The 1,153,433-nt window shown below is 39.6% G+C and overlaps 5 protein-coding genes, 3 long non-coding RNA genes and 1 pseudogene across 66 annotated transcripts; 4 read left to right on the forward strand and 5 right to left on the reverse strand.

The window, feature by feature from the left end:
• Nucleotides 1–21,227: 21,227 nt before the first annotated feature.
• Nucleotides 21,228–51,093, reverse strand: LOC309611194 (uncharacterized protein C18orf63). The gene is given in 15 exon segments (XM_082355324.1): nt 21,228–21,496; nt 21,687–22,682; nt 30,385–30,568; nt 31,768–31,853; nt 31,965–32,061; nt 34,999–35,108; nt 40,279–40,311; nt 40,313–40,348; nt 40,352–40,378; nt 42,367–42,443; nt 43,903–43,944; nt 44,909–45,020; nt 46,809–46,865; nt 48,809–48,887; nt 50,912–51,093. Coding segments are annotated over 15 exon segments (2,127 nt in total). The 5' UTR covers nt 51,046–51,093; the 3' UTR covers nt 21,228–21,439.
• A 5,678-nt stretch (nt 51,094–56,771) lies between these two features.
• LOC309611195 lies at nt 56,772–66,528 on the reverse strand. Of its 2 annotated transcripts, none has more exons than XR_014234379.1 (2): nt 66,289–66,528; nt 56,772–60,091 (listed from the first exon to the last, which is right to left on the reverse strand). It is a non-coding gene; the product is annotated as an uncharacterized lncRNA (long non-coding RNA). The 2 variants fall into 2 exon arrangements; XR_014234380.1 differs by having other exon boundaries at nt 65,982–66,528.
• A 132-nt stretch (nt 66,529–66,660) lies between these two features.
• Nucleotides 66,661–146,491, forward strand: CYB5A (cytochrome b5 type A). Of its 5 annotated transcripts, XM_082355319.1 has the most exons (7): nt 66,661–66,927; nt 86,904–87,032; nt 88,798–88,827; nt 92,307–92,341; nt 111,498–111,627; nt 112,528–112,678; nt 113,222–125,320. In XM_082355319.1, the coding sequence occupies exons 1-7, from the start codon at nt 66,799–66,801 to the stop codon at nt 113,284–113,286; spliced, it is 669 nt and encodes a 222-aa protein (XP_082211445.1). In that variant the 5' UTR covers nt 66,661–66,798; the 3' UTR covers nt 113,287–125,320. The 5 variants fall into 5 exon arrangements, with proteins under 5 accessions (XP_082211445.1, XP_082211446.1, XP_082211447.1 ...); XM_082355320.1 differs by lacking the exons at nt 112,528–112,678; nt 113,222–125,320 and adding an exon at nt 146,360–146,491; XM_082355321.1 differs by lacking the exon at nt 112,528–112,678.
• LOC309611205 lies at nt 94,583–104,129 on the reverse strand. Its single transcript, XR_014234392.1, has 2 exons — nt 98,791–104,129; nt 94,583–98,753 (listed from the first exon to the last, which is right to left on the reverse strand). It is a non-coding gene; the product is annotated as an uncharacterized lncRNA (long non-coding RNA).
• Nucleotides 146,492–159,853: 13,362 nt separating the features above from the next.
• On the reverse strand, nt 159,854–167,365 carry TIMM21 (translocase of inner mitochondrial membrane 21). Of its 2 annotated transcripts, XM_082355314.1 has the most exons (6): nt 166,744–167,365; nt 163,185–163,247; nt 162,991–163,088; nt 160,670–160,743; nt 160,478–160,583; nt 159,854–160,382 (listed from the first exon to the last, which is right to left on the reverse strand). In XM_082355314.1, exons 1-6 carry the CDS (start codon nt 167,042–167,044, stop codon nt 160,287–160,289), a joined length of 738 nt encoding a protein of 245 aa, XP_082211440.1. In that variant the 5' UTR covers nt 167,045–167,365; the 3' UTR covers nt 159,854–160,286. The 2 variants fall into 2 exon arrangements, with proteins under 2 accessions (XP_082211440.1, XP_082211441.1); XM_082355315.1 differs by lacking the exon at nt 163,185–163,247 and having other exon boundaries at nt 166,744–167,338.
• Nucleotides 167,366–167,491: 126 nt separating this feature from the next.
• FBXO15 (F-box protein 15) lies at nt 167,492–752,889 on the forward strand. 47 transcript variants are annotated; one of them, XR_014234372.1, is made up of 13 exons: nt 167,492–168,203; nt 175,299–175,409; nt 180,438–180,542; nt 184,021–184,263; nt 184,828–185,037; nt 188,453–188,579; nt 189,730–189,812; nt 190,768–190,910; nt 372,861–372,923; nt 523,157–523,199; nt 701,956–702,159; nt 704,821–704,889; nt 707,831–707,907. XR_014234372.1 is itself a non-coding variant. In XM_082355200.1 (12 exons), exons 1-12 carry the CDS (start codon nt 168,061–168,063, stop codon nt 747,662–747,664), a joined length of 1,452 nt encoding a protein of 483 aa, XP_082211326.1. In that variant the 5' UTR covers nt 167,492–168,060; the 3' UTR covers nt 747,665–752,889. The 47 variants fall into 47 exon arrangements, 41 of the variants coding, with proteins under 41 accessions (XP_082211326.1, XP_082211340.1, XP_082211336.1 ...); XR_014234373.1 differs by lacking the exons at nt 701,956–702,159; nt 704,821–704,889; nt 707,831–707,907 and adding exons at nt 209,774–209,898; nt 594,172–594,303; nt 606,391–610,514; XR_014234374.1 differs by lacking the exons at nt 701,956–702,159; nt 704,821–704,889; nt 707,831–707,907 and adding exons at nt 209,774–209,898; nt 594,172–594,303; nt 601,229–601,336.
• On the reverse strand, nt 264,667–269,086 carry LOC309611203. The gene is made up of 2 exons (XR_014234390.1): nt 267,900–269,086; nt 264,667–267,548 (listed from the first exon to the last, which is right to left on the reverse strand). It is a non-coding gene; the product is annotated as an uncharacterized lncRNA (long non-coding RNA).
• LOC309611191 (ubiquitin-conjugating enzyme E2 D3 pseudogene) lies at nt 502,673–506,782 on the forward strand (annotated as a pseudogene). Its single transcript has one exon. The product of its transcript is annotated as a ubiquitin-conjugating enzyme E2 D3 pseudogene (transcript).
• Nucleotides 752,890–999,218: 246,329 nt separating the features above from the next.
• Nucleotides 999,219–1,100,358, forward strand: NETO1 (neuropilin and tolloid like 1). 6 transcript variants are annotated; one of them, XM_082355253.1, is made up of 11 exons: nt 999,219–999,497; nt 1,001,534–1,001,587; nt 1,001,825–1,001,962; nt 1,006,419–1,006,667; nt 1,053,563–1,053,604; nt 1,053,723–1,053,850; nt 1,061,767–1,061,995; nt 1,084,780–1,084,893; nt 1,087,017–1,087,575; nt 1,088,544–1,088,618; nt 1,098,743–1,100,358. In XM_082355253.1, the coding sequence occupies exons 1-10, from the start codon at nt 999,470–999,472 to the stop codon at nt 1,088,602–1,088,604; spliced, it is 1,602 nt and encodes a 533-aa protein (XP_082211379.1). In that variant the 5' UTR covers nt 999,219–999,469; the 3' UTR covers nt 1,088,605–1,088,618; nt 1,098,743–1,100,358. The 6 variants fall into 6 exon arrangements, with proteins under 6 accessions (XP_082211379.1, XP_082211377.1, XP_082211378.1 ...); XM_082355251.1 differs by lacking the exon at nt 1,098,743–1,100,358 and adding an exon at nt 1,089,488–1,090,120; XM_082355252.1 differs by lacking the exon at nt 1,098,743–1,100,358 and adding an exon at nt 1,089,903–1,090,120.
• Nucleotides 1,100,359–1,153,433: the final 53,075 nt, after the last annotated feature.

Consider the following 1,153,433-nt stretch of genomic DNA (forward strand, 5'->3'; position numbering starts at 1 on the left):
GGTCTTTTACATCTGGTATCATATATCTTGCCCATAGCACAGTTCCTGACACATAGTAGGTGCTATCTAAATATTTGACAAATGAATGAAATCCTATTTTAGTGGAAATATGACCTCTAAGTTTTTGGTTAGAGGTCGATGAGGTCAGGGTTTTGGGATTACAGCTTGTGGTCAACATTGGTTGTTTCCCAGCATCCACTTGCTGTTCCAGCTTAACAATGGCGCTGAATTCTATCTGGGGATCCATGTGGTTCCTGGGAAGCATATACTTACCGTGGCTCCAGTAGTTACTTAAACACTCACCATTGAGGAAGCTGATCTGCTCTTGTGGCTTCAACTACTTGAAACTGCAATTTCTCAATTAAATGAATTATTGGGATTCCCTATAAGGCTCCAGGGCCCTCCTATTTCATCATCTTCCTGTCATGAAAGGTACTGTGTAAAGTTCTCTGGCGGTGTTCCTGTCATGCCTCTCTGGTAAGACTATTTGAAAGGATCTGGGTGATTGCCCAGTGCCCTAGAAAAAGCAGAAGCAATAACCTGGCACATGTTTGAGTGAAACATGCCTAATGTCATGAAGAAGATGAAACAGATGAGATAAGAATAAAAAAGGAAAACCAAGTGGGATTACCCTAAATTTTAACAGCATCACTCCTGTGAAATATTTGTATATATAAAGCAAAAGGAAATGGCTGTCTAGTCAAAAGAAAAAATTCTGTCTTGCTCCATCTATTTTTAAAAAAATTTTTATTGGAGTATAGTTGATTTACAATGTTCTGTTAGTTTCAGGTGTACAGCAAAGTGAATCAGCTATACACACACACAAATATCCACTCCTTTTCAGATTCCCCTCCCACATAGGCCATTACAGAGTACTCAGTAGATTTCCCTGTGCTATACAGTAGGTCCTCATTAGTTGTCTATTTTATATATAGTAATGTGTATATGTCAATCCCAATCTTCCAATTTATCCTCCTCCCCTTCCCCCCAGTAACCATGTTTGTTTTCTACACCTGTAACTCTATTTCTGTTTTGTAGCTACGTTCATTTGTACCCTTTTTTTAGATTCCACATATAAGCGATATCATATATTTGCCTTTCTCTGACTTACTTCACTCAGTATGACAGTCTATAGGTCCATCAGTATTGCTGCAAATGGCATTATTTAGTTCTTTTTATGGTTGAGAAAGCTCCATCTATTTTTTAAAATAACAAGAATTGTCTTTTCCCTAACAATTCATGTTTATTATGGACAATTTGGACATTTAAAAATGTATGTAAATAAAGGGATCACCCCCAAACAATACACAAAGTAACCACTGGTAATGTTCTAATGCATTACCTTTCAGAAGTTTTTGTACATGTAACACAGATGTGTATTTTCCTTTTTAAAATTCGAGTGTATGTTTTTGTATATTATGTTTGTCTATATAAAATAGGACCCCCCAAAGTGATTTTTACAACCTTGCATTTGGTGGATATGCTGTAATTTTTAAAAAATAGATCTTTATTGGAGTATAATTGCTTCACAATACCTTGTTAGTTTCTGTTGCACAACAAAGCGAATCAGCCATATGCATACACATGTCCCCATATCCCCTCCCTCTTGAGCCTCCCTCCCATCCTCCATATCCCACCCCTCTAGGTCATCACAAAGCACCGAGCTGATCTCCCTGTGCTATGCTGCTGCTTCCCACTAGCTAACGATTTTCCATTTGGTAGTGTATATATGTTGATGCTACTCTCACTTTGCCCCAGCTTTGCCCTTCCACCCCATGTCATCAAGTCCATTCTTTATATCTACCTCTTTATTCCTGCCCTGCAACTAGGTTCATCAGTACCATTTTTTTTTTTAGATTCCATATATATGCGTTAGCATATGGTATTTGTTTTTCTCTTTCTGACTTACTTCATTCTGTATGACAGACTCTAGATCCATCCACCTCACTACAAATAATTCAATTTTGTTTCTTTTTATGGCTGAGTAATATTCCATTGTATATATGTGCCACATCTTCTTCATCCATTCATCTGTTGATGGACATCTAGGTTGGTTCTATGTCCTGGCTATTGTAAATAGTGCTTCAGTGAACATTGTGGTGCATGTTTCTTTTTGAATTATGGTTTTCTCAGGGTATATACCCAGCGGTGGGATTGCTGGGTCATACGGTAGTTCTATTTTTAGTTTTATAAGGAACCTCCATACTGTTTTCCATAGTGGTTGTATCAATTTACATTCCCACCAACAGTGTAGGAGGGTTCCCTTTTCACCACACCCTTTCCAGCATTTATTGTTTCTAGCTTTTTTTAAAATGGCCATTCTGACCAGCGTGAGGTGACACCTCATTGTAGTTTTGATTTGCATTTCTCTAATAATTAGTGATGTTGAGCATCTTTTCATGTGCCTCTTGGCCATCTGTATGTCTTCCTTGGTGAAATGTCTATTTAGGTCTTCTGCCCATTTTTAAACTGGATTGTTTGTTTTTTTGATATTGAGCTCTATGAACTGTTTGTATATTTTGGAGATTAATCCTTGGTCTGTTGTTTCATTTGCAAATATTTTCTCCCATTCTGAGGGTTGTCTTTTCGTCTTGTTTATGGTTTCCTTTGCTGTGCAAAAGCTTTGAAGTTTAATTTAGTCCCATTTGTTTATTTTTGTTATTATTTCTGTTACTCTAGGAGGTGGGTCAAAAAAGGTCTTGCTGTGATTTATGTCATAGAGTGTTCTGCCTATGTTTTCCTCTAAGAGTTTTGTAGTGTCTGGCCTTACATTTAAGTCTGTAATCCATTTGGAGTTTATTTTTGTGTATGGTGTTAGGGAGTGTTCTAATTTCATTCTTTTACATGTAGCTGTCCAGTTTTCCCAGCACCACTTATTGAAGAGGCTGTCTTTTCTCCATTGTATGTTCTTGCCTCCTTTGTCATTAATTAGGTGCCCATATGTGTGTGTGTTTTATCTCTGGGCATTCTATCCTGTACCATTGATCTATATTTCTGTTTTTGTGCCAGTACCATACTGTCTTGATTACTGTAGCTGTGTGGTACAGTCTGAAGTTGGGGAGCCTGATTCCTCCAACTCCGTTTTTCTTTCTCAAGATTGCTTTGGCTATTCAGTCTTTTGTGTTTCCATACAGATTGTAAGATTTTTTGTTCTAATTCTGTGAAGAATGCCATTGGTAGTTTGATAGGGATTGCATTGAATCTGTAGGTTGCTTTGGGTAGTATAGTCATTTTCACAATATTGATTCTTCCAATCCAAGAACATGATATATTTCTCCATCTGTTTATGTCATCTTTGATTTCTTTCATCAGTGTTTTATAGTTTTCTGAGTACAAGTCTTAAGCCCTCCTTAGGCAGGTTTATTCCTAGGTATTTTATTCTGTTTGCTGCAGTGGTAAATGGGAGTGTTTCCTTAATATCTCTTTCTGATTTTTCGTTGTTGGTGTATAGGAATGCCAGAGATTTCTGTGCATTAATTTTGTATCCTGCAACCTTACCGAATTCATTGATTAGTTCTAGTAGTTTTCTGGTGGTGTCTTTAGGATTTTCTATATATAGTATCATGTCATCAGCAAATAGTGACAGTTTTACTTCTTTTCCAATTTGTATTCCTTTTATTTCTTTTTCTTCTCTGACTGCTGTGGCTAGGACTTCCAAAACTATGTTGAATAAGAGTGGCAAGAGTGGACATCCTTGTCTTGTTCCTGACCCTAGTGGAAATGCTTTCAGTTTTTCACCATTGAGTATGATGCTTGCTGTGGGTTTGTCATATATGGCCTTTATTATGTTGAGGTAGGTTCCCTCTATGCCCATTTTCTGGAGAGTTTTTATCATAAATGGGTGTTGAATTTTGTCAAAAGCTTTTTCTGCATCTATTGAGATGATCATATCGTTTTTATTCCTTAATTTGTTAATGTGGTGTATCACATTGACTGATTTGTGCATATTGAAGAATCCTTGCATCCCTGGTATAAATCCCACTTGATCATGGTGTATGATCCTTTTAATGTGCTGTTGGATTCTATTTGCTAGTATTTTGTTCAGGATTTTTGCATCTATGTTCATCAGTGATATTGGTGTATAATTTTCTTTTTTTTGTGATATCTTTTTCTGGTTTTGGTATCAGGGTGATGGTGGCTTTGTAGAATGAATTTGGGAGTGTTTCTCTCTCTGCAATTTTTTGGAAGAGTTTGAGAAGGATCAGTGTTAGCTCTTTTCTAAATGTTTGGTAGAATTCGCCTATGAAGCCATCTGGTCCTGGACTTTTGTTTGTTGGAAGATTTTTAATTACAGTTTCAATTTCATTACTTGTGATAGGTCTGTTTATATTTTCTAATTCTTCCTGGTTCAGTCTTGGAAAATTGTACCCTTCCAAGAATTTGTCCATTTCTTCATGGTTGTCCATTTTATTGGCATATAGTTGTTTGTAGTAGTCTCTTATAATCCTTTGTATTTCTGCAGTGTCAGTTGTGATTTCTCCTTTTTCATTTCTAAGTTTATTGATTTGCATCCTCTCCCTTTTTTTCTTGATGAGTCTGGTTAAGGGTTTGTCAATTTTGTTTATCTTCTCAAAGAACTAGCTTTTAGTTTTATTGATCTTTGCTATTGTTTTCTTCATTTCTATTTCATTTATTTCTGCTCTGATCTTTATGATTTCTTTCCTTCCACTGACTTTGGGTTTTCTTTGTTCTTCGTTCTCTAGTTGTTTTAAGTGTGGGGTTAGATTATTTATTTGAGATTTTTCTTGTTTCTTGAGGTGAGATTGAATTGCTATAAACTTCCCTCTTAGAACTGCTTTTGCTGTGTCCCATAGGTTTTGGGTCATCGTGTTTTTGTTGTCATTTGTTTCTATATTTTTAAATTTCTTTTTTGATTTCTTCAGTGATTTCTTGGTTATTTAGTAGCACACTGTTTAGCCTCCATGTATTTGTGTTTTTTACAGTTTTCTTCCTGTAATTGATTTCCAATCTCATAGCATTGTGGTCATAAAAGATGCTTGTTATGATTTCAATTTTCTTAAATTTTCCAAGGCTTGATTTGTGACCCAAGATGTGATCTATCCTGGAGAATGTTCCATGTGCACTTGAGAAGAAAGTGTATTCTGCCACTTTTGGATGGAATGTTCCATAAATATCTATTAGAGCTATCTGGTCTATTGTGTCATTTAAAGCATGTGTTTCCTTATAAGTCCCCTACTATTACTCTGTTACTGTGGATTTCTCCTTTCATGGTTGTTAGTATTTGCCTTATGTATTGAGGTGCTCCTATGTTGGGTGCATAAACATTCATAATTGTTTTATCTTCTTCTTGGATTGATCCTTTGATCATTACGTAGTGTCCCTCCTTATCGCTTGTAACAGTCTTTATTTTAAAGTCTATTTTATCTGGTATGAGTATTGCTACTCCAGCTTTCTTTTGATTTCCATTTGCATGGAATATCTTTTTCCATCCCTCCACTTTCAGTCTGTATGTGTCCCTAGGTCTGAAATGGGTCTCTTGTAGACAGCATATATATGGATGGGTCTTGTTTTTGTATCCATTCAGCCAGTCTGTGTCTTTTGGTTGGGGCATTTAATCCATTTACATTCAAGGTTATTATCGATATGTATGTCCCTATTACCATTTTCTTACCTGTTTTGGGTTTGTTTTTGTGGGTCTTTTTCTTCTTTTGTGTTTACGCTTAGATAAGTTTCTTTAGCGTTTGTTGTAAAGCTTGTTTGGTGGTGCTGAATTCTCTTAGCTTTTGTCTGAAAAGCTTTGACTTCTCCATCGAATCTGAATGAGATCCTTGCTGGATAGAGTAATCTTGGTTGTAGATTTTTCTCTTTCATCACTTTAAGTATATCCTGCCACTCTCTTCTGGCCTGCAGAGTTTCCACTGAAAAATCAGCTGATAACCTTATGGAGATTCCTTTGTATGTTATTTTTTGTTTTTCCCTTGCTGCTTTTAATATTTTTTCTTTGAATTTAATTTTTGTTAGTTTGATTAATATATGTCTTGGTGTGTTTTTCCTAGGGTTTATCCTGTATGGGACTCTCTGTGCTTCCTGGACTTGGGTGACTATTTCCTTTCCCATGTTAAGGAAGTTCTCCACTATAATCTCTTCAGATATTTTCTCAGACCCTTTCTTTTTCTCTTCTTCTTCTGGTACCCCTGTAATTTGAATGTTGAAGCATTTAGTGTGGTCCCAGAGGTCTCTGAGATTGTTTTCAATTCTTTTCATTCTTTTTTCTTTATTCTGTTCCTCAGCAGTTATTTCCACCATTTTGTCTTCCAGCTCACTTATTCGTTCTTCTGCCTCCACTATTCTGTTATTGATTCCTTCTAGTGTATTTTTCATTTCAGTTATTGTGTTGTTTATCTCTGTTTGTTTGTTCTTTGGTTCTTCTAGATCTTTGTTAAACTTTTCTTGTATTTCCTCAATCTGTGCTTCCATTCTATTTCTGAGATTCTGGATCATGTTTACTATGATTACTCTGAATTCTTTTGCAGGTAGATTGCCTACTTCCTCTTCATTTATTTGGTCTTGTAGGTTTTTACCTTGCTCCTTCATCTGTGACATATATTTTTGTTTTTGTTTTTGTTTTGTTTTTTAATGAGTGGGATTGTGTTCTTGTTTTACTGGTTGTTTGGCCTGAGGCTTCCAACAGTGAAGTTTGTAGGCTATTGTGTAGAGCTGGGTCTTGGCACTGAGATGAGGAACTCTACGAGACCTCACTCTGAGGAATATTCCCTGGGGTCTGAGGTTCTCTGTTAGTCCAGTGGTTCAGACTTGGAGCTCCCACTGCAGAAGCTTCCCCCCAACCCTGGGCTTGCAAATCAACATCCCACAAGCTACGTGGGGTGGCAAAAAAACCCCCAAAATAACAACGTAAAAAATAAAATTAGACCAGGAAACTAACAGATATGTTAGAAAGAATGTAAAAATAAAAATAGAGATGAATCAACAACTGGAAGGTACCTTAGTACCACAATAGTAAAAAAGAGGAGGGAAAGGAAAAAGAAAAGGGGGGTGGGAAGGCCTTGGCTGTGCAGTGTGGGACCTAAGCAAGGGTGGGGTTTGGATGGTGGGCGGGGCCAATGCTCAGGACCCACAGGGCTGGAAAAGGTCCTGGGGACCGTGGGGGGTGGGGCTTAGGCTCAAGGAACAGAAGGGGCCCAGGCGTGCCCCCCACCCCTGGTCTCAAAGGGCAGGAGACCTCACCTGGGAGCCTAGCAGGCTTCCTGGGCTCCAGTGGGCAGGGCAAATGCCCTCCTCTCCTCTCCTGCTCCTCTGGTCTGGGAGGGCCCCTCCCGCCTGCCTCTCCTGATCTCCCCAGCCTCCCTCCTATGCCCACAGGACACAGACGGCCTGGAGGGGGCTTTGGATTGCAGGGGTCCGGCCTGGGAGGTCAGCATGTTCCCTGGGCCCCAGTTGGCAGGGCAATCGCCCTCTGCTCCTCTCCTGCTCTTCCCAGAGAGTCCCTCCCACCTGCCTCTCCTGATCTCCCTGGCCTCAGGGGCGCTGATCTTGTCTGGCCTCCACTTCTCCTCCCCCCTCGGTCCCCCTACATCCTACCGGTTCACTTTGGGGTTCCTCCCGTCTCCTTGGGGGTCAGAGTCCCCTACCAGTGGCCGGCAGGTGCTCAAGTTGTGGGGAGACGCTAACTCCATCTCTTCCCACACAGTCATTTGACTCCTCCCCTCTATGCTGTAACTTTTAAGAAAGGAGTCTCCTATTGTTGAGCATGTAGGTTGTTTCCCAGTTTTTTCTGTTAAAAATTACTCCATAAAGAGCATACTCAATACAAATCTTCGTGAGCACCTCTGCTCGAATCACAGGTCTGCTCCTCCTCTTGTGTTTGGGTCCTCTGTGACTTTCTTAAGGGCTCCCTCCTGCTATAGCCACCCTGCCATCAGCATCTCTCTCTCTCTAGAGAATTCTTACCATTAGCATGCAAACGTTCTCTAACATCTTCCATCTTCAACAAACAAAAGACCCCCTCCCACCTGATACTACTCTCCAGCTCCCACCTCTTTTTTCCTTCCCTTCATTGATCTAGTCCCCATATTCGATCTTGGTCACACTCTCCACTTCCTTACCTCATGTTCACTTACACCCACTCTGGTCAGGTATCATCCCTCCACTCAGGTAAAAAAGCTTTTTCCAAGGACACCGTCTGTCTTTGTCTGTCTGTCCATTTCTCTGTCCTCATCTTATCTGACCTTTGGCAACATTCCTTCCAGAAACAGTCTCATCTCTTGGCTTCCATAATACCTTTATGGCTTTCTTCCTGCTTCCCCATCCTTTGCTGGCTCTCCTCCCTCAGCTTGTCCAAAAACTGTTGGGGGTACCTCAGGGCTATAGCTTGGCCCTCTTCCCTTCTTCCCCTCATCTGGGCAATCCTACTCTATCCCAGGGATATGCTGATGACTCCAAACTTACCTTTCCAGGCCAGACCTTTCTACAGATTCATAGATCTAACTGCCTACCGGCTACTCCCCCTGGATGTCTATTTGGTATCTCAAACCTAACATTGCCAAAACAAAAACATTTATTTTCTCCATCTCTCCAAAATACCTCTGTCCTTCCCCTAGCCCTCTGTGTCTCAGTAACTCCTATGACTAGTCACCTTGTTTTTCAAGGTAAAAATGTTGGATTCCAGCTACATTGCTCTCTTTTTCTCACCCTTCATATCCAACCCACCTATCTCCAAAATATTTCTGAGTTCAGTCAAGTCTCTCCATCTCCAATACCTCTTTTCTTATCTAAGCCTTCACCATGCCTTGCCAGGATGACCTCAGCAGCCTCTTCATTGCTCTCCAGGCCTTATGTCTTGTCCCTATTATAACCTGTTCTCCACACATCACCCAAAGAGGTCTCATTACCAGCTTCCCATTGCATCTTCCTTGACACGATATCTAAATTATCTGGCTTCTGCTACCTTTTAGATGTCACCTCTTACCACTCTCCCACGGGTTCCTAATGCTCTAGTCACTTGGCCTTCTTGCTCTCCCTCTAGCATTCCAAGACTTCTCACCCTAGAACCTTTGCATGTTGTTCCTTCTCCTTGGAACATTCTTCTGCTCATCTTCACATGACTGCCTCCTTCTAGGACTCAGCTCAAACGTCACTTTTCCAATGATTGGCTCTCCCTTCATATATCAACTCCAGAGTTGAGAAACTTGTACATATGCAAATCACACACAAAACAAAACAAACAAAAATGCCAACTGGAAACAATCCAAAGTTCATCAACAGTAGAATGGATAAATGATGGTACGTTCAAACAGTGAGATAGTATATAGAAAAAAAAAAAATGAATAAGCAAACACTAGAGCATTGACGTGGTTGAACCTCAAAACAATGTTGAATGAAAGAAAAGCATGAGAATGATTAACAAACCATTCAAGAGCATAGTTACTTCTCCGAGAGCAGGAAGTGAATGAAATCGGGAAGAGGCACTTAGGAAGCTTCTGAGGTACTGAATTGCACATATATACTTTATAAGCTCTTTCGAATCTATGGTATTTTTCACAATGAGAAGTTCTGTTTTGGTTTTTTTTTTAAGAGCAAGATGGGACTAGAAAGCAACATAATTATTTTTTCCTCATAATTATAATAATAATGTGAACTACATTTACACCTTATATCTCGGTTCCCCCACTGTCACGTGAAGGAACTGGACCAAGATCTCTTTCTGATCTTATGTTCTGTCATTCAGCAAAGAGCAGGCAGATTTGAAGGAACCTTGAGAGGACCTCTGGTCTATCTCCATATTCTCCAGAAGAATTACCAGTTAATTAAAGCCAGTCCAGGCAAAAGTGACCCAATTTGATTTAGAAATCCTACTCTCCTCTTCCCAGGAAGAAATTACACAGCCTTGTTATATAATCAACTTTGAATGTCTGAAAATTCTTCCTTCTGAGTTACGCAGATGCTCTATGCTTTGGGGCCTCTTTTCAAACGAGATAATACATCCAAAGTTGAAAAGTCTTGGGAGACTAAGTCTAAATAGAGCTGCCTGTTAGAAACGTCATGGTCCCCAACATCCAGATGGATCTCCATACCCCTTCCTAGAGCACAGAGCAGGGCGGAGATGCCACAGGTCGTATGCATGTGTAGAGAGGGGAGCAGCTAGAAATGTTGGGCTAATGCTCTCCTTGGCCAAATAAAATCTTCATCACATTGACAGTGCAAATACAATACTCAGTGATCTCTCAAAGAATAACCAGCTGTTGTGTGTTAATGTTCCTATATGGAAGGGAAACTCAACACCGTATGTTTCAATATAAGTATTCTGTGATAATGTAGAGCAAGCATTCTGTTTCTTATAGCCCCCAGAATTGAACTGCATTTGAAATCAGGTTAACTAAAGCTGAATTTAATCACTGTGCAACCCGATTGGGTATATGCAACCTGGGGTATTGAATATGCTACTTTATGTTGTTTTTATTCTCAATTTCATCTAGTTATTTCCTTAGGAACCGCAGAGCAATAGTAGGCAGCAAGGTAATGAAATGTGGTAAATCTGGTTAAAGAAAAATATGACTAAAAATACTTTGTTTCATCTCAGCAGCCCCACATATATCATGCGTTTCTTTAGTTTACAAAGTACTAAAACTAGTTCTTAGAAGAGAAAAGGCAGGCTGTATTTATTGCTCTAGGAAACAGAGCTTGCTCAATTTTATAACATATAAAAGTTCTTTGTTTTATAGATATGCCATAAAAGCCTAGGTGATAATCATTAACTACCTTTTATAGGGGTACCAAAGCAGGCTCTATGAACGTGGGGATCTTCTGAGGTGGTAGAGCGCATGGGCTCGGGTGGGCATCGATGGCTCTGCAGTCCTATGGCTTCAGCATCTACAAAGCAATTGCATGGGCTGGGTAAGGTCAGCAGGGAAATCTCTTAACACCAGCTGGACTCTGGAAGCCTTGATCGTGACCTCTGAGGAGACTAGCCTTTCTGCTGATAACTATTTACACTGGTTTCTCAAATAGTTCTCAGAGCAGTAAACTGGGAAGACTTCTGGGTGCTGGCCCAAACCAATTAAGAGTGATTTTCAAGGGAAACAGAGGAGAAGGGGGAAGGAGCTCCCCTCCTACACACCTTGGACCTTGAAGGGCTTTTTCAAACTTATAAGCTCCATGCATCACCTCTAAACCCTCACCCTCCACCTTGATATGCACTGAGTGAAATGAGAAATGTTCCTAAAGGGGGTGAGTTTACATGGGAGCAGTGAAGGAGAGAAAAGACTGAGAATGACTAGTTGAAGAAAGGTTTGTACCTCGGGCAAATGAGCGTGCAAGTGCTTGTAAGACTCAAGAGCAGTATGTACCTTAAAGGACTATTGTGAAGGAAAATGAATTATTACTGTGAAGCATTTAGACTGTTGCCTGATACACAAAGAGTGTTCAGTGTATGTTACAAGTCTTTTAACTGCAGTCTGTTACCATCCAAAAACAAACTCATCAAGCACCTCCAAGGAAGAAAATGCTAAGTGAACTGCTGCATCCTAGCAGGTCTAACGAAAACTAGTTCCATGAAATCCTTTTTACAGGTGGCAGCATCACTTATACTGCATTCAATGACAATAAAACATTTTTTATTCCAAAATAAAAATCTTTTCATTATAAAACACCTATTTAAAAATGCAAACAATTCAGACATGTATAAAATAGAAAGCAAAAATCACCTGTATTTCACCCTTTCTCCAAAGAAAACTATTTTTAATAGTTAAGCATGTATTTCTCCATTTTCTATGACTATACACACTTAACAAAGTAAAAATCAGTTCATATCACATACAGTTTTGCAACTTGCATTTCCACTTATCATGGGCATAGTTTTTAATAGTGTGTAGGGATCCATTATAAGGACACAATACTGTTTTGATGGGTATCTGTAGTGTTTCCAATTTTTTTACCATCTAAAACAATGTTAGCAACCATGTATATACATAGTTGATTTCTTATCCAGTGATTCTGTCAGCATAAGCCTCTAGAAATTGAATTGTTGGATGGAAAAGCATGAAGAAATATCCTAACCCCACATCGTTCTAGGCAGGAAAAGGTGAGCCTCATAGGACTAAACAACCTTGTGACCCCACAATTCATGCTGCATTCTGTTGCCCTTTGCCCTCACTGCACATCCCCACAACCCCCCATAAAGCCCCTCATTCTGCTTTCAACCCATTGTTACATTCTGAGAGCCCTGGGCATCCACCATCCTTCAGAGAACTGTCAGAATGCAATTGTTATGAACTACAGCCCCATTTTACTACCTTACAGCCCCAAAGGTAAGACCCTTCAGGCTTCTACACTGTGTGAGGGTTTTTTTTTTTTTTTTTGGTATTATTTTTCTCAAAATATAACCCACACATTGAAAAGTGCATAAACATACAGGTACAGTTTAATGAATAATTATAAAGTCAATGCTTATATAACTAGCACCCAGGACAAGAAGTAAAATGAATACTACCACTGTTCCAGAAGAACCTCCCTCCCATCCCTATCATCTACCTGCCCCAGTCATAATTCCTTCCCTCCCTCATGAGGCACTACTATACTGGATTTTTAAACAATGTCTTGCCTTTGTTTATAATTTTAACACTTACATATGCATCCTTAAACAGGATGGTTGAATCTATCCTGTTTTTGGACTACGCATGAATGGAAGCTCATTCACGTCTTGCTTCTTTATGTTTTTAAGATTCATAATGGCCACTTAGATTGTGTTCAAGCTATTATAAACAGTGACAGTATGAAATCGTATATGTATCGGCCCATTTCTGGACTCTGTTCCAGTGGTTTGTTACTCTGCATACCAATACCATATTGGTTATTTTTTCAAAAATTAATTAATTTATGTTTTGCTGTGTTGGATCTTCATTGCTGCGCACGGGCTTTCTCTAGTTGCAGTGAGCGGGGGCTGCTTTCGTTGCGGTGTGCGAGCTACTCATTGCGGTGGCTTCTCTTGTTGTGGAGCACGGGCTCTAGGGGTGCAGGGCTCAGTAGTTGTGGCTTGCGCGCTCTAGAGTGTGGGCTCTAGAGCACAGGCTCAGTAGTTGTGGCGCACGGGCTTAGTTGCTCCGCGGCATGCGGGATCTTCCCGGACCAGGGCTCGAACCCGTGACCCCTGCATTCGCAGGCGGATTCTTAACCACTGCGCCACCAGGGAGGGCCCCCATTTTGTTTTAATTATTACAGCTCTGTATAAATCTTGCTATCTGGAGAGCAAGTTCTCCCTTCTTGTTTTTCTCTAAGAGCCTTTGTTTATTCTTGCCTTTGCATTCCCGTATCAATTTTACAATAAGCTTATCAAGTTTTAAAACAAACATGTTAAAATTTGGAACAAAATCGCATTCAATCTTTCCATTATTGAGTTCCAATCTATGAACATGACAGTTCTCCATTTACTTGGATATTCTTTAATATAATTCAATAAAGTTTAGTTTTCTCCCTAAAGGTGTTGGTATTTCTGATAATTTTATATTTCTGGTATTATTTTAAACTAAATTCTTGGTTCGAGGTTTCCTGGATCACCTGGGTGATATAAATTCGGGCAGAAGTCCACTGGGGGCCCCTTTACAGGGATGTTTTTCTGCCTACCCCTCTCCCGCTAAGGCGGAGCACCCGGGGGCCTGCCAGCGGTGAAGAGAACGGAGCTGGTTACTGGCGGCTTACCTTTGCCACGGGCGCGGGCTTCGGGACCCCGGCAAAGCGTGTGTGCTGCAGGGTGTGGCGGACACCTCCAGTTAGGCTCTGCGTCTTTGCAGGCTCTGGACTTGTACATTTCTGTTCCCCTCACTCCTCAGCGGCATCAAAACAGCGTAGTTTCAGCTCTGGATTATCGTATATCTTATAAGCAAAAGTGCTTTTGAATACTCTGTTTACCTTTCTGGTTTTTTCTTAGTGTTTAGACTGTAATTCCTTATGTCATTTTGGTTCTTGGATGTTTTCATGAACTCTAAAAAATTCATCCAGCATTATTAGTTGCTTTCCATGACAGGGTTAGTTTGAATAACCTAGCTTGCCATTATCAAAAACAGGAACTCCAGAAAGGAAGCTAGTTTTCAAATTCTGATTCAGACTAAAACAAGCATTTACCAAGTTGAGAACCAAAGGGAAATGAGGGTAGTGAGGCTGTCTTTGCTTCATAAAAGTCCCATATTTATTTCCTTTTTTCAGTATGGCAGTATTGGTAAGGAGCAGGGCTAGAAATGAATTTGAAAAAGACAATTTATATAAAATCTTTACTCTTAGCAATAAAACCTTATAATGGTTGAAACAGCATGTTTATAAAATTCCATTATGTCATACATCTTAGCTAAATGATTATACTCACATATGTTCCCTCTACATGCAGACCCAGGATTTTATTTTAAAGCAGCTTAACTCATGTTCTTCAGAGATTTAAATATTTTATTCCAAAACTATTTTAATGATCAGATAAGTACATATATAATAAACCACAGAGCCCATTATGTTTTGCCAGATTTCTCCTTGAATATGACTGCAGATTTCTGCTTTTTATACAGGAATGTAGGCTACCAAATGTAAATAATTCCTATTGATCCTCTGGAAAAAAGCTAGTGGAACAAAATATTAAAACATTACTTGCATACTATACATAATTTCTTTCATCTTTGAATGTTAACGGTAAAGCATTCCTTGAATATTTAAATTCAGAAATTTAATAAATATAAAGTAGCAAGGATGATCTCTGTGGAATACAATAAAACATTAATGCATTTTATTTTTTATAGAAACTAGGAAAAGTTTCACTGGCAGAAAACATATGAAAGATACATGTAATATTAAAAAAAATCAATCATGAGCATTCTTAAAAACACAAGCTCATAAACTAAGATGATCAACTGTTTATGAGTTTTCTGTTAATATTTAGTGGTAGCAGTTTTCAGAAATTTTACAAATCATAGATGAAAAGCTTAAAAGTGAAAAATCCTATTCATTTGTTATATTCTCAGCGTTTCTTTTTTTTTTCTGGTTATTTTGAAGTGTTTGTACTTTTGTTTCAGATCACAAATGTTCCTTTGATCTTGCCATCTCTTCCAATGACCGTCCTCCCTTCACAGCCGAACTTCTCACAGAACACTCCAGCACTTGCTTCCTGCACACCTGACCATGCTCTGTGCTTCACCTTTGAACCGCAGCAGCCACTAGGGACCTCTGAGACCGAAGCCTTCTGCCTCTCAGGCCTCCTTCTCCTGGGCTTTTACTGACACCAATGTTGCCACCACACACCCTCCTTTTCCTTGGCTCTGGGACTCCACACCTCTGCTTTCTGACCTTATCCCGACTGCTTTTCTCTGCACCTTCTCCCACTCCCCCATTCCTTATGCGTCGATATCCTGTCCTCAAAATTGTCATTTGTGTTCTTCTCTTAGCTGCTTACACGCTCACACATGCCTTCAACTAACATTTCTATGTGGACTCCCCAGACGATACCATGTTCTGAATTTTAATCTAGTTGTCTACTGATTCAGTCCAACCCAGTTTATGATGGACGGAATCAGTCATCTTCATGTTACGTATTCCCTACCACTCCTTCATTTCTGTATTTTTAAAGGGGAATGATCTTCTTGCATTAGTCAAGTTTGAAAATGCAGCTTCATCTCTGAGCCTACCTCGCCAGCATGTGCCATCCACAGCCAGTTTCCCTGACCAGCCATTTCTAGGTCTGTTAGTACTGTCTTATTCTCCATTCTCCGCTCCTTGGATTAGGTTTCTGGAATAGTCTCCAGATGATTTCTACATGCCTAAAACTCTCCTTGACCACCGTGGCCCAGTCTACACTCATTCTGGTCCCTGTATGAAGCATATGCTGACCACACCAGAATCAGTATTCACTGTTCCTTAAACACATGTAACCTCATCGGGCCTTTGTTTGTTTTAGTTCTTCTCTTTGGAATGTCCTTCTTACTGTTCCTCCCGTGTCCCAAATGTGTCAGGCATAACCACTGTTTATCCTTCAAGGCCTCTGGGGTATTCAATGCCAGTGAGTAAAGGAAACAGAAAAATTGTGTCCAGAGATGTAAGATTACAGAGGCCATGGGAGAACAGTGTTTCAAGAAAGGGGTAACCACAGGATAATATTGTTAAGGAGTAAATGAAAATGAGTTAGAAAAGTCCACCGGTGACTGTTCTCAAGTGAGCAGTCTACACTCATGATTTCCAATCCCCCCCTGTGCCGCCCTTCTCTCTTACACTCACCCAGTCAGGCTTTCACCTCCATCATGACACAGAAATTGTTTGTCAGAGTCATCAATGACCTCCATACTGTGAAATGGTCAATCCCCAGTCCTCCTCTTACTCCAAAGCCTGCTCCTTTTCATCTCAGTTGATAACAGTTCCATCCTCCCAAGTGATCAAGCCAAAAGCCCTGGAGCCCTTCTCAGCACCTCTTTCCCTCACATTCCTAATCCTGTGGACCTCAGCCTTCACAACATAACCAGAGTCAGCCACTTCTCATCTCCTCCTCTGCTACCAGCCACTTTCATCTTTGCCTGGATTCCTGAAACAGCCTCTCAGCAGGTCTCCCTGTTTCTTCTCCTGAACTCTCCTCTACCCCAGTCTAGTCTAAACACAGCAGTCAGAATGATGCTGCTGAAATCTAAGTCAGATGTGTCACCCTCTGGTCCCAACTCCATTTCACTTAGGGTAAAAGTATGTGTTCTTGATCAGGTCATATCTCCTGGCTTCTTCTCTCCAGCCCATTTAACTCTAGCCACTCTGGGCTCCCTGATGTCTCCCTGAACATATAGGCTGTTCCTTACACCTGGAGAGCTCATCCTTCAGATATCTATGTGGCTAACTCCCTCTCCTCCTGCATGTCTTTGCTCAAGGAAGCCTACCTAAACCATGTCTCTTACTTTGCTCTATTTTTCTTTTTTCCTACACTTGTCACTTTCTAATACATTATATAATTTATTTGTTATGTTTATTGTCTGTCTCTCCCTGCCAGTGTTCGCTGATATATCCCAAGCATCTACAATAGCTCTTGGCACATGCCAAATACTAAATAAATGTCTGTTGTATGAAAGAACGAAAGACTTTGAGAATAAAGGTTCTGTAAAGTGGTGAGAACCTAAAATAGTTTATGTGGGTCCAGCAGCAAATGCATGTGAAGAAATGGAACCACAGAGGTAAAAGAATTTGTAATTTATCTAAGCCTTTTCATTCCTATATAGTCACTCTGACATAGAAGAATACATCTATTTGAAATAGATTTTTAATTAAAAATAAGATACTATGACACTATGTAGGATACAGCATAAATATTTTAAGCATCAATAGATAATGACCATGACATCTTTAAGCATTTATCAATACTGACCATTCTTAAGTATCAATAAATACCCAATACATTGTCAGTTCCAGCATAACAGCAGATGATGAGCAATTTGAAAAAGAGAGCAAGAACTGGTTAGTGAACTGGTTAGTCAGATAAAAGCTAATCATTGACTAACCCGTATTTTTTACTTATTTGCTATGTAAGCAACAAATAAAATATAAATAATATATAATAATGTATAGTAATTATAGTAATATCTAATAAAATATAAATAAAAATAAATAGTAACATAGTAAGCAACAAATACTGTGAAATTTAAAATATGAAAGGTAGAAAAAAAGCTTTTTTACATTTCTATGAAGGTGATTTTTAGCATTAATTTCAGCATACTCGGTTTTTAAATGCAATGGCTGATCTATACATAGGCAAAGAAAATCATTTGTTTATGGTTTTAAAATTGTAATGGTTCTAAAACTGACATACAATTGGAATGTGAAGAATGATTTGGGGGCAGGGTAAGGGGTATTCCACAATGCATATAAATTAAAACAAGGAACCAAAATCTTCTTTAAAATAAACCAAAATCTTCCAGTGAATTTGAGCACAACAGTTTGGTCTGGACTCTCGTCTCTGAACATGGAGTAGTAAATAATCAATCAATTAATTTATCTTTGCAGTAAATTATATATATATATACACACACACACACACACACACATATATGTATATGTCTTTGTATGTTATATGTGTATACATATTTTTTGGTAAATTTTCATTAGGATAAATATTGTAAGATGAAAAATAAACCTACTTTATATCAGAAAATAGACTGATTCTAACATAAGCAGACTTTGCCATATAAGTTAATATTTATCTAAAGAAGTGCTTTCCTAAAAATTCTAAGTTTTAGACACTAATGGAGTGGAGGAGGGGCTATCAAGATTATTTATATAAAGAATTGGAAGATACTACACTCTACTTAAGCATTGGATTTATCTTTTTAAATTATTTTGCTAAGTCTAACAGTAAAATAAGTTTTTATTACCTGAGACATGATAACTGGACAGTAGCAGGAAGGCAGCCTAAAGCTACACAGAGCAGGAGGAAGACTGGTTTCAAGAATGAGTGCAGGCTATGGTCGACTGACCAAGTGACCAAATATATATCCTTATTAACAGCACCTTCATAAACAAATATTTTCACCACGCCCTCACAAACAAAGTGACATACTGTTTTTTACTGCAGTCTACTAGTTATCTATCATACTAGTTTCAGAATGACAAAGGCACACTCAAAATAGGCTTTAAACCAGATGTAGTTCCTTATGCAAATGGTAAAATAATTATAAAACAGAGATAATTCTGGAAAATAGAAACTTTTTCAGTAAAGGTATACAGTAAATTAATAGGGCACAATTTCAAGAACAAGAATTATATTTACAATTTTGAAGTAACGTTTGTATTCATTTTTGCCTTTAATTGCAGTCGTTTAGTGAAGTAGCAAAAGCAGTAAGTCACACTAAAAAAACCTAAGTTCAACTTATACTTGACTCTCTGCTGGCTCTTTTTTAATGAAGGATTATTTCAGTGGAATATTTATGAGGATTTTGGTTTCTTTAAATATCTTACCACAACAATTATATCACATTTTGCAAATCAAATATCTAAAATGTTTGAAAGCCAGAATAATACTAGTTAGGAGAGAAGCTCCATTTCTGTTTCCCTCTTTTTATATATTTGATAATTTATTTGTAATATGGACCAAATATCATTGTTGACATTTGTTTCAATACACTTATACTCCTATGTCTTTGCCAGGCACCCAGAATGGGTTTGCTGGAGAATAGACCACATGGCTGATTGCAGTCTTATTTCAGTAACCCAGTGTATAACCTATTACCTGGCACATAGCATTGGCTTAATAAATAAGGCTGAACAAATAAATCTCCCTCCAATATTTTGATTATATGATTGAAGGCTCTAGTTCTTCTGTGAAATAGATTTTATTTTTATTGAGGGCTTCCTGTTAGTTTGCATATTTACACTAAAATGAAAGTTAGTGAATCAATGAAGATATGGTAGACCCCCAAAATTTAATGCATATATACACATTCTTTTTTTTCTTTAAAAATATGCTATACCTTATCTGTAAGAGATACACACTAAAGTATTTATGGATAAAACTATACGACATATTGAATTTGCTTTAAAATAGTATAGGAAAAAAAGTGTATCTGTGAGAAATAGATGAAACAGAGTGGTAAAATATTAATAATTGTTGAAGCAGGGTGATAGGTACTGAGAGGTTTTTTATACTATGCATGTTGTGTGGTTTGAAAATTTCAACAGTAAAAATAATTAATTCAAATACATTTCAATAATAAAAAGGCAAAATAAAGATATTGCCAACTAACACAACTACTATATAACTGGCATTTTGCAAAGATCTGTACTAGACTAATTATATGACGTTGTTATAGTGAAAGGCTGTGAACAACTTAAATGTCAATCAGTAGGGACAGTTAAATGTAGGATGTCCACATCGCAATGGAACACTATCCAACCACGAAAAAACCTGTTGAGTGATAAGAGTTTCCACGGCAGCGTATGGAGCCCGATTCCATGTTCACAGGAGTGTGTGTGTGTCCGTCCACTGTTCAGAGTGGTTATCTCTGCAAAGAGGAATTGCACGTGGTTTTTTGTTTTTGTTTTTTTACTTTTTTCTTGAAACTGTTTTGTATTATTTAACAATTTTAGAGGGGTATATATTAATTTATATTTGGGGGAAATTCTTTTCTATTATGATATCCTATGATTTTTCTCATTATGTTATTCTTTCTAGCTGATGGACAGATGTTTTAATTGTGTTAAAAACTGTGTTAGGTCTTAAGTAATTCAAAGTGGGAAAGTGCTATACTTCTAAAACAATATGAAATCTAGAGTAGATTTCATTTATTTTTAAAAATGAAAATAAAAATTTTAAGGCATTCTAGCACATACATTTTTTTCCTCAACCACCTACTGACTGCATATAGTAAGCCATCAAAAACTACATGAAACTTAACATTATAAAATATATGAAAATAGATTTAAGTATCTTTTGGTAATTCAAATCAGGCTGAAAACTCTATTAATTATAGAAATAAATAGCATTTGGAAAATAAAATAAGAAAATGCTTTGTAGTTTGTTCATAATAAATTCGAATTGAAAATATTCCAACAGTTCTATGCAAAAAAGTATTTGTGGGTATTTCAGTAATACGTTTGTTAGATTAAACAGATGGCAGAACGGAATAAAATGCAATTTCCAGATGCGTGGTTTTGTGATTTCAGTGCTGTGGACTCAGTCTTATCAGCTAAATCTCAAGTTTAACTTTAGTGAGCACTGCAAAATTTTTTGGAGTAAACTTGAACTTAATGATTAACTTCTGAAACATTATTTAAGGTTAATTATCTTGGGTAAGAGTCCAAAAGGTAGGTGTTCTAATGGCTATGAAATCTTGTATCTTTAGGCAGTCTGCGCCGTGCCTTGTTCTTAGTCTGCAAAGACCCCAGAACAGAGTGGGTGGGAGCCAGTGATGGGACCTCTCTCTACCTCATCCTTCTTTAGGGGCCTTTACAACACGTTACAGTTGCTGTGTACAGTCCTTAGTCAAGGATTGTACTGTCCCCACCATTTACTATTTCCTTGTTGATTTTAAGGCTTCAAGGAATTAAAAGTAGCTCCTCTGGTACATGAGACAGGGGATCCCTAAACTTGGTAATTCCTATTTTGTTAATGTAATAAAAAATAAATCAGGGACATCCTTGGTGGCACAGTGTTTAAGAATACACCTGCCAATGCAGGGGACAAGGGTTTGATCCCTTGTCTGGGAAGATCCCACATGTGGTGGAGCAACTAAGCCCGCAAGCCACAACTATTGAGCCTGCTCGCCTAGAGCCCGTGCTCCGCAATAAGAGAAGCCACCGCAATGAGAAGCCCGCACACCGCAACGAAGAGTAGCCCCCGCTCACCGCAAGTAGAGAAAGCTTGCACGCAGCAACAAAGACCCAACACAGCCAAATAATAATCAATCAATCAATCAGAAGATATCACCTAAGTTACCTGGTGGATATTTCCTTCTTTCACATCCATGTCCTAAGCTTTAGGAATGATGAGAGATTTCTTAGGTGTTGATTTGTCCAAGTTATGTATCTGTAACCAGATTAAAGAATCACATTTTGTTATAAATTAACTGTATATACTTGCAGTTGTGTTAGATATTCTGTTTCTTAATGTGTTTCTAGATGATCTTGGGCAAATCATTTAAATCTTTATTGAGGGGTTTTAAAGGTCTATCACATGGTCAATATCCCCAGATTAAAATTGTTTTTAGGTTTTTTACCTGGTTCTTAGAAGAACTGGATTGTCCATAATGGATAGTACTGGAGTGAGGCTTCTTTGAAGTTTCTGAAGAGTCCTGACATAATTTCCTTTTAGACTTGTGGGCTGTTCTGCTTACTATTAATCGGTGGTCACTTACATCAGTTTCTTTAGTTTGATCAACTGATTGTTGCTGCAGCAGTTGGGAATCTTCCGTTTCTGTGTCTGATTCAAAAATGTGTGGTGGTCTTTTCACTTTTAGTGACTCGTGGCCTTTCCCTAAAATTTGTGTTATGTATTTGCTTGTCAAATTTTCTTTTTCATTCACTTGGAAGTCAACAGCACTTTTTATTACCCCTAACTTGTTATTTGACATCCGAAATACTGAACTATTAGATAGCTGTTTACTTTTACTTAAACTCATGACTGATAATTTTCCACTAGAAGGGGGATTTTCTGTCATATTTTCAAAGGACTCAGTGTTTTTTTCTTGCAGAGATCTAGAAGTCTTCATTTGAATGCTGCGATTAAATCTTTTTTTAATAGCTGGATCTAAATTCAGTTTATCATCCTGGATCACACTAGTTTTAAGTGAAAGCAACTTAGATTCTGTAACATGTTTTCTTTTCAGGTTGTCAGGTTCAAAGATATTTTTGTTCATCTGTAATTGTCGATTTTTGAAAACTGGTATGAATTTAGGGGCAATATTATGTTGGGAGCTAAAATCTGTGTCTTGAACTTGCTTATTTCCTCTGTTGAGCTTTGGTACTTTCAGATGTACTTGTGCTGCCTCGTCAGGAAGGGATTTCTTTCTGCTCTGAACAGATTCTGGCTGGAGGTGCAGAGTTGAGGACACACAGGGCTTCGGCTGGCTGACCGAAAGCTCCACCTTGTGGTCCGTGGCTACTGAATGAAGTGGAATACTTTGAGCCTGGGCAGGTCTTGTGGAAGGGGCCCTAGCCAGAGAGGACCTGAATTTTTGTTTAGTGGTTAGATTAGGCGGCTTGACTTTCTTTTCCTGAAAGGATAAAGATTAGGAAATTTAGAAAATGTAATAATGTCCTTAATGGAAAAGAAATAAGATATAAGATATCATCAAAATATGGATAAAAAGTAACACTACAATACATAGAACAGGTAAAGAAAAACAAAAAACAAATGAGCCTTAGTGAGGACATGTGTATATTATGATTTGTATCCTTCTTTAGATACCATCCTTTCAAGATAATATTTTAAGATGAAGTTATATTCTAAATTGTATATAAATCAACTATAAAAACTATACCCTTAGCTGCTACCATCGTCCTCCAAACGTGCTCGTTCTGCTGTCTCTCTCAGAATGTCTTTCCCTCTTCTCTCCATTTTTTCCCTCTCAACTTCCCAAGGATCTTCTATCAGTTACTATTTATTTGTCACCAAAAAAATAGGACAAGGTAATGCTCTTATCTTTTAGTGTGCATGTTCAGTCTCCCTAAGTAGATACTAGATTCTTTGAGGGTAGGAACTATGAGTTACTTATTCTTACATCCTTCACATTCTTAAATCTTTCACACAGTTACTAACAAAACACTTACTCAAGAAATTAAATTAATGGAGGAGGTGGTTGCATCTACACTACGCCTTTCAGAACAAGTAGGATTTTGAGTTTAGGGCAGTGACTGTGTCTTAATCATTTTGCAGTCTCATTGCCTACTAGAGTGCCTGGTACCTGGAAGCAATTCAGCAAGTACTCGTCAAACTGACTTGTCAGATACATCAAAGAGAAACAAGTGTTCAGAGTCTTCTTAAAAAATTGTAAAAAAATATAAAGCATGAAATATACCATTTTATCCATTTTTAAGCATACAATTCAGTGGCATTAAGTACATTCCCCACTGTACTTCTGTTCTGTAATCATCACCACTATTTCCAAAACTTTATCTTTATCCCAAACAGGAACTTCATAGTCTTTAAGCAATAACTCGTTTCCTTCTCCTCACAGCTCTGGTCACCACCATTCTCCTTTCTGTCTCTATGAATTTGCCCACTCTATGTAGTCCATGTAAGTGGAATCACAATATTTGTCTTTTTGTGTCTGGCTTATTTCATTTAGCTTTTCAAGGTTCATCCATGTTGTAGCACGTGTCAGAATTTCATTCATTTTTATGGCTGAATAATATTCCATGTATGTATATACCACATTTTGTTTATCTATTCATCTGTTGCTGGGAAGTGCTTATAGTCTTTTAAAATACATACCTATTAAGTCTTAGTGTCTGTAAAAGAGAGACATGTGACAATAATCTGAAACACTCAACACAGAGTTCTTTTCTCACCCTCTGACATAAAAAACACATAGATTCACAACGTGAAATAAAATTTAAAAAAACAATCTGGAACAATATTCAAACCAGAACAATTGGTTTTTCTCTCCCTTACTGGAGATTCAGTTGTTGAATATAGTTGGGAGGACAGTAGGACAGAATTTTAGGAGATAAGAGTTGTGAACAGGCAGAGGAAAAGTGAGTGATCCAGTTACTTATTAGGCAAATCACACCAAAACTTAGTGGCTTTAAATAAAAATAATTATGTTTTATCTTTAATGATTCTGGGATTTAAAAAAAAATTTTATTTATTTTTTGATTCTGGGATTTGACATGGTTTAGCTAAGAGTCTCTCAGGCAGTTGTGGTTAGATGACTCTGGGGCTGGAATCACTTCCTCACTCACATTTATGATGATCGACACTGGCTGTCAGCTGGAGTACCTACAGGTAGCCTCTTCATGTAGACTGGGATCCCTCACACGTGGCAAAGCAACTGTCCCAAGAGACAGGTAGAAACTGTTTTTCTTTTAATGACCTAGTCTTGGAAGTCATGTAGCATCACTTCTATCACAGGCCTGCCCAGACCCAAAGGGAGGGAACATAGACCCCATACTGCAATAGAAGAGTTGTCACTGGTCAGAAGGGCATGTGGCTGGGTGACCTTGTGGCCACCTTGAAAAATGGAGTAGATGTCAGAGAGCAGTTGGTCTCTTACCAACTTCAAGCCTCGGACATCATAGTACAGGTGACCTACAAAAGGGCTGGTGCACTTGGCAATGGAGATGCATACAAACCCGACACAGGATTTAGAGAGCTGAAGGAGGAGATGTGGTCAGGGCAGATGGAGCTATGGCCCAACTTCTGCTCCATATCAACAAGCTGCCATGGCTTATCCCAATGAGGCTGAGCTGCAATACTGGCCTCACACAGACTTTCTCTGTGTGAACGTAGCTCTCGCTTCGCCTCCACCTTCCCAATCACGTGCCACCCTAAGCCAGAACGATGTAGGAAGGAATTCAAGGACACATACCTACAGCGTACTCAAGTTGACATAATACAAAGTCACCACAGAGAACAATGCTCCTTCTCCCACCATGGCTATTCGTGGGAGAAGTGGGAAGTCCCCAATAAAGTCCTGGGTAAGGTTTGGGTGATGCTCAAAGTAGGTGACTGGGTTCACTTTTGTCTGCAGATTTCTCAAGCCTGAGTCTTATCCATGTCAGTAAGGCAAGAGGACACCTCTCTTTACTTCCTCATAATTTGCAGAGGGCACAGAAGAGGACCCAGCCTGCTTTCATGACCCTGAGTGAAGTGATGCAGAAGCTAACTGAGGAATGGTTTATAATGCCAGTAGATTGCTAGGCTGAGTGAAAAAGCACGCATCAAGAAGGGGTTTGTATTGTTTGATAGGGCTGCTATAACAAAGCCACCACAAACTGGGTGGCTTAAACAACAGAAATGTATTGCCTCAAAGTTCTGGAGGTGAGAAGTCCAAAATAAAAAAGGTGCTGGCAGAATTGGGGCCATGAGAAAAGGATATGCTCTAGGCCTCTTCCCTTGACTTGGAGATGGCCATTTCATATTCACATGGCATTCTCCCTGCAAATGAGTCTGTGTCCAAATTTCCCCTTTATATAAGAACACCAGTCACATTGGATTAGGGGCCCACATATGCCAGTATCTAATCATTTCTGTAACAGCCCTATTTCAAACAAGGCCACATCCTGAGGTACTGCTGGTTAGGACTTCAACATGTCAATTTTTTTGGGGGGGGAGGGGTGCACAATTCTACCCATAACAGGGTTTGACATGTAGCTCTAGAGAAATTCAAGAGGGGGTACAGCTGTTCTTCTGAAGACCATCTGTACAAAGGAGCTAGAAGAACACCTTGTATACCATCTTCGTCAAGATACCATATGAGACCAGCAACATCAGACTAATGCAAGTCAAGAAGTTAATGCCTGCCCTCTCCCCTCCACTACTCAGCTGTGACTGTGTGATGGATGTGACGGATACAGTGGACTGGTGTTCAATACCCATTCCACCCTCCTTCTAGCAATCCTTCTGGAGCCTGGAAATCTAAAATGAACATTTTCTCCTTTGCAGCTAGGGTTCAGGATGTGATTTAGGATCAACCAGTCAGATGCACTCATACAATACTTGGAAGAAAGAAGTGAGGTAAAGCCATACTTCTGTAGTTTCTGCTGAAAAGTTTACTTATGAATGCCTTTGGTTTTTCAGTTGCAGTGTTAGCAGAAGCCCCAGTGTCCACTCACCAGCTTTGCAGGTGTCTGGAAACAGAGCTTAGGGCATTCATTCTCCTGATGTGGACCATTTGAGGCAAACACACCAAATGCCCTCACCCTATGTAGGCTTTCCCCCGTACGTAGATGCTATCACGGGGAGAATGATTCTTAAATTTGAATGAAATTCTACCTCAAAAAGATGTTTTGTCAGAAGCGGCTGAATCATCTTAAAATGTCTAGATTGAATTTTTTCCATTTGATGAAAAAACAGGTCAAGAACTAAGTTGAAATCAATTATAGAAAATCAAAGAACATTTTTAGACCCTTGGTTTTCATAAACCATAATAACTGTTAAACAATATACCTACTACTTGAGATAGCAAAAGAAAAACTCATTCTAGGCAGATTCATATAAGAATAGATTACCTGTATTTTGATATAAAACTTATCTAGAATATGTATCTGAAACGCTTATATTCACACCCAGTTTCATCTTCATCTGTCTCTCAGGAATATATATCTGGTGGAAATAATTTCCAGGAGCTTGTTTTGCTCCCTAGCTTGTCAATGTATTATTTACTCATTCTTTCAATTTCTAAAATATAGTAAACAGCCCAAAGGGGGAAACCTCTTCTAGGTTTACATTCAAAAATTTTAAAAAGACTACAAAAAGGGCCAGTGTAAACAGCAGATGAGCTCATAAGTAATTCACAGAACTTAAAATACTTAAATTGTCAACAAACCAAAGCTTTGTGAAGTCATAACCTAACAAAAAAACATACACTCTACCACATTATTACCATTATTCTGCTAGGTGTCAGTGTGGCTTAGTTGACTTTTAATTTCTAGAACTTTACATACAATTTATATAACTGTACATTAACATAAAATTATAGGGAAACCAAAAGCTTTAATTTATATTTAGATATGAATGGATATCTAATGGAGGCCTAGAATTAAGGAAATTATTAAATGAAGCTTGAGGACTGATCAAAATGATGGATCAAATGTGTTTTTTTCTATTAAAATTTGGTTCTGTGTCTTGCACCACCTGAGTGTTTCTTGATTAAAGTCCAACCACGATTCAGTTAAGCTTAGGATTTAAGTACAGGTTTGTAGGAAATATAGGGCTTGGAAGAATGTGTTAAGTTTAAAAGACATGACACGATAAGGAAGCCATCATTCAAATGCAAAATATGGCACATTTTCCAGGTATATGATCCAGTTTTCCCAGCAAATAACTGGCATAAAAAAAAGGGAGGGGAATTTGGAATGTTATTCAATAAAAGAGATCTAAGAGATAGAACAACCAAATTATGTGGACCTTGCTTGGATTCTGACTTAAACGAAACCTCTAAAATAAATCTTTGAGATAAACAGGGAATTGTAGTATGAACTGGTATTAGGTGATATTAATGAATTATTGTTACATAATATTTTTAAAAAGCTCTTATCAGAAAAAGATACATACTAAAGTCTTTACAGATTAAAATAACAGCATATCTTGGATTTGTTTTAAAAGACTACAGTTTACCCCCACCCCAAAAATCCGTCAAGGAGGAGCTAGATGATAGGCATACAGGAGTTCGTTACACTATAGTAATTTCTTTTATGTATCTTGGAGAATTCCTGTAAGTTAAAAAAAAAAGCTAGTTTGGCTAAGCACTCCTGCTAATTTACTTTTTTAAGTCAGTTGAGCTTTATCAAGTAGTTTGATCAATTTATTTTTCATTTTTAAAATTTATTTTTTTTAGTACTTCATGAATCTTAGAGCTAACAAGGTTGTAGCAATAATAGGAACTAACATTTACTGAGAGCTCAAGTACAAGGAACTGTTCCAAATAGGATTACCTAATCCAAAAACAAAACACAAAAAACCCTATGAAGTACTGGGAAGGAAATGGTGATGTGCTGCCCAGATCCCCTTCAAGAAAGGGCTGCTCCCCCGCTGCCGGGGTACTGTCAGCAAACCACCTTTGGCAGTCAGCCCCTGCAGAGACTGCCTCAGTTATGGAGACCCATCTCACCCTAGAACCTGCCTGTCTCCAGGTGGCCCAAATCCAACGACAGATGGAAGAGGTATAAAGGCCTGGCTATTTTGGCCAATGCAGAACCACTGTGATGGGCCGTTTTAGCCACTGTGCTCCTCAGAAGGTTGGCCATGGCTATATGGCACCTGCTTTGCTTTTAACTTCTCCCTTTACCCATTCTTCTTCCTTCCCTGCTGTCTGTAGGTGTTGATTCCAAGGGCACTTCTCAATAAGCATCACACACACTGGACTCCATTTCAGAGTAGGCCTCCTAGAGAGCCCAATTTGTGACAAGTGCTATTACTACCACTACTACTATGCCCCATTTTACAACTGGAGAAACTGAGGCACACGGAGATCAAATAACTTGCCCAAGATTATACAAGTAGTAAGGAGTTCAAACCTAGGCAGCCTGTCTCTAGAGCCTGGCTCTTAACCACAAATCTAAACTTTTTCCAATTTTAGAACTAAGAATCCATTCTTTGGGTTTCAGTTTTAATTCTGCAATGTATTTAACTGTGTGGTTTTGGTTAAATTACTTGAATGCTGTGAGCTTCAAGTTTCTTCTTCTGCAAAACTGAGAAAACAATTTTTTACCCCAAGAGTCTATTTTGATGATTAAGTGAGAAGGCACAGAGAAGGCACTCAATAAAACTGAGGAGAAATTCTTATTGTCAATGTACCAATTGTCAGCAGCACTATAAAGACCAGAATTTCCAAATAAGTGTTATTTTACATTTAAGAAGCAAATTTTCACAAATATATTGTCTGGACTCACCACTTTCAAAACAGATGTAGGCTGGAAATATAAGGTATTCAATAAATATATTCAATAAAAATGCATGATGTAATGACATATCTTCTAAATTCCTCAGATTTGGACTTGGCCAACAACTAAACCTTTTAAAATGTTATGTCAGGGAAAAATTTTAAGATTCATAAAGATCATAAAGATGTCAATTGGTATCTGTCCACCCACACTCCCTTCTAAGGAAATGGCCTTGCCTATAGCACCTGATATTTTGGCTGTTATGTTTTTATAGCATTTATATGAGGTGTTAGCCCCTAACCCAAGGATACCAGATCCACAGGCTAGTGGCTAGTGAGAGATGTGTGACCCGGCTAGAAAAGATAAAAGGGGTCTATCAAATACTGGCTCTGGTGAATTTTACTTGAGGATTATAAAGAGAATGAAGCAAGTAGTACGGCAGCAAAAGCTGCAAAAATGCCATGAGGCATAGTGTTTGAGCCATAGCAAGTCAACACCACATGAAAGCCTAAATCACTGGAGCAGTGGAAGCTATGACAAAACAAGATGCTAGCATTATAAGTCAAGAAAGGAGACTCAGAAGACACAGAAATATTGAAATAATTCATATTACATTTCGAACTGTTCAAATTATTCAAACCTCCATCTTTCCTTTTGATGAAAACACACATATTTGTCATTTAAAAGAAAGATCATTGTTGAAAAATTTAAATTGAATTTCCACTTGTTCTTCAAAAACTTCCCTTTTAATTTTGTTTCCTTTTGACAAAGAAATCTTCTTTTATTGAGTGTGAAGATAGGCCATCATATTTTCTTCATCAATATTGCTTAATTCCTACTTATTCCTTTTTTTCATAAATAAGATTTCACTTAGCATATCATCTTACAATGAAAATGCTACCAAGTTAATTCAATTTCTATAAATGGAATTATTCAAAGGCTTTTTCAATCAATCAGACGCAAATGAAGTGGCAGAATTTCAAAGAAAACTTGGATTTGTATGAGGCAAATGTTTCCAAACTATCCTATATGATCATTTATTCATTTATTCTTTGAAAAAACATTTAATGAACACCTATTAAGTTAACAGGAACTTGGAATAAGAAGATGAATATGCTCTTTGCCCTCTAGGAAGTCATGTTAAATTAGAAGAAATAGAACAGTAAACAACTACTACCATAATACCAAGTTAAATACAATAATAATAAGAATGACAATAACAAATGGTTAAGTACAACAATGACAAATAGTATTAGGGAAACATTGAACTGAAAGAAAAGACTTATAGCACAGTGGGTAGGTAGTCCATCACTGAAGGCAAAAGGTGCATAGCATGTCTTAGAGAACTTGGTAGGATATGAAATCTCTTACCTGCAGATACAGTTTAGTTAGTTCTTGTGTGTAGTAGCACGGTTTAGTTGTCATCTTTATGGGAAATCCACATATATGGGGCAGTTTAGATTTTAAATCTGAAACAAAACTTTTCAACACACTTTCCATATCCACCCTTGGAAAGAACTGTATGGGCTGACTTCTGATGCAACTGAGAGGGTATCTGAACATTGTTAAAGAACAGTGGGACATTTTTTGTAGATAGAAGACAGCATTTTGTAATGGAAATAAAAAGGTCTTAAAATAGTAACTGCTAAAAAGGCACACAACTAAATCCTAACTATTTTATATATTGCTTATTCCTTATTATCCAAAGCTATAGAGAACGTTTTCTCACAGGAATCTTAATTGCTTAAATTTTAACACTCACAATAAAGACAACTCACAGTACCCTTAATATATGGCTTTCTACACAGACTGGCAAACTAAGATTTATAAAAAAATGATTTATAAAAAAGATACTATGACCTTTATGGATTATAAAAATAAGTGTTTACAGTAAACAATAAACAGGTTGCATCTCTAAGAGCAGTAAAAATTCAGTACAGAGAAACAACATGTCTAGATTGTATTCAAGCTCTGAAAGCAGTTCTCTGAGAAAAGCAGCTACTTTTTCAGATGAAAAATATTCTGAAGACTTGGAATAATGTCTTAGCATCTAATGAAGGGGAAAAATTGATAGCTGTCAACCTCAACTTTATATTAAGATTTGGGTTAGGAAATGTAGAATACAGAAAGAGAACACTAGGCTCCTCCCTCTTCCATTTGGAAACTCCAGCTGGTCAGAATACAAAGAGACAGAGATGGTGAAATAAGTACGAATTAAGATGGAAGAGTTTCACCTGAGCGCTTGCGCTCTTTTTGTACGTAGATTTTTAAAAATAACATTAAGAAAAATATTTTCTTGTATCAATGGGGTGCATTAAGTGCAACTCAAATCCTCTAAACTTTGACCGTAAAATTACTCTGAAAAGAAAATTTCATTAAATGACTAGTTCTTTTAATTCTACCCTTTCAGTAATATCCAGCATGCCACAGGAGGGAGCCCTTGGCTAAGGAGAAGCCTGCAATTATTTTCTTACTTTCTACAAGGAATCATGTAAACATTTTTCCTATCTACTCTAAAGTTTCTTCTGCCGTCTAAATTGTTGCAGTAGTGTTTAAGGGGAAAAAATATTTTTATTAAGCTCATCCTCAAATAAAAATAGCAAAATTCTAAGGAAAACAAAAAACACTTATTCAGATAAAAAGAAGTAGAGGGAAAGTAGCTTCATTTGAACTCAGAGAAGGTTGAAAATGATGACAGCAGGGCAGGAGTAAGCCTGGATCATAAGGTGGGCAGAGAGCATCTGTAAAGGATATGTGAAGATCCTTCTTCCTATCATTTTGAAGTAGATGTTGCAGTATATTTTAGTAGTTCCACAATTTTCTGGAAGCTTATAGCTATACTAAAAATTAAGAACAAAGTTGAAATTCTCTTGAGAAAGCTAAACTTAAGGTTAAATTACAAGAAGTAAAGTCAAGTAGCTACTAATGTAATATATGTTTCTATTCCTTACCAGGTCATCCCAGTGCATCTGGAAATCTTCATATGAGTGAAAAGGACAGTCAGGGGGTATGGTGTGAAGAATACTTACTATTTGTCCCATTTTCATACTATAAAAGATAGAGGTGGTGAAGTATTATCAGCCAATGCTTAGATACAGTTTAACTATGCAATTTGGAAAGCATTCAAAAATTTTAGCAACTATCAACACATAAGTAATAAGCTACTCATTTGCTCCCAGTTCTAAATTAACATTGTACTAAATTCTTAACAACTAGAATTGTTAGAAAAAACTAAGTTGAACTGATGCAAACAATAAGCCAGTTATAAGCACAAACTAATGACTAATACAGTGTTGCCACACAGAGGTATGCCTGGTAATTGTTAGACTTTAGGGAAAAGTCTGTTAAGAGCTGAATCAATCAGTCAAATCTGTGTTCCCTACCTACCTCTCCTTGGCTTCAATGATCAAGGCATTGTGCATATGCTGGTTGAAAGTTCTTTTGCCTAATCAGGTTAAAATTTCATGCCAATAGTCATATTTATGTTAATAACAAGTCATTTTTTCCCCTGAAGACAGTATAAACTTAAAACGGCTCATATCAAATGATAATGAATCATTAATTATATGTACAAGTTTATAAGATTCTATTGATATTATTATAATAGTTGTAATTTCGTAATGAGATACCTAGAAATTTTACTCTTTTAAAACTAGGTCTAACAAAAATGTAAATGTATATCAGAGGCCTTTAGAGTCGTGCACTTTAAGATTCTCTCTCTAAAGTGTACTGTGTTTACGTGGTCTGTTTAGCAGAGTTTACCAAATAGAGTAGCATTTTTGGCTTATCAGCATAGTCCCAGGTACTACGTGTACACAGTAAAATGATGCTCTCCCTTCATGGCAGTTTGAGGTTTTTCAAGCTGTTTGCTGAACCAGAGTGGGGAGCTATTTGAGTTCTTGTTTCTACTTGTTATTGTCATTTTCTAGGCTATATGTACATTCCCACTTTTAATCATGTACTTGCCTATAGTATCTCCTCCAGGTAAAAATAAGTTTGTTAAACTCTTATGTAAATTAAAAAAAAAAGGGCTTCCCTGGTGGCGCAGTGGTTGAGAATCTGCCTGCCAATGCAGGGGACACGGGTTCGAGCCCTGGTCTGGGAAGATCCCACATGCCGCGGAGCAACTAGGCCCGTGAGCCACAACTACTGAGCTTGCGCATCTGGAGCCTGTGCTCCGCAACAAGAGAGGCCGTGATAGTGAGAGGTCCGCGCACCGCGATGAAGAGTGGCCCCCGCTTGCCACAACTAGAGGAAGCCCTCGCACAGAAACGAAGACCCAACACAGCCATAAATAAATAAATAAATAAATAAAAATTAAAAAAAAAAAAAAAAAAGGAGATAGATATTTTATTTTTTTGGCCACACCCAGTGGCATGTGGCATCTTAGTTCCCTGACCAGGGATCAAACCCGTGCCCCCTGCAGTGGAAGAGCAGAGTCCTCACCACTGGACCACCAAGGAATTCCCAATAGATAGATATTTTTAAGCAGTTTAATTGAGATGTTAACTCACATACCATACAATTAATTCACCCATTTAAAGTATAAAATTCAGTGGTTTTTAGTATATTCCCAGATATGTGCAACCATCACCACAGTCAACTTTATTTTTGTTTATTTTAAAATTTTTTGGCCGTGCCATGTGGCTTGCAGAATCTCAGTTCCCTGAACACGGATTGAATCTGGGCCGAAGCAGTGAAAGCCTGGATTCCTAACCACTAGGCCACAAGGGAACTCCCTCCCACCACAGTCAATTTTAGAACATTTCATAATCTCAAAAAAACGAGTTGAAATAAGGTAGTTTTTTGGTTACGGTTTTATTGAGGTATGACTGACTCTCAATAAACTATGTATATTTAAACTGTACGACTTGGTACATTTCGACCTATGTGTGCACCATGAAACCATCACCACAATCAAAATCGCAGGCATACTCATCGCCCTCCAAACTGTCCTTGTAATCCCTCCAATTCTTCCTTAGTTTGCATTTTCTAGAGTTTTATATAAATGGAATAATACGTACTATTTTTTGGTCTGGATTCTTCAGTCATGTTGTTGTGGTATCAATATTTCATTCCTTTTTATTGCCAAATAATATTCCATTGTGTGGATATACCACAGTTTGTTTACCTATTCACTTCTTAATGGGCATTTGGTTGTTTCCAGTTTTTGGCTATTACAAATAAAGCTGCTGTGAACATTTGTGTCTTTTTTTTTTTTTAGATAAATTTTAATTTAATTTTTATTTATTTTTTTATACAGCAGGTTCTTATTAGTCATCAATTTTATACACATCAGTGTATACATGTCAATCTGTGTATGGACATATGCTTTCCTTTCTCTTGGGTAAACCCCTAGGAGTAGAATGGCTGAACTGCAATGGTAGGTATATGTTTAACTTTTTAAAGACACTGCCAAACTGTTTTCCAAAGTGGCTGTACCATTTTACATTCCTCCCAATCATGTTTAAGTTCTCCAGTTCCTCCACATTCTCATCAATATTATATCAGGCTTTTTAGTTTTGGCTATACTAGTAGGTGTGTAGCAGTATCTTATTGTGGTTTTGATTTGCATTTTCCTAATGACTGCTAATGATGTTGAGCATCTTTTAATGTGCTTACTTGCCACCCATATATCTTTTTGGTGAATTACTTGTTTAAATCTTTAATTATTTTTTAAATGAATTATATATTGTTGAATTATAAGAGTACTTTATATATTCAATATATTATGTATTCTCAGTAAAGGTGCTTTGTTGGATATATGTTCAGCAAAAAAATAAAAATGTAGATGTATAACAAAATTATTTTAGTAATTTGATGGCTTCTGTATGACAATATTGTTTCAATACCTTTTTAAAGTGATAATTCAGTTTCAAAAATTCACAAAAATGGTTTATACTTTTGCACATATCAATGTTGAAGCAAAATAAGAGACAACTACTATCTTGAACCCACCCTAGATATTACAAATTGAAATCTCACCTTGGCAAAACATAGCACCAGTTGCTCAAAATCGAATGTCCCGCAATAACAGCATTCTTGTTAGTTTCAAAATCCTTTATAATACTTTGAGAAATATCAAATTCTCTTAGCTTTTAATAGAAATAAGATTTTAATGCATAAGTCCTCAAAAGAATTTGGCAAACAAAAAGAAACATTAAACAACACAGATTTATTACAGAGTCAGTTATGCATTATATAGTTTCAAAGGCTATTACACTGAATCATACATAACCACTTTACATAATGTACTCAGTGTTTCAGCTCACCCTGTTTCTCCTCTATACCGTATATCAAATATTTCATGCTTTCCCTCTTATCTTCCAAACCCAAACTCCTATTTTGTACTTATTTGAACTGGTTTTCAGTTTCTTTAATTATGTTAATTTATAAGAAGTTGAATCTCTGTCCAGAGGAAGGTATTTACATTTTGTCAGAATAGCATCTTAACTAACTTAAAAAACTTTTTTTAACTGGAGGATTTGTTAGGGAGTTATACCTCTATCTGGTCTTTTGGAGGGGAGAGGACAGAGCCAGTACTCCCACTCTCCTTTTGTATCCCTTTTCCATGTCTTGGAATGCTTTTTTCTCTGGTCCTCAGGTGCCCTGTCTGTAGGGTATTTAAGCCTGTAGACAGCCAACAACTTGCCACTTACAGTTTTCTCACCGTGGGAAGTGTGGGGCATTTTCTTACAGTGAGCCAGAGATTAGAGAGACCTCAAGTGAGGTGGAAAATAAGTATTAATGGGTGAGAGGACACTGTATTAAGATTAGAGAGAACGGTTCACAATCGTTTGCCCTTATCATCCATCTTTTGGGAAACAACATTCTAACTTTATTGCCTACTGCTTTTCAATGAACTCCAGCTAACCTGGCCAACTTTTTATTGCCTGGACAAGTCATAAGCATTTTAACAATGCACTGGCTTAAAGCATTGCCCCCGCTCTGATTTACCTGAGTTCTACCAATAAAAACCTTACAGGCCTAAATCTAGACCCTTCTCCTCCACATTCAGTGACTTACCCTTCTCTAAATTTCCATTGCATTTATTAGATTAATGGAAATGAGGAGCAGGACAGAGCAAAAAACCATGGATGTAGGAAGAGGAAGATGATAAGCGCTGGTCATGTTGAAAGGACACCAAGAATGAAAAGATACCTATTGTGCTGTACACTGGAAATAAATCTTGTGCTGTGATATTCTGTGCTTAAGAGATTAGTTGCCTAAGCTGTGTGTTAAGAAAAAGATGGTCAGTGCAGGAATGGCTATTACTGTTAGAAAAGACTGGCTGCAGGTGGATCAATAAATTATTTAAGGAAAAACAGAACCTGAAATCGAATTCAGAGAAGGTGGGTATCAGTTCCTAATGTTTGCAGTTTATGAGTTCTCACATACATCTATTTACACAGCTTGAGTTTATATCCTTCTGAGTATTTTCTAAACTATTCAGGGACTCAAGGCAATTGCTGCAGGATCTCCATGATACGAGCACTATGTTTATATTGGTCTTTCTCAACTTAGAGTTTTCTGAAGACCAGCAAACCACTCACCTCTTCACTATACACCCCAACAGACTCTGATTTACCTATCATTTATTAACTCTTTGCATTTATTTACTTAACAAATATTAGTGTCCTTATGTGAGCAAACCCACATAAGAAGGTACTCAATAAATATCACTTCCTCCTTATAATGCCAACTTAAAGAATTTGGACTTTATCTTCCCTAGGCAACATTGAGATACTAGAGATATTTACGTTGGGGACCTCTGTTTTAGAAAGAGAACTCTGTTGACACTGTGAGGAAAATTTAGAGAACAAGAAGGAAAAATGCTGGAAACAGGAAGGCCAAAATGGAGACCATTTTAATAGTTCAAGCAAAGGAAAGGAAGTCTAAATTAGAGCACTGGAAATGAAGACAGAGAGGAAGAGATTTCAGAGACAAAGGTAGACTATTAAAGAGCGATTGGATAGAGCAAGCAAGAACCAAAGATGACCCTGAAGCCTCTGGCTGGGTAACTTACTGGCTGTTGATGCCAGTGACCAAAAGAGTAAATTCAAAGGAGGAGCAGAGTTGGGGCTGGGGAGGGTGACAAGTAAATAATTCAGTTTCAGACACAACTGGGTCTGAGTACCATTAGTATATTCATGTGAAAGTATCAGAGAAAGGACAGACAAGCTGAAATTATACAAGGATGTCTGGGAGGTATCATTGTATAGGTTCACCACTGGAATGGGTGAGCCTGTGAAGGAGAAGAAAAGAGGGCTGAAAATGGAACCCAAGGGTTCCATTTACAGTGTGATAAGCAACATTTACACTGTGATAAGAGAAAGATGAGCCATGAATGAATGGAGGAGATTCTGGGGGAAAAAAAACCAAAACAGTTTCAGAGAAATCAAAAAAGGAGCTGATTCAAGAAGAGAGGAAAACTTTGTCGAAGTTCCAAAGGTTTCAAACATGAATTCCCTCAGACATCTCCTTTTTCTCTGAACTCCTAAAGAAACATAGTTCCTATAACAATTATTTTGATACTCTATTGCCAAAAAACTGCTATTCAATTGTTGTGTTTTCTACTCAATACTTATTAGGTATGTACTTCTGTAAGGCTCTTTGGGATATAAAAATTTGAGCCAAGGAACCCAAGGCTAGGTAAAGGAAGTATGATGTAGTGTAGTAGAAAGAAGAGAGTGGAAGGACAAAATCTAAATCCTGAATCTATTTACCTTTATGACCTACAGCAAGTTACTTAAACTCTGTGTCTCAATTTACTTATAAAGTAATAACAATAGCCATCCTTTTTGAACCTCTACTATGTACACTTAATGTACTTTATCCCATTAACCTCCTAACATTGTATGAGGTAAATATCATTACCTTCAATTTATAAGAGATCCAGGGCAATTTAGTAACATGCCCAAAGAGGCACTGCTAATAAGTGCAGAACTGGGGACTTTAATGTAGTTCTAAGCCTACAATGAATTTTTTCGGTGTGTGAATTTAACCGGTGCTGAGGAAATGTTTCTTTCTCCTGGTAAGTTGTGTGTGCATGCATGCCTTTTCTTCTGACCAAGATAAAAACTTCTGGAAGGAAAAGATGTCTTCCATCAGCACCGTGCACGTATACATAATGACAACCAATAAATAGTTGTCTATGGAATAAATACAAATTTGTTTCCAGGTGCCCATTTCCCAAATTTTCCATATAATTAAATGATCAAGGCAAATAGCTTAAGATTACATAATGCTATTCTGGAATATATTCCTCATGTAACTGTGGATTCAATTATAATCTCAAAGCATCAACCAGTAAAACGGCAGTTTACGCATATACATTTCTTTTTAAACACTTAACTGTCAGGAATGCATTATTTTAAAGTTTAAAATAGTCTAAAATTCGATAAATGAGTAAATTATTGTTTCAAATACTTCTTGAATCCATTTAAACCCTAAAGATAAAGGCTAAAATCCCATTTCTCATAATGAATTATGATAAACTGTCTTAAAATTTGCCTAGATAGGATCAAAGATCAGAATTTAGAAAACTACTACAATTTGTAGCCCACAGGAGTTAAATAGGATATAGAAACAAATGTCACTTAGTTCAACATATAAATTAGTCTTCCACTCCACTCAACCTTCCACTCATTCCACAAATATTTACTGGAGTGACAGGTACTATGGTAGGCTCTGATGATAGAAAAATCAATTAAGACACAGGCCCTTCCTTCTAAGACTTCTAAGTTTAATGAGATAGTTACGTGGACAAGAATATGTGATACACACGGCCAGGGGAGCACAGAGAGAGATGAGTCTTGGGAGTTGTGTAAGTCTTCACAGAGGGGTTATATCTGAAATAAGCCTTGAAAGACGAGTGGGAAGATGAGCCAGAGAATGGACACGACAAGCTTGGAGAACAGTATGAACAAACACGTGTAAGTATGAAAGACCATGTTATCTTTGAGAAACAATTAGTAGTTTGGCTACTTGGAGAGCAATGATGGGGGAGATGAGGTTATGCATAAGGTAAATTTGGGTCAACTGGTATATTATACTAAAGAGTTGAGATTTCATCTTATTGATAATAGAAGCCATGGTAGATTTTTAATAAGGAGAATGAAAGTGTAGAAGATGAACTGGAAAGGAGAGAGATGGTAAATATCCTCCTCCTCACCTTTATTCCCCGCTCCGGACCTATAACCAATACTAGATTTTGATAAAATGAAAATTCAATCCAATTATCTTTTAGTATATTGGGAACAATGGTAAATAAGGCAGGACCCAGACTCTCAGAGAAATTACAACTTAGTAGGAACACAGACATGTATGAAACTAATTTTTATAGCAGTCTGGAGGTGAAAAATGACATATCAAAAGTATAAGTAAAGTGAGATTTAGAGGAACTGATGAGCAATTATAATTTAGGGAATCAATTTAAATAAACTGAACAAGCATCTGTTGAGTGTAAATGTTGAACAGAAGAGAGGAGCGTATCGCCCCCATTTCTGGTGTTTGCTTCCATGTCGAGAACGGTCTACTAACACATATTCATGATGTCACTCTCCTCCTTCATTCACTCCTCCCAGGGCAGATGGGATGGCTTATCTGGTTGGTAAAACTGGGACAACTCCTACCTCGTCCTCTTGGGAGCTGGCCTGCTGGCAAAGAGTGGTGTTCTGTATTCTCTCAGTCATACTGGGAATGGTGCCTGATCTCCCAAGTGAATCTGTGGGTTTCTGTTACTGCCATAAGTTGGTGGGTCAATCTACCTAATTCTAGGGTTCAGACAGGTCACATTCTCCAGTAGCTGTTTTTCTTTTTCAGTAATAAACAGTGTGACCATATATCTGTTAAAATAATTAAAATGGAGACCAAACTTGAAAATTCATTAGGCAGACAATACCAGTCAAGCTACAAAGGCAAAGCCTAATTTAGCTTATTCTGCAACACAAGCAAAATTTAACTTAGATTATTTCTTGTAAATGTCTCCAAAAATCATAAATGAACCACACTGTTTTCCAAAGTGGTATGCTACAATAACTTTTAACCAATCCCCTGTCATTTGGAAACCCCACTGCTATAACCAGTCATTATAAAGATTAAACAGCTTCCACATTTTTGCTATATAAGCTGTCCTATAACAACACACCTCTGAGCTTCATTCCACTACTGGTTTGAAGACTCTCAGTTCACAAACTATAGTTTTATGCACAATAAACTCTTAATAAATACAATTTTGATTGATCTGATTTTAATTTTTAACATATCCCAGTTCATACACATTGGGCCAGTATCCCATTAGGTTAGCTAGTGTCCCTTTCACTCTCAAAAGTGTTCATTTTGGATGATAAATTATATTCTCATCCTAGTAATAAAGGTGGTGTTCTGATCTCTATATGTCATACTCTTCTTTGTCATTCTCTAATTGGTTCAAATCTCAGATATATAAAACAGAAGTATCATCTGTAGAAAATTCAAAGGGCAGTAAGACACAATATTGGTCCCTAAGAAGCTTATTATAAGGCAAGTTGGAGATACAGAAATGAGTATAACTCTAAAAATACAAAGAGGGGGACCTCCCTGGTGGTCCAGTGGCTAAGACTCCGTGCTCCCAATGCAGGGGGCCCGGGTTCGATCCCTGGTCAGGGAACAAGATCCTACATGCCGCAACTAAGAGTTTGCATGCCGCAACTAAACATTCCGCATGCCCCAACAAAGATCCCCCGTGCCGCAACTAAGACTTGGCACAGCCAAATAAATAAATAAATATTAAAGTAAATAGATAAATAAAAATACAAATAAGTATGTGAGCATGGTGAAGAGTAGTGTGAAGGTTTAAAAGAGGGTGAGAGATCACAGTGGGTTTGGAGCCTTGGGAACGTTCCTCATCAGTACCAGATATTCACGTTATGCCGCCCATTCTGTAACAGAGAACAAACCTGAAATATACACGATGGCCCACTCTCAAGGCTCTGCCTCCCAGGTTTGACCTTTAAAGGTATAACACTTTTCGTTCATATAGAGATAAAAAGTTGTGGAACAGAGAATAACATTTGTCCTGTTGGAGGTTTACAGGAACATCGTGACCTGACCTACATGGACAGCTGCAAGAACAAAGGATTCGGGCACCGAGAAGTTTGCAACAACTAGCCACAGCCCTCCCTTTTTAGTATAAAAGAAGCCTGAACTCTAACTCGGGTAAGATGGGTCTCTGGGACACTAGCCCACCACAGCCTCGGTCTGCTGGCAAGTGACTACTCCTTGCCCCAACGCCTCATCTTTCAATTTACTGGACTGTCGTGCAGCGGGCAGTATGAGCTTTGACTCAGTAACAATTCCAATTATTTATATTCAGGTCAGCTTTCCTACTGGCTTACATAACTCTTGAGGGCCAGAAAGTAGATCCTATTCATTTTTGACTTGTCTATTGCCTCAACATAACAGGTAATCAAAAAATTATAGAGAAATGAATAAAGTAGCATTTGAGCTGGCCCTTAAAGAATAAGCATACTGTATAGCCAATCAGAGGGGCACTCTAAGCAAAGGAAGAGTCATCTGTGCTCTGAGTGGGGTTTCTCAATCTGGACACTACTGACAGCTTGGGCTGGAAAACTCTTTGTGGGGATGGGAGTGGGGTTGCTGTCCTGTGTACTGTAGAATGTTTAGCAGCATCCTGGCCTCTATCCACTAAATGCCAGTAGCAACACACCCCTCCCACTTTGTGATAACCAAATTTTCTCCAGACATTACAAATGTCTCACGGGGAACAAAATCACTAATTTTGCCCTCCACCCTTCTCTGTTGAGAACCACTGTCATAGAAGAAGGAAAATACCATTTACTGAGTTACCATTAATGTGGAAGATTCTATGCTGGGTGCTACGAGAATTAGCAAAATAAAAGACATATCCTTCCACTAAGAAGGAAAAAACTGTTATGTGTAAAAAATAGATGGAAAAAAAAAAGCTATAAAAAGCCAGTGGGGGGTTATTACATTTAGTATGAGCTGAAATAGCATTTTTAATATTTGGAGATGAAAGAAGAGGCACGAAGTGGGTGCCGAGGCAGGGCAGGGTTGTGGAGTCTTGAATGCCACCTAAAAAGATTTTTGAGCAAGGGAGTAATATAATTCGATCTGTGTTAAACTGACAGAGTCGTGTTTTCTTTGGTAAACAGATTTAGGACAATATCAATATAGCAAGCATTTAATAATATGGATTTTGATAATAAAAACTTTCTTATCACTCTTCTTGTTAAAAATCAAAACCTCCTAGCATATCAGTAATAATAATGAATATATTAATTATATAGTAAGTATAGTAAGGTTAATTATAGAAATCAAAATATGTGGTACCTGAGGTGGTGGCAGTCTGATTGTGTAAGCTTCTATGCTTAGACAAACTTGAGTTTCTGTTACATTGATGTCTAATACTGAAAATAAAATTATTAACTGTGAACTTTCTGGAATTATTACTCCAGCTTATCAAATTAAGTATTTTAGTAACAAAAGAAATTAATTTAACTCAATTTATTCAAGTTGGAAACTCAGTTAAGAACGGATTTTTTTCACACATGGTAAAATTCATATAATCACCATATAATATTTGATGGTCTATAGATGAGACATCTAAAAGAAGACAAAAGCATATGTGGGTATGTATGTGTAAGGTAGGGTTACAAAAAGAAAAATGAGACATCGCATAATTGAGAGGAAAACTCAACAAATACTTTTTAGAAGTCTGACATATATTATATGTGAAAGATGAAGGCTCTTCTTAAATTAGAAGAGGTACCAGGCCATGATTTTGACTTCACTAGTCTTACTAACAAATGTCCTCAAATATACTGGCAGATATATTCCAGATCTTTCAGAGCCCCAAGGCTTCTATCTTGCTTTCTTGTGATTAAAATTACTTATACAAGTCAGATCGTGGTACCTGGAATAAAGCATGAGGGGGCTTCTGGTGTACTGGTAGTGTTATACATCTACAATTTGTCAGTTTTGCCATAGAATATTACATTCAGTAAAACTAGAAGAAAAAATTCTAACACGAGTGAGGAATTTTGCTCTCCTAAGCTGTTATCTTTAACCTCCGACAGCTGTAGTCTCCTGACAGTGTTTGGGGATGGAATTAAATTTAGGTAATGAACCCGTTCATCCAGAGCTAAAGCACAGTGACTGCCACTGTCCAACGTAAACATAAAACCAGAGCAAGGAGGGCAAATAGGCTTCAGCTTGAAAGTCAACTCAGAGCAAATACTCTGTGGATTGTAGGTGCTAGTCTGAGATTTAAGGCTATGGCCAAATGGTGGTAAAAGCTACCATGATTGACAATAATGTCTACTTGGCTCAGGATTTCCCCCTATCTGCTATCTCTGGACTACTATTTAGGAACATGTCTACCTGCAGTACAACCATGCACATCAATGAAAGAATTAGATTAAACCATATTGTGAACTGTGTATTTTAGATCATCTGTGTCTCTTTAGACAATATTTTTTTTTTAAGAAGAAGAAGAATCATGTACTCAAAAGAAATAAAGTTCTTACTTACAACAGTACTAAAGAATTCTTATGATATAGCTCTGGAAACTATACTTTATAAATGCCTGCAGAATTAAACCCCTTTTGGGTCACAGTTTTCTTTAAGTAGAGAAATTAAAAATATAGCTTTTATTCCAATTAAGAGAATTTTTTTTCTTATGTAAGTAGAATGTATATTTTGAACCAGAGGTGATTTCCTGAGTAAAACTGTGATTATAACAATATATGATTAAATTCTGATATAACCTAATCATCAAGATTTTAACAACCTAACCATCTGTACCATTCTTTAAACAACTGTTATTATATTAATGTTTTAACTATTAACTTATGTATTTTTACTTACCAACAGCACTTTGCTTTCCCATCTGAGAAAGAAATTCTCTTCCTTAAAAAATTCATAGGATATGCCATATTATTAAAACTTATAAATCATGCTTAATATAACCTTTTTATGTAAAATTATCAAAGCTATGGAAAATGCTTTAAAATACAGTTTTAGGGACTTCCCTGGTGGTGCAGTGGTTAAGAATCAGCCTGCCAATGCAGGGGACACGGGTTCGAGCCCTGGTCTGGGAAGATCCCACATGCCGTGGAGCAACTAAGTCCATGTGCCACAACTGCTGAGCCTGCGCTCTAGAGCCCGTGAGCCACAACTACTGAGCCTGCGTGCCACAACTACTGAAACCCGTGTGCCTAGAGCCCGTGCTCCACAACAAGAGAAGCCACCTCAGTGAGAAGCCAGCGCACTGCAACGAAGAGTAGCCCCCGCTCACCGCAACTAGAGAAAGCCCGTGGAGCAATGAAGACCCAACACAGCCAAAATAAATAAATGAATAAATAAATAAAATTTTAAAAATAAATAAAATGAGGTTTTATATGAATATCTAATGACAATTCAGAGAAAAAATATAATCACTCAAAAAGTATCTCTTCAATTAAAAGGACAGAAATACCCAGTTCTTCCCTCAAATATTTATTCCTGGTATAAAATATTTAGAAAACAGTTAGATCTCAACACAAAATTCGAACAGACTTTTGGGTCCAACAATACTGGTAATTTGTGTTCATTTTATTATAATGCTCCATAACTTATATTTATTCTTCTTTAAATGTCAAGTATTCTATAATAAAAACATTTTTTTCAAAGAAACACTAGGAGCCCTCTGGATATAATCCCAAAGTAAGGACATGACACTTATGTTGATGTGGGCTTGCTTGAGAATGCTTGGTTGGGGCTATGCTTTAAGAACCATTCCCTAAAAATAACATACCTTAAAATTAAAAACACATGTACATAATAGCAGTAAGCTAGTTCAGAAAGCCCCAATGACTGAAAGAGATAAAGTCACCTTGCACCAAGAGATGGCCAGTTTTATTCCAGGCTGGAGCAAGTCTAGCTGTGAGTGAATATGAAAGGCAGTTTTGAAGAATTACAGGAATTACTCGTTGTGGAGCCTCCACCTAAAATATTAAAGCACAAAATATGGGCAAGTTCACAGCAATTGTTATGTCCCTATAAACTCAGAGAAAAATGTCTGTGTGTTTAGATCACCACCTAACAAACTGGGCTATCTTGGATATAAGTTATAGTCATCACTACAGCTAATCCTACCTGGTTCTAAAGTTAAAGAAGTGTTAAAATATATTCACTTTGAAACTATGACTATAATGGGCAAATTCTACCTGCTTATCCTGGCTCAATAAGCCTAAATTTTTGGAGCTCCGGTGCTAGGACCTTAAACTTTACTTTGTATTTTGCTGTACACAAAGGAAACAAGTCCAGAACTATATTGTAATATTTCTCATTATGTTTCACTCTAGTTCAATATCAGAAAACAATTAAATATTTACATGGGCACACATGCAACCAGCAGAGTATCTCTACTTGTACAGAATTTTTAATGATCAGATGGGAAACCCATGAGTACCCCCAGCATATTGATTAAAGAGGGTTTCCAGGCTGCAGTGCAGGGAGGAGGAATCCTGGAAGAGGCAGTGGGCTCTGTGGGTTGAGCAGACAGAACTGAGAGTCCAGGGAGGCCAAAGGAGCTAGAGTTTGGGGGTTAAGTATTGAGAGAAAAGAGCTGCATAGAGAGAAAACTCTGAGATCAGCGGAGTCCCTCCTTGAGTATTCAGTTGCATATGGAATAGCACACGCATATGAGGTAACTTCTCAGGGCTGTTTGCTATACAAACGTCCTTACAAATGTAGCCCAGAAGAAAACACTGCCATTGCCTTTGCTAGCATGTAGAAAAGTGAGCGAGCCAAAGATAACTGTCACCCAATAAGTAAAAAGGAGGGAATTATTTCCTACTTTAAGATTCCTGAAGGCAGGAAGTTTATCTGGTTCACAGCTTTATCTCCAGAAACAAGTAAAGTGCTCAGTATATTATAGATGTGCAATAAATATATGCTGTGATTATTATCATGTAGAAAATATCTATATAAAGAAAAATTGAGCATAATCACGAAGGCTCCACAAGGGTGGGAAAGAATACTGCCTTCCCACAGATTGTAAATGATGGCTAAAACCAGCTTTCAGGTTATTCAAACATTTCGCAGGGAACTGCAAAGAATCTCCGGGTATTATTGAGATCTTATCATCCTCCTAGAACTTAAAGAAAGCATCTCATCTTGGAGATGACTAAAAACCTCATTAACCCGAACCTCACTAGGTTTAGGAACAGAGGCCAGCAGTGATGCCTGGATGGACTGCTAGAATAACCAAGGATACAGTGCCTCAGAGATCAATGCAGAGACATGAAGGGAGCTCCAGCAAAGTCTCCACAGCCTGAGTAACTGAGACATGACAGGTGCTCAACTCCACGTATTCATTTTTTTTCTTGCTAAGATCCAGATACTCACCACCACGGAAAATACAATCTATACTGTTTTGTTCCCCTACTTATTAGCTATATGATTGTGGACAATATTTTCACCTCTCTGGGTTTCATTTTCTTCATCTGTAAAAATGGGGGTATTCACTTCTTGGAAGATACAGATGATAAGTGAAATTATGCCACATAAAATGCCTGCAAGAAAGTACCCAACAAAATTAAGACTCTTCCCCTCTTTCTCTACTAAATGGGCATAAAATAATTGTTCTGGGAAAAAAAATGTTGGGTTGTTTCACATGCATAGCAATAACTTATGAGAAAGATACTCTAATTTTTGTTTACTGACAAAAGAAGTTGAATACAAAATCAATATAAACAACATCTGGAATTATTATCCTTTTAAAAACTTACCTTAGCTCCATATTTTTCAATATAGGCATTAAGTTTTCCAGCTTTATAAAATGGTATCTATTAAAAAAATTCACATTGATAAGAAGGACTTAACATAAATATATTATTAAATAATGCACTACATAAAGAATTTAAACATTATAGAGCAGAGCAAAGCAGAGGGCCATCATCCTAACAGTTTCTATGCCCAGGAGAAAGAAGTAGGTAATAATCATTCTCTTCCTGAAATAGAATCTGTGGGTACATTCCAAAGTGAGGAAAGCCTTTCTGGGAGTGACCTGAATCCAGAAACCATATAAATGAAAAGGCCAATAAATTTCGTTAATAAATATTTAATACCTTTCTTAATAAACAATAATTTCTTAGACATGAATAAGGAAAATGGACACAAGTAGAAGATCAAGAGAAAGTTCAAAAGGCCAAGGTGTTCCAACTAACCAATGAAACAGAAATTAAAAGAAGATATTATTGATATTTTTAACCTAACAAATTGGCAGATATGCAAAGACTGCTAATATTCAGTGTTTGTGAGGATGTGGAAATATAGGTTCCCTCATACACTATTTATTAAATGTAATCTAGTACAAGCTTTTCAGAGCACAATTTAGCAGCATGTAGATTATAGTTTAAAATGTACTGCAATCCAACATCTAAGACTTTAACCCACAGAAACTACCAGATAAATAAAAATGATATAATTTCCACTTTCTGAAGCATTGTTTATAATAGCACAAGACTAGAAACTCAGATGAGCATTAGAAGGTAATAATTAAATTATTATATACCCATACAATGAAATATTTCACATCCTTAAAAATGAGTAAAATATATGTACTGACACAGAACAATACCCAGGCTGTTAAAGGGGAAATAAAAGGTAAGTTTCAAAATAGTATGTATAATAATCCCATTTTCTATTTTAAATATTTTTGTAAAAATTTTTACAGCATCTAATATCTTTGTAAGAAAGTAAAACATATTTTTAGATGGCAATTTTCCTCTTACTATTCTTGCTAAGATTAGGATACTAGAATTTACTAAAACAATGTCCTCGTTTCATAAATTTTTCAGGTAGAAAAGAACACAAATAAGAGACTTTACTGTCTACTTGTTCACCAACAGCTTGTCTTTCTTAAAAGCTATATTAAAGATGAAAAGATAAAAGATGGACATACAACCATAAAACCTAGAAGAGAAATAAAAGACCTGAAGAAGATTTTGAATGGTCTATCAGCACTGTTATTAAATATTGATTTCACTGGATTCTGGGGAATTAAAATCTCAGAAAAAGAGGATTTTTCAGAAAGATTTTTGACAAAAATCTCAGGATAATATAATTTTTATAAAGATTCTTGGTACTTCATTTATCATTCCCAGTTATATACAGCACTGGAAAATATATTTCTTGTTCTAATTTTACTAAGAAAAAATTTTAATGAAATTTCCAAATTAAAAAAAACTATTGAGCAGGTGGTGGTATGATGAATTGGGAGATTGGGATTGACATATATACACTAATATGTATAAAATGGATAACTAATAAGAACCTGCTGTATAAAAAAATAAATAAAATAAAATACAAATATTCAAAAGAAAAAAAAAACCTATTGACCTAAGTTCTTTAAAAACAATTGGAGATTTGCTGGAACAAGAAACTTCTTTTATATTAAATGTAATTCTAAAGAATAAAATATAAGAAAAGGATTAAGTCTGTGCTATCTTAAAAATTATGCTGTAACGTATTTTATTCATTGATAATCTTTATCTTAACATTAATGACAGGGAAAACTAAATATTAATTTAGAGCCACAAAAATGGATCTTAAACATCAGGTATATCAAAGTTAAAGTCTGTTAATGGTTTGATCAACCTACAACACAACGTAATTTGTCTTCATAAACCATGTTCAATTTGAGCTATAATTAATACCTGAATTAATGTTTATCAACATTGCTCCCAATAATTAGTAATAATACATTATAAAATGTTAAAATACTAACCGCCATCACCACCCAAATTTGGGTAAATATTTCAGGTACAGGTGATGTCAGGATATCTTGGTGCAAAAACAGCAATTGCCTGTGGAGATGAAATGTATTAATTTTAAAGTGGACTGCCCACTCTCTGTTTTTACTTTACCAGAACATTTAAAAATTGCTTAGTTCCAATCAAAAGCTTAAGTTTCTTCTAGCCAAGGACTGTATTATAGATTTCTGTATCTCTCCCCACGCTTAGCATGTTACCTTGAACATTGTAAGCAATCAGGCAAGATTTGAATTAAGAGAATTATAAAGTTTTAGGTATATTAATATGAAAACTTGTCCATGCATCTGTTTCCTAACTCCTTTCATCTGTGAACCAAAATTTCTCTTTAATTTTATTTATTTATTTTGGCTGCGCCAGGTCTTAGTTGCAGCACGTGGGACCTTCATTGCGGCACGTGGGACCTTCGTTGCGGCATGCGGACTCTTAGTTGCAGCATGCAAACTCTTAGTTGTGGCATGCATGCAGGATCTAGTTCCCCCACCCGGGATCAAACCCAGGCCCCCTGCATTGGGAGCGCAGAGTCTTACCCACTGGACCACCAGGGAAGTCCCCAAAATTTCTCTTTTAAAACTTCAATTCTATCTTGAGTATAGACTTGAAAAAGTCTAACCACTGTGAAGAATCCAGCTCTTTTAATTCCTGTTTCTCCCATTTTCCTTTTTTTTAATTTTTAAAGTAGTGGTCAGAAGCACTGGAGGAAAGAGTCTAAGGATTCACCCACCAGCGAAGTTATCAACTACTTTAGTGTGAGAACTATTGACTAGATTCTTTTTCTTCAAAAAGGAATTTTTTTCCAAGCCAGAATGAAGTGGGTAGCGGTTTTATTTCAGTATTCAAAAGCCAAATGAACTTACAACAACAATCATTACAATTCAAGTTACCATCAATAATTTTGTTGGAAAAAAATGGGAAAAACATAAAAGGGAATAGAGGTGGAAATGTAAAAATTCTCAAAATTATTAATCATCAAGGAAACAAATTTTAAAAACCAGGAGTGTGTGTGTGTGGGATTACATCAAAAAGTGAGATGGGTCAATCTGTTTCTGGTGGCCTCGTCTTTGTTGGAACTGTGGTGCAGCAGGTACGTGCTTTTGCAAGGCCTGCCTTTGTCTGACACAACCACGGCTCTGCTCTCTCGGTTCCAGCCTCTTTGTCAGTGATTGGAATGATGAGTCAAAACACCCCTCTCTATGGGCATGACCCATATGAGGGTGAACAGCAAAAAATCTCTCGTAAGGTTTTCTACTTATTTGTTTCCCAAAGGGGTCACAAGTGAATGCTCAATGGGTATCAAATTGTACCTTAGCAGGAAGGGTACAGACTCCTGGCTGCACTTGAGTGGGAAAATATACAGTGGGCAGAAGAAAAGTGTTATAAATAAGAGCAAAATGGAGGACACCCCAAGAGTGTCTTATTTCCGGCCCCTAGCAATCTTATACGTGTTTGTTCCTCTCCAAGAAATTCAGTTACGGATATAATATTGTTACGTATTCTAAGAGTTCTTTTTTGAATGTCTCAAACAATTTAAGGGACTAATACATGGTGGGTCCTCAGTAATCACAGTGTTATACTTTAGGCTTCAATTAAGCTGTTTTTCAAAGACTATCTTGGGTCAGATATTTCAAGATAGTTCTTGGAGAAATACTCTTATATCAACCTGAAAATTTAAAAATTATATTATTCTAAAATGTTTACAGTATCTCCTAAAGTGCTTCATAAACAGCAGGTACTTCATATATATTTATTAATTACTATCTCTATGTTTTGGGAGCCTGATTTAATTCATCAATGTCTATAAAATATTTAAATTAAAATATCACACAAGAAGCCGCAAATATAAAAACTCAACAGGGAGATAGTCTATCTCAAGTATTTCAAGTCCTCCCCTAAATGTAACTCAATACACCTGATTAGAACAAAACTGAATTCCTTTATTTCAAAATTATATAAACAGATTAAGTAAATGAGTATTTTGCTTTAAAGGAGATACTACTAAAACAGCTCTTAAAGGTCTCAAAAAGTTTATGAAGTCTTAGTTATACGATGTGTTTTTCTAGCTGCATGTCTTCACCTGGGTGCTCCTCACCTCAGTATCCGCCACTCCATTACTCAATGTTACCCGGACAGCACAGAGTCTGTGTAAATCTGGAAGTGTGATGAAGAACAGTGACTGCTGCCTAGAGCCATTCATACTTTCTTGCTGACTGAACGTCTCAGTAAGCAGGCCTTTAAAAATAAACAACAATAAAAGGGTAGCAAACTATTTTACCAATAGGGTTTCAATACCAATCCATTACAGAACATTTGATACTGTGTTAGTATAAGATGATAAAAACAAGTTAGCAAACATCAGCAGTTAAATATCATTCACATTTTACTTTTGAGGTTTTCTAATGATAATCTAGAATTTGGGGGTAGGTACAAGTTTTATAAGGATGTAATTCATATAACAGACAACTCACCTATTTAAAGTGTACAATTAAATGGTTTTTATTATATGCACAGGGTTGCAACCATCACGATACATTTTAGAACACTTTTGTCACCCCAAAAATATAAGCTAGAATTTTAAACCTGCAGTTCTATACAACAAATAGAATAATTTGAGTACAAATAATACAAAAAACTCCCAGCAATGTGTATTAAATGCCTACTCTGTTCTGGGTACTAGATGCTTTTCTACTATATTGTTTTTATTTAACAAATTCCTTCTAAAGTTTCTGGCTATTCTTAAGTTTCATTTTGTTTTCAGGAAAATGAAATCTTTCCTATGACAAGAATAATTTTTAAAAAATCAAAATGTATAGCAAAGTCTTCTGCTGTTTCAGGTTATCTCTATAAAGCACTTCAAAGTTCAAGAATATATTTTCATTATTTTACACGAAAGAAAATGTTTACTGAGATCTTTAAATTTTTATCTAGTTTCCTTTTCCACTAATTATCTGGCTTTCAAACTTCTACGTGGGACACATTTTAGAGTTGATAATTCACAGGGCACACCTTTGGAGTCTATCTTATGTACGACAGAAAGGAAAACTGCAATGTAAAAGTAAAGCATATAATTTAAGCTCAATTTCTCTAGGGCACACAAATACATCCAGGGAAGGTAACTGGTATTCTAGTACTTCAAACCTTTAAACACCTACATTATTTTCTCTCTTTAAGAAGAAAAGTAGTAACATATCAGTCCTGGAACCTGGAGTGTGACCAGCCTTAGGTCTGATCTCAGTAACCAAATGCCTCTGTGGTGCCACTGGAGGAATACTGGCAATGCCCTTCTGCTCCCCACACATCTTTCTCTCTCAAGCACCACAGCGCTTGAAATTTTCATCATTAAAGATCACTTAGGTTCTTTTAAAAGTGGAAGTACTCTTGGAAATGATTAACACAAACAAAGTCACACAAGGTGTTAAATACCTAATCAAGATGATTTCTGATATTAAAAATAGAAACAGTCCTTCCTTCTCTCTGCTTTTCTACTCTCTCTCCTATGTAAATGCTTACTGTTGTGAAATTTTTTTAAAAAAATGAAGTACAGGGCTTCCCTGGTGGCGCAGTGGTTAAGAATCCGCCTGCCAATGCAGGGGACACGGGTTCGAGCCCTGGTCCCGGAAGATCCCACATGCCGCAGAGCAACTAAGCCCGTGCGCCACAACTACTGAGCCTGCGCTCTAGAGCCCACGAACCACAACTACTGAGCCCGCGTGCCACAGCTACTGAAGCCCTCACGCCTAGAGCTCGTGCTCCGCAACAAGAGAAGCCACCGCAGTGAGAAGCCCGCGCACCGCAACAAAGAGGAGCCCCTGCTCGCCGCAAATAGAGAAAGCCCGCGCGCAGCAACGCAGACCCAACGCAGCCAAAAATATAAATAAATAAAATAAAATAAAAATGAAGTACAAAGTTCCAAGACCAACACAATCTACTTCACAGTTCTGCTAAAATTCACTTCCTCTGAAGCGTTTTAGTAAAGGGCATCAATAATAAATAAAGTAAAATATAAAACAAAGAACTGATTATGGCTTGGGCCCAGAGGTACAACCGTGCATATTTTAATGGAAATAGGTCAAAGACATGGGCGAAAGTTAGGGATTTGTTACTTCCATTTCTAAAACACATTTCCCACTAAAATTACTTTCTGCCTCGCTTTTCCTTGAAATATCTTCCAGCAAAGTCACCAAGAAATTCCTGTGAGTGGCCCTGCCCATCTCTTGTCAATCTTCCAAGAGTGCTCGGAAAATTGTATGTAAACAACACTGCCCTGTTCAGGAATAGGTGAGAATTTATTTAATTTTACTATTTAGAACTACATTAAAACAATTTTTTTTTTCAGTTCATAATTGGCAAAACTTACAAATTAAAAGTTTGTTTTCTTTCCCTAGATTGTATACGAACTGTAACGTTAAGGCCTGGAACTCGGATATACTACGTATAACGTATACGGATGAACTGTTAATTAACATACTGATCAGAGACTAGCATCTTTCACGTCCAAGCTGACAAATGGAAAACTTGCTGACTCCAAAATAAAATTCTGACCCCATTTCTGCCTTGGTGAAGTGTTACCAGTAAGGAACAGGTACCTAGAAGATTCTCCATGTGATGACTCAAAAACCCCAGGAGACCCAAACTTGCTGTGAACGCCCAGGCTGTGCGGTCTAAGCAACTTTCAGCCCCTCTGGAGCTGCAGTTTCTCCCTCTGTTGGGGCCCTCGGTGGGAAACAGCCTGCCTGCAGGTCGGATTCCTGCTGCCCCACCGATGGCTTCCAAGGTCAACAGGCCAGTCTCCCCCCCGCACCGCCGGGCCCCGTCTTCTTAACGCACAGCATGGCGGTTCTATAAGTTACCGATTAAATAAGGTGCCCTACTATTGGAACCTGTGGGCCTTCGTGAAAGAATGACTCTTTGTTCCTTTCCTTTTTCCTTTTCACAAGCTAGAACTAGCTCTTCAGCACGCGCGTCCTGTCAAAGCCACGCCCTCAGAGCCGTCGCCCCCTGACGCGAACGCACGAGCCTCGCGGTGAGGCGACCCGGCCTGCAGCGACCTCCCCCGCTCGCCCTCTCAGTCTCTGGCTCAGACAAGAAGCTGGTCTCCCGGGTCATAGCCTCCTCACCTCAGTCTCCCGCGCCGCGGGCCCGCGCTCCTCAGCGTCTTACCGGCGGCTCTGAGGTACCGCTCCCAGCATGCCCCGCGCTCTCAGCGGTTTCCTCACCATCCCCCAGCCAGCGCTCCCAGCCTACCCCGAGAACCCCCAGAATGCCCCGCGCGCCCCGTGACCCCAAGCGTACCCCCGAGCGCTCCCAGAATGCCCCGCGCGCCCCAGTTTTTCCCGCCAAAGCTTTTGGCGGCCTGCGCTGTTCTGCCGGAGCCCGTGGTTCCCCAAGAGAAGAGCCGGCGTTGGCCCCGGTGTGGCCCGTCTCGAGGCCCTTGCTGTCTTCCAGAGAGAGGTAGGATGCATCCGCGCGGTATGGCCGGTGGGGAGCCACAGGTGCCGAGCCCCGCGCTCGCTGCACTGACGGGCTGTCCGGCCTCATGCGCAGGGCGGCCCTTGGATCCGCTGAATGTCTGGCGGTGGAACTTCCTGAGTGGGGCGCCCTGCAGCGTGGCGTGGAGCGGAAGCCCGGCGCAAGGGCTAGTTCCTAGGTATTTATTAAGCGCCTGCTGTGTGCCCGGAGCTTTTCTAGGAGTCACTGATGGAGCATTGAACTAAGAGCATTCCCTGTCCTCCTAGACCTTACATTTTTCTTGAGGGTTGGGGGATAGATTAATACGATAAGTGTGCAAAATGTCGGTCTGGAAGATGGTGATAGGTGCGCTGGGACAGGGAGATGGAGTGCCGGGAGAGGCCCTTTCGGAGGTCGCGAGGCCTCATGGAGAAGGTGACATGTAGGACAGAAAGGAGATGGGAGTGGGCGGCCACACGGAGGTCGGGGGAGGACGTTGTAAGGGAGGGAATCGCGAGTACAAGCAGAACGCCTGAGGCAGGCGGGAGGGTGACCAGCTGGCTGCAGTGGAGCTGGAAGGAGAGGTAGGGACACGAGGCCAGGAGGTTAAAGCGGGTCAGACAGTGTTAGGCTTGATAAGCCGTGTGTTTTGTAACGGGCGCACCCAGGCGCTGTGCTGAGAATGGCCTGAAGGGAACAGAGGGACAGAAAGGAGAGCAGCTAGGAGGCAATGGCAGAGGTCCAGGAGAGGGAAGATGCGGCTGGGATCAGGGCAGAGGCAGTGGAGGTGATGAGATGGGATTGCACTGTGAAGATCCTTTGAAGTTAGATCTAATAGGCTGTGGATATGGATTGATGTGGAGTCTGAGAGTTAAGCATAGCTGCAGGGTCTTTGTACTGACTTGGGAGGATGGGGTTGCCATTAACCTAAGGGGAAGACTGGGAGGAGAAAGTTTGTGGATGAAAATAAGAGGAGGTCAGTTTGGGGACACGTTAACTTTGAGAAGTGAAGAGGAGGAGTTCTGGGGAGAGATCTGTATGTAATAGATGGTATTTAAAATCATGAGACCAGAACAGATCTGGAAGAGAGTGAAAGGGTAGAAAGAAAGAAGTCCTCACACTGAATCCTGGGAGACTCCTGTATAAGTTCAGGGAGATGAGGAGGAGGAAGCTCATGGGTGGAATGTCAGGAGATTTTTATCAAGTAAGAGAAGATTTGCCACTTTTCAACCTCACATCTTACCAGGTTCGAGAAGTTATACTATGAAAGAATGAGGTTTTGTATTGTGTTTAATGTTTGATCTATTAGAGTAATTTACTTATTTTATTTGAAAAATGAGTTTTGGCAAAGAGGAATGCTTTTAGATATCCTAACTTGGTAACGAAGTGCTCAATACTTACATATTGTTTGGTTACTTATAACCCCAACTGGGAGATTGTAGTAAAGATTGGTGAGTAAAATCAGCCTCCTATGACAAACAGTTTACATCAAACATCCAAGTACTAAATAGTCCAGTTCTCTTCACACAAAAGGTGAAATGTATGGCTTTTATTTGGATCTTGATTTAAATAAACTATAAAAACTATTTATGAAACAGTTAGAAATTTGCATACTCTATATTTAATTGTACTAAGGAATTATTTTCTAGATGGCAAAATAACATCTAAAGATAATACTTATAAGATCCTTATTTCACAGATGTATAGAAGTATTTATGGATGAAATGACATATCTGGGATTTGCTTTAGAATGATCCCATGGGAGATGAGGGTGGTGACAAAGAGGTAACAGAATTGGCCATGTTTTGATAATTGTTGAAAATGAGTGAAGGTTCCTATTATTATCTGTGCTTCTATGTATCTTACTATCTTCTCCACTTTTGTGGTGTGTTTGAACTTTTCTATAATAAAAAGCTTTTAAAAAACTTCTGTTTTTCAAAAGTAAAATAAAGTGAAGAGACAGGCCACAAGTTGGGAGAAGATATTTTCATAAAAGTAACCCACAAGTGATTAGTTTCCAGATTATATAAAGAACTCTCACAAATCAATTAGAGTAAGACAGTCAGTCATAGAAAAAAGCACTAAGGTCATGAACAGTTATTTTGCAGAAGGAAGAAAAAGGATGGCTTATAAGCCTATGAAAAGATACTCAACCTCATTAATTATTAAATCTAAATAAGACCACAATGAAATACCATAGTATTGGCAAAATTCTAAGGGTTAGTAAGGATGCAGAATAAGATCTCCATACACTGTTGGAATGTAGGAATGTAAATTTGAAAATAATGTGATGTAATCTTCTGAAGTTGAATATTAACATACCCTTAGACTTAGAAATTCCTTATATACACTTCCCCTAAAGAGACTCTTACATATGTGCACCAAGAAATATGTTTCTAGCAGCATTGTTTGTTGAATAAAATAAGTAAATGCAAAAAACAAACAAAATCCCAAATGTTCAGGGACAAGGGAACAGATAGATAAATTGAATTATATTTACAAAATTGGATATTATACAGCAAAGAAAAAAAATAATGAACTACTTTTATATGCAACAATATGGATAAAACTTTCAAAATTAAAACGTGAACATATCATAAGTACAGCAGGTCCTCTACATACGAACAAGTTCTGTTCCAAGAGCACGTTTGTAAGTCCAATTTGTTTGTAAGTCCAACAAAGTTAGCCTAGGTACCCGACTAACACAATCGGCTATATAGTACTGTACTGTAACAGGTTTATAATACTTTTCACACAAATAATACATAAAAAACAAACACAAAAAATAAAGAAAACATTTAAAATCTTACAGTACAGTACCTTAAAAAGTACAGTAGTATAGTACAACAGCTGGCATACAGGGGCTGGCATCGAGTGAACAGGCAAGAAGAGTTACTGACTGGAGGAGGGAGAGGAGGTGGGAGATGGTAGAGCTGAAGGATCGTCAGCAATAGGAGACGGAGGGCAAGCTGCAGTTTCACTCAGGCCTGACATTAATGGCATAGGTTCTGGTTCCTTGCTGGATTTAATTCTGTCTACCCTCTTGGAAAATGATCCAGTGATGTCTGGGTAGTAGCTCTTTTTTTTCTCGTCATAGATGACAGTAATACTGGATTGCATTCTGAATGGCTGTTGCAACCTTCGTGTACCATTCTACGTTTGGGTCCTGTGCCTCAAAAACTAACATTGCCTCCTCAAATAAAGAAAATCCCCTTGCCATTTCCTGTGTCGTGAATCTCTTCGGTTCTTCAGTTACTTCTTCTTCCTCTTGTCTCTCTTCGTCCTTTCTCTGAGCCTCCAATTCCATCGGGTCTTCATTAGTAAGCTCCTCGTGTTGCACAGCAGCAGTACCGTACAGTAAAGTACACAAAAGCACCGCCACTTGTAGAGGATGCACACACGTGACAATGTACGCCAGACACGTGAACTAACTTACGTGACTGGACACGTGAATGCACGTTCGCATCTTTGAAAGTTCGCAACTTGAAGGTTTGTATGTAGGGGACTTACTGTAGACACTTAGACGGTTTTTCGAATTTTTTTCGAAAATGACCACCCTTATATACCTACCACCCAGATCTAAAGATAGAACATTACCTGTATCCAGGAAGTACTCCTCATGCCCTCTCCCAGCCACTTACCCACTTCCTCTAAGGTAACTACTGTCCCAGCTGCTAACACCATACATGCTTGCTTTGAAAACTTAATGGAATCATACAACACAAACTCTCTTGTGTATAGCTTCTTTTGTAAATATTATATTCATGAGATTCATCCATATTGTTGAGGGCAGCAGTATTTTATTCATGTTCATTGCTGGATAGGATTCCATTGTGTGTATATACTTATCCTTCCTGAGGTTGAAGGACAATTTGAGTGCTTCCAGTTTAGAATTATTATGAAGAATGCTGCTAAGACCATTCTTGTTCTTTTGTTTTGTATTTCCTTCTATTCAATATGGATGAATTTTTAAAACATAATTTTGAATGGAGAAGAAAGTTCCAGAAGACTACATACAGTATAATCCTATTTTTATAAAACTCAATAGTTCTCCAGGAAAGCTGAGTAAATTGTTTGTTGATATATCTATATGTGCAAAACTAATTTTTTTAATAGGCAAGGACATCATGAACACAATTCAGGATAATAATGATTTTGGGGAGGCAGAAGAATGGGATATGGGAGGAGCCCACTGTCCCCAAGTCAAGTGAAGGGTTCATTGGTGTTCATTTATAGTACTATGCTTCAAAATATATATGCACGTCCATTTATATGTATAAAACATTACATCATAATTTTTAATTAACAAAAAACCACAGAATGTTATAGGGCCAGCAAGAATTTTCATCCAGGGAAAAACTTTCCTCACAGGATACATTTTGATGACAAGCTTGTGGGCAAGATTATTCAATTTTCCAAGTATATGAGTTACTTAAGTTTCCCTTTATCTCACTCACAGGCATTCAAGATGGGAAAGAATGCTCTTAAGGATTCCACCCACTAGTTACCTGTATGTATCTTTTATAAAGATTAAGATTCTTGCGTTGTGTTAAATCATGTTTAAACTGTTAGGACATGCAAAGATTAGCCCATACTTTGTGGGTAGCCAAGTACCACATGAAAATGAAGGTCATTTCTCAGAAGAACTACCTGGGGAAGAGTCACATCTTTAGACGGGAAACTGGAACTAAGATGACAAGACCTAGATGGGCGTTACAGCTGGGTTCAGCACGCACCTTGGCCTGGAATTCGAAGAACTGGGATGTCTAAGATTGTACTTATGGGTAGAGTATAATCATCTGCCCTCAAACATACAGAGGGAGACTGGGACTTGGAAGGGTCCCTAAAAAGGGTCCTCACTGGGTGTGCACCTCACAGTCATTTGAGATTTGACAATCAGACAGACTTTTTGAATTGGCATCACTGCTTCATTTATTTTTTATTTTTTTAATAAATTTATTTATGTATTATATTTATTTATTTATGGCTGCATTGGGTCTTCGTTGTTGCGTGCAGGCTTTCTTTAGTTGCGTCGAGCAGGGGTTACTCTTCGTTGTGGTGTGCGGGCTTCTCATTGCGGCGCTTCTCTTGTTGCGGAGCATGGGCTCTAGGCGTGCGGGCTTCAGTAGTTGTGGCTCGCAGGCTCTAGAGCGCAGGCTCAGTAGTTGTGGTGCACGGGCTTAGTTGCTCCCCGGCATGTGGGATCTTCGCGGACCAGGGCTCGAACCTGTGTCCCCTGCATTGGCAGGCGGATTCTTAACCACTGTGCCACCAGGGAAGCCCTGCTTCATTTATTAAAGGTGAATGAACTATGTCAGGCTCTCATAGTGGAAAATTCTTTTAGGTTATCCTTTAGCAAAGTTCATTTGAATATTCTGGCTCTGCTGTAAGAAAGCAAAGAAAGGGCTCTTTATCCACACTTATGCCAGAGTGTCAAAGAGAGTAGCGTAGTGGTAGGCAGTGGGGAGTGGTGTCAGTAATCAGTGAGAGAATCAGGGAAAGAAGGATATGGAGGGATGCAGTTGCATACCTAGAAAGAAGAAACTTTTACTTCCTTCTAGCGTCAGCCTTAGAGGTCCTAGATGGTATTTTTATTTGGGTAGGTAGCTGTGTTTCTGATATGGGGCTCCCAGCTTTCGAGAACTCCACTGCCCTCTCCATCATTCATGTTACTTGTACACTTATGTGGCTGCGTTGAACACCTTGGACTGGCGTTAGGTCCACACACTCATCCATTTTAAACTATTTTCATGCTGCTGCTGCTGCATTTAGCTTCTTTTCCCCAGTTTCCTAGACTGAGAAAGAAATAAAACAGTTTTACTTTTTGTAGTGTTACCGAGCCAGGTTTGTTTGTCTGACATGCAAGCCAAACGCTGAGACCCTGAGGTTTGCAGCAGAGAAAGGGTTTATTCTTGAGGCCACCAAGTGAGGAGACGGGAGAACAAATCTCAAATCCACTTCCCCAAAGGCAAGGAACTTGGGATATTTATGGAATAAAGCTGGGGTGTCAGGAGCACGGGGAGTGTGAGGAAAAGTAATTAGAGACAAGAAAAAGGTGAGATAATCATCGTTGTGCAACTAAGCTACAGGCGTCTTCTTCGGACACGTGCTCAGAAAATGGTGGCATTAGCATGTTCTGAGGGAGGAGTTTTTGGCCTTCTGACATGAGACATTTTCGCCATCTTAAGCAGTCTTAACTGTCTGGAGCTTGAACTGGACATAGCTGACTCCAAGTTCCTAATAAACAACTTGGGCAAACATCTCTTATTATTTGGGCTGACACTTGGAGTACATGCAAGTTTTTGTAAAAACAATTAAAGCAAGCTTGATCAGTGACGGCAAGTTACAGGTGTAACGGATCTAACTGATGATTACCAGCACCCCCCCCCACCCCGTTTCAGTAGGTGTCCTGGGAAAAGTTAAAAACCTGGCTAATACTCTTGCTAGTGTCAGATAAATGAATCCACATTTCTCAGTATGATTATAGTGTAATTATGATTTTTCCAAGTACTCACATGCCATCTCCTATATCACATTTATACTATTATTCATTCAAAGACATTTATGGAGCACGTGCTGAGTGCCAGGCACTGTGCTAGGCTCTGAAGATACAGATGTGACTAACCATTCCTGTCCTTTAGGGACTCTTGGTCCAGTGAGAAAGACAGACATGTTGACCGATGATGTAGTGAGTGCATGATAGCCACGATGGGGGAATAAAGGAGCAGAGAGGGCGCTGCTTGGAGGGGAAGGGTGTGGTCAGCACATGCTTCCTCCACAGTTGACTCCTAAGCTGAGTCAAAAAGGATCCTGAGTCCTTGGCCAGGATAAAGGAAGTAGGAGAAAGGAGGTAAGGAGAGTAAGAGGTAAGAGGTAAACTTAAGGTAAGAGGCAAAGGACAGGGCTTGAGCAAGGGTATGGAAATGAGGAAAGAATGCAGTGTGTTGGAGATCTAAAAATAGCTCACTGTTGCTAGGCTATAAGGCTTGAGGGGGAAATGACAAAGGATGAAGCTAGAGAGAGAGACAGATTTTGAATGATCTTGGATGTTCTGGTAAGGAATTTGAACTTTAGTTATTGGGAAACACTGGAATGTCTTAGGCAAATAGTGATATTATCAGATTTTAATTTTGGATCCATTACTCATGGAAGATGGGTCTGAGGAATTCAAGACTAGAGGCAAAAGAGCCTGTTAGGAAGTTATTGTAAGCAGATAGGCAGGTAATCATGAAAGGCAAATCTGGGGCAGTGGTAGTAGGGATAAAGAGGAGAGACTGACCTGACTGATTCCCAAGCTTCTGACTTGGGTGACCTGATGATGATAACACTATCAGCTGTATTTCATAGAACTGTCTAGAACCCTGAAGCCTTTACAGAGTTAAATAGGATATCTGGAACTTTCCTTATCTATACCATTTTACTCTTGTTCTGTTTACTTGTGCTGGAGACAAAAAGATTTTTAAAAAGAAGTTTAATATTGCAACCATGTACAATCAAACATCTAATCTTTTTATTTACCTGCTCCTACTTAAAGATGGACATACAAGGAAAATGTGCCTAAGACGTATTTACAATAAAATGTCCTACATATAATTAACTTTTGTCTGAAGTTACTGAGGAAAGTTGCCCTACCTCAGCAATGAACTTAAGACCTTTGTATTGCCTTTGTGATCAGATATCTATTGTTTTCTGCTCATTTCTGCCTTTGCTATTCAATTGATTAGAGATTATCAACTGACATTCTGGTGTGTTATAAATATGCATGGATTAAGAAAAATTCAAGACATAAATGCTTTATTTAAAATGAATGAAAATTTTAAAAATTTAGAAAATTTTGGATATTATTGCTAATAGATGGGGAATTGTTTGGAAATCAACTAAATAGGGTACACATACTAGAGATACAGATACTTTTAGAAGGGAAAAGTTAACCTATGCTAACATATTTAAAAGACATGGATTTGATACCAATTGTCCATGTAGATAATTTGATTTGGAGTCCATCTTTTTAGAGTGCCCATTTGTTAAGGGGGAACCTGCTCTCTATGGTTATGGCAAATATAATGATTTGTCAATGGGAAGGAAAGAGCTGATGAAGTGTTTCTTGTGCATTAGTGGCAGAAAGAATTAGAAAAGGAATAAAAAGTGTAATAATGTTTGCTTATTTGTGCTTTATGTTAGAAGACTGAGTGCTTTCTACAGTATATTTTACCTGAGGAACTTTAGGAGTAGAGTTGGTTTTCTAAATGTTTATTAAAATTTCTTTGCTGGAGGGGAGGTCAGGAAGAGTTTATAAATTCTTATGTTCCTTAGATTTCTCAGGTTTGTTTGTTTCTAAATTTGACTAAATTTACTTCACCTTGGAGCACCTTCCACGTAGGATGTTTCCTTATACCTGTGTTTTAGAATAAGGAAGTCTTGATTGATAATAGCACTTGCAAAAATCTATTGATTGCTTTCTATGTGCCAGACCCTGTGCTAAGCATTTTATAAGCAGTGGCTTAGATGAGTTAACTGATTAAGTCATAGTCATGCATTTGATAAGTTACTAATCCAGGGATAGGACCAGGTCACTGGCACCAAAGTTTTGTTTTAACCACTTATGGAGTTATTTGGAACTGGGACTGAAATCTGAAACAGTCTTGACGTTGGATTATAGAGGTAGCCATGCACTCAAGAGACTCATTGCTCTGCCAGAGTCACGGGGAGGTTCAGCAGACCAGGGAACTGTTAGGAAAATAGTATACATAATCTGGTTTACTATTTTTTTAAAAATATTTATTTATTTGGCTGCGTTGGCCCTTAGTTGCGGCACGCGGGATCTTCATTGAGGCATGCAGGATCTTTTGTTGTGGCACTAGGGCTTCTCTCTAGTTGTGGCATGTGGGTTTTTCTCTCCCTAGTTGTGGCGCAAGGGCTTAGTTGCCCTGTGGCATGTGGGATCTTAGTTCCCTGACCAGGCATTGAACCTGCATCCCCTGCATTGGAAGGCAGATTCTTTACCACTGGACCACCAGGGAAGTCCCTGGTTTACTATTTTTAAAGCGTTTAAGAAAGTTATAACACTAAATGCATGCATTTGGAAAGAGGAAAAGTCTCAATTCAATAATCTAAACTCTTACCCCAAGAGACTAGGGAAAAAAAAAAAAGAAACCCAAAGCAAGCAGAAAGAAGGACTCAATAAAGAGCAGAAATCAGTGACATTTAAAAAAAAAAAAAAGGAACAACAATAGAGAAAATCAGAGACAGAAAGCTAGCTCTTTGAAAAAATCAATAAAACTGACAAACCTCTGGCAAGGCTGACAACGATAACAACAAGAAGAGTGGTCAAATTACTACTACCAGGAATTAAACAGAGGATATCACTGCAGACGTTGCAGACATCAAAAGATAATAAGGGACAACTATGAACAACACTATACACAGATTTGACAATTCAGATGAAGTGGACCAATTCCTCGAAAAGTACAGACTACCACAACTCAGCCAGTATGAAACAGATCTGAATAGTCTTATAACTGTTATGGAAATTAAACTCATAGTTTAAAACTTCCTGAAAAATACATCTGCCAGCCCATATGATTTCACTGGAGAATTCTACCAAGCTTTTAAAGAAGAGTAACACCAATTCTACACATACTTTTCCAGAAAAACAGAGGAAAAGGGAATTCTTCACAACTCATTCTATGAAGCCAGTATTACTCTGATAGCCAAGCCAGACAAATACAATGCATAAAATGAAAACTACACACCAATATCTCTCATAAATATAGACAGAAAATCTCTTAACAAAATATAATTCAGCAATACATAAAAAGAATTACGTATCTTTTCATTAGGTGGTGTTGGGAAAGCTGGACAGCCGCATGTAAAGCAATGCAGTTAGAATACTCCCTCACACCATACACAAAAATGAACTCAAAATGGCTTAAAGACTTGAATATAAACCATGACATCATAAAACTCCTAGAAGGGAACATAGGCAAAACATTCTTGACATAAATCGTAGCAATGTTTTCTTAGGTTAGTCTCCCAAGGCAACAGAAATAAAAGCAAAAATAAACAAATGGGACCTAATCAAACTTATAAACTTTTGCATAGCAAAGGAAACCATAAACAAAATGAAAAGACAACCCACAGGATGGGAGAAAATATTCGCAAACAATGTGACCAGCAAGGGATTAATTTCCAAAGTATACAAACAGCTCATACAACTCAATAACAAAAAAGCAAACAACCCAATCAAAAAATGGGCAGAAGACCTAAATAGATATTTCTTCAACATAGAGATGGATAATAAGCACATGAAAAGATGCTTAACATTTCTAATTATTAGAGAAATGCAAATCAAAACTACAATGAGCTATCACCTCACACAGGTCAGAAACAATACAAATAAGTCTACAAATAATAAATGCTGGAGAGGGTGTGGAGAAAATGGAACCCTCCTACACCATGGGAATGTAAATTGATGCAGCCACTATGGAGAACAGTATGGAGGTTCCTTAAAAAAACTAGAGTTACCATATGATCTTGCAGTCCTGCTGGGCATATATCCAGAGAAAACTCTAATTCAAAAAGAGACATACACCCCAATCAATATTCATAGCAGCACTATTTACAATAGCCAAGACATGGAAGCAACCTAAATGTCCATTGACAGATGAATGAATAAAGAAGTCGTATATGTGTGTGTGTGTATATATATATATGCACACACATATATGTACAATGGAATACTACTCAACTGTAAAATAGAATGAAATTATGACACAGCAATATGGATGGACCTAGAGATTAACAACTAAATGAAGTCAGAGAAAAATAAATATCATATGATATCTATACATGGACTCTAAAATATGATACAAATGAACATATTTACAAAACAGAAGCAGACTCACAGACATAGAAAACAAATTTATGGTTACCAAAGGGGAAAGGGGGTGGGATAAATTAGGAGTTTGGGATTAGCAGATACAAACTATTATATATAAAATAGATAAACAACAAGATCCTACTGTATAACACAGGGAACTATATTCAATATCTTGTAATACACTATAACGGAAAAGAATATGAAAAAACATATATGTATGTATAACTGAATCACTTTGCTGTACATCAGAAACTAACACAACATTGTATATTAACTATACTTCAATTTTTTTTAAAAGCAAATAAAAAAAAGAATTATACATCGTAAGCAAGTGGGGTTTATTTCAGAGATGCAAAGCTAGTGCAGTATTTGAAAATCAGTGTATTCCATCATATGAAAAGGCTAAAGACTATTTGGAATGTTTGGGAAAATGTCTTTTCCATGGCCTTGCATTCCTATGGAAGAGGTAAGCAGGGGTACAGGAAGCTAACATTCATCAGCAGCTAGTGTGGAAGAACTGTGCTTAGTTTCTGGGAGGATGACCTACATGTGTAACCTGTTGTGTAGTTCTTTTTGGAATTAAATACCGTTGCCGAAAAAGACCTTAATAAATATCAGACGACTTTTTAATATGCTGGAATTCTCTCCCCCGCCTTTTTAAAATAGAACATTTGTAAATCTTCCTATGGGTGCCCAGCTGGGGAGGTAACTTCCAGACTCTATTCCAAGAGCAATCAGTTATTTAGGATTTACCTTAAACAATATACTGTTGAGAATAGACAGGAGGCACTAATACAAGTACTCGCCTAGTCAGGGTCAATAGCAAATAACTTCAGAGCGACATACGTCCTACGCACATTAGGACGTTTTTGCTTTTATAGAACAATTTCCCTGTGTTTGTTTATCCTGTGAGAATGGGGCAGTTCTGGGGATGGGTCGGGCAATTACAGAGCACTGTTCTGGGCAGCACACTTGTCGAGGCTAAATGAGGTAACTGCGTCTTTTAACGTCCACGAGGCTCGTTTACATCTCCTCTCACACTAACAGTCCACCCCGACACTCGCAGCGGAACGACTTTGTTACAAATTAACGCCCAGCTCTGCGTGATCTGACCTGATTGGGAAATCGCGGCGATTTTGATGTGGGGTCGCTGCCCTGCACAAGATGGACTCTGCGCCCGCCCCGTCGGACCCTCCCTCTCCGGCCACCTCGCCAAGTCCGCCAGGAACACCCACACCCGAGGGCGCAGGTCCTGGCGCTGGATCTCCGCGGCACCACCTTCTGCGCAGACGCAAAAGGAGCCCCGTCCTCCGCGTGGTCCTACAGCTGTGATTGTGAAGGGCACCTTCTGCAGCCAATCAACACTCGCGCACTGGGCGCGGCCCGTTGGAGTTGGTGGAGTGTCGGTCGAGGGCGGGACCCTTGAGTGACACGAATTTTGGCCAATCATCGGAGGCCTTGCTTCGGCCTCCCCCCGCCCCGCCCCACCCCAGTGCCTGCCTCCGTGCCCAGGCGCTGAGCAGGGCCCTGGGGAATGTCCCGGGGCGAGTTCGCGGAGACGCCCGCTGAACTCCGCCCGGCTCCGCTGCTCCTTTTAGGGCCTGAGGCTCGACGCGTTCCGAAATGGCAGAGGAGTCCGACAAAGCCGTTAAGTACTATACCCTGGAAGAGATCCAGAAGCACAATGACAGCAAGAGCACCTGGCTGATCCTGCATTACAAGGTGTACGATTTGACCAAATTTTTGGAGGAGGTGAGTTGGTGGAGGCAGGATGCCGACCGGAGTTTGGGGGTTCCCTGTCGAGACCTGTCGTTCGCAGCGTGGTGGGATTGACCTGCCCGGCTCTATGTGCGCACCTGAGTGCGTTCACCAGTGCGTGCGCACCCGGCTTTGCACACCTGGGAGCGGCTCCCCGCGTCTGCATACTTGTGTGTGCACCCCCTGAGTCTGTACACCTGGGAGCGGACCCCAAGTTTGTACACCTGAGGCTTCGTGCCCGCGTGTTCACACCTGGAGGTGCATAAGTCAGTGCCGCGTCGAGGTGAACCAGTTTAGCAGCCCTTGAAGGGCAGAAACTGTCTCCCGAGACCCTGCGCGGGCATGTGGGAGAGCACCACTTCGCACTTCGTGGGAAACAAAATCTCATCTGGAGCTGTCTTCCTACGAGAGAGCGCAACTACGGAAGGATTTTTGAAGATCCTTTTTATCCTTGAGTGTGCATAGACCGGGTCTTCATCTAGGACAGGGGTCGTCCCACTTATTATTCCTGGAGTGGATTCCTAATTGGAGCCGGTTGGAGACCACCCACCTTGAGAGCTGTGGGACCCCACAAGAGGGGACCTTGAGTTCGGAGGTCCAGGTGTGGTCTGCGCCGGCTCTCCCCCTGGCATTCACAAGCCCACCCCACCATCCACGCCCACCCACCCGCTGTTCACCTAGAAGGCGCCCAGTGATATTTAAGGTATCCAGTGACGACTTCGGTGAGGTACAGTACTGGACTCCTGCGAGTGAGCATGGGGGTATGTGTGTGGCTTTGATGAGAAGCAAGGGAGAGGGACAGGGAAGTGAAAAATGCCAGTGCGACTTCATCCTTAAGCAGCTTTGGGAATTGTAAAGTAACTTTGCTTAACTTTGAGGAAAACATTCTTTTGATAAGATTCTTTGCGTTGATTATAATTTTTGCAATAAATTCTAAGGAGTTTTTCTTTGCTGCCTCTGGCTGTGTTTTATCACTGTGGGGGAGTTTCAGTCATAAATCTTACACTTACTCTCCTTCATTTCCCCAGACAATAGACAGGAATGCTTAGTAATGGGAATTTTCTACATAGTTTGTGAGGAAAATGAAGATAGAGGCCTGGTCTGAGCTGGATCACAATTTATATCAAAGGACATTGGTTTTGTAGAGAATGTTTTAAAAAAAATTTTTTTAAAGGTTGAAGTTGATGGTTATTAGTAAGATATATTACTGTTAAATTGTCCTCAGGTGATGTGCCAGAAGATAAAATAGTGTCCTGATCTGGTTAAGAGTGGTTTATAGTAGGGAGTCAGATCTGATCTGTCCTGTTCCTTCTGCTGAGCTACAGAGCTTATTTGCTGTTAGAGATTCTTGAACTAATAATCCTGCATCATAACATCAGGTCTAATTGATACCAGATGTCTGCTTAAAACTGTTCCTTCCCCCTTCCCATGGTATATGTAATTGTAGATTTTAAGATCCATTGTGTGCTTTCTTTATTTGTGTCTATAAAAAAGAATAGCATTTATAAAGTAATAGGATATTTTATGTTATGAAGCTTTGCCACTTTTTTCTTTCTTTTCTGTGGGGTTCTATTCATTGTGTTGTACAGGGGGCCTCCATGGTCTCCCCCCATCCAGATGCCAGTATCACCCCCTCCCCTCGTTGTGACAACCAAAAATGTCTCCAACTATTGCCAAATGTCCCCTTGGGGACAACAAAGTCACTGCTAGTCAAGAATCACTGCCCTAAGATATATTTTGCATAACTTTTATGGGTACATTTGTCAGGAAATAAGGAAGAGAAGATTATTAAGCTTTACTATAAACCATTTACATTTCATTCTTATGAGGCAGAAAAGGAATTGCACAAGGTTTTCTAAGCGAAACGGGAAGAGATGCAAACCAGCTGCTCAGTGGGTGAATTAGCTGACAGCAAATTCCTTTATTTTTCACTCAGTTTTCAATACTCTTTCTTTAAAAGTAGCTTGGGGAGAACATCTCTCCAGAAAAATGCGATGAGTCGAGTTTATCACTAATATTTGATAACTAATACTTATAGCAAGATAACTCAAAACTACTGTTTATAGTGAGATACATAAAAACAAGTTTACAGCAGTTCCTATAAACTAAACTTTTCTTAATTGCTTCTTGGTAGAAACTCCGCAGAATAGCCTATCTGGACTTGAGTTTGGGACACCACTGCTCTCTGGTACTCACTCACGCCCTTCCTTTTGATCAGTGATCCTGTATCTGCTGAGTTCTTATAGTGGAGACTGTGGAACTGGAGAGGAAGAGATATCAGTTCTATTCTCAGAAGTTTCCGTTTGAGGAAGCCGGAATAACACAGAAAACAATGCAATGGGCAGGGATTATTATACACAAAGCTGTGCTGTATCAGCCAGAGTCTAGTTCAGCGGTGGGGAGTGGACCCGGAGTGGCCGTGTGAGGCGTCAGGCATCGACTCTGGTGAGTAGGGCCTAACATCAGCGGTGACAGACCGGCTCCCAGAGCTGGTCTGGATTAAGGTAGAACAGGACAGTGGCTGACATTGTGAAATGGGACCGATCAGAAGGATGAAGGTGTGCAGCGAGGAGGAGGCTCACGCAACCTGTTCTAGCTGGTCATCGGCGGTGCCAGCCTCCCCAGAACATCTGATTCTACTTTTAGGGGACATATGTTCTGTTTACTGTTTTCACTATCTGTTTTCACTTTTTGTGACCATCTCTGATTAATGCAGTGTCCTAGGCTTTGGCTTCCTGCCCCAGCTTAGCCATCCTAGGATTCCCTGCCAGTGGCTTCCTGCATCTTCAACACACATCTCCTTCAGAGACCTGCAGGGCGCTCTGCCAGAATTTTCACTTCTTCCTAGATTCCTCCTGTTCCATTACTTTATTAGGGCAGTGCTATTTATCTCATCCCTTCTTTTGAAACAGAGAAAGGAGCCCAGAAGATCTGTTTCTCCTCCCTTGCCCTGCCCCCTTTCTTCCATCATTTAAAAGCTCCAGAAATTCATGAAGCTTTTGCGTGGTAACTAAAGAATATTCTACTTTCCCTAACTTACCCAAATATGAAAGAAGTTTTTTGTTTGTTTTTTGTTTTTTGCCTTCCTACCTCTAAATAGTGAAATTTCATTATAGGCTACATCTCCATATATATCATAGATGTATATGCATGTGTGTATTCATGTTGAGACAGTATATACTGTGATGGGTGGAAGGGGGTCCTAGTCTGTGCCTACGCTCTCTATGCCTCATATGCCTTATTTAACGTAAAATGGGAGGATGACAATAGTGCCAACTTGGAGGGGTTACGATAAGAAACAAAATAATGCTGGTTAAACATATAACACAATGGCAGGTGTATGGTCTTCACAGTAAATGCAGACTCCCATACCTGTACAGGTCAGCGTGTGGTGTGCCTTTCTTTCTGTAGCATCATGTGCAGCTGAGTGCTAACATGAGATTTTAGGTGAAGGTGTGAAACAGGAGAGCATTATAAAAATTGTACCCTCTGCTCAAGAACACAAGTGAAGTTTCTAAGTTGTTCAGTGAGCTCCACCTCCTGAAATAATAGCCTTATAAAGCTGTTTTGTTTTCCAGAGAAGGGTAGATACCTGAGCGGGAAGATTGGCTCCTTATTGCTGGCAATCTCAATAGCAGCAGGTGTTCAGTTACTATCTGATACTGATCTATGAGATTATGAGCCTTGTTGCCTACGTATTTTTTGAAAATTTATTTATTTATTTATTTTTGGCTGCGTTGGGTCTTTGTTGCTGTGCGCGTGCTTTCTCTAGTTGCGGTGAGCGGGGGCTACTCTTTGTTGCGGTGCGCGGGCTTCTCATTGCAGTGGCTTCTCTTGTTGCGAAGCACGGGCTCTAGGCGCGCGGGCTTCAGTAGTTGTGGCATGTGGGCTCAGTAGTTGTGGCTCATGGGCTCTAGAGTGCAGACTCACTAATTGTGGTGCATGGGCTTAGTTGCCCTGCGGCATGTGGGATCTTCCCGGACCAGGGATCGAACCTGTTTCCCCTGCATTGGTAGGCAGATTCTTAACCACTGTGCCACCAGGGAAGTCCCTGCCTACGTATTTTGAAGTAGGTGGGTTTTGTTTTTCAATTCTGAGTTATAGTTTTTGAACTTATGTTTGTGAATTTGAGTCTTGTCATTTCTGATTATATTATTAGCAAGGTTAATGATTGTAGAACTTTGAATGAAAATGCAGCCATTTGGGGCCAGGGAGAAAAATGGTTTGCTTTTCCCTTTCTGTGATTTGGGCAGTAGCATTTATTCAGGTTTTATGAGTGCTGTGGAATATGAGAAGAAAATATCACATAATTGATGGCAGTAATATTAACTTGCTTTCAGTTCAAGTCTTTACATGTTTAATTTGTGAAATAGACACCTTCCTGAAAAATATTATAAAGAATAATATTTTGTGTCAAGTTGTCCTCCTCCTTTACATGATCAAAATGGAAACTTGTTTCTGTAGAACTTTTTCTGGTGATCTTGGGATTCTGATGCTCTGTATCTGCATCTTAGATGTTCTTTAACAGCATTCTGCCTTACAAAGCTGTTGGCTTCTGACTCACTTTTGCCTTCGGAGTCTTAGGCAGTATTCTCTATAGCAGGTTTTGTTTTAGGGACTTACTTTTTGTTGTTTTCCTTGAACATGGCTGCCTGCTTTGCAGAGACGACTGGTTCCAAGCCTGGGGGACCTCAGTACCCTGGGGGGCCAGGAAGAGAGTGTGGGTGCTTGAAACTCAGTGTCCTTAATTTTGAAAAACACAGAGGACCCTACATCTTTACTGTTGGTAGGACTGTCATATTTAGTGCTAAAATCCCAAATGCCTTTGCTTTTTTCAAGGAAGTTTGATAATATCCTGAATCTTATACTACTAAAAAACTGCAGTTACAAGTATGTCTTTGATGAGTGTGAAATGGAAAAGTTATTATTATTTAACATACATAGTTTGGTAAATAAAACTCAGCAAATATGAAATCCATAGGAGGAAAATATAAAGGGATCCTTGGTGGTAAAGGTGGTTCAGGCATCTTGCGTAAATAGGCATCAGAGCCTCATCTCACAATGGTGAATGTGAGAATTTATATGTTGAAGAAATCCAGGAGCTGTGAGCACATTTAAAGCCGTGACACTGGATGAGATGGCCTAGGGAAAGTGGAAAACACTAACTCTGTGACTAGGGCAGGGGACCTAAGATAACTAGTACAGCTTTAAAAGAAAACAGACATCCAGTTGGTACACAGCTGCTGTTATTTGCTTTGAGATTCCCCCCCACCCCCATATCCAGGGTTCTCCATAGGAACCAGGGAGAAAGCAGAGGGGAGTTGTGAAAGAATAAAAAGAAAACCTTTGGAAGGTCTCAAAGGGCTAAAATGTGCTTTTCTTTCCGTCTGCTGTCGTTTTACTGTGTTCCCTTCTAGAAGGTGGAGAAAACAGCTATTCCAGTTGCCCATGGGGAGTTTTTAAGTAGAGAAAGTTCTGGAGGAGTCTTCAAGGATGCCATTTGTTCCTAACACAGATGACATCTGGATGATTTTAAGAATCTGTATTATTTCATTCAAGAAAGAGATTGTTGGGCATGCGTGCAGAGGTTAAATGTTGTTTTCTAAAGGCCTCTTAAATAACTGGCCTGGAAGGGCTTGTTCTGAGTGGAAATCTGATGAGGTTACTGCTCTGAGAAAATCCTTCTGTGGATTTAGCTAATCCCCTGCCCTCCCCTTCCCACCCCCTCGCTGATTTCCGTCCTGCCCTCTGAGCTGTGGGTGGTACCGTGTTTCCTTGTCCGCCAACTTCCCCATCTCACTTACACGTGGTTCCTGGGGGCCTCGGGAAGGGTCTCTCCCTCCTTCCTTCACACTGTCATCCGTCTGCACCTTCCTTTCTTGTGGCTCTAGTTGTTAGACTATCTTCCTCTTCAGAGCTCGTGTCCTGACATAGTCTTCAGGATTTCAGTGGTTCCATCACATTGGTTGTTGATTTATGAGTTTTCAGTTCAGGTAATGTATGTTGTTATTATGTTAAAGAATGTAATTTCTAGAAGAACATAAAAAACTTCATTTTGTAGAAACAGACTGTCATTTCTCTGCTTAGTCCCTTTCCATGGCTTCCCAATGCATTTAGAATAAAATGCCATCTCTCTCCTGGTGTAATAAACTCTGCGTGATCTGGCCCCTTCCTTCCTCTCCCACCTCAGCTGGTAACACTGTCGCCTTGCCCTCCACGCCTTTCTGTGTCCCTAACAAGTCGGGCTCGTTTCTGACTTAAGACCTTTGTGCAGTTTCCCTTCTGCCTGGTGTGCCCTCCTTTCACCACCCTCTTCAGGTCACCCCCCCAATGTCTTTTACCAGAAAGGGGGATGTTCTGTCTCATCCTGCAGTGTCGGAGGCCCCGGGGCCCAGTGTTTTCCACTTTCCCTCAGCCGTCTCATCCAGTGTCACGACTTTAAATGTGCTGACAGCTCCTGGATTTCTATCTCCAGGTCACAAAGATGTCTCTCCTACACTCAGGATTCTTGTATCCGCAACTCACTTTGCATCTCCACTCAGATCTCTAACATGCCTCTCAGACCCAACGTGTTAAAGACTGAACTGACCTTCCCTCACACATCTTGCTGTCACCTTCCCTATCTCAGTGATGACACTTCCACCCATTTGCTCAGGTCGAAAACCCTGGGGTCATGTCTGATCCTTCTCTCTCTCTCACTCCCACACTGAATCCCCCAGAACATTCTGTGGGCTCAACTTTTATAAAGGAGTCAGAATCCGACTAATCTTTCCCCCTCTGCGCCGTCTCCCTGCTCTGAGCACCATCACCTCCAGCCTGGTGGCCCTCACCCCTGACTGTGTACTTTTGGTAGTAGAGTGCTATTTTAAGATGTCAGATTCTATCACTTTCCTATTTAAACCCTTCAGTGGCTAATGACACCACCCAATTTAAGACTTCGGATATAGCTGCAGTAATCAAGAAAGCGTGGTCCTGGCAAAGAGACATATACGTAGATCAATGGAACAGAGTAGAGAAACCAGAAATAGACCCATGCAAATACTTCTGACTTTTGACAGAGATGCAAAAGCAATTTGATGGAGGAAGGACAGCCTTTTCAACAAATGGTTCTGGAACAATTGGACAACAGTAGTCAAAAATATAAATCTTGACCCAAACCTCACACTTTATATAAAAATTAACCCCAAGTAGACCATAGATCTAAATATAAAATTTTAAAATTTTGAAGAGACTTAGGATTAGGCAAAGTTCTTAGACACAACAGCAAGAGCATGATCCATGTAAGAAAAAGTGGATAAATTGGACTTCATAAAAATTAAAAACGCTGTTCTTTAAAAGATCCTGTTAATAGAATGAAATGACAGGGCCATTGACTAGGAGAAAACTTTTTCTCATATCTGACAAGGGACTTATATCCAGAATATATAAAGAATTTTCTAATCTCAACAATAAGGAAACAAATAATCCAAATAGAAAATGGGAAAAAGACTTGAATAGACATTTCCTCCAAGAAGATATATGAATGGCAAATGAATACATGAAAAGATGTCCAACATCATTAGCTGCTAAGGAAATGCAAATTAAAACCACAGTGAGATACTATAACATACTTGTTAGAATAAAAAATACTGGTAACCCAAATTCTAGTGAGGATGTAGAAATGCTGAATTGGTCATGCGTTGCTGGTGAGAATGCAGAATGGTACAGACACTCTGGAAATCAATCTACCTGTTGATTGATTGATTGAAAAAGCTAAACATAGACTTACTATATGACCCAGCAGTAGCACTCCTTGACATTTGTCCTAGAGAAATGAAAATTTATGTCCACACAAAAGCCTGTATGCAAATCCCAGCAACTAGAACAATGCTGGCACAGAGAGAGGACTCAATATTGGTTGATTGAATGAATAAAAGTTTATAAGTGTAAACAATATCAGACAATTGATACAGAGTGGCTGTTGGGCTGGCAGCTTTATTTGTAAAGCCCCGAACTGGAAACAACTCACATGTTCCTCAGTGGGTCCCTGGTTAGACTGGTACATGCGTAGAGGGAAGACAACTCAGCAGTAAAAAGGGAATAAAGCAACCTGACTGGGTGTCAAGGGTATTACGCTAAGTGAAAAAAGACAGTCTCAAAAGATTGCACACAGTGTGCTTCCATTTCTGTGACATTCTTAGAATGACAAGGTCACAGAAGTGAAGAACAGATGATAGGTGGCGGGGGAGGGGGACTGCAAAGGGGCAGGAGGGGGAGCCTCCGCCTTTGTGGTGACAGAATGGTCCTGTGTTCTGTGAATCTGCATGTGGGAAAGTGCCACAGACCAGGACCCAAAGATACACCAGACAGACACACAAGTGCACACAACAACTCTAAGTCAGTCTAGGGGCTCCTATTTAAGATATTTGCTGGTTCTGACGATGCATTACAGTTATGGAAAATGTTGCCCATTGAAGGAATCTGAGTGATGGGCGCATGGCACCTCTCTGCAGCTATTTTCAATATAAAGAGTTAAAACAAAAAACACGTTCATCAGCTCCCTCTCTTTCGTGGTTAAAGCCAAGCCTGTAAGGCAGCTACAAGGTCCCACCGCCTTCTGGCACATCCTGCGTCATGCGTGCTGATGCCCTTGCTCTTCTAAGAACGTGCCAGGAACCCTTCCACCATAACCCTTTGCGCTGGAAGGTTATCCCCCAGATAGCAGCATGCTCACTCCTTCACTTTCTCAACGAGGCCTCTCCTGACCCCCCATTTACAGCTGGACATCTGCATTCAGCCCCCTGCATTCTGGACCCCACCACCCTGCTCTGGTTTTTCTTTTTCCTATAGCACATGTCACCTTCTAACATACCGTGTAACCTATTTCTCATGCTTACTGCTTATCTGTCTCCCTCCACTGGAATGTAGACTCTGTGAATGCAGGAATTTTTTTCTGCTTTATTCCCCGGTATATCCCAGCAACTGGAACAATGCTGGCACATAGAAAAGACTCAATAAATAGTTATTTATTGAATGAATAAGCGAAAGTTTACAAGTGTAAAATATTAGAAAATCGATGCAGAATGGCTGTTGGGCCAGCGTGGATAATTTCCTGACAGCTTGTTTTATTTCTCCCTTGCCTCCAGTTGCCTGTTTTAGCCAAATTTTTTTATTCTTAACACTAGATATAAAAGGAAAAATAGGCCTAATGATTTGGTATTGAGGAGGACTGGTTCCACCCTCAATCCTCCTTTTCAGTCTCAATTGTAGCCTGTCCTGTCCTCTCATCTTTTGGCCATTCCAACTCAAGATGGATCCTAGCGTAGATAGAGGAATAGCCCCTCTTAGATCATAACCCATCTTCCACTGGGCCCTCAATTTTGGTGGCTTTGCTTGTTCTTATGAGGAGCGTTGGGTTGAGCTGGGTCACAAGGCAAGCGGTGTGTGTTCTAACTCTCCTGGCCTCGCTGTCCCCTGCTCTTGTCCCTCGGAGGCAGACCTGTCCCTGCCCCTTCCTCTACCCCAGGGTCCTTACTTCTCAGTCTGGGACTTACTCTTCCCTTCAGAGATCCCAGGAGTTGTTACGTCTCCAATGAACTCACTTATTTTACCTAATGAGATAAGTTTAGTGATGGTAGAATTAAAAATATTGGTCAGGGCACACTGACTAAATGCAAAATTATCTTTGTTTCATGGTAAATTTTGGACCAAACATTTACTGTCTCAACTCTAAAAGTAACCATGAATGATTTTGCTTCTCTTTCTTTTCAAGGAGAGAACACTATAACAGCACTCTGCAGGATAGTTACCAGCTCACAGCTGCATTGCTTATCTGTTCATATCCTAATGACCTTTAAGAATTATTTCATGTAGCGAATGTTCTTTGTCCTTATGGTATGTTGTTTCTATTAACTCTTGTCATTGGGTCTGTGGCTTAGTAGGATCAAGCCAGTTGATTTAATCCACAGAAATCTCTTGAAGATGAAGGGCAGGGTGGAAAGAAGGGGTCCCTTGGGGTTTGGGGTTTGGTGCTGGACTTGGCCTCAGCAGTTTACAGGGACCAGGCACTGTGCGAGGTTCTGTTCAAGGTTCTTTCTGGCAGTATTGAATGGGCAGTATTGGATAAGAAAGGGAACGAAATTGATATTGATGGAACACCTATTACATGCCAGGTATTGTACTAGTTATATCACTTAATCTCTGTAGTGTAAGTGGGAGAGGTATCTAATGATGGAGAAATGGAAGCTCAGGAAGAGCTGCTACCTTCCTGGGTCGCTCTGCTAAGACGTGGCAGAGCCGGATCTTGAATTCAGCTTCCTCTGCTTCCAAACCTGGGCTTCTTCCGTAACACAGTACTGCCTGGACGTGGAGGCCAAGACAGCTGGAGACCAAACCGCAACAAAGGTGCAGGGGCTTATGGCCAAATACGTGACTACTGAGGGGTCTGCTTTAACATTTTGTCGAGTGATATGGGGAAGGGTTATCGATAGTAATTGGGAGGTGACATGTGCTTGATTCTCTTTTCTCATTGCCTCCCCCAAACAAAAACAAATGAAAAAATGATCAAGCGGTGCCTTTTTATCCATGTGAAACCGGGTATTTACAGTGCCTGAGTTAAGATCTCCAGTTGAGTTTTATGCTTTTGATGCTGTGCTCACAGGTGAGGTGGAGGACAGCCGACTTTCAGGAAGCCGAGAGTGGCTTATTATTAAGACTGGTGCCTGTGGGCTGGTAGAGGGAGAGTGAGGGGTTTGTGCTGTTCATGCTGGCCAGATTGCTGCATGTCTGCAGTGGTGCTCTCCCTGTCTCGGTTTTGAGCCTCTCTGTTCTAACCATGACAGGTCCATCCGGCATTTTGTCATGGTCGCTCTGCTCTTCAGGAGCCCACAGTGGCCCTCATTGTCTTCCACTTCACACTGGCTCTCAAGGCCCTAATGGTTTGGTCCTTCTAACCATCCAGCCTGTGTTAGGGTTCTCCAGAGAAATAGAACCAATAGGAGATACTCATACATACTTCATATATATATTTATGTATGAAGAGATTTATTGTAAGGAATTGGCTCCCATGATTATGGAGGGTGAGAAGTCCCCCAATCTGCCATCTGCAAGCTGGTGACCCAGGAGAGCTGGTGGAGTGATTGTCTGAGTCTGAAGGCCTGAGAACCAGAGGAGTCAATGGGAGGCTGAGGGCAGGGGAAGGAGAGATGAGAGAGCCCAACTCAAATAATGATACAGGAAAACAGGTGAATTCTTCCTTGCTCCACCTTTTGTTCTATTCAAGCTCTGAATGGATTGGATAGTGCCCGCCCACATTGGGCGGGGCCATCTCCTCCGCTGAGCCCACTGATCCAAATGCTAATCTCATCTAGAAACACCTCCCAGAAATCAAGTGTCACCTCAAGTTGACATGTAAAGTAAGCCATCACACAGCCTCACATATTTTACTTTATTCACACTTATCTCTTCATTTGCCCCAAGTATGCCATGCATATTTCAGCCAGTAAGCCTTCATTCGTGTTCGTATTCCTCTTGAGCTTATTCATCTTTATCTACTCTATTTATCCAAATACTAACTCTCCTAAAGCAGCCTAGATTATTTTTTAAAAGCATCTACCTTTCTAGACTTCTACTCTGTTCAGTCAGCCATTAAGATGATCCCTTAATATTTCTCTAATTTTTTAATGTACATAAAGATCATTGTCCTAATTTGGTTTTAAGTTTCTTGACACAGAGTATGTTTATCTATGTCTTTTATATGTTCAGGACTTAGTACAGTGCCTGCCACATGGTATTTTTTTGACAAAGTGATTGATGTAGTAATTAGAATTAAGCTCAGAAGAACCCCCTTGTGCTTGAACAAGGTAGATGTTTATTCATCTGTCATAAAGAAATGAGCTTTGCAGTCCAGGTCTGGTGTGCTAGCTGTGTTCCATCAAGTCCCCTGGGGCTCTCCTTCTGGCTCACTTCTCACCTATCCCCAGAGTCAGGCCCTCATCGTTATTCTCAAAGGCTGCGTTCCCCTTCCAGACAGCAAGATGAAGGAAGGGATGAAGAGAAAGGGCAAAGGGTGCACATCACTCTGAAGGTTCTCCTGACACTTCTGCTCACATTAGGCAGAATTTAATCACATGGCATACCCAGCTGCAAGGGAGGCTGGGAAAATCTTCTATTCTAAGTAGCCATTTCCCAGCTAAAAGTTTAAGTGGGTGGGGGGAGGGTCAAAACAATATTTGGGGATGAATATTCTAGCAGCAATATATAAGGTGGTTAAGAATGTGCTGAGGGATTGGAGAGGGGAAGACTAGTTTGGCGGCTGGAGCCATGAATTTGATGAGAAGCACTTCCCTGGTTTATTTACAAGAATGTAGGGCTTTGCTGTCTTACTAACAAGACCTTCTTCTAACCTTTGACTTCGAAATTTTATAACTTGTTTTTCCAAAGCCACTAAAATGTAGGAATTCTAGGAGTTAAGTTCAAAGAATAAGTAAAACATATTTTTCTGTATCAAGCCTAAAAGTATCTCATTTATGAAATTATTTGTATTAAAGAGGAATATAACTAGCAAAGACAATTTCGAAGAGATAATATAGACCCCTTTTTATTTTCTGGGTAGAGAATCTAAGGAACTGTAAATGGCCATAGAAGCAAACAGTAGGAATGCAGAATGGACCTGGAAGGTATTTTCACTCGATAATCAGTTTCCCAATTAATAGTAGTTACAGACTGCATGTTCGAATCTAGAGTGATTCAACATTTTGATTTTACCCACAACATTTTCTTTCTGATTAAGATTACTGCCTTCATATTAAGTATTTATTGAAAGCATCTGTATCAGGAGTGGCATGTAAGTTTATCTTTTTTATCTTCCCAGCTTTTCTAGATCCATTTTTAATGTATTATTGCTATTTACTGTACTATTAAATATGAAGTAGAATTTACCTATAATATAAAATAATCCTTGATCTTGTGGAATCTCTAATAATGCATTTATTGCTTTATTTAGCATTTCTCTTTGGCTTCATTCTAAAAAGGACGTGAGGCATAACTCTCATTACGTTGACTTTAGAATTCTTGGCCTCGTAACATACAAAAGTTATCCAAGACCTTGCCTTCATTGATTGTAACACTTATTCTGTACCTGACCCCTTATATATTTGTACTTTTGTGGTCTGGTAAAGCACCTTCTGCTCTTTTACTCTTGATATTCTCTTTTTTTTTCTTTCTCCCCTGTATGTGGGAAACTGGACTCTTACTTTTATTTGAAAAAAAGTTACATGTTGTATGTGGTCTCTCTCTCAGTGCTAGTTATCCCTGAAGTGGAGAATGTCCAGGGGTTAGAGGACGAGGTGCAATCCTCCTAGGGACTGGCCTTCGCCTCTTGAACAGTGCGGTGTAGCATTGCTGGGCCATGAGGGCATTGCATATCAGGTTTGGGTCACGTACTGTTTTGTTATGTCCTAGGGGATACACCATGGAGCTGCGCAGTTTTCAGTGGGCCGCGTGAGATTCTTGGAACTTTGGTTATGAATGAAGCTTCTCATGTGGTCCCTGATGGGAGGTGCTGCAAATGTGGGGTTAACCCTGATAACCTTGGTATCTCTCCTGAAGGAAGCAATCCCAGGAACACTTGAACTCCACCTGCACTGAGTGTTTTTTCAGATTAAAGCTGATGCCACCACTTCTTTAATCATCATCACATTATGCAAAGGAGCGCCCTTCTCAATGTACTGAGCTCACCTTTATTCACACACACACAATAAATAAATGTTCATGTCTTTCACTGCAAATGAAATGCCTTTTCAGTTTTCACCTAGGTTGTCTCTATCTCTTGATAAATGTTTGCATTGTCTATAGCTACACTTTCCAATATGGTAGCTAATAGACAAAAATCGCTAGTTAAATTTAAATAAATTAAATAAAATTTACATTATTTTTCAGCTCCATTTCAAATGTTCAGTAGCCACTTGTGGCCACCATATTGGACAGTTTAGATATAGAGCATTTCTATCACTGCAAAACATTCTAAGCACAAATCTGGAGCTCTCACTAAAGCAGCTTTTGTGAAGGAACCACGTTTTTGTTTGTTTGTTTCCATACAGATAGGGTATTTGGTGCAATCATTTACATCACTATTCCAAGCCATTTCTGAATTCACATCTTATTGGAAACCAAATTTCTAATGTCTGGCACTCCTTCTTGCGAGAGCACCGGAATCACAACTAACTGCTGAACAGTCATTGACAGGAAAACACTGGAACTCACCAAAAATGATACCCCACATCTAAAGACAAAGGAGAAGCCACAATGAAACGGTACAAGGGGCACGATCACGATAAAATCAAATCCCATAACCGCTGGGTGGGCAGTTCACAAACTGGAGAACAGTACTACAGAAGTCCACCCACTGGAGTGAAGGTTCTGAGCCCCACGTCAGGCTTCCCAACCTGGGGGTCTGGCAATGGGAGGAGGAATCCCCAGAGAATCGGAGTTTGAAGGCTGGTGGGATTTGATTGCAGGACTTCGACAGGACTGGGGGAAACAGAGACTGCACTCTTGGAGGGCACACACGAAGTCTTGTGTGTACCAGGACCCAGGGGGAAGGAGCAGTGAGCCCACAGGAGACTGAACCAGACCTACCTGCTGGTGTTGGAGGGTCTCCTGCAGAGGCGGGGGGTGGCTGTGGCTCACCGCGGGGACAAGGACACTGGCAGCAGAAGTTCTGGGAAGTACTCATTGGCATGAGCCCTCCAGGAGTCAACCATTAGTCCCACCAAAGAGCCTGTAGCCTCCAGTGCTGGGGTGCCTCTGGCCAAACAACCACCAGGGAGGGAACCCAGCCCCACCCATCAGCAGACAAGTGGATTAAAGTTTTACTGAGCTCTGCCCACCAGAGCAACAGCCAGCTCTACCCACCACCAGGCCCTCCCTGCAGGAAGCTTGCACAAGCCTCTTAGATAGCCTCATCCACCAGAGGGCAGACACAATCACAGAGAGATAGACAAAATGAAAAGGCAGAGGATTATGTCCCAGATGAAGGAACAAGGTAAAACCCCAGAAAAACAACTAAATGAAGTGGAGATAGGCAACCTTCCAGAAAAAGAATGCAGAATAATGATAGTGAAGATGATCCAGGACCTTGGAAAAAGAATGGAGGCAAAAATCGAGAAGATGCAAGAAATGTTTAACAAAGACCTAGAAGAATTAACAAACAAACAGAGATGAACAATACAATAAGTGAAATGAAAAATACACTAGAAGGAATCAGTAGCAGAATAACTGAGGCAGAAAAACGGGTAAGTGACCTGGAAGACAGAATGGTAGCAATCACTGCTGTGGGTCACACATGAATAGTCAAAACTATGATATCTGTGTTTTTCTTCTTTTTTAAAAAAAAAATTATTTATTTATTTATTTATTTATGGCTGTGTTGGGTCTTCGTTTCTGTGCGAGGGCTTTCTCTAGTTGCGGCAAGTGGGGCCACTCTTCATCGCGGTGCGCGGGCCTCTCACTACCGTGGCCTCTCTTGTTGCGGAGCACAGGCTCCAGAGGTGCAGGCTCAGTAGTTGTGGCTCACGGGCCCAGTTGCTCCGCGGCATGTGGGATCTTCCCAGACCAGGGCTCGCACCCGTGTCCCCTGCATTGGCAGGCAGATTCTCAACCACTGCGCCACCAGGGAAGCCCTGTGTTTTTCTTCTTTGACCTCAAATTAATTGTATGCTTTTTCAGGATCAAATCATGTCTATTTTTCATGTACTTTTGTGTGTCCCATGCAATGCTTTGCACATAGTATTCATAAATATTTTGATTAAATGAATTAAACAACAATTGAATATGAAATTATATGGTTTCTGAATGGTAAGAACTATTATAGTTCAGGAGAAGGAAAGGGGTGTGAACTAGAATAGTTGGAATGGGAAAGTTGTTGTCAGTCACTTAACCAGTTGTATATACTAGTTCTAAGACCAATGTGTAATCAGCCGTGCACATCTCATTTATTTGTCCAAACTTGCTTACAAATATTTCTTTGTATCTGCCATGTGCCAGGCATTGAACTAGGTATTGGGCAGCAGGGATGAGTAAGACAGACAAAGGCCTCTGTCCTCATGAATCTTACAAACGATTGACAAAATAGAGCTTCAGGAGTACTAGGTGCTGTGAAGGAAAGAGCAGGGAGGGGATAGAGACCGTGGTGTGAGGACGGGGCAGGCCCTTCTGGACGGGCAACTCAGCTAAGGGCTCGAAAAGCTGACATGTGAGCAGGGATAAACGAGGGGACAGATGAAATCTCATCAAGGTTTGGGAGAAGAGCATTCCACACAGAGGCAAACGTAGGGGTTCTGAGATGGGGAACTAGTTTGGCAAGTCTGAGGGCCTGTCAGAAGACCTGTCACTGAAGTGTGTCTGTTTTGCTTTTCGATTTTACCTGTTACCTCTCTCGCTTCCACTATGACCAGCTACCCTGGGCTAAGCTGACATCTGAAAATCCTTACGGCATGATGGAGAAAGCACAGTCGATCGTGGGAAGGATCGAGAAGAAGCAGGAGACCCGTTAGGGGTCAGTTGTGGTTGTCCATTCAGGAGATGCTGGTTTGGTCTAAGGTGGTAGCATTGGAAGTGGGAAGAGGTGGTTGGGTTCTGAATATGTTTTGAAGATAGCCAGCTGGATTTGCTGATGGATGGGAGTGAGAAGGAAAGAGGAATGAAGTTTGATTTCTGATGTTTGACTGCAGCAACTGTATGCATGGTGGCAACATTCACTGAGAATAGAAAGACTGGGAAGAAGTGTATCTGGGGGCAAAGTAAAACGTTCGGTTTTGGTTATGTTATGTTCAGGATGCTCATTAGACATTGAGTGAACAGGTAAGTAGGCTGTTGCATGTGGGAGAAGTCTGGAGCTCAAAGGAAGCCTAATGAACTGCACTCACTAGAGAACAGGTCATATTCTGGGTCGGAGACCTGGTAAGATCACCAGGAGAGCTAGTACAGGTGGAATGGGAGAGCGCCAAGGACTGAGCACTGGGGTTGAGACTCGGAGAAGATCAGGAGAGGAAATAAAGTTGAAGGGAAACTAGGAGAGCCTGTTGTACTGGAAGCCACTTGAAGAAAGCATTTCAAGGAGAACAGATCCACTGTGCCAGCATCGCTGAAAGCATTTATGCCGTGAGCAGTAGAAAAGACAGTTGTAATTTCAGGACCTGGTAGCCACCATTCTCTTTATACCACAAGAATTTACCGTGTCTTTCTGAAAGTGTTCTTAGGAATGGGTAGAGGTTGTGACAGTTGATGTCTTCTGAATTATGGACTATGCCAGTGTTTCATCTTTTAAAATCTATTTCCTGTTTATTTGCTTGCAAATAACCCATATATACAAAAAGATGTAAAAAATGAAAGCTATTTCCAGTTATTTTACTGGTATTCCCTAGTTTGTATCTGGAGATTCTCATATGTTATCAGCGCAAGGTGGTACTTGGAGACCTTATAATAAGTAGAGATTTCACAGAAGCAGACAGGGAATTATGCACATGGAAAATGGAATCTTCCTCTGGAAAAATGGGATATTTTTTGTTAGAAGGACAATTCCAGTGGGAATGGCTTGTTTTGCCATGGCTGCCGCCGGTTCTGTCCTTCCTGGGTCCTCCTACCATCACCCCTGACGTTCCCTCCCGTCTTTCTCTCTCACTGGGCTCTACAGCGGCTGACTGCCTGCACACGGTGGGATGAATGGAGGTCCTAGCGAGCGACTCTTTACCAGGACAGATTTCTGATACAGACTTCACCAAAGTTTGTCTCAGACTCTTTTTTGTTACCTCTAATCTTGCCTGCCTGTAACTAGGCATTTTGGTCTTTTCCTTAACCTTTTAGAAAATCCTCAGATAATTTTGCTTTGCATGCCTGTTCTTCTGTCACTTTCCTTTTTCAAAGCCTTGCCTTTTCTTTGGGCTACCCCAAATTCTATAACCTGCCCCAAAGATAGTAGTATTTTCTCTGAGAGTTTCTGGAAAGAAATGGGAGACATAGACCGTCTCTGGGAATAACCAAGATGGCGCCAACACCAGCATTCCCAGTTTTCTTTGTGACTTTCGGGCGCCAGCAGGTAAGGAAGAGCGTTTCTTTTAGTCTTCAAATTTGATGGGTGCTTATTAAAACGGCAGCATGAACTTAGTCACAAGAGTGAGGACAGTGACAAGATGAATTGTGGAGTTCCACACCATCATGATTTAGACTTGATTTCCTTGGCAATGTGTCTCTCTCTGTTTGTCTCTCCCTGCACATAACAAGCCAGTCCCGTATTTATTGTCTTATCAAGACTTGAATTATTTTTTTCCAAAAATCAATTTTTAGGCTTTGTTTCCTTACTAATTGTTTAAAAAAATCCAAAAAAATCTAAAAAAGTAGAACAAATGTATTTTAGCATCAATTCATTTATTCTATATTTTTTCCTAAACAGTGGTCATTCAAACCAATATAACCCAAGATGTTTCTCTCATTCTCTTTTTTTTCCTTAGAAAACTGCCTTATAAATGGTTTAGGCAGCGTCTAAATCATAAATGGTTACATGTGTACATGCATACACATATGCAAATGCATGCACACTTGCACATGCAATGCATGTGTGCATACATACATGTAGACACGTACTTTTTTGTTTCCTGTGCTTGACGAGAAATTAAGTTGAGAAGTCCTTTTGTTTTAGGTGAAGACTATTGTGTTACTGTCTATGAAGTAGAATGTTTACTTCATTTTAGCACTTTAAAGATAAAATTCTATATATATATATTTTTTAATAAATTTATTTTATTTACTTACTTTTGGCTGTGTTGGATCTTCGTTGCTGCACGTGGGCTTTCTCTAGTAGCGGCGAGCGGGGGCTACTCTTCGTTGCGGTGTGCAGGGCTTCTCATTGCGGTGGCTTCTCTTGTTGCAGAGCACGGGCTCTAGGCGCACAGGCTTCAGTAGTTGTGGCGCGTGGGCTCAGTAGTTGTGGCTCGTGGGCTCTAGAGTGCAGGCTCAGTAATTGTGGCGCGCGGGCTTAGATACTCCGCGGCATGTGGGATCTTCCTGGAAAAGGGCTCAAACCCATGTCCCCTGCACTGGCAGGCGGATTCTTAACCACTGCGCCACCAGGGAAGTCCCAAAATTCTGTATTTTTAAAACTTGTATGATTTTATGATTGTTTACAAAAGGCCAATCTATGTTTTTAACCTCATTTGAAATTTTCCTTTGAAGATAGGCTGTAATTGGAAAATAATGATTTCATTTGGGAGACTTGTCTATGGTCACATATCTTTAACAGGACCCAAAAGTTAAGGAACTCATGAATGAAGCCACCCACACAGAAGAAACAACAATCTGTGAATTTGCATAATTTGTGGGTGCTGCGTAAGTTAGTCATTTTGTGTCTCCCACGTTGTTGCTTCTGTGCCTGTCAGGCTGTGCCTAAGAATAAACAGACTGTTCGAGAATTAACAAACCACATTTGTCATTGCCACGGCCTTGGGGATGCATCAGGAAGCTTCAAGCTGGCTTTCAGAGTGACCCAGTCAACAGCCTGTACCTCCAGGGCGGCTTCCCATGTTTAAGTGGACTCTAATATTCTGTGGCCCAGTGGAAGGCTTTTAAATAAGTGTGGAAATGCATACAAGATGTAGATTGGATAAAGACTGAGAAAAGCTTTTTGAGATTTTGAGAGCTTTATGGAAAAGCAAAGAGGACATTCCCAAAGGATGAAAAATGTGTGCCTAATGGTTTTATTGCCATGTGAATAACCGGGAAATAAATATCTTACTATTGGAGAAAGTTTGTCTGCACTTTCAAGTAGGAAACTGAATACAAAGGAATTGTTTTCACCCAGGTTATGAATGATTTATTTTGCTACATTGTCATCTGTGACTTCTGGAGCAGCCTATTTGGTTAAGTAAACTGGCCACTTCCTTTTAATTCATTTGCCTGGAAAACATACTCATTTTTCTGTCTGTCTGTCCTTCAAACAGCACCCCGGTGGGGAAGAAGTCTTGAGGGAACAAGCTGGAGGTGATGCTACTGAAAACTTTGAGGATGTCGGACACTCTACGGATGCTCGAGAATTGTCCAAAACGTTTATCATTGGGGAGCTGCATCCAGTAAGCACCTTTTGGGGGCCTTGTTTCTCTTTAAGGCTGTGGGCTGACCTTACTCAAATCTGTAGACTTGCATATTACAAAATTTAAAAAGGAAAAAAGCAAAGAACAATTGCTCCTGACTTTAGAAATAAATTGACCAGAAATTTCTTTGTATTTCCTTGGTTGCACTTTTCACCAGCACTTAGAATCCTCTCACTCCAGGGTCATGTCCTGGGGGCAGTGCATCTCAGACTCTGAAGTTTCCCTGAGCAGCAGATTTTAGAAGGTGGGGGTATTGACCCAGAGTAGTGTTATTTTGTCTTTTTTTCTTTTTTGACCAAAATATTTTTCTTAAGAAGCTCCTTTCTACTTTCATTAGTTTGAGGATATTTAAATTCTAAAAAATGATTTAGAAATTTAAAAAAAAATCAACTATGTTAAATGAATAAACTCTGCCTTCTGTAAAACCCACACGTGGTCCTCATCCTTCTCACTCTACCTGAGACCTTTGAGAACATCACCTTTGGTGGCAAGCCATGGACTGATTTTGCAAAAACGTAGGCTTGTTTTGGCTTTTATGTAAACCCAGGGCTGTAATAGGAATTTAGGCCCTTCTGCAGCATTTCAAAATGTACATTTATAACTCCACTCGTCTGTCAACCAAAGTTATCCGGAATATAGCTGCAAACTTGGAGATGTGCAAACTTGGAATCTGGAGCAGACAGGTAGATCCCTCTCACCTCTAGAGAGAGCCTGGACCTCTCCTCCGAGCCAGTGCCTTCCTTTCTCCTCCCCCAGCTCTGGGCACGTTACCAGTGGCCAACCTGAAGGGGTGAAGGTGCTCCTAGAAGCGGGCTCCAACAAGAAAAAAACATAGCAAATAGCCTCAACCCCAGTGAGCACACCTAGAAACCATATGAAAAACAGCCATGCAAAAAGTTTTGTTGCGTCTGATTGATGCTTCTTGTAGTGACTGTGAATAAAGGAAGGGTTGAAGTAGGCTCTTTGGGGAATGTCTGAAGGTAGGAAATCTGTTTTAGAGCAGTTTCCATTGAGTGGGACGTGGGTTTTTTGGTGGTGGGAGATGGTACTTTGAGAAAGGAAGCTTCATGTGTCAGGAAGGTTTATTCATCCACATATTTTCATCTTTATCTTCTGTGTCACCAAAGCGAAATAGTTGTATGGTAATTGGAAAGGCCTGCCCTTAAAATGTTGCATCCTGTCCTTATTCTTTCCATTCCAAAGCTTGTGAGGGTAGAGCAGGTGGGATTTCAGGCTGTGACTGCAGCATTTCTGCCTCACCTGTGATCACCCTTTAGAGAGTAGATGATAACCCTATAATTGGGAGACTGCAGGAATTCACTGAGGATACCACACAAATTACACACACAGAAATTACACACACAGAAATTACACACACACGCACACCCCCCACCCCACCCCCCCCCACCTCAAAGTGAATTTCAGAGGATAGAAGGGAAGAATCTAATTAGGTCTCAGCTGCTCCCTGAATTACAGATCAGAATCCAGGTCTCATAAATATATATACAGATCAGCATATAAATATGACTATCATGGATGCTATTTTAAACTTTGGAATGCCAGATTGAAATAAAGCTAGGCACTTAACCTGCTATTAATTTTTGCAGTCAGATGGATCAAACTGTGTATTTGATAACCTAGATGGAACCTAAAATGCTAATTACTGAATAATAATTTTTTTTTACTTTGGAAATGGTAGTTTTTCCTTTCATAATGGAGCTTACTTTTTTTTTTTTAATTGCAGGATGACAGGTCAAAGATAACCAAGCCTTCGGTAAGTGTGACCATCTCCAGTATCTCGATGGCTTTAGTTATCTGCACTGTATTTCATACCTGTCAAACTGGAAGGCATTTATTTACCTGAGGCCAGCATAGGTCTTTCTAGGTTAGATGAATATGTACCCTGTTGTCTCAGCAAAATTTTTTGTTTGTTTAGGCCGGTCAGTATATTTCATTAGGATAGCTTGTGTATTCTCTTCACAAGACTCTCAATACTTAAAATAACTTTTTCACCATAATTATCAACAGATACCTTTTGAAGAGCTACTTTTTATAAGTAGCATTGTGCTTCTGATCTGAAAGATTTGACATAAGCCTTCTTTTCAGAGAACTTAAAATCTGAGCAGAGGTCTTAATACTTAAACCTTTAAGGACACTACCTATGTCTTCTTCATCTCCACGTCTCTGGGACATAGTAGGTGTTCGGTAAATATTTGTTGGTTGAATTTAATGCTAATTAAAGAACTTTTTGATGTATTTTTCCTTAAGAAAGGAAAATAATTCTAGTAGTGCTACTTTTATGCCCTGGTTCACTAGCCCTTCTCTCTGAACTGATCACCTCACTTAGATGACTTAGTACCTTTTTTGAGGCTCCTTTTTGGACGGTTGAAATTCTGTGATACATGAAGTTTTTTGCTTTTTCTCCAAAGTCTGTCAGGGAAAAAGTGTAATTTTTCCCATTAGGTGTTCAGTATGTTAGTAAGCTTGGTGCATATCATTCAGCTGTAGTAAAACAAGGATTTGCTAAGGCCTGTTACCTGAACTTGGAACTAATGTAGGTCCAACCATGTCCTGAACCACGATTCCTACCAGCAGAAAGCACCAGTTAGAGCTAAGATCTCCTGCATAACTGTTTTACTTCTGAGAGTCAGACTCTTCCTTTAGAACATACGTGACTTTGCTGACTTTAGAGCAGAACTGGAGGAATATGGGACAGGAACTTGCTATTTTTCTTAGAGGCCAGAAGCAAACACAGTGAAAGAAAATACATGACCACTTTCCTAGATTTATCTTTTCTGTGCTTCTCGTTTATCAGAAGAGAGTGTTCCTTTTTGGGTGTGTCTTATAACCATTCCATCTATCTCCAGTCTGATAAATGTACACCGTGGTCTGAATTTTTGAAATTTTGCCTGCTGAAAATATTCGAATTGTGCAATAAGCTGCACCAAAGATTATTAGCTTGAACCTGCCCAAAGGGAAACAGGTGAAGTTGCCAAGTTAAGATATCTGTAGACACAGAGACGCATTTTTAAGTAAGGAAATCCATATCTATCAATTTGACATGGATGATATCATTAGTGGCAATACCTACTGATAGATTTTTGTGGTTGCAGTTTTCAGAACATTGCTCTGTTAGTGAATTGATTTGGTTCTCATGATATCATGGGGGAATCCCTGGACCTTCTAAGGAAGGTGAAAGCAATGAAACTCAACCTTGTTCCAAGCTTTGACCTTGTTCAAGGTCACACACTGCAGAACCACTGCTAGCACCCACTTAAGGCTTGGCAGTTGCAAGTCTCTCATGCCTCTGTAGGCTCTAGCCTTTGCATAAAAGGCATCACTCCATCAGCAGTATTTTTAGGAAAGCCTTCCAGTGAAGAAATAGGCTAAGTGAGATGAAGTTATAAATGAGGTGTCTTTGATTTGCAAAAGCTCGATGGGCTTTGCATGCTTTTATTGAGAGCTTATCATGTACTGATTTCATTATTAACCTTTTCCTACTTGAAATTGAACCCCTCAAGGTCACGGAGTGAACAGAAGGCACAGCCTGTAATAAAGACCAGAATCTTTTTCCCCTGTTCTGACAAATTTGTTAGTTACATACCAAAACCCAACTGTGGCCCAAGTGCTAAGTGGTAATTCAAACTTGCCTTAACTCTTAAGCATCCCTGGGTTAAGAGCCTAACAGATCATAAGCAATCAAACATGCATATTATCTTTTACAGTTCAGCTCTTTAGAGGATCATTGTTGTTGCTGGTGGTGACGATGCACTAGTAGTGGAAGGCAAGCCAGCCAAGTTTCCATGCAGAGTTGTCAGCATGTTTGGTGAAATGCATGTGCTCAGTATAACAAAATAACAGATCCGTGTTTGCCTTCTGTTTACTATTTCAGGCTTAGCTTTCTAGTGTGACAATAACATTTTACCTTAAATGAACTGTTGCATTTGTTTCAGAACTGATTATGTCTTTCTTTATATGTCTCTAATAGCTAAATAATATTTTCTCATTGTCCAGTTACTTCTAGTAATCCTTATTAATTTTATTCATCTATACGAAATTTGAAACCTAATCTTGCAGTAGTTACGAATACTTTTTGTAGTCTCTAAGATTTAATATTGCTTAAAAAGATAATAACTGAAGTTTTCTTTTAAATGACTATTTTTTTCCCTCCTCCTGTGTCAGGAATCTTAAAGGCCATGTTACCAGGTTGGTGGGTCTCATAACTGCTTTGCTTGCTCTTCCTGGAAGGTTTCTGCCTTTTCACGGGAATGTCTTTAACTCGCCTTGCTGTGTGTAGCTCTGCCTCACTGCAAATCGCTGATTGTTTTGCTAACGGTTTTTTATCTTGTGTTTTGGGAAACTACAGAGATAGAACTCTCTGTGAAGCTGCCTTATTTCTGGCTACCTTTCTTTGAGGCACTAATACTTCTGCTGGTGTGGCGCTTCAAAAGAATGCTTCTTAACAAGTTTTTAAGCCCGAAAAAGCTTACATTTCACTAGGCCTTAGTTACCCCACTGTTTGGGGAAGTATGCATCTTCCTAGAGCCATCCATAGTTCATTTTCATGGTACTGACAGGAAGGACCCCTCTCAGAAAGTGCTGGAAAGTAATACAGGCTGTAGCTGTGAAAGACCGTGGCATTTGAAGGTTTCTTGGTGGGTGACAGTGTGAAGTCAGCCTGTGAGGCCTCCAGTGTCTTTTTAGAGCCTTCTTGACAGACTTAAAGAAGGCCAGGAAAGGTGGTCCAGACTGTTATAATTTAAATGATACTTCTTATTTTTTCTTTTTGGTTGGCATGTCTTTTTATATAATCTGGGTACACTTTTACTTCATATGAGATTTGATGAAGTAACTGATGTTTTTATCGAACATTTCATTCATGCTTTTGAAGAATGAAACTTAAAGATAATGAAACCTTAAAGACAGTGATAGGTTCTGTGTATGTATAAATGATACCTGTGTTCGGTTTCTATGTTAAAGTATTTAGATGTGCAGAATATTTTAGGTAACCTATTTTTAACATTTTCTTTCAAATTATCTAATTTTTTTCTTCTGAAAAAATGGTGAAATTAGGTATTCAGGTGAGAAGTTTATGATATAATTTTCCCTTTCAACTTTTTTTGAAGAATGCACTGAATAAGAAGAATGAATTGAATAAACTATTGTGATCTTGTTTTAAAACAGGTTTTAGTCAATTGAATAAATGTTTAGATGTTCCCTTTAACTTACTTTACTTTTTCTCTTGTGTTTCAGGAAACTCTTATTACTACTATTGATTCTAATTCCAGGTATGTGGTAGTTTTCTTTAAGAGCATTACTGTGGTCAGAAGGCTCCTAGAATCAGAGTTGGACTGGGGGCCTGTCCCCTCATCCGAGGCGCCGCTGTTGCTCTAGCTCCCACCGTGTGCCTCTCAGTGGACAGGCCAGGGGTCATCTCCACTTAGCACCCAGACCACCCAGGGCCTTCCCTCCGCAACTGTCTGACAGCTCCGACCGTGGGCACTTCAGAGCGACCCAGGAGCTCACCCTCCAGCTGCATCCACCTTAAGGAACAGAACGAATGTAGTCTCCTGTTCCCCCGTGGCAGTCCCGTGGCCCGGGCAATCTTTTAATCTCCAGGCAGACATTCCTCATTTCCTTCCTCATTTGATATGTGGTCAGTTTCTTAAATTGTCATGATTACATCTCCCTAAGCATGGCTCAGTTTTCCCTTGTCCCTTTTCTAGGTTGGTCTTAAAATAGAAACCAATAATCCAAGTGTAGCATGAATCACTTGTTCTAGGGACTAGATTGCTTTATTATACTTTAAGATCATAATGACATTTTTGGCAGCTCTACCATCCTGACTTGTTTAATTGCCATTATATACATCTTTTGTGGACCCAAGCTCAAAGCTACACAGTCCTGCTTATTAATTTCGCCCTGTCAAATTTTGCTGCCCCCAGGCTGTCGGTGTTCTGGTACATTCCCTGCAGTATTTCCTTATTTCTTCTTGCTTTCCCCTGAAATGTCAGTCTCCTTCTAAATGGAAACTGAAAACCTACCAAATTACACTTGTAATCCTTTTGCAGTTTAAATCTTTATTTTGAACTTGATCTTTGAATGGGTTGATATGTGAAGAATATTAAAGGGTAGAAACTTTGACAGAAAATATATACGTAGCTGTTACCAGCTCTTTATTCAGGTTCTAAAACCTATACATTAATTTCTGTTTTGTAAGAAATTATAGGTTCAAATCTGTATTGAAGATCATCCTAACCCTGCCCCTGATATCATCTGTCATTTATAGTAGATCAAAAATTCTATGCATCAGGACTGAACAGTGTGTAAATTAGGGATTTTTGTGAATTTACATCTGTGGACCACAGATTAAATAATTTGGGCATGTTGTTTATTAACACGTTAAACCTACTACACACATGTAAAGAGTAGATTTTCAAAACAAAATCACAGAATGTTGAGCTGTGGTGCTAGTAGCAACCGTAGTAATCCCATGCTTCAAACTCCTTAACTTTATGCTCAGGAGACGTGATTTGCCCTTGGCTATAGAGCTTGCTGATGGCCCTCTTGAAATGAGAACCTTGGTCTTCTGGTTCTCAGTTCAGTGCCATTTTCAATTCTTCACTTATGGGTGTAACTAGAATAAAACCTGCTAGGAATATTCACTTTCGTGAACTTGTGATGTATAACCCAGGGTTGATGTCTTTTCGATAAGTCACTAGTTCTAGGTGGCATCTGTTGGGGGAGTGATACATAGCTCTTTGTATAAGTACATAGAAACAGATCTAAATGGAACTGGGAGGACATTAGTTTTCTTATAAGGCTGGAAGGACAGACCAGTTGCCAGTACACCAGGACATGTGTTGCACTCACTGCACTTTCAGCAATTCAGAGTTACCTTTTCATCCAAAAAGGTTAGAGAGGTAATAAAAACATGCCATGGTGACTTCCATGGTAAAGAGAAGGAGCACAGTCTCGAGTCCCCTCCTTCGAACACCATGCAAGCGTCACTGCTGTTTCTTTCCAGCTGGTGGACCAATTGGGTGATCCCAGCCATCTCAGCACTGGTTGTAGCCCTGATGTATCACTTCTACACATCGGAACACTAAACACGTTCTCAGAAGCCAATGGAAGAAAAGACTGCTTTGGTCTGGGGAGAAAGAAGCCACCGTTAACTGCTTCAACTGACAGAACCCTTCACCTGAAAATGATTTGAATACACCTGTTTTCCTTTCCTCCTACATTAGACACAAAACAAACCGAAAAGAACTGTTCTTTCTAGTCCTGAACTTTTAGAGTATGCCTTTTTATTCATCAGCTTTGTTCTGATGTTCCATCACTATGTCATTTGCTTATTGTGGGCACAATCTTTTAAAACATACCACTGTGTTTGGCTGTCTGTTTGATATGTAATTGTCTTTAATGTTTGGAATCTGATTATTTGGCAGTCATTTAATGTGCTAATCTTTCACATCCAAGTTGTCTGTCTGATGTGAGTAGGGGTGTCCTTGGATCTCTTCTTGTGCTGCTTCATCTAATTGAATAATCAGGTATTGCATGTTTCCAATGTAGTTTTTTTTTTAACAAGGAAATTAAGGAAGGCCCAGAAATAATAGCTTAAAGATTTCTAATAATTGTTCTACTTGAACAATCATATAGATGATAAAAAGAGAAAGTGGCCTGCAAGACCTAGAAAAGATACTCCATCTTTTCTTTGATTGAAAACACCAGCAACATCAACAAAAGCCTGTGAACCATGAGAGAACATTACCACTGTCCCTTCTCTCAGCGTAAACATGTCATTCCGAAGAGATTCTCAGTTATACGGGTTCTCAGGTTTTACAGACCCCTCCTTCAGAGGTGAAAACTGTTTACGTGCTCCTGTAAAGAAATGGTGATTCCCTAATTTGTAAAAACACACATTTGAAAGAGATTGTGGGACATTTGGAATCTGATTTTTGAAGAAATTTAGCTCTGGTGATGGGCCATGAAGAACTCTGGTATGGACTGATTCAGTGGATTGATTCAGTTATCCCGTCTTTGTTTATTATTCTCTGCCCAGTGCTTTTTTCTTTAAATGTCGAAACTTGAGAGATGAATTTATAGACTCGAAGTACTTTGTAGTTAGCGATGATTGTCCATTGGCCTGCTAGCCGACTGACGAGCCATGGAGTTCTTCAGAAATAACTAAACACATTGGAAAGGAATTTGTTTAAATTACAGAGCATAGATTTTTATAATCAATGACATGTATCACCCTCTGCCTTTTTTGTCACTGGAAGTTAGAGCGAATGTAGGAGGGCAGTGGGGCAGCTGTCTCTATCACATGGGAAAATACCTTGCAGAGGAATCCTTTGTTTAGATTTTAATAAACATAAGCCTGGAACAAAATCATGCCTCTTGTAATGGACTTGAAGTGCCCAACACATCCCTCTGCGTTTTGATACATCGACAGATGAGTCAGCAGGCTCTGCTGTAACGTGCTGTCATGACTGTGTAATCATGGATAGGTCAGTAGCTAAATAAAAATGACTGTGGGACCTTCACTCTGCTTTTTGATGCTACCGTATCAAGGATATCCATGTCGAGTTCCACAGTTCTTCCTCTAAGATAGGAGAGCAGTCGGTTCACTGCTCCGGGCGTGGTTTTCAGCATCATTATGAAGGGTGTGTCTGGAAATAAACAGTATAACCAAAGGGATTAAGGCAAGAAATTAGTGCCCTGGTGAGCGTTTCTGCATCTGCCCTCTCCCACTCCCCCACCCCACCGCGCCATAGACAGGGGCTCTGCAGGTTCCTCTGAAGCTTGGAATGAAATGACCACCAAGCTTGCACTCCTCTCCCTGGCCCACACGTGCAGTGAATGTTTGCATGCCCCCCATCTGGATCTCTTAGAGAAGAGCTTGCTTTAAATTTGGATGAGATACTTGGTGTGTGAAATTTGAACAAAGCAAATCGTACAATAATTGCGAATTTACAGTTAAAAGCCATGTCCTGTCCGTGTGCAGAAATCTCTGTGAGGCTGGGTCGACCCAGCCTCCAGGCTCCTTTCTGCTTTTCTCTGACTGCGTGTGTGTTCACTGTCACCTTATCTGGAGGCCCAGTTTGGTTTGGCTCCATATCAGGGTGGGGAGCTCTGGTACTTGAGATAGTCCAGCATTGCTCTCAGGGATCAGGGTCCACTCCTGTGCCGTCGGCCTTAGCAAGGACAAGCTTTCATATTGTCCCTGCTCTCAGCGAGCCTTACCAAGTTCCTGGGAGGAGCAGGCATGGAAGAGAAGACATCGTGGTGGGGATCGGGCTGGACTTCTATGTCTGCTGCGTCCAGCTGCACAAAGGCTGGGCAGGCTGGGGGAGGGGCCACAGGCGAGGAAGATGTTTATGCAGGAAGCTTGGCGTCAGTCTCGGAAACAGTAGAAAAAGATAAGGGATTCCCGTAGTGAGTGGGGGAGGGGCAGAGGGTTCATCTGGAGGCACATTTTGTAAAAGATCAACAGATGTTTGAGAAGTTCATCGATCACGAAATCATTATGTAAGTTGTAAAACTAAATCACAGTCTTATATGTTTTTTGAATGTCAAATGTGAACATTTCCATCAAGATAGAAAATGAAGCCCCAGTTGTAGGTGGGAATGATGCACCTGTCAGGAAAAGTCCTAAAAAATGGAGAAATAGGTAACCCTTGTATTCCTGCTTCTCTCTACTGTTGCCTCATGCCCAGGTATCTCTACCTAGTCACTCCTTTTTCCTACTAAGGCAGGTGACGCAAAGAATCCCATAAGTCATGAAATTCACTATGAACCAAACAAAGCCCATGTGAAGTTTGGAAGTAGAATTTCTTAAATAAAGGCTAGTTGTTTTAAGGAGGGTGGGTGGGCAGCAGGTCTTTCTGATCCCACGGGTGGTCTCTCCACATCTGGTGGTATTTGGCATCTCAAGGACCAAGCTGAAGTTGACTCAAGGTTTCAGGTTGGCCTTGAAACAGTTATACTTCCAGGGGTGGGGCTGTGGGTTGACTCCACCTTCATCATTCCCTTTAAAGAAGAAAGAAGCAAGTGAAACGAATTTGCTTGTGTCTGCAGCGTAGGTCCTCCAGAAAAACGATGCAAAAGGTGCAATTGCAAAAAATTCACCTTCAATCCAAATTAATTTAAGAAACCATTAAAATGACATATTGTCATTTTTAGATAAGAAAATTCTGTTTGTTTTAATATTCTTGGAGCCATGGGGGAATTCTAGAAATAACTGAACAATTAGAAGTTCTGGTAGAAAGAATTTACCTGATACTTTTAAGTAACATTTATCCTGTGGTGAACATTCAACAACTTTGAAAACTCTTGTTTCATTGTCCTAATATTTTATTGGTAAACTGAATATATTTCACCTTTATGATTATGCTTGTCACGTCAATAGCTCTTCAGGAAGAAGTCATTGAGTATTGTCAGATGGAAATATTTAATATATAAGTAATTGCATTACTTTCACATTCGTTTTCTCAGTTAACCAGTTCAAGAACAATAAAAGATTCATAATTATCTTGGAAGAAAACATAGGCATAGTTCTTTACGATTTTGGAGTAGGCAATGGTTTCTTAGATAATGATACCAAAAGCACGAACTACAAAAGAAGAAATAGATAAACTGAACTTCTTCAGAATTAACAACTTCTGTGTTTTAAAGGACCCCATCAAGCAAGTGAAAAGACAACACACAGAGTGGGAGAAAATATTTGCATATCATATTTAATGAGGAAATTTTGAAGAACTCTTACAACTCTATAAAAAATAATAACCCATTTGAAAAATTGGCAAAAGATCTGATTATACACTTCTCCAAAGAAGATGTTCAAAGCCAATGAGCACGTAAATGAATTGATGTTCAACAGCATTAGTCATTAGGAAATGAAAGTCAAAACCACAATGACATAGCACTTCACACCCACTGAGAAGGCCATAATACAAAAATCTGATGATAGCAAGGGTTGACAAAGATGTGGAGAGATTGGAACCCTTGTGCATTGCTGGTGGGAATGTAAAATGGTACAGCCACTGTGGAAAACATGGCAGTTCCTTAAAAAAACATTCCTATGATAAACCATAATGGAAAAAAGTATTTTTAAAATGTATATATATGTATAAATGAATCACTTTGCTGTACAGCAGAAATTAACACACCATTGTTAATCAACTATACTTCAATTAAAAAAAAGTTAAACATAGAGTTACCTATGACCCCAAAATTCGATATGCTCAAGAAAATTGAAAACAGGTACTGATACAAAAACCTGTGCATGAATGTTCACAGCAGCATTATTCATAGTAGCCAAAAAGTGGAAACAACCCAAGTATTTGTTCATCAACAGATGAATGGATAAAAGATGTGTTATATTCATGCAATGTTGAATTATTTGAGAACAAAAAGTACCGTGCGTGTTACAACATGGATGAATCTTGGAAACGTATGCAAAGTGAAAGTGTTACCGAACCCAGGTCCGGTTGCTCAAGGCTCGAAAGCCAATTCTTGAGAGACAAGTGTTGATAGGAAAGGAAAGGTTGCTTTATTTCGGAGGCCGGCAGCCCAGGGAGAGGGTGGACCACTGTCGGAGAACCAACTCCTGATGGCTGCTCAGGAGACAGGGGCTTTTAAAGGGGAGTTTCAGGGGGAGGGAGGGAGCAGAACAGCACAGTCTGTTCTGACAGTCATCTTGAAACCAGTAATGTGGTGGTCTGATCAGCGTCACCTTGGTTGTTTTAAGTACGGTTAATCTTTAGTTCCAGGGTTTGTCCCCATTTCTTTGAGGCCAGTTCTCGGAATTGTGGCAGCTTCTGTCATGGCTTCAGTTTGGTCATCATGTGGTCATCCTCCTCGCCCTGGTGGGGGCTTCGGTATCTGCAAAACAGCTCACAGGATATGGCTCAGAATATTATCTATAGCCCTTAAGGAGGAGCTAAAGGTTCTTGACTATGCTTAATGACTAAACTATTATCATTTGGTCTCCTTTGACTGTTTTCCTTTGTTTCTGCACTTTCTCACTTCTCTGATTAAACTTATTCTTTGGCTAAAGTTTTTCCACAGACAAAAGGCAGGCTGAGGACATGGTGGGGGGGACAAGGACCATAGGGTCCCGCTCTGTTTCGAAAGTAGTCCCAAAAGGCCACATACCGTATGATTCCATTTATATAAAATGCTCAGAATAGGCCGTGGTTGCCTAGGGTTGGGGAGAAATGGGGAGTGACTGCTAATGTGTACGGGGTTTCTTTTGGTGGTGATGAAAATGTTCTAAAATTGATTATGGTGATGGTTGCCCATATCCGTGAATGTACTAAAAAACATTGAGCTGTATAATTTAAAATGGGCGACCTGTATGGTGTGGGATTATACTATAGTTCAATAAAGCAGTTATTTTAAAAATTCAGCACAAAGTAAACATCCCCTCCCCCCAAGAAATCGGTCTTCTCCCGTGTTCATTGTCTTAGAAGCGTCCGCCCAGTTCATGCCAGCAGCGGGAGTTCCTCACATCCCACCCACCCACAACATCACTTCCTGAAATCAGCACTCTGTTACAAGTGGCCTCCTGTAAGATGTGGGATGTGGAGCTAGAGAAGGGACTCTTGCTTTTTTACTTTATATTTTGTCCTCATATATTATTTGAATGAAAGTGTATGACTTTTGCAATTAAAAATAAGAAATAGCTCTAATGGTCTGTCTACTCTCTACCCAAATCCATCTCCCTTCTGCACCTCCAGTGTCACTGCCTTAGTTCAGGCCTTCAGCTCTTCTAAATTTTTGCTGCAAATCCTCCCTGGCTTTTCCCATCTGGATCTGTCCATGCTGTTATTTCTGTTCCATGGTGTATCTTTTAAGGCTTGTCCAGTTCCTGGGACATAGGAGGTGTCTATTTGTTAACCGAATAACTAAACTAATAACTAACTAAACTGAAGTCCCTTAGCTGGTCTCCCATCTCACATCTCTATTTCTAATATCTTATTCCCATTATCGGATTATTTTTACTAAGACACCACTTTGATATCACTCTTGGCCAAAAGCCTTGGCGATAACACCAAGTCCAAGGTGGTGCTGAAGGCACTTGGCAGACTGTTCCTCAGCCTGTAAGGATATTGAGCTTTAAGAACTGCGGCCAGAAGGCTGGCTCCCAGTTTCGTATATTGGATGGAGTACAGGTGCATTTAGACTCTAGTAGTTTCTCAGCAGTGGCAAGAGGCGGAGAAAGACGTTATCTGACAAGCCCCTGATATTCTTAGCATGTCGGATCCTGTTAGCTGGTGAGGCTAGGTTAGTACCTGACCTTGGAGCCTGTCCAAAAATGGAGGGCGAGGGAGGGTGGAAGGTTATCAGTTGCAAACAGGAAGGAGGGCAAGGCTGGTTACACACCCAGAGGTCAGGAAAGTTCTATGCTCTTGGAGCTGAGTCTGATTAACTTCTGCTAGTTACTCTTTATCTCTGCTGAGCTGCAGTATCTCATGACTTCAGCAAACCTGCCCCAGACCTGAGCCTGTAGACTCTTCCAAGCTGGTAAAGTTTACTTGGCAGTAAGCCCAGTCCCTAAAAGCCTTCCTTTTAACTAAAACCTGTAGGCTTTAGGGGCCCCAAGTGACACTCTCCTCCTGGGAACACAGTGATTATTTCAGCATTCAAGACTTACCACTGAGGCCAACAATAACTAGAGAAAGCATATTTCTCTTTCCTCTTGGTGTGAACTTGGTCACTGATTTACCCCTAGACACTGAAACACTGACTAACTCGTAGGAGAATTCCCAGCAGATACAACTAGGAGCATCTCTCAATGTTTTTGGCTAAAGTTTTCATATATTAGAACAAGATCCTTTTAGGGAAATCATGGGGTTGACCATTGCCTTTATCTCCAGTGCTCTTCATTGCTTGTTATTTTTCAGAATCATCTCTCCTGGGCATTATGCCCCTTCTTGGTTGGTTCTCTATTTTTCAAGTTCAAACTGGATTCCATAACCCTTTCATTTCTCTTCTCATCAACCTGTTCCCTCCAGAGCCAATGTGTGGCCCTTTTCACCTGTGCCCCTCTTCTGTTTAAAGCTCTCCCCCGCTGAGGGATTACAGAAGACCTATTCTTCCTCAGTTTGCTGAGTCATGCCAGGGGAAAACCAAAACAGCTCTGATGCATTACATCTTTATAAAAATTAATTCCATAATGCTCATAGGATTTCCTTTCTTTCCTTTTTGATTTTGGGTCGCCTGTCTCCTCTTCCTATTTTTAGAATGTAGTCGAAGCCCCTTTAACTGTATGGTTAGATGGTTGATTACTCCAAGTCGGGTAAAGTGGAACGTCATCATCATGTTTTTTTTAAGTTCATTCAAATGTTCATTCTTTTGTCCAGTGTTTTTTTTGAGAACAGGTCCCTTACATTCAATTAAATATTGTAATTGCAATTATAGATACAGCTACGATAAGCAGACTGGGAACTAACGCAACTGATAAACCTACATTTAACTAGTTAGAATTGGGATGTGCAGGCACTCAGGAAGGCAGACTCAGTTGAGCGTATCAGTGTGTCATGGGCGTTGGTTAAGTATTTCAAAGGATGAGGAAAGAGACAATCTGGTGACTAGATTCAGTGGAGATAGGTTGATAGAGCTCCTACTATAATTTATACTGCTGAATCTAGCCTATTCTCACCCATCTCAAGCTCAAATTGTAAATTTTCATTTATAATGTGTGTTGGTGTTATGTGCATTCTCATAATCAACTGCCATCCTGTGACAGCAGTAGTTATCTGTTAGTGGGAGAAACCCAAAGGAAAGAGCTTTCTAGTAACTTCTGGCCCAGCTGAATAGCAATTAGGCTTAAATGAGTGGCACTTGAAGTTTGGAGCAGCTGATTTCAACTTTAAAAAGCAGCTCCAGTGGTTGTTAAACTCCCAGAAATTACATGAAATGTCCTGTTCATGTGCATGTTTTTCTGAGAAGGGTACTAGTAAGTTTTCTTAAATTCTTAAGGGGTCTGTTATTCCCCAAAGATCAAGAGCCACTCGTTACATAAGTGTAAGAATGAAGGAAAAAGTGTTCCTCTTCACTTCACAACTGTTGCCTAAAATCCATCCCCCAACTATGCATTGGGCTCTTGCTATGAGCCAGAACCATCTGGGCCTGGGGACCCAGCCCTGACCAGGATGCCGCAGTCCCCGCCCTCGGGAAGCTGCATTCTGGTGGGAGGTGTGCAAATAACGGGTAAATAAAGAGACATGCGTGGAACATCAGTCAGTGAAAAGTATTATGAAAAGAGTAAAGCAGGCCCTCTAAAGGGAAGAGGAGTGTGATTTTAATTAGGTGATTAGGAAATCCTCTGTGAATCGGAGACATCTGGGTGGAGACCTGAAAGAAGTGAGGGAATGAGCCATGCAAATTTCTCACGAAAAGCATCCCCAAGATCAGGGATAGCAAGTGCAAAGGCCCTGAGGCAGCAGGGTGCCTGACATTTGAATAAGAACGAGGAGGCCAGCCTGGCTTCAACACACATGATCTGATTTACGTTTAGAGGGATCCATCTGGAGATTATATGGGTGGCCAAGAGCAGGTGCCTAAGCCTAGGAATAAATACATGTATTTATGAATACATTTCTATGTATTTAAATTTTTCAAAATGGGAATTTTAAAATTATAGTATTACTTTTATATATATTAATAGAAAAATGAAATGACATATAAATCAGAAATCTATAAAAAGAAAATTTTAATTGATGGCCAGCTAAACATACCTGTGATTACCATTTCAATATATATATTCTTCCAGAATTATTTCTCACATTCCTATAGATAAGTGGAATCACAGTGGAAAGATATTTTTCACTCAACAGTAAATTGCAGAACTCGGTCCGTATCAAAAAGCAAAAGGCTTCCTCATTATTATTATTATTTTTTCTTTTGTCTTCTGTTTTTCTTCTAGTCACTTTTTTGGCTTCCTCGTTATTGAATGTGATCCATTATGTACTATTATTGTTTTCATTGTGGTAAAATATACATGTATTAATTTTTAAGGGAAATTAGCAAGGCCTGCACCCTGGCTCCTGAACGTGTGTTCTGTAGACCAGCAGCAGCAGCAGCAGCAGTCTGTTAAATGCAGACTCTCGAGCCCCACCTGAGAGATGGAGACGCACTGGCCTCAGTGGGGTTGACCAGGAGGCCTGCAGAGGAATAGCCCTCCCCCACCACCCGAATGGGGTCCTCCCGAAGGCCCTGTCTTGTGCCGTCTTCTCTTCTCTATTCATGCTGCTCAGAGGAAGTCAACTGTTGTTATGACTTAAGAATAATCTTATGACGCTCTACTTTCATTCTGAATCTCTTAACCAGAGACCATCCATCCATCTCCAGCATATTGAGAAGTTTCCATATGTCAGTTTTTGTAGGAAGCCCCAAGGGTACACTTGAACAAGTGGGAAGAGTTCCAAGGGGCTGGCTTGGGCATCTGGGTGGTGGCCATGCTCTCCAGTCAGGTTGGAGACACAGGCTGAGCCATCGCTACAGATGGTCACTGAAGCCACTGATTGGTTGGGATCATCTGGGAAGAACGTGTGGAGCGAGAAGGTGGGACCCGTGTGAGGACAGGGGAGGCCTGGGAGGAGGCTGAGCAGGAGGGGGGCCAGGAGAGGGCAGGTCACAGGCGTGCAGAGCGCTCAGCATCACCAGTGTCCCCCGGGGGTCACGGATAGTAGCAGGTGCTGCCCTACTAACACCTGTGTAGGGTTTGCCACAGGCCAGGCACCCTCTGAAGGGTGCTACATTTATGACCTCACCTAATCCTGTAACACACACAGGAGGTAGAAACCTGCTATATCTCTGGGTTAAAGATGAAGCAACAGAGGCGGAGAGAGAACTCTCCCAAGGTCACCAACATGTGACAAAGCCGGGACCCAACTCCTGCAAGCCTGGCCCTGAGGTCCGTGCTCTGAACCAGTGTGCCAAGACTGAGACTGAAGACTTCCCCTAGAACAGCAACAGAACAGTCGTGGCAGGCCTTGTGGAGAGCAGCTCCCTGGAGAAGAAGGGGTGGGAGCGGGTCACAGATGGAAGGGAGAGACTGCTTGTCCAGAAACTTGGCTGTGAGAGGAGGGCAGGGAGGGGTATTAGCTGGAGGGGCTGGGCAGGGGGTGGGGGGATTTTTGCTTTGTTTTAACTTAGAAGTGGGAGATATGAACACATGTTTAAATGCTGGGAGCTGCGTATAGGCAGAGGTTGAGAAAAGGGCTGACTGGTGGCCACAGGTCCCTGGGCGAGCTCAGCCCTGGAGGAGGGTTTTCCACTGTGAAAGGGCCAAGGAGGCCAGGATGGGAGATAGGGAAATTGGAATTTCATGCCTCTTGTCTTCTGTTTTCCTGAAGTCATGTGAGAGACAGAGGGAGGTGGTGGAGGAGAAAAAGGAATAATAATAATGAGGAATAGAAGAAACATTTATTTGAGCCAAGCTGAGGACTGTAGCCCTGGGGAACACAGTTCAAGTGCTTCTGGTAACACGACCCAGATCTGACTCTTAGGAGACCAGCCTTGTCATTCTCAGCGATGTGATATGGGTAGGATTGACCCCACTCCTAAATCTAGTATGAACCCAGATTTGCTTGAGCTAAAAAATTCCATCTCTTGGCCATAGTGGGATGATATTTTGCTCTGTCAGAACCAAGGAGGCAGAAGAGCTGTTTGCCAGTGTTCACGGGAAAGTGAAACACCTTCCCTCCTCTGTGTGTGCTGTCTCCTGGATGATAGGGTGTAAAGATGTATGTCATGGACTGCTGCAGCCATTTTGGCACCATGAGGTATTTTGGGTCCTACTGGGGTGGGGACTCATGAGGTCTGGGGATGAGCCTGTCGTCACGAAAGGCAGATTGGAAGGACTGGGAAAATCTGAGTTCTTGGAGACACTGACTAAGCTGCTGCATCATGCCTCTCTTCCAGATCATGGGGCATTTTTTCAGGTCGGAAGCTTATAATACTGCTGATAAATTTACAAATGTTGACTTGTAAGAATGGCAGTTTCTTTTATTTATTTATTTATTTATTTATTTATTTATTTATTTATTTATTTATTTATTTATTATTGGCTGTGTTGGGTCTTTGTTTCTGTGCGAGAGCTTTCTCTAGTTGCGGCGAGTGGGGACCACTCTTCATCGCGGTGCACGGGCCTCTCACTGTCGCGGCCTCTCTTGTTGTGGAGCACAGGCTCCAGACGCGCAGGCTCAGTAGTCGTGGCTCACGGGCCTAGTCGCTCCGCGGCATGTGGGATCTTCCCAGACCAGGGCTCGAACCGGTGTCCCCTGCATTGGCAGGCAGATTCATAACCACTGCGAAGAATGGCAGTTTCTTTTGGTTCAACCTGCGAGTCAACATTCATAACCCCCTTGACTGTCTAAGTCAGTTTGAGGTGAGTTGTAGCTAAGACAAGTTGGAACTCAGAACCATGCCCAGAGAAGGAGAAGCTCACCCCTAAACCCCGGGTGCTGACTGCTCCAAGATGTCTCTGTGGTGCCATTGCTGCCACCGGTTCCTCTTGCTGCTGACACCTGGCCAGTACAAGAGATGCATCAGTTTGCTGCTGTAGCAGCGATGGCCACGGCTGCTCTGTGCTCTGATGATGCCCAAGGGACAAAGATGGGGGTGGGCTTGGCTTAACCGACCCCAGGTTTCCATGAGCCCCAGCCCGGGAGGATTATGATTTGGAGCAAATCCCAGCTCAGCGCAGCCAGTCAGAGTGAGTTCACGCACAGGAGTCCCCCTGCGTTTGGGGAATATCCACAGGCTCAGAGGCTGAGGAAGACAGACACCTCTCTTTGAGAGTCACAGGCTCTGCTGTGAATGTTCCCTCCTCTTAAACACCAGTGTGGCTGAAAACAAGTTCCTTCTGTAAATGTGGATGGATGGTGGGACCTCCAGGTGCCCGCAGGATGGATGGTGGGACCTCCAGGTGCCCGCAGGATGGATGGTGGGACCTCCAGGTGCCCACAGATGTCTGAATTTTTAACTCAAAGTGAATATTTGGGAATAGCCAGAAGGGATTTTGGTGTGGCGAGGTAAGTCGGACCGATGCCAGTTTTGCGGGCTGAAGGAAGTTCTTCCAGGTTAGAATATGCGCGCTTTAGGCAGTGGATTTTTCCTGCTCGTGGTGCTCAGTAAGCTGCTGGCTTCTCTTGAAACCATAGTTCATTAGTATCAACCCAACATGTTTCATCAGGTAGCAGTCATTTGCTTATGTGAGGGAGGAGGAATCCTAAGTCAGTGTTTGCATACATGCTCTTCCTCCATAAAGTGTCTGTTTGACTCATTTCTCCTGACGGAGCCAGCAGGAGCCTGGGCAGGTAGGGCCACCCTGCTGGGACCTGTGCCCTGGGCCTCTTCACCTCCTGCCCCCCTGCCCCTTGCTGGGGTAGGAGCTGGTCTCCAGGAGGGACAACGCTTGCTTCATAAGCCAAAGAAGGCAAATCATTGGCTTTTCTCAGTCCAGCAAAGGTTAGTGAAGGCCTCTAGCACTTCTTGCTTTCCCACTCATCAAAGAGTAACTTGAACACAACGATGTGATGAAACACATTGCTGACAAAGCCTCAGAGCCCAAAACTTTCAAATAAAAGGTTCTTTGATTTTGTGGTTTCATGGGTCTTTTCTCAAGTCAGGGAGGTTTAATTAGCTCTGTTTATTAGTCGAAGATGGTTGCCTTGCTGTCGATGACATCAGTTAGTCTGTTTCCAAACTCTGTCTCAAAAAAAAAAGTGCACATGCCCCTTACTGAGCCAAAACCCACAGGGGACAACTTAACTTGTTGGTACACATACTGTTAGGCAATCTCTTGCATTGCCAAGGCTGATGATCGGGGGACTATTAAAACCCATCCACCTTGGGACTTCCCTGGTGGTCCAGTGATAAAGAATCCGCCCTCCAATGCAGGGGATGCGGGTTCAATCCCTTGTCAGGGAACTACAATCCCATGTGCCGCAGAGCAACTAAGCCCACACGCCACAACTACTGAGTCCGCACGCCTCAGCCGGAGAGAGAAAACCTATACGCCACAACTAGAGAGAAGCCCACGTGCCACAACAAAAACATCCTGCATGCCACAACGAAGACCGGATGCAGCCAAAAATTAAAAAAAAAATAAAAAATAGATAAAATAAATATTTTTTAAAATCCATCCACCTTATGCCTAAGGAGTGGAAACAAAGAATTACACTATTAAAGTGAGAGTCAGATTCTGAGCATCTCTTAGCATTCACCTTCCCGATGTGGAGACTGATTCCCCAGAATTGCAGCACTGTTTGATATTCAGATGAGATGAGTATTCTCAATTTAATCTCTTCCCCTTAGAGGCTAAAGGCAGAACCAACTCCTTCCTTTGCACTGCTTTAAGCTGCCTTTGATTCTCCTGTGGGCAGGAGAGAAGAAAAATGATGTATCTAATGCCCAGTGTGCCTGACTTTAAGGGTTGGTCTTAAGTATAGCCAAAGGAGAAAATAGTAAACAAGATTTATGTTATATATGTAAATGTTACATGTGTATGTCTTTCTCCCAGCTTCCAGTGGCTTGCTGGCACTCTAGTGTTCTTGGTTTGTGGAATCATTACCCTGATCTCTGCCTTCATCTTCACATGGTGTTTTCCTTCTGTGTGTCTGTGTCTTCACAGGCCATCTGATGAGGACACCAGTCATGTTGGATTAGGGCCCACCCTATTCCAGTATGACCTCATCTTGACTAATCCCATCTGCAATCACCCTATTTCCAGATAAGTTCACATTGGGAGTTAGGACTTCAGCATATGAATTTGGGGAGAAACAATTCAACCCCTAACCATGAGTAAACCTAATATTGGGCCAGATTTTCGGGGAAAATGTGACCCGGGACCCATTTTTTTAAAATTAATTTTTAAAGCAGAAAAGTACTGTGCCAGAAATTGGTTAGACCTCTCATAAGGGGAAAGAAAAGCAATGAAAATGAAATATCTACTAGAGCCAGGCTGGCACGCCTGTCCTGGGAAAGTGGTATTGTGACAGCACTCTAGTGCCTACTTGTGCAGGGGCTGCTGCCCAAAGCCGTCTGGGTGGGACGTCTTCTGTGGAGGAGCATGTGTAGCGCTGTTTAAGGGCAGGTGGTTCTGCAGGTCACCCAGCTCTTTGGACTCCGTCTGGTCCTAGGAGACCTCACAAAACCCAGGTGAGCCGAGAGCAAGGCAGGTAGAAGGTGTAGCACGTGAAACAGACCTCAGCTGCGACGGCGAACACGGCTCCAAAGCGAGCAGGTGTGCCGCCGTGTGTTTTGCAAATTGCGAAGCACCAGGACTTGGCAGTGACGACAAAGGGAGATTATAATAAAGTCATCACAGTTCAGGGTTGCAAAAATGGAGTCAGATGGCCGCTGAGGATCTGGTCTCAGACACATCTGTGCACCACTGAGAATCTGAACTGCCTGTGAACTGTACCAAGGACACCACCAGCAACACCTGCCAGCTGTCACCTTATGGTCTCAAGGCCTCCCCTTATAACTATACAACCATTTCAGTCCCCAGCCAACCCTGACTTAACAAGCGCCCCCATTTCTTGCCAGCTCCAATGATAATTCTTGATAAACAACTCATGTAACCAACTGTAATCTTGTGGTTTTTACCTTTATAAACGCCCCCATTTTTTAGTCCGGCAGAACACAATTCAAGTGCTTCTTGAATCTGTGTATCCAGGGCTGCAGTCCTAGCAAACTCCAAATAAACACCTTTTAATTTCACCCCATATTCACCCTTTAAAAACTAAGATTTTGTAATGCCACCTTAATCTGAAATAAGATCCCTAGATGATATCACTTATACATACTTTTTTGAAAAGAGTCATCATAACAACCTAATCAGGCCTCTGTTTCTAAAATTTTGGTTAACAGAATGGAGCTCAGAATAAAATCCCACACGTCTACACTGTTGCATCTTTTCATCATGGATGGTTTGGGCCACAGGTGGTCTCCCCAGGCTCTTCTGTCCCTTCTCAGCTGGCAACCTCTTCCCTGCTTGGTAGTTCCCTGCAGATGACTCAGCACCCACTGGGAGAAGAGCTTGGCTGAAAGGTGCTGCAAGGCTCATGGGCAGACCCAGGCAGGCCTGTGGGCACACCTGCTCTGAGCAGGTGTAGTACAGGTGCGTGTCAAGCAACTCCAATCTCAAGGTCACTAGTAGTCAAATGAATCCGATTTTCAGTCTTTACCTGGGAGGAAGGGGTGTTTGCAATGGACACGATGTTATGTATTTTTGCCTCCAGCTCTGTATTGAGTTTGTGACTGACAAAGTATTAGAAATTACAACTCCTCACCGCTGGTGCTCACCTCGCCATTAAATCACTTCTCAAGCCAGCACAGGAGTAGATTAAAACAAACAAACAAACAAACAAACCTTGTCAAAACTTCCTTTTCACTCCAAAATTTTGACCATGTTGATTTTAGGGCACAGAAGTTGAGTCAAGCCATCTTAAAGAGAAGGTAGGAGAGTGAGTAGTATGGGATGGAGCCCCAGCTGGGAGCCAGCAGGGTCAGAACCGTCTCCAGGGTCAAGTGGCTTCCTGCTTATTTCTGTCGCGTTCTCTCTTTTTGTACCATTATTTGCCCACTGAATTTGTCCCCAGCCCTTCTCTTTACTTCTGGTGGCCGATATGCTTTGCATTCTCTAGTACAGATGCTGGGAGGACATTTTTGGCTCTGCTAACTATTGGCTAGAGTCTTCTGCACCCCATGGATGAGCCCTCCTGGGTCGGGGGATCTCCATGGTCCAATGGGTGGCCCTGGTCACAGCGTGCAGCCCTAGTGCTTCCCGGTGACAGTGGTACTTCCTCCTGGGGATTGTTTTAGAAACGTGTGGGGCCCTTTTTGTCTTCTGGCAAAACTGCCCTCGAGCGTTTATGTATTAAAGTATATATTATTCAGTTACGAACTGCTTTCATGGTATTTTCCCTTTATATTAGATTTAGGTTGTTATGATGATTCTTTTCAAAAGTGTGTACAAGCGATATCATCTAGGGATCTTATTTCAGATTAAGATGGCATTAGAAAATCTTAGTTTTAAAAGGGTGAATACGGGGTCTGATAGCATTGAGAACCTATAACTCACATGCCTCCTACATATGAATATAAATTATTTGATTCCAAAGAACGATATATCTTTTCTCATGTTTCACATGTTGACCCGTAACTTGGAACAACCTATAGCGTTTTGGGGAGACACTTCCCCCAGAGTGTACACTGAAGTAATGAATCTGTTGATACATGCACCACAGTGAATGCAGGATGGAAGTCACAGGTGTGGAGTGGGGGGGGGGAGTGAGCCCCCTTAAGCTGCTCAGCAGGGTTCAGCTGAGGAAGAGTCAGCGTGCGCCGAGTGCGTTCAAGTTAAGCAGGGTGGTCGAAAGCCTTTGGTAGGCACTGCACGCTTGTTTGATTTTTGCTCTGTCTTATCAGTATGGTGTTTATTTGCTCTTGGTTCCTGCTGCGTCATCTAGACCTTTGATACAATCCTTGGTCACGCATGATCATTACCTCCGGTTCGGAGTGGGTGCAATTTGTTGGACTGGGGAATAGCCCGGGAAGCATCTGGTGCAGAACTCAGTCACTTTACTACACGGCGTTCTCACACTTGCAGTCCCCAGAGCCTTCTTGCTCATTTCTGCCTGTGTCTGGGGCAATGGTTCTATGGAACAATGTACGTCAGTCCCCGAATTGAGAACCGTTTCCCTTTATAGCGACCGCCGTCCATGTGCGCCAGTGGACAGCCACACGCCTAGTTCTCATCCACACGAGGAGTGTTGTTACGCTCCTCCACCTCTTTACCCCAGCTGACGAGGCACTTCGCCTGCAGGAGTATCTCTGGCCGGTCATCTCACCTTCTCACGAATGCCCCAGACATACCCTTTGGTCATCTTTGTTTTTTCCACGTCTCTCCACAGAGCAGAGTTTAAATGTCAGTGTTTAGTCCATGAACACCTGGTCGAGGTGCTGCTTGGGTGAACCGCAAGCTTCCTTTCTGTTGGTCTGAGGTTCAAACCACCCACGATGGCTCTCTAAGCCCCAGGCTACCGTGACAGGGCTGCCTGCCATGTGTCCCCTCGGCCCCCTGCAGGGATGACGTCCCCACTGAGCCTGCCTCTGAAGTGGGAGGAGGTGGGAGCACAGACATTCCCCCAGGGAATGCAGGTCCTTGGATCGGGTTCCAGCGTTTCTTCTATGCTGTCTGTGCCTGACGGAAGCAGGTGGCCGTACCTACCGTTTCCCGACCACTGCGTGCTAAGCATTGGGCATCCATCATTTCACTCCACCCTCACAACAACCGTGCAAGCGCAGTTAGTTTACAGAGAAGGAAACTGAAATTCAGCAAAGCTCGGTGACTTGCAGAAGGTGGCTCGGCTCGGAGGGCCCACGCGTCTCTGAGTCTTACCTCTTCGTTCTGGCTTCACACAGGTGCAGGCTTCTGGTCCCGGCCCTGCTTTCTGCATCCTTTTCGCCTCTGGTGCCCAGCATCTCTGTGCTCATCCCTGGCAAGCTTTCCTCCAGCCTGGCTTGTAGGAGCTCCTACATTTATTCTTTACAGGTAAAGGAATGTTGATGCCCTGGGTTTTAGGATAGCAGCATTGTATAAGACCTCCAGGTATTGGTGGCCTCTAGAATTTCACATGTCGGTCTGGATAAGGCAGACATATGATTTTAAGTTGTGGGGAGGTTGATAATCTGTACTTTATTTGGAGCTACACCTGTGTGCTTATTTATAGTGAAATCATATGTGAGAGAGGAACGTTATAGGTTGAATTACGTCTCCCGAAAAAAGACATGTTGAAGTCCAAAGCCCTAGTACCCGAGGATGTGACTTCATTCAGAAATAGGATGGTTGCAGGTGTGATAAGGTGAGGTCTACTGGAGCTGGGTGGACCCTCATCGAATGACTGGTGTCCTTATAAGAAGATGGCCACATGGAGACAGGTGCAGCGGGAGAACGCCTTGTGCTGATGAAGGGAGAGAAAACGAGGGATGCAGCCAAAGCTCAGGGATGACAAAGGCTGCCAGCAGCCACCAGAAGCTGGGAGAGGCGGGAAGGCTCCTCCCCTCCCTGCCAGCACCTTGGTTTTGGACTTCTGGCCTCCAGAGCTGCTGCGGGAGAATCAATTTCTGTTGTTTTAAGCCACCTGGTTTGTGGCCTCTTGTTATGACAGCCCCAGGAGACTAAATCAGGGGAGAAACCGGGATGTGCCCTATTTGAGACGGCTGGTTAGGAGGATCTGAACAGCCGTCATTTACCCGCATGATAACCGGTCATGCGTCTCTCTGTACCTGTGGATCTTGGCCTCATAACAAATCCAGATATTTAAACAAACAAAAAAGTTTAAAGAAAAGGTGTCAATTAGATAAGAATGAACATTAAAAGGCAATTTTAAGGAGTGTTTCGTTTTGTTTGAAAGGCTGTAAAATTAGTATGTTTTTGTTTGTTCGTGCTAAGGATGATGGTAATGCGACGCTGTCTGTAATACGAGCCATCACGGAGAGAGCAGTTTACCAGAAATGCACTCTGGCAGCCACACGGTGGAAGCCTGTGAAAGACTCTCCTTCCACAGCTTTGGAAAAGAGGACTTGGGTTTCCTGCGATCAATGTACACCAGTTCGTTGGTGCCCAGCTGTCAACTAGCTGTGGGGGCCGCCTTTCAGCTGAACCCGTGTCAAAGTCCTAGAGGCGTTTTCCTTAGTTAGAAATGCCTCTTTCTTTCTGTCCCTTCCTTTGGACTTTTGTCACCTGCTTAATGGCCCCCAGAAACATACCCTTTCTCTCATACTTCTTATCACCACATCACCCACTGGGTTTACCACTCACTGGGTCACTGGATAATTTCTCCTGAGCTAAACATTCCTCGTATATTAAGAGCTAATTTGACAATCAGCCACGTCCAGGATGTGGGAAATTGTGTAAGAACCCTGTTTCTTCAACAAGTAAATGGGATTAAAAAAGAGGGAGCACTGTTAAGGGTTAAAATACTCTTACGAGATGGATCCATCACGTTGAATGTATGGGCCTTGTTTATATCTTCATTTAAACCAAGTATAAAAAGACATTTTTGAGATAATTGGAGAAAATTAAGCATGGACTGGGTACTATTAGATATTAGATAATGAGATTACTGCTTTTCATTTTGTTGCAGATGATAATGGTGTTGTCCTTAACTGTTGGAGATGCATATTGAAGTATGTTTACAATTTGCTTTAAAATTTTTTTGCCAAAATGTATGGGGGAGGAAGGGGCGTGGATGAACTAAGAATGGTGGGTGAGGCCATACAGGTTCTTTCATGATTGCGTGTGTTTGAAATTGTTTATAATACAATGGTTTAAAAAGAGGACACGGGCCACGTGCTCTTTGGTGCTGGTGCTGCCCCAGAGTCGTGCATGGGCATCCTGGAATTCATTTCATCGACATGATGGCAGGTGAGGGGTTCAAGGAACTCCCTGTGATTTCCACGAGTATCCCAGAAAGTTCACTGCTCCGTTTTCTGGTTAAAATAACCTGGTGTCTTGCTGTCCAAAGTCACGGGAAAGATTCAAATCCAGCGACCAGTGCCGGGGATCAGATTTTGAAAGCCCCGTCCCGAGTGGGGCTCTCGGTCCCAGTAGCTCCTGCTCAGAGTGGTGCCCTTTTGCACTGGGAGCCCAGTCCTTTATCACAGTGTCCTTATTGATTTTTTCCTCTTAGCCTGAACTCTAGGCCTCTTTGTTCCTGGGAGAGAACATAGAAAGAACCCTGTTATATAATGCTGGTTCCAATAAAAGCTGACCTTGGAAAGGACACCCCGTGATAGAAATGCACTCATTTGTTCAGTCACTCAAGGCATTGTTGAGTGCCGTGTCCACTGAAAGGCCTAGAAGCAAGTACACCTCGGCGGCAATGAACACCTTGTACCCAGACCTTGGTGTCAAATACTATTTCCCACCCAAAGGAGCCAGAACTCCTCCAAGAAATGGCTGATTTCAGGGCTAAGACAGTGTAGGTCCATGAGCGTGGGGTACCTTATGCCACAAAATAAGGAGTGAGTAAAAAAGAAAAAAAGATGGGGCATGTCGGAAGGACACAGGAGCCAACTTGATGGGACTCTCATTGGCTAAATCTGGCCCAATTTCAGCAGGCAAACAAGTACAGTAGTGACTTATTAACTATTCAAAAAAAATAGGAATCCTCAAGTTCATAATGATAATTAAAGGATAAATAAATGGGGGGTGCTTCCCTGGTGGTGCAGTGGTTAAGAACCCGCCTGCCAGTGCAGGAGACACGGGTTTGATCCCTGGTCTGGGAAGATCCCACATGCCGCGGAGCAACTAAGCCCGTGCGCCACAACTACTGAGCCTGCACTCTAGAGCCCGCGAGCCACAACTACTGAAGCCTGTGCGCCTAGAGCCTGTGCTCCTCAACAAGAGAAGCCACCACAATGAGAAACCCACACAACGCAACGAAGAGTAGCCCCCGCTCGCCGCAACTAGAGGTAGCCTGTGCGCAGCAACGAAGGCACAATGCAGCCAAAAATAAGATAAAAATACAATAAATTTTACAAAATAAATAAATAAATGGGAGAGAAAGGAGGGTTACAGGAATGCCGAGTGTTGGCTGGTGATGCGTGAGGAGTGCCAGTGATGGGAAATCGTGTGCAGCCGTCTCAGTAAAGATGGATTCAGGCAAGAATTACTGATGGATGCTGAGTCTAAGGGGATTATTTTATGAGGACCGGCCTCCGTGTGTCTCCCCACAGTCTGCTTACTCACTGCAGGGGAAGCAGTAGAACCACGCAGTCGGGAAACTGGGTGATGCCTGTGATGGGTACTGCTAGAGAGGGGTCGGTGGGCCCCGCACGTCTGCAGTGGACGCGGCATCGCTTATGTGGTTTACTGGCCAGGAATGCATCAAACCCTAAATGAGGGCAATTCCATTAAAAAGGGGGGAGGAAATTGTTCTTCAGAAATGCAGTGTCATAAAAGATTTTTTAAAAAGCTGTTGGAATGTTCCAGAGAGTAAAGGTGACTAAGGAGACGTGGCGAATGGATGCAGTACCAGATCCTGGGTGCTGTGCTGTGCTGAAGGAAAAAAATGGTAAAAGGCTATGGGGGTCCACTGGCAAAATCAAAATACAGATGGTGCCCTGGTGGTAGGAAGGGATTGGAGTGTTTCTCACAGTGGCTGCAGGGTGTCCTGTGAGCCCTGGCAGGGCCCTGGGGCGGGACTGGGTTCTCCGTGTCCGCTGCACACGTGTTTCCAGGAGCTGCCCGTCAGGAGCCGGGACACACCTGCCCTGCTTGGTCCGCCCTCCACGCTGCTCGCCCTTGACCCCTCCTTGCACCTCTGTCCTTTCCAGTCGAGCCCAGGCCAGGCCTTCTCTTCTCCTCTAGTTTTCCCTGAAAAGTGCCGAAAGGTACAAACTGTTCATTCTTACTTAGTAGATGGGCTGCCAGTTGGTGAGCTAAAAGACATATTGTTTCTAGCACATTTGACATTGGAGAGTAGTTAATGACTAGCTTCCCTGGTTTTGTTTTTTACGAGTGAATCTCTTCCTTTGGTGTCCTGGGTTCTCAAATATTTGCTTCTGAAACGGCATTTCTGATACAGAAGTGTATATGATCGGCGTGCGTGGGTCTCATTAATAAAAGTGTAGTATTTCAGCGGCACTGCCATCACTGGACCGCGCTGTAGCGCCCCTCACTTGGGGCGGTCAGAACCGTCCCGGAAGCTCGGGCGGGCCCTGTGCGTTCTAGAGGATGATTGGGCACTGCAGTGGATATTCACCTGTGAAGAGACCTCGATGATGCCTAAGTCTGTGTAGATGCCCCGGGGTTCGCAAGCCTAGTGAGGGCAGAGGGCAGGGCATCTGACCTGCGTATTTTCAGCCTACCTGAGGAGTCCTCTAAGGCCTGCTCTCCTTGGGGCTGTCGGCTTCCCGCATCTCTCTGCCTGAGGGTGTTCTCTGGCTCTTCCTGGGACCATGGCTGGCCGGCCGGTGGGCAGGCTCAAAGTGCCAGGGAGCCTCTGGGCGGGATGGTGCTGAGGCAAGCTCGACGCCCCCGCCGAGTCCCTGTTACCTGTGCCTGTGTCCCTGCCTCACTGTCACAACCTTCGCTGCTTGTCCTCCCTTCCCTGGCTCACCTCCCACGTTCACTCCTTGCGCTTGTGGGCTTGTCCCAGGGTCGACCTCCGGGTGTGCCCAGGTTGAGACCACGGGCTCCTCCAGCAACAGCCCAAGCTCACGAACTCAGGTTGCATCCAGTCTGTGTCTGTGCTAATGTTCACTGGGTTTATCTTTTCATTTTCCTTTTTAGAAATAATTTTCTAAATAAATCACTCAATGAAATCTTAATTTAAAAAAACCAAGATATCAAAGGGCATATTAACATACTTAAGAAAAATTTCTGAAGTAAAAGCAAGAATGTTCACATTAGCCCTTTATATAGTGCTAAGGTATAATGCTATATAATATTATTATATGACAAGAACAAACTACCTGTAAATATTCTTCCAACAAATATTTTAGGAATTATACTTGTCAGCTCTAGGTTTATTAGAAATCAATATCAAGGACTGTTAACTTGTCACTACTTCACATATATTGCCTGGTTGATTGAGGATACCAGCGAAATAGGTACAGGTGACACATCATCTTTAGAGCTATAGGAATTGTCAGTCTCCAGAAAGTGTAATGACTGGCCATCGCCTTCTACTCATTTGTGCATTCATTTATTGAGCAAGTATTTCTCAAGTGCTACTATGTGTTGGAACCACTTGTTTCTAGAGACACAGAACTGTGAGCACCTAGTGCAGGTGGAGGGCAGGTGCAGGAAGGAAGGGCAGTGGTCTGCTGTCACAGACGTTTTGCCCCATATTCCATGAGAGCCCAGAATGAGAAGCAGACAAGATAACTAAATGTTCGTGACACGTAGAATTCGAAATACTGTACCCTGCACTTTCTTCCCAAATGAGAGCCAGGGTTGTCCCAAGTCTGGCCTTCTCTCAAATTTTTCATTTGAAGTACTGTCTGTTACAATCGTGATTGATATTTCAAGCCCTCTTGCGACACAGATTGGACTGGTGCAATTGTTTGCAGGGCCGACTGGCCTCAGGGGCCACTGGGGCAGGCAAGATGGCTGTTGCCTCATTTTAATCTCCCGGGCTATAAGTGAGAGCACTTCTCTTGTTCTTGGCAACCACCACTGGTTGAAACAGAAAGCAGTACTGGATTAGGAGTTGCGAGAGGTGGGTTTTAAATTTGGGCTTTGCCTTTGACTCTGTGACCTTGGGCAGTAAGCCACGCTCCTCTTTGGGCACAGATGTCTTCACTTGTAGAGCAGTGGATGGTGATGAGCACATCTTGTTGCACAAGAGCCAGTTTAAGGAAAACAGGGTTGACAGGTCTCCTTTGAAAAAGGAAAGAAATGGTAACTTTTAAAATCAGACATCACAACACTGTATCTGCCTTTGAATGTAACTTCTGAGATTTCTTTCTCCTGAAAATAGTGTGTTGCTTGCAGGTGACTCCTCATTAGATGAGGTCATCCTAAGACCTCTTGCAGCTTTATAAGTTTGACCCCCACTATTCTAGCCTCCGGTAGCATTGACGGTCTGACATGTTTTGAGATACTTGATATGTCTTGAAGTTATATGTACAGGGTTGCAAAAGAGGTGTTTGAAATCTGTGGCCTGTGTTTGCCTGTGCATAGTTCCGAATATACCATGAACTTGATGAGTGGGCTAAGCGGCCAGCCCCATTCCAGCTCTACCCAGAGCAAGTCCATGCGCACCTCCGTTGTGTATTGAAGGGATCTGCTGGGCCCAGAACATCACAGTGGGAATGATGAACTCCTTATCTGACATATATGTTTGCTTGTTCGATTTTTTTCTACATCATGTTTTCTTTCCTCTTGACATTTATTCACATTCAGTAGTTCTATTTACAAGTCACAAGAGTTCATTCAGAAGCATCGCTCCAAGTCTTTGGGGTCATTGCACACCAGAGCGCTTCTTTTGGGCACAACCTGCTTTACGTACTTGGGTTCTACTCATCCCAAGCCTGCCTTGCAGGGCGCTGGTTCTTGGCAGTTTTTGCTATCAGATCTATTCCTCACCTGTCCCCTGTTTGGCTCTGTGTCACTTGGGGGTGACCCCAGCAGGCTTCATTTCCTAGACTCTCAGAAGAGCTGATTCAGCCAGTGGGGACCAAGGTTGGAGATTGGCCAAGCAGGGGGAAGGGACAAGCCGCAGGGGTTTCCCTCCCTGTGTTTCCTGGGGTGTCTCAGGCAGTGGCTGCACTTTCTCTTTGGTACTAACTTCTGTCGGATGGGCCTGCCATGATTCCCACCTCCCTGGTCTCTAGGAGTCCCACCTCTTCCCTTTGTCCCTCCAGCCCATCATGGGGTGTCTTCTTTTGTGACTGATCTCTTTGGGTCCTTGATTTGGCTTCTCTGCCTTTCCATCACCTGTATAACCAATTCCTTTCATGAAATTCCCTCTGTTTTTAATCTTTAAATGATCTTTGTTTTTCAAGTTGGCCCCTGGCTGATCGAGTTCTTGTTACAAGAATTAGTGCCAGAATCAGATCTTCGGGGTGGGATTGGGGGACTTGGCTGCTTCCCTGCTTGAGCACACGGTGGTGCCCTTCGTGCAGATGGAGGAGGGGGATCCTCACTGAGGACATGGATTTGTGTCATGACTGCCTAAACCATCACCTGTTGTTTGAGTCGGAATGCTGGTTGGGTTCAGGGCGTTGGGATACTAACTAGAGGCTGCATTCCACTGATGTGCAGTAATAATGATCACGAGGGTGGTGCTGGAGAGTTTCCAAACGACAATCCTGAATTGCAAGAGCTGGAAGTCTTGGGTTAGGCACAAATGCATCCAGAGGTCAGCCTTGAAACAGTCATTCATTTCTTGTAGTCACAAGGCAGGCACGGCTGGGAATCAGGCCCAATAACTAATTGTGTGGGCAGCAGAGATGACAACCATACTAAATCCCTTATGTTAACTTGGTGGCATTCGTTGGGGAGAGGTGGGACCCAGGGATTTGGGAAGGAGACATTTGAGTGGCCTCAACTAAGAACCTTGACAGCCGCTACCCCCAGTTCCTCCAGCCTGTCTTGCTAGATTCCTCCCTGTCTGAGGAAAGGCTTTCTTGCATAAGGACTGTGTGTTGAGGTCTGTTCTCACCAGCTGTCTTGGCCTCCAGACCTATAACTACGGTGGGTCCCAGCATCTTTGTTCCCTGTAAGTGCTGCAGAGAAGGATCTCTGCTGCAGAGAAGACTCAATAATCAGTGGGCAAGATGGTCCATTCCGTGGAGAACAGCATCTTCCTCCAGCTACCTGGAGGCTCAGTGGGCCATGGCAGCAGGGACGGAGATTTTCTACAGCTCAGCACGGACATCCTCTTTCTCAAGTCAGCCTGGGTACCAGCACCGCTGAGGGCCCAATCTGCCAACAGCAAGGCCAGTACTGAGTCCCTGAAAGGATGCTGTGGCCTGGTGGTCGTGGCGGGCAGGGGTGGGAGGGGCTGCTGGAAACCTAGCGGTCAGTTGATGATGTTATGCTCATCTTATCGTGATGGATCCGTCCTGAAGGGAAAGGCATCCTTTCTGGGTATGGATTTGCCCTCCCCGCCTGAAATGCTTTTGTGGACTTCAGACACCCCTTGCCCGTGGTCACGGAACCCTGCATGGGGGAGCATTGTCCATTCAGGTGAAGAAGTGCAGCTTTGGGCCTCTCGCTTCTCACCATGTACGCCACCATCACGTACCCCTTCAGTGGCCTGAAAGAACAGAGGAGCAGCCGGTGTTGGCTGGGAGGCAGCCCCTTGGGAAGCTGGGTACCATCCTACGGGACGTGGTGTATGTCTTAAGCCAGTGATGGGTTGATGATGCTCTTTGTCCCACAGTCTGGGAACAACAGGGTGGGACCTAATAACCCATTGAAGAGTTTTTGCCTTCTGTTCCCACAGCCTTGAGGTCTGCTGGTTTAGATGCCTTAGTTCTCATTGCAAGAGAGGAAAGCTTCAAACAACAAGGTCCTACTGTGTAGCACAGGGAACTATAATCAATATCCTGTGATAAACCATAATGGAAAAGAATATGAAAAAGAATATATATATTATTTTTCATATATATACATATATATAGATATAACTGAGTCACTTTGCTGCACAGCAGAAATTAACACAACATTGTAAATCAATTAAACGTCAGTAAAATAAAATTTAAAAAAGAGGAAAGCTTCCATTAAGGGACATACCACCATGGTTCCATGAATTTGGAAGTTACCTCGATCGCCACCTGACTGTCTTGAATTCCTTGTGCCACACACAGCCACGGGCTGCTTCTCCCCTGCATCTTGCCTTACAGGAGAGATTCTAGATAAACTTTGTTTAGCTACCTTTTTATCAACTGGGAAGGTTTGAAGGTGGAGTAATACCATGTTTTGATCACCTGGAGGGAAGGGTTGACATTAGATAAACTCTTAATAAATCTTAGCATGAAAATATTTGAATGCAGAAGAGAAAGCAGTAATTAGATTAATTCGTAATTAGCAACAGGAGTTTAGAGCAGAATTGGGGAGAAGGTGGGCACCTTTACTGATTCATGTTTTCACATTATGATTTGGAGGGAGGCTTAGGGCTAGTTAGGGATGTCTCTACCTGCTAAACATTGGTGTATCTTTCCGGAACAGCCGAGTAACCTCTCTAGAAAGTTTTCAGCCCATCAGAGACATGCAGCAGGACCGTGTGGGTCCCTCCATTCTTCAGGGTGGAATAGCGATGGGATGGAGAAGAATGCACAGAGCAACTTCCAGAATTCCCTCTTTAGGGTCCAGGAAAGGGAGGGAGCAGGCCCTGCTTCCTTCCTCCAGGCTCGTGGTCCCGGGGGAGCATCTGACGTGGACAGTGCAGCTGGCAGCCCTCGGATTCAGCCAGCCCGTGGTGAAGCCAACCTAGCACCTGGTCACTGGACAGTCATGCAGCCCTGCCTTGCTCCATGTTGCCTTGGGAGTCCCTGGTCCAAATTCATTCCTAGAGGGCACTCTGACCCAGATCAACTCTGGAAGGAAGTCCATGGGGTTCCTAGGGCTGTAGGATGCCAGTGATGGTAGTGCCGAGGGGTGTCCTAGCTGTCCTCTGGGCCAACCCCGGTGTTTTACAGCTACTTGATTCCAGAGGCCCTTACTCTGACTTCCAGTTCAATGCCTTTCCACGGCATCTTGTGTGGAGCTTTGAAAGGGCACACAGTGGTGTGGGGGTATGGCCAGAGGGCCACCGGGAGGCCTCGACTCCAGGTGGGCTCTGACTGGATGACAGAGCAGGCACTTGACCTCGGTTCTCCGGGCTCTACTAGCCTAGACCCGATTTAAGTGTCTGCACTTGGAGCCACGCTGCCTGAGCTCGGAGGCTGGCTCTGTCCCTCGCCAGCGGGGTGACCGTAGGCAATCTGTACAAACTCTGTGTCTGAGTTTCCTCTTTCATAGGACAGAGACAGTAATGGCACCTACTTCTTGAAGTAATTGTGAGAATCCAGTGAGCTAGTTCATGTAAAGGGTTTGGAGCATCTCGTGGTATTTAGTAGGCGTTCAATAAATGGGTTTACCTGGGTTTTGGTAGTAAGGTGATGTCTATCTAGGCACAAGTTCTGTGCCAGAGTTTTAATATGTTTAGATTGATGAAATCTAAATAATGAACCATAGTTTAGAAAATACTCCTTGAAGGTATACATGCTTTATCTGCGATTTTTGTTGGTATGTTTGTGTTTTAAATACAGTACATGCCCTGTTTTGTTTTTTGACAGCTTTATTGAGATATAGTTCACATGCCAATACATGCTTTATTTTGAGAGTGGAAAATATTCTAAATCTGGAATACTGGCCAAGATTGCAATAATAAGACCATTATTGGACATGCACAGCTAAAAACAAGATTTCTTTTATACATCATGTCCCACAGTTAGAACTATGTCTGGTTATTTTAACATATAATTGCATTTTCAAAGGTAACATGAATTACACAGCAGGCACTAGTTCAAATTAAACATTCTGTAATAATTCTATTATTTTACTTTATTTCTCTCCTATGAAGATCTTTAATTCTGAGTGCTTACAGCATAATGCAAGTATATCACCTTACTGATGAATGTTTACAAGAAACTAAATAAAATTATTGTTAAACACTCAGCATTTTTGTTATCAAACGTGGGTATTCATTTTCTTAAGCTGCTTTTGCTTCTAGCACTGAGTGGAATTGAGCAGACGCGAATAGGAGCAATTTCACTGTTTACTGTTTACTGAACCAAAGTGTTGGACCTTGTCTTCTCCGGGCTTTTTTTTTTTTTTTTTTTTTTTTTATTTGACTGCGTTGGGTCTTAGCTGCGGCATCTGGGATCTTTTGTTGTGGTGTGCGGACTCTAGGACGCGCGTGGGCTTAGTTGCTCTGCGGCATGTGGGATCTTAGTTCACCCACCAGGGACTGAATCTGAGTCCCCTGCATTGGAAGGCAGATTCTTAACCACCGGACCACCAGGGAAGTCCCTGGGCTTTTTAATTTCTACCATTTGAATGACATGCTGCTCTCTTTTGATTATATGTCATGGGCTTAGAAATAATATTCCCATATCACACACATGGTATAGTTTTTCTGATAGATGCCATTTCTCATTCTTCCACACTGATTTATTTTTGGTTGACAAAACTCAAGATCTTAAGGCATTTGCTCTTTGGAAAAGAAAAACTAAATGTCTCACAATCTGACTCATGCTGATAATACCCTGGTGTCAATGTCTGCATGAACCTGCTACTGTCCTCTGCCACCTCCTCCCATCCCCTGTCCCTGCTGCCCTTTATGTGGCAGAATTTTCTAGAAGGGACTCCTGGGTGCTCAGTCATAGTCAGTGAAAGACAAAATTTTTACTAATCTCATGGCTCTGAGAAAAAGAGCTCACTCCCAGACCACTTAAGCATAGCAGCTTTTAATCTCCAGGAAGTTCAAAAGTGCTCTTAAAACCTAAAGACCATGACCAAAACTTCTCATTAAGTTTTGTCTAAAAAATATATCAGTAAGGTCAAAGCCACCTCATTGTACCGCATATAGTGTTTCTTACACTTGAGTGACATTATTCACATTAAAAAACTTGACGATATTTTAAATATTATTTTAAACTCTCCTTTCTTTAACTTCACTTACAAAGACTTAATTTTTCTTGTCCGGCTATTATGACTGTCAGCCTCTAATTATTCAGAATAATTGAGACATGATATCTTTGATGAACTCTTAACAACTTTAATTAGATAACTGGAACTGTCCCAAACTGTCAATTACGTTTCAAATGTAATTTGAATTTATTACAATTATCATCATTATAAATTTAATATTGTGGGAAATGGAAGGTAAACAATATTTACCATGATTGGATTTCCAAAATGAAAATAAATTAGAGTAATACATATTTAACATCACCAGTTAATAGAACATAACTGATCGCGGATGTTTTAGAGTGGGGGGCACTACGCCGTATGTCTCCTTGTTGCAACAGGGAAGGTGGTGTTAATGGTCTCAATTATTCTGATGAAGAAACTGAGGTTCTGCGAGGCGAAGTCACCCAACGACCATGTAAGAGGCTCCCACTTAGCCTGATCAATGTACTCTCGGCACTGGTCATAAGCCCTGAAGTACGCTAGGCATACCCTGAATGGCTGTTGAAGGAAAGATGGTTTTGAATAGCTGGTCTCTACATACAGCGCTCTTGATTGAAAAAGGGATAAAAAACTGAGTTATGTATGATCTGACCCCAGGAAGTTGTCTTAAAAAAATAAACACCCCAAATCAGCTTACATACGTGTCATTTGGTTACACCCGTCTGTGCATTGCCAGGTGAGAACCATCCTCCCTCCTCCGCACCCCCACCCAACAGCTTGCCACTTATTTGGAGAATGGCTCCCCCTTCCCCTGCCATTCCAATTCTAACCACGTGGCTCTGGCGCAATTGCTGGGCTCCCGCTAAGACCACACGTGGTGGTCGGGGGTGGCTGTCGCCTAGGACTTTCTGCTGAGAAGGAGCCGGTCCCCTGAGCTCAGAGGCGGTGGGCAGGGAGGTGACCTCCCTAACATTTGGCTATTCAAGCCCAGATTCCAGGGGCTGTTCAATTTCTTTCATGCCCAAACTTGCTGATCTGGTTTCGGACATTTGAAGCTAAAAGCCTGACTTGCAGGAGATTAATTTGTTACGCATGGTGTCAGTTTACTCATGAACAGCACCCATGCTTGCATCCAGATATGTATGGGTGTTGCGTCTGACCCGAGAAGCTGAGTTAGCACTTGGAAGGTGAGCAGATTTCTGAGAAGGGGGATCTGGGCTGTGCTTGCCCCATGGCGGCAGGTCTTCCAATAACCCTGGTTCTCAGGTCTGCAACACGCGAGCTGACGGCTTCTCACCTTCCAGTGTTCTTTTCTCTAGAATCTGTGCAGCTCACCAGCCTCCTAAACACATTTCTTAGTGTAACATCATCCTTCTTAATTTAGACATATTTTTAAAGCATATGTTTTTTTATTTAAATTTCAGCTTTATAGTGGTCTAGTCGACATATAAAATTGTAAGATATTTGAAGTGTACATAGTGGTGATTTGATATACATATACGCTGGGGAAGGAGTGTATATGTATCTAGTTAATTAACCACCTCACATATTTATCTTTTGTGTGTGTGTGTGAGATCATTTAAGTCCTACTCTTTTGGCAAATTTCAGTTATACAACAGTGTTGTCTACTTTAGTCAGCGTGTTGTACGTTCGCTCCTCAGACCTTATTCATCTTATAGCTGACAATCTGTCCCCTTTTACCAACCTCTCTCTATTTCCCCCAACCCCCAGCCCCTGGCAACTACTTTTCTGCTCTCTGTTTCTATGAGTTTGACTTTTTTTTTTTTTAATTTTATTTATTTATTTATTCATTTATTTTTGGCTGTGTTGGGTCTTCGTTTCTGTGCGAGGGCTTTCTCTAGTTGCGGCAAGTGGGGGCCACTCTTCATCGCGGTGCGCGGACCTCTCACTATAGCGGCCTCTCTTGTTGCGGAGCACAGGCTCCAGACGCGCAGGCTCAGTAGTTGTGGTTCACGGGCCTAGTTGCTCCGCGGCATGTGGGATCTTCTCAGACCAGGGCTCGAACCCGTGTCCCCTGCGTTGGCAGGCAGATTCTCAACCACTGCGCCACCAGGGAAGCCCTTTTTTTTTTTTTTTTTTTTTTTTTTTTTTGATTCCACATATACGTGATACCATGCAGTATTAGTCTTTCTCTGACTTACTTCACTCAAAATCCATCCATGTTGTCACCAACAGGTACGTGAAAAGGTGCTCAGCGTCACTAACCATCAGGGAAATGCAAACCAAACCACAATGAGCTATCACCTCACACCTGTACGGATGGCTACCATCAAAGAGAAAAGAGATAAGTGACAGTGAGGGTGTAGGGAAAAGGGAATCCTGGTGCACCACTAATGGGAATGTAAATTGGTGCAGCCACTATGGATGGGGGTTCCTCAAAAACTTAAAAATAGAACTACCATATCATCCTGCCATTCCAATTCTGGGTATATATCCAAAGGAAATGAAAACAGGATATGGAAGAGTTATCCGCACCCCCATGTTCATTACTGTTTGATTCACAATAGCCAAGATATGGAAACAACCTAAGTGTTTTTCAGTGGATGAGTGGCCAAAGAAAATATGGCAAATATATACATATAATATTCCATTATTATATTATATATGTATATATAATGGAATATTATTCAGGCATGAGAAAGAAGGAAATCCTACCATTTGTGAAAACATATTTTTATATTCAACTATCAAATTACATTTTAAGTGAGATGATTGCTTTCTAAAGATGTATAAGGAGATGTTAAACTTATCTTTCTTGGATAGTTTCCTTTTAGAAATATTCTCAGAAGGTACTTGATCTTTTTCCTGGTATGTAGCTACATGCTAACTTTCTTCTCAGACTGATATTTGGTTAAACCATTTCCAAGCTTAAAGGAATCTAAAACTCCAACTTATTTGGATGTATTCTTTATTTCTTAATAAAAACTCGATATAAGGACTCTTTCCCCTCCTCAGTGCATGAGATCTACAAAGCTAAGTTGCCACATTTAGAGATTTGCCTGTTGCTGAATTTCAGTAACTTCACAGTCATGACTTTTGTCTCATGACTTTTGTTCATTAGAGAACTTTTCTTTTGGGGAGACTTTCATGATTATAAGTTACTTAACTGCTCAATTATAGCAAACTACCATTATTCCCTGATGCATTAATGTGCTTTCGCTAGTACTTTTTATATTTGGATATGCTTGCATTTTAAGATAAGTTGGATACTTTTGTCTCAGAACCTGGGAAACAAAGCAGACAACTCTTGAACATTTTTGAAATGTTCTTGTTGGAAGAGCACAACTTGTAAGGTACCACCAGCCTGGAGGCCAGTCTTTTGGAGTTCCTGGACCCCCAAATCTTGGACTCCTGATGCCATGGAAGTCAGAGCTAGAGGAGGGCTTGGAGATCATCTGGCTGACGTCCCTCACCTTACAGACCTGTCAGTGGAGGCTGGGAGGGACTGACCCCAGGTCCCTCTGCCATCACAGAGGAGGACTGTCAGCTCAATACCTTCTTTCTGCTCACCTCCAGACTTCCCGGGCCAAGCTAGGCAGGACTTGGGCCCGTGGAAGCATCCAGTCACCAGCTCGGACCTCGAATCTCTCCTGTGAGGCAAGATGCAGGGGAGAAGCTGCCCGCAGCTGTGTGTAATTTGTGCATTCGAAAGAGGATTAATCAAAGCCCAGGGGCTTTCACTTTTGAGTTCTCAGGTGACAGCAAGGTTATCAAAGCCCTTCCTGAAAGTATTTATATTCCCAGTCCGTGGGGAAGAGGAAAGAAAAGGGACGATATCTAACACTCAGTAAGCATTTACTTACGTAATCGCATTTAATCCTCACAACCTGCCTGTGAACTAGGTTACTGTATGAGTTTCTCAGGGCTGCCATAACAAAGTATCCCAGGAAGACTTATTCTTTCACAGTTCTGGAGGCCAAAAGCCCCACATCAGGGTGTCGGCGGGGCCAGGCTCCCTCTGAAGGCTCTAGGGGAGGACGCTTCCTGCCTCTTCCACCTTCTGGTGGCAAATCCTTGGTGACCCTTGGCTTGTGGACACATCACTCCAGTCTACCTCCTCTTCCCTGTGTCTCTCTGTCCTCTCCTCTTGTCAGGACACCAGTCATTGGATTTATTAGGGCCCTCCCTAATCCAGTCTGACCTATCTTAATTTACATATTAATTACATCTGCGAAGAAGACTCTATTTCCATATAAGGCCACATTCACATATCCTTTTGGGGGACACAACTAACCCCAAGAGTTACCATCATTTTACAGATGAGTGAGCCAACGTGTAGCGCGGTTAAGCCATTTCTCAGGTTTTCGTCTGTAGGAGGCGGGATTCAAAGCCAACTCTGTGCAAGTAGAATCAGTGCCCCTCCTGCTGGGTGGGGCAGCCCTCCCAGCGGCTTGCATCAGCCCTCCCTCACCCACAGCGCAGTCTGCTCCCAGGCCTGTAGCACCTGCACAAAAGCTTCTCCACAACAAACTCAGCTACGATTCCGCAGCATTTGGTTATAAGGGAAGGTGCCAACACAGCCTGCGTGCGGGAGCGACACCCAAGCACGAGGACAGCTGGGCGGTGAGATCAGCCTTGCCGGTGACGCCCGGGCCGCACGCAGCAGGCCAGGGCACGGACCCTCGCAGAGCCGGCTCTGCTTTCGGGGAGAGGCCCTTCCAGAGGCAGGGAACCCACAGGACCGTGTCGCCTAGGCCTTCCCGTCAACACTCAGGCGACTGGAAGGTCTTGGAGCAGCAAGAGAAACTGTGCACGGCCTAAGAGAAGACAAGGAGAATGTTAAGTCCAAGAGCCTTTTGTTCTGTCATTGTGATGTTTAGCAAATCGGGAGGAACGTGAAGAAGGGCAAGCCACTTTACTTATTTAACAAATATCTTAGTGAAGATACACAGATGCTCTGACCTCACGCCTCTCCCAGGAAAGGAGGCCTGCGGAAGAGCTTTTGTGCCAAACAACAGGAAGGGAGATTTTTGGGTCATCTTCCCTTCCCTTTTCTGTTCCGCCTGGCAGGAATCTGAGTAATTTACATCGTTTTCTTTTTTTTTGTTGTTTGTTTTTTTGTGTGTTTTTTTTTTTTAATTAATTAATTAATTTATTTTTATTTTTGGCTGTATTGGGTCTTCGTTTCTGTGCGAGGGCTTTCTCTAGTTGTGGCAAGCGGGGGCCACTCTTCCTCGCGGTGCGCGGGCCTCTCACTATCATGGCCTCTCTTGTTGCGGAGCACAGGCTCCAGACGCGCAGGCTCAGTAGTTGTGGCTCACGGGCCCAGTTGCTCCGTGGCATGTAGGATCTTCCCAGACCAGGGCTCGAACCTGTGTGCCCTGCATTGGCAGGCAGATTCTCAACCACTGCGCCACCAGGGAAGCCCCTCTTTTTTTTTTTTAACTGAAGTATAGTTAATTTAGAATGTTATGTTTCAACTGTACAGCAAAGTGATTAGTTATACATGTATATATATCTATTCTTTTTCAGATTCTTTTCCATTATAGGTTATTATAAGATATTGAGTATAGTTCCCTGTGCTATATAGTAGGTCCTTGTTGTTTATCTATTTTATGTATAGTAGTGTGTATATATAAATCCCAAACTCCTAATTTATATCTCCCCTCCCCTCCCCAACACCTTTGGTAACTGTAAGTTTGTTTTCTATGTCTATGAGTCTATTTCTGTTTTGTAAATAAGTTCATTTGTATCATTTTTAAAGATTCCACATATAAGTGATATCATATGATATTTGTCTTTCTAATTTACTTCACTTAGTATGATAATCTCTAGGTCCATCCATATTGCTGCAAATGGCATCATTTCATTCTTTTTTATGGCTGAGTAATATTCCATTGTATATATGTGCCACATCTCCTTTATCCATTCATCTGTCGATGGACATTTAGGTTGCTTCCATGTCTTGTCTATTGTGAATAGTGCTGCTGTGAACATTGGGGTAGTAATCTGAGTAATTTACAGACACCGTATTTCAACTTTTCCTTCCCCACAGATTTTAAAAAACTGTTTTTATTTTTTCTCATGGATTTTGGCTAAATTGAGCACTCCTTACATTAGACATTTGAGAAAATCAGGAGACCTATGCATTTGAGTTTTGTGACCAAAGATAGAAGTGGCACCTTCTGCCCCCCACCCAGAGCCCAGAGCCCAGGGAAGACCTGCCAGCATCGTGCTTCCTGCTGGACCGAGAGCAGAGGGTGGTGGCTGGCAGAGCTCCGCCCCACTAGCCCAACCTCAACCGTTTTTATGGAGCGCCCCCTGCTCCTGGCCTGCAGGGTAGGATCTGCTTCTCTCCCATCTCTTCTTCCCAATAACGGGCTTATCTCCTTCACGACCGGCCTTAAGAGCCTGAGCCTCATTGGCACAGAACGTGACTGTTGTGAAATAAGATTATTATACCAAGACACATTTTTCTTGTCTCGTTATGCTGATTGTCACACAGTGCACGTGACTGGTATGACTTCTACTTCTCTTTCCAGGGAGAAGGTAATTATAACAATGACTGTTAGCACTCGCTGAGCCAGGCGCTGTCTGAGTGCTCGATGTCTGCTCCCTCATTGCCCTCCTCCCAGTAAGATTTGAAGGGACTGCAAATATCCTGGTTTGCAAATGAGGAAACAGAGCTACCAAGAGACTGAGGAGCTTATTCCAAGTCTCTCAGTTAACAAGACCTCCAGGCTCCATGCTTTTAACCACCATGAGTCTCCTTGTGCAGGAAGCTTCCCAGTGTCCAAGGTGACATCTGCTTTCTTCTCCTCATCATCCAAGGTAAAATAATTACAAGGGAATGTTTAGAGTTTCTATGTGTTGTCCGATGGTTTCCAGAATGGCATGCCAGTCTAGCCTGCCATCATCCTGCACTCTTTCCTGCCTTCCCATCCTCTCCCCAGACAATAAAAACCTTCACTCAGGCAGCTGGGGGGAGCAACCTAGAGAAAGAGGCCACACCAGCACAGTGATGACACTTCCCGCGTCCCTAGGGCATTCCAATTTGAGAGAGGACAGTCATCATTGGATCCACAGTTCTCCAGTCAGTGGTGTGTGTGTCAGCTTTGTGTCTGGTGTGGGGAGGGGGCAAGATAGACACTTAAAAGTGAGAGCTCTGGTCCTCTTACCAGTTCTGTAACCTCTTCACCTCAGTGACAGGCTGGAAATGCTTCTGAAGGGTGCCCCATGTTGGCATAAGGCTTTTCCAGTTCTACTCTGTACTTCCTAATTGAAATATTTGGAGGTTACGAGCCTCTTCTTGGAACTTGATTGCACCAAAGTGGAGTAGAAATAGATGAAATCCAAAATTAAAAATAATCCCAGGAACAAAGAGCCCATCTTTAGAGGAATAAGAGGCTATTCTGGAATGCAGCATCTAAAAAACCTCCATTTTATCTCTTGGCCCTCTAGCTCCATCACCAAAGTTTCATCCTCCAGTAGCCCTGGGCATTTCCTTTATTAAGATACCTGTCAAATATTAGACAGTCACCCTCAGCCTTCATGAACTTGTTCATGGGGCGAGCTAAGTTGAGCTTTTCAGGATGGTGTCTCTGCATCGGCAGAACAGGCTAGTGGTGTAAATACAATTTCAAAGGTGTTTCTAAACACTGAAATGATGGATGGAATGTTTGTAAGTGCCCTCAAGTGTGTCAGAAGCATAATTTATAATCAGGGTGCCACTTGCCAGTCGTTCTTGTGTATTCATCAGCTCGAGTCCCCTAAGACTCGACTCGACTCTAAAATCAACTAACCCTGATTTTAGTTATTATATATAAATGATAGTAATCACCCTGATGTGTACCTGACATATATTATCCTCCAGCTTTTTACTACTTCACACTGCCTTTTCCCCAGCCCCTTGCCTTCAGTGTTTCCCAAACCAAACTCCTCTTTGACAACCTGTCCTTGGTGTCCAAGTTCAAAAACTTGCTGACATCTTCGAATCAACCCTCAACCCTCCCAGTCATTCAGAAACCAAATCCTGTTCATTTTACTGGCCGAACTCCTCCTCTCTTGGTGGCACACCAGCGCTGTGGCCCCAGCCCAGCCCCTGCCAGCTCCCTGGACCTTTGCTGCCGCGCCCACCGTCTCCTTCCGACCCCGCCTGCCCGGGAGCAGCCTTGCTTACCCCCTTTGCACAACAGCGTGAAGTGTCAAAGCGACACAAAAAGGAGAACACGTGGATCCCGCTTTAAGGAGCTTACGGTTTCAGCTCATCCTCTGCGTTGTGTGCAGAGAGACCGCTGCAACACATGTCACCTGGGCCTCCCTGGCCCCCCGCCGTCCCCCACCCCCACTAGTGTAGGACCTCCAGCCCCCATCAGAGCACCTATAATTATGTCTGCGGGTCCCAGAGGGCGTGTCTGGCCTCCCGGACAGCCTGGGTACTTCATGGGGGCCCGCCGCTGACTTCCTTCCCAGGCCCCCTGCTGCGGGGTCTGCTGGCCTCCAGCATCTGCCCAGGAGCCACTTGCTGCCAGATTGGGTCGCTCCTCCGCGCCGGGTCGGCTCTCCCACCTTGGGCATCGTGCCCTGCAGCTGCGCTGGGTTCAGAGTGGGGGGCGGAGGCGGGCGGCTCTTTGAGTCTGCGTCACCGCTGTTACCTGAGCACTGAAGCTGCGTGCTTATCTAAGTGACCGTCCCCGGGCCCTGCTCGCCGGGACCCTGGGGTTTAGGCCTAAATACAAGTGCGTAGGGCCCAGAGGTCACTCACGGAGCTGGACTGTGTCCTCCCAGCCGGCCTTCCTGGGGGGTGCCCTGAGGCACAGCGTCCTCTCTCACCCCATCATCCTCTTCTGCTTCATGCCCACAGATACCTTCCATTCTGATCACACACCTTCCTGCCTGGAAGCTTAGCGTTTGCTGCCCCGGTGAAGTCCGTTCAGGAGCCTGAACTGCAGGGCCCTGGAGGCACCTGTTCCCCTACACCCCCGACTTGAGCTGTGTCCCCCGCGCGGGGCTTCGCCAGCTCTTCTGATGCCCTTCTCTCCCTCTGCCTGCGAATCCCCCCGCTGGCCCAGGGTCCAGAGTTGGGGGGCCCATTGGGTGCTGCTGTAGCTTGTGGCTGGATGGTTGAGGGCCAGAACCCGGTATCAGACATGGTTTTCCAGGTGGGTCTCTATACCCAGGTACCTCTGCCCCTGGTTTCCAGTCCTGGGAGCTCCTGGGGACAAAGGACTGAACCAAGGCCTTTCAGGGCTTAGAACTCCCTTGACTGTTCTCTGATCTGAGCTGGCTCGGAGCCTGGGGCAGAGGTAAGTGGGACAAACAGCAAGAGTCCTTACCTTTGGACTGGCAGGCATTTCATTTCTTCAGGTTCTCCGTCACCTCATCCTTATGCCAAAGAGAAGGCACGTTCCCTTTCACCAAGCAGGACACAGAGTGACACCCACCGGATTCGGATTTCTCTGGCTTCTCAAAGCAGGAGGGGAGGGAGTTTCCCTGTCAGGCTACATGGCATGGCTTTTGGAGAAAATACATTTTGCTTTTACCCTTTCTAAAATTAAAAATGTCTTTTAAAGGGTTTCAGAAACTTCCATTTCTTATGGTGCCGAGCAGGCCTCTTTAGATTTCTAATGCAGTCGGGTGTTGGGGATGACCCTGGTTTTTTGTTTGTATGTTTGTTTTCTCTGATCAATCCAATGGTGAACAAATCTCTTTGGGACAGTGTGGGGTGATAACAGACTCCCTAACTCTCAAGTAATAAACACTTGAGGAATATATAGATTGCCCCACTTTGCACAGGAAACGCATGTTGCTTTACATCAGTGTCAGAGGTCATATTCCCTCTGTGCTCCTGGTCTTTAGCTGACACACACACACACACACACACACACACACACACACACACACACACTGCTGAGCCCACTCTCACCAGCACTGCCTTCTCCTGTGTCTACGCTGACGCTTGCCATCCAATGCTGTAATGAATTCTTTACGCTTCTGATCCGTCCGTTCTTGAAGACAAGGATTGAGTCTTTCTCCATTTTGTGGCCTCACTCTTACAGAATGCATGACGCAGCATTTAAATGTTTGTTGAATACTCGGAGGCTATGTGAATAGCTTTTTATTTTAAATTGGACTTCTTAGGCGATCTTGAGATTGAAATGAATACTATATATAAAATGAATACTGAAGAAACAAATTCTTTAACAGACCATCTAAAAGAAACGATTGTCTTAAAAGAATGCCTTTGTAGAGTTAAGTAATTGCCAATTTATTGAATTTCATGCATCTGAAATTCATTTTGGTGGGTGTCTGTGGCCCTCTAGTGGGCGCAGAGGGTTAAAGTCTCGGGAAACTTCCCTCAAGATGGCAGCTCACAGGGGAAGCGAGACAGAAGAGAAGGATCCGAAGGTCGGAGGAAGACGGATGTTCCCAGCAGGAAGGGTGTGATCAACTCGAACGGTGACTTGGCCTTTTATACAGACTCCTTAATACTCTTCCTCTGGTTACAAAACAAGGAAACAAAGACCCCAAAGCCTTAGGTGCTGGGGAAACAAAAAGCAAGATCTCCCTCTTTTGAGGAAATGAAATTCTGAACACGTTTGGGGCCCTTGCAGAAAAGTGAAACACACCCCAGTAAAGAGGAGAATGAGTCCTGTCTTCTTTACCTGCATTGCTCATCTCTCCTCTGGATCAACGGGTAAGATAAAGATAAGATTTATTACTCTGTATGTTTCAGAATATTATGAACTATTTTGGTTCCACTTCCCATTTTCCATCATGTGGAATCATTATTTTTAAGCAGCTGATAATTCTGGGTCTGGGAAAGTTGCTTGCGTACCTAGATTCACACACGGGGCAGTCAGCAGTGTGTTCTTTTCCCTCAGGGCCCAGGGAGGCGGGTGAGGAGAGGGAGACCCTCACCTCAGGCACATGCTTTGGGTTGGGGGTGGGAGGTGCCAAATACAGAGTAATCAAGATAAATAACATTTTCATGAAATATTTAAAATATCAAAACGAATGCAAAATATCCATGATAAAATATCAACGTTTTAGGTAAAGACAGGATCCGTAGAGCTGGTTTTTCTTTCCACCTCAGTCTCCAGTGTGGCTCAGCCTGGCACCGCTTTCCCTTTGCTGTTTTTTTGTTAGGAAATCAGCGTCTTCGACTGGTTAAGATACCTGGGTTTCAAACCAGGTGCTGCTACTTACTAGGTGCCTGACATAGGTCGACGTTCATCACGTGGGTCCTTAAAAGTGAAGCATCATTGCTGTCTGGGTTGGAGAGAGGAGAGGGAGGAAGGAGGAGAGATTCATTTGGGGCGCCAGAGGGATGCCGCCCATCTTGCTGGCTTTGAAGATGGAGGATGGGGACCAGGAGTTGCAGGATGGGAGTGGCCCCTAGAAGCTTGGAATGGCCCCCAAATGACAACCAGCCAGAAAACAGTGACTTTTGTCCTACAACCTCAAGGAATTGAGTTTGCCTACAAGTACATGAGCAAGGGAACAGACCCACCCTGTCAACTACCAACTGGCACTTGACACTGGCACTTGCCATCTACCTCTACAAGGATTAAATCATGTGCTGCTGCAGCTGTTGACTTTCAACACCCCCTGAAAGTGGTTCAGGGTGCAGAGCAGAAATGAGGCACTCTGTGCTCTGGCAGAAACTGGAAAAACAGGTCTTCAGACAGTTACTTTAATGAGCTGATTTTATGAGCCCAATTCTTGTATCTGCTCCTATCTAGAAAAGCACTAAGCTCCTTCATGGTGACATCTGCTCCACGTGACTAGCAGTTACCTTCACGAGACTAGCAGAAACCTCTGGAAAATATATGTGCTTGATTGCATGTACTCCCCCTTCACCAAAGTCACATATACACTGACCTTCCCCCCTACCTCTTTGGAGCAGTTTCTCAGAGATATCTGAAATGCTGTCTCCCGGGCTATAGTCCTCATTTTGCCCCCAATAAAACTTAACTCACAACTCTCATGTTGTGCATTTCTTTTAAGTCAGCATCCCCTAGAGCCTACAGAAAGGACTGTGGCCCTGCTGGCACCTTGATTTTAACCTGGTGAGAACCAAGTTGGACTAATGACCTACAAAACTGTAAGATGACAGACTTGTATTGTTTTAAGTCATTAGATTTGTGGAAATTTGTTATGGCAACCATTAAAAATGAATATTTTCCAAATGGCGGAAGCTGGGGTGGTGCTGAGAGCCTTGCCAACATCTACAGGTGCTGGCAGTTAATACTGGGAAACAACACTAAACTGGTGAGAGTGGGGATACAGGTGGGCATCAGTGGTGTTGGCCAGAGTTCTCAATGAACAAGATGGAAACACAAACACACACGCACATGCACACACGCGTGTGCACACACGCAGTGGGGAGGAACAGCAGTCAGACATACACTTCATTTTGTAAACCACCTATGTATAATTTCAAAATGTACCAAGAGGTCACAATAAATGGATTTATTGTCCAAGCCCCAGGGTGTGTGATGAGGGCTGTTTCAGATGCAGATGGAACATGGGTTGTCTTATGGACACAGTCTTACATTTTTGCTTGATTGGACCATATTTCAATTAGTCATTCTTTAAGGACATGTAGTGATGCTAAATAATTTCATATTGATTTCCTCCTTTCTGTTTTGAGGTGGAGAGTTAGAACTACTATAAGAATTAAATGAAACTGATGAAATAAGAGCAAGAAGTTATTACAACTGTGAGACAAGTGGTATCAGGCTATCTACTTGGAAAGAAACCTTCTACTTACCCTCAGGCAGCTCAAGCAGGTATTTCCTGAATCCAGAAAGAAGTTCCTGCTAATTATTTATAGCACCTCATCCTCCTTTTCTTTTTGATCTTTTTTCTCTTTTCATTCTACCATTTCCCTTAGTAATCTCAGCTGCCTCCATATTTATATGCATTTCCAAATCTTTTTGGAAGAAAGGATTTTCCAAATCTTCATCCAATCTATATATTCTGTATTGAGTATTGCCACCTAGATATCCCATGGTTATTTCATAAGTTAATACACCCAAAATAGAACTCATTATCCGCCAGAAAATCCTGTTAGACTTAGCTCTCTGTCTGTCTGCCTGTCTTCCTCTATTTCTGTTTCTCTCCTTTCTATCATTTGAATCAGTTTATAAAAATGCATACACTGCCAAAGGTCAGAAGGTCCCTTCTAGATCCTTCCTCACTGAATTTCTCACTGTTCTCAGAGCCTCTGGGGACTGACAGTCTACGTAGGACGGGTGTGTCCTTGGAAGAGAGCTTTCATTCTAGTCACCCAGGACTTTGACTCTCCCTGTTCTGTCCCCAAACTGCTCCTGTGCGGATCCCTGCCCTATTGGACTGTGAAGTGTTGCTCTGAAAAGCGATCTTCTTGAGAATAGTCTCCCTCTTTTTCTCTCCATCCTTGTGTGTGTCTCTGTGTCTGGTTTGTGGCCCCCTTTTGTCTGAGCTGTGGGAGGATGTCATGGGCTGTGTCCCATCTTGTACCCAGGGAATAGCATCCAGGTCACACAGCACCTGACAGTCTCCTGCCACCGGGCAGGTGCTGCACACTGTCTGCTGCCCCTTCAGATGCAGGAGATGGAAGAACCACAGGAAGATGGCCTAAGGACTTGTTCCTTTATATTAATTTTTGGAAGGACATTATTATTTCCTCTTACCGTTTGTTTTTTTGTTATCCTCTAAAGCTAATTCTGATTGTAGATTGGCAGTTTTCAACAGTGGGAGGAGACAGGGAGTGAGGATGGTCTAAAAAGCTCCTCAGGGAGTCTCAGTTCTAAGATGGCAGGAGAGAGGGTGGCTGTGCCCCCTTCTCTCTTGAGAATTCATCGTGTGGCACCAAGGGCTGGGCTGGGGTGCTCGGCAGAGCTGGAGGACCAGGACTTGGAGGAAGTGTCTGTTGGTGGGTGATGTCGAGAGGAGAGGGTCGGAATCCTGAGCAGTCTCATTCTATGTAAATTATATAAATCAAATTGTTGAGCCCAATTGGAGGTTTAAAAATTAATCAAAATAACTAGGAACTCAGAGTCCCCAGGATATAATAATCAGCTTAATGTAGTTTTGTCTGTTTTCCCTTTTCCATATTTGGTGAAATTTGTCAATTATAGTGGACAAGGAAGCAGATGATGGTAGTTAATTCAACCTCATCCTTTGTTGTGTTAACGATGTGACATATGCTTTCCCTGCCATTTCATTTATTATCTCCAAATATTTATTCAATAACGTTTTTCATTTTCTTCTCTAGTAGCTTTCAGTTTTCTATTTTCTGATCCAAAGTTTACTTTCTGACACCGGGAAAAAGTATTTTATCTTAGAAATGGAGACATTATAACAATATGCAACATGCTTCTAAATTTTAATAGCATTAAATTATCATCTTGATGAAAACTCTGTAACAACAAATAAACAATTGCTACATTTAGTGTGTTATTATAATATACCTAACTTACTTATGTGTAATCCTTGCCTTGTGGGTTATCATGGCAAATGGATATTATTGCATAGAAACGTGTCACAGTGAAAGTGACGAAAGACTTAAGGTGGCTTCTCAGCAACACCATCCAGGTAAAGACTCTGAGAAGTGCTGTGTGAGGCAGTATACCTCCTCATCCATCTCACGCCAGTGGGGGTTCTTCTCGAGTTTTAAGATGCCTACTGGGGCTCTCCTGGTGGCTCGGTGGTTAGGAATCCGCCTGCCAATGCAGGGGACACAGGTTTGAGCCCTGGCCCGGGAAGATCCCACATGCGGCAGAGCAACTAAGCCCTTGCACCACAACTACCGAGCCTGCGCTCTAGAGCTCGCGAGCCACAGCTACTGAGCCCGTGTTCCGCAACTACTGAAGCCCACACGCCTAGAGCCCGTGCTCCACAACAAAAGAAGCCACCGCAATGAGAAGCCCACGCACCGAAACGAAGAGTAGCCCCTGCTCGCCACAACTAGAGAAAGCCTGCGCCCAGCAACGAAGACCCAATGCAGCCATAAATAAATAAATAAATTTATTTTTAAAAAATGCTTACTAATCAGGGTATTAGCTAGAGTTGCAGCTCTTGTTTATTGATGATCACATGTAGTCCTCTTTAGTAAATTGGAGCAGAATTTATATTATATATATCATGTCCTGTTACATATATAATATATATAATATAATATTATCTATTACATATAATTTATAATAATATATGCTTTTATAATTTAGAATAATAGTTAATTTTCATCATCAGAATGTTGTCATAATGCACTAGTTTTTGTTAGAAGGAGAGATTTTACTACCATCTGTCAGAAAATGGTTATAAACATTAAAAAATGTCCATTTTGGGGGTTAGCAAAATTATTTTAAGAATAGAAAACATTTCAGCATAGTGGAGATGTCTGCGACGGGAATGGTGGCCCCTGGGTGTGGCGTGCCTGTAGCGCTCACAGCGGGACGGGCCCCTGAGCCCTGCACCCGGCTGCTTGCACCAAGCTCCCCTCCCCTGGGGCCTTTGCACAGCCTGCCCCTGCGTCTAAAATGCCCTCTCCTCCCTGCCCCACACTTCCCCTACTCATTCCTTTGTCCTCCGCTTAGATATCGCACCCTTAGCTGATATCTCCCTGCCCCTCTGGGGGCATTTTTCACACTCTGATGATGGCTGTTTTCTCAACTTCTCCACTTGAACGTGTGGTTTCCTCCAGGACAGAAGTGTATTCCTTCTCACCTTTCTGTTCCCGGGACTTAGCCCAAAACCTGGTGCAAAGTAGGGACTCAAAGTTTGTGGAATGAAGGAAGAGGACTTTGGTCTACATCTTCACTAGAAACATCTTCATTTCCTTATTGATAATGGCTCTTATTATGAGTTATTTCCAACATTTCTTTTGGATATTGGTGTTTAGCCTCTTCTCTGATTTTGAGGTGTTTTCCATAGCCTTGATTGTTAGAATAGAAGCCATCACTTTTTAAAAGCCACTTGAGCAAGATAAATCTAACAATGAAATATTTTTGATATATTCTCTGTGGATGTATTGATACTTCTTTTTTTTTTTAACTTAAAGTCCTATATAGTGTATGAAGATGAGCATGGAGTTGGGGGAAATCAGCAAAGTTACTATGTTACTATGAGTTACTATGAAAATGCTCCTTGTTAGTATTTTTGTTGCTCCTCTTCCTATCCTGATGGTGAGTTAAATAACATTGAATGATTACTTAGTAATTATTGCCATGTCGGGAGTTCTATGATCTTGGGAGTAGAAGCATTATGTTCCCCTCAGTTTTGGATGATTTATAATTTACTCTTTGTGGTAATGTGTGTGTTTCTTTCAGATATTTGAGATTTTCATATGTATGTGTGGGGCGGGAAAGAGAGAATGTTTGCAAGTATGCGGGCTGAAACTGTTGCTGGAGTGATTAGAACATTTTTAACGGGAGGATCACCAGAGAAGGCACTTTTTTTTCTCTTGAAATATGTGAAAAGCACTTTTTCATTCCACAATAAGAGCATAAGAGAAGGCACTTTTAAAATAGAGATTTGAAAGTCAGAATGATTTTATTTTTAAAGCAAAGAAGGGGGTTGAAGTTATGGTATGTGGGGTGGGAAAGATAGCATTCTATGGAAAGTGAAAGATGGTGAGTGAATAGAGTGGCTTCATCGTAGCTGGCTCTGGAGACAGGATATCGTGGGAAATAGAGAATTCTCGAAGTATGAGGTGGAGGGTGGAGGTTGGTCTTTGAGAGGCAGTTTGGAAACACAGCATATTACTGAGCAGAGTAATGACATTCTCAGAAGGGCAATTGGGAACACCTGGAAAATGCTTGAATAATGTTATAGATTGAATTACAACCGTATTGAAAATGTTCAACTCCTTAGGCTCAATGAATAACAACTATTTGAATCCAAGAGTATCCCTTTAGGGTAAATCCCTATTTACAGGGAAGAGTTTGTTTGATACAGGCCCAAACTCAGGAGTGGGTCTAACAGTGGAAAATAAGACAATGGGGAGAATTAATGGAGCCCAGCACTAAGTGTCTGACTTGCCAGCGGCCACATTGTGAATCAGGGCTGCCACAACTTAATCTTTACCCAATGCAAACCTCTGAGGGACCCCTAAAGGATGAGGAGACAAACTGTAAATGTGCAAGGAGGCTCTCAAACAAGTAGCTGGACTGACAGGACGCTTGGGCTGTTACTCTGAGTTGTTACCCAAGGGATCTATCCAAGGATTTAAAATTTTCTTCTGCGGCTCCACAGAGAGACAGATATCGTGATTGCTTTAGTTAATTCTGTCTTCGGGGTTTTAAGGGGGACCAATGGGCTGATTTGCACGTTTAAAAGTACCCCTTCCAATGTCGTGCGGAGAACAGATGGGAGAGGAGAGAGGGGCTGGGACCAGCAGGCAGAGAGATCGGAGAGGGTGTGGTGGAGATGGAGAGAAGGAAAGATACTTGGGCTGTTTGGAAGGGACAGCTGGTAAAACTTGTTGAAAAGTTAGATCGAGGTACGAACGGTGAGGGTGTTGATGCTACTTACCAAGGTGGGAAGTCTGGAGGAGGGAATTTTTTGAGTGGTAGCAATTCAGTGCTTTGCTTTGAACATGTTAGGTTTAAGATGCCTATTAGAGACCCCAGAGGAGACGTCCCAGAATCTGCTGCTGAAGACACCTCCTCAATGCTGAGGGTAAACAGGATTCATAGATCAACACTATTAAAGGCCATGGGACCAGGGTGATCGACTAAGGAGAGGGTGCAGACCAAGAAGAGAGGAGGGCTGTGAACCAAGGTGTGAGATTTTCCAACCTTTAAAGGTCAAAGAGAATAGAATAAACCAGCTGAAGCAATGAAGAAGGATAGCGGAGAGGATGAGGGAAGCCCGTGAGAATAGCACGTGGAGGACAGGAGAGTTGTCACTGGCTACTGTCACTGCTGGCAGATCAGGTGTAACGGAGGCTGATGGGATGACTGGATTAGCCACGGGGACAGTGTCGGTGACCTTAACAGGAGCAGTTTTGGGAATGACGAGGAGAGAAAAGTCAGTGGAGGAGGTCAAGAGAGAAGGGGCTCACAAACAGTTTTATTTCCTAACCTAGATGATGGGCACATGGTGTTTATTAGGATATTTTTTCTTTGCCTGAAGAATTTCATAATTAAATAACTCAAAGAAAGTACCGCTTATTCTAAAACTTTTTTCTTAATTTGTGACATTCTAAGGGTTAAAATTAATTTAAAAGGTATACTGTCAATTTTATGCCGGTGAGATGTTAAGATGAGCAGCAGAGGGAAAGCGGTGGAAGGTCAGGGTTGGGGGGAGCAGGTGAGGACTGTCAACAGTTATTATGACATGTTACATGGTGATAGTACATCCACAGTATTACTATCATATCAGCAATTATTGTCAACTCTGGGAGCAGAAGAATAAGTCTGGGGTCTAGACTGGATCTATGATTTATTATTTTTTTTAAAACATAAGTGTGCAGAAGTAGACTAGCTAGACTAAAGGACAGTACATTATGAAGGATTTTGATACATGCGACCAGATTTCCCTTCTGGCCGGTTGTGTCCATTGAGATTCTCACCTGCAGAGGATCAGCTTATCCGATTTATCACACCTTTAACCAGCTTGAGTGAATTCTTTAAAAAAAAACCAAAATAATTCAATAGAGGCAGAAAAGGAGAAATGTAGGAATGAAAAACAGAGGAGGCAAAGAAGAAGGTTGGAGTGGAGGTACTCATACGAGATAAAGGGAATTTCAAAGCAAAATGCATTACTAGAGATAAATAAGGGCACTTCATAATAATAAAAGGGTCAATTGAACAGGAACACATGCCAGTCATTCACCTGTGTGTGATCAATAATGGAGCTTCAAAATTTGAGAGGTGAAAATTGACAGAATTAAAGGAAGAAGGAGACAATTCCATAATATAACTTGAGATTTTAACACTTCTCTCTCAAGAAATTGGTGGAGCAACTAGACCAAAATTCAGCAAAGATGTACATTATCTGAACAACGCTATCAGCATCTCGGCTTATTTGTTATTTATATCAATTGTTAGAGCCACAAGGATGGGTCCTAGCCCTCCATGCTTTAGGCTTTTTTTTTTTTAATTATTAGCACCTTTATTTATTTATTTATTTATTTATTTGGCTGCGTTGGGTCTTCGTTTCTGTGCGAGGGCTTCCCCTAGTTGCGGGAAGCGGGGGCCACTCTTCATCGCGGTGCGTGGGCCCCTCACTATCGTGGTCCCTCTTGTTGTGGAGCACAGGCTCCAGACGCGCAGGCTCAGTAGTTGTGGCTCACGGGCCCAGCAGCTCTGCGGCATGTGGGATCCTCCCAGACCAGGGCTCGAACCCGTGTCCCCTGCATTAGCAGGCAGATTCTCAACCACTGCGCCACCAGGGAAGCCCCCCACTATAGGCTTTTTAACATTCTGGGTGATAATCTAAAATTACTGTCCCTGTGGCTTTCTACAGGAACTTCATCACTGTGCATTGACTTTCTCATTTGTAAAATGAGAATGATCATGGCACCTACATAACTTAATATTATAGGAGATAATGAATAAAAAGTAAGTTAGCATAATGCCTGACACATAGTAAGTGTTCAGTACATGCCAGTTATTATTGTAAAATCAAATAGAAACCATTTGGCTGCCTGGCAGAATTTTAGGGGATTTTAAAAATGATCATTATTTTTATCTTTACTGGAAATCAACCTGCCGTGGAAACATCATCCTGGACCAAGCCTCACTCAGAGTCATTTCCAAACTTTTCCTGTATCCTCTCATTTCAAGTCTCCTCCCCAAACCATGAAGAGCTCACAATCTTTTTAATATTTCAAAGAGGCCTTAGGTGCCCATGCCAAACCTCAAAAGTACCAAATTACCTACATTTAATATTCCACCAAGAAAGGCACACATTTTTCACCTTTCCCATATTGCCCAGTTCTCACAGGCCTGAACCTATCCTAAGTGACAATCATCCAGACCTTCTAGGGTGTTCTGCCGCTCTTGGTAGAAGGAGAAGCACCAGCTCCACCGGGGGTGGCATTGCTGGTGGAAAAGGTCAGACCTGCACTCTCCACCCTTTTGTGCTATTAGGTCTTTCAAAATTAATGTCACACCTCTGCATGATTATTAGTAATATTCCATGGTATATAAATCATCACTGAATTGAGCCAAGGGTCTTGCTTTTACAAAGAAACTAGGTTGAAATGTTTGGTGAAGAGAAGAATCCTTCCTTGGTGCACGTCATTGCTCCATAATTTGTGCATTCAGATTTTTTCAGAGAAGAACAGTCAATAAAAGAAGTATAATAAATAAAATCAAGCAAATTGCCCCTTTCAAGTCTGTCAGTTGTCACACGTCCAGAAGAGTGTTTTCCTCTTGTTCTTCTAAGGAGCAAGGCTCATTTACTTATAGGTATGTGTTCAAGAGTAATGAGGCAAGTTGGAAAAGATCTTCCAAAATACTCCTAGTGAAATCTTATCGTTACTAAGAACTTATGAAAATTTAAAGCCATTTCCCTTTATTAAAACACATGAGCAGTGAAGCTTGCTACATTGGCTTTCTGGAAACCAAAGGAAAGAACCTTGCTTTGCTAAATTTCTCTAAGACAGAAAATACCTTGTGCGTTGGCCTCATTGAGCCAGGATGGTCCAAGAGGTTCTCAAAATGGCAGCTTTAGAGGGACAGTCCTTGAGCCCTGTTCTGTGGTGGTGGCCAGAGTGACCAGACCCATGGTGGAGGGACTGAGAGAAATTGGGAAGGGTCAGTTCTCCTAAAAATCCCCCCTCCTCCCTGGTTTGTGCCTTGCACCCTACAGTCTATGCTCCTGTACTTGGGTGTAAGATTTCAATTCCGCAAATACAGGTACGATGGGCTTCGTGAATGGAGCTGTCAATGGCCTGACTACGGAATGGTGGTTAATGAGTAGTGTGGAGCTTATTCGGGAGAAGGAGGCATGATTATGGTTTTGAAGAGAGGTTTAAAAATTAAAAGAGATAGGTTTTAGAAGAACTAAAACAGAAACACAATTAACAATTTAAAAATATTTGTTCAATATTTAAACTAATTTCAATTGTAATTGATTAAGTTAAAATTAATTTAATTTAAAAGTATGACCTTGAAAAGAAATATTTTCTCCAGCTTCATCATGAAAAGTGGCCCAGTAAGGGCAGCAGGAGCATCACGTCTGTCCTCCCCCACCTGCACACTCCCATGTGTACACTAGGTGTCCAGACGATAGGCTCTAATGTTATACCCGCCCCACCAGCGCTCCTAGAGAGGTAATCTTCTCCATAGACGGGGTCTCAATGATATCAGGACAAAGGAACTAGCACAAAGGGCTTTCTGCTGATCTAATTGCAACAATTTGAGCATCACAAAGAAAATGGCACCCTTAATTCAAGTAAGATAAATTTTTGAAAGTCTGTGAATTTGTAATGACACTCAGGAAGGAAAAGTTAATATCAAATGTACCAAAAAGTACTGTGAATGCAATAGGGCATGTTTTGATTTTCGTTGGTCTTTAAAAGTAGGGGACTGTTAGTGTATGAGTGCATGAGTGGTTATTCTTTTGGGTCCACGTCTATTTATGAAGTACGGGTGTGTTCTTGTTTGGTGGCATTGCCTAGATGAACGAGCCTAAACAAAGCTGGTTATGTGACGGTGGAATCTCTTGACAGCGTATCTCAGTGAAGATGCAATATCGTGATTAGGTCAGACGGACCTGAAGAAAGTAAGAAGCAGGCGTTCGTGTGGGGACTGCCGGCGGTTCCTAGTAGAGCAAAGGGGAGTGAAGAAGGTGATGGTATGGCAGAGGTTCTACTCATGACAGGGAAAGCACGTGTGGTCTCTTCGTGAAGGTCACCTGTCCTGCAGAGGGGAGGAAATGAATGACAGTATGCAGAATAACACATCCTTAGGGGACAGAGGGGAGATGTATGTAAAATTAGGAGGAGTAACGGCCAGAACCTGAGGGACTAAAGCTGCGCTCTCAGTTCAGGTTCTTCATCTCAAGACCATAGAGGCACTTGCTCCCCACAGAGCATGGCTTCCCTCTGCTGGGTTCTGTGCTCCACTCCTGCTGCTAATTTTTCAGTCTTTTTATTACTCTCCACCATCTGTTCCCAAAAACTGAAGAACGTTTGTGTACAGATGAGAATTTTCCTCAAGTGAGGCAGAACAGACAGCAGACCGTAAATATTTTATACTTTCCAGGATCATTTTCTTTCAGAGTATTAAGAATTCATGCCGACAGCTGGTAATGGGTTATCTGAAGAATACTTTGCTTGGTAAAGCATTTATCTTGGTAAAGGATAGGAAGAAAGAACTTGAATAAATTCAGAGCTGAGGTTTCAAAGTGCTACGCCATCATTTCATTCATCGTGGTAGACTTACCTACCTATTAACAACATTTTGTTGTTGTTGTTGTTGTTAATCAGTAATTGGGTTTTTTTAATTTTTTTTACTTTTTGGCTGTGTTGGGTCTTCGTTTCTGTGCGAGGGCTTTCTCTAGTTGCGGCGAGCGGGGGCCACTCTTCATCGCGGTGCGCGGGCCTCTCACTGTCGCGGCCTCTCTTGTTTCGGAGCACAGGCTCCAGTCGCGCAGTCTCAGTAGTTGTGGCTCACGGGCCTAGTTGCTCCGCGGCATGTGGGATCTTCCCAGACCAGGGCTCGAACCCGTGTCCCCTGCACTGGCAGGCAGACTCTCAACCACTTCGCCACCAGGGAAGCCCCTTAACAACATTTTAAATTCTCCTCTCTGAGTATTCTTCTTCAACAATTTTTTTGGAAACAGTCTCCAACTTACAGAAAAGTCGCAAATAAGTGCAGTACAAAGAACTCTTTTTTCTTACACCATCTGAGAATAAGCTGCTGACATGATGTCACATTACTTCCAAATCCTTTACTGAATATTTCCTACAAATAAGGATATTCTCCTACTTTAATGTGCTGAATTGTGTCTCCCCAAAATTCATATGTTGAAATCCTAACCCCCAGGACCTCAGAACGTGACTGTGTTTGGAGATGGGATCTTTTTTTTTTTTTTTTAATAGATCTTTATTGGAGTATAATTGCTTCACAATACTGTGCTAGTTTCTGTTGCACATATGGAGATGATGGGATCTTGAAAGAGGTAGTTAAGTTAAAATGAGGTCATACAGGTGAGCCCTAATCCAGTATGGTGTCCTTATATGTAGAGGAGATCAGGATGCAGACACACACAGAGGGAAGACCATGAAAGGATCGGGGAGAAGACAGCCGTCTACAAGCCAAGGAGAGAGGCCGCAGAAGGACCAACTCTGCTGATACCTTGATCTCCGACTTCTAGATTCCAGGACTGTGAGAAAGTAAGTTTCTGTTGTTTAGCTTCTCAGTCTGTGGTACTTTGCTGTGACAACCCTTGCAAACGAATACACCTACACAACCACAGTACACAACAAGCACAGTACACAGTTACAATACACAACCACAGTACACAGTAGTCATACGTGTTAAATCTATATTTACTTCTACCTCCATCCACGTGAATGAACAGCCACGGGTTCTCCCTGTGCCTCCATCTCTGATTCAACAACACAAGGCTTATTCTTGGTTTTTCCCTTTTCGTATTTGCGGCTCTCTTCTCTGACAGTGTTCCTTGGCTTGTAGCTGCATCCCTGCAATCTCTGTGTCCACCTTCACGTGGCCTTCCTTTCTCTGGATGCCTCTTTCTGTCTCTTAGAAGGATGCTGTCATTGGGTGCAGGGCCCACCCTAACCTAGTATGATCTCACCTCAATCCTTACCTTAATTGCGTCTTCAAAGAACCAATTTCCAGTTAAGGTCACGTTCTGAGGTTCCAGGCGAACAGGAGTTTTGGGGACACTCTTTAATGCAATGCAGGATCAGTGTGGGGCTTGTCTTTGGTTCCCTACGTCCACTGGCGGCTCTGACCACAATGTCCATCAGGCTGTTGCTCTTCGTCCAGTCTCGCCCTGAGTAAGATGGTGGTGTTCACTCTCATTCTTGTGGCTCATCGGACACTGGGAGGATGCATAAGCACGGCATGCAGTTCTGGTCTCCAGTCCTGAGCTGTGCAAAAGTCTAATAGGTTCAGCTCCCTGTCCTTTATCCCAGCATAAAGGGATACCGGGATACTGACACTGAAGTCTAGCGTATCCGGTATGAACTCATTTTTGCTCTGTCCCCAGCCAGGGCCACCTCCGAGCTCCTTTACTGTGTCAGAGCCATCTTTATTCTTAGGCTAAAATTCTTAGGGTCATCTGTGATGTAGCAATTTGAGAATTTATGGCAATGAAAGAGAAGCAACATGTCCTATAATATGCTGATTGGGGAAGGAAATTATGGGGGCTACTTTCCTTTAAAGGTATATTCCCTTTGGGTAGATTATGAGTTAGCTCAGAGTTGCTAAATGTATTATTGTAAATCATTATATTGTTCACAGCTTCAGTTAAAATAATCAAAATTTTTGCTACTTTCCAAGTATTTAAAAACCAGGACCAGTAGCTATCACTAACTAGAGGGAAGGTCATTTATAGGGGGGGAAATAATAAGAAAAAAAGATAGTTTTTTTAAAAATGACATTTGATAAAGTAGAAGGGGGATAAAGGGCACGTTTTTCTTTAAAAATATACTGTTGTGGTGGCAGTGTGATTTTTCCCAATTTCTCATTTCTACATCGTCCTTTTGCATTTTGACACTGCATACTTGGTTTACATATGTTAGACTGTCCCTGGAAAATAAAATTGAATTCTTGTGGTCACACATTTCCACTGTACAGAAAAATGTGGCATTAATTTCAAAACTTCTAGTCTTAGTCAATGTGGATAGTTATTTTTGAACAAGGCAAGTAGATGAAGTGGTAATTGCAGATCCTGTTTACAAGCATACTGTATTCCAAGCCTCATACTCAGCTGAATATGTATATTCACCTCTGACCCTCACACTCCTTGGTCTCTGTGTCACCTGCAGATAAATTGACACTCAGCGAGGTTAAGTAAATTTACCCACATCACTCAGTCATGTCAGTGGCAGAACAAGGATTCCATTTCTGGGTCTATGTTGCTGTGCCCCTAGCTACTTGACCATAAAACATTTACTGATTTTCAAAATAGAGACACAGATGTAGAGAACAAAGGTATGGACACCAAGGGGGGAAAGTGGCGGGGGGGCGGGTGGTGGTGGAATGAATTGGGAGATTGGGATTGACATGTGTACACTAATATGTATAAAATGGATAACTAATAAGAACCTGCTGTATAAAAATATAAATTAAATAAAATTCAAAAAGTCAAAAACAAAGTGAGATCATATATATAATGGAATATATATAATGGACTATTACTCAGCCATAAAAAAGAATGAAATATTGCCATTTGCAGCAACATGGATGGACCCAGAGAATATCATACTAAGTGAAGTAAGTTAGGCAGAGAAAGACAAATATCATATGATATCACTTATATGTGGAATCTAAAAATTAATACAAATGAATCTATATACAGAAACAGACTCACAGACATGGAAAACAAACTTATAGTTACTGAAGGAGAAAGGAGGGGGCTAAATTAGGAGTATGGGATTAACAGATACAAACTACTGTACATAAAATAGATAAGCAACAAGGATTTACTCTACAGCACAGGGAACTATATTCAATATCTTATAACCTATAATGGAAAATAATCTGAAAAAAATATATAACTGTATCACTTTGTTGTACACCTAAAACTAACACAATATTGTAAATCAACTATATGTCAAAAAAAAAAAATTAAAAGATTAAAAAAAAAACATTTACTGATTTTCAAATCATAGTTTAACACTATCTTGCAGCCAAAAGCAACAAGGAGGAGCATCTTTCTTTCTCCTGCCAGCCAGTGGCTCAGCGCTCCTGGTCCAGCACGCTGAGTGGGAGTGTGAGATCGGGGACCCGTCTCCCCAACTCCTCGTGCTTCTGGGACCGTATAGCTGATGCCCCCTCACATGTGAAAACAGTCCCAGGGCAGGACAAAACCAGACTCCCACAAGTAAAGTCGTACTAACAAACAAGGGCAGTGGGAGGAGATAGTCATAATGATAAAAGAAAATGTTCTATGCAATATGCAGAGGAAGGACTTCATAGCACAAAGAAGCCGCCTTTTCAGGGATAAATTCAGACCCTAAGTTTAAAATATAGTTGAACTCAATGACAAGGTTTTAAAACAGACACACAAAACAGCTTTAATTCTTCTCCGAATAGTTCTGCTCAATGTAATTTTGACCAAGGTATTTGAATGGCATATTAAAAATGCTTCAGAGCTAAGGATTTATTTCTTTTTTGATATGTAAGTTATTTTGACCAAGAGACAGAATCTAATTCAGCTAAACCCTTTAAGCACATTAAACAGTTCTATCTTCCTTCTCATTCTGCAAATATGCTCAAATCTGAAGGCTGGTCTCCTACAGAGTGTAATGTACTGTTGGTTTCTTTGAATACTACTTCATAATGTCACAATTTCCATAAAGAGCCAAAGGATATTTCTGAAGTCCATTGCAGGTAAGCAGAAAAATCACATGTGGGATTTCCCTCTGGCAATCCTGTTAGGGGACTTCATGGTAACATCTGTAAAAGGCATTAAGGTGGACAAAGACGTGAATTATTTTTTTGAACTCAAGAAATTCACTGCAGTTTTAACCTTGAGCAGATGAGTGGCTGTGTCCATAATCTACCGTTAAATCCCTTCAGTTATTTCTAACCAGGGCTCCTAACGTCCGATCAGCTGAATTATAGGGCAGCAGAATTGTGGAATAACATCATCTGTGGTTTTAGGGTTTTCAGGGGAAGAAAGAGACAGCTCTACTAGAGTCAGGATTGTGGTGGCACTTTGTCAGTTACAGTCTGCTCTCTGTTCCTTTTCGACACTTGGCTCTAAATGGCTCTTCCACTGCTTGGAGCACAGGGAAATCTCGGCTGGAGGAAAAGGCTTTGTTTGCTGCTTCCCTTCGGGCACACGGGGAGCCGGACAGAAGCTGCATTCAAGGCAACCTTTGCTCTCACCAGGAATAGTCAAATAATTTACTTCTGTGGCAGGTTAATTGCCTTTCCCAAACTGAGCTACCGTCTGTGTGCCAGTGTCTATTAAATGACCGCAGATGTCCTGTTAGCAGATGGGAGCGGAGCCCTGGGAAGCATGGCTGTGGAGGGACAAGGACGTGACATTTGAGTTCAGGAGAAATAGCTGTGCGAGTACAACCCAGGGATGTCCAGGACTGTGTGTTTACCGAACCCCTGCTAAGGCTCTCGTCCACAGTAAGAAGATGGCCTCCTTAGAGAGACACCAGCGTGAACAGGAAAGTCAGAGAGTGACAGCTTGCTACAGCAGGTAGAGCCGACGGTGGGCGTTCCCTTGGCCGGCTGTTCCCAACTGGTCCATGTTACTTGGATATGAATCCATTAAAAATGACAGATTCTTGGACCCTGTCATGGATTAAATGGTGCCTCTCCCAGAAAAAGATATGTCCCTGTTGGAATATCTGGACCCTGTGATTGTGACCTTATTGGAAAGAGTCTCTCTTTTTTTAAAACTTTTTCTTTTATATTGGAGTATAGTTGATTTGCAATGCTGTGTTAGTTGCAGGTGTACAGCAAAGTGATTCAGTTATACATATACATGTATCCACTCTTTTTCAGATTCTTTTCCCACGTAGGTCATTACAGAATATTGAGCAGAGTTCCTTGTGCTGTACAGTAGGTCCTTGTGGATAATCTAGAGTCTCTTGCAGACGTAATCAAGGATCTTGAGATGAGACCATCCCATACGGGTGGGCTCTACACCCAATGACAAGTGTCTTTTTTTTTTTTTTTTAATTTTTCAATTACATGTCTAGCTGGTATTATATTTCTTTCTTTCTTTCTTTTCTTTCTTTCTTTCTTTTCTTTCTTTCTTTCTTTCCTTTCTTTCTATGGCTGTGTTGGGTCTTCGTTTCTGTGCGAGGGCTTTCTCCAGTTGCGGCGAGCGGGGGCCACTCTTCATCGTGGTGCGTGGGCCTCTCACTATCGCGGCCTCTCTTGTTGCGGAGCACAGGCTCCAGACGCGCAGGCTCAGTAGTTGTGGCTCACGGGCCCAGTTGCTCCACGGCACGTGGGATCCTCCCAGACCAGGGCTCGAACCCGTGTTCCCTGCATTGACAGGCAGACCCTCAACCACTGCGCCACCAGGGAAGCCCACAAGTGTCTTTTTGAGGGAAGTGGCGGGGCAGAGACACGCAGAGAGAAGGAGGCCATGCGATGAGGGAGGCGGCCATGGGAGTGACGCAGCACAAGCCAAGGAACAGCCAGAGCACCGGAGGTGCACAGAGGCGAGCAAGATGCTGTTTTCCCTCTGGAGCCCCCGAGGGGCGTGGCCCTGCCCACAGCTGGTCCTCGGGTTTCTGGTCTCCGTCTCTCCTGTGTACATTTCCATTCCTCATCAGTCCTCCTTCCTAACATCTCCCTGGTCTCCTTCTGCCTCAGTCCATCGCCCTTCCGTTAGGCCTCCGTCACCTCCTGCGACCTCTGCACAGACTCTGAGCGAGCCTCCCTCTTTTTAATGTCTCGTCTCGTTAATTCAGTCTTCACTCTGCTGCCAGAGTATCTTCAACACAAGTCACCTTCTTTCTTAAGACCTCTCAATGGTACCCTTCCCTTGGAGGAGGAGGTGAAATCTCCTCAGCAAAGGAGCGAACATTTTCCTGACCAGCCCTTTCTCCTCTTAGCCAGGCTCCCTCCCAGCGTTGCTGTGAGGCCCCGGGAGGCTTCCGGGAGGCAAAAGAAACAGGACAGCAGGCTTGGCGGTGGGGCAGGGCTCGGGCAGGGCGACAGGGGGCACGGTGGTACCTGGGAGACCAACCTTGGGACCACAGCGCTGGGCTGTGAGGAGAAGGCAGAGCGTGGCCGAGCTGAGAGCCAAAGAGAGGTTCCGGGGCAGAGGGGGTGCAGCGGAGGGAAGAAAAGGGGACCTGGGGGGGGCGTGGCAGGGCCGAGAGGAGGCGGCAGGGAGGATGAGAGCTTCGCCGCTGCGCATCCTTCATGCAGACCCGACCCTCAGCTAAGGGGGGGGGGGGTGCCACGCGGACATTCCTACCCCACCTTCAGCGGCTTCCCTCCAGGGACCTTACGCTTCAGCCCTCCGATGGCCGAGAGCCCCTGGTCACTTCCTGCCCCGCTGGGCCTGGCTCATGGAAAAGGTGTGGATTGCAATGCCACCGCCTAATAGATGCTCCTCCTTCTTTAGTTCCTCAGAATTTGACTTCTCTATTTTTGACATTTTTCTGCTTTATTTTAAAAATCAACGCTTTACTTTTTTAGAGCAGTTTTAAGTTCACAGTAAAGTAGAGGGGAAGGTACAGAGATATTCCACAAACCCCTGTCCCCACGCAGGGTACAGCCTCTCCCGTTATCGACACCCCCAGCAGATGGTACACTTGTCACAACTGATGGACCCACAGTGACATCCTTATCTCCCAAAGACTGTAGTTCTCATTAGTGTTTATTTGGAGTAGATTCTGTAGGTTTGGAGAAATGTATGATGACGTGTATTCATCACAGTACCCTATGGGATATTTTCACTGCCCTAAAAATCCCCTGTGCTGCACCTATTCATCCCCCATGCCTGCCCGCAAACCGCCCCCCCAACTCTCCCCCTCAACCCCTGGCAACCACTCTTTTTATTGTCTCTATAGTTTTGCCTTTTCCAGAATATTATACAGTTGAGATCATAAAGTATGGAGTCTTTTCAGGTTGTCTTCTTTCACTTTGTAAGACACATTTAAGGTTCCTCCATATCTTTTCATGGCTGGATAGCTCATTTCGTTTTAATGCTGACTGATAATCCATTGTCTGGATGTACCGCAGTTTACTTATCCATTCACCTACTAAAGGACATCTTGGTTGCTTCCAAAAAATTGCAGAGGAAAGAACACTTCTGAACTCATTCTATGAGGCCACCATTACCCTGATACCAAAACCAGACAAAGATACCACACAGAAAGGAAAATTACAGGCCAGTATCACTGATGAACATGGATGCAAAAATCCTCAACAAAATACTAGCAAACAGAATCCAACAATACATTAAAGGATCATACACCATGATCAAGTGGGATTTACCCTAGGGATGCAAGGATTTTTCAGTAAACGCAAATCATTGTGATACACCATGTTAACAGATTGAAGAATAAAAACCATATGATCATCTCAATAGATGCAGAAAAAGCTTTTGATAAAATTCAACACCCATTTATGATAAAAACTCTCCAGAAAGTGGGCATAGAGGGAACCTACCTCAACATAATAAAGGCCATATTTGACAAACCCATAGCTAACATCATACTCAATGGTGAAAAGCTTAAAGCATTTCTTCTAAGATCAGGAACAAGACAAGTATGCCCACGTTTTGGCAATTATGAATAAAGCTGCTGTAAACATCTGTGGGCAAGTTTTTGTGTGGACGTAAATTTTCAACTCCTTTGGGTAAATGCCAAACGTGATGGCTGGATTGTGTGGTAAGAATATGTTTTGTAAGAGGTTAGTTTTGTAAGAAACTGCCAAACTGTCTTCTAAAGTGGCTGCACCCTTGTGCGTTCCCACCAGCCATGAATGAGCGTTCCTGTTGCTCCACATCCTCGCCAGCATTTGGTGTTGTCAGTGTTCTGGATTTTGGCCATTCTGTTAGGTGTGAAGTGGTGTCTCATTGTTTTAATTTGAATTTCTCTGATGACATATGATGTGGAGCATCTTTTCATATGCTTATTTGCCATCTGTCTGCTTTATTTTTCAGTACTTTGTTTATATTTTTGTTTCTACATGCTGGAGCTTGCTGCAGGGCTAGTTGGGACTGTGGGGATTTGTCACTCTTGATCTCAATGTTTCTTTCACTTACTGAGTGTTTAGTATGTGCAGGCACAGTGAGATGATCTACACTAATGAATTCATATGTTGTCCTCAAAATAGAGGATGCCTTTTCCCTTTATTCAAGTCTTTTTTTTTTTAATCTCCCTCAGTAGAATGTTAAATTATTCTTTATGAAGTTCTTGTGTGCTTCTTGATATGTTTCTTCCTAGGTGTTTTCTAAGCACTTTACACATAATTATCAAAAGAAATTGTGAGATAGGCACTATTATTATTCCATTTTACAGAGAAGTAAATTACCTATCACACAATGGTGGGCAAAATTGGGACTTTAACTCAGTTAAGATTTTCTGAGTCCTGAGCCCAAATGCTTGATCATAAAACTGAATAGGTTTTTAAGAAAAGTAGATTGAGTCCTTGGACCTATTCACTGCAAATAAGAAAACAAAATTTTGAGCAGCTGCTTTGAGAATAAAATGGGATCCTGGTGCAAGATCGTTAGCAAGATCGGTGGGATTCTCGGTGTCACTTAACTGACTTAATGAAATGACACGTTTCTAATTCTACGCTTCTTCCAATTGGTGAGACTCATCTTCACCTCTCCCGATCCAGTGACAGCCACAAGATCTATCTTGCCCAATTTAAATCAGGAAGAAGGAACGTGGATGTTTGTAAGTCTTTATTACAGTCTGTTAAGGAGCAAATAGGGAGAAGATGGAGAAATGGAGGAGGGAGGAGGGAGGCTGGAGAGAACAGAGACAGAGAGTCGGAGAGTGATAGAAAGAAGGGGACACACTGAGGAAGAATGTGGGGGAAACTGAGGCTTGATGGGTTTTAGACGAGAGTTAGAGACTGCATCCTGCCATTTCCCCGGGGCATGAGCTTCTGTGCGAAGTCGCCTGGGTATTGGAGTGTGTGGCCTCTGTGTGCTTCCCTCCCTGGAATCCCGAATCTCTAGTCCAGCCTCTAGAAGTCTGCAGGTGCCCTTTGTATAGAAGGAGTGTCAGCAGCCCACTTAAAACATGTCCTCGGGGCTGCAACCACAGGAACCAAATCAAGAACGCTTCAAAGACCGGAAGCAATCAAGCCACGGGCTGCACTCCTGTCCCCCACTGTTAGAGCGTAAGGCGAGCCCTGCAAGAGTGGTAGCTGCCAGGTGGCATCACTAATGAGAAGCTGGGCACACGCATTGGCACGCCCCGGTTACATAAATTAGAAATAAAATACATCAGTATTAATAATAACACAAACGATGCCGTCATGCTCGATAAAGACAAAAATTAACATTTTTATAACTCTGATATGAAAAACAATAAACCTATTACAATCCGATTATTTGAAACTACTTGAAATGACATATTATTTTTATGTATTATGTCCATTTTGTATAAGTGTAGGTTAAATACAATTGATACCAATGACTGTGACATTTAGCTTAATAGGTTTATGGTTTTTATCTGAATTGTTCCTAAACAAAATTGGCAGCATTTACTGGCAGCCCATCACACACGGTGGCTTCCTGGGAAAACATAATAGCTGGTTTTCATCGTCTGTGCCTGTTTGGGTCCTTGTGAAGTCAGTACATAGTCCTTTAGTGTCTCCTCTGTAGGCAGAAAGCCATGTGCCTTGCTCAGCACGCATTTGTTTTATACTGTTTACTTCTCTCTGAAACAGTGCTGACAGTTTTGCTTAAATAAATGAACATTCCCATTGCCACGTTCTCACGTGGCAGGAACAGTACGTGAATGTGAACAGTGGGTTCTCATAAACGAGGCTCCCCTGGACTGAAGCATCATTACTGACAAGTCATTTGATTCTTCTCTTCATTGTTGTGCTGCTTCCTTCCCGTAATTCGATGCTACAACACCTATCAAATACAACGTGAGCAATACATGTCCCGATTGATACCGATTGCCTGCAGTAAAGTCAGGATTCTCCAGCTGATGAATTTGACCTTTTCAACTAACTTTTCGTTTCGGCATGCTTCCTTTTATTATTATTTTTTAAATGGCTCAGATCTTAATCAATGGAACTGACACGTTAAACATCTCATGAGGTCTTTGCATTGCTGTTAACTGTTTTTTTTAAAAAATAAATTAATTAACTTAATTAATTTATTTTAGCTGCGTTGGGTCTTCATCTCCACGCGCGGGCTTTCTCCAGTTATGGAGAGCGGGGGCTACTCTTCGTTGCAGTGCGCGGGCTTCTCATTGCGGTGGCTTCTCTTGTTGCGGAGCACGGGCTCTAGGCGCGCGGGCTTCAGTAGTTGTGGCTCGCGGGCTCTAGCGCACAGACTCAGTAGTTGTGGCTCACGGGCCCAGTTGCTCCGCAGCATGTGGGATCTTCCCAGACCAGGGCTCGAACTCGTGTCCCCTGCATTGGCAGGATTCTTAACCCCTGCGCCACCAGGGAAGTCCCCTGTTAACTGTTTTTAACAAAAGTTTGCCATTAATTCCATGAAGAAGGGGAGAGGACAGAAAGAGGAGAAGGAGAGGCATTTTATAATTTACCAGAGATCTTAGTATGATGGTTGTAAACCAGAAGCACTGACTAATTTTTTCTAGGTTGGGTGGGGGATTTGGAAATGGGATGTTGGTGGAAGAGGGACAGAGTACCTCCGCAAGTCGTCTGGGTGTCAGGGGAGATGGGGGGCACCTTCCTTACAAGCTCTGTGTAAATCACTGACTGCTGGCAGCATCACATGCCTCGTGGTGAGAAGAGGGGTGGCGCCGGGATGCCACCTTGCACAGTCCGTGGATAATTGCAGAATATCCAACGAGTCTGGTTAATGCCAATGGTTATTCTGAGCTGCTTATGTTGGAGTTTTTGAGTAAATAGTTACACAATTTTCACTGCAAAGAAATGTTTTACCACAAAAACATTTTCTAAAAGTGCACAAAACACTTTAGAGTCAAATCAATAGACATCAATCAAAGCATTTACCGTGGTTCTACTAACTATTTGATCAAAATATTACTTTCTTTTCTTTGCATTTTTGTTTTATCATATTATGAAGTGGTTTTACAAGTTGGTTGTTCCATGAACCATCTTTTGCTGGTGTGTGTGTGTGTGTGTGTTCTGAAGAGGAATGTATGTTTTCCTTTTTCCAACCCTGCTCCTAGTGGAATTTCAACCTTTTAAAGGCATTAGATTTCTGTTATTTTGGTTGTTATTTTGTTTCACTGGTGCAGGAATGCTTTTGACTGTGACAAGGCTGCAGCCATAATTTTTGCAGTCTTCTGTTTCTTAGAGCTGGCATACTAGGACTTCAGCAGCTTTTAAAGTCACCTTCTGAGAATTGTGCTGCCTATGTTTTAGAAGTATCTATAGATGCTTCTAAGGCTTAGGTTTAACAGAACTTTTGAAAACGTACTATCGTCCAAATACGCTAAGAACTGATGGTACAAAAATGAAAATGGTACCTCCTCTGTCTACCATCTAAACCTAAAGGGAAGACGAGATCCTCCAATAGCTGCAATCTAACCAGCTGCCAGCTGTTGAGGAAATGCCTCTGCACCAGCACATGGAATCCTTATAAAAACCTTACAAGGTGGTATTACTGTCCTCATTTGAGAGACGAGGAAACTGAATTGCAAAGAGGTAAAGAAATGGGAAGGCAACATCAGGTTAAACACTTAGGACGTGAGTCAGACCAACCCGTTCATATCCCAGGTTCCGAGGTCACACAGAGTGGATGAGTTTGAGCCCCTTGCTGCTGTAGCAGATGCTCTTGGTTGCTCCTGAATGCTGGGCCCCAAAAGGTAAGTCCACGTTGTGAATATTACCTTATAAGGCCAAAGATGTGAATAAGCTGGGGATCTTGAGGGGATGAGTTCATCCCGGATTATGCTGTTCAGTGGGTGGAGCGTGATTTGGCCCCAGGCTTCCTGTTCCTGGAGGTTTCGTCCTGACTTTTCTCGTGTGATGGGGCCAGTGTCCACCAGCCCCATGACCTTCGCCTGGACCATTTCCCTAGCGGTGCTCCCTCTGTTGTCACCGTCTCCTGCTTTGGTTGGCATATAGTGTATATGTCCTTTCTGAGATACTATGAGCGTCTGGGAGGTGCAAAGGAAGGTGAAACAAAATGGGAATCAGAAGAGGTTGGTCCCAATCCCCTAGCGGGTAGCGACCCCTCACTCTTGTTCCACATCAGGTAGACCCAGCAGGTGTTAAAAGACGCTAAAAGGTTGAATGGATGAGTGAGAAATCCTGTTTCTGGTTCCCAACAAATAATAAAGCCCCATGTTCCCCATCAGTAAAACTAGAGCCCCTAGTCAGCCCCCTATAGCTGTGAGGACCTAAAGAGAGAATGTTTGGCAAGAGGTGCTTCTGGCTACGCAAACATACGGCCGGGACTGTGGGAGATTTGGCAGTCTACTTCTTTGTGTGCTGTAAATGCACTGTCAATAATTATGGGGCAGAAACAATGCCTTGTGACCCCAAGGAGTTTTATGGAATGCAGTAGAAGGCTTTTGAAAATGCCACTGAGGGGAGGAGAAATCCTACCCCGCCAAAGGTTGGCCTGATTAAGCATTAAGAAAATTCCAAGTGCCTGAGAATGTTTAGTAGCAAAACACACATAACCTTCTTAAAACAGCCTACCAGCAGAACTTTGGAACTTAAGGGTCTGAAGGAGTGGCCCCGTGGAGTCTGAGCTGGTGCAGGGTGGCTGGACTAGGCCTGGGGGAGGGTGGGTCAGGGGGAGGAGACTGAGGCAGAGTACTGGGACCTGACAGGATTTACCGTTTTCAGGGCATCTGGGAATCACTGAAGGATGTGAGTGGGGACAGGGCGCAACCAGACCAGAGTTTAGAAAGCGGCTCTTGTGCCATGAGGAGGGAGATTAGTTGGGGAGAGACAAGGGGCAGAGACTGGTGTGGAAGCCGATTCTAACTTCCTGGCCGAAGGCCTCTGGGAGCACCCAGCACACAGGGGCGGTGGGAACAGGGAGCAGGGGGTGGATTAAAACTAATGAATGCAGGAAGGAAGGAGAAAAAAGGCGTAGCCGAAATGGTAAAATTAGATACAAGTTAGGCTACTGAAAGAACAACACAATGTTATTATAGTGGAGAAGACCAGAAAACAGGGTTTTGACATATCTGTATACTAATGCATAAAGTCTGGGGAGACTTGAGGATTTAGGGTAATAAGGTAGATAAAATCTAAGGCTGAGACTAGGCTAAGGACACACTCAGGCCCTCTTCCAGGCTGCAGACATCCTGCTGTGTCCTCACTTGGGGGAGGGGTGAAGGAGCTCTGTGGGGTCCCTTTTTGTCATAACAAAAAAAGTTTTATTAGAAGATGTGGGGTCCCTTTTATAGGACACCAATCCCATTCACAAGGGCTCCACCCTCATGACCTAATCACCTCCCAAACCCCCTCCGCCCCCCCCAACACCATCACCTTGGGGCTTAGAATTTCAACATATGAATTTTGCAGGGACACAACCATTAAGACCGTAACTGAGATTGCATACCACAGTATCTTAAAAATCATCCTTCCACCCAAACTTGCCAGGTTTCTGCTCTTACGTATCCTGTACTTGGCTCCGGGTACATGGGACAGAGCGAGGTCTGATAACGCTAAGGTACCTGCAGAGGCCCACACACCTGGTGAGAGCCCAGGTCCACCCAACTTTAGAGCGTGCACGTGTCCTACCGTGCACGAGGCCCCCAACTCACAGAGGGGGAAACATGAGACAAACTAGATTACTAAAAACCACGCAACGCATACACCTATCTATGATAATTTTGAAGAGTGTATCACTTGGTTCCCTATAGTTCTCAAATATTTTCAAATGTTTCTCAAGTCATATTCCAAAATACGTGGAAGGAAGCTGCTTCTGACATCTTCCTGTTAGTTTCAATTTTATTTCACAGACTTTTTACAGTTATACAACATGAAAAAGCATTAAATACCTCTATTTTCTTATTTACATGGTGTAAAATTTTTAATAACAAAAGTTTCTTATCATAAAAGATGATGTTAAGTACAGCAGAAACACTGCTCATGATCAGCAATTCAATGATTTAACATAAGGTGTGCTCTATTTCATGATTTTTCACCGTACAAGAAAATCTCTAATTCAGTTTGTCTAAATGCAACAACTACCCAGTTGCCTTCACTTTTATGAGCTACACTCCTTCCTATTTTATTCGAAATAGACTCTGGAAGAGGGCTGTGAAGATCAGAGCCTTCATGTGCATTTTCCCATGTCCGCCAGGAAACACGTGGTTGCTTGTTCTTTTAATTGTCTTAAGATCGATTATCTTCAATGACAATAGTTCTTCTAGAATACGGTTCAAGTTCTACAAATATATATTGAAATTCATATTCGCCACTTTCCGGGTTCTGGAAAAAAAAAATGAGTGTCAAGGTGTTGCCCTGCTCTTTGGCGCTTTACGTTGAGTCTGCGTTCAAGAAACCCCATCCCCACACGATCTCACCTCTTTAACTTCAAGATGCACGGTTCCTTGCTTCCCGGGCTCGGAGCCCTGGATGTAGAATTTCACACGCATGTGTTTCAGCCCATCTTTTACGTATTCAATAAAACTGTCAAGACAATGAAAACGCACAAGCCTGAATTCCTCCCACTTAAACATCACCCCAAGCTCTCGAATCCAAGCCGCCTGCAGTACCTGACATGCTGCCTTCTGCCACGTCTCGTCATCTCCCCGTAGCCTTTAACGGGCTCGCCGAAGACACTTAGGACCTGCAGAGTAAGGTGATGCTTCCTCAGTCAGGGCTATTTTTTTTAAGCTTCCTAGGGAACTATTTTCTGACAAACTGAGTGATTTATTTTAGAAAAAAAAATAAGCCTGGGACTCTTTCAAAATGATATCTCCAATGATAAGAAAAGTGGGAAAAGAGTTATTATGCAAAAATCATCCCATAATTAACACTCAAACTTTTCATGCACAGAGAGTGAAATAGGTAACTTTATGGTGTTACTTGTAGTTTCAGAACAGTTAGGCTGAAGTGGAGCTGTTTCCACTCCCCTTTTACAAAAAGAAACACGATGTAACAAAGTGTTCAAATATTTAAATGTCTGAATAGTTTTAGTGAAATTTACCCAATGGGGTCTAATACTAAAAGCTATGAGATCAAAATAATTTTTTGGTCATTAATACACAGATAAAAACAAGTAATGATTTATTTAAAACAAACCGGATCTAGAGGTAGGAATCCATTATTCCTAATGGGAAAACTCACAATGAAGTGGAAATGTAATTTTTACTGAATTTAAAATGCAAATACTTTGGAACCTTTTCAAAAAAATAGAAATTTGATATCAAACTAAAAAAATATTGCTTCAACTCTGAAAATTTTTCTTATTTGATCTGTTGGGCATCTTCAGTATCAAAATTTTCAGGCACATATACAGACTAATTTGTAAGATGAGACATATTTAAGAACTGTGTAGCTGAATGATTGTTCAAACAACTTAATAGATTAAACATGTCTGTATCAAAACATAAGTATTTTCTATTTTTCAACCAAGCAAAGTGCCCGGCAAACAACAGGCCCCTAATAAATGCTGACAAAATCGAATTGTTGAAGTTTAATCATTCTTCGTAGAGCTCTTTTAGGCGGCAAATTAAGTTATGACCTTAATAATATCTCGCTCTTTGTGTTTATTCTGTGAAGTTCTGTTTTGTTCAAAAGGCTGAAGATCTATGAAAGGCCGAGTTTGGGAATAACACAGCAACTCTTCATCTCTTCTTAGAGATGCGCCCTAACATTTAATTATGCAAATGCTCATGTTTAGTTTTGTACCCTGTAAAGGGTTTCTTGTTAGGTATAATTAGGACTCCCAGTAACTCTAATGGGAACCTCCTTTACTCCCTGCTGAGTTTCAACTCAGAGGGACACCTCCCCCTCTGCCTTCTCCTCCGCAGTTCTCAGACTGCCCCGAGTCCAGTAAAAAGATGCCAGAGGCCGTTAGCTCCTGCCGTTTCCGCCCTGACATGATTAGAGACACCCATGGAGCATTTGGAGGTGGTGCCCCAGGGAAACCCAGGGCAGGGCATGGACGCTGAGAGGATCTGCGGGTTCGAAAGCTTCCCCTCCCCAGGGACCTCACGTTCTGTTTCTCTGACATTCCTCCTGGGTCTGTGTGAGAAACAGCCCTGATATTTATGATGCTACCTGCCATTTTCTTTCAAAGTACAAGAATTAAGATGTCAATGAGTAAGATGTTTCAGTGCCAAAGTTTTCCACCCAGGAGTAAAATCTGGCACCGCATGGGCTACACTGGCTTTCTGTCTGTGACTGGAAAGCCTTATGAAAAGCTTCCTCTGGACGGGATCCTTAAAAGAATCCAGGCGGCTTTTCCACATCTGCATCTTCCAGGGCGTGGCTCAGGCAGGCTGTGCTTAAGAGCCTAAGATGTGGAATCACCCAAACTGGGATTGAGGTTCTGGCTCTCCCTCTCACCGGTTCAGTCATCTTAGTTGAGTTACTTAATCTCTTTAAATGTCAGTTTCCTTCTGCAAACAGGATAATAGTAGCACCCAACACAAGTGGTTCTTGTGAGACTGAATAAAGACGATGTGCTCAAACACTGAGCAGCTCAGAGTGCTTGGTGCATAATATGCTCTCAATAAGCATCAACAGTTACTATTATGATCACAAGATTATGAATCAGGGTTTTAAAAAGACTAGTGAGTTTAATACTCTGGTATATTCTAAGCATTTATTATTGATGACAACTAGTAAAACGACTCTCTTGTACCGTTAGGATGGAAACACCCCCGCATGGACCTTTGGGTGCTACTCGTAATGAAAGCATTTCAAGTACAAAGAGCTAATAACATAATCACAATCCAACCATTATGATTTTATTATTATATGAATTCATTAGTCTCAGAACTAGCACATGACTTCTGCCTGCCCCTCCCCACCACAACATTCTTCTCCCTGTTATCAGAGTCTGTGTAACTCAATCTTGAGGACTAACCTCGGGATGTAATCTGCATTTTTCTAGGGCTTTCCCATATATCTTATTAGGACTGGATGAAGAAAAAAGTTCTCTGAAGATCGTGTAAAACAAGCCACCTGAAAATCAAAGAAAAAGCTCAAGCAGAGCAAGAGCGAGACAAACGGAAAGTGAAAAAGATATTCAGGGGTTTTATACTTGCTGTGTTTTTCAACCTGTAATGGTGATTCCAATAAGCACCACTATTAAATAGGTAAAATCTCTTCCAGCTTCTTTCACTGTAAAGAGAAAACACCACTGGTTACACGTGTGCTGGACGTGAGCCGGGATGCTTCTGGCTTCAGGATCTCTAGCAGGTGAGACGCGGGCTCAGGACCTAATGGGGTCGGTACATGTTCTGGAGCAGCTGTTGTCAAATCTCTCTGTGAATCAGGACCACCTGAAGAAACTTTCTGAAAGAACCGCAGCAGGATTCTGGGAGCAGGGCTTAGGAATCGATTCTTTACTTTAGGTAGCATTATGATTTTAATGCCTCCTTATTGTCTAAGATGAGGAAACCCTTTGAACAAGTGATCCAGTCCCTCTAAGTGGAAACAACAGTCCTTGATTAGGCACCACTGGATACGGTCTGCTGTTCACACATTAAGAGACGTGTTGGCTTTGTCAGCTGCAGTCAAAGGGATCAAAACGGGCCTCGGCCCTCAACAGTCAGTGACCTTCCCAGCCTGCCACCCTGCTGCCTGTGAAACAACAAAACAGGACTTTGCTTGGCCAGGCAGATTTGTGAATCGAAATGCTTTAGAAAATGAAGAACCTGCACAGAACCTGCACAGATACTGCACTTTTTTTTTTTAAAAAAAACCCATCTCATTCTAGTCTCTACCAAGGTCACAAAACACACTTAATAAGCATTACCTGCCAGCTGTGAGCCCGGCGGCACGCTGAGAACACGACACTGAATGCGGTGGTCAGGAGCCGCGATGTTCCCCGTGACCCAAATCAGGCCTTTGCCCCAACACCTTTGCTCCCGATTCCCGCCCGGCACACTCACCGCTGCTTCGCTTAGGCTCTCGGGAAGGCTCTTCCCCATTTATTCAACCACAAACACCGACTGTATGTGCTGCGTGCAAAGCCCGCGCCGAGTATCACTCATAGCCCACGCATTCTCGAAGTTTGTTTAAGCGTCATGTTATAGCTGTCTTCAGTAGAAGCTGCTCATCGTCTACCTTCCTCTTCTTGACCCTTTCAGACCGTATACTTTCACACAAAACCCCTCCTGCCATCTGTCTCTGCAGTGAGGGGTGCTGTGGTGACCACCCACGTGCTCCCCGCAGGACCAGGGCTCCCGTTCCCCGGGTTGGGGGAGCCGACGTGGCTGCTGGCTGGCGGAATCCCTGCATCCAAGGCCCTGGCCCTCCCCACACCCAGTGCCTGCATGGTGCCCAAGCCCCACATCTTGAGATAAGAGGACTGCAAGGGCCAGCCCAGCCCCCGCGCTCCTGCAGGACCGGCGGAGGCCCTATCGCAAACGCCCCGTGCTTCAGCTTCTCCCTCTGCCCAGCCCAGCCTCCCCCCTCCCCACGGGAGGCCCCCAAACCTCCTGCCCGCAGACCCCACTGAGTCTGCTTCCCTGGAACTCGCCCTACGACGGGGCTACAGGAGTGGTCCCAGGAAGCAGCTCCAAACTGGGATTTTGGAGCTGGATCACTGGCCACCGGCTGGCCTCGAGGACTCGTCCCTGGTGGCGGGAGGAGCTGAGAGGCCTGGCAGGGAGTGGTCGCACGACTGTCGCGGCTCTCACCGATGGTGGCCTGGAGCACTGGTGGGACGGAATGCACTGATGGGTGTCGTGTTTTGGGAATTTAGGGGGAATAAGCAATTATAAGGAGTTGGACTGATGGCTGTGGTAGCGGGCTGCCAATGCACTGGAGAAAGGCAGTGAGAGGACGAGGTGACTGATCACCAATGAAGGTCAAGTGTGAAAGTCAGGCGCCTCCTAGACAGCAAAACAGGAGACTCCTTTGTTGCACCCAGAGGGCAGAAAAAGCTGAGGGCCAGGCCCAGGGCAAAAGAGTAGCAGGGAGGCTGGACTTTCACCCCACCAGGTCTCTTGTGCCAAGGCCAAGGTCGTGACTTGGGAGGAGAGGGAGCCTGCAGCTTGGCAGGGGGGTATCAAGGCTGACGCACTCCAGAATCTTGAGTCCGCAGGTTCTCCTGAACCCTAACGCGTGAAGCAGCAGCTCATGCCTTCCAGTTCAAGGCTAGCTCTTCTTCCTCCTTGAAGACCTGGCGGGGGCTTCCATCTAGCGAGACATGTGCTCTGGCCAGGTTACGACATAACTGGGAGGAAAGAGGAAACGGGCCATCCCCAAAGGGGCTGGAAGCCCCACCAGCAGAGCCGGCTGTATCCTAAGGGCAGCATGAAGGGTCACAGAATACAGAACCGGACAAGTGAGAGCTGATCGACAGGGCAGTACTCTCCTCTGATCAAAAACTCAAGTTCGACAAGCAGCCTGGGAGCTGGTGCATGGCTAGGTTCGCTCTTGGAAAGACGGAGAGAGCGTGGTCCACCTTAAGTGAAGTAAAAACGAAAGAACTGCCATGGAAAACTGTGGGCATGCTAGAGTGGCAAAATCCACCAGCCGGCTGTCCTGTAGGAGGGCCTGGAAAACACTTCACATCGTTACAGAACAAGGCGCCCTGACAGCCATGGGGACGGCAGTGGCACTGAAGCCAGGTGGGAGCAACCATGATAATCAATGGCTCAATTTCTGGACATGAATCAGCCTTCAGACCTGGAATCCATTTACTGAAGGAAGGCCGGCCTCTATACTGAGCAAGTATATGTGATTCCCCTGGTCCTTCACCAGAGCCCTACGGCCATTCACTTGGTGACTGTATGCTGGAAAAGGAGGACACCCAAACACGTCAAGGTCTGCTGGACAGAGTCTGAGCTGACATCAATACCACAAAGAATCATTATGGTCCCTCTGTTATGTACATACGGTGGCTCTGTAATAAAAAGCCTGGCTTGTAAGAGGGTCACAGCTGGGTCCATGGACTTACCTGGCAGTCATTTCCCTGATTCCCAACATATAACTGGAATGGACATATTCAGTAATTCCCAACAACAGTCCCTACTTTAGTTCCCTTGAGGCAGGTTAAAAGCTACCATAATGGGTAAAGTCCAATGGAAGCCTGTGAAACTGCCTCCTACTGACCAAAATAGTAAATGAAAAGCAGTATCACATCTAAGGGGGAATGCCAGAGACAGTGCTATTCTGAAAGACTAAAGATACAGGAGTGGTGTCCTGGATATCAGAAAACTGAGACTGGGAAAATCTGCATTCAATTTTTAGTTGTGTGAAGTTGGGGAAATATGCCTTACACATACTAATGAGTACTAATGTCTGTCTCACACAGTAAATTTGAGGCTCAAATGAGATGAACGAACATCTGGGAAATCTACTTGTTTATTATAAAGTACTAAACAATGGTTAAGTTTTATATAGCTGTCACCAAACTAAGAAAAGTTGAGAAAAATTTTATAGACATAATTCAGCAAAGTTATATCAAAACCAACTTTCAAATCTGAGTTCAGATTTGTGAAGAAAATTGTGGGCCTGTATTCTCTGGTTCTAAACTGTGTTTAACGGTTCTACCTTTTAGTTTGTGTCAACTGTTTATTCTTAGCACTGAACTTGTGTAAAAGGGCCCTGGCAGCTCTGGTCACGTTTGCTGAAAGACTGATCGTTACAGGGACTTCCCTTTTACCTTTCTGTGACGTTGAGATGGCGGTTTCCCCGCTCTGACTTCTGTGCGCAGACACTTGTTTGCTGCCGTCCTCCTTCGCTCTCTGCGGGCTCTGTCCTTGCGTCCAGATGGTTTTCTGGGTGACTCCCAAAATACACCTAGGTCGCACCGTTCTCTTCTGCTCTTGCGGCCCCCATCTCCAATTGGGCTCAGTCTTCAAGCAAGCTTTGTTAAGTACAAAGTGTGCCAGAAACAACCGCTTCCCCGAGGACCTGTGCAGCTTCTCCGTACACCGTACAGCTCGTAGGAAAGTACAAATCATGTTCCCGGAAAGCCGCTCCGCTTAGGGAAGATGCCAGCTGTGACGAGCAAACCTTCACTACCCACCACACACCCAGCCGAACACGGACTCCAGTCCTCGCGTTCACACCGGTAATTCTGCAGGGCGTGTTCGGAAAAAACGCTGGCTCCAGCAGCGTAAATCAAGACAGAAAGTCTCCCGAAAAGAGTTGATGTCCTCCTTCCCTTCTCTTCGGCCCTCTTTTTACTGGAATTAAAGTCGTTTGATTACTTTCTACGCAGACATTCACCCCGTCCCCGCCAGGCCTTTGCAAAGCAACCGGGGAAACCCCTAGGAGTCCTGGGAATAGTAGTTTGAGGGCGTCACTTCTCCCAGAGTTGCCGCAGCGGGGAAGGCATAAGGACTACATCTCCCACAGTGCAAGGCGGCCAGAGCGCGCGCTGACCTCTCGCCGCCTCCCAGACTCCCTTGCGCGGGCCCCTGCGCACGCGCCGCAGTACCTGGCGCGACAAGAAGGCGGGGCCGTGTTGGTGGTGGGCGGGGTTTGTGGCCCTGGCGCTGTGTAATTCAAAAAGAACTTGCAGAAGTCAAGTTAGCAATTATAAACTGCTTGTTCCTGCGACCCCTAGAAAGCCCCCTATAAACAGAAATTCTCGGTTTGATTGTCGCTATCATGTTCCTTATGGGCAGATGATGTAGCCTTTGCGTTTGTTCTTCCTAAGGAAACCAGACAGGAAACCGCGCAAACTACCCCAGAGCCAGCAGGTGGGAAGGGACAAAGCCACTACAAAGCCCACGCGGTGCCATAAAGTCGGCTTGGCCTCTGGCCGCCAGGCGTCCTCGGCGTCAGCACGTCGGGCGTGCGTAGAAGCCGGGCCCTGGAAGTTTCTAGAACCGCCCCTGGAGCCCGTGAAAAAGCGGTTGTGTCCTCGGCCCCGCCCCGCTTCTGCGCACGCGCATGGGGGCGCGCGCTGGCGTCGGGTGGGCGTGGCCCGGGGCGGTGCTACGACAGGAAGGAGGAGCGCGCCGAGCAGCGTATGCGCTGGGTCTCCATGGCGACCGGACGCGGCCGGCTACTGCAGCCGCCCTGGCGCGGCCTCATGGCGCGGTTCCCGCCGCCCGGCGGCGACGGCTCGGCCCGCGGGAGAGCGGGGAAGGCAGCCGGGGGCGCGGGGTTCAGGTGACTCTCGGGGGGCGCGCGCCCGGGGAGCCCCTGCGAGGAAAGCCCTTCACTTCCCCGCCTCCCTTTCCCTTTATTTTCGTTGGTTCCGCCGTGGCGGGTCGCTCGCCGCTCCTTTAGCGCGGGAAAGGTCTGGAAGGACGGCGGGAGGAAGTCTCTAAAACTTGGAAGCGTGGGGTTACCCCAAGTCATGATACAAGTAGAGGAGCTTCCCGGGAATATTCTTTCCTCAGTTCGTTCAGTTAGTGGGCCCTGCGGGGAACGGCGGCGTGCGAGGCCCGCGACCCTGAGCAGCCCTCGCGGAGAACCGCCGCGTTGACGCGCTCACCTGCGGGGGCAGTTGCGCAGCTCCGCGCTCCGCCCGCGGCTCGCTGGCAGGGTCCCCTCCAGAACGCGTTCCCCAAGTTGCTTCCTAATTCGGGGACCGGGAGTCACCTTTTGTCTTTTTTATGACTTTATAACTTAGAGAAGTAGATTCTGCTTATCAAACATTATCGGTTTTCTCTCCCGCTACCAGTTCATGAACGGAGGCCTCAACCCCTAACCAGGTAACTCTGTTAGGCAGGTTGGTCGGGGAGCTGCAACTCCGACGTCAAGGCCAGGTCTGAGTTTCTAAGCAAACCGTGGAGGGATGCCTTCTAGACAGTCACCCCTTGGTGCTCAGCCTCTAATCCTCTTCTGCCGTCTTCATGTCCAAGCGCGGGGGCGTGTGGTGGTCTTTCTTCTGGTGTCTGGAGGCTCGTGTCTCCGTTCCATTTCTCTTGGGGTACCGTGGGCCTGAAGGCTGGTCCTCTTCCACAGTGAGAGAAGGCAACTTCGAGGAGTGAGCTGGGGAAGGAGCGGGTAGTGGGAGCCGGCAGCTGCTTTCCAAAAGGAACTTCAGCTTAACTCCAAGGATAATGGCTCACTTCACAAAGCGAGTGATCCAGTTTGTCAGAAATATCCACGTGCTGTCGTGATGCTTTGTTAAATCCCTCTTTCTTTTATCATGAGCTGGTCCCAGCTTTGCACCCATCGTCCCAGTTAGATTACCAGGTGGAGGGATAATGCTAAGGACCGTTTGCATTCTTGAGGACTGTCTTTTTCCTTGTAGGTATTCTCCATTTATAGATATAAAAAGTCAGGCATAATATGCCTTCTAGCAAACCAGATGTCTGTGTTTAAGCATAGAAAAGGATTCTGTTACTTACCAGCTCAACTAATTAAGGTATATTTTTTCCCCTGAATCTCCAGGACTATGTCCTCTGTCCATCCTGGGGTCCGCTAACCCTACTTACCCTGGTTTCAGAAGCAGGGCCCCCTCCCTTGGTATTATGGCAATAGTTGGTTCTTGAAAATAGCTGTAATGCTAGACATATCACAAGCCTCGTGACAAAATGGTGACAATGCCTGCAAAATTTCTATTATGTAGGAGAGAAAGACAGGAATTTAAAATAGGAAGCTTGAACTTTACATTAATTTGCCACTAAAAGTAGTGAAAAGTACTAAAAGTAGTCTTTATATATAATGCTCTTTTAGTGGAAGCGGAATGATTGTTATATGATGAATCTTTTATTACTTTGAAAGTTGAGTGAACTTTTTGTTGAAATGATGTAATTAGAATGCCTGTAATTATGTCTGGCATAGGAGTCTGCACCTCATCCTGTGATTTGGTGAGATGTAAGTTCTTTTTGGTAAAGAAAAGTCAGCTCCTAAGAATGATTATGGTCTACATAGGTGGTTATTTTTAATGTCTCAGTGCAGAAGAATTAGTTTTTAACAAGGAATCACACAAAATGTGTGATATGTGTAAACCTTTTTCACACAAAATGTGAATTTGTATAAATAAATACCTTAAACTGTAAGAAATATAGCAGAAAGCGTATCAAGTTGGCTTAATTTCTACTTGGTCTAATTTCTTTGATTTATCAGATATTAAAAATCAGGCCCAGAAAGTAGGTTTTTAAAATACCAAACTTAATTCAAAGCAATCAGATGAAGTTTGTCACTTGAAAAAAGGCGGTTTTAAGCTAAATGTCATCTTACTAATTGTATCAGCTAAATGTGTACTTAACTTTGTAGACGTACAGAGCTTGTTGCCGAAATCTTGGCTTCTATACACCGGTGCCGAATAGAAATACAGAGACAGAAAGGAAAGAAATACAGAGAGGAAAGAAAAAAAGTGGCTTTATTTCTCTGCCAGGCAAAGAGGGAACACGGGGGGCTAGTGCCTCCGAAACCTGTGACCCCCTTCCAGAGGGTAGTGAGAAGTTTTATAGTAATGGTTTAAAGAGGGCGTGATCAGCTCGTGGACATTGTTCTGATTGGTTGGTGGTGAGGTAAGTGGGAGTCGGCATCATCAACCTGGTTCCAACTGGTCTGGGGTCTCGGTGGGTGCTTGTGGGCAGCATGCCTTCGTTAATGGTTAACTTCTCCCACCTGGAGGACGTTTTAGCATCTGCAGAACGGCTCAAAGATGTGTGTATCCATTGATGGGGCACCAGGACCTTGCCCCAAGGCTGAACTATTGTTTTTCTTGACTTTTTCTCCCTTGTCTTGTATCCCCTCCCTTCCCTAATTAACAACGGTTTGAATATGCCCGTTGGAACTCAGGGAAGGTCATGGAGGCTGGATGAAGGCTATTTCCTATAATCAAAGAAATGGGGGGCACAGAAAGGCTTTGTGTCCAGGAGCCCCACAGGGCCCTGCTTGGGATCAAGCTCCATGAGCACACGCATGGAACTTACTGATTGTTAATTGTGTGGCCCTTAAAATGTGCAGTTAGTTTATTTTATGGAGAAATGGAGATGTGCTTTCAATGGTACCAAAATCCAAACTGATAAGATGTAGAGTAACTATAGTAACACGGTGGAAGGAGCTCTGGAGGACAGTCAGGAGGGGAGGGTCCTGGGGCTCTTGACCTCTAGCTTGGGACCTTGAAGAAGTCACTGTTGGCTGCCTCGTTAGAGACTTAGTCTCCTGCTCTGGAAATGAGGGACTCAGGAGATCTATTTTAATTATGGAAAAGCAAAACAGCAACAAGTAGGCTGTACTTTTCAAACAGATAGGAGCCAGTGGGCAGGGGGCACCTTCCTGACGTGGAAAATTAATGTAACAGCTTTGGGGGAAAATGTTAAATAACTGGTGAGTCATATAATACATTTTTATGATAAGACAAACACTGATGTTATCCAGTAGAATGCAATATTTGCATTAATTTTTAGTATTAAATAAGAGACTTCAAAGAAGTTTTATGCTTTCTGCAGGCTGTGCTCCAAGATTTCGGGGGGCCTGGTACCCAGAATGCTGTGGAGGCCTTTGAAAACCACGGCTCCAGCCTAAAGGATGGTGCTGTGAACCTGTGCTCCCACGCCTTCTTGTGTGTGGGCTCTCAGTTTTAAAGCAACAAAAACCCCACAATTCATTACATTTTCAGTATATTAAGAAACATTAGAAAGTACATGGTGTTCTGTCCCTTCAGTCTTCCAGCCCCCATTTAAAAACTACCACCTGTAATTCCATAATCTTGTGAATCAGATGTATTACCGGTTAATACCTTGTTATCTTTCCTCGAAGATCGCTTTTCTTTGTATGTATGTGTTTACATTTTCCCTTAAGAGAGAAATACAAAAATAAGATTATGTAGTATATACTGATATAACCTTTTTCAGTTGATATTATTAATTTAGCAGATATTTATTGAATGCCTTCTGCATGCTGGGCATGTTGTGGGTGCCGAGGAATCAGCAGGGAACAAAACTGGTGCAAAAGACCTGCCAGCATGGTGCTTACACCCCAATGACAGCAAACAAGGTAGACAAGCAAAATGTGTGGTGTCGGATGGCGGTAGGTGCTGGGGGGCATCGTGTGTGTGTGTGTGTGTGTGTGTGTGTGCGCGTGCGTGTGTGTGCACGCGTGCGCGATATGGATTGGAGTTTTTAGAGAGCGTGGCTAGAAGATCTCAGGGAGACGGTGACATTTGAATGGCGGCCTGTATCCAGGAGGTGAGGGAACTGGCTGTGCAGACATCTGGGAGATGCCACGAACTTGTTTTTGTGCAAACACTTCCACCTGTATTGAAACTGTCCCTTTTTATTGGCTGAACGTGGCTCACTTTACGGAGGTCGTGGGGTTTAACCGATGTCTATACGGTATCTAGTACTTTTCCCAGTGCAGACAGCTTTGAGATGGACATTCCTGAGTGAAGTCTTTGGGCTCATTTTTTTGCCTTGGGTTATATTTCTAGAGATCCTTGGCTTAAAAAAACATGTGCCTTTTAAGGACTTGGCTCTCCATAGTGTCTCCACCAATTTGTGGTCCCATCAGTGAAGGAGAATGCCTGTTTGTCTGCAGCAGAGCTGCCCTTGTCCTTATCATTTATTTGGTCTTTGCCAACTTGCTAGATTGAAACTGATCGATATTGATTTGCTTTTCTTCAGTTCCCTTGGAAAGGTTTAGGGTAATAGTTTTGATTTTTTTTTTTGCATCTTTTGATTGAGGAAATACATAATGGCAAAAAGCTGTTATCAATTTACTAATGCTTCTAGACAAATTTATATTTGATCAACCACGGCAGTGTTCATTTAAGTTAAAAAATAGTGTATCAGGGAGAGTCGTTCCTCAGTCTTCATCAGTGTGTGTCCAGACTCTTAGACTTCTCGGCACGACCCTTCACACTTGAAGGGGTCTAAGGGTCACCACCTGGGAACTCTGGGTAGATATTGTTATTATTTGATGGAGGGGTAAAAGAAATTCCTTTTATTTAAAGCTTAAGTGTCAGAAACCTTTGTCTCCTGCAGATATTTTCGTTGAATCTGTAACACAGGTCATACGGAGTTTGCAGGATTAGTTAACCACTTAAAATAAGGAATGCTTTTAACTCATTTTAAAATACTTAAAAAAACTGTGTATCATGTTGGATAGTGCCCCCATCTCCCCCCGCAAAGTCATGTCCACCCAGAACCTCAGGATGTGACTTTATTTGGAAATAAGGTCTCTGCAGATGTAATTAGTTAAGATGAGGTCCTGCTGGATTAGGGTGGGTCCTAAATTGAATGTGACTGCTGTTCTATAGGAAGACACCCAGACACACACGCACAGAGGGAAGACGGCCTTGTAAGGAGGGAGCACAGATTGGAGTTAAGTTAGCTTAGCTGCCACGAGCTAAGAAACACCGAGGATTGTCAGCAGCCGTCGGAAGCTGGAAGAGGCAAGGAAGGATTCTGTCCTATAGTCTTGGGAGGGAGCATGGCCCTCCCAGCACCTTGATTTTGGGCATTTGGCCCCTAGGTCTGTGAGACAATAAGCCACCTAGTTTAAGGTACTTTGTTAAGACAGCCCTAGGAAATTAATACAATTAGGAAATTGTATTTTACCTCTGATTACTGTTAGAGCCAGGTCAATGGACTTAAAGCTTTTCTACTGTGGAAATCTTTGCTGAAACAACAGAAGTATAAAATTACAGCACAGGTGGAATTCTCTGGTCAAAGGGGGAGAGGGCATTGCAAAGCTCTCCCAATTAGCATTTCTCCTTGCCCTTTCCCTGCTGCTCTGCATTTGGCTAGGAAGTCAGATAAGATGAAGAGCACCTTGAGTGCCTTTTGCTGAAGCTGGGATGGAGAGGCGTGGGTAGCAGCAGGATCTGGAATGGTTTACTGTATTCAGCCTCTCCTGGGTTGAGGTGCCAGCGTGCAGAGGATATCTCATGTTTATTGAGGGCTTACTGTGTGCCAGCCATTATGCTTGTTTCTGAAGAGAAAAATCTGTTAAGGGAAGAGAAGCTCATTTTCTGGCTGCTCAGAGTCACCTGGGGAATCGTCAGGCGACTTGAGCGCTTGCTGACGCGTACGTCTTGGCGTGTCCACCCCCGTGGCAGGCACCGGGCTACTCCGAATCCATGGGTGATGCACTCCCCGTGCCGTCTAAGAGCAGGTTATGCTTGGGGTCGAAGGCCACCCTCTGTTCAGATCTGCCCGTGTGGATTTCGTTCTTCCACTTCCAGAGAGACTGTTGCCCTTACTTCCAAGTTCTTAGGCCCCCCTCCATTTGCCCCCAATCATTGCCCATATCCTTTTTGAGTGATAGTCTAAATATATCCAGGAAGTCATCTTGGTGGGAAAAATGGGGCGGGGGAGTGGTTAAACCCTTGGTGAACAAAGGACATCCTCAGAGCCGTAGCGCTGGTGAACTAAGCATACAGAATTCGCGCACTCTAGATTTTAGTCATTTCTGAAATAGCATGCTGACCGGGAGGTGGATTCAGTTACTGGTGTGTGTATTGGGGAGGGGGTAAAGAGGCAGCTTCCAGATCTTCCCAAGAGAAGTCGTGTGTCCACCAGGAGCGCTCTCTGTGGACTGCTGCCTAGAAGTGGGAAACTGAGCTTGGTGACTCTCTGGGCATTTCAGCTCCCTGCCCAGCTGCTGTTGAGTACTGCTGGTCTTGAGGACTGATTTTAATAAAAATTTGTTTTAGGAGCTTCTGAAAAGGACTAACTGCATAAAATGTTAGATCTCATTAAGTCTTAAAAGCCATTGACTGTAAGATTCACTATTATTTTACGTTTATTATTTACCACTAAAATAAAAAGAATGCCAATTAAAACGTGTTCCTTTGAATGTGAGATGCAAAGGGTAAGCGAGTTTGAGGATGAGCGTTTGGTCCTCCTGTGGCTGTGACTGCCAGAGCTGGAACCAGCCGTTATTCCTCAAAGATCGGCAAACTCGGAGACTGTGGTGGCAGCTCTGGTTCACAAATTTACATTTTTTTACTCTATGGATGTTATCTTTATTAGGCTTCTGTTGTGTTATTGGCACTGGACAGCGGATGCATTTTATCTTTTCCCTTTTTATTTCCACTCAGTACACTTTATAGCAGCTCTTTGATATGCTGACAGCCTGTAATAAAAACACGTCAGTCAGAGTAAGTCCAGTTTTCAGGCTTGCTCAGGACACTGAATGTCTCACCATCCTCCCTCCTCCCCTCCCTCCCTCCCTCCCTCCCTTGCTGTAGATGAAGTTTCATAGTGAGTGGTCTTTGGAGTTTATGAATCCTTTATGTTTTGTAGAGGGGAATGGACATGCGCCTTTGTAATTTGTATTTGCCATGTTTGTTTTCAGATCCGGGCGAGGTGTCGGGCTGGCCGCGGGCTGTGCTGCTCTGAGTCACTGTGGCCGCCTGGATGAGCTCTGCGGGAAATCCTGCACCGGCTGCTCTGTGTCTCTGGACGGGTAAGGAGCAGAGGTGCTCTGCCGCTCCGCGGGGCTGGATATACCGGGTTGCTCTTTTGAGCTCTCTAAGAATAGAACTGTGTCGGAAGAATGCACAACACGGAGAGTATGATTATGAGTCATCAGGCTCTCATTATTAGACTAGTTTCATGAAGCTGAACTTCTAAAAGTGACAAGTAAATTTAATTGTCCTTTTTAAAAAAGGTTCTTCAGAATTATTCACTTCCCATTTGATAAAGACCCTTGAAAAAGGAGAAAGAAGATGAAAGTGTGTTCTTCTGAAAGCTTACGAGATCTCTGACTTTTTTAGCTTTCAGGATTTGGGGAGCCCCTTTTGCTACAGCAGGTTCTGTACTGTGACCCTCAGCAGAAAGATCTGTAGAAACTTTTTAAAAAAATTTATTATTTGAGATTGATGCTGAAATGCTTGTGGATTCGCACTGTACTAATGTTTCTGGAGCACCAGCTGTATGCTCAGTGTCGTGAGGAGTCCTGGAAGCTTGGCGCTGCTGTAGCGTCTTACAGTGGAGGGCGGGGGGTGCACCTGGTCTGCACATTTCCAATGTAAATTGCCCGACTTCAAGTTTTGGGCTTTTAACACCATGTCATAACTAGCTCAGGTAACAGTGTACATACTTTCCCTATGATTTTGAAAAGAAAGAAAAAGACAAAAAAGAAAGATGTACTTAAGGACACTGATTGAAACGTTGTGTACTCTGGGAATAGACTCCGTCGTAGGATAACCTGAGAGGAGAAGCAGGGCAAATACGCATCCAGCTTTCAGGAGAATACAGGTGGCGCGCCGCTCACACGTGTCCTCACAAGGCTTACGGTCTTGTGGGGGGGACACAGGTTAAAACAAGGAATGGATTATACATTGGGGTACGTGCCATCAAGAAAACAAATGGACTCCACAGTCCAGATTAGTGGGCTAGGATGGTCAGGAAAGACTTTGCTGAGGAGCTGACATTGAAGCTGAGAACTGAAAACAGGTGAAAGGGCTTGGAGAAGAGCATCCAGAGGGGAAGCCAGGTGGGCAGAGAGGGGCCTGGACCTGCTGCAGGAGCAGGGGCGGTGGGCAAGGGGGAGGGGCCCGGGGGCCGTGGGGAGGAGTCTGGACCTTATTCACAGTGTGGGATTTTTTTTTTTAATAAATTTATTCTTTTTTTTTTTTACTTATTTATTTATGGCTGTGTTGGGTCTTCGTTTCTGTGCGAGGGCTTTCTCTAGTTGCGGCAAGCGGGGGCCACTCTTCATCGTGGTGCACGGGCCTCTCACTATCACGGCTTCTCTTGTTGCGGAGCACAAGCTCCAGACGCGCAGGCTCAGTAATTGTGGCTCACGGGCCCAGTCCCTCCGCGGCATGTGGGATCTTCCCAGACCAGGGCTCGAACCCGTGTGCCCTGCATTGGCAGGCGGACTCTCAACCACTGCGCCACCAGGGAAGCCCTATTCTTTTATTCATTTTATTTTTGGCTGCATTGGGTATTCGTTGCTGTGCGTGGGCTTTCTCTAGTTGCGGCGAGCAGGGGCTACTCTTTGTTGAGGTGCACGGGCTTCTCATTGTGGTGGCTTCTCTTGTTGCAGAGCACGGGCTCTAGGCACGCGGGCTCAGTAGTTGTGGCTCGCAGGCTCAGCAGTTGTGGCTCACGGGCTCTAGAGCGCAGGCTCAGTAGTTGTGGCTTGCGGGCTCAGTAGTTGTGGCTTGCAGGCTCTAGAGCGCAGGCTCAATAGTTGTGGCTTGCGGGCTCAGTAGTTCTGGCTCACGGGCTCAGTAGTTGTGGCTCGCGGCGTCTAGAGCGCAGGCTCAGTAGTCATGGCTCATGGGCTTAGTTGCTCCACGGCATGTGGCATCTTCCTAGACCAGGGCTCGATCCTGTGTCCCCTGCACTGGAAGGTGGATTCTTAACCACTGCGCCACCAGGGAAGTCCACGATGTGGGATTTTAAGCACGGAGGTGTGATGCCATTTGATTTCTCACGTTACCTTGTTTACTTGTTTACCTGTCTCCCTTGTCTAGGAGGAGGGGAGATGGAGAGACACTGGCCAAGTTGAGGTACATCTGGGGCATAAGTGACATGACTCGTTTATGAACCAGACGTGAGGCGGGAATCCTAGACTGTTGGCTTGAGCGGTGTGTCCGTGTGTCCGTGGAGGTGCTGCCTGTGGGGTTGGAAAGTGCTGGGGGTGGGAGGCAGAGTGACAGCCGGGCGCTGGACGCAGGCAGGGAGGATGCTGGTGGCGCCGGGGAGAGTGTGGAGGCGGCAGTGGAGGGGCCTCAGGACTGAGCTCAGAGGGCCCAGGAAGTTTCGAACCACCGGGGAGCAGGAAAGACCAGCGAGGTCCCAGAAAGGGAGGGGGGTGGCGTGTGACCCGGGAGAGGAGCTGGCTGCGAGAACAGGGGTGGCTGGTTCAGCGCGGCTGGGCGCGGGGCCGCGGCGGGAGGCCGCCTGGCAGGGCAGCGTCTGCAGCTGCTCCAGGCCAGTGGCGGGCCATGGGCTGGACTTCATTTCGCGTGTAGTGTTTGCATATTTCACACCAAATGTAGAAAGCCAAAAGGAAGTGGGAGGCAAGGTAGTGGAGGCTGCAGGTGTGTCCAGAAGCTTGGCAGTGAGAGGAGATGGGGGACGAGGAGAGCACTGTCTCAGGGTGCTGGGTCTTCGGAGGCTGATGTGGCTGATGGAGAAGAGCAGCGGCCAGAGGGGAGGCAGGGCTGGAAGGGCTGGGTCCCTGGACACACACGGGCCTGGGCACCTGAGCGTGGGGCCGCATGCGGCTCTGCAGGGCTTGGGCTTTCTCTGTGGGAACAGAGAGCAAGAACAGCGTGAGTGGGGATTGCAGAGGCTCCTCGCTGTGGACCGTGAATTCCCACACACTGCGAACGAGCGCGCACAGGTTAAATTTTCTCGGGGAGGTTTTCCTGGACTGTCCTGCCCCTCACCTTCCTCTGTCCCTTTCTCTCCCCCGTCCCCTGCCCTAGCCGGTGTGATGTGAAGTAACTAGAATCCAACAGAAGGTAACGCAGGATGGGTGTGAACTTGGATTGCACCAGCTTTGAGGAAACCTTATGAACAATGGTTGAGAACATCTTTGATCTCGACTGTTTTAACATGAAATGGAAGTTTTCTTCGTTTGCCGGAAGTACCTAGACAGGACCCTCCCATCCCTTATTATGTTAGTCTGGTGGACAGGAGAGTAAAGGCTGTCTAATGCCCATCTTGAATGGGATTTTAGTCCAATTAAATAATTCTTACAGTTGCTGGATACCTTTCTGAGATGTTTTCTTGAAGCCCAATTCTGTGTTTTAGAAAAAACTTAAACTGATTTTAAAAATAATAACTGAATTTTTGTGAAATCAAAATATAAAAACTATATGCACTGGATAATTTAAATGGTCACGAAATGTGTTTTCTTGCACCTTTGCTATCTCTAGCATTAGAGACCTTTTCTCACGAAAAGCATCTAATTTACTGACTCTGAATATACAGAATTTCATTGGAGGGTAGGGATTTAACTAATATCTAAGCATGGCTACATGATTAATCTTTCAGAAAGCCTCTGCTTAAATATCTCAGAAAGTTTCGAGCAGGGGTGGCACTTGCACAGTAACACGTTGTATCAAGTATGTCTTGTTTTAATCGTCTTTTCTTCCAGGATCCACTTCATTCTGTCTCAGTATTATCAGAATTTTAGGATTGACTGTTTCCCTATGAAACGTTTGTTAACCTGGTTTTCATCATAATTAAAAAATTTAAAACAGTTAAAATCACAGGTGGAGAGAATGGGCAAACTGTTTTAAATCGGTCGATGGAAAAAAATAAATAAATAAACTGGTCGAAGGGTTTTACACTCCCTATCCTGTATCCCTAGACACGCCCTCCCCCCACCACCCGCCACCAAGTACAATCTCCTGTAGCTGCTTTTTCATTTTTCCTTTCGCCTGAGGTTCAAAAGTGCCCATTCCTGACTTCCTAACACCAGTCATGCTTTCTAGGCATTTCAGATTCTTACAGTGTTTTGTAAAATTCTAAGATCATAGAAATAGATGGGAGATTAAGGATGCATCTCAACATCGTATTTATTTAGGCAGATGAATGAAATGAAAAGGACACTTCAGAGAACTTTCTGGGGCCTGGCGTCTCCTTGAAGCCCCAGACGAAGCATCACAGGCGTGAAGTCTTGCGCGAGGAGGGTGCAGGGGCCTCGCCTGGGCTGGGGGAGAACAAGTTGACATATCCTATTCTGCTCGTATGTCTTGGAAGCGGGGGTGGTTGTGTTTTTCTCATTAATCCGGCAGACCTCGTTTCACTGCGCTTCACTTGATCGTGCTCTGCAGATACTGCGTTTTTTACCAGCTGGTTTGTGGCCTCCCTGTGTCAGCACGTCTGTCAGCGCCAGTTCCTGACAGCATGTGCTCACCTCTTGTCTCTGTGTCACATTTTGGTAATTCTCACAATATTTCCAACTTTTTTTATTATCACTATATTATGGCAATCTGTGATCAGTGATGTTTGATGTTACTGCTATGATTCACTGAAAGCTCAGATGATGGTTAGCATTTTTTAGCAATAAAGTATTTTTCTAATTAAAGTATGTACATTGTTTTCTTAGGCATAATGCTGTGCACACTTAATAGACTACAGTGTGGTGTAAGCATAGCTTTTATATGCACCAGGAAATCAAAAAATTCCTGTGACTTGCTCTATTGTGGTGGGTCTAGAACCAAACCCACCTGCAGTAATATCTGAGGTCTGCCTATAGCCAAGAATGCATCCTCTGTCTTTCATTTCCATTTTCAGTGTGAAAACCTGATTAAAAATACCAAGGAAATTAGCTATTTGTACCTTTGGGTCTCTGCATTGGTTTAAGTCATGAGAATTGTAATAAGCAGAGCGTATCAATCGAGAAATGATTGAAAATGAGGGTGCAGTGTGCCTCTTGTACAGGAAGCGTGTGTTTGTTGCCTTCCATTTGGAGATGCATGGCCAGTTGTTTTCTGGATGTTTCTCTGATTCCTCCCTCTCTCAGTTTGCCTTCAGAAATCCTGCTGAAGATCTTGTCCTACTTGGATGCGGTGGCCCTGCTGTGCGCCGGATGTGTGAACAGGCGCTTTTATCACCTGGCCAATGACAAGTAAGGAGAAAACCAAACCTCTCTGTCGTGTTTGATGGTGTTTTGATGGAAGTCGTGAAAACTAGTAGGAGCTTTTTAACCATTTTTTAGAATTTAAAAGAATTTCAAGAGTAGTTTTATACATGAGTAGGAATATGTCTAATGTGTGATATTCTCAAAGGTCTGCATTTCTCTGCATCTCTTTGCGTGAACTGAAGAAGATGAAGCTTGTTGCTGGTGTAACTGTTGGAGAAAGTGGCTTTTGGTCTGCTGTCCCCGAGGCAGGCAGACGTACCCACAGTCTGCGGCGGCACTGCGGAGCCTGCCCCTGGCTAACCCCAGCCCGGGCCTTGCAGAGCAGATCCTAAGGAAGACAAGGCAGGGGCTCCCTTAGGTGTGTGTGGGGAGAACCGAAACTTGCCAGCCGTGGAACTTGCTTGGTGGGGAAGCGTAAAGCGGGCGGGATAGGAGAGAACATGCGCTCAGGGAGCCTTTGCCCTGGAAGCAGGAGGCCAGTGGGGCGCCCCTGGGCTAGCGGAGATCTGTGAAAAGAGGGATGAAACCCCTTCTTTTGTTTTGTCGCTTTGATCTTTGTCTGCAGCTCAGAAGTTTATCTTGGGGGCGAGACAGTGGAATCCTGCAAACTTCTGGTGAGGTTTGTGGTGTCTTGGCTTTGAGGTCCCTCTGTCCTTGAACATCGAAAGATCAGACAGATACTGATCCCACACGGAACCCCCGTATCAACCAGGGAAAAGAGCAAGATAAGGGGGAATGCGGATTTCACTGGTGGTTTCATAGGGTGAGGAAACGGAGAGTAACAGATGGAGGGCTGTGATATTGTTGAATCTTGGAACGCAGTGAGCAGGAAACGTCTGTACAGTGGTTCTCAGATGCCGGTCCATGGAATGGCTGCATTAGAAAACCTGGGAGAGTTCAAATAAATATTTGGATCCCTGATGTGTAGATTTCTGCAGATTTTAACTCTATGTTCAAGAATCTGTGTTAAAAATTTCTCCAGGTCGTATAATGAGCACCAAGTTCTCATAATGAGAAGGGGACGTGTATTATTCTCTGGTTGGGCAGGGCGGTTTTCTTATCTCTTAATTTAAAAAGATATTTCCTGTATTAGAGAATACACGTCTGTGTCAGTATACGTGCATAGTGTCAATTCCTGAAATAGTTCTAGAATGAATGTAGGGCAAGTTTTGTGTGTCTCTTCCTTAAAGACCCTTAGTAAGAGATGAAGACATTCACTAAAGCAAAGTTCAGTGAGGCATTTTTCAAGGAAGGGGTCAACTAAATGTTGAAAACTGTAGCTTTTTTGCAGGTTCTTACCTTACTCAAGGATAGAACTCAGACTATTTAGATAAACTAATAAATTATAAGTTTCTTAGTCTCTATATCGCCTCTATCCAAGACCCACACGGGGCAGGCACCAGGCCTCTCAGCGCATTTGTGGGCTCAGCTCTAGTGAGAGTCTTTGCATACTTGCCCATCCCACTTTCTTGGAAGTAGCTGTCCTCTAAAAAGCTGAGCTTCTTAGGAAGTTACCCTTAATAAAGTTTGTTTCCTTTTTTGGAGGAGAATCTTAATTGTGTCAGTTGAATTGTATTTTTTTTAAAATTTATTTATTTTATTTATTTTTGGCTGCATTCAGTCTTCATTGCTGCACGTGGGCTTTCTCTAGTTGCGGAGAGCCGGGGCTACTCTTCGTTGCTGTGCGTGGGCTTCTCATTGCTGTGGCTTCTCCTGTTGCAGAGCCCGTGCTCTATAGCACGTGGGCTTCAGTAGTGTGGCACACGGGTTTATTTGCTCTGCGGCATGTGGGATCTTCCCAGACCAGGGCTCAAACCCGTGTCCCCTGCACTGGCAAGCAGATTCTTAACCACTGCGCTACCAGGGAAGTCCCTGAATTGTATTTTTAAGAGTGTGCTTTCATAGCCAGACTTCATAAAAGGTTGTATTAACAACTGGATAGGTAAACGATGAATGTTTCTAAAAAGTTAACGGTACTTTCTAAGCATTGTCTGAGGAGAGGGCAGGAGCCCTGCTGTAGCCAATTACACTGCTGACTTTTGGGAGACACGCTGCAAGGGTGGGGTCTCCCTGGCGCCCTGCTGTTCCGGTGGCGCTGCCTCCCTGCCCTGCGTAGGGCAGCCCTTGGCCTGAGCATCAGTCTCTGCGTGGGGTAACAGGGAGGCCTACATCGGGCTGGAGCTGGATCCTCACATGGGGGGTTATTTTCCAGCCCTCTGGGAAACACTTTATCAAAACATTAAATTGGCCCTATGTCCTGAACAACCTGACTGAAGTTTTTCTGTGCTTGACTGATAGTCAGATTAGACAAATATGCTCTTGTCCTTAAATCTGCTTTAGCTTTTTAACAAGGTGGAGCATTTTGTGATCAAGAAATGAATGTATTTGGGTTTGGCGACTGTCAAAAGCATCCTAAACTTGAACTTTGTGTTTTATAAATAATCAAGGGGAACAATATATGTAATATTTTAATTCCGTAAGATGTTTTCGTTCTCCTGAGGCTCCACTGACCTTGAATTAAGTGAGATAACGTGTGTGAAAATGGTTCATCACAGGAGTGTTAGGATGGTTGCTGTAACAACCGAGGGTATGGAGTCGAATTCCAGCGTTGTGGCTGATTGGCTCTCTGAATGTGGATACAGTTGTCTGGACCCATTTCTTTGTGCTGTTGAAGCGGCAGTGACATGCAGGGGTTGAGGCTGCGTGGATTCAGTGGCAGTTCTGTCACTTATGTACAGATCTGGGCCAGGGCACTTTGCATCTGGGCCTCAGTCACATCATTGGTTCAGCGGGGACAGTAGTAGCTGCTGCCTCATGGGTTTGCTGGGGGGATGAAGTGAGTTAATGCATACAAAGTGCTGAAGCAGCGCTCAACACCTGGTGCTCAAAAATGTTAACTGTCACTGTTAGTTGTCATTAATCATCTTTATTTTTTTCCTCTTTGAGCAAGCAGTCCATGTTCATTGTTGAAAAATTAAAATACAGAAAGGAAAAAGAACATACAATTCCATACATGTCAGTTACTGTTGGCATTTCTCTGTGTGTGTATATATCTGTATCTATCTATCTATCTATATAAAACTCCTTTCTGCTCTTTTCAGAAACATGTATGCATTAAAGATAGGGAATCATATTGTATACACTTCCTGCTTTTTTCTATAGTAGATCTTCTATTCAATTATTGGTGTAAGACGGCAGTTCTTATTAGGGATGGTACCAAATAATATGAGATCACTCACTTTAACTCAGCCCCGGGAAGCAAGCTTTTCCTGTGGGTTGGTGAATCTAAAACGCTTACCTCACACTACAGTTTAACATATGAACAACTGTAAGTGTTCAGCTTGACTTGTTCATGGAAATAGACTATTTAAAAATGATTGCATATCTCTAATTTAATATATTCCTATTACAGGTGCATTACAGTGTCTCTTAGACAGTTAACATATTTCCTCTCTTCCCCCAGTTTTATTTGGATCAGAATCTACTCAACTGCCTTTTCACCTAAAAGATTTAATTGGAAAGTTAATTCAGTAGAGAAGACAGCCGTGTCTATGAACTCACTGTCAGTTGGGGATAAAGAAGCTGGATATTGGAAGAAAGAATATATTACAAAACAAATAGCATCTGTAAAAGCAGGTCTAGCTCGGGTTCTCAAACGTCTCCACCCTTACACAGGCCTCCCAGTTAAGACCAAAGAGGCCCTCAGGTAGGCAGGCGTGGCTTCTTGAGGTGGGCGTGGTGGTCATGAGAGGGCCGTTAAACACTGAGATACACCATCACCTTAAAGAAGAAGGGTGGTGTAAGTTCCGAGTATTGTGTGTATGGAACGGATGTGTGGTTTGTATTGTGAGGGACTGCTGGATATTTTGTGCTTTTGTGTATCTATAAGATATATAGTATTTTCCTATTGCATATATTTGGTTCAAAGGATTTATGAAAAGCAGAAGCAGCCTGGTCGTCAGCTGTAGTAAAGCAGGAGATTCATTCAAGGCATCCCTCCATGGGCAGAGCCCTTTGGGTTCTTTATCTGTGTATTGCCAGTTCCTGGAACAAAGCAGCTGTTCTGTGAGTGTTTGTTAGGTGAGGAGACAAGTCCTAAGAGAGAACTGTTGTGACTTGAAAATTTACGTCGGGCGTGTTCTAGGAACTTTGGCTTTGGCTTTTAGGGTACCAGGTGCTTTAGAGATGACATGTGATAGACTGCAGTTTTTTTGTTTTTTGGTTTTTTTTTCCACTAGGCAAACATTTTTGCTTGCTTTTCTTTCTTCAGAATATCTGGTTTAGGTTGGGTAATAATACTGAAAGAAAATAGTGGAAAAGAACACATCCTGGAACACGTTGATCTTTCCATCAACGATTCATCAGTCACGGCTGTGTGGTACGGCAAAGACTGGCCACGTCTTGTCACACTGTCAACCTTAGATTTGTGTGGGGTGACGCCAGTGTTTATGAACCGGTCTCAAACCCCCATCAAAAACGGGTAAGTACTAATCAGCAGAACTTCTGGGTGAGGACATCTTATATGTAAGTGCCAGTTGGCCTTCCTTTTGTCATTAAAAAATACCAGTGGTGTATTTTAATTTGATTGCATCTTAAAGCCTTCTCTTTCATTCTGGATCACTATCATATAGGAAAAGCAGGGGCTTATCACATTGATGACTAAGCCTGAGCTTAGGCTCTTCATACCTTGGTTATCTATAACTTAGGGAATGATATTCTCATAATAATTTCCTGGATGATAGATGGCCGGCCTTTTGAAGTTTTTAGTTTTAACCATTTTAACACAAAGATATATAAAACTATTATATTTTCCTTCTTTAGTAAGGGATACAGTAATCATAGTTTAGACAGTAGATCATAAAGTCATTTATTTTTTTTTATGTGCTTCTGTGTTGAACTTGGCTAGATATGCAGTCTTGTGCAGGTGACTTTTCTGTGCCTTTGTTTTCTCATCTGTAAAATGGGGTGATGACAGTCGTGATGTAGGCTGCTGTGAAGAAGAGCGAAACATTTCATCATCAAATGCATAAATCAGATGCGTGTGTGTCGTATTCTTATGCTTACTGAGTACTTATTATTATTCTGTCACGAGGTGGCTTTGCCCTGGATTCATACTCATTATCAGGCTTTTGCTTTTCCCAAGAACTCTCTCATGCTCACTTTTCTCACCACTAGTCATTTTCTTCCAAAGCTGGACTGTGGCACACATAGCACCCTGACTTCCTGACATAAAATGTATGGAAACGCGAAGGTAGCCGCCTTCTCCTTCTCCAGTGTTGGTTTCCTGTCCCCGGCCTCCTCCTTCCCGCTTTCAGGCCCCTGTGACCTTGCAGGGCATCTGCGGATGTTGTTCTTAGGCCTTGTGAGCTGCAACCCCACTGCGGGCTTCTCTCCCAGCCCTTGCCATGGAAGGTGTTGAGATCTCACTTTAGGGTCTGCATCTCCACAGAAGAACCACCTCCTTTGCTGGTTCCCCTGCGTACAGACACATTTCTGCGACTTGTCCCTGAGGACTTTGTTTGTGGTCCCTCCCTCTGGTGCTGGCTCTTTGAGGACTGTTTCCGTGATCGCTGGTCTGGTTGTCGTGCCGTGAACGTGGAGGCATTGTATTCCTAGTGCTAGTAAATCCAGGTCTTGCTGCATTCCGAAAATATCCTTACTGCCGTGAAGAAAAACGCGGGGATTATTTTCCCTGATTATGTTAACTGAAGATATTTTGGAACCAGTAATTTTTTTGAATGGTACGTTTATTTGCATAAATCTCTGCAATTCTATATGGTATCATGACGGACCCCAGATTTTTCTAATGCGGTCTTTAGGTTTTATGCACCATGAAATTATATTTGGAGAATGAGTCTGCAACCTCGGTACTAGTTTGAACACTATGTTACTTGATATCATGAGATATTGTTTACAGGGATTAGGACAGAATTGTTAACATCAATTAAATGATCATGAAAGTTCATAAATGAATAGTGTTGAATTGTAAAGCTCAGTTAAAGATACTATGTTCCTGAAATTGTCATCCAGGTCAGGAATACTAGATACTGCACAGTGACAGAAATGCCAAAATTCATTGGGAAAATTCATTTAATATAATTTATTTACATTAAAACTCAATGGACTTCAGACAGCACTTGATAAACAGTGGTGAACAAACACTGAAAGTGTTTTTCAGGAATCTCTTTTGATCGGCACTTTTATCGCAAGTTTGTGAGCAGATGCTTTCATCGTGCGGAAACAAATCCTTGTGTGCGTCTGTGTGACAGCAGAGGAGAAACTCGGTGATTCTGACTTGGGTCTTTCTTGTTTCCTCCGTGAGACTTTTTTTTTAAAACAGTGAAAGCCTTATCTATGTAATTTGCAGTTTGCATGTCCCTGTCATATGTGCCTTCCTGGTCGGACACTTTGCGCTGTCACTGTGGCCAGCATTTTCCATTTTGCAGGTGACGCCCTGCGTCCCGAACTTCTGAGAAACGGGGGGGTAGATGTCAACCTTAGTTTCTGCGCCCCGTGCAGACGAACGGGGACGAACCCGTGAGGCCGAGGCAAAGGGGGACCAGCCTGTTCTCTGTGGAGTCCGTGCAGCTGGTCTGGAGCCTTGCGTCTGAGGGTGCGGGCTTCGGGCACATTGAGGGGTGTTCTCCCAGCCCCGCCGCCTCGTGGCCACACTGATGATGTCACAGCAGTGGCTGCTGCGAGCGCTCTGGGGAGGTTCTCTCATTTCATTTCCCTCCCTCGAAGGTGGGGCCGTCTCCCCGGACACAGATGAAGGTCACGCTGAGACAGTCTGTAGGGCTGGAGCTAAGGTTTCAGCTCCGGTTCCCAGCCTGGCGTTCAGCTTCCCCGCAGTCTGCTCTCCCGCGCTGAGCGTATTTTTAGGTTCTCGCTCACGTGCACGCTCACCGACCGCCTCTCCCTGACCGGTGTAGCTCTCAGCACAGGAAGCTCCCTGAGTGAGGGGCCAGGGTCCTCTGGCAGCCAGGCATCTGGTTTCCACGCTTACGGCCCCCTCTGCTTGGAAACAGCGCACGGCTGAATGCCTTGGCTTTTAACTTCTGCTTAATGAACAGTTGAATACCTGTCACCTGCTGGCGTGTGTCTTAGGTGCTGGAGGCGCACCCTTGGCCCCAGCTCCTTGGAGACTTTCCTCTGGTGCTGAGCTGTGTTAACTGACCACTGAGATCGCCTCTCCCTCAGGGTGTCCTGAATTGCCTCTGGGAATGACAGACATCTCCGCCTACCATGATAGAGCGAACAGAATGTTTCATTCTGTTTATGTGTCATGATGAACAGTAGAGTTGGGTTGTGTTTTCTTACACATTTGAGTTACTTACTCTTAGACACTAATTCTAATGTCGAGTTCATGCTGTATCTCCTTCATGAAAACACTCATGATTTTGGTTTAAATTTATTTTCTGACGTTACAGTTTTCACCATCTCTGAGCTATTCTTGATAATAAGTTTAAAAGGTAACCCTGCTTTCAGGCCGCCTACTAGACCCCCAGCTTTTTTGTCATTTAAGGGATTTCATCTTAGCTTATGCATCCCGTACGTTGAGAATCTACTGCTGATCGTAGCGTTGTGCTGGGTTTTGAGGGGAAGAGGATAGAAGACGGTTCTTCCTCTCCCTCACCTGTGTGATTGTTCAGCTCACTGCTGGCGAGGCCGTAGAGTTGACAGTAAGAGCGGGGGTGGGGAGAATAAGATAGATGGTGAGAAATTTGGACTTGCCATTTTGCCTTTTATTTATACAAGTTGTTTCTCCTTATTAGCAATGTGTACATGATTAGCATGTTCTTAATAGTCTTTTTAGATGTGCCAAAGAGAATCAACAACACGGGGGAAGCCAGAGCTCATTTTTCTCTCTCCTTTCTTTGGCATGATGTTCAAAGACCCCGATGGCATTCTTTAATTGGGAAGTACAACCTGAGTCGCTTAACCGAGTCCACCATGCTTGGCTGTGACGGGCTGATCCGGATCTTCTGCCTGCACCCGGGCCTCGTGGTGGGGCTCTGGAAGGTAAGCCCGGACCGTACCTGCCACGTTTGCTCCCGTCGTGCATGGGGTCAAGGGTTAAGTCCTTTAGACGTTCAGCGACCTCCTACGGACCTCACGTTCCCCGCTGCCTGGCCCTCGCGCCTTCGCGGCAGGTCTGCCGTTCTACCCTCGCCTGTGACGAACCAGCCCTTCCCGCCGGGCGCTTTGGTTCACGTTACCCCGCTAGCATCCTGGGACTTTCCCCTTCCTCCTCCAGCCGGTCCACATTCCATCCTTCTCCTTTCACGCCCTTCCTCTGCCGGAGCATCTCCTGTGCGTTTAACCTGGGGCCCTCAGACGCGTCTCGCCTGGAGCCATGTAAGGATGGCAGCTCCCAAGTTGACTGTGGGAATAGCACTCACGTCTGTACACGGCGGCCAGGCAGAACCCAGGTCCCCACGCCAGCCTCCGGACCTTTTCTTCCCTCGTCCTGCTCTGGCCGTCGGGTCGTCTTTCTCCCTCACTCCCTCTGTACAAGGTGACTGGGGGCCAGGCAGCACTTGGCTCGCTCTGGGCTCTTGAGTTGGTCCATCTGGGTTGGCCGAGCGGATGCCAGGACTCTGGTTGACCCTGGAGAAGGGCAGCTTCAGGCTGCCGTCTGGGTCACCTTCCCCCGGCAGGGCAGCTGTGCCCGGGGAGAAACGGGTGTCGGCTCCTGTGCCGTCCCGTCCTGTCTGCTGCTGCCCGACCTGCTGATGAGTGGACTTGGAGTCTAATCCCTCCCACCGGGTTTGCCAAGTCAAACAGGTCCTGCCGCGGCTGCTGAGTGTGTGTGGGATTAACCTTGTGAAGTTCGTACCAGCCTTCTCTTTATCTTTGAAAAGACTTTGAAACAACCTGGAGCTAACAAAATATATTTCCACAGTCATCATGTGTCAGACAGCACTTTGATGTTTCATAAATACTAGGGTGTTAATCCTTTTGGTACCACGTGCTCTGCGTATTTGGATGCATTGTGGTCCTGCTATGAATGTGACAGATAAGTCATATTAGACAGTGATAATGCTTTGGCACTGCAGGAATCTTAGGTTGTAAGAAACCACATCTATCTGTAAGATGAATGTGCTGCGATCTTCACAATGACCTTATGAAAAATTAAAATATTTCAGTTGAAAAATGTATTCTTTTTCAGAGGGAGGAAGAACTGGCTTTTGTTATGGCAAATCTTCATTTCCATCACCTTGTGGAGCGGAGCACGTTAGGCTCGGCTGCTATGTATGTATCTGTATGTGGTGTATTAAATTTTGTGCAGTCAGCATAAAGGATTCGGAGTTGATACCATCTTAGTATCCTGAGAATAGCTACAAAGACATTCTGTCTTTAATCAATAGACAGAAGCCAACAGACAAAATTACGTAGCTGTTGCTAAAAACATTGGATTATCCGTCAGTAGCTGTTTGCTTTACTTGTTCGGGTTCAGGGTGATGCACCTTGTGGAGTGTGATTTAAAGGGCAGGGAAGCTTCATTACTACAAGATGCTAGTGCACTGAGGTGCTGCAAGTTCTCTGCAGTAGTTTGCATTTTCCTGTCTTGAAAGGCAGGCAGACCTGTGGCCCACTTGGCCTGACCTGCAGATGTGTTTTTGCTTGGTTGGGACAGTGTGTCTGTTAATGAACTTCGGGTCATCAGGTGGGGGACATGCTTTCCGGCTCCCTGCTCCTCTCACCCTTCCCCTGGGGCTGAGACTCCCATAGGCCTTTTTTTTTTTTTTTTTTTTAACGTGAATTGCTCCCCAGTGCTTCTGAGTTTGTTACCTTATATAGTAACGCGTTCCTTACTGAATGAAAACGCGTTCATTGTGGCTTTTGGTCTTCTTCCGGGGGAGTCCCTGAGCTGTAGGTCTGTTGTTGGGTGCATTTTCCTGCTGCGCGTTCAGCCCTCTGGATGCCGAGACCACTGCGGAGCGGAGCTGCTGCCCCGGGCGGATGTCAGAACCATGTTCTGTCATGGTGGTCCGGGGATGCGCAGGGAACACGCGCTTCTGCCCGTTTGTATGGAAGTTGGTAGAAGGAACGTGGGGCCGTTCTTCTGCGTCTGTGGTACTGAACGTGATTGGCAATGGTTTGATGGGAGCTGGTGCTTTGAAGGGGTGTTAATTTTTTAAAGAGTATTTCCAGTTCAAGCATTTTAGCTCTGGTGTTGACAGATACGTTTTGTTTTGCTTTTTAGCCCCTACGAGCTGCCTCCTCATACCCCCCTTTTGGATGACAGCCCAGAGCGTGGACTGAGTGACTACCAACTCCATGTTGATATGCACAGCGGGGGAGTTTTCTGCCTGTGTGGCACGTTTCGCAACCTCTCCACCAGCAAAGGTGAAACTCACTGAGTCTTTTGTTTCAGAGTGGAATTCCAAGGCTGGAGAGGCGAGGGGAGCACGTTGTATATCTGAGTTAAGAATGCCCCCTGGCTGGCCCCTTAACTGTGTCCTGGCCCTCCGTCCTCCCAGACCCTGATCACTAGGACTTGTGCAGTTCCTCAGATGCTGGCTCTGTCTCCGTCATCACCGTCACCCCTGCTCTGCCTTCTGGAATATTCTCTGCTCAGCCTTTCTACTGGCACTTATTGCTTTGCCCTACCATATCCCCCCTCTCCCACCCCAGCTTCTTCTCTTCTTTCTCAGAGGAATTTGGTAGATTTGCCAGCAGGGCCAGTGTAGAGCCCGTCCAGGATGAGAATAAAGGCAGCGAGCCCTCTGTACTGCACCAGCGTTTATCACGCTCACGGAAGCCGAGACACGGACTGGGGTGGACAGAGGAGGGAAGGGACACCAGTCAAGAGGAGGAAAAGAGGGAATGCAGTGCGCCCTGCTCTGGTTTCTCTGACTGGTTCCTCTTGCTCTCTTTGCTCTGTGTCCCAAGACCTTGAAGTTTGGTATAGAGACTTGCCTAGACTGAAGTTTAACATTTATCGTAAGAATATTTTATAGGGGAAACTATGCACTTCGTTTCTGAATATCCTGTTCCCCAAAATTCTTTTAGTTAATGGATTTGGCATCCATTAATACTCCTTGCCTAAATCAGTTTTTTTGAGTTTAGAAAATGGTGGTTTTAAAATTATGTCATTGTGTCCACATTTATTAGCTGAGCTTTTGTAAAGAGCTTTCCTTCATCAACTGGGTAGATTCCTGTAATGGTAGGGTAAATGCTTGCATCCTTTCTCTTTTAACCACCAATTTTCAGATTAGGAAATTGATGTAATTGTCGCCTCCTGTGGTGGGGAACGGTTTTGAGTGCACTCTCTCCTCTCTGTCTTTCTTGTTTAGTGTCACTTTGGACTCTTCGGTTTTTATTTACTCAGTAATTTATAATCAATTACAGATATTATTCTTTGGGAAGCTAAGTTTGTTCTTTGTGAAGTCCCCAGTTTGGTCAGTGGGATCCACTTCAGGCTGGCTTCTGTGCCCTTTTCATAACCTCCTTTCTTCTCTGAGCCGTCTTTGCATTTGTCTCGGGAAGATTTCTAGATTTTTCTGTGCTTGATGGCGCTTCTGATAGAATTACGACAAATGTGTATATTAACCTAGGGTGGATTGACATCTTCGTCGTTGATTTACCCTACCCATAAATGTGGAGTGTCTTTCAGTTTGTTCAGAAATACTTTTATGTCTTGTAGGAGTGTACCAGAATTTTCTTCATACTAATTTTGCACATTTCTTAAGATTTTTAGTAAGTATTTCATCTTTGTTATTTCTGATATTATATCTCCTACTTGTTTTGTAATGTCTTTGTGTGGTTTTGGTCTCAGGCCACTGCTGATCTGATAGAATGAGTTGGGAAGTATTCCTAACTCTTGAATTTTTCAGAGGATTTTGGATACAATTGGCAGTATTTCTTAAGTGGTTGGTGGAATTCACCTGTGAAGCCATCGAGGCCTGGAGCTTGCTTCGTGGGAAGGTTTTTAACTACAGTTTCAATTTCTTTTACAGATGTATGGCTATTTAGGTTATCTATTTCTTCTTGTGTGAGCTTTGGTATGTTGCGTCTTTCAAGCAATTTGCCTAAATATTAAATAGGTTAAGATTGATCAGTGGATTCAGGGATTTTTCAGCCTGCGTCTTCTGTAAATTTCTCCATGAATGTTTACCAGATGGTGGGTACTTATAGCCATCATTTTATTAGCGATTGTAAAATGATGATCCCCTAATTCTGTCATTCCTTCTACATCTATTATTAGCATTCTTTTATAAAGAAGGGTTTTCTATTATCAACTGTTTAATTACCATGAAATATAATTAATATAGGAAAGGCATGGTACATGCTTAATTCTTCATTAATTTACAACATAGTGATTAATGCTCTAATAGTCTTCGAAGATGACTTGTAAGTTTTTTGGGGGGGAGGTATTATTATGAATTCATGGATTAAAAAAATAGAGGTTATGTATTTTAGTCCACTTGAAGTCATTATTCTTTTTATTGTTACTGTGATGTTCAAATTGTGCTGTCATCTCATCTGCTTCTGTTCTTTTGATATGAGTGTGGTCATCTTTGGTAACTTGCTTGTGTTCTAACAGGACAAGGTACCTCAAGCTCATTTTGTCTGTTTCCTACCCAGACCTGGAGTTGGCCATTTCTCTAGGAGCTCTGGTTCCTTTTCGTTCCCACTACACTGTGGTATTTAGAGACCGTAATCTGGATCCTAGGGATGCACATTGCTCTTGGATTTTCATTTCTTTTAGGGTTTTCAGTGGGCAGAGCTATGAGGTTTGTAGATTTTATAATATGTAGAAATAAATCATGCATTCATTTAAATTAAAGATCTTGGGGTTTTTAATTAACCTTTTTTATTATATACTTATATTTCTTTTCTTTTGCTGAAAGTCTTTGTTCTGAACAACATCAAAATATATAATAATTTCAAAAACAGTACTGAAATTATTAGTAATAACCTATTGAATGTTATTTTAATTAAGATTTTCCTTGTGGTTCTTTATGTGTTTAAGATATGTCATGTTAGAAAAAGTTAAGTCACCTAAAATAATTCTGCTGTGTGTGGTTATGCTACCTCTTTGATATACAATTAGAGTGATTTGTTTCAGTTGATTTTTTATTTTTTCAGGATTGCTTTGCTTCTATTTTTACATTTAAAAATTACATACAACATTTATATGGTCCAAAGTTGAAGTTACAAAACAATGTAGTTCAGAGACATTTACTTCTACCCTTGTCCCTTCACTTCTCTTCTTTTCCTCCCTTCAAAGTTAACCCTTTATATTAGCCTAAGGTTTGTTCTTTAAATGTTTCTTTTTGACTACATAATGCTATATATCAATATATTTATATTTCTCCCATTTTTTTTTAAATGAGGCATACTGTACTCCCTTTTAAGTTCCTTCATTTTTCCCAATTAATAATTTATGCTGGAGATTAGTCTTTATTTATTTATTTTTTTAATGGGCATGTTGGTTTGTTTGTTTGTTTATTTATTTATTTATTTTTGGCTGTGTTGGGTCTTCGTTGCTGTGTGTGGGCTTTCTCTAGTTGCGGTGAGCAGGGGTTACTCTTCGTTGTGGTGCACAGGCTTCTCATTGCAGTGGCTTCTCTTGTTGCAGAGCACGGGCTCTAGGCACGTGGGCACGTGGGTTTCAGTAGTTGTGGCATGCAGGCTTCAGTAGTTGTGGCTCACGGGCTCTAGAGCACAGGCTCAGTAGTTGTGGCGCACGAGCTTAGCTGCTCCGCGGCACGTGGGATCTTCCCGGACCAGGGCTCGAACCCGTGTCCCCTGCATTGGCAGACGGATTCTTAACCACTGTGCCACCAGGGAAGCCCTGGAGATTAGTCTTTAGAATGAGATACAGATCTTTTTCATTCTCTTTAAAACATCCACAGGTAGGTAGTTTGTTAATGTCTTTTTCCGTGGTTTCCAGTCTTTGCTGTTACAGACAGTGGAATAGCGAATATAAAAGGAATAGCCTTGTTCACACATTGCTTCATGTTTTGGCAGCTTGTCTTTGGGAGACTTGCTTAGAAATAGGGTTGCTAGCTCAGAGGGTAAATGCAAATGTAATTTTGAAGATCACTGGCAAATTCCCCTCTTATGAGGGTATTAACAACTTAATGGGGAATTAAGTTAATAAAATACGTTATCACTAAGTATGTTTGTTCTAGGTTTTTGTTATGTGTTCTTACAAGTTAAGGAAGTTTCTATTCCTGGATTTGTTGGGTTTTTTGAAAAAAATCAGGAATAATTGTTAAATGTTATCAAATACATTTGGGCAACTATTGATGATACGATTTTTTTTCTCCTTTACACTATTATAGTGAATTTCATTAATATATCTTCTATTGGTTAACATCCTAGAATCCCTAAGTTAAGCTTCTCTTGTCATATGTATGCTTATTTTTAAGGTACTGGTTTCAGTTATTTGGTTTTCAGTGTTTTCCATTTAAACTCAGGGTACAGTTTTCCTTTATTTTTTATGTTTTAAATCTATTTCTGATTCCGTTATAATCAGGTTTTCTACTTTTAATTGAATCAGTTTTAGCATTTATATGATTTTCTAGAAATCATCTGTTTTCTTTAGGTTTATTTTGATCTTTTTCTAGCTTTTTTGAGTTGACTGCTTAGATTGTTTAATTTTCAGGTTTTCTTGTTTTTCTTCAGTGGTCTTTATGCCCGGAATCTTGGACTCTCAGAGTTAGGAAGGACTGGTGAGGTGATCTAGAGAATGACCCCTCCTGGGCTTGAATTTGCTCTGTCCGGAAACAGCCCACCCGCTTTTGTGAAGGTGTGAAAATTCGGCCTTTCACTGAGCCCAAATTATCTTCTTTGTACTTTAACCCATTTACCTTTATTATGTTATTTAAAATAGAGAATGAAATCTGTCCCTTTTCCCGGTATACACTGTCGAGGGGACTGCTGACATGCCCCCTGTCTATACCCAGGGCACAGACTCGTGTGCTTGGGGCTGGTGTTGGCAGAGAACTTGTTCTCTTGCTCTCTGGGGCTCCAGCCCTGCGTCCTCAGGGGCCCTTCACTTCCAGCATTTCCTACCTGACAGGATCTCTGTTCTCCAGGGGTTGGGTCGAGGTCTGTCTTAGGCGGGTGCTAGGACTTCAGAGGACAGGATTCCCCCTCCCCTCGTTCTCAGCAAATACAGCATCATGTTGATGAAGCTTCGTGTGTGTCCCTAACGCCTAAGCTGTGCCCGTGATGATGATGAGGACGGGACGATGGTGACAGAGAACACGGATGGGCACTCATCAGAGGCGCTTGCTGAACGTTTCATATTTATATTAACCTCCACGGCAGGCCTGTGGGCTGGGCACTGTGATCTCTCCCGTGTTGTTAACAGGGCAGCCGAAGTGGACCGTAGGCCAGTTCTTGAATCACGAGCAGCTGGTGCGCGGCGGAGCTCCGTCTGCCCCCGAGCCTCGCCGCTGCCTCCTCTCCACTGTACTTTGCAGTGATGTGCTTCTAGAGCGGATCTTCTTGTGTGTGCGGCTCTGTCTTTTCAAGGTGTTGCCATCGTACGTGTGTCAGGCGGGGCCCGTCTCTGCTGGAGTGCTGACACACCCCTGAGAAGCTGAGATGGTTGTTAGGACACACAGGAGGCCAGGTAAAGTGAAGGAGGACAGGAAACTTCTATGGGAATAATTCACCGTCATCTGTTGTTTTCACAGTGAGGAACACTTTCACCCTAAGACTTCGCACAAGACTCAGGTGCTTCCTCTGCGTGTAGTTCTGCGACGAGGGTCAGCAGGGGGCGCCGTTGCCATCAGAGTTGTCACATTTCACCGGAGTACAGACTCAAACGCCTGCTACGGTTTTTGAGAAACTCTCTTGTGGTACCAGGGGGTATGTTTAGTAAATTCCAGCGATGCCATTGCAGGAGGGGGTGACAGCACTGTGCCCTGTCAAGGATAAGTGTTCTGTCGTCACGTCCCTGGAGCTGGGAGCGTCCTCGCCTGGCTCTGAGGGGCAGCCTACGGGGAGTGGCAGGAAGGGGAGGGGACCAGGCCCGTCCGTGTGTCTGGCGCGTGCACTGACAGGTGCTGGCGGCGGATGCGCCCGTCCCACGCGCGTCGCCTGCCCTCCGTGACGGTGCAGAGAAGCCTGCTGGGCCAGGTCGCAGGCCCCGGGGAGGGTGGCTCCAGGGGCTCGCGGAGGGCTCTGAGGAGGGGCAGGCGGAGGGGGGCCGGGGCCGGCGTAAAGCGACTAGTGGTGGCGCTCAGACGGGTTAACGGGGAGTGGGCCGGACCCAGTCAGGAGGGGTCTCGAAGGAGCGGAAAGGTACAACTTTAAATATGACGTAATTGATGAACAGAGCCTGAGTTTGGTCATTTCGTAGGACCGCTTCCAGCATTCCATCTTTAAATAAAACATTTGAGGCTGTACCAATTCAGTCCACAAATTCATTACAGTTCTATTAAAAAATCCCAAAGGGAATTTATTATGAAACTTGCCAAATTGACTCTAAAATCCATTTAGAAATACACATGAATATGGAATGGCTGATAAAAGTTTTGTTTTAAATGTTTAAGTGTGAGGTAGTGTCATCTTTTCTCTGTACGATGTGTTTAGACTACAGAAAAACAATTAAACAGTTAAAAAAACCATGTACCTGCCACACAGTGTAAGAAGTAGACCATTACCCGTAACTCTGAAGCCACCTGTGTGGTTAAACTTGTTTTGTATTGTGAAACGACACAAGGAGAAATGCGTAAAACAAATTATCATAAAGCAAACAACTGTGTGACCACCATCCAGGTCTTGATTAAATTTTGAAAATAGTAAGAGGGCTACTGGTCTTACCAAATGTTAGACACACAGTAAAACTACAGTGACTGAGAAAGCATGGGATCATTGAAGCAGCAGCTGCCCAAGATACCGTGCACATCTTTTGCAGTTCCAGATTCGCTTGTCAGGTATTCTGATAAATATTGGACTTATAGCAATTAGTAGCTATTTTAATTAGTTGTACCATGATATGTCTATAAATCTGAGCATGTCTTCATCCTTTAGAGGAAATGTATATATTTCTTTAGAGTTTTAGTATAGAATGCATTGTGTAGAATAATTTGCCTACGACAGGCTAAAAAGATCTCTAGAAATGACTGTGCAGTCAGTTCATATGCAGGGAATACAGATAATCAAAGGATTCACGCCATGTTTATATGCATACAGAGCAACCTCAGTGAAGCATTCAGAGTGAGTACTGGCCATTTGATGCTCTCTCCCTCTTGGTCACAGTATTTTCTCTGAATAAAATATCCCTCTGTTCTATTTTCTTAACTCTGTCTCATGTACTGTGCTACAAGGTTCTTTGGATTTTTATTGTTGTAGTTGCAATGCATGTTACTAAAATCAAACCAGAAGACCCTAGTTAGTTCTTGGAGCTGGAGTGAGATCCCTGAGACACAGAGCTCACCCTTGGGGGATGAGCACCCTGGGACCCTGACTTGGCCAGCGCTGTGAGGCCACAGCCAACGCCTCTGGGCTGTGAATTCCCACACTTCTCTGGTGGGCTCAGCTCCCACGTGGTGACACCACACCCTGCTGTACTGTTCACCTTGTCTGCCTTTCGGGTCAGAGCAGGCTCTGTGCTGGCGGCTCTGCCTGGTCCTCCAGTTTGCTAATGCAGAGCTCGAGCTCTAGACATTATTCTCCTCAGTCAGACGCTGTCCAGGGAGACGGTGTCCTACCTCTCAGCGCTGCTGATGGCGAATGCAGAGAATCCAGGTCCTTCCTTCTTTCCCGAAAGGTTTATTTGACGGCTTCTCCTTGGGACTTTGTCATATTCCTCCCCCAAGGACCTGGGATGTTTTCTCTTTGTATTTTCATGTGTTCTGTCACTTTGACGAGTCATGGCTGCATTAAGAATTTTCTTAAAAGGAACAGTGTTACCTTTTTTTTCAAAGGAAGATTCATGATTCCTGAGCCTGTCCATGTTTGCTACCTGCTTCTTTGGGTATTGCCACTAAAATTAAGCTAAAAGGAAGTTTAAGTGAAGACATATTTTGTTACCTGAATTGGATTTATAAGCGAAATAATTTGTAAATGGAAACTTGAAGTAAGCTTCTTCAAGTGCATTGTGGGTTTTCCTGTGCACATCATGATTTCTGTTCTTTTGCAAATGTGGGTAAACTGTTGGCATTGGGTCCCCAAGACCCAGTGGATCTGCTGGGAGGACTCACAGGTCTCAAGGTATAGTTTTATTAATGGCTAAGATTTATTACAGCCAGAGGGTACAGAGCAAAGTCAGTGGAGGGGAAAAGCCTTAAGGGGTGAAGTCTAGGGGAAGGAGGTGCAGGCATCCAAGGGTCCCCTCCCAGGATGTGCAGTCACACAGGAGTCGTGAGGACACCTGCGAAATGCTGCCTACCTGAGAAGTGTGTTGGAGACTCAGCACCCAGGGTTCTTTTTGGGGCTGGTTACGTGGGCACCTGCTGCCTGGCTCGCCCAAATTCCAGACTCCCAGGTGGAAAGATGTTCAGCAGGAACCACATTGTTGGTACAAACTGTTCAGGCAGGTGACCCACTCTTGTCAGTGAGGGATGGTGAGGTGGGAACACTCCTGAAATCCATCCCCAGGCACCAGCCAAGGGCCAGCCTGGCAGGCAGGCCTTTCTAAGAATAGACGGTCTCAGGATGAGAATGGGTACAGTCCAGTGGAAGAGCAGACAGGAAGCAGTCCAGTTGTGTCTTTGAAGTGTGAATAGAGCTTGAAAAAGAGCATGATCGGCAGTGCAAAGTATGAAAGAATGCATATTTTTTGATCTTTGTATCAGGCTAATTATTACCAATTTTCAGAAGCTGAAGGAAAAAGGTTTTACATAGTACAGCAGATTGTAGTCTTTTTATCAGTATTGAGAGGGAGAGTGATGGTAAAGAAGCAAAGGGAAAGAATTTTTAAATAACAAAGTATGCTGCTTCTGTCATTTATTTGAGTTGTTATAAAAATGCATTTAAAAACTAATGTCTTTTTCTTATTATGGGATTTGAAAATTCTGAATATATGGACACTTCTAAAGAAGCAAATAAAAGTCACCCAAGGACAACTCTTGTTTATATTTTGGTCCATTTTCAAATCTGTAGCTATATTTATATTTGTGGACCACATTGTGTGAACAGTGCTTGCTTTTCCCCCATGTCACTAAGTAGTAGTCTTAGGAAAAATTAGATTTTGAAAAGTTGTGTGACAACCCATTGTTTGGTTTTATCAGGATTTATTGACCCATTCTCCTTCTTTTGGGCATTTAGGTCTCCATTTTCATGATTATAGTACTATTATCATGAGCATTAATTTGAAAAATATTTGATGACTTGAGAGGTGCAAATGACATCTGATTGTTTTAAATTTGCAAATGTTGAATGTTAGGTTGACTATTTAAAAAAGCCTGTTGACTGTAGCAGAGGTTTATGGCTACTGTAGCAGCTATCCGGTAGGCTATTTCAGGGGCGTCTTCGTAGGATCCAGATTCCGGAGTACCTGTCACAAGTGTGTGATGGTGCAGTAGCATGAGAACCTTCCACGTAAGGTTCCCCGAGGACTAAAGTGAGGAAATAAGAGGAAGTAAGGAGTGCTTCCAGGAGGTGGGCATGTGCTAGTGTTGTCTTGTTTTTACATTTCTCTCCTGATTGAATGTCCATCTGTTTGTGTTTGGTTGGTTCCATTGTTTTAAATGTTTACAAGATTTATATGAGTTATATTTGCTGCAGGTGTTTTCTCCATTTTGTCTTTTGCCTTTTAATTTGGTATATGTTGCTTTGGATCCTTCCAAAGTTTTTAATGGTATGTAATCAGTCCTTTCTTTCTTGTTGTTTCTTCCAAAAATTTTTTTCACGTAGAAAGTACTCACTTGCCAAGATCAGGCGAATATTCACCTTTGTTTCCTTTACATTATTTCTCTTCATTTTTTAAACCCACACTTCCTTTTGATTAACATAAAGATTACACGCAGCCTGCACGTTCCTGTGCCCTTCCCGCTTCGGGCTCATTGTCTCTGCTGAGGATTGGCACCCCTTCTCCCTGTATCTCCACCAGGCAGGAAGGCAGTTCAAGCTTTACTTGTGAACTGTGTTATGAAAATGTGTCCGTCCCCCGATGTAACATTTCTTACTAGTGAACTTTCATCCAGCATTTCTCAGTTATTTTCATCCATTTATTCTTTTAGATATAATTAATAATCACCTGGCCAGATGTTAAATGTCTTATTTGGATGTTGATCAGATTTGTATTGAATGTGGACATTAATTTGGAAGGAATTGATGTGTTTTTATTTAGGGTTTTGGACTATCTCTCCATTTCTTTAAGTTTTCTTCTCTGCCCTTAGGAGAAATGTTTTCTTATGTAGGTCCTTCACCTTTCTCAACTCATTTTTGTGCTGCCATTGTGAAGGAATATGTTTAGATTATGTTTCCATTATCTGTTGTTAGATTTGTTCTATCTCCTATAGAGATTCTGCAATATGCTTTTCATTAAAGTACTGATTAAATGATAAATATTCAGTGCCTTACTCTGTAAGACACAATAGAAAATATTGAGGGGTTTGAAAGAAGTTATGCACCTGAGAAACTTATTTTTATTCTATGAAAAAAGTAGGGTTGTTCAACTTTTGAGCAGCAGACACTGGTTAGCCCAAATAACCTCTCTTTAAGAAATTATACTTTTAAAGTTTTTAGTGTTTGTTTAAGATACTTTTCATATATAGCATGTTATCCCATTTTTATTTTTGTGATTCCAAAAATAGATACTTTTTTGTTCCCTCTCTTCCTTGATACTAATTACTTTCTATGTTTCTAGGTCAGATTATCCTCTCTAAGCATTTATGATAACAGGAAGGCATTAGAAATAGTACAGTACTTTCTAGGTGGTGATTATCTAGAAAAATTAGAACAGATAATTCTTTAGAGCATCTTCATCAGCAGTTGTTAGTACATTTTTTCCCGTTTTGTACTTTTGGTGACTCATTATGAAAAATCAGCATTACAGATTCTGTTCACAGAGCAGGAGAACGCTGATCTCCATACGTTTTATGTCAGTGCTCACAGGTAGTCAGTGATCCTTGCCCTGAAGCAGAAGAGGCCATGTGATTTGTGGGACCCAGTGCAAAATGAAACCGCGGGGCTCCTCGTTAGAAAATTATTAAGTTCAAAATGCTGACAGCAGCACATTAAACCAGGAGGGGTCCCTTGTATCCACACAGGTTGTGGCCCCTGAAGCCAGCCCCGCCGGTAACACAGGACCTGTGAGGAGGAGCCTTTATGTGAGCCCTTTTCCTCTTCTTTTGCATTTCCGGACTCTTGACCGTTTGAGAGTCTAACTTCATGATTGCCCGGGAGTTCCTTGCAGGAAATCACAAATGCGTGTCCGCTGGGGCTGTCAGATTTCAACTCATCCCTTGTTGCTCCTCAGAAGTCTTTTAATCAACTCTTGTTAGTCCCGCCTTGTATTTCACAGAAAGGCTGTTTAAATGCAGTCGCGCTCATCTTCCTGTTCTCAAGGCTCGCTACCCGCCGTGCTAAGAAAAATGACTGTGCTTCCTGCTCTTCCTCCCTCATCCGCCAGCACATCTTCATGGTATCACAGTCTGTTTGTAGGCTTGTTTTTTTCCTATTTCAGAGAAAAAGATGTCTCACTCTCTTTCCAAAAGATTTCCTTTCCAAAGGATTTCCATTCCTAAATATATCTGCTCCTGCCTGTTCTGGGACCTTTATTTAGCCCTTGGTCTCTTATCTCTTCATTATTTCAAACCAGTTTTCCATCAACTCCTCTTCCACTTATAAATGTATTCATGTTTTCTGATTCGAAAATTATTTTAAAAGAAAAAACCACTTCTGTATAGATGGGAAAATTATTTTTTGTTTGAAAGCTACCTAGAACCTAATTTTCTACCTAGAAAACCTAACCTAAAGCTGGCTTAGCAAGAAGGATTCATGTTGAAAAACCCAGGGGTAGGTCTCCTTCCCAGTGCCGTTTGCCGGGTGGGCTTGTTGCGTGTCAGTGGGACTGGACGTGTCCAGCAGTCTTCTGTCCCTCCTTCTCGCTCCCATTCCCACGACTCTTGCTTTGCTGGGTTCTGAGTTGGGCTTCCTCCTCCCAGGGCAGCTCTAACACCCTCTAGATCCCACATCCAAGGCCGAGGTCTTGCTGCCGAGCTCCACCCACAGCCTGCCCAAGAGTCTCAGAGCATCTCCCTGGCTCTGGTCGGGTCATGAACCACCCCTGACTCAGTTAGTGGCCAGATGGATGGGGCTCCATGACCGAGCCTGGTTCCTCGCATCTGAAGCATGGGCACCGACCTGGCTGTGTTCCTCAGAGGATACCGGACTGTTCTTAGCGAGAGAAGCAGAGCAGGCGTCGGAGGGCCCAAAACAAACATCCGCATACTTTCCCCTTAAACGTCTTTGGAAGGACTAGTCTAGGAAAAAATAATTATACTCAGATGGACTGGACTGATAGAAAATAGAGCCAAAGGCAGGAAAATTGAACCAAGTCTTGTGAAAATACCAGTCTGAACCTTCGAATACAGCAATAGAAAAAACTATTTTCAAACACCATTGGATTAATGAACAGTGAAGTTTTAAAGAGTCTAAATATACAATTTATTCTCTTTAAAATCAAGTTAATTGTCACCAATATCAGGAACGACACCACCAGAAAATGTAGCCTGTGGGAGTCCTACTTAACATGAGTCCTACTTACTCCCACTGCCCCCGCTTCTCAGAAGATTATTGGAGATTTTATTGATGTCGTCACATCCTCCAAGACAGACATTGTTTGGGTCCAAGCCGGAACCGAGGACGGAAATTGTCCTAAAGATTTGGAAGTTCTGTTTTTCCAGTCTCTCACCAGTACAGCTCCAGTTCATTTCCCTTTTGCGACCTACATACGAAATGGAAGCGGAAGAGGGAGCTCTCATCCTCCTCGTGCTCAGGGACCTGATCTATGATTGTATTTAACTATTTACATTTTACGTATATGAGGGGTTTGGAAAATAACAGAGGTATCTGAAAATAATTAGCTGAGAGAAATAGAAAAGCCATGTATATGCCAGGGCAGATTTACATTAGACAACCAACAGGGAATGGCGGGATACTAAAGATTTTCTCTCCCTAAGAATTAGTGCCAGTTCTATTTGATCATTAGAGTCTAATGATTATACCATCTTGTTACTGATTATTACTTTGTAGCATCAGATCTCTGCTGTAAATTGTTAATGCTCTGTGGCAACTATTTTTAGGTTTATAGGGTCTTCCTACCTCTCTATCCAAGACTTAGAGACACCTGAGAGTTGCCTCCTGATGGCCGTTCCATTTATTTGTGTCCCTGAGTTGGTCTCCAGATGGTGATCGAGGGTTCTGTCTTGTTCAGCTTATCTGTTTAGTTAACCTGTGCTCTGTTGTCCTTGCCTCAGGCAGTTCTAATCTAACTGAACCCCCTTCCCTCTTCTTTCTCTTTGCTTCAGGAAAATTCAGTCACCAATCTCTCCTCCCCACTTTCTTTACTTCCCACTTTATCTGTGTTCTATTTATGATGCAAAAAATGAACTCTAATCAAAGCTGAGAAATGAGAAATGTTATTAGTAGTGCCATTAATATGCCACAGAAGACATGACCTTTATTCCCAAAGATGGTAGATTATTTCAGGAAACAGATCTAGCAGTCCAATGTATTTAAATGTTAAAGTGTACAGGGGTTTAGGAAAGGAAGAGATTAATGTAGGTAGAAAGGTGCTGTCATGGCTGAGTCATATTCCATTGTATATATGTATCACATATTCTTTACCTATATTCATATGTTGATGGACATTTTGGTTGCTTCCATGTCTTCGCTATTGTAAAGAGTGTTGCAGTGAACATTGGGGAAGATGTGTCTTTTCGATTTATGCTTTCCTCCAGATATGCGCACAGGAGTGAACTTGCTGGATCATCTGGTAGCTCTATTTTATTTTATTTTATTTCATTTCATTTCAATTTCAATTTTTTTGGAGAAGAGTTGATTTACAATGTTGTGTTACTTTCTGCTGCACAGCACAGTGAAGCAGTTATACATATATCCAATCCTTTTTGGATTCCTTTCCCATACAGGTCATTACAGAGTACTGAGTAGAGTTCCCTGTGCTATACAGTAAGCCCTTATTTGTTTTCTCTTTTATATATAGTGGTGTGTATATGTCAATCCCAATTTCCAATTTATCCCTGCCGCCTCCCCTTACTCTGGTAACCTCCATTCTGTGCTCCATAGTGGCTATTACCAATTTGGCATTGCCACCGATAGCATAGTATTGGTGGCGCAGTGGTTAAGAATCTGCCTGCCATTTCAGGGGTCACAGGTTCGTGCCCTGGCCCGGGAAGACCTCACATGCCACAGAACAAGTAAGCCCGTGCACCACAGCTACTGAGTCTGCACTCTAGAGCCCACGAGCCACAACTACTGAAGCCTGTGTGCCTAGAGCCTGTGCTCCACAACAAGAGAAGCCACCGCAAAGAGAAGGCTTTGTACCACAACGATGAGTAGCCCCCGCTTGCTGCAGCTAGAGAAAAGCTGCATGCAGCAATGAAGACCCAACGCAGATTAAAAAAAATAATAATAAGTAGTAGGTTTCTCTTTTTCCCACACCATCTGAAGCATTTCGTGTTTGTAGACATTGTGATGATGGCTATTCTGAGTGGTTCCAGGTGATACTTCTTTGTACATCTGATTTGCATTTGTCTAACATAAAGCAATGGTGAGCATCTTCATATGTGCTTTTTTTTTTGAACAGTGTGAGTAAAATTTACCCCTTGAAAAAGGGTTATTGAAAGGTTAAAAAAAAAAAAAAAAAGAAAGGTGCTGTCAGCCACAGGGGTGACTGATGAACTCCCTAAAGCAATGGGGGATGAGGAAGATCTGAGGATGCAGGTGGGCCATGCCCAGAGTTATAGGTTGGATAGGAAAAGAGGGGCCAGTGCAAAAAAAGCAGAGGGGCCTTCGGAGGAAGGTTGATACAGCTAACAACTAACCTTTATTGAGCGCTGCTTTTTCTGTAACTTTCTGATATACTTTCCAACTTAGAAAAAATTACAAGAATAGTCCAAAAACTCCCATACACATTTTTCTTAATTTTTCCACATTAGATTAGTTTTGCTAGTTCTAGGACTTCATATAAACGGGATCATACCGTATGTACTCTTTTGTGTCCAGATTCTTTCATTCAGCATAATGTCCTTGGGATGCATCTATACTGATGCAAGGTTGATAGTCATTCCTGCTATTGATGAGCAGTATTCCATTGAATGAGTATACCAGAATTTGCTCACCAGTTTTCCTGTTGATAGAGAGGGAATTTGGGTTGTTTTTTGTTTTGGGCTGTTATGAATAAAGCTGCTATAGATTTCTTGTACAAGTCTTTTTTGTGAGCATATGTTTTCATTTCTCTTGGCTAAATACCTAGGACTGGGAAGTCGAATTAGGACAGGTTTAATTATGGATTAAAAGTTGCCAGTCTTTTTTTTTTTTTAATGTATAAGACATTTTTATGTATTAGAAATTGCCAAACTTTCTTTAGAGTTGTTGTACCATTTTACACTCTATCATTTGTGTATGAGTGTTCTGGTTGCTCCGTATCCTGGGCAACCATTGATGTTATTAGTCTTTTAAATTTTAGCTCATCTGGTGTATGGTAGTAGTAGTTTCTCCCTAGTGGCCAATAGTGCTGAGCACTTTTTCACGTACTTATTATTCATTTGCATATCTTTTTTTGAAGTGTCTTTAATCCTTTTGTGGTGTTTTTTTTTTTTTTTTTTAATCAGTATTTGTTTCTTTATTTCTCAATCGTAGAAGCTCTTTATATATTCTGGATAACAGTCTTTTGTCAGATACATGTTTTGAAAATATTTTTTCCCAGTCTATGGCTTGCTTATTCATTTTCTTAGTGGTATCTTTTAGTGATCAGAAGTTTCTCACTTTGATGATATCTGATTTATTATTTTCTTGTTTTATGGTATTATTTTCTTTTTTCTGTCTTAAAAACTTTTCCTACCCCAGGTTATGGAGATATTCTTTCTTCCAGCTGGATTATGGTTTTAGCTTTTACATTTAGGTCTGTGATCCATCCCTAATTAATTTTTGTGTGAAGTATGAGGTAAGGGTTGAGGTTCATTTTATTTTCCCATATGAATAGCAAGTTGTTATTGCACCATTTGTGAAAAGGCTTTCTTTTCTCATTGAATTATTTTGATGTCTTCATCGAAAATCAGTTGCTTGTAAAAGTGTTGGTCTGTTTCTGGACCTATCTGTTCTATATTGTTGATCTATTATTTGTGTATCTTTATAGTAATACCACACTGTCTTGATTGCTTTAGCTCTATAGTAAGTCTTGAAGTCAATTGTTTTTCGTTTTTTCAAGATTGTGTGGCTATTTTAGGTCTTTAGCATTTCCATGTGAATCAGCTTGTCACATCTTATGATTTATTTGTAAATTATTTATTAAATGCCTGCTGGGATTATGATTGGGATTGTATTAAGTCTGTATATCAATTTGGGTAAACAGATGTCTTAACGGTATTGAGTCTTGCATCCCATGAACATGGTACATCTTTCTGCTTGGTAGTGGGCTTGGCTCTTTAAATGGAGTATTATGGTTGAGATAATACGTTAAAGTGCTTAGCAACCTTAGTCTGGCATTTATAACAATTCACCCTGTAATGTTAATGTTTACTACTTGTTCCATTAATCACAAAGCTTTATAAAGTACTCTCTATTTGTGTCTCATTTTGCTTGGCTTGGACCTTGACCATGGTCATACCTCTAGCAAATGCCTGGGCAGGTTTGGAACGAGTTCCTTACGACTCTGAAATCCGTGCTTGTGCGTGCATATCACGGGAAGCCAATAGTGGTGAGCCTTGCATTGTATTTCTCTGCGTTTTGGGGATGGCCTTACGTATTGGTAGGTTAAAGTTAGAGTCTCCAACAACAGAATTTATTCTGAATGGTTTAAGCAGCACAGGAACGTATAAGGATATGGTAGTTCATAGTCTCTCTGGAAGAGCTAGACTCTGCGTTTGTATACGTGTGACACACTGTGGCTTCTCTTGTGAAAACATCGCCCTGTCACACCTAATAGTCGACACCAGAGTGCTGCCCGTGCCCGCTCCGTGAGGACTTGGGCCTCTGCCCCTGCGTCTGTCGGAGGCGTTTTCCCTTCTCTACCCGCTCCCATGGCTCACTCTGACCCAGGCGAGCAGGGGCGCGTCTCAGAGAAGGAGCCAGACCACTCACGACCTGGTTACAGGAGGGCTGGGAACGGGAGGTAGTGAGCATGGACAAATCAGCAACAGTTTTGGGAGCCATAAACGGTTCCCCAGCGCATCTGTCTGTGCATTTATAGATTTTTCTCTATTGGCAGTAAAATGAAAACAAAACTCCATGAGAATCTAGATCTACGTTATACATTCTCAGCTAGTATTGAAACCAATAGGTGATCGTGTGTCCCCACGTTCATATCTGTTTTAATCTGTTGTAACATGGACTCCAGATGCAGAACAGGTCTGGGTCACGTTTCTGCTGCTGACCACCGCGTGGCCTCGGGCAAGGCACTGCTCACCTCTCGGCGCGTAGCTTTCTCACCTGTGAGCTCAGAGAATTGCAGTGTCTAATTAATAGTACTATTCTAAGGTATTCTTTTAAGCTGCTGTACACAAAGTATGTAACATATGCTTGGTGTACAGTAAATACTCAAAAAACATGACCTATTTTATTTGCATTCACCTTCACATATGCATTCTGTGTGCAGATTGCTTACATGTACAGAGAGCTTCACCTTGTTCTGTCTTAGAAAGCAAGCAGTTACACAGGGTCAGTGGGAAGAGCTCTGACCTTTTAAGATACCACAGTGTTCTAGCTTTCCTACAGGGAGGTTGTCTGGTGATAACAGAGTAGCAAGAGTCCTCGCTTCCTACAGAGATTTCATGTTTATCAACTCAGACAATTGCTGTTGAGCTGTTATTGGCTGTTGTACCTTGGGCTCCACTTTCTGCCATGTCTTGAGGACAAGCCAGCAGTCCTGCACGTGGCTGTGTGGTGACAAAGGGCAGAGCAGAGCCACATCTGCTGTTCAGGATGTCATTGCTTCGCCTCCTCCGAGGCCTCGCTTGACAAGCTGCACGGTTCTTGCTGAGCACTCAGCAGCAGGGGAAGGAACCTGGGCAGCCTCTGTCCTTGGACCAGACGGGCTAACAGGCCCTCCAGGGCTGGAGCTGCGGCGCTGCCTAATGGGACTCCCGCTCAGAGCTAATGTCCTGGTCCTGATCTTTTGGCTGCACTTCCGTGAGGACACTGTCTAGAGTTTCTAGAATGGGGCTCTGACTCCCAGGGCAGCTTGGTTTTGGTTTTATTTTGTCCCGTGAGATAAGCAGCCATGGGGTCAGAGAGCATGTGCCTTTCTCTGCTCTCCTTTCTCTGCTCTGCCCGTGACTCACATCTCACCCTTGATCAGGTGTCGCCTCTGAGGAAAGCTTGCGTGCGAGTGAAGGCCTGTGACATCGTCACGGGTGATGCTCCCCTTTGCAGGATGCGTTAAAGTGGGCGCACGAGGCTCAGCCGTCCTGCAGGCCCCCGGGCATGCGTGCACCTGGGCCGTGACAGCGCTGGGTGGCGAGGCTGCTCCCGGGCAGCTCTGCGTTGGTCCAGGGAGGGCAGGGCTCTGGTCTCAGCTCCTGGTCAGCACGTGGTGGGATTTCGCTTGTTCATACGCTCCTGCGAAGACGTGCGCTGGGCTCCTTCCCTGACCGCTTTCCACCTTCACTGGCTCTCACCCCTCCTTCCTCTGGACGTCTCTCCCCTCCCTCACATCTAATGCCCTTTTTCTGTGCAGTTTCTGGCCTCTGTTTTCTTAAGTTTCACAGCTCTGGTTTCGCATTTTCCTAGCGGTTTGTTTAATCAAATCAGTGGAACCCTTGCCTCGCAGCAGTCTCCCCATCGGTGACAGGGTGCTGTCCTGTGCACCCCAGGCCTCTCCCCGTCTCGCCATTGAGACAAGCTCATTTCTCTGTCTCAGGAATGCAGGTGGATATAGTAGTGCCCTCGCCTCAGCCAGACGCCTGCGTCAGCTGTGTCAGGGTCTCCTTCTACCCCTGAACCCAGTACTTAGCTCCATGAGGCTTCCTTTATAGAGCAGCAGATCTGAGGGGTCTGGACTTGTTGTCCTGCATTGGTTGGCATATAGTAATTTTAAAAATCTTTGATCTTTTCAGGATACATTGAAAATGAATATATGAAGCTCAGTGTGATAAGTTTTAAAAATAGCACAGAACACCTACCTCTTATTGGAAAAGTTGGCCTTTCTTGGAAAACTAATATTTTTGATGGCTGTATAAAGGTAATTTGTTTTTTTTTTTCTTAAAGTACCTGGTTTCTGTATTGATGTATATGTTTGCTGCTGCTTTGAAAGTCCTAGATTTATTGTTCTGGTGTCTGAAGATTTGTGCACGTCCTCTTAGCCAGTGGCAATCAGTCGATTGATTTATGCAACGCGTATTGAGTGCCTGTCGTTCTCCACCGAGCGTGGTGGAGTTGCCGGGTAGGTGGCACGCAGCACGTTGCTGAGCAGTGTTGATTGCACCCCTCTGTTCCCTCGAAGTCCTTCTGGCTGTTTGTTTTGTGGAGAAAGAGTGGAGCCGTAGGTTGGACCAGGCAAGTAGCATTTACTCAAAAACATCTTAATTACTTCTTAATTACATCTTAGGACACCAATTTAAAGTTTATTGCAGTTATAAGTTCCAGCATACAGATTTTTCCTTGAACAGTTAAATCAATTTTTACCTCTATCACAAACCAGCCACACGGAGGGGAGGGAGGATTGGCGGGGGGGAGGAGGGGGGTTCTCACCCAGTCTCGCTTCTCCTGTGATCCCTGTGCCCGTGGGTGCCCTGGTTCTCACTCCTCTCCATCTGTATGTTGTGGGATGAACAGGATTTCCACAGGATGGATCTGCTGTGGACGCAGAGGGCCCCAGTTAAGCTGGCTGAATTCTGCCTACGAGCATGGATGCCTTGTGACAATGACTAGGGGTGATGACTGAGGCCAAGAGCAGCGTTGTTGTTGAGCGTGAAAAGCAGCACTTCAGTATCATTAAGGATTCTCTCTTGATCCACTTGCTATTTGTTACAATGAGATGTTTTATTCTACTTATTTGTGAGCAGATGTTTAAACCTTGGTAAAGATTTATCACATACAAAGGAATATTATTTCATGTCTTCAAGAGCACAGACCTGACTTTTTAAAATGGATTTAGATGAGTCTTACAAAAACACGTGCTAAAATGTTGAAGTCACAATGGCCTTGAGGACCAAGAAAGGCAAAATATCAACATGGCAGACTTAAAGGGTCAGCATAATATAAAAATAATATAATTTGTTTTGTGTTCCTTGGTAATCGAGAAGCAGATATTCAGTTCCCACTGGGGAGCGGGAAGGGAAGCGTTGTAATTGTACAGGAAACAAAGCTTTATCCCAGCTCTGACCATTAGAAAGGCAGTCTCTGCGTTTGCTGGTACCGGTTGCTGCACGCGGGCGCAGCAGTTCAGTGATGGCTGGAGCTGACCTGGCCGCCCTCCCCACCTCCCCGCATCCCCCCGCCTCCCCCCCACGCCCTGCCCCGTGCCGAGGACTGTCACATGCTCGTCACAAGCTGTTCCCTCTTCCTGTAATTTTGTTCTCTTTCCTCTTCTCCCTCCTCTTTCACTTAATCCTTCATGACGAGGCTCCATCTACATTTACTAAGTCAGGTCTGATTGGCCGTTTTATGCTTACACTTATGAACATCTGTGTTTATTTTGTAGAGTTGCTCTATAATGGACTTAACTCTTTTGGAAGAATATGGGAAACCCTTCTGGTGTTTCAGTTCCCCGGTGTGCATGAGACCCTCTCCCGGGCCCTCTGACGGCCCTAATTTCTTGGGGGAGACGTACCGTGTGGACTACGCAGACGCAGAGGGAAGGGTGCACTTGGAACTGGTGTGGATCGAGGAGACGGGAGAGTACTTTATCGTCAGCCTGGCGCTCTACCTGCGGGTGGCAAAGATAAACCACTGGTTTGGGACCAAATACTGAGCATTAGCAGTAGGTGGCAAATTATTGTTGCTGTTTGTTTATTTTGGACTAACTGGGTTTGTTCTTGGTGTTTGTTGGAAGTTAAAATAAAGCAGTAGTCTGTTCGATGTCCTCTTATTTCACACTAGAAATCATGATCTCTGAGTCATTTTAAAGTTAAGGTTAGAAGATTAAGTTAAATTTTAAAAACGTGAAAATAGCACATCACAGTGGAAATTCGTGTAAAATAAAAAGAAAAAAGGTATTTGCTTCTCTTCTGCACTTAACACTTAAAAAAAACAAGAAAACGGATCAGACTGAAAACAGATCAGTTTTCTCTTGAGGGTGTGTGTGTTGTATACGTAGGATTTTTTCTTTATTGGTTAGAACCCCAAATAAAGAAATATATTTAAATATGAACTTCATGGAATTAATTAAAATTAGAAAGTGCCACATTCATGGCACTTAGCAGCCACGTTAGTGTTCAATAAAGCAAAGTAAAATAGACAGATGACCTGCTTCACCAGGAAAGATGCATCTGTAGTCATCAGAGGAAGTTGTTATCCCTTAGAAGAGCGAAGCGTGATGCACATGCAGTTCAGACACCCAGCTCTGCACCAGGGGGACAGGGAGGGAAGGACACGCCCTCTGCAGAAATGCTTTAGGAGGATCCGCAGACGCCTGGGGTTCAAATGGAGGTAACGTTCATCTAATTACGTTTTTCAGGGATTTGGTTCTAAATTTTTTTTTAATTAATTAATTAATTTATTTATTTTTGGCTGTGTTGGGTCTTCGTTTCTGTGCGAGGGCTTTCTCCAGTTGCGGCCATCGGGGGCCACTCTTCATCGCGCTGCGCGGGCCTCTCACTGTCACGGCCTCTCTTGTTGCGGAGCACAGGCTCCAGGCGCGCAGGCTCAGTAGTTGTGGCTCACGAGCCTAGTTGCTCTGCAGCATGTGGGATCCTCCCAGACCAGGGCTCAAACCCGTGTCCCCTGCATTGGCAGGCAGACTCTCAACCACTGCGCCACCAGGGAAGCCCCTGGTTCTAAATTTGTTGGAGATTGTATTGATTATCTTTTTCTATCATATTTTTATCTCCCACTTAAAGTTGTTCTCAGAAGTGATGGTTGAAATGCCGTGTTGCTCCCACAGGGACATACACGATTAAACTCCTCCCCCCTCTATCTCTCTTCTTCTCTTATTGAATTATCTGATCAGTTTTCTCTTGAGAGGTGTTTGTGTGTAGAATAAAGAACTTGAAGACAGCAATAAAAGTAAAGGTTCTCGACCAAAGAAACGTGAGAGTAAAAAGGATCCCTGCTCTGAAGCCATCCTCACCCTCCCGCCCTCCTAGGTCTTGGGCTGCAGATGTTGGGGAGGGAGAAATTTGAGATCCGTGTCAGACACTGAGAGCACGGGGTGATCCTACTTCGTGGTCTCGCCAAGGAGGGGATGTGGAGCACCTGCCCCACCTGAGCGGCATTTGGGGGGTGGAGAGGCAGTGGTTTGAGCCGTGAGCTCAAGATGAAGGTAGAAGAGGACAAGATGCCCTGAGAGGCAGGTGGCCGAAGCCATGCGTCACCAGCAGGACTGAACTGGAAACAACCACAGAATAGTGTGGGGTGACTCCTTGGACTCACTGGATTAGATGGTGGAGGGACTAGATGTCCTAGAAAATAGTGGTAGAAGTGAGGCGGCCCCGGAGAAAGAGTGCTGCTCTCTTTATCCCTGGTTGAATGGTATTTGGATGGAATGGGAGCCGGGTAATTCATATTGGCAATACCGTGGGGAAACTCGTAGGCGGGGGCTCACAGTTACAACACTTGTCTGCATCCCAGTCGGCTGGTCCAGGTCATGCGATGCCAGGCTCGTAATCCATCCTCAGTAGCTGTTTGTTACATCCATGGAAACTACTGTAAGGGATATACCAGCAGCTGTGGGAGCGTGCAGGAGGCAGGGATTGATGGGGGTGGGAGTCCTTCCCATCTGAGCTAACTTCTGAAGGAAAGTTTATTGGGCGGTGTTGGGGGAGGGGTGAACGAGGTAGTCACCGTCATGGCACCTCCCCAAAGCCGTGCGTGCACACCACATGTCACCAAGTGATGCTGAAGACTCAGCCTCGCCCCCACTTGCCCTTTTCACGGGTCTGGGATAATGTTCAGCTTTGTAAAGCTGTTATTTGTCTTCATATTTCTAAATGATAATCTGTGGCTGTTTCTGGATTTGTCAATTTTGGCATATATTGATTTACAGTACATAAAATATATCTCTTTTACACCAGCTGCTTCCCCTCTTGCATCATACCAGATAATTCCTGCAGCTGAAAATACGTTGTTGTGGTTTGTTACTATGACTGTAATATTGTTCCCAGTGACGCTTCTCTCTTTTACAGCTTTTTATTTTTCTTGGATTAGTAATTGCCTTCTTTTTTTACTTACATGGTTTTCAGTGTACCTAAAATTTTCCTTAAAGATCTGTCTCGTCTTTCATATGTTGGTCAGTGTTTCAGTGTTCCCCCCCAAATGCTTATTAAACGTATCAAATAATCTCTAAATTCTACTACTCCTTCCCCCCCAGGCTCATCCCCTGAGATCTGCCTCTGTTTGCTTTCATCTAAACTTCTCTCTAGCCCTACTGGACAGCCCACATCCTGGGAAGTTTCCTGTGTGAATCCTGCCTTATGGAATCTTGTCTTCACTCTTGATTTAAAGTTGACCCTTGAACAATGCCTGTGTGGACCCTCTACATAGTTGAAAATCTGAGTATAACATAAAGTCAGCCCTCCATATCCGAGCTTCCTCAATATGTGCTGGTTCAACCAACCTCAGATTGTGTAGTGCAGTCGTATTTCCTGTTGAAAAAAATCCAAGTATAAGTGGATGCGCACAGTTCAAAACAGTGTTGTTCAGGGGTCAGCTGTATATCCTTTCTTCAGTGGCACGCGTTCTCCTATAAGTCTCTAAGAAAGTGACACAAGAGATGCATTTGGGATCCATGAATTTCTGAGAACGTCTGTTAGATAGTTTCATTGGGTACAAATTGTAGCAGGAAGAATATTTTCTCTTAGAACCTGGAAGGCATTTTGTCGTGAGCATTTATCCTGTGGTTGTCCTTGACATATATAACGCCATTTTGGTTGGTCTTCCTTTGCATGTGCTCTGTTCTTTTTCTCTTCTCTCTGGAAGCTTTTGGAATTTATGCTCGGTACCTTGGAGTGGGTCTTTATCCTTCATTATGGGTCATTTTAATCTAAGAATTTGTGTACTTCAGCTATGGGTTAAAAAAATCTGTCAGTATTTTCTCTGTTGTATTTTTCTGTAACTTTTATTAATCAATGTAATCCCAGTCAGCTGGGATTTTCTGGGTTGATCCTATGAAGTCTCTTATTTTTTCCATCTTCTGTCTCTTAGTCCTTTGTTGTGCTTTCTGTAATAGTGTCTCAGTTTTGTTTTTCAACCCTTTTAGCTAATTTTCTTTTTTATTTTGATGACCAGGTTTTTACTTTATACGAATTTTTTTCTAGCTCCATATAAAACATTCTGTACCTGCTTCATACATGCAGTCTTTTCTCTAAGGCAGGGGTTGGCAGACTTTTTCTGTAAAGGGACCAGTGGTCGTTTCGGCTTTTGTGGAACGTACGGTGTCTGTTGCACCTACCCCGCTGTGCCGTTGAGCATGAAATCAGTTGCGGACAGTACACAAGTGAAGGGCCCGCGTTCCACAAAACCTTGATTTACCAGAACAGGTGCAGGCTGAATTTGGCCTTCAGGCGGCAGTTTGCAACCCCGCACACCAGTCTCTGGGGTTATCAATTTTAGTTTTCAAAAAAGTTTTCATCTTCACCATTTGGCAAAACTACAGCAAGAATCATCAGTGCTAAGTCAGTGGGTGAAAGTGTGATGGGAAACAGGATACTGACGTAGTCTCAGAGTATCTTGCCACAAGATACATACTGTTAACAAAGGAGAGGACAGTGAGTCCACAGTGGAGGGGCCCGGAAAGGCTACATCCCAACCCAGTTTCCTGTCGGCCCCCGCGTCCTCCTCTCCGCTTCCCGTTTGCTGTGGTGGGGTGCTGTGCCCTGAGGAAACCCTCTTCGTTCTGCCAGGGCCCCAGCGCCTCGTGCCTCGGGGGGCCCCCGCTCCTGCGTGTGCAGCCTCTGCACCCCGCCTGGGCCATGCGGGTCCCGCACACCGCCTGCTGCAGGAACGGACGAGGGGGAAGGTGGGATTTCTCAAGGATTAACATACTGACACCGTGTTAGTTCTGCACGTTGTGAATGTCCACAGATTCTGCTCAGTATAAATAAGTTAGCCCTGTTGGGGGCTGGCCATCTTAGTGTTACATGTATTGAAATTACGGTTTCAGGCATGAAATAAAAGCGTTTGCTAATCATAGTCCTTAGTCAGGAAGCCTTTTTGTCTGCAAAGCGAGAGGACTTACGCTGGGAGATCTTAAATACAAGGGATCGAGGGGCAGGGCTCGTTGAGTTGAGTCAATTCAAGAAGAGTAATGGGTGCAAACCCTTCCTTACGCAGTTGGCAAAGGAAACAAGTGTGAGTTACGCACAGAGAAACGTAGCTACCACTAGTGTGCAGTCAGAGAGACATACTTTTATTTGAAGTATACGCCACACGTAAAATCTTGTCTGATTTAAAATCACACCAAAGATCTGACTGGCCTTTGCAAAGATGATTTTTATATGTGACTTGATAGTTGTCTATTATTTTTATTAACATCTCCTTATAAGTCTAATGGTTATAACTGCTGCAGAAAGAAAATGTTCACACAGGAAGGTCTCTCTGTGCAAAATGTCTTTCCAGTGTTTGTAGGGTAAAGAAATGTGCCTTTAAAAAACCGCATGCAGAAGTGTTGGTCTCACACACCGGGTGTATTTTGTACGTGGAATAATACGGCATCCAGCTTCAGCACAGGGCGTCTTTTGTGGTCTCCCGCGGTTTCAAGGAGTAACACCTGGATTCTCTATGAGCTCCCGCTAGGCAAGCCCTGGGCTGCAGACGCCGCTGGGGCGGAAAGCCGTGCTCACTGAGCACAGCACGGCGGGACTCAGCACGAGGTGGGTGGGGCGGGTGGGCGGTGGGATGCCCAGAGGACCGAGGGGCTGCTGTGGAGCGACGTAGCGAGGCCTGACCAGCAGCGGCTGCGCGCCGCGTCTCCCACTGCTGGGAGGCGGGGAAAAGGCAGGGCTGCTCTGGGGCCGCGGTGGGCTGAGAGGCCAGCTGTAGACAGTGGTGGGCCCCTCGGCAGAGCAAGAAGCCGGCTACTCAGGCGGGGACTCGGGCTCGCACACGTATCATTTCAGGTGCGCGGCAAATGCCGCTTTGTCCCTGAAAATGACACACAGGATGAGTGCATCCTCGGAGAAATGTGTAGAAATTGGGATTTGCTTTTCGAAGGTGGGATTTTAGAGTCTTCCTCAACTGGCTCAGCCTCAGCCGGGACTGCTGACCTTAGTTAACCCCTTCACTTCACTTTCCAGCCTCTCAGGGGATACAGTGAACTCCAGGAACTGCACCAAAGGCAAATGTGTGTTTGCTGGTTGACATACAGTCATGTGACTGAGTCACAGTGAAATGGGTGTAAGACATACATTCATTTTTATGTGTCTGCTTCAGAAAAGTGTCCGCGGACTTGAGATGAAACGCCTGTGATCTCTCACCGACTTAATGCTGCCTGTGGAGAAAGCGAGCAATTCACCATGATTAATAATAACAACTTGCGTTTACGAAAACTGGGAGCTTATCGTGTGCCAGGCACTGTGCAGCAAGCTTTACCGGTACCTTCTGAAGAGAGCCCTGTGGGGTAGATGGTACGATAGTGACATCATCCAGGGAGGAGCCGGGGCTCAGAGGTTAAGCACCCAGACGTGCACGACGCCAGGACCTGCCTGTGTCCGAAGCCGGTGCCCTCACTAGTGCCGCGTCCGCGGACTGTGTTCTGCCGTGTGCCCCGCTGCTCCGGGAGGTATAAGCACCATCGGGGACATTTAACACTCGAAAAAATGCCGTCAAGTGGACAGCATCACGTAAATAAATACGTACAGTGAAGCCAGTCCTGCCTAACAGGGATACAGCTGTTTAAAGGGGTTACGCCTTCAACCAGTGAAACTGGCATATACCCATGTAAAGACTAAGAGTAACCCAGTCTCTCTGAAGAAGCCAAGGAGCAGGGCCTGCTCTACCACGAGGAAGGCTCGGCATAAAGCCGGGAAGTGTGAGGGTGCCCCTTGTGCAAGGAAAGAAGGGACAAACGGAGTAGAAGACAGAGCCTTCCCAGACTCTGTCAGAAACAGACACACACAGACATGTGTTTGACCGTAAAGGTGGCATCAGGGCAGAGGAGGAGAGGGGACTTTAATGGCTGACGCTGGGACAACTAGGTGGCGGTCTGGAGGAAAGAAAAGGAACCCACCCACACCGTGCTCAGAAACACATTCCCGCTAGACTGTAGACCTAAGTGTGAAGAGCAAAATAAGAAAGCCTCTGGGAGACAGTATGGGCATCCTACAACTCAAGAGCAAAAAGCAGACAAACAACCCCAGATTACTTGCTTTAAAAAACGGGTGGAAGCCTTGATAGACATTTCTCCAAAGAAGAGATACAGATGGCCATCAGGTATGTGAAAAGGTGCTCAACCCGACTCATCAGGGAAATGCAAATCAGAACAACAATGAGATGTCATCTCACACCTGTTAGGATGGCTACCATCGAAAAAAACCCAAAAGACAACTAGTGTTGGTGGGGATGTGGAGAAACTGGAACCCTTGTGCACTGTTGGTGGGAATGTAATATGGTGCAGCCGCTATGGAAAACAGTATGGCAGTTCCTCAAAAAATTAAAAATAGAACTACCATGTGATCCAGCAATCCCTCTTCCGGGTATATAGCCTCAGGAATTGAAATCAGGCTCTCGAAGAGGTTTCTGCATCCCCACGTTCACTGCAGCTCTATTCACAGTAGCCAAGATACGGAAACAATGTAAATATCCACCAACAGATGAATGGTGAAGAATACGTGGTGTATACATACAATGAAATGCTATTCGGTCTAAAAAAGGAAGGAAGTCCTGCCGTATAGGGGTGAACCTTGAGGACATTATGCTAAGTGAAATAAGCCAGTCACAGAAGGACAAATACTGGATGATTCCACTTACATGAGGCACCTAAGATAGTGAAGCTCACAGAAGCAGAGAGTAGATTGGGGGCTGCCAGGGGCTGCGGGAGGGGGGATGGGGAGTTGCTGTCCAGTGGGTGTAAAGTTCCAGGTATCAATACACCAGATGAATAAGTTCCAGAGCTCGGCTGTACAGCATGGTGCCCGTAGCTAACAAACAATACTGTATTACATACTTAAGAATTTATTAAGAAGGTAGATCTTAGGTTAAGCGTTCTTACCACTATTAAAAAAAGACAGCCTGGGCAGTATTTCCACGTGCCGGCATCCCTGGTGGGCACTCAACTGGGGCACCATTTTTAACTCTTTTAGAAACATGACCCTCATTGTCTCAGAAACATACTCCCTCTTTTTTTGTTTTGTTTTTTTAACAATCCTTACTCGTGTTTGTGTTCTTTGTTTTTAATTAATTAATTTTTTGGTCACTGCATGGCATGCGGGATCCTAGTTCCCCGACCAGGGATGGAACCCGCACCCTCTGCAGTGGAAGCGCGGAGTCTTAACCACTGGACCGCCAGGGAGGTCTCAGCATACTCCCTCTTCTGATAACTCGTGCTGAGTATTCTTCCCTGTGCTGTGCCAACACCGGCCTCTAAGTGCCCCACAGAGATGCACAGAGTAAGTCAGATCCCACCTGGTCCTACCTCTGTTGTTTTGACCGGGAAGCTGAGGCAGGTCTCAAAGCATCAGCTGAGGAAGCCTAAGGAGTAATCTGAGTTACTGAGGGGACTTCAGTCAGTCATGGGTGATTACCCCTGCGAGAAAAAAGAGAAGGCTATTTACATAATGTATGCATAAATAAAGCAGAGTGTCTGGACTCGACCATTTTAGCTGCAGTGATGTTTTGATTACATACATTATTAGGGCAATTTAGACTTGGTGGAAATAGTAAACCCAAAATAAGACTGATAGTAGCTAAATCGTCACCTGAGAACATTAGACTTGGAAGAAATGATGAGCGTGTAAGAAAATGCTTAGTGGCGAAAAACTGTTAATTTGTTAAATTTGATAGGCACCCAAAAAAATTAGTGCATTAAATCTGTGCTGTGAAATATACACAGGAAAGGATTGGTCCTGATGAAAATGAAAATATGCACACAGTTTACTTGTGTGCTCTAGAAAGCTGATCAAAGGATTATGTTGATTTAATGGCATTTAATCTTGCTAAATTCTAAGGAAAATGTTTTTATTGATAAACAGAGTCTAAACATTCGCAGGGTCAAAATGATGGGGTTAAAACATTCTGCATTGATTTAAAATGTCGAGTACTTCTTCACTGAAGTGCGCTTTAAGCTATGCAAAAGTTATATATTTTTATTTAGCAGGGACCAGAAGGAAAAATGGACAAATAAATGCAGTTTGATTTGTTGAAGTCATGGGATTCTGAGTATATTTTGTTTGTAATTCTATTCATGTTGCTATAATGTAATAAAATACTTAAAAATCTGAAATTTAGATCATGGTAATATGAACGCTACTGTTAAATTCCGATGTAACTAGACTATGGGGTCTGCAATAAAAATTATTTGATCTTTTATTTACATACAACCTACACCCCAGTGGTCCTCTGTTGCCCCTGGTTCTTGTGCTTTTCCAATGCGTATTGATTTCTTGCCTTCGATTAGGGCACAAGAAATCGCAGTTGTCATGGAATAAGATACTAAGTGGTATTTCATACAGGTTTATAAACCCCATCCGCCCATTTTTCCAGAACAAGATATGTTCTTTCTGTAATAAGATTCTGTCGGCCGCTGTTCCACAACTGAATTGCTAATTTGCCCCGGTTTTCCATGCTGCGTGTGTGGAGTGAATGGTCACGCGGGAGGGGTTTGTTTCTGTGCAGCTCTCTGAAGGGGCCAAGCTGACGCTCCCCTTCACGACGTGCTCTCCGCGCCCCTGAAACAGGCCAGCGTGAGCTGGAGGCTCTTCTCTTCTCTCTTGCACGAGGGGATAATTATGGGACATTTATAACTATCTTTTAAAGAGATTCTCAAAGCTTTCTGTAGGAGAAAGTCCCCAGGTGGCAAAACTTTGTTGCATGGTGGGGGGGGGGGGAGCAAAAATGGAACTCCTTCCACACTGGAATTAGGGAAAGGTTAAAAGTTTCATTCTGGAGGCAGAGAGCAGGTGATGTAATCGCATGGATTTATGTCACCATTGCATTTATTCCGCGAGGGTGTTGTTACGTTAGGAATTATAACCATGCGTCTTAATCACTGTGATTTATGTTAAAAACCTAATCGCAGCGGGGAGCATCACGCCATGTGTGTGGCGTGTCCCCCCACCAATCCGTGGGTGCCTGGGCTGCGGAGGGAACTGTCCCCCTTGATGTTCTGTGTGGGCTTGAAACCTGGTCCCGTGTCAGGAGTTGGCATATGACTCCTTGGACAGAATACTGAGGGTTGCCTTCAAGTCTATGAAATTTGAGAAAGGGCAGATGAACGTGAGTGTTTTGACTCCCCGCGTGCTCTGGGCTTCAGCCGCGTGGGTTCTCCTTGAGCCGCAGCGAATACTCACGTTTCTGTTGCAAGGTCCTGCTCATACCTCACGGGCACTCATCCTAAACCACACAGGGGAAAGCTTTTTCCCCTTCGGCAACGGCCAGTGACCCTAAGGAGGAAACCCAGCAAACATTTATGGTGCACCTACTCAGCGCGAGGCGCTGCCCTGGGGGCTGAGGCACTGCCTGGGGGCTGCAGAAGCAAAGCTGAAGAGGTACCGCGCTGACTGGCAAAGCCGGTCGTAGAGCCGCCCGGCCTAGGGTCGTCGGGCTCGGTGGGCGGGAGCTGGGAAGACGCCACGGACCTTGAAATACGGGTTGATTTTTGTTTTGTAAGATTGAGGTTGTCGGGTTGGGAGAAGAGCATAAAAAAGGGCCTGAGGGGAGGAAAGAAAATGGAAAAAAAAATGTATGAAAAAGATGTGAAAGAAATCCCCAGTGGTTTCCTATTCAATATTCAGTAGACCTGATTTTCACATTGAGGAGGGAGCTCGTTTATCCAGATGCTCAGCCTCAATGAAAGGTTCTGAACAAGAGCGTGGAATGGGAAAGTGGAGGCCAGGGAGAGGGTGGGGCAGAGGGAGTCAGAGGCGGGAAACAGAGAAAGGGGGGGCGAGGCGGTGGGATGGGGGCTCAGCAGGGAGGGCGGGGGGAAGTGGTATGAGGGGCAGGCTGCACCCCTAAGTCCAGGGGTGCCTCTCCTTTCCCCCAGTGGAGTCAATATACTATCCTTGTTACAGTGTCTCTCACAGGCCTTTTGGGGTGTAATCTTACCACGTTGATGTTTGTCAGTGATCTCGGCGGTTCCCGTTTTCAGTCTGTGCCGGTGCCTGGGTAGCATATGCGTCGCCAGCTGGTACCCGCTAGGCAGGAGGGGTTCCCAGGTGCTGTCAGTACTGCTGTGTGTTGTTAGGGGCGATGCGTGTGGATGAGTCCTGGACAACAGGCTGTGATGGTGTCGCCTGGCAGCTCAGGTGGGCACAGTTTATCGAAATAACATCGGAAGAGTTTGTACGTTATACAGTTCGTTGTCATTAATTTTTCTAAATTAATATGTTACAGGACCCAGTTTAGTTGATTTCACACATGACAACCCATAATGTTTTCCCTTTGTAAATGACCCTAGGTGTGTACACTTCCTGCCGTCCTGTATAAATAGAGTGAAACATGTTTTTGTGCAAAAGTCTAACAACAAGCACTTGTCTTCTCAGTGGGGCTGGAAGGGATATTTATGGGTCATGGTTTAGGAGGCCTCGTGCGTCACGGCCTGGCCTGGAGGGTACCGGCCCACGCAGGACGGTCTGAGCTCACACCTGGCTCTGACACGCGTTGGCTCTGTGACCTTGGGCAGGTTTCTTTACCTCCCTTAGTTGTCAAAGTCTGTCCCTACCCCTGAAAGGAGCAGTGGATTCCAGAGGTGATCACTGTGGGCCACGGGACCTCTCGGTGCAGTGCGAGGGCTGGCGTGAGCCGGGAGGTTAATTCTTACCCTGTCTGTCTAGGAGGGGGCGAAAGCAGACCAGCGCCCCTCTCCGTGGAAGCGGCTGTTGCCTTAGATTTAACTTAATAACTGCCATGCTTTGATCCAAGTCAGGGAAGACTGGAGGCAGTGGCTGAACTGAGCCCGGGAAGGTGATGAAGGGCAACAGGAAACGTGCGTGCGTTGTGGTCATGGATGGGGTGTGTAGGGAATGGGGGGGTTGGGGAGATGGGCTGGGGGGCAAGGTGTCTGAGTTCTCCAGGAGCTGAGGTTCTCCTCTGAGTAGCACAGCCCCTACTCTAGGTTAGTTTTGTTAGGCTTACAGGCTTAAATCTCTAAATATGTTTTAAAAGGAGGGGTGTCTGGAAGGAGAAGATCTGCCCCTCACCCTTCCAGCTCTCCCCTTGCTCACCTCCTCGCATCTGCCCACTGGCAGCTCTTAGGTGTGTCCTGATATGCTGATGCTTCACCTGCAGATATTGATAAAGTGCATTTTGGGATCCAGTAGGTCCGGGTGGGCCCGGAGCTAACACATCTCTCACCAGCTCCCAGGGGATCACACTTGGAGTAGTGAGGCCCTAATTAGAGGGAGTGGCTCTGTTTACAGAAGGGTAGCTTACTGTGCCCTGAACTTAGGATCCTGGGTCTTGTCCCCTCTGTGCTTCTGGCCTCAGGCACAGACTGGTCGTGGCCTTGGGGCCAGACTCCACCTCCCGTGCTCCCCCTTTTCACTGTTTCTGCAAGACGTGGAGCTGCTAGGTGGGCACAGGGGACGTTTCGGAACAGTTTGTGCCCCTGAACTTGGCGATGGGGACTTTGGGGATGGAGGAGGCAGATCGCTCACCCACTGCCTTGTGTCTAAGCCACACCCTCCAAGTTGGCACGAATGCTTCTTTTTTACCCTGTGCGTTGTGTAGTACTTTCTGACAGTTTAGCTTCCTAATGAAATTTGGGAGTGGAAGTGCTTGTCCTGTTTTCCAGATTTCTCCAGGAATGTTGGGGAAGGAGATTATGCCCCCTTGCATAATTCTTCAACTATTTTTCTTAATGGGGGGGGAAATTAATGTAATTAAATGATTAAAGCAGTAGACAGGCTAATGAAGAACACAATGTCTTAATAAATATTCATCAAACTCAGATTCCTTAATAATTATGCTAATGATTTTCAATAACCTTCAGGTTAGGGATTCTGTCTTACATACTGAATATCCCCAGTGCCTGATTTTGTGTCTTTAGTCGCTGTTCAATAACTATTTTTTGACTTCAGTTACTCGTGTCGGCAGCAAAATTGATCTGATGTTACCCTCGGGCCATGTGATCCTTGGGCTGAGACGTAATGCTGAAACCTCAGGTTTTCTGCCTTTGCTGGGACTGGGGTCCCCGGGGAACTGCAGTCTTCGATGGGACCGTCTGCTCTGATGCTGGTCCTCAGAAAATCTCCACCCTGGAGTCTGTGGTGGGTGGTCTGATGTGTCATGGTGGCCGGGCCAGGGTGCTTGTGGTTTCATCCGACACTAACCCGGCTGCTGCTGGGAAGGTATTTTGTAGATGGTGGTTAACACCTGTGGTCCGTTGACGCTAAGTGAAGCAGGTGACCCTCTGTTATCTTACTGTCGCTTCAGAGTCACCTGAGGTTTCCTGCAGAGAAGGTGGCTTTCAGCCCCGAGACTGCAGTACAGCTGCTGCCCGAGGGTCCAGTCTGCAGGTCTGCCCGATGGATTTTGGACTTATTAGTCCCCACAGACAACCGAGCAGTTCCTTCAGATCATTTGTACACGTGCCGTCTCCCGTTGGTGCTGATCCTCTGGGGACCCTGGTGGCACAGTGTCCCCACTTCCCGTCCCTGACTCTTGTCGCCCCCATCGCAGCCTCGACTCAGACGCGTCCCTCCTGAGGGCTCGTCCGAGCCCCAGAACTGCCCTTCTCGGCCAGAGTCACCCAGGAGGGTCTCAGGGGGTTGTTAGGTTAGGTTCGAGCAGGGGCTCGCACGGTCTAGCTCACGGCTGAGTCAGGGGAGACTTGTTAAAATGCCCTCGCTGGGCTCCACCGCAGAATTTCTGATGCAGGACACCTGGAGCGGGGCCCCGGAGCCTGCCCTGCCAGCGGGTTCTTGGATGCAGCCGAGCCTGCTCCTGGGACCCCACTTCGAGAACCCGTCTCCAGGCAGCCCCTCACGGCCGACTTCGTCACCAGAGCGTCAGGACCCAAAGGAGAGTAGAGGTTACGTGGAGCTCCTGACTCCAGGAGAGAGCTCTTTCCTAATTCAGGTGTGGAGTGAGCCAGGTCGGGGGTCATGGTCAAGAAGATTGGGGGGGGTGAGGGAGCAGTGGGGAGTCCCAGTGAGAAACGGTCCTAAGAAGGGCTCAGAAAGAGAAGCAGAGGCTGGGTAAGATGACTTGCACCCTGGCTGGTTTTCTGGGACAGTGTCCCAGAAGCTTCACGCTGGTCTAGCTCATAAAAGACTCACTCGGTAGGTGCTCGTTGAATAAACATAACGTCCCTCTTGAAAGCCACGAATGGATATCCGATCCTGTGTAATGATGCTTGGTCAGGCCAGGAAGACTCTTCCTTCTCTATCTGCCCTGAGTCCGCCAGGGCACAACTGACATTTGTAGGTTTCCACCTGAGGAACTGCCACTAGCAGAAGGAATCTAAGAGGAATGCATGTGTGCATTCATTCATTAATTCATTAATCCATTCACGAAACCCTCACTAAGCTCCTAGCACATGCGGGTGTTAGTCTATGTACCTGGGGATACCGCAGACCCTCCCTGCCTTCAAGATGCACACAGCCTAGCCAGGGCCTCTCTTGGGAAGTGTGACCTCCAAGGAGGGAGTGTCCACGCTGTGGCCGAGCCAAGGCGTCTCCTGCCGCCAGGAGGGCCTGCCCTGACTAGGGAAGATGCGGCCGGTCGGGTAGAGGAGGCCAGAAGGGAACGTTCCGGGAGCTCGATACCAGGAGGTCAGTGCTGTTCCCTCGGTGGTCCCATGATGGGCAGAGTACGCCGTTCTCTGAGCAGGCAATCGTGCATTTTCTACACGGCGAGGCTCCGCGTGTCCTGTGTCCCGCGGAGTGGAGTTCTCCAAAGAAATCAACGAGCGATGAAAGGAAAAACGTCCGGTGTGGCCCAAGCACAGTGCACAGGACAGAGGTCCTCCCTGTATAAAATTCGCCGGGGGGAGGGGCGGGTAGAGGCAGGTGTGGATTTAGTCGCCGGCAGTGACAAACACCGGATGCAGCTCTCAATGTGCCAACATATCTTGTGCCTGCAAACTCCCTCTCCCCCTCCTTCCCCTAGAAACATTAACAAAGATAATTTTCTGGGAAAGTATTTCCTGAGAGTTCTGAGTTGTAAATCAAGGCCACCAGGTAGATAATTGTGTTCTTCCTGTCCCACTGGTGCAGGGTGCAGCCTGACACATCACGCAGTGATGAGAGGAGAAACCCCAGTGGAGCTAATAACGTGCCCCCTTAGAAAGTCCGGTGGAGGGCAGGGTCCAGTGCCGAGAAATACAGAGGACACCACAGCTGTGGTAGAGTGAGGAGAGCTGCTTCTATTCAGGCTCCTTCCCAAGTCGTTGAATCCAACACAACCGATGTTTACTGAGTACGGAGTGGGTACAAATTATTACCTGTGTCTTTACAGCATTTACTCTGCCGCAGCCTGTAATAAAACTGGTCTACGGTCCAACAGTAATTTCCCTGTTTTCACCCTTCAACATCTATTTAACTTGAAGATAGGCCGAAATCATCAGAGCTCAAATGAAAGTTCCCGGACAGCTTTCAGGGAGGAAATCGCAACTCCCCATGAATTAAAAACGGGCTCGTAACTCTGTTCTCCACCTGCTGAACTGGAATCTCAGAGACGTTGTTGCGTGTGAAAGGAAGCCAGCGATGGGATCCTGGGATCGGAAAGCTGATATATATAGAACACCCAGCTGCAGATGGCGTGGGTGCTGCCGCGTCATCCACCCCCTCCTCCGCAGCACCCGAGCTCGGGGACTCGAAAGGGAGACGTGAGCCATGGGGATGAGGGAGCCGGGATGCAGCTGAGAACGTTCCGTTTTAGGAGGCTGAGAGCATCGCGGCTGCCCTGCGGCTGCAGTGTTCCCAGCCACCAGCTGCGCACCGACGCGGGAGTGAAGGGTGTTGTGCCCTGGCTCTGGCTCTGCGGTCCGCCTTCAGAGTGACCTCGAGGATGGCATTTAGGGGCGGACGCTGAGCAGGAGAGCGTGCTCACGAAGCCCGCAGACGGGGCGCGTTGAGTTGGTGAGGCCTCACGCTTCCTTCAAGTGTGCCAAAGGAGAGGAACTAGTGGGATGCACTGATGTCGTCTGTCACCTGGTAGGGAGTCACCAAATGTCCCATCCAAGTGAGTCTGTAGAAGCGAATGCAACTCCGCGTCTTTCCTTGACTTGACTCAAACCATTAAATCTCTGGTATATCCGTTGGAAAAGCGGTGCTTTGTTTATGGGATGAGGCAAGTTATTTTTAGAGGCAAATGAACACTGGAAATTGTGTCCAAATCTCTGCTCCCAGCACATCTTATGGTCGTGTGTGTCCAGAGAAGCTAATAGCTTTGTTTTGGGGGAACGTAGCTCTTGTGAAATTCCTCAGCCGGAGCCAGTCTCTGGAAGAGGTACATGATTGGGATGCAATTCACCTAAGAAACATTGGGATGACTCCTCATGGTAATCTGGGAACCTTACAGGTCATAAATCACCACTCCAGACACCACGGCCGATGGTCATGGAGACAGTGAAGCGGTGTCCTCAGGACCGAGAGTGAGGACACGGGGTCAATGGGCTTCCCTTTCCGCACAGGAGCCAACGCAGCCCTGGGACAATGCAGACACACGGGTGAATCTGTTTCCTTCGATAGTCATCCCTGTACCCGCATCGTTATTTTAAAAGGTGTCACGTGACATCCATTTTCACGCACGGAAGTACATTTTAAACAAATCTGATCTGTGAAATGTTAGATTGTGAACTAGACACATTAGTGTGAGATTTTTTGACTGGTGAGGTGCCTTTTCACATATGAAAGAATTCCCAGAGGCCTGAATTTTTTCCTCCCAAATTTGAAATAGACTTTTTAGATTGTTATCGATTATAAAGGTAATACATGCTTTTTGTAAGAAATTTTTTTTCTATTACTTTTTTTTTAAGTTTTTTGTTTTTGTTACAGAGTGTTTTTTTTTTAAATTTATTTTATTATTGGCTGCATTGGGTCTTCATTGCTGCCTGCAGGCTTTGTCTCTAGTTGTGGTGAGCGGGCGCTACTCTTCGTTGCAGTGTGCAAGCTTCTCTTGTTCCGGAGCACAGGTTCTAGGCACATGGGCTTCAGTAGCCATGGCTCGCGGGCCCTAGAGCACAGGCTCAGTAGTTGTGGCGCACGGGCTTAGTTGCTCCGCGGCATGTGGGATCTTTCCGGACCAGGGCTCGAACCCACGTCCCCTGCATTGGCAGGCAGATTCTTAACCACTGCGCCACCAGGGAAGCCCTGTAAGAAATTTTAAAAGTACAAAGCAAAGTACATACAGGAAAATAAAAATCACCCTCAAAGGGGTAGATATAAAAAATAATAGCGATGAAAAGAGGACAAAAGTACCAATATGACAGAAACTTAAAAATATGAGAACATTACAAACTAGTTTATTTCAGTGGAAAACAGAGAAAATAATTTTTTGGAAAGATACAGCAAAAATTGATTCCATAAGAAATGGAACATGTGAGTCGAATATAATCATTAAAAAATTCAATTAATAACCAAACCCACATATTTAAAAAAAACCCACCAAGTTCAAAGTATCTAAAGTTGAGTTTTCACTTTATATTCAAGGACCAGATAATACCAATATTGGTCAACTGTTCTGGAGCGTGTGAAAACAGAGACTGCTGTCCAGTTCATCTTTAAACAATTAAAAATTGTAAATTGTAGCACATATATAGAAATTGCATGCGGGAAAAATACCCGGATTGATGAATCACTATAATTCAAAACCATGACTGACCCTCACCCAGTATTACCACAACTCTCCTCAGGTGCCTTTCCCATCAAAACCCCTTTTCTTTTCCCTAAGGTAACCGCTTTCCTGACTTCTAGGTTGTCACATCCTTAGTTTTCCTCATATTTTATTAATCGAAGTATGCATTCCTAAATGCTTTAGTTTTGTCCATTGGTGAACTTTGTGTAAATGTTTTGGATGGAGGTCCAAGGTAGTGCAGTAGGACTGGAAAAAGAGGGGAAAAAAATGAATAAGGATTAGAAAGAAGTAATCAAACTGTTATTTACAAGTGACATGATTTTCTACATCAAAACCGCAAACTAGCCCACTGGGAAATTATTAAATTTAGAGACTTCTGGATAAAATATCTACCTGTAAAAATCAATTTAATTCCTTTTAAAAACCAACAATCAGAAAGTTTAATTATATAATATATTATTGTAATTGCCAAGAAATTCACTCAAAACAAAAACTCTCTGGTACTTGGGATAAAACCCAACAAAGGATATGCAAGACCTTTATGGAAAAACTTACAACTCTCTCAAAAGACATCAACAGAAACGTTAAGTATATATAGAGTTACCATTTTTATAGATGGAAAAACAGACTCTTAACAGTGTCAGTTCCCAATAAATTAATCTATAAATTCAATACCGTTGCAATCTAAGTGCAAAAAATGTTTTACACTTAATAAGCTAATTATTATAAAAAGCCATATGAAAAACTACAAGACTAAGAATGGAGAAGACAGTTCTCAAGAAGAAGGTAGCTGGAGATGCTTTCAAGACTTATTTTGTAGTGACAGTGATCAAATCAGTGTGGAAATTAGCTCAAGGGTAAAACATTGATTTATAAACACACAAAACTGAGAACGCAGAAGCAAAATAATGTACAATGGAAACAACTTATGGCAAGGTAGCATTATAAATCAGAAGGGAGATGATGGTGGACTATTCAATAAATGGTGCCTGGATAGTTGGAAACCCATATGCAAAGAATTAAAATTAAAATTAGACACTCTGCACAAAAATACATCCTAGGTAGACCAAAGACATAAGCAGCATTTCAAATTTGAAATGAAAACATCAGAGAATATCTAACCTCAGTGTAGGGATGGTTTTTAAATAAAAAAGGCATTAAAAAATACAAGCCATAGAAGAAAATGAGGATTAAATCGACTATGTAAACAAACCTTCCATTCATAAACAAATGAAAGGACAAACCACAGACTGAGAGAGATTTGTAAAACACGTAACTGATAAATATATTAAAGTATTTATTGAGTATAAATATATTTAAGTATATTTTAGTATATATACTTAAATATATTTAATTATGATATATTAAAACTCCTTCAAAGCAGTAAGCTGAAGACCAGAAACTCGATAGGAGATTGACAAAAGCTATAGACAGACAAGTCACAGGGGAGGAACTGTGGATCCACCCTGAACGCACGAACAATGATCCACAGCATCAGAGAAGTGCAGATTAAACTCGAGCGAGAGCTGGTTCTCACTCTTCAGTTGGCAGAAATGAAAAGATCTGACAATTCCAAGTATTGGTGAGAATGCGGAGACTAGAAACTCATATGCTCTGCTGGTGGGCTTGATGCTACCACTTTGGAAAATAATTTTGCGTCTCTAATAAGTTTAAATTTTGCATACTCTACAATCTAGCAATTCCGTTTCTCAGTATATATCGGTGGGAGATTCGTGCACATGTGCACAAGGAGAGATGTTTAATATTTATGACGCTGTTGTTTGTGATGGCAAGAAACTGGAGAAATCCTGTATGTTCATCAACTGGAAAATGAACAAAATATTGTGGTATATTCATAAAATTTAACACAAGACAGCAGTTAAAATGAATGAACCGGAGCTACATGCATGAACATGAACAAATCTCAAAGACATAGCATGACAGTGTGATACAATTTATATAAAATTTTAAAATCTTCAAAACCAGCTTGCATATACTTTATGGAAACATGCATTCATAGAAAATTCATTTAAGGCATTAAAAACATGCATGAGAATGATAAACTTCAAATAAGTGCTTAAATTTGGGTAGAGAGAGATGAAAGAGAGTTGAGGGACTGAGAATACTTAACAAAATAAAGTGATATTTATCACGGCAAAATATTAAGAAGTGACCAAGTGACTATGCTTGAAATATTTCATATGGCAGTTAAAACTGTCATCAATATGTATCATATCTCCATCCATATCTATCTATCTATCGTCCATCATCTATCTATATTAGATTTTAAGATCTCTAGTGTTTCTTAGTAAGGACATACTATATTTCACAGACTTACATTAAATAGTGATTTCCTGATTGTAGTTTAATGTATATAAAGTTTGGGTTTATTTAAATTTTAGAAAGCTTTGCAGTATATAAATATACATACACCTATAATCTCGTTTACTGCATCAGTGGGCAGTTCTCAAGAACACTGTGAAAGAACAAAAGTGCATGGAAGTCTCTTCCTCTGACCTTCATACAATCCCCTCCTCCCCCAGCCGGTCCATGCCAATCCCTCACCTGAAGGTCTGAACAGAGGATATTGTGAACATAAATGAAACCTCAAATAGAACAACTGGATTGAGGAAGTGTCTGTGGTCTGAGTTTCAAGATATAAATTTTTCAGGCCAACAAGACAACAATGAGATTGCTTTGATGTCTTTTCCTTTGAACATGAGATTACCACCCCTTAGACTACGCTAGGTCCCTTATTCTTTGATTTGAAGAAACAACTCTATGTAGCTTTAGAATGGATGCAAAACAGGCATAATCTCTGCTGTGAGAAAGTGACCAGTGGTGCACGGCTGGGTCCTTAGATCTCCTACTCGGAGCTCTGCTGTCACTTCCAGATGTAACTGGGAAGAACTACAAAATCTCATAAGGCAAGAATTGCCCTGAGTCACCCTGGGGCCCATCATTACTATGTACCAATTTGCAGTGTCGTTTCAGGTGGTGAACAAATCAGTGGGCTTGCTGTGAGTGCCACCCCGGGGCACACTTACCGCTGCTCTCTTGTTAGAGATGCACTTCAAGGGCAGTCACATCAACTTTGGGATCTCGAAACGAGGTCTGCAAATAGGACTATGCTACCTTGCAGTAGAAAGATGGAACTTTGGTTAAAAATATTGGAAAACATCTGACCTAATATCTGCTCCTAGCTTTCTAAAGCTCCCAAGGTTCCCTCTCTCATTCACCAGCAGTTCCTCCTGCAAGTGCAGCATAAGCTGATACTAGAAGTGGGGTGTTGCCCCCAACCCCGCAGGTAGAGTCGTTCACCACGTCTGTTTCTGGATGCAGCTGGGAGGCTTTCTCCAGCTGTTGGATGAAGGAGGGTGCTGAAGGGGAAGGCAGATGAGATACTGAGCAGCTTATTTCCCCTGGAGCACGGGTAAAGCACAGTGCCTGGCACACAGTAAATGCCCGATAAAATGTAATTTACTTAATGAACAAAGGAATGGAAATCCATTATTAGTTTGCGGCCGTAGCCGGACTCGGTTTACTGGCTAGCACGTGCGCGGTGTTACGTCTGAACATACAGCGGCCTGTTTGACCAGCTTGGCAAATTTCTTTAACACTCTTGTACTTAAGGTAGGTCAAGGAGATGATTGCTCTTTAACATTTGAAAAGCAAAGAGATGTCTTGGATAGTGAAGGACAGTCCCGAGGCTTTGTATTCGTAGCTTTATTATCCTATGTCTCCATTTCATTCTTTGGCTTGGCCTATTGGTTCTGACCCTAGTTTGCTCAGTGTGAATCAGAAGGCCCTAAAGCCCCTGGAAAGAATAAATGCAAGGATGCCTCCAGTGGGCAGGTGCTTTGGAGAAGATAAAAGCATTTTATAAATGAAAGGTGGTGGCCTTATAATTTTGCTCGCATGTTTTATCAGGAGAGATAGGAAATGGAGAAGCTCCATCATTTGCTTTTTGTTGCCAAGGCCCGCAAGGTAGTCAGTGTGACGAAGAGAAGGGCAGTAGGGGCTTCTGCTGGGCCGGGTGCAGAGAGTGGTCAGCTGAGCTGGGCCTAAGGAGGGCCCGAGAGGGGAAGATTCCCACCAAAGCTACAAATCGAGGCGCTTTAGACCCTGAAGGAAAGCGTTGTTACCCCCGCCTTTGCGCTTTGGCTGTGGGTATATTAAAATAAAGTCCCTTTAACAATCTGCGTTTCTTAGAGAAACTGTACTTTATAAACTGTGAAGTTTGGAGAATGAAGCGGAAGGCATGGCCCTTGGGAGCCTCAGCAAATCAGATTCAAATCATAACCTTGTCAATTACCAGGATGGGCTCCGGGTGCCATCATGCTTCTCCCATGTACCTAGTGAATGGAGACTCACCATCACAGTGATCTCCTAGGTACCGACCTGGCCCCGCCTGCATGCTTTCCTCTTGCAGAGGGAACTTAGAAAATCTGAATGGATGTGGGGCTGCAAAGGATGTTCAGGGGGAACTAAGACTTTCCGTGACCTGCCACCTCGCCACTGTTGCACCAAGGGCTTCACACACTCAGATAAGCGTGTGTCTACGTTTCTGTGAAGGAGGAGGGGATGAGTGTACTTTTGAGCTTTTACTTTGGCTTTTTCACTTGCGTTAGAATGGCAGCTAATGGCACTGTGTTTTTATTGTACGTAATAGTAACGACACAAGCTGCTATGTCCAGTGCCGGAAGCTCTGGATGTCCCGGTGTTGTCTGTACTGTGTGATTGGATGTGACAGCTAGTCTGCTTGTGCCTGTAGGGTACAGAAGGAAAGTGCTACTCCTCCAGCCCCCCGGTTGCAAGGGACCATGAAGGACACTGCACTGATGTGACTAAATCACGCAATTGCCCAGTTTAGCTGTGCTCTGTAATCAGCACCCTGAGAATTTTAGGAGGCATATTTTCATGAGACTGCGTTTCTTAAAATATGTTTTATGACTGCTGTTTATATGGGGTGTTTAGAGTGGTCTGCCTGTCATGTTTGGTACAATACTTCTTGTTTCTTCTTAGGAGACAAGATAAGAAAGTGAAAGTATGGAGACCTCTATGTGCTAATGAAGGAAAAGAGAAAAAATTATGACCAGTGGTCAGGAGAACTGTGTGTGTGTGTTTAATAGAAAAATGCATTGTCACCTTTAGGGAAGAGAAGGGAATGTATAAACGTTTTGAGAAACAAAGAGAGTACGATACAATTGAAAAGGTTGCCTAGTCTCCTCACCAAATATTTTCTCCTTAAGTTTATAGAAAAGTTTTTTAAATTAATTTTTTTACATGACTTTATTTTGATGTAGTGATCTGAATAGAAGAGAATGAAGAAAAAATTATGTTAGAGATCAGATAATTTTTAAAACGGAGGAGTGTCTGTCACTTTCGGGAGAAATCACCAGTTGTCTTTCAAGTTTGGCTTTCATTTGTTTGTCAGTGACCTTCGGCGTGGAGGCAGCTAGTACAATGGCTAAGAGCATTGATTTTGGCATCTGATCGCCTCAGCTTCCATTCTGCGCTCTGCCACCCATTAATTGAGTAACCTTGTGTATGTGATTTAATTCTCTGAGTCTCACTTTTGTCCTTTGTAAAGTGTCATCTGGATAATACAGGATTGCGGTATTAAATGAGATGGGGCACCTGGCCCATAGTAAATGTTCAACTAACACAGTTATCATTTCTCCGTGTTTGTACTGAGAAGTGCATTATAAAGCACCCACTTTCTTCGGGGCATAGACTCTCTCACCACACAGGCAAGACACAATCCAACACCGCCTCAAAGTCTGTGCTGTACAATATCCAATGCAGAAGAAACCCACAATCGACAATAATCCAATATTTGGGTAGTTAATTGAAAAAAAAATCAGTTAATCGGGGGAATCTTAAGGAAATGATGCCTGATACTCTAAATACTTTATTTTGATTTAGAGCCTAAGTGCGGACTTTCATTTGTGGTCCTGAGGCAGCACCGGTATATTCTCTGAGTACAGGTTCCAATTCTGTGTCCTCTTTCTTGCATAAACCACAGCATAGTTCATCAACTATGCTTTTTTAGTTTTAATCTCTTTAAAGTGGATTGAGATCTTAAAGACACTTGCAAAGGAATCTAAGTTCTGTGCCTCAACTATTTTACTTGCTCGTAATTCTGTGGGACAGCAGGAGAGTTGAGCGGTCCTCCTGGTCTTGCCTAAGGTTCCCTGTGGGGCTGTGGTCACCTGGTCGCCTCCCTGGGGCCCAGTGACCTAAGGCAGCCTCCCTGCCATGCTGGCTATCTCCTGGGCTACATGTCCCAGCACCTGGCAGGACGTGCAAACCCTGATGCTACTTTTAGAGTCTTGGGTGTGTTATTGCCAGGAAGTATTAGCATGATAATTGTGTAGTGGAATCACCAGAGTCAAAAACTTAGAATTTTCTGTAAAAGAGAACTTCAAAATTACATTTTTTTTTGTATTGGAAATGGCTCATAATTATACCCAGCGTGTAATTTTCTGAATTGTCACCAAAATGATCACTCTTGGTAAAAAGAAATTATTCTTACTTTCAGAGCTTCTGTGATGACTGTTTATTACCAGACTCCATAAGGGGTGATGAATGTATCTATATAAGACTTATTATAAATATAACATCAGCAGTTGAAATAGAAAGGTACGAAAAAGTTGGGGCTGGCTTCATCTTTACTTGCTGGGCCATTTGTTTATTCGCCAAACTCATCCACTCAGCAGACATTTACTGAATACTCTTTTGTACTGGACTATAGGAAAAACATAGTTGAATAAAACAATTTGTTCTCCCAAGGAAATAATAATCCAGCTGGAAGATGTGAGCTGTCCCTAAAAAATGATAATATCAGGCAAAGCCAGAAGAATGCCACGAGGGATTTTCGGACCACGTGCTGCACGACTTGGAGGGGCAAATGTTTTCTTCTGGCAATGAAGGAAGGGGCTGACATTTATGAAGAAGATAATGTTAAACAAAGACCAGTCGTCTGGATCTTAAAAGACGGACTCTGGGTAAAGATGGAGGTCAGAGGAAAGTAAGAAGGGACTTCTGGGCGGGGGTGGAGTGACAAAGGCTTGGAGCTGAGGTGGCGGATGCTCCCGAAGCCGAATGTGGGCGGCATCTCCAAAGATGAACAAAGTGGCAAAGGGTAGATGGGTTTAGACCAGGCTGCAGAGGGATGCCAGTAAGCCATCTGGACTTTCCTTTGTAGGAAAAGGGAAACCAACACAGCTTTTTAAGCAAGAGAATGATGTGATCAAACTTCTGTTTTGGAAAAATTAATTTGAATGAATTCAGAGTTTGCTTAAAGCTCCTTTCTGAGGTGGGAGAAACTGAAACTGAGCTAAGAAGATACTGGAAAAACACAAAAGAGGGTTCTCCTAGTGGGGAAGGTGGTCTAACTGAACGTAGCCCCTGCACCCAGGATGACCGCACTGCTTCCTTCCTGGTGCTAATCATTAGTGGTGGCCTTCTTGTTTGTTGACATGTTTATTTGTTTAAAGTTCGCTCCCCTCTTCCTCCCCTCCCCTGACTAGAATAGAAGCCCAGGGACCTTGTCTACATAGTTTGTCCTCGGTGCCTAGAACAATGCCACACACACAAAAGGCAATCATGAATTATATTTTGAAAGGGTCAAGATTAATGGAATACAGAGAAAGGTTAGAAATGAGTGACTCTCAGTTTGATTTGATTTTCTCCAGGAAGAATGGGTTTTGGGACTGATATGGAGAAAGATCTAATTCTTGTGTAGAGTTGTACCATTTTCAAAGTACTTACACGTATTTTATTTATACATACCTCCCAGTGGCCGAAAAGCCAATCTGAAAGGTAGTCATTTATTCATTCGACGTTTATTAAGCACTTGCTCTGTGCCAGTGTTGTGCTGTGTGCTTACAATTGTGAGACAGTTCCTGCCCTTGAAGGTCTCACAGTCTGATGGAGAAAACCAAAATGCACAGAGAATTGTTACCTGTCACATCCATTAGTCGGGGTTCTCCAGAGAAACAGAACCAATACGGTGTGCACGTGTATAAAAAGAGATTTATTATAGGGAATTAACTCACATGATTATGGAGGTTGAGATGTCCTAAGACCTGCCGTCTGCAAGCTCGGTACCCAGGAAGAGCTGATGTTTCAGGTGGATTCCAAAGGCAGGGGAAAAACCAAGGTTCCAGTTCGAAGGCAGTCTGTGGAGGGTCGGCCTTTTGTTCTGTACAGGCCTCCCTTAATTGGGTGAGGCCCACCCACAAGGGGAGCACCATCCACTCTACTCAGTGTACTGTTTCCAGTGTTTGTCGTACCCAGAAACATCCTCACGACACACCCAGAATCATGTTTCACCAAATGTCTCTGCACCTGTGTCCCAGTCCAATTAACACATAAAATTAGCCGTCACAGCGTCCACTGCTATTATAGAGAAATAAACCAAGTTCCACTCAAAGTAATTCCATCGCGGGCAGTTAGAGAGGGTTTCGAAGGGAGGTAAGAAGAGGAACAATTGATCATCCCTATTTTTAAAGGAGGAAGTAGAAATTCAGGGAGATTAAGTAATTTCCCATCACACGCAGACAGGAAGTGATAAAGCTAGGAGTTGATAAAGCCAAATCTTATACTTTTGCATTATCCGGAATAAGCAACTCAGAGAAAGAATTTTATTTTAAGATAGTGAAAGAACGTCCAATTAAAAACCTGATTTGTGATTCAGGCCATAGTTCAGTTATACCCGAAGCTGCCAAAGGGTCTTGGGAGGGTCATTGTAGAGCCACGGTGGGAGAGGCTTTCCCTTAGCCACCTGCTGCCCATCAGCACCATCCTGAGCTGGCGGTGAGACGGGCAGAAGTGGCCCGAGGCTTTGGTACTTGGGGTTTCACAGTCATCCTGGGTTTGAATGAGGTGGTGATGCAGCAGAGTCTTGTAGCCCCCAGTTGTAGGAAGTGGGCCGTGGAGATGTGGGAAAGTGTCCCGAGCACTTGTGCCCCAAAGAAGCTTGTGTCTCTGGTGCTTCTTCTCGATGTTATATCTCTAGTCTGGTTCCCCTCGGGCTTTTTAGCTCTTGTCCCCTCGTGACATTGGCAAGCCAGTGGCTTCTGGGTGTGAGACGTGTTCCCCCCTCTATACGAGCTCACGTAGTCGGTTCCCAGCACCATCGTGCCCAGGTGGGATTTTTAAAAAAATTTTAATTCAAACTCTTAAGGTAAAAAAATAATGCTGTGAGTCCAGTTGGGTCAGTGTCCGCTCTGGCACAATGCTGGGTGTCTCTGAGAGCCTCCCCCTAACGCAGGACGCGGGTGGGATTCTAAAGAAGGGGTGGGCTCAGCAGGAACCTCAGATGTGTTTCTGCGAAAGTCCTACTTCCAACGTCCCTCCGTCTGGGACTCCAGTTTGCTTATCTCGTCAGTGACTGACTGTGTCCAGGCCTTTATCACGTGCTCCCCCCTGGGAACACAGCAACTATGACTCTCTTCCCCGGCTACTCCCAGGGTCCTCGAGAAAGCACAATGACCTAAGGATGCTAAGTGCATCCTGCTTCAATACTGCTGAGTTACAGAAGGAAAGATTACATAACCTCCACTCCCCCTATATCTGCAGTCAGATCACTTTCAAGGCTGCTCTTGCCGTGGGTTTTCAACTGCCATCTGAAAGGAGCATTAGTCATCTTAATAATGTGAATTAATCATAAGCCCAGCCTGGTGGACAATATTGCAATCAAAACAACGGAGTCTGAAATGTTCCAGCCAAAATGAGAACATATGAACATAGCTTAACTCAGAAATATTGCAGCTGCAGTCAACAAACTTCCAATCAAAAGAGACTTACAAGCCATATCGAAGATTTTTTTGTCTGTTGGAAGTGCTTTTGTCACTAAAGGGATATCAGCAGTGTAATTTCAGATTCAAACAAGGAAGAGAATTACAGTAATTAAGGGCATTCTGTGACCAGAACACTTCCAAGCAAATGATACAGTCGAAGTTGTATCTTTCTGAACCAATTGAATTCTGTCTTATCTATCAATTTTTGAAGAATGTAATTGTTATTAATAAGACATTAACAGGATATCATTTCCTTTGAGGATAACTTGGTCTCTCCATAAAAGTGAGTTATTAGAAAAGTTACAAACTGCATTAGAACCCACAATCTAGAGATGATACAGTGTTTTCTCCCATTTCTGACATATTTGATGCTTTTGAAAATGTGCCTCCTACTTTTTTTTCCAACTTGTTTTAAATTATATGGGAGTCAAAAACTGCCCCTTTGTTCTTTTTGAAGATTTTACAACAACTTGCTTTTTTTGGAATGTCTGTGCAACTTTAGAATTCTGTGTTCTCTTTACCCAATCATAGAGTTTAATAGAAAAAGAACAGAAACCAACACTGATCGTGTGCTAGGCACTGTGGAGATGCTTTCAAATCATGCAAGTATCTCAGGTATTTTTGAGAATTAGTTCCTATTACTAAAACTTCATAGCATAAAATAATGGTTTTAGAAGTTTAATCTGGTTGAAATGTATTTTCCCAATTAATGGTTTGTCAAGAAGTGGTTTGCAGTTTCCTATAAACATAGGTAGCAAATATAAGTGGCAGGTACAAATGCTGTAGAAACTTCGCCGTCCATCCACGTGATTTTAAATCAATGGATTGTGAAAGTCTTCTGTCAGAAAAATTGATTATGACTCTTTCGGCCCTACTATAAAATTATCCCTGTCATCCGTGTATTAAACGATTCTTTGCATCATGCGGTTCTCCTCGTGGAGTCGTCTATTTGCCCATGGCTGTCAGATGACCTTGTGTACGACATTGTCGCATGGTCGGGGCAGCAGAGTGCGGTGACCCTCACGAAGAAAGTTCTAACCCTCTACTAATGAAGGGCAAGCTAAAACATCAACCAGAAACCATTTCTCATCCACCAAATCAAAAGAGGCTAATTTAAAAAGCACGTGGCATCATTAGCTCACAGATGTGGAGACCAGCAACTTCGTCCACAGCTGGAGGGAGAGGAATTGGGGCAATTTTTGTTCAAGGTAATTTGACCAGAGCCATCAAAAATGTTTAACCCTTGGAGGCTCTAATTACATGTCCAGAATTCATCCAAAGGATGTGGTGGAATATTTGTGCACAGATTTGTGTATAGGAACGCTCACTAGATGGCAGGTGTAGTGGTGACAATGTGGAACCACCCACTTGCCCAGAATCATCCCGTGAAGTAGGATGTGGCCACACGAGGAGACCTTGTGGAGCCACTGAAAATGTCACAGCAGAGAAGAATATGGATAATTAGTGAAAATGAAAAGTGCTTCTGAGGGACATGAGCAGACTACAGCATAGCTCCTGCATGTGCACAAAGGCACACATTCGTGGGTACGGGGGACGCGTGTGAGGGTGACGTCTTCGCCGTCCGTTGCTGTGTGACAATCCACAAAAATGCGGCAGCTTTGAACAACCACGACTTGTTATTTCTCATGGTTCTGCAGCTTGGGCGGACTTAGCTGTGTCTGAGGTGGGGTCCCTCACTTGACTGTGTCCAGCTGGACGTTGGGTCCCAGAAGCCTCCACCCTCCTCCGCGTGGCCTCTCCATGTGGCTGGCTGAGGCTCCTCAACATGTAGCAGATCCAGGGCGGTTGGGGGTTTTTACATGGTGGACCCTCGTCTCCAGGGAAAAAGGCAGAAACTGCCAGATCTCTTAAAGGCTAGACCCAAAGCTGGTGCGGCATTGCCTCTGCCCATTTCATTGGTCAGCATGGGTCACGAGGCCAGATTCAAGGGGTCGGGGTCGGGGAATGCACCTCAGGATGAAAAGGAATTGATAGCAGCTACCTTGGGAGATTATCAACTGCAATGTACACCTGAATTTTAAAAGCCATTTTCTCTAGTGGTGTGATTATAGGTTTATATGTATATTTTCTGTATGCTCTCTGTCTCTTTCAAATTATTTATGCTGAAGTTTTACTTTATCATCATCAAAAATTAAAAACAAAAAAACCCCAAACCCTTACTATACCAAGTTATAAAATAACCAAAAATTATAGCCGTAAATGTGAATTGACACTCACTACATCAGCATAGCACTTGTTTTCCACAAACTCTCCAGCTCAGGCCTGCATCTTATACGTGTGATGATCACCCTGAACGTATAATTTTGCTTGGAGATGAACATCCTGGGGAGTCAGTGAGCGTGGTCAGTGTTGGGAAGGCTGCTAACGAGTTGCCTTGTTTGGAACTATGCTCACCTCATAAACTGACAGCTTTTGAGACAGAAGATATTAACATCAAATCATACTACATGATTTTTTTATGAGTTGAAAAATCAATATATAAAAGTCATAAATAACGATGAAGATAATATTAAATGTAAGTCAGTTAATGAAGCTGTCTCTCTGTCCATCTAATGAGATACAATTTGACACCAGGCAGATTGGTAAGAGTGAAAAACTGTGATGATATTAAGTTTTGGCAAGTTTGAGGAGCACAGGGAACCCTTTATACACTAGTGGTGGGTATAAAAATTGGTCCATCCACTTTCCAAACAATCTGCAGAAAAGAAACATACACCTTTTGATCCAGCAGTTCCAGTCCTGGGCATTTTCTTGTACTTCCCCACCGGGAAGCATGCATTACTATGTTCATAGCAGCATCATTCAACACTGCAAAACTCTGGAAATAATCCGCCAACCACAGAATGGAGAAATAAATTCTGGTATGTTCAGACAGCAGGGGAAACGAATTATAGGTATGCATATTAACATGAAAGAATTTCACAAGATTGTTGTATCAGTTTGCTAAGGCTGTCCTAACAAAGTACCACAGACTGGGCAGCTTCAACGACAGAGATTTATTGTCTCACAGTTCTGGGGGCCAGGAGTCCAAAATCAAGGTCCTGGCAGGGTTGGTTCCTTCTGAGAGCTGTGAGGGAAACATCCGTTCCAGGCCTTTCTCCTTGGCTTGTGGATGACCGTCTTCTCCCTGTGCATCTGTAATCGGTCTTCCCTCTGTGTCTGTGTCCAAATTTCCCTTTTTTTATAAGGACACCAGTCATGTTGGATTAGGGCCCATACTCTAGACCTCACTTTAACTTGATCACCTCTTTAAAGACCCTCTCTCCACACAAGGTCACATTCTGAGGGACTGGGTAATTAGACTTCAACATATGAATTTTGAGTGGACACAATACAACCCATAACAATCATTCTTTATATTTTATAATCAGGCTATGAATATTTATTTGTATTTATTTAATCAAAATACATATGTACATCAGTCCACCACCCTGAGGAGGATGTCTGTGACTTTCAGAAGATTCTCAGCAAGGCCTATGACCTTCACAAAAGTTTAGAAACACTTGGAGATTAGAAGTAGAACTTCTACTACTAGTAAATATTACCACTTCTATTACTTCTCTTACTAGTAACATCAGAACTTATAAGCTTTCCTGCAGAAGCTGATAAGGAAAGCACATAGATTGTTTTGTTTTGTTTTGTTTTAATTTAATTTATTTATTTTATTTATTTATGGCTGTGTTGGGTCTTCGTTTCTATGCGAGGGCTTTCTCCAGTTGCGGCGAGCGGGGGCTACTCTTCATCGCGGTGTGTGGGCCTCTCACTATCGCGGCCTCTCTTGTTGCGGAGCACAGGCTCCAGACGCGCAGGCTCAGTAGTTGTGGCTCACGGGCCCAGTCGCTCCGCGGCATGTGGGATCCTCCCAGACCGGGGCAAACCCGTGTCCCCTGCATTGGCAGGCAGATTCTCAACCACTGCGCCACCAGGGAAGCCCAGCACATAGATTCTTATTTGTAGGGCATTTAAAAAAACAGGATGCTTTTGTTGGAAATGGTTTATATGTATTATTGTGGGAAGTTATTTTAATAAATCATCTAGTCAACTTCCTGTCTTTAAGAAGGATTGTATTTCAGCCATTTCAGAGGTATAGTTATCCAACTTTCTGTGAGAAATCTCTTCTAGTATATTATGTATCACCTCAGATGCTTTCCTTAGTATGTGCTTTTGGACACAGGAAATGTTTAAGACAATTTGAGGGAAATCGCGTGGTCCGTACGCTTCCTGTCACATCCTCCCACCGGGGGGTCTGCCTCAGGGCCCCCCTTTGCCGCTGTAATGAGTAGCAAACCCAGGACAATGACCTTGTTAAGTACCTGCTGCTCTTCCTTTGGGGCCGAGTCTCTACTCTCACTGGCAGGTGGGGACCGGCTGGGTCCAGGCATCTACCTGTGAGCGATACCGAGAGGAGGGGTCTTTACTTTGGGACTTTATAGAAAAGGAGGCAAAGATTTGTCGGGAATGACTAATCTCATATTCTAAAATAAGAACTATATAATTTTACTATATATTAACTTAAATGTATAAAAAACATTGTAGAGATTTCCCGAGGGTTCTGCTATAAATAGAATGTTATCGCCCTAATTGCCATAAATTAGGGCTGAAGTAAGTGGTGTGGAGTAGGGGTGGGTCACTGAACGTGCCGCTTTGGAGGGTGGGGTCTGGGGGCCCCTGTGCCCTGGGAAAGGAAGAAGGCAGTGGAGCATCCAAGGCCCGTGTGTCAGAGCTCAGTGTTCCAAAATGCACGCACATGGCCTCACGTGCAAGGGCCTGTCTCACGCCTCACGTGGACGGGCCAACATGAGCTTCACTCAGCTTTTATACGTTGTTTTCATGTACAGCACAAAGACCTTTGGAGAATTCTCAGCTCTTCATTTTTAGTGGAGTACAGTTGCTTTACAATGTTGTGTTAGTCTCTGCTGTACAGCAAAGTGAATCAGCTATACGTACACATAGGTCCCCTCTTTTTTGGATTTCCTTCCCGTTTAGGTCACCGCAGAGCACTTGAGTAGAGTTCCCTGAGCTATACAGCAGGTTCTCATTAGTTATCTGTTTTATATATAGTATCAATAGTGTATATATGTCAATCCCAGTCTCCCAGTTCATCCCACCCCCCCTTTCCCCACTTGGTATCCATACATTTGTTCTCTCCGTCTGTGTCTCTATTTCTGCTTTGCAAATAAGATCATCGGTATCATTTTTCTAGATTCCACATATATGCGTTAATATACGATATTTGTTTATCTCTTTCTGACTTACTTCACTCTGTATGACAGTCTCTAGGTCCCTCCACGTCTCTGCAAATGACCCAATTTTGTTCCTTTTTATAGCTGAGTATATTCCATTGTATATATGTACCACATCTTCTTTATCTATTCCTCTGTTGATGGACATTTAGGTTGCTTCCATGTCCTGGCTATTGTAAATAGTGCTACCTCTTCACTGTATATTTATCAAATGGAAATGCATTCAATTCCATTAATACTTACTGGGAACCTGCATTTGCAACTGTGCTGGATGCAGAAGGCTCTCCACTTCACTAGCGTCCTGAAAAGACTAAATCCTTGGGAAGGGCTTGGGGAGGGGGGAGCCACAGGGGCAGGACCAGTGCTGTCTGCTCGCCTGCCTCGCCCCTTGGTCTCAGAGCCCGTTCCAGTCCTGCTCCGTCCCGGACTGACCGTCAGGACCCAAGGCTCCCTGCTTTCCTCCTCTTAGGCCTTTCCTGGAGGATGGTATCAGCCCACAGAGACGTTGGGGGTGAAGGGGAAACCCGGGAGGTGGGTGTACCCCACTTCTCTAGTTTGCTCTACATTCAATAATTAATCTCTCGGCTTTGTCTATGCAGATGGCTCTTTAAGTTCTCACTAAACTCATGGAAAGTTCCAATGCCCTTGTAAAATTCACGGAAAGTTCCTAGCTTGCAAAATCATGTTCATTCTCATGCGTTATAGTTATATGTAATAGAGAACAAATTTACTTGCTTTATGGATGCAGAAGTTGTATTTCAGCCGAGAAAGCTCTTTCTCAGCTGTGACGGCGAAGAAACATCTAAGAACTATTGTCGAAAAAAATGAAGGGATTGTGTCCTTTGTTTTAAGCTGAAGAAGAAAACTGAACGTTTGCAACGCATGCAGTACTGAAAATCATTGCATTTTAAAATAATTCACGGTGTGATTTAATCGTTGCTAATCTAGAATAGAATAAATTTTGAGTGGCTCCCTGCCGCTGACTCTGTTTAGTTTAGGATTTACTGCCTTTTATTATCCTTAGAGAGTATGAAGTCTGAATAAAATTACCTCCAGACCCAAGCCCTCTGCCTTCTAACTTGTTTTGCTCCCTTAGAATTGCTCTTAGAAGAAAGATAAATAAATTAGTCAGGTGTTTTACACTGTGTGGAACACATGTTTCATTCCAGAACACAGGCGCGGCGTGGACGCTCAGTGTGCTTTTTGACCGTGAATTTGGGTGGGTTCCATGTTAGCGCCACTTGTCAGCACCCTTGCTGGTGACGTTCGCGTCCCAGTGGGTGGTTGGTAGACATCGCTGACCTGCTGACTAGCTGACTCACACACACACACACACACACACACACACAGGTTCAACCTGCTGGTGGCTTTGGTTAAATTCCCTTTGAAAGGACTGTAACGGGGCCTCTGTGTCAGCAGGGATGACGGTTTCTTGAGTGGGTCTCTGTGCTGGGGACATCCTTCTGCAGGCAGAAGGGGAGTGTTGTCACGGGGTGTTTCAAGGAGTGCCAGGAAGCTGCACCCCCTGCCTGAAGCCCTATCTTAGTGTTAATACAAATGCATCTAAGTGGTAAACCGCTTTGCCATTACCAGTACTGACGCTTCTGTGTGAATTAGTTGTCAAGTCCTTTCTTTTTTATTTTTAAATTTTATTTTATTGTGGTAAGAACACAACGTGTGATCTGCCCTCTTTAACAGATTTGAAGTGCGCCAGGCATTGTTGTAGACGGAGTGCGTTGGGCTTACTGCAGACGGACGGAGCCACGGTGTGGTTTCCCCGGTCCCTAGAACTTACTCATCTTGCTTCACTGACACTTTAATGCCCTTGATTAGCAGCTCCGCTTGCCCCTCCCCCAGCCCCTGGCAACCACTGCTCTACTCTTTGGTTCTAGGAACTTGACTATTTTAAACCTCATATAAGTGGAACCATACTTCCTCTCAAAGTTGTACCTACAACTATCATATGATCCCGCCATCCCACTTCTGGGTATTGATCCAAAAGAACTGAAACCAGGACCTTGAAGAGATACTAGATCTCCAGTCTTCACGGCAGCACTGCTCACAATAGCCAAGAGGTGGAATCAGATCCTCTCCGAGGTCCCATCTGGAGGGCAGGTGTCAATGAGGGCAGAGACAGGCCCAGGCGAGGCGCACCATATTTAGGAGGAACTGACAGTTTACAATCGAAATTGGTCCATTTGGGGGGCTGTGTGCGGCTCGGGGGGAGGTATTAACATTACCTGCGACCACAGGCATTAACGAGGACCGCCTACTCCATCACTTTGACAAGGTGCGGGCAGCGTTGTTGAGTCTCACTTTCTGAACCTCATGGTTTTGCCCGGTTGCATTTTGCGGGTGGAGGCGAGAGATGGACCAACACCCGCGTAGGGCTCCAGTCCAGAGCTCCGCACGCGGTCTTCTCTGGGGGCCGCGCAGCTTCTGGCACAAAGAGCACGTCCACGGAGAGGGGCCCTGGACACCCAGTCTGCAGGCGACCACCTCCACCCCTCCACCTCAGAGACGCTCTGAGGCCCCCTGGATCCACTGAACTGTCCTTCGCTGATGCGATCTCGTTCTTCATTTGCTTACGTCTTCATTGTCCGTCTCTTTCCACCGGACGCAGCAGGAACTGTCTGTCTAGAGTGTTTGTAGGTCTCCGGTGCCCAGCACGATGCTGACCCACCAGCGCCAAATCGATGTTGTCCAAAGAATTCATCACTCCGTTAGCAGAGTCGCACGGCCTCAGAGTGAGGGAGGGACCTGGCCAGGCTGGAGGGGGAGGGGGCGGTTCAGCTTGATTTGCACTGACGAGGCGGGCCCAAGGTGCAGGGCATCCCAGGCCAGCACGCCCTGACCTTGCAGGCAGCCGGGAGGACGGACGCGCCTCCCCCTGCCCACCGGCTCCGCCATGGCTGCCGCTCATGACAATTTCTCTTGTCACCCTAGAAAAATGATGCCTGCCTTGGTCCATTTCTTTTAATGGAAACCCCTTAATAGCCCTGAAACAAATGATTGTTTTTTGAGCAACCAGCTCCATGGGACTCTCTCTAGGAAATAAAACCGAGTGATGGGAAGAGGGATCTGTGCTACTTACCAGCCCTGAAGTGAGATGAGATCTGGGTAAGGGAGGTGCCACGAACTTAGAATTGCAAGCCCCTGGAAGAGGAGATCATTAGACCCTTGGTCTGATGCTAACACCCGCCAGTAAAGAAGAAAAATAGGACATAAGGAAATTTTGCAGTGAGTTTTCTTCTACTCTTATGACAATGGATTTCGGCTTTTCTTTTCCTCAAACGTGCCAAATGAAAAGAGAGATTCTCGAAAAGCATTTTCACACTTAGCTTGTATGAACTGCCCGGCTGCCTAAAACATCAGTGCAGACTTTCCCAGGGATGAGAAAATCTCTGCCATGTTAGCCCCCAGGAAAAGTAACTTTCGGGGCACCCTTCCCTCGGGGCAAGGAGACATTCTACAGACCGCAGTTAATGCCGGCGGCGTCTGCATAGAGGTTCTCAGCCCTGGTCACCATGTGTGGCTGGAACCACCTTTCAGAGGTGCCGCATGAGCTGGGGAGCTTCGTGTTTCAACTTAAATGAAGTTTTTAAGGCAAGTTGGAATTCAGGCCAACTTCTTGTTGAAGCTGCCAACACCGCTTAATTCCAAGTGGCACAATCGGTGGTCCTGCAGTGATCTCCCCCGTGGAAGGGGACAGACCCGCTGGCGCTCACTGTTGTAATGAGCGCTTTGCAGAGCTCTACGGAGGTGGTAGGAGCTGGAGCTGGGAATATTTATGAAGCTTCTTGATTGACTCTTTCACATTTATTCTCAAGTGACAACTCCCAGCTACCTACTGAGACAGGCAGATCTCTATTTAAGGGAACACCTTATTTTTGGAATATTTTTTTTCCTAAAAGAGTAGGAGGCTGTAGCGATTTTTCTTTTCTTTTTTTGTTCCTGGAGAACTTTGTCAACGTGATGATGGCTTGACAGAGAGGAAAGTTTCAGCCAGGAGTGTAACGTGTTGTAGGATGTGGGAGCTGGAAGGGATCTTGGAATCAGCCATCCCAACTGCCGTCATTTTACAGATGAAAAAGGCAAAATGCAGAAAAGTGAGGTGGTCCCTCCAGGGCCCCACCGCACGTGTTGGGCAGATTGAGGATGGGAGATGACGTTTCCTGACCCCCGAGCTGCTCTGATTCTTGCGCCTTCATTTCCCAAATCTTAGACTGATCCTTCCCTACCACCTTCCTCCCCTACCCCCTCCTTCAGACTCTTTCAATGTTGGTGAAACCTGGGCTCAGCTTCTTAAACTGGGTCTGAGGGACCCCAGAAATCTACTTCAGATGCACCATGAAGGCACTTACATTGTGTGAAGTATCCATCAGGGTTGTTCCATCGGTGCACTTTTCAGGAATAAGGGTCTAGAGCATCCATTATATTCCCTTGAGGGAATTCGTGACATAAACAACTTAACCACTTCTATTAGGAAGTGCCCCAAAGTAGGGAGAACTGCCTAAGCTCTGGTCCTTTCATTCATGTTCTCAATAGCTTTTTACTGACACTGACCATGGCTTTGTGCTGCGTTAATTGGTTCTCTGTGGTTCTGGTAAGAGAGCTGAGTATTGTCCCAAGTCATGCAGCCTTGAGTTTAATTGATCTCCGTCACTCTTATTTCCAATTCGTCTCCTGCAGGCAACGTACTTCACCTGATTGAAGCATCCTTAGGAAAGGGGGTGCTTCCAAACCTGCTGGTCTGGGTAAGCACCAATATGGAAAGTCCTGGAAAAGCCTGAAGGAGGGGGCTCACAGGACCAGTGTGCCTGGTACATTCAATCATTGGATGCATAGGAGGCTCACTGTCAACCCGGTCCTGATCTTCCCCAGATGCCACTCAGTGCGTGACGGCGACTGGGAGCATTACCACGTGGGCAAATTGCTGAATGGCTCGCACTTGTAAGATGTGAGATCATTTCCCGGCTCCCAGATGTATAGTTCATTTTAGATGCTTCTGGCCTGGATTCAAATGGATGAATCAGAAATATGTAGCTTTTGGTCTTGGCATTAGTTTCTCTACCATCTCAAAATCATTTCCAAACTTTTAAAAAATCTTACTTTCTCCAGAATTTAAATATAAATTGTGTCTTTCTTTTTAAAATCTACACAAGCATCTTAGGGGCTACAAGGAGAGCGGATGAAGCGACAAATATTTCTGTCCATAAGTGCCAACCAACCAGTTGACAAGGATTTGAGACCCTATCGTGTATCAGGATCACACTGGTGAAGACAAGCTGACCTTTCAGACGGTGAGAGGGATAGTAAAAAAGTAAAAAATACAGAAATAAGATAATCCTGGGTCATGGTGGGTACGAACCAGTCCTTGGTAGCAAACAACACAGATCCACCAACTGCAACGGAAAAGGAGCTTTGCAGGCGCGTCAGGCCGCTCACAGAATCCGCTGCGGGGAGGTCAGGAGCGAGGGGCAGACGCAGCCAAGAGCCCAGCGTAGAAGCGACTGTGTGCCTCCTCTCCCAGCCTCTCCCCGTCCTTGACATTCAACTTCACGCAGCCCCCGCCAACCTCTGACCCCTCAGCGTGGGCCCCTCCAGCTCCTGGGGGACAGGAGAGAGAGCAGCTCGGTCCCCTGCCCTCAGCCTCAAAGCAGACGTCTTGAGACTCCCCCAAAGTAGGAAGGGTGTTCGGAGAGGTCGAGCAATGCCTTAGACAGTAATTTGGGGAGGTTTAGGGACCGTCCGAGTGGGTAACATTTGAGCTGAGATCCGAGTGGTGAGAGGATGCAGCCAGGTGAGCCCAGAAGAGACCCTTGTAGCCAGAAAGTCCAGACACAGAAAGGAGCCGGCAGGGAGAGAGGGGGAGGGGAGAGCTGGGGGTAGGGTGGGGAGGTGTCCAAATAAGGACGAGGAGGGTATAAGGGCTGAAGTTAGAGGCTTGCCGTGTCTCATCAGGGAGGACCTCGCAGGTTCCTGCAGGAGGCTTAGTGTTTCCTGTGTTCGTGGTGGAGACCATGAGAGGTTTGGATGTTACTCGCTTTGCGAGGGGAGCACCAGCCAGAGGTGCCGTGAGCCTGTTACATTTTAACCAGGCTTCCTGGCTGCGCATGGAGACAGGCTGTTGCAACCATCCAGTCGAACGATGGTGGCAGCTCGGAGGAGGCCGAGAGAGATCAGATGAGAAGGCAGGGTCAGCTTGTGGGAGGAGCTAATCCAGTGGGAGCTGGGGTGGTGATAAGGTGGGAATCAGTGGCTGGGCTTTAGCTGTGCTGAGGTTAAAATGATGATTAGCGCCTCAGGTGGAAATGCTAAGGATGCGGATGGATGTGTGAACCTGGAGCGCCGGGAGGAAGCTTGGTGATTCAGATTTGAGAATCCTCCTTGTGAAAATGGTACTTCAGGCCACAAAATGGGACATCACCACGGAGAGAGTGCAGACAGAGCAGAGGCGGGAGGGAACAGGCCAGGAGAGGAGGGTCTCATGGGGCAAGAAGGACGGGGCAGGTCGGAGGGTTTACAGGTGAGCGTGGTGTCGCGTATTGTACTGGGCAGCTAGAGCACCACTTTTTTTTTTTTTTTTTTTAGTAGATCTTTATTGGAGTATAATTACTTCACAATACTGTGTTAGTTTCTGTTGTACACCAAAGTGAATCAGCCATATACATACATATATCCCCATATCCCCTCCCTCTTGCGTCTCCCTCCCACCCTCCCTATCCCACCCCTCTAGGTGGTCACAAAGCACCGAGCTGATCTCCCTGTGCTATGCGGCTTCTTCCCACTAGCTATCTATTTTGCATTCGGTAGTGTATACATGTCCGTGCTACTCTCACTTAGCCCCAGCTTCCCCCTCCCACCCCGTGTCAAGTCCATTCTCTATGTCTACATCTTAATTGCTGCCCGGCAACTAGGTTCATCAGTACCATTTTTTTTTTTTTTAGATTCCATATATATGCGTTAACAAACGGTATTTGTTTTTCTCTTTCTGACTTACTTCACTCTGTATGACACACTCTAGGTCCATCCACCTCACTACAAATAACTCAATTTCGTTTCTTTTTATGGCGGAGTAATATTCCATCGTATATATGTGCCACAGAATTTGCATTATTTCAAATAGGCATTGCAGAGCATTTTGAATTTTTTATATCACAAAGTTATTTTCCCTCCATGAATTTTATGTATTTATATTACATTTGCTTCCCAAAAAGGGCTTGAAGCAATTTGATATAAAGTGATATTTGAGGAAAACCATTCAACTAGAAAATCAAAGTGATAAGGAAAGCAGAGGAAGCTAAATACTGTCTGTGCTAATGTACTGTACCTGGTTTCCATGGCTGAATATTACATTTAACTCGGTCTCCCAGAAGCCAACATCAGAAGGAACTGATGAGGTTATATAACTATCTTTAGCTGATATGAAGAATGCCCCAATGTAAGGGAGACAAATTATTTTTTCTTACCAAATGCTAAGGAGTAAGTTTCTCTTGAGTCATCCCATACATAATGATAAACAACATGCCTCCAGAATAACAGTGCCATCATATTTTATTCTCCCAGAAGCTCTTTGAGGGAGATCCTACCGTCATCCCCATTTTACAGATGAGGAAACTGAGGCTGGGAGTGGATAAGTGTATTGCTCAAGGTCACACAGCTGAGAGGAGGTGGAGCTTGGATTTGAACTCAGTTCAGTTTGGTGCCAGTCTGTGGGTGCTTAAGGCCTGTGCCATGCTATCACCAGGCTATACTGCCACCGGACTGTACCACCACTAGGCTGTACTGCCATCTTCAGCCCGGACTGCTTTCTGGACCCCTTATTTTCAAGTGGGACATCTCCAGTTAAATGATTACAGGTATCTCAAATTCAGCTTCTCCGAAACATGTACTCTTTGTCCTCTCAGACCCGCTCTTTTTAAACTCTTGGGTTATGGCCCCGCATACCAGACAGACATCTTTGCATCCTCCCACTCAGTAAATGTTTACAGTGAAGACGAATTATTGGGTGAAGTGACCTCACGTTCTCACTAGGTGGTGACCTCTCTGAGGGTAGTGACCGTATCTGTCAGTGTAATCCCAGGCCCTTGATGCTTAGTCAGTCCTTGCTTGTTGAACAAATACTGTGATTACACACCTAGTTGTGTGTACAGCCTAGTACAAGCCCTGGAGAGAATAAGGAGAAAATGAGGCTGGAGAAGGAGGTTTGATTGTGAAGGTTCCTGGATGTATACTCCCCCCGCCCCACCCCGTCTCCACTCCTTACCTTTCAGGTCTCAGCTTAGGGATTCGTTTCCCTGGAGTGAAACAGTTTTCACTGGGGGATTTCTCTCACTTCCCCTTGGGAGCTTCTCCTCCTCCCCTCCGTTCTGCCCCTCCCTCCCAGGCTGAGCTAGGACTCTCCGGTTTGTTCACTTAGCCCTCACCATGGTGTTCATCACTCAGTCTTACCATGACATTTCTCTTTCTTGTCTTCCCACATAAGGGTGGACACTCCTTAAGGGAAGATGTCTGGTGGTTAGTGCCAGCTGTCTACTGGGATGTCATCTGGGGCTGTCTTATCACGGCCTCCTCCTGTGGCCTGGACTTCCTCATGGCAAGTGCACTGGGGGAAGGAGGGAGGAAAAGGGGGAGAGAGAGAGAGAGAGAGAGAGAGAGCGCGAGCGAGCAAGCGCTGTACTGCCCTCTGTAACCCTGCCCCAGAAGTCACATAGTGGCACTTTGTTGCACTATTAGTCCAGATGGTGAACAAAGTCTTCCCAGTTCAAGGGGAGGGGACATAGACCCCACCTCTTGATGTGGCCATGACAAGGTCATAAGGTCCTATTGTAAGGAGAGAACATGAAATGGGAGATCTTTTCGTGGCTCTCATTTATTTATTTATTTTTGGCTGCTTTGGGTCTTCGTTGCTGCACGTGGGCTTTCTCTAGTTGCGGTGAGCGGGGTCTACTTTTCCATGCAATGCGCGGGCTTCTTACTGTGGTGGCTTCTCTTGTTGCAGAGCACGGGCTCTAGGCGCACGGGCTTCAGTAGTTATGGCACGCAGGCTCAGTAGTTGTGGCTTGCAGGCTCTAGAGCGCAGGCTCAGTAGTTGTGGCACATGGGCTTAGTTGCTCTGCGGCATGTGGGATCTTCCTGGACCAGGGCTCGAACCCGTGTCCCCTGCATTGACAGGCGGAATTTTTAACTACTGCGTGCCACCAGGGAAGCCCCTCGTAGCTCTCCTTTGAAAATACAGGCTGCCACTCTAGCATAGAGGTTAGACGGGATGAGAATCCAGTGGGAGCTGACAGGTGAGCTTGGAGCAGCTTCAGAACAGTGGGAGCTGATCTGAGGACCAAGTGTCAGGAAGGGAACCAGGACCACACACAGGACTGTCCTTGGAGAAGCTTGGCAGGGACGAGGAAGGAGATGGGGCCATGTGCCAGTTTCAAAATGTCTTTATGTAGGCGTCGTCATGACTTCTCAGTGTATCCACTGCCTTGCTCTTTACTAGGCTGGCTTATGTACCTGAGGACATTAATAAATAAAAATTCAGGGCTCTTAAGAATTCATATTACAGTTGACCCTTGAACAGCACGAGTCCACTTATACCCTGATTTTTTTCAATAAATACTATTACAGCGTGACTTGATCCACAGCTGGTTGAGTCAGTGGATGGGGAACCAGGGATACGGAGGGTCGACTGTAAAGTTATACGTCGATTTTTGACTGTGACCCCTGTGTTGTTCAACTGTATTAAATGCTTCACCCAGATTCACTAGATGAGTGAAATTTTGTGATGTCAACATTCTGTTTAGGCTCTCTGCTGGCTGGCTGACAGCAGGAACCAAAAAGAATGAAATCTTTTCAGTCCAATTGCTGATTAGCCTTTGATGTTACACCAAGCCAGTCAGTTCCTTACAGAATAACAATAAACCAGTTTGGAGCAAAGCAGATCAGACCGTTGTCGCATGGATAACATATCTTTGGTGACAAGTTACGGGATTCATATAGACCCTTGCTGGCTGATTTAAGGCAGTGGGCTGAGGTTTGTACCCACTTGGGAGACTCTTTATAGTTTTAGATCTTAAAAACGACCATATTTCCTACTGAAGTCAATGTTCTTTAAACATGGCAAGTGAAGGGTTGGAAGATGTGGCTTTTTCCCTCTCACAGTCTCATGTCCCAGCACTTGCCCTGTACTCAGCCGTCAGCCACTCTGAACTGTACGCTTCTCCCAAAGGCACCAGCAGTTGGGCCTCCCAGGGCCTGTAATGCTCTTCCGTTCTCTGTCCTTCCCAGTTTGCCTCTTGAACTCCTATAGGATGTGGTCCCAGCAGTACTTCTCATTCCAAGGGCTAATTTTCCTTCCTCCGCATGCCCACTGGACCTATCAGAGTTCTTAGCATGTCTGCCCTGACCTCTGGGCTCCTTTGCTGTTAGGCTGTGAAGTCATTAGGACAGAATTCTCCTTTATCTGTCTTCTTTCTCCCACTCCCTAGCGTGGTTCCTGGCATAGAGAAGTAGGTATTCAGTACACCTTGTACACATAAAGACAACATCGGTTATGTTCAAAACATTTAGTGCATTAAATTATAACGTTAGATCATTCGTCATCTGAGGATGGTAGCCACTTTCCAGCATTCGGAGTATCTTCCCTTACAACGTGCATAATGTGAAATGGAGTAAGTCGATTTTTCTTCAGAAGTTGGCAACGTATGTTCAATTCCAAAACCTTAATATTCAGAAGGACACTACTTACCTTTTGGTTTGTTTTTTGTGTTCAATACTGAGAAAACATTTTAATTCCTTTTCTTGCAAATATATATCTTAGGCCTGTGCAGGAAAAAACATTGACTTCTGTGGCCATGAAAAAGTTTGTCCCTGACCATGTCAGGGGTCAGGTAACAAAGAGAGAGGAAAGGATTGAAACAAGAGGGGAGTATTTAGCAGTTGTTACCTCATTAGCCCCAATCCTGCCACATGAGGGATGCACTAATTAAGAATGCTTTTCTGGAACTTCCCTGATGGTCCAGTGGTTAAGACTCTGGGCTCCCAATGCAGGGGACCCGGATTCCCATCCCTGGTCAGGGAACTAGATCTCACGTGCTGCAACTACGAGCCCGCATGCTGCAACTAAAGATCCTGCATGCCGCGATGAAGATCCTGTGAGCCACAACTAAGACCCGGCGTAGCCAAGGAAATAAATAAATAAATAAATGTTTTTTTAAAAAAAAGAATGCTTTTCTAATAGCCTCATTTTTATATGACCGTGAACTGTGTATGAATGATCTACCCAGGTAGAATATTGAAAGCATGAAATGTATTTCATGTGAACATCACCCCTGAATACTTTGGAGTGTGTTTCTTGTATAATGCAATCCTCAAAACGAGGAAATTAATGTCTACATGTTATTACTGCTCCATTGTCCCAACAATGCCCTTTATGGGAAAACAATCCAGTCCAGAATCACATGTTGCAGGTGTTGTCATGTGTCTTTAGTCTCCTTCAAACGGGGCTAATATTTCAGTCTTTCTTTGCTTTTAGTGACCTTAACACTTTGGAAGATCACAGGCCAGTTATTTTGCAGAATAGTCCTCAATGTGGGGTTGACTGATGTTCATCCCGATTAGACTCCGATGCCCGGTTTTGGCAGGAACCCGTGGGGTGGTGTTGTGTTCTCTCTGCACCTGATCGGGTGGCCTTCGATTTCAGCCCGCCCCGTTGCTGCTGGCGTTCCCTTGCGTTGCTTGACGATGGAGGTCGTGTCTGCCAGTCTTCTCCTGGGAAAGCTGCTCTTTTCTTTTGATGTGTTAGATTAATCAAATAACCCCTTCCTCACCAAACTTCAATTTATTCACATATTTTACTAGGTGAGTCTGACGTAAGGATTTCCCATTTTATTCAAGGAGCTACAATTCATTCTTACCATTTATCCTGATGCCCGTGTTGTCCTGTATCTGGCCGGGGGGCCCTTCTGTCTCCCTCCGTGTCCTCCTGATAATCTCCCATCATCCTTCTTTGAGCACCTGCTTTCTAACATGGCAAGATGTTCCAGGCGTACCCTGTGCTCTTCCTGCTCCAGCCGTAGGGTTAACCGTTTCCCGCCTTCAGTGCCCGCTCCTTTTCGTGGGGAACGGTGCCTTTAGAAACCAAGTGCTGGGCACGAGGTGTGTTCATTGCTGTTGGGGAAGCACTGCTCCGAGGCTCTCTCGGAGGGCAGAGCACAGGATCCGTGCATGGAAACACACGCACGTTTATACCTGTATTTAGTTGTGTGTTTGCCTGTCTTTCTATCTACAGTTTGCACTGGCACATCCAATTCTACTCCAACACCACAGGGTTTATTCTAGTTTTCTTCCTTTCCACATCTGTAACTCTCTTCTCTGACGATGAGAAATCCGTCCTTCCTTATCCTGAACATCTTTACCTATTTGGGCGTTCTCCGTGTGCGTAACCACTCTTCCATCACCACCCCACACCCCCCAGCATGGAAGCCTTCTCCCTGCTCAGGCTCCAACCCTCTGAGCCACAAGCCACCTCTGCAGACACCCCCCAGCCCTGGGGCCCTGACACCCTGTGCCCTCCACCCACCTCGGTCTCCGTCTGTCTGAGCTCCAGCACACACTCTGAGCCTCTGGGGTTCCCCTCCTCCCCGTCCCCTCCCCCCGGGAAGCTGTGTGCTTCCCTCGGCCTCACCTAATGCTTTTTTGGCTGCATTGTCTAGGAAGGGAAGGGAAGAGGGAAAGCAAGGGTGGGATGCAGCAAGGAGTGTAGCAACTATTGTAGCTGCTAAGGGCAAGCTCCAGGGTGGGAAACTCAGTGGTTGGCTTTGCAGCGCTGCCCTGAATGTGATACACTTGAGGAGCTCATGCCAACTGTCCCTTGGGAAAGAAATACTAACTTATTGAGAAGAAACACTAACCGCAAATGTGTACAGGCGATGCTATTGAAAGTAGGCGTGGTGCTCTACATCCCAGAGAGACTCTGAAGATGCCACAGGAGGTGAAGGGCGGACATGATGTTCAGAGAAAGGGGTGGGTGGGCAACGTGGAAGTCACCTGGCAAGTAAACCACAGATGGTGGTGATGCAGCAGAAGAGGAACAGACCGGCCAAGAAAAGCCAGCGAAGGGGTTTGGCCGAAGGACAGATTCCAGAGGAGACTCAGACCAGCTGTGCAAGCCTTTCCTTCATTCAGACCTTTTCTCAAAGGCCCTCCTGTCCCAGAGCTCTCCTGATGTCCCTGTAACGGGTAAACCCCCCACGCTAGTTTGTTCTTCCTTGAGCACTTTACACTTGTGGACATGCTGGGTGGTCCAGCTGCCCCTCTGAAATGTCAGCTCTGTGATGGAAGGGAGTTTGCCTTGTTTACTGCTTTATCTCCAGTGCCTAGAACAGCACCTGGCATGTGATAGTTGTTAAATAAACATGTAATGAGAGGAGGAATGAAACATACCTAGGAGAATAACAATGGACATTGGGTTAAAAACGACCTGAAAACAGGGGCGTTTCAAAGAGGTTCATTACTGAGTGGACCCCAGTGAGCTCCAAGGACACAATCATCAAGTAAAGTAAAACAAAAAGGGTGAAGACATGAAGGTCTAAGAACAAGAAGAAGGTAGAAAAAACTGAAGTAGTCAAATGACAGTAACTTTTGATATTGTTTCTAAGACAGAGTTGAGGAGTGCAGTGCCTGACCAAATGGACTCTTCCCTCTGCCTGTTGAGAGAATATTTCTAACGTGCTCGAACATTTGCCAAGCAATCTCTGCAGCCAAGATTCCGCAGACACTTGAACAGATTAAACATCTGAGAAGGAGGGTGGATTAAAACATTAACAAAAGGCAAAGTTCATTATGTGAAGAAGGATTAGGAATGCATAATGATGAAATTTAAGGGTACTCCATTCTATGGAACAACAGCAACAAAAATTCAAACAATATCATGTAAGAGATCAAAAATACAATAATAGAGTATTTAATATCATAAAAATATAAATATCACATGTCAACATTAAAGGAATGCCACCAAAATAGTACTTAGAAAAATATGTTATCTCAAATACTTGCATTTGTTAAAAAGTAAAAACAAAGAAAATTAAATCAGGTTAAGAAATAAGAGCAGAAGTGAACAGCAAGAAATAAACAGAACTGATGAACGAAATCCACTTATTTTAGAAAAAAATTAATGAAATTGATATGGTTTTATGAAACTAAATAATAAAAGAGCAAATGAATAAAATTATGAATAAGGAAGGAGCCTAATAGTTAATACAAAAAAGGAAGAGTGTTGTTCTCATCAGTGGGCTAATTAATATGATAAGTAGGTGGCATCATAAGAAATAAAATCTTTTAAAATTGATGTGATAGGAAATGCAGATATTCATGAATTAGCAACACAAGCAAAATAAGAAAAGTTACAAGAATAACAAATAAGAATACAGATCTGACAAATTCACTGGAAAGCTTTTCTAGGTCAAATATTTAATTATCATCAAAACAATCGCTTAAAATATTTCAGAAGAGCTGGTAATTACACACGTCATTTTTTACCTCACCACAAAGGAGTGGGGGAAGGTGTAACCAGGAAACCACTTCGAGAAATGCATTTTCCAACCGAGATACCATCTCAAGTATTTACATCGCAGGGGACGTAGTGGGATGAGTTCGTTACCTAGGGAACGAGGATGCCGTGAAGGCTCCCCAGAGATTAGTGGCGGCTGGAAGCTACTGCCACCCAAGGCGGGGCCGGAAGCTACTGCCACCCAAGGCGGGGCCGGAAGCTACTGCCACCCAAGGCGGGGCCGGAAGCTACTGCCACCCAAGGCGGGGCCAGAAGCTACTACCACCCAAGGCGGGAGGACACAGGAGGCCGTGGAGCTACAGGACCCGTGGCTGAACTCGGCAGGCCCGGGAGCCGGGAAGAGCAGCACCCAGGGCCCCACTTCCACCGTGCCTGCCCAGTGGGGCCAGGGCAGGAAGGCGTTGACGGACCCAGGTCCAGGCCTGGCACTTCTGGAGAGCTTAGCCCACAGAGCTTCTTTCTGTGTACACGTGGCCCACCGTGGCCGGGTCCCCTCTTCAAGGGCGTGTTAACGTTCGCATGAGTTGATGACGCCTGGACATTTGGCCACAGACAGGCTCTTCCTGGAAGCCAGCAGGTCACGAGCTGGTATGACACCCATGGTGCCAGGTTCCTGTTCTACTTTATCTTCCACAGGAAGGACATCGGCCGTCAGGCCAAGGAGCATGAGAGGTCTCACCTGCCCAGCTGACTCCCGGCTGTGCCTCGGGATGAGGGCGTGAGGAGGAGGGTGAACTAACTGCCCTGGCCAAGGGGGATGTGCGCTGGGCCTCGCAGCTGAGGTTCGATTCCTACCTAAAGGGACATTTGACTGTCTCCCTTCTTGGTCAAAAGAAAGATCACAGTGACCAAAAGTCCATGATCTCACCTTACACAGAATTCCGTGGACCAGGGAGTTTGGTGGAACTCCCAGCTGAGAACTCCTACTCCTGCTGTCTCATGTGCTGGAGCCTCTGTAAAGACTAAGCGTCTCTCTTCTTTAGTAGATACAGGCCACCGTGTGGGGGTCAGGTCCAGAAACCGGCTCACTTTGTCTTATGGAGCCCTTGTGGAAGGAGGGGCTGCCCCCTGAAGCTGAGGGGCTGCCATCATAGGGGGCTCTGCGAGGTGAGTAGTTTGGCCCCGGGTGAGGAAGGACACCAGCTCAGTGGGGAAAGGACATTCTCCCCAGTTCTGTGAGGAGCACCTGGATGAATGTGCAGTGTGGGAGGTGCTGGGGGAAGGTCTGCAGAATTCTCGTGGAAGAGGCTGGAAGCCGTGTTCCTAGTGGGGGGGGTCATCCTCCGGTGGCTCTTCTCTAAGCAGATGTGAGTGAGGCACTCAGAGACTTGCTCCTTAGAATGCACGGTTACTCCCTGAAGACTCCCAGAAATAACTGAAAGACTTTGATGGAGGAAGTTATATTGGTAGGGGCCATGGGTTTGATAATTCTGGATATTAATGATAATGTCACCTTATTACATCTGTAGCCTGAGAAGATTTGGTGAAATTCATTTTTCTTTTACTTCAGACCCTGAAACATGATCAGGAAAAATACTAACTTCTACCAGAGGAAAATCCCAGGCCCACTATGCATGCAAAGACATAAAAATTCTCAGTAAAATTTTAGCATATGTAATCCACACTGAAAGAATAATATACTCTCCCGAGTACATAGAGCTCATGATTCACATTAATACTAGTACTTGCAAAAATAATGCAGTTTAACACCTCCTCACATTTAACACGTCACAGTAGTACTGCCCATGTGTGAGGGCGGGATTCGAGGTCGTCCAATGTGTGTGAGAGGCAAGTTTCTCTCTGCCTTTTAGGCAGTGATTGAAGGTATGGTTTGTCAGGGAAAGTTGATGATGTTGTAGACTCTGCATTCTGAGAAACTGAAAGTGTAAGAGAAAAATTTAAGTAAACACTAGAGTGAATTTTCACTTGTGCCTAATTACCGCAAGGCAGAAGGACTAGTCTATATATATTATCACCTTTCTTGCACACTTGGTTGGTTACACGCTTACTTGCTATGCATGCAGCATGGTTGTCTACTCACAGCTTTATATAAATTAAAGGAAATCATGTGCACTATTATAGAAATGACATGTCCGACTGACATCATTTCATAAGGAGAAATTATACGTAGCCACATTGTATATAATATGTGATCTATGAATAATTGATGCATCATATTAATATAGACTTGGCCTCCCCATAAACTTGACATTAATAAATTTTTCTACTTCTATGACTAGCAGCCAGAACAAAAGAATGCATTTAGGAGGACAGGAAAGCAATCTATAAATACCAATAAAGTAACTTATTTGGGGCTTGTAAATGTATTTTCTGTGTGATTTTTTAATTTTAAGTTAAGTTGTGGGCAAGTTAAAGATCATTAACCAAACCTTCAAAATACCAAAATGCTACAGCAATTTTTATTTTATTAAAAGTATAATGTGTACATAATAAAATACACAGATTTTTAAGTGTAAGTTTGAGAGATTTTGACACCACCCTATCAACATCTAAAATGTTTCTATTACTCCAGAAAGTTTCCTCATGTTTCTTTTCAGCCCACCCATAAGCAACTGTTGAGACTTTTATCACAGTAGCTTAGTTTGTCCAATTCTAAAGCTTCATATAAATCGAATCACATAGTATGTACTCTCTTGTGTATGACTTTCCTTCACGAGGCCTGCAAGACTCATCTCTGTTGCATGTATCAGAAATATATTCTTTTGTTTCTGATCACTGAGTGGTATGCCATTGTATGAAAATACAATTTGTTTATCCATTCACATGTTAGTGGACATTTGGGTTATCAGTTTGGGGCTATGATGAATAAAACTACTATGAACATTCATATACAAGTCTTTTTTTAAAATTATTTTTAAAAATTAATTTATTTTATTTATTTATTTTTGGCTGCATTCGGTCTTTGTTGCTGCACGTGGGCTTTCTCTATTGTGGCGAATGGGGGCTACTCTTTGTTGTGGCGCGTGGGCTTCTCATTGCGGTGGCTTCTCTTGTTGCGGAGCACGGGCTCTAGGTGCGCAGGCTTCAGTAGTTGTGGCACCTGGGCTCAGTAGTTGTGGCTCGTGGGCTTTAGAGCACAGGCTCAGTAGTTGTGGCACGCGGGCTTAGTTGCTCTGTGGCATGCGGGCTTAGTTGCTCTGTGGCATGCGGGATCTTCCCGGACCAGGGCTCGAACCTGTGTCCCCTGCGCTGGCAGGCAGATTCTTAACCACTGTGCCACCAGGGAAGCCCTGCAAGTCTTTTTCTGGACATGTTTTCCTTTCTTTTGAGTCATTACCAAGAAATAGAATTGTTGGGACTATACGGTAAATGTATGTTTAACTTTATAAGAAACTGCCAAATAGTTTTCCAAAGTGGTTGTACCACTGTCTACTCCCACCAGCAGTGCATGCAGGTAGGGTTGCTCCACATCCTCACCAGCACTAGATTTTTAAAAATTTTAGTCATTGTAGTGCACGGCAGTGGTATCTCACTGTGGCTTTAATTGCATATTCTTGATGATGAGTGAGCTATTCTTATATTAGCCGTCTTGTATCTTTAGTTTTGGTAAGATGTCTGTTTAAGTCTTTACCATTTTGAAAAATTGGGTTGCTTCTCTTTTTATTATTGAGCTGTTGGAGTTTTCTGTATATTCTGGATACAAGTCCTTTACCAGAATATTTCCTCCATTCTGAATCTTGTCTTTTTATTTCCTTAAGAAGGAATAGTATCTTTTATTTGTTTATTTATTTAATTTTTTTTTTTTTTGGCCACTCTGTGCGGCATGTGGGATCTTAGTTCCCTGACCAGGGATCCAACTGCATTGGAAGCATGGAGTCTCAACCACTGCACCACCAGGGAAGTCCCAGAATGGTGTCTTTTAAAAAGCAGAAGTTTAAGATTGAATTACATCACTTAATTTTTTTTTTTTTTTCTTTCATGGTTAGTACTTTTTGTATCCTAAGAAATTTTGGCCTATCCCAAGGTTGTAAAGATTTTCTCCTCTGTTTTAAAGGCTTTCTGTTTTGGGCTTTTACACTGGGTACAATGTTTAAAAAATAAATCTAAGTGTTATTAGCTGAGAAATATTAGAAAGGTACTTACATAAATACTAAAACATAAGTGCTGCCCGTATTTTGGATGGAATAGTCAATAGTATGACATTTTTTTATCACTAAAGGTCTTGTTATCCTTGTAAAGTTTCCATGAAAAAAGTATTTCCGTAGTACATTAAGAAGAAATTCTGGAACCGAAAAGACCCAATCGACATTACGATTAATACTTCAGTAACTAGTGACTAGGCCAATTACACAGCCCTGACATCTTTCCATCCTTCCTCTTTTTAAACATTTTTTTCCTCCTCATTTAACTGTTTCATTTGTATATTTGTCCTATTAAGTTCCTTGAGGCCATAGATTATGTCCTATAGTTCTCTATAGAACATTCAACTTTTATATCTGTGCCGAGTTTGCTTCTCTGCTGTTATCTGTTATATTTGAAGCAATTTGTATGTTGAAACTATCAGACAGCTCCTGTATAAATATGTTGTGTTTTGTTAAAAGCAGCTTGTGAAATCCTAAAGTTTTCAGTTAGTGATTTCATTCTATTTTATTTTTAAATGATTATGATTTAATTTCATACATTTAACAAATTTTAATGTAAAAAGTACAAAAATACAAATTGTCGTCCAACTGTGAACATAGATTTTTGTTCAGAGAACAGGGTCACCATTAATACGTGGCATAACTTTTAAATTTTACATTGAGAATCATTCTTTCCAAAAGTAGCAAAGGAAGCAGTGGATACAAATATCCCATTCTGGTAAGTTGCTTGCTCAGGCAAACATATCCTGATTTTAGGGTGAATCTTAGAAGAACTCCCAATTTGCCAGGAATGTTCCGTTCGGGCCCTATAAGTGAAAGGCTGCAAGAGCTGAATTTCTCTTTGGAGGTAGGGGATGAATTAGGGATGCAACTCTCAGCAAAAACTAAATGGAGAGAACTTTATTCAGCGGATCAGGTACCGGATGGATCGCAGAACACGGGTATAATGTGAGTGTCAGGGAAATGTATCTGGAAGGCTTTCTTGTCAAGGTTTAAGCATCTGTACGAAGTGCTCTAGGCATGCTAATTCTTGGAGGTCAAAGAGTTATCTCGGATGATGGAGGAAAACCTAGTTAGAAGTTAAGGGAGATACTTTTTCAGAAACACAGGCAGATGTGCCCAGGAGCGCACACACATGATATTAATGATGCTTTGGGGCCCTTCCTGTGTTACCATACACTGAGCTGAGGACTTTCATAAAATAGCTCTAATCCTCACAGACAACCCAGAAAGACTTATGTCATCTCAACAGCTTAGGGACAAAGGGACTGAACCCAAGTACCTCCCAAATTCACAGGTGTAGTGCAGAGCTGGGATTTGAGCCTGTGTCTTCCACGCTGGGACGAGGGTGTGATGTGTCAGCGTGGCTGGGCTGAGCGACACCTTCAGGTGCTCCGGTGTATTTTCAGTGAGTGTGGGCTACACGGGAGGTGGCAGCTGCTTGTAGAAGTCTCATACCTTCTTCCAGTTATTCATTCGGTGCTGCTGTGAAGGGCCCTTGCACATGTGTTACAGTCTTCGACTAGTTAGCCCTGAGTTAATCAAAGGGGAGACGAAGCTCGGTGGGCAACCTAGTCAGACGGAAGCCCTTTGGAAGAGGAGCGAGGCTCTCCCTGAAGGTGGAGAGTCCCAGCGCAGCTTGCGGTGGTGGGGCTCCCGCTGCTCCGATGTTTCCTCCCCAGCTACCTGCCTGCAGACTGAAAGCCTCAGCTCCTGCCTCTGGGGGCCATCTCCCCCACTGCCTGTCCTGTGGCCTCCGGCTTCCTAGCCAGCGCCCGTTCCTTTGTTGTGTGTTCTACTCACCCACTACTTTACTTCCGTGATAGTATTTCTTTAAATCTTGCTCCAAATGCTTTTGAAAAAATTTTGTATGTCGCCATACACTTTTTACATATTTATATGGGCCGATTATTCATAAGATAATTTATTTTTCATGTACAAAGTATGTCCAAGAATGGAAGACAATGCTTTATCCCAGCTCATTTATCCCCGCTTCTGGGAACCATTCAGCCTTTTCCATAGGGCTTAGGAAATATTTCTTGAAAATACTGTATGTTTTAATGGGGCCAAATATTAGAAAAATATCACAGGATTTATCTTATGATTCAGCACTGTGAACTCTTTTGGGCTTGGCTCTAGGTTTGAAGGCTGACAGTGTGTTTTATTTCTGAGCCTCACTGATGTTTTTATACTGGCTGTGAAAGCCTTTGGCACCACGTCCTTTTCTCAGAAATCTTAATAAACAACTGGGAGCAAGTTGCACCTCATGAGCGGTTAGTATGTCCTGAATCAGCAAAAGCGCCTCTGTCTTTTCTGAAAGGCAAGCATTTGGCCACCATACAAGTTAGCGACGGTGCAGATAATTCACAGTCAGGAGTGGGGCTGGGTCCTCGGCGTCAGTGAGCGGGAAGGTGATCGGTGATGACTCTGACAGCGCCTTGAAGACGTGTAAATCTTTTGCCAATATCTTAACATTTCCAAGCTTAGTTCCATAAACAAATCCCATAATTGCGGTTTGGCTGGATATGGCTCGGTATCTAGCGGTTTCTAGAATATCTAATGTGATAATATTAACGTAATTTACATTTGAGAGAGTGCCAGGGGAGGTGGTTGGCCCAGAGTCCCTGCACAGTCCTGCCGAGTGTGTGGGGCTGCAAGGCTTGTCTGGTTCCATTTCTGGAGGTGCCACCGTGTGCTCCCCAGGGGTGGGAACTGGCTTGTTTGCTGCTTGTTGAGGTGTTTACTCCTTTTCAAAAAGCGCTGGGCCCTGGGTTTCTTTCCTGTAACGCAACCACGCTACACGCAGGCATTTATCTTAGGCCTGCCGCGTCGCCTGCGAGAGGCGTGGGGTTCTGGGGAACTGAGGAGAACACGAAGCGCTGGCTGTTGCCGTGAGCAGTGAAGCCCTTTGTCTCTGACCCGGGAGCCTTGTGTCTTCTGCCAGCTTCCAGGAGAGAGTGACAGGTTAGCTTACTGCTTCCAAGAAGGGCAAAATCTCAGACCCCTCACATTTTTACGAAGTGATTTTCCTTTGCTGAACCACAGTGCTGCTTTTCTGGAACAGCAGTGTTGACGATATTAAAGACCACCACAACCAGACATTTATTAAGCACCTGCTTTCCAGGTGTGGCACCTGCAGGCACTGTGCTGAAAACCTTCATGGTGGTCCAAGGTAGGTGTTTCCTTGGGCTCCGTGCAATGGAAAGGCGCACAGATTAACCAAGTAAGAGTTTGCTCCTGGAGGTCCCCCCTCATCACGCTGCTGATGGTTGATACCTCCCCCCACCCCACGTCCAAGCTTTGTCCCCTGCTCTCTCCCCCACGGCATTTATCTGGATCTGGCATACTTTCTGACTCATGAATTACGTTTGTTTATTGCTTCCTCTCACCTCCAGAACCTCAGCCCCATGTTTGTCTCCTGGGCTCCCCGAGGCCCCAAGAACCATGCCCTGTGCCCACCAGGCTCTCAGCAACACTCGCTCAATTAATGATAACTTTCCTCTGTTGGTGAGAAAAAAAATTTTCTCTACCCTCCTAAATTCTTCTTAAGAATTCAATGGACGTGAGACAGATGCACAGGAGAAAAACCCATTTAATTTGGTACTCGTGGGCGGTCATGAGCATGATGCCTGGAGACAAACCAACAACAGGCAGCTTTTATGTCTTTTTACATAAAGAGACAGTACATCGGTGCGGCGTTGATGGGCCAAAGCAGCTTAGGTTTGGGTGCTTAATTAGTAAGGATTTGAAGCAATGTTTGGGCTTGGGTGGTGATTAGTAAAGAGTAACAAGGTTTGTTTATACAGGCCTCTCGGCCCTGAAGTCCCTGTCTCTGGTGACAGGGATGGCTCTTAGCCTCCTGGTACAGGGAGACACCTTCACAGGCAGATTTATTTCCTGGTCTCAGGGGGGACAAAGGCAGGTCAAACTGCCTCTCTTGTACTGGCTGCTTTTCAAGTAACTTCAATTTGAAATAATCAACATGCCGTGGAGGCAGATTTTGCGGCAGCCTGCCCTGGGCCCCCATAGCTCTCATGGTTATGAAGTAGCTGCACTTTCTCCGATCTCACACCTATATCCGAGGCAGGAAGAGAAGACGACAAGACAAAGAGAAGGAGGAAGAGGCAAGGAGAAAGGAAAGACAGAGGAAGAAGAAATGAGAAGTGTCTATTTCAGGAAAAAAAAAAAATCAGAAACACCCAGCAAACCTCTGCCCGTGTCTTGTTGGCTAGAGCTGAGTCTATGAAGTATTCCAACCGAGTGTCTAGTTATATTGAGCAAAAGTGGGGTTTTGCCAGTAGGAAAGGAGAGGATAAATATTGAGTAGGTAGCTGTTAGCATCTTCAAAAATGCTAGTATCTTTGTAACCTTCCAAAGTACCCTTTAAATAGACATAATCATTTCCTTTCTATAGATACAGAATAAAGGAGCTAAGCTGCCCAAGGTCACACAGCTGGTAAATTGGGAGCTAAGACTGAACTACAGTCTTTCTAGCTCCATGCTGTCATTGCTAATAATATTATACAATTGCAAATGGCCCTAGAGTCCTCTGAATGAATCTAACAGTGAACTACTTTTTGAGCACTACTGCCCTAGTCTGCTCGGGCTGCTGTAACAAAATACCATAGACTGTGGTTAAGCAACAGGAGTTTATTTCTCACTGTTTGAGAGGCTGGAAGTTGATCAGGTGCCAGCATGGCTGGGTTCTGGTGAGGACCCTCTTCCTGGCCTGCAGGCGGCTGCCTTCTTGCTGAGTGCTCACATGGCTCTGGGGTGAGGTTGTCGGGGGTGGGTGGGTAGAGGGAGTTGTGGAACAGAAGCTTTTGCTCCCTTCTTATAAGGGCACTAATCCCATCATGGGGATGCCACCCTCATGACCTCACCTAAACCTAATTATCTCTCCTAATACTATCACATTAGGGGTTAGGGCTTTGACATACGGATTCGGAGGGGGGTGGGGACACTAATATTCAGCCTATAACAACCACTCTTGATAAGATATTAAGCTAGGTACTATGGATGGATATATCTGATGCCTTTTTTTTTTTTTTTTTTTTAAAGCAGGAGCCCTTTTTTTTTTTTATCTCCTTTTTAAATTTTTATTTATTTATTTATGGCTGAGTTGGGTCTTCATTTCTGTGCGAGGGCTTTCTCTAGTTGCGGCAAGTGGGGGCCACTCTTCATCGCGGTGCATGGGCCTCTCACTATCGCGGGCTCTCTTGTTGCGGAGCACAGGCTCCAGACGCGCAGGCTCAGTAGTTGTGGCTCACGGGCCTAATTGCTCCACGGCATGTGGGATCTTCCCAGACCAGGGCTCGAACCCGTGTCCCCCGCATCGGCAGGCGGACTCTCAACCACTGTGCCACCAGGGAAGCCCTATCTGATGCCTTTTGACATGAAGAATTTTATACTCCCATAGACGTGGTAAGATATAATCACAGGAAAAGAGGACTAGTAAATTACCCAAGATGTCATGTTATCAGAGTTCAGAGAGAAGACCACCTGGGCTGGTCTGAGAAGGCTTCAGAGAAGAGATGGGATTTGATCTGGGCCTTGGAGAATGAATCCACATAGAAGAATAGGGAGGGGCATTTAGGGAGCAAGAAATTGTGTCTTGGTAGAAATGATATGTCCTTTCTTAGGACAAATTCTGAGAAATAATACTGGGGAGATTAATTATACTTTTAATGCATCCCGACACAGATAGAGACAGATTATTTTAATAAGCAAGCTGTTGGTACATTTACCAGTTAGGAATGTGGATGAATGTGAATTGATAGCCATCTCATCTCATTAATACATAGAGAATTATTCGCTTGGTGAAATCAGAGGTGCAGAACCCCCTGAGGGCAGGGACCGCGCTCTCTGTGTGGCAGTTAATCTCCTTGCAGGCTGCCTGGCACATTACAGTCTGGAGCCTCACTTTGCTGGGGCGCCAAGGTTGAGAGCGTCCAGCTTCAGAACCCACCACACACATAGCCGCCTTCTTAGTAGCAGCTGAGTTCTTAATATTTTTTTGGCTATTTTTGTAATTATTGCTTTGTTATATGGGCAAATCCACTGCTCCAGTGGCCGTAGTTGATTGACTCGGGGTGGCCGCACGGGCCAGAAGGAGTGGTCCATGGGCTGGTCTAAGGGCACCCTGCGGTTCCTGACACCCTCCCTAGAGGTGTTCCATCTAGTGCAGCCGTCTCAGTTCTCAGGGCTCCTGCCAAGAGGCACGAGTCCTTCAGGCTGACGGGGAAATTCCTACCTTTACTGCACATGCACGGGCAGGTGGGAGGGCGTCTAGGTTTTGACACACTTAGTGGTGTTGACGTGTCGGAAGGAGGACCACATGGTGACGTATTCACTGGGCCGTCCTCCCCCCTGCCTCGTCCTATTCCCTGGCGACCGGGACGCTGTCCTAAGAACCTCCTGGTTATCCTTCGACGCCTGCAGAGAACAGAGGTGTGCTCTGCGCAGGGGCACAGTGAGCTGGGTGGTCAGATCCCCAGAGACCGCAAGGGGGACTCCCCCCGCCCCTGCGAGCGCTGGGAAGTGCGGCCCCCGGCCCCCTGTAATCCTCAGCTGAGTCCTCCGTCTGGGACCCCCTACCTGCTCCCCGAGGAATGGCTCTGTGTCAAAGGTCTAGAGAAGAGCAGACTCTCATTTCTGAAAATATCATCTGTGTGGCCCTTGCCCTTCCAGCATCCCAGGGAATACAGGGCGGTGCCTGCACGGCTGGAAACCACAGGACAGGGCGGGTAAAAGTTAAATTAACCAGAGTCAATGAGTGTTAAGTCAGTAGATGGTATTCGGAGGCTGAACACTCCCAGCCTCTAACACCCGAACTTGAATGTCTTTATGTTAAGGTCCTGCTCTCCTGGCCCTTCACTCTCCTCCGACTCTGCCCTTTGACCCCGCCTGGCCCTGGGGCTCACGTCTCACTTCCCGCTCCGCTCACAGCCCTTCTGCCGCCCGAGCGCTCCCTGTCTCTCCACGTCCTCCACTGTGTGCTGGCTTCTTGGCTGCTCAGATGGCCACACTCATACACAGAAGCACCTTGAGGTCACGCATGGGGGGACGTCAGGGCTCCCTCCTGTCGGGGCCACCACCCCGCTTCCTTTTCACTAGAAGGCTGCGGATGGCCAGTGCTCACCAAGGCCTTGCTTTCTCTTCTTACTGGGCACAAGAGAAGACTCCCAGCCTGTGACTGGTTCTGGCCGACGAAACACAGGAGATGGGACCCTCGGGTCTTCCAGTTTGAGGCACTTCAGAGCTTGTCTGAGTTTTCTAGGTCCTTTTTTTCCTAGTTGGAGCAACACAGGCGTCTGCATGTTGAGAGAAATGCGTAGCCACGTGGAGAGGTGTCCTGAGTTCCTCAGTGTTGTGTGGGTGAGAAGTGACTTCTGCTGAATCACTGAGATTTGGGGTTTGTTACCAGTGCAGAGTCTAGCCTATTCTAGCTAATTTCTGGAAGCCATTCACAAATATTTTCCCAAGTGATATCTCAGTGAATGCTGTTATGCTTCTTTGGGGGTACAGCCAGCAAGGTTGATGTGAAATCTACTTGGTAACGTATTATTAGAAGATGCTGGAAAGTTATCCCAGGAAAAGGAGATAGTCCAGAAATAGGTGTTTTTAAGTGAAAGAATAGACTTGGAGAAACAGGAAAGGATTAACCATAAGTTATGCCTGGAGAGCTTTCCATATGGGAAAGGAAAAGAATTCGAATTTACAGATTCAGAGACCAGTCACTTAGTCGGGAAGAGAGGGATGAATGAGATCCACCCAGATTCAAGGGAGCAGGGAGGCCCAGACACTAAAGGGAGGGAGGGGGAAGAGAGCCAGAGGCAGAACACACAGCAAGTCCGTGGAGACCCAAACGGCTCCGTGTATCAGGGGACGCGATGGTGCCTGGGTCCTTCTTAGACCCTCGTTAGACGCTCACTAGACCCCTTGAGTTTTAGCCTCCAGGATGTGCGCCCACTTTGTAAAGATCAAGCCTAGAAGTGCGTCCTCTCACTGACCTGTTAGGATAATAGGGTCCAGAGTGAGCTCTGGAAAGACCTTCTCCCGTCACTTGCCTACCCTTTCATTCTGCCGATGGAGGGACTTGAGCCGGCTTCTTCGTCACTCTTAGGAGGTGACAAACATGGGGATGGCCTGGGGCCCCATGGGTGGGGCAGCTTTCCAATCTAGACCCTCCTGATTTCCGAGCGTGGCTTCCACACCCTTGCAAACCGGCTCTTTGTGGGGTGGAAGCTGTGGCTGGTGCAGCGTGGCTTTCATGTGATGAGGAGGCACCTAGGCTTCTGGTCAGTGGAGCCCTTTGCCTTAGCTGAGATCTTCATTCCCCCTACCCCGATTTCAGCGTTTCATTCAAAACGTAGACTGTTTATGCGTTGTTAGTCCTACACATGGACTTATGGAGCCAAATAATGATTTTTGCATTCTGGGAAAACTTCACTTGCTGACTGTGAAATATAAGACAGCAGGTGCTGACATGATTGTAAAAGTTAAATGTTGTTACACACCAACTGCTCTAGTGCTTAACTTCAGGGCCATGAAGTAGGTTGACGGTAATCACCTTGGCTCAGCCCCTTAGACCATGAACGATTTACTAAGAAATCCGCAACAACGTAATTTACACATGATGACAATGAGAGTAACAGGAGAACCTCAAGGAGTAAATATTTTATGTGACGAATTATCCATGCGAGGTTCATTCACAAACGTTAATTAGAATCCTGAGGTTAAATTCCTGTGTGTTGTGTATGCTGAGTAATGGAGTTGATACAGAGTAATGATGCAGGGTTTGGGCTTTAACTTGCTGCGGCCTCTGCCCACCTAAAGCGGGAGATGCTCGTAACAGGGAGACCAGCAGCCCTACCCTCCCTTCAGCCCCTAGGAGGAAGCACATTGCCCGCCTTCCCCTGGTACAAGCCTCCTCTGGGGCCGTCAGGTTAGAGGAACGTGGGCTGGGCCGCGTCGGCCTGGAGATGCTGGGCGGCAGGCTCCCCGTGGACATGAAGTTGCAGGAGGTCCGGTGCGGTAGGGGGATAAGGTCCCTTCAAAATGCCCCTGTCCTGGAACTCTGCTCAATGTTATGTAACAACCTAAATGGGAAAAGAATTTGGAAAAGAATAGATACACATATATGTGTAACTGCCTCACTGTGCTGTACACCTGAAACTAATACAACATTGTTAATCAACTATCCTCCAGTATAAAATAAAAAGTTAAAGAAAGAAATAAGTGGGAAATTTAAAAAAAAATGCCCTTGTCCTAATCCCTGGAACCTGTTGTTGGTACTTTACGTGGCAAAAGGGATTTTGCTGATGTGATTAGGTTAAGGATTTGGAGCTGAGAAGATTATGCTGGGTTATCTGGGGGGAACCGGTGTAATTACTGGGGTTCTGAAAAGTGGGAAAGGGGGCATAAGAGGCGGTCAGAGTGATACCTGGTGAGAAGCACTCAGTCTGCAGACGCTGGCTGTGAAGGTCGAGGTTGAGGAGGATGAGGAGGAGTGTCTTCATATTCTCCTTAACTACGTACAGTTCCTCGGAGGATTTCAAGCCCTTTATAGCTCTTGTTACAGTCAGAGCCCCCAAATTCCAGGGAAGGAGGTAGGCAGGGCGATGACTGTGGTAGAAAGGGGCCAGGGAAGCAAAGTGCCACCTTCCCTCAGCATTTTGAGGACTAAAAGCCGGGGCTAAGCATCACTCCTGGTTTGTTGGCTGAGCACATTTTATTTTCTCGTTTCCCTGGGGTATTTGCATTTGCACCATAAACCCAACCGTAGAGGATGCTTTGGAGAACACTCCTGGGTCTGCGATCAATGGGAACACTGGGCCCTGAGGAATTTTAGTAACTTAGAGGAATTACCGATTCAGCTGAGATGGTAGCAGGAGGGTTTTTAAAAACACTGTACTGCGTGCATCCTGTCACCTGTGCCAACACCCGTCACACCTTGTCCACAGCGGACCCTCAGCACGTCCTCGAGACCAAAGTTCGTGGGTTGTTCATCTGAAAATTTAAGATGCTTTAAGACACTGGTTCTTGGCACGCCGTGTAATTCTTTAGGAATCGCTGGTCTCTTCATATTGCGACCTGGCGAGGGGAGCTTTGGTGCCCCTCTCCCAGCCCTGAGTGCAGACGCCCCGCTGCACTTCGCTTGTTCAGAGCTCTCGTCCCAGCTCCTTTCTTGTTCTCACCATGAATTTAACGCTCTCAATAAACTTTATCTCGCCTTTTATGTGGTTGGTACTAAATCTCTTCTGCTGTCATAAGAGACACCTTTTCAGTCGCTTTTGCACCTTTTCTAATTACTCCCAGCTCTGTGGTGTGGGGACCTGGCGTCTGGATCTTTCCTGAAAGTGGGTGATTCTCCTCTGCACCACGTCCTGTGATGTCATGCTGGGAGGTCGCCTTAGAGAGAGGCTCAGGGCTAAACACACGTCCTTCCTGCCCCATCTCTCGGGCTCCCGTTCTCCACACACTTGGGGGCACAAAGCTACTTTAGAAACAGGTTCCAGCTCGTGATGACATCTGTCTCCTTGAACCTGAACTGACGTCACGGGGCTCTTTGCACTGCTTCCTGTCCATGTATTTTGACAACTCACTCACGTGGAAAGCTTTGTATCCCCACGAGGACTTCACATTCTTTGATAAGAGGGCCTGCAACTTACCCTTAAGACACTTCCAGCTCCTGGCGCAGTAACAAGTGCTGGGGACTCAGTCCACAGACACTGGATGGGGCGCCAGCGCTCCTGCTGCCGGCTGTGTCCCCTCTTAGGGCTTCTCTGTGTGACTGAAGGAGACGGCTCGTCCCCCATCGACTCTGCATTCTGCAAAGGGGCAGCTGGCCTGGTTGATCCAATCCGATTACCAATCGTGCTGCCCGTGACTCTACTCTAGAACTGGTTGGGTCGACTCCCGAATCTGAGGCGTTCTTTGATTCAGGACTTCATACCAGCCACTCAAGTATTTTGAGCAAGCATGAATCCATACTTTGTGATTAACTATTTCTTTCACGGTGCTTTCCAGAATGGAGCCGATTAGAGTAATAGACAAGGACAGTTAATTTTAATGTGGTCCTGGTGGTAAAAACTATCCTTTCAAATTAAATTACTTATAAACTACAGAGCCAGTGATGTTTTAGGCAGCTTCGATTTTCTGACGTGTATCTTTGTTCGTTGCTCCCAGTATCTCTGTGTGGCCTGTGCTGGTCTGCAGCAAGTTATGTGGCATTTTCTTTTCTCAGAGTTTATATTGAAATTCTATACTTCACAAAGAGTATTATTGGTAAACGTCATATAACAGAAGTGCTCCATGATCAAAGAGGTTTGTAATATATTTCTTGGGGCCTTTCATGTTCTAATATGCATTGTTGGGTTCAGCTGAGCCGGGGGGAGCTGAGCTGCCGGGTGTTGGAGCAGTGGATTAAGACCAGGAGCCAAAATGAAAGTTAACAGCCGAGACTTTAATCTCTCACTGCCATGATGCAAGCAAGAGGCTAAGCCAGAGAAAGCACGACCCCCATCCCATTTTCCTTCATGAAACACCGCACCGGTCGAGGTCCAGGTGGAGCACCACAGACATGGGCGTCCTCCCGTTGCAGAGGGAGCCCCTCCCGTTGCAGAGGGAGCCCTCCCGTTGCAGAGGGAGCCCCTCCCGTTGCAGAGGGAGCCCCTCCCGTTGCAGAGGGAGCCCTCCCGTTGCAGAGGGAGCCCCTCCCGTTGCAGAGGGAGCCCTCCCGTTGCAGAGGGAGCCCCTCCCGTTGCAGAGGGAGCCCCTCCCGTTGCAGAAGGAGCCCCTCCCGTTGCAGAGGGAGCCCTCCCGTTGCAGAGGGAGCCCCTCCCGTTGCAGAAGGAGCCCCTCCCGTTGCAGAAGGAGCCCCAGCAAGAGGCTCCGGCAGTTTTATGGACCTAGGGCTGCTGGGGAGGGCAGGGGCTGGGAGGGGAAGGTCCTGATGTGGGAGTCATTGTGGAGAAAGCATCTTCACGGCTCCCTCTCCCCTCCCGCTAGAAGGAGGTCTCCCAGAGGTGCCTGAGGAGGGTCCCTGTTGAAGGCCCCAGTGAAGGGGCTCGGAACGGAGGTGCCTGGGCTAGGAGCGCAGACGCTCCTGAGGGCTGGACTCAGTGCGCGTAATCGCCTTCCAAGAGGATGAAATACAAGGGGCGCTTCTCAAACATGTTTAACTGTGGGGTTCCTTTTTACACGTCCCTTGTGACTGGCATTCTGATTTCAGAATTACCAGACTTTCAACCTGCAACTGTTCAAAGTTTAGTCTTTAAATCAGGGAACTTTTTTTTGGTTCCTCTAAATACGTAGACTTCATCAGTAACATTTCTTTTGATCTAGCTAAAAATTCGTACAGCTGTGCCTTTCCTTCAGTGCTCGTGTGCTTGTCTAATGACACCCGCAAAATGCAGGCAGACCATGCCAAGGGCTTCGAGATCGCTTCCCAGGAGCGGAAGGCAAAGGCCAGAATTAATTGCTGCAGCAATTATTTTCCACTTTACAGATGAGGAAACTAAAACTTAAAGCAGTTAAGTAACACTTTGTCATTGATGAAGTTGGGTCTAAAAGCCACAGAATCTGCTTCCAGAGGCTGAATCTTAACTGTGATTTCTGATGAAGGTATTAACTGAAAAGAATCATCTGTACTTGAGCAAATGATTAATTTAGACACAACCCTACATGATATCAAATAAATCATAGTCAGATAAGCCTACAGTGCAGTTCTGATATTAACATGCTGTCCTTTCATCTCTGGAGGAGCTAGGGAAATGCCCGCTCTTATTCTTGTCCTTTGGCCAAGGTCACTCCTGGCCATTGGCCTAAGTCGTCAGAATTGCCAGCCTGTGACTTCATGCTGCCCGTGACTGCAATTGCTCAGTGTTCAGCCTTGAAGTTCTTCCTTAACTTCGTTTCTAATTCTCTGGCTACTTCTGTGCTTTAACGGCTAATTCAACAATGCCAAGGCGAGACTTCCCTCCAATGCAAATGTATTTGGAGATGCTTGTTACAAAACATTTTTCTGCAGAATGCCTATGGCGGCTTCTAGTTGTTTCTTCTCTGCGCTGCTGTAGTTGAAAAGTTTAAAAAAATATATACTGTTGTCTCTTCCATGTCATGTGATAATTACAAGAGACTCTATACTTCCACCCCAGAGTCGCGTGGGTCCAGGGCCTCCCTAGCTACACACACCACTCCTTACACTGCTTGGGGTTTGCAGTAATAGAAGCTATGGGGGCCATATTTTCTCAGCCAAAAATTGGAATACATGCCTCAGCCAGGATGACTGTACTTATCGGTACACAGGACATAATATTTCTTTCCCAGAAAACCTGAGGCATATGGTCTCCATATGTACAGATCTATGGCCTCTCACGCGTCTGTTTGCTGATGAATTTCTAGTCACATGAATATGTAACAATAGTAATGTGATTTTTATAGCGTCGCTGTCTGGGCCTTTCCATTTGGAAAAGATATTCATCATTTCTGTTGATGGCCAAATTACTTCTCAATTTTGTGACCAGCCTTACATTATAAGTTATGTATCTTGGTTTTGATGTTCTTCAGTGAGTATATTTTCTTACTTCTATTTAGGGATCTGTGCTCTGTCTACGCAAAAAAAAAAAGAAAAAAAGGCTGTGTGTGTTCATTTGTCCTGAAAATGTCTGTGGAGGAGGTTGCTTGATGGGGAATCAGTGTGGGGAGAGATTTCAGGGGAGGTATGTGAGGAGGAAGCTTTAGAAAATACGATTAAAGGTTATGAAGTTAGTTGTCTGCTGGGGTCAACGAACACGGGTGTTTTGAAAGGCATAATAAGTGATGAATGAAGGGAGGACGAGAAAATGGCAGAAAAATGGAAACCATAACGGTGTCGAAGGTCTTTTTTTCATCCAGGCAGCCACCCTTCAGCCTGCTCCCAGGTGGCGAATGGAGAGAACAAATAAATAGATGACTTTCACCCACAGTAGAGCAAACAGCGGTGCTAGCAAGTGGAGCACAGGCTGATGATACCTGGGAGGTTAATTAAATGGGTCTGAGCAAAGAAATAATAAGCACAGCGAGCATTTATTAATAAAAATCCTGAGAGCAGTAGCCAGTGGCATTCTGGCAGACGAGATCACCTCCAAAGTAAGCAAGAGATGATACATTTGATTGGAATAACGGAAACAAGAAGCTCCTAAAAGAAAAATGATGCCTTCATAGCGGTTAAACTAAATTGGACACGATGCAGGTCATTAAGGTGGTAAGTGTAGGTGTTGTGATGGGCAGGCCTTATACATTATGTTGACCTTCAGACAGACATGAAAGCCAAGCTTGAAGCACCAAAGAGTGATGGATGGCACAGGGAACCCCTTCGTATTTTTCTCTTCGTTAGGTGGTTTTAAACGAAATATAAGCTCCATTCAAAATCCTTTGGTTTTTGGCGGCAATTCTCTAGCATCTCTCTCCAAATGAGTCTCATTTTCCCACTGGGCCACATAGGTCATTTTTTCTCCATCTCTTCCATTGTGTGCAGAGAAACAGTCACACCTTGCTTAAAACTGTTGAGGTGTTTCTCGTTATTCATTTACGGGAAAGAAGATCCTCAACACGGCCTGCCTGCCCTTTGCCTGCTTCGCCCAGGGTTGTGGTGGTTACCGTAGGGTCCCGAAGTGCCATCCTTCTGGTGTCATCCTGTGCTAGCTCTGACCCCGCAGGGAAAGCTTTCTCCCTTCTCACCCTGGTGATCGCCTTCTCAGCTGTCAAGCCTCTGCGCGTTTGTCACCTCCTCAGGGAGACCTTCTCTGACCCTCAGCCTAGGGTGGGTCACCCGCTGGGGACTCTTGTGGTGTTCTGAGTCTATCTTTATGGTACTCGATACAATTGTGTACTTATGTCATCTTGTTTCTTCCTCACCAGACCAAGCTCTGCAAGGTCAGGGGACCATCTTCTTTGCATCTCCAAATTTTTAGTCATGGTGTTAAATGGTATCACCTGGTATGGAATCTGCTGTAGAGTAGGTGTCGTCACCTAGTGTGGAGCGTGGTGCAGAGCTCACTGCCTGGTGTGCATTAGCTCATTTAATCCCTAGGAGGGAGGTGCTATTATAACCCACGTGGTTCAGGCGAGGAAACTGAAGCATGGAGGAGATAAGCAACTAGTAAACGTGGAGAAATAGTTAAGCCCAGTCAGTCTGTCTCCACAACCTGACTCTACTGAATTTTTAATCATGGTGCTAAACTGCAATTCAAGACAAGAAACTCCCTCCCAGACTTTCTCCCTTGATTTTATGCCCTCTTTTCACAGGAGTGCAGCTGTAACCTGAACCCCATCTATCCATCCATCCATTCATCTATCCATCGACCCTCCCTCCCTCCCTTCTTTCCATCTATCCTCCCATCCATCCATTCTGTCACTGAACATTTTCAAACACCTAATATATACTACATACCACAGTTAGCACTGCAGATACAGAGTGGAGAAATATTAGTTCCTGTCTAGATGCATTTATACATACATATATACATTTATATAGAAATATTTTAATCTCTATATTAATCTCTATATATTCATCAATGTATACCAGTCAATATCTATCTACCTACCTATCTCTCTACCTATCTATCTAATCATCTATTTATGTAGCATCTGAATATACGCATGCATTCAGACCAGTAGTAGGAAGTATAATGGAAGTTTTAACAAATTATTATGGTCATCCAGCAGACAGAGGTTATTAAATGATTACCGGAAAAGTGTGGGAGAGCAAAGCTTATGGAGGAGCTGACGTCTGGATCTGGAAGGATAATAGAATAATAATGCATTTGGCAGGCAAATAAGTAGAGAAGAACATTGAAGTGGGACTCATATGGGTAAACGGGGTTGTGGGGAGCGAGGCCTGTGGAAAGGGGTTCAGTGGAGGGGCTTTGGGGTGTGGGATAGAGTGGCAGGAGATGAGGTAGGGGGTAGACTGGAGGCCAGACGGTGAAGGTTTGTAAATAGGATTTTCATCACAATGAGGGGTCCACAAAGGCCGCCCTGTGGCTGCTGGTCTGGAGTGGGGCTCACTGGGGGAGGGAGGTCCATTAGCCAGTAGCACCAGCTGGTCTCCAGGTCACAGAGGTGACAGAAGCGCTTCTAATCCTTCAGTTCTGCATCACAATGGTTCCATTGCTCTTCCTGGGCTGCACAGCCTGGAATGGATGACCTGTCTGTGGATGGACTCTCTTCAAGGCTTGAAAGGTTTGCTTGGCAATTCCTTTATTGATTTAAAGATGGGTTTAATATCTAACACCTGTTAGCTACTTTGTTGGGGATCAAAGGTGAATATTAATCATCCAGGCCTTCTAGGTCCCAGTTATTAGTAGAAAAGGGCACAGTCTCCTAGTTCTACCTTTCTTCCTTCCTGGGGCAGTGAGCAGAGGAAAGGCTTTCACCATCAGAAGACTGCTCTCTACCACGTGCACCTGTCCTATCCCCTATGCTCTTTGTTTTATACCCAAAGCTTCTGAGCCTAACGTGTGCATTCTCTACATAGATGCAACCTGGAATCCCCTGGGCCCCTCCTTCTCCTCCAGTTCCAGGTAACACTGGCTTTAATGCTCATGAATTCCATGGCATGTGAGGGCCCCAGTCTCCCCCCAGGACATGTGGTCAACGAGCTGTGTCCTCCTCAGCCTCCCGACACTCCTCATAGGCTGTTTCTGACCCACACTACTCCAAAGTAGACCCCAGAGCCTTCCATAGCTCCCCATCCCCAAAGTAGCCCCCATGGAGCATCTAAGCATGAAGTGGGGTTGACTAAGAATTTGGGAGGTCACATTGCACACTCCTCGGCCCTCCATCTCCTTGACCCTTCTCTCTTCTTTCATCTTATCAAGAATTCCAACCTTTATCCTTCTCTTATGCAGAAAAAAAAAATCAGCCTTCTCCAGTTCCTGTTCCCAGATCCAAATGACCAACTCATCATGGTGTTCCGCCAAAGAAAAGGGATTTCTTTTGAGTGGTACCCGCCCTCCGTAGCAGGCAGCCATGATTCGAAAGACCAATTCTCACTTTCTGTTCTTATGAAAGCTAAGTGAAGTTTCTAAAGTGGGCCAATGATTAGACTGTGTGCCCTGTGTATGTACATGCATTTGTGTGTGTGCATCCTGGTGTGTGTCTGTGTGTATGCATGTATAACATGTGTACCCACATGTGTGCATCTACACCTGATGTCCCAGGGAATGTGTAAATGGGCCGAGCTTTGAAGTAGACGTGGAATTTTAGATTTCTGAGGAAGTTGCAGCGTGGCAGGAACTTGTACTGGGGGACGACTGGCAAGTCAAGGATTGAGGGCGCCCCAAACAATTCACGTGTTGGAGCGGCGGCCACCTTGGCTGCACACACTGAGGTGTGTGAACGCCTTTGAAGCTCTTTTACAACCGGAGGTTCGCCTCGGTGCCTCCCATCCACACACGGGGCTAAATGCCCTGGCGTTGCACTCAGGATTACCCTCACCCCATTGACCCTCATTTTCCTCATCTGTAAATTAGGGTTGATAAGTGTCCACCTTTGAAGTGTGTATTGAAATGTCTAGTATAGTTTCTGGCTCAGGAGGCTCTAAAACATGTCCCCATAGCGTGGCAGCTAAGTGCGTGGTCTCTGGCCCTGGGCTGCCTGGCTTTCTAGCTGTGTGATCCTGACTGAAGTAAGTAACCTCTCTGTGCCTCGACCACTGCCCACCAAGTGCAGCAAAGAAGAGTCCCTGCCCCTTGGTGGCGCTGTGAGGCGTCAAGGAGCTGCCCGCGCCTGGCACTTGGACCGCTGTCTGCTCTCCAGCAAGCATGGGGATTGTCACTGCCAGGGTGTTGACCCTGGGAGCAAAGTTCCGCCTCATAGAAAATTGACTTGTAGACTAGGGGCCAGACCTAGAAACACTTACCCTGTGATTTTCTTTCAGTATGATGATTTTTGAGTCTTTTTTTCTGGTCACAAATAACCTCTGTGTAGTTTATTTACATAGCACCTGTCAGTTGATTCCGGGGGTGCTGAGACAAGTGAGCTATTTTAGTTGTAAAACAATATTTTTGTTCTAAGCAGTCGAGGAGGGGAGGGGAGATTGACTCTGACAGTGAGACCAGTCCGATTCCACCGGCTCACGCTGGCCGCTGCCCTTCGGGACCCCTCACTGGTCCAGCCCTGGGTGCATTTCAAGTTCAAACCCACCTGCTTTCCTGTTATCTTAGGAAAGGCTCTCGACTGTCTCCCAGCGAAGGGGGCTGATCCGAGTCACTGTGTCCCCTGTGTTTGTGCCATTTGCAAACAAGGCGGAAGTGGACGGGGTCGTGCTTCAGCCAGAGGTGTGCATCCCAGGCACAAGCACCCGGGCTTCTTCCTGCAGGGATGAACACAGGGTCTCACTACCCATAGCCAATTTTACGGAAGGCCACTTGTTATTTTTTTTTAATATAAATTTTATTTATTTATTTATTTTTGGCGCATTGGGTCTCTGTTGCTGTGCGCGGGCTTTCTCTAGTTGCGGCGAGCGGGGGCTACTCTTCGTTGCGGTGTGCGGGCTTCTCATTGTGGTGGCTTCTCTTGTTGCAGAGCACGGGCTCTAGGTGCGTGGGCTTCAGTAGTTGTGGCATGTGTGCTCAGTAGTTGTGGCTCGCGGGCTCTAGAGCGCAGGCTCAGTATTTGTGGCGCGTGGGCTTAGTTGCTCCGCGGCACGTGGGATCTTCCTGGACCAGGGCTCGAACCCGTGTCCCCTGCATTGGCAGGCGGATTCTTAACCACTACGCCACCAGGGAAGCCCCCTATTTTTTTAAAAAATTAATTAATTAATTTATTTTTGCTGTGTTGGGTCTTCATTTCTGTTCGAGGGCTTTCCCTAGTTGCGGTGAGCGGGGGCCACTCTTCATCGCGGTGCGCGGGCCTCTCACCGTCGCGGCCTCTCTTGTTGCGGAGCACAGGCTCCAGACGCGCAGGCTCAGTAGTTGTGGCTTACGGGCCCAGTTGCTCCGTGGCATGTGGGATCTTCCCAGACCAGGGCTCGAACCCGTGTCCCCTGCATTGGCAGGCAGATTCCCAACCACTGCACCACCAGGGAAGCCCGAAGCCCCCTATTTTTGCTTTTGATAAAAGAATATGTCTTTCAGAATCTGACCTCAGATGCAGCATTATTTTAGGACTTAAGAAAAAACTGGGTGCAGACCACACAACTTGGAGCTAGTTAAAATGGAATCTGACATACAGAGTGGAATGAAATGGCTTTTGTAAGGCTTTAAAGGAAAGAGATCTTTTCCTTTGATTATATAATTGTTTATCTGCTGCGTATGGCATAAATAGGAGTTGCGGCTCTATGACTTGGGGACAGAAATCCAATTTGATCTCCTTTTGTGCAGCATGTTCATTTTCACAGGAAGATTCAATTATTCCCTCACTTATGAGGCTATAAATGAGTTTGCTGGGCTAGCTCCTGACACTGGAACTCTCATCATTATTCAGATTAGTTTTCACTTTTCTAAACTGGTCTTCTGCCTACTGCTCTTGGAGCCCAGCCAGCATTTTGGAAGAGGATTAAATAATCCTTCTCTCACAACTTCCTACATGTTTTGCTATTTTGTTCTCTCCCAAATGTCATCCTCTCCTCACACACACGTTTTCCATGGCTGAGGATTTCAGATGTCTCCGTGGCTGGTTTCTCTGTGGACGGCGGGGCCGTGGAAGGGCAGCCCCTGCTGAGCGATGGTCCTCTGTGTGCTGGGGCCCAGAGTGTTCCCATCACTGGAGAGCAGAAATCGCTGTTTACGTGCACGCGGATCCATTTGCTTTGTCGGAAGCAGAGACAGAGAGAATCGGTGGGAATAAATCCCAAGGACAGGAAGACAAAGTGAGGGCCCCTGGCACAGGGAGCGGGACACTCAGCCAGCTGAAGGGGGCCTCGTACGTGAGTGGCTCTGAGGGCTGGCGCCTCCTTCACTCTGTTGGTGACGCACTTGCCCTCAAGCACCCGAGACTCCTTCAGAGCACCTTGCAGACCCGGGGTGGGGCAGGGGGAACGTTTCCTCTTGGGTTTTAGGTGTGGGACCTGCTTAATACAAACTATACCTTCCTGCGTGTGGATCCTGGGAGAAGGGTTCAGTGTAAGGAGAATGAAGGTGGCCTTTCACACGCCTCTCCTTCCCCACGACATAGAATCTTCTCACCTACAGTTTCTCCGTCTGGTTGGAGCACATCCAGGTGGATTCCAGCCCCTCAGACACCTAACGGGATCTCCGGCTAGCTTGCCTCCAGCTCCCTGCCAAGTCACGTGGGCCGTGAACCAGCCTCTGTGCAGCCCCTGAGGGCGGGTGTCCTCCTGCCGCTCCCCGTCACTCGCATTTTCCGCGTCTCCAGCGGGAAGAGCTCTGCCGAGAGTGCGTCTTCGTTGCTGCGCACCTGGTCCTCGGCTCGAGCTGCGCGGCCTCCCCGGGGCAGCTCCAGGGACCTCGCGTAGCCGGGCCCTGTCCCACCAGCTGAACCGGGGTCCCTGCGGGGGATGCCCAGGCAGGCGTGTGTTCAAGACAGGTCCCAGGTGCTGCATCGTGCGGCCAGGATTCAGAACTGCCTCCCCACAGGAGGCTCACCCCTTGGCCTCGCTCATCCTAAGGGTTCAAAGAGGGTGTCGGGGACTTTTGCAGATACAGACAACCCCACGCAGAAGTTGCAAAACACCGTGTAAACGTGACGACAAATTTGTGAGCGTTGCCCGAGGGAGACTGCAAGAAGGGACGCACAGCTCCCCCTGGAGCTGGCGGGGGGAGCCCCAGGAAACGGGCATTTGGGGAGATCAGGGCTTTCTTGGAGAGAGGCGGCCAGGCAGGGGGAGCAGGTGCGCGGGCAGGGAGTTAGGGGTTGGCAGGTGTGGGGAGACCCGCGAGGGCGGCGGGAGACGGGACGCAGCCTCGGCGGAGGAAAGTCATCGGGAGCAGGGCGGCCATCAGGCTGTGCCCGGCTCAGGGCCAGGTTCAGGCCCGTGTCCTCAGACCCGGGGCCAGCAGATGCTTCACAGCTGCTGCCAGCGGTCAGTTCCTTGTGCTAAACTCATAGCCCTTGTACGATGCGGATGGAGGTGCTGCCGGACTTGGGAAGATTGGGGGTGTCAGCCTGCAGGTGAGGGTCTGGACTGAGTTGGGGAGGAGAGAGCCTGGGCCGGCTTGTATCTGAAATGCGGTCGACACTTCTTCGTGAATGACCGGGTTTCAGGAGCGAAGGAGGACGGATCGCCCGTTTGGGTTCCGAGTAGAGAATAATGCCATCCGCAGAGGTCGGGGGACAGGGAGGGCCCGTTTCTTATGTTTTCCTTTCATTTTTCTTTGAGGAAAGAAAATAAGGTCAGATTTGGGTTTGTTAAGCTTAAGTTGCCAGCAAGACACTGAGGAGGAGGAGGTGAGGCCAGGGGTCGGGGGATAGTTGCATTGTGGGTCTGGATGGTGGTTTTGGGACGTTCAAGTAGCTAAAAAGACTAGATAAATCAAGTAGGGTAATGGTTGAAAAATCAGCAACTGGGTTGGCCAATTACGAGGTCATATGTCTTCTGTCATCAGAGTAGTTTCAATAAAGTGGAAATGGATGGGAGCAGCACCAGGTTTCATAGGGTGGAGGAATGATGGAAAGTTCAAAAAATGGGAAACAGCATCCTTTGTCCGCCCTCCTCTGCCCCCCAAAGAACTTGTCACAACCCTTCATCCCTCTCCTGTTCCCTTTTCCACTTTTGGTGACCTCTCATTTCTTAATTATAACACAAGCCCAACTACTGTTTATTCTCCTCTCAGACTCAAAATCTCACCCTAATCAAGGCCCTTTTCATTACTCCTAAAGTATTGTGGTATCTCCTCACCATCCTCCTGATCTCCAGTCTCACTTCATCCAAACGAAAATACTTTCATTTTATAAGTATGTTGCCCAAACTACTTCTGTAGTAGCCTAAGCCTGGTATTCATGGCACGTTGTAATCTGGTTGCCAACTCACTTTCCAAATTTAGGTCCCGGTGCTCACAGTATGAATCTGCACCTCACTGTTTTCTTGATCCAGGCTCTGAGTTAAGTTTGCTTAGCAAAGCCTCTGTGCCCTGCATTGTTCACCGTTGTTCCCCCCTTGCCTTCCCAGCCCTGACATTTCCTTGAAGGTCCAGGTCAAGTCGTACCACCTCTGAGAAGCCTCACTTTACCCCGTGTTGATTGCCGTGTGCCAGTAGCTCTGTCTGCCCCAGGTGAATGCAGAAGTTCTCACTTTGTGTTATTTTCCACGGGCAGATCTAGTTCCACACTCCTAGCGGTAGGGAACTAGGTTCTCTTTGGGGGAGAAAAGGTATATTCTGTCTATCACGTGCCCCTCTGGGAATGAACTAGCACACATACAGTAAATAGATTCCTAGTTCAAATGAGGAAGGCAATACTTAAAAACCCTGATGTAAATTAAAAACATGCCTGACAAATACAGGCTCAACATCTTTAAATATATTGGAGATTATATCTGTGCTGATAAACAGATTGGTTTGAAGGTAGAAGTAAAAATGTTCAACTTGTAATTTGTACTAAGGCTTGAATGTTTGTGTCCCCCCCAGAACTCGTAGGCTGAAATCCTACCCCCCACAAGGTGATGGTATTTGGAGCTGGGGCCTTTGGGAGGTGATTAAGTCATGAGGGTGGAGCCCTCATGAATGGGATTAGTGCCCTTATGAAAGAAGCACCAGAGAGCTCCTTTCTCCTTTCTGCTACCTGAGGACACAGCAAGAAGACGGTGTCTGTGAACCAAGAAGCAGGCTCTCCCCCGACATGAATCTGCTGGCACCTTGATCTAGGACTCCAGCCTGTAGAAGTGTGAGAAATACATTTTTGTTATTTACAAGCCACCCAGTCTTTCATATTTTGTTATAGCAGCCCCAAACATGGAGTAAACTGTCATTATTTTAACCCTTTAAAAGTCTTTAGAACAATAAGTTTGGGGTAGGAATTCCCTCGTGCGGGGTTTCTCAACCGTGGCCCTGTTGGCACTTGGCCGGATGCTTCATTGTGTGGGCGGCCCTGGGCACGGCAGGATGGTGAGCAGCACCCCAGGCCTCACTTAACCTGATGCCAGCAGCAACCCCATGCATTTATGACATCCCCGGACGTCTCCAGTCATTGGCAAATGTCCCCTGGGTGTGGGCAAAGTGTCCCCCAGTTAGGACAGGATTCTGGTCCAAAGTTTTAGACTGTGAGTGAAATTTATACCCTTGGAAGAGGTGGATTGATATCCTACCGTAGTTCCCTGGGGAGAGTGGGAAATCTGTCACTATGTGGGGATAGAAACTGGACGTGCTTTCAAGCTGCTGCCGTCAAGAGCTCTGTGTCCCCTTGGGGGACACACAGGGCACGACGTAGAGCCTTGCTCGAGGGCCTCGCAGTTTAAACAGCAACTTTGTTCTCAGGAGACCTTGGGACTGGGGTGAACGCACTCGGTAGTCTCACCACAGTGAGAACCTTCACGTGTCGTGCGCCCGTCCGTCTCGGTGAGTCGGAGGTGAGGCGCTTCCCAGCTGCTGTGGTCCCGGCGTTGAAGGCACGTTACAGGAATGTGTCTGACTGACAGTGAACTTCTAAAGTTGGAGGGACCCACTGGAGTTTAGCCACTTTCACTGCCCGTGATTCCAGGGCCCTGTGACCGCCCTGACATTTGCCCGATTTATTATTCAGGGACAAATGTGTGAGCACAGGGTGGGGACGCTTGGGTTTCATTAAGCGCACAGCTGTCTTGGACATGTGCCCAGATGCTCTGTGATGGGTGAGTGTGAAAATCAGTAACAACAGTGAAAGACAGATAGGATAACACTAATGAGCTCCATCATCATAGTTTGTAAAACATGTCCCAACTTCCCAGGCTTCCCGGGGGCTTGTGTGTATTCGGAACGCCAAGGAGCCTGAGCCTGGAAATTCGGGGAAGAGTGAGCCGGAGCGGCCGTGTGGGCCCCTCGCTCGGTCGCCGGGAGCACTGCTGAGCCCCGTGCCCCGGAGAAACGAGGGGATGCCCCAGGGGAGGGGAGGCAGGCCCAGCCTCCCCGCCACCACTTGGTGATTCTCTTCCCGTGGAGGCCGCCTGACCTCTTTGAGCCTCTGTTTCCTCCTATCAGATTAATCATACACCCGTCAGTGGTGGAGATGAGACGCACACGGAAAGTTCTTTCTCAGCCGTGCTGTGCTCCCCAGTGGTTGAAATGACCCCATCCGCAGCTCCCTGGTCAGAGAGGAAGAAGCGGGCTGCTCTTCATGAAGGGAAGCCCTCAGTGGGACCAGGAGTGGGGTCCTTCTACCAGCCAGGAGCCCCTCAAGTGTTCTGGGAATAAGGGATGAAGTGTGGGTGCAGGAGCCTCCCCAGCTGCAGAGGGGCTGGGAGGGGGAGGTCTGGAAGGGGTGGAGAAACAGTCCCCCGCCCATGGTTGCGCTGCTGCATGCGGACCAGCCAGAGCTGGTGGGAAAGTGCGGGAGGCCATGCGGGGCTGGCTGCCAGTGTGGAGCCCAAACGGGGGCTCTGCAGAAGCTTCTGCAGCTCCGTGAGAGCCTTGGCCCCTGGGGGTCTCCGCTTAGTGACTGCCCAGAGCTCTGCTGTCAGCAGGGCCCTCAGGCAGGAAGATGGGCTGGACGGGGAGAGCGAGGGCCATCTGGGGACCCCTGGGGACCACCGGGCGTCTCTGCGAACGTCTGTGTCTGCACGTGATGCGGCGACATCCCAGCAGTGATGGCTGCTGGCCCTCCGTTTCCCCACCCCTGCAGGTCCCCCCCCTCCCCATTGTACTGTGATACAATAATAAAATGTAAGTTTCACCACTGTAACCATTTAAAATGTACAACGCAGTGGCATTAGTTACGTTGACACATTACCTCTAGCTGTTTCACAAAAATGTTTTTCACACTGCAAACAGAACCTCTAATCATGAGGCAGTGACTCCCACCCCCTCCCCCAGCCCCTGGTAACCTGAGACCACGTCTGTCTCCGCGAATTTGCCAATTCTAGTTTTTCCTACAAGTGGAATCCTGTAATAGGACCCTCCTGCCTCGTTTCTGTCACTTAGCATATTGTTTCAAGGGTCATCCATCTTGTAGCATTTTTCAGTCCTTCGTTCCTTTTTGTGACTGAAGAACATTCCATTGTATGGATAGAGCACGTTTTGTTTACCCATTCGTGTGCGATGGACACTTGGGTTGTTTCCACCCTTTGGCTGTTGTGAATAATTCTGCAACAATCAGTGGCACGCGGGGCTCTGTTTGAGTCCCTGTTGGCAGTCCTCTGCGGTCCGTGCCTAGGGGGGAAGATGCTGGGTCGTTTGCTAATCACGTGGTTCGTGTTTAGAGGGCTGCTCTCACCGTGGCTCCTCCAGCCTGGAGCCTACAGAAGAGAGGCGTCCGGGGCAGGTGGTCCCAGCCGCGCGGGGCGGGGCAGGGCCTGGCTGATGACGCAGTCCCCCGCGTTCCTGATCCAGTTGTCACCTGGCAGTTCCTGGAGTGGCCTGGTGGGTGGAGCTCGGCCCGATAAGCCAACCAGACTGACTCCTCTGGACTTCAGGCCAGAGATGACAGAGACCTTTAACCAGGAGACCACAGAGGTGCCATTACAGCTCCAAGAGAGAGGCTTGCCTTGATCCTTAGTGGCTCTCAAATGTGGTCCCAGTGTCCTAAGAACAAACCCCTGCATCTCAGGAGAGCCTGGTGGGGACCCCTGGGGGACGGTTCTTCATTCCAGGATCATCACCGTTTAAATGGTGACCTCCCTCTCCTGGACCCAGCAGGACACAGGTCAGCCTGGCTGGAGAGCCCCCGAACTGGGGGTGATTGATCCGGTCAAGGGGAGGGGGGACGGGACCGTGGAGGAGCCTGGAAGTGGAGACACCACAGACACAGTAACCTGGGAGCGAACAGTGTGGGTGACAAACGCCGTGTCCTGAATGGGATTTTGTCTCTCCAGGGGCCTCCTTGTCCGCCTGTGGAGGGGTTGCCTGTGCGTCCTTATTTCTTCACATATTTGTCCAGTAAATCCCATCACCCAGTGCAAACTCGTGTCTCTGTCCCTGCAGACTGAAGGAGCCTAATTAAAGCGTGCACGTGCCCAGGCACACGCTCACACACGTGTGTGCACACGCCCTCCCACGTCTGAACGTACCCGCTTGCCAGGCTGTGATGATCAGTTCTTGCCCTTCAACTCCTCAGCCCTAATGCGTACAACCTCTTGGCACCTTGCACCTGTAAATTACTTACGTACCCGTTTCATTGTCAGGTGGCAGGTTTGCACAATACAAACCGCAGGAGCAAGCATAAAAATCATGCTGTAAATGTAGGCCGCAGAGAGTGCCAAACTGGTGAATAAAAACAAAACTAACAAAAATCTTTCCGGGGTTGAATTAGAAAATCTGGACAGTTGCCTTTAGTTATCTCTGGACTGTGACAGGGGATGTGTAAATAAAATGTGAATAATGGATTTGGTTATTTGTTCCAAATAACTGATAATGGAGTATTTCTTGGTCCCAAAATGCTCATGAAAACTGCATCTTTCTTCCCACTCCCTTTTAAATTTATGGCCCAGAGATTGAGGGCAGGTATTAAAATGATGCCGTAAAAGGTTTCACTGGGGATTAGGTGTGACGCCCGGCATTGCGTTCCCGTTGGCCGTGCAGGGTCCTGGCATCCCGAGACCCCGGCTGGAGACGCGGACGGTCTCAGCCTCCGTGGGCTCGGAGGTCTAAGGCTCCCGGGTGCTCTGGTCCATTATTTTGTTAGCTGGATTTGTAACCGAACCCAGGTTTGGCTGCTCACTGCTCATACGCCAATAATTCTAGAGGCAAGTGTCAGTAGAAAAGAAGGTGCTTTAATCAGAAAAGCCAGCAATCTGGGGAGATGGTGGACTCGTGTCCAGAGACCAACTCCAAAGATCCTGCTCAGCCAGGACAGTTTTTAAAGAAAAATGAGGGGGAAGCATCTCAGCGAATCCTCGAGGCGGGAGGTTGGGTTCTGCATCTCCAGTGCGTGCAGGCTGGCTGGCTCTCTTCAGATGTTCTCCTGCCCAAGGGATCTGCCTGCAGGATTGCTTAGGGGGGCTGTTGCGGGTAGAGAGCTAGTCTTCCTTCTTTTTATCTAGGAAAAGAATCAACAGGTTAGACAAGGCGTGGCGTGCATTCAGGAGAGCATAAGTCACGAGTTAGTTTCAATTGCTTAGAGATCACATTCCTAAAATTAGGTTCTTTTAAGGTTAGAGGGAGATAGAAATGGGCAAACAGGAAAGGGGCAAAAAGAGCTGCTTTCACATTCATTGAAGTCATGTTCCTTCACCCACTGTGGGCGCCACAGTGAGGAGGGTGACGCCTGATCCCAGGTTCTGGGGTCGAGGCTGTTTTCTGCCATTTACTAGCTGTGTGTCCTGGGCAAATACAGATCCACTCTCCCTCAGCCTCAGTTTCCACGATTTTGAACTGGGGTTAATAACACCCATTGCATGGTTATTGTGAAGATTATTCAGAAGATACAAAGATATGCATTTCGGGGCCATCAGCACTATTTTTAATGAGTTTCTCCACTGTGCACGCTCTGAATGAGGGCAGAGGGAATTCTCGGACCCTCAGAAGGGACTGTCTACTTTTCATGCCGGAGCTTAACTTGGGTCGTGGCCTCCTTCAGGACGCCCTTGAACCGCTAGAGAGACAACCGCTAGCTCTCAGCACATTCTTAAAATAATCTCCAAAAGTGTAAGGAGTGTTTTCAGGAAATGCTGCTCTGATCCCTTTTAGACATTTTCCAATATTCTTTCTATTATTGGAGCCAAACTCAGATTTCCATTCGGCCATTAGATTTAGGGCTGGTGATGTTGGCCAGCCCCCCACTACCAGCCCTGCCCCTTCACAGCGGTTTCCTGGGTAATATGGGAAATTCAGAGGCTTTCAGCTGTTCTGCATTGGGGAATTGGTCCTGCTTGATTAAGGAATGGCTCCATTTCAGCCCACCTTTTAGCTCATTATTTGGATTGAACTAATTTTACAATAACTAGATACAGATGACATGCCTCTTTCACACAGGCTGATTCATGGCCATTTTATTCCATTTCCAACCAGGGTGGGCAGCTCATGAAACTCAGTCCCCAGGTGTGCAATAAACAGCACAATAAACTATCCAGTGTGAAGTTTGTATCTTTTCCTATAAAAATGCGTTTGAATTTACAACAGCTGTTTTACTCTCTCCAGCTGGCCCGCTAACTCAAATTCCACAGCTAACTAGGCAGTGAAAGAATTTGAATCAGGTGGTTAGTTTATTATGTTATGTGAGTATGAAGGCACTTTGGAAGAATATAAAGAGGCCATTAAAGTGTATTAAAATTCAAAAGGTTTAGATGGCTTTTCTGTTTATTCAAACGCAATAAATGATAGATTGAAGTCATAGTTGTTTTGAACTAAACATTTCCTCTGCTATGAGCACCTTCCTTTCATATATTTGCATTTAACAAGTCACAGGGCATTAATAAAACAGCTGAGAAAACAAAGAAAACATACATTAAACCCAGATAGCTTATTTCCCTTTTGGCTTTTTGTGTAGTGCCTACAGAATGTATGTTTGTGTGTGTGTGTGTGTGTGTGTGTGTGTGTGTGTGTGTGCATTTCAAATCCACTTACTATCCTGCCTGGGTGGGCAGAGTACATTACCAGAAAGTTGTTCCTTGCAGGAAAAGGTAAAATATATAGGAAGGCAGCTCTTCAGTTTAGGGGGTTAGAACTTTTTATCTTGCTTTTTTTTTTTTTTCTGGTAGACCTGGAGAACTGGAGAGATAATGGGGGTACAGATATCTGGTACAGATATTAGATTTCTCTCTCTCTCTCTCTCCATCTCTTTCTCTCTGTTGAAACTACATAAGTTTGACAAAACCGCAAGCTCCTTGAAGACAGGAACTATGGCCTAAACTAGTGCTGGCAGGGGCTTAATAGATATTTTTCATTTCACGTTGCAGGAAGTTAGCTTTTTTTTTTTTAACATTCATATTCCTTAGTTCCTCTTAGTTTGGCCCATCATCGTAATGTTTGCTGGTTTTAAGTGGTGTTGGCATCTCTGGTACCCATAAGGTCACAGGTAAATGGTATTTAAAAAATAAAACATGGCCTATTATTAGGCATGGCTGTGAGTTAAAACATCTCCTTTGGGACGGCACCTGGCTTTATTTTTCCAATCCACTCGAGGGGTAGGGACTGCAGAGGGGCCTTCTCCCACTGACCTGCCCTGGCGTCACCCCAGGGGCTTGAGCCTTCTCTAAACGTGAAATTACACTTTTAGTTCAATTTGTTCATTTAATAGGAAAGTGGATTCTACAGAGCTCAGTATTCTCAATTCCTGCTGTTGACCGATTATCCGGTTAATCCTTATGAGGCGGGAAAGAGAGGGAAATTGTTTTTCCCCATTTTTCTAACTGAACAGACATAAAACAGGAGAAGGGGTAAGGATTTCGGGGCAGGGGGGGCACTTGGATCCCTTGTGGGAGCTTTGCTGTTTCCCAGCCTCCCAATCTAGCCCCCTATCAGGTAGCACCGTCTTCAAAGGGGAGGGGAGAATTATACAAAACAACACTCATTTTCATTATTTAATGGAGATTTTAAGTTTTTTGAGGCAGTGGATAAATGACTTCTCAAATATTGGGTCTATTTAGAAATAAAGGCCAAAAAATACCCAAAAGGATTATTTGCAGACTTAGAAAGACTGTCATTTTCTAATGCTAAGACATTACTGCTATTAAAATGTGAATTTTATCTAGTTTTTATTAAGCTCTTTGCAAAGGAAAAGAGGTCAGCATGATCCCTGTTGAATTTTCAAGATGACACCAAAAGTGATGACAAATAAATTGGAGCAGAACTTTTCAAATTAAAAAAATCAATGAAGTACACTCTAAAGACAAAATATAAAACTTGGTAATGCTTTACCTTCTTTTTAAAATGACTGACAACTTCTCTGTGCATATAATAACACTGTGCATATAAAAATTAAGATAGGCTAATGCCTTAGATTTTCAAAAAACAAATGTTTGTCTTGAATTAACATGGTTTTAGCTCAGTTAATATTGAAAGTTGTAAATGTCAGTGCTCATCTATAATAAAGTCTTTCTGTGGTTGGGAACCCGACTGGATGTGGATATCTTACAATGAGCCTTAATCTTGGCTTATTAAAGGACTAATAGCTGTAGGAGACCAGAATACACCACCCCAAATATGCCTCGTTGGTTTAAGGATTATTTTGAACTGACGTTTAAAGAAACAGCAGACAGGAGAAGCTCTGATAACAGAGTGTAAGTTACCCTTTTATAAGGGAAATTTATATTTATAAAGGACATCTCCACTTGTAAGGGTGTTTCCCATTCTGTACCAGAAAGAGAAGGATGTGTCTAAACCCTAAGAGACCCTGGTCCAGGCAGAAGACACTGGCTTAAATGTGCATAACAAACCTTACCTCATTTACCGTAGTTTCCTGGCCACCTTCCCAGAACTCACCTCCCCACATCCTTCTTTTGATTTAGCTGAGGAGGTCCTGAAGCCCAAGTTGTAGCCACATCTTTGAGTTACTCTTCCCAGAGTTTCTCCCACCTGTACATGAGATATGCATGTCGATAAACATCAGTTTGTTTTCTCTTGTTAATCTGTCTATGTAACAGGATCCCAGTGGAGAACCTAGGAAGAGAGAAAAGGGTTTTTCCTCCCCTACACAGGAAACCCCAGTCATAGATAGTCACGTTTTAATCTGCCGTCTGCTTTGCACCTGTGCTTAGAGTCTTAAAATACACCTGCTGGACTCTTACACTAAAATCAAGATATTTTTTTTTTCTTGTAAGCACTTGAATTACACAAATCATGTTCATTGGAGAAAATTCAGATAAATCAACAAAATTCACTCATAATCTCACCCACCAATCAGAGAAAACCACTAAGTTTCTGGACATTTCAGGGCTTTATAGTTCTCTTTCCAACCATCAATTCAGAAACAAAACTGGATCATATTACAAATACTTTTCTGTACTCTGCTCTTCTCAATTAATAGGTCATAAACATCTCTCCCTATCAGTGCATGGACATTTATGTGATCATTATAAAGAAAAATATTATTATCAATACACGACTTATGTTGTTTATAATTTACTCAACTAATTGCTAATTGTTGGACGTTTAGGTTGCTTATAAATTTTTCTCTCTATAAACAGCATGATAAATATCCCCTCTCCATGCTCATTGTTTTTTTATATTTTATTTATTTATTTATGGCTGTGTTGTGTCTTCGCTTCTGTGCAAGGGCTTTTTCTAGTTGTGGCAAGCGGGGGCCACTCTTCATCGCGGTGTGCGGGCCTCTCACTATCGCGGCCTCTCTTGTTGCGGAGCACAGGCTCCAGACGCGCAAGCTCAGTAATTGTGGCTCACGGGCCCAGTTGCTCCGCGGCATGTGGGATCCTTCCAGACCAGGGCTCGAACCCGTGTCCCCTGCATTGGCAGGCGGATTCTTAACCACTGCGCCACCAGGGAAGCCCCCATGCTCATTGTTTATTAAGCAATAATCTGCTTAGGACAGATTTCTAGAAGTGGAATTTTGGGGCCAAAGGGTTGTATATTAATAATGCCTTTGCTAAATTGCTCTCAGAAAAATCTAACAATTTGTATTCTGTATTTTCTTCTTACATTTTTGCCAATTTGATGGATAATTATAACATTTTATTGGTTTTGGTTTGTACTTTTTATTAGTGAAGAACATTTTTTCATAAATTCATTGGAGATTCTTTTATAGTCTATTCTTTACATATGTTTTTATCAGGATGGTCCTCTATATTATTTATTTCTAAGAATTTTAAAAAATATTATTAAGCATATTGATCATTTGCATAGTATATCTTCAGTAGATTTTTTTCCAGTTTGCATTTTGATTTTTAACTATATGGAATTTATGCACAGGGGTTATGCTTTTACTTTTGAATATGTTTTAGGTATTTAAGCTTTCAGTCTTTTTCTTTATAGGTTCTGCCTTTTGTGTCAGAATTAAAAAACACTTTTCCACAGAGTTATGGAAATATTTACCTATATTTTCTTCTAGGAATTGTATGGTTTTACTTTTTATGATGAAAATTTTAAACAACCTAACATAAGAAAGAATCAGAGTTTCCCCACACTGGTTCCTGATTTATTGAAAAATCAGTCCTTCCCTATTTATTGAAAGATCTGTCCCCACTTCCTGCGTTGAGTCAGCCATCTGACCAGCAAGAGGCACACGGCCTCTGCTCCAACGTAGAGGAAAGATGCTGGCCCTTCCTCAAGAGCAAATGGCTCAAACTGGGCTTTTTCGCCCCCTTGTTCGAGGCCTCAGCATCTCAGCCTCCCATCTGATTTGAGGCTGCTTCCCATCCAATTTGGGAGCCCCAGTTTGGATGTTCTCCTGGATTCCTGTCCTCTCTTTTCTTCCCCTCTGCTTCATCATTTGGTTTCTCAGGAGGAGATTTTATCATATCCTCCCTTGCTTGCTGCCCTTTTTTGAGAGTTAAACTGCTTGCCACTGTGGAGAAATAACCAAGTAATCTCACAAATGACAGACAAAGGAAAGCCAGGAAACCTCACAGCAGGGATCCCCAACCTTTGTTCCCAGCTTCCCACTGAGAACCCTAGCTCTTGTTTGTACCTCTTTTATCCACCAGGCCCTAAAACATTTTGATTCTGCCTTTAGGCGACACCAAGATAGAAAGGTCATGTGGCACCCTGGAGACCCTCCTGGATAGGGTGACACTCCGTGCCCTTGGCCTTTCCAACAAGGAGCCCCTCTGGGCATTTTCTCAAATTCTGTTCCTTACATAGGAGCTCAGTTCCATTTATTCACTCAACAAGTGTTGACTGATCCACTGTAAAGTGTCTGGAACTGATCTAGGTGTTAGGTGTTGGAAATAGAGTAGAAAATAAGCCAAAGTTCCTGAATTCATGGAACTTACCTTTTATCGGGGATTACTTTCATCTCCTTTGTATCGCAGATAATGATTTACGCACCTGTCATGCTGCTCTTCTCGCCTCTTCACCACCGGATTATGCGTTTCCTGAGGTCAGGCACCAGGTCTTATCAACCTCTGGTTTACCCATTGCATGCAGCACACACCAGAAATTCAGTGTTTCTGTTGAATTAAAATTGAATAATGCTGTCTTTGTTATGGATTCTATCTTTGTTCTGAAACCCAGCCTGTAGCTCCAAGGGGAGAGAGTGAAATAACTCCTCGCTTCTAGTGCGGGGGGGGGGGGGGGGGGGGGGGGGGGGGGGGGGGGAAGAAAACCTTAAAGTGATGCCTGTCAACCTTGGCGCCGCTGCCATTCGGGGCCGGATGGTTCTTAGTTGTTGGGGGACCATCCTTGTGAGTTTCAGGGTGTTTAGTAACCTTCTTGGCCTCTGTCCACTAGATTCCATTAGCGCCCGCCTCCCCCCCTTGTGATAACCAAAAATGTCTCCTGACATCACTAAATTTCCCCTAGGGGACAAATTGGCTTTGGTTGAGAACCACTCCCTTAAAGATTTGTGGTGGATTAAATACGGCCCCAAGTGCTTTGACTCGTGAGACGGTCTACGTCCCCTGAAATCTGGGTGGGCTCTGTGATCACTTTAACCGAAAGTATATGGCAGAGGATGCCAGGCCAGCTTCTGAGCCCAGGCCTAGAGGAGCATGGACCCTGGAGCTCTTGGAGCTCTCGGCCAACATGTAAGAAATCTGATTGCCCTGAGGCTGCCACGCTGTGAGGATCCAAGGGGGTGTGGCAAGATTCTGGAAGATGTGTGTTTATGAGAGAGTCAGAGAGGGAGGGAGGGCGGGAGGGAGAGGGAGAGAGAGGAGGGACCACACACTGAGGAACACTAGGGCACCATCTTGGACAGGGACCCTCCACCCCCAGTTGGCCCAGATCCTGTGGGTCAGAGAGGCACTGCCTAGACTTGGGATAGTTTGTATGCAGCAATAGATAACTTGAGCAAAATTCTCTCTGAAGGTAAAGCAATTCAGTCATTGACTATTTGCCACATAAGCACCGCTGATTTAGTCATCAGCATAATTTCTATAAGCAATGAGCGTACAAACATTAGGAACCTTTTGTGACACTACTGTTACTCCTGTTTCTAACACACAGTCTTCATATTCTTCTTTTTTTTTTTTTAATCAGTCATCAGTTTTATACACATCAGTGTATACATGTCAATCCCAATCGCCCAATTCAGCACACCACCATCCCCACCCCACCGTGGTTTTCCCCCCTTGGTGTCCATACGTTTGTTCTCTACATCTGTGTCTCAACTTCTGCCCTGCAAACCGGTTCATCTGTACCATTTTTCTAGGTTCCATATACATGAGTTAATATACGATATTTGTTTTTTTCTTTCTGACTTACTTCACTCTGTATGACAGTCTCTAGGTCCATCCACGTCTCAACAAATGACTCAATTTTGTTCCTTTTTATGGCTGAGTAATATTCCATTGTATATATGTACCACATCTTCTTTATCCATTCGTCTGTCGATGGGCATTTAGGTTGCTTCCATGACCTGGCTATTGTAAATAGTGCTGCAATGAACATTGGGGTGCATGTGTCTTTTTGAATTACGGTTTTCTCTGGGTATATGCCCAGGAGTGGGATTGCTGGGTCATATGGTAATTCTATTTTTAGTTTTTTAAGGAACCTCCATACTGTTCTCCATAGTGGCTGTATCAATTTACATTCCCACCAACAGTGCAAGAGGGTTCCCTTTTCTCCACACCCTCTCTAGCATTTGTTGTCTGTAGATTTTCTGATGATGCCCATTCTAACTGGTGTGAGGTTATTATTCTTTACTGTCCTCCTCTTTGGTTGATGGTCTGAAATGGAGAACGGTTGAAGTGCTTTCTCCTTCCTATTAATATTATTTAGTTTTTAAATTCAAAAGTACTTACTCATCAGCTAATTCATTTAACAGCCTTCTAAAATATGCAAATTATATCCTTCTCAATTAGCACTTGATAAAAATAGAGTAAATTGGAAGAGAACTTTTATTTTTATTCTATTCTCATTACACACAGATATAGTTAGAGAAAAAGGTCTATTTGTTAAGGGAATTATTTTGCTCTAAGTCACTAAGTGCATATAATTAGGGAAAAATGAAATATACCAAATGACAAGGAGTATGAAACTGTGGTTTTTCAAGTGCTGCTTTCGTTTTTATTTTTCCTCCTAACTTGAGTAATTGTGTTGTGAAACCATGTCCTATTATACTTGAGATCTCTGTGATGACCTAGCAAAATAAATGATAAATAAATCAAGATCAAAGTCCATTTAGGACTGTTGCTTGAGTGCTGCTGAGTAAAGGCACATTACCCGGCTGTGGGACCTCAGACACCATCTGTGGATCTCAGTTTCTTTTCCTGGGGAACAGTGGAGTGGGTCCCTGTTGTGTATAACTTTAAAATTTTAGGTTGAGATATTTTCAATTTTCAGCAACTACGAACTACATTGAAACTGGCTTCAATTATAATGAAAATAAATAGGGGAGAGAGAGAGCTTCTTACTAGGGAAAAAACTCTCCCAATTTACTTATTTACTATATGCCAGTAAGTTATTCACATTCTCCCATTTAATCTGCGAAATCCAGTATTGAAGTTTTCATCATCCCTATTTCATAAATAAAGAAATCAGCTCTGAGAAGTTAAGTAATTGGTTCAAAGGTACACAGTTAAATGGAAATCCATACTTTGGATCCTGTTTCTCTGGACTCTGAAGCTCACCCTCTTTTCAACCTTCCCCTCCCCCAGGTTTCTCAGAGGAGGTTTTTTTTTTTCAATCAGCAAGCGTCAGGCAGAGTGGAAACGTTGCTAATGTGACAGACAGGCTAGGGTTCAGTATGGGGTGCAGTATTGCAGCTCTGGGAAGCACGTGTGTACAGGTCAGTTAATGTGGGAGAAGTGAGTTTGCATGCTGGTACTAGTAAAGGCACCATAGCTGCTAACGCACTGCTGGGTTCAGCGCTAGCACCGAAACTGATGGGCTGGTTAGCTTGTTTGGCGTCCTGGCCCTCTTGGGGCCTCTGAACTGAGAACCTCTCAGGCAGCTGGCGGGTTGAGCTAACAGCGAGTCTAAGGTGTGATGCCCTGGAGGCACTTTAACATCTCCTGGGAACTTCGAGAAACATGCGAGTCCTGACTGCAGTCTAATTCAGCTTTTCTGTGCTGGCGGACCAGACATTGGTGATTTTAAAATATCCATTTTCAAAAGGAAAACCATTACTTTGGGGTGAGGCGTGCTCTTCCCTTCTTTCGGTGCATGTAATCAATGCAATGACTGTATTTATTGCCAGGCTTGTCTTCTCTACCTTAAGCAAGATTTGCGTAACAATTACTTCTCAACAAATATTTATTCTACCATTATTTGTCGTGTGGTAAAATGGCATTTTGGTGACCTTCATCCTGTTTTTCAATCACATTCATGACCATTTCATCTTCAGTAACAAAGTCACAATGTGATTTAACCCTTCCAGGGCTGTAGGAGAACTTGCAACGAATTCCACTGGTGCCGGAAATTTGCATTTGCCCTGCAAGCCGCAGGAGGGGCCCTCATGCCAGCCAGAGGCTCGGCTGTCTCCCATATTCCCTGGTGTCAGTGAAGTGATCATGTCTTTCCAACATTTGCTCTCAGATGAGCCTTGGCGGTTTCCTTGTCCTTTTAAATTTAGAATTAGTCATAGAAAAAAATGCAATCTAAGAAGGGCTCCTGTCCTTTCTACGTTTTGCACATTTTCTTTTCTCTGCAGGAGGTTGTAGCCTACGGAGGTCCAGCTCTGGACCTTGAGACCTCCTGGGCGCTCTTGGCAGTGAGGGCGGAGGAGTGGGGTGGCCCCTTAGCCGGTCCTGACGCCATGCCCTGCCCCTCGCTCACCTCCTCGCAGGGTCCTCCTGGCTCTTTACAGACGTCAGTGTCCCTGTTTACTGGCCTCGTGCTGGTCTTGTGTTTGCATGGGTGGTTCTGACGTAGCCTTAGACTTTTAAGAAAATAGTACATCATGACCTACCTGCCTCGCCATCTCGTTCAAAGACCCGTGAAACAGGGTTCTTCACCTTTTCTGTGCCCTGGATCTCTTTGGCTTCCTGGTGAAGTGCATGGACCCCTCCTTAGAATAATGTTTTTAAATGTACAAAACACTAAATTTACAAAGGAAACGGATTATATTAGCATGCAGTATCTATTAGAAAATAAATTTATGATATACTAACATATGTGCTTTATTGATGAATTAATTGACACCTGGTCATGCATTGGTGACTAAGGTGATTTAGAAGTAGTGATGAACGTGAATGGTATTTGCAACAATTGTACGTAAAATGAAAGTGTGATTTTTTTTCTCTTGGTGGTAAAGGCAGTGGTACCCCTCACTTCAGTAGGTTACCTGCGTTCATGATTGAAGGAAACGCTAAATTTTAATTAGTGGTGAGTGAATATAAAGATGTAATTTATTTCCCATCAAAGGGCCCATTGTGTTCATTCCACAGCCTCCTGAGATATTTCTGAAAGGGAGATGGGCTGCTGATGGCTGTTAGGATTTGAAAGACACTTGGAACATGCTCTGTTGAACAAAGGAAAACAAATGCCTTTATTGCTGAGCTTTTAAGGTCCTTCACATATATTCTAGAGCTCCAAGGGGGCTGTTTTCAAATAATGGGACCAAGTGACTCTTTTTAGAGGAGCACATCATGAAGTCAGAATGCACTTTGGGAAACGCGACTCTTACAGGTGATCCCTTGTGGGGGACAGCTCGGGGTGAAAGTCCTAGTGTAGAGCAGCAGAACCCCATTGAGGGATATGGCATGAGTGTCACCCGCCCATCAGGGGCCAAGGTTCTGCCCCTGCGAAGCTTCTCTGCAGCAGTGGACTCACTGTCACCTTCTTAGGGTGGCCGTGCTCTCATTTGGTCACCCAGGTCCCTGCAGCTGTCAAGTCTGCCCTCCAGAAATGACTTAGGATTCTTGAGGAGGGAGGAGCAAAGCTGGCCATGACCCTTCCCCCAGGGCAGATGTCACTCTGGCTGTGGCCAGTCAGCGTTTCAGGCCCTGCCCCCCACTTCATCATAACGCTCCTCTCAAAGACTCCAGTGAAATGAAGGGCACGTCCTTCTCCTAAGGTGTGTGGACGCTTTATAATCTTTCTTCTTTCTCAAACGCAAATACGATATTGTTTCACTTCCATAAGGGACACGAGGTTAACAAATAAATGCCATTTTTTGAGCATGTGTTTCAGGCCAGGTGCTGTGCTAGGAGGTCATGCCTGCCCAGTGTCAGTGATCTTATGCTACAGGCTCTGAATAGCATTCTCTGCAGAGGATGGTAGGTGCCCGACTAACTTTTGTGGGGCTAGGCCTGGTTGGTTGGTGTGGTGTGTGGTCTGAGGTTGACGGCTGCCCTCGGGATCTGGGAGTTATTTGACAGCATCCACTATTCCTTGTCTTTTCTACTTGGGGAGGGCTGGGATGGAGCTAGGAGACCAGACTGGACATTTTAAGGCATTGGGACATCCCTGTTTAGACCCTCAGCCTGTCTCCTTGAGAGGACCAGCTGCCGTCCCCTAGAGCACATCATCTTTTACTTGGATGACCAAGAAATCATTTAAGTGTGAAATGAAAGATTCCTCATCTCCTTACAGGACCCGAGCTCAGCAATGTGAAATGGCAGGACAATAATTGACCCAATCTCACATTTAAATGAATAAATTAGACCTTCAGTGATCGTGAGCAATTTCATGCCATAATTGACAATAAATAGCTACTTTTGAAGATACTCCTGCAGTGCTCGCTCAGTCATGGCAAGCTAACACTGAGCAGGGCCACACCACTGTGTGTGTGTGCTGTGGCCTCTGGGTGGAATGCTTATTCCAGGAACATCAGAATAAGATGTCCGGTGTGAAGCCAGTGTTCCCCGAAGTTCCACTGGTGGAACAAACCACTGTGCACACCAGGTTGTGTGTGCATAGACCTTATCTTGGATGAACATTAAAACACGAAAGCCATGAAGAATAGGAGTGTTCTTTTTTTTTTAATTTTTTTTTTTAGTTTTGAATTTATTTTATTTATTTTTATTGCGATATAATCAACATACAGCATTTTGTAACTTTAAGATGTACAGTGTTTTGATTTGGGAAATTTATATACTGTAATATGATTACCAGTATAGCATTAGCCATTGCCTCCATGACATTAAAATTATCATTTCCTTTTTTTTCTCATACACACACACACACTGTATTTTATTTTTACAAGAGATAAATCAACTGACACCAAGCATTGTAGATGGATGACCACAACAAAAGCAACAATGATTGCAATTACCAAACACGAACCACACTCATACTATGTCATAATATTGACATTCAGTCCAGTAATCCTCCACTGTAACAGCTCCTTTATTTGCAGTGAAAATTGATTTGTATATTTTTTGCCTCTGAGTCCTTGTGGGATTTTTTTTTTTTTAATTCAAAAACAGAAAGTCACAAAAATTATAATCATCCTCATCAGTTCACTCAGTCCCATGTAAAGAGTGTTCTTAAGGCGTGTATTCTCTGTGCATGTGACCAGGGCCAGTGTCACAGGCGACATCAACGCTGTGTTCCTTACTCAGAAAAATTAGTAGTAAGGGGTTAAGCCGAGCCATCCCCCAGCCACAGAGTTATTCTAATTATCATTGGCATCCATCTGTAAGGCTGATGGCCAGGGTTAATGTTTAGGGTTAGCGTTATTTTATAGCTGGCGGTAGCTTTTTATGTCTGAGAAAAGAATTGGCTGTTTGAAGTCAGGTTTGGCTTTGACCTTACTGGTACTACATTCATACTCACAACCAGCCCAGATAATTGTTTAATGGTGCTTCCTTTACACTTTGCAGTTGACTTCCATGCCATCACAAAGGAAATTTGAATTAACTTTTGTGTAGTCTATAATAAGTATATATAATTTCTGTTTTATAGCTTATATAACACTTAAGGGTGGATATGTCTCAGCTAACACTCTAAAACTAATTAGTCCTTGCTTAGGTAAGAAGCTAGGTATGAAAGTGTGGCATGTGCTTAACACTTTGTTCTATGTAAATAATTAATTTCTTCAGGCTTTCAAAAACTAGGTCTTTTTTTTTCCCCCAAATTGGGTTAATGTGCTTTTGGCCCCAACCCTTGGGGTTTGAGTGAGCTGGAAATCTGTGGAGGTAAATCTGCCAGTGTCGCCAGGTGGTAGTGACGGAGGGAAAAACTGGGCCCACAGGTTCCCTCTGGTGGAGCGGACATTTCTTCTGTTCCCCACGCCTTCCCAGCCCAGAGCACAGCATCTCTGTGACTTGGTGGCTCCTGTCAGCCACGGCTGCTCTGTTCCCAGGGCCAGGACGTTCCTCGGTGGCAGGACCTCGCAGTTCTTGCAGGGGCAAGAGCTGGGTTGCAGTCATTCCCTTCTGGCCAGCTGGGCAAGAGGTATTTCTAATTAAAAAGGGGGAACCCAGGTTTGGTGTTTTTTCCTAAGTGCCTAAATAAGTAAGCCAGGCTGTTTATACAGAAACATTTTCATAAGAAAATGGTTTTACCCAGACTGTCTTATTCAGAGGTATCTAGCTCAGCAGGCCAAGATAAACCTGAATTTGAAGTTTAGGATCTGAGTTTGTGTCTGCATCATATCACGTATTGTTGATTAGGAAACATTTGCCATTAAGGAATTGGGAGCAGGCAAGGAGATAGTGTTAAAATGTGTCTGATGAGATTACTTAATGGTTTCTCCAAAGTGGAAAAAGGTATTAAAAAGAATGACAGTAAAAAAAAATGGTAAGGAAGCTAGAAAGTAGCTGGATTTATTGCACGACATGCAATAGGCAATATTACTTGGAACTAAATTCCGTGTGATACCTAATGTATACAGGTCTATGAAGATACTGTGGAATAAGCCCAGGAAGGATGGATAGTGTTCCAGCAGGTCCTTCTGTAAGTAAGAACAATCAGAGCACAGGCTTTAAATTGTCAAAGTGTGATGGGGAGCCTTTATTGAGTAAGAGTCAATAGACAGTTCAGAATCAGTCTTAGTGATTTATTCAATGCCACTTCTTGCCATCATTTTGAACTTGTTAAACTGGGCGTAGTTCAGAAAGCAAACCTGATGCCTTTATGGGGGATGGAGCCACATCCGTGCTCTGGGTGGGATCACCTCTGCAGGAGAACATTACATTTTCTCTCAAAGGCAAAATGCTTGTAGGTTTTGCCTCTTTCCTTTGTATTTACTTTTAAAGCTGCACTTGTTCACCTACCAGTGTTTATGAAATCCTATATTTGGGATGCTTTTTCTATAATAAAATGTTATCATTTGTGAAAAAAAAAAAACCACAAAAGCCAGATTGTGTAAAGACAAACTTCACTTTCAAAAATTAACATTGCTATTTTCTGGGGATTATATTTTCATTTTGGAAAATGCAGTCTCCTTTTCAGCCATCTCAAATCCACACTACAAACTCAATGCTTTCGTATGCTCCCAGATTTTCAGTCTCCACTTACTTGTTTTGGCTTGAAGTTTTGAAAACGTTGAAGCTTGAGACAAAATATCCAATACGCAAAAAAAAAAAAAAAAATTAGATATATACCAAATATGCAAGCTAGGTAAGTTGGCATGTGTTTCATATCTAAATGTTTTCTACTGAAGATGTAGTTTCTCACATATGCATCAGAAAAATGATTTGAAGCTCTTCTATTATACAGTTTTTGTTGAATGAGCTTCTTATTTCCTTCCCCCAAAGACCAGTCCTTTAGAATTGTTATTCATTTTACAAACATTTATTTATTGAACACCAGCTGTAAGCCAAGCACTGTTTTAGGCATTTGAATACAGAGAGACACTTAATGCAGTCCTGCCTTTGAGAAGAGAACAATGGAATAATTTCTGTGTTATCAAAGAAATAGTTTAGTCCAGATGCCTAGGAATAAAAGGAGATTAAAATACAAGATTAAATAATCTAATTATACCAAAGAGATTATCTGAGGAAAGAAACATTAAATTCTGAGAAATTATTTCATAATCTTATTTTGAGCAAGATGATTGAAACTAAAGTTAAAGCAATATTTATTGCTCATCCTTGAATGTGTGCCCAGTTATAGAATACATTTAAAAACATTAAAAGTGAATACAAATATAGTAGAATCAAGGCCAAAACTTTTCATTAAAACCATGAGCTAAGACTTTGAACACGATTATGGGCTTCTCTGTATGTTTGTGTTTGTATATTTGCTGGAGATGTGTACAAGCTTCAATAAATCTGAATTTAAGATTTAGGCTTTTATCCAGGAAATGTATTACAAAGACTCTGGAGGAAAAGCAAATTGATAATTTAATGAAAAACTTGGAAGATCCAGTGACGGCTAAGCCTAAGCTATGTGCTGCCAGAGTTTTTCTAAATTCTTCAGAGCTTACTTTAGCTTCAGGTGTTTAAAAGTCAACACTGTTTTGATTTAAAGGTTTAAACAGCTTAGAGTTTTCTAACAGAGATTTAAAGAATTTGAGGAAGGCAAGGTGAATTAATCCTAGATGTGAATTCAGTTGAAGCACCTGATTCATTTTTTTTTTAAAAAATCATAAAAGTTGGCAGAAGTTGGAAGGCATTCTATTCATGTGATCTACCTTTGATGTTTAAATTAATCTTCAAATGCTTTTTGGAGACCAAAGACAAAGGTTGATGGCCGATTTACCTCGGCACCTCTGCTGAGTAAAATCGGAACGTGCACACGGCCATTGTGGTCCCGTACCAGCTCCCTCACTCATTGTGCAAATCCACCGGGTTGTTTCTTCCTAAGTGTCAGTGCCGGGCAGTGACACCCAACACTGACCCTGGTTCCACGTGTTAGTGGAGGGGAGATGCAGAGCTCTGATGAATGAGATGGCACACAGCGAGACTGCAGATCTCAACAGCGAAGAGGAAACACTCAAAACCAGCCCTGATAAATTTCAGTTTCTCGGGGCATTTGGGATGGAGTCTGAAATACCCATTCTTGACATTTAGAGTTTAAACTCCAGCTGAGAAGGGGGCGGGGGGTGCATCCTGGAGGCTCCGGTAGTGCGACGAATGGACAGAACTCTGGACAGAGAGGTTTGGAAAGCTGAGTCCGTCCCAGTGAAGACCCTTACAGGACAACTGTAGAGGTGACAGTAGGAGGGAAGGGAGGGCGGCTCTTAGAGATCATGGATCCCCTCCCTGTTCCCTCCCAGCAGCCCCCGTGGGGAGTACCACTGGTCCCTGCCCCACCACTGCTGGTCGCAGGTTCTTGAGCAACTCACTGCCCTTTCCAGCCTCAGAATCCTCTGCTCTACAAGGAAAACAGTCCCATATGCCTGTCCAATGCATGGTGTTGCCATAGAGCAGAGTCATATTAAACCATTTCCAGTAAGTAGCATATTTTAATGACTATGATATATTTTTTGGCATATGTGTGTGTGTGTGTGTGTGTGTGTGTGTGTGTGTGTGTGAACGATCTTCCAGTCTCTTATATTTGCTTATTTTCAACCTTAATTCTCTGTTATATTTACTGTACATCTTCCCTTTTATTTCATTTTATTTTAAAAATAAGGATTGTGTATATTTCAGGTGTATAACATGCTGATTTGATATACATATACATAGTGAAGTGATTACTACAGCCAAGCAATTGGCATATCTCCTCATATTACCTTTTGAGTGTGTGGTGAGAGCACCTGCCATCTATTCTGTTAGCAAATTTCCAGTATTCAATCCGTATTATTAACTGTAACTATAGTCACCGTGCTGTACATTAGATCTCTAGACTTACCCTACATACCTGCAACTTCGTACCCTTTGACCAACGCCTCCCCATTTCCCCCACCTCCCACCCCTGGTAATCACCTTTCTACTCTCTGCTTCTAAGTATTTGGCTAAGATGATGCAGTTTTTCCCTTTACGTATCTGACTTATTTCAATTAACGTGATTCCTCCAAGTTTATACGTGTTGTGACGTAGGGGAGAATCTCCTTTTTAAAGTGGAATACTACTCCACTCTACGTATACACGCCACAATTTCTTTATCCATTCATTTGTCAGTGGACTCTTAGATCATTTCCATGTCTTGGCAATTGTGAACAATGCTGCAATGGACATGGGAGTGCAGATATTTCTTTGAGGTGCTAATTTCATTTCATTTGGGTGTATCCCCCAAAGAGGGATTGATATTTCTGTTTTTAGTTGTTTTTTTTTTTTAATTTATTTATTTATTTATGGCTGTGTTGGGTCCTCGTTTCTGTGCGAGGGCTTTCTCTAGTTGCGGCAAGTGGGGGCCACTCTTCATCACGGTGCGCGGGCCTCTCATTATCGCGGCCTCTCTTGTTCCGGAGCACAGACTCCAGACGCGCAGGCTCAGTAATTGTGGCTCATGGGCCTAGTTGCTCCGCGGCCTGTGGGATCTTCCTAGACCAGGGCTCGAACCCGTGTCCCCTGCATTGGCAGGCGGATTCTCAACCACTGCACCACCTGTTTTTAGTTTTTTGAGGAACTTCCACACTGTCTTCCATAATGGTTGTACAATTTACAGATAAAATTTATACAGATCTTTCACCTCCTTGGTTAAATTTATTCCTAAGTATTTTATTCTTTTTCATACTCTTGTAAATAGTATTGTTTTCTTGATTTCCTTTACAGATAGATCACTGATGGTGTAAATAAATGCAACTGGTTATTGTATGTTGATTTCGTATCCTGAAACTTCACTGAATTTGTTTATTAGTTCTAACAGATTTTTTATGTGCATCCTCTTTCTTCTGACACTCATGTATTCACTAGAGGGAAAGTGAGTAGATAATAGAATAATTATAGCTGAATTAACCAAAGAAAATTCCTCTTTTTTTCCTCTGTTGCTTACTTCAAGCAAAACATTTCCTGAACTGAAATATTTAAGGCAACTATGACTTCACTTTCCTCTTGCAGTTCAAATCAGAAAGGCGGCACGGGGACTTCCCTGGTGGCACAGTGGTTGGGAATCCGCCTGCCAAAGCAGGGGACACGGGTTCGATCCCTGGTCCGGGAAGATCCCACATGCCGTGGAGCAACTAAGCCCGTACGCCACAACTACTGAGCCTGCGCCCTAGAGCCCGCGAGCCACAACTACTGAGCCCATGTGCCACAACTACTAAAGCCTGTGTGCCTAGAGCCCGTACTCTGCAACAAGAGAAGCCACCGCAATGAGAAGCCTGTGCACTGCAATGAAGAGTAGCCCCTGCTCGCCACAACTAGAGAAAGCCCACGTGCAGCAACGAAGACCCAAGGCAGCCATAAATGAGTGAGTGAATGAATGAATGAATGAATGAAAGGCAGCACGATTCGTTTCTCACAGTTTGCCAGACTTGGGAATGCTGCTCACCCTCACAGTATTCGGCCTTTCACCTTTCCAAGAGGGCAAAGTTAACTTATTTTACATGATTTTTGTAAGATGATAAGTAAGGTCTCCATTGCTTAGTTGAAAGTGACGAGCTTTCTGAGAGCCTGGTGATATGGCAATGTTGAGAACAACTGTATAGGAGACCCCTTAGTGGGGAGTGGTTTTTCTGATGCTTTTGTTCTGATTTCCTCTCCTAACTTGGCTGGGCTCGTGCAGGTCTAAATGCTGCGGAAGGGAAGGGTGCTCCCGCGCTAAAGGGCTCACTGGGTTTGTGTTGGGCAGGGATGAGAGCTGGGGTCCTGCTCCAATGGCGATGAGCGTCACTGACCTGTGAGGAAGACCACATGCAGAGGAAACAGACTTGGACTGAAGTCAGTTTTGGCTCAGTCATCAGCTGTGTTCTCCCAGGATCTCTGGAGAAAGTGTATACAGGTACCCGGACTTTGGAGGCTGACAGGCAGGGGTCGTATTAAAATATTTAGCAACTAGTAAGGCAGGGGCATGGGCACAACCCGTCAGAAGGTAGAGATGGAGGCGGGGCCAAGTCATTCGTTCTCGGTTGTGGGAAGTTGGCAGGGCCCTGGAAACGTGCCAGGCTGGGTGGGACAATGGGAACAGGGGCCGGAAGCACAGGATAAGAGAGGGCTTGGGAAGTGGCCACTTACCAAACAGTACAAAACTATTCCAGCATTTCCATACCTGGTACAGCTGTACAAAGATGGGCTCCCTGCCCTGCGGAAAGACGGGCTTTTGATCTCGGTCAAAGTAGTGGCCTTGAGCACACTGGCTTACCTCTGACTTTCAGTTCCTTCATCTGGGAAATAAGGGTGTTAGTAATACATACTTTGTGAAGTTGCCCTGAGGGTTAAATGAGATAATGCATGAAAAAGTGCTGAGCCTAGTGCCTGGCCGGCAGAAAGTGTTCAGTAAACGGCGGCTGTGATATGCTTCTACGCTTTCTGCCTGTTGTGACTGATCTTTTAAAAGATTTTAAATGGAAACAGCTTGGTATAAAACAGCTTCCAGCCCTTCTCTGGAAGAGATTAGATGTTGCTGTTGAGATTTTATTTGTGCATAGATTTCTGCTTAAATTTTATGATTACCTTAAAAACATTGATAGGAGAAAAAGGAAGAATGATGCTTTAATTTGCTGTGTCATTACCACCATAACTAAATAGAAACGGGCTTAATCTGCGATTAAGTTTCTCAGATGTAGAGGAAGTCTTGACTATGCAACTTCAGAATAATTTCTTCATTCTTTTCAAGGTACTGGGGCCCTCTGAATTGCAGATGTTTCTAGAGGCTTTTTTGTTATCCTGCTATGGGAAAAGGTCATTGAAATGTATAAATGAAATGAACTTGGATGAGAACAAGTCTCATGTAAGGTTTATTTAATCTGAACAAAAAGCCTTGGAACATATTCAGGACACGTGCATGGGTCAGAGAAATGTTATGAAATATTATGTGAATAGAATTATTTTGAATGCACAAAGGAGCTTACTAACTAAAAGAATATTTTCAAGCAAATAATTTTTTCCAGTTTTTTATTTCATAAGATTTCCCTTTCACATATTTATTTAAATTGCTGTAGGCACTGGGTGTGTTTGTGTGTACTGAAGCATATGTTCTTTTTTTATAAGCAGGTTTTTTGAAGTCTAATTCGCATACTGTATAATTTATCCACCTAAAATATACAATTCAATGGTTTCCACTATATTCACAGAGTTGTACAGTCACCACAATCAATTTTTGAACATTTTCATCAGCCCAAAGAGTGTCTTAATTGTCACGTGTTTGTGAATTTCTGAAATTTCTCTTATTCATTTCTAATTTCATTCCAGTGTGGTCAGAGAACATAGTTTGCATGATTTCAGCCCTTTGAGTTTGGGGGAGATTGTTTTGTGGCCTAGGATTGGGTTCATCCTAGATAAAGTTCCATGTGCTCTGGAGACAGGAGTGTGTTGGGGAATTGTTGGGTGCCGTGTTTTATAGACGTGTTGTGTCTACTTGGTTTACAGTGCTTCAGTCTTCAATTTCCTTGTTGAGCTTCTACCTAGCTATTCTATCCACTGTTCCCTCTAATACTGGGGTGGTGAAGTCTCCAGTGACTATGGTTGGATTGTCTATTTCTCCCTTCGGTTCTGTCAGTCTTTGCTCCATGTATTTCGGGGGTCTCTGCCGGATTTCATAGCCCTGCACTAGGAGCTGTGGCGGGGGAGCCCTGTGGTGCTGGCAGCGCTGGCCAGCAGTTGTTTCCATCGTGCTGAGTTGGGTTGTAGCTCAAATGCAGACTCTGGCTGTTTTACTGAGATTTAGTAGATTTTCTTGAATAAATGTCTTCTCTATTTTCTGTATGCCCTGAGGAAAATTTGCAGAGATTTTAAATGGTTGTTTTTTTTAAAAATAAATTTCACCAGTTATAATTGTTCTGTTGGGGAAAGGTATGTGGTCCTTCTTATGCAGCTATTCCAGAAATTTCCTCCCTGTGTGTTCTTTTAGAGTATTAAAAAACAAAACAACCCACAACATGTCTATGATACATGGGGAATTGGAGCACTAAACGAAGTGTTACTCCTAGACCCAGGATTTACCATTCTTATACAGCAGTCATTGTTAAGCCACTTATATTTACTTTCCTCATTACATGGTACCATGTGTACAAAGAAACTATAGCAAATAGTCTTGGGCCTCTGCAGCTTATATAATAACACAGCTCTTTAGTAAGCATTAAATTAAATTATTTAGAGGTTTTTACTGATTGTTTACCTGAATAACCAGATATGTAAATAGGAGTTTGTCTCTCTTGTTCTCACAGACTATATTTTAGTTACACGTCTATTTATACCTCAGAAAGGAACTTAGTGAACTAAATCTTGCCTCCCAGGAATTCTGAGAACTTAATGGACTATTTTATTGGCCAAGGTGTATCTGATGTCATCTGAAACAATCTGAAAAGCTAGGGAGAAAAATGAATGACACAAATGTGACTTCAGGTAACTGCCAAGGATTATGATTATATTTTAGACCAGTAATTTCTCTTTAGTTGAAAGTTTCTAAACACTAGAAAAATGTGTTAGGTAAATTATTTAAATTTACTTATTTGTCCATTGTGATGATTGACTTATCAACTTGGTTAACATTAAATAAACAAATAAATAAACATGGAATTGCTCACAGATTTCCTCATGATAGAGAACATCTGATGATTGATTATGTAGATACAGTGAACTCTTGAACAATGTGGGGGTCAGGGGCACCAACCATCCACACAGTCAAAAATATATAAAGTCACATATAAATTTATAGTCAGCCCTGCTGCAGGATATAAAATTGATATACAGAAATCTGTGGTGCTTCTATATACTAATAACAAGCTATCAAAATGAGAAATTAAGAAAACAATCCCATTTACAACTGCATCAAAAAGAATAAACTACCTAGGTATAGATTTAACCAAGGAGGTAAAAGACCTGTACTAGGAAAACTCTAAGACATTGGTGACCAAAATTGAAGACAACACAAACAAATAGATATGCCATTGTCATGGATCAGAAGAATTAATAGTGTTAAAATGTCCATACTACCCAAAGCAACATCCAGATTTAATGCAATCTTTATCAAAATACCAATGGCATTTTTCACAGAACAGGTATAAATAATTCTAAACTTTGTATGGAACCACAAAAGACCCTGAATAGCCAAAGCAATTTTAAGGAAGAAGAACAAAGTCGGAGGTGTCATGCTCCCTGATTTCAAACTATACTACAAAGCTGCAGTAATGAAAACTCTATGGTACAGGAACAAAAATAGATCAGTGGAACACCCAGAAATAAACCCATGCTCAGAAATAAACCATGTCAATTAATTTATGACAAAGGAGCCAAGAATATACAGTGGGGAAAAGATAGTCTCTTCAACAAATGGTGTTGGGAAAACAGAACAGCTACATGTAAAAGAATGAAACTGGACCACTTTCTTATACCATACACAAAAATAATTTCAAAATGGATTAAAGACTTAAGTGTAAGGCCTGAAACCATAAAAATCCTAGAAGAAAACATAAGCAGTATGCTCTTTGACATCAGTCTTAGCAATGTTTTTCTGGATCTGTCTCCTCAGGCTAGGCCAACAGAAGCCAAAATAAACAAATGGGACTATATCAGTCTAAAAAGCTTTAGCAAAGTGAAGGAAACCATCAACAAAATGAAAAGGCAACCTACTGATAGAAGAAGACATTTGTAAATGATATATTCCATAAGGGGTTAGTAGCCAAAATATATAAAGAACTCAACACAACTCAATAAAAGCAAATAATTGCATTAAAAAATGGGCAGAAAACCTGAATAGTCATTTATCCAAAGAAGACATGCAGATGGCCAAAAGACACATAAAAAGATGCTCAACACCATTAATCATCAGGGAAATGCAAATCAAAACCACAATGAGATATCACCTCATACCTGTCAGAATGTCTGTCACCAAAAAGACAACAAATAACAGGTGTAGTGAGGATGTGGGGAAAAGGAAACCCTCTTGCACTGTTGGTAGGAATGTAAATTGGTGCAGCCACTGTGGAAAACGTATGGATGTTCCTCAAAAAGTTAAAAATAGAACTACTGTATGATCCAGTAATTCCACTTTATGGTATTTATCTGAAGAAAATTAAAACACTAATTTGTTAAAACATGTGCACCCCTATGTTCATTGCAGCATTATTTACAATTGCCAAGATATGGAAGCAACCTGAGTGCCCATCAACAGATGAATGGATAATGAAAAAGTGGTATACATATAATGGAATATTACTCAGCCATAAAATAGAATAAAGTCTTGCCATTTGTGATGCCATGGATGGACCTAGGGGCTATTATGCTGAGTGAAATAAATCAGAGAACAACAAATATTGTATGATCTCACTTATACGTGGAATCTAAAAAACAAAGCGAACAAACAAAACAAAGCAGATACAGACCATAGATACAGAGAACAAAGTGGTGGTTGCCAGAGGGGAGGGGGATGGGGGAACTGGGAAAAATAGGCGAAGGGGATTAAGAAGTACAAATTTCCAGTTATAAAATAAGTAAATTATGCAGATGTAATGTACAGTATAGGTAATATAGTTAATAATATTGCAATAACTTTCTATGGTGACATGATTACTAGATTTTATGGGATGATATCTAATAATGTATATAAATGTCAAATCACTGTGTTGTACACCTGAAGCTAATATAATATTGTATTTCAACTATACTTCAATAAAAAATTACACGTGTAAGAATAAATGGCTCTGAAAAACATTTTTAATAAAAAGATTGGTTTTACCATCCTGCTCTGACTTTTAAAGTTTTGGGCATGCAACTTTATTTCCACAGGGCACCCACCCCCCATTCATTGCCTAGGTTTTCTGTTACCTGTGATGCTACTGATGCATTTCTTTTGTCTCATTTTTTGGGCTACTGTTCACTGTTATAAGACTGCTTCCCCAGTAAATCTCATATGCTCCCCCATTTGTGTGTGTGTATGTGTGTGCATGTGTGTGTGTGTATGTAAAATATTTTGTGGATATAAAAGAGTGACCCATCATAGTGACCTATCACTAATTAGCTATAGAATGTTCTCTATAAAGTATGGTTCCTATCAATATAAGTAGCTACCTTGATTTACACTCTGACTATAATTAGTCTTTGGCTTTACACAGTGCAAATAATTATGAGTATCTTTTCACTGGCCTTTGCTCTGTGTTTTCTTTTTTCCTGAACAGTTTGTACTGTCTTTAAAATGTAAGTTGTTTCAGATCCTTGTGAAATAGGATGAATCTTATGTAGATAAATATATATTTTCTGATGTAAAGTACACACACATTTTTAAGGAACATTTCTCCCTTTTAATAATAGTTTCTATTTTACACAAAATGAATGTATGCAAGCTGTAATACTTGAACATCATGCAATACTTGGTTCTTCATTTTATTTATTTATTCACATAGTATTTTCCAAGCGCCAGTTAATACTGAGCGTTTGCTGAGTATTTACTCCAAGCACCATATATTCAGCTTATATATATATTACCTCATTTATATTGGTGGTGGAATATTATTTAGGAATAAAGTAGCCCCTTCATTGACTTGCCTGAACCTATTTAAATCCATAATTTAAATATGGTGATTATGGAGACTTGGTAATGAGGATGGCAGAGCTATTTTGAATGTATCTTTTTTAAAAAAATATTTATTTTATTTATTTTTTGTTTTTTATTTTTATTTTTTATTGACGTATAGCTGATTTACAATATTGTGTTAGTTTCAGGTGTACAACATAGTGATTCAGTTATATATATATTCTTCAGATTCTCTTCCCTTATAGGTTATTACAAAATATTGAGTATGGTTCTTTGTGCTATACAGTAGGTCCTTGTTAATTATCTATTTTATATATAGTAGTGTGTATATGTTAATCCTAACCTCCTAATTTATCCTTCCCCTCACCCCCCTTTTCCATTTGGTAACCATAAGTTTGTTTTCTGTCTGTGAGCCTCTTTCTGTTTTGGAAATAAGTTCATTTGTTTTGTTTGTTTGTTTGTTTGTTTTAGATTCCACATATAAGCGACGTCATATGATATTTCTCTTTCTCTGTCTGGCTTACTTCACTTAGTATGATCATCTCTAGGTCCATCCACGTTGCTGCAAATGGCATTATTTTCTTCTTTTATGGCTGAGTAATATTCCATTGTGTGTGTGTGTGTGTGTATATATATGTATATATACACACATACACACCACATCTTCTTTATCCATTCATCTGTCAATGGACATTTAGATTGTTTCCATGTCTTGGCTATCGTAAATAGTGCTGCAGTGAACATTGGTGTGCATGTATCTTTTTGAATTATGGTTTTCTCCAGATATATGCCCAGGAGTGGGATTGCAGGATCATATGGTAGCTCTATTTTTAGTTTTTTAAGGAACCTCCATACTGTTCTCCATAGTGGCTGTACCAATTTACATTCCCACCAATAGTGTAGGAGGGTTCCTTTTTCTCCACACCCTCTCCAGCATTTATTGTTTGTGGACTTTTTGATGATGGCCCTTCTGACCAGTGTAAGGTGATACCTCGTTGTAGGTTTCATTTACATTTCTCTAATAGTTAACAATGTTGAGCATCTTTTCATGTGCCTTTTGGCCATTGAATGTATCTTAAAAGTCTAGTTTATACATTTTAAAATTCTGGATTAGACATTTCTTTTTAGTTACTTAAGGATGAAAATCCTTTGGTTTCTTTTTCTCTTTCCTTTTCTTTTCTTCTCTTCCTTTCCCTTCCCTTCTTGGATGTTCCTTTGAGATATCTCCAAAAGTATATGTCAAGTAGGGGTGCATTTGGGTTTAAATTCTCTCATTATTAATGCATTGTCTTTGTCTGCAAAGTACCAAAATATAGGGAGGTCAGACAAGACTAGCTATTATTACTTAATGAGTTTCTAAGGATTACAGAATCCTCACAAAGGCCAGTTATTGTTTTTACAAGTAAAAGAGTTTATGCTCAGCCAGCAAATATATTTTAATACTGAGGCTCTTTTTCTCAGAGAATTTGAGGAAAAAAAAGGTCCTTTGATTTACACTTGTATAAACTTCAGTATCAAGGTTTTATGAGTATAATTTTAAGCTTATTATTCATGCCATTCTACCTCATTTTGGACTTGTGTTTATGGTAAGGATAATTCTAAATTAAGCCTATAATGACTGCAACTATCTACCCTTAGGGCGTTTAATAAAAATAAAATCACTTGCTGTGTATCCTCTTCTTTCTCATCTCAGCTGTTGGCTTTCCTAGGTGTCCCCACTTGTAATGCAAAGAAGCGCCCCAGCAGAATTCATCACCTACAGCATGTCATTTGGTTTTCTCTGTTTAATACCTGTGTGTCGACAAATCCCAGACAGTCTATTAGGCTCTGAGGATGGTATTGAGGCTGAAGAGGCAAATAACAGATGATCCAGGCATTTGTGATGTGTGTGTCATAGAGTTTCTCAGAAATGCTACCTACCCCTAGAAGTGGGTTAAAGATTGAAATAAATCCTGGCATGCGTGAGGTAATGCGGTACATCGTGGAAGGTCTTGCCGAACCATTTAATCTAATAGTGTGCTTCAGCTACCAAATACCCTGCAATTGAGCACAATAATTTGTGTTATAATAAATCTGAAATGAAAGAAGTTTTTTTTTTTTTATTAAAAAAACTTAGGTACACAAAACATCACCTTTCCAAACTCAATGCTTCTTGAAAGATCCATTATATTTAAAGATTTTTCAGAGCTTTCTTGGCTTTGCTTAAGGCACATGATATTTCCAAAGACCATGTGAGAACACTTAAAAGATGCAATGTGGTAGGAAGAAATGGATTTGGGATAGGGATTTTTACAGCAATAGAATGTGCTATAGTTGGAGAAATCCGCCTTATGATGGCATCCAAATATCATAGCAATGAATATGTTTTTACTGCAGTCACACCCCAAATTCCTACTTTAACTTTAAGCCAGATTCATTGGAGTTTTCTGCCTGTAGACCACTGACAGAGTCTGAAAAGCAATGAAATTATGATTATCTTAGAAAGGAAACCTATACTTGGTGGACAGAAAGGTCCATTCTTTCAATAAGTATAAATACCTAGTGGCCAGGTACAATGGAAGGGGCTGTGAAGACAGCAGTGAACAAGGTATAATTTTTACTTTCAAGGAGTTTGACAGTCTAGTGGGGGAGATTGACCATTAAAGGAGCAATTACACCCTGTGTATAATAAATGCTACCCTATGTTTAAGCACGGAACATATAAGAGGGACAGACTTCCTGGGGGAAGTGACTTCTGAGCTGATAAGTCAGCCAAGAACATGTGGCAAGGAGCTGGAGAAAGGGTTATTCAAACAGAGGCAATCCCGTACACAGACACCTATAGTATGGTTCTATCCGGGAAGTGATGTACGCTTACCACGGCACACAGAATAAGGGGCTTAGGACGAGACCGCCAGTGGCACAAGCTCCTGCATGCTGGCTATTGTGCTACATGATTGTGCCTTGGGATTGCAGCAGATTAGGGTGGGGGTGGGCGTGTTAACAGGGTCTGGCACCCCCCAGAGCAGCCACCTGGGTTTCCTAATGCTCTTGTCTCTCCTAGAGATTGCAGTCTGTTGCTTCTTTTTTTTTTTTTTTAATTTATTTATATATTCTTGGCTGCGTTGGGTCTTCGTTGCTGTGTGCGGGCTTTCTCTAGTTGCGGTGAGTGGGGGCTGCTCTTCGTTGTGGTGCGCGGGCTTCTCATTGCAGTGGCTTCTCTTGTTGTGGAGCACGGGCTCTAGGTGCGCGGGCTTCAGTAGTTGTGGCACACGGGCTCAGTAGTTGTGGCACACGGGCTTAGTTGCTCCGTGGCATGTGGGATCTTCCCGGACCAGGGCTCGAACCAGTGTCCCCTGCCTTGGCAGGAGGATTCTTAACCACTGCACCACCAGGGAAGCCCCAGTCTATTGCTTCTTTATACAAACATCTAACATTAAGAAGGCCCTGTATCCTGATGAATAAGAAGAGAGCACCCCTTTGCCTTAAAGACCTTATTTTGACGGAGGAAACGGGCTTTCATTTTTTTTTTTCTTCCTGGCTTTCTTTCATCTGTTGTTCACAATTGTGATTCCTGTACTTTCCTATACTTACCGTAATTTATCAGAATTTTCTGTGCATTCCTTATTTGGATAATCACCTTTGTTGTTTAAATAAAGGGCAGGAGCCTCCCACAAAGACCCACGACCTGGCTCTAAACGTGGACAGAGACCTGAGAAAGCTGGGCACTGACCAAGGGAACAAGGAAGAATTTCTGGCAGCGACTCCTGGGCTTGAAAATTAGCCCCCCAACTTGTCAACTGAGAACTCCTTGTGGACCAGGAGTAGGTCCTTTATTGTGGACCAACACTTACTCGTTCCTGAGAGGCCTCAGAAAGAATTCTCCGTGGCTTTGCTGGTGAAGATGTGGGCTGGCCAAGACAGTAGGCTTGAAGGGAAGGCTGGGTGGAGCTGTCCATTGTGCTCACCCCGTTGACTGCCTGGTCAGCTCTTTCTTCTTGGGCTTTGGTTCTCAACCAGCTGCCAGCTCGCCTTCACTGTTGATCAGGACCCCCATCACACTGGTCAAGCCACTGATGTTTCTCGTTAAATTATAATCTTGACCTCCTCAGCTCCTTACTTGGCTGACCGCATTTTCTCCTACTTGGACTCTCTTGCTGCATTATAAGTTCAGGAAGGCACAGTGTTCTGCTGGAGCTTCCACTGAATGCCCTTGGATTGCTTTTCTAGTCAAAAGAGAACCCTGTTCAGTTGAGAACAATGAACATGTTCTCAGTTTTTTTTCACATTTAAGTGAACATATGAGAAAAGCTTTCTGGCCATTTGATTGCTTGGGGCTGAAAGGCAGCTGTCCTCATCATCATAATAATGGAAGCTGAGACAGGTCACTTTTGCAAACTGTTGTCTTCTGGACCTGAATGTTTGATTCAAAGTCATAAAATATAATTTTCAGCCAGTATGTCTAGCATTTTATTCCATAGATGTGCAGGAAAGGTGTCAGCTCAAACCTTAAAAAAATGTGAGGAATCTCAAATTGATTAAATTTTCACTTATTCTTCATGACAAATGCCTTCTCTTTCAATTTCACACGAAATTCAAAGGATGTTAGCCAGTTCCAGGTAAATGTTGTCTCTTCTATCTCATAAAAAACACGTGGATGGAATTAAAGGGTGAAATGAGGTCTTTTAGCAAAAACAAGCACTTTGACAATATTCCTGATTTTTCTGCCTTCTTACACATAGATAACTTAGAAGTGTTGTGCTAGCAATTATTAGCCAAGTTTTAACCTTTCAGGAAATTAAGTGACTTTGTAGGTCTAAATTAGAAACCACCTGCAGTATAAAAATTACTGAATAAAATATGCTACCAAATTGAGGCATGACAGAAAATAGCTCTGCCATATTCAGAGATTTAAAATGTTTTGAAAAAAATGTTTTCTTGGAACCTAAACAAATGTGAAATAATGCAAAGTCTACAGAATTTTGGTTTTGTTTTTCAAACATTTCCTCCTGATTGCTCTGGGCAAATCATAAAGTGTTCGTCTTTACCTTTACCCTCTCTTTTTAAATATTCTCCTTTTAGTTCAACATTTACATACTACATTTCTGGGACTTCTTGTGTTTTTGCTCTAAGTTCCCTATCTGTCTCTGACTGTGGAGTACACAGTATTTGTAGAAGCATGTGCTTTGTGGATTCTGGGAAGATAGAAGTTTGAATATATCTCTAATGCCCTTCTTTCTCAACTACTCACTACTGATGACCTTTTCCAAGTCAAATAGGAGCTGGAGCTATCAGAAGTGGTGGCCCACCAGATGTGAGGGAGGCTCAGGCTCTGCCAGGGACCAGGCATCCCCATTTTGGCATTACCAAACCAAACTTGGGTCCTCTCGCTTGCCTCACAGAAAAGCCAATCTACTGACACCAGGGTAGTGATGAAGGAAAGTACAGTGTTTATTGCACAATACCAAGCAGGAAGAATGGGCAGCTTGCACTCAAAAGACCCAAACTCCCAGATAGCTTTCAGGGAATGGTTTTTAAAGGCAACGTTTGGGGTAAGGGTTGCAGCTCATGAACTTTCTTCTGATTGGTTGGTGGTGAGGTAACAGTGTGATGTTTCGAGAATCTTATGCATCAACCTTCTGGTCCCAGCCAGTCTGTGTGCTTGTGTTCAGCATATAGTCACCATTGCCCACCAGGGTGGGGGCCTTAGTTTCCACAGAACAACTCAAAGATCTGTGTCAGATGGTTATGTGTATTTCCTGAAGAGGAACTAGGACTCTGTTTTATTGCTGAACTATTGTCTAAGGTATCATTACTTTTACTGCTTGGCTGCTTTCCCTTTGTTCCTGAATTCCCTCACTTCACTTCCCTAATTAGCTTGAGTCTCCTCCTGAGAACTCAGGGAAGGCCTAGGAGAATAAAGCCTTTTTTTTTTTTTTTTTACAAAAAGGAAATGGGGGGCACAGAGGGACTTTTCTACCCAGAAGGTTCCATGGGGTCCTGTTAGGTTTCTATTGCCCTTTTCTTTGATACTCCTCAATATTAAGGGTAACAGGGGTGGGACAAGAAAGGAAATTAAAGTTTTAGACAGAGAGATTAATCATAAGCTCAGCAGGGAAACTTGGTTTTAGTGGGACTCAGTTTTACTGGGTCTGGAGATTTAAAAAAAAGGAGATCACTGGAATGGGGATTTGATGGATCACGGAAAACTTTGGCTTTTGAAGCCCTGTGAATTTCCCAGAAGATGGCTAGAGCTTTCCCATGCGCTAGAATCTCTAGAGAGATTGCTGAGTGTGTGGACTAAATCTCTTTATTGATCCTTCTCTAGGATGGCGCCTGCTAAGGATGCCAGAGAGGAGAGAGTCTTCCTCTTGGCACCTCAGACAAGGACTACAGCTTACCTGCTGGAACACTTCCAGCTGACAGGAGAAGACAGGGACTTCTGCGCACATGCACATGGGCACACACACACACACACACACACACACACACACACACACAATTACAGGAGAGATTGCTCTGGTCTGAAGCTTCTCAACACTGCTATCTGAACCCGAGCAAGTGGGTAAAAACAAACAATGACAAACAGGGAAAAAAGGGATAGATGACAAATGAAATTACAAAAATAATTAGAACATATAAGGAGATTTATGATAGCACAAAGACTTTCAGAGCTAAAACACGATTATTAAAGAAAAACTGTTGAGAATGGAATTAGTGCGGGAAGATTAAGAGAAAGAGATATCTCAAAACTCAGAACAAAAATTACAGAGAGAGATGAAAAGGACAGATCTTGGAAATGTAACACGCAAGTAACATCAGTTGTGAAAGGACCTTCTGAAGGAAATGCAATAATTAAGCAAATAAAGCAGAATATTTCCCAGAGCTGAAGTAGGACTTTAGTCTACAGAGTGAAATGTGTTACTGAGGTTCAGCCAAGACTGATAAAAAGGACACGCCTGGACATATTCTGGTTAAATTTTTGATTCCCAAGGATAAAGACAAAATATTCATATTTTAAGACAGAATGAAGGGGTTACTTACAAGGGAAAAAAGAAAGTTGAGAAACTGCTCATCTGCAGCTCTAGAAGCCTATCAGATAAAATGTAAAAATTTCCAAGAAAAAGCTCCTGTTCCAAGAAGCCTATATGCAACAAAGATATCACCTGCCAGGGTGAAAAAAATTTACAAATATTCAGGATTCAGAGATTGTATCATCCACAAACCCCATCTGTAGACAATACTCAAAAATAGACTCTAACTGTACAATAAATGAATCACTACAGAGACTTGCATGTGGGAGAGGATTAAAAGGAGAAGGAATAGCAGAAGTGAGCAAAAAATCCTGCAGTGGTCATATCCAGTTAGTTAAACTAAACGGATTACAGAGGGTGACTGGGTCCTGATGTGTTAAATAAGGATTCTGAAATAGAAGAAACAATCTGATTTTTAAAATCTAATGACAGTTGAGAAAGAAAAGCATCAAAAGTATTAAATTGTATCATTAAAGTCTAGGCGTTATTGTTGGGAGTGATGGGGTAGGAATGAGAAAGAGTATTTGCAAGTTCTCATTTAGGAAAAGACGAAGTAAAAGCATTCCAAAGATTTTACCCAATACAACAGTAGGGGAAAGAACAGAAGAAGATGGGAGAGTAGAATGTTAGGTGCAGAGAAATGTTTGATGGCTGTTTTTTGTCTAATACTAAACAAGTGTGTGTTTGATAATGAGTTGTCTGAGAGGTTACTAGTAGGAAAGTGGCAAAAGACAGGAAAACTTTTAAAATTAATGATAGGTAATTAGGACATGAGTATTTGCATGATCAAACCAGTGACAGAAGAAAAAGAAAAAGAGAAAACCAGAAAGTAAAAGAAATGTAAGATGGAAGGAATAAAGCCAAAATTAGAAGTAAAAGAATGGGAAAATAATTCTAGGAAAAAATTGGAAACAGAAAGAAAGCAAGAGTGACAATATTAATATGAGACAAGGTGCAATTTAAAGATAAAAGGACTAAACATAGCAAAGAGGGACATTTTACAATGATAAAATACTCATTAATTAAAAAGAAATTCCTGAACTTATACACACTCATCAGTATAATAATTAAATAATAAACAAAACCTTTTTGAAATGCAACAAAAACTTGATTAAATAGTGGAAGATTTTAATGTGCTTCTTTCAGAATCAGGTTTACTAAGTAAAAAATAAATAAGGACAGAGGAACTGAATAAAATAAGAAACAAATTTGAATGTGTAATTTAAATCTTTGGATTAAGAATACACATTTTTTTTCTTCCTTATATCTGGGGAAGCATTAAAAAATTGGTCATGCACTGACCATAAGGAAAACCTTACAAAGCAACCAAGATACTTTACAGGACATGATCCCTGATAATAATCAAATAAAAGTATAAATTAATAATAAAACTGTAAAATACACTCAAATAACATGAGATCAATGGGGAAATCTAGAAAAAAATGGAAAGAACATGTCACACAAAAATATATGAGATACAGTGAAAGTATTAACCCACATATCTTGATTAATAAAGAGTATAGGCTAAGAACATAGGAATTTATGCTCATTTGAGAAATTATAATAGAACAAAGTTAACAAAAGAAAGTAGAAAGCAGAATGAGCAAAAAACAAAAGGTGAAATATATGAGAAAAATTGTACTAAAGATAAATGAAAAATATCTTATTTTTTGAAAAGCCAAATAAAATACATAAGCCCTCTAAGGAAAAAGATAAAAATTATACAAGATTAAGAAAGAAGGAGAGAGAAGACAAAAAAAAAAAAAAAAAAAAAAGGAGAAACAGAAGAAATAAAAATAATTATAGGAGAAAACTATGTGCATTCCTTGGCAACAATTTGGAAACCTAGAGGAAATTGATGATTTTATAGTAAACAATTGATGATTTTATAGCAAACAATAAATATCAACTTGAAGAGATAAGAAATTCAAATATATTTTAGAAGATATTAGAAATGGAATTAAAATCTACTATTAAAAAAGTCCCAAGAATTGACAGTTTCATATCCAAGTTCTATATGACACTTGAAGAAAAGATAATTCCAAAGTCCCTGACACTAACCCAGATTAATATAAAGATGGAAAGATTTCAGATTTGTTTCTGAAGGCTGTAAAAATTAAATACCAAAACATGTAGAGATAGTACAAAGAAAATAATCTAGATCAATTTTATTTATGAAAAAAGATATGAAAATTTTAAGTAAAATATGAATACATAGAATACAAAGAATAATATACTGACCAAGTTGGGCTTATTCAAGGAACGCAAGGAAAGTTCAATATCAAGAAATATATCAACATAGTACATCTGGTGGTGCAGTGATTAAGACTCCGCACTCCCAGTGCAGGGAGCCTAGGTTCGATCCTTGGTCAGGGAAGTAGATCCCACACGCACGCCGCAACTAAGAGTTCATATGCCGCAACTAAGAGTTCATATGCCACAACTAAGGAGCCGGTGAGCCACAACTAAGGAACCCGCCTGCCACATCTAAGACCCGGTGCAACCAAATAAATAATAAATAAATTAAAAAAAATTTTTTTAAAGTCCATCAAAAACTGGAGGAGAAAAACCAATATGTCATATCAGGAGGCATCAAAAGTATTTGATATAATGCAATAAAGAAAATCTTTAATTTTATTGTATTGATACAATAAAAATACTGAGTAAGATACAAATAAATAGAAACTACTTACATATATTGAGATCTCTTTCCAATCAATAATAATTGTCAATAACTAAAATGTAAAATCACAGGGTGATTTCTAATCAGAGACAAAATTATTTATTTCTCAATGAATAATTGAAAATGAGTAAATAAATGCAAACATAATTGTTTGAAAGATTCTACTGAATTTCACAGGAGAACAACAATGAAACAATGCTATACAGGTTGGAAAATAAAACATCCTCACAGTAGGACCCCTCTGGACTGCCTGCTGTCCTGGAGGAGGTGAAGATCAATTCCACAGGTCTCATGGCGTTAGTTAAGGAATAGGTTTTACTGATAAAAGGGAAAATTCAAGGTCCAGAGTTTGTAAGAGAGAGATGCATGCAGTCCCCCAGTTTCTCATCATGGAGAGCTGTGATGGGCTGAGGCATCTCCTGGACATGGCACGAGTTCCATTCCAGTAGAGGGAATCTCCTCCTCTGTGGATCTCTTTTCCCAGAGGGTGAACCTGAGAAAGTAGCTTTGTTAGTGGAAGAATACAAAGGCCATTTGAAACCAAGCAGTCTGGGTGGGAACTGATAAGTATTCCCAGCAGTTTCTGAGAAATCCAGTTGGCTTGCCCCTGAGGATTCTGGTGAAGGTGTGGACCTTGGTACCCATGGGCCTTACAGTGATCTCAGCCCCAGAGAGAACATTTCCAAACTGAGTTCTAGTGAAGCCACTCTTGCTGAGAGAAGGGAGAGACCCCAGAATGAGGAGCAGGGTCCATTTCGGACACTCCTGCTTCTTGAATACTGGAAAGAAAAAGCAAAATATTTCATTTGGCCAGAGATTTAATTTTATAAAAGGAAAATCCAGAAAGCTTGAGTTAAAAAAACAAATGTAAGATTTAACACAAAAATCAATAGTTTCTTAACTATTAGCGATTACCAGCTAAACATGGTAACGTGAAAATTTTAATTCACGATAATAACGAAAGCTATGAAATATCTAAGAATTGAAGGAATCAACATGAAAAATAATTATAAAAATTTTTTTGAGGGGTGAACAAAACATTTTGAACAAGCACAAATGTATACCTTGACCATGGATGGAAATTTTTAATTACTGAACATTATTAATCAATTCCTCTAAAACTAATATATACAGGTAATTAAACCCTAACGAGAGCCACATTTTTAATTAGATAAAAGCTCCCTATGGAAGATAAATATCCGAAAATAAACAAGAAAATAATGCCAGATATTAAAATATACTACACAGATCCAAATATAATATAAGTTACAGAGAACCATAAATAGATGGCAGATATATGGGAATTTAATATGTGAGAAAGTTAGCATTTCAAAACAATTGTTATATATTTCCTTAATAAATGTTGCTAGCACCAATGGAAATAAAATTAAACTCTTACCTCATATACAAACCCAAAATTTCAGATGATTTCAAAACTTAAAAATAAAAACACTTAAATCTTAAGAGATAATTTAGATGACTAGGAATTGAGGACACATTTCTAAGAAAGACAGAAATCCGGAAGCTATAAAAGAAAGATACCACATATAAAATGAAAATAGGCAAATGATGACAGAAAAAATTTGCAAAGCATATTTTATCTTTTTTTGAAAATACAAACAACTGAGTTATGGGGGGAAGCCATACAAATAAAATCATCATATATGATATAATTCTGTTTGTGCATGTGTGTATGTGTGCAGATGTGAGTTTATAGGGAGATGTTGAAATATGTTCACCATATGTGAACAGTGGTCCTTTTAGAATGGTGGTCTTTTAGGTGACTTGTACTTATTTCAACTTTTATGTATCGCTTGAAAATTTTCTCATGATTATGTTCAATTTATATATACAGCAAGAAAGTTTTTTCATTTTGAAAAATAAAAAAAAGAGTATTCAAGTCTTTCTGGGAAGATAATTGTGGGCATTAGACCACTGAGACCTCTGGTATTCTATTTGCATGAACCTGGCTGTGGTTAAAAAAATAACCTGTCACTTCTGAAAATGCTTTCCTGTTTGAACCCTGTTATCAATATCAAATTAATTTTCAGACAGAAGCCCTTGGTCAGGCAGCATAATGAATCTGGTAAAGCCCTATTTCTTAGGGTTTTGACATTCCTATTTGTATCTTTTATTCTCTCCTTGCTGATGGCAGCAACATCTACTCCCCAGTCAGTGCTTGTGAATTTCCTGGGGCTTCTGTCTTGCGAATCCATGTATCACAGGACAAAGGGACAGATCTCAGGAAGGGCATCAAAGATACTTTATCATTCATTTTTTTGGTGTTGAAAAGCATCAGCTGCCCTCCAGAAAATTAATAACCCTTAAGAAAATAGTATTTGTGTGCTTTCCCTACTTCAGTTAGGCATACGACAGCAATTCCATCATATTCTATAATTTTAGATTATTAAGATGTGGGATGACTTTTGATCAGATATTTCCTATCCTGGATAGAAGTGGATTTCAGTATTGTTAAGTCTTTATTGATTTTTGATCATCAGGTTTTGAAGGGAAGCTTACTGAGCGCTCAGAGGTCACATAGAAACTTGGTGAAGGATCTGGACAAAACACCTTCAACTGTTACAGGACTAATGGAGCCTGAAGGGAACTTATTCTACTTCCTGACTTTATATGTCCACAAATTGGGTTTTGCAAATAAAATATTTGTACCCTTATACTAATTTAGATTTTTCTCTCTTCCTGCATGTACTGTGGGACCCTCAGAAAATGAAATGTCCTTAAATTCAAATTTGGTAAGAGGGTGCTGTTTACCAGAATCTTCATTGCTAATGTTAATCTGTGCTGTGTTCACAAAAATGGTTAAAGCAGAGACTGAAGGAGATTCTTTAACTTGGGATATTGTAAAGATGACCAAAATATTATTGAGATTGACTGAAACCCTACTATAGAATCAGACACACAGATATTTACTTGTTTAACCTAGGCACAATTGTAGCTGTGTGCGTGTGTATGAGTGTGTGTGTGTGTGTGTGTGTGTACGTATTTAAGATGGATGGCCTCATTTCTTAGAAAACCACTGGTGTGCAGCAAGTGTTCTAAAGAGGCTTGCACTGTTGTGGGACTCTGCTGCTAATTTCCAATTCTTCCCAACTACAAAACTAGAGGAAATCATCCGTCTTAGTCCAAGACCAGTTGATTTTTCTTCATCATCTTGGCTCCATGTTGTCTATTAATCTTTCCTTTGTCCAGAGCAATCATATTCCTGAATAATTACTTGCTGGTATTGCATTGAATACCAGTTGGCCTATAATTGCTTATTCCAAGAGACTGAGTCTCCATCTGTGCAGGGTGGTATCGCTCTCTGACCGGGGGCCCTTTCCTCAGCCCCGGGGCTGGCGGGGAGCTCACGTGTCTATTCTGGCTTTTGTCAGGAGGATGGCACGGCACGCGAAAAGGTTTCCTTTTATGTGGAAGTTACTGAGGCCCTTGATTCTCTCTGGGAACCAGGGTCAAACACCCCTTTCCACTGGCATTTGGAATTTGTGCCTAAGTATTTTAAGTCAGTTAGGTTAGAAATTCATATAGTGTTAAAAAATGCATTTCCATTACATAAAGTCATCATATTTCATTGTATTTCGTTACACCTGAGTTTATGTCTTTTTCTTTTCTCTGCTTGACTGTAAAATCCATTGTTGTCTTGTTCTATCTCAGTCCAGTGCTTGGTCCATGTTGGGATGCAGGACGTTTTAGTTTCTGGATGTCATCTGCTGGTGGATTTTGCCATCATTTACTTGAATGAGGGAAATCGCATTAATGAACTTATTTATATTCTCTATTCATTAATTAAAACAGTAGCTTCTGAGCGTTGCAATCAAAGACTGTCATTTAGAAAATTATGATTCCTGTATTGGTGATCAGGTCCTGGATTAAAGATAGTTTTGAAAAATATATTTGGTTTTAGGAAAAACAAGGTTAGTAGATGGAAAACACACTTTAAAAACTGAAAAGTACTACTGTATAAATTAATAATATAACCATCATTTTGGGAAGAACTTAGAAGGTTGTGTATACATTTTCTTTATCATCATCAAACCATTCTTGAATAGTAAAAACGTCAGTGGTGTGAAATATAAAGGCATAAGAATGTTTTCTTGTTTTCTGATCCCCAACTCGGTTATCAAAATCGGTGACAAATAGAAATATTACCACTTATTCTTCTGAATTCTCTATAGCTCAGTGCCATTTATGGAGTTTGGGGTCCAGAAAGGAAAGAAAATGGATGGTTACATGGAGGCAGCTGTGTCTCATCTTACGAAGTAGTTCTGTTTTCCTTAGATTTGTGGGGAAACAAGTGGATTATGGACACTTTTAAGTCCAAAGAGCGTGCTTCTGTTTAGTCTTATAACGTCCAGGCTAACTTTTTTTTTTTAATTAATTAATTTATTTATTTATTTATTTATTTATGGCCGTGTTGGGTCTTCGTTTCTGTGCGAGGGCTTTCTCTAGTTGTGGCAAGCGGGGGCCACTCTTCATCGCGGTGCGCGGGCCTCTCACTATGGCGGCCTCTCTTGTTGCGGAGCACAGGCTCCAGACGCGCAGGCTCAGTAGTTGTGGCTCACGGGCCTAGTTGCTCCGCGGCATGTGGGATCTTCCCAGACCAGGGCTCGAACCCGTGTTCCCTGCATTGGCAGGCAGACTCTCAACCACTGCGCCACCAGGGAAGCCCCGGATGTGGACCATTTTTAAAGTCTTTACTGAATTTGTTACCATATTGCTTCTGTTTTATGTTTTGGTTTTTTGGCCGTGAGGCATGTGGGATCTTAGCTCCCTGACCAGGGATCAGAGGGGTCCTCAGAAGGTTAAGTGCCAACCACTGGACCTCCAGGGAAGTCCCTCAACTCTCTCTTTACCATCTGCTTTGGTTTCTTCTCCCTGGCAAGACATGGTTTTGGAGGCACCAAGCAACGTCAGTGTTTTTATTAGGAAATGCATTGTGTGATATTTATTAACACGTGTAGGTCATCTTAACTAAGAAGAAATAATTTACGCAAGCTAAGGGCTTTTTGCAAGCCCCTCTCCAGCACACAAGACCATAGAGCATTCATTCCATGCTGAGCCTTGAGGAATATCTCTACCGCCTCCCTCTCTACTTCCTACCCTTCCCCTAATAGACAGGAATCAAACAATAGGGTAATTGAAAGGCCTGTGGGTTTTGTTTTTTAAATTCTCAACTTCCTTTATTTTTCCAAGACTGAAGTGCAAGATCTGCTGCTCTATCCTCTACTAAACATACTTTCTCTCTTCCCAACCCTCAACTTTCTTACTTAATAATAGCAGTGTATTTTTTTCCCTTTGTCATAAATAATTTACATTGGGACTTCTGGTACATGAGGAAACATAGGGAAAAAAAGGCTTGAGAAATTACCTGAAGGACACGTATAATGGGGTTTTCTTTTGAAAACATACTTTGAAATTGTTGAAGAAAAAGCAGGGGCTTCCTTGGTGGTGCAGTGGTTGAGAATCTGCCTGCCAATGCAGGGGACACGGGTTCGAGCCCTGGTCTGGGAAGATCCCACATGCCGCGGAGCAACTGGGCCCGTGAGCCACAACTACTGAGCCTGAGCGTCTGGAGCCTCTGCTCCGCCACAAGAGAGGCCGCGATAGTGAGAGGCCCGCGCACCGCGATGAAGAGTGGCCCCCACTCGCCGCAACTGCAGAAAGCCCTCGCACAGAAACGAAGACCCAACACAGCCAAAAATAAACATAATAAATAAATAATAAAATTAAAAAATTGTTTAAAAAAAAGAAAAAGAAAAAGAAAAAGCAGGCACTGACCGTGAGACCGCTGGTGAGGTTCAGCTCACTACTTGCTGGATGTCTTGGCCTGCCCTTCTCCATGGGAAGCAGAGATGAGACCTGTGATGGAAAGTGGTTCCTGAGAACAGCAGGGCCTGGGAAGTAGAATCGGGAAGGGGGGAAGGCCAACCCAAGTGTGTTTCACCAAGCTGATCACTGCTGTGGACACTTAGGGTTAGATTCATCTGAGGCGCCCTGTATCAATAGAAGGTGCCTCAGAATGAATCTGTCTGAGCTCCGTAGGAGGCGGTCATGTATCTGCTGCCTTGTATTTGCCTCTGATCAAGTGACACATCCCTCTTTAGGGGTTGCCGTGTGCAACAGCAGGTTCTCAGCGAACCGTACACTTTCAGAAAGCAAGACGTGAGCAGGGCAGCCGGGGCCAGGCAGGGCCACTGTCCTCAGCCTGCACCTGCTAGGAGCCAGTTACTGAAGCTGTAGTTGCAGAGAAGGGCGGGCTGTAGGCCCGGGGAGGTAGACCACAGAGATGTACGATACAGTGAACTGGAGGTGATTCTCAGAAGATGACACACAGCAGCCAAGCGAATCAGCAAACGGTTAAGAAAGGCAAGCGTGTTGGGAAAAAGGAAAGGTTGCAGTTATTCACTTTACATTAAAAAAAAAAACTTTAGAGGATAAATTACTGAAGAGTAATCTTAATTATTATTTAATTATTAATTAATTATTATTAATCTTATAACCAATTTTTGGAAATCACTTATTTAAATGATTTCATAGAATACAATTTTAAAGAGTAAATGTTTAAAATGACCCTATAATAAGTTAAAATGGGAAGCCTGGAGAGGGTGGATACAAGAACTCGAGCTGGAAGTGTTCACGCGGTCAGACACTCTCGTATTCTAGGAGGGAATGAGGACCTATTATGTGATGAGCTTTGTATTGGGCACTTAGCCAAGCAAGATTCATTTTACATTTTCCTCCCCATGGAGAACTCACAATGTATACAGTGACTTAAGGACACAAGGACATATTAAAATAATGACAGTAAGATGTGATAAGTGCTTTGTCAGAGACAAAGTACCGTGAGTGCTCTGGAACTGGATGGGAAAGGCGTGAGTGTGGTAGTGGCCCCAGGGTTGGGGTGACATCAAGAAAGATTTCAGGGTGCGAGAAGGAAGTGATTTCTGATACCATCCCATTGTTGATTTCCGAGTTTTGGAAGCTCTGACAGCATTGAAGTATCTTTCTTGAAGCAATAATGGCTGTTTTGGTTTATCCTGGCTCTCCCGGAATTATCTGTGGAGGGAAGGAGTGAATGGATGAACCAGCCATCCCCTGAACCCGTCACATTTCTGCTGGGGCATTCCGAGCCTGCTGGCCCCCTGCTGGGCAAGGCAAGCTCAGGCAGGACTCTTGAGTTGGGTCTGGTTCCCCTTCCCCCCGGAGAGGCTGTGGTTGGTGTGAAATTTACAAAGGACCAAAGTAAGAAAATAAGATGAACTTCTCTAAACTCACTGCTCACATTCACCCTAATCAAACTCCACCTTCGCTCCAGTAGTGACGCTATTTGGAGGATTTCCAGCCTTACAGGGGTACTGTTTAGAGTACTGTTACTTAGGGTGCTGTTTTCCAGTTCAGAAACAAAACAGTAAAGTGCGCTACGGGGAGCCAAGGAGACTCTGTCCTGTTAGGGAACCGTCCTCTCCCCTGTGGTTTGAGAAGGGGGTGGGTCCCAAGGTTTGGGGTGGAAATCTCCTCTTACTCATGGGGATCCCTGGTGTGTGGGCAACCGGTGATCATCCAAGCAACACATCATGGAAAATAGAGGGTTGCTTTTCCCCCTCCCCACTCACCAAGGAACTCACATCCTCACATCCTCGTCGGGGGGTGAAAATAGCACAGGTGGCTTCAGCTGCAGAGTGCAGAAGCCAAGTGTTGGGAGTGTTACCTGCAAATAGCGGTAATTTTTAACAGGCCCCAGGAATAGGGGGCCCCTGTGCTCAGGCTCTAGAGTTTATTGTGGGGCAATGAGAAGCCAATGCTTGTTTAGGAAACAGGGGCTGGTTTTAGTTAAAACCGTGAGGAGATAAATTTGTTGCTGTTCTGGACTCACTCTCTTCCCTTGTCAAAACCAACTCTCAAGAAGCTTCTAGAATATTCTTTCATGTTAAAACGGTGAATGACTGCTAACAGTGACAATAATGAAAATACCAAAACAGCTACTAATTAAAGAGTGCCTACTGTGTTCTAAGCATTGCACTAGGAGTCTTTTTTATTTCGTTTTATTTTTTAAGGTCTACTGGAGTAAGTAGAGCTTGCTATGTCCATTTTAGAGATACACAGCTGAGGCTCTGAGAGGTTGAGTAACTTGTCCAAGGTCACACAGCTCTGCTCGCTGGCATGTCTAGTTGGAATTCAATCCCAGTCTCCTTGGCTCATTTTTTTTTTGCTCATGCTATTTGAATTTTTATGGCAAACTGCATGAAACCATTTTGGAAAGGGAGGAGGGGCTGGCTGGCTGAGGTAGGACCAGGACCTCGGGGTCAGGGGGATAGAGAGACAGGAGGGCATGTGATCCCCTCAGAAAACAGGCCATTAAGAGTCACAGTCTGTCTCTGCAGATCAAATTTGAAATCCCACTTTTTCCAGCCAAATCATTTGGGATAGAAATTAATTTTCTTAACCCTGCAACTTAGTGGGCTGGCCAAGCATGCCCTTTGAAGAGCCATGAGTAGGAGGGTCTTGGGTTCCACTTCCGGGCGATTTTGGAGCCTTCTTACTGCATTTATTCCTATACCTCAAGGCAGAGACTGCCCTGACCTACTCATATTTTCATCTCATGGACCCCGTCATGAACGTGTGAGAAATCTGAGGACTCACCATCAGAAAGATTATTATCTAGAAAATGTTTGCAGGTTTGAAACAAAGATCAAAGATTTCTCTCACAGGAGCACTGCTTCCCCGTGAAGAGGAAAAGTGAGAAATTACCAAGTAGATTCTCAACCAAGGGTCTGGTAGCTTTGGGCAGGTCCCATCATGCGCCTTGAAGAAAAGGGATTGGCTTAGAACGGGAACAGCAGGAGCAGGAACTGTTTTCCTTCTGTGGGTGGTGCCTACCAGGACTAAATCCTCCCTGACTTCTGATGGAGCCAGCTTTAAAGAGGGTCCCTTTATCTGTGAGAGAGGCAAAAGTACATAAAGATGGTTTATTGCCGAAAGCGTGGGTAGGGCTGCATAGCCAAATGGCTGCAGCAAAGCTCAGGGGTCTGAGGCTGCAGGAACCCCACCTAACAATCATGGGGCAAATAACTTGCCCCAGAATTCTATCCATTCGTTCACTAATATGATAACACCTTACACTTTCAATTCAATTCAATTCCATTACATTTTACCAGGATAAGAACAATTAACATGAGATTTGCTCTCTGAGCGAATGTTGACGTGCACGATACAGTATTGTTAACTGCAGGCGGAGCTGTGGAACTTACTTACCCATCTTCATCTTGCAAAATTGAGACTTTCTGCCCATTGATTAGGAACCTCCCGTTTCTCCCTGTCCCCAGCCCCTGCCAACCACCATTGTACTCTCTGAGTCTGCGTGTCCAACTACGTTAGAGCCTGTGTTGTCCTTCTGTGACTGGCTTATTTCACTTAGTGTGATATCCTCCAAGTTCACGCATGTTGTTGCATGTGGCAGAATTTCCTTCTTTAAGGCTGAAGAATATTTCCTTTTATGTCTCTACCTTAAAAAGTTAAACAGCATTTCAAAATTAGATATGTAAGTTAGCAAAGTTTACAAAATAACGACGTTATTGCCTGGGAGGCCTGGGTTCAAACCCCACTTCGCTCTCCAGCCCCCAGGCTGTGACATTATGGGTTCTCTGTGTGTCCCCTAAGGTGGTTGCCGTGAAGCCACCTCTCTTGGGGGAGTGAGGACAAACTGGGCTCCTGTTCTGGAATGTTCCACTGGTGGCAGATGGCAGCTAGCCCTTTCGTTATAATTACACTCATCTTCCACCACCAAAGAACAAGATCAAAGTATGATACTCTCAGCGAATCTGCTCTGTAAACTCAAAATGTGGAAGGAAGATCATGCCTACGGTGTGTCGTCTGGCAGGGCTGGGAAACCCCCTCTGTGGAGTCAGTCTTGTGTCACGACTCTCTGTTCTCCCATCAGCACTGTTCTATGGGTCTGAACTGCAGCACGTTGGTCTCTTGGATTAACTTTAAATAAATTAGTAATCAGAATCGACTCCCTTCCCCTGGCATGCAGTTGTAGACACAGCCTACTCCACCTTTGATCTAACTTAATGTACATCTGTTTGTTGTTGATTAATTCCTGAGTTTCCATCTCATCTGTCTTCCTTTCGGTTTTCCCTCCTGTGTATTTGCAAAGCTGAAGATAAATGTAGTAATTGGCCTTCTGTCTCCTGCCTCACAGTTTATATGTTGTTGTAGACCCACAAAGGTTTAAAGATGCATTTTTCCTTGAAATATGAAACATTAAATGAATCTGTTAGACGGTTTTATTAGGAAGGCTATCCCAACTCAGGTGTCATTGGCCATGGAATAAATAGCATCTACGTATCAAGAAACAGAAAAGTCGGAAAGCTTCCTTTTGACTTTGTCCACTGGAGTATAAACGTGGTGGGTGTGGGCAGCCTTGTCTGAAAACTCTACCTGCCATGGAGCTGGTTTCATGTTGGTGTTAAATCCGGGTTCATGGAGCTTGAGGTGTGTTATTCTTAGAAAGTTGTGGAGGGAAGTTCTGGAATTCAAATGTAGACTGTTCTACCCAATGGTTTTGAATAAAACAATTACCATAAATTCTGACCCACGGCTCCTAAATACAGTGGTATCTTGTAATGCCTGAAAATAAACATTTGGTTTTTCTTCTTGTATCCTGGTTGAAAATGATAAGATTCTTTCCAATTGTTTCTTTGTTCTAACAGTGCCTAAAATATGTTCTAGCTACCCCCCCCCCCCCCATTACTAAACATCTGTCTTTAGGTGAAAAAGAAATGCATGTGCGGGGGTGAGGGGAGACGGTCCCTCGGGCCTTTCCTCTCTCATCACCTGGCTGCCACGGGCGGTTTTCTGCTCTTTCTCAGGAACGTGAGCCGTTCATCACAGAGGCCAAGTGAGTGTGCGTGGCTTAGTGCAAATCCACCGCCCCGTAATAAAAATAACCCAGCGCGTCTTCCTGAAGCGTCACCGGGAGTGTGAGGGATGGCAGCGAGCAAGATGTAGGTCTCAGAAGGCATCGTTTCAAGAGCCCTGATTAAGGTTTAAACCTTGTCGACCGGTCAGTGCTCAGAACCGGGACTGACCACAGCAAGACCCGAGACAAAGGGCTGTTCAGAACAGAACTGAAGGGCAGGAAGCACTGTGTTTTGGAAAAGATGGACGTGCAAAGGCAGGCATTCAAACCTTCCGCCTAGAAAACACTGGAAGGACTAAAGAAACAGCAACATAGGGTGAGGCTGCATTGACGCGGAACATAGAGAAGGTTCCAGCCGCAGGCTCAAAACCCAGCATCCTTGTCACCTCGGGCAGACAGGCCAGCCGGGGAGAGGACGCCAGGCCTGGTGCACAGGTGCCTCCCGGGAAGGCAAGTCTGGCGGGGGACGCCTGTGACAATGCTCCTGGCACGTCACGGCCAGGGAAGCCCCTGGAGGGGCCGGCTGGGCGCCCTGCCCCAGCGCTACTGGGTGCATTAGCTTAGTCTTTGCTGCTGTGCGGGGCTGGGAAAGCAAAGTCAGACCCAGTCAAACGTCATGCAGGCAGGGTTTTGTCAGGTGCCATTCCTTACTGATCTGGGTTCTCCCCAACATGGAGGAACTCTTTCCCGGAGCTACTCTAATTCAGAGCGGGGAAAGCAGGTGCCTTTTTGCTCTGTGGGCCCAGGGTGACTGGTGCAGGCAGGTGGCCCAGGTGGGCCCCGGTAAGTGGGTATTCCTTAAATATTTGCTCAGTAGTGGACAGCTGTCTCCTTTCTTATGCAAAAAATTTGTATGTTCCTCTTTTCATAGTCAAAAGAAGAGATTCACTATATCGGCCTGAACATAGAGCTTTAACCTAATTAAAATTGCCCTTGATTTCATATTTTTCCTTTCACTTATAGCTGCCTTATGCTGGTTTTTCACACTTATGAAGACTAGAAGCATCTTAAGTAGATGCAGTGACCTAGCAGTTCAGGTGGTCTAGAGAAGAGCTGACCGATGCAACTGGCTTGGGTTTTGTTTTACTTTTTCGAAATTTTATTGGGATATAATTGATATTAAAAACCTCATATATTTAACACATACAATTTGATGAGTTTGGACAGATGCATAAGTCGTGAAACCATCACCACAGTCAAGGTGATAGACATTCCCATCACCTCTAGGTTTCCTTATGTCTGGTTCTTCGGGGCCCAAGTCAGGGCTGAAGCTGGGGTGTTTTCAGGGCTCCAGGCCCCGTATCTCTTGCCATTAGTACAGCAGCCTGAGCTTCTAAAGACTTACAGACTCTAGAGCTTCTGCTTTATGGGTTCTCTTAAGCCTCGTCAGTGCTCACGGGGGACGCCTGCCCAGGGGACAAATGTCCAAGTGGAGACTCAGGTGCTGTGGCACATGGATTCCTAAATGGCCATAGTTCCAGCTCTTTCATGTAACTAATCACAGTTTCTCTTTCTATAATGCTCAGTAAATGGGTTCCTCACCTTCTCTAACAGTGACAATGAGCCACAGTAAGTGTGCACAGACAATTTCGGGACTTGTACACGCCCTTTGAGTGGCGGTAGTCAGGAAACAGTGGAATCTCAGAGGCCCTCCTCCCAAGCTGAAAAGCAGTGTTTCCTGATGCAGAGTGAACTGTCCCCTCTTACTCGGCCAGGACAGGCTGCAGGCAAGGGCAGAGCTCCTGATGGCTGAATTCTTTCCGGTCCTGCTATGGTCTGCCATCCCCAGCCTGGCGGATCCCGGGCGCTCGGCAGAGTTTCTGCTGAGAAGACGGCTCCTGGCGGGTGCTGTCCCGTGCCTGGTGCTTGGGCGTCCTGCAGTGTGACTTGGGCGGGAACAAATCCATCATCCAAGCCGAACTTGCTAGAGGGCTGTCTGCAAGGGCCTTGAGCGACCTCAGAGCTACCCCAGTTTCCCAACTTGCACATGACATTCACTGCCCTCCATACCCGGCCGTGTGCGAGGATGAAGAGAAGCACAGCTCTCTGAGTAACGAGAGAAAAGACCACGTTTTCCAGTTCTTTTGAGTCCCTTAGATTAAAGCGCTATTATCAGGCTTGTTTAAGGATCCAAGGAAAAAACAATTTAAATTCGTGCAGCGTTTTCACGTAGCCACTTTGGTCTTTGCAGTCAGTTTGCGTATCGCTGTCCCCACTCTGCAGATGACAGTTAAAGCCGGGAGAGATTATGCCTTGACAAAAGCAAGTGACATCACGAGGCTGGTGGGTACTAGGGGAATTACAATAGAAAACAGATCTTCTCTGACCTCCAAGGATGGATTGTGGCCGGCCTGGCTGGGGCCTGGGGGAGCAGTGGGGTCCAGCTAGGGTAGAGGGTTGATGTCTTGGACAGAATGGGATACAGATATGGGATACCAAGGTCAGAGTCAAGCACTTACAGTCAGAACCAAAGGAAGTGAGGGGTGGGCAAGGTGAGTCAGGGTGGTGCGTGTGGAGCACGGTAGATGGAGCCCTGGATAATTCCTGCCACTGGCCTGCCAATGCTGGGTGGGTGCCCCCTCCACTCCGAAGTTTGATGCTGGGTACCCTGTCTCCCAGCTCAGACTGGTGCACGACCCATGCTGCTTCTTTTGATATGGTAATAAATCCATGAAATGATTATGTTTTATTGTCATTAAGGCTCTAAGTATGGATCATGAGTTTTCTTCCTCCTGGAGTTTACTTATTTATTTTTTAAAATATGAACTGCGCAGGTCCATGAGTTTGAATTAGCTGAAGATAGTTCTGTATTTTTAATAAGTGGCTTTTCATAAGTAAAAAAAATGAATTTCATAACTCAGCTGGTAATCTTTTCACTCTCTTCAAAATGGCATTTGAATTTGGCAGGAAAGGAATACTGCTATTGCCGAGGTTTCAAAAGAAGATCCTCTTGAGATATAGGCTGACTTTAAAAAAAAGTTCTCCATCGAAGAAATACTTCTCTTTTTATTTCAGATAGATAATTTTGAAGGAAGCTAAGCAATCATTTGAAAATGACAAAACTTTTTTTCCCAGGTCCTGCCCTACTCTGTTAAAAAAAAATCATTCTGTGTCAGATTCTGATCACAGACGTGGCTATTCCACTAGGGAGTGGAAATCAGAACCGCAGAGGAGTGGAGGTCAGATGGACCACCTGCTTAATTGCATGGATGGGAAAGTGAAATTCTGCAAGACTCTCCTCAGGCCACACAGCTGGCTCACACAGAACTGGGTTGGAATCCAGTTTCTTCCAGCCCAGCGCTTTTCTCAGTATGACCCAATGCCTCCACACATCCTGCCCTTTGGTCAGTACCTTGAAAGAAAACATTTCTAAAGCTCTGGTCACTACTCATCAGTAGATACCATTTATTTTTGTTGATGACTCATTAAGGACAATGGAGTGAAACAGAGCTATCAAAATGTCATTTTATATACTTACATGTAGTCAAGACTTTGGTGCTATATTTTTAAATAGATGAAACTCTATTTCGTTTTAATGCAAACATTTCTTTTAACTGCTAAAGGCATCAGTCTACCCATTTATTCAGTAAGCCCTTATTGGACACCTGCTATGTGACCCTGTGTACCCGGGGACACTAGGGTGACATGGACGGAGTTCTTGCCTCGAGGACCTCATGTCTCGTAGCTGTAGTCATCATCATTGTGGCCCCAAGACCCTCTCAGAGTCTATGAGGTCAAAACTAATTTCATCATGATAGTAAGATGATATTTGCCCTTTTCACTCTTATTTTCTCACGAGGATATGCTGGAGTTTTCCAGAGGTTATGTGACATGTGATTTGCATCAGACTGAATGTAAGCAGATCTGAGAATATAGCTCCCTTCTGTCAGGCCAGGCATTAAAGAGTTTTGCGAAATGTAAAAGCAATGCTGCCTTTCTCACTATATTTTTTGAAAATAGTTATTTTTCATAAAAGCACGTTCATCTTGTGTTTTAGTCTGTTTGGGCTGCCATAGCAAAACACCACAGACTGGGTGCCTTATAAACAACAGACATTTGTTTCTCACTGTTCTGGAGGCTGGACATCCAAGGTAAAGGCAGCACCCTGGTCGAGTTCCGGTGGAGCTGTCTTCCTGCTTCACAGCCGGTGCTCTTCCTGTGTCCTCACACGGTGGGAGAGGTGATGGGCCTCTCTGGGGTCCCTTTGTAAAGGCACCGATCCCACTGATGAGGGCTCCACCCTCACAACCTAATCACATCCCAAATCCTCACCTCCTAACACCAGGGCTGCCTTCTCGGGACGCCTCCTCTGTCCTGCGGTCCTGATGTTTCTAAGTCCCTTATTCCCTCTCCGCCCCTTCAGGCCAGGAGTGGAAAGAGCTCTGCAGTTACCTGCCCCAGGTACTTCGATGCTTTTCATAAAGACTGAGGACTCTCACCCACCGTGGGCTGCCAGCTGACATCACCGTTTTACTTTTTCCCTGTTGACCACGTTCTTGAAGGCTCCCGAGCCCTGGTGGTGACCTGCTGTTGAACAGCCAGCGTGAGACCTTCCTTGTGTTTTGGTGGCAGGTCTGATGTTCTTAGTTGTGCACCGCCCACAATCCAACATCCTCCAAACTGTTGCCAGGAAACAAAATAATTGCCAGAATGAGAGACCCCAGGAGAGGAAGTATTGCATATGATGCACACATACACACATACACACACAGACACACACACCACACACCACACACACAGGCACACACATAGACACACACCCAGGCATGGGATGTACACAGACACACACTCACACACACACACACACACACAGACACGCACATGGCCCTTCGTAGCTCTTTCTTTCTATTGATAGATCGATATAGTACTGGAATGGTCTGCACATCTCAAGGTACTATTAAACATGGTGTGTGTATTTTGCCTAGAGAAGAACGGCCCTCAGAGTTTCAATACTATGAATTTGGTGTGCTCTGTTTAATACTAGTCTCATCAGGCAATCAGAAATAAAATGTTTCTGTGGTACATTATATTTGGGAAACATGCCAACTTGATGACTTCTTAAAGATTTACTGTGTATCCTAGTAATTAATAGGCTCTGAGGAAACTTCTAGTAAAGAAACCTGTTTAACGTTATGTAATTATATTCTGATTCTAATCAGACCTCAAATGCTGAGTTTTGATCATTGGTATGTTTAGTTATTAACACAACAGATATTTAGTTGAGGGCTTGTCACGTCTTCCCGACCCAGGGATACAGCTGTGACCAAGACAGATAAGCAGTCTATGCTCGCATAAGTTTATATCATCCAACCTTTATTTTTTTATTTTTTCCCCAAGTAACAGCAGTTAATATCCCATAGGACATGTGCTGCGTGCCACACACTCTGGGAAACACAGCTTTAAGTGGATGAGCTCCCAAGCAAAGTGTGCGCTTTCATGAGATTGGTTCCAGCCGTGGTTTGAGATGCACAAAATTAGAATTAGGATCTTCTGGATAGTGAATGACGTGAGAATTCCTGGATAAAGCAGAGGGCAAACGTCTCTCCTTGTCTGACTTTATCGGCACATTCTCAGTGCCCCTGGGATGTAGGCGTGGGAGGGCCGTGCATGTGGCCCGGGGACCTGAGGTCACGCTTGCTGTCCATCTTGTGTGATCCAGATTCTCTCAGTGCCCCTCGTGCCCTGAGACCCCACAGCAGTCCTGTGGCGAGTGGACCTCAGGGTTAGGGAAAGATCCCTTGTGCCTCATTGGTTCTGTGGGGCTGGTTTCCCTTCACTGACCTTCACTGTCCACTGAGCTGCCTGCTAATGAGCAATGGCTTACTCTCCTTTTGGTTCCTCTGTTGCCATCTCTGTATTTATTTCCTGTTCCCACTTCACTGGATACAAATCCACACCTTCATCTGAGCACGGTGACCACATCCAAATCAGGCTCTAGAAATAAGTTTACTATGACCATTCGTTAGAATGTCCCAGTTTAATTTTTTTTTCAAACAAGTTTCCCTTCTGTCTCTCTCCGCTGTCCCGATCTTGTTGGTTTGCCCAGAAAGCCGTATTATGCCCCAGAGCTGTTGAGGCCGGCTACGGACTGTCCCAGTAGCACTCTGTGTAGCTGCCTCCTGTTTCAGAAAGTCCTCCTCTGGGTGCTCATTGCTGCAGGCAAACTTCAAATGTCCTCTGCCCTACAAATCCCTCACGTTAACTAAATACAAATGTCACTTCTACAGTTTCAATCAGACCTCAAATGCTGTGCCAGAAATTAATATGCTGGCGCTCCAGATGACCAGCATTTTGAAAAGTGTTTATGCGTTCTCTGGACGGTGACTACATGTCTAATATCCAATTAAATAATAGGGACTTTTGCTGGTAATGATAAGAGACAAACATGGCCGTAATTACCCAGAGAGGAATGGGTGAGGCGTGACTCCAAAGTACGAAATCCAACACCGAGTGAAATTTTATACCTCTACTAAATTACTCCCGGAACCAGAGTTTGGTTTTGGGATTCTATAATTATATATTCACAATGTACACTTGTCCCTAAACAATTGTACCTTTAATACATGCAATATTTCCAAGACATGTATTTTTTTCAGGAACCATTTGGACAGTCTAGTGGAAGAGTTGATTTAGTATGTAATTAGGAATGAAGTTTCCAAATTAGATTGAGACCAGGTTCTGCATCTGGGAAATAGGAATTAGGGATGGTGCCAGATCTTCCCCTAGTGTCTTTGATTGCCCTTCAAAATCCTGAAAGTTTCAGAATTAGCATCAGCGTACCTGTGAACGGTGTCTGTTAAAGTGATGGAGTGTTGAAGACTTGGCTGTCTTTCCCTCTTAGGACACACAGGTTGTTGACCCACCAGTGATCAATTTCCATGCTTCCCCACCCCCAGCATCCTTCAGAGCCACAACTACCCTACATTGTGGTGTAACGTGGGGTAGATGAGGATCAGGTTGGGTTTCAGAGTCTTCGGGACCATTTCTGACCTTGGGACGCATCAAAGCATCAGAGGAAGAGCTACCATGTTGTCCATTCTGTTCAGCTGGTCAATGTTCTTGGCATTTATATCGATGGTGTGTTTTTCCATATCACAGTATCTTTTAAGAACCCCTTTTAATTAATCCCCCCACCCTTCACCATGCCAATACTTATTCCATCCAGGGGGGCCTTTTGATGGTTTCCTTCAAGAATCCCACTCTGGGCTATTATTTTCCTCTTCTTTGCTCTTGGCTTTTTTGTAACACACATTCAGTGAACTCCGAAGTTCTCAGATTGTCACAGGCTTTCCTGATATCTTAGCACCAAGCATACCACTTAAACCCACATGTGTACTATCAGAATCCCATATTCACGGGGCAGGATAGGGCAAGTAAGAAAGTTCCATCTGTATGGCAAACAGGGGAAAGATAACGGCTTCTAGTTCCCATGTTGTGAAGATGCCCAAACACCGATTGGAGGCAGAATACAGATGTTCCTGTCTTTTAATTTAAAAATAGCCAAAGTCAGAGAACAGGATATCCATCGTGATGAGTCTGCCCTCTAGCTGTAAGGGTGGGGCCCCCAAGACAGCAAGTTAGGGGTCTGCTGACTTTGATGTCTTCTACATGTTTCCAGGTAGTGAGCAGTTAGATCCCTTAACACTGAACCGAAAGTGCTTTGTGTTTATTTTGGAGATGTCAAGGAGGACAGGATGCTGAAATAAAACTAGTCCCCATTCTACGTCTGGAAAGCTAAATGTTGACAATCAGAAGGTCAGTGAGCAAAACCCACTGGGGCCTATAAGGGAAAAGAAAAAGTATAATAGAGAATCCGTTTTGTGCCAGGCTTTATGCTAGATGCTTTGGAAACATTTTGGTATCTAACCCTTGTAACTGCATTGTCAGCCCAATCTTACATATCAGGACTTGGAAGATCTGTGAGGTGAGGCATCTCTGCCCCGTGCCACGTGGTTCAGCAGAGAAGAGCTGGGAGTGGGGTCTGGGTCCACCAGGCTAATTTTCTGTACAACAGTGACTACACCTCACACTTGGGAGTGTTTGGCAGTTTACAAGATTCTTTTACATGGTTTTCTACACAGTCTGAGATGGGAGGGAGGGTTCCAGACCCAGGGCTCGGCTCAGGGCATGGAGCTCTGTGGGCATGTAAAGGGCGACCTAATCAGATTTTATATTTTTCTTTCCTTCAGTAATCACCCCTCCCTCCAGAAATTAGAACTGAGGGAAGAGGATGGAGGCTGTGCTTACAATTGGGACCCTATTGGGGAGGTATCTAATTGAGCCGAAGTAGCTATTACCAGTATTAGAATAAAAGAAACTAACACCCGATGCCTACCTATGTGGAGGGCCTGCCCCGTACATAGCTGCACGCGAGGAGCTCCGTCTGTTGCTTATGCCTCCACCGCCATCCCTCAGAGCTGACAAAACCGCGGCTGGGAATCGTGCAGTGCACGCGGATTCAAAAGAGCAGAGGCATTCGCTTTGCAACGTGACCTCAGCTTTTCTCATCCTGCTTTATTCCTCTTTGAACCTTGTATTGTATCTTGAGCTTCTGTCACCTAAATGCTTCTCGTTAACACATGTAAGAGGTTCTCTTCACTGAGGTATCACTGACGTGGAATGTTATGTCAGTTTCAGGGGTGCAACATGATGATTCGATATTTGTGTATATTGTGAAGGGATCACCCACTAAATCCAGTGTAGCATCCATCACACACAGAGTTACACATCTTCTTCTTGTGATGAAAACTTTTAAGAGCCACTCTTTTAGCAGCTTTCAAATACACAACAGCATACGGGTGACTGTAGTCTCCATGCTGTCCAGAACACTCCCAGGACCTGTTTTATGACTGGATGTTTGTACCTTTTGACCCTTTTCATGCATTTCACCCCCCCTTCCGCCTCCCACCCCCTGCCTCTGTCCTCTGCTCGTGATTTTTTGAGGATAGAGATGAAATCTTTCGCTTCTTTGTATCACCTACAGTGCGTAGCATAGTACTTTGCACATAGAAAGGACACAATAAATAGTTCTTGATTCTATTTGTAAAGGACACTTTTAAGTCCAAAGAGCGTGCTTCTGTTTAGTCTTATAATGTCCAGGCTAACTTTTTTTTTTTAATTAATTAATTAATTAATTAATTTATTTATTTTTGGCCGTGTTGGGTCTTCGTTCCTGTGCGAGGGCTTTCTCTAGTTGCAGCAAGCGGGGGCCACTCTTCATCGCGGTGCGCGGGCCTCTCACTATCGTGGCCTCTCTTGTTGCGGAGCACAGGCTCCAGACGCGCAGGCTCAGTAGTTGTGGCTCACGGGCCTAGTTGCTCCGTGGCATGTGGGATCTTCCCAGACCAGGGCTCGAACCCGTGTCCCCTGCATTAGCAGGCAGATTCTCAACCACTGCGCCACCAGGGAGGCCCCAGGCTAACTTTTTTATTTAAGAATACTTTTTTGATTACAGCCCTAAGCACATAGAGGTTAATTCACTGAGCCTTGTTTCCAGGAATGAAATACGAGACTTAAGACATGCCGATTGAGTTTCGAGTACCCGTGGTTCTCATCAAAAAATTCTTGAAGAGTTTTGAGATCAGACACGTAAGCAAAACCACAACGCACACTTTGGACGATTGATTTTCTTTTATTGTAAAGAGTTTTGGACCCGTGAAGCTACGCAGAATTGCTTGCCACTTTTTTGAGGCAGACTGTCTCTGACCTTGTCCCATACGGAAACACCATGACGCTGGTTTAAAATCAAAGAGGGGCCGGTGGTGGGTATATTTCAGGAACCCTGAAAAGTGCAAAATATTTTCCTCCTCATCTTCAGTCAAGGAGTCCTTACCATCGACGTGTTGCAAGTTTATTTATGGAGAACAGATTATGAGAGTCGGTACTGTTTCGTCAAAGCCTTGTGTGATACCCCTCTGACTGTGCCTGCGCGTGGTGATTTATTTCAGCCACGGTGCGTGGTATGTGGCCTGATGTGCAGTCACCACCCAGCGACTCATCTGAGCCCTGGCAGAGCACTTGGAGCTACTGCGCACAGCCAGTACTCAGCACATTTAATGTGCTTTACCAACAGTGGGTATTCTTCCCCACTACAAAATAAACTTAACTGCTCCAAGATTTCAACACAAACATATTTCTAACAACTTTTTCCCTTTTCCTTCAATATTTACTTTATCTCCTGGCATCAATTTTATTCAGTTCCAGAATATATATATTTCTTTTTTTTAGTTGTTAGAAGTTTAAGTGTGTTTTAAAAAAGGGAGAAGATAAAGGCAGGCATTTTATCTCTCTGGTGCTGTTTTCCTTCTGTGTCCAGCGGTTTTCCACACGCCGTTGGCAGGCAGCGAGATGTGGCCTGAACTCCAAGGAACGCTGGGCTCACGTTGTAATTCTGCCATGTACTAGACATATGACCTTGAGCCTGGCATTCAGCCTCTGTGGGTTTCCAATTTTGTAAAATCAGGACAGTGACATAATAATATTTACTCTAATATTATCTAAAAGATGAGTATACTATTACCCGATAGATGATTATATATCCTTTTGAAGTCTATAAGGAGCAATGCAAATACAAGGGTATTTGTTTCAATTTGCTTTCCTTTCCATGTTCTGTGCCTTTTGAATATTTTTGAGATTGATTTTGTGTTTACTTCTTTCAATCTTTCTCCGGGAAAGCCCTTTGCTCGCCTCTTGACGCATCTCCTTGCGTTTGTGGTTTGGATCTACTACCAATTTCCGTCTGAACATTTGGGGGACCTTTTCATTCCCATTCTCCCCTCCTCTTCCTTCTCCAACCTCTCCTCCTCCTCATTCCCACCCTGTTGCTTTCTCCCCACTCCAGACTATTGTCTGCCTCTTTCCCATCACACTGTTTTCTTCTGGCATCCTCTTGTTTCTTCCTTCTCTCAGCCTCTGTTTTGCAAGTACCAGAAATATCTAAAATTCTAAGGTCAATTCATTCTCCCCCATGGAGGCACTCATCTGCGCGTTCCTGAAGCTTCGGTCCCTGTGCATTTGTCCTGTGCCAGCTCATCTGCCCACAGGGCTTGACTGGTCCCTCCGTGCCAGTGGTGTCCAGACATGTCCAAGCCCAGGGTCACCTCCACAGCTGCAGACCTGGCCACTCCCCTGCCTCCACACGCCTCTCCGGGAATGGCTTGCTGGCACTTCCAGCTCCACGCACCCTAGCTGACCTCTGCTTCTTCTTTTCCAAAGCCTCCTCCCAAAGACCAACACCTAAGGGTACCTCTCGCCTCCCCCCTCCCGGGACGCAATTCCTCTGCCTCTCCCCAGGGTCTGCTCGCTGCCCCTCAGGCTCCCTGCCACTGCTTCTGCCCAGACCCTCACCATCTCTTGACTCAATAATAGCCCTGGGCTCTCTGGTCCCCGGAGCCGCTTCAGTATCAGACGTTCTCCTCGGCTCCTGCCAGAGCCGACATCGCAAAACCCAGCTCTGCTTCTCCCCATCCCCTACTGGGGAGCCTACAAGAGCTTCCTGTTTCCTGGAGCAGAGCTCCGTGGCCAGGGCCCTCCAGCTCCCCAGGCCCTAGAGGAGAAAGCGAGTGTGCATGTGTGTCTGACCGTTTTTTCTAGGCGCAGGGACCAGAGCTTCTTGTGAGGTCATCAGAGCACTCTGACCTCCCCGGAAGATTGACGATCTCCAGTGCCTTCCCATCGACCGGAGGGGCTTCCTCCACACGCCTCCTATTACGTCCCAGTCTCATCTCTGCCATCCCCACCTCATACTCAGTGTTTCCAGCACATTCTTTCTCATTTTGCCTTGTACATGCTGTTCTGTCTGTTTAGAGAAATCCTCGTCCTTGAATAACTTTCTTTTGTCCTATGAGGCTTAACTCTAATCGTTCCTCCGGGAAGACCTCACCCGCGCCTCCAGCTTTGGTCGCCGTATCCCTTGCCGCTCCCCGGGTTCACTCGCCCCGCCCCGCTGCGCACCTGTTCACACCTCCGGCCGGCGCTCACCTGCGTGCCCGCGCACGCGCTCGGCGGGGGGACCTTGGCACGGGGGCGCGCTCTGTGGCTTGGTTCTCAGTGCGCAGCACGGGGTAGTAGCTCGTAACTGTTCTCAGAGCGAGAAGCTTCATATCCCGGGACCTGCCCTCCTCGTAAGGAAATGTACTTTGGGGAAAGCGGCTAGAAAGGTCTGCCCCGTGGGGTTCGCCTCAGAAGAGCTGGTCAGGGCGTGGGCTCCCGGGTCACGCGAGGTGCTGTTTGCTTAGGGAGCCCTTGACTGACGTTGTCTCTGGTGAGGTTTGGTTTGAGGGCTCTTTTCGAGGAAACTAGCTAGTTGTTACCTCGCTGGGGGCGCACCTTACGTCTTAAGGACTGTCGCATGTCCCTTAATTCACGTAATTAGCTAACCATGACACCACACACACACACACACACACGCACGCACACACACACGCATTGGAGAAGGGCTCTGGGGTAGGTGCAGTGGCTGTCATCCCAGCATTAACTTGCTGCTTCTTACACTTCTCCCGGGCTTAGTAGAGTGAAAGCACTCAGCCCAAGGGTTCAGTCCGTCCTGGATGTGGCGACACTGGGGCGACAGAGAAGCCCTCTGGCGGAAGGGACAGGCGGCTGCATCTCTGCCCCGCCCCCCCCCCCCGACTGTGGATGCGCGCCCCCTTCCCTGGAGGGGACACCTGTGGACTTGATCACATCAACATGCAGGATAAGTGTGCCTCTGTGTGTGCGTATGTGCGTGTGCACACCCGCATATAGCAGGCTTCACGTTATGCCTCCACGTTGTAAGTGGCCTTTGTGGCCTGCAGAGCACCCGTATTACAATGTTACTCAGTGATCCTCCCAACAGCCTTTGCTATGAGCTGGAATAATTACCATCACTTTATACAAGAATAGAATAGAGGCTGAGGAAGATTATGACTTGCCCAAGGTCGTATAGCTTCTGAGTGGGCAAGTGGGATTTGAATTCCTGTCTTCTGCCTCTAAACCTGTCACGAAGGACTTGTCCGTTGCACCCTATGAATTTTTCAAGAATGACCCTCTGCTCCAGGTCACACAGTCGGTGTCTGCAGAGATGAAAGCAGGCTTCAGATGCTTTACTCTGGTAGGCAAAAGGCTGCCTTCCAGACTGGGCACTGAAACGTTTAGCTCTCAAGTAATACCCCAATGTGCTTCAGTGTTGAACCAGAGGGACTCAATTAGAATAGAGTTAGAAAAATTAGCAGATCAGGTGAAGTCTGAGACAGTTCATTCTGTAAGTCCTCACGGTGCTATGACATTTGCAGGTGCCATTTACAGTGAGTTGGGGGGGTGTCTTCTGATACCTCATCCCTCCACCCGCCACCCACTGCATTCTCCTGTTCCACCACTAACTATTGTCATCAGCCAGCCAAGGAAGGAGTTGGGGACATTAATCAAGTGGCCCTGCAAATGGAGGGCTGCCCTTTATCCAGTGGAGAGTGAACAAGGTGGTAGAAGACATGGTTACCGGGGTGAAGAATATTTATGGCCCATCCTTTCCTCATGCGAAGTGAAACTTTTACTCTCAGGAGTGGATTTTAACATCAAATAGCATCAAGACTGAATTTTTTCCTGTGATGGTGTGCTTAGCTTCTGTCAGTAAATAACATGAACATGCAGTGATTGCGCCAGCATGGAAAATAATTTACTGAGAACTGCTGAGCATGACTATTGAATACAGTGAATCAAGTAAACAGCAGTCACCAATGAAAGCCACATTATGTGATGGTATTGGTGGGTCTGATTTGGATGTACTCTCAACCCTATTTCAAACAAGATTCTAGTGCCGTTATGACATGACTTTCTGTATCTTTTTCTAGGCAATTAATGGCTCTCTGAGAATTCCCCTCAAATGGATGATTGCCATCTGTCTGCTTGTAGTAGAACCACTTTCATGAATTCTGATTTATTTTCAGGGTTATTAGTAGTTCTGTGTGTCCTCTGACTAGGGTTGCATTGGTCTAATGGGTAGCCTTTCTGCACTGCTCTCTTTGACAGGAAACCAGAGAAAGTTTCATTTATTTCTGTGCATTCGCAGAGCTGATGCTAAGACAGGCTGCAGTGAAAGAAGACCCAGTCTCATGGAGGTAGCAATTCTAAGAGAACATAAGAGGAGCATTCTTTCAAGGCTATCTGTAATCACCACTACGCCTGAAAAAATAGACTGCATTTTCTGAACAGCATTAAATTCTGACAGCTGCAGAAGTCACACACATTTATTCTTGCCTCACATCAAGATTTAGTGGACAGGTTTACTGCAACCATCATGTTGAGTTGATAAAGTAAGAGAGGGGAAAAAAAGGAAAACATGTTCCCTACTTTTATAGCTTGAAAGGTAGTGGCTTAAAAGATGCGTGCACCCCCTTATGTTTTACACGGTTCATGGAAAAAGCAGTGCCTCAAGTTATACTCATGTTGTCAGGGTGATTCCATGAGAGGTTTTTCTTCATCCCATGGCTGTAGGTCTATCCACATGTACAGGAACCGTTGAGGCCTCCTGGGACCATTGCTCCAGAAGCTACAGGTCTCAAGGGATGTGTACTCGAGGTATTTCCCCATTGGCAATATTGTCCGTCATTGTTTAGTGGGCTTTGACACCAGAGACTTTAACTCCAGAGTGGATGCACTCATGGTTTTAGCAAAAGGGTGTGGGCATGGAGCAGAACACATCAAGTAGGCAGATGTGGATTGAGAAGAAGGAGAAAAGAGTCGAATACAAACAGAAATGCTGAAGAAGAAGCCTGAAGTGGGACCTAAAAAGTCTTCTAAAACTTTTTGGTTTTGTCTAGTTAGTTTGTTGTCCCACTTGGCAATCAGTGACTTTGAGTGAAGGACATGTGACACATTTTATCTGTCAGAGCGTTGGTTCTTAGTGACTTTGTGGCCTCGTTTGGCATCATCGTCTCTTAGAAAAGCCCCGTGGCTACTGTGTGCCTGGGGAAGCCCAGAGCAGCGTCTCCTTTTGCTGGGACACCAGAAGGTTTAAGTGGCTCCCTGCCTGTGGCATGTAAAGTGTCCTGTGGGGCTTTGGAGTCTTCTAGTTTGGGGCTGTGTGAGGAGCTAAGAATGGTTACTTGCTCTCAAAAATGTTCTTTTGGAAAACTCTTCTGCCATTGCTATTCTCATGAGAAGTCCCGGAGGTTTGATTTTTTTCTTCCAGTAACTGTGACTTTTCCCTTAATATTGAATTGGAGCTGGCATTATTAATGTTTTGGAATTATAAGAAATTTTAATGGTTATAAGTGTTAATTCCAAAAGAAAAATGATGAGCTAGCTGCTTATTGTAAAAAGAAAAATAAAGTGAGAATAATATTTATTTTCTACAAGCACAACCAAAAGGAATGAAGGAATGTTAAACCCATGTGATGTTATGACACACCTCATTCCTCACACCCCACGTAACCGTTCACTGTAGAATTCACAGCTGCTGTTCACATTGACAAGAGCTAGTGAAATTAGAATTATTCCTGAATCTCACTGTCTTTCAACCTGCATCAAAATAGTTAACTATAAATCACCCTTGGCCACATCACCGAAGCAGGGGGGAAGCCTTTTATTTCATAGATTTCTGTAAATAAGTTACTTATAAAAATGCAAAAAAAAGAGATGTGCTCCTGTCAAGGCTTTCGGCAAAAACCTGTGGCAGTTGGGAGAACCAAGTGAAGCCGGATTTAATGTCCCCATTAAAGTGTTTGAAATTTTTATTCATGTAAGAAAAATGCCTCTGCTTAAAGATAGTTTGAGGCAATAAACAGCAATATGGACAAAACTCTGAATTTAAAGTAGGTTTTGAAGAGACTATTTTCCACAGGCAACTTTGGCAGCATCTTGGAAGAACCCCCAAGAGTTCATTTTAAAATTTATAAAAGCATACTGGGTTTCAAGTTCCTGAATTCAGCCAGGAGGGACAGTTGATCTTCAGGAGGAGATGTAAGTATGGAACAACAGCCATCCTGTGGTGAGACTGGAACCTCTCAGTGGGGCGTGAGGCAGTCAGTCTTGTCCACAGACCCGAGAAGTGACGTGGAAAGCCTGGGAAAGCATGAGGGACAGCCTGTCACATGGGGCGGGGGTGGTGCGTGGGAGAAGGGGCAATGAAGAGCCAAGGGAAAAGCAGAGACCAGGGAAAAGCAATATCAGCAAGACTTGGGACTCTAAAACACGGGCACCTGCAGTGTGGACTTCTGTAACTATGAGGAAAGCCAAAGAGTAGAACTAGAATGATGGAATCAAGGCATGAGAAAAGAAGGAAGGCTTTCAACTAAAGTACCATTTCCAATTTCAAAGCATGTGGGAGAAGCTGTCCAACTGCATCCAGCTCAGAGCATGCCTGAGGCGCTGTCCAGCAAGACCCTGTGTGCTAGGATATTCAGCAAATCAACGGTATAAATCCAAGACACACATTTTTTGGCACCTCAAATTTATAAACGTAAGACACTGGTGCTTTACTTTAGCTTACTCCTTGCAGAACTAGCTGGAGAAGAGCCAGCCCTGCCAGAGGGACCTGATGGTGAGTCTACCTGGTTGGAAAAAAAAACAAAACAAGACGTATTTGAGTAAATTATCCCAAACCATGACTTACAGAGTCCACGTTGACAGTTTGCCTCTAACTCTGATGAGTTTACAGGAAATTGTATGGGTGTTTGGGAATTTCTTAGGTAGTAGGTTTCAATAGCATGTGGGAAGTAATGTAAACGAACAGCTCAGAGACACAAGACAAGAGTAGTAAATATTTAAAACAACCACCTCTAATACTGTTGAAATTTCTGAGAGGCTACTCACAAATTCTTTTTTTTTTTTTTTTAATTATTTATTTATTTATTTATTTATTTATTTTTGGCTGTGTTGGGTCTTCGTTTCTGTGCGAGGGCTTTCTCTAGTTGCGGCAAGTGGGGGCCACTCTTCATCGCAGTGCGCGGGCCTCTCATTATCGCGGCTTCTCTTGTTGCGGAGCACAGGTTCCAGACGCGCAGGCTCAGTAGTTGTGGCTCACGGGCCTAGTTGCTCCGTGGCATGTGGGATCTTCCCCGACCGGGACCCGAACCCGTGTCCCCTGCATTGGCAGGCAGATTCTCAACCACTGCGCCACCAGGGAAGCCCCTCACAAATTCTTAATTGCTGAATTCAAAAGTCCCTTATTGGCCCGTATTCTACCCAGCTTCTGAGATGCATTCAATATTGTTGCATATTAAATACAGACATCCTCCAGTGTTTTGCCTGTGACTCTCTTCTGCCTCTCCCTCGGTGATTCCCTTTGAAGACATCATTTTTTTCAGCTTTCTGTCTCTACACCTCCCCAGATATCTACGCTTCTCGTTCTGCTCTCCATGCTAAGCTTTGACCAAGTCTTCAATCACTCGTTATCATGTACTTGTTGAGAACCTAAACATCTAGAGAAAGTGCTCAGCAGAGAGACGCTATATTTGGAATGTAAGAAGGAATTGGTTAAGCGAAGAGGCGTGGGGATGGCATAGCTGGTAGAAGGACACACACCTGAAAACTTGGAGGCCTGGGCTGGTACACTGCCTGTGAAGTGTGCCTGGAGCATGTGTACTGGGGGAGGTTCTGCAGGTAGGAAGGGGGTGCAATCTAGAGGTAGGTGGGATTTACTCAGACATGACCCTGCATGCCCTTGTAAGGGACTGGGGTTTTATCATGAGGTTATAGGGAATTGTTGAGGGATTTTAATGAGAGTTATGATATGTTTAGGTTTGCCTTTTAGAAGAATTACTTTGGTGGCAGAGAGAATGGACTGAAAGGGGTTCACACTGGAACCAGTTAGAAGGTACCACAGGATCCAGGTGAGAGGTGTTGAAAAGCCCAAGCTGAGATGCTGGCAGAATAGGTTAAAGGTAGCAATTTAGAGTGGTATTTAGGAGAGTGAATTGGAAGGGATTTATCATCAAATGCACTTAGGCGTGGCAAGGGAGATGGAGGGGGCTAGAGTGACCATCAGAATTCTGACAGGAAATTGATAAGATGGTTACACTTCTCATCAAGAAAAGGAAAATACAATGGAAGTGGATACTGAGGAAGAGAGGATAAGTACAGATCATCCTCAATGGCTCTCTCTCTCTCTCTCTCTCTCTCCCGATGTCTCGAAAGGAATCTCATAAGAAATAGTATAAGTTTAGTGTAAGGAAGATCACTGATGGAACATAATTCTTGTCTCTGAACCAAAAAAGGATTCTACAAGCATAATCTGTCTCTATTTCCATCTCTCTTTCTGTCTCTCAACACACACACACACAAACACACACACACACTCGCACACACACACACACTCACACACACAGACACTCACACACACAGACACACTCACACACACGCTTGCGCACACACACAGAGACAGTCACACACAGACACGCACTCACACACTCGTGCACACACACACGCTCACACCCACAGACACACACACACTGTCACACAGACACACACACACTTGCTTGAGAAGAAACAATCAGATTCAGTTATAGTTTCAATGACAGGTACTTGAGACAAGTCGAAGTGGAGCTGTGTGTGTGTTTTTAATGGATCTTCCAGAGACTATCTGGGATGCCCGCATTCTTCCTTGCGTGTGGAGATGCTCTCTGTGGCATTGGCAGTTTTGGGCGGGTGAGTAATTTTGTAGGTCTGCTGTTTACATCAGTGATTTTGCTGTCCCAGGCTCCAAGAACTTTGGGTACAGAACGTCTTATGAAGTTATTGTTTTTAAAAGGTCTGACATCAGATCAGTCCTTTCTGGAAGGAGAGCCTTCAAAATAGGGAGTTCAGTTGAAATTATTTTCAGCTGGCTAAATCCTTGATATTTTGGTGAATTTCCATTAACACATTTTTTGTTTCCCACAAGTCTATACATATGACGCCCTCACAATTCTATATTTTAACAAGGTCTCCATCGACTTATTGACATAGAATTATTGTCAGTAATTTCTTAGCAAGCGGTTTCCAGACACATCACACTCCTGATGGCTGGGACTGGATGTGCCCCACTTTGTGGGTGCCCCTTGCCCCCCTCAGGTGCCATGGCTTCCAGAGCCAGGTGATGCCCAGGGTGGGGCTGGCCAACTCAGACCAGGCTGGACACCATTCTTGCTTCGTGAATATTACTTTCCTGCTATTGAACTTTGATGTACGTTAGTTTGCCCATCTCATCATTGCCCTGTTGACTCACCTTGAGCATGAAGACGACTAGAACCCCAGAGCATTGCCATATATGTTGCTTTTGACTCACATTTCTCTCCATCCAATGAATTTTAATTCCAGCAGCTGGACTTGACACTGAACTATGACTTGGGGCATGGTTCCAGCTTGTGGTTTATAAAAATAGCATGACATAAAATATAAGACATAATAATAAATATAAATATATAATTTATTACATTAAATTATATCCAACATTTAGCATACTATATATTTAACACATGCATTCTGTTAAATATAAATAATAAAAATAATAAATATAAAATAAGCAGAAATAAAGTAACACACTCCAGCACACACGTGCATGTGTGTGTGTGTTTGGCAGAGAGCAGGTTTTGATGAGAAGGGTGCCGGCACATTTTTCTCTGGGTGAGTCAAGGCAGGAAGGCTTATCTGAGATGCCGATCTGAGGCAGGAGCTTTGCTGGGAAAGGCGGTGCTGCTTAGAGCCCAGCCCTGGGCTCCTGGGTCAGCCACACGCACTGTGTGAGCACAGGTTGCCCAGAGCGGGAGCTGGAGCGTGGAGGGGGGCAGGAAGGAAGGGGCACTTGCGAAGAGCGAGTGTAGGAGTGGGGAGCCCAGCGCTAAGGCAGAGGCTTGGCAGGAGAAAGCCCAGGGTCAGGTTCAGACTCAGCTACCCTCTAGTCCTGGGACATCCCACAGCTATCGAAGCCCTGACTCTCAGTCCCCTCACTGGTAAAATGGGAACAGTTGTCCACTGCGAAGCATGGCTACAGGGGTGAGAGACCCCCCGTGCACACTGCCCCACCCACGGCGGGGTTCACTGTCACGTGGTGGCTGAGAGTTGGCTCTCGGGAGATGCATGTCCTGGTGTGAGACCCCCTTACCAGCTACCCGCCTCGGGAAGCCCCCTCCCTGCACTGCATTTCCCCATCTGTAGACCGGGGGTGATCACGTGCTTCCACTGCAAGGGAACAGTGCCTGCGGCATGCCCTGCAAAACGCCGTGTGCAAAGTAAGCACTGGGAAAATGCCGATCATTGTTAAGACGTGGTACTGATTGGTACTATTTTCCTGTTTCCAGTATTGCTTCTGACCTGTCTCAGGGCTAAAGGATGTTTTTAATAAGTAAAAAGTTCTAGAGATGTTTGTTTCAGTTTTTTAAGTTATGCCAACACTTTAGGGGACTTCCCTGGCGGTCCAGCGGTTAAGACTCCGCGCTTCCACTGCGGGGGACGTGGGTTCAATCCCTGGTCAGGGAGCTAAGTAAGACCCCACATGCCGTGCAGCGCGGCCAAAAGAAAAAAACCAGTTACGCTAATACTTTAACCTAAAAAAGGCAACTTATAGAGCAAAGAGTCAATCACATCCTACAGTCATTTTAGTAGAAGATCCTGCAAACAAATCCAGGTGTATTGTGAGCCTGAAAAGTGAGTTACGTGGAAAGTACTATATACTGCTGTCAATTGTATTCCAAAGAGGACAGGCTTTGTTGGGCCCCGGGGCTCCCATGAGACACAGCTTCTTTCAGACCCAGCACTGACCCACCCCCACTGGATGGAGTAGAGGCTCCCTTTGTCTCGAGGGGGTAAGCTGCTGTCGGGAGCCGTCACACACGTCGGCCAGCACCCGCTGTAAACCAGAAAGACCTTACACTCTCTCTAACTTTGTGGTTCTATCCCAGTGCCATATTGGGGAGGTACTGCACATTGCGTGTGATCTTGCTGCTGTGGTTTCAGAGACTGCTGACAGCTGTGGCTTCAGTGTTTTTAATTTCCTCTTGTCTCAGTAGTGTTGCTCTGAAGCTCAGCCAGGGAACAGGCCTCACATTCGTGCATCTGTATCTTTCCCAGGCCACCAAAGGCTCTCAAGTAACCCAATGTCAGAAACCTGCTTGCATCCGGGATGGCGATCCGGGAGATTAAGATCAGTTGTTGAATAAAGTAGGAATGGAGTCTGGCTCAGGACCTGAGACTTTATCTTTCACTCATTGTCATATTCTTAGGTTGTGTCTGTTGTACGTCGGGTGCTGAACTATGTGAGGGAGACGATAATAAATCAGACCTTCTTCCTTCCCTCAAGGCGCTTACATCCTGGTTGGACAGAGAGACAGATAGTAAAAGGCAGCGATGGAGCAAAATCAGGTGCTGTGGAAACCTGTATGAGGGCCCTTAGTCCAGACTATATGGGGAATGGGTACCCAGAGAGGGTTTGGGGCTGAGATGAGTTCCAGATGTGAACAGCGGGGGGAGGAATTCTTGCCGCGGGAAGAGTATATTCGAAGGCCTGGAGAAATTGGTGTGTTTGGAGAAATTGTAGAGTTCAGTGTGTCTGGAGCGTGGATCTCAAGCAGTGGGAGGTGGTGAAATACAGCCTCCTGGAAGAGGAGGGAGGGTTTCCTCATGATGGCTTTAAAAGTTAGCTGAGAGGGTTTGGTCCTGTAGGCTGGTGGGGACACATTGGAGAGTTTTTAATCAGGGATAAAACGAGCAGACATTTGCAAGGCCCTCTTCCAGAATTCACTCAAGAGACCAAATTACAGATCTGAAGATTGCTTGATGAGCAGAAAATTGGAGCAGAGGAGCCGAATGATCTGAAGAAACGTTCTCAACCAAGTAGGTTAACTGGAGGGTTGGCACCTCCACCGTCTGGGGATCGTCTGTTTTAAAGAACTGATCCAGTCGTGCAAAATCCTTCCCAGTGATCAAGAGCAGCCTCCTTTTGGATAATCCCAACCTCCCAGGCCTGTGCATCACCACGTTCCTGCTCCCAAGCTTAATGCTTATTTCACATCCCTTGCTTGTTAGATTGACTTTTTCCCAATGCGCCCTTAGGCTCCGATCATTAGCAAGACACTCAGATTTTGTTTCTTTGGGCAGGTTGCCAAGGGAACGGCAGCCACAGAGAATGAGACCCTGTCCTCTCCCTTGGGGATGGACCCTGTTTGTGACCAGCAGCTCCCAGTGCACTGGTGACCACCCGTGGATTAGCAATAAGAACAACCGAAAAAAAAAAAAAAAATACTGGTCGAGAACCAGCCTGGGGATTGAGAGACTTAAAACGAGACGTAGGAGCACGTAGATGTTATTTCTTATCTCCCACTTACTGGTTGACTTGGGTGAACGATGACATTTATCTGAGCTTTACTCCTCTCGTATAAAATGTAATTAATGGGGCTTTCCTCACATGGTTGCTGAGAAGACTAGATGAGCTAACGATTTGGAAAATGCTTTGTAAACTTGCTTTAGGAAAAGAGTAAAATCAAAGCATGTATTAGAGTGCTTATATTTTTACAAAACACATTCACCTGCACTTTTTAAATGTAATCCTCAAAATGATCTTTTTTTTTTTTTTTTTTTTTTAATACATAAGAAAACGGAGACTCCAGAAATGAATTGCCTTGGTCATGACCCAGGAGCTGTGAAGGTGGAAGCAGAATTGTCTGTTCTCCCAGTTTTCTAGACCAGCACTCTCACTAACACACCATTCAGGTTCTTCTTACCACAAACCAAAGACTCATTTCACTGGCTTCCACCTCTCAATCAGAACCCTATGTACTTTTCTCCCTTGGAATTGGAAATGCAGACACTTAATTATCACTTTGGATTGCTTGAAATTATAGGACTATAGATTTACTGGCACGTGTTTCTGAGGAAAATCATATTCTAAACCCTGAAATAATCATCTCCATTTTTTTCATATTCAAGATGAACATAGGGACTCTGGCACCACTTGTTATAAACTCACAGTATTTCCTAGGATGACTTGCAAGTTTTGAAAGCAACTCTTATGGACGTAGGGGGTGGATTGTTAGAGCGTACTTCTCCATGCAACCAGTTAGGTTTTAACTGCTGCCTCCCCAAGTCATTAGGAAGAATTTGGGGGGCCTTGCCTACGGCCACTTGGTAATAGTGGGATGTGACCTCCTGCGGATGACCACATTTGGGGGAGGTATTGGGTATAGGGCCCATAATGGAATGACAGATGGTGATTTCAGAAATTCTTTAGGAAACGCTAATTTTCTTTAAAAGCAACATAATCTATTCTCCCACAGTTCTGGAGGCCAGAAGTTTGATATCCAGGTGTTGAAAGGACTGTGCTCCCTCTGAAGGCTTTAGGGAAGAACCCTTCCTTCCCTCGTACTAGCTTCTGCTGGTTACCAGCCATCCTAGGTACCTCTGGGCTGCATCCTTCCCACCTCTGCCTCTGTCTTCATATGGTGTCCTGCCCTGTGTGTCCGCTTGCACTCTCCCTTTCCTTCCTCTTACGTGGCACCAGTCATCAGATTTAGGGCCCACCCTAGTCTGGTATAACTTCGTCTTAACTAATTACATTTACAAAGACCCTACCTCCAAATAAGGTCACATTCTGAGGTCCCAGGTGGACACGAATTTGGGGGGACGCTGTTACCCACTGTAATCTCCATTTATAACGCAGAAGAAAATATAAGGAACATTTCAAGCAAGAATCTTGTAGATAAATAATTTCGAAGGTTAATATGATTTTCATTAATTCCTAGTAAGACCTCCACGTTTGTACCTGCCAAATGTACTGCCACAGCCTAACCCAGTGCATAAGGGAGATTCCAGATCCCCTGGTGTTAGCACAGCCAACCTAATCACTGCAAACTGGCCACTTCCAGGACCAGTCTGGGATGGAAGCTGGAATTAGAGCGGATTACTGGCTCATGCCTGAGAGCCCATTGGCAATAATTCCATCTGGCCTGGAACCGTTAATTTTCAAATGAACTTCCATTTCAGGACACTTGAAATTCTGTTTCCCCTATAGATACTGGCCAAGTCAAGATCGAATCATTTGTGTTGGACCTCAGGAGATGATTAGGATTGCAGTAGACAGAGAATGGCATCTTAGATGGAGGAAACAATGGCGCAGACAACACAAGTACAGACCCACATGTGTGAGCGTTTACGCTGACTGTGCTGGCCTGGCTGGAGCAGGTGATGTTGGGACAGAAGCCATGAGAGATGGGGCCTCTCTTCCTGACACCGTGCTCTCTACCTGTCCTCCTGATCTTGGTGTAGGCAGAACTTCCTGGGTGGACCTGGTACAGGCGGACGATCCTTCATTACATCCCCCATCGCAGCGCATACAAATGCTCATTGCATTGTCCACCCGCCTGTGAGTTTTCTGAGGGAAGGTACTGTGTCGTTCTTCTTTATGTCTCTATTGCCAAGCACCTGCCTGGCTTAGAACTCACCGAATGTTGGAATAAACAGATGTAAGATCAGGTCAAGATTCAGAAACCCCCTGGGGATTGTTCCGAGATTGTTCAGACAACTTTGATGCTTAAATAGAAGATACCATTTGTCTTTCTCTTCCCTTTTCTGGTTCCCCCTGGGGTCATGCAGGAATTGAGGTGAAGCATATGCATATTCTGCTTGTTTTTTTTCTTTTTTTTTTTTTGCCGTGCCGTGTGGCTTGTGGGATCCTAGTTCCCTGACCAAGGATTGAACCCAGGCCCTTGGCAGTGAAAGCATGGAGTCCCAGCCACCGGACCACCAGGGAATTCCCCTTTTTTCTTTTTTTTAATCTGGAAAATCAGAGAGGCCCGTGAAAGAGATTGGTAAGGACCAAGGAGTGAAACTCTGCTGAGCCGTTGAATGTTCTGAACTCAGAATAGTCTAACGGACCAGGATTTGGTGGTGATGGAGGTGGGAAGAGCGGGTACTGGTGGGCAAGGCCAGGGAAGTTGAGTATTGACAAAGCCAGAAAGGACCACTGAGGGCAGCATTTCAGCCATAGACTATGTTATGGCCTCCAACTCTTCACGTCCCTCCCTGCAGGAGGGTTACATTTCCCACCTGTAGCCATGTGACTGTCACTACCGTCCTGTAGGTAGACTAGACTTCCAGTCTCTTTGTCAGGTTTGGCCACGTGACTTCTTTGGCCAATGGCCTATGAGTGGATTAACATATGCTGGGTCAGGGCAGAACCTTTAAATGCAATAGCTCGTCACCTCTGCCAGAGGACAGGCATGGCCAACGTGCCGGCTGCTCCCTGGCCTGAGGGGACACACGCGACAGAGCCGCACCTTGGAGCAGAGCTGTGGTGGACCCGCGGCCTGCGTGCAGCACCTCGTGCATTAACCTCTGAGCAAGAAATAAACTGTTACGTCGTAAGCATCTAAGATTTGGGGATTCTTATCACGGCAAAGCTAGTACAATTTCAGATTTAAGTAATTTCAAAAGACCCACTTAAAAAACGAGCTGCAATCAAATTAAAACACAAACATCCATCATCTTAACAGAATGTTTTGTATTTTTCAATTAAAAAAAAATACTTTCCTGTTGCTGTTTCACTGAATCCTGGTTGTTACTTCGTTAGGATAGGCAGTGTGCTCTCCGCTTTGTGGATCTGGGAGCAGGTGTGACTCACCAAGGTCTCTCAGACAGCAGATGGCATGGCTTCCACTCCACCTGGGGGGGATGGTAAACTGTGCCCCGGTGATGCCTAGGATTCCACTGGTTTGGAGGTTCTATTCTGGTCAAGGCTACGGTCGGCTTCACTTGTAAATTCTTGAGTTGCAAGAAGGGAAACGTAGTGCATACAGCAGTGACCACTAAGAATGAGTCTCCATCTTGTTTACAAAAGGAGGAAAAGGACATTCTTTTCCACATGCTGCATGGGGGAGACAGTTCTGGAGTGCTCAAACATGAGTTCAGGAATTGTATGAATCAGTGTTGGTGATTGTAAGTGGGGATGGTATTAGAAATATTTACCAACTGGAAGTATACAGATGCCAACCAAGAAGAAGGGATTCCATGACCTGGTGCATCTCTGGAGGGGGGTCTGTCTGTGTCAGACTTTCTGAACCATAGTGAGGACTTCATCAGTGGGGATGGTGCTGGAGGGAGTGGATGTGTATTATGGCGATTCAGGGTATTTAATTAACCTACGTAGAACTAGATGAATGTTTTAACCATTGGTAAAACTGAACCAGTGTATAATAATTAAGTACCAACCATTATTGCAAGAATAAAAGTGAGTTATTGGAAGGCCGTCTGACAGCTCCCATAATTAAAGAAAAACCTGGAGAGTCAGCCCTGGAAAGGACTAGATGCGGTGACGTACAGACAAGCTCCTGCCACAGGCTGATCGGGGTCCCTCTGGTGTGGCCCCACTGGGCTCAGCTGCCTCACCAGTGGCCCTCTGTCTCAGTGCAGCTGGAGCCCATCACCTCCAGTTACCCTGGGACCAGAGTCTGAGCGGAGCCGTCTGGCCACCTGCCCACTTTTAAACCACGAGGTGGCAGGGAGAGGAAACGTCTTTCCCTCTTCACTCCCCACCAGTCTTGGCGTTACCGCCAGCGAGGGGAGGTGTGTGGGTGCCTGGCGGCCGGCACAACAAAGGTTTTCTTCAGAAACTGGACTTCATGGTGCACCAAGCGCATCACAGCGGTTGGCTGTCTTGTCTGTGTCCTCTACTAGACAGTGCATTTTGAGGACAGGTTGTACTCTTCACCTTGACGTACACAAACCCTGTTGTGTATTTCCATCATGCCCTGTATTTTTCCTTCACAAATTGTACCTTCATATTCCATATTCATCTTCCATGACAGATATATTCTTGATGAATGAATGAATAGGATACATTGCCCTTTGCTATATCCCCTCCTTTGAGAATGTGCTTTCCTAGGGCTGCAGTAACAAAGTACCACAAACTGGGTGGCTTAAGCAACAGAAATTTATTATCTCACACTTGTGGAAGTGAGAAGTCCAAGATCAAGGTGTCTGCAGGGCTGGTTCCTTCTGAAAGATGTGAAGAAAATGTGTTCCATGACTGTCTCGCAGTTTCTGGTGGTTGCTGGCAATCTTGGCATTCCTTGGCTGTTAGAAGCATCACCCCGAACTCTGCCTTCATCATCACATGACGTTCTCTGTGTGTGTGTCTGTGTCCAAATGTCCCCCTTTTATAAGGACATCAGTCATATTGGAATAGGGCCCCCCCATGGCCTCATTTTAACTTGATTCCCTCTGCAAAGACCCCATCTCTAAACAAGGTCAGCCTCCGATATGTGTTGGGTTAAAATCCAACATGTCTATTTATTGGGGGTCACAATTCAACCTATCACAGGCATCATGTTTTCTTATTTTCATTTTGTTTTCTACAATTTTGTGAGTTTTGGCGATTGATACTAGATACGGACATTGGTAGTCCAACAAAATTGATATGACAGGGAAAGAGAAGAAGATTGATAAAAGGATCGGTAACACTACCTTCACCACCACTCACAGGATAAGCAAAGCGAACCCCAGCTTGGAATACAGGGTGAGGTCTTACCACGGTGCATGGCCGCTCCCTGCTGACATGGATGCTTCTTTGGCCTTGGGCTTTAGGCAGTTCAAGTCAGCCTGTGATATTGATCCCCTTCCAAATGACCTCCTGGGCTGTACCCCCCTCAGGTCCCCATAGGCACATCTACAAGATCCATCCCTTCTTTTTCTTGTTAGAAATGGTTCTGAAAGGAATGCAGATCTCTGTACTATTTTCATTTAGAAAGTAGAAAATAAAATCTTTTGCTGCACCTGCTAAGTTTTGCTCTCTCATTAGAGTGGAACAGATCGCTGTTCATGCATCAAGTGTTCTTCCCTCGTAAATGGCAGATGTAAGTTCAACGGTATCAGATCAATGCCAATTTCATATTTAGACCTGGGGATTATTCACTGGCAAGGCAGGACCAGGCAAGCCATTCTGTCTGTTGCTAGAATTGCTAGTGAACGTCCCCCGTGGGAGGCCAGAGGGCCAAATGTTTCCCTAGACAGCATCTTTAGGAACTGGACCGATGTCTCTGTCAACAGGAGAAAATACTAAGGTTGCACCTATGGAGAGGAATTCTTTCTCCATAGATTTCTACTAGCCATAGATCATAGATTTTTGTCTGATATCATGACACAGGAAGAGAAGGAAGTCAAAATAACTGAGGCAGCAAACCACCTAGGGATAGTGAGTCATGTGTGTCCCACCCAATGCGCGGGTTGGTGGGACCGTCTGTGAGCGTGCTCTGAGGCAGAGGCTCTGGGTGCAGCACAAAATGAACTTGGGGTTGAAGGAAGAGGAATATGCAATTGTTATGAGACACACTTTTACCAACTCACATTTCCACCTGACGTTTCTGCAAAGCTCTGCTGTATAAATGACTTTGGATTTTCTGACAGAGCTTGGAGATAACAGGCAACTATACCCCAAATGAAATGAATTGACTTTTTTTTAGGCATGTGGATAGAAAATTGCTTTTTCTCTAAAACTGGCATCGGCAAGCTCTGCTCCTGGTCATGGATTAGTTCCCAGGCAGCAGCGGGAGTTTAGAGGGAGGCCGGATGGCAGGGTCCTGTGAGGACCTGGGGTGTGTCGGGAAAGGGCAGACACCTGGGTGATTCTTGGGTGATGGATGGGGGCCTGGAGCATGGAATCTGGCTCCGCTCCACTGGGCAAAGGTCAATTCAAAAAGAGCCTCAATCAAGTTGAACTTTATGAAAATGCCTTTTTATGTGTCAGAACAATTGATTATCAGCAATTTTACATGCTTTATCGGCACTGCCCCCAACACCCCATTTAGGACTTGTAGTCAATATACGTGTTCTAAAGTCCTTTTGTAAATGGGCAAGGAAAGAGAACAGATGGAGCCTGTACTCCGGGGACAGCCCTGGTTCCATGGTTGGGGGCAATCCTTCCGTCTTTCTGAGCCTCAGTTTCCTCAGACGGGTTAGACAGTCTACAACTTTCCTGCCAAACTACACGTTCTAAGAAAGCAGTGCTGGTGGGACTTTTGTAATACAGTGCGTACCAGTGACTCACCATTATCAGCACAGGGGAGATTGTTATGGAGATTCACTCGTGAGCCTCCTGCAGACGTTTTGCTCTCCTGCATCATTTGGCATCTTCCCTGCTCCCAGCATGCGCTGACGCTGTGGTGAGCGACATTTGGAATGAGGCCTTTGTGTGTGAAATTAAATGTCAACCTGCTTGCATCGTTCCGCATGTCCCTGGGGCAACCTATGCTGCCATTTAATTTCTCATTAATATTATACTCTTCGGGAACTTCTGGAGCCCAATATGCTTTTTTCAAAAGTTGTACTTTTTTTCACATTTAAAGAAATCTGGGACGTTCACACTGGAGAACTTATCACACCGCCTCAGTTCTGTCCGCTCTGGAAGCGCGTGAGAGATGCTGGGTGAACCGTGACATGTTTCCATGTCTGACCTTGGTCTAGTCCACTGACCTGAGACAGCTGAGTTCGTGATAGTGCTCAAGACCCACTGTTAAAGTCGGTGTCATTTGCGAGAAGCTTTTCCAAGAGCTGGGGTGCCTGTCTTCTAATCAGGATGCAGGGGGGAATGTCCATCTTCTAGAACTTTTGGTCTCTGGCTGACAGTCTATTCAGCATGGTGGATGCCTGTGATCTGGGAGAGTTAACGGTCTTCCAAAACCTAAATTCAGGGGGAAGATCTAAGGAGAATTAATGGTGAGAAAAATGTGGAAGGGGTCATATTAATCAGTTTGCAGTCACTCAAACTTCAAAAAGATTTTCCTTTGAAAACAACTGATTTGCACAGCCTCTCAGCCCATAATGAATCTCCATTAGTTACCAGCAGAAATTTCACGTCAGAAATCCTGTGCTTTAAAGACAAGCTTTGAATTTTCACCGCCATTTAGTTGGCTTTAGTTTATGGAGACAGACTCATTTTCTCTTTCTGTCACCCCGCCTCTTTGAAGAAATAGTTGCCAAGAGGCGTTTCCTGCGTGACCCGCTTCAGGGTGACTTTATTAAGACCACTTTCCCCGAGGTTCCTCCCTAACTGTATGTCAAGAACACTTCTTTGCCAACCAAAGGGCCATCAAGGTCACGTGCCTGTAGCTGGTGCACCCGTAGCCAGTTACCCCGGATTAACCTGAGCTGGGAGCAGGCCTCTTGCAGGAGCCGGGGAGTGGGGGGGGCAGCTAAGGACCACCTGACCTTGAGCCAGTGGAAGGGCGGGGGGATCATGAAGTGAAACAGACCCCAAGACATGGTAGCTAGCATTCAGGGTTATGCCTGTGGGTCCAGTCTCAGAACTGGGTCTGGGGAAGGGGTTTTAGCTACACAGACCTTTTGTTATCATTTAATCCCTATTTGTAAAATTAAATTTACACAAAGGGCCCCTTAAAAGTCTATTTAGTGAAATTTGGCTTTTCCCTGAATGATAGAAGAAGCTTAGCAAGATTATGACTCTACGGCCCACAGAGATGGCCCAGTTAAATTTTGACTAGATTGAAAAATAACAACAACAAAAAACCAAACAGGACTGAGCCTTTTGTGCCATATTTATTCTTTGCAAAGAAGGAAAAATGCCTCCAAATCAAAGGCATGTTCAAAGTCCTGACCTGGTTAACACAGTTAAATCTATCAGTTTGGAGCACGTGTGAAAAATGTAGATTGTATGCGGCTGGGATGGATTGTGGTGAAGGCCTTTCCAAGCAGAGCTCCATAAACTCCAAGGGGTCTGCAGGGGCCTGTGGATGCTGGTGCTGGGCTCTGGGAATGAAGAACAGACTCTGATTTCACAACTGGATCTTTGCTTCCCTCCTCGCTTTGTATTATACATTGTGAATATGTTAACAAAATCCTTTATATCAGAGCAATTCAAATATGTAGGGCATCTCAAATGGCTGTCAAGTTGGATCTGGTTATCAGAGGAAAAATGCATACAGATGTTTACTCACTTGACTTGCTCTGTTTAATTCTTTGTTGCATTTACCTATTTGATCTTAAGTGAACTGCAACACCGTTCATGTCAGCTAGTTGGAGATTTGGGGACAGATCCTAAAGATATTGAAAACTATTTACTACTGAGGATAAACTCTGCAGCATGTTATAGATCTTTACATTGTCTTCTTGATAGTCGAGAAGAGTGAGGCCCAGAATCGCTGAGTGTTTTTCCTGAGGTTACTCAGTAGCTAGTAGCAAAACCAGGGCAAGAACCTTCTAACCCTCCACTGACCACCTTTTAATTCCTGTACTGACTTCCTTCTGAAGCTAGAATTGCTGATGCTGTCTATCCAAAGTAGAGAGCCCTGCAGAACTATCTCTTTATTGTGTTTCCTCGTTGCTCAAATTGTTAGATTCAAGATGTTCTTTGAAAAGAGAACTTTCCTGAAGTAAGCAAGAATTCCAGTAATGCCCCAGGCAGACTTTTTTTTTTTTGGCTTCAGCTTACTACTGACTCATGTCCCTTGATAACTGAGTTCTTGTTTACCAAGAACTTTAATTATTTTCATCATTGGTTCTTCAACTGTTCTTTGGCCCGATTTGTCCTGTTTTCTTAGGTGCTTGGCCGCAAAACAGGCATCCTGAGAGCCAGGAGGCCAGCTCCATTATTCACTCTCTTCTAAGCCAGAGCTGAGGGTGGCCCAAAGATGTTGTATCTTAGGACAATTTTCTTGGATCTTTCCTTATGTAGAATTTGTAGCAATGAACCATTCAAAATAGTTTCCTTCCTTTGTGACTTTCTAAGAGCTGGTCTTAGCAACAAGGAGAGCGACTCAGTAGCGTTTGGAAAGGAATGGCTCTGGAAGATGGTGGCAGTTGCTCATCAGGGGTCTTCTGCATCTCATGTTAAAGGGAACAGAGGAGGGTGAGCAGAGAGGAAACTGCTGGGTGATGGAAACATACAATGTTTTTATACAGACAGGTGGTTCTCTGGGTTTCTCTCACCAGCAACAGAGAGCCTCTCCATAGATGCCTATGTAGGTGATATTCAAAATAGGTAATAATTAGTGACAGGGGCACTGGGCATTCAGAGTGGACCCTTCCAGAACATAGCGCTATTGGAGAGGGTTCCTGAAGGTTGTTTGCACCCTCCCTCCCACAGGAATTACCTCTTTAATTTTTGAATCATGGGAAGGTCCAGGAGGTTCTAGAAGAGGGACTGGAGTAGCTTGTGGCAGTGGCCATTTAACAACCAGAAAAGGAAAAATTAATATTTAACAATCTGATTGGTCATGCTCAGTTGGGTGCACTGGCTTTTGAGAACCGATTGTTAAATTTTCAGGAATTTTGTGAACTGGTTTTTAAACAGCAATTTTTACGCATTAAATAATGTAAGCTTACAGTTTAAAACTGTATTAAAGGGTTTCCCTGGTGGCGCAGTGGTTGAGAATCTGCCTGCTAATGCAGGGGACACGGGTTCGAGCCCTGGTCTGGGAAGATCCCACATGCCGCGGAGCAGCTGGGCCCGTGAGCCACAACTACTGAGCCTGCGCGTCTGGAGCCTGTGCCCCGCAACGGGAGGGTCCGCGATAGTGAAAGGCCCGCGCACCGCGATGAGGAGCGGTCCCCGCACCGCGATGAAGAGTGGCCCCCACTTGCCGTAACTAGAGAAAGCCCTCGCACGAACCGAAGACCCAACACAGCGAAAAATAAATAAATAAATAAATAAAGTAGCTATAAAACTGTATTAAAAATAAACAAAAGTAGTAAATACCCCAAACTCTTCACTTCCTAATTATTTTACTACATTTTTCTATTACCTGTGCTCGCGAGGTCATTCACGCCTGTTGCACGAGGATGGTGGAAACTGCACAGGGTATTACAATTTCACATGTCTTGCAGACTCCTTTAGCGCATGCTTACACCCCAAAATTGACATGAAATTGGCAAGGTTCTCCCCTGCTCTGTTAATGGTCCAGCTGGTCGATGCTGGCTGGAGGTCTGCCCTGCTCCTTCTCTGGATTTCTTTTTGCGCTGGGCCTTCTCTGCTCGGCAGGATTTATCAGGTAACCTGGCTGCCAGTGTTACTAAGATAGAGGCCATGAATTGGGATCTTGTGTGGACCATGGGTCACCTAATCAGTAAATATACTAGAACATCTTTTTCTCCGTTCTCACCCCTCTTGATACAATTGGTCAGTCTGTCTCTCTAAAGCTCTCTCCTTCCTCAACTCCTTGGCTATCAGATTTTACTGATTCTTCTGACTCTCTGACAACTCTTTCACTAACCATAATTTCTGTTCTCAAAACTAGGTGTTAGTCAAGTTTCTTCTGCTCTGCTCCCTTTTGCTCTGTCTGGACAATTCTCCTCCAGACTCACGCAAAAGTCCGTGGTGTACCAAACAGCGCAGCGTCACCAGTATTGAATCTATTATATCTCTCCTGTCCAAAAATAGAGACTTTGATTTCTCTACATTTATTAATGGAAGCCTACATTTCCCTAGTCACTCAGTTTTAGAAGCCTTGCATCCTCTTTAACTCCTTGTGACATAGTTTCTGTGCTTCTGTCTGATTTCCCCTCCAGATTATAAGCTTTCAGGTAAGGTCTTTATTAATTGTACCCATTACGCCTTCTAAACAACACCTGGCTTAAAAAATACTGAAAGTGTTTTGTTAAATTTAAGGGGTAAGATTCATTTTGAAAGTGACCATATTGTACTGATGTGTCTTATAATGCGGGGGGGGGGGGCAAACTCACATTTCCCCCTTATTTCCAGTGGACAAGGTTTTATTAGAAGAGGGGCTTTTCAACTGGAGCCTAAGCTGAGATTCAGATGAGAACAGAAGTCACTTGGTGGTGATGTGAAAGGAGACATTTCATTTATTTTGCTTTTGGAGACGGGAAAGGGATTTGCCTGGGTGCCTGTGAGTGGGCAAGATGGAGAAATGGCTTCTCTGGCCGTTCGTTGTGAAGTCTGGTTCCCCACAAACAGAGAGCCTGTCAGCGGAAGGTGAGGGGAGATTCCCTGCCTTCTGAGTGCATCAGCCTGGCAGGGCTTCAGCCGGTTCCCATGATCCCTGCTTACATCAAAGTCTGTGGGAGGGCAGGGATGAGGCGTGAGTCACCGCTGCACATTTCTTGGAATTCTCCACGGCCCAGCTCTGTCCCCAGGGCTCAGCACTTCCGTTGAGGCGCAGAGAATCCACGTTACGGATTTAGAATAAATGGAATTTTCCTTTTATCCTACCCCTTTTTCTTTCTAACCTATATTTTAGGTGTCCATGTTTATCTGAATTCAATTTTAACATGAAATCCTTTGAAGATGAGGTTATTTTGATATTGACGAACTTGTGGGATTTTTCAAAGAAAGAAGCGTACATATGGTGGCTGTTTGAACGAGTGAACACGGAGACACAGTGAAGGTCAGAGGGAGAGCAGAAGGAAACTGTGAATCTCCATCAACAAATGCAGGAAAAAACGTGCTTTCTGAAAAGATGAAAGCAACCCCATCGTCAAGGTGTTTCAGTTAGCATTGTGACAGAAAGGAAGCTCAGCATCTGTGCAGAATGCCACGTGGTAGGACTGGGGTAAATAAACACATCTTCAGAAACCTTTCGTGTATGTGTTTAATGTGAGCATGCTAGACATCTTATCACATGGTGGAAAATTTACAATTTCAATAATACCCACCATTTACCAATTAGGCATTTACTTCTGGCCAAGCACTCTTCTATTACATTATCTATAATTCATAGAATAGGTAATATTTCACGTGCTTTTACTCAGTCCTTCCAAGAACCTCATGATTTGTGTTGTCATCCTGATTCACAGGTTCACGGAGAACCTTGGCTCTGAGGTCTTTCCGTGGAGAGCTGGGGTCTGAGCCCCTGTTCCGCTGATGAGGTCGCCCATCAGCTGACTGCCAGCTGGAGTGGTGGGGGGTCTTCTGCAAATGCTTGCCTTGACACGCTAAGTAGCTCCTAAAACAAGTATGTGGAAGCTTTGCTGGGGAAGCCCAAGCACATATCATGTTCCATCGGTGTTCTTAGAAACTTACAATCCGACCTTTTTCAAACATTTTTCATGCATTTCACCAGATAAATTGGAAGTTGTGATTCCTATTCAAAACATCCTTGAGAAGTGGCATTAACCATTTTAAAAGAGGTATTTGGGGTCTGGGCTTTTGTTTGGAGAATAAGACATGCATTAAGCACCAATGTATATATTCAACAGGCTTATGTTGAAAGCTGGGTTTATGAAGCTTCCTCTTGGATCTTAAAACAATACGTAATTCTCACCTCTTGACTTTTAAAACAATATGTAATTCTCACCCGCTATCTTTGATGTAGCACAGCGCATTTGTCAGTCTCTGATGTGCTCGAGGAGACTGTCTGACTTCCCTTTTTGTCCCTTCTCTTCCCTCTGGCTCTGCCCTGGAGAGGAAAGAGCTGTACAGGCGCGTAATGGTGAAGGCCCCCCTGCAGACCCTGAGGGGAGCCCTGAACAGACTGGATGGAGGCCCACCTCCACCCTGTGACTGGTTAATGCTGGGATTCACAAAACCCAGACCACTGCCCTCGGCTTCACTTTATCCAGCGTCCCTAGATGCACCGTCGCCCTCAGTTTCGCGTTATCCAGCGTCCCGAGATGCACCGTCGCCCTCAGTTTCGCGTTATCCAGCGTCCCGAGATGCACCGTCGCCCTCAGTTTCGCGTTATCCAGCGTCCCGAGATGCACCGTCGCCCTCAGTTTCGCGTTATCCAGCGTCCCGAGATGCACCGTCGCCCTCAGTTTCGCGTTATCCAGCGTCCCGAGATGCACCGTCGCCCTCAGTTTCGCGTTATCCAGCGTCCCTAGGCGGATCAGTGTAAGGCTTGGGTCTTTAACCACTCCAGCCATTTCTCAGAACAGCAGAATAACCACTGACCAGTTCACGTCTCCCATTCCCATCCCAGCTTCTGAGGCAGTGAGGTGGTGCCATCTCGCCCACTAAGGGCTTTGCGGGGGGCTGCAGCTGACCCCCATTGGGGCACCGCTGACCTCGCCTCTTCCCCCATCTCCTCCATCCCTGGGGCCCAGCATCCCTGGCCACGACTGAACCCTGAAGGCTCCGTCAACACTCTGTCGTGGAGGGACGTGGCAGAGCCTTGTTTAAGGGCATAAGGACAAATACAAATTAGAGATAAGAGGCTTAATTCTCTCTGTTGAAAATAAGGGAAGAGACTTCTCTGTCTCCTTTTCTTTTTAGATCAGTCACGTTAGAAAACGTGCAACTGTAAGTACTTTCTCCTCTCTCTGTAACGTGTGTAAATCCTTTCGCGGATGAGATAGGTCTCAGCCAGCTTTAGGCTGCAGGACTGTCTTCCTCCAGGACTGGGAGCCGCCTCTTGGAAATGCGGTTGTCTTCACAGCACCTCTGTCTCCCAACCTCTGCGCCAGGATGGGGCCAACTTCAGCGGGGCCTTTGCCCCAAGTTGCAAAACCGCTTCCTGTCCTAAGGATATAAGTGGCTTGTTTCTCCCCTGAATAAAGCCGCTTAGCTAACACAGATGGTCACCCCAATTACCAGGCAAACCTAGGATGACCTGTATGTGACCATGGTGCTGTCTAGTCTTCTCTTTGAGGACTAGTTATCGGTCACCTTGAGAGCATGTTCGTAATGGCTTGTAGCTGCTTGGCTACGTGAGAGGTGAGGTTTCTTTCTGTCTTTGCAGCCTCTTAGCCAATCGCCTGTGATGCGTGTCACATTCTGGCTTAAGGCTTCTTCAATAATAAGAGCGTCTCCTTTGTTTTCTACCTTTGTGGAGTGGGTTTCTGGGTTGGGAGGACATTTTGTTCTTACTCATATCTTCCCAGCAAGAGATGGGGTGTAGCTGGAGGAGTCCAGTCCTGTTGGCAGAGAGGAACTGCACTCCCACAGAGCCTTAGAAGGTCCTCGGCTCTTTCTCTGGACCCCTCCCTTCCCAGTTGGCACTGAGCGCCGGGTCACCACACCGTGCTCTGATTCTCCTTGTCCCATCACCCCGAGACCGCCACCCTCCAACCAGACTCCTGAGCCTTCTTTCTTGGACACTCTTTGAGAAAGGTGGTCTGTGCCTACTTCCCTCATTTACTGGGGAGGAATCCTCTCCCCGCCGTTTCTTCAATCAGCTTCCCCCATCTCCCAGGCTCCCAGGGCACATAAGTAAATGACTGATGGGTGGAATGTGCCCATCCCAAATCTGTATGTTCAAGTCCTAACCCCCAGGCCCTCAGAATGCACCTGTATTTGGAGAGAGGGTCTTTTAAACAGGTAATTAAGGTAAAATGAGGTCATTAGGGTGGGCCCTGTAGAGGAGGGAAAAGTCTTCCTTCTACCCTTCTAGGTTCTGTGCCTGGTCTGCAAATTAAATTGGCATAAGATTGATAAACAGGAAAAAAAAGTCAATTTAATTATATATTTATGAACGCACAGTCTCCCCAAAATATGAGACTCAAGGGGGCGGGTGCCCAGATGATTAAGACATATGCCACCTGACCTATGGAAAGGAAGAGGGGCTTGGAGCTTCTGGGGGGTGGGAGAGGCAAATTATGGGATGGGGAGGAAATGAAAAGATTTGCCTTGTTATGGAGATAAAAGTCTCTCCAGTGAAGAACTGGGCTCTGGGAGTAGCTCTCACCCTGGTACAGATACCTTAACTAATGGAAATTTCCTTTACAAAAGGAGAAATTTGTACTTTATTTTAGGCAGGTAAGGGGGAGTTAAAGAGCTTTCTCTGTGTCTGCTGGTTCTCCATTGCCTTGAGTTCAAAATAATCTATACACCAAAGTGACATACTTTGGGCTGGCGTGTTCTGAGCCCCTTCAGCCCTAATCCATTATGACTGGTGTCCTTATAAGAGGAGATTGGGACACAGACAGACACAAAGGGACGACCATGTGAAGACACAGGGAGAAGACGGCCGTGTGCAAGCCAAGGAGAGAAGCCTCAGGAAAAACCAACCCTACTGACACCTTGATCTCGGATCTGTTCTCCAGATTTGTGATAAAATAAATGTCTGTTGTTTAAGCCACCCAGACTGTGGTGCTTTGTTAGGACAGCCCCAGCAAACTCATACTATGACCCAGGAGCATTTCTGGGTAATGTTCTCTTGCAGCTTATTATCTTACTTATGGACAGGTATACTTAGTCATATGAAGCCTCAGACCCTCCAGTTTTCATAACACAAAAAATATCAGTGTGGTCATTTCCTACATGTGTTTGTCTAAACTAGCTTCTGATGCCTTCTCTCTCTCTCTTTTTTTTTTTTTTCTGTTTCCTACAGGCACGTCCAGAAACTCCTCCTCCATCCTGTCCTATAAGTGGCCCCAAGATGCATCTCAGAATGGTGAGCATTAACGACTAAGGAAATCGGTGGGATTCTTAGAACCCTTTTGCTTGCGGTCTGTATCTTTTTGAAACGGGGAATAGTTTCTGTTGGAACTGATCGTGAGTTTGGCTGTGTTATGGGCGTCGCGATTCCTCTGTGTCAGAAACTAAGCTGTGGAAGGTATTTTCCATTTGGTTGTTACCTGGAATTACTTTGTTGTGTTGATTTGGGGTTGACTCCAGCCACCTGTTTAGAATAGCTCCTTGGGGGGCCCGCCCATGTCGATGGGGACCTTACCTTGAGTGGGCAGGAGAGTGAGGGTCTTGCTGCACCAGGTAGAAAATACTACTGGCTGACGTGTGGTTTGTGAGTCACGATGAGCTCACTCCAGGCAGGAATAAAGCATTTGATTAAACTGCCATTTATGGGAATCATTAGACTCCTGCTGTACAGGCTTGATTGCTTGGTGCTTAAAGCTTGCATCTCATTCGTGATCCCCGGTGTCAGGAGTTTTGAGTGGAATGTAGCCTGTTGCTTCTAACACGTAGCCTGAGTTTATCAAACTCCCCCCATTTTCTTATGCTCCGAGACGGTGGCGAACACAATTGATCATGGAATCGCAGAGATGATAATAACATCATGAGATTAGAAACCAGGGCAATTATCCAGTCACATTGCTTTGCAGAGCTAGCACGAACCATGGTGGTTATGGAGTACATAGTACTCAGATGGCACCTTATTAATTAGCGATTTCCCCTGCTTGCTTGGGATGATGATTCGTGAGTTCTAAACGCACGTGAACACAGATAATAAAGAACTGCCTCAGTATTCCGGTTACCATGCCAACTATCTTATAATCATTTTCTGATGACACTCTTGATTGATCCTTTAGGGAGCTGTGGCTACCACACAAGCTGAACAGTCTTTTTTTCCTTTTGCTATCTTGACAACAACATTTCTCTTCTCTCCAAGGGAAATAGAAATGCGTCTTCATGGTGGCTATTGTTTCAACCTGAGCTTGTAACTTTTATTATTAAATATTTGTCAGAGTTAAACAAATTAATTATTACACTGATAAAGATTTTTCACTGGTATTGGGGCTCTGCCTCAAGGGAACAATCCGAGCCGCGATTGCTCACATGATCCGCTAGATGGAGCAAGTGAGAAAGCATTTGCATTCAGCTTCCAAAATGATTGAAGAAATAAATAATGGGGCTCTTGATGGGTCTGTGAATAAAGTAATGACTGTTTGCCTTTTCTGACAACTTTGGTAGAGATCTTGGGAATGAAAGATCGGCTTGACAGCTTCCTATCTGTCCAGCACAAAATCAATTACGTTTCTAGTTAAGCACATCAGGAGGAGACAGACTTTTGATTCAAATTTAGGCATGAGTTTTTTATTTTATTTTATTTTTTTATTTAGAGTAGTTCCAACTTTTCTGAAGGCAAAAAAAAAGTTAAGAAAGAAAAGTTTTTTAAAAATCCTTATTGTCTTCATTTATATGTATGAATGCAACCTTCCCCATGAGGTCTCTATCCTGTTTGGTTTTAAACTTAAGGTTGTAAAAACTTTTCATGCACGATATTATCTCGCTGGTAGTGGAAGCGATGAGCAGCTGGGTATATTTGTGATGCTCAGTACATATTCCAGGTATCGCCGTGTTCTCCCATTAAGCAGGCATCTTGATTGGTGTGGAATGACTGGGTCACCCAGCCAGTGGCACGAAACTACTGAGGGACAAAGGGTGAAATCTCCGCAGGAGCCAGTGGGACAAACTCGCTCTGAAATTGAACCACAGGATCACTCCCCACACACCCTGCTCTCATTCCCCACTCCTACCTACGGAAGGTTACATTTTGTTTGCGATTACTTCTGTTAACAGCCTGTCTGATCTAAGCTCCCGTTCAGGAATTTAGCCAAGTGCTATTGGCTAGCATTTTGACTGTGAACTTTCTCAGTGCTTTTATTTTACATTTTACTGATACAGACTCTTTGCATTGGCTGCAGAAGAGGTGTCGCTTATATGGTGAGCTCAGCTGTTATTATCGGTAGTCATGAATAGTCATGATCTCTTTGGAGAGCAATGTGGCCAATACAGCAGCATTTAAAATACACGTATCCTTTGATCCAGTCATTCCAGGGCTAGGAATGTAACTTGCATGCGTGCTTGCACACAGAGTCAAAGGTATATGTGTGAAGATTTTTTTTTTACTGCAGCATTGTTTGTAGGAACAAAAGCCTCAACCTAAATGTTCACCACTAAGGAACTGATTAAATGAATGAGGGTGTATCCATACCAGGGAATACAGGGGGATTCATTACATTGACTCATATTTACTGGTGTATCATCCTTCTATTGATAATTCTCAAATAATGTTCAAGAACTATTCAGTGAAAAACGATGCGGAATGGTGTTTATGATATGGTACCATTTGTATGAAAAGTAAGGATCCATTCATTATATAGATATATGGATGTGTGTATGCTTGGAGACCATAGAAACATCTGGAAAAACACACAAGAAAATGGTAACAGTTATCTTCAGAAAATGGAGCCAAGGGGAAGGGGGAAATATACATTTCCTCTTCATTTTTATTACTCTTTCCATTTGTCTTCTTTTTTATCCTATAAATACATTATTTTTAAAACACAGTGGGTTTCCTTGGCTGGGTTACTCTCTGAAATTCAGCGCCTACGTCCGGGTATCCCTGAATGGTTTAGGAGCATTTGTGTCTATCTCCCGGGACTTGACATTGATGCCTTAGAGCTGAGTGTGAACCGTCTACTGTGGAAGAGCCAAGAAGTCTCGTGTCCTCCCTGTGCTCTGAGGCCGCGGCCCTGCTTCTCCTCCAGATACGTGCTGTGCACCTGTTGCTCTCTCGGCCCCCACTTGGCCAGAGCTCAGCCGAGATGCAGGCAGAGCCACCCCAGCGCGGTGACAGCTGCTGCCTCGCCCTGGGCCGGGAGCCCATGGGCCTGGGCAGTGGTTTCCAGCTCTCGGAGGTGCTCTCCTTGGAACTGCCTGGAAGAGCGACACGACGGATGCTTCAGCCACCGCCTCTCCGGGAGAACGCGTCGCTGACGCCACTGCTTGTGGACTCCAGGCCCGGCTGCAGTATGGTGCGAGGGACACGGGGACTTGCTGACTCTTCCAACGTGACAAGGATTGTCACCGGGACGCACGTGATGCTCGCAGCTAACTTTCCAGCTTCCCCCAAGTTTCTGCTCCTCCTTCTCTACCTTTAAGGCTGAGTTAGACTCTGGGAAGTTGTGGCTTTGCAAACCCAGAGTTCTCGAAGCCAGGAGCGCACAGGGCTGGGCGACACGACTGCCTGACTTAGACTGTTGGCTCCGTAATGACCTCACTAAGGAAACAGGGAGGGGCCGAGACACCAGGCCTTCTCGCTCTGCAGAGGCTGCTGCCATCGTTTTTTAGAATTACTTCTGCCCTATTGTTCCCCAAATCGGCAGCACAGAGGCGGTGCCACGTGAGCAGTTTGCGCCTAACAGGTTGGAGACGTGCCCGCTGACCGGCTGAGCGACCACACGGCTTGTCGAGGGCTTGCTTCTGGTTGCTGGGGCACAAGCAGCCTGTCCTGCACCCACGTGGAGCTTCCCCAGCCCTGCGGAGGAATGGAGACCGCGTCTCAGTTAGTAGCAGCCCGGGCTGGGGGGCTGCCTTTTTATGCAGTGGACAGGGCCACAGAGTCCGTGCCTTGTCAAGGATGGCCCATTTGATGAATTCCAAGTCAAGGATAATAAGTCAGCTGCAACCTTGACTGTGTTTTTCTATGTAAGATCCGTGCAATCAGCCATTTGGTACACTTTCTGTTATTTACGCATCTCTGTTTTTTCTCCGTTAGATAAATAAAGCCGAGCTATCTGTCTTTAGTTTATTTTCACTCCCTCCCATCTCCCCACCCGCCCAGCTCTAGGAAGACTAGTTGTTTTAGCCAAACTACACTGCCTGGCGCCTGGCTCTCCCAGAGGTGAGGAGGGGGTAGAGGACTGCAGTGGGGCTGGACCAGGCCAGCGTCCACGTGTCCCGGACGTTTGACAATGTTTGCATTAAATGAGCTGCAGAGAATATGCCAGAGGGAGACTTGCTTGTGTAGTGTCAGGACGGGGCTGGTTTCATTCGGTGGCTGCAGGACTCCTTCAAAGACGCTGGGATTTTATGGTGAGGAGCCTATTTCAAACGTTGGTTCAGCAACTTCCTGAACAGAAGTCAGTTAAATAAAACAAACGTAACCATCGGCCACCATTTCACTGTGGGTTCTGGCAGCCTAGCTCCAGATAACCCCATCGCATTCCCTGTGGTTGGGGGTAGGGGGGTGGCTTTCCCTCGCTTTACTTCTCCCAGACATGGCACTGGTTTAATCACCACTGTCACCACTCGCTGACCGTGATTCTCAGATGGAGATGCCTGGGGTCTCCCTGCAAAACTCTGAGGGAATCAAGAGACCAGTCGTAATCCTCAAGCTTTCTGTTTCCCAGAGAGATGGAGGAATCGACGTCCTCTGCACATTCTTCCACAGCAAGCTCGTCCTCTGCCCCAACGGACAGCGTGGTCCGCCACCCTCTCTGCAGGCCGTCTCCTGCTTTTGAAATGTCACCGGGCGGTGGGGGCGGGGGTGGGGGGTCGGTCCACTTCTCCTGTCGCACCAGTTTCCTTTCTGCGTCTCAGCTCATGAGCTGCCCCTGGGGGCTCAGGGTCTCTTTTGCTCTTTCCTTACTTGTCTCCTGTACGGCCTGTGGTCAGATTGTCTAATGTTTTGCATTTGGGTTGTGTTTTACGGAGCTTAGAGGATGAGGTCCAGGAACAAGAAGAAAACCCTCCCCTGCTCCCTCCAAAGGGAGGAGCCCACCTCCCCCCCTGCCCATCGGTGCCCCCCCCTCCAGGGGGGACACGAGGGGTCGGGAGGCCCCAGCAGGGCCTCTGTGCTCACTTCTCCACAAGACACTGACTCCACCCCAGACAAATGATATTTCTCTTCTTCTTCTTCTTCTCAGTAGGTATTATTTTTGGAACTGGCCGAAATACTTAAGCATCGTACCGACTCTTTCAGTAAACGTGATCCTTTGTTGGTAGCGTCATTCGGTGAGATCAGTGACTCTAAATTGGGTTGCCAGGTATACAGTCAAAAAATACAGAACACCTAGTTAAATTTGAATTTCAAATAAACAACAAATAACCTTTTCGTCCCCCTGAAATTCAAGTTTATCTGGCAATCGTACCTCTAAGACCAAGACTCAAACGGGTTCTTTTTTTTTTTTTTTTTTAATTAATTAATTTATTTATTTTTGTCTGCTTTGGGTCTTCGCTTCTGCGCGAGGGCTTTCTCTAGTTGAGGCATTTGGGGGCCACTCTTCATCGCGGTGCGCGGGCCTCTCACTATCGCGGCCTCCCTTGTTGCGGAGCACAGGCTCCAGACGCGCAGGCTCAGCAGTTGTGGCTCACGGACCTAGTTGTTCCGCGGCATGTGGGATCTTCCCAGACCAGGGCTCGAACCCGTGTCCCCTGCATTGGCAGGTAGATTCTCAATCACTGTGCCACCAGGGAAGCCCAAACTGGTTCTTTTTATGAGACACTTTCTCTAAAAAATACCTTGACAGTGAGAGTTCCTTTTCTCTCTCCCTCATCCTCTATTGGTTTAAAAAGCCATCATAATTTTTCTCAAGATCTTTTCTACGAAGGCTCATCTCTCCTGAATTATGGAGTAAGAAAACCTCTACTCTGTTGAAAATTCTTATGATTTGCACTCTTTCTTACCCAGTTAACGTTGTGACTGCATTAAATATATCCCTGAAATATGTACAGTAAATTACCAGAGCAAATGAGAAGGGCTGATGTATCTGTATTTTCAAACCACTCCCAAGGAAGTTAAGAACGATATTCTCTGGTTTCCCCTATTTTGTGCAATCACAACCATCGCTTTACCTCTGCAGCTTACTTGCAGTAAATTTCTTTTGTGATTAATTAAACTGATTCAGTTCTACTTCAGCATTTAAGTAATCACAGCTGTTGTTTATTGCTTCACATCCTAAAAGCAAGAGAAGCGTTTGTTTAAATAGCCCTTTATGCCAAAACATCCCAAAGAGTAAGGTGCTTGGAGATAGCAAAGGGGTGTGGTTATTTTCCTGGCAAATGGAACTTTCTCTGTAATAGTGACAGAGCATCTATATTTACCAAAGAACCTCAATCCACTTATCAGGGAAATCAGATCTTTTTTTTTCACCCCCAAGGTGGCTACTCTTTTGTAGTGGAAATAGGAGGAAATGTGAAAGCAAAGGGAGATAGGATCTACAGCTCCATGGCTACTATGTGAATTGCAGTTGTACTCTGAAGGCAGATACACTGTTACCCCAGAACTTTGAAGATAAAGACAGAATATCTGACAGCCCAGATACTATGCTGCTTATGGTCACTTCTTCATCTAATTGGGTGGTTTTGTCCTTCAGCCTTTTGCCTTAAGTTTCTCTATTTTCTTTTATGAGCAGTATTTTGCGTGTAGTAAATCCTGACTACTTCCTGGTTTTATTTTTGTATATTCTCAGATTGTAAAAATACTGATTAAAAGACTTATGTGAAGGCCAGGAGAGGCCAGCTTACTAGCCTCCAAGAATTCTCGTCAGTCGTCAACAAACAGTGTTGGGAGAACTGGATGTCCACAGGCAAAAAAAATAAAATTGGATCCTCATCTTATTTCATATGCAAAAATCAACACAAAATGGATTAAAGATTTAAATGTAAGACATGAATCTATACAACTCCTAATGAAAACACAGGGAAAAAGCTTCATGGCACTGGTCTAGATCATGATTTCTTGGATCTATCACCAAAAACACAGGCAACAGGAGCAAAAATAGACAAGTGGGAATATGTGAAACTAAAAAGTTTCTGCACAGCAAAAGAAGAAGTCAGTAGAGTGAAGAAGCAACCTATGGAATAGGAGATATTTTTGCAAATCATATGTATCTGATAACATGTTAATATTCAATAATTCAATAGCAAAAAAATCAAATAACTGATTTAAAAATGGGCAAAAGAGTTGAATAAACATTTCTCCAAAAAGACATACAAATGATCAACACATATATGAAAAGATGGTTACTATCACTAATCATCAGGAAAATGCCAATCAAAACCACAGTGAGATATCACCTCACACCAGTTAGAATGGCTATTATTGAAAAGACAAGAAGATAACAAGTGTTGGTGAGATGTGATGAAGTTAGAACCCTTGTGCACTGTGGGTGGGAATGTAATTTGGTGCAGCAGCTACGGAAAACAGTGTGGAGGGTCCTCAAAAAAATAAAAATAGAACTACCATGTGATCCAGCAATCCCACGTCTGGATATTTATCCAAAAGAATTGAAATCAGGATCTTGAAGAGAGATTAGCACTCCGTATTCATTGCAACATTATTCACTATAGCTAAGATATTGAACAACCTAAATGTCCATCGACAGATGAGTGGGTAAAGAAATGTGAAACATTATTCAGCATTAAAAAAGAAGGAAATCCTGCCATTTGTGACAACATGGGTGACCCTTGAGGACATTATGCTCAGTGAAATAAGCCAGACACAGAAACACAAATGCTGCATGATTCCACTTATATGTGGTATCTAAAGTAGTCAAACTTCTAGAAACAGAGAGTAGATTGGTGGTTGCCAAGGGCTGGGGGCAGGGAGAACTGGGAGTTGCGGTTCACTGTGTATAAAGTTCCGGTTATGCAAGATGAATACATTCCGGAGCTCTGCTGTAGATAACACTGCACTGTGCCTACAGATAACAACACTGTATGTGCACTTCAAACCTTGTCAAGAGGGTGGGTCTCATGTTCATAAGCATTCTAGCCACACAAGCGCACACACACACACGTGCACACACTTAGTAAGACTCCTCACGTGGAGCATTTACACTGCAAATTATGTCCTAGGACCGCGCCTCCAGAATTCAAAGGAGGCTTTAGCTAGTGAAACCGAGTCACTACATACGGATGCTGTAATCTGAGGTTTTCCAGGACTTAACAGTCCATTGGCACAAATAAAGTCAAATAGTGCAGTTTTAGCGGCCTGTCTCCCCCAGGTTCATTAGAACCTTAGTGACTTGGACCTTTGGGCAGTCTACTCTTCCGGCTTCTCTTCCTCTCAGCACAGACATACTCTCGTCTCAGCTCTCCGTCCTGCTCGCCTTTGCCGGCCCTGGGGCTGCTGACTCCGTCTCCCAGTTCCTGAGAGCCTGTGCATCCCGTCTTAGTGCTCTAATTAATTTATAATGGAGACTGGACAAGAAAATCCATTCTCTCTAGTGCGTTCTCCTCCTGAAGCTGAGTCACGTGGAAGCCGGGTTATAGCAGATGGTAACCTGGCGAGCGTGGGGTTGAGAACAAGGGAGTGAGTCACGTGACGCACACGTCCATGCTCACGGCGGCGGGCTCTTTCATCCGGCTCACATCCAGGCTCTTTTTGCTGTGAGCCTGGACAGCACCGAAAGCTGCTGCCCACATTTGCTCCTTCAGCATCCTTTCCCTAAGCTGCCCTGCCTGTGGATCGGACATGCTGGCGCCTCACACCCTCTCTGCCCGTCTTCCACTCCATTCATATCTCCGGAAACCACTTCGCGTGGGTGTAACTGACTAAGCTTCATGTGGTTTCAGGAAGTCTCTCTCTTTGTCTGCTCCAGGGCTTCTCTGAGACTGAGATGTGGGGCTCGGGTGCAAACCCGGCAGCGTGAGGGGTTCACAATCTGGACTCGGGTGCAAACCTGGCAGGGTGAGGGGTTCACACCCGGACTCCCGGTGCAAACCTGGCAGGGTGAGGGGTTCACACCCGGACTCCCGGTGCAAACCTGGCAGCGTGAGGGGTTCACACCTCTTGGATCACAATTGACAAACGAAGTGTGAGCTGGTGCAGAAACTTTCTCCTGTTCTGACCGATTCTGAGACACATTAGACATCATTCCTCAGGATGTCCCAGCAGGATTGAGCTCGTGTACACAATGACGAACAGCCCAACACATACCTGCGTGTTAGTTTTCCCTCCTTCCCAGCCCCCCACTTCTGTTCTTGAGATCACGTGTCTCCAAACAGTTCCTGCACTGGGGTTGATCTCCGGCTCTGCTTTCTGGAAAATGACAAGGGGAACGTGGTCTTTAGGATGGTGTTCTAGAGCCGGATCGTGTACCGGGAGGACTGTGTAAATGGGGTGTAGGAGCCCTGGTGTGCAGGGGTGGCCCAGTGACTCAAAGTGCAGCTGGGCTAAGCTACCAGTGGGATGCAAGCGTTGGTTACGTGAGTGCGTGGGGCAGTGGTAACTCAAGGATGGTGGAGCTGCCTTGCTTAGGTCAGCGGCTCTTGAGAAGCCTGGGCGACAGTGATGGGCTCAGGCGAGGTAACTGCCAACTGAAGGCTTGCTGGGAACCGTGGAGGCTTCCCAGGAAGCCTTTTTTTTTTTTTTTTTTTTAAACACATTTGTTCTCAGCTTTGGTTTCACACCAGACTCACATAATCTGTGGTCCAGGCACTGTCCGAGACCGATTCATTCACAGTTTCTAGAAGGGGGACCCAAGCAGCAGCTTTTTTTTTTTTTTTAAATGAATAGCCCAGTTTGCTCTTTTTTTTTTTTTTTTTAAAGAAATTCACGTTCTTTTATTTATTTATTTATTTATGACTGTGTTGAGTCTTCGTTTCTGTGCGAGGGCTTTCTCTAGTTGCGGCAAGTGGGGGCCACTCTTCATCGCGGGGCGCGGGCCTCTCACTGTCGCGGCCTCTCTTGTTGCGGAGCACAGGCTCCAGACGCGCAGGCTCAGTAGTTGTGGCTCACGGGCCCAGCTGCTCCGCGGCATGTGGGATCTTCCCAGACCAGGGCTCGAACCCGTGTCCCCTGCATTGGCAGGCAGATTCTCAACCACTGCGCCACCAGGGAAGCCCCCAAGCAGCACCTTTTGAAAGCTCCCCATGTTCAGCCAAAATTAAGAACCGCCAGGGATCTTTGTCACCTGGGCTGCAGAGCAAACTGTGCTGAGAACCAGACCCAGAACTTGACGAGAAACATGGCAGAGCTACAGAGGAGGCTGACTTCATCCCCAGGCCAAAGTTAGGGTCCTGATGGAGAAAAATGGTGCTCTGAGACCTGGGATGGAGATCCGTGAGTAGGTGACAGTCCTAAAGCCCTGCAGTCTCCGGAAGCCTCTGTCCCGCCGGGAACAGCTGCGTTCCCTCGTAGGCAAGGGCGTCCTCCAGTCACTTGGAGACTCTGTGCGTGGCACTTGGCTTCCTCCACATTGGCCCCACCTCCCCACCTTGCCAACAGTCCAGTATCCAGGGCACAGCGGCGGGGACCTAAGTCCCCGTACCAGGAGGACAAAGCATGGAAAGGCCACGCGTACTGGCAAGGACCCAGGGGACCGGGGAGGGGAGGTCGAAAGTGCCGTGCCACTGAGGGCAGAAAATCAGGCAGAGTGGGAGAGAATTGTGGTCATGAAAGCCTCCTCCCTTGACTGGTGATTCAGCATCCTTGCAGGGACACCAGGGCAGGGCCCTTGGCGACTGACACACGTGATGCACTACAGGTGTGACCTGGGGATCCCTGAGTCCCTTGGTATCATACTGAGATGGGATCAGAAGGAAGGCTCCGGGCGGAAGAGGTGTGGGATGTGTTTGCTGTGTGAGAGCAGGAGATCTGTCACCACAGTCGTGTTCCTTGGGGAGCCCAGAGGACACACCCTTTAATGAAGCAGTAAGGGAAGCCTGGTGGAGGGTCAAACACTGGCGCTTTGAAGAATCTTGGAAAAGTGCAAGAAGACACAAAGGCCGGAAGGTGGGAGGTGCGCCCCTTGGCGAGGCAGTGGCTGAAGCTGTGAAGGTTCAGGTGCCAGTGCCTGAGGCGTGTTGTCTTAACCTCTTTGGGATCAATGGCCAGTGATCGTATTCACCTTCCAGATGACTAAGAAAGAGGCATGTGGCTTGGGAAGACTCTCTGGCATTTGGAAGCAGAGTGTCGCTTCAACCCATTTATCTGGTGACTCAAATGCTCCCAGTTCTGAGGGTTTCTCGGAACAAAATTGAGCTTTGCTGCAGGTCCAGCCGCATCGCGAACTGCTCTGTTGATCAAAGAGTGTGAGCCAGCAAGTCTGATGGCTCTGGAGGCATCCGTGGTGGACAGAGGTGCTGGGGAGAGGTCTGGAGAGCCCCCAAGAGGAGAGGCAGTGCAGACCCCGGAGATCTGGAGCAAGGCCTTCTGCAGCAGAGAGCGGCTCCCGGCTGGGAAAGCACGTGCCGCCGGCTGAGGGCGTGGCTGCATCTGCCCATCAGGGCCTGGGCGGTATCAGGTCCCTCGGGCCGTGGGGCCGGGCAGGGAGCATCAGATCCTGCACTGACGACAGTTCATTGGAGATCGCTCGCTCTCGGACGGTCTAGAGTATTGTCATTTACATTGTCATTTACAGCGCAGACTCTGTAACACCAGCATCTCAGCCTACAGCTGTGGCCTCAGGGCCTCCCATGACCCACTGACGGAGGCAGAGAGACCGGGGCCTGGTTCCCAGACAGTGGGCTCTGTACTCGGTCCTGGAAGAGAGTGGAGCAGGCCCGCTGCAGCCTCACTCAGGGGAGCTCGGAGGAGAGTGAGGAAGGGGATCCTCCTGGCCGGCAGGAAGGGGAGCCCCGTGGCTCACTGGGAAGGGAGAGACATGCTCGTGGGACGGTTGTGTGTGCGGGTTTTTGACCTGTGTCGATGGCTTGTCTGCAGGAGAGGGGCCTGGACGAGGAAGACGGGACACACGTAAGTGGGGGAAGAGACGCGTGAACGGTCTTCTGGCAGTGGGAACACACCAGAGCATCTCAGGAGATGCCGATGCCACCAGAGATCACAACGTTGGAGGCATTGTGGCACCTGTCAGAGACGGGGACTGTCCTTTGGGTGTCCCTCTGTCCACAGCTCCAGTGCTTGGGAGCAGGCCCATGAGTGGCGATGGGCACAAAGGCCGGGCACAAGCTGCCACCACGGCTGATTTAGACGCTGCCACTGCTGCCAGCCTGACCCGCCACCAGCAGAGTGACATGGCACTCTCTCAAGGGCCTGGCACGGGGGCAGCTTGTGCACAGTGGCCCCTTTGCCGCAGTTGGGGTAACCCCTGGGTGAGCCTGGACCAGGGGAAAGTCCAGTTCTGTGGCAGAGGCTTTAGGATTGCACTTGGGTTGGGGGGGGCGGTGCGTGGACGATAGGTCGGCGGGGATGTCCTTGTCCAGCCTCGGCTACAGAGGCCTCGTGGAGGCCGTGGTGACGGTAGCAGGTGTGGGGCGGAAGGGCCGGCCTCACTCCACACTCCCTGCGCGCCTCACGGCAGTCCCACGGGACGGGGCGCTACCATTTTGCCATCTGACTGAGGAGGAGACAGAGGCAAAGAGCAGTTGAATGACTTGCCCCAGTTTATCTGCAGCTGCTGAGAAGCAAAGTGGGATTGGCGCCCAGGGCAACCGGCCTCCCCGCCTGCACTCAGGGCGCTTGTGGGCTGCTGAGCCTCACGCAGTCTCGGGGCCCTGGCTGTCCGGGCCCTGCTGCGGGCTCCCCCGGTGCCAGCGCTGGGCTCCGGGCGCTTCCTCCTTCTCGCAGAGATACGGCCACACTCTCCATGCGCTGCTTCTCCGTCTGAGAAGTCCAGAGTCAGGCAGACTCCCCCAGATCCTCCCAAGTCTCTCGGTGCATTGCTCACCATCCCTGTAGGCTATTGGCAGCTGCAGGTCAGTGCGTGCTTCCCAGGGAACGTTAATGAAAGTATTCTCAGGTCGGTTCTCCGTTTCAGCCCTTCACTAATTAACACCAGCTTTTCAGTTAACCCAAGTCAGTGAACTTCCTACGAACTAGGTTGTACTTGTTTTTGGTTTTCTCCAGTGAATGTTCTCATGTGTTTTCTTTCTCATTTGTTTATTGTGTCTCCAAGGACATTTCGAGTTCAGAAAAGCATAATTTGATGGAATTCTTCCTTCTGTATAAGCAGTGGCTTTCTCGTAAACTATTTCCTGGTCTGTCTCGTAAACTATTTCCTGGATGTAAACTATTTCCTGGTCTGTTTCGAATCTCCTGTGGCCGGTACCCCGCTCCAGGTAAAGCGAGCGTTTGAGGTTCTGGCGACTTGAAGCAGCCACGCCCACCGCCGCCATGGAGAGCTTGTTTACTGATCCACGCTACTCCGTTGCTATCGATCTGAATATTTCTTCACCTGCCTTCTTTTAAAAAGAAGCTGCCTTAAGAAAAAGATATCAACTGACAGCTATTTTCTATTGGCAGAAGGACTATGGTGTAGGTGCTTTCTCTTCTGTTTTGGAAATAAAGACAAAATGACTTTCTCTGGGGCTCCAGGCCCAGCCTAACAGACTAAGACACTGCTTAGAAGATCTCCCAAGGGTAAGCTGCTTGAGGGTAGGATGAGCCCATTGCGTTCATCACCCCACACTTAGCATCTAGCATCGTACCAGGCCCCTGGTCAGGGGTTGAGGAGTATTTGTTGAAGAAGGAGTGAAAGAGAGGAAGGAAGGAAGGAAGGAAGGAGGGAGGGAGGGAGGGAAGGGGGAAGTAGGGAAGGAATGGAAAGAAAGAAAGAAGAAAGAGAGAGAAAAGAAGAGACGACGAAAAGGCCATCATTGTTTGGAGCCAGCATTTAGAGGCATCTGAACTGACCCCGTTTGTCCTTCTACCCCATCATCCTTGCTGCTCTGTGTCACAGCCACTGCTGTCAGGGAAGTGGCATGTCCAGGGTCATAGAGACAGCTGGGTCAGAGATGGGAATTATGAAGGATACAGGTAAAACAATGGACAAAAACAGTTGGTGACAGTTATGCGCACTCAGTTCACCTAAGTGATGATTGAATTAACCACTGCTTCCCAGACCCTATAATTTATGAATTTGGGGAAAAACTTAAATGATGTTGTATTTGTTTACTGGCGCTGCCATGACAAATTATCACACACCAGGTGGCTTAAGATGACAGAAATTTATTCTCTCGCAGTCTGGAGGCTGAAGTCTGAAATCATGGTGTCAGCAGGGTTGGTTCCTTCTTGGGAATCTGTTCTTTGACCCTCTTGGCTTCTGGCGGTTGCTGGCAGTCCTTGGCTCTGTCTTGTAGCTGCATCAGCCCGCCCTCCGCTGCTCCCTGGAAGGAGCTGGGCTACCTGTCCGGGGACCTGACTTTTCCAGCTGCTGCCTGAGGGTCTGGCTTCCAACTCGCCCGTCTCTGGGAACTCCCAGGCTGGCATTTGCTGGTTGGTACTCCGGGATCTATTGAGGACAAAGTGGCAGATTTGAATGGCCCAGGGGGTCTTTCTGCAACTCCTTCCCCGGCTCCCCCTTCTCCCTGATGTTGATTTTCATGTTCTTGCAAAGGAGCCTGAGCCTGCATTTCCAATTGTACTGCCCTTCCCAATCGAGAGCTCGGGGCAGGTTCCCCAGGTGTGTGAGGACAGGTGTGTGAGGGCAGGTGTGTGAGGGGAAGGTGTGTGAGGGCAGGTGTGTGAGGGGCAGGTGTGTGAGGGGCAGGTGTGTGAGGGCAGGTGTGTGAGGGGCAGGTGCATGAGGACAGGTGTGTGAGGACAGGTGAGTGAGGGGCAGGTATGTGAGGGGCCACACTCAGTGACCAGCCCAGGCCCGTGCCTTCCTAACAAGCACTTGCTGTCCCCAAGTGTCCTGTGTCTCCCCCCTCACTGCTGTCTTTGCCAGGCTACCCTCCTTCTTTGCTCCAGAGGTTCAGTTCTGATGTTTCAGAACCCTAAGTTTGAATCCAAAGCCCCCTCTACTGTTTCTTGCAGCTTTCTCCTGAGAGTAACACTCGTGGAAATCTTTCTTGTAATCCAAAGGGTCATTGCAACCAGACCCCGCCATGACTTGACCATTCTTCTAGTGAAATAGGATGTGTCACCTTGGACACAGAATATACCGAGCAGCCCCACTGGAACAGGACCTGCCCAAGTTGGAACAGGAGTGCGAATCTGTTGCAGACACATTTCCAGTGTCTTCTTTGCCATATTTTACCTTTGCCAAGTTTTATTTTTACATAAGTTAGTCAGGAAACGACGATTTTCAAGGAACTCTGACAACATCCTGGGAAAGAACGGACTGAATCAGCGTTCTGCAGAATCAGAAATTCTGAGGCATGTGGAAGTCCACAGACAGTATGCAACAAAAGCACGATTTGCTGGGCAGCTGTGCTGGGTTCAAGGAAAGTACGTATTTTAAAATGCACATTGTGACTTGACAATAGGATGGGAAAGATTTCCTCTTGATTCTTGGCTACAAACAGCATCACCTTGGCTCGTGGTCTCAGGGGACTCTTCCCTCTGTTGGGTGTTGATCACAACCTCACACCGTGGTCACATTTCACCACTCGTGTCCCACGAACAGCAGGCAAAGGCTGCCCTGGATTCATTTTTGATGCATCTGCCCAAAGCACGTAGTTAACCTGGGGCTGCTTCCCAGGGTTGCTAAATTTGCTGGTTTTAAGAGATTTGAAATAGCGGCTCCAGCCAGGAGGGATCCTGAGAAGTGCTTTGACTTTTAAACAGCAACACTCAGAGTCTTTAATGCCAACCTCCAGAAACGTCTGAGGACCAAGGCGAGGGCAGACGTGGCTTGCGCTGAGATTTCAAACTCTTCCCCAGCCGTGGGGCTGGCCATCTGGAGCAGGTGTGGGAGCCGAGAAGAAATCCAAGCTCTGTAGAGCCCATTCCTGGCGATTCTGCTCCAACTTACTTCCCTTCCCACGTGGAGGTAATTTTATTAGAGCAAAACTCCAGAATAGGAACAGCCTTTTTCTTTCCTGCTTTTCTGTGATGTGCTGAGAGCTTTAGGCACAGGATCCTGACAGCAGCCCTGTGAGCAGGTCCTGTTCCCTAGAGGAGAAGACAGTGCACAGAGATGATGTATCTGGTCCAAAGATGCTGAACCGGAAACCGGGGCATGTACGACACGTGAGACATTGTGCTGGTTACGCAGCCCTCTTCTCCGTGATGTGAAAGTAAAACAAAGGTGCTTTTACAGATGGGCTTTGCGTGCTTCCATCAGGGGTCTACAGGGGTCATGAGCATGGGCCGGAGGGTGTGATTTCTGCTGGTGGGGGGAGAGGAGGCTCGGTAGTGAAGCTTCGCTCGTTAGCTCTGGAGACCACACCGTGTAGAAGCTCTGCCCGTCAGCGTAGTGCACTTTCCACGCGGCTCCCAACTGCTGATGCCAGGACACCAGATGGAACAGCCGCCCTCGGCCGTGGTTCCCTCCCCCGAGCTCCTATACAACAGAGATCATTGCATACTTATGGGCTGTCGTCTGTCTCGCTCACATCCCCTGCCCCAGACTGTAAACTTCGTGAATTTGCCTTGTTCACACAGCATCCCTCACACCTGTGTCTCTGGCACATAGTGAGTCCTTCATACACAGTTGTCGATGGGCAACCAGATTGCTGCATTAGATGGCTTTCCTTCAAGAGCACCTACTATTTTTAAGTTCATTTGTGTCAAGCCTACTTCGAACTTGCTAAATTTATCACGTATTTATGTGCCCACATACATTTCATGTAAACTTGTGTGTTTGAATTTTCATGTAAATGGCGCCCTGTTGTACATAACCTTCTGCAACTTGCATTTTCTTTTCTGATCCCAAAGTGTCTTTAAGATGAATCCATGTCGATACGTGTAGGTACAGTACATTGATTTAACCACTGTGCAGTGTTTCATTGAATGGATAAACTGTGGTTCACTTATTCATTCCCCTACTGAGCTGTAGTTGTTTTTACTTTTTGGAGGGAGGGGTCTCTCTATGCACACGTGTGAGAATTCCTCCCGTTTGGACCCTTAGACATGGAATTGCTGGGCCAGAAGTTACGTGCAACTTGAACTTTGCCAGATATATCAAGTTGCCCCAAACTGTTGGTATTATTTTTTCAAAGAATAAGGATTACATTTCCTACGTCCTAATCAACATTTGTACTTATATTTAAAATGTTTACCTATCTGACAAGTGTCTTATGTGTCTCATTTTTGTTTTAGCTTGCATATCCTGAGTTATTTCCACCCTTATCTTTTTTCTCCTTATGTTTATTGGTCATTCAAGTTTCTTTCCTTCTGAATTGCTTGCTCGTATTTTTGCATGTTTTTCTCTTGGGTTATTGGTTTATGTCTTATTGGTTTAACGGAGCTTTTTATGGATTCTCTATAAAAACACTTTGTGGTTTATGGTATTCACATGGCAAATATCATCTCGCAGCAGTCTGTGGTTTTCTTTTCAATTTATTTATGTTGTCTTTTTTCTATATATGTTTTAAATTTAATGCAGTATTTTCCTTCATGTTTGATTTGTTTCTATATGTTTTAAAGAAATCCTTCCTTGCTCTGATGTTATAAAAATGTTCTGTATTTCCTATCAATGTTTAAAGTTTGCTTTCTACAAGTTTGATTTTGGGGGGTATGGTATGAGAGAGGGCACTATCTGAGCCAGCACCATTTAGAAATGTCACATAGTTATTTGAATAGGTAACACAGTCACGTGGTTTGAAGATCAGGATAATGTTATAAAACGCATACTGAGTGGTCTTGTTCTCACCTCTGCCCCCTTTACCCTCCTCTCTCCATGCAGGCAATCAGTTCTTACATGTGATTCTATGTTTCTCTCTGCAAATAAAACAATGGGAAATATATATTCTTATTTTCTCTTTCTTAGATATAAATAACATGTTCATATATTCTGCTTGGAGCCTTGCTTTTCTCACTCGACTATTTCTCCTGCAGGGAATACACAGGGAGCTTTTCACCCTCTTTTTCAGTTGAATAGTATTCCATTCTGTTGAGCTATCAGGGTGTGTTTAACTATTTTCCTCTTAGATGGGCATTTGGGGCGTCCCCAGTCTTTTTCTAGTTATTACTAACAATGTGGCAATAAATGACCTTATCCACACATCATTTCATGTGTGATAAATTCCCAGAAGTGGGGTGCCTGGGTGAAAGGGAAAGGCACATGCATTTGTAATTATGATGGACATTGCCAGTTCACCTTCACGGCTGTTGACTCATTCTGCGCTTCTTTCGGGATGTATGGGAACATCTCTTTCCTCATAGGTTTGTCAGTAGGAGGTGGTCAAATTCGTAAACTTTGGACAGGTGAGAAAGGGTATCAAGGGTATGATTTGTGTTTCCATTCCTTTATTTTCCATTTTAGATTTTTTAAAAAATTGAGTTATGACTACAATTAAGCACATGTATTAAGCTCAATGGTTACATGACATTTTACATATGTCTGCATGCATGCAGCCCCCACTCAGGTAAAGCACAGAGCGTTTCCCGTCGTCCGGACGGCTCTAATGCTGTCCCAGTAGGTACCCACCACCAACACCAAACACTATCCTCACGTATTAGTTTTACATTATTTAAAATTTTATGTAATTGGAATCATAGATTATTTTCTCTTTTGTTTCTTTTACTCATATTCTGTCTGTGAAATACATCTGTATTCTTATACATATCAGCAGTTTATTTCTTTTCCTTGCTGTGTGGTATTTTATTGTATGAATATGCCACAACATATTTATTCTATGTTGGTAGACATTTTGACTGCTTATGGTTTGGAATATTTTGAGTGATGTCACCACGAGCATTTTTGTGTACATCCTTTGGTGGACAGAAGGGTTCGTTTTAGTTGACTACATCCCCCCGAGTAGAATTGGCGGGTTATATTTAGCTTTAGAGATACTGCAAAAATTTTTTCAAAGTAGCTGTTGTCAAGAACTGTGCAGGGTCTGAAGCTTTACCCTTGCTGCAAGCCAACACACTAAGCTGCCAAAGTTTCATCCATAAGGCCACCGGGTCAGCAATGAAAGCAATTTATTGGAGCAATAGCATATCTGATAAAGGACTGTCATCCAAAATATACAAGGAACTCTTAAAACGCAACCATGAGAAAACAAACAACCTGATTAAAAAAATGGGCCAGAGATCTTAGCAGACCACCTCACCAGAGAAGATATACAGATGGCAAATAAGCATATGAAAAGATGCTCCGCATCATATGTCATTAGGGAAATTCAAATAAAAACAACAATGAGATATCACAACACACCTATTAGAACGTCGCCAGTCCAGAGCACTAAATGCTAGTAAGGATATGGAGCAGGAGAAGCTCTCATTTATTGTTGGCGGGCACGCAAGATCTTGCAGCTACTTTGGAAGATACCTTGATGGTTTCCTACAAAACTAAACACACTCTTACCGTAGGATCCAGCAATCATGCTCCTTGGTATTTACGCAAAGGAGCTGAAAACTTATGTCGCATAAAAGCCTGCACATGGATGTTTATAGCAGCTGTATTCAAAATTGCCAAAACTTGGAAGCAACCAAAATGTCCTTCAGTAGGTGGATAGATACATAAACTGTGGTACATCCAGGCAATGGAATATTATTCATCACTGAAAAGAAATGAGCTATCCAGCCATGAAAAGACATGGAGGAACATTAAATGCAAATTACTAAGTGAAAGAAGCCAATCCGGGAAGGCTACATACCGTACGATTCCAAATATATGACATTCTGGAAAAGGCAAAACTCTGGAGACAGTAAAAAGATCAGAGGATGCCAGGGGTTGCTAGGATGAATGGGTAGAGCACAGAGACTTTTTAAGGCAATAAAACTACTCTGTATGATACTATAATGGTGAATACATGCCATTATATTTTGTCCAAACCTATAGAATGTCCAACACCAAGTGTGAACTGTAATGTAAACAATGGACTTTGGGCAAATGATGTGTCGATGTAGGTTCATCAGTTGCAAGTAATGCCCACTCTGGTGGGGGCTGTGGTCGATGGGCGAGGCTGTGTCCGTGTTGGGGCAGGAAGGCACGGGAAATATCTGTACCTTTCACCGGTCTTAGTATTTTCTGTTACGTGCACCTCAGCTCTGGGTTAGAGGTGAGGGTTGTACTTAATATCCTTCACACTGCATTGCTCTCCAGAGGTAACGGTGGTATAATTTGAACACGTTTCTGATGAAACATCAGCCTACCTAAATATAGCTTTAAAAATAAGAAAAGTAATTTAGTTGTCTATAAATTTGTAAAATGTAAAATCTAAAAAAGTTCTATTAAATATCATGTTCTATTAAAAAAAAAAGATGTTTAAAAAAATGGATGGTTAAAATTCCCTCATGTTTGAAATCAAATGTTCCATGAAAGTTCTACTAAGATGATCTGAGAAAGAGCTAGAATGATTGGTGCCCTGGTAAAGGAATTTGGATTTATTCATTTTGAGAAGTTCCTCTGTTCTTGGCCCAGAGCCATTTCTTCTAAGTAAGCCCAGCGCTAGGAACCCACTCTACCACACTCAGACGATACATGGAGAAATAGCGTCTATAAAATAGATTGGAAGGGGATCAAGAGGGAGTGTTTTTTTTTATTTAAATGGCTTGACCTTAGGCATCATGAAAAAAAGCTATAGGGTTTTAACTCCTTTTACTTTTATACTTCTACGCTTTTGATCTTTTGCTTTCTGTGTATTAGGAGTGGAAATAATCTGTACTTCTTTATCCCTTGTTAATGAAACCATAACACTTCCCTAACATTTCAAGCTGTCTGAGGTCCAAGGTGAGGTCAGCTGCCTCTCCATCCACTGCTTACTGTGAATAAATAATGAACAATAAAAACCATCTAGTGTTCCAATAGGAAGTGCTGGCCTGTATTTGTCTTGTTTGTACTTGTAATGAGAATTGCATCCTCATTTTCTGAAGACATGCCAGTTTGTCATAGACCAAGTTTAATGGCATTTTTGTGGCCCACGTTTAACGAAATTGTTTAAATGTGTTTAAATCTTTAGCTTATATCTTTTGAAGAAGGCTCATCTTTGTTTTGCACTGTCTTTACTCTGCACAACCTTTCTCACAGGTTTTATTACAAATTAGATCCTTCCAATTAGGAGATAGTTTTGATTATTACTTGGGGTGTTTACTGGCATGGGAGGAGTGAAAAGAATAGCAAGAGGAAACTTCATTTTATTTAAAATTCAAATAGGCATCAAAAATCTTTGCTGAAGGGGCTTCCCTGGTGGCGCAGTGGTTGGGAATCTGCCTGCCAATGCAGGGGACACGGGTTCGAGCCCTGGTCTGGGAAGATCCCACATGCCGCGGAGCAGCTGGGCCCGTGAGCCACAACTACTGAGCCTGCGCGTCTGGAGCCTGTGCCCCGCAACAAGAGAGGCCTCGATGGTGAGGGGCCCGCGCACCGCGATGAAGAGTGGCACCCACTGGCCGCAACTGGAGAAAGCCCTCGCACAGAAACGAAGACCCAACACAGCCAATAATAAATATAAAAAAAATAAATAAAATAAAATAAATTAAGAATCTTTGCTGAAGAAAGTCAGTTCAGATGGCATAGGGATCAAAAATAGGAACAGAAAACACCTTTTCCCGTATACTTTTTACGCCTGCAGTAACTTGCAATCTGCTAGGCAAGTTCTTTTCTACGCCCTTTCTATGTCTAAACTGCTTTCTTTGCAAAAAGTTAAAACAGATGCTAAAAAAGTAAATGATGTGTTTTTTTCTGGAGAAATTTATATTTCTAATAGAAAACTTCCCACCTCTTTTTAGCTAATATTCTGCTCTTCATAATGCAATTAAGGAATAACAAGAAATGTGAACCTTTAATATTAACATACACACATTATAGTATTTATAAAAATTTTTTATAGAGTGTATCTTCTTTTTACTATCTGCCATTTCAAAGCTATATTAATTAACCAAATTAAGAATGTATATAATATTCTGAGAATGATCTGTGTTCCATATATCCCAAAACCAAAATCTGATTATTATTTAGTTTTTATATAATTTGGAATTAAAAAAAACTTACCTCCATCTTAAAGTTTATAAAATATAGAACTGATGAATGAATGACAAAATCTTATTCTCTCAAGGTCACTTAGATAGAATTAGGAAAACCAGCTAAATTGGTTTTTAAATGTTATATATTTTTAAAAAATAAAAAGCTGGGTGCTACCATCCTCGTCTTCCTTCTCAAACTACTAAGCACCTGCTGCGGGGTCTGTCTTAGATGCTGGGATACCATGAGGTGCGAGAGAAACTTCATCATCATTATCGCCATCATAATAATGACAACTAACACCAGGGCTGGCACTAGGATGAAGATAGCGAGGCAACTGCCTCAGGCACAGAGTTTGAGAGGAGGCCAAAAAATTCAGCAATCAGATAAAGAATGGTCACTCGCCTCACCCTACGCCCCACCCTGCCGAGAACTCACTATCTGTGGTGTCCTGCTCTAAGAACTTTATTTGTATTTCTCCTGTAATGATTTTAATAACCTTCTTAGCTGACCCCATTCCAATGGGGGAGTCACTTATGGCCAAGTCCACGCAGTTAGTAATTGGTAGAAGTAGAATTGGGACCCAGACTTTATGTTGTAAATAGAGTTTCTTTCCCTTTACTGCTGCATAGCACAGGGAGATCAGCTTGATGCTTTGTGATGACCTAGAGGGGTGGGGTAGGGAGGGTGGGAGGGAGGCGCAAGAGGGAAGGGATATGGGGATATGTGTGTGCATATGGCTGATTCACTTTGTTATGCAGGAGAAACTAACACAACATTGTAAAGCAATTATACTCCAATAAAGATATTAAAAAAACAAGTTTAGTCTCTCTAGCATGGGCAGGCATGGAGTCACAGCTGCGCAGAGGTCAATAAAAGTAGTGCTGCTTCAGTGGATGAATGCATAGAGAAAATGTGATATATATATATATATATATATGTGTGTGTGTGTGTGTGTGTGTGTGTGTGTATGTGTGTGTGTGTGTGTGTATGTATATTTCAGCCTTAAAAAAGAAAGCAACCTGCCATTTGCAACAATGTGGATGGACCTGAAGGACATTATTCTAAGTGGGATAAGTCAGACACAGAAGGACAAATATTGCATGATCTCAGTTATATGTGGAATCTAAAAAAACCGAACTCATAGAAGCAGGGAGTAAAGTGGTGGTTGCCAGAGGCTGGGGTGCGGAATGGGGAGATGCTGGTCAAAGGGCACAAAGATTCAATTACCAGGATGAATAAGTTCTGGTGATGGTGACTGTAGTTAACAATACTGTATTATAGTCTTGAAATTTGTTAAGAGAGTAGATCTTAAGTGTTCTCACCATAAAAAAGAACGAAAGAAAGAAAGAGAGAGAGAGAAAGGAAAAGGAAGGAAGGAAGGGAGGGAGGGAGGAAATGGTAACTGTGTGTGGCAATGGATATGTTATAATTTACTTGATTGTGGTGATCATTTCACAATGTATATGTATATGAAAACATCGCGTTGTACACCTTAAATATATACAGTTCCTGTTTGTCACATATACCTCAATAAAGGTGAGAAAAGTAATGCTTCTTCTCCTCTCAAAGAGGACATAGCACCCACCTTTAAGGATGGATTTTCATGCACTTTCACGTTAACAGTGTATATCTGACCACTCTGAGAACTGACCTGGACCTTCTGTCAAATGTTCTCTTTTTCTCTGTTCTGTTAAAAATCACACCCCTCTCTTTCCCATGGGTCTCTAAATAAAATATCTGCCTTCGTAAACCTTTGCACGAATGTAAACTTTATGTCTTCCAGTTCCCTGTCTGTTTAAAATAAAGGCACAAAGAGATTGAAAACAGGGTCTTGTGTGATTACTGCTTCCGTCCATCTTGAGGAAGCTTGTCAAAGTAGAAGTTGGAAAAGAAAGGTCGTTTTTCAGGAACTGAACGCTCTACTTAAATGAACAAAAAGCAAAGGGACTCATATTTTACTTCTGTGCAATTGCTGCATTTGAACATTATTAACTGACTTTTTTTTCTTTGAGGGAACATTGTGATGCATTGAATGATTAAAGAAAACCTTTTCCGTTTGTGCTGTTTTGCTCCAGATAAAGCGAATCAAAATTGCATTCTGCATAACAAGACTTAAAGGAATGGATTCCGTTCTGGCAATTTTTAGACTTCATTCTCTTTTTATTCTAAGGAAAAACTCACCTAACAACTCTGAGATAATGAGACAAAAGACCGAGGAGAACAATGGTGCTAATGTGCGTCTAATCCTTTGCACTCCCTGTTCAAAGCCTCCTCCATCAAGTGCTATTATCCCTACTTTGCTGATGAAAAAATTAGTCTCAAAGGCACAAATGAGCCTCATACATCAGTTTTCCTGTAAATGATTTCTCTTTCTTCTCAAGTATAACAAAATCGTAGATAAAAATGTTTGCAATTACCCATACCCTCAAAATGCCAGATTTAGTCAATAAACATTTATTGAATATCCACGAAGTTCTGAGTGGAGATAATTCATGCCTGAACTCAGAAGGAACAAGGTCCAAGAGGGTGAAGCGATGCACGGAGGGGTCTCGGGAAGTTCTAGCTGCACCAGGCAAGCCTTCCCCAATCCCTTTCATGGCTGAGACTCACAAACCGTCAGGATGGTGTGTTCAGACTCTTCCAAATATTGTTGAGAAAGGGTTTCTTTCCTCCCAACTGAACCAATGACATGTAATTAAAAATGATCACGGCAGATTTGGGCTGTGTGGGGCAGATGAAAGACAGGGAGATTTGGTTCCAGTTCTTACTGAGCCTTCTTAAGCAATTTCTAGAAACGGATTGAATGTCAGTGCTCTCGACTGTACAATGCTGATAGAGGTAACACCGGACTTCTCCGTGAGTTGTGGGTTACTGTGGTATAAAATAAATCAATGTGTGTGAAAGGACTTGTAAACGCTACATCATTAATATTTTTAATACTGTTGCTGTTACTATTTTAAACTTATTCTTTAATCTTAATTTTTATTTATTTTTGGCTGAGTTGGGTCTTTGTCATTGCGCGCGGGCTTTCTCTAGTTGCGGCCAGCGGGGGCTACTCTTCATTGCGGTGCGAGGGCTTCTCATTCGGTGGCTTCTCTTGTTGCGGAGCACGGGCTGTAGGCGCACAGGCTTCGGTAGTTGTGGCTCGCGGGCTCTAGAGCGCAGGCTCAGTAGTTGCGGCACACGGGCTTAGTTGCTCCGCGGCATGTGGGATCTTCCCGGACCAGGGCTCGAACCCGTGTCCCCTGCATTGGCAGGCAGATTCTTAACCACTGCACCACCAGGGAAGTCCTGTTGCTGTTATTTTATTATTGAATTCTGGTCTAAAATCAACGTCATCAAAAACACTCACTAAAGGGGTGGGAAGATTAAAGAAGTTGAGAGTTTTGTTGTTTTTTTTCCCAGTTGGTTTGAATCTAATAGAAATAGTTAGCATTTGGAATTTTATAATGTAAAGACCACTTTATCTATATTATCCTACTTCAGTCTCACCAAAACCCTGAAGCAGATAAGAAAAGCACTATATTTTTAGCCCTATTTTGTGTGATTGATAAATTAGGCTCCCAAAGTGCTTGTCTATGGGAGATCAATTTATAAATAACTGGTGAGTACACCCTACCCAGGTTGGTTTCATGCATGAAAATGCCAAGGGTTTCTTTAGGGCATTTGGTACCCTGCGGCTGACCTCTGGCTGCCATCTTGGATTCAGGAGGTTCTGATGGAGTAGTCTTATTGGTTCTATTCTGCTCCCCACCTGGTCCAAACCTCTTTGAGGGTGAACTGCATCTGGTTTTCAGCTAATATTAGTGGAGGTTGAGTATATTTACAGGAGTTATTCCTAAGGAATTTGTGTGTCTACTAAAATGGGGAAGAATATTGACTCTTATTTGCTAATAAAATTAAAATGTTCATACTTTTGATGTACAGAAAATGCCATCATTAGTCCTTTAAAAAGACACATCTATCTGTTGAGTAAATTAAATCACTAAGACTTACGATATAGATTTTTTTTTTTCTTTTTAAACAACAGAAATTTATTGTCTCAGAGTGAGTTCTGGAGGCTAGAAGTCCAGAATCAAGATGTCAGCAGAACCATGCTGTCTCCAGGGAAGGATCCTTCCTTGCCTCTATCTATAGCCTCTGGTGGTTCCGGAAATCCTTGGTGTTCCTTGGCTTGCTGCATTATGCTTCCTACTTATGCCTCAATCTCCACGTAATCATCTTCTCTCTGTGTGTCTGTGTCCAAATTTCTTTTTTCTTATAAGGACACATCACTGAAGCAGGGCCCACCCGGATCCATTATGACCTCCACTTGATTACATCTGCAAAGGCCCTGTTTTCAAATAAGGTCACATTCATAGGTTCTGGGGCTTAGGACTTCAGTATGTCTGTTTGGGGAACACAATTCAATCCATAGCAATTACAGTGTTATAATTATCATTCTTTTTGTGGATTTTCAATATAGCTTCGATATTGCAACCTTAACATCATTATTGTGATACTATATATATACATTGATTTTTGTAGTACCAGGAATGTGAATTTAGGCATTAATAAATTTGCCATTTCTAAGCAGCTATTTTCAAGTCACTGCTGTTATATAACACATCAGCCATCACGATGAAAGTAAGGAATTAGTCACTCTGAAAGTGCATTTCCAGCCCTGATAATTTTCAGTTGTTTCCTGTGGAGCTTTATATTTCATTGTCAGAGTGAAAAAGGCATCTTCATCTCAATCAGAGAATGAATCTGTGTTGTGTATACCAATGTGTTTTATTGGAGTCTCGAGGTGCTACTAAGCAGTGGTGAAAGGAAGGGAAGATGACAGCTGTTCTTACAGGACGGCAAAGGGGTAAAGTGAGACTCTTCCCATCAAGCCAACCACGCACTCATATACGTGTACATTTCTACAGACACAGAGCTCTCCGCTTGAGAAAAGCCTCAAATACTACTTGTACTTATAAGTATATACTTATACTAAATACTTATGCTTATATATATACTTATACATTTATATAAGTATATATAAGTATCGTTTAGTATAAGTATATAAGTATAGTGTAGTTATACTATACATATGTATAGATCATATACATATGTATATATATACACATATATAATACATAATATAACATAATATAGATATATACGTATGTGTATGTATAGTGTAGTTATACATATGCATATGTAGTATAATGCTATAACATAATATTAAGCCATATATAATATATACTTATACTATATATTATACTACCTATGCTATAATTAGATAGATGGATTTTGAAATTAATAAATTTTTAGGACTTTATAAAGCAAGGTCAGCTATCAGCAATTTCATTTAAACCATTTTTACCCCATAGATCTTGAAGACCTAACCCAAAGCACTCCCAGAATTTGATGTATCCAGTAATATCCTTTCTCCTCTCCCTTTATAATATTTGCTCTTCAGAGTCCTTTGGAAAATGTCATAAGAGGATTTTACCTACTCTGTTTCCTGTCTTTCATTTCATTGATTCTCCCTGTAAAGTCAGATAAGTACATAATAATATCAGAAGGATGTGATTTTTTAAGCTTTTACAGCTAATATGATGCTATTTTCTAGATGCCTTGGTGCACATTTTAGAGCATTCACACTCTTCCCAAAAGCAACTTTCCACATATCGCTCGTATGTTATTTGTGCATTTTGGAGACACACAGTTTAGAGCTAAAAGAAAGGGACCCCCCCCCCATGATGAGCACGGATGAGGGGTTAGGTGGCCCCCTGGGCAGTTCCAGCCTGCAGTCCTGCACGTCATCTGCCAGGGACAATGGCATAATTAAGGCACTCATCTTCATTGCTCATTGTTGTTGTCATTTTCAATGTTATTTTGTAAAATAAAAGTAAACTTGGGGAGGGAGACCAGGGTAAAGTAAGCAAGGGATTAAAGCCGGGAGGTTGACACGCACTTTGGAGCCCGGGCTTGTCCCAGTTCCGCCAGCTGTTCGCCGTGTGTCAGGTCGCATGACGTCTCTGAGCTTCTGCCCTTGTGTCTGCAGATTGATGATGATTATTGTACCCACTGCCCAGGGTTCTAGGGAGTATGAATGTTAGTATTTTTGTAGTACTTAGAGCAGTTCCTGGCACATAGTAAACATTATATAAATGTTAGTCATTGCTATTACTATTGTGTTATTACTATATCTAAGAGGGGTGACGATGAATAACTTAAAAAATTAAACACATAAGAAATAAAAGTGATGTTGTCATTATAATCATTTCCAGTAGTGAAAGTAATGAGTGTATAATATATAGGGAGGGAGTTTCCTTCTTTCTGACCATTTCTTACAGACAGAGAATCTCATTGAAACAGTTGTACCACAGCTAACTGGCAAAATCCACATCCTCCGAGGACGAACAGGACGCCAGCTGGAAGTTGTCTTGGCCTTCTGGTTTTAACCTGATCTTTCATTGGCTGATTAAACATCTAGATCTGTTTTAATTCTTTGGCTGTTGACTCTAACCACCGGTTTGGAAAACAAACCCCACCTTATTGGAACTGAGTATGTGTAATATTTATTCACGGGAGAAGCGACGATGGGCCACAGACTCACATCTACAAACTACAAATACACACAGGTTACATAAACCAGAGAGGCGTCCTAACACAGAGGTGGTCCATGGGGATAGTAGGGAATGTGACCTTTCAAGAAAGGCAGTTAAAATGAAACGTTCTGTTGGATCAAGGGAAATATGTACTTGTCACATTATCAGAGGATTAAAATCTTTTCCAGCCCTAAAAGAAAACCCCATCACAGAGGTTCAAGGCTTTGAAGTCTATGAGGGAGGGGAATTCCCTGTCAGGGACTGGGGAGACTTGCTTAGTGTTGGGATAAAATGTGCTCCAGCTGGGTGAGCACGAATGAACCCCACACGAGGAGCATGGCCATGTAGTTTATTACCCACTCAGGGTCGTTTCTGTAGCATAAAGGGCTCTAATAAGAATTATCCTGGGACAAGTGCTATAACCTGGGATGGTGCAGGTGAACTGAGGGTCTCTCTATGTTTGAAAAAAATCTAGAGAGGCTAACGCTTGGCAAAACGCCACTTCACACTGTTCAATATCCGGACTGAGTCCAGATGAGTCCCAGGTGACAGAACCTTCCAGAACCATGGATGGGCATAGGGATACTCTGATCTAATGGGTACCTAACTGAGGGAGAAGCAGTTACATAAACAGGATGAGATATTTCTAGTTCCCTCCCTGGGGATTTCTTTTTCTTTAGATGACTCACTTGAGTTTGGGCGTCTCTGAAAATGTGTTGGGCAGTCACAGAAGGTATATAAAGTTTATATGCTTCCTGGATTGTTATAAAAGATGCAATACACTTACAAAGACCATATAAAGCCAGTTTTTAACCCCCATAGTTCACTTCATTCACTGAATGACCTTGGACATCGATCAAGTAGCCCCCCTAAGTTCGTCAGAATTGTCCCTGGGTTCTTCCTCCTCAGAAGTGTGGGAAGTAGCAGTAAAAGTGTTTTGCACTTTGAAGGGAAAGCCAAACATATACAACTCACAGGAGATTTTTAGCCAGATCTTCACATAGGGATGGAAGAGAATTGAGGTGGGCAGAGTGTTAAAAATCCTCTTGCAGTGAAATTTTCATTTAATGCATCATTCTGGCCTCCGACCCAGAATGGGACAGTTACGAATACATTCTGCTAATGTCCATTTTTGCTGCTCCCAAAGGCAGACTCAGCCCCATTATTATATTTATTTTGACATTAAAAGTTACAGTTCCTTCTATACTCTCAAGGAGTCAAAGCTTTCATTTCCTTTAGGGTGAAGCTAATTATTTTGGAAGTTTTCCATTCAAATTATTTTTAAAAGGATGATCCCTTATGACTTGCAAGGTGTGACTTAAGGAATAAAAAGCAAAATGAGAAGCGATTCCATACAAGCCAAGGGAAAAGAATTGCCTTTGTAGCTGAGCATCTGAGGTGTCTCAAGCACCAGATAAATAATGACATTATTGTTATTAGTACCTGAATTTTCTTTCAATTGTTTCAGCTATCTCACCATGTCCCATGGCTATATGTATGTGAATAATTCCAGAATTGAGATTTCTCTGGTCCTGATTTCTCTGAGCTCCATACTTGTATGACAAACTGTTTACTTGACATCTCCGTGTACGTGTTTGAGAAAATATCTCATGCTCTGCATAACCAAAACAGACACTGGATTTTCATTTCCTAAATTGTTCCTTCTCAGGTCTTTATCATTCATCCCTTTATTCAATTTTTTTTCCTGAAATATGTACTGAGTACCGACTATGTGCCAAGCAGTGATACAGACACTGCTACTACAGCAGTGATCTAGACACTGCTCATACAGGTGATCTGGACACTGCTAATACAGGTGATCTGGATACTGCTAATACAGCAGTGATCTAGACAGACACAAACCTGTGTCTTCATGGAGCTTGTTCACTGATGCAGGAAACAAAAGAGTAAACAAATAAATATATCCCGTAATGCCAAAGAGTGATAATTACTCTGAAGAAAAATAAAACCATGTTAAAGTTCTTAGAACAGCATCTCTATAAGCTTTGATATTATAAAATGGAAATCTCTTTTTCTTAAATTCTCCAGTGGCTTCTTATAACCCAGAGCAAAAATAATCCAAAACCTTCATGGTTTTACAACATTTGGTATCTAGCTTCATCTCATTGTATAATTCCCAGTACTCAGTGGGTTCAAGCCACACTTTCTTCCTCCTATTCCTTGACTTTTCCACACGTTTTCCCTCCTCACCACCTCTCCTCCTGATTCCTGTGTCTGTGATACTGTTCTGCGTAGTTTCATGTGGTTGTTTCCTTCTAGCATTCAGGTCTCAGCTCCAATGCTGCCTCCAAAGAGAAGCATTCTTGACATGCTTGCTAGATTTACCCATCCCATCACTCTTACCTTTTTCTGTTTGATGTGATGCTCCGTAGCACCTATCTTCTTGGCTTACTTCTTTACACTATATTTCCTCTTGGCAGGATCTAGACACCGTGATCAACAGATCTCACCTGTGTTTGTTCGCTGCTGTATCATTACTGCTTAGAAGAGTGCTTGACACACAGTAGGCAATCAGCAGATGTTTGTTAAATAAATGAATATACTGTTCCTTTTAAAAATTTGGGTAAAATTTAAGAAGGTAAGATCAAGTCCCTTCTGAGTCCTCTTCCAACCAAGAGGAATTTTGTTGTTCATCTGTTGGAAAATATTTAGTTTACACAGCATGGCAGTAGCATATCATCAAAGACGTATAAAGTTGTTAAAATCAGGGAAAGTGTCGTGGGCATTCTTCAGGTAATGATTTAGGAGATGAAGGCACAGTTACCCTCTCATGTGCCACCTTAAATGCTTTGCACCTGAAGACTGGAAGAGTGAAACGATTAGCTGGAGGAAGTCTAATTTGCTAGTTGTGCTGCGTTGTCAAAACCAAAGACAGTGTGCAAACACATCTTCAATACGTTCCAGTATTTGCTTTTCAAATGAAAACATGAGAGGACAGGTTGGAGACCAAATCTTATTATGAGAAAAGGAAAGGGGAAAAAAGTTTCTCAGAGTTTTTTTTTAACATCTTTTTTTTTTTTTAATATTTATTTATTTTTATTTATTTTATTTATGGCTGTGCTGGGTCTTCGTTTCTGTGCGAGGGCTTTCTCTAGTTGTGGCAAGTGGGGGCCACTCTTCATCGCGGTGCACGGGCCTCTCACTATCACGGCCTCTCTTGTTGCGGAGCACAGGCTCCAGACGCGCAGGCTCAGTAATTGTGGCTCAAGGGTCTAGTTACTCCGTGGCACGTGGGATCTTCCCAGACCAGGGCTCGAACCCGTGTCCCCTGCATTGGCAGGCAGACTCTCAACCACTGTGCCACCAGGGAAGCCCTAACATCTTTATTGGAGTTTAATTGCTTTACATTATTGTGTTAGTTCCTGCTTTATAACAAAGTGAATCAGCTATACGTATACATATATCGCCATATCCCCGCCTCTTGCCTCTCCCTCCCACCCTCCCTATCCCACCCCGCTAGGTGGTCACAAAGCACTGAGCTGATCTCCCTGTACTATGCAGCTGCTTCCCACTAGCTATCTGTTTTACATTTGGTAGTGTATATATGTCCATGCCACTCTCTCACTTCGTCCCAGCTTACCCTTCCCCCTCCCCGTGTCCTCAAGTCCATTCTCTGTCTGTGTCTTTATTCCTGTCCTGCCTCTAGGTTCTTCAGAACCATTTTTTTTTGATTCCATATATATGTGTTAGTATACAGTATTTTTCTCTTTCTGACTTACTTCACTCTGTATGACAGACTCTATGTCCATCCACCTCACTACAAATAACTCAATTTTGTTTATTTTTATGGCTGAGTAATATTCCATTGTATATATGTGCCACATCTTCTTTATCCATTCATCTGTAGATGGACACTTAGGTTGCTTCCATGTCCTAGCTGTTGTAAATAGAGCTGCAATGAACATTGTGGTACATGACTCTTTTTGAATTATGGTTTTCTCAGGGTATATGCCCAGTACTGGAATTGCTGGGTTGTATGGTAGTTCTATTTTTAGTTTTTTGAGGAACCTCCATACTGTTCTCCATGGTGGCTGTATCAACATACATTCCCACCAACAGTGCAAGAGGGTTCCCTTTTCTCCACACCCTCTCCAGCATTTATTGTTTGTAGATTTTTTGATGATGGCCATTCTGACCAGTGTGAGGTGATACCTCATTGTAGTTTTGATTTGCATTTCTCTAATGATTAGTGATGTTAAGCATCCTTTCATGCGTTTGTTGGCAATCTGTATATCTTCTCTGGAGAAATGTCCATTTAGGTCTTCTGCCCATTTCTGGATGGGATTGTTTGTTTTTGTGCTATTGAGCTGCATGAACCACTCGTATATTTTGGAGATTAATCCTTTGTCAGTTGCTTCATTTGCAAATATTTTCTCCCATTCTGAGGGTTGTCTTTTCCTCTTGTTTATGGTTTCCTTTGCTGTGCAAAAGCTTTGAAGTTTCATTAGGTCCCATTTGTTTATTTTTGTTTTTATTTCCATTTCTCTAGGACATGGGTCAAAAAGGATTTTGCTGTGATTTATGTCATGGAGTGTTCTGCCTATGTTTTCCTCTAAGAGTTTTATAGTGTCTGGCCTTACATTTAGGTCTTTAATCCATTTTGAGTTTATTTTTGTGTATGGTGTTAGGTAGTGTTCTAATTTCATTCTTTTACATGTAGCTGTCCAGTTTTCCCAGCACCACTTAATGAAGAGGCTGTCTTTTCTCCATTGTATACTCTTGCCTCCTTTGTCAAAGATAAGCTGACCATATGTGCATGGGTTTATCTCTGGGCCTTCTATCCTGTTCCATTGATCTATATTTCTGTTTTTGTGCCAGTACCATACTGTCTTGATTACTGTAGCTTTGTAGTATAGTCTGAAGTCTGGGAACCTGATTCCTCCAGATCCTTTTTTTTCCTCAGGATTGTTCTGGCTATTTGGGGTCTTTTGTATTTCCATACAAATTGTGAAACTTTTTGTTCTAGTTCTGTGAAAAATGCTATTAGTAGTTTGATAGGGATTGCATTGAATCTGTAGATTGCTTTGGGTAGTATAGTCATTTTCACAATGTTGATTCTTCCAATCCAAGAACATGGTATATCTCTCCATCTGTTTGTATCATCTTTAATTTCTTTCATCAGTGTCTTATAGTTTTCTGAATACAGGTCTTTTGTCTCCTTAGGTAGGTTTATTCCTAGGTATTTTATTCTTTTTGTTGCAGTGGTAAATGGGAGTGTTTCCTTAATTTCTCTTTCAGATTTTTCATCGTTAGTATATAGGAATGCAAGAGATTTCTGTGCATTAATTTTGTATCCTGCTATTTTACCAAATTCATTGATTAGCTCTAGTAGTTTTCTGGTAGCATCTTTAGGATTTTCTATGTATAGTATCATGTCATCTGCAAACAGTGACAGTTTTACTTCTTCAGAAATTTTTTTTGATCAAGGTCTTCATGTAGAAAACATCGTGCCATCATCATATAAGTGTCATTGGTTGTTACCACAAATGTGTTTTCTGTTAATTTGGGTTTTAGGAGATACTAGAAATATCTGTGCTCAAATTTTTATTTTATCAACAATTCAGACAAAATAGAGGAGGACTGTGACATCTAAGTCCCACAAGCACAGTGATTCTTTGTAATCTTAACTTTTAAAAAATATGGAAACATCCCTAAGGTCTTTGTGAGAAAATTCAGTGAATGTGTGCATTTACCAGATCTGCTCTAAGTTTGGCCCTCAAAGCCGTATTTCCTTCCATGGCTGTATGTAGATCTTGGTATTGTTTTGGCAGGCTAAGCATGGTGGTTTATATGACAACCTGAAGCATGTCACGAGGTCCACAGTGCTTTGGACGCCTGCCATGTGTGTACAGACGTGTTGTGTGGCCTCATTGCAAGGAAGCATCTCAGGGGAACATTCTATACCTAAGAATCAAAGAGGGAGGAATAGCCAGAGTGAGGATTAATATCTTCTGAGGAAGGTGAGGACTCATTTGTTCTAAATCCTGTTTGAAAGATTGGTTTTCCATGAGGCTCCTTTGAAGCCTTGATTGCAGGATAAATGAAAACTCATCTTTAGAAACCACAGCACCTCATTCAGTCACAGTTCGGGCTCGGTGGTTTGGTGTCCTTCCAAGACAGCCGTCCTTAGAGGAAAGCTTTGGCACTCTGGATCATGTGCATCAATAAGTCTTGAACTTTCGGGCAAATAAGAACACCTTCCTCTCCCCCCTGGCAGTTTTCCTGTCCCTACAGTTTGGATGTCTTACCCCTGCATCGTGAGAGCTGCTGTCCAGACCTTCTTGCCTATACAGTCGAGCCTGGTCTGAGGTCAGCTAGAGCCCTGGGTGGAGATGCATCCCTGGCCCACAGTACTGTGACCCTGTGAAACCCCTGGACCCCAGGCAGACTCTTCTAACCCTCAACACCTCTCTTCATTATGACAGGTGATCCCGATTTCATAGGGCCTGTGTTCCTATTAAACCGGGTCTCATTGGCTCTTGCTTAAAACCTGTGTTTTGTCTGTTGGATGGGAGTTTGGACGCTTGGGTGCTTTTCTCTTAGCTCCTGTGATCCCCATCTCCCATCTCCCATGGCCCTATCCCTTGTTCAGATGTTCCTCTTTTGTATACGACCTGCTGGGCTCCAACTGAGGAGAGGTTGTAGCCACTGCTGAACCCCTGGCACCTACAAGTCATGTGGTGTTATTCAAGAAACATCTGTTGTCTGATTTTTATCTTTCTCACTTCTGCTTCACATGGCTCAGCTGGTTCCATGCTCCAGGCTCTGTGTTTGTACCCACCTCTGGCCAGGGTTCCCCTGCTGGGATTTCTCCTCTCCTCAACCCCTGTCCTGTCTTACTTCTTCAGTTTTGGCTTCTTCAGCCACAGCCTGCTTCCACCTTGTCCCTGGTGCTCGCAATGAAGCAGGCGCATTGAATCCAGAATGTGGGTCCAGGTTCCAGTAGGAAATTCAGTCTTACTGATGAGAATCCAATATTTTCTTTTGAGATTAAAATATAGATGGTAGCCAGGCATTTTTCACTATCAGGTGAAAATGAAAAAGAAGTCTGCCTACTTGAAATAATTAGAATATAAAACGATATAATTTCAGAAGCATTAAGATCCTCTTAATAAATGTTTAATAGTCTTTTGTAATTCACACATTCTCTATAGATGAACATTGGTTGAGTTGATGACTTTAAATATAGACAAAGAAGATACAAGGCTATAAATCTAAAAATCTAAAATGAGCAAAACAATGAAGCAAATTAGAAATTAGTTAATGTATTTTTATTATACTTCCTAAAAGAAAGTACCTAATACCTAATGCCTAATTTCTATTAAAGAAGATTTCAATGGAGACATTAAGCTTCATTATATATGTTTCTAAGTAATAATCCACTTCTACCAATTTTTCAATCTAATTTCTGGAATTGAACTATAATTTTTGCTAATTAAGATGTATGTGCTTGGAAATTACATTAGAATCTTAAATGTGTGAATGGTTCAAAAATGGCTTAAAATGCTGTCAACTGAAACATTCCTCAGAGTCTCTGACTTATCAAAAAGATGCTCTTGTAACTAGAAAGGGGCCACAGCTTCATGTGGTTCTAGGGGCTTGGCAAGAACATAAATTGGGACCTGAATACTTGGCCATAGTGACCCAGTATTGGGCCATAGGGAGTGGTAAGGACCGTGACAAACTAGAGCATGAATAATTTGCCTAAGAACATTCAAATTAAATAAATTTAAAAACCCACCTGTTTGTCCTGGTTGAACAAGTATGTATGAAAGATGCCGAAGACTAGTGAGTCACCTGTTTGCAAAAACTTTGAGTGTATTTTTAAATCCACACATGGTATAAGTTTAGAGTGTATCAGATATGTCTTAATATTCTAAAATGTCTTAAATATTTTAAAGACAAATTGTATCTAAAGCGATATTTTAAATAAGCTGAAGTTGAGAATGTAGCCAAATGATCACTGGATATTGTTCCCTTGATAAATACTGAGAGCAGAGACTGATCCTGCCCACGACTGCGGGTCTCTGTTTAAGTCTGCAGACTGGGCTAGGGGCCCTGTGCCTGGGAACCAGGCTCTGGGCTGGCATCTTAGTGGGTGCACAGGTCCTGACCCACCAGCCTGGTGAGGGCCAGTCCTCACTCCATATGCCTTGGGCTTGATCAAGGGGGTATGTACGTTTCTCAGGGAGAGAGACGCTCTCATCTCCCCTACACCCCTTTGCTCTTGCCCTCCTCTAAGGAATGGGATTCTGGGGAAAGGGCTTAACTTCCACCTCTGATACTATTAGCATATTGCCAGTATTTGTAGGAGAAGTGAGGGTGTTTTTACCTTTATTTGTACAACAAACAATTAGAATTGTGTTAGTTCTGCAGAGCTGATGAGTAAGTTGAAAGTGTGTGTGTGTGTCCGTGTGTGTGTCTGTGTGTGTGTCTGTGTGTGTGTGTGAGTGTGTGTGTCTGTATGTGAGTGTGTGTGTGTGTGAGTGTGTGTGTCTGTGTGTGCGTCTTTGTGTCTCTGTGTGTGAGTGTGTATGTGTCTTTGTGTGTGTCTGTGTGTGTCCGTGTGTGTGTGTGTCTGTATGTGTCTGTGTGTGTGTCTGTGTGTGTGAGTGTGTGTCTCTGTGTGTGTGAGTGTGTGTGTGTCTGTGTGTGTGTGTCTGTGTGTGAGTGTGTGTCTTTGTGTGTGTGTGTCTGTGTGTGTGTGTGTGTCTGTGTGTGTGAGTGTGTGTGTCTCTGTGTGTGTGAGTGTGTCTCTGTGTGTGTGTGTGGAGAGAGAGAGGTTGATTTGAATGTATTGTTAATGTTTGCCCATGGTACAAGTGTTAAATTTCAGAGAAAATTTGGTGGGAAGCAATAATGGTCTAAAAAAGTCTCATAAAATACCTAGTGTGTAAATAAATAATTTACTGGTAACACCAGGTTTTAAGTGATCAGAATTTTCTCCAGTCTCTCTCAAAGCATAATGGCTCTCTAGGTATTGGGTAAACAATTCAGTATAAATACACCTTGGAATGTTAAAAAATAAACAAGGATGTATTTATCGCCTCCATTTTTCAGTTAGGAAAATTGGCTGAATAGCAGAGTCAAGTTCAGATGGTTAAAAGGTAACGTTGAACAATTATGTGAATTTCACTACTGTTATATATATGCAAATGAGAGAGAGAGAGATTAGAAATGTGTTGGTGCTAACAGTTTCAGAATAAAAGTTATCCCTCTAATAAATCTCTTAGTGTGGCAGAGTTTGTGCCGCTTTGTGGAGAGAGGAAATGGAAGAGGAGGTGTCTCACTATCGCTTTAGGGGGGGTAGGGAACCCGCCCTTCCTACAGGTCCCATAGCCGGGAGAAGTCATCTGGAAGGCTGGGTACCTCCCCCTTAGTGGCTGCAGCTCCGCCCCTTTGCACTGTCCAGATCCGCTTCCAAGCCACAGCTCTTCCGCTGGTTTCAGACTTCCTGACCATGACTGGGTCCCAGGTGAAGACTGAGAACACCAGTAACTCAGTTCATACGTATCTACAGTCCGGAGCCAGGCTGCTTGGGTTCAAATCCCGGCCTAAGCGGGTGCTTTCGAGAGCGTGCTGACCCCTCCGTGTCTGCAGTCCCTAGTCTGTAAAATGGGAATGATAATAACTTGGTTGTTGTCAGGATTAAACGTGTTCACTGAAGGGAGTGTGCAGAGTAATCCCTCCTTAAATATTAGCCTTGTTACTATACTTTTCACATGTACACTTGCTTATCTTTATCCACTGCAAGTATTCATTATCGGTGACCACGAGCGCTAGAAAGGGGTCACAGCAGCTATACGGTTAAGAAACAAGCAAGGCATAATCATATACGTTCCAATTCTTTGGTCACTTCAAGAACTGAGGTACTTTCTTTTTACAACTCTAGTAATGTGGGGTTTTTTAGCTTAGAATCCACAAATCCTGCTGGTTTTGGGTAGCGTGGGGCTGGCTTGATAGAAGTCTATGAACAGCCCTCACCTTTCCTCTTGTGAGTTTCTTTCACTCTTTACTATGGCCGTTGAATTTTTCCCGCACATCTAATTTCTTCTTGGAATGGAAGGCAATGCCCGGGGACACGGTTCTGAGCCATTTTGCTCTGTCGATGGAAATGACGAGGTCACTTTTGACAGGTTGCGAAGGTCACCTGAGCGGGAGGATTGTGCTGGGCTTGCTTAATAGTTCTCAGGAGAACAGGCTGTCATGTGAGTAGGCTGGCTCCACTCCAGGAAGATAAGATTGGCCTCAGAATGTCGTCTCTTTGGTGGCCTGAAGCTTCACTAAAATGACAAAGAGTAGCTTTAAGGATCTTAGGTGGGATGCACTTGGTTTAGTTGTGATGGTTGGGGGACGGTGTTGAAACCTGAGGTTGTGACCATTAGATGCTCCTGTAGTAGTGGGTAGGCTGAGGTAAGAAGTTCCTGGATTCTGTAGCATTTCCTGGAGGAAAAAGGAAGTCTTCTTTTTACCTAGTGCCTGTCCTGAATAGTGTGTTTGGGAAGGAGAAACGCTTGGCAAGGTTTAAGACTGAGTCTCATGTTATGAACACGGCATAATAATGGTGCTCACGGTAGGTACATTTTCCTGGTTTAATTAGATGATTACTATATCGTTTCAGTTTCAGCTCGTGTCATCAGCATTTCAGGTGGAGATATAGAAGCGGTAATTGGCAAAGTGGTCATTTTCTTTTTTTCTACATTGTCTAGGAGCCAAGACCTTGAGGCAATTTCTTTTAAGTGACGTCCCAGATTCTCAGGGCTGCCTTTGTAGCTGGCAAGTCCCCACCACGGTCAGTGAGGTGAAGATACTGCCTTGCTCCTTTGTCATCACTATTCTTCCATTTAAATAATTAGGGAGTATAGAACGTGGTCTAAGCATGTAATGAGTTGAACTTTATTGGATGTGGGAAGCATATGTGTAATTTTGGAACATAATATTTTAAATGATGCACAGGTCATCTTTGAGTCCAGGAAGGAATTGAAAAGAATTGGCAGCTAAGGCTGTTGATTGAAAAATGGACAAATTTCAATGTATAGGACAAATATAGGTGAAATTAGCTTATTGCTAATACAGGAGACTCAGTAACTGAGTTGAGAAGGTGGGTCCAAGTGAGGTGTAAGAAAGTCCACCAATATCATAGCAGCTGGAAAACTGGGAAACTTAGTCCTGTTGATCAAGCCTGTGGATATGCGAGAACTCTGTTTATTTGCCTGAATGAGATAAGTTTTTGTGACTATGGCTGTGTTATAGAATGTATAATTTAGATATTTGTCAATACTGTAGACTATACTGTACTTGGCAAAAGTATTTAACCAAAAAGATCTGGTTATATAATAGTCCTAGTAAATCATGCTGCAGAAACTGATAAACTAGTGAAAAAGTAAGGGAAAAAGGAACATTTAAGGTAATATTGACCTTAAGATAATAGAGTTTCCAGAATGTTCTATCAGAGCTGGGCTGCATCTGAGTTCAGGCTGCTGAGCCCTGTGTGCTCACTCTCCTCCTTCTGCTTTCACCCTAAGCTATCTTATGAGCAGTCCTGACATTCACCGTTTATGCCAGGTGGCTTTCTGTATCAGCTGGGGCTCCTGGAGCTGACCTTTTGGTTTCTTCCTCGTCAGTGAAGACTAGAGCTCCTAACAGCTGTCCTAAAAGCAGTCGGAAGCTGGTCCCTGATCAGCAGAAGGGCTTAAGAATCCATCAGCCTGGAATAAGTGTCCATACACGGAGCTCAGGAGGGACAGTTCATCAATGTCTTGAGGTAACCCTGGTATTTGGCCCGGTATTGAGTGTGCCGTGGAAAGTTAAGGTGCTTAAAAAATTATTCTCATTTTTTGTAAGAAGCACATCGTGCCAATCATATTTCCATAAGATCATTTTTTCACCCCTTGCAAGGCCAGGAACGTGAGAGGGAGTGGAACTTGAAGGTGTACAACTTGTGAAAAAGATCGGCAAATGTCATGATTTCTATAACCGCCCGCAGTCTTCACCTCCTACCGTCCCAATCGTTCCATCTTCACACTTCTCACCCTGACTTTTGTCAGATGTTTTCTTCCATTTTCCAGGCCGCCGCCTTAGAGATATAAGCAGATTTGTGTATCGAAATTTTGGTTTTTAAAACATTCTAGACCTTTACCTAATTCCAGGAGAGTATTTACAAAAGCTCCCGAGTTCCCCTTAAATGAAAGAATTGGATCTAAACAAAGGGAAAGGTGCTGATTTTGCACTATTCATAGGCTCTACCTGATTTGGCTCTGGGCCATACAAAGTCAGTTGCTGCTGGAACCAAGTGTGCAGTGTATTTAAAGAAACTCACCCCTGTGGAGCTGCAGTGTCCTTACGGCGGCCACTAGCCCCATGTGGCTATGGAGCTCTTGCAATATAGCTAGCCCGAATTGAGATGTGCTTTAGGCATAAAATATACATTGAATTTCCAGGATTTACTGTGGAAAAAGAATGTAAAATATCTTACTGATAATTTTTATATTGGTTGCATGTTGGATGGTAATACTTTGGCTATATTAGGTAAAATGCATTATTGAAATTAATTTTACCCCTTTTTTACTTTTATGATGTAGCTGCTAGAGAAGTTAATATTACATATACGGCTTGAATTACATGTGTATTGGGCAGTAATGCTATAGACTATATAGTAAATGTCTTCAGGGAAGTCACAAGATGTTTCTAAATGATAACCTTATAGTGGCAAGAATTTTTAAAAAACAAAATCCACCCTGAAAAGAATGGCTTTTAAAGAGAGCCAGTGTTCATTATCTGTTTTTAATTAGGTAACAGTGAGTTCACATGACAAGGAGAAAATTTCCTGGGAGTTAATAGGGGCTGAGACAGCAGAAAAAGCAGGAGGTTCTCTGCTACATTCTAGGTAATACATATGGCTGGATTTGCATGATAACTTAACTTGGATGGTAAAGAAATAGTCATAAAAATTTGGATTCTTCTAAATATCTAGAGTTATAAAACCCAGTAAAGGAGGATTATGTAGTTGACAAAACATGCAGGTTTTTAGGGAGTTATTTTCGGTTTTTATTGCTTAGCTAGTCAAATGGAGCTAATACTGGGAGAATCATTGCCATGACCAATATAAGAGGAATCGTAAGAATTCTACAGGTGGGAAGTTTTGTAGTCAGAAAAGAAAAGAAGTATAAATTGCTTCAAAGAAGTGATACCTAAAGGATCTTCCTAGTACCAATCAGGATTAAATTGTGAAAAGGTGAATGAGGGTTATCTGTCTGGCCTATTGGGATTTTTAGTTAAGATGGACATTTTTCATATATTTTTCAGTATTCCAAGGACATGTGGGTTGATATCATATCACCCAAGACAAATGGCCAGAAAATGGTCACGCTGACAACCAAAACAAAGGTTTTCAGAGTATTGGGAGAGAATCGAAAATGAGAATTACATGATTCTTCATTCACATGTAGCCGTTACTTGTTATGGAATTTTCAACTTTACTGAAGCATAACTTACCTAAAATAAAATGTTTTCGTTTTAAGTGTACAGTTGGATGGATTTTGAAAAAATGTGTTCAGTCATGTAACTCCGACCCCAACCAAGATACAGAACAATGCTATCACTCCAAAAAACTGCCTGGGATCCTTTGTGACAATCCCCTAACCCCCTCTGCAGGCCATCAGTGATATGATTTATAACACTTTTGATTAGTTTTGCTTCTTCTAGAACTTCATATCAAGGGAATCATGCACTTTTTTAGTATCTATCTTCTTTTTTTTTTAATTAATTAATTTATTTATTTTTGGCTGTGTTGGGTCTTCGTTTCTGTGCGAGGGCTTTCTCTAGTTGCAGCGAGTGGGGGCCACTCTTCATCGCGGTGCGCGGGCCTCTCACCATCGCGGCCTCTCTTGTTGCGGAGCACAGGCTCCAGACGTGCAGGCTCAGTAGTTGTGGCTCACGGGCCTAGTTGCTCCGCGGCATGTGGGATCTTCCCAGACCAGGGCTCGAACCCGTGTCCCCTGCATTGGCAGGCAGATTCTCAACCACTGCGCCACCAGGGAAGCCTCATAGTATCTATCTTCTTTAGCTCAAGATAAATGCTGTTATATATATCAATACTTAATGCCTTTTTGTTGCTGAGTAGTATTCCATTATATGTATAAACGCATTCTGTTTATCCCTTAACCTATTGCTGGCCATTTGGATTGTTTCCAGTTTCGGGCTATCATAAATACATCTGCTATATAAACATTCACAGGCAGGTTTTGTGTGGACATACATTTTCAAATCAGTTGGTAAAAACCCAGGAGCAAGACTGATGATTATATGGTAAGATTATGTTTAGGTTTGTAAGAAACTACCAAACTATCTTCCAAAGTGGCTGCACCATTTTGAATTTCCACCAACAATGCGTGAGTGTCCCTGTTGCTCTGTATCCTTGCCAGTATGAGGTGTCTGTTCAGATCTTTTGCCTACTTTTTAATTGGGTTGGTTTTTTTTTATTGTTCAATGTTAAGAGTTTTTGCATATTTGGGTCCAAGCCTCTAAGCATGCCTTGAGCTGCATCCTCTAGGTTTTAGTATGTTGTGTCTTAATTTTCACTCATGTTAAAGTATTTTAATTTCCCTTGTGACTTCTTCTTGACCCATTGGTTACTTAGTAGCATGTTATTTAATTTCCACATATTTGTAAATTTCCAAGATTTCTTTCTGTTATTATTTTCCAATTTCACTCTATTGTGATTAGAGAATGTACTTTGTATAATTTCAATTCTTTTAAATTTATTGAGGTTTATTTTATGAACTAGATTATGGTCTATCCTGGAGGTTATTCTGTGTGCTCTTCAGAAGAATGTGTATGCTTCTCTTGTTGGGTGGAATGTTTATAGATGTCTGTTATTCTAGTTTGTGTGTAACATTGTTCGAGTCTTTTGTGTCCTTGTTGATTATCTGCCTGGTCATTCTATCTATTATTGTAAGTAGGGTATTGAAGTCTCCAACTATTAATGTTGAATTGTCTATTGCTACCCTCAATTTTATTAGCTTTTGCTTCATGTATTTTGGGGCACTGTTATTAGGTGAATATATGTTTATAATTCTTACTGATGGATTGACCCCCTTTATCATTATAAAATCTCTCTCTTATATGCATATAAAGAAGTGTATGTTATTATGTCAGGTAAATCAAGTGCATTAGAACAAATGTAAAGGCAATCAAGGATGGATGTCTGAGGTGGACCCCACAGTGAGAAACAGGACCATTTAGGGAAAGATGGGTCATGGATGCAGAACAAAAAGTAGAAGAAGAGAATTTACTGATAGATATTTGATTTTACAAATTGTTGAAAGTGAATTATTATGCGTAGAATGTTATGCATGGGTGCCTGTGCCGTTTGCTCAGAGGGGGCCTTGGAATGACCTTTATTAGTGAATGGCCTTTATCCAATATAAACATGAGGTTTATCCTTATTTTTAAGACACTGAGATTCTTCTTTATTGAGTTGAAAGGAAAGGGGGATAGCATATGAACAGAGATATGCCTTTTCTCATCCAATCCTGAATAGTTTAATAATTCAAACAGATAATATCAATACAAATAATTTAATGGGTTGAGTTAAACATTCTCTAGTAGTAAGGGCAATTTTTACATCTGTTGGTTCTTGTCATTCTAGGATGGGAATAGAGTCTGGGAAACCTGGTGTCTCAAAGAATCTGAAGTGGATTGAATTTTAAATCCTTCTCATCTTCCTATTCCATTGCCTTAGAGTTGTTTGGGTCGGGGTGAGGTTTTATAGCAACAGCTTATCAAAATTATTGCATTAAACCTCAATGATCTTTTCCTTTCTAGTGACTTATTCCATAAACTCTTAAATCATCTGAAAATGTGAAACTTGATGTCCTTCTGATACAATTCTCCCAAATAGTAAAAAAGGTGGTGTTGGGAGAGTATGAGAACTGCCATTATAAATCCAGCCAAGTGGGATAGGATGCTGTGATTAACTGAATGGTACCCAGGTAGATCTCCTGGGATTGCCACTGGGTGCAAGGTGAAGCGATTTCTCACGACTTCCTAACATTTATCCCCATAGATCATCGTGTTGAGCCATCAATCCTGTGAAGGTTAAAAGCGACATTACTCAAAACCTGGAGAGGCAGAATTTCAAGAGGCTGCTATGTCATTGGGTTTAAGGCTTTGAAGGGGAGAGGAGATAGTTATTTTAAGGTTGATACCAAATGCCTCCTCTACCTCTCCCCCAAAGATTTTATAATTATGGAACCTAACTCCTCTGCTGGATCCTCTTTTTCATTTCCCAATTTTTACAAATGAGTCTATAATGGATCCACATAAATACAACTCTTTGTTGTTTTTGTTGTTGTTTAGTGGTTCTTTTAGAATTAAATACCCATTTGAAATGGAAATAACATGTCTTCATCTGCTTATATGCGTTTTGGTTATTTCTGACCACATTAACATCACAAAAATGTCTGCACATAATCTATAGCAGATGTTCTTCTCATGCCAGGAATAAATTACAGAGGCTACTAGGAGAAAAGTTGTTTTGCTGTGCTTTTTCCCCAAGAAGGGTTCTGATGGGGAATATGGATCCAGAGTTATTTTTTGACCTTTAGCCTTTGATTAGAGAAACTCACATCATGCCCTACAGTTAGACAATGGCTTCATTAATAAATATTCTCTATATATCAAGATCGAGTACATGTCTATAAACTGTTTTCAGGTTCCAAGAGTCCCTCTCTTGAAAAATCTTAGCCGTTCTACGTGCTTCTCGAAATGCCACCATTAGCACTTTCCTTTGCTTGAGGCTTTTCCCCTGTTTAGAATGCAAATACCCTGATGATATACCCTACAATACCTTGTAGTAAAGCTACAAGTAGCTTTACTCCTTACCTAGTCTTAATAGGCATGACATTAAGGTGAATGAATTCATCAGATCATCTAAAGCACGTTTTAATAAAGGAGAGGTGGAAAGCACAGGGCAGTGGCCAGTGGGGCAAGAAGGGGCAACTCGATCTTGAAGGACCAAGCAGGGGAGGCAGGGCCGAAGACCCTTGGGATTAGCCCTGCTTTGAAAATAAATGTTTTGCTTTCCTCTGTAGTTTATCCTTTCTTTGTAGACTTAGTTTACAAGATGTTATGAATGAATGAATGAATGAAATTGTCTTCACAGGCACCAGTTAAGAAGTTAAGGATTACCCTGATCACATTTTGATTTTTTTTTCTTGGAAGGAAAGAAGGCTTCTCTTACATTGAGGCCCTCTATGATATAGCGAGTCTAGACAGACAGGAACTGGTTCCTATGGGAAACATTTCCGAAGATTAAGTCAGGCTGGACCTTCTGTCGCTCTCTTTTTTACCATTGTTTTTTATTTCCACCCGTTGCAGTAAGTGCGTTGTAGAATAGCAGGCTCGTCTCTTTAACGTAAGCTCTCTTTTTGGCTTCTCTCGCTTATTCCGGTCTTTACGGGCATCTGGATGTCCTCTCCTACAGCCCTGTGTCTGTGAACAACAACACACAGCATTGAGCTTTATTTCCAGACGAAAATTTGTACCTTAAGCTAAATAGATGCTCAATTTCCGCAAGTGGAATACAAAGGTGAGACTTTTGACTTCTATTATCTGAACTGGAAAGAACCAGAAGCACACCTGATTAGGATTTTTCAGCTTTTTTTAAAAATAAATTTTTTAATTTATTTATTTTTGGCTGTGTTGGGTCTTCGTTTCTGTGCGAGGGCTTTCTCCAGTTGCAGCGAGCGGGGGCCACTCTTCATCGTGGTGCGCGGGCCTCTCACTGTCGTGGCCTCTCTTGTTGCGGAGCACAGGCTCCAGACACGCAGGCTCAGTAGTTGTGGCTCACGGGCCCAGTTGCTCCGCGGCATGTGGGATCTTCCCAGACCAGGGCTCGAACCAGGGTTCGAACCCATTGGCAGGCGGATTCTCAACCACTGTGCCACCAGGGAAGCCCTCAGCTAACTTTTTATTTTCAAAGTGAGGAATCTACCCCAGACTTAAGTTTTATCCAGAGGATTGCCGATTTGGGGTAAAGACTTAGAACTTACAGAACTTATGAAGATTTAGATAAACATTTAGAACTATAAATTTCTAAAAACTGTAAAAGCTACAAAAATGAACTACTGAACTTAGATATTGCTACGGATGATCAGGAGGCCTTTCAGAGACATCGCAGTTCTAAGTTATCTTCTGAATCATTCAAGAAAAAATAACCCACTAATACAAAAATAATATTGTGTACTTTCTTTGGAAATAGGTGTATATGGGAAATTTGCTAGACTGATAATGATCATGTACTGGGTACAGTTTTTCCCCCCTCTCTCTCCACTATTCTGCCTTGGACCGTGAAGAGGAATCTTGTGCTTCTTTGGGAAGCTCTGGGGTGGAATCTTCAATGCTTGTCTCCATCCCTTCCCTGCCTTTTCCCCCTGGGACAAGGGCTGATTTAATTGCCTGGCTTGGTTCCCTGTTATTCTCTCCAGGCAGCCCACCTGCACGTTGTAGGTCTTGCTCTCTCCAACCTGTACCTATCAGCAGGGCTGCCCTCTTCCCACTGACCCTGTCCCCCTGAGCTGGCGGGTGCACCTCCAGGACAGCAGCCCACACCTGGGAGCTGAGCATCATTCTCCAATCCAGCCACAGATAAGGCTGACATTTTGTTCCCCAACTCCTGTATTGATTTCTTAATTGTGCCTGAACTTCAGAAAAGGTTATCACAATTCAAGCTCCAACAAGAACATTTGGCATGATCTGATTAGTCTCCGTAGAAAAAGAGTTCTCTGAACTGCCCTTGATGGTGGGGGTCACATTGCCGTTGTAGCTTAAAGGAAACTTGGGTGTTGGGTTGAGTGTCACTCAGCGTAGGTGACGGCCCATTTTTCAGGGGCCGACGAACCACACTTGCGTAGAGTAATGGCTATGATGAGAATGCCCATTTACTTATTTTTGGTGAAAAATATTCTTGTAAAGACAACTTCAAGTGTGTTTGGGTGGATTGACACATTCTCTCGCTTTGCGCAGATTTCCTCAAGGCCGTGTTAGAATTCAGAGGCTGCTTGGGGAGAATAGGTGAGAGTCAGCAGATTTGACTGGCTTGTTCCAAAGGCAAGAGTCATCAGGAAGATGGTTCCACATTCACATCAGGATCCCGGCCATGAACTTGTCAGTGAGTCAGTGGTTCAGGGCCAGCCTGGAAGAGCCCTGACAGTCTTGACCTTCTGACTCTCCTTCCATCACTCTGCAGTGATCATTCTCTCTGATGGGCACATCTTCTTGGTGTATGTGTCAGTACCTCCAATTAGGTGAGTCAGGGCTCGGTCAGGGGACTTTGTCCTTTTCCAGACACTGTATGAGCTCTGATCCAGTTATCAGAGGGTGCAGCCAACCCTGCAAGGCTCCCTTCGGACACCCTCACACCAGGATGCCTTTCCCACTTTTGTGAACGTCAGCTTCTGCTGTACTTGAACTCCCAGCAGCCATCACCTGTGTTTCTTTGAAGGACGACTGCCATGCATATAAAGTTCCAGGAGACTCTGAGATTTTAATTACCCCCTTTTTAACCAATGCGTGATGGGTGTGGAGGTGTCTTCTGATGGGGACAAGCCTCGGCTGTGATACACACTAACTGCAGGGTCTCTCTGGGCCGGAGCCAGCGTTGGCCTCTGAGGGACTCTGCCTGGTGTCTCACCATCGCTCCGCCTGCCCCTCTTCCTTCCTGAGCTGGTTCCTCCTTCCCCACTCCCAACTGACACTTTCTGGGGACACGGTCTCATAAATCGCTTTTATGTAAATCAAAACCTCAGGTTCTGATTTTGGGAAAACCAACCTAATTCAGACAGTATCCGTACTTCAGTATAACCAAATTTGTCATGTCTGCAGTGGAGAGATTACCTAATTTTTCCCCCATGTCCCTAAATGTTATCTATAAGCATTAGGAGTAGTAAATAAATAGCTAAAACATCCGCGTAATTCACCTGACGCCTTTGCGTAGTTAACCAGAGCTCGGAAGTGCATTAAAGCTCCCTGTGACATGACAGAGCAAGGTCGATGTGGGGCAGGAGGGACGGGTACCACGAGGCAGTCGGACGAGGCCAGGGCTGGGGGACGGGAGAGCCGGGTCTCATTTCTGCTTTGTCGGGTCCTACTAGTCTGGCCCTGGGTGAGCAGATTCAGGTCTCTGGGTGGTAGTTCATTCAGATAAAAATGGCAGGATTGGATTAGAAAATTTCTAAGCTCTCCTCGGTTTTAGAGAAAATAAAGGGTCTGGAACCAATGTTGAGTGTTGAGAACGAGTTTTATGGCCAATTAGGGAACCCAACACTGTACAGATAGTAGGCTCTGATGGACACAGCTCAGACAAGGGCACAGACGGTCTTTAAGAGCTGAAAACCATCGTCTCTGTATTAGTCAAGGATCTCCAGAAACACAGACCCTCACCCGCTCTATATACATATACAGAGAGAGAGAGATTCATTTTAAGGAATTGGCTCCCATGCTTGGGGGGCTGCAAGTCCAAAATCTGCGGGACAGGCAGGCAGGCTGGGGACCCAGGGAAGACCTGATGTGGCAGCTTGAGTCCAAAGGCCACCTGCTGACAGAAATTCCCTCTTCCGTGGGGGAGATCCGTCTTTTCTCTTAAGGCCTCAACTCATTGGATGACGCCCACCCACAGGATGGAGGGCCATCTGCTTTACTCAAAGTCAGCTGAGTTAAATGCTCAACTCATCTGAGAACACCTTCCCAGCAGCATCTGAACAGACGTTTGACCAAATACCTGGTGCTGGGGCCTCTCCAAGTTGACACATAGCGTTAGCCATCACACCGTTCCTTACTGGGAAGTCACAATTGCTGTGTGATGGGCAGGCGGTATCTGGGCTGGTCAGTTAGGCCTGGGGCGAGTGCTGAGAGGGTCAGGGAGGCATCCAGGACGTGTGGCCCCAGCTGTCCTTTCAGCACCGCTGTGGGCCAGCTGGACAGCCAGGCCGGGATTCTGCACCTTCACCACCAACATTCTGAGAGCCAAGGAGTAATTAGAGATCTATGTATTAACACTGAATACAAAAAGAGCAACTATTAAGATCAAGTTCAAGTTCTCTTTTACTACTGTACATTGCAGGACGTCAGAAGTTTTTGTAATTTGATGTTCATTTCATTCATTTACCATTAATTCCACGAGATAAAAAGAAAGTTTATACTTCAGGAGAGAAGATTATTACACAAGGGGAAATTGGTTCAGGAACTGATTGTGAGTCAAGCACTTGTGTTATTAGTTAGTAGATACAGTTTAATATCTTTGAGGTCAGTGATGTAATTCTCAGGTCAAAATATTGCATAATAAATGAACAGCTGCAGATAGGCTGGGCCAGAAATCCTCATGGATTATTTAATTTTTGCTTATTTTTATTACGACATCTCCATTTCCAGTGATTGTCTTTCACTTTTGCGTCAAATGCTCATCCTTTCCCTGCTTCTCCTTCTTACCCATGTGTCTGTCCGTCTCACTCCATCTGTTGTGTCTTCAAACCCCTTGTTCTCACCCCACATTTCTTTCATCCCACGTTTCCATGCTCTGACCAGTGTTCCTCAAAAAATGGTCCTGGGCTGTGTGCACGAAAGTCTCTTCCAGAGCTTGTTAAAGATGTAGATTTTTGTATCCGAAGTCCCCACTGTCACAAACCCACATTTACCTGTGTGCATCGCATTTGCTCATGGAAATATTTTGTTTGAAGGTGGCAACAGTCCACTGTATCCTTTTTGCAGGTTTTTAACCCAGAAGGGTGACTAATGCATTGAGTTCTCGGGGGTGGCAGAGGGAGGGTAGTATTAGGGCCGCTTACTCTGCCTAGGGGAAAGCTGACCCAGCCTATGTGTGCGATCAACACGTCTCTGTCTAGAGGAGAATTACAGTTTTCCTGACTCCTTGTTCAAGTTCTCTGGTAGTAGTTAAAAGTAGAAGGGGGAAGACGATGAAACCTATATCTGTAATTGGTGGAAAATTTTAAGGTATAGATCAAAGCACACATTTGAACTTCTCATTTTGAAATACATTTGACTATTTTATTCCTCCTTGACATACATTCCTGTATCTCAACACATATCTTTTTCACATTGTAATAAATTGATAGACACGTTGATAAGGTAACAATAATACTAATGAAATTGCACATGCAATGTACTGTTTATTATCTTTACATCATTTCAGTTAAAGCCTATTTTTCCCAACAACAAAGGAGAAGCCCAAGAATAATTGCATCGCTATCACAGTATTTTAATTTCTAGTAAAGCAAGAAAAAAGTGGCAAATAATTCTCAATTCAAACCTTCCCTGTGTTTGGAGTTGCATAGATTTCTGGCTGAAAGGAGAGAAGTGAGAAAACTTTATGTTTTCTATGAAATGCTGAAATATGAATTATTATGGCAAGATTCCTGCAGCAAAGGTCAAAAATCTCCCTTTAATTTGCTGCAGTGAATCTTCTTCTCCCTTTCCTTTTGTCTCTCCCTCTCAACACCAACTATGTTTGATTTTTTTTTTTCTGACCAATGATAGCACAGCATTGTTGTTACATGAATGAAAGGTACATGGGAGGTTTAAGATTTAAAAAATATATCCCCTCTGAGAAATGTGGATTGTAATCTGAAGTATAATCTCTGATTATATCTCAGACTTTCAAATCAAACACATGATTAAAAACTACTTGTTATTCTAAAAATCCGAACAGAAAGAACACAAATCTGTCAAGTTTAGATATTGTCAATCATTTGGTTACAATGTAATTCCATGCCATATTACGGGAGCTCTTGCCTGCATTCACCAGAAGTCACGCTTTTCAGACAACATAAGATTTAAAGATCAGTGGATCTGACATGATGGAAGTGGAAAGTAAAATGATTGTTTCAGAAATGGGTTATTTTAAGTAGACATTCCAGTAACTTCAGATCCCAAATTATTCACACAGCTTTAGTGGTTAGATGGAAATGATCTTTCCTGATCGTTACGTAAAACTCCACCAGAAAAATATTATATTCTCCTTTTCTATTCTGATGGTAACAAGCCTGCCTAAGAGACCCGGTGTCAAAGAATTTTTCCTGTCACTTCAATTAGCAAAATGATTCATAGCCCAAAACTGCACCCGCTTAGATGTAAGCCATATTTACACCAAGAATGCCATGTTATTTGCTGCTTTAGAAGAAGAAAAAAATACTAGGGTATGATTAATAACAAGTTTTATACTGACTTAAAAAGACAAAACTAAATAAAAATTCCATTGCCTCAAGGTTTTGATATGGCATGGTAAAGCTATTTCTCTCCTCTGCTTTTCTCAAAAATCACCCCAAGATACAAGAGGAAAAGGAAACAGAGAACACAAAGTCCACCATCAGAGAAACTAGAAAGGAACTGAACAATTCTGATGGTAGTGTGGAGTGGGGAGCAGTGATGAAAGAGCTGGTTCGCCATGCACAGCCTTGGGAAGACTTGAGAGTGGGATGTACCAGCCATTATGGCCTGTAGGTTCATAGGGACAGAGTGTTCCAGACGTGGGTCTCAGACACGGAGGAGGGTGGACGAGAGTAGCTGAAGGACACACAGTTGTTAAGTACAGTCTGCATTTTGGATGGTGAATCTCTCCTTCCCCCTCCACCCAGTGACAGATTATAGTCAGGATGATGCTTCTCCAGATAAGAGATAGAGGATCTTCCTCTGGAGAAACTGAAATACCCCAAAGAAAAGATCTACAGATATTGGCAATTAGGGATCCCCAACAAAAATAAATCCAGCTTTTTTTTTCCCATTTGGTGGGTTGTCTTTTCGTTTTGTTCGTGGTTTTCTTTGCTGTGCAGAAACTTTTAAGTTTAATTAGGTCCCACTTGTTTATTTTTGCTTTGGTTTCTTTTGCCTTAGGGCACAAATCCAAAAAAATTTTACTACAATTTATGTCCAAGTGTGTTCGGTCTATGATCTCTTCTGACAGTTTTATGGTTTCAGGTCTTACATTCAGGTCTTTAATCCATTTTGAGTCTATTTTTGTATATGGTGTGAGGAAATGTTCTAATTTCATTCTTTTACACATAGCTGCCCAGTTTTCCCAGCACCACTTATTGAAAAGACCGTCTTTTCTCCATTGTATAGTCTTGTCTCCTTTGTCATAGATTAATTGACCATAAGTGTGTAGGTTTATTTCTGGGCTCTCTATTCTGTTCTGTTGATCTGTGTGTCTGTTTATGTGCCAGTACCAAGCCATTTTGATTACTGTAGTTTTGTAATATAGTCTGAAGTTGTACAAAATAAATAAACAATGAGGATATATTGTACATCACAGGAAAATATAAATAAATCCAGTTCATTCCCCATTTGTTCACCAGTCTACAACTCTGCCTGCCCTAGGAACTTCCAATCAATGTTTTGGACATACGAGGATCATCAGATATGCAAGGAGGGCTGGGAAAAAAAAGGCTAAATTAAAAGCAAATAAACAGAAAAAGGCATGCAGAGAAAATAGGGGGCTGAAAAATATTAACATAAAAATATTTAACATATTTAATATCCTTGGAAGATGAAAATGATCCACTCATGAACCAAGAGGACGATGTTCCTTAAATATTTGACTGACAAAGAAGAGCTCTTCTAAATATAAATATAAAGATATGGATATAGATATAGATATAAAAGCCTAAATATAATGTTTAAGAAAGTCTTGAGGCTTTAGAATAAAAAGATAGAAATAGACATTGGAGAGAAAGAAAGAAAATTAGAGGATCAATCCAGCTGGTCCAATATCTGATAGTAAGAGTTCCAGAAAGAGTAAACAGAAAATTGTACAGAAAAATTATCAGAAGAATAATGTAATAAATATTCCCAGAACCAAAGATTAGTCTCTAGAATGAAATAACCCAATGAATGCCCAGCACAGTGAATAATATAAAAAACCTATCCCAGGTTATATCACCATAAATTTCAGAACAATAAGGAAAAGTTCTGAAAAAAACTTGATGGGTCAAAGAATCTAAAAAAGGGAGACATGAGACTTATCAATAGCAACCCTGGAATCTAGAAGAGGAAGAAAAATCACCTGCAAAATTCTTATTTTCAACCTAAACTTTAATGTTTAGATAGATTGCTATTCAAGATTGAGGGTAGAATAAAGAAATCTTGAGATGTATAGAGTGTCAAGAATTTTCTTCTTTGGCAACTTTTATCAGGAAACCACAAGAAGGCATATTTCAACAAAAGGAGGGCAGGGGGAACTAAGAAAGAGAAAAGACTTGGGCTTTAGGGAACAGAAAATGTTAACAGAGGAGAGAGGGAGATGGGCTTGCCAATGATAGCAAAGCAAATCTCAGGTCAACAGCCACGCGTCATGGTGAGAGAGTGACTGAGGAGAGAGAGAGACATGGGGAGAAAAGTAAAGGGAACTGATGGGTTTTCTGATGCATTTGATCATATGGAAAAATGATGTTGAGAGTTCTGCACAACTGCCAGAGGGTGTAAAAATACATAGTAACTATGCAAAGAAAATGAAAAAAAAAAATGACAAAAGGATACACATATCAACTGCAGGTAAAGCAAAAGGTGGCATAAAAATGAAAATATAATTACAATACGTATTGATTAGAAATAAAGAATTACATGTATACAACTGTATAAATACTAATTTGGGGTTAATTCAAAATGAAATTAAATTATATTGAAAGGTTAAAGAGAGAAAAAGAGCATGCAAGTGTGCTAAAATTCTCAATTCTGAAATTTTGGATTAATGTTGCATAACCTTACTGAATCATAAGAAAAACATATGTGTGTGTGTGTATGTATATATATATATATAAAATCAGGGAGAGTCTAGTTTCCTCTGAGGAAAAGAAAGAAGTGGAAGATCAGGAGACAAGGAATATTATTTTTCTTTTTTGCGGGGGGGATGTGGGGGGTGAAGTAGAAAAGAATAGCTTTATTTCTTTGCCAGGCAAAGGGGACCACAGCAGGCTAATGCCCTCAAAACTGTGTGTCCCGACCTGGAGGGGGTAGTGAAGAGGTTTTGTTTTGTTTTGTTTTTTTCATTGGTGTACAGTTGCTTTACAATGTGGTGTTAGTTTTTGTTATAAGCTTCTTAGAACTATCGACTGTTTAAAACTATTTGCGAACAATACTTTAAGTAAAATAAATATTAATGAAAAGGTAAAGCTAAAAGATCAACCCAGCATTTCTAAAACCTCAAGATACCCAAACAGAACTGGCCTCATGAACAGTGGTCAATACATTGAAGCTACATCCACTGTGGCATCTGAAATCAGTATGGGTGACTTTTTGGCAATGGACCACATCGACCATTGACCAGTGATGATCAATAAAAATGCAAACAAATAAGTCCTTAAAGATGACCTCAGATCACCATCACACAGCAGGAGTACTTTACTGTGAATTGTTTTTCAGTTTACTTTTAGCCACCAGGAGGGTCTGAAGGGGAGATAAATTTTGTTGTGAGGGAAAAGGGAGGAATGCAGCTGGAGGAGAGGGTCACAAGCCCCTCCTCTGTCAGCCAGGCACCCACGTGAGCACGGACACCTCAGGGGCATCAATAAAATGCAGAAATGAGGGCCAAAAGGGATGTGAGAATAAGGAAAATCTCCTGGATTCCTATCTCAAATGATTACTGAAATGTACGAAAGAGAACATAGTTTAAAGCAAATTCTACTTCTTAATTAAAGAATAATCTTAATAGAATCTTGATATATATTCTGTGACACAGCTATATTTATTTTTCTATTTTGTTTTTGGCTGCATTGGGTCTTCGTTGCTGCACATGGGCTTTCTCTAGTTGCCGCGAGCGGGGCTACTCTTCGTTGCGGTGCGTGGGCTTCTCATTGCGGTGGCTTCTCTTGTTGCGGAGCACGGGCTCTAGGTGCGCAGGCTTCAGTAGTTGTGGCTCATGGGCTCTAGAGCGCAGGCGCTGTAGTTGTGGTGCACGGGCTCAGTTGCTCCGCGGCACGTGGGATCTTCCCAGACCAGGGATCGAACCTGTGTCCTCTGCATTGTCAGACGGATTCTTAACCACTGCGCCACCAGGGAAGTCTCTGTGACACAGCTTTAACTGCTTGTTAAATTGATTTTTTTTTTTCTCAGCAAGAATATACTTCTCTTTTCTCCCTTGCTGAATTTAGACCTTTCAAAGAGGGTTGGTTTTTTACTACTTCAAATTAGAGTCTTTAATTTCCCCTAAAAAACATGTGCAGAATATATACCGGCAACTGTCTTTCACCTTTGCCATCAAGTGTTCTGCATTTCTGGAAGGCAAAGGCTCTAAACACGAGGGGATCTATAGACAGCCTATATTTATGCCCTCTACCTGGAGCACCGATGGCTCTTGTGATGTGAGTAACTACTGCATACCAGACACAAGAACAATCCTACCATCTGTTTATGTGCAGGTCACCAGCCAACAGATGGTAAACTTGGGTAAGTTTGCTTTTCTATTTTGAGATTTACTGAGGATGGGGGAGTTTGTTCTCTCTCTCTCTCTTTCTCTCTAATACTGGGGAAGCACTTTCATTTTTAGATAGTGTCGAAGTTCTAGAAAACGCTTGTTTTGTAATCGAAATCAAGAGTTTTCTGTTTGTACAGAGTGCTGCTGTGGAGGGCTGTGAGAGTTCGTCTCGGTGTTTAGGTCCGGTGGGAGAGAAAGTGGTATATGCGGATGTCTGCAGATGTCTTTGGAAGGTCGGGACAGAGAGCCTGGTGGTCAGGTCAGCATCTGGGACACACACACACTGGTGGTGGTTTCTGTGCTAGGAATGGTGGGAGGGTGCCCTGCTATCTCTGTTCTGCTCTGGGAGCGGGTTGGCATTCCTGACAAAGGAGAATCTACTCACTAAATTTAAACGGTACCCTTTCCACAATCTGTTTAACCTGAAGTCCTCAGTATCACCAGCTAGGAACACAAGTAGTGAAAATTTGTTGTCCTGAGACCCATCCTCCCCTAAGCCTGACAGTGAAAAGTTCTGTTGTGTACACAGCTCTGGGCATCCCCTGAGGTGTTTACCTGTGTCCACGAGAAACCTGTCGTCAGCTTCAGGCTCATTTCCACAGAGGAGTCACCCCCTTGTCACGTGCAGGTTCATTGCTCTTGCGAAGTGAACAATTCTGTCTTGTCTTACGATCGTTTATGGGTAGAGGAGGGTCTGGCTGGAGCCCCACAGTATTGAGCACTTTATGTTGTAGCTCCTTCACGTACCACGATCGAGGCTAGCTAAGTCCAAGTTCCTAATGACCCACAAAGCCACGTTACAGTCGAGCTGTAATGACTGGTCTTCATGGTTTGGATTGCTGCAGGTACTTCTGCCGTCAGGGATGCTGTGGGAACCATAGCTTCGCAGGAACCCAGGGTGAGTGACATTTCCTAGCCCCGCAAGTCACCTCACTCCTTCAAACCTAGACATACTCTGCTAGAATGAACAGGTTGGGGTGAATTTGGTGTCATGGTACCCAGAATGAATGTTTGCCCTTTATAGTCAAGTCTTTCTGACTCACAGTAAATCTGTGTTGAGGGACCCCATTGTATCTCTGCCATCTGGCTTTCGTTGTTCCCAGCTTCTCACACCTGACAGTCACGCCTCTGTTGGTCTAAGCTCCAAACCCCAGTGATAGACAAGATTCCACAACCTGGGTGTCTAGCTTCAAATCAGAAAGATATAGATTCTGAGGGTATATATATTCCCCTCTGCCGCTGGAAACATCCAGACCCCCCAGCAAATAGATTGCAGAGGGAGGCATGATATCTAACTTCTTGCACGGAAAAGGGAGGAGAGTAATTCTGGTCCCAACTTGTCAAGAAACAGGAGTTCCAAAACTAATTCTGGTGCCAACTGTGAACGTAATAAAATTATCACCTTGAGACATCAACATTTGCATAACAGTTTATAGTTTACAAAGCTGTAGAGAAAACATAACCATTTATTCCTAAATTCAGTCTTTTTTAAAATTTCCTCCCAAAGTCTAACGGCATCATTTCTTTTGCTTAAAAAAAATCCTTTCACTTAACTCCTTCTCAGTTCCTCAACATGAATTCCATCTTATTCTGGTATTGTTGTTGTGTTAAATCTGATCTGGAGTATTCCCAGGGTAGGCATGCATAGGTTAATAATCAAGATATTCGTTCCTTGCATATACACAAAAAATCTTGCAACATTTTTACTAAATTCAGGTAGTCAGGCCTAGGGGTTGGAGGTTGATACCCAAGGCACTCTCAGACTGGCTCCTCTAAATATATTGTCACTGATTCATGGGTTATCTCTGCGAATAAAACTGATGATCTCAGTTTAACAGGTTTGGTATTTTTATATGATTTTTAAATGTGCCCAAAGAATGAAATCCTTGTTCTGTTAAAAAGCTAACTCAAAACTTCTTTTTCTTCCACTCTCCCATTTAAATATGGATGTAGAATTACTGACTTTTAAAGATCAACCTCAGCATGTAAATGCATTTGTAATGACTATAATTTCTTGCTCTGGACTTTGACTTCCTCAGGATCTGAAAGTAGCATTTGCTGAAGGTTAATGCAGGAAATAGGGTTCCATATTTTGAATGCTGTAAGATACAGTCTAGGGTGATAAAAATTGGTCTGCTTTACGGAATTTAAATGAATTTCAATCTTAGTGCTTCTTGACTGAAAATGAAGAAAATTACTTCCATGAGGGTTTAGAAACATGTTATGTTTGTCATCGTGAACCAGTGGCTCAATCCTATTCTAGGATTTTTATGGGAATTGTATTGGGCCAATTCCTGGGGAATTAGGGAAACAGCTGTCTGAACATGATGCATAGTTTAATAGGAGGTCATTTCTTGGGCCCTTAGCACTCAATGGATGCTAAAGAAACGCAGTAAAATACAATAAACCCAGTGTTACAACCTGGCTCTTCCAAAGGGAACTCCATCACAGTTCAGACGCTTGGGAAACAGCCTGAATGTCCAAGGGCCTGCTTTGTCTCTCGATATTTGTACAAACTTGGGCAACTTATGTAACTTACTGGAACCCAATTTTTATGGAGTAAAGCACATCATGTTTTTTCTTTATATTAATGTTTGTTTTGCGTCTTATTTAAGAACTCTTTCCCTGGGTAGAGGTCATGATGAGGAGATCCTCATATATTATCGTCTAGAAGATTTAATGTTTCATTTTTCATGTAAGATCTGCACTCAATCCACAGTTCATTTCTGTGTAAGTTGTGAAACAATCCAATTTAATTTTTACGTATGCACCTGCATCTATTCCAGCACCATTTATTGATCTGATGACAGGTTTAGTCTGGGTCTGTCTTTTAACCCTCTCTTCTGAAGTAAAACCTCAAACATCTATCAAAAATCACCAGATGTAACCACCTAGAGGGGTGGGATAGGGAGGGTGGGAGGGAGGGAGACACAAGAGGGAAGAAATATGGTGAAATATGTATATGTATAGCTGATTCACTTTGTTATAAAGCAGAAACTAACACACCATTGTAAAGCACTTATACTCCAATAAAGATGTTTAAAAAAAAAAAAAATCACCAGATGTGGTTAGGACTGATTCTGAGCTCTGAATTCCCTTCCAAGGCTACTTTCCACCACATATCAAAATCACGCTCTGTTAATAAATCTTGATATCCCGTATAGCGAGGCTACCCTTCTTGTTCTCTTGTTTTTCCAAAACAGTCTTGAGTATTTGTTTCCTTTTTTTCAATGAAAAAAAATTATGTCATAAAACCATAAACAGGCACACACATACACACACACACACACACACACACACACACGTCCCACAATGGTTTGGGATATTGACTGAAGTTGTACTAAATGTACAGATCATTTTGGAGTGATCTGATATCTTTAGAATATTGAGTAATCCAAGTCAAGAACATGGTATAATTGTGTTTATATAGGTCTTTTTGAATGTTTTACAACGAAACACTGTAGTTTTCTCTTTGGAGAGAGTTCATATATCTTGTTATTGTTAAATATTTGATAATTTTGTTACCATAAATACTTTTTAGGAGAAATAGACTCTACATACAAAAAAGGGCACAAGTCAGTTATAAAGTGGGCACTTGTAAAGTGTTGTGTAAAGCTTGATGAATTATCACCAGGTGGACATACTTGTACAATCACCATCAGTACCCAGAGGACCCTGTGCTTTCCTCCTGAACACTACCTAGCCTTCCTCCCAAAGGCAGCCTTTACCCTAACACCGTATAGTAGCTTCTCCTGTTGATTTTTTAAAACTCTGTTATATCCATTGGTCTTTAGCCTCCTCTTGCATTAATACTACACTCCCTTAATTACTATATCATTCTAATAATTGGATAACCCGTAAAGTAACCTTTCTAACCATATACTTCTTTTTTTACAGATTTTCATTTTTAAAGCATAGCAAAATTGAGTAGAAGGTACAGAGATTTTCCACATACTTCCTGCTCCCACGCATGCATAACCTCCCCCCTATCAGCATCTCTCGTTAGTGATACATTTGTTACAGTTGATGAACCTACATTGACACATCATAGTTACTCAAAGTCCACAGCTTACATTAGGCTTCACTCTTGGTGCTATACATTTTATAGGTTTGGACAATGTGTAATGACATATACCCTTTCTATGGTATCGTACAGAATATTTCCACTACCCTAAAAATCCTTTGTTCCCCCCAATTCATCCCACTCCATCCCAAACCCCAGGCAACCACTGATCTTTTTACTGTCTCCATACTTGTCATTTCTAGCCAGAATCAGAGAGTATTGTAACCTTTTCAGATTGGCTTATTTCACTTAGAAATATGCATTTAAATGTTGTACTTCTTTTTAAATATTGTTTTGGCTATTATGCCACTTTGTATTTCCAGATAAATTTCAAAACTAGTTTGTCAGTTTACACACACACACACACACATACTCGTGCACAATACCTGGTTGGAATTTTTATTGGGATAGTATTAAATATATAGAACAACTTGGGGAAAGTTGCTATATTTAGAATATTGAGTCTTTTAGTTTTGTCCTTTTATTCATTTACATGTTCTTTAATTTTTTCCATAATGTGTATACTTTTCTTTGTGGAGATGTTGCACATTTTAGAACTATTTTGGCTTTCCAATTCTTCTTGAATTAGCTTTGGTAAATTGCATTTTACTAGAAATTGGCCAATTTCATCTAAATTTGAATATTCATTGGCACACATTTATTCAAACATCCTTTTAAAATCTTTTCAGTGTGTTTAGTTTTCATTAACATTCCTCTTTTCATTTACAATATTATTTGAAACTTTTTTTTCTTGATCATTACCATTAAAAGTTTATCAGTTTAACTGGAGTTTTCAAAGAGGCCAAGTTTGATTTTGTTGTTCATCTCTCTTGCATATTTGTTTATAGTTTATATTTTTATCTTTATTATATTCCTTCTTCCACTTTCTTTGAACGTACTTTGCTGTCCTTTATGAAAGAATTCTCCTTAGCCCATTGATTTTCAGCTTGTCTGTGATGTCTGCTGGGATGAAATTTCCCAGTTTTTATTTGCTTGAATATATGTTTATTTCTCCTTTATTCTTCCTTCACATTTTCAATAGTTATAGAATGGTAGGGTGATATATTTCCTAATATCTCTTACATCTCTCTCACACACACGACACACAGGCACACACAAAGACATACGTATGTATGTAGTAGTAGTAACTTACTGGAATGTGATCTCAGGTTTTTAGGACAGCATTTGGTCAAGAAAAGTGACTTCCTTAATTGAAACTTGGACTGTGACCTTGACCTCAGCACCAAGGGCAGATGATGTGTTCATACCCAGCACCATCACACAGCAGATAAGACTGTTCGGAACTGTAGAAAATAATCACATTTGCTTTATTCCTCCTTCACTGACGTTTCCTCCTCTTCCTCCTTCTCTTCCTCCTGTACTTCCTCTTCTTCTTGTTGCCACTCTTACCCCATTTTTCTCCAGATTATCAGAAGGTTAATTTTGTGCCTAGAAAGTTCTGTGGCTCCAGACCAAATACCTATTGTGTTAGTTTCCTGGATTTTTAGTACCCCAAGGGCCCCCTAGCCAAGTTCCCACGTATATTTGTATGATTTATCGGCCACATCAAACTTCAGCACTAGGTATGCACTTTTCCCAAGAGCAAATTCACGAGGAACGGCATGGCATGTAAAAATAGTTTTGGGATGTGACTGCCAAGGCTAGTGATAGGAGCCAGTGTAGCAGCAGCTGGGAAGGAAAGCAGAGTGAATTGCTGCGTAGGAGCATTTCCTGACTTAGAGAGGACTGCAGGGTTGGCTTGGTTTTCAGGGGCAAGCACAGAAACCTGCAGGCTCTGCATCAAAAGGCACGGGATGCGGAGCCAGACATCCAGGGACTGAGAGGTGAGATGTGGGTTATCACACTTATGGCCCACAGACCCCTCAGTCATGTCAATTACAGCAGTTGCTCCTTTCCTCTCTCCAACACGGGCAAAATGATGTTTCTCTCTACTTGCATCTTCCAACATCTTTTCTGAAACCTAATTTCTCCTTCACTTCCAATCTAACTTTTTATCACTTCAGATGAGGGAAAAAAAAAGATATTAATAATTTAAGGGCAGAGAATAATTTTCTAGATAAGGTGACTTGAAAAAGTGAAAGAAGAATTTCACAGCTCTGCATATCTGATTAATCCATGAAAAAAGAAAGCTTTGATGGGGTTCTATCTAATCTTTGTGGATTTGCTTTACTCACCACTCTTGTTTGAAGTGAAACAATGGAATATTGTATCAGAGAAAATTCCTGAACTGTAATACCCTGCTTAGTACTGTATAATATCTTAGATATTGGTGTCCAAAATAATTAAGCACTACCATGTGGTTGGAATCTACTCTCCATACTATTGTGAGACAAACGCCTTAAGCGATATGGTATAAGTTATGTTGAGTAGCAAAAATAATTCCAGAAGTTCTGTCTAATCTCACTCAATATTACAACTTATTTACCTTTATATATTTGGGCAAATGATTTCCTTAATTATCTCCTATAATTGCACATCAAATTAAGCAATGCTCTTTCAAAAGTGATCACCTTAGGAGCCTATATCTTCCTCTGGAGGTGTTTCAGTTCAGAACATGACACGTAGGTGACCTTCTGGGATGACCCTGAGAACATCAGCACATTCTTTCCAATATTCATAAAGACAGTAAATTTTCATCATCAGAGAGTGAATTTTAAGTCTGGAAAGACTCAAGAGAAATAACAATAAAACGAACTCTACTGAATAATAAGAACAATCAAGACAAACTTTATAGTTTCTGATTAGTAAAGCTGAGCAAGTAAAAGTAATGAAATTGATATTTTTATTATGTGATTTGTATCCTGTTCCATAAAGAAATTCTTCTAAATGAATTTTTACATTGTAAATGAATTTTTATATTTGAATAACTATAGCATCCACAATGAGCATTCTCAAGAAGAAAAAATGTTTCACATGGTCTTATACTGTGCGTTCTACTCTGCACTGGGAGACTGAAGCAAGATCTGCAGTGTTAAGAAGGGCCTTGTGTGTGAGTCATTTGAAATGCGCTTTTGCAGGTGTGGTCCTGTGCGTGGTTATTTCATGATGGTCACAATTTCAGCTGAACCCTATACAGCCCCTTTGTCAGTACCTAGGACAGCAATAAGATCTCACCCTTTTAGCAGAGAATTTCTTCTCTAACCTTCTGAGCGTCTTTTGAGAGTACGAGAAATAAATTCTCTCACGTTGAGAAAAGACATTAAAAATTACTTCTAAAATTCCTTTAGATATGTGGTTGTTTTTAATAAAACCAACAGGAGCCCTTCAGGGACGCCCACACAGTTTGAATTCAAATCAAAGGCAGATCATTATCAAGTGACCTTTGGTTCTAAGGACATTACAGTTAATATAGGGATACCACAAGGGTCTCCAGAATTAACAGGTGAAGACTCTCAGAAAATAAATGTCCTAATTTTGAAGACTAAACATAGCACAGAAATTTATTAACAGAATTTGTTTAGAAAATGCTCTTTTCAGAAAAAAAATAAGTTGTGCACTTTCAGGAGAATTGAAAAGTTTATATTGTGTAGTGATTAGATGCAGATAAAGCAATTCACTTTCCCTGTGTTGTTTGGAATACAGTTTGCTACAAAAGATAATCCCACATTTATAATCTGGACATCTTATTATTAGACTTCACTAGGTTTTTATAAAATGCACTGGATATTTGGTAATTATCTTCTCCTCCTCTTAAGCCCTTTAATGCTTCTTAATCCCTGCCCCAGAGTGACCTTTGTAGGGAGGTTGGCTGGCTGCCATTGAGTGGGCATTAAGGTCAGAGCACAAAAATTACAGCACCAAGAGACGTGTGTGTCCTACAGACTTACCCAAAATGGAATCTCTTAGATCTGTTTTCCCCAGTTGCCTTTGGGATCCGATTCGAAATCAATATTTTGTGCTTCAAGCAGATAGAAAGACAAAAGACAAAATTAATTCTACCAACTTTTTTTTAATGAAATGGGAATTTTTAATTGATGTTACTATAAGCAAACTATACACATACATGCATACACATCTCTTTACAAGTTAATTTTGGAAGAGAACACCCACACAGGGGAATTTGTCATGTTCTACCTCGCATACCTTGGGGAGCATAAAGTATAAATAAAATGCATGATCGTTATTATGTTAATGCATGGTATGTTATTATTATGTTATATAGACTAAGAGATTACCAACAAACTATTGATTCATGTAAATAATTTCTGTTGGTTTCTTACTTCACAGGGTAAAAATAAAGGTCTGAATAAAAGATTCTCATACCCACACACTTAATTAGTATACTTTGTTACTCCTCAAGGTTCTTACAAAGTGGAAGTGTATATTTTTGAAGAAACATTTAGTTCTTAACAAATAAAATTCTTTTATTTTTGCTATGCTAAATATAGCATATTGCAAATGGGTTTACTAATCCTTTTAAACTTCATTACCTGGAGAAGCATTTAGATTCAGAATGTGAAGTGCCAATCATTCAGAAAGAACACATATTTCTCTATGGAATTGCCTCAAGAATAAAAGAAAAATTCTTTTATTATTTCATAAATTATTTGCAGTGCAGAAAGCAACAGGAGAGCAGAAGTCTGTCTGGGGCTGGGTCCAGGGTGTCAAACACGTTTTCCTTGCTAATGTGGGCTGGTGCGAGGCCCTGAGAGAGCCGAGTCCCAAAGGTGCAGGTGTCTCAATCCAGGAGGTCAAAGCAGAGAACAGAGGAAGTGCTTTCTGAATTTGAGCAAAAAATTTTTTGTGCCACTTTCCCACGTTGTTCTTAAATTTTCCCTCTCTTGAAAAATAGATTATCTATTATTTAATTCTCTCACCGCACAGGTACTGGGGCTAGAATGATGGAAGACAGAGCCTTGGACCTCTGCTTTTATGGAGCTTATGGGTGTGTGTGAGGGGTGTTCAGACAATTGGGAATCAGTATAAAAAGCTCTATCCTGGGTGAAGGGCCTCATGTTCTGAGAACACAGGGGAGAGGCCCCCAGCCTAGCCTGGTCTTTGCGTAGGAGGACTTGGGGCCAAGTTCACCTTCTTAGAGGAAGTTATCAAGCAGGTACCTACTTTAGCCCAGTAAAAAACAAAAGTGAGGAAGAGTGTCCCAAGCAGAGGGAAGAGCAAGCCCAGAAGCCTGGAAACAAGAGAATGGTTTTTTGAGAAACAGAATGAGCTTCAGTATGGCTGGAGCCTAGAATAGATTGGGTTTGGCGGCTGAGCAGTCCGGGGACAGGGGCCGGGCAATGGAGGAAATGGTAAGACAACAGAACGCAGAGGCCGGTGAGGCTACATCTGAAGGGCTTTTGCAAGATGAGGAAAGAAATGTACAGTTACTCTAAGAGAGGTGGGTAGCTTGAAGGATTTTAAGCAGCAGAGTGACACAATTAGAACTGAATTTTAAAAGCTTCCTTTCATCCTCTCTATGCAGTCCTTCTAATGTCTGAAGACAGCTAACGTGCTCTATTCCCATTTCCTTCATTCTTCAAGTGGGGAGGTTTCCAGAACTTTCAACGAGATAACCTTCTTCTGAGCAAATCTATTTTTTTAATGTTCCTCTTAAAATAAGGAATCTGAAGCAGAATAGAATGGTTCAGATGAGATATATAAACAGCATATAGCATAGTACGATTCTGCTACCCTTGTTTTCTTGGATATTACTCTCTTATTAGAGCAGATTTAAATTGCTGTGGCACATTGTTTATTCATTTTGAGCTTATAGTAAACTAAAGCAACATAGACATTTTTTTTCCCCTAACTAAAATTGATGTTTAGTCAAGTCTCACCCATCTTGTGTAAGTAAGAGTTTACATATCCCTGTCAAATGTCACGTTAATGGTTTCCGTCCATCATTCATGTCTATCGAGATTGTTTTGGATCTTGCTTATGTCATTTGAGGCACTGGCCATCTATCTTAGCCTGTGTCAGCTGCAAATTTAATAAGGATGATTCCTGTATCTTCATCCAACTAGCAACTTCTCTCTGGAGTTTCCTCTCCTGGTTGATAAGAATGATATTTTTTACCTTTATTTATTCAGACAGAGAGAAATCCACTGAAGTACTTTCCAAACCACATCTTATAAGTTTCAAAATAATATCACAAAGAACGTGGCGAAAATGTCTTGATGAAATCAATTCATATGATTTCTTTGATATTTTCCCTATCTTCTAGTGTAGTGAGCCATTTAAAAGTGGTTAGTAAGCATCTTTTTACCTTTATAACAATCAATTAAAAAGAACTTGTAAAACTTGGCCAGGTGTCAGCATCCATCTTCCTCACCTGTAGTTTCTGGGTTGCATGATTTCTCCCCAACCGGAATGATCCATCTGCTATCTCCATGGTCTGTCAGCTCTTCTGTCCTCTGCGATTTTCTGAGAATTACCAAAGGGTTGAGGTCCCTTGATGGCACTTTTCACACTGGATTTTAATGGACAGGTAACTTCTCTCTACCCCGACCCTCCCCTGTCTTCCAGCAGTGATTCCCCCATTGGTAAAATGAAGACTGCAGTACCTAACCTTGGGGCGGTTGTGAGGATTGCATGAGTTCACACATGCATGTTCTGATTTCTTATTAGCACAGTGTCTGGCTCACAGCAAGTGCTCAGTGATGGTAAGCGTTAGCTATGAATGAATTTGCAGATAGTCGCTCTCTGTTTATTAACATTTGGCTAAATTCTTTGAGACCTCAGGCTAGTCTTATTACCTCTTTGAAAATAAAATTCTAGTCTGTGATATGAGGATGACAATCACCTCTACTGTTTATCTCACAGAGGATCAAATACAGCACTATGACAGGTTTGGTGCCCACAGATATGGTTTAGGTACATATCGATGGTGGAATGACTGAGCCCGAACTTAGCCATGTTTAAGCACAGCATAGCTTCAAGAGACAAATGCGGATAAACAGTAGACACAGTTTGGTTTAACTTATTTTTTTTCATAAAATCATTTCTGGTCATTCACCAACCAAGTCAGACATCTTGATGGTGTGTCAGTTTTGAGATAGTTATGAAATGGAACACATACGGATTTTGCTTGCAATGACTATAGTCATAAGTGGTTTTCCATTGTCATTCATGTAGTACAATTGAATGAGCCAGTTATTAAATTCTCAAAAATACATCCACTTGATAGTGAGAAGCTGTATTTTAAAACATGTATAAAATAAATAATAGGTGTGCTTTATCAAAATAAATTTTATTAAACTAAAAATATATTGTGCCATTTTCCCTTGTGTAGTTCTGCCAGAGTTGGTCCATGTAATAATTCTTTGTACTCTGTTCCGGTAGACAGGATACTCCCATACAAAGGAGATGATGAGAATGCAAAAGAGGGTCAGTGTGAAGTTTAGTTCAAAAATAAGTCTGTGTTTAATCAGAAGGGAACTCTTCCCATTCACGTTGTAAATAAACACAGGTGCATGACGGGGTGGTGGGACAGGAGCCTAAATATTTCTGAAAAACACTCCTTCTGTTCCATCTCTAACACCACTGACCTGGTTTTGGCTTAACTTAATTTGAGGGATTATTGGGAGAATTAAATGTATTGCCTATAAAAGGCAGGCACACAGTTGTGGCTCCACATCTGGTAGGTTTTAGCGCTTATTGCTTCTAAGACCTCTCTCTGGCTAGTACAGCCAGAAAGGGAGAGATAAACAGACGAGCCAAGATGCACAAAAGAGGGAAAACAGACACCCTAATAGGTCAGTTCCTAGGTTATTATAATAGGAGATTTGAAATTGAAAAGAGCCCTCGTTGACTCCTGCCTCTTCAGTCCAGGAATGAAGTCTAGGAGTTGGAACAGAGAAATCAGAGAGGGTCTTTGTACAGAAGTTTGAGAAAATTGAAGCTAGCGTTGCCATCAGAAGTTTCTGCCTGGGCAGCCTGACCCTGTGCAGGGCATGGCACTGCCAGATGTTAATTAGTCTTGGGTAAGCGTTATTGACTTCTCACGTGGCTCCATAAACCATGCCCGTAGCTGGCATTTGGGGCAAATGCCGTTCCATTTTTGGCTCGCTCGTCGGTCCTATCTTAGCCGGGGCTGGGAGGAGTGGAAGTTCTGTCGCGGCCCTGATGCTGTCTGTGCAGATGTTTAGACGCATCAGTTAGTAGCAATCGAGCAGCCTTCTTAGTTAACCTCTAGTTTCCTGGCTGCGTTCCAGCTCCAAACTGTCGCCAGTTGTGTAAAACACTGGAGGGGTGCAGAATTCTTTCTGCCAGACATTTCATTTATTCGTTTTTGTTTGTTTGCTTGTTTAGAAATAAATGTCTGAAGTTGAAGCCACTTCAGAAAGAGGAAGTTGGTTGGGGGGGGGTAGGGTGTGTGTGGTGTCCTGTTAAAAAAAAAAAGCTACTGATAACCAGAAGGGAGTATTCTAAACAGATTTTTTAAGGAGGGCATGTAGCTGACATTTGTTTGCTTACCCCAAATTCATTCCCCTTTCTTCCTTGCAAACAGATTGCTGCCTTTATCTGGTAATTCACGTTCCTCTATAATGCAGGACATGTATAATAATGTTTAAAAAGAAAAAGGGAGAGAAAACAAGATAACACCTCAACCCTCTGGGTGAAGAAGAGGAAAAAAGGATACCAAATCCCTCTCAAATTGATATAATGACATTTAGGGCTGTAGTTGGCAAAATAATGGCCCCAAAGATGATCACACCCTGTTCCCTGGAACCTGTGAATGTGTTACTTTACATGACAAAGGGGAATTAAAGTTGCAGATGGAATTAAAATTGCTTATCAGTTAACCCTAAACTAGGGAGATTATCCTGCACTCTCCGGGTGGCCCCAATATAATCAAGGCAATCCTTCAAAGTGGAAGAGGGGCAAAGAGTCAGAGGGATGAGATGCTAGACTCACCCCTCCATTGCTGGTTCTGAATGTGGAGGAGACCCACAAGCCAAGAAATGCCGGGGGCCTCTGACACTGGAAACGTTCAGGAAAAGGGAACCAACGCTTCCCCCTTCCCTCCAGGAGGGAATGCCGCCCGCCAACACCTCAGTGTAGCCCAGTGAGACCTGATTTAGACTCTTAACAGAACTGCGAGATCAATGTGTGCTGTCTTAAGCCACTGCGTCTGTGGTGACTGCCACAGTCCCTCCTCCTGACACACTCACTCAGCGTGTCCTCAAGGAGGGGCTTTCTCTCCCTCCCCAAATGTACCTGGAGGTTCCCACCGGAAAGCCTGTGCTAGCTGCTTCTTGCACACATCAGCTCCTTTCTCCACTTTGAGTCTCTGCTTCACCACGTCACCTGGAGCATGCTCTTTCTCCAGCCCTTTACTTGGGCTTTCTCTGTCCTCTTTTCTTCACGGCATGCACTGAAAATTTTATATCAGATATTATTATTTTCTTGTTTTCCATCTGTTTTCACCGCTAGAGTGAGAGATTTGTGAGGCCAGGAACTGTATCTCCTTAGTTTTCTGATGCACCCCCAGGGCCAGCACAGCACTGGGTCCATAGCTATGCACAGTGTCTACGTTAATTTTTAAAAACCAATGTATTTATATTAATTTTCTTTCTGAGCTACTGATTTTATGATGTTTATCTATCTGCAATTTTGTGCTTAATTATTGTAACGTTAAAAATAACATTATTTAACACTTAACATATATAACATTTAGAACACCCCTCAATTCTAATTTTTAAAATTTTCTTTGCTATTCTTAACAGGTGTGCTTTTTTCATATCAGCTTGATAATCATTCTGTTATATTCTCCAAAGTGCATATTGAGACTTTGATTGGTATTAAAGTTAATGTATAAATTAATTTTTGGAAGAATCTTTATCCTTCCAGTATGCTGCCTTCTCATTAAGTGTCACAGTATGGTTCTCCTTCTATTTAAATATTCTTTTAACCTCTCAGAAAAGTTTTATATTTTTAAGTAAAGCTTCCTAGTTCCTAATTTATTTTTTGTTAGCTTGTTCGGAGGTATTTTATTTTATAGGTTGCTATTATAAATTGATTCTTTTACTGTTATATTTTTTTTCATATTTATAATTTATTTTATTTTATTTATTTTTGGCTGCATTGGGTCTTTGTTGCTGCACGCGGGCTTTCTCTAGTTGCAGCGAGCGGGGGCTACTCTTCGTTGCGGTGCGTGGGCTTCTCATTGCGGTGGCTTCTCTTGTTGCAGAGCACGGGCTCTAGGCACGCGAGCTTCAGTAGTTGTGGCACATGGGCTCAGTAGTTGTGGCGCATGGACTTAGTTGCTCCGCGGCATGTGGGATCTTCCCAGACCAGGGCTCGAACCCGTGTCCCCTGCATTGGCAGGCAGATTCTTAACCACTGAGCCACCAGGGAAGCCCCTACTGTTATATTTGCTAATTGTTGACTGCTGATATATTAAAAAGGATTTTGGTCTATTTTGTTTCAGCTGCATAAGTGAACTTTCAAAAAATATATTCTAAGGGTTTATTTTTTTAATAGATTCTATAGCATTGTTGGGAGGATTAAATGACATGCACAGTATATTTTACAGAGTGTAAGCTCTCAGTAAATACTTATTTTTCTTCCTCCCTTTGTCCCCTTTCTCTTCATGCTTGCTATGGCGCATAATCAATTTCCATATGTATAAAGGCCATTTTGTTCTCTGCTTTCCAATAGTTATAGTTCTTATTTTGTTTCATGGGTTGTTATATTAGTTAGAACTTCAAAAATGAGTATTAATTAATTAATTAACCAACTATCTATTTATTACCAGCTAATTAATTAACTATTAAAGCTAATAATTAATTGATTATTAATTAACTATTAATAGCTGTTAATAATAGTTTAAGAAAACATCTTATAATTCCTGGTTTCCCAAGAGATTTTTAACTTTCTCATATTTTTAACTTTCTCATATTTTTCTAAGTCTCTTATTGAATCTTTTCATATGATTCATTACATTTATGTATTTCCTAATATTCTATTGTCCTTCAATTTCTACTTGGTCACAGGGTAAATTTTTAATATGTTATATTGATTTAGGTTGGAAGTATTTTATTTTGAATTTTTTGCTTCTATTATATAAGTAAAAGGGAACTACAGTCAACTTCTCTTATCAATTGTAGGTTTTCATGTTAGAGTAATGTGGGCTTTATAAGATGAATGGAGAGGCTTTTTATCTCTTTCAGTGCTCTGAAACCAATCTCTCTCTCTTTCTCTTACACTTCAGTAAACGACAGTCTTTTATCCAGTTATTCAAGCAACTTAAGAGTTACCTAGTTCATTGAATCGAAGATAGCATTACTCTTAAACTATACCATTAGTTTATGTACCAGTAAGAAAGAAGAAAATGCTGCTTGTGACCAAAAGAAGTTTTGCCACTTGTAATTTTTCGTTTATAACTTATTAAAATCTATTTAGAGTCCCTTAAGATACAGCTTTTAACATCGTATATTAGCTTTGTATAGATAAAAATAAAAGCATAAGTAAAATACACGTAGGGTGTTCCTGAATTTTTTTCACTTTTGGAATTCTGCTCCTCTGGGTCATCCAGACACCTCATCATCTGTGCCCACGACACCATCATCAGCTGGGCAGACCAGTGATGCCCCTCTGTGATCTCAGAATGTCTCCTCCCAGCTGCTGAAATCATTCCGCGAGCGGTCCTTCTCACTCACGGGCAATGGCAACTGCTTAACGACGGCCTCTGTGACGTAAGCTGTGATTTCAGGTGCATCCCAACTTCAGGTGTCTTAGTATGAATGAAATACGGTACCTGATTTCTCTCTCTTCCTCACCCTCCACATCCAAACTATTAGCAAGTGGTTATAGTTCTATCTCAAATGATTTATATCTTGTACTTATTAAATCTACTCATTTCTGTCGATTCCCACTGTCACACCCTTGGTCTAGGTGACCATAAACTTTCATCTGGATGAGGACAACCCTCTAAGTGGTCTCACTAAGCGGTCTCCCCCCTTGGCCCCCTAAAATTTCATTTCCACACGGTAGCAAGTTTTCTTCAACTCCTTATGGTGGTCCTCAAGTCACTGCATCATCTCTGGCTGTCCCCTAAGTGCCGTATTTTGGTTCCTTAGACATGCCAAGCTTTTCCCGACGCTTGTATATGCTTTTCCAAGCTCATGCATGTCCTCATCCTCTGTGTGTCAGCATAAATAGCATTCCTCAGCCACATCTTCCTGATGTCTAACTTTCATGCCCCTGCTCTTGTTATGGTCTGTTTCCAAGAGTCTCAAGAATCGTTGGAGGGAAGTATTTTCTCAGCCTGTGTGTCCGAGGGTCTCTTTCTATTGTCTTATCTGGTGAATGTCGTCTAGGCTGTGGGAAGTTCTCTCCAAACTCATCCTCTAGACGCCGTGTCTCTGCCTGATGAGGGAAGGCTCATCCCAGCCCTGTCGCCTGGTCCCTGACTGTCAGTATTGTGGAATACAGAAATAATTTCAGTCCCCAACACACCTTTGCCGGGATGTCCTTGACCAGTTTAATTACCTCCCTCTTCCCCGGCCTTTGTAGAGAAACTCGTTGTCCCCAGCTTCTGGACGGCATTTCTGTTTATGACGTAACCTGAGTCCCAGCCAGGCCACAGCTTATTTGACCAGGCTGCTCAGTGACTAAGCAAATGATCTTCTTGAAAAAGTTCAAATAAGAGAGAGAGAGAAGAGAGTTTTCCCGTAGTAGGAATTTGAACTGAAAAGTTACCGGGAGATAGGACCAGCCGAGGAAGCACCGACGGGTAGTGGACACCAGGGCAGCGGGGGAGAGAGGAGAGGTCTGCAGGGGAGGCATACTGAGAATACGTATCACTGAAGAGGAGGCTGGAGAGACAGGCAGGCAGACAGACAGACAGACTAAGAAACTGGGAGGCGCTGCCCTGGTCAGGACATTAATCCTCTTTTTCATTAGGAACATCAGCAACTCCTTTCAGTTCTGTTCTGAGTCACACACATGGCACGTGCGTGTCCATGTGTGCGGGCGTGTGTCTGCACACATGACCTCCTCTGTCCTAACCAGCACATGCTGCCCGTGCGTGTACACATGTGTGCAGGCATGTGTCTGCACGCGTGACCTCCTCTGTCCTAACCAGCACATGCTGCCCGTGCGTGTACACATGTGTGCGGGCATGTGTCTGCACGCGTGACCTCCTCTGTCCTAACCAGCACATGCTGCACGTGCGTGTACACGTGTGTGGGCATGTGTCTGCACGCGTGACCTCCTCTGTCCTAAACAGCACATGCTGCCTGTGCGTGTACACATGTGTGCAGGCATGTGTCTGCATGCATAAGCTCCCCTTTGCTAGCTCCTGAGATCCAAGCCTCCTTTAATACTCTCCTTCTTCGAGCTGAGCTGGGGCTTCTCGGGGTCAGTGAGGGAAGAGTGCGCCCCCTCCGGCCTGTTTAGCAGGGTCCTCAGCCAGGGGCCTGCAAGGCCCTGTGAGAACGAGCTCAGGGGGTGAAAGCTCCTTGCCCTTCACGACGCAAGAGCCTCTGTTGATGTCCCAGAGCCCCCTGGTTCCTGCCCCTTGCCCACCCGCTTCACGTGGAGAGACCACAGCTCGGAATCCAGTGCCTCATGGCCTGGCCCTGGCCCAGGGTGTCCTGGTGACATGAGCGGCCTGTGACTCCGAGTTGACTAGACAGGCAGGGGTGGGAGTGGGGGGCAAAGCCTTATGTGCCTAAGAAGCAGGACCCCCAGGACGGGCTGCCTGACCGCGGGCTGCTCTGGACCCTGAGCTGGGGCGGGCGTCCAGGCGGGGCGTGAGGGGTGGACCTGAGGGTGGACACCATCCCCTTCTGTCCTCCCAGCAGGCAGGGCTCGTCTCACTGGTGGGAAGGAGTAGTTTGTCACTGATTTTATTCTTTCCTTCATCCATTTTGATTCTTTTTGGATTTAGTCCAAATTCCTCTGATTCTGAAAACAGACTAAGTCAGTTTTACTGCTGGTTTTGTTTTTGTTTATTCATTTCGTGAATGGGCTTTCATTTTCATCTTTAAATGTGTCTTCCTTGGTACATCAGTGACCTGTTGGAGGAGCTGCACCAGGGCTGCCAAAGTGCTATCGGGGTGGACCCAGACCTTAAGTTATCCAGAACGTACCCCATTCCTTATACAATCTGGTGAATCTGTATTCTCCAGAATCCACGTGAAACCAAGGAAGCAGCTCACAATTCCGTGTCTATTCGTTTCACAAATCTGGAGCCATTCTGAAAGTATGTACACGTCTTAAAATAGGTTTCATTTACTTAGGAAAAAAATCAAATGCTATTTTAATGTAAAGAGTTTCCTTTTTCTTCTTGTTTCATAAAAACCCAACACAATTCATTTGGTAATGTAAATTCTCCTTTTTGTTTTAAGAAATTATGGAGGATATCTCAAGTTCCAAAACCTTTTATAGTGTCAAAGCAAACATTGCACCAGACATAGTGAGACACATAAGGAAGCCTTTACTCATGGCTATTGCAACAGAGAGGAGGGGCCAGAACTCAGCCTGAGCTCCAGGGACACATGGGCTGGGCAGTTTTTAAGAGCTGGGGTGAGGGAGTCCTGGGCCACTGTGTTTGCTAGTTTGCCTTCCGCAAAAAAAAAAGTGAACTTTCTCATATCTTCAGGCAGAAGGTGGTTTTACACGTTAGAGGAAGGCCCCTCTGAGAGGTGGGGAACCTCTTCCTCAAAGATCCCATTTAAAGGGGGTGGCTCCCAGGTCCTAGAGAAAGGTAGTCTTCGGTTGTAAAACCGACAAGAGGCTTTTAAAAATATATAAAAGAGGCATTTACAATTACAAGGTTTTCTACAGTAAAGGCTGTAAGGGAAGAGAGGGCAGGGCCAAGCATCAGGAAGAAGCCTGTCTAAAGTCTAGTCAAGGCGAGGCGATATCAAGGCCTCTTGGTCACTAGAAGTCATCGAGTAAAAGGGCAGACAGAGGACAACGAATTTCCCTATTCAGGGTTGTGTGTGTGTGTGCGTGCATGCGTGCGTGTTTTCCATTTGCACCAGGAAAGCTAAAATGATTTTTAGACTCGTAAGCCTGTGAGGAGGAGAATCGTGGCTCCAGGTAGAGCTCAACACCCCCTGGATGCTCTAGAATTCTCCCTGGGCCACTGTCCTGGGGCGGATTTTGTTCGGAGCATCAGGTACCTATGCTTCCAGCATCCTTTCGGGCTGAAGACACGAGCGCTGGGACATGGCAGAGGTGCTTTGGAGCAGGCATCCTTGTCTGGATCAGCGGTGGCCCTGGGCTCTGGCACAGGCCGTGGAGAGGATGCTGGCCTCGGGAGGAGAGCGGCAGGCTGTCACCTGGCCCTGCTGCTCTGTGATTCACCAGGTCACAGCTCGGAGCTCCTCCCACTGGGAGTGGAGAAATTTCCCTGTGTAACCTCTGGAGGTGGAAGGGAGACCTTTGTGGCGGTGACTCTTAGGAAAAAGGCCACCTGGAAATGACTTGACGGGAAATCCATGGGGCTTAGTGGGTCAGTCATAATCAAGAAGGAGTTTTACCCCCTTTCTCTGTTTTCCCACACTATCTTGAGTGTCCTTCTGAGAATAAATAGACCTTCACTGTAATAAAATCTGGCGGAGGGTGTGACAGCCATCGGGAAGGGAGGCTGGCAGTGACGAGGGTCTCTTCATCCTAAAGCCGCTTTCTGTGGGCGCCCTCCGTCACACGAAGGCAGCTGCTTCCTAGCGGTATTTGGAGGACACCTGTGCTGGGAAGGTGACCTGCCTGAGTCCACAGGGACAACCCTGGATTGCATGGTGCCTGTCGCCTGGTTCCCAGGAGCCTGTGAGGCCGGTGGCGGCCGCGGGCCTGGTCAGCTTGCACGCTGCCCTCTGCTGCCGGGACCAGGCCGGCCCGTCCCCCTCACTGGCCTGTCTCAGAGCCGAGCGGTGGGGCAGCTCCGTGTGGCCGGGAAGCTCGGGAAGGGCCTTCCTTGCAGCGGGAGCAAGTCGGCGTTTCCCTGGGGCTGCTCCGCGCACCTCTGCTCTCTCCTGGGGGTTAGGAGCCGGTTTTCTGGTCCACGCTTTTCTCGCGGCAGTGAGAACGCCAAGTGCCCCAGCATCACTCTCTGAAGCCCAGGAAGAGGCCCCTTGGCTGGCATTTCAGGAAAAACATCTAGTTTTCTGCTATCTTGTTGCAAGACCATGATTTCTGTCTATTCCTCCCTTTTAGCTCTCATCTGACCTCTTGCTTGACGCGTTACCCCCATGGCCTCACCCTATCGGAATTAAGTCCCCCATGAAGCTTTCGTGTATATTTTGACACTGATCACAGCACATCTTCTGTTATGGGTGTGTGTGCGTGAGACCTTGCCCCACTCTGACCCTGTCCCACGCCACTCTCTCCCTGGCCGACCACTCACTTGTACTCTGGCCTTTCTGGTCAGCAACAGCCGTTGCACTTACTGCTTCCTCTCCTTGGAAAGCGGCCCCCAGACCCACTCACTCTGGTCTACACTTGTCGGGACTACATTTCTTTTTCATTTCTTATTCGTGGTGTATAACTCATTCATGGATTCACTGAATAATGATAATAAAAAGAAGAACATGACTAAGTCCCCACATTTGCCAAGTGTGAATCGAGACCAGGCAGTGCAGCGGTGAAGTCAGCATGGCCCTTGTTCTCCAGAAGTTTACAGTACCAGTGGGGCAGCCACTAAACACAGAATCAGAGTCTGAGAAGCTACACGAGAAAAGCAAAAGATGCAGCAGAGAACGAAAGAGGTCCTGGTTTAGGCTGGTGGTGGGCGGCGGCTCTGAAGATGCGCCACCTCTGTTGGGGGCTGAAGGTGAGCGGGATGCGGCCAAGGAAGAGGGAGGGAGCGAATACCGTGTGAAGCTGCTCAGATGGTCAGGGCTTAGCGCATCTGGGAACAGGTGGCCGGAGTGGCTGGGGCTTAGCGATCAGGGAGGAGGGGAGGGCAGATGAGGCTGGGGAGGCAGCCAGGGACTGGGAATTGCACTCAGACTGAGGTCTGACCTCAGGGGAAATTAACAGGCGCTGACTGAGGGCTTAAGGCGGGGCGTGGCATGACATCAAGCGCCGCAGTGTGAAAGCGGAGAGGTTGTGTCCGTTATCCCCTCCCCTGCAGCCCCCAGATTAAGTCGTACATCAGAGGAGATTAACTTTAGGTTTTCCTGGAAGGCCCAGTTCTTTGCTCGGCCCCGTACCTGCTGGGTCAGCGCCTGTTACTGCACTGGTCGCCTTCGGGGCGGTTCCCAGTGACGCAGGAGCATCTCAGTGACCCTGGCCGAACTTCCGGCCGAATCCCTATTCGCATTTCACATTTACTTGTCCTGGGAGGTCAGATATTAGCACTTCTGTCATTCTTAGATGTGATAAATGTTGTGGGGGAGCCCATCATCTGCAGAGTTGGATTCTACACACTCTGGAGGAAAGTGTCTTTATTTGGAAACTTAAAACATGGTTTTAATGAGATGAATTAATTAATCAGATTGTATTAGATACAATGATCTTCTCCCTAGAGAAGATAACGTTCCAACATTTGCATCAGGATCGAATTGCTAACCCTAGAACCCTCAGACGTTGTTTATGTCAGTGACAAAATTTATGGTGCTAAAAGCAATCTAGAAGTTTCCAGAATGTTCTTCTTCAGCTCATTCATTCACAGCACAAGGGTCCACGCCTAGCATGAATAGGCTCTTTCCATGCTTCTCTCCGTAATCTGGCAGGTCTGCTGCCAGAATCTTCTTGACCGGTCGCTGCCACCTCAGGAGTGGGTGTGCTGTTTGTGGAGATGTTTCCTGGAGAAAGTGCATTTGGCTCCACGAATCCTGCTTTACGTGAATCCTTTACTAGGAAATGGAAATAGCTGCTCGGCCCTCATGCTCCTCTCTGTTTTCCTGCTGCTGCTTCGCACAGTCTGTTGATTAAAGGGAGCTTGTCAGGAAAACCAGACTCTAAACCCTTTAATGGCAAAGGAACCCATCACAGAGAAGTAGCTGTAAATCCTGCAAGTTATGCAAATGCCTGCTCTGTTTTTACGTGGAGACAGACAGAAGGACAAACCCAATGCTGACTAGACGAGACATAATCTCAACGCCAGATGCTCCAAGTGCCGAAGACATTTTCCTAGTGTTTTTGCAGTTCTTAACATAGGGGGAAGACTCTATTCATTTTTAACAAAGAATTAAAGGGCAACAGGGTACTGATCAGTCTTTCCTTGGTGGAAAAATGGGGTTACATGCTGTTTCCCAGTAATGAGTTGAAGGAGACATGGGGCAGCTCAAAATTTAAGACACATTTCAGCGTATTTGCTTGCTTTTAGGAAACATTCAATTCAAAGCAATTTGATAAAATTTAGCCTGCTTTATGCTACACGCTATGTGAATTGTTGAGAAATGTTGCTGAGAGGACTGTCCTTACCCTGAAGAAACAGGAAGTTCAATGGTGGAAATAAACAAGATAACGGCCTATCTCGAAGGGTCCTAAACTTGATGAATACAAGCAAATATGAAGGATTATTTTCTTTCTCTGAGGTCACAACCTTTGACCTGAGCTTCCAAGGTTGTATAGAGGTTTCGAGCCACTGCAGGCAAAGGGGATGACCTGAGTATGTACGTGGAGTGGCCTGGCGTGGCAGCTGGTAGCCCACTGGGGGAATGAGGTGCAGTCACTGTGACTTTTGCCATCAAATCGAAGTGCCCGTTCAGAGGTGCCCTTCTTCTTATCTAGGTCACTGGTTTCAAACTCTGCCAAGAGAGGCAGGGCATCTACAGAGAAAGCATCAGGTGGGCCGGGGGATGACAGTCAGGGGGCACCGGGCCCCCGGTCCTTTCTCCATCAGAGTGACACCCATCAAAATAAAGAGTTTTCTGGTCCCCAGAAAAAAAAGATTCTGAAAAAGGCTCATATTATAAACTATCGTTTGAACAAAATGTTCCACTGCTAATAAAACAACTGACTTAGGGAAACTCAGTACTTTCTAGACTTGGACGAAAATGAGTAAAAAGGACTTTCTCTGGGATCTGGTTAGCACGTCTTCTGGTACAGAAGAGGAGAGAGGGAATGGTTAAATCGGCCTCTTTTCTGACACATGGAGTAAGATTCTATAGCCAAGGGTTTAGAACAGCAGTTTCAGTTCTCTACGCCTGTCACAATCTCAGAAAGTGCAGTCAAGCTAACCTTGGTCTTGAGACTCTTTGCTAGTCATATATTTCAGGCAGAAAAGTTGGGGCATAGATAAAGACAGAGGTAGCAAATATGTACTGTGGACTTTCCCTGGAGGCAGACTTAGCTTTCTGGCATCCAGCTTTGGTTTGACTGCTCTGTTTATCACTGAATGTTTAAATCAGTGCTGTACGTCTCTGAGCAGATGTGGCAAATCTGTGGTGAGGACACGGGAAGGTCTGTTGTAACAAATACAAGCGGTGAGGGTCCAGGTGCATTGGCTCGGTCTTGGGGCAAAGGTCAAAGATGGCGTGATGGAGCGAGAGGTGGCGGAGTGGAGAGGTGGACAGCACAGGTGCTGGAGCCAGGAAGACCTGGCTGTGGATTCAGCGTGGTCAAGACTGAGGGACTAATAAGGAATCTAGAAACTAGTACGACTTGGGGGCATTTTGGAAACTCTTGTAAAAACAACTGATTAGGGGAATAAAGTCAAATATCCTGTCATCCAAGGATATCAATACTATGGCCCTATGATATTGCAATTCACTTTGATTGCCTTGAATAGCTAGCATAGCTTAATATATTGACATTAATTTAAAAAAAAAAACAAGAACAAAACAAAGACTGAGGACGTAGCCAAACATGTCCAAGAGTTACAATTCAAAGCCTAAAAACTTTTATTAGAAATACCCATGGAAGATTCTAATTTCTGCTACTTACGTAGTATGTTACTAAATCATTCAGAGGTGGGCAAAACTGTGTTTTGGCCAGGAGCAGGAAAATGAACTGAGCTCAATCTCCAGGCAGAGTGGCTTTTTGTCGTGCTTTGCCTTTCTCCTTTTTTTGAGGCATCAGATTTGATAAAGGACAAAATCAATAAATCTCTGAAAATACAAAAATCTTGGTTGATTCTCTACCCTCTGGCAGATTTTCGAGGCTTGATCCAACCTCAGTCTTTTGTCCTACCCATTACTGTGTCTACACCCGGGTTTAAAGCAACTGAGGCAACTTGGCCAAGCGGTTCTGCAGCACATAGATGATGGTCATTGTTCGGTTGTGATGTCATTTCACTTAGACTCTGCAAGAGGCGGTGACTGCGTCCATCTCGCTCACCCCGAATCAGCAGTACGGAGTCCGGTGCCAGCGCAGGAAGTGAGTTCTGACTGTTCCTGGACACTGTCCTGAGGCACTTCCTGCACCGTGTTTATTCAAAACAATGTTCACGCTCCCGAATTCTCCTTCTCTCAGTTCCCTGCAGATACTCTTACGGCGTATTATATCATTGATATTTCAGGCCATGATATTGGTGACATATCAACACACTTCCTGTTACCTCAGCGTTTCTCTTTCTCTCCTTTCCTCTTAGAAGTCTTTACTTTTCTTTCTAGCTAACCTATTGTAATGACAAATACCAAATTTACAAATAAGAGGCTTAATTCTCACCGTTGAAAATAAGGGAAGAGATTTACTCTTTTCCTTTTCTTACAGCACTTCCTGTAGAAAACATGTAACTAAGTTCCTTCCCTCTCTCTTTGAAATCTATGTAGATCTTTTTAAAAGCTAGTTAAGACTCTGCCCATCTTTGGGACCCAGGACTGTCTTTCTCAGGGACCTCAGGGCCACCCCTTTAAAATGTCATCATTAAGGAAGAAAGCACCCCTATTTCTCAGTCTCTTCAGCAGGCTCCTTTCTCCAAGTTGCCAGACTACCTCCTGTTATGAAGATATGAGAAGTTTAGTTTTCCTTTGTACAGAGCCAGGTAGGCAACACAGGTGGTCACCCCAATTACCCGGGGACTCTACAATGAGCTGCTTGTGACAGAGGTGCTGTCAAGTCTCCTCACTAAGAACTAGTTCTTGTTTATTTTGAGAATGTGTGTGTGATGGATGGAATCTGCTGCACTATATAAAAGGTGAGATGCCTTTCTGTCCTTACATCTCCTAGCAGATTGTCTGTGATGCACGTCGCATTCTTGTTTAATGCTTATCCAATAATATGATTGTTTTTTTCTCTTCTGGCTTTGTGGAGAGGTTTTCTGGGTTGAGAAGAGATTTTGTCTTTAATTATATTTCTCCAACACTATCCACATATGTCACCGAGCCCATCAGCAACACCCTAGCTGCCATGTACTTAAGACTTAATAAATGCTATACGTAAATACCTGATTTAATCCTTACAACTTATTAAAGCAAACTTTTATAAACCACCACTTTGCAGTTGAGGAGACTGGGACATACAAACATTAAGTAGTTTGTCTAAAGCTAATTAGCTGAAACTGGCAAAACCAGAGTTTGAAATACCTTCTGTTGACCACAGTCTCTGTGCTTGTCACCGTTGTAGTCTATTGCCTCTTAGCGGTTCTCTTTCTTGACTCTTTAGTGTCTGCTTCTCAAAGGCCAAAGTGTAGACTTGCTCGTAGAAAACAGAAAGAGATCTGAGGTCTTGAGAGTCAAGAAGACCACAGAACATGAGGCCAGGATGTGGGAGGTCATCGCTGTGGTTCGTTCTTGATGTCTTTGTTGGAACTTCCTGAGTGGGTGGTCATAACTGATAAGCAGTTATGATATGATAGATGTGATAAGCAGTTTTTTAAATTGCTCTTTATTGGAGTATAATTGCTTCCCGATACTGTGTTAGTTTCTGTTGTACAACAAAGCGAATCAGCCATATGCTTACACGTGTCCCCATATCCCCTCCCTCTTGAGCCTCCCTCCCATCCTCCCAATCCCACCCCTCTAGGTCATCGCAAAGCACCGAGCCGATCTCCCTGTGCTATGCTGCTGCTTCCCACCAGCCAACTATTTTACATTCGGTAGTGTATACATGTCGATGCTACTCTCACTTCACCCCAGCTTCGCCCTCCCACCCCATGTCATCAAGTCCATTCTCTATGTCTACCTCTTTATTCCTGCCCTGCAACTAGGTTCATCAGTACCATTTAAAAAAATTTTTTTTATTTTTTAGATTCCATATATATGCGTTAGCATACAGTATTTGTTTTTCTCTTTCTGACTGACTTCACTCTGTATGACAGACTCTAAGTCCATCCACCTGATTACAAATAACTCAATTTCATTTCTTTTTATGGCTGAGTAATACTCCATTGTATATATGTGCCACATCTTCTTTATCCATTCATCTGTCAATGGACATTTAGGTTGGTTGCATGTCCTGGCTATTGTAAATAGTGCTGCAATGAACATTGTGGTGCATGTCTCTTTTTGAATTATGGTTATCTCAGGGTATATGCCCAGGAGTGGGATTGCTGGGTCATATGGTAGTTCTATTTTTAGTTTTTTAAGGAACCTCCATACTCTTTTCCATAGTGGTTGTGTGATAAGCAATTTTTATGCTTAATTTTCACATCGGAGTGATGAGGAAGAGACTGATATTATCCCCATTTTAAATATTAAAAGCTTTAGAGCCTTATTATGGAACTTTCTCTAGGTTGACTAATATGGAGCAACTGAACTGTATGTTCTTAAGACTGTTAAGAAAGACAGTAACAGTATTACTTGCCTGGTCATAAGAATCGTATCAGCACTGGCTAAAAAGACTGTTGACCAGGCCCTTTTGTTGAGAATCTTGTTTAGTACTTTCACCAAAGGTGCCATGAGCATCTCACGGGAAGTTAAGTAGGGACCTCTGCACAGAGGATTCTGAACGATGAGGGGCTGGGAGCAGCAGGGAGACACGCTGGTTCTCGAACTTTCAGTAGAATGGTTTCTAGAGTGATGGCGGTGGAACCACAACTGGGAAATCGCCGAGAAGAGTGAGGAGTGCTTTGGGTCCTTTGTTAAGGTGAAGAGTTTGGGAAGTTGGAGAGGAGCTTGTATTGTAAAGGGGGGTGGGGAAAGGCTGTGCCCTTTCAGGTTAGAAGGTGGTGGAGGGGAGATTAGCACAGATGTGAAAAGGTAAGATTTGTATTTTGGTTTTTATGTTTATGTTGACAGTGGAATAAGGGTGGGCAGATGGAGGGACCGGTGCTCAGGGCTGAGCCTGGATGAGCATGAGTGGGAGGCTGGGGCCGGATGCGGGAAGGAGGAGAGTTTGGAACCCAGGGTGGGAATCCTTCACGGCAGGGGTGCAGGGCACAGCAGAGAGGAAACCGTGATGGCATGTGAGGGATCCGAGTGGAGGTGGGGCAGGGACCCTGCAGATCTAAGTAGACCCCCAATTTCAAGGGTTAAACAAAAGCAGTTTTCTCATTTATAATTAATTGGAAGCTGAATTGATTAGTAAGCAAGACAATTTTAGATCCTAGGAAAAAAGGATCGTGCTAATAAAACAAGGTAAAGAAAAAGTTTAGAATAGGCATTGAAGGTGTGTTCCAGAAAATCCATCAGAGGTAAATAAAATATATAATTCCTGAGCTTCAGCAAGAGTCTTACTGAATCTGGAAAAAAAGAATTGGTAGTGAGTCATGAGATGTTAGAACTGAAATGAAGCCTGACCACAAACATCAGTTCTAGGTCTCCAGGGTTGTAAAGAAGAAGCTGAGACCCAGGGTAGACTCAGGCTGAGCTCCCAGGGTGGTGGATTTGCCCCTATAGCACATCAGCCTGGTAAGTCCTGCAGGCTTTGGACCCTGTTCAGCCACTTTCTGTGGCTCGAGTGCAGAAGAGGATGAAACAGGCTGTGGGTTGGTCTTGTCCTGAGTTATTTATAATAATAACTTTTCGAGTTAACCAAAGGAACTAACAATTCTATATATTTCTCTGTGCATTTACACCCTACAAATTCAAATAGCCATGCCTAACGTGGCTAAAGATCATAGCAACCTCTCTGCCTTCGTTCCATATTTTCTTCCCAGTGTAAAATAATTCTTTGTTTTTTGTTTGTTTATTTGTTTTGTACAACAAACTAAAGCATTTCATCATCAAGTGAAAAACCTACGTGTAAACAACTTCCCTCCAATCCCTGCTTAGCTTCCTCCCACTTTGCATTTGACTATTCATTTTCCTTTCTGCAAGAGGACGATATTATTCCTACATTGCCTCTGGCTTCAAAAGTTTCGCTAAGTCGTTTGTGCTCATGGATTATTGCTGCCACGCCAAACATTTCTTTGCTCTTTGAAGATCCTGGGAAGAGGATTTGAAAATCATGGAATGAAACCTATCATGGACTACAAAATGGACCGGGAGGTTCAGATGGGTAGCGAGCTCGAGTTCAGTATTTGCGATCAGGGATGGAAAAGCTTTTGGTTTGAAAAACATGTAGCCTCAAGCAACATAACATAAGATTCTTTCTTTATTCTAGTAAGAGGCACAGCAATAAAAAGTTGGGCTCTTCTAAATGCAGAAGGGGAAGTGGCCCCATACTTTCCTTAAGGAAGAGTGACAAATAACAATAGGTTTCTTTGATGATCATTGCTGAGGATGGTCTGGAAATTGCTAATAGTTCCATGAGCACAGAAAGATATCACAGCCTCCTTAGAGTGGGAATGCAGACTTTGGAATTAGCTTGGACTTCAGTCTCTGTCATTTTTCTGCTGATCTAGTCATTTAACGCCTTTGTAGCATCCTTAAAATTCTATCCAGTTCTGGAGTTGTGTAATCACATAAGTATGTAATTTAATAATGTCCTGGGAAGTGGTGGCTGGATGAGAAATCAGAGCCTTTTATTGAACTGAGGATTTTCTTCTGTAGACGGTCCCTCTCTTCCTCCTGGTTTGTTGTTTGGCCTTTTCTTTTGTGCACTTGCAGGATGGTGTTGAGAGGATGGGAAAGGGTTTGAAATTTAAGTGAGTTTAGTTTGCAACCTGCTCATATTTTTGGAAAGCAATTTGCTTATCCTTTTATCCTCGTCTGTCATATGAAAGGGATTTTGGAAACAAAAATACCTGGATAATAAATCCACTTCTATAAGTGGATGTAAGATGGCTTTTACTAGATTATCAGCACTTGGAGGACAGAGACCATCTCTTGCTCCTGTATTTTGTGACTATCAGAAAACTTCTCTTACAGAATGGGTGTTTAGTCAACTTTTCACAAATTATGGTCCTTTAGAAAAGTTTTATTAGATAGGGTAGTTTTACTATTAAAATAAACTATCCCCAGATCTCAGTGGATTAACACAGTAGAAGTTTATTTCTCCCTCATGTAACAGGACAATATGGACATTCAGCAAGCAGCCTTCCAGGTGGTGATTCAGGGACCCAGGCACCTTCCATCTTGTGGCTCCTGGAGCTCTGGTACCTCCTGCTGAATCAGCGGTGCCAGCCGGCCGATGAGAAAAGGAGAGAGAGTGGAGGATCATTGTGGGATCAATCCTGGAAGAAGGAACCATCACTTCTGCCCATCTTGTCTGACCACAACTGTGACATGGGTACACTTGTCTGCAAGACAGTGGGACATAAAGACCAGTTGTGCACTTAGCAGGAAAAGGAAAGTGGTTGTGTGAACACCTAAAAGCATCAGCCATGTTCTACTTTCTCGGTCACTAAAGGTATGCTTCAGTCTTCTGACTACCTTCCCAGTGTAGTCAGGATGAATCCCAACAGTCAGGGCATCCGGGGCCAAGCCCAGCCTCTTCAGAGGATGTGCGGGCCTCTCTCCTCACCCCACGTACGGTGGTAAACAAGGGATGGTGTAATCTTGATAAAACTCAAATTTAGGAAAGGAAAAATGGGATACATAGGGCAGCCCCTAGTCCATACTCATCCTGAAATCCTCCAAGCTGGCATTCCTGTCCTGGGCATGCGTTCGTTGTTTCATGCCCTTTCTCCTTTACCCCTGGTGGCCACACCTGAAGTACGGATGGTGAGTAAGTTCTCCCTGACTGTGCACAGGTTTTACTGTCTGCTTCCTGCTCAGGTGAGTTTTGGGGCCCAAAGCTTATTTTAAGCATCGAAACATAAAAAGTGTGAAAACTGTGCTTACAGTTTCTTTGTCAATAACATTTCCTCAAAATTCAGTAAGTTTCTCATGTATTTGCTTCTTGTTAGTTCCACGTGCCTTAACAACCATACCCAGAGTTTGTTCCAAGGCATAACCATCAAGCTTGATTTGTTTCATTGCTCCCTGGACCCTATGACTCGCAGTGTCCTCACAGCTTGGGTTGATTTGAAATAAGAGACTTTGGTGACACCCTTGATCTGACCTTCGCTACAAAGCTGAGCTTCTTTGTTCTACTGACAAGTTTTATCGGGCCTTTGTGACTGAGACCAGTGCACACCTTAGCACTTTCTCTTAGCAGGTGGCTTTTTCAACCATGTATGGCTCTGAATCTGTGGCTCTTTTTCCTTTGATCTCTGCTGGAAAGCCAGCCAACTCTTTCGAAGCTCGCTTCTTTTTGGATTCCTACTAATGTCGGCCAACAGTTGTCAACACACCAGCACTCTTTTATCCACTTCCTCTGTAGTAGAGACTCAGGATAATTGTGAATTTTCCTCCTAATTATTGCAGGGCTAGATTCACAGAGCTGTTCAGTGGCCATTCCTGCGGTGTTTCAGAAAACGAGGCCCCTTTATCTTGTGGCTCAGCCATCCCCAAGGGCAGCAGGGTCCCTTGCTGGGACCTCTGATCTTGGAAGGATGGAGGTGGAAAGATGCTGTGGGGAAGGTTGATGGGAGCCAGGTATGGAGGTGGCTGGTGCTAGATTGGCAAAGACCACTGGCCACATCTAACTCTGAGGAAGTTTGAGAAGTGTTATCTAGCGATCTGCTCCGGTGAACTGGAAACAGGTTTTGTTGAATGCATAGCAATTTCGGCCACAGGTAGCAAAGAAGTGGATGAATGGTAATATATGCTCACATTAGCAATTCAGAAGAGTGTTTGTAGACTAAGAGCTAAGAATAAAAAGCAGATATACTAAGATACAGGCTATAGAAACAGGAAGGGTAAATAGTCACTAGAGAAATCACTCAAGGATTTTCTTAAAACCAAAGTGAAATAGAGAGAAAGTTTGGTGTGTCCCCCTCATCTTGACTCTCTCCCTGTTGATGGTCGGACAGGACTGAGTCCTTCACTAGACTTGAGGGTGGAGGAAGAAGGAAAGTCTTTTAAGGGAGCAGAGAATCAGGGTGGGTTGATTCCTCTCAAAAGTTGACTCTGCAAACCATACATTAATGCCACTTAGGTTTGTTCCTTTCCTGCAGGGCTGTGGCTGAGTCACCTTGGTTCATTCCTCTTCAAAATTAACCCAGAAGAAGTGGAACAATTGAAGGAAGCCCACCTCTAGCGTTTAAGAAATCCATTGGCCTCCAGCTCCTGCAGGGCAAGGAGGGGCCCTCAGTGGTCCCAGGAGCGGATGTGCCATCTCCAAATAGAGATCTGCTTGCCTGTGGGGAAAGCGTCTGCCCCAAATGACCGAAAGCCTTTGGAAGATTTTCACAGTGCAGCTCTACAATGCACTTTACTGAATCCTTTCATGAAAGGAGTCATTTCTTAATTTTCCTGGAGGTACAATGCAAAAGTATCAGCATCTTTCTGCTCAACTTCCTGAATAAATCAACTACTTGCCAGTTGAGGTGTGGCAGAAAGGCAAAGGGAAGGGAAGAATCCTTTATGCTGCACTTGGCAACTTAAATTTTATATGTGTAAAATCATTCCTAAACTCATTTCCCTCCCTCCCTCCCTCATTTTCTCCCTCCCTCCATCCCTCCCTTCCTTCCTTCCTTCTTCCATATCTGCTAAATATTCAGGAACTGTTCTAGGTACAGGACATAAACTGGTGAAAAAATAATATATATATTTCTAAAGAGGTAATAATCTAGGGTGGTGTGTGCAATAGAAATATATTTTGAGCCACATATGTACATTTACTTTTTATAGTAACCACATTAAAAAAACCTAAGGGGAAACAGGTAAAATTAACTTGAATCATATATTTTATTGAACCCTATACATCCAAAAAGAGTATCACTGAAATGCTTTCCTTTTTTTGGTTCTAAATCTTCAAAATTTGGTGTATATGTTTTTTCCCAAATTCTACTAATTTAAATCCATCTTTTGTTTTTCTTCTAATCTTTGTTTCTATTGCAGACAACTTTGAATTCTGAATTCTGACTTCCCCCAGCTTTATTGAGATATGCTTGACATACAACCTTGTGTAAGCTTAAGGCATACAACATAATGATTTGATTCACTTACATACTGTGAATTGATTGCCACTATAGGGGTACTTAACACCTCCACCACCTCACATAATTATCTTTTAATTTATTTTTTGGTGTGCTGAGAACATTCAAGATCTACTGTCCTAGCAAATTTCAAGTATATAATACAGTCTTATTAACTCTAGACACCATACTGTAAGTTAGAAGTTATTCATCTTATAACTGGAAGTTTGCATACTTTGACAAAGATCTCTACATTTCTCCCACCCCCGACTGTTGCAACTACCATCCTCCTCTATTTCTATGATTCAGCCTTTTCAGATTCCACATGTAAGTGAAGTCATCCAGTATTTGTCCTCCTCTGTCTGACTTCTTTCACTTAGCAAAATGCCCTCAAGGTCCATCCATGTCACATGCGACATGATTTCTTTCCTCTCACAACTGAGTATTTCATCGTATATGTGATGCAGTAAGTAGGAGAAGAAGAATGTTCCAGGAAGAAGGAGTACTACACAATAGCGAAGTGGTGAGAGAAAACATTCCCTGTTAGACATTTAAAAGAAGCTCTGAGTGATCCAATTCAGAGTGTAGGGGTTTGGGGTGGAATGGTGAGATTGAGGTTGGTGATGAGCATTGCGGCTCTTAAAGCCACGTTAGGGACTGACAGCTTCCTATCACTCCTTTCCCTTGAAATCTGTTTCCAGATCATCGCTTCAAACTATTGGAATCAGGAAAGACCGGAGGTAGGGAGAGCATTAGCAGGCTCTTGGAACAGTTAAGGCAGAAGTGAGGAAGGGTAATTTATTTAGGATTGTGGATGTTGGAAAGAAATATTTAGGAGGCAGAAAAAAGAAAATGGAAGCACTGCAGAATCAGCGTCTGTCTCTTGAGATGATATTAAAAATGGTTTCTGCATCAGCAGCTCCTTTCAAAATGAATAATTGAGTTAGCATATGACCTACCAATGGCACCTTGGGACATTTATCACAGGAAAATGAAGACTCATTTTCATGCAGGAAACTGCACACAGATGTTTGTCCCTACTGCATGACTTCGTTGATGTAACACTCACAGAATAACATAATTTTAGAGACAGAGAATCAATTATTCGTTGCCAGGAGTTGGGGTGGTGGAGGAAGGGGATGGGTGTGGCTATAAAGGGGCAACGAGAGGGTGTCTTGTGTGGACGAGGGGAAGTATCTTGATTGTGGTAATGGTTACACAAGGTTATACATGTGATGAAATTCCATGCACACACACACACATATACATATACATAAGTACAGGTACAAATAAGAAAATCTGAGTAAGCTCTATGGATTGTACCAGTGCCAGTTTCTTGAGTTTGGAATCCTACTACAGTTAATCAAGATGTTCACGTTGGGGGTGGCTGGGGGAAGGGTGCAGAGGATCTCCCTGTGCACTTCTTTGCAGTCTCCTATGAGTCTATAAAAAACAAGTCTAAACAAAATTTAAAAATGGCTTCCGCTGTTGCCACTGTTTGCTTTAAGGAGGATCTAGGAGTATGCCGCAGTACTTTTTACACGAGTACAATAAAAAATGCATTTCCCTACTTTAACTGCTTAATTGTCGGGTTTTGGTCACCAAAGTTATTTATTAATTCATGTACGGTAGGTGCTATAGACAGACATAAAATATAGGGGCCAGCTTGCACCTTCAGGTTCACGACTGTCCAGTGATCTAGCTTGGCTCTAATCCCCTTCCGTCTGAATCTGAGAAATGTGCAAGTAGACAACAGCTTTCCTTTCTTCTTTCATCCCCCTCCCTTTTAAGAGCACCAGCCTCCTCTAGGAGCTCCTGGGGGTTTCCTGCAGGATTCAGCTGACTCTTATTTATACAGAGACATCTGCACACAGTGAGCCTTTCCTCTACTTGAACCGTCCATGGACATTCTCTCTGAACCCCCTGTTCATGGTTGATGTAAGACATGCCACAATAGATATGTATCCAAGGTCCTGTGGCCCTGAAAGTTTTTAAATGCACGCGACGTGTAAAAGTACTTAGATGGCATCACAACACAGGTGTTCCTTCCCACCCCCACTAAAACCACCAGTGTCCACACTGACAGGTCACGTGTCTTTCGCTCAGTCTCGAGGAAGCCATCTCCTTCATTCTTGGGGCTTTTCCTTTCTTAGCTTCCAGGATGCACAACTCCCTTGATCTTTCTTCTCCTGTGCTGGCTGTTTCTCACCTCTTGATCTTTGATGGTCCTGCCTCTGCTTCCTCGTCTCCAAATACCTGAGTCTTCAAAGGCAGCAGTGCTGAGCCTTCTCTTCTGGAGACGTTGACGACTTGAGCGACCTCGTGTGAACCTATGGCTTGAGATGCAATAGATTAACCCGTGAATCACAAATTTATATCTCTGGCCCCATCCACGCTCCCAACCATCCCCCAAACTTTAGCTGCTGCCTTAGCCTCTCAAAGTCAGCAAGTCCAGACCAGATTTATTCTCCACCACATCCCTTGTCAGAGCCTCTGCCCTGCTGCTCCTGTGCTTCCTGCAGATCCTTGCCAGACTCCCTCCCTCCCCCATTCAGATGTGGGCACAAAGGTTGACCTTCTACGAAAGGCTCTCTCTAAGCACCAGCCTGCCTCCCAATCTGTCTCAGATTCTTGGCCCAATTTTTGTTGTTTTCATCAGCGTTATCGCTGTCTGTCACTCCATTGCATGATTATTTGATATCCTTTCTGTTGTCTATCTCTCTTCCAGCCACTAATGTTTGAACTTATGATCGATGAAGGATCTTGTCTGTCTTGTTCACTGCAGGGTCTCATGTGTTTAAAAAAAGGTGAATGCATGAATTCAAATCTATATGGCTGGATTTCCAACCCAAGTTTTGACTTTTGAAGTAGGTGTTAAATTTTTTAGCCGTTCTGGCAGGAAAGTAGCTTTATCTTTTTTTTTTTTTTAATTAATTTTTTATTGGAGTACAGTTGATTTACAATGTTGTGTTAGTTTCAGCTGTACAGCAGAGTGAATCAGCCATGCTTATACATACATCCACTCTCTTCTAGACTCCATTCCCATATAGGTCATTACAGAGCACTGAATAGAGTTCCCTGTGCCATACAGTAGGTTCTTATTAGTTATCTTTTGAAAGCAGCTTTATCTTACATAATTTTATCTCATATAAATTTGATTACCTGGTTGGCGTCAATATCTTCATCAACGTCGTGAAATTTTTGTAAACAAATCGGTTGTTTTTTACTCTTTCTGTTTCACCATTAGTTCACAGCAGCATTTGTTCACCATTGTAATCTAGTACATTAAATACTCCAAGTGGATACAGAGGGATTCAAGATATAGTCCCTCCTGCAAGGAGCTTGGGGTCAAATATACAGAGTTTAAGGTAGTTAGAGATTCCAACAATCTGCCCTGGGTGTTTGGAAGGGTAAGTATGTTCTTCAGCGACTCAGGGCAGTTACGTATGGCATCAGGTACGGGGCAGAGGACAGAGCTTGGGGGCTGGCGAACCAGCACAGAAAATGCAGGCCACAATCTACGTGATACTGACGTCATCTAATGACCTGATGGCAGTTTCAGTATGAAGTTTCTTCAATTATAGGTGTAACTTTGGAGAAAGCAAACGTGGAAAAGTAGATGAAAGACTTTTTTTTCCTTAAAAGAAATCTTATCACCTCATTGTTTAGGACCACTTTAGTGCTTTCTCACGGCTGACTGTGGGAATGATTCTCTAGGATGGTGGTAGAAGCTTCAGGAGTTACAGCTTCTACACAGTTAACGTTACGTAATTCTCCACGGCCTCCCTCAGCCTCTGAGCTCTGAAATAGCAGCGCACAGAAGTGGGTGGGAAAAACTGTCTAATAGCTGCGAGGAGAGACTGATTTGCATTCAGTTCTGTTTTGCCAAATTATTTTGGGAGAGGAGTTTTAATTGACAGCATCTGCACAACAGGCCTAACTTTTAGCTGAGTTTAACAGCCACTCCTGTGCCAGCCAAACCTTTGGCTTTACAGCCCAGGCTGGATCCCCTGGGGTGGAGACGCACATGCCCCCCAGGACCTGTCGCCTGCAGACCTCCGGCTGCCCGCCTGAACCCTACTCGCCAGGACACCTCCCTCCTATGTGGCTTTATCCTGTTAATCATTGTGTGCCTCAAATGTCCCCAGTAAACATGCGGAGTCAGATTAAATAGCTAAGTGTGTCTCACTGCCGACCTGTTCATTATCGCCAACTACTTACAACCTAGAGAGGCAACTGGCTGCTTGTGAGTCAGGAGAAAATACCCAGAAAAGATGAGCTCACCTTGGAATAGGTAAGGAGAGCGTCTGTGTGTAAGTGTTGAAACACACACGCACACACCCACACACACACGTGCACACACACACCAACCACACACATGCACACAGCCACCCACACTCACACACACCTCCTTAGGCACAGGCTGGTGACTCTCCATCTTACCCGGGATGTCTATCTGTTGTAGTTTGAAGGATAGAACCTCCTTAATGAGGGTTTCCCTTAATAGTAAAAGAAGTGATCAATTTCAAACAAACTAAAGGAATTCCTACTTTATATAGTGCAATAATTAACAATAACAAAAAGCTTTAATTGAAGAAAGTGACAAAAATAAAATTTTGTAGACATCAAAGCACACAATTTATTGATGTTGTTACCTGTGAAAATAAAGTGACATTTAGAATAAGCTTTGGAGAAATAAAATTACACAAATAAAATTAGACATGGTAGGAACCTATCTTGATGTGTTATTCCTAAACTGAAGCTTGTTTTTTTACACAGGATTAGAAAGGATTTAACTCTAAGGTTTTCTCGGCTTATGTCTCTATTCCTTTTTTACAATGTTAGAAATCTGGCCATCGAAATATTTTTTTCCCATAAAATTGTTTTCTGCTACTTTTCATATAAGCCTTAGACCAAATTTGCTGTACAACAGCTTGGGTCCACTATGAATTTTGCCTCCTGCAGAAATAAGAGGTAAAGGACATGACTGGCTCTTAAAATCTTTATTTCTCAGAGTTTTTCCTATGGAAATTATGTCATCTGTGTTGGTTTTCCCTTGTCTTGAAGCTGGAGTCTGTAAGTTTCTAACAGATGCTTAAATGTATTCCTTAAGCCCATTCTTAATTTTCTAGGGGTTGATTCTTGAAACTGCATTCATAAAGTGTTCCTTGGGTCCATAATATAACACTTAATGCCCATTTAAGCAGAACTTATAAAGGTTTGGAAAATGGTTTTCAAAAGTGAATTCATTCAACTAACATTTATGAGTGTATAATCCTTACAATTTCTTTAATTTCCAGAAGAGTATTTTTAGATTCTGAGCAACTTTGCCATCTAAACTGCATCGGCTTTCATGTTACCGCTTCAGACGATAGCACTAGCTTTACTTTTATTCTAAACTAATTTGCCCACTTTGTCATCACTCGTAATCTCTAGAGTGTATCCGGTCATTATATGAAGGGTGACAGAGGAATTATAAAGGAGACTCGAAAGGCAATGAAAAGTTATTTGCTCATGTCCTGCTTTATATTCTAATACCTGAATGGAAAGATGGAAGAAATGGAAGGACTGCGTTTATTCTGGAAAAACTTAGAAGAACAATTGTCCTTTACATGAGACCTTCTTTATTTTTATCCTTCTCTTATGACTAGAAGGTATTTTTATGTGTGATTATCAAAAGTTCTGGGGAGCTAATGTATTGCATGGTGATTCTAGTTAGTAATACTGTATTATATACTTGAAATTTGCTAAAACAGTATATTTTAAGTGTTCTCACCACACAAAAAAGGTAATTACGTGAGGTGATGGATGTGTTAATTAGCTTGATCGTGGTCGTTGCACAATGTCTATGTATGTACCTTACAAACAAAACAAAGCACAAACATCATGTGTGTAACCTAAATACACACAACTTCTATTTGTCAATCATACCTCAATGAAGCTAGAGAAAAATCCATTAAAAAAGAAAGAAAACATACAGTTTGCATGATCTGACACATTGAGAACATTTCTCTAAGGGTACAAGAGAGAATTTCTGTGTTTAGTTTAAAAATATGGCTTTAATTTTCATTTATTAAACAGATTTTAAAAATTCAGTACCTTGTTGCGGGCGTGCTTCTACGTGCCGGTGACACAACAGTAAGGACAGGAAGCCCTTGTGTCCCTCTAGTGTTACTTCAGATGTGGGAACAGAGCAGTGACACAGGCAGAGGGCAGGCAGGGCACCGGTGCATCCAGATGGAAGGACAGCAGAGAAACCGATGGTCGCCTCACGAGGCTGAGAGGTAGGCGGGGCTTATGGGAGCACACAGGTGAGCCCTGCGCCCACTGGGGGAGAGCCAGGGGCGACGGCAGAAGATTTCTTGCGGGATGGAAAGCAGTTGATGAGCTAGAGGACAAGAAGGGAGGAGAGAAGCAGAATGGGCCAGGGCTAGGACCTTCCTGCCTCTGGTGGACCACGCATCTGCTCTGGGATGGACACGGTTAGGTAGTGGTGGGTGAGGCTAGAGGCAGCCGGCTTAGACGTGTGGGTTGGACACCGTGCGGAGGGAGCCATGGGTGTGTTTTCCACAGGGGATATTGTTCCCACTGGAGGCTGTTGAGAGGGGAAAACGGTAAGGGGATGAGGAGTTGCTGGGAGGAGAAATGCTGAGGGCCTGAGTGAAGACAGTGGGGATGGGAATGAGAGGAAGAGAGAGAGTCTGAAATCCCTACATGGGTAAACTGGCACGAACTATGACTGCGGGAGAGAGCAGGAGGGTGCAGAGTGGCTCACAGTTCCCTGCTTGGGTTTGATTACAAGGCCACCGATGGAGCTACAGAAGACAGGAGGGGGAGGGGGGGCAGACGAGGAGCATGGTCTGGGCACACTGAATTTGATCTGCCTCTGGGGAATGTAGGTATCAGATAGCTGCATCAGCCTGACGCCCAAGGAGGAGATTTGGGCTAGAAATAAAAATCCGGAAATCATCAGCTCTTGGGTAGATGAGCCCACCAAGGACGGTTGTGTGGAGTGAAAAAAGGCAGTGGTCCTCTCACGGAACCTTGAGACATACCAATATTTAAAGGAACGAAAAAATAAACCCCCTGAAGTTTTCTATCATAGTACAACAATTTTACCACAAAATCAGTGGCTTGAAGCAAAACACTGTGGGTCAGGAGTCCAGGCATGGCTTAGCTGAGTCTTCTGCTTTGGGGGTCTCACAAGACTGCAGTCAAGGCATGGACTGGAGCTGCACTCTCATCTGAGGCTCAGCTGGGGAAAATTTTCTTAGCAGGTCATGTGGTTAATGCTGTATCTCTAGTGGATTGTTGGCACATTCCGTTTCTTGCAGGCTAATGACAGAGCATCCCAGTTTCTTGATCGGTGTTGGCTGGAACCACCTTCAGACCCTGGAAGCGGCCCTCAGTTTCTTGTCATGTAGGGCCCCCAAGATGTCCAGCAAGAGAGAGAGAATCTCCTGGCAGGATGTAATGTAATCACATACACATAAGTCACACATACCCTGTCACACTTGTGTTTTTTGTTGGTTAGAAGCAAGTCACCAGTCTCAAGCGGAGGGTATTACGCAAGAGTGGAGATCATGGGGCCACCTTAGTGTCTGTCACCAGGAGATAGGTAAGGGATGACTACAGAGGGTCAAAAAATACCCAGAAGAGTGTGATGGCCATCACGAGGATAGGGAGTTTCAAGTAAGGAAATATCCATTAAATCGGGCAATTAGAGGGTCCCTGATGAGCTTAGCTAGAACAATTTCAACGGAGCTGTGGAGGTTGAATCCCCATTGCAGTTTTATAAAACCTACTGGCCTTTTGGGTCTCCATCCTTTTTTTTTTTTTTTCCACAAAATAAAGGTATATGATCAAAGAGGTAGAATTTTGAGAGTCCCTGTCAGTTTTAATATTTTCTGGCTTTGTGATTATTTTTTCACCAGGCATGTTTTTATTCACAGCGTTAAGAGGCAAATGTACTATTTGCTAAGAAAATTTAATTCCAGAGAGGTATGTCTCATGAATGAATAAAATGCAAAGCACCGCTATAAAACAGCAGTATCTGCAGTCATCGTCAGCCTTCGCAAGGCGGAGGGATGGGTTTGTCCATCCATCCACCTGTCTATGCAGAGCACCGATGACGTGAGGTGCTGCAGTTGTTCAGACCAGCTCCTGTGACACGTGTCTGGTCAAATCACACTTTTAATATCATGATGCTTTTCCCCATCTGACAGTAAACGGAAGAGATTCTTTCCAGTCTAAACAGTATTACAGAAAACGAACATAAAATGAAATAGTTGGAATAATAAATGCAAACCCCCCCAACCCCTCCCCTCCCTCCTTTCCTGAGCCTTCTCCTGACTCGCTGGTAACAAACACAGTGCAATGTCAAAATGAAGGACCCCATTTGCTCGTCCTTGCTGAGCTGAGCCTGCTAAGATGCTCTAGCTTGTCTTCACGACCCCTCCCCACCACCTGGAAATTCTACTTGGCCTGAGAGTCCCAGTTTCCTCCTCAGGATAGCTATTCAGTACATCTGCCACTGCCCGACTTTCCTGGTGGGCGGTAGTTATGAAGGGTATAGCTGCAGACCAACAATTTTGACCCTTTTCGATATGGTGATAAACCTGAATTCTTTCCCTCAAGAATGACTCTGGATGACAGTTGCCCCGGACTGATGGTTAATTATGGCTGCAGGTTTGGCCCCTGGGACTATGCCTGAGATATTCCACTTTGAACAGCAACGCCGTCTCTTGGAGAACAGCTCACTCCACATTACTCTTCCGAACCAAATGAAAAAGGCAGCTGAAATCCTGGCTCGGTGCTCCACCCCGTCAAAGCTGGCTCGTGCGGACGTCTTTTCAAACTGAGTTGCCTTTGGTAACACGCACCGACCCTCACAGTTGGAGCAGCCCCCAGGCATCCTTCCTGCTGAAGTTCAGCCCAGCCTCTTCCCTCGGTCATACTGTGTCCACATGCTAAGAGGTCCATTTACAAGTTTTCCCACCCATCCCTGCAGACTCCTCCCAAAGTGTTACATGGAAAAGGCTCATTCCCTCTGGATAATCCCTGTTATGGACTGAACGTGTGTTTCCTCCTAAGATCCATACATTAAAGTCTTAACCCTCAAAATGATGGTATTAGGAGATGGTATTTGGGAGACGACTAGGTAGATGAAGTCATGCAGATGGAGCCCCCATGATGGGATTAATGGTCTTACAGGAAGAGGAAGAGAGACCAGAGCTTCCTCTCCCTGCAGAAAGTCAGCCGTCTGCAAGCCAGGAAGGCTTTCACCAGAACCCAACCACGCTGGTACCTGGTCTCAGACTTCCAGCATCCAGAACTGTGTCTACTGTTTAAGCACCCAGTGGATGGTATTTTGTTATATCAGTCCTAACTAAGACGACATCTTTACTTAGGCATCTAAGCAGCTTTACAACAGACCTAAATTCCAGTTCCAAGGCCCTTTAAAGGAGTATATATCAAACACCAAAGAGAGCCTTAGGTACTCAGCGTTTCTTCTTTCAGGGAAGTGTGCATTCTAAATTCCCATACTGTCCTTATCAACGCCACAGCTTCCCATAACAATCTACTCTTTAGCCAATGGCTGCAGCTGTACATTTTGCAAGCAGGCTCTTTACAAAAGAACCACATGACAGGAGGCTCTCTCAATTCTTAGTCATATTTTTCTCCATGATAAAAACCCTCACAGCCAAAGAAATCCCCGACTACAAAGAGGAACGATATCTGTCTGTGCCCTGTCACGCTGTAATGAGACTGAGTTTTCCTCCGTGGCATATAAAAAGGCTCTCATTACTCATAGGTCTAATTTATCTATAGCGTGGACACGTCCCACTTAATTCTTCCTTTATTCAGAAGGCATATTAATGTAAGCCAGGTCGAAGTGGTTTAGGGCAGAAATAATAATGATTTGAATATTGATGTTCATAAATATTCTAGGTCAGCCTTTGGGCTATGGATTTCCAAATATGAGAGGATTATAGTAACTGATCTTATTAATACCCATCATACTTGGATTAAGAAGGCATCATTTTCTGTGTTTTCAGTTGGGGGGGACAATGTGCAGAGGCTAAGGGGCTTCCCCAAGGCTACACAGAAAATCAGTGGCAGAGGCAACTCAATGTCATAAGAGAGCCTGAGTCCTGTGCAGATACATGGCGTCCTCCTGTGCCAAGAAGGGCCCCAGGCTTGGTATAATGCTCTGCTGCCCCACCCCCCTTGAAATTTTAATAACTTTTGAATAAGGGACCACACATGTTCATTCTGCAAGAGGCCACACAGATTGTTACCTGCTCCTGATTGTAAACTTTGAGTATTTTACACACGTTATTTGGACCTCATACCCCCAAATTATAAATTACACCTTACAGCTAAATGTTATTAAGAACCTGGTACAATGGGGCGGTGGATGGAGAATGAGGAAAGATTTTCCAATTGGCAAGGCCAGCTCCCTAAGCAGGGGCTCCAGAGACTTATAAGAAGGTGGGGGAATTTGTTCCTCAGCTCCAGTAGTTCCGAAAAGAAAGTGAGACAATAGGTACTATAAAAAGTTGCCTATAGAGTATACCAAGGCATTCTAAACCCTGGCAGTGGTAGCCCGAGATTTTTGCCCAAAGTTTGAACATTTGGAATTGATTTAAAATCATGAACTAGAAACAGAATCTGCAATGTTTTTGTTTCTGTTCTATAAATAAAGTACTATAAATAAATTGGCTGTGCTTTTAAGTCTTTGAAACTTTAAGTGTATTTAAATCACAAAGCATGGGCAGGCTGTATGAACTGTTTTACTCCAATTTTATGATGACTCCAAAGTGCATGAGTGTTAGCTCTTTTCTTCCTGAAGCACATGGATGGTTGTTGAGGCCAAATGAGCCAGCAAGTTCTGGGACGTTTAACGTCACTCCTTACTTCGCTGCAGCGTGGGTCAAAGTCACCAGTTGCTTCACTGATCCACCCATCGATGTCATTATTTTTTCCAATCTTGTATTTTGCTTTGATAGAGTTATTTTACAAAGCAGAATATCTATATGATAACGTCCCTGCTTAGTGACCCTCTAACTTATTTAGAGGGTTTCCTAAATAACCTTCCTCTAACTTATTTCATGTCATTTTTTTCTGATCGGGCTACAAGGAAATACCTTCCTTTTATACCTTACCTGCCTCTATTGCAGCGGTTCTCAGCTAGGGGGCAATTTCATTACCCAGGGGATATTTGGCAATGTCTGGAGGTATTTTTGATTGTCAAAATTTGGGGTGCTACTGGTATTTAGTGGATAGAGGTCAGGGATGTTGTTCAACACCTTTCAATGCACCGGAAAGCTTCCCCAATCAAGAATTATCTGATTTTCCTTTCCAGCTTCATTTTCTTGTTCACATTCAAGAAACCTTCATTCTTCCATAAGCATCTCCATTCTTCTCCCTTCCTGACAATTCTCATCACCATCAACCGGAACCTGAAACCCAATTTTCAAGATCAGCACTATCCAAATGAATTAAAAAGAAACAAGTGAAATAAAGTTTAGTAATATATCTTATTTAAGGCAATATCTACAAAATAATACCGTTTCAACAACTGTTTGTTGGGGTTTATATTTTCTTTGAGGCATTGTTGTAAATTTTAAATATTTACTATCAAGCGCATGTATTAAGTGCCTTTTATTGCCTGTAGCATGATGATGACTGCTGTTCTTATGTCCTCTGTGCTGCGACATTCCAGGGCCAGCCCTGATCCTTGTATATTTTATCCCCGGGCTGGGCAAGGCTGTGTTAGAATTTTGACATTATGGAGTAGGTTTTGGACAGCAGAGAGAATCTGGGAGTATATGTGTGTAGAGAAAGATGTATATGTAAAGCACTCATGCCTTGCTGAGGTTCTGGCATTTGTAGAAATTTTAAAATGAGTCATGCTATAAATATTCTGGCTCACAGCTGATACTGCACATAATGCCAATTTATACACATAACTTTATAATAAAATCTAAAGATCATGCTAGCGTTAAAAATATTAAATAAGTTAACCATAGAAAGAGATTAAATTATGTGTACACATTCCACCCTGCTGATTCAAGTAACACTCTTACCATGACCAGTTGCCATTCTGAGTACCAGGAGTGTAAAGGAAGCATTGAACCTTGAGTTTTATTAATCTCTGAACTGATTGAACTTCTGTCAAATTTGGTGTATTATTTAGCTAGTGCTGCAATAACAAATACCACAGACTGGGGTGGGGGACTGCTCAAACAACAGAAATGTATTTTCTCCCAGTTCTGGGGGCTGGGTGTCCAGAATCCAGGTGTTGACGGGGCTGGTGTCTGCCGAGGCCTCTCCCCTTGGACTGCGGATTTCTGACTTCTTGTCACGTCCTCACGCGGTCTTGCTTCTATGTGCAAGCACGTCTGTGTCTTCAAAGCCTCTTTTTTAAAAGGACACCAGGGGACTTACCTGGTGGTGCAGTGGTTAAGAATCTGCCTGCCAATGCAGGCGACACGGGTTTGAGCCCTGGTCCGGGAAGATCCCACATGCCGCGGAGCTGCTAAGCCCGTGCGTCACAACTACTGAGCCTCTGCTCTAGAGCGCGCAAGCCACAGCTACTGAGCCCATGAGCCACAACTACTGAAGCCCACGTGCCACAACTACTGAAGCCCGCGCACCTAGAGCCCGGGCTCTGCAACAGGAGAAGCCACCGCAATGAGAAGCCTGCGCACAGCAACGAAGACCCAACGCAGCCAAAAATAAATAAATTTATTAAAAAAAAAAAAAAAGGGACACCAGTCATGTTGCCTTATGAGGTCATGTTGACCTCATTTTATCTTAATTACCTCTTTAAAGGCCCTGTCTCCAAATACAGTCATATTCTGAGGTCTGGCGGGTTAGAACTTCAACATATGAATTTGGAGGGGGATAAAGTTTGGCCCATAATGCTAGGTAACCGAAAAGAGAATATCCAACTGTTTTTACCCATCTTTCCTTAGCTCCCTGGCTCTGATACCACTGAAGCACGTAGCTTATCATAGTCTATTGATCCCTGTGAGAATTCTGATGGGTTTTTCTGGCTCTTTCCCTATTTTTTTCCCTCTCTCTTTTTGGTTAATGTCTACCTTGGAAACACATTATCCACGTCAATCTGACTATGGTTCAGTAGAAAAATTCCCTAAAAAAAAATCATAGTTCTTCCTTATTTGGAATGTTTTAAAATATATAATGACAGTATTCCTACATTTAATTTCAAAAGACTGAAAAAATAATTTAGTTTTGTTTGAATTTTTTTTTTTTTTGCACTGATTCTAAGACTATTTCAGAAACTCTTTGGACCGCTTAATTTTAATTCTCAAACTTGCTTCAAATTAGAATGTTTCTTTTCTATGACCATATATTTGAATTAATTTTAGGCCAAATGACTCTTTACTTCTTTAAATAACATTCCTAGGTGTTTATTATGTTCCCAAACCAGTATAGCTGATTAAAAGGGTAAAAAGTTAGTACTATTTGTCCTTTCATCCTCATCTTCTTTGTGCCCTGGGTCAAATCTCTTGTCCTCTCTTTCACACCTGTGTTTTATAGGAAATTAAGGTCAATATTTATTCAATACTAATTCAGTCTTACACCAAAAGTAGTGATTTCTCTGGCTACATGTGTATTTGTACCATGTGAAAGGAAGTTCGATGCATGATGCCTCATGCATACTAGTCTCAGGATTGACTAGCAGTTATTACGTGTAGTTCCTGTTCTCTAGACTAGGTCTAAATAATGCCAAAATAAAATGCTAAGTTGAAAGGAGAAATTTTGCCTGTTGGTGGTATGGCCTGACCTGTGTGATACTCAATATAACACTCAATTAGATTTTCTCATTATGAAGCTAATATTATTCATCCACTATTGGAAAAAAAAAATCTATTCTTAGGTGTTTTCCTCGTAGTGGCAACCTTCTATTTTTTTCTTATCAATACTCACATTTATACACGGCTTCTTTGAGTCAAGGGTTGATTTTTTGTTTGTTTATGGATGAGCTCGTAGGTAATTGACCGTATTAAAGTTAAATTTTGGCTTTTTAAGGATGATTCTCTAAACACGTTAAATTACACCCATCTGGCAACAAGGTTTACAGGTTTTTATTAATTGTTTGAACTGATGAGCGTTGAGTATCGTGTGTGCAGTTATTGACTACCATTTTGCACAAAGCCTTGTATGGGAGAGCAAGAGAGAGAGAGAGAGAGAGCGCTCACTCCTTATCCTGTGCGCGGGGTGGCCACTTACACAGCTTGTATTTGGGTACATTGCTCTCAGCTGTACTGCCCCTCACTTTCAGCATCTTTCTTCTGTCTCTTCCTTGGCCCTTTCATTGACTGTTTTGCACACAGCAGTTTGGAGCCAGGATGACGCATATCTTAAGTAGAACAGTCTTCCAGATGCCGTGAGAGGCTCACCTCAGTGCCAATACAGCCCATGCATTTCACAAACCCGGCTTGAGTGAGTTTGTCTTGACACTTAATGTCAAGTATGGCTTAGACAATGGTGACGGGATGGTTTGCAAACATAAATGTTTTACCTCAGTGGGTTCTGGCGGCAGAATACATGGAAAGTTGAAGTGAGGGTCCCTGCATGTGTCTTCCGCGTGCTCTGAATCTGCACCATGTTGATGCCGTCTTCTTTCCGCCATGCTCCTGGAGGAACGTAGCTGGGTCTTGTGGGTTTTGTCAGTTGGACCATTACTAAGGAGATGGCTGCGTCCATTCTGCTATCACATGAGAGACTCTTCATTGTTATTATGTTTCCTTAATAGCAGCTCACATTTCTTCACTTATTTACTCCTTCATCCGTGTGCACATCCATGCATACATCCAGCACACGGACCACCTGCCACCCGTGAGTCACTCCATGAGCACCAGTGATCCCAGGCTGAATAGCGCACAGAGACACCGCTCTCGACAGGCTCACAGTAAACTGGGGAGAGAAGCACAGACAACCTGGTACATCTGATGATGCAGTCATCCCATCATGCACTGGTGCCCTAATGGGATCACGTCTCAAGGGTGGAGTGGAAGGTAGCCCAGTAAAGTAATGGAGAAAAGGTCTTGTGGGCAGCAGAAGCATAAGAGAAGGCACGTGGTGAGAGATAATATTGTGTACTGGAGAATTATTAGCAGTCGGTATTACCGGACTTAATCGTGAAACGAGGAAGATGGGCTGGTGTTGGTAGGAGATGACTCTGGAGAAGGAGGTAGCTGGCTGGTCGTTGGGGGCCTGTGTGCCCTCACGAGTGAGACAGAGCTTCTCATCCCTACCAGACACCTTGCCGGCTATTTACAACAGGTGTTTAATAATGCTCCTTTTACTGTCCTGAAATCTGCAGATCCTATAACCTACCTATAATCTTAATTTTAAAACTTGATATAATATGAAGAAAATGTAAAAGAAAATTAATTTGTAATAAAATAATATATAAGTATATAAACGTTTGAATATATCCTTGTTAAGAAACATGATGACACTGTGAGATGCTTAAATTAAACAGAATAATGGTACACATGACAGCTCCAAATGCAGACTGGAACACGTGTATCATATTGATGACTCAAATGCGGGGAGAACATTGCAGTGATGTGATTTTCTAAAATGTTAAGTAACATTTGCTATGTTTCAGAATAAAGCAAAGTGCAAGGTAGATAGATGCATTCCTGGAAAAATCAGCATATATTAAAACCTTGCAAGTACTTTGTGTTTATGGGCAAAACAGCTCACATGGAGCAAAACATCTGGAACGCCTGGCTTCATTACTAAATGCCATGGCCATCTGGCCCCATCGTTGTGACAGCCAACGATTCACACGCACATTTCCAAACAAGCAGGTACACCTCTACCGAGAAATATCGCTTTGGACAATGAGAAGTAGAGTGTTAATCAGGAGAATCTCGTAATTAGATTTGGGTGTAGACAAATCATTCTAGAGTCTTTTTTTTTTCTGGCTGCACCACACGGCATGTGGAACTTCCTTGGCCAGGGATTGAATCCGTGCCCCCGGTAGTGGAAACTCAGAGTCTTAACCACTGAACCACCAGGGAAGTCCCCTAGAGTCTTTTTGACTTGAGTTTGAGGAGCATGAGGTGGGAGGTGAGAAGACCGTTCGTTATTGGACGACAGCAATAATCCAGGTGAGATATTATGTAAATGTGGAATGAGGGCAGTGACAGAGGAAGGGAGAGGAGAGAAAGGACCTGGAGATATTTGATCTCGAGGCCGGAAAGTTGTAAGACGCGGTGATTGACTAGGCAGAGGGGAAGGGGAAAAAGTTCTCCAGCGGGAGTTCCGAAGTCGTCCTGGGGCTGATTTTGGAAACCGAGGAACAAAACACTAGAAGAACAAATACAGAGGAAAGAATGAAAATAGTTTTGGTTGACTTTGAGTGCCCATAGATAGATAACCAGGAGGGGACGTTCTACAGACCTCTCTCTCTCTCTATCTCTGTGTGTGGGGGTGTGTGTGTGTGTACATTGAAAATTCAGTGGATGGGTCAGGGCTCGAGATAAACATTTAAGAGTCACCAGCATACGGTTGATAGCTGAAACTACGAGACTACTTCCGAGAAACAGTGTGTGACATTAGATGAGCAGAAAATCAAGGGTGAAATGTGTTTTCGTCTTTATGAGATTAAAAATTCATTTAAACTCTTGATCTCTCCAGAAATAAAATCTTATTGTACTACATGCAAGTCATCTGAATTGTTTGGGTAACCAAAGGAGTGAAGAATCCTGTTTCTTTCACACTTGCCTGAGAAACTGTTTTTCTTAAGCTGTGCACTTTGAGACTTATGCAAACATGAGTCTAGTTTTAAGAGTCAAAAATCATTTTAGAGAAATATGTTTACAAACTCTTACTGCAGTTGTAAGCATGGCAATGACAAATACCACTATCCCCATTTTATGGACGGAGATCTGGATACTTGGGAAATTAAGCAGTTTGCACGTTGCCTAGAAAGTTCAATGCATCTCCAGTCACCTTTATTGAGCTCCCATGGTGCTTAACTGAGCCCAGCAGGTGCTGGATTCTGAGAGTGTTTTAGGCAGAAGATAAGAGACAAGATACCCACTGCCCTCATCACACACATGGCCTCGTTGCCAAGAGGGCTTCGTGCTTTGGAGACACATCATGTTTGCAGAAATCAGTCTGGAAATGTAGTGTCAAATTTCATTAGCACCAAGACTCCCCATACCTTTAGGTTAATTCATCACGATCAGTATTAGCTACAACGGAGCCTAAGGTTTTCCTTGCAGTGAAAGAAATTCACCTTGTCAAACTCAATAATTTGAAAAACATTGAAGACAATGGCATCCCTAGTGCATTTGACACCCTGAGCAGATCACTTTCCAACAGGTGTTTCTCTATACAACAGTTTGCACAGCCGCTAAATCATACCACTGATGAAACATTTCATTTTCTTGGTTCATACATTTTTTTAAAACAAAGATGAACAGTTATAAAGGAAGACTCACTTTTGGTTATAAAGGCAATATTTAAATCCAGTGACATGTTTTCTGAATGTTTTATGCTTATACTAAAATTTGCACTTAGGAAACAAAAATATTACACCTCACACTGAAGGCTCTATTACACAGTGTTAAAAATTTAAACACAAATAAAGATCTCTTAGTGGTCACAGAGAATGAGAAAGCAGAAGTAATTCGATTCAGTGTCTCAGTTTACCATCACTGCATTATAGTGGGTTTTTTTTTTTCCTGTATACTGTTTTTGCAGCATTACTCTGTACCCCCAGTGTCACAGAATGACTGTATAATGGGGAATCCCTAAATTTAACTTTCATGGAGACCATGATGTTTATTAAAGAAGAGGAATAAAAATGTGTAAATTTGTACCTTGCATATGTTATTAAAATTCACTGGTAACCACAGAAACTCTTTAGAACTTACATCAACAAAATATCTCTCGCTTTTCTCCAGGGATGTATATTTTACCACTGACCTTGTTTATTTTTTATTTCTTTAAAAATAAATTTATTTATTTTATTTATTTATTTTTGGCTGTGTTGGGTCCTCGTTGGTGTGCACAGGCTTTCTCTAGTTGTGGCGAGCGGGGACTACTCTTCTTGGGGTGCGTGGGCTTCTCACTGCAGTGGCTTCTCTTGTTGCGGAGCACGGGCTCTAGGTGCGTGGGCTCAGTAGTTGTGGCTCGTGGGCTCTAGAGCACAGGCTCAGTAGTTGTGGTGCACGGGCTTAGTTGCTCCGCGGCATGTGGGATCTTCCCAGACCAGGGCTCGAACCCCTGTCCCCTGCATTGGCAGGCGGGTTCTTAACCACTGTGCCACCCAGGAAGTCCACTGACCTTGTTTAGAATTGCCAGTTCATGGTGATAATATAAAGCAGACAGATTTAAGTCAGCTCAGTTACTCATTTCAAATTGTCCGCATCAGTGCACTTCCTCCCTGTACCCACTGCACTGCCTGCACCCTCAGTCAGATTATGTCCACCTGCCCTGCGCATCCTGTAAAATGAATAATGAAATAGCTCTACAAAGTATCTTAATGTCTACTGTAACTATACCCAGTAATCCCAGATTTAAAGTATTTATGTATATATGAATCAATTTATAGTTGAATATTATCGTGTATGATTATTATGGACTTGTATGATAGTTATGGACCTGTATGAGCACTACCTTGTATGAGTGTAATGGACTAGATGTTTATGTCCCCCTCAAATTCATAAGTTGAGACCTTATCCTCAAATGGGATGGTGTTAGGAGGTGAGACATTTTAGAGGGGATTAGGGTTAGATGTGGTCATGAGGGTGGAGCCCTCGTGAATGGGATTAGTGTCTTTACAGCAGTCACTAGAGAGCTTACTTCCTCTCTCTGCCCTCTGGCAGGTGAAGGCACAAGGAGGAGATGGCAGTCTGCAACCTGGAAAGGGTTCTCACCAGAACTTGACCTTGCTGGCACCTGGATCCTGCACTTCCAGGCTCCAGAACTGTAGGAAAGAACTCTCTGTTGTTTATAAGCCACCCACTCAATGCTATTTTGTTATGGAAGCCCAGACAAACTAAGACAGCAGTGTTGTTGTTTATTTTTATTTTTATTTTTAATTTTATTTATTTTTTTAAAATAGAAGCTGCAGCTCAACCTTAACTATAGTGGGTGAATGTTCCCGTGTAATAGTGATGCATGCCTTCTAACAAGAGGATGTTTAAAATAAGACTCGATGGGGCCCGGAAAACTGGATTTAGCCTTGTATTCCAGGCAACAGTAAAGGGACTAAAGTAATGAAGCTTATAAAGGCTTATGGAGAAAAATAGACACAATCAGGCGTTTGAAACTACGACCAGCTATGAGGAAATCATGTAATTCCATCTTCCTCATCAGTGCTCTGTGTGTTAATGTCCAGCATTTTGCCAAAGGCCTTAATCATGGCTCAGTGAAATCAAGACTACTCCCTTACTACCTCATCAAAAAGACATTTGGGCGTTTGAATAAGCAAGGTTAAAAGCTCAGGCATTCGTAGACTCTGCAGTCATAAATGTCAGCCCTCGCTGGGTTCGCCGTGTCCTCGTTGGAGCCGCTGACCGGATAAGAGCCCTATGGTGCGCTGCTGGGTGTGTCATAACCCTCTCCTTGGGGTCCCAGTGTTTTCCTCACAGATGACCCTCAGCCGTTCTGCAAACACCACCGGGCATCTGGATGTGGCTGCAATGTACCGAAGCTGACCTGTCCCCCCTGGCAGGTAAGAAAGACAAGTGGAGAGCTCCAGAGTGACTGCAGCACCTCCTCAGCCATCGCCCGGCCATTAAACACGTGGCCCGGTAGAGACACGACGGCTTTGACCTTGCTCGGATGTGTGTCTAGTTTCAAACTAGTTCTTTCCCTAAATGTTTGCTTTTCCTTAATTCTCCAAATGTTTACGGGTAAGGAGAGCATTCTAAATCTGCAGATATTTATCTGCTATGTGAGCAAACATGTTATTTGCCTCTCTCGGAGTATTAGGTTAACTCTTCTGCTTTGAAAGGAAAAAACTGGGGGGCGGAGGGTCTTTATGAGGAATGTCCCCTTCTGAGGACAGAGTGATTTCCCGAAATGCCACAGACCTTGACAGTCAGGTGAGCTAGGACACCACGTTACCTTTCCCCCAACGAAGTCAAACTGTTGCAGATTGAATTGTTGCAATTAGAGGCCTTCTCTGACTCTGAAGGCTACACTTGACCTTAAGGATCTCTGAGAATTTGTGTGTCCTGCACGGTGGGGAATTTCCTCCTGCCGTCCTGGCTGATTCCTCTTTGCTTCAGGTGTTTCTCCTGCTCTAATTCAATTGAATTTAACAAGTTTGAGACCATGATGTCCAGCAGCTGTTCAGGCAGAAACACACAGAGAGATAAAGGGCACTGAGAATGGCTACATTAAATGAATCTCTGCGTTAGAAGAAAAGGTATTGATTATGTTTCTGTTTTTCCAGAAGTAGAACTAATCAGCTGCTGTGGGAATCGAGTTAGACAATTCTGCCTCTTAGGAAATCGTGGAAGAATAAAGAAGCTGGATTTGCTGCAGACGTGGTCCTTGGCTCATTGGACATGGACCTGGGCATGTGGGGTGTCAATACGATGCTGACATAAAGCCATGTCACCAAGGCTGGCAGGTCCTTACTATTTCTGGTACTATCTGTCATTATTACTAGTCTCTGCATTTATAGCATCCTGAAAGCATTTATAAAAATGATGTCCTGTGCGGGCAAAATAAGCCTTGTTTTATTAGTGGAAGATGGGTCTCAGATATGTGGAATGATTCACTCAAGTCTTTCACGGGGCACAGGTAGAAAATATTATCTCTGCGTGGTGAAGGGCGTGAGCTCTGCACTCAGCCTGTTTGGTTCAGTCTTAACGACATTTGCTGCGTACAAGACCTCAGCCAAATTACACAGCCCTCTGCTTCAGTCCTCATTTGTAAAATAAAGTCCGTGAGAAGATTAAATGAGATAATACAGGCACAGAGCTAACCAGATGCCTGACACGTGGTAGGTTTTCAATTTTAACTGCCGTCTTGATCATCCCCAGGACAAAACAGGAGATGGAAGAACAGGGTAACTGGCATTCTGAAGCCACTGCTTTGAGACAGTGAATTTGATGCAAGTGATTCTTGCATCAAATTCGAAATGCAAAATGATTTCAGCTGTTTACGTTTTATGTTATTTTATTGCAGCGAGAACTTACCATAAGATCTGCCTTCTTCACAAGATGTTAATTGCACAGCCCAGCACTGTTAGCTGGGCTAAAGGTGAATGGGCTAACTTGAAATAAATTTTCAAGTCATTCTAAAGCTAAAATCCCATATTTACTTGAATTATCTCAAAGCTTGTAGTTGAACTACGGATGAAGAACTGCCTCAAAGGAGCAGATGCACACAGTTCAGTTTGGAAGAATTGGCCCAGATCCTTATTTTCCTCCAAAATCCTGTTCCAATTTTCTGTGATCAAAAAAAAAAAATCTGAAATCTACAGTCTAAAAATTAGGCACAAAAGCATTGAATACCCTTGCTGACAATTAGCACATCCTTCAAACAGGCATACTTCTCCAGGTCTAAGTCCTTACTTTATCTCTATAATGCTCCCTTCTCTGAATTTTTCTGTTGAAATCCTTCTCTTTCTTTCTTCTTGACCCATCTCAAATTCTGGTCACATATGCCTCAAGAGAAATTTTTTAAATTAAGGAACTTAGAGTAAATCTTGTAAACCAACATATCCCAACTCTATTCCTCTAAATACTAGTAAGTCTACTAAAAAAAAAAAAAAAAAAAAAAAAAAAAAAGAAAGGATTTGGTGGTCAAATAAAGTTTAGGAAACATTGAGCCTTATTTTTTCCTGCTAGGAGACTGCCAGCGCTCATTCTCACATTACACTCTCAAAGTCTGTAACGAAGCGACGATTTATGTTTGTCATGACGGCCTCCTGAAATACATGCCCACAGAACCCACCCCTCCTTTACTTTCCACGAAATATCTCTAGGCTTGGTTTTCCACACAGCACAGTGCTTGAAAGCACTTCTTCAGGGCCCAGGGGAGAATCCACAGTATCGAGGGAGGAACCTCACTGACTGTGTTTACGCTGAGATCGCAGGAGGGTGGGGTGGGGTGTCGTCCACTGGTGGGGAGCCATTGCCAGTCCAGGGGTTGGTGAGAAGGACATGGAACAAGGCAGTGTCAGTGGACGTGGACAGAGGAGAACAAAGCAGTGAAATATCGCCAGGTCGGCCACCGAGTGGAAGGATTACAGCTGAGTTTAAAGTCTCAAGGGCAGCTGTGTGGGAAGAAGGTTGTGCCATTTCTTTTTCTTGTTTTGTTTTTTTTGATTTAAATAATTTTTCATGTTTATTTTTTCGTGAGTCCCATAACAGAAAAATATACATTACCCATTACCCAAATATAAATTTGCATTGACGATACTAACTTTTAAAAAAAAATTTTATTGGAGTGTAGTTGATTTACAATGTTGTGTTAGTTTCTGCTGTACAGCAAAGTGAATCAGTTATACACATACATAGATCCACTCTTTTTTGGATTCTTTTCCATTACAGGCCATTACAGAGTATTGAGTAGAGTTCCCTGTGCTATGCAGTAGGTTCTTATTAGTTATCTATTTTATATATAATAGTGTGTATATGTCAATCCCAATCTCCCAATTTATCCTTCCCCCCCATCCCCTGGTAACCATAAGTTTGTTCTCTAAGTCTGTAACTCTACTTCTGTTTTGTAAATAACAAAACATTTGTACCCTTTTTTTACATTCCACATATAAGTGATATCATATGATATTTGTCTTTCTCTGTCTGCCTTACTTCACTCAGTATGACAATCTCTAGTTCCATCCATGTTGCTGCAAATGGCATTATTTTGTTCCTTTTTACAGCTGAGTAATATTCCATTGTATATATGGACCCCATCTTCCTTATCCATTCTTCTGTTGATGGGCATTTAGGCTGCTTCCGTGTCCTGGCTCTTGTAAATAGAGGGCAGGATGACTTCAGTGGTGCAGGGCAAAGTTTAGAAGAGAGGACGAGTCTGGGAAAACAAAGGTTGGGCCATTATTTCATAAAATAGTAATTAAAACAGATTGCTGGCTATGACCACTGTGTTTGGGTTAAGGGATGTACAAATTTCCCTTTTCAAAAAATTCTAATTGTTTATGGTTAACCATATACGTTTGTCTTTTGAAATTTATCTAATTTTTTTAGAACTTTTTGTTTTAATTGCACTCCTACCACAGTTCTTTTCTTAAAAAAAATAGTCATTTTTTTCCGTGTTATTTTTTCCATCTGGCTTTTTTTTTAGGCTGTCAGAAGCACAAGCTGCAGTGGAAATGATAGGAGAATGATGGGTGAAATGCCAGTCCTAATTAGAGACTTGATTGCTCTGTAATAAAAAAGCTGCTATTCGATTTGGATGGGGCTGGGTTGTCAGGTAGAATGAATCAAATATGTCTGTACTTTCATTTCAAAATGTGAAAAATATGAATGTGCATTATTTATATTGTATTTCGTGGCTATAATTAATTATGTGTCTTTGGAAATGATGTCCCCAGAGACAGTTGATTTTATGTTCAATCTGTATGTGCATTTGTAAAACTAATTTGTTCTCATTAAAATTTTTAAGGTTTTATTTGAGCTAAACTCAAGAGGTTTTTCTGGATATCAAACTCACAAAATACAAAGCAAAGTCTAATTTCAGTTTTTACTAGGGAGTGAGAGATTCAATGCCTGAAGCATTGTACTAGATATTATTGTAGTGAATATGGTTGGGCTATAAAAAGAAAGAGAAGACATACTTCCTTCCCAGAAAGTGCTTTTAAGCTTGTTTGAAAGACTAGGGTATAAAACAAATGAAAATAATACAATTTGAACTTCTGTTGCTTAAGAAAAGAACATGATGTTCAGTCAATGAAATATTAAGCCTGTCATGATGAACTGACCAATTTTTCTTGTTACCCTATAGAGATTTGCTTTTTTGGGGGGTTGGGGAGTGGAAATTACCTGTCATTTCTTCCAGTTTTTACTTGCACTATTTGCTAAGTATGTTAAGTGCTGATGTTAAAGTTTCAAAGGTACTATCTCAAGTGGTATAAAGCATTTTTTCTTTGTCAGTGTCGACAGTAAATTGATTTGCTTTCAAGCAGACCCACAATTGAAATGTAATATTTCAAATAATTTATCCCACATTCACTATAATGAAATCTATTCATTGCTGTGGATATAACTGCAGTTATTAAGGCAACATTTACCAAAATTTTTTTCTCATTTTTATGTGCTCATATGATTGTAAATCCGTACATTCTCCTAGTCATGCTGTAATTAATTGTTCAATGTTATGTTAGGTAGTTCACAGATATGTTAGAATTAGTTTAATTTTTTTAAATATTATTATTATTATTCAGTGAAAGTACAAAGAATATTTATGTCTGAAATGAATAGGCTGACTTTCATGGGTTACGATAGCTCCATTCCTTTGTTAGTATTCTTTTGCTAATTTTCAGCATGACGATGACGGTAAAACAAGCTGATTCCTCTGTTTTATTTTATCCAATTTCAGAGCTCACTACCCTCAACAAGATGAAGCAATTATTTCCCTCTTTATTTGGTGTTTTCAGAGACCATTAAGCTTATTTTGTCCACATTGGGAAACAAAGTAATTTTCTCTTCAAGGTATTTCTGCTTCTCAACAATGCATTTTTCATTAGTGTCAATCCTGTTCTCCTGGAAGTCAGACTTCTCAGCAGGTCCAGCTGTGGCTAGAACATGGGCCAGAACTTGGACGTAGGAAAAATAAGGAAAAATAAATGGTTGTCGTAAAGCCTCTACGATTAATCCTGAGGGTGATATTCAGTTGCTTTCAGGTTTCAGCTTAGAAGAGGGTACATGATTAGACGCAGGGAGGGGATTGCATTTTGAACCAATGGTAGTCGGAGGAGACAGAACTTGATCACATCACAGGCAACACCAGCAAACAGGATGAAACTGTGAGACTAACATGGGATCGCCCAGGACTCTGGAATATAGAGAGAGGCAGTGGAACAAGAGCAGGGCACTTAAGAACACCACCAGCAAAGGAGCGAGAACCTTCAAAGTACCTGCACAGGAGACCAAGGTGTAGACGCCAGCTAGGAGGAGACCAGGGACCAAGGACGTGAGAACATTTCAGAAAGACATCAATGGCAAATGCAGCAGAGGGGCTCCGCAGGAGAAAAATGGGTCTTGAATTTTATAACACGGACGTCAGTGCTAACTGCTACCGGAGTTATCACAATGGTGTGACAAGGGTGAAAGGTAGATCCCAATAAGGAGAAAAGTGAGGATTAGAAAAGTAAGGATTGATAAACAACAAGGACTTACTGTATAACATGGGGAACTAGATTCAACATCTTGTGATAACCTATGATGGAAAAGAATCTGAAAAGGAATATATACATCACTTTGCTGTACGCCTGAAACTAACACAATATTGTAAATCAACTATACTTCAATTAAAAAAAGGAAAAAAATAAGGATTAGAGACAGCGAGTATGATCTGATCTTTAATGAAAATTGGTTACGTTGTGCTATGTGCTCTTGGCATATACTAGATGCTCAATAATTGGAAATAATTAAAAGTTATTATCATCAGTAGCGTATGGCTCTATGTACAGCAAGAATTAGACCCTAGGTTTTTTCCTACGTCACTTAGAGATACTTTGTGATATTAAAAGTCATAAAATTTCTCCTCTCGTGAATTTTAGGCATATAAAAATTCTAGAATTTCACAGAATAGCTATTCTTGAGAACTGTTGATTTTTTCTTATTCTGTCATCTCATCAGGCTTTACCCAATATAAAAGTTTTCCACTTTTTCTTATTCCATCTTCTTTCACATAACCCATTACTTGAAAGAGACAAATCTCTATTTACATAGGACATGATTGTCTATGTAGACAATTCCAAGAACTCTACAAAAAATGAAACCCTAGAACTAATAAGGGAGTTCATCAAAGTTTTAGGATATAAGATCAGGAGACAAAAATCAATCACATTTCTATATATTAGCAATGAACATGTGAAAATCAGAATTAAAAACAATACCCCAAGGAAATCATCAGCAAAATGAAAGGCAACCTATCAAGTGGGAGAAAATATTTGCAAATCATTTATCTGTTAAGAGGTTAATAGCCAAAACATATAAGGAACTCATAAAACTCAATAGCAAAAAGACAAACAATCCAATTAAAAAATGGGCAGAGGATCTGAATAGACATTTCCCCAAAGAAGACATACAGATGGCCAACGGTATGTGAAAAGGTGCTCAACATCACTAATAATCAGGGAAATGCAAATCAAAATCACAAGATATCACCTCACACCCTTAAAATGGCTATTACCAAAAAAAAACAAAAAACAAAAAACCCATCTTGGATGAATCTCCAAGTAGTCATGCTGTGTGAAAAAAATTCAGTCCCGAAAGTTGCACACTGTAATTCCATTTAAATAACATTTTTGAAATGACAAAATTTGAGACTTGGTGATAAAATTAATGGTTGCCAGGGATTAGACTGAGGGTGGGCGTTAGGTGTGGTTATAAAAAAAAAGTAACAGGAGAGATCCTTGGAGTGATGGAATATTTTGTATCTTGATTGTGATAGTGGATACAGGAATCTACACAGATGCTGAAATTGAATAGAACTAAACACACACACAGTACAAGTAAAACTGGGGAAATCTGAATAGGAGTGTAAATTTTGTCAATGTAAATTTCTTGGTTATGACAGTATTCTAGTTTGTTTTTTTTTTTTTTTTTACAAAATGTTAATATTGGGGGAAATGGATAAAATGTACACAGAATCTCTTTCGTATAAACACACAATGATGGCAGTAAAATTTTCAATTAAGTTTATTTCCTTCTCATCACTTGAACAAATAGAGAGGTTGTCATTTTGTTTCCCATCAAAATCTAAGCACTGTCGTGCACATACATTAGTGATCACAATGACGGCTGTCTGCCTTGTTTTGCTCCCTCCGAATACAGAAAAGGGGCCTTGCCACTTATATTGTAAATAGCTATTGCACTGGGCCAGTTCTCTCTGCTGTTGTGAAATCCAGAGATTTTAAATTATTTATAATTTTTAAAAATGTACATTTTATGTGGACCCAAATCAGCAGTATCATTATTCTCTCTGGAGATTGTCTTTGAAATAATCTCCAACCTAAATCACTACTCAGCTGCTGTACAAAACAACTGAATTTGGCTTGGCAAACTGGAGTTTCCACTTTGTTATTTTTCTCAGGATAACTCTGAGTCGGCCTGCTCTCTCTCTTGTGTGGAGTTGGCAGTTGGCACCTGGATTTTCTTACCCACTGTAACGCCCTTGCAAATCCTACACATCTGTAATTGAGCATGGCTACAATTTCTTGATGTGCCCATGTTTGAAACTTCAGCTTTTGTTTTCATTGTTTTAACAGTTTCTTGACCACTGTATAGGTCAAAGGTAATACCTTTCCATTTTTCCCTTCCACTTATCCAGGCTACCACCTTGCCCTGCTAATGCCTCATATTTCCTGTATAGCTTTTCAATTTCAGCGGGCACTCTGGTAAAATGTGTCACTTAAGTCTTAGGAAGCCTTGTCAGGTAGATATTTTTATCCCCGACTTACAAGTATGAAACGGAAATTCTGGGTAATTTTCTAAGCTGGTAAGCAAGAGAGCATGCCTTGAATTCCAGGTATTCTAATTCTAAATTGAGTGCTCTTCCCCTGACAATCACAACTGCTGGGGTGAAACAAAGCCTGGCTAGCTGTCTGTCTGTCTGGCTGGCTGACCTTAGTGAATAGGTTGGGGACAAGCTCTTAGAGGCCCACTGGGGGCCTCTGGTCCCAGTCAAGCCTTTCAATATAAACAGCATAATCCAGGATGGTTAAAATACTGCCTTGTAAAGCACAGACTTTCCTTAAGCTTTTCCTAAGACTTTCTTTATTGGCTTATGGATTTTCAAAAACAGTTACTGACAGTATTAGTTTAAGATCATACTTCCTGAGTTATTGACAACTAGGTTAACTAGTTCTGAAAAAGTGCCCTACTCAGTGGTGAGACAAGACTGTCCTCCGAAGGGAAGGAACAATGACCTGATGCATATTGAATGGATGAGCAAATGAATGAGGACATGAGGACCGTGCTGTTGTGATGGAGGCTAGGGCATTAAGTCGTTTTAAAGGGAATTTGCTTAAAGGTATGATTGAGAAAAGCAAATTATGCAAACTACTTTGAATAGTGTGTATTCAAAGATGATTTTCTTCGTTTGTTGCATCTTTGAACAGTTTATCTTTGTTGCAGGTACATGTATTTTCCTTCCTGAGCACTTGACACGTCTCTGCTGATAATGTCCTTCTAGAGGAGGAAGAAGGAGGGGAGGAAGGGAGGAAGGGAGGAAGGGAGGAAGGGAGGAAAGCCAATTGCATTCCCTTTTGTGGATGAACTAAATCAGCCATCCAGGTTTGTTTTAAAAAATCAGGCTGCTGGAAGTTTGTCTCTGCTTCCCCCCCAGTTACCACTGTCTTAGATAGAACAAGTTAAATGAAAAGATCATGAAAAGTCTGAAGAAGCGTAGCACTAGTTTGCTTTCACTGTTGTGTTTAAATATAAGGTGAGGGACTTCCCTGGCAGTCCAGTGGTTAGGACTCCGCGCTTTCACTGCCGATGATGCAGGTTTGATCCCTGGTCAGGGAACTAATATCCCACATGCCTCGCTGCGACGCCAAAAAGTTTTAAAAAATAAAGATAAAAATAAATAAACATCAGGTGAACTGTGTACTTTGTCCATTCACGTTGACGGGCCTCAGGCTGGGCTGCGCATCAGCAGGAGCCTTGAAACTGTAGTATCTGAGCGAAGCTCCTCTTCCAGCCCTGATCACCCGGGACACAAGAGCTGCAGAATCTGTAAAAACTGGGAACAGTAATAGTGAGTCACAGGGCTTTTGTTACCTGAATTAAACAAAATAGGAGCTATGAATACTTGTAGTCCAGAATTTGATTTATAGTAACCGTTTAAGTTATTGCCTATTTACAATTCAAAAATTAGATTATGCATAAAGAATAAATAATGATTATATAGCTAGGACCCAATATCTACCCCATAATTAAGAAAAATAATTGCTTTTGCCCTTATTCTTACACTACAGAGACCATCCCCTTCCCTCCTATTCAGAGGTAACTATGTCCCTGCACGTGGTATTTATCAAGACCTTGCTTTGTGGATATGTCACTATTTACATAGGTAGTGAGACAATATGTTTTTAGTTTTATTTGCATTGAATTTTACATACATGGAATTATATTTCATGTGGTATACGACTTGATTTTTTTGCTCACAATTATATGTTAGACGATAATAATTGTAATGGAAGAAAATAGAAAGACCACAGTGAGGTTATGGGTAGTGGACATACCAGCCTTGAGGGGGTGAGGAGTACGCTGGTGGTCCGAGTGTCTCCCACGGAGAATCGTCATAAAGCCTTTATGGTTAAGACCACGGGCCAGTATGGCACTGGCGCCGGGATACAAGAGCTTGTCAAGTTTCACCCCAAATTCTGTTTGGGATTTCCAGAAAATTGCTTTGAATCTCTATAAAAAGTTGACAAGTTTTGATAAATATTTATAACGTTGACAGCCTCATGATTTTGAGTCTTGAAATCCATTAGTTGGATATAACCCTCTTTTTAATTTATTCTTTGAGTTCATCAAAGTTTTACAATTTTCTCCATAAAATTCTTGTACCTTTTTTAAGATCTATTTTTATGTAAGTAATAATTTTGATATTTATTGCAATTGATCTCTTTTATATTACGTTTTCTTAACTTTTACTTATGTACAGATTTTACATAGTGATTTTGATTCCAACTTATAGCTTCATTCATTAATTCTAATAATCTCTCTATATGTAAATAGTGATACTTTTTATTTTTCTTTCAAATATTTATGTTTTTATCTTTATTTCTTACCTCACTGCACTGGCAATATCCTTCAGGACAAGGCTGAATAGAACTGCTATTAGGAGGGAATTCTTGACTTGTTCCTCATCATAATCATTTAAACATTAAGCATGAAAACTGCTATATATTTTTGTTGGAGGATTATTACCTTGAGAGTCACGTGTTCTTTTCCAGTTTCATTATGAATGGCTGTTAAATTTTCTCAAATAATTTTTCTGCATCTAATAAGATGATCATGGAATTTAACTCCTTTTATATATTCATGTGATAGAATTCAATTGATTTTGACTATTAATTTTTCTATTAAGACTCCTGCTGTTTTATCCTTTTCATACATTGTTGGACTTGGTTTGTAATATCACTTCGGATTTTGTATCAATGTTCACAAGCGAGGCTGGCTTGCCATTTTCTTTCTTGCGTTGAGCCTGTCAGGGTCAGTATTATAAGCTCACGCTGACCACATCTGTGGAGTCTTTTTCTATGATTGAAATGGTCTATGCAAGAGGCATTTGATCCTTGAATATTTGATAGAACTTTTGGTGATCTCTCTGGACTGGTGTTTTTTTTGGAGGAAAATCTTTGATAAAGATCTGACGGTGATTATGGGACCGTCTGGGTCTTCTAATTCTTTTTGAGTCTTTGTTTTTCAGCTCTCCACTCTGTGCCAAGGTTCAAGAGGGACTATTGTTCTTAGTCTCCTCACAGTCAAGACTTCATACCTTGGGTTTACTTGCAGAGACGTCTTCTGTCATAGCCCCACCCTGAGCAAACCTTGGCTTGTCCCCTGACTCCACAACCCACAGGCTGCCGGACCTAACGTGTAAATGTATCCAGTTCTGTGAAGTGTCCTCAAGGGAAAGCTTGGTTTCCATACTGTGTCTCCCTCTGTGGAGTTGTGCTCTCACTTTGTTTAGGGGTCCTGACTATTCCTTAAATTCTTGACAGAAAGTGAAGGGTATTTAAATAAATGTTTCTATTTTATTCCACAGTTTTGGTGGTTTTTAGCCAAAGGACGGTCAAGGTATATCTGGATATCCATACCGCTGGAAATAAAGGCTTCTTTCTTTCTTAATCATAAGAGTCATTAAATTCTTAAAAATCTTAATTCTTAAGAGTTATGATAGTCTTCTCTAATTTTTATTTCCGCATTTGTTTCTTTTTTTCTGGGCAATACTCTAGCAATTTCTACCTCTGTCTCACTAGGTTAACTGCTTATATTCTTGTGTTTTTGATGCATGTAGAGTAATGACATTAATTATAAAAATGTTTACTGCAATTTTTCTTTGTGGTAGGGACCATGGTAGGTGCTGGATATAATATGAAGAGTAGGAGAGGATGAAACGTGGAGTGACTGTTGCAGTGGGGGTGGCCAACCTTGAGCAGAAGTGGGCCCAGGAAGGAGGCTGCAGGCTGTGGTAGAGGGAGCTCCAGACAGATTATTTCATACCTGCGAAAAGAAATGGAAAGCAACGAGTTAAAGTAGAATGTTGAAATATAGCCTTGTTAGCCTGGCCACAGGCAATTTATTTCAGTCAATTTGATTAAATCTTTTTATTTCAAACCATGTCATTATTCTTACTGTAGAGTACTTTAAGCGCATTTTTGGCCATGCTTTCATTTCTCATCAGCTCAACCTAATACCACAAATATAAGCTGAAATAATTTTAGGTATGCGGACATTTAAAGAAAATGTTCCTATTTGACGTTTGATTTTGTTGCACGTAACTGGGTTATAGGCAGACATGAAGGAGGCAACCGGGGTGGAGAGAAAGTAGCAAGAAACCCAGGATGAGAAGGTACTCAGACTCAGTACCGTCTCCTTCTCTGACTCTTTGAATTTCATGGACAAGACACAACCCTCTCTGAGCCTCAGTTTCCTGGTGTTTCAAATAGGGGCAGCAATGAATTTCCTCCTGCAGTTACGATTAGAATAAAAATTATGAAAATGCGATGCTAAAATGATGCTTTCAATTTTGAATCAGTTCATTTCACTCTCCTGCTTAAGACCCTTTAATGTCTTGTGATTTTAACTTGGAATAAAATCTGATGCCCTCACTAGCAGCCTATGTAATCTGGTTCCTTTCCAGCCCCTTCAATGTAATTTCTGCCCCCGCACCCCGGTGCCCCCATTCCTCATCCTGGCTGCAGCCGGCACCTTCCCCAGCTGCCCTTCTCAGACCCGTTGCTGTGACCAGGCTTTACACTTGCTCTTCCTCCTGCCTGACATTCTTCTCCATCCTCCACGTCTCAACTCAGGTACTGCCTTCAACAGTCCCTGATTGTAGGGACTGAAGGAGTCTCTTCCCCCGCCCCATGCAAGGCACTAACTCGTAGCCTTTCAGGCCCGGATCCCAGCTGGATTGCATTGTCCACAGTTCGTCAGCTGGCTCTCTGCTGGCTGACTCCTGCTAGAATGTAAGCCCCTTGAGGGTGAGGATTTTGTCTGTCTTGGCCACTGCTGTTGAGTTTCAGATAGTCCATAGCAGCGGCAAGGCATTCAGTCAAGTGCGTCTCCAATAAACGAATAAGCAATGGCTGTGAATGCATATTTAAAAGACTAAAGCATTATTCAAATTCATGGCAGTTTGACTGCATTTTTAGAGTTTACTCTTTACATAGCCTAAGATTGTAAAAAAAAAAAAAAAGTGGGATTATATCATCATTCAGATTCAGGGTTTGAGGCTCAAGTGGCAGAGACCCCACACTAGCAAGTCACTGGGTCAAGGGCAAGTCCGGTCACAGCCTGGGCTGCTCCTCATGGTACTGCGGGAAAACCAGCCCTGGGCTTTGACAGGTGAGCGTTTTCAGCCATTTTCAACATATTTTCTAAATAAGGATAGTTTACCCATCAGTGACTTCAATGTTCTTTCGGAATCCTAAGTCCTAAACTCAAAAGTGCATTTTCAGAAATCAATACTGAGACAACGTTGGCATGACAGCAAACATGGCAAGTTCCAACTCTGTCAGGCACAGAGCTGGGCACCTGCTCAGGTATGTTTTATCAGAGGCAGTTCTCCTCTCTGTGTAATCATGTCAGTAGGAGATGCTTTACTAACACACTGAAGTTACAAAGCCCCTTTCATGAACATAAGGAGTTTCCTTTGGTACTGTCCATTGCATTTCTCATCGTAATTATACTCAGGCACAGTTGTGACTTATACAATCAGCATCAGATAACCAAACAACCATATGGCACTTGACCATTTACAGATGCCCAGAAATGGAGCCTTTTTGACACTCGTTTTTCTAGAATATTCCTTAGGCTGTTCAATCATATGCTGTTTTTGTATTGTTCGGATTTTTGAGGAGAAATGGCAGAACAGTCTATATATGCTCTAGATCCAGATGATCTGGATTTGAACCATCACTTGGCCTATTACTAGCTGTGTGACCTTGCTCAAGTTACTTAACCTCTCTGTAACTCAGTTTCCACGTCTATAAACGAGAAGAAAAATCACAATAATAATATATACTCAGAGACATAAATAAATGTGATGGGCTTAGAATATTGCCTACATATAGATTTAGGTGTTGCCTGTTATTATTTTTCATCATGAGTATCTTTTATAGCCCCATAGGATTTAGTGTATTAACATCAAACTCCCAACACTATAATATCAATTTATATAACTTACACTTGAGATGTTAGAAGCAAAGCCATGGTATAAACATTAAATGATAAATATTCTGAGTTTCATGTATTCAACTTTGCCTCAGGCCACACTCTCACCCCAGCTCGATGACGGGCTGCCTCATTCTGGGTGCAGTAAATCATTGGGGTTCACTAGGATTCAACAAAGTGTGGGTGCTTGACAAGCGCCTGCGGCTTCAGGAGCAGTTCTGATGGAGGCTTGCATGGTGGATGGATTTTTATACCCTGGCCAAGTCAGGGCGTGTTGTCCTCAGCCCATTAGCTTGGGCCTGTGTGTCTGGCGCTCTGTCCTCCCAGGCCGAGGATGGCGCTGAGCTGGGCTCTGGGTCCTGTGATCAGCCCTGAAGGCTGCCGGCCTGGATCTGTTAGGGGCTTAATCAATACTGAAGTTATTATCTCACGTTTTCCATGGTTCTGAAACAGGGTGGTATCAGAGTCAGGACAGCAGTTGAGCAATCTTGTTAGGGACTCAGGGGTTTTCGTTTTTTGTTTTTGTTTGTCTTTGTGTCTCTGCTACATTAAGCCCATCAGTCTCTGGTCTGGCTGCAAGAGGGATGCAGCCGTCCGGGGCAGACAGGCTGACACCCCATAAAGAAGAGAGGGGTGTTTTCTTCCTTTTGATACTTCTGATGAATAAGGAAACATTTCCCCTAAGGCCGCTTTAGAGCCCTTCATATAGGACCGAGTCACAGACTCCACACCCTTGCTGGATGATGGGCTGGAAGGGAGAGTGTCTGCCTTCCTTGGTCTCTGAAGTGGGAGACAGGCACTGCCGCAGGGGGAGAGGGGCATCAGCCTTGAAGAGGGTCAATCCCCTGGTGTCGGGCACTGCATTTCATTCTAGAAATATACTTCAGCACAAAATATAATATGCAATCAAAGAGCTCACAGGCTATGGGGAAAGATAAAGTCATAAACAGCAAATTGCATTCAGTATGATAAATGAGACCAACAGTGTAGGCACAGAAAACTGCAGAAACATTTCAGAAGGGAACCTGGCCCAGGTGAATGGCATGCAGATGTGGCTTCCCAGAGAAGGTTGATATCCAAGGAGCATATAGTTCTCAGCCACAGGGGGGAAAAGAGCGTGACAGCGTTAACTGGGAAAACATATTCACCTGTAAAGAGGCCACAAGAGCCCAGGCAATGACAGACTATAATCCAGTTTGACTAGAGGTCGGTAGTCTGTGTATGGGGTCAGAGGAGGCCACGTGAGGAGTCGGAGGGCAAGGTCTGGCAGGCAGGATCTCCCTCCCCAAACTCTTTTCTGTTTATCGCATCACACTTTCCGTTAACAGGCTACTGCTCCCAAAAGCAGGATCTACCGCATGGCGCACAGTCAAAAATACACATGTGCGGAATCTATAGCTATCAATGTTCATGGATTTGTAGAAGTATTTTTTCCGTCTTTTATCTATGAAACATTCACTCACACCTACCGTGTGTTAACAAAAGAAAGGGCTGGAGGTAACAGAGCAACACGTGTGGGCTCTCACTTTGAGAAGAGCGGTTCACTAGAGAGAGCAGACACAAAACACAGGGAACACAGTGCAAATGACATAAAAATAAAGGGAGTACATGGGGCTTTGCTGGTGGTGCGGTGGTTAAGAATCTGCCTGCCAATGCAGGGGACACGGGTTCGAGCCCTGGCCCGGGAAGATCCCACATGCCGCGGAGCAACTAAGCCCGTGCGCCACAACTACTGAGCCTGCGCTCTAGAGCCCGTGAGCCACAACTACTGAGCCCATCAGCCACAACTACTGAAGCCCGCGTGCCTAGAGCCCGTGCTCCGCAACAAGAGAAGCCACCGCAATGAGAAGCTCACACACCGCAACTAAGAGTAGCTCCCGCTCACCACAACTAGAGAAAGCCCAGGCGGCAATGAAGAACCAACACAGCCAAAAAATAAAATAAATTAAATAAGTAAAATAAATAAATAAATACAGGGAGTACAGAGTATCACTGTATCAGTATGAAACCTATAACTCACATTGTCTCCATATTTGGTTCAATAGTAGTAAATAGGCATTTGCTCAATTAAAATGCAAACACTCAACTTTAGAAAATTTCATACTCCATATATTATAGGTAGAAGACTTCCATATCCTTGCAAACTCTATGAAAGAGGATTTTCAACAATTTTAAACTGCTCAGCAGCCTTATAATAAAGTTATTCTCTGAATCAGTTGACAAATGTATCAACCTTGACTTGTGTTACTCCAAATATTTCAGAATCCTTTTTGATAATGCTTTCCCTTTGAGTCTCTAAGTGTAAAAATTTCCAGCATCTGCACACATTTTATCACCTTTATTCAACTCTCAAACTTTACTTCATTAATGTACATGGATAATGTTCCATTCTGTCACATCTTATTAAGAACTAATGAAGCTCTTCTAGACTTAACTTTTGGACTCAGTGGCTGTCTAGATTTCCTTGTATCAGCATTCACTTTTGTCATCACAAGCCTTGGTAATTTCTCCTTCCCACCACAGCCAATTTTGTGAGTCACGATTGCCTGAAGGCTTCCTCCCTCTGTGGAATTCTGTTCCTTTCAGGCACAGTTTCCCCATCCAAGGGACCTGAAGTTCAGTAAACACAACTGCAGATTTTATCTTGCACTCATCAGGAGTATAAACAAGGCTGTGAATGCACCCCGTTACCAAACACATTTTCTCTCATTCTTTATTTTTTGTTGTTTACCATTGCTGTTTTAAGGACATGCTATATCTCCTTTGAGGAATGAATTCAACAGGATGAACAATTAAGTACATTTTTAGAGTTTGAGGGTTTAAAATTCTATGTCATAACATTGATTTGCTGTCTAATAAAAGGAAGTAATGATGATAATAATAATAGTAGTGCCACTAACAACAATAGTATTCACAGCACTACTGATTGCAAAGTGCCTGGGGAAAGATTACAAGCCCTGTAATACAGAATTAGTGGATTTCAGGTACTAACCAACTTTTAATCTTCCTTTTCTTTTCATATAGACACTAACTGTTAAGGACCATGTAACTTATCTATTTGCAAAAATGATGCCTTTCTCTTAGGGAAAAGGAGATATGACATTTTGGTAAAATATCCTAATTCCAATGAATCCTTCTCTAACCTTCCTTTTCCTCCTAACCTCTCAATATCAAGTTGCAGTAGAAGCTTGCAGTTAATTGGCCTGTATTTCAAAATTGTACTTGAAAGGAGTATACAATTCAGAAGTTTTTACATGCTTTCTGAAAATGAACTGCAAGTCAGCTAAGATATTTAAAACAAAGGAAAATGAAGTCTCTTTTTACCAGGTTTCCAGGGTGGTTCATAGACTTATTTACCTGCCATATTTACCTTGTGAAAAAATCAACACCATGTCTGCATGTTCTTTTATGTTAAAGTGTTCATAAGCCAGGAGCTAAAAATCAATCCTCCAATATATGCATCAAAAAATTCCTGTGGAAGACATAGGGAACACACTTGTGCTTGCCAAGGGGGAGGAATGGGGGGGAGAGGGATGGAGTGGGAATTTCTGGTTAACAGATGCAAACTAGTATATATAGAAAGGATAAACAATAGGGTCCTACTATATAGCACAGGGAACTATATTCAATATCCTGGGATAAACCATAATGGAAAAGAATATTAAAAAATTATATATATATATATATATATATATATATATACACACACATCAATATGTATAACTGAATCACTTTGCTGTACAGCAGAAATTAACACAACATTGTAAATCAACTATTTCAATAAAAAATTCCGGTGGAATAATAAATCCCATTAATTCCTCCATGACATTGATTTCATAAATTTACTTGCAACCTCATTCTTTCCTACATGCATTTGTTAAAAGAATACCTGTAAGAAACTTCATATTACTCAAATAGGCGGAGAGATTTTTTTTAAGGTATTCTGAAGTCAAAGCTCAAAGGGCTCAATACAAGCAATTAGCGTGAATCCTAATTAAATACTGCAAAGCTGATCCTCTTCTTCTGCAACATCTATTAGAGCTACAAGAAGGGAAGGAAAGTTAGCCTTAATTTTTCTGGCCTGTGTACTATCACTCTTGAACCTATACAAGTAGGCTTGATATTAAATCTTGCAGAAAGCACTGGCAAACCATTAAGATGTAGAGGGAAGCATTCCATTTTCCAGACATTCCTGCACATTCATGATAGATTTAGTGAAATCTGTTTTGAGTTCCCTTCACAGATACGAGTGTCCTTCTTGTCCCCTGGACTTGATCGGGGGACGGAAAGATTCCTGCTTGGTTGACAAAAGTCAAGTCAACTTGTGACGTGTCTTCAGAAGGTGGCGACTGCCTCTAGAAAAAGGGGTGCATTTGGGGCGCAATGGAGCCAAGAGGAGTCTGAGAAGCATGTATGAGAACATCTTAGCTGCTGGTACCTAAAAATGAATAAAGTGACGCTCCTGGCATATATTATATAAAAATGATTTATATCCTGTATATGCATATAACATTAAAAAATATGTAATAGTCAAATGTGCTTGAACATATTCAACTTTTAAACATTCGTTTAAAAGTGATCATTTTTATTCATTGAATTGTACTGCCAATTAGTAATTTATGATAAATGAATTAAAGCTGTGCTTTTTTCTGTATTACCATGAGATGATTTATTTTCTTAAGTGCTTTAGTCTCCAAAGCAAGTGTCATACTATTAATTTATCAGGTTCAAGTAGACCTTCTGAGGTTCATTTGCACCAACTAAATCCCTGCAAGTAGAGCCATTGAATGCTCACAGCCTCTCTGCAGGCATGTCCTTTCATGTGTACAATGAGCTTGAAGGGAGCAAAGAAAAACTCCATCAAACACAAATCGGGAAAGGAAATCTGACTCATCTGAGGGAGCAGCGTCTTGACAACTGGCCCACGGAGGAAAGAGACAGGAAAATAAACCACAAGAAAAATGAACTGGGCTATTACAAATGGTGGATAATTATCTAATGGAAATATGAAGTTGTAGTTGTATTTTTTCCTTTTTGAATTCGATGAATGGTGCAAGACCAGCAAATATGTATATAATTTTATTAAATGTTTTCCCTAGTAAATGCCTCATTGAGACCAGTCATAGAATTACTCAAGAGTTAGTCAGCAGTGACCCTAAAAGGCATGAATGATCAAGTGTTGCTGCAAAGAGATGAGATATGAGCTCTTTGTAGAAGCGCCTGGTGATGAGTAAAATATTCATGTTTCTTTATCCATTTTACAAGATGCCGCTGGGTGAAGAAGAGACATCTTATCCCTTATGGTTTTGTGGTTGCTTTCGAGCCAGTATCATTGCTCATGTCAAGAAGAACTGACAGGGCTTCCCTGGTGGTGCAGTGGTTGAGAATCCGCCTGCCAATGCAGGGGACACGGGTTCGAGCCCTGGTCTGGGAAGATCCCACATGCCACGGAGCAACTGGGTCCGTGAGCCACAATTACTGAGCCTGCGCGTCTGGAGCCTGTGTTCCGCAACAAGAGAGGCCGCGACAGTGAGAGGCCCGCGCACCGCGATGAAGAGTGGTCCCCGCTTGCCGCAACTAGAGAAAGCCCTCGCACAGAAACGAAGACCCAACACAGCCATAAATAAATAAATTTTAAAAATAAATAAAATAAAATAAAATAAAATTGTTCACAGCTTTAAAAAAAAAAAAAGAAGAAGAACTGACATAGCTGATACTTCCCTAAGTTTCACCTTAGATCAGACAGGTAGAATTGACGATATTCACAAAGACACAAGCCAATTGTTTAAAAATGGTGAATTATAGCGAGAGGAGTGTATCAGAATGTACTGATGTGTGTACATCAAACATTGCTGAGCTGGAAGAGGGGCTTGTCGCAGACACCAAGTCAAAACCCTTGTGTAGATTGTTAACAACACTGTTTCCTAATATTTAAATGTTCAGGAAAATACCGTTCTTTGCACTGCGGCATCGCTGCAGATTAACAAGATGAGGGAGAGACTCTCTTCCTTTTTGTAAATTGTCCTGTTTTCTTTCTTAACAACAATAATGAAAATAGTGATGCTTATCACTGTGACATTATGACTTTATACCTGCACACACATCTTTTCCATTTATTTATACCAAACCCTGTGGGTCGAATAAGGCAATCCTAAATCAGCCCGCAGAATATCAGAAGGAGATTGAAGGCCTCTGTTAACTGTTCACAGAGAAAAGTTATGTGGGCATATAAATTGGTTACAAGGAGATTTGAGTCCTATTGCTAACGTCATTTCATAATGACCTTAGTAAAGTCATACAGTTGTGTTTGTGTCTTTGTTTCCTTATGCATAGAAATTGAATCATAAATCATTATTGGTCTTGTGTGACACTATTTAATAAAGGACTAGCACATAGATAAACATAATACCACTTATACATTTAAAAATGCAAGTGTAACTATAAAATAATTTGAACAAATATCTGTGACATACAACTGGCTTAACAGTATATTTTCTTAAATCGGTAGATTTTTTTGCTGATACATAGAGGGGATGAATAGTATAAAGATTAGAGACCCAGATTCTGGACCCACACTTACTGGATTCATAACCCAGCTCAGCTGTGAATCTCTACAAAAGTTACTACATTTTTGGACCTGATTCCTCTTCTCTGTAAAATGGGATAATAATGGTACATAAGTGAAAGGATTAGCATGAGGATGATATAAATTGATGTAAGCAAAGTAATTAGAAGAGGGCTAACACATGGTGATCACTATGTAAAAGTTAGTTATTAAATTCTGGCACGTATTTTAGTAGCAATTGACCTATCTTGAATTAGCATGAATAATTTATTCACTTATGCCAAACTCTGAGCCTTCATTTTACTTAGCCTTTTCACACTTTTCTTTCACATAATAAATTTACTTGAGTTATATTTATACTCCTAGTCACTTCTTTGGGCAATTTTGAGAGTAATATGGCTTGTTGGCAATAATGAGGTGTCAATCTTCCTGGGATATACTACTATTTTCATTTGTAATTCTGATGATGTATATGAAAGCATTATTATTCTGATTTGTGGGATTTTAGTTTTGTGCCGTATCATTTGATAGGTGAACCTCTCTTATATTATCTTAAAACATTTTTAAAGCCAGACGAGAATGAATGCCTGGATGTCTGAGAAAGTACCTGGCTTGCAGCAAGCTCAAAATGCTTTACCGTAAGACCTAATTCATTGATTAGTCAACTCCTTAATATTTGTTTGATAATTTCTGAGTGCTAGAAAATGTGTGCAAATTTTGCATTCTATTCCATGATAACTTTGTATTAATATAAATAGTGCATTAATTTATATAACATGGAATGATACAGCACCATATATCCAAGGTGATAGGAAGCCCAGTTTGAGAAGCATACACAAATATATTTTGATGTTCCTAATATCTTAAACATTAATTAGAATGTGTATGTGTGTGTGTGTGTATTTACTGTGTCTATGTGTCTGTGTGTACATTTGACTGAAAGCAAATTGATTGTAGATTTTGGTGACCATACATAGAACCAAACATTTTAACAGATTCTTTTCTTTTGTTTAATTTTCCTTTATTTAATTTTAAAAAAGGAAAATGTACTGGGCTTATATTCTGTAATATCTTTTTTATTTTAATAAAAATATAAAGACCCTATTTTGGAACCAAGTCGATCGTAGCCATATGGTCTGTGAAGTTTTTTCTGAGTTCATTATTTGCTAACACAGCTTGCCGAACTTAAATGGAACGAAGTAGAGAGGTTTGGATAAAGGCCAAATAGGGATACATTTGTCATATTCTCGTTGACTCGCCTAGTTTAGGGATTTCAGAACATTGCGAAAGTTGCCGAGGAAATAGGATTTGTTCCAAATAATGGACAAATGACAGAAAGTAAATAAGAGTTAAGTCATTTGAAACTAATATAGAAAAATAAGAAAAGCTGAGACCGTACATATACTGTAGACCAGTTTCAATAACTTAAAGAGTCCATCACAAGCTGCCGCGCGGGGAGGAGGCCGAGGCCGCAGCTTGAGGGAGGCCCGGCCCCTCTGCGCCTGCGTCTGGCGGAGCCTGTGTGAGGCCAAGAGACAATCCTTCCCAGCCGCCGGGATAATCAAGAGTTTTGGCCGGAACTTTGAACACACACCGAGACAATGAGGAGCCAGACGAAAAGCACAGACTATGGCGCTGAAACGGATGAATAAGGAACTTAGTGATTTGGCCCGTGACCCTCCAGCACAATGTTCTGCAGGTCCAGTTGGGGATGATATGTTTCATTGGCAAGCCACGATTATGGGACCTAATGACAACCCATATCAAGGCGGTGTATTCTTTTTGCCAATTCATTTTCCTACAGATTACCCCTTCAAACCACCTAAGGTTGCATTTACAACAAGAATTTATCATCCAAATATTAACAGGAATGGCTGCATTTGTCTCGATATTGCTAAGATCACAGTGGTCTCCTGCTTTAACTATTTCTAAAGTTCTTTTATCCATTTGTTCACTGCTATGTGATCCAAACCCAGATGACCCCCTAGTGCCAGAGATTACACGGATCTATAAAACAGACAGAGATAAGTACAACAGAATATCTCGGGAACGGACTCAGAAGTATGCCATGTGATGCTACCTTAAAGTCAGAATAACCTGCATTATAGCTGGAATAAACTTTAAATTACGGTTCCTTTTTTGATTTTCTTATCTGGCTGCTCCCCTATCAGACCTCATCTTTTTTAATTTTATTTTTTGTTTACCTCCCTCCATTCATTCACATGCTCATCTGAGAAGACTTCGGTTCTTCCAGCTTTGGAAATAACTGCTTTTAGAAACTGTAAAGTAGTTACAAGAGAACAGTTGCCCAAGATTCAGAATTTTTTTAAAAAATGGAGCATGTGTATTATGTGGCCAGTGTCTTCACTCTAACTTGGTTATGGGACTAAACCCACTCCTCACTGCTCTAACATGCTGAAGAATCAGCAGAGGGGGAGGGAGATGGATGCTGAGTTGCCACGTCCGAGGAAGCTGCATTATTCTAGCAGCATCCATTCATGTGTAAGCCTTCCACTGTTAGGGGTTTGAGGTTACATGATATACTTTATGCTCGTAACTGACGTGGCTGGAGAACTGGTATTGAATTTATAGCATCAGCAGAACAGCAAATGTGATGTATTTTATGCATGTCAATAAAGGAATGACCTGTTCTTGTTCCACAGAGAATGGAAATCGGAAGTCAAACACCCTTTGTATTCCAAAATAGGGTCTCAAACATTTTGTAATTTTCATTTAAATTGTTAGGAGGCTTGGAGCTATTAGTTACTCTATCTTCCAATACACTGTTTAATGTAGCGCTGAATAAATGATGCAAGTTGTCAATGGATGAGTGATCAGGTAATAGCTCTGCTAGTAATTGATTTATTTTTCTTCCATAAAGTTGCATAAACAACAAAAAAAAGAGTCTATCACATTCCACTAACCATTTGAACTTGTCATATGAGCCCTCGTTGACAGCTTCTGTTTTTGCTCGTGGTTAATGAATAACATGCAATATGGTATGTAATATAATGATTTGCTTAGTCTATTAAATGGAAGAACATTTATTTTTAGATTATTTTCAATTAATTACATAAGAATTTGAAGTTTCTAAGTTCCACAGCAAAAATGGAGCTTTGAATGTCTCCAACAAGTAGCTCCGACATTCAAACAATATATTCAGTTTTACATTGCCGGTGGTGGCCAGTGACGCTTTTCCATTTCAAGCATATGCTTTCAACTGTTTTATGAGAATTACTACTTAGAGCCACGGTATGAGACCTTTGATCCATAATCTACTATCGTATTTTCATCCCCTGAAAACTTTTCAATTGATGACACTATATGTATGTTCTTCAAATTATTCTAGGAGCAGGCATTGTACAATTCCGGCTGCTTCATGATCTTCACTGCACTATTACAATATCTATACTATTATAGTTCTCTCTAGGGACACATAACAAAAGAGGAATCTTATGGTGAAAACTATCCAATTTAATGAAATGGATAATGTAGTTGGCACTTTTTCCAGCATAGTGATTCTACAATATTTAACAAAGGTGCATTTTACTTTGACTTTGTTATTATACGACTTCTCTTTTAACTTTTTCCAAATGTTCCTTATATCTTTTAAATACTTAAAAATGATTTTAATTCCAAAAACAGAGATTTTAAGATATTTGAATCATGTTAGGAGAGGACATTTTTAAGAATATTTTTGGTTTATGATTAAAGAACTCAAGAAGCTAATCGAGGGACTCCCCTGGTGGTGCAGTGGTTAAGAATCCACCTGCCAATGCAGGGGACATGGGTTCGAGCCCTGGTCTGGGAAGATCCCGTATGCCACGGAGCAACTAAGCCCGTGTGCCACAACTACTGAGCCTGTGCTCTAGAGCCCGCGAGCCGCAACTACTGAGCCCATGTGCCACAACTACTGAAGCCCATGTGCCACAACTACTGAAGACTGCATGCCACAACTACTGAAGCCCATGTGCCTAGAGCCCGTGCACCGCAACGAAGAGTACCCCCCGCTCACTGCAACTAGAGAAAGCCCACGCACAGCAATGAAGACCCAATGCAGCCATAAATAAATAAATAAATAAATAAATAAATAAATAAATAAATAAATAAATAGAAGTCCATAAAAAAAGAAAATCATTTACATATATAAAAAAAGAAACTAATTGATACCTGTGTTCACTTAACATTTATCCAACAAATATTTATTGAGGACTTGCTACATTTTTGGCTAGGTGCAGGATAAAATTTTGAGCAAAAGAAAGAGACTCTGCTCCTCTGAAGATAATAGTCAATTGGATGACCATGCCCCCTAAAATCTGTTCTTTCATAGAATGAAAGCAAAGAAATCTCTACCTGGTAAACTTATACTTTGTGTAACCTAATGGTCTATTTATGACGGTACTGCCAAATATGTTATGTCAAAAAATGTGTCAGTTGATTTACATGTTATTGATTCTCTAGGATCAGAGTCAAAATTACTTACTCAGTCAACAAACACTTACTGAACACCTAGAGTATACCTACATTTAAAAAGTTTTAAATTGTTCAATACTTAGTGTTGTACAGTCCCTAGCAACGCTCAGTAAATATTTGTGGAATTAATACATGGATAATTAAATGCACATATCACTATCTTGAGATACAGACTTAATTCCTGTCCTCAGGGTTACATCCTTGTGGAAGAAATAGACAAGCACATGATTAGTGCTCTTTATAATCAAGAGAAGCCCAGAATGTCACGAATGCTCAGAGATGGAGCACCTCGTATACCCTTGGAGGGTTAGAGAAAGCTTCCTGGAGACTGAGATTGCTTTGAGGTGTTAGCTAATGAGGGGAAAGATTTAGTTTAGTGATCCATGGAGCATACATTGGGTGGATAATTGAAACAGCACCGTCTAACAGAAAGTTTTGTGATGATGGAAATGTCTTAAATAAGTGCTGTCTAATGCAGTAGCCACTTGTCACGTGTGGCCAGGGCAACCGAGGAGCTGAATTTTTAATTTTATTTAATTAGAATTTAAAGAGCCACACATGACTCATTGTTAGTGTATGGGGCAGCGTTGGATTGGAGGCTGGCAGGCCAAGAGGCTGAGAAACTAAGAAGGAAGCTGATGAAGCAAGCCAGCCACAGGTGATGAAGGCATGGTTTTAGTCAATGGCCATGGGAATCAATATGAGAAGATGTGTTAAAGAGATTTTTAGGGAGAGGAAGAGATCCAGGTGACCATCACTTTCTGCGTGAACAGCCTGGTACTTTTGGTGTCATTCAGTGATACAGGGAATAAGGAAGAAGAGCAGGTGTGGGTCAAAAACGATTCATTATCTTTAAGATAAAGAAAAAGAGAGACCAAGATGGAGACCTAAGTGAACAGTGACACTTGAGGGGCAGACATGGGGAACATACTCAACGAAGGAGATTATTATGTAGATGATAGACAAGGAAACTCAGAAAACTGTGGTGTTACTAATTGTAAAGGCGTTTCAGGAAGGGTGAAAGTTTAAAAGTGTCAAAGTAACAGAGAAGATGAGTAAAGACCAAGCAGCGATTCCCAGTGGACTGGGAATTTATATGTCATAAGTGACCAGAAAAAGTTGCATTAGAGACATAAAATCTAGGTGGGCTTTAATGGTTGAGAAATAAGTTCTTGGTCAGGGCCGACAATGTAGGCTGTCTTCTAATTTCAACTTTTAACTTTATATTAAAATAATTAAACAGCTTTCGACTCAATCACACTTTTATCTCTCAAACGAACTTCTGTACTAACCCATTGTCAGAAAACATACCAAATATTCATCAGAAGCATGAGAGAACCTCCAGGAAATAACTCAGATAAGGAAGCCTTGTTTTTATTTGTCCAAAAAGGGTATATCGTCATTGTTGCTCCGTTAAAAAATGCTTTTTATTACTTTATTTTTTTAATTTTTATTTTTTTAACATCTTTATTGGAGTATAGTTGCTTTACAATGTTGTCTTAGTTTCTGCTGTATAACAAAATGAATCAGCTATACATATACATATATCCCCATATCCCCTCCCTCTTGCGTCTCCCTCCCACCCTCCCTAACCCACCCCTCTAGGTGGTCACAAAGCACCGAGCTGATCTCCCTGTGCTATGCGGCTGCCTCCCACTAGCTATCTATTTTACATTTGGTAGTGTATATATGTCCATGCCACTCTCTCACTTCGTCCCAGCTTACCCTTCCCCCTCCCCATGTCCTCAAGTCCATTCTCTACGTCTGCGTCTTTCTTCCTGTCCTGCCCCTAGGTTCTTCAGAACCTTTTTATTTTTTTTTAGATTCCATATATATGTGTTAGCATACAGTATTTGTTTTTCTCTTTCTGACTTACTTCACTCTGTATGACAGACCCTAGGTCCATCCACCTCACGACAAATAACTCAATTTCGTTTCTTTTTATGGCTGAGTAATATTCCATTGTATATATGTGCTACATCTTCTATATCCATTCCTCTGTTGATGGACACTTAGGTTGCTTCCATGTCCTGACTACTGTAAATAGTGCTGGCATGAATATTGTGGTACATGACTCTTTTTGAATTATGGTTTTCTCAGGCTATATGTACAGTAGTGGGATTGCTGGGTCGTATGGTAGTTCTATTTTTAGTTTTTTAAGGAACCTCCATACTGTTCTCCATAGTGGCTGTATCAATTTACATCCCCACCAGCACTGCAGGAGGGTTCCCTTTTCTCCACACCTTCTCCAGGAAAAAAATGCTTATTATTACTTTAAACCTACACATCGTCTTCTGTATATGTGCGAACCTTTAGAGAGAGCAAGCATTTCTCATCTTCAGGATCATAAAAGACTAATTTTCCTGGCAGGGCCAGAGTCTCACTCAAGTCAGAATGGGTTAAATGCTATAGACCAATGTAGCCTAAGGCACAGTACGTCAAACGCTTTTAAGTCGTTTTACAATTCTTGATCCAGCTGACTCTATCATTTCATTAAGTGACTGGGCTCAAGGCTCCTGCGGGTTTGTAGAGGACACAACAGTTTCATAAAGAGGTGGAGGAGAGGCATGAGTCAAAGAACAGTAACTAGACACCGTGGTGTAACTCTTAAACTTCACCCCCAAAGCAGAGGATGACTGAAAAGGACAACCTACTTCAGAGCACAGCTGGAGAAGTTTATCCTAAGAAGCTATGTCACTGCTCTGTGCCACGAATATTTTCCCCGAACCTTCTCAGTGGGGTCGGTCTGTCTGCATCACTAGTTCTCCATGGGAAGAAAATGTCTGTGTACTTTGGGAAGAGCTATCGTACTGTCACCATCGAGGGCAAAACGAAGGAAAAACATCAAATGTGGTTAAAATGTTTAGAAAAGAATCAGTTAAGCTGAAACAGTGCTCAAAGGTTTAGTAACTCCTAACACCCAGATTGTAGCCTCTGTCCTTTCCCATTTAAAGGGAGAAGTTCTGAGAGAAACAGCTAATTCTAGGTCCAATGTACAAATGAGGCTGGACAGCTTATTGTATCAGAAAGCGAGGTAGTTATGAAAGGCTACCAGTCTTGTGTCAATTGGACTTGACCATCAATAAAGATGGTTATTGCAGTGGATCGAAGGACATTAAATGTGTTTTTTTCTATATGAAGTGTACCTCAAGGCAAGCAGACAGTTGGTTGCTGAGCAAGGCTTTCTCTTCATGGAATTATTCCACATAATAAAGGAAGAAGAAATGACAGATGTAGAACATGGCTTTTTTTGCAACACTTAATGAAGTAATGAATCTATGTAATTTGTAGCCATCATCAATGGCTAAAAATCTCATGAAAAGAAAAACAACCACACATTTTGTGACCCAGATGAGTGTACACTACGCTGTCTATGGAGTATTATTGCCAAAAAAGTCAAACCAGTCTGACCAATTGTCTATCCTAATCTACCAATTAACCGGAAATACAAAGAAGAATATGTTAAATAAAACCACAGTGATAAGCATTCTAGAGAATTTGGCTGGAGGAAATTCTATGGAGCAAACAGTCTGGATTCTTCAACAAATAATTTGTGAACAAAAGCAAAACCAAACAGACTAAACCAGCACAAATGAGAAGGGAGATACTATGGATTGAATGTAGGCATATCAAACAATGAAGGTTATTTGGATCTTAAACTGTATAAATTTTTTTTTTTTTGCAGTGGGGAAAATTTGAATACTGCATGGATATTTTAAGGATAGTATGGAGTTAGTTAATATTAATTTTAAGAAGATAATAATATTTAAGTTATTTTTGAGTCCTTGTCTTTTGGAGATGCAAATGTAAAATTTAAGGATAAAATGATATGACGTCTGAAATTATGTTCTGGGGGAGAGGCAGAGTAGGTGGAGAGTGTATTTTGTTCGACAGGAGAATTGTGCAGATAGCCACCCACCCCTGCCCAGCCAGAGCTCTTAAAGGTCACAACTTGGCGAAATCAGGTGGTGGAGAAGGAATCCAGGTTAATATGAAGTGAAGGAAAACTGTGTGGCCTCACTTTCATTTGGATAGAGGAATCTTCCCTCTATTCCTATCTGTCTATATTTTTTTTCAAATCTTTATTGGAGTATAAATGCTTTGCAATGTTGTGTTAGTTTCTGCTGTACAGCAAAGTGAATCAGCTATACGTATACATATATCCCCATATCCCCTCCCTCTTGTGTCTCCCTCCCACCCTCCCTATCCCACCCCTCTAGGTGGTCACAAAGCACCGAGCTGATCTCCCTGTGCTATGCAGCTGCTTCCCACTAGCCATCTATTTTACATTTTGTAGTGTATATATGTCCATGCCACTCTCTCACTTCATCCCAGCTTCCCCTTCCCTGCCCCCATGCCCTCGAGTCTGTTCTCTATGTCTGTGTTTTAATTCCTGCCATGCCACTAGGTTCATCAGTACCACTTTTTAAAATTCCATATGGCTGCATTAGCATACGGTATTTGTTTTTCTCTTTCTGACTTACTTCACTCTGTATGACAGACTCTAGGTCCATCCACCTCACTACAAATAACTCAATTTCGTTCCTTTTTATGGCTGAGTAATATTCCATTGTATATATGTGCCACACCTTCTTTATCCATTCATCTGTTGATGGACACTTAGGTTGCTTCCATGTCCTGGCTATTGTAAATAGAACTGCAGTGAACATTGTGGTACATGACTCTTTTTGAATTATGGTTTCCTTAGGGTATATGCCCAGTAGTGGGATTGCTGGGTCATATGGTAGTTCTATTTTTAGTTTTATAAGGAACCTCCATACTGTTCTCCATAGTGGCTGTATCAATTTACATCCCCACCAGCACTGCAGGAGGGTTCCCTTTTCTCCACACCTTCTCCAGCATTTATTGTTTGTAGATTTTTTGATGATAGCCATTCTGACTGGTGTGAGGTGATACCTCATTGTGGTTTTGATTTGCATTTCTCTAATGATTAGTGATGTTGAGCATCTTTTCATGCACTTGTTGGCCGTCTGTAGGTCTTCTTTGGAGAAATGTCTATTTAGGTCTTCTGCCCATTTTTGGATTGGGTTGTTTGTTTTTTGTGATATTGATCTGCATGTGTTGCTTGTATATTTGGAGATTAATCCCTTGTCAGTTGCTTCGTTTGCAAATATTTTCTCCCATTCTGAGGGTTGTCTTTTCATCTTGTTTATGGGTTTCCTTTGCTGTGCAAAAGCTTTGAAGTTTCATTAGGTCCCATTTGTTTATTTTTATTTCCCTTACTCTAGGAGGTGGGTCACAAAGGATCTTGCTGTTATTTATGTCATAGACTGTTCTGCCTATGTTTTCCTCTAAAGAGTTTTATAGTGTCTGGCCTTCCATTTAGGTCTTTAATCTATTTTGAGTTTATTTTTGTGTATGGTGTTAGGGAGTGTTCTAATTTCATTCTTTTACATGTAGCTGTGCAGTTTTCTCAGCACCACTTATTGAAGAGGCTGTCTTTTCTCCATTGCATATTCTCGCCTCTTTTATCAAAGATAAGCTGACCATATGTTCATGGGTTTATCTCTGGGCTTTCTATCCTGTTCCATTGATCTATATTTCTGTTTTTGTGCCAGAACCATACTGTCTTGATTACTGTAGCTTTGTAGTATAGTCTGAAGTCAGGAGCCTGATTCCTCCAGATCCGTTTTTCTTTCTCAAGATTGCTTTGGCTATTCGGGGTCTTTTGTGTTTCCATACAAATTGTGAAATTTTTTGTTCTAGTTCTGTGAAAAATGCCATTGGTAGTTTGGTAGGGATTGCACTGAACCTGTAGATTGCTTTGGGTAGTACAGTCATTTTCACAATATTGATTCTTCCAATCCAGGAGCATGGTATATCTCTCCATCTGTTTATGTTATTTTTGATTTCTTTCATCAGAGTTTTATAGTTTTCTGAGTACAGGTCTTTTGCCTCCTTAGTTTGGTTTATTCCTAGGTATTTTATTCTTTTTGTCGTGATGGTAAATGGGATTGTTTCCTTAATTTCTCTGTCTGATCTTTTGTTGTTAGTGTATAGGAATTCAAGAGATTTCTGTGCATTAATTTTGTATGCTGCAACCTTACCAAATTCATTGATTAGTTCTAGTAGTTTTCTAGTGGTATCTTTAGGATTTTCTATGTATAGTATCATGTTATCAGCAAATAGTGACAGTTTTACTTCTTCTTTTCCAATTTGTATTCCTTTTATTTCCTTTTCTCTCTGATTGCTGTGGCTACGACTTCCAATACTATGTTGAATAATAGTGGTGAGAGTGGACATCTTTGTCTTATTCCTCATCTTAGAGGAAATGCTTTCAATTTTTCACCATTGAGAATGATGTTTGCTGTGGGTTTGTTGTACATGGCTTTTATTATGTTGAGGTAGGTTCCCTCTATGCCCACTTTCTGGAGAGGTTTTATCATAAATTGATGTTGAATTTTGTCAAAAGCTTTTTCTGCATCTATTGAGATGATCATATGGTTTTTATCCTTCAGTTTGTTAATATGGTGTATCACATTGATTGATTTGCATATATTGAAGAATCCTTGCATCCCTGGGATAAATCCCACTTGATCATGGTGTATGATCCTTTTAATGTGTTGTTGGATTCTGTTTGCTAGTATTGTGTTGAGGATTTTTGTGTCTATGTTCATCAGTGATACCGGTCTATAATTTTCTTTTTTTGTGACATCTGTGTCTGCTTTTGGTATCAGGGTGATGGTGGCCTCATAGAACGAGTTTGGGAGTGTTCCTCCCTCTGCCATTTTTTGGAAGAATTTGAGAAGGATGGGTGTTAACTCTTCTCTAAATGTTTGATAGAATTTGCCTGTGAAGCCATCTGGTTCCAGACTTTTGTTTGTTGGAAGATTTTAAATTACAGTTTCAATTTCATTACCTGTGATTGGTCTGTTTATATTTCCTAACTCTTCCTGGTTCAATCTTGGAAGGTTGTACTTTTCCAAGAATTTGTCCATTTCTTTCAGGTTGTCCATTTTATTGGCATATAGTTGCTTGTAGTAGTCTCTTATGATCTTTTGTATTTCTGCAGTGTCAGTTGTAATCTCTCCGTTTTCATTTCTAATTTTATTGATTTGCGTCCTCTCCCTTTTTCTCTTGATGAGTCTGGATAAAGGTTTATCAATTTTGCTTATATTCTCAAAGAACCAGCTTTTAGTTTTATTGATCTTTGCTATTGTTTTCTTTGTTTCTATTTCATTTATGTCTGCTCTGATCTTTATGATTTCTTTCCTTCCACTAATTTTGGGTTTTCTTTGTTCCTCTTTTTCTAGTTGCTTTAGTTGTAAGGTTAGGTTGTTTATTTGAGATTTTTCTTGCTTCTTGAGGTGAGCCTGAATTTCTATGAACTTCCCTCTTAGAACTGCTTTTGCTACGTCCCATAGGTTTTGGATCATCGTGTTTTCATTGTCATTTGTTTCTAGGTATTTTTTGATTTCCTCTTTGACTTCTTCAGTGATCTCTTGGTTATTTAGCAGTGCACTGTTTAGCCTCCATGTGTTTGTGTTTTTTACTGTTTTTTTCCTGTAATTGATTTCTAATCTCATAGCATTGTGGTCAGAAAAAATGCTTGATATGATTTCAATTTTCTTAAATTTTCCAAGGTTAGATTTGTGACCCAAAATGTGATCTATTCTGGAGAACGTTCCATGTGCACTTGAGAAGAAAGTGTATTCTTCTGCTTGCGGGTGGAATGTCCTAAAAATATCAATTAAGTCTATCTGGTCTATTGTGTCATTTAAAGCTTGTGTTTCCTTATTTATTTTCTGTCTGGATGATCTGTCTATTGGTGTAAGTGGGGTGCTAAAGTCCCCGACTATTATTCTGTTACTGTTGATTTCTCCTTTTATGGCTGTTAGCCTTAGGTATTTGCCTTATGTATTGAGGTGTTCTTATGGAGGGTGCATAAATATTTATAATTGTTATGTTTTCTTCTTGGATCAATCCCTTGATCATTATGTAGTGTCTTTCCCTATCTCTTGTAACAGTCTTTATTTTAAAGTCTATTTTATCTGATATGAGTATTGCTACACCACCTTTCTTGTGATTTCCATTTGCATGGAATATCTTTTTCCATCCCCTCACTTTCAGTCTGTAAGTGTCCCTAGGTCTGAAGTGGGTCTCTTGTAGACAGCATATATAAGGGTCTTGTTTTTGTATCTATTCAGCCAGTCTGTGTCTTTTGGTTGGAGCATTTAATCCATTCACATTCAAGGTGATTATCGATATGTATGTTCCTATTGCCATTTTCTTAATTGATTTGGGTTTGTTTTTGTGGGTCTTTTTCTTCTCTTTTGTTTCCCACTTAGAGAAGTTCCTTTAGCATTTGTTGTAGAGCTGGTTTGGTGGTGCTGAATTCTCGTACCTTTTGCTTGTCTGTAAATCTTTTGATTTCTCCATTGAATCTGAATGAGATCCTTGCTGGGTAGAGTAATCTTTGTTGTAGGTTTTTCCCTTTTATCACTTTAAATATGTCCTGCCACTCCCTTCTGGCTTGCAGAGTTTCTGCTGAAAGATCAGCTGTTAACCTTATGGGGATTTCCTTGCATGTTATTTGTTGCTTTTCCCTTGCTGCTTTTAATATTTTTTCTTTGTATTTAATTTTTGATAGTTTGATTAATATGTGTCTTGGCGTGTTTCTCTTTGAGTTTATCCTGTATGGGACTCTCTGTGCTTCTTGGACTTGATTGACTACTTTCTTTCCCATGTTTGGGAAGTTTTCGACTATAATCTCTTCAAATATTTTCTCAGACCCTTTCTTTTTATCTTCTTCTTCTGGGACCCCTATAATTAGAATGTTGGTGCATTTAATATTGTTCCAGAGGTCTCTGAGACTGTCCTCAATTCTTTTCATTCTTTTTTCTTTATTCTGCTCCCTGGCAGTTATTTCCACCATTTTATCTTCCAGCTCACCTAAACGTTCTTCTGTCTCAGTTATTCTGCTATTGCTTCCTTCTAGAGTATTTTCAATTTCAGCTATTGTGTTGTTCATCACTGTTTGTTTGCTCTTTAGTTCTTCTAGATCTTTGTTGAATGTTTTTGTATTTTCTCCATTCTGTTTCCAAGATTTTTGATCATGTTTACTATCATTACTCTGAATTCTTTTTCAGGTAGTTTGCCTATTTCATCTTCATGTATTTGGTCTTGTGGGTTTTTACCTTGCTCCTTCGTCTGTAACATATTTTTTTGTCATTTCCTTTTTTTTTTTGATGGCTGGGGCTGTATTCCTGTCTAACTGGTTGTTTGGTCTGAGGCGTCCAGCGCTGGAGTTTGCAGGCAGTTGGATAGAGCCAGGTGTCTGTGCTGAGATGAGGAACTCCAGGAGGCCTCACTCTGATTAATATTCTCTGAGGTCTGAGGTACTCTGTTAGTCCAGTGGTTTGGACTTGGAGCTCCCACCATAGGAGCTCGGGCCCGACCTCTGGCCTGGGAACCAAGATCCCACAAGCTGTGTGGTGTGGCCAAAAAAAAAAAAAAAGAAGGAGCAGTACAATAACAAAGACTGAAAAACAAAATAAAATTAGAAAGATAAAAAATATATTAGGAAAAATAAAAATATAATTGAAACAACTGCAACAAGGTAAAATAAAATCACAACAGAAAAAAGAAAAGAAAAAAAGGGGAACAAGCCAAAAGGAGCCAAACAATAACAAAGTACACAGAATAAAATAAAATTAGAGGGGCTTCCCTGGTGGCGCAGTGGTTGAGAGTCTGCCTGCTAACGCAGGGGACACGGGTTCGAGCCCTGGTCTGGGAAGATCCCACATGCCACGGAGCAACTAGGCCCGTGAGCCACAATTACTGAGCCTGCGTGTCTGGAGCTTTTGCTCCACAACAAGAGAGGCCGCAATAGTGAGAGGTCGGCGCACCGCGATGAAGAGTGGCCCCCACTTGCCATAACTAGAGAAAGCCCTCGCACAGAAACGAAGACCCAACACAGCCATAAATAAATAAATAAATAAATAAATAAATAAATAAATAAATAAATAAATACAGACAGACAGACAGACAGTTCTGGGTGTACTCTGATGCTTTTGCAAATATGTTCCTATAAAAGGGTTTCATCTTCAAGAAATTCATGGAAAAGACTCTGACAAGTACAGGTTTCTGGTAACTGACTGTACTGCTGAACTGAATGAATAAGCATTTTCAGAACTCTAATGAAAAACTGAGGAACTCAAAAAAGTGCTAACAAAAGATCAAGATGAAAAAAAAAATTTAATTACATGGGACTGAGTGAACTGATGAGGATGAGTATAATTTTTGTGACTTTCTGTCTGAATTAAAAAAAAAAATCCCACAAGGACTCAGAGGCAAAGAATATACAAATCAATTTTCACTGCAAAGTAAAGGAGCTGTTACAGTAGAGGATTACTGGACTGAATGTCAATATTATAACATAGTATGAGTGTGTTTCAGGTCTGGTAATTGCAATCATTGTTGCTTTTGTTGTGGTCATCCATGTACAATGCTTGGTGTCAGTCTATTTATCTCTTGTAAAAATAAAATACAGTGTGTGTGTGTGAAAAAAACAACAACAACAACAACAAAAAAGCTATACAATGACAAGTACAAAATTAGGCATGATAGAGAATATTTACTGAGAATGAAAAAATAAATCACAACAAATTACTAGAAACTTGGAGGCTTCGGTCCTTTCTCTTGAAGACCTCTTTAGGCAGTGTACCAAAGATGCTTAATTAGAAATGCTTTCTGATTGCAACCTGGCTTCCTCTGCTGCCCTGGAGTCCTCAGTGACTCCTAGAACTCACAGTGGCCTGAGCTAAAGAAGGCAGGAGGGTTCAGCTTCATTCACTTCTTCAAATTTCACATCTAGTCTCAGGAGCCATCACTCAGAGTGGTCAGCAGCTGAAAGCAGCCTGTGGCCATGCAGGAAGGTCCTGAACAGCATCAGAGGGTGCGTCCCGGAAACATGCTGAGAGGCAGTGTAGTTCATGGTCAAGAATATCGGTCTGGGTGTGCTCGGCAAGATGGGTTCCAAGTCCTGTTTGTGCACTTCACTCCTTGGAACCTCTTTTTTCGTGTCTATAAAACAAGGGTGATTAAAAGAGATGAAGTATATAAAGCACACAACCAAGTGCCTGGCATGGAGCAAACAGCCTTTGCCTGATGGAGGGATTTATTTGAAAGTTTGATATGGAAAGTTATTTGTGTGTCTCTTTGCATTTGTCTCACCCCCCTCTTTGCATTTGTCTCCCTTCCCTGTTGAAAAAAAAAAAAAAAAAGGATCATCACATTAAAAAAAATAATAAATAAATAAAATAAAATTAGAAAAATAAAAGATTTATTAGAAAAAATAAAAATATAAATGCATCAAAAAGGTGAAACAGAGCCCCAAACTAAAAGAGGAAAAAAGGAGAGAAAAAAAAAAGCCTTGGCTATGGGGGCGGAGTTTAGGCGGGGGTGGAACTTAAGCAGGGGCAGGGTTTAGGGTGGGGGGTGACGTTTGAGTGTGGGGCGGGGCCTAGGCTCAGGACCCATGCAGCTGCAGCTGGAAAAGGCCCTGGGGGCGGGGCCCAGGCGGGCCACGTTCAAGCGTGGGGCGGGGCCTCTGCTTAGGACCTGCGTGGAAGGGAAGAGGCAGCACGTGGAAAGGAGGGCCTCTGGAGTGTGGAGTTCCGGAGTTTGGAGGTAGGGACCTGAGTGAGGGTGTGTGGGTGGGGTTTAGCCCCAGCACATTGGAGGGGGTCTCGGAGGGGGTCTCCGAGTGCAGAGGTGGGGCCCTGGTGGGGGGGTAGGGGCGGGGCTTGGGCTCTGCCCGGCAGGAGGGAGGCTCCGAGGGCAGGGGATTAGGCCGGGAGCCCAACAAGCGTCCCCGGTGCCTGAGTGGGCAGGGAAAGCACTGGCCCTGTTCCCTTCCGTTCCTCCACGCCCCCCCCCACGTCTCTCCCAGGGTCTCCCCCATCCCCGCTGAACCCCTAACCGTGGGTGGGTCCCACTGGGTGTAGGAACTCCTTCCCTCCCCCAGCCGCCCTGGTTGTTTGGAGACGCGAATTCCGTGTCCTCCTAGTCCGCCGTCTTGACCCCGCCCCCTCCTATCTGTCTATTTAATGAGAGTTCTTCTTTCATGCTATCATTTGAAATGGGTCCCCTGTGGTGTTAGGAACTACTGTTTTCTTTTGTTCCTGAGTTTTCTTGCAACTTGAGCACTGACGTTTATTTATATAAACATTGGGTTTAGATTTACACTGCCTGGCAAATTGACAGTGCTGTGATTCCCAGTCACTAAACTCAACGGATTCTCTCAAAATTGCTTGGCTTTTCTTGGATCTTCCCCTGGTTGGCCTGCTCTCTCCCTCTCTCTGAAACAGTCATTTCAACTTTTATAAACTCTATTCCAGTTATTCCAACATGCAAGCCTCCCTACTTTACCTTGACTCTCAGCTGATGACCCTTCTTGTTAGTTAACCCTGAAAACAGAAGTTATCAGATAGGAACTGCATTAACTTTCCTGTATCTATAAACAAAAATATTTCACACCTGTCTTTTTCCCTCTTCTACTGGTAGATGGTGGAGGGAACGACTTCCTTTATGCTTTTTAAATAAACTTACCTTGTTGATTATCTTCCTTCCCTGTTCTCAGTTTCTCTCTCTTCTTGATCCTCCCATCAGTATTGAAATGCTGCTTAGTCTCTATTTTAAAAACAAAATGAAACAAAAATAATTCTTCCTGGATGTCATTCGACCATGTCATCTCTGGCTAATCATAGCTAAACTTTTTGAAAGAAACAGCTGTATACACCAGCTAATTTTCTTTGTCACTCACTCTTCAATGTCACTCATTCTTCAATGTCACTCATCTCTTCTGCTTCTGCCCCACTGCTCAGCTGATCCTGACGTTTTTAGGGGACCCAATAATGCCAACTTCCATGAAGCCAGCGGGCGACGCACACTCATTGCAGACTCGGCTTTTCCATCATCTTCAACACAGGTGAACACTCCTTTCTCTCTTGGCTTTTGTGACTCTCTTCCTACCACGCTCTCCCTCCCTCTCCCCCATAACCAGGTGGTTTGTCTCCGTCCATTCTTTAAACATTGGTGTTTTTCCAGATTCGGTTTTAGGCTACCTTTTCTTTTTATTTCACCCTCTTCTTAGGCAATCTCATATACACCTACAGCCTCGATTACTGAAATACAGAGTATTTCCTACTTTATTCTCCTGCTGAGATTTTTATTCTGAATGCTGGGTCAGTATTTTTGATACATATATAGTATTTCCCACGAATGTCTTAGAAGCATCTCCATCCAAGTATCCTAAAATTGAACTCATAATATTACCCAACATGCTTAAGACCCTCCCAAAATTTCCCCTTATGCATCATCCATCAAATTGCCTTAATTAGTTAAAAATAGTTTGCCTCAGATTCATTCATAGTAACTATTACATTCTTATGAAAGTCCCAGGAGATGTCTATAAAAGTGGAAATTGAATTCTTTTTCTATTAAAACAGAAACAAAATCTCTCCTTCAAATCTGGCTGTCCTTATGTTTTAGTGGAATGCTAGATGATATGGATTTCATCTTCAGTCCAATCAAGTGCAATTTATATTATTTATAAAATGACACATTGCACCCAGCAAATATTAATCATAAAAGACTATGCTCTTATCTTTGGAATTCATCAATAAGGTAAATCTTACTTTGAAATTGATTTCTTCCATTAGCCACTTGATATAGCCAGCAGTCACATTAATTTCACCTCTATCCCTCTACCTCTGAGAAGGATGCCAAAAAAAAAAAAAAAAAGAATAAAAAGGAAAAAGGGTAGCAGTTTGGAGCTTTTATGCTTGTCATCTTAGAAAACTTCTGAAGGTCAAATTTCATTTCTTTGCCTCCAAATAATCAGGGTTAGATAAAAGCAAACTCTTGCCTTTTAAGCAGTCAGAAAATTGGGGTGTTCAACAAACACCCTGATTGATAGACTTTGTAAATGGTTGGTTGAGGGTAGAAGGAAAGGGTAAGGAAAAAAGTTGAAATTTATTACACAATTTATTTCAACTTGAATGTGAATTGGCTAAGATGTAATGAAAATAAAATTGGATTGAGGGAATCAAAATGTGTGAATCTGAATCCTAACTCTGTCATAAAACCATGGCTCTGCTGAATCACATAGCAACACAGTGACTCAGTTTCTCCAGCTCAGAAGTGATGATCCAATGCCCCCTGACAATTCATGCCTGTGAAAGTATTTTTTAATTACAGCGTTATAAAATTGAAAGCTACCATCCATTCTTTTAAAAAGTCCATAGATTTCCAGGCCATCAAATAATCAATTTAGCTCCACTCAAGCTTAACATTTTTAAAGCTTCTTGATATGAGAAACCTTCCTTCTGTGTATCCTGGGGGAACCCAGGGAGTGATCAAAAGCCCTCCTGGATTCCTGTGCTGCTGACATCAACCAAGGCAAGCAGACCCGCAAAGGCAACCTGGGCCTTTGTGATCGTCCTGTGGGACTGTTCACCAGAAGTTCATTCCAAGACACGTGTTTATTTTCATTTGTCATCTTACTTTCACTTTCTGGTTCTTATACTTTCACTTAATGCAAGCATGTCAAACATTTGCTAGGAGGTGCTTAAGAAAGAATGTTTATTTTCCCCCAGTCGAATATTTTCTAGATGTATAAAAATTCTATAGAACAAAGTTGTTACTAATTAAACAAACTTTAAAGGAGCAATTGTGGCTCCTTTTTTATTTTTGAGACAATTTATTTAGTCTGTTTTATTTTTTTCTAGTCATCTGATTTCATAGCAACTGGGTAGAGCCCCTGCCCTTGCCTTACCTTGAGGGGCTGGGCTGCCCTTGACGCTCTTTACTGAGGAGCTGATGGTGTGAGCCCTTCCTCAGCTGGTCTCCTGCTCCCCGGTTTACTCCCTTGTGGCCTGGCCATGTCAAGTATTGAGTCCTGCAAGCTGCACCCTTATCCCACTTTCCATAGCACAGCAGATGTGATATTTTTTGCTCTTAATCTGCTAGTCTTCCTTACTTGGTTAAGAATTGGTTAAGAATCCTGAAAAAATGTGCCGAGAGAATCGTGAACCTTCTCCAAACGTCCAGCAGGTGCACCTGGAAGTATGACGAGGCTGGAATGACCCAATCTTTCAGCTGCTCTCCTAGATGGGTTTCCATTCATTGATCAATATTTCACTGGCTTTCAGTTTATAAATCCGTTTGATAGGGAGAATAATTGTATTTTGTTCATCTGCTCATCTGTTCTTTAAACTGCTAAACACATGTGGGGGGTGTCTATGTTTTTGTTGCCAAAATGAAATATATTTTAACATCATTTTGTCACCTAATAAAATTGTAGGCTCTGTATTCTCTTATTCTTTGGTGGGAAATAGACCCTCAGTATGCTCACCTACAATTAGGGGACAGTCACCCACATATATGCTACCAGATTCTTTTAAACTCAGAGGCTAATAAATACATGCAGTTGTTCCAGCTTACCTTTAGGAAGTGGAAATGAAATGTAAGAGATACATTTTACCTACAAAATGGGGAAGATTAATAAGAGTACTAACTATGTCGATAAGGATATGGGGATGTAGGGCTCTCTTATGCTCCTGGTAGGCATATAAATTTGCATAAACTTTCTGCAAAAAGCCATTTGTCCGTATTTATTAAGAGACTCTACCCCTTGACTCAGCAATTCTACTTTTAGGAAACTATCCCAAGGAAATAATTGGAGATGTTCATACAATAAAGCAGCTACGAAGAAAGCATCACCGTCTTTTTGTGATAGCCTGCAAATGGGAATGCTCTAAGGGTTTAACAATAGATGGATAGTTGAAGAAATCCCTGCCAAGTTGTACAATGTGCTCATTAAAATGCAGGGATAGAAATAAATTTTCTGACTTGGCAAGATATTCACAATATACTGTTAAATAGAAATATAGAAATTAAAAAGAATGGGCAGTATTTTTATTTTCATGTATAGAAATGGTTTTCTCTGGGTGGGTGGATGCTGGGTGACTTCCTCTTTCTTCCCTGCTATTACTCTCTTTGTCTATCTATATTTTATTTTTTAAACAATAAACACATGATGTTTTAAAAAACTAAGATGTTAGTTGGAAAAATCTTTTAAAATAACCTCTTTATATGACGCCCAAAGGAAAACCTCATCATGCATCTCTTTCTTCTCCCCAGTTCCCTCCAGGGACAGCCAAGGTGCTCAGTGAAGGAAATTCTTGTTGTTGTGGCTTGTCTGTTACTATTATTATTTTAAAAGAATACAGTTCATTGATTCCCTCACTCTCTTCACAGAGGCAGACTTTGAGAAAGGGAAAAGGAGCGATGAGAGTAGACTACAATATTCAGATTGGGGAGAATCAGTCATTTGACTAATATATAAGCTTTTTCTTTACTTTGTAAAGAAAACATGAAGATGCCAACACCTTTTCTAGAGTTGGATTTGTATTATAAATGCAAATAAATAACAGTCACCCATTAATTTAATAGGAAACTCAAGATTAACACCTAAGCAATGTCATTGTGGACTTTTTTGTTCCCTCACTCAATAGCTCAAATTGTTGAAATAGATATTTGAGTAAAAATACTTTACCATTTCACTGTATTTGAAGTTCATTAAATTATGTAAAGTCACCTACAGCCTTGGCGTCAAACTTGCTGAATCATTTTTTGGCTTATTTTGGGTGGTATGAGAGATTTTTCTTTAACCAGCCTGTCTTAGTAACATTGTTTAAAGATTCCCTTCAAATAGTTTACTTTGTTTATATTTTATCTAGATTCCCTCCTCCCAAATAAATAACTTAAATACAAATAACATTTATTTTGACCCATTTTTACTCCTGAGGCGGGACAAAGCCTATGGTCTTCCTTGGATCCATGGGGCATTTCTGGAATGTTGAGAGAAAGATATTCTTAATTATTCATTATGTTCTTTGAATTAATTTCCAACGATGGTTGTACAATTTTTATTAGCGCTTTCCAGAATATTTCAACAAAGTTAAATTTTCTAAATTTAGGAAACCTTTATTTGTATAAAGTAAATTGCAAATAGAAAGGATGGCTATTGTAGCTGGGAAAAAATAGACTCAGCATGACTTCTTAGTGCGTGCATTTAAAAATGTCAGAGTACTGCGAAGTGAGAGAGTGGCATGGACATATATACTCTACCAAATGTAAAATGGATTGCTAGTGGGAAGCAGCCGCATAGCACAGGGAGATCAGCTTAGTGCTTTGTGATGACCTAGAGAGGTGGGTTAGGGAGGGTGGGAGGGAGGCTCAAGAGGGAGGGGATATGGGGATATATGTATACGTATAGCTGATTCACTTTGTTGTACAGCAAAAACTAACACAACATTGTAAAGCAATTATACTCCAATAAAGATGTAATAAAAAATGTCAGAGTATGGATGCAGAGATAACTTTGAATTAAATGTCTTTGTTCTTCATCACAGCTACATCAGAGGCAGCTTCGAGTCCAAGGAAAACCAGCCAACGGTAAGTCCTGGAGGAAACTAGCTCATGGTCCTTCCCCAAATCAAGCTCTCCCTTTTCCCAACAGTGTGGTTTTAACTCTGTAGATTCAGTTCTCTAGCTGGGCATGAATTCCTATGGACATTAACTAGAAAAACTTACCCTCTTCTAAATCCCTTCAGAAACGTGGCCGCCTGGGCCTTAAAAGTGTCGTTTGAGATTTTCAGCATCTTTCAGCTGAGAGACCTACACACGAACTCTGTGACTAAAGGGCAGTGGATGGATTTGTCAACATCTCTGGAGAATTCGGTCATGAATGATTTTTTGTTTGTTTTTACTGAGTACATATTTCCTTTTGTTTTAATGGTTTAAATTACTGTAAATTGAAAACGATTTTTTTTTACTAATTAATCTAGTTATGTCTTAATGAAAATGACAGTTAACTCCTCATTAGCCTGAACTGAATTATCTACCTTTTTGATATGGTTTTAGCAAAAGATTTCTGTGTCCAGAAAGAACAATAAGCAGATATATGATCCAGGATTCTGCTGACGGTTCTGTTGTGAAGCCCAAGCATTTGCAAGCTTCTGTAACATACTGCACTGTAATTATGATGCCAGTTTAATCAGTTCTACTCATAATTTATTGATTTGTTCAATCCATTTTCTTGACAGGATATGGCTAATCAATTTGAATTTGCAGCACACCAATACAGGCAAAACATCACTTTCTTTATAGTTGTGGTTTATCTGTTCATATGGCCTAACTTCTTTTTCTGCTGCCCATTTAGGTGGGGTTTTATATATTTTAATGAGCCAGGTTTACCGTTCCATTTGCTTCCTTCAGGCACCAGTTTCACTCTAACTTTCTATTCGTGAAAATGGTCTGGCCTTTTTAGAAAGAAGACTCAGAATATCTCCTAATGTCTACAAAAATGTGACGTTGCAAAGGGCCTGAGAGTCTTCTTTAAGGGGAGGAAAGTGAGGGAAGCCAGAGAAAAAGGGAGTTATTCTTTCAAATAAGATCAAAAACATAAGATTTGACACCTTGTGTTTGTGGTTTAAACTCTTTTTTTTTTTTTTTACACTAAGATCTAGAATCCCATTAGTGACAAGGTTCTGAAACTCACCCAGTACGTGTAGGAAAGAATGGTTCAGCTCACAGGGGACCAGCAGAATCCGAGAAAAGAGAACTTCCTTCATTTAGTTGAAACCATAATATGAAACGATAACCCACTTGACAACGTCATAATTTTACAAGCAGCTGAAAAGCATCTCATTCTATAGTGTGTGACAAAGTCAAATCCCTTTGCATTCGCCATAATTTCCTGACTTAAATCACCCTTAGATTAATTCCTTGTTGCATTTGCTGCATCCTGTCTCCCCGGAGAATCAATCAGGATTGGCTGGTGGTACAGTGGATTGTTAAATGATGCCTTGAATAATGTCTAGGGCTTCCTACTTACCCTTATAGGCTGCAGGACATCGTTGTATGGCAGGGTGGACCATTCTGAGCTCCAGTGACTGAAGTCTGATCCTCACATGAGCTCTAACAGGCACTGGTATCCATACAGCCTCATACACTAAAGGTGCATGTTTCTTTGGCCAAAAATGTCCCCTGGGGCTGTCCAGATCTGGCATTCATATTCTCCCTGGGATTGGATTTCACATCTCTTTTATGGACATAGTTTTTACTTCTTAGGTCTAGTAATACCCAGTTTCTTGATGGGAATTCCCTGCAAGGCATAGCTCTTCAAACACAACATTCTCAGCTGGATTTCTACTGGGCGTACAGTAGAAAATTATAAGAATCAATTAGATGTAATAGGTAATAATTATAGAGTTGGAACTTGGCCTCAAAGTTCTTACCTTTCCGTGGAAAGGACCAAATACAAGAACAGGCAATTTACAAAGAAGGAAATATAAATGGCCCATAACCATGTGAAAAGATGTTCACCTTCTGTGAATCAAATAAATTCACATAAAATCATGAGCCAATGCCTATTAACAGATTGGCCAGATTTAAAAGATTGATAAATCCTAGGATTTAGTGAGGTTGTAGGGAAACGGAAATCTGAAGCACATTAGTGGTTATATAAGTTGGTGCAAACATCCTGGAGGGTGGGTTTTGAAATATACAGTAGGATTTTAATTATAGGTCTGGAAATAGATGGAGACCAACCAAATGAGAAAAGACAAAAGCTATTTATCCAAGTTCACTATGGCAGGGGAGTCAGCTACCCATCCCTTGTGTTTTAGCAGACTCAGAAGAGAGGAAAAGCTGTCTAATAAAGGGAAGGCTTCAGGTGTGCCCTGCGTAGAGGCTGTTGGCTGTGGGGCTGGGGGGTGAGAACCAGTGGTGTGCTAGCTTCAAGGGGGGCATCCTTTGTGATTGGTTAGGGATGCATATTTGGCTTTCTCTCATTGGTCCAAAGTTGGGAGCTGGGACAAAAATTAGGGAAGCTGGCAGTTATTAATCAGTTCCTGGCCATCTTAGGTTGACTGTTACAGGGATTATTATTTGGCTTCCTGGACCGTATTGCTAAAATGGTCTGATTCCTACAAGTCTTACTTCTGGATTAGAGACTGGCTTCCTGGGATGGTTACCATAGACAATGGGTTGATTTCCTGCAATAATTGCTGCAGATTGTGGGTCAGATTCTATTTTTATATACGGCCTGGATATTGTTTGTTTGTATATTCATTCTCTCAAAAGAATACATTGAAGGAGGTAATTGAACAACCCTTTTATTAAAGAAAGTATTTGTTAGTTCACAAAATGGAAAGAGGTGAGAATCCAATCTACTGTTGCAAAGGACTGAAGCAATGGTTCTTTTTTTTTCGGCTTCGTTGCTGCGCACAGGCTTTCTCTAGTTGTGGTGAGCGGGGGCTACTCTTCGTTGCGGTGCACGGGCTTCTCATTGCGGTGGCTTCTCTTGTTGCGGAGCATGGGCTCTTGGCACGTGGGCTCAGTAGTTGTGGCATGTGGAGTCAGTAGTTGTGGCTCGCGGGCTCTAGAGCGCAGGCTCAGTACTTGTGGCACCCGGGCTTAGTTGCTCCGCAGCATGTGTCATCTTCCCGGACCAGGGCTCAAACCTGTGTCCCCTGCATTGGCAGGCGGATTCTTAACCACTAGCGCCACCAGGGAAGTCCCAAAGCAATGGTTCTTGACTCACACAGAGACCCATGTATCCCTCTACAAGTGAAGTTACAAAGGGGGACATCATTCCTTTATTAAACCACAAGGCTGCTTCTCATATAAACTGTCATGTGACAGGAAATTTTAGAATCTATCTGATAAACCCCAGTGTCCAGAGACCACCAGAAACACACTTGCAGTCCAAAGCTAAGTCTGTTAACGTGCTCCTACACTGTGGGCAACCATAGGGTGTCTCAGGAAGCGTGTGGTGGTGGGTTTGTCATTTAGTTTGAAATTTGGATTTTGGGGGAGAACGTCAGGAAATTAATTTTGGATTGGATGGTGCCAGGAAGCAGTGGTGATTTGATGATCGAGCATCTTAAGCTTGTTTATGAGGGAGGGAGGGCAATGAAGCGGGGCTTAAGGTGTCACGGGCAGGAGGACTCGTACCGGTCAGGAAGGAGAGATGTTTGGTCGCTACTGTGGGGGCAGGGTGTCCTGGGTTTAGTTTTGTCCCAACGTGGTCCCGGAGTGACTGTGTCTGATGTTCATATGCTGCGAAGTTGTTCCCATTCAGTAGGGGATCCCATGGCCTGGCTTCCTGGGTCTCTCCAGGCTGCACAATACACTCTCAGGGGAACCGCAGCATAGTTTAAACGTTTGGGGGAAGCACAGGGACATGTGTTGAGCATCCTGTGAAAATGACTGTATTGTTTGGACCTAACTATGTAGCTCATGGGATGGTTAGGTACTTCTCTTGGCTTAGGGCCACGGTGAAAAAAAAAATAAACCGAGACACCAAGGACACTATAACTGAGCAAGTTTGAGAAGGTCCAGCCTTGCTATTACTTCACCTCCAGATGCTGGGTTCCAACTCCTGGGCCTGGAGTGTCCTTCCTCCGTCCCTTTCTCTTCACTTCTCTCCCAGCACAGAAAAGTCTGAAGCTTGAGAACCTGTGCTCTAGACCTGCGCTGTATAGTACAGTAGCCACTTGACACACGTGTCTATTTAAATTTAAATTAATAAACAGATAATATTTAAGTCATCAGTTCTCTGATCCCACTGGCCACATTTCAGGTGCTCAATGGCCACCTCTGATGAGTGGTTACACATTAAACAGCACAGCTGGAGAACATTTCCAGACCTGGAGCAAGTCCACTGGGCAGGGCTCCTCTAGGGACAGGTAAGAGGGCTCTCTCCTCAGTTCCTTTCATCTGTGCACACAAACCGGTCTCAGTTCCATGGGCCCAGTCATTCTACCATAAAAGGATGCCCATGTACAAGCTCTTATTCATACCATTGAAGTTTTAGCCAAAAGCGTTCCTAAGCATGGAAGTTGCCAAGCCTTCTCTCCCCACTCACAATTCAGAGACTGGCAGTGATAGCCCCTATCTATCTGTATGGTCCAAACAACACCTCTGCTGATATATTTGCCTTTGTATTATTTCAACTTCATCTTGAGCGTCACTCCCAGAATGAAAAGATGTCTACAATGTAAACAGATTCTTATTTCCACAGTAAGAGCCACCAGGGCAACAAACAAACAAACACATATTAAAACAGAGAAACTCATAAACTTATGGTCTTGGCCTCCAGTAATTAAGGGATCAAAAACCTAAAGCTCAATAAGAGTATCTTTTAAAGACAGGCAACTAAATTAGTGTACTGCTTCCTACTAGACAGCTGGGGACCCCTTGAGGACCCATGCTGACCTTGATCATCACTGAGTTTCTCCAACTCCTTAGGTAAATTTGGGTTGGGGAAAGCAGTTAGCTTCCCCTAGAATTAAAGTTCTTCTGGTGATAGAAAGCAGAGTTGTGAGCTTGGATTAGGAGTCAGACTGCCTACCTTTGATTCCCAGGTCCTTCACTTTCTGTATCTGAGAACTTAGACAAACCCCTGAACTCTCTGTGTCTCAGTTTACCCATTATAAATTTATAGATTTATAGAGAGGACAAAGGACAGTATCTAACCCAAACACTGGTTTTAAAGTTGAATAATACATTTAAAAGAAAAAATAAACAGGTAGCTTTTAACAGTGATAAAAAAAAAACCATGAGAGCCAGTGCTAGTTTTGTAGTACAGAAGGTTCTAAAGTAATCCAGGATGAAGATGACTAAAGCCTGGATCAGGGATTTGCCTGCAGGGATAAAGAATAAATGAAGATCTTCGACCTTTAATAGAAAAAAATACTTGTGTATAAAAAAAGCCAATCACCTTGAGAATGACTCTTTCTGTATAATACTAAGTTCCATTTTAACTCTGAAATCTCAAATTCCATGTAAAGTGAGTTGTTGGTAGGTTATTTAATCTGCAATTAACTGGCCTTTACCTTCTTTTATTAGAAATTACAGATTCTTGCTTAACAGCTAATATGCCAACCTACTAAACCCATTACTTATACAAATAAGTGCAGTTTAAGCATTTAAGGGGAACAGTATCCACCAAGTGCTGATAATAGATTAAAGCATTTACCTGTAAGTAACGTCAGCAGAAAGGAAGTGTCTTTTTTTTTTTTAACATCTTTATTGGAGTATAATTGCTTTACAATGGTGTTAGTTTCTGCTTTATAACAAAGTGAATCAGCTATATGTATACATAATATCCCCATACCTCCTCCCTCTTGCGTCTCCCTCCCACCCTCCCTATCCCACCCCTCTAGGTGGTCACAAAGCACCAAGCTGATCTCCCTGTGCTATGCAGCTGCTTCCCACTAGCTATCTATTTTACGTTTGGTAGTGTATATATGTCCATGCCACTCTCTCTCTTTGTCACATCTTACCCTTCCCCCTCCCCATATCCTCAAGTCGTCTTGACTGAGGGGACAAAAGCCTGCAGCGAAGCACGAATTACCTACAACAACCTTAAACAACCTGGCAAACTCCAAAGCAAACGCGTTGCAGTTGTCAAGGTGGCGGGAAGCGTTTACTTCCCCTGTTTATCTACACATCCTTGTCTCTGTCATTGTGGGGAAATACAAAGCATAATTTTATCACGGTCTAAAGTTGTAAAGTTCTTAATGTTGAACCATCCTGAGATAAACCCTACCAGCAATAATCTTTTATTGTAATACTGGAGTTACTGTGCTATATATTTAATTGGATGATTTGTGCATCTGAATTTCTAAGCTAGATACCTTCTGAATTAGTTGGGAAAAATTGCTTTCCCTTTCATTGTGTTGTGCATTGAATGTTTGTGTCTCCTCAAAATACATAGGTTGAAGCCTTAATACCCAGTGTAGCTGTATTTGGAGAAGGGGCCTCTGAGGAAGTCACTGAGATTAAAGGATGTAAAAGGGTGGTGCCCGGGACATAGGACACAGGACACATAGGATTAGTGTCCTTATAAGAAGAGACACCAGAGAGCTTGTGTGCTCTCTCCCTGTGTCTACCCACCCCCGGCCACCACCCCATCCTTCCGCAGGCCCCCAGGAAAGGGCATGTGATGACACAGAAGCCTGAATCCTTTTCTCGGTGCCCAAGGTGGAAGGGGGCGGTGGTGGGCACTGTACCCCCATCTCAGTCTCTTGTGTAAATTCCACCTGGGCTGCACGTGCTCTGTAGCTCCAGCTCCTCCTGGGGAGGCCCATTTTGGTTCCCACTTCTGCCGGGGGTGCAGCAACACCTGGCCCTCCCTTCTCTCTGGCCAGGGTGCTCTTAAACTCCTCTCCACGTGCTCTCATCATCTATGTGTGTCTAATTCCCTTTTTTTCCTATTAAATTCTCGTTCTCGAAACATGAAGAACGAGTTCCATTTCCTGTTTAGACCCTGACGAATACGAGTCCCTTAACCAAATAAGTGCTGATTTATCAGACACAATAAGAAGTCTAGTAGTAATCTTGCCTTTTGGGTGAGCACATTCTCACTCCAAACAGAATCACATTGCTAAGGACGAAGGGAGATGAAAATTAGCAGTGTCTGCCACAATTTTGTTTTTGTCTGTGGTTGTATTTGTCAATTTGATAGTTTTCATCTTTTAAGAGAAGTCTTTAATATCGTTCATTAATTATTGTAAGTAAAATAGGAGTTTGTTTTTACCCTTTCCTATATTTTCTATTGTGACACATTTCCTTCTCCTTTCTTCCCAACCCGTTCCCGTCTCTAATTTTATGAAACCTTCCCTCATGCTGGGTTTTTTCTTTTATTTCCCAGTTCCCAACCAGCAGCTTCTCTTCCTTTCTGCTTTAAGCAAAAAGTTTAATTAGATTCCTACATACTTAACTGATAGTTTGGCAGACAGCTAAAACTGTGTGCATGAAATTTGTGTTTCATGGTGATTGTAATTAGTTCATTATGGAAATGCTCTTTAGTTAATTTATGAGATTACATTTCTCATGTTTTCCGAGTATTCACACTGTTCCCATTCACTGTCTATATCAGTTAGGGTTGCTTTTGCCTTTGAGTAAGAGAAAATCCAACTTCGAGGGTTTCAATCAAATATGGGTTTATTTTTCTCAAAGGTTAGTGTCTTCTGGCAGTGGTTGATAATAGCCTAATGATGCTAGATTGAGCATCTCTATGATTGTATAGGCCCTTCCTTATGGTCACAAGATGGCTGCTGATGCATTCACCATCATATCCACATTCCAGATGAGAAGAAAGCACCAACCACATGGGTGTTTCTTTTATCAGAAGGACAACAATGTTCCCAGAGCCCTTGCAAGATATATTTGCTTACATCTCCATGGCCACCCTCATCTACAAGAGAGTGAGAAAGCAAGTATCCTGCCTGGGGATAGTCATATAGCTTCACAAACACAACAGGGATATATCATCAGAGGAGAAGGAGGACATGAATCTTAGGTAGGTATTTAACCGTATACGTCACACTGCATATCTTCAGAAATTAAAAACTATGCTGATATTCTGATTAGAATCACTGCAAGATTCCCAGTGCTACTATATATTAATTTGAGTTTTTATCTTTTTGCCACTTTGTCAGGCTCGGGGAGAATGGAGTCGTTGCATATTGAATCAGAAGTCTGTGTCTTTTTCTAATTTCTCACCTTCAGTCTTTTTCCCACTCCAGTTTCATTTTTAATTGCTCTTGAAGTTATTTCCTTGATAAGAAATTGGATCGAGCCATCCCCAGTCTCACAGGGCTCTTTAGCATGGGATAAAGGTCCTTCAAGCTCTTTGTCTGCCGTGTTCCTCGTTGCTTCCTGGGGCGGATCCCAGCGTCTCGGAGAGCGCCATGCTTTGCTCCGCTCGGGGCCTTTCCACATGTTGGGTCTTCTGAGTTGAGCACGTTCCTCTTCTTGCCTCCCTGAAAAACTCTTATCCATTTTTCATGGACCAGCTCAAGGTGCCTTTTCCATGAATCCTTCTTCAGCTCCCAGATGTCATGGGAGCTGCTTCTGCAGCAGTCGCATCCCCCCCCGGCTGTCCTCACTGAAACTCGGCTCTCTGTCCCCCAGTTGGCACCGAGGGATCAGAATGGCTTATTCCTCTTTTTACCCCTAGAAAAGTGTCTGTAAGCATGGTAAGAACCTAAATACTGGACTAGATGAATACATAATAAAGGAGCAAATAAAAACACTTTAATGAGAAAAGTACTTTTTCTGGATTACTGAAGAATAATTTTTTAGAAAATACCAAATAATTTCTTTAAAATAAGAAAATAGTATTCTGGGAGATCTTATTCTGTGCCAGTGCTACCTACTCAAGACCTAATCTCTGAGCACGGTTTTGGGATCAATTGTGAAAGTCCATCTAATCTCTGTCTCTATTTCTCTTTCATACACACAGGCACACAGACATACATAAACACACAGACACACACACACACAGACAAACTCAGGCAAAACCATGCCCAAACTATCTCATACCTATACATGTTAATTCTCAGTTTCTATTTTTACAATAGTTTATTTTAAATTATTTATTGGTCTTAAAAGTAAAATTGTTTTTTTAATAAGTGGCACGGAATTTAAAAAATAATAAACCCTTTAGTTGTTACTTTTGTAAGATGTGGCTTCTTAAATATGCTCTTAAAGATAAAAATGCAGAGAAATGTGGGCAGTGACATGTCAGTGGGTGTAAACTGTGGTGTGCCAGAGAGTTTAAAAGCTTATTTAAAATGTGAAGATAAGCTTGATTCCAAAATTATTCCATCTTTATTTTTCTCTGCTTTTTTTTTTTTTGACTTGAAGATATTTTCTATCTAAAATGACAGGAGCACCCTACTCCCAAAATTACAAGTGTGAGAAGAAATTGCATGAAACGTTGCCAAATCCCCCCTTATTCTCTCCCTCATTCATGGTAACAGAAAGGTCCTAATGAACCAGATCTCATAATTTGACTCTCAGAGAATCGGATTTTATTTTGGGCAACACATCTGCCTGAAATGTCAGCCTTTACCTGATTCTCAGACTTCCTTTAAGTGGGAGGGAGAAAATAGATGTGATTGGATTAATAATAGCTAAATGTTAATATGACATTAGAATTGGAATGGAACAGCATATGCTTTTTAGCTGTCACTCTGAATGACAGCTTTCCCATAGGTGAGTCAATAAGGAAAAAAATCATGTCAGAGGATACAGTCCATGATAGAAAGAAGATAAGGATCAAATGAGAAATCACATATTTTACTTACAGAAATATCAAAAACTTTAGGCTAAGTACTACCCACTGTCTGTATTCACAGTGTGTCAAACCTTGCTTTTCAATCGTTTTCATGGCGAAACAGAAATCAGATATAGTTAAAGCCTTGAACTGGCCCTACTCACTCTCACTTGGTTTTTTTCTTCCTTCCTCTTGTCTTCAGACCTGTTGAAGTCTCTGGAATTCCATCTTTAATGAACTGTCAGATCAGAAGAGAGATAAGCTTAGACAATTATTCCAAGAGGTGATACTGTCTGTGTTTGGATTGCAGGGTGTAACTATCAACCTGGCCCAGACAGCTTACAAAATCTGCAAGAGTCCTAATCAAATAAACTGTGATACTCTTTTCTGGGCCACACACTTCACCATCATGTACAAATATGCTCTGTCTCTACAATCCCGTCATGTCGACAGGATGGTGACTTAGTGAAATCCCCCCAGTGAAACATAAAAAAAAATTATCTAGCTCCCCATAAATAAGGATAAATAAAATATGCACATCATTTAATTTTAGTCCCATACTCTTATTTGAGTTCAATTCTTTACCAGGTTCTCCAGGTGTTCTGGAAGATCCTGGAATAATCAGGTCTAATGAATAATGAAGAACCTCTAATCCATGAGGGAAATTAGCTCTTGCTCCAGTAAATCCCCTCATCTTTCCTTTTACTTACTTTAATCTCCTTCCAGCTTTGACTCCTTAGGGCTACCTAGTCCCTTATCTTGTTTGATCGGAGCAGAACTTATTATCTGACCTAAAATATTTGTCTGATTCTTCCTTCTCATCTCTTCTTTTCCCTTCTCTCTTCCTCTCCCTTACTTTTTCTTCTTTTCCTGCTCCTTTAAAATATTCCTGGGCACCCACTCTATGCCAGGAATTGTGTGCTGGGACTGGAGCTTCAGTGGTGAGCAAAACACATGCATTTCTGACTGTCTGGTGGGAGAGAGAATCATGTAATCACACAAATAAGAGATAATAATACGAAGAATAAAGGAAGGATTTAATTTATATAGTTTATATTAGAGAAGATGACTGTCAAGAGGAAAACGTGAGCTGAGAGCTAAAGCACACATAGAAGTGAGCCAGGCAAGTAGAGAGAAGAGAGTCCTAGGCAGAAAGCTCAGGTGTGAGAAGGCTCTCAGGTGGCAAGTAAGGTGGTACCCTGGAGGAACTTAAAGACCCACGTGTTCAAAGGATAGTGGGGGTGGGTGGGTGGGTATTTTTGTGAGATGAGCCTGAGAAGGTGGTGTTGGGAGAGACGCAGGATGTTGGAAGCCAAGTAAAAGATTCGGGATTTTATACGTATTGGGAAGCCATGGATGTTCGTTTTCCTATCTAGCAGAGGAGCGACATAATTTGGTTAGACTGAGGCAAGTCAGGAAGGCCATTCAGGAAGCTCTTGCCTGAAACTATAGCTTTCAGAGAATTGCACGTGGAGTAGGGTGATAGCTGTGGAAATGGGCAAAACGGATGGGTGATGATATATTCTGGAATTCAAATTGATACCTGAATTGGATGGAAAGGAAGGGAGATAAACAATTGAAGGGTAGCTATAAGATTTTTGGTATTACCAACAAGGTTGATGGAATTACATTTTACAGAGATGCAGAAGATGGGAAGAGAATCAGATTTTGAGAAAAAATATTAAGGGCACATATTTTATTTGAGACCCCTGTAAGACCTTCACAAAAGGTGATGTCAGCGCGGTCATTGGGCAAATGGGTCTGGGCAAAAGGAGATACAAGTTGGGGAGTCATCAGCGTTTGGATGGGATATGAAGCTATTGGAGTGGTTGGAATCATACAGGACAAAAGTGGATTTAAAAAGCTTCTAGTACCAAACTCGAAGGAACGTTAATATTTCAGAGATTGTGCAGTGGAGTAACAGATTGAGAAGGAGTGAGCCATAAGGTAAGAGAGTATGATTTCATGGAAAAAACAAGCATTTCAAGAAAGGAGGAGAAGTCAAAATGTTGAATGCTACTGATACTTCGGAAAAGAATTGAAACACGTCCATTGAACAGAACAAAACAGGCATCACTGATGATCTTCCTCTAAGCAGTCTGATTTCATACATTTTCTCCATATGAGGTGACCTTTCAGGGCTTCTCAGCTACCTTGTATCACATGGAGCTGCCTTTCTCACCCACTCCCCAGACTCACTTTTCTGTACGTTTATCCTTCTACCAGTCTCCTGCTCTCAACTGTTTTCCCTCCCCCATGACGGTGGTCCCAGCTGCCTTCTTTCAGAAGCAATAGACACATGGGCATAAACTCCCCCAGCCACGCTCCTGCCCATCCCCGTTCTTCTGTGTATCTGCATGAGCCTCTCTACGTTTACGCCTTCATCCCTTTCCTCTCTGGGATGTTCCTGCAGCAATGACTGCCCTTCCTACAGGCTTGCTCTTCTCGTCTTTTATTTACTTCTCTGCTTACAATGACGCTGAAGCTACTCCACCCTCAAATACCTGTGCTTGATTTTCAGGATGCCACCGTAGCTTTCCTTCCCCTGACCGATAACATTCCAAGGGATGTTATATACAATATACATACGTATATTCCCTAATGCTCCCATATAAACAGCTCTCTTCTCTGTGTTCTGTGACACTTGGACTCCACCGCAGCAGTGGCATTATTCACTCAGTGTCTGTTTTTGCCACTAAATTCTGAGTTCCTTGAGGGCAAGCGGCCGTGTCTTACCCATCTCTGCATGCCACTCACCAGACAGCGTGCGACATAGGGAAGTTGCTCCATCATTACCTGAGGAATAAATAAATGATGCCTTAGAACATTATTATAACTTGGAAAGTATTTCTTAATATAAAATATTGACTTTAATAATGTACTGAAGATTACACTTCTCCACTATAACCCCATTTCCATTGCTGGACAAAATCAAGTTAGGTTACCCAAGTTAAGCCAACAAAACCCCTTAGAGAAAATGCATACAAAACCTTTCTTCCAAATTAAGCCAATATATTCAAAATACCAGAAGTCCTTTGCTCACCCCACAGTGATAGCTGACCTACCAATTATAGACTTTTAAAATTCTAGCCTTTTTCCTTAAAGAAGAATTGTTGCAAACACAGCTCTTGCCGAGTAGAGAGGATTCAGCATTTTCTCATCCACTGAGATGTTTTAAAAAACAGCTGTTACAATGACTATTTAAACTAAACCGAGGATATGTGAAGTTCTTATATTTACATAATTCTTCATGCATGAGTACTTGCCGGGTGTTTATTTTTCAAAACTCATGTCACATCTGTCTTGCACACCATATTCCTGATGACATTCTTTTCATCTTAAATCTAAAGATTTAGGCATATTCAGTGTTGTCACCTGCTTGGTAATGCCTGGGAGATCAACAGCATTCTGTAGACAGACCATCTGGATCCAACGGTTACATCCCGTGGGTTGTTTGAAAGGAAGATTTTAATGGAGAGGAGGCGGCCTGGCCGAGACATTTTCTCTCTCCTGGTGCTTCTGCTTTGAAGGCTAAGTATCAGATTTAGCAGAGTGTGATAGAAATAAACGTAATCAATCTGGCTTCTGAATTTCTACCTGAAAAGAAGTGATAGCATTAGCAAACATGTTTGCTAATATAGTCAGCTGTTTTGCAATAACTTGTGGTGAAAACACTGACATATTTGTAACTTATGCAGAAAAAGAGAACATTTTTGTTGCGGTTTAAAGTGAGATTTTTAAAAAAATAGCGATTAACTCTCAAAATGGAAATTATATAAGGCTAAATGAAGAAAAAAGCCACCCCCTCAGATTTCATGTTACTTGATTACCAGAAGTTATTACACTGATTTTTTTATGAATATACCTAAAGAAAATACCAAATACACATTTGAACATATACATATATTGTATGCATATATGTAGAAAATGAGAAATTTTGTTTCTTCTATTTCCTATGTCAAAACAGACAGATAGGACTTCCCTGGTGGCACAGTGGTTAAGAATCCACCTGTCAATGCAGGAGACACGGGTTCGAGCCCTGGTCTGGGAAGATCCCACGTGTTGTGGAGCAACTAAGCCCATGTGCCACAACTACTGAGCCTGCGTGCCACAACTACTGAGCCCACGTGCCGCAACTACTGAGTCCGCGAGCCTAGAGCCCGTGCTTGGCAAGAAGAGAAACCACCACAATGAGAAGCCTGCGCACCACAACAAAGAGTAGCCCCCGCTCACCACAACTAGAGAGAGTCCGCGCACAGCAACAAAGACCCAACGCAGCGAAAAATAAATAAATAAATTTATTAATAAAAAAAACCAGACAGATATTTTAAAAAGTACCCTATGAGTTCTGATGGGCTTGTTAGTAGCATTAAAACACCATGCCTTTTTTTTCCCTAAATAAGAGGTAACAATTTTCTAAGAGAGCTTGGAAGGCACACCCAGCAGAGCTTAATAAATTATTTGGAATCTAATAGAATGTCATTTCCCCCTACTTACAAGAAAGTGCTCCTCGTATATGTGGGCCAGGACCATCTTATTCTGGGTATTGGAGAAAGCCCTGAACTGGGAGTTGGAAATTCATATTTGTGTATTAGTCCCATTTCTGCCACTAAACTGATTGGCAAATTACTTCTCCGTTTGGAGTCTCATTTTCTTCAGCTCTAAAATAAGGACGTGGGCTAAAAAATATCACCCAAATCCATTAGTAAAGAGTTACTAATCAAAAGGCATAAAGTTTCAGCCAAGCAAGATGAATAAGCTCTAGAGATCCCGTCCACCACAGACTGGAGTCAACAAAGATCCACTGTGCATTTTAACATTTATTAAGAGGGTAGAGCTTGGGGGTTGGGGGGAGTAGAAGGATGGAGTGGGAGCTTGGGGTTAGCAGATGTAAACTATTATATATAGAATGCATAAACAACAAGGTTCTCCTGTGTAGCACAGGGAACTATACTCAATATCCTGTGATAAACCATAATGGAGAAGAATATAAAAAGAATGTGTATATATATGTATAACTGAATCACTTTCCTGTACAGCAGAAACTGTATGTTACTACAATGTTACAATATTGTAAATCAACCATACTTCAATTAAAAAAAGAGGGTAGAGCTCATGTTAAGTGTTCTTTCCCCAATAAGAGAACATTTCAAAAAAGAGAAGTTGAGGGCTGTGTAGTAAGAATGGACTTAATGAATTTCACTTTGACGTTTCCAAGTGCTGCTTTCTGTGCTCACTCTGAGTCCCCACAGCCGGAGTTTCTCTGCCCAGGAACCCGTGGGTTTCACCCCAATCCTCAGGCATCTGTGACTTGTATAACCCCTGCCATCTGCACCACAGGGGCTCTGATCTGCCCCGAGCTGTTGGTTACTGATGTGAAAACCATCTCTACGCTGACAGGTTGCCTGCAGAAAGGATGAGTGAGACAATCCTGGTTGCCTTTTGTACGGGAGAGGCTGCTAAGGCCTGAAATGACTTGAATAATTGACCAGGTAGTTCTAGGGGAAGAACCACAACTTTTTATCTACTATTTTTTTTTTAAGATTGATTGATTGATTGATTGATTGATTGCTATGTTGAGTCTTCATTTCTGTGCGAGGGCTTTCTCTAGTTGCGGCGAGCGGGCGCCACTCTTCATCGCGGTGCGCGGGCCTCTCACTATCGCGGCCTCTCTTGCTGCGGAGCACAGGCTCCAGACGCGCAGGCTCAGTAGTTGTGGCTCATGGGCCCAGCTGCTCCGCGGCATGTGGGATCCTCCCAGACCAGGGCTCGAACCCGTGTCCCCTGCATTAGCAGGCAGACTCCCAACCGCTGTGCCACCAGGGAAGCCCTCTACTATTTTTGAAGTAAGTGTGTGCCTTTTGGGGACACTGAGCTCATCCTTCGAGTGTGTTGGGGGATTGGGAGTGGGGAAGCTTGGAGTCCTGTCTTTTCCTTGCACTGTTTCTGGGACCCTGGATAAATGCATGCCTGGCTCCTTCAATAAAAAAGCCCCATGATACCATCTGAACACCGTACTTAGTACGTACTTATCCCATGTGGTTAAGCACCTGAACGTAAGACAGCACCACCAAAGACAACTCCCTGGATGGAGTCATTCAGGAAGAGAGTTGGAGGGATTTCCCTCCACTCTGAAAATGTCTGAAGGAGAAACAGACAAAGACTTTAAAGGCACTGTTTTGGTGGCATCAGTAAGTTACTGGCGTGATATCTGGGGACTTTTCGCCACGATTCACGTCCTGGGCAGAAGAAGGTGATGAAAGTTGTAGGTGTGTCATCCAAGTGCCTGATTGATGTGATAATAAATAGAGAAGAAACAAGTTGGTGCTGGAGAGGAAAGCACAGGGAAACTATTAAGGACACAGAGGATAAAACTGTGAATTCGTTTTACCTTTAAAATATGTTGTGGTTGGAATAGCGCCGCTAGTTTGGGGATCTGGGGGTGAGCAAAGGCAGAGCGTGATAGCGTGTGGAGGTGAGGTCTGGGTACTGCACCAAACAGAGATTTTTCACATTAGACACGGAGAGAGGTTAATGTCGCACACCTGCTACAAATGCAACAAGAGAGAGGCCTTCGGGGTGGTTTCCATTTGCCTGCCGTGTCTAGGCGTGGATGCTGGGACCCGCAGAAGTGCAGGGAGGGGGGACATGATCCAGGAGACTTGGGGGGAAAGCGCCCCAGACCTCAGCTTCCCGAAGCCACATGTGGCCTCGCGCAGCAGGGACGCAGTGAGAGCCACCGACGTGCGTCATGGCTCAGTTTTCGCGACAGAGGAAGAGCTGGGCCACTGATTTAGCAAAAATCTACAACAAATACGCAGAGCAGCAATGTTCCCAGTTTGGAAAAAAAAAACAAACGCTGGGTAATTTGAGGGAATAAGAGAAATTTTATCTCAACTCTCAGACCCAGAAGAATGGTTTAGTTAATGTAGCAATTTGACCTTATTTGGGGTTTTCCATTTATTTTCCATTAACTAATGGAAGTAATTGCTAATCATAGGACAATAAATGCACTTCAGTCTTGCAATGTGAGCAACATCTGGCCGCGGATGCTCGTTAGAGATGAAGAGAGGAGACGATTCTCTGTTTGAAGGGCACTACAGCTGCTTCCTGGATGGCCCATTAGGTCCGACGCAAATTTTTTGTGATTTTCTTCATTCTCTAATTATTGGTCCACAGAGAAGTTATTAAACTTAATGCTACTTTAATTGAAGATTTCTTTTCTCCTAACTCCTGCAGGGCTCCTTTTGGCACCAAAATCCTGACTCTTATCTCCACTGGCTTGTGTGTAGTGAGCTGGTTGTAATATGCATTGTTTATGATAGAAGGATGTTACACAATATATTTTTCTTACCTCAAACGATACCGACTAATTTGAGCGTCATGGAATATGGGCCTTTGAAATAGCAACTCTCTTTTCGAACCAATGCTAATGCAATTTATGCATTGGCTGCTGCTACAATTCATCAAAAGGTTTTTTGGTCCATAAATAAAATACACTAAGCAAGAGACAACTGTTTTGCCAGACAAATACTATTACAAAAAACAAGACACAAAACTCTGATACATATGCATCTAACTATACACTAAATAAACCGAATTGTCTAAAAATGCACAGATCAAAACAAAAGGGCGATGGTCCTCACATAACATGGTTTAAAAGAGAAAAACTGAAGAGAAAGCAGTGTGACAAGCAGGAATTTAAGTTCTAACACTCTTTGGTAGTGGCCTCCTTTTCAGACTCAAGATAAACAGCTTGATATCAGAGGCTCTCTCTCTTTTAGTGAATAGTGACTAAGCACTTGGGCAATGGAGTAAGGACTATATGGTCATCCTCCTCGTATGACTGTGCTGGGCACGTGTTGTGTGTCACTGTTACTGCAGAAAGATATGTGCTCACCTTTACATTGCATACGTCATGGTAACCCTGGTAGCAAGATGTGCGTAAGTCACGATGCAGAACAGGTGAACTCAGAAGCAGGCACTCATGAAATATGATGATTTAGACGTAGATTTGATTTAGATATAAAATTTATGCGAGAATATCGACAAATGCAAAATTTTCTCAGTCAAAAAAATTTGCCATTTTTGCCATGGCACAATATCCTTAAAACTTCATCCTTATAATTGGGCACTGATAGATTTAAGAATCTTTTCTTCTAAGCAAATACTTGTCATCCTTTGAAATAATATTCTTCAGCACATAAGTTTTTATTATCCATTAAGCTTTGCAAGTTCTCAGGGTAAAGCTTCTTAATGCAATAATGAAAGCAACACGGTAATATATAAAAAATATTTTAAATTTAAAAAAGAGTAAAGTATTGGAGAATTTCAAGAAATTTGTAGAATTTATAATGTATATACTACCCATCATACTTACAAATGAAAACTGCAAGAATGTTAGCTATGTAGTATTCCACAGTTAGCAAAAGGCAAGTTGTGTAATAATATTCAGGTCTTCTCTTGACTTCAAGTCAAATGAGTTCAAAATAGATCTATAGTGTCCAAAATTATTTCAAAAATATTACAAATAACTTATCCCAATCTTTTCATTTTGTCTACATAAAATTTTATGTGTCTGTAATATTTCCGTAGAGCTTTATATATATGTGCATATTTCAGAATATCTTTATAAGCAGTACCTCATTTTATCTTCACACCAATTTTGTGGGTTGGGTGTCATTATTATTCTCAATATAAAAATAAGCAAACTAAGACACTGTGACTTGCCAACCTCATGTAACTTTTTAGGGGAAATCAGATTCAGAAAGATAATTATACCATAAAGCTGAGAAGTACAAACATTATGCTTTTTGTATCATAATAGCTTATTTTTTGTAATTCTGTATTTTTTTCATAGCTGTGCAATTGACCCTAAATTTAGTTTTCCTAATTAGACTGATGGCCATAAATATATATATGTTTCAGATCTGTAAGTTATTTTCTAACTTCAACTTGAATTCCTATGATTTCACATAACTGCCCAAAGATATTTCCATTTTGTCAGAGGTAGGGGGCATAAAATGGATCAGACTCAGATATCACAGTAAGGGTTCTCAGCGGAATTTTAAAATATCTTTAAAAACCATACCTGGCATTTAAGTACTTTCTAATACACATGGAAAGGAAGCAATCATTTTCAAAGCCTCTTCCAATGGAAAGCAGCCAATTGGGTTATTGTATATGCTCATGTGTGTGATGGCTTTCTACCATTTGAAAATGGTCTGTTATCTCTGCCTGGGGTATCCTTAACCAGTATTTGTAAAGAGTCTACAGAATAGTTGGAGTCTTGGAAGAGATTCCTTTTGGAACCTTGTGTGTGTTGTTTCTCCCACTTCAGTCACTCCGGTTAGATCTCTGCCAGAACGTCCTTCTTCATCTTACTTTAAATATACTCTGTCCTTACTTTTATGACTTTTCAATAGACAAAGAGCAACAGAAACACCTCTACTGTCTCCAAAAACAAACATGCTACAAAGGGACCAATCAGGAGTTTTTTCAAGGAAAAAAAATTTTGGTGTGGGATCTTCCAATGATTTGCCCTGGAATTCTCTAAGAGTAGGTCAGGAATCTTTATTTTTAGCAAGGTTTACACCAAAATTCGATAGTCAATGGTATAGAACAGCGTCCTGAAACATTACTTATCCTATATTCTTTTTGGTTACCTGTGATAGTATCCTTTTGTTACTTACAAATGATATGCATGTAGGACCATAATAATATGTTTTTTTAAAAAATCATAACAGGCACTTGCAAATATGTAACATTAAGAGTCACAAAATTTTGTTAACATTGCTGAAAAAATCGTAGAGGTTTGTCTTCATTCTGTGCTCTAATTGTGATGGCTTGTACATCAAAAGGTAATGATATCTCACAACATAACATACACTTAGGGCCTTATCATTGCTAATAATCTTGGATGTAAACCCACGTTTCTATTAGTGATGATAATTTTTTTCAGGATCCTGTATCAGATCTGTTAAAGACTAGGTTGTCACTTGGTTTAAACTCACCGTGGAGCTGATGAAGATTCCCTTTAATGTAGTGGGTCAAGCTTTGCCTTTTTCATGCTGTAACATCTCTAGTGATCAATCAAAATGATGCCCGACTTTGCAGAATAGATGTCACTCTAGTGGGAAGACTCTGTACTTTCCTGTGGAGCACCAGCCTTGCCTAGGTTTCCACTTTTAGTCTTTTCTCACATGGTTTCTTTTCAAGAATCTTCTCAAACTAAAAATTATTTTGTAGAGATCATTTTAGTTAAAATTAGGTCATACAAACTCTTAAATCCTCTTAAGTGGTTGCATCTAAACTATAAACTTTAAGGTAACAGACATATTTGGCAGCTGAGCCAATAGGCAGACCCTTGCCCTGGGTGCTCACATTCTTCTATTGGGAAGGATCTTGCATCCGAACGGTATGAGCTTATCTGATACTTAAACCAAGTGGACGTGCCAGTGTCAACCTATACTTCATGTAGTTGGGAAGCCCAATGTGTGTCTCATATTTCCGATGAAATAATATAAGCAGAGGTTTAACATTTCCTTCCTGTATCTCAGTGGGTCGCTTTGGGCTCTCCCTGAACTGTACAAATACCCTTCACACTTTGGAGACCACTATGCCTTGAAGATAAAGAAACTGGATCAGTCAAATCAATCTCACTGTTTTGAAACTAGGAAGAGAGGGCTGTCAAAGGCATAGAAAAAGGAAATGTTTCACGGGAATATCTGAGAGAGCTAGAGAGATAATAATTGAAACCATATCCAAGGAGGGCAGAGAAAAGTCGGAAGTTTTCTTTCTTCCATATTTCTGCCATAAGGAATTCAACATCATTTCTTTAGATAGCCTGGAGCAATGAAATGACATGCATTTAAATTAAAAATCTGCAACATACTTACCAAACATTCTAAATGAAGATGATGCTGCATCTTTTCTTTAACTTAAGTGTGTCTCAAATGTTATAAGTACTTTACATTAAGTAGGGAACTACTATTTTAAAAAGAACTAGACAGATGTTTTATTAGAGCTACAAAAACCAAAACATAAACATTACAAATAAACTTCGATTGCTGCTTCAAATGCTATTATCCAGTTTTCTACAGTGAGAAGACCCTAAAATATAATATTCCCATAAGAATAATGCAATAAGTTCTATTAAATTTTCTTTCAGATGTCAAAGACAACAAAATGTAGTAAAAAGGAGTATTTTAATGGTTAAGATGAAATAAATGACTATTTGACTGTTAATAACGTATTTACTGTGCATATGGTGATAACTCAGTAAGGAAAAATATTTACTTCCTTTATAAGTGATAATTTATAAAGTACAAACCAATATTTTGGATAAACTGTTTTAATGATGTAAATTGTGCAATACATATGCATGCCTTTCTGCTCTCAAATGGGATGTTTAAATAGGTAACACATTTATCAACTTGTGATACATCTAAATTCCTTTTATAAAATATACTTCCCATCTCCATTCATGGCAATTTTCATGCTAATTATTATGTTTGCATTTCCACAATATGAATAAATTAGCATAAATATCTGGCTGTATGTCTAGACTATATTTGAAAATGCTTTAAAAGCTGCAGATAAGTTGCAGAGTTTAGTGTGAGGTGAAAAGCACTGTTTAACATTTGTAAATATATCACTTCTGCAATAAGATTTTATTATATAAATAACATCTGTTTAATAAACTGTTTGCTACTGTTATTTGCAGATTATTAATGACGTTTATGAATAATCTAAAGAAACTGATCAAAAAGTAAAACTGAAAAATCTCTGCAGTTTTGATTCTTCTGTAAACTAACATGCTGTGCATTTCTCTGTAATTCTGGTCCCTTATGTGGATGTAAAACAATATAAAAAAATCTAGACCTTCACATTTGCTTAAGTCTGTGAAGAAGAGATGTGTCTAGATTTTTAAATGAGTGAAAGATGTTCAAGAAAAATTGGTTGACACAACTGCTTAAGAGTACAGAATGTGCTGTCCAAGAGCCATCTGTACGTTATTCACACAGGATTTGTACATGCTTCCTGGGTGTTTGGTGTTTAAAGCAGGTCATTACTCTGAAGAGCTCAGCTTTACCACAGTGGGTACAGTTTTTTTCTTGGAGAGATTTAGCAAGAGATAACAGTAAGAACACAGATTAGAAGCACGGGTAGATCTATCAGCTGGTCTAGAATTTTCACTTGTATGGCGGGGCTTTCATATTCTCCTAGCCTCTTTCTGGCTTGGAAGGTCTGAGGCTACCATCCAAATTTTAGCCATCCCACCTGCTGCTCCTGAGCTGTTGGTAATCTTAACAACTTTTATTATTGTAACATATTTATTATTTATAGGGCATTGCTAAAAACAGGCAATCTATCATATAATCAATTTTTATTACATATTTTATATATTTTTTCATTTACTTATATTTTATATATTTTTGCTATGTTATGCATTTATTTTACATGTTTCTTATGTATTTTCACTTTCTTTCCTTAGATCTTTAAAGGGTATATTTATAACGGATTATGTAAAGAGAGCTTCCAATATTTCTCAGCACTGCAGATAAATAGCAGGACCAGGAAAGGAAACTAATATTTGTTTTGTGTGTGGGGCAATGTTAGGCAAACTCTATATATTGTATCTTTAAATGTTACACTAATTCTCTAAAGTAGGCACTGTAATCTTATTTTTACAAATGGTGGGACAGAGATACTAAGTAACAAACCTAGTAGAAGCAGGCTCTCAAAGCTAGAGAAAGGCAATGCTGGCATTTGAGCGGGGTTTGTTTTATTCCAAAGTCTGAAACTTTTCACTATATGAAGTCATCCCCTTTCACTATATAAAGTCATCCCCTTTCACACATCTGCTTAGGAAGCAAAGGATTCATTTTCAAGATAATTTTACTGCATCCTGGTCATTTTTATAAGCTTGCTCTTCATAGCTATAAGTTTCTGACACTTGAATTCCTAAGTTTAGCATCTAAACTAAGGAATGCTGACTACACATTAAAAGCACGAATCACTGTTAAATTCCAAGTTTTGTTGTTGTTGGTGGTGGTGGTGATGGTGTGTGTGTGTGTGTGTGTGTGTCTGTTTATGGTTGAGCTTCATTTAAGATCACAGATATTTATCTGGATGTTTGAAGCATTTTACAAGTGTGTTCTTGTTGACCTTGTGAAACATATTCTGTGAGTTATCTCTAACCATGGGGCAAACCACTCCAAAACCTGACTTAAAGCCACCACCATTTGGTTGTCCAGGATTCTGACCTGACAGTCTGGTCTGGATTCAAGTGGGTATATTTACTGCTCCAGGTGGCATCGGCCAGGCTCACTCATGCACTTGCAGTCGGAGTGTAGACGAGGGATGGCTGGTCCCTCTTGGAGGGTCTGGGACCTTCTTTCTGTGTGTAGAGTGCTGGGACTGCTGGACCTCTCCCCCAAGAGACCTTTTTCTCCACTTGGTGTCTCATCCTCGTTGACACTAGCATTCACTTGTTCACAAAGTGACAGGCAGCATTCCAAGAGGGTGGGAAGGTGAGACCAACGCACGAAAGTCACACAGCATCACTTCTGCCACATCCTCTTTGTCAAAGCAGGTCACAGGGTCAGCCCACATACAAGGGAGAGGGATAGACCTCACTTCCTCACAGAAGGAGGTGGAAAGAATTTGTTATTTTTAATCCACCATGAATATAGAAATTTAGAATGCAATTATCATAATGAAGATTTCAATCTCAAACAACTGCAAAGAATCAAAATATCCTCTGTTTGAAATAAAAATGAGTCTTGTATTTTCCCTTTCCAGATACAATACGTGCATCTTTACTAGTTCTAGCATTTATATATTTGTTCAGATAACCTCTTCTAATACAAACATTCAGTGATATGACTTATCTGATATTGACTCAAGCTGAAGGCAGAACAGATCAAATTTTGACATTGACTGTTGAACGCAGTACACCTTATTTCCTCTCCATGTATAAATAAAGTGATTGATGTGTCAGCTGGAGACGTGACACCTTTCCTGTTGACCTTGCTACCTGATAAACAAGAAGGATTCATTCAGAAGGAGTGAATCCTAGTAAGGTTTATTTTTGCTTAAATCAGATAAAGGAACGATGTCTGATTCTAGATACAGTTCTAGTGTGAACCTCAGATGCTTTCAAGCAGAGAGATTATTACTCTATAGCCAGTACCTAATACAATACTTGAAGCCTGCAGATGAGGAGCTAGAAAAAAATGACATTGAGAAATCGATATTCTTTTAGCAACACAACCAATCAAAAAAAAATATTGAATTAGGTGATAAAATGCTTCATGGGCTTTTCCTCTGCATTTATTTTAAAGAAAAAATCAACCTTATTATTTGATAAGCATCTCCAAATTTTAGTATTTTTCTAGATTGGAAATTTGCTATAATTAAGCTGCTAAATAGTTTACCATTAAGTAAATGAGAGAACTACTAGAAAGTCTGTGATCATGTGATGCTGGCAGTTATGTTGAAAAAATTCATTAATCAAATATCCTATTCTTTAGCTCTGCTAGCCAAGATATTACTAAACTGAGTTTTATAAATACATATATTGAATAAAGATGACTTTCAATATTGTTTAGATGGGTTCAGATGTGTACATAGAGAAAAAACGCCAGATTGAAAAAAAAGTAAACTTGAAAATATTATTATAACTGATGCTAACTTTATTTAATAATCACAGCACTGTCCATTAAATAATGAAGTAATAGCTCCTACAAGCAGAGGAGGTCTTTTATTGAAGTCATTCTATTAGTAACAATGCTTCTATCAGCAACTTAACAAAGATCTCCACAGCCCCACGTCTTTCCGTGTGGTTTTTCATTTTCTAGAGTATTGACCCTGGAGTTTACATTTTAACCTTTATTTGCTTTTGCCACACTTTTTGATCACTTACTTTATTACATTTGATGTATTAGTTTTAGAGTTTCAATCAGGGTCATAAAATTTTAAACACGGAGATGGACTCTTAGATCTTTCCTTTAATATTTTTCTATTTTAATTATTTTAAGCTGTAAGAGTGGAGTAGGGCAATTTTAGGAGTTGGTCTAAAATGTATGGGGCACCAATGGTGTTCAGTTCAAGAAGTCACTTAACATAATACACAGAAAATTATTTGCTTTGTTACTCTTTTTCAGTGCTACAAAAGGTGTGTTAGTACCATCATTTATAAAAATATTTTCATATATATAGTCCCAGGCATAATTTTATTATAACCTTTTCCCTTTATTGGACTGCTGAGTTAATTTCAATTAGAATCCCGAGATAACCAGTTCTTCAGATTGAAAATGTTATCACTTATCTGCTAATCCCATAAAGCTCTTATGTTTGGTTTAACACGTACGTAAAGGACCCTATATTCAGTATCAGAAATATTGCCCTTTAGGGGACTTCCCTGGTGGTCCAGTGGTTGAGACTCCACACTTCCAATGCAGGGGCCGCCGGGTGGATCTCTGGTCGGGGAATTAAGATCCCATATGCTGAGGGGCATGGCCAAAAAATAAAAATTATATTGCCCTTTGTACCTCTGATATGTGGTTATTGTCTTCACCAACGTATATAATTCATACATTGCATTTGACTGAAGGGCATAGAATAAAGAGAAACAGTACTTGATAAAGAAGTTAAAAGTCAAATTTTACCCAAAGTATGGAATTTTTTTGTTTGTTTACTTTTCGTTTGTTCGCCAACTATAACTATAAAAGAGAAGTTAAGTAGATGTGATTCTCTTTAGAAACAACACACACATTCACGTACAACATGTATAAAAAGTCTAAAAACAAATGCATCAATCATTATATTTTTATAAGGATACTTAGTATAGAGATTATTAATTTCTGTATCCTTGCTCCATTATTTAACTTTTCATATTTTGGTTGTGTAATATACATTTTACATACATAAAATAGATTTTGCAATTCACTAAAAAATGTACAGCTCATTCAAAGTGGCTGAAGAAAATGCTTCCAAATCATTTGCACCTAGTTATTTATAGTAGTCTTTCTGTGTCCTAAAAGAATATTAATTGTTAATTGTTTAATTAGTATGCCCAATATGAGATAAGAATAATTGAATTACAATTAGAAAAGTATCAAGCTAAAAAAAAGAACATTTTCCAGAAAAAAAAAAGAACACTTTCTCTTCTCAAGGAAACTGATGATTATACCTCATCACATTTAGTCAGCTGACAAACATTTATCAAGTAACTAGTGAATGCTGACATGCTGCAGTCCTAAACCCCGGTACTTAAAATGTGACCTTATTTAGAAATAGTTATTGTAGATGTAATTAGTTAAGATGAGCTCATATTGGATTAGGGTGGGCCCCTAATCCATTATGACCAGATGTCCTTGTAAGTAGACAGGACTATGAAAGCAGGAACACACAGAGAAAAGGCCACGTGATAACAGGGGCAGAGATTGAAGTGATGTGTCTATAAGTTGAAGAAGACCAAGGATTGCTGGGAACCACCAGAAAGTGGAAGAGGTGAGGAAGGTTCTACCCTAGAGCCTTCTGAGGCAGCATGGCCCTGTGGCACTTTGGTCTGGACTTCTAGCCTTGAAAACTGTGAGACAATAGATTTCTGTTGTTTTGAGCCACCTAGTTTTGGCACTTGGTACAGCAGCCCAAGGAAGCCAATTTAATGAGTAACAGAAAAAAGGGAGTGCATCTGAGATGTGACCCAAGGTCACCAGTTGGCCTCAGCTGCCTTAAATACCCCCATTGCAACTCTTTATAATAAAATTGTCACTGTTGTCCTTACCTGATCTTTAATTCCTATCATCAAAGTCACTTTTATGGGCTAGACAAAACTGGCAAGTCCTGTCTTCAGGGAGCCAGTGTCTAAATGTGCATTAGAAAGAAGAGGAGATACAGGCAACAAACGAATATAATTTTGTACAAGTTAGTATAACGTCTTAGTGCTTTCTTCATCTTGGTCTCACTTTTGTGTTTCATACCTAGCAGAGGGCTTGAAATGTATTATGAGCTCAACGATATCGAATATCTTCCTTTGAATGAGAACCCGGGGAGGATCCTAAAGGGATGGTTTAAGGATGGCCAAGGAAACGTACCTTCCCCATCTCCACTCTTGACGAGATGACACTTCCCGGGACTAATGGTTCTAAAATCCAATTTAGACTCTACTGAAAATTCAGTAGAGCTCTGATTCCAGGTTTATTTATCTTTATTCATAATTAAGTCCTAGGTCTAGGGAGCATACAAAGTTCCTTTCACACCACATTACTATCACACCCCCTTTTGTTTGTTTCTTTAAGACACATTCTTCCATTAGCCTAGCCCTTCAACTTTAACTTGTAGTTTTATGACTTTGAGCAGAGAGCTTAATGAATTCTTTGTACCTCCATTTCCTCATCTGTAAAGTAAATATATAAATATCTACCACATAGGGTTGCTGTGAAGAACAAATGATCATGTATACTAAATAAAGTCAGTAGTATCTTGTCACTCCAAAAAATGGTGGAGCTATGGCTATTATTTAGTTTTCAAGACCATATTCATGCATCACTTATTTTGTAAGTGTTTTCTGTTTTCTCCTCTTCTGTATGTTTATAATGCTCTCGGTACATAGCTTTCACTTTTCTTATCACCTTGCATTTTTATTGATTCTTGTCCGCATTTCCTGCTATGTCATCCTTTAAATTAGGGGCTGCAGCAATCACAACACCCAATATGAATTAGTTGCTCATCAATTCTGAATGACTTTAAGGTTAGGAATACTGTAAAGATCTAAGGCAACAGATCTGGATATCTGTATAAGTGAAGAAGTTAGGAACTTCTGGAGGGTCAATGCTGAAAAAGATGGGATTTTGAAAACAGTAAAGCAATCAAAACCAAAATTTGCCATCTTTATTTTGCCTGGGCCCAGCCCTCCTATTAAACACTTATGTTGTCAGCCAAAAGTTATGTGACTGTGCCTTGGTTATCTGTAGTTCTTAGGTATTCTGAACACTTCAGCTTGCCATCTGGTTTTAGCACAGTGAAAGAAGAAACTGCAACAGAACATTCCTTTAACTAGAATATGAGCATTCTGCTTAGTCTTTGCTTTCCTTTCCTTCCTTCAGGCAATTAAACATGTAATGTGTTGCGCTACAAAAGTATTCGCTAGATCAAAAGAGGTTTTGATGTTTCAGTCTTATTTCTCTCTTGGGATGATTTCATAATGGTTTATGGATGGGGAAGGGCTTGGGGGAGGATGGAAGAGGGGGTGAGAAGAGGCTCCCATGTCCAGGACACACGTGCTCCTGGTTCTGGAGAAGACATAATTTAGAAACTTCCTAGTCCTTTACAGGGGATGCAAATTTTTAATACTAAAGAAGAGGACACACATACTTTATGAGAAATGCATTTTAATTCTCCCAGGTCCCACGCAAGTTGAGAAGTGACCAATTTCAAGTGTTTTAACCTTGTATACCTTGATGGCTTAGGGACTGCCCATAACTGTTATGAAGAATTCATAAATAATAATACCATTCTGAGGGATACTTTTGCCCAGGTACTAATTTTCTTGTGTTTATTGTAAACTTCCTATTTGTCCTCTGGACTGAGTGGGAAATGAGGAGCTCAAATTGAACAACAGTCCAAACCCCTCCTTCCTGTTATCCGTTTGCCCCATCTGAAATTCAGAGCTATAGTTACCATCTGAAAAGCTCTATGATGGAGGACAAATGGCTTATTTGTTCTCAGTTTATTGTCATCATTGAGGAATGAGAATATTGAGTGACTTACCTCAAATAAGGAAACAGCATTCTCTGCTATAGCATCGTTTATAAGCAATCACTGACTACAGAGGTTTGGTGAGTAGCTTAAATCATGTGCTTGTTATCTTACATTTGTTCCCTCTTCTCACCTGCTTTGTGGTCTGAGATGATGTCCTCTATTGTTTACATCATGCAGACCCGCCACCTTCTGGCTTCTAGTTGAGTTGGTCAGTGGGAGATAGCAGAGGAATTTGAGAAGGAGGAAAGAGAATGAGGTCAGAGAATTCATCCTTCTCACTTCTTCCCTCCCTGTGGCCGCAGCTCTCTTTGGATCATGGCTGTCATTCTCTCTGGGTTCTGCAGAAATAATGGCTTACTACTGTTGCTAGCCCCTGAATGCTTCATTATTCCTTCTTGGTTCCATTAAATCTTTTATAACTCTGTAAATAATCTCTTACTTAATTAATTGTCCCTCTGAGTTAGCCATTTTTTCTTTTGGGCCCATGAATGATGCAGCATTTGTTACCAAGGGTGGACCTAGGAAATGGATTTCCAAAATGGTAGCTGACATGTGAGATGAGACCCTCTGGAGAGAAAGAGAAACTCCCCAGTCCTCAAACCTTTCTTGGTTCCACCCAAGAAAGCACCCTTCTCTTGCATGATATACATGGAGACATAAACTTAATAGTTGTTGGCATCTGGATGATTAAGGGTTGGATTGGCCGGGAGTATATGTAGTGAGAGAAGCTGTGGGTTGAAGACAGAATCCACCTGATGAAGAATCCATGAAGAAAAATGATCAGGAAGGTGGGAGAGAACCATTAAAGTAGGACAACCTCGAAGAACAAGAGGAAGATATTAAGAAGGAAGAGGAGATTAATCCTGGAGCAATGTTAATGATTCAGGGAAGCCCATTGTTTTGGCAACAAACTATTAATTCTACCTTCTAATTCTCTCAAATCCAGGACATGTCTCTCCAGTCTCCCTGACACCACATCCACACCATCATCATCTTTCCTGGGTCAGGCCTCATGACTGGGTTTCCCATCTCCACTCATGTTCTTCTCTAATTTGTTCTCTGCAAACAACCCAGTTACACTTATGTGTACTCTAAAATCAGCTGTGGCGATGGTTGCACAGCTCTGTGAATATATTAAAAACCATTGACTTGTACACCGTATAATTGGGTGAAGTTGTAGTATGTGAATTATATTTCAGTAATGCTGTTAAGGTGGCTGGTTTTCAGTAACTAGTTCCTGGATGAAATAGTTATTGAGAAGGTGTTCAATAACTATTTCCTGGGTGAATAAATGAAAGAATAAGAGATAAAGGAGGACTTTTAAATTTTAGGATAAGTGAGATGAATATGTTTACATTCTGAGGAGAAGTGACAGTTGGGAAGAGACAACTGAAAAGAAAGGAGAGAAAAGAGATCATTTTTTAATCTAACTTCCTAGTAGAAACTGAAATTGATTCACCTTTGTATTTGTACCTGCATATTCAGAAGTGGATATGGGGACATTTTTTTCAATGAGGCTTTGTTAAAAGTAAGCACCAGTAATTTATCTGTGGTTATTTTCAGCACCTCTCTACTAAGAAAGTTTATACACTCATCTGATTGTCTTTCATCCCAAAGACTATTCACTATTGAATAAAATGCTTTCTTATTTATTCTAGCTTTGTAATTAAGGTATCATTCTCTATTCTGTTTATTTCTTCTGACAGCAGGTAAAATAGTGGACAAGAGGTTTTATGCAGAGCTTTTAGAGTTACATCCTAAATGCCATAGGTTAAGGACTGCTGCTTCTAATACAAATAGCTTATTTACCCCAGGATTTTAATCATTCTCTAAGAATGGGTATGTCACAGCAACTTCTAAACCATTAACCTTGATTTTTCATTAGTGTTTATTCTCTTGTTAAGTGTCTCATATGAGATTATATTTTCATGAAATGTTACTTCTAATAGAGATCTGGCATTTGGCAATTACTCATGAGTGTTGCATCTCCAAGGTTACCAAAGATGCTTCTAGGAAATGAGAAAGGAAGATAGAAAATCCTCCAGGGAATATTAGACACATCCCATTGTTCCCTAGACAACTGAAAAAAAGCCATGGTTGATACTGTTATCACATAAGGATCAAAAATATATTGTTCCACAGGCTTGTTTTATGGGTTTTCGTATAGGAACTAAACATAAAAATAGTCCAGCACCAAAGGAGGGGAATTAGGAGAAATGGGAGAGGTTGAAGAAAATCAACTGAAAGATTAGAACATCTTTAAAATCATAAGACTCTTTGTGCACTCTCTCAAATGTGTATTTTCTCAACTAATTTTGCATACCTGAATAACTTAGACACCTTTAGACTTTCTGAATTAGACAATTTTTGAAGCAGAAAAGAATATGTTTCAGGAGTTCTTTTAAAGCAAAAATATAGACAGTAAAGAGAAACCAAAAAAAAGTGAAGCTGGAGAAAGTGGAAAAAAAATAAATAAGAGAAGAAAAGGAAAAGGAAACAATGTTATGGGAAAATAAAGATGAGTGAAGTCTTGGGAGTCCAGTGTTAATAAAAGTTTAAGACAAAATTAAAGGAAAACAGTGACCATCATTATTTATTTCCATTGTATATGATTAGATAATAGTATTTATGCATGTTCAGCTCTTTTCCACAAAAATGTTTTAACCTTCTTTAGCAGGTGTCCTGTTAGGCTATGAAGGTGAAGAGCTGAATGAAGTAGTTTGACTTTGAAGGACTGGTAGTAGAAGATGTACCCAAGAGCCTAGATGCTCCCATTACTTCATGTTTCCATGCAATAACAGAGGACTTTTCTAGAAAAATTCCCCTCTTTGCTCGAGGTTGTTTGAGCTCACAGTTTATTTCAATTTAAATGCTTGGACACATATGTTTACACACATACGCATATGAAGGTACAATACTACAGGTACGCCATGCTCCTTCCTCTCGTCCAGTTCCAAGCTGTCGCACATGAGGAGTGAGACAGGAGGGGAGGCGTGACGGGGAGAAGGATCAGCCTGAGGATGAGAAGGTAAGACAGCAAGAGTGGGAGTGAGAAGAGAGGAGAGAAAGCGATCAGCAGCCTCGAGATATAGAATTTAGGAAAGAGGAACACAAATCAAATTTTTAGGAAGCTGCCTTACTCCGTTCAGGCTGCTATAACAAAATGCCATAGCCTGGGTGGCTTAAATAACAGACATTTATTTTCTCACAGTTCTGGAGGCTGGAAAGTCAGAGATCAGGGTGCCAACTTGGTTGGGTTCTGGTGAGAGCTCTCTTCCTGGTTGTAGAAGGCTGTCTTCTTTCTGTGTGCTCACATTGCAGAAAGAAAAAGAGAGAGAGCAGGGGGAGAGAGAGAGAGAGGAGAGAAAATGAGAACTAGCTCTCTGGAGGCACTTATAAGGGCACTAACCCTATTCATGAAGGCTCCACCCTGGTGACCTCATCTAATCCTAATGACCTCCCAAAGACCCCACCTCCTAATACCATCACATTGGGGGTTAGGGTTTCAAGATATGAATTTGGGGGGATGCAAACATTCAGTCCATACCAGAAGCCTTTTTCTGAGTTGTGTGAGGAGGATGATGATGATGATGTAGTAATTTGAATATAGTTATTACCTGTGTCAGGAGCAGTTTATTTTTATTGAAGTATAGTTGATTTACAATATTGTGTTAATTTCAAGTATACAGAAAAGTGATTGATATAGATATTTCAGATTATCTTCCATTATAGGTTATTATATGATATTGCTAATATGTGGAATCTAAAAAATAATGCAAATGAATCTGTATACAAAACAAAAACAGACTCACAGACATAGAAAACAAACTTTTGGTTACCAAAGGGGAAAGGGAGGGGGAAGGGATAAATAAGGAGTATAGGATGAAGAGATACAAACTCCTACATATAAAACAGGAACAGTTCTTAATGTCAGGATTACTGGGTATGATTTATATGTGGGGATAGCCATGATTTTAAGTGGGCAGTTCTATGTATTTTGACCAAAGTGCATCACGTTACCAATACCGCAGTCAACCCGCCAGGAGCAGTTTTAAATGAACTCACTTAACACTCCCACTGATGAGGCAGGACCTGTTACTATCCTCATTTTACAGATGAGGAAACTAAAGCACCGAGAGGTCAAGTGCTCAAGTGACAGAGAAGGTGTAAGAACCTGGGAAGTTTGATTTCAGAGCCTGTTTTTTTTTTTTTTTTTTTTAAAAAAATTGTTTTTGGCTGCGTTGGGTCTTTGTTGCTGCACGTGGGCTTTCTCTAGTTGCGGCGAGTGGGGGTTACTCTTCGTTGCAGTGCGCGGGCTTCTCACTGCAGTGGCTTCTCTTGTTATGGAGCAGGGGCTCTAGGTGCACGGGCTTCAGTAGTTGCAACACGCAGGTTCAGTAGTTGCAGTGTGCGTGGGTTCAGTAGTTGTGGCTCATGGGCTCTAAAGCGCACAGAGCCTGTGTTTTCGATGAAAGCAGGTGCCTTGCTTATCATTCTGTTTGGTAACTTTTAGTAACAAGCTAAATTAATTTTCTAGGCTTTTTTGGACTTGGTTTTGTGTTTTTATTGGATAAAACAATATGCTGAGAATAACTCGAGAAGCAGGTTTATTGTAAAGGCAAATAGATAGAAAATAGAAATAGATGTTAATGAAGATATATAGATATTTACACTAATATTCTGCTCATCAGTTATTCTGTCTACAATATACACTTATTTGGAAAAAGCAACCCTTCCTTACGTACATTTTTCAATCCGAACTTTGGAAGGAAATAAAGACAGTATTCTGAGCATCTATTTCTATAATTAAATTTACCAAATTTTAATGTGAGCTTCTTACATGTAAATGCATACCAACAGCCACGTGATATTACCACTGTCCAATTCCACCAGAAATTCTGGCAATCATATGATAGAAACTGAGGGAGGCATGTCCTTTCCTCTAATGCTCTGTTGTCTTCCAAAAACGCTGGTTAAATCAGATCCAGAGTTGAAGGTTCCAAGGGGTTAGACACAGGGTGTGTCGGTAGCAAGGACACTGGCTTAGAATCCAGGAAAGGGAATAGCGACAATTCCAGTGATGCTTCTTCCAGCTCTGGCCGTCTCTGAGGGGGGGCCAGGACTAGGTTCTTCCTGCAGACTCACACCAGAATCTTATGGAGGATATAATCATATCATATATATGATACGGTGCACGGCCGCTAGGAAACGTGTCTTAGCCGGCTAACTGAAGTCCTGTGGAGTCCTGACTAACCTGCAAGGGCACTCCTGTATCCCAGGCCAGACCTGCTTCTCCGTGAAATAAGGGAGAGGATGAGCTTTCCAAACATTGTTAAGTGTAGTGGGTGTTCACACGTGTTCTTGTGCGTCACAGTGTACATCACAGAGAGAAAACTACTCCTTAAGTGTTACACACTGTTAGGTGTGTTTCTGCAATTTAGAGGGTTGTAGATTGGCGGCATTATCTGTAATCCCGAGGATATTTCCGTCGTTTGTCAGTGAGGTCAAGCATTAAACAATTAAAGCCACTGCAGAAACAATTATGTCATTTCAATACAGTGCCATTAAAAAAATGCCCAATGGACACAGTGAACATATATGAGGGGTCCAGCCCTCTCAGGGGTGTTGGAAGTCTTTCTGAAGAACTCTGTCTTCTTCCTTCCTCATTAGACCAGGAGATTGAGCAGGAGTTAGTCTGGCGGAGGGGCAGGTTTAGGGAGCAAAAGGGAGAGGGCCTTAGGGTGCCCAGATTACGAAGTCAGGAAGGACATTTATGTAAAGACCTGAGAAGCAGTGTAGCTAGAGCTGGGGGCTGCCCAGCCATGGCGGGGATGGGGCTGGCGGAGCAGCTGCAGTCAGCAGGTCCTGCAGTGTCCTGGTGGCCATGGAGACGATTATGTAGAGTGTGTCATCATTAACCCAGTAACAGATTATTAAAATCTTTTTAGGTTCATTATCTGACCTTTCATTTTTTTGAAAAATATTATTTTGATGTTTACCTAAAAGCATGGGCTAATTTCCACTGCTGTCCTTAGGGATACCCATGCCTGGGAAATACTTAATGATGAAATAGCAAAAGTTGTGGTAAGCCCACAATTTATACTGGCTTCCTTCATTGTGTAGTAATTTATACTCTTTTCTCCCCAGAGAGAAAAAATGGACCGCATTGATATTTTTAAGGGAAAAAGTATATTATGAAAAACATTCCACAACAATAATTTTAAAATGATTTTAATTATACTCTTTCTAGCTTGTTGATTAAACTCTTCTCTATCTTGGAAGACGTTTAGTGGACCAAGGAACAGGGGAATGTAGTTCTGTGTTCTCATTATTTTGTGACTTTTTTCTCTTTCCTACTATATCTGACCCTGTGGAGGGCACATGCCTTACACATCTTTGAACTTGCATGGAGTCTAGTATCGAATAAAAGGAGTTAACAACTTAATGCAGGTCTAGATAGAAACTCTTTTGAGATAAAAAATGTTCCTCCTATTTGAAACTAATCATATATTGTTTTTTATGAATTAACTAAGATTAAAATAAAGGGTTACCATTTCCCCTAATAAGGCAAATTTAAAAATCATGAGCATTCTAATCTGAAGCTTTTGTTAGTTTCTGCAGTCAAGTGGATTGAAACTGGTTGAATTGAAAATTATTTTTTATGTTAGGTTAACTTGATCCTGGAGTTTTAAAGGAACTTACTTTTATTTTTGATGTTTTTCTGATTACAGTGTTTGATCATTTTTTATAATGCTATGCCACATGAAAAGGAAAAAGGAAAATCTACTTGATAGCTGTTCATTGGAAACCAACTCATTTTTATTTTGAAAAACAATGTGTTTTTCAAGTCTTAAGTTTCCACTTTTCATCATTTTTGTGTGAATCCCCTTTAATTCATAGTGTAATATATATACATATAATACATAAATCATAATTTGTATATAATTATATATAAAATATATAACTATAAAAGTTTTCTTTAGTATATATTTACATTTTATATATGCATATATGCATTACATAGGTATTCTGTATATGTGTATATATATATAAATATATGTGTATGTATATGTATATAATCACATTTATCTTGTGCTATTTATTCTCTTTTCCTGGTATTTTTTTCTTGAGTTGAACATTTATGACACAAGAATTAATGAGTTAAATGTGTGTCTTTATTAAACAGGTATACGTACAAATAATAATAAAACAGTTATGGACTGCTTAATATATGGTAGATGTATAAAATTTCTATAGGTGGGCATTATTGCTATATCAATTTTATATAAAAGTAAACTGAGCTCAAAGGGGTCAATTTCCTTAAGGCTTCACAGCTAGTAAATTATGGAGTTCGAATCCAAACAATCTGACACTCAGTATTGTGCCCTTGAGGTCACAGTCACACACGTACAAACTCACACTCACTCACTCTCACACAACACACAAGCACAGAAGGGAGGAACCATCCTTGGTTATAAGGATGACATCTTAAAAAGAAAAATTCATTCTCATGACTATTTCTAATCTTTTGTTGAATGTACTGAATTAGGCTGAGGAAAGAATACAGAAACCCTTTTCATAGTTAGCTTTGATTTGTGTCCTCTGACAACCATTAGATTTTTGTGTGTGTGTATATGTGTAGTCTTTTTCTCCTAGTTTTATTTACTTTTGCCTCAGATATTTTGGAGTTTTTTTTTTACTAAGTTATACTTGACATACAATATTATATTTGTTTCAGAGGGATGTAATGTATACATAGGAAATAGAGTCAATAATATTGTAACAACTTTGTATGATGCTTGATGGTAACTGGGTTGATTGTGGTGACTATTTCATAATGTATAAAAATATTGAATCTGTATACTTTGTTGTACATCTGAAACCGTTAGCTTTTTTAAGCGAAAACGTTTTCGCTTACTGTACATTCTTAGTTTCCAGTTGTGGGTGCTCAAGAGGCATAACAGTTAATCGGAAGGTGTGAAAATGTCACCTCATGTTCCTTCTGTCATCAGAGGGCTTTCCTCAGGCTGTGGCTCTTTTTAAGACACAAAAGTCACACGTATATTATGCATTCCTTTTCCAGCCATGGATGTTCATAACGAGTACCCACGGCTTAGCTTTATAAAGAGTCTGAAATAATAACTCATATATATTTTATCTTCTGATTCCAAAGATTAACTGATTATTCCCAGGAAAGTTTCAGTTCATAAAGTACTTTTTCTTTTCCTTGACAAACCACAATTTTCGTTAATATTCATGTTAGTATTTTTCCTTCACTTACAAACTTGGTTATTTCCACTTCACCCTGAGTTCCAAATTCATGGCTCTAGGTAACAGCTAGGTAGCTAGATAATCTAGGGATAGGTAACATATGCCTCCTCCCCTCCCCCTCTTCTTCCCCTCCCCTCCCCCCTCCTATGCCCTCCCTCCTCCTCCTTCTCCTGCTTCATTCCCTTCTTTATTGCCGTGGGTGCCACCATCTGGTTCAAAGGCCCCCAGCTCCACTTCACCATCATCACAACTACAGTTCACCGAAGAAGTTTTACTATTTCAGACCAGTGGTGAGAACTTGGCCCACGCTAGATTGTTTAGTTTTCAAAATAATTCTGAAAAGTAGCTATTTGTATCTCAGTTCCACAGAGCAGCAATCCATGTTTCAGGACCCACAATATACTAAACTTGCAATTTCTAAGGTTTTGCAGCCAATGTGAAAATTAGGAAAAAAATACACGTAAGAGGTAAGCAAAGGGGAAGTGGTCTTGATGAAGCCAAACAAGAGATGTAATGGGAGAGATTTTGGGGATTAATTGTTTATGCAAGAGGTGGCTTAATGGAGCTAAAGATTCCAGAAGTGGGACTCTGGAGAGGTGACCAAGGAGCAGCTGTGGCCGTGGAGGGGGTCCCCGGGTGCAGACGAGGCCCGAGAACATGACAGTTCTCAGTATACATGCTTTTGAGGGAGTTTACTTAGAAATCAGTTTAATAAAATATCCTGATAGAAAACTACCAATTGACAAAGAACTTTAAATGAAGCCAGACTCTATTACTTACTTAGTAGTAAGTATAAAGATATATGATATATGGATAAGTATAAGGATATAAGGATATATGATAAATATGAGGATATATGGATGGTTCAATTTTATTACTTAAAAAGATAAAAAAGGAAATTCAAATGAAGACACACATTAAAGCAGTTGTAATATCAAAAGTGAATATGCAGAAACATTTCCAAAGAGTGTGGAGAATAAGTCAATTCATTTAAATGTGTTTTATGCAGCAAAGAAATAATTTTTCATCTTTAGAAATAACATTGAGTACTTCAAAAACAATATCTAGATTTAGAAGAGAGATAGATTTTTATCATCCTGTATCATATTTTTCCAGTTACTAATGGGGAGAGATTTGAGAACTAATTCAACCCTTCCTTTATGATATTTTGATTAAGTGCTATACTTCTAGACTCATATTTCTCCAAATGTGGTACATTGGAATCACTTGTTAATATAATTGTTGAATACGTGGACACCTGAGCCCCTGTCTGGAGGTGGGGTATAATTTGAAAAAGGACTTCTGGCAATTCTTATGCACATTCAATTTTGAGAAACAGTATCCTACCCAAGACTATTAAATAGAAATCAGCCAGACAGCAATAAAACAGCTAGAAGATTTAAGATCATCCTGGACAAGTTCATCAGCGGTTCTTGTTCTCAGCTTCCTCATATGCAAGTGAGCAGTGAAGGACCAAGGAGAGCCTTACAGAGTCTCTAGGATTCTAGATGCTCAGGGTGCAAATGAAGAACCTCACATTTACAGAGACTGTAAAGTGTTAGTTGCCATCAGTTACAGTTGTGCAGAGAAAGCTACGCTGAGTTGTTAAAAGTTATCATTGCTCTATGTCTTAGTACAGTTTCCATAGAGCTTAAAATTTTAATGATAGTAAATCACTCTCATGACGGCTCTAGTGTTTTTATTTTATGTTCCACTAATTTATCAGTTTGTTTCCTTAAAGAAAAAGTGGTTTAATTACCCATAACAATGCTACATCATTTCAGAAACTTTAGGATACATTTCTTTTTATTTTTCTATGGGCTTACAAAACTTTGAGTTTTTTCCCCTATATTACGAAAACAAATGGGCAAAGAGAGGGAAGATGGATTGCAAATTGTAACTTAATCTCGAGGTACTGATAATATCATAAACATCATCACGATCTACAGGTTAAATTACAACTTTGTAATCAATCTCTCTCCCTTTCTATTACCCAGCACAGAACAAATGAAGGCAGGGGATCTAAATCAGAGAATGTGCCCAGCACAAGACTGACAAATGAATGTAAACTACGTCTGAAACTTCCCTAAATGAAACTACCATTTACTGGTAAAAATAAATGAATTTAGGACTTTTCATATTCCAACTGGGGCTAAACCCATCAGTTTTCTTTATGAAGACAAAGTAAGAACTTCAGAACTGGCACCCCTAGAACTTCTGCTTTAGTGAAATAACGTCTAAACTTGAAATTCTGTGAAGTTTTAAAACTAACATTCAGTGCTTTGCTTAAAGATGGCTTTGCAATCTGGGATTTTCCGTTGTCACGTAAGCCTAAACCACATCGGAAATAAATGCTTCTTTGTTTTATAGAGTGATTCAAAATAAGATATTGTCTTTGAATCGTGGTTTATAAGTTATAAAATGCCCTTAAGGGCTCTGGCTCTTCACAGTACTGGAAAGAAGTTTACAAAAGTTAGCAAACTCTTTTTACATGTTAGAGTGTGGGACTAAACAATGACTCATAGAAGGACAAGTAGCTTGATACGTGAGATCTAAGTGCAGACATCAGGAGGTGGTCTCATGTTTTATCTAAGGCATCATTCCATACCTCATAGTCACTGCAGAATTATTCTCTGAAGGTTTGCCTTGCATTGTATATTTATAATTGTAAACGTGCACCCTTTTAAAGAACACGGTAATTTCCGAAGATGAAGTGCATTTCTCAGCGCTCTGTAAAGCACTGTAAAATTGGAATTGTACACAATTTAGTGTACACAATGATCCTGAAACTTTTTAGTGAGATAGAATCAAATCAGAGTAATTTTTGAAAGTAATTACTTCTGAAGTTAAAAAGCAAAACAAAACTCAAAGTTGGAAGAGAGTGTAAGAGTCACCTTTATTACTTTATGCTCAAATTACATTATGGGTTAGTAAAATATCTGCAGGAAGATATAAATACTCTTAGAGGGGGTTTATTTTCTAGTTGTATATTTTTTCCCTGATACTAGAAGCTGCTACAAACTGGAACATCACTCTTCTTAAAGGCACTGGACAGTATTGATCAAATATTAGATAATAATCCCCTGAAATATGCTATGTAAGGTAAATGTATTTAAATAAAGGAAAAGGAAACTCAATGGTCTCTGCTAAACAAATATCACAGTATGTGATAATATCTAGTTGACAATTTTTAGTATTTTCTATGTGCCAGGCACTATTTGAAGGACTTTATATTTTAAGTCATTCAATATAACAACCATATGAGATGAATTCTCCTATTATCCCATTTCACAGAAGAAAATGAGGTACAGAAAAATCATATAACTTGCTCGTGAACACATAACTGGACACTTTGGAGCTGTGATTTAAATGTAGTAAATCTGTCTTTAGAGCCAGTGTATCTGTCCACCATGATATTCTGCATCTCACAAACTGAGACTAATGCCACTTCTTATATACTAATTCAAAAATCAAATGCCTAAATACCCAGAGCATTGGATATTTGTTATTTTCTAATCATTCCAAAAAATATTCTTTGAGACTTGAATTGTTTCTAATTTAAGTGTTGTGTTATCAGGGTTCTCCAGAGAAACAGAACCAAAAGATTTTTTTCTTTATCATTTTTTATCTTTGGTTCTTAGTTTTTATTTATCTGTTTGTGTGCTATTTACCCTGCTTGAGCCGGGCTCTGAGCTACTTTTGATTTGTGCTTGACATTTTTCATTATATTTGAAGTTTCTCTGCCATTATCTTTTCAATATAAATATTTTTTCTGCCCATTCTCTCTCTCTTTTCATTCTGGAACCTAAATTTATATACATATTAGACCTTCTGATAACATCCCACCACCGTGGCTTCTCTGTTCTTCATTGTGCTTTTTTTTTTTTTTCCTCTTTGGGTCTTAGTTTGGGTATTTTTCCTGATTTAGTTGCAAGTTCACCGACTCTTGCCTCAGCTGGGTCAAGTCTGCTGACGGAGCTGTCAAAGGCGTGCTTCATCCCTCGCATTTGCCTTCCACTTTTCTTCTGCCTACTCCTCCGCTGAAATCCAGCGTCTGTTCCTGAGTGAAGTCCATCTATTCCACTAGATTTCAACCTCTGGACCATTTCTACATCTGGGTCTGTTCACTGTTTTGTTTTGTTTTGACAGTGAGTTGTTTTTTCTGCTTTTTGTTATGTCTCATCATTTTTGGTTGAATATTGAATATCATATGAAGCACCTCAGAGACTGAGACAAATGGTATTTACGCCTAGAAATGAGCGTGCGTCCTATTAGAATTGAAGTGGTCAGGATCTGGGCTGGATTTGGGGTTCACAGTTATGCTCGGTTATGTTCAGTGCATCAGAATCTTCAAAGCCCTCTCCCAGGTCATGGCTTTTGTGCTGTGTTTAAGGAGGCGGCTGTGGCACCTGAGGGTTTGTGTAAGTGTTTCTCTTCTACCCGCAGCCTTTAGCATTTTCTCAGTGTCTGCACTAAGGAGGGGTTTCTTTTCTCCATGTTCTTATCCATCTCCCATCCGTAGCCTTCTAGGCTGGTGGTGGGGTGTCAGGGAGTTTGCTGTTGTCCTGACGGCGCTGCAGCTCAGGGGAATAGCCAGGCTCTGTGCGTGTGTGTGTGTGTGTGTGAGTGTGTGTGTGTGTGTGTGTGTGAGTGTGTGTGAGTGTGTGTGTGTGTGTGTGTGTGTGTGTGTCCGCGCCTTTCTCCCCCTTCCTGCCTCTCCTTGCTGCGGTGGCCACACAGTAATGCCTCTGCTGGGTCTCCCTCAGGGGCAGAGTTTCCTCCCCCTGCCCCGTGGCCGCTGGCCTCCTCCTGCACTAAAGTAGAACCCCAGGCACCAGGATGTTTCTGGCCCTCCCGCAGGGTAGCGGGTTTGTTTTCCCCTTATCCCGACCACAGGATAGTTGCCTGCTGCCCCCCCAGGTGGAGAGCAGCCCGTTCTTCCTCCAGCCAGACCCTGTGATGTCTGGGAAAGAGGCTTTGCTCCCCCTCGCACCCCCGGTTAAGGCTTCTTGAAAGAAGAGGAGGTCAGGACATTGTCAGGCCTCTGTGCCCTCCACCTCTCCCCTCCTCAGCTGCGGCCGGTCTCCTCTGGGAGCTGGGACTGGAGCATCTGTTGGGCCTCCATCAGCACCTCCAGGCCTCTGCTCTGGAGGAGGAAAGGGGTCCGCAGGGAAGAGCAACCTTGTGCCTTTCCCGGGTGGCGCCATCCCCTCCTCTGCTCCTACACAGATATAGGAGGCCCTGTCCAGTGGCCACTCTGTCCACAATGACCCCCTTGTGCATCCCCGTGGTCCAAGGGTAAGCGGGAGTTCCCCCTCATGTCTGGGGTTTCCGTGGTTTCTCTGCTGTGACTTCATCCTTCACTCAGCCTGTACCAATTCATTCAAATTTAGGAGCATCCTTGCATACGTGTGTGGTTCCCTCCTCTTCCTCGCAAGCACAGATGCATACATGATCCAGTTCACGGGTCCTCTCTCTCTTCACTGGGGTCCATCTTCTCTTGAATTTCAGATGACTTGGTCGCCTTCCCTCAGCTTTCTGATAGGATCAGGAAAAATGATGATTTCTTACTGTTAGGGTAAGAAGGGCGCTCTCTCTGTCTTTGTACATCCTCGGCAGAAACAGAATCTCAAGGCTATGTATTTTTAAGAGCCAACCATCAGATGAATAATGTTGAATGCTGTCATTTTCCGAGCTTTTCCAAGTCCATGAATCATAGGAATTGAGTTGACATACTGTAGGATGCGAATTTTGTGTTCTATATAGATTAGAATAAATGAAAAAATTAAGGTAAATGTAAGAGTGACACAGACAAAATCCATCTTCTTGAAACTTAAGTGTACTTTTACTTTTTTAAAAAAATTAGATTTATCCAGATGACCCAAGCTTTTAACTGGATTTATTGGTTATCTAGTGGCTCTCCATTGCATTTTTCTTTCATAGACTCACCTGAGCTATAACTGAACCATGTAGCAATAAGTAACCCAAGGCAGAGCTTAAAATATTTACTCATAAAAATTGTGTTTCACAGTGGAAATAAATTTAGATCTATTTAGCTGAGGATGTTAGATCATTTATTATATTAAAATTTGTGTCTTGTGATTTTTGACCTTTTAAATAACTTTGTCTGTTTCATATGTCCATTTCTTCTGTTCTATAACCATCTAAAACATAAAACATGCATTTTGCACTTCATTAAACTATACTTTAGGATTAGTGAGGTTCAGAATTAAGGTGACATTATTATGAATAAAATGACTGAAGCATAATTATGGCATAATTGCCAACTATTAAACATAAACATAACCATTATTTCTAATTTTTATTGGAGTCATTATTAATATAGTTTACATTTTAAGTGACTGTTCTCTCCAGATTACAATGCAATTTTATTGGAAAAATAATGATGACAATTTTAATCTTGTGGTAAATACACATTCTAAGTATAATCTGGGGGATAAGAGAAAGTTTACATGAACTATGGTGTTTTCTGGCATTAATGAGGGCTTGTGGAGAGAGTACAAAACACACATATAATGTCTCCGCCTGATGACTAGTTCCTTATTCCCTCTGCTTCCTTATAAAATTAGCTAGTGGGCCCATTAGAGGGAAAAGTGGCTGTTCCCACCTAAAACTTCTAATTTAATTCTAATCAAGTCAAAGCCATTCTCTGAACTTGACATTAGTAATGCCCGATTAGTAAGGTCTAGAGTGGAAAACAGAAAGAAAAAAAGTCGGCAATTGCAAGTCACTCAAAGTAAAATCATTTATCAAGTTTTGCTAATTTACACTAAAACTCTTAAATTGAAAAAAAAGTGAGTCAGTGGGTCACAGTTCCCAGATGTCACACAGTTTCTGAAGTAATGTATTTTACTTAATAGAATATAAATGTTTTGCTGCCAAGGACAATGATTTGTACAAAGTTGGAAGTCAACGCAAGTTCATTTAATGAATGCATTAATAAAATGATACCCTGGATTTTCCATGCAAAACATACAAGCATTAATATTTTGTCATATTTTTTAAGTTATTCATTCATCATTCATAGATACTAACTCTCTATTGTGTGACAGACATTGTGCTGGTGCTGAAAAACCCTAATTAAATCTATGTGTTTAATGCATATTTGGATAAAACTGTGTTTCTGAATTACAGCCTCAGCCCAAGCATCTGAGCCAACATCACCATCATGAGTAAAATTTTAGTCTCTTATCTCCTAGTTTCGGTTGCTGTCTGATGAGGAGTGATATTGGACAATGTGAAATCCTGGCTAAATAGCACACTAATGGTTGATTTCCCTGAAATGTTGCACATAATGTTTCAGGGATCTCAGAGAATAGAAGGTGTAATGCAGGATTACAAATGTAATAATAAATATACAATGGAATATTACTCAGCTGTAAAAAAGAATGAAATAATGCCATTTGCAGCAACATGGATGGACCTAGAGATCATCATACTAAGTGAAGTAAGTCAGACAGAGATGACAAATATCATATGATATCACTCATATGTGGAATCTAAAAAAAAAAAAGATACAAATGAACTTATTTACAAAACAGAAACAGACTCACAGACTTTGAAAACAAACTTATGGTTACCAAAGGGGAAATGTAGGGGGAAGGGATAAATTAGGAGTTTGGGATTAAATATACACACTACTATGTATAAAATAGATAATCAACAAGGACCTACTGTATAGCACAGGAAACTCTACTCAATATTCTGTAATAACCTATATGGGTAAGAATCTGGAAAAGAATGGATGGATATATGTATAACTGAATCACTTTGCTGTGCACCAGAAACTAACACAACATTGTAAACCCACTATTCTCCAATATAAAATTAAAAATTTAAATTAAAAAAATAAAATTGCTATACATTCATTAAAAATAAAGAAATGTAATAACCCTCAATTTTCAATTTGGGATGTTAGCTGTCAGCAAATAATCTAAAAAATTACTTAAACTGTGACAAACTGCTATTAAATATTTTCTACTAGACACAAAGTATATTTAGGATTTTTTGATAAGTTTTTCAAAATCTTATCTAGCTTTGGATGATTTCTTTTCAAATTGTATAGTCATATATAACTTGAATTAAAAACAAAAAAATTGAAATAAAGTAAAAATTAAAGCAGTCTAGGGGTTAGAGTACTATACTTGGAAATGCATTTTTTGCTGTAAAATTTATTGCAAAATACTGCTATGGTATAGTGAAATCCTTCCCAATGACATGAGTTGTCAGTTGCCATATAATCTACTAAAGTAGAGCCTTTTGCTGGGGGAATAGGGGGAAAAAAAGAAGCAGTTTTTATTTCATCCTACTAACCAAGGCTGTGATAAGCTGATAAAAAAAAAAGGGAAATTAAATTTCTCAGAAATAATTCTAGTAATAGATGGGTCAGAATGGGATGGAAATGGGGAAAAAAGACAATACTACTCTACTTTAAAAATAGGAAGCAGACAGAAATCCAGCATGAACTACTGTCAATCAAAAGGTACTCACTTCCCAGCCTTGCTGTACATTTCTATTTGCAGAAAGCTCAAATATCTCTGAACTGGATGCTCTAAATAAAAGGTGTGATTTCTAAAGGAAATGTCCTAGCTGTCCTATTTCTTATGGAAAGGGACAAAATTCTGCAACTTCCATGTTGACTTTCCCACTAGGTAGGAAATAAATCCCCTATTTTTATAATATTTTAAAAATTACATTTCTTTGTAAAGAAATATTCATCTCTCATTAGCTAGTTTTTTTAAAGCCAAAAGAGCATTTTTGATAAAAGAATAACTGTGAGTGTATCCACCTGTGGATGTGTCCCAGTTGTTTTCCCTTAAATACCCTGCCAAAGATTTTCTACCTCATACAACGTGCATTCAAGTTATCTCGTAGACACAACTTATTTTAAAAGGGGGTTCCCACTTGGAATCCATAATTGTTTGCCTGTAAAATGAAAAGTGTACTTTACTAAAAATTTACCTAATTAGTTATTTCAAAAGTCAAAGGATTAATTATACGAAGATTAAATGAGTCCTACAAATATCCCACTGTGAACACAGGAGTGTGCTAAGTGTCCTGTTCTGTGTGGTTCTTCAGTCTAATTAGAATAGACAAGATGACAACAGATTACATATATTTTATATAAAAAATTAACAAAATATAGTTTCATACCTAGTAATACTTTTCTGACAAACTGCTGTCCTGCCAACGTTTAGTGTTGTTGAATTTATTTAAATTCAAATTGCTCCTCAAAACTCAGCACATTTATCTTTTTTTCCAGCATTATTGAGATATAATTGACAAATAAAAATTGTATATATTTAAGGTGTACAACATGATGACTTGAAGTATGTATGCAAAGTGAGATCATTACCACAGTAAAGTTAATTAAGATACCCATCACTGAACAGAATTACCTTTTCCCTTCCTTCCTTCCTTCCTTCCTCCCTTCCTTCCTTCCTTCCTCCCTTCCTTCCCTCCCTCCCTCCTTCCATCCATCCCTTTTTTCTTTCTTTCTTTTCATGGTGAGAACACTTAAGATCTATCCTTTTAAGCAAATTTCAAGTATATAATCCAGTTTTGTTAACTATGGTCACCATGCTCTATATAAGATCTCAGGAATTAATTTATCTTGCATAAATACAGCTTTGTACCCTTTGAGCAACATATCCCCATTTTCCCCAACATCCCCACCCCTGGCAAACCACCTTCAACTCTCTGCTTCTATGAATTTGACAATTTTAGATCCATATGTAAGTGAGATCGTGCATCATTTGTCTTTCTGTGTCTGGCTTATTTCACTAGGCATCTTGCCCTCCAGGTCCATCCCTGTGGTTACAAATGGCAGGATTTTCTCCTTTTTTTTTAAGGCTGAGTAATATTCCATTATTCACTCCAGTATATATATATATATATTGTGTGTCACATTTTCTTTATGCAGTCACCTATCGATGAACATTTAGGTTGCTTCCATATCTTGGCTATTGTGACTGATGCTCCAATGAACATGAATGTGCAGATATCTCTTCAAGACCTTGATTGCATTTCCTTCGGATTTATATCCAAAAGTGGGACTGCTGGATTGTATGGTAGTCCTATTTTTAATTATTTGAGGGACCTCCATCCTGTTCTCAACAGTGGCTGCACCAATTTACATTCCTACCAACAGTGCACAAGGGTTCCCTTTTCTCCACATCCTCACTTGTTTTCTTTTGTCTTTTTGATGATATCCATTCTAACAGGTGTGAGATGATATCTCATTACGGTTTTGATTTGTGTTTTCCAGATGATTTGTGATGTTGAGCATGTCTTCACATACTTGTTGGCCATTTGTACGTCTTCTTTGGTGAAACGTCTATTCATTTTTCTTTAATCAAAGTCCTAGAATATTTGTTTACACTTCAGAAATGGCTCCAATAATTTAAGCATGGTACCTCTCAGAGGATGTTAACACTGGCAATCAATTGTGAGAAACCCAGAAATATCTTTATGACTAAATAACTCTTTGTTTAAGCTTTTGTCTATCCACAATTAGATTTATAGCAATTAATTTCCACATTCTCTAATCATAAGGATGTCCTTATTCAAACATTAAAACCAATACAACTTATATGTAGAAAATACATATTTCAGTACCTTTCCTCCAAAGTTATATATAGACATTGGTTAGAAAACACATTTTAAAAACTCATACATCTTAAACACTAACAAGTGAAAATTATACTCTTTATATCTTACCTATAGAACATAACATTTTAGGATCTTATGTTAGATTCTTCAGGCCTTAGGAAAACAAAATTAAAATGCTCTAGCTTTTATTTTCTTTCCTAGTTCTGGCTACTTTTACTGTCTGAACAAAATCCCTTGATGTTTCAGGAACGTCACTTTCGGATGTAACTCTAATATATACTTGGGACCATTGCCCCCATATCTTCAAGAATTCCATTAACGCACACACACACACACACGCACACACACACACACACACACACTCCAGAAACCAAAAGTATTAACCAGAGTCACAATATTTTATTTACATATTGGAAAGAAAATTACAGGTGATCCATTTTGTAACCCATACCTTTATTTCTTAGAAATCTTTTCTTTTTCTCAATCCTCTTCTTCACAGAGCAGTCTCATACATAACAAATCCTGAAAGCTTTGCTAGACACCCAGCCAAGATCATGTAAAGTTCTGATAAAATGGAATGAAATCTTAGGCTGCCCTAGAATTGTTGTAATGGCTCAGGGTCACCACACAACATGGTTTTAAAACTCAGGACCCTCACCTGGGCTGGACAGAAATGAGTCTCTGGATACATCTCTTGCTTCAAATAGGTTAGAGCTTTCACAGAATAAAATTGTGCCAAGAAGTCACTTTGCTGTCTAGACACACACCTCAATAGTCACAGATAGAGTGGATCAGGTAGGAATCGAAAGATAACCCAAGCTTGTTTTTTTTCCTATCTCGCCTCTCCATCTGGGCTCCTCTTTTTGCCTAAGGATTCTGTAAAATGGTGACTTCTCCCAGTGCAGACTGAAACATCTTCCAGGCTTCTCTCCACTAAGATGTAGACAACTCCAAGGGTTATCAGGTTGCGATGACTACTTCCATTTTCAAAGGGACTAAAGCTTCTATAGCCAGTAAAGTTTCTAGTGATGTATATTTAAATAAAATGTAGTAATAGAGATATATTTTGGAATCACCAGAGCCTTCCTGTCCTCACCAAAATAAAAATAAAAGAAATGGAACAATAATTTATATCACACCTATTTTCTTTGGACAATTTTATGGTAATAACAAAGACAAAATATTACCATTATTGTTATTTTTCCTACATTAATGATGCTATAACAGGCTAAGAAAGATGATATAATTGGCCTGTATTATCCACCTAGTGAGTGGTGGAGCACAGAATATAAACCTTAAATGTTTGACTGCAATATGCTCTCCTAAAACTAGATTATGTTGTGTGCTCATCCATGTGAGTGGATAGTGAATTTTATATGAGGTTTTGCTTCAGTTGTCTTGTGATCATTTGATCAAATGTTCCAAACTTTCCTCATTCAGTGGACCATATGTTTCTTCTCAAAGCTAACCTAATACTTGGAGTTCACTGGGTTTAGCGTTGTCAGATCAAATAGAGGAGACCCAGTTAAATCTGAATTTCGGATACACATATGAATAAGTTTTTAGTAGAGCTTTGACCCCAACATTGCATGGGCTATATCTGCAATATTTAGACATAGTCCTAAAAATTTTTATCTGAAATTTGAACTCAGTAAGTATCACATGGTTGACTAAATTCGGCCACCCTAACTGGGGCACACCTAATTATGGAACCATCAGTCCTAAATCCACCATTTCTTATCCTCGCATTTATCCTTGTGTTGGGTATGTGACATTGGTTGCAAAATGTTATAATGCAATAGGGCAACTCTTATGGGTACATCGGGAAATGATATCTTTCTATCATTGTGTTTCCTAAATTGAAGTACGGATTCTATCTTTCGCTTTTTCAATCTGAAGAAAAAAACAAGTGACTGGTGAACAGTATAGCAAAATATCAGTTTCTATATAAACATTATGAACAGTCATGCACATGTTTTCTTTCATTTCAAATTGTTCCCTTGCTATGGAGCTAAATTCAGTGACTTTTTCTATATAGCCTGTGGTGAATTGGTATGTTTGCCATCCATTACTTTTGACAATTTTAACACACTTGATTGACTGTTTAATGAAAAGGACATTTGATTATATATATTTTTCATAAAGCTTGTAATGTTTTTCTCCTTACTGAAGTTGAGGGCAAATGGACATGTGAGGGGTGATTTTCAACAGCAAGCTAACATCCCCAGGGGTCTCATGCATGTAGAAAATCTGTAGAGATCAAAACTCAAGAATATGTCCTTAACCTTTCTTTTGGTAAGAATAGTTTTACTTACCTACCCAGAAATAATAGATATAGCCAAGAAATTGACACCTTGCTATACGTTTGTCACCCTGTAGCTTACAATGCATTTTTACCTGTGTTTCATTTAATTCATATTAGCCTAGTGAATTAGATAATGATCACTCCATATACAACTGAATTAATTTTACTCGTTAAACAAGAAGAAACCCTCCTGGGTTTGCTCAAATTCTGTGGTGGTATTCATCTGGAAAAGGCAACCATTGCTGAGCAAATAAGACGTCTTTTATGAAAAAAAGCATCCTGTAGTTTAAACCTGTCAGCATGAGAACTTTCTGACATGCAAAGCACATATTTGGTTTGACCCCCTGCTGGTACATTAGAATGAACATGAATGACACACTGTTTCTTATTCTTACATATACCCTTGTGTTGGATTTTATGAGACTGGTTGCAAACTGTTAGAGAGAAATAGGGCAACATTATGTAAAAATTGCATTTTTTTCAAGACTTCCTTTTCTTAGAGCAGTTTTGGGTTCCCAACAAAATTGAGAGGAAGGTGCAGGGATTTCCCATATATCACCTACCACAACACGTGCAAAGCCTCTACCATTATTAACATCGCTCACCGGTGTGGTACATTTGTTATAATTGATTTATTACAATTGAACCTAATCAACCAAAGTCCATAGTTCACTGTAGGGTTCACTCTTGGTGTTGTGACTTCTCTGGGTTTGGACAAAAGTGTGATGACATGTAAATATCCTTACAGTATCATACAGAGCATTTTTGCCACCCTAAAAATCTTCTGTCCTTTGTTGATTCACCCCTCCCTGACACCCCAGTCCCTTGCAACCACTGATCTTTTTACTGTCTCCATAGTTTTGCCTTTTCAAGAATGTCATGGAGTTGGAATGGTACACTGTGTATCAATTTCAAAGATACGTAGCCATTTCAAATTGCCTTTTTCACTTAGGAATATACATTTAGAGATTTCTCCATGTCTTTTCACGGCTTAATAGCTCATCTCTTTTTAGTGCTGAATAATATTCCATTGGCTGGATGTCCTACAGTTTACTTATCCATTCACCTTCTGGAGGACATCTTGGTTGCTTCCACATTTTAGCAATTATGCATAAAGCTGCTGTAAACATCTATGTACCAGTATTTTATGTGAACACAAGCCTTCAAATACTTTATGCAAACATAAAGGAGCATGGTTGCTGGATCATATGGCAAGATTATGGTTAATTTTGTAAGAAACCATCAAACTGTCTTCCAAAGTGGCTGCACCATTTTGTCTTCCAACCAGCAAAAAATGAGAGTTCCTGTTGTTCAACATCCTTACCAGCATTTAGTGTGCTCAATTTCGGACATTCTAATAGGTATGTAGTGGTATCTCACTATTGATTTAATTTGCATTTTCCTGATTGCATATGATGTGGAGCATCTTTTCATGTGCTATTTACCATCTGTATATCTTCCTTGGTAAGGTGTCTGTTAAGGTCTTTGGCTCATTTTTAATCAGGTTGTTTGTTTTGTTTTGGTTTTGTTTTTTGATGAGTTTTAAGAATTCTTTTTATATTTTGAATAACAGTCCTTTATCAGATGTGTCTGTTGCAGATATTTTCTTCCAGTCAGTTTCTTGTCTTCTCATTTTCTTGACATAGTCTTTCCTGGCTCGTAGATGGCCAGCTGTCTTCCCTGTGTAACCTCATGTGGCAGAAAGGACAAGGGAGCTCTCTGGCGTTGCTTCTATAAGAACACTAATCCCATTCATGAAGGCTATGTCCTCTTGACCTAATCACTTCCCAAAGGCCCCACCTCCTAAGGTCCCATCACATTGGCTGTTAGGATTTATTTTTTTAAATTTTTATTGGAGTACAGTTGATTGACAATGTTGTGTTAGTTTCAGATATACAACAAAGTGAATCAGCTATACATATACATATATCCACCCTTTTTTTAGATTCTTTTCCCATATAGGCCATTACAGAGTATTGAGAAGAGTTCTCTGTGCTGTACAGTAGGTCCTTGTTAGTTATCTGGTTTATATATAGTAGTGTGTATATGCAAATCCCAATCTCCCAATTTGTCCCTCTCCCCCCGCTTATCCCCTGGTATCCTAAATTTGTTTTCTACATCTGTGGCTCTACTTCTGTTTTGTAAATAAGTTCATCTGTACATTTTTTTAAGATGTTAGGGTTTGACATAAACTGTAAAATCCATAGGTGTGGCCATTCTTCTTTAAGAGGTTTATGCAACCCAACCTGTCATCCTCCAATCAAACCATCAAAGTTCTAACCGTTCACCTAGTGTCTGCCCATGGCAGTCATGAATTCCTCTCATTTTATCATGCACAGTGCAATTGTGTATCTCTATAACAGCAGCCTGAGAGGAGTTAGAATATCCTGCCCACTCAGGAAAACATTCAGTACTAGTCATTACTGTGGGGTGAACCTGAGACTTATGGCCAGATTAACCAGGAAGTCCTCCCACCCAGAGGAAGGACAGCAACAGCCAGAGCATCATGTGGGCAGCAGTCTTTAAATTTCCTTTGTGGTTTCAAACTGTAACTATCTCCCCAGTTTCTCCTGACTAATAGTCAATATACTGAAGGACCATTTGTTGCCGGGTCAGCCATCCACTCTGGTCAACATGTTTCCTACTGATTCCCTTGGATATCCCACAAATTCCATTAATCAGTTTACAATGCCTTCATCCTTTCTCTTCCAGAAAGCCATGTCTTTTTCACCATCCTAGCCAGTGTTAATTATACTAAGAGAACTTGCTATTTGAATGAATTCTATAGTGATATTTTGGTAAAGCTGTCTTTCCTGCTACATTACTTTGAGGACACCTGATTTTGTTTTTTTGTATCAGGGCTGCATGAACTTGAGATATATCTGCAAATGTTCTTAGAGATCATCTCGCTGAGTCAAAAGAGTACATTTCAAATCTTTAAGAATCACATCACGTTAAGTACATCATATCACATGTACTTCTTTTTAAAAAGGAAATGGTATAAAATTCTTGGTCTTGCTGCAAGTCTAAAAAGTAAAGAACATTTGCAACCATTATCAACATTATCATAAATAATATATTGTCCTTAACAAAATGGGTGAAATGATGACTGTTGAGGTGTCATCCTGTAGCCAAATCAACGTCCCATTTTGTATGTGCTGACTCCTGAAAGGAACATTTGTGAGTCCTTCCCTCAGAGCGGGGACTCTTTGTCAAAGATGATACAGCACAATATGAAGTGCTGAGAGTGTTAGAAGAGGATAAAAATGTAATTTTCAACCCATCATTTGTCCAGTGCTTCTCTGGGATGTAATTTGTGTTTCTCCCTCTTCTGCTTGAATAGTTACTCATGCTTGCTTGCCCAAAGGAGAGTTGGAGTGAACTTTGGGGTCTTTCAGGGTGTGGCCCACCCAATCTGAGTTAGCCTTCTCTTGAAATTACTGTGTGAGTGAGGAAAAAGTGCCTGAAAATGAGGTGTCATAAAGATCGTTTTCTTTCATTGTCTTGCCTCTGTTCTCTGTCATTTTCTGCTATTGACAGATGGTAGTAGATCTGTTATAAACACTGTGCTTTAGTTAAATGTGATCTAGGGTATTCAGTGACTCTTGTGTGAAATCATTGTTTGATATGTGTGCCCTCTGCCCCTCCACCCCTCCCAAGCTCATAAAAGCCAAGAGGAGAAAATAATAGAAACTACCTACTTTCCCCCTTTATTTTGTGAAGTTGTTTTCAAGTGGGACATCAGATAGGTTTTGGGAAAACAAGGAACTCTAAAGATCTCTTTTCTGTTATCTGCATGCCCATATCACCATTTGAAATGAACAGGAACAGAATGATAAATATGATACTCAAAGAATACATGAAGGGGGAAGGCAGCCAGTTATCTTTATGGACAGAAAATAGCATTATTATTTGTTTTCTTGGTTTCTAAAAGTATAGTCTAGCTACAAAAAGCAGTCTGCTACATAGAAAGGTGTGGATGATACTTACATGCAATGCAAATCAGGTGGGGAGCACATTGTAATCTCCCCTGGGTTTTTCCAAACTAAGAATCCACCTACCCCCAAGATTCTATTATCTGTGAGAAAAACCCTTGTATCCTTGTAGCCGTGAGCCACTGCTCTAGACGATTAAGGGTTAATGCCTCAAGGATGTTTATTTGAAAACATTGAAGTCCTCTGTGAAGAACATATGATTTGTATTAGGGGTTCCAAGTTGTGATGTTGCTGGTGGGGACGGGAGTCAGGGAGCTCGTGTCGGCATCCCCTGGGAATCAGCGTCCGACCTTGACTACAGACTTTTTGAATCAGAATACCTAGAGGTCAGCCTGGGCATGTTTATCTTCAGAAAAATCCAAAGAGCATACTTCTCTTCAAAATAATCTGTTAAAGTTGAGAAAAACCATGAAATGTAGCTGGAAGTTCATGTGTTAGAAATATGGTGAACATCTACTTCAACTCATGGTGAGCTAGGAAAACTAAGAAAAATGTTTTGCTAAGGGCAACTATATATCTAGATGAAATATATTTACCTCCCCAAAGTTTCTAGAAACTAATAAGATAGGGAGGAACTGCAGGGTAAGAAATGCTGAGAAGATGAGCGCCCAAAGAGGTCAAATGAGACTTCAAAGCCATTTTGCTTGAGGCCATTTGCCTGTGAGTAGAGGTTTGGGACCGCTCAGCTGGCGGAAGGTGGGGAGTGAAAGCCCAGGGCCCACCCAAGAGGGAAAACTGATAAATACCCCTCCCACTCTCACCTGACATCCCTAAACTAGACATTTCAGGGCAAACTGGAGTTAAACTACCCCGCCCTACAGGTGTTTTTGTTTGTTTGTTTGCATTATTTTGTGTGCCTTGAAAAGTGTTGGAAAACCTCAAATCTTTTAAAAAAATGTTTATTGAAGTATAGTTGATTTACAATGTTGTGTTTAATTTCTGCTGTACAGCAAAGTGACTCAGTTATACATATATATATTCTTTTTCATATTCTTTCCATTATGGTTTATCACAAGATATTGAATACAGTTCCCTGTGTTATAAGAAAACCTCAAATCTTGAACATGGCTTAGAACTGTCCTGAAATAATATCCCTAGGTAACCAATAACAGCAAACTCGAATCCTGTCTGTAGCAAAATACTTTTTGCTGTGAGCCTCACGTTACTTCTACAAATATTTCTTCATGATTTGGTCTGACAGAGTCAAAAATAACTGGGCACATAAGCAATCTGGAATCACTGAATAAAACACAGCAACAAATAAAGAAAACAGACTCACAAGGAGAGTGTTAAAAGAAATCAAAAGCAAGCTTGAATATATATAAAGTGAAAATTACAAAAAGAGTCAATACAGATTCAAGAAATTTCAAATAAACCTTTAAGAAATAATGCAAGACTCTAACTGAAAACTCGCTATAAGAGTTTAAAAACTGATTAGACATGTCTGAAAAGAGAAATAGTGAAACATAAGCTAAGTCAAAAGAAATTTCCCAGAGAGAAAACAATAATGAAAAATCATAGAAGATAGAGTGAGGGTCATAGAGATGAAAGGAGATTTAATATTACTTTCATGAAAGTCTGAGGATGAATAAAAAGAGAGGATGGGGAAAACTTACTCTGAAGCCAATACAGAAGGACCTACTTCAGCTTGATTTGATAGTAGCTCTGGGTTGAAAAATAAAAATAAAAAAAGGAAGTGGCAAATGGGCAGGTAACTCTAAATTAATTTAACTGTATAAAATAATACTCTATGGTATTTAACAAATATTGAATTAAAATATACTTCACCAGTTGGGGGCTTCTGGTGGCGCAGCGGTTATGAATCCGCCTGCCAATGCAGGGGACACAGGTTTGAGCCCTGGCCAGGGAAGATCCCACATGCCGCGGAGCAACTAAGCCTGTGCACCACAACTACTGAGCCTGCGCTCTAGAGCCCGCGAGCCACAACTACTGAAGCCCGTGCTCCTAGAGCCCGTGCTCTGCAACAGGAGAAGCCACCACAATGAGAAGCCCGCTCGCTGCAACGAAGTGTAGCCCCCGCTCGCTGCAACTAGAGGAAGCCCGCGCGAAGCAATGAAGACCCAACGCAGCAAAAAAAAAAAAAAAAATTAAAAAAAAAATATACATCACCAGTTGTGTATAAGTCAGGAAGAAGTAAATGGGATTAGTGTTCTCAATTTCTTATGTTGTCCTGGGTGAATGGACAGGTATTGATTAATATTAAATTTTGATATATTAGTAAGCTGGCTAGGGACTTCCCTGGTGGTGCAGTGGTTAAGAATCCGCCTGCCAATGCAGGGGACACGGGTTCGAGCCCTGGTCTGGGAAGATCCCACATGACACAGAGCAACTAAGCCCTTGTGCCACAACTACTGAGCCTGCGCTCTAGAACCCGCGAGCCACAACTACTGAGCCCATGCACCCCGAGCCCGTGCTCTGCAACAAGAGAAGCCACTGCAATGAGAAGCCCGTGCATCACAACAAAGAGTAGCCCCTGCTCGCCGCAACTAGAGAAAGCCCACGTGCAGCAACAAAGACCCAAGGCAGCCAAAAATAAATTAATTAATTAATTTAAAAATACTTTAAAAAAATTCTGGCTGTAATTTATGTAACAGAAACAAGAATGTTTAACTTCTGAATAAGAGAGAGGATAAGTATAATAATTTTTTGATATCTAAACGAAGGCAAGGGAAGACAGAGAAAAGGTATACAGAACAAGTAGTATAGTCAGACTTAAAAAATATAACTATGAATTATTTATAAGAGATCTATCTAAAACATAAGACTACAAAAAGGCTAAAAGTCAAACAACAAAACAAGATATTACCAACAAAATACTAAGCAAGAAAGTTAGTGTAGATATATTACTATCTGATAAAATAGGCTTTGAGGCAAAAAGAATAACTGGACACCAAATCTTGTCACTACATAAGATAAAAGATCCAACTTCACCAGGAATATAAAACAATTTGAATATTGTATTCTTCTAATCATACAGTCTCAAAATATATAAAGCAAAAATTGATAAAACTACAAGGAAAAACAAACCACTTCAAAATCAAAGTTGGAGATATTAACACACCTTCTTCAGACTGAGAAAACCAGTGGAGAAACACATTCAAAGAGAATACAGATGTTTTAAACAATAAAATTAGCAAATTTGGGCAACTGAACATAAGTAGAAAACTATCACAAATGCAGAATGTGCATATTTTTCTAATACACATGGAATACTTATGAGTACCGATTCTGTATGAAGTCCTGAATGGCAGCTTGTCATTGGCTGTGCTTTGTAATAAGCCTGCATCCGAGGTGACAGAGAAAGAACAAGTCTTTGGCTTTTAAAGGTTTTGTAGTGGTGATATCAGAAATGAATAGTTTAATATCAAAACATTTGTTGGGGAAGTTGGATGTGATTATAACCTCATTCCACTTAATAGATCAAGTATATTCTTCAGCAGGTGTGAACTGTACGTCAGACACACTTAGTTACAGTATTGCTAGGGATCTTCTGATTGCTCTGCCAATATGACGGAATACACACACATATACATGTGCATATGCATATACACATATACGTATATGTGTACATATATGTACACATATAGGCACACACATATACTTCCGTATAAATATCATATATTATGTTACCATACTGTATCAGATAACTGCTAAGAACAGAATTTTTCACTATTGTTTTAAACAAAGTTTTAATAATCATAACATTTTATCAGTTGCTCTCTCTGGTTCCTAAACATCTCTTACTTCTCTGTCTGCCACCCCAGTTCAGAATCCACTCTAAGGAATGATTTTGCCTGATGAAACAACTCTTTGCGAACATACTCTCAACACTTTTTATATTTAAATAGTGGCTACTGATGATGATCCCCTTTGACACTTCTGATGGCGGTTCTCGTCTGAAACTTTGATAGTGTCTGGCCCCTGCACAAATCCCGTGGAGAACTTGGTCACAGCCTGCCAAAGAGGTTAGGGTGTGAATCACGTTGACAGATGGTTGGAAGAGCATTTCCAATTACAGACAGCCAGGGGCTAATGAACAGAGAAGGCCCAAAGGGAAGGCTACTGGAGCACCGCATCTTATCTGGAAATTGCTGCTTCTACTAACGGTGTGAACGCACCTAGGAATATGAACAACACAGAAAGACAATGATGCAAACGAGAGCCTTTTTTTCTCTTGGAGCATACTTTTTTAGTCACCGTTGGAATTTGAAAGTGACATTTCCTCTAGGAAATTTCTAAAGGGTTTGAAGTATTTTCCTCCTGCTAGTTTTTCCCTTTGTAAGAAATGCTGGTAGTAGTTCGTTTTGAGTTCAGTCAGTCTAGGCCAGTACTCTTCCTTCGTTCTTTTGTTCCTTCATTCTTTCCTTCCTTCATTTCTTCCTTCCTTCTTTCCTCCCTCCTTCCCCCCTCCCTCTCTCCCTTCCTTCCTTCTTTCCTTCCTTCCTTCCTTCCCTCCCTTCCTTCCTTCCTCCCTCCCTCCCTAACTCCCTCTCCCCCTCCCTCACTCTCTCTTTCTTTTTCATCTTATTTTATTGTGTCAAGCCTAACCATTATAAACTTTATAGCTGGTTGATTTATTGTTACAATTTCATCCAAATGTTCTTATATTCAAGGGTAACCCTTTCAGTCTATTCCTGGAAACTCCATAGGTAGAGAAGAAGAAAGACTAGGAATGACTAATCTTTGAGGTTACTGTTTGAAACATCCAGGGGATTTTCAAAGATAAAGGCACGGAAATGTCATTCTGTTGCCTCCAAGGCAATATTCTTAGTAAGCTCTGACCAAACAAGCAGATTTTCTCTGAGTCAGTAATACTGTCATTTTGCAAAACTAAACCTTTTAAGAAACTTACAGATTGAGGATTTACAATGAGGTGGCTCAGGAGAGGACACAAAGTAAGGAAAGAGTGGAGGACTCTGCCTCAGAACATCAGAATTTGAAATCTAGCGCTTAGACTTTATGTGTTTGGGACAATCACTAACCTCCATGCACCTCAGTTCTTAAATCTGTAAAATGGGAGCAATAACCTCCATGAGAATAAATCTAAGATAATATGTGTAGAGACCCTGTAGAAATGATCAGTGGAAATTTTTACAAGCATGTACTGGGTGATAAATCCCTCTTTCCTGTTAGTCAATCTTTCTTCCATGCTCACCGTTCTCACTGTTCTTTGTACAGACATCTATTATTGCTTTTGTTCTTAGACAAAAACAGGGACAATGATATCTATCTCAAGGGGTCACCATGATGATTAAATAGAAAAAGGAAAACTCTCTCCCCGGTTCCGCCTGGCACAAAGCAAATGCTTAGCAAGTTCTAGTAACTGGTAGTGCTGTTGTTTTCCTGTGATTACTATTTTTATCACAATATTTACACTTTTATTATTTCCTTATCTATTTCCCATTTGTGTATCTTGACCTTTGAGGATTGGCACGACGTGTCCTTCAAAAGTGTTTGTGAACCTTATCTCGAGTGATTGAGAAAATCTCAGTTCTTATAGTTTATGGATGATTGTGTCCTAAGCAAGCATCACCTTCCCTAGGAGGAATCAGAATTCCTGGGACAGAATGTGGAGGACGGAGTAATTGGCAAGTCCCAGATTTGCTGAATGATTCCAAGCCGCATGGCCCATCTCCAGGTACCACGCAGTTCAAGATGTTCAATTTTTAGCTGAGCAGGAGAAGCTGGTGAAGAATGATAGAGCCTGGTGCTTAATTGTTTTTACGTCCTCATTTAAATGCAAGCTGAGTTTCAAAGATACCCATCCTTTCATATCAACAGAGGACAGATTTCACTGACAAAAATGGATGCTAAAACCACCACCTCAGAGAATCATTACACCACAAATGTTTCATTGATGTTTGATTCTGTTTTCCATCAGCTGTGGAGGCATTTACAAAAGCATGGGGGCTATAATATAATATTCTGGGAGAATATTATCTGTCGTCTCCGCGAGGGACGAGATGCCTGTGGACACAATAGATTTTATTTTAAGCTATACACAGAGGGCAAGTTAGTCAGAATGCATTTTCAGGCAAGTTTTAGTGAGAATATTCTTATTAAATGCTGATTTACAGAAAGAATGTAATCACAAAGAGATATCTTAGTTTGACTAAAAATCACTTGTTGTACGAAACCAACCTGACCTATGATTTTTAAGCTTTTCACATTGGCCCTGTCAAGTGAAAAATTAATAAAGCGTTTTAAGGGCGACTTTAACCAGCCTATCAATGCTATAGTACAACCTGAAGTTAGAATTTTAAGGTAGTATTATACATGTGCTTGTGTTTTGACCAGAAGCACATGTGTGTGCTTTGTGTGTTTGCATGCACACACACCTACAAACACATTTTAATCTTTTATAGTATGCCAGACAGATTTATTTTGTTTCACAGGAATTTATTTAACAAATAGAAAAAGAAATGAAGGAAGAAATGAAAGAAAGGGGAAAAAAAGAAAAGAAAAACAGTTGTTTAAGAAGTAAAATGAGAAAATAATTCAAGAATAGGAGATGTTATTCAGGGTCTAACATGATAGAGTTTTAGATAAAGCATAATTTTCTCCAAGCCAACAGATGTATATGCCACAGAGAGAGAGAGATTCTGAAATTTGTAAATATCCAATGTTGCATAAATTGATCAAATGGAAGTTCAAAATTCTGTCTCAAGAAACAGCACTCTGTTTTTGCTCTGTGTGTTAAAAATGTTTTGCTTCTTGTTAAAGATGAATGTCTTCCTTTAGGATTCTTTCAACTTTAAATAATAATGTGAAACAATGTAACCTGGGTCATCAGGTCCTACTGAAATGAAATCTGTTATTAAGTGTCAAACAATTAAGTCAATGCTCTGGAATAAAAATGACCAAGGGGACATTTTTTGGCATACTTAATTATAACTGATGTACTTATTAAAGACCACAACGTTTTATGAGATATTGAGAAACTTTTGTAATTATTGACCCCCTCCGCAAATCCTCTAATCTGCCTGTGTTTTAAAAAATAAAATGTCTATTTTCCCGCTGTCCTTAAAGATATACTTCAGAATACTTCAGCAGAATGGGAGTGAGACTTGTAACATATATATTTTTAAAGGTAACCAGATGATTATGGCCATCAACCCCAGTTTAAGGAATCGTAGCCCATATGTGGTTATAACTAGTTTTTTTATGTACACACTGGTTTTCTGTTGGCAGTGCAGTTTTATATGGTCCCTCTGGGAACAGAATCCTCTAGCCACTTAGTGTAACTCAGTGTTATCCAAACTCTAAATTCCTCCAAGTTTCACTTAGAGAAAACAATGACAAGAGCAAAGTACAGTAGACCCTCATTTCACAGATTCTGTATTTGTGAAATTGCCTCCTTGAGAAAATTTATTTGTAGCCCCCAAATCAGTACTTGTGGTGGTCATTCCTGGGCATGTGCAGTGGTAAAAAAGTTTGAATCACCTGACATGCACATCCACAGCTGCCGAGGTACAAGGTCACACTCTGCCTTCTTGTTTCAGCTCTTATTCTGTAAACACGTGTCCTTTCCTTGGTCCATTTTGAGTCATGTTTTTCTCATTTTTGTGCTTTTGGTTGGTGATTCTGCATTTAAAACTGCCCCCAGATATGCTGCCGAAGTGCTGCCCAGCGTTCCGAAGTTCAAGAAGGCTGGGATGTCACTGGCAGGGAAAATGCGTGTGTTGGATAAGCTTGGTTCAGGCATGAATCATAGTTCTGCTGGTCCAGAGTTCAAGGTTGATGAATCAACAGTAGCTATTCAATAAGGTTTCTTCAGACACAAACACATGCAAAACAAGTTTATGTATTGATCTGTGGAGGGAAATGGGACCAGAATCTTGCAGGAACCTAACGCTGTATTTCCTTTAGGAGCAATGGTTCAGTGTTCTGCTAATTCTGTGTTCGTGATGACTTTATTGAGAATCGACTTTATATATGAAATATATTTACCTAGCATATTTTTTTTTAAAGATTTTTTTTTGATGTGGACCACTTTTCTAAAGTCTTTATTGAATTTGTTACAGTATTGCTTCTGCTTTATGTTTTGGTTTTTTGGCCTCGAGGCATGTGGGATCCTAGCTCCCCAACCAGAGATGGAACCCACACCCCCTGCATTGGTAGGCAAAATCTTAATCACTGGACTGCCAGGGACGTCCCTTACCTCGCAACTTAAATTGATCTAAATATAATGTAATGGCTTGTTGGTGATTCTTAAAGCCCCTTCACGATGTAAAAAACATGGTTCACTGAGAAATTTATGTAAAACTATAATCTTCCCTTGAATAAGTGTGTATATTCATCTATAACAATTGTATAGATATTACTTTAAATCCATCTCATCTATGTAAGAACAGTACTTTTAAGTAGAGTAGTGATCATAGTTATTATTATTGAGTGGTAACAATATTTGCTGAAAACTTGCTGGGTGTCCAGGGTAGTGTATAACACCACAACACACATTTTTCTTTTTTTTTTCATTTAATCGTGGACACTGTTATCTGGGCTTCCCTGGTGGCACAGTGGTTAAGAATCCACCTGCCAATGCAGGGGACACGGGTTCGAGCCCTGGTCCAGGAAGATCCCACATGCCGCGGAGCAACTAAGCCCGCGAGCCACAACTACTGAGCCTGCGTGCTGCAACTACTGAATCCCACGCACCTAGAGCCCGAGCTCCACAACAAGAGAAGCCACCACAATGAGAAGCTCGCGCACCGCAACGAAGAGTAGCCCCCGCTCGTCGCAACTAGAGAAAGCCCGCGCGCAGCAACAAAGAATCTGTGCAGCCAAAAATAAATAAATGAAATAAATAAATTTATAAAAAAAGAAAGAAAGAAATCGTGGACACTGTTATTAACCTCATTGTGCAGGTGAGCTACATTAAGGCACAGAGAGGTTTTGAGACGTGGCCCAGGTACACGGCTGGTGAAAGATAGATCTAGAATTACACCTGAATTATTTGTAAATATGCACAAATGCTAAGTAGATTAAACACATCTTGGAATGATTACTTGTTTGATGCCCGTCACCTTAGTAGAATGAAATTCCAGTGAAAGAGGATTTCTTATTTTCCTCGTTATCTTGGCTTCCTCAAGATCTTGTGCGAAGTTTGGCAGGTGAGCACACAGTATAGAATTAAACACATAGTTGGTCGTGTGGTGCATGGAAAGCAGAGCCTGAGCCCATGATAAGTGCTAAATGTTACATCATTATCACAGAGAGAAAAACGTCCTAGGGGTATTGTATCATGAGAAGAATATTAGTCCTCTCTCCGGCAATAAGTAGCATTGTCAACACTGGAAAGTCACTGAATTAATCACTGTCACATATTTTGATCTATAAAATGGGAAACTGTTATCTGTCCCACACCTTATCTGTCCCTTACCTCTACTCCAGGATACTCATGAATATCTAATGACATACTAGTTGCAAAAGCAATTTCAGACACTTAGGAGCATGGAGTCCCTGCCCGCCATCACCATCCAGTAGTTTTTGTCATTTTGTCAGTGCTTCGTTCAACATTTAGAGTTTGATGATTTCTTTTTTAAACTAAGTTCAAATATATCTCTTTATATTTCAGGTTTTTCTGCTGGTCTTGCCTGAATTTATATGAGTTGGACCATTTCTAAGACATATCATTAAAATTAAAGAGAGGACTTTCAGTAATTTGTATTTTACATGTTTTCTCTGAGTTAACTTTAGCCTAATTTCTCATGTCATTTTTGATTACTTATCACTCAAAGCACATCTGAATTTCAGCACTAATTACATCTTTGATCAACCATCTCAAGAAGAGATTGAGATTTTCCTAATAGAGGACCTCTCCGCATCAGAATGAAATACAGAAACAAAGAAAAACAGTGGTATTTCACTGTTCTGAAGTAGCAATCAATGGAATAAATTTGTTTAAAAAGATTTAAAACATTTCTTTAAAAAGTCAACTTGAGTTCATTGGATGATACTTAAAATTCTGGCTTTATCTTCTCCCAAAGCAGATAGTTTAGCTTTTCAAATGGCTGGTAGGAAAATTTAAGAGCTACATTTTAGATTAGAGCAATTTGTTTCATTTTTATGTTGTGATACATTTCAATGTTTGCTAAGCTCAATGAGAAAAGTCTTGTGTGAAGCATTTACTCAATAAATATTGATGTGGCTTGATTTACAACACTGTGTGCCCTGGCAGCGCCTTATGTTTCAGGGAAACAAATTTAAAATGGTAACTGCTGAAGAATTTTATTTCTAAGACCATGCTTCTTTTAGTCCACTGACTGCATGGCTTATAAACAACAAAAATTTATTTCTCACAGTTCTGGAGGCTGTAAGTACAAGATCAAGGAGCCAGCAGATCTGGTGTCTGGTGAGAACTCAGTTTCTGGTTCATAGACACCGTCTTCTTTTTTTTTGTTAATTAATTAATTTTTGGCTGCATTGGGTCTTCGTTGCTGCTCGCGGGCTTTCTCTAGTTGTGGCGAGCGGGGGCTACTCTTCGTTGTGGTGCACGGGCTTCTCATTGCGGTGGCTTCTCTTGTTGCAGAGCACGGGCTCTAGGCTCATGGGCTTCAGTAGTTGTGGCACTCAGGCTCAGTAGTTGTGGCTCGCGGGCTCTAGAGCGTAGGCTCAGTAATTGTGGAGCATGGGCTTAGTTGCTCCACGGCATGTGGGATCTTCTCGGACCAGGGCTTGAACCCGTGTCCCCTGCATCGGCAGGTGGATTCTTAACTACTGCGCCGCAAGAGAAGTCCGACACTGTCTTCTTGATGTAACCTCACAGGGCAGAAGGGGCAAGAGAAGAAGGGATCTCTTTTTTAAGGGCACTAATCCCATTTGTGAAGGCTCTGCCTTCTTGAACTAATCACCTCCCGAAGGCCCCACCTCCTAATACCATCACATTCGGATTTGACACGTGCATTTGGCCTTGGGTTGGGGCAGGGGGTGGTGTACAAACATTCAGTCTCTAGCAATGCTGGATACTTAATTGTCTTCTTTTCCTTTTACTTCATGTGTTGTTTGGTAAATAACATCCATCTCATTTATTATCGTTATGCTGGTCCTTACACTGCTTTTATCCTGTTTGACTACAGAGAAACTTACTAGGTTTAAAAGGATATCCTGTCTCAGCCCCAAAGCCCTTATCTTTCATTATGTCACTGATCAGACACAAATTCTAAAAGGAGAACTTTTGAGGGTGATGCAAATATTCTAGCACTGAAGGTGTTGTTGGTGGTGGCATTTGTCAAAACTGAACTGTACTCTTAAATTGTGCTCATTTTATTTTTTCTAAATGATGTCCCGTTAAAGTTGCTTTTAAAAGTCTTGGTCAATAATGCACTGTTGTTCCAACCATATTGTGTCTCAATGTACGTCAGTGGCATTTCATAAATTAAAATCTCATGTAAAGGTCGGAAGGGGTCATCAGAAGCAGGGCCACCTAGGGTCCACTTAGCTTCATTTTGGGAGGTTAGGTGAGAAGTTAAGAGGGGCTTAGAGTCAAGAATAGTGTCATGAGTGGGAGGCTATGAATTAATTTTTTAAGGAGTTGGTTTAAGCGTGTACTTCTAGAAAGATTCTGGGTGAATTTTGTTTCTCCTGTTCATTCTGCCTGTTTGACTTCAAAAAGTATCAATCAGCGCTTTGCTCTGGTTAAGGTAGAGGTCGCCTTGCTAGTGCCCTGGGTTAGGATTTGGACTTCAAGGAAGAGCGTGTTTCTGGAATTGCTTTCTCTGCTCTCAGCATCACTTACGTGTGTTCAGCCTGCCCAGAGTTCCATCACAGGTTGGTTGGTAGATTTAATGCCAGAAAAACAAGATAATCTTCTTATATCATTGCTGCTCTCAGTGAAACGGTAAGTGAGGACACCAGCTGAGGGGAGGAGAGAAGGACAGGCTGGGAAATTTTCATCTCAGTGAGCAGAAATATAGTTGACTATGGAATTGTCCTAGGGCTACCGGGAAGTGCAGAGGAATCACTGGAACTGTGTGTCCATAATTTAAAAAGGGACACATCAGCGTGGTTCTGTGTTTTTACTCAACTACACTCAGTCTTATGAGGATAGGCTTGGAGTAGGCAAAGGAATGGAGAAGCCAGGCTTTTGGATGATTGCATCCTGTGTAATTGGAACTGGGAATGATTCCCACCTACAATAAAACTATAATTTATTCAAGGGGCACACCCACACACATATATTTTTGTTGTTCTATTGTGATGAGTGATTTCTAATTTCCCTCTGGGTCAGCAATGATTATTTTGTGCTTTCATGTATTTTCAAGTACTGTTCCCTCCAACATGCATAATCGTATTTCTTTCTCCACCTATGAAATCCCTACCCATTTTTAGAGATCTCCCTCAAGTGTTTGCACCGCTTTGAAATATTCCCCAATTCAGTGGGTGTCACACTGATGGCTCCCTCTCATAACACTCTGTTCATACGGCTAGTGTGAGCCTTTACAGTGTCCTTATTGATTTAATTGTACATTTCCTCTCTTAGGCAATGGCTCATCTAGTCTTCCAATTCACTGATCTGACCATCTGGGGGCACTTCCATTTAGCGTTCCTTCTGGGGCTATTCGTAACACACCTGGTCACGTCTCTTCATGTGGCAGTGACGCTGTACCTAGCTCACTATAGTGTTCTCAGTCAGCACACAGGTGTTCCTCCACCTAACCTTCTAGAATTCAATGTTTGTCAATTTCAATCAACTTTGGTTGCCTGAATTCATTCATTCTATAAATTAATGCTGTTTATAGTGATGGCTTAAGAAAATATAGCCCATTCCTGCCTGGAATTCCTGCTCTGCCCATTCCCTGAGTCTTGTCATCACCAAAAACTCTGCCAGTTATATAATTTTGGACTAGAATACATAGGTTTCTAACTATAACCTCTCGTTCTTTTCATCCTCCTATTTTACTTTTAGTACATTTTAAAATTTATTGAAATATTAGAAACTCAAATTCTCCCTGTTCTTCTAGTCTATAACGCTTCTTATGGATGGTTAAGGGAGAATATGAAGCCATAGTGTGGCAAGTGAGAGGAAATTTCTATTATTGTAGAAAATACCAGTGCCTGACAAAACCATCAGCTCAGAGAAAAGGTCTGCAGAAGAGAGATCCCACTTTTTTCTGTAGTATTAGGATAAAGGATGCGTGCTATTTCTCCCCATGCTGCTGCTTCTACTTTGACTACTTTTATTAGCTAGGTAGGATTTATTGAGGGCTTACTCGGAGCCTTATATTTATCTTAGAACTAATAGACGTTATCACATTTAATTCTCTAGAATGATAGTTCTCAAAGTGTGCTCCCTGGATGGACCTGAAGCATCGGCCTCACCTGGGAACTTGCTAGAAATGCAAATCTTGGGTCCTACCTAAGCCCTACCAATGAAGAAACCCTAGGAATGAGACCCAACAATATATGTTTTCTGCTCACCCAAGGTGATTCGGATGCACACCATGAACCTTGAGAACCACTGGATTAAAAGATAATTAAGTTCCTTTCTAATTCTGAGCTCCTTTGGTTTATTGCAGATGTAAATGCTAAAGAGCTAATTTTTTACTGGCGTTTTTAAATGTTATATCTATCATTTTCTTCAGTATCTCTGGACTAGCTCTTAATTACATCATGGTATGTGCAATCCCAGTAAACTCCAGGAAGACACGGCTTCATTTTGCTTTTAGAGCTTTTGAAACCACTTAGCCTGATTGTATTTTTACTTTCCTGCAGCTGAGATAAAAATGCTCACAATGCTGACCTTTAGCTGTATAGCAAGGACAGTATACATTTTATTTTAAACTCTGATATAATCTCTTGGATGTCAATTAAGGTCATACTTTTGGGCTGGCAGTTTTAAGTAACTGAAAGAGTGACTTAGATGTTTAATTAGGTTTTTAAACATGGCATCAAGTTAAGATTATCCAAAAGAAAAATGGACTCTAGTTAAATTTTAGAATGCCTGGTTAAAATAAATTTTGGGGAAGTAACTTACTTAAAGTAGGGAAATTCAATCTTGACTAATCTCATTAGAGTAATAAAAATAAAATCTGTTTTCCTAATTTAAGAAAAAAGTACCCCAAAATGTTTTAATGAACAGATTTTCCAAGTGGATTTTTACATAGGGAAATTAGTTGATAAAAAAATAATAAAACTTTTTATTGTTGGACACATTAGAATTCAGGTTAACTTTTTCTAGACTCATATTTCTGACTTTGATCATGCCTTAAAGCAAGTGAGGTGCAATGAAAACAAAAGACTGTTTTTTCCCCAAATCCTTGTTTTAGTTAGGACTAAGAAGTGCTAAAAATAGAAAAGAGTCTTTTCTGAATAAAATGCCAGAACAGATAGAAATCAGTAGAAAATGGACTGTTTCTATAGTCACTGCTATCCCTCATCATAACTGGAATAATTTCACCTTTAATAATTAGGAAGCTGGAAAAGAAAACAATTCCAGGATTTTAGAAAAATAATTAAAAATTAAATGCCTTAATTAATTACAATTAATGACAGTAAATAATTTAATCATACCTCATAGTTATGTTGGTAGAACACTAAAAAATATATTTACATATTTTATGACATATAAAGACTTGACAATATAGAGACGAAGAGTTGAAATATCCTCTTAGTAACACGTTAGTGTAAGTGTAATGTGTTCCCACTTGTATTTTAAAAGAGGATTTAAAGAATTAGAAAAAATATGTCACAAAGCTTAGACATCCAAATGAAGCCACATGCAACTTCACAACAAACTCTATCTTCTTAAACTTTCATGCGGAGCTGTAAGTGACTGGTATCAACCTGAAATCTGATTAGAGCCTTTGGTGATGACACTTATCTGGCATTTTACTGGCCCTTAGACATTTGGATTTCAGGACTTCTCCCCACTCCTAAAGGCTTTTTCCCTTCTGAGTGCAATTTTTGTGTGTACTCAGCCTGAGTGCAAACACTTTGTCTCACCTAGGGGTAAATTGAGACCCTCAGACCTGACATGCTCATCTTGCAATGGGTCATCACGTGAGAAAAGTCCAAGAAATTTCCATCGTGGAAAGGAAACAAGAAAGAACTTGAGGTCAAGCCTTTTCTCCCCGAGGCCTCGGCCACGTTCATGAGTAGGTCTCTGTCCCCACAACAAGGTCTGAAAATTCCCCACCTCTTACCTGGAAACAGAGGGTGGCTTACAGCACCTGCCACCTGGCAAGAAAGCCTCACTCCCTGATGAGACACCTGCCCGAGAGGCTGACCTAACCGTGTAGCCACGTGTCACACGTGACACGTTTCTGAATGTCTGTGGCCTTGGCCTCTGTCTCAGAGCTCTCACTCTGAGATTGACAAGAAGACCCCTTTGCACACAGACACTAATAGGTCATATCTTTGGGCCTTTCTTGTAACTTTAGTTTCGTTGTGGAGACATTCTACTTCTTCATTTGTTTCAAGAGAACTGAGAATTGTTGAAGCATCTCACTGATTTTACTGATTTAAAATCCTTGTCCGACAACTCCAACATGGGATTCATTTTGATGTTGGCATCAGTTGTCTTTTATCATTCATGGTGTGCGTTATCCTGGGTCTGAGTATGATGTTCGCTTTTCGATTGTATTCTGGATAGGATGTTAGGAGACTCTTGATCTATTTCAATCTATTTTAGCAGACCATCAGTCTGTTCATGTTTAGCTTGTAGGTCTTGGCATATTTTAACGGGCTTCATACCTGGCTTCATATCCAGCATCAATTTAGTTTTCAGAGCCCTTGGAATACTAGTCTGTTATACTTCTTTCTTCTGGCGTCCCTGAGTCTCCCATTTGAATCTCTGCAGGCACATTTGCGAGGGAGGTTCAAGAACTCTCACCCAGGTCGCTTTTCAGACGCTACATGCAGGCCAAAGAGATGCTGGCCCTAAACAATTTCCTCTGTTGAGTGAAGGGCCTTGGGACATCAGGCCAGCTGGTGTTTCAGGTGCTAGTAGATGGGGCACCCACACCACTGAGGGTGGGCCTGCTGCTGACGTGTCCCAGGCTCTGCTGCTGGCAGATCCCGCCACCACTACCCCAGGTGGGATGGGTACCTACTCACTGCTGCTGTGGCTGGTGGGGCCTACCTGTGTCCATCTGCGGGTCAGAAGTGGATGTCCCTCCTAGGTCTCTGCGGATCTGTTCCTATCCTGACACTTTGTCAGAGAAGAAAGGTAGACACGTACACACAAAGTTCTAGAAATAATAAATCTAATCTCCAGTAATAGAAATCAGAACAATAGTTGCCCTGGAGAGGAGGGACGATGAGGAGGGGATGAGAGGAGGGATGATAAAACGCTGGCTGGTGAGATAAGAATTGATTGGAATGAGACATAAGGGAAATTTCTGGAATGATGGGAAGGTTCTATCTCTTCACTGGGATGGTGGTATATGTGTGTATCATTTGTCAAGGTTCATAGAAATGCATCTAAAAAGTATGCATTTTATTATATGCCAATTATATAATAATTAAAAATGATAAAATTTCCATAAATATAGTCAGAAAAATTGGCAACGGTACGACCCTGAATGCCTTAATAGATGGATTAATAAACCAGGTCATTTAGATTTTATCCTTGTGGTGCTGGAGGTACACGGGAGTATTTGAAGCTGAGTTGTACTCCAGTAAATTACACATTTCAGGGAGGGAACTCCAGTGGAAACTTGGAGAACAATTATCGAGCTCTAAGCAAAGCCCACAGGAGAAATGGTGAGAACCTCAGGGGAGAAGTGGCCGTGTGGATTGCAAGAGGCAGAATGTTTGGACGACACTTAACGGGCTTGACAATTGATTGGACGTTTAAGTGGAGGAAAGGGAGGCGTTTGGGCGGCTCCCACGTTGGTAAAATGCTGCCCGGTGCTTGAGCGATGAAATGTAGGAAGCAGGGCGAGAACTAGGGAGAGACAGGCGTAAGATTTCAAGGGGCATCAGGAACTCAGGAAACAATATAAAGGCAGGATCAAGGGAGGGCATGCTTGAGTGTGAAGATCGTGGATTTAGGTTGGACCTTGTGCTTTCTAAGTGTGAAGGATTAGGACTAAAGACACAGAGAGGTTGGCTTTAAAATTCTGAGCAGCGCTTAATTCTTTCAGATGACACAGAAGGAGGGCAGGGTGAAGGGGACCCTAGAGCAGCTGGCTTAACATGATGGGTTGACATTATACACAAAATTTTTTCTGGAAAGCTTTTTATTAGAGTCTCAGTGTGGTCCATGATTCAATAGTTTAAGAATTACTAAATCATGTTATTTGAAGTAGACAGAAGGTGAAAGAAATTGTATGTAAAGAGAGCTCTTTTTTTTAGTAAAATAGGAAGCAATGTCATTTGAAAGTGAACCAAATGAGTGCATTACGGAGGCAGAAAAAAGTGGAAAGAGATTAGAACAGCTGCTGTGGAGAATTGGAGAAAGTCAACTCAAGATGATTGAAGAGATCGGTGAGTGTCATTGAGGGCTCAGTTGAGTCATTCCAAAAGCAAAAGGTTTTCAAAAAACGTTTTGTGTAGTGGGATCATGATGGGTTAAGTATGTACCTTCTCTATGTGACCTCTTTGAGGTAAGTAAGACTCATTGTACACAAAAGTTGCTTTGTTTCTTAAAATTGGATTCATATAATTTTATAACCCTGATTTGCATTAGAACGATAAACCCAAATAATGACTTTCTATTAGGGTATGTATTAGTATCCCCCAAAATGTTGACACTAAAAGTGCTTCAACACTTGATAAAGCAAACAATTTCTTTTAACTAAGCACTTCACCAATCCTACAGATGTCACTGATCAAAGCCAGCAGTGTTAGGGATTTAAGCTGAAAGTAAACAGCTCACTGAAGCAAGGAAGATTCTGGAGCCATGAAACTATAATCCTTTCTTAAAATATGGGATTCCATTGCGTCGTCAGAGTTGAGAGGTATAGTTTTGCTAGGAAGTGGATAAAGACATCAGAAGAAAGGTGACAAAGGATAATGTAGAAATAAGGAATGCTTAGCCTGGTACCAGGCGCTCCATTTATCTTAGGAGGTTTGTAAAATAACAATAAAATAACTACATTCCACTTTTATCAAATGCAAGTGATCTTACTATCTTTTTAAGTGTCAAACGCCCTCCCTATGAATGAACTAGATACGTTGCTAATATTTTGCAACTATTTATTGAGCACCTGATATTTTCCGGGTTAGAATTGGTAACAAAATGCATTTATGTGGTGAGTAAAGTATGATGCTATAGTTAGGCAGAAGCATTACTTGAGTAATAAGAAATAAATATAGAGAAGATAATAACAAAATAGCTATGCACAGAGTCAAAAGTGAGATTAAAATGCTGGAAAGGTTGTATACTTTCGAATTTTAAATATGAGCTATCATTTAAAATACCTCCCCATTTCCCCCACTCCCTAATTCCTGGCTACCACCATCCTTGAAAACAATCTCGATCACAATTCATTGCAAAAAGCTTTCCCTAATTCTCTCAGTAGGTCTTGATTCTTTCCTATCCACAATTCTATAATTCGTGACTTCCTCTTCAATTGTTGCATTTTGCGTTGGATTACTAGTAATTGTGGAATTCTTCCCCACAACATCAAAAGCAAAAGAAGCAGGCTCTCTCTTTTTCATGTCTCTCTATATTGTTTCCAGTCCCATTGTCAGTATCAAGAAGAAGAGGCTTGGTAGTAGTGAGGACAGATTCTACACACTTCTTTCTTCCCCAGGCTCCTTTAACCAACCCAAGCACCACCTACTGCCACCACCATCAACCACACTCTCTTCTCTTCCCCCTCCTCTCTTTCCTCCTCCTATATGTTCAGGAGAACTGACGTTTTCCATCTTTGAGAGACATGCATAAAAATATATTAGAAAACTCCTATTTTTATCATTTAGATTATATACTATATTAACGGTAGTAAACTTTGGGAGCAAACAATTCCACCTCCTAAATCTCACACAAGCATGTTTTTGGCCATTTCAAACCCAGCTTAACCAAGTTGACAATAGGACTATCTGACACAACCGATTTAAGATTCAGCTCTCCCACTGGAATGGGGTGAAGTTTAAGTGAGATAATTAAGCACTTAATTCAGTGGCTGTCTTTGAGTTAAATTTGAATAAATTTAGTTTTTCTTAGTAGTATTATTATAAAATAATCTATGTACCTGTTTTAAGGGAAATGGCCTCATCGACACCCAGTGTAGGATTTTTTTTATAATCTTAGTTAAATATGTTAATATAAAAGGAGAAATAAACTTCTTAAATTTATGTAATTATGAAAACACAGTAAATATTTTAAAAACCCAAAATTAAATTAACAAATGTATTTAGTGTGAGAGATGCTGAAATAAATTTTCTCTTCAAAAAATGCATCTGGGCATAGTGCCATGTTCTCTGTGTGATGACTGAATTCTGCCACTTATTTCTCCATGAACTTCAGAGAAATAGGATCAGCACAGCATGCCATGACATTATTTGACTTTCAGTTGGCTTAAATCAATCGTATTATGGTTCTCTTCTCTTTACAAGAGGATCCAAAGAATTCATAAACACAAATGGAATCAAGAACAACAAAAATATCTGATAGAATTTTGATAGAGAATAGTCATTCAGATGATCTAAAATGGTATCATCCTCTATTCGTTGTTCTTATCTGATAATTTGCTTTTTCACTAATCAATATATTTTTGAGATATACTACATTGTTATAGCTCAATTCATTTTTTACAAAGTTTTTAGATAATTGTTCCCTATTAATAAAAATTTAAGTGGTTCACAGAAGTTTACCTATTTTAAAAATGGTGCCATGCATGAAAAGATGCTCGACATTGCTAATTATTAGAGAAATGCAAATCAAAACTACAATGAGGTGCCACCTCACATGGGTCAGAGGGGCCATCACTAAAAAGTCTACAAATAACGAATGCTGGAGAGAGTGTGGAGAAAAGGGAACCCTCCCACACTGTTGGTGGGAATGTAAATTGGCACAGCCACTGTGGAAAACAGTATGGCAGTTCCTCAAAAAACTAAAAATAGAATTGCCGTGTGACCCAGCAATCCTACTGCTGGGCATATACCCAGACAAAAGTATAATTTGAAAAGATACATGCACCCCTATGTTCATTGCAGCACTGTTTACAATAAACAAGACATGGAAACCATCTAAATGTCCATTGACAGAAGAATGGATAAAGAAGAAATGGTATATATATACAATGGAATACTACTCAGCCATAAAAAAAATGAAATAATGCCAGTTGCAGCAACACAGATGGACCTAGGGATTATCATACGCAGTGAAGTAAGTCAGACAGAGAAAGACAAATACCATATGATATCACTTATATGTGGACTCTGAAATATGACACAAATGAACTTATCTATGAAACAGAAACAGACTCAGAGACATAGAGAACAGACTGTGGTTACCTAGGGGGAGAGGGGGTGGGAGAGGGGTAGATTGGGAGTTTAGGATTAGCAAATGCAAGCTATTATATGTATAACTGAATCACTTTGCTGTACACCAGAAACTAACACAACATTGTAAATCAACTATACTTCAATACAATAAATTAAAAAAATGGTGCTGCGAGTACCCTTGTACGTGTTTCCTCGTCTTAATCACCAGGCGTACAGCAAGCCACACTTACCTCCAGGATCATACCTCACATTCTCTCTTTTATCAGTATTTATCTCTCTGTTCTATCTCTTATCACTTCCAATTCACCCCACATGTAGTTCACATATATGCATTCACACACCAAATGTTAGGTCACTGTTTTATCAAATAAAAATCATACTATATGTAAGTTTTTGCACTTTATTTTTGTTGTTTGTTTTGTTATTATTTCTAATTGTGGCAAAAACACATCACAAAATTTACCATCTTAATCATATTTAAGTGTAGAGTTCAGTAGCGTTAAGTATCTTCACAATGTTATGTAACACAGTGACAGGACTTTTCCACCTTGCAAAACTAAAACTCTATACAACTCCGCATTTCCTCCTTCTCCCCACCCTGGCAATGACTAGTACACTTTCCGATTCTATGAATTCAACTACTTTGGATACCTCATGTAATGAAATCATACAGAAAGCTCAGAAATAAATTCTTACATATATGGACAAATGATCTTTAATAAAGGTGCCAAGGCCATTCAGTGGGGAAAAAAACAGTCTCTCCAACAAATGGTACTGGGAAAACTGGATATCCACATGCAAAACAAAGTTGTACCCTGCCTGACACCATATAAAAATTAACCAAATGGATCAAAGACCTAAACATAAAACCTAAGTCTATAAAGCTCCTAGAAGAAAACAGGAAAAGTTTCATGACATTGGCTTTAACAATGATTTCTTAGATATGATATCAAAAGCACAGGTAACAAAAGCAAAAGTAGATAAATGAGACATCATTTAAAAACTTCTGTTTATAAAAGGACACAATCAAGAAAATGAAAAGGCAAGCTATGGAATGGGAGAAAATATTTGAAAGTCATATATCTGATTAGAGCTAATATCTCAAATATATAAAGAATTTCTACAACTCAACAACAAAAAGATGAAGTAACACAATTCAAAAATGGACAAAGGACTTGAATAGACATTTCTCCAAAAAAGATATAAAAATGGCCAACAATCATATGAAAAGATGTCCATCATCACTAATCATTAGGGAAGTGCAAATCGAAGCCACCAATGAGATATCACCTCGTATCCATTAGAATGGCTACTATCAAAAACCAAAAACAAACAAACAAAAAAACAAGCAGTTTTTCATTGTAGAGATTTAATATTCTCTGAACCAGTTCTGGTGAACGTGTTATGAACGGTAGCTTGACCATGCAATAATAAGATATTCTGGTTTCCTTGGTAAACTTACGTCAGAGACCTGTCTTTGCTGTGAATAATCACTTGGATGGAAAGCAAGTCACTTGATGAAAATGCCCTTTAATGAACTGTGTTTGCAGTTTCCTAAACGACAGCCATGAGGCTGGAACGTAATTACAACTCCTCCCTAAATGATGGGAAGATTTTTGCTAATCGGATCTAAATGCTTTTATGTATTAATGTCATTACTAGGAAAAAAAATTTAAAATACCTTAATTAAAAGTTAAGTGTATGTGAGGATAGAAAGACCATCGCTGATTCCAGCTGTTTGCCATTCTTTGTAATCGGATGTCTACATTAAATGGCAAGAGTAACATGCTCAGATCAGGGAATTGCATTAACGTTACACAGCCGCAGACGGGAGCAGCTGCTTCCTGTTCTACACGCTACAAATACATTCTTGCAAAATTGCTGAAAGATGTAGTACTTCTCGTCCATTTGATTGCAGGCTGTATACTCTAAATCAGTTATGTAGGCAGAGCGTCCCAAGCCAAGTTGAATGCATAGCGTTAGTGGCAATATCACTAAAGGTCATCTCCACATGGCCTTTTAAGTTATTTACTGTTTCATTTATTAAATGTGTAAAGTGGCAAAATCATTTAACCTCATACATATGTATATAATCTGCCACTTATAAATGGGATATAGTAGGCAGCAGGTAGCAGCAAGCCATCACTGCTACCTCATCAACAAAATAAAGAAAATTATAAAAGTTACAGCTTTTAAAGATACCAGAGAGCCTTGAGCAAAGATGATTAGATGAATTAAAATTCCAAAGTGTGAGCAGTCACTCCTAGGTGAGCTGACACCACTGACCATTTTCTCACCTGAGGAGATTTTCTGGGTCAGGGCATGAGCAGAATACCCTACTTGCCACCTGCAGAGGGAACCCATCAGAAGGAAAACAGCAACAGCCAAGCCGCAGAAACCTTAATGGCCGCATGGGTTGCCATGACAGTTCAGAATTGAGAGGAACAGGATAAAAATTACATTAGACTTCTTGTAAGCCAAAGAGGGTGGAGAGAATTGTTAAAGGGTTAAAATCGATGGTGGGTGAACAATTAAAGTGTGTTGAAAGAACTGAATAGTCCTGTACCTTCACCTAGAGGAAGTGGGTGTGAAAGTAAGGGTATGAACGTGTCTGCTTTTTCACACATCATTAACCTGTGGGTGTGAAGGAGCCTCACGGGGTTAGATTTGTTGAACCTCATCCAGATGCTTTATTTTGAGTGAAGTTATTATATGTTTGCTCTTTTCTCACATTTTTTAAAAATTTTGTTGAAGTATAGCTGATTTACGATGTTGTGTTTAGTTTCTTCTGTACAGCAAAGTGACTCAGTTATTCATATATATATTCTTTTTCATATTCTTTTCCATTCTGGCTTATCACAGGATATTGAATATGGTTCCCTGTGCTCTACAGTAGGACCTTGTTGCTTATCCATCCTATATATAATAGTCTGCATCTGCTAATCCCACACTCCCAATCCAGCCCTCCCCCACCTCCTTTCCCCCTTGGAAACCACAAGGCTGTTCTCTAGGTCTCTCACATTACTTTTTGAAATGAAGGGATAGTTTTGTTGTATGGCAGAAGCAGGAAGGGAGAAACCGGCAGGATAATGAAACAGCCCATGACTAGTTCATGGTCAAGTCTTCCTTCCCCTATCTGCCTTGGTCCTCAGACCAAGGACAGTTAGTAGCCTAACTCTAATTATGGTAGAATTGAGTGATACAGCATCCTAAGCTAAGACATACAAAGATCTTCCGCTTCTCACTCGAATTCTTTTATCCTGATTCCTCAGTGTTTGCAAAATGAGCTATTCCAGAACTGACACAGTAAAAATGGAGGGATTTTGAACCTACTTAAGCAAAGCATCTAAAAATGTCACCTTTTTACTGATTAGAGACACAGGCAAACATGATGAAGTAATGTTTTTAATTTTGATCAACTTAAAAACTACAGAAAAATTCAAATAAGGAACTATAGCCATATTCAGAATTAGTGATATACTTGTTTCCATCTTTTGTATATGTACCTACCCATCTATCTGATACCTATCTTTCTTTCTTTATTTCTTTTCTTTCTTTCCCTCTTTCTTTCTTTCCATCTATCATCTATATACATATGCATGTATGTGTGTATGTGTATATGTATGTATGTATCTAAAGTTTCCTTCAGATTTTCTCTATTCTTCGAATAGTCTGTCATAACAGCTGTTTTGTGTATATTTCATGTATCAATTCAGATTTTTTTCCCAATGTTTTGGTATTATTGTTTTTTGGTCACTGGGTGATAGCATATAAATTTTGTTTCTCTTGTTGATACTGTAGTTGCTTTTATCTAACTGATTAATTACTGTCTTTATTAGGGTGGTTTACCATTTTTACTTATTTTTATTACAAATGTATTTGAATTTATTTCTGTCATCCTATATATTTATCTTTTCTATTTACCGTGTCCTATTTCTGCTTTTTCTCTTTTTTTCAGCTTCAGATGGATTGATGGTGTGCTTCTATGTTTTATTTTATTTAAAAAAATGTTTTGTTGTTAATTTTTTTCTTTAGTGATTTGGAAATTATACATTCTACCATTATTTTTTGTGGTTTCTCTTAAATATTTAATACACATTTTAATTTTGAATTTTTATTACCAGAGTTAAAGCAAATTATTATCTCTAACCGCTTTCCAAATAAGACAAAGATCTTATTTTTTAATATCCCTGAATATCTCCACTTCCATCTCCCAAGGTATTTTTGTCTAGAAATTTAATTCAGCTTGTTTCTAACTATATATTGATACATAAAGGTATAGATGGGCAGATAAATTATCGATAGATAGAAGCGGAGAGATAATCATAGATGTCGTCAAGATTCTGATGTTGTTGATGAGAATTCTGACATCCACCTCACTCTCATTTATTGGTGGTCAACTTGCTTTTTCTCTCTAGTTGATGTAAATTTTTCTCTCTCTCCTTCTTTAGATTATTTCATTCTGTCTGCTGTAATTTTTACATTAATTTGGCATGCATCCTCACTGATTTTTCCAAAAGGAGGACTTGTAACTTTCTGTTCTGAGAAGTTCTGAGCCATTAGCTCTTCAGAATTCCCTCCCCAACCTTCTCTCTATTAGGTATATGTTAGAGCTAAAGGATCGAGCCTTCATAGCTTAAATTTGTTTTCAAAAATTTTTCATCTCTTTTCTGTGTTCAGCTGCATTCTCAATTAAATCTACCAGCTTAGTAGTTCATGCTTCAGTGGTGACTAGTTTTGTATTCAATATATCTACTATGGATTCTTTATCTTAAAAAATTATAAAAAATTAATAATTTTCTTTTCTCAGTTCTTTTATAATTCTTAACCTCCCTTTCTTGTGTTCCTGTTTTGTAACCCAGTGTCTGTTTTATGGGTGCTATTCCTTCGGTTTCTCCTGGAAGGTGTTGAGTACACTTACTGTAAAACCTATCAAATAGCTCAATTTCCTCTTTGCCTCACTTGAGTGTCTTTCGTTTGTGGAATATGCTGCTCTGCCTTTCACTGATTTACTAAGAGTAAAGGGTTTGGATGTTATTGTTTTATAATGGAAAACTACAGTGTCCCCCATGGTCGCTCCGTGGCTTACCTAGCAGAGTGGCTGAACCATCCTACAGGGTGGTTCATGGCTCCCAAAACACCAATGTTCCAAAAGGGACAGAACATAAGGTGTCAGTCCACTTAAAGGATAGCTTGGAACTGGTCCACTTCTTCCACATTTGATTCACTGACCTGAGTAACAGACAAATTCAGCTCCCACGTGGGAGGGACCACTCCAGCATGTGAACAGTGGGATCTCCGGTTCGTTGGAGGGAATCTTTGGAGTCCAGCTACTGAACAGGAGTGAATTAACTTGTTTCAGCTTGTTTGAATGCAGTTGACCATCCTGCACACTTTATTACAAATTTGTCTTTTGTCTCTACAATAAGGTCTGATGATTAGTTAAATATGTTAATACACAAGAGTCTGGGACTTTGAACTTCCAAAGTAGAATTAGTTAATATCTGGTAACTCTCATCAAGGAGAAGAAATTTTTACTGTATATCTTTGAGATGAACAATCATGTTATTTTGCTTCACTTTTTTATCTTTACTCAAACAAAGAAAAACTCAAAACATGTATTTGTATCTGTGGGTAAAGAAGTCAAAAGAGAGAGGAAAGAATACCATTCTTGAAGTGAAAAGAAGTGTGGGTTCTCAACCCAGATGTCCCAGATGTGACATTTAACAGCTAATCTTTTGGTTCCTTGCTTTTTTCCCACCATAAAATGAAGATATCAGACTTAGTTAACTGTGAACATTTCCTTCATTGCTAAAACTCCATGCTTAATTTTACATAATCTTAGACTTGTAGAGGGAAGACAGAACTCCAGAGGATGACTTATCTAACTCATAAATACACACATTTAATTAAAATATTACACAGATTCTAGTGATCCTAATGCTCAAGATACTAGTATGCTTAGGAAGAAAAAAGCACTTATTTTTCTTTCCTCATTTTATTTTTAATAATTTCTTTAGGCCTCAATCTTTCTTCAGCCTCCTGGCACTAAGCCAATTACACAGATGTGTACACACACACACACCCCCCCAGATGTTGTCAAAAGAGGTCACCCTCAGCTTGTTCTTCCTTTTAATTTTCTAATCCAATATTATTTAGAATAAGTTTGTACATCACTCCAGACTTTGGCTTTGTGGTGAACATAAATTCGAGCATGGACACTGTTTTTTCAATAGAGCCTTTTGAAGCAGAAAAAGTATTTTTGTCAGTCGGGAGCGTAACATGGTAAAATGACAAAACTGTAAGCTGCTGTATTGAGGAAGTATGAATGATAATTTTTGACTCAAGAGGTATTCCAAATTCCTTATTCCTGCACGACGGGAGACCTTTGTCTGAATCACACTCAACCTACTCGTTGTTCCTTCCCACCCATGTCCGGGTGCTCCACGGCCGCTTCTGTTGTGATTGTGCACCTCGAGGAGACAGGACAAATCAGAGCTGCTGCACACAGAGTTGGAATGACTGAGTTACAAGCATGGGCATGTCGCCGGTGCTCAAGATACTAGTATGCCAAGGAGTATCTTAAAGGAGACCAAGAAGACCTTAAAGGAGAAAATTGACCATATCTGTGCAAATGGGAAAGAAGATGACTGTAAACACAGGTCAGGGAGACTGTGAACTTAAAAGTATGACCTTTCAATAATAATGGAGAAAGTGAGAATTTTGCGCAAAGCAAACCGATAGTTCTGGTCTGTGAAAAAGATCAATTCAATACAGATGGTGCATGACACAAATAGCACGGTCACTGGAGACGGACCAGGTTAGAAAAAGGAGGATGTTACAAAGCAGCTCAGTCTAGACACTTCTCTTTTGGTTTTGTCTGGCAAGTGGCCTCACCAATTTCTTAGTTAAGAGAGGCTGAGTGTTAAAGTGAGAATGACACGAAGTCATCTTTTTAGATTATTCCAGGTATAATTTTGAGTCAATCTCTAAAAAAGCTGCATATGATTTTTGCTCTGTGGTGGTGACTTTCTATTAGTAGGTTTATTTTTATAAAAAGGGTCATTAAAGGGTAGGAACTTGTCATGATGGGTCACCAATCTACAACTAATGTCAGTATTTGTCCCAGAATCAATAAACCAGGATCTTGATAAGATGCAATCCAGTCTTACTGTGTCACATGATAGATTTGGCCCTTATTGCTAGATTACTAAATGATCTTAAATGATCAGCAGTTTATAACTATGTACAGGCATACCTCATTTTATTGAGATTTGCTTTCTTGTGCTTCCCAGATACTTTTTTTGTTTGTTTTTTTTTTAAAACAAGTTGAAGTTTTCTGGCAACTCTGCAGTGAGCAAGTTTATCAGTGCCATTTTCCCAACAGCATTTGTTCACTTCATTTCTCTGTGTCACATTTTGGGAATTGTCACAATATTTCATACTTTTTCATGATTACTGTATTTGTTATGGTGATCTGTGATCAGTAGTCTTTGATGTTACTATTGCAAAAAGATTACAGCTCACTGAAGGCTCAGACGATGGTCAGCATTTTTTAGCAATAACATACTTTTAAATTAAGGTACGTACATCGGTTGTTTTAGACATGAGGCTATCACACATTTAATAGAGCACACTTTTTATATGCCCTGTGAAACCAAACAACTTTTATATTTACCGGGAAGCCAAAAAACTCATGTGGCTTGCCTTATGCGATATTCACTTTATTAAAATGGTCTGGAACCCAAGCTGCAGTATGTCCTAGGTCTGCCTTTAACTTTGTTTATAGGTCAACATTTCTCAAAGTGCACCTCCTGAAGTTTTTGTTAAAAATACAGCTTATTTGAAGGGAGGGCTGAAGACCCTCATTTAACATGAGAAGTCAGTCGATATTGTGACAGGTTGATGAATGGAGAGAGAGGAAAATAAGCACAGTATTTAGAAATAGGGAAGAAATGGATGAAAGAGTCGAAAGCAGTTGCCTTGGGATCTGGATGGGGAGGGGCCGTGGAGTAAAAGGATGAGAGCAAGGGACCACTGCCTGTTAGCATGAGTCTTTAGCATCATTTAGTTTTTAAAAATTATGTTCATGAATAAAAATTTAAATCAATAAAATAAAATGCCAGAACAAACTAAGAAAAAAATACAGCTCATTTGGCCTCACTTTAGAATTTCTGAGGTGCAAACTGAATATTGAGAATGAAGATTCTAAGAACTCTGAAAAAACTGCTTGAACCCAATTTATTGATGTTTTTGACAATGTTAAAATAGTCTTCCTTTTCTTTTTATTCCCAGCTAATTGTTTAGAAGAGCCAGGTTTCATTTTTTTTTTATTAGTGCCAGATTGCAGAACCCCTGTCAACAAGATTACAACAAGATTATAGATGTGAAAAAGGAAGAGTATGTATTTTCCTCAAAATGGTACATATCTATATATCAGGTAGAATTAGGTAGTATTTCAGGGGCTTGCCGTCAGTAGCCAATGAGTTAGGTAATGGCTAAGCTGGGGTATAAAAAGAAGAGAAGGTGGTCATCAGAGAGGTAAGAATGGAATTAACCTCGGTGAAAGTTGCAGAAAAAAGCAGTTTTGTTTGTTTTTCTCATTAACTGCCCCTCCTCCACCCACATACTTAGAGGTTCACATTTAAGGAGAGATAATTAAGGAAGATTGATAAGTTATAAGAGTTGTAGATTTTATTACTTTTTTGTGACAGTTTGTATCTCTGAGAGAGATTTAATCCAGTTTTTAAGTGACTCCAAAGCTGCAGGGAATGTCTTAAGGCCAATAATTCTGTGACTAAGTTATCTCTATTTTTATCTGTGTTTCCCTGAAGTCCTGGGGCCATTGTTACAGAAGAGGTGGAGGTCCGCCCTGAGAGCCTTAAGGGTGTATGCTGCCTTTGGCTGGAAGTATTTGAAGAAACACAAGCTGGGCTAAGAGAAGCCCTACTGAATGGGTTGTATTATTTCCTCAAATGCAGTCTTAATCCTCCTATAGTTCTCTATTTTCTTACAAAATCCCTCATCCAAGCTTGGTCCATGTTATACTTGTTCATTCACTATTTCTTTCATCCATCCATCTGTTCATTTCATAAATGACCATTTTATTCTCACCATCAGGTACCATCCTCAGAGGAGAGAGAGAGAGTTCAAAGTGAGACGTATCTCTCCTCCAACACATCACCTTCAAGCAGAAAGGACATATCACTAGATAACCATATGACAGTGTGTGCCGTGCTCAAATAAAAGAACTGTCATGTATCACTTTTAAATAGATACATGTTTTTATTACTGCCTCCAAACTCACCTCCCATCTTTTCTGGGGACGGAGCCCCAAATTTCCTTTGGTAACCAACCCTCCCCACATCTATTCATGTCATTTTGGATTTTTCTGATTTAAAACCATCATAGTATCTCATTTTCGTTGCATCACAAATAGGTCTAGAAAGGTCTTGGTCAGTAAGGACACAGTGGGGCTTCTAAGAGCACGCACCCTATGGGGAGAGCCTGGGGCCATTTAAATCTCCAGGATGAACCTACAGGAGGGAACCAGTCATGACATGGATTTTTGAGGGCCCGAGTCCTGGATCAAGCTGTGCTTGAGAACGTTGCCACCTTTCCAGTTCTGGGAACCAATAAATGTCCTTTAGGTTTTAAATAAATTTTATTTGGCATCTCTGCTGCAGGCAAATGAATGATTTCCAAAATGCATTTGTAGATCACTTGTCGTTTTACTATAAACCAGCATGCTCCAAGGTGTGTTTCTGTGCAAGTAATAAGTACCGTTCTGATCAAAAGGCGTGAAACAAAAAGTTACTGATTTGTATACCCAAATTGTTTTTGCCAGCTCACCTGGGAACATATTTTCTGAATGTCATTCGAAATCTTAAAAGGTCCAAGAACAATTTGTATAGGCAATGCCCAGTTGCTGTGTATATATTGATAACTTCAATAGGTGCTTAAAGAGACTACAGGATTGATTCAGAGGGCTTGATTTGATTTGAATAAAGTAAGTCTGGACCTCAGAAAACTTTGTTTCCTCAGTCTATTCAATGCATTTCTCAATGGCAGGGATTGATGAATGATTATGAAATGATTAAATGAAAGTACAAAGGGTTCCAGAGTAAGTGCTAGAGAATCAGAGAAAAGCAAATGCAGAAGGAACATTTGATGTTTTGTTTTTTTTTTCTTCTCTCTGTAGATTAAGTAACCCCTGCCATACAGTTAGTTAATGTGGCCTGAGGCAGAGAGAGTTAACAAATAAACTGGATGGAAAATGGAACATTCTTTTTTTTTTTTTTTTGAGGGAAGAGATTATTTATCTGACTACTTTTCTATGTGGTCGATTTACTGGTCTGTAGATAAATAACATATTTTCCTATTTTTAATATATTAGTGACTTCCAGCAAGACCTGATTTGGATATTTAATGAAATTTGAACAGGAACAAAATTATTTTTGTAGCTTCCCAAGTATATTCGGTAACTTAACCTTGGCACATGGCATATGTTGAAAGGCGACATGCTCATATCATGAGTGTATTTGCCAGATGTCCTGCTTAGAGTAACAGTAACAGAGTAGGTCCTGGTGTCCATTTTCTCCTGCGGTAAGTTCCACTTTTGTGTAGGAAAGGAATGTAAAGATCATATGGGACTCGTGATCTCCCCACATGCCAAGTAAATGTTTTTCAACTTATGGAATCTTTGCTTTCAACACTATGGAATAATGTAAAATAGGAAAAACAGCATTAAATTATTCTTCTAAATAGATTGACATTCTAATTGTTTCCTATTATCATGAATTTGATTAATTATGCAGGAAGGCCAAAGTAAATAAGCCATAAGAAGCTCATTTGAAGCTGAAATACCACTTAGGACTGATTTGCTAATTAGTTAAGAAACAGGCTGTGTTGACAATGCTCTTATTTCATGGGTGAATCCTCTTCAATTTCATTATTCTCAAGATCATAAAATTGACTAATACGTATCTTATCAGACTACTTCTTTAAGTACAGTATAAAAGCATTGTATAACTTTTATTAAATTTCTGCCAAACTCCATTTAAGAAAAGTAGGAAGTTTATTTTTGCATCAACAAATCCCACTTTTATTATTATCTCCATTGTAATATTACCCTGAGACAAAGAAAAAGCTATGTCTAGTTATATGTTCACCGATTTTTTTCTTTTTAACTTTGGCTAAGCATTCATTGTTCTTTCTAATTTATGGATTTGTGTTTATTATATTTGTCATATTATTAAAAAATCATAATGATAAACATACTAGCTTGTATAAACTATTTAAGCCATTAACTTTTTTTAGGATGCATTTTTGTTCAAACAGTTTGAAATGAGCCATGCAAGGAAAGTACTGAAGATGATCAATATCATATGCATTGATAGTGATGACCACCAAACTTCAGGAGCTCCATTGGGAATGACATATGAGCATGAGACCACAAACAGGAAGGAGGGAAGGAAGGAAGGAAGGAAGGGAGGGAGGAGGGAAGTTTTATTCTCCAGCAAGCATAGACCTCATAGTTCATTATTCCAAAAGTATGTCTGTCTTTTTCCCAGCATACTCCTATTACCTTAACCTTGGAAGTTAAGAAATTCTAGAAGAGACAGTGAAGGAAAAACAAAATCACTATGAACCTAGTATGAATAAATGTTGAGATGGGAGGATTGCCTTCTAATCTACCAGTAGGAGAAAGTATGGTGTCAAATGCCGTTGCAGGAGATGATATGAATGCTGAAGTTGGAAATAGATCCCCATTACACTGTGTACGTGGTCCATAATACCAACTCCTGCATCAGAGAGCAAACATTTGGCTCTATGGAAAATGTTTGAGTCACACTTGAGGCTATATCATGGGCATGATGCCTGATGATTCTTTGAGCATCTATAAGTGATTAATCTGCACACATTTAAAAATTCCAAGAGGTGCAAACTTCCAGTTATGAAATAAATAACCCATGGGGATGGCTTATACAGCATAAGGAATAGGGTCAATAATATTGTAAAAACTTCACGGGGACAGAAGGTCAATAGACTTACTGTGGTGATCATTTCATAATGTATATATGTGTGGAATCACTATGCAGGACACCTGAAACTAACATAATATTGTACGTCAATGATATTTCAATGAAACAAATAAAAATCCCAAGAAGTAAATAATTACCTTACGTGAAATCACTACGACACAGACATAATGTCTGGTCACATTTGCAAGGCATCCTGAGTCTCCCCTGTCTATTCCTTAGAGCATTTTGGAATTCTCCGGCAATCTCAACATGTCTGAACCAATATATTGGAAAAGCAACATTCTCTACAGAATGGTAGAGCAGAATAGATAGAATGCCTCAGCCGGAGGCAGATGGAAAAGGCAAGAGAAGGGGAAGTTATCTTTTGAGGATGACTGCTCTAGCGGAAGCAGTGGTTGCTCTTACGTAGCTGGGCATCACTGTGAAACCCCAGTCCGCCTCCACTACGGAACCGCAAGAGCTACTGGGAAATTCCTGTGCAGCAATACTGTGATGCGTCTCCTCCTATGTTACAACTTTTGTGGGGTTTCTTTTCTCCAAATAATAATTTATTTGGGTTGATTACAGCTAACAAGTGGGAGAAATAAAGCCAACCTTCAGACTCTGGTCAGTCAATCAGCAAAATGCTATCAAATGCCGAAGGAGAGCTAAGTGATGTGACCTCAGCAGAGACGATACCTCTAACAGGGCTTTGAGGACTGGTCCAACCTCAGCCTGAGGCACACGCCTTTTAAACATTAGTTGACAGCACTTCTCTTTGAATTTTCCGTAATTTTATGACCTGTTCTGAAGCTCCAAGAAGTTTTAATTACTTGAATACATGCTCAAGTTTAGCCTGTGTCGTGGAGAAGTTTGAAAAATTAACCTTTGTGTCATCAACTTAGAGTAATTAAGGAAAATTCTGCCTAGTTAACATGTACGCTAACAACATTTACATTTTATTCAGTGCTGGCAGTTATGCATTTGCCTGGTTACTCCAGTGTTCACAATGTCAAATGGGGTTGAACAGTATCATTTTCACCCTTTTAGTGATTCTAGGAAAGCTTAGCACATGGATTTCCTTCCTTGTTTCTTATTTGCCTAGATGCATCAGGGTACGTCAGCTGAGGCTGCCCTTGGTTGAAGCTGGGGTTTCAGTGCGTCCATACTGGTTCAGTAAAACATACGTTACGACAGATTTGTACGGTGACCTCATTTCTGGAACAGCCTCGATTCCGTAGGTCAGTGATCTAAGTTGTTTGCCTTTGATTTTGTCTGATTCTCATGACAAATGAACATTTATAATGTGAGAGGGAAAAGTTCTTGTTTTTTTGTTAAATGAGTAGAAATATTCTTGCCATTCTGGTATTTGATGTCACCTGATTTTAAGAACAAAGTCCTTGTTTAATGTCCACAGTATGTTTGCCTTTCTGCTCATGTCTCTGGACTTTAATTTCATAGCTCTGCGGTAGTGACGGTCTTAAATGTGGGAATGTAAATTGTAAATTGTTATTCACCTTTCGTTCTATCATTATGACAGTGCCAGAGAAAATGGTGTCTTGAAAATTATTTTGTGTTCGTGCCAGCTTCTCTTACATTTTTTTCTAACCTTGCTCCTTTATGCAAGTAGATGCATTTTCATTGAAAAAAGATTCAGTGATCTTTTTTCAATGATTGAGAATGACGCTCAGTCATCTACTCTAATCTCAGCCTTCTTCCTGGAAAGAGCCACTATTGCCATGGTGAATTATAATCCTCTCTCTCTCTCTCTCTATATATATATATACACACACACTATATATATACATATATAGTGTGTGTATATATATGAATAATATAAATATATACATAACAACAGATATTTCTGTATCTATCAATCATCTAAGTACCTGTCTGTATAATCTGTCATTTTACTTTTTAAATATAAATGATACTGTAAAATATTCTTGCTTATTTTCACTTAACAAATAACATGTTGTAGAGGGCTTTTCTATTTCTATGTATAGAATCTCATATATTTTCGATATGTGTACCCCGCTCTTGGTAGAAATTCAGGTAATTTGCAACTTTTCTGCTTCAAACAATCATGCAACATACATCATTATAAATATCTTTTGTATCTGTGCAAGTATTTTTTCCCAAATAGGTAAAAAATTTCGCAGTTTTTGAATCTTCATGGGATATGTGAATACTATGTTGTTTCGGGAAACTTTTACTAGGCTAGGAAAAATTTCCCACTAAAAGATATGTAGCATTTAAAAAATTTATCACATTGTCACAACAAATTTTTATCTTCAAACGTCCTAATTTTTCTACTCTGGCAGTTAAGAAAAATTATATCCCATTATTTACTTTTCATTTTATTATTAGTAAGATTGAGCATCTTTTTCTAGGGTTCTCAGCGATGTGTTAATGAATCAATTATTCAGTTCCTTTGCCTATTCCTTTTACTGGGTTGGTTTTGCATAAAGATATACAGGGTTTTGAAAATATTCTGCATATGAATTCTTTGATATTTATTTTAAAATAATTTCCCTAATCTGTCATTTTACTTTTAAATTTATTTATAATATATTTTGTTGTCAAGCAATTTTAAAATTTGAAGCAATAAATTGCATTAATCTTTGTCTTTGTGGATTTTTAGATTTGTGTTTTGCTTTAGAAGATCTGTTTAGTCTAAGCACCTAAACAAGCATGCCAGTATTTTCTCCCTGTACCTTTTCTTTTAAATTTTTATTGGGGTATAGTTGCTTTGCAATGTTGTGTTAGCTTCTGCTGTACAGCAGAGTGAATCAGTTATACATATACATATATCCACTCTTTTTTAGATTCTTTTCCCATATAGGTCATTACAGAATAATGAATAGAGTTCCCTGTGCTATACAGCAGGTCCTTATTAGTTATCTATTTTATGTATAGTAGTGTGTATATGTCAGTCTCAATCTCCCAATTTATCCCTCCCCCCTTTTTCCCCCCTGGTAACCATAAGTTTGTTTTCTACATCTGTGAATCTATTTCTGTTTTGTAGGTAAGTTCATATGTAGATTCCACATATAAGCGATAGCATATGATATTTGTCTTTCTGTGTCTGGCTTACTTCACCCAGTATGACTCTCTATATCTTCATATTTTCGTTTTGTGATCCTTTAAATTGATCTGGAATGTTTTTTTAATGGTGTGATGAGTGACTTTAATCTTATATTTTACATATGAATAGACAATTGTATAAATACCATCATTTAAAGTATTCCCCCATTGATTAGAATGCCTCACTTAGCTAAGTTTGTCAAAGGGTTGTCCACGCAGAAGCCAGCTAAGACCTCCTTCTCACTTTGCTTCACTTTATGATAGATGTTGGAAGGCTTATACATGCACTAAGCTGGATTCCCTTGCCGGTAGAAGTAGTCATGTGATTTAGTTCTTGCCAAGGTGATGTTTGCAGAAGTTAGTGAATGGGTGTTTCTACAAAAGGTATATCTACCAGTCAAACTAACATGCCCCTTTTGGCCTTTGCTCTGCCGGGCTCTTCGAGCTTAAAATATGAAAGTGAGTTTGAAGGTGCAAACATCTTGAAGCCACATGTGGCAAAGATGTATAAAGAACCGTGTAATGGAAGGAAGAAAAGAGCCAAGTCTCTGACGGCAGCACTAAACCACTGTTTTCAGGGCTGAAATATTAACTATAATTTATTTACTCTTGTGTTAGTTAGGATTTCTGTTAAATGCAACCAAATGCAATTTTAACTATTAGAAATATAAATCAAATTCGAATGTATTTGCCTGTTTTTAGCCTCTCTCTCTGTTTCCATTCTATTGTTTATTCCTACACCAACACCATAATTAATTAATAGGTAATTCATACAGATTTAAGTATATGTATTTTTTAGTATCTGGAAAGACATAACCTCATCCTTTGTTCTTTATTCGAATTGTCATAAACTTTCATACTTTCATTCAATTATTAAGTTTATTATTTTGTCATGTTTCCTAAATAATCCTTCTTACATGTGATATATATTGAACATTATTGAATGTTTTGTTTTCTTTTTGTACCTAAAATGATCATGGATGTTCCTCAGTTTAATGTAGAAAATTACAATATCATATGATCTACTTTGAACAGTCTTGGATTACAGAGCTAAATCCTAGTTGATCATGGAGTGTTTTTTAATTTTAATGCATTTTGATAAAATACATAGTGTTGTACATCCCTGTTTATTACTAACACTGAATTATAATTTTCTTTCTTTTTCTATATTTTCTGGCACAATACCATGGTTAGTTAGGTCTCAGGAAATAATTTGGGTATTTTTCCATTGTTTTCTCTGGAATGCTTTGTATAAGTTGGGAATTATCTGTTCTTTGAACATTTGGCAGAACTTGCTCATAAACTATTTAGGTGTTGTGTGTAGGCTTAGCTCTTCAACTTCAAGGGTAGAATTTTTATTTAGAATGCATCCTTCAAGCATCTTATATAATAATAATTTCAATGTTGCTAAATTACTGATTTTGCCATTTATACTTCATAATTCCCAGATTAAAAAAAGAAAATAAAATGATAAAATAGATATAAATTTTATGGATTAATATTTGTAAAAACAAAAAATAACACTGAGTTTTTTGAGTTTAAGTAACAAAGGGAGCCCTTATCACAAAGTAGAATTTCTTTTAAGAAAGTATTCTTAGATTTTATGATTTTAATTAGGAACTTATAATTAAAAGTACAGATTCTAAAGTTTATTTATGACTGTCACAATATGTGTTAAAAATAATACCGATTTAATGGTGATATTATTGAGAACATCAAACAAGTACCCTGACAAAGAAAGAAAAATGTATAATTCTAGTGAGTGTTATATAGTATCTTACAATATTGTTTATTATGATTATAGACATTTTCTGTGGATGCATTTTTGAATCAATAACAAATGACTTATTGCCTCAAAAAAGTAGGCACCTATTTCTCTTCTAAAAAATACTGAGTACAAAGACATATTTTATATTCAAGTAACAGACACATTCATAGTTCAAATATTCAGCCTGTTATTAACATTATTAATTTCACTGTTAAGAGCTTTTAAGTTAAAAATTCTCATTTTGAATACATTTCATGGTAATATTTCATATAGCATTATCTTTATCTAGAATTGTAAAGCCATACATTTAGACAATCAGAATCAATGATACATTCACTTATCTAGATAGGGGAGTTTTTCAAAAAATAAATAAATATATTGCTATGGACTGAATTGTGTTCCCCCAGATTTATATACTGAAGCCTTAACTCCCAATGCGATGGTATTTGAAGATGGAGCCTTTGGGGAGAAAATTAGGTCATGGAGCCCTTGTAATGGGTTTAGTGCTCTTATAAGAAGAGACTTGAAAGAGACCATCTCTGCCCTGTGAGGACAGAGCAAGAAGGTGGTCACCTCCAAACCAGGAAGAGGGCCCTCACCAGACAGTGAATCTGGTCTGCTAGCACCTTGGTCTTGGATTTCCCAGCCTTCAGAACTGTGAGAAATAAATGTCTGTTGTTTAAGCCACACAGACCATCAGCCTGAGCTGATGAAGAAAAATGGATTCTCAAAAAACACTTTTCCCACATCCGCCAACACATACACACACACGCACCCCATGATGTGTGAGTGGAAAGCACCTCAAACTTGATATAACTTTAAATCAGTTAAATTTTACTCTGTCAAGGCTAATATCCCATTTTCCGTGTCTGAAAAACGATTGATCTAAATTAAATTATAATTGTGATCAACAGTATTTCATAAAAGCAACTTTAAAATTTAAATGATTACTTAAATAATAGATCTGAGATTTCTAAATTAAAGCCTTCTTATTTTAAAATCAGATTTTCTTACCACTAAATCTACCAAGATGCTCAGAAGGAGTCTTCTGGTCACTGAAGTTGGTGAAAATGAGGTAGCTGTTCCTCGCAGTGGGGAAGATCTTTGGGCATGTTTTCTACGTGGAAAATTGAGCTACATAAGACTCCTGAGAACTTTAAAGTTAGGGATGTTGTTTAAGTGAATTTCAAGGGTTAGTCTTAAACATTGAATGAAATGTAAAGTTTTTTTTTCTTTTCAGTCCATCATCAAAGTTTTTGTTTCTTTATTTTGTTTTTAAACTGCAAGACTAAATGCAAAGTGTCTGAAAAAAATTGAAAAAGACACCCCACACACACAGAGACAGAGACACAGAAAGAGACAGAGGGAGAGGAAACTGAAACCTCTCCATCATTTTTTGTGAGATTCTCACGGACCCCACATCCGAGCCTGTGATTACTGTGTCCCGAGGATGAAATGCAGTGTGACAAGAACAATTTATTTGTGAATAACAGCGAAATGTACGAACTTAGCTTCCTCATCCACAACAGGAAAACAACAGTGGAATCTCTTTGCGATTTTGCTAATTTGGTTATTTCAAAGTTATGCTACTTTGATTCCTAGTTAGGCTGTACATGTTTCTTCGTCTGTGAATTTTCTTTTCATTCTTTGCATTTTTTTTTTTAACTGTGGTTTTAATGGTTTTTGATTTCTTCAGGCCACAAACACCATTAAATTCTTATTATTTGCCTGATGCTGCACTAGGTTTTGCCTGCTCTGTTCTCCAGGGAGCAGATGCTGAGAAGGGTGAGGAGAGCCAGCAGTTCTGTGGGTTTGCTGGGGATCAGGGAGCAAGCCTGTGAGAAATACAAATGGGAATTGGCTGTAGTCGTCAGAGAAGCCTGCAGACCGTGATGCTGATCTGACATCCCCATAAAAGGAAGGGGCGGGGCAGGGCAGGAGCTGGATTGGGCAGGGAAGGCTCCGACCACGATTCCAGAGGTGACAGTCTTGGCCAAGCCAACACGGAGCTCCAGGACACAGACTGCTTGTTGGAAGTGTCACAGGCTGGGCAGAAATGAACGGGTCCTGCCATCAGCCACATGCTGTCACTGGTTGGGAGCTTCCGTAGAAGAGCCCGGCTCTGTTCTGAAGCTAAGGCAGACCCTGGGGACCATCCCTGGAGGGTGTCACCTCTCTGCCCTCATCACAGGGAAATGGGAAGTCTTTTCTTGAAGGGACATCCAAGCATCACTTCCACGTTGCCACAGAGGGGCTGCGGAGAGTATAGGAAAAGGGCAATTCAACCCCTGCGTAAGGGAGATTATAGTCTAGGGGAAGAAGACGGCCAGTAGTGAACACGAACCTGAACAGGATGCTTTCGGAAGGGTCATGTCCACAAAGGACACTGTACGTGTTGCTTTTGATAGAGTGACATGATTGCTTTCACAGGGAAGTGAAAATCCTCCAGAGTGTGTGAGACCTCCCTGAGTAGGCGATGAGTCCAGGGCACTATCCGAAGAGAGTGTCACACTCTGCACTGCGGAATTCAGAGCTGCTGGGTCTTGTATCTGAAAGAGGGAAAGAAGTTCACCAGGAAGGGCAAGGTGCCTGACCCAGGGGGAGAGAGCAAATGGGTGAGGAAGTTCCCTTTAGCTGATTCTCAGAGATGGATTCCACAGTGATGTCAAAATGATGTTAAAGCTCCTGGGAGCCTCGAGATGTGTGCCTGGGTCCTGAAAGAGGGAATCTTCACAGCACCTACTCCATCGGACCCAGAATGATGGAGTCAGAAGGGGCCTGCTTATAAGCATAGGCTGTGGCAGGCTAAACCAGAGGACGATTAAGTATGACTTCTGGATTTTACTCTGGAGAAACTAATGAGTAGATGCTGGATTTCTTTTATCGATTTTATGACCTCTATTTGTGAGAATTTGTCAATTATACTTGAATAAATTATATTTCTCCAGTTTTTGTTTCCTTTTACAATTTTATGATTATCTTCAATGTTAAAAATTTTTTAAATTGTCAACTTTTCTAAGATTTCTTGTATCGACATGCTTAGAGAGTCATTCCCCATCCACAGAAAATGTCTGCTTCAATTTTGTCTTTTAAAAACTATGGGTTAATATGAAGTCCTTTAATTTTGCAGAAATGTACTCTGTGGTATGACGTAATCCTTAGAATCAAGTTCATTCCATGATGTGCCGTCACTGCACTGCAAGGTACTCGAAAATAAGATGTTAAAGTCAGAATTCTCAGGCTCTCTGCATCTGCAACTCGTGTTATCCCGAGCAAAGTAAGGAAGGAGAAACTAAAAGAAGAGAGGAATTTCTTCCATGTTTTTACTGCTCTTTGGGCAGGAGGCAGTATTCCTTCTCTGATCTTTTATTCCCTTTTATAGTCATTCTTCAATCAGCCAATCTCATTACCACTTTCTCACCCTCAGACCTCAGTTCTCCCAATACCCACCGTTCACTTTCTCATGCTCAGGCAATGCTGTAGTTGTATTCCCAGCACCCATGTCTTCCTAATCAATCATCAAAATTTAATTGATTATGGCCTGAGAAGTCCTGACAATTGCTCGCTTTGATGGGGTGATGGAGACCAGCTGGAGGAACACAAATAATTTCTAATGGAGTAATATAGATTTCCTAAAAGGAAAGTTGAAAACATAAATGCATGTAAATTTCTAAACTGTCTCTGACAGAAGGATCTAAAACTCTTGGTAGAAGAGAGATTATAAAATATTTTGGTTTCCAATTTTTCCACATAAAGCTGAAGTTACATTAGTCTTTATGCCAATCAAATTTATATTTATTCATGCATTCATTCTTTCACCTGCCTATTGTTTTTCTGAGTGAAATTTAATTAAGCAGTTACTAAGTGTCAAATTAGTTTTTTAGGTATCGGGGATTAGAAGATAAGTAACGTTCAGTCTCTGTCGTTAAAAATCTCCAAGTTTGGTGAGAGACGCAGATACATAAAAAGACTATTATTATTATTATTATATGGAAAAGGCAGTGACAGACATAGAGCTAGTTGGTCATAAGGGCATATGGAGGGTCAGATTCCCCAAATTGGTGGACATAGTTAAAAAGCCTTTCTGAAAGAAGATGTTATGTGTTACTTTTGGTGTGCTTACTTTAAGCAAAGGGAAATATAAAAGTAACAACATTTGTGAAGGTAGAGGCATTAGAATGATCTAATTCTGGGTGTCTTTCAAATTCTTAACATGACGTAGTAATAGCACATCCTCTGAGTTTTATTAGCTGTGATCCCAAATAATGAACTCTGTTCATTGAGTCAGAACACCTGGATTCTGGAAACTTCTTTGTGCCTTGATTCTTTCTGCCACTGGATCACAGGATTCCGTTCAGCCTGTGAAGGGATGCCAACTAGCTTTTGCCGTTTATAAAATAGAGCCACACCTCGTTCAAAGGTAATAAAGATTACTGCTCATTTTGGCTAATGTATTTGTGAAAATGTAAATTATGACATGATATTTTAAAACTGTATAGGCACTATAAACAAGTTTGTAAATTTGTATAAAAAACAGAAAATTCTTATATTTCTGCAGTGGCAAGGCATGCTTTCCTCTCCAGAATATGAATATTTTCTCTCTTTCTGAAGATCTATGTCTAGGCAGAGTTATCAAATTTCTACCTTGAGGTTTATGAAAGTAACAACTGAATATTTTTAAGTTCAATTCTAATTAAGAGGTTGGGTGAAATTTGAAAAAATATTAAAATAAATTAATAGTTTGCCAGAAAAGAAATCCAGTATTTTCCTGTTGATAAATCCAGCCAATTAAATTGCTTCTTTGTGTATTTCAGATGGCTATGGTACCCCGTCAAGTCACTTGTAAAATGTCTCATTAGTTTTATTACATTTAACCTCTTAAATGTAGTGCTCTCGTATTAGAATAAGAGGAGGCATAAGCTTTTAGAAGAAAATTCTCTTCTCTGAAGTTTTGGAGATTAAATATATTCTTGTCATACTGGCTGAGAAAAGACCTTTTTCATGTTCTTTCTAATAGCTTCAAGAGATATTCGATTCTCTGGAACTGAACAAAAGGAAGCATAAACATTGTTTCTCTCTCTCCTGTCTCACTTTGAGTTTCTCTGACTTCTTTTCAAACGTGCTTTTCAAGCTCTTCAAATTAAAGTCAAATTAATGTCTGACATCCTGTACAGTCAGAGAGGTAGGAGTCTTCCATGGTCCCATGGAATAACACTCCAACCCACAGCTGGACAATCTAAAGACTGATTTCTAGTCTAATTCCCTTAAAGTTGGTATTGAAAAGTCCCATTTTATTATTATTTTAAAAATGTGTGTGTGTGATTGTGTGCATCACAAGAGGTTCGGAGAGAGAGAGTGTTTTACCCTCTATAAACTCAGAATTTATTTTACCAGCACTTTGCCTAACAAACTTGGATCATTTTTTAAAACATCTTGTTTTCACATCCACCCCATTTCCTCAGTAAGGTTTGTCTGGATCTGTAGTTTCTTGGTGGAGGTTTTTGGTTGTTGTTGCATTTTTGCTTATACAGCAGGCATCCATTCTACAGTGTAGCAGTGTGGAAATCAGAATGAGCAGGAAATCTGAGAGCGCTCTAGCCCTGGCTTTGTCAGAAATAGCCACGCCCTTAGGCAAATCATTTAACTCAGGTTCATATGCCAAGATCATGGCATTATGAAGGTTATTTTGTCTCACTTCTCATTCAAACATGAATCAGCTTGTTCTTGTTCTTCTTGTCTGCAACATAACTGGAACAATTGTATTTATGGCACAAGGATGCTGGAGGGCTGGAATGAGATGCTGTATGCAGAGCTCTTAGGGTAACACCTGGCACCTAAGAAGTGTCTCATGCATGTTAGATACTATGCTTTGGTGAGACGGAGATTGGGGATTCCGGGATACAGGTGGTCATGCAGGCTGCGGATGTAGGTAAGATCATGCAGGTAGAGCGTGTAAAATGAGTGAAGACTCCAGAACTGCAAGGGTTGATACAGCAGCCAGTAGCCGCATGCGGCTATCTCTACTTAAATTAATAAAATAAAAACTTCCGTTTATCAGTCACACTAGCTGCATTTCAAGTGTTCAATATTCACGTGGGTTCAGTGACTACTGTTCTGGACAATGTAGATATGGAACATTTTCATCATCACAGAAAGTTCTATGGGAAGCAGTTATCTAGGAGGTGTTCATTCTTTATGTGTAAGTTCGTGCTCCATTGTTGAAATTTCTGTATCTTATGTGGTGACAAATGATGGTGATAATAATGAAATAAATATTTTAAAAAATATTTCTGACTTTTCTAATCTTCTAAGCCAAGAGGTATAGAAGAGTTAAATAATTTACCCTATTATGCATTTCTCTAGTTTTACTGAGATACAATTGACAAATAAAAATTGTATTTATTTAAGGTATACAACATGATGGTTGGATAAATGTATACATTGTAAAATGATTATCACAATCGAGCTATGAACACATCTATCACCTCACATAGTTACCTTCTTTTTATTCTTTTTTGGTGGTAAGAACACGAAATCTACTCTCTTAGCAAATTTCAAGTATACAATGTATATTATTAACTGTACTCACCATGCTGTACATTAGATCCTTAGAACTTTTATAACTGGAAGTTTGAACATTTTAATCATATCTCCCCAATTCCCCCGCCCCTCAGTCCCTAGTCACTTTTATTATACTCTGCTTCTTGAAGTTCTGTTGTTTTAGATTCCACATATATATGAGATCATACAGTATTGTCTTTCTGTGTCTGGCTTATTTCACTGAGCATAATGTCCTCCAGGTTCATCCAAGTTGTTGCAAATGACAGGATTTCCTTCTTCCATGTGGCTGAATAATAGCCCAATTTACATATACAGATACAGATATCACATTTTCTTTATCCATTCATCCATGGATGGACTTTCAGGTTGTTTCCGTATCTTGGCTATTGTGACTAATCCAATGGTTCGTGATGTTAATGTCTGGCTTGGTAGTCAAACCAACACTTGAGGTGACAGCATAAAAACTAGAAGAGTTCTCTGATCTTAAGTTTGATGCTTTCCCCACCTGTTGCCTCCCACTGGTGTCTCCCTGTTACAGTTAGATGCACACTTAGTGTCCTCCTGATGCAGCTACTTTATGTTATGAAGCCTGTTGTCAAACATTTCCTGAGTGCAATTAAAGTGGGGTAAAAAATCACTGCCTTTCCTTTTTCTACCTGAAAAAAAGCCTCGAGGCAGTGACCTGATGGTCCTGGCCTCTTGGTATTTGCCTCCTTCTATTTTGCATTATGTCAATAGTAAAAACTGAAATGCTTTTACTTGCTGATGTTTTGACTGCAGCTGTAGACTTACCATCCATCATGCTAGAGGGTAAAATTAACACAATCAAACCCTACTGTAGTCACTCTGAAGTACAAAATTCCTTTTCAGGGACAATAATAGTTTCTTTCCAAGCCTCTGCTTCCTCCCTCTTCTTCTGCATCTGGCTGTTGATGATCAGTGTGTGCCAATCTCTTCCACGTGACAGACCTTTGCATTTTTTTTTTCCTTAAGTGACATTTTGATGATATGTGTGACTCATGTGATGCTAATAATACTCTTCATATTCAACTCATTTTTGCCGCTTTATACTTACATAAGCAGAAAATTACTGTATTTGTATAAAAACAGTTCTACAGAATTATCTGTGAACTTAGAGAATTACGATTTCAATTTGACACTAAAAATGTCACCGGTTGATTATTCCTGCCGTCCCATCAGTCATGCTCTGAGATGTCATTTCATTTCACGGTAAGAGAGAAAAATGATGTTCTCAGAAACAAAACAAAACGAAAAACCAACCAACATTTATACCTCAATAAAACCGTGACACCAGTCACGTGTATCAGGGTTAGCTAATTACGGAAGAGGCATGCCATTTATTCTCATAGGAAAACGTATCATGTCAAGAAAACTGCGTTTGAAAATACTAAAATGATTTATAACATCCTTGCCTCTACTGTATATGTTCGATAAATGCTTCTTGATGGACTAACAGATGCCAGTTTTTATGCAAAAGTACTTTTTAAGAAATGTAAATATATGACAATTGTAGAAAAACATCTCTGTAATCTTGATGCTAGGATACAATATTCTATGTTCATAAAGTATTCTGATACTCTGCAGCTGAATATGAAATTTGAAATGGAACTTTAACTTTCCTGTGGGATTTTATATTTTTAGAAATGAAACTTTTATAAAACAGTTCCATTTTGTGAAGTATCACTTTTAAAAAATATATATATACATATATATATATACATATATATATGATTGATATGGTAAGCTAATTAGAAAATGTATACTTACGTTCCAACATGTGCCTTTCCCCTATTCAAGGCATTATCAAAAAGAAAATAGAAGTGCTGATCTCTATAGCCAATGATCTTGCACTCAAACGATAAAAAATATTTCAAAAGAAAAAGGCTGAACATAAAATGTGTGAGGAAATAATCTATAAACTACTTAAGGATACACATTACAGTTTTTAATATTCATTAAAATTGTTTGAGAACTATGTATGGAGGATTTGGTGCTTAATAGAGACCTCGAGGAAGTGCTAAGATTTGGATGAAAGTCTACAAAACTCGTGAAAAAATTCAGCCACACATGCTGACTAGAGACAAAGCATTAGTTATTTAGAGCATCTAAGAACTAAAAAAAAAAAAAAATCATAATAATCATAAAATATCATAACACTCGTTATAAACAAAATTATGGTTATAAGAGTTGGCGCTCTAATGCATACAAGCAAAAGAAAATTGATTTGATTTTGACTGTTTAGTTCCAACTAAAGGGAATTTATGTAATTCACAATGATATAATGGTTACCACTAAAATACACTGGGAAGGATTATTTAGATCCTTCTGCCTATTTCACCTGGCCATAAACATTTTCATACATAAAATAATGTGGACACAAATTATTTTTATGTCATCCAGTTTGTCTGTGTGAAAAGTATCCTTTGCCACACTTGAATCCTTTTGGTTTCTTGTTATGAGGTTTTTTTTTAAATTTAATTAATTATTAAAAAAAATTTTTTAACATCTTTATTGGAGTATAATTGCTTTACAATGGTGTGTTAGTTTCTGCTTTATAACAGAGTGAATCAGCTATACATATTCATATATCCCCATATCTCCTCCCTCTTGAGTCTCCCTCCCACCCTCCCATCCCACCCCTCTAGGTGGTCGCAAAGAACCGAGCTGATCTCCCTGTGCTATGCGGCTGCTTCCCACTAGCTATCTATTTTACATTTGGTAGTGTATATATGTCCATGCCACTCTCTCACTTTGTCCCAGCTTACCCTTCCCCCTCCCCGTGTGCTCAAGTCCATTCTCTACGTCTGCGTCTTTATTCCTGTCCTGCCCCTAGGTTCTTCAGAACAATTTTTTTTTTTTTTGGTTCCATTATGAGTTTTTGCCAGTTACCTTTTTAAGACTAGAAATGTCTGGGGAGGAAAGATTTCCTTTGTTTTGATGCTCTTATACAATCACATATGCCAAGGGACATGGGAAAATAGGAACTGATGTAACTGTCATGAACTCACTTTGACACGAGACAGGATTAGCTGACTTTACAGTTATTAATAAAACTACAAACTAAAGGCGAATGGGTCAGAGAGGATACAACCATTTCTAATACTGGGATAAATTATTAAGAACAACAAAAGAGTATAAGAGGAAAACTTCATTGATAATAAATGAGATCAGTCCTTAAAAGAGCTATGTGTTCAACGCTGAGAACTAGTACGTGAATGCGTGTTTACTCGCTGAAAAGCTGTACATGCTGAAAATCCAAATAGGCAGTTTCTGCAGAAACGAGAAGAACATGCAGTGCGAGGGTGACTCCCCATTAACACAGCCCTGGGGAGGCTGTGAAAGGACACAGAGTTTAATGGATTCTGATGGCTAACCTAAGAAGTATGAGAATCCACTGGGGAGCAAGAAGGCTGAGTCCTGGGTCAGGAGGGTGCACTGATGTACGAGGGCTTCCACAACACAGCAACGCAAACTAGGTGGCTTAGACAACACATGCTTATTGTCTTACGCTTCTGGAGGCCAGAAGTCCAAGACTAAGGTGTTAACAGAGTTGGTTCCTTCTGCGGTTTGTAAGGGAGAATCCGTGCTTCTTCCGGGGCTTCCGGTGGCTTCCTGGCAGCCTTTGGCTTTCCTTGGCTGGTAGATACATCACCCTTTGTGTCTGTGTCCAAATGACCTCTTTTTATAAGGACACCAGTCATATTGGAATAGGGGCCCACCCTACTCCAGGATGACCTCATCTTAATAAATTACGCTTGTAATCACCCTATTTTCAAACAAGTCACATTTTGAGGCACTGGAGTTTAGGACTTCAATATATGAATTTTGGGGGACACACTTCAACCCATAACATAGGGAAAGGGGAGATTTTAGATCCAAAGGAGACCAGCACCATGAATGGGAGAACAGACTCAGGGAGAGATCCCTCCTTTTCCCTCTACCCTGTCACCCCAAGCAGATCACAGCCTGTCCCACAGACACCCTGGTAAAGAGAATCCAGAATCAATAGAGGTGGCAGCGTGTATTGGTTTATTATTGCTGCTATAACAAACTACCACAGATTTGTGGCTTAAAACAAAACAAATTTATTATTTTATACTTCTGGGAGCCTTACCATTTTAAATGAACGATGTTTTTTCTTTCTATCAGACAGTAAGCTTTTGAGAGAAAGAACAGTAGTTCTTTTCATTATATTCTTAGTGATAAAAGAATATTTGGCTCACTTGTGGTATTTGAAAGAGTAAAAGAATGAACAAAACAGCATCTTTTTGCTGACGTAGTGCCCTCAGTTGTTCTGTTCATCAAGTACCTCTGTTCTCTTCCAAAAGGAAGGTTGAGCATATTTTGCAAAATGTGATGTTTGAAATATTTCTATACATTTTTTACAATCAAATTTTATCAGTGCATGCTAACTCTAAAATATTATTATTCCATCCAATAACTTTTAACAAAAACAAGAGTTAAATTGCTACCTTCCTCAGAAATGTTCAAACTGCAAACCCTCTGATAAGAAAAAGAAGAGGTCTTGAAAGCTAATTTTCATGTCACAAGGTTTGTATGAGTACTTAACGTAGGAACGGGTGGTAGAGGGAGAAGCAAACCCAAGGCAAGATGAGGGAGAAAGAATGTGAACATATAGGTGTGAGCGCTTTTGTCCTCTCAGCAAGAGAGGTTGTGTTTCCAGTCTCTGGGTGTCGCTGCGAGGAGAATACGATACTCAATTCAGGGTCTAACTCTGGAGAAGATCCCATAATCTTTCAGCAGAAAAGTCTAGTGAAACCCACTCTTTCTAGGGTGAATGTCTCATGTACGGAGATTCTGGAATTTAAATTAAGTAGATATGGAACAAAACAAGCATAAATCTCAAGACATAACTTTACAGAAAGCGTATGATGTTTATGGACTGAAAGAAGCAATGAAACGTTCAGAATGTTGCTGTCCTTGCTCATTTCATTTCAGGCTCAAAGTTCTTTTAAGACAAATGGATTTTTCTATGAATATCCTGAAGCATTAATAATAGCTTAAGTTTATTCTGCATGCCCCCTCCTGGCCACAGTGATAGGATAAAATTTGAGGAACTGTTCTGTTCCCTCAGTCACTAGTATAGTGTCTCTTAAAGTATAATATAGGCTTGAGTTCTGGATATAGATTAGTAATTTACACCTCACTCACATCTGTTTTTACCAGCTTTGATTTCACTGATGTATGAGAACCCAACATTATTAAAATAAAAGATGTAAAGATTACCATGGCAATGTAATTTACTACTTGCTCAAGAGGGATTACCAATATTTTGGATGTATTTTAATCAAAATTTAAATTATTCTGTACTTTCATATTTTTCCAAAGGAATATCAGCATATATTTCTCAAATTAATTATATCTAAGATTATAGAAAACATAATATTAGGATAAGGGTTTTCTAAAGCCATCATTGTATTGGAACCAGAGCTGAAAAGAGAAGGGGTGATTTTTTTTTTTTCTTGGTAATTCTGAATTATTTCGGACCTTGACTCCTATTAGTTTAATTAACATCAGTATACCCTGTATCATTGGGTTGGTTCATAAATGAATTTGTTGTTCTTAGTATTTTGTCTTAGGCAAGAACATCCAATGTTGTTAAGATAGGGCAAGGGTGTACTTTAAAGTTTGCCTCTTCCTGGGGAAGAGAAGCAGTGTCAGAGCCAGAATATGCTGTTGGTGATAACTAGGAAATTAGATTTTCTGTAAGGCTCTGATGAGCTCATCAAATATTTAGAAGGTCCTGCGTGAATGGTCAGATCAAGGATATGCTGCGTTCAGTGTTATGGGTTCCGGTAATCAAGTAGATGAAACCAAAGAAGAGCTCTTCAATCTACTTCTAGTATTTTTTGTCCTTTTATTGTGAAAATGTTACTTATCAAATAACTATTTCATCTTTATCATCACAGCCAGTAAAAATCAAGTGCTGGCAGTTTCCTATGTCTTGGACTTAGACGTCTCCGAGAATAGTAATGCTGATTCTTCTGGCCACTACAATGCCATGGAACTCAGGGGGACTCTTAGGTCTATTGGTGAACAGAATGACATTTCCCTGTCCTGAGGAAAGTGTTGTCACTGCAACAAGTAAGCTCCTCATTTTTTTTTTCCATAACAAAATCCCCTCTTCTCACCTTCACACCAGGCAAGAAATGAAAGTGGTTCCGAATAGGCTACCCCCAACTATGTCACTCTGGCATAACGATTATTCTGAGCTGGAGACAACAGAGAAAAAGTAGAGAAAGGATGAACTCTCTTCCCTCCCCTGTCTGCCTGGAAACGGACCATAAATTCCCCTTGTGGAGGCCCCCCACCCCGCCCTCCCTGTACCGGAAAGGAGATAACGACCCTACACTGGGACAATAGTGCATGGAGAAGCGTCTGCACACACAAACCTTACTCATCTTCTGTTAGTCTCCTCCATATATTTACCTTCCCATAGTCTTGCACCCCTAAAAGCCTAAACCCCTTTTCTTACGTCTTCTACCAATATATTGTTCTTTGTTAAGGTGCTATACAGTCCCAAGTTCTAATCACCCCTTTGAGTTACTCATCACTGGGTTTCTTCCTCATGTATACCTGGCGCACATGCTAATAAACTCTGTTTTTCTCTTGTTCATCTGCCTTTTGTCTGTCTAATTTGCAGTACCCCGTCGCAGAGCTTGCGACGGAGGAGAGGAGAAAGGTTTTTTCTTCCGTTTCCTATAAAAGTAACGGGGAAACTATGGACTATCACTAAAAGATTTTCTTGCATCTATGAGTAGGAGACCATATAAATAAGACGAATTTTGAAGGGAGATGGTGTTTCATCAGCTCTATAAATAAGGCTTGGGAAACTAGCAACATGTTGAGCTATAAAGCAGAAGAGCATCCTGCACTAAAGGTACAAAGTTTATAGGCCCACCAGGAATGCTTAAGAACTCTCTGTGATGGGAATTTGAAACTATAAGAATCCAGGGCTCTTTCATTCCCTAGAGAGGGATTGTCTAAAGAGAAGTAAATGTACTGACTCATCATCCTATCAACTTCCTCTCAGGGCTGGGGATGTAGCTCAGTGGTAGAGCATATATGCTTTGCATGCGTGAGGCCCTGGGTTCAATCCCTGGCATCTCCACATCCTTCAACCAACAGCTTTGATTTGTTCTTTAGTTTCATTTATTAAATATCGTGACTTCACAATAGGGCATGTCAGTTACACATTAATATAAATTACAGGTAACATCTTACTATTTTAAATGAACTATGTGAAAAGCTAATGATGTGGTAATATTTTCTTTCAGTATTAATAACATTTTTTATTAATCCAAAATAGAAACCTAGCCTTTCTAACAAATCTTTACTACTCTATTTGATTCATATATGTCTCTGCTAACATCCAAGTTCTTCTAATAAAACCATATGAATGGTCAGACTGAAATTACCTGCTCTGCTATGAGCATGGCCCACTTAAAGAGTAAAAATACAACAAATATATAGCAGTCATTCCTAAAGTATCAGCACCTGTAATGTCGTTTTAGTATTCACAGCAAAGTTACATATGCTAACGGTGCCAGGACTGCCTCTTATGATTCACACATTTTAACGCTATGCTTTATTATCCTAGACAATTACATGATTTAGCTACAGTATAATTCATGGAATTAAAGTAGATTCCTTGAGATCAAGCATTTTGCAGCTATCTCAGTTTCGATCTCCATGTATAAAGGCGTATAGAATAAAAGCTTTTTAAAAAGCTCCTGTATATCTTTGGGGGAGAGGAGGTTGACTCAAACCTCAGGCTAAGTTTTGGATTTTCCCCACCTACACAAGCGAAACCTATTGACCCCGGACACGGCTAACACGAGCAACTGGAGGTGGTCGATTTTCTGCATGTCACGGAGGACATCGTTGATGGTCATACGGACGCGTGCATTTATTGTTTACTTTCTACTCTGAAGTATTACTCTATTTTGAAGAGTGTTCCGTCTTTTTCTGGGGAAACATTAGTGACATGAATTCGGGTTTGCATGGGGTAATGACAAAATCAAGCGATGTGTCTGGTGAGTCCTCCCTCATTATGGGTCTATTTGAGTCTTTGGTTGTGTACTTTCACCCCCAACATCAGTTGAGTTATATTTACAGTTCTGGTATGAATAAAATTAAGATAACCCTCGTGATGCCAATCAGCCTTTCTTCTTGGTTGACGTGGGATGATATTTGAGATGAACGAAACTTCAGTTTCTCCTCTGTGGGGCGGGGGAGGGAACATCACCCGAAAGTTGGCATTGATTGCTTTGCTTGTTTGCCTTATGAATAAAACCTACTAGAGATGAGCTACTCATCACTTAATTCGCTAGGATAAATCTAAGCCCTTCAGACCAAAGACATTTTTAATTATGTAATGCAAGGTAGTACATGGGTTCATACTTCAGAGGAATATTAAAAACTCCCTTAACTTATTCACAATCTTTGAGAAGCTAGTAAACGTGAGACAAGAACTAAGCAGTTTCTCTAATTACTAACATCTATCACACATTTTATTGTTTCATTTGAAATAGTATCTCTTCTCGGCATGCTCTCTATGTCAAAGTTCCCTTTCTTAGTACACTGAGATGTTTGGAAAGGGGGAGAAACGTTACATGCACCAGCTTTGCCCCTGTCACTACCTGCCCAAAGCTGTGTGACAATCCCCGTATTTTCTTGACAGCCTTAACTACATCCTTCTTTTTCTTTCGGCACTTACGTGTGACTAAACTGTCAAGCTCTTGAACTGAAGTCAAATACTGTTTCAGTTTTTGTATTCTGGAAAATGAGAGGACTGTGGTAGAAGTAAAAGCAGAAACCATAAAACAAATAAACAACTACTGAATGTTTTCTATGCCACAGAGCACTGAAGGGAAAAAAGGAAATAGCATGACATCTAGGTATAGTGATAGTAACAATGATGGCACCAGAGTTTGCTAGGTGTCTGCCGACTCAGCACTTCACTTACATCATCTCATTCATTCTGTAGAGCATCCTTAGGAGGTAGGTGCTATTTTAAGCCTCATTTTAAAATTGAGGAAACTGGTGAACCAGGGTGCTGAAAAACTGCCTCAGGTCATATGTCTAGCAAGGAATGCAGCCGCTACACAGAAGTGAGAAGCAGTCTGGCTCTGACACTAAACAGCTTTACACTGTTGAGAAATACGTTTGCTTATATGGGTCTCAATTCCTGAGCTTGCACAGAGGAGGTAGTAAATGCTAGAGCAGAGACAGCCTGGGCTTTGTTACTGGTTGGAGTCTGCACTCAGGATTCTGGCTACATGTCTGGGTAGGTTTTACAGTTACAGTATCCCTCAATAGCTTTATTGCACAGAAAATGGAGGTAACAACACTTACAGGCATTTTGGGGGATTTGAAAAGTTAACATATTTTACAAGCCTTACAGGGTTCCTGATACATTGGCTATCAATAAGTATGAGTTCCTATTCTTTCCTTCTGTCAAATAATAGAAAAATGATATCCAAGGAGTCTTATAATTCTAAAACAATGATTCCAAGAAAAGTCAAGGATTTGGAGAATTCAGGAATATAACTGATGATAAAATATATAAGTACATGGAAATGCAAATGATTCCAAAATGCAATATTTTAAGAAAAATAATAGAATTATTCAAATTGGATTCAGAGTATGGTAAGAATGCTTTGCGTTTGAAAAAGTTTGGAACTTATGAACTGAAGAGTTCTGGGAATTTTCCAGGAGTAGGGAGACAGGTCAGATACTGAAGGCTGCATAGCCTTTTTAAAGAGGCAAAAATGTGTTCACCATCTCCAAAGTGAGAACACGTACAGAAGACGCCAGACAGCACAAGACTTGTTTAAGAGATCGATGTACCCACATTTAATAGGAGCAGAGAGTTAATAATGATGCAGAGTCAGAATGCAGTAAAGGAAACTTTCAATCAAAGTTGGGATGACTGTAAAAGCCGAGGGAATTTGCTCTTGATTCTGGTGATAAAGGAAGTTAAGCATTCAAGGTTAGACTTCATTGCTTCTTGCATTTTTTTCATTTCCTCCTAACTCCTTGATTCTTGTAATATTCAGTTCAGAATCATTCTCTCCTCCAAGATTCCATAGGTCTGCAGCCCATTGTTCTGTGCACCTCCACTGAACTCTCATAAGCCCCATGCTTCCTTTTATCACAAAACTTACCAAACTCGACTATAATTTCTCGGGTATGTCTCCTCTTTCAACTGTGAGCTCCTAGAGAACAGAGATCCTCTCTTCCTCATCTATGTGTTTTTTATAAACCATTTTAGATTTACAGAAAAATTGAGAAGATGATAGTCCCCACGTACCCCTACACAGAGTTTCCCTTATTGACATCGTACATTATTATGATACATTTATTAAAATTAACAAACCAGTATCAATACATAATTAACAAAAGTCCATAGTTTATTTGGATTTTCTTAGTTTTTATCTAATGTCCTGTTTCTGTTCCAGGACCCCATCAAGGACCCAACATTACATTTTGTTGTCCTGTCTCCTTAATTTCTCCTTCAGTGTGACTGTTTCTCAGACTTTCCTTGTTTTTGCTGACCTTGACAGTTTTGAGGTCGGGTATATACCAGGAACTGGTCAGGTATATTGTAGGATGTTCCTCTATTGGAATTAGTCTCATGAATAGACTGCTCTTATGGGTTTGGGGAATGAAAAGCACAGAGGTAAAATGCTATTTTCATCACATCATATCAAGGCTATCGACTGTCAAAATACCTTATCGTTGTTAATATTGACTTGGTCACCTGGCTGAGTTTCTCAGGTTTCTCTACTGCATAGTCCCCCACTCCCAGCCTCACCCCTACTATACTGTGCTGTATTCTTTGGAAGGAAATCACTATGCACAACCTGCACATAAAGAGTAGAAAGTCGGGCTACCCTTCCTGTTGGGTGGAAAACGTACGTATATTATTTTGAATTCTTTGGCACGGGAATTCTCCACCAGTTGTTAATTTATTCAGTCATTTGTTTATCAATAGGTGCTTGTGGTTATTTATTTATATTTTGGGTGGGTCATAATCCAATGCAATTTTATTTATTTTGTTGCTTAAATTGTTCTTGTTTTGGCTACTGGGAGCTCTTTCAGTTGACTCCTGTGTCCTTTGACATACTCCCATCCCCCATGGATGTGTGTTTGTGTGCATGTTTGGCCCTTTCTTACTTTCTGACTCTACAAGATGTTGCAAGTTCATCTTGTATCTTTCCCGTCTCAATCCTGGAATCGGCCATTTCTCCAAGGAGCTCTGGTTCCCGTTTTTGGAGAACAGTATTATTAATCAAGATCTGGGAGCTGAATGTGCTTATTGGTACTGATGCATAATTTCTTTGCGATCATCTCACCTGACTGAGCAAGGATATATTTGTGTGTGTACTAACCCGTGAGTATCCATACATATTTGTATCTGTAACCATCGGTACCTATATTGAGTGAAACATGAGTTCACACTGAGGTCTCCAACTCTGATGCATTACCACGTGGATCGTTCTAGCCTCCTCTCCTTGTTTGTCTGTGAAGTCCTGCTCCGACAGCGAAAAATCTCTGTCCTTACGTGTTTAATGCCAGTATGCATGCACCAGAATTGTCATAGCAGCATCAGAATTGTGAACCTGTGTATCCCCTTGGAAATCACTTTATCAACTAGAAGACAGTGCTTGTACACAGTACATTTTGCCTTTAGTCTTACAGACTCCACCTATTTCCAACGTTTCTAGGATGAGCACCTCACCCCCATCCCTTGGCGTGAGGATGTTTCATGCATTTGTAATACAGTTAGATTCTCTTGTTACAGCCCTTCCCAGGATGCCCTAACTGTCCAGTGATTTTCTAACCTGCATGCTTTTGGTTAAGTTCAATAGATTTTGGCAAATGTATAATGTCATGTATCTACCATCACAGTGTCGTACAGAATAGTATAAATTCCCTAAAAATCCCCTGTGCTTTACTTATTCATCCTCCCTATCTCCCCACAGACCCCTAGCAACCACTCATCTTCTTACTGTCTCTATGATTTTGCCTTTTCTGGGATGTCATATAATTGAAATCATGCAGTATATATCCTTTCAAACTGTCCTATTTTATCTATCTATATCTATCTATCTATCATCATCATATTTCTTCATGTTTTCCGTGGCTTCATAGCATATGAAAAATTGAAATGAACTATTTCAATTATGGTTTATTTATATAATAGAGTATGTTTTCATCTACAGTGGTTATCATGAGAATGTGAGGCGTTAGGAGGCGCTTGGGTTTTTATTACTTTTAGTTATTTGTTTGTTTTGTTTCTGTTTTTGTTACTGAAGATGTGCAGTGCTAGAGTCATGGGCACCTGTAATTCAAGGGTATGAATCAGGGACTCTGCACATCACTCAGAAGAACGTGCAGAACATATATGTACATATACAGACATGTATGCATGGGGTCTGTGTCTTTATTTAATTCAAAGTTACCTTCTAATATCTTATTTATGCTGAAATCACAGTCAAGCTATATTTGACAGTTGTGATAACAAATTAAATGTCTTATACTCTCAAAAATCTATTATTGAATTAATAATTTCTGGTCTTGATCACTAGAAGAAAGAGCAGCTGCTTATGGTGATTTTGATCTCTGTTTGTTTCAACTTTAATGGTAAAAACCTTGAATGTGCCCCATCATTGCTGAAATACACTTATAGAAAGTCTGTCTTGAATAACGACTTGAAAAAGTCACGCATAAACACCCTTTAGTAAACTGCAAATTATTGTCTATTACAATGTCCAGAAATGTAAGCTTCAGGGAAAGTGACAATTCTCCCGGAAATTGCATCCCTGGAAGGGTGATTCAGCTGAGCCCAAGCTTTGATCTGAGCACTCCTGTGAATGAAGTGCAAGACGGCAATTACGAGTGAGGAAGTAGGTCAGATTGCTACTCTGAGAATAGGATTTTTCCACTAACTTCAAATACCTGGTGGATGAAACAACTATTCTGGGCCCAACCTGCTTATCTTTACGTTAATTTCATTCCTTTTCTTTTACAGAAGCACTGACATCTGGGCTCTAGTTAATGATATATCTTTTTATCAGTAAGTTAAACAGAAAGCTTCTTGATACTAAGATTCGGAGATGTTTACACAGGAGGTTGTTTCTACTAGTACCGGGGTTGCAACAGGCCCGATGCTGCGCACATGTCCCCAGGGGCTACCAGGCCACTGTCAAAGCGATCTGCGGGCGTCTCCACAAGCTTTCACTTTGCAGCCCTCCTGGGGCATGGTGCCGCTTATATTTTCCTTCATTCTCTGGTCCTTGTATATAAGCTTTCTTACTTCTGCAACTTGTAGTGGCTTTTTCTTCCTGATTTGCTCAGAGTGATGTCCTAAGATTAAAATTCTTTTTTTTCAAAATAGTTGAGGATTTATTTGCACATTTGTAGACTGTTATATTTGTATATGTACTTACTTTACCTAAGAGCAGAAAAAAAAGTAACACTCAAATTACACGTGGAGTACTTATTTCTTTTCTTGAATTTGCACTCAGGTGAAAAAACTTAAAAATGCCATAGATTTTATGTTGTTTTATATGTAAGGTAAACACTTCCCATGTAAATCAAAATTATAGAAGAGCAATCAAATATTCTTACCTGATACAGAGTAAATACCCCCTGGTGCATTTACGGTCATTACAAAGTGCATAAACCAAGTAGGATATAGAAATAAATATCACTAATAGTTCACAATTTGTAGCCATCTGAATGCAACTATTGCAAACTGTTTGCAAGGCAGAAAGTTTAAACAATCTTATTTTTCGCTCTTATTCAGACATGGGTCTGGAAGAAAATCTTACCATGATTAATACTGATTTTGTCTTGAAATTTCTTTCATCTGCACAAACAACACTCCAATTCAAGATTTAAACATACATGGCTCTACTGTTCAATTTGCATATTTAAGAAACAGTTAATTGAGGTTGCTACTTGGGTTTTACTTAGCAGCTCTTGTGACCCAACCTGTCAAAGGAGAGTATGAGTCCCATCAACATGTTGAGAAAGATTTAATTTCCAGCTATCAAAGCTGCAGTAGAATCTGTCCTTCAGCGTCCGTACTGAGCACGCCCTGCACGTGTTCTTTTGCTATTCGACAGTATTTGTCACTTTCGAGGCTGCCATCTCTGATGATGTCAACTAGACTTGCTCTTATCACTCAGAACTCATTTTACAAACAGGATAGGATGGAAGGTGAAAAAAAGTTTTTTTCCAGAATTAACCAGAAGATTGTGCACTATTATCTATTTCTTTTGACCGTAGATGGGTACTTTTCCTTCACGTGTATGTAAAGCTGGGGAAGAGTTACCACATCTTGATGGTCCTATGGGTGGGGAGGTCGTCACGACTTCACCTTCACCTCTCTAAGGGTTACTCTCAATACCTTTGGAGTAAAATACATTAAACTTCGTGATGTTCGTGTATTTAAAGATCAATTAATGCCTCATTCAGGGATAACATTCTGGACTTTGCAACTCTGAGGTTGGTGAATGTGGAAATGTCCAATTACAAGGCATTATTAAGCTATAGATTATTAAGTCTCTACTTCTCTATAATGCAAGAGTAACTGTAAAAAAGCATTTGAGAAGTGGAGCTTCTCTATTAATAATACATTTTTAAAGCCACTTCTGTATGCTATTAATTTCAAATTTCTTGACACAACAATTCTATTATCATGGTGTTTCTGATAGTTCTATGTCGTCTCTAGGAATATCCAGTTAGTATTCCAAAAATTAAAGATGCTTGACATTCTGCAGAAAATACTATTTACTAGAATTGAGACTGACATCTGACATTTTTAGCACGATATCTGCATTTCTGAGCAGTTATAGCTTTTACGATTTACGTTAGAAATAAACTGATCCATCGGAAGTGGTGACACATCTGTAAGTAATCTGTCATGTCGAAAATTATATATAAATGCGTGCTTTCTCAATATAATGTTACTCAATTACCAGAGTAAGTAAGAAGACTGAGGCAACTTTATATTTCTCACTTAAATAAATAGATTTACATGATTGATATAATCAATCATTGTTTCTCCTCTCTTGAAATAAAAATGTTAGGTAGCAAACTACTTAAAACACAAAAGCAGTAGAATATTTCCCTTTTTTTATGTTATGAAATGGAGAGAAAAGTAATTTGTCCAGCACAGTATGAATAACAAACACAGAGAATATTAAAACTCTTAGTTTCATGTATGTTGTTAAGAAGCAAGTGTTGATGATTACCATGTCTCTAAGAGAAAACTCAACTCATATATGGGTTCGCCCTTTGAAATCTGTCAATCGTGACTCTGCAATTAATTTTGTACTCTTGCAATGTTTCAACAAAATATCACTTCATTGAGAATAACAACTGCTAAAATTTAAGCTTCACGAATAGTTATCTTTGATTGGAAAGCTCCCGTACACCTATTCACTCAAACTGGAGTAGCAAAACAATTAAATTCTTACAGACTTTGTAATGGATTACCAACCTGGTTGATTTCTTTGTGGTTGCATAAATTGTGATGGGTATCATCTGTATCCTATTCTCAGAAATATCATTTATGTGGGCAGAAATCTGTAAGAAAAATGACTAACCTTTGGAAAAAAATGTTTTAAGGTATGGTTATAATTTTATGCACACATCAGATCTCATAGACCTAATATGTGGATATATATGTTAAAGCATTACCAAGGGCATGAGATCTGGAATCAGAATCCCAGCTCCTCCATTAATAGATGTGACCTTAAACTAGTTATTTATACTTTCTGTATCTCTGTTTTCTATTTTATAAAAGGGGGCAAATGATAGTATCTATCTCACAGGGTTGTTGGGAAGATTCAATGACTTAATAAATGTACAATATTTTGAAGAATGATGGGCACATAGTGTTTTGTAATTGCTAATTACCATTATCTCATTTAACTTTATCAAAACCCTATGAGTTAGTAATTACACTTTTCCATTTTTTGAGATGAAGATCTCCTGAGATTTAGCAATTTTAATTAAGTTGCTCAAGGTCACACATCTTGTAAGTATTTTAGCCTGAGTTATACCCCAGACTTTATGGTCAAAGTCCATGGATTTTATTTCTATGCTATAACTTCTCAATCTATATGCATTTCTCATCTCCCTTTTCATTATCCTCATGTTTCTCTAAAATTTCCACCACTGATAACATTATGGCACAGATCAGAACTTACCTATATACTGCTTTATAAGCACTAATTCCCATGTATTTTAATTTTATTTGTCTGATCGGTTAGAATCTCATCAAAGAAATGGACTATGCCTTAAATAAGAAGATTCCTCCAGAGTCTGTACTATTGTTCTGCGGGAGTATTATTTGCTTAATAAATATGATTTGATTGGAGCAATTCTGGAAAGACATGCTAAAAAATGTGCACAAATTCAATTACAAATTTCTGTAGAAATTTTCTGGAATGTTGGCAATATATTCAGCAAAATATTTTCCCTCAATCAGCAGTCATACCGTTCCTGAAATTTCTTGATGCATAGGTTAAAGGTTGAATAGAGGATTCCTGCATAGTGCTAACAAGAGGAAAATGTCCACGGGGCCAAAAGAAAAAGCATGTGGATAATTCCATCTGACCAAAAGGCATGTGTAAAAATTTAACTGCACAGTACAAATGGCATTCAAAATCTGCGTTCTCTTTAGTTGCCAAGTCTAAGCTGGCTTCACAAAATTAGAGTTACTTGTAGTGATTCTGAATTATAAAATGTTAGTCTGCAAAGAACATCTGTGGTCTAACCTCTAGTATAATAAATGTGGAATATGTTTATTTAGGGTAATCTAGAATAAAATGTAATTGTTTGAGTTAGTGAGCTGTGACCTTGCATATAAAGCGGATAGACATTTACCTGGTCTCAGACAGCTGAATTAAATCATATTTTGCATTATAGTGGCAATAAATCAAAGACTGGTGGGACTCAAGTGTCACGTGTAAACGGCTTAGTAGCAGTAACCTATAACTTGATCCCTTTCTTAAACTTTGGGTAGGTGTCTATATTCAACAACACTTGTAATGAATGTGATGAATGCCAGGGTAAGAGAAAATGGAAATGTAACGTGAACACAGATGTTTCTAATAGCACATGCTACATCTTCTTTAAAAGAAATATTTTAATAAGGCGATGCACAAATATAATTGTGATAAAATATGATTACTAATGTATGTAGTTCTGCTGCATTAATTTATATACATATATTAAACATGGTCTATCTCCCAAAGCTCCCTTTTGCAGATAGATAAGATATTGAAGTTTATGTAAACAATGTCATTTATGTTTCAGCTTGAAAATAAAAGAAATTTTAAAAAGCTATGATCTGAATTATAGTGTGTGTTCACTCACTACAATGTGTAAAGCTCTTAACTGATAAAGTACTTTTTCTCCACCAACAAGGTTTAACGTTATAAAATACTTCCAATACTGAACTACCTCTTACAAAAGAGACAGTAAATCTCACTAACCAGAATTTTACAACACTAAATTCAGCCATTAGCAGTGTTTTATGGGCTAGTAAAATGTTTAAAATGGACTCCAATAGCCAAACGTGGTCCATAGGGAGAAACATTCTTTTCTTACCTAAATTTTAGCACTTCTCCCTTGAAACAAAAATCATATATTGCATAATCATTTTTTAATAATACACTATTCTGGACACAGCCTCTTCAGATATGTTGTAATATATACTTTTCTTCTCACAGTTTTGAGGGTATTATATTTATTTAAAATAATTTAGTGACTAGATTTTTTTTTGAAATTTATTTTACTGATTTATTTTTGCCTGAATTGGGTCTTCGCTGCTGCACACGAGCTTTCTCCAGTTGCGGCGAGGGGGGGCCACTCCTCGTTGCAGTGAGCGGGCCTCTCATTGCGGTGGCTTCTCTTGTTGCGGAGCATGGGCTCTAGGCACGTGGGCTCAGTCAGTAGTTGTGGTGTGCAGGCTCAGTAGTTGTGGCTCGTGGGCTCTAGAGCACAGGCTCAGTAGTTGTGGCACACAGGCTTAGTTGCTCTGCGGCATGTGGGATCTTCTCGGACCAGGGCTTGAACCCGTGTCTCTTGCATTGGCAGACGGACTCTCAACCACTGCGCCACCAGGGAAGCCCTAGTGACTAGATTTGACAGTACAAATTTGCTTGACTAGAGATCAATGTTTAATTTAACTTGCTATGTAAATATGAATTGCAATTTCATTGAAAATACTTATGCATTGGTGCCTTGACTATCAAAAAGGGAAGTTATGGTGGCAAAGGAGAATGACAAATTATTAAAATAGAAATTTTAAAAAGAGCAACAATAAATACGAGAGAAGCTTCGCAAACATTCTGACTTTTGAAAAAGGTCAAAGGTCAAAGTTGAAAAGGGTAAGATTAAGATGGTATCTGGACAGGGGATACAGAAATATCTAAGTCCATTTTTTCTGTAGCTCAATGTTGGGTCGTTGTTGTTTTTTTAATGAGTTTTTTTACATCAAATTTACATCACATGTGAACTCTCCCACTCTCACCTAGCATGGAACCACTGGCTTTTATGTTCTTCACGAATAGGTGGTAAAATCTTCCCACGAAAGATGTATGCTGCTCACCGTTGCTCTTCCCAAGCCACATGAAGAAAATGACTTTCCATCATAGCACGGAAACTCTATATCACTCCTAGCTCAGCCTCTGAACCTACCCACCTGGCAGACTTCTCATCATCTCCTGTATCCTGAATCTTTTCTAAGAAGGTCTCTCTCTATTCCACCTTAACGGAATCCTCTCCCTGCGGATGTCAAATTTCCTCTACCTCTTTAAAATCTCACTGTTGTATGTCCCATGTTCCTGAGGGTCACTGTCCTTTCTAGTTCATATTTTTTAAAATTAAGTTTTATTGGAGTATAGCTGTGGTTCACGCTTTTGATTCCATATTATTGTCACTTTACCACCTTATAAAAAGGCATAATGATCCTACAACGGGGCAGAAATTACTTTTCTATTGCTACCGTAACCAGGTGCCACAAATTTAGCAGTGTAAAACAATACCCATTTATTATCTCATAATTCTGGAGATGAGGAGTATCAGAAGTCTGGTGAGCTCAGCTGAGTACTCTGCTTAGTGTATCAGAGGCCAAAATCAGGGGTCCATCGGCCTGGGCTCTTATTTGCAGGTCTGGGGAGAATCTGTTTCCAGCATCATTCAGCTAATGGAATCTAGTTCCTTGGATATGAGGTCCCCATTTATATGCTGGCTGTCAGCATAGTGTCACCCTCAGATCCTGAAGACTGCCCACACTCCTTGACACGTAGCCTCCTCCGTCTTCAAAGTTGATGATGGTGTATGGAATCCCCCTTGAGCTTTGAATTTCTCAGAGCCTTCCATTTTTAAGGGCTCATGTGATTACTGGCACCCACCTGGAAAATCCTTAAAGTCCACTGATGAGTAACTTTAACCACCTACACAAAGTCTCTTTTGCCATATAAGGTAAAATATTCATAATTTCGTGGATTGGATAAGGGGTGGATTTGCCATATGCCTGTGACCATTCTCATTCACTGACTTTTTCATTGTTTTCACTCATTAATTCAAGGCTTTGGCACCCATGTCACACTCTGCTTTGCCAAGTCTGGGTGATTTCAAGGTCCAGGAGGATGCTATCTCTATACCTTGGGAAATCTATGCACCTGCCTCTTAATTTTGCTGTGAACCTAAATCTTCTCAAAAAATTAAAGTTTTTATTAAAAATATGATTAAGGGAGTACATTGTCTAATCCCATCTGTATAGACAGGACTCTAATTACAAGTGATACCTAAAGTTTTGCTTTGTTTGTTTGGTTTACTAACATTCATTTAAAAATATAAAAAAGGGACTTCCCTGGTGGTGCAGTGGTTAAGAATCTGCCCGCCAATGCAGGGGACATGGGTTCGATCCCTGGTCTGGGAAGATCCCACATGCCATGGAGCAACTAAGCCCGTGTGCCACAACTACTGAGCCTGTGCTCTAGAGACCACGAGCCACAACTACTGAGCCCACGTACCACAACTAATGAAGCCTGTGTTCCTAGAGCCCATGCTCTGCAACAAGAGAAGCCACCGCAACAAAGAGTAGCCCTTGCTAGCCGCAACTAGAGAAAGCTCGCACACAGCAACGAAGACCCAATGCAGCCAAAATAAGGGATAAATAAATAAATACAGATATTTATTAAAAAAAATTTTTTTAAAGTCTACAAGAATTTACAATTAAAACATAAATATAAATTGAAGACTTTCATTTAGAATATTGTGGTGTAAAACCCAAATGGAATATGAGGGGAAAAGTCTTGACCGAGGTATCAGAATATATTAAAAACAAACCAAAAAACATAAACTTGCTCTTGAGAGGTAAGCACTTTAGCTCAGGAATATCCAGCAAATCTCTTGCTCATTTATTTTCAAGGTCCTGGGCTGATGGGATAAGTAATTTTCATATCTGGGTAACAGTAGCTGGAGACAACAGCATGTCAGGGGATTTAGAAATGCCTGCCTATTGTACATAAATCTCCCTCCTCAAGTTGCCTCTGTTTTCCTTAAAAGAAAGGAATAAAAATCTGAGTATCTTTCACCAAACTAAAATAAGAGAATAGTGACTCATATGTGAAACTTTTCATTCACTTCCATCGCATCCCTCCTTTTGTAAAACGTTTGAGGAATGAGCCTGTGTTTCAGAATTCTCACTTTAGGACTGTTCACTCACAGGGTTTTACTTAAAATTAGATTTGGACCCATCTGGTATTGCAGAAGTAAAAGATCTTCTCCTCAGTTGCAAGGGAAAACACATTGATCATATGCTTCTACCCTGCTGGAAAGCTGAATGTTTTTCCCTTTTATTAAGTAGGAACGCAATGTACAGGACCATCAGGGCACAACTTATGGTCGTGAACCACAGGACTTGGCAACTGTAGCCCCTCGTGGATTTTGGAGCACTTATGCTCCCTGGATAAATGAAAATGGAAAACTATCTAACTTGCCAATTGGTACACCAAATACCCATAAAACGCTACCCCAAGGGTGGTCATGCCTTAAGGCGCATATGCTCCAGCATCTGTTGTAACTTATCTTCCAACCTCCAGGGTAAACATAGCAACTTGTTACTTGGGTCACATGAGCGAGTTGTCAAACTTTTCCTCTGCCTTAGTATTTCACAAAACTAAAGAGACAAAACAGATGAAAGAGAAAATGGAAAGGCCTAAAGAGAACATTATCTTCCTTACCCTGGTATCACTAAATGGGAGGAGGGCATTACTCAGCTTGAGAAAGAATGGTCTACTTTGCAAGTGGAATTTTTGCATCAGCTGATGGTCAAGTAGGAAACAGTGTGGCTTTAATATAATTTTTCTAATTAACAATTGGGAAGATATTTTATTTGATTAATAAATTAGAAGAATGGTGGAGGGAAAATGTCTGAGGGAGGAATTAAGAAGATACACATTGTTGTGTTTTGCCCTTTCTTCTAAGTGTTTTCCTTATGGGGTAGATCATAAAAATTTTAATCCCTAGTTTTCCCAGAGTAAAGTTTCTCTCTCCTCTTAACCTTATGATAGCACTAATATCAGATTTAATTGACAACTTTCCAGGAAGAGACTTTTGGTGACAGGGTTTTGTTTCTTCTCATTGATATAAAGCATGGAAAATTTCGAATACAGTCCATAGACTTATGGCACATAGCATTCTGGTAGCACACATCTTAGAATATAAAGGGGAATACGAGTTAATGAACTCTCAAAACACTGGTCTGGACAAAGAAGACAGGATAGCAATTGGAGGTGTATCTATAGCAGTTGTGAAAATGTGTCTACAGGATGCTACAGGTCTGGTGACCAGATGCTTCCGGTTCTCAGTATCCATTTGCCAGGCGTCCCGCAACTATTTTTATTGCTGCATCTGGCAATTTCCTCCCATCTTCTGCAGCTCTTTCCTCCCTGATTTCCGTGACACTGGGCTCCCCTAGCCCTTTCTGACCCTTTCAGACGCTCCCTCTGTCCTTTTTGCCTTATCCTGGTCTTCCTTCCACCCTGTAGACGTTGGTGTTCTCTGTAGGTGACTCATTTTGGTCCTTTAGATTCTTTCATTCATTCACGAGTCGACTTTAGGGTGCCTTAAGCACCCCACGTCTGACTGGTGTAAAATGGAACTCATTCTGCTCTGTCCTTTCTCACTCAGTCTTACTCCTTCTGGCGGAAGAGATTAATAGTGGCCCCTTCATCAAGCCGATCATTGAAATTGAAAACACTGGCATCAACCTAGACGCTTCCTCCTCACTTGTCTCCCCTGAATTAATGATGACAAAGTTGTGCTACATCTACATCCTGCATATTTCTGAGCACCATGCCCTCCTCTTCAACTTCATTGCTCTTGCCTAAGACCAGTTCTTCTCTTTTTAGGCTCTTCCATCTGACACCCCTGCCGCTAATATATATTCATAATCTTTGACATTTAAGTAATGTTTGTTAAATACAAATTGACTCATCCAGCCACTCTTTCTGAAATTTTTGTTATATCCTATTGTTTTTGAGTTAGATTCCAATGTTCTCAGTGTGAGCTCTATGGGGTCTTTATCATCTGTCCCTATCCAATAGTAATAGTTATCTACTACTGTATAAAATGTAATACCAAAGATCAGCAGATTAAAGCAACAGACCTGCTCCCAGTTTCTGTGGCAAGAATCTAGTCACAGCTCAGCTGGTGCCTCTGGCACCACAAAGTTGCAGTCAAGTTTCTACCAGCATGGAGTCGTCTTAAAGAGCTCAGATCCTCACTAGCAACTGAGCAGATACCAACAGTTTCTGCCACTTTGGTCTCGTTAAGACTACTCACAAAATGACAGATTTTTCCCTGAAAATTAAGGCTCTAAGAAAGAATGAGAAAGGACAAGCAAGATGGAAGTCAGGGTATGTTTGGATCCCAATCTCAGGAACGACACACTGTCACTTTTGCCATATTCTACCTGTTAGAAAAGAGTCACTAGGTCTAACCACAATAAGGAGGAGGGGGTCAAAAAGGCATTCGCACCAGCAGGGTTATCTTAGAGGCTACCCACCACATTCACAGCCTGGCATAATCTCTTTTCGCTCCCTCTATTCCCTGGCTTTTGTACATAGATATTTAAACATACTCCATCGTTTTTCTTGAATCTGCTTTTGTACATACTGTTTCTTTTTTCTGAAACATGTTTCTTTCCCTAGACAGATTGAGCAACATACATTTACACTTCAAATTCAGTGCAAGATCCTCCATAAGATCTTCCCTGAACTCTCATTGTATGTCTACTGCTCCTTTGTGGTCCTCTATTACTGTATGTGTTATACTATACTGAATTTTTTAGTTTATAAATTTTCCATTAGACTGTGAGGTCCTCGAAAATATGGGCTCTGTTACATTCAGTGCTCCTTGAATAAATATCAATAAATTATAAAATAAACTGAATAGTTTAATGGACTACCCTAGCTACACTATCATTTTCATGATTTTTTGTATCCAGTTTATGTTGTATCATTGTAATATAGTCAATTCTATGAAAATAAGACATACACAAGTAAAAAGATAAATTCAGTAAATTATTACTACCTTTTATGTCTTGTGTTGATTATTGGGCAAAAAATACAGTGTAAATTATGGTCTCTTCAAGGAGCTCAGCTTTATCATCTTTAGTTATGCCTGTTGGATGAGTCTCCGAATTTTTCAGCCTTATAACAACAATATTGATATCTACTTCAGAGAGCTGCTGTAAGCATTAATTTTAGTCCTCTTCTTAATATAATATTCTTCAGTGTTATCTTAGATAATCAATCATTGTACTGTGAAGTATCCTATATATCTTCTTCAACTCATTTTATTATCTTCGGTTGAATGCAAAATTAAATGTGGTATGATTTTCAGCAATTAAAGGAGTGTAAAAATATTATTTTCCCTGACACAATAAACAGATTTATTTGTGTGGCATAGTAGTGGTAAAAAAATGTGATTAAAGATAACATGATTTAATATAATAAAATACTTAAAAATGTAATAAAATGTAATTTAACTTACCGCTTGGCTCAAAAATGACAAATATTTTCTTAGTAATTTCTATTTAAAATAATGATTTAAAAATTTTTAGACATTTCAGAGACAAATAATTGAGTATACAATCATTTATTTAGTGGTTTATTTATAGAACAGAATGTAAGTGATATCAGTGATCTTGACATTGAAAAAGTAAAGTTATAAAGAGGAAAATCTTGGGGTGGGCAGTGTTAGAAAGATGTAGTAAGTCATAGTATCTTTATTTGACACAGTGGGGAGACAAGAAATAACGAAAACTGAAAGTGACATGGAAGATTGTGCATCTAATTTAAAAACAAACGTAGATCAGTGTAAAATAATAATAGTATCCACTGGGGGAAAAGAGTGAGGGAAGGTAGAAATCATTTGGATGAGCCAAATGCTCATCTTTCAATGACAGCCATCAGTAGATATTGTATAAAGCTGAAAAGCAAGTGACGTTGTAAAGAATATGTAAAGTCATGGCAGTTACTACCCAGAACCACCAAACATCAAAAACATTATACTTGGTAGCTCCTGCAGACAGAACTGAGGGTGCTCAAGAATAGAGCAGGGCTTCCCTGGTGGCGCAGTGGTTGAGAGTCTGCCTGCCAATGCAGGGGACACGGGTTCGAGCCCTGGTCTGGGAGGATCCCACATGCCACGGAGCAGCTGGGCCCGTGAGCCACAACTACTGAGCCTGCGCGTCTGGAGCCTGTGCTCCGCAACAAGAGAGGCCGCGATAGTGAGAGGCCCGCGCACCGCGATGAAGAGTGGCCCCCGCTCGCCGCAACTAGAGAAAGCCCTCGCGCAGAAACGAAGACCCAACACAGCCAAAAATAAAAATAATAAATAATAAATTAAAAAAAAAAAAGAATAGAGCAAATGGCCGTGTAGTCCATTCTCGATCTTTTAATTGTTTATAGTGTGCTCTGATGAAATGAGTAAAAGATAGCACCCCTCACTATCCAAAATTGACTGTCTTCATTATAATATTTCTTTCTACTCACCTGGAGTATAAAAAAGTCAGCCCTTTTTCTTGGAAGACACAAAAACAGCGATTCTTCAAGATAAGCATTTGTATATTATGACATCAGTTAAGAAAAAAAATCTGAGTGGATTGAAATCGATAAGTTACTTAACCTTTTTGAGCTTGTTTGCATATGTAAATTGCAGTTAATATCGATTGCACAGGGTACTGTAAAGATTAATTGCGATAATTTAAATAAACTACCCTTACATAATAACCATTCACAAAACATTAGTTTTCTGATATTCTTGCTTCACTGATTGATTTTCAGAAGGTAAATTAGATCAGCTATGATGTGAGTGTGGTAAGGTTAGAAGATGTTAAGTCCATTGATAGCTGATAGTCATCAGCTATTTTATGATTAGGATGAGGCACACTGCTAATCCTTATTTAATATAAAATTCCCTCAAAATTTAATAATAATTTTAACTAGGTCACCCTCACAGATATAATGTTCCTCTTTTTATTGTGTGTATATATATATATATATATACATATATATATATATTTTTATGGTTTTTTTTTCCATTGACTAGCTTGAATTTTTTAGAGTAGCTGATGTAGATCAGAGTTTGGTGAATTCCCCTTACCCCAAATCAAACTGCATCTTTATCACTTTCACTGATGTGACACTCTTTAAGGGTGTTCGCACCTCTGTTAGGTGAATGAACAAAATGTTTTTCTGAATTTAGTAAAAATTAACTCCTTTGAGGCTATGAACCTCTTTTTAGCGTATTTGCCAGAAAGCATTTAATTTGGCTAATACATACTATATATTATTATATGGTACTCAACAAAATATACTTCTTTTGTGACTCTGTACATTTTTAACTACACAGCTTCATTCAGCCTTATCCCCACATTAAATTTCAGTTAGGATTTTATGTACTAATAAACAGGATCATTAGTATCTATTTTATCAGAGCATTGCCCAGAATACTTCCATGTAATGTAAGGAATCCAAATATATTCTTTATGTTAAAATGCATAATAAATATTCAATCCTTATTACTCAGTGTTAATTGTAGGGGTGAAAAGTAGTGTATGCCGTGGTTAGAGTTATTCAAATGAAGATATTACAGCACCTGTTAAATTTTATTATTTGTATTTCACACATACAAATGTTTCAGTGCTGAAGCAAGTAAGTGGTAGAGCTGGGCTATCATGTCTTTGTAGAAAGTTTTAGACATCCTAGTTGATCAAAACTGTATGAAAATAAAAACATACACATAATCACTAACAACAATGCAAAACTTAATTTGACTGAATTTTATGGACTCATTATTATACACCTATGTCATGTAATAAATGGTGCAAATACAAATGTTTTCACCCCATTTGTGACTATCTTTTCCTTCTTTTAACAGTGTATTTAAAAGAGTAAAAGACTTTAAATTAAGTCAATGTAGTTGTATTTATCTCCAAATATATTCAGCTTTTCAAGTGTAGGCATGGATGATGCAAATTTGGTTTTTACCAGATATGTGGTTTTGCCCCAGAGTAAGATGAGGGTAGGATAAGGCAGCAGAGTTGGTGGCATATACACTGTAATGATTACAGTGCTTGACCTTGAAATTGAAGGAGGCTAAAGAGGAGCAAAAGCATATAGATGGGGGTGAGGGATGATCCAGAGGTGGTAGGATAAGTGATTGTGGATTCTGGTTGGGATGCAGGGTTTTGGGAATCAAGAGTATTAGAAGGCATGAGCTGGAAAAATAGGAGGTTGTGGTTGGAAGGAGGGTATTTGAAATGATCGTTTTGATAGTGTGCTCAGTTTTTTTTTTTAATGTTTTATTTATTTTTATTTTATTTATTTATTTTTGGCTGCGTTGGGTCTTTGTTGCTTCGCGCGGGCTTTCTCTGGTTGCGGCGAGCGGGGGCTACTCTTTGTTGCAGTGCGTGGGCTTCTCATTGCAGTGGCTTCTCTTGTTGTGGAGCACGGGCTCTAGGCGTGCGGGCTTCAGTAGTTGTGGCATGTGGGCTCTAGAGTGCAGGCTCAGTAGTTGTGGCGCACGGGCTTAGTTGCTCCGTGGCATGTGGGATCTTCCCAGATCAGGGCTCGAACCAGTGTCCCCTGCACTGGCAGGCGGATTCTTAACCACTGCGCCACCAGGGAAGCCCGGGCGTTTAGTGTTTAATGATGACAAATTCCAGGGAATGACCCTGGAATCAGCGACTGAAGAAGAGAAGGTCAAATAAGTGAGGTGTCAGGACATGGGAGGCACCATGTATGCAGAAATTAAGTGACTTACTAACTTTGGGTTTATGGTCTCTTTTCCTGTTTTCCAGGAATTTTGGTGAGACTCAAGATTACTTTTTCCACTCTTGAGCTGGGTTGAAACATGCATAGATTGGTTAGAATTCACATTTCCCTGTATAACAATGTAAACTGGATTTGGTCCCATTGTCTGTTTACTAGGAAAACAACATAAAATCTTATTTTTACAGGAGTGAGGGCAAGCTAACTTCACATTGTTCCAGGCGTTCATTAGGTGCAGTGAAGTCCTGTAGAGCTGGATTCTTCTCCTGATCTGCTCTGAGAAAGTGGAATCCAACATACTCAACGTGACCATGATTCCTTACACCGTTTTACTTACGAGGATTCCACCTCCAGAATGTTCCTTTTTTGAAGTTTCTGGGTTTTAATGATTTTAGAAATATGGGGGATGAGGAACATTTACATGGAAATTAGGATTTACTGTTATCTGGAGTACTTTTCCTTAATTGTGAAAGTGATCCTGAGTGAAACATGTTAACATTTTAGGAGAAATGGGGACTGTTTAAGTGAAGAAGACGGAAAGATGCTGGTGATGTCTAAGCGTATGAAAGATTCAATTGCAGGGGTGCCATGTTTTTGCTGCAGATTTGTTGTTAAGTCCTGGAAAAGAAATGTCCCCAAACTGAAACCTTCCAGGAAGCTTTCTTTCCATGACAATTAGGATGGAGTTTGCAATGCCTAATGCCCAAAATTTAGCAGAGTTGCTGATGTTAGGAAATAGACATCTTAAGTCTTCATTTTTGGTTGAATACATTGAATGGTGCTGCCTGTATATGGGCCAAACAATTAATTATATGAAAACAACTTTAAGAAAGCACTTGGAAATTCTATTTCTTAGTACTTTAGTCATATCAAAAATCCATCCCATATCATAGATTTATAATTTTCTAAAAAGATACTTTTTTACATCTTTCAGTGGGGTATTATGAGATACCTTAAATGTAAGATTTATTATTTTCCTAGAACTTGGAAGAAATTCCAAGGTATTATTGCTAGTCTAAAAAATAACTTTTACTAAATTTGTTTTTGCTACGTTCATAACCTGTAGTAATAATTTATCAGGTTTGCTTGTGCTTTGTCAATTTTAATTAATGCAATTGTTTAATTTTCTGCTCTGTTGAAGTGGCAAAGTCTCAATATTATATATTCAGTTTGGGAAAATATATCTAGTTTTCAGCATATTTTCTCCTGTTTGTTTTGTGAAAATTGAACCAAGAGCCTCTGAAATGCAAAACTTCTTGGCCCTATCCTTTTAATAGTCCTGGAGAGGTCCTCATATACTACATCTATGTATTTCCCTTGTCAAATATTATCTTTAAATGTGGTTATCATAAGAAAACAAGAGGAAATATCAACTGCTTTATGTTTTTATTATAACCTGACTATAAGTGAGGTTGTTTGTAATACAGACTCTCTATAATACGGGTCAAAAATCAGACTTTATCACTTAAAATAACCGATTTCATTAAAACAACGGAAAGAAACAAACTGAAAAGTTCACTGTACATATTTTCTTTTCAAGATTTTATTAATGAGGTGTAATTAAACTTAGGAACATCAGAAAATGTTCTCTAAATGTTACATGTTAGTTTTCGAAAGGATTTTTGGAATTTGCTCTATCATTTACACCTTGCCAAACTTGTTTTATTTTATAAACGCTTCATTTAAAGGTCAATTATAAATTTTAGTTGTCTGCCTCCTGTCTTAAATAAAATGAAGTAACAAATATCTAAACATGTTGCCAGTTTTTCTAAGAAATTAATGTTCAAATTTAATACCAGTAATTCTTTATTTTCTAAAGTTAAATATACGTCCTTTTTTCATTTTTGTACATAAATCTGAAACTATCCGTCTTCCTTTTAAAAGGAAATTGTGTTTGTTCTAGATATTTTCATCAAGTCCTAAGGAATTCTACTTTGTGTTTATTAGAGTATAGATATATTTGGAAAAAATCAAGAAATAATTTTTAACGAGGCCAAAATTTTATCTCTAAAAGACAACAGCTCGTATGTGGTATATGTCACAGGTATGTCCCAAGTATTAATCACACAGGACCTAAAATGGAAGCTAAAGTACATCAATATCCATCACTAACATACCAATTCTTGATAATGAATTTATCCAAATTGTATCTGAAGCTAAAAGTATTTAAATAATACCATTCAACAGAGTAATATTTGTGAAAGTTAATACATGATACATAAAGATGAGTTTTTAATTTTAATTTTTCTAAACTGTTAATCTCACATTTCAAAATTAACTTCCTGGGATTTATTAAAGAAAACAACATTAATTATGCCCTTTGTGGTTTTAAATACTGATTATCATCCCCTAAAGGGGTCTGAAAAAATTTTTCATTTACTTAGTCTTTTTTGTATTAGCAATCTCATATCATGTTTGGATCAGTTTGGTATTTATTCACTTTATAAAACTTGCCATGTCATTTTCTGATGTTACTTATATACAGCATTTCAAATTCATTTATATCATAACTTTGTACATACCTTCCTAAAATATTTTCTATTTTACCTATAGCCTCCTCCCTTACAATGTCCAAAACATTATCCTCAGTTTCATTCTTAGTTGCTTTTAAGAAAACATTATACAATGACATTCTTTTACTGAGTAACTGGTGGCATGAAATTCTTATTTCAAATTACATGGGTTTTTTATAGTATGTGTGGCTAAACTGTTAATTTTATGCATTTTAATGAAATTTTACCACATTTTTAAGTTAACTTGGCATTATAGAGAAAAGCTTTATTTCCTCCGTCAAATTAAGAGTTTCCACTATCAGTCCCCTCTTATGAAATACTTACATACACACACACATGTTTCATGTTTAAGCATTTATAAATGTTTAACTGTACAGTATGACACTGGTTCTGGGCGGACTCATATCCATCTTGAGAACAGTCCCTTTTTTCATTTTTCCCCCAAAAGAATATGCATTAAACCCACACCATGCAAAGAAATTCATTCTCCACAGATGACATATGTTTGTAGATATATGTAAAGTTTCTGGGCTCTCTGTTATGTTCCATAGGTCCACTTGTCTCTTTCTGCAGTGACCAAGTGTCAGCTACTGTGGCAAAGCCTCTGCACCTTGTTCTTCTTCAAGGACATTTAAATTATCCTTGATTGCTCGCAATTCCATAAAATAATTTGCTAATATCTTGACAAGTATCTATTTTGGGATTTTGATTCACATTGCTGAACTTATAGAAACAATTTGGAAGAGAACTCATATCTGAACTTTATATCAGTCAAGGTTCAATCAAAGTGGCAGACATGCTATGAGGGATACAAAATTAGGGATTTATTATAAGGATTAATGCCATGAGGGATACGAAATAAGGGATTTATTATAGGCATTAAACATGATGCAGTGGTGGGAGCCGGAGGAGGGGTCTATGTGGGGAGTTGCTTCTGTATCTAATATTGAGCCTTAATTTGCATGGGTTCAGCCAGACTGACAACAGAGGAGGAAACCTAAGGTGGAGGCCAAACTGGATCCCATAAGGACAAGTGGAACCTGTTGATAAAACCTGGAACCTGTGTTGGTCTCTTGCTGTCTCCAACTCCAGGGTTATAAGGTAACCTGTGGGGAAAGCTGGCTTGCATTGCTATAGAGCTGCACACACCCTTGACCCCAAACTAGGAAATCCAAGGAGCTGAAGGGGCTGTGAGTCTGAGTAATGCTTCATGGCACAAATAAGCCACAGCAAGCAGGAACTACTACAATGCCTGGAGTCTTGCACGGATCTTTAGTAGATGGATAGATAGATAGGTAGGTAGATAGATAGATAGTTGACAGGCAGATAGATACATAGAGATGTACAATGACATCTTTAATTCTACCCCCTGTGTCTCATGCAGCATATTTCCTGTTACCAATACTAACTGGAAACCATACACGGAAAGGAATTCTGAGGAGCAATGTGTCACCCAATACAACTTGATACATTACAATGCCACCACAATCATACATATTTCACCATCTATGAGCTTATATTTTCCTCTACTTATTTACTGAAACTTTAATTGTTCTTAGTAATGTGTTGTAATTTTCTGTGTAGAGATCTTGGGCATCATTTGTTAGATTTATTTCTGGCCACATGGTAATTGTAATGTTCTTGTACATGGTATCTTTTTATTTCACGTTCTAAATTTTGTTGCTGATATATGGAAATACAACTGGTATTTGCATATGGATCTTGTACCTAATAATTTTGTAAGCTTGTTTATTCTTATAATTTGCTATACATTTTTTAGATGTTCTAGGTATTAGATGTTATAATTTCAAAACAGTGAATAATCTTTATTCCCTTCCAATTCTCATAATGTTTACTTCTAAACATTTGTAAAGAATACAAATTTCTTTAGAAGTTTGTAGAAAAATAATTATTTGCCAAAAGATTTCTTCCTTTTTTGTTTGAAACAGTACTTCAAATTAATCTTAAAAAACAAGTCTTAAATAATTTAAATGTTATACCAGACCCAATGTACTACTTTCTTATATAGTCTATATGCCACTAAAATATGTGAAAATGAGAGAAAAGCTTATTTTAAAATATTCATTTAATATATTTGTAATGTACAAAAATTAACACTAAAGAAAGAAAAGTAGTCTAAATAATTTATTTTTCTTCCACACTAATTATTTCTCAATCCTAGCTTCTGAGACCTATCTGCAAGGATTCTGGTTTTTAACATTAGAAAATACACTTTTAAAAGATACATTAAGAAAAGTAAAAAAGGTAATAATAGAAAAAAGTTTCTTTCATTTAGCAGTTTCCTAAACACAAAATGAGCAAGAGCTACCATAATTTGCTGAGATATGCAGATAATGTGTTTTGATCTAAAATGGCATAAACTGAGTGGAATACTGAAATGCTAAAGAAGAATAAAGAGCTTGAAAATGATGGTGGTGATAAGTAAACTGATTAAGCAAGAAAGGACCACTGTAAGTATTTAATTGGACAGTTTTATCTGTAATCTACAGTTAGGATGGATTTGGAGATGGAGGAGAAGATTGAAGTTGGTTATCAATCTGTTTTTAAAGATTGAAATCTATTAGGTAATACACATCCCTTTGCCAGGGAAATGAGATGTTTCTAATATAAGGCAGGACAATCTCAGAAGTGATAGAAAACAGTGCTGTCAGACACATCAATGTAATGACTCATTTATATCTGTCATTAGATGGTTAAAATAGTTGACGCTCAGAGCATTAATTGTTGTTAAATATAACTCTGTACATTTGTTTGATTGTATTTCTTTAAATAAATGAAGGATAAAAGAAAATGTTATAATGCCTGGGAGTGAAAAAAGAAAACTGCAAATATCTTACTGACAATATGACTGAAAGAGATGAAACATAAGTGAAACTTGTTTAAGGTAACATTGTGTATTATAAACAATTCTGCTAAGAATATTGTTACTCACAATCCTTACTATAAACTACTATATTCAAACTATTTTGCTAAGGTATATTGTAAGGTTTCTTTAACCTTATTCTTTATTTCCCACTTCAAAATAGTAAAGGAAAAAAAATATGTTGCCGATGTTAAGTTTTCATGAATGGGATTTATTATTTAAAGTTTCATATATTCTTGATGTGTTTCTAATCATTCTTCCAAATAAACTGTAAATCAGAGAGGGAGAGTTTTCTTCTCAAAGTTGTCTTATCTGTGAATGACATTAATCTATGGTAGAACATATAAGGCATGTGAATTGCAGTATTTCTGAATAAAATCACAAGTTAATCAAATAGCAAATATTTATGCTCCTACAAATCCGTGAAGGAGCTTAGTATCCATAGCAACTATCATAGCATAACAGTCTGTTTTTCCCATACCACTTTTTTTTTTGTTTGCTTGTTTTGTTTTAGATTAAGAATACCCTAGGCTTTTTGTTAATATTTTGTGCTAGCAAATTACTGAACCAAATAAAGAATCTTGCTAGCAACTGTGTTTGAGATAAGCTTCTGAAAAATTAATTTGCTGAAGACAGAGTGAAAGGAAAATGATTACAATAAATACAAGACAATCAAATATATGAAATTTATAGAGTCATTAAAAAGGTCAAATTTAGAATCACCCGCTGTGAATTTAATTGAAAAAAAGTATTGATCTCTTTATAGTTTTCTGAGCAATTGGATATGTAAAAACATACATTAGACAAGAAACCAATTGATGCTAATCCATTACAGCTACTCAATATATTTACAAAAATAATAGACGTGTATAGGAATCTTTGAACCCAAATTAATGTTAATACTTAATTATTTATTTTTTGAAGTTTAAATTTCCCCAAAGGGGGAAATACTATGATTAAAAAGTAAACATTTTGAGCCCATACAGAGTAAATGTATATCTTAGGCCTTTATATTTCTGCGAAGTTGGAGTTGAGATAAAATTAATGATTTAAATGTGACAGTAATGATAATATTGGTCCCCCTCTTTATCTTGAAAAACACATTAGGACCAGTTGACCAATGAAGTTGCAAGAACATCATATAATTTATCAGAGAGGAGAAATAAATGTCATTTATCTCCTTTTATCAGTATATATCACACAAACACCTTAGACCCGTTGCTGTCAAACTAGCCGTTGTCAGATTCACAGAAGGGATTATTAATTCCAGATGTCAGTCTCTTCTCTCATTCTCAGAAATTCTGCTTTAGTGGGTCTGAGGTAAGGACTGAGAACTTGCATCTCCAACAGGTTCTCAGGAATGCAGAGGCTGCTGGTTGGGGATTACTTTTTGACAACCACTGCCTTAGAATATAAAATACCTCCTGCCTTCTACAACTATTAAAATTGAATGCACGTCTACTTTTCTAATCATTTGTCTCTATATTTACCCCTGGCTTCTTTCCTTAGGTAGCTTAATCTCTAATTATTGATTCTTCACATTAACCTAAAATATCTCTCTGAAATTTATTTTATTTTAGTCTTCTACTTTTGAAGTTTAAATTATTACTTTTTTGTGGATTACTCTCAACTATCTCTAGATGTTACTTTTTGAGGCTCTCATCACACATTTCAAATTTATTTGCTTGTTCATATATTGACACTTTGTTATGATGACCCAATCTTTTTTCGGCCATTTCCTACAAATCTAAATGATATAAACCACTTAATATAGCAGCTGCTACACCAACACTCCTACCTTCTGTGGTTCCCATTAAGAAAAGCTGACATTTCTGATTTTAAGATACATGTTTTGTAAGTACATCTTGCCTTTGCTTTTTAAGATTTTCTTGTATATTCCAGATGTACTTGAAGTAAACTGAATTGAACATAGAGTAGAAAAAAAGTCCAGTGGTTCTTTGGTTAATGTTTAAGGAATCCAAATCTCTACCACAATATGTTAGTTTAAACTGCCTAGTACATATTATTTAAAAATAGATATTTTTCTTCCAATATAACTGATGGATATTATACCCTGAATAAGGATTATGCTTGTATTAGGTAGGCTTGAGGCCAAGCTGCTGAAGCACACAGACCACAGAATAGACAAGCTTGTTTTTCTCCCTCATAAGGGTCTAGGGGGCACCCTTATGAGGTGTCCAGTCAGACAGGCAGCTTCTCTGCAGGGAAGCTCTGGCAAGTGTCCCTCTCTGCATCTAAAGCAACTGCCCCAGGTGTCCTCAAAGGTCTCTCATCAATGTCTACATTCCAGCCAGAGAGAGGTTAAAAGGACCATGGAAGGCGAGAACATGCAGATTCTTATGGACTTAAAGTGAGGTTCACACACATCTTTACAGCCTACTGGTCAACCTTTATTCACTTGTTAATACCTGGCAACAAAGAAAGTGTTGGGCGGTAGTGCTCGTGGATCCTTACAACATTTGTGCACGTCTTGTGGGTGAGGTGCTGTGTTCTCTTTGCCCCGGACTCTTCTTTCAAAGATTTTTGAATGTTGACCAGCCTTGGGAGGTAAAGAGAATGTCTCCCTCCAAAGCAGAAGTCAAGCATATACCTCCTGCTCATTAGCTCTTGGCTTCCTGAGCTCAGGGTTCCTCTTCTGTGGGTGATAGTGTCATTGGTGTTCTTCATGAAACCCTGTGGGGACTGAGGCAGAGGGAACTGTCACAAGGAAATGCTTGTACTCTGGACACTGTTACTGCAGAGAAAGTCCTTTCTCTCTTACCCAGCAAATCTCATGTCTCCTGCCAGCATCTGCGAAGCTGTGGCAGGCTCACTTGTTAGCCTGAAAGTAGAGTAGAACCCCAGTCCCTTCAGAGTTCTTGACAGTTTTGCAGATGATGACAGGATGGTGACAAAGACGTGGCTTTCTGGAAAAGAAAGAATGGGGGCATTGTAGGCTGATTAATGATGGCAGAGATCTCGCCAAAATGAGGCCACCCTTAGATGCTCCGGGAATATCCCAGAGAGATAACTGGCTCCTCCTTCCTGTATCCAGTTTTACCTACAATGGCTGTCATCCAATTGGAATAGATGATGTGGAATTTGTACCTAATGTACCTAACTTTAGCTGAAGTGACACCACCTCAATCTTGAAGAAGTTTGAGTCAGCCACAACTCACTGGCCAGCATGGTTCTGAGGATGGAATTGTGCTAGATTTGCGCCTTGCAGCCCAAGGACAGGTTTGTGCAATCTCTAATATTCCTGACTGATTAATAATATTATCTAATAATCTAACATTATCTGATTGATGTCTCAGGCCAAGTGCAATCCTCAACACAGAAATTTAAGGAGAAAGTTGCCTGGCTTTCTAAGGTAGAATTAGATTATGGGATTTTTCCAGTGGGTTAGGTCTGGGACCCTAGGGACAAGGTTGAGGTCAACACTGCAAGGTGGCCTCATTGGGCTGCTTGGAGTGCTATTGATAGTTTAAAAATTTCAAAATGAGAGAAATTTAGGGGATGTGGTATCTGCTTCTGTTGGGTCAATGGAATTCACCCAGAGTTGAATATTGTTGTGGGATAATTCTCCTGGGCTCTCTCGTTTCTCAGCATCTTGCACGTAGCAAATGTCACCAACTGCCTCTTTTCAGGACTATCTCTTAAGGATGCTTGTTTAATAAACAGCTTCAGAAAATAGAGGAAGAGTCTCCCTCTAGAATACAAGTCAAGCATGCTTCCTGCCTTTTATACAAGGTCTGCGCTCCCTAAGTTCAGGGCTCCTTCTCTGTAACACAGTCCTTGTTGTGGACAGATGTCCTTTGACCCTCCTTATGGCTTCTTGTAGGAACTGGAGCAAGAAAATTCTTGTACTTTGGTGGTACAGGCTGAATTGTGCCCCTCCCAATTTCATATATTGAAGTATTAACCAGTGCCTCTACTGTATTTGGAGATAGAGCCTTTATAGAGGTTAAGGAAGTTAAAATGGGATCATATGGGTGGGCCTAATCCAATATGACTGGTGTCCTTATAAAAATAGGAGATTAGAACACAGACATACACAGAGAGACCATGTGAAGACAGAGAGAATGAGGCCATCCACAAGCTAAGGAGAGATGCTTTAGAAGAAACCAGTCTTACTGACAAATTGATCTTGAATTCCTAGCCACCTTAACTATAAGAAAATAAATTTCTGTTGTTTAAGCTACCTAGTCTGTGGCCCTTTGTTATGGCAGCCCTAAAAAAAAAAAAAAAATTGGATCCACTATTGGTGTGAGTAATAATGGCCTTTGACCCAGGAGACCCAGAACCTGTGATTTTGTTATTTAACATAGCAAAAGAGAATTAAGGTTGCAGATGGAATTAAGGTTGCTCCTCAGCTGGCCTTAAGGAGGTTATCCTGGTTTATCCAAGTGCGGCTAATAAATCACAAGAGTTTTAAATTGGGGGGCAGGAAGGCCTAAGACCCCCCCGCCCCCTTAGAGTGTTGTAATGTGACAAAGACTCATGGTCACGGCCATGAGACAAGGCAGCCAGCCTCTAAAGAAAACCCTTCCCTGGAAACCCTAAAAGGGAATGCTGCCCCACCAACAGCTTGATTTTAGCCCCCAAGACCCATTTCAGAATTCTGACCTCCGGAACTGTAAGTTAATCAATTTGTGTGGTTTTAAGCCAGTAAGTTTGTGGTGATTTGTTATAGCGGCACTCAGAAAAATACAGCAGCAATACAGTATGTATATAAACAAAACAACATGACCTTCTCCACCTCCTGCTTTCCGTGTTTTTGTGTGAGTAGGGTTTTTTTTTATAAAAGCATCAAGAATTACAGGTGTACATTAGATAGACGTGGATAAATGTAATGATAAAATAAGTGGTCTTGAAGACCAAGCAATTCTATTGCTCAGAAAAGTAGTCTCCCTGTCCTCATCCATCTCTGCCTATTTCTTCCTTTTCCCTTGTGATAATCCCGTCTTGATCTTCCCTCTACTACTTATTCAATTTGGAAAAACAGTCATGGCCCGTGCTCAACTCTCATATAAAAGTAGGTGGTTTGATTGGAGAAGCTTGGTCTTAAGTCACATCTTAATCATGATTAGCCAGTGGCTGGGAAACTTGAGCAGGTGTTTCATTGTATAGTGATCACACCTCTTTACAGTGAAAAGTCTGTTTTTCAAAATAACTAAGCTAGAGTCAATGATTGCTGGGTATTTTTTTCCCAACATTTTCTATAGCAACAGCAGCTATATTATGGGGTTTTTTTTTCTTTTTCTTTCTTTCTTTCTTTTTTTTCTGTCTTTTTTTTTTAAAGAGACTCTAAATGCAGTAACATTTAAAAGCCAATAGCACAGGATTCATCAAAGAAAAGTTGATAAGGGGTTTTAGCCTAATCTGCAATTTACAACTCCTTTCAAATGTCTTCCTTGACCTTTGGCTTCACAGCAAGAAGAGAATGTAATTCTTTCTTCAGCTCTTGCAACTGTCTCATTAAGGTGCCCCACTGTGATAATCTTACTGTAGTGAGAACTTTTTGCAGATATCTTTCTGTTCATTGGAGGTTTCTTAAACCAGACAAAGGACCTGGACTACTTAAATGACAATTTTGTCAAGCTCTCATTTTAACATCAATAATTCAGCTTTTTTCATGTTTCTGGGTTTTGCCCTTTTTTCAACTTCAGATGTGAAGACATGAATTGTTTCATTTATTGCCTGGTAAGTCTCTTCTGAAATTGACCACTGTTTTCTATGCTTCAGGTGTTAGGTAACTGAATGGAATCAAAATAACCAAGAAACAGCTTGCAGATTCAGCTTCTGATACATTAAAAAAAAAATTTGTTTATTTTAAAACAACATATGTTTAGAAGATTATCTGTACAATTTATTTCTTGCTTAATACCTATTGAACACGGACTCTGTTAAGCACTGTTCTAAGTTCTTTAAATACCTCTTTTTAATCAAAATACATCTGTGAAAGTTCTATTGTAAACATAGAATGTTAAATACTATACTCTATACTGAATACAAAGTACATATATGATTTCATTGCTCATCTGCTACAGAGTGCTTCAATTAAGACTTTGCTCATTTTATATAATATAAAAAGTTGAGTAAATGCGTTTTAAAGTAAGGTAGAGAGGATTGTGTACATCCACACTTTAAAATATTTCTCTAATTTATTTTTTCAAGCAGGCATCAGTATACTCTCCTTTGATGAATCTTAATGCCTTAATTGTAGTACACCTCCCCAAGCCATTATAGGTGTTTATTTATCTAAGAGTCAGTGCAATTGGGAAGTATTACTGTCTAAGAGCTAGAACTATCAGATCCTTCAGATCAGAAATACTTAGAATAAATGTACAACCAGCATGTATTAGGCTAGTTAAGAAGTTTCTAGCATAACAACCAGGAAGACACAGGAATAGCAGCCAGGGACACACACACACACACCAGTCACATTTTCTTATGTGAGATAATGTAACCTAAACTCAAAGTGCATGGTTAGGTGGTGTCCCCAACCTTTGTATTTGGTATCATTCTGCATACACAAATCAGTGTTATAGGATTTATTCCACAAACATTTATTAAAAGTCTATAATGTGCCAACACTATGCTAATGGTTTAAAAACGTTTTAAACATTTAGACACTTTTGCTTGTCAGGACACATTCCTCTGGTGAATTCCTACATGATTTTTGCCATAATTTTTTATTTCAGTATCTACATAGCTCGTCTCTCTAATCATCTGGCCTTCCAGGTGGCAACCTGCTCTCCCCCAAGGACTGTTTCTTTTCTCTCCATCACTCAGCTCCACAGTCACACCTTGAGTCTTGTCAGTACCAATGCCCTTAATCCCTCCTTAATCTCAGCTCTGAGCATCTCACCGCCTCGTATCTTTCCTGCTCTTTCCCCATGACTCCAATCCCAATAATCTTTGACCCCCTCGTTTTACCGTTTCTCAAGCCCAGTGAATGGGATATACCCAGGTTCTATTTGGAAGGTGGAAGAGGCACAAATGCCATACCATTCTCCCTCACAAGAGAGAGAAGCAAACTTCTCACCACCTCATTCAAGGCTTTGACATCAGTGTGGTTTCCTGCAGGTCCTGACAGAAGGCATTAATTAGCAACTTCCTGATTCTCAGAACACAAACTTCACTGGTAGCGACAGTGTCCTCCCGACTTTCAGTCTTCCATGTTCTCAGATGGCTTCGTCAAGTACATAATTGCCTGCAGTATATCTTTTTCTCTCTGAAATTCCTGACTAAGCACTGACTGATACGGTCAGAAAATCACTGTTGAGTCGACTTCCAATTACATTCATATTCCGATCACTTTTTGCCATCTTCACTGCTGGTCTTTTTTTGCATCTCCTGCTCCAAGTTGGTGACAGATTTCCTCTGGGTTACAGCAGTGGTATCTGCACTGTTTTCCTGCTCCCATGATGGTACTGTTGAGTCTCTTGTCAACAGAACAGAGCATCTTTTGAAAATGTAAGTCAGATCATGAGGTTTCTCTGCTCAGTGCCTTTTAATGGCTTCCAATCTGCCTCCAAGGACAAGTCCATTTTCCTGACTTACAAGGTCCTGTGACCTTGTAGCATGCAATATCCTCCTCAGAGACTCTGTCCCAGCTACACGAATCCTCCTGCAATTTCTCCTACGTCCTAAACCTGTTTCCACCTCAAGGCCCTAGGACTTGCCATTTAGTCTGCCTGGAATTCTCATCGAGATATCCTATTGCTGGCTTCCTCACCACTCTCTGGTCTTGATTCAAATGTCACATTATCAGTGAGGCATTTTCTCATCTTTTTATCTAAAATTATAACTATCTCCTCCCCACCCCGACTCCAACACAATCTCTTCCAGGATACGTCCAAGATCTTACCTATTTATTTTGCTTATTATCAGTCTCCTCCACTGTTCAGGCAGGGATTTTTCTCGGGTTTGTTCACCACTCTAACACCCAGAACAGTGCTTACGATACCCTAGACTCAAGTAGTTTTGGAAAAAATGAATGGAAAATAGGACCAACTCATTCAACTTATTTCAATCAACATTTACTCAGCACCACACTCCATTTCTGTACATGAAAGGACTCAGTGCATCCTGACTTAGGACCAATCGGATGTGTGTAAAGGTCTGCAAAGAAAGATGAAGCAAGAAGGAAGGGCATGTTGAATCTGATTTGGACAAAAGATGTTGCTTCTAGCGTCAATACACAGAGTAGAAAAGAGAATGCAGCCTTTTCAGGGGAAGAATATGGGTGAAGGGTATGATGTTGGTTCCCCCCTTTTGTGCTTTCTCTGACAGCTGGTGTCCAAGGTAACTGTCCTTTTTAATTCAGGCTTTTTTGGATACATTTTCAAGCTATATAAAAATAACTGGATATTCCATGCATTCTATTTCCATTTTTAGCTGACAGACTCTTCATCCATCCATTACAAAAATATTAAGGAACATCTACCTTGAACCCAGGCATTATGCCAGAGTAGAATATAATTATAGAAAATTAAAGTGAAAAAATACACTGAATTTTAGGGTATATTGTGCATCCCCAAAGAAAGCTTACTACTTAATAGTACAGTTTTACAGCCTAAATAAGGTCTTTCCCCTCATTCTATAATCTTAGTAAAGCATAGAGTCACACATTCCGCTATTGACACGGCGCCAGAATGGAACCTAATTCCTATTTTGAATAAAAAGAGCCTCGAGAAGATTTAGAATCCATTAACATATTGCCTGAGTGAGGTGATGTATTTAGCCAGCTTACTGCGCCCTGTTTTGTATAGCCTCACTTGTCATGAGTGGTGTGCCGCTGATTTGGAGAATATGGATGGCTTTCAGCTCTGAATAGGGCAGCTATTCTATTTTTATTCTGGAACCAACCTAAACAACACATATTTCATACTTAGAGTTAATACCGAGCTGAGCTGAATCAAACTACTGACCTGGAAGTGAATAATCTCATTTTTCTTTATAGCAGATTCTGAAGTCATCAATTCCTTGATCCATTTAGAAAAAAGAGTTTAGCAAAATCTGTGCCTTCTTCACTGCCTCTGTCTCTGTCCCTCTCACACACACACATCACTCTTTCTCTTTCTCTCCCCTTCTCTCATATGCATATATCACACCGGAGTTACGTTTCTAAATGTAAGGAAAATTAAATGGGGAATATTAAAGGATGAGGTCTTTAAGAAACATTTTTTTAGAATGCTGGACTGCTAACCTCCAGGAAATTCCCAGTGACCCCACGTCTATCCTGGATTAACCGGCCAAGTGCAATGCTGTTGATGAGTTTCATCAACCAGGGAAGATTTTATCGCTGAGAAGAGATTAGAAGTGGACACCACACCCAAACAAATTCACAAATTATCATACTTCCATCTGTTCTAATAGATGGAGGTATGATAGGCCCATTCATCTTTCCTAAAAATCATTTACCCTCCCCTAAGAGTCCTACATCCTTATTAAGATGGTATTTAATCCTGAATGCTAAGCCACCTGGGGGAATTACTCATTCTGCCCTGGGTATCTCCCATGTATACACGAGGCAGACAGGTTAATAAACTTGTTTGTTTTTCTCTTGTTAACCTGGCTTTTATTACAGGGGTCTCAGCTAAGAATTCAGAAGGGTAGCAGAAAATTTTCCTCCACTACAATAAAATAATTGAGAAATTGTGGAATGTGAAAACACTTTAATTGTTTCAATGGAATCCTGTATTTGTGTATACTTTCATATAGTGTATGCAGGAATAAGTTTTAACCACTTAGACATGTTAAATATATATACATATATATTTATAGATATAAAGGAAATGAATTTAAGCATTTAAATTACTCACCAAGTTGGGGGCTGAATTTTTATTTTAGTCCTGGTTTCTTAGCTGCAACAATCCAGTTAATCATGCTGAAAGTTGAAAAGTGTGGAAATCCAACAGTAAAAAACAATAATAATCAAAGTTTATATTTTGGGCAGGTAAAAAAATCTTAATATATGTAAAACCTGGAAAAAAAGAATTCATTTATTAATTGCACTCTATTAAGTTACAACATTAGAAAACAAGAATTTGCACTAATCCATAAAATTCCAATTCAAACCACCAGGTTTATTCTAGTCTTCCTTTCCATATTTGTAACTTATTTCTAAAAGAGTAAAAAATTCCGATCTCCAAATATCCTCCACACGTACTCATTCATTTAATCCTAAAATGCACAGAAAGTAGTTTTTGAATTCTGACCTCATACTACTGTGGAAAAATAATGTACTAAGCTTCAATATTTTGATAACTAAGGTTATTTTTGTATTTACCTTGAGGGCACAGAGTTAAAATACTACATTCAAATGTTATTTGAGTTAGTTTCTTTTCTTTTTCATTTTTGTGTTTTTGTTAGTGCTTTGCTTTCCCCCTTAGGTTTAGTTTTGTTATTTATTAGAAAATCAGCTAGGCTTATTTGTTTCTGCTTGAATGCTATTTTAGATTTTATCCCCATCCTCCTTGATTTTATTATCTTATTATTTTTGTGTATGTACAATATTAGCAATGTTCCAAATGTCAAAACTTTAGAAAAACGTGTGTTCAGGAAAATATCGCCCACCTGCTCCCTCCCTTCCACAGTCATCAACCATTGCAGCCACCCCTGATGGTGAGCTGGTGAGCCCTGAGGGAACTCAGGAGGGAAACAAAGAATACCTGCCATCTAGCAGCCATCAGACTGCAGCCACTCCCCAAGGTGAGCTCTGAAGAAACTCAGGATGAGAAAACACAGGATACTGGCCCCAGATAGCAGAGGTGCACATCAAAGGAATGATTTCAGTGAGCCCAGACTCTTGCATCTTCCCGTACATAGAAAAGCACTCAATTCCTTAACTTGAGATATCTTGTTTCCCTTAATTAACAATAATTCTTTGACATTCAGACTACCAGCCCTTTGTTGCAAAACTCCTGTATATCCTGGCTCCCTCCTCTCGCCTCCTTGGAGCAGTTCTCTCAGCGTTACTTGAGATGCTGCCTCCTGGGTTTGAAGTCCTCAGTATGTCCGCCGAATAAAAGATAACTCTCGGGGCTTCCCTGGTGGCGCAGTGGTTGAGAATCTGCCTGCCAATGCAGGGGACACGGGTTCGAGCCCTGGTCTGGGAAGATCCCACATGCCGCGGAGCAACTGGGCCCGTGAGCCACAACTACTGAGCCTGCGCGTCTGGAGCCTGTGCTCCGCAACAAGAGAGGCCGCGATAGTGAGAGGCCCGCGCACCGCGATGAAGAGTGGCCCCCGCTTGCCACAACTGGAGAAAGCCCTCGCACAGAAACGAAGACCCAACACAGCCATAAATAAATAAATTAATTAATTTAAAAAAAAAAAGATAACTCTCAACTTTTAGGCTGTGAATACATTTTTTTAGTCGACATCATGAATAAAATTCAACTTATTTCTATATGTTTAAGGGCCATTTTTATTAATCGCACATTTTTCTATTGGATTTTTGTTTGTTCTTTCAGTTTTTAAGAGTTCTTTGGATACTAGGGATAAGCATGTCATCTGTAATATATGGTGAAAAAATTTCTCCCAATTTGTCTTTTGACTTTGTTTATGATGTAATTTACCATGCCTTTAAAAATAATTACGTAGTCAAATTTATCAATTATTTATTTTATCGCACCTAGATTTTCAGTCTTAGTTACTGTCGATTGAAAAAAAATGCACAACCTGAGACTTGTGAGGTAAGTTTTATTTGGGGCAAAATTAGGACTATAGCCTGGGAGACAGCATTTCAGATAGCTGAGAAACTGCTCCGAAGAGGTAGGGGGAAATGTCATCATATATGTGACTTTGGTGAAGGGGGAGTACATGCAATCAAGCACATATTTTTTGCAAAGGTTTCTGCTAGTCTCGTGAAGGTTACTGCTAGTCACGTGGAGCAGATGTCACCATGAAGGATATTAGTGCTTTTCTATATACGCGGAGATGCAAGAATCGGGCTCATAAAATCTTCTCCTGAAAGTATGTATCTGAAGACCTGTTCTGCCAGTTTTTCCCAGAGCACTGAGTGCCTCATTCCTGATCTCCACACTGAATTCCTTTCAGGGGATGTTGAAGGTCAGCAGCTGCAGTGACTCATAATTTGATCCTTGTAGAGGTGGATGGCAAGTGCCAATTTGTAGGTGACAGTAGAAAGAGATTTTCTCAACAGGTTATTGGCGAAATCATCTGTATTTTATCCTAGTAATTGTGTGACTTCAGGTTTTTTTTTGTTTCTACATTTCAGTATCTGATACATTTGCAGATTATTATTGTTATTTTTTTTTTTAGATAGTAGTCATCTTTTCTTTTGTTTTTAATTAATTAATTTATTTATTTTTGGCTGTGTTGGGTCTTCGTTTCTGTGTGAGGGCTTTCTCTAGTTGCGGCAAGCGGGGGCCACTCTTCATCGCGGTGAGCAGGTCTCTCACTATCGCGGCCTCTCTTGTTGCGGAGCACAGGCTCCAGACGCGCAGGCTCAGTAGTTGTGGCTCACGGGTCCAGTTGCTCCGTGGCATGTGGGATCTTCCCAGACCAGGGCGCGAACCCGTGTCCCCTGCATTAGCAGGCAGACTCCCAACCGCTGCGCCACCAGGGAAGCCCCATTATATGACTTTTAAGAGTTTGTAGTCCAATTGAGGAGACCAAAAAGTAGCCTGTCACAGAATTAAAGCGTACTCTGAAGAAAGTGTAATTCAGTGTCAACATCAATAATGAAGCCAGTAATTCCTCTGATGTGCAGAGGAAGAAGATATTAACGAGAACCTAATACTGGGGAAAGCATCGTAAAGGAAACGGGGTCAGAAAACTAATGGAGGATACTGAGAGTTTTAATTTCTGGAGGAAATGAGAGTGGGCATTACTGCCATGAATTAATTAGGAGTCTTTTATTGAAAATAAATGTGTGTAAAATAAACTAATAAATTTCAGTTAAATGAATAAGAAAATAAATTACTTATTTTTATTATGCTTATGGAAAGTAGCGATGTCTCACCAAATCCAAACACCCTAGGGATTTTCTGAATCGGGGAACTAGAGAGCATCCCAGGACCCAGGTTGTATCTTGCACCACCCGTTGCATTTCCCCTTCAGTCTCTGCACATAAGCCTCATTTTCTTTCTCTGCAGACTTGCGTTCTCTGTTTCTTGGTCACATAGTACCCGTGCTACAGGTTATAGTTGTATAAACATCCTCAGATTCATACCGATCAGGTCATCATACAAATATTCGTTGACCTAAGATTAGGTCTTGGGCATTTGGGGAAATCTTATCACACTACGGTGAAGATTTCAGCATTTAGTTATAGAGTAAACGCAATCATAGTATCATAACCTCATGTGGGATGTTATAATCTATTAAATGCGGTTTTGCCCTTGGTAAAATAACCTCAAAGCTAATTCTCCAAGAAGAGCCATCTTTCTCTCCATCTCTCTTTCCTTCTTTTTTTAATTTATTTTTTAATTAATTTTTATTGGAGTATAGTTGCTTTACAATGTTGTGTTAGTCCCTTTCCTTCTTCTAAAGTGCTTTCTGAATTAATTGTCTCGTATATGAAACATCAGAATTTCAAAGTTTTGTGAAAGAAATAAGAGTGAGTGATATCTAAGTAGCATTAAGTTACATTGTTAAAAACTCATAGATACAAAGATCAAATTAGTGGTTACCAGAGGGAAAGGGTGTTGGGAGGTGGGCAAAACGGGTGAAGGGGATCAACTCTATGGGGATGGGTGGTAACTAGACTTGTGGTCGTGGTCACTTTGTAGTGTAGACAGGTACTAAATTACAATGCTGTACTCTTGCTATATCTAGAACTGTTTGACATGCTTGTTTGTTCTTGCTTAGTACCTGTGTTTAGGATTTGAAAATTGCTGCCATATAAGCATTTGAGATGGATCAATAATTACAATCAGACATCCACTTCAGGCCAAGTTGGATTAAGAGAGGACTGGATTTACTCTCCTGCCTAAAATAAGTAGAAACTGGGACAAGATATAAGAAACAATGGTTTTCAAGCCATTTTGACATCAGGCAACTGGGGGTGACAGTACATGAGAAAAGGAAAACCAAAAACGAAGGGAACCCTATAATTAATTGCCCTAACTTACTGACCTAGAATTTCAATGTCATGGTGTCAAACTCACCAAGTTGTATACTCTAAACCTGTGCAGTTAATTTTATGCCAATTATTTCTCAACAAAGCTCTTGAAAGCAGCTATCAAATGTTTATCAAACAACTACCATGTGTCCAGAGTACTGCACTGAGCACATTCACTACGGATTCTCATTTAATTTCTCCGTGATTTCTATGAGCTGACTTAGTTTTGCCATGTCATTTGTATTCATTTCACAGCGGGGTAAACAGAGGTTTGGTGAGTCTAATTCCACAGCTTGCTCCAGCTGAGACAGCAACTTAAGGCAAGAATCAAACTCAGTCAATATGGAGCCTGGGCTATAATCCCCGAGCTGAATTTTTAAAGTAGGACACCTCTAGCTGAGTTACCTGTGAAACTGTTGAAATGTTAATTCTTAGTTTTCTACCATGGTCTACTGAATGTTGAGCTGAAGTTAGGAGGTCTCCTCTCAACCAGCGTCTGCAGTTTTTAATAGTTATCTGTGTGAATCTTACATGCACCGAGTACAGCCTGTCATTCAGTAGAGACTTTGCCATTGCTTCTGCTGTTGGGTCAGTATATTGCACAGGATTAAATATTTCTTGTAAAGCTGCAATAAAGAAGAGCCTTTTAATGGTATAGATTCCTATTCACCTCAGTAATGAGCTTATGAGGCCAAGCCCAATGCTGATACAGAGACATCAGTTGAATCTCTTTGACTTTCATTTGGTACCCTCTCTTCAAGGTATCCTGATAACATGGTGCCATTAAAAAATATATACATGAAAAACAGACTCAACTTATTTTTTTTCAGCTTTATTTTTTTCCTCCTATTTTTTCCAGCTTTTTTGGAGATATAATTGACATAACGTTGTGTAAGTTTAAGGAGTACAATAAGTTGATTTGACGCATATATATATATATCAAAATGATTACCACCATAGCATGAGCTAACACACCCATCCTTGAGTCAGTGGGTCATTTTTTAATACATTTTGTAGAGTTTATTAACCTGCAACATACTCTTATCTTTACAGAGAGCTCTAGTAAGCAATTCTGTTTTTAAAGGAAGAAAGGACATCAAGCTCATAATAAGATGGGGGTGACTGCTGTTGTTTCTGCTAAGTTTGCTGTATTTGTGAGCAAGTTATCCCTGTATTTCAACTTCTTTGTATCTAAAATGCAAGTGCTACACTTCAACTGTGCTCTTCAATAAGGCAGCCATTAGCCATATATAGCAATTTCAATTAAAACTAAATTAAAAATTCAGCTTTTCACTTGCACCAGCCACTTTTCTGATGCTCAGTAGCCAAATGTGTATAACTTTTGTATTGGATAGTGTGAAGATTTTAGAATATTTGCACTATCATGAAATTTCTGAAACTGCTATGGATTTATTGTCCTCCTCTCTATGTTGTACAATAATTCATGTCTGCCTTATCATTATGACCTATATAATGTTACATAAAGTTTTACATACAAAATGGAAGAAATCTTTTTTTCAACTCACTACAAATCTAAGCAAAACTCAATGATATCAGCTTAGGATTACATTGCCGTCTTCGGAATTAAATGGCCTAAAGGATGACAGTATACCAGAAAGATATTTAGCTATCAACCATTTTCTCACTTTATGCTGTTTAACACTCCTAAGGGAATAAAGAACATATATTTCTTATTTTCAACTAAAAGTCTTATTTGGAGAAAATTTTTTCTATTCCTTCCATTTCCTTGTTCTTCCTTTCCTGATAATAAATATGATATTTTCAAAGACTGAAGTGACCTTAGACAGTTTTTACAGTGAAATATATAAATGAGTATATAATAAAAACTCAGCAGTGATAGATGTAGACATTTTGGAATCTTAACACGGTTCTCAAAATTATAGACAGTTTTATATCCCTTTGCCCTCAAATTGCATTTAATGTCAAAATGATGTTTTTATAATAGTCTTAACATGTTCTCTTGTAGAAAATGTACTTAGATGTATTAGCAATTTATGGAAGATTTCTGAATTCTCCTTTCTTTCTCCACTACTGTTATGTACTCTGGAATCTTATATAATATTGTGATTCAACATGTAATCATTATGGAAAAAACCAGAAATCTATTTTCAGATTTTGATAACCTTTCTTTTGATGAGAACAGTTGAATTTAAATATTTAAATTATATAAGAGCACAGATTCAGAGACAGAACTAATTATCATTTTTATCAGAACACATAAAGAAGTATATCATTACTTATTGGTAAATTAAATATTTCACCCTGGACTTTGATTACAAATTTTATAAAGCCAATTTTAATTTGGCTTAAGATGGTTGAGTTTTCCAGCAAGGCATACTGAGATGCTATGGAAAAGGGGCATGGCTAATCAAGATCAAGTGAAGTCAACTTCATCCCAGCTAGCCTTCTTGGTTGGCCACTGACAAGGAATGTGTCACGTAGAACATCACAAAAATTGTTATGTCCAAGGAGACAATGGCTAGCTTAGGTCTAACCTGGGTTGGCAACAAATTTAAGGGGTTTATTTAATGATGGAGACTGAAATACAGGAACTCAGGCAACGGCAGTGGCTATAAAAATGCTGAACTGGGGAAAATAATGGTAACTACCTCATAGAAGGGCTCTGAGGATGAAATATTTTATATATATATATATATATATATATATATATAAAACTATGTGTATATATAGCTATATACACATACATATATACACACATATACATGTACATATATACACCTATGTGTATATATAAATAAATACAGTTATATATAGTTAAAGAAGTAAAGCCAATATTATAAGAATTAGGGTTTAGCTAAGTTTACAGAGTAAATTTTATGGACTATAATAGAGAAAGAATGTAACTGTAGAAATAAACTATAAAGACATTTCTTTAGAAAAATGTGCTCAAGTTCTAAAGGGCCTTGGGAATATGTGTAATTATTCTGTGCAGTTAATACAGGGGAAGGGAGTAGTTTGTCGACCCCGTTTGCACATTTCTGTGACGTCTTGAATACCTTTCCACAGGCTCATTATTTTCACATGTGCTATTCCATAATCTCTTGTCAGATAAGTAGGTGCAGTTTAGAGAGTTTCTGATAGTCACCATGCCTTTTTTAAATTATGGGCAGCAATTAATCTCATGTACTGGCAAACAAACTCTTCTTTGTTCTTGTTGTTATTTCTAGGAAATTTCTGTAAAAACCATTTAAAAATGTGTTACAATAAATTAATTTAATTAAATGACTTGTAATGAACAAATAAAATGCCTCCTAAATAGTTCCTTCGATAAGCAATATAATATTAAAGAACTAAAGAGACTAAAACATACTGGATATCACTCGATGAACTTTTCAAAATTACAGTAAGTTTGTCCGGCTTGGTGAAAAAGGCAATGGAATCAAACACATATAGGATCAAATTTTACTTCCACTGTTGACAAACCCCGTATCCTAGGGCTAGTCATTTAGACTTATGTCTTCAGCTTCTTTATCTGAATATAAGGATATTATGGACAGTATTCCTTACTCAGATGAACTATTTTGAAAACAGCAGGTTCTCAAAAGTGGTGGCTATTATTATTAGCATTTAAATTACAAATCAAAAGAAGAATACATATTAGTTTATATAAAATAATACTTTTCCAAGAAATGATTTTATTCCATAAGCAATTATTCCTGGAGCAAATTTTGATTCTCATCACTTATTTGCATTATGTTTTCCTTACATTTGTTACTCTTTAAGGGTAGGACTTTGGCTTTGCAAAGATTCATCATTAATCTATCCAAAAGTAATATACTATAATTAGGCTTTTAATTCTCAAGTTGATTCCAAGTGATTTGAATCTAATTTGTAAATAATTTTTCAAGAGGTATTTTAGAATATTCTCAACTAAAACATACATTAGTAACATGATTTTCAATGAAAGTTAATATAAAATTTATTTATACTATGATGTCTTCCACTGAATTGGAGAGAGAATGGGGTATAATGTTGCTTTTGCTTCACATTAGAGAGATGTTCCACACAGGCAGTAACATATATGAAATGTTACCTACAACTGTAATGAAATAAATATACAGGATTTAAAAAAATAAGTCTTTAGAAAGCTGAACATATCCAAGGGAATATATGCACTTTTGATCTTTGGGAAACATAACAAATTATTAAGTCAAAGAAAACCTCTCAAATTTGGGCCCCCAAACCCCACAATAGGATAATTTTTTATTATAATTGGGAAAAGGTTGATGGAAAGTAGGGCATAAGGAGATTCCAATGTAGGACTGTCACTTGTAAAAATGACTGAGGTTTGATATTATCCTCTCCAATGTGCTTCCTCAATGATACATGTGCTTCTACAGAAATAATTCATCCACTCATATTTTAAAGACCATCTATTTGCTTTTTACTCTTTGGGTTTTGAAACTATATGCTTTCCTTTTGAGTAGCAAATTTGCTTCTTTGAATTTTTTGTTACTCAACTGCAGCATTTCTTTTTGTTGGTAGGAAAAATGCCAGGCTCTCTCTAAGCCATTTCATGTTCACATTGCCAGTAGTTATTTATTTCTAATATGAGAATGCTATCGTGTAAAAGTGAGAATGTAATTCATCTGAAAATATACCCTTAAGTTTTTCCTGTATATTTTGAAATCAACATTTTTACCATATTATTTATGTTCAAGAAAATATACCCATTTTAAAGGTATAAGTTCATAAGCACACAGAACCATGTAACTTCCCAGTCACCATATCAACTCATAAAACCTTCTCTCAGACCCTTTGCATCCAGTCTTCCATCTCCACCCTACATCCTGGACATCCTGCTCTACTTTCTCTCACTATACCTCAGTATGGCCTGTTCTGGACCTTCATATACACGGAATCATAGATTGTGTTCTCTTTGGTGTTTGACTTCTTTTGCTCATCACGTTTCTGAGGTTAATTCATTTTAAAACATGTGTAAATTTTATTTGTGTAGTTTTCCAATGTAGAGACATGCCACAGTTGGTTTATCCACTCACTTGTGGATGGCCATTTACATTGTTTCAAGATTTTTTTTTAAACTATCGTGATCACAGCTGCTATAAAACACACATCTATATGTCTTTTTGTGGACTGTTTTCATTTCTTTGGCTAAATGCCAAGGAGTAGAATTTCTAGTTCATATATTATAAAACTGCCCAAGAGTTCTCCAAAGTATATAGACTATTTTACACTCCCTGATGAACTTCAGTTACCCGACTCCCCTGACAAAACCTTTTGCCATACTATTGTATGTGTTTGTAAATCATTACAGATTTAATTTGCATTTCCCTCATGAATTATGACCTTTTCATGTGCTAACAGCCATTCATATCTTTTGTGAAGTTTCTGGTGAAATATTTTGCCAATTTTTTATTGGGTGATTTGTCCTATTTTAAAATTTTAGTACATATATACTTAAATTTTAGTATACAATTTTAGTCTTTTATAGCGATGGAAACAACACACACACTCTGTTTCTGAGATTCCTGAATTCTAAATAAACACAAAGTGTCTAACAGAAGTTCATTGGTTTATCCTAGTAAAATGTAGCTAAAAACCCTATTGGCTTAGTCAACCTCAACTTGGGCCTTTATAAGACTTGAAGGGAAGTGAGGAGACTTACACTCTAAGAATCCTCTTATGTGAGAAGATATAGTCAGTATTTCTATCAGAGCACATCAGTAGTAGTTAATCAAATGTCTACTCATGAAATTGGATTTTAAAGTCTCAATTAAAATTGCTAAGGAATCCCCCCCCCAACTTGTTCTCATTCTCACCCTCACTCTGTCACTCTCTCTCCAAAGGGGTGATACAATTTAATGCTATTTTAAGAAAGTTCAAAAATGATATGTTGAAGGTCATTTCTGAGTTCTCAACTCCTCTGACTTTATGCTAATTTATTAACAATATCTACTGACTACTGATTACATATGATAAAGAAATGAATTTAGATCATGTCACTAGTTCATTATGAAAAGATCGAATATAGTATTACATGAGTAAGGAGAACTATTCAAATTGTTCAAGTGGTAAGTTATTTCAGAATATCATCATGTAATTCAAATATGCATGTCATACAAAGCTTGATGTATAATAGACACTTAATAAAATTTGAATGAATAGTATAAAAATATGAATATTGAAAGTTCTTGATCTGTACTTCTATCTTTCTTTTGTATTTAGTTATTTAAATTATTAAAGTCATCCAAAAGTTTCTGAAACATTTCTGTGAGTTCACTTCTTACTAATCCCAACAATGAAATTTAACTGAAAAATGATACCATTTCTAGAATTCAGAAGAATATGATCTTCATGAATCATTGGAAATTTTCAGTGGCAATAGAAATTCTGAACTGAAGACACAGGACTTAGAACATGTGTCAGTGAGTGAGGACTGCTCGAGCACCTATGCAGCACCATCCATGATCAATTGTGCATGAGCTGAGTCAAGGTCAAACTCTGCCAGGACCTTCACCCCACAAGAGCAGCGAGGGTGGGACTGATTGCTGCTACTGCGCTGAGACACAGCCAAAGTGTGTGAATCACAGTGAGACTGCAGTCACCATAGTCACCATTAGTCAGCAGTGCAGTGGTGCAGCCTCCTAGAAGGATGCAGTAGCTTGAAAGCACCTAGTGCAAGAAGATTCTTAAACTCTTCATCCATTTTGTTTCTTAAGAAAGAAGGTACATTTATAAAATATAAAGGGCCATCAAAATGTAATAGAAATTGACTTTAGAGTCATCTGACCTGGGATTACATGAAAGGTCTGCATCTTACTGAGGAGTTACCTAAACTCTTTGAACCTCAGTTTACTCTGTTGCCACCTAGTTTAGTTGCTGTGAAGAATAGATATTATGGTTTACTTATGTAAAAGCCATCAATAACTGTGTGTATTGAGGAAAAGCAAAGTAGAGATGGAATAATATTCGATTCTTTTTTCATCAATCTCATTGTTCATCTGACAATATTTTCTTGATAATTGCTCTGTTGGAACTCTCCTGGTCTTTGCATGCCTTGAACACAGCTTTTTAGTTATTAGAATAAATTCACTAATTCTTAGGTTTCCATGCTCCATTAGTGACTATGTATGACACCTTCTCTGTAGGATGCATGCTGTGTCTTCACAAAGGCTCTGTAAGGAATATTTCTCTATTTAGTCATTTAAATCTTGCATACAGTATAATCAACCAATTTGGCAAAAGGTCTTCGAAATAATGTGACATCTACTTTGTTGAGCTATCAGAACAGAACTGATGTCCACTGAGTAATTTTGTTTATCTTTCAAATAATGCAGGGCACTGGGTCATCTTGCTATATGGAGAGTGCTGACTCAGCATCTTGACTCTAGACTTAAAAGTCCTATAAGCCAGTTATATCAAGTGAAAATAGCAGAGTAAACTTCCCAGGGTCCACCTTGGCACAGAGCACCGAAATACTGGGGAAAAAGTTGTGAGAATCAATGTTTTCAGAACTCTGGAAAATAATCAAAGGTTTATAGGAACAAAGCAAACACTGAATAATAAAAAAAAGTAACTTACAAATGGTAGAAAAGCTCATGGAAGTTTTGTTGGCTCTTGACTCAACCCCTCCCTGGTGTGGTGTCAGTCTTGAAGATGGCAGCCCTCATTCCCAGTGTGGGACCCTGATTCTGGGTTCAGAGGGAACAGAACAGACCTCACTCTCAAAGAGTTGTGTTTGTCTGTTCTAATCTGCCCAGGGCTACCTGAAGAAAGGATGCAAGGTACTTGGCTTTGTTTCATCTAACTAGGAAATTACTTAGGACGCAAAAGTAGTAGGCATTCTTTGAGAACATTATAGAATGAATGAAAAACACACAGATTCCTGGAGCAAAAGATTACAGTTGAGACAAACAATAGATTAACTGAAACTTGTGAGGAAAATCTGGGGAAAGCATTCTTTGGTGAAATTAAGGCACTGAAAAGTGTACATGTACACCGAGGAATCTGGAGAGTATGCTCATGCCTGTGCAGAGGACGCATGCTCAGATAAGACCTTAAATGACTCTGAGCTTCCACCTGCAGTTTATCACTAGGCATGATGCAAGCAGAAAGTAAAGACAGAAGTAGAATTATAAAAAACCTGACCACGTGCTGATGGAGTGCCCAAAACTAAGTCACAAAGTCACAAAGACTGGGAGATTTTTTCTTTTCCTTTTTTACTCTTTCTTTATTTTTTCCTTTCTTTCCTTCCTTTCTTTTCTTTTTCCCTCCTCTCTTCCTTCTTCCTTCCTTCCTTCCTTCCTTCCTTCCTTCCTTCCTTTCTTCTCCTGGCATTCAATGAAATCTCTGTCAAAACATTAGCTAAACATACATACAGGAACAGAGACTTCAGAGATCTCACATGACAAAGAATACAGACTTTACAAAAATAGTTTAGAAAATTCAGTAAACAAATATACAGCCCACAGAAACCAAAACAAAGCAAAACAAAACAAAACAACAACAACAAAACAACCCCAAACCCTTAGGAAGGGGAAGAATGTGATTTTCATAGTTACCATATTATGGTATTCAAAATGTCCAGTTTTCCACCAAAATCAGGTAGCAGGCAAAAGAACAATAAGATATGACCCAAGGACGGAGGGAGATGCAAGAGGGAGGGGATATGGGGATATATGTATGCATATAGCTGATTCACTTTGTTATACAGCAGAAACTAACACAACATTGTAAAGCAATTATACTCCAATAAAGATGTTAAAAAAAAAAAAGAAGATGTGACCCAATTACAAAAAAATAATAGAAACTGTTCCTGAGGAAGCAGAGACATTGGACTTAGTAGGCAAAAACTTTAAATCAACTTCTTAAATATCCTCAGAGAGAAAGGAAGTTATGCACAAAGAGCTAAAGAAAACAAAGAGAATAATAAATGATCAGATAGAGAATATCAGTAGAGATAGACATTACAAAAAAAGAAGCAAATAGAAATTCTGGAGCTGAAAATTACAATAACTGAAATGGAAAATTCACTAGAGATTTTTGACAGAATATTTGAGCAGGCAGAAGAAAGAATCAGTGAACTTGAGATAGATCAATTGAAATGATCCAGTCTGAGGAACTGAAAGAAAAAGAATGAGGAAAATTTAACAGAGCCTATGAGATCTATGGGACACCAACAAGAATATCAACATATTCATAATTGGAGTCCCAGAAGGAGAGGAAAGAGAGAATGGGGCAGGAAGAATATCTGAAGAAATAAAGGCTGAAACCTCCCAAATTTTATAAATACATGAATCTACATGTCAAAAAATCTCAGTGAATTCCAAGAAGGATAAACACAAAGAGACACATACTGAGAGATATGATCAACTTGTCAAAAGACAAAGAGAGACTTTTGAAACCAGCAAGAGAGCAGTGACTCATCATATACAAAGGATCCCCAATAGGATCAACAGGAAATTTCTCATCAGAAAGTACTGAGGCTTGAAGGAAGTGGCATGACATTTTTGCAGTGCTGAAATGAAAAAGCCTGTCAACCAAAGATTTTGTATCCATCAAAATTCTTCAAAAGTGAAGAAAAAAATGGAGATGTTCTCCGATAAATAAAAGCTGAGGGAGTTCATCATTAGTAGACTTACCCCATGAGTAATGCTAAAAGGAGTCAGTCCATCAGCCTGAAATGAAATATGACACTAGACAGTAACTCAAAGCTATATGAAGAAATAAAGAACTCTGGTACAGATAACTATAAAGTTAAATATAAAACCAGCATTATTGAATTTTTTGGTTTCTAACCCCTTGTTCTGTTACCTATATGATTTAAAAGACAAATGCATAAAACAATAATTGTGTATTTATGTTAATGGCTATGTAATGTATTAAGATATAATTTGTGTTGATAACAACATAATGGGGAACCATATCTGTATAGGAGCAGATTTTTATATGCCATTGAATCTAAGTTGGTATCAATTCAAACTAACTTCTTATAAATTTAGGATATTAATAGTAAACCCCATGGGACACTCTAGGAAAATATCTGAAAAATATTCAGAAAAGGATATGAAAAGGGAATCAAAATGGTGCACTACAAAAAAATCAAACACAAAAGAAGGAAGTACTGGAGGAAATGAAAAACATGAGAGATAAAATATATATAGAAAACAAACAGCAAAATGGCAGAAGTAAGTTCTTCCTTATCAGTAATTCATTTACATGTAAGTGGAATAGGCAGCTCTCCAAAAAAATATACAGTCATTCAATGCATGAAAAGATGCTCGTCTTCATTAATTATTAGAAAAATGAAAATCAAAACCACAATGTGATATCACTTTGTTACCAAAAGTGGGGGTCTGGCTGCTCACCACTCAGAAACCAATAAAGAGGCAAGTTGGTGGAAAGGAAAGTTTGCTTTATTTTGGAGGCTGGCAACCGGGGTGGGCGGGGCACACTGACTCCTGTCCAAAGACGGATTCCCCTCACTCCGACACTGACAATCAGGGGGCAAGAGCTTTTATAGATGGAGGAGGGGGGCTACGTGCAGAGACAGCACAGTCAGCTCTGACAGTCGTCTTGAAATCGGTCATGCAGTGGTCTGATCAGTGTCATCTTGATTGTTTTAAGTACAGTTAATCTTCAGTTCCAGAGTCGGGTTGTTCCTTTTTCCCTGAGGCCGGTTCTCGGAATTGTGGCAGCTTATGTCATGGCTACAGTCTGGACATCAGGTAGTTCACTTCTTCCACCTGGTGGGGTTTTCAGTATCTACAAGACAGCTCACAGGATACGGCTCAGAATATTATCTATAGCCCTAAAAAAGGAACTAAATGTCCTTGACTGTGCTTAATGACTAAACTATTATTATTTAGTCTTGTTAGACTGTTTTCTTTTGTTTATGCATTTTTACACTTCTCTGATTAAACTTATTTTTTGGCTAAAGTTTCTCCACAGACAAAAGTCAGGCTGAGGACATGAGGGGCAAGGACCATAGGGTCCTGCTCTGTTTCAACTTCACACCCACTTGGATGGCTATTATTTTAAAAAAAACAAATAAAATAACAAATTTTGTGAGGATATGGACAAAATGAAACCCTCATAAATTCTTGGATTGTAAAATGATATAGCTATTATGGAAAACACTTTGATGGTTCCTCAAAAAGTTAAACAGGGAATTAGCACATGACCCAGCAACACTACTTTTAGGTGTAAACCCCGAAGAATTGGAAACAGGTTCTCAAACAAATATTTATGCACATTTGTTCATAGCAGCACTATTTCCAGTAGCCAAAAATGTGGAAATATTCCAATATTCATCAATGGATTAATGGCTAAACAAAATGTACATGCAATAGAATACTAGTCAGCCATAAAGGTGTTGGGAGGACCGATAACATTCTACAATGTGGATGAACCTTTAAAATATTATGCTAAATGATGGAGATCTGATACAAAAGGTCAGGTGTTATATGATCCCATTTTTATGAAGTTATCTCAAACAGGTAAATTAAGAGGAGAAAGATTGGTGGCCTCCAGGGGCTGAAAGAGGGGGAATGGAATGTTTGCTTAGCTGGTCTGCGGTTTTCTTTGGGGGTGATAAAAACATTTTGAAACTAAATAGAGTAGTGTTTACACAACATTGTGAATGTAATAAATGTCACCAAACTGTTTTATCAAAAGTTATATGAGTAATAAGTATTGTACTTGTCGTCTGGTCCATGGAAATTTTGTAAGGCTGAATATTCATTCTAATTTGAGTTAGCCTTTTCTAATGCAGGATCCTTTTCCCTTTGTGAAATCTTTGAGCTGTGTTCCAGCAAACCTTGAGCTGCCTGAGTGGAAACTGGTTAATCTTGCCTGATCCAAGGATACTGTTGATCATGAGATTTCTGATTTTGTTGACCTTCTGAGCACAAAGTTTCTGTTTACTATTTAAAGAGAAGATTTATATTACATATTGCTCCTACAGTTTTCTATGATGTGTCATGGGCCTCTTTTGGGGCGGTTAAACTTGTCAAAAATTGGTTGTCAAAAAACACCACCACAGAGGACTTTATTGTTAATGATGGCATTTTATTTTTTCATTCTAAACAGACTGGAAGTGACGTTCAATACAAATATAAATCAGTCATGGTTGTTGAAATTAATTAAACAAAATGACTATTCTGTTTTTCTCTAGAGAAGCTAGTCTATCATATACTTTACATGGGTTTGGTCCATTTGCCCATACTTCTCCCTTTCTTCCATTCCCCATATACCAGTTTTGTTTTTGTCGTTAACTTATATTTGCTTCGACATTGTATTTAATTCTTCCTTTCATCCTGTTTTCATGTATCTATATGTGATTTGTTTTGGAACTGCCCATGTAATCTCATGGTTACCCTGCATCCCTTAGGGCAAGCCTTGATTCTCTGCTCCCTGTCAGCCTGACAGCAGGAAAAGTGCTGGGTATAAATGTGACTCCATTTCTTCATTTCTGGTCGAGGGCTGTCACTCAGATTACAAACCAGGTCTCAGATTGGTTATCTGCCAGATTTTGGGTAACTTTTGGTTTTGCCTAATGAAAAAGACACATCTATGCAGTCAGGAAGAATATATAAACTGACATTGTGCCACCTACCACACCCCTTGGTTCATAAATAGAGGATTTGGTGGATGGCACATGCCCTGATCTTACCTCTCCAGTGATTGTCTGTTCATGCTGACCAAGGGGAAGGCAGCAGAGGGAGTTGTAGCTGGTTTTAGAGGCTTGTGGTTCCTGGCAATGCCATTTGCAAAACTATATGAAAGTCACCAAGAGATAAAGTTTAGAAGGAAGAGTTTAAAATTTATTTAATTATATGATGTGTCATATGAAAACAATGGAAAAATCCAAAATAATTTACTGACTAACTCTTAGAACAGTAAGAGAGTTTAATAAATTTGGTGAGTAGAAAATAAAGCAAATAACTAGTATTTCCAACCACAGCAATGGCCAAATAGGAAATGCAAGATGAATAATGTTTATATCCATAGGAGAAACCAAAACTGTAAGGTTCCTATGTATGAATAAGTCAATAAAAATATGTGCAAGTTATTTATGGCTGAAAAATAGAAAATAAAATCTGAATGAAAGGAGAGATATAAGTGATCGTGATGGTAGAAGTAGATATTGTAAATATGGGACTTCTCCACAAATTAATATCTGAATTAAGTGCTGGTCTAATAAGTTTACAACAGGACTTTTCAAAAAACTTTAAAAAAGGAATCTGGAATTCATAGGAGAGCAGAGGTTGAAGAATATCCAAGAAAACACAGGTAAATGGCAACACGGAAGATAATATTCTCTGGAAGAGAGCAAGGAGTATTATAAAAAATGCAGTAATTAATTCTCCAAGAGGAACTTTCCTGGGATCTTCCAAAGCTTCAAGCTTCTACTTACTTGCCTTCTCACTGAAATCGTCATCTCCCTTTCACCACCATCCAAATATGATTTCTAACAATGGCACTAACCTGCATCTACCTGGTCTAGCCTGAAATGTGAGACTTATCTTTGTCTTATTTCTTCCTCCCTACCTAAATTTCATCTGTGAGCAAATAATAGAATTTATTCCTCGAAATTTTTAAGCTCCTTCTACCTTTTCACTTCTACCACTCTAAATAGAAATGTCACCAGCTCTCTGCTATTCAACTATAAAGAACCACATTGCAAAGAACCTCATTAGTGGTTTCAAAGTTTCACATGTGTTCTGTTCTAATCTATTCTTCATGCAGCAGCCAGAAAAATTACCCTAAGCTTTAATGAATCATGTTAAATCCTTACTTAGAAACCTTCCCAGGCAGATTAAAATGGTCTTTATCATTGTCTACAAATCATTACATAACCAGGACCATGCAACTTCCCCAGGCTTACCCAATGACGTTAAAATTTTATCTGCTTTATTTTTTGCTTTTATATATGTGGATAGTGTTAGTTCAGATGAAAAATCCACTTGAAAGCAAGGTTTGGGGCCATGCAAGATTCCCTCCACCCATACACACTTAGATGCAATTTTGAGATAGTAGTTTTCATGCTGTCTGTCTTTGAGGTGTTTTGGGTTTGTTTGCTTGTTTGTTGTTTTTACAGTTTTTTACAGTCTTCACAACTTCACGCAGATGTTTCTGTTGGAAACTCCAACCAGACTTTGCTCCTATCTCCATTAAAATGAAAGCTTTAAGCCACAGAGGATGAGCAGAGGCATTTAGAACTGACATAAGCTTCCTCACTTCGTGTATATGGCTCTGGAGTCATGCTTCAGAATCTTTTTCAGGCAAATGGATTCTTAGGACTTCCTTACTTTTCTCCCAGACAGACAGATACCTTTGCATGTGCACACACACACACACACACACACACTTCAGGATTTTAGTTGTTTGTTACCGGAAAGTTTTTCAGGTAATCTTGTCTGCCATAATGATGGACATAAAACTCCTCACAAATAATAATTTTATCTATAGATTAAAAAATAGTTTAAAGAATGCCAGTTAACTTTAAACAATTTTATGTAGATAATTTCATCTGTAAATAAAAATGTAACATTACATACATTTAGACACTACACACACATACTAATAATAACAACAGATATGTGTTTGCACACCATATCAGTGAAAATATTTCTTGCATTTTTGGCTGAAATTGTGGAAAAATTTAAGAAGGCTTGCTTCACTACCTCCGGTCTCTATGAGAGAAAAAAATGAAAATAGCAATGTGAAAAATGGAACTTCAAGTTACTTAAGCAAGTTCAGCGTTGCTGGCATTTTTACCACTTAAGATAAAGTATGGTGATCACCTAATATATGTTCAACAAAAATAGAAATAAAATCTGTTGCTCTTTAAAATGTTTGGTATATAAGATTTCTTCAAAGATATGTCCGAATAATGGAACAAGGTCTTCAAAGGTAGTGTCCTTCAAAGAAACAACAGTAAAATCTGGAAAGGAAAGCCTCATTGGGAAGTTAGAATAGGTTGAAAGAAGGCTTTTCTGCTAAGGAAGGAATTTCATAAGGCTCTGAAACAAAGCTGAGTGACTAAAGAAAATTGTAGTGAAAGAGAAAATGATTGCAGGACTAAAATTAGAAAAGACAGATCAATAAAATCTACCCTGGACGCTAAAATCTTAAGGTGATAGAAGCATGGCCGGTAAGTGCAAGAGGCAGTGTGGTGTGAAGCTAATCAAGGAAACGTCATTTACAAGATTTGTGTCCTAATCCTCCTGCGACACCTGGTCTCTGAAAATGCATTCCCTTTCCTTTAGTTTGATAGTATGCAAAACGAGGTTAGTGGGGCTTGTGGTATCCTATGCACAAAACTGTTTCAAAGGTTAAGAAAATATTTTACAGGTTATTGAAGGCTAGTAAATTAGTTTTAATGATTTAAAAAATATTGTTTGAAATAAATTTGCCTTCACAAATTGATTTAATAGGATACTCAAGTCATAGATTTGAAACCAATCTAGGGGGTGATTGTGAGGCTGGATTAAGCCATGTGTTCATCAGTGATGACTTCAAAGAAAGTAGGAACATTTATTTATTTGGGTATCACAGTAATGAAGGATATGGGTGATAGAGCCCAGTGGCCTGGGTTCAAATCCCAACTCAGTACTTGTTACCTATGTGGACAATTTGAATTTGGTAATTCATTTTCCTTATCCATAAAATGAAGTTAATATTAAAACTTTCTGCATATAGTTATTATAAGCACTAAATCACATGAAGTACTTAGAACTATGATAGATGCATAGTAAATATTGTTATTATCAATACCTTATAAATAACATTATTAAATACAGGATTAGAGTTGGATTGGGAAACACAAATGTTAAAGAAATGCTCCTGTGATGGTTATAAAAGGGAAGATAGAAATGACGGCATAGTAAGTTAAGATGTAGGATAAAACCTTTAAATCGTACTTGTACTTGAAGACTCTGCGTGACAAAGGTGGACTTAGACTGCATGCCTTCCTCGCTGAAAGTTTTTAAAGCAACTTTGATGCCCTAGCTTCCCCCCCCCCGCCCGCCATCAAAATTCAACTCATGTTTTCATTCCACTTTGAGGTTCTCTGTAGCTGTACAGAGAACCTTCCCCTCTGTACCTACAGCCCTCTTCCCGCAGCACTTAGGAATTTCTCTCTGGAACGTTTTAATAGTTTGTTTCTTCCTTATTTCACATGATAGACTAGAGGTTCACAATTGTAGGCTGTAATGCCTCCCCAGGGAACGTTGGCAAGGTCTGGAGATATTTTTGCTTATCACAGCTGGAGATATTTTTGCTTATCACAGCTGGAGATGAGGAATTCTGCTGGCATCTGGTGGGTACAGGCCATAGATGCTTCTAAACATCCTACAGCAGTTAGGATAGACCTCTATGGTGAAGAATGTCAGTAGTGCTGCTTTGAGAAAACCTGTACTAGATTATAAAGTCCTTGTTGACAGCAGAGAAAATGTCTCACATGCCTTGTATTATCTGCGTCTGGCACACAGATTTTTCAATAAAGAGTTATTGATTTTTGAACATATAGTCAATTGTGTAAATAAAGTCTTGGGGGGAAAATGTTTTCACGTGAGTCATTTCATGCTACCAAAATGTCTTATGGAAGATAATTATCTCAAAATGCTAATACACAAGGGTAATAATCAAAATGTTTCACAGTATGAGCAGCCAAACCAGAGCAGATAGGCGGCCTGGACAACCATTATTGTATACTGGTATCTGCAGGCTGAGTGCTACTTGTGTGTCTACATGGAACACAGCCACTTAACTTTTTTCACAGAAGCACTCTAGAAAGCATTAGGTCTTTTAATAAGACTCTATTAGAAAAGGGGTATTTTATGATACAGATACGCTAATGTAAATGAACTAGATCCTCTCTTTAAAAATACAGTAAGTCCCCTACATACGAACGAGTTCCGTTCTGAGAGCGCGTTCGTAAGTCCAATTAGTTTGTAAGTCCGACAAAGTTAGCCTAGGTACCCAACTGACACAATCGGCTATATAGTACTGTACTGTAATAGGTTTATAATACTTTTCACACAAATAATACATAAAAAACAAACACAAAAAATAAAGAAAACATTTTTAAACTTACAGTACAGTACCTTGAAAAGTGCAGTTGTCCAACAGCTGGCATACAGGGGCTGGCATGGAACCAGTGGACACACGTTCACATCTCTGAAAGTTCGCAGCTTCAAGGTTCGTATGTAGGGGACTTGCTGTAAGGGCAAAAATCATTAGAAACGTGAGTTCTGAATTAGCTTCTATCATCCTCTTACCAGAAGTTTTTTTTTTTTTTTTTTTTTTTTGGTTACAGGCTTTAATTACACCAGTCCAAAAGGGAATAGCAATTTCAAGGTTTAAGGCATATTTGTACTCTTTATATTTAATTTTTCCATTTATCACACCTCCACACAAGATAACTATTTAATCATTTGATAAAGTGACTTAATAATGTTTACACAGCTAGAGGTTAAATGAATGGGTAATTTTATTCCATCTGAAAGATAAAACACTTCTCTAAATTATCTCAGAATGTATCATAATTGTGTACTTTATGATAAAATAATTAAGTATTCAACATGGCTCATTGAGCCTTTTTTGAATAACACATTTAGGGAATTAAAAATTGGTTTTGAATGATTTCTTCTCCTTAGAGAATTATTATATTTTCTGTTAATCGCAAATTTAGGAACCATTGCCTAGTTCTTAGGTCTATGAATGTCGTGCTCCACTTCTTAATTCAGGCTGACTCAGATGCCTCTCCAAAGAACTAGGCATTTAAACGTAAAGTTTTCAGTAGGAATTTCTTAATTTGCTTTTAATAAAAGAAAAAAGTATCAGCATCTGCACGTCATTCTTTTTATTCAGAGAAAGAAGTTCCAATATTAAACAACACCATTGTTCTATATACTTTTGGAGTCCTCAAGAATATTCCATTGAATTGATAATGCAGGACATAGGAATTTGTAAATAATGAGATTACTACCCCAAATTCATGCATGCTTTGAAATGACAGTTCATGGGAAATTTATGAAACCTAATCAATATAAGCATTCTTTCTTGTACAGTGAAAAAGAAAATATTAACAGACAGTAACGACAGAATATATGTTTTAATATTACTGGAAGTGGATGGTCCTAGCTAAATGTAGCTGTAATACAAAGGAATGTGCTAATGTTTCCTTCAGTTATTTAACCAGTCATTGAACTCATAAGGTGAATTAAACTGTGTGGAATAGAGAAGGAACAATGAAGTGTGAGCTATGTAACCTTCCCAAAGTAGTTTATCTACTTAATGTATTATTCAAATTTCCATATATTCATGCTTTATAGATTTGCTACTTCCAGCAATGTAGTTCAAAGTATTCTTTCCTATCATCTTTCAAAGCTCCATCTCTCTCCCACCCTAAAGATCATGATAAGTTTTGCATTATATTTGGAATGTTGCACATCTAAACCCACTTCTCTTCTCATTCCTTGATGTCTCCTGACTCCAAGTCTCACGTTCTTTGAAATAAACAAGTTATAGCACACTTAAAATACAGAGGCGATAGGACAGTTAGCATTAAAATCAGAAAGTGAATGCAGAGTTCCTTAGAGGTAAGGAAAAATAGAGAATTGACATGGATTATTTTACAAGAAAGTATACTGAAAATGTCTCATCTATTGGGTGACGTCATTTATTCCTACTTTTCGATAGCTCTGACAAATGCAGAAATGTAACTTCGTCATGGATCACACTGCCTGTTAGATAAAATTTATCACTTCTTTTATGGAAGAAAGTAACTTTTCCCTTTGTTACTGAATTCTAAGAGTCCTTATTAGAATACAAAGGATAACCCAAACTTAAGTTATATATGTATTTTTTTTAAAGTTAGTTTTTATTTTATTTTTATTTTTATTTATTTTCTTATCTTTTTGGCTGTGCTGCATGGCTTGTGGAATCTTAGGTCTCTGACCAGGAATCAAACCTGGGCCCTGGAAGTGAAAGCGCTGAGTCCTAACCACTGGACCGCCAGGGAATTCCCCAAAACATAAGTTATATTTTGATGGAAAAAATTTTAAAAAGTTTATGTAGCTATTTCTTTTAGCAACCCTTGATAAAATTTGAGGACATATCTTTAAATTCTACTTCAAAGACAACAGTATCAACGGCACAATGAATAACTTAAATGAAGATCTAATAGCATTCTCTTAGAATTCTCTGAGGATTAATTATTTAGTCTTTTTGTAAAACTTGTTGGTATGAACTACCTTTCTTTTGCATTTCACGATGAGTGTAATAAATAAAAATTGTAACAAAGGTGATGTCCCATTAAGAGTAGTTAATTTTTTGATAGAAATAAGCCAGTACATGAGAAAATAAGCAGGACATTCATTTGTTTGAATGTATTTATTATTTCTTTATAGGAGAAGAAATATAACTTTCAGAAACATTAAAAAATCAAACATGGGATCAGACTTCCCATGGTTTGCTCCCTAAGTTTCTATCAATAAGATTAACTCAAAGAGAAATTTACCATTAATTAAGTTTTCTCAATCTTGTTCTCTTATCCTTACCATAAAAAAAATTCCCAAGAACTGGTTTACACAAGTTGTGCAGTTCATAATTATTTTTTTCTTGATATTGGAACATTCTTAAATATGACTGCACTTCTGTAATAATTTCCTAGCCAATCCCTTTTATCATTTTTTTCTTCTTTATTCTATGACCAAACCAGACTAAACTCCTCAAAGCATAACTCTAATCATATTATTTTCCCAAGAAAAAACCTTCATTGATGCCTTAGCATGAAGTTAAGTCTTCTCTACCTTGGAATTGATCTAGAAATCAAGACCTTTCAGAGTTTAGAACCAAACTTGATAGATGGAAAGTTTACTTCCTCAGCAAACTGTAATGCAATTATGGCTCCCCTTCCAGCTTTGCTGGTCCCCAGCGTTGGTCACTACAGATTTCTACCTGTTGAGACACTACTCATACATACACAATGTTAGATTTCAATTGCACATTTCCTTGTTGGAGATGCTATTGGAGTTAACAGATCACTCAATCCCTTTTAAGCAAATAAGGGGCCCAGGTCACTGATCTGACAAAAATGAATAACCTCATTAATTATGTAACCAGACATTTGAAGTTGAACTGTATGAAAGCTTGTGTTCATTGAGAAGGCCATTAAAAGCATATGGTAAACATTAATGTAGTCTAATTACTTGCGATAATTGGCTACTCCTAACAGTTACTGAGTGGGGGAAATGTATTGGTTAGTGAAGATTTTCTTAACTTCCCCATACATGATAGGTCACATATCTTTGTTGTTAATTATTCTATGTGCATCTTCTGTTTGCTGTTATTAAGGATCATGGCAAATCCAGACAGCAGGATGTGATCTTTGCATCAGGAAGCAGGCAAAACAAGCGGCCATACGGATCCAATTCTCCTTGTACCATAAAGTGATCCTCTTGGAGTGAATTAGGCGCTCCTAACAGTGGAAATTACAGAATGACTAGACAATTTACTACCTTGGTGCTCTCTGACAACAGCGACCCTAGATCCCCAGACACTTTTTCTTACTTTTCTGAATATTTCTCTGATACCAATTATAGTTTACTAATGGGTCCTGGATTTTTAAATAAAATATTATATAAACAAAAATGAGTCATTACATAAAAAGTAAAAATGTGAAGGAAATGAAAAGTTCCCATAATTGCATCATCTGGAGAAAAACCACATTACCATTATGATGTATTTTCCAAGACTTTTTCATTTGTTATGCATATATACAAATAAGGCTATTTTTCTTTCTTTCTTTGTTTCAGAATGGGCCCCTACCATGCATACTGTTCCCTAGCATTTTGTTTTTTGCATAGCATGTTATATTGTAGATAATTTTTTAAAATTAATTAATTTATTTATTTATTTTTGGCTGTGTTGGATCTTTGTTGCTGCGCGCGGGCTTTCTCTAGTTGCGGCGAGTGGGACCTTCTCTTGTTGCAGAGCATGGGCTCTAGGTGTGCGGGCTTCAGTAGTTGTGGCATGCGGGCTCAGTAGCTGCAGCTCGTGGGCTCAGTAGTTGCGGCACACGGGCTTAGTTGCTCCACGGCATATGGAATCTTCCCGGACCAGGACTCGAACCCGTGTCCTCTGCATTGGCAGGCGGATTCTTAACCACTGTGCCACCAGGGAAGCCTTGTAGATAACTTTTACATCAGTACATTTGAATCACCTTTGTCGTATAATGACCACGTCATATTTGGTTGTATGGCTGAACCACATGGGCGTAATGAATCCCCTTTACATTGAGGTAATTTCCATGTTTTCCCCTATTTCAAACCACATTGTGATAAGTAGATTTGGTTGCTTTTTAAATTATATTGCCTCAGTTTTCCATTAGATATTAGATAGTATTGTATTTAACATATGATTTCTCTAGTTAGTATGTCAAATGGTTGCCTCAAAGCCTAGTTTCAAGTGTTGTGTCAAACGTAGTTAGGCATTTTTCCTTAAACAGATTGCCCATCCCCACTCCTGGGGAATCAGAGCCAGCAGTTCTGGGGTGAGGCTCAGTCACGTATTTGTTAAAATCTCTCAAGAGGATTGTAACGTGCAATCAAAGAAAGGGTATCAAAACTGAGAAAGTTGGCCTCTTTCTGGCTTGCAGAAATATTTCAGTAAATTGGGGCAATTGTATATCCTCCAGGTCACAACTCATAGTTAGCTGCCTTCTTTTGAGCAGCTCTTTTTCCATTCACTCCTTCTGGGGTCTTTGGACTGGGTCATTAGACCCCTTCTGGAGGTGGGTGTGAATGGAAGCAGAGAAGCCCTAATACACACAGAGAATGGCCAGTGGGGATTTTGAAGTATCTGAAGCTGATGTCTGGAAGCATTTGTATTGACAAGCTCTAGTGTCACCCTATTTTTTCACTCCCTATCAGGGCCCTTTCACTTTTCAATTTCCATAGTCCTTCTTCTTGGTGACTTTTCTGACATTTTGTTAATTTGAATTCATTGCCTGTGATCTCTCCAGTGTAATTGCAGTTTTGCTCACTCTGGGGCGTATGCCCTTGACTGACGTCTATCCCCCCACCGAGTGAGATAGGCAGACATCCTCAGCTGCCTCACAAATGATCCCCAACTGGGTTTGGATTTTCCTGGTAAATATATCTCAGACAGGCCTGGCACAGAGAACAATCTCAATTAATATTTTTAAAATCAATGTTAAGGAAGTAAATTGTTTAAAAAAAAAACCACAAAAACTAAAGGAGAAAAATGTTTCCCCCCATATTTTTAGACAACAAAAGAAAATCCAAAACTATGGAGAACATGAAAAAAGAGGAGTAAAAGTTGGTTCAAACAGCTTAAAAATCGTATCCTACCTTCCTTTATCATTCTCTTGAGAATCTGAATTATTCTGGATAGTGATAGTGCCCTGGAGTCAGGAGACTTTTTTTGGTGAAGCTGCCTCCTTTCATTATTAATCTAATCAACAAGCTTGAAAATCTTTGGATAAGGAATGTAATCACAGACGTATTGATGTTTCGCTTGACAATCCCTTCAATAAATGGACATGCACACTGTTTGCAGATGACATGATACTATACATAGAGAATCCTAAAGATGCTACCAGAAAGCTACTAGAGCTAATCAATGAACTTGGTAAAGTAGCAGGATACAAAATTAATGCACAGAAATCTCTTGCATTCCTATACACTAACGATGAAAAATCTGAAAGAGAAATTAAGGAAACACTCCCATTTACCATTGCAACAAAAAGAATAAAATACCTAGGAATAAACCTACCTAAGGAGACAAAAGACCTGTATGCAGAAAACGATAAGAAGCTGATGAAAGAAATTAAAGATGATACAAACAGATGGAGAGATATACCATGTTCTTGGATTGGAAGAATCAACATTGTGAAAATGACTCTACTACCCAAAGCAATCTACAGATTCAATGCAATCCCTATCAAACTACCGATGGCATTTTTCACAGGACTAGAACAAAGTATTCCACAATTTGTATGGAAACACAAAAGACCCCTAATAGCCAAAACAATCTTGAGAAAGAAAAACAGAGCTGGAGGAATCAGGCTCCCAGACTTCAGACTATACTACAAAGCTACAATAATCAAGACATTATGATACTGGCACAAAAACAGAAATATAGATCAATGGACCAGGATAGAAAGCCCAGAGATAAACCCATGCACATACCATCACCTTATTTTTGATAAAGGAGGCAAGAATATACCATGGAGAAAAGACAGCCTCTTCAATAAGTTGTGCTGGGAAAACTGGACAGCTACAAGAAAAAGAATGAAATTAGGATACTCCCTAACACCATACACAAAAATAAACTCAAAATGGATTAAAGACCTAAATGTAAGACCAGACACTATAAAACTCTTAGAGGAAAACATAAGCAGAACACTCTATGGCATAAATCACAGCAAGATCCTTTTTGACCCACCTCCTAGAGAAATGAAAATAAAAACAAAAATAAACAAATGGGACCTAGTGAAACTTCAAAGCTTTTGCACAGCAAAGGAAACCTTAAACAAGACGAAAAGACAACCCTCAGAATGGGAGAAAATATTTGCAAATGAAGCAACTGACAAAGGATTAATCTCCAAACTTTACAAGCAGCTCATGCAACTCAATACCAAAAAAGCAAGTAATGCAATCCAAAAATGGGCAGAAGACCTAAATAGACATTTCTCCAAAGAAGATATACAGATTGCCAACAAACATTTGAAAGGATGCTCAACATCATTAATCATTAGAGAAATGCAAATCAAAACTACAGTGAGGTATCATCTCATACCAGTCAGAATGGCCATCATCAAAAAATCTACAAACAATAAATGGTGGAGAGGGTGTGGAGAAAAGGGAAACCTCTTGCCCTGTTGGTGAGAATGTAAATTGATACCGCCACTATGGAGAACAGTATGGAAGTTCCTTAAAAAACTAAATATAGAACTACCATATGACCCAGCAATCCCACTACTGGGCATATACCCTGAGAAAACCATAATTCAAAAAGAGTAAGGTACTAGAATGTTCATTGCAGCTCTATTTATAGTAGCCAGGACATGGAAGCAACCTAAGTGTCCATTGACAGATGAATGGATAAAGAAGATGTGGCATATATATATAATGGAATATTGCTCAGCCATAAAAAGAAGTGAAATTGAGTTATTTGTAGTGAGGTGGATGGACATAGAGTCTGTCATACAGAGTGAAGTTAAGTCAGAAAGAGAAAAACAAATACCGTATGCTAACATATATATGGAATCTAAAAAAAAAAAAAAAATGTTCTGAAAAACCTAGGGGCAGGACAGGAATAAAGATGCAGACGTAGAGAATGGATTTGAGGACACGGTGAGGGGGAAGGGTAAGCTGGGACGAAGTGAGAGAGTAGCATTGACATATATACACTACCAAATGTAAAATAGATAACTAGTGGGAAGCAGGCACATAGCACAGGGAGATCAGCTCGGTGCTTTGTGACCACCTAGCAGGTTGGGATAGGGAGGGTGGGAGGGAGATGCAAGAGCACGAAGATATGGGGACATATGCATATGTATAGCTAATTCACTTTGTTATAAAGCAGAAGCTAACACACCATTGTAAAGCAATTATACTCCAATAAAGATGTTAAAAAAAATAAAAAATTAAAAAATAAATGGACATGCAGTGTAATTACTCTTGTCATTGAGGCCTACCTGGGCATCAATAAAGTTACAATAAAGCATATGCATTCAAAGTTGGTAAACCATCAAGGGCAATTTCGAAAGGAACACTAGCTCCAAGGCATTGGGAACAGTTCGTAAAAATTCTTATCTGTATGCTTTGAAATACTATTTCCCCATAATTTATTATCAGTTAGATATATATTTTTTCTGTCAATGGGATGTAGAAAATTGTTGTTGTCATCATTGGTTTCCTTCCCTTTTTCCAGCTGTAGGTACTGGATACCTTGATTAAACATTCAGCTTCTCCCAGTTCCCAAGCTTTTGCAACTAGAGATTATCATACTGAGTGAAGTAAGTCAGAGAAAGACAAATACTCTATGATATCACTTATGTGTGGAATCTAAAATATGACACAAATGAACCTATCTATGAAACAGAAACAGAATCAGGGACATAGAGAACAGACTGGTGGTTGCCAAGGGAGAGGGGGCTGGGGGAAGGATGGAGTGAGAGGTTAGGGTTAGCAAATGCACGTTTTTATATAGAGCATGGATAAACAACAAGGTCCTACTGCATAGCACAGAAAACTATATTCAATATCCTATGATAAACCTTAATGGAAAAGAATATTTTAAAAAATGTACATATGTATAACTGAATCACTTTGCTATACAGCAGAAATTAACACAACATTGTAAATCAACTATACTTCAATTAAAAAAAAATAATAACCAAGCTTTGTTACACTCAAGGATTCTCCTCCCCTGGAATTAATTGTATTGTTCTGAGAGCACCACTTAATGTGGCCTCCAGTATCTACACAGCAACTTCACTGTGAGCATCGTGTGTCCTCACCTCTTTGATGTCAGTCTCATTGCTAATTGACAGCTGTGTTCTCATGTCCCCTACTAGCTGAAATCTCCTGGATTCCATAGCTATTTGAATTAGGCCAGAGTTTCCTAGGTCCCTTGAACTGTTCTAATGTACACTGTTAATCAAGCAATGGCTATGTCAACTCCCATATCTCTGATTCTACACTGTCCTCAGGTTTCACTTTACCATTGATATGCCATTGATGTTCCAATATATCATGTAAGTTTACCCAAGAGATATTTTATTTTTGGAGATTCCATTGGACAGTCTGGGGTTTATTTAACCAGCATCTAAGAACTATCGTCTCCCACCCATGCCCACCCCACCTCACTGATGCCCCACCAATCTGGGATCTATCCAAAGTTGTGATGTTTTCAAGTGTTCACCGCCCCCCACCCCCGATGCCTGGGAATCACAATTCATGGTTCAGGGGACAGCCATGCAAACCACATCTACTGATAAGGCCCTGCCCCTCTGGACATAGGTCTGGAGCTCAGTATCTAAGTCAACTGAGACAGGAGGGAGGAAAAGAGAAAGGGAGAGGAGAGGTGAGGAGGGAGGTAGAGAAAAAGTGAAAATAGAGAGATGTGAGAGAGAGGGAACGAATGACAAAGAGAGGAGATAAAGAGAAAATATGGAGTAGAATGTTGGAAAGAGCTTAGAGGAGGGATGATAGAGAAAAATAAGAAACAGATAAGGGGAGAGGGAAAAATGAGAAAGAAATGGAGAGATATACATATATATAATATATTATGTGTGTATATAGACACATATAATAGTTATATTTAAATGTCATGGATGAGAACGAGTTTTGAGAAATATGTATGAGAAAGAGATGAGCTAAGGAAGAGAGAAAAAGATCAAATATATAAGAAGGATGGTAGAGAGGGATGATATGATATATATAGAGATAACAGAATTGATAGAAAGATAATTAAAATGAAGGTGATAGATTGTCAAGTAACATAAGAGAGAGCAAACAAAAACAAAATCTGGTAATATTTGATCCCCTGATTCCAACTGCAGTCCTACTGCCTTGATAGTTTAAACCTATCTTTAATTATATTCTTCTAATAATTTCTCCTTTTGGCCAAAATGTGTTGGATACCGGTCATTTGCAACAAAAACTTCCTGATAATACAAGATGGGACTTTCCCCCTTTACTTTATCTTGAAAAGATTAATTGTTCACAACAGATGAATGGATATAAAAACACCTCTATTGTCTCTGTGTTTCACTTATTATACATCATAGTGGATCATGCTTCAAAAATGACTATTTTTTAATTTTTTAAATTTTTATTTACTTATTTTTAGTTCAAAAGAAAAAATTTAATGGTGTCGGAAGGATTCTATTGAAATCTCTAAAAATGTGGTGTGTTCCATTTCATCCTCTTCCTTTCATGTCTCTGACTAGTACCCAGATCTCTATCCCCAAAGCCCTGGGAATCTGACAGGTGAATGTGGACCAGACGTTGGCAGGCTGCGAGAGAGGGCAGGAGGGACAATTTGCTCCCATTTGTGTCACCACGATGCAACAGGACAAGTGTGGTGATGGCGGTCTCCTCTCTTACTACTCTTTCCTCTGTCCATTCCAGGCATTATTGCTCCCCCCGGGTTTGTACCAGGTCTTCTCACTTTGACTCAACTTACAGCTCTTCCTGGACAACCTCAAATGCTCCCCTGGGGCCCCCCACTCTTCACGGGGACACACTGATGACTCCCAGATCCCTGTTTCCCCAGGAACTCAGCCTCCTAAATGCCCAGGTTCTTCCAATATGTAAACTACTCCTTAGGGGAACCAAGAGCTTGAGATGTACCTGTAATCGCCTACAAAGCTCTCTTTGAGGCAGCAAAACCATGACTTTTACAAGTCGGTTATTGATGATATAACTTGGAAATTATCCTGTGTCTTATTTGTTCGTTTTTGGCCTTTCCTCCCTCCCCAGAAAGTTCTGGCCTGGGATGGAGGTGGGGTGGAGAGTGAATAGCCTTTATGTGTTTCAGCCCAGATTGGGCATCTCTAAAGCATTTCTTTGTGAGGTTTCCAGGCCCATCAAAGGATTGGTTGGATTCCCTAAGAGACAGCTCCTTGGATTAACTGAACCATGCTCCGACCCCCGCCCCTGTGGCTAGGGAGTGACATATCCTAATTGGTCTAGACCTAGGATTATTGCCCATCCCTGAATCAATCATTGTGACAACTGACTGGAATTATGGTAAAAAATTACTCTTTTCTAATTAAAATTTTAAATAAAATTTAAAAGTTTGATATACTTGCTAAATACGATATTTAGAATTTTAAGTTTAGTCATCTGAGGAACTGTAAAGTCAAATTCTTACAGGTATTTAATATATTCTGGAGGCAAAATGTTATTTCAGGAGGTACTTTCTTGGCACTAATTTGCAACTTTTTGTGGCTCTGCTTAAGAATGAATTAATTAGGAAAAAAGATCAGATGCTCAATGTGTTATCTACATATATTTTGCGGTTCCAGAAATGGCAAGGCCGTAACCATCATGAATATAGAATCTCGAAAGATGATGTAATTTACTGGGTTTTAAAATTCTAAACTGAGGCTCTTCCACGCAAAATTCAGTGTGTAATTCAATTGATAAGCTCACGTCTTTCAACCAAACATAGTTTTTTAACTCCTACATAAATAGCCATGAAAATGCCCACATTATCTGAGCAACATTTATAACTCATCCTTCAGGTGTATAAAATGATTCAGACATTTTACATATTAATTATCCATTAATACTTTTCCATCACCCCTCTCATATTTCTAGGTACCGTTTTCTTCATATTGAATCCTACTTTTGGTTATTTTAACAGGATTATTGATGTATAATTTATATAATACAAATTTTACTGATGTTAAGAGTACGATTCAATGATATTTTGTAAACTTATAGAGTTGTGCAACCATTACCACATCTCAGTTTTAGACCATTGCCATCACCTCAAAGAAATCCCTCATTTGCAGTCAATCCTCATTCTTGGCCCCAATCCCAGGCAACCACCAACCTTTTCATTCCTATAGATTTGCTGGCCCTGCTTTAAGTTTGTGGTACTTGTTGAATCGGAAGTGTGACGTTGTTCATCAATTTTAGAAAATTATCAATCATGATCCCTTCAGAGAGTGTTTCTGTTCCATTTGCCTTTCCTGGACTCCAAATTTACACTCTGTTCCATGTACCTCTCTGTCTTTTTAAATATTTTCTTTCTTCTCTACTCTTCATAATTTACTCCTTTTCAGGTATGTTGAACATTCTTTTTTTTCTTTCCATGCATCATGAGCCTACTGAAAACACTGAATAGCTTTTCAAACTCATAGCTGTTGCTTTTTGCCAGACTTCTCAGACGCTAGGCCCTAGGGATATATACCTACATTGAGGGAAAAGTGGAACCAAAGTACTTACTGACTTTGGCACTTTTGCATTTGACCTCTGTACCCCAACACTGAATTAAATCTTGGAGACAGAGTTTTGGGTGAAGTAGAAAAGAATAACTTTATTGCTTTGCCAGGCAAAGGGGGCCACAGTGGCTAATGCTCTCAAAACTCTATGTCCTAATATGGAGGGGATAGTGAGAAGCTCTATAGTCATGGTTCAAAGAGGGCGTGATCAGCTAGAGGACATGCTTCTGATTGGTCGGTGGTGAGGTAATGGGGAATCAGCATCATCAACCTTGTGGTTCCAACCTGTCTGGGGTCTACGTGCTTGTGGGCAGCATACGGTTAACTTCTCCCACCTGGCGGGGGTTTCACTATCTGCAGAACAGCTCAAAGATATTGTTCTGTGTATCGCTTGAGGGGGAACCCGGACCCTGCCCCAAGGCTGCACTTTTGTTTCTCTTGACTGCTCCGCCCTTGTCTCCACATCTCCTCCCTTCCCTAATTAGCATCTGTTTGAATTACCAGTTGGAGCTCAGGGAAGGTCATTGAGGCTGCATGAAGCCTATTTCTTATAATCAAGAAATGGGGGACACGGAAAGGCTTTTGTGCCCAGGAGTCCCACAGGGTCCTGCTTGGTATCACTTTGATTCTCAATGCTAACTTCCTGAGGAGTCATGAATTCTAATTGTTGTCTTTCTAACACTATGTCACTGCCTAAATCTCTAACCAGCTTTTCTCCTTTTAGCTGCTATTTGTAAAAATGTATTTCTCAGTTTCATAAAGAAAATTAACATGAGTATTTTGAATTAGAGCTCCTTGTATCAAACAATATTTGAAATTTTCAGTTCATAAAGAGAATTACCATAATTTCTCCCCTAAAAATAATTCTTTATTTACATATATTCCTCAGGACACATACAGGAGACATGTATATGTCTAGAAGTTTGCTAATTTCTCCACTTTATAGAAAACAATCTGTCAACTTGAAAAATATTGGTTCCTGGAAAGTCTTCAAAATTTGTCAAGTTCATTGATTTTTTGGAGTGTTCCATTTATCTTGGAATCTTATGTTATTTTAGGTACAATAGATTATATTCTATGGTTGAAAAATATTTATTACTCTATATAGTATTCTGCCTGCCATAGAAGATTTATTCCTTTATAATTAGTTTCTTTAGATCCCTCACCATATTCTTACAGTAAATATCTAGTGGAGGAAATCTTTCCACTTGTCAGAAAGGTTTTAATCAGTTGTTATTTTCAATAGAAAAAACCATCCCTTTTACTAAGATTAATTGATAGAAACAGCACAGATCACTGACATAGACATTTTTACATAACAATGAATAATTAAAATCTGCCATATATTGGACCTTATATTTGTTAGGTCTAGTTCTCAGTAACACTATCCCCTTGAGAACAGGGATCTAGCACTTTCTGGAGTAGTGCTTCTCAGTATGTGGCTCAAAGATTCACCTGCGTGAAAATTCTTGCTAATTTTTCCACAGCAGATTTTTCATAATTAACAATTTGAATGAAAACTAACAGCATGCATCACTTCATTTTAAAAATCTTGCCTTTACAGAAAGGTTTTGGTCCAGTTACCTGTTACCACTTATCAGACTATCCTGAGTTTAGAGGTTAAAAATAGTGACCAACGTATTAAATGTCATGATAGTGCGGGTCTGAAATTCAGGCAGGTCTTGGCAATTCCCTTGTTCATCTGCTGTTAAGTGGTATTCAGCTGACAGCTGTGGGGCTGGGCCAGGTTGTCTAAGATGACTGGTACCTTGGGGGGGATGTGGAAGGCAGGGTTCAGATGGGAACCGTGTTCCTTCCATGTGGTCTCTGGACTACTTCATGAGGGTTTCCTAATAGAGCAGCCATACTTCTTACACGGGACCTCTGGCTCAAGAGGCCAAGGTGGGAGCTGGCACTCCTCTTAAAGGCTGTTTCCAGAAATGCTGTAGCACCCCTTCCACTGTACTTTTATGTCAAAGAAGTCACAGGCTAGCCCAGATTAAAGGAGAGTGGAAACAGATTCCACTTTTCAATAAGAGGAGTGTCAAATAAATTGTAACCGTCTTTACCAGCCACAAGTCTGAACTGTCTTCATATATTATCCTCTCTTCATCTATACTTATGATTTAAGAAATTAAAGCTTTGAGTTAAAATTTAAAGTTTGAGTGGTTGTACGTCCCAAAAAATTAACATTATTTCTAAAACTACTAATGAAAACAAATGTACACTTTTGCATTTTCTCATGATTTGAAAACACTTTCTCTAAATGCATACCAACAGGAGGAGTACCATTGAGTTATTACTATAATCAGTTCAAAGCCATTATTTTAGAAAGTATAATAATTCCTTCCTGATTGTTTTGAACAGTAATTTAAATGTGATCTACTTATTTTCTGAGTGATCTATGAGTGGTCTCTGTGTTTTGATTCTTTGAAATATAGTTTATTTCCTGGGTTTATTTGTCATGTTTTATACAAAAATAGATGTTTCAAAAAAATACCATTTCTTGCATCATTCTCATTGAGATCTTGTTTTGTTTCTATAGACTTATATAGAAACTGATAATACAGGATTATGTGAAATGTGAATAATAATATTAATTCAAAGAACATGGTAAGTGACCAGAATGAGTTAGAGAGTTGCCCAGTGAACTTAAATACTAGAGGGTAATTAATAGAATATAATAATTCAGAATGCCTATAAAATTAATGGGGAGAATTAAATACGTACGTAGAATGGATTAAGGCTGAATTTATAATCAATGTTCCATAGTAAAACCAGATGCACATTGAAGTTAGATATATCTTTAAAAGGGAAAATATTTCATGGTAGTTTTATGTGAAAAAAAATCAGAACTTTAATTTGAATCCTTTCATTTGATAATGATCTGTAAGACTAAAGAAAATCACTATAAGGACTGAAAATATATTATCTTAGAGGAATATCTTTCCATTGATGTTTTCAAAGATCCATTGTGTGTAATTTATAAAGAAACTTTAGGCCCTATAAACTTTATAAGTTGGAGGTAAAAATGATTTCTATTTTTTTTTCATTTAAGAAGATATTTCAAAGCTGCATTACTGTAATACTAATGCGGAACAGAATTTTAAAAGAAAAGAACACTTCAGATATTTGTGTCCTCATTACATCATCACTTTGATCATTGAGTCATTGTCAACTAATATGTCTAGTTAATGCTAGAACTTCTATGGAGTGACTCCAATTTAGAAATTTTCTGAGAAAGGAGAAAGGAGATTCTAAATCCTTAATAAGATTAATCCAATTATTAACTAAAAAAAGAACACGTTCATTCAGCCTACTTAGGAAGTATATTCTAGCAACATAAAAGTTGCATATATATGTATATACATATATATGAACTACAGACACATCTATATATATTCCCATTAATAATGAACTTTTAATAAAAGAGGGAAATAACCATCATGCTAATTTAATGGGAAAAACCAAATGAAGGATGTAACGTTGTGAACCCTTAACAGATGTTCTAATTAGATATCATTAAGGAAACTATGAGGTGAATTAAAATTGAGGCTTTCATTTGCTACCAAAAATGTATCCTTTAATTTATAATGAAGCAGTTATAGGCTGAAATACGCACCTGTGCAATGGATAGAAGGTAGGTCAGAGTTGTCTGGGTCCTTGCTATCCTTCTAACTCCCTGAGATGAGATTGGATGCCTAATACTGTTTGCGGAAAACTGTCAAATGGAAAATAAGACAAACTAATTTTCTTAAGCTAAGCTTCATGGAATTTATAAATGGTTCATGAAGTCTTTGAGAATGTTTTAAAAGTTGGTTTCAATAAAAGATAAGCTATTTTATGTTTTAAAGTTATTTTTAATGATAATTTCCTGTAGAAAGATATATTTTTAAAAATTTATTCTTTATTTATTTTTAAAAATTTATTTATTTATTTATTTATTTTTGGCTGTGTTGGGTCTTCGTTTCTGTGCAAGGGCTTTCTCTAGTTGTGGCAAGTGGGGGCCGCTCTTCATCGCGGTGCGCGGGCCTCTCACTATCGTGGCCTCTCTTGTTGCGGAGCACAGGCTCCAGACGCGCAGGCTCAGTAATTGTGGCTCACGGGCCTAGTTGCTCCGCGGCATGTGGGATCTTCCCAAACCAGGGCTCGAACCTGTGTCCCCTGCATTGGCAGGCAGATTCTCAACCACTGCGCCACCAGGGAAGCCCTAGAAAGATATTTTTAAAAATAATAATTTAGTTTTTTAGGTCAGCATTTCTCAAACTAGGGAATGAAGCATGAACCCGATGAGCCCCCTAGGATATTTGAGATACATATTTTCTTCTTTAACAGAGATCTGTATGATATTGAAGTGTGAAATGCCAGGCAATGTTTAATGCCTTTTTTCCTGGTCTTCTGGTATATAAAACAGACTCACTGAAATCTAAGTGTTAGTGCTAGTAAAGAGAAATACGTGACAAACACCTGAGCAATATGAGTGTTCCTAGTAACAGTAGCTTATATTTACCAGTTAATTCCTTATAATTAAATATGCAGAACAACAAAGTTTGCACCCCTGTAAATGTGTTTACAGAATTCTCTTTTGTATTTAATCCACCTGCACTTGTTCTTTTGGCCAATGCTCGGTTGACGTTTGCTAAATTCTCTGAAGGAACATTCCCCCTCAACAAACCGGAAATCAGGTGACGTCTAAGCCTGCTTCCGTCGCATATCTCGGCTCTACGATCTGGTGTCTAACCCCGGACCTGGTGATGCTTCTGGAGGGTCACGCCAGAGGAATTAAATTGTTGAGTTAGTCAGGTGTTAGGTTATGGTTCCAGTGCCATAAACCAGCAACGAACTCAGCAATAATAAAAACATAAAAAACAGATAGATGTTTGAAAGAACGAATCCCCATAGGCCAGTATTTATGTTTTAATTTTATACGTCTTAAATCTCAACCTCGGTATGTGCTTTTAGAAGAAAAGATTTTTGTGCTGATTAATTAATGTATCTGTGGTTGACTTACGGACCATTGAGCATAGGAACCTGTTTTACTTCATTTGGGATTATAGCGCCCCCTCTCCTTACTCACAGGAACTTCTGTCTCTGGAAATGAATTTGCCAATATATGTAACTAATTATTTGATGGGGCGGAGTACCAAGGACCAGCAGGGCACGTCTCTTCATTTTTCTATAATCGCTTCCTTAAATTTGCTCTTTCTGAGTGTCCTTTATATCCACTTCGCTGTAGTTTGGGCAGAACCAAAGCTTTCTTTTCAATGTCAAGATCTAGAAAATCCAGTTCAGTGCATTTCAGAACTTCTCTCTTCCATCTACTCCAAAAGATGTCTCTCCACCCAACTCAGGTCTGTGAGGCACCTAGAAGCCCTGAAGTGGTCGGGAGGGCTTCACTGTCCTGCTGGCACTATCGTCTCGTCCTCACCACCGGCTCTTCCCAGTCTCCTTCCTGAACAACTTGTCTTCACGGACTGAGCAAGGAGAAGGAATGGACTTCAAAATAAAAAGACAAAACATTGCTTATTTGTCAGGTACAGTATATATTTTCTTGGTTAACAGTGACAACGGCTCTATCAAAAGATGTTATTTCTGGGTTCTTCAGAAGCCAAAGCTCTTAATTTTAATATAGTTGAATTTATGTCAACGTCTTTTCATATGGATCACATTTATTGTCTTTTAATTAAGAAGTCCTTTCCTATCATAAGTCATAAAGATCTGGCTCTGTATTGCCTTTGAAAATGTTCTTTTTATAATGGAATTTTCATATACCAGGCAATAATTTTGGCATAGGTTTACGTTCAATTTTAGTTTGTCCATGTGGATCCTGAATTGACCCGGTATCATTCATTTACAGACTACATATCCCTACTCACTTGCTACCCCAGCTTTGCCATTAGTCAAATTTCTATTTGGGGTTTGTCTCTTTGGGGGTTCTTTATTTTTTCATCAGTTTGCCTATCCCTGTTCTAATATCACATTATCCTAATTCATAAAAAATGACACAGTAATTCTTTTTTTTAAAATAGATCTTTATTGGAGTATAATTGCTTTACAATGGTGTGTTAGTTTCTGTTGTACAACAAAGTGAATCAGCTATATGTGTACATATATCCCCATATCCCCTCCCTCTTGCGTCTCCCTCCCACCCTCCCTATCCCATCCCTCTAGGTCGTCGCAAAGCACCGAGCTGATCTCCCTGTGCTATGCGGCTGCTTCCCACTAGCTATTTTATATTTGGTAGTGTATATGTTGCTGCCACTCTCACTTCACCCCAGCTTCCCCCTCTCCCTCCCCCCCATCCTCAAGTCCATTCTCTATGTCTACGTCTTTATTCCAGCCCTGCTACCAGGTTCATCAGTACCATTTTTTTTTTTTTTTTAGATTCCATATATATGCGTTAGCATACGGTATTTGTTTTTCTTTTTCTGACTTACTTCACTCTGTATGATAGACTCTAGGTCCATCCACCTCACTACAAATAACTCAATTTCATTTCTTTTTATGGATGAGTAATATTCCATTGTATATATGTGCCACATCTTCTTTATCCATTCATCTGTCGATAGGCATTTTGGTTGCTTCCATGTCCTGGCTATTGTAAATAGCGCTGCAGTGAACATTGTGGTACATGTCTCTTTTTGAATTATGGTTTTCTCAGGGTATATGCCAGTAGTGGGATTGCTGGGTCATATGGTGGTTCTATTTTTATTTTTTTAAGGAACCTCCATACTGTTCTCCATAGCGGTTGTATCAATTTACATTCCCACCAACAGTACAGGAGGATTCCACACACTAATTCTTGATATAGATTAAGAGAAATCCCTTAACCTTGTCCTCTTTTCCCAAGTCCTTTGAACTTCCCCATAAATTTTAAAATAGGCTTATTACTTTACATAAAATTATGCACACACAAACATATACACACACATACATCTTAAGAATTTTATTGGAATCACATTGAATCTATAAATTGACTGGGTTAGAAGTCATGTATTAGAGAGAGAGAGATTTATACTATAGTATAATGTATATGTATATATTAATAGTAGTTAGGGTTCTCCAGAGAAATAAAACCAGTGAGATGTATGTGTGGAGAAAGAGAGAGAGAGAGAGAGATTTAAGTAATTGGTCATGCAATTGTGGTGGCTGGCAGAGAAACCCAGGGAAGAGTTGATTCTGCAGCTGGAGTCTGAAGGTGATCTGCTGGCAGAGTCCCATCTTCCTCAGGGGCCTCTCTTTTCCTTAAGGCCTTCAACTGATTAGGTGAGGACCACACACATTATGGAGGGTAATCTGCCTTACTGATTTAAATCATAATCTCATCTAAAAAAAATCTTCACAGCAACATCCAGACATGTTCGACCAAATAGCATATATTACATATTACTCCAAGAAGGAGTGTTTTGTTTTTTAATTTTTTTTTGAGCTTTCTGTGCACCAAAGCAGAATTTTTAAAACAAGTTTAAGTGTTCCTTTTCATATTGATTTCACTGATTGTTTTACTGCATCAGTTTCTCTGTTTGGCAATTCAAACTGCCTCAGAAAGACAGATCTAACAGAGAAGGAGAGAACCTGTTTTTATTTCAGAGTATCATCCATAGACTGCCCATTTATCCATCTATCCCAAACTTTACTTCAAAGTCTTCGTGACGTAGTTAGAGTGGGCTGTTATACTCTTTTCCCAGAATCTACAGTTTAAAAGTGTGACACTATGTTAGATAAAATGCAGTTACTATAAAACTGGCGTTTAGATATCTACCAGGTTGTACCCTAATTCCATTCCATTTAGGATTCCCGACCTCTGTGTGTCCCAAAATGTCCTTCTGGCTCCAACAAAAGAGGTTTTCTTTTTCCTGAGGGGACATGTGCAATAATTAAGTGACATTTTCTTTCACCATTCATGCAGCTTCTGATAGAGGTCTCTGCCTTAATTTTGTCCTGTTGAAGTGCTGGACTTGCGAGATGTTGCCATCTTTTCCTCCTTTCTCCTCTGCCCCCACCTGCCAAGGCCAACTCATTGCAGATGTTGAGAATTCTCCTTTGCTCTCTTACAGTTATTTCAGCGGCAATGTATGTGTCCAGGCATACGTCAACCATAACGCTCTTTCAGCTAGGATTAACTAAGTATCCTCTTGTTGATTCCATATCTGGATGGGCTTGACCTGACAGATGACGTCATTCTTATTTCGTAGGACGTTGATTCTGTTATGGGTGTCAAGCCAGCCAGGCAGTAAGAACAAAAGAGACAGTTTGATGAACAGGTAGGCAACCTGGCGTGTCGTGCCCATGGCAAATATTCCTTTCATGGAAGCTGGCCAGTTGGTTTTTCCTCTTATTTCTCTCAGGGTGTTTTGTTTTATTTATCAGGTGTTTTAATTTCACTGGGCATGCAAGAGACGTTGGAATATTTATCTCTTTTTCCTGATTTTATGCCATTTACCTATTGACCGCCAGAGAATCAATCAACAAATAAATAAACATTGGCAGAGATGAACCCGGATTGGCCACATTTACCTCCTTCAATCTAGAGGGGATGGCTACGATGTTATCTAACTTACAAATATGTAATTATATTCATACTATTTTGATCTATTTGCTTGGCAAACTGGATGTGATGATTAACATTTATGTGTTCCTTGCCAAAAAGTACAATGGCATGTTTGGATACATGATCTCAACTGCAGAGTCGTTTACAGTTTATTTCTGTATGCCATATCATAGAGCTAATCACTTCTAGGAACTTAATGCCAGGAATGAAAAAGACGTAATGGAGCTTTACCCACAGCCATTTAGGAATAAAGGATAATGTCTCCGCAAGGGATGCTTTTAGAAAGGGAAATACGGTTCCTTTTTCACGACTCTTTCCTTATTTCGAATTTAATGCATGTTTATTTTAAAATCATAACTTTAAAAAAAAGAAAATTAAATAAATAAAATTAAAATATTATCTATTTTAACATTCTGCCAGAAATTTTGACCTCTTAACCCATTACCTTTCTTCCCATCCCAACTATGTTGCCTCAAACAGATTCGTATGCATGTGGGAATTCATATGCATGGGATTTATGAAAAATGATCTTCTCCAATTTAGTAATTTAATGGGCCAGAAATAACAAAACCATCTTGAAGAATAAAGATGGAAGATTTACTCTACTAGTTATTAAGAAATACTATAGAGTGAAATAAGTATGACCATGAAGTATTGGCATTTGAAAAGACAAATGGACCAATTGAGAATCCAGAGATCAACCCACGCATACATACATGGTTACCTGATTTACAAAAACTGGTGCTGTGTAATTCAGGGGGGAGAAATATATCCTGTTCAGTAAATGATGCTGAAACTATTGTATATCCACATTAGATATCTCAAAGCCCACACAAAGTAATGTGAGGTAGATCATAATCATAAATGTGAAAACTCAAATTATAATCTCCAATAAGAAGACATGAATTAGTATCTCCATGAATTTGAGTAGACAATAGACCCTTAAACAGAACACAAAAATAACTAAGAGAAAAAAGTATACATTTAACTTCCTTAAAATTTAAAATTAAAAAATTTAAATAAAAAAAACCTTATCAAGCAAAAGATACTTCCAGGTAACTGAGAAGGAAATTTGTGTGCTAAGACATCATTTTTCATACTAGGTGTCCCCAAGGTGTGGTCTCTTGATCCCTTGGGGTTCTTGAGACACTTTCAGGATGTCTTCATGGTCCAAACTATTTTCAGAATAATTGTAAGATAATATTTGCCTTTTTAACTGTGTTGACACTTACACTGATATTGCAAAAGCAATGATCAATGAATTACTAGAGCGCTAGTACAAACAGGAGAGTGATAGCAGACCGTACTTCTGTCATTTTATTCGTCCATAGGACACACTCATGGGGGGGCGGGGGAAAGGCCAATTTTTACATAAGAACACACTTGGTGAGGCAGTGTGTGCCCTATGTGTGTGTGTGTGTGTGAATAAATCTTGACCCTGTTTACGTGTCTTCATAACACATGAAATGGGAAGCACCCAAAAGCACTTCTTTCCTTTTCTTAAGGAAAGACGACAATTGCCTTTGGGAAGAGCATCTGTGTTTTTCTTCGAGTTTTGAGCAGCCGCTTGTCTCCTGGACACTATTTTTATCTGAGGGAATGACTGGCAGACAAACTGTGTTTTTTCAGACTCGGGTGGTCTGCAAACATTTTCTCAAAAATGATCCAAGTGAACCTGCTACTTCAAGGAGTATTTGTTACAAATGATAAAATTCCAGCTTTCACAAGAAAATTAAAATTATAGAAAACTTATATTTGCCACGGTGTGCTGGGCAGTTCTAGAACGTAAAGTTTTTTCCATCATACAATGCAAATTTTACCTATCACAACTGCTTCGTGCAATGGTATTGCCAATTATCTCAGACAATGTTGAACACGTTGTACATACACACCGATTAGTGACACGTGAACTACAAGATGTGGGGACCATCCTTTCCCCTTATTCCTCTATTCAGTGACTAAAGTATGGTCTTAATAATTATTCCTTCATGCTAATCATTATCTTCTCTTTATAATTGGCCTTTAAAAATAGCCCTGCTTCAAAGGGTGTCTATGGAAAGGTATATCCTCTATATAACAGAACAGGTTAAAATAAGCAGATGAGCAAACTTAGGAAAGATAATATTAAGGGTTGAGAAAATAGGATGAAATCGTTTGTAAGTTTAGCATTCAAATGGCTTGTAGAAATTTACATTTAGCTTCTTAGAAGTCAGTGAAGGCAAGGCGTTAAACAATCCAGTTACCTAATTCACCGCAAGTTCATGAGCAACCTTAAGAGAAGGTTTGGTCGGGAGAAGCACGGCTATTTCTGTCACTGAAATCCGAAAGAAAATGCTCCACGAGTTCACATCAAGAATAATCTTAGTGACCTGTAAATAACATTATCAATAATAAGTTTTATCCTTACTTGAAGAAAAGTAATGAATGTTCTAGAAGTTTTTCTTAGAATTTTCCTCCTTGTAGACTGATGGAAAAACACCAAAGCATAGCTTGGTAAGTGTCAAAATAATATGATCCTGGTGCAAAATTCTCAGGGTAAAATGTCTTGATAGAATGTATACTGTTGTTTGTATGTATCCTATTGTTTCTGTTTTTCTGGAGAACTTTTTTTTTTTAGATATTTATTTATTTATTTTGCCTGTGCCGGGTCTCAGCTGCGACGCACGGGATCTTCGTTGCGGCATGCGGACTCAGTTGCGGCATGCATATGGGATCTATTTCCCCTGCCAAGGATCGAACCCAGGCCCCCTGCATTGGGAGCGCGGAGTCTTACCCACTGGAACCACCAGGGAAGTTCCTTTCTGGAGAACTTTGATTAATATACCTTACCATTGGCATCCTTAATTCCTGATATATCTGTATCTATATCTATATATCTAACATATAGAATAGATATGTAGATATAGATATTATATATAGATATATGAAGAGATTTATTATAAGAAGTTGGTTCACATGATTATGGAGACTGGCAAGTCTGAAACTGCAGAGTGGGCCAGCAGACTGGAGACCCAGGAAAACTGACGGTGCACAGGAAGTCTGAAGGCAGTTCTCTGACTTGGAGGAGGGTGCATCGTTTTGTTCTTTTCATGTCTTCAAGTGATTGGATGAGGCCTACCTTCATTGAAGACAATCTGCTGTACATTACTGATTAAAATGCTAATCTCCTCCCCAAAACACCTTCACAGAAACATCCAGAATAAAGTAATATAATATCTGGGCACCTTATGGCCTAGATAAGTTGATGCATAAAATTAACCAACATAGAAAGGAGGAAGGCAAAGTTGCCTGCCGGTTCTTGAACATTCCTAGCGGCCCTGTGAGGAAGGAGCCTGCACTTTAATCTCATTGGCCAGAACTCTGTCACAAGGCTCCACTAGCTGTGTTGGTGCCTAGGAAACTGAGTATTTTAGCTGGACTTATTGCAATGTCAAATACAGCCAGGTATCTTTTAACAAGGAAAAAAAGAGAGATTAGGTAGTGGGTGGGCAATTAGCAGGATCTGACCCTCAAAGGGTCACAATTTAAGGGGATTTGATTAAAATTTCAACATTAGGAAAAGGTCAGGTAGGATGAAAATGTAATGAGGTAGGCGGACTTTTGTTTCCATATAAATCAGCTTCATTCTGCGATGACCAGCAGCAAGTATTCAGGACAGAGGGGACTTGAAAGGGTAATTGCAATGTTGTAATTATCATGTCTGACAAATATATGACTTGTGCAATTAATTAAATTTTTACTTGCTATCCTTCATACAATTCAGAATGGCTTATACAATTAATTCCCTTTCCTATATACATACACACTGATAATTTTCAAAAATTATGTATCATATAAATTTAGAAATGTATCTTTCCATATTAATTAAAGGTTGGCTATTAAGAATGACTTTCCAGTAATTGTATGATATTTTCCATTGTTCATTTAAAATATTCTGAAATATCTAATACAGAATAATTATTTTCCAATTTCATCAATTCAACCCTAGCTGTTAAAATGTATTTTTCTTTTACGCTAATAGAGGAATTCAAAGTTTTGAGCCCTTTACTGAAATGTCACTGAATAGTAAGCAACATTTATTTTACGGACTATGACAAATGGGGCAAAGAATTTGGGGAGTGAGGTTTAAAGTAGGCATGTGTTTACTGAAATTTACTGAAATACTCACGTGCTCTCATATCAGAGGCAAATAGTACAGATTGTGTTTCAAAGTTAGATTATTCATTGATATCAACTATACAAATATTTAAATTAATGATATATTTTGAAAAACATTGACACTTTTAAATCTTCGCTATGCAACAAAACATTCATAGTGCCAAGTACACTACTGTTTTTCTTTTGGTTTGTTTGTTTGTTTAGCCTCTACATGTTATCCTAAATATCAATATTCACAAATTTTTCTTCTTTTTTAAATTTCAGGTGCATAATTGAGGCACATCATGGTATGCCTGACAAGAAGTGTAAAAGTGACACTTAGCCAGTGAGCTACAGAATATTAAATACATGATTTGGATACATTGGGTTTTCATCTAAATCTAAATGTTCCATTTAAATGTTTATCAATATCTGTGTATTTCAGAGTTGAAGATTTATATTAATTACATATCTAAATATTTTAATAGTAATGATTTATGCCATATATTATTTTTTTAAAAAATTTATTTATTTGGCTGCACCGGGTCTTAGTTGTGGCATGCAGGATCTCATTGCGGCATGCGGGGTCTTTAGTTGCGGCATGTGGACTCTTAGTTGCCGCATGCAAGATCTAGTTCCCTGACCAGGGATTGAACCCAGGTCCCCTGCATTGGGAATGCAGCGCCTTAACCACTGCACCACCAGGGAAGTCCCTATGCCATATATTATTCAAATAATTAAATATTTTAATGAAATTTCAGAGAAAAATAAGCCTTGTAGTGTGAGATAATGTAGACCAGTAATTTTCCTCTAATGAGGCTTTCCTTAAAATGCTATAAAGAAGGAGGTGGTATATTTTGGTTTTCATTTTATTTGACAGGAACCTAATCATAATACCATTTTTAGAATTGTACATTTAGAGCTTAAATCAAGTATTTCATGAACTTTTGTTAATCGAGTGATTAAATAAAGTCATGTTGATTAGAATAATTATTAAAACCATAATAATATGAGTGAATGCTACTTACTTCCTCTCTGTTGTTTTAAAATGGAGCTATTGTAGAATTTTCTAATTCAGTGATCAGAGGGAAGCCAGATATAAAGTGATTTTGAAAGTAAGGTGTCAGCTGCAGAATTCTCTTTCTTCTCTGGTGTGTCTGGTCTTTGCTCTCGAAGTTAATCTCTACCACTCTCTTCCTTAGTCTTGACCCTCCAGGTACTTTGGACTACCTTTCCTTCTCCAAGTGTACCAAGCTTTTCCCATCCTCAGAGCCTCTTGATTGCTGTTCCTTCTCATGAGAATTACCTTCCCTGTTCTTGGCAGAACTGGCTCCTACTCGGTTTTCAGATTGGCTTATATGTCCTGCCCCTAATCAGGGCCTCCTATGAATTTATCTAGAATTGTACATTCCCACTCAATTATTCTCTTTAGCATCACGTATCATAGAATGTATCAAAATTATAATTTTCCAGTGTTATCATTTTCATTCTCTTTCCCATACCTACAGACTATAGACACTGTGCCCAGAATCGTATTTACCTCTAAGAGCTGTGTTCTCGGAGCTGTGTTCTCGGGGTGCTTTGCATAGTAGGTACTCAGAGGTCTACAGACTAACTGAATAAAATCTAAATGCAAAAAGATCTATGAGAGATAAGATACATTTGCAGTTAACCACAAATATTATCTCATAAAAACGGAGCCTTTAAGATGTAGCTATCCCAGTGGTAAGGGCGTTATTTTGTAATTTGGTAGAGAAATGTAGTTTATACTTTAAGCCATTCCTTCAGCTGTGATACTAAAATTCATTCAGTGTAGATGAAACAATCATGAAGTCTGAGATAGAAGTCTGAATGATTAATACTCAGTTTTTCTGAATTTTGAATAAATATGAATATGGAGATTATCTAGACATAAGTAAGATGCATAATTCAGAAATGAGTACCTAGTTTTTTCACCTCCTCATTTACAAAGAGCATATGAATATAAAACATTCTGCAGAGCAATGCCTTCCACTGATTAATTTTCTAACAGATGGAAGAAAAGAACAGTGCTTCTGTTAACATTTTGAAATACCATGAACATATATACTCAAGTAAAATTTTATTCAGATAATAGTAGGAAAGGGTTTTATTGTATTTTATTAAACAAATTTCAGTTTAATGAATTCCAACTGTAAAAGAAGACAATACAATGAGTAGAAATCACTCTTACCTACTCTTCACACGCTCAGGCCCTTGGTCCTCCCTTCTGGCTCACCACTGTCAAGAGTAAAGTGACCCAGTTTCAAAATCCTTTAGTGCTTTTACATCCATATATGCATATATACACATATCATTTTTATCTTGTCTTTTATGAATGGGATTAAATATATTGTGTTCTTTTTTAGCAATGAGACAGATATTTTTTCATATATGTATCTATATATCCATTAATGTATTTTAACTTATTCATTTTATAGCCACTTTGTATTTATAACATGATATATTACAATATATGTAGCCTTTGCTCAGTGACAAATATTCAGTTTTTAAATTATTAGCTAACATAATGCTTTTCAAAAAATTTTTATTGGAGTATAGTTGATTTACAATGTTGTATTAGTTTCAGGTGTACAGCAAAGTGATTCAGTTATACATATACATATATTCACTCTTTTTTTTAGATTCTTTTCCCATATAGGTCATTACAGAGTATTGAGTAAGGTTCCCTGTGCTATACAGCAGGTTCTTATTAGTTATCTATTTTATATATAGTAGTGTGTATATGTCAATCCCAATCTCCCAATTTATCCCTCCCCTCCATAATGCTTTAAAGAACCATCTTAAACAAATATGTAGAGTGCCCCTTTTTCCACATTTTTTCATAATTTGATATTATTAATCTTACACATTTTGAATTTTTTTTCATTGTACAGTTTAGTATTGAGGATGAACCTATTTTAATATTTTTACTAGCCATTTATATTTCTTCTGAGATAGCCTATGCATATACTTTACCTATTTGTACTTTTTCTTATGCATTATAAATATATAATGAATATATATGCATATATATACACTGACAACGTTGCTGAGAGCATTTAATGGGTAAAAGATAGTCACTAATCATTGGGAAATGCAAATCAAAACCACAATGAGATGCCACCTCATACCTATTAGGATAACTACTATTTAAAAAAAAATGAAAGTCACAAGTGTTGGTGGGCAGGTGGAGAAATTGGAACACTTGTGCACTGTTGGTGGCAATGTAAAATGGTGCAGCTGATATGGAAAATAGTACGACGGTTCCTAAAAAAACCAGAATTACTATATGATCCAGCAATTCAGTTTCTTAGTGTATACCCAAAAGAATCAATGCCAACCAATCTGAGAACTGTGCATGTGTTGATCATGCACCTGGCAGTCCCCTTCTTCACACTGGCTTTTTAAAACCCCTTCCCTGAAAGCCATTGGGGAGTTTGGGTCTTTTGAGCATGAGCTGCCCATTCTCCTTGCTTGGTGCCCTGCAGTAAGTGCTGTACTTTCCTTCAACATAACCTGGTGTCAGTAGATTGGCTTTACTGCATACAGGCGAGTGGACCCAAATTTGGTTCTGTAACAAATAAAGTGGTTCATTGGTGGTTCTGCTGAGACAGATGTAGCTTTCACTACTCAAAAAATTCAACTGGCTAAAAGTGACTAATGCGCTTTGAGAGATTTGGCTAATTCCTTCTTTGCTATTGTAAATATGGAAGGAAGATAGGCACAATTTGTTTTTCATGGGCAAGACTACAGAAAAGACTCATTATCTTTCTTGAGAATATTTAAATTCTCCAGTGTACTGCAATCAACCGGTGAGATAAGATTTAGTTATGACTCATCATCAAAACAATTTAATTTATTACATTGGTAATATCATGGCAAAAGCCAAAGGGTTTGTGAGAACTGCTACAGCACATATTACTAGGTGAGGTTGGTTTATTTGGTCAGATAATATATAGGGCCAGCCTAATCTGTTAAATTCTTAGATACAACTTGAGTTAAAGAGCCAAGAGGCATTCCACAGACAGTACAGGACAAATGACTGTCTTTGCTAAACCCTACCAATAAGAAAGATGTGCGATGCCTTATGAGGTTATCTGGGTTTTGAAGGACATATATGCCTCACCTGGGTTTTTTGTTAGCTATTATAGATCAAGTGACCAGAAATAAATATGAATTTAAATGAGAGCCAGGATAAAAATTCTTGCTGAAGGCTGTAGCTCAAGTGGTACTATTAAGAATATATAGTTTCCATGATAACAAATAATGTGAAGCATCTTTTCCTATGCTCATTTGCCATTCACATATCTTCTTTGATGAAAGATTTGTTCATATCTTTGGCTCATTTATTAATTTGGCTTTTTCTTTCATATTATTGAGTTTTGAGATTTCTTTATGCACTCTGGATTCAAGTCTTTTATCAGATATGAGGTTTTCAAAGATTTTTCTCCCAGTAGAAAGCTTTTATTTCTAAACTCTTACCAGTGTTTTTGTTTGTTTGTTTGTTTTTTAAGAGCAAAGTTTTGCATTTTGGGGCAGCCCAATTTATCAATTTGCTTTTTTATGGTTCTTGATTTTGGCCTTATATTGCATATAAAAATTTATCACCAAACCCAAGGTCACACAGATTTTCTTCTATATTACCAGAAGTTTTCTGTTTTACATTCAAGTTTATAATCCATTTAAATTTAGATTTTGTAGCAGCAGGTCTGAGGTATGTATCTATGTTATTTTTGTTTTTGCAAATGGATGTCCAATTTTTCCAGTATCATTTGTTGAAGAGACTGTCCTTTTTGTAATAAATTTCCTTTGCACATTTGTCGATCTTAGTTGAAAATGCTTTAGTAGGTCTATTTCTGGGATTTACATTCTTTTCCATTTATCTACACATTCCATTGTCTACATATTTCCTATTCTCAGTACCATTCTGTCTTTTTCAGAACAAGTCTTAAAACCGTGCACTGTGGACCTGCCAAATTTGCTCTTTTTCAGAATTATTTTGGTTATTCTTGTTCATTTGCCTTCTGAATATATTTTAAAAGCAGCTCACTAATGTCTGCCAAAAAAAAACTTTTTGAGATTTTTACTGGGATAGTGATAAGTCAATAGATTAAGTTGGGTAGGGCAAATCTCCTCACAAATATTGAGTCTTCCTTTCCATGGACATGGCCTAGCTCTCCAGTTATTTAGGGATTTGTTTATTTTTTCCATCACTAGAAGAAAAGCAGTTTGTTAACAATATGATCCACTCACCTGAGTCCAGGTGATATGCTTTGCCTTTCCTATCTGAATTTTAGGAAGGGCGGGTTAAGAGTTTTTATTTATTTGGGCTGGTGAGTGAGATAGTGGTGATGATAGTTATTTTATTCCCTCTGTTAGTCATAAAAAACCTTTTACTGAGAATTCAGCAGGTCTCCTGAGGGCAGAGCTTCTTACTAAATTATACTTGCAATATTTTTCTCATCTGTCGATGCCTCCTCTTTTCCCGCTTTCTCCATCCCATTCTTGTTTTCTTAGCTATATAACATCCTGCCCAAAATGACTTAAAAATGGAGCATCTGAAAGTTTATGGGGGAAAAATTCTCAAATGTATTGGAGAAGCAGCAGAAGGGTCCATATGACTTCTCAGAATGACTAATGATTCTTACAGCATAAATATACTCTATTCCTTCCTATTTTCACAAGCATACAACCAGATTCTGATAACAAATCCTTCCACGCTTGCCTGCAAGCTACCTATTGTAATTTAAACTTGGAAAAGTCCACTTCCTTTCTAACCCCGACTAAGTCTTCTTAGGTAGTGCAATCAAGGAGAGTGGACAATGCATATTTCAGCACTGATCATCCTAGGGTATTTCCAGTGATAGGATGGAATTAGTTGTTCTCAAAAGGGCTTCTGCATGCCACAAGCATAGTATAAAGTTAATATAGCTGATAAAGTGCTGCAGGGCTTTCAGTGATTGGTGGAACAATTATCTGCTCATTTCAATCACTTATGATTACCCAGCAAATCTAAGGCAATTAGATTGATTTTGTTTACTCTCTAAAAATATAGGTATAGATATGTACATACATATACACACATACATACATACATATGTAACATCATTTACAAATTGTACTGTGTGCATGCATGTGTACTGTTAAAACTGTTACATAATAAATCTGTTTAAAATCATATGCTGGTATTATCTTTTTCTCCTGTTTTCTTTGAGGTCCCCTGATCCAAATCCTAGAGAAATCCCAAACACAGTACCAAAAATCTAGAAAACAGTTCTCCCAGAAAGCACACATTCTTCAGGGCTTCGCATGGACTATTGATTGGGTTCAGTTGAGTATCAATTCAAATGCATTCAATAAATATACAGTGAACATGTTATATAAGGTGACCTACATTGGATGCATTAAGGCATCTTTTAAAATGTGTAAGCCAAAGTCTCAGATTTTAGAGTTCAAAGTATAACATAAATGAGTAAAAATGAAGTAAGGTATGACAGAGTCCTAAAATGTTTAGTCAGTTTATTCATGTGAGCTCAGACAAGAACATTGTGACACCTTTTGGGGGGAGCTAGTTAAGAAAGGGGTCATGAAGGAAGGGTTTCACAGATGAATTTTAGGTATGATTTAACGTTAGTTCTTATTATTAAGTTATTACTATGATGATGGTGAATGAGGCCAACAAAGGTACAGAATTTGTCGTGAGAGGGGAGAACAGCCTTAGCAGGACTGTCTTAGGAAGTGGAAGGAAGGAGAGCATCTCTGGCCATTTGGACTGTAGGTAACACATGCATAAATCACGTAGGGGGAAGTGAAAGAAAAAGCTAGGACCTAGAAAACACAATATTTTATGGTTTTAATTAAGCATTATGGGCTCTTAAAGATTTACAAATGGAGGAGCTGAGTTATCAAAGCTGTGCATCGGGAAGTTTATATTAGCAGGTGTGCGTATAAGTGGATTGAAGAGGGAACCCTGAAAATGGAGGGACCCATGAAGAAGTCACTCTGATTTTCTGGGATGATGATCTCCACACTGAGATGACACAAGACCCTTTACAAACTGGCTCCAGGGGACCTCTCCAGCCTCATCCCTTTCTCCTCGCCCTCCCTTCCCGATAATGAATGCAGACAAACTTACAGTCACCAGGTTGTATGTGCTCGCTCAGGTATCTATGCCTTCGCATGAATCCGCACACTGGCACCTAGCACACCTGTACTTACCTATCCAATCTCTAGGTCTCCTCGAAGGCTTTGCTAACTCCTGCAAGCAAAGAGCTCCTTCTACTAGCCTAGACACATCTGCATGTAGTCATGAAGGGAGAAAGTAGTATTTTAATCTCAATAGTTTGGGCACTCAGCAGAGAGCCTACCTATTACCACTGATTACAAATTCAGTATTTTAATTTCAATGAATAAAGGGCCCTAAATGAATGTAGTCAATATTTCGTGTTTTTTGAGATGAGAGATGAGGGACATGCTGACCGTGGGATTTCAGTGGAACATGAGATACATCCACTAAGCACGTAGAAATGCAACACTAGATTTCCAAAGTAAGCTTGTGTTTGTAGATAAAAATTAGGGCAATGTTCTCATAGAGAAGAGATTTAAAGCTGTGGGAGGGTATGGGATATCCAAGAGAAAGAATGTAAAGTTTGAAGACATGAACTATGCATTAATGATTTACTATCCTAGATTTTCAATAATCAAGTTCATATCTATAATTGATTCAACATTTGTAGTTAAGCTTCTTTTAATACTAAATTATACATTCCTCAAGATTTTGTGTTTAAGCGGATAATATGGAACTAAAACATAAGAGCTCTTGTCCTGAGGAGAATCTTGTTCTGCTATCACAGAAAGGCTGTTTAATCAGCCCCAAAATGCTCACATTTGTGGTCAGTTATGAGATAGAAATCAGAGAATTTGCCAGTTAATCCATCTTTTACTTTCTTTTTCATTCGTCAGCATTAGAAAAATTACTTCTGGTTGTTACAACCTTCAGAATTGGTATCTTGATCCAATTTATCCTAGCAACATAATCCTCAGAGTTATTAGTCGTTGGTATTTCTGCAACAATGTGTCTATTGGGAAATGTTATAAACAGGATTTAAAAGATTATGCTCAAAAGTATTATCCCTATGCTCTAGAGAAACAGAATCACTGCCAGTTTAAATTAGGAAAGATTATGAGAAATAAAAAATGAAAATAAAGACAGTATAAAAGGTTTGTTGCAGGCATCTTGATTATTTAATTATAATTTTGTATGAAACATAAGTGCCATTTTGTAAGACATTTAAAGACAACCTTCGGGATTAACTTGAGTTTTCACAAAGAAGTGAATAAAGGTTTGCAGTAGCCTCCGCAATATTAGAATCACATGTACATTTTCTGAAAAGTTTCAGAAGTCATATTTGAAGGCTGGAAGCAATTAAGTACAAAATGCCTAAGAATTATTAAATCTTGAATACCTCCATTAAAGAGATATCAATGTAATTACAAAATCTTGACTAAAGTGCTTTCATTGTGTGGGCATATTTTTTGAAGCTATATGTTAAACCGACTTTATTGTACTAAAATCTGTTAGTCTCATGGGTGTAGCAAATTAAGATAACTTTCCTGGGCTTCACACTGTAACAGATTTGACCCCTGCAGAGCCTGTTATCAGGGCAATGAGTTCAGGAGGCAGCTGGTCGGAGGAAAGAAGTAGCTTTACCATTTGGTGCTAAACAAAGCCATGTGGTTTATAAATTCATCACAATCAGTTTAGAAAGTAATGATGTAAGATAATTACCCTCTTGATTGAAAAATAAGGTAGAATATAGTTACACACGCACAAAAATCCTATATTCTTTCATTCATTCTTTCAACAAATATTTCTTGAATGCTAGAGTTCCAAGCTAGTACTAATGTCAACAGCCAAAAAGGGACATAAATAACATTGAGAGGAAGGTGGGCAGAAGAGTAGTAAAATTCAGTGTAAAAGATGGAAAGCTTTTTTTCTTTTTTAATGGGGTGTTTGAGGGAGGTTATGAACAAAGAAAACATAAATTGGCTGAAAAGAAAAGGCATTCCTTTGGGAATAATTGTATATGCAAAATCTTGAAGGAAGAAATCACCCAGTTTTTTATAAAATCAGTGCTTGTTTTGAGTGGAGATTTTGTATTTAGAAAAACACTTTTTATTTTATTCAAAAGGGGTATACTCTAAGATACATCAGTGATTATTCACATTGGAATTTCTCTTCTTGGCAAAGAAAGGAAAAACTTACTTAAGGGTATATAACTTTACACTTTTTCTCATAAGTTTTCTATTTAAAAAATGCTCATGTTAACATTGTGACTGTTTTAGGAAAACCTAAATTAGATGCTAATGATCCTCCATAAATATTCTGTGAGAGCCTACAATATAGATCATCACTTAGGGGCTTTCCTAATAGAAATGAAAAGTGAGAGTATTGTGAGAAGAAGAAATTGAGGATGAAGAAAAATTACTAGTCAAAAGAAAGCAGATGATTATTTTGTATTTCTGCATCAGAGCTGATTAATTCTTGATTTCTCATTAATTAAAAGTCGATGTCCCAACCTACTCAATTCCTATGCCATAAATGTGGACAAATGACTTCCTACATAATATTGGTATACCTATTATTAGCATTTATTTTAAACAGTTTAGTCATTTGCAATATGATTTATTATGTAAGTGAAATAATTAAATATAAAATCAAATTAATCTTGGATTAGTATCTTACCTAAAAATACGAAATGCTGTAAGATTAATGATATTCAACTATAATGAAAATTTCAAAGAAAGAAAAATTATTTAACCTGCTTCAAAATCTCGGTAGAGTCCACTATGGTAAAACAAGATCTATTTTAATGATAGGTACATACACAAACATATACACATATGACATAAAGATGTCAAGGTAGAATATGGATGTATTGATATATATCCTATTTAATAGATGCTTAGTCTGAAAAACGTTTCTATAACAGAAGTATACAGACTTTGGTGCTAACCTAGCGAAGCTAGAATTTTAAAAAAATAAATTTATATTTATATTTATAAAACTTGTCATTGCACAGGATCTCGCTTTATGATTTTGTAAAGAAGGTCACATTTTTCTATTTGCTTTCCTAGGCTATCTTTTGTCTTGTTACTACAGTTCTATTTAAGCATGAGGCTTCTTCGTTTAAGGTATGACCACTTTAGAAATAAAAATACCCTTCAGCGGACCTGCCCAAGCCCTCTGTCATTTTTCTCTTTTCTCTCCTTAGTAGGGAGAACTGTCTTCTGTTTCTCAAAATTCAAACAAAAACAGAACTTTTCCCATAAGAAATGTCCTAGACGGTCCTGTTCTCCAAATGAAAAACAAACAAACAAACAAACAAATCTGGGCCATTATTTCTTGCATTCTAAAACTGTGAGAAAGGTAGTGTGAGTTTAAGGTTTACAGTTTGGAAAATTGAAGCATTAGAAAGAAATGATAGACTGCTTCCACTGCTTGACTAATCAGAGCCACTCAATCGGAGCCCAGCTTACACAGGCCATTTGTTACCAATTTTCGATGTCTATTTCTGAATCTTCTATGTTTTGTATTATCTTGGGAACAAACTAGAAGAGATGACAGCTACCAAGTCACTTGCAGGGAGGTGGGGGACTCCCAAAGAAGGACTTCCTCCTCTGTGAGTGGGTCTTCAAAACGATTGTGATGGTGAAGGTGATGGACTGAGGGGGAAGGAGGGGGAGGGGAGGGGGAGGAGGGGGAGGAGGAGGAAGGGGAGGAAGAGGAGGTGAATTCATTTAGTTTACTCTATGCCGGGCTTTGCCTGCATTCACTTCATTAGTCCTCACTACAGTCTCACGTAGTAGTAACTCATTTTATAGATGACAATAAAAATTTTTAAATGATGTGACCCATGTTGTATTACTAAGTGGTGAAGCCAGGGTTCACCAGAGCTCATGCCGATACCAAATTCATACTCCCAAACACAGCCTTCCCCAGTCTCTCAGTAGACCTCCCAGAAGACCAAGTAGCCTCAGGTAGCCACTGAGACAGAGAACAATTCCAATTTCTTTTCCACTATTTGGTGAAATGGTCCTGTCTAATAGCATAACGGTTCAACTGCTACCCTCTGACCTAACTGTGCATTAACGTAGGGTCAATAGGAAGTATTTTACTCAACTTGGTTTAATACATAGCAAGCTGTATTTGAAATGGGAAGTGGTTATTGTAAAAATCTCAGATAAACTAGGTATATTCTGGGATTTCAAAATCATTATGATGAGACAGAAAACCAGACTAAAAATTCTGAAAAATTCCCTCTGCCTGTTTATTACATAATACTCAAATCTACTAAGTGTAAAGAATTCAAAATAGATTGCTGGTAGCCTTGTGTCTTCTCCCTGCCTCTAGATAATTTATCTAATAGTTTAAGAAACATCCTGGTTGATATTCATGTTTTCAAATATAGTGAGCCAGGCATCATTGGCAGCCCTTGGTGGTTTTCATATAGGTTATATTATATGAGCTTTTTAAAATGTCTGTAAGTGTATCTTTGGTTTTATTGCCCCATCTGATTTAGACATTAAGTTTATACTGTCTTCCTAAAATTAATTGGACAACTTTCTCTGATTTTACATCAAATTATGAAAAAAATAGATATTACCTGTTTCTTGAAAGTTTGATAAGACAACTTGTAAAACAATCTGGACTTGGATTATTTTGAGGAGAGATCTCTTATTACCACTTTTTTATTGTTAGTCTCCTCAAATTTTTATTTATAAAAATCATATTTTATTATGTAAACTAGAATTTGTTAGTATTTATCGGTGCCCAAATTATTTTACAGTAAATTGCCATTATGTTTGGATTCACTTCCCCTAATCCATTGTGTGTTTTGCTTGTTTGTTTTTTGTCTTTTACAAATCAAGTCTTGGCATAGGGTATTCTGTATTGTTACCTATTTCACAAAAACCACTTTTATTTTTGTCAATTGTCTCTATTGTACCAATATTTGTTGTTTTTTTCCCTAAATAATCAGTTATTGCCCTTATATTTATTATTTAACCTGGACTCTTGGAACAGTGTCTGGCCCATGGTAAGCACTTAATGCCCGTTAGTTGCTGTTGTTATTGGCTAATCTCCTTTCCTCCAACCTGACTTTCAAAGTAATCAGTGTTAACAGACTGGTGTACATTGACACACACACACACACAGTCATGTGCAGCACAAGCACAAGTGTACATGCGCACACGAATTGTATTTTATTTTCTATAAAAAATCTGGGATTAAATTGATACTTTGCAGCATCTTGTTTACTTTTATGTTTGCTGAAACGTATTATTAATAATCTCTTGGAAACACATTTCCGTCAAACTGGTTTATTTTAATATCTATTAGTTGTCTGAAATGAATATTCTATCATATTAGTTGTCTGAAATGAACATGTTATCATTCATCCAAACTTTACCTGCTCTTAATCATTCTGTTTATTTTTTTATTTTATTTTATTTTTTAAAATTATTTATTTATTTATTTATTTTTGGCTGTGTTGGGTCTTCGTTTCTCTGCGAGGGCTTTCTCTAGTTGGGGCGAGCGGGGTTCTAGTTCTCTTCATCACGGTGCGCGGGCCTCTCACTATCGCGGCCTCTCTTGTTGCGGAGCACAGGCTCCAGACGCGCAGGCTCAGTAGTTGTGGCACATGGGCTTAGTTGCTCCGCGGCATGTGGGATCTTCCCAGACCACGGCTCGAACCTGTGTCCCCTGCATTGGCAGGCAGATTCTCAACCACTGCGCCACGAGGGAAGCCCTGTTTATTTTTGAGATGGGATGTGTGTGTTTTTGTTTAGTTTGTTTTATTTTTATTTTTTATTTTTTGCCACTACACTCAATGTTGCATGAATATCCTTGTATATGGTCTATAATTTCTGTCGAAATAAACTCCTGTATATAATAATATTTTTGGACCAAAAGATGTGTGCATTTTGAATGTTAGTATACATGGTGAGATTCCGTTATAAAGTGTGGCATTTTATTCTCCTAACAGCAAGTATCAGTCTAGTTTTCCTCCTAGCACAGGGCGGAGCCTAAAACATGCTGGAATTAAACTATCCGGGTCAAATCTCAGCTCCACCATTTACTAGATGGGTGCTTTGGTTAAGTTTTCTAAGCCCTGTGTCTAAATTACTTCATCTGTAATGTGGGGATGATAATAGTACCCCATCCTCAGAATGTTACGAGGATTAATGTCATAGTAATATTGGTAAAGTGTTTAAGTTGTGCCTGGCATCATATGAGAGACCTGTGTTTGTTAAAGAAATTTTAAAACTATAAATGTATAAATTTTGCCATCTAATTGCTTTTTTTTGACATTAATAATTCTCACGTTATTAATGAACTTAACTGCCAATATAAGTAGTCTTCTCTATACCAGAACCATTTAGTTGAGAGAACTGAGAAGCAGAAAGGTCATTAAACATAAAGGATTTGTATTCTGGTTTATGCTCTTAACTGCTGTATTACATTATGTCTCATCTGGACTGAGGGAGTAAGTTTTGTTTTAATATCTTTATTGGAGTATAATTGCTTTACAATGTTGTGTTAGTTTCTGTTGTACAATGAAGTGAATCAGCTATATGTATACATATATCCCCATATCTCCTCCCTCTTGCATCTCCCTCCCACCCTCCCTATCCCACCCCACTAGGTGGTCACAAAGCACCGAGTTGATCTCCCCGTGCTATGCGGCTGCTTCCCACTAGCTATCTATTTTACAGTTGGTAGTGTATATATGTCCATGCCACTCTCTCACTTCATCCAGCTTACCCTTCCCCCTCCCCAGGTCCTGAAGTCCATTCTCTACGTCTGCATCTCTATTCCTGCCCTACCACTAGGTTCATCAGTACCGTTTTTTTAGATTCCATATATATGCGTTAGCATACGGTATTTGTTTTTCTCTTTCTGACTTACTTCACTCTGTGTGACAGACTCTAGGTCCATTCAACTCATTACAAATAACTCAATTTCGTTCCTTTTTATGGCTGAGTAATATTCCATTGTATATGTGTGCCACATCTTCTTTATCCATTCATCTGTCAATGGACACTTAGGATGCTTCCATGTCCTGGCTATTGTAAATAGTGCTGCAATGAACATTGTGGTACATGACTCTTTTTGAATTATGGTTTTCTCAGGGTATATCCCCAGTAGTGGGATTGCTGGGTCATATGGTAGTTCTTAACTGCTTTTTAAATATATATTTCCTTAATACTTAGGATATTGAGCCATTTCCTATATTGATAGAACATCTGTATTTTCTCTTCCTATTCTATTCTTATCTTAGTTCACAGTAAGTGGCTGTTCTGACTCACATTAACATCAGGTCATGGTTCCATTCCTAATCTTTTGAGAATTTTATGCTACCTTTACACTCTGGTTTTATCAATTGTGGTTTATGCTTTTTAAGCATTGTTAATTCTTTGTTCCATATTATGTTTGCATAGTTCAGTATCATGAATGTCTATCTGTGATAATCCAATAAAGACACAACAATTTGACTGTGACAATTTGACTCTGTATTCAAGTAATCTAAGAACGGACTTCATTCTTTCTGATTCATTACAAAGGCAGGATCTTTATCTGCTGTGCTCACTGAGGTTTTCCCAGGTCATAAAAGAACACCTGGCACGTAGTCATCTTAAATGAATGTTTGCTGAATGCATCTTTGGATCGTTCCCTTTTTCCAAAGTAACTTTCAATGTAATATAAAAAAAAAAATTGACAAAGCAAAACAAGTTCTAAACCAAAGCATGCTTCTAGGCTGATTGGCTCAGACTATTTTTTCTGATTATTCATATCATGTGTGCAAACCTACCAGTCTTTGAGGTCTGAGTGCTGGCACTAGACCCAGTCTAGCCTTGGCATAAAAATCCTTCCAACCCCTGTGGGCACCGTAGCCTCAGCTGCTGCTTTTGTTTGTTTCTCCATTTCTGTTTATTTTAATTACCTTGGCTTCTTCTGTATTTTGTTAGTAGAAGAATATAAAAAAGACAATGCAAAGGACATTATGCAATGCAGTGAGGTCCAAGATTACTTGGATTCATGAAGATCATTGAACAAAGAACATCAGTCTAAAAAGCTGGACTTGTGTTCTGACTCAAATAGTTTAAAATTCTTTAAAAATTTTGAACTGCTTATTCTCTTTGTGAAATGTTTATCTTTCAAAGTTGGAAAGCAATAGATATTGCCAGATCAAAGAAATGGAGAAAAATGTGTAGGGAACAATAGGCTTTGCTTTTTTTAGGAAGCCAATGTCTTTAATTTTATCAAAGTAATATATGCATTGGAAAAAAGTATAGAATTTATTATCAAAATACCCAAATGAAATACTGGCCTAGCCCTCTGCTTATTAGCTGGTTAACTTTGGAAAAAAATTATATAATATAAAATCTTAGAAAGTCAGTTTTATCACTTATAAAGTGGTGGTAACAATATTTTCTTCAAAAGATCATTGTATGGATTAAATAAGAAAATGTGAACTTGCTTTTTAAAAACTCACACTCTATATAATGTTAAGTATTGTAGCTTATAAAAAACACATTTGTTTTAATAAAAAATCTTCAATAAAAGATATGTCTTGAGCTAATTATTCCCCTTATTCCAATATAGAAATGGAACTTAATAATGTTTTAATCTTGGTCCAAAATTATTTTGTATAGATATAGAGAATTCTAAGAACTGGGCTATAAAGCACAAAGGGTCAAACGCTCAAAAGTTAATCACACAGTGAAATCCATGACAAAAAGCTGGTGGCAACTATCTAACATATATATATATATATATATATATATATATATATATATATATATATATATACACACACACATATATATACCTCAGTTTTATAATCTGTAAAATAGGAATAATGATAATATCTACTTCATATGGTTATTGAGGGGATTAAAAAATAATACATGTAAAGTACCTAAATTAAGACCAGGTATACAGTAAATACTAAAGACTTGTCGGCTGTTTTTCTCTTAGTTTTTATTTGTTTGTGCAGAGCAGTGGTTAGTTAGCACAAAGTAAATATTCAGTGGTGGTGAATCATGAGTGATGGAGTGTATGAATATGAGCATTAGGGTTTTTTTCCAAAGGGTCTCCGAATTACCTTCATGTATATTTTATTATCGTATGCATTTCTCCGCTAAGCTGCTTGTTGGAAACTAACTGGATTTACAGCGAGGCATTTTACTTTAAATAAACTGTGAAATTATTCAGTTATCACTAATATAGGCATATTCAAATACTCTAAAGTTAATTTTTTGGAATGATAGACTATTTTTGTCTAACAGAGTTCAGTTACTTAAGATGCCTTAGGAAGTCAAAGTACTTGTATTATGATGATAAACAATTTTCTACTTTATATCATTAAGCATTCATTAATAAACTACATGTCTGGCCTGAAGGTTTCCTCTCTGGGGAATCATTTATTTATGGCTTCAATTGACAATAGTGTCTGTAGACCATTGAGTGCTTTAGCATTTGTGTCTCCGCTGGCTGGTTCCAGATTGGGTTTCTTCCTTCAGAACAACTCTAGGGGAATAAATAGAGCCATTCTCCTGATCATGGACGGCTTCACGGGAGGTAGAAAATAAGGTTTTGTTTATCTGGCTTTTGAAACTTCTGTCCCTAAAAATGTAAATAATTGAAAATTCTTGCATTATCTTTTGGGCAGTCTCTGAGTTGTGACCATATATGTGTTTAAATACTTGGCCAGCCTTGTCAATTTCATGCATGATTCTACTATGGCTAGTTCTTATACTGGGTGAATGACACGTGTCTTATTAGGAGGACTTTGTGTTAAAATTGAAAGGTGAGGATGGAAACCATTCTGTAACCAATCATTACATATTCCCTATTGAAATGATTTCCAATGTTCATAACACACTCAATAATCAAACTTAAACACATATAGCCTTATGGACCTCTATCATGATTACTACTCAGATTAATTAAAAATCATCATCCATTCACTTATTTAATAACTAAAGTATGTAATAAGTGCCTCCACATAGTCTCTGGAAATTTAAAGATAATTAGCAATACCACCAATCTTAAGGAAGTCGTGAAAGAGAGAAATAGAATTTAACATTTTATAATGCAAAGTGGTTTAGAGAAGGTTGTTATTAGAGAAAAAGATAATAAACATTCTATTTTTCCATCAATTCAGTATTGCTACATTATTTTATCAGAATCATAGTGATATGCTGGACCTCTTTTTAAGCAGGAATGCTCTTTATTTTTGTTATTATAATTTTAAGTTTTCCTTTCTTGATCTCCGTACTACACTGGCTCTATTCACTACAGTAGAGGTGGAATAGTATAATTTAGCATTAAGACATGACCAATACCATTCCCCTAACCATACGTATGCCCCTGTTTTTCTCAACTTTTAAAATTCTTTGAATAAGACTTGGCCTCTCATGATTTTAAACATGTGGCTCTCTTCTCCAGGAGCACACATTCTTTTCACATTCAGGAAATTTTTACTTCTCCTCTGGTCCTTCAGATACCCTTGTTAACTTCACCTGATACTTTTTTGACACATTTAGGTTAAGTTTGATGTCCCTGCTGTAAAATTTCATATCACCATATACTACTGGGTTATGGTACTTATCACTCTGAATTATAACTTCTGCTTGGCTGTCTGTCTTCCCAACCCCACTGTAAACACCCTGATGAAAAGGGTTTGCAATCTGGCCCACCACTGTGGTCCTCATGCTTACACGGTGCTGGGAATATAGCAGGCCTTATATCAGTAATGAAATCAGATGTTCTGTTAAGCATGTAAATAACACTATAATATTAAGTGTGTACTTACTATGTGCAGCTTAGTGCTGAGTAATGTATATGCCTCGGTCTTATTTAATCTTCTGAAAGTGCCATTATTGCTCCCAGTATGGGGATTATACTACAATCCTTTTACAGGTTTGGCAACTTGTTCAAGGTCACAAAACTCTAAGTGGCACAGCCAGATCCGAAACCCTGCAGTCTGTCTGACAACTAAATCAACACACTTGTATGCAATGGATATGTTAATCTCTGATATTTAGCAGAATCATTAGTACTAGGTTCACATTTGCATATGACCCTTGTGGTTACCTATTGTCAACAATTAATCATGCCTCTTTACCAGTTTCCATAATGTTTTTGGGCTACAGATTTTCTATGTGAATAAATATATGTGGCAATTTCCAAAGTATAGGAAGCTTTAAGAGAATGACACAAGTACAACTACAAATAGACATCGAGGAAAATATTTCTATGTGATTATCACTTTATAGTTATGAAGATAGATATATGACCATCAGCTATGCAGTTTTTTTCTAATAAAGGATGAAACAGCATTGTCTTTTGAACTATTCCATTTTAAGTATATCGCCCACATAACAGTGAAGTGTAAGATTGATAGATACAGAGATGGATGGATTTTATTATAAGTGCTCATGAATCTTAGTATGATTGAGGCAACTGGGGGTGATTAAGACACACTATCACTGAATAATAGAAACAGTTCTAAATTTAGATTTGTTTTTTACTTACATTACTCCCCATGGTGGCTATAGATTTTTAAAAGAGAATTTGAAAATAGCAAAACTTTTTGTTAAGTGTATTAAAAACCATGAAGAGTAGAACTGTTCTTATGTTTTCTTCCGGTGCTTTTAACTGTTATCCCTTTTGTCTTCCAAAGCAAATGTTAATGGCTGCAAACGTTATAGAGATAACAAACGAATGGCACATGAATCTCCACTTTTTTATTATCTTTATATGAATTATATACTTTTATACTGATCTTAATGACTACTGTTGGGACCACATGTCCAAAATCAAGGTGTTGCAGGACCACGCTTCCTCTAACATAGACAGGAGAATCCTTCCTTGCCTCTTCTAGCTTCTAGAGGGGGCCGGCAATCCTTGGCCTTCTTTAGCTTGTGGAGGCATCACTCCTATCTCTGCCTCTGTTGTCACATGGCCATCTTCTCCTGAGTGTCTCTGCATCTTCATTCGGTGCTCTGGTCTTACAAGGACACCAGTCATAATGGATTACTGCCCATTATGGATTACTAGTAGCATATGATCTCATTGTAACTTCATTACATTAGCAAAGATCCTACTTCCAAATAGGGTCACATTCTTAGGTACCCAGGGTTAGGACTTCAACACCATATCCTTTGGGAGCCACAATTCAACCCACAGCAATGCTTAACCAGATATGTACTCAAATTCAATCAGAAGAAGTAAGTACATGCCACTCCGTGTTCTGGGATTCCAATCTGCAATATGACACTTTTCAATGAACGGACGCAAAGCTATTGCAGTGTTCTTCAGATCACAGAGTGAGTAGAAATTAACAATGAGATGAGGACAAAGCAGTTTCTTTCTATTATGGGCTTCATATTATTTAAGGCTCTTTATGCATCTCTAACTTAATTTTTGAGTGAATGACATATTCACGTATTTTCCCATTTCTGTCTGTCTGCTATGTTGTTGTTGAACCAATTAAAAGTAATTTGCAGACATTTTGGTATTGAGCACCTAATAATTTGGCAAGTGTTGCCTAAGAATAAGAACATTCTCTTACATGACCACAAGACCTTGATCCCATGAAGGACACATAATATTAGTTCAATATATTATCTAATATATTGTTCATAAATAAATTCACCCATTTTTTCACAAAATTATATTCATAGCTGCTAATTTTCAAGCCAAATCCAAAATGTTCATGGATTGCGTTTGATCATCATGTCTCTTCATTTTCTTTTAATCCGGAAGAGTCTCCACATCTTGTTTTGGTCTTTCATGACACTGACATTTTTGAATAGTCTAAGGCAGTTTTCTGGTAGCATGATTTTTCTAATTGTTTCCACGTGGTTATTAGATTTAGTTAACTCTTTTCTTTTTGCAAATATGTTTCACAGATAATAATTTTTATTCCCATTACAAAGTAAATAATATCACTTGTCCTGCTAATTAATGCTTATGCTAAGCTTGGTCATCTGGTTACTTTAATGATAAAGCTAAAATTTTCCCTTCATAATTATAAGTAATAATGTGATTGAGTCTTTGAGATGATATGAATATGTTGTATGTATGTCTTTGGCACTCAGGGAGATGCTTAGTGGACTAAACTATTAATTTTGGTGTTGGTGTTATGATCTTTTATTTTAATAATTCTTTCTATGTTCTTGAATGCATTTTTCTAGAAATAAGACTTTTTCATTTTCTCCTTTCTATATTTTATTTTCTTGGTCCCTTGGTCTCTTGCTTTCTTTATCATATTATTGTAGACTCACGGAATCTTATATTTTCTCTATTTTTTTAAAATCCAGGGATGAACAAACTACAATGCAGTCCACCAACTGCTTTTATACAAACTGTGAGCTAAAAATGTTGTCAGCAATTTTTAATAGCTATAAATATACAGAAAAACACTTCATGGCACATGGAAATATAAATTTCATATGAAATTCAAAGAGGACAGGAGAAGAAGTTGTGTGATGAACCCAGTTAGGGCTGGACTAGAGGAGGAGAGAAAAACCCTTGCCAGAGACCCAGCTCCTGCAGCAGAGGTGTGAGTGAAGCTAGCAGGGGCCCGAAGAGATACCCCTTGTTCTCTTTCTTCTCTCGTGCTCAGATGCTCTACCTTTGCATCCCACTGGCCAAATTCAGCTAGAAGACAGCTATCAAAGGGGTCCTCAGGTCAGTCTCTGCGACCCAAAGTGAGAGTGTACAGAAGGAATGGGCTGGGGGCTAGTACAGATGAAGAATAGCCAGCATATTGAAAGACAGTGATTTCTACAGGAAAAAAAAAACAGTAGCATAAACGGTGGTCTAATTCAGGTGCAATTTTTATAATGAAATCAATAGTACTTGACTGTATACTTTAAAATCCCAACTTCTAAAGTGAAATAAAAAAGAGCACAAATGCAGTGAAAAGTATTTCATTTATTTATTTATTTCAACAAATATTTGCAAGCTGGAGAAAGTCAAGCTTAAGAGAGTCAAAGTGTTACCAAACATTTCAAGGTATTTGTGATGTGTACTTTGAAAGTTTGAAAAATTGAAAAATTTCTACCCCAAATAGTTAAATATTCTTTTTTGAGTATTTGTAATATGTCACAAGTGATTTATATACTTTATCCAAAGCACTGAGATATTGTTAGTATTATTCTCATTTTGTGGAAAACGAAGCTAAGAAAAATGGTTAATTCAGATTTCATAGCTAATATCAGAGCCTGATTGAAAGCCAGGTCCGCCTACTTCCATCGAGCAGTTCTGCATAAGTCCCTTTTCCCTTTACATGTACATTATTCCAAGTGATTTGGGCTCATACAATGATAAATGCATGGATGGTTGGGAAATACAATATAACAAAATAAATTCATGTTCACTAAATTTGAGCTTCAACCACCGTATTTAACATTTATTTAACATCTATCCTTTTGTTACTTGAAGAGATTGTTAAAAATCATGTTGCACTGTAGGACATATTTCTCCCAGGGATTTCATAAGTGAACTTGGCTGGCTAATTTTTCACTCTTCAAAAATATGAAAGGATGCGTTGAAAGAAATAAATAATAGAAGAGAATGCATGTCAGAGAGTCATTCCACTTGGGTTCCGCTACCACATGTAGTACTTTAATTGTTGTCTGCAAGCAACATTTTCAGTAATTATAAAACTTGAATATGCAATTACTAGGTGTCACAGGCTTTGTGGCTGTTCTCAAGGCCCTTTTCAAATGTAAATAGAGCACAAATACGTCTACACACACAAAGAGTCTTGTCCCCTGCCATTTGACATGACTAACATAATATGCCCTGCCATGTATTTAGGAATAAAAGCTCTGCTTCTTCTTACAACATGTTGTCAGGAGAATGTCTCAGTAACAGTTGTGTAACATGATTCCTCTAAAATCTCTTGTGTTCGGTTTCTACTCCTGTGCTCTCTTGAAATGCCAACCAATACTGCAAACAGCGTTTACAGTCCCAGACACCACCTGCTGTCTCAGTGCACTGATGGCTTGTCTGACGAAAGGGTCAATTTTATCGTATGTTTGGACTAAAAAATGGAAATCTTCAGGAGTCATTGTCAACGCAAGTTTCCAGTTCTGCATAAATAACTAAGATATCCTGGGGAACGAGGTTGGATGTTGTGATCATTGGGTATATTTTTCTATAATTTAGTTCAAAATAACATTAGCTTTGAGCTTTCTTTTTGGATGTTCTTCACAGCTAGATTCTGTAACCAGTGAAGAAGGCAAGAAGAAATTTGTATTCCTCAGAATGTCTTTAATCCGCCTGCCAAAAGCAGGTACCAGTTCTTCTGAAACAGATTATTTCTGCTTGTTGATATGGAATCATTAATCTTGTTTCATCGAAATGTGACCTGGAATTGTTGCTCCCCACAGCCCCCAAGAAACCTCGGTGGTGGCTTTTCCTCAAAGTGTGCTAAAATATCTCCCTCTCCCCACTGAGAGGTAGAGTCTACTCCTCCAGGCCTGGATTCTAAGCTGGCTTGTTGACCAATAGAATATGGCAGAAATTGTACTGGGCTAGTCCTGGGCTTCGTCTTTGAGATGACTGGCAACTTCTGCTTTGTTTTCATGGAAAGCCCACTAAAGATAGATGCCATGTAAGCAGCCCAACTAATACAGTCATGGTGTGAGGACGTCCAAACCAGCCACGTAGAAAGGACGTGGGGAGAGAGAGAGAGAGAGAGGCTGTAAGAGGATACTAAGCCCACAGGTGTTCCAGCCATCTCTTCCAAGATGCCAAACATGTGAATGAGAAACTGTCTAGTGAAAATTACATGTATGTAATTCATCATAAATATCTATGGTGAATTTTATGTATCAACTTGGCTAGCCCGTGGTACCCAGGTATTCGATCAAATGTTATTCTCGATGTTTCTTTGAATATATATTTTAGATGAGGATAACATTGAAACCAGTAGATTTTGAGTGATGTAGATTGTTCTCTGTAATGTGGGTGGGCCTCATTCAATCAGCTGAAGACCTTACTTGATTAAAAATAAAAACCACAAGAAAGCCCCATCAAAAAACCACAACAAAAACCTGACTTTCCTGGAGGAAGAGGGAATTCTTCCAGCAGATGGCCTTCAGACCCTGACTGCAACCCTTCTCTCAATCTCTAACCTGTTGGCCTATCCTGCAGAATTGGGAATTGCCAGCCTCTACAATTATGTGAGCCAGCTCCTTTAAATCAATCAATTAATCTTGATACAGATAGGTAGATAGATAGATAGATAGAAGAGACACATGCCATTCGTTCTGTATCTCTGGGTAACCCTGATAATATAGATTTATATAACCATTTAAAGTCTCTGGAAATTATCCAAAAGGCATACACCAAATGAAGAAACATTTATTCAAGAACATCTACTAAAAATCTGTGATAACAATACGATCACCTCCTCTTCTCTCTCCCCATCCCCAGCTCATCAACAAGAAGCCAGTCACATGCAGCCCAATTCACAGGGCTCCCTCTCACCACCTGCCCTCGTTCTAGGGCCACAATGTTCTCCCAAGAGCAACGTACTAGCCAAAAAGCAGAAACAGTCCAAATGTCCTTCAACAATGAATAAGCAAAACGTGGCAGGCATATCCACAAAATCGAATATTATTTGGTAATAAAACTAAATAGCATATTGGTATATGATACGGCATGGATGAACCTTGAAAACATTATGCTAAGTGAAAGAGGCTAGTCACAAAAGACCACATATTGGTTGATTTCACTTCCACGAAATATCCAAAATAAGCAAATCTATAGAAATAGAACATATTTTAGTGCCTCTAGGCCTAAGGCTGGGGGGAGGAGTGGGATCCTCAGTGGGTACAGTTTCTTTATGAGATAATGAATTCTTCAAAAATTGTTTGTGTCGATAGTTATACATCTTCGTGAATATACTAACAACCAAAGAATTGTGCGCTTTACTAATGTCAAATTATATTCTAGTAAAGCTGTCAAAAATTTGAGGACATGGCATAGTGTTTTACAAAATTCTTTTAGCAGCCAGGAAGAAAAATCTGGATGAGTACTGCTGTGAATCGTTTCCTCTTGAGTCCTGGTCTAGCTTAGGGTGCCCAATGGTGGGGACACCTTTATTTTCAGCACTTTTCTCATCTGCTGTAGTCCTTCATGCTTACTTGTTATCTTAAACCTTACATTCTAGAGCTATCTCTGATGACCAGGACCCATCTCACCTAGGACATGGTCAAGGATTCCATTATGGTTTATAGTGGAAGGCCAAGTCTACCGATTCTACATGCCTTGTGATTTCCAAAGGGAGGTAAAGCCAAAGCCCAGAGCTTTTGACCTGCTCAGACAAAGCTCCCTGTTCTCTGGCTATGATATAACTGTGCAGTCTGTGGTGTGTGCTGCTCTGCACTGCTCAGCACTAACTAACCTTCAGGCCTCTGTCCAGATTTCAGGAAATGCATGCAGAAGCCAAATTTTCTCATACCCACTATCTCTTTTCTTTCCACTTTTTAAATATTAGACATCAATAATGAGGAATGAAAGGGCAAATTCCATCTGTTCTTATTTTAAAAAAACCAACAACAGCTGACAGATGACTTTTTTTAACCAAGACAGGTAATAATCTTGACAATCAAGAGACATTAAACTAAATCCCTACTTCCAACTAGCCATTGAAATATATATTTAATGTAAAAAATTATTTATATGAAAGCATTGTAAAATGTCTTTTTTTACATAGAGTCAGCTGATTCCAAATTGTTTCCAAATTTCTTGAAAAGTTTAAAAAATTTCTATAAGTTTTCATAAATTAATGCTTGCATGAAGAAATAAAATTTAATACACTTGAATATTAATTTCCTACTTCTAGTTATTCTATTTCTTAGTACTTTTATAATTATATCAGTTGCTATGCTATTAAAACAAAGGTATTAGTTAAATATTAAAATAAAAATGAATAAAACCAGTCTCACATTACATTATTCCTGAGGTGGTGCAACTCTCCTTGTAGCATTTATAAAAGTAAACGTTATAGGCATACCCATAAGGATTTGTGTAAATCACTCATGAAAAACTGTTATTTCTAAACTGTAATCAATTGTTTCTGATTCACAGATAAATTATCAGGTTAAGATTACAGTAATGTCTTAGGATGCCCACTCATTTGGTAGCTTGTTTTCATTATACGTGTGTTGGACATTGTTTACATGAACACATCTGACTGTTAGGCGTTGTGAGCACGTGTGAAGTTTGGTCTTGTGAGTCTCGCCTAGATGTTCCCCGGCAACTCCCCTTAACCTTCCCAGCAGCAGAGAAAACACGAATTTTCTTTCACAACTTACTAGTGCCAGAGAAATTATGTCCACTTTTTACCTTGAGTTTTTAAAAGACCCATACAAAGATTCCTTCCTCTCTTTCTTCCATCTTTCTTCTGTTTCCTTTTTTTCCTTTCTTCATTGTTATTGAGGAAATTAAATTGATATTCAGTAGTTAGGTCACTTGTACACTGATTCCACACTCTGAAATTTTCATTTGATTCAAAGAAGTATCTCTAATACACACATATTCACAGACATAGGGTGTGGATAATTCAAAGAAAAAAAAATGACATAACTAAGAAGTTCAGAAATATTTCCTTGATTCTGTACAAAATAATATATTTTGTTTTAAAATAGGAACCCTATTTAGTATGTTAATTTTTAGGAAAAAAGAAATCTGGCTATTTTTTTCGTTTGAAAACAAAATATACCCCTGATTTTAATTACTAACATCCCATCACTGTAACAGAAAACGAGCTAATCCACGAACCCAGGGACTTGTTGGTACCTCCGTGCCCCAGCAATATAGTTTCTCTCCCCAGTGCTGGTTGGAGCATGTATAATAAAGTCATGATTTTCTGAGCACAATTTAACCAGTAAATTGCTTACTAATGGTAGACAGCAGCAGAAACTAACTTTCTTTATTAATCACAAGCTTTTCTTTTCTGCCCCTGTGCTATGGCAGCCTTGGAGTAACCACACAGCTCAGTGTACATGCAGAGTCCAAAACCAAGGTGATTTTACCTTAGATGACTAAGTTTTTTCAGTAGACCCACGGGTATGTGGACAAACCTTAAGCTATGGAGCTATTCAAGTAAGAAGCTTACTGTTTTATGCAAAAATCACTATAATTTAGAGGAAAATTATACCACATGTTGATAAAAACCTGGAAGGTATATGTAGTCATTCTAAACCCCATAAAACATGCTACTGCAAGGTGAGTGGGAGCAATCACATTTCTCCTCTGCTCTTAACTTCCGTGTTCAGATTTTCCCTCTGCAAAGAACAGGAGAAAGATTTAACTAAAATTTCTCAAAACTGATATTGCCTCATGGAGACTGGTACCTTTTCAGAGGGAGCAATGGAAATTTTCTTCACTAAAACCCAGCCCTGTAGATTCAGCCACGTTCCCTGGGACACAAAGAAAGCCACGTCTAATAAAACTACCCCCAAATCCCTCCTCTGTCTCTGCCCATGTTCATGTTGAAACTATACTCATTTGTCAAGACCAGATTAGGTCAGAAAAATGCAAATTTGAATTGTGAGGTTGAAAGTATGTCAGTGTCGCTTTAGTTTCCTCCATTTAGGTGTTGTATCATTTTAATTTTATTTTTTAATTGAATGTATTCTTTCAGCCATCCTACTAAGGCAGTTCTCAAGCCTTTCAGCAAATTAGAATCAGTTCGGGGGCTTTAAAAAAAATACCGGTTGCTGAGCCTGACATCTAAAGGCTGATTTAATTGAGTAGAGGTAAGTTCAAACCTCCCGAGCAGATTCTAATGCCCATTCAAGGCCGAGAACCACTACATAGTCTTGTCTGTGCACATTATTTTCTACAATTTGAACCGGAGCCATTGATTCATACTGGAAACCCTTCATTTGGAGAGTTGCCTGCTACCTTCTTGGGCATTTCCACCCCTTCCTTCTGCTTTCCTGCTTTCTTTCCTCATTTCTCCCTTGCTTTCTTCCTTCCTTTTTTCCCTCTTTCTTCTCTGTTCTTTTCTCTTCTTTCTCTCTTCATTGTTATTGAGAATATTAAGTGATACTCAGCAGGAAGGTCACTGTACACCAACTCCACACTCTGAAATTTTCAGTTCATTCAAGAACTATCTATAATAGACCTTATCATTCACAGAGACAGGATGTGAATAATGCAAGCCAAGAAAAAAAAAAACCATAAGTAAGAGGTTTAGAAAATATTTCCTTGAAATGTTTAGGCTTTATTTCTAACTTTTTTAGAAATAGTGGACACAGCTTTCACTTCCTCTCTTGTCACACAACTGTATGGCTTTTACATTAAACATAGATTTGCCATCCCTATTCTCTAGCGTCTCTGGAATATATATATATATATCCTGTAATATATAAATATATTATCATTATTATATATATATATAACTCCTGTAATAGGACATAGGAAAAATATTTTATAAACCTCAGATTCAATTGGTGTCATTTGAGTGAGTGTCTGCATTCTTCTTTCTCTTCTTTTTATTATTTTTCAAAAGTTCATCTTAAATCTCAGTGTCCTAATATAGTTGGAGAAATATTTTAAAAGCATAAGTATATGTTCATCAAGTCTAAGTAAAAAAATCAAAAGTTTTGACATACGAGGTCATAAATTTTGCTCTCATACATCCCTTGATAACAAAGAATAAGGAAGACGTCACAGCAGATCTAAAAAAATTGGGTCAAAGAAAGGAAGATGAGATAAAAGAATTAAGAGATTGGAAGGAGAACTAATATTCCCAGTTTACAAAGTGTTCACCAAGGTATAGCATCTATACTTGATGAATGGAAAATTATACTGTAGGTCTATCATTTAGTTTAAATGCATAATCAGTAGAGGAAATAAACATGGTGATAACAGAAATGATAAGACAAGGAGAAGGGACGTGGTTCAGTGACAGTGCGGGTCTAGCCTTCACAGCAAAATGCCCATGTGTGCTGGTGATGGAAGGAATAGTGAAAAAAATACAAGTTAGAGACTTGGACATATTTATGACACATGTTCAAAACAAAAATCGTCCTGAAAGATAAAGTGATTCTCTCTAGAAGCAGGACAAGTGCAAAACATTGTGGCCGGAGAACATTTCCTTTTATTAAAAGCAATATTTTATTTTTTACTTTTTAATCTGTATATGTAATATTTTTTTAAAACCTACTGGTTACACAATTTAAGTGTTTGGAATAATTTCATTACTTTATCTTTCTCCTATTGGTATAGCTCTTAATGTTTCAGTTTACATCTTGGAACCAAGCTCTACTACTCTTTGATTGCTTGTTTTCATTTTGTGTTTGGTTCCATGCAGCAGAATTCTGAATATTAGGAGGGAAGTCACATAGTTATTGGTTTATGTGGAATATGGAGTTATAAAAGATAAAGCTTCCTACAGAATCTGTTTTTCTAAAGAAACAGCTTCTCTTCCTGAATTTCTTTATTAACTTTTTGGTTGTGAAATATTTCATAAATGCAGAATATTTAAAATATGTATTGGTGTTTATTTAAAAATGCTTTAAAAACAAATGTGTAACCAACAACCAGATTAATCAATAACACATGGCCAATGATTTGACTTTACTGGTATTTCTTTGATTAGTAATGAAGTTGAACATGGAGTCCTCTAATTATCAGCCATTTGTACATCCTCTTTTGGGAAATACCTGATGAAAGCTTTGGTTCTGGGTTCTATTTGACATCCAAAGTTGCCTTCAACTCATGAGCTAAACATTCCCACATTATTTCTTTGAAAGTTAAGCTTATGATTAAAACACAAATATGTGACCTTCAAAGAGTTACTCATCATGAGTGTTTTAGCTCAAGTAGGATTTTCATAATGGTTTTCATTCTAAGAATGAGCTAGGACACATATCAGCTGAGGTAGAAGCATACATTTTGTGTATATCATAATTTTGCCCAAGATTCAACTTTGCCCCATGATTCAAACTAAGAATTGCATTCGTTGCAAGTGAAAATAGCTGACCTTCTCAGTATCTGTGTTTTCTGAAACATCGTATAGCTAATAGTTTTAAAACTTTGTGCTTTCAAGACGTTCATTCATTCAGCCCACACCCCCATGTGTCAGGCACTAAGGTGGACACGAGATGGGGGAGAAAACAAACATGAACTTCCTCTAGACAAGGCTTTAAAACACTAGATAAGTCAGAGACAAAAAACAAGTTTAAAAGAATAAAGAGTGTAAAAATTTTCTTTATAAGACCTGAAAAATAATCTGAATATATCTAAATGCAGCGATTCTTGTTATCCACTGTACTTCTATTCTACAGAGTCACCTTAAACACTGAATTAGCAAATATTGAACCATCGCTCCTCAGCAATACAGAATTAAGTTTCTGTCAGCCTCTGGTCACAACATTTTTTTGACAATCAATCAATACAATACATAACCTGCTTTATGTGTACTGCTGTTTAAAGACACCTTATTTAGTATTTATTGTTGATTCACGAACACTGAACTCACGGACAGCAGGACGGTAACTCATGCCTGCGGGGAGCTTATCTAACCCAACTGTTTTCTCCCTGAGGTTCATCACAGTTTTCTTGTGCTTAGCAACCCAACACAGCACTTCATCAGGACACTCCTGGGCCATTTAAAATAGCGAAATCACCAACATAAACCACAAAACGGGAAAAATACTGGCACAAAACATACCGAGAAAAGGACATGTACAGTATGAGCTAAAACGCCACGTGGGAAAGGGCACGTGCGGCTACTCAATTTTTTTGCCCCTCTGTACGTGTCTGCAAATGATCTGGAAAGTGACACACACATTATTTGAGGTTAAAGTACATTTTGGCGAGCAGGCAGATTCGCAAATACTGAATCACAATCCAGGAATAATGACAATAACTGTATTTTCATAGGTTTGAAAGCACAAATGTGTCTTTAAATAAAACCTTAACTGAATACAAGCTACTTCTTAACTACTGGCTTTCATAGGTGTGCCAAAAATCTAGAAATAGCAAAATTAAAGCCACCAGATCAGTAAAATCATATTTAGTCAGAGTTTATTGGGCATAAAAGAGCAGTTTGTGAACTGGGAGCTCTCAAACCCAAACTGCTATGAAGTTCAGAGGCATGACGTCACAAGATGGTTTTTTTTTTAAACAAATTATGAGATGGGTTCTTTTTTTTTTTAATTTAATTTAATTAATTTATTTATTTTTGGCTGTGTTGGGTCTTCGTTTCTGTGCGAGGGCTTTCTCTAGTTGCGGTGAGCGGGGGCCGCTCTTCATCGCGGTGCGCGGGCCTCTCACCATCGCGGCCTCTCTTGTTGCGGAGCACAGGCTCCAGACGCGCAGGCTCAGTAGTTGTGGCTCACGGGCCCAGTTGCTCTGCAGCATGTGGGATCTTCCCAGACCAGGGCTCGAACCCGTGTCCCCTGCATTGGCAGGCAGGCTCTCAACCACTGCGCCACCAGGGAAGCCCCACAAGATGGTTTTTAAAGTGAAAGTGAGGAGGCTATTTAATATCTACCATGATTGGTTATTCCAATGGGGATTTCCAGACGGCAGGAGATTGGTTAAAGTGGTTATCTTATAGCATTTTATGAAAATGACTTGCATTTCTTTTATGATGATCAGAGGCATTTATAAGAAATAACCTAAGTTAAGTTTTGCTTATGTTCATGAATCAAGCTACAATGAGTTTTGCTTACATAGCTTAAATGGTTTTCTCTGCTCAGGAAATTCTCAGGTGTGGTCTCCATTTTGTATTTTACTTTAACAGGTGAGACAATGTGAAAAAATTATATAGCAGATGTGACAAATACTAATGCAAGAATGTTATAATGGATAGTGTTCTCTTATTGTTGTTTTATGGGGTGGAATTATCATTCTTAGCCTTGAATTTCAGAGTATGTTAGTTCTATGTCCAGACTCAGAGGCATTTTATGTGTGTGTTTCCTTTGGCTTTCAAAATATTCTTTAGTCAAAGAACAAATCTACTTTAACTTTTCATCTTTTGTTATCTTAATTTATTGAAATTAATTTCTGAATTGCAGTCACAGAATTCTCACTAAAAAAAGACTTTACTGAATAAAATTTACTGTATAAATCCACAGCTTTAGTATGTGTTCCTAACTTCTTCCTGACACAGTGATCATAGCACAGAACTGACTTACAATAGATTGAAAATTTGGGATGTAGATGAGTATTTTGATCACCAGCCAGTCCAAAATTGAGTCTACCCTTTTCCATCATAACTTGAGAGCAAAGAGGAGTCAAAATGAAATAGAATAAGGAAACTTGGTAATTTCCAGAAACAGTCCCTTGTCCCTTTGTGAAGTGGTATTATTATTCAATTTGAAGTTTTATAAGCTTTCAAAAACTTTTGATCAGATGACTAAAAAATAAAAACAAACCACTTAATTATGGGTGTCATCTTTTTCTTTTCACCAGTATAGGAAGTGAGCTGAGATCAAGCAGAAAAATTATTTCAAAATATGCATATGTATTTTATTCTTGTTTCCATTTGGAAATTGAGTGTAGATCAAGGAGCAAGAAAGCTGTCCCCTCATCTTATAGACATGTTTGCTAGAGTATTTCTTCATTTTCACTATTAATTTACTGATTCACAAGGAAATACTAAGTCCCACCTATTTGGAAATATGTGTGTGCTTAAAACAGATATCACCGACATTATAAATTTTGCATTCTGTTCTGTGGAAGAAAATTTATTGATTTGCTGATTAGCACAGAATATGTGTTTGTTTTTAATTGCTTAGTTATTTTCCTGATCTTTCAAGTCATCAATACCTAAACAAAGACTACAGTGCTCACTGTGTGATGTTGCCAATTTTTCCAAGTAACCTTGGTTACAGGTACAACTTAACAGATTTGTTATTTTCTATGATTATTTCTTAATTAACTGTGACTACCGATTATATGCAAACAGATCACTATTTAACATTACATGTTATTTCAGAGATGGTGTCCAATAATTCAAAAAATACTATTTTCTTATTGTCAAGCTATCAGGGAACATGATATACATTGAGGAATTTAAAACCTTGTAAGCCCTTGCGGTAAGACCAGCTGGCAGCCATTCTGCCACAGAAATGAAAACTGAGATATTGTAACTTTACTATTAAATGGTAGGATTGGCCCCAGGGAGCAAAGAGCTTTTGTTTGTACAGGAAAATTGCTTGGTAGTGACAGAGATTCATTTCAAACCTTTCATGAAGTTTTGGATGATTTCCCAAGAGATGTCTCTAGGGGTCGGAGAAGAATGGGGAACACAAATCTGGCCCTTCTATTCTTGCTGGAAGGGAAGAAAATTAATACAGGGGAATTTGAGCTGTATCCATTTCACTCAGAGAACAAGCACTTGCATTAGGAACTGTTTTTTTGTGAGACCCTTTCACCTCCACCCACTTCTATTGCCTAGTTTCACTGGTGTCACTCTGACAAAGAAAACTGATGGAGTCAATCATAATATGAATATGGTTGTTTGTGTTCTTCTTCTCATAATACCAATGTGTGTTTGGTTAGTCAAGGCGGTCAGCACTGTTCCCAGTACCTACCTCAATGCTGGGCACAAGGTAATAGTCAAATGGTATTTGGTAAAATTTTAATAACCTTTAATGTATTCTAATAAACACGGATGGTAATTTAATAATTGTTTAAAGGAGAAAAGTGTAATATATAAAAACGATTAGCAAGGAGACTCATGTTTAATGGTAAAAGGATAAAATAATACAGCTTCTATGGGAAGGAATTTGAAGACATCCAGCACAATTAAAAGGCAAATTCTTTCACGCAGGCATCACATTTCTCAGAATTTATTTTTAGGATATTTATTGCAGCAGTCTTTAAAATATTAAAGGATTAGGAATTGTATAAATATCTAAATACCTCATAAAAAGTAGTTAAATGAATTATGATGCTTTAATATAATAAAATGCCATGCAGCTCTTAAAATTTATGTCAGATCCATGCATAACCTCTCATAGAATTTCTAAAATATACTGATAACTGAGCAAGTGAGACACAGGAAATTACATAGAGTTTGCTGTAATTTGTGAAAAATAACAGAGGGGTGTGTGTGTGTGTACGTGTGTGTGTTTATACACATTCATACAAATACATTTAGATTTGTGTACACAGTCAGTACTCAAGATACCCAAGAAAAGTTGTCCCTGGAAAGATAAATGAGTGGCCAAGTGTACATGGAAGGAGGTGAGAAGGAGATTTTCTATTTAATTTTGTGCCAATATAATGTATTGTGTTATCAAAATAATTAAAACTCATTTTAATATTATTGCAAAAGCAAAAATACAAATTAAGACAATGAAGTAAAGATATTTCATGTATTTTTGTTGTTAAATGTATGGAAATCACTTCAGTATTTGTTCAATTTGAAACTTTTCAGAAACTTTCAGGATTTTGCACCATTAATTGGGAAAACTCAAATTCAGGAAGTTCATTGTTGAAGATAATGGAGGTAACACAGTGGGTGAGATGTCTCTATAAGTATATTTCTACATAATGAGCAATTAAGTGAACGTTTTGAATTAAGTAATGTTTGTTCTCATTTTAACAGCTCATGATTCACAACCATTTTAAAGGATCTGTTTGTCTAAGTAAGTCTGTTTAAAAGTTTCCCTTAAATTACTATATACGACCAGTAATTTGTGATTTTTTAAAAAATTGACTCTCCTGGGTCATATTGTCAGGTGCCGCATGGTCACCTCAGTAGGGATATTTCAAGTAAAATCACTTGAGTTTTGAAAAACCCTACTCTTTATCTGGAACAATAAAAAGCATGTTTATTCAGAGTAGAATATAATTTAGATCGTTCATGAAATTATTGCAACATGAAAAAGGAGAAAGGGAGAAGAAAACAATTCTTTATAAAACTAATTTCAGCTATTAAAAATAGAAGTAATGATAGATTAGAAAAATCATCTTGGAACCGCCCATATAATAACTGATTCTGGTGGAGATTGTCAGCAGATACTAGAAGACAGGAAGAGAGATGTTTGAAGAAGTTATTCAAGTCGGGCCCCCAAACCCCCACCGCTTACTCATTAATAACAAAGGGAAAGGGGGCTTCCCTGGTGGCGCAGTGGTTGAGAATCTGCCTGCCAATGCAGGGAACACGGGTTCGAGCCCTGGTCTGGGAAGATCCCACATGCCGCGGAGCAACTGGGCCCGTGAGCCACAACTACTGAGCCTGCGCGTCTGGAGCCTGTGCTCCGCAGCAAGAGAGGCCACGATAGTGAGAGGCCCGCGCACCGCGATGAAGAGTGGCCCCCGCTTGCCACAACTAGAGAAAGCCCTCGCACAGAAACGAAGACCCAACACAGCCAGAAATAAATTAATTAATTAATTAATTAAAAAAAAAACAACAACAACAAAGGGAAACATTTACCTGTACTTGGAAAGAGCTGGTGGTCACCACAGTCACCAAGTGAGCAAACTTGGCATGGCCAACATTTTCAAGATGATATTCTTCCTAATATAACACTTAAAAAGAGCAAACAATAACCTAGTATTGCTGAGGAAGCATTGTTTCTCTGAAACTCAATCCTGAGGTACATAGACAAACCCAGAATATGGGAATAAAATCAACAATTTAGCATGACCCTGACTTTCAAAAAAAAGATGTCACAAGCATCAAACATTGGGTGACTTTTGTAGATTAAAACTCACTAAATGACCAAACATCAAAACCAAATATAGCATGCAAACCTTAATTATATCTTGGATCAAATCAAGAGAGTTATACAAATATATTGGGCCATAGAGGAAACTTGAACATGGATTGATTGTAGCTCATATTTTACAATTATTGTTGATTGTGTTAGATCTGGTAATGGCACTGAATTTATGTAGGGAATGTCTTTATGTTTAAGAGATGCATGCTGAAGTATGTATGTCCGTAACCTACGTTCAAATAATTATACCCTGTATTGGGTTTTACACACACACACACACACACACACACACACACACACACACACACACTATATGTTTTTATTTATAAATAGAATCAATTTGAACATAAGCATGTATCTATGTATCTACATATCTATCACTACCACCTCTTTATATATAAAGATATATAGACAAACGTGTATCTACATATTCATATCTACGTCTATCTAAATCTTAAGATTCATTTTTATGACTGTATGTCTGTGTCTACAAACTCCATGGCTGATCTCTTCATGGATTAAAACATTATCTACATTAACAGCAAAATTGGAAAAGAGAAAATGACCAATTTGACAGTTATTCTCCATGTTCTCCTTCCCTAGCCTAGATGTATTCTCCAATCTTCTGTGCCTTAATCTATTGTATATTCCAGTATGGTGATCTCTAGAGACTGTACGTTAGAATCATTTGCTTCGAAATTTTTAAAAGCTGATTTGCATTATAATATGAAACACTCTTATTTTATCTTTTCTGGAGAGCAGAGTATTGATTATAATTATAATTATGTTAGCGTTATTGTGAACAAAGTAATGCGCTGAGCCCTGGCTTAAGTGTTTTGCACGTATCTGATACATTGTAGTTCACTACTAGTAGGTGTTTATATATATAACAAGAGCTAAAGGTGTCTGTAGCTACAAATTTTCTGAAGATTCCTTAAGGTTTTGTTGAAAATGAGTAAACTTCCATGATGAAATATAAGGCATGTGCATTTTGCTTTACATTAACACTTACATAAATGTATGTCTATTGTAAATAGCATAGATTAAGATTCTGAAATAAAGTGCTAGTTTTCCCTCACCAGAAATGAGTCAGCACCTTGATCCCAAGTGGCCAAGTGTCTATGTTAACCTACTCCAGACTCATCTTCTCCCCTGTTTGACCTCGTCACATTCTGTAGCTTACTGTTCATCCCCCCACACTGTTGATTCCATCTATGCTTGGATTGACTGTATTTTTCAGTAGAGGAATCCTAAAGAACTCTATGCTTAGATTCACTCAAAGTTCTCTATAAATTGCCATCATGAATTGGATTCTAAGGAAATTTTCTTATTTTTAAAACAAGAGAATTTGCTTAACACAGGAATGGCTGCTTTCAGCTGTAAATCTGTCCATCTCTAACCTGTGAATAGTAATTAAGAAGTTGATGAGGAAATAATATTGTGCAATTCTGAATAATACATCCTAGGCTCTGATTTGAATCCCACTGGCTGTTTGACTTGGGCAAGTACTCACATACTCTGTACTTCAGTTTCTTCATCTGTGATTTTGGAAGTGACATAGTATCTACCTCATAGTCTTGCTGAGAAGATCAAATGGATAAACACATGTAAAGGGCATAGAAGAATAAATGGAACACAGAAGTCACATTATAAGGTTACCATGGTTATTACTTGTAGTAGTATTACCAGCATTATCATTTTAGGCTAGTTGATTTTTGAATGGAATTCAAGATGAGAACAAATTTTATTATAGAAGAAATGTATGGATGTAGTGAGAGAGAAAGTTCATTAAAAATGCCTCATTTACACCTCGCTAAAACTATTGAAAACGTTTCTCTTCTTAAACAGTTCATGCTATCATAATGTCTATATTGCCATGGAGTGAATATTGCCTTTCAAAAAGCTGAAGCTCTGTTCTGGATATATATTCTTCAAACACTCATGCTTGTGAAAATGAGACAATGTCACTAAATGCATCAAAATATCACTCATTAGTATGAAGATAGTTTTAAGAGAAAAATATGTTAATAAGTGCTTTATTAGACATCCTGATATCTGTATTTGAAATAATCTAATGGAATATTGATTGCCGCACAAATAGATTTTGAATAATGATGCTCAAATACTACTTCCAACAATTAATATATTTTAAAGACTTTACTGTTTTCTTGTACAAAATAACACACACCCTTGAGTTCATTTGCTCCATGAAGTGAAACCATTTAAGCCACTAATTAACAGAAAGGTCAATACACAATGAATAAACCATCCTCCATCCCTGAAAGATGTTTCTCAGTCCATCTGTTGATATTAAAACCTTTTGGGCCTTCAAACGTTGTTACAAATGTTTCTTTTTAGTCCAAGTGAAAATTTTTACTAATTTCTAGAATGTGATGCCAAAGGTTACATCTGGATATCGAATAACTCTCTTAATTCCTAACAGCTGACATTTGTAAGGCTAATCATGCTTGGGAAAAATAAAATCACTAGACTGTATTTTGAACCCCAGCAAAAGCAAACCTAGCCTGTTGACATCTAGAACAGATTATTTTGAATATCTTCTGCTCTATATGACAAACTTGTTTTGGTAATAATCATAAAATGTGTCACATTTCAAAAGAGGTACAGGCATTGCTTTAATTGTCTCCACTTTTACCCTATTAATTAATTAATAGATCAATATTTTTCATGTTGGCAAGGGCATCTCACTTGAAATTCTTATGTAATTCAGAATAATCAGGAGCTAGTGGCTGGTTTCACAAATATATAGAAATAACTACAAGTTCCTCAAAATCCCTGCAGGATAAAAAGTATGATTTTTTATTCAACAGTTTCTATATCTGCCTAAAATTTTGTACTTTGATTCTTTGGTTTCCTTGAGCTATTACATTCGTTTATATAAATAAATGGCAAGTAATTGGTAGTTTTATTTACTAAAAGCAAAATGTCATCAAAAGTTAAAGTTACACGTTTGGCATCTAATAGATTGTGCCACTAATGTTTATGTTCTGAGTCATTCATTTCTTGTAAAGAGAGCATCTCAATATTAAAATAGAAAAATAAATTTCAAGTTTGAAAATATTCAAATTCGTCAAAGATTGTATATAAATTGTACCAAGTACAAATCATTACACCTCACACTTCACACTCTTTAAAATTTTAAAATCAAATTTAAAAAGTGGCAATATAGATTTGAACTCTTAAAGACAACAAACTCCGTTCTTTTCTGGACTTGGTATCAGTTCCGACCACAACACACCTATGATATGCCAAGGGACATGGATATTTATGATGTTGTGTCTTTGGAGACAAGGAGAAAGATTTTAAATTAGTGACTTTTATTTCAGTATGAGAACTGGGTGACATTCCCCAATGCAGTCTCACCCAACTGGTTCTTATAATACATGTGGAAAAAAAATTGAAAGGAAGAAAATACATTATAGGACTTCCCGGGTGGCACAGTGGTTAAGAATCCGCCTGCCAATGCAGGGGACACGGGTTCGAGCCCTGGTCCGGGAAGATCCCACATCCCGCGGAGCAACTAAGCCCGTGGGCCACAGCTACTGAGTCTGCGCTCTAGAGCCCGTGAGCCATAACTACTGAGCCCACACGCCACAACTACTGAAGCCCACGCGCCTAGAGCCTGTGCTCCGCAACAAGAGAAGCCACTGCAATGAGAAGCCCGCGCACCGCAACGAAGAGTAGCCCCCGCTCACCGCAACTAGAGAAAGCCCGCACGCAACGAAGACCCAATGCAGCCAAAAGTAAATAAATAAATAAATAATTTTTTAAAAAGAAAATACATTATAATATCAAACACTGCACTAATAATTAAGTGTTAGAATTTAGAAGGACTTCATCCTAATTTTAAGGTAGGTGGACCTGGAATGAGAAATTTACAAAGATTTCATCACCCATTGAACTGAGATTTGGCTTCATAAAAACAGTAATTGGAAGTAAGTAGAAAGATGTTTTCTACCTCTTTCTCCTATCTATCCCCTCACCTAAAATATACTAATTTCCCCCTTCACCCTTCTTCTTTTAACTTTCATTTCCCTAACACCCACGAAGAGTGTTGATAAAACAGTGTTGGGTTTATTAGCCTTACTATAGTGACAGAGAAACCCCTTAACAGAATCTTAGCAGAAATGGGGATAAAGGGATGATAGTTTTAGGGTTTCAGCAGTTTTGGAGTTTCCTTCATAAGGAAAGTGTCCTTGGTAAGAAATCTATTTGCCCAGGTGTTTGGGTAAATTGTTTTGCAGAAACTTCCTGAAGTAAACAGTGAAGTTAATCAAAGGTTTACAGGTTTTTCCTCCTGAACAAGTATTTTCTAGAACAGAATGGTCATGTGGACACAAGCGTCTCAGTTCATAGGTAGGTCTGACAGGGAAGATCTGGGGCTCAGGGGTACTCAGCTCTTACCGTCCTGCCCTGTGAAAGGGGATCCACTGTGTTTCCTGTTAGCTTTCTCACCTCCATTCCATTTGTCAATATTCATGCTTTTAAGCAGAAATTCTAAATCCTTGTAAATGGTAATAGAGGGAGTTAGCAGTGCTTTCTTCTGTTCGTCTGTAAGAAAACATTACAGGTGGGGCAAAAAAGGGAAAAGGCCAGCTGCAAGTTGTGTTTTATTCTTTCTAACGAAATTATCAGTATCATGATCTAATTAAGCAGCGGAGATTTAAGGAAAAGTGTTCTTCCCAAAGCAAAATGAGGTGCACTAGAGAAAGACATGATAGTTGGGGAATAGAAAGGGGGTCTACTTAAAGGGACCTGCCTGCAGATGTGGATCAGAGTGGCCTAACATCGCAGCACAATGTGCAGGTACCAGGATGCAGGAGAACCTTCCCCTGCATCTGAAGATTAACACCTGGCTTGGCCTAATTGCTATGTAGTTATAAACAAACAAATTAAGACATAGATGTTTAATATTGCAGAGCAAGAGTGAAAGAATGCAAAGGAATATTGATAGAAATCATAACAAATTTTCAATTTAACAGATTGTTACCTGGGGGAAAAGGATTAAGAGGTTTGAAGCTCTGCAATGAACACTGTCCAGTGAATAAGTTTTATTTAATTTATGCATGACTATGAAAATTTTTCCATGTATATGAAAAGTAAAAGGCTTAATGCGTTGAGAAAAAATATTCTTGACTGGTGAGCGTGGGTCATTGATTTATTATGAGGCAAAAAAAAGATCATTGATAAAGAAATAAAAAATATCAGGGAATTCCCTGGCTGTCCAGTGGTTAGGACTCCATGCTCTCACTGTTGAGGGCCCAGGTTCAATCCCTGGTCAGGGAACTAAGATTCCACAAGCCTCATGGTGCGGCCAAAAAAATAAAAAATAAATTAAAAATAAAAAAAATAAAAAATATCTAACTAAATTCCTAAAAGTGAAATACTTATGACTACTAGGAAATAACAACAACATTATACGTACATAAATGCATATATTTAAGTCAACCCTTTAAAATTAAAAATGACCCTCCTCAGAAACTCCTAGTTATAAAATAATGACAATGTAAACATTACCTATCAAAATATCTGGAATGAGAAAAGCCTGTACTTAGTAGATGAATCATGTTTCATATTTCAAATCAAAGCACTACAAAAATATTCCACTCTAGACAACACAAGGAATGTTATGGCCAGTACTGCCCTGAGAAAAAAGCCAGTAGAATGTTCACAACATTTTGGGGATGGTGAACTTAGAAATTGGTAAAGATTGGTAGTGACAGCAGTACATATTTTTCTGTATAAACGTTAATATTTTTGCCCAATTTTTGAATCTATACCAACAATAATATAAGATATATTGGGGGAAATTAGAGTAGGATAATTTTAATATTCTCATATTATTTAAAAGGGGAGTAGAAATAATGAATCATTTTAGCCTTCAGTAATTTAAGCATGCATAGCAAAATTTCAAGAGGAAGTCTGTTAAGAAGCAAGGCAGAGTTTATAAGTTACAAGCATTGTAGGGAAACATATAATAAGAATATAAAACATTGTGGGGGAAATGAGAAAGTAGACAAAATAATGAAAATAAAGATATCACTAACATATATACACAGAACTGTCATTTCCAAAAGAAGAGACTGACAAATTCACCATTATTATAGATAATTTTTTTAAGTTGGCAAAAAGTACTTAAGGTTAGAGAAGATTTAAACAACATGCAAATTGATTTGAACAAACATACATAGAATTGTATACTGCCAAGTTAGAGGATGTGAATTTTTCCAAGGCGTGAAACATTACAAATTGCATACACAATAGGCCACAGGTTAACACATTTTAAAAAATAAGGGTCATACAAGATAGGTTCTTTGATTAGAATGCAATTGGTCAGAAATCAATAACCAAAAGATAAAGTTACAATTGAACACCAAAAGAAAACCAAACTTCAGAGTATTTCATGAATCAAATAAGAAATAACTTCGAAATTACAGGGAATTACCTCATAAACTCTGCCCAAGCCCATCTAGATACCAGGCTTGAAAGAATTGTCCAGCCTGGATCCTAAATCCTTGTAAATTCTCTTCCTTAATTTCCTCAATTTGAGACATTATTAAGATTCTGTCAAAGCAGTGTTCTCTCTTACGCACCAAATCTAATAAGCTTCTTTTTTCTTGATTAACATGTTTTTCTGAAGGCTTCTGGGGAGTCAGCATTTGACAGAAGGCATTTCATCTGGAATTACATTAAGGCACCTTAATAGATGAGCATTAGCGAAGACCTGGATTTCTGTGTTTTCGCTGAATTGGGATGAATAAAGGTCTCACAGCTAGTATTTTTCTGCCTATGTTCAAGACAAGGAGCTCAAGTCTTTCTTCCGCAAAATAGAACTGAACGGTAACAAAAATGCTACCTATCAAAATTCAGTGATGTAGTTAAAGATGGTACTCTGGAAATTTAGAGCTTTAGATACAGAGTTTAAATAAGCAATAGCTCAGACTTAAGAATAATGATGCAAACATCCAAATGAAGAAGTCAGGGACAGATGCAAAAGACACAGAATACACTCATTGGACAAAGGGAAGTAAATGATAAAGAGAAAAAAGAAGTGTATTAGAAATCAAAAGATATATTAAAGGGGCTCAAAAGATGACCCTTTGCAAGCACTAAAATGTTTTAAAAGTAGACAATTTTACATATTACAAATTGATAATCAAGTCACAGATAAAAAAATATGATAAAAGGGGCTGAAGCCAGTTAGTCTGATGTGAACCTTTTAGATAAGTTTAATCATCCTTCAATGGCAGCCTGTCTAGGACATTTTTAAAATACAAAATTGAATTTCTCTTCTTAGAGAATGGGGTCAGTCTCTACTGATAGAAATAAGAGAGGGCAGAAAGCATATGTTTCTTCCTTTTAGAATTTTTCTCCTTTTATACTGAAAAGAAACACAAAATTCATATTGGCAAAGCTTTTATGATGCCTTGTTTATCACTAGATCTTTTCCTGGTTTCATTAGATCTTTTTCCTGATTCCAGCTACTAATTCTGTTTTTAACATAAAGAATGAAAAGAAATTGATTATTTGGTACAATGACAGTTCATTCCAGGTTTAATTTTATCACCCACAGGAGTGTGTGTGGGAGAGGCACATCTATCTATCTATCTATCTATCTATATATCTATCTATCTATCCATCTATCATCATAATCATCTATCCATTTTTGTTATTTAAATCCAAGGATGTACACATGACAGAAATGAATAACAAAAGACACTCTTCAATACCAGATATTCAGGGTAACAATAAAGCAGATGTTTTCAACCTCAGTTGACAAGGAATCTGCTCTTATTGTTAATCTACATTTGCTATTGAAATCACAGCATTTTAGTCTCTTGAGCAAACTCAGATTTATTCTTCTCTGTGCTTTCCATTTATTGCCACAAGGACGAAAACCTTGAAGTCCTAAGGTTTGAAACTGCCTGAAGGTTTTATTGTTCTGAACATTTTCTATACACACCTAAATATTTTTCTCAGATTATGCATTCCAGAATTTTTTTAATTTAAGTATTCAGGATCTTCTCCTCTATTATTTAAATAGCATTAAATTCATGTATCAATTGTGGCAATATTCAGTGACCTTTTGGTGTGGAATAATATTTCACCTAGGCAGAAGAGCGTAAAAGAAAACCTTGGTCTTATAAATAGATGAACAGATATTATACACCTGCCCTGAAATTATTTCTGCTGTTTAAAAAATATGTGGATATCTTTAAAAACATCTCTGTAGCTAAATGCAGCCTTTGATTTTGACATGCATTTCTTAAATTATGAATGGTTTTCAGTACTTTCCCTATGTTTTCTGGACAATTTCCAATTTTTTTTCTATTTTCTGTGAAATAATTGTTCATATCCCTTACAAATTTTTTTACTTGGTAGAGTTTTTTTTCTGTGAAATCTTTGTAAAATGAGGATATAAACCTCAATTTGTCTTATGTTTGTCTTATGTTTTTCAAACCTCTCTCAGTGTCTTGTTTCTTTTTGTTTTAGTTATTGCAATTTTCTCTATATGAGATTAAATTTATATGGAGACAATTTTATTTTTTTTCTTTTATGGATTTCATGTCTTCCTAGGAAAGCCATTGACACTTCGGAACTAGAAATAAACTTATCCAAGTTACTTCTTGTATGTTGAAGGTTTCATTTTATTTAATTTTAGCTATTTGATTGATATGAACATTATTCTGCTGTAAGGTGAGCTCATCTTGTTTATATTTATTTGTAAATGAAGATCTTCATATTTGTTTTTTTTTCCTGTAGCTAGAAATATCGGTTATTGTATACCTACCTTTCTGCACTGACTTGAAATGATACTGTGGTCTAGAATACATGTCTGTGACAGATTTTATTTTTCAATGGCAATCACACCAATATGATCCCACTCTCCATTCTTTTCTTTCTACATGGCAGTGACACTCCTCCATTGAGAGCTGGGTCTTTGTTCCCTCCCCTTCAACATGGGAACAACTTTGTATCCAATTTGGCTAATAGAATATGGCAGGAGTGATACTCTGTGACTTCTGAAGCTTGGTCATAGAATACACTAGAGCTTCTTCCTAGGCTAATGCACCTTGGGAGTCCTGAACCTCCAAAGTAAGTCCAACCATCCTACACCCACCAATGGAGAAGCTGAGTGGTGAGATCACAGATAAAGTGAGAGAAATATCTGAGCGAACTCAGGTGTTCCAGCCCCCAGCAGTTTGAGTCTTCCCAGTCTGAGGCCAGGCAGGTGAGCAAGGGTACCTTTAGATGCTTCAGCCACCAGCCTTGCAGACATGTGGGTGACAGCAAAAGGAGAGAGAGGAGCTAGTTGCCCCTCTAAGCCCTGCCCAAATTGCAGATTTGCTATATGAAATTTTGAGGTGGAGTGTTTTACAGCAATAAATAACTGGAATAATTTCCACAGAGCTTTCATTTCATCTATTCTGCTATAACTCACTGATTTACTTTTTATTCCTCCATAGCTATCAGATTTTTAAAGTTTCTGTACCTTTAAAAAATAAAATGTGGTAGAAAAAAATTTTCTGTTTTACTGAAAGTTTCTTGGACTTTTTCTGTCTCTTCTTGTTTGTTCTTTCTTTCAGAAAAGCAAATTAATTTAATACCCTCAAGCACAAAAAAAAAAAAAAAAAAAAGAAGAACAACAACAAAACAAATAAACCCTGTTTGGTTAAATTGTTATCCCATTAAATGTTAAGCACAATTAGGAGATAATTGTGAGTTTCATTTCATCGGCTCCAAGAGCAAGCTATGCTTTAAAATTTGTTTACATCTTTATTTTGATTCAAACAAAAGCTTTTAAAATTTTATTTGTGTAGGTTGTTTTGATATAGACTGTTTCCTGGCAATGGGTACTCAATACATTTAGCTATTGTGGTAGGTTTGTGGCTTTTTTTTTTTTCTTATTTGTAAGGCAATCTTTATTTTCAATGTGTTCTTTTACTGTTGTAAGGGGATTTTTAATTCAATTATATTGATATCTTAAAATGGTTATTTCATTTTTACCATTGACTTCTGCATACTAATTTTATTACTAGTTACTTCATTACATTCACTTTCCATTTATAAGATTTTAGATGATGCTTTCTGGGGTTTTTAGTTATTCAGTGAAGACATGTAAGCCAATAAGTTATTCTTTAAAAAAAAAACCATGTATCTCTCTGTTCCTATCCTGCAAATAATATTTTTATTCTCATCACTGTCTCCAGCCTCTTGGCGGTAACGCAGGGCAGAAGGAGCGCTCCGTGCAGCAGGACTTGCTAAAAGCACAAGGATCTCAACCTTCACAAGCCTCCTGCAATAAAAGCTCATTGTTTTCCAGTCCGGATCTCTTCGCTAGTAATGCCAAGAGTGATAACAGTGAGGCAGAGCGATACGTATACCGTGGTGCTTTCAGTGGCTCTGAAAATCTAGCGGGAGCTCGGAGGAGCCTGCAAGGACCCAGAATGCCCGGTACACAGGTGTGGTGCGCTCCTGGACCACGCCATCAGCTGCCCGCAGAGCTCTTCCTGGTCCACTGAAACAACCGCTCACAAAATTCTCCGGTCCACCTGTGAGGCGGAGTTAGACAGAGGTGATCTTCCATAACACCAGCAAACTGCTGCATCGCCTCACTACTGTGCTGCTAATAGAAGGAGAGGACCAGGTGATCCCGGCACCTGGGAGCCACAGCCCCGCCATCCAACGGTGTCAGCGCCAGTCCTGTCCAGCTGACCTGCGATGACAGTCTCGCACCTTAGGGTCACAAGCAGATACAACAGGGCTGGCTCTCTGCAGCTTTGTTCAAGCTCTTCCTCCTTGCCCTCTGACACAGTCCGTGTAATCCACCAAGCACGAATCTACATTTAATTATCTTCTTTCACTTTTTTACAAAGTGTAAATCAAGTAAACGTATTGCTTATAAAATTGTGACTATGCTCACATTTTATTTCACCGCTGATTATTTTTATGTCCCTAGAGTAAATGTCCCTGTTTGTTTTTATAATGTCCTCAGTCTATTAGGTGCTTTCTGGGGTCAGCACTTTAAGGGCAGGATTTCTTTGGATTCATACAACAATCAAGAAGTAGATACTATTATTAAACCCATTTCTCAGTTGAGGAAAGTGAAGTGTTGAGAGATTGGGTAACTTGTCCCAGGTTCCAGCTGGTTAATGAGGAAGGCTGGATTCCCAGGCAGGAAAAGCGAGTTCAGGGGGAGCAGAGAGGCTCACACCACACTCTCTTGCCCCTAAAGATTCCTTGTGTGTTGATATTGTATCCTGTGACCTTGTTTAACTAACTTGTTCATTCTGGGATTTTTTTTTTTTTTAGGTTTCTTGGGCTTTTCTATAGCCAGACATCATCAGCAAATAGGAGCTGTTCTGTTTCTTCCTTTTCCCTCTGTATTCCTTTTATTTCCTTTTCATGCCGTTTTGTTCTGTCTATTATTCTTATTATTCATTTTATTTCTGTCCTGCCTACTTCCATATGTTGTTATTTTCTAAATTGGTATTTTAGTATTAGAAATAGTATAATCCATTTAGAGAGGTGATGGGAAACATCTTTCTATCCCTTTTACAGGAGATCTTTCTATGGCATAGAAAAATCAAGAGTTAAGAAGGTCTTTGTTTGAATGTGATTCTGCTGTTTGCTCTTTGATCTTCGGAATGTTGCATTAACAATTTGAGCCTCTGATTCCTCATCTAGTAAATGGAATAATAGTACTTATTATAGGGGGAAAGGACATTTCGGCTCATTTTTACGAACAGACGCTTCTATTACTCCATCCTGGTTGTCCTCCAATAGAGGATCATTTAAAATTCAAACTTGATTATTTAGAGCTCAAGACAATGTTTTGGAATAATTATTGGTGGTTGATGTCATTCTGTCTTAAAAACCCAAACTCATCTTTCTTATTCCATCTTAGTTTTAGGGGTAGTCAGACCCAGGCAGAGTCTACAAGCTTGGGGAAGACCAAATATGTGAGCCCAGGAGTATAGATTCTCTGTAGCTGGTGGATCCATAGACTTTAGGTCTCTCTTTGATCCTCCCTCTCTCTCTCTCTCAGTTGCTCTCTCATTGAATATAAGGGGTCAGGCCTACTTAAACACAGTGATTGCTTACTGTAATGGGAAGATCTAAGTCAACATTGCTAATGTCCAGAGGTATTTGTTATTTCCTAGAATATCCGTGTAAATTCTGACACTATCAGCAATCAGGTTATCTCATATTTAATTCTATCAAATCACCAATTTTTTTTCTCTGCTGCATGCATACATCTAGAGCAGAGATTACAAAATGCACAAAATTAGATTTAGTTGCAATTTAGAAATGCTGTCATCCATGGAATCTCATGTCTCAATTATCACATTTATGTCTTTTTTTTTTTTTCTTTTTCTTTTTCTAATTAAGTCTAGTGGAAGTTGTTTTATTTCATTCTAGTGTTGTTTCTGTATTTTGGCAGTCTCAATCCTTTTTCTATAAGAAGGCAATTGAACTTGATTTTTAATTGCTGAAATGATGCTAAGATGTACATAAAACTTTTCTTTTAATTGTCATCTTATATTTACTGAAATATTTCCATGTCATAAGGCACTGTAAGTTACTCAGTTCTGAAAAATTCATGATAATCTGAGTTTCAAGTGAAATCTCAAGCTATATTCATATAAGATTCAAAGCATAAAATGGCATAGAGTTGAATGTCTAATGACTTCTATTTTTATTAGCCATACTGTAGCTTGTAAGCATTTCCATACCCCATACTGTGACTAGTAACATAGATATATGTAAAGTAACCCAAGGGTTAAGAGTAATCCACTCAAGATATCTTTACTGACAGTGTGCCACTGATTTTGAATGCAAACCTTAAAAGCACAGGTGTTGGGCTGTCAACAGTTATGCATTTTTGATTGATTACTGCATTACCATGCTATTGTATAAGAAATATCTCTAGACAGGCAATTGCCTTGTGAGATTGATCTAGACTCACAGGTGAACACAACTTTTAAAAGGGTGACATGGCTGTAACTCTTTACATGCTAGAATTGTCATCCTAACAATTTCTTCAAGGATTATTGGCTACTCTATAATCTGCGGCTTGTATCCTGAAAAGCATATAGATGTCCAGTTACAACTCCCTCCCAGATTAAAACAGAGTAGCTGCATCCTTGAAAACTGCACATTGATTACCTAATTATCCTCCTCCCCCTAAACATTCTGTCCTCGTGCTTCATCTGTAGTGCTATTTTCCTTGTTCAGAAGCATGGGCTTCATTTTGGACATTTCCTAAAGCTAAATTGATGGACCAGGCAAAGCTTCAGTGTCTAATTGGCATGGTTCAGTCACCCTGATTGCACAGATCTGCTTCCTGCTGGTTCAGTCATACTCTCACCACACAGAACTTGACTCTGACAGTGAATAAGCACCAAGGCCTCACCTAATGCCTCACTGACACTCCTCTCAGTGCCATTTTCTGAGTTCTCCACTCTTTTAAACACCCCCTTTCAGTTATACTTCCCTCCACCCCTTCTTTAATGATGATCTCTTTGCAGGTGTTTAGAAAATCCAGTTGAGATAAATATCTTATTTGTCTCTAATGTGGATTTTCTCAAATTCTGAATTGCCAGAGAAAATCACCTGAATGTCCCTCTGATACGTAATTCTTAGCAGGACAAAAATCCAAATAAATTTTATTCAAATTTCCTATCTCTTATAAGCTTTCTTAGGAGTCTCTTTCTTTCAACCTCACATTCTTCGTGCTGTGCAAACTTTCACAGTCTGTGAGGTGCTCTCTATTTAATGCTTCAAAACACTAATGATTTTTCAATGAATTTCTTTTCATTTTTTCCACATTATATTTAATCCCATAAATTCCAAACTTGCCTAGACCTTTGAAATCCAAATTAGGATTATTTCAGCCATAGATATATGATACTATGATAGGTTTAGTTATATTGTGGTTAAGAAAATCTCAGCCCTTATAACAAGAACTTATTTCTTGCTTAAGCTTGAAATCTATAAACTGCATTCTTTCCATTCTTTTACTTGTAATCCTGCTTGATAAGATTCACACCATATTTTCTAGTTGTAATGCAATGTGTTTAAAAGCATGTGTGTGTGTGTGTATTCTATAGATTCTAAGAGTTTGGGAATTAATAGGGAAACTTAGTTTGCTTTCGCTCTGAATCTAGAACATACTTTTGAACAAATTATTTCAACACGTACTTTTTGAAACATTGGTAGGAAAGGTTTCGATTTCTTAGCAAACAGGATTTAATATAAATAAGTTTCAGTTATTTACATTGACTATAGTCAATGAGGCTGAAAAAAGTCAAAGAAAATAAACACAGATGCTTTGAAATCATACAGATTTTGCTTGTAGGGCATATTTACAAATGGCTAACTGCAGTGTTTTAAGAGTTTTTATGTCCTTAATGCTTTGGTTGCTGCATTGAATATTTATATTTTGACAGTTTTATGTCATCAGAGAGGGTGTTGCTGTGTTTCTTTCTTTAGATCAGTTATAATTAAGTTAGCTCTTAAATGTACCTATCAGGGAAACTGAAGTTTTCCTGACCTTCATGATTAGATTAAATCCTTATATCCTAAGCATAGCTGCAGTTTTTCATTAATACATGTCATTATTTTATCATGTTTATCCCATCTATTGAACTATAAAATCTATAAGGGTAAAAGACATATCAATATTTGACTGTCAGTGTACTTGTATTAGTGAAGCCTCAATACACTAGCCCCTTGACAAAGATTTTTAACTAAATGGATCAATACAACGTATTTTTGAAGGTATTATTTTGTAGATATCAATCTTGTAAGGGGCAGATAGTATGATTCAAGCATATTTAATCTCTAAGTCAAAGAACATTTCCAATAATCTGAGAAGAATGAAAATAAATGATTTTCCATTTCAGCTTTTCAAATTGTGCCCTTCTTGTGAGATTAATTTTGACCCCAGTGTACATCAATAAAAGGACTTGCACATGTACTTATATATAGCCCTTGTTATAAAAGCCAAGGCAATTTCAATTGCAAATGATGGGCAGTTTTGCTCAAGTGATACAATGGGATCTACTGAGTCATGAAACCAAGAAATACAACGATAAGGTTGACTCTGGTAAGATCTGTACAAGGAGATCCAAACAATGTGAAATGTGATAAAAAATTTAATGTCTACCATCTATCTATCTATTATCTATCATTTTTCTATCTATCATCTATCTATGTATCTATCATCTCTCATGTATTTTCTCTCTCTCTCAGCTCCTTCCCCCACCTCCCGAGCTCTCTCTCTTTCTCTTTTTTCTCCCCTCCCTTCCTCCTCTCCCTTCTCTCCTCTTCTCCCCTCTCCTTGCTTTAGATGTCTTAGGATCTGGCATTATTCTCAGACAGGCTCCTCCAGAGTGATATAAGAATGGCCACTGGCAATTCCCATCTTACCTCCTTCTCACCAGCGATACAGGATCAACAAAGCCTCTCTTTCTAAAAAGCAGTTGCAAAGTCCTCTGATAAAATTCTCTTTAATCTACAATGTGTCACATGCCAACTGCTGATTCAATCACTGAAGTGATTGGGCTCAGCCTTGGGACATTGGGAGTGAGAACAGCGCAATCTAAACAATGATTCAGAAGGGGAGAAAAGAGGTTTCCAAAATGATTTGCAAGGAAGCAAAGCTATGTTGCTGCAATAGATATGGTAAGGATGGTTAGGGGTGGTTTCATTTCTGGCTCTGAGTGGTTTCATTCCTGATTCTAAAGTGTGACATAACAACAACTTGTCTTTTATACATTCAGTGGGAAAAAATACCCCATTGAATGCCTCATTTTACTTTTGTCAGTCTTTTGGAATGTTTTTATTTTAAAATATCTTTGTTGCTTTCTCCGCCGCAGAACTAAGATTCACATATACCTTTTACTTAAAATCTTCTGAATCCAAATGTCAGGGTTTGGAGAGTAGCTTTCTATTAAGCACATGATTGATTTATAGCTGTTATCTCTGCTTCTCTGTGTACCTTTAAGTGAATTGCTTCCTTATGTGTACATTCTTTTCTTACCTAGAGTTGATATCAACTTAAACTACTGATTGTCTCTAGCATCCAAATGCCATATTATTCCTCCTCTTCTTATAAAAATAGAGCATAACTTGGAACAAATTTTAATGTATTTATAGCTATTGCACTTCATTAATTATTGATCTACTTTTATTAATTTATTTGTACATGTATTAAAATATCAAAATATTGTGAAAATAAGTGCTGTGGAGGATACAAAGAAATACAGTCATCTTTGTCTTTTTAGGAACATGCAATTTAGTTGAGGGGCTAGTCATAGTAGCATTGTCAACAAAGAGTGCTTCAAATCTGAACCAGCATGAGATAAATTTACAGGAATTTAGATCATTATGAGAGGGTGTTTCCTGGGATGGCCACATAAGGTAGAACTTTAAAAAATGTTTTTACAATTTTGCATGTTTCTTATCAAAATTTCTTGCCACAGAAAAATTTATCTTGATGATAATATGAAACAGTAGTATGGCTGACTTTATGTTTTGCTGAGTTGATGGTTTTTTGTTGTTGTTTGTTAGTTTGTTTTTGCAGGTCACTAAATGGATCTAATGTCCAGGGTTGGGGTGCAATAACACATAAGTAGTTAAATAAACTACTTTCTATATTTTAGACCTATATAGACTATAACAAACAATGCTTTTTTTAAATTTATTGAACCCTATGAACTATAGTCAGTTTAGGTTATACCTGTTAGTAAAGATGATGAAGATAAGAATAATAGATAATAGTTATTGACTTTTAATATGACAGGCATTATTTTTAGCCTTTTACTTATATGAATTCACTTAATTATTTAATTATTACAAAGCTGCTGTTGTTACCTTTACTTTAAAGCTATGAAAATTGATAATATTTTCAGCAGATTATTGATTCTAGTACGTTATTGCATCCTAGAATTTTTTATTTTTATTGTACAATTTGATCATTAAACATATTTCCGTGTCTATTTTATAATTTTTCCTGTATTTTTAGCTATAATACAGAAGCTGCTCAATTTTCAAAATGCAAATAAAATAAAATAAAATAAATCTATCTTTTAACCTTGATTTTGAAAGGTTATCTTTCATTTCCTAACTGACTTGGGCAAACAGTGAGTTGTTAATTTTTTGTTTTAATTTTCAGTTGGTTTCATTTTCATTTTGGTTTCATTTCATTTAGTTATTTCACAAAAGGAGTAGAATTACGTTTCAAAGAGAATTTCTTATAGATATTTCCACAGTTAAGTGGGATTTTGTAAACTAATATGTATTATACAAACTTACAGAAACATTAGATTTGTTATTTATAATTTCCTTAAAGATCTTGCCATAAAATTTATCAAGTAAAATTCAATTGTTTCACTGCTCAATTTACAGTAAAAAATGCTTCACATGTTCTAACCAAATGCTTTCACTTACAATCATCCATTAATGCTTATAATTTCATAATTTTCTAATGAAATAACTTGGCTTTGTATCAATTTCATTGAAAAGAGACAAATCAATAAAAATCGTATTTATTTATTGATATTAGGGATGCATATTTTTGTTCTGTATGGAGGAACTTCTTAGTATCTAGGTTTCTGTTAATTAATCATACTTTTTCTCTTAGAAAACAGCATGAAGAAATTACACAATATGCGTGTTCATAAGGCAAATTACATTTGTAAACATGTGTTTGCATAAATGACTCATTTTCCTGAAAGGGATATAAATGATTGTAATTACCCTACTGGTATCTTCACTTATTAGGCATGATTTTTACAAGTTATACCTTCTCACTGACTAATAGTTATCACCTATGAAATGGCATTAAAAAGATACCTATTATAATTTTTAAATTACTATTAAATGAAATTACACATCAGCACACCGAGGAAAATGTTTGGTGCATGCCCTCACTCTATATGCTTAGATGTTGTTTTTATAATCTTTAGTAGTACGTGTAGTAATTATATTGTATATTTTCACATACTTGTTTGATAGGGATTGTAATAGGACTGTGAATAATTTTTATAAGGTCCTGTATTTTCAGGTAATGAAAACAAGTCATTACTTCTTTATATGTGTTTGATTTGTAAACAAACTAATGACACTACCTGGAATCTTGATTTCCAGGATTTTCTTTGGAAATTTACTCTGGGAATATTGGATAAACCTCATACCACTTAGGATGTTGAAACTAGTGAGATCATAGCTAAAATCAAAATAATGTCTTATTATCCATTTAAATGATATATTTTGTCTATATTTGTTAGATCATTTATAATGTTATTATAAACCATCCTACAAATGGTTTTAAAAGATGTTTCTAACACACTACCTCATAAATTTTACGCAACTTTGCCCATTAATGCCAAGAAATAAAACCTTTAACTACATTACCTCTGGACAAGATGTTACAGAAGAGTCCTTGAAGACAAATTCAAGGAGCATGACTACCAATTAAGGTAAAGTATGAAAATAAGAGAATAACTGTCATCAACGTCTTTGTACCGGTTATTCTCTTAATGCCCTGGAGTATATCCAGTGCCATTGGCAACATGGACAGAATCTGAGAAGTAGGTTGTGCTGGAACAAGTATAAGCATTGCCCTCCTCCCCACTTAACTTCCCATCTCTCCACCAGCCCTCCATGTTCCTTTCAGCTTGACTAAACTTTAGACAAATGTCTTCCTGATTCTAGGACCCAGACCACCTCCCTTTTCTGAGAGCATTTACTTTAGAGAACTTGTAAATTCTTTCTCTGCCCCTTTGAGATATAAATCTATAAAAGAAAATCTTTTGCCAGCTTCAAGACCCAGGGAATGTCTTTCTCAGTGACTTGGGATCCATCCCATTGAAATGCAATCCTCAGGAAGAAAGATGCCACCCCCTCTAAGTCTTTGTGGGACAGGGTAAGCCTGCCTCTGATGAGCACCTCTTGCCAACTTGTGAAACTACCTTCTATGATGGAGTGTTGAGACAGTTTGCTTTTCCTTTAGGTAGGAAACATGATGGCCTAAGATTCCCCACTGACCCTAGCTCTTAAAAATTCTCCAGCCCTTTTCTTTTTCAGTAAATTTGAGCTCAGACTGAGTTCTCGCTTTTCTATGGCTATAACCTTGAATAAGGTCTTCCTTGCCTCTTTAAATTTGCTCCGTGCAACTGGTGTTTTGACAATATTCATGCATCTCCTAACTGCCTCTTTTCCCTTTTCTGTCTCTGTAGCCAACTACACATCTGTTTACATTTACACCTATCTTTGGGTGTACTCAATGGCAGTAATGAAAATATTTGCCTTCTGTTAAAATATTTGGTCAATTGGGTAATCTAAACAGACAGAAAGTGGCCTATAATTTACATGCTCAAAGGGAATCTGTCTCTGCTTCCTCCTTAGTGCTTTCACATAGTCTTTTTAGAGATGAGAAAATCACAGTCTAATTCTTCCTTTAAAAATATGCCATTTTAAGAGAGTATGAATTTTCTTTTACATTCAAATAATTACATACCTCATTAGGGTTTTCATGGGAGTTTATTTGTCCCCATATATGCAGTTTTCTTATGATATAAACAGGACTTTTACATAACCAGAAATTTTTATCTTAAAATTTCAAGTAATATTTTAAAAATAATTTCAAACTAACTAAAGTACAGTGAGAGTTCTGATCAGCGCAAAGGCAAATGAAAATAGGAAGAATAGTGTCAGTGAGGAAGAAAATGAAGGTCGGAATGTCTGGAGTGCAGAGGCCCATGGAGAGCTTGGCTTGAGACAGGGGAAAAGTTAGCAACAGCCAGAACATACAGATCTGTGTGTGCCACAGTGAAGTTCTTGAAAAAAAGGGAGGCATTAAATAGAATGGGTTCAGGTGAGCAGAGCCAGCCATGACCACAGATTTAATATTAAGATAATCATTTGGCTCCATTATAAAGAACTGTTTGGAAGTTCAACATTATGATGAAGGAAATGATATGAATTAAACTTCAGGATTTTTATTTGATAAAATGGACCCAGCTTTGGTGAATTAGAAATGGCGGGGGATGACCCTAAGCTTAGTCTTATGGAATGAAAAGATTCTTGGGTCCTTTATTTATATGGAGGACTGAAGGAGAACCAGTTTTGCAGTAGAGGGAGTGAAGATCATGGTTGGGGGCATTCAGAGGAGAGGGACTTCAACTAGGAAGTTGGATACCTGAGTGTGGAACTCAGAGGTGATGTCTAGGTTTTTAAAATAGACATATCTCATATTCGTGCAGTTTATAGGCTTGTTTATGTTCATTGTTTAATGGAGTTTCTAGAAGGAGAGTGACATGCACTTGATCAAAAGTGATATTCCTCTATCTGGAAGCCTGTAATCTTAGGTCACATGCAAATATGGGAACAAAAACGTTCACTGAAGAATGTTTTTAGTTAAATAATCCCATGGCCCAAATGTCTGAGAAGTATAGAGCAGAATTAGAGGCCTAATAAGAATCTTTTGAGGAATAGAAACAAAAACAACTTTGTTTTGGAAAAGAACAGGTGACTATCCCATTCAGGAGGGCCAGGGGCTCTTTTAGGCTTTGGAAGAACTAGATGCTAGAGTTTGACAAGTCTTTTAACCTTGAGACACCACAGGACTGTTAAATAGAGATAAGGATTAGATGGGATAATGTCAGAGACTTCACAGTTTAATATTCTAGAAATGCATTATTTCTAGTGCTCTTTGAATATGTCCCCCCCCCATATTTTGTATCTTAATTTTCAACTTAAATTATAACATACTTTGACGTAGCAACTGATGGAGCAATCTTTTGTGTAAGATTTTCTGCTACTCATTGGCATAAAATGGAAATTATTGAGATTGCTCCAGAGGACCAGTTTTTCCCCCATGGGTCCATGAGGAAGTTTAATGTTCTCAAAGGTAAAATTTCCCAGGAGGAAGTGCTCATTACCATTTTTCAAAAGCTGTTAGGATCTCCTTGAACCATAAAATGTAATTTTTCAAAAAGAGAAAACACTGTTGTTTCCCTTGGTAGGTGATAATTTGCCTTAAGTCACATAAAATTATCACTTTTATCATTCGTATTGGGTCACCCTAGCAAAATTAATGAGACACAATAAATTTAAATTTTATTTATTGTATTTCTATAAGATCAGGAACAAAATTGATATGCCAATGATACCAAAATAATATAAAGCAATGACTCACACAAATATATTTATGAAAAAAACCATGATTTTTAAGAAATTTTTCTCAATGACAATCAGTTTAGTTTGCCCCTAAGTATTACAGACTTTCATTTTGAGGTAAGCATCACCAAGTCTCATCAATGTTCTGTCACCACCCCAAAATACATTTACAAGCAGTATTTGTGCTAATGTACAGAAATTTAATAAAGGGAAATAAGACACCTCACCATTTAGTTTACCTACCACGTTTGGCATGTACTATAGTGATTGCCCTGAACTATCATTATTTCTGTTCACGTATCACATTTACTAGATTGTCAACCGATCACTAAATGGTGTTTTGTTTAGCTTTGGATACCACCATATCTAGTATGTAGTTGCTGCACAATGAATACTTACTGATACGGGTAAGCAATCCTGGGTCCTGGCTTATTTTCCTGTCCTGTTGAACATACTGGGCCTGGGTGAAACGCTGAGCCGGCGGCTCTGGGAGATACTTTCTCCTAGAAAATTAGCGTGTGAAGGAACCAACACAGCTGCTTTCAAGAAGTTTGCCTTCCTGTGTCCACCAGTCCAAAGCTACAACATCCTGAACGCTGACCCATCCCGATCTGGTTTAAACTCATCCAGGTGAGATGCAAAACCTTATGAATATCCTCCTCAAATTTTCCTGTTTTGAGGTATTACTAGGATTCCAGCAAAGAGGTATTCTTACTTACTGCGGTAAATCTAGTAAAATTTGCTTGATCAACAGGTTTTTCTGTGATCTTTTGAAAACTTGATGGTCAGTCACTCTGGATGTTCCACTAAGATCAGATAGAGACATTCTCAGGGCCACGGCTCAGACCGTTTACTCGGAAACTGCTCATTTCCTGGAGGTGTCTGGACCCTCCCTGTGGTGTTTCCCTGATCACAGTGGTAATACATGCCCTGCATTGTGTCTGAACTTAAATTTCCTTTTCCAAGTTCTCAAACGTAAATTCCTTTTTTCAAAGGAAATTTTGGTTACCTGAACCGGTATAAAAATTCTTATGCATGGGGAAAGGTGCCATTCTCACACACACAGACATGCACACATGTTTATTTGCAGCCTTCAAATTTGTTAAAGTGATATAAAATGTATACTCATAGAAAAGCAGTTAGCTAGACAATTTCTGTTTCCTGTCTTCTATTATAGTTTTGTTCTGTGACCATATAAACAAAAGTTGTATATTTTGGTTAAAGTTGGTAAAATATAAAATATTTTATATTTTATAAAATATAAATGGTTAAAACAATATTAGATACAATGGTTATACACTATGAATATGTATATAAAAAATCAATATCGTGGGTTTCTTAAGAAAATTATTACAGTTTATTAAAGTAGTAAATTCAATGAGACTCATATTTATTTAATATGCAAAGAAAGTTAATATTTTAAGCTAAAGTTCAAAGTTAAATTCTCGTCTAGCAGATTTTTTATATTATACTTGGGTGGGTCTAAATACACACATATCAAGTATATTAAAATTAAGTAAGCTAATAGTGTGTCATCAAGATTCCCTTCAGGATGTCATTCTGTGCCTTACCAGCACATAATGAACTCTGCCCAGTTCCAAGCAGTCCCCCACCCTGCAATGCCCACCTCAGAACCACTCAGCTCAGGCCCCCAAATCACATGAATACTTTCTCCAAATTTCCTTGTATTGAGAAAATGCTAAGGCCATCAAGGTGGCATTCTCCCATACTGTAATAAGTCTAATAAACCTAGAATCAATTGCTTACAATTTTATCCAGTAGTCTTATGAATTCCATAGTTAGCAGTATTCATAATAATTAAAACAAAATTTAAATGATACCCATGGATAATTTTTATGGAAGATATTAAATACAAATTTCTAAAAGATAATAGTATTTTGAAATTCAAGCACCATCAGATTTTAACCTTAATAATATCTTTATGATATTTTTAATATACCATACACTAAACTGGTTTAGAGAACTATCTCTCATTGACAGACTATTTCAATTACATGAAAAAATAAAGGTTAGATTTTTTTGCTTGAAAGTATCCTCTAAAAAACATAACGTGACTTCTCTGTTATTGACAGATAGATTAGCTGTGAATGTAACAATTTCTACTTTTTCTTCTTAGAAAGATTGAACCAAAAGCTAGGTCATTCGGCGGTGCATCTGCCGTGTGTCGGGGTGTGACAGAATGAGAACGCTTATAGCCCAAATTAAAATGTCTCATGGTAGTCTCCCAAGTGATTCTGAAGTGGAAAAAATAAAAGCCAAGGTCAGAAAAATGTCACCATTTGAACAAGCTGTCAAGCAGCCTCCAAGGAAATGTGTCCAGACGTCTTCTATATATACATAAAGTGAAGCTAGAGGTTACAATTCAAATGTTCCTTCATTAAGCCTATCAGGAATTGAGGAAAGACATCGTTCTCTGTTTCCTCTAGGAAGAAAGATTTACATTTGTTTCCTTCTCGAATTGTCTCTACTCCTCCAAACTTCTGGGCTGGGGATCAAGGAATTGCCTCTGTATTATGATTTCAAAAGGGGCTCTTAATGTGGCATGGGACATCAGGGGAAGAAGGGCATTAACAAGGCAATGAACTTGCTAGGTCTTTGCAGCAGGAACTGTGAGACCAATAGGTCCAGGAAGTTCTTACACAAACTGGCTCCCTCACCAGCAAACTCAAGTACCTGCCTGTCTACCTATATGTCAGTTTCACATATCTGCCTACATTTTGGTGTTAATAGGTGTGTTAATATAAACTACTGATTTCCAAAATTTGCAAGGATGGTGGTCACAAAGTTTTAATATTTGTCTTAAATATGGGATTCCATAATCTTAGAGTTGATTGTTTAAACATTTACAGGAAAATGAAAAAGTAAATAAAGTTTTTATTGTCATGAAGGAAATGGGTGATAGAAAATGAATCATTTACTTATAAGTGACGCAGGGGTAGGAGATTGCACTTCCTGCCCAGGTGGCAAGGACAGAAACTGAAAAGGAGGTGAAGCTCTGATTGCAGAACAGAGTCAAAGGGACACAGACAGATATTGAGACATATTACTCCATCACTATAGGTCTACTAAACTATTCCTACAGACAGTTGAAACCTCATGTCTGGGCTACCGTGGCTTGGTGCTCCACAATAGTGCCTTAACTGAGTTGCAGTGGAAGGCTGTGCCCTTGTCTTTTATCAAAGGTTACTATATAGAAATAGCCACATGAAGAAAATTTTCTTATCTTCAGCAAAATTGCAGATGGATATTACTCATTATCATAGTTAATGTCTCTTTTGAGATTTTACACAATATTTTTTTTAACATTGAATACCATATGTATCTACTTAGCATGTTGTATATGTATGTGTACACACACACACACACACAAACACACAGAGTCTGGCTTTCAGGTTTGTTTTTTGAATGAAACCTACATAAACCTGTGTTTTGGTTTTATCTTATCTTCTTGGAAAAGCAAATCGTTTTTTTCTCTTTGGCTCCTAATACTATTTTCTCCTTCCTTTAAATCATTTTACGTATTTCTATTTTATTGTTTTTTACTTTTATTTGCTCAGCTTTATGTGTGTTTTTTAAGCAAATGTAAATTTTTGGAAGTTGCCAGGGAATCAATAAATATTCAGAGAATTGTTTTGAATCTATAATAGTGATATATACACATTACAGATGTAGATGGAGCAACTGAGCATCAAAATGTTAATGAACTTGTTCATAGTCTCACAAGTGGCTGATAGTACAGGAGATTTGACTGTCTCTGTCCGAACGGGTCCGGTCCTTATGCTGTGCTACACTTATTTTTACAGAGGGATGCAGGTCAAGCACCCTGCTTTCAATTCTCTCCGCAAGACCTCTCTCAGTGCCTGAAACTCAGCCTTGTTTAGATATATTCAGGTGGGGCTTGGAGGCTTTCTTTATCTTAAATGTCAATTCCACAATGTAAAGACCTCCTTCAGCCTCTGTCGGCAGGTATGGTGCTAGAAGCTGTAGCTTTCAGATGGGCACCCCAGGAGGAAAGAGGTATTGAAAGATACATGAACACAAAATGTAAATTCACTTAAAAGAGAGTATTTCTAGTGTTTGTCATTCAGTGTTCTGCAAACCACAAAGTAGATCAATATATTCTGGACATTATTTTCGATGTCTATGTTATTAACACCATCATAAGATTTCCTTTTAAATCACTTTTTATGAGAAGGAAATAAAAAAAGTCCAGGTGGAAGCAGTCAATCTAGGAGAAGCATCAACTGCAAAAGGAAAAAGAAACACAAAGGACTAAAATGCTAATGATGGCGAAGTGATTCTGAGGCAACTGGAGTTGAAATATTCAACGCTGCTATGCAGTTATTAGAGAGATTTATAGAGATTTCACTCTGGTTTGATCTAGTCTATACAAAACAGAATAGACTAAAAATATACACTGCCCCAAAGGGGGGAAATACAAAAAAAAAACAAAACAAGAAGGAACATGTGCCTTTCGAATTTAGGATTTTGTGAAATTTTGTGTTACTTGCAACATGAGAAAAAGAAACAACTTATTTCAGGGTTCATGGTAAAGGATGGCAGAGCCAACTGCCCGGGAAGTGGAAGACAGCTGGCAGGCACTACATCATCACCAAGCAAAAGTGAGGTTCCCATGGCAGTCACCAAAGCAATGATGATATTTTTAAAATGTGTACAATTTGAGAAGGTAAAGGAAATAGGACAGCAAAGATAATGACAATGTAATATTATAAATACCAAATGAGGTGGTGTTCAGACCATTCCAGAAGAAAGGAAAACATGTTACCAGATTTGGTTTTCAATGAGCTAAGAGCTGTCTGCTGCTACAACAAGGAAAGAGCGTATTTTCAGCCTGATGCACAGAAAACACTACTAGATTTGGAATTGTGCATGGAGGAGACATAATGCTGTAAAATTCAAGTGAACTAACTTTGGGGAGAAATAAGCAAGGCTATTGAAAGGACCCCAAATTCAATTCATATAATTTTTAATTTAGAAGAGAAAATCTTGAGTATCTCTCTCTCTCTCTCTATCTATCCTCTCCTTACATAGATGAAACTATGCATTTAAGAGAATCTATTATTTCTTGTGCTCTTGTATTACTAAAGCACAGTATTTGGAGAAATAGGTTGAAGAAAAAGGGAAACCACGTTGTATTTCAACTGGGAAAATAGAATTGGAATATGTAAGTCTTCAAAAGGAATTTGCATATGAATGTGTGTACTAGTTAGCTATTGCTGCATAACAAATAGCCACAAACTGAGTTGCTGAAAACAGCACCCAATTATTATCTCAGGTTATGGCTTGGCTGGTTTCACATCTCAGGATCTCACAAGGATGCAGTCCTTTTCCATCTTTAATACTATCATTTCCTCTTTTCTACTTTCCTGCTAAGTGCTTTTCAATGTCTAATGTCCAGTATAGTTTACTCTTATACAATTTTGTTGTCTTTCCTGCCAGTTGACTATACATTCCATGAAAGAGGGATTTATGTCTGTTTTGTTCACGGCTATACCTTTAACACCCAGCATAGTCTTTGGTATATAGACTTTGGCAATAAACATTGCCAATATTACTCAATAAATATTTATTGGTACTCAATAAATATTTGAGGAATTAATTGTTGGGCTGGATGGAACTGTGAAGAAGAGTTAAAACGTGTATATTTGTTCTTTATTTAATTGGGAAGTCATAGCAGCTTTATGATCTGGGCAAAGCCTTTAATTCTCTCTTGGTCTTTGTTTTATCATGTAAAACAAAAGGTATTTGTTAGGAGGAAATGCTTCTCTTCCTCTCTCCATGCTAAGCCCACCATTGCTGATTCCATCTCTACCCAACCTGTCCTCCTTTGACTCCACAGGGCAGTGACTTGTCTGACTAGTCAGCATCTAGAACATCAATTGGATGATATTTACTAATCTGCAGTGTCCTAAATTTTAAAATAATAATGATGCTGTCTACTGACCTTTCCCCATCATGCAGAACTAAATGTTCTGGTCACTGGACCCATCCCCTGCACCATGCCTGAAAAGGTGTGCAGGATCAACACCAGTACATAGATGTAGGGGACATGGAAGCCCTACTTAGATTTCCAACCTAAGCCACAAAGTCAGATCAGCTTTACCAGAGTATGATTATTTTTCTCTCCTTAGTAGCTCTTGTCCTTGCCTTGGGAGCATCAGGAGAAGATGGTGATTGTCAGAGTAGGATGGATACACTCTGGGTCCCTGGCCGTTATACCATACAATATGTCCCCGGAACCACTCCTCAGCTGCTAACAAGACCTTTCCAAAATATTTACATTATTAACCATTCTTCTTTCAGACAATAAGCTCCCAATTTGTATACTTCTATGTGATCACAAAGTGACTCGACTAGCCAACACTGTTTAAGGGATTTGTTTCTCCTCTTAAAAATGCAAATGACTAAAAAGTCTTTACAAATCTGATACCTTAATAAATCAAGGGCACCTTCTCCCACAAAATATGGAAAATACAATACTTGCTTTAAAAATATCAAGAGAATGAGGAAAATACTAGGCCTAACAGGTAGCAAATTGAAGTTTGCCCTGGGTCTTCCTTCAAGTGTTGAATAATATTGGGTTGAGTATGTACCGGGGCATCGTGGTAACCTCAGGAAGAAGAGAGCTTGGATGATGGCATTTCTAGACCTAAGTAATTCTCACCCTTCACTGTCTGGTCTGTGGCTTGGTCTGTTTATTATGGGATATGGCATACAGTGGTGAGGAGGTGACTTTTTTTTTTGGCCATGCCACGTGGCATGCGGGATCTTAGTTCCTGACCAGGGATCGAACCCATGCCCCCTGCAGTGGAAGAGTGGTGCCTTAACCACTGGACCACCAGGGATGTCCTGATGGTGACTTCTTAGTTCCATGTTTGGGATAGGAGAAAATGCCACACTGTATGAAAATTCCCCTCAACTATATAAGCTTTGAGGAAAAATAATATTCCTTTATAGATCACAAGTGAGCTGTCAAGAAAACCAACTACCACAACACTAAAGTTAATGTTTACTTGAGTTTCTCTGTTACAGGTTATCCTTTACTCCTCAATTTACACAGAAGGCCCCAGGGAAGCAATAACCACCATGGGCAGTTAAGTGGGGAGAGGGGTTTGGACCAGTGATGGAGAGTGCTGACTCACCTGGGGTCCTCCTAGAACCGCACTCTGCATAGAGAGTATACCGACGAGCACAGCCCGAACTTGTCCTGAACATGCGCCTCGGGCCGCTTTTGCTCCCCTGTGAATGCACAGTGCCTGAGTTGCATTAAAGTGCCCAGGATTACAAGGGAGGGCAAGGGAGAGATCTTTAAACCTTCCAAATAAACTCTTGGAAGGTTCCCATCATGTGCCCTCCACTGCATGTTTACCCTTACTTCTCCGGACCACTCGCAATCACCTACATGATCTGATGCCGTGTCTCACAGAGCACCAAAGTGCTTATGGAGAATCCCTGAAATGCCACCCAGCAAGGTCACAGCTCTCAGCATAAGGAAATGAGCCAAGAAAGAGGCACACTTTCTCCATTTGCATCATTTTCTGTGTCATTTTTCCAATCATAAAATTTGCAGAAAATACTTAAGAAAAGCTACCCAATTTTAAATTTTTATATAATTTACTGTTAGAATCATCTTAATATAAAAAAGAAAATACATTGTTATGGCTTTAAACTGTTCCCAAGTTTAAAATTTAGATTTTAGATATTTCTAACAAAATGGGTGACAAAAATAATCTGGATGATGAATGTTAAAATAACGAATTCATCAATGCACTATTTTGCCAAGTTCTAAGTTCTCAGCTCATCATTTGCAGTTGTATTATACTCAAAACTGTGTTCATTTAGCAGCTTTACCCATTCATTTGTTTCTGATAAATGTGATTTTACTAGCTGAAGGAAGGAAATTTTGATAACTTTTATTTTCTTCCCTAAAAGATGCTCATGGATTTAATCACAATGAACAGACATTCTCTTTGAAACCCTTCAAGATGCAAAACCAAATCAACCTCATTTGTAGTATTTTGATTAATTAGATGCTTTCTTTTCTGTAGAGAGAGAAAGTGTTAGGATGGAGTGTTATGAAATAAAATTTTGGTACCAATGTTCAAGCCTCAGAATCTACTATACATCAGAATCACCTTAGGCACCTATGAAGAAGTACAGATTCCTTGGACTTATGCCAAAAATCCTGAATACGCTTTTTTAGAGAAAGAGTCATAGAACTTACCTAGATGCAATTCTATTGAGCGGCTAGGGTTGCAAATCACTAGCATAGAATAAGTAACAACAATCCAACTAAGAAGACAGCTGACAGTTTATACATAGCAGAAAATAAAATAATCAACAAAAGAGGAGAAAACAAAATGAATCATATTCACATGTTGGTTTACTCAAATACATTCACATAAATGGATAAGAATATTTTAATAATATATGTAACTGAAAACAGAGAAAAACGTAATAGCATTTTACTGAGCCCCTACTACAAGTGAGTAATTTTGCTATATATTTGTGTATTTTTAAGTAAACATTTTTTTTTTACTTTTTCAGTGAGTCAGAGTAAATGATGTATTTTTCAAACCAGTGCATCAACATATAACTTAAGGCTGAATAATCTATATTATGCTATTTATAACAAAAATCGTTAAAGGTAAGTTTAGAATATAGCCTTAAGGCTCTTCTCTCTTCTACTTTACTCTTTATTTAAAATAGGAAAGAAAGGAAAGAGGTAGATTTACTTTATGTCATTGTTTGTTTATTATGTTTTTTATTCAGTCAGTTCACATGTTCTTTCATTCATACTTTCACCAAATAAATTAAAAGTACATTGCAAACTTTACTCTGTGCCAGAGAGTATTATGGACACTAGAGACACGGTCGTGACCAAGGTGGAAATAATCCCTATGTCATAAAGTTTTCATTCTAGGGACTTCCCTGGTGGCACAGTGGTTAAGAATCCACCTTCCAATGCTGGGGATACGGGTTCGAGTCCTGGTTCGGGAAGATCCCACATGCCGCGGAGCAACTAAGCCCGTGCGCCACAACTACTGAGCCTGTGCTCTAGAGCCCGCGAGCCACAACTACTGAAGCCCGGGTGCCTGGAGCCCGTGCTCTGCAACAAGAGAAGCCACCGCAGTGAGAAGCCCGCGCACCGCAACGAAGAGTAGCCCCCGCTCGCCGCAACTAGAGAAAGCCCGCGCGCGGCAACAAAGACCCAACACAGCCAAAAATAAATTTATGAAAAAATTTAAAAATTAAAAAAAATAAAGCTTACGTTCTACAAAAATTAATAATAAATGAGAAAAATATCCGATACTGGTAAGTTCACGTGAGGAGTAACAGAAGGGCCTTGCTTAGCCAATGACTGGATGAATACTTCAGACTGGGAGGTCAGGGAGACACTTTTAGGAGCTGACATTTTAGTAAAATCTGCGGGACAAGAAGAAACCAGTTGGGCAAATATGAATCGTGAGAGCGGATCAAGCACAGGAGGAGCTACTGCAAGACTTGCTGAGGGAAAAACTTGGGTTATAAAGGAACAGAAAGCACGTGTGGCTGGAGTCTATAGGACCATGGTGAGAATGGGACAATACCAGGGTGACCAGATGGCACATATAAGCCAAGCAATGGAGTCAGAGTCACACATCTGGCCGGATGGGAAGCTATTAGAGGTTTTCAGGTGAGGGGATCATGGGATCATGTTCACAGCTGGAAAACCGTCATTGTTCCTGCTTTGTGAACAGTACTGTGGGAGACTTGAAAAGAGCTGCTGTGAGTAAAATGCACGTGCCTGGTAGAGACAGTGGTGGTTGCACTCGGATGGTGAGAGCGAGAGGGTCGTGCAGGTGATGGAGTTTGGACGTGGTCTGGAGGGGAGCGGACAGAATCCCGTGATGGTTTGGTGTGAGTGGTTGAAGGATGAGAATAAAATATAACTCTTTGTGTGTGTGTGTGTGTGTGTGTGTGTGTGTCTTACTGTAATGCAGGGTAAAATTTATTTATATACTTGTTTTCTTTTAGAACTTACATATACAAATAAGTCTAGTGTGCTTCAGACTGAAAAAAAAATTCTGACAGTTGTCTCCAGATATTTCCCAAGCAAATCCCACAAATACAGCTAGCTGGTTTTTCAGTTAAGTAACTCAGTGGCTCTAAAGTATTGTGGCCATGGTTCTTTTCAGGTTCAGAAATTTACTTTAAAGGCATTTGAAAAAATATATATACTGTAGTCTAGTAGTCACATTATTATACAGATATGTGAGAAAAATGCACATATGTACATGTATATATATCCTCAGAATATATGAAATCAAAGAAGACTACTATGTAAAGATGTGACTTTCATATCTTTATGTCCTTCCATTGATTTAATCAAATACATTATTGGTTATGAGTGACTCACAATTAAGACTGAAATCTGGGGTTGGTCCCTCTAAAATGAAAATCTTAAAAATATGTGTGTGTGTGTGCGCATATGTGTGCGTTTTCAAACTGGCAGGTACTTGGGGGGATGCAGAGACCAGACAGCAGTTTATTCTGCAGGGGTGGTTCATCCCTGTGCGTCACGGAGGGTGTGTGCTCTGGGTGTGGGAAGGAATTTTCCACACCCAACAATGCTGGTGATCGCTCATCAGGTGGGGTAGCAAGGACGGCTCTGCAGCACTACAGACCCTCCACCACATGGCACTTCGCTGAAAGGTTAAAAACATATGAAGTGGGAAGAATGCAGCAGGCTTCTACTAACCAAAGTGTTTTGCATTAAAATAAGCACTGGGCATTCCCAATGGGTATTTTAAGTGACTGTAACTAACTATTATGTAGAACTGTGTTTGGTTAAACCAGTTCCACTTCACTTAAAATTTGAAAAGAATGAGTTGCTTCAGTAGCATTTCTTATCCTTAACTTTATTTTTCTATTTTTTTAGCATATAGGAAGAGATATTTCAGAAATCATCATACAAAGTGGGACAGTTGGAAAGATGGATGCCTTTGTTTATATCTCATAATTGTTAATATTTCTGTTATGCTTGTCACAAAAACTGAGGATCATAGTATTTACATGCTGTGCTAGCATTGATATGCCTATAGAATGATTTTAACCCATTTTAAGTGATATTATTTTTAATTCTCTTAAATTTCACGCAATGATAATCTAAAATTCAAGTGTACATGTTTATCACAAAGGGAAAAAGGTAAATCTCCTTAAGATTCATAGATCACATGGGTATTGGTTTGGAGGGACAGGCATCTTTTTGTGGTAGAAAGCATATGAAATTAGTCTAACAAAAGTAGAGTTTTAAGTTCTTGCTCTTAATATATCGTGTATATAGTAGGTATAAAAATTTGTGAAAACGTTCTTAATGAAGTTTATTTCAGGTCTACATGGATGCTGAGGTAATTGGAAGGAAAATATAGTATTTTGAAGAAAAAGAAAAGAGATTTCTTCTAAGGCAAGAGCATATTCTTTATAGAGTTGGGAAATTTACCTAAAGAAGATGTCTTACTGAGTCTTTTCATTTGAGAATTTGAGAATATGAAGCCCTTTTGGGGCCTACTTTAGATTTTTTATGGCATAATTTACTGTTACACAACATAAGGTGGTGTGTGCACACCTGGGTTTTAAGGTATCATTCTACAAGGAGGAGATGAGAGACAAATCAAAAAGTCATGACATAGAGAGACCTTGTCAGATTGGGGCAGCTAGGTGTCCTGAAGATGATCTAGGCAAAAAGAATTTCACATGACAGTGCTGACCAAGCAACTTGAGTAAATCTGATGTGTAGCATTCAATTTTTTTTTTACATAAGCTTTTATTTTTTAAGGGCAATTTCAGGTTCACAGAAAAATTGGAAATTGCAGAGATTTCCTATATACCCCCTCTCCCCAGTCTCCCCCATTATCAACATCCCCCCACCAGAGTGGTACCCTTGTTACAATTGATGAACCTACACCGAAACATCATTATTACTCAGAATCCATGGTTTTCATTAAATTTCAGTCTTGCTGTTATAGATTCTATGGGTTTGGGCAAATGTATAATGGCATGTATCCTCCATATTAGAATCATTCAGAATAGTTTCACTGTTCTTTTTTTTAAATTTTATTTATTTATTTATTTTTGGCTGTGTCAGCTCTTCGTTTCTGTGCGAGGGCTTTCTCTAGTTGCGGCGAGCAGGGGCCACTCTTCATCGCGGTGCGCGGGCCTCTCACTGTCGCGGCCTCTCTTGTTGCGGAGCACAGGCTCCAGACGCGCAGGCTCAGTAGTTGTGGCTCATGGACCCAGCTGCTCCGCGGCATGTGGGATCTTCCCAGACCAGGGCTCGAACCCGTGTCCCCTGCATTGGCAGGCAGATTCTCAACCACTGCGCCACAAGGGAAGGCCAGTTTCACTGTTCTTAAACTCCTCTGTTCTCCAGCTATTTATCCTTTGTCCCTCCAGTCCCTGGAAAACACTGATCTTTTTATTGTCACCATAGTTTTGCCTTTTCCAGAATGTTGTATAGTTGGAATCATACAGTATGTAGCCTTTTCAGATTGTCTTCTTTTACTTAGTAATAAGTATTTAAAGTTCCTCCACGTCTTTTCATGGCTGGATAGCTTATTTCTTTTTAGCCCTGAATAATATTTCATTGTCTGGATGTACCACAGTTTATTTATCTGTTCACCTACTGAAGGACATCTTGGTGACTTCTGTGTTTTGCCAATTATCAATAAAACTGCTATAAACATCTGTGTGTAGTTTTTTTTGGACATAAATTTTCAGCTCATGTGGGTGAATACCAAGGAGCTTGATTTTTGGATCATATAGTAAGAGTATGTTTAGTTTTGTAAGAAACTGCCAAACTGCCTTCCAAAGTAGCTTCCAAAATGGTACTGTTTTGCATACCCACCAGCAATGAAGCTTTCAATTTTAGCTTTCTTTCCTCTACTGGCATGTACTGTAAAATATCCCTATTAATTTAACCATCAGTAAACATCTGTTCCTTACTATGTGTTAGTTTTGGTTTTGTGAAATACAGGAAGGGAGGCAGTGATTAGCTTGATTCGAAGTGGTACAGAGAGAAAGTGACATCCATGGCAGACAAAAGTAAGAAGAAGGCAGTGGTTCCCTGGAAGAAAGAAATAAAGGTTAGTAGGATCCAAGGGAAATATAAATCCATTGGGAATATGCAGAGATATTGTATGTAAAAATGATCCTTGGATTCCCATATTATGCTGGGTGTGAGCTCAAATAATCTTAGTCGAATTTTAAAGTAAAAGTAAAGATGTGTAAATGCTCCCACATTTCTTACATTTTAAGGTATCTCTCCAATGTGAGATGCATGCACAATGAGATTTGAGTAATTAGCAAAGGCTTTTCTACATAACTTATCCTTATATGTCTTCTTTAGTTGTGAATTAAAGACTTTCTCACATGCCTTACATTTAGATCACGTTTCTCTCTGGTGTGTTCTTACATGGACAATAAGTTTGAAAACTCACTGAGAACTTTCCCACAGTTCCTGCATTCATAAGTCTTCTCTCCAGTGTGAGTTCTTATAGATACTCTAAGTTGGTAGGAACAACTAGGCTTTCCCACATTCCACACTTTCATAAGGCTTCTCTCCACTGGGGGTTTTCATAGGTTTAGTGAGGGATGAGGAACGAAAAAAAGTTTCCCCACCTTCTTTACAAGTATATTGAACCTTTCCAGTGTGACCTCTGATGTGTGCCCTAAAGGATGATGTACAATCGTATTCCCACAGTCCTTACATTTATAAGGTCCTCTCCATCTAAGGTTATTACAGGAGTCCTCAAATATGAGGGCCACTTATAAGGGTTGTCCCTTATAGTAATAGGAGTTGTGTCCAGGTGGGATCTGCTATGACTCTATGGGATGAAGGATCCATGAGAACATTTTTCACAACATTCACAGGGTTTTATCCCTGTAGGACTTTCTTTCAGTATAATAAGATTTGAAATCTGGATGAAGGTTGTCCTGCATTGATGATCTTTACTTTCATCGAGGCTACCCATCACATGACTTCTCGATGCCTCTTGTTCTTGTGATGAACTTGAGTGCCATAGCATTCCATGTTTCTGTTAATTGGAGGACTAGGAATAATTCCTTGTGATTTTTTCTATTTTCTGTTCATTGGAATTTTTCTTCATGAATATGATGCTGAGAAACGTACTTATTGGCTATAAGTTGAGTCTCACCATCTTCTGGTGCCCGGTTCCTGGAATTTTCAAGCTTTACACCCCCATAGAGGTGACTTTGATTGGGATCCAACAAAGCCCACTCCTCCTGGAGGATGCTCACAGCCACATCCTCAAGGACCACAACATCCGCAAACAAGGCAGATGGAGGACCTCCTGGATCATCTTCAGGCAGTACTGAGACTCAGCACCAGGGATGTAAGAGTGTGGGCTGAGAGAAGACGTCCAGCAGTAAAGTCTCCCAAGGGGAAACTCAACCCAAAGAGGTGCTACTGGGACATCCATCTCTAAGGAGGAGACGTTTACTGGTTCAAATACTTGAAGGTCTCTCTTGCCATCAACAATTCCGTCCAAAAGTCAATCTAAAGGCAAAGAGCTAAAAGGGGCAGAAGCAGTGCCACCTTAAGAAATTTGCAGTTGGGTAAAAAGAGCTTGAGCCACAAAAGCAGGCAGGGTATGTGATATTCGTCTACTTCTGCATTTGTATTTGATTTTTTTCCTGCTGATCCCTGATGTTTTCTTAGATTGTTCATTTAACTCTTATTCTTGTTACAGGTGAAACCAGGATAATAAGGCACATGAACATTGAATCTGAATAACGTTATACACACATTTCTGAATAATAGACCAGAGGATCTGAAAGAACCTTAAACAAGCAATTTGAATGTATCAATAGCTTAAACAATTTAAAGGGCAACTTTGAAATCTCTTAATATAAATAAATGTTTAAATTTTAGCTTGTGTCTCCCAGAGCAGAGTAATTGCTGATGCTGAAAGAAACTGACACTTCCTCAAATCCCATCTCTGCAGGACAACGTGTTTCAGAGCATTTGTCATCATTTCCGAATGCTGGGTTCCACAGTGACAGCTTGGAGAAAAACTGCTTCTGACGTTGCCGTGTACTCTTAAATCTCTGGAAAGAACATTCTTTAGAGAGGCTTTTCCGTGACTGTTTCCATTTAGCATGTGGTCTAATAAGAAATAGAATTTAGAAACTACTGATCTTGGATCACATCGTAATCTTTTGTGGCCTTGAGGAGTTTCTTTGTTCCTCTGTGAAACTAGCACTTAACCTTGCTCCTATCACCGTCCTCCTTAACGCCAATCTTAATATACAGTGAAAGAAAAAAATATAACTAAATTCTACCATTTGGTATACTAGTTTCAAGGAGGAGTTAAGGAATATTAATAATATTTTGAAATTCAGTTCTTCAGTTAGTTTCTTTAATAAAAACTCATAAATAGTTTTCAGAAGTTTATGGTTATCTACAGCTATATATCTATATATACACATATGATCTATCTGTTTAGTCTATGAAGTTAACAGGAAGTCTCCAACTATTATTGGAGAAATGAGACAACCCAAAGAATAAATACTTTTTAAAGAATAGTGTATAAGCACAGAAACTATATTCTTGATTATTGCTTTCAACCGTTGTATAGATTTTGAGCTACAATGTATATTAGAAGTACTTATAAAAAGAAAAAAAATACTTTTTCATTAATGCAAACTTTTTTCATCCAGGAGTAAAGAAAGAAAGCAGGTGAAGACAGATGTCACAAGAATATACAGGAAAGTGGTTTTTATCCTGCCTGCTTTTATTTGAGTTCCCTAAATATGCCAGCTTTGGGGAGAATAAATAACTGACCCAAGATCACTGGATAATCAAATTAAGCTACTGTTCTACTAAGAATATTGGGAGAGAACTCTGGAAGTAAAATCTGTAGTGTAGCGTACTACTGAAGATAAAAAAACTTCCATGTAAAAACTTCAAATTTTATAAAATATAGTATTGAGATTAGGAGTTTTGTTATGTAAATTCAAAAGAAATCATATGGATTTAAGTGAAATAAAGGAATGAATATAGAAAAATCAGCAAGACCTCTAAAAGAAATGAAGGGCAATCTTATTTTATCCTAATTTAAATTTGATTTTTAGAACTTTGTTTTTTGTTGTTAAAAACTACAGCTGGGTTTTCTAGGATGGGTAGTTCTGTGTTTAGAGGCATTTGTGTTCCTTAAGAATGGAAAAATAAATACAATTTTCTTTATAAAATTGCAAAGTGGCAATGATATTTTTATGACTAATGTTAAGTATAATGTTATACAGAAAGTGATTTCAGAAAAGCTTTGTAACACTTTAAATAATAATTTGTATTGTGTAACATATTGTTAAGTGTCATGTGTAAGAAATTTCTGATTATTCAGTCTTCAAACAATTTATAATTGAGTCATCTGAACATGAAAATAATAATTTCTTTGGGATATTAACGAAGTCATATTAAAAATGATAACACAAAAAGAGAGAGAGTAATTGAAAATAAAATGTTCAAAGGTCCTAGCATTATTAAAAATGATTAAGTAAGAATTTACATTAGATGGTTAATTCAGGGATGAATTTTGTGGTAAATTAGGATAGGAATACAAAACAGGATTCGGATACAAAATATAGGTTAATTTAATGAATTACACAATAAGATGTGTATATATATAATATGCAACAGAGATCATAAACAAATTAATAAAGTAATAAAATTAATGTATACATATAAATATGCAAGAAAAGAGTATTTAGAGCATTCTATACAGCACCAGACGTGCAAAGCAATAAAATTTGGAAAACACTATAATTTCTATAGCTATTAAGTAACATTTTCACATCTGATAACTAGATTAAAAATGAATTTTGTATTTTGCCACACCAATCATTATAACAAATGTCACAAAACCCTTAGGCAAATTAAAAATAAAAAAGGACCCCAACAGAAGGGAAAAACAAAACGATAATTAGAAAAATCAATCTAACAGAAAACAAGAAGTAGAGATAAAGAGATATAAAAATGTTTGATCAAACATTGTTTGATCAACATTGAAGTGTTTTTGATTCTTGCTGATTTTTTTACCCTGGATCCTTCACACCTATTCAAACAGTAGCTATGAATGGATTTCTGGACTTAACATTAGGGAAGGGAAGATCTGGACAAAATTAAAAAGTCAGTTCACTGATTTAATGTTTTAATATAGGTTATCAAACTCATGGAACAAACAGGACGTTGATTTAAAATAATTATGGAGTTTTAGCTTCGAAGGATTTAATGCATAATATTTTTGCCACAAAAATAGATAAAGAAAATACATGGTAGCATAAGAATGATTTTTTTTCTCTTCCAAAGGCAATAAAGTTTTTCCAAGGGAGGAGGAGGAAGAGAAGGGCCCCATTTACCTTCCGTTGTGCCCCTTTCAGAACAGGAATGTCTGTAGCTTTTATCCTCGGGCTCTTCCACAATTGTATTTCGGGAGTGTTGGGAGCAGGTAACTTATCTGTTTAGTTTCACAAGCCCACAGTCAGAGAGGAAGTGAGCTCCAGAAGCTCCACTGAATGGATTATACACAGGAGTCTCATGTGTACCTGGATCTGATATAGGTTTGGACTTTGAGCTGATGAGATTTACATAAAATTTTGCACTTGCTGTTAATGAGATGATTAGATTTTGGTTTAGATGGTGCATTTTGGACTTTGAGCTGATGCAGAAATGGATTGAGACTCTTGGGAACCTTGGGAAGAAATGAATGTTGGAGAAAGATGTCCCCACCTTAAAACTACCACCTGCCCTTAAGGCAATGGTTCCTTAGCTCAATCAAATCTTTGGATCTTCTCCCCAGCAAAACTCAGAGACGCACACCCGTGCCATATTTTACAATTTGAAGGAATTCACTAACAAGTTACTGCCCATTTATGCACTCTAGTAGAAGAACATCTCATTTTTATACTGCCATCATGCATAGGTGTATTGAAAAAAACATAGCTCTTACCAAAGCTATTGAAGGCTCTCCAGTTGCTTATACGAGAGTTCACATCTTTAACATGGCATACAGCATCTTTCATAACCTGGGTCCACTTTTATCATTGCAATCTCACTTCCTGCCCCTTCTTCCTCACTTCCTTCTTACTATGGACTCTGTCCTTTAGTTACACAAGACTATCTATTCCCATAGGTCATGCAACTTTTATAACTCTTCTCCTGTACTTATGCTATTGCCTCTAACTGGGGTTTTCCCATCCCTGCCTCTTCTCTACCTATAATATCCTGCTTATTCTTTCCAGCCAATTTTAAAAAGAAGAGATCTTTTTAAAGACCTTTTTTGATACATACACTCCATTCCCAGGCAAAAAAAAAAAAAAAAAAATTTCCTATGTACGAGTGATGTAACATTTATTACATGAATTTATAATTGATTATGACTTAAAAACCATTTATTAACCACTTAACATGGACCAAGTACTTCACCTCGCCTTGTACTAGAAGGATAAATAGGACATGCTTACTTCTTTCCAGAACTCAATCTACTGAGTATAACACGATGTAAATAAAAGGTGTAAGTTACAGCCTCAGCTCCCGTGATAACAGGGCCATTTTTGTGAGGTATCATGAAAGGAGAGATGAAGAAGGGAAACAGAGGAAAGAAAGTATGTGAAATCTGAGTCAAGGATTAATTGGTGAATAGAAGTTTTCCAGGCAGAAGGATTTTCATGCCTAAGAGAAAACCAAAGAGCCAAGATATTCTAAAGAAGGAAATAGTATTTTGCATTTGGGAGACTGTGAAGAGTTTGATATGATATAGTACCAGGTGTATTGAGCAATTCAAAATAATAGGATTAATTCTAATGGCCAACCTTGACCAAAGCTTTAGTATGTGCTGGGGACTTTAAGTTGTGTATATGACATGCTGCATTAAACTTATTCTTCATAACAAACTTCTGTGATATATTATCCTCATTTTACCAAGAAGTAATGATTAAGGAGTAAATAAGATCAAGGTAATAATTTGGTATCCTTTAAATAAATGTACTTTATTCAATACTCATTTAGTTGGATCAGAGAAAAATGCATTATTAATAATAAATATACATTTATCTCTTCATGCTTGAAACAATAGCTTTCTATGTATATTTTTCCCTCAAAATACACCTCTTAGATCAGCATCTTTGTATCTTTCCCTTGGCTTGTATTTGCTCTTGTGCTAGGAAATATTTCTTAACTGATTCTCTGGGGAAAAAAAAAGAAAAGGAAAGAAAGAAAATCTCTCTGACGCCTGGAGGTTGCTGAGGTCTGTTGTGTGAATACTCCCACCCTGGGTACGTTCAATCCAGGGATGAAGTCATTGACTCAGGGTTGGGGGCCGGCCCATAAGCTCCTCACCAGCAACTCTGCTCAAAGCCTCACCGGCCATACCTCTTCTTTTTTCTCATCCTTGAAATTTCAGTTCTCATAGTGAAGTGGTGTCCATTATGACCTGACATTCCTTATATCATATTATGTCTTCCTAATGGGTCTTTCCACATTCTGTTGTGATTTTATTTAATTATTGCATCAGCTTTCTACGTTTCTCTCCCCACACTAGAATGTACACTACAAAAGGGGAGGAGCCTTATCTATTTTGTTTATCACTGAATTCCAAGAGTATCTCAGCATTTGGTGTTAAGCTCAAAAAATATGTGTTAGATTAAAAATTTGGCTAGAGATGGTGTAATTGAGGAACCTAAAACATCTTTAACAAGATCAATTTCTTTAAGACAAGTGAGTAAAATTACACTGTTCTCTTTTATTGAGAGATGCAGATGGAGAGCACAAAACCATATTCTGCTAAGCCAAGATTTTGTCTTTTGTGATTTATTGCAGGATTTTGGAATGGAGGGGGATAGAGCAAAGATTGGCAATAAGGGAGCAAGTGGAGGGTCCTACGGCTTGCTACAATCTCATCAATCACAAAGCCTTTTTAAATTTTGTGTCACCAGTATGGGGTTCAGAGGAGTCTGGACTATAAGAGACCTCATTATGTCAATGTTTATTGAATTCAAATTAATAAGGATTAATTTTAAGGTGCAGGGTAATGCGATAAATAGAAATGATTTTCCAGATCCTCTTGAGTTAAAATTGGGAATACGAATATATCATTTTGCTTTGCAACTTGATCTTCACAAATCACTGGATATAAGCATACTCAAATACCACTAAATTTTCAGGGTCAAATACAAACTGTTTGGGAACTGCTGTTTTATTGGGTGAGCTGTGCCTCTCATTAGTTCAGTTAATTTAAGAAAACCAGCCCACAAATTTTTGACGTATGGTGTTGGGTATGTGTTGACTGTCTCATGTGCTCATATTCTTTGGTATATTTGATTATTTCAGAGACAAATATAACCATCTTTAACAGGTATCTTTTTGCTTCCAATAGGAAAAAATGTTCTTATGTGCCTTTGTGTTCACGCCAAGATGTTTAATTGCACTTTATGTATAAAAATTTTTCAAGGTAATCAAGCTAAACTGCAAAGAGTATTAGAAGAAATGAAATAATAAAATCCTGTGTCTTTAAAATGATGAAGAAATTCATGTTGAAGAAAACATTTATTTAAAAAATATGTGCTAATAAAAAAATCATGCTCCTGTGTTCTAGCTAACTGCTAATACCATTCGGCTGTGGTGAAGTTGTGTTTTGAGCAGTATGACATTAAACAAATACAATGCAACGATGAGTAGGGAAATTGTATTGATGGCTTAAATCATGACAGTTTTAGGGATTTATTTTTAAAAAGGGCAACATAGGGAAGAACTGTTAGGCACATAGATGCATTGTCTTCTTGAGATGCATTTATCCCATTGATCTCTGTTACCGTTTTGCCTCAAAATTACCCTTCCTTTCCATGTTCCTGATTTCTAGTGTACCGTCATTGCACCTCTTAATATCATTTCACCTGATTATTTTCATTCAAAAACTAAAAGCGTTTGCTCCTGATATTGCACTAATTATCTTAACAGTGCCATGATTTCCATTTAAGCAGCAGCGAACCCCCATTTTCAGGAAGCCTTTTCTGGGTGGAACCATGGTTGCCTTTCATCTAGGCATGGCACAGCTTTGAACTTTCCCCTGCTCGTCCCAACAGTTTGCACAAATCCATGTGCTTCTTCATAGCGCGAATCTACTGTTTATCCACATCACTGTTGAGTGCACGCTTCAGTCTAGAGTTTCGTTTTTCCAAGTGTTGAGTCCATCTCACAGAATTTGCATTTCTCCATGCACAAGAAACAACGCATTTTTTTGTGGAAGGTATTAACTCTCTCACTTCATGTTTTTGGCCCCTCTATATGTCTCATTACTCAATTACATAATAGTTTCTCTCTTTTTCTTTCTCTCTGACCTGTGCTTTCTAAAAGATTCTATTTAGCCTCTGCATTTGTGAGCAGCTGGAAACAGAATGGAATTCAGTTCGCTATATGGAGTGCTTTGAACTTCTCTCTTTGGCTGGTTTTGTAAAATGTAATAGAGGATGTCATGGAGAGAACTTATTTCGGAAATTCAGAGCTCATTTGCATCCGTATTGTATTTTGTGTCAAGGATTTAGGAAGGTCAAACGCTCTCATTGAGTAGACAGAGGTCATTCTTCCCTGAAGACAAAAATTCTGGATGATATTTATTCATGAACCAGGACAATCTCAACAGAAAAATAATTCATTGCCCAAAATATCTTTGCTGAAAAATTCAAATAGCCAGTTGGTGGTCGTGCAGCCTTAGATCCTTTCAAAATATGCTGTAGTCAGCAGATTACAAGTCAGTGAGAGAAAGAGAAGTTGATATTCAGTCTAAATGTAATATGATCATAACCATCTACCTCCTGTACGCAGAGAGGATAAGAGGACAGAAAAAAATAGTATTTTCCTTGGTACAGGTCATGATATTTTGTGTTGAAAACAAATATACTTGACTTTGACTCCAACAAAATGTATTTTTGGAACATTTATAAAGATATGATGAAGGCCCTTCTATATCATAAAATTCAAAAATTTAACTCCTGGGCTTCCCTGGTGGTGCAGCGGTTGAGAATCTGCCTGCCAATGCAGGGGACACGGGTTCGCGCCCTGGTCTGGGAAGATCCCACATGCCGCAGAGCAACTAAGCCCGTGAGCCACAACTACTGAGCCTGCGCGTCTGGAGCCTGTGCTCCGCAACAAGAGAGGCCGCGATAGTGAGAGGCCCGCGCACCGCGATGAAGAGTGGCCCCCGCTTGCCGCAACTAGAGAAAGCCCTCGCACAGAAACGATGACCCCACACAGCCAAAAAAAAAACATAAATAAATAAATAAATAAGTAAATAAATAAGTCAGGAGCTCTTTAAAAAAAAAAAAATTTAACTCCTAATTCTTATTTAATATTAAATGCAAATCTATCAAGTCTTTTGTCTTGTTTTACTAATTAAGATTAAATGTTACTTGCCACTTGAAGAACTCCAGTCACTACCTAGCTCCTGATGCAATGTTTATCCAATTCCAGTGGGCTTCCCTTGACTCTATTTCTGCGGCCGATACAATACAGAGTTGGGGCTTAGGAATATTCTGACGTTGAAATTGGGACATACAATTATAACAGTTGTAGTATCTTATAAACACAATTGTCCACAATAGACTGCATTTTTTCTTTAAAATTTTTAATACGGGGGCAGAGAACTTTCACAAGTTTGAGAAATGTGGTAAATGGAAATCATTTTAGCCAGATGTCTGGTTACACAAAACTTGAATTAAAGAAGCAGCATATAAAAGATTACCATATCATTTTAGAACAAATATATTTTGTTCTACAAAAATTTATATAAATTAAGGGTAAACTGTTTGTCAAGGTAGAATAATTCAGGTTAAGAATATTTGTGTCTATGCTCCATCATACCCCAGGGCCTTTACATATGCTTTTCTCTTTCTGGAATGTGCTCTCTCCTTACCCCAACCTCCTGTCATTCATTTCCACATATGTTAACTTTACCTCAAGTTTCAGTTAACAACTCAAATGTAAATTTCCCTGGGAGGCCTTGCTTGCTCTGCCTCCTGATTTCGTTTGAAGCTTTTGTATTTAGCATTAGCTATAAATGCAACTTATAATTATTGATATAATTACCTGATTGATGTCAGGCTCCTATCTTATTAATCATGTCCTCTGTAACGGCAGGTACTGTGTCTGTTTTTGATTACTAGAATATATCCATAGTCAGGCATAAAAATATTTGTCAGAAGAATAAGCTTGAGTTCAAGAAGGTATATTACTTGAGTGGCCATCTTTGATATTAAATGTAAATAAATTCCATGGGAAAAGGGGTTTAAGGGAACTTGTCTGTGTAGCTTTACAAATATTGCCCTTTGTAACTTCTTGGGTTAAAAGACTGTGCCTAGGGAAAAAATTGTCAAACTTGCATTGGAACATGGACCATTCCTAGGAAGATGTGTTTGAGATCCATCTTTGATATGTTGGGAAATTCAATAGTAAGGAATGCCGTTAAAAAGCTGCTCACTACAAGTAAAAGAAGAATCTGGATCAGCTCAAAACCCAGAATCAGAACAGTGAGCCTCAACTTTGTCAGTCAACAGCCCCTTGATATAATAAATATGTATCCTGATATAGAATTCATAGCAAATATAACTGACCTACCCACATTTATTCAAGAAAAAATTTTGAGGCCCTAGATAGAAATGATAATAAATTTAAAAATAAAATATTATACCTTTAAATGTTAAAAAAGTGTGAACTAGAACTGGAGACAAAAACACACTATGTGTTTTGAAGGCAGAGTTAGTGATTCAGTGGGAACATACAAGAGCTTCTGAGGTTCTGGTAACATCCTTGATATAAACAGTTACAGAAACCCATCAAGCTATAGAGAAGAAGTTTGTTAAACCTCAAGGGGGTAAAATAGGTCATAATGGTCAAAATAAGGATTATTATAGATAAAATTATCATTGATAGATTAACACCACTTTTGGTGATTTAATTCTTACTTTCTCTATTCCCTCTTCCTATTTGTATCTACCAGCCTTCAAATTGCCACATATTTTGCACAGATAATTATTCTTTTCTATAGTTCTCTTGACATATAGAATTTTGCATTTCTAACCCAGTACTCGGATAAGGAATAGTATACAAGGACGCCATTTAGGACATATTAAAAATACGAAACTCAGAAAAGCAGGTTGAATATTAAAATATAATTTGAAGTGATTTTAAAAGCATGATAGGACTGAAAACTAACCAAAACACATAAAATAAAATGCTATCTATTGTACCTGAATTTCACTCACATCACAATAACATTGTACAATTACACAAAAAGAAATAACAGTTTGTGAATAAATTGTAAAATTAGAAAAAGGGTATTTTTGTTAACTGTCATTTTTCAAAGTTTTCCTTTTATATATGGGTCCTTAGAGGCACATTTTATTCCTGTCTAGAACTACAGCTGTGTCTAAATACATCATGGGAAATTATTGAGATAATTGAACGGGAATCATAAAAGCAAAAGAAATTTAGGAACCTAAGAGGGGTAGTCCTGAATGTGGGCACAATAAGTTATTGTCTCTGTATTCAGAATTACATGATTCAAAGCACACAACACTAAATATCCTCCACCGACTTAGCGCACATTTTGGCATAAAGAATTATATCTCCAAAACTTATCTGCAGAAAAAGCATGGATGTTATTTCAGTAAATTTCAGTAGGAACTAAATGAATGCCTACTATGTTAAGATATTGTGCAAGATATAAAGATAAATGAGATACGGTGGAAGAGCTTGCAGTCTATTCACGGAGAAAAAAGATACATTAGCACGTACTTTAAAGACCACAATGCTCTGAACCCCAAGAAGAAAGTCCTCACAGTTGCTATGAAAGCTCAAAGCGGACTGCCCTTTATAAGAACTTTAGATCCAGTATTAGAATTATTCACAGCTCTGCTCGGGCCTCACTCTCTCTCTCTCTCAGAAAGTGTATCTACTTCCTTAGCTTTATTTTTATTAATTCATCAAACTATTTGTCCTTCTTAAATCTCTCTCTTCAGCTTGATAGTCTTTCATTCATCTCCCCCTCAATTTTTCCAGTGGGAGACCACAAATACCCCAAACTTTCCCTCTTTCCCAACTCCTCTCAGTATTTACTCAACCAGAATGCTCTTTAAAAGACACAAGTCTTATTATGATGCTTCAGTGCAACATATTGATGCTTCCTCAGTCCTAAATAAATTCCAACATCTTTTACACATTTCTCAAGTCCCACGTGAGTTGGCTACATCTGTCTCTGCTTGTCAAGAACCCTTATCGTTTATACTGAAGAGTAGGATTAGTTACCTTTTGCTCCGAGGGGAGACGCTGCCTCTATCTTCTGAGGCCTTTGCTATACAAGCATCCTTGAAAAGATAGTCCGGGAAAAAATGGTATCCTGTAAGCATAGACATGCAGAAACATGAGACTTCCCTAAAGAACTGAATCTCCTCATATCAAGCAATTCTCCCTCTTATACCCACTCTTACACATAAAACATTTTTGACTTTCTCATTTTTACCATGCTTATTTTTGGCTCTAAGATTCCAATTTCACTACTCCTTCTGACTGGTACCTCCCTGCCTGATTGACCCCTGTGCATTCTTGAATCTTGAATTCTTGATGCAGGGTCAATGGCTCTTTTATTTTCTAATTGTAGCAAAATTTCTGAAACATAATAACTTCTTAATATTTCTCTTATTAAGTAAGTGAATGAGGCCCACCTTGAGATTCATTATAATGGGAAACAAACAGTAGTCAGATGAAAATTGGTGTAGGTGTAGGTGCGGGGGAACCCCAGACAGAGCGGTTCATAGGAGCTAAGTAACGAAATCAACTTTCTGACATCTAAAAGAAGATCTCCTTATTGTCTAATCGTACTTCTTAATTCGTGTAGATTTTATCACTCTATCATTTGATTATGCTTTTTTACCAGCTTGTCATGGGTCTTTCTCAGCAGACTCTGAGTTCCGTGTGCACAGAAACCACATCTAACCAATCCCCTTGTATCTCCAGGAGTTAGAGGATGGGATACATAATTGCTACCCATCACATCTTCTCTGAAGAATGATAGAATTGGTTGGAAGAAAGAGAGAAGGAAGCCTTAAAGGAAGGGACTAAGGAAAGGGGAATGTAGGGGAAAAAAAGATGACGTCAAAGGCACTAACACTAATAAAAAGAAAGTAAAAGATTAGCTCTTTGAATGTAGTTGTCAGATTAGCTAAGCAGAGGGCGGGCATTTGAAGGAGAGGAAATGGATCTGGAGAGAATTGTAACATACACAGAAAATGGACTTGGTAATGTACTGCTGAGGGGGGGTCTGTGTCACCAGGACATAGGGTGTTGGCAACAGGCAGGGCTGGGAGTTAAATGTCGGTGACAGGGTTCCGGGGACCTAGTTGCAGGTTGTAAGAAAACCCTCAAAGTGGACACTGAAAAAAGTGAGCAGAAGTGGGGCAAAGAAGGATAACTTGACCAATTTTGTTAAATGAGAGACAGCTGACCGTGAAATACTCAAAATTTTTGTCTGTGTTCCAGTTTTCTAAATAAATTTCCCTGCCTTTCACCTGTGTGTATGATTTAACCAACATAATGCCTTCATTGGGCACCATTGTTTTCTTATGTAGTATTTAATTTAGGCTGGTTTTAGGGACCCAAAGAGAATATTTTATATTCATGTATGTAGGTTCACTACTCACACTTCTAGTTAACTATTTGCCACATTCTCTAGTTTCAGAAATATCAAGAGATGAATTTGAGATGAAGTGTATTATCGCATCAAAATTTGCATACTGAGTTTATTTTGAATATGATTAGGAAAGGAACATAGATCTAATAAATTCCAAATAAAATGCTAAAAATCATGTTAGGCTAAACATGGAATCTTTATTTTGGCATTTTATTAATTCTAGACCTCTTTGACCATTAAGGTAATCTGCTATAATATATTCTTATCTGGATATAACTAAGTTTCATTGCTGAACACATAGATTCCTAAGTGCGGTTTGTAATTTAGTCTCTGCAATTCACTATAGTTCTAAATGTAGTAACTGGGGAAAAGGATGTCACAATAAAGCTGCTATTGTTGCTGTATATTTCAGAGCCATTAGAATTACATCAAGTAGATAAGGATAATAATTGTAGTTATGATAAAATTTCACTGGTAATCATTAAAAATCAAACGAATGAACAAAAATTAAAACTCACATTTCTAAATGAGTTCAGTAAATCATAGACTTGTGGCAGTTTCTCACTTCCTCTGCCATTCAGTATTCTAAGATGAGCAGTCTTGCTTCCATCTAATTAATGTTTTGTCCCCAACTATGTTACACGCATAGATATAGTTTTCATGACAGCGTACCATTCCCCAGTATTATACATAAAGCTTTTATCTTTATTTTTTAAAGCTTTTATTTTTTTATTTTTTTAAAGTCTTACAAGATTCTGTTTAATGTTGCTTAACCCAGTGTTTTCCAAACTTATTTGATCAAGAAAGTTAATTCAGAGAGTACTATGAGAAGTGAAATGAGTCGGTCAGGGAAAGACAAATACCGTATGATATCACTCATATGTGTAATCTAAAACATACCACAACAAACTAGTGAATATAACAAAAAAGAAGCAGAATCACAGATATAGAAAACAGACTAATGGTTACCAGTGGGTAGAGGGAAGAGGGGAGGGGCAAGATAGGGGTAGGGAATTCAGAGGTACAAACTATTATGCATAGAATAAGCTACAAGGATATATTGTACAACATGGGGAATATAACCAATATTTTATAATTATAAATGTAATATAACCTTTAAAAAAAAAAACCTCTTTACTCCCCTCCCCCACCCCCACCCCCCAAAGAACACCACTTAACATCTCATGGAACGCTGCTGCTCTTTTTTTTTTAACATCTTTATTGAAGTATAATTGCTTTACAATGGTGTGTTAGTTCCTGCTTTATAACAAAGTGAATCAGTTATACATATACATATGTTCCCAGAGCTTTTATTTTTATTCAAAAATTTTTGAAGGATACTAGCTCTTTATGTAAATACTGTAATTTATTCATCTTGAATTCTCACAGAAAGTTTGACTATTTTCATTTTTGTGTGTGGCCTACTCTCTTTCATTCATTGATATCTTTGCATTACTTTTTCTCATCAGTCCTCATTTAAATGGATTTGGTGCCAAAACCTTATGGAGTTTTATCAGCTTTTTGCGTTCGTGTTTTTCAGTTATTAAGAGCTGTAGGAAATTGATATCTAAGGCTCCAGTGTATGGGAGAGGTTAAAGGGCTCTTCTGGAATAGGGGTAGCTGATTGTCATTGCTTACTGACAAAGGGGAGGAGAATATGCCACCTCAAAATATGCCTCTTTGGCATAAGGATTATTTGGAGCTGGTTATTTTTAGGAAACAACAGACACAGGAGAAGCTCTGAAAACAGTAGAAATTACCCTTTTTGTATGACTCATTTATATTTATAAGAGAAATCTTCATTTGTAAGGGTCTCTCCTTCTTTGTACAAGGAAGAAGATGAGTAAGTCTCTAGAAACTCTTATCAGTAAAGAAGGCAATGGCTTAAATGTATATAACAACCTTATGCTTGTTTGCTCTGCTTTTTTGATAACCTCCCCAAACTGGCTCCCTACCCAAGCCCCCTACATCTTTTGCCTTTAGCCGAATGTGGTATTTAAGGTGGTGGCTTGGGTTATTTTGGAGAGTTATTCAGTTTTCATGAGTATACTTCAGTATTGCTCATTTATACTGGAGGTATACATGTTATTAAATTTCTGTTTGCTTTTCTCCTGTTAATCAGTCTTTTATTACAAGGGGATCTCAGCCACGAACCTAGAAAGGTAGAGGAACATTATTTTCCCTTCTCTACACTGACATGGTCTTGGGTACATATTTCTTTGTTTTTATTCTACATATAAAGTCTGATGGTGCTCTTTTCTTTTTTCTCTGTAATGTGGTTTAAATAGTTTAAGATAAAGCAAGGGTATAAAAGTGTACAGTATTATCATTCATCTCTTTAGTCTCCGTACAAGTCACCAGGTTTATGCAAAGCTATTTAGTTAAGTCATTTAATCAACTAGCATCTATTGAACATTTATTATGACTCTGGAGTAAGGTTAGGACTTGTAAATTAAGGTATGAAAGAAGAGAGTCCCTGTCTAAAGGAGGTGTGAGAGACCCACAAATAACTACAACACTGTTTGATAGGTACCACGACGAAACATGGGTATTGGTGAATATACCCATGAAACTTGGGGGGAGGATTTGAAGGGGGTCTTTGGGAAGGAGTGGTCCTAGTTATTAGAAGAGGATTTTAAGCAGAGCTGATTACCTGACCATTAAAGAACAAATTGGGAATAAATCTTGGAGAAAAGAGGCAAGGATGTCCCAGGCAGAGGAACAAATGTGTGCAAAACGCAGCAAACCTAGAGACAGTCCTGTTCTGAGACCTGCGGGTTGAGCCACCTGGTGTTACGTCATGTTCTTTTCGGGTGGAGGCAAAACATGAATTGAGAGCAGAGTATATTCATGAAGGGCCTTGGACACCACGCTGAGGAGTTTGCATTAAGATAGGCATGTGGCACTTTTGACAGATCTTAATCAAAGGACTCAAATTGTCTGTTCCACTTGTTAGAATATTTGAAAAGCTGTGTGGGAAAAGAATTGGTCTTAAGGCAGAAAGCATCATTATGGGAAATCATTGAGTCATTTCAAGATCAAACCCTGCTTTCCAATTTAATAGTTTTCCCTTTTCTTGTCTCTCCATATTGCTCGCCCTTCAATCCCAAGGATTCTGTTGAAAGAAACTCTTTTTTCCAAAGAGAGAAGATTTGTAAGAAATTTTGTTGATTTTCAGTTTAGGCCATTGAAGCCCTATACACGGGGCAGTTCAGAGACAGCATATAGAATTGATCTTACACTGAATAAAATCAATACCACATTTGTTTAAGTACATTGGAACCAAAATCCTTCTTGAGTGTTCTATTGAACCTTTAATTTGCACATGAATGTGTGCCTTCATCATAGGAGATTGTCATACAGATCAAGGAGAGGGTCAGAATCAATACACCCTTCACTTTTAGCTGTCTTAAGATCAAGATAAGAGATTATAATGCTGCCTTAGAAATATTTACTTGATCACAGGCATGGGACTTAATATTCACACTTATAAAAGATTGCAAACTAGTCACTTAAAAAATCTCCATGAAATAAGAATTATTGCAACATACGCACATACTCCCTTAAATTATTTCTTAATTGCTGTTCTTTGTTAGCTTCTCAGAAACTGTCACTACTTCACCTCCACTGTGGCTAATACAGGACAAGAAGAGTACAAAAGATGATCTCGATCTTTAGCAACTTGTGATGTGTTTAATGAAATAGAATTAATGGCCATATAATATTTTTTAAAGAATACAATATAGAGTATAATCAAATGCTAAACTCTTTGTGAACCGTATCTATGCACAGAAGTTTTGAGGAAGGAAAGATCTTTATAAACTAAAATGATCAAGGAGCAATTCTTTAGGAAGGTGGGAAATTTCTGGCCGTGAAATGGGAGAAATTTTTGAAAATATTAATAATTGTCATTTGCCGAATAGTTACCAAGTGTTCTAAGTATATTTTGTCCGTTCCATAATTGGTCCCTTATAAATATTATGTGAAGATTTCTTGTACCCATTTAACAAGAGAAGGAAGTGAAGCACAGAAAAGCAAGATGGGGCAGCACAGCTGCTAAGATCAGAGCTTCTATTTGCATCCAGGGTTCTTACCCTTGTGTTACTAGAGTTTTGACAAACCAAAGCGTGAGCTGAAGGGCACCGATGCTGTGGGTATTAGCTCATTGCCAAGAGTTCATATACTGTAACTATGTTTTTAGAAGTGGTGATTGTTGAACTGAACCACCCATATTGTCTCAATACGCAACTTAAAAACAACACTTTGGTGATGATAAATTTCAGTCCTGAAATGGAATAATCATTAGGCCAAAACCAACTGATATTTTTGAAAGCAAAATGAAACTGGTTAGCTACCTAACCTACTAAACATAAATAATATCTAAACACTTTAAAACTGTGGATCTACAAGATACAACTTTCCTAAAATCATACAGTTACTATAGTCTTACTAGAATAACATTTATAAAGCAAATTACTTTTTATTTCAATATTTACTGTGGCAGAAAAATATTATAAGTAGAATTATATTATTTTATGCCTATCATGTATCATATGCATAAAATATTACTAAACATAAATAATCTTTGTGGCATAAGGCTTTTTTTTAACTTTAGTTTTGGCAAGGTGGTATCATAGGATACCATTTCACTACATGAGATATCAAGGAAATTTGCTTAACGAAAGTATCTCTATTTACTAAAAGGAAACACAACTTCAGGACAAAAAAGTGAGTCCAGGCAACACTTCCTTTCATAATTATAATTACATTAGCTTGTTTCTAACACAGGAGAATTTTTGATGTGTGTAATATTCTCAGATTATGCGTTGAGTCTGTTCACGACCATCGGATAACCTGGGGAAAGATATTTGCAAGGTCTAAAATTAGATATGAACAAATATCTTATATAAGAGAATCCTAGAAAATGTTAAGCTAAAAAGACAAAAACCTCAATGGGGAAATTGTCAAAAGAAGATGTAAACAGGCACTTTATATAAGGGAACCCCCAGAAGAATAGCAAGCATATGCCAAGATGCTCAAACTTCATTAGTATTTAGAAAAAATGCGAATTAAAAGAACGATGTAATATTGCTTTGGACTTCTTACACTGATAAATACATTATACACTAGGAAATGGGAGGAATGTACAAACCTACTTGCACAGTGGAAAGAAAGTTCCTGCTGCAGCCTCTGAGAAGCAACTTGACACCACACAGATTAAGTTCAAGTCACATACCGTATGGCCAGTAATCCTGTTCCTGGGTGCAAACCCCAGGGGAAACCCTAACATAGTTCTGTAACAGGACACAAAGGAGATGCTCTTTCCAGTGTGGTTTGTGGTGCAGGAAATCTGGTTGAGGTGTGGCTAGGCAAACATGAAGGGTGCATGTTACAGAGGACTAAACAATACTCAGGAGTGACGCTCCAGCCGTGCACATTAGTTACATGGGTGGATTTTTTTTTAAGTGCTGAGTAAAAACAATTAAGAAACACAATTTTGTACATATAGCGCCCTGAAGGAAATCAAGATATCCTCAAACATGTGCATTTATAAGAAAACATATGAAAAAATATAGACTACTAAATTCATTAGAGTGGCTGCCTCTGGGGAACAAGGGAGTCATTGTTAAAGATTAGAAAAGGATTGTTTTCAAAGCGCTTAATTGGTTCAGTTAATACTAACTTCCGTAGAGAAACATCCTGGAAATCTCAGTGGTTTAACACATGAAAGTTTTATTTTTGATTCACTTTGCAGTTCAATGAACACTTTTATGGGCAGGCAGCCCACAAGGTGATTCAGGGATTCCATCCACCTACAGCCAGTGACTCATGAGGTCGCTCACCAGCCATTTCCATCCCAGCCAGTGGGATAGGAATAAGAGTGGGGGGTTTTCATAGACCACTTATGGAAGGCACACCCGTCATCTTAGCTCCCAACACTTGGCTGTGCACTGCAGGTTGTGAACAGGGCAAGAAAGGCTGGGGATGGCTAATCAAATTGTGAGCTCAGCAAGAAGAGAAATGAGTTGTATGAACAGTCAGCCAGTTCTGCCTGGCAAGCTTTCTGCACCTGTAGGATGATAATGTGCCCTGAATTGAGATGTTGGATCAATGCAACTGTCAGCCCTGGGGTGCACTTATCCCTCACTAAATACTCAAATACACTAAGTTTCATATCAAGCAAACCCGTGAACGATGAAGTAAAATTATGAATACAATAATATTAGTCCAGGCATTGCTGTGAAAGCATGATGATTATTTGGAGTAAATGTAATCAGTGGAGAAATATGATTTAAAAATGGATAAATACTTGCATTTTTACTCTTGTCTCTAATTCTACCTCCTCTTTCTTGAGTTAGTTGCCCCAGGGGAAGTTTAGTTAGCTTTCTAACCCGGGTCCAGATTGCATTTGCAGAGGGTAGAGGACCCAATACCACAGCTTGTGAATCTGCCCTTGCTGCCGGCACAGTGACTTCATTCCCTGCTTAGCCCACCTGTTTTGATTGTTCCTTTCAAGGTACACACATTCAAAATAGAAACTTATAATAATGAGTCATATGAATATTTTTACCAGCTGAATTCTCATTCAGATATGCATGATCAAAAACAACTCTTACATTCCTGGTGTCTATAGAGATCTTTTGCAAACCTAAGAGATTGTTAAAATTAACAAGTATAATTACTTGAGAAATTAGGATGATCAGCTATATTTCAGGGAAAGCACACATGGATTGGCTATTTTACAGAATGAATGATAATTTTGCTGAGATTCTTGGGTTCATAATGTGGTATTGGCCAAACATGGTATGTTTTCCCCTGCAGGTATTCCCAGTAGATACATTGGGTGATACACAGAACAGCATTTATATTTTAATATAATTTAATTTAAATGCAAGGTAAATTTTAATCTTAATGTATATGAATTTTTTGTTTCACCAACCAATAGTTTTGAATATACATACAAATAGATAGATAAATAAATATAGATAGATAGATAGATAGTTATAGGCAGGGTTCAAATAATATGCAAAAAGGAACAGTGAGCAAAGAGAGAGGGGAAAAAGAAGAGACAGATGCCATATATAATACATTTAATTTAAAATTGCACAATGGCTGAGAGCAAGCCTTTGAAGCCTGGCTGCTGGAACCTGAATTCTAGCCCCACAGCTTACAGGGTGTTATTAAGCAATTACCCTCTTTTATTTATCTTATCAATTGTTAAAGGGGAAAAATAATAGTAGTTATCTTAGACTCACTGTGAGGATTAAATAAATTATATACCAAAGGTAAGGAACAATCCTGATCTGCACGAAGTTCTCCATGGTTACGTATTGCTGCTGTTGGTGATGTCATGTAAGAAAACCACTGTTTGGGATTAGATCAGACAATCAATCAGGTTCCACATTGCACTTATGACAAAACATGAATTTGCTAAGTTAGTCTATAATAGCTCAGATTCTGGTTGCCAGCCAGATTCTGTCTTTGCAAACAAAATCGACTGTCCTGGATTTGGTAGATTCCAGCTTAGATCTTAAAGGATCCTGATTGACACCCCTTGACAGCATATGGTGTACTAAATGCTCAAGTAAAGTGAAAGCCCCTTCGACAGACATTCTACCTTCTTCCTGAAATTCCACTCCTCTACTTTCTAAACTGTTTATATTTATTGACTTTCTGGATATGATTACATGATTTACCTTATTAAACATGCCACTTAAACGTATGCTATTTTCTTTTGAATATTGTAAGTTTAAGCTTCTCAGAACAATAATCTATCACAAAGAGGAATTTTATATAATTCTTGGTTGTGACTTTCATTGCAGTACTCAGTTAGATCACTTAATACACTATTGAGAAATATGTTAGGAAAAATATAAGGTAATTTACAATTGTCCTTAGTTGTTATTTCAGTGGGTCAAATCTGATACTAATTAAACAATACATAGAGTTTCTGTTATCTATGCTATTAATATAATCTATTAATAATATCTTAAAAATTAAATTTTGCGGTAAGAACTCCTGAACGGGTAATAAAATTCAATCTGGTTAAATCAAAGATACCATTTATCCTCTCTTTTTAATTTGTAATTACATTCTCTTCTCCACAAAACCCTACTATCACCACCACCAACATGGTGTCATAGAATAAGATATTAAACATTATCCTATATATAGGTAGGTAGCTAACAGACATCTGTCATTATTTCTCATTTCTTGACAAATAGACTGGCTTGAAATTAACTTTTAAAAATCAGTCATATTTCTTATCTAGTAAACCAAAAGTTTAGTCTATGATTAACAACCTTATAACATATGTCAACTTATTTAAAGATTCAGGAGCTAGGATTACTTACAAAAATGAAAAAGAAAGGTAAAGATTTTATTGAATTTATCAGGAAATTACATTGTTTAAATATATTTATTTTATTTTTATTTAATTAAGCTTTTAAAAAATAACTGTGGTCCTTATTTGTAATATTTACTTTGATATTTTTTGGTCCTTAATTGCCCCATTAGCCTTTGCTGGAGCAAGCTGAAAGTGTTTTGGATTGGCTTTGACCTTAGGTTCTCACGTTTTAAAAGAAATGTCAACAATTTCCCTGCTTCACTATTAAAACACATAGCTTTTTGCTTAAAGAACCGTGTATGGGAGGAACGAACCTATATGGGAGGAAACTGATGAGGATAAATAGAAACTTCTTTGTTTCTAATTCTCATTATTCAGGACATATATGTATCATACTACTTAACGTGCTATACTGGTGATTCTCTGTAACTGAACTGTCATTCCCCATTGGAATATGGGCGACATTAAGGCAAAGCTACATTTCACTTTATTTTTGTATTATCAGCATGAAGAGGCACTCGGTATCTAATGAATTAATTAATAAATAAATGGATTCACTAGACTGTCTTTTGTTTAGGGAAAGAACATATATAAATGATCACTCAGCCAGAGACACACTTTTAAAGGGGTCAGAAAGACTGGATAACAAACAAAAACCAGGAGAGACAATGAAGTTGATGAAACAATTTTCCTCAATGTGATTATTGTACATCAATTGTCAGAGTAATTATTGTTCACCAGGAGAATTGAATGCAAGTCACCAAATCATTTAAATGCCACCTTTATTGAAGAAACCTTGCCAAACCTTATAAAGTTGCTCTAAATTTTCAAATGTGAATCTTTAAGTGAATCTGTATCAGTAAGATTTATAATTATACATTTATTGTAAATAATGTGCTAGTTTTAATGGTTGCTTGGCCATTTATCCCTAAGCATTTTTGAAATTTTCATACATGTTAGTCGGTTATGTTTTAGTCAGTGGAATCTAACTTGTTTTTTTAGTGTACATGTGAAATTAAAGATACTTACTTACTGGAGCCACTGACTTCAACCTTCTCTCACCCTGACAAACACCAAGTGGGTGTAGATTTGTCCCCTGAGCCCCGTGCATGTTCCAGCAGTACGTCACTGCTCTGCTGATCTCGCTAATAGAACAAACAAACCCATTTTTCATGAGAAGTAGGTGTGTAGCTTCTTCAGTGATTACACATAAAAATCAAGTGTGTGTTTGTGAGGAGTATTTTCTAGAGAGCAGCAGACTGTGTAGACACTGGACGATTTGAGGACATCATGAAGTTTTTAAATGATCTCAAAATAGTGAAGTTCAGCACTTATTGAAATTGCAGTCTGTGGTTTGAGTGAAAGTGTTGATTTAAAAAGAATAGGGAATTCTGTGTAAACTTTAGAGACAGGAACCATCTATAAATCCCTGGTAGCCTCAAGGACTTAATAAAGGATCAATATGCCCAGCTGATTCCACGTTTAGAATCTGATCATATAACATGTTTTCTATCCATATTTTCTTCTTAAGTTTTTGCCTTCACTTTATTTATCCTACTCAACTGTACCACTCATCCCTGTGTATTTAACTGTGATATTGTATGTAATCTAAAAATAGAAAGAATTTAGCTTAAAATAAATTGAATAAATCCTGGCACATACCATCTCTGACTCTCACGCTTGCCTTTTTATGACTTTTCTATAACAAAGATTCTGGGGTATTATATAGGTGAATTTAACGTACTTTAAACCTCTAGTTAACCTTGTGGGTAGGGTAATGTTCATATTTTCATATGATTAAATACACAAAATTATCAATTCAAATTTAGCCTGGTCCTTCATTTATTATTTTTAGTTTTTAAGTTCTATTCCCTTACTTATGACTGCTCTGAGTAATTCAATCTACTTGTTTTCTTAATCCTTGGAATGCTTGTTTCTAATTTAATTCTTCTGATTATATTGCATTTTTGCTTGTAGATGTACTTAAAGAGTCAACGGAAATTGATTATTCTGCCTTTTATATTTAAATCACTGATAGGTTTTGTGGAGAGTCTAAATTTAAGTAGATAGACATTAAACACTTATTGAATTATCAGGCACACAAATAGACAAATAGACAAGTTAGACGCTATAGAATACTGTCATTGTCACTTGATATAAGTTGCACAAAGTAAGAGTGCTGTAAAAGAAGAATGCTTGACAACGAAGACCCGATGCAGCCAAACATATATAAATAAATAAATACAAGAAATAAATAAAATAAATATTTAAAAATTAATTAATTATTTTTTAAAAAAGAAGAAGAATAGTTGAGCTCTGGTCCTGGATTAATTGAAATTCCAGGCTTACTAGTATGAACTTTATTCTGTAGACAATGATGACTTTTTGCAAATGTTGAGCAGAGACCGTCATTATTATCAGAAAAGTTCTACCAACAGGCATTATGGCAGCTGTGTGTAGAAGGAAAAAATGTAAATAAAATATATAAGGCATAAGAATTAGAACAGAGACACTAGAATAGTAGCGTCACTGTTCTTTCTTTAATGAATTATATTTGGTAATTGGTTGAATTCAAGGGACAAAAAAAAAAAAGTATAAAACTATTCCAAGCTTTTGAACTGGCATAATTTTAATATCATGATGCATTTATATAAATAAGAAAAAAAGCAAAAAGAATAGAGCTGGTAATGGGGATTAGTGTTGCATTTGAGATTCTAAACAGATATTCAGGTAGAGAGTATGATAAACATTCATTTAGAAATTTAAGATTAATCTTAAGAAAAATCAATCTCAGAACTACCATTTATTGGGTGCATAACATTCATCCAGTATTACATCCATCACTGCTAGCTCTCAAATTGATCTTATGTGGTATTTATTAATATTGTTTTTTTTTTCCCCAAAGATTCGAAATTTGAAGGTGTATGGGTAAGTAATTTCATCAAGGCCACTGACTAGTAAGTGTAGATCCCATGCTTTTTCCGCTTCACAAAAGTTTGTGATACAACAGTATAATTAAATTCATGGATAAAGGATAATCCCAAAAGTAACAGCAGAGAAGGAATAGATATGGGAGAGCTGGTAAAAGGTACAAAAGGAGAATGAATGGAAAATTTGTCCTGTGGGTAATTAGAGAACTAGATGAGCACAGAGTCAACAAGAAACAGGAGGAGAAAGTTAAAGAAGGAAGATAAAACAGAAAAAAAAGGAAGCATGATTTTGCTGAGCCATCCACTATACCTCAGTCTGAATGGTTGGCTAATGTTTATGAGTTATCACTACTTTTACCCAGTATCCACAAAGATGAAAACATGCTCATTCTTTGGACTTGTGGAAAAATAATCTATTGCCTAAAAACATCATGAGAAAATGTAATCTTTAATGAAGATTTCATAGAAGAAATAGTAGTAGTAGTAGAAGGAGTGGTGGATATTTATTGAGGATTTTACTACTAGCATTGCTTTGAGGAGTTCACATTCATCAATATCTAATACTCACAATGCCATTATAAGGTGCATACATCTTACAGATGAGAAAACTGATGCCCAGAAAGTTTAAGTGACTGTCCCAAGGGAAACAATAAAAAATTTAAAAATCATATAAAAACAAACAAATAAATCTCATTAGTATATCTCTTCTCTTAAAAAATCATCATCATCTTTCCATGGAAGTTCCTGCTCTGCCTTTTTTATTCAATTTTTTTTTTTGCATTGGAGTTTTCTACCAACATATGAAGAAACTGATTTAAATTTATAAGACCAGATTTACATGTTCCTAAAATTATTTTAAATTATTCTGTAAATTTTAGTCTATCTTGTACAGGGTTTGTAAAGTATTTGACAATGGTTCTCAGCTCAGGATGGGATCAGAGCTTACAACCAAAATTAAGAGTCTTCTCATATTCTTAAGAGGATTTAATTTTATGAGAGAATGTAGATTTAGAGGATTTTGCCTTTGCAGACCATTGTATACTGTATTCGAAAATTTACTTTCTATTTTAAGAATTCTCTCAAATGAACAATTTTGTTCATAATCAAAGTTAACAAAGAGGCAGATTGTCATCTGAATTGGAGTTATAGTGTAAATATATGTAAAGAGCAAGAGTCTGGGACAGAAGAGTCATGGACTTTGGGTTAGACTGAGAAAAACTCATGAGTCTGGCAATGGTCAGTTGAAAGTTTTGCTTTTGCACTTGTGTCTTGGGTCCCCAGGCTTATGTCTGTGCTTCCTGGCAAAAGGAAAGATGTATCTCCCCGAGCCAGACTCTCGTGAACAAAATACAACAACACTAAAACAGCTTGCATAGAGTGTTAATGATTGCTTCCATCTTCTATCCTTTTTCTGACCACCTACATTCCTGGCTCTCTTGTTTATTCATTGACGTCACCATTTCACATAGCAGAACCTTATAAAGTCTTTAGCTTTTTAAATTCCTCACCCTCCTGCCTATATTTTCCCTTTATTTGCTTAATCCTTTATCTGCCAGATAGTAGCCCTCTAAATCCAGTCTCTTCTTTGTCAAGCTGTTCTCTGTTCATCAGATATATCCCAAGTTTTTAAAGTGATTGGCAAACTCACAAAGTATAAACAGCAATATAATTTCAAACTATATATAATTTAAGAAATAGTCATTTAAAATATTATTAGACCAATAAAAGGTAAAGTAATGAAAAGTGTTAAAATATGAATGTTCATAGGCCAAATTACATAACATTAAATTATAGCATTAAAAATCAAGTTATAGTATGGAAAGTTTACATACCATGGCTCCATATATATCAGATACAATAGACGAAATGCAAGTCTGGCAAAAAAGGCTTTGAATTATTAACATACTATAGATTACATTAACCAATCAATAGCAAAAGAAATCAAAATATACAACTTAAAGTTTCCATGAAATATTTTAAAAATTGATGGTGTATTCACCTCTAAGTTTACTTCTAAATTTTCACTAAATAGATTGTGTAATTTGTATTTTCTGACACAATGTAATATAAGTAAAACTTAATATCAGAAGTATAAAATGGTTTAAATACCTCTGATTGAAATTGTCGTGAAAAGCATTAAAATTGTATAGAGAAACAGGAACACCACTGTAGTCATTAAATAAATGTTACAAATTCTTTGGAACGTCTCATTTCAATTTGGGTGATCATGTGACTGATTCAATCCATGAATCATGATAGAAATGATGTTATAGAATGTCTGAGACTAATTCATCAAGGGCAATGCAGTTCCCACCTTGTTCTCCCAGGGAACTCACCCAGGGAAAGCCTGTGGCCACGTACAAAGCTAGATATTCTGAGATGGCCGGGCTGGAAAGGACCTGTAAAAGTCGTGCCTAAGAAGCAGACACCAAGATAGGCGTAGATGGACCTGAGATGTTTTGGATAAAGGAGGAATCAGTGAGAGTAGGCAGGGAATGTCTTCGGATAGCAGTGCAGGTCTTCCAATTGTCAACAGAGGGAAGGAAGGAAGGACTGAGTACATACAGCCTCTGACCACCTTGAAGCTCTGAGAACGGCTCACGTGTCAGACCTGTAGAAGCACATAGACCCATACAGAAATCCTATGCAGGTATTTACAGTCATTAGAGGACCTATAGAAGATACAGAGTTAGGTTTCATGCCAATTGCATCCAGTTCTACGAGTGGTAAAGAGTTGATATCTGTATTACCTAAACAATTTTCCTGTACCGGTCTCACTTAACAATAAAGAATATCAATGTTTTTGTTATTGACTCTGCAGTGGCCATGAATTGAACTGGTTGTTTTAAATAATCAATATAATGTAAACGCTATAAAAATACATTGAGATTGGATTGTGAGAACATGCATTAAAATGTTAATAGCGTTTTGCTTCTGTGTGGAATTCATGTTTTTGAATAATCTACAGCTTTGCAAGTGTAAAAGGTCATTCCACCAAGCTATTGTTTCACCGGTCATTGCCTCTCCTTCTGATGGACTTTACTGATAGTTTTCTTTGATGCTGGTTGTCAAGGTAAATCATTTCAATTTTTCTCAGTATCGTGAGAGACTTATTGTGTTAACTCTTTCAAATGGTAGCTTTAGCTGGAAATTTAAATTGACTTTCCAAAACTGGTCAAGGAAACTAACATGAACCTCTTCTAAAAGAAGTGAGAGAATTGAGGAATAAACACAATTCACATGTTGAAATGTTTCCAAAAGTGTCCAAAGTAATAGCAACTACTTTGGGGCTAGTATGCCTATAAAGAGATCTTTCCTATCTCAACTTATTGTCGTGAAAGAGTTAATGAACCTCCAAAACAGTAAACATTTTACTATATTTTTGGTTGGTTTCAGCCTGTTAAGTGTGATATAAATTAAAACTGCTGTTTCTCATTTTCTATAGTCAAGCAAATGTATTACATGCCACCACAAACAGGAAAGACACTTAGGCACTTGCCTCAACAGCAATTCCTTTCTTAAGGAACAATGATAAATGTTCCTTCTTTAGAATGAGAATAGGCAATTACTTGACTACAAGCCATTCAATCTAGTATTATTAATTATGTAGAGAATTTCATGATTTAATGAAATTTAGATAGCCTTGAGGGAAGCAATGTGATTTAATAATACACTGACAATTAGCTAAGAATGTATCATGTATATTTTATCCATATTTCTAGGCATCAACCTCTGAAACATTGGAATCGTAAAGAATGAAAATATATATCAATCATTTTTGAACACTAAAAATGTCTTCTTTAAAAAATAGGAAACATTCTGTCAAAAAGAGAAATTTTACAATAAAATTGATTTTACAGCAAGCCCAAAATATATAACAGTGTTCTGTGTATGAGAAGTAAGTTGAACTACTTCAAGGAGGAAAATTCATTAGAAAATGGTTAGAAGTTAATAGTTGTTCCTTGGGACTAGATCTTTTGTTTTGGTTTTGGTTTTTTTTTTTTTGAATTGCCATTGCACTTTGTGCTTTTCTTGTAGCACATACTAATTTATACCTTGTACAACAGTTATTTATCCTTATGCCTTGCCTCTTAAAAGAATATTTGCGTTGAATAGCATACGACATTTGCTTTGAAGAGACCTAAGTTAAAATTCTTAGCTGACATACTTGAAATCTTATGTCTCAGTTTTCTCATTTGAGAAATGGGGAAAGTGAAACCTTGTAGAGTTTTTCTTGTTATAAAAATAATTTAGGTAAAACACAAGAAGTACAAGAAGCACCCACTGACAATTACTTTATCAGAGTGAAAGCTACTCTATTTTTCTTTATATTTAATATCAATAGAATCTATAAGAATGCCTATTACATCGTACATTTATTAATCCTTGGCCAGAAGAATCTATAAATAAATTAATGACAATATAATTTGAAAGTTAATGTATGTCATTTATGTACAATGTATTAGAATAGTGATATATGAAATAAACATAGAGATATGGTTTAGCGTTTGTCTTTAAGAAATGATGATAATGTATTATTAGGCTTAGGCTTAGCTGTAAATAATAGAAAATAAGAACAAAACAGAAGTGGCTTATATAATGTAGAAGCTTATTTCTGTTTACAAAGAATTTCAGTTAGGTGATCCAGTGTTGGTACAGCACGCCATGGTGTCAAAGACTCAGCCTCTCCATCTTTGTTAATTTCTATACAGACCTCCATTCTCAATATCTCTTCATGGCCCAAGATGGCTGCTCTAGATCCAGCCATTACATCTACACATTAACCAACAGAAAGTAAAAAAGGAGTGCAGAAATACACATACCTTTACTTGTGGCATGATCTTATGACTGATAGGACACAACTGTTGAAATTCCATTGGCTAGAACTTAGTTACATGCCCACAGTTCACTAAAAGGAAGGTTGGTAAATATTGCCTTCCTCTTAAGCATGACATGCCCAGCTCAAATCAGAATTCTGTTACCCAATGGAATGGAAAATGAATATTGGGAGACATTAAGCAGTCATTGAAATATATACATATGTAATTATTGTATCACAATCTACGTAATGCAATTTTTTTTTATTGACTAAGAGGAATCACAGTGACAAAGATTAGCAGTGCCTATTTTTATAGAAAGAGATGACGATGTCCCATAGCCTTTGGATTTTCAGGTCTCCTTGATAATGCAACATTAATTTAGGGATAGTTCCAGGAGTTTATACTGGTTGGAAATATTTCCATCATAAGTAACAGAAATGCAACATTCTCCTAGGTACTGTATGCTCTGTACTTTTCACTTGTAGACCATACCACTATCTGAAGTTATTTTTATCTTTAATTTGCTTGTTAAAAAAATTTTTACAGCCCCGTCCTCTAAGATGTAAACTCCATGAGGGCAGAGAAATTGTCACTCACATTTGATTCTATATGCCCCACATCTGCAAGACTTCCTGAAAAATAATAGCACCTACATATTTGTCAAGTGAGTTGCACTTCAATTATTTTTACAAGGCTTTCTTCCCAACTAGACTATGAGTGTTCTAATTTCAGAGGCTCTGTTTACTTACCTATTCTCCCACTCTGTTCCCAACAAAGTTCCAGGTACTCAGAAGTGGGAGTAGGAGGGAACAGGCAAACCACTGGGTTGGATGAATGTGAGGAGGACTTGATAAAGAAGTATTTTAGAAATTTAACAGTCACTATGTCTTTGGATTCCTTAAATAGAGTCCTTCAAAAGTCCTTTGTGGCCAAAATTCATTCCTGTACAATGCGCAATTTCTATTCCTTGAACAAGATTGAGTTAAAACTCGATGACTTGTCTTAAGACTTCAAATAATCAGTTTGTTTATTACAGACTTATCAGGGTATTATCAGACTTATCAGGATAGTCTGTTAAATTCTCCTGTTTTTCATAATGCCAGTGAACTACAGTTCAAGATATTACACCAACACACACACAAAGATTGTATTATAAACTTTCCCTTAGGTAATACATACTGATAAAAATAAACATTATCAGCTTTTTATACTTCTACTTTTTAAATCAATGCTTTAGCATTATCTTCAATTTCATCATATCATATTAAAAGTTTTAAATCATTATTCTATTCATATACTTTCAAATTCCTAACACTACTTAATAAAGAAAATTACCCATAACATATTTTGGCACTTTCCTCTTTAATACTGGTTTCCTTCTACTAAGACATCATTAGATTTTCAGAAAGTATAACCTGAGTTCCTCTAAGCTGTCTCAATAATCTAGACTTCTATTTTCCCATCTTTCGTTGAATGAGCACAGGTTCTGTGGCCAGACAGCCTGGATTCAGTGTCATCTTTTCCATTTCTTAGCCATTTCACCATGAGTTAGTTTCTCAACACCTCAGTGTCCTTTCTTGCAAAAATGTGTATCATTAAGATAATTAAATAATAAGCTTGTAATAAGGATTAAAGGCATATGAAGGGCTGATAAAAGAATGTAGTACAAAGTAAGTGCTCAATAAATATTGCTTTTAATATTGTGTAATTATATACCTCTTCTGATATCTCAGAAGAAATTGTTGGAAGAACACAGTGTATAAATGGGCATAAAAGTACTAAAATATCAAAGTGATGGCATCAAAGTTATAACATTAAAGTAAATGTGTGTACATAGCATTTGCATCATGCATGCCAGGACCACATCTCTTTACATGGCTACATTCATCTTAATAATCCAACAATGTTAATGTGGCACTGATTATTATTAAAATATAAAAGTATATTTATATACTTTTAAGACAGAGCGAATGCAGTTATCAGCTCTGCAGAGCTAATAACAGAGCTAATGCAGTTATTCTAAGAATCTGTTTCTATTATTAGGCAGTGAAAAGATAATAAAATATTCAGGGTGAAGAGGGAGAAAAAAAGTCAGTATAAATAAAACTGATCCCCAATAAAAGGAGTTTCTTCTTTTTTACTGTTTCCACCCCACCCTCTCTGGCTCCATAGTTTTTGTTTTGATTTGCTTTTTTAGTGCTGTTTAGACCCAGATTTTCACAGAAGAGCTGTGGTTTTTTTTTAACAAGCAAATATAATTATATAATTTTTAATATTGTTTGTATACTTTACTCACAACCAGCTACTTCTTTCTATGAAAAGAAACAAACATGGCTTCATTTTCAAAAAGCTCTTTTTTTCAATTTAAACAACATAGTATCACCCATGTTTTTATAATATGGCTAATGTTGCCATTAAAACAATAAGATATTCTTTTCAAATTTAAATATTTGACCTGAATTATTCAAGAAATAACCAAATCATTAATAGCTACATTGTTTTAAAAATGTTATTCAAATACCTATCTTTTATTTTAAAAACTGATTTAGACATCTTTTAAAAAATATTATAGCTTTTCAGGGAAAGGTGCAGAATTCAGCTTAACTGCAGAGGTATTCTAAAAAAATTATTTCAGAAAATAATTTGGAAGTGAATTAAACTAATCTTGTATAGCTTGAACTCCATGCTAGAAGATTTTCTTACAAGAGAAATGATTCTTTCTGTCCTATGCCCTCTTATTTCACATTTTCATTTGGAATATCTAGGACCATACAAATTTAACTTCTAATAAACTGGTTAATTCTCACAAAATATTACCTTTGTGTATATAGCAAGCACTCTGAATGAGATTTTCTAAATAAATGAGACAACACAATATGTAATTTATGATGGGAACATTTAAAGGCTTAGTGTACCATATGGATTTAAAATTTCTTCCATGTAGAACACTATAATTTGTGCTCTATTTTCTGCCTGCCCTTTTATTGTACATACCTCAAAGTAGTTCCTTATGTCTATGTGTCTTTATCTTTTTTTAAATTGACGTATGGTTGATTTACACTGTTGTGTTAGTTTCAGGTGCACACAAAGATCTTCTCTTGTGCCTTCTTCTAAAAATATTATAGTTTTACATTTTACATTCAGATATATTCTCCATTTAGGTCAAGGTTCTTTTTAGATTTTTTTGCATATGGATAGCCAATTGTTTCAATGCCATTTATTGAAGGACTATATTCTTTCTCCATTTAAAAATATTGCATATATCTGCCTTTGTCAAAAAGACAAAACTGTAATTATGGAGACTGTTTGGCAGCGTTTGAGGCAGGCTGGAAAATTTGGTTTGAAGTTTGAGATTTGAGACAGGTCGTGTATAAAATTTAGGATATGGATGGTGGACATGTAATCCAACCAAAGCCTGGATTTTAAATAGACACATTAATAGTATCACATATCATTCACTTAACACTGTTAACATGGGCATAGCATGAAAGTACAAGATCCAGTGGAAAAGTGTTGATATGGGAGTCTTATTAAGATAAAGACACATAGAGGGGGAGGAATAAATTAGGAGTTTGGGATTAACAGATACACAGTACTATATATAAAATAACCAACAAGGTTTTACTATATACCACAGGGAACTATATTCACTATCTTTTAATAACCTATAATGGAAAAGAATCTGAAAAAGAATCTATATATATAAAACTGAATCACTGATCTGTCCTATTTGTGTAGGCCTATTTTGGGACTTCATATTCTCCTCTGCATGTTGTTCTCTTTACCAATATGCTGTCTTGATTACTGTAGCTTAAAAAACTGTTTTATTGAGGTATAATTGATATGTTAAAAAACTGAACATATTTACTGTTTATATTATTTGATGAGTTTAAAGATATGCATATACCCAGTAAACCATCACCACAATCAATGTAATAAACACGCATGCCCTGCAAAATTTTCCTCCTGCCCCTGTGTGTGTGTGTGTGTGTGTGTGTGTGTGTGTGTGTGTGTGTATGTGTGTGTGTTTGTGTTGGTTGGTTGGTCTTGGTAAGAACACAATTTGAGATCTAACCTCTTAACACATTTTCAAGTATACAACTCAATATGGTTAACTTTAGGCTCAAGGTTGTACAGCAGATCTCTAGAATTTATTCATTTTTTATAACTGAAACTATACCCATTGAACGACTCCCCATTTGTCCCTGTCCCCAGCCCCTGGCAACACCGTTCTCTTCTCTGTTTCTTTTATTTTATTTGTTACTTATTTTTAAAATTTATTTATTATATATATTTATTTTTGGCTTCGTTGGGTCTTTGTTGCTGTGCGCGGGCTTTCTCTAGTTGCGGCGAGTGGGGCTACTCTTCGTTGCGGTGCGCGGGCCTCTCACTGCGGTGTCTTCTTTGTTGCGGAGCACGGGCTCTAGGCACCCGGGCTTCAGTAGTTGTGGCTCGCGGGCTCTAGAGCGCAGGCTCAGTAGTTGTGGCGCACGGGCTTAGTTGCTCCGCGGCATGTGGGATCTTCCCGGACCAGGGATCGAACCCGTGTTCCTTGCATCGGCAGGTGGATTCTTAACCATTGTGCCACCAGGGAAGTCTCCGTTTCTTTTAGCTTGACTACTTTAGACACCTCTTATAAGTGGAATCATGCAGCACTTGTCCTTCTGTGACTGGCTTATTTAATTTAGCACAGCGTCCTCCAGATTCATCCATGCTGTTGAATACGGTAGGGTTTCCTTCTTTCTTAAGGCTGAGTAGTATTCCACTGCATGTTTATACCATATTTTCCTTATTCATTCATCTGTCCACATTCATCTGACACTTTGTTTCCATATCTTGGCTACTGTGAATAATGCTGCAACAAACATAGGTGTACAGATATCTCTTTGAGATCCTGAAAACAAGCCGTACATCTGATAAGCAGTTAATATCTAAAATATATAAGGAACTCCTACAATTCAATTACATATCTATGCTATATATTATATATATTATTTACAAATGTATTACAAATATATATAATATATATTACAAATATATGCATAATATTCAAAATGGGCAAAATACTTGAATAGACATTTCTCCAAAGAAGACATACATGGCCAACAAGTATGTAAAAAGATGCTCAACATCGCTAATCACCAGGAAAATGCAAATTCAAATCACAGTGATATATCACCTCACATCTGCAAGAATAATTAAGATAAAAGACAACAAGTGTTGGTAGGATGCTGGGAAAAGGGAACCCTTGTGTACTTATGTTGATGGGAATGTAAATTGATGCAGCCACTATTGAAAACACTATGGAGGTTCCTCAAAAAATTAAAAATAGAACTACCATCTGATGCAGCAATTCCACTTCTGAGTACATGTTAGTCTTTTCTATGGAGAAGATTTTATTTCAAATATGAGTAGGAACACAGACCCAATCTCTCACACTGAACAAAGAGAAAGCAAAGCAAACCCTCTGATCTGCAGTTGCCTTTCGTGCCTGACTTCCTCCGTGTCTTCGCTCCAGAAGTCTGTTACTAGCCTCAGTATCTGGCAGCCTGACTTCCCGCCTGTCTTAGCTACGGTTTCTTAGCAATGCCTAGATTTGCTTAATTACTTAGCATGTGCTTCTGTGAGCTCCTAAAGTATTTTCGACACTTTTCCCCACTTATGTTTGCCCCACTCTAGGCCTACAAAGTATCTTCTACTTGTGCAGTGAAGAGACTGCTGACTACTGCACAAACATGTTTTCCTTTGAACATGTGTGTCTTGAAGCCCTCCCATCTGTGGGTGTTGCATATTTCATTTCAGCCTTGTGAGTGCAGGCAGAATGGGTGCTGGTACAGAGACTCCAGGGCCCTCCACATGAAACTCCAACACTGTCCAAGACAGAGCCTCTCAAGACAGGAAATTCTGTGATCTAGAGCAACAGACTTAATTAAGGTCTCGAAGCCTCACTGGCCTTCTTCTGTGAAATATTCTGTACATTATTGTGCTATCATGCAAACAAAGTAAAATAAGAATTATGAAGGACTTAGCACAGTACTTGCTATATATTTATCACTCAGTAAGTATTATTTGATGACGTCAATGATATTAATTGTGTCCCAAGAAGCAAAAGAGACCAGGAGACTTCAAGGTGATAAAAGAAATATCCACCAATCCCTAAACAAGACACTTTCAAAAATCAAGTCATTAGACCCTGGAAAAGTTACCTAAGCCTGAAACCCTTTCATCTTAGACCCTAATTTTTATAATTATTATTTTTTGTTCCTCTTTTGTCTTTTTGTTCCTTCCTCATTTCTCAATCACTGGTAGTCAGATTTACTAGTTTAGTTTTGCAGAAAGAGAGGAAGTATGACAGTCCCTCAGAAAATTCTAGAAACTTTCTATTATACCTAGCCCACGTTTTCTCATGAATTTCTTGACTACCAGGCTGGAAACTTTCGCAAACAAAACAATCCAGTAACATGGAATATTCTCATTTCAAATATCTTAATACTTTATTCTTCTCTACACGAGTCATTCACTGGTAACAAGTGAGGAAATTAGGAAATTGTGTTAATTCTTTATCTGGGCTGGTTATTTGTAATGATATAAACTGTGTTTAGTTCTTACTGCAGTCTAGTAACCATCGTTAGTCCTATTACCCATTGCCCTTTCTTTGCTTTGACATTCGATTACTTCTCCCCATCTTCATTCTCAGCCACCTATGATCCAACTTCCTACTGCACTGAGAAGAGGAAGTTATCAGAGGGGTATCCCCACAGATTCCACTCCACCTCTTGCCATCTCCAAGCTCTGAAGGAGCTCCTCTCTAAAGCCAGGTACCTACTGAGCATTGGTGCCAGGTCTTCTAAACTACTCAGAGCACTGCTCCAGGAAACAACTCTGTCCCTCCTATTTCTATTTTTCTCTTTCTAAAGGAACTTTCCAAAAACATGTTTCTCCTCTCTATCTATCATCTATCATCTATCTATCTATCTATCTATCTATCTATCTCTATCTATCTATCTATCTATCTATCTATCTATCTATCTATCTATATCTATCTATCTATCTATCTACCAACCTTCCTACCTACCTATCTATATTTGGACCCTATTTTTTTCTAGCATTGCCCTAGTTGTCTTTCTCTTTATAGAAAAATGCCTTAAAACAGTCCTTTGTATTTGCTATCTCCAATTTCTCTCCTCCTGTTAAACCCACCAATCACATTTATGTCTCTCCCACTCAAATGAAAGAGGTCTTATCAAGGCCCCAAGTGATCCCAAATAGCTAAGACTTTCCCCCTTTGCATTTTCTTGGCAACTGGGTCAAACATCAATTGACCATAAATGTAAGGGTTTATTTGTGGAATCTTAAACCTATTCCACTGGTCAATATATCCCCACGGTCTTGATTCCTCTGGCTTTGTATGCAGTTTTGAAATAGGGTAGTATAAGTTCTCCAGCTTTGTTCTTTTTGGAGAGATTGTTTTGTCTATTCTGGATCTCTCACATTTTCATATGAATTTAAAGATCAGCTTGTCAATGTCTGCAAGCAAAGCCATTTGAAATTGTGATAGTGGTTTTGTTGAATATGTAGATTAATTTGGTTAGTATGGTCATTTTCACCCAATCAACATCACGTTTTGCAGTTTCTAGTATTTCTTTTTCTTTTTTAAAATAAATTTATTTATTTATTTTTGGCTGTGTTGAATCTTCGTTGCTGCACGCAGGGCTTCTCTAGTTGCGGCGAGCGGGGGCTACTCTTTGTTGCAGTGTGCAGGCTTCACATTGCGGTGGCTCTCTTTGTGGAGCACGGGCTCCAGGTGCATGGGCTTCAGTAGTTGTGGCGTGTGGGCTCAGTAGTTGTGGCCCACAGGCTTAGTTGCTCCACGGCATGTGGGATCTTCCCGGACCAGGGCTCGAACCCGTGTTCCCTGCATTGGCAGGCAGATTCTTAACCACTGCACCACCAGGGAAGCCCTGGGAAGCCCTCTAGTATTTCTTAAAACAAAGAGCTTTCAATCAATGCCACAAAAATAGTTAATATTCAAATGAGTCCTGCATCTTCATTTTTGCAAAGGAAAAAAATCCTCTTGCATCATACCGAGAAAAATAACAACAGATTCTTCAGAGACAAACCCCAAATCAAACTTCAAAACACAACATGGTGCTAAATAAAATGTTCATCTGCTCAGGCCACATTACCCCAAATAGGTCAAGTGACTTCACAGTTTTTCTGTTTCCACAAGAAAAATGGTTGTGTGTGTGATTCCCATTAATTTAGAGTGCTTTCAGCCAGTTTTCTTATGGAAGAAACTTTTTTTCCCAAAATTAAAATTGGATCATATACTTCTGGTAAGTTATACAGGCTATAGTTGATATCTTTCAAATTTCTACACTCCCAGGACACAAAGTTTTGGTTTTATTTTCAAATATACAAATATAATAAATGCCTTAAAGTATGTATAAAGTATTTTGCCACATAAATACTGCATGCCACATAGAACAGATATTGAATATAGTTGAGGAAACTCGTGATATAATCATTTCATGCCTCTTTTTCTTCTACACCACCATAAGTAGAAGGTATATTCCTTTTAACTAGCTTGAATCTTTTATGTAAAGGGAACCATAAAGGAAATTTAAAGCTAAAAGAAAATAACGGAGGTGCATCTGTTTATTTGTCTTCATTTTTCTCTCAAGAATGCCACAAGGCAGAAAAACTCACTATTTGCATCAATGTTGCTTGAGGGAAAAACTTTGCTTAGGAATAATTTTGAGAGTGTTCCAATATGAAAACAACTGCTTGTTTGAATGTCCAAAGTTTTTGTTTTTTTTTTCCCATAAAGCAAAGCAGAATAGTCTTGGGCCTATAAAGTTTTCATAGCAGATGTCAAAATCCTCAGTAATTTCCCCATGAAGCATCTAATACAGATCAACATGGTTTCCTGGTGAACCTGCCAGGATGCATTAGGAACAAAGTGTACCCTACAGCTACCTAAACAAATTAACATGCTGTATGGAATTATTTGATAGAAACCAATTACATTTTGTTAACTTTCAACCCAAGATAATAATTTTAGTTTTAGAATAGTTCACACGGAGCCATTTTTGAGAAAATAATTAAATACCAAGCCTAACTGCCTATTAAGGACATATTTTGTTTGTGATAATACAACCAAATTATCAGTGTTTAGATCTATCAGGGGATTCTTCTGAATTGTCAAATGTTATTCAAAGACAGTTTTAACAAATTCATTAAGAACAAATGCTTGCTTCATAGCAAACACTGAATAAATATATGGTGAATGACTGATTAACACAATGAATAAATGCCCATCAATAGATAAAAAAATATACAAAGTCATTACATCACTTCTCTGCCCACAGAGTCAGATACCAATCAACAGAAGATTTGTGGTCTTTAATATCTTTACAATCCATGTTAACGTTCTACTACTCTTGTTAAGTTTCTAAGATGTTTTACATTTAAGACGTAATTTTTAGAAGAAAGAAAGAAGAATTTTCCATATATTTTGAGAAGTGGTGATTAGAGAGCTGGGGCTCTGGAGTCATGCGGGTGTAGTTGAATCCCGATTCCACCACATAAGAGCTGTTTGTCTTTGGCCAAGTTAATCAACCTCTCTGAGCCTTAGGGTCATCAATCTTAAAATGAGAATAGCGTTAATATTTAACCTCAAAGTTGTCATTAGAACTAAATGAGATGATGCATGTAAATCACTTAGCATTGTGCCTTGCACAAATTAGATGTCGAGTTTAGACATTAATTTTAGCACACTTCTTATTGTTCCTTGCAGTGCTTTATTTTGGTAAATGTTTTGTCATCATGACAAATGTATTTTGTTTCAGAGGATAAATTTAAATTTCACTGGTTGTGAACACTGGTTTAACATACCGTAAAAACTGAATAACTTTTTGAGATATGATATGTTAAAAATGTATTTTTCTTCCCTCTTGTTTCAAACCATTGTCAAATTATTGTAAATTTAATTTGTTCCTGCCTATTTATCCATCTGGCATTTTATTTCTCTCACTTCCATTGTGTTGAATGAATGGTCATATTAAGCTAGGCTCTCAGGAATTATGCATGCAAATGTCTGACTTGCATTAGCAAAATGAATGATTTTGATTCCATATTGCTTTGATAATAAAACCAAACAAAAACCCTAACATTATTACGGATAACTACTTTGGGAAAAACAAATGCAATGTTTTATCAGAATTAAAATGATAAGTAAAAATGTTTTAATGGTTATCACAATACCACAAAGCCAACCAAATGTAAATGTCTTAATAATAGAAACTATAATTAAGTCTATGTATTTCAGCTCTTTAATTATTACATATCTGATGGAGTAGCAAACCTGTGAGCATGTCTGCCTATGTACAAAGACTTAATGCTTGATTTTTTTCCCCAAGTCTTTGCAGAATTATGCATTTTGCTAAAGTATTAAATTAAAAGATATAGAATCAAACATCAGTTACCCAAATGCTAAGGTCTGAATGCTTCTGTCTACTCCACATTCATATGTTGAAATCCTAACCCCACAGGGAGATGGTATTAGGGGGGGAGGGCTTTCAGAGGTCATTAGGTCATAGGGGTGGAGCCCCATAAATGGGATTAGTGCCCTTAGAAGAGATTCTGGAGAGCTCCCTCTCCTCCCCCCACCATGTGAGGACAGGACCAGGGAGGGGGCCCTCATCCAACCATGATGTCACCCTGATCTCGGACGTCTAGCCTCCAAAACTGTGAGGGATAAATGTCTGTTGTTTATAAGTATCCTGTCTATGGTATTTTGTTACAGCAGGCCCAATGGTCTAAGATACCAAATGTCAGAGAATTGACATGTTATGAACAGTCATATTGCCTTTCACTATTATAAGGTTTTATATCTTGGAAATAGTATTTTACATTTTTATTTATGTCTCACAACAATTCTTTTAGGTGTACAGGAATAATCATCCTGTCACTCTTTATTAGGAAATTAAAGAGAAGGCTCTAAATTAATAGAAATTACAAATCTACCTGATTTGTGAACCCATCTACCTGACTTTTACATTATATCACACTGCCTCTCCCATTAAGAAGAATTTAAAACTGCATTTATTAGTTTAAAAGCCTTTTTATTGAAATGCATATAAAATACATTACCTATACTTGCAAGGTACAACCACATAATTAACCTATGGTTAATGATGTATGCATCATTGTGATTAGAACACTGGAGCAATGAAGCAACCACAAAGGAACTCTGATGTGTTTACCCACTGATTGTTAAAGTAATAATAATCACTGCTCAACTGATAACATCAGAACTTTATAGACTGATCCATCCTCTAATTACAGAGGCTTAATTTCCAGTCTTATGCTAATTACCAAATCTTTATCTCTAGGCTTAATGGTTCCCTTAAAATCCACAAATATATATAGGTAAGAATCAAATTTCTGTCTGTGAATCCCACTATCTCAACATTTCCAAAACTGAAATCATTTTTTATATCCTATTATCCAGAGCCTGATTTAGTTTTGTAGTACCTCAACTAATGGCAAGACCATACCACTCAAGTCAGAAACCTTGGAGTCATCCTGGGTGACTTCTATGGACCACATTCACACTTGAAATTATCCACATCTTTAGTAGGTTTTAACTCTAAAATCATTTTTTTCATACATTTTCTTTTCCATCTCCCTGGCACTGCCTTAGTCCAGGCCCTCATCACTAGATTATAAAGTTTCTTAACTGCTTGGTTCTGACTGTGATGGAGAAACTTAAAGAAAAAACAGCAAGCCCAAATCCCTAGTCTTTGCTCAAGGCACACAGAGAAAACAACAACAATATTTAGATGTTCGTGTTAAACAAACTGTCAGTTCTAGAACACAGGTCAGATGGTAGATAATCAAAGCAAACATTGATCCCGTGGGCTGCCATATCCCCATGTAAGTTCAAATCACAACTTTGCCTGGTCCCACGTGAATATAGGACACGTGTTTGGAAAGAGCAGGATCTGAGCATTGGAATGAACTATGGCAATTTTAAGATGACTTGTGGTACCCCAGACCCTGAAAGCACCAACGAGCCTTGTTTAAAGCTAAAACAGCTTCTAAATGATAGGGAAATTTCTAGGTCATCTCAGCCAACTCGGGATCCCTTCAGTCACGTCTGGGTCTTACAGTCCTCTGGGTTTGCACGTAAGGTCCCTGCAGTGGGGATGAAAACAGAGGAGAGCTGTCCTGTGACTATATTAGATGAGGACAAGTGGTCATTGGGTGTCAGCTGCTTGAACTAATCATGTGGACACCTGTATCCTATGGATATTGGGGTTCAACTTGCCAAATCAACATGCTTGTCCTTTCTTTCTAGTTCCTACAATAGGATTTTATCTTAAGTACATTTGCATCCTTCTTGGGTTACCAGGAAACATCTGACTGCTTTCCTGTGACAATTTATACCTAAGAGGACTCAGGTCCTTATGCCTTCTTTGGAGGTGCCTACACAGGTAATTTTATTATAGCTCCCTGTATTTGCTGAATAATGTAACAATATGTGAGTCATCTCATGACCGGCAACCAGGTATGTGATTTTATATAAATATATCGATATTTATATCATCTATATCTATATTTGTATCTCCTGACCTGTTACCTTGACTATTAAACCTTTAGACCTCTCCGAGGCCTGCACCTATAGCCTTCCTTTAGGGATTAGCCAGAAGGCAGGTGGGGTAGAGAAAGCAAAGGGGAATTTCTCAAGAATGCACCAAAGTCTAGGTCAGTGAGTGGTAAACTTTTTTTAAATGGCCTGCTAATAAATATTTTTAGCTTTGCAGACCATATAGACCCTGCCATAACTAAGGAAGCCATGGGCAACATGTAAAGGAATAAAAGTTTTCCAATAAAACTTTATTGACAAAAACAATCTGCAGGCTGAGTTTGGTCCTTGTGCTGTCATTTGCTAGTTTATGGACCCCTGGAAGCCTCTGCTTCATCTTTCATCCCTCTCTGAGAGACAGCAGGTTTGGGTGTGTTCTCCCAAACTTTACACCTTATATCGAAGTCTTAACTTTTGAAATTAAAAAAGAAAACCAAACGACTAAGAATATGTGTCTTTTGTCCTTCCCTACACTGTCATCATAACCCTCCCTGAGGTCTGGGTATGTGTGGATGGCCACAGGGCGGAAGGGCAAACATGACTGGTATGCGTGGGAGAAAAACCTATGGGATCATCTAGCAACAGTTCCCTGATGCACTATTTTTGTCTGCATGCTCTTTTTCTCTCCCTATTTCTTTTTTTTGGAAATTTCTTTATGTAATGGATTCTGCTTTGCATTTAGGACTGACTGTGTATTTCTGGCTCCTCTCCAGACCCTTAAGGCAAACATTTGGAGTCAATCTCATCCTTTGATGCAGTGCTGAGTAAGGAAGTGTTCCCACGTCTAAGTAAGAGCCAACTGCAGAATTGAATCTTTTCCAGATTTTATCAAATATCTTGATAGAGAATAATGGTGACAACTTTGTTTATGTAGTGTTTCTCAATGTTGTTTTATAAACCGCTTCTGAGGAAGTGTCTCATTAATCCTAAAAATATCCCCATATGAAGTTCAAACATTTTTTTGTTAACATGTTATTTTAAGAAATCAAAATGCTTGTGTCATCATTATATCATCATTATTTATTCATCAGTCTGTGGAATAAATATCAAGTCCACGTTTACAGAGATTATATAGCATCAATTTTAGTAACAATCACAGATGATACACACATAATATCTCAATTATACTTCTCCCCAAATCAGTGATTCCTTGAATTATGCCTAAATCATGAAACATTATTAAACATAAATTTGCTATATGATAATTTATCATGACTCAAAATATACTGATGACTTAACTCCCTGTGGTTTTAAGCGAAGAAAAAGAGCAAAGGGAGTTTTTAGTTTCCTCTTTATTTCCCCAAAGTACTTACCTATTCTCTCCTGAAGAACTAACAGTAAACGAAATTGCCTATATCTGCAACTACACTTTGAGCTATTTGATATTTGGAATTTTTTACTTACCTTTGATATTTCTAATACTTAGCAGAGTTCTTAAAATATAGTAGATAATCAGTAATATTGTTGAAAGTAACAGATATGTAAATAAATGAGTACTACTGCACATCAAGTAAAGTTATTTTCAAAAAGATAGGATAGAGAGACCTTCAAGATGGCAGAGGAGTAAGACGTGGAGATCACCTTCCTCCCCACAAATACATCAGAAATACATCTACATGTGGAACAACTCCTACAGAACACCCACTGAACGCTGGCAGAAGACCTCAGACCTCCCCAAAGGCAAGAAACTCCCCACGTACCTGGGTAGGGAAAAGAAAAAAGAAAAAACAGAGACAAACAATACAGACAGGACCTGCACCTCTGGGAGGGAGCTGTGAAGGACGAAAAGTTTCCACACACTAGGAAGCCCCTTCGCGGGCGGAGACAGGGGGTGGCCGGAGGGGGAAGCTTCGGAGCCACGGAGGAGAGCGCAGCCACAGGGGTGCAGAGGGCAAAGCGGAGAGGTTCCCGCACGGAGGCTCGGTGCCGACCAGCACTCACCAGCCCGAGAGGCTTGTCTGCTCACCTGCCGGGGCGGGCGGGGCTGGGAGCTGAGGCTCGGCTTCAGTCGGATCGCAGGGAGAGGACTGGGGTTGGCGGCGTGAACACAGCCTGAAGGGGTTAGCGCACCACAGCTAGCTGGGAGGGAGTCCGGGGAAAAGTCTGGAGCTGCCGAAGAAGCAAGAGACCATTGTTTCCTGGTGCACGAGGAGAAGGGGTTCAGAGCACCACCTAAACGAGCTCCAGAGACAGGCGCGAGGCGCGGCTGTCAGCGCAGACCCCAGAGACGGACATGAGACGCTAAGGCCGCTGCTGCCGCCACCAAGAAGCCTGTGTGCGAGCACAGGTCACTCTCCACACCGCCCATCCCGGGAGCCTGTGCAGCCTGCAACTGCCAGTGTCCCGTGATCCAGGGACAACTTCCCCGGGAGAACGCACGGCGTGCCTCAGGCTGGTGCAAAGTCACGCTGGCCTCTGCTGCTGCAGGCTTGCCCTGCATTCCAATTATAACTACCATACCCCTCTCTCCCCACCGACTGAGTGAGCCAGGGCCCCCTAATCAGCTGCTGCTTTAACCCCATCCTGTCTGGGTGGGGAACAGAGGCCTGAGGGTGACCTACATGCAGAGGTGGGTCCAAATCCAAAGCTGAACCCTCTTGTAGACTTCAGACTATACTACAAAGCTACAGTAACCAAGACAGCATGGTACCGGCACAAAAACAGAAATATAGATCAATGGAACAGGAGAGAAAGCCCAGAGGTAAACCCACGCACATATGTTCACCTTACTTTTGATAAAGGAGGCAAGAATATACAATGGAGAAAAGACAGCCTCTTCAATAAGTGGTGCTGGGAAAACTGGACAGCTACAAGAAAAAGAATGAAACTAGAACACTTCCTAACACAATACATGAAAATAAACTCAGAATGGATTAAAGATCTTAATATAAGGCCAGACACTATAAAACTCTTAGAGGAATACATAGGGAGAACACTCTATGACATAAATCACAGCAAGATCCTTTTGACCCACCTCCTAGAGTAATGGAAATAAAAACAAAACTAAACAAATGAGACCTAATGAAACTTAAAAGCTTTTGCACAGTAAAGGAAAACATAAACGAGACAAAAAGACAACCCTCAGAATGGGAGAAAATATTTGCAAATGAAGCAACTGACAAAGGATTAATCTCCAAAATATACAAGCAGCTCATGCAGCTCAATAGCAAAAAAACAAACAACCCAATCCAAAAATGGGCAGAAGACCTAAACAGACATTTCTCCAAAGAAGATATACAGATTGCCAACAGACACATGAAAGGATGCTCAACATTACTAATCATTAGAGAAATGCAAATGAAAACCACAATAAGGTATCACCTCACACCAGTCAGAATGGCCATCATCAAAAAATCTACAAACAATAATTGCTGGAGAGGGTGTGGAGAAAAGGGAAACCTCTTGCACTGTTGGTGAGAATGAAAATTGATACAGCTACTATTGAGAACAGTATGGAGGTTCCTTTAAAAACTAAAAATAGAACTACCATACGACCCAGCAATCCCACTCCTGGGCATATACCCTGAGAAAACCATAATTCAAAAAGAGTCATGTACCACAATGTTCATTGCAGCTCTATTTACAATAGGCAGGACATGGAAGCAACCTAAGTGTCCATCGACAGATGAACGGATAAAGAAGATGTGGCACATATATACAATGGAATATTACTCAGCCATAAAAAGAAACGAAATTGAGTTATTTGTAGTGAGGTGGATGGACCTAGAGTCTGTCATACACAGTGAAGTAAGTCAGAAAGAGAAAAACAAATACCATATGCTAACACATATTATTGAAAATATTTTTTTCACATATGAAAATGTGCGAACTTTGTAACCAACCTGAAAATCATTACTCAAAGATCAGTTCCAGTTCAATAAATACTAAATCAAATTAATAAATCAAGAATGGGATGCTAGAAAAACACTGATAGTAAAAGTTGAAATCAATTAAACACATAGATAAGTATACAGTGAAAATGTAGCCTTAAATGAAATATAAATGACCAAAATCTTTGTAAGAATATATTTACATAGGTAAAAAATACAATAAAACTATAGTGCTTGTTTTTACATTTCACAGCAATAAAAACCAAAAGAAAAACTGGAGATGAAAACTTAGATCTCTATATATTTAGAGGATTCTGGATTCATTTCTCTCCCTTCAAAATTTATGTTACAGAATAATAACCATAATCACATTGTGAATATATACGTAGTACCATGATAATACCAAGGTAGACGTATCTATTATTTTTATAAGACAGGTGAAATTAAAGAGATACATTGATTTTTAAATCAATGTGTAAGAAGACAATGGCATGCAATAGAAATAATATATTAAAAGGAAGAAAACCAGAAGAAGAAGAAGCAGAAATCAATGGGATAGATAGATAATAGGTAGATAGATGGATAAATAGATGATAGATTACTAACAGAAATAGGAAAAGAAGAAAACCCAAAATGCATAAATATTTTCCTGAGAGATAGCTTATCTTTGTGGATGAGAGCTTGGGTTTCAACATCATATAGTCTTACATTCACATTTTAGTTCTGTTATTTTCTCTGTGTATGGGCTTGGGCAAGTTACCTAACTCCTCTAAGCCCTAACTTTCTCTTCTGGAAAATCGATTGTCAGTCACTATGTGTTTGTAAGAATTAAATGAAATAATACATATAGTAGTCCATAGTGAGAAATAAAAAAATGATACCTAATATTGCCTAATAATACTAGGGTATTATCAAAATCAAAAGGACTTCTCAAGTACTGGATGAAAATGATTTAAAAGAAAGGAAAACAGTTAGACATGCCCCAAACTTTTAAAGATAAAAGAAGAAAAACTGTGTGTGTGTGCACCAAAGGCGGTAAAGATTCGTTCTTTTTCTCATTAAGGTCCTTGCTAGAAATAGTTGACAGAAGGCAACAAAGCAACACCAGGCTTTGAGAGTGATGGTTATGATTTTAAAGTTCTGTGAACTAAATAGTTAGCCTTTACTGAGAATGTGCTATGTCTTGGACACATCTGTAAGTGCTCTGGATACCTCGATTCACGTAATCCTCACAAAACTCTTATGAGGTTTGAACTATGATTGAATCACTTTTTAACCACTGGGGAAATTGAAGCACGGGGTTAAATAGTTTTCCAAAGTCACACAATTAGTAATAGCAGAGTTGGATTTCAAATCTTATCTTTCAGCCCTAGGGTCTGCGTTTTAAACCACTATATTTTGTGACTTTGAACCATTACCATGTTATGCTCTAACCTACGACGCTGTACCCAGCCACGCCGATGTTTGCAATCTCAGGGTGAGCAAGGCTTTTCAGCTCTGCAGGTTTGCACAAGTACTTCCTGAAAAGTGTGGTTTACAGCTGCCTGAGACATGAATAAAAACCAAGAACTCAAGAATGGAAACTCATTTTTTCAAGAGAGGGTCTGAGCGTCAAAACTGTAAAACACATAGAGCCGCACATTTACATGGAAACTAAGTATTCATAAAGAATAAAATTTATTTGTTAAATATTCTTAAAGATAGTAGCTAAAAAGCAAATTGTATCCAAGTTAAGAAAGAATGGATGTGTGAAGGACATTTCTGAAAGGAAGAAATAGAAATATTGTTACTGAAAATTGAATTAAGTTGTTTTACCGTTGTGTGAACTTAATACTTTATATTTGAAAATACAAGCCATTCAATTAAGAACACCTAAAATTCCAAATAACATTGAGTTCAACGAACCGGATACAAAACCAAATCTGCTCTTGGTTTACATCCTGGGTGCTAAGACCGGAAGGATTGACTTTGTCCTTACAATATTTTTTCTCCAATTCAGAATAGGTGTGTCAGATTATATAGCTTATTTTCATTCATAATTTAAATTACTCATTTTCTGTTGTTCTGAATTCCTGTTTATTAATTCCATAATAGGTGTTTTGCTCTTTTTTTTTTTCCCTTAAGGAGAACATTGGTGTCAGATATTCTCATTATAAATGACATAATTGACCTTCTTGACCTCCCAGGTAGGGTCACATAAGGGTAATAAACAATCTAGTTTCCAAACGCGAAGCGCTAGAGGCCCCTGCAAGGGTGACTTTCCTGTGACATGCCATCCTGGGCGTTTGTGCCTGGAAAAAAGGCAAGCCGGTCACCTCGAGGAAGCCCTCCTCAAGCTTCTGCAAATAGTAACAGTTACCCATGAAATTCCACCTTCAAACCCAGCACCTCTCCTAAGCCCAATCCCAGAGTATTCGACTTCATAGTTAAAATGTCCACGGGGTGTTCTACCCCAAATGTTTTCTGAGCCAAATACACACCTTTCACCAGATGTGTGATGTCTCCTTATTTCAACGTTTCTCTTAGTGGACAGCACTCTTCTTCTGAGGTGTCTGCTTCAAACTAGATTCTTGTGGATACATTACTCAAATTTACACAAACACTTCACTATCATTTTTCTTTATTTTCTAATCACAATATTTCTTTTTGCATTTTCTTTCTCATTTCTTATGCATAATTCAATAGCTGACTCCACTTGCAGGGAACTTCAATAAACTCCTGGCCTGTTTCCTCATAATTTTCTTTCTCTAACTTGGTTCTTCCCTCAGTTCCAAGGTTTACATCACTAACTGACGCTATAACTATACTGTTTCATCAACCAAGCTAAGTTCTTGGAAGGCAAGAATCATGTCTTTACCTTTATACAAAAAAGAATGCCCTGCAGTGTAGGAAAGATGTAAGAAGGAGGGACAAAAAGACAGTGCCTTGAAAAATTGTGTTAAAATTTATTATGTTAAGTGGATTAAGTTAAAGTTTATTATTAAAGTTGTTATGAAAAATTGCATGCATCTTAGATCTTGAGTCAGTCACACATTCCTATCTGACTCTTAGAACTCTCAGTCACAGGGTCTAATGATTATATGCAACATTTATTCAGCTCCATTTATCTTCTAAACATTTTATAATCATGACTGAATGTTGTCATTTCCCATGTTGATAATAAATGTTAAATTGGAATTTACAGATGCACACACCAACGAGGTAAGTCACCCCAAACCACAGAACAGGTCTAAAGCATTTAACTGTTCAGATATTTACCCTGGGTTCAGCATTTAATGCCACTCCTCAGATGTGCCAACCACTGCCAATCAACCTCCTTCATACAGGAGAAAAGAATAAAATAGCAGCTATTGTGGTGTAGGAAGCTTAAAGAAAAAAGCTAAAAAGAATATACTGAGACTAAGCCTTGTCATATATTAGGTACACAAACATTTTGTCAAATAAATGGATGGACCCACGTGCTCATAAACACATATATTTTTATGTATATGTGTAACTGAATCACTTTGCCGTACACCTGAAACTAACACAACATTGTAAATCAACTATAATCCAATAAAATAAAAAAACATATATTTATGCCCATGCACGTATGATAACAGCTTAAAAATAAAGTTTATTTAAATATATATTTAACTATAAGTATTTTATATATGTATAAAATACATAAACCGTATTACAGACAATGTGGTATTCAGTTACTACTGATATTAACATTAGAAATAATGCAAAATATGAAGATTACAAAGACTAGAATTGATCAAGAAAACTGAAAATAAACATGTGAATAATGTGAGAAAAAACTTCGCCAATATCCATATACTGTTTTGCCAACTTATCCCCATAATATGGTTAAAATAATATATCTATTTAAGTGATGCCTAAATGTATTTTATCAAGGCAGGAAGGCATGTGGAAAATGCCATCAAATAGATTTTAGTCTGTTGAGACATTGCCTGCAGTTCTACAAAATAAGGCAATAATTGTGCCTTACGGTTTCACTTTTCTTCCAAATTCATACTGTTATTATGTGAAGTCCTTTCCTATTGTCTATATAATGAGTTTGCTGTGACAATTCTTCTTTTCGACTGAGTCTGTAATGCATTTACTGGCTGCACCATGAAATTTATTTTACTTTCACAGCACTTTTTCCTTATTAAAGTGCACATTTATCTATGGAACCTGCTGGGTCCCATGATTTATGAATATGATTCTGACAGATGACTATATTGTATTTATATCTGAAAGTGAATTAGCAGGTAGAATAATTATAATGTTAGCATAATTGCAACTTATGTCTGTTTAATAAAATTCCACTTTGAAAATAGCTGTTTGAGCTTCAACTCAAAGTGTCTATCTCAGCAAGGAGTCATTAGCAAATCGCAGCATACATTACTTCGTTAATTTGGTGTCACTCCTAGAAGGCTTTCCAAACCTGCCAACCTTTTCATGTTACAATGTTTTGCTCCAGGATTTGTCACTAATGTGCCACCTGACTCCCAGGACAGTGCTGGATGCTACACACGGAGCCGGGGGAAGACTTCCCCGCTGCATCCAATGAGGGGCTCTCCATGGCGCATCATTTTAGCAGCTTGTACTTCCTTTTTGATAGAGAAAGAAATAAAGATCCAAGTAGGGATGGCATCCCAGGAGCTCTAGAGCAGAGTGTTTCTAGAACCACAAAATGATGTCACTATGAACCGTAAAATGAACACTACTTACATTGCTGATAGAGTTCCCAAAACTAAAACCAAGCCAAACAAAACCTGGGCAAATCTGCTGTTTCATAAGATAGTGAGATAAAACAAGGTTAGTAGAAGAGAAGCGAGAAGTTAGCATTTGAAAATGATAAACAAATGTCGGCTTCCAAAATTAGAAGCCAACATAAGAATGTCACTTGTTAACTAGCTCAGTCATATTTTATGGAGGGAAAAACCCCTGTATTTAAAACTTATTTTGTTTCATTCTTAAAATACACTAGAAACTTAATTATTAGTATAACTCATAAGCTTATTGTGTTTATTTTCTTTCCTCTTAATGCTTCCAGCAATGTGATTAGGAAGGAAACACTGAATTAACATGGCTCTATGAGAGAAAATTATTTTTTAATTACCATCAGAATTCCAAAGACAAGGACACAGTAGAAATAGTTTTCTCCTGCTCAGTAGAACATTTCTATTTTTTTTAAAATGTCCTTTAAATGTTAAAATTTAAGATATAATAGATGGTGAATGTAAAATAAATGAAAAGGAATACATTTGTTGGTGCTCTGCTATTTATTCTCTGTACTAAAAGGGAAAAAAACCCTAAACCAGAGCATGACCAAGCCCCAATTTCTGTTTCTGAATATGCATATGCCTGATATTTGGAGAGTTCCTTTCAAAGAAAATAAAACAGACTGTCATGAAATCGCCACGGTCATTGTTAGTTTGAATTTTCAACGTCTCTTCCTCTAGGCTGTTTCCTTCTAGGAAGTATATGCTCTGCCACTAGATGGTGAGAAAAAGTTATCACAGCCTTATTGCCCCTGTTAAGAAGAACCCTAAATAAAATTGTATAGCCAACGAAGTTGTTTTTTGAAAAAAAACATGCACTTAATTTACATTAACCTCTCCAAGTATTTACTTAGGATGAAGTGCACTCAAAAAATGTATTTTTATTATGAGTTTATTTGGAACTTAGAATTCATTTTCTTATAGAAATAATGTTGTAGAAAATTACTTACTTTATATGTCAACAAAATTGTTTTCATAATATAGTTGAAGTACCATACCAACATACTGATACTTAGACTTATATAATATCAAGAAAGACGATTCTTCTATACAAACCAGTTGTGGTTACAAAAGGAACTTAGATCAAATTTCAACTAGGGCAGTCCTGCCCCAACGACAGGTTCTGGTCAAAAACAACTCTGGACAAGATTCCTGCATCAATGTCTTTCTTAAGCAACAATGTGGTCCAGAGACTATTTTATAACATCCTTTAATTTTCTCATGCCCAACCTAGGAGATTAGAAAACAATATCAGGATACCAAAAAAAGGTGATAGAAAAAATATAACTATAAAAATTTTAAATATTTGAATTACAAATATTCAAAATTTTAAACACTTCTCAGATTTTGGAAATGTTTTTCAGACAAGAGGTTAATATCCTTAACTTATAAATAGTTCTCACAAATAAACACAAATAAAGAAAGCCAAGTAAAGGAAAACTGGATAAAGTTCATGAAAAGCCAATTCACTAAATTTACTGTTGGCTAATAAACCATAAACTGATGTTAGAACTCACTAGTAACCAGGAGCATGGGAAAATTAAAAATTCCCATGTTTTATGCAGCAAACTGATCAAATAAAATATTGGCAAAAATGTGGGGAAAGCCTATATTCAAAAATTATTTTGGGAATGAACATGGCAGAAAGCCTTTTGGAAAAGCAATCTAGTTGTATTTATAAAAATTTGCTCAGCAATTACAAATCTATGCATGTAACTTAGTATTTCTGTAAGATTCTAGAAACACTAACTTACATGAACACAGAGACGCTCACAGAATGTTTGTGGCATTTTTCTAATGGTGCAACATTAACAGCAAAAATATCTATCAGTAGAGGAATAGTTTCATAAATTGTGGTAAAGAAACTGCTGAAATTAAATAGAATGGAGTTGATTGGTATGCAAGACCAAAGAAAGATTCCAAAATGTATTAAGTGAAGAATAAGTGTTTCAGAGACATATTAAATGTATGACCTTATTTATGTAAATAAAAAAACTTATCTAAATCATATTTTTGAACTTACTGTTTCTAAGTGTAAATGTACAGTATGAAATCTGGAGGGATACACACTGTTCCCAAAAGAAAAAGAAGTAGAGCAGGACAGAAAGACCGAAGAGGGATTTAAATTATTTACTGTAAAGACTTTTGTATTGCAGAAGTTCTTTTTCCTTATTTTTTAACGTTTATTTTTTAGGTAACAAGAAATTAACTTTATCTTGTTACAGGGTATTTCTAACAGATTAACATGCAACAAAGAGGTAATTTCTCCAAAACTGAAAAATAACATTCTTTTTTTTTCCATAGCTTTAGAATTGAACAGTCTATGTTTTATAGAACATTAATAAACTTTCTCAAAGATTATGCAATAACAGGTGACAAAAAAATCTAGTCAGCCAGGTTGACTAACTGGTCATCTTGATGCTCGGTAAATGTCCATTAACAGAGCTATCTTATTTTAATGATATTTCTCTGAAACATAAATAAACAAATATAAATTATCTATAAATCTAATGCATCTGTCCTATTTCAAATTTCACTGGGGAAAACTTAAATTCCATGAATGTATGTATATCATTGAACACACTTCCATATTTTGAAGGTTTTCTTCTGCATATTGTTTCAGAATATCTGGTAGATCTTACCTTTTAAAAAATATTTTCATAGCCCTAATGAGCATGACTCATTATAAGCTTTCTTTTTTACCTTATTCTTTGACTGATATGTAGTTGAATGTATTTTTTCATTATCCTTTCAATTTCTTTTACCATAATGTGTAGAATCACACTGAAAAGCAAACTCATACAGTAATAAAATTAAAAGAGTGACTGACTCGATTATCAGATAAACCTTGAGTAGCTGTGAATTAACTTATTTTTAACTCTTTACTTCCCAGGTAACATCTAACACATAATACTAATTTTCTAGCCACATGAATCCCAAATCTGCTTAGGTAATCAGCACCATCAAGTCACTGCTCTTTAGATTAAATTTCAGTAGGGAACTGCATAATTAGACAAACGACAGCAGAAGACCCCTGAAGCCAACTTCCACCTCCTCTCAGTCTCTTCCTGTGATCATTCTGAAATTACACGTCTTTGAATACTTAGTTTCAATTTAGGCATTTTGGATTCATGTATGCCAGAAAAATGAGTTATTTTATAGAAGAAAATCAATTAGGATGACATTTAATTATACAGATACTGTGTCTTATACTGATACTAAAAGATGCTAATTTCAGTGGATACCAGTGAGTGCTGGGACAAAACTCTTTATCTGTCTGCATGTTCCACTGTATTCAGAATATTTAAATAAAAGGTTAGAGCCATTTAAAATAAAATAAAATAAATACCCTCCAAACAAGAGCAACATAAATCAGCTTAGAAGTACCAAAGAAGGAAATCTTACATATAAATGTCAGGAGAGCTTATTGTGACTACTGATAGAAATGTTTAAATAAAACACCAATCAATTACTATTGATTTAATGGTTCATAGTATTACAATATGATTATAATTAGTTAATGAATAATTGATATAGAACAAATACCAAAATGCAGGGCTTTATATATCAAAAAATATTAAGTATTTCAAATTTCTGAAATGCTTTTCCTTTTACATTTAAAAAAATCATGCAAATGTTAAATATATCAGTGAGAAGAACTTTAGAATCTTCTTAAAATGGTGGCTAATTTTTTCCCCTCCATTTAGAATCACAAAATCAACTATTAAGATTGAACTGATCTGTGACTGGTTTGACTGCTTAAAATATTAAACCTAAATTACTTGACTTTTAAGTTATCAGTCACAGCTTGGCATGGGACAGACGCAGCCTTGGTTTAAAATATTATTAAGAAAGATATGAGTCCCTAATTTATAGTTATTAGTACTTATGTATCATTTGGTACTGAGCAGAATTGCTATCACCCATTGTGAACTCTTCCTTAACAGTGATTTTATTATTCTCTATCATAAGAATAAGAAGATATCAATACCTCCCCCTCACTAATTAGTCATAAAAGTATAACTGCTAAATGTGTAAGCTAGAATGGTGTTAGGACACGATGGGATTTGGTGCTAAATTATACATAGAAGAAGAAATGTGCAAGTTCAAAATGATCTTTTTAAAAAATCTGGAGGGATACACACTGTTTCCAAAAGAAAAAGAAGTAGAGCAGGACAGAGAGCCTGAAGAGGGATTTACATTATTTACTGTAAAGACTTTTGTACTGCAAAAGTTCCTTTTTCCTTATTTTTAACTTTTTTTTTTTAAGTAACAAGAACTTAACTTTATCTTGTTGCAGGGTATTTCTAACATATTAACATGCAACAAAGAGGTAATTTCTCCAAAACTGAAAAATAACGTTCTTTTTTTTTCATAGCTTTAGAATTGAACAGTCTATGTTTTATAAAACATTATAAAACTTTATAGAACATCAATAAACTTTCAAAGTACAGTACATATTTTATTGTTCCTCAAGTCCAACATAGTAAATATGTGTGTATGGTATTTAATGAACAAAGAAATAGGTATTTTTGTGATTCTATAGAGGATTACTGGATTACTATTCAAAATTAAAATTTTCAAATTTTGGATGCTTAGAATATAACACCAGATTTATAAAGATTCCAATTTAAGGTTTATCCTGTTAGAGGTATTCTTGTTCTGCAGATCTTTGTGCCAATTCCCCTAACCCTCCTTTAATCTAGGGTTCTCCACGGCCCCTAATTAATTCTTCAGTTTCTTCCTGAAGCCATTTCAATCTACTTTCCTGCCCTCCTGACAGTATGCTTCACCTCTTGGCCTATAATGAGAAACTCTTAAAATTATTCATATATCCTTCTTAGGTTTCACCAAAAAGCCTCCACTGTTTTGGTCTTGAAGGCCATCATCTTCTGTGGACTGATGCATATTGACTGACAGGGTCGATCAACTCACTCCACCACTGCAATTACCCTTTCCCTCTATTTCTCTCTCTCTAGCTATTTTGATTTATGTTTGTTTGCTTATTTGCCTGGATAATATTGTTCAGTTCCAGTAAAGCATACATTACGTGATGTAGACTCATTTGGAGGGAGATGAGATTAGAATTTATAGTGTCTGAAAATTTTTCCCCAGTCGATCAATGCATAGAAGAATTGGCACATTGACTTCATTTTGCCAATAAGAAATAAGTATGGTATGAGATCTTTATGTTGTATATATTTGAATAAGTCAAAACTGAAATTACATGGTTCAGATTAGCGGGTGGAACACTTGGTACTGTGTTCCTTTTTCCTTTACAAAGCTCATGTTGAAGTGTGTGTGTGTGTGTGTGTGTGTGTAGGAAGAGAGACAGAGTGAGAGAAATAGAGAGAACATAATAGAGCCATAAATTGCCATGAATATAATAAAGGATCCAGCAGCAGTGTACAAATTTCAGAGGTATCCTGGAGGACAGAAGGAGGATGAAATCCAGCCAACAAGAAAACTCACACCAGAAACAAATGGAAGCCATCCTTTCCAGACAAACTCAGTCATCAAATACAAAGTGCGGGAGTTTGGAGTCTCATTCAGATTATGACATTAAAAGTGTTTGGGGTCCACTCAGGACAACTCGGACCTTTTCTCATTTCCCTTGGACTCCCTGTCTTCTTACCATACAGCTTATTCTGTGAACCACATCCCAGAGGGCTCCTTGTGTTCATCAACTTGTCAACAGGGGAAAGAAGCAAAGGCTACTACGCCCAGGAGTTTATTACGATGTTCTTTAAACCACTAAGCAAAGTCTTCTCTTTGGTAACTGCAGGATCCCCAGGACATTTTGTAGAGTAGGTTTGCATCATTTGTAAAATAATTGCAACTCATGAATACTGTAAAATATCTTAAAACTATATATTTAATATGTGTAGCTTGACTTCTAAGGCTTGTATATATTCACCTCCCTCAAATTAATAATGCAAAAGAACATACTGCATTTTAGCTCTTGAGAAACTTGGAGTAAAAGGAATTGACATTTCAATTACTTGCTTTTTCTCAAAATTTGTGCTTAATTTTGCCTGATTTGCTATGTGCCAGTGTGACCTCACCAGGGGTGTTCACAGGTGGCCTCACAGTTACTTGACTTCATTAATGACAATACAGCTACAAAGATGACAGCTTTCTATTATCACAAGAAACATTTTCTCCATATAGTTTCATCATATTCATATATATATATATATATGGATATATATGGATATATTCTGACTGGTTCACTTACGTCCCTAACAGACAGAATAGTTCACTACTTTGTTGATGGAAGTGCAATGAATTTAAGGAATAACAAATACTAGTAGGAGCTCTGATAACAAGCAGAGTTCCAATAAAGACTTCCTCACCATGCTGGTTAATTAGGTGTGTCCACTTGGCTAAGTCACAGTACCTAGATATTTGGTCAAATACCACGAGATGTGCCGTGAAGGTATTTTTCAGATGTGATTAACATTTAAATCAGTACACATTGAGTAAAGCATATTATCCTCCATGAGGTAGGTAGGCCTTGTCCAATCAGTTGAAGGTCTTAGGAGAAGAAGACAGAGTGACATCAGCAAGATGGAGACTGGGAAACTCCTGACTTTCCCTCTTCCTACAGGCACACTGAGTATGCAGCTACACGCAGATCAATCCCCTCTGGGAGAAATCCAGAAATTAGTTGAGAGACAGCTGCACATCAGGTGACTGAGAAAGTTCCACGTCAAAATGGGCAGGAAAAGGTGACATACACTCAACTACATAAACCTCACAGCACTTCACAGTTGAGAGGGAACCCCCAAACCCTAGCTTCTCCCTCAGGACCAAAGAGTTTGAAACATACATCTAGCACCCCAACTTCTATCAAATCACCCAGCTCTAAAGCCAATGGGCCTCAGCATTCCCGAGACCCCCAGGACCACAGAAAAAAAAGAAGCAGGTTTTGAACAGGCATGAGTGCTCCCCGCTGCCATCCCCGTGGGCTCAGCACAGAGGGGCCATGAGAAAAGGCTGAGGTCCCAGTTTCTCCCTGGAGAGGTTTAATTGCAAGCTTTCACCGCCACCACCCGAGGGCTGGGCTAATTCTAATTCTAACTCACCTTCATCTGGAAGCAGATGGGGCAGGTAACTAGTAGTCCTCCTGGGGGCTGAATGTGTGGGAGCACATTTACCCCACCTCCAGAGGCTGACAGGACTTGTCACACCCGAATCTCCCGGGAGCTGTTTAGAACAAACATGGCCAGTTGGATGAGCACCAAGGTTTGCGAGGCATCGAGAATCTCTAGCCAGCCTCATCCGTCTGTTAAGACAAAACTTAGTGTTGGTTTTCTGGAAAAACAAAGTCACTTTTCCCCACTCTGACTCAGTCCCAAAGCTTTTCCACTCTTAGCCCTTCCCCCTCATCCTCTCCCTCCACCCCAGGTTCCATAAAACTGCAGAGGCTTTTGTTCGAGCTCCCACCACAGTGAGACCACGCCCCCTATGTCTGTACTCATACACCTGGTGCACCATCCCGAGGGGGGAGATGGACCAGGATGATCAGTGCTTTCTCGGATTTCTACCGAAATGAATGCATTTTCCCATGCTTTTTTCCTTCTACCGTTGCAGTAAGTGATTCAAGGCTGTACTCTTTCATTTTTGGCCCGTTGTTTTAACGGACCCGTACTCTGACCTGTAAACGCTCAGCTCTCCCTCACCAGCTCATCTGAGCTCCTGATACGTGTCATCTCCATTAATTTTGATAACAGCCTTATAACACTTAAGCTATTTTTGATGGTGAATAAACCGAAGCTCCCAAGAAACATGGACTTTGTCTGGGGCCATAATAGTATCCTCACTAGAAACAAGCCCAAGACGGCCTGATGCAGGGGTCATGCACTTGACCCCACACTGTACGGAAAGAACATCCAGTGTGTAAGATTTAGAAATTGTGTGGATGTCTTGAAGAATATAAAGAAATACCAGAAACCAAAAGGAAGAACAACACTCCAGCTTTTTTGATTCCATTGTAGCCAACTCTATATTTGTATGCGTATGTTTTGTGTGTCTCTGTACATACCTGATTTTTTTTTGCCTATATAACCTGGAATTAAAAAGAAAAGTATTAAGACATGCCCATATGTGAGTCTATTTTTTAAAAATTTTACCCAGGTACTTGATGAATCATTTGCATCTCAAGAGTCAAGTTATTTTTCAGAGTATCTACTTTCATTTCCTTGATTTTTGCTCCCATAAAGTCATAATAGAATTCATATTATGTGCAGATTGAGCCTTGAGGATCTATAATACATGTCTCTTTTTATTTTCAATTAGTTCTCAAAAAAATTCCTGTTCTGATCTTTATATTACTAATCCAGTTTTCTTTAGAGGCTATTCATTTTTCACTCTCTACTGGATTTTATATTTTGATAATTATGTTTTTCATTTGAAAGCTCCCTTTATGAATCTTACATTGTTTCTTTTACATGAATGCATTTTCCCATGCTTTTTTCCTTCATTTTTTTTTATTTTGGGAAAGTATACAAAAATTTACCATCTTAACCATTTCTAAAAGTACAGTTCAGTGGTATTAACTATATTCAGAATGTTGTGCAAACGTCACCACCACCCATCTCCATAAACATTTTCATCTTCCAAAACTGAAACTCTGTTCCCATTAAACAGTAAATCCTCAGCAAGGTCATCCAGTGAAAACTCATGTGTTATTATTTCACATATTCACATATTCATACTGTTATTTAAAAATTATTACAACATGAAAATAATTAATTTCATGTAAATGATACTTAAAGTACCATGCATCCCTTCTGTACCTGTAGAAACAGACTTCCATTATATAATTGCATTTATACACAATGAAACTATTAAAATCCTTTCAAGTTTGTTTACATAGAAATCTCTGCATCTTTAAAAAAGTTATTTCATCTACATCAAATCCCCAAACAAAATGTTTCTGTTACATAAACAGTATTCAATTAAGGGAAATGAAACAATATTTATTATCTAAATATTATATCTCAAAAGTAAAATCACTTGAGGAAATTAGAATAACATTTATAATTGGCACTCCTCAAATGTTTATAGATATGTCCTTCAAAACACTAATGAAAAATATTAACCTCAGTAATAACTAGAGAAATACAGGCTATTCTCTTTTTGTTTTGGTATGTTTATTTTTTAAATCTGTAGCAGTTTCTTAAAGGAAAATAAATGCCTGTTGAATGGATTATATCTAAAGCAAAGTGGATTTAAAGGAAATATTTTATCAGAAGGCAAAGTTTTAGAATTATTTTGTCATAGAAAATCTATTGTGGTCCTCTTTAAAATAACTCTAGAATTAGCACTCTGTGTTGTATGTACATATTTGTTGCTTAAACTGTTTGGGTTCTATTGAATTTTATTACTGTATTGGTCATGGTTCAGTTAGGAAAGATTTGATGCAATGAAAAGGGTTTAAACAAAAATAATTTAAAAAAGAGATTATTTACAGAGGTGTGGTTTAGGTTGAGAAAACCATCATGGAATAGTGATGTATTAAGAAACTAGCAAAAGTGGGAAGTTACTCCACCACTCCCCGCCCCCCGGCAGAACTGGGAGCTGGCTCTTTCTGTATAAGAGCTTCAGCCAACATCAGCCAAAGGGCAGAGTATGGACCTCTGAACATCCACTCTTCCATAAAAGCGGCCAAAAAACTGGCAACTATGGTCAATATCAACAATTTCAGAACCCTGGAAATTAACTAAAGGCTTGCAGCAACCCAGAGAACATTTATTTAAGAAAAATGTCTGAATATCTGTAAGAAGACTGAGGTTTGTGGCATTTTAACAAGCCTATGCCCTAACCCCATGCCTCCTCAGGGGGGCACCTTGAGAAGTTAACAGCTTTCGTTGGGCCACTCTTGTACCAGAGAGGGCAGCATGGAGCAGAGTTCTTTCAAAGCTTAATTCCCAAAGAAATGTCATTATTTGATGGATAAATATGTTCCTCCATCAGAGGAGTTGCTGTGTGGGATAGGATGCTTATTGATGGCATAGTCTCGTATGGAACATTTATGGAGCAGTGAACACAAATTTTGGCTTTTGTTCTAGGGAACTTAGGGGAGAAAACAAAAAGAAAGGGATTTTATAATTTTATTGCAAAATCAAAAGTAATAGTTCTACATTTTTATTCATAAACAAGAAAATGAGAAATAGAAATTTAGTATTCTGACAATTTTATGCTGATTTTTTTAAAGTCTTTGTCAAACACTACATTTGTCTTCTTCTGTTTGTCAGTATGTAAATAACTTTTCACCATAGTGACCTCTGGTATGATAATTAGTTTTGATTAAGAGTGCAACTCACTAATATCTTTCAAGGTGAATAGCACATTCTTATACGTTTATTGTCTCCATCAAAGACAGCTAAAACATAGAGCTTGCAAAGTTGCAATATTGATTCTATTATGAAACTCCTTGCTTGGGCATTTGTAACCAAGTCTCAATAGGCAACTTAAATCACTGGGGCTAGATCTGAAGGGGACTTTGAAATATGATTTGGAGATTGGCATAAGTAAATAAAATCTTAAAATGTAGCAATGATCAAAATCAGCGGAAACTTATTTTTAGCATTTTAAACATTTTATCATCTTAGTTTAGCTTTATATAGATTCCAGGATTAATTAAAATACTGGTCCAGGGGTTCTTGGAGGATTTTACCTCATAAACCAAAATAGTTCCTTTACTATATGCCTTATGGCAACTGGTTCTTTATCTGGGGGAAATGCTGATTTGAGAATAATTCACAAGGAATTGTTAAGTGTGTATTGTTCCATTAACCAGAGGAAAAAAACTGTTTAAGTTACAAAAACAAGGGGAACAAAACCATGAGTAGCTCTGTAAAGATTTTTGTAGTATGCTTTATGCTGAGAAAATTGTGTGCATGCTAATTTATACCTTCATTATGTATGTGAGTAGAGAGATTCTGTGCCCCTCAGGACCCCAAATGAGATGGGAATCATTGGAATTGGAAGACATCACTATCAGAACAATTATTTTAAAAAGGACACTGAATATCTTGCCGCCGATGGGAATGGTATGTCGGAAACCCACAATTTAACTGAGGGTGAGGTTTTGTGTTTACTGTACTTCTTAAGATAGGAATGAAGAAAAGTTTAGGGGAGTTTTTCCTTGCTTGTACTTTTAAAATATTGCAAAGAACCTCAGAAGGCTGAAAAACCATTGCACTTAAAGTTGATTATTACTTAATATTGCCTTGAATAGAAAAGAAAAAGAGGATTTTATGTAAGACCTTTCTCGACAGCTACCCATCTCACTGAGTTCAAAAGAACTCACTGCTTCACAGTCAGGACCAATTAATTAGGGAGCAGAATCCTCCTCTATCTCAGACCAAAAGTTCCTATAAAAAAGTCACACCCCAAGCAGTTTTCTACAATATAATTTCATTTGTATTGTACAGACTGGAAACAGCTTAAATTTGTGATATAAGAGGATTGTAATTGCAGCGTTACACATGTGTGGGCTGTAGGTTGGAAGATAAGCATATTTGGAGAAGAAATACTAATAAAATGCTCATTTTAAAGCAAGAAAACATACCTGTGATATATTTTAGGTAAATGCAAGCAAACAGGAAGGTACAAGTTTGAGGCCTGGCGATGTTGAATTCTGTCTGAAAGTATTTTTCTTTATTTTTCTGTGCAAAGATGTAAAAGAGGATAGAATACCTCTCTAAAAAGATTTCATCTATATTTTTAGATTACTGTCAACATAGTAGTTGCTTTCTCCTGGACTTTTATACACTCACTGTAGAATGCTATTTTTCCCAGAGTTTTGCAGCCACAGTTGAAATTGTATCCCTCCAAGCTTTTATTTAGGTTTGTAGATAGGATGAATTATTCAAACAGACTACATTTTTCAGGATTTAATCATCCCTGACAAATGACTCTAGGAGGTGCTAATGTTTATTTTATATATTTTTTATCATTCAGTCAGTTCTATCAGAGTGGTCTATGTCCTGGACTGAACAATTCACAGAACTGAACCCTGTAAATACAAAGAGGTCCCATTAAACTCTTTCTCTCTCTCCTCTCTGTCTCTCTCTCACACACACACATTACACATTAAACTCAAGGTTACAATGTGCTGATGTCATATATCTCAAAAACAATGCCCCAAATTAAACAAAAATCTATATGCAAATCAAATACGGCACATTCTGGGATTTAAGGTAAGGGAAGTATTGTTAGAAATAACCTATGTCATAGTAATCGTTGCTTCTAGGCTCTGTCAGCTGACAAAAATAAACATATGTGTATATAGTGAACCGTGTATATATGCATATCTATACCTATACCTATATGTAAGCATCTGTATCTATTAAGCTAAACGTGAGTCCGTATGGAAGTCTGCAACACTAATGACCACATGGGTCTTTGTAACCTCCTTCCCTGCTTATCTATAATTCTGCCTCCAGTAGTGAGAAATCTGGCTCCCACCAGAGCTATTCATCTACTTAATTGCTCAGCCTCAGTATACGTGTAGAGCTGTCTCAGAATTATTAACCTATATCCCCATAGGAAGCAATCGTATCAACCACAGTGCATTGTTTTTGTGTGGTTCCTTTTGTCTTTGGTCTCACAGACTCCATCTATTTCCAGGGTTGGGTCAGCTCCTTTGTCCCCACTTTCTTTACACGGTTGTCCTTTTTGGCCAAGACATTTCCCAGGATTCAAATCTCTCTCCTGTTATACTGAAACAGTATAACATCATCATCTTCCATATGGTTCTTTCTCCTTTATCTCCTCCTCCCCACCTTTTAGAAATAGAAAATACATATTAAATAATAAGTGACAAATATTCCCCTCTTTGTAAAAAGGAAATTCAAATAACTTTTTAGACCTTTGATCTATTTCATTTTCTTAATGTTACCAAAATAAAAATAAAATTTTTCAAATGAAAACAACACTAACTCGAACACCTACTTTCTTCCTAGTCTTTTGTTTCCGCCTTGTGTTTCTACCCCATCCCATGACACATATTCTCACAGAATAATATACGAAATTATTATCGGCTTAAAAGGATCAATCATGACATAAAACCTCCATTATTCTCTTAGACCCACATACTTTTTCTTAAACTTTATATTTCAGCCATACCTAAAATGGACAATTATTACTTCCTTCTAGATTTTTTTATATCCCATTCACACCACCTGGAGACCCATGCTTTTGTGAACAGTGGTTGACCATGTGAATATGAAAAAGACAACTGTTGCTTGGAAACCAAGCATGCAGTTCCTCTGTACCCTGCACAAGGATGTGCCCAATCAAAAGCATAGCTGCAGACTGGAAAGTTATCTGCCTCCTTATGAAAGACGGCTTGTCAACAGCAACACATGGGGCAGAGTGGAGCAAAGGCAGCCCTCAACTGACCAGATGTTAATTTTTCTCCAAAAACATAATTTGGAAATAAATCTGTTACCCTTTTAATAGAATAAAGCCCAGAAATTGTTGGAAATTTACTGTTTCAAAGAGCCAGCCAGGGACACTGAAAAGTAAAATACTCACTTTCTAAGGACAAAGGTGATACATGCTAAAGTAATAAATTGGAAAAATGAAATAGATGTAACTCTTGGTCACTACTTATTTGGAGAAGCTGGCTATATTAAAATACATTATCGAGAAGTTATTTGTATATGTGTGTACTATACATAGTAAAGCATTTTGTAACTTATACAACATCTTTAAAATATTATAGTTAATTTTTATGAGAGAACACCATTTTAACATATTGCTGTCTGCACGGGTATGTAACAGTACAACGTTCAAATGAACTTATTGAACAATTCTAAGATGTGCTTTAAGAAATAGTTGCCTTGTATATTTTTCCAATAAAATTTTGCATCCTGGGAAATTAGAAACACATGTTCAATAACCAAAATGTTGAAGTAAAGTGGCTTGAAATAATTCTCTCTTCATGTTAACACCCAAATCGACAGTAAACTCCCATCCCTCTTCAATGCAGCATTTCACTTGATAATTAGCAGCTGTATGCTAATTACACTGGGAGCTCTTGATTTCCTGAGTATGCTAATTTAACGTTCTGTTGAGTGGTGACTTTGTTTCATGGAAGCCTGAAATATAAGCCATATAGAATACGCTCTACAGCTAATCTTACCCTCAGTTCCTGGGAAGAACCAACTGAGTACCTCTGTTAATGGTACATCATAGTAAAGAGGAAAATTGTTAGGACTCTGATTGCAGGAGGAGAAAGTGAACTCTTCTAAGACTGGGATTCCTACTATGAACTGAGCAACCTGAATGCCAAGGGAAAGATGAGAGCCACCAGCAGTCACCAACATCAAATTAACACTTGGCTCAGCGCTACTGAAAGTTGAATGTACTAACTGAGCCATTTTGAAACTGCATCATTTAACTAATGTAAATATGATGACAGTTAAGTGCCGATCTGACCTCCTAATGGGAAATGAAAAGCACTAGGAACTCTTTCCAAACAAGTGGGAGATGGCCACGGAAGAGCTGATGTCAAGAGTGGCGGTGGAGTTGCTTGTGATAATGCTTCTTATGAGATCTTTATTGTACAACATTACTGATTTAGGTTTCTCTGTACAGCTCTCCACCTGACCTTTCTTCTGTGCAGGTTATATACTCTGCTTAAACAAAAGGGAGGATGTCAGCTTGGAGTAATATCCACTGTCTGCCCCCTCCATTAAAAGTATCAGTCATGAGATGGAACATTGGAACTGAGAGAATGCTTCAGGAAATAACACAGTGGAGCACTGCTGCGTTCATGCTAAAGGGAATAGAAAGCTAGTCGAGAAAGTAAAAGAAATATGTATTTTGTTTTTTCTGTTTTCTTCTTCTTGATATACATAGACATTGTATGTTTTCATGATAATAAATAATATTTCTAATATTTATTATGTTCTAATTGGGTGTGATTCTAGTATTTACATTATGTGTATGTATGTAAGCACACACATACACTATATGTTTAAGAAAAATACTATTCTAATTTCCCATTTAGTTAAAGAAAAAACTGAGCCACAGAAAACAATTTAAAGCAAGCTTTATATAGCTTTATATAGCTTTATATAGCTCAGTTTAGTCCTAAGAACTCTGGCCCAAGGATGTGTAGTGTACTTAGTACTTAGCACACTTAGACACTCTATTTCTCTTGATTAAACCCCAACATATATGCGCACCACCAAGGTTGATTGACACAACTTCAATGTCATATTTTATGAGACATGGATACTTAAAAAAAAAAAAAAAGAAAACAGGAGATTGCTGCAGAGGCTGTGTAAGGCTATGCCATTCCATTATTCCATTATCCTTTACTTCAAGCAGTTCCTTACCTGTGTATATGAGGATTAAAATACAAAGCATAACCTTCAAATAAAGGATTTTTAATGGATTTATAAAGTGTTGCTAAATTAATATCAAAAAGCATCTTTCACTCCTTGGAGATAGTACTGCAGTGAATTTCTACAAGTTTTATTTAAACCAGGCTTAATAGAAACTGCATCTATAGTTCTACTTCTTATCATAAAAATTACAAAAGCTAAAGGAATAATTTTATAAAATCTTGAGAAGAGAAGCATCAATGTCCTGCTAGATAGCATAGAATGTATAAAAAAATAGAAAACGATGTATGGGTCTTTATTTATTGTGAAGAGATACATATTTTTCAAAATTATTTCTATGTGCATAAACAAGGTAGTTTAAAGATCTTACGTAATTTGAATAAATAAGGTGTTATCTAACTATCTATGTTTCACCAGTATCATCTATCAGAATTTTTTCCTGCATAATTTAAGCTATAGTTGCTTTAAACTAGGCACTCACACAGAGCTTTCTTCACCTCTGTGTTTCTCAGTGTCCTTATCTTGCCCTCAGTCTTTAATTATAAGTTGGCTGGATATTGATTTCTAGATTGACAGTTATGTTTCCTCAGCATTTTAAATATGTATTCCATCTTCTTATTGCATATGCCATTGCTGATGAAATGACCACCAGGCTAAATATTGTTTCCTTGTAGGTCATTTGTCCTTTCTCTCAGGTACTTTTCAGACATTGTGTTAGTTTTGTATGCTCTGAATTTTTACCAAGATGTGGCTGAGAGTAGTTTTAGTTTTATTCTTCCTACTGTCAATTTAATGGACGTTTTGATTCTATAACTCATGTTTTCTTTAATTCTAGTAAATTATCAGACTTTACTTTTATAAATAATTTCCACTCACAAAAGTCTCTACACGTCTCTTCTGGAACTTTTATTATAAAATGATGATACTAGTAGGCTGTAATAAGTTGTGCAAATATAATGTAATACATAGAACAAACTGCAAAACAAACTATATAAGGAGATACACTCAAAAACACTATAGAAAAATTAAAATGAAATTTTAAAAATGACTCTAACACACAAGAAGGCAGGAAAAGGGGAACAGCAAATGAAAAACGGAGAGAACAGAAAAAATAAATGACAGACTTAAGCATTAACATATCAATAATTACATTAAATGTAAATGATCTAAATGTGCTGATTGAATGACAGAGATTGGCAGATTAGAATAGTGACAATAACCTAAGCATATACTATATACAAGAAATCCTTTCAGTTATAAGGATATAGGTAAGGTGAAAGTAAAATGATGGAAAAACGTATAAATATTAATCAAAAGAAATAAGCGGCTGTATTAATATCAGGTAAAGTAGACATCAGAGCAAAGAAATAAAAGTCATAAGTAATGATAAAAAGGCAATTCATGGAGAAGATATAGTAATTATAATGTGTATGTGTCCCCCCAAAAAGCTGCAAAATATGTGATGCAAAACTGATAGAACTAAATGGAAAAATTGACAAAACCATAACTATAGTTAGTTATGTGAACATCTGCCTCTCAGCAATTGGTGGAATAACTAGGCAAAAATCCAGCAAGTATATAGAAGAATTTAATACTACCATCAACCAGCAGCATCATAATGAGCATTTGTAGAATACTCTATTAAAAGTCAGCAGTATACACATTCTTTTTAAGTGCCCATGGAACATACACTAAGATAGACTACATCCCAGGATATAAACAAATCTCAGCAAATTAAAAGAATTTAAATCATACAATGTATTTTCTCTGACCACAGTGGGATTAGTATAGAAATCAATTACAGAAAACAGAAAACTTTTGATTTCTTGGAAACTAAATAAAGAGCTGCTAATATATCAGGTAAAAGAAAACTCCCAAGGAATATTCTTAAAAAGAACACATTGAAGTGAATGAAAAAGAAAATACACTGTATAAAAAATTGTAGGGCACAGATAAAGTAATGCTGAGAAGGACATTTATAGCACTAAATGAGTATATTAGGAAAGTACAGTCTCAAATCACTAATCTAAACTTTCACTCAAGAGTCTGCCATAAGAAGAGCAAAAAAAAAAAAAAAAACACAGAGAAAGTTAAAGGAAGGAAATAATAATGATACAAGTAAAATCAATGAAATTTAAAACAGAAAAAAATAGAACTATCCAATGAAATATAGAGTTGGCTCTTTGAAATGATCAATATGATTGACAAAACTTTAACAACACTGATAAAAGAAAAGAAATAAATACAATTTTTAATATCAGGAATGAAACAAGGGGTATCACCACAGACCCTGCAGACATCCAAAGGAGAAATAATAATACGAAGACCAACTCTGCACATAGAAATTTGACAATTCAGATTAAATGGACCAATTCCTTGAAAAACACAAGCCTCCAGAGCTCACCAATATGAAATAGATGGTCTTAATAGTCCCATTACTGTTAAGAAAATGGAATTAATAATTTTAAAGCTCTCAAAAAAGAAATCTTCAGGCCCAGATAGTTTCACTGGAGAGTTCTTCCAAAGAATTTAAAGAAGGATTAACATTAATTCTGCACAATATCTCTCTCCAGAATAGAAGAGAGAACGCAACCCAATTTATTTTTCTACCCTGACCAAGAAGGTTTTATTCCAGATTTGAAAAGATTGTTCAATATTTGAAAATATATTAGTGTAATCCATCCTATTAACAGGGTAACAAAGAAAACCTGATCATATTATATGATTATATCAATTAATGCAGAAAAATCTTTGGCAAAAGTCAACACCCATTTGTGATAAAAATTCTCTGTGTGTATATTTCTAATAAGAATAGAGGGGTACTTCCTCAGCTGGATAAAGAGCATCCACACACACAAAAATATAGTTAACACTGTATTTAATGTTGAAAGACTGAATGTTTTCCCCTAAGATTGAGAAAAATAGCAAGAATATTTGCTTTCACTACTCATTCAAAAGTGTTGGATTTTCTGGCCAATCGAATAAGGCAAGAGAAGAAAATGAAACAAAAAGGAAAAAGAAAACTGTCCTTATTTACAGACATCATGATTATCTAAATAGAAAATCCCAAGACACCTACAAAAAATACCCTTCTAGAACTAATAAATGAGTTCAGCAAGTTTGCATATAAAAGATAAGCAGACAAAATCAACTGTCTTTCTATAAGCTAGTAATGAACACATACACACTGAAAATAGAACTATAATTCCATTTTCAATCACTCAAAAAATGAAATACTTAGTTGTAAATCAACAAAACTTATTGAGGACTTACTTGCTACAAACTACACAATGCTGATGAATTAGCCTTGAATGGAGAATGCAACTGTTTAATGTGCTAGAAATATAAAACTGAAGGAGATATTCTTCCTGGAGCTTTCACACTTAGGAAATGTGAAACTTGAAAACTTGAAGACAAATTAGTACAATTAAGTGGTAAATACGCTAAAAGAGCAAAGAGTCAATTCTGTGGCATTGGCAATCATGTGGGATTGAGTCAAAGTCTTCCTGTAAGTGACTTGTGTACTGAGCCTTGAAAGATGAGTAGCTATTTTCCAGATGGACAAAACATAAAATGCATTCCTGGAAGAGGAAGAAGAAACAAATGCACAGAAGTATGAATTAACACAGTAAACTGAGAGGACTCCAAATGCTTTGACTGCATCCAATTTAAAGAACATGGATTTGGTGACATGATAAAAATGGAATGGAAGTAGAAATATTTTTGCTTGTAAATATTCTGGAAAACAATTTACTTTTAATGCTAAAATGGAGTGATCATATGCTTAATCTTTTAAATAGTTTAAATCATCATATAAATGTGACCACTTTCACCTTTGCAGCAGCGTTGGTTGGTTTCCAAGTCCCAAAGAATAATTTTTAGAAAAAAATCAAATCATCCAACTTTTTATTTAATGGTCCTTTGAGTAGTATCAAATCTTGACATCTTATTAGACTCTGAATTTCTCTAATAGCCTTCTGGCTCAATATAGGCAGAAAATGGGTCTTAGTCATCTTTGTATCCCCAGATATGCCATATGTTCTGGAACTTTGTAGATGCTCAGTAAATTTCTTTGCATACACCAAGGGAGCATAACCATTAAAATGGTTAGAAACCTGGTATATTATAATGATTAAAAGCATGGATATTGAAGTCAAATATATCCCCATTTGCAAGATAGGTATTTTTGGCAAGTTATTTAATTTCAATGAACTTTATTTTTCTTACCTATAAAAGAAAGAAAACATCTACTTGCTTTTCTTTCCATGATACACATTTCTGAAAATACTATGTAATTCAAATTTGTTCAGGTTTGTTGTAAATGAGAAAATTAACAGAGTGTGTAAATCTATAAACATGCTACATATCATACTTTAATGCTGCTTTTTATTTTTTGACATTATCTCTTATAGATGTTTAAGTTCACTCCTAAAGAACAATAGTAAAAAATAATATTGAGGTTGTCGGGCCATATTGTTGCACTTTATTACATACAGTTTCTGTTCCAATATTATCAGCTTTTGAGTACAAATTTTAACATTAGAATTGCAAACAAAGAAAATATTTGGATGACATTTCATATTGATTAAAATAATTTCAATACTGATAGCTACCATAAAAACCAAAACCCTAATAGAAGATTTGTACAAATAAACAGGTGGTCTAAAAATAACTTATGCTTAATAATTAAAGAAGCCCAATTATATGGCAAAAATATAAACAAATTACAACTCCCAAGGAAGATGTACCAACTTATAAATGAGGATTTATTAAGACTTTAAAATTTGGGGGATGATATTATGATTAAAACAATCTTCTCATACAAATGAGACCATTAATGTCACCCTATTTCAAAATAGCACTATGAATTTCTGCTTCAAGAGAGAATTGAGTACTTTATGGCATTCCAATGGTCCCACTGACAAAAGTTTGTAAACTTTGTTGAAACACAAAACTCATTTGCTTGAAGGCATCAGACAGTAGCTAAAATAACAAGAAAAGAGGACCTAACAATCAGAGAAGAGGAGATTTAAGGATTAAGTTGACATTTTGCAATTGATTTGTCCTTGTGTATATCTGACAATTCTGGGCATGAGCAAGTGGCTGCAATTGTGTTGTTCCTTTAAGAAGAAAACTCCTGCTGGAGGACAGAGAAGTCCACCCAACACATGCAATATTTGGGTATTTGAATGGCAAAAAAAAGGGCACCCAAAGCATGATCAGTTTACATTTCCAGACATTTACTGAATTCTGAAGCCGTTTGGAGTGAGAGCCTAAAGATCTTTGCTGAAAACCCCTGAGATAGAGAGATATATTCATCAGTCTAATTGTGGCTAAAAGAAAAAGATTCGTGCTCACAACTCTACAGCGAATGTTATATTGATCACAACTGGCTCTAAGTTGACAACCTTGGTGGGGTACACCTTAGCTACAGAGATAATTTCAAGTTAAGATAAAATTACCTAAACTGTCACTCAGCCTTAAATTAGGTCAATTATGTAATGCAAGTCTAGAGGGAAAAATAAAACAAAAGCAACCCACTGTAACAAGAGAAAACAATCAACAAAACTAGACCAAATGATGACTCAGGTCTTAGAAATAGAAAGATTTAAAATAACTATGAATACTTTGTTAAATACTGTAGTGGAAAATTGGACAATATGCATTAACAGATTTCAGCAGAAGAATTGAAATTATAAAAAGGAATCAAATGGATAATTTAGAAGTAAAAATAAATGGTAGCAGAAATAAAAAGTTTTCAAAATATTCACTGGGCACATTTAATGATAAATCTAACATCACCAGACTAGACACAACAGAGGTAAGGATGAGTGAATGTGAAGATAAATCTGTAGAAATTACACAAACTAAAGAGAAAACCAGGAAGAGAATAAAAAGGGGTAAAGACAGAGTGTTCATGAGCTATGGGACAATATCAAATGATTTAACATACATGTAAATTGAAATACTAGAAGGAGAAGAGAGAGAGAATGGATAAGAAGGACTATTTGAAGAGATAATGGCTGATAATTTTCAAATATAATTAAAAACAGCAAATCACAAGGAAAAGGAATGCAGAGAAACCCAAGTTGGGTTAATATACATTATATTCAAGATATTGGAAAGCAATGACAGAGAAAAACTCTTAGAGGCAACCAGAGAATAAAGAAAAAATAACTATAGATTTTGTGAGAGACCCAACCCAACCTCTGACCAACTACCTTTGTATAATTTGCGTGCCCATTTAATGAGTTCATAGCTAGTAGTTCTTGGAGTTGGCTTGAATAGGAGACTTACAGGGCCTATGATGCCATTGTTCCCTATGGAGCACTTCTTTATAGATTCATCAGACTCAAGACCTTCAAAGAACAAAGAAAAACATATGAAACAAGACAATATAGACAGACAAACATGCAGAAAGAACAAAGGGAGCAGTGGAAGGCTTCATAGGATAATGGTTAGAGTATTTACCAAATCGTGCACTTTCAAATCAAAGAGTGTAATTAACAACTTCTCAGATAACAAAATAAATTCAACAACTAGGATTCAATAAATAAGGCAGAACCCTTACTGTTGTTGAGAGATGTTCCTGACAACATATTGGCAGCACATTTGAACTGTGGGAACAAGGGACCTGAAGAATGCACCTGCTGCTGTATGGGTCCCACCAAATGCTACCAAATGAGAGTCTGCAAAAATATATCTCAGTGGAAGCTCCATTTTTCAAAGAATTCATGACTTAACATCTGAATCAAAAAGCTGAATATATTATTTGCTAAAGCAAGGGAAAGCTGTGCATATATTAAGACACAATACTTGAAAACAAGATGGAAAGTAAGTAAGCATTTAGCTAGGATGTGGAGCATTTGGAAGTCCCTTGTAGTGACGAAGGGATTGTAAATTGATATAGTCACTTTGGTAAAATAGTTGTCAAAATCTACTGAACTGAACATGTATATACCATACAAGCCAGAAATTCTACAGCTAAGTGTATGCTTCTCTCCAAGGGCTTATATATGTGCACTAAAACACATGTACAACTGTCTTCACAGCAGCATTATGCATAATAGCCCCAGACTAGAAACAACTAAATGGTTCATCAATGTTAGAATGAATTAATAAATTATAGTAAGTTCATACAATGGAATATTCTTCAATAAGAAATCGTTAACTACTTCTAGCCATAAATATATGGATGAATCCCATAAACGTTATATTCAACAGAATATATGATGTAATGTATGTTTATAAAAGATGATTCTGCTGATATAATATTCAAGAACAAGTAAAGCTCACCTGTGACGCTGAAAAACAGGATAGTATTTACATTTAAAGGCAGGTGTTTAGCAAGTGTGGTCACAAGATATTCTAATGAAAGGTAGTTTATATTCTATTTCTTCATATGGCCATTGGTTACATGGGTGTATTCATTTTGTCAAAATTGTTTGAGCTTTATATTATGGTCTGTGCTATTGCATGTCATATGTTATAACTCAATGAGAAGTTTTTAAAAACATAAAGTTTGCATAAAATATGACTTCAATGTAGTAACTACTTCTAAAGGTTTGGGAGGATTAGGTAAAATAGCATATAAAATACTTAGCTCAATGCTCTATTCATTATAAGTACCCAATAAAATGTAATATACTTGTTTTTAATCCTTCCAGCTGTCTTAAATTCCAAGCTTTATTGTATAATCTTTACAGAATGTAAAATATAAGAACTCCAAATATTTCACTACTCTCCTTCCACAAGACTGTCTTGCTTAATGGAATTTTATTAGTAACTGGTTTTAAGGTATACTATGTTTTCTCTAAATTTTCATGGTAAGTTAGTTTTCAGGCCTCATGTTCATCAGTCTGCTATAAATGTTCTATTGAATGTATATAGCCTTTTCATATTGAATAATATAGTACCATGGTTAAGTACACAGAATCTGCAAATAGAATGCCTAGGTTCAAACCCCAACTCTGTCATGTACTAGCTTTGGGGCCCTGTAAGTATAATACCTGCATCCATCTTACAGTGTGAAGAGTTCGTTCTCATGTTGAGAATAATACGAGGCATTTAGTAAATGTTAGACATCATTACTTATTACAATCGATTTTATTAATTCAGAAACATCTTTAGCAGTTTAAATATAATAAATAAAATTCATTACTGTGACAGTCTTGAAACCTTCAGATGTGGATATTTTTCTTTGGAAGTTGTGGGTGTATTTTCCGTAAGAAAGAGAAGTTGTTTTTTGCTTAATGCATCAAGCATAAGGTGCTCACAGATGCCTAATTAGTGGCATGCTTCACAAAGGACATGCTTGGTGAAATTTCTGTGAAAATACCACATTCTGGTTGGCAACCCAAACTTTTAAATTCAGTCACCTTCTGGACAAGTGGCATTTATTTTTTTGATACCTCATCTAAAAGATCACTCACTTCAGTTTATAAAAGATGAATTTTATCTGATTATCTGGAGCACTCAAATAAATAGAACTCTTTCTCTCTGAAATATTGATAGCACCACCATAAATTGTCCTTTGTCTAAATGTGACAGTAACTTCTGGGTCTTTATAAGGAACATTCTTCTACATAATTTGTATTTATCAATATTGTATTTTACACTACCATCATAAATTTATAGTAATTAATTTTAATGAAAAATTATGAGGCCCTAATATATTCAAGGCACTGTCCCACATTCAGGGAATATAAGTAGATCTAGGATAATGCTCGTGACCCCCACAATTTATATAGGGTAATGATGTATGTGCACTAAAATAATATAAGAAAATACAGAGTTCAAAATCAAATGAATTTTAAAAATTAGGGAAAATCGACGCTTTCTAGTTTGAATGTAAGAGTGCTCAACTGTGTCTTGGAGTATAGGTGGAATGAGATGAAAGAAAAGAAGCATGAACACAGCAAATCAAGATAACAATTTAAGCAAAGAACAAAGTTTGGTGTACATTAGACATGGTCAAGAAACAAAAATAAAATCTTACTGAGAGGCTCTTCAGTGGGGTTAACGGCAGACTCCGGGAACCCTCACGCCAAGAAGTACTACCCAGAACTTCTGCTGCCAGTGTCCTTCTCCCCGTGGTGAGCCACAGCCACCTCCCACCTCTGCAGAAGACTCTCCAGCACTAGCAGCCGTGTGGATGACAGGGTCTTGCTGCTCTGGCCAGGTGTCAGGCCTGAGCCTCAGAGGTGGGAGAGCCAAGTTCAGGACATTGGACCACCAGAGACTACCTGATCCCACGTAATATCAATCAGTGAGAGCTCTCCCAGAGATCTCCATCTCAATCCTGAGACCCAACTCCACTCAACGACCAGCAAGGTCCAGTGCTGGACACCTTATGCCAAACAACTAGCAAGACAGGAACACAAACCCACCCATTAGCAGAAAGGCTGCCTAAAATCATACTAAGTTCAAAGATACCCCAAAACACACCACTGGACTCGGGCCTGCCCACCAGAAAGACAAGATCCAGCCTCATCCACCAGAACACAGGCACCAGTCCCCTACACCAGGAAGCCTACACAACCCACTGAACAAACCTTACCCATGGGAGGCAGACACCAAAAACAACAGGACTACGAACCTGCAGCCTGCAAAAAGGAGACTCCAAAAACAGTAAGTTAAGCAAAATGAGAAGACAGAGAAATATGCAGCAGATGAAGGAGCAAGGTAAAAACCCACCAGACTTAGCAAATGAAGAGGAAATAGGCAGTCTACCTGAAAAAGAATTCAGAGTAATGATAGTAAAGATGATCCAAAATCTTGGAAATAGAATGGAGAAAATACAAGAAATGTTTAACAAGGACCTAGAAGAACTAAAGAGCAAACAAACAGTGATGAACAACACAATAAATGAAATTTAAAATTCTCTAGAAGGAATGAATAGCAGAATAACTGAGGCAGAAGAACGGATAAGTGACCTGGAAGATAAAATTGTGGAAATAACTACTGCAGAGCAGAATAAAGAAAAAAGAATGAAAAGAATTGAGGATAGTCTCAGAGACCTCTGGGACAACATTAAACGTACCAACATTCGAATTATAGGGGTCCCAGAAGAAGAAGAGAAAAAGAAAGGGACTGAGAAAATATTTGAAGAGATTATAGTTGAAAACTTCCCTAATATGGGAAAGGAAATAGTCAAGGAAATTGAAATCGTATCAAGTATCTTTTCTGACCACAACGCTATGAGACTACATATCAATTACAGGAAAAAAAACTGTAAAAAAAAAAAAAAAACACATGGAGGCTAAACAATAAACTACTAAATAACCAAGAGATCACTGAAGAAATCAAAAAGGAAATCAAAAAATACCTAGAAACAAATGACAATGTAAACATGATGGCCCCAAACCTATGGGATGCAGCAAAAGAAGTTCTGAGAAGGGAGTTTATAGCAATACAATCCTACCTCAGGAAACAAGAAACATCTCAAATAAAAACCCTAACCTTACACCTAAAGCAATTAGAGAAAGAAGAACAAAAAAACTCCAAAGTTAGCAGAAGGAAAGAAATCATAAAGATCAGATCAGAAATAAATGAAAAAGAAATGAAGGAAACGATAGCAAAGACCAATAAAACTAAAAGCTGGTTCTTTGAGAAGATAAACAAAATTGATAAACCATTAACCAGACTCATCAAGAAAAAATGGGAGAAGACTCAAATCAACAGAATTAGAAATGAAAAAGGAGAAGTAACAACTGACACTGCAGAAATACAAAGGATCATGAGAGATTACTACACACAACTATATGTCAATAAAATGCACAACCTGGAAGAAATGGACAAATTCTTAGAAAAGTTCCAAGACTGAACCAGGAAGAACTAGCAAATACAAACAGACCAATTACAAGCACTGAAATTGAAACTGTGATTAAAAATCTTCCAACAGAAGCCCAGGACTAGATGGCTTCACAGGCGAATTCTATCAAACATTTAGAGAAGAGCTAACAACTATCTTTCTCAAACTCTTCCAAAATATAGCAGAGAGAGGAACGCTCCCAGACTCATTCTATAAGGCCACCGTCACCCTGATACCAAAACCAGACAAAGATGTCACAAAGAAAGAAAACTACAGTCCAATATCACTGATGAACATAGATGCAAAAATCCTCAACAAAATACTAGCAAACAGAATCCAACAGCACATTAAAAGAATCATACACCATGATCAAGTGGGGTTTACCCCAGGAATGCAAGGATTCTTCAATATATGCAAATCAGTCAATGTGATACACCATATTACCAAACTGAAGGATAAAAACCATATGATAATCTCAATAGATGCAGAAAAAGCTGTTGATAAATTCAACACCCATTTATGATAAAAACTCTCCAGAAAGTGGGCATAGAGGCAACTTACCTCAACATAATAAAGGCCATATATGACAAACCCACAGCCAGCATCGTTCTCAATGGTGAAAATCTGAAACCTTTCCACTAAGATCAGGAACAAGACAAGGTTGCCCACTCTCCACTATTATTCAACATAGTTTTGGAAGTTTTAGCCACAGCCATCAGAGATGAAAAAGAAATAAAAGCAATCCAAATCAGAAAAGAAGAAGTAAAACTGTAATTATTTGCAGATGACATGATACTATACATAGAGAATCCTAAAGATGCTACCAGAAAACTAGTAGAGCTAATCAATGAATTTGGTAAAGTAGCAGGATACAAAATTAATGCACAGAAATCTCTTGTATTCCTATACAATAATGATGAAAAATCTGAACGAGAAATTAAGGACACACTCCCATTTACCATTGCAACAAAAAGAATAAACTACCTAGGAATAAACCTACCTAAGGAGACAAAAGACCTGTATGCAGAAAACTATAAGACACTGATGAAAGAAATTAAAGATGATACAAACAGATGGAGACATATACCATGTTCTTGGATTGGAGGAATCAACATTGTGAAAATAACTATGCTACCCAAAACAATCTACAGATTCAGTGCAATCCCTATCAAACTACCAAGGGCATTCTTCACAAGACTAGAACAAAAAATTTCACAATTTGTATGGAAACACAAAAGACCCTGAATAGCCAGAACAATCTTGAGAAAAAAAAACAGAGTTGGAGGAATGAGGTTCCTGGACTTCAGACTATACTAGAAAGCTACAGTAATCAAGACAGTATGGTACTGGCACAAAAACAGAAATATAGATCAATCGAACAGGATAGAAAGCCCAGAGATAAACCCATGCACATATGGTCACCTTATCTTTGATAAAGGAGGCAAGAGTATACAATGGAGAAAAGACAGTCTCTTCAATAAATGGTGCTGGGAAAACTGGACAGCTACATGTAAAAGAATGAAATTAGAACACTTCCTAACACCATACATGAAAATAAACTCAAAATGGATTGAAGACCTAAATGTAAGGCCAGGCACTATAAAACTCTTAGAGGAAAACATAGGCAGAACACTCTATGACATAAATCACAGCAAGCTCCTTTTTGACCCACCTCCTAGAGAAATGGAAAGAAAAACAAAAATAAACAAATGGAACCTAGTGAAACTTCAAAGCTTTTGCACAGCAAAGGAAACCATAAACAAGATGAAAAGACAACCCTCAGAATGGGAGAAAATATTTACAAACAAAGCAAGTGACAAAGGATTAATCTCCAAAATATACAAGCAGCTCATGCAGCTCAATATCAAAAAAGCAAACAACCCAATCCAAAAATGGGCAGAAGGCCTAAATAGGCATTTCTCCGAAGAAGATATACAGATTGCCAACAAACATATGAAAGGGTGCTCAACATCACTAATCATTAGAGAAATGCAAATCAAAACTACAATGAGGTGTCACCTCACACCGGTCAGAAGAACTTAGGGGCAGGAGAGGAATAAAGATGCAGATGTAGAGAATGGACTTGAGGACACGGGGAGGGGGAAGGGTAAGCTGGGAAGAAGTGAGAGAGTGACATTAACATATATACACTACTAAATGTAAAATAGGTAGCTAGTGGGAAGCAGCTGTAAAGCACAGGGAGGTCAGCTCGGTACTTTGTGACCACCTAGAGGGCTGGAATAGGGAAGGTGGGAGGGAGGGAGACACAAGAGGGAGGGGATATGGGGGTATATGTATACGTACAGCTGATTCACTTTGTTTTACAGCAGAAACTAACACAACAATGTAAAACAATTATACTCCAATAAAGATGTTTAAAAAAAAAGAAGTACATCAGTTAGCTTATTGTACCGTATATCAACCTGCGTTATTTATTTATATATTAGATATATAAAATATTTGTGAATTAATGTATGTATATACATATATATTTGCAAATATAATTAAGGCTTTCAAAAAAAAAAACTTACTGAATTAAAATGACAGAAGGAAATGCAGTAAAGGCAGGTCAGAACCAGGTTGGGAATGGCCGTACATATTAGACTAAGGGTTTGCAAATTCATTCTGTAGTCAGTACAAAACAATTGAAGAGATGGAGCCTGGGGGAGCTTATGGAGTTGAGAAAATTTGCTGTGGTAGCAGCATTTTAGATTCATTATAAGGTAAGTGAAATATCTGAATATAATCAGATGAAATATTCTGTTATCTAAAATACTAAAACTTGTGAATGTAATTACTAGATTTTTTTTGTAAACAAATGTGTTGATATAGAGATAATATTTATCCAGGGCAACCCAACAAGATCAGAATCCTGTCCTTAAATCTTCGTTTATCTCTGAAAGTTCTGAAAGTGAACTATATTAACAGATTAGAAGATTCAGCCCGTCAATACTCTTCTTTGCTAATAGGATCTGGCCTCCATGTAGAAAGTCGGTGAGCTAGGCTAGATTCTGCCACCAAGTTCTTTAGCGCAAACCAGAGGCAGATTTGGCTCTAAACGCGACCCACGAAACATGAGTATCATTAGAGAAAATGTGTCCCTTGTCATTGTTAGCCTAGCCTGGACCTTCTCAGACGGAGGCAAAGTTCACATCAACATCTGCATCAAAGGAAATAATTTACAAAGAAGGAAAGATCAGAGAGCTGTAGATAAACGACTCTTCTTTCTCCCAAGAAAGAAATACTATCACTATGACCTAAAAAATATTGTTAAATGTGGCTGTAAAATATTACTAAACAGAAACCTCAGTTAAATAGAGTTGGGAGCCAGAAGGAGGCACTCTCATGCCCTAACGATAGCAGAGCCCAACAGGAAGATGAAAGACTCCTCTTGTTTCCTGGCAAGGACTCAGCAGGTGAAGAGCCATGAGCTCTTTGTTTACTGTAGCCCTCCCATCTTCCTTTGCCCTATATAAAAAGGCTCTCCTTCCCTTGCCATGTGGGGACGCATGCAGCTCACCATGGTGGCAGACCCAGCATTGCAATTCTCTGCTGATCCTGAAAAAACACGTCCTTGCTGGAGAAATATCTGGCAGGTCAACGTGGTCAATCTAAAAGTCTTTTTTAGGACTGAAGTGAAAGAGTTGTAAGACTGGTCTTTCTTTGAGAAACTTCCCCCTACAAACTTTTTGTCCTGTCTTTGTCCAGTCCTGGGAAATCTGGGGTCTATTTTTTTCCTTTTCTTTGATGGGAGGAAATGAAGCGAGTGACGGAAGGTCACACCCCTGCTTTATAAGGTTTATACATGTTATTATTTTCTCGGGTGCAGAATTGACTAGAAATTTACAAAGAATGGAGGAAACAAAATATAGGGAATAAATAAGAGATTGGAATCTGGAGCTAAATGGCCTTGGGGTTGAATCCCTTCTGCCACTTACTGTGTAACTTTGAGAAAATTAATTAGCATCTTCAGGCCTGTCTCTTCATCTGTTAAATGTGGCCACTGCATAATAACTCCCTGATAGGCCTGTTGCCAACCCCACAGGGTGTGTGTTTTGTCTCTTTGCACTGATGAATCCCTAGTACCTACAGCGGCAACAGAGACACTCAATGAATATTGGTCGAATGAATTTAAAGAAATGCTTAGCAGAATGCTTGTAAAATGTAAATGGCAAGATGGATATTAACATCTATTATTTTATTATACCTTATGAATAATAGCAGAAATAACAGCAAAAATACCTCTTTTTAAATGTGAGTAGAATGCTGTCAAATTTTTACTACTATCTGTAATGCTGGCACCTTGTTTCAGATGGATAATTCAAGGAAGCATATATCTCTTCCTATTTTATTAAAATATTTGAGTCAGTAATATATATTGCATTTCATTAAATTCCCTTTCAGAATGAAAATAAAGTTTTTCTCCTTTAAAGAGCTCTTTCTTTCCTCCTTCCTTCCTTCCTTTCTTCCTCTCTCCCTCCCTCCCTCCCTTCTTTATTTCTTTTTCTTTCTTTCTTTCTGTATTTCATCCCCATGATTCATTTATTTTGTAACTGAAAGTTTGTACCTCTTAATCTCCCTCACCTATTTCACTCACCCCTCTCTCCCTTTAAAGATTTCTTAGAATTGTATCATCATTACATTCTTATAATAAATCTTATGTATTCATTAGTAGTTCTTCTAATGTAGTACCCTATTTTATTTGATGGTATTATATTCGATGGGTTTGTATCTCCTTTTAAAAATAGATATGACACCTATAAATTTTCCTAAGGTTTTAAGATTTCCCTATCAAGATTACACTAATAACAAATTTTGAAGCCATTGATATTCCTATGCTCAAGGACAATTTAATTATTATATTGTTGTCTGTTCTTAAAGATTGAAAAGAACTTGTCTATAGAATTATCTTTGTCTTATTTCTTGATAGGTGGTCATTATTTGACAGTGTTTTCAATTTACCCTAAGAAAAACATTTGGTTTATTCTGATTTTCTAACTCTTATTTCAATTTTGAGTTTATAATTCCTAGATAAATCAAAGGTGAACAAAACTGACTATCTTTAAAAAAATCACAATTACATTTATAATCTTTTCTTACTTTAATGATCTTTTATAGTTTTAAAATGGGATTTTTCTCTTGAAAAATTATTGACAATTGGGTCAATTAAGGCATATGAATATAAAGAGAGAGGGTGGCTTGAGTAGATGTGATGTGGTCCAGTCTGTACAAGAGCTTATGAGATACTTCACATTTGAATATTCATTCCATTCACTTTGATCTAGTTTCCATGGCTCTCATGGACTAAAAACGTTTTATGTGGTAAATTACTGACAGTATTATATCTTCAGAATCTTTTTGATACTAAAAGATCTAGTAAAAAATATTTTCTTTCTCAAATTTCGGTCTGCGCCAAAACAAAGCATACGTTGCAGTATATTTTTAATACATATATATGGGTAAGATATTGAAGTCAACAAATATTCATTGGCTGATTATTGAGTGCAAAAAACAATATATGAATCAGGAAATAACAAAGAGTAAAGTACACCCTGTTGTCATAGATTTTATATTTTTAATCAAGGGAATGAGATGACTGTCTAATGGCTTTAATGCACGGCAGAAACTGACGCATCCTACAAACAAGATTTTAACAAAACGTATCGGCAATATCAAGCAAACTGTTGGAAAAGTGGAGGCCACAGAGGAAGAAATGTGTGAGGAAATCCAGACTAAAAGTGAGAGCAAGGCTGAAAATTGAGATCCAATGGGACACAGCTTAAGAAGAATCTTTAGTCAGCTGCGGGATGCAGAAAGAAGTGCTTTGGTGCATGATCATACAAGAGAATTATGAACTGCAGGATTTTAGGTTGATAATGAGAATGGCCAGAGTGTTCAGTGGAATGAGACTACGGAGGAAATCCGAGATTTTCTCACGCAGTGATAATGCGGTACAATGTGCGATTGGTTCTTTAAGGGATGGATTATGATGGAAAGCAGATAAAGCTACTATGACTTTCCTTGTTTTCGAATGCAGGCAAAATAGCCCTGAGGGCAGTTTCTCTGCTTAAGTGATTCAGAACTAAAGGGAGTTCAGCAAGAGCTATTGAATCAATTGATTAATACAATTTAAGAATCAATCCATTGAGTTAAATCTGTTAAAATGAGTTGAACTTTTAAAAATTAACAATGGTTGAAAATTGGGGTGGAGGGTATTACCACTACCAACAACACCAAAAAAAAAAAAAAAAACCCTTTGATTTTTAAATAGGATCTTTTGGAAAATGTTTTTACTCTGAAATGTTAAGCATTTTAAGAGAAAGAAACATATGCCAAAGAGGCAAATTGATATCTTATCTGTTATTTTAAAATAAAATACACTAGATTTTAAAGAATACCGACTTCTTGCGTAGTACGAGTTTATAAATGAGGCTCTGTATGTTCTTTCCACAGAGCAGGAAAGAGGATCTGCAGCTTGTACGTGGCTGTTGACCTTTAATAGTAAGTATTTAATTGGCTGTCGTACGTACAACCTAATGAACTATTGCACATATATTATGAGACATGAAATTCTGACACCCACCTTCCTTCTGCCCCACAGCAAAAGAAATATCTAAGTTTTTTTAAAATCAGTAAGCCAAGGATATTGAAATTCTAAAGCATTTGGAAAATTTCTTGCTTTTGAATCTTGATATCCCATAGGAAGATAACTTTCTTCTAGAAATATTACTAATCTTCTAGATTAATTTTTGAAAATCAGATGAGCCATATTACGTCTTTATACAAAATTTAAATACATAGGTATAAATAAGCAGAAGTCCCTGGAAAATTGAAAAGTGTAGCCAATCAGTTGTCAGATTTGTCTAGATAATACCTTATGAACTGTTTGATAGTTTTCTCCTAGGGAATTTTACTTTTGAGTGAATTGTCTAAATTGACTATATATGTTGGTGTTTTAGTGGCAGTTTTTAGAGTGTGTCCTGGGGATTCCATGGGAGAGTCCCTCAGACACCTTCAGGGCTCATGTGGTCACAGTTATTTTTATAATAACTATAAGACTTTAGTTGCCTTTTCGCTCACTCTCTTATGTGTGTACGGTGACATTTTCTAGAAACCAATGACCTACTATCACAACAGATTAGGTACAGAAGCCAATATAAGATTATAGCTATTTTCTATTAAGCAGACATTAAACACATTTGCAAAAACTATAAAACAATGTCAATGTTCTTGCTAATTTCTTTGTTTTGGGGAATCTATTTTTCATAAAATGTTATTTATATTCACACATAGTTTTTAACACTACTTTTAAAGGAATGAATAACTTGCCCAAAGTTGCAGAGCTAGTAAGGGCTACAGTTAGGATATGAACTGAGCCACTAGACAGGCTTGTGTGTTTACCATCTAACCACCAGATTCTGCTGCCTAAAAGGAAAGAAAAAAAGGAAAGGAAAAAAAAAAGATTATGTAATCGTTTATGAGATACCATTTTATTTTATTTTATTCCTAAAATGTTAATTACTAATCACTCTGTACTTCAGTTTACTATCTTGACAATAATGATATCAACACTACTTAACTCATAGGACATTGTTAGTATTAAATGAGTTAATCTATGTAGAGATCTAAAAACAGTACAAATTAAGCACTGCATTGGTGTTTGCTAGTATTATTGTAATTGCTATTGTTTCTTGAAGAATCTATTATCTATTTACTTTTGTTAAGCTGATTCCTTTTTGATAGTATTACAAAATGTTTCATTTAATTGAACACTAATTACCTAATCTTTTATAAATATTTAATTAATATAATTAATTGTAATTAATCAGTCTCTATAATAAATGCACATTTTAATACATATTAGGAAGGATTAAACTAGCTAGACATGATTTTTATGTGAGATAACATATCAGTCCCTAGAAGGTGATAAAATATTTGCAGAGTCATTCACTAAGTGTCCAGTCTGTATTTGTTTATGGAATAAATAAAATATAATCACATGCATTCTCAAGGGACCTTAATACTTTTGCTGGACCATGTTTATCCCTGGGCTCCTTTTTTGTCCTGACCATTCCTGCCACCACTGCTGCACTGTATATCTCTTGGTTTCTGACCTACTGCTTCTCTACTTACACTGTTTGGATGGGCTACCTGGGAGGGCATTTCAGCCACATGCACAGATCTGGGAGCGGAGGAGTCAACTCTCCTGGGGCTTATCAGGAGCCCCAAAACCCTTACCTACAGCTCCCCAGCACACCTGGATGGGCTGTCTCTCCTTCTGGGTTTTGTTCTTCCCCATTTCCTGACATACGTGTCTATACCTGTCTCAGGTTCTGCTTAGTGGGAAAACCAAGCTAAGAAAATGTCAAATGGAGAAATTGTTTCTGTCTAAAACACCTCAAAGAGTTTTTTTTTTTTTGGTTTGATTTTGTTTTTGTTTTAAAGACATTTTATGAAAGCTAAATCCAGAAAACCCAGGTCCAATTAGGAAGAGTAGTATTTTTTTTTAATTTATTAATTTTATTTATTTTTATTTTTGGCTGCGTTGGGTCTTCGTTGCTGCACGTGGGCTTTTCTCTAGTTGTGGTGAGCAGGGGCTTCTCATTGCGGTGGCTTCTCTTGTTGCAGAGCACAGGCTGTAGGCTCATGGGCTTCAGTAGTTGTGGCACGCAGGCTCAGTAGTTGTGGCTTGTGGGCTCTAGAACGCAGGCTCAGTAGCTGTGGCCACGGGCTTAGCTGCTCCGCGGCATGTGGACACGGCCCAGGGCTTGGACCCGTGTCCCCTGCATTGGCAGGCGGATTCTTAATCGCTGTGCCACCAGGGAAGCCTGGAAGAGTAGTATTTTGTATGGAAAGTCCAATAGGTAACTTTCTCCAAGAGAGGTGATTAACACGCAGCCATCCTCCCCACTGTGGACAAGGAAGCAGATCAAAAGTGGGGAAATGGTGACAGATTTAAAAGAAGTGAGGAGAGTGATCCAATAGCATCTTATCCTCCAAGTGGCATTAAAGCCTCAATTATGAAGAAGGTCCTCAAGAAGCTGGGCAAGCTAAACCCATCCCTGCTCAGCAGGCATAGATGTTCAGTGAGGTACGTTTCCAGCATTTTAATTTCACATATCTATGGCCTCCTTTTCTGCTCCTGTAAATTATTTTAATATCATAGAAAATGACATAAATAAAGGGGAGAAAAGGGTAAGAGGAAACTTTTGCTACTGATGTAAATATTCATTATCTTGGTTGCTGTAATAATGGTTTCACAAGTGCCTTCCTAAGTCAAAGCTTATCAAGTTGTGTATGTTAATAGGTGCAGTTATGTCAATTAACTCTCATTAACTCTGCTTTAAAGATTAAATTAAGTCAGACAGAGAAAGAAAAATATTGTATGATGTCACTTTATGTGGAATCTAAAAAATAAAACAAACTAATGAATATAACAAAAAAGAAACAGACTCACAGATATAGAGAACAAACTAGTGGTTACCAGCAGGGAGAGGGAAGAGGGAGAGGCAAGATAGGGGTACGGGATTAAGAGGTACAAACTATTATGTATAAAATAAATAAGCTACAAGGATGTACTGTACAACACAGGGAATATAGCTAATATTTTGTAGTAACCATAAATGAACTATATAGCCTTTAAAATTGTGAATCACTGAGTTATACATCTGTAACTTATGTAATATGGTACATCAACTATACTTCAATTGAAAAAGGGAAAAGAAAGATTAAATTTGGATTCTTAAAAAATGATATATGAAGTAACCAGTTATCTTCAGATAATAGATATTAGTATATTCTTATTTTTCCATATTTCCTTTAAATGTATGTTTAATAAATTGAAATATTAGTTTTGAAAATGGAAATTTTCAATAAATTGGAAATAGTAACAAACACAGCTAAAGCTCCATTTCCCTAAATCCTTTCTTTACCCATCTTGCAGAGTGGTAACCATTCCTGAAGTTGCTGCTTATGATTTCTGTGTATATTTTGTAATATTATTACATATGAGTATATCCATAAATAATGTATAATGTTTTTATAAATTAGATTATAAATCTGTTCCTTTACTCAGCATATGTATATTGTATGTCTCCTTTGTATCAGGTATTAGTCTAAGCAATTGATATAAAACAATAAACAAACCAGAAAAATATTCCCACTCTCACCAAACTGAAGCAGCCTGAAAAGTGGCCATTAGGAAGAGATGAAAGTTTACCTCCTGGCAAAATTCAGATTAAGGGTGTGGCCTTTTCATCTAAACCCATTGGTTTAATTACCCATTAAGTTTAACTTGGAGAGAGAAAGAGGTACAGCAGAGCACAAAAGCCAAGTTTAAGACCTAAGAGATTAGGTTTACTTAAGATCTTTTGTTATAATTAATTGAAGGGAAGAGCACAGTCCGGGATAAAAGATGGGCTAAAGGGCCAGTGAGTCTTCCCCTTATCAGTCCAGTGAGATTTGACAGATGCTGTAGACTGACACGTGACTGACATATTCCATCTTCTGAGGGGCAGTTTTTATTATGGTTATCCTGGCTTTTTTGCGTTTGTCGATTAAGGTGTTTGGAGGTCAGAATCACTTGTCTTTTAGAATATAGGTTGTCAGACAAAGAAAAGCTACATTCACACTTGGAGGAGATAATTGCAAGTCCCTTAAAGATGAAATTTGAGTCAGACATGTTCAAAGAGCAGGTCAGGAAAAGATTTGGGGAAAAGGAAGGCCAAAACAGCCAGTGCAAAATCTCCAAAGGAAAAACAAAAGTTGGTTTCTTTGAGGAATAAAAGAATATTCAGGGGGTCAGGAGTACAGGGAACAATGAGGACAGAACAAAATGATGACAACAGAGGGAGAGGTTTCACCTGCTATTGTCGATGAAATATTTATTCAAGCCAAATTTGAGGATTAGAACCCGCAGAGCATCTCAGAAAGCTCTGAGAACTGTTCCGCTGGTTAGAAATCAAGGCACAGTTACAGAAGTTTTTTTTTGAGACAGAGGGCTGTACATCAAATGACATACTATTGGTGCTTCCCTGGTGGCGCAGTGGTTGAGAATCCGCTTGCAAATGCAGGGGACACAGGTACGAGCCCTGGTCCAGGAAGATCCCACATGCCGCAGAGCAACTGGGCCCGTGAGCCACAATTACTGAGCCTGCGCGTCTGGAGCCTGTGCTCCGCAACAAGAGAGGCCGCGATACTGAGAGGCCCGCGCACGGCGATGAAGGGTGGCCCCTGCTTGCCGCAACTAGAGAAAGCCCTCGCACAGAAACGAAGACCCAACACAGCCATAAATAAATAAATAAATAAATAAATAAATAAAAATTAAAAAGCAGGGAGCATTTGTCTCCAGTAGTCAATTATAAAAAAAAAAAAAAAAAGACATACTATTGACAATTTACATAATCCAGATCTAAGCGTCATCCTGGTGGGTCATGTGACCCCTTACATGATCAAGAAGGAATGTTATCTGTTAAGGAGTTGCCTTGTTGATGCTAGGAGAATGTTGCTGTTTGTGGTTGAGCAGGTTTTCCTGCTGATGGGGGAGGTTTGGTCCATGTATAAGGCAGGTACAACAATGCATAGTGCAGCGAGAAGGGAGGCCAAATTTTTATATTTAAATTTTTCTTGTTTTGCCACAAAATATGAATTTTATTTCACATTATAAAAAGGGGTTTACGTTTCATTTGTGCAAAGGAGAGTCAAAAGAAACTTTTAAGTACAAAAGTCTAGTTGGTGCTGTGTGGGGAGTTTTTTTTATTTTTTATTTTTTAACGTCTTTATTGGAGTCTAATAGCTTTACAATGGTGTGTTAGTTTCTGCTTTATAACAAAGTGAATCACTTATACATATACATATGTTCCCATATCTCTTCCCTCTTGCATCTCCCTCCCTCCCACCCTCCCTATCCCACCCCTCTAGGTGGTCGCAAAGCACCAAGCTGATCTCCCTGTGCTATGCGGCTGCTTCCCACTAGCTATCTATTTTACATTTGGTAGTGTATATATGTCCATGCCACTATCTCACTTTGTCACAGCTTATCCTTCCCCCTCCCCATATCCTCAAGTCCATTCTCTAGTAGGTCTGTGTCTTTATTCCTGTCTTGCCCCTAGGTTCTTCAGGACCATTTTTATTTTTTCTTACATTCCATATATATGTGTTAGCATACGGTATTTGTTTTTCTCTTTCTGACTTACTTCACTCTGTAAGACAAACTCTAGGTCCATCCACCTCACTACAAATAACTCAATTTCGTTTCTTTTAATGGCTGAGTAATATTCCATTGTATATATGTGCCACATCTTCTTTATCCATTCATCTGTTGATGGACACTTAGGTTGATTCCATGTCCTGGCTATTGTAAACAGAGCTGCAAGGAACATTTTGGTACATGACTCTTTTTGAATTATGGTTTTCTTAGGGTATATGCCCAGTAGTGGGATTTATGGGTCTTATGGTAGTTCTATTTTTAGTTTTTTAAGGAACCTCCATACTGTTCTCCATAGTGGCTGTATCAATTTACATTCCCACCAACAGTGCAAGAGGGTTCCCTTTTCTCCACGCCCTCTCCAGTATTTATTGTATGTAGGTTTTTTGATGATGGCCATTCTGACCAGTGTGAGATGATATCTCATTGTAGTTTTCATTTGCATTTCTCTAATGATTAATGATGTTGAGCATCCTTTCATGTGTTTGTTGGCAATCTGTATATCTTCTTTGCAGAAATGTCTATTTAGGTCTTCTGCCCATTTTTGGATTGGGTTGTTTGTTTTTTTCATATTGAGCTGCATGAGCTGCTTGTAAATTTTGGAGATTAATCCTTTGTCACTTGCTTCATTTGCAAATATTTTCTCCCATTCTGAGGGTTGCCTTTTCGTCTTGTTTATGGTTTCCTTTGCTGTGCAAAAGCTTTTAAGTTTCATTAGGTCCAATTTGTTTATTTTTATTTTTATTTCCATTTCTCTAGGAGGTGGGTCAAAAAGGATCTTGCTGTGATTTATGTCATAGAGTGTTGTACTTATGTTTTCCTCTAAGAGTTTTATAGTGTCTGGCCTTACATTTAGGTCTTTAATCCATTTTGAGTTTATTTTTGTGTATAGTGTTAGGGAGTGTTCTAATTTCATACTTTTACATGTAGCTGTCCAGTTTTCCCAGCACCACTTATTGAAGAGGCTGTCTTTTCTCCACTGTATATTTTTATCTCCTTTATCAAAGATAAGGTGACCATATGTGTGTGGGTTTATCTCTGGGCTTTCTATCCTGTTCCATTGATCTATATTTCTGTTTTTGTGCCAGTATCATACTGTCTTGATTACTTTAGCTTTGTAGTATAGTCTGAAGTCAGGGAGCCTGCTTCCTCAAGCTCCGCTTTGCTTTCTCAAGATTGCTTTGGCTATTCGGGGTCTTTTGTGTTCCCATACGAATTGTGAAATTTTTTCTTCTAGTTCTGTGAAAAATGCCATTGGTAGCTTGATAGGGATTGCACTGAATCTGTAGATTGCTTTCAGCAGTAGAGTCATTTTCACAATGTTGATTCTTCCAATCTAAGAACATGGTATATCTCTCCATCTGTTTGTATCATCTTTAATTTCTTTGATCAGTGTCTTATAATTTTTGGCATACAGGTCTTTTGTCTCCTTAGGTAGGTTTATTCCTAGGTATTTTATTCTTTTCGTTGCAATGGTAAATGGGAGTGTTTTCTTAATTTCACTTTCAGATTTTTCATCATTAGTGTATAAGAATGCTAGAGATTTCTGTGCATTAATTTTGTATCCTGCTACCTTACCAAATATATTGATTAGCTCTAGTAGTTTTCTGGTAGCATCTTTAGGATTCTCTATGTATAGTATCATGTCATCTGCAAACAGTGACAGCTTTACTTCTTCTTTTCTGATTTGGATTCCTTTTATTTCTTTTTCTTCTCTGATTGCTGTGGCTAACACTTCCAAAACTATGTTGAATAAGAGTGGTGAGAGTGGGCAACCTTGTCTTGTTCCTGATCTTAGTGGAAATGGTTTCAGTTTATCACCACTGAGGACGATGTTGGTTGTGGGTTTGTCATATATGGCCTTTATTATGTTGAGGAAAGTTCCCTCTATGCCTACTTTCTGCAGGTTTTTTATCATAAGTGGGTGTTGACTTTTGTCGAAAGCTTTCTCTGCATCTATTGAGATGATCATATGGTTTTTCTCCTGCAATTTGTTAATATGGTGTATAACATTGATTGATTTGCATATATTGAAGAATCCTTGCATTCCTATGATAAACCCCACTTGATCATGGTGTATGATCCTTTTAATGTGCTGTTGGATTCTGTTTGCTAGTATTTTGTTGAGGATTTTTGCATCTATATTCATCAGTGATATTGGCCTGTAGTTTTCTTTCTTTGTGACATCTTTGTCTGGTTTTGGTATCAGGGTGATGGTGGCCTCGTAGAATGAGTTTGGGAGTGTTCCTCCCTCTGCTATATTTTGGAAGAGTTTGAGAAGGATAGGTGTTATCTCTTCTCTAAATGTTTCATAGAATTTGCCTGTGAAGCCATGTGGTCCTGGGCTTTTGTTTGGTGGAAGATTTTTAATCACAGTCTCAATTTCAGTGCTTGTGACTGGTCTATTCATATTTTCTATTTCTTCCTGGTTCAGTCTCGGAAGGTTGTGCATTTCTCAGAATTTGTCCATTTCTTCCAGGTTGTCCATTTTATTGGCATAGTGTTGCTTGTAGTAATCTCTCATGATCCTTTGTATTTCTGCAGTGTCACTTGTTACTTCTCCTTTTTCATTTCTAATTCTATTGATTTGAGTCTTCTTCTTTTTTTTCTTGATGAGTCTGGCTAATGGTTTATCAATTTTGTTTATCTGCTCAAAGAACCAGCTTTTAGTTTTATTGATCTTTGCTATCGTTTCCTTCATTGCTTTTTCATTTATTTCTGACCTAATCTTTATGATTTCTTTCCTTCTGCTAACTTTGGGGTTTTTTTTTTCTTCTTTCTCTAGTTTCTGTAGGTGTGAGGTTAGGTTGTTTATTTGAGATGTTTCTTGTTTCTTAAGGTAGGATTTTATTGCTATAAACTTCCCTCTTAGAACTGCTTTTGCTGCATCCCATAAGTTTTGGGTCATCCTGTATTCATTGTCATTTGTTTCTAGGTGTTTTTTGATTTCCTCTTTGATTTCTTCAGTGATCTCTTGGTTATTAAGTTGTGTATTGTTTAGCCTCCATGTGTTTGTATTTTTTTACAGATTTTTTCCTGTAATTGATATCTAGTCTCACAGCATTGCAGTCGGAAAAGATACTTGATATGATTTCAATTTTCTTAAATTTACCAAGGCTTCATTTGTGACCCAATATATGATCTATCCTGGAGAATGTTCCATGAGCACTTGAGAAGAATGTGTATTTTGTTGTTTTTGGATGGAATGTCCTATAAATATCAATTAAGTCCATCTTGTTTAATGTATCATTTAACGCTTGTGTTTCCTTATTTATTTTCATTTTGGATGATCTGTCCATTGGTGAAAGTGGGGTGTTAAAGTCCCCTAATATGATTGTGTTACTGTCGATTTCCCCTTTTATGGCTGTTAGTATTTGCCTCATGTATTGAGGTGCTCTTATGTTGGGTGCAAAATATTTACAATTGTTATATCTTCTTCTTGGATCGATCCCTTGATCATTATGTAGTGTCCTTCTTTGTCTCTTGTGATAGTCTTTATTTTAGTCTATTTTGTCTGATATGAGAATTGCTACTCCAGCTTTCTTTTGATTTCCATTTGCATGGGGTATCTTTTTCCATCCCCTCACCATCAGTCTGTATGTGGCCTAGGTCTGAAGTGTGTCTCTTGTAGACAGAATATATATGGGTCTTGTTTTTGTATTCATTCAGCCAGTCTATGTCTTCTGGTTGGAGCATTTAATCCATTTACATTCAAGGTAATTATCGATATGTATGTTCCTATTATCATTTTCTTAACTGTTTTGGGTTTGTTATTGTAGGTCTTTTCCTTCTCTTGTGTTTCCTGTCTAGAGAAGTTCCTTTAGCATTTGTTGTAAAGCTTGTTTGGTGGTGCTGAATTCTCTTAGGTTTTGCTTGTCTGTAAAGGTTTTAATTTCTCCATCAAATCTAAATGAAATCCTTGCTGGGTAGAGTAATCTTGGTTGTAGGTTTCTCCCTTTCATCACTTTAAATATGTCCTGTCACTCCTTTCTGGCTTGCAGAGTTTGTGCTGAACAATCAGCTGTTAACCTTATGGGGATTCCCTTGTGTGTTATTTGTTGTTTATCCCTTGTTGCTTTTAATATTTTTTTCGTTTTATTTAATTTTTGATAGTTTGATTAATATGTGTCTTGGCATGTTTCTCCTTGGATTTATCCTGTATGGGACTCTCTGTGCTTCCTGGACTTGATTAACTCTTTCCTTTTCCATATTAGGGAAGTTTTCAACTATAATCTCTTCAAATATTTTCTCAGTCACTTTCTTTTTCTCTTCTTCTTCTGGGACCCTTATAATTAGAATGTTGGTGCATTTAATGTCCCAGAGGTCTCTGAGACTGTCCTCAATTCTTTTCATTCTTTTTTCTTTATTCTGCTCTGCAGTAGTTATTTCCACTCTTGTATCTTCCAGGTCACTTATCCATTTTTCTGCCTCAGTTATTCTGCTATTGATCCCTTCTAGAGAATTTTTAATTTCATTTATTGTGTTGTTCATCACTGTTTGTTTGCTCTTTAGTTCTTCTACATCCTTGTTAAATGTTTCTTGTATTTTCTCTATTCTATTTCCAAGATTTTGGATCATCTTTACTATCATTATTCTGAGTTCTTTTTCAGGTAGACTGCCTATTTCCTCTTCATTTCTTAGGTCTGGTGGGTTTTTTGCCTTACTCCTTCATCTGCTGTGTGTTTCTCTGTTTTCTCATTTTGCTTAACTTAGTGTGTTTGGCGTCTCCTTTTCACAGGCTGCAGGTTCATAGTCCCGTTGTTTTTGGTGTCTGCCTCCAGTGGGTAAGGTTTCTTCAGTGGGCTGTGTAGGCTTCCTGGTGGAGGGGACTGGTGCCTGTGTTCTCGTGGATGAGGCTGGATCTTGTCTTTCTGGTGGGCAGGTCCATGTCTGGTGATGTGCTTTGGGGTGTCTGTGGCCTTATTATGATTTTCGGCAGCCTTTCTGCTAATGGATGGGGTTGTGTTCCTGTCTTGCTAGTTGTTTGGCATAGGGTGTCCAGCACTGGAGCTTGCTGGTCATTGAGTGGAGCTGGGTCTTGGCATTGAGATGGAGATCTCTGGGAGATTTTCGCCATTTGATATTATGTGGAGCTGGGAGGTCTCTTGTGGACCAGTGTCCTGAACTTGGACACAACTCTCCCACCTCAGTGGCACAGTCATTATGCCTGGCTGGAGCACCAAGAGCCTGTCCTCCACACAACTCAGAATAAAAGGGAGAAAAAAAAGAAAGACGAAGATAAAATAAAATAAAGTAAAATAAAATAAAGTTATTAAAATAAAAAATAATTATTAAGAAAAAAATTTTTTAAGTAATAAAAAAAAAAACACGGACAGACAGAACCCTAGGACAAATGGTAAAAGCAAAGCTATACAGACAAAATCGCAGAGAGAAGCATACACATACACACTCACAAAAAGAGAAAAAGGGGAAAGAATATATATATCATTGCTCCAAAAGTCCACTCCCTCAATTTGGGGTGATTTGTTGTGTATTCAGGTATTCCACAGATGCAGGTACATCAAGGTGATTGTGGAGCTTTAATCCGCTGCTCCCGAGGCTGCTGGGAGAGATTTCCCTTCTTTGTTCGCACAGCTCCCGGGGTTCAGCTTTGGATCTGGACCCGCCTCTGCGTCTAGGTCGCCTGAGGGCGTCTGTTCTTCGCTCAGACAGGACGGGTTAAAGGCGCAGCTGCTTCGGGGGCTCTGGCTCACTCAGGCGGGGGGAGGGAGCGGTACGGAGGAGGCGGGGCGAGCCTGCGGCGTCAGAGGCGTCGTGACGTTGCTCCAGCCTGAGGCGCCGTGTGTTCTCCCGGGGAAGTTGTCCCCGGATCACGGGACCCTGGCAGTTGCGGGCGGCACAGGTTCCCGGGAGGGGCGGTGTGGAGAGTGACCTGTGCTCGCACACAGGCTTCTTGGTGGCGGCAGCAGCAGCCTTAGCGTCTCATGCCCATCTCTGGGGTCCGCACTGTAGCCGCAGCTCATGCCCGTCTCTGGAGCTCCTTTAAGCGGCGCTGTTAATCTCCTCTCCTCGCGCACCAGGAAACAAAGAGGCAAGAAAAAGTCTCTTGCCTCTTCCGCAGCTGCAGACTTTTTCCCGGACTCCCTCCCGGCTAGCTGTGGCACACTAGCCCCTTCAGGCTGTGTTCACGCCGCCAACCCCAGTCCTCTCCCTGCGATCCGACCGAAGCCCGAGCCTCAGCTCCCAGCCCCGCCCGCCCCGGCGGGGGAGCAGACAAGCCTCTCGGGCTGGTGAGCGCTGCTCGGCGCCGAGCCTCTGTGCGGGAGTCTCTCCGCTTTGCCCTCCGCACCCCTGTGGCTGCGCTCTCCTCCGCGGCTCCGAAGCTCCCCCCTCCGCCACCCGCAGTCTCTGCCCGCAAAGGGGCTCCTAGTGTGCGGAAACCTTTCCTCCTTCACGGCTCCCTCCCCCTGGTGCAGGTCCCGCCCCTATTCTTTTGTCTCTGTTTTTTCTTTTTTCTTTTGCCCTACCCAGGTACGTGGGGAGTTTCTTGCGTTTTGGGAGGTCTGAGGTCTTCTGCCAGCGTTCAGTAGGTGTTCTGTAGGAGTTGTTCCCTGTGTAGATGTATTTCTGGCGTATTTGTGGGGAGGAAGGTGATCTCTGCGTCTTACTCCTCCGCCATCTTGAAGCTCCTGGGGAGTTGTTTGTAATGGGCAAGAACGGGAGCAGGGAGACCAGTTGCAAAGGTAATGTAACAGTCCTTGAGAAGAAACATGGTAGCTTTGATGGTGGTAGCAGAGAAAATGGAGAGAAATGGAATAAAATGTGTTACTCAATTGGCTATGAGTGATGTGGGAAAGGAGAGCATACGTGTAGGTTTCTAGCTTGAGCAAAATGTTTCTGGTGCTTTTTAAAACAGGGAATGTCTACAGCAGTGAGAGGCACAGGGAGTAAGAATAGTAGAAAGCAAGAGCTCTGTTTTGGGTAGATTAAATGCGAGACTCTTCTTAACCACTGAAGTGGAAATGTCAAGTAGATATTTTGGGAATATTTAGCACTAGTCTCATGGTCTGTAAAGCCATGCATCTCGATGCTATCACTTGTGGGAAAAATATAAGTAGAAAAGAGGAAAAACCTCAGATAAAAAGTGCAGGATACTCTAATATTTCGAGTTTGATAAAAATAGCTTGATAAAGTCTCCAAAGTGACTAAAAGGAGTGTGGAGGAGAAAAATCAAAGGGAAAAGAAATACAGCAAAATGTAATCTCTCAGAAGCATAAGCATTTTGAGAAGGACGGACTGGTCCAGTAGGAGGTGCTGAGAATCTGAAACCAGAACTACCAAAGGGTCCTTGTGTGGGCAGCCAGGAGAGAATTGATGAATCGATTACAGAATTTCTGTGACTTGCAAAGGTCAGGAACCAGATCAGAGATGGCTGAGGAGAGGGTGGAAAGAGGGAGACAGACACAACTTGTGTGGACAGACTTTCCTGTAAGCAGAGCAGTTGATAGTTCAGAGACATTTGGGGTCGAAGGTAGTCTTAATGTAGTAGATGCTAGAGCATGTTTTATGTGCTCATAGTAAAGTCCTAGGAGGAAGGAAAGGTGGAAACAAAGTTTTTGAGAGAGTGAGATAAGTTGGAATTCAGATCTCAGAAGCAGTGGTTTGCCAAAAAGGAAAGCAGGGTCCCTGGTACTGAATCAGCAAGAAGGAAGGCACTACGTAATCTAGGATGCTGGGTTTGGATGTGGGAAGATGAGGGCTTTCTTGTCCTTGGAACACGTTAGAGGTTAGATGGTTTCAAGTTATTTTCTCATTCAGCTTTAGCCTTTTTGCCAATGAACATGCATGTGTGCAAACACACACACACATACACACACCAGTATTCATTACCACTAAGCTTTTGATTGATGTCCTCCTTGTTTTATAATTGGTTTGGTCACAATCAATTGATTATTTTTACTACAAAGGTTTGTACAGATCTCTCCAGGGGCAAAAATTAGAAAGCCAGGAAAGTGAAAAAAGTCTGGACATGCTCTGTGTAATAGACAAAGTAGTACACCCAGAGCACGTTTAGAAGAAAGGTATTTTAAGTTATCTAAAATATATTGTAAAATTTTAAGTATCTATTAGTATTGAAGATTTACATATTTGAAATTAAAATGACAGTGTTTTTTAATGCAGATGGCTTGATATTGTACACTTTACTCAAGCAATGTTATGTGTGCAAATAAGAGTTTTTGCATGATGGGTGCCACCCAAGAACCTGAGCATTGAATCACTTACACTGTGATCAGCTGATGTTTGGGGACTGTCTGGGCTTTGCACAAATGAAAGATTAGAGAACGGTATTCAATTTGTTTTCAGTCAGACTCGACTGTCCCTGTTTGCAGATTGCAAAGCGCCCAAAGGGAGCAAATGCTCTATTTGCCGTTCCAGTTTGGAATTTTTGTGAGTTCTTTCACAGCTGCTTAAATATCTGGAAGCCTCACTGGCAAATGTGCATTTAATCATTGAGTCAAATAATTAGTCTGAACATTAAAATAAAGGATTTTCACTCTTCTTTTTGTTTTTGTTTTTATTTTTTTAATTAGCTGAAAATGTAAGTGAACAAAGCCAAGTATCAGGCTTTATTTTTCCTACTGCCTGGGGCACTGAAGGATTAGGTTCCTACTGTATAACAATCTGTGAGAAAAAGGAAAACAACAGTCAAGAACAATGCAAATCTTGAAAAAAAAAAAAAAACCATGCTTGATATCGATAGGAATAATAACCATTTAACAACATTAAATTGCTAAGCAAACCCTTCTTTGTAGCTGTTTCAAGATTCAAAACAATTTATAAAATGCAGTGGGGTTGAATAGGAACAAATCCAAGACATGATATTATGAATTATGTAGGTGCATCTAGGTGCCTCCCACACCTGTCAGAAATCATTTCTGTACATTTTATGTATGCTTTTTCTTTAAAGATTTGCAGAAAAAGTATAGCACATTTCTATCTTCATATGTTCTTATTAAGGACAGAAGTTTGAAATCTCTCTTAGCCTAAATCTCATTTGCAAATTTGAATAATGAAATAAATTTTTGGCCTTGGAATGGCTTTACAATGTTAGGGCAATTTAGCACTTATAAAAGACTAACTGACTTGATAGTAGAATCTATTCTTCATGTAGAAACATTAGATTAAGTGTTTATATGGTGGTATTGTAAAAGAGCATTGGCACAGAGGAAAATTAAAAAGAACCCCGAATTCTCCAAACCCATTTACGGCTTGATGAAAGCAAGTTCTGCCTTTTCACAATCTTCAACGATGTGAGTCTTTCAAGCCGATATTCTGTCATCAGGATTGAAAAGGCTATGTTACATGGTATCTAGACTTTTAGGCCAGTTTGGGGACCCAAACATTTTTCTTAACAATATTTCAATTGAAAATAAAACCTAAATGGTAAATAACAACCGTCGTTTAAATCACAATCTAGATCTAAATGTGAATTGCATTTACTGGAGGTAGGCAACATGTATTTTATTTTAAGCTAATTAATTATAACATTCATTCATTACTCATTACGTACTGCCTCAGTGCATGGCTGAGTCGGTTGATATCACTGCCTTACTTCCGATAAAATTTTGCATATCAGCACTGCCATCAGCTAATATTCTCATCATCATATTGACCATCGTTCAACCCAAATGACAAGTTTGGACTCAGTTTCGGTTTGGGAGCTATGGCAGGCTGAATAATGCCTGCCATATATGTCCACTTCCTGATTCGTGGAACTTTGGAATATGTTACCTTCTATGGCAAAAGAGACTTTGCAGATGTGTTTAAATTAAGAATGAGGCGATGGGAGGTTATGCTGGATTATATGGGTGAACCTGTTGTAATCGCAAGGGTCCTTATTAGAGGAAGGCAGAAAGGTTAGACTCAACAGAAACTATGCTATGATGTTGTGCTGGCTTTGCAGATGGAGGGGGGGGCGGAGTATAAGCCAAGAAATGCAGGTGGCTTCTGGCAGCAGGAAGTGCTCCTCACACCATCACGTTAGGGCTTCAACACAGGAGTTTGGGAGAGACACAAATCTTGAGTCCATAGCACTTCGATAACATTTTTAGTGATCACAGCTGTCAGGAGTCAAACCCGTTCATGTGTCAACAATGCTAAGGTGTTTGGAAACTGAATTATTTTTCTTACTATTGATTCTTATCTACCGTCAGCGCTTTCTGTGGACTTCAACTGTCACATCATGGTTGTCAAAGTACAAAGTTCACCTATTGCCCCATTCCCTTTATAATTTGCCCAGGCTCCATTCACATGAAACAACAGTGAGTGAATAATTTGGTATTTTCATCATTGGATGGAAGGTTATTTGACATATGAAGCTGATAGGCCAATCTCACTGAGTATTTCTCTGAAATCTTAAAGTGTAAGTTAAAACATTCCCTTAATCCTTTCTTTTTTTTTTTTTTTTAAATACAAGCTGTAATTAATTCCTTTAAATAAGGCTTAGTGCTTCCCAGAAAATAACAGAAAATTTAACAACAGGAGAAATGTTACCCAGAATGTATAATTTCTTTCTTTAAAGCATTGTAAATAGTTTGCTATATTTTAAGTAGGCAGTTTACAAAGAATCAAGATATTTTTGGTAGCTGAGAATTTTTAGGTAGTTTTTTTTTTTTTTTTTTTTTTTTCTGGCATGTCCGAGTACAAGATCTACAGAAAAATACTTGTTGAAAAACAATTCAATTTTTTCAAAATTATTATGTTTATTATTGTAGCGAAGTATAAGTACTGCATTGTACAAATATTTATTTTTCTTTATTTGCTTCTTGTTACTTCATTCAAGGTATTACTTCTTTAAAAAGATTGCCAAACTTTAGTGAAATAAAGAATCATTGCCTTTTTAAAACTAAGATGTTGAGAATATCCTTAAAGTACGATTATTTTCTCTCTTGTATCCAAAATTGCTGAGATTTTTTCCTCCCAGTCCTCTAAGAAATTTTGTAGGCCATTCTGATTCTTGTCTGTTAAACTAAATCTATTAGTAATTACTATTAGTAAGCATAATATCTAAAAGTTAATGACCAAATAAACTAAAAAGTATATAAATAAATAAATATAAGTTAATGACCAGAAGTCCTATTTGTTATAATAACACTCATTTTACAAATGTTTTTGAGAGTTAATTTTGAATGTGTCTCCTTATCCGTATTTAAGAAACAAGGGAGTGACGGAGGTCTTGCCATGAATTTGGTTCATGGCCTCAAGTAGAAAATGAGTGGGCATTACTCGCCTGATTTTACTATCAAATAATTAGCTTTGGTTTTACTATTCAACATGAATACCTTCAGATGTCACATCTCATTCTCACTGTTTTTAATGAATCATGCCACACAGTTTTTGGAAAGAATGTAATAAATTACAGGGTATGGCTTCTGGCCAACAAAACATTGCCTTTACTTATTGTAAGACACGGTCATTAGTAGGTCCTTCTGGATGTTATTTATCCACCGCCCACGCCCACTGCTGAGTCCTTAATCACAGCATTTTTGCTTTCCTTGTTCTTGGAAGGAGACAAAAAAAGTCAATTCAAGGTTTGTAAAGAATGTTCTCTGGTCATGAGGCATTTACCCCTTTCTTCTTTTCTGCATATTTTGTTATCTCTGCAGAACACAAACAGAATTGTTTTTGTTTCATTTGCAGTTATTACTTGCTAAGTTCCACTGTCTACTTGGCTGCTCAAAACATAAGAAAGATGGAATTTTGCCTGAGAGTTTCGAATCCAAGTGGGAAAAAAGCATTTTCCATACCACTGCCAGATCTCATGTGGGAAAAGGTAAAAATAATTGTGTGTTCTTCTTTCCTGGAGAGATATGGGAGAGTTTGATCTCCCCGCTAAAACCCTGCACGTGCATCCAGGCTTGGTCCATACTGGATGGTGGCAGTGTTTGTTCCTCTTGGCGGCACATAGGGCCAAAAGACCAACGCAAACTTGTGGTACCCAAAGCTAAGTTAAACAGCAACAATAAAACTAAGCACCTGATGACACATTCCCTTGTATAAGCCCTTTGGCCTCATCCACGCAAGGGTGTGTCCACAACTGTTTGCATAGCTGGTTTTAACCTGAGCTACATTAAATGATTTTCCCCTTAATTCCTCTTCCTTGGTCTCTTTCTCTCTTTTGTGGTTGCCTTGTGTCTGCTTGGCTATTTAACTTTTTATCCTATCCTTCATGCAGAAACTCTTGCCTGTGCAAGTGTGCTTGATCTTGCTTTCTGGCTTTATCCTGACTTCTGTGGTTATCTTTACAGATATTGTTTAAAAACTAAGAATTGCTTTACTAGGATAATATTTTATATTTCTATAGCTCTTGCAAGTCTTTCCAAGTCCTTTTAACATGTTTCCTACCCTTACATTCTCAATGCCACCCTCTGAGGTTACTTCCTAGACCTCTTCAGAGTAGAAAATTCATAAATGAAATAAACAACGGTGATGATGGTGACAATGCCCTCATTTAAAAAACCCCTATTACCTAAGAAATGTTCTTATGTCAAACAGATGTGAGTGAGAGCAGGAGAGGGGGTTTAATGGAAATGCTTTATGGCGATCTTGCTACAGACAAATTTTACTTCCCCCTGATGTATTTCACGTTGAATCATAGGACGACACATCCTTGCACAAAATGATCTATTGTCTTGTTATAAGAATTGTGGTTGGAAGGCTATGCTGATTTCTGTGAATTAGTAAATTGATGGGACACTAAGAAGATTAGATTATAGTCCCAGAAGAGGTGACCCTGACACATAGGGTAGCAAGAATCATCATGAGGGCTAGAGAAAATACTCATAAATGAAAGAGAGTAATGTTAAAAATATGAAGGAAAAGCAAAGGAGGAGTACAAAATATAATTTCTGAAAACTGCATTGTCTATATTTTGTTTACATATTGACTTTAACACATGAGGTTGTTTCTTCCGGTAATCCCCCCCCTACTATTTTAGGCACCCCCTCTCTTCCTGTGTAACAATTTCATTAAGATGAACAAGGTATAGGTAAAAGGCAAAATGCAAATCAACATTTGTCCCTTGATATGACATCTTGGTCTCCGTCTTCATTGTTTGGTTTTATTTTTAGGAACTGTATCATTTGGAAACTACCATTGCAATTTATCTGTTTTCTATATTTACAAACCGATTTTGACAGACCAATACTGTGGGTAATTGAGTGTGGACTACAAGGAGGGAAAATCACATAATCATGGACATAACACATGAACTAATGTCAGGTTTTCGGAAAATAAGGAAAACAGAATGATACTTGTTTAAAAAAGAAAAGCATTTGGCAAAAATTGGATGACAGGGTGAACTCCTAGATTTAAATTCTAAAAATGTAGCTTGGAATTCCCTGGTGGTCCAGTGGTTAGGACTCTGTGCTCTCAGTGTGGAGGGCGTGGGTTCAATCCCTCCTCAGGGAACTAAGATCCTGCAAGCTGCATGGTGTGGCCAAAAAAGAAAAGTAGCTTTTCCATGATGGCCTGAGGCAAGTTACTTAATACCTCTTTAGAACCTGAAGAATATTTCAAGAATGTTATGTGTTTTTCTCTTCCTCATCTCAGGATGGGACTCAGGACCTTGTCTTGGGATTTGGGTTTTCCCTTGGAAGAATGAAAGCCATTGTTGTTCTCATACCCAAAGGCAACTTGAAAGGGATAGACCTACTATCTCCTTCATGGGCCCTGTGTAGTGGGAGATGCCTCAGGTTGACTGACTCTCCAGAATCTTTAGATATGCAGAGGCTAAGAGGCTGAAGGGAAGAAACCCCCATGAGAGATTTCCATTAGTGCTTTATTCTCTCTACCAGTTACTTGGTCAGATTTTAGCACTTCAAAATGCTTTCACCTTTTCAAAGATGATAATAAACTCAGAGATTTATGGAAACATCAAAGATTATTTATATTGTTTGCCATTTGGCATTATATGGTAAATATATGTGCTATGGACTAGATGTTTGTATTATTCACCCTCCAACCTCAGAAATTCATATATAAAAGCTTAAATCTCCAGTGTGATGGACGTGGGGTCCTTGGGAGGTAATTTGGTCATGGGGGTGGAGCCCTCCTTATTAAAGAAACGAGAGAGAGAGGACCATTCTCTGCTCTCCAACAAGTGAGGGCACAAGGAGAGGAAGAATGTTTGCACATCAGGGGGAATGCCCTCACCAGACAGCGACCTGCCAGAACCTTGATCTTGGGAAATAAATGTTTGTTGTTTAAGCCACCCCGCTACGGCAATCTGTTCTGGAAGCCCAGACTGACTCAGACAATATGGGAAAATGTTTATTGTGCATCTACCAAATGTCTCACACTTAAGACATGATGATAACAGAAGGAACACTAAGATCCACCGAGAATCTTACAAATTAGGGAGAAGGTAAAAGGTGTTAATCAAATAATCATTCTATAAACACTAAAATCGCAAAATCAGATAATTGTTATGAAAAAAGTCAGTGAGTGGTGTGAGAACATGTGAATTGGTCTGGTGATGGGGGGAGGGAAAGAGTTGAGTTGGGATCTGAGGCAGTGTGGGTGGGGAGGTAGAAAGGCAAAGAGCAGATAAAGGTGATGCTTTTCTGGGATCTACAAAAGGAAAAGAAGTCACCTGGGAATCACTGCGCAGGGACTCAGGGATTCTAGCAGATGCAACAGCAGATGCAAACACTCACAAGTGGGAAAAAAACAAGGCACTTTTGAAAAACTTAAAAAAAAAGACCTATGTTTTGGGTTTGGGGAGGACAGAGAAGGAAACTGCGGGTGGTGATCTGAGATGAGGAAGCAGGACATGGCTCATCAAAGGTTCCTAATCTGTCCTTTAAATAATTCTGGGACACCGCTCATCTGATACATTAAGGAGAGCATATTTAGGAGGAAGCATTGCTCAAGTGTTTTGTGTAGAATTTTAACTACCTCAGAAGTCTGTTCCATGGTCATAAAATAAAAAGAAAATGAAATTTTATGACTTTTATAAGTATCATATGTGGATTTTCTACTACATAGTAATTTAAAAAACTTATGCTTGGTGGGCAGAATATGATTCCCACTGTTTCTACAACACAAACACATTTGGCTCTCAAACACATATAATTTAAAAAATTTTTTTAATTAAAAAATTTTTTTTAAAAGTCTAACAAGTTTACTTTAAAAAACTGCCCGATTGATATGGTTTTAGCTGGATGGGTTCATATGCATAAAAACAAGCTAGCTACTTAATAGTTGCGGTTTATACATGGTTTCGCCTTTGTTTGTGGCCTGGCTGTTAAATAATTAAGACCAGATATCAGTATTTGAGCAACTCCTCAATTCAGTCTTACATGGTTTTGCTGTAAGAGTGATTAATGATTACAGCCTTTCATTTAAACAAGAGCCGTGTTCTTCTTAACCAATGAGAAATGATCAAGCAACAAGGTCCGACTCAGTAGGAATGAATCCCAGTTAGTTGTGACTTCACACTGGCCGTGTTCTGGGTGAACACCCCTCCCACATGCATCAGGCAGTGTGTGTGCAGCTATTGATGAGTGAGTCAAGAAACAGGAGTCCAAAGGATGGTGGTGTGATGATGGGCCGACACGTGGTTCTGTAGTCCTTGGTTCTGATAACTTCAGCATTGTCTTTGTTATATCAGTTTTATGGTTTAGGTCCAACTGTTTGTTGTTGCTCCTGTTGCTTTTCTTTCTCTAGGGCAGACCAAAAAGGAGTTTGTCTTATTTTTCATTTGCCTTTGTGGTAGTAGTGCCCCCTCCACTCAACCTGCAGCACTGTTACGTCCCATAATTTTCTGTCACAGGTCTGTAGGCTCTGGGTCTACTCCTGCATCCTCACCGCATGAAGCCCCGTGGGCTCTATTTCCTGCCCAAGCCACTCCTGCATCCCTGCATCTGGTTGTAGAGAGTGATGCCTCTTGAATTCCACAGCTGTTGCAAGATGCTGGTGTCACATGAAGGACAGTCAGCTAAGCCCTTTCCCAAATCCCAGCAAAGAAAATGACAGATCTTCAATGACCTAGAGTACCAAATTTCTCTGGTAGTTTTATCATTCCCTCTCAGCTCATCCTGGCTCATGACACCTAAGACTCAAGGTCCCTTCTCCAAGGGGCAAACTGCTTGGCTGCCTTATGCATACTTTTTCTACCCTGACGAAGACATCATTTGATCCCTTATCCCTGTTGGTTGGGGAGGACCAAGGAAAGTGTCAGGGAGTGTCTAAAGAAGTTGGTTTTCCAAGCTGCTTTCGGTCCTCTCCTTGACTCTTGAAAGCTAAAAAGGAGCACTAACTTCTGTTTCACTTCTCATTTCTGCCACTAGCTCCCTTTCCTGAGTCAGGGGATTTCAAAGTCTAGGTGAAAATGGAAAAGTGTGATGAGCAAAGCAAATAAATAGCGGAAACAATGGGCTATCCATCCATTATTTTTCCCCATTACCTTTGTGCTACACTAGCAAGCAAGGAGCAGAAAGTGAAGTCACTTATTGTCTAGATTTGCACAAGGGGAAAAGCTAGAATTGTTTGTTGCCATTGCAAAGCTCATGGAAATTGCAAACATGACAGAGAGGCAACGCTTTAAGATAACACAAGTTAAACTGTTTTCTGGCAGTTTTTTATCTTTTGCTGAAGTATTTCCTCAACCACTCCGAAAAAAAAATAATCTAGACAATTTCTTTAGTTATAAAGGCAAAAGAATGCATCAGACATTTAGAATGACAGATGCCTAGCATATATATATATGTATATATATATACATATATAGTTATATTTATATTTCTACTTATATTTGTTGTTTTCTTTTGTTTGTTTTTTGCTGGCCTATTTCAAATGCTTAAACTGAATGTACATTAACACACAGAAGGTTTTTGGTGAACATAGATATCTAAATTCTACGGGTATAAACGAAATAGTTAAATGTCTAATTTTAAGGTTCATTTACTTTGTCATATATTTAATTAACATATCATATAAATGGCATATTAATTGAGATCTATAACATATGTCCTCTCTTACATAAAATAATTTTATTCAAACTATTCACACACATCTATGGCATCAGTGTGAGTAATCTAACACATTTTTTTGAGAGTACCTTTTCCTCCATTCCATCCAGGTTGCTTGATTTACAGCACTTTTCAAATTTGTGTATGATGTTGTCACTGGATATTTTAATATCCAGATACTATACCCATAAGGACAGTAGGAGTTTACAAAGTATTACCACCTACTGTTCCATCTTTTTAATTAATTTTTAAAATTTTGCAATAGATATGTTGTAGCAAGAATAAAAAATAAATAAATCTAGATTGAGTTTTTTGTTTTCTTTTTAACCCATTCTGTCAGGAGTCCTATATGAGCATCAAAAATGACCATGTATTAATGCCATTTGAAGCTGTATCTTCTCCAAAGAATACTTTGATCTTCTCCAAAAGAAATAATATATATTCATACATATTCAAATTTGAGAAACTTTTAAAACATTTTAAGAACATTTTGTTCTGCAGAATAACTTGAGAAATGATAGTCATGACATTAGTTTTCCAAGGCTGTCATAACAAAGTACCACAGACTGGGAGGCTTAAACAACAGATGTTTATTTTATCACAATTCTGGAGATTAGAAGTTCAAGATCCAGACATCAGTGGGGTTGGTTTCTTCTGATGACTCTCTCCTGGGGTTGCTGATGGCCGTCTTCTCCCTGTGTCCTCCCATGGTCTTCCCTCTTGTGTGTCTGTGTCTTAATCTCCTCTTTTTATAAGGACTCCAGTCATACTGAATATGACTCCTATTGGAGCCCACTCCAATGACCTCATTTTACCTTACTTACTTCTTTAAAGACCCTATCTGCAAATATTGTCACATTCTGAAGTGCTCGGGTTAGGACTTCAACATATGGATTTGGAAGGGGGTCACAATTCAGCCCATATAGCAATTGTGTTGCCAGAAATGTTTAAATCACTACTTTGGCTACTAAAGTTATGTAAATATTTAAGTGAACCATATTTGAAAGAATCCATTTATTTAATAATAATTAATTGTAGAGTATATATCATTTGCTTCACATGGAAAACATGAGCAAAAATATTATAGTAAAACAACAATTATATTAAAGGTCAATACAGGAATAAAGCTGATATATATATATGATTATAAGAAAATATATAATGCATTTAATTATTTAGGAAAAATTGTTTTAAAATAAACATGAATTAACAGAATCTTGCTGGAATCCATGAAAAACCCATGAATAGGAGACTGGTAGTCAATGGAAAATAAATTGTATGAAAGTTTTATTTAATGGAAATTTGGAATTTTATTTAATGGAAATTTAATGGAAATTTCCATATTAATGGAAATTTGGTCAAATATAAAATTTTAGCTTTATATCATTTTTCTATAAATTCACTATGATGCATTAATATTTCCTCAAAAATATAATTTAGGTGCCAGAAACAAAATCATGGCAAATATCATTATCCTGATTATGATGTTTATAATTCTGATTTATTTTTTTCCAATATTTTATTAGGAATATTTTCAAACATACATAAACACTAAAATAATTTTATAGTAAATTCTCATATACCAACCATCTAGATTTTATAATTACTATTTTTCTAAAATTCACTTTATCATGTTTGAATCCATCCATCCCTCTATTCATTTATTAACTCATCTCATTTTCTGATATTCTTTAATAAAAATGGGGAAATAATTTGAAAAAGAATAGATACATGTATATGTAAACTGAGTCACTTTGTTGTACACCTGAAACTAACACAACATTGTTAATCAACTATACTCCAATATAAAAGAAAAAGAAAAAAAAGTAAGTGACAGACACCAGTACATACCTTAAATTCTTTGTTAAGCATATAATCTAGGGTTCAACATGTGCTTACACTTTTTTCCCCTTCTTAGGTAAAATTCACATACAATAAAATGCATAAAATTTAAACTTATCTCTTGAAAAGAAAGATACATACATATGCACACAAGATATTTATAATATAAAACAACTGCAAACAAACCCAATGCCCACTGTTAAGGGTTGTTTGAAAACATTATCTTTCCTAAACAAACATATTAAAACATCAGCTCTTATTAAAATCCTAATTATTATCATTTCTATCATTGTGGTTATTGTTTTTGTACCAGAAAAAAAATTATAAAGGTCACCTGGAAAAAGGTACGCAAGAATAGTCAATAAAATCGTGAAAAAAGAGCAGAATGATGCAGGAAGGCTTGCTATATCATAGAGCAAAAGACATTACAACACTCCTCTAATTATATAAGATAGCCTAGTATAGAAATGGAACAGCACATGAATCCAGCAGAGAATCTAGGAATAATGGCCACAGTAAGTAATCATAGAACCCAATATATCAGGCACTGTGCTAGTTTCTGGAATTAAAGAATGAGCAAAAGCAGACATGTCCTTTGCATGCATGAGACTTTAAGTCTGGTTGGAGTGAAAGATACCAGATATTAATCCAATAATCTCCACAGCAAATATTAAATTTGTAATTTTGCCAAGTGTAATGTAGGAGATGTACACAGTAATAAAATAAACTCTAATAGAGGATTAGACTAATCAGAGAGGTATGGGAAGTCTTGATTTAATAAGTGATACACATCATATGACTGAACAAAATGAACAAAGGGAAGAAACAGCTTTCAAGGGAGAGGAAGCATCATGAACACAGGTCCTGGGGTGGAGAGAAGCTTGGCAGCATGATTAGAAGAAAACCAGTCTCAGGTTTGTATGAACAGTGAGAAAGTTAGAATGAACACAGTTCAAGATGAGTCAGGAAGTGGAGTCAAAAGACCATTTGCTTAGCATCATGCAGAGGCTTTCACAGGTTTTGTCTTTGGTGGAAAAAAAAAAAAAAAAGGTCATTCACTGAAAGTTTTCAGCAAAGCTGAGAATGACAATATGAGATTTGTACTTGGGAAAGATCCCTTTGCTGCAGAGAGGTTTACTAGAGAGTTTTGAGATGGAGGGTATTTGCAGTAGGACACATGAAAGGGAACCCAAGCATTGAGGAGGGGTGTAAGGGAGAGTGGACGTGATTTAATAGAAGATAAAAGTGACAGCTTGGGAAATAGTTGGTCCAACTCGTCAAGGCCCAGGCAAAAAATAATCGAAGCTGCTTCAGGTGTTTGAAGCACATACTTAATATAAAGAACTGATCAAAAACTATTCGTAGCACTGGTTGAACAGTTTAGAAAGACAGGTACTGGATGAGCAAATAGGATCAGGCAGGTGCTGCATTCCTGGAGTGGCTCCCACCTGAGCCCACTGACCCCAGATCTGCTGGGGAGCAGCTGCCGTCACCTCTAGGAGATGCTCAACAGAGGGGCCAGCACCTGCACAGTCCAGCTGATTGTGCTGCTGAAACCAGCACCAAGTTTCTTGGTCTGCAGCCTCCCCTCTGCCACGGCTGCTCTAGGCGCCTGATGAGAGCAGGATAATAGATGACCGCTTCCTTCCTGCACCTTACAGGTGCCTGCCAGAGCTTCTCATGCACAGAGCCTACCCAGAAGCCATCTGGCAAGGGGTCTGGGGAACAGGATCCAGGCTTCCTCATCTCTTGGCCTGGAGAAGGATGCTGATGAACTGGGGCGGAATCCCCAGAAACATCACTGAGACAGGAAACTATGTGTTTTAAGGTAAAAGCTAAATCCTAATATTACTTCATATCACTGAAGAAATCCAAATGGTTCAAGACCTAAATGCAAAGGTAATTTGAGAGGAGTATTTAAAAATATGAAAGGGTATGTATTTGTATAATCTTGAGATGGAGGATAGGTTTTCTGAACATAGCTCAAAGTATTAAGCCACAAATAAATGTATTTTTGAACAGATAATTTAAAAACAAAGCATAATAGAACAGATTGGGTGCACACACAATTAGAACATATTTAAAATAGTATCTATGATATACAAATAGTACCTGAGAAATCAAAAGGAATTAAGTAAATAAGGCTTTTGAAAATGTGCAAGAGACAAGTAGATTTTTCAGGAGTGAACAAATACAAATTCTTTATAGGTATATTGACTTGACTAAAACTTAAAAATATAGATTATAAAAATGGGCTATAATTAAAAATATTTTTATAATTGAAGTAGGAAATTAAGTAAAATGAAAATCATCAACAAGGTGGTGTTTATCACAGTGACAACTGTCTGCCTATATAATTAACAATATATGTTCATACAAAGTAAAATAATAAATAAATAATAATATAATGAAAAATAATTACTTAGAAAGGAAGAACACACGGTCTCATCCATCCTAAAGGATACATCTTGGATGTATATCTACTGAGCTTGTGGACTTGAGAGCCTCTGACTCATAATATCTTGCTATCTTTTCTCCCCTAGCTTACCCACGTAAGCGAGGCATGTGCCTATAAAGCCATGTTGGCTTTTTTGTCACTTGAATTGCCACAACTTCATGAAAGGAAATCCTGCAGGGAACACCACAAGAGAATCATCTTATTTAGGTACTGGGTCCTTCTGTGCCCAGGAAATTTTCACCTTACATATTGTCCCAGACTAATAGTAATTAGGCTGGGACAATATTGCCTTGGTTTGATGCCTAACTATATGTATGTTTGTATATATTACTGAAGTATAAAGTAAGTTACAAAATAGCATACACTTGTTACAGAGCCATACAGGATGTTATTTTAAAATATTTACAAATATTTATATTCTCCCACTCTAAATCCACCAATGGAATCTCTTCTGCTTAAACACAATTCGATGTCCCTACAATGAGCTACAACCCAGAGATGATCTGATAACTGACCACTTCTAGAGTGCATCTCTCTTTTCTCCCCTCTCACAGAATTCCAGGCACTCGAATTCTACTGTGCCTAAAAGACTCCCAGCATGCAGACAGACTTTTCTACCTCCAATTCCCTCTGCCTAGAGAATTATTTCCCTAGACACCTACATGATATTCCCTCTCAGTTAATTCTGGTCTCTATTCCAATGTCACCACAGAAAGCATTTTCCTGACCACCCTACCTAAAAGAACATTGTCCATTAGTCACTATTCATTTAATAAGCATTCTTCTCCAGTCCTCTTCCCTAACTTAATATTTTATGTGTGTATGTATGTATGTATGGATGTATTCACTCATGCGTGTAGGCATGTATGCTTCAAACAGTCTTTCTTATTCACTAAAATATCAAGTCTTTGAAGGCAGGGTATTTGCTTGGTTATTTATGTAGACCATCACGTAGAATAATGTGTGTATAAGCCCCCCAATATATATCAAATCAATGAAATTACATAGTGGCAGTGAAAAATGATAGGGATACTATATACCAGTGTATATTTTTGATGGTGGGAATAGGAATAGGAGTAATCTTATTCTCTTTTTACTTCTTGCATTTTTAAAATTTTGCAATGATTGTTACTTGCTTAATAAAGGTAAGGGGGGGGGCAAGGAGAAAAAGTGTCCTTGTAGAACCAGCTGATAGAAATAATAACTACGGTTTACAGAGGGCTGTAGTGCGCCAGGCACCATTCTAAGTGCTGCACATTCTATAACTCATTTTACCTCCACAACTCTGTGAGATACAAACTGCTACTGAGCCCCTTTTACAGATGAGGAAGGTGAGTCACAGAAGGTTAATAAGGAGGGTAATCAGGCTTTGACCCTTGGCAGGCTGTATTTAGAGCCTGTGTGACTGCTCCCAGGCACAGACCACAAGCAGCAGAGTTTGCAAGACAATTCCCTGCCCCGTGTGTGTCCACATTAACATGGAGCATTACAAACAAACCATCTTTTAGATGGAGTTTTCTCTTTCATTATGCATGGACCCTGTGCCTTGGCATTCTCTAAATTTAACGGTAGAGCTTCAGATGATTGCCGCTGGCATGCTGGCGGCACGTGAACACTTTGTAGTCTTTTTAAGGGTTTAGAACCTTTCCCAGGTGGGATTTTCTGCAGTTTCAATGGTAATTACATGAAATATGTTATCTTCAGCTGCTTTTTAAAATTCATGGCCATGGATGCTGTTCCAGGCATAAGGGAAAAGGCCAAGGAGACTGGTTCACCCGGGTGAAAATGAAGTTGATTATCCATCCTCTGGTGAATCTAAAAATGCATTGTTAATTTCAACTGTTTATTAAGAAAACGTTTCATTTTCAGAACAGAAAGAGATGGCATTACTTTGTTCTGAACGATGAGTTTGGCCTAAGCCAACCTGTCACCTGACACCTTGTTCTCATCACAGTCAGGTAGGATTAGAATATCTTTAGTTTCAACACCTCATATTAATTTTCTCTTTACAGCTCTCATAATTTGAGTTCCTGGGCCCAGATGCCCCAGTCAAGAATTTTTTTTTTTTTAATTCATTTACTTCTTTTAGAAATGGAAAGAAATAAACTCAGCACACACTTCCAGATTGCCAGTGCCCACTGACTGGTTAATATTCATGTGGCACAGTAGCGAGTCCATCTTCATTTGCAGTAAAGGGAATTGGATGTGCCCTCTTTGGAGTGATCTGTGCACAGCCAGAGAACGAGGTTAAAGAAACAAGGTAGCCTTGGTAACAAAGAGGGCCCTAATAATTTCTTTAAAGACTTGTCCAATGTTGGTTTTGAATAAAGATGTGAGACTTCTCTGTTCAGCCCTATTAATGAACAGCATGGAGCTTTAGATAGTCCCAGGAGAAGGACTCCTTTTTTTTCCATTATAAAGAGCTACTTTAGAAGAATGTCTGATAATGAGATGCAAAAGACCTTCTACAGAGTCTCTTTTATTACATCCCCCAAACGAAAGTGGCTGCTAGCTATATTACTGCGATTCCTTCCCATTAGAAAGGAAACAATTGTCTGACCATGTCATAAATAGATTTAAGGAAATCCTGTCTATTGCCCCAAATTGGCCCTGGAGTCACAAACACTCACACAAAATTTGAAAGCACAAACTTTTCTAAATTGAGAGTAAAATAAAGTAGATACTCTGAGAAAGTTCTGGAAAGAAGTAGGAAAAAAAAAAAGACAGAAAAAAATGGATCACTTCCTACTTTACCTAGCAGCTGCCTCTCAAAAGGAGCTTCCTTTATTTTTTACATTAAAATGGCAATTGCAGTATACCTCTTTCTAAAGCTATAAAAGTGGTTATCCTTGTCAAGATGGACTTGGAAAGCTAATTTAAATAAAATTGCCTTCCAGGTGTGATCTGGTGATTTGACTCTCATGAAAGATTTCCGAAAGATAAACAGAAACTCCTTAAGTACACTTTTCATTTTATTTCAGAGAAAGTGTGTGTGTGTGTGTGTGTGTTTACTGTTATTAATATTGTTGGCTGATCCCTTTTAACACATGAAAAATACAAGACATGCATGAAAGGAATTGCTTAGCTACAAGTACCTCAATTTAGAGAATTCAATCATTTTATTTCCCGCCCCATAGTTCAAGTCAATCTCATTAAGATATTTCATCTCTAAAAAAATGATTTTGATCCACCTAGTGTAATTCCCAGTTATTTTGACACGTGATTTCACCTGACTTTCTATGTACTTAAGAGTCTGAGAAAACTAAAGGACTTTGGTGTGGTCTTTATCCAAGAGAAATACAAGCTTCCAAATTTAAGCGAAACTTTTATCTTCTGAAAATGAATCAGAAATTCATGAAAGCAAAAACATTCCTCTAAGGCCAGGCAGAGATAAAAGTCCTCCATGTTATGATTTCTAAACCTGTGAAAGATTATCTTTGTCAAAGGAAAATTGTCCCAGACAAGGTAAACAGGTGTAGACTGAAAAAAGAACACAACCTGAAAGTTGAGAATTATGTTTTATTTGGTGAACAAAACTGAGGACTTAAGCCTGGGAGACAGCCTCGGATAGGTCTGAAAGACAGCTCCCAAGAGGCAGAGGAGGAGCCAGTATATATAGGAGTTTCTGCAACAAAGACCAGGTAGTTGGGAAACGACAAAAGATTACTGTTAATTAAAGAAAACCAGGCACCTCAACTTAAGGAATTCAACGCTTTTCTGTGTATGGGAAGATGCAAGAGTCTGAGCTCACTAACATCATTCCTTTGATAGGCACCTCAGCTCTTTGGGGCCAGTATCCTGTGCTTTCTCATCCTGTGTCTCCTCAGGGTGCACTGGGGCATGGGGGGGGGGGGGGGTAGGGCGGTGGAGAGGGTAGGGGTGGGGTGGTTGCTACAGCGGTGACTGCTAGATGGCAGGCATCCTGTTTCTATTCTGAGTTCCCTCAGGGCTCACCGTTGGGGTGTCTTTAATGGCTGCAACATCCTTTGTTTACTGATATGGCAGGCAACGCTTTTTCACTGGTACAGGCAAGGAGGACTTTATTCAACACTATTGCAATGGGGGAGAGGGGTTGAACTCAACTCCCTGAAACAAAAGATGGGGAGATTAAAAGTGCAAGAGTGAGCTGGTGGAAAATTGCTGTAAGTTTTATAGGGAAGGCCAGGTAGTGTTATTAACCACCTTCTTTTGCTGATTGGGACTTATCAAGGTTATTTTCCTGCCCTCCCACAGAGACTGGGAGATAAGGGTCTTATCTTTCTACGTGATTGCGTTTCAAAGGGATTGCTCCTGGGTCCTTGAGAATGACACTCCTGGTTTATAAAACTGATGAGACGCCTGAAGAAGATTTGCATCTCCAAGGGGCAAAGGGATAAATTACAATTGCAAGTTTTCTAAATAAAATGCTCTAAGAAAGGGGAGGTCAGGGGCTAGAATTGGGAAGAAGCCTGTGTGAAGTTTACTCAAGCTAAGCGGAATATTAAGGCTCTCACAGTCCCCTTACAAACAGTGTCATCCTGTCAGCCTCTGAGTTGTATGTTAGAAAAAAATATGAAATCTTCAGTCGTCAAATGGCAAGTTCTTAGCAGTAACATATGTATTATTTTGTCTTCTTATCCATTCAAAACAGAAAAAGCAATTAATATAGTGAAAAAAGACACAACAATTGATGGCATCTTCAATAAAGTAGGAGATAAGTAATCCCAAAATGTGAAAGGGTGATAATTTTGCCTTTTCTAAAATGTCATACCTTTGGAATCATGCAGTATGTAGCCTTTTCAGATTGGCTTGTTCACTAAACAACATGCAGTTAAGATTCCTCCACATCTTTTCGTGGCTTGATAGCTCACTTATTTTTAGCACTGAATAATATTTCCTTGTCTGGATGGACCACAGTTCATTGATCCATTCATCTACTGAAGGACAGCTTAGTTGCTTCTAAGTTTTGGTAATTATGAATATAGCTGTTGTAAGAATTCATGTGCAGGTATTGTTGTGAACATAAGTTTTCAACTTTGGATAAACACCGAAGAATGTTATGACTGGATCTTACGGTAAGAGTTTGTTTCGTTTTATAAGAAACTGCCAAACTGTCTTCCAAAGTGGCTGCACCATTTTGCATTCCCACCACAGTGAATGAGACTTTCTGTTGTTCTACGTCCTCGCTAGCATTTGATTTTGTCAGTTTTCTGGATTTTTGGCCATTGAAATACTTATGTAGTGATATTTTATTGTTGTTTTAATTTAGAATTCCATAACGACATCTAATATTGAACATCTTTTCTTATACATAGTTTTCATCTGTATATCTTCTTTGGTGAAGTATCTGTTTAAGCCATTGGCTTATTTTTTATTCAGGCTGTTTGTTTTCTTATTGCTGAGTTTTAACAGTTCTTTTTTCTCTTCCCATTCTCTTGTTAATTGTCTTTCACAGAGCAGAAATTTTTCATTTTAGTAAAATGTAATTTGCCATTTGTTTTTTTCAGGGATTTTACCTTTGTTTTGCTTAAGATGTCATCACCATATCCAAGGTTATCTAAGTTTTGTCCTGTCTTCTAGGAGTTTTATACTTTTGATTTTTACATTTAGGTGTGTGATCCATTTGAGTTAGTTTTTGTGAAGGGTGAAAGGTCTTTACATTTTTTTGTTTATTTGTTTTGAATGTGGATGTCCAGTCATTCCAGCAACATTTGTTGAAAAGACTATCTTTGCTCCATTTTATTGCCTTGCTATTGTTACAGATCTCTACTTTAACAAGTTGACTCTACTTATGCCAGTTTATTTCTGGGCCCTCATTCTGTCTCATTGATCTATTTTCTCTTCTTTCACCAATACGGCACTGCCTTTATTACTGTAGCTCCATAGTAAGTCTTGAATTTAAGTAGTGTAAGTCTGCCAACTTTGTTCTTCTCTTTCAATATAATTTTGGCTCTTCTGGGTCTTTGGTCTCTCTATATAAACTCTAGAGTCAGTTTGTGGATATCCACAAAATAGCTTTCTGGGATTTTTGTTGTGTTGAATGTATAGATCAAGTTGGGAAGAACTGACATCTTGACAATATTGAGTCTTGTTATCCATGAACATGGAATATCTCTCCATTTGTTTAATCCTTCCTTGATATCTTTCATCCACAGTTTTATAGTCTTCCTTATAAAGATCTTATATGCATTATGTTAGATTTATACCTAAAATTTAATTTTTAGAATGCTACTGTAAGTGGTAATGCATTTTTAATTTCAAATTCTACTTGTTTATTGTTGATAAGAAAACAATTGATTTTTCAATTACCCTTGCATCCTGCACATTTCTATAATCATTTATTAGTTCCAAGAATTTTTTGATCACTTCTTTCAGAATCTCTACATAGGCAATCATGTCATCTGCAAACAAAGACAATTTTATCTCTTCCTACCCAACCCGTATACCTTGTATTTCATTTTCCTGCTCTCTTGCATTATCGAGGACTTCCAGTATGATGTTGAAAATAAGTAGTGAGAGGGGACATCCGTGCCTTTTCCTGATCTTAGGATTATGCCCTCCAGCAGCTCAGGAGGTAAATGATTGGGCAAGACCTGAATGAGTTTGTGTGGTTGGGAACAGCTCTGCATATTGTTTCAGGGGCCCAGAGTGTTAGAGGTCAAAATTAAAATATGTTTATATAGTCATCAGGGAGAAGTGCTCTCACCAAGAGGCCAGTGGACGTTTTGAGAAGCTGATTCCTTTGCTACTATTCCCATTCCTTTTTATGTCCCCTGGGGTGGTCTTTGACCGATATCTAGGACCCAGAAAACACAAATGGAACACACAGCCTAGGCAGCATAGATAAAATTCACTTTGCCATCTCTCAAAAAATATTCTAAGAAAAATTTTAAAAAGTTTTCCCTTGAAATAACCCATGTTTTGAGGATACTACAGGCTAGAAACAGATGTCACGAATCTAGGGGGAAAGTTGCAGCAAGTGTGTTAAAAGTGAGAAGGACAAATTCAGATTGCAGGTTTGTTTGAAACTGCCACTGTGTGTGAGAAACGAGCTGGGTTTCACAGTGAAACAATGTACTGATGGCCACAACTTGACAGGTGTAAAATTTCTGTAATTATAGGTCAAGGGGTATAATCTAGTTTTATGAAAATGAGAGAGCTCCTCCTGGGCACTTTCCTGGATTGTTCTTTGACTGCCATTAATTTCTGTTTAGTGTATTTGGGACAAAATTGTGGGAATGTTCTTAGGTATTTATAATCGTCATCATGAGTAGAACACCCAGTCTCGTTTGTGCTTTCTCCTAAAATGTAATTTGTTCTTATGAAATACATAAAAACACTTTTTCCAGGTTTTAAATTTTACACAACAAAATATTTCAGTAAAACAGTTGAAAGAAAATGAAATTTCCTGACTTTTATCTGAAAAGTTTTTCATACTCGAACTCTTATGAAGACTGTATTTGCAACTTTTCTGATTCTTGGTTTATCTCTTCTAGACTTTCCCTTTACTGTACAAAGAAACAAAATGAATGAGACTTCATTCCCCTCACATCACCTTATCTGCTCAAACAGCCCTTCATTTCTCTTTACCAAAGCCATCTTGGGACCTTTTTTGGGGACTAACCTACTATAAGCCATCTCTTTGTCATTTATTTCTAAGTTCTCACACTTAGTACTTGTGCTTTATGGTGAATGATTCCTCTGTTTTACAAGATGTATTTATAAATTGTGCTAAGCTTGCTTTACTTCTAAATATTTTAATGCTGCCAAATACACAACATATCACAAACAGGTTATACAGGATTAGTTTCAGGGGATTTTTGCCCCAAAATTCAAGCCTTAGGAATTTTCAAGGTATTTACCCAAACCAGAGATCTCACAAGTTTTCACCAAAATTTTAGAAGTTTAATTAAAATTTTTAAAAAGTTTTCGATACATGAAACAATGAATAATATAAACATCTCATTATAGATGAAACTGTATCTCCCCCAAATTCATATGTTTAAGCTTCAGCCCCCAACATGACTATATTTAGAGTTGGGTTTTTAATGGAGGTGATTAAGGTTAAATAAGATTATAAGTGTAGGTCCCTAATCCCACAGAATTGGTGTTCTTATATAAGAAGATGAAGAGACACCAGAGCTCTCTCTCCCTCCACATGAGCTCAGAGGAAACACCATGTGAGGACACAGGGAGAAGGTGCAAGTCAGGAAGAAGCCCTCATCAGAAATCAAATGTGTTGGTACCTTCATCTTGGACTTTAGCCTCCAGAACTGTGAAAAAATAAATTTCTGTTATTTAAGCCACCCAGTCTGTGGTATTTTGCTATGGCAGCCCAAGCAGAATACTATAAGAGTCAGTAAATACTCTTGAATTATGAAAAGGGAAAGAGGCTATTCTTTTTTACTTCCCAGTAGCGTTGATATTCTAAAAGAAAGTGTGCCCACCGCCAGGGAAATTAATAAATAAAATAAATTCATAAAGATAGGATCAAAACAAATCTGACCTGAGAGTCTGAAAAAATATATATATATCATTTTTGGTTTTCAGCTATCCAATCAAAAGTTAATTAAAAAGTAAAGGCTGTTAATGATGCTTCTAAAGTCATAAGCAGAGATGTAGCAGTGTTTATGAGGAATGTGCTTCTCTCTGAAGTATTCAGCTTACAATTAAATTTAAAAAAATAATTACCTCACTCGTGGTTAAGTTTAACAAATGTCAAGTGTCCACTGTCATCTATTTCCACATGGCGTATTCATGTAGTCTGTACTACGCTCTCAGGCAAGGACATCTACTTTGTGTCCCCTTAGCTCTGCTTTTGTAGTGGAGTTGTAATTGTTGTTTTGTTTTAATACATTAGATTGAGCTCCAGTATAATAACCTGCTTACATTCTTGCCTCTGGATCAGTTATCTTTGTAGCCGAGGCAATTCACTCTCATCTTTTACTTCAGTCCATACCATCCTCTGACCCTGAGTCTTTATTTGGGTTAGATTAATATAAAGAACACACAACATTTAATTGACCAGCCAAGAATCTATAGCTTTGATGGTGGTTTTAGTTTGACTGTAGAAACTGGGCTTGTTTTCTAGATTCCTCCTTTTAAATTCTTTGGGTCAAATAATCTATTAAAAGCAAACAAAATAACTCCCCACCGAAGTCTTCTCCTCTGCTTCTGTCCATCCTTCAGATCTGCAATGGTCACACCATGACAGGGGCTCCTAGACTCATGCCTCTGGGCTGGTTTGGGATTATGAGAGGTATTCAGCTGTCTGAGTCCAAAAGATGAAAATTACAACGGAAGAGTAATGTTTTCACAAAGTGTATATGTACTATTTGTAGGAACACCATGTAGTTCATGATTCTTGCTAATTTTGAAGTAAAATGTGATTTCTTGTGTTCTTTGATGTGAGAGTAGGTTGCAGGGTGCTTTTAAAAATCATCTCTGGTAAAATTCAAAATAAAATAAAAATTTTGCCATGATGCCCGATATTTGTTTAAATTTTCCTGGACATGCAATCTGTACACTCAGGGATCACTGCGATGGGGCAGTGGATTTCACATTTCTTTTCTGCCCCACCAAACCTGGGAAAGCACATCCCCCAACCCTGAGTATGACCACCATGACCCTGAACTTTGTGACCCCTCCTGGGGCTGCTCCAGAGGCTGTGCTCTACTATCCACGCACACAGCTCAGTCCATCCACGCATTCATTTCTTTGGCTATTTCAATCAACAACTATTTGATGGTGACCTTCTTTTTACTATTTTCACTCAACGTATTATGCTTATGCCTCCACATCAATAACTGTAAGTCTAACCAATTGCTTTTACATCATACATGTCTATGATAACTACATCATAAATATGAAATATATTTTTTCAGTCATTCCACTGTAGTAAACATTTACGTTGTTTCCATTTCTTGTTCTTTGAAAGCTTTTGAAGCAAACATATTTGCTCATATTTATGATCTCTTGGTGCTTTTATTTCTGTAGGTTACCTTCTCCATAGTTGAATTTCTCAACTGGATGTGCAAATTTTTAATCCAAGCAGAAAGTGCCAGATTATTTCAGGGGAGAAAAAGTGTTTTCCATGTGGGAGTTGAGGAGACTAAAGTTGAGATAACTTAAGTATTATTCCCCAGGATCAACCAATAAGAGACAGAGACAGGAAAGTAACCGATGTCTCTCTAGCTCCAAAGCTGTTGCTCTTTTCAATAAACTGAAGTGACCTTCGCTGAAAGATAAAAGGGTACAAAAATTTGCATACACTTATAAGACACGAAGAACTTAAAGGAGAAGGAATTTAAAATATTAAAGCCTGACTAGAAAAATAGAATGAAGTAATACACTAAAAATGCACTGATACAAGGTTTCCAAAAAAAAAAAAAAGAATGAGTAGTGTCCATATACAATTCAGAATCCTAACCTGGAAATGAGTTGTAAATGCATTTATTTAAACACAATAAACTACAAGCTGTACTTCCATCCATATTCTAGATCAAAGTCAAGCTTAAATGATCATAAGTATAAAATATAAAAATAATGCATAGTAATAAACACATAAAACATAACAGACAAGGGGAAAATAATGATTATGTGTATATAGAATTTGATCATTTTATGTCACAGAATAACTGTCGGTAGTAAGGAAATAATATTACTTTACACAATTTTAAATAACATTCTTGCAGGATGAACATAACTTATTTCATTATGTTGAAATAATTCAATTTAACATTTTCTAATAAGATAAACTTTCCAGTTTATCTGCTGTACCTGGTCATGTTATGTTCCTTAAATTATTTAGTCTTTTTATATGAACTTACTATACTTAGAAAAACAGAGATTTTTAAATAATTTTGCCATTTAGATTACAGATTGTTACTTTGTACAGGTTTGTTCTCATTTTCTCAGTGACCTTTATGTTTTCTTCCATACCTGCCATTCTTTTGCCTTGAACATGCTTCTCTTCTCCCAGATCCTTTCCTTGAATAATGTCAACACATCCTTTACATCTTACCTTAGATGTCAGTTCTTCCAAGAAGTTTTTAATTTGCCCCAACTCTGGGTTCGGTATAGGACCACATCATACTGCAATGCAGCTCTGCATTTATCAGTGCACAGACCCCATCCCCGCTCCCCAACACCAAGCCCTGCAAGGCCAAGCGTGGTGTCTTCACCGTGGGGCCCCCAGCGCCCTGCAGCCTCACCCAGAGCAGCCACCCCGGCAGCGATTCCAAAAGTGCTACGTAAGAGGGGCCGAAATCAATAAAGCTCTTGAAGTGAGAAGGCGCCCAGCTTTTCTAGAAGAGATTCTAGAATACCGAACACACTTTGAAAAGCATCCCGGTGTGCAGGGTCAGCTTCCAAGGATGGATGGAGATTGCGAGGAGGGGAAACCCCCCGCGGTCTATCTGATGCTCCACTAACCTCAGTGACGCCTGCGTAACGAGCACTGTGCCTTTCTTCTCCTCATCTCCCTCTGCCTTTGTGGGCTGATGCCTTTATTTCTCTTTTCTTGCTTTGGTCTTTTCCTCTCCACTGCTTCCTTCTTTAGGCTTACAAGCATATTCATGTCTTCTCTACGCCTGAAAACCAATAACTCCCTGGACCACAATTCTGCTCCGTGTCTTTACCGAAATCTATCTTAAGAGTAACCTGTTTTTTCCTTCATTCACACATATTCCATTTACTCCTTGAAACACAGAAAGGCAGTATCACTATATAGGTATCTACACCCCAGCGAGGTCAGCTCTCTTGAGCTGCACAGATGTGCAGAGGGTGGAGGGCAGGCAGGGAAGGCTTTACCCGGACGCCCCGTATCTTCTCCCTCCCTGGTTTACAGTCCCTGACTTTAACTTGGGACGGATGATTCGCTTTTTCTACTTTACAAATTTTCATATCTGACTCTCAAGAATCTTGGATCATTGGCAATAGGCAGGAATTCCTACCTTTAATTTTCTTACTTATTATCATACTGACCACTTCAACTGAATCTTGTCTCTTTGATGTTGGACGTTTTCTGAAGTTGCAATAATTAGCCAACATAGTTCAATAGGTTGAAGTTTTATAACTAGAATCCTGGTAGGCACATAGTTTCTTAATATACAAAAGGCAGCAGCCAACTTCCAGATCAGAATAGAACCATCCTCAGTTCTCTTACCTACCTCAACTCATTTAGCATCTGTGTTCTGCTATGTATCAGCCCCCACTTATATTAACTTCTGTATCACTTAGAATTTTGTGAAGGCAAGCAACAGAAACTAAATCTGACAAGCTTAAGTAAAAGAAAGATATTGGAAGAAAATGAGATAGCTGAGCATATCAAAGGAGAAGGCCTCAGAAAAAGAGATGGCTTTAGGACTTCCCTCATGGTGCAGTGGTTAAGAATCTGCCTGCAAATGCAGGGGACACGGGTTCGATCCCTGGTCCAAGAAGATCCCACATGCCGCAGAGCAACTAAGCCCGTGCGCCGCAACTACTGAGCCTGTGCTCTAGAGCCTGTGAGCCATAACTACTGAGCCCATGTGCCACAACTACTGAAGCCCGTGCGCCTAGAGCCCGTGCTCCACAACAAGAGAAGCCACCGCAATGAGAAGCCTGTGCACCACAATGAAGAGTAGCCCCCGCTCGCTGCAACTAGAGAAAGCCTGCGCGCAGCAACGAAGACCCAATGCAGCCAAAAATAAATAAATAAAATATAAAAAAAAAATCAAGAGAAGAGATAGCTTTAAGGGGAAAGCAGCTAAAATGAAGAGGCAATCTCCACATGAAATCTTTTTAAGGGTGAATCTTCTCCAATCATTTTGATCCCTTTGACTCAAGAATCACATTTCAGAGAAATTCTGATTGGTCAAATTTTGGTACCTCTCCTTCATTTAACACCTCCATCCCGGATACCACCAGCAGTTACAGTGAAGAAAGATTAGTTATGTCCCTAAAGAAAGAGGATTGGACTCTGATTAGGCAAAAGCACCAACATTTATCACAACAACATTTATCATTATTCACTTCAAGTGAAATAAGTCAGACAGAAAAAGACAAATGCTGTATGATCTCACTTATATGTATGTAGAATCTGCAAAACCAAACTCATAGAAGTAGAATGTAGAATGGGGGTTTCCAGGGGCTGGGGAGTAGGGAAAATGGGGACATGAAGGTCAAGGGTACAGACTTCCAGTTATAAGATGAATAAGATCTGGAGATATAATGTACAGTATGGTGACGACAGTCAAAAACACTGTATTATGTACTTGACAGTTGCTATGAGAACATAATATAAATGTTCTCACCATAACAACCACCACAAAATGGTAATTGTATCAGGTGAAGGATGTATTAACTAACGTTATTGTGGTAAACACTTTCCAAGGTCTACAGTATCAAATCATCACACTGTACATCTTAGACTTATACCATGTTACTTGTCAATATCTCAATGAAGCTGGAAAAAAAAGCACTTTATTTACCTCCTAACTATCAAATCCTGTGGCTTCTTATTCTTCATTCCTTTAAAATTTTTCTTAGTGCTTTTCACTTTGTTGTGCATGTAAATGCACACTTCTGATGGTCCTGCTTATTCTTCTTCTAACTCAATTTTGCCCTGATTCTCTCTCCTTTGATTTTCTTCCACATCTCTATCACTTATCTCATTTATCCCCATTGTTTCATCTTGTATCTTAATAAACATGATATCCAAATTCTATTTCCAGTCTTCACCTCTGTCTCGAGTGTCTAACCAACATGGCTTTTTGCTGCACATTTCCATGTGGTTATGTGAGTATTAGACACATAAAATGCTCAAATCTGAAATTATCATTCATGCCTATGTCTTAGTGGACTTAATGCAATAATACAAGTTGCAAGCTAGAAAGTTAAAATCATAGACTCTTTCCCACCCCTCATCCTATCCACCATTCCTGATATAACTTTTGTGAATCTCTCCTATCATGTCTACAGCACCTTTAAACAAATTCCAGCTCTCGCAGTTTGATTGGAACCATTGAATTGTCACGCCAACTCTCAAAGCTTTGGTCATCCTCCTGCTGTCATTACTGTGATTTTGCTAAGACACAGTCCTGTCCCAGGTATTCACTGTCACCAAGTCTTCAATGGCTCCATGTTGCCTTAGATTCCAAATATCTGGGCATGGCCTTATAAACCTTTTTATCATCTATTATTGTCTACTTAAATTCCCCACTTCCCACTACATTTTGTCATTAGTACTTATGTTGGACATCATGCAGAAAGGCTTTTCAATTTCTTTCAGGGCTCTGTCTCACCTTGTGATGGCTGATGTTTGCTTTTTAAAAGTTTACTTGCATCTTAATGTCTACTTTCCTATAAAATTTCAGCATATTTTTTGTGACCAAAGAAATCCATATTTTTGATAAAACACTGAGTTGATTCATATGATCAGTTCATTTAAAAACCACTGCAGTAAAAGTCATTTTGTAGCAAAAATGCAACACACGTATGAGGGTATTTTGTTGCTGTTGTTATCGCCTTCTGATAAATTAGTAAGTTTCTTTAGGGCTAGAACAGGATGTTCTTATCTATTGTTTTATCCCTAACTTATTAAAAGCACAGTCCCCTACATATGGTAGATATTAAATAATTATGTACTTAATAGAGTCAGACTGTGGGTACATATATACATAATCGAGTCCAGAAACAAGAGTTGGAGCTCAGATTTTCAAATATTTAAGTAAAACATACAGTGTAGCCTCAAGTATCTGGGGTTGAATTTACAAGGATTTACTTAATCTTCAGATTTTCATCAATTTCAAGATTTGTCTCCTCCCTCCTTGAACAGTATTCTTTGCCTTAAACTGTAGAGTCTTTGATCCACATACTCAAGATGACCTACTTCTTTAATCATTCCTTATAAGCCCAGACTTCTGTTACTTCTCAGTTTTCTTGTAACACCTCTATCTAGTCAAGTCTCACTTTATGTCCTCATTACAACTGTTTCCCCAGCTGTTACCAAATCATCCGATCTGCGTAGTTTAATTTGTAAAGCTTTTTTTTTTAGTCATCTAGTGTGACCATCCTCAAAGTTGTTTCTAAAATTCACACAAAATACAACAAAGGGCACTGTAAATTGGGTGCAAACTAATTGAGTTATGAAACTAGTTAAATATATTTTAATGAACTACAAATAATATAACTGAATAGAGTTAAATCAAGTAGATTGGAAATTAAATAAATGTTACTTTCAGGTTGATCTTCCCGCTTGACCGGGGTCACATGGTTGTGCTTTAGTAGTCACAGGCAATGGGCATCTGTGTGTTCAAAGGATGACTTCCTTTTCCAAGAGTCTTTTCACTGAGCCTAAGTGAAGCTAGTGCTACAGAGCCCTTGCGACATGATCTAGTTTAGAATACAATATTCTGCTTTAATTTTCTTTCTCTATAATCCTGGGTACATCTGTTAATCAACAAATATTTATTATCTACTATGTGTCACATACCATTGCAATGTTAGAGAAAGTCTTTGCCCTTGAAAAGGTCTCAATATAAGGGGTGATATAGCAATGAAAATACTAATTAAAATGCAGTGATATTATTGATGAAAGAGAAAGTCTAAAGGCATGCACCTGAAAACAATCCTCATTTTAATTGAGTGATTCATTTTATAAAGAATTTCCACAGAAATTATATTACTTAATATTACAGTGGGCATTGCTTTCATCACTTGCTTACAGATGAAGGAATGAACATTTAGAGCAATTAAGTGGCTTCCGAGGTTATATACCTAGTGAATGCAAAAGCTGTGATATAATTGCCCAGCCATTGAATCCAAGTCCAACAAGCTTTTTACGTGCACAGCGGAGGTGTCGTGCACTCAGAAATATGACTTGGTGGACTGATTTCCTAGACTTCCAGGCACAGGAAAGAGTTCCTTTGGTCTACACGTGCACGCGCAAGCATGTATTCACAACACACGCACACGTGCCACACGCACGTGCCACAGGGGCACACGCACACGTGCCACATCCCCGGGAGTATGACTTCCAATAAGGACGAAAACTGGAGTTGGGAAGTTTAAACTCAAGATGTTGAGAAAATGTGGAATTAAAAGGAAATGATTAAACTTTCTCTACCAATCGGCTCATGGATTTAAAAAATCATTTACTCTGCTAAGCACAAAGTTTATCTCACCAGCACTTGTGGAGCAAGCTTGCAAGGAAAAGTCCTTGTCAAGAAGAGAAAACAAGCAAATTCACTGCATTATATTGTCATAAATTTTGCTAATAGATAGGAGATAGAGGCGATCTCTCTTGCAAGGAGATAGAGGATGAGGGAAACTGTCTTAATCTGTTGAAGAAGTAGAGGAAGTGAGAGGCAAGATTTTGTCAAGGAGATGATGCTCGAAGAGTTTTGAGAGTTTAACAGTGAGTGAGGGTCACTTATTGGACAAGAGAGAAATGCTATTCTAGGTTATACTGTATGCAAAACAAGGAATTCAGTTCAATTATTAAAAAACTAATTTATCGAGAATATTTGCAGTCACTCCTGTGACCACTAATCAAGTTTTGAGAAACTTAGAAAATTCCAAATAACCACTATGATAAATATTTAATGATGCTCCCGTAACCCATGGAAATTACCTGCACATTGTCACTTCAGATGACACAAAGATTGTCAGTCGCCATGTTCCCCTTCCTGCTGCCAGTGAGAGCTCAAGTTCTGAGTAGTTGGTGGAAGCACATTAATCATAACCCACATGGAAGTTAAAGCCTGGATCCTGGAGATGCGTCACTTTCATACCTGTTACTTAGTCTTTTCTTTTCTTTAGGAGTCACTGGCCGGTGGTCACCGCTACTCAACAGCTTCCCAAAGCGAGAAGCACTCTCAGTAATCTGACAGTAAAATCAAACTGATTTCTTAGAACTAAAACCTTTAGCTAGTTAATATATTTTTCACTTTTCAACCAGTTGTTCAGCTGTCAAAGTCACTTGAATGTATTTTTGGCTCAGTTAACACATGTTAAGGAACCAGCCGCAGTGCACCCAAAAATGTTATTTTTCTTCCTGAGTAGGTTTTCCTGGCTGGCATCCTTTTGTTCGCTGGGGAGGAAATAATTACTCATCCACCAGTTCCTTTGATGAGTTCAGAAGACATGCATTGTAACCCCAGTTTCTATTATAGATCGAGACAACTCTTATTTATTACCTTTGTAGGTCAAGGCACAGTTCTGCATGATGGGGAAGTTAAGTCGGTACTTAAATTGCTTCCTGTAAGTAAGACTCATTAAGCATGGTGACCTGAGAACACTTTCAATTTAAGATGGTGTCTAGTGAGGAGAGTCCTTATATTAATCCTGCTGCGGCTCCAGCTTCCCTTTGCTTTTTACTCAGCGAGATAACCCTTTGGTTCCCTCACACATAAAAGAAGAGCTCTTTGAACTTCTTCTACATTCACTCACTTTTTATCTCTGAAATTGAATACTTGATATTTACATTAAAATACGAAAGAGGAAATCATCAAGAAATTTGATTTTGGTATTCTGAGGAACCATGTAAAGTAGCCCTGGAAATAGACTTCACTTTTTCCAAAAGTCCACAGTGAGGTAACATTCTTGGTGACAAATCAACAAAATATCTCAGTAACACACTGCTGAAAGAAAGAGTGTACTTTTGGACTTTTCATAGTATAAATACAGTTCAATTTCTAAAGCACCCTGGGAAAATATCTAAATGCTAGCAATTTATTTTCATAACACTAAAACTTACCCCACGTAAACCATGCATTTTTTTTTATCAGCTAAAAGGATGCATTTTAAGAGCAGAGCAATACTACAAATTCTTTATCAAAGACAAAAAATAAGTCTTTATCTTTATAAACCCTATCAACACTGACGTTCTTTTTGTGTACTACAACGAAATGCAGGTAATAGGAAGCTGATCTGGAAGTCAAAATGCTTGAGATTGGTACAAAAGAATACTGTAAGTGAAGACTGAAATTGCAGTAACACCAATTTTTAACTGCCACTGTCATTTCTAATCTCTTTCTGAGAATAACAGGTACAGCCAGGTGTGATTGTTACAGACAGGAAAAATACAAATATACCTGTTTGTTTATGTTAAGACCAACTTTACAAGAATGTAAATCTCTTTATTTTCCAGTTCTCCCAAAAATTATCATTCAAGTGAAGCTAAAAGGATGTCCTAGACATATGTATGTGTCCTAACACAACTTTCATTTGTTACATTTGAAAACATAGTGCATCAGCACCAATCACTAGATATCAGTGAGTCACACAGTCCTGGAATTCTGATGTAACTCCTGGCTTGGCGAAAGGAAGAGGAGTTGCTGCCGAGACCGTAGTGAGAGTTCTTCCTGGGAGTGGTTTTGCTGTGATTAGCTATGTTGAAGGGCAAAAATACATGTCTAAAGTGAGCATAATCTGAGTGTTAAATGGAAGAGGTGGATGGCATATGCTATGTCTCTAGAGACACTGAAATCCCCAGATTATCAACATACATACATGAAATTCCCTCTATGATAGCTTCTCTTTGGACTAAGTCACTATCCGTGATGTCTGGAAAGATCAAATGCTCATCCTGCAAGTAGGTATAGACTAGAAATCATATTCTAAGTATCTGGTAAACATACGTACTCATCCATATGGCCCCAATCTTCACAGGTTTACAATCTAGCACAGGAGACAGAACTACAGCATTTGAAATGATCTGAGGACAATTAAATGTTACACTGGGTGAAATTCCCCACTGTAAAGAGTTAAGACGCACGAAATACCATTCCACCCTCGAGTAGGCAGAGGGGACTGCATTGTTAAATAATATGTAGGATGTACACAGCTCCAGGAAAAAGAAATAACAGTGGGAGGAAAATAATGAAATAAACACAGATGGGATGAAAGAAAGTGGGCAGGTCTACCTCATTAGAATGGAGTTTAGGAGTTAAGAATGCTTTAAAAAAATAGGGAGGGACCAGCCGTATTTGAAGCTGATGCAGAACACTTATGTCGCCACCGGAGGTGATTTTAGATCTTTAAGCCATCGTGTTTTGGCAAATTGTCTAGCAGGGACAGGAAGAAGGAGAGGAAAGAGGGCATTACCCACAGTCAAGGTAACAAGTTAGGTACCTTACAGTAATCCATGGACCTGATTCTTATTTTCATTGTCTGGAAACTTAAATAGTGTCTGCTTCATAACAGCTTCTAAATAACATTTTTTCTTTTGAATTGATATTGAATGCACTTGTCCTTCCTGACTCACTGGAATTTTGAAAGAAACAAATTGAAAATGCTTTCCAATCAGAAAGCACAATCCAAATATGAGGTGCTACTGTATGAGAGGAAGAATGAGAAGACCAGATGCGGATAAAGTGAAAGGCACCTCCAAGATTTAAAAACTGGGAGTAGAAAAAGCACATGTCCTTGCAAAGTAGTACAAAGAGGAAGTTCTTAGAAGAATACTGAGTATATTCCTGAATTATTTAAATCTCATGTGAAGATGCCTTAAGGGGTGAAGTTTACATGAGAGATCAGAATATAAATGCAGATGGCAATAATAGCTGATGTTCATTGTCTGAGATAAGCCAAGTAGCATGACAACCGTATTATGTTAATAATGTCATGTAGTTCTCCCACAACTCTCCAAGGTAGATATTATTTATTAACAACACCTCCCCTAAGTGGGGATGTGCTGATAATAAATTTCACAGCAGCCCTAAGTGGTGACCTCAGGATTCATAACTAGCCAGTTTGATTCGGACCCTACACATATGTCTCTCCATGCAAAATAATCGATGATTAAAAGAGTAGAAGGATTAGGTTTGACATAAATATGCTACCGTGTGTAAAATAGAGAGCTAGTGGGAACCTGCTGTATAGCACAGGGAGCTCGGCTCGGTGCTCCGTGATGACCTAGATGGGTGGGATGGGGAGGGGGGAGGGAGGTCCAAGAGGGAAGGGATATATGTATACATGTAGCTGATTCACTTCATTGTACAGCAGGAACTAACACAACATTGTAAAGCAATTTTACTCCAATTTAAAAAAAAAAAAAAGAGGAGAAGGATTCAGTTTACTGAGTTAGTTTGCTGCAGGCCTGGAAACAGGGCCTCTGTACTCACCCATTATTTAGGTCCTTGAAGATGAAAAATCAGAAGTTAGAGAAGGGCTGCTCAGGGAAGAGGAAGGAAAACAAGGGAAGTACAATGCCTTGAAAACCAAAATGTCCTTTTGATAATCATAACCTGCTTGTGTGTAAGCTCACTGACTAATGTATAGATCAGCTTTTTGGAAAGTAAATGTAGACCTAGGGAATTGGGAGATGGGACAAGTAGATTCTAACATGTATGTGGGTTGTATACATCACAGAGTTTCAGTTAGGGCACTTTTGCCAACCATGAAATATTCGGCAGTGCCTGTAGACCTTTTGGGTGGTCACAGCTGGGTCAAGGGAGCTCCCAGCAGCCAGTGGGAAGAAGCCAAGGATGCTGCTGAACAGTATGCAATACATAGGACAACCCCTGCAATACAGGATTATCCGGCCCAAGGTCAGGCTGAGAAACCCTGCTGGGGATGCATCTGGAGTATAGACCGCAGAGCAAACCCACAGCAAAAGTGGAAGGAGGGCCCTGGACATTCAGGAAAAGGACTTGGAGTGTGAGGACCAAGAAGCTCCAGATCTAATGTGGTGTCTGTATCAGACTTATCTTGGGTACCTCCAGAGCTTCTTTTGGCCACAACTCTCTCCCTGGCCCTTGTTCACCTTGCTCAGCCTTAACTGATGCTAAAACTGACCAACTTTGCTCAGCCCATGTAGCTCCATTACCTGAGGCTGGCCAGCTTCTTTGCCAAGTCCCTAGCTCATCTTCCCACACCCTCACTGGATTAAGGCCCACCTTAGAGGACAGCGTCACCATTCTCAAGACGCTGCTGACGGCAGCACAGGTGTACTTGCTGGGCACACAGCAGGTTGCTCTGTAGTGCCTCACGAACTAGGGACCAACATGGTGACATATGACCTTGCATTTGCTTCCCAACTTTCCTGGCCTCATTTCTCTCCCTCTGGCTACCCTGAGGTTGTGCATCCCAGTAAAGTATTAGTAAAAAGTCTTGCCTCAGGCTATTTTCTAGGGATCCAGTCTAAGAAAATTGTCTTCAAATATACCAGTGACTTTGCAGGGTATAGAACATGTTTTACATTACAAGATTAGAATTTGCTGGCAGAATTTGTTAATATATGCCGACTCATTCTTCACATTTTAAAGGTCATGTGAACTAGTAAAAATAGCAAAATTAGCAATTTGAGATGCTATGTAACCCAGCAAACATATAGATTTGTTGTATTAGAATTCAAGCAGTGTCAGAAAGAATTGGGAAAAATGGTGGAGCTTATCTGTCCTAATGACCAACTAAAGCAGCCTTAAAATGTTATTTGAAGAATACAGACCGCAAAAAAAAAAAAAAAAAAAAAACCCTATATATTACTTCCTTAAATAGATTCTTAAAACCTTCCAAAGGAAAGTATTTTGCTGAAGCCACTAAGCTAGAACAAAGCTATATGAAATAATAATACAGCTCTACCATATGGACTGGTTACATTAATTTCTTACTAGAAACACAGAAAGTGGCTACATTAAAATATTTTCAATATGTATTCTTTCTTATATAGTAAATAGAAAAATGTCCTAACATTTTTCCCTAACCCTAACCCTAGAGTATTCAAACAGTTGCTATTGACTCATCTGCTGGACCAACACCTTTGATGTTCCTGTCCCTTATTCTCATTTTGCTGTCTGGACTGAGGCAGCTATTGCTTAACCTCAGACATGGTTATTTTTCCATCCGTCCTCAGAGAAAATTTGGATAAATCAATTTAACTCTGGTGTAGAAGCATGCTCCCTGGGATTATTGAAGAATTATGTATTTTCTAATCAGAGAATAAATATATCATATTTTTCCAAATAGTGACAAAGCTACATGGAGCATTTGCATTGCAAGAACAAGATTGTTGTCATATGAAATGTTATCTATAAATATTCATAGAATAAATGTTGAATATTCATTTAAGCCATTTGAGAAAACATGTATTTTCCTGAGGAATCTATTGTTTATCTTTACTGTTATGCTACAGCGAACGTGAAGGGAACACAGCTACTGATGTTAGGACAAATATGGTAGTTAATATTCCATCCAAGAGGGTGTGTATGTGCAGAAAAAGTGATTTCTTTAAGTTAATTTTGGCCAATTGCTACACAGAGTTAAAAAAAAAAAACTGCATGATTGTCCTATTTAGACTATCATTGGGTTTCTATATGGAAGCATGCATTGTTAATATGACTTCTTCTGTTATCAATTATTTCAAAGCATATTAGAGAACATTGGGTCCCAGAAATGCTTCCTTTTACCCTGGTTGAAATACTGAAAACTCCTAACATGAACGTTTTATTTGCATTTTAACATTCTCTGCTAATTCAGATGGAGAAAGAAACAAAGTTCTTAGCTAGAGGTAGGAAAATGCTTCTTCTTGTATTTATGACATTGAATCCAGATAACAGAGTTAATCCTTAACCTGAATCATAACAGGTGTTGTGTAATTAGTTTTTCAAACTTTCATATATTATACCCTCCCAAAAACTGTAGTTGTAGTAAAAATGAAAATAAAAATAATAATAATAATGCTTGCTACTTCTAAAATATTGATGACAATTACCATAGGATTATGTATGAAGTCTCTTGAAACTTCAGAGCATAAAACAGGATAAACATGGGATATTATTATTAGAGATTTTCCTTAATGGAATATTCAAGAAGTTGATGGTAACTTAGGAGAGTCTGTTCATTGTGTCATTTTTTCATTGACAGGATTTATATGCATAGACCTAGAAAGAAACGATGGTTATATATTTTAGTTTTCTATCTAAACTATCACCAGTCAATATGGCTTCTGACCTGCCAGAATCATTCTAAATACATTCTAAATCATTCTAAATTTTTAATTTTCAACATTATTTCTTAAACTAATTAGATAGAATATTTTGTATGGTTCTTTTCCATTATAAACAGGTTTAGACATATACTGATACATATCATGAATATTATTTCTTCTTTTAATTTTCAGTTATCAATTATGATGCCTTAATATACTTTAGGAAATACAATAAATTTGGTTGATAAACATAACCCTTCTATTTTGTATTTAAATTTGTATGATTTTCTTGAGAGCAATTCTTTTTTCCGTGTCAGCCTCCTATACCTTTTTTAAAATATTACATATAGTTTATATGACTTCTGATTTAAAATGCCAGCAAAATTTTTCATCTCACATCACATTCATAGCCCCATTATTTTTCAGAACCAGCAGTCTCTTTTTAATAGATTAATGTAAAGCAAAAATCTACCAAGCAAAACAGTTCAATGATTAAATCACAGAAAGCTCAAGTAATCAAAATACTCAGAGACTCCAGACTAACTTAGGAAGAATTGCACATTAAATGATGCTTATCATTAAGACCCTGCTTTCCTAATTCTGCCCTCTTTATCTTTTGCCATGAGGCTGAATGACTGGTACTCAATGAGCTACTCCTCTTTTACAACCAATCTCTGAAATAATCACAACCCTTTCATCTAAATCTCTCCATAATCTGCACTTACAATATGAAAGGCATGGCAATCGATACTGTCACCATGGTAGTTCCATTGTCACAGGTGCCAAAGTCTTAAGTCAAAAAGAACTCTGAGAAATCACACGGAAAGAGAAAAATTATTTTTGTTCTACAGCTGTTTTTCATTTTGTTGAATTACAGCTCTTCCAATTTCTCCATGCAGGAAAGTAAATCGGCCCTGAATCAATTTAAGACTTTATATGGAGGATAGCACAGTTAATTTTCTAAAAATATTGACTAAACTTGAAAATTTAAGGAAAATGTAATAAAAGTGTTCGAGTCTGAGATATTTAACCAAAAGCAGGAGACCAAAAAATGCAAAACAGCAATTATTTTAATATAGAAGAATATCTCTATTTTTCAGTTTTTCACTCAGAGTGATTTTGCAAACATGGATTTTCTATTTATTTCAACAAATGAACTTTTGGGTAAAAAATAATAATCTTAAAAATGTCTTCAATGATGTTTAAATGAATCTATTTAAAATAAAATGTTGATATATAATTCACCATAATTCTTTGCTTTGGAAACTTCATTGAATGTATGCTGATCGTACTTTGTTTACTGTTTAAATAATTAAAGCAGAAATTCATGTCTCAAATTTAGAAATGCCTAGTCATATATGTGGTATATGTCAAGAAGTGAAAAATGTAGAATCTCTCTATCATAAATTGTGTCGTGACCTCCTAATATTTTTTGATTCATTTCTGTATTTTTAATGAAATGATTAAAGGACCACCTTTATTTATAAAAATTGTCAGCAGAATCGTGTCAAGTCTGATAGCTAAGCACCCGTTGTGTGCATTTCAACAATTTCCCTTTCCACTTCAAATGAATTTTATATTGATCTGGTGTGTGTAGGAAGATAACAATATTTTAAATAGATATGACAAATGTTTACTCCTTGAATTAGAAGAAGATACTGGTAAAGTTTCTTCACTGTAAGGTGAAATGCATGTTGGCTATAAAGAGAATAGTTTTCATACATAAAGTTGAGCATGTTTTAGTGTGACAAAGGTTTCCTATTTTCAAATTTCTCCAGAAACTGTTTCTGTTTATTCCCATTGAGTTTATCAGAAAATCTGTTATATGATTTACTTTGTTGTATATTATGAATATTTAAAAGCTTTGTTGGATATTATGAATATTTCAAAGCTAAGTCTTATTCAGTATCTGGAATTTAAAGAGACAATAAAACTACAAATCAGTTCCAAGGTGGTTACAGACAAACACTTTGTTGTACACCTGAAACTAACAGAACATTGTAAATTAACTACACTTTAATTTTTAAAAATTGTTAAAAAAAACAATAAAAGGGACCTCACAGAACTCCCTAGCCCTTTTCCCATGTGAGGACACAGCAATAAGATCACTGGACTTTCTGGTGGACTTTCACCAGAACCTGACGACACTGACACCCTGATCTTGGCCTTCCAGCCTCCAGAAGTGTGAGAAATAAATTTCCGTCATTTAAAAGCCACCCAGTCTATGGTGTTTTGTTACAGCAGGCAAAATGGACTAAGGCATTGCTCTTGTTTTACATTATGCCTTGTCCCTTTGGACTGAGCAAGTCCCCCATTTTTTGGACAATTCAGTGCAGTGGTTTGGAAAGACATTGAGGAAGAAAATGTGAACTTTCTGCTTACTCTGGGCATACAGAGGACATAAAACATTATTTGAATGTTATAAAGAGATATGAATGTGCTTGCTTCCCATTCTGAAGATGTAGGGCATTCTATCTATATTTTAATAACTCAAAATAATTGATACATAAAATCTATTCACCTGAATTCCATGTCTTTCTCAGCCGCTGAAGAGAGAAAGATGGAGAACTACGTGTATATATTGAGTCCTCACTATTTTCGCCAGCCTACGGTGTGCTTATATTTTTCTTCAATAAAATGATGATTTGTTTTAATATTGCACACAGTGTCTACCATAAATACTAGTCTCTACAGTCAGGCTGAGCGGAATGATTGCAGCAGCTTAGTCTGTCATTTTGTCACAGACCCCACTTGGAAAGAGGTCAGAAGTTGTTTCCTCCTCTTGGTGACGCTGCTTCATCATGGTTGGTTAATAGATGCCTGCTGATGTTATTGTCACTTATTATGACAGAACACTCTCGTTTATCCACATCACAAACACACTGGTGCAGCTATAGAACTTGCTTTCAAAAGGACATTCTTTTCTTTTTTATATATGGAGAGGTAGCGATATGGAGAGAACATAAAAAAAATACGTATGATAGGAAAAATTAAACTGATCTTGTGATGAGAAGGCTGCAAATTTATCATTAAAATGAGCCTTAAACGATGATGTGTGACTCAGGGCAGATTTTGGCTCAATGTTTCATTGATGCCATCTGCATGAGTTCCTCCTGAGCCAATCATTCATTGGTCCCTGTTCCATTTACATTGTTAATAGGCTTCTCAAGAAAAATCAGTAGAGTTTGATATTATTTGCATTTTTTTAAATTAATTTATTTATTTTTGGCTGTGTTGGGACTTCGTTTCTGTGCGAGGGCTTTCTCTAGTTGCGGCAAGTGGGGACCACTCTTCATCGCGGTGCGCGGGCCTCTCACCATCGCGACCTCTCTTGTTGCGGAGCACAGGCTCCAGACGCGCAGGCTCAGCAATTGTGGCTCACGGGCCCATTTGCTCCGCGGCATGTGGGATGTGGGATCTTCCCAGACCAGGGCTCGAACCTGTGTTCCCTGCATTGGCAGGCAGATTCTCAACCACTGCGCCACCAGGGAAGCCCTATTTGCATTTTTTTTTTTTTTAATCACAAAACGTAACTATCTGAAAGCATTTGTCAATATTTTAAAAATCTGTTTAATTCTATAATGGAGACATCTGTCCATTCATTTGGATTTCAGATAATAACTTTTCAAAAGTCTTTTATTTGCGGAGATCAAGGTTTACACATTTAATCAAACTGGTAATAGTTTCTTGTAATAATCTGCTCTTAAGAGGTGGAGGGGTGACTTCAGGAAGAAACTGTTTAACATCAGGTACAAGGGAAGAAGCTCTAGAGAGCTAAAACAATGGAAATCTTTGGTTTCCCAAACAAATGTGAGATTTGGAATGTGCAGTTTGTGCAGATTATTCCTAATATGTAACCTGTAAATGTCAACATCTGCTCTTAAAGCATTCAATAATTATGTTTATTATAGCTCAGTAAGGTTTATGTGGTAATTCTCATTGGAGGCAGAGTGGCCACTGGACTTCTGTTCTTTTGGGGAAGTAAACATACTGTTTAGCGACTTTCTGTTTTTCAATGAAAAGTACTTAGCCTCTATATTTATTCATGCTAGTTGGGGAGCAGACTTTGTTGAAGATTTAAGCAACTTTATAAGGCCACAGGTATCGAATTTTGGTGTATGTTTATACTTTCATAAAGGAAGTTCTTGAACTATCAATAAGATGTATTTCTAAAAAATCTATCCCTTTGTTCAATAATGCTATCTTACATCTTTCATGGGTTACAATACCTCCATGTGTATTTGCATCAGATCAAAAAATTTAAGGACTTTTTTTTAACCTTCACTAACTTAGTTTATTAATCAGTGTTGACTTACTAAAAGCTCATTGTTCACTATGCGTGATTGTTTGTGTTTGTATTTTCTCAAGTTATGATTATGCCTGATGTCAGCTGAGTGTGTTGGTATTATGATGCCGGGGAGAAAAAGTGGTGATTGAGTCCTGATTAGGAAAGTCTAAATGTCCATGAATAAGAGAATATTGGGTTTAATAACAACTAAGAGCTTATCACTAAGAGGCCCCATGATACATGGTCACAGAAAAAAATCTATGGAGAGAGAGAGAGAGAGAGATGATAGACCTAACATTTAAATGAATATTTCAAAGTATGTAAGCATTAATGATTTAACACCCTTTAATAGAAATTTGCTCCAAAACGATTTTACCATATGTATGTAGATACATTTTTAATTTTGAAAAAAATAGAAATAATAGAAAAAAATAGTTTTTTCCCATTAAAACTTAATTTGGTATAAAATCAAGTTTCTCAAATATCTGTATTGTCATTTTAATTTTGGATGCCTCCATATTTATAGGCATGGTCAGCTAACATATTAATTATAAATCACTTACAACATGGAATTGATTATGCCAAATAAAGAACTGTATTCTTCCTGTTATAAGTATAAAATATTTAAAACCAATTAATATTCCAAAATTAATTAGAATGTATTTCACAGCTCAGTAATCTCACAAATAAGGTCTTCATTAAGAGAAAGACATAATGAGGCATTCTGATGACAAGAGAATCAGCACATGCTGTATTTGCTTTATATTCCGTAGCATGATAGTATTTTAATAGCCCAAGGAAATGTATTTCTTGGGTAGGTTTTACTTACTGAAGCCAAAGGAGAGGCGTTGCTTTGTAAGGCATGAGAGGAATTAACCACATTCCATGAGTCAGAGTTCCTTGGAAGAAAGTTTAGGTTTGATTCCGAAGGAAACTGTAGGATAATTTAGACTACAAAATATGTCAGAGGGGGAAAATCTATACTTTCTCAGAGGGGTTGTGTGGAAAATTGTGTTTCTCAGGCTCTTTGTGGTAGACGGTCTCCAACATGGCGGCCACAATTTGCTTCCTTCTGCACATACATGCTGCTCCCTCTTCAAAGATGGAGATCTCCCCTCTCCTGTGTGCTGGCCCTGTGTTTGCTTTGACAAATAGAATACTGCAGAAGTGGCTTTCAAAGATTCTGGATCCCAAGGCTTATGATGATTGGCAGAACGTAGTTCCTGACTCTTGGAAAGCTCCTTCTTAGAACCCAACCTCCTCATTGTGCAGAGCACAGGATAGGACAGCTGAGCAGAGACACTGCCTGCAAATTCCCACCCAGCAGCCAGCATCAGCGTCCAGGCATCTGAGGAGGTAACTTTGGTCCTTCTAAGTCATCCCGGTGCTGTAGTCCCTGCCAAGCAAAGCAGAAGAAATGCCTGGTGGATCTTCAGAACGGAGAGACAATACATGGCTGTTATTCAAAGCAGCAAGTTTGGGAGACTTTTTTAGACATCAGTTGACAACAAAACACCTTGTATTATAAAGTAATGCTCAGTTTAGGGACAATTATCGCAAATTTTAATTTGTTTTGTTTTAGGGAGGATTGTTCCTTTTGTTTTGTTAATTTATATTCTTTTGTTGTTAGTTTGCTACACATTATCTTCAGAGATTTCAAAACTTTTACTATATTATTTTCCAAAGAAGAAAAAAAAAATACAGTTAAGTAGTGATGTCTTAGAAGTGAGAATCAAATGCTTCTTAGAAGAGGCAATTTTGAGGGAGTGTATCCTGTGAGAAACCCTGGAAGACGTACATTTAGGGAACAGAAACAAGCCCAGGAACAGTGTTTAATCACTAGATTGAGAAATACCAACTTTCTGGGACATTGTTTGATAACTGAATCTTGGGGAGGAAGAAATGAAGAATTCTGAAGGCAATTCCAAAAGGAACAGGAAAGGGGAAAGTGGCTCATGGTTAAGGAAATCTCATTTGAAGTTCATGAAGATGTCCTAGCGGAAACTGGGTGGATGTGTAGAGTCTGCAGTCAGACCAGAATGAGAGCCAGGGGCGTCTGCAGTACAAGCTGTGATGAAGGAAAACAGCGCCCCTGCCGTAATCACAGGCTAAACTGCACTTCACTGAGGAAAGTTCTATATTGTTATGGAGGCGGAACTATCCTGTCTGGCACCACTTTTCACCTCTATAATGTTTGCTTACTTTTTGCAGTGGCATCTGAAAATAAATATACACAAATACACAGATTAAGTTACATTTCTAGGGTTTTTTATATACATTAAACATAAGAAATATACCATTTTTTGTTACATCTTTTGTTCAGAAGTTGTACTGAAAAACTGAAGAAATTCATTATTTCTCTCCTAAAATTGATCATTCACTCTTGTAAGTACACAGTAAGTGTAGGTTTCAGCATATTTTACATTCGATAAAAAGCTCCCTTAATGGCTTAACCTTTTTCACAATTTACTTTATCTTGTGCCTTTATAGGCTATAAATGTATTCTGTCTGGCTGAGATTCATTTATAGCCAAAATAAAACAAAATACAAAGCATGTTATGTGTCAGTGCTTTTAATTGTATAGTTTATTTACTGAGGTCCATGTAATGTTCTCTGTCAATGAAATTTCATAAACATTACTGCTGGTCTATAGCGGAGATGAAAATTAATTTCCAAGAGTGGAATAGATGTATACTGGCCACACAATATTTTAAAAGAAATAATTATCTGCATTTCGGCACTTTTAAAAAGAGTTATGGCACAATGTCTTCAAAACGCCTGGTGAATAGGAGATATTCAATGCCTGCTTTGAGAAGTGTAATCATTTCTGTCCTTACCTAGTTGATTATAGCCAATGGCATCTCCTGCATACAAGTGAAATGCTTCCAGCAGTTTTCTCCACCTCGTCCCATCTATCCACTGTCAGAAAGCATGCTTGACAAGGGAATTACTAGCTGGATTTATTACAGTTATAGGTTTTCATGATCCAGCTTCTATTTACTCAGCGGCTATAGAGTCAAAGAGAAGAAATGACTGTAAAATGTGTGATATAAACATGCTGTTCAGGAAACAAGATTATAGTCACCACAACGCAATCATCATTCACTCATGGGCCACCATTCTTACAACAAATGCACTGTAGTTAGAGCCTTGCCATGTTTGAAGTAGTTTATTTTAAATAAGTAAGTTGAATGCTATGAAACTACACACCTCTAACTATTATGTACTTTTTTTCATTGTAGGCTTTATTCAATACACTACAAGCTAGAGGAAATTTTCAAAGACTTCTTTTGATGTTACATCTAAAGAGAAGTACTTTGCTTGGGACAAAAATATTTGTTGAATAAATGAGTAAATAGAGTCTATTCGTTTTAAAATCAAGTGAAAAGCCTGCTTTTTTTGCTAGTTTGTTAATACTAAAGTATGCCTGATGCTGGAAAGTAGAAGGGGACCAAGGGGTAATAAATACCTTGGTCTATTTGAAAGCACAATGGCTGCCATCTAGGGAGCAAAGAAATTACTCCGAATTTTTACAAAACAAAATAACAATAAAAGAGAGAACTAGCAGGTAGAGCTGCTTGTCTTTAGGAAGGATGACTGTTCTCTGGGAGTTTCTGAGTTGAAGACTTCCTACAGATTTGAGATTCTAGAGACATTGACATGATAACTGTGAAAGAATCAAGTGCTCATTATGGAATTTACATGTCTTTAGATGGAAGAGTAACATGGCCTCAGATCTGCCTTAAGCATAACCTGAGAATATAAGGCGAGTCTCTGTGCTACTTGCTATTAAAAACCATAGCATACCTATCACTAAGGTGTCTGAAAATGACATTCTCTATGGATGGTTTCCTCACTTTAATCACTTTGTGAAATAGAGTTGACTACGGTAGTCAGGCACTTTCCACTCATTTCAGATTTCTGTTCAAATCCCCAAAGGGGCTGTTTAAAGTGGTACTTTATGAAAAATGACCAAAGAACAGAACGTGTAGAAAACAATTGAGTCCACATTTATAAAAGGTTTGGTATAGAATCTGGAAAAGGGAAGATGTAAATTAATCTGACAATCATATCTGGATAATTTTGCCCAGTTGCCTTAGAATTTGCAATGTAGAGAATGTCAAGATCTACATTGGTATCCATGGGAGAATTGTAATGGACAGAGCTCTGTAATTTTCTTCTCACAATTTTGGAATTCTTCAAGTGTTCGGGTTTCTACTTCCCATCTCAGTGACCACATCTGCACATATTTATTGAACAGTAAATATAAGTCCTAGAATATGCACAAAGGTATGGATGTCATTTTATAGTCATAATACTAGACCCCAACTGAGATTTTTCTCCAGCTCTCGTAGAGGAAAGAAAAAAAAGTGAGGCAGTTGAAGCTCTGCTACTATCTGATGTTTTAAAATTATTCTGTCTCTATTCACAACAACAAAATTTACCTGGTATGTATTTCATTTTTTAAAGTTCCTTGTTCTTAACTGTTCTTAGGGCTTGTACTCTTTGACAAAATGATGTTACTAGTCGATAGCTTACTGTATTAGCCCTCTAGTGGATATATATATATATATATATATATATATATATATATATATATATTTAAAGACTATTGTAGCCATCTTAAAAACTAGAGTAATCCTTATCAATTGAATTATGAGTTTCCTCTCTATAGGGGCAATGAGTAGAAATATATGCATTTTTAGAAAGGGAGAATTTTCCAGTCAATGTTTCAAGAAATCACATCAAAAAGTTGATCTTATATAACATGTATCAGCCACCTGACAACACCTTTTTATGACTCAGTAATCCATGCCCCTTAGCATAAGTGTAGAAGTAAAAGTTCTTCCACATTATATTTCATATTAAATTCTATTTAGTCTTTCCTCCCTGAATTTGCCTTCCTCACCAGTAGAAGAGATTTTAGAATAAATAGATAAATGTTATGGTTTCTTAAAACTCTCAAACTCTGAGATTTTCCATGGAGCCTATAATCTTATTGCCCAAAGGTGGCCTCTTCCCAAGACTTCCTTCCCAAATCTTGAGTCTGCCTCTCATCCATTACATTAGTCTTTCTCTCAAGCTTTCTACCATGTGAATTTTTATAATCCAATCATCTATATGATATTGATATTTTAAGTTCTAAAATTCTAATAGTACTATACCTTGATCTAAGATATCAAAGAAAATATGAAATAAAACTTGATCGAAGACAAATCCGCAGGCATTCCAGCTGGACACTTGTTCCAAGCCTTGCTTTTCTATGTGCCAGGCATATTCCCAATGCCTACGTTTTAACCACACAGCAACTCCAGTATTAACTACAATTTACAAATGGTAAGTTCACAGAATTTAAGATATCTTTCTAGGAAGTCTCAGTAAGTGGCAGACTGAAGATCCCGATTCAAGTCTTTTCTACTTTACTGCAAAGCATAAAGTCTTTTCATGACATCAGTAGTTTAGAATTTGTTCTCCCCTGAGATGAGAATAGAGAGGTTGTGGTGTGATGACCTAGAAAGGACACTCCTCTATTGATTATACCTTCAGTAATCAATTAGTTCTACTTTTGTCATATCTCTCTCTATACATATATCTCTCTATAGACATATATCTCTCTTTATACGTATCTCTCTCTCTATACATATCTCTCTATATATACATATATCTCTCTATATATCAATACATATATATCTATACATGTGTATACTTCATATATTTAAGTTACTTTGGTATTTTTAGTGTATTTGTCAGTGTTAGCATGTTTATAAACATTAGCATGTTTATAAAGAAATCTAATTGTTTCAACTCCCTTTTTTCTCTCCCAAATAACTAATAATAATAACTAGTAATAGTCATTATTAACTAGTAAATAGTGTTAAAATATTCTCACACTGCCTGATAAGTTCTAGAAATTTTCCATAATTTGGCATCAACTTATATTTGCAGAAATATTTTTTCTCCCTCTTAATACTTGGGAGTTAATTTTTTTCCAGTCTATGAGCAAATCTACTATTCTTCAAAAATTTGCAAATATACTGGTGGATCTGATTAAATCTTCAATTTTGCTTGCCACCGTGACATATAATTAGTCTAAATCTAAGACGTTAAACCCATTTGCCGAAGTTGAATATATTCTTGATATCTCCTTATATTACTTTAGACTGCAATTTCTATATACATTTTTCATTTTGGTTTGATTATTTGATTATTAATGAAGACAATTATCCCAGATAAAAAATAAGGGAAGCACAGAGATTTTTTTCATTTAATTACTTGTTAAATCCAAGGACCATTGCTTTTTCTTCCTATTTTTTAAATGACAGTTTATAGTCCAAATTCATCAGCGGTTCATCTAAATTCATACACTGTTGTTTTTGTGATTTTTTTTCTTGTTGCTGTTTTTCTTTTTAAATATCTTCCATTTTTCAGTATCTTGTAGTTTTAACTTTTTAATACTCATGTTATATATGGGGGGGGGACTCTTGCAGAATTCTGACCTTTTGGTTATTATTTACTTGGCTAATTGGCTGACTCATTTTAATTGAATATCCTGTATCTACAGTTTGCTAAAAAGAGCATAAAAGTTGTTCTGAAATAAAGCGTTTGTTCAGATATTCAAGCAGGTCTTCTAACAAAATCTTTTTAAGATATATCATTCAGTTGTTTTCTGTGTACTTATGTCATTACACTAGTTTCACATGTGCTTCAGTCTGTGAGGAACTTAAAGAAAATTTAGGGTTTTTTTTCCCAATTAGTATTTTGCAGTAGTCTGATAAGAAATGATTTTTGTGATGTTAAGCATACCTATATTATAGTTTTTTTTTCCTAGAGTAAAATTGATAAACAAGGACTAAAATATACTGGTATCTGCTTTAAGTTCATTAGATATAAAACAATAAATTAGGATATTAGCACATGAACTGGTCTGTATAACATTTCCATCACACAAACAAACTAGTTTCTGAATTGTACCTCGTTTCACCGATTTTGTACAATGAGCATGTTAATGGATATTTTAATAATTTATTGGTAGTGTGACAAAAGGGAAAGCCAGAGATGGAACGGGGAAAAAGGAAAAAATATTTTTAGTTTACCAAAATTTGAGTATGAACTTGCCTTTTTATAACTGGAAAAAAAACATGGGTAAAGTGTGAATTTATTTGGTTGAAAATATATCAGCATTCTTCTTCAATTCTATAGAAACATGCTTTGCAGATCCAAATACAAAAGGATTTTAATTACCTAGTATTGTGAATTATCTGGGCACTACAATTATCTTGGATAAAACTATATGAGCTATATTTATACACAAGAAATATACACTTAGAAGATGTTTACTGTATATAATTTTAATAGAAAAAACATACAATGCATCCAAAGTTTTGTTTAATAAAGAAAAAGTGAAAAAATTTTATTCCTGTCTGAGATTAACAATAATATGGAAATTCCCTGCATTTCAATGGGAGACATCAATATGCAGTTGAAGCAACTGACAAAAATGATGCATTTATTTTTTTATTTGGGAGTGTAAAATCTTGTCCATGAAACTGATATTTCTGGTTTAAAACAAGTCTTATTGTCTTGTAAAGAATAGAAAATGTTATACTTTTTCACTAAATTACCCTCGATCTTAATTCAAATATGTGATACTTAACTTTAGAAAAATCAACCAGGTATTTTCTGTTTACAAACAAAGCTTCGGAATTTCGGAAACTTTTTATAATGTCCAAGAATAACGAATACATTTCAGCCTTCTGTTGATTCTATGATTAGCTTGTTTCTTGCTCATGTGTCATGAGGCATATTAGTCATTCTGATGATGAGTCTATACTCTAACCTTATGGTAAACTCGGTTTGCTGTAAGTTGCATTGATGCAACAGAAAGTGACATTAATCTGAATGGTTATTCCTCAATTCAATTGTTGACTCCCTCTAAATAACCCTAAGCATAATTCTACTTAGCTTCATTGTAATCAACTATTGTATCATCTTTATAAAATGTTCCCTGTGCATACAAGCAAAACCAGTTTCATAAGCAAAAGAGTGGTTAAGAAACAACCACAAAACTTTACAGTTTTGTTTCAAGTATCTTCTTTAAAGCAGCTGGAGCTTTATATCTTGGTCACATCCTCCTTTCCCAGTTGATTGCCATAGGTTAATAGACTGTAGCAGAACTTACTCTCAAAACAAGACATGTAATGAGAGCAAGGGAATCACAAGTAGCAAAGTCAGTCTGAAATTCAAGCTCATGGATATTCTACACTCTTGTGGTTAACCAACCAAGTTTGAATAATAAGTCGTATAAACACAAGTTATCACTTCTGCTAAATTAATGTATCTACTGTGTCTTTGACTCTCTTTCCTCCCACAGCCATCAATCCCCATTTTTGGGAAAATAAAAGATTGTGGAAGAAATTCCAAGTGATATTTAAAAAAAATATTTTTCTTTGGATGAGGACTTTTTTATAAAGGTTTGCTGGGAAGATCAGCTGAAAGCTTAAAACCAAACCTCTGAAAACACTTTATACATTTAGTGATTAAAGAACATTTTTAAGCAGTGTTAGAGAAAGATATCTAAACCAGAGAATACATTTACCCAGGACCAATTTAGGAAGAACAATTCATTATTTACAAATCACTGACAGCAGTAGACCATATTTAATACACTCAGACTATTGAGAAGAGATGCCAAGAATACTTCAAGACAAGCTGTCTTAAAAAAGAAAAGAGATACATTATTTTGAGGGAAAAAGTGTTGCATATTTTAGGCGTAAAATCAATATTGGTTGAATAGTTATGGCATCTGTGAGAGACTGAATATACAAATGGACGTTGACCAGACCGTACATGACAGTAGAATTCTGACCCACAATCAGTAGCAGTTAGTCCAGAAAGCCCAGCCACAACTTCCTCAGTAATTAGCCCAGAATAGTCAGGTTTTGGTCAATGCCAGCTTCCTTATCTTTCACCCAGCTTCCAAGTCAGGAAAGCCAGCTATGCTCCCAAACCCAACACAAGATACCCTGCTTCTACTCAACCTGCTTCTTGCTTCCCCATGCCAAGAAACTCCGATCAGCACAGACTTTAACACTTCCTTAAGTCTTCACTATGAAGCTTTCCCACTGCCCCACCTGCCTTTGAGTCTCTGCTAATCGTAATGGTGGCTGATCCCCTTGCTATAGCAAACTCTGAATAAACGGCCTCTGCTTCATCTCATTTGAGTGGTCTTTGTTTATGTCTATATTCATAGTCAATCATTCCATTGAGTAGCTTAGCTCTGAAGAAAAATAGTTGGTTTGGGCATAGAAGGTTTACAAATCTGCTAACTCAATGGGATGGAATCTGTAGCTCTGAGCTTCACAGCAGTGATGGATGATTATCACAAACAGCCACAGCTATCTTAAATAGAGATCGTTATGGTTGAGTCATAAACATTTTAATTATCCCCTAAATTTTATGTTATCTCACTGTTTAGTTATGAAATTTATTTTGAAGAAAAGTTTCCTTGTTTTTTAATAAATTTATTTTATTTTATTTTATTTATTTATTTTTATTTTTGGCTGCACTGGGTCTTTGTTGTGCTGCACGGGCTCCTCATTGCTGTGGCTTCTCTTGTTGTGGGGCATGGGCTCTAGGCGCGTGGGCTTCAGTAGTTGTGGCATGCGTGCTCAGTAGTTGTGGTTTGTGGGCTCTATAGCACAGGCTCAGTAGTTATGGCGCACAGGCTCAGTAGTTATGGCACACAGGCTTAGCTGCTCGGAGGCATGTGGGATCTTCCTGGGCCAGGGCTCAAACCCGTGTCCTCTGCATTGGCAGGTGGATTCTTAACAAATGTGCCACCAGGGAATTCCCAAAATTTCCTTTTCTCTTACTTATTTAAGTAGCTTTGGTTTAATCTGTGCTAAACCATGCATAAGTACTAAATAGAAACCTTGTCATTCAACATGTTTAGAAAATGGGTAATTTTAGGCTGTGTGTATTGTCAACTAAGTATGCTACTTTCCCTATACTGCTTATAAATTAATTTGTCTTTCATGATTGATGAAACATTTCAAATTATGTACTCTTTCAGAATTAATATTAAAAATATTTTGACTACCATTTACAGTAGTTGTGTAAATGTGCAAAATATATATAAAACTTATAGATATCCCTGAAATAGCAAAGCACAGCAACATGGTCCAATAAGACATAGCTAAGTGAGCTGATGATCAGAAGGAAATCTCCAAAGATATCTCAACACTGCTTTAAGCAGCGCCAAAGATTGTCACAGACTGGTATATCCAAACCACTTTGGGTAGATAATATGCCCATGTGAGTTTCTCAGCATATATGTAAAGTCCAACAAAGATAGTAAAAGGAGATTAAGCAACGCTAATGCTGATATGACAAAAATATCACCGTAAGAGTCACTACATAAGTGCACAGCCATTTAGCCTCTCACTGTATAAAAGAATAAACACGTGGTCAGCAGGAGCTGATAAACATAATTTTTTGCACATTACTATAGCATACAATGTGTATTTTACAAATATAACATAGCATAACATATGAGCATATTTTTTATGTAGGAAAAAGAAAAATTGAATTATTTTATCAAATGCCAGAGTTTATTTCTACTCATTTTCACTGAATCTGCAAAATAAAATTACATAGTAGAAAACCTCCTTTTTAAACAGCATTAAATGTGGTTACAGGAAAAACAGAACTCAAGTTTTCAGATCGCTGAACCATAAAATGTGCTCACTGTCGTAAGCAAATGGGAGCCCCCAGGAAGTCATATAATAAGACCAAATTTCTGTTCCTTACAGCTGAGTGTTTTTCCACTGTAGGAGGTACTATGCAATCCAGAAAAGAGGTTGGCCTTTCATATTGAATTGCAGCTGACACTAACATGGGAGTCTGTTCAGAGAGTTTTGTTTTTGTTTTTTTGTAGTAGTAGTATTTGTATTTCTTTTTTCACATCTTTATTGGAGTATAATTGCTTTACAATGGTGTGTTACTTTCTGCTTTATAACAAAGTGAATCAGCTATACATATACATATATCCCCATATCTCCTCCCTCTTGTGTCTCCCGCCCACCCTCCCTATACCACGCCTCTAGGTGGTCACAAAGCACCAACCTGATCTCCCTGTGCTATGTGGCTGCTTCCCACTAGCTATCTATTTTACATTTGGTAGTGTATATATGTCCATGCCACTCTCTCACTTCATCCCAGCTTACCCTTCCCCCATCCCCATGTCCTCATGTCCATTCTCTATGTCTGCATCTTTATTCCTGTCCTGCCCCTAAGTTCTTCAGAATGATGGTTTTGTTTTGTTTTTTTTTTTTTTTAGATTCTATATATATGTGTTAGCATATGGTATTTGTTTTTCTCTTTCTGACTTACTTCACTCTGTATGTCAGACTCTAGGTCCATCCACCTCACTACAAATAACTCAATTTCATTTCTTTACATGGGTGAGTAATATTCCATTATATATAAGTGCCACATCTTCTTTATCCATTCATCTGTCAATGGACACTTAGGTTGCTTCCATGTCCTGGCTATTGTAAATAGAGCTGCAAGGAACATTGGGGTACATGACTCTTTTTGAATTATGGTTTTCTCAGGGTATATGCCCAGGAGTGGGATTTCTGGGTCATATGGTAGTTCTATTTTTAGTTTCTTAAGGAACCTCCATACTGTTCTCCATAGTGGCTGTATCAATTTACATTCCCAACAGTGCAAGAGGGTTCCCTTTTCTCCACACCCTCTCCACCATTTATTGTTTGTAGATTTTTTGATGATGGCCATTCTGACTGGTGTGAGGTGATACCTCATTGTAATTTTGATTTGCATTTCTCTAATGATTAGTGATGTTGAGCATCCTTTCATGTGTTTGTTGGCAATCCGTATATCTTCTTTGGAGAAATGTCTATTTAGGTCTTCTGCCCATTTTTGGATTGGGTTGTTTGTTTTTTTCATATTGAGCTGCTTGTAAATTTTGGAGATTAATCCTTTGTCAATTGCTTCAATTGCAAATGTTTCCTCCCATTCTGAGGGTTGTCTTTTCATCTTGTTAATGGTTTCCTTTGCTGTGCAAAAGCTTTGAACTTTCATTAGGTCCCATTTGTTTATTTTTGTTTTTATTTCCATTTCTCTAGGAGGAGGGTCAAAAAGGATCTTGCTGTGATTTATGTCATAGAGTGTTCTGCCTATGTTTTCCTCTAAGGGTTTTATAGTGTCTGGCCTTACATTTAGGTCTTTAATCCATTTTGAGTTTATTGTTGTGTATGGTGTTAGGGAGTGTTCTAAGTTCATTCTTTTACACGTGGCTGTCCAGTTTTCCCAGCACCACTTATTGAAGAGGCTGTCTTTTCTCCAATGTATAATCTTGCCTCCTTTATCAAGAAAAAGGGGACCATATGTGCATGGGTTTATCTCTGGGCTTTCTATCCTGTTCCATTGATCTACAGTTCTGCTTTTGTCCCAGTACCATACTGTCTTGATTACTATAGCTTTATAGTATAGTCTGAAGTCCAGGAGCCTGATTCCTCCAGCTCCGTTTTTCTTTCTCACGATTGCTTTTGCTATTAGCAGTCTTTTGTGTTTCCATACAAATTGTGAAATTTTTTGTTCTAGTTCTGTAAAAAATGCCATTGGTAGTTTGATAGGGATTACATTGAATCTGTAGATTGCTTTGGGTAGTATAGTCATTTTCACAATGTTGATTCTTCCAATCCAAGAACATGGTATATCTCTCCATCTGTTTGTATCATCTTTAATTTCTTTCATCAATGTCTTATAGTTTTCTGCATACAGGTCTTTTGTCTCCTTAGGTAGGTTTATTCCTAGGTATTTTCTTCTTTTTGTTGCAATGGTAAATGAGAGTGTTTCCTTAATTTCTCTTTCAGATTTTTCATCATTAGTATAGGAATACAAGAGATTTCTGTGCATTAATTTTGTATCCTGCTACTTTACCAAATTCATTGATTAGCTCTAGTAGTTTTCTGGGAGCATCTTTAGGATTCTCTATGTACAGTGTCATGTCATCTGCAAACAGTGACAGTTTTACTTCTTCTTTTCTGATTTGGATTCCTTTTATTTCTTTTTCTTCTCTGGTTGCTGTGGCTAAAACTTCCAAAACTATGTTGAATAATGGTGGTGAGAGTGGACAACCTTGTCTTGCTCCTGATCTTAGAGGAAATGGTTTCCATTTTTCACCATTGAGAACGATTTTGGCTGTGGGTTTTTCATATATGGTCTTTATTATGTTGAGGTAAGTTCCCTCTACGCCTACTTTCTGGAGGGTTTTTATCATAAGTCAGTGTGGAATTTTGTCAAAATCTTTTTTTGCATCTATTGAGATGATCATATGGTTTTTATCCTTTAATTTGTTAATATGGTGTATTACATTGATTGATTTGCATATATTGATGAATCCTTGCATTCCTGGGATAAACCTCACTTGATCATGGTGTATGATTCTTTTAATGTGCTGTTGGATTCTGTTTGCTAGTATTTTGTTTAGGAGTTTTGTATCTATGTTCATCAGTGATATTGGCCTGTAGTTTTCTTTCTGTGTGACATCTTTGTCTCGTTTTGGTATCAGGGTGTTGGTGGCCTTGTCGAATGAGTTTGGGAGTCTTCCTCCCTCTGCTATATTTTGGAAGAGTTTGAGAAGGATAGGTGTTAGCTCTTCTCTAAACATTTGATAGAATTTGCCTGTGAAGCCATCTGGTCCTGGGCTTTTGTTTGTTGGAAGATTTTTAATCACAGTCTCAATTTCAGTGCTTGTGATTCATCTGTTTATATTTTCTATTTCGTCATGGTTCAGTCTCAGAAGGTTGTGCTTTTCTAAGAATGTGTCCATTTCTTCCAGGTTGTCCATTTTATTGGCATAGAGTTGCTTGTAGTAATCTCTCATGATCCTTTGTTTTTCTGCAGTGTCAGTTGTTACTTCTTCTTTTTCATTTCTAATTCTATTGATTTGAGTCGTCTCCCTTTTTTTTCTTGATGAGTCTGGCTAATGGTTTATCAATTTTGTTTATTTGCTCAAAGAACCAGCTTTTAGTTTTATTGATCTTTGATATCATTTCCTTCATTTCCTTTTCATTTATTTCTGATCAGATCTTTATGATTTCTTTCCTTCTGCTAACTTTGCATGTTTTTTGTTCTTCTTTCTCTAATTGCTTTAGGTGTAAGGTTAACTTGTTTATTTGAGATGTTTGTTGTTTCTTGAGGTAGGATTCTATTGCTGTAAACTTCCCTCTTAGAACTTCTTTTGCTGCATCCCATAGGTTTTGGGTCATTGTGTTTTCATTGTCTTTAGTTTCTAGGTATGTTGTGATTTCCTGTTTGATTTCTTCAGTGGCCTCTTGGTTAATTAGTAGTGTATTGTTTAGTTTCCATGTGTTTGTATTTTTTACAGATTTTTTCCTGTAATTGATATCTAGTCTCATAGCATTGTGGTTGGAAAAGATACTTGATATGACTTCAATTTTCTTAAACTTACCAAGGCTTGATTTCTGACCCAAGATATGATCTATTCTGGAGAATGTTCCATGAGCACTTGAGAAGAAAGTGTATTTTGTTGTTTTTGGATGGAATGTCCTATAGATATCAATTAAGCCCATCTTGTTTAATGTATCATTTGAAGTTTGTGTTTCCTTATTTATTTTCATTTTGGTTGATCTGTCCGTAGGTGAAAGTGGGGTGTTAAAGTACCCTACTATTACTGGGTTACTGTCAATTTCCTCTTTTATGGCTGTTAGCATTTGCCTTATGCATTGAGGTGCACATATATTTGGTGCATAAAGATTTACAATTGTTATATCTTCTTCTTGGATTGATCCCTTGATCATTATGTAGTGTCCTTCTTTGTCTCTTGTAATAGTCTTTGTTTTAAAGTCTATTTTGTCTGATATGAGAATTGCTACTCCAGCTTTCTTTTGATTTCCATTTGCATGGAATATCTTTTTCCAGCCCCTCACTTTCAGTCTATATGTGTCCCTATGTCTGAAGTGGGTCTCTTATAGACAGCATATATACAGGTCTTGATTTTGTATCCATTCAGTCAGTCTATGCCTTTTGATTGGTGCATTTAATCCATTTACATTTAAGGTAATTATCAATATGTATGTTTCTATTACCATTTTCTTAATTGTTTTGGGTTTGTTATTGTAGGTCTTTTCCTTCTCTTGTGTTTCCTGTCAGAGAATTTCCTTTATCATTTGTTGTAAAGCTGGTTTGTTGGTGCTGAATTCTCTTAGCTTTTGCTTGTCTGTAAAGGTTTTAATTTCTCCGTCTAATCTGAATGAGATCCTTGCTGGGTAAAGTAATCTTGGTTGTAGGTTTCTCCCTTTCATCACTTTAAATATGTCCTGCCACTCCCTTCTGGCTTGCAGAGTTTTTGCTGAAAGATCAGCTGTTAAGCTTATGGGGATTCCCTTGTGTGTTATTTGTTGTTTTTCCCTTGCTGCTTTTAATATTTTTTCTTTGTATTTAATTTTTGATAGTTTGTTTAATATGTGTCTTGACGTGTTTCTCCTTGGAGTTATCCTGTATGGGACTCTCTGTACTTCCTGGACTTGATTGACTGTTTCCTTTCCCATATTAGGGAAGTTTTCAACTATAATCTCTTCAAATATTTTCTTAGTCCCTTTGTTGTTCTCTTCTTCTTCTGCGACCCCTATAATTCGAATGTTGGTGTGTTTAATGTTGTCCCAGAGGTCTTGAGACTGTCCTCAATTCTTTTCATTCTTTTTTCTTTATTCTGCTCTGTGGTAGTTATTTCCACTATTTTATCTTCCAGGTCACTTATCCATTCTTCTGCCTCAGTTATTCTGCTATTGATCCCTTCTAGAGAATTTTTAATTTCATTTATTGTGTTGTTCATCATTGTTTGTTTGCTCTTTAGTTCTTCTAGGTCCTTGTTAAACGTTTCTTGTATTTTCTCTATTCTATTTCCAAGATTTTGGATCATCTTTCCTATCATTATTCTGTATTCTTTTTCAGGTAGACTGCCTATTTCCTCTTCATTTGTTAGGTCTGGTGGGGTTTTGCCTTGCTCCTCCATCTGCTGTGTGTTTCTCTGTCTTCTCATTTTGCTTAACTTACTGTGTTTGGGGTCTCCTTTTTGCAGGCTACAGGTTTGTAGTTCCCCTTGTTTTTGGTGTCTGCCCCCAGCAGCTAAGGTTGGTTCAGTGGGTTGTTTAGGCTTCCTGGTGGAGGGGACTGGTGCCTGTGTTCTGGTGGATGAGGCTAGATCTTGTCTTTCTGGTGGGTTGACCACGTCCGGTTATTTGTTTTGTGGTGTTTGTGACCTTATTATGATTTTAGGCAGTCTCTCTGCTAATGGGTGGGGCTGTGTTCTCCTGTCTTACTCGTTGTTTTGCATAAGGTGTCCAGCACTGTAACTTGCTGGTCATTGAGTGGAGCTGGGTCTTAATGTTAAGATGGAGATCTCTGGGAGAGCTTTTGCCATTTGATATTATGTGGAGCTGGGAGGTCTCTGGTTGACCGATGTCCTGAACTTGGCTTTCCCACCTCAGAGGCACAGGCCTGACACCCGGCTGGAGCACCAAGACCCTGTCAGCCACAAAGCTCTCTCTGGGCTCCTATTTTAACCTCAAGGATGTGGTTCTGCATGGCATTGGCCACGTTTTTCGGGAATTGGCCGAGGAAAAGTGTGAGGTTGCCCAGCTTCTCTTGAAAATGCAAAACCAGTGCTGTGGCCGCGCCCTTTTCCAAGACATGTGGAAGCCTTCTCAAGATGAGTGGGGTAAAACCCAGGACGCTGTGGAGGCCTCCATTCTCAAGGAGAAGAGCCTGAACCAGGCCCTTTTGGATCTGTGTGCCCTGGGTTCACATAGACTCCCACCTCTGTGACTTCCCTGAAGAACCACTTCGTGGACAAGCAGGTATAACTCATCAAGAAGATGGTCAACCACCTGACCAACCTCTGCAGGCTGGCTGGTCCGCAGGCTGGGCTGGGAGAGTATCTCTTTGAAAGACTCACCCACGAGCACGACCAGGAGTCTCCGATGTCCAGTGGCCTTTTCCAGAGACGTTTTTTTAAAAAAATAGACTTTATTATTGACAACGGTGTTAGGTTCACAGCAAAACTGAGCAGATTTTCCATATGCCTCCTTCCCCTACAAGTGCATAGCCTGTCCCATTGCCCAGATCCCCCACCGTTCTATCCATGTATCTATTTATCTATGTGTGTATGTATCTATCTATCGAGAGAGGGAGAGAGAGAATTCCTCATTTTAATAAATACAAAATAGTGACTGCCAGGATAAGTTAAGGGAACTGTTAATCTACAATTCTTTGTAAAGTCTGTGCTTTATTAGTTCAAAGTACTATCACAATATAATCTTCAATAGACTTTCTGTAGTATTCTGACTTGTTTTAAATTTATTATAAAATTTTCAAATCTGAGAATTTCAAAGCCTGTAAAAAAATAATGGAGGCAATGGTGTTCATTGTTGTCAATTCATCCACTTACTAAGTGCATCAAGACATAAAAGCTACCTGACCCAACATAGTTTAGATTTTCTAAAATTCCTTCCTATTTACTAACAGATACCATGACTGGACTCGGAGTTTTCTGATTTCTGACTCAGTGCTTAGTCTTTATAGCAAGGTACCCTACTGGAGAGAGTACCATAATTTAATACTTTATGTTTGCATTCCTACTACAAAAGTCTACATCTTATTTTAAACATCTTTAATGGTCTCATAAAAACTGTGAAAAGATACCTTAAGTATAAAATTTCTAAAAGCAAAGATTTTTTTGACCACATGAAATAAATGTTGGTAGTTAGAAGTGCCTAAATGATAAAATGTTTACTTAATACTACAGAGGCTTTGATGTTTATTTAGAAACTATCATGTTACCCAAAAAACATGATTATGCAATAAATGATGACATATACAACTAAACAGTGAGCTTGCTTTTCAAAGAGAATTAGATCAACTTGTTTGGAAATAACTCCTTTCAAACTCAAAGGATATTATCATATTCATGACTTGTGCAAGAAGGAAAACAATCTGATTTGAAAGTTTCATTTAATTTTACCCAGAAGAAAAAGCTAGAGAAATGAATAAGTGAATAAATGTTTCAATTTCCTTTCAACAATTTATTAAAGAATACTGACTTAGAAAGAGCAGGATGAGCATATTTGTTGAAGCTCAAGAAAGATGTGTACAATGGACTGAATGCTTATGCTTCCCCAAAATTTATATGTTGAAGCCCAATCCCCTGCGTGAGGACATTTGATGTCCCTTGGGAGGTAATCAGGTTATGTTATGGGCTGATGATAGGATTAGTGCCCTTATAAGAAGAGGAAGAGACCAGAGCTCTCTCTTCATCACATGAGGACAACTAGAAGGTGACCGGCTGCAAAGGAGGAAACAGGTTCACCAAACCATGAATCTGCTGGAACCCCAAACTCCTTGCTTAATTCTGAACTTCTCACTCTCCAGAGCTGTGAGAAATGAATATTTGTTGTTTAAGTGACCAGTGTATTGTAGTTTGTTATAGCAGCCTGAGCTAACACAATGGGGAACTATTAAGAAAATTCTTTGCTCTCTTAAATAAATATAATTTAGTTCCAGATTACTGGGAAAAAATGTTCAGTCATCACCACTGGAATGATCAATTTCTCTCTCTTTTTTTTTTTTTTTTTTGCATTTCAGTTTTTCAATTCTATTGGGGTATAATTTATATAGAATAAATACACTACTTTAGGGATGCCTTTAGATGAGTTTTGACAGATGTATACACCATGTAACCATCGGTACAATCAAGATGTAAGGAAAGGCCCCTCATGCCCTTTTGGAATTAATCTTCACCTCCACTCGCAATTCCACCTGCTATCGATTTCTCTCCTTTCTAGAATTTTACATAAATGCAAGCATACAGTATGTATTCTTTTGTGTCTGGTTTCCTTCACTCAGCATAATGATTTGGGGATTTATCTATGCTGTTGCATATATCAATAGTTTGAGAATGATAAATCTTTGAGAGAACTTAGGAAACTATTAATATGACAAATAACTGAAGATAAGAAATATTACTATTTTTTAAAAGGGGGAAGATTTTAGATACTGGGAGATCCAGAGCAGTGATCTGATATTAATCTGTGAGAAACAAAGAGTAATACCTTCTAAATGATATATCCTGGAATATTAGCATCCCCTGATGTCTGTGGGGAAAAAAAAAGTTTTAATTTGCTCAAATTGGTGTAAGAAATTCTGTATATTATGCAAACTGCTTGGAGAATCACAGTATACATATATAGTAAACAATGTAAAAAATTCTGTTAAGGAACATTCCCTTCTAATCCTGTGTAGTTGACCACAAAAAACTTTTCTTCTAAATAACAAATAGAAAATATTGTTGATAGCAGACAAACTGTGAATTTTATAAGGCACAGTTGGCAGAGTTGTAAAGAGTTGAGAATTTGGGTCCAATGAATGTATACATATGCATATTCTTTTGCTGAAATATAGTCATATATGAGCGGTAATATTTGCTTGTTTGTTTGGTTGGTTGGTTGGTTGTTTAGGCTGGTTCTGAGTGATTTCCACTTCTTTTTCTGGTGAAATTTCCTTCAATTATCTCTATCACTTTTAAATCTAACTTTCCTCACCTGCACCCCAGCAACTATGGCTAGAGAAAAACCATATTAAATGGTTTCACTTTAAATTCATAGCCACCAACTTCACATAGACCCTCATCAATGTCTGACAATCTTACAACACACCCCTAATCCCCTCTTAACAGGAAGAGAATTTTACATCTTCTCTTCTCTCTACCATACTCTAACAATGCTACCCACTCCTCACTATCAACTGAGAAAAAAAGAAGGAATCCAGAGAGAATTTCCAAGGGATTCTCTGGCAATCCCACCACCACCCTACCTCTGTACCCCTGTGCTCTGTCTCACCTCTCCCAGCGTCCACCGGAGGTAACCTCTCTCTTGCACTAGACCCTACCCACTCATGATTACTCAGTGACTTTGCCCTTATAGTATCCTCCTTTCTCTTCTGTAGCATCATTGGAAAATTTCTTTTTTTTTTGTATTATTTTTATCAATACAAAAACATGATATGGAAACTCATACCATTAAAAATAACATCTCTTTCGACCCTTAACACTTCTCCCATGACCACTCCATTGGCTCCCATGTGCAGAAAAATCCATGAGAAGTTTCACTCTACTTGCTGCCTCCTAAAAGGAGACCCACCTTGATTTGCCTTGTGAGACTCTAAGGGAGAACCCTGTTGAGCCCACCTGGACTTCTGACCTACAAAACCGTGGGATAATAAATGGGTGTTGTTTTAAGCTGCTAAGTTTGTGGTAATTTGTTAAACAGCCACACAGAAAAAAAAGCTAATAGAGACAAGGATGGATTGTGGTTTTCAAAGACATGGCTGGGGTAGGGCTCATTAAGAGGGTGCCATCAGAACAAGCGTTCATAAAGGTGAAGGAATCAGGCATGTGAATATCTGGGGTGTGAGTGTTTTAGGCAGAGAAGTAGCCAGTGCATGAGTATAGGGCAAAATCTGGGAGCTGGGGGCAGTGTGGAGGCCCAGAAGGCTGGAATAAAGTGAGAAAGGGAGACATAGGGGTGATGAGAGCAATCATGGATCGGGGAGCAGATCACACAGAGCTGGGTGGTCTTTGTAAGGATTTTGGATTTTCACTGGGTGAAATGGGAAATTAATGCATGACTTTTAAGTAGAGAAATGTCATAACTGACTTTGTATTTACAGGAGCGCTAGTAGAAGCAGGTAGAAGAGGTTTGGAGGGAACTGGACGATGATGGTAGCAATTGAGGTGGAGAGGAGTGGTTAGATTTTGGAAAATGTATCATTGCCATACAAAACTCAATCCAAAAGCAAGTGGCTTGCTGCCGGTAAGGTTATGATTGAATGATGTTGCTCTGATCTGATGGATTTGCTGCCAGGGTGTGATGGTTAATGTTATATATCTGTTTGGCTCAGTCGCCATGCTCAGATAATTTTGTCAAACCTTAGTCCAGATATTTCAGTGAAGGTTATTTTTTAGATGAGATTAACATTTAATCTGTCAGCTTTGTGTGAAGCTGATAACCCTCTAAAATGTAGTGGACTTTATCCAATCAGTTGACCTCTCCTAAAGAAGAGGGAATTCTTCCAGCAGGTGGCCTTCAGCTTGAACTGCTACTCCTCCAGGTCTGCAGCCTACCCACCCTGCAGATTATGGACTTGCCAACCTCCACAGTCATGTGAACCAATTCCTTGAAAGAAATCCTCTCTCTTTGTGTATACAGCAGACCCTCCACACAGTCAAAAATCCACATGTAACTTATGTCCACCCTCAGCATCCAAGGTTCCGCATTCTTTGGTCCACCCAATGTTGGATCACGTAGTACTGTAGTATTTACTATTGAGAAAACTTCCACGTATAAGTGGGCACCCACAGTTCAAACCTGTGTTGTCTGAGGGTCAGCTATGTATATTCCATCATGTTGGTTGTGTTTCTCTGGAGAACCCTAACACAAGGTCTTTGGTAGACTGCAGATAAGAGGTGCCTGGAGACGGTGGAAAAACCTTACCCCGAATTGTGTTCCTTTATTATTGAGCTCCTGCAGTGTGTCAGAGCTTGGTTAGGCCCCTGGGGGTATGACAGGAGGGAAGAGGAAGATGAGGTCCCTGCCCAACTTTGCCACCGCTCTGCCCTTTGGAAACACTACTTAAACACTCTAGGTTTTGGGTTCTTCACTTAAAAATAGGCATGTGACTAACCTCATTCGGTCCTTGAGAACATTAAATGTCATAATGCATATAAAGTATTTAGTGGGGAACCGGGTTCAAAGTGAGCTGTTAATAATGACAGTGTTATTATTACTGTCTCCCACTCAAAGGGCATTATGTGGCTGCCATGACTGTTAATAGTACAAGTGGTAATAACAGCAGAAGAGATAATAACACCTTACACTGATTTGACTCACTTAACATTTTAAAGAACTTTCGTATATTATTTCATTATTATGCCACTGATAACCTGTGTAGATTATTGTGCTTTTAACATCAATGGAAACCAGGAAAATGTTGTATGATTTTATCCTCAATTAAGCATAGGGATATAAGGGTCTATGTACACAAATCCAACATTCTACCTACTATGGATGAATTATTTGGCTGCTGTGATGAGTAATCAGTGTTGAAAAAATTATTATTGAACCAAAAGTCAATAAAATGTATATGGAAAATATTAAAAAGAAGCATACATAATTTTTATAAGAATATTTTAAGGGACATATAATTTTTTTGAAAATTTAAAAATTAAAAAATAAACAATAAACACAAGTTTTCTGCATTTTAACACTCAATTGTGCATATATTGTGTCATTAATGGAACTTTGCAAACTTACAGTTTTACTGTAATTTTACTTCAGCATTTTCCGAAGAGTTTTGCACTGGAAGCTATTGCATTATATTTTAATTGTTTTCCCAAGGAGTAAATTGATTTTATTTAATACTTACTTTAATTGACAATACAAAAATAGAATTAATAATAATAATGGCTATACTTATCGAGTACACAATATGTAGCAGGCAATAAGACCAAGGCTTTACAGGCATTACACATGTAAACATCACCACAGTCCTGTGAATAAGACATCGTCTGTCATTTTCCCAGTGAATAAGTTGAGATCTAAGGAAGTCAAGTATACTTTCTAAGGTTCTGCCATGTGTATGGCAGAGCTGGTATTTGAATTTTATTATTTGGATCCATGTTTGAAGATAGCAGAGCAGTCAATAGTTCTTAAATTGCATTGCATGAAAGGTACTAGGAGCATTGTTAAACTGCAGATGCCTAGAACAACACTTCAGACCTACTGGGTCAGAAGTTCTGAGGGGGGGTTCAGGACCTTAATTCTCGAACACACAACTCAGCTAGTAGTCCTGGGACAGAGGACTGGACATCCACAATTTGACAAACACTGTACTCTTGTTAATGGAATTATTAAGATATTGTTAAATATAATTTTCTGTTGTAAAAGTTTTTTTTTTTTAATTAATTATTTATTTATTTATTAATGGCTGTGTTGGGTCTTCGTTTCTGTGCGAGGGCTTTCTCTAGTTGCGGCAAGCGGGGGCCACTCTTCATCGCGGGGCGCGGGCCTCCCACTATCGCGGCCTCTCTTGTTGCGGAGCACAGGCTCCAGACGCGCAGGCTCAGTAGTTGTGGCTCACGGGCCCAGCTGCTCCGCGGCATGTGGGATCTTCCCAGACCAGGGCTCGAACCCGTGTCCCCTGCATTGGCAGGCGGACTCTCAACCACTGCGCCACCAGGGAAGCCCCGTGTTGTAAAAGTTTTAATGTTAAATCTTGGTCAGTGAAAGAGTTCAAATTTCTGTCCTCACTGTTGTGTTAAATATATATTATTATTTTAGGAAGGAACACATTGGGTTCATGTCTTTCCTCAGCTTCAGCCAAGATTAATGCACGCCGAAGGACTAAGCTCTTTCTTCTAAATTCACCTTCTAAGGTTTTATGAACAAGCAGGGCTAGACTGATCTACTTCAGAAGGACAACGAAACTTGGAAGAGTGCTGATGCCCTTGTGCTTTTTTTGTAAAAGTCAAACTCGCTTCTTTCTATATATCTCCCAGGGCCATTTTTATGTCCTAGTATTTTAGGCTGCTTACATCTAAAATGTCATGAAGACTTCAAAATATATTTGTGTTGCATATGTATCTACTAGCAGATTTAATACATTATCATCAATGAGTAAAATAAAAACTGTGGTGATGGGGTAGAGTGTGTGAGGGTTTTTAGGGTGTTATAAGAATAGCTAGCTATTAGAACAGGGCTGGAAAGGGGTGTAACTCACTGACCTAACATTTTTTAAAATTCATTTTATTTAAGCAATTTACTTATTCTAATTCAATATTATTCCAGCGAACATACTTAATTTGACGGGTTCCTGCCCTAGGAATTACTTGATTAAACTCTCTTGGACTTTGCAAAATTTCAGTTGTGTTAATGTTAAATCTCCAGCTATTAATGTCATTGGTGCAAATAATTGTTTTATATTAAAACACAAAAGATTTTTACTTGCTTTTAAATCATACATGATAGTACTCTCTTGTTTTTGAAATAGTTTAAGATATATTTTTATCTCTAAAAGAAACTGGGGAAATTAGCAGGGAAAGCGATACTTTTTGTAAATAAAGAAAATGATTTTTAGAGGACTTACATGACTTGCCCAAGATCATACAAACAAGAGGTAAGACCTAGAAGACATTTAGGTCTGTGGATTCCTTGTTTAGTGAATTACTAACTTGGTCTAACTGGTCTATGCTAACATCTATTTCCAAGAAGTTTACCTATGTGTACTGATGTCTACCTACAAGTCTTATTTTAAAGGATACTTACAACATTGGTATACTCAAGTTATTTCCCCAAGGAGTTTTGTCTGAAATTCAATAATGTCCATCTCGCTGTCATGTCCTGCTGTCACTGCATCGTACCGTCTAGAGGAAGTGTATCTTTAGGGCACCTTTGTATAGGGGATTTGCAAGGCGGGGAGGTAGGGAATAAAGCAGTAAGTTCTGTGATATCAGAAGGGTAGGTTGGGGACTTCCCCGGTGGTCCAGTGGTTAAGACTCCGTGCTTGCACTGCACGGGGCGTGGGTTCGATCCCTGGCCAGGGAACTAAGATCCCATAAGCCACGTGGCACGGCCGGAAAAAAAAAAAAAAAGGTTAGGTTCTAATGTTAGAGCAATTGCACGTGGGCAGCTCAAAGGCAGCATAAAGTAAAATTCTAAGGGGATGAGCTCAGAAAGGAAATAGAAGAGTCCAAGGCAACCTAACTCCTGGGCCTTGCTGACCAGGACTAGTTAGTCCTCTGTATCACCGACCACCCCAGCTTAGTTCATCCTCACAGGATTATCTGGTCGTGCCATAATCTGTAAATTGATTGCAATTAATTGATGAATTAATGGTTAACATTCATAGCATTCTCGAAGGTTAAATCCTGTGAAATGCATAGATTAACATTACATTTCAGTTATCTTTATACTAAAGCTTAAATGTCAACCTGAGGAAAAACAGGGAAAGCAAGCAAAACTCAAATGACAAAAACAAAAAAGAAAACCCCATAAAAGATGACTGTTGGTTCATGAGTGAGGAGTGCACTTTATTTTCTGAGAGAACAAAATGAGGAGTAATAATTTCCTGAAGATAACCAGTCAGTGACTTTTTCAGTTAAAAAAAGCAATCAGTGGTGTTTTTCAAAGTAAATTCTCCTGAATAAGATTCTCTGACCAATTCTCTTTCAACCATGCTGCTTCTCACATCTTCGTTAGGCTGAATTATGTTTTCAATAAAGTCACCAAAGCATTAAAATTCTAAAGCCATCTGTCACTACTCATGCTTATTTTTTTAAACATCAAAGCTATACTTGAAAACAATCAAGGGTAAGTCTGCATTCTCTTTGCTGGATTTGGAGAAATCAAAGAGATCTGAATCATCCACTTGTAATCTGTGTGGCTTTGGGCTAGTTACTTAACATCTTTGTGCCTCAGTTTCCCCATCTATGAGAAGAAGATCATAATCATAATGGCCACATTAGTTTGTTGTGAGGAATCAGTGGTAACAAAGGTAAAACACTCAGAAAAGACCTACCACATAGTAACCACCAGAGAAGTGCTCCTTATACATGTCAAATACTCTTTGGCATCAACAAACCTGTTTGGAGAGATATGGGAGTTTACGTGCCCAATTGGAGTTGCTGCTCCCACTGTTACTCAGAATGCAGATATTTGCATGATTTTGAGTACTGCTGCAAATTCCAACACTTATCTGATGTTTGACTGAACCGTGGAATCCATGCATAATGTAGCTATATTCCTTTAAATAATTTACCACCCACTGTATTGTCTCAAAAGAAATGTAAAAATGCGTGAAATATTAGACAACCCCATATACCTCCTCTATCTGGAAGCTTAGGACTAGAGATTTAAGAAATGTTTACTCTCTTTTCTCTTATGAGCTTATGCCTCCAAATTAGTGAGCATTATGCTATTTTAAATTTTGTTTTCTTTAGGGAACGCAAGGGCAGAGTATCTTCTCATAACTACAGAGGAGAAGAACTGTATGTGTAGAATTACATGCTGACAATTAGAATATGATCTCCCTGGAGGGTAATCAGCCATTATATTGTTTTTTGGGGGAAATAATTGGAAATTTTTATCCCATGAAAGGATGCGGGTACAGAAAGAGCTGTAGGGTTAACCTAAACAAAACAGAAGAGAACAAAAACATGTAATTGCTTGGAATAATAAAATCCACACACCTTACGATGATCTAAAAATCTCTACGTGATTTAGCTCCTACCTTCCATTCTACACTCATTTCTAAACCACTTGTACTCCGTCCACTCCAGACCCAATGGCTCCCACCTTAGTTTGTGTTTGAACACGTCAATCTCATTCCTTGAACTTGCTCATTTCTCTGTCTGGAAAGTTTTCCTCCTGGACCTTCACCGGTTTTTATTATCTTACTTATTTTATTCAGGTCTTCACTGAGGTTCAAACTGAAACAGTAGAGCTCTAAAGATGCATTTCTTTCAGTGCGAAATAAGTTACGCGAGTCAACACAGTGTTGTGTGGAATGCCGTGGTGGTGGATCCAGCTTTTGTGCGTCCACAGATCGTGGTGCCAGCAAAAATATCATGCACGGTGTGATGGAGAATCTATATCCAGAATATGTGTCTATTCCGGTGATGAAAACTGTGGCCCTCCCCATGGTGAAAGATGACCAATGTATTCTACCTGTCACCAGGTGTCAGGCTAGTCTACCTGGGGAATGGTTTCATAGAGGGGGCAGATAAGGCACCCAGCAGTAGCCAGATCAGTCTTGGTGGGGGGAAAGTCCATGAATGACCTCCACCCCTGCCACCATGGCCACAGTATCCATGGACACACTGAGCAAGCACTGGATGACTGCGGAAAGAGGCTGACTTACACCCCCAGAGGGCATTATTTTGTCCTCCTGATTTTTAAGAGTCTCTTCTCCAGTTGACGCCTCTTTGGTGAGAGCTCACAGATGACAGAAATATTTTCACACTCCATTCCCTTTCTGAAAGTTCCAGCCACATATTTCTTCCCCCAACTTCCCTGTCACCAATAGTCTAATCTTATTCCTTGCAAGTCAAATCATTAGTAATGGCTTATGAACTAATAGAATCAGTGCTTCTGTCCACCTCCCACTTCAGTAGCAGTGGACAATCAAACATAATGCTCAAATTCTTCCCACTGGGAAGATTTTCCTTCACCACTCTCCTCCAGGGTCCCCCTGAATGGTTCGGCAGTGTTGTAACCTTCTGTATTCAAGTGGTGCCAGTATATCAGGGAGACCCATCTGTAAATCAGGCTCAAGTTTGTTTCTTAATAAGTTGGTGGTAAAGACACCACAGGTGGCTGCAGGCTTGGATTGAGAGAGAGGAGGTGATGCAACAGTGGTTGGTTGAAGGACTCTGGGCCACCTGTTCTTACAACTTACTTGTACCTTCCAACCTGTCTGAGCTCAGTGTCTTACAATCTTTTCTATTTGATGGTAGAGTGTTTCTGTACACACCCAACCATATGAGTATGTGGGTCAGACAACAGCTAGTTTATTATGGATGCTCAGCTCACGTGGTCACCTGATAGCCCATGGTTAAGTATTCAGTTTCTACAAGGCCGAAAGCAGTTTCTCAAAAAGGAAAAGTTATCTGCAGAAGAGGGCACAGATGCTCCAGAATCTGAGAGGTGCGTGCAGTGATTCTGGTACTGGCAATTGCCAGAGGCTCTGCACAACGGCCCTATTGGCCGAAGACACTTGGAGGGACCTTGGCACTGCTGAAGGGCAGAGCAGCCCATAGTGCAGCCTGAACTTCCTGCAGAGCCTTCTCTTGCTCTGCGCCCCACTCAGAGGGAGCAACCTGTGGGTTACCCTGTGCCTGGGTTCAAGTAGCACATCATATACGGCATATGTTGCCTCTACACTCATATCTTGATTTTTTTAAACAAAATTGGGAAGTGTGTGTTTCCAGAAAATATACAATACTGCTGAAATGGTAACATTAAAAAAATCCAAAATTTTATAATCTTTCAAATAATGCCCAAACACTTAACATAGATATAGCCAGATAAAAACAAAAACAAACAAAAGACAAACCCAAAGGTCTCTTGCAATGCTAAAATCATATAATTCCATAAATTATTTTTGGGTCTAAGATATTATTTGCAAAATAATTTATTATTAACAAAGCATACCATTCTGTGTATATTCATTATTCTCATTAATGATTAGCAAGTATATTTTAAATAGGATATTAAAGTTCATTAAGATCACATGTTTTTTTCCTGGTTGGAATTTTTTCTGAATGGATAAGCACAAAATTTTATTTAAATCTCTTTTAAAACAGATAAATAAGTTAAAAAAGTATATATATTAAATATATGTTATATTAAGCTAGGTGATTATTTTTCCCCATTTTAAAAGTCTATAGATTTTCCAGGATAAACCTTTAGGTGTTCAAAGTTATATGCCAACAAATAATATTTAAAGTTTTATTTTTTTTGTAGACTGTCTAGATAAAGCAATGATTTATGATGTATGCACTAGGTACATGATAGAAATTTGTCGTATCAATAAAATAATCAATTACACATTTTATGGTAAAATAATCATTTAGAATGAACTGATTTTTTAATAAAACATACATTTACAACTGTGGAAAATGAGTATTTGAAATCTATAATGTTTAACTGAATTTTCTTATCACATTCATTACAAGAGTTGAACCAAATATAAGGGTCAACTTTCATGGCTTCAAAGCTTAACTCAAAGCAATTTTTTAGAAATGGAAATAATAGCAGCAGTAAACAATGGGGGTTGTTTGGACAATTAACTGCTATTTGTAACTACATTTTAAGATATACAAGAGGGAATTCAGACTCTTAGGACCTCTGCAAACAGGCACCAAACAGGCTGAACTCACCTGTAATAATTTGCCCAATCCATCCACTATTTCCCCCACAGAAGATGTTCAATGCACATTAGTTGAATGAATGGATATCTTATTAGTGAATTGTGACCTGCAAATGGTTCTCATGTTGCCTCTTCACATCTAGTGTTTCCGTCAATATTCTCTGCTATATCTCTTACCTACTTTTAGGCTGGTCCCACTCCTTAATAACAGAAAGGTTTAACTCACCTCCCAGCCTACTGTACGCCTTCCCTGTATTGCCTTGTCACTCACAGGACTCATTTTTATGCTGCTCTTCACTTTTATGTTGTTCAACTTTATCTTATCTCTCCAGTAATACACAAGCACTGTTAGCAAAGACATATTTGATGACACATAAACTGCTCTGGTTGTTTGACTGATGTTTACAGACACAGAAAGGTATTTGATTTTCTAATGTTTACTCTAGGATGAGCTAGCATGAAGATTCAGTCTTACAAAGCAGACTATGAATCACATGCCAGAAGTGGCTGTATTTTGATTTTAGAAAAGTCACCATAGAAAATAATTTCTCAAGTGCTCGTTTAAAGATTATTTCTTTTAAAAACCAAATTAATCTAAGCTATCCAGAATCTTACAATCTAAGAGGAAGCACACAACACGGATATATGGACAATGCAACGTCAGACAAATACATAAAAGGCATGATATTTGCCAGTTTTAACTTTTCGGCTCATTAAAAAAATCATTTAATTATAAACTCCCATGGAAATTTATCAAAGGTGTACCTTAAATAGATACGATATTTAAAAAATATTTAGCCCATACAGGGAGACCTCACTGTGCGTGGTTCAGTGTCAACTGAAACTTCTGCGTATTGGCTGAGGGGACCGTGTTGCTGGGCTCGTACCCGGGCTCCATCCCTGACGCCATGGTACTCTGAGGATGAACATTTGTGGAAGTAGAGAGGTGGGTGAGTTTGGAAGTTGGCTGACTTCTACTCAACGAGTTATCCGATCTACCCGGTTGTTCAGTGTGTCCTCTGCAGTGGCTGCTCTCTCCTGGGCATTGATATGAAAAAAACATTCCACACACTTTTGCCTACTTATATGCTAACTGATAGCAACAAGTCGGTGCTCTGGAAATTGATTAAAGGTGAAGAACAATCTGAGACAGAGCACAGAGCACAAACAACGTCTGCTTCCGCCCACCTCTTGCACCATGCAGACCCAGTTTTGCTCAGGTTATACTTGCTCAGTCATGTCACTGATTCTTCCAAATGGTCTTTGCTGTGGACACAAAAAGAAGGGCCTCCCAAGAGAAGGTTAGTGGATCAAGCAGCATGTCCCAGTGCTTCAATTGATTCTAGGTCTACCTTCCCCTTCCTCTTCCACCCTTTCTACATCACCCTTAACCTTTGTTGGTTTGTGTTGGTTGCCCAGCTAAATGACCAAGGTCTCCATACCTCAAGGTTTATGTGTTTGTTGTGTCTGTGGCCACAGTTACAGAAATTACACATAAACATTTATTTTTGAACATGAAAGCCCCAATAGGCACCCCAATGAATCTGCTGAGTTCCAGATATTCTTCTCCCTGTGCCCACCATGAAGGAGCAAACCTCTCTTTTCCTGCTGACCTGAGTCAATTACCCCAGCAGTATGTTAACTCTTTTCACTGCCTAATGGCCTACTGGGATGAGGAACCCAAAGTGACCAGATGCCAGCCATGACTTTGAATTTTGTGATCACTTACTATGTCCCTGGTACCAGCATCTCCCCTTGGAACCAGGACTTGTTCAAGCAGAGCGTAAAGTGGAGAGGACAGGATGCACAAATTACCCAAAGGAGCTTCTACCACCTCCTACTGGCTGGCAGATTGAAGTGTAGATAGACTCTACTAAGACATTGCTCATGAAGCCCCATCTTCCTCTTAAAGCAGGTTCCTTTGTCTGAGGTGATGCTGGGTGAGATCCCAGGACAATAATCAGTCTCTGAGCTCCGGCACAGTGGTGGTGGCAGGGGCACTGCAGGTGAAGAAGGCAGCCCTGGCATGTGCCCCACGGTCAGTAAGGGCAAGCACTTCCCCCTCCAAGGTGGAAGGTGTTTGACACAAATGGCTGGTTGATCTTCTCAAAGATTCGCACCTTATCTAGGGGTCAGCTCCAGTCTCTGCTGCTGACCACTCAGGTTTTCAACAGTGGAAGTAGCCAAGTTCACCTTGGCAAGTAGGTAACCGTGTTGCTGGGCTCGTACATGGGCTCCATCCCTGCCGCCATGGTTGCTCTGAGGATGTGCAGCTCGTGGAAGTAGAGAGGTGGGTGAGTTTGGAAGTTGGCTGACTTCCACTCAGCGAGTTATCCGATCTACCTAGTTGCTCAGTGTGTCCCCTGCAGTGGCTGCTCTCTTGGGCATTGATATGAAAAAAGAATTCCACACAGTTTCGCCTACTTATATGCTAACTGATAGCAACAACTTAGCGTTCTGGAAATTGACTAAAGGTGAAGAACAGTCTGAGAATCTCTCATGCTTGAAAAACCTCTGAATTTAAGGAGAATTCCAAATTATGTCTGTAGACACTCCACAAGCTGGAGGTAAAGCATAACTCATCACTCCTCAAGTGTCAGGTGCGTATAGTGACTGTTAAAGGATGAACACCATGAAATCCACATTTAATGTTACCTTTTATTCCCTGAAACTTGCTGGACAAGTTGGAGGAATGTCCTTGGCCCAAGAGATTATAAAGGGCTTGTACCAACCTGGTAAAGACAGGGCAGAGGCCCAAGGCACAAAAGAGTCTGAGCAACAAGCCAGGAGCTCAAATTAACCAAACTATCATTTCAAACAGAAAGTGTGGCATCAAATTAAACTGGCACATCACAGTCAAGTGTCTGCTTTTAATTTAAGGCCTGGAGGCATCAGCTAATTTAGGGTGGGTGTTAACCAATGTGATAAAGTCTGATTACAAATGGCAGATACACCAATGACACATGGCTCTGCCCGCAAGGACCTCACAGTGCGTACAAGAAATACATTAAATGTTCACAATACAATAAGATTATGGCAACATTCCTAAAGGCTACGCAACACAGAAGTGAACGGTCTCGTGAGATGTGCTTGGGCTTCTACCGGAGTTCAAGCATACATCTGTAAATTATTAGCACGGAGGGATTAGAACTGCTTGTAGAAATAACACAGGACAATACATAGATTACTACTTCAGGAAGTAGTAATTCCCAGTTGCAGAAGGGATGACTGGACAGCCTACTATTTGCCAAGTATTGTGTGCACAGAGCTTTCAGGTACATGTGCTTATTGCACTAATCTGCTATCTGGTTATCATTAAACACACTTGTTATAGTTACACATGAAAGGAACAAGAAGTCAGATAATTTTCCCAAGGTCAGTTGGCAGGAAGAAAAAGGATTTGAACCCACTTCTGAGTGACCCTAGTGTTGACTTCCTTGTCGTGGAACCGCATTCTTGGCAACCACCAAAGCTATTCAGTATAGCCCAAGTACCATACACTAAGTTCATCTATAAGATGTTTGTTTAGATGTATCAGTTAGGGTCCAATTAGGACACTGAAGCCACACCAGTTGTTTTAACAGAATTTGGGGAGAATTTAACATACATATAATCATTAGCTAGTTTTTGAAATCTGAGAAGACAAAAAAGCAACTCAGATACCACGGGGCAGTGCCAGAAGCAGCTACTTCTTAAAAGGTTGAAAGAATAAAGGGCAGGAAGTGACAGCATTAGAATTTAGACATTTGAAATGTGGGCCTTTGAGTTGGGATGTAGATGTCTGAGGAGAGCCCTATCTCATCAGGACCCTCACTCAGGAGCTCAGAGAAAGGGTCCGTGTATCTGTCAAAGGAGTAATGTGGTTTGTAGAAGCAAGCTCTTGCCTAACAAAGCAAAATATGACAGGATGAATTTGAAGCTAGGAGATAGTAGTTTAAGAACCATCATGCTCATTGAGGCTGCATTTCCAGAAAGCCAGATGCCCTTTTTGATTCTTTTAGAAATTCTTCTCATAGGTACAACTAGTTATAAGTTACCACCATTACTGAAATTAACTAGTATCAGGGGCTGCTATTAAGTATTTTGTTCCCCAAATGCCATAATTTACCAAAAAGAATTCAGAATGTAGTTGATATACGATTCATGTTAAATTTTTATTTATAAAATGATAGTTAATTTTAATTTGTGTTTTGAAATTAGTGCAGGAGTGTTGGTATTTTTATCATAGACCCATGAGTAAATATAGTTCCTCTGCTGCAAACTTACATAAAATATTTACTTAAGCATAATTATACCACAAAAGCTTATTCAAATGCCAGGCTCCATTCAGAGATTTTCACAGTTGTCTTGAATCTAGACAGGAGGGTTAATCACAGTGTAATTACTCTGACCTTAAGCTTTTTTGTTTGTTTTTGTTTTTGTTGTAAAATTTTTATTGAAGTATAGTTGATTTACAATGTTGTGTTAGTTTCAGGTGTACAGCAAAGTGATTCAGTTATACATATATTATCTTTTTTATATATCATGCTATTTATAATGGTTTTTGGCAGACTAGCCTTTCAAATGTATAGGAGCCTATTTAGTGAAAGGAGAGATTATAACTGTCGTCAAGAACACATAGAGATCAGTAAGAAATGGCCACTGGTCTCCACCTACATGCATAATGAGCTTCTGGAGACACAAGGAACTACAAAGAAGCTCTCAGCTCAAGCTGAACTGGAATTTCTGTAGAAGACAAGCCAAGCACACAGGAAAACTACATTACTCACAACATCTCATCAGAACCGAATATATGCTACAATCTATAAGTACAATAAAAATTGAAAGAGAGAAAGAAATTCCCTGTGAGACTCAGGGAAGATTTCGAGAATGAAGTGGAAGTTGAGCTCGACCTTGAAGAATCATTGCTTTCTGCTCTCACTTACCACCTGTGCCAAACACTTTATCAGCACCTAATAGCCTCCCCACTCCTCGCCATGTTAGCTATCTCTCCATCAGTCTCTGAGTTCCTCCAGGTCAGGAGCTTTGCCTTGTTTATCCATGAATATCTAGTTTGCTTTGATAAGCATTATCCAAACAGTATGTTATAAGGATCTGGATTAAACATTAGTGTTCAAAGGACAGCAGCTCCCATTCTTCCTTAGAGTCTCACCAGGAAGAGAGGCGTGCAAATGCAAAGGACCCTGTACTGAATACTACCTGCAAGGGCAAAATCATCCACCTGCACCCAAGACAGAAGGAAGGTGCACCAGGCAAAGAGAACAGCCATTTATAGTATTCAATTCAATGAGTTCTGACCGTTGTTTCACCCAGCAGACCACCGCTGCGAGCAAGATGCTGAATAGTTTCATCAGCCCCAAAAGATTCCTCAAGCTCCTTTGTAGTCTACTCTCCAGACACAGGCAACCACTGCTTCACTGTTAGTATAGATTAGTTTGTGTTTCATATAAATAGAATCATCTGGAATGCATGGTGCACATACATATACATTATAGGTACACCACTTGGTCACTGGTTTCTTTCACGCAGCATAATGATTTTGAGTTTCAGCCATCTTGCTTCACGTATCATTAGTTGGTTCCTTTTTATGGCTGAGTATTACTCAGTTGTATGGGTTGTTTGTCTCTTCAAGTGTTGATGGACATCTGTGTTGTTTCCAGTTTGGGGCTGTCATGAACAAAACTGCTTTCGTCTTTTTACTCCAAGTCTTTGTGTGGACATATGTTTTTCTTTTCTTTGGAGCAGATACGACTCTTCTTTTTTATGGCACTATTATTTGGGCCACTTGGTTATAGCAGCTGAATCGATATACAGACAATTTAGCTATGTATCATAAAAGCTAAATCTGATCAGCATTGTATGAATATATTAGAATTAGATTTTTCCCCTTTTGTTATTTAAATAATTCTATTAGTCATCCATGTTTATTTTTAAGTATTTAATATTATTTTCAGGTGACCACAGATACTAATTACAAAAGCAACTAGTCTGTAAAATCAGAATGTCTTATAAATTGAAAACCTATTTTAAATGCAGTTTTGAATAAAGAACATCTAAGTGGGCAGCTAGGGCAACAGTAGTAGAATCGCACAGCCGCCCATGTTGTGAGTAATTTCAGGCCTCATCTGAAACAATCGTACAAGCAAAAGTGTTCTATCTCAAGTCAGGCACTGCTCAGGGCATATTACAACCATAACAATCTACTCCAGACAACTCCAGAGGTAGGTGTTTTTATTACAGGTGAGGATTATGAGGTATTAACATTTTAAGTAACTTTTGCCCAAGATCACAAAGCAGACCCTGGGAGACACAAAAGGGGACTCAACTGAAGTCATCTTCCCCAGAGGCCACACACAAACCTTCAAGGACTTTACCAGACTTTGCTGATTGAAGGAGGGAGCCATGCCCGGTGCCTGACAGATTGACTAGAGATTCAATAAATATAACATTTTATACTTTAACTGAAAAGTGTTCTAATATAAGGACATTTCATTGACATCAAATATTTGAAGGTTCTTTTAATTGCATTTAATTTTTCAAGATACACTGCCCATCATATTTTCCTTTTATGGTGGACTCATGAGTTGACCGCTCTCTACTGGAAGCAAGTGGACTTCATCTTGGATGGAATCTCTCCATCCTTGAAGACTTACATCCTAGAAAACAGCCCCATCAGCTTGTTTAGTCAACACCAACACCAGTTAGTGGTACAGGACAGCCCGAGTCCTGACAGTCTAATTCAGCTAACACTATTGGAATCCTATATCCGTAGCCTTTTGTCTTTACTTTTGCTTTCAAAAAAAGGTAAGAAAGAGGAGAAATCAAAATTTAGCATAGAAGGCACCTTACGTGGAGGAATCCCTATTCCAAGAAGCTTCTATCTGGGGACCAAAGTCAGCTCTGGCCAAGTATAAAATATGCAATAGCAGAACAGACCAAAATGACCATAACTCACTGGAAATTGCTCAATAGGCATCATTGACATATGGATCAAGTGACCCATCTCCTCAGCTCACATAAGTCGCTTCATGCATCTGGAGCTGATGTTATCTGGTCTTGACTGAGATTTCCAATAGATTAAATCTCTGCATAATTCATACTCACGTGTCAAGTTCCATGTAAACTTTCACCTCATCATTCTGTTCTTCGCCGCTACAAAAGAAAAAGAGGCAGACTTAGAGACATCGTCATATGCATCTATCCATCTGAATTCGACGAAATGCAGAGAGAGCTGGCACTTTTGTCTATAGATGGGATTTAGGCAATGGTGAATTATTAACTCAAGGACAAATAACCCATCAGTCTTCATACAGTTAAATGATTTGATAGTCACTTTAACTCCCTTTTATTCACATTTTTCAAGCCCAAGCAAGATATTTAATTTGTGTTATAACTCGGAATGGGAAAGGGAGTAGGAAGCAGGGAAGAGACTTGCCTATACTTGAGAAGATACCAAGGCCACTCACCATGTCTCAGCCCCACATAAACTGAATGGAAGCCTAAAACTCCCCACTCACTGACTGTGGGTATGCCCCGGTGTGTGCTCCTGAAATAGGTTATGAGAAGAACAGATCTAAATACATTCTTCTCTAACATAGAGATGGAGAAGCTATTTTTATACAATCAGTTTAACTAAAATAATAAAGATGAAAACTTTCTAAGGATAATACTGTTGAGGAGAGGGGAATTTCCCCCTCTACACCTCTTGAGTTTTTGTGGCTGGACTAATAATGAAATTGACACACAACAGATGAAGAGGAGAAAATAGAACAAATTTTAATTTGTGCACACAGGATTCTCATAGAAATGGGACCTAAGAAGTGGTCAAAGCAGGCAGCTTTTATAATTGTAGATAAAGAAACAATGCATTTGTGAGGAAGTGACAAGACAAAGAAACAGGTTTGGGGTACTCTGTGAAGAATCTAAAGAGAGTTTGGGCTTGAGGTAGTAAAAGGAGTAACAAGGTTTGTTTATACTACAGGCTTCTTAGCCTGAATTCCCTATTTCTGGTGATCTGGGTATCAGATCTACTCCCAGATGCATGGAGGGCACCTTTCACATGAGAGATTTATTTCTTGCTTTCAGGGAGACAGCATGGAGGGTCAGAGTGTCCCTCTTGCATTGGCCATTTCTTGAGTAACTTTAAAAATAATCGATATGCCATTGTGGCACATTTTCGGGCGGCCCTTCCTGAGCCCCAACAAAGTAGTGCTGTAAATGTAAGACATTTATTATAAATGCATCATAGATTGCAAATGTTGTGCAGAATCAAGTAAGAATAAAAACATGAAGTTTTCTTCCCTATTTCCTGTCCTCATTACCATTCTGAATTATACAAGTTAAACATCAGGCTTGGTCTTAAACAGTGTGAATAAAAGGGAGCTTAAAATCATTTCAAAGTATAGCGATTGATGCGTTATTTGTTCTTGAGTTAATAATTCACCAGTGCTGAAACTCCACCTATAAACTGAAATGTCAGCTTTCTTTACACTTCAATTACATTTTTCCTGAAATTTGCAAATTGTAATTTCTTGAACGACTTCATAATCATTTACACCACTAAAAATATTGATTTTATATTTCTCTCTCAGATTTATAACTTTGTGTATGGTGAATGATGCTGACCATTGCAAAAACTAATAACATTAATAAATACATAGAACTCTTCAAAGAATAATTAATATGTCAGTAAAATAGCACGTGTAACATTGTATCAAAATATTAATACTAAAATACTAAATTATAAAACTGGTTATTCATTTTAAGGTTTTCTATACAGAGAGAGATAAAAGTATAATACAATTACTGAGCCAGAATCTAACTTTTGATCTAAATTAGACACTGTTTGAAATATATAGCTGCATTTTAAAAACAACTATTTATTCAATACCTATTGAAGGGCTGTTTTGTATAACGTTCTCATACTCTGTCTTAATCTAATATGGAGAAAACAGAGTTTAGGCTGGAAAGAAAATCCAAAAGGTGATATTTAGAAGTCATGAGAGCTGAGAAAAATTTCACAGCAAGGAAACCATATATGACAACGTAGGACTTGAATTGCGTCTTAAAGAAAACTAAAATTTGGATAGAAGAGGTAGAGAAAGCCAACTCCAGGACAGTGCAGTTGTTTGAGGAACATATGGATGTAAAAGAGAGCATAGCTGTCTGGCACATCTGGAAAACCTGTTTGGCTAGAAAATAGATTTCACTTAGGAGAGTAGAGAGGAAGGAACCTGGAAAGTTATCTCATATACTGTTATATTTAATTATAGGGGGATTCTCCTGGAACGTACCAAACAGCTTATTCTCTCAAGAGTTTTAAGGTCATTCTGGGGGCTAAAATGAAAGCACTATGTCTCTCAACCCCTCAGCCTTTACTGTTCCTGTATTTCTTCATAAGTAACAGTAGGGTTGGTGCAAAGAACAGCAACAGAAGCATGGCTGGGCTGAGCTGTGGGCAGACTATCTCTCACGTCAGAGAATCAATGTCGGAAGAGGAGATATTTTTATGGGACTTTCGTCTAAATGACATTTTTCCTGGGCAAACTTCTCTATTTGTCAGCCGCACCATTGACTCTATTTCTATGCTCACTGTTGGAACTTGTATTGTGACAGTCACCCCAGTAGACTGGGTAATTGTCTTTTTCCTTGTCTGTGTTTCTTCCTGGATGTCTACTGAATACAAAATCACAGAGTGTAAGTGATCTGAAAAAGAAGGAAAGGGAATTTTTGCTCAACATTTGGAAAGAAGAAAAGGGACATTAAAAGCAGGTGTAGGAAAGACCATGCTGACCAAATATTTCATTTGCTCCCATACATTTCCCCATCCTTCCTTGAAGTTGGGCTTCAGCCACGTGGCCAATTTGAGGAATGGATTGTTCATGGTGATACTGTCATTTTGGAGCTGAGGGATTCAAAATCCAGTGTGCTTACACCGTTTATCTTTTCTCACTAGGCAGTGCTTGTAAGAGGTCTCAGGGCGAGGTGATGATGAAACTTAAAATGAAAATAACCCAAATATCTGTGAAAATTGCCGGACTCACGTGGGGTGTTGTGAGGGTGAGAAATAAGCACTGTTGTGTTTAACCGATGAGATTTTGTGATTTAAGTGTTACAGCAGCTGGTGTAAATGATTCTGAAAGAAATACACATGTTTCTAACTAACTTAAGGCTTGTCGCTCATGCTTCCTTAAGAACGTTTAGCCCTATTTAGGGTCAAAAGAATGGTTTGCTAAAATTTAATATTGCTGGAGAAATTAATATTGAGTTTTTAAGTACCACCTCAACTTCAACTGCCTGAGAGAATAATTATAATCAAAGTTATTCTGAATTTAAAGGTCAAGGTAATAAAAAACACCTCACCCGAGGAGAGATTTACAGGAAGATCATGCAGCCGATATCATACGGATAATTTGAGAGTTTGAACTTTTAATATTCCAGAGTGACATGTCACATAAGTAAATAACAAATAAATCAGTACTTCAAACATTCATCTATGCAGAAATTGTGGTTGATTTAGTCTAAGAGTGTTCAAAATATTTTTATTGATATAAATTTAGCCATTATCTATAATACCTGTCACTACTTTTTTTTTTACAAAGTCCTTGAATAGAAGAACTATCACATTTGACTTGGACCCTTTAAACAGTTCTTGCAAATATATACAGAGAAGGAATTATTTCTTAGAACTGAAGAATATTACTAATGCAGCTGAACTACTTTTGAGTAAAAGACTTGCTTTTGAGAAAAACTCAGTGATTAGTGCTGTGTGAAGGAAAGTTTTAAAGTCATTTTGCTAATCACCAAAAAAATCCAAAACCTGTTCTCTGAGGTATATTAAGAAAATCTTTAAAATGCTATAAGGAAATTACTATTGTTTCTTCACCATTATGTTAATTGATGTATCTGTAATTGCTAAATATGAGTATCCCATGTGAATTGACCTTAAATCACAAGTAAAACAAGACGACAAAATCAAAGGGACTGTGTAGAAAAGGTTAACACAGCCGGCCTGAGACTGGATCCTTAGAAAGTCCCGCTTATAAGGTTGGCCCTTGGATGATGTCTGAGAACTTGGATTGCAGGACAGTTCCCACCATTCCTTGATAAGAGTAACTCACTGTGCCTAAACTTTTTGTGCAAATAATATAGTTTAGGCTGAAGCTGCTTTCCTTCTGAGAGTCTGGGAGTTTGGTACATGCTAGACAGAGGGTGCTTATGCGACCAGCCCCCAGTAAAAACCGTGGGTGCTGAGTCTCTAATGAGTTTCCCTGTAGACTTTTACACGTGTCATCCCATCTTGTTGCTGAGGGACTGAGGGCATCCTGTGTAGTTTCTCCACCAGGCGAAAACTCTTGTTGCCTTGCACCTGGATTCCCCTGATTTTGCCTATGTGCCCTTTTCTCCTTGGCTGACTTTGCTTTGTGTCCTTTCACTGTAGTAAATCATAACTGTGCGTATGACTATATGCTGAGTCCAAGGAATCATCAATTGGTGGAGGTGGTCTTGGAGACCCCTGACACAGTAACAAAAATTACTAAAATTATGTATTTGTCTGCAGATACTTTTCTTTATGAGCCTGTTTTCACATGCAGTACATTCATGCAAGTTCTTATGCACTTGCTTAGTTGGAAATAGATGAAAACTCTGTGAACAGAAAATCAAATTTCTACAGAAAAATGAAACATAATTAATTTGATTTCTCAAAAAATAGGATGTGTCAAAACAATGAATAAAAATCATGGTTAGGGCCCAGCTTAGAATCTGTTTCTAAAATAAGCATAAATGTCTTATTTCATATGTCAATTTGTTGTTTTATAATTCTACAAGCAATTGCTCTACTGAAAAAAATATTTTCTTTAAATAACATAAGCACATGGGCTGATTTATGATTCATTTTCAAAATATCCTCAAGTATGCATGCAATTTCTAGGCTTTTATTTTGCCCATTCCACCTCTTATATAACATGTTCCATGATCAACTTATTAACTATACTAAAAATTCCTTTAAATCGAAAGAACTACTACTTTGACAAATGCTATGGCACATTTTTAGGCCTTATTTAGCTATAACCTACAAATCTGAACTTTGACTATTGGATGATTGAGAGAGGAAATATCATATGGTAAAATAATTAACAAAAAAGACGTTACTTATAATTGTCTCTATAACCACATTTTCAGGGTAAAGGTACCAAGACCTAATATGATTGCTCCAAACCTACTCCACATTATAATGTCTTTATACATGTTTAATTGTTATTAATCGTATGTTATCTACTGTTTATTTGCATTTCAGCTGGTAAGTTCCTTAAATGAAGAACTTTGATCTATTCATTTTTTATCATCCAGAATTAAATTAATAATACTCAATATTTTAGATTATTATTCTAGTAGTAGCTTTTCTTATCACATGTTCCATCAGACCTGTTGACTGTAACAAATTAGATAGAAGGGCACTCATGCAGAGCAGCCCATTTTGAGAACAGGAGCCCAGCCTTGCAGAGTCCGACAGTCTCTTATAAGAGTAATGTAGATGGACAAGGCCTGGTTGGTAGGAGGAAACGTTATAGTTTTAGTTATTAGCCTCAATCTTCAAGACCACTGCAAATTTCTTTTTTCTTTTTTCTTTCTTTCTTTCTTTCTTTATTTATTTTTGGCTACGTTGGGTCTTCGTTGCTGTGCACGGGCTTTCTCTAGTTGTGGCGAGCGGGGGCTACTTTTCCATGCAGTGCGCGGGTTTCTCATTGTGGTGGCTTCTCCTGTTGCGGAGCACGGGCTCTAGGCACGCGGGCTTCAGTAGTTGTGGCTCGCAGGCTCTAGAGCACAGGCTCAGTAGTTGTGGTGCACGAGCCTAGTTGCTCCGTGGCATGTGGGATCTTCCCGGACCAGGGATCGAACCTGTGTCCCCTGCATTGGCAGGTGGATTCTTAACCACTGCGCCACCAGGCAAGTCCCCCTGCAAATTTCTTGTATCCTCAATTTGTTTCTCAGGTACCTTGCTTTCTGCATTTCCAGGTTGACTCATTAGTGTTCAATCAGATCAGCAACTCTGGGCTGTTTCTTGAATTTAGCAAGGACTATTCTACTCTATCTTGGTACAGCCCTTACCCAAGCAGGACAAACGTGCTGGGTTCAGCTCTAGGACTTTGGGAATCTCACTGAGACCCCAGACTGGGTGCAGTTTGGTTTCTTAGGACTTACCCACACCTCAGCCAGCCTTAGGGGCTGAAGCTGGTAGACCAGGGGTTCTGACCACTAGATGCCCTTGAAATATTAGTTAATACTGATGCTCACTTCTACTTCCAGGCTGATTCAGAATTCTGATGGAATTCTGAGGCCCAGGTATAAGCATCTATAAAATTTCTCCAGATTCTGGGGACATATAGCCAAGCCTGAGGAGCATTGATAAAAAGGGTGATCACAAACCTTGCTTTATCAGATTCCTCTGTTAATTGTTCCAAAAATGTGTGCATGGTAAAGTAGCTTGGACAGGAAACGACAGGGCCTGGGAAATGAATTATCTGTGCAGGAGTGAGGGGCACAGGCATGGGGGCAGACGTGAGGACGGTAGATCTGAATTTGGCTTCCCTGCATGGGAGACACTTGGACCTCTAGCTCTCATGTCTACCCATAAAATAAGAGTAATACCACCCCCTTCTCAGGTTTTTGTGAGCATTAAAAGACATCAGTAAGGGTGAATATTATCATGTAAAATGATCAGTAATTAAACTGAAAGCCATTTAGGAACGAGTGTGGATGCATCATAACATTGTAACTCAGCCTTCGTTCGGGTTCAGACCACTTGGGTTGGCGTTCTAAGCCTGTCGCGGAGCTGTGTGATTTTAAGCAAATGCTTTAGCTTCTCTAAATTTCATTATTTCTTTCTACAAATGGTGATTTTAGGTGTTTTGTAAACAACAACAGAGATACGCGTGCTAAATGCCGAACACAGAACATCCGCATGCTATTGGCTAGTGAGCGGAAGCTGTTACTGTTGTTCAAGCGTCTCATAACCACTGCGTGTTAACAGTGTTCCCGACAGTATTACTTGAAGTGCAATCATTATGTGCGACTTAAAGCTGAAAACACCCAAATCCTAGACTACTTTTCTGATCTTCCAGAGAAATAGAAACCTTAAGTATTAAAGTGACTATTTTCGCGCTTTGTTCATTACGTAAGATTTAGTTCTCATGAGATTAGAAAGAGTAGTGTTATTTATCTGTCTTGATACAGTGCTGTAAAGCTCATAGAACTTCAGTGCGATGTTGAATGCTTGTAGCAGTGACTGCATTTAGTCTGAGAAAGAAATTTTAGCTACTTCAGAGGTCAGAGAAATACATTCTGTCGGAGGAACGAGTATAGAGTCAAAGATTAATATATCTGTTGATATTATATTTGATCTCCTACTGTGTAAAATTTTTATTTTACCTAAAACCATAAATTTCAGGTAATTTTGTACAAATTATTTTTAAAAATCTGTTGTCAGAAAATGGAGGTGAATAATAAAATGTTCGCTTAGCAATTGTGTTTCGACAAATACAAACAGTAACCAATACTTGTGTAAATGACATATATGAATGAATGACATTCACGAATATCAGTTTGTGGAAGAAAATGTTATTTACGCTCTTTGGATATGATGCCCCCACACATTTTCTAAGAAGTAACGTATTTGAAAATGTAATGTTGTATCATATTCTTTTCTTTTTTCCTGTCTTGGCCCATCTCACAAAGCCTCAAAATACACAATTTTTCTTTCAAAGTAAAAACTATATGTTTACCTATTTATCCTGAAATTTTTATGAACAATTATTATTTTTCCATAAATTTAGAAAGCAATTATTACCATATAATAACACATCCTATCCATTAAGAAAAATTTACCAAGTAGAATTTCTTCATTTAATGAAATGAGTATTGTACTATCTTCACTTTTGATTAATAATTTATTAGTAATGATTATCAACACGCTTAAATTCGGTACAGCCTAGTCAAAGGGAGAGAAAAAACGTTTAGTATTCCTAAGAACTGGAATTAAATCTTGCTTCTGTCAAAAAGAAATATCAACACCCTTTAAAATCAGATAGTATTTGTGAGCATCTGTCTACAAACTTGTAAAATTAGGGAACTGACCTCATTGTTCCATGAAGTGCTTTCGTATAAATAACACATTGTGTAACACATTGGAAACACTGAATAAATATTAGCCATTTATTGTAAAAAAGACAATAATTTAAGCATCCTCTTCTTCATATTCACTTCAAGTAATTAGTAATACTTAAGCAATCACTTACATGTACCAAGCAATCTTATATATATAAATGACTTTTCTTTTAATAAGGAAAATAATTTATAATTAAAGCAATCACCCAAAAGAAATATGCTTAGTAAATTCAGGTTTTCTAAATTCTTAACTTGTCCTTATGTGCCTACAATTTCAATAAAGAATATAATCATTCTCAGTTATTTGATTTCATGAAAACAAGTTATTTTTATTTTCTCATATTTCTTTACATAACATCTAATTTACATTGTATAATGGTCTATAAAAGATTGCCAGACTAACATACATTATATGATTCGAGATAAATTGTTCTGGAAATGATTATCAATTTCTGTTTTCCTAACACTCACTAATTGAATACAATATTTAAAGTCTTTGGCATCCTTCTGCATTAATCAGTATTCAGCAGTTGAGAGCCAATGATTTCCCTGGGAATACTGATCAAAATCCTACTCAAGACTTCTAAAATTTGCTAGTCAAATGGGGACTTAATACAACACTGGATTTGTTTCTATATTATTACTTGCTTATACATTCTAATGCAAAAGTCAGATTATTATACATAGTAAACTAGAAAAGACTGAGAATAGTGGCTAATTGACCTCTTTTAGATTGTTTTATAAAATAAATATTTAAAAATTTTACATCTGGCTCTAGAAGACCAGCCCTCACACCAATAACCACTAGAAGAGCTGTAAAAGTGATTTTAAGAGTCTGCTGAAATGCATCAGAGCAACCAAAGCAGCACTGACATTAAGACCCAACGTTTTAGAGGAAAGGGAGGCCCAGGGATGGGAGTCCTGTCTTTGGTCTTTGGCAATACTTTTGCAATTGACGCATTTGCCCATTTTAAGGAGCAGCTGACACTGAGTAGAGCTTTCAGTGGTTTCAAGGAGCTGTAGTGGGAGTGAAAAATGATTGAATTCGGGATTCTCCAAGGAGCATGTGCCTAGGTAAGCACACCAGGATTTTATATTGGACCCAATAATGCCCACAATGTAGGAATAAAAGCAAACCTGGTAAGCCAGTTATAAAAAAAAAACTCAAAGCCAGGTTCCAGTACCTCAGTCCTTACTTGGTTCAAAATTATCTGACCTCATCTTAACTCCGTTGCTGGGAGTATAATTCCTCTCTTGGGGAAAATAAAGTCATCTAGATTCTTAAATTATCTTTATAATTTTTCAGACACAGCTCATTATTCAATCAGAAATAATAATGCATAAGAAAGACAAGATATGACGAAAATCAAGAGATAAAAATAAGTGTAGAAATAGACACGTGGGACATGACAATATTGCAATTCACCAATAAGAACTTTAAAATAACCATGAGTAATATAGAATATTAAGGGAAAATAAAACACTACAAGAAGTAATCAAGAGAAATTGTGAAAAAATATAAAAACTGAAACAAAACAATAAATGGTTTTAACACTAGTTTATACACACATGGATAGAGGAACGGTAAGCTAGAAATAGGCTAGAAGAAAATATACACATAAAGGCACAGAGATAAAAACATGAACTATACAGACACACATGGAAGATACAAATAGAATATAAAGAAAAGGTCTTGAAACAACTGTGATTGGAATCTGAGAAAAGAGGAGGGAGGAAAAAAATGGGATAAAAGCATATTTGAAGATGCATTGGACAAAATCCCTCTCACCCCCAAATATGAAAAAAAACAACAACAAAAATATTCTCAGTGCTCTATAACCCCAAACAGGGTAAATATAAAGAACGCCACACAAGCATATCACAGCAAAACTTAAAATTTAAGACAAAGAATCTTAAAAGCATCCAGAGAAACATGGACTTCTCAACAAGTAAAGGTAGAAGGTTTAAGAAAATGAATAATTACCTTCAAAGTAAAAAAACAAACATACTGCTGACCCAGAAATCTATACGGAGCAAAAATGTCCTCAGAAAAAGAAAGGCAAATAAGTACATTTTCAGATAAATGAAAATTTAGAAGATTAGTGAACAGCATATCTGCATGAAAGGAAATAATTAGAGGATTCTTCAGACAGAAGGAAAATGATCCCAGATGGAGACATGGATATGCCACAAGGAATACAGAGCCCACAGCAAGTAAATATGTCGATACATCTAAATGGTTATTGATTGAATAAAACATTAATGATAAAGACTTGGGTATATGAATGTATAGAACAGTAAAATAATTGACAACAATTGAACGAAAAAATACGAGTTGGTCAGAGAGTAAACCAGGAGTTAAATTATTTTAAGGTCCTTGCAAAGACTAAGTGTTAAAAGTCTACTATTTGGATTTTAATGTTAATGATGGATTTTATAATTTCCATATCAAACCCTAAAAATTAGTAAGATAATATATAATAGAGGAAGAAAATGAAATACAATAAAATTTGGTTATTTGAAAAATAGGAGAAAAGAAATAAAGGAGTATAAAGAGTTGGGACAAAACAGTGCAAAGAAGATGGTAGATTTATGCACATATACCTGTAATGACATTAGATAAATGAGTAAAATTATCCAATTAAAACTCTAACCTTATCAAATTAGATTTTACAATAAATCTACTATAAGCTTCTTATAAGACATATCCTTTAAACATAAAGCTACAGATAGAGGGTGAAAATAAAACTATTGCAAAAGATATATGTTGCAAATATGAAACAAAGGAAAGCTGGGAACAATATACAAAAACAACCCCACCAGACTCAGTGTTCTTTAAGAAAAGATTACTGAGATAGAAACATTTCATAGTACGAAAAAAATGAATACATTGGGAATATATAAAAAGTCTAAATATGTTTGCGCCTAATAAAATAGCCTCAAAATATCCAAGGTTAAAAGAAAAACAGAATTAAAAAGAGCACCTGACATGTAAAATCACAGTGGAAGATATTAACATGCTGTTTACATGATTTAGTCGTCACTGATTAAAAGTGACGACTAAAGATAGGAACGGGGGCTTCCCTGGTGGCGCAGTGGTTGAGAATCTGCCTGCCAATGCAGGGGACACAGGTTCGAGCCCTGGTCTGGGAGAATCCCACATGCCGCGGAGCAGCTAAGCCCGTGCACCACAACTACTGAGCCTGCGCGTCTGGAGCCTGTGCTCCGCAACAAGAGAGGCCGCGATAGTGAGAGGCCCGCGCACCGCGATGAAGAGTGGCCCCCGCTTGCCACAACTAGAGAAAGCCCTCGCACAGAAACGAAGACCCAACACAGCCATAAATAAATAAATAAATATTAAAGATAGGAACGATTTACTCCACGCCTGTCACAGCATCCTTATGAGTTTACAATTACACTCTCATGGGTTTGTTGAATTTTAAGTCTGTAATTAACATGTGAAATACCTGAGGGCCAAAAAGAGCAGAGGTTTAAAATAAATAAATAAGTTGGTGATTCTGTCAACAGCGAAGTATTATCTACTGTCCTTTGAATAAAAATGAATTCTAGTGATGCCTTTAAAACATCTCGAGTGTGATCATACCTTACAAAATAAAAAGGATCATGAAAAAACGAAAATAAATAGCCATGAAAGTTCATGTAAACATGGAAAAGGTTATAGAATCCTGGAGAAATAAGTTGACAAAATGAGGACTACAAGAGGCTCTGGAGGTTTAAGAAATATATGCACATTGTTCCATAAAACATTGAAGGACCCAAATTTGGAGCAAATTCCATGGCAGTTTTAAAGTTGAGCTGCTATAGTAAACTGGGCATTCTTGATACTTGAGCATGGAATGTGGGCACAGGGAAAGAAAATAGCATTGTACTTTACAAACACTATATTGTAAGTGGAAAATGCAATGTCTTAAAGAAAACTGTATTTTAATTGGCAAAAATAAATAAATAAATATATGCACAAGCTAGTCCATTCTGAGCTACACTCATGATAATACCCCTGAAATCATAGCTTTCAGAATAAGTGCCTTATCAACTTTAAAATGAAATTCTGTAGTATTGTGCTGAATTAGCTCTTACATAATCTAAACTGATATTACTAGGAAAAGGTTAATTTGTCAGTTTCAGTGATTGTCAACTAAACAATTTGAAATCAATAAAATTAATATCATTTCTCATCCCATTCTTTATTTTCTACTCTATGTAGAAAATTTACATCATGCCTTTATATTCGACTAACATGGAGGTGCTTTGTATGGGAAGTAGAATCTTTACTACTATTGTTTCCAATTTGTTAGATAACTAAATTAAAGATACTTTTAATAAAATTAAAAATGATTATTTCTATCTTTACAAGTTTCAATAATAGAGTTTTTGTCTGAGAAAAAAATTTAATTACTTGGTAAGGTAGCTGTTTCCTGAAACTCTGTCAAGGATGATTTATTGTCATTCTAAAAAGGCCCAATCAATAGCTTATGGAATGTCATGCATGGCACAGATTTCTAATATTTACTAAAGGCAAATGGGATGGAAGAGTATGGATGTTTCCTCTTGGTGCCTCCCTTCCTTCATCTCACAGCATTTTAGTGCCAAGCTCTGCTCCTAGTAGGGGTTTCAGGCTGTGAAGGTCCCACCTCTGTGTGGACAATCTGGATTTGCCTGACCAGATTTTTGTTACTTCCCTTTCATGGTCAAACTCACCTCTGTGCTCCTGAATCTGGATAGGTAGTTCTGTAGCTTACCACACATATAAACAGTGGTTTTCTAGAGGCCTATAAGTTTGTAATTACAATCACAAGTTACAATTTCAGATATTAAATATCCTATCCACTGAAAATAGTGATGAGTAAAGAAAATCAAGATAAAAATGCTGTTAACGTTAGCCTATTACCAGATTTCTCATGTCGAGGCCCTTGTGCTCATAAACCAATTTTAACAGGTATCCAGCGAACATCAGTTAGAGGTTGTGGCACTTCACTGTCCGTTATTCCTGACTGCTTATAATATGAATAAAATGCTATTTTCCCATGATATGCCATCAATTTTTTTGCTAGGCATTGAGAGAAACAACCATGATAGTGAAAAATAAGCAAGAGCTTGACTTGGTCCAATCAAATAAAAAGCTGCCCTCCCATGGATCTGCTTTGACTATTGTTTAATGTCATAAACCAAACTTCTCAGTAGCTGTTGTAGAACGAGGCATAAATGATGGATTTCTACACTTCCAGAAGAAGGGTGGAAATTCCTCCTTTGCTTATTTATTTATCATGCATCTTCACAGAATGTGTGGTAACATATCTTGTATGATATTTCAGGGACCTTACTAACCAAAAATATCTTGCCTTTCTTCTTTTTCTTGGATATCCCTAAAGACTAAAACCTCACTCCTTTATTTAAAGATTTCAAATTCTCTATAGAAAGTTCGTGTGTGTGTGTGTGTGTGTGTGTGTGTGTGAGATTTCATACAAAGAGAAAAAGAGATACCATATATTCCTTAAATACATTAAACTTAATTTGAGGTGGGATAAAATATAGAGCCACTGCTTCTCAAAATTCTGAATGGGTACCTCCAGTGTATCTGGGAACTCTAAGCCAAAGCAACTTATGAAAAAAAAAACCCACAAAATTTATTTTACATGCCTCATTTTAATCATAAAATTAGAATTTTTCTATTGTTTTGTTACATTTGATTCCCCATTTCACATAAACATATTTTCTCTTTCCATAGGTTTAAGAGAAAAACTCAGTATTATTTTTCAGTCCTAGTAAGAACAGCAATCATTAAAGTGACTATCATTAGCTCATAAAATCTAATTCTAGTGATTTGTGGAGTCAATTTTACATTTATTATACTTATTTATGGATGGGTTTGTTTATTTCATGCTGAATTTCATTTGGGGGAATCTCTGAACAAATTAAACTGTTACATTTTAACATAAATATATATCCATATGGAGGACAGCTATCCAAAATGATCCATGATCAATTATAACAGGGAAGATCCACATTGTCTTGCTTTCAAAATGCTAACAGGATTATTCTTCAAGTTGTGATATTTTAAACTGAAATTGAAGAGGTGTGGAAATCTTTAAATATATACAGAAATATTCAACGAGGACTCTTGATACATATAAGGCAGTATATTCAATGTCTTGAGTGCATGCTAAAACTTTTTTTATTTGTCCAACTAAAATCATATCCAAACACTTTGAAATTATGTCCTTGAAATCCTTGTTGAAGGATTCTGAGTAAGCTATCATTTCTTCTAATCAAAAAGAGTCGTTTTGTAGACCTCATAATAGTCCAGTGTAAAAATAATAATAAATAAGAGGTCTAGCTTAATCTATTAGAAAAGTGAATGGATGGTTTCACGGAGATGTAGATTTCAATCAGTCATTAAAGAGCTTTTATCGAGGCTGATTTTGGGTGGTAGAACTTTGAATCAGTCCTCAGCTTTCTCTACACTAACCACATAGCAAGTGAGTGCCTTTGAGAGCTTTGCCTATGGTGATGTCCGTGTAGCTGCAGAATGATGACAGAATGACGGCTGTCATTATCATTCCCTACTCAGCTGGAATGTGAGAGCTCTTTCAGTCCAGATCAGCTGCCACTGGCCACAATTCCATTTGCAACCATACCAGATAAAAACAGAGCAGAAAGCTAATGAATGCCTATTTCTTTTCTTCCAGAAACATCATCACTTTGCAGAAGTTTATATATTCAAAGCCACTGAATCCATCATTTTTTGTAAGAATGCCATAAAATACACTGTTATGTTACAATACTATTCTAGTCATGACACCAAAAAGGAACACGGTGAAGAAAATGCTAGAACAAATCAATATCAAGTGTTCTTAGTGGATTACATATCACTAAAATACATGGAAAATAATTTACATTGAGGGTCTTCTACCTTTAGGTAAAGGAGATGCAAGAGTTCTCAAGACATAGCGCCTATAAAAGAAAGCACTTTTGAATCATGCCATTACAAAGCTGTGATCAGGGCTGTGGGATGGACAATACAGACTTCAGAAGATATAAATAAGAGAATGCTTCCTAAAGAAAATTAACTTTAAGACAGAATATTAATGAAGGGTTGTTATTAGCCCAGTGAAGGGGATAAGGATGGGGCTTGAACCAGGTAGAAGTTTCAGAATGACATTAATCAAAATAATAGGTAAAATATGTATCACCTATAATATATACTAGGCATTGTTCTAAGTACTTTTCTTAAATTAACTCATGTAGTATTCGTAAGAGCCTTGTGAGATAGGTAATATTACTATTGCCATATTGTAGATAAGGAAGTTGAAGCCCAGAGATGTTAATTAACTTCCCCCAATCACACAGCTAATAATTACTGGCACCAGGTAATCTGTCTCCTGAGTCTTACTATGGCCATTGTCCAAAGGAGAAAGCCTCTCTGAGGTGTCAAAAAACTCTTTAATCAAGATACACATATATCCCTCCTGTCTCATTAAAAGGTACATTTCCAATAACATTTTGCTTCTTATGCAATTTACAAAAGTATCATATATTTATATTGTTTTGATTATCTGTTTACCAATAATAATTATAATGCTACTCCAATTAAGAAGAAAAAAATTGACAACAATTTAGTGTCACAAGAACATTTTCAGTTATATATATATATAAATTTATATGTGTGTGTAGTATACAAACAAATACATATATATCTACATATATATGTGTTTAGTAAAATATTTTCAAAATTAAAGCACATTATTTTAGGATGGGACACTGGAGGGAAGGTAATATGCAATTAGAAATTCAAAAAGGAAAATGCAACAATGTAAAATTCACAACTGTTAAAGAAGAAATTTTTCTGTATGTTTTGAAAGGGCTATGGTGAGTATTGAGTGGCATTGGTGTCTATAATCTATGGTGTATATTTAAGTGAGAGAAAATAGTTGTAGTTCATATGTCAATATTTCCAATATAGCAAAATACGTCCTTTATAACTATTTAAACTTGAGATGAAAAACATAAGATGCCAATTTAAATGTGAGAGGATAATGCTCAAGCACTTAGTGAAAGGATCTGTTTTCCCTCCAAAATCTAGAAATTTTATTCATCTTACCTCCTTCCCATCACACTGAAGGAAAATGAGATAACCTTCAATTTGGCCCCATCCAAGAGAAGGTCACAAATAACCACCCGGAGGGTATTAGGAGAAAATAAATTACTCATGAGTTACTGATTAAATTCTTAATATACAGGGTATGAGAAATTAACTTATAATGTTTTTAGATTACAAAATGTTTTGGATGTCTGTATCTTTGCAAGACACATCTTGATGAGTCTTTCGGAGTCTTAGAAATGACGTGCGTCTGCAGATGGGATATTTCACCAAATAATTTTTTAGAAAGAAAAGACCCAAGAGATTTGTTCTCCTTTTCATTTTCACTTAAGTTCAACTGTTGTGAAATAAAAAGTATTTGACAATGTATCTTCTGAGATTTTTAAGAGTTATATGTCTATGGCCTGGCAAGCTGCCAGAGTAGTATTCCAAATTCAGATGAAAACAGGCTATGCAGAAAGAGCTAACCCAGAGTGACTCAATAATGCTAATTATTTGAAACTCCTCATGAGAGTTAAGTACACTCTACAAGCCACTATCAATATGACAGAGCTGGTGAATTCCCTTTATATTGTAATTATAAAAGAAGTAATTGTTGCTTTTCAACAGTGGAAAACTTTGTCTACGATTGTTCCTTCAACCCCACCCTGTGGCAGATGGAAGGGGGCAAATCCTCAGAGAATGGAGATGGTTCCCAGAGACCTTGTCTTTTTTCTTTTTTCACACCTACCAGGTAACCCTAGGTAAAAACAATAACAGAAACGAAAACTTCAAAGTTCAAATTTCAAACTTTCTGAAAGCAGAAGAGAGTCTCTGGGCCAGCATGGAATCCATCAGTGTCTCAAAGTGAGGTCCCTGGACCGGCTGTGTCAGTATCACCTGGTACTTGTTAGAAATATAAATTCTTGGGCCCCAACCCAAACCTACTGAGTCAGAATCTCTGGGGAGGGGCCCAGAAGTCTGTGTTTGAACAAGCTCTCCAAGTGATTCTGATGCACACTAAGATCTGGGAACCGCTGGTCTGGAGGAACGTCCATCCTCTTTGGAGTGATCAAGCCCTGAATTTTAATCCCAGTTCTGACACTTACAATGCATATAGCATCTTCTCATTTACTTAACATCTCTCAGTTTTAGTTGTGTCATCTATAAGTTGGAGACAATATCAACTGAGATGATGTTCTTTAGAGATGATGAGGGTAAAACACCCTCTCAGAATGCACGGATTGCTCCTAAATCACCGAAACTAGCAGTGCCATAGAGGCGGATGATGAGAAGGGAAAAGATTTCAAGCCTAGGACAGAAGACATTCTGTTAGCAGAATCAGATGTATAACTGCACAGATGTTCTGAGAAAGAAAGCTATTCCTGGTGGTTGCTCTCTACCAAATGCCACCAACACACCCACCCATGCTAAAGGGCTAATAATTTGCCTAAAATTGATTGTGGTGCATCTTCCCAACTGGTCAGGTGCATTCTCTGAAAGTAACATGGAGTGCCACACACAAGACCTTAAGGGTAAGAGGATCTACCCAATTTGGCAGAAGGAGACAGGCAGGTTGATATCATTGTTGTCTACATCAGATCAGGAACATTACTTCAGTTTACATTTCAGTGTGAATGAGTTTTTGAGTTCACTTGAGCTGGGCTGCCTCTTCTCAGATAGATGGGTGTTTAATGTGTCCTAAATATTTAATATCCACTACTCTTCACGTATGCTCATTGTCTTTACAATGAAAGGATTCTACGTGCTTGTTCATGACTGTATCCCCTGCACTTAGAAGTGTGTCTGAACATAGCATCTGTTCAATAAATATTTGTTGAATGAATAAGGTTGTCTCTTTGCTATTTTCATTAGTATATAATCTTCAATATATAATTTTCAAGATACAGCTTTTCATTAGAAATGAAATTCTCTCCATTTTGAGAAACAATTTCAAAAATTTTACATTATCAGAAACCTATCATTCCTGTATGCTGAAAAGTTGAGTCCTTTATTAGAATTCAACACTGTAGCCCACTTTCCCTTTTTATTTGAAGCACCGCAAAATGGCAACCTAAGGAATATGGCTTTGTTTTCATATGATCCTTTTATTTTAATATTCAACATTTAAAAATTAAAAGTACATGATGCCACATGAAAATACAGGAGAAGACAAATGCTCAGTTTTCTACAGTAAATCTCTATTTGGAATAATAAAAATAGTCAGCAATCCACAGATCTTGTAGGACAAAAATTGACTTGAAGAAACTGCATAGAAAAAAGTGAGACATCAATTTGCTTTTACAGCCTCTCTGACAGAACGGTCCAGAATACCAAGAACAAAAAAGGGAAGAATACAGAGCTCAGTAGGACAGGACCCAAGAACTAGAAACCCCTGAAGGAGGGTGGTGTGAGGGACTCTGCCTTACAGGGACACTGGGGTAAACGTAAATCATTGGCTTATTGACAACATATTCATGAGAGATTTCTTGAAAAAATAACCAAAACCTGCCACTGCAGTCAAGTAACTCAAGAAAGAAGAAAATATAAAGGATTAGATTTATGGCTCTGCAGGTTGAGAAAAGTCGAAACTATTTTAAAGGAAAAAATTAGGAGAAAGTAAAGGCATGAGCTTTCTGATTTTATGTCAAGAAAGGAGCAATGGGAGATTAATATTCATTTCTGCTTAACATGGGTTATGTAGAATTTGGCACTTAAGTTATTTTATTCCTGGTTTCTTTTATTTTCACGAATGTCATTTGTGTTCATATCCTTAAAATGACTGGAATGAAGGGTATTTGGGGGTGGGAGAGACATCTTTGGGGTCATCGTTCATAGGCTTCTGTATCACCAAGGATCTTACTGTGGAATTTGGAGGACGAGTCAGGTCATGAAGGTCAGAGGTCAGGGGCATGGGCTTCCTGAGGTAGGTTATCCAACCCACTGCCTGAGCCACTGGGTTTACCGGTAAGACCATAAATTATATATTATTATTTAGAAGTCCTAATTAGGGAGCCCTTCCACATCGCTTTGCTTGGACAAAATCTTGTGTTTGATTACGGTGTGGACATTATTACCCTAAATCATCCCCTCACTTAGAAAACACAAGCTGGGTTTGCACAATGTGACCTCTGAGCTTCACAGACTCATCCGTTGCCTACAAAAGTCTTATTACACACACTTCCATCCATGACTTGTATTTTCTTACAGAAATTTTATACAGTCTTCTCAATGTCAGATCCTTCAATTCAATTTAAATAGTGTTTTGACTGGCAGATTCCTTGAATGTAGCAAGCTTTGTTAACAATATTGTTTATTCTCACTTTCTTCTGGTTTGAGAATCCTTATTTGTCTGGAAAAGAATAACTGGAGTTGATACTACATCCTTTCATTTCTAAGCAAGTAGCAATCACACTCCATTGATGATGCTGAATAAAAGAGATTCATCCAAGAAAAGTTGACACAGTTTCCAAAAACTTGAGAAGGTACTTTAGGTAGATTATCCTGCATGAACCATTCATGGGAAGTTAACACAAATAAAGATGTAAACACCTGCCAATCATAATTTATTTCTGTCTCAATTTTTAAAATTTGTATGAAAGTAGTAAACTATATTTTAAATCAAAACTACTGCTATACAGCTGCTTTCCACTAGCTATCTATTTTACATTTGGTAGTGTATATATGTCCGTGCCACAGGGAGATCAGCTCGGTGCTTTGTGACCACCTAGAGGGGTGGGATAAGGAGGGTGGGAGGGAGACGCAACAGGGAGGAGATATGGGGATATTTGTATATGTATAGCTGATTCACTTTGTTATAAAGCAGGAACTAACACACCATTGTAAAGCAATTATACTCCATAAAGATGTTAAAAAAAAAAAACTAGTGCTATATGTATTGCAGGTACATAATTCACAGTGAATTCACACTGTGAAATTAATATCCAAGAAGTAAACATCTAGACCTTTGCTAGTAAAATAGAAATTCAAAGAAAATTTTAGATATCTTACAGATATTTCCTAAAAGTGAGGAGAAAAGTGATAATGCAAAATACCTTCTATAATAAAATTTTATTAGGTCTAGATATTTAATTATTACTTTAGTTGTTTTCTATTCATTGCTCTCAACAGCATCCTAATATCCACTCCCAGTAAAGTTTGAGCTAAAAATGAGAAGTATTTCCTGGGGGAATAAAACCTAAACTGACATTCTATACTATTATTGTAAATAATATTAGATTCTGATGTTTGGTCTACAGGGTCATATTTATTTGATTAATAAGTTTCAGTATTAATACCATACCATGGTCGTTTAAATCTATGGGGAAAAGATGGATTATTCAATAAACAGTGTGATAATTAGGCAGCCAGTTGGAGAAGGAGACTAATGAATCACAAGTTTAAAGCTTTTACCAAAATAGGGCTTCCCTGGTGGTGCAGTGGTTGAGAACTTGCCTGCCAATGCAGGGAACACAGGTTTGAGCCCTGGTCCAGGAAGATCCCACATGCCGCGGAGCAACTAAGCCTGTGCGCCACAACTACTGAGCCTGCACTCTAGAACCTGCGAGCCACACCTACTGAAGCCCCTGTGCCTAGATCCCGTGCTCCACAACAAGAGAAGCCATTGCAGTGAGAAGACTGCGCACCCCAAAGAAGAGTAGCCCCGCTCGCCACAACTAGAGAAAAGCCTGCGCACAGCAACGAACACCGAACACAGCCAAAAATAAGTTAATTAAAAAAAAACACTTTTACCAAAATAAATTGGAGAGGGATTAATTACATGAAAAAATAATCATGAAATACTAGAAGAAATATAGATTAGGAAAAAAGTTGCAGTATGGAAGATCTTTGTAAGCATGAAACAGAAATCAAGAATCATTTTTAAAAGACAGGTAAAAGTTATTACCTTAAATATTGTGATATTCTGCATGGCAAAAAATTAGCACAAATATAAGAAAAAGTTAGGATGAAAGTGAAGAAAAACACTTGTGACAAATATGGCACTGTAAGCTTTATATTACTATATATCAATAATAATAATAAACCAATAGAAAAATGAGGAAAGGAAATGTCAGTGTTCTCTTCAAACAAGATTGACTTTTAATCAACATAAAATGTTATTCACCTCATTCCTTATAAGAAGAAAGAAGATGAAAAGGACATTAAGATGTCACTTTTATCTAGCAGTTAGCAAAAATCAAAAGGTTTGATAACTGTTGGCAAAAGTCTGAGGAAAGAGGCATTCTCATATTCCCTATCATTTACTAAGAGATAATTAAAAACAAACAAACAAACAAGAAGACCACAAAACACAGTGGTCTAAAATAGATGTTTATTTTTCTATCATGTCAATGTCCACCTATTTCAGGGAGCTGTGCAACTCTTCTTCTCGAGTTCATCAAGGGATCCAGGTTTATTCAATTAAACTGTTCTTTTATCTCCAAGGAAGATACCCATCTCTGTGTAGTGGAAGATGGATCACTGGTATTTCTGCATTACTGGTATTTTTCTGGTAGAATGGAGGAGAGAAAGGCAAGTCCCAGGACTAACGATTCCCTTCCAGCCTGAGTCCAGGACTTTCCCCACTCTGTGGGGAAGGCAGAGACAGGCATTAGATGGATGACAGATGGATGACAGTCCCTGGTGGGACTGAATATATCTGTGTATCTACCAAAGGTAGTGAAACACTTGTTTCCACTGCGATTTGTCTGGATTCCCTGACCACATGTGCAAGATAAGACAGTGACCAAGTGGGATGAGCCTTCTCTTCTCCTGAGCCTGGAGTTGACCAGGAGACCAGGACACATAGACTCACTCTTGGTGCTTGGACAGTGAACTGACAGTTCCCTGATGGCCAGCTGCTCCATAATCAGACCTCAATGGCAGATGACATTGGAATTTCCAAATGACATTGTCAGCTCAGGCCATCCATCAACTGACTATGAACCTCAAAGAGTAGGTAGAGAAAAATAGTAACATCAAAGAGTTGAAACCTCATAAAACACCCATAATGACATAGAGCAGAGGAAGGTGACAGATGACGCCTACATATATAAACAAACAGACAAAAAAATAAAAATTCAGGAGTACATACAAAAATTCAAGTACAAAAGACTTCCTGGAAATATGTTTTTTTCTAAAAAAAGGTTTAAAAAGAATATATACTATGCTATAGTATGACTGTGTGTATGTGTGTGTGTATATATCTCCTTGGGGAGATATCAGCCATATGCATACATACATCCCCATATCCCCTCCCTCTTGCGTCTCCCTCCCTCCCACCCTCCCTATCCCACCCCTCTAGGTGGTCACAAAGCACCAAGCTGATCTCCCTGTGTTATGATGCTGCTTCCCACTAGCTAAAAATTTTACATTTGGTAGTGTATATAGGTCAATGCTACTCTCACTTCGCCCCAGCTTCCCCCTCCCCCCAGTGCCCTCAAGTCCATTCTCTATGTCTATGTCATTATTCCTGCCCTGATGCTAGGTTCATCAATACCCTTTTTTTTTTTTTTAGATTCCATATATATGCGTCAGCATACGGTATTTGTTTTTCTCTTTCTGACTTACTGCACTCTGTATGACAGATTCTAGGTCCATCCACCTCACTACAAATAGCTCAATTTCATTTCTTTTTATGGCTGAGTAATAGTCCATTGTATATACGTGCCACATCTTCTTTATCCATTCATCTGTCGATGGACACTTAGGTTGCTTCCATGTCCTGACTATTGTAAATAGAGCTGCAATGAACATTGTGGTACATGTCTCTTTTTGAATTATGGTTTTCTCAGGGTATATGCCCAGTAGTGGAATTGCTGGGTCATATGGTAGTTCTATTTTTGGTTTTTTTAAGGAACCTCCATACTGTTCTCCATAGTGGTTGTATCAATTTATATTCCCACCAACAGTGCAAGAGGGTTTCCTTTTCACCACACCCTTTCCAGCATTTATTGTTTCTAGATTTGTTGTTGATGGCCATTCTGACCAGTGTGAGGTGATACCTCATTGTAGTTTTGATTTGCATTTCTCTAATAATTAGTGATGTTGAGCATCTTTATGTCTTCTTTGGTGAAATGTCTGTTTAGGTCTTCTGCCCATTTTTTAATTGGATTTTTTTTTGATATTGAGCTCCATGGCTGTTTGTATATTTTGGAGATTAATCCTTTGTCCATAGTTTCTCCCATTCTGAGGGTGTCTTTTCATCTTGTTTATGGTTTCTTTTGCTGTGCAAAAGCTTTTAGGTTTAATTAGGTTCCATTTGTTTATTTTTGTTTTTGTTTTCATTACTCTAGGAGGTGGGTCAAAAAAGATCTTGCTGTGGTTTATGTCATAGATTGTTTTTCCTATGTTTTCCTCTAAGAGTTTTATAGTGTCTGGTCTTACATTTAGGTCTTTAATCCATTAGGAGTTTATTTTTGTGTATGGTGTTAGGTAGTGTTCTAATTTCATTCTTTTACATGTAGCTGTCCAGTTTTCCCAGCACCACTCATTGAAGAGGCTGCCTTTTCTCCATTGTATGTTCTTGACTCCTTGTTGTAAATTAGGTGGCCATATGTGCGTGGGTTTATCTCTGGGCTTTCTATCCTGTACCATTGATCTATATTTCTGTTTTTGTGCCAGTACCATACTGTCTTGATTACCGTAGCTTTGTAGTATAGTTTGAAGTCAGGGAGCATTTCCACTAAGATCAGGAACAAGACAAGGATGTCCACTCTCACCACTCTTATTCAACATAGCTTTGGAAATCCTAGCTATGGCAATCAGAGAAGAAAAAGAAATAAAAGGAATACAAATTAGAACAGAAGAAGTAAAACTGCCACTGTTTGCAGATGACATGATACTATACATAGAAAATCCTAAAGATGCCACCAGAAAACTACTAGAACTAATCAATGAATTTGGTAAGGTTGCAGGATACAAAATTAATGCACAGAAATCTCTGGCATTCCTATACACTAACAATGAAAAATCAGAAAGAGAAATTAAGGAAACAATCCCATTTACCATGGCAACAAAAAGAATAAAATACTTAGGGATAAACTTACCTAAGGCAGTGAAAGACTTGTACTCAGAAAACTATAAAACACTGATGAAAGAAATCAAAGATGATATAAACAGATGGAGAAATGTACCATGTTCTTGGATTGGAAGAATCAATATTGTGAAAATAATTATACTACCCAAAACAATCTACAGAGTCAATGCAATCCCTATTCAAATTACCAATGGCATTCTTCACAGAATTAGAACAAAAAATTTTACAATTCGTATGGAAGCACAAAAGACCCTGAATAGCCAAAGCGATCTTGAGAAAGAAAAACAGAGCTGGAGGAATCAGGCTCCCTGACCTCAAACTATACTACCCTATCCTTTTAAGTGTTCAATCTTTTCAAAACTATGTAGACATAAGTGATTTAATTAGAAGCCCATCCTGTAGGCTACTAAAAGTCTTCTCAATAGACAGAATAAATGTATTTAGAACTAAACTTCTTTTCAGGGAAGTGGTTGTTACACATATTTGATACATTTCAAAATATTTAAAATAACTATATCAATTTCAATAATTTTTGGTCCCTGTCAAAGTTTACATGACAATCTTCATGAATGCATGTCAGTGCCCCATGTGCCATATGCTATAAATCCAAGGAGATTTTTGAATTTAGTTATCAATATTTATACAGTAGCTTTTTTGACAAATGCTCAGAGAATTGTAAAGTAGCTATTATGTTTGGAGATAAAGACTATGAGATAGATTTGCCTCATATTCCAACAATGTTTGCTATTGTTTTAAGCCTATACTGTTGCCATAGTTACAGCATGAGACTCAAAAATCCTCTCTTCTTTGTAACATGTTAAAGGATAACTTTATAATATTCTGGTAGACTATAATGTTCACCGAATATACCATCATATAAATACAATTCTTATTTTACTGTCAGACCCCACTATATCAAACATGAAATGAGCAGGAATTTTTTTGATATTAACTATGAATAATAATGCTTAATATTTTAGGGATTCTTATCAAAACAAACTAAAGGAAAGGGAGGGAAATAAAATAATTTTTAGTTTAGTTGGTTTTGTTACATTATTACAATTATGCATTATCATTTTTATTCACAGTACTCTAAGGCATCCATTTGTTTTTTCAAATCAATGTTTGAAAATTAGAATACAATTTATAATTTCTACATCAGTGGAGACTTATTGTGACTTTGAAATGGTGAACCCTGGAAGGAAGACCTTTGAATGGTGGTCCTCTCTTTCCCTCTTCCCGTATCTCAGATCTCTCAGACTAAATGTTGTCCACTCGCCCTTCATCAGCGAATTCTGTGTATCATGATTAAGTCACTTATCTTTTCAGTCCTTACTTTCTGCTTTGAGAATGCAAGGACGACAGAGAAGTACATTTGACATTTGACATCCCCCTAGCAAAGATGGGAAATGAATAAGATCGGATGTTGTGAGAATGAATGAAACTGCATCTGCAGAGAGAATGTTGAGCTTTTCAAGAAAACAACTAGCACGTTGCCGGTTGTCTGTTGATTGTAATTAATTCTTCAATTAGACAGGCAGGTATAAAAAAGAGCAAACAAATGTAAAGAAACCCCTTGGCCCAAATGCCAACTGCTAAAAATTTTTTATCTTGAACTTTTTGATTTCCACTCTGCCTGTGCACTTTCAGGACAAGGTGAGTGCATTTGCAGCAACGAAGGCTTTTGTTGAATAACTGAATTGCACAACTCTTCACAAACTATCTACTACCTATGCCTGTCTGAAGTTGCCTCCCTGCTCTAGTGGCTAATTCCTTAAACATACCAGTCATCTGTCACACTGAAAAGTCCTATGAACGGCTTCAACATGATTGTTTTTTAACGAATAAAGAAAGGTGGTCTCTATTTACTCCTTTCATTCTCTTGAGGTAAAGAGATTTGTTCTCAATTTAAAACCAAATACTATTATCAATATCCCTTGGAAATTCTACTTAATTAAAATGCTCTGGTCATAAAATCTGCCAAATAAAAACTTGGTTAGGTTTTTCAATTAACTTCATTTAATTAGAATTATATAATAGGAAGTAGAGCTGCTTGTGGAGCTTATCTTAATCAAAGAGGTTTGGGTTTGGTCAAAATAAAGAGAACATTCAAAAAAGAATGGATATCAATAGGATAAAGTGTTTTTCTTTCCAAGTTAAGTCCTCATCTGGCTGACACAACAAAGGAAAAAGTCTCACATTCTTGTTTAGTCTATTGTCAGGAATGTCTTCTCAGGACTCAGGTCGGCTGCAGCCTAATTCCTGCACACCTGCAGCCTCAAGGCTGTAGCTCAGTCCAAAGGGCAGCTCTGTGTTTGTACCCAGCTCAGACCCAGTTCACCAGGCTGTTCTCATGGCACTTACCTGAAAAAGGAAAAGGTCATAAAAAGCTGGCATGTATATCCTAGGATTTATGAATTTTATTTTCCTCAGTTCAAAAAGACAAAAATAATCTCTATAGTATTAAATTACAATGCAACAACACCCTACCCCAGTCCTTAAAAAGAAAGGATAAAAAAGTGTGTCATTAGGAAAATTATGTGATCAAGGTGTGTCATCTGCGCTTCTCTTTGAGGTCCTGGAAATTATTTTCAAGGGTGTTGACAATAATTATGTATGAACATCATCCCGAGTTGAAAGTAGGCTTCTTTCCATGCGAATCACATCTATGACAAAACCTAAGGAAATAAAATGTCTTGCAGTCAGCTTGGATATTGCACATTTAGAAGCATAGGTTAATATTTATAAATTTGCATGAGAAAATTTTTGATGCTCATAAAATCTTAAATTTTAGGGTAAAGAGCTTTGTTTCTTGTTGCTCAAACTACTGTGGAAAGAATAGAACCATATATTTTAGACTTGGACGCTTCATGGCAGTCCTCTTGATCTGGTATTCTGGTGAAACAGGGCATTTTACAGGAAAAGGGAAACGTAACTTGGCATAGGTCATGGCTTGACCTAGGTCAAAGAGAAGACCAGAAGTGTAGACACCTGAGCCTAAAGGTGTGCTACTTTGACTTAACTGGACAAGACGCTACTTGTTTGCTTGCTTTTATTTCTTCAATTGAATTAATGCATTTTGAGACTTTCTAGTAAGGTAATGCTAACTGCTATATCACAAAAGCAGAGCAGAAGTTTAATTATGGCTCACATAAAGTCCAATTGGTGATGGTCATAAGGTGCTTTTTCTGCAAGCAGAAGCTGAGAATAGTGAGTGGCAGAAGAGCCACCCATAGTTTGGAATTCAGTTATCTCTCAGCATAATTATATCTGGCTTGCTTCCACTCATTCTTGAGCAAATCTGACAGTGGACAAGTCTTATAAATGTACCAAATTTCCTACAATCTTTTACAACATTCTTAAAAACATGAAACAAAATATGGATAAACAAATACATGAGGAAGCCTCCAACTTGAAGTAAAACCTAAGGTTCCCAGTAAGATGAATAAAAACAAAACCAAATAAACATACCAAGGTGAAATCTCATAAAATTTCAGATAATCAGGAATGGTGAGAATATTCTGAATGTTTCCAGAAATTAAAATGTATTTAAACTACACACAGGAAAGATTCTTGGACTTTTTTTTTTTTTTTTTTTACTACTTTTTCTCAGTACCAGACTCTAAATGCTTTCAAAATATGGAAGAAAAAAATATTTCCCATCTAAAATTTTATACCTCACAAAACTATCAATTAAGTGAAAGTTAAATAAAAGACTTTTCAGTCATAGAAAAACTTAGAAAAATTCCTTCCCCTTGCAAGTTTTTCTCAGGAGATTACATGACAATGTGTTCTAGCAAAGCAGTATATTAAACCAAAAAAGTGTTGGATCTTTGGATCTGATGTATCAGTTAGATCACTGGTTACTCTAATCAACTGAAAACCAACAAAAACTAGCACTGAGCCAATTAATAATAATAATAATAACAACAACAGGATGGGTATTCTTTAGTCATTTGTATAATAGTTTAGGGGCAAGGTTGGTTTTAGGCTCAAACAATGCCATCCACAACTGATTCTTTTCCTCCTTTAGGTCACCCTTCCACCTGTTGACTCAATACTATCTCTTTTCTTTTGACTGCAAGTGAACACGACAGATCCAGACACAGCATCTTCTTAGGCTTATGTTCCTGGGAGAAGAGAGAGCTTTTTTCTCACAAAAAATAAGCAATAGTATAAGGCTTACCTACTCTTTTGGCCAAAACTGACTACTCAGACCACACTGGAATAAGAGGAATTAGTTAGATTAAATGGTTTAAACTATCAATTCCAATGAAATCACACTGAGAGCAGGGTAAGGTGATTTCCTCAAATAAAATCATGGATAGAGCTAGGAAGGAAAATGAATGTCAAGAGAGCAACAAATGTCAAATATCCACTACACTTGAGAAGCAAGAAATAGTCAATCCATTTGAAAAACAAATGAGTGAAAGAGTGTCAGGCTGTATAACCTGGAAGGCACCTGGATCTATGTGGAGATGGACGAGAGAACGTTCAGGTTAGAGATAAAGAGAAGAAAAAGTTCCCCTAGAACACTTACTAAATTAAACTTTTCAAAAAACAATTTTATTATAGAGGGGATATTACAATAAAAAAAGTCAGAAACTCCAATGAAGAAAAAAAATTCTAGGTGAAAGACACATAATCATGGTACATTATTTGACTTTGCAGTGAAGCATTATTTCCATGATCATATTGTTTTACACACTAAATATTAATTGTTTAAGTACATACACTACAAGTCTCACCAAAAGAAGCAGGGGAGGTAATGTGGAGTGAAAATAGCTAAATCTTTAGCTCTCACAACAAGAAGTTAATACGCGGTGTCTAACTTTGAGAACTCAGTATATAACAGTCTAAGTAACTTTGGAGATATGGGTGTAACAACACAAATAAAAAGCTAAAGGATGAAAAAACTATTGCCTTGGAGAGAAAGAGGTAAAGAGAAAAAGAAGATGAGATGGTTGTTTCCCATGAAAACTCCATGTTCATGTATTGTTTGGGCAAAATTAACTTTATTTTTTAAGGATAAGCTCAAGATACCTCTGTTGGTCCAATGTCAACTCCAGAGCCACAGTCTTTCAAATTAAGAATTATCCAATATTATATCAATATTTTAATAATGAGTAAATTTTTGTTTTTCCTTAGATTTGCTTTTCTGAACAAAATATTGCCAAGAAATAATATGGAAACAAAATAGCCATTTTCCTTCTTGCATTCTGCTAAAGCCGAGTTCTTACTTATCACTGGTCCAAAGTTTGTAGAGTCCAAGTTTTGGTATAACGGATCAACAAGTGAACATAAACAATGGAATTGATAAATGGGAGTTTGCACCGTCATACCTTTACAATCCATGAATGACTTCTTCTGTCATCTATGAAATGAAATAGTCTTTATCATTCACCTTCTCATCAGATATTAGAAATTGTCTTCAGGTAACAGTAACAGAGAAAGATAGATCAAAATTAGTTTATCTGTTCCTCTTCATTTTTCTACAGTTTAATTGTATCTGAAATGAACAAAGCCAGCAACCTTGAATGAGAAAATAAGAACGTATTACGGCACAAAAAGGCATATGCAGCTTGAGCGTGAATATAAAGGAAAGAGAGGAAAGGAGTGTCTTGCAGCTTGTTTCCATCCCACCTATGTTTCTCATGAACATATCTATGTGAATACCGCAAGCCTGTTTTAGGCTTGACTGGTGGGTATCACCTCCTTCTCCTCCACCTGCTGTTTCTCCAGGCACCTGGTTCCTCTCCCAGCAAGTCTCTGCATTACACAACTTGTAGCAATGACTTAATGCAAAACAATATTTTTGCTATTTGATAATTCTTGAAACTGATTTAGGAAAAAGGGGATGGGATGAAGTATGACATGCCTTCTGGCATTACTAGCTGCAAGTTATGCATTTGATGTTTTATTTTCCTAATACCTAATCCATTTTTTTTGTGAACGTCATGGGGTACTTGTTCAAGGCCCCAATATTCCTGAAAATTTTTTCATCATAAATGTTACATTCCAATTCAGACAAATCTATACACAATTTTAAAAGCTGTATAATCAGAAGCTAAATTTCAATGTGTGCTGGAGAAAAATTATTGCATATTTTATTGAAAAATAAAACAATAATAGCATGTATTATTCACTTACTGACAATTCTGGAGGTAATTTCAAACACCCAATGATTTCATCAACAACACATTTCTTTCAATACTCCATACTGCCATCTTCAGATATTAACTTTAACCATAAGCTTGTTCCCTTATCAAAGTGGCCATGAAATCATCTCTTTATACATCTTCACTTATAAAGATTTATATGATAATGCTCATAATTGCTGTGGATTTGCCTCTAGGCTGATATCATAATAAAAAAATAATGGATGATATCATCTTATAACTCACTATTGGCTTTTCCTATAAAACAAAGCAGTTATTTATCAATAACCAACTAAAACATAATAATGATGTTTTATTTCTTAAAATAAGCAAATTATATAATTTCTTTTGTATTTATCTAAAGAATATTTTGGTTAATTGAATTTTCCAAAGTTGGGTCTTACTCTTAAAATTTTTCTAAATGGCAATTCTAGTAATTTGATTAATTTAACAGATAAACATTATATTTAAGTCTTATATTCTACTATCATGTCAATTTTCTGTTTATTCATTTAACCTTTAATTTATTCACATATTAATGCAGTTTATGTTTTCAATTAAACAAATGATAACATAGTGGGGAGGCAACACGATAAAATGTGCAAATATGTGGATTCTACAGCAAAACTTTCTGTGTCTGAATCTACTCCTTGGTATATCATTCAGTCTCACTGTGTCCAAGTTTTTCTATCTGGAAAAAAGAGATAAAATGCACATACCTCATAGGGTTATCATTTCTGTATGAGTTAATATATGTAAATTGCTTAGAAAAGTTCATGGTTCCTAATAATTACTAAATACAAATAAACAAATAAATATACACAATTGAAGGAAAAGATATACTGTTTCCATAATTGCCACATTTAGCTGTTTCTGTATCATTAAAAAGCTCAAGCATCAAAAGCAAAAATAGGCAAGTGAGACTACATCCAACAAAAAAGCTTCTGCACAGTAAAGCAAACAATCAACAGAGCGAAAGACAAACCTATGGAATCGGAGAAAATATTTGCAAACCATACATAACCATGCAAACCATAACCAATAAGGAGCTAATATCCCCAATATATAAGGAGCTCCTACAATTCAATAGGAAAAAACCCCAAATAATCCAATTTTAAAATGGGCAAAGGACTTGAATAGATATTTCTCGAAAGAAGACATACAAATGGTCAATAGATACGTGAACAGATGCTCAACATTACTAATCATCAGGGAAATGTAAATCAAAACCACAATCAGGTATCACCTCATACCTGTTAGGGTGGCCACTAACAAAAAAAAAACAAACAAACAGAAAATAACACAAGTGTTGGTCAGGATGTGGAGAAATTGGAACACTTACACACTATTGATGGGAATGTAAAATGGTGCAGCCTCTATAGAAAACAGTGGGGGGTTTCCTCAAAAAATTAAAAATTGAACTACCATATGATTCAGCAATCCCACTCCTGGGTGTTTACCCAAAAGAACTAAAATCACAATCTCACAGAGGTACCTGGACTCCCGTATTCACTGCTGCATTATCCACAATAGCTAAGAGGTGGAAGCAACCTAAATGCCCATCAGTGGATGAATGGATAAAGAAAATGTGGTTTATAAATACAATGGAATATTAGCCTCAAAAAAAATTAATCATGCCATATATGACTATGTAGATGAACCTTGAAGATATTATGTTAAACAAAGAAGGACATAGTGCATAATTCCGTTTACATAATGTGTCTACAGTAGTCAACCTCACAGAAGCAGAGAGTAGAATTGTGGTTGCCGGGGGCTGAGAGGGGGGAGAAATGGGAGTTGCTGTTCCATGGTATAGAGTCTCAGTCACACAAGATGAAAAAGTTCTAGAGACCTACTCTACAACAATGTCCATATAAATAGCAACACTCTACTGTATACATACAAATTTGTTAAAAGAGTAGATTTCAAATTATGTGGGGTTTTTTTAAACCACAATTTAAAAAATAAGTTCAATCAATTCAAACCCAGAAAAACTGGGTTTGTTTTGGGTGGATATACCACACAACCAACGGTCAGCTGATGACCTATATTCTCTATTTTCAAATTCTACTCCTGATAGGACGAAACCTAAAGAGTTTGGACTTTGTGCTACCACACCTGCTGTCAACCTGACTGGAATAAGATTTTGTCAGACAAAATTACTTTAAATCATATTATATCAATTAGGACTCTTTTCCTGTGCAAATGACAATAAATCAATGCACGCTGACTTTTGCAAAACTGAACTTATTGACTCATAAAACCGAAAAACCCAGGAGTAGTACTTTAGGCACAATTTAATCCAGAAGCTCAAATTATTTGGAATAATTTGTTTCTGTTCTGCTTTTCCCTCTATTGGCTTTTTTCCCCACGGGTCCTAATCATCCCCAGGCTCACTTTTTCCTTTCCAGCAGCTGCCCCACCCTGAATGCTGCATGCTTCTCTCCAAGTACATCTGTGTTATCTTATATTACATATGTACTGTATATATAATATATATAGTATATCATCCTATGTAACATAAATATATATAGTATATAAGCACAAAATTATCATTACTGAGTAGTCCAGTAGGTTCAGTAATACTCAACAGACCATTTAGCCATATTATTAAAGCCCTAAGGTAAACAACCATTTGGCTCCTATTATGTGCAGATCCCTGTACCAATGGACTCTCTCTGAATATTTGACAGAAACAGTGTCATTGTATCATTTGTTTGATTTGCTCAAGTGTTCATCACTGATCAGTCACTTTGGCCGTAGAATTTAATGTATTAGTTGGATGAGCCTAAATCACCCTCTACCCTGGAGGCAGGAGTGGAGTAATATATTTTTATATTTTATACTGTTTAAGGAAAGTGCAAACTTGTTATATTTTAATAATCTCTTTAAAAACTATGTTCCATATTTCATTTGTTTTATCCAAATTCTGCTTACAGTAATGGGCTTTAATTTTATATTCAGTATTCCAGAAGAGCAGATTTTCTTTTCAAGCACCTCTATCCATATGTATGTAGTTATGAATCCTAAGTTATGTGCCTAAAATTTTAAAAATGAGTCAAAGGTATATACTAAGAATAGATTATAAAAAAAATCCTTATTGCTAAGGGTAACAAGAACTATATGTTTCATCTTTAAAATAATGTCCAGATAGTCTAAGGAAACGCAAATCCTTCATTTCAAAAAGACGGACAAGCTGGTACTTGAAAGTAAATTCTAGATAGATAAGATATTACATTCTAACATATGTATAAATATTCATTTCCTATCTATCTATCTATCTATCTATCTATCTACTATCTATCTAATATATTTTCATTTATTAAGCACTTTTTCTCCCATTTTGGGGAATCAAAATTATAATTATTTTATTCTTTTTGAAAGTAATCTATACTATTAGTATTATTACCTAGGTAAGTTGGCCTTGGATGTGCAAAGCATATCCTGTGGCTGTGTAAGGAGTGTTATTTTAGGACAGCACATTGGCTCTTCATGAATCAGTCTGACCTTCTTCTCTCACTCCCTGGCAAATCTACTCTGTTTATTCAATACCAAGCCTTCTTGAAAAGGAAAACAAACACTCAAAAAGAAGAAGCTTTATATAAGAGCTTTGTTCCTCCCTGGAGGATTTTGTCATCTGAAAACTAATTTGGGAAAAACTCCAAAAACAAACAAAAAAGATAAATTTCTACTCACTAAGATGATTGTCATGACCACAAATTTACACAAATAATACATTTGGCATTAGTTTGACTACCCCTCTGAATTATTTGGAATCATTCCTAATATACATTGTAGGCTTCTGCAGCTGTAGCATCTATTACAAATATTTTTCCCGTTTTTAGAGTTGAGGTTTCAGGTGGAATCTTCATGGTAGCCAAATGAATATCGTGAGGAACACCTCATTCAAACTTGGAAATAAAATTGTTTTGTGGAACAAAAGAAAAAACTAACTGGGTATAAATCTAACAGAGTGTGTACTCAATGTACAAAAATATGATGAGCTCTGTTTTCTTATTGCTAAACTCAATCTAACCTCAAGCTCTAACATTTGCTCAAATACAGGAAGACAATTATTTCCTAAATTGAATAAACATAACCACTTACGATTTAAAACTCAGTTCCTAAATGCCATTAGCTGATTCTCAACTGATGACTAGCCTCAAGGATCACCATGTCCCAGTGGTGGAAATTCTGTTAGTGTTTTGAAAGGAACAGAATTATTAGTAGGACCTGGGAATTAATGAGCAGGTGCCATGCTGGGGACAAAATGTAAATATCAATAAGACATTTTTGACATGGGGGAACTTTCCTATAACTCAGAATTTAACGACTTGACAAGGACATCTAATAAATGTACTAGCTACTAATAAATCACTGGAATATCTCTTTGAAGCGTTAAGAAAACAATGGCTTACAATGGATCAGCTGGAGATTGCTGCTTTTGAGGGCATGTAGCACCCTCAAGAACCATTCTCAGTTTCTGCTAATAATCTCCTTCATCTCAAAATGGAGACAGGACTTCCCTAGTTAAGCCACGCTGAGATTTGAACCTAGTATTTGGTCTTGAACCTCGTAGCAGGTGAGGTTGGATCTTGAGAGAGCAAGCATCATTCTGTACGGCATTTGCCTTGGAGTAGGGAATTACATGGTTTTGAGACAAGGGGAGGCTGCTTTTCTCGAGCAATTGTAGATGAGACACCTGCACTGACCCAGAGGATTTAGGGAAATCTGAATGTTCAAAGTTCCCAAGCACAGCCACCATGGTATCTCCATCACAGGTCCCAGGGTCCCACTTCCCTACCCCAGCCTGACTTTAATATAGAGATAGTAGCCATATGGCATGTGCCAAGGCACCCTATTCTGTTTTCTATCCCAAATTTCCACAGTGCATAGTTGCTGGTCATCCTTCAGTATACTCCATATCCAATCCTTCTTGGGTTGAGCAATTGTAAAAGAAGCCAGATGCTCTGGACAAGAGTAATACTTGGGACAGGGCTATTATGAGATGGGGCAAGGTATAGGGAATGGCTAAATCAAGAGGGAAACATTACAGTTGTTCTGACCCAAGACACACTCCAAACTCCCATCACCTAATTTCAGGTGGAGAAGAACAAGCTAAGACTTAAATTTTTGTTCTTTCTTTACATAAGCATCATATCAAGACAGTTTCTAGTCCCAAGGGAATAATGAAAAAGTTCACAATTGCCGCGTAAGCACTCTGAAAGGATGCAAGGCATCTGCATGAGACAATCTTAGAACATCACACGCTAATTTAGCCACCAGATGACTACTCCTGAGTGAATGACCTCAGGTCAGACCAGCAGGAAAACTACCCAACTGAACCCAGCTCAAATTGTTGACCCACAAAATCATGAGCTAATAAATGGGTTATTGTTTTTAGCCATTAAGTTTTGAGTTGGTTTATTTTATAGCAATTAATAACTAACACACAAGGAGAATATATTAGAAATATTGGGCATAACAATAATCATTGTTAAAATGTTAAATGAGTCGATTGAAACAGTCAACATTGAAGTACTTTCCCAGGAGGCATCAAGAAAAAAATTCTTGGATATGAAGAACAGACGTAAGATTATGCACACATCTCAGAATGAAAGAGGGGTAAGATAATGACAAAAAATGGGAAGAAATATTTCATGTTAATAATAACAATTAAAGAATGTTATAGGACCTCGAACCAAAAACACATATGAATACTGAACAGAATATTTTGGAGAAAAAATAAGCAGCTAGAATAACAATAATACAATTTAATAAAATCAAATGCAAAAGAAATTTCTAAAAGATTATGAAGAAAGGAAAAAAGAAAACAACCAATGCAGATCAACAGAAACAAACACAGATCTCAGAAAATAAGAATTATATTGACAACAATCTTCTGAAAAGAAACATGGGGCACCAAAAAGTCAATAGAGCTATATTGTTGGTGTTAAAGAAAAAACACTTTGAAACTGAAATTTAAAAGCATGTAACCTATCACTTAAATTCAAGAGTGAAAAGAAAGATATTTTTAGCACACCCAATTTTAGAGAATGCTTAGATGATGTGTTATAGCAAGAAGAATAATGCCTTCAGGAGGATATATTATTGTATTCTGATATTAGTTCTGTATGTTTATCTTTTGAATTTACCAGTTTTGTTTTTTGCATACGATGTATTTGTTTTTAATAAATGCTTAATAAGAGTTTTAAAATGAGTAATAAACTCATTTTGTTTGTTACGTTGAATTAAATTTCTGCTTACATCAAATAAATTGAGCTTATGTTCATAAGTTCCCAACCTTTGCAAATTTTAAATATACTTAAGCAGTCAGTTTCTGAGAGGATTGAGTTAAAAATCTTAAACTGCAATGATTATTTCATATAATTCACTATTTTTTCATTTGTTCTTTTTTACAAAATGTTAATCAGGCTAAATTTTAGCTGTATATACGGTGAGGAACATTATATCAACTTGTCATATTTCTTTTTTTTTCTATAAATATATAACAACATTTTTTTCTCATGATATTTATTTTGCTTTGACTCTATTTGATTAATATAAAAATTGTCATCTCAGTGTACCTACCTGACTGGGACATCTTTTGCCCCACAGTGGCCACACCCCTGGTCTCCCTTTAGTTTTTTTGTTTTTGTTTTTGTGGCCGCACCGCTCAGCTTGTGGGATATTAGTTCCCTAACCAGTGATCAAACCCGGGTCCCCTGCGGTAGAAGCGTGGAGTTCTAACCACTGGACCGCCGGGGAAGTCCCGTGATCTTCCTTTATATTGCACTCAGCCTAACAGTCACCTTTATGCTTTCCAGCCCAGAGATAGCAATGGGGCAGGTATCAGAGATCATATATTCTAAAGATGGCCTCCACAATATCTCTAGTCCCTCATGTTCTTCTTCAATGTGACCATGTCACTTTGCCAGTAGGAGGTAAATTCTACTTCTCTGTTCCCTTGAATCTGAGTGGACCCTGTGATTGCTTTATTCAGCAGAATATGACAGAAATGATCATGCACTAGTTGAAGAGGACAGTTTCACTGGCTTTGCAGCTTCTATTCCCTGTTCCTCATAAGTCAGAAACCACTGTAAGATGTGCATATAATCTGATACTACCATGTTGTGAGAAGCCCAGGCCATGCGGAAAGCACTGGGGAATGAAGCATCATTGCTTGAGAGTGGAAGAATGAAAGAGAGAAAAAGGGACACCAAGGCATCAGATATGGGAGTAAAGAAGTTATCTTGAAAGTTGATTCTCAGTTCTAGCCACATCAGCTGGTACCACATGGAGCAGAAACAAGCCACCCTTCCACAATCTTCTTGATGGTTTGTTGTAAGGCAAGGTCTTGGAGCAGTACGTTACACAGCAATATATAACTGGAACAGAATTAGTAGCTGGAAGTGAGAAGATGCAGGTGTTAAAAAAAGAAAATAAGGCTAAGTCAAGTGTCATTGGCTTTGGGACTGAGCAGAAGTTGGAAGCCTAAAGGTTTTTAAGGAGACTTAGTGGGAGCTGAGAAGATAATGCAGAAATTGTTATCAGAGGCAGGAGAAAAGTTGACATGCAGTGTACAGTGGTGGAAAGTTTAACAAAACTGCCACCTTCTTTAATTTAGAAAATAGAAAATATACCTAATGATGTGATGAATCTGAGCTTTACTAAGGAAATGCCAGTAGGCTTATTTTAGCTGTGTATGCTAAGGCACACCTAGAGAGAGAAAAGCTAATGATGCAACTGTTCCCATTTCAAGCAGAATTTAGAGAAAACATAAAGGAGCCAGAACTTGCTAAATTCAAAAAATAAAACTTTCTGTCATCCCCAGACTTTGCAGATAGCAAAATACACTCACAGTTAAGAAATGACTTCAAAATAAAAGTTAAAACCAGGACATAGCCAGTAAAACAGGACTTCAGGATAAGTTCAAATCAAAGTTGCCGCTGTAAGGATCTTGATTAATAATTCAGCTAGAAGAAAAGGTCTCAAGAATCTTATATGTACATTGTAGATTCTCTCAACTAGACAGTAGGGCAACTAATGATCTTAAAGGCATTATTCCACAGCCCCTAACTCTTAGCCCAAGGCAGAGAAGGAAATCTCTCAAAGAGATTTATTAATGTAATTTTTATCTGATGGAGGAGACCCCAATAAGATCTATAGGAAACCCACAAAGCTTTTAAGAAAAGTGTATTGGCAGAAGCCTCCAGAGCAATGAAAGGGAGAGTTGTGACATTATTATAAAGCTCCCTCAGCAAACCCCACTCACAGCCCCTAGTCTTCTCCATCTCTGCTGCAGGCTCCAGTTTTCCCAGCTCAGGACACAACTATCTTCTGTTTCCTTAAGAGTTTCTCACATTATTTGTATTAGTTATTTTGCTTGGCTGTGATATATGTCAAACTTTCTCAGCTTAGATATCTATAAGCATTTTTATATTAAGCTATAAAAGTATATGGAGCTTGATGATATAGCTATCCTACAGCTATTGCTATAGATAAATATAAAGATAGAGATGTAAAAATAGGTACAGGTATATGTATAGATATAGGTGTAGGTATAAATATTATCCAGGTACCTAGGTTTTTATGGAATTGTTTCCATCTGCAGGACACAAAAATAGGTGTTTTTGATCATTGTGTTAATAAAAACTAGCAATAATTATTTATGCGTGCCTGACACTGTACTCAGTGCTTTATCTGTCATTCCATTTAATTATTCAATAACTCTATATATTATTTCTGTTTTAAAGATAAGAGCAAGTAGGCTAAGAAAGTTTAAGTGATTTTATATATCTTCTAATTTACAGACCTGGCATTCTAAAAAGACATTTCTGATTCCAGTGTTCTTAACTTCTATGCCTCACATTTAAATATTGCAAAAATCTTATTAAAGAAATGCAATTTCTTCTAACAAGTCATATGGTTATTATTCAGTTTGGATATATGCAATGTCTACCCACCTTCTGTCTCCTTATGTTGTGTGTGTGTGTGTCTTTGTGTGTAATTACTCATTTATTCCAGTAAGACTTTATAACAACACAAAAAACTCTGCCATTCTCCATTTTTACCTTCTATGTCCCAAGAAATTTCTGCCCCCTGAGCTTTTCCTTACAATGCGCTTGCTATTTTCTTTAATTGCTTTTTGGATTTTTTTTTAAGCTAAGGCCCACAGATGCACTTATTACATTCAGCAGTGGCTCTGGAGGTATGCACACTCTGGCTGGATGTGAGTAGTGAAAAAAAGCAGAGGAAATTAAGGCTTTCCTTTGAACTCAGGTGAGAAAAATCCAAATTGTGTAGCAAGCTTTTTTTCCTATTTTTCTTCCCCCTGTGAGTTAGAAGATCTAGGATTCCATCAGTTATTATGTTACAAATAAAGCGGCATTGGGGAAATCTCTGCACTTCTTTTGGCCTCATTTTCTTCATTTGTAAAATGATAAGATAGGATAAGACTGAGGCTTGCTCACTCACATGCACACAGAGGCCAGCAAATCACCACTCTATTCTGTGTCCTAAACAGTCACAACTGGTATTATAAAAATGTTGACAGAGATGGAAACTATATGTCAGTGCAGATCAAAGTGGAGCAGATATTCCCTACGTAGTATCTCAGAGTAGTTGAGGATGGAGGAGATTGTACTGAATTATCAATTGCTCATTCGGATTAAAAGGGCTGCTGACATTTAGGAATGTCGGTAAACTGTGGTCCACTCAGGATTTTTAAGTGAAGCAAGAATTATCCAGAATTGGATCGAATAAAATACATTACTCAAAAACATCAGCTTATAACCTTTGGACAAACAGAACTATGCTGTGCTTTTCAATTACAAACTAAGATAATTTTAACTTAGTCCTCTGTGATTTTAACTTAGATATTAACTCGGTTCTCATAATCTGACCTGGTGAGAACATCTAGTTCTTGTAATACCAAAGCATGTCTCCCATCTTATAAGTTGTCAAGAAAGACCTGAAAACAAACATTTTAAAATAAAACCTTCAAATTCGTATTCGATGCATATATAAGAATTATTTTCTCTTTACTGACCTGTTTGTTTCTTTGACAAAGATCCACTGTGCTCAGAGGACCGTGTTAAGACAGCTTTCAGAGGGCCCCTCCTGGTGCTACTGCTTTATGTCATTTCCAAAACCCTTTTCTTTCTTTTCACTCCATTAGAAGGCATCATTTTAGAAGGAAGTGCAATTGTGACAGGAGTCATGTATTGCATACAACCTAGTAATAACTGTAATAAATCCTTTAATTTCCCAGAGAAATATATTGAAAAATTAACTGTGTTTGTCAATTATAAAACTATTTTGAAGGCTATTACTTTAAACAATACATTTACTAAAAGACATTGATGACACTTTTCCTTGATTAAAAAAAAATCATAACTATTTGGCAAAAATTCTGCCACAGTACCGCTCCTTTCTGAAATTGTATTTTTTTGCAAATTGGTCTGCCCTAAAACTAGGGGAAAAGAGCTATTTCAAATTTCTCTTTTTGCCTTGTAAAAGGAAATGAAAACATTTGGGGCATTTCCTTACAACCTATTGAGTATAACAAAAAATGGACAATCAAAGAAAGAATAGATAAATGACTTTGTTATTGTATGTATGTAAAATATATTTTTTAAATTAATTTATTTCCATGTGCCAAAGCTTGTTTATCTCCTCAGAATTGTTTCATGAGTCAGATATAAGTTCTGTCCTACTTTAACACTCAGGGTTATAGTAAGTCCTTTTTTTTTTTTTTTTGCCTTTTTTAAAAAATAAATTTATTTATTTTATTTTTGGCTGTGTTGGGTCTTCGTTGCTGCGAGCGGGCTTTCTCTAGTTGCGGCGAGCGGGCTTCTTATTGCGGTGGCTTCTCTTGTTGCGGAGCACGGGCTCTAGGCACGCAGGCTTCTGTAGTTGTGGCTCGCGGGCTCTAGAGCGCAGGCTCAGTAGTTGTGGCGCACGGGCTTAGTTGCTCCCCGGCATGTGGGATCTTCCCGGACCAGGGCTCGAACCCGTGTCCCCCTGCATTGGCAGGTGGATTGTTAACCACTGCACCACCAGGGAACCCTTTTTTTGCCTTTTAAAAAAAAAAATTTATTGGAGTATAGTTGATTTACATTGTTGTGTTCAACAAGTAAATCTTGTCTTTTGTTATTTTCTAAATCATCCATATAATATCCAATAAATTGTTATACTAATAATACGATATGTCCTAAACTAGCCAAAGCAAGTAAATTGAGGTGATGCTATTAATTTATATACTTAAGGATAAAAAAATTATACCCAACCCATAAGTATCATTCACATATCTAATTTAGCAATTTTAAGTAGTTTTGTTTTCTTTAATGGATGTTTTGACATGGAATATGTATATTTATTCTTCAGTTTAATGTATTTTCTAAATACGATTAAATCCCTTTTTAAACTCTTGATGGAAGCTCATTTTCTCCCCAAAATAACAGTGAGTGAATATAGTACGAAGGTGGCTTCTTTACAGAAAAATGGACTTTTAATCTCAATACATATCTTTAGAAATGTTCTTTTAGTTTATGCTGATTTACAGATTACTAGTGATTTAATTAGGCCAGTGGTTACTAAAAAAGTCTCGATCTTAATTTTATAAGCTACTGTCAATTAAAAATGAACCATAAAAATAAAGGTTTTTTAAAAAATGTTGGCATAGATTGGCAGATAACGGAGTTATTTTTATTCCCCTCATATTTTTCCAGACATAATAATACATTTTTCTTGGAGGACACTTATCAGTAAATATGTAACAACATAGACAACAACTACATATCTGCAAGTATAGGTGAAAATTGGTTGAGTAATGTGCTATGGAAGTTCTTGCCCACAAGAGGCTAATATTCTTGTGATATAATACAATATATTCATACTAGGAAGAGAATCATATTTTATTTTCCCTAGTCATTTTCATAACATATCCTGTCTGTTTTAAATGTGAGATTTCAAAGGTTCTATCTGTCTTCTATTTTATGAAGATTTTCTACTCTGTCAGGATACCTTTACAGACTGAAAGGAAATGTCTTCATCAATACCGCTTAAAACCAGTTTCATACCAGAATATTGCAGATAATCTTCCAAAAAATTCCATTATTTGGTGGCAATTATTTATCAAGTGTTTTTGATAAACTAATATTATGACTTGTATATTGAGTTAATAAAATGGAAGAAACAGAACTTTACAGCTCAGAACTATGTCAATTAAAATATGGTAGGAAATTTTCAAGAAACTAATATAATACAGAATGTATCAGAAACACTATTGATTTTGGTCATTTTTTTTTTGGTAACGTCACTTATTTTAGCTATTAAAAAAAACCCCTTGAAGATGTCAATACTGCAGATGAATTAATGAAAGATCCCTAGTGGGCCTGGAGCTTTATTATTTTCTATAGAGAACTACATGTATGTAGCTAAATACTACTTACTTCTGAATCAGAAGAGCAAGTGTCCTACACCAGTTCTTTATAGGGTTTTGGAAATCCTCCTTATCACTCATTGTTACAGGGTGCAGGCTCAAAGGAAACCAGTGACAGTGTAAATTGGGTTCCAGAGGCCTTAATTTTGCCTTATATCCTGTAAGTAGTCTCTATTGCAATGCTAACTTTGGAGAACTCTGACAAAGCACCCTCTTCTAGGACAGCACATTGAACTTATAAAAGCTATCAGTTTATAAGCTCTCTCTTTCAACATAATCACATCTTGAAATTTGGCCATATGTGTGCAAAACCTTCCCTTGGAGAAGCTGAACTTTTCCCATATGTCGGTTTTTCTCAGAAAGTAAAAACTCGTGGGTCTCCGTCAGGGAGGCAGCATTACTCAGCAAGCGGTAGTTCAGAACTCAAAAACGAGAAGAGAGTTTGCCAAGCAAGCAGGATGTGCTGGATGGTTAAAAGTACTTGTGCATGTGTGTGTGTGTAGGAAAATGAATGGACTCTTCAAGGAAAAAGTTGCAGCCATAACCTGGAAGGATTAGGGGAGCAGAGCAAAAGCCTTAGCATTTGCCTGACTCTGTCTCTTGGTGAGTGAAGAAGTGAATAGAGGGCCTGAGAGCCTCTGTCATGGACCAGGTCCAGGATATGCACTCTCATTCCATCAGAACTGAGGTTTGAGCAGAAGTGCAATCCTTCAGCCCCAGGCACAGCCCGGGAGGCAGGCCCCTATTTATGAGAATTTGATCTCAAATACAGACATGCTGGCCAATGGGATATGGGAGGAATAAAGACATGGACAAAAGGTTTGGGTGCCCCTCTTTTTTTTCCCCTGGGGTTTCCTTCCTGAATTTCCTGGATCCCCCTTCAGATGCAAGGACCACCCATTGGTCTAGGAATATTTCGGTGGTCACTTCCTTGGCTACGTTACAACGACCTGTGTCCTGGGAAAGCAAAGAGAAGGGGAAAAAATGTTAGACATACTTGAGTGGACGGATTTAGCAAAGACCAACTTTACCTTCTTCTACCTTCAAATTGCTATTGAGAAACAGAGTGGTTTGCCTTAAGAAAAATTTTAACGTTGCCACTGTTTCAGTGAAGGCTTTTTTTTTCCAAAAAATTATTTTTGTAAATAAGATTTTGGGATGCAAAAAATAATTACGATCCTTTCTTAAACATGTCAACATTCTACTATCAGCTTGTGTCACTGACCGGTTTTCAATGACCCTCCCTCCCCCATCGGTGACCTGATTCCTTTGTCATCTATTCACCATCTACTAACCGCTCTAACCGTGCACTAGCCACTCTTTCTCAACTCCACTCCCATCCACTCATCCCCCCGCCCTAACACACACACACACACACACACACACAACCCCCGCGCTGGCTCAAGAACCGCACGTGGGTCACACAACTCCCTCGGGACCTTCTGCTATTTTTCCCCTGTGATCCTTTTACAACTACATACGTGGGCAGATACACACGGATTTTCTGAGACGCTCCTCCGGGCTCTCCATCCGTCAGCTCACCCCTTGCTCCTTTCTCGAGCCTGTAGCTCCTCTTGCAGGCACCAAGTTCAGATGGAGTTGGCATTCTGCGGGCGCGCAGTCTCTCTCCCTCTCTGTGTTCTCTCTCTGTCTCTGCGTGTCTCTCTCTCCCTCTCTCCCCTCCCCTTTCCTCTTGGTCTGGCGTTCTCCTTCTCTCGCTCTAGCTCTCCATTCCATCCTGCCCCATCTACCCACTTTTCATTAAATGGACGGAAACACACACACACGCACACACGCACGCCCGCACGCAAGCACGCGCGCGCCCTTCTCTATTTGATCACTTTACCCCACCGTCGAGGGCCTGCAGCTTCCGGGAATCAAAGGGCCAAAAGCTTGATGGAAGGAGTCTTCGAGGTTGCTTCCAGGGTTCGGGGATTCCCCCCGGCCTTGGGGGTGACCTCATTGCAAATTATTGGCCTGTAGACCTCTACCCTCTCCCAGCTGCTCTGCTGGGAAAATGAGGGCAGGACAGCCGCGAGCGTTCCCCCGCACCCGCGCGCACGCACGCGCCCACGCGGGCTGCCCCGAGCCGCGGCAGCAGGTGCCAGAAGGTGGAGGTCAGGCCGGGAGCCCGGCGGCGGCAGCAGCCCGGCAGCCACCAGTCTCCGGGCCACTCTCCCGGCCCTTTCCTCTCTCTTCTGCCTTTTGAGGTGACCCTAGTCTTCGCAGCAAAGCGCCTCTCCGCTTTCTACCTCTTTTAATTCTCCCTACGCCCGCCTCCTCACCGCCATCATCCCCAACAGGAGCCCCAGTCCGGTCTGCGGAGTGGGAGGCACGGGGGCTGCGGCTGAGCGCCCCTGGGGTCCCGCGCCGCCGAGGCGGGGGCCGGGGGTCGACGGCCTCTGCGTGGCCCGGAGGTGCGGCTAGCGGCCGGGGGGCGCGGGCGGAGTCCGCAGCGGCTGGAGGGCGGGACGCCGCCGGGAGGGGAGGAGGTGGCGCTGCAGCGCCCGGGAGGGACTCCCCGCTCCGCGCGCTCCAGCCCTCCTCGGGCCGCCCCGGGTCTACTGTTCTTCATATTCACTTATTTGCATTTTACGAACTGGGTTTTCTTCGGAGCTGTTTGCCTAGCAACTCTTTTTTCTTTCTTTCTTTCTTTTTTTTTTTAAATTTCCTCTTTCTCTCCGAGTTGAACGCGCTGCGCGCGCGCGTCTGTCCATGAAGGGGTGGGGTAGGAGGTGATCTGTGTTTGCCTTGGGGGTTTTAAATATTTTGGGGAGGGTGAAGGAAAATTGCTAGAAGCCCGTGTCTTTGCAGGAGCAGTTTGTTGCGGGCGACCTCCGCGTCAGGCCAGGTGATAAAACGCGAAACTTTTAATGCTGCCTTTGCCTCCGGCGCGCCCCTGCCTCGTCTCCCAGCCCGAGACCGGAGTAAATGGCAAAGCCTTCACCCCCGAAAGGGAGACACAACCCGTTTCTCCTAGACAGATAGAATATGAGGGGTGGGGGACAACAGATCGACCGGAAATTCTAATCGTTAAAAAGTGAAAATTTGAACCCCGAAAGGGATTTTCACATGGCGGCCCCTCCCCCTTGCACGCCTTTTATCCGGCACAAGGATGCAGCTCGGTTTTTGCCGGCGCCCTTCTGGACCCCTCGGCCCAGGTTGGCCGAGTGACGGATCCCAGCCTGTTCCCCCCCGCCGTCTCCCACCCCCTCCGGCCCCCCCGCCCACCCCCCGCCGGGTTCGGAGCCGGTGTGCTGTCCTTGCCGCTGCCGCCGTCGCCGCCCCATTCCGCTGCGCACCAGCCCCGGGGGCGCCGGCCGCGCGGAGCTGCCCGATTTCACGCCGGCGCCGGGCTTCCCGGAGCGCCGCGCAGCCCCAGGCGATGACTCAGGCGCCCACCTGGTAACTCAGTCATTTTCCCGCTGCCTCCCCCGCCCTCCCGTCCCCGCCCCCCTTTGCCACCTCGGTTCCCCTCCACCACCCTCCGGCCCTCCTCCCAGACGCCCACCCCCCCGCTCCTCTTTCCGCGAGACCGCAGAGGTGGCGCGCAGCCCGGCGAGCCGATGACGGACCCCTTCCTCCGGTCTTCAATGCCTCAGCGGAAGGTCCCCGGGGGCTGGAGAGAGGCGGGCTGCTGGACATCCTGCCGCGGAGGCTGCTCCGACCTGCTGCTCGTGGTGTATGAGACTGGGGACTGAGCGAGCCCCAGCCGCAGCCGTCCGCTCCGTGGCTGCCGTCGGTCCGGACTGGGCCCCGCTCCGCTCGCCGCGCCCGCCGCCCGGCCCCAGCCCCGGCCCCGGCTCGGGACGCCCCAGGGCTCGCCCGCGCGCCGACTGCCCGCGCGCCCTCCTGACGGCGACGGCGGCGGCGGTGATGCAAAGGAGGAGGAGGGCGCTGCCGCCGGCGGCGCTGCTGGTGGCGCCCGGCGCCCGGGTGTGAGGCGCGCGTCACGGCGAGGATGCTGCTGGCCTCGCGGCGCTGAGAGGGCGAGCGCGAGCCCGGGGCGGAGGACGCACGGGTCCGGATCTTGCTGCCGTGTGGGCTCCGATCTCCTCCTTTCCTCTCTCTCTCCCCCCCCCCACCCCCCTTCATTTGCTCTTGGTTTGCATCTCCAAAACCCCTCTCGACTCCGTCCTCTCCCCGACCGCTGGAAGTCTCCCTGTCTCTAAATGGAATTAGTGGAGATCGGAGCCTCGGGTGTAACGAACAGACATGATCTATGGACGCAGTTTGTTTCACAGTGAGTACCTTTCCCGCCGCGCCGGGGCTCTCCGGGTGCCGTCCTCCCCGCCTGCCCTCCCTCGTGGCCGAACGCGCAGGGAAAGCCTGACCGCCGCCGCGCTCCCGCCGGACCGCGCAGGCCCGGCGAGTCTGGGGCAGATGTAAACTTTCTGTATCGCAGCATCATAGAACCGGCGTGCGGGCTGCGCAAGGCGGTGGTCACCGGATCGCAGAACCTGCCGCGGAAAACAGCCTTTCCGTGGGCAGGAACATCCCGGGGCAGAGCATGGCGAGTAGTTCGGGGGTGGGCACGTGCGCAAGAGCGAGGTGGCCGGTGGAAAGAGGGAGAGAGCTGGCCTGATAGTTCCCTTCGGGGGCTTCTGGAGCTCGGCCGGCCCGCCTGCCCACCACCCCCGTGGGTAGTTTGTGGTTCACCTGAACGCAGCCCCCGAGGGGAGGGCGAGGGCCAACCTCAACTCTTCCGGAGAGTAGACAGCCCTGTAGTGTTGCTTCACGAGTGTGTGGTGCGCGTGCAATTGGGGCGGGGGGGGGGGATTGGAGGAAAATAGTGTCAGAAGTCATCGAGTAAACGGCAGTGTAAGAAAATATATGGTGGAAATCTCACAGTATAAAGCAAGGATCAGGGTGGCTATGCCACGCAGTGAAAGGACCGGCCTTGCCGCTGTGTTAATCACAGCACACGCTCCACAATGTGATGCCAGCAGAAGAGGAAAAGCAGAGTGAAAACACCCAAACTCCAGCTTGATACTGATGGCTGTACACCCGGGTGTGTGCGCGTGCGTGTGTGTAGGTGTAGAAACACGGCAAGTTAAAGTAAGACTTGTTTTTTTCCTACCTGAACACAGACAACAGCAACGACTGATATTTTAATCTAAAAGCAGAGAGCCAGGCTAGAGTACAAAGTACAATAATTGACATCATTTCTCAAATACTAATCGCAAGGCCCACATACTTTTCCTGGAATAATCTTTCAGCATAAATTTGTAAGATCCTATAGTGAGCTTTAGTTAAGGAAAGCATTGTGAATTATACCCTCCCTTTTCCAAATGCGTTTTTAAGTGGACTTATGATTATACACCTAATGGAACTTAGAGCTTTTAGGTAATCGAGCAACAAAGTCAATAATAAAAACAGAAATAGAGAATGAAAAATCAGAAATTATGAAGACTAGATGACTTTAATACTTTTCTCAGTTTTAGGCTTTGTAAAAATATTAAGTAAATCAAGGATATGGAAGTAAAACAGAAGGGCAAGTTTCAGTGGTCTTCGTAGATTTACTGTTAAGTTACAGATCAGAGCCTCTTTCTGATACTGGAAAAACTGACTCAATAAAATAGAAATAACCTTTCTCAAAATTATAAAATATTTCTGGATAATACTGAATATTAAATCAAAGTTAAGGCTAGGAGAGATTAATTTCAGAGCTTAGAAAATGCTGAGGACTGGGGTTACTTGGTAGTTCATCATTTTATAAGAAACATTTTTAATTATGCTACTTAATGCCTTCAATCCACATTAGTCTGTTTTTCTTCTGTTCCCCTCCCCGACCTGCCATAAGATTTTGCCTAAGTATTTATTTTCTAAAACACAATAACATGGTTGATGAAAATACAACTTTTCCTTTTCACCCTTTTACCTGCTGTCCCTCTGTATTCCTTTAGAGATGCTAGCAAGGTCATTCACAAAGAGGAGCTCAGACGTACTCCTGAAATCCTGCTGTGATGGGACATTAGTAGGTGACAATATTGACTCTTTAGTCTTGAAGTCTGCATTTGCTTTAGGAGTTTGGGTCTCAGCCATTCCTAACTGGCATTACATCCTGAGGAGATTCCTAAGTTGTCCTCATTTGTACATTTTATCAGTACAAATTTGTACATTTTATCAGTTTATGCAAGTTCTGAGTCTACTCGGAACAGTTAAAAGTAATAAAGTAATCTTCTTTGATATCATTTTATCTTTAAGTTGTTATGTTGTTATAGCATTTGATCATTTCGGTGTACACTAAGCTTTCTAATTTTTCTTTTTTTGTTTCAGTTGTAGCAAGTTTAATCATCCTCCATTTGTCTGGGGCAACCAAGAAAGGAACAGGTGTGTTTCTTTGGAAAAATGCAAGTGGAAGACCTCCAGTCACTTGCATTGTCCTATTTTCCCCACATTCTTAATATTCCAGAATATCTGAGCATTTTATAGTGTGTATAATTGATTGGTTTTGACTAAGACACCATTTAGAAGTTAATTTACTAATGGATATTGTAAGAATGTCCTCTCTATTTTTAGTTTTATAAAAAATTGGATAATGGCTTTAAAAAAATTATTTTTTTCCAGAAAAGCAAACCACCTCAGAAACGCAGAAGTCTGTGCAGTGTGGAAGTTGGACAAAACATGCAGACGGAGGTGTCTTCACCTCTCCGAACTATCCCAGCAAGTACCCCCCTGACCGGGAGTGCATCTACATCATAGAAGGTGAGGAAGCCAGTGCCAGAGCTGGAGAAAACATTCAGCCAAGTCTGGCCACCTCTAAGCTTTGGATGGACAATATGCATATAGACATTACAAAAATTGGTTTTGGAGACCGTACACATAAATATCTCTGAGTGAATCAAATAGCTGTAAAATCTGGAGTCCAGCTAATTATTGAAGTTATTAGTAATGGTTTATAAACAGGTAAATTCTGGGAAATAAAAAGAAATCAACAACGGTTTATTTCACCGGTCATGTAATTGATTTGGAATTCTAAATTAATGGAATGGACGCATGGTTAGCATAATAGTACCTAATGTGTCACAGTTTTGGCAACTGGTACTTTTTGGGCTTAATAATTAGTAGTAATAACCTATACATTTGTTATTTTTCTCTTAAATAATATGAAGCACAAAAAACATATTCTTGTCGGAAGTACATCTATGATCATATTTTCCGAACGTCAATCTGAATAGCACTTGCCTCAGTTTGTGCTCACAAGTGATATTTTCATACTTTCATGCCAAAGTCAGGATTCCAAATGATGATGCTTCTTTTCATCATTTTTTCCCCAGCTTGAAGGATAAAAAGTGCTGGAAAAGGGATTCAGTTCTCTTTGAACATTTTCCATTTCCATTACCCTTGTAGACACCTCTCTATTAAGGATGATACCGATACATGAACATTTCATCTAGTGCTAGAAGTTTTCAATATTATGTGTTAGTACTTAATAGCCCAAAACTTTCAACCTCCCCAACCCCTGTGATCCCCCAACACACACACACACACACACACACACACACACACAGCTACCTTAACAAAGATGGTATTTATGCTCACTGTTTACTTATAAGCAAGGGACATGTTAATTTGATAGATCTTTCAAATTAAAAGATGTTCTGGTTAACTGATTTCAAGAATTTCATTTAGAAATGATTCTTTTTGTAATTTCTGGACCAAGATCTTTCCTCTCTTCTTGTCGTGCTTCAAGTTGAACTTTTAGCAAAGATACACCATATTACAAGAAGAAGAGAGAGGAATAAGCTCTGATAATAAAAGCATAAAGCTGAGAAACTGAGCTCTGGCAGTTTTTCTTCTCCTTATGATCGATAGAAAAGGAGACTGAAATGTGGAAATTCTGGGTTAAAATTAGCTGTTCTTTCTATCAAGTTAATATTACATATCTGTTATATGTAGTAATACATATACTGTATAATTGTATCGTGTAGTACTAGTTTAAGATCCTCGGCTGATTGAATTTGAGGATGTGAAAACCCACAGATACAAATACAGAGGGCCAAGTAAGGGACTTGAGACTTGAGTATCCTTGGATTTTGGTGTCCAAGGAGGGTCCTGGAACCATCCTCCTCCCCTCTCCCCTGCTGCCTGCAGATACCTAGGGACAACTTGTGTATATATACATATATATATACATATACATAAATATTTAATCGTAGAAATTTGGTATTTTTGTTGTCCCTACTGTACATATAAGGAAACTGAGGCACAGAAGGGTTAAATATCTTGCTTAACTTCATATAACATAATTTGTGTTTTGAAGCAACAGTATTTCGAAACTACAAATTATTAAAAAGAATAACATCAACTAATTCTCCTGTAATTCAGAAGAAAATCTTTGCATGTTAATTGTGCTTTCATGTTTATTCTTATTGATCATTTAAATGCATTGCTAACATTTGATTCTAATGTCATGCACATATTTGCATTCATTTGTAGTCATGTCAAGGACAAAACTTAAAGTTGGGAAATAAATAGAACCTCCTGTCACTGTTAATCATACTTCTATGCCCATCTTGAAATACTTCATACTTGTCTTTTTTTCCATTCATACATTCATTTAGCAAATATTTACTGAACCACTCTTGTTTAGAGAGTATTGAACAAAATAGACATGGTACTTGCCTTATGGAACTTACGATGTGGTCTGGGGGCTGTGCTTTTTTCAGTAAGCAATCTAAAGTGGCCCCAAGATGAGCAGTTTTGGAATAAGGAGAAAGACAAGAAGTCTATAAGGAGGAAGAGATGCTTACACTCAGTTTTAAAGAACATTCAGGAGATAATCGTCCTCTGTGTAGAATAGCATGTGCAGAGGTTCAGAGACGCGGCGAGGTTGGTTACACACGTGTAGTATCATAGGGTGTCTGCAGAGGGTGAGGAGAGCAGCGAGAGAGGAGTCTGAAGGGCAGGTGGCCTCAGATAAAGGAGAGCTTGGCATCCATCTGCCACCCAGGCAAGTTTGGACTTTATGTTATAGACAAGCGAGTGCCACTGAAATAACTTGAGAAAAATAATAAGGTGAGATTTTGATGAAGAAACTGGAGGAAGAGAACATAAGCTGAAACTATTGTGAAAGACGGAGTAAACCATAGGAAAAGCCTGAACTACAGAAGTGACATTGATGGTGGAGTCGAGGGAACAAACGAGAGGTGTTTGGGAAACCGAGCCTTGAGTGACTAGATGTAGGGATGAGAGAATAGGCAATCTCAGGACTGTTCTAAAGTTTTGGCTTGGTGATGTGTTACATGGAATTGCCATGTCAGTTAAGGAATAGAGGCGGAGAAAGGGGGGGATAAAGGAAAAATAATGTGTTCCATTTGGTGTTTATGGAGATGTCTCATGAAGAGATTGGATGTGTGATCTTTAGTTCAGTGGATAGTTCTGGGATAAAAATATATATTTATAGGTGATTGCTGTTGAGGCTGCTAGTATGAATAAAATTACCCAAAGGGTATTTGGAGCACTTCAACTCTTTTGGAAAATACAGATACTTGGGTCTGCCTCCAGGAATTCTGATTTAATTGGGCTTAGATGGAGCTGCAGATATCATTATATTATAATCTCTTTCCATTGAAATGCTAGTGGCATCCAGAGCCCTGGTCTAGAAAGAGAGGAAAGAAGACATAGAATAGATTTCTGGAAAATAACATGTAAGGGAGGGCAGAGTAAGGAGAAAGTCAACACAGACTGTGAAGGAAAAGCCAGAGAATATCAGGATTGTATTTTATTTTGTAAGTCTCTAATTTTCACGTAATCATGTATCTCAACTGTATATACATTTTGATACCCATGCATGCAAGGCTTTAGTTTTAAAGCCATTCAAGGGTGATATTCAATATATATTTAAGAACTGGTGTGGAGGGGACTGTAGTCATTCAGAATGATTGCTGACCACGTGGGAAGCAGGCCCTGCCGTGCCAGGACTTAACTTTCAAGTTTCTGGAGGGGATTGGTCTTTAAAGAGGATCAAGTGGCTGGAAAGCAACTGAAGAACTCAAGACAGCAGTTTACTAACTAGGATAAACGTGTGGATATTTCAACAACTGTAATGGCTATTCTGGGGGTACTCTGGCTGAATATCAGCCTGGAATGCCAGAATTTTGAACAGTTTTGGCCATGACAAGGGAAGAATGGAAGGGCACTAGCAAATGCATCCGTGTGGAGGTTTATGGAGCTGCTCACCCTATCGGGCTCTTCCATGATTATTTAAAGAGCTATAAACACATTTACGAAGATAAGTTCATTTATAATTCACCCAACAAAGATTTTTTTTTTTGAGAAATTCTCAATGACAAGTATTGTGCTTGAACGCTGAAAAAAGAAGGTGAATAGATATGGGTTTCGTCTTTAGTAAGGAGATGTAGAGAGGAGATTTTTTTTTTTAAGCAAGATTTTCCCACATAAACAGGAGTTGGCTTGGAGGTATATACGTACTCAAGAAAGTGGGAAAACACACGAAAGCCTAAAAGAGCATGGTGTCCTAGAAAACATGATATGCCTGGAGTGGCTTGAACTTTGGCTGTATGTGAGGTGAAAAGACCCTGGCAGGGTGAGTTGTTGGATACTTGTAAGAAACCTATATGTCAAGTGAATTTGATCATTTTCCTATAGTTGATAGAGAGTTGCTGAATAAGTTTAAACCTGAGAATGACATGATAATATTTGTGTTCTAGGAAAATTACTCTTAATATCCCTCCACACACACTTCAATCTAATCAAGACATCTAATTGGGACTATTTGAATGGTTTAACTCCATGCTGAACAGTTCTCAAGTTTCTGACCTTAAAACTGGATTCTCCTGAAGATGTGGGAAAAGTGACAGAGAGATGCCTCTCTACTTTTTAAACCTGAGTCAGCAGGCTTTCACAAAACTACTGTGATTTGTTCATTCTGTGTTAGATATTGAAGTGGTCATTTTATATCAGATAATATTATGTGCAACGTCATCAGTTTTAAGAATCATCCCTTAGACATTATTATGGAAATATTATCTCTTAGGATGCTAGGAATAACAAACTTGCTTAGCGTTTCTATGCATATCACAATCAAAATTTGATAGGAGTTATACAGATAAAATCTGAAGTAGAATCAGAGAAGCCAAACTACAGATTTAAAAAGGACCTTCTAGACATAATCTTTCGTTTGTTTTTTTTTTTTCAGCTGCCCCAAGACAGTGCATTGAACTTTATTTTGATGAAAAGTACTCTATTGAACCTTCTTGGGAGTGCAAATTTGATCATATTGAAGTTCGAGATGGACCTTTTGGATTTTCTCCAATAATTGGGCGTTTTTGTGGACAACAAAATCCACCTGTAATAAAATCCAGTGGAAGATTTCTATGGATTAAATTTTTTGCTGATGGAGAGCTGGAATCTATGGGATTTTCAGCTCGATACAATTTCACACCTGGTAAGTGAGGACTTGTTTTTTTCCCTATATCTTTTTCTTCCTTGGTTTTCTATCTTCATACTATAAGAACTTTTGTAAGACAACTTTATTATTTCCAAAGAGCTTCCCGGTTCTATTTAAAACCGAACCTACAATACTTTCTCTTTTCATTTCATAATTTCTGAAAGGAAAATAATTTTTCTTTAAAATTTAGCCTACACTAGAGGTACAGCGTAGTGACTCAGGGGTCTACATGGTCATCAGCAACACAGTTAATTAGTTGGACTTCCATTATGCTGAAACGTGTAATTTGAGAGGCCATCTGTAACAGAGAAACTAATTATGCATTGAATCCCAATAAACTTGAAAAGGCAATTGCAATACTGTAAAATGTATCCATCAAAATGATCTTTGGAGAACTCGAATAAAAAATTCATTTGTTCTGAAAATTATAATTTTTTTTCTTTTTTTTAAAAATAATAATTTTTAAAGCAAATGGGTCTTAGTATAAAGCAGTCAGTCTAATCTCTTTTTAGAAATGCAAATTCCTAAGAGTTGTGATAAAAGGAAAAGTGAGTCCCATAGCAGCCAAATACCCATTTGCAAGGTCTGGCACCCATTAGCTGTTATTATATAATTATCTATTCTATGTCAATTTTCCTTTTAACCTGTTAATATTAAAAAGGGTCTGTGATGTTGACTGGCTCACTTTATGATGAGTTATCATTTAATACAATAAAAATTGGTTATATTTTTAAACTGCCAGAACTTCAGGCTGAAGCAATTTGAGATTTGATGAAGTCACTTTTTTTAATGGAAAAACGACTCAACTTACATAAAGGACATTATTTATTTATAATTACATTTTTTTTTAAGTTTGTACATATTGTTTTACTCAGGTTATAAAAGACAATAAATTAAATTGGAATATATGTAAAATTTGTTCAAGTTTCCATTCCATGTTACAGAGGTAACATCAGAGCAGGGTTACGATGCTCAGTTCAAGCACTAACATTTTTGAAATAATTAATATAAGATTAATGATAACTTTTATTATGATATTATGGTTTAATAATATAATACTTAAAATAAGTAAGATGTTAACCCTACCGTATGCCTTAGCCTTAAACATTAGGAATATTTTTATAATATTTCTAAGAGATTGTGGTTTTTATTATGCTTTGCTAATATTGGATTGTTCACAGAAGTCATGGGTATTTCACATGTGGCAATCAAGCTAATTTGATGTGTTCCGGAAAGGTGTAAACACTGAGATTACTTTATTAGTGCTAGAGTTTTCAATGGAAATATATATATATATATTTTTTTCTTAACTGCTTATTTTGAGTATAGCTAAGACCTAAAAATAATGGCACATGGTATGATCTAGGCTTTTTGTAAGTTATATTTTCACCTTGAGATTGGTGATCATGGGAACAGTGTGAGGATCTAAAACTGTAGTTTCATTAGAAATGTAGGGTCAACTAACATACTTTATCAGCTTAAGCAATTCTATCCACGTTTCTAGCTCTACTTGAGATACGTAAATGGTGGCATTCAATCTGATATCCTAGGTTTTCCAAAGCTTCTTTGTTCCCGAGCATTGTCCTTTGTGCCTTGTTTCTTTAGACCCACCTTGCTTCATCTGTAGAAGGAGAAGATTTTATTACCAGGAACATCTGTATCGGAAGGGAATGTGAGGAGATGATTCCATGTAATTAAGAATGAGTTAAGGATAGAGTGAGGCTTCTGCTGTCACTCAGATAAGCTTGAGTGAAGTGTGCCGGGAAACCTACACTTGGCATCGGAGGGGAAAGTAGGACCCTGAAAAGGAGTTGTGTAAAACTTCCATGACTGCACAAGTTGACACGCTATGGCCCAAGGACATTGCCTGAGTGGCGCAGTAATCTACAACTCATTCCATAAAGAGGCAATATTGAGGAAGCCACTTAGTTAATGTAGGAGGAAGGGGGTAGGGATCAGTGATCATTTAGACAGCATTTAGGGAATAAGGAGTCAGGCAGGCTTTAGTTTAACTTGGGCTTCATTTTTACTTGGTGGTATGCTTCAAGCGGTGACCTGTGGGAATTGAGAGAGTTCCTCAAGTCTACTTAATCATTTACGTGATAAAGCATTGCTGGAATCTCGAGGGCCCCAGAGTGGGATGCACATTGGAGGAGAGATCTTCCCACCAAGTCACCCCGAGAACTGGACTCCAGCACGGCTGTGAGGAACATTGGTTTTGGAAGCAGATTGGGCTTCTAATTCTAGCTTTCTTATTTCTTGCTTGCTGTAAACTCTGGACATGATCCTTCATGTTCTATTCCATCAATATTTTTATTTTTAAAGTAGGAATAATATTGATTACTCACAAGATTGTTTGAAGACTGTTTGATTATCGACCAATGCATATTTATGGATTTTTTCACTTCCTATAAGATCTCAACTGTTGAGCGCTATTATTGTATTAATTTGATCACGTGTTCCTTAAAAGTAAAGGAGGCTTGGCATAGTTTATTGGGAGAGCAAGTGACCCAGATTTTTTAAATTACAACCTCTCTTTCCCTGATTTTTTGGGATGGATATGCAAAACTAATACCTACACGATGTCACTTTTCCTTATTAGGTTTAAGTGGGCCTAAGTCTCTACATGAGGGTTATAGTTATTTCTGATAGCAGTCATAAAATATGTTAGGGCAGAAATAGCAGTAGGAAGGCTAGGTGGTCTTTATTATTTTTGAGAATTTACCATAATCTGGGATCTGGATCTTAATTTACAGTCCCAGAAACTTGTTGTCAGCACAGTGAGAATGTACCCACTCTTAGGAATGAATCACATTAACCAAGCTAAATATACATATATACATACATGCGAATGTACACAAATATATATATATATGCATACATATGAATATGCATATATACATGTACACATACATATATGTACACACATATAAACGTACATACATTTTTAGTAAGAATTCTTAGAATCACACAGCTCAGTGTTTCTTGTAAGCGACCATACATGGGCATCCAGATTATAATCAGAACATTGTACAGTGAGTGTGAAATCCAAATATTGAAGCATGTTTAACAGCATCCAGCGAAGGTACATGATGCTTCATCTTTATAACATGGCTCATTTTTCCCAATGATGCTCTAGATCCCAAATTGCCATGGGTCAGTACCCAAGTCCAGTCTTCAGCTTCGGCCTTGCCTGACCGGGACACTGATTTGTGTCAACTCTTATCTCCAAACTTGTTTCTATCTCTTAATATCTGAATGTCTTTGACTTCCTTTCCTAGTCAACTTTAAAACATAGCCTTTTAATCCCTAGCTCCTGTGTTCCTAGGAGCTACTTCTGAACTGGTGGTCGATGAGAACTAGCCAACTGGAGGTCATGTGTGGACTTGGAGGGCAGGAAGGCAGAGCCAGAGACGATGCCACAGATACACACTTAAAGGGGTTTTCCATCTTCTGACACATTTTGATGACCCCGCAGTTTTTATGTTACGGATGCGGTTGATGGTAGATACCGTGCCATTAGCTGGGTCCACAGCGCAATGAGGAATCACCTAGGCGTGTAGTCTAGAATGCACAAGAAGGATTGTGAGACAGAGCAACAGTCAGAGAGGTCAGCCTGTGAAACCCCCAGGGCCTGCAGGAATGAAGGACAGTGTGAGGTTCGAAAAAGGGCCAAGGAACCCAGAGCCCCGGTGGGAGCCTCCGGGTGATGCCTGTTGGGAAACCCTCTCTTATTCCCGTGCAAGCACAGGTGTGTTGTGAGGTCTCCTCAACATACGCTCTCCTACTTCCGCGAAGAGAAATCTCAGAATCACTGACAATCTTAAAAGTTACATGATGGAAAATTTGATAAGCCACAGATAATTTAACGAGAAAACATATAGAAGTGTTCATTGCAATAGACTGATACTGTTTTCTCATCTTAATAATGTTTTCCTTAAAAACAGTTAAACCAAATGTATTATAGAAAAATGAATCATGAGAAAATATTTTATAATGAAATTACCTTAATAATACTGGAATAACATTCACCAAACTCGTAACGATGATTACCTTAGATGATGTTGGAGTGGGGTGGATGAGAAGGAACTGAAGGGACCAAGAGAGAGCTACAGTGAACTTCTATCAGCATTATCAGTAATGCTTAAATTTTTGAAAAGGATACAACATGGTTTTTGTTACTACTAATGTAAATAAAATTATTTAAGATAAATCAAAAAAAGAGAACATACCATAGTTGGTAATTTTTAAATGAATTGTTATTAGAATTTAAAATGTATTTTTAAATGAATTTTTAAATTTGAATGGAAGTTTAGAAGAGGGAATACCATCTCTCCACAATCTACATTTTTTTTTGTTGTTTTTTACTTATACTGAGAATGCCTTTTAAGTAGAGGTTAACTCTTCCCTCCATCCAGCTGCCCCCATGCCTCAATTTTCTTTGTTACTTGAAAATATGAACTAAGGAGGAAACCTGTAACTGTACTCGCTGTGTCCCCAGTCCAGAGGCGTTATCAAGGGCTTTATTAGATATTAAGAAAGAAGAACATCCAGGACGTTCTAGTCTTGGGGAAAGTAACCCTTTCAATCTCTGTAGGAACAAATATCTCTTGTTAGTCTTGTGCTTTCCTTCCTAATGGAGAGGTTTTCTCCTCTTTACAGACCTAGAATGTGATGATTTTGGAATCTTCCTCTTTTGATGTTATTTTTTCTGAACTAGTTTTATGAAACAAGGTTACACACACCCTACTGGAGAAATTTAATTTAAGGATTATGCCTCAAAGTACCAAATAGGTGAGGTCGAGTTAGGTATTGGCTTGGGAGTGAGTGGAGTTGTTAACTATGTTGAAATAATTAGGATACTTTGTACTCAGCACCTTTCATCTGAGCAGCCCAAAGTGTTTTAGGGACATTCTGCCCAGCTCCTAGCCTCCTCACAAACTCCACGTTGATTGACTTCAAAGGCAATGCAAAGGATACACTGCAGTACAGTGATTTAAATTGAGTGTTTTAGAAAGATTTCCATGCATAGTAAATGAAATACATTATTTAGGTAAAGTATGGCCATGGACTTGATGTTACTTTAATTATCTAATGCAGTGCTTTTCCTCTTTCTGTCTGAAATGTGAATGCATGTGTGAGTATTAACCATGTTGAAAATTCCTAAATTTTCTTGTCTAGAAAATCAGAGTTCAGATATATGCTTTGGTGAGAAAGAAAAGAAATATTTCACCTATCTATTGATATCATTTTTTCAACACCTAAACTTTAATTTGAATTTTGCACTAAAAGATGAAAGAAGTAAAAGAGGTTAATGTTAAATTAAGGATTTTATCTGATTACTTTATTTTTAACATAGAAATAAAAGGTTGAATACACTTCGGTCAGATAGTATCGTATTGTCTTTCTATTATATTTACACGGTAGACCCAAAATATTCTAAAGGCTGTCAAATGGAAAACGTATGAAACAAATTCACATTTCTCGTTGAGGCTTATTTTTCAAGAAATGAAATTAAAAACTTGAGAGTCACGGTAGGGACAAAATTATCAACGTGTAATAGTTACCAAAGATATTCGTGTAAGGGCAATTTCATCTATCCTTACTCTCTTCTGCCTGGCCTGTGACTTGGTTGATCTGATGTGTAGAAAAGAGGGCTCATGGGGAGAGCTGAGGAATAGAGAGAGAGGGAGGGAGGGAGGGAATGCTGTTTGGTCTAGGTGGGTGTTCAGGAGAGAAGCTGAGAGTGGGAGAGAAAATTTCCAGGATTAGCTCCCATCTGTACAGAGAATATTGAAAGCAGTAGCAAAGGAGAAGGAAGATTTTTAAAGAAGTTTCCTGTATGGAAAGAATGCCTTCCTTATCTTGTTGTTTCCTGGAAAGGTGGAGCAAAGTGTTTAGGTGTGTTTATATTTATTTAGTGGTTAATTGTTGGACTGCATGTTTTTGAATATGGTACATTTGAGACTGGACCACGTGGAGTCTCAGGTATATTTCCATTGTAGGTATGTATTTTCTTTTGATCTGAAAGAGACCTTGAAGTTCATCTCACTCAGCCTTTTTATTTTAAAGATAAAGGAACCAATGATCTAGAGAAAATGTAAGAAATGTAATTAAGGGATAATACTGTATCACCCATATTTCACCATTACTGGTGTATGAATTTTAAAATTCACCTTTCCCATGTTGCCTGAAATGCCTATTAATTCACAGTGATGAAAAAGACAATGATTTGTCTTCCGTCCCTCAACCTCTATTATAAAAATCTGCCTTTTCAGTCCTCCTGAGCTGGAAGTGTATGATTCATTTCCTGTTCTCAAATATCTGCTGTACTGACCTGGTCAGTTGTATGTATAATGCTCTCATGACTTGGAACCTGTGACTTACGTGCTGGGTACTCAAGGGAAAAACTAATTTCTTTCTCCTCGATCTCCCACAATTATTCCTCGTTCCTAACACACGTGTCTCTTTAACTTCTTCTGTGGCCAGTTGCTTCCGGTCACCAACACCATCCCTCTCCCCAGGGCTGCTGCGTACAGCTGTCATGTTAAGGACACTAGGTTGAGGGAGAGAGAAGGGCTGATTCCTTTCACATTCATATGCCCAGGAGCAGACCCATATCCAGCAATGGGTACCATTTACTAATTCCCACAAGAGGGTCTTACGGACTAGCCCTGATCACGCATTGATCAATCATAACATCGCCTCTGGACCCAATCACACAGTTGTGCCAACATCCAAGGACCAGTGTCCACCCTTCACTAAAATTGTCCTAAAGAGAAATGGTATCATTTGAGCCAGAGAAACAGTCAAGAAACAAAATGAAGAAATAATGCATATGTTCTATCTCCATTTTGCATTCTCATGTTTTTTCTAGGTGTCCATAGTTATCAGGCTTTTTGGTAAAATCTTCTCCTAGAAAACGCTAACATTTAACTTATTATTGCGTATTCAAGAAGTATGTTTTTCAAATGATAACATCCCACATATTTTGCCTAAGAAAATATTATAATCTAGGCTTTTCTTTTTTAACATTTTTTCACAATAATTTGCTGATAGTTTGAGGCTTATTATTTTATTTCTGTGCAAAATAAATCAAATAATTATCAGGAAAACAACCCACAGTGTTATTTTCTTGACCAAAAATGTTTTTTATATTTTATAATTTGTATGCCATTATAGCTATTTAAGTATAGCTCATGTAACTATTCTTAAAGTGAATTCACAGAATAACTTAATTTTCACTAGGCTGTATTTGCCACTTACATGTATTCAACAAATATTTATTGACTTACTATGCTAATACTGTAAAAATACAGTATGTACAAGACACTGTCCTCCCTACAATGAGTTCAATTTCTATAAGAAGAGAAAAATCGTGTGTAGTAGACAGAGTAATGCCCTTCCCCCTTCAAAAAAAAAAAAAAGTGTCTGATCTAATCCCTGGAATCTGTGAGTATATTTGGCTACACAACAATGGGAATTGAAGATAGTACATTGGATTAAGGATGCTAATCAATTTACTTTAAAACAACAACTTTGGATTATCTGGGAGGGCCCAAGGTAATCACGAAAGTCCTTCTATGTGGAAGAGGGAGGCCAAAAAGTCAGTGTTGGAGTGATGCAATGTGACCAATACTCATATGGCCATTGTTGGCTTTGAAGATGGAAGGGCCCATGAGCCAAGGAATGTGGGCAGCCTCTAGAAGCTGGAAAGGCAAGGAACGGATGCTCTCCTGGGGCCTCCAGAAAAGGAACAACACTTACAGACACCTTGATTTTAACTCAGCGAGACCCATTTCAGATTTGACATCCAGAACTGTAAGATAATATATTTGTGTTGTTTTGATAAACTTGTGATAATTTGTTATAGGAGCAAAAGGAAATTAATATAGCAAGTAAGTAATGTTTAAAATATGTGTTAAGATATGAGAAGTGATGTAAAAAGTAAACAAATGATGTAAGAATTCACCACTGAGACAGAGAGTATAACAATTTGAGTCTATCAATTCAAAATTTTAAAATACTTTTGTTCCAGATATAAAATATCCAATGCTCTCAGCTGGACTTTCCTATACATAAATTGATACTCTATTTCTATATGTATGTATGTATCTCTCTCTCTCTCTATATATATCTTTTGATTTTATGTAAATGCCATCTTTATGCATAAATATGGCAGAAACCCCAACAAAATAGCAACTTGCGATCCTTTCCAAAGATATGCATGGGATGGTGGTATTTTTGTTTGTGGCAATAATAGCTATTTGTAGAACCTGGCACTCTTTAAACCTCTGCCTCTTCATGGCATATCTGCCTGATGCCTTTGCTTCAAAAGAGCTGTGCTGTCTGTTCTTGCTTGCTCACTTGGCTAGATTCCCACCATTCCACAGCTATGCTGACTTGCTTGAAATTCTGCTTCAATACATCCTTATGGCATTTTCCCTTTCCAACTGATTTCAGACACCTCACTTCAACCAGACTACCACAAGAATTACAGAGTGATTATAATATAGTAGGACTATTCACAATCAGCAAGGCAAGCGCCACAAAAGAACTAAACTTGACTTTTTTAAGCAGAAGGACATATTAGTCATACATATGTCACTTATATTCTATTGTCTATTGATCATAACCCAAATCAGAAGACAGTTCTATTCCCTTGGAACTTTTCTTCTGAAATTTGCACTTCAAAGCCCCAAGGAATTTCTCTAAGTGATTCAAAGAGAAATGAGATACAGAGATCAGTACTACCTTAAAACATTCCCAGACTCTGTTATGCTTGCTGGTGCAGTCTGAAAGGCAAGTGTATTTCCTTTAGCGGATTTGGCAGGCAAACAAGGTAGAATTTGTAGAATGGTCAGTGGCTGTGCTGATGAACTAGGAAAGCAGAGATGGGGGTTGTATGGGAATGGTAGGTAGAGTCTGAAATAGAGGGTTTCCATGGGCATGAAAATGAACCAGGCTTGCAGAGATCTGCTGTCGTAGATAATTGTTTAACTGGTGAAAAAATTATTCTTAGCTATTTTTCATGTGTAAATTACTTTCCTTTAATAAGCATTTTCAAATAATATTTACATCTCAATTTTAAATTAAAGGAAGATTATCATTTAAAAATAATACAATCATGCTTATTTTTTGTTGACAACTGTTTTACCATTTATATCATTTCCATTCTGTCCATTTCACTTGTTAACTTCTTGGTTCTTCTTGTGCTTCTGTGCCCACCCATTCCTTCTCAGCTCGTCTCAGTCCTCTGAGCAGTGGCTATATACCTCTTTCCTTGACAACTCATAGGCAATGTGTCTCCCACTAGCTTCTACCTACCGCTTACCACCTTCTATTCACAGGCTGCTGAGTCCCTAGGTTCTACATTATGACTCCTGACTCTGCCAGCCCCATTTTTTTGGTCTGCTCCCACATTTTCTAGAAAAAAATTCAGATATCATTTCCATCTTAACTATTTATGAGCCCTTGATATAGGAGAAATGTAGTGATTATATGAATAAATAGGGTGTTCAGTTTCCTGTTCAAAATGTCAGTGTTGGTATTTATGTTCTTTGGGCCAAACTTTTCACGTCTAGCTTGAATTGGATATCGGTTTTTCTTCTAACAACAACTTACATGCTCCGTTTTAGATCATAAAGTAACCCACAATAAAGCCCAGCTTTTTGTTAACTTAAGGCAAATTGGTTCTAAGGATGTGATTTGGTATGTTTTCTCATTATCTATGGACGAAATGTTCTTTTACGCCTGTGAGGTACCCATGTTCTAGAAAAGTTCCTCATGTTTTCAAGTTATTTTCAATGTAACCTATCTTTCCTCATCAGGGAAAAAACTAATAATTTGAGGCCATAATTTACAATACATACTTAACTGAAAAGAGTTTGGTTTTGGTATTTCCTTTGAAATGTACAGGAGAATGCCCAGTTCCTTTCAGAGAATACTGGCACTACGCGAAATCTTCGTGGTAGCCTACCTGTATGGGCCTCCAGCTGTTCGTTTCTGCATAAACCTGTTTTTCTCAGTTTCATGGTTTTCTAATAGTTTCATATTACATGTTCGTGTACATATATATATATATACATATATATATATGTGTATATATATATAAATACTTTTATTAAACATGGTCAAATATGGGCCATAGTGCTAGATTGTCTAAGTTTTGGCTTGGAAACCTTCTCATTATGTGACTTTTGGCAACAGCAGTTTCCTTAATGTCTTAGAGTTTCAGTTTCCTCATGAGACCAGCATTTGACACGTTATCATTATGGATTTTGCTACCTAACGATGGAGTCAAAATGTTAACATTACTTCCCATGTGACATGATATTCCCTGAGATCACATCTAAGCCTCTGAGTCATCATTTCATAGGTTCATTCAACAACAGTAAAAGATGATTGACCCATAATTGGTCCAGACTGTACACTAAGTGCTGAGATATGAGAATGATTGAGATGCAGAATCTGCTCTTGAGGAACTTATCGTGTATTTGAGGACATGAATACTTATACCCAATATAGTGAGTGCCATGGCAAGTGCACAGAGTGCTGGCACCTAAAGGATAAGTGGCGGCATCACCAGATGTGGCGCGAGACGTGCACCTCAGTGGCATTTGCCTGCACACCCCTCACTGCATCCTCTGGATGGATCATGTGTCCTCTTGTGCTCACCCAGCCTTAGCTCCATCATGCCCTTGTGACATGCATTATAACACGTCATACCAAACTTCTCAAGGAGAAGGAGCTTTGGTTTATCCCTTTAACATTTCTAGAGCCTCTTCAGTGTCTAGCATTAGCTGATATTTACTGAAATTTATATGAATGAATATCTAAATGAGTTAATGAATGAATGAATGGAGTTAAGTAACCAAAGAAGGTAGAACGAGTGAGATACCAGGTATAGAGAAGTTGGTAAAATATATAGCAGGTAGTCAAGACCATTTGGAAAGTGGATGTGTGGCTTTGAAAGGAGAGAAGTTGAGGTGAGACTGATTCAGATAATGAATGGTTTTGTAAGCCATGGTAATGATACATACATAATTTTAGGTGAAGTGGGAAATATACTAATATTTTAAATTGAATTGCAATTTTTGAGACCTTTATTGCAGGCCTGTGATTTTTCAGAATGTGGAGGATGGATTGAGTCAAGAGAGAATAGAAGCACAGGAAACAAAGATAAACAATTAAAACAATGCAGGTAAGAAACTGTAAGAACCAAGGTGAGAGTAGCGTGTGCAGCAATGTAGTGAAAAAAAAAATTTGGAATCAGTAAGATTTAGTGACCCATTAGATGTGCATGTTGAGAAAGAAAAGTAGAAATGACTGAAGTTTCCATCCTTAATGATTTGGTGATTATGTCATAACTTCTGTTGGAGAATAAAAGAATAGAAAATGCTATGTTTGTTTTTAAAGATGTCGAAAGAGAAATACCGTGTGGTATCTTTGTGGGCACATTGCAAAGGCTGTTAGCAATTTAGAGCTGACACACAGAAGAGCAGCCAGGGAAGGTGAAGAAGTGAGCTAATTAGAGGACTAAGCACAAAACCCCAACTAGTTATGACATCCAAAAATTAAAATAGAACATTATATGAGTTTGAGCTAATACTCTTGTCGAAGTAAATTAGAATACAAAATTATATATTTTGGAATTTTACATTTTATTTGGTCTTGGCTTCTTCTTTTTGGACAATTTTAGCCGGTAATCAATTGGCATCAGTTTTTCTTTGAGTATAGGTGAACTTTAGCAATGCATTTTATTTTTTGAAATAAGGGAAGACTATTTCTTCTGTCTCATGCTTGGAGTCTTCCAATGATTAGGCACCTTTTCCTGAATTACGGAGAGACCTACTTCCATGAGATTGGTTACAAAAGATGAGCTTCCCTGGGATACTTTTGAAAGGTGCAAGGGTAAACGTGAGCTGTACTGCATATTAAATGACAGATCATTTAATAATATTTTCATTTTCTTTCTGTATGACTTTGCCATACTCCCTTTTAGGAATGACATCATTTATTTATACTTACTTTTGAATACATAATATCTCAATTATCAGGATGATTTCAAGTGTCCCGCAAGATTTGAGGAAATACATTTTGTTTAATTTAATGAAGAGGCCAGGGGTGGGAGGGAGAAAAGAAAAGAGTTACTTTTCTCTATTCATTATTTCCTTGTCATTCAGACAGTATTTACTACTTTATCTGTTGCTTGATTCTATTGGATTTATGCTAATTGCAATTGCAAGCTATAATACTGTAAAATAGCAATGGTATTCACTCTTGGCTACAATTAAGATGGTAGGGATACAAAAGGGGAAATAATTTTGGAAAATATTCTATTAAATATATCCTACACATTTATAAAAAATAATTACTTTCTTATCAAAAGTATTTGGATTGTTTATTAGATAAAACATCTCCCAATTTTCTTAATGAAATTGTCCAGCAGAAAAATACGTGATAAATGCAGTCATTCAAAATTAATTTAAGTGAAATAACAGTATGATTAGGCAGTGATTCTTGCTTTCTACAATCTGATTATAAGATATTCATCTTAATAACAGTAATGAATTGTTGAGTTCTTATTATATGCCAGGGGTTGTTCTAAGTGTTATCTCATTTGATTTTTATAGCCCACCTATGAGGTATTGTATCATTGCCATTCTTGTTTTGAATTTTTGAAAAGAAATATTTAAAATGTTTAAATATTGTGCTCAAGGTCATCTCCCTAGCAAAGCTGAGATTTGAACACAAGAAATGTATTTATTTAGGTATTATGCCCCTCTGTCAACAAATGTCTATTTGCTTCAGGGCTAAACTTCTCAAAAACATTGACCATTTTTCACCCTTTGTGATTTTACTGTGGGGCATTGAGGTGTTTTCAGTGATCCTAGAATTTATCCTTTCTGTATATTTTACCATTTTTCAGACAACAGCAACATTTGTCCCTGTAATAATTAAGCAAAAAAAAAAATTTTTCCTTGGATTTTTAAAACCATAATTACAATATATTACTTTTATTATTGGCTTCATCATCATATAAATCACCAATATTAGTAACCAATAATAAAAATAATATGACATAATTTATATCTTATGAATCAACTTTAAACCCATACAAATGACATTTATATTTGTGAAGTACATTATAATATGCACTTGCCTTAGAAAATAATTAGTTCATTCAATCTATACGTTGTCAACTAGTTTTAAAAAGGTGAATAACAATTTCAGATGCTGAAATAATAATGGACTACTTCATTTTGAATATTTCCCCCCATAGGTGAACTACTTTATATTTCTGTGTCTTTTTTTAAAAACTAATTTTGAAACAATTTCAAACTTAAAGAAAAGTTGCAAGTACAATGAACATATCTTCCCACCCTCTTACAAACCTTTTCAGAATGCATTTTGTTTCAGTTAAAAAATAGTATCAATTAGCTTACCTGTTCACTAAATTTCAGAAATATCTTAATATATTTCCACCACACTTTCTTGACCGTGAATGTCACCGTGATACAAGCCCTTGTCTTAGTTGGTGGTGACAGGTGAGAGTGCCACGCGACACAGTAAAAAGAACACAACTTTGTAGTCAGCCAGGCTGAAGCTAAGACTTTGCATCTGGGAACTCTGGCAACATAGTGGCCAAAAGGACACAGATTTGGGAAATAAGGTGAGCCTTAGTCAAGCTGCACTTAGGATACTGTCCAGCTATTAACTAAAACATAACAATCAGCCTTTCTGGTCTCATTTGCCATCTGCCAAGTGACTGTTACATTGACTGATCCAGTTTTGCAAGGATTAAGTAAGATCATATGTGTGTAACCTGTTTGGTAGGATCCTTTGCACCATCTTCTCCCACCTAGGGCCTGTTTATGGACGGTTAGAGAACATTTTGTCCCACCATACTAGAACCACAAATATAATAACAAAGTCGTGAATCCATAGTGCAGATTTTACTGAAGGTTTCTTGTGGAGCTGGGTTAGGCAATTATTTCAAATATCAAAAAAGCACATTTTTTAAGCATCTATTTTAAATATTTGCTTTCTCTCCAAATATTCTCTTCCTCCCCTAACCTCAAATGCTTCCCAGTCTTTCCATAAGCCTGGCTTCAACCTTGGGCTCCCAAATCCCTCTTCTCCAGCTCCTTGATTACCAAGCACCAGCTAGAAGAAGAGTTCTCACCAAAGGAGAAACCTGCCAAGAACTCTTCCCCAAATTTATGCTGCTGGTAGTGGTGAGGAAGGGGCTCCCTCCTTTGGAAGATATTTAGTACGGTGCCCGGGACTATAGAGGTTAGTGGGCACTCTACAAAAGGTAGCTAATGGCTTTATATTCAACTATTATGCTAGTCACCTTTCATCTGCTCTACTTAGTGACTACCAAGCTTTTCATTAGTCTCCTGCTGTGGTCATTTCTACTGTAAGTCATTCTACCTTGAATCCCTAGAACAAACACTGATCTCACTAGAAATCTTACCTTCCCTTAAACTTACATTAGCCATAATCTTATACCTAGATTATTTGTTAAATCCCAGAGCATTATTTCCAAAAAACTCCTTTTCTTTTCCTTTACCCCTGAACATGCTGCTGGAGCAAACTCAATTTTTTAATGGAGTTATATAATGTATATTTGTGGAAAATTTCTCTAGGCCACTAACAGACTTTCTAAGATCTTTATACATCGTCTTCAATAATTATGTGCCTATTGCTTGTATCACTGAAAGAATAATCCTTGAAATATGAAATGTTTGGCATGCAACGTTTGTTTGTTGGGATGTTTGTTTGCTTTTAATTAGCACTCTGATAAGATGTACGATGGCTTCTAGATGTAGGGCCAATAACTGCTACATGTAGCAATTGGATGTTACTAAACCAAAGATTCATACTTCAGAGTTACTCTAGCTTCCTGTGGGAATACAAGTCACATTGACCTAGGCTAAAGCGGAGATGAGGAATTGTGTGCAGCCCATTCGTATCTTCCGTTTTTGTGCTTTCCCACTTCTTCTTACAATGCTTCCTTCCCCTCATCTGTTTTCAGTGTTCACCCTAGAATCTTATTTGCTGTCTCTTTCATGTAGATATTTATTCTGAGTTAGTGTCCTGGCTGGAGAATGGCCCTATAAACCAATCTCTACTGATGAGGAATATTATCTGATGAGGAATTTTATTCACCCCAGCCAGAGCAATCTGCATTTTAAATGGTGACTTACAAGGACTGAAAAAATATGCTGGTCTCGAAGGAATGAAACATGGAGATTATACTTCTAGGCAATGGGACAGAGTATGGAGAGATAGAAACAGCTTCTGACTGTGAGAGCATTGCAGAATCCTTACCCCTGGACTCCATGCGTTCATTAACTGCATGTTCACCAAGCACCTGCTGTGTGTAGGCACTGGAAATACAGTCACAGAGACTGTCCCTGTCCTCCGGGGGCAGGAGACTAACGGACAAATGTAATTGTGGTACATATAAAGGGCTAAGGCTGAATTAAAAACAGGAGCAACTTAATAATAACTTTTCTTGCTTGACTATTAGAGCCTCAGACAAAAATTAGCCTTTTCCCTCTTTTCTATTCTTTCAATGTGGATAGGATCTCTCTATGTACACTCTCTCTATATCTTAGGGAGAGTCTATACTTTTTTGTGACAAGAATTAAAAGAACTAGGCATTTTAAAGGCATTTGGGGTGTTCTACCAAACTGAGAGAAAGTTATTTCACCTTCAAGGCACTTAAACACAGCACCGTGTTGCATGGCCCTGGATTCAGAACGGGGCCATGTGACCTTGGGCAAGTCCTTCACCCTTTAGGTTTCCATTTGCTCATTCATAAAAGGGGTGTGTAGAACTTGCTGTCATCCAGTACTGTTGGAGCTCTAATATGCTAAAATTGTAGAATCATTCACTATCTCGTTAAAACTGGTTTTAGAAACAATGATCACTTGATTTTTCAAAACAAATTTTGTGTTGTTTTCCCTGTTCCCCTGTTTTATAGATGAGCAATTTGAACTTTGGAGCATGTCTTAGTCAGTTTGGGCTGCTGTAACAAAATATCATAGACTGAGTGGCTTATAAACAACAGACATTTATTTCTTACAGTTCTGGAGGTTGCAAGTCCAAGATCAAGGCACTGGTAGATTCAGTGTCCAGTGAGAGCCAACTTCCTGGTTCATACACAGCACATCCTTGCTGTGTCCTCAGGAGGTGGAAAGGGGCAGGGGGAAGGCATCTCTCTGGGGTCCTTTTAAAGGGCACTAACCCCATTCATAAGGGCTCTGCCCTAATGACCTAATCACCTTCCAAAGACCCCTACCTCTTAATACCATCGTCTTGAAGGTTAGGTTTTCAGGGTAATGATCACACCCACTCTTTCTAACTCTTCTATATTCTTTTTATTCAAATTGGGAGACAACAGGTTCACATTCTTTACTTCGTATATTCAGCATAACTTCCCCTTGCTGTTATTTAGTTCTTAACAATAGCTCTGCTTTAAGAAAATGATCATTTATTTTATTTACTTTTTTTGGACGTTACAGTAAAAGAAGTTTAAATTTGTTAAAGGACATGTGGTTGTCAATGTTTTGTGGAACAGTAGAGAAAATACGTAACAGGCAACGTCTGCTTAGGTTCTTTATGCATTATTTCCTTTAACCTCCACATCACCCCTAAAAACTTAAACATTATTAAGACTATAACAGGATGTAATTTTCCTGTTGCTTGGAAATTTTAGTCAAAACCTTACAGTTGATAAATATATGTTAAAAAAAAATCCTAAAATTCTAGAGACAACTGTTAGATATATCCATGTCAAATGTAAGTGACCAAGATTGTGCTTCACATTTTACCGCCAACTCCCCAACAGCCTTTATTAAATAGAAAGCTGAAAATTCACAAAGTCTTAGAATAGGAGAATTTTTATCCTGGTTAGGGATTCTCTAAGAAAAACCAGACTTTTAGAAATTGCGGGTTCCTGCAAGAAACGGAGCACCCCACCCAGATGTACTGGAGCAGTGCAGGAGAGAGTGAGACCCTAGGGGAATGTCTGTGCCCAGGAGCGTGGACACGAACGTGAGCAAAAGCATGGTGCCTGCGTCTTACTGGAAGCTAGTCATAGGCTAGCGTCTATAGGGTAGAGCAGCCTGATGGCCCTAGGAGTATGAGGGAGGAGTAGGTCAGGGCTGCACTCTCTCATTTTAGAGAACGCATTTCCTGTGGGCCATTGGTCACTGCCCAGCCAGCTGGGCTATCAGAAGTAAAACCTAGAGGTGTCACAGCAATTGTCTCAAGATGTCAGTCAAAGAGAATGAGTGAGGGAAGAAGGGTCCAGCCTGCTCACCTAACCGTGGCCTGTGCGTGAGAACTACCCTCAGCCATTCATCAACAATCAAGAGATAACTAACTACAAATTTCATCAGCTAAATATACAAACTTCTGCTCCATTTCCTTTAACCTCTTCCCCAGCCAGGTAGTTGCAGAAGATGAGAGGCGCATGGGAACCGGAAGAAGAAAGACCAACCGGTCTCCCCTTTCCCTCCACAGGGTTCACATAGAGACACCTGTTAGGATGGAGATGGGGGAGGGAGGTTGCTTTGATGATGCGCAGCTATTGGATTTTGAGAAGCTGAAATATCGGAAAGTGAGTCTTCATGATCATAAGAAGAAATATCTTAGAAATTAAAAAGCTATAGGATCCTCCCAAGCTCTCATTCACTGACAGGGAAAGAAATGTCTACATCAGTCATAGCCTGTAGATGGAAGTAAAATAAAGTAAGATTATTCCTCTTTGAAGTCCATAGAAATAAACCTAGTAAATTAGTTTGGCATATAACTATTTTCCTATATTAGAAGGAAGAAAACAGAAGCTTAGAAAAGTTTAAAAACTCGCCCAGCCTCACCCATTTTACAAGTTTCAGTAGAAAAATTAAAATCCCATGCAGTGTGACCCTAACTCATGTTTTTAACTCCTATGCAGTACTTCCTAAGAAAATTAAATTGATAAACTAAATGCAGTCATAGATATCTTCACAGTAAGGAAGAACAATATTTTGACAATTTTTACTTTGCTGACTAATGCAAAGATTGTTTAATCTTAAACTCAAGCCATGGATATTCGTTCATTTACCTTACTGCACTTTCTCGGGAAATCCAATTCCGTAGAGAGCTACTTACTAGGGATCCCCCAGATGTACACTAGCTCTTATATTTATGATGTTCAAATTTGAACTTATTAATTCCGCACTCCAAATGAACACCACACACTGAAAATTCTCCCAAGCTTATGTCTTTTCCTGTGTTCTATTTGTTGTTATTCAAGAGTACCGTGGTTCACCCAGAAATTCAAATCCAAATTATATGAACCATATTTAATTTTCTTTTTCCTACTCCCTAAGTTCTCGTCACTCACCAAGTTCTTATGAATCTATATCCTACAAGTTCTCCTATGCTTTTCATCTTCTCCATTCCTACTCACATTATGTTTGTTCTGGCCCTCAGTATGCCTCATCTGGCCAAGTGTAATATCCTGTGTCCTTTCATTCAGACACATTTCCCCCGTCTCTCTAACCCACTCTTGCCAGAGTTATATGAGAGAATTCTAACTGTAGCCATCTCCTGATTAAAACCATTCAGCAGCTTAGTATACCATTTCTTATCATGACACTCATGGGCCTTAACAATCTGACGTCTGTCCAGGTTTCCTCCACCATTCTTTGTGACTCAAGTCCTCCATTCACAAAAAACTATTTGCAATTACACTCTTCTGTGCTTTTGCACGTTTCTCCTGCCTAGAATGTCTTTCTCAACTCATTCATTTATGTATGGCACTTAGTAATCAAGTATGTATTGTGTACTTGTTCTGAGTCAGTTTCCACCGTACTGGGCACTGAGATCCACTGATGATCTAGACAAGTACACATCTTCGTCTTAAAGATATTAAATATCTGGTTATAGATTTTAAATAACATATTTTAAATGATTAATTAGTTACAACAAGTCCTGGAACCAATCCTCCATGGATACCTAGGGATGACCCTATGTATATCCCGCTCTTATTGCTCTTTTGCATTGCATTGTAACTAACTATTTACCTAATTTTTCTCTCAATGAACTGTGAGATTCCTAAGGAAGTAACTGTGAGTCGTACTTGTGTTCCAAACATTAGCCATAGTATCAACATATGGAAGAATATGCTTCGAGTATCTCCTTCTTCTCACCCATTTATTTCTCAACCCACTCCTATTTTTACTTGCATGTCCCAGTGTCCTCTTCAAATTCAAGAATATCAATATTTCCCTCCCAGAAAATTATGTTTTCCTTTCGTATTTCATGCTTGGGGTAATGGTGTCACCAGTCCCTCGCCCTCCAAACAAGCTGTGCAGTTATTCACCATTCTTCCCTCTTATTTAACCTCCACATGCTTCAGAAATGCTTTCTAATTATTTCTTGAATCTTTGCCGTACCTTCCTACCTCAGCACTGATCTCAGGCCCTCCTAATTTCTTATCTGAGTTGCTACAACAGAGTTTTAACTTGTGTTCCTACTTCAGAATTGTCCCTCCCATAATACCCAAACATCTACTAGAGTGGGCTTTCTAAAATTCACAGCTGCTCATGATACTGGCCTAATTAAACTCCTCTATTGGTGGCTCTTTGCCTCCAGAATAAAATCTAAACTCTTTAGCAGGACACACAGAGTATTTTGTGATCTTGCTTCTCTAGTCTGATGTCTAGATGCTCCAGTGCTCAGAACTCTGATCTAAAGCATCTTGAACCACACTCAGAGCACCCAGTGCACCACTGTGCCACTGAAAACGCTGTCCTTCCAGATGGCTCCTCCACTTAGCAAATGTCAGATGAAGACCACCCTCCTCTGTGAGGTACCTCTTGTGCGTATCCCTACTCTGGCATTCATGGTCTTTCTATTACAATCTTAGCAGTCATTCCATCCTCCCTGACTAGCATACTGTGAGTTCTTCAGCCCAGAAATTGTGCCCTAGGATTTAAAAAATCACCAGTGCCGGGGAATTATCATATATTTAACATATTTTTGCCCAAACAATGTGCCAATAAAAACTCAAGACAGTATTTTATCTCTCCAAACAATGAGAGATTTGGAGATGATTTCAAGGCCCAAAATAAATACAGAAAGAAATTAATGAATTACAAAACATGAATTTTCTCTAGCTCCAACCTCATTTTGATCTGAATAAAAATGTTATGAAATTGACAACTAAATTATTTTCATTACTTCTGTGTTTCTCATAAAGAAATTAATATTGTTTAGAATAGTTGATTAACTTTTTAAAATGTCATATAACTTAAAAGTGGAATTGGAGCTGGGGCCCAAATATTTTTTTCTGTGTTATATTGTCTAGTATAGACTGTATTTCTGTGGGAATGGTTTGCATTAAATACTAGAGATCTGGCATAAAGTTACACATATTCAGATCCTTTTAACTGCTGTTCTAAAGATTTTGCTACAGCAAAATATAACCTGTGGTTCAAAGGGAAGTAACTCACTTTGGAGAGTTTGGTTAAAATCCTGCTCCATCACTCGGTAGTCGTTTGGCCTTCGGTGCCCTTCAGATTTCTCACCTATAAAGTGGGAACAACAACACCGAACTCATCGGGTTACTGAGACTATTTAAGATATAAGGTATGCAGAGTTTTTGGTACACTATATGGAATAGATTGCTTAATAAGCATTTATTGCATTTATTATTTTCCTCTAGATTACATATAAACACTTCAATCTTCGGTGAACATTTGAGCAAGAAACATGGTTAGATCTGTCTCCAGGGCAGGAAAAAAAAATTTCCAGTGGACACTTTTAGTCATATGCTAAATGCAACCTGCAAATTCCCTGTTTTGACTGAATGAATTATTTAATTAAATGATTGTTTTGTCTTATTTTTCCCTCTTTTAATTTTACATATCAAAATCTACTTGCTGGTTGTCAGGGCCATCAAAGAGAAAAAACTAGGGAAGGGAAGTGATAAGATAGTAACTTTTTGTTTTCTCTGAAAAGCTCTTTATCACCCTTTGCCATGTTCTTGTTAGATTACTCACCATTAGTTATTAAAAGTACAGCTCTCCCTGCATTTTACCCTATTGAGAGATAATGTTCTTCTTTCATAAAATGTTTCTCCCTTGAATCTTCCTACCTTGTTGACTTTTCTTTAAATTCCTATAGGATACCCTTCCTAGACTATGTCCCCAGATTTGGCAGTAGTTATTTTTTATTGTTGTGTGTTATTCTGTAAGTTTCATGTTGATATGTTAAATATTCCTAGGTAGGTTTTACTTCCCTTGATCTGATTCTGTATCTTATTCAGTGCCTACCGTGGTTCTTTTGAAATCAATGTATACATAATGATTATAGATTGATGACCAGCGAAAAGAAAGTACAATAAATACTTTTAAAATCTTTAAATTAATAACACATTTCAAATGAACAATGTTCAAACTGTCCAAAAGTATTTCTAACTTTTGCTCATTTTATTTGTTTCAAGTTATCGGCATAATAAACCACACATTAAAAAGTTGAATATAATATCACTTGCTAGTAAAAATATACCATTATTAAAAACAGCTTTTTATTACACTCCTATATAAATAAAATATACATATAAACACCAAAACTATAAAATTTTAAACAGAAAGCTGAATTATAATAAATGATATTCAGTCTATTCATTACTAGCAGCCTATATAAACATGAGGGCAGCCAGTGGAGTGTATTAGGCTAGTCTAGTCACATATCAATCCCTTGGATCATGCTAATAAACCAGAAGACGTTGTGTAACAGAGATTATAAACATCAACTGCCAGATGTTACCTATGAGCTCAAGAGACAGAATTATAAGCCTTGCAGTATATGGGTTAATAAACGCCTAAAGAAGATGACTTGGTCCTTTCTTAATTCGTATGCAATATAATTTAGAAGTGGCTCTTCCTAAAGAATAAATGTAAGTAAATAAAATCCGAAGTGTTTATATTTCCCTGAAAGAAATTTGATCTTTATGAGAGTGATACAAACTACCCTAATTTCAAACCTGAGACTTATTAACTATTGCAAGCAATAATGGTTTTCCTAAAAATATTTTGAGTCCTACTGAAATGTGTAGGATGTTATGAAATATTTTTGTAAGTAAAGTTCAGGGACTACATTTGTATTTTATTTTCTAAGAATTACAAAACATTTTGTTTTGCACCAAAATGTAAGAGTAAGCACATGGTAGAGCTAGCAGGAATTCTAAAGACATCAACTAGTTCTTCTCTCAGTTATTTATTCATGTGCTAGGCACTGGAGGTAACAAATAAATGGAACTCATACCACTCATATCCTACCTTAGGAGATAGAAGGTACAATGTGATATATGTCATAATAAAGATAACATATGGTTTAAGGAAGAGAGCTGCCTGAACTCAGACGAGGCTAGGCAACAGAGAAACATTCTCAAAGGGTAAATCCAAATCCTATCTCGAAGCACTTAGAAGAGGAAGCACTAGGAGGAAGGTAGAACAGGCCTTCCAGACTCTTGGGCCACAATGCCCAAAGACAGAAATATTGCTATGGCTTTGCCATCAAAACAAACAAACAAGCAAAAAAAAACAAAAAACAAAAAACTGCAAGCGATTTGGCTTGGTTGAAAAACATGCTGTGCACAAAAGTATAATGAATGATGTGTTTGGAAAAGTTATCCAAGATGAAAGTCAGTATTTGTTATGCTAACGTATTTGAGTTTAGTCTTGAAACAGTAGAAACACCAAAATATTTTATGTATGGAGATAATCATAGTTGAAACACAGAAATATTGTTGGATCACAAGATAGAAAGTAAATTGGGAGAAGGTGGACTTGTTTATGAATCAGGAAGCTGTAAAAGATGTCCAGGTGAATTAACATGAGTTCTAGTGGCAGCACCAGAGATGGATAGGAAGATATAGCTGTAAGAGTTATGGAGATGTTAAAATTTATAGCGTATGTTCTCTGATTATATGTGAGGAGAAAAGACAGTGAGTTACATGGGAACATCTTTGGTTTGAGGTATCTTTGAAATACAGAAGTGAAGTAACCCAGTGTTTTTTAATTATCTGATGCACCAGACTGTAATTCTATGCAGAAATAAACCATTTTTAATTCGTTGTCATAGCTCCACTTGTTGAATGGAATTTTAAGTTATAGGAGAGACCTGATCAGTGGAATCAATTGTGTTAGTCATTGACATGGGGGTGGTAGTAGAAATCATGGGTGTAGATCATATTGCTCAGCAAAGAAATACCAAGAAAGATAAAGAAAACATTTGAGTAGGTGTGTTGGCAAGAAAACAGACATGTTGCTGTTTGAGACACCTAAAATAAGTACTCTGATGGGTGGCTAACTAGTGTCAGAGCTTCAAGTGGTGGAGTGGGGGTACCAGAAACCAAGGGAAAGGGAAAGAGACCTTTTCAGGTAAGTTGGTTTGTGATGTATAAGATGGAATACAATTATCAATCCAATTTTTTGCATTTAGAAGAAGTAATTGATATTTCTATCAAATACAATTTTCCTGAGTGGTTAAGGTAGAATTCAGACTGCAGAGAATTAAGCAGTGAATAAATCTGGGCAACCAGAGTTTATAAGTGTGGAATAATCTTCAGGGACCTCGTCTGTGAAAGGAATAATGTGATGGGAAGATGAAGAAAGAGTAGGTGTTTGAATCTGAGGCACAATGCAGCGTTAAGGAAGGGGGCGGTTAAAGTTCATCTTTTGTTTCTTCTTTATGCAAGAATTGGCTTCACCGGGAATTAACCTTAAGACAGGTTTTTCTTATGCCTTGCTTCTACCTGGTGAAATCCACCTCCTCCCTGCCCATCCTACCCCCCAAACGAAGTCTGCTCCCCCAGAATTCTGGCAGTCTTCTTTATTATATCTGCTCATTGAGGAATCTCAAGCCAAGCAACAGCCCCTATAGCCTTTGTTTTTTGGGTCCTTTTTCTACTTCTTCCTTGGGATCCTTGTTTAGATATCCCATTCCCTTTCAGTGCCCAATATAAGTGATATGACAATGGTTTTCTGAAGACATATGTGGTGTTACCGACTTTGCTGAAGTTCACACCTAGATGCCAGCCTCAGTTTCCGGTGTTTGGATACTGTCCATGGTGCTGAACATGTGGACGCAGATGCCACAGCTTTTGCCAATTTCAGCAGCACCGTTCCCACTCTCTCAAGCCCGAGCCAATATAGCCCTGCTGTTCCTATCTCATGTGGAGGCTGCTTCCTCACCCATGCTGCTGCTTCCCCAAATCTGTGGATGACTTATATACTCCATACGATAGGATGATAAAGCAATAGATATTTTAGTACTTCCTCTTTGATTTCAGCCACATATGTAGCTCTGGGGACTGGACTGAGACCATCTCAGAGACGTACACTATGAACTCTTCCAAATCGCCCCTTCTTCTTTATTTGTACAACCAGGAGTCTCTCTTTTCTTGGGCTGAGGTTCACTTTCCCGTCTGTGGATACACTCCAAATATATTCAGATGTATCTTAACCTGCCTGGCTCAATCCTGGGGTAATGCATTTTAGCCTCAAACTATAAGGCAGTGCTCATCCCTACACATGGGCATGTTGTCTTTAGAGCTACACAAATGTGACAGAATGGTACACCAAGAACAGGACTATCTTATGCTCCTGACTAAAGAACAGTATGTGTGCTCCCTCAGTTTCAGAGAAGCTGGCCAAACATCGTTTTGTTCCCTAGGGTTTTTCTGCCCTTATTATTCCATTTATTTTTCAGTCTTCCTTTTGGCAAAGGAGGAAATCATTTGCTTGAATTCCTAAAAGTAAACATATGTTAGAGTAAAACAAACATAGATTTACTTTAACAGCTAAAGTAGAAGCTGGATGTTAAAATACGCATTTAAATTTCACAGGTTTGAATCATGTCAGGTGTGTCAGGAATGTGCTAGGACTGTGAAAATACAAGAAGAAGAAGAAGAAGAAGAAATTGTATTATAATAAGATTTAATAACTAGTTGGAGTGTCTTGGATATTTCTGCATCTTTATTCTTCCATCAAAGAAACTGAGAATCAGCTTGTCACGTTCCACCAAAGACGATCACTGTTGGAATTTTGGTTGGTCTGTAGATCAGCTCGAGGAAAGCCAGCATTTTTCATATGTTGAGTCTTGTATTTCATGACCATGGTGCATGGTATAACTTTCCCCCTATATAGGTCTTATCTAATCTCTTTCACTGCCATTCAGATCTAAGTCTTTTAAAATTTCTTCCTTGGTCCATTCTTTTTTTTGCCGTGATTGTGGTTTTCAGTTTCTAAATGAAGTTAATTTATTTTTGTTATTAACTTCTAATTTAAGTTGTATTGTGACCAGAAAATGTGGAGTGTTCCTTGTTACCATTTCCTTTGTTTTCTGACCTTTCCTGTTCTCGGATCATTTTTCTTTGGGAATTACAACCTCAAAATTTCCTTTAGAACCAGTCTCTTGGAGGTAAAAATCTTCCCATGTTTACTTACTGTCTAAATGTCTTTATTTCCCCTTCATCCTTGAAAGATCCTTTGTCTGACTGACAATTCTAGGTTGACAGGTATTTTCTGCCAGCTCTTACTAGATATTATTTGACGGTCTCTTGGCTTGTGTTTTTGCTATTGAAATGTCTGCCATCACTCTAACTGTCATTGCCTTTAATTGACATGGTCTTTCTTTCTGCTCCTTCAAGGTTTTATCTTCATCTTCCGTTTAGTGATTCTACCGCCACGTGTCTACATGGATTTCCTTTTATTTATTTATTTTCCTGGAAGATATTATACCTTCTAGATCAGCGCCTTCTTATTTTCATCAGCTCTGAAAAATGTTTAGCTATTATTTTTTAAGATATTGACAATTTTCAATTGTGTTCTTTAACAAATTTATATATGGAAATTCCATTTTCAATCTCTTTGTTTTCTTTTTAAATAATTTCTTATCGTATACTTCTTTTTGCAAATGTCTCTTTTCAAATCATCACATATACATCTACAGAAAGTATATTCTGTATTTGATGATTCCAAACTCTAAGATCTATTGTATGTTGTTTCTGCTGGCTGCCATGTAGAATGATGACCCTTCTCCTTTTGTGAGCTTTTTATATTCTCTTTTAATCTATTGCCATGTGTGGACTAATTTACGGAAACTTTCCTCTTAAGATGGCTTGTTCTGCTTCTGATTTTTTTCAGCCAGTAGCAAATGGTAACACCTGACCAGTACCACTTCAGCACCCTCGAAAGTGTTGGTTTCCAAAGTTCAAACCTCCCATAGAAGTGTCTATATAGGAATCACGCATCAGCAAAACCCTCCTTTTCAGCATGCCCAGACATTCAGACCAATTTCTGTTTGAGCTTCTATTCCCCAAATTCCCTTCTCCTATGGGCCTGTCTACTTGCCCTGGATTCCAGGTGTTTGTCTCTCAGCTACTGCAGGTCACTTCAGCCCAGGCTCCATCGGTGCAGCAAGGGCTCAGCTCAGGCTTGTAAGATTGTTTGAGCCTGAGAGCCATCCTGTGGCTAGTGGACCAGTGAGACCTCCATGAGTGTGATTGTCATGGGACTATCCTTGGGGAAGAGTGTGGGTGTATGAGTGTGGTGCTTCTCAGAACTTCTACTCAGTTAATATGACAAGAAACAGAAGTCCTCAGAGTCACTTTCAAACAGTTATTTTACTATGAATATATTGAACATCAAGAAAAAATGGACTAAATATAAAATTCTGCAAACCCACTTCTGAGCCTTTACGAATATTGGAAGTTTACCATTAAGCAGGTAACTTACAAATTTGAGAACAGCCACTAGGTGTATAGAAATACTGTCTATGGTTTCCAAGCCAGCAAAGAATTAGAAGGGAATACAGAAAGCAAATGGAAGGCAGGAAGATTGGAAAAAGGAAATGTGAAGAAAAAGGAGGTTTAAGAAAACACAAAATTTGGTGGCAAAAATAAACCCACATACGTTACTAATCAATATAAATATAAACAGAGTAAATTCACCAATTAAAAGAAAACTGAGAAGTGGATTAAGTTAAGGAAAATGTCAGCTATATAATACTTATAAGAAGCATACCTGAAATTAATTAAAATATACATACACACATATAGGAAGATAGAAAATTAAAGAATATAAAAAGATAGATAGAGAGGCATTAATGAAAAGAAAGCCACTGATTTCTGATCTCTTTCCACATCTACCATGATTAGCTTAAGAGTTCATGGCTGGAGATTTCTTAATTTATTGGAACTTTCACAAGAATATGTGACAACTTTTCTTGTTCTATTATTCTAAAAGCAAGATGTAATTTTATATTTAATCCAAATCTGTCTTATGGTACTTTAAGTTACTTTTCTAGTCTCAAGAAATGAAATGAATATTTGGGAACTATTCTTGTGCAATGATGTCTTCATGACAACATGTCCCATTGTTCAAAGGGGACACCTAATTCATCTGTACCAAGTATACAGAGCCAGATAATTGTTAAGTTCAATTTGAGATCAAAATCCTAAGATTGAGGCTCACAAAAATTTTATGAGAAGAGAAACATACTAAGAGTAGAGCACCATGGAAATATAATTAGAAATAAAGTTACCTTCAGACAAGACCCAGCACGTGATTTGAGTGCATTACTTCTTTAACAGTTATTTCATGAGTACCCACTAAATGTTAGGAATTTTGAGAACTATGTTTACTGAGATTAAAACAAACCAAAAAAACTCTACCTACTCTCAAAATACGTATCTACTCCATTAGGAGTTTTGGATGAGTATACATTATTGCCATAGAATAAAATGCTGTAATACAGACATAAGATTGTATAATAAAGTCAAGCCCTATTCCCAACAGAATATTCTCCACATGGCAGCCAAAGTGATCTCTTAAAAATATACTCAAAGTCATTCCTCCACACAACCACCCACTGTTTTTCTTTTCCATCAGAGTCCTTCCATTGCCAAGATGCCCTTTAGTAAAGGGCTAGAAAGTAAATATTTGGGGGCTACACAGCTTCTGTGGCATTTACTCAGCTCTGCCATTGTGGGGGGGGGCGGGAAGCAGTCCCAGACAGTGCGTAAAAGAGTGGGCGTGAATGTATTCCAATAAATCTTATTGTGGACAATAAGATTTCTTTGAATATCTTTTTTTGGGGGGGGAGCGGGAGGGAGGGCGGTTGAAGAATTTATTGCTACTGCTGCTCTTGTTTTTCTTGTTTTTCCAGAAGTTTGATTGTATATTCAGTTTTAATAATTTCTTTTTTAAAAAGCTTAGAGAACAGTGTCTGCCAAGAGTTAAGTCTTCAGCTTTTATTCCTATGACAACCCACGTTGTTTTGATAATCGTAGCACAATTATTATCTATTTTACAGTTAAAAGATGCACAAAACTCGGGGATAGAAAAGTGTCACTCTATTTCATAACTAAAATTCTGTTCTTGACTCTGAGCTCATAGTTTTGCTTGGCAGTAAACAACTTAATCTTATCCAATAAATTTTCTCTTTTTTTTTTAAAGTCGTAGTCAAGATTCACCTCAATTCTTTTGATGCCTCCTCTGCAACTGACTCTTGCTCTCTGCTCCACTTCCCGAGTCCTGCAAGGAGACACAAGAGGGGCCGTGTTCCTGACACTGTTGGTGTTTTGCTGCTGGCGTCAGGGCACTGTAGCTGCCATCCTTGCAGTCTGATCTGTGGCTTGGGTTGTGCCAGTTTTCACTCTCCTACGTGGCCCACTGGTCAGTCTGCAGCTGTCTGGCATCACGAGCCCACGTGGGCTGACTCTCTTACCCGGTCCACCTGCCTGCCTCATGATCAGCTAGCCCTCTGGTGCCCATCTCTCCCCGCCCCCTCCGGCCTTGTGAGACTTGAACCCCAGTCAAGCTCCCACAGCACTTCTGACATCCCCTCTGTATCTGTGAGCTACACACGCATTCCCCTCTAGCTGTGAGAAGTCAGAGATGGTACAAGACCTCTGCTGCTCTCCTCATAGAATCTTCCCCTGCTGGACCTGGTATTAGGGATCTGTGGTCACCCAGGTGTCTAGGGAACGTCCCTCACACATCAGACCCCAGCAGGGGAGTAAATTAATCAGCTTCTCTGCTCTTCAATTTATAGGACATTGGGACAATTTAGAAAACTAACAGGAAGCCAGCAGGTGAAGGTCCAGTAAGTAACCTAGGTGAGCATGAACCCCGTGTCCCATTACAGCCCTACACCTTTCTCCTTGCAGTTCCGTTATATTAAATCTTAGAAGGGCACTTTAACCCCATAGCAGGGAAGAGTGTGGACTCTAGGGTAAGATTACCTGCATTCAAATTCCAGTTTTGCCACTTTTTTGAGGCATAACCTTCACCGATTTTCTCAGTCACCTGAAGTCTTACTTTCTTCAACTTTATAAATTGGAATGACAAGCACCCTGTGAGATAAGTATTACTTTGAAGATTAATGAGATCATCAATGCACAGGGCCTGGTGTATTTTGAGGGCTCACTAAACATTGCATGATTCTTCTGAGATGATTCCTATACTTTTATTTATTTATATAAAGAGGAAGACAGAAAGGGCAAAGAAAGCTCAGCTCCAGGAGACAAAATATAGGTGCTAAGGAATAGACAATATGTAATGTGTCAGCTAGATTTAGGGCTGTTTCCTAGGCAAGAGACAGGCAGGAGAGAGATGCAGGGCAGATTATGGGGACCTGTGTGTCATCTGTATTGGTCAGGGTTCTTCAGAAAAATGGAATCAAAGATACAGGCGTATATATGAGATTTATTATAAGGAGTTGGCTCATATGATTATGGAGGCTTAGAAATCCAAAGATCTACAGCTGGAGACCCAGGAAAGCTGATGGTTTATTTCCAGTTTGTATCCAAAAGTCTGAGAACCAGGACAGCCAATGGTGTAGTTACAGTGTAAGTGGACAGGCTCCCAGAACCAAGAGCCAGTTTTTCAGTTTGAGTCCAAAGGCAGGAAAAGACTAATGTCTTAGTTCAAGCAGGTAGGCAGGGGGTCTTTCCTCTCACTCTAGTTCCGTTTTTGTCCTGTTCTGGTCTTCAGCTTTTCCATGGATAAAGTCCATCCACATTAGGGAGGGCAATCTTCTTTACTCTCTTTACCAATTCAAAGATTAACCTCATCCAGAAACATCCTCACAGACACACCCAGAATAACGTTTGGCCTCATGTCTGGGCACCCCATGGCCCAGTCAAGTTGACAAGTAATCGTTGCAACATCCTATGTGTTTCCAAAGGAGGACAGATGTCTACTGAACAAATGGCACGACTAGTAAGAGCAAGTGGGCTGGGATGAAGAGGGACAGAGTTCTGTTGCCTACTTAGGTAAAGATGGCAAACGATAATGCAGCCTGCATATTCTGTAATTGATTTTGCTTTCCAATCTGGGTGGTTTCCAACATGTTAATCTCTTTGTTTAATTGCTCTACCTGGAGGTACATTGTAACGGGTTGAAATTTTAGAAACAGGAGCTTATAAAATTTAATCCTCACACGTTTATTGTTGATCTTTCCTGAAACATGAAAAGTAAAAATCAGTTATCCTTCTCTCATCGTCTCTGTATAAATTAAATGAACATCAGTGGACTCTCCATATGTCAAAAGGCCTTTCTGAATTATTTAGAGTAGCTTATAAATTTGAATTTTCTCACTTATGTAGCTTGAATGTGAAACATATTCTTTACTTCCTTCTAGTACAAAAGCAGAAACAGAACCCTCTTAATTTTTCTGGTGCCAGAATAGTGGTATCTATATGTTTGAGTTTTTATTGCATGCATTTCACATCAACAAAATAAATTTTGAAATAGGGACTGGGAATGGTTTCATTAAATAGAATGAGCTGAGAGCATTAGTACCCCTGATATATAAATTCAATATCTTGAACTTACAGTCTTTTTTATATCAAGTATAATTCAAGATTAATTTTATGTATTTAAAGAAAAAGTAGGGGGGAGGGGCAAGATAGGGGTATAGGATTAAGAGATGCAATCTACTATGTATAAAATAAATTAGCAACAAGGATATCTTGTACAGAATAGGGAAATACAACCATTATGGGGTATAATCTATAAAAATATTGAATCATTATGTTGTATAACTGAAATTAATATAATATTGTAAGTCAGCTATATTTCAATTAAAAAATAACCTTTTTTACTTTTAGTATATTTTATTTAGAAATTTCCCTACATTTAACATAGCTTTTTTTTTTTTTAAACATCTTTATTGAAGTATAATTGCTTCACAATGGTGTGTTAGTTTCTGCTTTATAACAAAGTGAGTCAGCTACACATATACACACGTTCCCATTTCTCCTCCCTCCTGCATCTCCCTGCCTCCCACCCTCCCCATCCCACCCCCCAGGCGGTCACAGAGCACTGAGCTGATCTCCCTGTGCTATGCGGCTGCTTCCCACTAGCTATCTATTTTACATTTGGTAGTGTATATATGTCCATGACACTCTCTCACCCTGTCACATCTCACCCCTCCCCCTCCCCTTATCCTCAAGTCCATTCTCTAGTAGGTCTGTGTCTTTATTTCCATCTTGCCACTAGGTTCTTCATGACCTTTTTTCTTTTTCCTTAGATTCCATATATATGTGTTAGCATACTGTATTTGTTTTTCTCTTTCTGACTTACTTCACTCTGTATGACAGACTATAACTCCATCCACCTCATTACAAATACCTCCATTTCATTTCTTTTTATGGCTGAGTAATATTCCATTGTGTATATGTGCCACATCTTCTTTATCCATTCATCCGATGATGGACACTTAGGTTGCTTCCATGTCCTGGCTATTGTAAATAGAGCTGCAATGAACATTTTGGTACATGATTCTTTTTGAATTATGGTTTTCTCAGGGTATATGCCCAGTAGCGGGATTGCTGGGTCGTATGGTAGTTCTATTTTTAGTTTTTTAAGGAACCTCCATACTGTTCTCCATAGTGGCTGTATCAATTTACATTCCCACCAACAGTGCAAGAGGGTTCCCTTTTCTCCACACCCTCTCCAGCATTTATTGTTTGTAACATAGCTTTTTATGCTTAATATTATTTTATTATTGTTGTTTGTTTCACTATGAGGAAAGTTTCATGATAGTTGACAACTATCAGAAATTTCAATGCATGAGGATAGAAATTTTAAACATGCAAATTAAGAAGTGAAATTATAATTATATCAAAAGTTTTAATGTTTTTAATATTTCAAGTTAGTTTTTTAAATCCAGATTTATATATTTTAGTGTTGATAGTCTTAAGATTGATTAAAGGCTTTATTGCTAGAGCAAAACTTAGAAATGTTATGAAAATATCTCATTTTGAAATAAACCCTATATTGAGGTCAAATATTTTTGTAATCATAGCACTACTTAATCGTGAAGTGTTAATCAATTCTCAAAATTTCAGCAATTATAAAATGTTTTAGAAGCTCATCATTTTCTGTAAAGCAAACAGTATCAAATATATAAATAAACTAAGGTTTGTTAGAAATGTGTATACATCATTGGAATGAAATGTGTCACAATCTTCCCATGTCACAATTTTATATGGCAGACATCTCTTACCCCTGTTGCATTGGACATGATTACCACATGATTGCTGTGGCCTTACATCCAAGCACTCCAGAACAATTCTCAACATAATTTGAAAAGAAAGTCGAGAGACAAAAATAAAGGGAGAAAAGATGAGAAGGAAGGAGGGAGCAAAGGGAGCCATGATTTAGATTTGCATGGCTTTACAAGTCAATGGCAGATAAAAAAAGAAAAGAGAACTCAATGGAATTTATACAAAAAAAATTCCATCCAAATCAGTGGAAAAATAGAATTCATTACAGAGGTGTATGTGTGTCTGTTTTAGGAATAGACTATGTATGCATACATAACTGCCCTTCCATTTTTATATTTTTAGCTTATTTTAATTTTCCTGTGCTGTTAATATTGGAAAGTTATACACATAATAAAATTGCAATGACTATCATGGGAGTTTCAAGAGAATGTATTACTTGTTGGTTTTATTTGACTAATAGATACATGAGAAACTCTTTTTATAAAGTTATAATTAGCATAATATTTTATGGTATAAAATTTTCCCAAAGAAATATTGTAATATAGATAGTAACATTGTAATATATATTTTTATCAAGTCAATCATATCTCAATAAGCAATGGATCCTCTAGGATAAAAAAATGCCTCATGCGTGTGTGTGTGTGTGTGCGTGTGCGTGTGCGTGTGTGTGTGTAGTTATTTATTTATTTATTTTAACGCCTCGTGTTTAATTTTAAAACCTGAGAATACTAGGCTACTTAAAGTCTTCTTTTCCAAAGAATAGTCTTAAAATGGTAAAGGGAATATTTTGTTCTGAAAGCAAAACCATATATTCTTATTTTGAGGAAGAACTACACGAGAAGCTTCTACACGTTTTCCACTCTATGGCAACCAAAGACTAATATTATTTAAGACAAAAAAAAATCGACAGGTCTGTGTGCAAGATAATCGCGGTTATCTCAAGGCTCAGCTGGTTGAGGATGCACTAGCTCATCCACACAGCTCTTAACAAGGCTCACTCCTCACTGGCCGTGTGGGTTTCTCTGTGCGTTTCTCCATTGGGTAGTTCATAGTAAGTCTGTTTATGGGGTTTTTAATTTCAGTTATTGTGATTTTCTTTTCTAAATCGATTTGGTTGTTTTTCAAAAATGTTGGGCTCTTTTTGATAACTAGTCCCTGCAGGTATTTTCAATCTTGTTAATAATTTCTTTACAATATATTTTCATGCTTTTATCTATACACTTCCTGAATATCTTGTTATTGAACATTGGTAAATTCTCCAGCTATATTCCTGCCTCTTATTTTCCAGGGACATGCTCTAGTTCTTATATCCTGATAATTGTTAAACAAGAATATATTTATTATCTGTATGCTGTTCCTTTTGCCACTGACTTTGGCAAGACATCCCTTCATCTTCATCATTTTTCTCAAACTTTTCTCGAACCTTTTTTTGGTATATCTTCATAAAGAAATCTTCCCGTGCTCATTTGTTTTTCTTTTTTGTACTTTCCTTGAATTTTTTCCTAGTCCCTTTCATTTGTCCCTGTGCTGTGGTAACCAAGTGGCCAGCAGTGACTTAGCTCTGCATGGGTCCCCCAGAGGAGGAAGTCTTGATACGTCTCGATTGGTGGCATTCCTGGTGATTCCTGGTATTGTAGGATGGGAATTCTAGGGCTCTGTGGGAGATGTGGGGCTTCTCAGAGTGATAAACCTACATTTAATTCATACCCCATGGTGTAGGACCCCCTGGTGATGGCCACGTGTTAAGTGGATCCTTAGCCCACTCTCATTTTATTCTCCTCACCTGATGGTCTACCTCTAAATTCAAGTTCTCCTGGGCCATAAAGTTTATAACAATAATGGGAATTAATTATAGCAGGAGTGATTTTCTTCAGATTAATTCATTGTGGGCAGTTTGTACTGAAGAGTACTATACACTGCTAATTTCAGGTCTTACATTAGGTCTTTGATCCATTTTGAGTTGATTTTTGTATATGTTGTTAGGTTAAGGGTCAGACTGTACTATTTTGCATGTGGATATACAGTTTTCCCAGCACTGTTTGTTGAAAAGATGGTCCTTTCGCCTTCGAATGTCTTGGCACTCTTGTCAAAAATCATTTGACCACATATGGGAGCACTTTCTTCTGCATTTTACATCAGTTCAGCTCAAAAATTATATGCAAAGCACTGGATAAAGGAGAGACCAAGGCAGAGACTGGTTGAGATTCTGATGCCCTAAGCCTTAGGGCTAAGGTGATAAGGGTTGGGACCGAGACCATAGCAGACTAGAAAAGGAGGTTGGTAGTGAGAGATTTTACAAAAATAATTGAAAGCTCTTGGTATCTTGCTGATGAAAGAACAGTGTGAAAGAGTCAAGTTAATTTTGTTTTTGAAGTTTTCATCTCAGGGAATCATGAGAAGGCTAATGATTGATAAAATGAAAAGAGTCTAAGGGAATAAAGCTAATGGGATCTCATCAATCGTACTCTCTGACTAAACAGGAGAGACCTAATTCTCTCCTTCCAACCTAAAATTTATGATATTGATTTATATTGCTATAGACCATTATTTTGGGAAAACCATGGATTATTTTCACACCTAACGAAATAACTTTAGGTGCTCTTATATTTGAAAGAAAAATGAGCAAAGGGAATGCAGATTTAACAACTGTCTCAATAGAGAGCTGGATCTTAAACTGTAGTCTAAGGGCAAACAAACTATTTCAGTTTTTATAATGCAGCACTATTTTCACAATTACACAAAAGTTTTTAAAATACCAGTGGAAAGAAATATCAGTATAGCATTATTAAAAATTCTAAGACATATTTCAATGAACACTTCAAATTGTGCTTGATATAGGCTGAAAATGAACTTGCTTCTTACAATCTTTAGGAAGTGATAGATTTGGGGGCCGAATGGTCCCTGAGAGTCCAGCTCTGTCTGGGGCTCTAGCATCTATAATTCTCCCCAAGATGGAGGTTACACTTTTGAGAAATAACTCTTTCTCAGAGATGGAGGGGTTTAGGGAGCTCTAGTCTAACTTTCTTAACGAGTGGTTCAAAACTAGGTACCCAGCTCTGATCACCTGTATTCTCAAGTGAAATACTCATTAAAAACACTGGTTTCAGACACTCATTCAAACCTGCAGAATCACTGTGATATGGGGGACATGTGTACCAGGGGGATGAAAAGAGATGTGAGAAATGGAGATGGAAAGATTATGAATTTTTTGTAACTGTTTAATTCCCCTAGACTTAAAATGGACCATGTTACTTGCTGGTGGAGAATGCAAAAAAATGATGATCTTTTCAGTTTTCAGATAGTTGCATATACCTAGGAGTAGACCTCTGAAATTGCCAATTGCGATATTAGACACACTGCTTTCTTACATGGCTTCATACATATTTACATCAGCTCCATTTTACTGGTATCTAAAATTTGGGTATAATTTTTGAGCTAAATTGACATACAAGGGCTTTTGTACCTAGTCTATATTGTTATATATTAAGGGAAAAATGGATATCTGGAAATTTACCAGGTATCCAGCATTATTTGGATGTTTATAAAAATTCAGTAAGAATTATGTTATGACTTTTCTGCAGAAATTCTCCAGCTGATCTCAGGCATTTGAGTTAGTGAGATGAACTTCCCACAGTTAAATACTTTCTAATAGAAATAATTGCAGTGTGAAGAATATAAAGTGAAGCTACAGCAATGGTATTTAATTTGTAAATAATGGTTTTAGAACCACAATCATATTTTAGGTATATAAAAATAATATTTCAGGTATTTTTCATCCATTTTTCACCCAGGAGCTGAAGTTCTGAACTGTACATGGATGAGATAACTTATACTTACACATCACTTTATACTTTAGGAAATCTGTATCCTATCCATTATCTAGTTGATATTTGTGAGTCCTCTGCTTTGTACCAAGCCCAGTTGATATTTTTATCCTAATCTCTTAGAAAGAAGCCTTATTGTTGTTACATAATACAAGTTCAACATCATCAAACTTTCTGGTGAATTCTTCTTGATGAAATTAATATTTACCCTACCTTTTGAGTTTATATTTTGGTTTTGCTTTTAAGTCCATTTTGTTTAATAGAATATCATTATAGTTTTTCATTTTTTTTATTATTTGACTGGCGTATCATTTTGTGCCCTTCTAATCTCAATCTTTCCACATCACCACGCATTGCCCATGGCTTTTATATAAAAGTGTGTGGCCGGGTTTGGGGATTTGAAAGGTAGAAGGATAGCTAGAACTCAAAGATACTGACCTTGGTGAAAGGAGATGAGAGTTGTGACTTAAAAATAAGAACACACTTACATTTAAAGACAGAACAAGGTAACTTCAGCGCCTTGTCCAGACTGGCAGAAATTCAGCCTGTTCAAGTCATCCCATGGGCTTCTCCGGGATTTATCGGGAGGAGTCCCCTGCCTGCTCCCACACCAATCGATTGCCACTGCCAGCTCTTGGCTTTTTGCATTTGCTCTTTTATTCTAGTCCCGTTATGGCTCTACTTGCCCATGGGCACTGCTAGTGCCTGGCATGAAAACTCTAGTGTCCTTGCCAGGGGCACCAACAGAGGACACTCCCAAAGTTTCCAGTTAGAGGCTGTTCCAGTTCTATTTAGAAGGGGCTAAAGCTCATCAAATTGACTGGAAGCACAAAAAAATCTTGCCTTGAAGCTAAATTTGCTTGGCTTGTACCGCTTTATGTGTCCGTAGTATATTTACTTAGCTGTAACTGATAAGGCTTTTCCAGGATATTTGCATTTATATTTTTAAATAAAACTGAGAAAATGTAATATTTTAACAAAATATTTTATTTTTTTCATTTTCAGTGATGTAATTATTTAGCATACAGTGACTTAAGTGGGATGAAAGATACTGATGTAGGATAATGCCATTCCTCACCACGCACACACACAACTTGTGGCGCCACCCCTGCTTTCAATTCTTGGCATATCAGAGCCGGGAGAATTCTTTTCCTCTGCAGCCACGTGCTACACGTGCTGGCTCAGGTTCCAAAACAGTTAGTTATTCCCAGACTCTCAAATTGCTCTCATGAAGTAATTTCCTGTTCTGACTCTTGTAGGCATAAAACCTCAGATCCAGTTTCATACTACCTGCCGAACTATTTACCCTAAACCCTTCTATGGTCAATGTTCCACCCTTCCTCCTGATTACCAGACAATACTTGCTGTGCATGTCAAAAAACGTGAATAGGTATTGAGAAGGGAGTAAATGGGAAGTAATGGATAGAGAGAGGGAGGCCATTGGAGGTGTTTTAGTCACTAACAGTGCTGGCACCACAGTTGTGCCAGCAAGAAATGTCCATTAAATCAGTTCTAGTGAAGAAGATGGTTCAGAAGATGGACTCATTTATTTGTGGTTTCACGTGATTTAGGAAGTCCTTATGAAGCTGAATCTGGCCTCTGTCCCGTGACACCGAATTAAATCTTGGAGACAGAGTTTTGGGTGAAATAGAAAAGAATAGCTTTATTGCTTTGCCAGGCAAAGGGGGCCACAGCAGGCTCATGCCCTCCAAACTGCGTGTCCCGACCTGGAGGGGGTAGTGAGAAGCTTTAGAGGAATGGTTCAAAGAGGGCGTGGCCAGCTCGTGGACATTGTTCTGATTGGTTGGTGGTGAGGTCATGGGGAGTCGGCATCATCAGCCTTGTGCTTCCAACTGTCTGGGGTCTACGGGCTTGTGGGCAGCATACCGCTAACTCCTCCCACCTGGCAGGGGTTTCTGTATCTGCAAAACAGCTCAGAGATGTTGTTCTGTGTATCTCTTTTTAGGGGGAACCAGGACCCTGCCCCAAGGCTGCACTATTTTTTCTTTGACTGTTCCTCCCTGGTCTCTGCATTCCCTCCCTTCCTTAATTAGCAACTGTTTGGACCTGCTCCTTGGAACTCAGGGAAGGTCAGGGAGGCTGAATGAAGCCCATTTCCTGTAATCAAGGAATGGGGGACACAGAAAGGCTTTTGTGCCTAGGAGACCCTGCTCAGTATCACTTACTGGATGAATGAATAAGGGCATTCTGAGAGAATTTGGTGGCAGGGGAGCGGTTTGCTAATAATCAATCAAGAACTTCCCTGGTTTCCTTTGAACAGAAAATTTAATATGTTCTATGATAGCTAATTCAAATATACAAACATCAAACACCAGTTTTGGATGATCTCGTTTTTTAAAAATTGTCTTTATTATTCTTTTGGTCTTGATGATTTCTTCTTCCCTCCTTCCCTCAAGGTTTTTCTCTATTCTGTACAGTAAATACATATTTTCTGCATAGAATAATACTATTGCCTTGTGACTATCAAGAACAAACTTTGTAAAAGCCTATTTAATATGAACACAAGCAAAACCCAGCACCGGCATCTGTGCATTCATTTTATAAGAAAGAATACATTTTCTCAATATATTTAGAATTATGAATACAAGTAACTTGAGAAACATAATATATTACTGCTAAGTCAGTAAAATAAGGAAGCAATACATCTCTACAGGTCATGCAAATGTCAATAATATTTTATGGGGCTTGCAAGCTTCCCTCCTAAAATTCTCATAAGTTTTGATTTCTAAAACTCATATATGAATAAATTTTATGTTAAACTAGAAAAAAGAAGTCATGGTATGTAAACTCTATGCCAACATTAAGACCCTTAGGGAGGCAAACTCAGTATGAAGCTGTAATTGTCATAGATAACAGTAATGCTTTAAAAGAGGCTTAAAATAATTGTGCTATGAATTTTGTACTAGAAAGATGTTTCTTCTAGAGAAGAGTGAAATAAATTGGATAAGTAAAATACTATGATGATGCAAGCTATCTTAGTACTGCGCTGTCAAGTTTTTGCTTTTGTTTTTTTGCAATCGATTTTTCAAACAGCATCTTAAATTCAGTTAACTGATTTCCAAAACCACAAACAGTGCTTTTAAATCTTGACTAGGAAGCAAGGTGTCGACAGTGATGGGCTGAAGGCAGATAAAATAGGACAGGAAAGTACCCATTGAAGTGGGCAGTTAGTTTTGATGCAAAAGCTGATTTAATAAAGATACACGTACAGACATTACAGGCTTTCAAAAGTAAGCAGAGATGAGAAGTGGAGACATGAGGAGCTCATGACAAAGTTCAGGATGTGTGAGATGGTGGAAATTTGATGAAAATATTGATTATCTTTCTCTAAGACTAGCCCGTCAGGTGGTTGAGCTGTGCATTGCAAACATATTAAAGTATCAAAGTTGATTTCTATAATCAGAGGGTTTTGCAGGTATAGTTACATGGCCACGTCAGGCAATTACATTTTCCAATAATTGTTCTAGCAACGCTACTGTGCTCTGTGATATAATGGCACACTTGTGCTATAAAAACCTAAACCAGCATCTTGATTTTAGCTAAGAAAAATATGTTTCAGAACCACTTAGTGATTTGTTCAAAGTTTTAGGTTTAGGTTTTGGATCAGAAAAAGTTTATTTTTCTAAAGTTATTGAACCCCCATTTTGTTCATTTGTAAAATGAAGATGCCTCTGATTTTGATTTAGTCATAATCTAATCAGATAAACAATAATTTACTGAAGGTCCAACTACCAGGTGGCTAGCACTGTGGAAATTTCCTTGGAATATAAAATAAATGAATTGCACAGTCCTGAGTTGATAAATTGTAAGTTAGATTTTTGTTGGGAGAAGGCATTTACCCATAATTCAAAGATAGGGTTCGTTCAGGCAGAAGTTCTGAAATATTTTGGTCTCAAAAGCCTTATCTTCTCTTTAAAAAATACTGAAGACCTCAAAATGCTTCAGCTTATTTAGCTATATCATTCAATATTTATCATATTAGACATTTAAACTGATAAAATTTTAAATAGCTATTTATTAATTCATAGAAAAATTACCCTGAAAACCAATTATGTGTTAACATAAAGCATATTTTAAAAACTGATGAAAGTGAACATATCTATTAATAAATATTAAAATAATAATTAGGGGAATTACATTGTTTCACATTTTTGTAAATCTAATGTCTAGTTTATTAGGGGACAGCTAGATTCTCACGTGTGCCTCTGCATTACATCTTTGGAGTGTGTTCTTATGGTTGAAGTATATGAAGAAAATTCAGCCTCACAGAAATGTAGATGGAAAAGGGAAGAGTGTTTTCATAGCCTTTTCAGATGGATACTAGCGCAAACCTCAAAAAGTGATAGTTTCTTAAAGGTTAGTTGCAATGGGGAATGTGAAACTGTATCAATGGAGTTTTTGTATTCTGTTAACATTAACATCTATTAATGTATTTTGCTCTTCAAATGCCTCTTTTACCCATGCATAATTATTTAACACCAAACATCACTAGATGACAGTTATTGGATCATGGTTGTGCTACTCTTCCAAATACGAACATATTTCATTATTCAATGTCAAAAAGCACACTTGTTCACATAAACAACAATCACACGGAAAATTATTTAAGTATGAGGAACTGTCAGATACACAGTGATGGATACATTTTTGTTTGCTCGGAGGTGGAATTTTATCGTTGGCGGCAAATATTTTCAATTTGTTTTCCTTAAAGTCAACAGATTCACTATGTTCTTCCTGCAGAAAAGTCAGCAGATTCACTGTGTTCTTGCTGCAGAAAAGATATGTATTCAAAATGGTACATTTTTTAAAAATTAGCAATTTTGAGTGCCTCATCAAGGAGACTTTAAAGTAAAATTGTTTTTTTACCCCCGAGAATGCATGGAGATGAATTATACAATGAATACTAATAGCTAAGGTTTGGTGCCATTGTCTTGATTCGGGATAAAGCATCAGCAGTTTTATTCACCACTGCCTTTGCACTATCAATGCAATTGTCAACACAGATGTTTCAGTATGTCATAAGATTTAAAAGTCATCCAACATTTGGATATTTCAGTACTTCTTGCATTTGTTGCCAAGCATTCGCATGAAAGAAGCTCTATGATGATTGGTCCATGCTGACACTGAACGAATTCAAGGAAAATAAGCAAGCTTAGCCATGTCTGTACATCTGTCTATCTGTTAGACAAAAGTAAGGTTCTGTAGAAAGATATTAACTCTGTTTTCTTGTTTAAAGCTAAAACTTTCTATCAGCAAGTTACTATATGGTTGGAAAGCAACGGTGTCCTGGGTTTGTCTTTTTTTTTTTAACTACTTTTCAACCAGTAGACATTCAGCAATGGCAGCTGACTAAAGGCGTTGCTTTATTAGTTTCTCAGGTCTTATGTGTGCTTCTCCAGCCAATACAATACAATAACCTACTTTGTAACATGTTTCAGTGACTGTCATTTTTAATTTGAAAAGTGTAACAAATGACTTTTAGCTTTTGTTTTTGTTTTGTTTTGCAATGTTATTTTTTGTTTATTCAAAATTTTCCCAAATAAAAAGTTATATGTAATAACTATATACATATATAACATTATTTCATACACTTTTATAACTATTAAATTAACATGTGTTATTTCACCATAAAATAAAAAATTATTATTTTTTTTTAATATTTAAAGACTCATTGTAGACCTTTATTAGGAAAATCTGAAGACTTGCTTTCTCAACCCAACTGCACAGTTTAACATCTAACAATGCTGAAAAAGAAATTGGAATAACAGAGTCCTCTGACTCATGAAAGTGAAGGATCTACTCCAAAGAAAATGAACTAAACTCTAAATAAGAAACAAAAGTATAATGAAATCTGTTCTTTCCCAGGCTTCAGAGATGTTAAAATTTAACTGACTGTTATGCAATAGGACATTTTTGAATGGTATTATTGCATTTGTTCAGTTGTGGCATAATTTTGAGGTCGATCATTAAAGAAAAATAACTGAATTTTTCAACCATAAATGTGATGAACTCTTTAAAATCCTGTAAAAAAGCTGTTATAGCTTTCAAACTAGATATGCAAAAGCCACCAAAGCATCTTACAAGGTAAATTGTCACAGTGGCTGGAGAGGCACACACAATACTGAGAGAGTTTTAGCTTTTAAAGAGCATATTACGTCTACATTTAAAATATTCAATACTTCCCAAACAATTATTTGTCTCAAAATAATGTTGCAATCAAACTGGCACAATAAAACTACCAGAAAATATTTTTCTTCCCAAATCACAATAGGGCAACTTATTGACATCAATAAAGCTGAAGGAAAGATAGCTTTTGTCTTCTTTTCATTTCTTATGTGAAGCTTTTTCATTTTATTCAGAGTAGATTTCTCCTTTCCATAAATAAGAGACCGCTTTGAAATATCAGTTTCATTGTTTTCTCAAACTTTGGATATAGACAGTGTAATGGTGATGGAGAAAGTGAGGTTTAGTCTCCTCCATCTCTGACAAATGTCCATCCTTCACAGTAAGAAACCTATATTATAAATATATTTTATTTCAGGGGAAATACTGTTAAATTTCATAATACTTACACTTTTATCTATGTGTGTGTATTTATAAAATAGGACAGAGAAATGTACTAATTCTAGCTGTGCTTCCATGTAGGCACAAGACAAAATTCAAGATTTCAAAATTAGAATGTATCGGACAAAAATGGGGTTACAGGGATTATAGCAGGGAAAATTAAATATAACATGTCATTTTAGTAGGATTATGAAACACTTTAGCCTTTGGGTCTCATGAAAGGATCTCATGGACCCTAGGGGCCCTTGACCATAACTTCAGCCTTGAACAACGCTGGGTTAGGGGAATAATGGCTGTAATAACAACAACAAACAATCTAAAACCTCAGTAATTTCACATTATTGAAGTTTACTTCTTGCTCATTTAGCCTAATCAGGAAAATTAATTCTCCACACATTCATTTAGGAATTGGAGCTGATGGGGTTCTACGTCGTCAATGTCTGCCTTCTGAGGTTGACCAGGGGAGAGCAAAAGTGGGAGTGGATAATTTTTTCAAGAAGTTTTTATGAGCCCAGCCTTCAAGTAAACTTCAATGCTTTGTCCACATTTCATTAGACATGGTATCCCCAGTGGCAAGGGAGGCTGGAAACATAGTCAGCTGTGTGCCAGGAAGAAAAGGATGCAGGTTTAGTAAATAGGAGGTCAGTCTTGAATATAGCACCTAATTTTGATAGATTTCCTGTGAGAGCCTCTGCATTGGAAAAGTGTAGGTATAAAGCATTGTACATATGTCAACAATATAAGAAAATCAAGTCGGTGTAATGTAAATTCAATAACATTCGATAACATTTATTGCGCACGCACTCTGTCCAAGCAGTGTCCTTGGTTCTGGATAAAGGGAGGAAGAATAGACATAAAGGCCCCTGTAGAGCGTACTTCCTTATAGTCTAGTGGGAGTAAGTGGTCAATAAAAAGCTAACAACTGGCAAAATAATAGTGAATTGTGATAAAAGAAACCATGAAGGGAGAAAAGAAAGCGGGAGTCAATGCTGCCTTGGAGAGGGTCATCCAGGAAGACCTTTCCTCAGAGATATTTGAGCCAAGAACTGAAGAATGAGAAAGATTCACAGGTGCGGAGCCCTGGGGAGGGATGCTGAAGACAGAGAAAAGAGCAAGATCAAATTGCTGAGGAGGAGAACAGCCTAGAATGTTGTAGAAATAGAAAGGGTCCTCGTGTTTTGAGAGGAAAGAGCAGAGATTAGCAGTCTAGGGTGTGTTGGCCCAGGTGGTCTGGGGCAAGAACACACAGGACTTTACAGTCTATTACAAAGAGCTGTGGCTTTAACTTAAGGGCAATGGAAAGCCAGGTGCATTTCATGATTTGATTTGTATTTCTAAAAGTTTATTCAGGTTACTTAGTGGGATTTGGGGAGCTGTAGAGTAGTAGATGACTATTAAGTCCAAGGTCATTGTGCTTCTGCATAATAATTTATGTCATTGCCCTGGACATCCTGAAGCAATAAGTCAACCTCGATATTCTTAAATTCAGTGTAGGGTGTTTTTAAAAACTACTGTGTCATTTATTTTCTGTCATTTATTTTGCAGCTCGTAGGGGCCATGTGTTATTGTGATTGTGATATTACTGGTGCCTGATTCAAATGGAATTGCAGAAGTGATTTTTTCCTAAAGATTTTTTTTAAACAATCAGTGCTCTCACCATTAATACAATGACAAAAATACATTTTCAATTCTCAGAACTGGAATTTCTCTCAACGTTTTCTAGCATGAGTTATAAAAATGACAGATCTTCGCCTTCAAACTAGAGAACAGTATACTAACTATATTCTCACAGGCAACAAATTATGTTGCTAACTACATAATCATAGCAACAGCCATGCAAGGCTGAAGCATCCTCATCAAAAAGGAGATAGTGAGTAGCAATAATGACCATTACGAAAAATAGTAAAAAGGATATAATAAATAATAAAGAATCCAGATAACTGGGGTAGGCAAGCTTGATGGGTGGGTCTCTTCAATACCAATAACACTGCTTAATTGTGACAGCCAATCTGAGTAATTCTATACAAAACTGTTCTTTTCTTGTACATAGTAGGTATTACATATACGTTTCTTGAAAGAATAACCAAATATCCATTGATTTAGTTGAAGGAAAAAATCTCTGCCAGGAGGAGGAGGCCTGATCCAAATAAACTATGTTGTCCTCATTTCTATTTCTTTCATGGATATTGCATACAGGTATTTCTTTCTGTCTTTCTTCTCCAAAAAAGCAAAAGAACTGTTTTCAAAACAGTTATACAAAGGAATTTGTATCTTGATTCAAAATTTATTACCACTGGTATTCTAATAGTGTCCTGCAATAAAGTGAGTCTAAATAGGTGATATAACTAAACTGTAGGGGGGCCAATCCAGGACTTTCAGATTCAACAGATCAGTGCACATTACTGTTTAAAAACAAACAAAAAAAAATTTAAATATTTTCTTAGTAGAAAAAAAAAAAACCTGTAGTGACGATAAGGACCCTAGTAAAATCAGCCTGCAGTTATGGATTTGGTGCGTTCACACACAGACCCACTAGGAAGCACATTTAGGTACACACGGACACACACGCGCACATGGTCTTAATATCCAGAACTAATTCTATCCAGAAAGAGTGCTACCCTTTCATATTTCAGCCCTAGACTATTATTGAGTGGTGTCTTATGAAACATTTCTAACTTTGTAAGATTTTTGATTTATCACTAATACCATAGTAGCAAAAAGAAATTAAAATTCACAATCATCTTTCAAATTGAATACCATGTGCCTCCAAGATGAATCATAGCCTCTGATGCCCTCACCCATAAATGCGAGAAAATCAATTCAAAGTCACTGAGGCTATAGGGATGTGTATTGTTTCAAAAAAGCAAGAAGCCCAGAGAAGTGCAACTCCAGACGAGGTGAATACAGGGCCCCAGTGATATTCTTAAGGACTCACGGTTCTCCATGGTTCTATTCTGCTCATCATAAGAGTCAGCATTTTCTTACCTTAGCATCTGTCAACATCACAAGTTGCCCACCACACATGATCCCAAAGGCGCCAACACAAACATGACCACAACTTGAGCTGGGAAAACTGTATGCCTTATGTCTATTTATTATCAAGGAAAACGTTCTCAGAAGCCCTCCAGTAGGCTCACCTTTATGTTACCCTGGCTGTATACCGACCTCAAAATCAATTCCAGGAAATGGATATGAGACTACCATTTTTGGCTTATAACAATTGAGATGTTTCAGAGGCTCATGATAAATCAAGCTTCCCTGAAGCGCACAAATGAGCAGAGAAGGACAGATTCCTGGACTGGAGTAGATTGAGAAGACTGGGGAGAGACTGGATATTGAGTAGACGTAACAGAAGACTGAGTGGTAGTTTGAAAACCAGCATGGGATGAAAAGTTACGGTAGAAGATTTGATGAAAACAGGATAGTGGAGTCAGCCAGGGGAGAAGGACCCTAGGATTTACATCTTAACTTTGTGCTTCCAGTATTTCAGTTGAAATTGAATCTTTTAAATCAGACAAAATAATTGTATCTAGAAGAGATGGAAGTTTACCCAAACCTTGAATTATCTATGGATACATTTTACAAAAACATCTGTTGTCTGATTATAAAGAAAATGAGTAAGATTTTTACTTGGTTATTAGATGAAGGAATGACATGGGGAGGTTTTTTAAAATGGCTTCTTTTAATTGATAAAAATCCTGTAGTAATAATATTACATTATGTAAATTAACATTTCAGTCTTAACATTATCATGCACTTTTTATTTAATCATTTAATTTCCCCTAGTATGATTTATAAGGCAGATTCCTGAATAATTTAATGGTATCTTACTCAACCTCATTTTAAGTCATAAATGCAGAATAAGACTAATTGTCTTTTTCTCAATTTTTAAGATCCTGACTTTAAGGACCTTGGAGTTTTGAAACCATTACCAGGTTGGTAAAAAAGATATTTAATACTGTTCAGAGGCCTTTGTTTTCTGCTATGATATATACTTTCGGTTTATTACTCAAGCTCCATTTTTGTATGTTTGTTTGGCATTTCGTTATTTAGCGTGTGAGTTTGAGATGGGCGGCCCTGAAGGCATTGTGGAGTCTATACAAATTATGAAGGAAGGCAAAGCTTCTGCTAGCGAGGCCGTTGATTGCAAGTGGTACATCCGAGCACCTCCACGATCCAAGGTCAGTCTTAAGGTGAAATGCAGGTTTGACAGTTGGCTTGCAAAGTGTCTCCAGCGTGCACTGCTTTGAACCAACTGGACATGCTTCGTTCATTTCAGAGTGCAATCATAAGCTATCATTTTCTTTTCATTTTGAATTGCAAATCGTCTTCCTCTGTTTAATGTAACTTTCAAGGTCATAAATAATATGGAGAGGATGTTGAAGAGCTCATTGGATAACCTGGATAAGAGACTCTGGGGTAAATCTACCTCTCTGAAAAATGCATTGAAATGTCATATATAAGCTATGGTTCTGAGCATAACTTATGTCCTTATTGTCAGTATCTGTAGTTTACTTGCTTTTTAACCTACAATCATATCTATGGAAAAAATTGTCCAGGGCTCCCAAAGTCATGTGTCTCTGGAATAGAAAATAAACCTGCAATAGGGCTGAGGGACAGTGGCGACCAGGGCCATGAAAAAGGGACAGTGGGTCCTTAACTGCCTATTAAACTCCTTGATGATCATCATGAGAAAATGTTGGTCCAGCATCACCAAGTCCTCCATTTTTTTCCTAATATGCCCCAAATCTAGATTTTATGTTGATTTTTTTTTTTTTTAATGTTTTGGCCATGCTGCGCGACGTGTGAGATCTTAGTTCCCCGACCAGTGATCAAACGCATGTCCTCTGCAGTGGAAGCATGGAGTCTTAACCACTGGACCGCCAGGGAAGCCCCTGATTACCTTGATTTTTAGATGTTGACGATAAATTTTAAAAGTGGGAAACATTAGATGTATTAAAGTAAATATATTGTGGGCCAGATTCAGACTCAGATCACTGTTTTGGAAACACTTGTTTCAAGCTAGATACAAAAGAATTTGGTGGCTGGATATTTAGGATGAGGGAAAAATAAAAACTCATCTCTGAGGGAGGTGGTATTTCAGGAAATATTTTTGTCCTTCTTCACTTGATTTCCCATGAATATGTCTTTGGGGTTTGCATATAATTTGGAAGTGTGGAACACTTTCCCCAAACTTCTGGTAATGGAGATTCAGACCATGGTCCAAGTTCCAGCTTTGCCACTGCAGGTCTCTTTGCATCTGAACAAGTCTTTAAAAAGTTAATTGCATTATGAAGAAAGACACAGTGATTCCTCCTTCAAAAAAAAATCCAAGGCTACTGGTGACGTAAAACCCAACCCACTACAAAGATGATGTGAGAGCTGATTGCAGTTTATTATGCTCCCTTACACAATCTGTGGGTTCACATGTGCTATTTATTTTCCTTAAACTCTATGAGTGAAAGATTTTTTAGATTTTTTTTCAACAGGGAATATTTGTGTCCCACCTCATGGTCATAACTAGCACCTTTGTCACCTCAGTGTCAAAGAGACAGTTTCTATGGAATTGCAAACACACAACCATTTCCTTCCAGCTGGTAAATAGACTGTCTTCTGTACAATTGCAGAACAACAATACCCAATGTACCTGCCTGTTACAGAATTTGGCATTCTGTGACCCAAAGGGTAAGCCGCCTGCAGAGCTGGACAAAGATGGCTCTATTGTGACAGACTTTCTCTGTTAAATTAAAGGTTAAGGGATAGGAAGTGGCTTTGAATAACTGTCGAGAAAAGCAAGAACTGGAGATGACAGCCTATGTGGGCTTTCTATTTATATGGAGTTCCTAGCAGCCTCGGAGAACAGACTATCAAAGCACAAGTTAAACCTGAAATGGCTTATGCGAATATTTGAATGATAACTAGTGAAACATATTACACAATGAAAGTGCTAAATAGCTTACTGGGGTTCTATTAGAATTTACATCAAGTGTATATTGCTTCTCAGCCTTTTCATAAACAGAAAATACAACATCTGATATTTCCTTTGTTTGAGAATTGTAATACAGATGATCACCTTTAATTAGAATGTGATTAACCCAGATTTCTTAGAAACTGGAATACCAGAGCCAGAAAGAAAGTTGGAAATCCGTTACTGATGTGCTCCTTTAACAGATAAATACGTTGAGTCAGGATAGTGAAGTTGGTTAACGATGGGATGTTGAAATATGCCTCTGTAAGCAACGCTTTGGTTTTCATACAGATTCTAGAGCAAGGGTAGTAGGAGAGTATTATGGTGTCTAGTTCTGGATCTGGTCCAGAAAAGAACCACTAGAGAAGAATGCTGGATGAGCCAATCGTGGTAACAATGTTAATTTCATGAAGGCTGAGACTTATTTCTCTCTAGATACCCAGTACCAAGAAAAATCTGTCATTCAGTTAAAACTCGTGGAAAAAATAAACTGATGTATATATATCTAGAAAAATGGACATGGTGACAATCTTCAAACATTTGAAGAACTGTTAGGAGACAGAAATAAGAGGATAAGGCTTAATCTGCATGTTTTCAAGTACTGCAATTTATTTGTATGCTTGAATCTAGAGAAATATTCAATATAAAGAAAGTTTTTGTTTTTTATTTTAATAATGGAGATGCCCAAAGATCAAATGAGAGTCCCCGGGAGGAATTCAAGTAAAGTTTGGCAGGGATTTTGTATAATAATTAAAAAGTCAAGTAATTTTTTGGCATAGATAATATTAAACTCCTTTTAAGACCAAAACATGATGAATCTATGGTAAGTAACTGCTTAAATATTTGATTAGTTAGTAAAAGGGCTGAAGCCAGTTCTCCATGTCCTGACTCGAAGTCCAGTGTGATGTCACAAAACCACACTCTTTGGGGAAATTGTCAAATTTGTTAAGACAAGAAAATAAATAAGTCAAAAGACTTTTAGAAGTGTATACATGAAGGTAATTAATTTAATGATTAAGGTCTTGGGAGAATAAAACTAGCTTTTATTAATTATCCATCATTTAAAACTTCAAATTAATTTTTAAATGTTACTTAATTCAAAATACTTTGTTTAAAATTAGGATAAAAAACAGAAAAACTTGACAAATACAATAAATCAATCTTTTATAGTGAAGTTGAGTTTTCAGCCTCATGTGACCTTAGCAAAAAAAACAAAGTCCAGCTCACCAATACTTCTAACCTATCGATAATATAAGGGCATTGTTTAAAGCTGCTCAATTTTGTGGTAATTTGTTATGGGATCAAGGAGAAAATTAATCCAACAGGTGGAGGGTGGCAACAATAATTGATGACAATGATAAGTTTAGGGCTTCTAAAGATTGAGTCTGCCCTTATTATCTCCAAAATGAAGATAAAAATTGGGTAAACAGATTGAAAATCTTAACTGATTAGATAACTACCAATGTTATGGTTCAAGTTTGTTTTTAAATGAAATCTCAGTTTTGTAGCATCAGATTTTGGAGGGTTACTCAGATGGACCTGAAATATTTTGATACTTGTCTGTGCATGCCAGAAAATCATTTTAATATGGTTGTATCTGGGTTTGTTGTGTGGGGTGTGTGCTTTTTCAATAGTATGATGTTCTGGTTTTTTCCTCCAAATAAAGTGCTACCCTCCAAATTCATGGGATATGCTACCTAAAATTATAAGGCCTGGCAAGTCCAGCCACAAATAAAAAGCAACCACAGAAGTCTTGGGCTACACACTTTTTAGAATGTAGCTTTATTTATCAAAGTGTAAAGCAATATGGAAACCGTGGTTAGTGCTTCTCAGACGGTGGTGTATTTAATTTGTATTTATCATGGAGAAAACTTTTCTGGCAAATCTTAAATAATTGCGCCAAACAATGTTTGTATTTTGCATATCATTGTGACATGAGAGGAGAGAGCCGGTTGAATGGTTGCTATTACACGTTTGTAAGAAGTATGTTAACTTAGTAAATCGTTAGCTAGATTTACTTGCTTTAAGTATACGAAAGGGATTCTGCTCTCTACATTAGTGTGATTTGGAAGACAGATATTACTAGAAATTGTTTACGTGTTCTGAAGCCTCCCACGTCCTATTCAATAAATCATCTTGTCAGCTCAAACTCTTTGTGATTGATTAGAAAGAAGAATGCATCAAAATGATTCACGGAGAGGAGATTGTAATCTGACTATTTTACTGGAGTTATATATGATTCTGTTTATCACTTTCTCTTTTCTTCAGCAGAGAGACTAACGAGCTTTCTGTGGTTTTCTACCTTAAGTAAAAACATTGTCATATGACATTCTTCCCCTTAGTGATATTATGGCACAAGCTTTAAGCTGATGAGATATCATTTAAATCCTAATGTAGGGAGGGTTTTTATGTGATATATACTATAACTAGTGTGGGAAAACTTGATCACTTTTCTGGCTAATGGCATTTGGCTTTTGCAGTAACAGCTCTGTACCCAGTAAAGCTAATACCCACTGGAATATTTTATTTCTTTTTTTAAACTATTAAAAAAATTTTTTTAAATGATTGAATGCTTCAGAAGTGAATATATAAAATCTAGTGACTGTAATCGTTCACTTCCTCTATGAATAGTATTCTGTCTAATAAGAATAGTCTTTAGATACAGAAGTTTCTTAGACTTCAGCCATTGCCCTTCATGTAAGAATGCAAACCATTCACCTCCCGTGGAAGTTCACACTCTCTAGAACTGTCAAATTAGAAAACATGGGCCAAATATGCAAATTGTCTTTCTAACCACAGCAGTATTCTTCTATAAGATAATCTTATTTTTAAAGAAAATTTAAGACAGCCATTTACTTCAGAGAGACACGTTTATTTTCTGTGAATGTTATTCATATCTCAATCGTCAATATGTTTCTTAGCCCCTTTAGAAAAATAGAAATGGTTTTGCTTTGCTTGCTTATTTGTCGATTTTGTTGGAGTTTGTTTTTATTCAAGACTATAACTTTCTTTCTGGAATATCAGTCTTTGAAAATTTTCAAAAAAATTATATGAGGCTGCAAATTTTGATACTAAAGAGAAAAGTGTCAGGCATATCTGAGTTCAATACCAATCTATTACTAAAGGGCCTGTGTCACTTTGAGAAAGTTACTTAGCTTTTCTAAACCTCCGTGTGTTTTTTCATTTTAAAATAGTTATAATAATAGTGTGTATTACTGTTGAGAGAGTTGAGTGAAATAATGCGTTAGCTCAATGTCTTAAGTTATTGCCAGTACACGATGGAAATACTAAGTTAGTATGTTAAGTTGTGTTTCTGAAATAATTGTTCAGACATGTTTGGCCACTGAATCACTCAACCTGAAAATGTCACAGGATCAAATATCTTTCTTTCTTGAATTAGTCAAACGATTACTTTATTTTTCTTTCTGTGGGAATGGTGTTTGCTTTTTATAGCTTTGTAAGAACATTGGAGGGAGGGGTTTTCAGTTACCCTACTCAGTGTTTTCTCCTGTTAGTAACTATGTATGTTTACAATTGTAATTGCGTATTCTTTTGAGGTCTAATAAACTATGTCGGAGTCATTGTATAGTTTTTGAGAATATAGATATATATTTGATTTTTGTTGCATTTAACAACTTTTTTACTTTCTAAGAATACCTAGATTTTATAGGTATTTACATTTTTAATATTTTTATAGTGTTTTCAATTTGTTTACTTTTTTTCAGGATGGGGCTAATGAAGAGCTCTTTAAAACAGAAGTTTGGAATTTTAATACTATTTAAGGCTCTCACGTTGATTTACTTATTTTCCTTGAGCAAGCTATTTTGTCTCCTGTGCTCCAGCTTCCTGGTAAAGGTCATCTAACTACAGACCCAGTTCCTTTTTACAAATCCTTGTGAAAATTTGAAAAACAAACCAGTTAGTAGAAACTTGGAAGGTTTAACATTTTCAGATATGCCTTCCTAGGGTGGACAATTTAGAATTTTCTGGTTAATTTTCAGGAATGTAACATTTGGTTGGGAAGAGTGGATCCAAGATGGGCTACAGGATTAATATTTGAACTTTTCATAGAATAAAACAAAGCAATGACGGAGGAATGAAGAACAGGCAGGCTTTCTTAGGCTGTATGTTTTATAAGATTGCAGTAATGGCAGTTAATTTAAAGTCAGTATCAAAGTATTTGGGAATTTTGGGATAGCTTCCAACTGAGATGTTACAGATTGCATATACATGAAAACCTGCTCACCATGCAAAGCATAATGAAACTACAGTGCTTTAAATTGTTTCTTAGTTTTGTCCATTTCCCCCTATTTTTCTCTTTTTGTTCTTCCTCCTGAGAGTTATATGAGGATTTCCTGCCTTGGGACTCACATTTTATTTACACTCAATTCCTTATAAGTCTGCAACATATGATGTATATGCTTTTATGTCATAGTTTAGAGTTATAAATACCTTGTTTTGAAAATTCTTGCATGTCATTTTCTACTGCAAATAATAAAATGTCAATTATTCTATGTAATTATCATGATTTATGGCACTCAAAACAAAGTCTGGTGTATAGGTGCCCAATAAATATGAGACAGATGCTGAAAAAATGAAGTTAATAAAGAAAACAGAATTTCCAATCAGTAGGTCATTAAATGTACATCCGTGCAAATTTTATGGAGTGAGTGCTTAACATACGTAACACATGGTGTAACACTAAGAATCAAATAAGTACACCACCACCCCAGCTTTTCAGGAACACATAGTTTAGCAAAAGGTACATATAACTTGTAACTAAAGCTTAAAATATGTTCAAAATACTTTAGCACAAAGGGAGAATCATGCGCTGTGGTTGGGGAGTGGGAGGAGGGAACATTCTTTTTTTAATATTATTATTATATAAGTTACAGGTGTACAGCATTATAATTTACCACCTGTGTACTCTACAGAGTGGTCACCACCACAGGTCCAGTTACCATCCATTCCCATACAGTTGACCACTTTCACCTGTTCTGCCCACCCTCAACTCACTTCCCCTCTGGTAACAACTAATCTGTTTTTTCTATTGAAGAGTTTGATTTTGTTTGTTTGCTTAATAGATTCTACATATGTGTGAAATCATAGCATTTGTCTCTCTCCACCTGACTTACTTCATGTAAGCATAATACCTTCAAGGTCCATCCATGTTGTCACAAATGGCAGGATTTTGTTCTTTTTTATGGCTGAGTAGTAGCCCATTATACATACATATTTATCATTGGTTGAATTAATTGTTTGTGATTTTTAATGCACATTTGTGCAGAGTCAAATAATGTCTGTTGCTCTTAAAACAGTATGTCTGAAGCAGTATAATATTGTGGAAGGATTATGGGCTAGAGAGTTTGAAGGAACTTGTGTCTAATTTGCAATTTATACCATCCGAGTCTGCATTTCCTGAACGTGACAATAAAATGCGCCACTTTATAGAGTTGTTGGGAGTATTTAACAGTAATCTATAAAGTAGGTTATACAGTAGTTTTTACTCATTAATTGTTAATTTAATTTTTATTTATGTGGACTTAAGATTCATTGACCCTGTTGTGGTGAGAATGATCATAGATTAGCTGTGCTTTTTAAAATATTCTGAACCTCAAAAATGAAGCAGCATAGTTATGTGAAATAATCTAAACAAAGTAAAATCAGAGACTGTCTTTTGAAACCATTTCTGTTTTTGTTTGATATTAGTACAAATTATTTATTTCCATGCATTTTTGGAAGTAAATTGAAGCCACGGAACTATAACAAAAATGTATCAGGAATATTTAAAACACATTTGTGCTGATTAAAATAAAACAGTGTGTAAGTATGAAAACGAATAACTGATTCCAGATAAGTTAGGAGAAGAAATAAGGATCATTTGTGTAAAAATACTCAGCTATGGGAAGTGGTACATTTACCTAAAGAAAGGACAATAACATTTGAAAACAATTTTAAACACAAGTTGATGTGAGTCATACATCTTTACTTTCCACAGGGAAAAAATAATAAGATTGATTGCAATCAAGACTGTCTTGTGACACAGAAAGAGAAAGGAAGTTCTGGTGCTTAGTGAACTACTTTCCTATATTCATTCTGGGAAATTATCGTATCTTTGTTGTTTTACAGATCTACTTACGATTCTTGGACTATGAGATGCAGAATTCAAATGAATGCAAACGGAACTTCGTGGCGGTGTATGATGGAAGCAGCTCCGTGGAGGATCTGAAAGCCAAGTTCTGCAGCACCGTGGCCAATGACGTCATGCTCCGTACAGGTCTCGGGGTCATCCGCATGTGGGCGGACGAGGGCAGTCGCAACAGCCGGTTTCAGATGCTCTTCACATCCTTTCAAGAACGTAAGAATCTCTGCACTTCACTGTTTATCCTTCAAATGTGTCAGATGATGCAAATCTCATAAACTGTTAATGGTGTTTTCTTCATGCAGTTTGAGCACAGCAGGCTGAACCTTAAAAAGTTGTTCACATCGCTGAGATTCCCTTTCCTTCACTTTGGCCCAGGGACAGGAGAGTTCCATATTACCTTTTGATTACCTATATCAGCATATAAATCATAGCCTTGCTTAAGACACGTCACACTATTCAATTGGGAAATGATGAATTTTGTTTGTCGTTGGTTTAGCTCTTACCAAGCTATGGAACTGGGACAGCAGCTTCCAATGAAGTTTTAAGTCTTAAAAACCTGCACAGAAATATTTGGTAGGTTCTCTTTAGTAAGCTTCTCTTGCCGTCCCATTGATTTCAAATCGGTCTGTGACTACAGAGCTCCTATTAAAGTAGGCAAAGAGGGAGAATTGCTTGGGAAGAGAGTAAATAGAAAAAGTTCCAGAAAATAGTTTAAACGGCTCAATGGATGACACCCAGAGTTATGGGCAAAGCACAGAAATTTTAGAAAATCATGTTCTAACAAATAATAAATTATATTAATAGATATATGTTTGAACTGTTCTTTAGAAACTTTGAATAATTCATGTTTAATAAATTTATACAAATGAAAAATAAACCTAAGAAATTCAGCTTCAAGGAATCAGTACTTTACCATTTGAAACTATACATTTTTTTTAAAACAGAAAAGACAAAATGATTTTGAAATGTCAAGGATTTCTCAGTGATAGGCACAGCAGTCACTGTTTTTTCAATTCATAAATGTTAAATGTATTAGACGATTACTTTGTATCATAAATAAATAGTTTGGGCTTTAAGTTGCTCTTTAATTACCCAGTTGGAGAATTCTAGGGCCCCAGAAGTACTGAATGTCCCTCAGTCTTTCTAAATCTTGATACCATCACAGAGTATGTTAAATCTCCCACCCAAGATTATTGCAGATTTCAACAGCATGTTGCTATCTATGTCTTTGTTTCAGGAGTTGATCAAAATGTTAGAACGAGTGCATCTTTATTTCAGCAAGGTATCTGGCCAAAAAACCCTCATCATTTTCTTGTTTAGAATTTGAAGAAATTCAGGCTATAAGATAGCACATTTGGTGTTTTCACCGATGATTGCTTTACCATATCCGGTCAATTGTGCCTTTGGTGAGATGCAGAGTGAGTGTACCTTATTCAATTTTTTTGTCAGTCTTGGATAATCACAGATTGAGAACTTTCTAATTTAACACATACGGAAGTTCTAGTTAATATGTTAGTTGATATAATCAAGTTTTTAAAACTATCACAAAAATATGCAATTTTTATCAAAGCTACGCCGTAAAATGTAGTAAAGATAAATTAAAATATGTATTCTTACGTTTCATATATCAAGTAAAGAAACTCTGACTCCTAGGACTTCCTAAGGTTTTATTGCATTCAAACTCAACATAAGCCAATAATTTTTTAAATAATTGACAAAAAATATCTAATGCAGTATTGGCTTATATTAAGGAAAATGCAATAAGCAGCTCAAAGAAGATACTCCTGTAGGAAGTTGCCCTGGTCAAAATGCAAATTGCATAGCCTGTTCTTCTGGGTGTTATTACTGAGGAGAATGGTCATCTATTAGAAGAGACTGACCAGGATGCAGAAGCATCTAGAATCATGGGAAAAGGGCAAAGGAGAAGGAATGTTTATCTTACAGATTTCTTTTGTTCAAAATGTGATAACTACCTTACACTTAGGTGGGTGATATGGATTAATGTTTGCGAGGTAAGATTAATGTTTGTTAAATTAATTATAGGAAACCATTTGAGTGTAATTCAGGGAGAAGAAATGTCTAGATCATAGGAGCTGCAATATTCCAAAACTGAATGGGTTCCCACAGAGGATATTCCACAGAAGGATAAATGAGAAATGGGTTCTCATCGGGCGTGAATGGTGTAGGGGAAGTGTCTAGGTTGGACAGGGGAAAAGGGAGACTAGCTAACGTCTAAGGTCCATTTCATCTCGAAGATTAAGACCTGTGAGACTTTAAAATTCTGCTTATATAAGAAATGGTGAATTATATCATACTGTGTATATATCATTAGAGATATTTTTGAGCTAAAAGACAGAGTTTTCATTCTGTAATTAAATGATCTCTGGCAGTCATTCAAGTGGGTGAACTTTCAGTGACTAATCCAGAAGAAACAGGGTATTGTCCCTAAGAAAGCCACTTAATGTTCCTACACAGTGGATGGATGGATTATCACACTCATCTGAGTGAGTATTACGTAGCAGTTTCCGTGATTATCTCATAAATTTACAGGAAGCTTTGACTGAAACAAATTTATCCTCTGTGTCATGTTGCCTATGCAGTTTTGTTATGATATTTTGTTTTTTCTGCCTTGACTAAAACTGTGCAGAATTCTACTATTACATGCCTACGATCAAAGTCAGCATGTGATGGGGTATATGGGTATAGACTAAGTATTTTTGCTTTGAAATCAAGGTATTCCCGATAAGAGAGGAAAGGTTTCAAAACAACAGGAAGTAGACTTCAATCAATTCTTTTATTCAGAAACGGGTGATTCTAATCTTTATTCCACATACACACACATATGGAATAAAGATTAGAGATGTGAATCAATGACCAGCTTTTTCTTACTCAAATAATGAGAAACCACCTTGATATTTTTCTTGGTCCCTATGTTTATTAGATGGTATCCCCAGTGCAGTGTTGAAAAGTGCTTAGGGCATATTCAACACTATTCTAATATCTGTCAAAACGTCTTATATTAGGACCATAGGATATTTTTAGGAGTTAGATAAGAGCTTAGAAGCCATCTATTTCTATCTCAAACATTTTATGAATTCAAACAGAAAAAGAAAAGACCCAGGGAAGTTAATTGACTTTCCCTGAATACCCTCAACACCATGCTTAATGATTTGAAAACAGCACGGAGGCAAGAATGTAAGACCTGACTAATGGACGCAAGTGGGAATATATTTTCAACTCATTTTATTTTTACATTTGTATCTGAATAAATTACAGTAAAGGGAAAGGATGAGTGTATAAGAGAGAGGCGTAGAAATTCTTACTATGAGTCATACCACTTTGAGGTTTCACAGGCACCTTAGAAGAATTTTAAAAGTCTGGATTAAATGCCAACATTTGCAACAGTGAAAAATATCCTCTAATATAATGGGAGGAATATAAGATCACTGAATTGAGAAGTATTTACCTTCAACTGTGTCATGAGAAATAACATCTTCCCTAGATAGATCCTATAAATATCATACTCCTGCCCCTACTGTCTTGCTAACTCTTCACCTCAGCCTTTTCTCAGCTCTGCCTGAGATTGCTGCCCTGATTAATGGTATCACACTGCTGTTGGCTGCTGCTAAAAAAAAACGTTTAGAGCAACTTTGAAACCTATCAACTAGAGAACAATCAGTGTTATCACCAAATAGGCACTGTCTTACTTCATTAGATTATAGTCTTTTTAATACTTCAAATGGCATTTTGTACTCAGATTACTCAGAATGCTCAATCCACTCTTAAATAATTTATACAATGGAGATGAACACATATATGGGCACCCGAAAAAGACCTCAAATTTTTAGGTATTAATTTTGAATAGTATTCTCTAAGAAAGATGACTTATTTAAACTTTAAATATATTCTGAAATGAAGAGGAAAATGTATTAACCACTGTGACTAATTTGCTTTCTTGGGTCAAAAATCAACAATTATGAGGGAGAATCAGGTTAGAAACACAGCTGAGGATAAAGAAGAATGAATCCAACTTGAGATAAAGACGGAATACTTTGAATAATTATCACATTGATATTGAAAGTATGCTATATTTTATTTTAGTGACTCAATTTAAGATTGCCTATAAGAATAGAGTTTTACACATTTGCATCACTTTTTATAAAGACGTTGGTCTTGCTCTAAACAAATCATCTAAAATTTTTTAAATTGATTATAGTTAGTGTAATTTCAACGTTGAGCATAGTTATGAAAATGCATGATCAATTATGATAGAACTGTATATTTAAGTACTGTATGTGTATAATGGCGACATTAGTGAAATGTACCTCTTCACACTGAGTCACAAGCCAGATTTTCTGATCCAGCCTTTTCCTGAACACACCGTGAATTTGCAGTAACTAGAATGAATGAATACAATAGTAATATCTCATTGTGACTTCTGAAGTTCTACCTTCAGCTGCTCTTCGGCTCTTATTTACACCATGATAAAATCTCCATCACTTAATGCTTGATTAATGGGCAGCATATTTCTGTTAAAAATAGACATGCAAGTAAAAAGAGATGAAAAGAAAATTGTTCATTTTAAAGATGTGGGAATAATGTTTACAATAATTTGCTAAAATGAGATTATGTATGTCATTTCATATCAATTTATGGCAAAAGCCCATAGAGTCTAAACTACAGATTTATTTACAGTAAAGAAATATACATACAGTAATATTTAATTTCAAAGAGGAGTTGAATTGAAGGATTCTGTGGAAGGCACAGAATCCTACAATATCATTTTGTAATTAAATTACATTCTATGGCAAAAGTTATTTTGCAGATGTAAATAAGGTCTTAGTCGATTGATTTTGAGTTCATCAAAGGGGAGATTATCTTGGGTGGACCTGACCTCATCAGGTGAGCTCCCCAAAATAAGGTGAATCATGAGTCAGAAAGACTGCTGGCCTGGAAGAAGAAAGCAGACAGGTATGTTGTGAACTGCCTGCCTGTTACAGGGGTGAACTCTAGGAGCTGAGACCATCCCTAGCCATTGACTAGCAAGTAAATGGGGACCTCAGTTGTATAACGGCAAGGAACTGAATTCTACCAACAACCCAAATGAGCTAGGAAGACAACCCTGAGAACCAGATGAAAACCACAGCCCCAACCGATGCCTTGATTTCACCTTGTAAGATTCTAGCAAAGGATCCAGTACTTGAGCTTCTGAAATCGTGTGATAAAAATTGGGTGTTGTTTTAAGATATTAAAATTGGGGTGATTGTTACACAGCAATAGAACACTATTGCAGACTTTGGTACTGTATGTGAGATGCTGCTATAACAAATACCTGATAGGTGGAGGCAGGTTTGGGATCAAGCAGTGATCATAGGTTGGTTAAAATTTGAGAATAATGATAGAAAAAACCTAAATTGCCTCAGACAGGTGGTTAGAATATACCTGGACTTGGAGGGCTGCCAGTGGGGCTCAGATAGAAGTGAGGAGTATTTTTTAGAAACTGGAGGAAGGGCGATCCTTGTTTTGTAGTGGCAGAAAGTGTAGCGAAATTGTGTCCTGCAGGGATGTCAGAAGGCATACTTGTAAGTGACAAACATTGGCTCTATGACTAAGTAGATTACTGAGAAAAGTGGTGGAGGTATAGGCTGGTTTCTCTTGCTGCTTATAGTAACATGAGGAAGGGGAGAAATAAATCTAAAGAATTATTAAACTAAAAGGAATTAGGACTGGATGGTTTTTAAAGCCCCAGCTTCTCCAGGTGGCAAAGATGTTAAAAGTTAGAAATGATGCTGAAAATATGGCAGAGAAAAAAGGCTGAATATGACTGTATAACCTTTGCTCAACCATCAGAAACATCAAAAGATCTCAGTGTTTAGTAACTAAAAGGCCCTTCAAAGAAGAGGTTAAATTTGGACCTTATAGATCCTCTAGGTCAAGCTAGAGGGTCTCCAGGAGGGAAGGGCAATGACCCTCAGCCATTACAGTGGTAACCAAGGGGAGTGAAAGGAATCTCTCAAATAGATTTATGGGTGTGGCATTTGTCTAAGAGAACAAAGCCCAGTGAATTTCAAGCAAGACCCACAAGGCTCTTGAGAAAATTATTTCAGCAGAAACACTGTCGGCTTGGACCGAAAGGAACGGAGAGAACCAAATGAAAACAGTTATCAGAACCCTAGCCTGAAGCAATCTGATACTACCACTCAGCTGCATATACATGTTACTTTTCATGAGAAAAGAAGGATGACTCAGGGAGCAGAACTGAGAGCCTGGAGAGCAAAGTCCACAGCTACAGAGGCATAGTCCTAGAACTGGAAATATAATCAAGAAAAATCCAGCATTTACCCTGCTGGATTTCAAGACTGTTGTGGACCAGTGATTCCTACTTACTCTTCAGTCTCCTTTGAACTAGAGTCTCTGTAACTATTTTCTGATGCCTGTCTAACCATTGTGTTGGGAGTTTGGGGAAGGTGGCTTGTCTCTTTGGTTTCATGGGTCCACATGGAGAGGAACTGTACCTCAGGAACTGAAGTCCAGACTCCTTCAAGGACTGCCCTCAGGAGCCTTGTCTGCACAATATTTAGATGACTTAGATGGTGAGATTTCAGACTTTGAGCTGGTGAGATTTAGATGAGATTTTGGACTTTGAGTTGATGCTGTAATAAAACGATACTCTTGGGAGTCTTGGGAAAGTATGAAAGTATGGGTTCATTTCTGGGCTCTCTGTTCTGTTTCATTGATCTATGTGTCTTTTTGTGCCATACTGTTTGTATTACTGTAGTTTGTAGTATAGTCTGAAGTCAGGGAATGTGATACCCCCAGGTATATTCTTCTTTTCAAGAGTGCTTCAACTATTTGGGGTCTTTTGTGGTTCCATACAAATTTTAGAATCATTTGTTCTAGTTCTGTGAAAAATGCCATGGGTATTTTGACAGGAATTGCATTGAACCTGTATATTTCTTTGGGTAAGATGGACATTTTAACAATACTAATTCTTTCAATCCTTGAGCACGGTGTAGCTTTCCATTTGTGTCATCTTCAATTTCCTTCACCAGTGTCTTCTAGTTTTCCAAGTACAGGTCTTTCACCTCCTTGGTTAAGTTCATTCCTAGGTACTTTATTCATTTTGATGTAATTATAAATGGGATTGTTTTCTTAATTTCTCTTTCAGATAGTTTGTTATTGATATATAGAAGTGTACCAGATATCCTGGGTGGTCTGACAACACTCGACAAATATTGATAATAATCTTTATGCCCTTTTAAAAGAAATTCTAAAGGTCAGGGATGGAAGAAGTCAGAGACATTATAAGCTGCAGCCAGTACTCCTGCTGGCCTTAAAGGAACACACTGCCATGTTACAGAAAGGGCCATGTGACAAGAGAATGATGGTGGCCTTTAGGGGCTAAAAATGTCCCCCAGTTGGCAGCCAGCAAGAAAGCAGGAACCTCAGTTCTACAGCCACAAGAGACTGAATTCTTCCAACAGCCTGAATGAGCTTGAAAGAGGCCTCCATGCTCCAGATGAGAACCCAGTACAGCTGCCTCCTTGATTTAGCCTTATGAGATCCTAAAGAGAGACCTCACCCAACCCAGACTTCTGACCTACATAGCTGGAGATATTAAGTGGGTATTGTTTTAAGCCCAAAAGTTTGTAATAATTTGTTACCCAGCAATAGAAAGCTGAAGGATATTTGTTGTAATGATGGGTAATTTTTAATAGAATGGATAACCCAAATGCAATCTATATACGTTACTTAATATATTGATTAAATATATTAATAAATATATTGTTATTTAGTAATGTATTACTTTTCCTAAATTTGATAGTTCAAGAGATGTGACAAGATAGAATTGTAGGCAGTGTAAGAAAAATAATCACTCCAACATCAGCTTGACCCTAAAAGTTGAGCAACTACTACTGTTTTACCTAGTCATTGATAAGTTTTCGTTTTTATACTTCTTTGTGTTCCTCCATTGATTCTGTCGTTCCTTCAGTAAACAAGGAAGTGCCCAGGCACTGATGGCATGAAGATGAATAAGAGGGTTGCTCCTCTTGAGGTGCAGCTGCACTCATTCAAATTGAATTCAAGTGTGTAACTCACTTCAGAAAACGTTCCCTTGTATCTGGTACTCTGTCCCTCCCACCACACACTTTCTCATTTACTTCAGTGAATTACCCACTAAAACACTGTATTCTAAGAAGCCAAATTCTCTTCTTGTATAGTTTTTTTTCTCCAGTGTTTGCTTATACTAGTAGGATCCTTACTCTTCTGTCACCATAATTGTTTATTATTTCACTATTCAGTTTTATTATCTTATCCTTTCTTGTCTGCAACACAGTTTGGCCTGCCATCTGCCTCTTGTATAGCCAATTTGCATTCTGTCCTAGATAGTGCAAATTCCCCATTTTGTAATGCACCAGTAAAATTACCATATCACCTCAATAAACTAAATTTAATGGCTCTTAAAGGGAAAAATATATATATAGATTGTAATTTGATTATTACTGTAAAAGTGCACAGAGGTCAGTAACACCCTGAGAAAATACACCAAAAAAAGGTGGATAATAATCAACTCACGGCAATAATATTTAATTTTCCCTCTAGAAAAATCTAGGCAAAACACATTTACAAGTTTGGGGTAAATGCTAAGATCAAAAGGCATTATATTGTGTATGTATTTCAGCAAGGAAAGAAAATTGTAAGTGCTAGAGGGAGCAATGTGACCAATTACAACATAGATTTAAATGTAAATTGACATTTTATGGGTATAGATCTCCATGCCTCATCATTATGAATTGGTGTATTTTTAAAAGATTAAGAACACTTTATTAATACAAGAATTATTTACTTATATATGTCTTATAGCAGTGTAAATACCAGATGGCATAGATTTAAATATCAACAATACACAAAATATGATGGGGAAATTGCTGACTATGTGTCAGGTTTGGGCATATCTCAATAAAATAGACATAAAACACACTATGGGTAAGGGAACATATCACTATATACAAATATACAAAATTCAAGATGTATTATTATTTAAATTTTTACATTTAATTTAAATTAAATTTAAATAAAAGGGAAAAGCTGAGCTTGAGGACAATTAGCAACATAAAGGATAGGCAGTGGGCAAATATTATTATCCTGTAAAGAGTACAGATTGTATGGTGTGTAATCTATAAAACCACTGAATCACTCTGTTGTACACCTATACTACTATAATATTGTAAGTCAACTATACTTCAATAAAAATAAATAATAAATAAGCAACAATAAACAAAAAAAGAATACAGATTATATAAGACAATAAGAAAATGTTATATAACAATAGAAAATGGGGCAAACAAAGTAAACAGTTAATTCATAGAGAAGCATAAATGGCCTACTGGTATAGGAAACAAACACCTATTCATATTAGTAAACAAAAAGACATAAATTTCAATAAGAATGAGACATCATTTTCATCTATCAAATTGTTTTAAAAAATTAGCAGTGATGAAATACCCAGTTTGGGAGATGGTGTGGTGAAATGAAAATTTATGTATGCTGGCAGGAAAGTAAAAGTTTTCTTAATTTAGCACTATATATCAAAATTCTAAAACAGGTAAAAAACAAAAATAGGGTCTTACCTGTTGATCTAAAAAATGAATCTAAGAATAGATACTAGTGGTGAGAATGTTTAGAATCATTTAAAAAATGAAAATTGCCTAAATGGCTTGGTTAAATGGTTCTTGAAACACGCCTATATTCTTGTAACTGTTACGATGATGTGTTAGATGGATACTGACAATGAACTATATTAAAAAATAAAATTCTAAAAGCAAGTGGCAAGCAAAACACATGTACATTACAAATATATTCTTGTAAACATGTGTGATAAATATTTAATATCCAGTATCTATTATATATGTAATACATATGTGTAGAAGGCAGTGCAATTAACTGATTATTTTTAGGATGAGGCTTATTGATTATCAGTACTTTATGATTTTTCTACAATAAAAAGTTGTTGTTTTAGTAAACATTTTAAAAGCAATAAATATAATTTGATACGACTTTCTGAAGGGATTTATTAAATCTAGGAAAACAAGATATATACATTTTTTCTTTTTTAAATTTAAATATATTTGATTTACAATATTGCATTAGTTTCAGGTGTACAGCAAAGTGATTCAGTTATATATATACATATTTTTTATCAGATTATTTTCCACCATAGGTTATTACAAGATATTAAGTTATACATTATTTTCTTTATTGGGAAAATTAAGATTTATTTATGATTTCAGAAAATTATAATTGGTCATTGGAGGTTTTGTTGGAGGGGTGATAATTATGCAACAGCTGAGGATACCACATTTCTGTCTCATAACATACTCTTTTAGACTTAATAGTCACTACAGGCTACGATAGAATTTCTCCACCATTTACCTTAAAGACACACTTAACTGAGGGCTGATTTACTGCATGGCAAATGGTGATGGCTAAGCCCACATTTCTGCAGGGCCCTTAGAACAGTAGAAGTAGAGTAGCATCAGCCCTTTCTCTGGCAGGTGATATGAATAAATCTTTGTTTGCTCTGATATTTTAAACTATGTAAATAATTAGAAAATGTTGCTCTTAACACATTTCCCAGCTAATTGTGACTCACAAATTATCAGGGTGTCCTGGTTCCAAACTGTTGCTTTTCCACCGCAGAGATCTCTTTCTTCCCTTTTCCCACTTCTGACCTTTCCTTCCCCATTTTGATATTGTGCAGCCATAGCTACATCTGTTAAACCTAGTGGGGCAGGTCTCTGATTACCCTGAGAAATCAGCTACGAGTTTTCCTATTGCTGCTGTAACAGATTACAACTAATTTAGTGCCTAAAAACACACAAACGTATTATTTGAAATAGGTTACCCTGGGCTGAAACCATGGTGTCAACAAGGCCACCTTCTAGGGGAGCTCTAGGGAAGAATACATTCCCTCACCTGTCCCAGTCTCTGGATTCCTTCTATTCCTTCTTCAAAGCCAGCAAGGTATCATCTTATCTCTTTTTGCTACATTGTTAAATCATGTTCTGTCCCTTGGAGCTTCTAAATTCCTCTCCTGAGGACGCCTTTGATTACACTGGCCCCTCCTGGATAATCCAGGCTAATCTCCCCATTTTGAAATCCTTAACTTTATCACATCCGCAAAATCCCTTTGCCATAAAAAGTGACATTCACAAGTTCTAGGAATTAGGGTGTGGACAAACTTGGGAGCCATTATTCAACTGAACACAATAGGTTTGATTTTTTTTTATTATTATTAAACTGACAAACTCTTGTCTGAAATTAGGAAAACATAACTTAGTTGACTTAAAGACCAACGGTTCATAATGCCAAATGGTAATCATATATCTAAACACATGTTCCCTTCATTCCCTACCACTGAATAAATATTCTTCTATATAAAGAAATTATTTAAAAATTAAATATCTTTCCACTATAGAAAAATACAAGAAAGGAATGTATCATGAAAATATCAATATGTGCTTTTTGGCAAGTATACATGTGTTTGGAGATTTTAAGATTAATGTTAATATTTTAGAAAAAATCACAAATCTGTAATTTGAAAAAATAATTTTTGTTGTTTAAAAAATATGAAATAGGATGAGAAAATGTGTAAAAGCATGAATCTGGTGCTGGTCAACTACTTTTTCCATTTTCCTACCTGTAACACCTTGACGTTAAATGTGAATTCTCCAGAAAATGAGGAATCATTACAGGACAGCTGTAAGTTTTAAATATATGTGTCTAGAACGGAGCAAATAGTCAATAGATGGTTCTACTATTCTGTCTGTTAATGGGATAACAGTATACTGAAACTTTTTAGAGTCAGTAGTTTCTTACTTTCAAATACAATGAGGCTTTTGAGCAAAGGACAATGGTATAATATTGTGTAATCTCCAGAGACTCACCCTTCTCTCTTTCTTTTTAAATGTTTAGTTGAGTCCTATTGTACCATTAAAAAAAAAAAAAAAAAAACTGTCAGACATATCTTAATATTTGAAGTTAATTCTCGATGGACATTTATTACTGGATATTAAATTCTTTGGTCATTTAACTCAAATCACTGAAGAAAAGTTATACATATAGATATATAGTTTAGTGATATAATTAAAATTTAAAATCAATTTCCTCAACTAATTGTTAGACTAAAAAAATTAAATAATTTTGGCTACCGTATTTATATGTTGAATTACTTAGAAAATTTTGTAGGATTTTCATTGAACTTTTTAGATCAACATTGTCTTTAGTTAAGTGTCTGCCAGGGATCCTGGGACAAGAATAAAGGCAGCTAATTCCTCGTAATTTTTGGTAGGATCCTTGGGGATAACATATATTGATCTCTTTGATTCTGGCTTCACAGCTACATAGTTTACGTCTATCAATGAAAATAAACAATGTATGTTTGCTATGGAGAAAGGAAATTATTATTCCAAATCGTTAGTCTTTGAACTAAGAGAATCACAAGCCTGAGGCTATGGCGCTCCTTTGATGCTTGGCTTTAATCCTTATTTACTGGAAGTCCTCCTTTGGGAGTTGGCATGTTCCATAATGAAACCAAATATACATTAATACCTTTAACAAAACGATGAGTCTCCCGTAACAACTGTTGCATATATGTGTGCGTCAGCTATGGAAACAAACCCTGGACCCCATGTCCAAGTCCTAATAATAGAGTGCAGACCCCAAAGAAATATAATATCCTAGTTACTGTAACTAGAGTCACGTCTAATTGCACACAGTGAATAAATCATGGGGTAGCTGACCCAATGCAGACATAATCATAGTATAAAAATGTATAATAATTTCTTGGCATCAAATGGAATGGATAGATCGTGACGTGGTCCTTGCCCTCTGTGAGTAATGAAATGGTCTTATCTATGGAATATAATTTTCTCCTGAAGGTGCTTCTCTTTTCATAATAGCGTGTCTTTTGGAACAGTAGGAATATGCAATTTTAGCAGAGAGATTGGGGGGATCTAATAAATGGGAGTGGGATTAGATTGTGAATAGAATTTCTTGTATTAGAAAAAAGATTAAGCTATAGCTTAATAATAACACTGGATATTTTGACTGATAACTAAGTCACATTGGAACATAGGGTTTTAGAAGCAGATATTGATTTTTCAAAAAAAAATATATGAAGATGATGAAAGAGGTGACGAGAAGATGCACAAACCTATTTCTGGCCTCAAATCTGGTCAGCATTTTTCAAGTAAAATGACATTTCCTCTAATTGCATAGCCCAAGGGCCATTTCATGTTTAAAGTATGGTGGCAGGGAGATTATTCCATTCATTTTGGGAAAAACAAAACAAAACATTTGTTTTGAGACACAATTCTAATGGCCAAATATATTTAAATTTTTTTTACATTTTTTTTCTGTAATTAGAATCTCACCATTAAAAATGGTATTTAGCAGCAAGCTCTACACTTTTTTAATCCAGTTTTTGAAGTCTTTGAAAGCTGACACAGATGCTTACTCATAATTGGGATCTCTGATGTTTTAGATATTTTCTTCCATCAAGTTCATGAAGAAAAGTTTAGCTATTCCTTAGAAATTAAAAGCATTGTTAGAATTTAATGAGAATATGGCATATCCATTTTACTGCTTAAAGAAGTCTTGTTCCAGTGTCTCGTTGACAAGTATTTATTAAGGACCTACGATACGGCACCTGATGTTCTGAGCGCTGTGATAAATTAGTGAACAAAACAACGCGTTTGCCTCTCATTAAAGGAAGCTAATGATGTACAAGTGAGTTAATTTAAAAAGATGAACTCAAATCCTAATAAGTGTTGTGGAAAAACACAACACGGGGTAATGTGCTGGAGAAGGATGTGGGCATGAGTGCCCTGGGTTGTGTTGGGCTATCCTTATGCTCAGAAGTAAGCTGGGCAAAGATTTGGGGTAAGCAAAGGGGTACTAAGGAGATTGAGATTTGATTTCACTTTATTGGGGAGGTTTTGGAGTGTTTTAAAAGGGGATGAAACTCCATCTGATTTACACTTAAATATCCAAGGCTTCTCTGGCCACTGTGTCCATGGATCCATGTAAGAGACCATTCGGTGAAAGACAACTCAGAAGTACCAGTGGAGACGTTACCAAGAGCCTGGAGTTGAGAGAGAGATGACAGACCTACAGGACAGTTTGATGTGGGTGCCAGGGCAGAGAGGACTCAAGGATGACCCTGAGCCTTTAGCCTGGAGCGAGGCGATGCCCCTTATTGATGTCAGGAGGGTGTGTGAGGGGAGAATTGAGGCAGGGAAGAGGAGTAGGATCATCGCCGTTAACTGAACCCATCCAGCCGTAGTCCATTTGAGATGGTAATTAGAGTGCCAAGTGGGGATACTACTTCGGGATTTGGATGCACCGAACAAATCTGGGTCTCAGATAGGCGTCAGAGCCGGAAGTGTGAGCCCATGAGAATGAAGCCAAATCCAGCCTCTGTACTCTGACACCAAATTAAATCTCAGAGACAGAGTTCTGGGTGAAGTAGAAAAGAATCACTTTCTTGCTTTGCCAGGCAAAGAGGACCACAGTGGGCTAATGCCCTCAAAATGTGTCTGGACCTGGAGGGGGTAGGGAGAAGTTTTATAGTCATGGTTCAAAGAGGGCGTGATCAGCTCGTGCACTTTCTTCCGATTGGTTGGTGGTGAGGTAAAGGGGAATCAGCCTCATCAACCTTCTGGTTCCATCCAGTCGGGGGTCTACATGCTTGTGGGCAGCATACCGTTAATTTCTCCCACCTGCTGGCGGTTTCAGTATCTGTAAAACAGCTCAGAAATATTAAGTATATCCCTTGAGGGGGGACCCACACTCTGCCCCTAGGCTGCTCTATTGTTTCTTTTGACTGGTCCTCCCTTCCCTAATTAACATCTATTTAAACCTGCTCCTTGGAACTCAGGGAAGGTCATGGAGGCTGAATGAAACCTATTTCCTGTAATCCGGAAACGGGGGACACAGAAAGGCTTTTGTGCCCGGGAGCCCCAGAGGGTCCTGCTCGGTACCACCAGGAGCCCGACTGCAGGGGTCCGCCAAAAGGCCTCAGAGGGCGGGGAAAATCACCTTTGCACCTGAAAGATCAAAATGATGATTGAATAAAAGTAACTGAGTTTTTCAGTGTGCCAGATTTTGCTATTTAGTAACAATTAATTACCTAAAGATATAATGTAGGTACCTATCACATTTACATAATTATAATAATTTTAAGCTTTGTTCCCATCTCTCAGGTAAAGAAAGTGATAGACTGTAGAGCCTCCTGACTGTCAGAAAATTTTAATAAATCAATATCTTCAAGGGTGATACAAGCTGAATTCAGGAAATGAAGCAAGGACATGTAAACAACGTGCTCCAAGCTCTTTCCTTGTTCTGATGCTTCTCCATGCATTTTTGTGACCATTTCCACTCCAAGTTATGATTTAAAATAAGAATTTAAAAAAGCAGAAGTAGAAAGCTCAAAGACATGGGTGTGTGTGTGTGTGTGTGTGTGGTCTATTCTCACACAGGCCAGCACATAGAGGCGTGAGCTTTTAACAAACCTCAAATTAAAGAGGTTAAAAGATAAGAATTTGAGAGAAGCAAGAAACAAGGAGAATACCTGTGGAATGAAACAAGATATGGGTTGGGGGCTGGGAGACGGGGTCGGCAGGAGCATCTGATCTGAAGCCCCAAGCAGTTTTTAAATGGTATAATGATTTTTAAAGAAAAATAGGATCGAACATCACTTCTATTTCCAGATTTTCTTGATGAAATATGATGTAATTTGACTTTGAACAGATCTACCAAATGATAGTTTCATTAACAAGAAAGCAGAGGTATTTGAAATATCAAGTTTTCGGAGAGAAATCTGACAGTTTTTATTTCCATTTTGTTTTAATTTTCCCTGAGTGGTATTTCTGGACTTGAAAAGAAAGGTAATGGGTGAGGAAAGAAATGACTCTAATAGAATGAGCATTAGTGCTGGTAGCATTAAATAGCAATTATGAATTACGTGGCTTTTAATTACAGAATTGGATCAGTATTTATAAGCATGTGACATGATACTGAAAAATGATGATACGTCCATGATTAGACCTTTAACATTATAAAATATATGTGTGGTGATTCTTTATGATATTTTAAAATAAAATTTCCTTTATTTTGAGTGTGTAGCTGCCCTTTTTCCTCTTGTCCTCCTTAACCTAATTAAAATACACCCAAAATTCGTTTGTTTGTCTCCTGATAACGTTTTTACTACTTAAGAATCAACAATATGTAGGTATAAAGGTTATTTGTCTCAAATGCCGTCATGATTTAAGCATCTTGAAGGACTGAAACGCTATTTCACTGAAGAATGGTAAATGCTCCCCACCTAGTGGGACGAATGGGAACATATGAGGATTTAAAGCTAGAAAAAATTTCCAACAGAAAACAATGAATTCAGTGAAATATTGAGTTCATTAAGTATCTTTAAAAATAATAAAGTATATTATGTGAAAGCTGTTCTTTTACTGGTTAAAATTTGAAAGATAAAATAGACTTGTTTGGATTAATATCTGGCTTTTTTTTCATGAAAAGTTATCAGATTTTTCCCAATCGTAAGAAGTAACTACATGTGTATATGTTTGTGTATATACACACATATGTATATGCATATATGAAAAAATTTGCCAACGAAAATTAAATATAACTTGTAAATATCCTAGAAGTAGTCACTGCTAACATTTCAGCTTAGTATTTCCAGTAAAATTTTTCATATGCTTGTTTGCATGTGAGGCTTTATAATTTGAAACAATTTGTATCCTTATTTTTCACCCAACTTCATACGTCAATAATTTCCATACTATTCTATGACCCCTTAAGAATTAAGAATCCTACCACTATAATGATTTTTGAACACTGGGGCAACACTTGCCGAGCTTTTGTTTTTGATTTTGTTCTTGTGTTGTCTATTAAGTGGTATACAAATAAAATTGGAGATATTTGGATTAAACAAGGTTAAACATACGCTTTTCGGCATATGACTTCTCTGAACAAGGTGCTGAGAATGGCTAGAAGGGTGACACACAGGAACACACTGTATTTCCCAGTCTTCCTACTCTGCAGTACACATCTTCCTTGCCAGAGCAAAATGTTGAGTTAAATTTTGTGTTTCCAAAGAATTTGTTTTGAAATATTTAGATAACTGTTCACTTAAGGTATTTTAAATTGGAATTTTAAAATTGGGCTTAAAGGACCTTTAGGTAATTTCAAAATCTGCATCTGTGTATTGTGTTTCTCTGTACTGAAAATTCTGTTAATACAATTGTAGGATAAATGTCACTTTTATCCAAGCCTCAATTTCATAGGATCACTAAAAACTTCAGAACACTCCTGGATTTATATTGGAAGCAAAAGACCAAGATCTATTCTCTTTTACACACTGCTTGCCTTGGTTTCTCAGGATGGGACCTGAATAGCTCTCTTTACGATTTGGTGTTAGAAAATGCATGTTATCTTGATGGTCTTGTTATTCTGTGAATGATGGAATATCACAAATTCCTTATATAGCTAAACCTTCCTCCTATAAAGTAGTACAAACATTTAAAATCTCCATTTGCTATTGTATCGATATTTCACATGCGTAGATTCTGTTCTGCTTCTTTTTTAGAATTGAACTTTAATTATATTTTACACTGGGTATGAGTGTAGCAGAGAAATATACCCCCAGGATGTTAAAATATCTCAGTCAGGAAGTCATAGTTTTAGGAAAGTCCTGGGCATGTCTTGGAAAGGTGTGTTTATTGTGTACTTGGATATAAAAAATGGAGACTGGTTATAGACTATTTTTTTCTTTTTACATGTAAATAGTACAGTAACACAGAATCAAAGACCTTGAAGCTGAAGGGCTCTGGTGTATTGTTGACTTTGTTTTCACATTCAAGTATATTACGAAGCTCATATAATGACTTTTAGGAGGGCAAGAGGATAAAAACCTTCTGCAAATTGTAAAGTTAATTGTTTGTATTACCTGTCATTGTGCTACTTCATGTAATATCAGAATTAATTTAAAACCACTTTTTGAATCATAGAAGGGAGTTGTCCACTTAGTCTTTGGGATTGAATTTTTGTGAAATACATAGTGTGCTAGAATAAGGACTTGGAAGAAGATATGGTAGGAACATTATTAAAATAAGCATTCCCCTGTCGTTTTTGAGAAAAAGATGTTTCATTATGCATTAATTTATTTTTCAGTTTCTTACAAGTGACTGTAAACTGGGGTGTTGTAGAGCTGGTACACACAGGTAGGGTGGAATGCACTGGTGTGGTACGTCCAGCAACATCTATTTAACTCTGATTGGTCAGTTCCCATGAAGTAATGATTGTTAAATATTTTAAATATTACTCCCAATATAATATCTTATTGATCTATGTAGCATAATCCATTTAATTATATTAATTTTATTATAATATTTTACCATCTAAAGAATAACTATCTGCTGTTTTGTCACATGAGAAAACAAACAGTTCTATGTATAACTCATCTTTTTAAACAGCATTTATTGCGTGCTCTTCTGCCTGAAGGGCTGTGTGTCTGTTCTTTCAAATTTGCATTCTCATTTAGTCTTAACAAGAGGTCTGTGAATAACTATCGTCACTTTACAAACTAGGAAATTGAATATATGTTTTATATCATGTACCTCCTTAAACTTATCCCATTATATAGATGTAAACTGAAAAGTGGAAAAATTTAAGGAGTATTTGCTCAAGGTCACACAACTTAGAAGCGGTGAACCCAAGATTCAGTCTCAGACATTTTGAATTCACAGCCTCTGTACAATACTTGCCTTTTAGAACAGCTTACAATGACAACTACAGTGCTTGTGTCCATATGGCCGGCACTGTCCTACATTCTCTGCATAGTTAGATCACTTAGGGAAGCATTATCTGTCTCCCTATTTTATAGATGTGGTAACTGAGTAAGTGTTCATGGAAGACGTGATCTCCCCTTAGGAATTATCACTCCCTACAGCCTGAGACGCAGCCCTACCCTCTGTAGTGTTGTCAGGACTCTACCCCAGGATGAAGTGCCTGGAGAAGCATTCTCTAAGCTTCAAGTTCATGGACAGTTAACCTGGTCCAAAAAGGATGCTTTGCACAATTGCGTATGTGTTAGTGTATGAGAGAAGAGGGGAAAGTTGGGAAAGGCTCACTTTGCAGTGTTAAAGTATCCATTTTCTATGTTACCCGAATGATTTAAATCAATAACAATGCTGTGCTTACACATATGACATTCTTTTGGCTGACTAGCATATTTCACTACGTTCCGTTTCTGGCTTTTCTCAAAAAGAAACACTTAGCATTAGAGCCGGATGATGAAATGGTGATGTTCAATAAACCCTTCCAGAGAAGTGAGTTTGCAATAGCTGCAGTCATTATGTCTAAATATGCTTTTGAATAATTCAGAGTCAAAAAGCAATGCGAATACTGTCTTCTGTGTACTTAGTTTTTAACATCAATATGAGGCTATGTTTGCTATTCTGAAAGCAACAGAAGACCTAGTCCCAGAAATAAGTAGATTCATCTGATCATGGAAACTGCCTGTGTGAGTTACTCTGAATTTTGAGGATTACGTGATTGGCTGCCCTTTATTATTGGTAAACCTTAATTTTGAGTTTCTTCCAGATAATTTTAGGGAATAAGGGGTCTGGTTTTTAAGAGCCAATAGCTTTCGACAATTATATTGAATTTCTAAGTAGAATAAGTTCTTTAAAAATTGGTAGAATATGTGCTTTTCCAGCAATAGTAAGAGAGCCAAATAATGAATGGGATTTAGTTTCTGAGAGTATCACAATTTGTATTGTATTTGAGAGCTAATGCTCCACAGTAAACACACCTGTGAGAGTCTTCTGTTCTCTGGGATACTCAGGTCGGCAGCCTGGCCAGAGCTAAACTTTTGCTCAGTGATATTAATCAATTAAAAATATCTGTTGACTATTTACTCTAAGCCTAGAGATATTAAGCCACATAAGAGATTACAAATCATTTTTTTAAAAGCATGTCCCTAGCCTCAAAGAACTCGTGGGGAAAGATGATAAGCATATACTAAGTGCTAAACTCTTTTAAAAATTATAAGTAGAGTAGGATTTAAGGAAAAGATAATTTTCCGATAGATTGGAATGATATTTTAATACTGTAAAGATAATACAGTTCTGATATGATTTGCATAGCAAAGCGGAGAATGGGTATTCCAGGACAGAGAGAGGGAGGGAACTGTATGACCAATGAACCAAAGATCTCAGGAGCGTGTGGGGAGCAGTGGGAAATGCTTATGTGCAGGGTGTATGTACTCAGACATCCTTGAAGGAGCAGTGAGAACATGGCTTGATTTGGGAGGCAGGAAGGTGCCATTTTATTTTTTTAGCAGGAGGTAGAAATAAGAATCTTTATTGAACTATTGTGTGTCTGCATTTATATGAGAGAAATATTCAGATATGCAATATAAAGAAAATTCAGAATCCAATCTATTTTATTTTTGGTGTCTATGAGACAAAATTAATTTCTGTTCAAGGGGTATGTTGTGATACATTGGTTTCTTAGCCACTGCAAGATTTCCTTTGTTGTTTTTGTTTGTTTATTGTTTGCACAGCAGTTCTATAAATGTAGCAAAGTAAGGAAGAAAAGATGGAATAGTACTCGGAATAATAGTGATTTTTTTAAGGGAGGATGATTTCAGTTAACTGGCACATTTGCATAATAATTTGATGTAAAGTAGTGTGTCAAGAATGTGATTCATTGACAGTCCTGGATGATCTGTTCCACTCCCAGTCAAACCACCAATATTTAATGATAGTTGATACTGGCACATTGATTGGTGTTTTGTAAGACTTCCGCAACAGCAGCAGAAACAGAAACAAAATTACATTTGGAGAAGTTGGAAGCCAAATCTCTAGTGCATTTACTAACATACTGTTAGTAGTGTTAGTACTAACATACCTCACTGTTGCAGAATGCAATGTCATTTTTATCTATATATTTAAAAATTTAAAAACAAACCCATCCTATTTAATAGTAATTGTAATAAATTTTCCAGCTCATTCTGGCAGGTCAATAAATATTTATGCTCTTTTCGAGGTATTCTTTACTTGATGGATTAACTGTACTTTCAAAACCACTGCAATTTATCAGGTAGTAAGTGTTTTTTTACATTTTCTACTAAAGCAATTTGCAGCTGCTCTAATCTATTTGCAGAAAACTACATTTTTGTTGTGTGTACACATTTTGACAACATTCATTACCTGCTAAACAGACCATATCAGTTGTGCAAAATGGTTGACTACAGAAATTCAAATTTAGTTCCTTACCGAAAAGCAGATTTTTGTAGTAATAGATTGGATCATTACATTTTACACTATAAAAGCTTTACACCATGTTGAAAGCAGGAGCACAATAAGATGTTCAGCATGATACTTTTCAAAATGACTACTGAATCTGCATCTTTTCTACTCTTTAATACTTTGTTTTTCAAAACGACTATTACATCTTTTTTATTCTTTAACCAGGGACTTAAAGGCAAACCAAGCAGAAGGAAGAAGAAACTCTCCTGGGAATTGGGACTTTGGGGGTGGGTAGGGGGAAGGGCGTGGAGAGTCAGGGTAATGCTTGGCTCAAGTTCCCCTTGTCTTTGCCACACTTTTGATTTTCAAGACTTGATTTTTTTTTTTAATGATTCCTCTAGGAATGTTAAAATATATTAAATTACCTTACGCAAAGCATTTTCTTAACAATTTTCATTAATATGGAAAATATATTTAAGGAAGACAACTTTCTTAAAAAAAAAAACAACCCTGCAATATGCGGATTTGAAGGTGAAAATTAATTACAATATGACTGCACTGTTTCGATAATATTGATCATTGATAAAACTTTACTGATTAATGAACCTCTGTAAATTATGTGTTTTGTGTCTAATATATTTTTCTAGAATACCTATCCTTAAAAGGGTCACAAAGCTATAACTGAAAAAAATCAATGCTAAAATTACATTTTATGAGATGTGGGATGATTACAAAGATAAAAACAAAAACTACTTTAAAGGGCTGTCTATAAGCTATAATTCATAGTGTAGCATTACTCTAGAGATGCATTATTATAAATAACCAATTACTCTGACAATGAAAGAAGTGTATTTTTTTGTAATATTGAAGTCATAGCTAACATTAGACTTTGCTATATTAGACTTGTCACTAATTCTCTTATTTCTATAGCCAAATTGTATACTTCTTGGAATTCTTATTTTACCTCCCAGTGCCCTAAATGTGCATTGTAATCTGGAGATCATGGACCATTGTACCTAAAGTTAGTAGAACGTGTGATATATATGCAAAGTAGCCTAATATCATCACCGTATATATTTTAAACGTTGATGAGAATAATGCATATTTTTCTTATGTTGTTCAGAATAAATTTTCCCTTGTTCTGAATCTCCATGATATTCTTCGCTTCCTTCATATGCTTAAATAATATTATACTTTCTTCATTAGTATTTTGTAAGCATATACTTTCCAAAAAATTTCAATACTTCCATTAAACTAAATCTTTTTTGCACAGGACAACTAAATTTATACATACAGAATTTCAGTGTAAAGCATAATGTTATGCATGTGGTCGGCACTTAAGTTTTGCTAAATGAATGCACCAAGTTAAATAAAAAAAAGAAGAAGAACCCATATGGATAATGTACTTCATTTTTATGAAGGAAAACTTCCCGTGCCAGTTTTAGAAGCTGAGCACATCTAGAAGAACTCTAGCTCTGTTAGTAACTCAAGGAATAATTACCGCTATGGCAACACTTCTGAGAATGGAATGTCAGTCCTATCATTTATCTCAATTTGACGGCAAATTATCACACTAATCTTTTTGTTTTCAGATTTGCAACATGAGTGATTTACAACTGAGCATCAGTTAAAACTTTTTTCTTGCCTTTTTCTTCTCCTTTTTAGCTCCCTGCGAAGGCAATACATTCTTCTGCCACAGTAACATGTGTATTAACAATACGTTGGTTTGCAATGGACTCCAGAACTGTGTGTACCCTTGGGACGAAAATCATTGTAAAGGTAATCATTCGTCCCTGGAATCTGCAAAATCCCTCTACCTGTAGCGTAGGAAGAAGTTTATCCAATGTTTCTATGTATCAGACAGCCTTAAAAATATATTGCATATTGGCTTTATGAACTTCCTGTAGGCTTTATAATTGATTTGTTAGCCTTTTCCTTTGCTTTTACTCGTGCTGTAACCAGAAGTTTTCACATTCCCTAAATGCACGGGACTATCCTTAGCACTTGATGTTCATTGGCAAATCTCCTTTTTGGAGCCTGCAGTAGGGCATTGGAGCTTTTCATGAAAAGCAGGGTTTCCTATCAGAAGCTCCTTCATCTGTGGCGGCACCTCTCACTTATCCAGTCCGTCTTCACCAGACACTGTGCACATACTCTAGAGATAAAAGTGAATCGAAGGAACATTAGGGCTTTCTGGTACCTAAAGCCACTTACCTCGACTTCAATTTTCCTACCCAAACGCTCTTCTTCCTCTCCAATGAGAATCGCTTCCAATGTTCCGGCTTCCTTCTCTAGCCTGTACGCAAAGGTTTGTTTACATAGAGAGCATCCCTTGGCTTGGTTATGAATGTTGCAAGTTTTGGTTAAGTTCAAAGTGCCACATATCCTCTTTTGTTCAGATCCAATATTAACCAGTTTGCAAAGGAAAAGAAATGGGCAAATAACGCCCCATGCTTAATGTCCAGTATCTTCTATTAAAATGCCCTCTGTGGATAGAAGCAGAGAGACGTTGCCACAGTACCCATGGTTCGTAGAGTCAATAAGAGAAGCTGATCCAGTATCAACTGTTTTGAGGAGATGGGCAATGATCCATGTTGTGTCCAAGGAACCACTTTGGAACGGATGGGAAATTAAGCATTTTGCGAAGAACCGTATACAGCACGGTTAGGGATTCGTTTTACTTGCCTAAAGCGGGTCTGTTCCCATGGTTCTTGGTGGCCCACCTTTCTCCATGGGCAAAACCTCTGCGCCGTTGCTCTGGATGGTAGGGTGGGGCAGGGACACTGGCTCGCTTCTCTGAGAGGAACACCCCTGCTTTATGAAGAAGGCACTCGGTGAGGATGGAGAAAGGGGCCATCTGGGCTTCTCAGCTTGTCTCTTCAGGGAACTCCACACTGTGAGTGAGCTGCAGCCAGTGTGACCGGGGCCCTGTATTCTCAACCTGCTGTGCCTGGTGTAGACCTTCTTTCCTACCAGTGGGGCCTGGGAGGAGGAGGGGAGACCCCGCATTCCAGCCACTCCTGCCTGGAATCGAGCATCTGCAGTATGGATCTGGGGGTGGAAAGGGCATTCAGAAATGCAGGTGGCTTGCCCTTCCTGGGGAGGTAGTGTAGCTCCAGACTGGGAGCCTGTAGGGAGAGGAAGCTTGTGTTGCCTGAAACCACCCTGAGTAGAGCTTCTATTGGGCTAGAAGCTTCTATTGGGATAGCTTCTATTGGGTGGAGGAGCTCAAAGGCCACAGACCATCCCTGTTCATAAAGAAATTCAGTAGATTTTCTTGAATAAATGTACCTCCCTTAAGACAATTTCCAGAAACTTTAAATGTTATTTTTTAACTTTTACCATGATGGGAAAAGACCCACAGAAGCCCTCATGCCAACATCCCAGAAGGGTCTGTCTTAAAGTGTAATCACCTTCTGGTATCAGAATACTGTTTCTTAGACTTCAGTTATCCACATCAGGAATAAATTGAAAACAATTTAGGCATATTCATGTTCCCATTAGTGGAGTTTGTGGGGTTTCTTATACCAAGAGAAAAAAAAAAGAATTTACTGTTTTTACCATTACCAATTGATTCACAAATGACATCCTGAAGGTTTTATAAGACCTTCTTCAAAACATATATTTACATTTAAAGTAGGGATGCTGTGCAACGGGAGAGCCGTTTCTAAGGCTAGAAGATAGGGTTCTCGTGAAGAGTGAAACCTTTTGTTTCTTTTTAAAGACTTGTTTACGTTTAAGACAGTGAAAGTTTTATGCTCAGCCTGTTTCATGTAAAGCTCTCAACGTGCGTTCGACTACCGTATTAACGCGTGGTGGGCAACGTGCGTTCGACTACCATATTAACGCGTGGTGGGTTGTTTCTTGTTTTGTTTGTTGTTTTCACTCTCCTCAACGTGTAGAAAAGAGGAAAGCCAGTCTGCTGGACCAGCTGACCAACACCAGCGGGACTGTCATTGGCGTGACTTCCTGCATTGTGATCATCCTTATTATCATTTCTGTCATTGTGCAGATCAAACAGCCTCGTAAAAAATATGTGCAAAGGAAATCGGACTTTGACCAGACAGTTTTCCAGGAGGTGTTTGAGCCCCCTCATTATGAGTTATGCACCCTCAGAGGGACAGGAGCTACAGCTGACTTTGCAGATGTGGCCGAGGACTTTGAAAACTACCATAAACTGAGGAGGTCCTCTTCCAAATGCATTCATGACCATCACTGTGGATCGCAACTGTCCAGTACAAAAGGCAGCCGCAGCAACCTCAGCACAAGAGATGCTTCTGTCTTGACGGAGATGTCGCCACAGCCCGTCAAACCCCTCATCCCACCCATGAACAGAAGAAATATCCTCGTCATGAAACACAATTACTCCCAAGATGCTGCAGATGCCTGTGACATCGACGAGATCGAGGAGGTGCCGACCACGAGTCACAGGCTGTCCCGACACGATAAAGCCGTCCAGCGGTCAGTATCTATAGATTTTTTGATGACAACTATTACCTGAAGACTGAAATGCTTCCAGAATATTGTGTTCTATTTTGTCTTCATTTTTCAGTTTCTCTTTTTTATTAATGACTTAAAGCATAGTATTTCAACTTTTGCCTCTTCTTTTGCTTTTTTCCGTGCTATCCATGCTTTTCCTAAATCCCGTTTGTGGACATATGTGTATGTGTGTGAGCACACACAAACCAAAGAGATTTCATTGATTTCTATACAGATATAATATTTATTTCTATAAAAATTATGGCTCTAATTTATATTGCTAATTTGCTTCCATGTGGTCATAAATGTTGCTCCAATCAATATTTATAGATTTTAAGATATGAGATGATATTTGGAAATAATTGCCTTACCAAGATGGTTAACCCATCTTGTTGAATAATTTTAATGTAAAAATAACATATTTTGCAATATAATGTATTATATTTTTGGTATGAAAGTTAAAACACTTTTTTCCACATATCACATAATACTTACATTACAAATTGCATATGATAGCATGGTATGCTAAAACAGTAAACATTTATATTTAAATGTAGTGAGGATTAGTAGAAACATTTTTCTTTTAATATCGAGACAATATTATCTATATTGTATTATTAGGCCTAAAATTAGTAAAAGTCTTGAGGAAAGAAGATTTAAATTGAGAAAAATATTATTTAAAATTCCCAAATCCAATCTTCCTATGTTTTGTTTTGCATGTTTACTAGCATTTAGTTTATTTTGTAAATGTACGTAATTCCTCAATTCAATATATATTCTCAAAACCTAAACTACTTTTAGTTGATTTAATATTTTTGCATGCTGATGGAAAAAATTTTATTTCCACAGTTTTATGTATTTTTAGGAATGCTTTTAAGTAAATATTTGTGTGCATATTTATTTTTTGTGAAAATATTACTTTGTTGAATGAAATAGCCATAACATTCCAGGTTCTGCCTCATTGGGTCTCTAAGCAAACATGAATCTGAATACAACACAACTAGGGTCTAAAAAGAAAATTCAAGGTAAGCAAATGCCCTTGGTTCCTTCTCCGACTTTGTTGTACTCTGTTTTGTTTTGTTCTGTTGAACTTGTCTTGTAGTTTTTTAGGGAATGTGCTATTTATTCATTCTTTCTTGAGATATGTGTTTCATAACATTTCACAATTAGAAATATACAGGATTCAATGCTGATGGAAGGATGATTCTTAGTATACGTATCTTTAAAATAAATGTTAATATTCTTACCATCAAGCATTGTACTACAATGTTATTGAAAAGGATGTTAAGTTAATAAGTTAAATTTTATCTATTTTAAGGTAAAGATACAAAAATTGGTGAAGTCTTAAAAGAAATACCAGAAGAAACCCAAGGTTTTCATGATTTAAAAAATTGAATAGTCTCAATATAGCTGAAGTCAATATATAAAACTGGTAATAATGGTATTGATTGAATTTGGCAACATTCTACTCCAAACTCATACACTAAGTATTCTGTGGTACTTATACAATTTGTGCCCTCTTATTTTTGCATGAATATGTAGCTTATTTCATCAAAATTAAATGCAGCATGTTATGTCAAATTTTATAATATAAAATTTGAATGCTTGGTAATGTAAAATGTTCCATAAATATCAGTTGTCTATGTGTACATCTATTTTGTCATCGGGTACCATAATGGCTTTATTTTTAGTGCTTAGAGTCTATATCTCTATTAGACTAATTTGTCTCCAATTAAATTTGCTTGGCGGTTAATCTCTTCAAAACTCTTCAGACCTATCAATTATTCTTGAATTAGGTGAATGCATTTCCATGCTCTATATTACTTTGATAAATTGGTGTATTTGTGTGCATATTTCATCGGGAGAAAATGTTTTAACTGTGTTTTATTTTCAGAGAAGAACTATTTATACAAACATGGGGACTGTGAAAAGAAAATTCTATAGTGAATTGTGAAAAGTGGACATATTTCTAAATTCATTCCACTGCCTTTATCCAAACTTAAGAATTACAGACATTTGTTATCCCTTCAGCAAGACATCCCCGCTGCACAATGATATGTTCATTTCCTAATTTGGTTGCTGGCCACCAAGTGCTCCTTAGTTTTTAAATACATTTTCAGATTTACTGGAAACTTGAAGAAGAAATTATTTCCTGATTAAGACTATCCCAACTTTATTTTTACTGTCAGTTTCACTTTGTTTCTATGTTGTTTTATGTCTTTGTTAGATAATTGTACATTGTGTGATATGTGAAAAAACACGATTTTGGCTGAACTTTGTGTTACATGTACATTGTTTTCATTATATAGACTGCTTGAGAATAGTGCGTTCCTGAGTGATTTTGAACATGCTACAGTGAAAAGTGAGAATATGGACCATGGAAACACCAGCTAGAGGTTTTATGGACTATAAACATCTGTTGTTGTATTAAGATTAAATGCAGCCAAAAGTACCGAGTAAAATTACTGGATTGCAATAAGAAAAATCTCATTTTTCGTCTTTCCTATATACCCCCATTTCCTTTTTTTTTTTTTTTAAATCAAAGGAAGATACCGAGTTTCAGAAATAGTTTTGAAATCAGGTATTTTACCGTTCATACCCTTCAGTAGAAATGATTTTTGATTAAGCACTTAGCAATATGATTGATTGACAGTTTGAGAAAATACCCTGCATGTCAGTACTGGATATTTGAATTGGAAAAATATCCTTTTTATTAGACACATTGTAAAAAGCATGCATTCTCCAATACTGCTGTTACTCTTCCATTTCCTTGTGTCATATGCTTGCTACTTGTAACTTTTTATATAAAGATATATAAAAATGTATAATAATTTCCTAACTTGAGTTAAGAGAAATGTTTTCTTCTATTAGAGTGATAAAAACTGACTTATGTAAGTACACACTTTATATCTACTCTTTCCACATTTTAGGCTACAGGATGTCCTTTAGTATTAAGACATACTTCTTCAAAATTTGATTTCTAAAACTTTATGGAGTACTTAGTCCACAAGGCAGTCAGAAAGAGTTAAATTAACTGGGGTAAATAGGATTCCTATTCCTATATCAAAAAGCATATGATATTCTGCAGCAACTGGGAGCATTTTCAGGATGGGCATGTTGTCCTCTTTACAACTAATTTTATCAGAAGAATTTAAGAAAGTGGACATTGTACCACTATCAAGCGCATTTAAAAGTGACATGTTCTTGTGCTAATCTGAATGACGTAGCTAGTGAACTAGTCACCAGTAACTTGGTCACCAGGCAAATCAAGCCTGCAAGAAAGGGAGCCAATATTCAAATTACCATGTTATTGTCCAACCCACAGAATTTATATTCAACATAAACATATAACCTCAATATGAGATGTCTAACTAAAGCAAGTACCACCAAGACCAAGACAGCATCTCCTCTTCTAAGGTTTAGGTTTTGCCCAGAATTCTCGATACATGGAATAGCCCTTACCTAAAGAAAAAGAATGCTAGTTAAGCATTTAAATATTTTTTTTCAGTATTAGAAAATTAAAAACAGTTCATAAAGTAGCTAAAAGTAGCACCCTTGCTAGCATACAATACTTACAAGGGGAACAAGGCCCTACGTTGCTAACACTCTTGCTTTCTTAAACAATTCAAATTTCTAAAATTCTTTTTACACAATTTCCCAAGTATCTCAAGGCCAGTATGACTAGCTCAGACTGTTAAAATATCAATATTTATCTGGCAACTTTAAAAGGAGTTACTCTTGCTGTATAGTACCAGATAAAGTCAATTAATTATAAAGCCTATAAAAGCATGTAATATCTTTTCCACCTTCAAAAACTCAACAAGACAGCAATCATGTCTCTCCCAGATGATGGATCTTATTACCAATCCTATTTACATATCTAGACTCTTCAACAAATTTATAAACTCAGTGAAGGGCAGTCCTATCTTTTCTTTCTTTCTTTAAAACCTTAGTAAGATTTTATCATAGATAGTAAAACTATGTCACAACTTGAACTATTTTTATTAATTCAGTTTTTATGTGAAAATGAATATAAGTGATATTTGCAAACTGCTTCAAAGTCAGCTAAAAGTATCTATCTTGTTTTATTTACAAAGAAATCCATTACTGGGGAACCACAAATTTGAGATATCCTGTAGGAACATACCCAGAGTCATTGCTCCCACAACAAAGCCTTGGACTGCCTCGCGCATGTGGATCAGGTGAATAGACACTTTAGTATTGCCCCTGCTCTTCAATTTATATAATCCATATGCAACGATTGCTGCAATCCTGCCATTCCTGTGAAACAGACAGTCACAAGTATGTCAAATGCATGGGGGCAGGGAATCAAGATGATTTTATCATCAATGTTCTATTTTTTTTTATAAGGATGCTTTAGGAGACCATTAACCAGCTAACATACAAATTGAGGTTTTAATTTTTCCCCCTCAGAACTAAAAATCCACAATTGGAAGCAAACAGTAGCAGATCCAGAAAGCTAAGATCGTCTTTAAAATGTGGGCTTGTGAAGCCAGTAAATAAATTCCTTTAAGCGTGCCAGGGGAGCTCTTCTCTGTCCTACTTCCATCCCCGAAGGCAATCAGTTAATGTGGTACAGACTGTAATAAACCATAACTGTGAGTATAACAGAAAAAAAAACTTTATGGAATATATTCTCCTTTTAGAATAGGAAAGTCTTTTTTAAATGCTTTAAAATCACAAGACCTTTTATGACCCAAATTACACAATGCTGAGTTGTCCTTATACTCAGGCACATATATGATTCCTGAAAGCTTACTAATTATGGTGTGTTTAATATAAATAAAGGAAAATAATATTATAATTAATTGCTGTTGAATTACATACTCTATAAAGTTTGATTTAGTGAGTGGGTACTTTTAAAATATTGAATGTGTATTCTCAGAAAATAATTTCTAAACCCAGATTACTGTAAATCTGCTTACCAGCATTTCCCAAACGGCTGAATTCTACAGAATTTTGTCCTACAAACACATAGCCATCTGGTCTATCACAATGCCAACCTGGTAAATCAAGCAAGCTCCAGAAAGCCAATAGATGAATTATTCACATACATCCCTGTTAGGAATTCAACTTCACATGTGTTACAGAAACAAATAAATGGGAAAGAAAAAATTTTCTGATAGAAAAATTAATTATCATAGCAATTCTGAATAGTCTGTATTGAAAAAATGTCAATCCACAGAATCTGATAAACTGGTAAATAGAAAAAATATATTGAACTTTATAAAGAAAGATTATTTTCTATTGTTTTGCTATATATTTTATATACATTATGTTGAAATTTAACCTTTTTTGTTTGACTTGACTAATTCTTTTATTATCATGCCTATTTTCATTCCTTTTACTTCAAAGTTGATGCATCCAGAGACTTTTTAAAGTGATTAGCCATGTTTTATATTACTGTCTCTATTTAGAAATCTTCATAAGACCCTGTACACTTTGAATGAATAATCTCAAAAAGGATGATATACATGTGAACCACTTACTATCCACTGTCCTTTCAGCTGTCCACAGGACTTTCCTCTTCCCAGTTCTTCCTAAATAAGCAGAATGCTTCTGATCTGCTGGTTCACTGCTGAAAGGATATTTGCACCAGAAATCGAGGACTTAAAAAAATAAATCCAACTACATTAAGTATAATGATAAAGATAGATTGCTTACATATATTTAATACACAACAGCTCCATAGGAAAACAAAAATATTGAAATGAAGAATAGGCCTCTTCAGTGGTAATACTGAGAATGTATAACTCAGTGTATAATTGGGCATTGCCTAATCAGAAAACAAGATAGTGATGGCTCTGAGGCAGGGGCCTGGAAGCATCCTGTTGTCCCTGCCTCAGCTCTAGATGCTGGATCTTGAGTGTATAGGGGCTCCATGATGGCTGGGGGTTTCCTGAAGGAAGGTCTTTAAAAGCCAGTATTGAAATCTACCAACACATTAAAAATTCCTGTTTACTGGCTACATCAGACCTTGTCACCTGAATATCAACCTTTGGTTTATATTCAAGTGGGGGGGACACATGTAGATAAGGCATGAGATATTTCAAGACTTTCAAGATGTTTCAAATCAAGTTATTTTAATAAATAGTTATATTTTTTGATAAAGTGAATTCAAATATTACTTGCACGAGTCCTTTATTAATCTCATGCTTTCTGATAGCGTAATTACACACCATGGTAGTTAATTTGAAAATAGCTGTTTGTGTCTCATTTCCCTATGTTTGAATTCACTTTCAAAATCTGGGAGGCATATCATGATTATATGCAACACCTATGAAACCCTGAATTAAGCTTTTTACTTCTGTCCAAGTGCATTTTAGTTGCCTAATTCAAGGTTGGCATGCTGATTTGGAAATATGATTTTTATGTACCTGATTTTATACACAAGCCATTTTTATGCATCATATTGGAAGATAGACATATGTAATATTTGATTTACCGTAATTCGATTCCATTTGATTAGATAATTAAAATGTGACTGTAAACTTAATTGGAGATCAATGTCTTTGGGCTTTTAAAGGAGAACAGTCCACATTGTGGAGATGCTGGCTTTTCTGTTTTGCATTATTTTTTTCACCAAAATTATTTCAATGACTCCATAAACCATTATTCTTAGCATTTAATAAAGTTAGACCTTTGACATTTCTTGAATATTCACTTAATATTGAATCAACTTTTTCTATATTTTTCATTTAGGAATTTGGCTTTTCCTCAAATTTGATAGCATTTTTAAAATTCCACGAATGGATTTTCCTCAACCTAAGAATATCTTAATAAATAACAAAATATGATACTGATTCCTATTCCTTAATTAAAGTAATGACAAATTATCTTTTGGTGGTAAAATAAATAATAGCGTTTTATCTTCTTTTGAAATTTGTATATTTCAATGATGAAAATGAATCCTGTCAGATTCCAACTCTGGAGGGAGGTTAAATAAATAAAATCATGAAAATATTATGAATGTGAAATGCATATGATTTGAAAAGTGAGTCTCAGTTTTGTCCAACTTCACTGAAGTGAGTTAGTTTCTGTGTCATGCCTACCTGTACATTCTTCCTCCTTTGGCTCATTTTTGGGATCATACTAATGGCCCAGAGTGTCCATCCAAAAAATTGTCAAATAGATAAAATAATTTTTAAAATCAGACTTGAATTAATTATCAGCTTCTTATCCATTTAATTAATAATTCCCGTTTCTCTCTTAAAGGTGGAATTAAGTAACAGAATAAAATATATTGTTAAAATAACCAGAGATGTGTTTTTATAAATAATCTTGTTCAACAAATCAGAGCCCTTTGTTAATGTAGAATTATCCTGATTAATTTTATTAATGAGTTTGTTTAAATTGTACTACAGATTTCTTTAACTGAATTATATTATTCAAATAAACCCAACAGTGTGATAGAAATAACAAATCTAGGTGACTGACGTCAGGCACTTGTAACATCTCAGCTTTTTTTTATTATGGCCTCTGGTTCTGTACTTTCTTATGTGTTATTAAAGAAGTAAATGCCTTCTTAGTATGCCTTTAATTCCTCAGACTTCAAACTTACTAGGGTTGGTTTCCAGAAGGTTCTTATTCCTGCACTAGTATGATCATAAAGTTAAACCACTTCTTTGTGTCCATAATTGTGCAGCCAACATGTTCCTGTTTATCCCCAACTTCTATCACCTCTCCAAACTCTGAAGCATGTCGTTTTATATTGGTTCATTCTTTGGAAAAAAAAATTTTTTTGCCCTCTTCTTAATAGACACAGATCTAGACACAAAATGTAAAAGTGGTCAGAAAACATAGCATATAAATTATTTAAAATAAAATTTTCCTTATTATATCATATTATAAAATTTGTGCTCTTTATTCACTTTCTCATGAGTTAAGTTTAATATCAATATAGCCAGCATTTTTCTTGAGCCTGTACAATCTATATACCAGGATTCTTCCTAAGTGCTTTGGGGATGAAAATAAAAGGTGGAGAACTAGTGGGGAGCATAATTATGGAGGTCTATAGAAGGTAGTGTTCTTAGCAGAGCTCAATAAGGAAAATGAAGCTCAAAATTATTTGCTAAGCTTTCCATCTTGAAAAGTTAATTGGTTGCTTCCTGCTAATCTGGCATGGAAGATGAAATATATTCAACTGTCAAGAGAATACAATACCAAGAATGTTTTATAATAAAGAAGTCAGTAGCATAGATAAGGGGGTAAAATATATTCTCAAAGAGATCAAGAGATGCTTGATGAATAGTTGTCCTTCTAAGCAGGTCTTGAAGATTGAGAACAATTGTCAAATGGTGGAGCAGGGAGAGATTTCCTCCTAGAGAAATGAGAGCAGAGAGTAGTCTCCCAAGGCCATGTAAATATTTGAGTTGGCTGGAGCATAGGATTAGACTAAAGGAATAATAGTCAATATAGTTGGAAGAGCAGGTTGGCGTTTACATCATGATCTCTGAGTGCAGGTAATGCCATCCAAAAGACTTCACGTTTTAGTCAAAAAAGAATTTTAATGTCTCTTAGCAAAGTTGAGCTGAAAAACTATAAGTAGAATCCTCTGACAGCGGTGTATTTGCTAAACTAAGTGAAACTGGAATAAATAAAGGAAATCAAAACAATACAGACACAAGATATTAAAAAAGAATAACCGATGGATTGTTAGATATCCAGAAATATCTGTCTTACTTTCTATTTATTTTCTACCATTTTTTTATTATTTCAAGATCATGGTTGGGTAACTAGCCAAAATACTGAGTGTTGTATGCTAAACACCATTCTGAGAGTTTTTCATGTAAGTATTCCTTTCGTCTTCTTAGCAATTATTATTATTATTAATAATAATAATACTTGTTGTTATGGTTGTTTTATTGTTATTCCATTGTACCTATAAGGAAACTGAAGAGAGTTTTGGTAGCTTTTCTAAGATTGCACAATAAAGAATGATACATCCAGGTCTGAACTCAAGCTGATTAACCCCAGAATCAGCCAGCAATCCTATCGATGTGAATACAACCCTTTAATATTCAAAACAGTACGTTTCACTGAAATAAGTTGATACATATTCATAGAAACCCCATACTTTTGTGTTTTCTCATCTGTAAAAATATGTATTATAGCAACTTCTCTCCACCCTATAGCTTTTGAGGACCAAATGACAATGCATTGGAAGATACTTTTTATACCCTATGATACATTATAAATAAATCATTTTTCCTAAGTCATGTGTAAACCTCATTTTATAATGGACATGGGACAAATGTATCACGTATACAGAGCAGTAATGAAAAATAACTTCTAGCCTCCTCTTGTCCACAGTGAAATGTATGATTTCCAGAGCCCATTGATTCTTATTTCACTTGAATGACATTTTTCCCCAGTGCTTCTTCTATTGCATCATCTTATTGAACAACATTGAACTCCAGAGCTCCTAAGTGATCCCAGAAGCCCTAGTCATCAAGTACCAACAGAAATACTAACACTTGACAGAAAATTCTGTTTTTCAATCCCAGACAATTGTTTGGTATACATTCGCATGACAGCCTAATAGTGAGATAAGCAAGCAAATAGGTAGGTAGATGACTGCAGTCTCATCACCATAATTATGGTACAAAAATGTGGTGCAATGCAGTGAAAATAGCTTTTCAACAGGACAATTTCAAATTTTAGTTTCACTTCATACTTCCCATTTGCTCTTAAGGATGTTGTTGGAATCCTTTGAGCTTCGCTTCCTTTATCCTTAAAATAGAAAGTCTATACCCAATAATGAAAGTTGCTCTGAAAATCAGAGATGACACCATCATAAACAAACAACATGAAATTGGTGGTACCAATATGGGGGCTCTAGTTTTCACATTTGTGTCTTACCAGTTTGTACTCCAGAGTGGGCAAAATGTCTCCTCTGTGCCTGACTTTTGTCCATCTGTGAACCAGTCATTGCTGACAAAAATATGGACTTCTCTACCTCCGTGATCAACCGTGGGTTTAGACAACTCGGGAAAAGCCCTCACCTTTCAAAGGTGACATCCGTTTAGGACGGATTCTTAGGACAGAACCAGACGGAAGGAGCGTAGAGGTTAGTAGATGGGGGAGAATGAGGTTAGCCGTTTCCTCTTAGCTCTTAGTGTGCCACCACCTGACATAAATGAGGTTGACACTGGAAAAGACATCAACACAGATATGCTATTAATGATGTGTAATTGAGAACTGCTAATTTCTGGAATTTAAGGATTTGAAAGTAGGCATCAGGAATGAGCAATTTGGGGATCCTTCAAAATAACTGTTAAGTGCATAGTCAATACGGCTCTGCTTAAGTGAGCAAATGAGGACAAAAGTTACATTTAAATAAATAAATACATTCCTTTACTTGTCACAGAGAAGCACTGTCCTGACCTGACACGTGTCTTATATTCATTAGCCTTTCCTTCTAGAAACTACAGAATTAAGCCAGATTCAAAAGTAAACTTAAAGAAGTACGGTTTAATAACCATTGTGATGGGCACATTATCTTCCTCCTTTTTTATAAAAAGTTTAATTTGCAGGTTGTGTTTTCAAAATAAACATACACAAAATACAAAAATGGTAAGTTTTAGAACACACAAATCCAGAATAACATTTAAACAGAATTGCTTGAAATACATATCAATTCAGTATACTTACAAACCATGGGTCTCTCTAAATTTTTATATTCTTACATATGCTAACTTTATGAATAAAAGTGTCTTTTTAAAAAATCACTCTTTAAGTGGCAGCTTTTCCAAGTAGATCATTCTTGTTAAGATGGATACTACGGACATAGTTTCATACAATATACTTGCCTAACTTTCTGAAAGGACAGTCTTTTTGTGTTAAAAAAAAAGAGTAATGAACTCTTGTTAACTGATAATATTGAAGTATTTTATAAAATATTCATGCACTTGTAAGAAAATGCCTTCTCTCTCTACAAGTACTCCTTTTTTATAGCCAAGGTTTTTCTCCCAGCTATGTTGAGACTTTTGTACGATATATATAGATATTTCCTGAGCCTGGGCTTATCCTTTAGTCACTTGTAAACAGGCGTCATTTTTTGAAGGACTGTGCTGGTTGGTAAGAAGTTACATCTCATCTTCAAATCGACTCTGCTCTGAATTGGTAGGGCTGGGACTCTGCAGATGAATCATTTCCTCTGCCAGCTGATCGCCGCTCAGGTCTCCTAACAGAGGGCAGTAGAGGAAGATGGGAAGACAGATGAGGACCTGAAACACTTCTATGTTTGCCTCCTGTTCCTGCCAACATCCTCTAAGAAACAGAACTTGGATTCACTGGCAGCCTCCAGCCTCCTTCAGCCCTTGGAGACCAAGCCTCCCAGCTCCCCCTCAGAAACATCTGCACCAGCTCGGCGTGTCCTCCTCACAACTCTGAGCCCTGCCTCGGAAGGACTCCTTCTGGATTCTAGATTCTGAACACTTCCATTCATTTCCGTTGTTTCCTCAGTCCTAGAGCAAGCCAGGCTCTGTATGGCTTAATATCGGCTACCTCCTTATTCCCTTTGCATTTTTCCAGTCTTCCAAACCTGTGTAACAGATTCCCAGGATCACAGTCTCTCTGTTGATATATCTACCATGTCTTCTGTTTTCCTGACCTGAGGATTATGATTGATTTTAACTGGAATGTGTTTCCTTGCTAAGGGCTTTTTAAAATTCTTCCCTGAGATTCTTTTACTTAACTTATAACAACTTTGCCTAATAAAATTTCACACAAGAATGAAGTGTTTGGCTAAATTATTTCTGGAATATTAGTTCTATAGCATGAGACATTCAATTATGTATGAGAACAGATACACATGTTTATAATGAGCAAACGTTCCCTTTCATGGGGTGGGTGTTCTTCAGTTCTCATGGGGATTTAAAAGGGAGAATATCAGCTCTATTAAAATGACAGTGAAATGAAAAGGCATCATGGGTCCTCTTTCTAATTTATATTCCTGACCTAAACAGCTCTAGTCAACTCTTCTTAATTTATTTATGTGGACCAAAATCAATTCCTGTGGATCTTTAAATTTTTTCTTTATTCTCTGGGAATAAAGCCCCTTTTAAAATGGTTGGCCAGTGCCTTCAGGAGAGCTTAGAGACCCTACCCTGGTCTATTAGACGTTTCAGAGAATTTCCTAGGAGGGTTAATAACTTAAATTCTAACTAATCAGCCACAGAACTTAGAAAGTTAAAATTTTATAACTTCAATTTTTCACAGGGAATGACTTCAAATCTAACCACCTAGTGATAAGAATTTTAATCTTTCTAAAGTCAACCATCATCAAACTTTTATCTCAAGGGAACAGGGAGACAAATAAATGTGGCTGACAGGTGCATTGAGTAATTTGACTCAGTCTGGGGTCTGTTAAATTTTGATTCCCTGCAGTTTGTGACTATACAGAAGGAAAGATCCATTTTTCTGGCTTAATTGGATGAAACTATAGCTTGTTATGATAAACTCATTTCATACAAAAAAATATTCTCAATACTACTTAAATTTGGATTTTTCCCAGAACACTCACCTGTACATATTCATGTTTTCTTAGTAAGTCTAGCCAACTTAGCCATTTCTGAAGGTACAAAAAGAAAGAGCTTTGTCTCAAAAGAGCAATGACCAGTGAAAGCGTAGCTCCGCGTTAAAGTATTAAAAATAAGAAACCATGGTTGAGTGTTCAACTTGTGTGAAACACTGTTCTAAATATTTTTACAGGTATTTATCCAGTCAATCCTCATAACAACCTTATAATAGATAAAAATATTCACTCTTTTGTGCCATGCAATCTAGTTAAAGGAAACATACAGTAAAGAACAAAAACAACAATAATGATAAAAACCATTTGTCATGTTATGAATGTGCCTTGCCCAAAAAATTAGGCATACTGGGGGGACAGAGAGTGTTGAGATACAGAATTGGTATTTTATGAGGAAAAGACATGAGCATCCCTGGTAGTGTAATGTTTGACCAAAGTCTTAATGAAGTAAAATAGTGAGCTGTGAATATCTGAGGGGGGGATATTTCCTGGAGTTCGAAAAAGTTTGCCTGATATGTTGGAGAGGACGGTGTGGGAGGAATGGATTGAGGGAGTGACAGCAGTAAGAGATAAAGGGAGAAGCAGGTGGGGATGCGATCAGTTAGGGAGATCAAGCAAAACTTAAGAAATTAAAGTTTAGTCTGACAGAAATGGGAAGGGGCTGAAGGGTTTTAAGAGAGCCGAATATGGCTAAGCTCTACCTGGTCTCCTCTGTTGCTATGCTGAGAACAGTTTATACAAGTGTCAGTGTTGAGGTCGGGGGAACAACTAGAAGACATTAGTGCATCGACAGGGCAGGTGAGAGAGGATGGAGTGTGGTGATCTGTCAGGGAGCAGTCAGGAAAATCAAAGCCACTTGAAATATCCAAGTCATGAAAGACATAGCTAGGAATTAAGGTCTTAAATAAGCTGTGGAAAAACCTGAAGGAGCAGAGTTCAGAGAAGTTTCACCAAAGGTCTCAGCCTGAAGCACCAAAGGAGCTCTGATGTCTCGAAGATTCTGCAATTCTCAAGACTCTCTGGAAAACCCTACAAAACCATTGGCATCTACAGAACCAGAGTGAAGAGGGGAGTTCTGAAAAACATGCCTGCACATATGGAATATCATTACACGCCTACGCCTCTGGCTGTATATGTCTTTGGAGGAGTCTCTCCCATTTGGCAAATCTCGCTTGAGTTCTCATCACTGACAAATCCTATCATTAACTTACACTTTCTAAAATTCCTTAAATAGGAATTATTACCTGTTTATAGTCTTGCTTTCAGTGTAAACTTCTTTTCCTATGCCATTCATTATTCAGCGGATTGGTAGAGAGGGAAGATGAATATTTGGTCTTACTCTCTCTCTGGAAGTAGAAGTCTACCTTAACATATTTAATTAAATTGCTTATTTTTATATTTTTTCTTCCTACTGGTGTACCAGCTTTTTGAGGGAAAGAAGAAACTTTTTCATTTTTTGTAACCCCAGAAGATAGCATCATTCCTGGAATATGCTGGATGCATAATTAACACTTTTTGGTTGAATGAAAAACTTTTCCATAATAAGAGGAATAATCGTAGGGCAAGCTAATGCTAGTAGGCTAAGAGAATCAAGATGAACAAGTAGAGAGTGTATATTAGGGTGATCTACACTGAGAAAAACTTAATTTAAAAAATTTTGAAAAAAGCAACCTACACTGAGAGAAAGTATCCATATGCAATTATGGTTCAAATTTGAGTGAGTTTGTGAAGGAAGTATTGGACCGAAAGGGTGTAGTGTGAAGAGCAGAAAAATATATAAGAAGCAGGAATTCTAAAAATGCATGCAGAGCACAGCCAAGCTTAAAAGAGCTGCAAAACATTTTGAGTATACCATTTCATTTTTTCTATTAGTTTTTTTCTTTTTTTAATCAGGGAAATCTTTCAACTATTCATGATGGACTTGGAAAAAAAAGATTAGAGATTTACATTCTTCTCAAAGTTTACCAAGAATGATTGAATTCAGATGCTTGTATTTTTTTTTCAGATACCATTACATTTCTTGGTGCAATGCTTTGCAAATAGACGGCTCAATCTTGTCAAGCTCTGAAAGGATGTATCTAAAGATTATCGAAGAAGTTATTTTAGAAATTGTGCTTTTTTAAGAACAACAATGCAATGACAACAAAACCCTTTTAGAACCAGACTAGATTCATTGCTTTCCATAGAGTATTTTCAATTTACCTGATGGCCGTGCTCAGATTACATTATGGCAGGAGCTGGAGCTTGGTCAGAGCAAAGGCAAAACAACATGTGCATCTGTTAGGAGGATCTGATTTCTCAGCAATAGACACCTAGTTTTCTCATGTCAGAGTGAGCATTCTTCCCGGAAATGACAAGTTACTATGAAATAAGGTTAACTATAAAGTGATTCTTGGACACACATTGTTTTCTTTAATGGTATCCTGACTGTAATTCTGAAGGAAGATATTATTATGTTCTCCATTTTACAGGTAAGCAAACCGAGTCTTAAAGAAGTCAACTGATTTATCCAGTTCACAGAGCCAATAAATACAGGGACTCCCAGACGTTTCTCACTGACAAACTCATTTCTACCAAAATGATGACTTCATGTATTGGGCCTGGAGATGTGCTACTGTTTGATATACATTATCTAATTCAATTCTCAGAACCTCACTATAAGGTGGATATAAGTAACCCCATGCTTTTCCTCAGGGAATTGATGCTCAGTGACCCTATATGACTAACGCCAAGGGAAGGATTTAAAACCATTGGGAGGGTTAAAAAGAAAAACAAAACAAAACAAAATAATATGCATGAATCTTCATCTCTATGAAAACTAATTGTCTCATCAACAGTGAGTTATTTATTTGGTTTCTCTTTATAGGAATTAAGTTGGATTGTCTGTTTTTAATGAAGCACCACCAACACTCTCTACTAGGACTGAAAACTAGGTTTCACAGTACTCCTTCCCTCTTTGGCTCAGGGTTAGAGTTTGTCAATGAGAGGAGTTCGCATAGGATTTGGAAGGAGGAATGGAGTGGACGTCATTCTTCTCAGGAGGTCCTGGTGGTGGGCAGATGCAGCAGCTACTGGGCCATGTCTACAAGCTCCCAGTTCTCCGCGGTGGTGACCAGACACGGAGGCGCCAACATCTCCTGAGCTCTGCCTTCTCTCTGACCCCTGTGCTTCAGTCCTACGTCCTTCTGGAACATGTCCCCATTCCTTCAGCTGCTGCCTCCCTGATCTGCACTACTCATCTCCTCTCACATCTGTGGAATCCCCAGTTCCTATAGTAAATTCCTTATTCTCATAATGCTATAGAAATTCTACTTTCCTGACTCAACCCAGACTAAATACAGGTGGAAGATTTGTCCTGTGTCCTGGTATTGCCAGTAGAGGGGCAGTGATTCTTTTCTGAAAGAAACAGAATGGTCATTGGGTGGAACACACTTGAAATTTTTAAAATTATATATATTCCAATAAGTTTGCTTAATGCAACCCAGTTAACTGTAGGGGGAAAAAAAAATAGAAAGCATCAGAGAAATATTCAACATGTGCAAGGAAGCCTGTGTATCTAAAATGAACAAGTTTCCCTAAATGCTTTTTCTGATCAAGTAGTGCCTTTGGCTTTGACATGAGGTGAATCGTGCACAAATATGCAAAAGGATTTTGATGTCATAAAAACTGAAATAGTAACAATATTCTTATCAATATCTAGGAATGAGACTAAGGATTTAAATATGCTGACAGTAACATTGGTATATTACATATCATTATATTTTTACAGTCTGTACTCTAGAGAATGTATTTCACTTTTTATTATTAATACGGCTACCATTTATTGAGAACATACAACATTTGAGCCCACTGAGTTTATAAGAAATTACATATATTTTTTGTGATAGGTAATGTAGTACAAGAACATGAAAATAACACTTTCAGGTTAGCACATATTTAAAAAGCCTGGATTTTTAAAATCATAGATTATAAAGCTAAGGTCTTACTATGTACCAGGTGGAAGCATATTGAACTATACATGATGGAAAAAAACACACCTTCTTGTGTGCAGAGTATACAAACCTAAACATATAAAATGATAGCACTGTCACTGATGCTGTCATAAAGATTAATGCAGAGGAAGTTCTTTGAAAACAAAACCTGCTGTTAAATGCTCAATGCAGGTACCATTATGAGATTCAGGCCCATCTATCAGTATCCACTAAATAAAGATTAACAGCCTTCTCTCTATTACGGGTGTTACTTATTCCCATTCTATCTATGTCTCTGAGGAATAAAAGAATCTTTATCCATAATACTGCTGCCAAGTTATTATTGAATGGAGTTACTATCAATGTATACAGAAATAGATAATTTGACTCTTAATAATCTAATCAAACACTTAACATACCATGCTGCCTATCTGTGACTAAAACAGATTATATACAATGTTTTGTTACATGTAAGTGAAGACTGATTTGTGAATTCAAAATACAACATATTGAGTACAGTATTTCCAAAGATAGCATGAAAAAGAACTAGGCCTATAATATGGTAAATTTGTAGTGAACCTTTCCCACATGGTGTCATGGAGAACATATCGGCAGCACGTTTGCAATTAAGAATATCACTTAAAATGATGCCAAAAACACCTAGTTTCTGCCTCTTTTACTTGAAATGCTGAATCCTTTGCAAATCATCACGACGGTGAAGAATTGCATGAATGCCCAAGAGGAAACCTACCTGGTGGTGTTTGCCTTCACATATGTTCAACAAGGTCATGCCAAGTATTAATGTATAAAGCTAAAGAATAAAACAATTATCTCAGAAAAAAAGGAAATTGTTATTGTGTTCTTGGGAGAATTATATCTTGGTTACTTAATGCTATAACTTCTGTAGGATCCACTTTTCCTGTTTACCCCTGTTGTTTAACCTTGATTTTGGCTAAAACACTGTTACTGGTCTTCAGGGCTCAGTATCCACGTTCCTTGTGTTTCTATCGGGTGGCTCACTCCCACATTCCTTGACTCGCCTCCCTACTGAGATAAGCATTACTCCAATATGCCAACAATTAGTATAGAAAAGAGTCATCCCTATAGACTGAAAACAACATAGAGGGCAGGCGCTATTTATGGTATGTTTTGATTACCTCTCTGTATATATACAGTCTCTAACATAGCTCCAGGGACATAGCAGGCTAACAACGTACATTTGGTGAATGAATATATATTCATTATATTATTCATCAAATGATATAGATACATATTTTAAATAAGAAGTTATGCTTAGTTTTAATTTCTTCTCTCTTTTTATATCAAGGGGCCAATGAGCATTTAAAATATTCTAGGCTGACATCAAGATGGTTAACTTTATCCTTGTGGTTTCCAGCACCAGGGCATTTTTCTTCTACAATAGCTTAGCAGCAGTAAGTTATGACCCATGAACTCAGTGGCTCATGCAAACAAACTCTTATTTTTCGCTCTCCTTTCATGTCAGAGGCGGTGGGTCGGCTCCTACACTTTTGTTCCCCATGGGTCTCATTCCGGAAGCTAGTCTGGAGGAGGAGCCCTTTTTGAAGATATGCTATTCTCATGGGAGAGGAAAAAACAAGAGAGCTGGAGGATATTTCTGACGCTTCTGCTTGGTCTTGGCTTAGACCACATGCGCTTGCATTCCATCAGCCAAACCTGTCACATGGCCAGACCCAGAATCAGTGGGGAGGGATGTAAAATCATCTCACAAAGAAAGAGGGAGCAAACAGCTGGAGAGAATGACATAATCCTCCTCTCCTCTCTATAAAACTGATCCTGTAAAGGAGGAATGTTTCAGAAAGTTATCCCCATTTTAAGAATGACATTCAAGGACCAGAATGTGTTATTCAAAATGTTTAATTAAAATCATAGAAATCGGAAAGGTTTTTGTCATCCAACACATTGAATTCGAGCTTTACAATCAAAATATCTGTGAACTTTATAGGTCTCATGGTTACTTGCCCTCTCTGAATCTTAGTGTCAGTATATGTAAAAAAAAAAAAAGGAAAATGAACAAAAATACCCACCTTACAGAGTTTTTGTGCAAATTATATAATAACATGTTTAAAAGTACCAGTGACAGCTCCAGACTTAGAGTAGCACATACTACCCTCCTCTGTCTCTCTCCCTCTTTCCAGCCCCTTCTCTTTTCTCTAAAATATCTTTTTTTCTCCCTCCTCCTTCCTGCTTTCTCTAAATTATCTTTAGGCTGGGAGAAACACTTAGTTTTAGTTTCATTGCTTTGTTCAGTAACTTCTGGCTTCCTGAAATCTATCTTCCCTTAACATTTTTTAATCCCTCAGCTACTTTCCACCAACTACCTTTGACATTGAAAGCTGGGGATTTGTTCTCCACCTCATGGTCCTGAGGCTTCAGCTGATTTTCATAGCTTCCTGCAGGCAATATATTCTCTCAACCTACACTATTAGATGAAAATCAAGCAGTGGTTTTGCTTTTTCTCTTTAACTCTAGAGATCTGCTAGGTCACTGTCATTCCTTCAGTCTTTTCCTGGATCCTCCTTCATAAGAAAGGTATTCAGAAACATATGAGAATATAGTTACTGGCAGCAAGAAACTCAGCTTTTCAATTTCATTCTTGAAGAAAAATCTCTTTTCTCCTGCCCACATTCTTTCAAAGCATCGCAGAATAAAGTGACTGTTTGTACTGTCTTCCAACCTGAAATAATTTGACATATTGCTTCTGAAATGAATCTAAACTTAAAGTCTAAAACTTTAATTAACAAATAGAAGTAATGCTGTACCCATAGATTTCACAGCTTTATGACAGTTTGACACTTTGCTGTACTGCTTCTCAGACTCCTGGTAAAAATTAAGTGTTTATTAGTTTGACTTTTGACTAGCAACAAAAAAAATAAATATGGTAAATATTTGAAGTATTATCATGTATGTGTAATTATATATGTACATGTTATACATATATAATAAAGCTTTGCAGTAAAGTAATTTGATTGTGTTTATGTAAAAATTTTCTCATTTTTATATTTAAAAAAATATTTACATGTCCACTTAATCTTTCAATCATGGCTTCATACATTAAATTAATATTTATAAAGTGCAGACTCTGTGCCAGACACCTGTCCTGTGACCTAGAAATTTAAATATGGACATTCATGTTCTCATGAGGAAGACAAGTAAATAGATAATTACAGTACCATAGATTCAAGCTATGTAGAGATGTAAAGTATATTTATACTTGTATAATATAAATATAATTGAGTATCGCGAAAGCAGCTAATTCCCTAAGAAAATTAAAAAGATATTTCCTACATGCCTGATACTGGTCTGGTTGTTTTATATACATCGCCTTCTTATGAACTCGCAGTGGCAAACCTGTTCTCCAGCAGAGGCGGGGATCAAATGCAGTTTTCCTGGTCATGAGGCCTGTGCCACTTCAATGACTCTTAAGCTGGCAGCCAAAGGAAAATTAGTTTTCCAGGTAAGGAGGCTTGTCAAGGGTCTTCCAAGAAGGAGGGCCTGCTGCTGGTGGTTGGAAAAGAGAACAGTGGTCCAGATACTGTGCCTGAGAGGTGAGACCAGCCGGTGAGCAGAAGCCAGGTCGTCTAATTTCCACGGTCGTGGTCTTGCTCAGCTTACCTTCTTGTAAATGAATATAACCACTCACCATTCACTCTTGTTTTTTTTTTTGGCCATGCTGCATGGCATGTGGGATCCTCGTTCCCTGACCAGGGATCGATCCCACTCCCCCCTACCTTGGAAGCGCAGAGTCTTATCTACTGGACTGCCAGGGAAGTTCACCATTCACTCTTGCAATTCAACCTTTGCTGAACACCATGCCAGATCTCGAGAGAGACAGTGATGAACAAAAAGACAATGGTTCTCTGACTCTGAGAGGCTTATCGTCACTTGCTGAGGAGAAGAAAGTCATCGAGTATTCACACAAACCACCGCAAGAGCGTGGGGAGAACAGGATCAGCTGCTTGGAAGGTTGGTGTGAGAGAAACTATCCAGTAAGAGCAGAAAGCAGAGGTCTAATTAATCTGAACCTATCGAATATCAGCGATGCTCTTGGCCTGTGAATCAGGAAATTACCTAAATTTCTGGCACTTTTGCTAAGCAGAGTTTTCTGGATCCACTTTAAAATTCCCCATTGCTGTTAATGCTAACCACCACCCTCCCATCTCTTGTTCTGCAAGCTTCAAGGGTTTCCTAATGTTTCTTTTAGCTTCAATCAGTTCAGACTACAGCTGATCAACTTTCAACAAAATAAGTTCCTCTTTAAGTATCTTTGAAGTTTGTCTGGTCTTTCCTGTCTCAGTCACCACATATATTATTTCCCATCTATCACCATTACTGACATTAAGACATCTAAGTTTTCCAATCGGACATGCTAGATTAATTCACCTTCCTTTTGATGAAGAACTTTCTGGCCTAAGAACTTTCTGGCCTAAGAACTTTCTGGCCTAAGTTTTTTTTTTTTTTTTTTACTTTTAAATAATTTTATTTAAAAAGATCATCCCAACAGCACCCCCCACCCCCCACTCCCACGTCACTGCAAGTCGGTGGGGCAAATGTACACGTGGGCCCCAAGGAGACCCCAAGTGGCCTTTACAGTGCCACTCCTTGGCATGTTGTGCTTCCCGAGAGCCCTAAGAAAACCCCAAGTAGGGGTTTGGCACCTAACTTTCTGGTGCCAAATTGGCATTTTGGAGAACCGGTCTGCATTATAATAACTTCTACTTTAACCTGAGGGCTTCCGTGTCCTCTTACCTTCTCCTCCTTCCAGATTGACTCTTAGCAACCACAAAGAGATTCAGTGTCTTTCTTGCATTCCAGAAATTACCTGACTTTCTCAGTCTGGTGCAGTTGCCTCTCTTTTCTACTCCCATAGGCTTGAATTAATCAACAATAGCCTGTCCTTGCAATGATGGATTTTCTTGATTATTTCTCGCCATTGTATTTGAATATTTGAGACAAGGGATGGTCCTATTTATATTTTATCACTAGAACCCAGCAAAACTTCTGATGTAGAGTATATCCTACAAGTGTTTATGGAATTTATGAGTGAATGAATATATATTACGGGGGAGAAAACTTTCTTCACTCCAGTCTTAAAAAAAATTCTACTAAGTATTCTAGTCATGATTTCCTATATTTTTCTTCAAAAATTACTCTTCATCTATTAATAATTAGTGTGCATTTTGTATGAGTAGACTTTTAAAAAGTCAATTAACCCACCTGAACTGCATTACTGTGAGGGAGGGAGTAGTCGGGACTGATGGTTTTTCTGTCATCAGCGTTCCCCAAGGTTGAGGTGGACGCCGTGAGGATTTTATCCCTTTTGGAATTTGGGGACCGAAGCAGTACACTTCAGGAGGAGTAGCAGAGTGAATTTAAATGAAAAATGCTTCCCTAAATAACTAAATTGTTAGCCAATATTAGTTATCGTAATTATAAATTACATAATTATAAATTTAATTATAAATTTCCTTATATAAAGATGATTAGCGTCTTGGAGGTAATAATAAAAATATGTGGTTTTAGAGAATTCAGATTTAAGGGGACAAAATAGAGCAGATAGTAAAACTTTAATATAGAAGTTAGCATATTTAAGTCACATTTTCATGTTAATTTCTATTTTCTTCAACTCAAATTATTAACATTTTTTTTTTAGCAACTTATTCATTGAACAAATGGAACAGTAATAGATATAAAGGGTATTTTTTTCTTTTTAGAAAAAAGAAAGACAGTGCTCAGTCTGTTAATTTATATTACTAAGTATAGTGCACTTATATTGATCATTGCTTGTCATTTGTTTTTTATACTTTTCATTTCTATCCCCACCACCAAGAAAGAGTCCTGTGCTCTAGGAACCACCATCGGGGTTTCCACATCTACTATTACACATATTTTGTATGTAATGCGTTTTTGTATATAGTGCATTTTCATCCCTTATGAGGAATATTTAACTATTCATATGCATTTATAAATAACTGTCACGAACTAATTGGTAAAACTGAAAAGATAAAACTGCAGATGAGTGACTATAATTAATTATCATCAAGATTGTACTGAGTATCAAGTCTAGATGTAAACTAACATTTTCACATGACTCTCGTCTTTTAGCCTTTGCCAAAATCTTCCCCATTGCTCCCTCCCCAGTTGGTTCCCAACAAGGGTCCTCCTGCCTGGTGTAGCTCCAGCCAATAGAAGGAGAGCGAGTTTGCTTCAAACGCAAAGGAAAGCTTTACGCTCTGATCAAAGAACGGAGAGGTGCGAGCTCCAGCTCCAGAGCACACGCCCTCCCCACAGGCGGTGGGCGGGGCTGCTTTGCAGGGGTCACAACCTTGGGGAGGGGGCGGAGTTCTGGAGGGGAGGGGGCGGAGTTCCGGGGGAGGAGGGCGGAGCGTCCGTGCACACGGGTGGCGAGCTGGGGTGTCCGCAGCGATTTCACGCCTGGAGCTCCGGGCAGAAGGGCCCCGCGTGAGGCCTCTGCCCGTGGCCCACCGTGAGCCCGTGAAGCTAGACTCAGCACAAAGGAACGGAAAAAGGTGAGACTCTGTTTACCCACGTTCTGTTTTCATTTGCTGGGAATTGTTATCAGGCTTTGCTGTGACCGTCTCTCTACCTTCTCAGTCTTCTTTGCGAATGACAATGATAGAAAGTGATGGGCAAGCGATACTTTGCCTTCTAAGAAAAGGAAACTGTATCAACTGATGTACACAGCAAACACGTGAGCTTTTTAAAAGATACACTGAAGAATAGAAAGTCGAGGTCTGGCCTTGGGGAGGGGGGGGGAGGGGGAGAGGGGAGAGGGTGCGAGCCGAGAGGCCTCCGAGTCATCCAGGGTGAACCGCTGGCTCCTCAGACGATACACTGAGGACCAGAGAGGTCGAGGGACTTCCCCGAGGTCTCCCGACAGATCAGACAATACAGTCCCGCTCTCCTCACTGCCCGTGGGTGCTGCCAGCGTGATGCCCACACCTTCTAGGAGTTAAACTATGTCAGGAAGAAACAAGATAGATCCCGAGGCGTCTGCAAAGCGGACTCCATTTTCCAAGACCGTCTTTTACTCGATGCTAACAAAATCTCAGAGGGGAAAACATTGTCTCTTTAAACGAGGAAAAACATGTACTAGGTCTCTGTAGTCATCATGTGAGGGAATTCAGTGGTTTCTTGAGACACGCAGGAATTGGGGAACCTGGGGAGGCCCGCAGGAAATGGATCCTGCAGCCAGGCGGGCCTCCTAGTTATCAGATCGGATGACACAGAGCCTTAGGTGTTGCTATTGTCACCGCAGATAAAATGCATCCTTTTGGCTTGTGGAGATTTTGGAGTCCGTTCACGAAACCAGATGGGTTCTAATTAATGCAGGAGCTGTACACAACCCACTTCTTTTTATTCCTAACTGGCTGCCCGAGATCCATTTGGGATTTACCTACACGAGTCTATTCCAGGAAACTACCATGTGCATTAATTAACTCTATGATAGAAATAGGGGGAGCATTTAGAGGGTTGTTAAAATGGCGATGAGAATGTCACATTCTCAGTTCTCTGAACCTTTTGGCTCTTTAAGAATTGTTCTTCAAGAGAGGGCTGATATCCCAATACCATCTAGAGTTCCTCCGCCTCTGGAGTGTTACCCCTCTCTTGCCCTGTCCTTTAGTGTTCGGAGCAGTGATGTGCCCATTTAAGTGGTCGCCTCCCCAGCCAGGCATGGCCATGTGAACCAGTTCTAGTCGGTGATATGTAGGTAAAAGTCTTCTGAGTGGGGATTCTGCAAATGGATTGTTTTTTGACCCAAAAGAATAGAACTCAGGTGGCCCATACATTTTACCTTATCCTCTTCCCACTTGGATTGTAGACATGGTGCATGAATTGAAGTAGTTATCTTGATTTCATAAGGACAAAGTCCCTATGAAGAGAGTGGCAGGGGAGAAAAATGGACAGAGTCCAAGACAGGATGGTCTCCTGCGTCCATGCTCCTCACCGGGCTGGCACTGTGTCTAAAGACTAAATTCCCCTTTTGGCAAATTAACTCCTCATTTTTACCCTGAACCCCATGGGCGTCTAAGCTCTCCCTGGAATATTCTTGTGAATTAAGTAAAAAGAAGTCTTATATTTTATTGGTCACTTTTTCTCGCCTGTGATAATGAGTTTGCCCATTGTTGTGAAAATGCAGGTGAAGAAATCAGCCTCTCACTTTTCTATCAGCACATCCAAGATCAACTCACACAAAGCATTTGTGAGTAAGAAAGAATGTACTGAACAATCAAATACGTGTCAATTAAGGATCACAGGAAGTGTTTCATACTGTTGAACTCCAGTATGCATTCAAAATCACATAGCAGAGATTTTAGTTTTTGTCTTTTTGGATCCCACAAAATGAAGATTTTCCTTGAGAATTTTTCCGAATAATGACCAGGGTCCTATCCTACTCTGGATCTTTTCTGCATCCCTCAACTTTCACTTTTGTGTCTCTTTGAAAGCTTAAAAGCAACTCCTACTCCTTATCTCATGATCAGTAGTTTGACTTTCTTTTTTGAAGCCATCATACCAACACAAAACCTGGCTTTCTACCTCAACTGTGTCTTAAAGTATTATGTGTTTCTTTGTTTATATTTTTTAGAAAACTTTTTATTGTTTTGCTAAGAAGAATATTGGTATCAAAACCTAAGGATTGTTACTGAAACATGAGGACTGTTTCACTTTTTTATAAGTAAAGGAACAGTTTATGTACACATATTAGCATGGATTTATGTCTAGTTTTACATTTCTAAAAATGTTAATTTTTGTAGGCCTTAGAAATTAAATTTCTACTTCAAAGGGCAGATATAGTCTTTATAGATGGCTCCTAAAATATCAATAGAATCTCAGAAGGTTTTGACAAGGCAGCAAGTGGGATATCGGACCACCCTCGTAGGCTCTTAGTTGTTATGTAACCATTTGACATCTCTGCCTCTCTCTGACTTTTTAATCTATTAAACAGAAATAACACGGCAGTCATTATATGGCTTCAATCATAGGCTGCCTGAGACAACAAGGAAATGCCGAAAAATGCTAGAGTTGATTTTCTTTTGAGAAGGAAGATAAATCTTAGTTTTTAGGTTTGTCAAGTCCATCCTTTTTTCAAACCCAAACTAGATCCGACTTTTGATAATTGTGGTTTGCCTTAAAATTTCAACTCTCAGTATATACTCTATTGAGAATTAATTCAGGAAATGAGCTTGTTTCCCTAGGCAGTGGTAATTACACCCTTGAGTAGCACGTTCCTATGTGATGATTACTGCTAAACTATAAAACAAAAGGCAGGGAGGACTTCCAAACAGTCTCCACAGTGTGTTCTTCTGTGGGAAACTCCTTATCTAATACACTGCCACCAGCACCCGTGCTAGAGTGAGGCTTCAGGGTGACTCATTTTAAAATACTCCCTCTTTTTTGTTTTTTTTTTTGGCAAGTGAAGTCAGTTGTAGGTAAAGTGAGAGAAAACAAGTGAAAAGAGGTGGTAAGGGCTAGAGTTTGGAAGGGAGCTGAGAACAATTCACCCAAATCAGCACCCACCGGCCCACAGAGACCCGAACAGAATAAAACCAGGAAGGTTTCCTACTTAGATTTCAAAGCATATACAACCATGGGATGTGAGTACCCGTCACTTGATCCCTCTGGAAAGCTGAGCTTTTATATTTTAGAATCAGTATCAAGATTATGTTTATAATCCAGAAGGGAGAAATGCATTTGCTTTATTCTGTTTAATTTCCAGAAATAATAAAGTCACATAAATAGAAAAAATAGGTGTTTCTCATGCCTTTCAATTTTTGCAAGAAAGATAACTCCAATTTCATCCTGAAATTCTTATATATTCCTCTGATTAGGTAAGTTCATTTTTTTCCTTTACTACCCAATTATTTTGGCATGAAATACAGAATTACCTTTATTGGAAGGGTATATATCTTTTAGGAACCATTTTGAATTTAAAATTCCTTTATGTGTAACACGTATCTCTGTGGTTATATATCAATGTCCTCTCACTGTGCAGAATATCTTTTTCTCATCCCAGTGAAAAATGGTGAAACGACACACAGAAAAAAATTGCTTAAAATATGAAAACCCTTTGTTTCATGACATTTCTTAAAAGCATACTTTATGGTCAAACGTTAGGTGGAAGCAAATAATTCAGCATTGTGCAGATATAATCGACCACTTTTGGAACCAAGAATTCCTCACAAAAGAAGTTTTACTAAAAATACTTTTATTGCATATAAAACTGACATTGTATGTTACCATAAAAAATAGGTTGAATGATTTTACTGATCTCGTTAAAGAACTAGATGTGAGACTTTCATAGGTCTTAGAATTTTAAATAGGGTTGAAATTGAGTCTAATACAATTTATTCCTTATATGTACAAAATAATATAATCATTTAAATATTTTTCCAATAGCTACTGTTTATTAACTGCCTACTATAGGCCAGGCATTGTGCTCAACAACTTATAGGTGTTATGCTCTCTAACACCCACAGCAACCCAATGAAATAAGTATTACTATTTTGCCCATTTTAAACATAAGAGTTCTGAGACTTAGAAAGATGGAGAATCTCGCCAAAGGTTACTCAGCTGGGATTAGACTCACATCTGTTTAACTCCGAAAAGCTCATATTCTTAACAGTGTGGGTGCTCTCCTGCAATATCCTGCCAATGTTTTATTTCCTTATTTCTTTTGTAATACAAGACTTTTATCTTAGTGCCTCTGGCTAATACGCTATGATGTTTCAAATGGTTTCTGAAATGTATATGATAAGAGCATGACATTTTAAAATACTTCTCCTTGATTCAGATAATGTAATCCTAACAGAGACACCTCGTTGACTTTGTGTTCAAAATGACATGCTTTGTAGAAATGCCACTGCAGAATTCTTGACATGATGAGGCTGACCTTTCTGCCTTAAATCCATGCATATCTGGTTGACTAGAAGATCTCAGGAGAGGGGGTCAGTAGCACCTCTCCTCCACTGACTTAAAAGCTGTTAAGTGCCTTGGTGCATAATAAGCCGTGTGGGTTTCGCATCTCTTCCAAGGTACGATTTGGGGTTTTCCAGTCTAATAACGTATCGCGAAGTTAGTGAGCCTAAAATTTAAACTAGGCTTGAAAATAACTCCCTCAGGAGTCCTCCACTTTATTACTGACTATTCCTTTATTATTCCAGTTCTCCATCTAGAAAATGGAAATTATAATGCTTAGATGTACTGCAGTGGGAGGTTGTGAATGATTAATTATATGGATTTAGCTTACTGAAGTCGTAGAAAATTACTAAGGATCCTTTTAGCCTCTCTTCTGCTGTGCCAGAGGGATAGAGGACATGAGCTAATGAGTCTCTTCCATTCTAAGCACATGATCTTTACAGAGTTTGAACATCTGCACTTAGGTGAACTTGCTAGTGGAAATCAAGTGGAGTGAAACCCATTATCAAAAGAAAATGGGCTGATTGGTTCAAAAGAGGCCATTCACTCTTGAATACCATTTATGTATACTTTGTCATCACTATAGTAGTTCCTACTCAGCCTTTCCCCAGCTTCCTAACAATCCATCTCTGAATGGGCTTCTGGATGTTGCTCAAAGAGCAAAACACTTATTTTTCCTGGTCACCTCTTCCCTGTTATATCCACATGGTTGGCTCACAGATTTCAGGTTTCTGCTCAGTTGTCATCCTAACAGAGACGACTTCCACCACCTCTCTATTTAAAAGAGCAGCGGTCTGTCCTCTGCTGCCCACACTGTCACTCTTTAGCCCTTTATCCTGCTTTATTTTTCCAGAGTGATCCTGATCCCTTAGCACATGGTGTTTGGTTGTCTGTTATCGATCATCCCACTCTATAAAGGGAAGCTTTGTGAGATCAGGGAGTTTGTACATCTTGCTCATTGCTGTATTCTCAGGACCAAAAGGGGGCTTGGAACAATTTAGGCATTCACTGAATATATGCTGACTAAATGTAATACTTCTGCATTATACATCCTTCCTTCTTAAGTGTCTGTTTCCAATAATCATGGATGTGGTCTACATTCGATTTTTGGCATTAATAAGGTACAGAAAAATCTTGTCCTTCAGAAAGTCTTACAAAACAATTGTAACTCACAAAAATCAAATTTTAATTTGCTGTGTAAACCTCTGAAGAGAGGGTAATAGAAATATGTGTCTCTGATCTAGTATCAGTTTTATCACATACACATACATCTGAACTTATTTTAAACTCCCTTTGGCATACATGGTCCCGTGTAGATTTGAGGTTCAGATAGACTGGGTTTCAATCTGAATAAGCCATTTGCCAACTGAGTGTTGCTTGAACTATAGATTGTGGGATAATAATACCTACTTATATTTTTTTCTCACGAGTTTATTAAATAAGATCATTTGAAGACATCTAGCAAAATGACTGATGTATGTTGGGCATCCAATATGTGTTAGTTTTCCTTTTTATCAAAGCAAAACATATAAATTTTTATTTATCTAGGAAACCAGGAAAATGTGTCTAATTTTTCTCCTTTCAGAGACTGGCTAAGTCACCTCTAGATGCTTCACGGATACATCTGCTGTTGGTCAGGCTCTGAAAGGATGTTTCTTCTACTTACCTTCTCACTCTTGCACCTCCCTCTGTACCTCTTCAGTTGCAATTTCTTTATTTGCTCTTGAGTTTCCTGTCCTCCTACAATCTCATCTGTATTAATGTTTCTAAGGATTCTGTTCCTGTCCCATCACTCTCTTTATCCCATAAATTTTCCTCCAAGTGGTTTTATTCATTCTCTTCCTTTTATTATGACCTATATGCTAATGGCCCTCTAGCCAGCCCTGTCCTCTAAGATTCAGGATCTTATACTCAATCAGTGCCCTGCTGGCTCCAATTCAGTGCTTCTAATAATATTGAAGAGGAGACTATCATTTCCCTCAAGTGAAATTGTTCTTCTTGCTGCATTTTTTGATGACTGGATGGCAAGAAGTAGGAAAAGGGAGAAGACAAAACTGATGTCTGGTTTCTAGATAACATGGTAGCAACAACTGAGGGAAAGGATAAGGTGACAGACAAGTCCTCACCCTCAAGTGTGGTATTGGTTACACAGATGTGTAACTTTCTGGAGAAGCCTGGCAGGTGCTACTTTAATCAAGGAACCAAAGTTAACATCCACAAAGACGAGACAAATCAAATTTGATAGGATGCAATGCAAAGAACACCCTATCACTTTTGTGATATTTGCTTCAAAGATGTGTAACCTGAACCACGTTCTATAAAAACATTAGGTAAACCAAAATGACAGGATATTCTTGAAAACAACTGGCTTGTAATCTTGTAATCAAAAGCGTCAAGGTCATGATGTCGAGGAAGGATTGAGAAAAGACATAACTAACTTTAAGGCATGATTTTGATCTGGGTAATTTTGCTATAAAACATGCTATTAGAAAAACTGGCACAACTTGAATGGGGTCTGAGGATGATATTGTAGAAATGTATCCATTTTTATTTTTTACGTTTGTTGGTCTTATTGTGATTGCATAGGAGAAGGTGCTTGTTTATAGGAAATATACACTAATATTTGGGATGGTGGGCAACACATTGACAATTTTTTTCTGAAATGGCTTGTGGGAAAGAAAGTCCTTTGTAGTGTACTTGCAGTTTTTTCCCTGCAAGTTTGAGATTGTTTCAAAATAAAAATAATTACTAAAAAAAAGGTTAGAAATTTGCTCATTGCTATACAACTATTGGAAGACATAAGCTGTACGGTGACATAATCAGATTGATGTCTTTGAAAGGTCACTTTGGCTGCTCCCTGGGAAGCATATTTGGGAAGTGGGAAAGTGAAGGGATTGTTACACTTTGGGCATGTACTATCCCTTGGGGGAAAATACAGTAAGGTTCCCCTCCTGGGGGACGAATTGAAAAATGGCAGGCAGCCCATTTTCCAAGCTGACGTTGTTCCAGGCCAACCTCTCAAAGTGCGTGGCTATATGGAGAATCTCTGGGAAACCCAGGGACCAGATGGGAAGCTATAGCAGCTCTCCACAAAATAGGTGATAAATGGCTTTAGGAGCAGATGACCTCCAGATATATTTTAGAGGTTAACTGGATAGAACAGGCTGAAAGATTTGATACAGAGAGTGAGGAAAAGAGAGAAATCAAGAATGACTTACAAGGTTTTAACCTTGAACTTCAGCAAGGGCTTAGTGGTGTCATTTATTTCTATGGAGAAGATGGATGCACAATTTTGGGAGAAAAATTAAGAATTCTTATTTTGTTATGCATGGGCAATTCACCAAAGAAGAATTCCAATGGCCAATACGCAGTATCAACTTCATTAATATTCAAAAAATAAATAAAACATTGAAGTATTTTCACATATCAGATAAGTAAATTATTTTTCTTTCAATTTTGTTATCTATTATTGATGTTTTGGGTAAAGAAATGGGTTCTTTTTAGACTGATGTTAGGCAGGCTAGTTGGAAAGGTCTTAATGGAGAGAAAATATGCATGCAATATGGTTACAATAATTCATACTCTTTGAACAAAAAAAATTCTACTTTTAGAAACTTACCCAAATGAAATTACTAAGGAGGTATATAATTTACATTATATGCATATGTGTGTGCATGTGTGTGTATAATTTGCATAGAAAAAAAGGAGAAACATATACACCAAAATGTTAAGACTGATCGTCTCTGGATGGTGACATTTATAGTAATCAAATATTTTTATTTTAGAATATGTGTTTATTAACTTATATTTACCTGTCCTACCTTTGGGAAGAGAAGAATAAAAATAAGGATAATAATGTGAAATAAACATTAACAAATAAAATTATAAAAAATATATTTTATGTCTACCTATCACTAATACTCCTTTTCTCTTTTAAACATTATCTATATTTTATGAATTTTTTGGTCTTAATAACTTGCAACATCAGCTGATGGCAATAAATAAGCTCAAAATAATGATAGTGTGTTTAGATACATTCTTTTTTCCATGAATCTTTTAACTCTCAACCAATCTCATTATATCATTTAATTTTTTATTAGATTTCTATTACTACTTTGTATTAAAATTCCTATTACTATAGTAAATATGAAATCAGAATCGCAAAATTTATTTAATAACAGATGTTTCTGTGGTTGAAGAAAATACATCTTACAATTTTGTGGGGAAAATGTGCAATGGAAGCTGTAGACATCCTTTCCAGCATGTAGGCGGCACTACGTCCTTGCCTTGTAGCAGGTGAGAGACTGCATACTCCATGGTCTTACCCGGTGGAGCTGACTCTCAGGACCCATTAAGTTTCAAGAAACACACACTCAGCAGACACACTTCCTTACATTCATCGTACGTGTTCTGCTCTCAGTGGGTTTATGGCCCCGGTGTCAACTGGTCTCTCAAAATAGTACCAGTGGCCCCTCAAATTCAAATATAAGTATGGCCATCTAGCCACTGGCATATTCGTAACATACTTTTCTATTTTACTCATGTCTCAGCCTGCTTTTGTTTATGAGTCCTTCTTACCTCTTGCACAGAATATTTGGGAGATTCTGCTGAATAATATTTAAGAAAGCTGCATTGCTACATTTACTGTAACTCAGGCTATAAATGCAGTGTGTTACTATTATTACAATCAAGTCAATTGATTTATTAATTGATTACTGGCCTCCAATGGACATGAGGATACTGTCCCTTGACTCCATGAAATTGCAGCTGATAACCAATAATATATGATGTCCGGTGCTATCCAGTCCTTTATATTTTCACTAGAATGATATTGTACACTTAAGACATTGGGATATATCTATCTATATCTATATATTCTTTATAATCCATGAGAGCTAGAGCCATAATTCTCATTATTCCAGGTATATTTACTAATTATTTTAAATTTAATACTTTGTTAAGTACAAATACTACTATAACATTTAAGAGAATTCTTGGGTTTATGTTAACGTAGTTGAGCTACCCACAAGGCAAAAGTAAGACCTTCTCTTTCAAAGATAAAAGCTGTACCAAAGTTTTGGAAAAGTGTAGTTTTGCCGTGAAATATCCATTCAATATGATCACTGTAGTTTCTAAGAAATTTAGTTATGTCATGACAGCTTCAAAAACTGAAACTCTCCTGACGAAAAGTTAAATCAACCCTCTGTACCCGGCTTTATGCAATGCCGTGCTCCTGAAATATTCAATATACATCAAACAGTATTTTAAAGGTACTCAGGGAAATAGTTTGTGCAAGAACCAAAGGATGAATTTTCATATGACTAACTGTTCTCTGAGTTATGTCTTCAGTGAAAGTTAGATTTTGTTAAATCTTGAGTTTCCTATCACAGTTACTCAAAACACTTAACGATATTATTCTGGAGACTGGTTTCATTTTATTCAATGAAACCATCTTGAAAACTATATTAGACTATTTTTTAAATGGTGAAAAATCACTGTGTTAAATGTATTTTAATTACAAAGTAGTTCCCTAAATGTGATCCCTGAGTGTGATGTTGCCATGATGCTTCTGTGTCCATGTTCAATGTTTCTTCTGCAATAAGGCCCAGCAAGGCTTCAGGGAACAGACATTTGGGTTGACACTTTAAAAAGTGGAGGTTTTCTGCAGCTGAATGGAGAAGTGGATCTGATCAGTGAAAGAACGTGTAGGAAGTTGTGCAGTTGATTAGGTGGGAAGGGTGTTTTGGCCACCACACCTGTCATATGCCAGACGGGGGAGGGTCTTGGCAGCCCTGCTAAGGGATTTAGACTTTATTTGTGGACAAAGAGAGGATAAAGGAAGATTGTGCAAGAGAAGTAATGCGGACAGGACCTCAGAGCAGCAGGGCTATGGATTATGAGGGTGTTTCTGCAAACGATTTGTTGTATTGTCCAGAACTGGAAAAGTTTGGGCGTGTGGGAACCAATTGGAAAGTGCTATGAGAATAACGCCCGCTCTGAGTTTTCATGCTTAGTTATTTAGGATACATTTTCACGTAAAGTTAAATCCTTATAGTATCTTACCACTGAGAAAACAAAGGACCAGAGAAGTTTAGAACACAAGAGGCAACAGAGTTAGTAAGTGGCTGCTCTGGTATTAGAATACCGGCCTGTGAATCAGAGCACATAATTCTACTCAGTAGTTTGTTTTTCCTGCTAGATAATTGTTGTTACAGTGGGTGACAGAGCTCTAAACCCTACAGAGCACTTCCACTTGATTTGATGGCAGAATGTGGAAGCAAAATTGGAGAGAGCTTATAGCTAAAGACAGTTCTGAATGACCCCATTTACAAGAACTTAACTGATAAGTAGCAATCTAACTTTCTTTTAAGCTTAGCTGGTTAGAGCTTAAGGTGTGTGTGCATGTATACAACGTACACACACGTCTGTCTGTAGATAGAACCTACAAATTTTTTAGTTTCATAAAGTAGTGTATTCTGACTTGGCTTTCCTCAAGCCCATAATCCTAATGGGCCAATTTTTAATAATGAAATAACTGTGTATGTAAGGTAATGGGGAGACATACTTTTCTAAACTCGTTTTCAAGTTCATTTTCCATTGTTTCAGTTTCTAGTTCAAAACATTTTGACACTTGTGTAATTTACTATTATTGGTATTAAAAATATTGGGGGGGACATTCAATTTTCCTAGATGTCATACCTATTATATCAGTTTGCTAAGTGTTGCTGTAACAAAGTACCACTCACTGGGTGGTTTAAACAACAGAAATTGATTTTCTCACAGTTCTGGAGGCTAGAAGCCCAAGATCAAGGTTTGGCCGGGTTGTTCCTTCCGAGGGCTGTGAGGGAGAATCTGTTCCACGCCTCTCTTGGGTTTGCAAGTGGCTGTCTTCCAAGTCCATTCACATTGTCTCCACTCTGTGTGTGTCTGTCTCTGTGACCAAATTGCACCTTTTTATAAGCACACCAGGCACACTGCATCAGAGCCCACCCTAGTGAGCTCGTTTTAAGTGGATTAGTTCTTAAAGACCCCTGTCTCCAAGTCAGGTCACACTCCGAGGAAGGGGGTTAGGAAGGACTTCAACACAAAGCTGGGGAACACAATTCAACCCAAAATACCTATGCTACAGACGAATATGTTAGTATAGTAATTATTTATAATGGATTGTGGAGATAATTTTAACTCCATAAATGGAATTTGTTTGACATGTACATAACACTTTCTGTGTACTGTATCATTTCCTGTCCAGAGTTGTAGAAAGGTAAATGAATCCTGATTTTGCAAATTTAGAAATCAAATACATAAACATAAATACATCTATCAAACTCATTTTAAAGACTAAGAAACTAAGAATCTACCTGTTACTATGACTTGCCTAATTAGTAACCATACTAAGCCTAAAACTTAGTTTTCAGAAGATTAAGGTACATGCAAAAAAAAAAAGGGATGCCAGAATTTTTTGTTTATATTTGAGTATCTGCCTACTTTATTCTGCTGTTTTTGTCTCTCGCCACACCTGCTGATGGAAAAGCAAAGGCCCAGTGCACATTCTGTTTCCAAAACAATAGTGTGTTTCCTCTGTGGACATGGGGACTCCTGGGTCTATGGTCAGGCAACCACCACCTGCCTTCTCACAGGCTGGCCTATGGCATCCACTTCTCAGCACATCCCGAGCTGGCTTGTGTGTCAGCCCCAGGAAGTGTAGCCTTGTGCATAAAAATTGAGGAAAAAAAAATTGAAGCTCTGATTGACACTTGCAATTTGAGAGAATGAGAAACAATCTGATCAGAAATGAATTGAGAGTTAGTAGCAGCATGATCTATTATCAGCTCTGCTACTGACTTGCTGTGACTTTGAGTCAATCACTGAACTCTGTGATTTCCCCATGTGTAAAATAAAGAACTAAATGATATCCAAGGCCCCTTCTAGCTCTAAAATTCAGTTTCTATTTCAAATTGAAAATATCTGCCTGAAGGCATTAACACATTGTTTACAGTTTTCCAATAAACAGCTTTTCAATAAATAAACCGTCTAAAGCAATTTGAATAATAGTCCCTTTCTCTCCCCATCTGTCCCTTTCCTTCTCTCTCCCATTTCCTCCTTTTAGATGAATGATATATGAAGTATACACTAATCATCCTATCTGTTTGCACTGACTTCTGACTTGATTGGTCACATAACTCAAAATCGTTCTCTGCATACCCCATTTTCTCACCTGAATTAAGGTGCGCTTTCACTGATGGTCTGTGGATATAAGCAAGGAAAACAGCTGTCACCCCCCTGCAGAGGGTTCCTCTGCAGTTGTCTTATCTGCATGGGGCAGCTGGCTGGTGAAAGTTGTGCATTGCGTTGATTGATCTTCTACAGATTTTGAAGTGCGTTTATACCTGTCAGTGAGTTTTATAACATCTCCCTTGCATTTTACATCAATAGCATTAAGTAGAGCTCATGGCGTTCACCTGCCATTTGAAATAGCAGATGGCATTTTACTTCTTTTTTCTTACGTAACAATTATTAGCAGGGTTTTAAGGTACCCATCATAAGTACAAGCTAATAAATTACAGTGGGTCAGTGGCCGTTATCTGGAGCATACCATCAAAGCAATTTGCCAGAACTTTGTCTTTAAAATGACAACCTCATAATTCCCTCTGATATAAAATGCAAAAAAGACACCTTCTATAAATCCCTCCCAACCTGTTAACTCAGTGCTTTAAAATGGTTTGCCAGATGTTGAGAAAGTGTATCAACTGCCTTGCTTTCCTCTTTGAAGCTAAATTGTCCTTACTGAAATCAGGGCTGTGGAATTAAATCCCTGTTGTTTCTCTAAACAATAAAGCCCTTCACAAAAGCAAGCCATTTCTGAAGTCACAGGAGAGTAAGCACATTTAATAGCTTAGGTACCAAGAGTGTCTAACAAGGACTTTATAGTTTGAATTACTTCTCTAAATACAGTAGATATTTACTGACTTTCCATTTACATTCTTCTTTATGCAGATAATAATTTATGTCACCACAAAACTAGTACTTAATGGCAATTATTATTACTAATTACTGAAAAAATATTATTTAAAACATTGTACAATCACATCATAATTTTAAGAAACTGATATTCTGTGACTGAGATGATAATTCAATCTTAGCTTGTTGTTATAAATCTTAGTTTACTGGCTTTTGTTTAATCCTCTAGGAATTATCCTCTAAATTCTACGAATATATTCAGTTCAGTGTATTTTCATTCAGTTCAAAACGTTTCTTTTATTTCCCTTGAGACTTCCTCTTTGACCTAAGGATTATTTGGAAGTATATTTTTTAGTTTCCAAGTGCTTGGAAATTTTCCCATCTTTCTGTTATTGATTTCTAGTTCAATTCCACTGTGGCCAATGAACACATTCTATATGACTTCAATTGTTTTAAATTTACGGAGGTTTATTTACTGAGCCAGGGTATGGTCTATCTTGGTAAATGTGCCACCAGCACTTGAAAAGAATTCATGTCTTTTGCAAAATTTGGGAACTACTTAACCATTATTTTTTAACTACTTTTTCAGTCTTGCTTTCTTGCTCAGCTCCACCCAAGACTCCGATGGCACATATTTTAGATCTTGTGTTATAATCACATACGCCCCTGTTAATCTATGCATCTTTTCCAGTCCATTTCTCTCTTTTTTACACATTAGGTGATACATATTCTATCTTCAAGGTCACTGATTTTCTTCTCTTTCTCTTTCTCCATCCTATTATTGACCCAATCCAATGAGTTTTTCATTTCAATTATGATATTTCATAGTTCTAAAATTTCCATTTGGTTCTTTGTATCTTCTTTTTCTTTCCTGAAACTTTCTTTCTTTCTTTTTTTTTTTTCATTTGTGCTTGGAATGTTGAAGCATTTTTATTGTGGCTTCTTTAAATCCCTTATCGGATAATTCTAGCGTCTGTATCATTTTGGGGTGTGGAATCTGTTGGTTGAATTTTCTCATTTAAATTGGGTTTTTCTTAGTTCTTGGCATGATCGGTGACTTTCAACTAGACCAGGGTGTGCTGGGTATTACAAACCCTCTGGGGGGCTTATTTTCATCTTCTCTTTGGGCTGACCTCCCCTTACAGCCCTCAGACAGGAGCAGAGAGCTTCACCTCCTTGCCGCCGGGTGGGGCTGGAGGTCCAGGTCCCCTACTCAATCTCCCTTGACTCCGGGAAGGGGGATAGGGCTGCTCCTTGCTCTGGTTCCCTATTTGCCCCTCGGTGGCTTGGAGGGGCAGGAGTGCCTTGTTACTGCTCCCCAGTCGGTCTCTGCTGACATTGATGGGGTAGAAGGTTGGCCTCATTACTGCCAGGCAGCTGTCCATTGATGATAGAACCCAACAGGGAGGCAGGGGGACATCTCCTTACTGCTGGTGGGGCTGGAAGTCCAGGCTCTCTGGGCACCATTGCCCCACCAGGATGACACTGTCCAGTGGGGAGTCCGGAGCCTGGTAAGATCAGGAATCTAAGCTCCCTGCTCCCTTTGATGGCCATGGTGGGATGGAGCTGAGTGTTTTCCTGCAGTATTTGCTGGAGTAGAGAGATTATTGTCAAAAATATTCTGTTTTCCCAGGATGCCCCTTTCTAGGTCTTTTAGCCAGAGAGAGCAGCCCTTTGTCAGGGTTTTTTTTTTTGTCTGTGCTCATTCATGTTTCTGGGTTCCTGGTAGAATTCTTCAGCTCTAAGTCTGGGCTGAATGAGACAAAATAAAACCCAGGAATGCCATCAATTCCCTTCTTGAGTTTCATTTAGTTGCCTTCTTCTCTCCACCTTTAAGAATCCTCTTATGTTTGCTTTACATGTAATGTTCAGAGGTTTATTAGTGCTTAGCAGGAAGAAAAGGGGGGAAAAGTACCTCTCCTCCATCTTTACCAAAACAGGAGTGCTCTATATGATTCTTTAAAAAGTATATCTACAAGGTATGGCATCCCATTAATTTATTAGAAAGATAAAGTGTCCTATCCATTGACAATTCAAAAAAAATCATGAAGCCACCCCTCCCATAGCCAGCGGTGGAGAAGGGTGATGAGGCCCCTCAGAGCCTGGGTTTCGTTGTTGCTAAGAGATAGCAAGGGTTTAGAGGAATTAAGTCACAGAGGGAATGAGCTGGGGACCTGTTACATGTAGAATAATAAGCTCATATCAGCCCTGCAAATACTCACTCTAATCTTTCATACATGACCAATGTAAAATTAAAAAGTGTGCATAGAAGATAATTCTTCTTTGACCAACACATGATCGTGATTATTACATTGTGACTATTTCCCACTTGTCTCTGAAAATGCTTCGAGTAACTTCAACTATCAGCACCAAACAAAAACTGTATCTCTACATATGACCCATCCAAATTTCACAATCGCTCCGAATCACACTCCGTTGCGCTTTTCTCATTGAGATAATGATTTAATGCATGTTGTTTCATACTTTAAAGCAGAAGTATACAATTTGTTTACCACAAAACTTTGAGCTCACTTCCTTTACTGAAGAAAGTTTAATATGATTTGGAATCTTCAATACTGAAGTAGCTAGCACCAATGTTATTTTATACTAGAGGAATGTTGGTTCCATACAAAGTAAGTGAATATTTAGCTTTTGTGCATTATCATTCAATAGCTATTATCTAGAGACATGTGGTTCACTTTGGTTCCTGTTGCTTCTTTTTATCACTGTTTATAAAGGTATTTCAGTGGGCAGAATTGACAACTGACGAAGGCTTTCAAAGAAATGTTACTCTATTTACCTAGCTTGAAAGACATTTGGTAAGTAAAATCATAAAACCTTTTATCTTTCAGAGTTGAGGGGCTTTTATGGGATCCGAACTCTTTCTCTAAGATAAGGTAGATTGTCAATTCCTATTTTTATATTCACTTCCTGAGAAGATTAGTTCAAAAATTTAGTAGTTAAAAAAAAAGTTTATTAAATTCAAGGTATTTAAGTGATTGTCATAGAGTTTATTATTTGATCTCTGAGCCCATATAGACATGATGAATACTGATACGAAAGCTGTAAAAAACTCAGATATGGCAACCAGCTACATTTAGGTTTGAGAGCAGTTTCTTTCCATAACGGAAAGAATTTGACTTGGGAGTGATGCAGACTTGATTCTGAATTTCTAGTCACAGATGTTGAATTTCAGTTCTCTCACTAAACTTTCATCAAGCTTGTTGCTTCTCCTGCAAAATGGGGGAGATTATTAATTTTACATATTTGAGTGATGAGAAATAACCTCCCTTTGGGGAAGAGTATTTCAAAACCCTACTCCCCCCGTTCCACTCCTCTGCCCCTCACACAGTCTTGCTCAACACTGAGTGGAAACAAATGTAAAGGAAACAGTATTTCAAGTGAACAGCTTCCTACCCTGTTCAAGACTCATTTTACTCAATTAAAAGAGGATCACAGCTGTTATCCTGCAGCTGCTGCTGGATGCCCTCGGCCAAGTAAAGCAGCTTCCTGAAGTTAAACTAAGATCTGATAGTCTGAGTCTTGCTGCAGGAGTGAACAGTATATTCTGCATTTCCAGAATAGTGATGGATCTACTCTTGTATCTTCAATGAAGTATAGAGATTATAAATATCCAGGCATGTAGAGCATCTCTTTCCTAAACTTTTAGTCAGCATCCATAATAACTGGAAGCTCCTCCAGCCTTTTTAATTGTTAGAATCACTCTCCAGTTTTACTTAAAATTATGTATAAGCGGCAGGAAGATATTTCTCTAATGATGAAATGACTTGAAATTGATTTTCCAAAAACACTCAAAGCTGAGAGAGTGGAAAGCATCACTGGACATCTACAGGAAAATCTTTAAAAAACCATTGCCTGTTGTATTTTCTAGATTCTTGAGAAAGTATAAGAGAGACCTCTACTGGAGAGAATAGGACATACCTTGTTATCAGATGAGTTCTCTGTTTCAAAGAAATAACACAATTTCCATTGCCCTAAGATTTTATACCATATACTTTAGAGATCAACATGTTACCATAGTTATAAATATTCATTTATAAAAATGTGTGGACACCATATGGTCATCTGTCAGGAGAAGGCTAAGTTTGATTCAAAAGCAGAATACAGAAACCACTTAGCTAAATCCAACAAGGGTTGCTTATCTAAATGATACAGATGAAAGGCCAGTCAGGATACACAACGAACAACTGAATGGTCCATAGCAGAACAAGATGTGAGTTTTGGTCCGGCTCCCCCATTACCTGGAGTAGCTGTGGATGAATAATTCTAAGTGATTGAAAGTCACATAAAACTTACTGGAGCTCAGCTGCACCAATGACACAGCAAGTCCTACTCAGTATAACGAAATTTGGAATAATTCCTCATTTAGCTTAACCTGGATATTTGCTGAAGACACTATTAATCTTGAGGACTCTGCATTTTAGCAAGTTCTGGCTGCAATTTAGTTAGCTTTGGCAACTGTAACAGAATACCATAGACTGGGGGCTTAAACAACAGAAATTTATTGATCACAATGTTGGAGACTGGGAAGTCCAAGATCAAGGTTCCAGCTGATTCAGTCCCTGGTGAGGATGGATGCCCTTCCTGGTTTTCAGGCAGAGAGCTTTCTTGCTGCATCCTCATACGGTGGTGAGAAAATATCTTGTATCTCTTCCTTCCTTATAAGCATATTAATCCCTTCATGATGGCCTCACCCTCATGACTTAATCTAACCATAATTACTTCCCAAAGATTCTACCTCCAAATACTATCAGGTTGGGGGTTAGGGTTTCACTCTGTGAATGTGGGTAGGGAGACAAACATTCCAGCCATAGTATTCAGATGTTACCCCCATAGTTTGAGGTCATTGACTCATGCTGACAAACCTTGTTCATGTATATACTGAACTTAAATCTTCAGAACCAGAACAAATGCCTTTTAGACCGACATCTCTGGGACTATGCTAACAGATCCTATTTTCTAGATTTTTAAAGTAGAAATTATGCAAATACTGAGGAAGATGATAATCTTAGGGTAATAAAGCATGTTATTTCTTTAAATTCATTGGCCTCACCTAAAGTAGATTCATTAGTTTTTAATTAAAACTTTTATTAAGATAATTGTAGAGTACATGAAATCATAAGAAATGATACAATCTCTTGAATAATTTGCCTGACTTCCCAAATGTAATTTTACAAAACTATATAGAATTTCACAATCAGGATATTGACATTTACTTAGTGAACCAATGTTATTCAGATTTCCCCAATTATACCTGTATGTATACAAGTATACATACACTCATTACATCTGCCCAAATTTATTATATGTATAGGTTCATAAATCTATCATTTACATTAATTTTTGACACCAAATAAAGCCATCATAGAGGATGTATAAGTCAATTTGCCATTTTCAAACATTCATTAATTCTTATTCATTAATTCATTCATCTTGCCAAAGGACGAATACTGCATGATTCTACTTATATGAAATAAATAAAACAGATAGAAACAGAGTAGAATGGTGGCTGTCAGGGACTCGGGGGAGGGAAAACTGGGGAGTTGTTTTTCAATGGGTATAACATTTCAGTTATTAATACACCAAATGAATAAGTTCCAGAGCTTGGCTGTACAACACTGTGCCTGTACCTATAGTTAAAAACACTGTATTGTGCACTTAAACATTTGCCAAGGAAGCAGATCTCATGTTAAGTGTTCTTACCACAAAGGAAAGCATAAGGAAGCTTTTGGAGGCAATAGATGTGTTTATTACCTTGGCGGTGATGGTAGTTTCATGGGGATATGCATATGTCCAAACTCATCAAATTAATATAAACCTTAGGTATGTGCCATTTTAATAAACCATTTTAACCTTAATAAAACAATAAAAACATGATACTGGTTAAGATTGTTAAAAAACAGAAGGATAAAGGAGGCTTTAGGTATTTGGAATACCAAGGAGTCAACATAGAATATAACTAATTTAAATAAAATGTATTTCCTTCTCTGAAAATTTCACTGGAGTGCTTGATGATAAAATGATACGAATGTTATGTTAAAAACATGAGGATCTGAGATATTATCCTACTTTCAAGCCAATAAATTATCTTGGGATAGATAGTTATAAATAAATAGATAGAGAGATAGGATAGATAGACAGATAGGTAGATGATAGATAGGTAGATAACAGAGTAGTGCACTTTCAATTGGATGTCTCTGTGGAGGAAAAATGATTCTAGACCCCTAACTTGTCCTTGTCTTTTTCCTCTTATTTATTAATAACTTGAAAATTACTTTAAAAAAAAAAAAACCCTACAGAAACAGAGATTCAGATCTACTGCCCTTTAGAAATCACTCTGGGGCCAAGATGTGCCAGGCCCCACCTGCCTGTGAGGTGGCCTCCAGGAATGCCCGTTACCCCTCCTCTGGTGACACAATCTACCCAGCTCTGATGCAGAATCCACTGGGCATCTCCAGAATTATTAGAACCTAACTTTTAAGAAAGTAAACTTGTGACTCTCACACAAATATAAAATAAACACACCCCCCAAGATTATTTAACTCATTGATTAGCGACAAGACCAATAAGATGGGAAAGCCATGTCAAAGAACAATCAATCCAAAAGTAGACACACACATATAAACAATCAGGAATGCTGAAATGAATTTGCTAATTGATACAAAACTACTCATCATCCACAGGGCATAAACTGTTGGGCATCATCTTTCCCAAAAAGTGGATATTAATTGAATCTCTACTTAATAAAATGCATTTGAATATCTATGAAAAATAATCATTAGCATTACTATCAGTTAATTACAACTTAAAGAATTATAAAATAGATCAGCTGAAAAACAAAAGGATCAGATAAGCCCTGAGGTCTACTAGACATTCCATGATTTCATGGAAAGAACACAAAGTAATCTTTTTTTTCATTTTAAAGTCTTCTAAATTTTTTCCTGACACAATTTAATCAAGTTGTCATAGGGTAGAGAATTAAAAATGATTTTATACCATAGATCACTCCATGATATTTGGAATATATCTTGAAAGGAGTTCAAAGAAATAAATGACATTGTTAAAGCTCATTCCATTCCTGTCTTTCTGAAACAAGTTTTTAAACAATCTGTAAAAACAATAAAATAGAAATGAAATTGTGCTCAGCCCTACCTCATTCTAGCAAGAGATAGAATTAATACACAGATAAATAAAATATTTGAAAATAAAAAACCTCATCTATCTCACTGAGATTCATTTCCAATGAAAGTCTGCTTTTTATGTCTAATAATGAATAAGACATAGCCTTTGAAAAAATGTATATTATGATGAAAAATCATAGATACCTCTTAAAATATATGAGAGTCCATGATGACAAAAAGAAAAGTAACAACGAATAAAAGAACAACAACAAGAAAACAATGACGGTCATAGGTTTCAGTGATTTGGTTGTGGATTAATGGGGCCACGTGGCCTGTGAGTGGTGGCAGATAGCTGCCAGCCCACAGCTCAGCAAGCTCAAAAGGAGTGAGTTCGATAAACTTATGCAGGTACATGGAAGATAGGCACCCATCAGCCCCATTAAATCTCTTAAATCTCTTTTCTCCCTAAGATCCTGTGAGTGGGTCTTCATCTCTCTCTCTATGTATCATACTTAGAGTAGACTTTGTTAACACTTAGTATGTTTTTCCAAGATCGCCAAGAACACTTTTCCAAGATTACTGTGGTAGCTTAGAGTCTTCCCCCTCGGTACACCACTCTCCATCTTCATCCCAGTACATTCTCCAAAACTCAGCCAGAATACTTTTTTAATGGATATCTAGTAAGCTCCTTCCCCTTCTTTTGATTCCCAGGGCTCTTGGCATTAAATCCGCCAGCTCCCCTCTGCCTATGTGTGTAACCAGAAATCTCTAGCATCATTCCATCTCTCTCTCTCCCTCTCACTTTCCTCCAGCTCGCTCCCTTCCTCTCAGTACCCTGAACCATCACACTGACTTCTCTCCTGACCTGTGGTCAAGCTTATCCTCCTTCTGCCCCTCCCACCCCCGTTTCCTATTCAGCTCCTTCTCATCAAATGTCAGATCAAATGCGTCTGCCTCAGGGAACTCTTCCCTGACTAGCCAGACTAGATCAGCTTCCCAATTTTACCTTCCCATCACACCCTACATTGACCTTCATTTCATTTATCCATGTTTGTCATAGTAAATCCCACAGTTGTGGGATTACTTGATTAACTTCAGTCTCTCTCGCTAAACTGTAAATTCCATGAAGACAGGACCCGTACACATGTGCACACCATGCTATACCAGCAGCTACTTCAGGGTTTAGAATACTTTAACCTTTCGACGTTTTATAAAATACAACAAATGAATATTTTATCAGAACAATCTACGTAGGGGAGGAAAGGGTAGAAAGCTTGGAAATATTTGAAGTGTAAAGTAGCGTTTGTTCCAAGCTTTACTTCCAACAGATGATTCGATGGTAGAAATCTGACCCACAGAGGCAGAATAAAAAGAATGGATGTCCTGTACTCAGCTACTAGTTCAAGTTAAGATTTTGGTGACTTATGTTTCCTCTGCAGATTTCCTCTGTTTCCTCATTTGTAAAATCACTATTAGATTGGCTCTGAATGATACCTTCAGGTTCTGCAGTTCTGTGAAATAAGGGGTGGAAACTTTCATTTTAAACAGTTGTATAGCATATTCAAACTGATGTAAACAGTGATGATTTGTAGCGGGTAGGGATAAAGAAGTCCTAGAAACTGGCTGCCTATGAGGACAAATAAGTCAGGGCAGACAAACAAAAAACAGAGAACACATAGAGAAAGTAGCAAAGATTTTGAAGACATGATACCTGTTTTTCATAAAAAAAAATTCAAAACAGGTGAGGTAGGGCCAAAATCAGGCAAATGGCCCAAAGCGGCTTCCATAAGTATAAACAAAAGCAAACATGATAAAACAAAAAAAAGCCAATATATAGAAATTCAACTTAAAAATAGTTGCTATAACAATCGTACCTGGAAAGTGATTTATTTTTTTCTCTTTGTTCTGATAGGATATTTTAGAGTTTAGATAGTACACTTTGAAATAATTTTAAATTCTATTGTCTTAAAAGATATATATATATCTATATATTATATATATATACATATATAAATATATACATAACAGATGTTATATATGCATATATAAATGTATACATAACAGATAAGAGGTCATAGTGGCCCCAATAAATGACGTATCCCTTTCCTGTTATCCATGTCTAAAGTAATTCTGACTGCCTCCGCAGTGGTACGAGAATGACATGTCGCCAATTACTTAGGACAGCATCCGAAGGGGAAGTATGGTACTTCGGGGAAAGGGAGTAGCTATAATATTTGTCATGTAACCTCAAGCTCCTTTTGGCAATGTAACTTTATGCAATTTCACATTAGATAGATATGCCCTAATGAGTCAAGAAATATTTCCTTTAGTACATTTTTCAATTAATTTTAGGCATAGCTTCAGATAAAGTTTTGAAGCCACTAGTTAGTCCACAGGGACATTTTACCAATGAAGAGATATCCTCCCTCCCTCTGCCAACACCCTCCCTTCTGTCATATAATAAGAAAGCAGCTGTTTCAAAGATTGAGAACTTTCAAGGTGGAAATTAGTCTTATTGGAATCTAGGAGAAGTTGTTTAATATCTTTGCAGAAACTGAGACAGCACTGTCCTCTTTAGTGTATGTCAAAGAAGAAAGTAATAAGCGGAAATGTTTGACATCACCCTGTCTGATTGAAGGGAACACGGCCAGCTGATGGCTGAAAGTCCACTGTCCCCTCCAGCTTCTTGATTCTATAAATTCCTTAAGCAAAAAATGGGTTTTCTATGTAAACTTGGGGGTGATAAAATCGTGTGTGTACCCTGTATGCATTCTGCTTTTGCACTTTTGCAAATGAGTTATATGAGACTTCTGTGATGTAGCCTAGTAAGAAGTGCCTTAACATTTGTCAACTAAGCACCAATAATCATTGCTTGGTTATGACAAAGTTATCAAAGCATATTAACATCATCTTCCCTTTGGGATATCTTGTCATGTAAAATGCTCCCAATTTTTGTGCAGCCTCTTGATAAAAGCATAGACTATAGAGAATGGATAAAGGAAATCGATAGCCAAAGTAAAGGGGACTTGGCTAATTTGGTCATTTCTTACTACTTGGCAAGGGCAGGTGAAAATCGTTCATCAGGGAGCAGGTAAAACCAAGAATTCAGGCACCAGAGGGGTCAAAGAGAACTGGACCATGGAAAAAGAGAGAGAGAGAGAGAAAGAGAAGGAGAAGAGAGATCTCAACAGGAATTGGAGGAGTTAACTAGGGATGAAGTGCTTCTATATAAATGTTTACTATCTTAGTAGTTAGCCGGATGACACATGTTTGTATCTTCGTGTAAGTCTTGCTATAGAACAAAAAATTTGAAAACACTCACGTAGGATGGTACATTTAAGAGGAAAGCAAGGAAAAGTTTCTCCAAATTTTTATTTTCTGTCTCTGAAAAAAGGAATTGAAAGTATGCCTTAATCCCAGCCAATAATTTTTTAGAGAGATATTTTTAAAAAGTAAGTTAGTCTTCATAACCCTTCAAAAGTCCACTGTCTTCACTTCTGTAAGGGAATCAAACTTTTAAATGTTCATGCATCACAAAGGGCACTATGAAGAAAGAGAAAGACAACCTGCAAAATGGGAAAAAATATTTGAAAATTGTATATCTGGTAAAGTCCTAGTACCCAGAATATACAGAGAACTTTTTGCAACTCAGCAACAAAAGAAAATCTGACTGAGAAATGGAAAAGGATTTGAATAGAGAATTCCCCAAAGAAGGTGCACAAATTGTTAACAAGCGAATAAAAATGTGTTTTCAGTGTTTCAATTTGTAATTGTTCATTGCAGCATTTTTACGATGGGTATTTTAAAATCTTTCCCAGATAATTCCAATATGTGTATCATCTTGGTGTTAACATCTGTGGATTCTCATTTCTCACGCAAATTGTGATTTTCCGGGTTCTTGGCCTGATGAGTGGTTTTCTAATTTATCCTAGAAAGTTTCAATACTGTATTATGAGGCTCCGAGTCTCATGTCATTCTCCTTTTCATCCAGGGGTAGCAGCAGCCCGGGGGTGTGCTGATGCACGGCTTCCTCCCGGCTTTCACGGTATCACCCCAGCAAATCGAATCATTCTGCCTGCATGGCGGGTGGAAATTCAGCTTCACCCTTGGCCCACCTGGCACCTCCCCTTTGAAAATGGAGCGCTGATTAGCACCAGCTCAGTGCCTCTGAGTGGGGTGCAAGCTCAGCTTCCCATTAGGCCACCTGACACACCGGGAGATGAGAGGGGGAGAGCAAAGTGTCCCCTAGCCCTGCCCCTGACCACCTCGTCCCCCCCTGCCCCCCAGTGGTGCTGGTTGGCTTGAGGCTCAGCTCTCCACTAGGTCCCCCCCTCCGACCCCTGCAGGGGATGGGGTCCTGGGGTGCTGACTCTCCCTGCTTCACCCGCCTTGTCCAGTCTCATTGATGGTGGGGGGGAGAGGAGCCCCAGCTCACTGTTGGACCCCATCTCTCTCTGTCTCTCTGGGGAATCAGATCACCACCTGCTTCTTCCAGAAGCTGAAGGATCAGCTCCCCACTCAGCCCGCAGTAAAAACCAGCAGAACCCTGCAGAGCCCTCCCAGGTACAAGAGCCCCTCCATATCTCCTGTTTCTTGGTTTCAGCAAAAGGCTTTAGTCTCCTAGGCTTTCCCTGAGTTTCAACGAGCAGACTCCAGACCTTCATAGGACAATCGAGTCACAGGCCTCCAGCTTCCTCCTGAGGGACGTGGGCAACAGCCTGGGACATATCTTCGAGTTGTTCTGCAGAATCTAAAACCCTACCACCACCCAGGTGGAGGGTGGCGCCTCTGTGCTGACCACAAGCATGTGGACCCCAGACTGGCTGGAACCAGGAGGTTGAGATTCCAGAAACATCACCCTATTACCTCACCACCAACCAATCAGAAGAAAGTCACACATCCTGCAGCCCTCACCCCAAATTTTGCTTTTGAAAACTCATCGCCGCAAAACAATCGGGGAGTCTGGGTCTTTTGAGCACGAGTTGCCCGTTCTCCTTGCTTGGCCCTGAATAAACCTTTCTCTGCTCCAGACTCCGACGATTCCGTTTGTTTGGCCGCCCGGTGCGTCAGGCACACGAACTTGGGTCCACAACAGACCTGTTCAGTGAGGCACTCAGAGTGCTGGCGCCCGTTTCTGTGGGCAGGCTGGTGGTGGGGAGGATCCATTCACTTCTCTGCCCCACTAAACCTCAAGGGAGGAGAGCTGGGGCTTTTCCATTGCTGTCTGGCTGGAATAGGGTAGATATTGCTTAAAAGATGTTCTGTTCTTAGATCACTCTTTTCTCAATCCTTTAGCTAAGGGAATAGTCTTTTCTAGGATGTTTGTCTGTCTGTGTTGGCCATTCTGGGTGTATAATGCTCTGTCTGGGGTATATGGGAGGCAATACAGAAACACAGGGAACTCACCTCCTCTGTTCCTCAAGTCCCAAGGTCCCTACCCATTCTGCCTTCTTCTCTTCTACTTTCAGAGTCTTCTTGTTCCTGTTGGTTGCCTTATGAACAGAATTTTTTTAGTTGCAAAAGAGAGGAACTGGGAGGAATGTGGCAGCTCTATCTTTGCCAGAAATGATCAATATGCCTTTGAAATAAAATTATGCTCAAATTTTCTGCCCAACTATTGAAAATTAAGTGCACATTTAACAAGTAAAATCCAGTATCAAAAAGGCAGAAATTGGTTTGATAAAATGATGTATGGAATAACATGAGTTATTTCAATGGCTCATAAAAACATCATGAAATATATTTACTTTGAAAGCAGTGATGAGATCTCTTCAAAAGCTGAAAAGCCCCACATCGGTGTTTTCTGGGTTTTGTTCACTTACTGGAAGCCCTGTCTTTGAGCCAAATCTTTAAGTGTATCTCCCTTTGAGGCTGAGTGGCTGTCAAACTGAGAAGATGCAAGGATGTCTGCTAAGGGGAAAAGGAAAACAAAAATGAAAAAACAAACAAAAAACCAGAGGTTAAAACCTTTGGATGCAATGAGACATCTGGGCCTCAGGGCACTGTCCTTCCAGGGAGAATTCCTAGTGACTTCTGAGGACATGAGGGATAGAAAGTTGCCTGTTTGGGAACCTCCAAATGTGTTAGGGTAAACACAGTTACCGAATGAGAAGCCACTTGGCATTCTGAGGAAGCAGAGACACAAATATTATTGTGCCTATGGTATGAGTTTGGCTATTTAACTGCAACATAGACTCTTTCTTGTGACTGTGTGTGTTTTCTCATATCCTTTTAATAATTTCTTTTTTTCCTTCTGTTTAAATCAGTCACCATCTATTTCTGTTGCTTGCAACCAAGTCTCCTAACAGATAAACAATCCCAAACATGTTCTCCAAACTTGGACAAAAATTCTTTCAGGGCTTTTTTCGATGATATTCTAATCGATAGATGTCTATTTTTATTTACCATGTATGAGAGATATAAGAAATAACTGGAACCATGTTGAGGGAAGAACCTAAGAGATTAGAGTTGCCAGGGAATAGATCTGAAAGTTGTAATTCTTGAGCCAGTCTGCTAAGATTGGTAAACTTGGATCTGCAAGAGGAGGGGCCTCTAAATTATCAATAAGGTTGAATCCTGGATTAGGGACACACAGCCAGTTCTGCTTTTTGGCCTCTCCATATTACCATCCCTTGCCTAATTCATAAATTTTATTCCAAAAGCGCATTTGATGAGCTTTGCTTTGTCTCATAAATATTCTCTCTTAAAAGCAATTTTCTCACTGCATGTTCTTCTGGTGGGAACTCATTTCTGGATTTGGAATGAGCTAAATTCAATTACATTGTGAGTGAGTTTTTTGGTGGAATATATTTTGATGAAGAAAAGACATTCTACTTTTCCTATAATTTTCTATTTCAAAGCTAAATTTATTTTTGCTTTTGAGATATGATTACACAGGGGTGATTCACAAAGAAATGAAGAGAGAACACTGTTTCTTCCCTTCCTTCTTTCCGCCCCTTTCTTTGCTTTCTATGTGCTAAACTGAAGTGGACACTTGACTAATATATATATATATATATATAAGTCAAGTGCATGTATTTATATACATATATAAAAAATATATATATATATGAAGTTGACATGATAGTTTCTTCAAATAATATGTTAAAACAACATATACCTTTTTTTAAAAAAAAAAACCTTCAGATGCTATCAGAGCTCTAGTTTGGTGGTATTGTAATTCAGACCTATTATTATGGAGAGAAACTTGTGTCAAGATTTGACACTAATTTTTGAGATTCACGGTCCCCTAGGTTTGCAGTCTCACGTTTCTTTGCTTCTCTGTGAATGTGTGCTCACTGTGCACACCTGAACCACACTGGTGTACTTGACATGAGACTTCTCTCATGAGCTTTGCTTCACATGTGTGTTGTCTGTGCTTCTGTGCCTCAAAAGTAACAGGCATGGCATTCCCCATATTGTCAATCAACCATGCATCACTGGCAAACTGAGGAGAATGAGGTCATATGGGGCCTCCGGTCTGGTTCAAACTTGCCCTCATGCCCTTCTTAATGTGACATGTGAAGTATGGGTTTTGTATGCCCTTTCTCTCTGTAAGTGCTTACGGGGGACTGATGTAATCTTCTGCTTGGCTGGGTAGGAACCAGCAAAGCAGGACTCCTTGTCTCACCATGTCAGCCTCTTCAGTTCAAAATTGGAGATGGCTGCTGACATACTTCTGCTTTTTTTGCTCAAGGTAAAAACAATTTAGCAATCTTCAACCAAAAGTATAGATCTGTCAAATGTATTGGAGATTCAGACTTTTAAGGGGAAATTATTATCTTTATTAAATTGCTGGAAGTATAAATTATTTATAAAAGTCTAAAAGGAGTTGCAGCTGTGGAAACAAAAAAGTATTATTTCTTCCAAATGACTAACCAGTAATAGAAAACCCAGGGATTTACTAGAATCCTTTGAAAGGTGAGTGGTGGTAATACCGGAGGGCTGCCACCAGAGGGAGCTAGTGAATTTCACATGAAGTATTTCCCAAGTAGAAAAGAAGGGAAACTTTCTATAAAAACAGAGGTTCTAAAATCTTACTTCGATGACTGGATCTCATCCAAAGAACTGAAATTCTATAATTGTGTATTGATTTTTTAAATGTGATTTAAGGCTTAAAATATAATTATTTTACACTAATGCCTGTCCCTTCCCTCTCTCTTCCTCCGGAAGTGGCAGAGTAGGGTAAGGATGAAAGTTAAAGGGGAAATTTCCTAGATGCTTGCATATACGAATAAGTGCTTTCACCTTCTGCACTCCACTCGCAGCCCCCTCCAGATATTGATCACAAATAAAATAAAATGCAATATTAATTGCAAAATACATCTTGACATCCTGTTTCCAAATCAGATTAAAAATTCATGGTTAACTTCTAGTTGGTTGATGCATTAACTTTGTGTTATTAAAAGAAAATTCTGTTTGTAATCAACTTGCCTTTTTGTGTGAAGACAATCGGGAGGGGATCCCTGAGAAGAAATTGCAACCCCTTTGTTTTACGTGCCTGTCTGTTTAAGGAGTCCTACCTTTGTATCTGGACAGGTGAGGGACATTCAGGAATGTGTGTTTGTGCACGTGTGAGGGGGAAATCCGCTAACCTACCTCTGGGACCTCTCTTCCTGTGTGCATTTATACATTAAGCATGGTCTTGGGAACGTGAGCTTAACTTATGCTTCTCGGAAGAGCTTAGGGCAATAATTATTTCAGATGTTAATTGGAGTTAATGGAGATGGTCTCTTAATGGATTATCATTTAACCCAGATTGTCTCTTTTATTAAATTTATTTTATTTTTCTATTTCTTCAACATACTGATATTATTCCAGGGACTAGTGTTGCTTCTGGCTAGCTGAGTGCTCTCTACTTTCTGGATTTTAGAATTTCTGCTTCCGGTAGTTAATTTGTGTGTTTACCAAGGGATGGTTTTGTTTCTTCAAAATGCCATTTGTAGTGGCTGAGCTTATCAGCTTAATTATAAGATGAAATCAAATGTCATCTAAAGAGACCAACTGTGAAGGAAAATCTAGAGACTTTTTTTCTGTAAAACTTATGTTGAATAGTTTTGAAAAACTTCATAAGAACAAGTGAAAGAAAAGCCCCATTTATGTATGAATAAACATTTAAAAGCTGAAGAAAACATGCACAAATTCATCCTGAAGCTGAATCAGATGGCTTCACAATCTCCACACTAAAGAACATGGAACTAAAAGTCATAAAGATGCTGTACTCAAGATAGACTAGATCAGACTTTAATAAATGGACTCAAACTCAAAGGAGGGTTCTGGCCCTGAATTACCAGGCTGGCAAATAAAAATGCATGTGTGTTTCATGTTCAAATATGATGTGTAATATACATAAGTATCACATTTTTTGATTCCCCAATTTAAACTGCTTTTTTGATTAATTGATCAACTATCAGACACTTTTGGACTAGAAGCATTAAAATGCTAATTATGTTTACTGCTTTTAAATTCCCTGAGAAGTTAAAGCCAATCATCAAGGCAGAGAGATGACGCAAGTCTAAAATGGAACACATATTTGATAAGGACGGCTGTGTACATAGGCTCTGACCCAGGTTAAAAAAGAATCTACCAACAGTTCTATTGGAAAAGGCAATCATCAAATTGGTCTAAGATGAATGTGAGGAACTTTCTATCAGGCAAGAAACTGCAGTTTTTCCAGGACCCCAATGTGAGAAACACTGACCATAACATTACCCAAAAGATAAATTATTGAACAATTGATTCTGTTAATGAGAGTTTTCTCAAATAGGGCAAAATGTCAAAATAAACTATAAACTACTTATTCTTACAGAAGCCAATGTAAAACCCCCCGCAGCCAATCATTCAGTGGGTGTGTTACACCATTTATGCCCACCTGTCTTTCTCTGGTCAGTTCAACCTCCCAGCCCCACCATTTCTGTCATTATTTAATTTTACAAAGTTCCCTTTTATAATTTCTATAAACAAGGTCCTTTTAAACAGTGCAACCTTTCAGTGTGGTATCTGACACGGTTACTAACAGACCCAAATTTATCTTCAGTTTCTCTACAATAGGAAGCCAACTGTAGACAGACCTATGTTCAGTAACTAGTGTTTTATTATTTTACCTTATTTGGAAATGATCTAGATAGTCAACGAATTTCCATCATTTAATTTAATTTAGCAAAACTCTAAGGGTGTAGATAACCCAAGTGATTTGGGAAACTGTTTAAGTAGATATATAAAACAATTATTGCTTAAAAGTTCACCTAAAAACTCTTATTCATTTACATCTATTTAATTCATTTTTTCTTAACAATCATACTTAGATTACTCCTGAAGATTTTAGAAGACTTTAAAGCAATTAGCCATCTTATGTATGTATGTACGTACATATGTAACTGCTGACAAATTTTGTAATAAAGCTAAAGTGCTTGTTTGACTTTTTGTAAACCTACGTAGGACAAAAGTATTATACTTAATGTTGACATTTCTAAAGACACGTCTGTATTAATTAAACCAACAAACGTAAACTGCTTTTATTGACTAAAGATTAATCCTAGACTATGTGAACTTGAAAAGCACTTGGGTTAAGTTGTGTTATACTTTAATTCATATAAGTGATTGTTTTTAAACCAATTAAATAGAGCTCTTTTAGAAATTAATTTTGGCAATACCATCTGAAAGTGTAAAAATACCACATCTATAATGTACATACATAAACATACAGACAGACACAAATAGAAATCGTTTAGCTTTCATTTCAAAACTTTAGCCATCAGTCAGGTACATTCATTTCTGATACTTCTGACAAACTTCCCCCAAATCAAAATTTATTACTTTATAAATAACAGTTGGAATAAATTAGTTTCAACTTGCTCGGATGGCTAAAGTATTGCTATTTGTGGAGAAGAATTTTAAGATTTGTATTTGCTCTTGACAAGCAATCTTATGGCAGTTGTGATGTAGAGTTTGGTGAAGAGAGCTCTTTTGCAGTTTGAATTTTAAAAAAGGTTTCTTTCCTTTTCTTTTTTTCCCTTCTCTCTCAGGTGTTTGCGGGCTGTGTTTATACTTCAAAGAGATGGTAAGATTTATAACTTCAAGAGACAGAGAAAGAACGCAAGATTTTTTTCCTAAGCGTTTCAGGGTAATTGCTATTTAAAATTTTCTTTTCTTTCTTAAGTACAGGACAATTTTGTTCCAATGTCTTTCTGTTTTATAATATCTACAAGCATTTTGAGAATTGGTTTTGGAATTGGTAAAGATAGGTGAGCTTCAACTTGCATCTAGAATTTTACTTCTGGTTTTGTAAAGATTTTCAAGACAGAGACAATTGTTTCTATTAGTCCTTGAACATTGGCCTCCAGCTGATCTACTTTCTGATTATTTGTAGGAGGGCAATTTCTAAGAAGGGGAATTTTATGTTGGATTTTTGGCTGTAAGTCTAATTTTTCTCCTTTCACCCTGTTAGGGAGTCCGTAAGGCTAACTGCCACATCATTTTCTTTCCTGCTTTTGACTTTGTCTTCCTTATATACCAATAAGACCGCTGTCTGTGATCAGAACTCTCTAAAAATTTTCCTTTCAAATGTAGCCGATTCAAAAGATCCATCATGAATATTTCTGTTTGTTTGCGTTTATTCAGGCCTCTGCCTGAAGTGTTTTCAGTTATGAATAACTGAAGATCGTTTCTCTAAAAACATCAGGCTACGAGAAATAAAGAAAGTGAGCCCCAAATTATGGGGGCTTCCATGTAGTTTTGAGTTCATCCATTTATTCTGTCAATGTTGTAACTTTTAGAGCTATTTGAATACACTTCTTTAAACTGAGCATCATACTAGGTAGGGAGGGAAGGAAGAGAAGAGACCCTCACCCAGTATTATAGAGGACACTAAGATATAAGGCTTTAGGTTAACATTCCTTTAATTTTGCTCCTTATAACTTTTTAACTCCCTGACTTTTTGGTATTTAATTCACAGCATCCTTGATTGTTTAGTATTTCAAATCCATTTGTGCTCTATAATTCATACTTTTCTAAGCACTGGCTGCATCCTTCAGTAAAACAGAAACGCCTGTCCTTGAGGATCTTATGTTCTTACACATAACATCAGGAACTGATGATTAAATCACAGAGTTTGTTAAAGGCTGAAAGGGCTTTGAAAAAAAAAAAAATGTAGAGTAGAGGAAAGAAGATTTGGAGAAAAGTTTACAATTTTAAATAAAGTAGAGAGAGTAGACCTTATGAGGATGTGCCCTTTAAGCAGATCTGGAAGCAAGAGTGGAAATTCACCAGACAGATGCCTATGAAGTGAACATTGCATTCATGGGGAAGAGACGAAGCTCAAGACCTGCCATGGGGATTTGCCTGGAGTGTTCCAGGCAGAGCAAAGGGACTAACGTAGGTGCAGTGAGACAAGAACTAAGGAGCAGGAAATGGCAGAGCCAGGTCACCACTGTGTAGCCGCCCAGTGGAAAGAGCTGGGCTGTTCAGTACAATGAAAAGCAGTGGGGTGACAGAATCCGATAGCTGAAAAGATTGTTTTGCTGCTCCTTAAGGAACAGACAGTAGAAGAATAGCGTAGAAAGAGCGAGACCTGTTCGAAGTCTTCTGCATTAGTCTAGGGGAGAGATAATAGTGGCTTGGATTAACCTGGTACCCGTGAGTGAGCCCACATTATTGGGCTCCAGGTACATTTCAAAGACAGAGCCAAAAGGAGTTCCTACTTGTTAGGAGGCAGAATGACAAAGGGCCAACTATTTTCTAGTTATTCCTTGGCTATAGGGTACAAATCAGTGAGATGGGTAAAGGATGTAATGAAGGATTTGGTCTTGAGGGAATGCAAGGAAGAATTTACCATCCTCAAAGTGAGGAAGGCAGACATTAGAGCAGATATGATGAGAGAGATTAGGGTCTCAGTGTGTGCACATGTCGTTTGGGGATGTCTGTTAGACATGCAAGCTGACGTATCATGTTGGCAGTTGGACGTATGAGTCTGGACTTCAGGAAAGAGTTCAAGGGTTACAATACATGTAAAGCAATTGTCAGCATATAAATGGTATGAGGCCATGAGACGGGATTAAATTACAAGGGGTAAGGATAGAGAAAAGAACCCAAAACGGAACCCTTGACACTCAAATTTAAAGGGTTCGGGAAAAAGAGGAGAAACCACAAAAGTGTTCCCAAGAATGAAAATCAATGAAGTAGGAGGAAAATCAGGATAATATTGTGTCCTGGAACCAAATGAAGTATGTGAAGGAGGAGGGAGAAATCATCTGTGTCGAATACACTGATACTCAAGAAAGATGAGGACAAAACCTGAACATGGAATTAACAATGGCGGAGTCACTGGGACCACGACAAGGGCCAGTGCCCTGAGCAGATTCTCATGTATCATGTTATGAAGTCCCAAATCTTTGTTTGGTCTTCTCTCTCTGGAAATGATGAGAGGATGATTTATTTCCTAAATGTGCTATTAATATGTGTAGAGGTCCCTGGTCATCTTCCCATCTGAGGGATGCACACTTTTGTCCCTTTGAATTGGCTCCTCTACTGATTCTGGATTTGTTTATTTTAGCTGAGGTGGGTGGGGAAGCATTGTCATCCTTGAGTTTTTCAAATTCTTTATCTTACTCCAGCGAGGAGATCTGAAACTCTTTCTTAAACTAGGTGTATTCTTCTAAAGAGAGAAAGGAAAGATGAGGCATCAGAAACAGATTAAGCTCCCTTAACTGTATTGTCATATTTTAGTAATAACATGCATTGACATTGTACAGCATGCCTGCTTTGACTAGTTAGAAAATTAATTTAGTACTTCTCTACTTTGAGACATACTAGGCAGTGTAGCATGTAGTTTAGGGGAGAACAGAGAATCCTGATGATTGATACCATTGCTAAAGTATAATACAATGACTGACATAGATAGGAGCTCAGTGGATGCCATTAGTAGAACTCTGTGTTGAAAATAATAATAAATATTCCACTATTGTTCTTTTATTATAGCATGATATAAATGACTGACCAAAATAAATAATTGCAGTAAGTTTTACCTCAAACCTCAGAAGGTAAGATTAAGCAATTTGGCTATATTCAATGATTCCAATATCATAATTTTATTTGATGAAGAAATAATTCTATGGACAGACTTCCTATCTATGTGTATATCTGTGGTAGCAATCCCTTATTATGGAAACATAATTTGGTATTTAGATAATACATACAGTGATATTTGTATTCTTATGAATGTTTTCTGGATGCGGGTATAAGTTACCCAAAAATTTTAGGAAGAAACAACAAAGAAAAGTTTCCACAGCAAGATATATCCAAAATGATTGGGTGTAGAAGTAACATCCCATAATTTCAGATTCCCGCTGAACCTTGTGGCCAACAGTACCCTCATCCAACTGCCTCTTGTGTATCCCACAGAATGGGAAATCACCGTTCCTTACTTTGGAATGTGCTTTGCATGCCTTCAGCATGACGCGAGTATTCTTGGATTTGCAAACATCAAGCCTAAATTACCTTAGGATGCATTGGGCTAAATGTGCAAAAATGTGTGTGTAGCTATCAAAGCCAGTAGGGCTCTGACGTTCGCACATTATCTTGTCATGTACACCTCGCTGCAGGAACACAGGAGAGCAGTAAGGAAACAATGTTTGACTGAGACTGATCTTTGTGTGTCCATCTCATCCTCATCTCTTAAGTACATCCCAAAGAATTCTGATGCCCAATTAGTCTAGGCACTGAGGCCCAGAAGTGGAAAACTTTAATTGTTTCTCTAAAGTGAGAAGCCACTTGAACAGCAGAATCAATTCCAAAGTAATTACTCTTCCTCAGGGTATCCCTATGAGGTTTATCTAGTGTTTAAAAAAACCCCAAAATACAGTCCTTGAACTTTAGGTGGGCCGTGTGAATTGAAGTTCAGAATCAAAAGAATGTTGTTTTCTCTAAGTAATTGCAGGCTGTCTGGTGGGGAAAGCTGAACTACAACTAGAAAAGCAAAATTGTTTCCAAACAGTTTTCACAGTTAATGTGAGTGTATCAGTGAGGAACTTGCATATTGTGTCACACGCTGGGTGAAGAGATGAAGTGGACAGAGAGGTAGGGGTTTATCCTTCTATTTAATTCTCGGGGAAAGACGCCTTCATTTACTAGACTGACGTGTCCTCAGAATGTTCAAATAAATCAATATTATGCATGACTGTATGATTAAATGGCTATGTGTTCACCAAAACCCATCCTCATCTTCCAGAAACTCATAAACAGCCAATGCCAATCATGGGCCGTCATGGCAGACGTGAGGATAAGCCCAAACGGAATTAACACCTAAGTGGTAGTCAGAATAAAGCTCCTGGCCCCCAGAATAGAATATATTTCACAAATGTGGTGAAGAGAAGTATTCAGAGGGAAATAAAGGGTTTTTCTTAAAAAAATCTATTGAAGTATAGTTGATTTACCAAATAAAGGTTTTTATGTTTGAGAATTCCTGAGAAAGGAGGTTTGTTCTCTACCCACTGTTGACCAAACTCCTGAGAGACAGTAATGATAAAACCTCTAGATGGGTTTGGGGAAGCCGGGAGCAAGGGATACTACTTTTCTTCCTGGAGAATACCTGGGGAGAAGGTGAAACTCAAGTTTTGAAACTGCCCATGATTTATCTAGGCAGCTAGATCTGGACCAGCTTCACAGGTGTTCTCTTGCCTTCGTGTAGAACCATAGGTTGCTTCCCACGAAACCTGGATAAGTGTGTAGAACATGGGGAGAGAGAGACGAGAGGCCTGCATGTAGATTCTAGTGACGGCTTACAAGCACCTAAGAGGATCATTGAATGAAGACCAGGTAGGATTGAAGACCAGGAGGTCTCCATGGAAGTCATGATACAGAGACTGACAGTGAGAAGCACATGGTTACTTCCCAGAAAGTCACAGCCACAGTGCCTGGGCAAAACTAAGCCCCTTAGAACTTAGAAGTTATCTATGTGGTATGCCACTTTCTGCTCTCTTTCTTTCTCATCCCTAAAGCTTGGAATATAGCTGAAATGGCTGGAAATCCAGCATCCATCTTATACCATGAGTAGATCTGAAGGATGAAAACAAATGCTGGGATGGCTCAATGGAACAACCACAGCCTGGTCCTGAATGAGATGTGGGAACCCTCATACTAGTTTGCTCACCTCTAGATTTATCTTACACGTGAGGTAAAAATTCCTCTTGTATTTAGCCACTTTATTGTATTTCATTTTTCCTTTAAATGCAACAGAACCTAAGCTTAATTGGATGTGGCCATCTCTCCAATGTCTGCCTACTGGGTTTGAAAGGCACGTCATACAGCTGCTCTCAAATATCTGTTTACAAATACGGCCCATTCGGGTTTTTGGTGTGTCCCTTACTTCCTGCAGGTCCCTCAGGCTGCCTTCTCGCATTTACCCCATCCTGCCCAGAGACACCAAGCTCCACAAAAACAAGCAATAATTAGGGCATAGTGAGAGCTCAGTTCCTACACTGAGCTCTGGGAAAAAGTCTCTGGAAACCAGTTCTGGAGAGAGAGAGAGAGAGGGAGAGACAGAGAAGGAGAGAGAGAGAGAGACAGAGGAGAAAGAAACAAGGAAGGAAGAAAGGAAGGAGAGGAAAAAAACAATCCAAGAACTTATTTTACTAACTGAACTGAACACTTAGTGTGTGTGTCTCTGTGTATGTGTGCGTGTGTTAAAATTCCACCTCTAGATAAAGAAAATTCTAGCAAGTAAGAAATTTAAAGCACATAGCAAGCAAACTAACAAAATACATAGCAGTGAGCGTTTGTTAGTTTGGGGCTTTTAGTTTTGGTTTTTCATTTGGTTTGCTTCATGCAAGTTTGTATTTTAGGAGCTGTTTCTTTCTCACAAAGTTTTAAAATCTTAGTGCAGGTCACTCTGCTGTAATACAACTCTCTGAGTATAGAGAAAATTATGACGATGCTTGTTTTCACCAATAGGCAATGGCAGAATTGAAGAGAGAAACAGATTTTTCCAACGACCATACCGGGGCTCTTTGTGTTCAATTTTGGGAAGTATTTATTTTTATTCCATGATATTATGAAGAAATGGATCCTATTGGTGAAATGGATCCAGCCAGTGAATGAGAAGAAAAAAAACGTTATCTTGATTATTCCACCGAATGTTGGAGAAATGGAAGTCCATCTTTAGAGTAAATGCAGCAGTTGCTTGGGCGGTTGCCCTGCCAACAAGCTGAGAAAGCTTCTGTGTTGGAGGATGAAGAACAGGCTGATTTTCACACTTCTGAAGTGTTAAAGCAAAAGTGGGCTTTGTAAGGTTTTGAAAATGCATCTCTTTAAAATGCTGCAAGATATAAAGTGGAAACTACCCAAATGTCCATCAACTGGTGAAGGTGGTATTTCCATACAATGATATATCATCCCCAGTAAAAGGGATGCAGTTCTGATTCACACTACCATGTGGATGAACTGCGAAGATTTTAACCATCACAATAACTTCGATTGTGATGGTTACACTATTCTGTGAACAGACTAACGAATATGGAACTGTACAAGATTAAATGGGTGAATTTTATGGTACATAAAGTATTACTCAATAAAGATACTAAAAATAGGGGAAAAGTGGACAGAAAATATTTTTAAATAATGCAAGACTAACTTCTTGAAGTAAAAGTCATTTTTCTTCCCATATCAGAAATGAATTGCCTCTAATTGGTTGTTTGAGCTTGTATCGTATGACTCTAAAGCAATCATATAGTTCACCGCATTTAACTATCTAAATTATGCAATCTGGCTAAATCCACGGTTACATGACACAGCAAATCTTTTCCTGTGGAACAACAAGTCCATTTTAAAATAACATATTTATAGTTAATTTAATAAGGGTGTTTTTTTAAGGGATAAGGACCGAAACCCAAGTTAACTTAAATGTGCGCAATGCAGCACAAATGGAAATACATTTATGTAAATTACATATGAATTATTCAGTATTCAGACACCAATCTGATTTTGCATTAAATTATATGGATAGAGGCTCCCCAATCTTGACACAAATTAAACGTTTACAGAGTTTGGCCCTCTCTTCTTCCCTGCCCTGAATGGGGATTAGGGAATGACCTTCATTATACATAGTTGGGTCTTTCAATTTTTCCCCAAATGGCAGGCAGTAAACTCTGCTTGAAGCTATTTCTTTAAAGGACATCAACCAAATATCATTATGTGCATATCTGTAAGTCACTCTTAGGTACTGTGGGGAATGAAAAGAAGCCCCAAACCCTGCCTTCAAAGATCTTAACTTCCAGTAGGAGAGAGGTTATTGACCAATAAGAAGTTAATAAAACTATTATCAGAGGATGACCCCTTAGATGATACCCATGTGGGTCTTCGAGGCAGCTTGGTATTTATCACAGATCTGAAAATATACACAAGGAGTTAAGTTCAAGTAACATATAAATACAATCCTGTTGCCAGCTATGCACAAATTTTGACATGTGCAATTAACTATTTCTGCTATTCTATTATATCTGTATTTTAAAATCTCTATAGTTCCTATCTAGGCCCCAAGCAGCTGAGAAAAAATTTTAGGGTATAATTTCCATTTTTCTTTCACTCTCCAATTTGGATTGACTTACTGTCTGTCATTAAGCTCCTTGTGGTAGATTTGGTCTTAGAAAGAGTAACCAAAAGAGGGCAGCGGAGAGGAGTGGTGGTCGGCCCATTGTGGATTCTAGTCCAAACCTCTATTCGTGTACTAATTTCTCACACCGGGAAATCCTGATTTCACTTTTTTTTTTCTTTATGGTCACTGACACAAATGTTCTAGTTATTTGTCCTTGGGTCCTCTACGTTTGGTGGCATTGCCTCTGTTTACTTGTCCTGTTTTCATATATCATTTTGGAGGAGGGGAGCTTCCTCATGTTTTCAAATTATCATTCTTTAGATAATTACATTTCTTCCCATCAGACCTTGGATATGCTCCCATATTTCCATCCCTCTTACCCCTCTCTCCCCATCATGCCAATCTATAGTCTGGTACATCTGTTTTGGTTTCAAAGATTACAGAAAATTATCTTGCACATAAAAAACCTCCCTGATGTTTATTGCAACTTTTAAAATACACATTGAGTGAATCAGGTGAATTCTGAGCCGACTAACCGTGTTGGAAATTCCGTGATGTCAAGGTAGCACTGCAAGAAATAAAGTGCAAAAGTAAGTGTAATTTATACATCATTGTGTTACAGCAAAAAGTGCGAACCAGGACCCTGGGTGAAGTCTGGATGATGTGGGCTGACAAGGCCCTGACAGTCTAAGGAAAGGAATTAGAAGCCCCTCTGAACTAGGTATTCAATTCTTCACTTTCTTTCAGAGGTTGCAGGATAAGCTCTGAGGAGCTAGGGCTCCCCTTGAACCAACATGCATCTCGACTATATTCTACCCTTTGAGATTTTGCTGCCTACACTCAGTGATAGTGAGCAAAGTGGAAGAAAGCTTTCTTATGTCTGAGTTGTTGTTTTTGCCCGTTTTTCAAGTCGGCACCAGCCTTTGTGGTCTTGTCCCTTTCACAGGCCAATGGGGATCCATTTTCCAGAAAAGTAACAGCAATTCTGTCTGAAATTTTTTAAAAAAGGAGTTGGGGAGGGGAGGTTTGGAACTGATAACTAGATTGCCAGAAAGGAGATAAACGGAAGATATAGAAAGTCGTTATCTCAACATTTCATAGGCAGAACATACACAAAGAGCTAAGACCTCTCTGAGGTTCAAAAATACCAAGGACATTTTCCATCTCTGGGACACAAGGCCAGTGTAGGGACAGAAAACGTGGTGGTTCCTCATCAGCTTCTAAGGATGTGAAACAAGTTCCGCTACTAGGAAGCTCAAGCCTTCCTTTATGGGGTGAGAAGCACGGGGACAACTAAAAAGTTAGGGAGCTCGCGTTTCTCAGCCTAGCATTCATCCCTGGAGGTCCCGGTCACTAAGCCATCGAGGGAGCAAGTGAGCAGTGGCCAGAACAGCGCCAGCCCCAGTGCAGCGTGGGGTGCAAAATCGCCCACGGCAGCAGCCCACGCGTCTCCAGAGCCAAGGAGGTGCCCGTCCACGCATTTCACTGTGGAGATGGTCTAAAATGCGAGACATCTGTCATGTATCACAGAAGTGATAGCTGGGAAGCTGGAAGGCCTTGTCTGTTGACCTTCCTAAACACATTTTGCTTTTGACTGCTTTTAATATATGTTCACTTCTTGGAACAGTTTTTGGAATTCTCTGCATTTGCAAAATCCTTAAAGGACCAACTTAATACATACTTATGAAATCTGTTCTATATGTACGACATTCATATAAGACATTCTATATGATGTGGATACAGTCACACCAGTGTCAAAAATCTACTTACATTAACCGACATGTACAAATGAAATGCAGTATAACTTTTCTGTATTCTGTCTTTGATTCAACTCATCTTATAAGCCTCACCCCAGTGGGTACTAGAAAAATTAAGACAGTCTCTCAGTCTCTCCCAGTTTTAACAGTTTCCTTTCCATAAATAATCTTCAACTATCTAAGTTCAATTCTTTTTTAGGGATGATATAAATCAAATAACTTGGTCCCCAGTAAATGCTCAGTCTTTCAGAGTTCTGCCTTCTCCGCCTTCTCCCCAGATTGGGGTCTGGGTGAAACGCGGTGGTAATGTGTGCTCATAGCATGTAAAGTGGAGGCAGGAGGGAAATCCTGACCTCTGGTTGGTCCTGGGGTGGGTGCCATCATCATGGTCTACTAAGCAGCTCTTCTGCTAGCTTCCCAGAGTTCTGTGGGCGTCGTCTGATGAAGACCACGACTTGGTCAGGACCCAGTGGTCCTTCCTGTGGTGTTGTCCTCCTGCAGGTGACAGCATGTGGTTACAACTCTCATTTGATGTCTGCCCCACAGCTGGCCCAGAAGCCTTTTCTTTCTTGTTTATTTTCTCCCTCTGTAGCTAATTGGCACATCAACTGAGAGGCTTGTGGGAGCTTCAGGATCCTTCCTGCCCCACAGGGGATAGATGGATTCCAGGAGTGCTTTTTCTCTGTCCAGCCAGGCTGTGCTCTCACGTTTCCTGAGATGCTGCTCCGTCGATATTGGTGCACAGTCTCCCTGGGATGCTGTCTCCTGCAAGATTCCTAGTGGACAGAGGTTCGATGGGCTTCCTCTTTTTCAGATTTCCATTCCAACTACTTACCTGCAGTGATGGTTTAGAGCATATCCGCAGATACTTTGACACTCTTTACACAAAAAGTGGTGTTTAACCTCCCATTGCATATGGCTCGTCCTTAGAAACTCTTCTCTAAAGAGTTGATACATTACTTTTTAGGCTAGCCAGCCAAGAGGAAACTGTTTCTGCCTCGTCTCTTGATCTCTCTCTCTCTATTGATTTCTATTGGCTTTGATCTCTCTCTCTCTCTCTCTCTCTCTCTCTATCCCTCTTCTTCATAAGTCTCCATGTAAGAAGTTCACTACCTTGAATGTATCAGATTGAGAGATAAGGTGAGGGGACTACACAGAGTTAGACGGAAATACCCGAGGAGCCTCCGATACCCCCCTCCCCAGATGTTGAAATCTTCCCAGCCTGGCACCAGCCCTGTGACACAGCCATCCTTCCAAAGATTCTAGCCCTCGCTCTTGTTGACTCAGCTGATGCAGCGTGGGGCAGAGCCTTCCCATACTGCCGATACAAGTTCTTTTAAGGCATTAGATTTCAGGGTGGTGCCTTACAAACCTGTAGTAACTGGAACACACCTTCACCTTCCCTTTAGGACTTGAGCTGCAGAGGGAAGGACAAGATCTCTGTATTCCAACCCTGCTTTCTCTTGATCAGCCTTTCCTTTCCCGATTACCTAAAACCTGAAGGTATAGGCTTTCCATCTCCTCCTCAAGCCTTGCTAAGGTTTTTCCTTCTTAAAGTCTGTGATTAGTTTAGCAAAGCCTGCCTCTCGATCCATAAAATGGGAGCTAAAGAACTTCAGACAAATGTATAGTTTTATTTCAACAAAGCTCGGCTTTCAAGATTATCGTCTGGTGTAGGATTCAAAGCAGTCTGTGATTTGAAAGCTGATCTGTGTCTCTTCTGTTCAGTACCATATTCTCCTTCCTTGGGATCTTCTGGCTCTTTGCGTAGCCAAGGAAAGAGAAGGCAGCAAGGAAAGGCAACCTAAGGAGGAAATGGTGATGTGTCATTTTGTCAAAATTAAAATAGTACCTACATTAGACAAAGAAGCAGAAAACATATTCCTTGTCTTTGAA

Source organism: Balaenoptera borealis (assembly GCF_965194805.1).
Source record: "Balaenoptera borealis genome assembly, chromosome: 14".
In the NCBI taxonomy this organism is placed as follows: Eukaryota; Metazoa; Chordata; class Mammalia; order Artiodactyla; family Balaenopteridae; genus Balaenoptera; species Balaenoptera borealis.

What these genes read in the sequence shown, in the direction of transcription:
- CYB5A (XM_082355319.1), top strand. Translation starts at nt 66,799, where the DNA reads ATGGCAGAGGAGTCCGACAAAGCCGTTAAGTACTATACCCTGGAAGAG. An exon ending in TGACCAAATTTTTGGAGGAG is followed by an intron (nt 66,928 to 86,903) that starts GTGAGTTGGTGG and finishes TCCTTCAAACAG; the next exon opens with CACCCCGGTGGGGAAGAAGT. An exon ending in CAAAGATAACCAAGCCTTCG is followed by an intron (nt 88,828 to 92,306) that starts GTAAGTGTGACC and finishes CTTGTGTTTCAG; the next exon opens with GAAACTCTTATTACTACTAT.
- TIMM21 (XM_082355314.1), bottom strand. Translation starts at nt 167,044, where the DNA reads ATGATTTGTACTTTCCTACGAGCTGTACGGTGTACGGAGAAGCTGCAC. An exon ending in CATCTCAACGTCACAGAAAG is followed by an intron (nt 163,248 to 166,743) that starts GTAAAAGGGAAG and finishes TTCTCTTTACAG; the next exon opens with TGAAAGAAGCTGGAAGAGAT. An exon ending in TGCATCTTGAAGTTAAAGAG is followed by an intron (nt 160,383 to 160,477) that starts GTGAGATCGTGT and finishes TTTTTTTTCCAG; the next exon opens with AACCCGGAAAGTGGCGAATA.
- FBXO15 (XM_082355197.1), top strand. Translation starts at nt 168,061, where the DNA reads ATGCGCTGGGTCTCCATGGCGACCGGACGCGGCCGGCTACTGCAGCCG. An exon ending in TGCTCTGTGTCTCTGGACGG is followed by an intron (nt 175,410 to 180,437) that starts GTAAGGAGCAGA and finishes TCCCTCTCTCAG; the next exon opens with TTTGCCTTCAGAAATCCTGC. An exon ending in TATCACCTGGCCAATGACAA is followed by an intron (nt 180,543 to 184,020) that starts GTAAGGAGAAAA and finishes CTCTTCCCCCAG; the next exon opens with TTTTATTTGGATCAGAATCT.
- NETO1 (XM_082355254.1), top strand. Translation starts at nt 999,470, where the DNA reads ATGATCTATGGACGCAGTTTGTTTCACA. An exon ending in GGCAACCAAGAAAGGAACAG is followed by an intron (nt 1,001,588 to 1,001,824) that starts GTGTGTTTCTTT and finishes ATTTTTTTCCAG; the next exon opens with AAAAGCAAACCACCTCAGAA. An exon ending in GTGCATCTACATCATAGAAG is followed by an intron (nt 1,001,963 to 1,006,418) that starts GTGAGGAAGCCA and finishes TTTTTTTTTCAG; the next exon opens with CTGCCCCAAGACAGTGCATT.